The 1,153,433-nt window shown below is 40.8% G+C and overlaps 5 protein-coding genes, 6 long non-coding RNA genes and 1 other non-coding gene across 31 annotated transcripts; 8 read left to right on the top strand and 4 right to left on the bottom strand.

Annotated features, from left to right (window-relative positions):
* Positions 1-48,585: 48,585 nt before the first annotated feature.
* On the bottom strand, positions 48,586-54,884 carry LOC128139733 (uncharacterized). The gene is made up of 3 exons (XR_008234499.1): positions 54,771-54,884; positions 53,344-53,412; positions 48,586-48,687 (listed from the first exon to the last, which is right to left on the bottom strand). It is a non-coding gene; the product is annotated as an uncharacterized LOC128139733 (long non-coding RNA).
* An 11,736-nt stretch (positions 54,885-66,620) lies between these two features.
* ID4 (inhibitor of DNA binding 4) lies at positions 66,621-71,043 on the top strand. Of its 4 annotated transcripts, none has more exons than XM_052806398.1 (3): positions 66,621-67,226; positions 67,734-67,792; positions 70,761-71,043. In XM_052806398.1, the coding sequence occupies exons 1-2, from the start codon at positions 66,828-66,830 to the stop codon at positions 67,776-67,778; spliced, it is 444 nt and encodes a 147-aa protein (XP_052662358.1). In that variant the 5' UTR covers positions 66,621-66,827; the 3' UTR covers positions 67,779-67,792; positions 70,761-71,043. The 4 variants fall into 4 exon arrangements, with proteins under 4 accessions (XP_052662358.1, XP_052662516.1, XP_052662279.1 ...); XM_052806556.1 differs by having other exon boundaries at positions 66,621-67,233; XM_052806319.1 differs by lacking the exon at positions 70,761-71,043 and adding an exon at positions 68,292-69,806.
* Positions 71,044-181,997: 110,954 nt separating this feature from the next.
* On the bottom strand, positions 181,998-240,650 carry MBOAT1 (membrane bound O-acyltransferase domain containing 1). 6 transcript variants are annotated; one of them, XR_008237969.1, is made up of 13 exons: positions 240,529-240,650; positions 216,444-216,589; positions 215,784-215,861; positions 211,399-211,494; positions 202,172-202,227; positions 199,893-199,947; positions 196,911-197,094; positions 195,076-195,268; positions 191,811-191,914; positions 188,342-188,406; positions 186,885-186,952; positions 185,473-185,624; positions 181,998-183,715 (listed from the first exon to the last, which is right to left on the bottom strand). XR_008237969.1 is itself a non-coding variant. In XM_052805862.1 (13 exons), the coding sequence occupies exons 1-13, from the start codon at positions 240,616-240,618 to the stop codon at positions 183,583-183,585; spliced, it is 1,485 nt and encodes a 494-aa protein (XP_052661822.1). In that variant the 5' UTR covers positions 240,619-240,650; the 3' UTR covers positions 181,998-183,582. The 6 variants fall into 6 exon arrangements, 4 of the variants coding, with proteins under 4 accessions (XP_052661822.1, XP_052661913.1, XP_052661995.1 ...); XM_052805862.1 differs by having other exon boundaries at positions 186,820-186,952; XM_052805953.1 differs by lacking the exon at positions 240,529-240,650 and adding an exon at positions 238,071-238,140 and having other exon boundaries at positions 186,820-186,952.
* Positions 240,651-270,374: 29,724 nt separating this feature from the next.
* On the top strand, positions 270,375-313,916 carry E2F3 (E2F transcription factor 3). Of its 3 annotated transcripts, none has more exons than XM_052805638.1 (7): positions 270,375-270,729; positions 301,833-301,944; positions 304,244-304,463; positions 305,041-305,201; positions 307,883-307,995; positions 310,790-310,925; positions 311,636-313,916. In XM_052805638.1, exons 1-7 carry the CDS (start codon positions 270,412-270,414, stop codon positions 311,899-311,901), a joined length of 1,326 nt encoding a protein of 441 aa, XP_052661598.1. In that variant the 5' UTR covers positions 270,375-270,411; the 3' UTR covers positions 311,902-313,916. The 3 variants fall into 3 exon arrangements, with proteins under 3 accessions (XP_052661598.1, XP_052661509.1, XP_052661685.1); XM_052805549.1 differs by having other exon boundaries at positions 270,376-270,729; positions 310,787-310,925; XM_052805725.1 differs by lacking the exon at positions 270,375-270,729 and adding an exon at positions 280,003-280,110 and having other exon boundaries at positions 310,787-310,925.
* Positions 313,917-318,962: 5,046 nt separating this feature from the next.
* On the top strand, positions 318,963-751,034 carry CDKAL1 (CDK5 regulatory subunit associated protein 1 like 1). Of its 4 annotated transcripts, none has more exons than XM_052805186.1 (16): positions 318,963-319,021; positions 320,795-320,832; positions 322,485-322,651; positions 325,630-325,742; positions 391,720-391,804; positions 452,087-452,183; positions 463,143-463,191; positions 478,227-478,347; positions 511,958-512,061; positions 586,445-586,611; positions 602,866-603,011; positions 637,001-637,181; positions 654,901-654,963; positions 718,776-718,859; positions 722,126-722,290; positions 746,806-751,034. In XM_052805186.1, the coding sequence occupies exons 3-16, from the start codon at positions 322,485-322,487 to the stop codon at positions 747,010-747,012; spliced, it is 1,749 nt and encodes a 582-aa protein (XP_052661146.1). In that variant the 5' UTR covers positions 318,963-319,021; positions 320,795-320,832; the 3' UTR covers positions 747,013-751,034. The 4 variants fall into 4 exon arrangements, with proteins under 4 accessions (XP_052661146.1, XP_052661197.1, XP_052661117.1 ...); XM_052805237.1 differs by having other exon boundaries at positions 318,991-319,077; XM_052805157.1 differs by having other exon boundaries at positions 319,008-319,027.
* On the bottom strand, positions 736,813-755,562 carry LOC128149880 (uncharacterized). Its single transcript, XR_008237891.1, has 4 exons — positions 755,462-755,562; positions 745,512-745,566; positions 737,654-737,769; positions 736,813-737,324 (listed from the first exon to the last, which is right to left on the bottom strand). It is a non-coding gene; the product is annotated as an uncharacterized LOC128149880 (long non-coding RNA).
* A 20,408-nt stretch (positions 755,563-775,970) lies between these two features.
* On the top strand, positions 775,971-776,142 carry LOC128152241 (U2 spliceosomal RNA). Its single transcript, XR_008238563.1, has one exon. It is a non-coding gene; the product is annotated as a U2 spliceosomal RNA (small nuclear RNA).
* Positions 776,143-805,144: 29,002 nt separating this feature from the next.
* LOC128139706 (uncharacterized) lies at positions 805,145-809,426 on the top strand. The gene is made up of 3 exons (XR_008234475.1): positions 805,145-805,759; positions 805,907-806,032; positions 809,215-809,426. It is a non-coding gene; the product is annotated as an uncharacterized LOC128139706 (long non-coding RNA).
* Positions 809,427-820,499: 11,073 nt separating this feature from the next.
* Positions 820,500-829,978, top strand: LOC128149618 (uncharacterized). Its single transcript, XR_008237715.1, has 3 exons — positions 820,500-820,693; positions 820,796-820,884; positions 829,808-829,978. It is a non-coding gene; the product is annotated as an uncharacterized LOC128149618 (long non-coding RNA).
* On the bottom strand, positions 829,611-860,799 carry LOC128149462 (uncharacterized). 7 transcript variants are annotated; one of them, XR_008237697.1, is made up of 4 exons: positions 854,574-860,799; positions 840,490-841,872; positions 831,344-838,398; positions 829,611-830,610 (listed from the first exon to the last, which is right to left on the bottom strand). It is a non-coding gene; the product is annotated as an uncharacterized LOC128149462 (long non-coding RNA). The 7 variants fall into 7 exon arrangements; XR_008237659.1 differs by having other exon boundaries at positions 829,611-838,398; positions 840,490-840,588; positions 841,414-841,872; XR_008237656.1 differs by having other exon boundaries at positions 829,611-838,398; positions 840,490-840,588; positions 841,709-841,872.
* A 24,818-nt stretch (positions 860,800-885,617) lies between these two features.
* Positions 885,618-887,986, top strand: SOX4 (SRY-box transcription factor 4). Its single transcript, XM_052804613.1, has one exon. The coding sequence runs from the start codon at positions 886,538-886,540 to the stop codon at positions 887,867-887,869; it is 1,332 nt and encodes a 443-aa protein (XP_052660573.1). The 5' UTR covers positions 885,618-886,537; the 3' UTR covers positions 887,870-887,986.
* A 29,612-nt stretch (positions 887,987-917,598) lies between these two features.
* Positions 917,599-1,083,886, top strand: LOC128149363 (uncharacterized). The gene is made up of 4 exons (XR_008237623.1): positions 917,599-917,900; positions 996,862-996,941; positions 1,056,846-1,056,960; positions 1,083,813-1,083,886. It is a non-coding gene; the product is annotated as an uncharacterized LOC128149363 (long non-coding RNA).
* Positions 1,083,887-1,153,433: the final 69,547 nt, after the last annotated feature.

Raw genomic sequence — 1,153,433 nt, 5'->3', positions numbered from 1 at the left:
TTACCTCTTCATATTAGCACTCACTTCTGAAAATAAGTAACAGGATCTACTGGTACTCCATGCAGGGCAAAGTGCCCCAGTTGGACAACCATATTCTCTATCCAGTGCTAAGCCTTCCCAGTAAGAGGTGGTTCCTGCACCACCCACATTCAAAACCTGCTGATGGCAAGTTTACAGACTTCCTATTACCTTTCCTTTTGGAGAACAAAGGCAGACCCCAGCAAATAACTGTTTGGAAATGGCTGGGTCCTAAAGACTCCAGAACCTTTGAGCTTCTAGTTGCAACTTTCTCCATATTTACACGAGCTGGCCATGCCCTGACAACATGGCAAGACTGGAAACCTGGGATTCAGATACTTTATCTGTACTCTGGAATTTGATGAGAAGTAGAAAACTGATTCATTTCACCTTCACACTTGGCACAAACTGCTTTCTACACTGCACTACATCAAACTGTTAAGCAACGGCAAATTGTTGAAAGTAAAAAATAGCTTTCAGCATTTCTTGCCTGTCCACAGAAGGTGAGCAACAGCAGTCCAGCAAAAGCTGCTGTCCCACACGCTCGGCTACTCAGACAGGAGCACAAACTGAAAGGTATCACTCAATGGGACTGGGGCCTCCTGTGGCATAAACAGGCCATAAATCTGACTATATGTTTGAATAGCATCAAGAACTATCACAATTCAAACTGTATATAGACATGAACATTAAATAAAAATTAAATAATTTGAATTATGATCAACTACAACTAGCCCACCAATAAACTCCACCCACAAACACCTACTGAAGCCTAATAACCTTCCATGTTTTTGCCATCTGGAATGACTCACTTCATTGCACTTTTCCCCAAAATAAGAGGCTCAACAGCAGTGCATGACTTCAGGTTGCCTCTGGAAGAAAACTTCAGCAAGGCCTATTAAGCGGAAAGATATCACCCATAGTCAGGACTATCCAAGAGCATGAAATCACTGAAGGCTAAGGGAGTATTCTGGGAACGTGTCACTGCATGCCTGCCCTGTTCTCATACCGCTCCCTGGACATCTGCAGCCGGTCACTGCTGGAGACCAAGCAATGAGCAAGACAGCCATTCAGACACTCTTATGTCAGAACTCTGAAACAGAAAAACAACCACTTTCAAACGCTTATAGAGCTCCCAGCATGACAACATCCAAAATTTCCGTACTCACGTAAGCTGAAGAAATGCGATTAATCTGGTTTTACAAGTGGGGAACTGAGGCACAGAGCAATTAAGCAAATTCTCCAAAACGCCAAGGGAAGTTTGAGGGCACCGTTTGAGCCACAGTTCTGAGGTTAGATCAGTCGTGATTGTTCTAATGCATGAATACAGTTAACACCTTCATTTCCAGTAGCAATCATGAGACATGATTTTGTAATCTTTTTTTTGTTTGTCGAAAATCTTACTAAAACTTTGATCCTTCAAGCTGAATTTAGGCAGATTCTATACAGAGGGTAGACCAAGAAAAAGTTTCCTCTCAACTGCAAGCAAAACCAGGTGAGCTGTTTTTGAATGTGAAGAAACCAGATTAAAAATGACAATTTATTCCCTTAAGAACATTCTTGAAATAAATATATCTATATAAAACAAATGCAAAATTACACATTTTATTTACATAAAATGTACTACATGTTTTATACTTCACTTCCACAAAAATATTATACACAAGTTTATTAAGCCATTCCCTGCCACAGATTTGGTTTGAGCAAAAAAACCCCCAAATATTTTGCAACCTTGTTTAGTTACTGTAAGAATTATCTTGTAGAACAATTCAGCCTACAGCCTCTCTTTTCCCCAAATAGTAACTCGGACTTTGAACTAACCTAACAAACTGTTATGATCATTAAGTCATCACAAACACCTCAATCTTTTCATAAAGCTACTGACACCTGCCAATTAATTGCAGTATTTCAGATTAAGACAATACTGGTCACTTGCTATATACATCCAGAATGAAGAATATATGCAAGAAACATCCTCAGACATCAAAATACATGGAAATTAATGTAAAGAATTTCAAGGTTTTAAAAGTAATAATACATTTTAATTACTACAAGTTTTCCCATATTTAAAACTTTAACATTAATATTTAAAATGTTCCTTTTTATTTTAAAGCAAAAAGCTTGGGCTCTGTCACCTGAGAGCTGACACTTTAAGAGCAGGGGAAAGACAGGAAGGGTACCACTTGCTCTCAGATACATCAAAAAAATCAAAATAAAATGAGAACCAGCAACACTGAACATGGCAGAGGTTTAAAGCTGAAATGGAATAACCTTTGTATGCTCCAAAAGAAATTTGAGTAAGTTAACGGCCTTTGAAATATCAAATACTGAGCAGCACATTTTCATCATTTTTCCCCTCTCTGCTATTCAAAGTGTATAGCTAAGGAAGAGAAGAATGGAGAGGAACTCAAGCCTGACTGCTGTTCACACTTTAAGTTGTATGTTATGTACACAGAGTTTTACTGTGAACTGACTTGGAACAGAGCTTGTGTGAAATTTTCTTACTAAACTCACATTTTTCATTCAACAAAATGCGGAGTCACTTGGAAGGTATCACATGTCCAGATGCCATTCCTAGTCAGTGATCTTCCCTCCCACCCCAATCTCATGAGAGCCTAGCGATTAGAAAACTCACCTGGGGTAGATATCCAAATTCAACTCCCCAGCCTAGCTGTTTCACAGCAACGAGAAGACCTAACCACCAAGTATCTCCCCTTTCAAGCTGTTATATCTTGTTCTAGTAACAAGCAATGTACCACAAAAAGGGAAAAAAAAATTGGTAGGCTTGGTCACTTCCCTGGGCTTAGGCAAGGCACCAAACATGACAATATCTTAAGCCAGTATCCTGACCATGGACTCTTCCACATTATTATGCTCCCTCCATCCTACCCAGCTGAAAGAATTTGATACAAAAGGTCAGCATATTCAGAGCAGTAAGGTGGAGACCTAAAGCTGCAGGTAGCAGTCTTGCTGGCTTTACAAGCTGGAGTCTGAAGTCAAAGGGAATTCAACAACACTTAAACCACTTCAGTGTCCTTGAAAAATCCCCATAAGTGCTTATTCTTATGTGTCTTTCTACACTTGAGAACTGTGCCTGAGTGCTTTGTGTAGGTTCTATAAATGAGAGAGAGAGAGAGAGAAACACCTCATGGGCACTATAGAGAAGACAACAAGCAGATTCTCCAAGGCAACCTGTACAGTGCTCACTGACAATGAAGCATCACCACATGGCATTTTCTCAAAGTGGTAGGTGTCTCAGATTCTGGGAATGACATATCTGGTAGTTCTTCCCATGTCTTCTCCTTTAAACAGTATTAGAAAACTCCATACATAAGATGTTATGTTTAAAATACTGGTATGGCACATTCACTTCTCAAATTTTATGTCACAATCACAGCATTATTCTGCCTTTTAAATTAAGTATTTACTATGAAAAAATAGTTAATGGCAGGATGAGATAATATGCCCCAAAGAAAGTCTACCTCACTCAAAAGCCTCCTCAAATTTATTACTGATACACTGGCTAAAAAAAAAAAATAAAAAAAATTAAACAAACATAAGCTGAAACTTAAGTTACCAGAACTAACAACATGTGTCCCTACCTTCCTTAACAGATGCATGATCTTTAGCTGTGACTGCACATTACTATTCCACCAATGACGGGTCTGGTTTAAGTTTGTATATCCTTTACTTTTGAGGTTTGTACCCCTATTGGGTACTACTATCCTTCAATTGTGCTGACTCAAGCATTTACCTACCCGTCTTCTTGGTAGGATTCTGTTAACATTACTAAAAAAAAAAAAAAAAATCAAACAAATAATTAAAAACAAACAAACAAAACCCCCCCAAAACCACAAACAACTTTGTAAAATATTAAAGAAACAAACAACCAAACCCCCCAAAAACACTAAACCCCCAAATAGATTATCTTAACAGATCTTCCTTAAAGTATCACAGTGCAACACTTGAATTGTGCAACAGATAAAGCAACTTCTAGAAGTGAATAAAGCTGAGCAGTAGTATGTTGTATAATCTCTACACTATCTGCTCCTGAAAAAACATTAGCATAGAACCATAGCCTTGATGTTATAAGTCCCTTGCTTTCTCCTCTCCATCTGTGATCATCACACACTTTTCCTGCCAAACTCCTCCCTACAGGAACTGTGGTCCCCTCTCCCAGCTTTAAAACTAGCTTTGAACATGCTACTTCTCATACAGCTCTTTAACATATCACTTTTCAAACATTAATTCACACACAGCTTTACACTAACTCAATAGGACTACACAACATCAGAGAACTGAAGTAGTAAATAATTTTTTTTTTTTTTTTTGTGGATTTGGCATATGTTGCCCGAGCTCAGTTTGAACAGTCTGCCTAAGTGCCCTCATACCTCTTCCAAATGCTGATCATCTGCCTTGTTGATTTGGACTATAAACTCTGTTGGGCAGGCACCATTTACACACAGTGTTCACACATTGCGTAAAGCACTGGAAGCTCCCACTTTTCATCAGTTTTGAAGGTAAAGAAATAATAAGAATCAATAATGTGCTCAATTTTACAACATTTCCAGTTACTTGCAATGGAAATCTTATGGTTTGTTTATATCACTAAAGTTTCTGATGCTAATGACTCCACTCATGAATTTCTGGTAAGACTAGTTGGAAACAAAAAGTTCAGTGCAGACAAAGAGACCAAAAAAAAACAACCAACCTTATCTCTGAAAAAAAGATATGGTTATCATTTGGATAGTTATATTAATCACCACATATTGCAGTACAAACTACAAAAGACTTTTTAAAAAAATAGTATCTTGTAATAGTTCATTCCAAACAAATACATCTAAAGTTTCTAGAAAGAAGACAGCCATTCAAGAACAGAAAGTGATCATAAAATTAAAGACTGGAGTACCAGATACAAAATAGCAGGCACAATTCAGACTAAGTACGCCAACTTAACAAGCAAAGTCTGAATATTTGTGTTGGGGTTTTTTTGTGGAGTTGGGGGGGGGGGGGTTGGGGGGTGTGTGTGTGTGTTATTTTCTTGGGTAGGGGTTTTGGGGTGGTTGGGGGAGGGGTTGTGTGGGGTTTTTTTGTTTGGGTTTTTTGGTTTTTTTTCCAAGTGGACTGTTAAGTGTGAATTGCAATGTAACCTCCCAACACCACAAGATAAGCCAGGGTCAGGTGCTGCTCAGTTGTTTCCAGAAATTACTATGCAAATGCTGACTCTGGTTATGGCGAGAAGAGTGCTTCACCTGATGAATATACATGCAATGACACTGAAGATGTAGAGAGAAGAGGCATAAACAATATAATTGAAACTGATAATGATACTAAGGAAGAGCTGGAGCAGAGATTAGAAGTAGAGAACAGAGATGCAGCATGTTATCATGAAATTACAAGACAAACGTTCTTGTCTAACGGGACATTGCTTCTCAGTTGTTTGGTGATGGCAGCCTACTTCCTCAGCAATTTCTGGGGAAGAAGAGAGCCTAAACAATTCTTACTAATCATCCCACACTGTTGAATAAACAAAAAAGAAATAGTGATCAGAGGCAGCTGGCTCCATCTCAAAGATATCTAAAAGGTAAGTTGGGGTAGACAGAACAACATCCTACTGGGAAGGCTCATAACCGCTTTGAATCAAAACAAAAAAAGATGCTATACACCACTACTCTTCTTACCAAATGATATAAGAGGGGAAAATGAAGGAGACTGGTGAATCATAAGGTAAGACTCATAGAATAGAGGAGGCAGGTCAGTGTCACATCAAAAACTACACAGATCATTTTGGTGGGAGATAAGTGATACATCCTGACAGCAAACACACATGCTATCAGACGCACTGTGTGGCTTACTTCATGCTATCAGACATCAAATATGTCTAACTCCAGTAGTCACAAAGGGCAGGATAAGACTTGAAATGGGTACCCTAGACTGGAAATAGGTCACAGATGGGTATCTATGCAGTTTACCAATGGATGAATTCCCTGGAAATCACTGAATTGAAATTAGATGTTCCTGAAAGATATTCAGTAGTTAGCCTACAGTTACAGGCTCTGAACTGTAATTACCAGCAGCCGTTCAACAGCCTTTGTTGCAGAGATGGTTGGACAAAGAGTGGTCAAAATAGTCCATTCTTGCCTTAAAATCTACTATGTGGTCCCTGGAGTCCTCCTCACTTCTGGCCACATAAACAGTATCAGAGGAAAAATACATTTCACATTGTAGGAACAAGCATAAATCCACTTAAGATATTGTGAGGCCCTGTGAAAAAGCACAGAATTGGGAAGCACATGTAATGCACTTGAGGAATGAGGAAGGATTCAGCGCTATCTCACATTCAGAGGAGGTAAAGGATGGAGAAAGTGGGGGAGGGGAAGAAAACGAAAATCCCTCCTGTGATATGGCAAATCCTCAGATTACTAGACATGGGGGCAGGGAAGAGTTTAGGCAGCAAGCTGACAGAACAGCCCTTCCACCTCCTCAAAAGTCTAATTCTCCACAAGGATACTCAGCTTCAGTTTACATTTGTTATCAGGTCAGCTTTATATGCAGCCTAAACAATAAAATACATGCAGGAGAGGGAGAGGAGGGCAGACTGAACGCATTCTAATTCATCACATAAAGCAAGGACAACCTAATTCATGTACTATTCCTACCCTCATTCACACAGGTAAGAAAGAGGAAAAGGGAGGAAAAACTCGGGGGGGGGGGGGGGGGGGGAGCCTTTTTATTTTGCTAAAGGACCCCAGGGAAGGGCCCCTGATGCAGAGGCCCTGCTTTTACAAATGCTTCCCTTTCCTTACACAGTTCCTTTAATACAAGTAAAAATTCCAAATTCCTCATTTGTTTAGCCTGAAATCCCTTGCACATTTCCCACAAACTACTTCCTTTTCTCTCTTTTTAGCTGGACTCCCTCTCTTTTTAATGAAGAGAAGTTCAGAGAGTTTTTCCCATGAATAGATGGCGGGCACCTGGGAGTTATGAATTTTAAAGTGATCATTTTCTTTCAGCCCTGCCGGACAATGGGGATCTCCTTTTGACTCACTTTCACAGCTTTGAGAGGCTCTCAGATCAGCCACATTCCAATCAGACTGGAGTCAGATCAGAGCCGGGCTGGACCGCATCAAGGTCTCTCGCACAGAAAGACAAGGAGCAGATGGCCAACACTGAGCTCTCCTCCCCTTTTCAGAGTGCAATGGAAGGCAATGTGGGAAAGCGTTCCCCCAGCATTGCCTATTGATTTCTGAATAGGACCACCACATGCCACCAGCCTGTAGGTATGAACCTCTGTTAACAGATGGTGAGATCATTATGAGCAATTAATTCCTTTAATGTATCAGTGGGAACATGTTGGAAAGGGTGATGCAAGCAGAGTGAATAGCGAACTTCTCATTCCTCGGGGAGAGCTGCAGCTACATCACTGAAGGATGGGAACAGTCTTTCAAGAGAGTCTGTACGTACTGAGAACCAAAGAGTTAGCCATTTGGTCCACAGAAACAAGGCATGGTTTTTATTAACTAATCATCCCTCCCTCGTTGATACGTGATTAACAACAGATTTCTTTCTAGGTCATTTTTGGAGAGACAAACAATTCAAAACAATGGGAAAAATAGCCCAAACTATCAACACGATAGGAACACAGGGAATTCGGTCCTAAAGATGATGAAGGACTATTGCTACCAAACTTCTTGTTAGATATAATTTAATTTAGACTGACTATAAATTAATAAGAAAACAGACTATTTTGAACACAACTGTGTATATAAATGACAGAAATTCATAATAGCTCTTAGCACTGAAAATAGAAGCATACAAAATAAGCCCTTAGCAGACTTGTCAAGAAGTTACTACCAAAGGATCTTACACAGAAGTTATAGATGGTACAATTTAAAGATAGATATCATGTTGAAAAGCAGAGAAATCCATAGGAAAACACTGCATATTTACTGCTATTCATTGTGATCTGGGTAAATTAAAATGCATTGTGCTAATAACAACTGTAAGAGTAGGACATTCCCACATCATCTGCTTTACATGCATTTATATGACAGGCTTTGTTTTGGTGGGTTTGGTTTCTTTTTTTTTCTTTTAGAGGCAGAAGGAAAAACTGAAAGCACAATATAGATGGCTAGTTAGCTCTTGGTCTTAAAGATGACAGCAGAATGTGAACAGGAAATACAGGCAACTATTCACTTATTCATATTTAAATGACACTTTTTGCTTGTAATTAAGACACTCAAGTCGTGTCTGTTCATGAAATTTACATAACTGTACAATAGCTTGCCTAAGTGAACAGCAAATGGTAGTTAACCTTGAAGTGTATTATCTTAATTGAATAAATCTGGCTATAGTTCAATAAATTTAAACAGAAAGATATCTTTAAACTACTAAAATAATTTTTAAAAACACATTTGCTTTTACGTGTTAAGATGGCTCGCTGTTTTTCTTCCAGTTTTTTTATTTCTGCTGTAACATTGGTCCCTTAAAAAAATCATTGCAGAACACTGAAGACATTGATACATGTTTGCTGTTTTCTCCTTATTGTTTGCAGTTTGAGTCAGTGTCACATTCTGGAAAGCCTTGATAAGAATATCAGAATATTGAATCAAAATGTATAACTTGCCTGTTTGAGATAGTCCCTTACCTACTTTCTCTGTCCTTATTGGACTTGTGTTCTTCCCCTCCCCCACCACGTACCAGCTGAGTATCCCATCACACAGTGAGAAACCTAGGTGGGAGAATATAGATTTTTGCATAGGTTAAATAGGAAAGCCACATTCCACCACTCTCCCATTTAAATCAGATTTACATGGGGTGTAAATCCCCTCAGAATAGAGCCATTCACAAAGGGCTCAGAATGTTCCCCTCACAACACTGATTACATTAAATCAGTAGCAATCATGTTTCTTGGATTATATGGTTACAGCAAGAGAAACTGTGCAGCATATTTATATTTGTGTGAAATAAGTTAATGAGAAGCCACCTGTGCCTTCTACCAGTTTACAAGAAAAAACAGAGGAACACAGGTGTTTCAGCAATACAGCTATGTATTTTTATATGAATTTGCAAACACTAAAAATCAAACATATTGTCGCTAAATTGAGCCACATACACACTTTGAAGGACAATATTTTGGATTTTGTTTGGGCTGCCTTAGTCTTAAAGAAAATACAAAAGGCTAGTTTCTTGGCCATCAGCAAGAGCTATAATTTGGGCTTTTCTCCCTCTCACAATGTTCACCATTGTACCTTATGCAACATAGATTGTACATGCTCAGTTCTAACCCACATTGCTGGCGGGAAGCATTCACACTGTGAATTACCATTTTTCCCAGCATCTAGCGCTACTCAAAAGACAGCACAATAATACACTAGAAGTGCCTTTGTCTGTTAAAACATTGTTCTTCATTACTACATGAAAAGCAAATTGTCTTTGTATAGAGGAAGAGTGGCACACAGTAGCTCTGGGAGTAGGGAGAAGGAATTTGTATCACTAGCTGACCACCTCATAGATACACATGCCAGTTTCTTCCTCAGTAGCAGACGACACATTGATGTTTCCTATAAAATTTTGGCTGTACCTTTTTTAATTATTAGTTGTATTAGAATGATTCCAAGGGGATCATTTGCTTTTGCCCTTAAGGGTAACATCCAAGCTTTCCCATAAATGGGTTTTGGTTTTTTGCTTGGGGTTTGAAGGGGAAGGGAGCACGTTAAAAAAAAGTGCTTAATCTCTTGACTTGATGCACCACATCTAAAACGAAAGCAAAATCAGAAAACCTCATCCTTTCATTGGGATCAATTCAGAAAGCACATCATCAAACGATGAATTATGCAAAAATATATGTTGTTCTTGAATTTGCAATACAGTTGTACAACTGTACTCCAAACTGATGTGCTCTAATGAGGATTTTGCAAAATGTATTACTATGGTCTTGAAATCAGGCAAGTTACAGGACAAATATTCTTCAAAGGCTATTCTCAATTCCCCTATGTTTTCTTTTTCCTTTCAAAAAAAAAAAAAATCACTATATGCAAAAAAAGATTCTGGTCAGCAAGCCTAAAAACAAATACTTAAAGGACTAGAGAAGGATGCAGCCTAATACAACAGTTCCAGATGTTGATGGATTGCAAGAAGAACGGGCATCAGAAAGTGGCCAGGTTCACATATTCTCAGCATTTACACAGCATTGCTTTCTGCTGCGGTCAGACACAGAACACTGGATTCAACAGACCGTTGATACAACTCATGCACATTTCCTACGTTCTTATGTTCTCCATGGGAAGAAGTTTCTTCCTTTGGGGAACAATCTACAAACCACATAGGTTGGTCCTGGTCCACATACGACCTGTGAAATCTCATGTCATCTACTACCTGGGAACTTCAAATGTGTGACTGACTCTTTACTCTGGCCTCCTGGTCACAGTGCTCCAGTGCTCCCACCCACACCTGCTCTGCAGAGCATCCTTCCACAGTTCAGAGACAGTGATTAAAATGAGGGGCTGAGGCCCAGGCCACCTTGACTCATCTCCTCTCCAGCAAGGGACCCCAAATTCCACAATTTTTGTATGGGATAGAGAAGCCTGGCCAGCAATTCAACAGTTACTTATTCTAGGATGAGAACCTACTGACTTCCTTTCTCTCTCTCTCTCTCTCTCTCCAAAAATACAGGTAATAAAAATCTACTCTTTTTGCTCCTGACAAAGATTATAATTGTAGTTTGCAACCAAGACAGCTGAAATCATTAGTCCTCCCCTAGCAAACTTAAGGGGCTCTGCCTGTCTTGGCACAACCAAATGTATTTAGTCTAGATAAATTGTATTTTAGAGGCTTATGAATTCTAGTTAATTGAGAATACCCCTACCAATCCTACACACTCATTGGGCTGGTTTGCCAGCACAGGCAGAACTGTACTTCATCACACTCGAGCAGAGGCTGAGTAGGGAATCCCACTGGGCATGTGCCCACAGAACCTGCATTCCTCTACCTTCAAGGATGGATTTAGATCTGATTTTTACGGTTTGAGGTTTTTCTTCCAACTGCTGGTGGCTTACAGTTCAGTACTTACCTACATGGACAGCTTTCCAAAATTAGGACATATGTAGGAGCTCCCCATAAAGTCACAACAACACATGCTGAACTCCAGGCTGCTCTTAAGGAAGGAAGTTCTTACCCATACATTTCTTATACTAAAAGTGATTTGACCATTTATGAGTCATTTATTTTTAGGGAAGCAAAAAAGTATGTCTTGGATCTCTTCAAAATAAACATTTAATATATATTAATAATTTCCAAAGGGTTTTAATTACCTTCCTTAATAGACAGTTTCTGTTCTCTATTAATATGTAGGGTCTTTTTAATTATCATGTCTGTAACAGCACTTTTCCATTACATGGACACAGACATGACATACAATTAGAAACCTGAATTACTTTCAATTAAGGAAAGTGAATCATTTTGAATCTGAAAGCAGAGAACATTCTGGTGGTGGCAGTTGTGCAGATGGGGAGACACTTCAGCAAGCTCCAGGACATCTGAGCACTTGATTCTGGAGACAAACCACCTCCTGCCAAGAGCTAAGCTCTGGTCAGGGCACAATGCCATGCCACGGCACCAAAAACTGACACAGAACCACTTACCAATATGCCTGCTCACAATTTAACTTCTTCTAGAAGTGCTGGATGCTATCTGGCACAACAGGGAAAATGCAAACTGAGTTTTGCTGCAAGCACACCAGTCCCAATCTGCTGTTTGATTAAAGTAACTGATTTAGATTACACACAGGTCCTTCCAGGAGAATACTGCCTTACCACTTCCACCAATAATTTCAAATGGAAAATAAATAGGATAGTGAAGTCATGCTTCAAGTTCATATTACTTGCTTTAAAAAAAAAAAAAAAAAAAGCTTGCTAGATTGGATAGCTAGTCTAACCAGAACATACCAAACCATACAGTTCAACTTTGAACAGTCACACATAAATCAAGTCGTAACAGCATTCAGCACCAAAATTTTTGGCAACAGAATGATCTGTTGCTTGCATACCACACATATTAAGTACTTGCAAGTGCTCTAAGTTTTTGTTCATTTTTAACAGCATGTAAATATCTTGTCTATAGGCACTACTAGCAACAGCCAGTTCTCAGCAGTTCCATGTGATTAGAACCAGTCTGTAGAAGATAAGGAAGCAAAGAAATACTAGGTATGAGCACAAATCAAATTCCTCAAGCTCTGAACACAATATGGATGTTTGCAGCTTACTCTCTTCTCCAGAATCAGTTGAAACACACTGATCATAAACTATAGGAAAGATGAAACTAAAATCTGGGACATCCACTGTTCAGGAATATTTGCACAGGTATTCTCAGTATGACCATTTCAGAGCTCAGAGTTGGACTGTTGACGCAGAATTTTTTTGTTTAATCTTACCTGTCATAAATACAGAAGTGAAAGTGGAAGAGCAGCCCTTCATATAAGGGCTACACAGCTAAGATTCACTTAGGAAAACCTTAGTAAATTCTTTCTGTTTAGTCAATATGTAAAAAGCACTACCAATGCTAAAAGGGCTTACAAGCAAGCTCTGGAAACTTAAGCCTGGCATTACTGTTCAAGAGGCACAGGGAGTATAGAACACACATACGTGCAAGAGCAAAAACCTCCAAATAATGAAGCTCTCCAAAAACCACAAGCAAAAGCCAAACCATATCTGTGAGATTAAGGAGTGGGGCTTCTGGGGGAAAAAGGAAGATTTGGTTGGTTGTTTTTTTTAATTCTGAAAGTTTGATTGGTCAGGACACTGACAAACCTGACCCCTTAAAATTAGTTTCTATTACCAGCATGGATATCTATGGACACAGACCTGGTTGAATTCCTTACTCAAAACACAAAATGTCTCCACACAAGAATGCAGGTAATTTGTAAGCTTCCCTATGTCTCACTGTGTTCCAGTCTCCAGACACGTATGTTTTCTGGATTCAGATTCTATTTGTCCCATAACAATTCCCAAGGAAACAGGGCTTCAGGACTCTATCGCTGGACCCGTTTTACCTGTGTGATAAACTTCCAACCTTTCTATCAGAAAGGTGGATTCACAGCCTGGTTAGCAACCCATTTTGCAAAACCAGTTTAGTCACTTCCTTCTGCGCATGCATTGACCTGTAAGCATATTTTTAGGCCAAGGGTCTTGCTATCCTAGCTATCCACTCAATTGCAGCAATTTTTTTAAACCACACACGAGTCATTTAACTGGCTATTTCCAACTCCCAGAAAGCATCCCTGCAAAGCAACTGGGGTTTTTCTCACGCTACTGGAATAGATCCTTCGACACAGAAATAACAATTCCCAGGTAGACAGGGAGAAAAGGAAACCAAAAGCCAAATCACAGCATGCTGCAACCTGCCACCACGACCTCAAACAGAGCAGCAGTAACAATTCCAAAACAATTTTTTCTCTCCAAGCCTGTCCTGTCTGGATGGCAAACAGCATGCAAACTCTGTCTTACCTTTCTCACAGAAGCAGCACCATGCAAGCAGCACACCTGAACATGCTTTCTTCACTACTTGCTTTCAGGGCACCTAAAGGTGTTCATTTCATTTTTCTCATGCATCATTGTGTGTACATATTGTGGGGCTCTTATTCTCCAGTCTCTTTGATACTGCCTTTCAGTGCATTTGTGTTTGAAGGTACCAATTCCTTAAAAAAATAAATTGGAAAGCTACTCTGTTTACTAAAATTCCAAAATATACAAACACATTTCTCAGAGAGACCGATCAAGGTTCCTGTTAGACCCAATGAGAGCATTAGTGATGAAAATGTATTTGAAGTTTAAGCTGACTTCAGGGACCTCAGGAAAAAAAAAAAGCCAACACAGAAAGCATGCATCTGCACGTCTTTCTAGTCTACAGTTGCCATTGCTGATACTGAGACATGTTAGAAACAGATAGCTACAAAAATAGCTATGCTGGCAAAGTGCCCTGTGAGCTCAGTGCCCAGGTTTCATCAGGGCATTATCTGTCATCCTCCGAAAGACAATAAAAGTTGAGAGTTGTTTAGTAGCATCTTCCCTGACTTGCATGAAAAGATGCCAAGCAACTACTGATGACAAAAGGTATACTCTTACAGAAGTTAAATCATAGCAAAAGTTTAAAACAAGGCTCTAATTACCTGAGCCTGTTGCAACTTTTGTTGTTTGAGAAGTCTTGAAGAAACCATAGCCTCACTTAAACCAACAGATGTTTTAATAGCAATTTCAGAGTCCAAAATCTCACTCTGAAGATATGGCTAGATTTTTAAAGAAAGCTACAGAATATGGTTCCCAAAAGACTGCAGGGCATTTAAAGTCACAGATGTATAACTAACAAGTCCTTGGAACAGAGTCTGCCCATTGTCACACTACTTTTATGCGTCAAGCCTACTGCACTACAGGTGCAGTACAAAAGGTATAAACCATATTATTATGTGAGGATTAACCTAATAGCTTTGATATTAATAGGAGTTTGACCCTGCTGGCAAACAATGGGTTTGATGAAATGAGTCTTCATCAGAGCTCTTCAATAACGTGTTGGTCAACTGCCAACTGTTCTTCAGAAGGAAGTCAGTCCCATCCAATTCTACTTCAGTAAAGGTGTGGATGGTTAAAATAAAGGGAGATTTTGTCTGACCTATTCTGATTGTCAGCACTCATGCACCTTGTTTCCTATTATAGCGAAAGAAAACATTGCAGAGAAACATCTCTCTGCAAATACCTGTTACACATTCCCATAGTTTCAACCCAGCCTGCATTGAACCAGCCTGCCAAGGAAGCCACAAGACAGTCTTGCTTTGTCGCATGGATAAGGTTCAAAGTAAGGAAGCAAGAAAGTTAGGTGCAAGCCTGGAAAAGTGTTTCTTGACTGAGTTAGGAGGCACATGAATCTGAACTGCTGACGCAACAGTCTGGTCCTCTGTAGCATAAGATTTTTCACAGCATGAATGAGGATTCAAGGCTCTGTTCTCTTCCTGCCCCCCCCCCCCCGCCCCCCCCCCCGGTATCCTTAAATTTCTAAGCACCTATCCTCTCTGTAGGACTATTAGTAGTCCTGATTCCTAAATTCAGTGCAGACTATCAAAAAAGACATGCCATATGCTCTGTAAGGGTCAAGAAATTCTCTACCCCTGAAATAAAATTTTCCAACTGAAAGTGTCAGATAGCAAAGGATTCTTTATCTTCATTGGCCACATGAGTACCTTTTGCACATCTGAATTTGTCTAGTGTCAGCTGTTAGCTACTTGCTTGTTATGTTTCACACCATAATTCCATAATCCATTTAATCTGTCATTGCTCAGTACTGCTGATTAAAGGGGCCAGTCCCATCCTCCTCCTCCATATTATGGCCATTCATTCCCACTATCTCCATTGCATCAGTACTATCATTTGTGTGAGGAACCAAACCAAAGAACTGAGTAAGCTGAAAATCAAATAGTTTTTTGGTTTCTGCAGGTTAGGAAATTTGCCTGGCAACAAACTACCTCAATTTCATCCAGGAAGCACAAAACCCAGAGCTGGCAAAAGGGAGAGGCAGAAATAAGCAACTAGATGACAGTGGGAATGCCCTTTTCAGCAGTCACATTAAATTATGCCAGATAAAATAGATTAAGGAACTGCAGTACTAATCTGCTAAATTAATCAGTGTAACACCTCACTTAAGGAAGGATGTAGAGGATTCTCTGTTAATAGAAGACTAAATCAAGACTGGGTCTCCAAAATCATATGCTTAGCTTCTTCCAAAGATACAGACTAACTGAAGAAACACCTGGGTAAAACTATAGTTTCCATTATACTGCAGTGATAGGATTCTAATGTTCTCTTCTGGCTTTAAAACCTGTGCAGTCTATGTGAGAACAGCGTTACCCTTCTTCAAACACACTAGCACATTAGAAATTTATCAACCCCCTAACAAATGATTTACATTTCTTAAGAAAGAATTTGTGCCTTTTATCCATTGGTTTAACCCTTGTCGTGAAGACCTTGAGGAGAGTTGTTAGCCCTCTACATTTACTGGTAGCCAATCCCCTTCTTTCCACAGTGGGGAGAAAAAAAAAAAAGGGAGAAAAGATTACAAACAATTATAGCATTGTTCTTACTGTTCCCATTGCATACAATACCATAACTGAAGCCACAAGTCCATTTTTTCCCATTTTAGAGCACGATGAACTTTTCATTAAATCAAAAAGCTCCCTCAATACATGATGTATGGGGTCTGCATAAACACTGATAAGTCTTCCACACTTGTGCACCCAGTCTGATGGTGAAAGCAGGTGCGTGGGCTGCTTTATTCCAAAACCATAGATCTTCAGTCAAAAAAGGTGCTTAAATGTCTTTGGAATCTAAGGTTTTTCTATACTGAACTTCACACTTCTTCCTGTACCAAGTTTTACTAAGATTCTGAAGTGCACTGTTATGAGAAGTTGATTAAAAGGACAAGATTTACAGGCGTCTTGCCACTGAGGAGAAGAAAAAAAAAAAAAGGAAGAAAAAAAAAAAAATCAAGACCAACGAAGAGATGTTCTACAGGTTTTCACTGCCTCCTACTGGCCCTGAAGCCAATGTTTTCACAGGCATATGGTGCCAGGCTATCTGCCACTGTTTTGCTCACTCTGCCACCAAGACAGATTCTCACAGTTGAGCCCATGCGGAGTCACCCTGTGGGCTTCCAGCTCATGGGCTCAGCACTGAGGAGTATGCAACAAGTTGCAGTGTTGTTGATCTCATCTCCCAAGTGCATGGCTGGATGATCAACCAGATCTTTGATCCAGCTGCTATTGGCACATCAAGTTTGAAAGCAGGATAAAGGCTGCAGAGCTACTCCCACAGCTCAAGAACCATTACCTAGTAGTGTTTCAGAACTCCCATGACTTCTGCTCTGGTGCAGCCTCCCAGTTTGACATCCCTTGGCAGCCTAGATGCCTCTCTCAACAGGTGGCTTGAAGTGCCACTGAGGAACTGGCACAATGGTGACATTATGAGCAGCCTGTTCTTAGCTGGGCTAATTAGCCTGAGCACAACACGGTATTAATGCAGCTCTATTGCTTGCAATGCACAAACTCTCTTTTCGGAGGTTAGCTCAGACCTTTGCACAACACCGCATTATTCTGCGGTGATATACAACAAAAATTCAGGGAAAATAAGTTTTTAGCATTCTCTCTCATACACTGCTCTCCCCCCCCCCCCCCCCCCTTTCAGCAGGTAGCCCACAGGCACTGTTGCTACCCAAGAAGATTCAAGTTCCTAAATTCCAGAGAATTCACAGCCAATGTTTAGCACACATCATCGCAAGCATTGGTTCTTAATGTCTCATTTCAAAGGTCTTAAATGTTGAAATTCTGCCTTAAATCATCCCCTCTGGCAAACTTCAAACATCAGTAGACTCCACAAAAGCATCTAGTTAGGTTGTGGGCAGAGCAGAAAGTTTTATTCAAACCACAGAGGCCTACAGGAAAAGGAGAATTAAAAAAACCCCCCAAAACAACAAAACAAACCCCAGCCAACCAGCTAACCCCTTTCATTGATTGGCTTTGCCACCTGCAGATGAATCCTAAGGAACTAAGGAGTTCAGCAGAAATACCCAGTAGTTCCTTGCAAAGCATATTTCAGGATTGTAGTTCCAGTTTGAAAGTTCATGATGCCAAAGCCATTTGGAGGCTCTAAGTTATTCAGCTCATTTATTTTTAGACCCTGCAACCATTAATTTGACGCTCAAGACGCCTCTAAAAACCCCTAAAGAATCTGACCAGGAGAAGATATCTGCTGCTCTATTATACATGCTAAGAAACATGCAGGGTGGTCCCATGAGGAAATCTGCAAAAACAACATGGAGTTTCTTCCCCATTGTGCAACTTCCCGCTAGAACTGAGCCCTCCAGCCAACTATTTTCTCTTTCACACACACAAACACCTTCCAAGCTCTCCAAGAAATGTAAGTCCAATCTCTGAGTTTCTGAAAAGTCAGTAAAAGCGGAGCAGACCTGGTATTTCCCTTCTTGACTCTGTAAGGTAACATACCTAACCCTGAGGATTTCAGTGTTTCTAACAAAAGTGGAACTCCCACCTTCTACAGAGTTCTACCACCCCCGCTCCCCATGATGGCAAACCAGGACTTTGGTGAACAGTATCACAGCAAGAAGACCATTGGGTCATTTCTCTGGTCTTGGACATCCTCTTCTTTTCCAGATCCTGCTTTCTAAAGTTGCAATACCATCAAGAAGTACTCTTTTTTTGGTTTGGGTGTTTTGGTGTTTGGTTGTGAGGGTTTTTTTTAAAATGGAGAAACAAGCCCTAGAGAAATTCCAACAGTTTTGCCAAGGCAGTTGTTGCTGTAAGTACGTTTTGGAGTACGTAGACTTCATTCTATCACCATTCATGAATGAGAGGTCTATGAAACAAAATGTTACATTCTCATTTCTCAAACTACCTCATCTGAGGTTGGTGGGACAAAACAGTAAGGTATGCAAGTATTTCATATGTAAGTATATATATGCATGTATTTTAATATGTAAGTCTGTGCATTACATGATTAATTCTAGGGGTCTAAGTCCTCTCCAGTTACGAAAGCGTAAGACACTGTTTAACAGGTCTCCCTGACATCACAGTCACATATTACTTCAAAACATTGAATACAATGCATTGATTTGAATCAGAACAGTTGACTGAAGATACACAAACAGCAGACACACCAAAACATACTGAAGTCTTGCAGTGCTCACACACTATTACATATACAAAGGGAAGATTGTAGACTGGTGTTTCTGTAGAGAAAAAGGAGCTTCAAAAGCTGCAGTTTGCAAAAGCAACCTTGTGGACTGCATTTGCAGGGCTTCCCATATTTGTTGATGTTTGATCAGTGTACATTTTATTTTTAAGCTCCAGTATTCTGGATAGATAATTTATTTTCAAACCACTGAGCTGAGTTAAATTCTGCTCTAATTATGCTCCTCCCCCAAGGAATCAATGCAGTCCTTAAATTTAATCTTTTATCATGTCTGATTAATCATAAGGCATATCCTACCATTCACAAAAGATCAAGAACTCCTCAAAGTTATGTTTGAGACTGTAGCAAGTGCTTGTTCTTTCCAAAAGCATCCCAGCAAACAGGGCGGATGGGGGGCACAAGAGCTCTTGCACATCAACCAGGTCATATATCCTTTGGATGCAAGTTACTTAAACCCAGTAAACTTAATTTTAGGATCAGAATTTACATACATTGTAAATTCTATTTGTACATTACAATGTTGCTCTGCTCATCCAAGGCAGTTATCTCTGAGGTATATCCCTGCTAGTTCCAAGTGTACAGAGGCTTCTTCTACATCTTAATACCTCACATAATTTTTTTAAACATTTAGGAAAAAAATCTCTAAGTATTAGACAAAATGCAGAGACTTTACCTCAAAAGACTAATTCAATCAGGCACGCTACACAGAGGATACTATGCAATCTATTTGCAGTATCTCTGTAACTACGCAGCTGCGAGCACATGACCCCTTCCCAACACAAAGGCAAAGATTCGGAAACTAAAAATGGAAGTCTGCTCTAGAAGAAATGGTTATATATACAGGATTTTTTTCCACCTTGATTCTGGGTTTTATCCAAGAGAGAAAGATCAGTCCCTCATTTCTTATTTATCACAATCCTGCAGGAACAAGATCCCCTGTGGCATGCAGGCATACTCTCCAAGCACAAAGAAGAAATAGTCTAGAGAATTTCATTCATCTCAGTATCTTTAGCTGTCTAAAAGTCAGCCATCTAATCTAAACTAGACATCTAGGCTGCCTCAAGAGAGAGAGAAGCATCTCCAGACAGTGATTCATCTCACCCTAAAAGTAATATTTCAGTTAGGGGGAGGGGGACCTGCAGAGGTACCCAAAGAGTATGATCACTCTCCCCCTGACCAGAGAAGGGGTCTTCCTGAGGAGCATTCACAAACTTTTGAACAGCTGAACTCACAGAATTGCCACATGTCCAGGTGGCTCTACATCACAGCACAAGATGTTCACACCCAAGCAAACTTAAAACTAGGTAGTTGAGGGGCTGACAACAGCAGCCCTATTGCAACAGAACACCATGCACAGGCACTAAAGCCAGCCCCAAGAGCTCATTCTGTCAGCCCATGTAGCGTTCTACCAATAGCTGGATTGCTTCTTCTTTGTAAGACAGTTTAGGACTGTTGCCTAGGCCACCATCATCACTGCCATGTCTAACACAGAGGTTACAAAACCTTGTCCACAGAGCTCTGTACAGCAGCAGAGTTCTGTGGTTATTCAATTATTTGGCTTTCCCTCTGCAGAACAGCACGAATACAATGGACCACTGCTGACTGATCAACAAGCTTCTCATCTGCCATTTGTGGCTGGTCTTCAGAGGCATTAAGAACCTGCAACTGCCAGAGCAGCACTCTCAGGCATCCTCCAATCCTCCAGTTGCAAAGGGACCTCCTGTTTAAGGTATGCTCTTCTGGTAGGTTCCTTTTCCACACTGCATTCAGTAACCTGTACCCTGAACTGATCATTTTTCCTCCGATGAACTCATTTCATATAAAGAACAGGGATTTTATTTCCTATCACAGAGAGCAATTATGGGAACATTTTTGTCTCCTACAAAGAACTTGACATGCTTACCCATTTAGCAAAAAAGAGATTATCTCCAAATATCACCTTCCCATCCTGAAACCCTATTACTGAAACTGCTGCTAAGATCTGTAATTAGCAAATACTTGTATCTGCTGAGGGACTAGTTACACAAACTGTCACAAATACAGACAGCAAACAGGAGTGTTCTTAAGAATGTTTAAATAAATACATGAGCATTGGGTAAACTTGACCTCTCAGAAGAAAAGCAATGAAATATAAAGCTTTACGCCAGAGGTCACAGTTCAAAATTGGCACAACTCAATAGCAACTGGAAGGTGTTGCCAAACCAAAGCTTTCATTTTCGCCTACAGAAGCATGCTGATCCCACAGTGTAGAATTAATCTTTTACAATAGCATCTGATAGCTGCTTGATAGTTCAGCCTCTTAAAAACAATCTCAACACCAAGAATCTCCATCATCTAAGAGGATTTGATGCAACAAAGGCTCTGACATCCCCCAAGGAGAGGGACATTGAGTTTGAGACACTTCAGTGGTGAAAAATGGAACTTTCAGTGGCTTGTGCTGCTGCTGAAAACTTTGTCTTTCAGCTCTGTGAAGGTGACATGTTTCATGAGCACAGTGTTCAGATTTAACAAAATATGGAAAAACAAACAAAAAAAACCCCAATTTTTAAACATGTAGATAATGTTTCCAAGGGATCCTTGAAGATCAAAGGCACAAGTCAGCTGGACCAGTTGTGCAGCACACTCAGTACAGGCTTCAAAGCTCAGAAAGCCAGAAGTTGCACAACTGGAAGTTAAATTTGATTTATTCAGCAGCATTGGACTGGGAGGGGCACAGCAGCTTCTCAGTATTTCACAATGGGGACTCTTCTTTATTCATCCTGCCTAATTATATACTGACACTGGAAAATTACATTATGAGGGCAGTAACTTTACTAAATAATTGTCACTCAAAGCCATTCTGCAATGCTTTGTGATGTCTTCCAAAACAGGCTATTTGAAGACTGGAAACAGAGTTTCATGTCAGAACAATTGGTTCATATACAATTGTCTGAGACATTTTGTTTTCTTCAGCTTCATGTTATAAAAGCAGCTCCAACACCTGTTGGCCTAACATCTCATGTGTGTTTCATTTATCTTTTTGGATCAGCCACTGGCAATCTGGCCCTAACACTAAAACTGAGATTATGAAAACTGGCCAGAGTTAAGAGCATTTGTGTTTGGCTTGGTTGGAGTTAACAGAATGTTTTGTCTAAGAAACTAGATGAAAGTTGCATTTTAGGTCTCAAACACTTGGGTCTTATCTTGCAGTTTAACACTCGAACAGGACTAATGCAGACTCAGTACACTGCCAGGAACATTGGGGAATGGGCTTCAAGAGCTGGTCACATGATGCTCATGATTTACCGGTCAGATAGAAGAAGAACAGGAGGTTGGGTGGGTTCAAGCATCTGGGAAAACATGGGACTGAGGAACGGACACAAGTAGCCACTGAGGTCCCAAAGTCTATTAGGAATACAGCAATTAAATGAATTAACTAAGAAGTTTCAAGCTTTACATGTTAGAGAAAGACTCTGACCTAGCCAAATTTTCAAGGTTAGCCATTATTAGATATTCTGATCTCTAGTATGAATGGACAAATGAACACAGAGTGAGAACCTTGAAATCTCACCTGTATGTCTGAATACTCTAATTTTTCAAGATCAGCCCTTAACATTGGAAAGCATCAGGCAAGACTTTAAAGAATAGAAGAGTCAACCACAATCTACCAAATCAATGAAAGAGACCTTCCACAGAATTACATCTAACAGGCCTTGCCAGGCCTGGTTCTAGTTACACAGTCAGTCACTCTAACATTTCTGTGGTAGCAAACAGTAGATTATCTAGACATGTACTAGTATATATATCAACTACACTGCCAAAGCTACTTCGAAATGTGCTTTCACATGAAAGGAGAAGTAAAAATCCTGCACTTTCTGAGATGCTATTCCAGATTTGAAGGTGAAAAAAGAGTGTATCTGAAAAGTTCTGTGGACAAAACATAAGCATGGCCATTTAAAAGCAAACAAACAAGCAGCTGCCTTTTTCTAGTGCTCATTAGCTATTCAGTTATAGACTCCTCCAAAACAATACTGCACAGGTGAACACCGTTAGCCTTGCTGACAGACACAGCAGGAGGTATTTGTGTCTATATAAATAAAGTTTGTGTACAGGCATGCACACACACACTTTTTTAATAATCCTCAATGACTTTTAGAGTAAGATTTCCACATCCTAATTGTTGCCTCAAATGTTAAAATAAGCAAGCATATAACATTCTTACTGAAGTTGATATTCGCATTTTTCCCTCATGAAATCATCCTTTAAAGAAAACCTTTTCATCACATTCCCCACGGCACACCTGTTCCATTCTCCTTGGTCCCCATGACACACAATGATGCTCCAGCAATACTCTGGGGATGACGTGACAATATATTGGCATAGGTCCTTGAAAGAAAAAACAAAGTGGGGTAAGTGTAAATTCTGTTTACTTGAATGGGAAGATTAGCTCAGTAGTAGATCTTCTGGCTGTGCTGACTAATTGTGGTTTGCTCATCTGTGCAGATTTGCTAAGAAAGTTCCTAGTATGCACCATATATTGGAACTTCTTAACACCAAACATCAACTGAGATTATTCCAGTATGTTGTTTGATCCCACATGATCTCATGCAGACTAATTTCCAAGTGACTTCAAATGGAAGTTTGCCTCAATAGCACATTTCTGGCCAACGCTTGTGCTCAAGCACAACTGTAAAACATGGTAAAAATGAAGTTGCAAAGGCTAAAGAGGAAGACAATTCTATCAACCTTTATTTGGTAACATTTTGGTTTTTCCCAAAAGATGAAAGTGGTTCCACAAATAAGAGAGAGAGAAAGAATAATCAAACCTGCAGACTAAAATATTTTACATACCCACACCTTTTTGAAGATAACTTACTGATAGTCATTTCAGCCATTGCCTTCTCCTTGAAATATTCCCTGGTTTAATTACTGAGGACAGAAAACTTCTGAGTACCCTACATTAGGGGAATCACACCAAAATGCAGCTGCTTTATGGTCAGTTTTCCATTTCTATCATCTCTCTGAGCAGCTGTGCACAATGTTAGTGATTATGAGTTGTACCATTCATTCCCCAGCAGGAAAAATAGTGCCAGAAATTCTGCTATGTGTTTTGCTTGGCAAAAACCAGAAGTCCCTCTGGAAAAAGAAAAGGGAAGGAAAGTGGAAAGAAAAGAAGGTACCTGAGTCTGTTACATTTTTTTTTGTCCTTGTTCAAAACAAATTTCCAAATGCAAGCAGGTAAAAACAAGTCCTATGCAGTCCTAACTTTAAGAGAGAACAATAGGAGGATTTAACTATGGCCATAAATTGTGTTATGGCATAACTATAACAAGCTGACGCAACATTGCTGGTTCATTTTATTTTTTTCCCCAATCTTCAAAATACTTTAACATTGGAGTAGAAATCAAAGAACACATGTTTTTCTATCAGACTTACAGTTTTGGAAAGATCTGAGGATTCATCTTAAGTTTTTGTCAGAGAATTTCAAACAAAGAAAACATTTCTGGACCACAGTGCCTAGCAATGAAACTACCGAGAGACAGATAATGGAAAAAATATCTTCTTTTTTAAATCAAAGTAAGGCAGTGATCATGTAGCAGTTACTCATGCTACTTTTCATATTAATTGTAAAAGTCTTCCTCTAAAAACAGTCTGTAATTTCTTCTATTTTGTTAGAGTCCGAATTTTCAGAAGATTTTGTGGAAAGAAATTTTTCACAGACACTATACATCATTTGTGAGTTTACAAGTACCCTCTACTGCCTTCCTAAAGCCAATCACATCCCTTCAATTTAAAAATGCAGTAAAACCCCTATGGTGACAGGTGTAGCATACAGCGATAGAGCTGATTCTTCCTTTATTTCATATGAAAGAATTTCCAATAGAAATTAAAGCTCCCTGTGTATAGCTCTCTGATGCAATACCCTACCAATGAACGTACTTCTTCCAGCCAGCAACGATTTTAGGTTAACTTATAGTCTATTATCTTTCATAAAGGTTTTTGTTTGCTTGATTTTACACTTCCATTCAAACACATGACATCAACAGGACAACAGATTTCAAACCTGCACACCTTGGATAACCTAGCCTGCCCTCATAGGATCTTTGCAGTAAAAAATTAATCTGTTCAATGGAGTCCACCTCTGCTGCTGTGGAAGGAGAGTAAAGCCACCAGGGCCAGGCAGCAAATCCCATGGGTATGAGGGCTACCATGACTTGTACTTGGATTCAAAGGAGCATTCACACAGGTTCAAAACAGGGCAACCGAAATGATAGCGTAAAGACACAATTGACTGCTGGCCGCCCCACAGGAACAGCCTGGCCAGCCTAAAGAATCAGAGGACTCAGTGTTTAGTCTTTTTAATTAGCTGTTTTTCCTCAGTACCCTTTTAATTATTTTTACATGGCACCCACTAGGGAGGTTGCATGGAATACATTTTTCTTTAGGGAAGAGAGATCTTGGGGCCCCTGGCAGCATCCCTCTAGTTTGCTTTCTCCGAGACTGGTCTCTTTACTGGTAGAATCGGGCAGGACCATGGGAGTTAATAAGCAGTTGGCCAGATGGTGCCTGTCCAAAGGTGTTGGCTTTGTAGACAACTGGAACTTCTCTTTGGGAATAAATCAGCGATACAGGAGAGCCAGGCTGCATTTCAATCAAGCACAAGCAGACAGACTATTAGCGGAGATAATTATCTTTGCTCCCCCTCCCCAAACCAGTAGATGCAGACCTGGGGAGTGAGAAACAAAGGATCCCCTGGGCTAAAAAGAACATTCTTCCAAACACTACAAGCAGAAAGCTAAGTGTTATTTATTCAGAAGCTATCAGTACTTATACCCCCACTGCTAAGTTAATACCTGTGTAATAACAAAATGGCATGGAACATTAAAAGCTTTTGATATTGTAACTTAAAGGCAACTTAAAGGCATACACTATTGGTCTTGTGTTAATGAGGCCACTCTTGAGGCCTTGTGACCATTATCAGAAGATACTTCAAGTGCTGATGATGCAGCCTTGGACCATAGCAACAACTACATTACTAGTGTCTCAAATGACTTGGTGTTCATATTCCAATATAGAAAACATTTCAGTGCAGCTCAGGCCTGACGGAGGGATCTACTGACACAGCCAAACATACAATGTCACTAATTTAACATCAGAAAAAACATCTACATGGCTACAAAAGAACATTTCTGCCAACAGAGTATTAAGTAAATAGGATAAGACTGAAGATTTTTCCCCTCAGAGAAAAATGACAGTTAAGATAGTAACTAGGAGTCTGAGTTTGTTTTCCTCTTTGACCACAGATATCACACTACCATGAACGAGTCACTTCTATAGCCCCTGTTCTACCTCTCAAAGGCATAACACAGGTTGTCTTAGTGTGGTGTCTTTGGGCTACAGACCTTAAGGATCCTGAGGAGTAACAATAATTGGAGCTACCAAGAAACTCAACAATAGTGTGCTGATACAGAGTCAAAATAAGGACTTGCATGAACTTTCTTCACCCATTCCTTGAAACAATCTGGAACCAATTTGTTATTCCAGAAAGTTCCCTCTGCCTGTAAACACATGCCTTCTTTCAGAAAGCTTCCTTTTTAGGCAACACTAGGATCTCTTCCAGCTATCCCACTGACACCACTCCACAAAAGGTGTTTGCACTTGGAGAGATGATGGGCGAGTTCCCTCAGAGCAGCAGCCGTTGAATCCCACCATACATAAGCCTCTTCCCTCCATCCCATAGCACAACCATGTAAGCCTGCTATACTTCTATTGTTGTTAAGAAAATAGATCAATTAAATAATCCAAGGGTAGCATATTTGTTCCTCTCAAGTAGTGGGAAGCAATTAACTGCTCTTTACTATCTGAAAGGACTTCTGGAGTTGCAGGCTTCCGGGCAAGAGCAGGTTATCTGAAAACAGACTACTCTGACAGCATCGAGGCTGACAGAGGAACGCAATGGCTCTGATGCATTCCAAATTCACATTGTTCCCTGCTGCATCATGTATTTAGGTTCCCACATGCAGAGCCTAACTGTAGTGCACACATCTTTCCAGGAGAAGAAGAAAAAAAAAAAAAAGTAAAAAAGTCTCCCTCCTCAAGTAACTTGGCAAACAGCTTCATTCCACAGAGTAAGTGCAAGGACTGAACTCCAGATTATTTATAAATCCTAATTTAAAAGGAATCTTTCTTTTTGCACAGTACTAGGCTAATATGAATAGCCTTTTCAGAATCTTCACTGAGGAGTGCAAACTGAAAGCTGCTTTGTAGTCCCCACATTTATACTTCTTAAAAAGCATATCTCTCATCTAAGAAACTAGAGTGACACTATTTTCAGTTCAAGCTGTCTTCACTTGAGTTTCTCATGCAAGATTCATACTAGGTAAACAATTAAATTATCAACATTGCATTATGTCCAAAACTGCTACCAGCTAGAATAGAGTTACAGAGAATGTTCCTACACTGAATGCAGAAAACATTTTCTGCAATGTCAAGCAAATCCTCCATGCAGATGACCTATGAATAGTACCATTTGTGAAAAGCACAAAACCAGAAAACCCACTAGCACACTTTTCTATGCTTTCGTGCCCTGACACTTCTCTCATCATATTATCCCCTTTTCCCATCTGTGTAATGCCAATCACAGTATAAAAATTCAACTGTAGATTGATCCTTGGAGTCCACATAACAGAAGTTTTGCATGACTGCATTAATTTCTAAGTTACAAATCTGTGATTTGTCTTGCTCCTTCCCAACTCTGACAAGTGGACATGTCATATGTTCATTAATGCCATTCGCTCTATTTAAAGATCCCATATAGATTTATCTGCGGTCTTTCTGTTTGCAATTATATCCCTAACACACTACGGGCCATGGTCTTTAAATAAGAAAATTCAAGCACTAGAAAGAAAAAAAAAATATCATGCAGAGAAAAGTATTAGATAAAAGACCCTGCAGCAAGACTTGTGTTTCTCAGCTTCTCATCACCTGCAGTTTTCTTTTCCTAACCATGCTTGAGTAACTCCTCAACTTAAACAGCAGTATAGATGCAGACCATCAGGCTTGCGTCTTCATGTAATTAAGGTAATGCCTGCGCTTTGTTTATTCACTCTGCCATACCATACATACAAACAGCACACAACAGGATAAATCTGCCCACCTTTGACATCTTCTGCATTATAGAATCAATGAATCAGACTCATTCAGGTGGGAAGGGAGCTCAAGAAGCCTCTAGTCCAACCACCTGCTCAAAAGGTCAGCTAGAATCAGACCAGCTTACTCACAGCTTTATGCATTTGAGCCTTGAAAACCTCCAGGGATGGAGGCTCCACATCCTTTCCAAGCAACCTATTCCACTTCCTGACTGTTCTCACAGGGAAAGGGATTTTCCTCAGAGCCAGTCTGTGCTGATGGTTCCCAAAAGCTTCCTCCTACACCTGTGCAGAGATGTGCTCCAAAAGGACTCCCTCCATGCTCTTCCCACAAAGCAAAGAGAGGCTGATGAGCCTGCAGTTCCCTGTATTGCACTTTCCACCTTTTCTGAAGATTGGTATGACATTTGCCTTTCTCCAGCCTTTGGGGCTCTTCCCCAATCTCCATGACCACTCAAAGATGACAGAAAGCAGCCTTGTATGAACACGAACCAGCTCCCTCAGCACCCTTGGATGCAGCCCATTTTGTCCCATTGACTTGCATGGGTCAAGTTCTCTCAAGTAATCCCTGACTCGGTCCTTGTCCCCTAATGGGACTCCTTGTCCTTCTTGAAACCTTTCATTAAGCACAGAGACCTGTGAGGCCTCATTAGTGAAGACTGAGCCACAGGAGGCACAAGTACCTCAGGCTTACCTGTGCCCCTTGCCACTAATTCATCCACCCCACTCAGCAACAAGCCCACAATTTCCTTGTTCAGTCTTTTTCTACTGAGTGACTGCATGGTGCTTAGTTGCTGGCCAGCGTTAAACCACGACACTTTTCCAGCAGATTTCAGAGAGGTTCAGCCTGTGAGCCAGAGACTTCCTCAAGTTGTCTAAAGACTTTGTATGCTGCTTCATCATCAGATGAGGATCTGTAACAAACTCCCATCAGGATGTGCCCCGTACTGGCCTATCCCCTTATCATGACCCACAAGCTCTTGACTTGCCTGTCCTCTATCCCACAAAGAGTTTCATATATTCCAACTGCCCCTTCACTTAGAGGGAAACTCCCTCAATCCTCATCTTCCCATCTTTTCTGAAGAACCTGTATCTGTTCATTGCAGCACTCATCATGCAAGCTGTACCACCACATTGATGTTATTCCAAAAGTGTTATAGCTGCATGACCACACACAGAGTTCTAGTTCCTCTTTTCACCCTGCATAAATTGCTGAGATCACTCTTGTAACTGTCACCCTGTATCTTTTACTTCTTGGTCCTGTCCACAGCTCTCTTCACCAGGTTTTCCAGCCTGTTGGCAGAGACGCTCTTGCCCCACTTAGTTGGGTGGATCTCATCCTTTCCCAGCAGTCTTCAGCCCTCAGAGGTTTCCATGACTGCAAAAGCCAAATCCCTCTCAAAGACCCCAGCTGCACAGCCAGGTGTTGACTCACAGGATCGACTCCTCCCCAAGCCTTTTGCCTTCACAGGTGAAAACACATGGAGCCCCACACACTCCACCCTTGCCCCAGAGCCTTGTGGCCATTCTTGGTTCCCTCAGTGTCTCCCTGGCAGTATCACTGGTGTTCAGATGGATAAGCAGCAGGAGGTGACAGTCCAAAAGACAGACAAGCTTCAGCAGACTCTCCGCAACATCCCGTGTCTAAGCATCTGGTAAGCAGCAAACCCCTAAGAGTTCAGGCCAGTATGGTAGATGGGTGCCTCCATCCCACACATGAGAGAATCTCCAACAGCTATCGCCCTCCTCTTTCCCTTTGTGCAGAAATGTATTTGAAGCTCAGCTGTCTCTGACACCTCCCCTGAAGGGAGGTCACCTTCCTCCCCTATTTCCAGGGCACTGCACCTCTTCTGTAACTGCAGCATAAGCCTGCTGTGGATGCAGAATTTCAGGGCTTTGGAAGAGCATTCCAGAATAGTGCAGAAGATAAGCAACCAATTAAATGAAAGAACTCTTTCCCTTAATACATGTTTTGTTTAAAAAAAAAAAAAAAAAAAAGACTTGATATATGTGTATAAGGAGCTCAAAGGATAAAAGTATTTACTCAATTAGAAGACAAAACATTTGCAGCTTCCAAGAGCATGCACAAATCTCACCCAGTGAGTGACTCTGCAAGAACAGTAATATAATATTCCCCCATCTGACCAAGTTTTAGCAACCACTGTTCAAGCCCCAACCTTTGTACACCCATTTAGGAAAAGCATTCTCCCCATCTTGCAACAAGTCATGAACAATTCATTTGTTACACCTCAACAGCCCCATTATCTTCAAAATGTGTGCTGGGTAATACCAGTATAATCATTTTTTCTGTAATGAATTTCCATGGGTAAAACAGACTAGAACAGAGCAAACACTTTGCTGATGGAAACAGGGAATGAACCCCACAGCTCACTCCACCATGGTCACATTTAGTACTGAAGCTGGAGCCAGAACAGCAGTAGATACCTCACATTGCCACTACCACCATTAACCATGACCAAAACTACATAGAAACAAATGATTAAAAATATGCAATTTTATACCAGACCACAGATGTTGGAATTTTATACCAGATCTGGTCACGTTCTAGACCAGAACTAATTTCCAGAAGTCTAGGCATGAAACTTTTAACAGAACTATACTTTTACACCCTTTACTTTGGACAATAATAACCACTATATTACCTCCCAATGATATTAAAGTATTCCTTACGCTTTCTGACTAGCCTTAGTGATCTGTGAAGACCAGATTTCATCACAAGTTCCTCCATCAGACTGTGCAACTGTTAACAAGCTCTGCTTGATAAGCAATGCAATTTTAGTGTACTTCTTGGCTACATGTTATCCAAGGTATAGATGACATTTTTAGTGCAAAATAATTACATGCAATTGAGCCCTTATTTATACACCTATTCTTACAATCATTTAGTAGACAATGTTAACTTAGATAGCATCACTTTAATAGTTTTATATTCTACTTATACATCTAAAAATTGCATAGGTCCAAGGCATCTGAAATGGTCACAGTAAACCAGCAGAATGGTCCAAAAGGTCAAACAAAGATCTGGTCTGAAACTGGAGGCCATATAAGACAATTATTGGCATGGCTTTTTGCAGCTAAAGCATGGACTAGAAGCATTCTGCTTATCTGTTTGTATATCAATTTCAACCTGTACAGGAATATCAATTACTTTCCAAGGATAGCCTTCACCTTGTTGTTTCAAAAGTGAGGAGTGATAACAGCATATGTTGATTTCTTATCTTTCTCACAAAAACAGCCACAACTTAAAATAAACACTAACCTTGCATCTCGCAGAGAAAAGGGCATTTATTTACCAGAATATTTTGAAGGTGTGAAATTCAATTTAATAATAACAACAGGTATATTAAATAACAAAGCTTTAGAAAATATATGTAATTAGATGACACCACAGTCATTTAAGCAGATATTTCTATTGAATCTTTGCTAGACTCCGTGCTTGTCACCAAATTAGATATTGTCCCATGGTATGCATTATAAATGAGGTGATTCATTTCATGAGGTTTATAACCAGTGACTGGAATTATAATCAACAATATATATTAGTGTCTTCTAATATTTACAATATTTTGAAGCCTATTTTGATCTCATGCTAGTTTCATATGACAGTAACTCCCCTCTCTTTGTAGACTCCTCATTTATGCTGGGGTAGGTGAGAATAGAGCCTCTAATTTTATATGAAGCATTATGGGGCTCAAATATGTTTTTAAGGTACATACTGATGTCAGAATATTTGCTTACTACAAGGCATTCTCCAAAACCAGAGAAGTTTTGGGTTTTGTTTTTGTTTAACTGGCTACCATCATTAACAAGTTGCAATCCTTCCACTTAGCTAAAGCTGCAGGTCATTTACTTGCTTAACCCCCCAGAAAGAGCAAAGGAGTGAGACTATTTCTTTTCCTTTCTGAAGGTACGTGTTGCAATACATACAGCAATCCCGGCTCTCTTCTGTAAGTTTGATAAAAAATTAGATGTATTTTCTTACATCTACCATTGAATCCTACCAAGAAGTTTCTCCATTTCTCTCAGCAGGAAATGTCCCCACCTGCAACAGCTGTACTTATTTAGAATGCATCACAGCAACTTTATCCCATAGGTACCTATAGAAGTTTTCTACCATACACATCAGGTGCATTCTCTGTTTACATATCAAAGACACAGTAAAATTATATCTAAAGTTCCAGAAAAGTAACAAGAACGAACTTCTACAAAGTCTACATCCCTACAGAAACTTGGGGAAAAAATGTCTCGTGCACCACATTCAGACATTGGGCTGCATCTAGAGTAATTGAAAAGCAGGGTTTCTCGTTTACAGGAAATGCCAGACTTCAGCATGAGCAAGACAAAAATCTGGAAGTATTAGCCTCTCTACAAACCAGAAATATGACTGAGTTTTTCTTTACATTGCCCAGTGAAGACTTCCTGCACTCTGCAGAGTCTCAGTGAAATTAAGCCTTGTAATTTTCCTTCTCCTCCTTAAATATCTGCTATTATATTAAATATTATTCTCAGCTTTCATGATCGGCTACACAGGTTCCCAATATCTACAGCTTTCAATCAGCCCCATTAGGCATACTGTCCCAGAATCCCTGACCTTGGGAACACTTTGCAGGTTTGCCATCCCTCAAATCCTGCCTCTCAGACTCCTGGACCTCCAAGCTCCATTCTATAGAGACAAGGCCAAGCCTATCTGAGAACCAATTCCATTTAGTTCCTGGCATGGGAGCAGAAAGTGTGGAAATTCTAATTGAGCTATCCAATCCAATAGCTCTGCAAAGGTTTGCCATCCCTAAGGAAGTCTGCTCAGCAGGTTTGCTGCACAGCTACAAAATCTGGAATCCTAACAAGCAGAGTGCCACAAGACTGATGCTGCAAGGCTTTCAAGATCCTCAGCTCAAAAGCAGAAGAGGTGGACAATTCTGACCTTAACACCACAAGAGTTCATGTCAACCCTATCTCAGGTCCTGCTGAACTGTAATCCCACTGATCTAAAAATGTTGCAAAGAGCATATTCCAGGCTTAAGAAGGTGATATTCTTCTGACCACATCCAATTTTGTCTGTTTATATCTAAATATTCGTCCACACTCAGCAGCGTCATGTCTTAGTGTGACATTTTCTGCACATTGATCCTCTATGCCGAATAGCAGAGAGAAGGAAATAAACCTTTGCAAACAGGAAAAAGTTTTCTAACAAATAACCACTAATTGAGCTGAGCTACATACACTCTGTTCAACTCAGTTCCAGTCAAAGCTATCAAGTATAGGACTGATTATTACACACAGCTGGGAGACAAGGAACAAGAACAACATTCAAATGTTATTTGGGGATTATAAAAAATCCAGCGTATGTCACCCATTAAATTAATTGATAGTGAATCATATTCTTGCTAAGATTGCCAATGCAACATGTTATCGTGGAAGCTGGAAGCGGAGGGAAGCATTCTAACCTCTGAAGAGTCCTTTGATTTGGTGGGATAAAAAAAAAAAAAGCTTCACAAGTACAAAAAGGAAGTATAGCAGAACCATATGTACTCCAAGAAACCTGAAATGTTTATACTATTGCAATTAGTGATATCGTCTAGGCCACTGAAATATCACGTTGAAACATTTAGCTAGAGAAAGACATTGGTTGTGTTTCTCTTCTTGTTACCATAAGCATAAATCTAGAGTATTTCCACTGAAGTCAGAGTTTCTGCATAGCAGTGCCAAGAGAGCACAAGAGTACCACTATCTTACCAAAATTCTTTAACTTTTCCCAAGTTGAAAGCCATAGTTGAGAAATAAAAATTAAAAAGAGCATAATCACACAGGAGAAATCCATAATGATGTTAACATCTTATAATCAGAATATGAAGGGCAAGATTGAGTCAGCAACGAAGACACAAAGGTAGAAAAAAAACATACTTAAAATTACTACGAAGAAAGAGATCAACAAGACCAAAGCAGACATAAGCTTCTCATAAGCCACAAGCCAACTCAGAACACCCGTTTCATACTCGGGGGCCAAGGTGAAGAAAGAATAAATATTTCTGCTTTTAAAGAAGGCTTTGCAGCAAACCCATGACCAGTCTGAAACAGGATGAATATGGAAAACACTGAAACTTCACACTTAAAACAAACATAGAAGGTCAGTTGATCAGAAAAACACAGAAGCTGTTAAGCCATAAGCCAAGTAAAACACCCTCTCCTCCAAGCCAGAGATTTAGGGGGAAGGAGAGAGAAAGAAAAAAAAAAAAAAAAAAAGACTTGGTAGCTAGCTATTGTAAAAAGCATACAGCAACACAAAACATTAAGATGTCTTTGCCTTAAAAAGAAGATGTTACAGCACAGTCACTGACATTCAGCCAAAGGAAAAAAAGCATTTGACACTGTAGGGTCATAAATAAATTGCTGAGACGTCAACTAAGGTGAAGGCCTTTTTGAAGGATATGAAAAGGCTGAAGACTATAGTCTAGTCACATCAAAACAAGGAAAATGAGTTTCCTAGAATATGGACCAATAAATGATAAGTGAAGCAAAGGCTATGGAGACATGAGCTGGAATCTTTCACGTAACTTGCAAACTTGGACAGAGATGCCAAAGGATTTAAAGGAAAGAAAAAGGATTTAATTCTTTGCTGACCAATACGATTGGGCAACTTTGGTGTCTCCTTGTTTGCTCTTCCTTGAAACCTTCCATCTCCAATTTGTATTATTTACCTTAACCCACACTGACATCTGTCAGCTGGGTTCTCAGAGCAATTTAAGTTAACTGGTATATCCTCACTCAGCAGTCGTGCTCAAAAGGACACTACTGTTTTCCATGTTCCTCAGCTATTGCCCATGCACAAACACAGCTCATCCCTTACCACATTCATATGTGGCTTCTATTGTACCGTGCTTGATTCTCCAATACAGATTTCCAGGAAGCAATGCCACAATTGAGGAATCCAGACTCCCGGTGCAATACAGTGCCACACTGTGCTCCCTTCAACAGACAGCGTCTTCTCTATGCACAGAGGGCTAGACCATCAATGCATGCCCTAGAACCTGTATTTTTGAAGCTTTATTAATCATCCCTTAAAACGCAAACAAACAGAAGCATATTTAACAGCATCTGAAACACAGAGAGTAGCAAATCTCATAAGGTATGCAGAAGTCACAGAAATGCAGATATTTTGCCTTACATGGCACACAGGTTTGCGCAAAAAGAGCTACAGCATGAGTTAGTCTCAAAATGTATGTCTAAAGCAAGTTTGCTGGTTTCAGTAACTGGCAGACCCTATAAATGTGATTCTACTGTTGATACCTGGAATTGAAAATACTAGCCCGCATAAGACTTATAGCCATAAGAACAGAGTATAGGAGAGGGGACTGGCATTCTGGTAAAGGTGTCTAACATGCAACCTCAAAGATTAGTAAGGGAGTCCAAGTCATGCCGTATAGTAAAATAGCATTCAGAAGCCTCCCATAAGCAAAACTGTAGACAGTGAACTACTTTTGACTGTACAAGAAGACAGCTTCTCTTTAAACTTCTCTTACAAAACATCTTTTCTTCTGAAATTCCTTTCAAAATACTCTTGGGGTGGTTAAGAATCCCCCTCAAGTCCCAGATGCAGAGAGTTAATATAGGAGAATTTCTCTTCAGCTGTTACAATACAGCATGTAAGGGCCCAGATAACATTTTCAACATTTCCATGGAACAGGAACCACTATCAGTCTGTATCTATTTCAGTGGGATGATTCTGCAAATAAGCCTGTGAATGCCTACCTCCACTCACATGAATAGAATCATTTAGGTTGGAAAAAGACCTTTAAGATCATCGAGTTCAACCATCAACCATGCCCACTAAACCATGTCCTGAAGTGCCTTGTCCACGTGCTTTTTGAATACCTCTAGGGATGGTGACTCAACCACTTCCCTGGGCAGCCTGTTCCAATGCCTGACAACCCCTTCAGTAAAGAAATTTTTCCTAATATCCAATCTAAACCTCCCCTGCCGTGACTTGAGGCCATTTCCTCTTGTCCTATCTCCAGGCACCTGACAGAAGAGACCAGCACCCACCTCACCACAACCCCCTCTCAGGTAGTTGTAGGGAGAGATAAGGTCTCCCCTCAGCCTCCTTTTCTCCAGACTAAACAGCCCCAGCTCCCTCAGCCGCTCCTCACAAGACTTGATCTCTAGACCCTTCACTGGCTTTGTTGCCCTCTCTGGACAGGCTCCAGCACCTCCATGTCTTTCCTGCAGTGAGGGGCCCAAAACTGAACACAGGACTCGAGGTGTGGCCTCACCAGTGCCCAGTACAGGGGGACGATCACCTCCCTGCTCCTGCTGGCCACACTGTTTCTGATAGAGGCCAGGATGCCGTTGGCCTTCTTGGCCACCTGGGCACACTGCTGGCTCATATTCAGCCGGCTGTCGACCAGCACCCCCAGGTCTTTCTCTGCCGGGCAGCTTTCCAGCCACTCTTCCCCAAGCCTGTAGCGCTGCATGGGGTTGTTGTGACCCAAGTGCAGGACCCGGCACTTGGCCTTGTTGAACCTCATACAACTGGCCTCAGCCCATCGATCCAGCCTGTCCAGATCCCTCTGTAGAGCCTTCCTACCCTCGAGCAGATCAACCCTCCCTCCCAACTTGGTGCCATCTGCAAACTTGCTGAAGGTGCACTCGATCTCCTCATCCAGATCATTGATAAAGATATTAAACAGAACTGGCCCCAATACTGAGCCCTGGGGAACACCACTTGTGACCCACCGCCAACTGGATTTAACTCCATTCACCACAACCCTTTGGGCTCGTCCATCCAGCAAAGAGTACGCTTGTCTAAGCCATGAGCCGCCAGCTTCTCAAGGAGTATGCCAGGAGAGACAGTGTCAAACGCCTTGCTGAAGTCAAGGTAGACAACATCCACAGCCTTCCCCTCATCCACTAGGTGGGTCACCTGGTCATAGAAGGAGATCAGGTTGGTCAAGCAGGACCTGCCTTTCATGAACCCATGCTGGCTGGGCCTGATCCCCTGGTTGTCCTGCACATGCCATATAATAGTTACAGTGAAGTCCTGCAACACATGCAGGTATGTCTTTTTAAGCCGTGCAGGGGAAATAGTCTAACTACAGTCACCATATTTACTTGCCTTGAGTCTTCTGAATAAAAGATGAGGCTGTATTGAGATATACCTTTTATAACTACATTCAGAGAACTGCTGCTTTGATCTAAGTGTCTCCCCATACAGCTCCCACTACTGGCATATCCAAGTTCCTCACACACCAATGTCCTCGTGATGTATGGAAACAGCACTGTCCCCTTTCCACATGGCAGACTCGGATGAGCTTTTCAAGGTGGTGGATCACAGCCAGCATTCTTCATCAGATACTCACTCTCCTCTGCAAAGAAGGCTCTTTCTGTTTTCTACAGCATCAGGAAAGGGTTTAACACAAACAGCATTTCTTAAGCTGGAGTGCCCTGTGCTCTCCCTGTTTCAAACATTCAGGTCACTCATCTCTCAGGTATTTGTGTATCCCCAGAAGAGGAGAGTTTCTGATTTTATTAGCCCATGCACAGGGTCCAGAGTTCATCGGCAGGTATAGGACAAAACCATACATTTTTAAATGAAGGCCTGAACACTAATTCTGCTCTCACTAGAATCAAAGAAAAAAATCATTGATTTCACTGTGTTGCTGCCAGATTATACCCTTTCATTCTATTATCTGCCTCCTGTACCTAGAACTCTGCCAATCACATTTGATAGCATCTCTACAAAGTCGTAAGGGCTGCAGAGACTTTTCTGCTGATTTTCAGATAGGCATTTGCAATGAACACAGACAATCAGCTATCCTTGAGTTCAGCCAGCTGAGCTCTCTGATATTACTGAGGTATTGTATTGCTACCCCTAGAAGCAGGGCTAGGGCCTGGAGAAGAGACTTCGGGATTTTAACAGTTTCCAAAAATACTTTCAGAAATATTGTCATAGCTTCATATTTTACTACCGTAGTCTGAATTTGGAATAACCAGGAGTAATGGAATATCTACAAAATTACTGTATGCTAAATACCATGCTGACAATTATAGCATCTCCCTCACAAGAAGATTAACTTTCTAGAAATATCTAGATAATAACACAAAATCATGTACATTTCAAAACCAAAGTAAACCCCAAATCAGTTATAAAAGATGCATATTCCAATGCTTATCAGCTAGTATAAGGCTTTTTAAGTCTATGTTTATGGACTGCAGATTTAGAAGGTGTTTTATGTATCAAATACTGCCAAACATAAAAGAATAATTTTTAGAAACACAATAAAAGGGAGTTTAACAGCTTCAAAACTAGAAGAACCAGGGGCTCTTCCCTTAAAAATTTTCTTTGTTACAACAGAAAAGGCTGTGCTACATTATTAAAAAACAAATTCAGGTTTTTCAAACCAATATTTTATGACATTTATTACTTACCTTCTTTTTCATGTAATTAAAAGCTGGAGTATCTAAAATGCCTGTCATTCCGCTGCTGTAGTGCTAAGGACTCCCATTTATGCATAAAGGTCTGAACTCCACAGTTTTTGCACAGCTACTCATCATCTTGACTGTATAGAACTTCTGCTGCAGTACAAAAAGCAGAACCTATCCCAGGAAATAACAGAAATTAAAATAAAACTAATTTAAGGAAACAACAGAGAGGAGAACCACAAAGGTGGTTAAAACATTGGTTTGCCCTTCACCATGTTTGGTGAACTGAGTTGCAGAGGTTTTTAATGAGGATTGATGACCAGCTGGGGTTAATGGCCCTCAGCTGCACTTCAGGCCATTAACTCCTCCCTATCAGTTATTAATCCCCAGGAAATGCCCTGTACCTCTCTCTTTATTGCTTAATCATAAGTAGCAAAAGATGATCAACCAGTCAAGATCCTGGCATGGTGTGAGTGTTCCTGTTCCTGCCTCTTCACACAGCATGTCTTATGCTGTAGAACAAACTATTTAGATATTACCACACCGAGGTCACAAAAGGATGAAGAAGCTTATGCTGTAGAACAAACTATTTAGATATTACCACACTGAGGTCACAAAAGGATGAAGAAACACATGTGAACAGAGAGAAAATAAACATTTTGCCTGGTGACTGCATTTCATATTTCTTCTTTAGAATAAACATAATATTTACAGCTTGTATACTTTGTGGAATTATGCAAATCTGTTTGCAATCCCACTGCTATTAGACTACTGGGGGCTCTTTTCTTTGCAGTTCTAGAGCATATAATGGGGCTAGTGTTCTTATTACTGCTGTTTTTAAAGCAAGAAAGCACCAAGCAGATGTTATAACATATAGCCTGAGAAGTAAAAGCACCGTGGTCAACCTAAACACTGCACCCAAGAGGCACATGGAAGCACAGAATCACAAGGCTGGAACCCTGCACTTTCCTTTGAAACAGCAGAGCTCAAAGGGGAGTCAGTCCACCCCTACCCCTGATTTTCCCCACCCAGTGAAACAGCTAGTTTGGCCCAGTCTAAAGCCCATATGTCAGCACAGGATGATCAGAGAGTCAGTGCACAGAGTTAATAGAAGAGTAAGAACACAACCCTTATGTTTTAATTTTGTTGCAGAGAAAGACTGTACTGGAAATTGGTTTGGCTGAAGAAGGGAAGTGGCATTTGTATGATACAGCATCCTACAGACAAAAATTATTTCATCATATGTTCACTGCAGAATATAAATTTCTGAGAATGTGACTATTGATCAGGACATACCTAAGTAACATACTTTAATTCATACCTACTGAGTTCACCCACTCTGAAAGATGACATACAAATACACTAATAAGCGATCTGAAGATCATCTATCTTGACTGCATCTTCAGTGAGTGTAATTTTACATCAGTCTGACAGAAACAGGAAAAAGGGATTACTTTTCCATTTCATTCTTTCCCTTTCCCGTATATTTGGACTGCCCATGTCATGAGGCTTGTGGGGCACTGACATTTTTTAAATGGATCAATAAATTATGTCCTCATGTCTTTGTGAAAACTCTTACAGGTAAAAGAAATTGTAACTTCCATCCCATGAACAATCCCATTTATTTCAATGGGAACATCAGTGTCAATAAGAGCTTGAAAAATTCCAGTCTTTAGGGGATAGACAGTACCTCAATCCCCAAAGGCTACAAGACGCTGATTACTATTATTCTCTTTAAAGAGAATAATTCTCTTTAAAGACAATTTATTCTTTAAAGAGAATAAGATCACACTGAGCTTCAGACCAAAATGTAGATGCTTTCAGGTCACATTTACCAATGATCCATGGTGATATAAACTAAATCAATTACATCTTTTATTTGTATACCAATCACAAGTTAAATAAATGTTCTGCTGCCCTACTTAAATGTAATTATCTATAAACACACACAACACTTTTTGTGCTCCTTCTTCTGACAATGTCATATTTTTCTTAATTACAGGCAGGACGCATTTTGAACATTCAGTAGAATAACCCCCATTTAGAAAGTTAGATCTAAATATCAACATTTGCTCAATGAAAGTTCTCCCAAGAGAACTTGCTGTCAAAATTAGCAGAAGAATCAAGAAAAAGGTTGTAAAAAGAGGTAGTATATTTAATTTCAGAGCAGCTTGTTTATATCCTTACACCACCTCAGCTGTAACAACATTTTCATCAACTTCAGTAGGCTTTGGATCAGGCTCTGAGTTGGAATGGAAGTTGATGATAATAGTAGGAGTGCACTAACTGATGCCAATGGGGTTTGAATTGGTCCATTATTATGAAAGCTGTTTACAAAGAATGAATAAGTAATCCACACTGTGCTATATACACTACCTCTCTACTCAGAATAATCAGGCTAGTGTGGCTTACTGACTCACTGTTTTTACCATTTGCATAGCCACTTGATGTCTTGGTGAACATTTTCTAAAACAAATTTTAAAATATTTTTAAATTTGAAAATCCAAAGATTTACATGGGGTTTATTAAAAAAACCTGTCTTCCTCCTACACTAGTTTCTTTTAACCTAACAGTCAAGCTAATCCTGATGAAACATCTTTACATCAACTGCTCATGTTTTACAGAATGTTTTTTCCCCTAATTAATTGAATCATATACATCATAGTCACATTTATTAAATGTTTTTAATTATTAGGTACATTCTCACACATAAGATTTTAAAGATTTGTTTAATGTCATATCTATATATGGTAGACAATTAAATCATTATATTCATTAAAGTTACTCATTTAATTCCTTTGCTTGGCAGTAGGAGACTGAACTATGAATACATGTTTCAGTTCACTTTAATACTAAAAGCACACGTTGCAAGTAGCAATAAGTGTGCGTTTTTAAGGATCACTTGTGAAACGCGCCGGACTTACAATGTCAGATTCTGAACACTTCTGTTCCTATAAAAGATTTACAGAATGTAAGAGACTCCTACCCAGCTATTGTGCTTGCCTCTTAGAATGGGGATTAAATAAGCAGTTATGTCCACCTTAGCTTTTGCACTGCATTTTTTGTAAAATACATACTTCAACTCAACTGATCATCAGAATGGGCTTCTGCACAGACTGAGGACTAAAATTGCTTGGTTTGTGTTATTTAATAGTGGTTCACAATGGTCTCTCCTGTCCTTAAAGGATATAAATATATTATGAAAACATTGCTACTGAGTAACAACTATCATATAAACAAGTTTGTTTTCATGTCATTATAATGACCATACACACTCATGAGCGAATTGTTCATGCAGACATCTATCAAACATATAATAGATGGTGATCACAAACCACTGCATATGGTCTTTCAGAAACCTCTCTTGAGGGGGTTTTGGTCACTAGCATTCATAATTCACAAACCAGCCAACCTAGGAACTCAAGTTAGCAGCTGAAAGAGAATAAGTTCTAGAAGATAAGTCTGCTTGTAGTTCCTGGGAAAAGATGGACACCGGGGCGGTTCAGCCCACAAAGATCTTTGGACAATGGTCTGTATACTTGGGAATGGTTCCTAACGCCCAGTTTCAGGTACTGTCTTATCCCACGTTCCAACTCTGTATCGGGTCGAAATCAGGCAAGCGTGATCTCTTCTCCCATTCTGCCCTAATTACTACAAGAAGGAAACCTGACCTTCTTGGCCAGAGAGGCACCACAATATGCTTCAATTAGATCCCCAATTGGGGCAAATCAGACTTATGGCTTGGACACGTGCCACACCATATACTGTGAGGTCAGTTAGATGCAGCCTTTCTCCTTAAAAGTACAGCCCATAGATAACACGCTTCTAAATTAGATCCCTCAGGTAAATGCTTGCAACTGGTTGGGATGAATCCAGTCTTAATAGCTACGTTGTTAATATAGTTGCTTATTAATAGCAAAGATTAAGACATATTCATCACTAATTCTCTGAAATGCAAACATTAACTTTGGTATAATCTAACACTTTTCTATCATTCTACAGATGACAGCGACAAAACAGAACAAAATACAACAGTAATATAAAGCAGCACTATAAAAAAGATGTATTTTCAACTACAAAACTCGCATGCATTTTTAACACTACAAATATGGATCTATATTCAATTGTTTAGAACCCAGCTTGCATTTTGAACATAAATTTGCTTTGCCTTACTCATGGGGAGAAGGAAGAAATCTAATCAAATTCTACTGAGTGTTTTCTCTGCTATAATTTAGTGGTAAAACTGGCAGGCTGCCTAACCACGTCAAAAAGGGATACATTTGAAATGCTGTAACTATAAAATAACAAGGAAGCTTTTAGCCACATTCATGTAGTGGAGACTATGAAAATGTTTACTTGTAATGTGGTTAGCATATGAAAAGATTAATCTAACAGGAAAATACATTTTAAAGTTGTGAAATTGTCTTGCTTGATGTATAAATATTTTATGTAAATAAAAGCGGATTTGAGATTCATATAACATTTATATATTTTTAAAACTACAGGCATAGCAACTGACTCTGCAAAACATTTTTCAGTAATACTCTCACTCTGCTATCTACACTAACGCCTTTATTTGTTTATATTAGCTTTTAGCCTAATGAAGATGGCGCCGGTGGTTCTGTCTGGCTAAGCTGCTGACAGGACACCATCAGCTTCGATGGAAGGCATCGCAGGGAGAGAGCAGGCGGTTTTTCAGCTCAGTGACTCTGATTGCAGGCTACGGTGAAAGAAAATTGATGCCAATGGCAGGAATAAGGAAAGGTGACTTTTCCTCAAGACTGTGACTGAAGAAGTTTGAGAAAATTGGGGTGACATATAGGGATGTTGTTCTAAGTACTTTGAATGTCTGAGCTCATTTCCTCAAGTTGTTTTCTTTTTGCCACTTTCTTCATTAAGTGTGTCACTGGAACATAAAAGTCATCTTATATTCTTGAAGATTTGGAGACAGCTTCCAAATTACATGCCAGAGAGTGGTAAAGGGGTCTAAACATAAATGAAAAGCCAGGCATTCTTTTTCAGTTCTCATCCAGCTTAATTGGAGCTTATTTTTATTATTTTTGTTATTTGGGACAATTAACAAATTGTCCCCCATTCAAGAAACAAAACAGAATGGCCTGGCAGACTAATGTCCAACTAACAATAGCAAGTAATTTTCATAAGATGCAGACAGCTGCTACCACAACCATTACTTCTGCAATATAAGGGTGGAATTACTTTGTGGAAGAACCAACACTTTCTACCAAATTAAAAAGCATTTTCAAAAGTTGTGGCAGGCAATCAATGTCTGAGTCACGACTCAAAGCAAAGACCAACAATTTTACTGCTTTGGTGGCTCAAATTCACAAGTTTGTAGAGAACAGAAGCGTGTTCATTAAAGAATCTACAAAATGACGCTTATTTTCTTTGGAAGCCAGATAGCATTAAAACCCAACTGAAGAACAATATAGTCTACATTGGGATATTGGGGAATGTGATGAGTTACTGCATCTCAAATCATAATTATGGCATTAGAATTTTTTTTATTAACTGTTGTTAAAAAAGGAAAACTTCTGTGATCCATATAGCTGTTTGATATACTTGTGGATTTAAAAAAGACTCATTCTAACTTAGCATCATAGTATAAATTATTTCTCTGTTGTTAATCTAAATAAAACTGAAAGTGACAAATACAGTGAAGTCTATACAGTGATAAATACAGTGAAGTCTATGGATTCGTGTCACCAAGTTAATCAAATCAAAGGCATTACATTCAAATCGAAATAGATTTTCCTAGATGGCAGCATAGCCAAGTTTACATAGTGCAAATTTGTGGATCATTCTGCCATTATAAATGCTTGTGAATTTTGGGGGCAGGGGAGAGGGCTGGTGGGTTGACGCTAATACACACAAAGAACTGGATGATTCAAGCACTTTTACAAAGCTAACCTTGGACTATCACCCTGACCTCTCTCCTAAGGCACAATCAGAAGCATTCTGCGTCAGGTTCCCAATTTTTTTGAAGGCATATATGTGAGCCAGTACTGAACTCCAATGGGATGCCTCTTAAACTCAGGTCATGACCTGCCTCATAGGACTCTCAAAATCTCTCTTAAGCAGTAAGCATGCATTCCAGCTGGGATACAGAAGGTGTACCCTGAGAAAGATCCAGCAAATAGCATCAAACAGCAAACTTCAAAATCTCTTGAAGATTCCTACAATAATTTTACCAAAAGGCATACTGTACACAGAATAGATGCTTATGGGGTGGACCTTAACACTTGAAGCAGCAAGAGATTAACACCAACACTTTCACCCATTATACACAATCTGAAAGCAGGGGGTGGGGATGGGGAGGGAAACAACCACCTAAACAAATAACCCAATTCCCAAGTATAGATCCGCATCAGTCAAACCAAAGATTGTTTTGTTATTAATTAGAATAAGAGAATCAAAAATGAAGTAATTTCTTTCTTTTAAATATCAAATGCATTGAAGCAGCAGTAATTTATTTTTATGTCATTATTTCTTTTGATACTATGCAAAATACCATTTCTAAATGCTGGTTTTCTAAAAACATAACCATTAGGATAGTTGTTACATATTTAATTTCATGCTCCACTCAGCATAAAGCAGTTGAGAGACTGCCAGCCAGAGCAAATTAAGTAACTGGTTAGATAATTTCCTGCTTAATTGAAAGCAGGTAGTTTTTAAAAGTAATAATTGATTTTGTTTCTAATGAGTGTGTAGCTATTTCTTCCTTTTTCTATTCCTGTTATTAAACAAGACTGCACTAAACCTTTGTACACTGTTAATGACAGGCACAGGAGGAAAAGAACTGGAGAATACTGTTTATTTAATATTTTAGATTCCAATTGCAGTAAAAAAAGCCAGCGGAATGACATCTGAACATTGGTCCTCCACTTTAGGAATGGTCACTCCAAAAGAAAGCTGTGATGCCTAAAGACAACAGATGAAGAAATCTTTGACTGACACTGTTATATGATTTGGTAAAAAAGGACTTAATTCTCCATGACTGTTGAAAAAGCACCTGTCACAAGCAGTTAATTCACTTGAAAATTATATTTAAAAACAAAAGAATAATTGTTCTATTAAAGTGTTTTAAAAAAAATATTACATTTTCTGATCTTAAGAAAAAATTAAGATGAGTGTGTCCATCTTTTTTTCTTCGACTTCTTTGAGAATTAACAAAAGGGAAAGTGCATTCCACATGTGTAGAAAGTATTCCTGCAAGCTTTGTACTACAATCCCATGTTTTGACAAGTTAATATAAGAAACAGTCAAATCCTACTGTGACTCATTTTAGACTCTATCCTCATAACTGTTGAGCAACTGACTGTTTCCCTTCCACAGGTGCATATATATAAGCAATCATTCCCTGAAGTGAGTGATACAAAATAACCTGGAGTCTAAAATCAGCGATACATCTGTATAAAAATCAGAAGCTATAGCATCATATATCCATATACACGTAGTAGATTTATAACCACCACAAAATGTTGAGATGATTCTCCCAATGAAAAATCATTGCTGATTTCAGGCTGGTAGGTTTTCCCATATTGTTATTACTGATTAGTGCGCTTAGACACTTAAGACCTTCACCAGGTAGAGTAAGCAAGAGTTCTGCAGCTTGTCAGTAGCTTGATCCATGCATTACTGAAAGTATTATGTGCAGTTCTAAGTATTTAAATCTGGTATTTAGTATACAAATCCTGCTTCTGAATTTACAGTCTTACATGCAATGATTTAAAGAAAAATGCTGTATCCTTGCAGAACATAATAAAGTGGTATGCAAGGGTATCATAAGATTTGGAGTTATCTTCTTTAGTCTGTGCTAAGAAAGTACAGTCACTGGCATTTGCTAGTATGTCAAATGACAAGAGTTTTTTTGGTTTATCCACACTGACAAATCTCTAAAGCAGTTAATAATATTAACAGCAACACTATGATTTTTTTTCTGAAAATCATGGCTGCTAACCATAATGAATTCTCCTTTTATTTAAAGGTCATCAATACAGTACTTAGAGTTTGCCTATTCATACACAATGACACTAAATCACACCTGTATTCTTGATAACGCTCCCCCCTTTTTTACATGTGAGTACATACATACAAATAGAGCTTAAACTTATTGAGATGTATACATCTATGTATGCACCTCAATCTGTAATAGTGTGGTCTAGAATGGTTGGGGAGGGAGGTTAATGAGTTCAAAACGGGTATTTTATTCAAAGAAGAAAAAATATGAATAAGCCATGCAGTTTGTCCCAAGCAAGTACCTGAAGAACACCATGTCATCATGTACTGCTTTTGTAACATAATCATCACAGGGGCAAAACAGCTCTAAAACTTCCAGAGTTTCTCTGCTTTGGATTAGCAGTGCTTCTCGTATCTCACCGCTTCTGAAACTAAATGCTATCAGGGCTGAATTCCTATGAGTTCAAGTTTTCAGTTCTCAGAGTGAAAGAAATTAAACCCAACACACACAAAAATACTGCAAATCCTGACATTAAGTAGTATGTCTCATGCAATGATGTCACACATTTCATGTTTACTGTTATAGTCATTTTCAGTTCAGCAACAGGATAAGGGCTGATTTACAACCTCCCCTTCCAATATTTATAGCATTTCATAGTCCTCCTTTTGTCTCCTTAGAGATCAAAGAAAATTACCATTAAAACCACAAATTGTTAGGCTGTCCATCACAGACCTTAGGCCAGGGTCATTTATTGATCAAACTTGTACAAACAGAAGTTGTGGGAAAGGAAGAGAGAAAAAGAGGAAAAAATAGAAGTGTGATGTGGTTATGTGAAAACTGGAGGTAGAAGAGGGGGAAATGCTTTACTTCATAATATCCAAATGAATACTTTATGAATGGTCACTCCAGTAAAAAGCTGTGACGCCTAAGGACAGTGGAAAAACTTCTGGCAGACATTTCTCCTCCCCTCCTCCAAAGGACTTAATTCTTTATACTTATCCAAATATCCCCTCACTTAGCAGACATCCAAATTCTGCCTGAAGTTATTAAGAATTTATACCAAGTGAGTTGGTCTTGTTGGACTGGCAGGCAAAAGCTAGCCAATGCTAAAAAGGATCAAAGATGCATGATAAATATTTTCAGTGTGTGACTGCGCTTTTACTATACTATATATACACATGTACAGTGTAAGTACACATATATGTAACTCATACAAATACACTCCACTCATGTTTAGATTCTGCAGTCTGAAAGAATGCAAATAGAGTACTAAATGCATGCTTTACTTCTGATACCTTCACCAGTCCTTCCACTGTTGAAGACAATGGATGTTTTGCTGTTAGGACAGACTTCAGAGCACTACATTTAATAATGACCGCAGGTCACAACTACATGAGCTGTAGTTGACCACAACAACTACATGACCTATTTTTAAAATCACCCCTAATTGACCCTAACTTACAGGTTCTCAGTTTTCCACTAAACTTGTGCCAAGAGCTCATGGCCAATTAATCTGTAAATATCATCTTATGAGTAAATCTAATTTCTGAATTACTTTCTGTAAGCACTTAAGTGCAGCTATTTCCCCCCCCAAGCTTTAGAAAGAAAAGGGGTCATTAAAGATTACAAATTTATAGCTATAGATTAAGATCTAATAAATCATAATGATACTGAGTAGAAACTCATATTCAAAACATTCATAATTATAAGAAAAGGTTAACTGATCTAAAATACATGGATGAGCACTGTGAAATCTGTTCTGTGGAAGAGAAACAATACTGCATAACCAAACAGGTAAAAAGTTTTGGGGGAAATGAGAGACAAATAGCATAAACTGGTGTCCTTCAGAAGTATATTTATGTATGTGCAGACACACACTAATTCCAAGTTCTATCTTTGCAGTTTCAAATGTCAGTTAATTGGCTCCTAAGAAGGCTGGGCTATAAAGAGCAAGAGTTTCTAGACAAAAGCATAGTTCTAAGCTTGTCCTATCCATATGACCTCAACCAGAATTTTACCATCAACTGAAGTAAGAATTCTGTCAAGTTCTTCGGAAATACAAAGTCATAGCAGCAAAGAACGATCTCTCCTTTATCAAAAAAGGTATTTGAAGAGGGCAGCCTGGCCAACAGAAAGTCTTTAACAGATCAAGGTAAATTACAACTCCTAGGAAAGAGAATAAACCTCTGTTCTTGCTCCAGCCTTAAGAACAAACTAGCTTGGAGAACTCTGCACAAAAGCTAGGGTAAAGGTTGAGATGCCTCTTGGAACACACCATGCTTAGTCTTATCTTCTTCTGAGAGTTTATAGTTCTGATCAGGTGACCCTCTGTATCATATAGACTTATCTGTTAGTCAACCTGGAATCACAGCTGCCACATCTGAAATGAAGATAGAGAAGGATAATACTGCTGATTTTCTATAGAAACTATGGCCAAATCAAACAAACTTCTTTAAAATGTTAAATACAGTTTTTAGTCTAATAGCTAGAAAAATAAATCTTAACTTTGGACAGTTAAAAACTTCATGAAAATCCAGAGAAAGTTCCACACGAAGACTCTGATCTTACAAGTTGACTTGTGTGCAACATCATATTTAAGGATAAATCAATTTAAAATTAAGCACTATGGGTAGACCTACTTTCTCAACAGTTGTTAATCTCAAACCATCTGCCCTAACCACCCTTATGAATGTGTCCCCCACAGGAAAAGAGAAATGGGGGGGGGGGGGGGGGGCAGGGAGGAGGAGGAGGGCAAGGAGGCAGGGAGAATAATACATAAGAGAAGCCATGAACTCCAGCACAGCATTCATCATACATTAAGGTAACCAGCTACACAGTTTTCACTTTAGTATTTTAAATCTGCACTGGAAACGGTAGTTCCTAGGGAAAAAATAGTGCAACACGGATTGGCCAAACAACAGAAAAAAAGTCTGTGTATATACTGTTAGATCCCTGAGGGCTTAAAGAAAAGTAACTTTTATCCCCTGAAGGCAGAACAGAAATGTTCATAAAAACCCAAACACACACACACCTACTGAATAAAATATAGCTGTACTATGAAAAATTTGTCTATTCTCCCTCCTCTCAAATAGCAACACTGCTAATGGTCTCAGCATTTAAGCGTCCCATTGGCAGGAGTAGCTATGACTCCCTTAAGACAGGACCTATGGTGACTAGCTAGGCTCTGCTGCAGAGGCTACACTGCCTCATGGTCCCGCAGGATGCCCTTCAAGGTAACCAAGTTAGCCTCTGCCCCAGTGTTATACAGAGTTCCTCCCTATCAGCTGGCTTCACCGACCAGTCAATAGTCATCTCTTAGGTGAAACGAAATTTTGGCAATCTGTCATATGGATGAGTGCCCAGAGTCTCTGCCCAGAGGTGCTGTTGGGCAGAGTCAGGCAGGTGTCCGGCAGACAGCTTGCCTGGCTTTTGTCTGCCCCTACTTTATGTACCACACCGACGTGTTTCATGGACTTGTGCTGCAGTGCAGTGTTTGAGGGTACTGTATGCCACAACAGACCAAAGGAAGAGGAAATGGATCTTGCAGGACTGAGTTTCTAACTCAGAATGCATTGAACCGTTATCCTTCCTCCAGGACTGACTGTTTGGCCAGGTTACAGGGAGCAGTCTCCTCTCTCCTCAACCTTGGCCAGTACTTTCACATTGCCATTGACCCCTATCTCAGCCACCAGGGTGGGAACTTCCAGACAATAGTGCTCCAGTTGTTGACGGTCCTGGACAGGAATCCATCACCAGAGGGAACCTCCAGCTGGTAGTGCTCCGATTGTGAACATCCTGGATGGGATTCTGTTGCTGGGGGAACCTCCAGCTGGTTGTGCTCCAGAGGTGAAGGTCCCAGACAGATACCCAACACATCCATGGTGCGCTAACTGGAGAGGAAGAATGTCGGGAGTGGTGGAACATACAAAGACCCAGCAGAAGAAAGTGGCTTGGCTCTTCCTCTGAAGAGCCCTATTAACATCGTTAGCCATTTTCCATAATTTGCGAGCCACATGGACTATTACTAGCTTTGACTGTATATAAACTGTATCTGCAGGGTCGTTCATGACATGGGAAAAATGACGCCTATGCAAACCCTGTAGGAAGGACAGTAGGTAGGACATGAAAAGGGAACTCTGTAGCCATGATGTGTCATCTCAACCCGCTGACATTAATGTACCAGCTTTAGTTAGGTGGACAGGCCACCTTATCTAAAAGGAACACAAAATTTATATGTGTTCAATAAATAGACTGGAATTTCAAGGTTAGAATGCTTAGTTTCCTGTTGCTGTTCATTCCAGAAAAATGTACATTATTTAGTAATTGGATTTTTCCACAAATTAATTCATTTAAATTACATTATTAGTAATCAAATTTGGGGGGGTTGGATATTTTATGTGTCCACACATGCACACATCACACAAAAAACATTTTTTCACACAGTTAACACAGCCCATAAAATTAATATGAACCTTCTCATGACCAAGCCCACTTGTTGGGCAACAATAGGGATGCAATGACACGTCATAAAAATGTGCTATTTTTCACTTCTTATCCCATTTTAAAGCCTGGAATATAACTCTCAGCCCTGGGCCTCCTTTCATCTCCTTACTCACAATCAACAATAGCGAGAGATCTAAAATCCCACCCATTTCATAGATTCTCTCTAGCACTACCCTTTCGTTAAGACCACCTCACAAAACAGTGTTCATATAGACCATGTGAAGCCAAACACAAGAGTTCTATGCTTGTTGCGCTGCGTACAACTGTCCCAAATTACAAACTGCACATCTGACAAGCAAATTTCTTTTGCATCCTGAAAAATCTGAAGCAACTATATTTTGAATAAACCATGGTAAGAGACTCTGAACCGACACTATTGTGTCTTCCATGAAAAAGGCAGATCCCGCGCTACCCTACAGGTGACATGAGTCTCAGACAGAGACTGAAATAGTCCCCAAGATATACGAGGGAAGAGGCTTGAACAGGTTACTTGGTTTGTCAGTAGGCCTGCACTGGAAGCACAGCCAAGTCCTCAACTCATGCACCTTGTGGAGAGAGTTATGTTTTCTCTGTGAACACACCACCGGAGCTTCTTCCTCCATACTATAGCTCATAGCATAGGCTGCCTGAAAATACATCCTTTAGCCCTCTACCTTCTTGAATGGGCATTGAGGTCTCATGATAATCTATCCCCACAAAAAACAATAATAACTTTTGACTTACTGGCACCCAGCATTCCTTAGCCTCTAAGCAAAAACGAGGAGAAAAAAATGGTTCAGAGTAAGACAGCATGTTTGAATATATTCCAGCTATCAGAAGCAAGAGCCATGAAGCCCCAATAATGCAAACAAACTCCAAAGATGAAAAGAAATTTCTGAGTCTTAGACAGCTGTCACTGATGTTCCCAGGTAAGCATTTTGCAGTACTGACAAAGGAAGCGTATCAAAGACTGTTTACAAATCAATAAACAGTTTCTGGCACATGAAAAGCTTTCAATATAACGATTTATTTTATTTTTACACTAAGAGATTCTTTCCTTCTTGGATAAAGCACATTCTATACAGGCAACAGAATACTATGCTTCCCATATTTCTTTATCAAGCCGCTGCCACCATCACAATGTACGGCTAGTCCTGTTTTGGAAAATAGGAGTTGTTTGTTTGTATTTCAAATGGATGAGAAAAGCATAAAAAGCTTTGAATATGTCTCATAGGCATGTTGGCCCACACTGCTTTACCAAAAGATGTCCTCCAAGTTCAAAACTAACTGCCAAGGCTGCATACATGACATTTGCTATTTCAGTTCCTATGGGAGGGTCCAGAGAAGATCCTTATGGGTAAGGAATAATGCTAGACAATCTCTAGCCAAAGATTTCAGAGAATATTTTAGGCTTTACTTTTTGGAATTACTGACAATGGCCCTGGTCCAGTAAAGCTCCAAAGAACATAATTTAAACACTTTGCTAGATCAGAACTGTAGCATGCAGTGGAAGAGAACACAAATATCTATTACAAACTCTGAAAGAGGGAACACACAAGCACGGTTAGAGTTTACTACTACAGTCAGTTTTTCCTACAGTAAATTGCAGGTTCCCATGGATCTGCTCCCTTGCCCATAAGAAAAAATAACGGCAAAGTGTCAGGGTATGCACCTAGTCTTAAACACAACCCCCTTGTGCTACCAAGTCTCTCTCTAAACTTTCCTCTTAATGCTTTTAGTGATATTTTCTGCCCAATCACATTTTAGCTTATGAATCTACACATACAACACCAGACAAAGTCAATCTGCAGCTATAGCACAGGTGATGAGTTGTAAATCAAGAATGCTGAAGCAACAGAGGCACCAGGGTGAGCTCCATGCAGAGCCAATTCAGGTCTGACCGAGTTCATTAGCTCAGGCTGCATCCCAGACCACTGCAGATTCACAGCCATACAAGTACTTTCATGCAGCATGGAATATGAATACATGTTGTAGAGCTTGCCCGGTTATCGCTATGCTGTGCTCCCAGGAGACCAAGGCAGCGAAGTCCAGATGGATTTGAGCGGCTCTGCGATGGGGTTGGTGCTATTAACCCCAGACTGAACTCAGTTTGAGCCCTTGTTTGGGCACAGCACAAATCCAGCCTGGATCCAGGACTGTAGCTGAGCTCACCTCTGTGCACCATGGAGCACAGCGCGCAGGCTCCAAATGGTGCTGCACTATTCGTGCTGCATCAGTACCTCCAGTTCAGCACCAAGCACGCTGATGCAGGGTGAGGCCTCTGTGCGGACGCTGGCTGTGCTGGGTTCCTCAGCACTCCTGATAACAGGAACACAGCGTAGACACACCCAAACAGGCACAGATCTGGTTCAGCAAGACTTAAGGCTTCGGTTCTATAGGGTAAGAAAGCAGCTGGACTGCATCCAGGCTCATGCTCAGTGCTAGATGTTCCAGACTCACACTGGCTCCTGATGAACTAATCAGACATCGTTGCAACATACTCTTTTGCTCACATCAGAGTTTCCACAGGGCTCCCCTCCCCAGCATCACTTACACTAGTTTGCTGTGCCTCCTTTGTACAAGATCCGGCTCTCCGGGCTCTCCTGAGTCCAGGTGCAGCTCCCTAAGAAAGCACATTATAGAAAGGTAAGATGTGATGCTGTAAAAGACTGAGCCTGAAACGTAAAAGCATCACAATACCGATGCAAAAGAAACACCCAAATTAGCATAAGTTACGCCAAGTAAATCAGAACGGATACGCTCTGATTGCATTATACAGAGACTATCTTTATATCAAGATGCCAGCATACCAGCCTGGTTCTTTCATATCTAAAGCATTTGGTTACAATGACTTATAATTTGTTATAACAATGTTAATAAATTAAAAGCACAAAGGGGCAATTACAATCACATTAAAACATTCCATAATTTTGGAAAATTAATGTTTCACTAAGTCTTCATTTTTACGGATAAATTGAGTCAGAACCGTGCTGTTCCTACACTGTGCTAACCAGTATCAGTGTTAAGCTTTTTGGAACCATATGGAAAGCTATCAATTTTTTCTTAAGTAGGATTCTCATCACTCTGTTTAATATCACTACAAATTACACAGGCTAATATTTACAGATGGTTTCAGGCAGGAACTGTGAATCAACAAACTGCAAGGCAATAGGTAGTAACTATTCATTCTTCAAAGGACGTGTTGTGAGCTACCTGCCAGAGGGCTGTACAGAAAACCAGGAAACTCTTGCCTCTGATCCCTCATTTGACTCAGCGCCCCTTTGGGACTTTGGGAAGTCACATGGGGCCAAACTGCAGTAATATCAAACTGAAGCCTGAGAAGTTTCTGAATCACATACAAATAAATAGATTGGCTTAAAAACTCACAAGATCTTTTAATGTTATGCTGTAGGTCCATTTTATTTGTCTCCTCGTGCTTCTACTTCAAGTTACAGTCAACTCAGACTTCAGAAGTCTTCATTATGGACACTAAATATAGAAACACATCTATCTGATCAACAAAAAGGGACGTTCGCAAAGTTCAACATCAGCCCTAGGTCTTTCACAGAGACATCGAGCTTTTTAAGTTTCTCAGATGAGTTTAGAAAGCCTACAGCTTTTAAGCTTCCAAAACATTCATTATCAGACTGTTGTGTACTTGACCACACTACTGGGGCAAAAATGGTTCACGCATAGGCAGCTAAAGAGAAAACAGCTTTCAAAAGTACTCAGCACGCAGCAGTCTCGTACGCCGTTTCCACGCGACCCTTCTCCCACCATCTCAGAAGGGGCATCGCACAGCTACAGAGGTGCAGAGAAGAGCACCAGAACGATCGGAGTCGGAATGGATTCCCCATGGGAGAGATTAAAGCAACATATTTTCCCCAGCATGAAAAAAAAAAAAAAAACCCTACAGAGAATATGGTAGAGATCAGCAAAACGAGTAACCGTGTCAAAAAGGTGAATATGGAAGTTACTCACTCTCTCATAACACAAGAATTAGGAGGTGCCAGCTATAATTATCAGCTGGCAGATTTTCAGAGCAACTGAAATTAATTTTTTGCTCCTACGCCACCCAACGAAACTGCGGAACTCGCTGCCACCAGATGCCACAGGCACCAAAGAAGAGAAGAACGGGGCTACTCGCACAGAAAGGTCCGCGGGTATTTATTAAACACAACGGCTGCCACCTGCAAGCCAGAAAGTGCCCCCACACACCCACCCCGGGCCGCCTTTACCACAGAGCACGGCGCACCGGCAAAATAACGAGGGGGGGGGGGACGGCGGGGCAGCCCCCTCCGTACCTCAAAATGGCCCCCGCGGGGCGAGGCGGGGAGAGGAGCGCGGGCGCGGGCGCGCTCCCGCGGGCGGGCAGCTGGAAGTCATTGCCCGGAGATTGGCGTCCGCGTTGCCGCGGCGACCGCCCCGGCGGCGCCAGCTGGGCCGCAGCGTGAATGGGTGATGTCACGGGCCCGGCGCCGGCCAGTCTGGGCCGCCACGGGGCCCAAAGGCATCAGCTGGGAGAGGCGGGAAGGGGGGAAGGAGGGAAGGGGGGGGGGGGGGGAGCCGGCGGCAAGACCCGCGCCCACCCGCGCGAACCGCCCCCCGCCCCCCCCCCCCGGCAGCCACGCGCGCCCCGCTGTCACGCGTGGTGGGGGGGGGGGCCGCCCCCAGGGTGTACGTGCGTGTGTGTGTTTCGGTCGGGCCTTGCCAGCTCTCCCGTTGTTTGAATGGAGATGTCTCTGTTTCCACCCCTCGGTTCATTCGCAGGCGCTTTAGAAAAAGTTCTTTCCTGCGGGAATGAGGGGCTTTTCACTGCGCTCCAGCGAGGTTTGCGATCCCTGCCAGCTCTCCCCAACTTCCCGCATTCAGCCTCGAAGTTTCCCACTGCTTTCAGCAACGAGATTCCCACGCTGCAGAATACCTGATTGTAATTGAGCCGGTTTCAGCAAAATACCCTCTCCAACTTGCAAGGAACCGTTTACTTCACGAAGGAAACTCTTCATTACTTTCTCACTGCAGGTCTTCCTGAGAGGACGCTTTCCTAACTGAGTGACTTAGGCTCAGAATGGGAAAATCAGATTGTTCCTTAATGTAGGTCGTTATTTACATAGACCCGCTCTTTACATTAGTTTCAGTGGGTTCAGGACAAAGACCACTCCGCAAAAGCCAGCGTAGCTGTTTGGTGACCCAGCAGGAGATGCAGGTCACGTTTAAACATAAATTCCTCTCAGAAAAGACATTAAACTGTTGCAGAGGTGCAGGGTTTTTTGCAGTGAATGAAATGGCCCCGCGTCCGTCAGTCAGAAACTACGGCTCCTCTGGTTTTTAGCTCATCTTCATCACACAGCACCTCTAGCTGTGGGCCTCAGTGCCTGCATGCATGGGAGCTCTTCCAGGCTGAGGAGGAGGAGATGTGACATTAGGTTCCTCCATCGGTAAAATCTTAGAGCGACTTAAATTAATTACACAGTTTTGCATTTTACTTCACTTGGCATTCGCTGAGTAGCTGTTTGCGGCCAGGCAGGTGGGACGCTTGCAATGGTTTTCGTTGTAATTCTGCTTATTTTAATTCTCCTGTTAATAAGCTGGTTTGGTGCCTAAGTTCTCAGGGAATAACCAGAGGTTGAGTCCAAACCTTTAGGAATAATTACAACCGCTTGCAGTCATACAGAAGCCTTCGAACCTTGTCACGGGGAAGGCTCAGCTACCCGAAGGAGCAAGAGCCGTGGTGTAAGAGGAGGTGTGCGGGGAGCGACCGCGTCTCGACACAGGGCCGGAGCGGGCGAAGCACCCTGCGAGGACGGGGCGCGGGCTCCCCCAGGGCCAGCCACGGACCGGGGGGCTGAGGAAGAGGGAGGACGAGGAGGGGACCTGTGCATCCCACCGGCAGCTCAGCCCTAACGCTGAGGATGGATTTTTAAAGCCATTCAAGCGGTGCAGATTCGGGCAAGGTGAAAGCTAACCCCCTCCAAAAATCTGCACGCAAAGGGACCTTGCAGTCCGTGTAGCGTATTCGGACGGATGGCATCATTCACAGGTGCACGGCTAGGCGTTAGGACAAGCATGTACGAAGGGCTCACCTTGCAAACGCTGATTTATCGGAGGTCAGCCGGTACACACGCATGTTGCAGGATCAAACGCTCATCTTGCTCTAGTTTGCTGGACACTCTGGTAACTGGAAGGTGGCAAGTAAACTGAGTTTATGTAAATACAATTTTAGTGTGAGGCTCAAGTCTCTCCGATTTTAACTGCTCAATATGATGTTTAAATCTAAGTGACCTGTGACCTTCAAAATCTTACTGGGATTTTAGCACTGCATGCTTTTGGTGACTGCTTAAAGGAAATTAATTTGAGAACAGTCATTGACAGTCAGCCATCTCCATCAGGTAACTTTGCAGTAAACGAAATAAATTCCAGCTGATGGGGGAAGGGAGAGAGTGTCCTGAGAAACTCGCTCCTCCGCTCCCGTTGATCATCACCTGCGCTGGACTTCATACAGCAGTTTAATCCTATTCTCTCCCTCAAAGGTTTCAAGCCTCTGCAAGATCCTGACTGCTAGGGAACAAAGACTGGTATGTGGTTCCCTCAAAGGTCAGTCATTAACCTGCCCCAACAACAGTTTTAGGAAGATCAAGGCAATGAAGAAAAACTTAAGAAAAAGCACTTTCACTTTGGAATGAATTGTTCAAAATGCCCTTATACATTCAGTTTTATTCCCTTTCAGCTCCTCACTTTTTAGTTCCTGCACGTATTTATTTCTCATCAGGAATAATGGCAAGATTTGCTCTCCCAGAGATTTGACCTTAAGTTTATTTTAGCCACAACACTATAGACCATTTCATCAATTATGAATGTGCTCATGTGTATAGAGGAACTGGTAAGCCAGCTCAGTAATGCTACCTTGTTCTGGAGACTTACCCTTATAAATAAATTAGGGGCATATCTTTATGATATACCAGAAAGAAATAGAAGATGAAAGAAAGAGAGAAGGAGGAAAAAAAAGACAGAATGAGAAAAAAAGAAAAAGAGAAAGAAAAAGAGAAAGAAAAAGAAAAAGAAAAAAGAGAAAAGAAAAGGAAAAAAGAAAAAAGAAAAATGAGAAAAGGAAAAAAGAAAAATGAGAAAAGGAAAAGAAAAAAGAAAAAGAAAAAGAGAAAGAAAGAAGTAAGAAAGGAAAGAAAAGGAAGAAAGAAGGAAATGAAAGATGGAAAGGAAACAGAAAATCTAGAAAGCCACACTTTTCTAAAGATAAAAAGACAGAGGCTAATATCAAAAGTGGTTTCTCTGCGATGTGTATTTTCTGTGCCTGTATGTGAGACAATATACTGGACTTGCAGTAGCCAGACTATCAGTAAGACATTTATTTCCATAAGTTATTGATGACCCTTTAGCTCACAAGTGACAGGCCAAAGTAGAGCCACGAGCAACTTCTGAAAGGTCATCAATAACAACTGAAAATAAATGTTTTATCCAGTGCCTGCCCATTGTGTGTCCTGTTTATGCAATGCCAGTTTAAGTTTCATCTGGCATAGTTTTTAATGGGCTGTAACTACCTTAGTTCCTGTCTGAAGCAACCAGGTCTTCCAGCAGTGGAGGCAGGAGGACACACACACACACATACACATCCCCACTCGCTTGCTCACACGCTTCACGGAGTACCTTTTGTCAGATGCAGAGGTAAAAGCATGCTTCTCTCAGCACATCAGGATGAAACACTAGCCTAAAGAGTGAAAGGAGAGACTGCCACCTTACTAAAACATTAAACACCATGGAGAATCCTGATGCTGCAAGTGTAAGACCATTCGGAAGAAAGAAGATACAGAGGGGACAGGGAGGGAAAAAAAAAAAAGGAGAAGCTGAGATGCAAGGTTGTAAATAAATCATACCTCATGCTAAGATTACAAATACATAATATTCTATTACTGTATTGCTAATAATAATTCATACCATACTGCAAGGAAGATTGACGCATCGTGTGTGTTAAGTAGCTCCTGGAGGCAAAAGAAAGCTGTTTAAGTCTGTAAGGAGTCTCTTACTCCCAGTGGAAAAAGACTGCAATGGACACTGGATACAACCCAGTGGGGACCAAAAATTTACTTTGAATAACCATTACCACCGACCACAATGTCTTTTAATTAAACTTTTGTATTTAAAATTTCAATTTTTCTTACCCTTTTGCATTTGCATTTTCACATTTTAAAAAATCTTTTTTTGAGAATCAGTTCTCAGGAGCTCGATGTAGAGTAACTCTTTCAAGAGGCTGGTCTGAAATAAGCTAATGACTTTGCATCCAGTTGTGAAACTTCTGCTCACTTGAGCAGTCCTTATACCCACATCCTTACTCAGGCAAATAAGCTCATTAACTTCAAGACAAACTTTCTATATAAGCAAGGATTTGTGCTGCTTTTCAAGTCAATTTCTCCATTGAGGTAAATTGAGAGATTTGCTTGAGTAAAATATATCAGTGCTTTAAAGTGTTGAAAGAGCATGTTAGTGGAGTAAAAATTACCAAAATAAATGTCATTAACACTTCAAGGTAAGTATGTGGAAACATACTGGTACTGAAGACAACTTGAAATAGTTACTTAGCATAAGCTGTGAGATTACCTAAAATATTCTTATATATGCACATCATTTAGCTTTATGAAAACAAAGTCAAAACTGTAAGAAAATTTGCATGTTGAAGCATTTTTAACAACAATTTTGAATATGTCTTTAAAATACGTTTGCATAGTTTGCCCCCTGCACAAGAACCAAGAACATGAAGAATTGTGATACAATTATTCTAAAATGGAGAATAACATTCATTCCCATTTCTTATAAGGGAAAATTAGTAAGTCACAGAATATATTTAACTGTGAAGAATTGCAGTTCATGGATCACTGTCCAATATTCTCCTTACATCCATCTTTCTTTTTTCTGCATCTCCAGCCGTTTGCACTCTGCAATGTATACCTTGATTTAAATTCACAGTGCTACATAGTGGTTTTCATTAGACCATCCTTTTGTCCTAATAAATATATAAGGTCATTTTAGTATATGCTATTGCTGGAATTAAAACCCATGAGTGTGACCCTGTCTGCCTAAAGGAGACATTACCTCTCGCTTTTTTTCTTGCTCTTTAAACATGAAATCCTGCAAGAGCTGTTTTCTGTTAACAAAAGCTGAGGGCTCTTGTTTCCGTAAGTGACAACTTTCTCCAAAGCCATACAGGCTATAAGGTATGATCACAGAAAGCATCCGACCACAAATTAATACAAAACTCATCTTTTTAGCAGACTGCTTTTTCAAACACACACAAGTACATAAGCAAATTAAAACGGTACTAAGATCCTAAAAATAATCTCCTACTATTCTACTATTTCTGCTGCAGGATGGAAAAGAAGAATGAGGAAGAGCCTTTTGCTTCTGTTCCTAAGCACTTGGTAGATCCTCACATGTTATGGCAACAGGAACCCTATAGCAGGTAAATAAATTGATAATAAGGTTACACAGAATTCGGCATGCATTGGAAGTGCATGGCGTGGCCCATAAACAGCTGCGGTCAGGGGATTTGAAGATACATTGAAAAGCATCCCCTCCACACACACAACCACCAGACTTGAATTTCTAGTTCTTTCTAACTTCTGTCCCCAGCAATGACACCAATGTGACTTGAACCAAATCAACAAACAGCATTTTCTATAGTGCTTTAAATACTGGTCAGGCTGTCACTAGCATGAAGCAAAATGCAGAATTGTAAATTAATACTTGGCAAGCAGGTGATACCTGAAAGTGACACTGACCCATAAAAATACCTTGAGAACCAACTGACTGCAGTCACAGAAAACATCGATGCATTTGCATCAATGCAGAGGAAGCGAAGGCCTCCCTCTCTACCTTGGATGTCCCTCTGCTGTGGGAAAGGCTGTCTTCATAGTCAGGGAGAGAGAGGCGATTTCTTCTTTTAATATAAAAAATAAATAAAAAGATTAAAAAAATAGAAACCCCAAGGATTTTGAAGAATTCCTTAAAACACTCACGGAGAAAAAATAACAAACGTGTTACTATTGGTTTTCAAAATGTAAAATGTTGTATTAGTGCAAAGTATTGCTATTGTTCCTGCAGGGGTTTTTTGTGGCATGAACTTGGACTGCTTTTGCTGATGAAGCTCTTCAGGTCCCCTGAAAATAAATACCACTATCACTGGTGTAATGATAACATATGCAGATGAGCATGTACACATCCAGATACTTATTTAATTTAGGTCGATTTGCTCATTGTCCCTGTAGGCTGTATTATTTGTGTGATTATAGAGCTCTTAATGCAAACTCATAACAAAAATGAAAATAATATGAGGCGGTATCATACCATCAGTTTTCGGGCAGATTGGCTGAGGATTTCTGTCTACAAACAAAGGGCATGACATTGCACGTAAATCTGATCTAAATCTACACAAAATAAAATTAAAGTTAAAGTTAAGACTCCAAATTCAATCTGTTACTATGTAACTCAGTTTAATGTAGTGTTCTTTCAGGAAGCCGCTCAAAATACTCCTAAATTATTTCCCCCTTCCCCAGAATAAGCATCTTGATTGCTTATATTTGGACGACACTGCAGAAGGTTGTCAACATGAGTTATCTTTCTTGCCATAAGCTTGCTCTAGTCAACGCAGAAATCTGACATTACCCAACAAACCCAGTGTTCCTGGTCACCTGAACAAAGCGACCTTCTTAAATGACATTAGCCTTCGGCCGACATACAACCACCAGCAAAATGCCAGGGCGTCTGTCAGTGACATACCAATGTTGTCTGCTCCCGCAGCCTCTCGAAGGGAGGAGGTGGGTTTGCACAAATTTCTACACCATAGCCATGCTGGAGGCAGCACAGCAAGAAAAGCTCTTGTAGGTACTAACCCCATTACAGTCTTTTTTTGGTTCTCTCCACTAATTGAAGTAAAATATTTCTTTATGCATTTATTTCCATGTTCATGTAAAAAAGAGCTTACATAAGCATCAAGCCATGGAGAAGGGTTTTTTTTATTCTGTTCCTCATCTCTCCAAAATGTTTGTTGTCACGTGATTTTTTGTAGCATACGAAGCTGAAGGAAAGCATAAAGAGGTGGGCAGGAGTATGCTTCTGTAATTAGAAAGATGCTCTAAATTGGACAACCATGTGAACATGTGAAAAAAAAATAATTCTCTTTTGTCTGTGAAGAGCTGTTGTGAGCAGTCAACAAACACTTTTCTATTTATTTTATATTACACTTCATACACGGGGGGCAACGGGAAGGTGAAGGTCTTGAGAATCTCTTAGGTTTTCTCATTAAACAGAAAATTCTGTCATGACCACAACCAGAGAATGAGGAAAAAACCCACCACATTAAGTGAAGTGTGTGAGTTGCATTTAGGTTTTGGCTTTGAGGAAAATAGGGAGAAGAGAACTGAAGATGACTCATGCTATTTGAGGAAAAGGTTTGCATTAAGAAGAGTTCGGAAGAGCTCTGATGATGTATCATCCCTGGTGAGGAGTGGTACCAGAAGATGGATGGATTTCAGTCTGTTGGTAGTCTGCAGAGTGAGGTGACTTCTCTGTGCTCCCCAAATCCCCGATGGACCTTCCCTGACCCATTCTGAGGACCCATGGGGTGTCACTGCAAAGGAGCCCACAGTCTCACCTCCAGCCTGGTGTCTAAGGGGAGATAGGCATGTAGGAATAATAATCCAATAAAAGATTTACATATTCTTTCCTCCATCTCATTCCCCCACCCAATTTTTCATTTCATATCACTATCCCCTGTTGCCAAGAGGAGTTTATCTATGGTGTTTGATAAGGGAGCACTAAACACATTATAGTGCTATTTTAAATGACATCACAACTAACTAGATATTTTAATTGAAGGTAAATAACCAACATTATTGCCTTTTGAATGATAGCAATAGTGGAGAGTAATGGCACCACTGAGGAATCAATTGCTATTTCCCTCATAAACCATAAACCATTCAGAGATTTATAATGCTTTTTTAATGATCAGCCCTTCTAGGTGTTGAGCAGCTCCTCCGAGATCCTGAGTCCTCTGGCTGCCTGCTGAAGTCAACAGGAATGGGGGGCGGGGGGGTATCAGTGTCACGTATCTTTGTGCCCACCAGGATGAAACTTGTCACACCAGTTACCAGCCTCAAGCAAAGGAAAGCATGGGATTTTACTGCACTGCTCTGATACACTGTGCCCCAAGCCCCAACACAGGGACACTTGACTCAACCACTGTTTCATAACCTGCTTAAGAATAAAAACGCATTGTGCATTTGTGTGCATTTCATGCCCTCTTAAGGTAGGTATAGCAAGTAACCTTGTGTTAGAAACCACGTTGATTGCTTGCTTCCGTCAGCATACCTAAATGTGTTCCCTTCAAATTTTATCTGTCCTGAGACTATTTTAACTAATGCAGTACTATCCAATGCACCAGTTGGTTCAGTGGCATTGTATCATGCACAAACATCTGTGGATCCGGAGTGCTGTCAGAGGAAATGTCCCATGTTCTGCACTTGGAAGGACTGTTCTCATTCCCTGGTGCCAGGACCCAGAGACAGTGTCAATGTCTCAGGTTTATTTTTTCAGCTGGAGTCAATGGCATATTCATATACCCAGACCTGTGCTGACAAATTCAGCCTACATTACTCATTCTCGTCGAGTTCAATGGGATTATCCTCATGACAAAGAGGATACAAGGCCAGTCATCAGGTTTTCATTTTTAACTTGCTTTACTCTGGTTTTGAATCAAAAGCAACTTTCTTAAGCTCCAGAGAGCACGATGATGTGATCTGAACTCATCAATTTTCTTTTAATGGACCAAACTGGTCCATTCAAGCATTATCACGGATCTTGTGATAACATTGCAAGAGTTGGTTACAATGGAAATAAATCTCAACTCTGGATGTGGGAAGAGAGCACAGAAAGACCCAGCCAAGACAGATGAACTCCTCCAGCCAGCCAGGAAGGGACCACATGCTTGAAGATGCACAGAATTTATTTAAAAAATTCAAACTCGGTCTGGTGAAAAACAGGAGCGTTAATCCCTATATACTCATGTCATGAAAAATATTGCTATTAATAGGACAAAAGCAGGAACGGTAGCCACTGTCCCTCTCTCTTGTGTACAGCTTCAGGGATGAAGAGTTTCACTATGCCACCTCCACTGCCAACATTCCAGGGTTTCCAACCCATTTCTAGAGCAATTTACTTAGCATCTGGTGCACATCCAATCTAAATTTTGAAAAAGCAGCCGACCCAACCTGCTCCCACTTAAGTCAATAACAAAACTCCCATTGACTTCAAGGAGAGCAAAAGCAGACCGGTTGTTAACAGGGAATTGGTGCCTATTGTTCAGCCGAGCATGTCGGACTAGCATGTATCAACTTCATGAGTATCAAAGGGAGTTACTAGAGGAAATCCCCTGAATATTTATGCGATAGTTGGAGGGGAGGGCTGTTTTTCCCTCTCCCACATCTCTCTACTGTGATCTGTTAGCTACGTGAACGCACACGGTCTTCTGGCAACTTCAACAACGCTTACAGACCCTCGGATTTCCCTTCGTACCCGCTGCGGTGGAAGGGTTTTCCGATGGAGAAAGAGGTCTGCGGCACATTGTGGTTCTTCATGGGTTTCCAGAAATACTGAGTCATCTTCAAGCGCCAACGTGGTCTCAGTGGATTTGCTATAGTGCTGCTACAGTGAGTATGTCAGAAATAATCTGTCCAAACCAGCTTTGGGAGAGCTAAAGGGGAACCAGCTACACACTGGGGTTTCCCAGAGATTTCCAGCAAGATCAGACCGGCTCCCAGGAGGGATTCAGTACAAAACAGAACAACCCAGTATTACAGTATATCTAGTTTCACGCAGATTTTAATTAAATTGGACCAGCAAGATTTGAGTCTGCATGCTCACCATAATTTACAAATCATTTTTTTTTAGACAGCACATCAAGTCTGTCCGTATTACCAGGACTCTGGGAAGCAGACAAAGTGTAACCGTAACGTATGCTTTAAGGCCCATATGTATTTCCACCTCGTGAGAGTTGGAGACTGCAGGGTGTGGAGTTTCACAGAATAAAAGCAATGACCTCGGCAGAATTGGGATCATCCAGCCCATAGCTAATGGAAGTACATCTTCCCATCACACTGTCATGGTGTAGCGTACAGATCTAGACCTCAGACAAAGACTTACGCCACGCACTTAGATTTTGTGCCGAGAGGAACCCAACTGCCATGGATGGCACTGGTAATGTGGGACAAAATAAGGAAAACAAGACTGTGAGTATTTGTAAGCAGAGCCTCAAAACATATGTTTTTAAAGGGTGAGAGAGAATAAAAGTGTGCTTCATTATACGCTTCAGATGATCCAGTCTCACCGCTCATTCAAGTTCTGGGTTTGACAGCTTCCCACTGCATCCTTTATATATCACCCGTTGTGACGAAGCATTGAGGGGACATGCAATCATTAATCACCATTATGGATTTCTTCCCTTCTGTTGGGTTTGACTTACAAGCTTAGGGGCAGATCCTGCAGCCTTTACTCCTTCCTGCAGTCCTTTGCCCAAGCAAGCAGCCCTGCTTCACTCAGGGAGAGCTTGAAGCGCTGCAGCAGCTGTAGGATCGGGCGCCGAGTTTCTTACACCGGCATCCCCTTCAAATATGCAATGGCTCTTAATCCTTCGCAGGAATTAACAGAAAGTTTGAACACTGCATTATTAAATTAAAAGGTTACAATCTGCCACAAGATGACTTAAGCAGGACTCCAGAGTATGTGTCTGTTAATTTTAATGCTCTGTCTCAAAGTACAGAACTCTGGACATTTCCAGCATCATATTTAAAACATGGTACATCTACTAATACGTGATCTGGTGCATTAATGGACCAAATTAAGTTACAGGTATGAATTTTACATAAAACGGATTAATATTATATGTCATGGAGGAATTTTAAATACTCCATCTCCATGCATTTTTAATAGTTATGTGCTCTAATTTAATGTTCCCAGGCATTGCTTTGCTTGAAGTCCCTAAACCCTCCTCCTTCCCTCTCTCCCCCCCCTCCCTCCCTCCCCCTCAAGTTTTGCTTGGGATTTTCCCTGCCTTTAAACCGGCGTCCCGAAGTCCCTCAAAATATGGGTAAAGCCGGGCTGAGTCTTCGACACCGAGAGGATGAAAACGCGTTTCACGACCCGAGGAGATGCCACCCCTCCCGGGGAGGGGGGGGCGGGCAGCCGCCTTTCCTCCGGGAGGGCGGCGGGGAGCGGCGCCGGTGGCTCGGGGCTGCCGCTCGCCCGCGCCGAGCTGCGCGCCGGACCGCGGGGGCGGCGCCGGGAGCCGCTGGGCGACGGGTCCCGCCCGCATTCCCGCAGTCCTTCCTCCCCGGGACCGCCTTCCTCCTCCTCCTCCTCCTCCTCCTCCTCCTCCTTCTCCGCCGCCGCCACCGCTGCCGCCACCTCCTCCTCCTCCTCCTCCTCCTCCTCCTCCTCCCCGCGGCGGTCAGCGCCAGCCACCCGCCCCCTCCAGCAGCGCCACCGCCCCCCCTGCCCCGCCGCCATTGGCCGGCACCGCGTTCCAGGGGGGGACGCGGCGCTCTGATTGGCTGAAGCGCGGCACCGCGGCGCCCCCCCCCCCCCGCTCCCCGCGCTTCGTTCTCCTTGCCCCGCCGCGGCGCCGCCCGCCGCGCCCCGCCCGCGCCCCGCGCTATATAGCGGGCGGCGCGGCCAGCGGCGCCGGCAGAGGCGGCCGCGGTTGTAGCGGAGCAGCCGGCAAGAGAGAGGGCTTAATTTTTTTTTTTGTTTTTTTGGGGGTTTTTTTTTTTTTGGCGGTGCCACTGTTGTCGGCGCGGCCCTACGAGCACCTCTCGTTACATCCCCGGGGGTGGGAGGGGGGCTGCCGGTAACGCCAGCGAGGCTGCGGCCGTGCCCCTCTCCCGTTGCGGTGCGGGCGGGTGCGTGCGCGGCTGCCCGAGGTCGCGGGAGGCGGCAGCGGTGGTGGAGAGGGAGGTCTCCCTCCCTCCTTGCGGCACCATGAAAGCCGTGAGTCCCGTCCGGCACCCCAGCCGCAAGGCGCAGCCCGGCGTGGCGGGCGGCGGACACCCGGCCCTGCGGTGCCTGGCCGAGCACAGCGGCTGCAAGGGGGGCCCGCCGTCGGGCGAGGAGCCGGCGGCCCTCTGCCTGCAGTGCGATATGAATGACTGTTACAGCCGGCTGAGGAAGCTGGTGCCCACCATCCCGCCCAACAAGAGGGTCAGCAAAGTGGAGATCCTGCAGCATGTCATCGACTACATCCTCGACCTGCAGCTGGCTCTGGAGACGCACCCGGCGCTGCTCCGGCAGCAGCAGCAGCAGCAGCCGCCCGCCCTGCACCCGGGCAGCTGTCCCGCGGGCACCCCCAGGACCCCGCTGACGGCCCTCAACACTGACCCGGTAAGAGGTGCGTGCCACGCCAGCCCCGCAGTTCGGGCTGCGGAGCGGGGAGGAGGGCAGCGGCGTGGACACAGACACACACACACCCCCCCCCCCCCGGTGCTCGGCCGCGGGGCCGCAGCCCCCGGAGGGGACGGGGCGGACGGGCGTAGAAACACCCCGGCGGTGCTCGGTGGGGTGCCTGCATCCCCTCGGTGCAGGCAGGCACCCGCACGGTGTTTACCGTGTAATTACAGCCTCTCGAGGGAGTAGCTGTAATCGGCGTGTTTGCACACACGGGAGCCAGACGCGGTGCTCCTGCGCTTCCCAGCCCTCCACGGAGCGTAGCGAGTATGAGCGGGTTGGGGGGGGGGGGGGGGCTGTGCACATTTAACGCCCTCGGCGCAGCGTGCTTGGGGGTGTACAGTGCCCTGTACGCCGAGGGTGGTGGGTGGGATGTGGGGAGAGGGGAATCTCCGCGTCCTTTCCCCCCCACCTCTTAACTTGCCGCGTTTCGTTGCCGCGCAGGCTGGCTCTGTTAACAAGCCGGGGGACAGCATCCTCTGCCGCTGACCGCCGCTCCCCAGGTGAGTGCCGGGAGTCCGGGGGGGGGGGAACGACGGGGCGGGGGGGGGGGGGGGGGCGCAGCCCTCCGGGGCTCAGCGCCCAGGCTCGGCGGGGCCGCACCGCCTCCCGCCGGGAAGCCTGCCGAAGGCGGGGAGGGGGGGGGCGGCTGGGACCTGAGCCCGGCGAGGAGTATTTGCAGGAGGCTTTGGGGTTTTCTTTTTAATTACCGGGTGGTTATTTTCTTTTCTTTAATTACCGGGTGTTGGGTTTTTTTGTTGTTGTTTTGTTTTTTTTTTTCTCCCCCCCAACACCCCCCCGCCCCCCCCCTCCCCGAAGCGCTTCTGGCTGCGGCGTGCAGCTGCGCATCCCTCCGCCTGGCCCAGCCTGGGAGCTGCGGTTGTTGTTTGACCTGGTTTGTTTTGGGTTGTTGATCAAGCATGTCTTGTGTTTTGTTGGTGGCGCCAGTCGGTCTGGAGCGGAGCGGTTCACACACCCCCTCTATTCATTCCTCTCCCACAGGTGTGCGGCGGCGCCGCGCAGAGGCACCGCGGGGGGCGGGCGGGGGGGGGGGGGGGACGGGACGGGACTGGGGAGACGGGACCCGGCCCCACCGCACCGGAGGAAGGAGCCAGCCAACCCCCCCCCACGCCCCCCCCCCGAGCGGTTCCCACGCTTCATCCCGGCAGAGCCAGCCTTTTCACCGCTTTGCACGTCCGTAGCGGCCCCCCCCCCCGTTCCCGTTCCCGTTCCCGTTCCCCCCCCCCCGGCCCGGCCCGTCTCTTCGCTTCCGACCAGATGTGAGCGGTGCGTCCCGCGGGGGCAGGAGGTGGTCGGACTCGAGCAGCAAAAAGTTGCGACTCTGCCCCGGGATAGAGGACCGAGCCTAAACCAGCCTTTAGAAGCGTTATAACTCTTTAAGGGACCGAGCAGCTGAATCTTGAAGCTTTACTAATCTACCAGAGCATTTGTAGATATATTTCACATCTATTGTTTAAAATAGATGGATTTTATTGGGGCCCAGGGAGCTTTCTTCTCCCTGCAGGAATGTTACATATTGTATAGATAAATGAGTGACATTTCATACTGTGTATATATAGAGATGTTCTATAAGTGTGAGAAAAGTATATGCTTTAATAGACTACTGTAATTATAAAATATTTTTAATTAAATATTTTTTTGTAAATATTATAAAGGTGTGTATGTTTTTTTTAAATCTGTGGGAATATCTAGAAAACCACAGCTCAAGTACGGAGCTGCTAATATGGAAATACCTTGAATGTTTAGGGCTTTTTTTTTTTTGTCCCCAAATGTCCTTTAGACTCAGAAGTTACAGCTATAGCTAATGGTCCTGCATGATTGCATGAGATGTCTAATTGCAAATAAACTTGTTTGGAGTCCATACAAACGTGTTTTCCTCAATCTAGACTTAAAATGTTTGTAAGTGTATTATACATTTTGAGACTACACTTTTGTCATTTAGGCACAGGGGTTTTTAGTGCATTCTATAAAAGTAGCAGTAAGATGTAGTGTTTTTTACTGAGAATAGAAAAACAAATTCTATCTAGTTTTTGCATTATGGGGGCAATGCTTTAGATCTTTAATCAGCTTTTTCTTAAAATCTGCTGTTGCATCAGATGAAGAAATTTGTTCTGGAACTTCATTTAGCACCAAAAGGTTTTATTGCAAACTTAAAGAGTTCCTACAGCCTATTAATTGCTTAAGAAGTGAAAAGAGTTCTCTGCTTGCAACCAAAGGGCAAACCATTAACAAAAGCAGTTGCTGTTTCCTTCGTCCAAAGAGTATTAATACTGAACTGCAGAAAGGCACATGGGCAAAGTCATTACGATCGGTGATGTAAATTCATCTGAAAATGAACTTAAGTAGACCAAAAATCGGATAACTGCGTCAAGATTATTTTTCTAGTACAAAATGACTTACATTTCACTGCAGCTATGTTACAGTTAAAATCCTGTTTAATCTCTGTGATGTGTAACTACTACATGTGAACATTAAACTAGATTTACCTGTCTTTAACTGTGATTCTTCAGCTTTTTTCTTCAATCCTCTGAATTTGCACATTCTCTTCACTTTTTTTTGTACGTAACCATTTGATGGGTGAATTAATTTTACAGGCTTTTATCCAGTTGAGCCTTATAGACTGTGAACTCATGTCCAGGCTGAGTGAAAGATGCTCATCTTGTGTGATCAGTAGCCTGCGCATTAGCGAAACGGGGTTTTCAGAGTGGGAGAATTAAGTAGGATTTAATTGGGTGCTTTGTAAATAGCTAGCCAACTGTGTGTGTAACATGGTCTGTGTGACTAAAAAAGAGGATTTGTTTCAGATTATACAAGTGTCAAAAGTACTATAACCCAAGGGATGGCTTCTATTAAGTTAAATATTTATAAGGAAATTAACTACTGGGGTCATTAGCTATTGACTACAGTGATAATGTCAACAAGATGAACATTTTCTTAATCAAAATAATTGTGTAAAGAGCAAATAAAAAGTGGCTAACACATCTGCAAACATAAGGCCTTCTCTCACTGCACATGCATTGAAGGCAGGGGCATTTCAGAGGCTGAGCCCTGACCCGAGGGATGGGGGGAGTGGGTCCCTGCGTTGTTTTCCCCCCAGCTCGGCTGTTACAACAATAGTTGTTTAATGAGCAAAATACGTGTTCTGGTAAAATTAAGTCATGAACCTCTCATCCTGTGTCTCCAACTAATTCAATGACACTAAGAATGCTATCAGTCGGATTTTTTACTGCAGTTTGGGAATTCTTACATTGTATTTAAAAAAAAAGAAAAGCAACATTTTTCCAAAGGAATGGTTTAAATTTATGTTTGTTTTCTTTGTTTATCCTATTAATATTTGTAGTCCTTAGCTTACTTTAGCTTGTATAACTCAGCTTATTTTGTATACAGGTTTTCAGTAACACTAGTTCTCAATACCCTCATTTGTTTCTTTCCACTGTTGCCAAATTACAGTATTCTGTTACACAGAAGAGGAAGCAAGCAAAGGTGCAGTCTTAAAACACAAAACTACCTTGTAGAGTTTCTGCATATCAAAGCTGGTGAATCCTGGGGGAGCTGATAAATCACTGACCTACTCTTCGAGGGAGAGCGTACCAAGTCCTGGATTGTTTCAGGTCGGGGCAATCTCCTGTTGAGTTCAGCGGCTTGAGGATTTGGTTTTCCTTTAAAAAACTGCTGCGGTGCAACAAGTTAGGACCTTTAGAAAATGAAGTCTTATTAAAGAGCTGTGAAAATCTTTCCTGTTATATAGTATTCTTGACAAACGTGAAAGCCTGCATATAACACTCAAAAAAGCTTTTATCAGAGTATAGTAGATGCTGGTCTTGATTTATTCCTTACACTATGTGTCAAACTGTAAGCAAAGAATATCTGGCTTCCTAATGGCTGGAATCTGTACGGTCTTAAATACAGCCGTACTTATTTTTGTTTTTCAAAGATTTTAGTGTCTTTCATCGTATTTTAATCCCGTATCTTGTTTAAATCATGTTCTCCATATAGCAAAAGGCATAAATGTTTGAACAAAGGCAAATTAAAAGGACTCTTTCTTCTAATGCCTTGGATTTTCTCTTAGTCACAAAAGCATTCCTTAAAAGGAGCTTTTTGATTGCGTGATGAGAGTTGTGGTGAGGCTGCCAGATTAGGAATTAGGATACCAAATTCTGTTCCCAGCTCTGCTACTGAGGCTCTTTTGTGACCTTGAGCAAGTCACCGGCTGTCAAACAAACTTCAAGTTTTCCGCTTGTAATGTGCCGGTGCCAACATGTACTCATCTTTATAGAAGCAGGGAGATGAAACAGGCAAAATGCATTCATGGTTTTTACTTCGTCTTATGGGGATTAAGTTTTGTGTAAGAATGGAAGCACAGGAAAAGCTGGGGTGATTATCTGGAAAGCCTAAGGAGGAGCCGATTGGGAAATACCTTGCTAGCAGAAGCTGCAAGGAACCTCTTGATTGGGACACCGAAATTGTAAAGGACTAGAAAATGGTCTGGAGGCGGAACAGACGAGGGACCTAGGTCTCTCCCGTCCCTAACTCGTATGCTGTCTGCAGAGCGCAGCGGTGAATACTGCTAACGCTGCGTGTCCCTTTTGGTGAGCTGCGGTGCGGAGGTCCCAGTCCTTGCAGATGTTGAGATTCCCCTCCGAAATTTCCAAATGATAGGAAGTGTGCTTTCCACGTAAAAGCCAACTGCCAGTTCTTGCGGTGATAGCTACATTTTCCCCACTGTTTCACACCGGAATGGTATTTATTTTCACTTTCTAAACCCTGTAGTGTTGCTTTTAGGCAGTTGTCGCATTTCCAGCCACAAGCGAAGCGGTCAGAAGGAATGCCATAGCTGTCCTCCTGGTTGTTCTGAGAGTTAATGAATAAACCATGTATAGGATAAACAGGTTTATGCAAATGCAGAGCAGCACTTTACTATTATTTGTATTTTCAATGCTTTTGTAGCTGCAGAAGTCACATTTTTCTAAAACCTTAGCAGTTGGAAAGAAGAAACCACTGTACAAGCAATACAAGTAATTGTTGTAGATGCAACGCAATTCACTGGCTTCTCCAATAGTAAGGCTTGCAATACTAAATAGCGTGCTTCCAAAACAGTATTGAAAACGCTTTGCTCTCCAGTCCCAGAACATGTGATCTGAAAACACAGGCTAAATATATTCCCCCCATACAACTGCTTGCTCTCTTGCATTAGAAAATCCATCCTTTACTCTTTACTGCTGTGTAAGACAAAACTTGCACGCTGTGCCTACCAGGAGAGCCTGCTTTCCCAAATGCCCAAAGCAGGCACGCACACACCAGCCCTTCGAGCACATCTGAGCTGAGCTGGGGACCCGGCACCCCGGGGCTGCGCAGCCCTCGGCTGCCGGCCGAACGCCAGCATCGCGTGGACCAGAGCCGGTCTCTCGGCCACCGCGTCCTGGCCATGCCTCCTTGACAAAAAACCCTTTTCCCCTTCATGGCCTGGAAAAAATGTTTGCAGGGGTCAGGCTATGGCGTAGACTGCTGTGCGATCAGAGCAGCGTGGACTGGAGGGGGGATTTTCTAAGTTGGCATCCCTCCTGCTCAGCAAAACATCTGCTGAAAGAGAGCCGTGTCGCCCACAGAGCATCGGGGAAGGAGCAGTGCAAGCCCTGCTGAGCGCTGCGCTCGGGCACAAGCACAAAGCTGAAGTCACGGCAAAGACGCCGGTGAGCGATGGGCCTGGCTGCCGGGCAATCTAAGCATTGCAAGGCAATGTTTCCCCCCGTTTTGCCCCTCTTGAAAGTACGCGAGGGGAGGCGAGACCGTTTGCAACCAGCGCTCAGCTGCTCTGACGCAGTTGAGGACCTGTAAGAATAGCCGTAAAAAGCACGTCCCTGTACGCCAAGGTGAGAACAGTGCCGGTGGGCTGCGGTACCCCGGCTGTCCCCCACCACGCTCAGAGGGACACGGGCAGGGAAAGCGGAACGCTCTTCCGGCAGCTTATTTCAAAGTAGAGGACACGGCGGTGGCTGGAACGAATTAGTCCCCATTTGTCATTTCTTGGCCTGTCGGGAGAAGAGCTGGCGCCCAGGACTTTGGCACAGAGAGGCAGGAGCAGCCCCTCCGCAAGAGCCCTGGGCGTGCAGCCCTCCCCGCGCCAAGTGCGACGGCAGTGCTGAGCGGGATGCGGGGCAGGGCAGCTTGGGCTTTTCTTCCTTTGATGGGCATGGAACACACTTTGACATGATACGAGGGTTGGTTTTTATTTTCTCCCCCCCCCCCCCCCTTTTTTTTTTCTTTTCTGTTTTAACCTTCTTTTAGCCTTGGGTTTGCTTGCCTTTTTTTTTTTTCCAAAGATAATGTGTTTATCAACTGACAGGATACACTCGTTTCTGGTAAAAGAAGCACTTCGACAATTTTCGCAACATGTATAATTTACTTAAGGACCATAATGGCTTCTTCTGAGCCGTGTGTCATGTAAATAAATATTCCAACGATTTTTAACATGCATATTATGTACTCCATAGATCAATGGCTCCTTTGAAGCTGTTATAGTTTACCCTGTAAGTTCCTATTCAGACATTTTTTAATATGTATTATTTATTCAACAGGCTATCTCTTCATTCAGAGATGCCAGTGTCTATATTTGTAGCAGTCTAACATCTATATCTCGTTTAGAATATTTCAAAATTAATATTGCTCAGCCCTTTCAGCAGGTTGAAAAGATCCCCGTGAAAACGTGGAAACAGGAAAGAGTAGTCCAAATGAAAGAGATTGTTAAATGCATCCATTTCGGGTCAGGTTTTTAAGACTCCTTCCTCTTCTCCTCTCCCTTCTCCGCCAGCCCTGGAAACACGCAGGGCCCCAAATGGGTTATGTGTGTGGGCTGCAGTGCACGTGAGGAATCCTCGGGAGGGTTTGGGAGGGGAGCAGAGCCTGTCCTCAGAGGGGCAGGAGGACAGGGTGCCACGGGCCAAGCATTTTCCTTTGACTTTGGCTGCGTCTGTCCGGAGACTGGGGGATCCCTCCAGGAGCATCGCGATGGTGGGGAAGCAACGGTGCAAAATGACATTGCCTTCTCCAGATTTAATGAGGAAGGAGTTTCGTGGTCCATGTACAGGACAGGCTCACCAGGTAAGCAGGAACTAATATAGCAGCACTGGTTTGTGAGCTGCCCCGAGGCTTCAAGTGCCAACAGGGTTTGGGGGATTTTTCTGGGGTGCAGCTCTGGGGGCTCCGTGCCAGGCGGTGAGCACGGCCGGGGGCAGGTGTGAAGGTGCAGGGCACATGGAAGTGAAGGCATGCACACAGATAACTTCATGCCTCTGCAGCTATTAGCCAGGGCAAAGCCTTTTCTATTCCCAGAGGGTGGGGGAGCATGCAGAAGTTATATCCCCACCTCAGTAGAAAGCTGCAAGGGGAACCCGTCGAGCTCTCAGGCGCTCGCAGGAATAGCCCACGAGATAAGAGGGCCTGCGACCTCGGTGCAGGCTAATGAAGGAGGAGAACCTGGGCTGAGAAAGATAAAGTTCCTATTTAAATGCAGACGTCTGCAACAATAGAGGTGGAAACATAAAAAATTGCTATCAAAGTCATTTGCTTGTAGGATGAAGGCTTTTGTCTCACCTTGTTTAAACAGTCCCACTTGTGCGTTTAGTTTACTTGTGTTAATATCCTCCAGAGGCTTCATCATTTGCTATTGATGAGCATACAAAAAAAAAAAAAAAAAGGGAAAATGTTGCTGTCCATGCAATTAATTCTCCTTCCAAGTGCTTAAAATTCAGCATGTCCCTTCAGTTCCAAAGGTGCTAGATCTTCAAAACCAGCAAGCTGCTCACAGTCATCTGGGAAACCCCAAGTTGTTTTGGAGCACATAAAAACATTCAGTGCTGATAAATACCCACACTGTGTTTTGCATCTTCATAATTTGGGATTCCATTTACTCGACATATGCAATAAATAAAACAATAAATAAAATATGCTCCCAGCCTCAAGGACATTTCTCTACATAAGTTGCAACCCGGTATACAAACTTTCCAAACCAGCTGGCGCTACGCATCTACCACACTTCCTATTCTAAATGCAGAGACGCCTTCTTACAGCTGACTACAAACAAAGCTGTTTAAACCGTAATGGAAACAGCTATTGATAAGGCTTCTAATAAGAATACAAAGCAATAGAAATAGAGCACTGCTTTAGCTGGAAAACAGGCAAATTGTTCTCGTTAGCCCTTTTTGGTGAAAAATGCTTCTACCTAAAGCGTTGGAAACTCCAGTGACTCAGCTCTTGATCAAATGCCCACCGAAGTCTTTCCATCACCTTCAGCAGATGTCGAATGGCAAATTCACATGAATGAATGGGTACATTTAGGGCTCTGCAGTGCTCTGCATGGACAAAATCCTGTTATGCCTCGTCCAGGCCTCAGTTGGGAGCTAGGTTTTACCTTTTTTTACCAATTTACTCCAGACCTACACTGTTGTCACTGGCGTAAGAAGTTGGGCACAGCCTTCCACCAAGCAGAACAGCATCAGAGCTTGCAGCTTTTAACTTTCCCCTATTCTAAAACCACAACAACTCTCCACGTGAAGAGTTACATGCAACTCAATAGCAGCAGCAGCTCCGGCAGGGCTAAACTGGAAACTAAACTAAAGGAAATAAATCGTGAGGCCAAATCTGTCCCCAGCTTGGCTTTGGACTTGGTCTCCTGTTCATCTCAGTGGGTTTGGGATTAGGGCCTGGCATAAACACCTGGAGAGTTATAAAATCCTCTTTCCTGTCGCAAGATGGGTTTTGAGTTGAGTTTGGCCATGAATTTGGCCTTGAGTTTAGTGGGTACGGCAGGGTCGGATGCTCACTGCCATCGATTGCTGGGGGCACTTATATTGTGTTTGGCTTGAACGCTAAATATAAACAGAGATATCATTCTGTGTTTGCTTGGATTCATTGAAATATTAAAACAAATGCTTGTGTCTGTGTTGCAGGGCAAGGTCTTCTTTATTTTGCTGGGGCAATAGCCATATTGAAACAAACCGTATTTTGTTTTCTTTCAGACAGGTGTGATGGCACACCTGCGGAGCTCAGGCTTGAATAGCAACTCGTAACCTTTTGTGGGTAAGGTGGGGGGCAAATCCTGCTTAACAAGGATGTCAAACTGATCTTTGTTCCCTTCTCCCGACCAAGTATCTGTGGCAACAAACTGGAGACAGGTAAACAATCGGCTTCTGCTACCGCAAGCTTTCCATTTACAGTTCACCAGGAGCTCTTATTATATGAAAGGAAAGGGTGGATGTGGTGTCAACACAAGGTAATAGTAATATTATTTGAACAGGTGTGTGGGGTGTTGCTAAAGTGAGAGAACGGGCGAGCGGTAGGGAGCAGTTAGTACAGGGCTGTGCATGTAATAACCAGAGCTCACCCGCGTTTATTATCATAACAATCATGTGCAGTGATAGGTTTCACAATGAGCTGGTCTGATTTACCTGGTGCATTAAACCAGTTTTGTCGTTTCTCGCTTTCTAACTCCCTGCTGGAAAAGAGCCCGAGAAAATACGCATGCTAAAAATTTGGTGAGCAGACCCACTGTGCACACAGCTACAGATAGATAACCCACCAGGCCACAATTATCCCCCAGACTCCGCTCCTCCACAGACAACTTTGCTGCTGACTTACATCGGTGGAAGAGAGAAAGCAGATTAAGTATCTCAGGACTGCATTACAAAGGGATGGCAGGTTTGCGGCGAGCGTTAAGGCACCTTGGAACAGGGAGAGTCGAGTACCTCCGCAGTTTTGTCTGTACATCTATTCTCTGTAATGCAGTTAATTTTAATAATATATTTCCAGTCTATGATGTGTGTTATATTGATATGTATCTATGATTCGAATGTGTATTCATCTACGTGTGTATAGAGTTGGATGGATATCCTTTCAGCAAGAAAACTGTATGCCACAATAGAGAATGGAAACAGTAAAAATAATCTTTTGGATTCTCCTTTTAAAAGGCTGAATGGAATCACATTAGAAAGGATTAATGCAGTAGGTACATACCTTGCTGAAATTTGCATGTTTCCGTTGTGGGAAAGGGGGAAACAAAGGGAAAAATCATACCCTGATATGCTCTCGGAGTAGAGATATCTGCTATGATTCACTGAAGACAGCTACAGAGGTTACAAAACAGAAATTGAGATGATATAAATTATGTGAGGGTGTTCTAGACAATTAGACAACTCGTTGGTCCATTTACAACGCTGCTCGTAGCTTTATATCAAATCTGATAAAAGAGTGGCAAATTGTAAGCAAGGAAATTTTGCACTCTCTCCTGTCCTTAAGCCCTACTTCGGTTAGTGAGATCTTAATGCGTATCCTGAGTATTTTAATAAGAAACTATTGCATGCCACTGCTTTGTGCAAACAGTAGTTGTATTATTACAGGGGATGAATTAATCTTCCAGGCGTCCATTTGTGTTACTCAGATCAGGCAGGGTTTATTTGCAAAGGGCTGACCCCGCTTCCTGGCAGGTTTGCTTAGAGATGCCGTGCCAGATTCCCTCCAGCCGATGCGAAAGGGTTCGGCTGGCACATCTCGGGGACCGCGGGGACAGCCACATGGCAGGGGCTGCCACCCGAGGGAAAGCAGGGCGAGCGGCTGTTCAACAGGCTCCTTCAGGGATTCTTCAGTGGGTATTTAGGGTGGGTAGGAAGCAAGTATCCTCAAGCATGGGTCTGCATCCTTCTGGTAAGGCAGATTTAGCCCGAGATCACAGAAGAAACCTTTATTTCAAGCAGCTTGCTCCTTCTTAAGCAGAATTGCTGCAACTTCAACATTTCGCCTGTGCAGGTTTCATTAAGTAAATGCTTAATAGCAGGGTGGCTGTCATCTTAGGACAAATATTTTAGAAATCCCTTGTTAGTCATATCAGGTATGCGTCTTCAATACTGCAACATCTGTTATTTGTTAGATGCAAACAGAGAAGGAAAATGGGTATTTGCCCTGTCCTGGGCTCTTCAGTGATTCAGGCAGCCTGGCTGAACGTGGCAGAGACAGTGTTGACGGTACGGTTATTTCAGGAGGGTAACATTGCACCAAATGTTGGGTAGGGGGTAAACAAGAAAGTGTTGTATTATGCTTGGGTGCCCTCTAATTTTTTTATGATCCAGCATGTACTTTAAATATATCTTGTTCCTTAGAATTTCCTTATAAATGTATATGCTGTGCTGCTGTACAAGCAGAGCAAACATTGGATGGATGCGTCGCAAGCAGACTGTAAGTCGTGGTCAGCTGAAAGGAGCATGCTTTTGATCACAGAGGTCCAGGCTTCTGGATTAAAATAAGCATTTTGATCTTTCTTTGCGTGCTCGATTATTTCATGCTAGAAGACACATATTTGGGGGTTACATCACAAAACTCTTACTCCTCGGTTTGGATTGGCTTTGCCAGTTTTTAAGCAGATACTTAAGTAATCAAAAATAACAGCCTAGGCATAGTTTGAAGAATTTCGTTGAATCAGGACTTTAATGAGAGAGCAGTGGATTCTTTAATTACCTCAGACACAGTTTAACACTTCATTCATACATGGTATTTACCCGTGATGCATCAGTCTATTATTATTTGGCTATCGCAGTGCAAAAGTTGGTGACAAAGTCGTTGCGGTGTGCTGCAGAGACAGCATTACGGCTGCACGACAGACCACGCAAAAATTCCTTGAACATAGATGGGATGTATTCATTAATATCATCGATTAATTAAGAGCTTGAGGGGTTTTTTTTGGTAAATATAAAGCCCTAGGAACATAGCGTTTCTTCCATTAGACGTAATTTTTCAGAACACCGATGTGTGTATTTTGTGAGTAGTGATTTTCACTTGCTGACATTCTTCTACACGCCTGGGAGTCGTCCCCTTCTTTTCAAGCAGCCTAAGTAAAATGCTGCCCTCTCTTGAATTTCAGGGCGCAGTACACCTCCCGGCCGAGGGAGCATCCTGAGAGATGCTGGAGACTCCTGCGGGGCTGGTGAATGACGAGAAAGGCAGCACCGTATTTTCTACTATTAAATACAGTTAGGAGAGTTGTTCCGAAGAATGCAAATTCTCTAAAATATAGATTAGCTCCTCTTTCTTTCGAAAAATTGGAAAACGAGCAAAGTGCCTTACTTTGTTATGGAAATATCTTAGCCAGGGAAATTACATTGTCTCCAGTGCCTGAACAGAGGGGACACCAAGTCCTGAAATTCTTTGGACTACTTTAAATGAGTCTTCGCTCAATGTGCAATAATTTCTTTGACTATTTGAGTTGCGAGTTTTGCTGAATGCCCATCTGGGTCTTCTGGTCGGAGGAAAACTTTTTTTTCTGATAGGCCTCCTCTGAAGGAAAGAGGATGTGACTGGCTGCTGCTGGTCCTCTGCACCAGAAAAGAAACATTTAGGGTTACTCTAGTGTATAGTAATCCCCAAAGTTTGCCTGTTGGTATGGGACCACTCATGTGGTGGCTATAGAAACCAACATGTCTCTGCCTTGAGCAGCTTAGTCGGGCAGTGTGTCTCCAGCCGGAGGGGGGGAGGATGTTTCTCCGGCTGTTTTTCCTCTTCACTGGCAAACAGCTGCATGGATAGGGCATGCATCTTCCTTCAAAGAGGGAATATAATGGAGACCTTGTGGGAAAAGCTATGCTGGAGTAGCTACCGCCTCTCTTTCTTCAATAGGGGCATTAAAAAAAATGCGCTCTCTTTCTCCCATACACACCCCTGCTTAACACCTCTTTCTGCTGGAGGCAAGGGGTGACAAGGACACATCATGTGTCGGGGGGGCTGCCTATGAGGAGTCATACAGAAAATGAGCATCCCTAGGAGGGAGGGCACGCGGTTTTTGTTCAGTAGTAGTCCACAAGATGCCAGCGCATGTGAGAACCGGGTCTCCTGAATATCAGATACTGCATGAGAGGAATGTGAAGGGGGTCATGCATCGGGGAAGAGAAGAAGAAAAACATGCATGCGAGCTAAACCCATATAGCCTTTTTCTTCCCTGTTATTATTTAACACTTTTTTTTCTGAACATACAGCTCCCCGCCAAGCCCTCTTACAGTTCTCAGAAGCTAAAGGACAGGTAGGCAGCAAGGAGCAATATGCAGGCAAAATGATCAGGCTAACAATAGCTGTGCATCTTGTTAGTTACATGATTTGTGCGAAAGGGCATGCTGCTTCATATTTATCTCATTTTTCTGCACCTACAGATTTTTTTTGACACAGAAGTGAGGGTGATTAATCCCGAATACCAGCTGAAACAGGATAAACAGAAGGGGACTGGGCATGTATATGTCACTGGTACTGTATACTATCTCATATATATTAAATATGAGACAAAGTAATAAAAATAAACAATACAGTATTGTGTCAGTTGCAACTCAGACAGTAACAAAATATTGCCACATTTTTTCTTACAAAGCTGGCTGTGTGGTGGCTGGAAAGACCCCTAAAGCATATAAAGCTCTTATCTTCATACATTTCCCTAAAGAATAATAGATCAGTCGGTGCTCTGATGCTGTTTTAATAATGTACAATTTACAATTCATTTGGTTACCAAGCACTCACAGTATATAATTAATTTCACAGACCCTTTCTACACATTCGCATGGTTTACGACGGTACAGAGGGGAGGTGGGGAAACAGTGTCCCCGCCACTGTCATAGGAAAGTGCCTGGCTGGCGTGTCCCCTGGCCGCTGTACGGGTGACGGGGCTCAATTCCCCCTTTCTTTCTGCCCCCAGCTCCCGCCTGCCTTTCCCATTCCCCTGCAGGAACACTTCCACGGGGGATGTTGCCCCGGGGATGAGCCCAGCTCAGCCCGCAGTGCCCCGGTAGCACTGCGCCAGAGCTGCCCCATCCCTCCGGGATGCCGTGGGTGTGTGGTCCACCCCGCCAGCTCTGAGATATGCTGCAAGGGCTGGAGCAAAAGCTAAGGTGAGCCAAAAGGGATGTCTCAAGGCCAAAAGGCAGGTGACGAGCCTTCAGTGCCTCTCACCGATGCCCCTCTTCGCTCTCGCAGCCGGGGACGGAGGAGTCTGGCAAGAATACAGGTATTGCTTCGGTTAGGAGCGACTGCCCATCTGAGGCTGTCGACGCATGAGCCCAAGCCTAATATCATTTCACAGAATCAAGGCATGAAAACTGGAAGGAAAGACTCCAGAAGCCAGCATAATACACATTGTTGGGGGTTTTATTTCCACATTCCCGTTATTTTTCCCTTTATGGGGAATCTGTACAGTTGCCTGAGAGACTTAAATAATTAACTCTATTTGCAATGAATGGAGCTGGAGCTGCAGTTCTGTGATGTCTTGCACATCAAAGCAATTTTTTTCAAACCTACGTTTACCTCTTTGATAAAGACAACACCGGGAGGAATTCAGAGACTACAGAGAACCTGCAGGTCTGTGCATCCACCCAGAGCTTGCTTTGACAGCAGTGTATGAATTGCTATTCAAGTGCTGGTTTTGTTTCCATTATCAAATAAACAGGGGTTTCCTTTTCTGAATTTCCCAAATGTTCTTTTCCTTTTTGAAGTTCTCAATTCCTATACACGTACAGTGTATGTATACACATATACGGATACTCATGTATATGTGTACAAATATATACATAGATACATGCATATGACCATATAAGCCCGAGGGTTGAGGTCCCAGTTTGTGAAGGTTCAGCACACAATCCTGGATATAAGCACACAAGTACTCACACTGAAGCACAGCTTAAAGCTAGGCTTGCTAACTTTCTACAACTAGAGATGCAGTTTCTTTCTTTTTTCCTAGATGTTTAAAAGCTGTGAAAGGTACCATTTTCTTCTGGGGACTAAAGAATATTGTAAGTCAGAGCAGTAAATGTTTGATTAACCCCTACAGGGGCCTGTGTGATTTTCACAAGGCATTAAATGTAAGAGGTACATCTTCTCTTGCGCTGCCTCTGCAGCTGGCTATTCAATCTTCTGGCGTTCAGCCTATTGATTGGGTTTCCTGATCTCTTACTTGAACAAAGATGCGGTGAGGCAGAGGCCGTGAAATACTGCTTTCGCATCTTGTTTCCATATAGGATTTGGCAGCCAATTTGCCAACATATTGAAGACCTGCAGCTCTTCTATTTTACATCCATAGAAACCTGACTCTTCTGTGAATCAGGGCATATCTATAAACATAAGCGTAACCAAAAATTATGATTAAGGACATCATGTATGTATTTGTAAAAACAACAGCAACAACTGTTGTTATTATCAATTATTCTTATTTGCAACATAATCATAATTAAAAGCTTGAGTGGTTCATGTACTGCAAGGTTCGCTTCACAACAGGGCTCAAAATCTCTCCCCCCGCAGTCAGGTTTACAGGGGCTTTAAAGCAATGCCTGTGCTGCATGGGAGGGCTGATGGACTCCCGACCCCCCAGGAGAGCGCTGGCCTCTCTTCTGCTCGAGAGAAAGCACTCAGGAAAACCTGATGCAAACTCTCCCTAAGATGTGGGAAGTAGTGAACCTGAAAAACTTTCCTTTTAACCTTTGAATATCAAAGGGTCAAAATCTAGCCTTCAATCCAGGTGAATTTTGCCTATGGTCAAGGAATAAATGAAGGTCTGTGTAATTATCTAGTATCTGCTTTTCTACCTGTCTCATTTCTCTCCCATACAATATTCCTCTTAGCATCATTTCTCTTTTCAGTTAAAAAATATTTTGTTTTGATTTAATGTTGCTCAAGAAATGAATACAACCGTGTTTGTAAAATTCTCACAGGCACCAACCTGATTGCAAGGCAAAACTCTCTACTTTGAATTTCCAGGTCTGCGTCTATCAAAGGAAAAAAAAAAAAAAAAGCATAGCATTGCTAGGAAGTATTATTTGCTTTATTGCAGCATTTTTTTCAACAGTGAAATCAAACAAAGATTTCTCAGATGTGACAGTAAAGTTGACAATATTTAAACCCACAATGGCTTAACAGCATTGCAGAAAAGATAGCATTTACCAGAAATATATAGAAAGATATTTTAAGATTTGATTACCTATTATTTTTTTCTCTGACAAAAAATTAATTATCTGGTAATCAAATCCAAACAACAGCTAAACCAAATCTCTTTCTTTTATGATCGCTGGGGGATGAAAGAGTCTCTTCTTGTTTCTTAGTCCATATTGAATACGAGGTGGAAATGAGACGGCCTTTGCGGTGGAGAACTCAGGGGCCCAGGCTGGTGTCCACATCATCCCTAGTTAGTCCTGTTGGACGCCTTCCCTCGGATTCACTCCTTGTGAACCCACAGGGATTATTGACAGTAGAAGGTTAAATGTGCTTTGATGTGGAGGCCAGCTGGCACAAGATGGCCCTCATCCATTCTCCTAATCCTCCTTCCCTCCCCAAATGCCTGTTGGGAACGGTCCCTGGCCGGTGTTAACACCTGAGCTGTGTCCAGGGATGGCTGGGGAGAGTCGTACTTGACCCAAGCCAGAACCATGCTAGGGACCACTCTAACAATTTAACAATCTGGAAAATTGAGCTCGAGCACCTGGGGACGTTCCCTGGTGCTGTTTCCTTGACTATCTGCACGTGGCCACGCAGAGCAAACCGATTCGATAAAATATCTATACGATGACACTTTCAGTGCAGGGTTGCACGCTGAAATGCACAAGAGCAGACATTTTCAACAAGCCAGCCAAAACATTACGTTGAAGTTCTGCACGTCAACTAATAAGTGTCGTGATCGATTTTAAAAGAGAGCCTAAAATTTGCCAGAAAGGCAGTCAGATCCCCAAGTTGAAGGGAAGTCAAAATAACACTTAAGTGGCTTATTCATGAAAAGCTACCACTTGACTTTCCACAGTGAACTTGCCAACGTAAGGCTTCATGGAAGGAATGCAAAACAACCAGGCGAAGCTCAAAGAAAAAAGTGTATTTTTCGTCAAGGACAAAATAATCACACCATCTCGAGATGTGACAGGCCAACTTACATAGCTTTGATTTTACCAGCATAACTACCTGGCACTTTCTGTGATCAAGATGCCCACAGCTGTAATCTAATGTGATCTGGAGCTTATTCACTGATCACAGCTGTGTAATTTCAGGTAACATGCTTCCCTTGTTTAGTTTTGTTTAACATTGTTAAATATATAGTCAGACCATCTGCACAGTATTTTTTTAAATTGGAAATTACAACCATAACTTCCTTTTTATATATCAATAAACTAAATAGCAAAATTTCAAAGGGATCCTTCTCTACCAAACACTGAAGCAGAATGTTTGTCCCACGCCACACCATTGCCTAATTGCACACTAATTGGACAAACGTGATTAAATATTTCAAGATCTTTACTAATTGCCTCTATTTTAGCTTTAAAATTTGCTTGCCACCAACAAATTTAATGACACTGGTGTCTAGTCATCAGCAAAAAGCCCAAGAGTTGCTCTTTAAAATGTACCTAGTCAGAATATTTACTGATTGTGCATTGTTGTTTCCAATGTAGCTTAATTAGAAATCCAATCAGTTCTCTAAGTCTAATTATACTTGATTTGTAGATTCAGACTATGATACATAATGAAGCTAAGCAGCTAACAGTAAACGTGCTTGAAATGTAACAATAAGAGAAATATTTTTAATGCATGCCTTGTTATCATTTTAGAAACTCCAAGTAATATATGAGATCAAACACAAAGGGAAATACAGAGATTTATGACTCAATAGATTTTAAAAAAAGCCCATGTTTTATCCTGCAGCAATATAACTGGTGTATGTTTAGTGTTTAAAAATATTTCCTTTGTTTGTTTACTTATTTGTTTGGACAAAATAGCAGCATATATTTTGCGGATACTTTGATGTCTGTACTTGGTTGCACGTATCTTACAACAGTTATTTTTGCCCTATATTTTAAATGGCATTATGCATTGGAAGCTGGGTTAGAGGTAGTTACTAAGGCAGCAGTTCCCTTTAGCTGAGTCCCTACATCTTCAATGCACCCTTAATTTACTCTTCTCTGTGAGAAATATCCTTTAGGGGCCAAGGGCCAGATGTTTCTTTTTATTCCATGCTGTGCAGGGAAACACATCTGCTCTGCTATTATTTTTCACCTCAGTCCTATAGTCTGAACGTTGCAGCTGCATCCTTACACCCGTGTTGTAGGATCAAACTAATAGCGTGTCACTTTTTGTAGGCAAGGCATTGCCTACCATGTCCTTTTATTAGTTTTTTTGTGTAGTAGCAAACATTTTTATCACGCTTAAGTAATGAGCAGCACAAACATCTTCTAAAGAACAGGCAAAACTTGGAGCAAGCAGAGGAGGAAGAGGAAAGAAGTCTGTCAGCAAGTCACCCCAAGACCCACGGTTGCTTCCTTGCATTTCCAAGAGAGAAATCAACAGGCAGCCACACTTTTCCATTTAGTAAACCACAGAGTTGCCCAGGGGTTTTTCAGAAATCAGGCTTTTTCATTGCTACCTCTCTAGCTTGGTGGCTTTTAACATCATCTTCTGCAGACTTCTTGGGGTCCACTTGTTGCTCCTAAAGGGTTCACTAAAGGAGACAAAGCTTGCTGTTTGGGAACTTCAGTTTGCTGGAGAAGACACTCTTTCTCCACTAGGAAGTTTTTATGAGTCTACAGATTAGAAACAGTCAAAAACCAGCCAGGTTATCTCATATGGAAAAAACACTTTCTAACCCTGTGACGGAAAGCATTACGATCCCAGGCTCCTTGTGAGGAGAAGGAGCAAGGTAGGTAGCAACCAGCTTCAGCAGAGTTAGGGCAGGATCTTCTGGAGGCTGCAGCACAAGGAAATTCAGGCATCTGGACCCTTCCCTTTTAAGAGGGGACTCCGAGGGGCTTTATGCAGCTCAGGATTTTCTCTCCTTGCCTTTGTTATTCTAAATCTCTTCTTAAATCAAAACCTAGTCTTTTGCTGCAAAGAAAAAGCATAACCAACTGGCGAGCGTTTGTGTGCGGCCTACAGAAGACAAATGTTGAGAGCTCACCCTGCTAATTGCTGCAGCTCTAGAAGAAGCTAATGAATAAAGCAGTTCATGAATAAAAGCTGTTCCCCAACTTGTGGCAACACCGCTGAGAATACGAAGGATGGGGAAAGGGAGGAAGGGAAGCCAAGAGGGCAAAAATAAGGAAGTAAACAACGAAGTTAACGTTAACTGCTGCTCAGTAAGAAATGCAGTGCATAAAGTAAGCCGTCACTGAGGAAAAAAAAAAAAAAAATTCTTGGTGAAGCCGTATGACTTAGCTATGGGCGATGCAATCATGCTACCACATGGTATCATGGTTTTAAACATTTAGGATGCCACCCCAATGGGATAAGCCACCACCAGGCAGATCCTGACTCACTAGAAGCTTGGTCAGCTGTGGAGCCATGAGCTGGCTGGAGGGACAGCCCAGTCTCCCCCATGGTCCCCCAGCTCTGGTCCCAGTGGCCTGACCACGCTACGCTGATGGTCTGCCACTGGTTTTGGGGTTCTTTGTCAGGAAATACATCGAATGGCTTTGCTTGACAGCATGACCTGTTGCATACAGCGTGAAAGGAGCCGGTGGGTGATGTTGACTTTCATGCTGGCTTCCCCCCCAGCCTCGCCGGCACCGGGGTACGGCCTCGGTGCTTTCTGCCCAAAAGCCAATACTCACCAGCTTCCCAGAGCACTTGAGCTCTGTCGATGAAGAGCACTGAACAGCAGCTGGCTATTATTTTCAGGCTTCCAGCATGATATTTTGTACCACATACAATGAGATAAATTTTGATTTTTTTTTTTTTCCAGTAACCACTACGACAGTGTTCTTTAAAGAATAAAAACTGTGAAGTGGAGTTGTTATTAAGAACTTGGCCCTGCTTTAACAGCAATGTGTGAAATATTTTTCTATGTTGCTCTACTTATTTTATTGAGTCCAGGGGTGGGGTTCCCCCTCCCCTCTCTTTTCTTCTCTGCCCTTAAAATTGACAGCAGCAAGGACAAAATTTTTAAAAAAACAGCGAAATAAAATATTTCAGACACAACCCCCACACTAACCAGTGTTCAATATTTTATCTTTCTTTACTTTTTTTTTCCATCTGTGTGCAATCAGCCTTGAAAATTTCCTTTGCCTTCAATTCTTTTAACTTTGATGGTATTCAGATTGCAGGCTCTGCCTTGGCCCCTCATGCCACACAGTCTTCTATTTATATTATTAAAATGCAGCACTTGCTTTTTCATTTTACGCTGTTTACAGGGTATTGCTTTTATTGATTAATGTCTCAGACTCAAGTAAAATGCTAATCACACAGGGAAAAAATTGCAAAAAACTCAATACGCTGATCTGTGGTGCTTGGCATTGGAAGTAGCTCACTAACTTAGCTCTGATTTAAGCTTCAGATTGGCAGCAGCTCCACCCCACTAATGCAGTAGCTGAAAACCTGGACCTCTTTGGCCAAGGTGCACAATGTGTTCCCAGTTGTGCTCACGTCATGGGGCACGTGGGTCCTAGAGAAGAAAGACTAGAAAAATTGCATATTTAACTTAATTTGCCTGGGACTATGATTTTCAGACTCATTTATATTTATCTATTTTCTGCCAAAATGGTGGCTGCCACATACTCCTTCCTTAGGACAAGCCTGACATAAGTGTGTGTGTTCTGGCAGCCGTGACAATAAATAGCAAGCTGGCTTGGAAAAACAAATGAAACCCAGAAATACAAGCCTGAAGAAACAGCAGATCACTCTCTGCTCATGCAACACCAGCAGGTGACTGGACTCTGCCGTGTTGCTTCTGCAACGCCAACTGCCGAGTGTGTGGGAAGGAGCACGACAGGCTCAAGGTCTCTCAGCACCAAGAGCAAGACTGAATTTTGTTGCATCAAAGGGGAGGCTGCCCCAAGGAGAGCAGGCTTTTGACTACCGTTTCTGGGAGGAGCTCTTCCACATCCCCTTCTCCCCTTCCTAAGCAACAACACCAGCAGCAAGACCATCTTTGGCACCCAAGCAAATCACAGGCAAAGAAAAGGAAAATGTGAGCAAGAGCTGCCCCTTGCCCACTGTCAGCTGGGGAAACAGTGAGTACTACAGCCTCCATCTCACAAAGATGCGTTTCTGCACACACCTGTATTTTCCTCACGTGCAGCCTGCAAGAAGCTGGCAGGACCGACTGTGCGAAGTGCTGATGTGTCTGTCTCTGCAGGTTCAGGACCCGTGTGATTAAGGCCCCAATTATGATAAGCTCTCAAATGTATTTTAAATCTGTCCCTCTCCTCAGGATGTGCTTAGACCAGGTGCTTAACTGGGAATGGATGCTTAAATTATATTCACTCCAGTGGGACATAAGCAAGAGCTTCAACTCAAATGTGGGTGTACGTCCTAACTTAAACAGTGATGCTTTCCTGAAGCAGGACGTAAACTGTGACCCACATGAACAGTGTAACACATTTCATCATCAAAAAACCTTCTTGATGGTGCGGTGTGATTGTGAGCCGTTTTTCTCTGCTTGAAACCTTTATATGTAACTTTTATATCCTGTAGAAACAAAGCTAAGATGACTTTAGAAAGTGTTCAGAGCCTGGAAGAGGTTAATTGATGCTTTTATTTTTCTCCAAACCAGAAAGCTTTCTTTTTTAAAAAAGCTATTTTATACTTTTCCCATTATACTCTCTTTTTTTCCCTCTTTTCCTCTTAATAATAAGGTCTGGCCCTCTTTAACATGCAACAAGAGCCTAATGAGCCATGCAGGCTTCTGTAATTTCTTCACTGTTGAAAATGCCTGACACTAATCTATGCTATTTATACTAATAAGAGGTGCATCAGCTGATACTTGGTGGAATGAAAACATTTAAAATATACTTTATTGAATTGCAGGTAGCGATTTCTCACAGTTTACTCTGCTGTGGAAATAAAAGCCCTACAAGTATCACAGAGCTGTATGTATTGCACAGCACACACAGCTGAAAAAAAATCTGATGCCCAATGATATATTAACTTTATATTTTATGTAAATATGTCAAAGAGATACTGCAGGAAAATCATATCCTCCATTTTTTTCTGCGCACTGTGTTTACAGTTTACATTAAAAATGAAGTGCTGACCTAAAATACGAGGTCACATTTTATACTAAGTGGACATTAATTAATGCTAAACTGCAGGAGAACTCGTCAGGAGTTTATGCTTTACATATGTATGCATACCACAACAATTCAGCATGATTAATGATGTTCCAGTGAATAGCCAGGATTTACATGTGGAAAAACTAATTCCAGTTGCAGAAGTGCTGGTGTAGCTACGAGAGATGAAGGACGTAAGTGAGGCAAGGTTCGTCGGGAGAGGTGGTATCTCTTATTAGAGCAGCAGATGCAGCTGGAAAAAGCAGACAAGCTTTTTGGGCACACAATCTTTTTCTCAGGTTTGAAGCAAAGGCTGCAAAATGGCTTTCCACGTCAGGCCTGAAGAAAGGCTCTGTGTCTGAATCTTTTTCCAGTTAAATCAGTCAATCTAATAAAAAACACTCCCTTTCCTTTCAAATCTCTCTTTATACACGTATTTTAGAAAGGCAGAAAGTATTATCATCTCTTCTTCAAAGATGCTGAAAAGACAAGCTGGGATGGACTGGGCTGAAACCGAGACGTGCTGGCTGCCCGGGTGAGAGGGGGGCAGCTTCCTTCCTCTGCCTGCTCTGCTGCCTGCTACGTGAAGGCAAAAACATCCAAGAGAGGGGACCGCAATGATTCACATTTCTGAAGATGTGCCCCAGGCACATAGTTACCCTGTGGTTTTGGAAATATAAATTCATACCTCCAATTTAATAGGAAATACAAGCACACACTGCGGTATCCTATTTAAGTGTCCTCCTATCTGCCAAGTGTGGGAAATAGAGCTGGCGACTCCCCAGAGGCTGCAAACTCCCTCTTTTCGAGAAAGAAGGAATAAAGGAGGGGAATAGCAGGCCTGGGAGAAAGGATATGGCACAAAAATCCCTGCACCGCCCAGTCCCGGCATATGGCGAAGTGGTGTGTGGCCAGTGGCCCTTTGCAGCATACGGATCAGGTGGTCCAGCTGCGGGGGATGCCATAAGGTGGTCTTCAGCCAGATTGAGAAACTAGGTGGGAGATTTTCTCATCTGAGCAGGATGTGACCCTTTAACGATACTGGTGTCAAGGTGCCCCCCCCATTTGAGCAAGCCCTGCCTAGAGGTCACCTCTCCCGGGCATGCTGAAGTCTTCCAAGTTTCTTTGTTTGCCAACGTGTCTACCTCTGTCAAGCGAGGTGTGAAGAGGCATCCCAACACCGATGTCAAGGACACGTCACAAGACACATGTCCTGACTGTGACAGAAGTGAAGAAAAATCATCATTATATTGAATAAGACCTCTGGCATCTCCAGGCCAGGTTTCCTTTCCAACAGCACCTGGAGATTTACTGGAAGCTGTGTGAAGCACCGTAGCGGATAGCTGCAAGATCTACTGCTGAAATATCTTTCTGAGCACTAATGTAGCAGTGTCACTCAAAGCAGAAGTGTAGATGTCCTTCAGGATTATCCTTCCACCTCAGGCGAGAGCCCTGTGGATGTTCTCAATTTCCACCCACAGGACAAGGCCTCGGTCAGGTCTTGTACATCCTTCCTTCAGAGACGTCCTGGGGAAGGGAACTCCAAGAATTTGTTACGCAGTAGGGAAAAAAAAAGGCCTATCTCTATCCTTCGTAATCATAGGGTCTTTTTACAAAACCAAGCATACTCATGTTTGCAATTTATGGACAAGTGTTAACAACAGCACTTCTTTTCATCTTTGTTGTTCTGTGAACATGCCCTCCTCTTGTGCTCATTTTCTCTATAAGGTAACCATCATAACCATGGTAATCATCTTCCTCTGGAAAACTCCAGGTGCACTTTTTTTTAAAAAGTAAATATTTTAAGTACATATTTTCAATAATTTTAAAATATAAAATTATATTTTTATGCATCTTCCAGTCCAGAGGAAGGGTGGCGGTGTCCAGGGGAGTCCAAAAAACCACAGTTATATCGTAAGGTCTGCATTATTGTTTCTTTTTGTCCTTTGCACTTCACACCTTGAGCACAGATTTGCACTGCCCCCGTTCCTCAGCCTGTCCCCAAAAGAGCAGTCAGATCTCTTTTGTTGCTTACCGAGGCTAATTTAGAACCCAGCAACGCACACGAGTAGTACAAATACTTCTTTTAAAGTATATTGTTTTGCATTTGTTAAAATTGGATTTTGTGTGCCACTGACCTGTCTGTTTACCCCGTCCCCTCTGAAATTGCCCACTGTCTCCCTAGTCTAGATGGTAGCCACTAATTTCTCACTTGCTGCTTTCTCCATCACCGCCACTCTGGCTGTCTGTATACCCTAGGTCGTGCCTAAGAGACCAGCCATGGTCCAAGGTCCTCTTTGCTGCCAATGCAGTATGAAGGGCAACGAAGCTGGTGAAGGGCCTGGAGCACAAGTCTTATGAGGAGCGGCTGAGGGAGCTGGGGTTGTTTAGTCTGGAGAAAAGGAGGCTGAGGGGAGACCTTATTGCTCTCTACAACTACCTGAGAGGTGGTTGTGGTGAGGTGGGTGCTGGTCTCTTCTGTCAGGTGGCTGGAGATAGGACGAGATGAAATGGCCTCAAGTTGCACCAGGGGAGATTTAGATTGGATATTAGGAAAAATTTCTTTACTGAAGGCGTTGTCAGGCATTGGAACAGGCTGCCTAGGGAAGTGGTGGAGTCACCATCCCTGGAGGTGTTCAAAAAACGCGTAGATGTGGTACTTCAGGACATGGTTTAGTGGGCATGGTGGTGTTGGGTTGACTGTTGGACTTGATGATCTTAGAGGTCTTTTCCAAACTTATGATTTGATTTGATTTGATTTGAATACGCAGCAAGAAGACAACCCTTGCCCTGCATGCTTGTATTCCTCGGCCATAGCTACGTGGCCAGGGTCCCCCGTGCCCAGGCCACAGGCGAGGCGGCAGCCATGGGGAAGGGCTGGGCACCTTTGCCGGCAGCGCTGGCGCACGGGGGCCAAGCTGGAAGCAGGCTCGTGGCTGCCCGCACCTGACCTGCGGGCCCTCCACAGCAGACAAAAGGATAATAACAAATGCAGGCGAGCAGCCTAGCAGGCAGGAAATTCAGCTCACCGCTCGCCATAGTGCTCCAAATTGCTGATGTTTTCCACTCGGTACATTCCCTTAAATATTCAGTGAAGGTCATGGTAATCTGTGTTGTAATGATCCCTCTCCTATCGCTCGCTTTTCCTGACGTTGCTGTAGCAATCCTGCTACTTCACCGGCGCTGAGAAAATGGTTCTGTAGCCCCTCTTTCCTCCCTCGAATCCAGAGAAATGCCCTTTGATTTATCCTCTCAGCGTTTGTAGCGCCGGGGGCAGATTGAATTGTGGGCTGTCTGGATCTGTAACTCATCCCCTGGACAATTACTGGACATACACGTCCCAGCACCGCTCTCCTCTTAACCTTCACCAGCCTAAGTGTGTTAACTCCCCAAAGATTATCAGGCTGTCTGAAGGTGTGATTGAAATGAGCTTGGCTCCTCTTGAGAAGCCGGTGCTCTAACCTACTAAATCACTGGCTCTAATCTTGAGCACTTAAGCAAAAACAAACAAAATAATCTTCCAGGAAACACTAATAGCACAATGTCAATACTCACATCATGTGTGTCAACTGCCCTATTAATTATTATCATTACCTGCCTTCATAAATTGAATGCAACTGCACTGTGGGAAACCAGCATTAATTGGGAAAAAGCCTACAGAAGCACCTTTGCGTATTTGTGTGTTTTTCCTCTCTCCCTGCACGCACATACAACACAAAATGTACCCGTTCACCTATGCTACCTTGCATGCATGTATGTAGACACACATATATTTTGTACACACATGTATACACTCCGTGCAACCTACTAATTTAGTTGAATATGGCACACAGAGGTACGCACCTTCTTCCCGAGCAGCTTATTTTGCAAATGTTGCTCTATATTCTTAGCCTGTTGTTGAAATATGTGCAGACATAGACTCCGCGAGGATACGTCTTATGCCCTGCGTCTCGACATTTTCCGACAGATGTTGGCTAATGCGGTTGTAGAAGGTTCACTGTGGATGCAGTGAGCCCAATAAATCTTCCTCTTAAATGCAGACACTCCACCATCCCAGCATCTTATACCTATAATACATTTTAATTACTTGGCTATTCAAATTATACTAAATTAGATCTGCACGGAGCTGCATCACAGATTTCTCAATTTACATTTAATCCACGGCAAACAAAATAAAAAAAAAAAGGCAAGTGCACTTTTTATTGGAACTTGCAGGAGCTACTGAAGTCTGATACCTTTAAAATTATTAAGTGACAAAGATTACTAGCACTAAGGTTCTACTTTGCTTCCCCATTAGCCATTTAGGTGACAGCTGCTGTATTACACATAAAGATGAACCATTCCTTGAGGGATGATAGTGGTTCCGCTGTGACACTACTGGCATAAAGCATTATCAGACCATAGCTGTGCTTAGAGCCATCACAGTCTCCTAGGCACCTATCAGTACCCTCATTATCTGCATCACAGAGTGTCTAGAAAGAACACTGCCAGGCTTCACAGCTTTGCAGCTCATTTGAGAAGCGGAAATTAAACATCCCAGGAGAAAAAACAGGCACATTGTAACAGCACCAGTGCTGTACACCAATAACATGTTGACTGCTGTTGCGCCGACTTCTGTCTCATTAATTTAATAGGCTCCTGGATTGGGGATGGGAAGGTGGAGAGGCAGCCTTTACAAGCAGATTACTGAGCAGGGCTCTCTGCACTGATTGCGAATCCAGGTTGGAGTGAGAACTTACGCTGAGCACCGCCACACTTCAGATACCCATCCTGACTTCTGCAGCTGCCCTGTCATGAAATAAACCAGAGAGAGGCAGCAAAATTAGCTCATCACATATGTAATCTGTGCTTAGATTATCCCTAACCCCTGTGTAAAGTAAAGGAAAGCAGCACAGGTGCCTTTGCAGGCAGCGACTGTATCTGCGTGCCTGTGCGAGGGTTAATACGGGTGCGTTAAATGGGGACCGCTGCATTCAGACTAGCTTGTGCTAGCAGAAGCGGTCCTGCTGCTGCTGCAACGCAGCTCTGCTCTTCAGAAAAGGCTGGTTTGCTTTCTTCCCCTGAAAAAGTAACATTCACTCATGTGGTGATGTCCAGCAAAAAGCAGAGTCCTCGCCGAAGCTTCTGTAGGATGCGAGCGGAGCATACACCTTCTAAACGGCCCAGGGCTGACTTGCTCCCTCAATCAATACATTTAAACAGCTTTCACTTATGCTGAAGCCAGTGAGTGCGGATCAGGGAAGAAAAATGGACGTGGGCTTCTATTCTATTCCCTTGCCAAATTTTACATCCAAGAGCACCTGAAGGAATTTGGAGTTTTTAAAATTTTCTACTGCATTTTAGTTAGTTATTGCAGGTGATTTCATGTATTTCCATACCTTTAGGCTGATTAGGACATTACAGGAGATGTCAGTGGAAGCAGGACTGGTCTGCAAATGTATATGTTGCGAGAGACGTTCGTCAAAGTGATCTCTCTGCTAACGGTGTGCTTGGGTATTTGTGTCCGTCTATGTCCTCTCTCTCTTTATTTGTGTGGATGGGTGATAAAAAAGAAGATAGAAATAAAAAGAAGGTGAATTCATTTTTACAGTCTCTGTAAAGCCACTTCACCCATCGTATAGGAGCTGAATTCCTTGGACCCCACTGTTCTCTCCCCTTAGGCTGTGTAGGGGTTACTCAAGTGCTCCAGGGTGCGTGCTCAGATATGGGACAGAAAAAGGAACCTACAGAATGTATATATATATTTACCCTTATCTTGGCATTCAGTAATGCAGATTTTTTTCTGGATCACATAACAAAAATGCAGAAACTGCATTATCTAGAAACACGTACAAACCAGTGACAGTATGAAGAGCAGGTGGGAACTTTGTTTTGAAGGCCCTGTGGGGAATATTGCAAAAGGAATTGCACTTTGTGGGGCTATTAAAAAAAAGACATATGCACACAGGTGGTCTCAGCATCTGAAATACATCCCCACCCCTTGGAAGTGTGGTGGGTCCCTGAGTCTATACACTTTTTGGGGAGTCCCACAGCCAATAAGGAGGGAAACTTCCTTAAGTATCTCACCTAATGTCATCCAAATAAGTATATTGAGATTTTTGAAACTGTGGAAATGAACAGGAATATGCATCCCAGGAAACACTTTCCAGAATTTTTCCCCAACAACCGATTCCTAGGAAGATTTCCCGGAAGTTGATAGCAATTACAGACATTACTCTTGCACACTTAAGAACTGATCTGGCTTAAAGAAGCAATCATACACAGTGGTTTTTCTTCCAGGGTTCTTGTACGTGCACTTACTGCAATAAGCGGTGTGCTTTCAGCTGCTTCTACATTGCTCCTGCGTTCATCTTTTGGGCTGATATTCCCCAGATGTCCTTGGACAAGGGCAAGGGTCTTAAGAGTTTGGGGCTGGGGTGAGGGTTGGAACAGTGATTGGAAACATTGGAATTATCTAGCCATTAAAACAAACTTGCAGATGCTCGTCTTGTTTAAACATCTAAAACCAATTTTTAAAGCCTCAGTTTTGATCATGGCCTAAGCCCAGCAGGACATAAAATAGGTTAACATTTCTAGCGTGCAATTGGAAGGATTAGTGAGGCTGTGGAGGGTTTGAAGGTCATCCTCTGCCCAAGAGCAATGGACACCTTCCCCCTCATTATTCAACAACACATGGAAGAGATAGGTATATATAAAGCTTTTATTTGAACATGCAATGATTTGCTCATTCATGTAGGCACACATACGGTAAAACCCTGGGTACCTAGAAGATGTTGGGTTCAGTGGAATCAGAAACAGGTACTTAATGGTAAAGCCAAGGGACCTACATGAGGGGATTTGACTTGTTTGTCTCAAATTACACACTTTGACTTGGTGCTGATTGCTGTCTTAAACTGTGAGCCTAGTTTGGTTTCAAAACCACCTCTGGGCAAAGATAAGTGCATAGCTCCCATGTAGCTGCTGCAAATTCACACGCATGGGAGTAAGAAGATAATATGTTTCCATAAATATATGTTCATGAATGCACCGCTCCTTTATTTAGATGTGGAATCAAAATCCTCTTCTTTTTCCATATTGGTCTTTTTTTTTTCATGGGTGAGGGAGGACCCTTTTTTAAACTAAAAAGATCACAAGAAGCTGTGTTAACTGAGTGTGACAACAGGGGCAACAGGACAGTAGTGAGACCCACATTTTCATTGCTGTGTGGGTGACTTGCAGTTCACCATACCTTTTGCCACAAAGGTCTACATTTTAATTCTTACAAAACACTTTTTCACTTAGATGTACCCAACTGAGAGAAAGATTTGGCTGCAAGAAACCTGGGTAAACCTCAATCCAGATAAAACAGCAGGAATCCCTTTGACCTTTGAAAAAAGATCAAAGCAGCTGAGGTACATGCAGGGACACAGGAGCAGAAGGCATCACCTGGGTCATTGAATTCAGTCACTCGCAGCCACGAGCAACCTGAATCCCGTAATGCTCTGGGATCCAGGAGCATTTCTCAGATCTCCAGTCTGGGAACAAGATACTGTCTCCTGCTGGCAATGCCTGCTTCCAGCGGAAAGGAAACCTCGGGGCAGCAGGAGCACAGGTTCCCACCACTGCCGGCAGCTCCCCAGCCTGGCTCACAGCCCTGGCACCCGACGTTCTGCCCGCCTGCCCCTCCAGCACAGACCACCTCCACCACCCTGGTGCCACCCCTACGTAAGAGACCGCAAGCCATGTCCCTCAGGTAATCATCTGTGGTTGCTCCTAAGGTCTCCAGCAGCTTTACCCTGCTGAAGCATCATCTTTCAGTCCCGTTAGCAGCAGGACGAGTCAAATGCATCTGCTGCTAACCCAGCTGGCTTGCACGGGACCTGTACGGGCAGCTCCTCGGTTGCAACACACCAGAGGGCCAGACCTCAAGTCCAGACTGCAAGGATACCCTGAAACCTGCCACCTTCACAGACAATATCTCTGTGTCCAGGATACACTCTACCTCCTTGCTTATTGATTGTAAGTTGGAGAACAGAAAATTTGTTTTATTCCCATTAGGAATCTGGAAAAGCTTGTAAGTCCAGTAACCAATGTTGGACCTGTTGCACCTCAGTGTTTTAGAGTTAAGCAAGGGAACATGAGCTGGGGAAAGGTACAGGTTTGTGGAACAGCGCTCCTTTTCTAGACAAAGGGAAACAACCTTGTTCTAAACCCACAGGTGTGGATGTTGGAATAATAATGTGAAATTGCCAACAGATGGTCCTCTTTCAATCCAAAATATGGCAAGAAACGTTTGTATTAACATACACAGTGTTACCTTACATTCCTATCTCTTTGTACTCTGCTGCGTCTAGCCTCCCATCAGATAATTTTGGACAATGCACACTGAGGCAACCATGCGTGTAATACCGTCTAGGAATCTGTGCCCACATGGTGAACAAAGGTGTCTGGGGCAAGTGTGCAGGCTAAAGGCCTCATTGCATGGATCTCTGCAGCTTCCAGACCATGCCTCTGTTTGGACACTGATGTCCCCTAGCCATTCGGTGGGACTGGGATGCAAGGTATTGTGAATCATTAAGTCATGCATTGAACTCTCAGTTTGTAGCTTGTCCTTGGAAGAACTGATTCATTTAAAGCAGGGGCACAGCCACTTGTTTTCTCTGCCAGCATTTCAAACTCCAGGTCAGAAGGCTTAAGGATTTTGGAAAGTGGGGATAAAGGTTTATGTAAGTCTAACTTATTCCTGTGTGCCCTCAAGATATGCAAGATGGCTTTCACTGATGTCTGGGATCTGATTTGAGATGCACAAACATCGCTGCAGACCAATCCCCACTGATTTAGGTGGTGTTACGGAAGATTTACGCAAGTATAATTGAAGGATTCTTTTATTTTGAAACTGTTCTGGGTCAAACCCTGGAAGAAAACATATAGGGATAAATATGAACTTATCACCCCTCCATTAATTTCCACTGACAGACCCATTTCTTCTATTCTAGCTTGCCATTGCTCCCAAGGTAGTAACTTAAAAAAGCCAGCTCTGCCCATCTCAGAGGTAATTGAAGTCACATCTTCTTCACTCTTGGTGCTTTAGAGCCCCAAGAAAATGGACCATTATTTTGTCCACATTACCCAAGAAGACCGTAGCAATTGTGACAGAAATTGAAATTGAAAATAATCTAGGCAATCTGTTTATAAGGACTGCACTTTGCCTGCCTAACCAACTAGAATATAACCTGCCTAACCAGCTTGTTCTGAATGCAAGCTCCATTTTGCAAGACTTGCAGTAAAAGGAGAAAATCTGCTTTACCTATTTTTGCTTTTAAGTATGTCACCTGGAGCCCCAGATATTATTTTTCTTTTTTTTTTCCTGCCCCAATGAAATGGCTCTGTCTCTGAAGAATTTCTGCTATATGAATTAGAATCTCTGCTGGGAGAATGAATGATTTTGTCAGTTTATAGCCAGTATTCTTATTAATGCTATCTAATTGACTTATTTTAGAAACACATATTAAACATATGCTTTAAAAAAAAAACAAAACCAAACCCAAAACTATGTACAAATCTTTCAGGAATGGGAAGAAAATATAGAAAAACAACAAACTTTGCAGTCATCTCTCGGATGCTGGATTCTTCCAGACTCACAGCTGCTCGAATGCCTTCTGCCAGCTGAGTGAAGAGTTTGATGTGATAACAAAAGAGCTTCCCTAGAAAAGCCAAAAATATGTCTGTAGCACAGCAGCTGACCAGCTCAGCAGCACGGGTCACTGCAAGCACAAACCGCCTGCTTCCCTATTCATTCCTCTAGCTCCTGACTAAATGCTGAGTCAAGTTTAAGGGCACAGACCATATTCAGACCATTCATCACGAGTGCCGCAACCATTTCTGTCCCTTGATTTTGCAGGAAACCCTGGGCAACAGATACCCTGGGTCACCCATAGCTCTCTTGAAATTAAACACCACAGGGGTTGCAAAATCTGAATGCTTAGAGACACCGTAGAGGGCTTCTGAATATGGTCCTGCACCCTGTTAAGGGTCTTCGGTGGCCTGGGGCTCGGGCACCTCTCTCTTTGCAGGGACCCCATTGCTGGCTGCGTTCCCGCAAGTGACAGCCACCCAGAGCTGTTTTGTTGAGGTCCAAGCCCTAAACGCACACCCTCGGCCCCGCTTTCCCCTGCTGCGTCAGCCAGCATTTATGAGAGACAGCGGGAAGAGCATCTTGATTGACATCCCCCTCAGGGAAAGAGAGGGGAGAACCGTATTGTATCGGCGGTGAGTCATCCTGCCCAGATTATCTTCCCCTCCTAAAATGCTAAAGATACCTTGGTGATGTCAGCTGAGGCTGAATAAAATTTTAGGATGAGGATGAGGATGGTTTTAAGCCTTCAACACTGGCCGAGTGCATGAATTTTTCAAGCAATCAAGAGAAGAAATGGTGGGGAGGGGGGTCTCCCTGGGTCACTGTCCCTGCTCTGGGTCCCACATCTCCCCCATCGCGCTCCAGTGCCGGGGAGCAAAGCCTGCAGAGTCGGTGCGGGGCACGCAAAGGAGATCCACACAGAGGATAAGAGAGCCGCAGTGTGGATTGTAAAAGAAAATTATGCCCCAATAATAGAGAAACACGCAGGCCTTTCATTCGGTTCACAGGCTGCAGTGCTCTAATATTATTAACCTGATTTATTTCAAGGAAAGGGTCACTTTATGAAGCGACTGTGTCTAAACTTTGTTCAGATAAAAGGCTGTTAACAAAAGGCAGGCTTTGGGAAAACAAGCAAAACTCAGGCTGTGCACTCAGTAAGCACATTTTCTAGTTTTCAGTCAAGAAGTCATTGGCAGTGTCAGTGCTTGAAAACTGCATGGCTCAGACATTTCTAAACCCTTTTAATCCATCACAAAGGGCTCCCTTGATTGTTGCTTTGTTTTTCTGCTGCTGCCCTACAGTATGGCTGCCAGTGTGTATTCCTGATAAGCAGTGAGCTATGCAGATGCTGCTAGGTTTCCCTGCCTTCAGTACCACGCAACCTGCAAATGCCTGTGTGAGGGGGACAATCGTGTGTCACAAGCAACCAGGAGAGGTGACACTCTGTCCTCCCCTTGTAGCCCAGGAAACTTAAAAGAATACAAGATTAATTTCCATGGGCCGCGTGGTGCCACCCATAAAAGTCCCTGTTGCAATAACTGGGAAGTTCTGCTTAAAAACCAAGGACACAATGAAGCCCCAGCAGTATTAATGCCATTTTAATCCCCCCGGATTCAGAGTTTGGCATTACTAATGCAATTAATTGCGATAAGAGAGAGTGAGCACCAGCTCCATGCGTCTGAATATATACTTCAACACACAATCCATCTTGAGATGTATGGGGAAACTATGTCTCTCTTCTCGCCTAACTGAAACCCCAGTACAGCCTGTCCTGCTCGAAAAAGCACCACAGAAGTGTAAGGGACATATTCAAAACCATTCAGGAGGAAAAAGAGTGCAGCAGATAGCAGGCAGGGTCTCAGCACAGCAGCAAGGTGACCACCCGAGTAAACCAGCATGTGGACCCCCGAGAGCGGGGGACACGTCGTGTACAAGCACCTCCTGGACAAAGCTACCAGGGAAACAAAGGAGACGGCACAGTTTCCAGCAAGCAGAGCAATGGTCTCTTGTTTTCACAGTTCTGCTTCACCCTTGCAACCTCTCTTAAATGCAGCATATTAGGCAGCAGCCCCATGGGGGTTTTGGAGGTTCTGGGGCCCCGGGGTTGGCCGAGCACCGTGCAGCGCCAGGTGTAATGCTAGCAGAGAAAAATCTGAAATGAGACACCAGCGTGACGTGAGCCCCACCAGCAATTCTGTGCACTTAACCCAAAAAAGAGCATGGATAAGGGAGGGCTACTGCTTCGTCCCAGGTGCAAACCTTGATCAAGAGTCTGGGAAATTGAGCTGTTTAACTCAAAGCACCCCCTTCCCTTCCTGCACCCTGACAGCGAGCAGGTACATATGCTCAGGATGCTCAGGTTGTCCTTTACTGCTGGCTGCAAAATGTTGTGGTTTTATCTATAGGACACAAGCATCTGCTGAGGCTGACCATGAACCAGTTATTTCTTGCCCCCAGCCCCGGGAAGAGAGACATGACATTTTCACCTACAAATACATGGGGTTTTTTTCAAATTTTGGCTACACAAAGAGAGGACAAGCAGCAAGATGCTCCGTATGAACTAGGGTCCTTGCAAATGTTACCCTGAGCCCTGGGACACGGGACAGGCAGCACTGCTGTACTCATATCTGAGGGGCAGGACAGAGGACTGAGCAGGGAGTGCAGCAGGAAAACAAACACGGACACGTAGAAGAAGGAAGAAGAGCAGAAGGGGGGGTGGGAATGAGAAAATGAAATGCAATCTGCTGATCTCTGAAGATCTTGGTGAAACACGAATGGACCCTGGGTTAAGGAACATCTGTGCATGGTGAGGGCTGGGTGAGACCAGGAATAAATGCAGCAAAGGAGACGAGAGTGAACACATGCCTTGTGCTCAAAATCCAAATGGAAAGACATTTTCATGTCACTATTTTAATACTAGATGTTAAATGTCCAACGTTAGCAATGAGAAATAGCCACCTTATTAATTTTTAATAATTACTAGTGACCTCTTAAATTAAATTTCTAAATTGAAAAATATAATCAATATCAAACATTTGTGAGACACATGAAATCTTTACAAATATGTATTATGGCCGCTCATTGCAATACCTATGATATCAACTTTTACAAACATTGCTTACTTGCTTGACTCCCCACTGGCATTTTCACAGCTCAGCCCTGGCCACCTCTCCCCTGCAGCTGCTCCTTCTGCGGCACTGTTATTTCCACCCAGCCTAAAGTGCCAAACACCAAATACCACAGGGGTGCTCCGGTCTGTGCAGCTCTTCCCTGGATAACGTCTCACTAGCGATGCGGGAAAAGGGGGGGTAAAAACCCTGACGTATTTTTAACAATATCTCATACAACCTTGTGAATGACTGCAGAGCAAAACATCAGATTTAGGAATAATAGCTGGTCTTTACCTCTTCATTACTGACCGGCAGCCTCAGTCTTTAGTCCCTCTTTTGTCTTGAAACAGAAGGATGTATTAAAGAGGATACAAAAACTTTACCTGCATCACTACAAGCAGCACAGGGAGAAGCTGAAGAGTGTCAAACCCCCAAACTTTATCTTCTCTCGCCTTTGAATGCTATCTTGTTTTTCAGTTTGTCTGCTAAATGTGTTTGCCCCATTACAGCTGCAAGCAATTTGAGACAGAGGCTGCATCTTCTTCTATTATACTTTTCTTTCAGAGACCCGAGGTGAGGTGGGGCACTTGTTAATATGAAGTCACAATGATATAAAACAGCACATGAAAAATATTTCTATAAAGAATGGAAGACTTGGCAGAGTAAACACACTAAGATATAAGATTTTCAAGCAGGGTTTGTTTTTCTGTTTTTGGAGGAATATTCTGTACCACAGTGTTTTCCCTGGCCTGACTGATGAGTATTAGCTGGAATAAAATGGTATATTAATTTCCCTTGACAATAATTGGAGCAGCCTATGATCTTAGCAACCCTCTGGGTATATTCCTAAGGTCAGAATGAGAGTGTCACAGCCATGTTGCTCTTTTATGCCACTCCCTATGCATTCCCAGGAAAAGCTACTAATCCACTTAAACAATTACCTTTCAGAGGAAGAGGCAGAGGACTTTGTATGAGGATACCTAATGAAAGACTCAGCCTGTGAAATATTTGAAAAACTCACGGAGCGAAGAAGTGGAATACAACTATTATCTGACATGTAGCACCAATGAATAAAATCGTCACCAGACTGAAACTGCTTGGTATTTTTATTCATGTCTGTGCTGCAAAGTGGTTGAAGCCTAAAGCTAATGAAGGCAATAATATGCAATTCATCATGGTGTAGAGAGAGAGAAAGACAGACAAACATAACTCTCGACTCATGTCACATCAGTGCCTTTCAAACTTCCCTTTGTGGCAGCTTTTGGGAAAGGACCGTATTCTCTACGCCACTTGCCATCTCACTTTCATCCCGTGAAAGAGCCACGTCCCAAAACCCCACTCAGGCTGCGAACAGGAAATCCTCTCGGTTCCTTACTGCTCGCCTTGCACATGCATACAAAATAAGGAAAGATAATCAGTAATCATGCCTGACTTTAAGTTAATGGGGCATAATATTGGAGGCGAATAGCTAAGTTGTGGTTCCACGTAGTGGGGACAGTGCGTGCCGCGAGCTGTGCGTCCAGTGCAGACGGCTGCTGTTCCTGCTAAGGGATGACGGGACGCAGGGATGGACCCTGCCTGTGCTGGGACCACGTCACCTCAGCCCGGCTTGCCTGGCTTTCCCAGGGAAAAGCTTGCCTCTGGGAAAGAAACTCGCTCTTTGGTGGCTGCCGGGGACTTTCCATCTCTGCTAGCGGGTGAAAGCTCCTTCTCCTGTCTTCCCGCGTTCTGCGCGGCACTGGGAAACTATCAGATGCGGGAGGGACTGAGACTCAGTCTGGGGCTGGCACTGCCTCTGCATCGTGCGTCGTGTCCTGGAGGAGCAGCCTTTGCTATTCCAGCCTTGGGACACTTACTTTCCCTTAAACTAATGCCAGTGCTGGCCTGGAGGGGGGCTGCACTCCAGCCAGCCCCCAAATACTCAAAGTCATGGGGAAACAGCAGAAGGAAATAACTTGCTTAAAGAAAAACCAATGTGTGAATTTGGCTTTAAGAGCTCATTTAGTATATTTGCTGTCAAAAACCTCCCAGAGAGCGGATCTACCCCAAAACCTGAGACTTCACACCTCTTTCTGGTCTCGCTCAGGCAGCTCATTGGGGGAGCATGCTTTGGGCATGGGGTGACTTCGGAGACCAAGGTCCCACCTCCAGCTCCGCAGGGCCAGCCTCTGCCATGCTGGCCAGGCTGGGGGGCCGTGGGGGGGGCCGTGGACACCTCACGCTGTCCATGTGAAGCCTGGCAAGCTCACACAGGACCCTGCAGAGAGCAGTTTGCACCAGCCCCGTGTAGAGTGCTCTCTTCCTGCTGCCGTCACATAGCGGTTGCAATCAGCTGGGGGGGGGGGGCACTGCCCACCCCGCTGTGTGACCTCCTCCCCAAGGGAAGGATCCCACCCGGGGACAGCAGCGAGCTGGAACAGTGGGTTTGGTGCTGGTGGCAACTAAGCAGCAGACACACATGCTTATTGGCAATTTTTTCTGCGTCTTAAATAGCCGGACCTGCTGCTTGCCTGGGTATTTGGGGCACTGTCAGTGCGCTTGCAGCTGCAGATTGGCACCTCTAAAATTTTAGTCGTGATTTCAGTCAATTTGCACATTTCCAAAATGGAGCAAAACCTCATAAAGCGGAGATCTAATGCATATAATACCAATTTGCTGAATGTCAGTGTATACTGACCTTCTATTACAAACACTGGCAGATGGCCATTCCTTTAGTACTCAAGAGTTGCTTGAATAGAAAATCAAGCGATGGCTTAGCCTGTATTTCGCCTCTGCATCAGTGCCCATAGCAACACGCAGTGGTAGCCGCCTGAATACGATGCCTCTGCCACCACCAGCTCCTTTCCAGCACAGCAAAGCCATTGGTGATCCCATGGCTACCATATCCAGTTCTGTCAGAGCTACTAAATAGCAAGAGGGACCTCCTGGGAAGAAGACGGGAGCATGCGGGCTGCCAGGCGGAAAGCCTCAGCCCAGCCACAGCAAACTGCGGGCAGGAGCCGCGCGCTCCCTCCGAGAGCCGGAGCGATGGTTATGCCTGTAGAGCAACCGCTGCTTTGCGGTGCCGGCAGGGAGAAGGAGAGCCAGTCAGCCTAGTCTGAATGTCATGCAAAAATGGACCATAAATGCAATCCAATAGCCGAGGAAAAACTGTTTGAGAAGCCAGGGAATGCAAGAGCAGATCAGACACTTGCTCTGCAACCTGGCATGTGTGGGCAGCCTCTGCACAAGCACCAGCTTCCTCGGACTTTGTGTCCACAAAAACTTTGCAGCTATTTTCTAATAGCCCAGATATTGTCTATATTTGGGGTCTTTTTCCTATCCACCCCACGAGGCCTATTTCCACAGCCAAGAGCCTGGCAGTGCACAGGAACAGTGTGTGTGTCCAATACAGGTAATGCATACCGTGCATCACTCCGAATTTGTCCCTTCCCTTTTCAGCATCCCTTGGGTCTTCCATACCAGAGCACAGGCAGCCTGCACATTTTGGAAGTCATAAATGCACTGTGGCTGCTCTTGGAAATTGGAAGTGACATGGTGAGTCGTCAAATGTTGCCGCATCCTTCCCTCCTGACCTCTTTTCCTCCAGGACTATGCTTTCTCCCTCCGATGGGAAGGTACTCAGAGGTTCGAGGCCAAACTGGGTGATGCTCCTGTGTGGCAAGGACCAGATTGCCGGCCAGATTCCCACCTCCTGGCTTGTGGGTACAATCTGCTTGCAAAATAAACTGTGGGTTGAGGAGCTGCATTTCCACATACCGGACTGAACCTGTGATTGAGTTTGCGATTCTGCTGGCAGGGCCACCGCTGCCTTCCAAGTGTTTTCGGTAGGTTTGCAGAGATGCTCAGAATCTCAGGGTTATTCCCTGCCAGACTCTTGCGGTTCTTTTAATAGGCTGTGAAATTTTGGAATCGAACTATTTAAGCCTTCTGACAACACAACACATCTCCAGGTGCCTTACTCCACAATAAACATCCATTGTACGGCCTTGTCCCCTTACAATGCGGATTAATTTTAACCCTCACAACAGCCTAATGGAAAGAGCGTGCTGCACTCCAAATGCCAAACACTTGCTGAAAGCTTTCCTTTGTTAGCGCCTCCCGGTTTAGTCACCACCAGCTTCTGAAAAGATTCCACAGAGTTAATGTTTCCATTTCTTTTAATTCGCTTGCAATGATGACACAGCCATAACACAGCTGTGTTCCAGCTCAAAGGAGCCGAGTGCGGATGCTGCCCACTGTTCCTCGGCCCCTGCTCCCTCCCTGGCTCACAACTGGGGCTGATGCCGTTGGGAGGATATGGTGACATTTTCCTATCTGGGGTGGAAAAGTTCTTTAGAGGAAGCTTCTTTATTTTTTTTTTTTTTCCTTCCTTATTTCTTTCTTTTTTTTTTTTAATTTGACATTTTCTCTGTGAAAAGCTGACCTAATTTTCTGGGAATAATGTAAACGGTTACACACTCGAAGCATTGCGCTGGAGAGTTTATAGATAAAGCTGAACTATTTTATGGTTCAATTATCCCAAAGTACAGGGAATCCCTGTTACATTAACACTTCACGAAGATAGTACAGTGGGGGCTTCCTTGCTCTTTTTCGTGTAAGTTAGGATTTGCCAATAAAACCTTCACTGCAGCTTTGTTACTACAAAAGCCATTAGCACTGCTAGTTGTAAAAGACACATTAAAGATGTTTTCCTCAACGACTGTGTCTGGTGTTAGCATTTGTACCAATTCCCTGCTCCATTCTGGAGAAAGTTTTAAAGTGCCTATTCTGACGCACAGAAGATCAGGTGGAAAAGAGTCGTTCAGGGATGGGAAGAGGCAGAGAAAAGGGGATGAAGCAGTGGCACAAGGGTTGGCAGTGGCACAAACGCTGTAGCAGCGGCTGGTTGCCACTGGGCATCCTGGACTGATGCTGGGGAGATGTTAGGACACAGGTGTCCAGATCATCCTGACGTGAGCGACACGCGACTTGGACAAGCTGTGCTGGCAAGGGCCCTTCTCCCTGTTGCGTGGGCTGTAGAAGATTGCCGTCACCCTCAAACACGCCAGTACAACCTGCTAGATTAGGTTGTGGTAATCCGTATTTCAGACTGAAATAGAGTGCATTGGGTTCACCCCACCAAAGGGCCAAGGTAGTGGTTTTAGCTATGGACTTAATGCAGTGTGCACTAGGCTGAAAATGTGGGAAAAGAGGGATGAAATTGTCTGGCCTATTCATTTAAGAGTTTTCTCTTTGGTGGACTGGGCTGTAGAAATCACCGAGACCCAGCTTGGGTACACTTTTCTATTAACCCAAATAGGCGTGCAAGTCCGTGATAGATTTGGGTTTCAACATCAGATTTTCTGACATTTCTGGGGTTTTATTCCAAAAGAGCAGTTGTTTACACTTCTTACTTCACATATTCTGTAGGTCAATACCTTTGGCAAGTTGGACCATGCAAGTGGTTCGCATAGGAATAGATGTACCACCATCGTCTCCCTTGCCGGTATCTGAACCAGCTGTCTTAAGCGTGGCTCGGGTATGGCTCCCGGTTCTCCAGCCATACCTGACTGCCATGGAGATACAGCTCATATTCTTGAAGGAATTTGTTGTTCATCTGTTGCTGGTGTGCACTTTCATTTCTATGAGAATCTAATTAGGTTCAGTGATTAGGAGTGCTAATGGGCATAACAATCCCACAGAAATTTACCTTTCAGAGAAAGAAGGGCAGCAAAAATATCCAGCCAAAGAAGAAAAAGAAAGAGAGGAAAAGGAGAAAAAACTACTACAATTTTATGCAGGATAAAATAAATAAATAAATAAATAAATAGCCACTATGCAAATGCCTCTACCTACCTATCAGAGATTGTTGTAAAGACAAATTAGTTAATTGCTGCAAAGTGCTTTGAAAATGAAAAGGGATATATAAGAGGTGATTATTATTATTCACAACAATCTGGTAGGTGAAGGCATCTGTCTGTTTTGCTTTATATATCCCCAGAGCTTTGCCAAAGCAACATTAGAAGAAAGGAAAAGACCTAAAATAGGAGAAGAACAATCCCAAAAGGGAGAGAAAAGGCCTGTGACATTTGTGAATAATAAAAATAATAAGCTACAGATCAGATTAAAAAAATACCATCAGGAGTACAGAGTAAGAAAGCTACACTGAGGTGCATTTGAACAGACCTTAATGGATATGGAGATCATTAGCAGTGTGCTGATACTGCTGAACTGACACAGAAAATATTAATTTAAATAGGAATATCTTACATTAAGTCTATAGCTGCATTACGATGCAAATAAGTCAAGCTTCTGTGCCCTATGCTTTGGCCTTTCAGTACTAACCAGAATGTTTGTTTTGTGTCGAAACTTCCAAAAATGATAAAGGGTAAAGTTTTTATCCCCAGCATCTGATGCAATTCTGCAATCTAAAATGCTCAAGGATGATGTAATGAGATCTGTAATTTAGGCTATGACTAAATCACACGTTTGTCTCCACAAGTTGTAGAATAGCATCCAAGCCTCTGAATACTTACATTATGTGTTAACTCCCCTCACACCAGCAGTCCCACCAGACCCCAGGGAGCTAGTCATGTGCTTATGCTAAACACATGCAAAAGTGCTAGCAAGATCACTACACTAATTTTCAGCATCAGAAAGTAAAATAATGCCTATACTGAGGCAAGACTCCTGATGAGTCTGTGGACCACAACATTTCATAGCTGTGGATTTCATAGCTGTGGAAGAATTAACTCATTTTTCCCTTTTTTTTTTTTCCTTCTTCTCAATATAGCAGCTAAATTATCACTTGCCCTAGCTATGAATCACTTCGGAGCTCATTCCTTAAAGGTACCCAAAATTCCCTCAGGTGTTTTGACATAATTCTATTACATCTTATTTCTGTTTAATATTAAATTCTTTCCTGCATGTTTAAATAAACCTGGAAACCTTTTTAGGGAACACAGCTTAATGGGGAACTAAGAACATGTGCACCGAATGTCACTATCTTACATACATTTTATTATTAATGGTAATTCATGCAGAACCAGCCACTTCACAAGGAGAGACTAAACACTTACATAAAGCTGGGTGCTTCTCTCTGACCTTAATTTGTTTCTGTACTTGAACACTGGATTCCTTTTCAAAAAATAATTATTCCCATAAAGATTAAAAACCAATAACGCAGTCTCCTTCTGGGTGACAAACAAATGCAGGGGTTTGAGGGTGAGTGCTAGGAATACTTTCTCGGTGGCTATTCCAATAAACTAGAGGCTAAGAGGTCTCCTCCTGGGTCAGGATGTGGGTGTTCTGAGAGAAGGGAGATGGAGGATGGGGCCTGTTTGTTCCCACGCGTTTCATGGTGTTTTCTTCCTTGTCTGTAATACATGTTTTCTTACAACTTCTCCTATTAGTTTACTTGTTCACCAGACAACACCTCTGGTTTTTCTATGGTATGGCAGTCTTAATTTAAGTCTCTGGTGACAGTAATGCCGGCATTTCTTCTTGATGGCCAGTTCATTTCCCTATGTGAAATAGCTGAAGACTTTAGTCCAGCTCCCAGGGAAAACACGTTCTTCTTACAGCTGACTTTTCTAAGTAAGCCTGGGATTTAGCATGCCCAAGACTAGATGGGCCCAAAAACTGAAAAGAGCCTGATCAAAAGCTCATCAAATCCCATGGAAAAGCTCCCTCACGAGGAGGAAGGACAGGACATCTGGGGTGGTCTTCCAGGATGAGGAGTGGGGAGATGTTTGGCATCTTCTGCCCAGACGGAAGAGATTTTGGTGTGGTCTTTCTCACTTCTGATGAAATGGCACATCCATCCAGGCAGGGCCCCAGCTTGGGTTTTTGTCTTCTGCCTGCCAGAACCATAGACCCACAGGCACTTTTGGTAGCTCATGGTCTCTCAAAAGAGGTTTGTAATTTGCCCAGAGGAGCAGGGGTAGCAGTGGGAGAAGGGACAGGTTAGCTGAACTAACAGGATTTCCACCTTACCTCTTTCAAAGTTGGTGTTTGCTTAGGAGATTCACTCATTCTTCTGAGTGAACAGTGAAAATGTTAATTGGAGCGGTAGGTGGCGTTTCCCACCAGTGGTCAAGAATGATACATCATTTCAGACATACTGGGCTACACCCACAGAAATGGAAGGTTTGGCAGTAAATCCAGATTTACCTTAGCTAAAGTATTTATGTGTTTAACATTGCCATAAAAGCTGGATATTAACAATTCTTAAAGTATTTCTTCCCCCCTACCTCTCCTGTAAAGTGAAGGCAGGGTTTTTTCCCGGATAAGCAGTTAGCGGTCTGAGCCCAGAGATCGTAGGGGACTTGGTCAAGTCAGAGGCAAAGGAGGAGTACCCAAATCATAGGCCCACACGGAGACTATTTTTACACCATTTTTCCTCTACTTTTGGAAAAGATAGATATGTGCACTGTGGGGAACAACCGCAGAGGGAAGAACTTAAACTGACAAGGGTGCCAGAAAACAACAGGAAAGACAAAACAAGGATTCTTGGATTAAAACAACACTTCCATCAAAAAAAAAAAAAATTAAAAATCAGAGCAGTGCATGATGCCTTTTGCAGTCCTTTGGTATTACATAGCTGTTGGCATAAAAAGGAAAGCTGCCATATAAATCTGAAGCTGCTTGTCAAGACACTGGAATATTATTCTAATAAGGCATCTACCATGATCCTTTTCAGAATCCAAAGACATCCATCAAAGCCAGAGACTGAAAGGGATGGCTTGGAGTTTATATTTCTAGGCACTGTTTTGGAGAAAACGCCTTGCTTTTTTTATTCTCTTCCAGGGATGCAAAGCTGGAATTTGGACAACAGAGAATCTGACATTTTCAGAGTACTGGAAGAAGTGCTTGTAGATGTGCTTTGTGTTTTCGATCCCATCTTTAACTGTGGCATAGTCATAGATATCTGCTCCTAGGATATAGTAGGTATTTCTTGTCTGGCTAGCAATTAATGAGCAGTACAAGCAAATAGTGTTGAACCAACACGGTGCGCTGCTATTTATGTCTCCGAAACTTTGCCCTCCCAAATCCAAACTACGCACTTCAGGTGATAAGTGGGGGTTTTTGTGTGGAAACAAAAAAGAAAACCGGAGGTCTGAGCCAACACGGATGCACTAAGGACAGTGAGAACACTCACTGAGGACGCAGCATGAACAGCGCAATCAAAAAAAGTCTTGTGTGGCAAGCAAGTCCTTGTCTAAAATACTTTGGAAACTGGGATAAGCATGACTAAGTTCCCTGCCAATTGCAGAAATGGTTTTCAGTTGAGCTGGGTTGCCGAGTCCCATAGCCCAGGTCCTCATTCGTCACCTGGGCTCTCTGGCTGCGAAGTTTAAGCAACACACTGCTTCGTGCCTCTGTTTTTTCACCTGTGAAACTTGCACATTACCTATCCATCTGACAATGACATTACGAGACTAATTTAATCACAGCTATATAGCTCTTCTGAGATAGTTGGAGAAAAGGTGCTATAGCAGCCATCATGCTCTTCGTTATCATTAGAGGTGGCATTTGAGTGCCAGCTGAGTACTGCGGGAGTCAGATCCAGGCATCAGCTGTGGCTATCTGTCGTAATGACCCAGATGATGAGAGTAGCTGAATGGGGAACAATTTTGGTGACCTGCAAAACAGCTCCATTAAAAATGCAAACTCGTGTGCAGCCAGAATTTAATTCAGTGCCTGGAGAAACCAAAATCTTCTCACATCTTATTATGAAGAGGAAATTAATTAAAGTTTTTCCTTCAGAAGCACTTTTGCTAAAATAAACCGAGAGAACAAAAGGGACTGATAAAGTTTCTTGGAGGATTTCATTAGGAGGGCGGAAGGCAGCAGGGGTGACAGGGAGGCTTCCCACCACCGGGGAAGGATGTTTTGACTTTTTCTTCTGCTTCAGTCTCTTCACCCTTCTCCCACTCCTCTTGCCAGCGGCACAGCAGCATGCAGCCAGCCCCACGTCTCTGGCACAAAATCTTTAAGGTTACTTTGTGAAAGTGGGTGGCCCTGCCATCCACCCACCACAGCCCAGTTATCCCACCCACTGCCTCCCACCCCACGTTTTCCAGAAAACCTCCCGTGACAGAGGCATCGAGAGCAAGCAAAGTGATGCTGGAGTTTACTTCAGGAAACGAGACAGCCAGAGGACCCATGCCTGTGACAGAGCCAGCCTGGAGACACCTCCCCACTCTGCCCCAGTTTCTTCCATGGGATCTAACAGACAGAGCTGCGTGAATAAATATTTATACTAAACATAGTCAAGAATGAGAATTCATGATCTAAAATTACACAAATATTTGGGAATCTAGACACTATAACTCAAGTGGCACTTAATCTCCAAGTGCAACCAAAAATATATAACTCCTCGGTTTACTAGCAGTGTCAGCTCCCCAAGCGTGGAGCCGAATAATTTAGGATGGAGTAGAAACAGAGAGTGAGCATGGAGTTTGCTGGGGAGGAGAAGAGCTCCCCTCCAGCTTCGCTGGTGACTTTTCCTGGCCAGGCAGGCAAGGGAGGCTCCAGGTCACCTTCAGGACAACCCCCGTAAACGCAGAGAAAAACCAGAACCACACACGTAAAACCAACGACCCCGCGAGGAACGGGGTGCAGGCAGGGGCGCGTGGTGCTGGAGCCTTCCTGTGGCAGGGGAGGCTGCCCAACACCTGCCACCAGCCAGGCTCAAATCTGAGAACTACAGCTGTAGCATAAAGGCGGATTATCACCCATCCAAACCAAATTCAATTATCATATCTATGCTGCTTCTCTATTTCTGTAACTGGAAGGCTATTATTAGGCTCCCTCCCTCTCTCCCTCCCTCTCGCTCCCTGTTTTTAATACATCTCCAAGTAATGCTGCTGTAAAACATTCAAAAAAGTAAACATTAGCTTTAGGCCATTTGATTATCAGTTTCCCAGAACACTTCGTTCTGCCCTGCTTTACTCCATATTCCTTTAATACCAAAAAAAAAAAAGGAAGAAAGGAAAAAAGAGATGGGCTGAGATGGGTTTAATGAATCCACACTATAGCGATTCCCCTCTCTGTCTCCAGTGCTGGCTCTGGCTCACTCTCACGATGGCGAAAAATACCAGTTTACGCTTGGATGGAAAAGAAGCAAGGAAATAGGTTTTCCCTGGAAAAGGGGGATACTATATTCCCTCCTGTCATAATTGCCAAAATGTTTCTTAGCAGGCTTCCCATCTGCACCCCTGTTAATGACTAGTCCATTTTCCTTGCTCGAAATGGGAGGTGATCGGCTGGTGAAAGTACCTCTGAATGGGCGAGGGCAACACAGCCCGCGAGATGGGGGAACCAGTCCTCGGCAGCTGAGCGCACCGGGAGTCAACATCCCAGAAACAGCTTCGGTGCCATTGTCCTTCTCGATGCTGCTTGTTTACTCCACAAAGTACATTGTTTTTCCCTTGAGGTCTCAAGATGGGTTGGGGAGCATGTCACGCACGCTCGCCTCCTGCAGAGCTCTCTGCCCTCTGCACCGAGGGCTGACACTTTGCTGTGATGAGAAGCTTATATATTTTTTGTGGGATGGTGCTATACTTTTTTCTTCTGTTAAACAAACACTCTGAATAACTCCTGAGCAGGTATTGCCCCTCAAAGGCACGGTGAAATAAAGCCTGTGAGTGCTTTTTCCATGTATGTCTCAGCTGTAGGAACGCAGCAATGAAAGCATTAGTAAGAGCTGCGTTAATCCTTTGGGACAAGCAATGTGTCTTCTGACAGCTTTTAACGTGTCCACTCGTGAATATAACACAAAAAGGCCCAAATCTTTGCTCAGCTCTTGCAGAGCTACCATAATATGCGTAATAAATCATAATATTATACCCTGGCTTTTTGGTTGTAATGGGGTGGTTTTAGCATCGCGACTTTCATTTCAAAAGCTGCTGGTTGACTTAAACTCCTTTATCTCTATCTTTCACACAAATCAGAGAGTTTCATAGGTAATAAAGCATTTGGAGTAAAATATAAAGATTGAAGAGGTAGGGTCTCACTTTCATAATCTTGGGAATTAGCTAGGAGCAAAGAGCGGGGCGCTGGCCTCTGTGCTACAAATTCAAGCCCCCCCGTTAGCATCGCCCATCCAAGACATGCCCCAGGGCCACACCGGCTGGAGCAGGACCATAAGCCAGGCGTGCTGAGGTCTGGAGTATTAGTCTCCTTACAGAAATATCCTTTCTCTACTTCCTACATGTGCATAATTAAGAGAATTGGGTTCATTGACTGTTCGGATGAATCAGCCCACAACCCTGCTCACACAGATTGCTGCCTCTTGCAGTGGCTGGTACCAAATACTCCACAGAAAGGCAGGTGTGAGCCTTCTGCTAGCGTCCTGCCTCGCAAACACAGAAACCTGCTCGGCCCTTCGTTGCAATGGGCAAATCTAAGCTAACTGCAGTGGCTGTGCGTGGAAACTGGGAAGCGGAAGATTTAGTTATTCCCTGCTTCATTCTGCTCGGCTGCAAATATTGTACAAATATTGTAGCCAGCCTTTTTTAAAATGAATTTTAAAAGCTTTTGGATAAGGTTCTTATTTACATCAGTCTGATCGTGTAAAGGGACAGAAACAAGCCAAGTTTTTTAATTAACAACTGATGTAGCAGAGAATTCGGCATTATATGCAGAAGTACTTCTTCTCTCTTTCGTTTTGGCCATGTGCAACCACAACACCACGTAATACTAATGACAGTTGCCGTGACCCCAGTACCATGCACCAGAGCAAAACCTCCTGGGATGTTAAATGGCTTCTACGGTAGGTGCTTGCCACCTTGTTCATGTCTGTAAGCTAGGATAAGGCATGGGGTTTAGCCACATGTTATTTGTTAAATACTGTGAAAGTTTCTTGATTTCCTTTGTTTCACTACCACTGATTAAAAATTTAGCAGCGATGCTGTGCAAAAGTAAGCCTACAGGCACTTTATTTGAGAGCCACCTTCGAAACCAGAGGCACAGAGAGAGGCTGGGGAGGGTCTGCGGAGGGGGGGACCGGGACAGGGACGGGGACCTTGGCAGCAGCAGAAAACACCCGAGGGAGACACAGAAACCACCTCTTGGGGAGAAAGGAGAGAGAAAGGTAGCAGGCTTTGGAGGAGGAGTTAAATAACTGAGAAATGAGAATTGTGAGCTAACCTGCCCCAGGGGCTGGGGGCCAGGGTGGTCATCCCTGCAGGGGCTGGGACACCTGTGCTGGTCTTAACCGAGCCTGCCCCCCAGATGTTGCATCTGGGGTGAATTCATGCTGTTTTCCTTAAATCTCAGAGCTATTTGAATTTCATGCAACAGGAGAGCAACTGGAGAGGCTTAACAGCTGGCACGGTTTTTCACTTCAGCTGTTTAATGTGGTGGCTGTGACTCGGTTTTCACCGGCGAAAATTAGGGTGAGGCCAAAAGCAAACCATCCTTGTAAGCCACAGCTTCAGGTCACCCCTGAGCATCCCTGCCACGGGGAGGGCTCGGCCCTGCTCGAGCTTTTACTCCTCCGCCTGGCAAACATACCTATTCCTCATCAAGCTGAAGTATGCTGCTTACCTGCTAATGCAAAAAGGAAAAAAAAAAAAGGGAAAAAAAAAAAACAAAAGGAAAAAAAAAGGAAAAAAAAAAAGCACTGTTGTTTTGCCGTGGTGTTTATTGTTGTCCAGTTTCCTCACTGAGAGTGATGAGCAATCACAAAATCGATAATTCTCGGCGGTATTTTCTCAGCAGCATTTCCCGCAGAATGCGAATGTCTCTTTTCTTGTAGGCAGATGGACAGAGCCTGCAGGATCACATTTACTGGAGAGAAACCAGCTTTGAAAAGTTTCGACAGCCGGCATGGTATCTGGTCCATCTCTATCGAAATGAGTTCATTATCATCCATTTTTTGCCAACTGCCAATCAGTTCTTAAATCACTCTTCAAATTAGGATGTTTCACAAAAAATCAAAAAAGTCTCTGCAGATACAGTTTCAACATTTACAGGAATGTTTTAGAAGTATTGTTCCAACAGCTGACGTTATATAATTAATGTATAAAATAAACCAAAGAGACAACAGACCTTCTAAAAAGTATTTTTTTTCATTACGTGGGTGCGAAAGCAAGCAGCAAAAGATCCCAAATTCCTTCACCTACTCATTTACTAATGAATTGTATTTCAGAGAAGATGAAAATTTATTATTCGGAGAGACTGTTTCTCAATGCCCATCCATTTGTTTTGTCTTTTTTTTTTTTTCAAAGGGCTACACAGTTTTTCTGCAGACATTCTGATTTTGCACTCAGAAATTTATCATCTTCCTAGGGCTGGTCCTCTTAAACAAGTGTTTGTCAATGTATAGTGAAGAGACCCACATTCAGACTGTCATACTGTTCTACCAGATTAAGTTATTTGCATATTTTCCTGCAAAATAAACCCATTGTCACAGAGGATTAATAGGAAATAAAGGAGGCAGGAAAATGCAGATTTTAGCATGCAAGCCCATGCCTTTCACCTATTGTATAATTGGTCTGCGTTTGCTGATTAGCGAGTATGCTGTTGTTGGAACACAAAGTTTTGTCACTTTTTTCCCTTTTGATGGTCACAAATACCCAAATAAAACGTAGGAATGTCAACTCTTACAGTCCATGAAACCTATAGTGCAGCACAATCACAGCCCATCAGCTTTCTAAAGTATCCTGAAACCTCAGAAAGAAAGATGCCAGATATGCAATGCTATTCTGAAGTGGTACAACCTGACCATTTGCCTGAGAGAAAGAACGAAATAGAAAAAAAAAGCTGAAAATATTTGTAACTAAGTGCCTTGAAGACAGACTTGAAGTCTAGCAAAAGCAGCACCCCTATGGATACATGGTCTCTGTAGTATTCTACGCAGACGTTAATGAAGGTAAGATGTTAAGTGCACAGTTAAGGTGTGGTACTTGTTCTTTGTTTTTAACAAAATGAATGATGCAAAACCAGCTCTATCCCTTTATGGTGTACAGGGACCATAATTATTTCTTGATAGACATTTGCCGCTGCCCAGCATCGTGGTCCCTCACGCCCGACCCTGTCCCGTTGGCTTTGGCAGATCCGTGCCTGCGGTTCCCGCTAGATCTGGGACCGTGGGGCAGGAGCAGAGAGGGGAGTGGGCTCTCCTCTGCTAAGGGGTGGCTGCCGCCGTTTGGGTTTGTGCATCATGGGAGGCCTCTTCTAACTGTGTCTTTCTGGGGGCTTTTGGGCTGCTCCACGTCCCCTCCTAGCACACCCGTCAGTGCCCAGGTCCCAGCTCGTGTCTGCCAACGGCCGCAGACCTCCGCGTGGCACTTCTGACAGACACGTGGGAGGTCGTGTCAAAGCAACCACAATTTTCTGGTCACGCCTAAATTCATCTTCTGAGTTTGTGCGTGCGGGATCAGTAACATCGCTGATTTTGGGGGTGTATGTGTGTACATATACACAGAGGCATCAGCATTTCACTGACGGGAGCCTAATTTCTCAGGTTTGGCCAGCCTGGCTCTCCAAGCCACAACACGACACAAGCTGCAGCACATCTTTAAGTTAAATAACATGAACCGCATGCCAATGTAGGAAAAAGCTGTGAAAACACTTAAAGAGAAATTGACTGTGTAAGGAACACCGATGTCTGACTGAAGATGCTGTGAGACATGGGTGAAATGACTACCTGGGCGACTTTAGATGCTGGAAGTATTGCTAGTAGTGGAAAATTTTCATCCCAGAATAAATGAGGTTAAAATGGCCTTTTTCCCAAGTGAGGAATTTCATGCATTTTGCTTTTTGTTGGCTTCCTTCTCCCCCCACCTTAAAGTTATTATTTTCACAGGGTGCTCCCTTCTCCCATGGTCTCTGCGATATCTTTTTTCTTCTTCTCCCACACCTCTGTTTTTTGATTCTTTTGGTCTCAAGAAAAATAAAAGGAGGTAAACCATTAAGAGGGAGAGACAAGTATAAAAATCAGGAGGAAGGTGTTGCTTATTTTTTCCCAGCCAGCTCAATACAGTTTGGAAAAAAAAAAAAACCAAACACATTTTCTTTTAAAATACTTAAGAGGAAAAAACCCCATTGCTTTTCAATCAGCTCTAACATTTGCACAGATTAACAAGAACATTTGCAAATGTGTTTAAAAGGCAATGCAGGTTAGCATTGCATCTTGACGGTATTGGTGTTTCCAAAGTTGCAATGAGAGTCGCAGTCTCTTTCCCACGTACATTTTGCAACAAGACAAAATGGTTTCTCCCCGCTCTGTGTTTTTTTCTTCAGGTGTCACATCATTCTCCTTTGTTTTAATCCAGCACTACCTGCTCTCGCCTCGTGGCATGCTGCCTCCGTGCCATCTATAGTGTCATCTTTATTTCCTCGTTTGTGCTAATAAGGAACATTTAGGAGCTGCTCCGACTCAGGCGCTGCATTAATGAAGCACTAACATTTGTTAGGAGAGAGATTCAGCGATGTTGACAAGTGACTTAGCTGATCAGAGAAGTGTGGTTGGGTTGGAGGGAACCTGTGTTCTTGAAATGCGGGAGGTGAATTATCTCGGTATTCAAAAAAATAAACAGAGACAAGTTTGATGAGTTTAAATTCACAGAAGAGCTTTTTAATATTTCCTGAGGTCCTAATCAAAGAAGCATCTTAACTGGTCCCAAAGGGAAATGAAAGATGAAAGGAGCTGACACTGATGCCCACTCTACCTTGCCTGGCTGCTACTATTTTTTTTTTTCTTCCTTTTTCATTTGTTACTAAAAATATCTCGACGGGTAAGAATTAGCAGTAGGATATTAATGCAAAGTCACAAACAAAAATGCATTGCAAAATATAGCATACCTTTAAAATTTTAACATCTAGTAAATTAAAATCAGAGAAATTGACATAGATCGGATGAAAGAAGATACAGCACCTCTAGCTTATGCCAACTAAAAATAAGAATTATTAATGAAGCTAGGCTTTCTTCTGCTGTGCACATTAATTATTTATGATAATAATACTCCGCACTGCCATATTAAAGAATTTTCTTCACCCAGCTTCCCAGAAAACTCCATCTTCTGAAACCCTCAACATGTTAAAAACCACAAAAGAATGAATTCCTTTCAGTGTATTTATTATACTGGAAGATGAATATAGTCTTGGGTTATTAAACTGGAATGAAAAACACATCTTATTAGAACTTACATGGTGATTTTTATTCTCACTAGTTTCATATAAACTTAATGATGCAGACTGCATTTTTATGCTCATCTATTTTAAAATGGTGCCTGGAGCAAAAAAAGCTTCCATTAATGCCAGTTTGGTATTTCAAATACAATTTGATGTAATTTACTTCAAATATATGTGAACAGAGAAGGATAATGTTGAGAGCATTTTCTGGATTCATATCTGGGTTAGCTCATGGCAGTGATTTGTTAAAACACAAGTTTTATGCAAGAGAGGAAAAAGAAATGGAAAACTAAACTCTTTTTCAAAAAATAGGGTAGAATTAATATCTTTATACAAAGGTGGGTTTTAAAAATTATTTTGAATTGACAGAGTTTAAATAATTAGCCCTGAAAATAACATTATTATTATTTAAAAATCAACAACAAATGAAACTAATTTAATATAAGTATTGGACCACATTTGTTTAGAGCCATCTTATTTGTTGTGATCAATCTACAATAGATTGTGATTGATTTTTTTACATAAATATTCATTTACAATCCAAATTTTGCATAACTGTATCTTTTGTAGCACCAAACAAATACTTCCATCCCTTTCAGCCCTATTCCTGCAACACTTTTTATTTCATGTTATTTGCCTCTTACTGCCATTGGAGTTTGTTTTTCATATTCCAAGAGCTACACTGGCAGAAACACTTGTACTTGAATGCACACAGCAGCGGCTGCAGGACTGGGTCCTGAGGTATGATGGGGCAGGGTTCTCATGCAAGGAAAAGAGTTTTTATAGCCGAGGAATTCATAGCCAAAAAATACAACTTATGGTAAAAATGTGTGGTTAAAAATGGTAAGGGGGTGTGTAATATGTAATATTATACCATAAATTCACAGAATCATAGAATGAATCATAGAATGGTTTGGGTTGGAAGGGACCTTAAAGATCATCCAGTTCCAACACCCTGCCATGGGCAGGGACACCTTCCACTAGAGCAGGTTGCTCAAATTTACATGTGTTACCTGTGTATACACAGTGTCACACTCACAGTGTATGTTGCTGTCTCAAGGAACAGCATCCTGAAACAGAAACCATTACAGCAGGTGCAAGGCACTGGTTTCGCTTTCCTCCTGCAGTCTTGGGATACCCTGGCAGGGGTTTGCATCCCCTGCTACACTGGGACACCCGCTATTTCCATAAGCAAGGAGAAAGCATAGTCATTGCCTCCCTGGTTTTATTGCATTTCTGCCTGTGGTTCTTTCTTCTTTTTTTTTCTTTTTTTTTTTTTTTTTTTATTTTTCCGACGGTTTGCAGGGAAGGAGGGTGAACCTGAGATCAAGTAAGTGGCTTAAGGCTAAGATTATAAAAGCACTGGTGAGCTCTAGGCACATAACTCCTGTGCCGAGACTTTATGCCTAATTCCCCTAGGGTGTTTGTTAAAGCTTACTCCTCCTTATGAATTTCCCGGACATTTTTCACACTTTGTTCTCCTGAGGATAAATGCTCCCCCCGCCAGAGCTCACTGCCCCATAGCCCATCAGCAGGCAGTCACGGCTCGACCCTCTTCCCATGGCCTGCTGTGGAAGACCCCAGAAAGTTGAGGCAGTATCGGTTGCCCCAGTTGGGGCTTCTGGGACTGCTGTCGGACAGCACCAGCGATGGGCTGCCATCCCCTGCGGAACAATGCCTCCGAACGAGGGGGAAAAGGTGGGCTCCACAGCGCGGGGCAGCTGGAGAAGACAACCCGCTGCCTCCCCTCTGGTTGGGAGGCTAGAGAGAGCCTGCTCCAGGACTAGGACTCTCTTCCTAGGTGGATGAGAGCCCTTTCTGGATTATTTCCAGCAAGGAAATAATCATCGAGGACATTTGTAAAGGAATCCAAGGGAAAAATGTTTCTCATTGTTTTTCGGGCAAGGACTGGACAAAGACCTGTTTCTGGAGGAAATGTGTCACAACACCATTTGACAAAACAATGCTAGCTTTATGAATGGGTTCATAAGTTTCAGCGTACACATCCAAATCGTTATAAGCAAGATGAATGCCTAAGAAAATTAATGAGCATATTTAATGTCTAGTAATGGACTCTGTTTCCTCTGCCTGTAACAATGAAGAGAACACCGCACGTGATCTCACAAGTTAAACCATTAGAAAGATTAAAAATCATCAGCGTTTCAAAGCTCCATGTTAGAATATTTTTTCTTTTTTAAATCCAAATGTTAGAACTCCTAAACCAGCCAACGCTGTGACCTGAAACGCATATCTTTATTTGTGCAGTTCTTTACAGATGCCTTACTTATTCAATGGCAGAGGCACAGCCTGTGCTAGACAGATATTTGGTGTGCATTGGAAAGAAGAGAGCCATTAAGATACAACATACTATTAAAATAAAACCCCACCCTACCTGCTTGTTCAGTTTAAGATTACGTTTCTGTAGAAACTCTGCCCATTTTGACCCAAGGGTGCTCCTCATGAGTCAATGACAGCACATACAGGCAAGGAGCAGGGCTGGATCCTGTGCTGGGTCCTGTCCTCTGGTTGCTTGTGCACCTGACAGTGAGGGCAATTCCCAGATCAACAAATAATGACTGGAGTGTAACAGATTTTCTGCATTCAGTGATTGTAGAGCCTTGGAAGTCAAAAGGACATCACAGTTTGGGTGAAATGTTGATGGAGGCCAGCTGTATTAAAGGCGATTATGTGTTAGTACTTCATAGCTCTTGCTGAAAACTGGGTAGTCGGCTTGAGGGGTATTTTGGCCTTTTCCAGTTTCCACGTCTCTGTTTCTGATATAATAGGATGACCTCTGCAGCACAGTCTTCTCAAGTTGGTATTACACTGACACAGATATTGAAAGTGGGAGACGTCTCCTTTCATCTTCTCTGAAATGGTCAGGTTTTAGGATTGCTCTTGGAGAAAATTTTCGCTAGGGTGAACCTGAACTCATCATCACTTCTACATCTGATATTTAGAAAACACCTATTCAGGCAGGGCAGACTAAGAAGTACTTTGAGCCTTTCAGCTACCATGAGTTGCACTTGAGACGTTTGGGTCCCAGAACAAGTACAGCACTCATAACATGTAAAATACCTATTTTTTTGACAAAAAGGAAAGAAAAGAAAACCAGATAAAACACTGCAGCCATGAAAACAGTCCAGCACCATTCCACCTTAGATCAGCTATTGCTAAATTAGATCATAATTGTAATGGGTTAATGTCTCGGATGACACAAAGGAACTTCATTGCACTGTGTCACACGAGCTAAGGTTCTGGTGCGATATCTATGCCAACATCACACATACTTGCTAGATGTTTCCAGTACACTCAGCAGCTAGCACCTGCTGGGCCACAGAACAAAACAAACCCACTGATATTCAGCTGATTTCCAGAAAAATGATGGCAATACTAAAGCAAACAAAAAAGTCATGTAGCATGTACATAAATAATATTAAGCCTTATTTGCTAATATGAGGAAAAGTGTCTGTAATTAGAGCATGGGAATGCTCTACAAAACCATGTATAAACAAACCACTTTATCCTTCCACATACTTTGCTAGCTTACTCTGATCCTATACATTGTCCCATCCTTCCAATGAAGACCAGCCTGGTGGCAGAGGTTGCTCAGGCCCGTATGGATGCTTTTGTCCCCTGGCAGGTGCCAACCACAACCCAAGCTGTCATGGCAATGAGAGGCATGAGAGAGTCTACGTACCAGGGTTTTCTGAGCTTGAACCATGTGGGAGACTCATACCCATATGTGAAGATTAATGTTGCAGTCTGGAGTCATCTTACCTTTTTCAGCGTCCTCTCCCCTAGCTGTGATGTTTTCAAATGAACTGGAGAGCAGAGGGCAGTTGCCCTTGGATCTCAGCAGAATCCAATGTCAAAAGGTAGAAAAAGAGTCGAAACTTGTGGCATTTCCTTCTGCCTGTATGGTTAAATCCTGTACAAGGAAGGGAAGAGGGTGACATTCAGGTACTGGATTATGGGTAGAAGTCTCTTCCTCCTTCCTGGAAGGTAAGTGAAGTAGAGAAGTAGGTGAAGTGAGAAGTAGCAACATATCACTGCTAATTTATGGCACTTTTTTATTCTGTAAAAAAAATCTAATCTGTGATTTACTCATTTAAATGAAATTTCAGTTCACCTATAATGTCTTCACCTTCCCAATGGTAGTTATATATGGCATGTGGCATGGGTAGAATGAATCTCTTGCAGATGTAGAAATGGGTTAAAAAATGAATGTTCTGTCCACCCTACTTTACTACTGCTGTGATTTAGTAAAAGACTAGTTGCTGTCAGATCCAGTAATTTGAGACTCATCTTACAACGAAGTATATATGCTGATGAAAAGCTGCTTTAGCAGCAGAGAGACTGCTAATTGTTTGATTATACAGGTCTTCACATTAATGAAGCACTATTCCATGGATTTGGAGCATGGCGTGCAACCAAATTACCACCCCAGCACTCAAGCTGTGAAATCTGATTATTCATTAGCCAGTCAGTGAGTGGTACAAACATCTTTTCTTTTTTCAAACCGTCAAAGGAGAGTGACTGCTTTTTTCCCCCACTCTTCCCTTTAAGAATATGAGGTTTTGGACTTTTATCAATGATAGGAGCTTACTCAAGATTTTAAGGATAAGCGTGTTATATAAAGAGGGGCCCATTTTTCTCCAAACTGTGCTCCTCTTGTATAATTTATCCTCCATGTTTACTTAGTCCTGGCCTCCCCTGAGCCTGTCACGAACTGACAATTGTGGTGCACTTAATGAATTGAGAGTAGACTATATCCTTCCTAATTGACAAGAGTTACTAAAAGGCAAGAAATCAAAGCGAGGAAAGCTCACAGTGCATCTGCCTCTACCATGCAGACCCGACTGAAGATGGATGGCTGTGAAAGTAATTTCAAAACTTCTTTTATTATTATCTTTTTATGAACCTTGATTTTTTTTAAGGGAAAATTCCTCTCATGTAAACAATGAGATGGAGAAAAAAATCGTTAGGTATTATTAGCAGAGAGTCCCTTCCTTCCTTCCTTCCTTCTTTCCTTCCTTCCTTCCTTCCTTCCTTCCCTTGTTCCTTCCTTCCTTTTTTTCTTTCTTCCTTCCTTTCTCTTCCTTTCTTCCTTTCTTTCTCCCTTGAATTTCCCTGCCCACAGCAAACCTAACTTGAGGGAGATTCCAGCTACAGCCAGTCTGTTTTGTACAGTGAATGTAGCTGGAATCGGTTACAAAATGAGCCGAGTGGAAATCCTTCCTCACATGGTGGAGAAGTACTGACATCTCCAGCAAATGGGATTATCTGTAATGAGATTACATACAAAGAGATTAAGATGTGAACTGACACTCCTAGGAGATACAAAAGAGGCTCCTGAGACAACAGAGAAATGAGGTGTCAGAAGCAGAAGGTGGAATTGCTTCCTTGAGAAGGTTTTTCATGATAATGATAATGATCTTACCCGTATAATAGTGCCTTTCATCCAGGAAGATCCCCAAAGAGCTGTACAAATGCTGTACACTAGTTCTTTTCAGACCATCATGGAAATGCTTCCACCTCTGGTCGGAGTACAGCAGCTGTTTAACCACATACAACCTGACCTCGTAGCAGCACTGGGCAGGAACTATTAAGATAAAGGCTGATCACAAAGAAAATTCAGGACACCGAAATATAACTATATAAATCTCAAGTCTGGACACAGAGTCATTCCACAAAACTGTATTTTGGTGTTTGGTTTTAATTTCTTTGGTGTATTTCCACCCTTTTTCATCATTTACATTGACATGTTTAAATAAGAATATTGAATTAGTTTTTTAACTGTTCTTTAAGAATGTACCATTTCTCTTTTTCAAAAACTGTGTGGAAAAATTAAGAGGCCAAAGCAAATAGGAATGAACAAAGCTTTTGAAAGTTTTGTTGCGTTAAAGCTTTGGCACTATGTTTAGGTGCATCTGAAAGTGCAGTGCATTGACTGGCCATTGTCCAGCAGATGATTGACACATTAGACCCACGCATGTCTGTTGATGGACGCAGTTTTAAAAACATGACATCTCATATTTGATTGACAAGGTTGTGATGGAAGTCACCACAAACCAGTGCAAATCGAGGAGAGGCCTCTTACATAAAGTAACTTATGACTGAGTCTGGGGTGGTTGGTTTTTCATCTCACAGAACATTGCGTTACATACTGAGCCTCTTCTCTCTGTAAAGCTGGCTGGCAACAACTTTGTATGAAAAGCCTCAGAAGACAGGCAGTAGATGTTGTCCAGAAGAAAAAAGTGATAGAAGAAAACCCTCCTGTGCAGGCTGATAGCTCATCAGAAGAAATATCTGTACTTCAGGCATGGCTTGAAGACGTTAGAGCAGCGTAGGCAATCCTCAGATACAGCTCCTCTCCCTCACTCTCTGAGTGCTAAATTACCATCCTTGTTCTGAGTAGATTTTATTAGTTTTCTTGTCACTCTTATAAATAGAGTTTAACAGGAAAACAAAATGTATTTAGACAATATGGTCTATATGGCTTTGCAGCTAAACAAGTCTCCCTGTCAGATTCTTTCAACTCTCTGGCAATGAGGATAAAGAAACGTTTTACATGCTCCTCCGCTCCGGTGTTTGCTCTGCCAGGTGAACCACCAGCACCAATGCCCGAAGGACAACTTGCTTTCAGAGAGGGGCCTTAGCACTAACCCTGGATATTACTATTCTCCTTCCAGCCTCCAAGCCTAGAAGCCTTAAGTCAAGTTTACTACTTCATCGGTTGCCACGTACCAGAGGAACTGCTAAGGGCTCACAACAGACCCGACGCAGCATCCTCCAGCACCACGTCTCTTCTCCGCGGAGGAGGCCTGGGTCCTGGCCCTGCCTCTGGTAATGTCTGACAGCCCTGCCGTGACTCCACGGCTCTGAGCAAACACCTCTGCGCTCCAGTGTCCCTGTCTGCAGCATGGATAATAATGCTATTTATCCCGGTAGGGGTGGCTTTTATTTTTCTGGCAGTCACAGTGCACAAAAGAAAAATACAGATCTTTGTAGCACCCCTCAGGCATCACAGACTGTTAAAACCAGTACAAATTACAACTATTTTACCTGCTGCTACTGCCATTGGTAACCTACCACCAAGCTCCTGAGAGCACCGCACACATGGGAGATCTCTTCTCTTTTGCTCTGCCACATTTGTACTGTATCATCTCGCCCTGGATGAAAACCCACATGCTTATCAATGCTAACAATGCTATCCTCATAAATGAAACTATTCTCTCTTTTTTTTTTTAAACTGAACTTTTCAGGCACTAAGATTAGGCCTCTAAAGACACTTGCCAGTATGACTGTGTAATTTTCGGGTTTGGGGGCTTTTTCCTCTAACTTTACCATATTATATTGGCAAAAGCCCTAGGTTTTACTCACTTGTCCTGGAATAAAGCTGCTTTGACTGATGTAGCTTGGTTTACATGAGCAGCACATCGAGACTCCTGATACTACTTTGTTGCTGCCACAGGCTGTGGCTACTTGAAGAAGGTTTTGCTCACCTAACCATCCTGACAAGGTCCACCCTAGGACTTGGCATGGGCTAATGTCTGGCTATAAGCTTCCCCATGCTTTGGGACTTCTCCAGGAGGAATCGGATCGGGATACCTGCCTCTTGCCTTATGCAGTTTGGTGAGGACCCGAGGCAGGGTGCATACCACAGCCCAGCTCTCAGCTGGCTCGGGTGTCCTGCCCTGGCTCAGCGCTGCTCCCACCCTGCCCCAGTAAGAAGCTATTCCTGGCAAAACCAACCATGTTCCAGTGTGGACAGGAATCCGTTACCCACTGAAGAGGGTCCTGCTTATTACTCTTGCTCTGCAGCATTCAATGATTTTGATCTCTGTCTGGGCTACTGACAAGTGCTTCCAGTCCAAAGCAAGAAATCCAGCAGCTTTCATCACCCGCACAGAAGCTTTCATTTTAAAAATAATGCCTTTCAATGTCAGCTTGGCCAACAGCTGCTTCTAGAAGATTAGAGCTTTTCTCTGCCTTCTCTGGCAACCCAGATGGGTTTGTTTGCCTAGTTTACATTGCACTGCATTGTTCAGCTATCTGTAAGCGTGATCAGTGCTGGCTTCCACTATTTCAAAGCCTGTGGCATCATCATCATCTAATACCAATTATGGGGGAAAAAAAGCCTCTTCCAAGTAGCAGCTGTTGAGTTTGGGAGGGGCAGTGGGGTACCCTTTGTGCTTGCACACTTAATCAGCAAGATGAGAGGTACTGGCGCTCACATGACACAGCACTTTTAGGACAAGATACTATATCTAAACTATTCCCAGGATTTTCCTGCGTACCTATGCCAACAGTGTCTGCAGTGACATTTCTGTATCGGGATGATCACGGCTTCCCAGGAATATCCAAGATGGCAAGACTATTCCTGGCTGGCTTCATGTGTGTTTCATGTCAGCTCCACCCTGCCCTACACCACATCCTGCTGAAAGTAAATGGGCTGATGCACAATTGTCTGAGAACAGAAAAGTTACATTGGAGGTATTAGCCACCTTTGTATGCTTCAGCTTCTCCCTCCAAGCAGTCTTACAGCATGATGAACATGTGCTAAGATGTCTCCTGCCACACATTCAAGGAGGACAAACAAGCACAGACTGCCAGATCCCCCCAAAACTTCTATGTTTTTTGTGCCTGCAGCTCAGCAGCTAAGTCAATATATTAAGCACCACCATCAGTGGTCTGGTTTTTTGGAGCTGCTGAGCACCCACAAGTCCCATAGACATCACGTACAGATTCTCCCTGCTCAGCTTCTTTCCCAAAAGTTTTCACAGCTTTGTTATTATCTTCCTTCTTCCCTAGCCTGCATTAACTTGCAGGCGTTGACATATGTACTTCAGGGTAGAGCACAAAGTCCAGTCACTCTGCAGAAACAGTCCATGACAGATCAAAATGCCTATAACAATACTGATTTTCCTTGACTTCAACTTATGCCACAACAAAGCTCTTCATGAGTCATTTGGCAGAGACATTGCTCAGTCGAGAAAACATTCCTTAACTTGGGGACAATAAACAGCCCTATTACATATGCTGCCACTTCTTTCCTTTGTTTTATTTACAAGACCTTTAACACAAGAATATCAGCTTCTCTGTGATTCTTCATTTTTCTCATTATTTCCTGCTATTAGGACCAGTTCATTTCCACCTGCAAATCAACTGTTTGCATGCATATACATGCAAGGCACCATCTATTTCGCACAGGCAAACGTAAGCTGTGAGGAAAACACTTGAGCATTGGAGATACAGACCCTAAATAAGTGCAGCCCACAAAGAGAGATTAGCATTTTGGATAGGAACCAATGTTCAATCTGGGGTAACATTTGTACCGCCAGATGTCATAAAACTTGTTATTCCGCATTCCTTATGCTGGAAAGTGCTACATCTGGCTCAGGAACACATCAAAGGCTATGTCTACCCAGCATTTTGCAGGCAGACTCAAGCTTGATCTGACCGCACTCCAAGCCAGTCAGGAAACATGTGGCCACACAAGTGGGGTGCCAAACCCCAGAGAATCTGCCCAGATGAGAAAAAGTGTGTATGAGAACAGTCAGAGCTCAGAGCAAGTGTCTGCCTCCCTGTAAAAATGGCTGTAGATATACCAGGCTCAAATTTTCAGGAAACCTCCATGGGGTTTTAGACTCAACCTTCTCCATCTACCTGGCTGGTAGCAAAAGTCATGAGGTTTCTTTTCATACATCAATAACTTTCTCTAAAATCCTTTGCTACAACGACAAAAATGCTTTCATGAAAAGCCAGGAGAGCTTGACAGACAGGCACCTGCTTCAGGAGAGCTCACTGAGGAAGACCCACAGATCATAGCAGTCTGGGACATAAAACCTCAATTCAAAGCAGTGGAAAGAATTAGGGCCTCTCTTCGTCCAGGAGCTCTCAATTATTTGCATGCTGAAGCCTTTCACATGTTTTGGAAGCCAATTATTTTTTCAGAAGTTCAGGTAGTAGTCCAGGTTGCTTGCTGAAAAATTATCAACAGCTGACACATGAGAAGTTGGACTGTGATGAGCCAGAACAAATTTGCTGTGGATGATCTGATCTTCATCATAGCTAAATTACTATTAGCCTTCTTTAAAAAAAAGTGTATTCCAAAGCTCAATCCCATTAGTTTAATAAAAGATTGAAAAGTTATGATTTATACAAGCTCAGTTACCATGTAATATCAGGCAGACTGCATTTATCACCTATTTCCATGTGTTTGCAAAGCAGTTCGAGTTTTCCTTTTCCTCCCAGTTAACTGCATTCGGACAGAATTCAAAAGTTTATTATTTAAAACATGAGAGAAGCACTGAAGAAGCACAGAAGCAAAATGGTGTCACGTCCTCGGTTTTGTCATGCATTGAAGCAGCTGCCAGCCCTGGAGCAGATGGGAAACCGCAGCTTCTGATGCTATTTCATAGAGTCTGCTCATGCCGGTGATGGGCTCCAACAGCTTGAGATCCACCTGATCTCTGATGATCCTTCTCCAACACTCCCTTTGTGGAGAGATGAACCTTTTCCTCCACTTCCATGCGTTGTCCAAATGCATGCCAGGTGCTTTGTAAGTTGCTTGCGGAAAAACAGTGACCCTGATCCAAACCCACTTTCAGTGTGAATGCAAACCATGAAACACCAACCAGATGAGTGGCGGTTGAAGGACTGTAGTGAAGATATCCTGGCTTTCCACAGCAATGAAACGTAGCCTTTTCTGGTCTCTGTAAGGAAGTCGAAAGTCTGATCTCCCCACCTGTGTTTAGAAGTGGACTTTTGTCTGGTGAACTAAGCTTGGTGTGTGGGTTTGTTTATGCAGACTTGAGCATAACTTGTTTCCTCGGGTGAGAGCTGTTTGCCCGGACTTAGACAGTACAAATGCATGTGATTTACAATTAATTCAGTGGGAAGTCAGCATCTGGATCTGCAGTATTTCAAATTATTGCTTCATACTGAGAATGACGTGCCTCAGCTTTTGAAGTGTTTCATGTGAGATACCCAAAGGAAATTTTCAGACTACTGAGTTATCATTGCTGAGCTACTGCAACTATCTGTCTTAACATTTCACTGTAATGAGGTAACATTTAAGTTACCGCCAAGGAGGGTCTTGCAATACCTCCTTAAGCCAAAGGGTGGGTAAGCACCAGAGACGGTTCCAAATTTTGTCACTCCAGGGATGGATTTTGCAAGTGGTCCGTTTCTCCTCCAGCCCAACCATCCTGAGACACTGGGTAATATAACTTGCACTTCTCTCTGGCATAAACTGCCTACCAGCTGTCATAAAACTTGGGGCAACATTTTATTGATCAAACCTTTTGGAAATGTGACATTCCCAAGTAAAACCTCAGCACGACAGAGGTAGCAGAAAGGAGAGAGTCATGCTGAGGCAGAGCAGTTTCATTTTTTGCTTATGGAGTCACCATTAATGTACTACCGTTGCCTCTCACCTATATTGCAGATTTAAGGCCCCCAAAAAACAATGGCAACTAGCAAATCGTTACCATAGAGGAGGACTGTTCAGAGCTCTCTGGGTGACACTAAACAGTCCGTGCCTGTGTTACACTGGTGGGAGGCTTCTTCTAGGGCAGATGTACAGTAATTGCTACAAGTCCCAGCAAAATCCCAGCAGGAACCAACGATGAAAACAGACAAGGGAGACCCTTGAAGAAACAGAGGGTAGAGCAAGAGAATTTCGCCATGCTTTACAGTCATCTTCTGGCATTTGTCTCCGAGATAGGGGCAACAAGCATGCTAGCACCTCAAGATGGCCCGGGACCACCAATAAACTACTGAACCTGGATCTCCTGAACTAAAAGTGTCTTAAAAGTGGTGGAGAATCCCTGTTCTTTCAGGGATGAGGACTCCTCTGGAGAACCAGAAATCCTCTCATGCAGTGCAAGACCTCTTGAGGTAATGGAAGACCTCCTGAAGTCTAGGAAGAGAAAAGGGGCTTTTTTCTTCTGCTTGTGAGAAGAGAAAAGGAATGACTACTTGAAAGTCATTCTTTACTTTTCTCTGGCAAGTAAGGAGTGAGATCCTCTTGAACAGCTCTAAGCAGAAGACGGCTCTAGTCATACAATACCGTATTATAAGTCCATCTGCTTCACAGAAAGTTATGTTCAGTAGGTATTTACAGATCTAATTTCTCTCTTTAGTTCTTTTTCATCAGGATAAATGTGATGAACTTTAAGAGGTATGAAGTTGGGAGAGTGGGGACAAAAGAAATATAGACGAATTTCAAGGTAAAAAAGTACACTCCATCCTCAAATCACTTAGCTTAAGTACTCTATGAATATCTGAACAGCTGGTGATTTTGCATATGGTATCATCTGCACCGTGGTATGGAGGTAGAGGGATATGTATAATAACAACAGGCTTTGGGGCTTAACTGAGAATTGCCCAGGATTTTGTTGATGTAAATCAGCTATCTTAGTATAAGGGTAGATTTTATACCAAAGTTTTCACTTTTCATATTTGAATTTTCATTACAATGCTGGTTATTATAATTTCTTTTTAAAGAAAAAGGCAAGTCATGTCTTCAATAGAAACAAGAACAATGCCTCTTACTGGAGTTTCATGAATCCACTTCAATGTCACTTGAAAGACTCCTGAAGAGTCGAGCTGCTTGATTTCTATGAAACAGCCCAGGAGTCTCTCTCTGTCCAGCTCACGCAGCTAAGTTAAGCTCTTATTAAACTCAGTTGTTATTTTTCTAACAGATTCTTAATTACTGTTTTTTGAAGCAACAATCATCCCACGCTTCGCATTCTCTTTGTTTCTCCACCTCTTCGTGCGGTGCAAGCATGTGGGCAAAGCGTGGGAGGCTCCAAGAGCCCAAGCAATTGAAAATTGATGCAACGCTTTAAAATAAAGGAATGATCCTTATTATAAAAGGGGAAAAACAAAGTAGCACACTGAGATAAACAAAGACGCACAGACAATGCAAGGAAAATAATATTAGCAGATGTTGAGCCAGCCGTTAATGATCTGTTTTATATTTAAATCTATTGCTTGAATGCTGGAGCCAGAACACCAAGGAGCGAGAAAGAAGCCTGGCAGCAGCCATGCACTTCACTTTTATTGCTCTGACTCCAATCATTGATGTTGCCTTTTTAAGTTATCAATATAAAATTTTTGCATGCAAGTTGAGCGCGATGGAAAAGCAGAGCTGATGGCACTGGGAGAGGGAAGGGCTCTCCTTGCAGACCGCGCACAGCAAACCTCCCCGTGCTTTCAGACCGCTGCAGCTCCTCAGAGGAACAGCGCTCAGGGCTTGCAGGACCTGGACCAAACCCTTTGCACACACGTTGTGAAGGAGCCGTGCAGGATGTCAGATATGACTTGCAAGAGGCAGACAGCCCTGTGGAAATGAGAGGGGAAAGACTCCACGTTCGGCTTGTAACCAACCTCCAAAGTCACGCACTGTCTGCGCTTCACCATCCCTCGCGGGGACACCTGCACTGCACACCTTGGGGACATTCTGAGCAAAAACGCCGGGCCCCAGCACTCCCTGCGAGGAGAGGTGGCCTGGTGAGATGCCGCTCGATTGCCGGCGGTTACGGCAGCGCGGTGAGCTGCTCGTGAGGAAAACCTGCCTGGGGCTCTCAGAGCCACCGGTACGGCAGAGGGACGTGCTCCCAGGCGGGGTCTGCGGGTGCCACCAGGAGCGGTGACGGCTTCCCCGTTCTCATGCTGAGCATGGGCTCATTCACCGCACGGCCGGACCAGAACTTCTTGCCCTGTTGCTTTCCGACCACCCCACCTGCCTCGGCGGTAGCCGTTGCTTGCCGGAGCCAAACCCTCCCCGGTGCTCCCATAAGCCTGGCCTGAGCCAACAAGCCCAAGGTATTCTCAAAGACATAATCCAACCCTAAAACCAAGGCGTTGCAGAAGAGGCGTTACCTCACGTCTGCAATGCGCTATTTTGGCAAGGTGGGCAGGCTGGCAGAGAGCACATCCTTGCTTTCGAGACCTGTACAGCTTGTGCAGGGCGATAGGCACTACAGCTGCCTTTCGTACCAATTCCTCCCCTCAAAGGATACCTCAGTTTTCAGCAATAGACCACACCAGACACGTTTATTGCACAGCAACGTGATGAATAAAAGCTGGAGGGAGAAAAGCTCCCTCATGTACTGTTCAGTCAGGGTCAAACATTCAATTGCAAACCTGCAAGCAGCAACACAAGAACAAAATGTCATAATACCGTTTCAAGATCAAACTTCAGCTAATTTAGGCAACATCAGAGAGAGCTGGATATCATCTCACGCTGGAGCAAGACCTCCCTGGGACCGATCCTCTCCCCAACACCACCTGCACCCCTGTGAGGAGGAATCCAGCTGCATGGGTCTGCACGGGGCTGCAGCACCCTTTGCTCAAGTCCTTGCCCGAGGTGTGGGGACCTGGGACGTGCCAAATCCTGCAGCGTGCACCAGCCATTCGGACTAGACATGTCCGACAGAGGTGGTCAGCTTGGTTGCTCTTCCAGGGCCGGGCTTCTTGGTTTATGCCGGAGTTTCTTGCTTTAAGTTTCCTCTTGCCATGCATGAGATGGCTGCCCTGTCCTCACCCACCCTCTCTCCTGGAGCAGCTCCTAATTATTGGCCGTCTCCCCCTCTCCTTTATATTTATGTTTCATTTGCATTCCCTAATAAATACACTGTCTCTACTTTTCAGGGTGGTATGTCCTGCTTATGCTATTTTCAGGACTTTGGTAAAACTTTGTAAATCACCGCTCCTGAGGAACAGATACTACCCAAACAATCTGTTAATACCACAGTTGTCTGCTTGCTGTCAGCCTGATGTAGACAGGGAAAGCAGTATGTAAACACATTAGAAAAAAACCAACCTAAATGGAAAGGGCATTGCTCCAACATTTTGCCCTGTGCTCCCCAGTACCCAGAGGAAGGGCACTGGGCTGCTCGCAGCTTTTGACCCAGCTCCAGACCACCAGGATCAGAAACTGCTGCTGTTAATTACCTTCTGTCCCTTCAGTGGCAAGGATGTCCTCACTAGATCCATTTAGGATCAACTAGTTACTGATTCCCCATGAAATTTTTGGATCTGTCAGGCTGTTTGACTCCATTCCGTTACTATTACTGTAATAAAAGCATCATTACCATCTATTATGTATACCAATAATTCATACCAACCACTACCTAACTTAAAATAATACAGTTGCTTTTAGGTTATTTAAAATAGAATAATTTAATCCATCTTACTTGTGCCATACTGATTTCAGATCAGTGCATGTTTTCCAGTTAAGACAGGACAATTTAATCCAAGACATGCTCTAGCTGAAACAAGAATTGGTGCAACTTCCACAGCTCCTGCTCCACTGCCCGTCCAGCTGGACCGCCACGGGCCTCTGTGGCATGGCAGTCCTCTGAGCCGATCAAAATGGATCAGCATTAAGTCAAGCACTTTATAGATGCCTACCATGAAACTACAGGTACTTTTAGCCATCACACTTGAAATCTCAACACCAAAAGTTATCAAGTCTGTTTTTTAAAAAAAAAAAAAATTAGCCATTACAGAGTTTTCACTGATACTCTTTTTACCATGTATTGACGCCAGTAACAACCCTGACGTTATTGGCCCAGAATCTTCTTCAAGCTAAAGGTAATTTCAATCACCTGGATTGAGTGAGGAGTCTCCTTTAATGCTGACCTTCTCCCATTTTACTGGAGCTTCTCTGCTTTTCAAAGATAAGAACAGCTCAGCTAACCCTTTAAAAGCTCTTCAGTTCAAGTTATATAGAACTGCTAATTTTTAAAATAGTTAATCATTTTTGATGCTTTTTATCATCCAGCAACACCACGTTTGACCTTACGAGTGTGCTCCAGGAGCCCAGAAAAATCAGACCCACTGCTCTTTGGCATATCCTTTTCCATTGCCTATTAGATGCCTGTGTTTGCAATTATCTTCCAGCAAACAGAGTCATGTAAAGTCAAAGGAAACAGTTCTGTGCTTTGAATCTTGCACTCACCACACTTCAATAACATGTTGCCTTGCAAGTCACTGTTGTGCATGCTAACATTTGGTGGTGAACAATTGGGACAACATTACTGTATCCATTATATATTAATAACAGATGCGTGTGTATCCTATTTTTCATTCCCTTTCTCTCCTCCCCTCCCCTTTTCATGATAAATAACAAGGCAATAAACATGTAAAACTTAAAAATCACAAAAGTGGAAAACTGATAAAGGCTTCTGAAATGATATCAAGGAAAAAAAAAAAGAATCAGTGAACCAGAAAAACATATAAAGTTATTGCTATTGAGCTTTGCAGAGAGCACAGAAATTGAAAGAAAAATAAATAACAAGGGCAGGTCAGTTTTCCGACAAGAGCTAAATCCGAGGTGAGCTGAGCTAACTTAACCTATGTTACGATGTAAACGAAGGGAGAGATTCCTTACACAGCAATAACAGATGCCGTTCAGGTTTATGGGGTGGGGGAAAGAGCCGTATTTTTTAAGGCACTCAGACATCCAGGAGGATGACCAGCTGCAGCCAGCGCGATGGGGCAGCCAGGGCTCCCCCAGCAGCAAAGGTCCCACCCAGCCCAGCTCACGGGGACCAGGTCCTCCCGCAGCCCACGTGCCTCGCACGCTGCTCTGCGGTTAACGAAGCACAGCAATAAATGGTGGAAGAGCAACATTACCCCGAGAGTGAGAGGGGAAATTCAGCCTACGCTGTGAAAATGGGAATAACCGGAGAGTAGTGGGCTTTTGAGGAACTCCGCTGCGATAAGCGTTAGCTTCATCTGTCTCGTTAGCTATTGCCCTGCCACCTCATCCCCAAGTGTACCCGCACTTGCACACACAGACCTGCCAGCACACACAAGCCTATACTTCCCGCCAGCTGAAATCAGGAGCTCCCAGATAAAGTACTTACGCCAAGGTCTTAAGATCAGTTTAATGAACCATCATGACTAAATTTGGCAAGATTTCCCATCTTGCTTCTTTTCTGTACCTCAGACTGTTTTGATCCATTTGTGAGAAATTTAGTTTGGCAAGTGAAAGTCCTTTATCACTGCCAGTGGTTAATCTGCGCTGTAACACATTCATTCAACCAGAGAAAATCCAATATTGACATTTGTACCTTGGGGGGAAAAGAGGTTAAACGCTGGATGTACAATAAACTCCTGGACTATGCCAAGCAACCGTATAATATCTGTATCATGTATAGGCATGTTTCTTTTCCTGAGAACTCAGATTTAGCTCTATCACATCTGGACTCCACTATTATTCCTCCTAATCAGTCAAATGGATGCTGTTGGACAACATCTGGAAGTGTCTCTGATAGCCCAACTCAGCTGCTCCAGCCTTTTGGTGGTCTACTGAGAACTGGCTGTTCACATGCTGCTAAATCTCTTCCTTGTTTCCACCTGCTAAATAGCATTAAAAGGCAGCTTAAAATACATTAAATATGCTCCCAACATTAATTTCCTCTGTAAGCAATTACTGTCTTGGCCACAAGGATGTTTTGCAGTTCCTGGTAAGAAGGAGATGGTCTGTGCGGCCAGACGTTCGCACATGGGAAGGACCGACCCCACGAGTCTCACTAAAACATGTTGTCACTGTTAAGCATTTTCACTACCACTGTGCCTAAAAGTCAGTCAGAAAAATGAAACTCCGTTGTGCAAGGCAGTGTACAAATACACAGTGTTGTGAGGGCTGGGCTCCAAAGAGTTCACAGCCCGAGAAGCCCTCATTGCCCTCTTTTCATCTATTTTTAACTCATTCGTTGGACTTCTAGAGCTAGGTTTAAACTCATTCGTTGGACTTCTAGAGCTAGGTTTAAAAGTTCTGAAATCTGGTACCTTTGCATACATTGTGCAACATCTTCATCCATGAACAGTCTCATTGATTTCAGGAGACCTATTTTACAGATTTATATGCTGTTTTTTAGGCACACATATACATACATTTGGGTATGTATGTATATTCTATATTTCAGATTATACACAGGCATAACTATGTTGGTCTAGACAATATTTCCCAGAGGAAGATCAGAGCATACAGTATTAAATTCTCTCTCTCCAAAAGTAACTGTGCTTTATCTTGGGTGTAGGGCTGCTGAAAGTAAGCAGGACTTCTCAAAGGCTAAGTGTTTGTCAACATGAACAAAGGTATCAAGATAATACTGCAATAATGATCAAAACTGGCTGGTTTTAAACCACGATAAAGCCTTGCAAACCATTTCACTTAACTTAAAAACTTCTGAATGACCAAATGACTTTTTTTACACTTTTCATTAAAAAGAATATTGTGGAAAGGTTGTAAGTAACCTGTGATTCAGATTTAACCCAGTTTAGACAGAAACGTGAGAACCAGCCAGAGCTGGAAATAAACCACTGTTGCCGATTATTCTGCCTGCCAACAAAGAGAAACTAGGAGCCTTCACATGAAGCTAACTTTTAAAATCTATTAACTGCTTCTTTCCCTTATATCTAGAACTTCATCCGCTAATAACGAGGCAAACCAAAATAATGATGCTATCACATAGACTGTCTGGTCACCCTAAACTTGCATTGCTTGGCTAAAAAATTCTTTACTTTTGCTGAGGCCAGTGCTACTCACCCTGAACTTTGCATATGTAACACAGAAGGGCTTAACGTATGACAAAGAAAATAGAGCTGGGAATGGCATCCTGACAACTATGTTTTCCTGATATAGTCATTTTGGTTAGACAGGTAACAAAGGAAAGCAAGTTGAACATCAGAAACTGCTAAACTCGGATGCAGAACTAATGATTAAAAAAAACCTTTCACAGATGTAAATTTGATTTCAATAACAGGAAATATTCAGTGGGGCTTAGTCCAATCAAAGGTATAGGCATATCTTTATTAAGAAACATTACGGCCAACAAAGCTGAGAGAAATCATCACAGAAGTAACACCCAGAATCAATGGAAGGAAACTGAGCATTATTTATCTAGACAACAAGAAAGCTTTTGAGGCAGCATCATACAAAAAGCTGATTTATATGAGAGGATTACTACAATTTACTCAAAAGCATAATGTTTTCATTCTCAATTGGGAAGTAATTTACTTGATTACAAAAAAAAAAAAAAAAATCAAGGCCCTCTCCTGCAAAACTTTCACAGTAGAAAGGCATTTCAAGGGATTGCCCGGAGGACCAGCTTATTGTAGCTCAGGTGAAGACATCTGTGATAACAGAAATGGGAAGGAAGGTGATGGGATCTGCAACACATGCAAGGGGTGTTAAGAACCAAAATTTAAGAAACAGTTCATCCAAGAAACCAGGTCAAATAAGGAATATATAGGCATTAATAGAGAGGAGCAGTGGATGAGTCCGATACTGAGGACAAAACCACGAGTCCAGAACAGACCTGTAAAAGCATCATGCTGGTGAAACACAGGCGAGGCAGGCAGGGCACTAACATCCTGTCATGGCACTTAAAAACAATGAAAATCTGTGTATTCTGCTAGGCACAGGATGCGAATCAGCAGGAGTTTTGTTCAGCAAGGATCACAGACCCGAAGTCTTCTCTTCGTGGACATTAAGTAACCACACACTCGTCCCCAGGGGACTACACAGGCGGCAGAACAGGCAGCACATCCCCAAAGCTGCCCCAGGCAGCACCCTTGTGGAATATGAAATTATATCAGGCGATCAAAATCAGTGCCACTGCAGCGGAGACTCGGTCATTGGGTCCCTACGCCCTGGCTAGGCTACGGCTGGAAGCAGTGTCCTCCTAAATCACCCCAGCATGCGCCAGCAGTGGGTCAGAGCTGTCACCTCGTGACTTTATTAGAGACGGAGGATTTGGTTTCACCAGCAAGAAAGTTGTCCCAGTGCCATACAGGGCCAAATAGCAAGGAAATTAGATCTAACCCATCCTGTATTACCTGTTTCCTTTAATCTGGAGGCTTTTCCAGAGATGGAGAAGGCGAATTACCAGCATTACCAGGGTAAGTCTGTGATCCTGGGTACTCAGCAGCTATTAAAACTTCAGTCTTTGGAAGAAAAAGGTTAAGGTCTGCTATTATTGCAGAGATCCTGTTAAATCAGATGCAGCCATGGTTTCCCTCTACCTTTAAGGTTCCTCTTCACATGCAAGGAGCATTTATTACCAGCATCATCTTCATAATCTTGGGATGGAGGCTCATCTGGGCCTGGTGTCTTCCTAATCTTCATTAACTCTAATTTCATTATCACCTGTCCTGGAGTGACCCTGAGATCACTCACTACTTCTTTCTTCCCCCTCTGGGAAATGAATTTCTGTTCCTGTCCTCAGCTACTGAAATGCTTTTGTGAGCCCTGCAGCAAATAATTAATATTAGCAGTATCCCCTTCATCTCTCACCAATCTGGGTGCCCCACCCTGTCTTAAAAGCTCTGCTGGCTCCTTGACTCATCTTTCTGTTTCTGATATAGGTTTTTAAAAGCCTCTAGAATATTCGGCTTGGCTTGGTAGTCGTATTTCATCCCTTGTGTGAGCTTTTCTCACCTTTTTTTTTAAAGTCCATCTATTAACCTTCCCTTCTTGCATTTGATGTTCAGCAGCTCTCAGATGTCTTTTGCATGACATAAGAACCGATTTTTCCAGTTAATTATTCAACCTCTTCTCCTGCCTCTCCCCTCCCCCCGAACAAGAGTGTTATAAAGGTGGGCTCAGGATGACAGAGCATCACCAGATTAAAGAAACAGACTGAATTAAAGGTCTTCCCACAAAAGAGAGGTCTCGACCAAAAAGCTCAGACGTCCCCCCTAACCACAGGGAAAAGTTTTGTAAAAAGCAGACACCCCAGATCCCTCCCCTGGCAGCGGCAGAGGACGTTGTCATCTGATAAGGCGGCAGGGCAATAACGTTTTATTTCTGTCCCGCACCTAACTAATGGGGCTGTTTGGCACCGAACAGAAACAAATAGGGAGGGAAGAATGATGATGACCGAGAGAAGAGAGAAAAGGAAAGAAGCCTTTTCTTCAGCTCTGTGTCTTTGACAAACATCGGAGGTAATAAACAGGGAGTTTTATGAGCTAATTGCATTTTAATCAATTTGAGCTCTTAACTGCATTGGAGAGGCTGCTAACTTATATTAGATTCATGTATGGTTTTACACTGCGTCCCCACCATTAACAGCTTTACGATAACAAAGCCTTCGCTGCCACCGTCACCACGGACTATTGCTCCTGAGGAGCGCGCGGGTGAGAAAAACTCCCCTGAACAAAAACAAAGAGGAAGAGCAGGATCCTTTGCATAAACAAGGGGAAAAATGGAGCGATTGTGCTGCACAATGTGAGGCGAGGGTGGAAGTTCGGTGGCTGGCAGCAACCCATGGCCACCGATCTTTGGAGAAAGAAATCCTGGCACAACGAATTTGGGAGAGTCCAATAAAAATGTAGAAGTGAGGGCAAAAAACTCTCTCCTCCCGGTTGTGTACGTGTGTCCACACAACCAGCATATGTTAAGCCTTTAAATGAACATTTGGCCGTGAAACAGTAGCTATGGCAATACGCAGGCATGAATTTATGTACTGTACGTACATATCGCATAGAAAAGCTCTCTGTTTCTGAACTGGACTGGCAGCTGCTTGAAATTTTCCCCTTCGCTTTCCCTAAGGTCTCAGGTGTGGGATTCATGAGCCAGTGTCTCAGCTAGAACAGGTGTCTATCGCTGTGTAAATAGCAATTAGGCCCAAATTTCAGACTTTTTTCAAATCCCTATCTGAGGAAAAGCCCAGGAATAAATAGTTGCTGTAACGGCCAGGGGTATTGTGTAGCATTATAGCCTCCAGCTGGGCTATTACATACTATAGACGGGTGAAGAATACAAGCACCTGACAGATGTGTTCTGTTAGCTTCATTAGAAAAGAAACAAAGAAACTCCTCAATTAATAGCAGTGGAGCCAAAGGGAAGGGGGGTGCGGGAGGGAGGAATCATAGCCTGTTATTTAAACAGAGTCAGGGAGCCTTTCACTGATGGCTTAATATGATTCATTAATAAAAACAGCTTTTTGAATGCCCAGTTTAAGTCAAAAGAAATCACTAGCATGGGTTTTTTTGTTGGTGGTGGGTATTTTTTCCCTGCAAAAGAAGGGCAAAATGACAAACTGGAGTTGCTGAATACATTTTGTGCGAGGCTGGTCCTTCTCAAAGCCCCCTTTCTGCAGGGCATTCGTCCCTGGGGTGGTGGCAGAGTCCTTGGGAATTGACCGGGTCACATCAAGACTTTGGGTAAGAGAGATTTGCAGGGGTAATATAGACACATTCCATGTCTCAACCAGGAAGCCTTAATGATTTTAAAGTGTTAAAACGGAGCTTTTCAATATAATGGAAATCAGATGCATCTAGAAAGTCACACCTTTCCATCACAACACGTTATTCCTGTTCTGAGGGTCTGAATGACCGGTAAAGCCTTGTTGAGTGTAGTTCTGTGTGCCACTTCTTTAAAAGCGATGGACTTCATGTCTCTTTATTTAATGCAGTTTTAATCATAATAAATATATGTACAAACTGTATTGTACCACAGCGTCTTCTTATGCCCAGGCACATGACAGGGTAGAGGATCCTGCAGCTAGCTACAGAAACCACGTCTCTTCTGCTCCTAAAAATAAGACGAAGCCATCGCCACCTTTTTTCTAACAGACAGCAAAACTGAAATGTGATGTAATTCTTGAGCTGCAGTGCTTACTGCTGTCCCTGGCTGTGGCAGTAAAACTATCTTCCCAACACACACTCGAAAGAGAGGGAGGCGTTTCAAGCATTTGCGGGTTCATGGAGCTCCCAACATGAAGCCATCTGTGCTGCAGGGTTTTAAAGATCGAGAAATTGCTGCAGCACCTCCATGGCATGGCGTAAGATAAGTCGGAGGGAAAGGATAATTCAGCATCTGAGAGTACAGAAGGAGCCCTACAATAGAGGTAGCCATCGTTTGCACCTCCACCTGCCGAACAAACTCATTCCAAGACCTTGCAAGATTCACCAGCATCGGCCTGGGCAAGGCAATGGTGATGGTGTGGTTCTCACGCAGCAATCACCGGATCCATGTGGTCCAAGTCTGGTGATGGCAAAGTTGATACACTGAGCTGTAGGGTTGGTTTGATTAGGTGTATTACAGCAAGATTAAGGAGACCAACAATACCTATCAACTCCTCTCATATTTCCCTGCAAGTTGTTTCCCACTCTGCATTAACTGATGTTTTGTCAAAGCCTGCCTCTAAACATACCAAATGATGGGTCTTTCATCACTTCCCAAGGGACAGTCGTCCATGACCAAATAGATCTTGCTGTCAAGAAGGTTTCTTTTATATATTCAGCCTAATTTTTCCTATTCTTAATTTCATCCCATTACTCTTAGTTAAACCCACTCCTATTGTCCTAAATAATTCACCTCCCTCAGGAATTTACCCCCTCCATGTATTTGTAGGCTATTCTTTTGTCCCACTGTAGTCTTCACTTAGCGAAGCTACCTATATTTAATTCTTTTAATCTCTCTTCATAAATTAGTCCCTCCAGCCAGCGAGGGGAAGGGCATATTTGAGACGTTATTCAGTGGTGAGCTAGGACGCTCTGTTACATTCTGGGGATATCTAGAGCATGGAAAATGCCTAGGGGAAGCCTAAACATTCATATTATTACTTTTTTTTTTTTTTTTCCCCCAAGTGTTTGAACTGCCATAGACAAAGTGATATTTCTGAAGGAGAAAAATGTAACTAAAGATCTCTGTTTCGTTCTCCCTTTTCTGCCCCACTGTTGTAAATGTCTGCTTTGTCCTCAGTTAATAACCTCCATCACCAGCTGGCCAGCTCTTGCTTACAAGCTTTGCCTTCCTTTACACCCTAACCTAGGATTTTTTTATATCTGTGTGAAAAGCAGAAAATCAGTCAACGTAAAAATAGGTTAAACTATATATGATAATAAAGAAATGCACCACTGCTGCAGCAAGCTGGAGCTTTTTCCATCAGGCTTGAAGAAGTTGTTTACTTGTGATAGTTTGTATACTTGTGACAAAGTTACTGCTTTTCTAATGTACATAAATTCCTGATGAATTAGATAGCACCACTATCTTCTTTTTTTTACTCTACTGACAGAATCAGACAATAGCTGTACTCTTGCCCTTCCGACCCAAAATTAACGACTTGGAGCATTCAGACTTACGAGTTAGATGCAAACTAATAACTGGTTTATTTGAATTGCTGGTTTCCTTCCTAAGGACAGTTTGTATGACAGAGCTGATAGCAAAGTCTCCCTCTAGGAGAACACTGTATAATTCTGTGTGTCTTACATTTATTTGCTGCAAATCACTCTCTGTTCAATCAAGCTCTACATCTCAAGAAGCTGAGGTGACTTATACTAGGAGGTGAGGATCGTGTGGTCTTTGAACCCAGTACTTTTTGAAAAAAGAGAGTTGTAGTTGTTGTTATTATTTGTATTTCATGGCACTTTTCCCATGTAGCTTAAACCCTCCTTTAGCAGCAAGTGGAATTTTATACTAAAACTTACACCCTACCACAATCTTAAGGTAGCCATTAGTATTTGCTAAAGGGACCATAATAGTGTTTGACTTTTGTGTTGAAAAGGGATTTTCAATTGCTTTAAATACATCCAAAGACTTGAAATGACTGGGCCTGTACACTGGAATCATTTAAATATCTAAAGGAGAAATGCAGAATCCAGCACATGAACCAGTGCCCATAATTGGCTCTGATACTTCAACAATTTATTTATTTTTCTCTACAGCTGACTTAATACCATAAAATGAATTCAGTACTTGCCAAAATGCCTATTGCAAAAAAAAGTCAAACAATTCATATTTGGGTCATACAAACCTGAAAAACATTAGAGGCCAATAAATGATGTCTTCTGGAGGATATGAAAATAAACAGACCCGCATGTTAATGCTAACCAACTCAGTCTTTAACCCATTGGCTATTATTTTTCTCTGCATTGTGGCAGCACATAGGATCACTTCTGGTTATAAATGCTGTACAAGCATGAAACCCCAAATAATCCTCAACTCAAGAGTTTTTACGCTAAAGAAAGTAATTGGATTGGGAGGAAGCTAGGGATGTGGGTGCACATGTACAGGAAAAAAAGCATCAATGGCATGCACAAGGTGTCCTACAAGTGCCTTCTCTCTCTCAAGTATTCCTTCTCTTCCAGCGCAAAGCCTGTTTGTCCGTTCAGCGGCCAGAGCAATGACTTAACGTGGCTGGTGGTGGCTATTTCCAGAGTTAAGAGATGCCCGCAAAGACCATCCACAAATTGCAAGAACCTCAGTTCCTTGCCTCTGGAGTCTCAGGGCCAAGCTCCTGACATGGTATCCCCCCATGTCCAAAAGCTTTATTCCAAAAGAAGTGAAAAGTGCACGTTTACTTCTCTTGCTATGTTTATGGGTCAACTTGAGTGCAAAATGCGAATATACACAGGCTGGAAAGTCTATTTTAATCTCTGGGTTTGTTATATTTTCTTCTTTCATCATACTGCATTGCAAATTATTCTAGTTCTATTTCTCTGGTGTATTAAACTAGTGCATTGCCAAGTCTCAGCTCTCCATTCAGGTTCTGGCATCAAAGCCTTAGGCCAATTTTATTTCATTTGTATTTGCTGCCAGAGCAATGTCTTTATTCTAAAATGCCCTTCTCATATCAACTTCTCAGGTGGCTTGACAGACGTAGAAAGTGTGAGGAAGAAAACCCTCCCCCACGCCACAGTCTGCAGTATTGCTTTTATGTTTTCACCCTCTCTGAGGGGGGAAATGTACAACACACGTTGAGAAAATGGAGTTCAGGACGCCATTTAGCAATGAAGGGGATTTTCTTCTAATCTTAGCTAGGCACTTGACCTGTTCATACAGCCTTTCTACTTTATTTATATGTATGTCTATATATGGGTGTATATATATGTGTGTATATAAAAAGCACACACACTTTTAAAAAACACTAATGCTGCTGTTGCTCTGGGCTAATTTATTTTCAACTGTGAGTGGCACATTTAGTCAATTACAAAAAAATTTTAGTAAAGCAGAGTGAAAATCTATCACGTCCAATTACGATGACAATGCAGTGCTGTGCAGCTGAGGGTTAGACTGGGACCAGCCGTGTTTTGCTTGTGGCCATCAAGGATTGCGATGGAGCTTTTTTTATGCATGGGTAGAAAAATGATTTAAACTGGATGACAGGAAGCCCAAATCATTTTGTCATATTAAAGACTGTCAAGGACCCACCTCAGGATGGAAGTGTTTGATGTCAAATATAATGCCAGAATTCGGCAAGGTAAGGACAGCTGTAAACAGGACATCTTAAACGTCACAGGACAAGGGGAAGCATAAGAAAAGTTTATCTTCTGGCACTGCACGTTAAGCAGTAACAGTACTTGATAACAGTTTTTAGTCTTCTGTTTAATATTCCCCGTTGTGTCTGGCAAAGGACACTTTGCATTCTAACAATTTTTATTTGTCAAGCACAAATGTGTCCTATCTATAAAATCACATGCACTTAAGCATGTATAACCAAACACTAAAAATCCACTTGCATACATACACATCTGTCTTCAGCATCCATGCATCGGCAACACTAAGGACACTGAAATCCCTGGGTCATGTACTTTTGCAAAGATCTTAGCAAGCAGCACTGCAGCCTGTGGTGCAACAGGAACAGTGCAGTGTCGTACCCACCCTCGCACCCTGTTTTTGGAAGTAATGATTCTCACCCCTTTAAAACCAATAAAAATTTGGGATGCACAAAATACAGACACCTTCCCAAGCACAAACACATGTATACATGTTTTGAAGGCTACTCCCCATTAAGTGCTTTGGGTTGGGATAGTTTAATCTGTGTCCTCACTGGTTTTAGGCAGAACAATGGGTTTCTCAACTGAGGAATGTGCATGTGAAAAGCAGGGATCAGATGAGACATCCGTACCAAAGCAATGAGTTCCGCCAGGGCATTTGAAATAAAACTAATCTACAGAAATCACCACTACATTTAGGATCTCACAAAATGTTGTGCCTTAGGAATGGAGTATTTCAGAAAGCAGTTGAGCAGTGCCAGTAATTCGACATCAACAGCCAGGAAAAAGAAACCTCACTTCACTGTATTGCTAAGCGAACGCAGCTGATTGCTCCCTTGCAAGCGGTGACGGTTCAAATTCCTCAAAAATTATTACAACTACCAGTAATGTTTTCCTTTGACAGCTCTGGGACAAACTTTTTCATTCATTCACTGTTTTCTCTGAAGATTTATGTCAAAATTAGGGGCGAGTAAAACCTGCTTCTTCCCATGCTTTCTGTTGCTTTTCCCCACAGCTCTGCTTTATTCTTTACTGGAAAAGAAAAACAAGTTGAGGTGAAAGAAGCAACAACAGCAGGAAACAAAATTATCAAAGCAGGTCTCAGTAAAATAAAAATGGAAAAAATTGAAAGCAAAAGGTAATTTTTTTCCCATTTTGTCAAAGACCTATTTTTCCCACAGGCCAGGGAAGAGCAGAAACCTCTCTGCAGTCTACCTAGATATTGCTGTCTGGATGCATATTCATGTTTCAGATACTATAATGACAGATGTGAGAGAAGAGAGATTTTTACAGCAATTGGACGAGAAAAACTATGGGAGTGAATCAAATTTTCTTTCTTTGGGTGTGCAGATATGGAAATGCATTTATATTATTATCTCTTTATATATTATTCATATGATAATGTGTTTTGATTTGCTGCAAATTACAGAAGACTTAAAATACTAATTTTAAAAAACTTTCCCTGCCTGCCTCTCTCTCTCTCTCTCACACACACTTATTTTCTATACAATAACTCTCTCCAGTGATCATTACAAGAATATACTCTCAGCCTATATTCTACTCTGAGGAAGCCTGAGATGATGCACTGAACGGCCACTCCTGCAGCTACTTCTACCAGGGTCATACAGGGGCTGATAGTGACATTTTTGTGTTTCTTTTCTGGCCTTTAGGCTTTTCTGTATGCTGTATTTAACGCAATATACTCAGGGTGAAATCTAGAAACCACAAATTGTCTATGTCCATAGGAAAAAAATACCCTATGGACTTTTCTTCACACATACAATATAGGAGCCAGAAGCCATGACTTTAAATGAATTCAGTATCACCATTTTAGTCATGTCAGACCAAAAGTTTGAGAAACAGAATTATCTGCATAATGGAAGTTTATCGTTGTCATGATACAAATCAACAACCATATTAAGCCTAAAATCAGTTTACAACAAAGCAAACTCCCTATCTCCCAAGCATCCTGGTACATACAAATTAAACATACCCAGATCTGAGGTTCTGCATGAAAACAGAGGTGTATCAAAGCTAAACCAAATGAAATCTTGTTTCATTAATTCAAGCCCACCATAGAACTGTCTCTGCTAAAACATCTACGTTTTAGTCAGGACTACTTTGGACATTTCTATAAGTAGTAAACAGGCAACAGGAGCAGTCTCCTCACCTACTTCGTGAGAAGGAAGAGTTTTGGGGGAAGGAGGTATTCATCGTTTGGGCACAGAATTGCACAAAGGTAGATTTTTTTGCAGGCAGAGCAACAACCAGGGTTATTGGTCTTACAAAATGCCCAGACAACAGCTAAACACTCTTGAGAAGTACCCCCAAACATTTGCTCTGCACTAGTTCTGCATACCTGAATGCTCCTGTTACAAGGCAGATGATAGACTTGTTGTGGGACTCAGTGGAGAAGCAAGATAGTACAGAGAGTCACAAGCGATGGGGAAAGGGAATTGCCGTGAGGATAGTGCCTGGACAAGGGATGGGGGTCGGAGGGATGCTGGGCCACTTGCACAGGCTGAGGGGGAAAGGCAGAGGTGGGTGCTGAGGGAAACACCTGGGAGTTCCTCAGCTAGGAGCCAGCTTGAGACCGAGGTGGTCCAGAAATCCGTGTTTCTGAAGATGACAGGAGCGAGAACAGAAGCGAGGCCCACCAAAGGTGTAGGTGATCCCCGGGCAAAGCCTTGGCACCACTACAGCCCAGCATGGAGCTCATACTAACCAGGTTTGTGTTCTCTCAGGAAGCGTGTGCACGCTTCCACACCGGACAAACCTGGTGTGCCCGACTGCCCCAGACCCCAGGGAGTCAGCACGACCAACGCGACCCTCTGCAGCGTTATCGAACAGCCTGGCCAGCCCCACTCCCATGGGGTTCGCACCAATGTCACTAGAGTTAAGAAAGGCAAAAGGCTCAGATAATGCTGGTGTTGCTTAGCCTGATCCTCCTGCCGGGAAAAGAAGAGGCAGAACAAACCCTGGTGAGTTTATCAGAAACAAGAGATGATTTATTGAGAAAGTGTTCAACAATTACGTCTTTGAAGGAAGTTGGCACCTCGCCCCTTCAACAGTGTCGTTTACCATCCGCTCCAAAATTAGATAAGCAAATCCCTCCTGGCCTTTTCCTACCAGGAAGAGTGTCAGTCTACTCCATCCATGAACCCTGAACCCCAAGTACTTGATATAAGCTGACAATTGATAGTCAATAGTATTGGCAGACCCACTCATCAAAGCTAACTGCACAACAGGAAACATCCTGTTTCAGTTCATCATTGTGTAATTCAGTGCTATATCATTAGAGATACGAGGAAAGTTTCCACAGGAAGAGAGATTGAAAAGAACAGGACTTCTAGTTTAGAGAAGTAACGAAAACAGGGACTTACTAGCCTATGTGACACAGAAATATCTACTTTTGTGTTATCTACTGTTTCTCATAATGAAAGAACAAGAGATAGCTAAAAAAAATTGAAAAGCATTCAATTGAAAATTGATAAAAGGATTTATTTATTTGTATACAACATGCAAGTAACTTCTGGAGCTAACTGTCAACAGATATGACTGAAGGAAAAAAAAATCAGTAGGATTAGGAGTTTATCTGGATATTAAGCTTTTATATCATTACAAAACTAACTTGCCAACTGTGGGGTTTTTCTCCTGCAGTTAGTAAACATAACCAACAGCTTTCTTAAAAATTTCTGGAGTATTTTGAGGTAGTCAACCTGAAGATTTAAAGGGACTCATTGAAAATCACTGAAAAATCACAGTCATACCCCACTTGCTGTCTCATAATTCTACCTTACTGACAATCTGAATCAAATAAGTAGCTGGTAAACAAAACAGGACGGGAAAACAATTTGTTGACAAATACTGTAATGTTCAGACTTTGCTCTCAAAGTTCATTAGCACAGCAACCCTGTGGTGCAATAAAAAAATCAAATCTATGTCCTTTTTGTTTTCCCATCATGAAAAGGTATTTTATTTTTTTTAAATATACTCACCTAATAAGCATATAACACCTCAGACATCTCAAGTCACTTCTTACCGTAGATTTGCTCTATGTACAAAGGACTGCTTGGACCTTCTGAAAGCTGGGCTAAGCACAAATGATCCTGATGTCCTGTCTCATCTGGGTTACCTGAAAGTGTGGACAGGCAGTCTACTCCTTGTTGGCAAAGATTTTTAATCTGAGTTTTCTGAGTTGTAGTTCATTCTAGTGAATAAACACCAGGTATTTCCTGCACATAGGAAAAGTGATTGGAATAAGGTTCAACAGAGAAGTGTGAAGGTCCTTGTCTGCCTTGCTGACACCAGAAATCAGAAGTGAACCCCAATACATTCAGTGTTAGGATTATACAGGCTTCTGACTCCAGTGCCACCTTAGTTTAGGATGTCCCACCAGAGTCTAACTTGTCTTTGTAATAAGGTGCTTGGCTGACGGGTCCTACAGTTTCACCTTTGCAAATGTGTGCCAAATTTATCTTCCAGCCTTGAACTGACTTCTTCCTAAACTCACGAGGTGAGCTACTGCATGTCTTACTGATTTAAATTCAAAGTCAACAGGATACAGCTTCTGCGATCTGCATCTTACTTACAGCTCACGCTTCCAAAACATGACAACTTTGAGACATGGGTTAAAAATGGAGGAAGCTATTGCAAAATACATACTGCAACTCATTTTACATGCCTAAGCCTGTGAAATACCTTCACTAATCTACCTCATACTTTCCATCAAACAGTTGCACCAGATTTGTTAAAAATCAGATATGCAAATTTTAGGTAGAAAGGAGATTTTTTTCCGGAAATTGAACATAAGGGGTATCAAAATAAGACTTGATTGTAAAAAAACATTAATTCAACTGCAACTGCTTCATAATTCAGCGTATTAGATTAATGCTTTATGAGCACATTATCTACACGTTAATGTAAATGCTGTAACAAACTGAAATTCAGAGATAGAGACTGTTCACAGGTTTGGCTTGGACCCCGTCCACAGAGGCTTTATTAATCAGCCCAGAAAGTTTAGTCTAACCTTTGCCAGTCATTTCAAGGTAGAGAAGCTTCCTGAAAGACGACAGAAATGTCTTTCGTGCTTGCAGACATCTAGCAGCTCCCTCTGCTCTAGCCATAGGGCTGGGTCAGACCTTCCCACATCACCTCATCATTGCCGAAGTGCTAGACCGCCCGAGCCACGACCGAGGCATCGCCGCTGCGGGTGCAAGAGGAAGCCCAGCTGAAAAGCGGTCTGTATCCGTCACATGCAAAGAATCAAAAGCCAAAGCTCTGTATCACTGGCAGAGCACTGCGAGGCACACGCACACTTGCAAGGTAACAGCGGAGACGTTTCAGTGCCGTGCTTTGCCCTCCGTCCCAGCCACGCCAGCCAGAGCTCACCATATTGCCACCCTGCGTCCTTTTACTTTTGCGTAGTCCGGCACACACAAGAAGAACAGCTGAATCAGGAACAAGCAGAGAATTGCTTTTTAGCAATGTTACAAATGTTAACCTAAACAAACCAACGAACAAAAACCCGGCACGGCAGTAATAGTGATGAAGCCACGGCACTTTATCATAATCCCATCTAGCGAGACAGGAAATTTTTGTCAATATGTTTCATGCTCAGAAAATGTACTGCTCAGCGCTTTGACACTGTACTAGCCACACGCATTTTCTTTTATTGGGGAAAGGTTCTTTTATTTAAGAGCACGTGTTGGATCCAGATCCGTGTCCTCCCATGCAGACTTCCCGGCTCATTCAAACTGGGACATGTGGCTGTGCCCACATGAATACAGTGCACTGGGAGAAAGCACCAAGTATATGGGCAGAAGTCCTTGAGACAATTTTCAAGGACATTTACGTGACAGGATATTAGGAACCTTGTTTAAGGAATTTATTCACTGGGAACCCTTACAGGTCTGGCATAGAGATGTGTAATTACATCCTGTAACGGATTAACAGTGGAGGCAAGTGTTGGGCCCCCACAAGTGACCAGTATGAGCAGTCCCAATGACAAGGCAAAGTGATTTATAGTACGTAGTTATGAAATAACTTACCCACTTGAACAATGTCTTCTGAAGCTAGACAGTAGGTCTCTGAGTTATGCCATGGAGCATTAGGGTTTATACCACTGATAGATTAAATAATCTCTAATACCATGCAGAGTGCAGCTCTCCTTCCCCTTTAGGCATCCTCTGGGTCGCACACCTCTGTGAGAACCTTACAAGTCTCTGGTCGGCTCTAGATTTCATGCATTTTCCCCTCTCTCTCCAAGGTTATTTTTCCATGTCTCTAACAACTTCCATAGCAGACTTCAGTCCTTTCATATTGCAGATCCTTTCATCTTTCATCTCAAGCTTTTTTTTTTTGCTTTTTTTTTTTTGTATTAGATGAATGGAAAGTTTTGCAAGATAGACTAACTTTCCTTCTCTGGCTGAAGACACTATAATTACATAAGGGCGGTTGATTTTTTTTAATCCCATGGGCTCTAACACATTACTTGCATTATTTTTTTCTGGAGATCCCACTAGCACCTGTGATTTATTCAAACTATTTTCATGGATGTCCTTCAGCTTTTTTCACTACTTGTATTTGGTTTTGAGCAATCTACCTGCCTGAATTTATCAAATTACTCTGAAGTTCCTCACAGTCTTCAGGAGCTTTGAATAACCTAAATATTTTTGCACCAGCTCAAATATTTTCAGGTGATTAATGAAAATGTTAAGTATCAGCTCTCAAGAAAAGACCATTAATCAACACATTCCCATGGATGGAGCACCTACGAGAGTCAAAAGGCAACAAAACCTGTAGTCAGTCTCAAGCCAAGTTTAGCAGTGGCAAAGGCAGGCTTAATGCCCGCTTTCAAATTTCTTCCAGTATCTACAGTTTCTGTAAACCTGTCTAGTGATACTGTTCTATCAGTTACTGGTAACTAATAATTTTGCCTCTAATTAAAGTTATTTTGCTGTTCATTTTTACCGAACTTGCAAAGTTCTTTCACCCTCCAGTGGTTCAAATGAATGGAAGGGCCTTATTGTGCTGCTGTGCAGGGAGACACCAGGATGGCAGGGGTTTGGGCCAAAGGGTGCGAAAAGCTGAGAGCGTGGAATTTACTCTACAATAAAGCAGCATTAACTCTCAAGCAATCAGCATTAGCTCCCGAGAAATCACTCGATACCCTCCTGAGAGTGCTGTGGGATCACAAGGGTGAAGCCCTGAGGACGGAGCTGCCACTGCCTGCCCACGCTGGCAGCCACCGGCGCGGCTAACAGCCTGCCGCAGAAATACTTATGTGAGATAGCTATAGCCATTAAAATTGGATAAGAAAGAATAGAAGGGAAACAGTGTAAAATGTCACAACCAGACAAGAGAACAAAACAAAGGGAATTTTTTTTTCCCTTACAGCAGGAAAAAAGTACTCACAGGGGCTTCTTATCCCTTCCTCCATCATTTTTTTTTTCCTTCTCAAGTTTCTTTCATGCAGGGAAATAATTCTCTCTCTGTTGACACCTATGCAACCACAGACGTGTCAGCATGAGCTGACTGGGTGGAAAAGAAAAAAATATTTACCCCCAGCATTTCTGCGATCTGCTGCATTGCCATTACGGCCGTGATTTATTGGGGCCCATTACATATTTTAGCTTAAGCTCCTCAGTCACCCAAATGATTTCCTCTCAACAAATGAGAAATACCAGGGAGCTGCGCAAGTTTGTGGGAAAAAGAGGGCGAAGGGGAAAACAAGCAAGGTTTCTCCCCCCAGCATCTGCCTCCAAAATGGGGGAGGCAAACCCCCAGAGCTGGATGCTGGGAGATGCTGGGGAATGGCGGGGTACCCCGGGGGTACGGTGCACCTCCACCTCCCCTCCTCGCCCCGCACACCAGCAGCCCCGGCTCCCCCCCAAGGACCCTGGAGCCCCCTTCTCCTAATGGAGGGGGGACGGGGGAGGGACGCAGGGGGGGTGATGGCTGCAGAAACGCAGCATCAGCAGGGAGATGCGGCTGTCAGGCTCCAGAGCACTTCCCTGCGAGGGAGCAGATAAGAGGGAAAAGGTGAATGGGAACACTTGTCATAGCAGATGGCGGCTTTGATTTGCAGAAGAAAGCCGGGGCGGGGGGGTGGGTGTTGGAAATAGGGAAGGGGAGGCCGGCTGGTCCCCGCCGCTGCCCCGAGCCCCCCCCGGCGCTGCCTGGGGTGCCACAGCACCCACTCCCCCCGGCCCCGGGTCGGCCGGCCGAAAGTACTTGTTGACCTTCCCGCAGAGTTTGTAAGCCCAAGTGTGGGGTTTCGGCAATCCTGGCTGCGTTATCCATTTTAGTAACGTTATGCTAATTAGCTGGAAAGCCACGCATTGATTTTCTTGAAAGGATTCAAGGATCAAATATCCATGAATAGAGCTGGCAAACCCTAATCTACTAATGGATTTAACTTAAGAGAAATATAAAGCTCAAATAAAAATATGATTATTTGGGGGCTACGTAACTAGTACTTATCTTTAAAATACTTTTACAGAATTTCCATATTCCATTGAGGTGGAAAAAATGCAGTTATATTTTTAAAACACATTCGGCCAATAGCTCCAAACAATGCCTTTTGTTTTCTTTCCTTCTCTTCTCTTCTCTTCTCTTCTCTTCTCTTCTCTTCTCTTCTCTTCTCTTCTCTTCTCTTCTCTTCTCTTCTCTTCTCTCCTCTTCCCTCTTCCCTCTTCCCTCTTCCCTCTTCCCTCTTCCCTCTTCCCTCTTCCCTCTTCCCTCTTCCCTCTTCCCTCTTCCCTCTTCCCTCTTCCCTCTTCCCTCTTCCCTTCTCCTCTTCCTCTTCCCATTGCTGACCTGGTATGAATTGCTCATGACAGCCATGAGCCCACAGTGGCTGGTTCAAACCAGAGGCAGAGACACCCCACAGCACTTTTACCCACCTGGAGAGGGGCGCATTTTCTGCCGACTCACCATGGCTGTGCCCCCATTAGCTGGGATGGCATTTTGTCCTTTTGCATCAGGGAAAGGCTTGACCCTGCACCTTTTTGTGCTGCAGCGTGGCATTTCCTCACTGCAAAACCCTTTCAAATTTTGCAGATTATGTCTCAAATTTGTAGGGCTGGACTCCAGGGAAAGTACCAGAAGGCTGCACAGCCATGCCGGGGGATTGAGGAACACGTGTCCCACACTAACCAGGGCTAGCAACAGGCAATACAGAGATTCTCCTCTCTCCCAGCAGTACATCTCCACCTGATGTAAACCACCGTCGTGTCCAAGAGCGCTAGCCACAGGCAAGGCTTGCATTGTGGCATGCGCTGTGTAAGCACAGCGCAAGAAAATGGTCTAAACAACAAAGAAATGAGGCTTATCGGGAGAAAAAAGACCCCAGGCAAATGCGGACAGGAAGGAAATAGAAGGAAATAACAGGAAAATAGTAGTCAGCTGGACAGGCAGTCACTCCAGCACAGCCACAAGCAGTTGTCCAGCCTTTTATAGATACCATTATAAAGGATAGTTTCAAGGCGGGTTGGACAGCAATAATAAGGCAAGTTTGGATTTGGCTGCAGGGGATGCATCTTGAGCATAAAAGGCAGCAGGAAAGAAAACAGAGAGACACTTGTTTGAAACTTTAACAAGGCAACAGGGAAGAAAACACAGAGGCCCTTGTTTGAAAATTTAACAAATGAGCAATAGAGACCAGAAAATTGTCTGACTGGAGGTGGAAGTAGACATTTCATGAGTATGCAAGAGGTGGTGGTGACCCAGTGATATGCTAGCTGGGGAATCAGGCCTTGAAAATGAAGATATGTAACTGATGTTCAACGCAGCATGGGAAGACAAGCGAGTAGAGGGAATCCCCCAAGACAGACTAGCATGGCCAACGCAACAAGCCACAGAAAACTTGGATCGTGATGGTCAAGTGATTTGATATGTTGGGACATCTGGGTAGGTAGGTAACCTGGTAGACAGCATGCCCCCAAAATTTCAGAAGGTTACACAGATCCAAAACAGAGTTTTTAAATCAAGGCTACCAAATTGTTATGCAGACAATTACACTGACACTATTGCATCGGTCTTCTCCTAGGTGTAACTATGAACTCGCAGATCTAAACCAAGGTGCACTTTGTGCTAGGGACAAAATCAAAGCTGGACAAAATCGAAGCTGGTATCAAGTGAGCAGAAATCTGAAGTGCGAGTCTCCCCCGCCGTTGTACTAGAGAGGGCACTGTGCAAGCTGCCTCCCAGAGCGCTCTCCATGCTCTTTTCTCTCAGTGACTCAAGACCAAATGTGCACAGTTCACTAGTAAAAGACCATTATTTTAACTGTCAGCAACAGCCTCAGCCTGTGCTGTCATTCTGTCTTACACACCACTAGCAACCAAACCCATCCAATTTGAAATTAGCTGCCAGTCCTCAGAATGCTGGGTGTGTCAGAACAAAATCAAGCAGGGCATGCTACACTGGGCTGGTTATTCAGTGCTTGCTGGACAAAAAGAAGTATACCCCCCCCCCCCCCATTTCAGTTAGCACAGTGAGCAAATACAACTTTAAACCAACCCTTTCACACCTAGGTGATATAATAAGGTGGATTTCTACATTACCACTCCTGACAATCATTCTTGAAAAACTGGAATCTGTTCCCCATGTAAATTTGTCTGAGTTTCCATGTGTTCATTGCTTTGTTGATAAAACTCCTTTTAGCTAATGAATGGCTGCCATTAGATTACATTGTTGTCTAAACTCTAAGGTGAAGTGGTTTTACTTATTCACCCCCAGAAGCACGATTGCTCTCTGTCCCTCAAAAAAAGTCACACAGCTCCGGGGCAATGCATTGCTCCAGGATGCCTCAGCAGAGAGAAGTCACTTCAGAAGAGTTACAGCAGTCTAGAACCCGAGCAATGCAGGGGCAGATCAGACCCACTGGGTTCGTGATAATGCAGTTGTCATCTTGTAATTTAATCGGTCTGTTTGGCATCCCTTCCATACCTCAGGCACTCACGGTATGGTATACTTGGGTTCTCAGACTGATGTGACTCTTGGCCAACAGTAAAGCTCCAACCTCAGCTTCCCACTTCAAGCTACCATTTGCCTCTCAGGAATTCCCACAGAAAAGTCTCTGCAGTCTTCCTTGCTCCTGTAACTAGGGCTATAATTCACCACACTTCTGAATCCTGGATGTGAGAACCCTAGCAGGCCTTAAATAGGTTTTGTTCACTGCAGCAAGGAGACCACCACCTTTGAGGCTAACTTTAGAGAGAGTCTTCCATAACAGGGCTTATGCCTCAGACTACTAATATCCTGCACCCACCTAGTTTATGGTCAAGAGGTTCTGACACATGAATAAAAAATTGCATGTATTTTGGGTTATTAGAGGGTTATTTCATTGCTTTTTCCACAGATGGGTGGTGATACTCACAAAGGAACCATCCCAGTGCTGGAAAACAATGCCATCAAAATGCTCATGACGTTCAGCTCTGTGACTCCTATTTCATGGGACTTCAGGTTTTGCAGACATTTGGCTTTCTCAGGCTCAATCCAAATCCAGGTTTTGGAAGACAAGAGCTGACTGCACATGAAATCAAAACAATAATTGTGGCAGGAAATAATTGGGGGAGACGGCAAAAGTGATGCTCGCTGTCTGGATGGAGGGAAGCCTTGCCCTTTGTTGCCCGGCTGGAGAAGGCCTCCTGGATTTCCAGATGCTTTTGAATGTTCCAGCGGCAGCAGGAGCTACGAGTGTTTATTTCCCCTTCTCCTATCTGCTTGGTGAGGAGATTTCAACCTCTTGTCCTGTTGGACTGTGTCACCATTGTTTGTGCTTTTCTCATCTCCAGACTGGATCGCTGCCATGTGGTCTGCTCAGCACTACGTCTGAGGACCACTCAGAAACTTCAGCTAATTGCAGTATGCAGCTGCCTGCTTACATATCCACATTTCAGACACAAACCATAGAGCGCAGATGGTACACAGGCTGCGCCAATTTTCAGTTCATTTCCAGGTGCAATTCAGGCCTTAGTTTCTAAATCTCCTTGTGATTTGAACCTGCTCGTCCCCCAGAGACTACCTCTGCCTACGAACGCTAGGTCCACCGCTGAGATGAGCCGAGGCATTTAAACTGACAGTCCCCGGAGCAGCGCATTTGGAAGTGGCTTTTTTCACAGCAGAAGGCGGCCCACAGCTCTTGAGTTTGCTTCCTTGTGTGGTGAACCTTCAGGGCACGTTGCGAAACTTGTCTCTTTTGTTAAGCTTTAGCTTAATATATTGGGGTGGGCTAAGAAGGGAGGTTTTGATGAGGACACTTTTACTTTCATTGTTGTCATGGCAGTATAATTCAGTAGGGGATATGAGTTTTGATTTGGTTTTATTTTAACTGTAGCTAATGCAATCTAAGATTGTGCTCAGCATAAATGAAATCAAATAAATAATTACAATTGCTTCAGGCCAGTGCTGTTTACTGGAGAGCCAGAGAAGGAAAGACAAGAGTAGAGTATTGTTGCACTGGAAGGAATTAAGTAGGTACGGCCAAACAAAAGGGAGTAAACCAGGTTACCTCCCATAGCTTATGCTACGGGATGCCACCGAGGAGTTTCCTTGCATGGGATTCTTGGGGCATGATGTGTCCTTCAAGCTCATATTGAGAGTTCACTGCAATATGTGACTACTGTTGGTCTAGAGAGGAAAGGACAGAGATACTGACTGAGACACACTGTCAAAAAAGAAAAAAAAAAAAAAGAAAGAATAAACAACCAACAACAGCAAAGCATGGAGTACAATAACAAACCACAACAGCATTAGATCCCAAAGACCCCTTTGTCAAAGTATTCTTACCTTTCTTTTTCTTCTGATTTTAGTCCCCTCCACGCTCCCTTTGTGTGGCTGTCTCTGCTCATTTTCTCAGGTTCTTTTCAGCTGGGTTCGTACATTGCAGATTTGAACTGAGCCGTCAAACTGAATAATGCTTCTGGAGAAGAAATGAAAACACCTAGAAAGAAGAGAGGCAGATTGCTGAAAATAACCAAAGGTCTCAGATGTTATAGCTGATTCTGTCTAAAGGCACATGTATACATATATATACACATAGGTAAATAGATCGTGATTGCAAAAAGCATTTCTTTATGTATATCCACAGTCTGGAAACACATCTACTCCTTTTATAGACAATTATATCCCTCCTAGCTAGAGATCTGTGTATACTTCTATTTAATAAATGAGCCACAATTCGTGGTCGCCTTTGGGTATGCAATGACAATTGTAGACGTTCAGTTTCTGTCGCCATGTGTGGCAGAGAAGACTTCTTGCCTAGAGCTCAGAGGACAAAACTATGGACAAAACATGCTGCAGAACTCACCCCAAGACCCACGAAAGGATAAAAACCCAGCTCCCCAAAGCATCTAACCAGGAAAAGGCAGGAGATATCAGCCCTTTGGAACTGTGCTTTCTTTACCTGTAGAAAAGATTTGTTGAGGGAGTTTTGCTCTCCAGTGGTGTAAAGGCGACTGAAAGCTGCCTCAAACAGGCAGCAGAGGTTTTTTTTTTCCTAGGATGGGGACTGGCATAGTGCTGGAAGAAACAGTTTTATACCATCTGTTTCCCCCTCTGGTTCAGAGGAGAGGCAAAGGACAAGAATGCCGTGCACCACTCTTGGCAGCATGATTTACAGCAGACCAATTTAAACTCCTGCCAGTAAAGCATTTATACTGCTAGATCATCTTGTCTTCTATCATCACGTACATGACTATGTCTGTGATCACACGGACACAGTAAGGTAAAGGTATGTATCCATAGGTTCATGTGTTTGTGTTCCAGGCCTTTTTAATTTTTGTGGAGGTTGAGTAACACCATTTTACTATGATTATTCAGGCGTTGGTTGGGTTTTTTTTCCTTGATTCTTTTGTTAGCTCTTTTTAAATACTGAAAAATTTCTCAGTGGCATTAATTCCACAGCTCTTGCAACATGCATATAGTCTTTGGCTAGCCTTCAACTGTACAGAGACAGCTTAAAAGGACTTTAAAAATCACCTGTCTGGCTCTCAGTCTTGTTTAAAAAGCTGTCTCATTACACATTTGTAACTGAGTCCCCTCCCCAGACTAGATCTGTTCCTTCCTTCATGAGAGACTTTCCTTTCCCCACCATGACCCTATGGGAACCGCATACATTGTAAGTACCCCCCAGCTCACCTACGCCATATAAATGGGACTGCCATATGCATGTAATGCACACATCAGGATGAGCTATGAGTACAATGAACTTACTGAGCACATAATTCATTGCCACTGTCATAAAGTAGTCACCAGTAATCTCAATGTCTTCAACAAGTTCTTCCTTAAAGATAGCTTCAAAGTTGGTTTGCTCTTCAAACTCCAGAAAGAGAAGCCTGGTTTTATAACTCTGTTTTTATGGGTGCAGCTCTCAGCCCTGTGGGACCAATGTGATGCCTCTAACTTGAATTCACTCATTCGTGAGCTCACGTCCTACAAGTCCAGAACTCGATGGGAGGAAAGGAAGCAAAAAACCACTGCAAGCTGGACTCGTTACATCAAGAACAGGAAAGCAGCTCTACATTTTGCAATCAGAGCTCATCTTGCCCCTCAAGCTTCTGTGAAGACTTCCACAGCAAAACCCACCAGCAGGACAAAGGCAGGAGACATTTCTTACACCGAGGGGATCCGCATCTGCGCAACGCTGAGGACTGCAGTTGGGAAATGACGTGTCCCTACCTGACAAAGTCATTTTGGGTGCTGCCTGAGTCAACCTCATCAGCAAAGCCTAATTGGAGAGGCAAACGAACAACCCCAACAGAAGAGAAAGGCAATTGTTTGAGAGCAAACCTCGAAGTCACGTTGTATCTCACTAGCTGCCAGGAGAGCACAAGGCAGGTTAGGACAGGAGGCTTTCCTGGGGGGCAGAGGACACTGTCTGCGGTGCAAGTAGCCTCGTGCAGCTAGACTTGTCAAAGCCGCGTTCCTGCGCCGCAGACCCTGACCGCCGCACCCGAGCCAGAACAAAAATGGGCTTCCCTGGTGAAAATGTTATAGCCTTGGCAGGAGAGGACCTTGTCTGGAGGTTGATATGAGTCAATTGTAAGGGGCTTTTTTTGTGCGTGCACGTACGTGTGTGTGCGTGTGCGCGTTAACTGAGTACGCTGTCAGGGACTGATTTTCAATGATGCAAGTCTCCTCTAACTGATAACACTCTAAATAACAGGTGAGTGACTCCTGGCAAGAAGGAGATTGTCTGACCTCATTGTTTGCCTTTTTTCCCCCCTCTTTGTTCTTCACAAATAAAGGTTTTTTAATAAACTGAAAGGTCCTCCGCTCCTGCCTGATGATAAAATGAAAGGAACCAGTGAGGTATGGTACAACGTGGCAGCAAAAAAAGAGAAGCTCATCAGAAAATAACAAAGGTGCAAGTTAAAGATAAGGCAGCTGTCAGAGATTAATCCTGCTGGCCTGATTGTTTTCTTTAATACCAAGGCCTGCAATAGCAAGCGATAAGTTTGCTGAGTAATTTGGTTTTTGGTGAGGAAATAAAATTCAGGTAGGCCTCATAATTGATTTCCTTTTCTTTAGTTTTCTAAACATTAAACAAAACAAAACAAAACAAAAAACCCACCTCTGCTTTGACTACACTTTCCTTTTTTTCAAATTTGCTCCAAGGCTGTGAGCTTCCCCCCAAGCTGGGGCTGCAGGAAGATAACTCGGAGGGCAAAAAACACCCTCTCCTTCTCCGGCATCCTCCTGGGAATACTTTTGTTTCGTCCTAAACACTAACTGCACCTCTTGAACACGATTAATTCTGCCTGATGTTGGCCTCGTTTTACTGTCCAACAGTGGGCAAAACGTGAGGTGGTAGAAAAAGCAAATTTCAAAAGAAAATCGGCGCTGCCTGTCGCCCGTGGGTTTCGGTGGTCCCCAGCCATGGCGTTGGCCACCGCCTGTGGAGGGAGCAGTGCAGAAGGACGGTGCGGTCCTCATCGGGCTGGAGAAAAATCATTGCTGTCAAGCCATGGGGACCATCCGAGGGGGTGACTGGCTGGGGCGGACCCTCAGCTCACCCCAGCAGTGTGTTGGGGCTCCCGTCTGGTCCCTGCCCCTGGACGTGGAAGGGGGAAGTGTAGCGAGCAGGAGGTATTATCTACCATGTCACGCTGGTGAAAATCCACTCCCCACCCAAACCTTCCTCATTTGGGGGTCCATGCGGCCAGCTGTGGGGACCCTGGGGACTCCACAGGCGGCAGCTGTGGGAGAAAGCAGGAGAGAAAAGAAGTTGAGGGAGGAAAACTTTTCCAAATCAGGGAGTGTGTAGCAATGAGGTAGAGCTGATCTCAAGTGAGAAGATGATCCTGAGAGAGACAGTGTGAGTGTGCAAGCGTCTGCGTGGGGGGGGTGCACATGTGTGTGTGGTGTGTGCACACAAGAGGCAGCAGAGCCTTATTTATTGTGACAAAATGAACAGCCCCCAGGATGCTCATCCAGCAGCTAATTTCTCATCTTATCTATTATGTGAATGAGATGGGAAAACAGTTTCCTGTTTTTCACAGATATCACTAACATGAAAGATACAGAATGAATTCCCTTGAAAGCCATGCAGTCAGATCCAGCCACAGACTCATTTGTTTCAATGGAAGGAATTAATGCAGTCAGGGCTGCCCATTGATGGGAAACAAGTCTATAAAGCTCTCTATAGAAGCAAACGTGCTGCCACCACCTCCAAAACGGATGAAGAGCTTGGCGGACACTTTCTCCCCATCCATTGATAGCACACAGGCAGATGCAGGCTTGTGCACCACACAAGCACACACATTTAAACCTTGTCATTTCCCTTATTCGAAACAGATATTTCTAGTGTTATAATGCAGCACCAGTGCTACACAAAAAGGGCAATCTGTACCAGGGGGTTACACCCAGTGAAGAATCCTTTGCCTCTAGGCAGCTTCTGAGGGTCTTATACCAGATGTAAGAGCAAGAAGTGATGGGTGTGCTGAGCCACCAGCACCCTGAGTTTAGGGTCAGGCTTTGGGAAAAGTCCCATGTTAGGGGCAAACAGAGGGGCCAGACAAGCTATGTCAAAGCCAGGCTGTCATGAAAGAAGGCCCTACATGTCTTTTAAAGCATAGACTCACAGGAAAGCCTATTAAAAAAAAAACCAACCCTGCCTGTGTATGTCCACAGGCAGTCAGTGGCCATGACCTTGCTGCAGCTATGGCTATCCGGGTGTGTGATGGAGTGGAAAGTGCAGTATCACGTTAACACTTTTCAGGCCATTTCTGCCTATTTGACGTTGGTTTTCACCTCTTTACATTTCCCAGCAGAGGGAGCACTGGGGCTTGGATGGAAATGAAGGGGAGGAGGTGCCAGTCTTATAGCAGAAATCAGGCAAAACCTGATAAGCCTGGCAATAACCTCACCGCAGTGTCCCCTTCCCCAAAAACAGGTCCCACGGCCCTGGCACCCACCCCGGTGCTGTCAGCGACGTGGGGTGGCACGACTCTGCAGCGCAACCGGTGAGATGCCGAGCTGACCCGCCGCCCGCGGGGTGGGAACCGCAGCCTCGCGGGCATGGGAAGAGGAGAAGGACGATGGCGGGCACTGCAGGCACCGGCACCATGGCCACGGCGGTCACGCCGCCGGGGCTGGGCTGCTTTCATGGGGTGGGCTCCTCTGGGGTTGCTGATTCTGTTGCAGCTCTTGCTCACGTCCCGGGGTCTTACCACCACAAAAGCCACGTTCCCCACAACCTCCGCACCGCTCGCTTGGCGAGGCCAAAGCTCTGAGGCAGCGACCCTTAGAAGGCCTCTTAAAAAGTTTCCTTTTGCTTCCTTTTCTTCCTTCAGTGGCACAAACGGGAATAAGGGGGAAAGGGAGGACCCAGCCTCCTTGAGGACGGGACACCTTCTCAAAGGGCAGTGCCGTCCCAGCCCCGGTCAGAGGGGGAGCGAGGCTGGACATGAAGTACTGCTTTTAGCCATATCAGGGTAGGACATGCACAGCCATATCACACCATGCACAGATTCGCCTCTCTCAGCCAAAGGCAATGGGCCGTGATCTCCGCTCCCGGTGTCCCCACCTGCTTCTCTCCTTTTAAAATTTTGGCTCTTGCCCCTCCTGCTTTTTTTTTCCTGGCCCTAGAAACAGTAGGAGCTTTCTGCCCTCCCTCAGCCAAAAGCACCTCTTACCCGGCACAGGCTTAAGTGCATCTTCTGACCTGCTATAGCCGGGGGAAGAGGGAGAGGAACCTGTCTGCTGCAGTGAGGTTAGGGTTTGACCCACAGGCCAAGTGATGTACCAAGTGTGGCAGGCATCCCTGCCTGCTGCCTCTTCATTGCTAGCAGCCGATGAATCCACACGAAGCCCGGAGTCAGAGCCTGGGTGATAGTGGGTAAACAAGTTGCAAAAGGCAGAGCAAGAAGGAGAAGTGGGAAGGGGACGAAAAGAAGGCTGAAGAAGGTTAAAAGAAATGAGAAGAGACAACTCTGGTACTTTAGTACACTAAAAAGAGATGCTTCAGTTACACTGCGGCAAGGCACGAGTGTAGGAGAAATGAAAATAAATTCAGCCTACAGTCCTAATGAAGTAAATTCCAGAGTGGGCTGAGACCTTAACTGATACAAATGAGGATCATTATCTTCACTCTGCTATTCTGCTCGGCACAGGGCAAGGAGTGCGGAGATAGAAGGGGACGACCAGGGGTGTGACGGTGTGAAGTACAGCCCTGCCACCCTGCTGCTGCCCTGTGACAAGGAGACTCACGCGAAGGGCCAGCGACAGCGCTTTCTGCAAGCCACGCGGGCCATCTGCAAGCCTCGGCCATCCCGGGGTTTACCCCAGCTCTTGGTCCGGTCAGGAGAAGGGGTTTCTGGATGCCAGGCTGGCAGGAGGAGTGGTGGGTCTCCGGAGGGACGGGGTGTGAGTCGCTTTGTGTCGTTCCCACGTGCATCCTGCCAGGACACTGGCAGCATCAGCCAAACCGGGGAGGTTTGTTCGGCCTCAGTCATCTTCCTCTCCAGGGCAGTGCCCGCTCAGGCTGTTGGGGTCAGCCTTTGGCACCCCGAAGACTGGGTTGAGCACTGGGAGATAAGAAACGGCCGGTACAAAGCAAAGCGCTTCTCACCTGCCCGTGATGGCTTATTGCTTACGCCAGGGTGAGCGAGGTGGGCACGGTTTTGATGCTTCCTGCTGTTATATAAAAAAAAAAAAGAAGCGATGCATTGGTGCGAAGCAGAGCAGCACGTCTGCTCAGCAAAGCGGGTCCCTGGGAACAAACCTCCGCCCTCGTCCCGCTAGTGGGACGCAGACCCTTCAGTGCAGCCGGAGAGCGGTTTGAGCTGCCCGTCGCGCTCCTGCGTGGGCCGGCCGGGCTCACCTGGGAGGCCACCTCTCCCCACCAGCCATCCATCTCCTCCCGACAGCAGCGCCCGGCCGCTCTCCCACAGACCTATGATTTATGTGGCGTGGAACTCACCACCACCAGAAATTAAAATGACCTCCAGATTCGCCATATTCAACATTAAACCTAGAGGTTTGCTGCCCTATCTCCTAACCTTGTCTTCTTCTGATCCCTCCTTCAGCTCTTTCCATGGTCCTCTCAGTAGGAGTGATGAAAGGGACGTGGTAATACGACAGGAGTTCTCTCTTGGTCCTCTCCATCACCATATCTACATGTTAATATCTCATATCATATTTAATATCGACACCATAAATCCCTCTTGGCTTTGCTCAGGCAGGTATGACACGTAAGTAGGCAGCAACTTACTTACACAGTTTCTGAGCACTTACCCTAATGAGAAGAGCTGGAGCCCAGATAGGTCTGAGAAAATAAAGACACGATAAGGTAAATTTGCTGTGGCATTAAATCAAACTCTTAATAGGATGTTGCCTTTGACATTTCTCTAAGACCCAGGCAAAAGCCCCTCATCCAGACTCGATGGAGACATGAACCTCACATAAGCAGCTCTGCTGCAGATGCAGGGTAGTGGCGATGGAATTTAAGAGTGAATTTCTAATGAAAAACTGAAGGCTTTACCCAATTTAATCTTTTTATTAATGATCTCAATAAAAGTCCCATTAAAAAGATACTGAATTGAAATACAAATGAGTTAGGCGTTTTCATCCCTGAACATGTTGGGATTCTGAGGTCAGATTTTAGAATTTTGAAATGAAATTTGAGAATCTAATGTCAAAATGTTTTTAGGTGGTTCATTTTGGGTTTTGTACTACTTGTGTTACTTACCAATTACATCAGCATAGTTCTGATAACTGACATCAAGGAATACCATAAAATTGTAATAATTAGCTCCCAAATTAAACAAATCACCAAGTGAACTAGTTCTGAAATGCTACAAGGCAAATTTCCAAAAACGAAATTTCAGAGAAAATATTTAAACAAACATATTTCTGGTTCAAACAGGGTAGAAATAACACACCCAATGAACTGAAAATTCAGTTTCAGCCATCTGTGGTGAAGGCTTGCATCTGAGCACTACTCCCAAGCAGGCAGGCAGCGTGCTCGCTTCTCTCTGAGGACGCAGGTTAGCACACGTTGGGGTAGCAGGTCCTCTGCTTGATCTCTCCCAGTTTGGTCTGTGGGGCTGTAGGAAAGGGAAAGAGGTAAAGGAAGATGGATAAGAGCTCTAGCAATCCACTTAAAAAAAAAAAAAAAAAAGATGTTTCATCCTACTTCAGCGCGCAGAACTGCAGTGTGCACAGTGCGGCTTTTTGCATGCTAGAAACCCAATCCAGATGCTCATTTTCAGCATCATGCCACAGTAAATGACTCATCTTCAATCTCAGCCAGACCTGGGGACAAGGGTTAGGCCAGAGTTCACATGAGGTTTTGTTTATCTTCATTTTTCTTAGTAAGGCTGGACCAGAGAGAGTTGGATTTGGGTGGTTTTATTTATTTATTTATTTATTTTTAATTCACAACATTCGTGTAGCTGTAATGCGGTTTCCTCAATTGCTTCACAGCTAGGTTAGCGACATTTAGACAAGCACAGTGAAATCTAACTCAAGCTACTGCATCAGATAAACTGATCTTGTCCTGAAAAACCTTTTTCTTTGTCCTGCTCTGAGAAAAAGCTGTCCACAATGTCGTGGTAGAGGTATATGATGTATAACCAAAGGGGTTATGATAAAGGTGCCAAACCCTTCTTGACATTAAGTATGCCTTGCATCAGGACCATAAGTCTTGCAGGTGCAGTGGTACCTCCTCCTTTTCAAAAGCAGTGGTGGCTGATTTCGCTCTGAGGCCAAAAAGGCCGCAGAAACAAAGATACGGACATCCCAAAGATAGTCCTCACCTCTTTGAATACAATTTGGTTCTTTTTAAATACAACTTTCATTTGCTTTAAAATCTGGGAGAAAGATGGTTTCAACCCAAGCAGTATGCCTAACCAACACCAAAAAGAGAGGGAAAGATTGGGAAAGGCTAGTTAAAACCAGAAGGACCCAGCACTGCTATTTTATTTATTATATTCTGCGTGATTTTAGGGGGGACGTGGTAATTTACAAATGTAAGAAGACCAGAACTCTGCCCTGAGGAGCTGTTTTAGCTTAAATTAGGCAGACCAAGCATAAACAAGTCTGGGTAACAAGAACATCTAGAATTTAAATAGTAAATATTAAAAAAAAAAAAAAGATCGTGCTCGAGGCCACAAGTCATCCTTTAATTGACAGCAGTTCAAAGGAAACTTTCCCAGGGGTAAGCCATTTCATAACTGCCTGCTGTGGGTTTCTTCTCTATCCTTCCGAAGCATCTGGCTCTGGCAACTGCTGGTGATAGGGCTCAGAGCTCGGTGAGCCGGCCGCTGAGCCATCTCCTCTGACATCTGACCTCTCCTCTCAGCCATCTCCTCTCAGGTCTGACCGCGAAGGAGGTGGCTCCCCAAAAGGTGGTGTGAAATGGGAGGGAAGGCCAGAGGAAAAGTCCACCCAACTCCAAAATGCTGAAGAAGGGGTCAGGGTGGGAAAGCCTGAGCCTAGTCGTGAGCCAAGCCCTGGACAAAGACACTGGAAATCTGGATTTCATCCCAGCCTTGACCTTGGACAAGTTCCTCTGTCTCCATTTGCCTGCTTCCACTCCCAAATGTCGTCTGCCTTCATGATATTGATTGTAAAATTCTTTGGGGCAGCAACTGGCTCTTGCTACACACTTGTGCAACACTGCTCACAACAGGATCCCAATCCTCTCTCAAGTCTGCTGGTGTGGCTGTAAGCAAAAAAGAAAAAAAAAAAAAAAAGAAAGAAAAAAGAAAGAAAAAAGGTGTAAGCACTTCAAAATCCGGAAAAATGTTCAAAGACAGGCGACTGCAGGGAGTTCAAATGAATGTCAGCTAAAGATCTGATTTCCAGTGTCACTACATGCAAAAAAAATAGCTTAGAAACCACCCCAAACCTGGTTTTGAATGATGACTCAATAATGGCTGGGACACATTTTTCACCTGGGAACAATAGAAAATTTTTGCATTAAAAACATTTTAGTTGGAAAAAATGACACTTTTTAGGATTTTCCCTCCTTTTTGCAAAAGTTTGTCATCATTTTTAACAAAATTAGCACTAGAGTTACTACTGAATGGTTTTGCTCTCTGAAAAAAAATTTACTTTCAGTAAATTAAATATCTCAAGAACTATTCTGCTAACAAATCTCATTAAAGGGTGCTGTGGCCTATTTCACAAGAAATAAAAAAAAGTCCATTCTGGTCCCTGCACAATGAAAATAACTTTGAAAGTTCAAAATTTGATGAAGCTGTTTTCCCGATTCGAGGCCTGCTCTATTTTTCACGCAGTGTTGACAAGAGCTAGATGAGAAAGAAATTCGGTTTCCATCATCTATTCAATCTCTGGCCTCTCTAACGATTAGCAAGAGCGCCTGTTTCACTGGTGTTTTCTTGTTAAATAGAAACTCGTCCCACAGAAACACAACTTGAAACTATCAAATCATTTCACAACCGACAGATGGTAACAGCTATTTACACAGCCCTCAGCTAGTTTTAGCCAGCGATGTGGAGGTAAGAACTGCTGTATCATGATCAAACTCTGTATGCCTCATCCATCCTTGAAGATTTCCTCTCTGAAATAAAGGTACAAAAAAGCTGCGGTCACACACAAACCCACCGGTAAAGCCAGCTTACACCCGATGCTTCGCTCTGCCTTGCCATTAACTTCTTAATTAGGAAATACATTTAAAAAAAACATTTTCAAGGGAAATAGAATTCTCTGTCTATGGCTCCCCCTAACTGAATTACCCAACACACAGAAAAAGGTGAGCAGCACCGGGAGAAAGTTCAAAGACTCCGTATAGTTTTTGAAATCCAGATGAAGCTGTTCCCCACCAGAAAGAAGATTTCTCAGCATTGTCCTGTTGGTTTATAAAACGATTTCTTTCAAAGCAAACAAGCCAGGAAGGCTGAGGGGCATCGTGATGAACAAGACTAGGTGGGAACCCATCACCTCTGGGCACCACCTTACAGTTTCAGCCTGGCAAGCTACCGACCAAACATCGCTGCTTTGTCACGGCCGCTCAACAGCCCCTTTGGAAGCAATTCATGGCCTCGGTCTAATGTCTGAGACAGGTAACGTTAATAAACATCCACGCTGGCAGGCTCAAAACGGCAGCCAAGCCCCCCAAGGGATGGACCGTGTGAAAACCTTGCACGCAGGTCTGGGGTGCCCGCGGAGGTGAGCGGGGCGAGGGAAGCCGCCCTTGCCGCCGTGCTGGCTTTGTGCACAGAGGGCTTTCCTCTCCGCGGCTCCCCGTCCTGCCGCTGCCACGTGTGCTAAATTCGCAGGGGAGGAGTAAGACGATGTGCTAGACGGAGGTGAGCTGGCCGTGAACTCTCAGCCTCGTCCCTCACAGATGTTTGGCCTCTTCAGGAAAATTTCTAGAGTGGACTTTGGGTGCTGCTTTCAAAGGACCTGAGAAAAAAGGCTCCTGGCTAGCATTTTTGGGTCAGAAATACAGGCAGCCATGCCTGTATAATGCACGTAACATTACAAAGCACCCTTCGCAGCATGCCACCATCCAACCCCTTCAGCACCTCGCTTGCACTTGCAGAACAGCCTTCACGTACGCACACAGCCCAAAAAAGTTTGAATTCAGGTAACTTCCATATAAACTACCCTAAAAAACCCCTTCAACACACTAACATTTTCTAGCTCCTAGTACAGTGACTGTCATGAAGCTGTGGCATTCAAGGAGGGTTTGTATGCAGCACTCAGATGTATCGTTATCTGGACAATTTTTCTCGTGAGGCTTTTTTTCTGCCTCATTGAAACACCTCCACTGTACTCCTGCCCTTGCCTTAACCTTTGGGGCACTAACAAAAAGCAAGCAATGAAGGGCCCATAACGTTGTGGAAATAAAATACAAAAAAAACCACTTATGCAAAAGGAAGAAAAAAATAAACAAAACACAACCTGAGGTTTCAGAAAAAGCTGCATAACTTATCTTTGGGGGTGGAAGAGAAACAAATGCATTTGCTTCAGATTAAGGAGAACTAAATCCATCTATGTGCAAGCTGCAGTATTTTAGCCATCAGTACCCTTTCACTAATACAAAATCTAGCGGCGGCTGTATATCGTTAGCGATTGGCAACACTGAAAGTACATACGTGCTTTCTCCTATCTAACCTGCCAGCGAGCCGAAGGTCTGTTCGTTTTTACTTTTAGACACAGAAAGGAAATCTTCAGGGCTGATTTCACACACACAGAAAAAAAACGAAAGGCGAATACTTCTACCTTTAACCTGCGGTAAAAGCAGGACAGAAAAGAAAAAAAAGGGTCCCAGCGCACTGCCCTCCTTTTCCTTCGGTTCTGCAGCCGCCCAGAACTCCCTGGTTTCCAGGTCCGGGCTTTTCCACCTCCGTTCCCAAATTCTTGAGGGAGCACTGCCACCTGCCGGCCTCCGCGGGGCTCCGCGGGGCTCCGCGGGGCTGCGCGGAGGCGGCCGACACCCCCTCCCCTCCCCATCCTCCCTGCACCGCATCCCAGTGTGAAACTGGGAGGGAGGGAGGTCCGTGCTTCCACCCCTCGGGGTTGGGGGGGTTATTACGCCTCTGGCTGAAGGCTGCTTCTTTCCGACGTAAGGCTGAAAGAGGAGGATTTGGCCGAGGGGTTGCAGCCCCGGAGAAAAACGCGGTGGAAGTGGGTGCCGGGGAAGGGGCGTTGGGTGGCTCAACTTTTCGGCACCTCAGTCCCGTTGGCTCGCTGTTTGATTGCCTTCACCCCAATGTCACGCTCTGCGCTTCAACGCTTGGTGGGATCGGGGTTTATTTATTTAATTTAATTACAGCAACCTTCCTCGGAGGGACCGGTGGATGCCTGGTTATTATTTCCCACGCCTGTGCGGCTGCTCCCCTCTTCAGCCCCGAGCTGGACACCCAGCTTTGAGGCTTCTGCCATAGGGTGGGGGTGTGGGAGGCGGTGGTACCCCCGGCTGTACCCCCAGCTGCTCGGGGCGCACCATGGGTGATGTTCTCCAGCGCCTGCAGAGAGAAGGTGGGCAAAATCCTGCCACCAGCCCGGTCAGGTGCTGGAGGCCTGGACTAGGAGCAGGAAAGCAAGAGCTCTGAAAAAAAAAAAAACCCAAAACCAAAAAACCAACCAAAAAACATTTTCCTCTGAGTGTTTGTGTGTATGTGTGTGTGTGTAATTTCCATAATAATTGTGTCTGTTGTCTGCAGACATGAATTCATTACAGCAGGAGGTAAGAGAACAGCCAGCATCAATATACATTTCAAATTCCTTGCTACAGCCCTGATTTATAAGGCACAACCTGAAACACTGACTAGCTGGTTGCCTTTCAGTGAACCAAATTTAGCATTACAGCCGAGAGGACTGAAAAACAAATGAACAAGTTTTTTTTTTTTTTAAACCACTCCGTCTCCGTATTTTTTGTTTTTAAGAGTTGCTAGCTGTGTTCTGGATATCCCCCTGCTCCCCCCACTCCATCCCCCTCCTTCCGCCTATGCATGCTCCATCGGCACTTGCATTAATCCAGGCCTGAAAGTACTAAATCGATTCACAGTAACGCAGGCACCCAGGGGCAGAATATTCAAGGAACAAATGAATTAATCATCTCGAAGCTTTCCATGCCAACCCACATAAAAGCCCACTGCCCAGAGCGGTGGCGATGACAATGACGGGCGCAGCCTGGCCCCTCGGCTGACCACGCAGCACCGGGTCCCGCAGCAAGCATCCCGTCCTCCCCGGGTGCCGCCGGCGCTGCCGGGCACGTGCCCACGTGAGATGGTCCGTGTGCTCGCACGGATGCTCTTTGAAGAACTCCAGCATATAGAAATAGGTGTAATAGGAAAAGGGGGCCCTGCAGAAATAAAGAGATCTGCAGTCATTATGAATGGACCTTCACGGCAACAACAACGAGAGAAAAAAAAAAAAGCTTTCAGGGAGAAACAGAAAATAATGTTTTGCAATTACAGTCCACAGCTGCCGCAGCTCCAGCACGGATGCTATACACAGGTGCAGCTATTATAGCACTGAACAGAGTGCACTAAAGGTAGCATCCATATGGGTAATAATATGAGGGCTGAAAAGGTATTTTCATTTGCAGCCCGATGCTGGGGGGAAAAAAAAAAAACAAACAAAAGTAGGATATCTCTCAGCCACCCAGGTCTCAGCCTTGGAATACTAGGTGGGGAGGTGGGCACGGGCAGAGGAGCTCCTTTCACCTTCTGACTGAGGAAAGCCTCCTGATGCACCAGGTAATGTCAGAGTTGAGACCACGAGGCTTTAGCTGATAGGAAAACTGGTAGCTTTTTCTCTTTCTTGGCTGTGAATAGAAAGTTTTTAGAAGTTTTTTCCCTTTCTGTTATTTAAAACACCTGAACTGTGAAAGGTCCTTGGAAGAAGGGGAAAGGCAGGAGTCTCTCCACCGGTCTTTTCCACCCAACACCCATGCCCTGGCAGTGCCACTTTGCCGACTTCAGTGGCAGGGTCCCTTACTGGTGTGAACAAGGCAAAACTAGACACGGAAAGACGGCTGTGGGACCCATTCATTAACATTTTGCCCTTTCCCTTGCCGTCCCCGTGTCAGCTCCAGGCGGCAGCAAGGGGTCTGACCTCCAGAGATTCCCCCCAACCTCAGTTACGCTGCTTCTGTGACCTCCCTCTGGTGCAAAGTGGCCAAATTGTTGTTTGGCTCCACTGTGACTTACTGCAGCTCACGGCCACTCTCCACTGACGTAGACCTGTGACTCCAGAGGCACAGGACAGTTACACAGACCTAGCAACCCATTGCAAGCAAGACAAATGCTTTCCAGACTGTTTTACCACACACATCCTTTCTTCCATCAGAAAGGGGAGCTGTTAAAGATACTTAGCAGAGAGCTAAGCGAAAAGCAGAAAAGGGGTTACCCAGTGCAATCTGGCATCTTGTCCCATGGTGAGCGCTTTTTTTTTTCCAATCTGTAGGCCACTAAACATTTTTCCACCATCAGTGAAGATGCCTAAATCACAAATGCAAGGCTAACATCAGGTTTGCCTCTTCCTCGCAGAGTTCTTAGCAGTTGTCCACAGACCCACAAGCATCCACAAGTCATAGACCCCTGACTGAGCATCCAACACGGACAGCTTTCACAGGTACAACGATGTCCTTGTCCCGCCTCGCCTCTGCCAGCTCTGAGCCCCTGCTGAGATCCACGTTGCCACAGAGCCAGCTAGTTTAAAGCTAATGTAAGTAGGTCCGCACAATCTGCACCCTTTTGACTTGCAGTCCAGACACAGACCAAACCCTTTATTCAATTTTTTTTTTTTTTTTTTTTGACCTTGCACAGGAAAACCGCATCGCTTGCCACTTCAGCCGCAGTGCTCCCCTCCAGCTTTGGCTGGGCTTTTGTGGAACAACCCCAGCTCCGACAAGCCGGCTGAGCACGGGGACGTGGGGGTGAGGCTCAGGACTGCCCTGCTGGGATTGCCCGACCCAGCACAGCGTGGGGCAGGGGTCTGACATCTGAAGCGTAGCTCCATCTTCTGACCTGGGGTCCGGATGTTTTCGGACTCATAGCACCAGGAACCCGCTGAATGCCGGCAGGGGAAACGGTTCCCCCCCAGCACCAAGGCAAAAGCATCCCCCGGATTCCTGAATGGGTCCCAGTTCACCAAGGTAGGCAGAACCAAGGTCTTTTTATAGACCTCAAAATTGAGGGAGGCGTTAAAATTAATTTGAAAACTTCGTAGGAAGCTGGCATAATGAAAACAAAAGTGGATTGATGCACTGGCTGGCATACCCTCGCCCTGGGAAAGAGCTCAGGCAGCCGCTTCCAGGAAAGCTGGAGCCTGCTGGAAGAGAGCACAAAACAGAAAACACTGCTCAAAGGAAGCTCGCAGACAAAGTGGCAATGTGGAAGAAATTATAATGATTAATACAGCGCCTGAAGTGTGCAGGGGACTACAGAAGATTGAAAAAAAAAGACCCAGAGATTTGATTTTCCACTACCCTTCATCAGCAGCCATCATTTTATATCAGAGCAAAGTGGGAGTGCAATCTTCACGGCACAGAACGAGTGCACTTTATGTTGCCTTTCTCTCTGTTTTCCTGCTGCAAAGATCCCAGGGAAAGGGGCAATCAAGACTTTTTGTCCCTGACCACTGGGGCTTGGAGTCTAAGCTAGGACATAGACCATAAACAACAGACAAAGGGAGAGGGAAGCCACTGAGAAGGGCTGCCACATTTATCTCTGGCTAGGATGGAAGAGGGAATAAGAATAAACTGGGGGCAACATCCAGTGACCAGCTGCAGAAAAAGCACAGAGTTACAGAAAATAAGAACTTGTTTCTTCTCTAAATTTGATTGGACTCAAGAGTTTTGCCACAATCAATCTCTTCTAAGATCAAAAGCAAACACAATTAGGGCCTTAGATAATACAATTTTAAGCCTGTAGTTCAGATGCAGCCACCTCCCTGTATCCATCACAGCAGGTCAGCAGCACTAAAGAAATAAATATGGATTGATAAACAGACAGACAAAACAGGTATGAAATGCTACCAAGCCCAAACAGCAGCTGTTTGCGGTGGCACCAGCTTTCAGCAGACCAACAGTGCACCCTCAGGGCGTTCTGGGTTTGTCCTGTGAGGTGCCAGCACGTTTCAGGTCCTGTGGTTTCTCGAGTGTGAAGAGGGTTAAGATTTCAGTTCTTGCTTTCTGCTCCCTGGAAAGCTGTGGTTTGAATTAAGAGGCTTCTTGCTCAGATTTACTGTGAACAGGAACATGTTTATGCCGAGTCTAACTTCAGCTCCCCGGTGCAGATGAGCAGCAAACCAAACTGCTGATGAGATTTTTCAGTACTAGTAAATTAAGCAATTTTAAAAAGACCTAGATGACTTTCAGGGTTACAATAATGGGAAAAGGGGCACATTAGGCATAATTTCCCTCAGTAAATAAAAATTACATACATTCACCTGTGATTTATTTGCTGTATTAAGTCCAGAGCAGCTGAGATTTGCATGTTGTACTTCATTGTACCACACCAGCGCAGCCTGCAGTTTTACCAGGTACAACAAATAAATCGGAACTGGTCAATATAGGGGTGACAAAAACTCCAGACATGCTGAAGGAAAGGAGCGACTCAGCCTGACCTCTGCCCGATGCGCACAAATATTCCTTGCTTCTGGTTTGCAGTCTGTACAGCAGCATTACTACGCAGCTAAGTGTCTCCCATGGGTTGTACCTCTGTGACAGGGGAAGCACGTTCAGTCTCTCTCAAGTCTGGCTTTATAAGGCTTCATAAAGACATTGGGATATATAGTAGTTGTATCTTAATGTGTATTTGTGTTCTGTGACAATGTTTGGACTAAGCTTCTAACAGAGAAGAAAAAAAAAAAGGAAGGGGCAGTGTTCAAAGGAATAGGTTACTTCCACCTAAAACAAAAAGCAAACAAACAAAACCAGAACAAACTTTGTGGATAGATCTTTTAATTTATTGTTTTTAAAATAGAAGAGGAACATTTTGTATCTGGATATCCAGAATATTCTTCTAGCTCAGAAATATTTCTCCCGACTTACACACTCTTGCAGCAGCCTCTGAATTCCTTTGAGTCATTAAAGGATTTTGTCCTCAAGTCATTCCCATTAGGGGAATATTGAATTTAGCAACTTGCCTCCTGCTCAAAGTTTGCATGTGAAATTCATGGTTAAGATCCCTCCTCGCTGAGTTTCAGGTCAGTGCCCTATCCACTGTAGAGATAGAGCTATTTAACAATTAAATAGTCCTCTAGGCTACGTTCGTAGGAGGCAGTCCAGGAGTGCTCCCCAGCCTGGGGATCTATGTGCCCTGACTGTTTTTCTCTCCGGGAAGGTATGGTCTCACCCTGCCTCTCCCCATGCTCGCTCCCCTTCCCATGGGAAGGGAAATTCCCTGCAAGGGTCGGGAGGGACACCCGGTGCCCTCCCGGACCCCAGGACGGGCAGCTGAGGTCTCTGGCCACAGAGCCAGCCTGGGGCAGCTGAACACTGCTGGAGGGCTGGGAACGAGCCCCCGAATTATCTAATTTTGGTTCCTAAATACCTTGTGTAAATCTGTCCACCGCTTCAGGCTAACGTTGGCACCCAAGAAGTAGAAGCAACCTGAACGGTGGGAAGAGGTAAGGGCATTTCTCTGCCTGTTCAAAGACGACACAGTTCTGCTTGTAGAAAGCAAGTTATTTTTCCATTCTCAGGCTTTTGATATTAAGAATTAGCTATCCACTTTCCAGAAAACAGGGAATTAGTCTTTCCAGACTACGTGTTTAACAGGGAAATGAATCTTCATGAGCTCAAGACATATTCCCTGTTCTTCTCTTAGCCCCTCACCCCCTGCCTCATATCTCTTCTATGCAGTTTTTCAAATAGTTTAATAATATTCACAGGGACATTAGATTAATTGGATTTTAATTCCAAATGACTGTGAAAGCAGAGAAGTGAGTCACCAGTCCATGCTAATGAGAAGATCTATTAAGGACCCTTCTCTGATAGACACATAGAGTAGGGTTATAAATATTTCATATTCAATTAATTGAATTTTGCCCCCTGTTATATGATGCTGCCCTGGAATGTTAATCAACTGGGACCAGAGAGAGAGAAAGAGAGAGAGAAAGAGGAAGAAGGGGGGGGGGGGGGATCTAAAAGAGAGGCTTTAAACAACATCAGAGCCATTACCATCCCCAAATCCTCCCAGTTCACACAGCGCCTGCACATCAGAGCAGAGGCTTTCATACAGACCGCATCTGGTTCCATACAGTGGATAAATTAATGTTAATTAATCAGACAGTCATTTTATGAAGAACTGTGTGCAAAAGGTTATTCGAGCCCTGCTGCAAATAGATTTATAGGTATAATTGCCATGTTGAATGACCCTCTGTACATAGGCTCATTAAACTGGCCATCAGTCAAGAAGCCTAATTGAGGCAGGCCAATAGCACGCCGCTGGGACCACGCGGCCGCCTGCAAACAAAACCTCTCCGCAGAAGCCAGCTCTCTGAAAGCCGCCGATAATGCCGCTTCCCATCCTCCGGGCAGTTTCTGCCACCGTCCCTCCTGCCAGCTGAAACTCCGGGCGGGAAGGAGCGAGGAGAGAGGAGAGCTCCCGCGCCCATCGCGGCTCCCGTGCCCGTCATGGCTTTGCATCATTTGTAAAACACATCGAGGGACTGGGCGTAGCGTGGAAACCGTCTTACTGACAGCCACCGTTTCCGAAAGCCTTTCTGGCCTTCACAGCTGGGAACAGCTTGAATGTGTAGGCTTCAAAGGCGCCGAGATCAAAAGGCAAATATAAAGACGCTAAAGATTCGTATAAAGACGCTAAAGATTCTTGATGACATTTTGTATTTTAAGAGCATCTCTTGATTTCACTGGCGTGGGGGGAAGCACAGGAGGGACCAGCCTGGGATTTGAAACACCCAGGACTGGCAATCAGGCACGCGCGCACATCCAGAGAGCGAGGCAGCTAACGAGGCGGCCGTCCCCTCCGTCAGTGCCGCGCAGGTCCCGCGGTTACGCCGTGGCAGACGGTCGTTCCCACGGGTGCTGGGTCCGGCCCCACGGGTGCTGGGTCCGGCATGCACCCCTCCAAAACCAGCAGGCAAACCTTGCCACCGTCGCTGGCAGGGGACACGTGAAGCCGTAGGCTGGCGCTTTGGAAACCCGCCTTTTGCTCCTTCTTGTGGCACAAGCTGCCTGCTCACGGTCCCTCGTCACAATCTCTCTGTACCTCCGGTCCCCACCCATGCATTTATCTCCGCTGCCTGCTGCCCAAAGCAATCTGTCTTTCTGCTCACGATCTGCGCCAGGATCGTCTCTTTATTTCACGTACCTGAGGGGCCCTGCACCTGGGTTTGCACACTGAGGGCTGAAGCTGCAAGCAGTCTCTCTCTCCCTCGCTGTCACACGTGCCGTGGATCGCACGTGTGTTCACAGGCTGGGAGGAGGAGGAGGAGGAGGAGGAAGAATACGGCACCCCAAGCGAACCCGAAGCATCCTGGGCAGCCCCTCACCCGGCTGCCCTGGACGAGCCGTGGTCCAGGCCAGGTTGGGGGGGCTGTGGGTGTCAGAAATGGGCTTTTTTGTCCGAGCTGCTTCCCAAGATGCCTCCAAGGGAAGCCTGCACCAGCTGCTGGTACTCAGGGGAAAAAAAGAACCCACATCAGAGTCACAGACAAGTAAAATCAATTAATGGACTTAGAACGCGTTCATATTATCTATTCCTATGCTCACGTTACTCACCACATCTTTCGAGGTTGCCTTTAGTTGTGTATCTCCCTGATCAGACAGAAAATAGCTACATAACACCATCTTTCTCAAACACAAATAAAACAATTAAAGCAGAAAGCCTGAAGTGCACTAATACAGAAACCATCAAGGCAAGAATAAATATGAACAAAGAGAAATCCACGTGTCTCAGAGCAGTGACAGTGTCACCATCTGAAGATGTTTCTGATGAAGAGGGGTACCAGTTTCCACCTCAGGACAAGGCAAGGGTTACTTAGCATGTCTGGGCCCTGGCAGCGTTTCCCTTCACCCCATCCCACTGGTTCGGCCTCAGTACGCACCAAACTCTTTTCCCAATACCGCTGGGCAGCACCTGACAGAGGGATCGGGAAAACCGACCGCGAGCATGGCGTGTCCCTGGATCTGCTGCCGCCTGCCATTTGTGCCAGGGACTCACAGGCACGCTGCACAGCCCCTCATCCCAGCGTGCCGGGAACCAGGCTGCAGTAGAAAAGCCTCCAAGGCAAGCCTGGGGTCTCACTTTCAGAGCTGCTCTATGGATGGACAATAAATCGGGTCCTGAGGGCGGTCTCGGGGCACTTCACAGAACTGATTTTCCCCCATCCTGTGGTTCCTTTCCACAGACCATATTTGAGTCAGATGAACGAAAGCATACCCCAAGTCCTTAAGGCACATAAACACCACCTTTTCTACCAACAAGGCAGCATTTCCTCCTGTAATAATATTTTTTCCCAGCCTACCTAGGTCTTCAATTTCTCTTGCTCTCCCGCCCCACAGCAAAACGCGTTTGCCATCGCACATGCGAAAGCCGCCAGCTGTCCTGCAGTTAGCGCGGTTGCGTTGCTGCAAACACCTTCGCCCCGGCAGCGTCCCCCACTCAACACACTCGAACCTTCACTCGAGTGCTGGCCGAGGTCCGGCTGCCCACAGAGGGCACTGCTCGTAAATGTATAACCCAGCAAACGCGCGCCCGCTTTATGGCATCGCATCAGCACTCGGAAGGCTGCAGTTTCCACCCAGAGCAAATGCAAACGCTTCGTGCGTTATTGTTACTGTCACCTCTAAGAAGAAAGGGAGCAGCAGGCTGATGCCGCATAAAAGAATATGTTTTTAAAGCACGTTCGTACTCACGCTGAGATGGCAGGCAAAGCTTCCCACTTTGTTACCGCAGTGGAACGCCTCTAGCCCCCGAGAGCTGAAGTGCATCAGTTCAGTGCAATAAGGAAAGAGAATGGTACCTCAAAGGATATTTGATATTTCAATATGCAAACATGCATGTCACTTCGTCTTGGGCAAGGATGAGGAGAGACATGCTCTTCCTCTGTTCACAACATGTAGACTATAGGCAGTCCTTGTAACACACTTTTAAGACAAGTTTCCATTTAGTCCCTTTACTACTGCAGCCAGTAGAATATTTTTCTAAAGTCCCCAGCTCAGGGATAAGGAGATAAAGGCTTTAAATATCAGAGACACTGCCCTTACTAGCAGGAATTTTACCGCTAGACTTCCTTGGGTGTCGGGATTTCAACCTGTATTTCTAAGAAAGGATCCAGATCTAGTCTGCTGAGCCTACTTTTACATGTGCAAACAGAGAGGTAAGTGCAGGTTTACGCAAACACCTACCAATAGTGTAAAAATCTATAGCCTTCTCACCCGCCTACCTCATTTTAAGTGATGCAAAAATCCCAGCTATGTGCAATGTATGCACACAGAACAGAACAGCCAAAAAGGGAGGAAAAAAACATCTGCCCACCTTGTATCCCACTTCTGTGCTGCCTCTATTGCTTGGCACGCTCCAAGGGGACTTGCAGGAACGTACTCGAGGAGGGGTACAGCCTACAGGACAGGAAAAGAAAGTACTTTGTGCTTCCAGTCGACTGAGGAAATCACTGAGCTGTTGCTTCTTTAAGTACCAGACCCATAGCTAAGCTGAAATGAAGTTTTACTCTTCATTCAGTCCTGTCTCCTAAGTACATCTCAACTTCTAGTTTAGCTTTAATGCAGCTAAACATGCTGAAAAATAGCAGCTAGAATTTGCCTTCAATTCAAGGGGGTGATGGTGGTAGTGTCCTTTTGGTATTCCTATATGTAAAATACAACCTTTGTCAATCCAGTACAATCTACCTTTTTCATTTCTGTCTGATAGGCCCATATTTGTCTCTTACAAACCATCAAGATTGTTTTTGTCTTCTGAATCTCTCTAGAAGCTTCAGCTCCTCAGCTTTTTGCAGCACAAGCAACCTAGAGAGGGATTAGAATCTAACACCACGGTGGTAATCACAATCATGTATTTTAATCACTGAAGCACACCCTCAAATTACAGTATTCCAAGTAGAGACCAAGTAATGCAAGGCCAGTACTTGAGTTCCTGACATCACACTTTTATAACCTGAATCTCTACTTTGGCTCTTAGTTATATACTCCTGTGCAAAGTAGATGCATGCTACTAGCATGAGTGTCCTCTAAATAGTAGTGGCTGTTTGCAGTCTTTCTATAAAACCAAATTTTCTCCCCCTGAGAAAAAGAAAACGAGAGGAAGACTCAGTACAATGAATTGAGACAGGTAGTACCAAAGCTAACAGCCTTTTTTCAAAGGAGTATTTTACAGTGATTTAAATCCACTCTGTTAGCTCTGCAGGACTGCCACATTTGGCTAGGTAAGCTGTCTAGTCCACAGTAACGCAGTACAGCAAAGATTTTAGGTAATTTTGTGTTGTGTCCCCCGCCCCGCTCCCCCCCCAGCTTTAAGACTAATTCAACCAGCAAGTTTCCCTGCCAATGCAACATTTCAAAAAGACCATTTTGATTTTAATTCACATAACACATCATATTAAATCCACATGACCAGTTGTCATTGAAGCCCAGGGTTCCTGTTTTCAGGGAGAGGATGAGGCTGAGAAGATGTGACAGGAGAATAAGAGTTTGCTCACTAGCCCGGACTAATTCATCACATTGTAGAAGCTGAAACTACAAGAGAAGTCGATGGCATTAGAGTTAAGCAGGTTCCACTTATGTGAAACACTAGAAAAGAAACCCCACTGATAACACTCGGCCTTTGTTGAACGTACAGCTTGGGAAGGGCTGCAGACCAGGGCACGGGCTGTACGGGCAGACCTCAGGGCACAGAGCAGCAGATACAAACCCACAACCCTCTTTGAGCGCATTTATTTTCCAAAGCAGGTGCTAAAGCCAACCTGCTGGAAACACTTGCCTTCTGCAGGCTTGCCGAAGCCCGGAGTTGATGTGCGTTCCGCTGGGTCTGCCAGCACTCATCATAGCAATTAATTCCAGTTTCTAGGAGGTAAATGCAGGCTGGCTTCAGCCCACGGAATGCCACGGCCAGCAGCGCCCAAGCCCCCATCCTCCCTGGGGATATGTCCCGGTTCCCTCCCGCAAGAAACAGGGCTGGCACAGCCAGACCTCCATGGAAACACTAGATGCCCAAGATGCAACGGAGGCCGGTGCCACAAGGAGAACACACGCACAAGGACAAGTAAGGACTGGCCAAGTTAAGGACAAAGCTGCCATGAAAACGAACGGGGGTCATCTTGTCTTCGTTTCAGCAGGAGCAGGATGTAAAGCCCAGCTGCTCTGTAAAATCCAGCAGACCTGAACATTCCCCCTCACAAGTGTGAGGGATCTCATGCGCACCCATCCACCCATTTTCACATTAGACATTTGTGATTAATAATGCCAGGCGGTGACACAAAGCAATTTGTTTATTCAGATCTACCTTTTAATCCCATCTCACCTTCAAAATAAATTACCATATAAACTCTTCCATGAACTATGCTCTAAATCACAAGGTGGTCACAGGACAAAAACTTCCCACCAAAGGGGGGGGGGGGGGGGGGGGGGGGGAAATCAGACTTTTTTTGGAACTTGTTTTGGTTTCACCGATTTGTTTCTTCCCAAAACATTAGGATTCTGCAAAATTTTAATCTGACACAAAAATCAGAATGCAGTAAACAGCAGATTCTTTGCTCAATCACACATCAATTAAATGATCATAAAGCAATACCAATACTTTAACGAGGGAATTGCTTCTACAAAATGCTGATAAAAACATTCCTGGAAAACAGTAATTTTAAAAAATGTTTTAGTTGGTTTCAATGTGTTGTTGTACCAGCCTGTTTTATTGGGGTAAGTGGACTTAAAAAAAAAAAAAGAGATAAAGAAAACCTGACACAGCATTTTGCAGCAGGTTATCTCAATGCACTACAAGCTCTTAGAAATTAAGCCTCAAAACATCCCTGTAAGCCAAGGACTTTACAAGCAGGGAAACTTGCATCAACAGGCAAAGTCACATGTCAAGATCATACCAGGACTCTGCCTTGACTCTTGTGATGATCATATCACATCACAGTATTTTGTAGAGAATGACTTATTATGACTATGCTAATTCCTGTTCAGGTTTCATATTAGTGTTACCCTGCTGGAAAGTAACCCTTCCATAAGATGGGATGTTTTTGAGTAAAACAGTCTGATCCATTACAAACCTTTTTCAGATTTAACCCATAACTGTGAGCTTTAAAACACTAAACCTGCATGGCTCCTCAGTTATTTTGATACCAAAATGGAAGTGCTGCATCACACTAAAACTGCAAAGTAAGGCTGATGCAGCAATGAGCACCAGCTGCGTCATTAGAGAAGCACAACTCTACAGATCACAGGGTGTATGTCCCTTCTTTTACTCTAGGTTGGGTTCCCCCCCACACCCCCTCTTTTGTTTTGCTTTTACTCGGCTTCAGATTTTGGCTTAGCCAGTTGCCAGTGCTCCCAGACACCTATTCCCAAGGGACATTTTCTCGCCCTCATTACCAGCAGGTGTCACGTTAAAGGATGTGAAATACCCTTGCTGCCAAGCTCAGGCTGCAGTCCCTGTTCTGGGCATTGCTGGGGAAAGTCCCGCTCCCTCTTCTCCCTGCTGGGGCAGAAGTCAGCGCCAGCACCTTGAGCAACCCCACGTCCGCAGTTTTCTACTTGCGCCATCTCTCTCCGTAGCCAAGAGATGAAAAGCTTCCCCTGCCAGCTGCCCACAGCACCAGGCTATCAGGCAGCTGGTCTAACTCTATACTAGCTGCTTCCTGTCCCTCTAATCACAAGATTATTTATTGATTAATAGTTGTATATTTCTGTAAAAGAGAAAAAAATGCCTCTCTGTGTGAAAAAGTTTAAATATATAAAAACACTTCATAAAAATATTTATTAAAAAAATCAAAATGCCCCATGAGCCTGTAAACGTTGCCTGTAAAAATCTCCGATAACTGGAATAATTTGAAATACGGTCATTCAGGCTCTTTTCTGCCCTGTCCAGTAAGATTTTAAGACAACCAATAGAAATGCCACCTCTCTTGTACTTCAACCCTCATCCCACCCATTTTTCTTCTTCTTTCTTTGTTTCCAATATGACAGTTTGTTTTCCCAATATTGGCAATTTTCTTTGGAGGCATCATTTGTCTTTGCTTTTAACAGAGTTCGGCATGGCCTGATTCTGAGGCTTTCTTATGGAGTGGGCTTGAGGTCTGATTGGTAACACAAGCAACACCAGGATGCTTAGAATATGCATGTGAAAATACATAGACCTGGGAACAAAAGCAGAAAGAGAATATTATATTTTTGTTGGTAATAACACGAATTGTGCAACCTCAATAAGTCCATGCAGAATTTAGTGCTAAGGGGTGAATGCAGAAAGCATGAACCCAACCTAGAAAGCACAAAAATACACCCTTGAATTTCACACAGCCTATGCATGCGGTACCTGCTGGCATTGATGGAAATGTTGCCATGGATGTTAATGAGGCAAGGAATCAATCAGCAAACTCCAGAATCCAAAGTCTGACAGCTCAGATAAACCCATGTAATTCAACCCCAGACTTATTCAGCCCACCTCTCTTTTAATGTTAGAGTATGTATACAAGGCTACATTCTGAAGAAACATCCTTCATGCTTAGGACATAAAACTTGTACAAGTTTAAAAAAACCAAAAAAAGTGACAGAAAGGAAAAAAAAAAAATCATTCCAAGGGCTGAGATCTGAAATAAATCTAAACACTGAACTTTTAACTGGGGATGGTCAAGTAATGATGTTTACAGAAGGATTGTGTTTTTGAAGGCAACTACTCAGATATCTTCATTTGATATTTTATTAAATATCAGATATTTTTATTTCAAATAATTCAGTATACATAAGATTGAACAGAAATAAAAAAATACTTAAACCAATTACATGAGGCTGTGGCAGCTTGGGGAGGATGATGTTTGGGAGCAGTATGGTCCAGCTCTTAACCACAGAGATACACCTCCCTGTGGTGTCATTTATGCTTCTTACCATAGTTCTTAATATCCTTGTAAGGTGCTTAAGACCACTGCTAGGTGTGCAGTGTTCCAAAAATTCATGCCCTTGTCCAAAGGCCTATGATTTCCTTGCTTAACAGTCTCCAAGTTTAAATCTTAACTATGTTCAAAGTCACTAGGGCAAAAAATATTAAGGAATGGAACTAAGAAAGATTTGAAGTAATTTTTATATGGTAAGTTTTCTGCGTTGAAATCAAATGTTTTAAGAAACAGGAATAGAAAATGTCAAAATTCAACACCCTTCAAACAGACTTACTGACAGCAGCTATCTTGACTACCAGTTTTATGTCTTTTATGTTAGAGAAGGGAACTGTCTTCTTAACCAAAACCTGTTACTCTATGTTGACAGTTCACTGTAGAATGAAAAGGTAAAGCAATGTAGTCCAGTCTCCTTTTTCAAATTATTTTTTCTATTTCTCTATTTCAATTTATTTTTATTAGAGTATATTCAGTATATTCTGCAACACCAGCATTTTCTTATTTTTAAGGAACCTAGAGAAGTACTCACTTCCTATGGAAGTATTCAAAAAGAAAAGCATGCTCATTTCTAGAAGTAATGCTCTGCCAGACACCCTCCTTATCTCCTGCTGACCGATCACATCTGTTCTATGCATTCGGCAGCTGGAAACCTGGCCTTTTCTCATCGAGTCCTTCCTACTGCTAATTTACATTATTCTTGACCTCTCCAGCCTTGGCCACCATTAATGGTTGAGACTCAACTGTTTTGAAAAAGGAAACTGAGTATGTGAAAAGTCACATAAGGATGCAGAAAGACTGAGAAGTACAAGTGAAGTGCTCTGCCTTGGCATTATTATTATCTCATTAAGTTACAGGAGTGCAAAAATTACCCCTTACACATTATTAAACATCCTGTTTGAACTCCTTTCAAATCTGATGAAATACCAACTGCCTTTCAGTGTGGTCTGAGTTATTTAACAAAAGCCCATGCTGGTCTGGAGAACAATAGTCAAGAGGAGAGAACTTACTTGTAGAACTTGATCGTGGGCTCAACAGCCAGCATAACAAACGGTGCAACAGTATAGCACACGGCCAGTTGAGTGACAACCCAGGTAATAACGTCATAGGCTATCTTGAGAGGCACTGATGAGAGGAAGTAATGTCTGCAACTGTTTCTTACCTGCAGGTCAGGGAAAAGTAAACAGAAAATTAATATAAATTCATTTCTTAGGCAAAGTCACGCAGACACATTGTAATGTATGACTTTCCACTTATCATCAGCATTAGTATTACAGAAAAGTTTATACACCAGTTAGAAAGCACTGAGAGTAGGAAGACAGAATTGTATTGACTGGCATACCCAAGATCCCACAGTCAACCAGTGGCAAACAGAAGTGTCCCCTAATTTCCTCCATCATAATCACGGAAGCAGACTCTCATGCTGGATATTTGGCACGATATCTTTGGTAGTTGTTATGATTTGATCTTCCTCCCTGCTGGTTTTGATTTATTATTGGTTCTCAATGGTGAAACAAAGCTACTTTAAATGAACAGATATGTGTTTATACCTGCAAGCGTGTGCTGCTCCCTAGAGATTTTAATTTAGCTTCACATCTATGAAACCCTCATAAATGAGAGGCAAAGCACATGTTAAGACCACATGTTCAGCAACCTGCTCTAGCCTTAGCAGTTAATACTGACCACCAGTTTAATTCACCTTTCAAATTGACCTGGTTATTTATCCATAGTCAAGCTCTGAAAGACAATGGTGCTGCTTCCCAGCCCTGCACAACTGGCTGGTTCGGCCTGAAAGATCAGCAGTGATAAATTTAACAACAGTGAGAGAGGAAACCTGTTTTGTCTTCCGTGACTCTACCTGAAACGAGGCCCATAAACACAGAGACCATTTTACTGCATCAACTGCATCCACATGGAAGAGTTCAAGTTTGGGCTAATGCTCAACCCATAACAGCTCCTTGTGAAAGACTGGGCCCCGGGCCGATTAGACACCAGCATACAGGCAACACGACCTAGCTGAAGTCTGGACTCCAACGTGACCTTGAATCCCAAGCTAATTTGACTGCATGGACATAGCCGGTGGCACTACCAACTGTACACCCACAAGCAACGTTTCCTCTGCCAGCCAGGGACAGCATTGCAGTACGTGCAGAACTGGTGCTGCTTATGACTGCTGGGGGTACTCTGTGATGAGCATCAATACAGAACAAAGTTTCAGCGAACTTCAAGCCCGCAAAGGCATGAATGAGGGCTCACAGTGGGGACAAGCTGCTTGACCGTATCAGGGTGGTCCCTGCAGTTGACAGCTGGATAGTATCTAGAATGGGCCTTAGAAGAGAACAATGAAAGGTACATACTGCTCTGGCTGCGAGTGTGATAAGGATTCCAGTGAGAAACGTAAAATAATATCCAGGATAGATACCGTGCCACAGGGCCGACAGGATAAAAGTTAAAGCCGTAGGGTACCAGGGAGCTCTGTCATAGCAGACGCTGCAAAAACGAAAACGAAACAAGAAGAGGCTGAATACAACTGAACAATGGACGCTGCACTTCAAATCCTTCTCTGTTTGTAAGGTCTCATTCTGTTTTCTTAACGGTCTTATCTTGTCTCTGGTACACACCAGGGCACGAGGAGCTCTCTGTTCATTTAGATGGAGGTTTAGATGGAAAGAGGAAGCATGCTTTTATGCACTGAGTATCCAAAGAGTGCCCACACAAATATTCCCGGTCCTCATAGCGTTTAATTGAATAATGGGACAGAGGGCAGGCAAGAGTTCATTCACCTTTATACCTCTATCTGGAATCACACACTACCCTTCAAAACTCTGATGGCAGATCAAGAGCGAGTCAAAAGTCAGAGAGACGTGACCCCACCTTTTACCGGTGAACGGAGGTGGTTTTAGGCACTGTAATCTAACAAACGCTGGGAACAGGGAGTGCCGCAAAGCTATTGCCAAGCAGGGGATTCCTGCTAACTTTAGCAGCCCAAAATCTTACTCCAAAGACACAAGCAAATGATACCAGTTCAAAAACACACCAACCTGTCTATTTGGCCATCTGAAGTTTAACTGAAATGCTGTGTTCCAAAGAAATGAGTCACAATAATGCACTTATCAGGAACATCATTTGAATCATGAAAAATAGTAGACATTGACTTTTAGGATGTATATATTTAACAACAAAAATAGTTACGATAACTACAATAAATCCGTGCCTGCATTTCAGACACAACATTGACTGTATGCTGAACTGTAATCACACCAAAAAGTGTAACGAGTAACGATAGACAGTTCAATCTACAAAATTTGGACTTAATACTAGTATTTATATGTGCCTTAACAGTCATGGGTTAAAATCAGATCCTCTCAGTGCTATAAAGAAGTCTCTTCTCCATATCCTAAACAGTGACTCCCTGGCAAACATCTTGTGGTAACTCCAAACCAGACTACACTGGGGCTCTGAAGACTTTGACTTCTCTCCAGTTCTAGCTGAACTGGATCCCAGTGACACAAAGAGGCTCACCTCTGGTAATAATACGCATGGGAAACACAACATGGCGAAGTGAAATAGTACAGCAAGAATAATGGAGGCAAACGGCAGCCTAAAAGATGCCATCAAAATGCTATTACTTTTTATTATGGAAGATCTGAACAGTTTGGTTTGGGCTTTCCTGCTTATATATAAAATGCGGGCATTTTACATTTGCAGCAATAAAACTTTACAGCACCACATACCCTTGTATTCCACCAACTGTTACAGACACAGGAAACAAAGAGAGGACAAGAGACTATACATTTATGAGGTTCACCAGTCAATGTTTTTCGAGGCCATCTAGAGTTTTTGGGTTTCACAAGCACGTTACTGTTTCATTACGCTTACCGTTTTAGCCAGGCAGCTGTCTGAATGTTCCAGTTTTCAATGTACATTTTAAAACTTGTTGCAGTCTAAGAAAGAAGTTCATATGAAATGTTAGCACTGAAAGCTGTAAAATAATACTTGCATTTTAAATTAGAGAGGAGATACATGGAATACATTAATTCTAGTAGCTCACTGTTGCGAAGCCTGTGCCACAGTTCATCATTATACTAATATGTTTTGGGAAGGACATTAACTAGGCTGATTACTCACCACTAACACTTGGCACTTGCTAAAAAATCTCACTTTGTTTTGTAAAATTAAATACAATGTTTAGTTATTTTTCAAATTGTGGGATGTCGTGGTTTAACCCCAGCCAGCAACTAAGCCCCACGCAGCCGCTCACTCCCTCCTCCCCCTGCCCCCCCTGTGGGATGGGGAGGAGAATCAAAAACAAGTAAAATTCATGGGTTGAGATAAAAACAGTTTAATAATTGGAATAAAAATTAAAATATTATTATTATTAATAATAATGTTAATAATAATAATAATGAAAAGGAAGATAACAAAAAGAGAGTGAAATAAAACCCAAGAAAGACAAATGATGCACAATGCAATTGCTCACCACACGCTGACCGATGCTCAGCCAGTCCCCGAGCAGTGATCCACCCCTCCCGGCCAACTCCCCCCAGTTTATATACTGGCATGACATCACATGGTATGGAATACCCTGTTGGCCACTTTGGGTCAGCTGTCCTGGCTGTCCTCCCCCCCAGCTTCTTGTGCCCCTCCAGCCTTCTTGCTGGCTGGGCATGAGAAGCTGAAAAATCCTTGACTTAGTCTAAACACTACTCAGCAACAACTGAAAACAGTGTGTTATCAACATTATTCTCATACTGAATCCAAAACAAACATTATACCAACTACTAGGAAGAAAATTAACTCTGCCAGCCGAAACCAGGACACAGGAAATCTGAAAATCTGTCTCATTTTAAACGCTTAGCCTTCCCTTCAGTTCACAAACAGCTTCATTTTTGGAAGAGATATGTTGCCACCCGTTACGCAGTCTGGACTTCCCTAGAGTGCTATTAAAACAAAGTGTTATAAAAACTAAAAGAAACACATTATTATTTGGAGAAGGAAGGGGGAAGACTGAAAAACACAGACAAAAAGTTTCAGGACTGAACTTAGAAGCCGATTCTCAGTCCACTGCCCAGCTTGAGAAACCAGAGTGGACTCCAGGGTCCTGGGAGAACTACCTGTACCTCCTGACAGCACCAGTCCCCCCAGCTTTAGGGGGCTGCTGGACTCCGTTCAGCATCAGTTCCCCTAATCCTGGTCAACTTCACCCATCTTGGTTCCCCATCCCCGCTCCCCTTGTTCCTCGCTTGTTGACAGAAACCTCCGAGCACCTCCTCAGCAAGCAGGGACATGGTTCAGCGACACCACGTTATTTTCCCATATAAGCTGAAGGCAAGGGCACACGGGATGGATTAAAGGCAAAGGTTTCCAAGGGGAATATCCAGATATTTTTGCACTTCCACACAGAATCCTGAAGGCTAGAACTTCATCCTCTGTGTTTAAAGAGTTAAAATGTTCAGCAATTCCCAATGCAGTACTGCCACATTTTAATTGCATTACTGCACCAAAAGAAGCCAAGAAAAATATAATTTCTTTTCCAACTAATATTGTCACTCTTTTGGCTTCCTTGAAGTTCCCCTGTTATGCTACCAAGAGAGAAAGTAGTCATTGGCTGTCAAAATATACATGCTGCCAAGGCTTTCAAGTCCCCCACATGTGTTTAGCCCCCATCACGTTTTAATGCCCTCACAGCTCCTGCCACATGCTTATCTTTACTACAGATCAGGTCATTTCTTAGCCCCATTTAGCACCCAAGTTCCCAACTCTTAAGCAATTTTACATAAGCAGGTGGCTATACCTGCTTAAAACACACTGTACGATCACACTTAAACTTCAACTCCCGGAATTGTTGTTGGTGCATAAAGTGACAGTTCCAGGCTTACCCGAAGTAATGGTCTCTGTAGCCTCTCTTTTTCTCAGCGCACACATGACCAAATCAATGGAGAGCACTGTTTTACACTCCTGGAAATAATTTCTCCACCCTGATCTCTATTGCCCGTGTGAGCAGTAAAGGAAAAAAGGGTTTGAGGGGCCTTACATTTCAGTGGGTAGAGAGGAGCAAAGGCTCCCGTTTCTTTAATTTGGCTTGACTAAAGAGCATCGCCTGCATTTTACTTGCCTCCTTCAAGCAGGAACTGCCTCAGCTCATCAAGGCAGGAGTCATCTCCTGCCCCAAAACTGAATCAGACATTGGTTCAAGATCTCAGCGGTATCTGGCGTGCTACCGCCATCGAAGAGTATAAAGCATTTCTGGGCTCTGTATTCTGTACCGCTCAAGAAGAGATATATACTGAGGATTAATTAAGGTAAAAAAAAAGACAGAGAAGGATGTTGAGAAAGAGAGAATGTATAATGATACTTCCAGCTTTGGCATCTTTCAATTAAGAATTACAGGGGCTCTTTCATTTTTGAGAAGAGCTATTACAGTACATTCACTTAGTCACAGATCATTCAGTAATAAAGCAGTCAACTTGTTTTCATCTGCTTTTCCTTTTAAAATCATAACTACAGAATTACAGGGGGAAGCTCCTCCTACTTCTAAAGAAAAGAAGCCCTTAGAAAGCAGTATCAGTCCCGTAAACATTTTCACATCCCACTGGCATTCACAAAATATTCTTTGGGGCAAACAAATTACATCGGCCATCTTTTGCATTAGAGAAACAAACACAAATAGCTTACAAGGGACTAATGGATGTTGAAAGTATACTGCAGTCACAAGAAACATGTGCGACAAATGTTTTGAGAAACAGCGTGGTTTGCTGGATGGAGCTCTAAATCAGCAGCCACGTAAGCTCTACGTGGCCCTGCCAGTTCCCATTCAGGTTGCTCGGTTTGTACCTGTTATCTCTCCAACCCTTGCTTTTCTCCGTTTACCAGAGGCACTCCAGGCATGTGCAGGGACCCAGCCCTTGCAAGTGCCTGTGCAATGCCCACTCGTGGTGGCCTCTTTCACTACCACCACCCTTCTCAACTGGGTTACAAAAGTGGAAGACTGTTAGAAGTAATTAAACAGAATACACCACAGATGGTGGAGAATCATAGCTGTGAGCAATTTATTGACCTGCTGAACTCAGCCACAATCTACAGAAATTGACTGCTCATTTATTAAACAACTGATTAATCATTTATTAGCCTTCTATAAACTATTTAGAAATGCAACCTGAATACAGAGCATGACAAAGGCTGCGTGACAGATGCTTTTTATCTGCCCAACAGATAAAATACAAAACCTCTCTATGTTAAAGAGGGGCAGCCTGCTGGCATGGACTTACTTTCCTTCCAGCGAAGCTTCTCCCCGTTATCATGCCCATTTCTTTATAATTACATCAATGCAGCCACTCCTTTAACTCACCTCAATATTCCAGATATTTAAATTGGACAACAGGTCCCAGCGGAAAGTGCCCCTCTCATCAACTCCACTGAATCCATAGCCAGCTGCATTGTTGACTGCATCTGCTGCAATGTCAAAGCAAAACAGGTCAAATCAGACTGCTGGAGGAGTCATGTTTTCTTACAAGTCAGTATAGCACCAAATACACATTCAAGCCAGCTTTGTAGCAATTAGCATCCTCTCTTTCAAAGAGAAGCTTCCCCTTGGTAAAGGGGCATTGCTATAGGACAACACAAGAGTCATTTCCTCAAGAGGAAAGACTAGCTACTCCTTGGGCAGAAGAAATAAAATAAAATAAAACAACAGTGGATAGAAATCACTTTTCCCATTATTTTGCCTCTATTATCCATCTGAGATAGATATACAAGAGTTGATGTAAAATGAATTAGCATTTTCCTCAAAAGGGTACCTGGATGTCACAGCGTTTTCCAGAATTCAGAAAAAGTGTAGCATCTCAAAGATAGGTTTACCATTCCTATTAAGAGTTCCAACATGGCTGTTTTAACTGAGACTTACTTTCATACTTCTGCAAAGCCGTTCACTAATCCTGTCACTCAGTGCCTCCCTAAGTACCTCGCCATCTCTACAAATCGAATATTGAGTAACTGCCATTACGGACTTAACTACTTTAAGTGCAAATAAAAAGCTCGGGTAACGGTAGGCATTTCACGTGCTGCACTCTTGCTCTTTCCCAGGGCACTGGTCAGCTACCTCCCCTCTCAGCCTTGCCTGGGAGCCATCTCATCACTGGTTCTCAAGATCCTGCTTTTAACACACCCCTGCCAGAAATCCTCTCTCACTGTACTAAGAAAACAGGAAGGACTCGTTACCTCTGGTTCACTAGGTGCAGCCAACATCAAGGATTATTGGAAGAAAAAGGAAAGCGAAAATATAGGTAAGGCTTTTCCTTCTAGATATTTACAAAATACAAGCCTGGTTAAGCTACGCTTTAAAAAGGTCAGCATTTCTTTCCCAAAAACGAAAACTGATTTTGCTTCGTAAGTGCTATGAATACAAGCACAAGCTCATGGAGGAATCCCAAAGCACAAAACTAGGGAGAGAACCTAATTAAAAGCAACAAGAGTAACAATAAATGAATAAATAAATGAGCAACCTTCTCTAACCTGAAGTTTTCAATTTTATTTTCCACTTTACTAAACGAGCTAGATTTTACTGATAGAAAGAAAGGTCTCCGAACTCTTAATTCTCTCCCTGTTAAAAAAAAAAACAACCAACAAACCACCAAACCAAAAAAACCCCAATAACCCTCTCTGAAATTATATTTCCTTATGGCCTGCCAGTGTCTTGCTATGAGATCAGTAAGGACCCTGCCCAAGCGCAGAGACGGGAGCTGCACCTAACTGTCACCCCAGAGCAGGGGGACTCCTGGGTTTGCTCCTCCTTGCTGCTGCAAGGGTGGCAGGGACCGCTTAGTGTTTCTTTGCCAAAAGCAAGAAACCAGAAATTCAGGGACATAATAATACAGCAGACCCATCCGCCTCTTGCTTCCCAAGCTGCTGTCTGCAGAGCGAGGTGTGAAGCGCAGAAGAATCGCAATTGCCCACCCTTGAACTGCTCACAACACCCCAACACTCCGCAGTGCCCGGCAGAGTTTTCCCTGCTGACTTGAACAGCTCTGGCACATCGCTTTCACAGCTCCTTGGATGCGAGCGCTCAGTCCCAAATTGGTTTCATTGACAGCTCTGAGTTAGGTTTGCAGCCATGTTCCCATGACTATTACTAATGCAGCGAGAAGCTGAATTTTCCATCTTTCCATGGATCTGGAGGAATTCAGCAGCGCGGCTCTTGCACAATAGCGTGACTGTCCTTTTCGGAGGACAGGAAGCATTTATCGGCCGTTTCAGCCGGCACTTTCGTAATGCCCTGGGCCATGCCACCGGAGTTAACTGCGAAAGGATAAAGTGTCTGCTGTTCTGCTGCCTGGATTTGCAATGTGAATAATAGAGGCCTCACCCTCCAATATGCAATGCATGCTTTTCCAGAACCCCCTCGTCTGTAAGATATTTCTACAGCCTCTATGGCTTAGTCATGTCACAAATACAAGTTCAGTTTCTCTCTTTGATAATGGACTTTTAATGCCGGAAAAAATGGAGGCAACAATTTAACATTGGATCTCACAAAAATAAGTTTCTGAGCAAGCAATTCTTTATCCCAAAGGCTTTCCCATCCCACACATGCCAGTCTTGGCTGTCTTCCCTCGATCTGTCAGTTTTATTCCCAGCAATTTAATCACAGCCTCGCAATGAGTTTCCCTTGCTCTTTCCATCCCATCTCAATGACACTCTTCTCAGTTTCAGGTGCATACATTGCTGGCTGGGCTTTCAGGATCTTCCCTACACACAAAGTCTTGTAATACCAGCAAAAACCATTCAGTCTCTCAATTTTTGGCCTGGCCTAGAAGGACTGACTCCTCACATAAAGATGGGAAAGGTGACTTCTAAAAGGAAGAAGGTAAAATACAAAAAGATTACTTTGGCCACCAGTCTAGCTGGCTCCCAATATAAGAAATTTGCTTCTCTCTATAATGACCCCTCTTCCTTCTTTTCCTTGCAGAGATTCTTGGGTCCTTCCCATCAAGTCCTTCGTTCCCCACCTTCCCCATGGTTCTCCAATCCTTTCTCCTGAACGCTCAAAGCTAACATGCATACAGGATCACAAAGTGCCTTAGAGGCAAAGCCTAACTTCAGCCCCCCAACAAGCATTACAGCTTTCGAATACAGATGCATGTGCTAAAGATGTCCCTAAAGGAAGAGAGAGGTCTGTTTGCACTGTAACGTTCTTGTAAAGCCTGAGCCAGCGTGACCAGTTTTAACCTCCCAACCGCAAATTATGAATAAAGCATAAAAATCAAGGTTTAGAGGAGGCAAACTTTTTTTTCCTAAGAATTCCTGTAAAAATTATTTTGGTACAAAGTTTTAAGTAAGAAGAAATTGTTACATTGACTGTACTGGCAAGAAGCTGAAAAGCAGATTTGGTTCCAGAGGCAGGGCATGTCAGACAAGCTAGAATAAACTTTATGCACGTTTTTCAAAACTTTTGACATCTCCCCACTTCAGTGGAGTCCACTGCTTACAGGAACATGTGTACATCTCCCATGGGAACTAGAGATCTAGGGACTAATTTCACGCCCCAATGTTTCAGAACTCCTCCCCCATTTATAAACTTATGCGTTACCTACAAAAATAAATGATGTAGTCAGACTTACCTAACGTCCATGCAAAGTAATACTTTGGTTTTGCTGCCTGTGTTACAACATACAGGTAACCAAGTCTTGACAAGAAGGGTGTTTTATCAAGAAATTCATTATCAATAATATATGCCATAGGAAAGTTCTTGGTAAGTGTCAAGAATAAAATGAGAGATACTAGTGTGATACACAGCTTGTACATCACTGCTCCCTAAAAAGCACAAATAACAATGAAACATTCATTAGAAACATTTGCTTAAGGGGAAAAAAAAAAAGGCAGTACTCATGACATAGAAAAACAATGTGCCTCAATAACCAATAAAGTTAGCAGTGACAAAGTTGATAATTAATTTAGAAGAGGTAACAAAGAAAAGGCCACAGTCAAAGCTTTGGTCTAATTTGCTTTACTGAACTACCTATAGATAGGTACAAAGGATAATTAGAAGTCAAAATTGGTGATGAACTTCACAAGAGACTCCTACATCAGTTAGTGAAGGTCCTCAAATAAGAAAGGAAACAAACTAAAAACAAACCCTACAATGTAAAGGGGAAATCTTTCCTATATGGACTATCATCTCCTGGAACTAAAGACTAGATTCCTCCTAGAAGCCAAACCCACCAGTATTCAGAACAATTGTAGGTCTTATTGCCCAGCTACCATCCAGAGGTCTTGCTAAAAATCACGTCCAAAAAGCACACGTCTTATACAGCATGCATACCTTCCCATGATATAGGGTATCTGCTACGCCACACTGTTTTTTACTACCACTCCCTAGCTTTCTATATACTAATATTATTGACAGTCATGTCAGTAGGTAGAAGCTCAATTTCAAACACACATCATGAGTAGACTTTCCTTGATACAGTCATAATTAAAAAGGTAAATCTGGCACCTGGGTACCATGTAAAAATTGACTCATGTTCTCAAAAGACTAATAAAAGTGCAATATACTATTGAAACGACAATGCATTTTTTGATCCCAAGTACTCTTTTTATATCTTCTTCATATTCAGGAATAATGTGCAATTATCTTTAAATGGTTACAATGCGAATTTTAGTATTCTCTGCTGACTTGCATCTAACACAATACGGGCCTTATTCTGACCTCAGTCAGACTAATATAAGTCAGAAGTAACACCACTGAAGTCGGTAGAAACACAGCCATGTGCAACAGGAATCAGGTATATATAAGCATATAATTTCAGAGGAGAAATTCTGCACACACTCAAAGCTACACATTCAGTGTCGCCTTAAGGTGAAAGAGAGGAATCTAGTTCTCATGCTATGTTATCCTGCCTTAAAAGAAGTTCATTTTATAAGAAGGTCTTAGGTAATATTTAAAAAAAAAAAAAAAAAATTTAGTGTTAATTGTATGTGAAAAATGACCCCCAAGTCATCTTAAAGTGTGAGATTCCCTTGCAAAGCACCTGGGCAAGCTACAGTTTCCGATTACCTGTGATTCATGTACTTGTACCGTCTCCTGCACTACGGGTGAGATTTGACTTTTTTTTTTTCTGACATTTCCTCTTCTGCTTGGAGCTGAACTGCAACTTGTCATTGTCAGAACCTGCAGACCGTTCCCATCACTGCACAAAGGACATCCATTAACCAATGACCCATTTTGCAAGCCAAACGCATTGCATTTGGGGAATTGAAGAGGAAGACACTAGCCCCTTCACCCCTGACCCTGTGATAAAAACAGCAGCCACTTCACAGAAAAAAAACCACTGTAATGTTTACTGGGAAGATAATCCAAAAATGGTTTTTCTTCTTAGTTATTAATTATGAGAATCATCTACAAAGCTGTACTGTCCTGGCCTTTGCAATAAATCTTTGTCATTTTAAAACTTACAGTTGGAGAAGGATCAGGAAGTCTGTCATAACCCTTCTGCTTCCAGTTCACTTCTAATAGTTTCATGTGCACATGCCTCCCTTCAATGAAGGCTATATAATCCTTGTAGTTGCTGCAAGGCCCAGCTATGATGCTCATAAAATTGAGGAGATAGCTTAAATACTCCAGTAAAGAAGGTCTTGTCCTGTGAAAATCATCCACACATGACAAAAGAGAAGAAAACCAAAACAAGGTAAAATTCAGCAAAGGCTTTCACGAATGCTTTTTGTTGTAGTGTCTGCCTCAGTCCCCAGCTCTCTCCTGCCACTGTCCCCCCAGCTGAAAGCTCACTAGATCTGTTTTGGAGACGATGAAGCACAGCTTCTCTTATATCCTGGTGATGTCTGGCAGATGGCAGACAGAACAAGGGTAATGTGGAAGTGCTTAAGCTACAGGTGAATGAATGCTACTGATTTGAGAAGTTGTGATCTTATTACTAGAAACATTTTAGTTAGAAACAGTCATAAATTTACATGCCCACTCCAAACAAATTGACTTGCGCATTTTGAACAGGCCAGCACTACCAGCAGTGACAAACTGGTAATAGTTTTTGGACATCTGTCCAGTATGTCAGGGACCAGTAACGGCTGGCAGACCACAAGCTGAGTAACACCGGTCTCACCAGGCTGTGCAATGCAGTACCTTGCCTTGTTACGCAAACCACAGGGCAGGGAGCGTTTAAGACCAGGACTCTCAGGCTTGAGAGAAGCTCTCACCCACCCTTCAGTTCAGCTTTTTGAAAAATGGGAAGAGTGATGTGAGACATAGAGGAAGAGAATGAAAAGGGACTCTGTCCTACTGTGCAAATAAAGGAAGTAATTGCCTGTATTGCATCACAAACAGGAAAAGGAACTAATGGGAAAAAAACACATAAATCAAAAGACAGCTGAAGATGAAAGTCAAAGAAAGTCCATCGTGTTCGTTATTTCCATTTTGCAAGTGCATATCCCCCACAAGTTCCTTGCGGGGTTTTGCATTAGATGTAAAATGAAGAAGATCCACTGTCCCTGCCACAGATCAGTAGGATGGAAAAGAAAGATGCATAGGCCTCTCGCTGCTAGTGTAATTTGTAAATTGTTGGGCTTGCTTTTTTTAATGTGGCAGAAAACACCAAGATCTAAATTCTGCACTGGGATACACAGTGCTCTCCACAAATGTGGTAACAGGCACCGTCCAAGTAAATGAGGAGTACCCAGATGAGAACAGAAACTAGGGCACAGTGTTTCAAGACTTTCCTGTCCAAGACACAGATGGACATGCATAAACCAAAACCCACTTAAAATTCTTTCGGACCAAAACATAAATTTCTATCAGAAAAACTAAGCAACAGTTAAACATTTCCTGTTGCCTACTTTTATTCTGAAGTGGAATTAGTTTGAACAAACAGTTAGCTTAGCCAGGATTTTCTGCATCCACCCTGCTGGTTATTGTAGATGTTAGTGCCCGAATGATATGTTCTCTGGTGAAACCATTTCACAGAAACATGCGGCAAACAATTTGGGGTAAGGCTCATCTTTCTGTTCTGCAAAATAGAGTCCATGATTTGGGCTTCTGAGCTCTACAGTAAGATTAAAAATAAAGTCATTAGTTTCAACTTAGATTCTGCACATGGGTGGGTGGGGAGACATGAGCAATGCACGAAGGAATGTGCAGAGGATGAGTGAGAAACAAAAACAGACCAAGAACAGGAGGGAAGACAAAAGGCTGTATTACCAAAGGGGATTTAAAACTCTTCAGTTATGACTTGTCTGCCACCGACACTTGAGCTATTGGCATGTACTTTTCTATTATGAGCTCATCTGCTGTATAAGAAAAAAAAAAAAAAAAAGGCAAAAAAAAAAAAAGCCTGTTTGGTGAGAATTTGACTAGAATTAATCATATGGTCACAAGGGCCCACTGCACTTAAATGTTATGCTGTGAGCTTTAAAAATAGACACAAAGCTATGGGTCACAGCAAATGTTACACGAATCTCCCTACAGGATTTTTGCTTTTCAAGAAATCCCTCCCTTCTTACTTTTAGAAGCTCATAGGCAGATTTTCTGATGGTTGAATCTTCTGCCTTGGAAATGAAGGAAATAATTTCCTTGGCCTTAAACAAACACTTCATGGTGAAATGTAGTTATGGTTCTAAGACTAATTCTGTAACACTAATTCTTAAAAAAAAAAAAAAAAAAAAGAATTCACCTGCGTCCTGCGCTTGTATTGAAAGATAAAATAGAAAAAATAAAACGTACTCAAACATATGATCAACATGCTATCTCCCTCTGAAGAATGAGAAGACTAGTCACATAACATGAAGGGCTAGGAGTATTAACATTACGGAGGGAGATAGGAAAAATAAAATCTCAGCCTCCAAAAATTATGGCAAAGAAAAGCAGTACTTGAAGTGTCAGGTCAAACCAAAATGGATTTTGACTATGCAGTGGTTTGCTGACAGAGGAGGAGTATTCTACTTGGAAAAACAACATATCACAGATAGGATGAAGACAACAGCCAAAAAGTCCATATAGTACAGTCTTAGCCTGAATGTAAAAGAGCTGTGATTCAGCAAAAACTAGTTTTGTTGCATGTGGAGTATGTATCTAAGTCAATGAGATGTTGCCAAGTACTTCGGTGCTTTACTGACCAGCACAGGGTGATAAAGGCCAAAGTCCTGGATTGAAGAAATAAGGAAGACAGCAAAGAAGCTATGTTTGTGTAAGGAGGGCACTGACAGCACCATTACAAAAACAAAACTGCTCAAGCCAATAGAAAAAGCAGGTAGGACTTTTGGCTTATCCCAGACTGGAAAAAAGCAGGGAACATTTTCGTAGCCAGGCCACTAAGTTGGTCCTGACATTGCCAAGGGGAAAAAAACCCAACCAAACAAAAAACCCAAACCCAAACCCTAAACTTCTTTGGATGAAATTAAACACAAATCACTAGGGGAATTAAATTCTTACTTTACAGCAAGCCGATTTTGCTCAGCAGTGAGTTCCTCAGCTTGTCGTCCTATTCCTAGAGAGACAAAAGTCACATTAGATCTTCCCAAAAGCCAAACAGTGAAAGCTATCCCCAAAGCCTTATGTTTGCATCCCACAGATAGCTTTCTGAAGCCATAAGCTTCAAGATTTCTTTGTCACAGGTGGTTGTAATACAGCTCAATTCCTAACTTTTAGGTCAAGTATATTCATGTTCTACACCACCTCTTTACCCAGTTCCTTACCTCCTTCCCCCTTTCTCACCCTTGCTACACTGTCAGGAAGAGCAGCCGTAGTATTCCCACACACCCAACGCAACTCGCAATGCCACCGATGGGCAGAGACCCCCAGCAGCCTCTACTAACAGTCCTGGGCTGGAAAAACCTCTGTTCCCAGAAGCTGCTGGCTCATTTAAGCACAAGCCTCCCGCTGGCTCCTCGGTGAGAAATGGAGCATTTCACAGCAGGAGGAGTGGGCAGTGGAAGAGAAACGGGCTCCTGGGGAACAGAAGCTCCACTGGTGTGAACAAGCAGCCTGGCTGCCTGCTGCTGGAGCGAGCCTAAACACACACATCGGTAATAGTCTGGAATTGTACAAGGACCAGACTGGAAGGGCCACCTCCTGTGGAGTGCACAAGACCTTTGGGGCCAGAGGTAGAGCACAGACTCGCCATCCCAGGAAAACTATGGAGAAATCTTGTACGGTGGCCAGTGTGTAAACAGATGTTGCTCATAGCGAATAGCTCAAAACCTTCACTCCAAAGCTGTAGCCGCGCATCCTGTGAGGAATCCCACTGGCTTCAGCGAAACAGCTCACCATGGGATGAGTCACAGCACTGGATGCTGAGCAATGCATATATACGGCTTCACAAGATCAGGGGCTTGGCATCAATTAACACTACTGTTCTAAATGGACTGGCCATAATTACCAACACACACACACAAGACCCATTTTCTAAAAAGACTGCTGATAAGCTGCTCATTTCTCTCTCCACTATTTCAGTTTGTAAATATTGGGAGGGCACAAGTTCCAGGGAGACAATTAAGCACTTAATTACTTAAAGGGCTGGGTATTTTGTTTGTCTGTTTCCATTTATGGGCAGCTGTGTTAGATTTTTACAAATAGAAATTTGTCACTGATGCTTGAACTGCAAGCTGCCTCCATTTGATCAACTGCTCTGTACGTGGATGTTCACAATGTAATGAGCCTTTTCCACCATCATTAATCTGCAGGATTCCTGGTTTGCTTAAAACACTCCTGCCTCTGCTGTTACCTTTTCCTTTCTGTCTGTTCATTTACCTTCAAAATGGTAGGTGTGCATCTAGGCTGCACACCACTGTGGCACACAGTGATACTTGAGCTGGCTAGCTTAAATAACAGAAGCAGAGAAGCCACAGCAACATGAATGTCAACGACAAGGTTAATTAGCCAAGCTTCAATCTGCACCCATTATAGCCAGCTAAAAGCATTAGGCCCACTTGTGTAAACTTGGCTTGCGAACAATGCCAGACCCTGCAGTCTGTGGTGTGGCCATCACCTAAATCCTAGATCATAACAACTCTATAGCAGGCTACTTATTTAGTCACCTACAGCTTATAACGCAACGGGCCTTGGACCATCAGAAATTCACACTGCAACATCAGTAGACATGAGCAATAACGGTACTGATGACAATTGACATTTCTAGCCTTTGCACTGTACTAGACACAGGCATTTTACTGGGAAATAATAGTGCTCTGTCACAGCACAGCACAAGACTGAAGACAATGTTATTTTGCTTGCAACTATGCTTCTCCCTGCGCTGGGAAAATGCTATTGAATTCCGTCTCCCAAATCATGGAGTATATTACCACCAAATATATCAGTGATAGCATATTTTTGTTGCATTAACATTAATGACTGAACCTATGTATCAAAACACAACTCTTGATATTTAAGAATCAAGAACAGCTTCAGAGAGCTTAATGGAGATGCACTGTAGCAGCTAAACAGCAAATACTGGTACTAGCTAAAATCCAAATTGGGCCCCAAGGAAGTAGAGCACCCAAAGGGGAAACCAGTTGTCTTCATTACTGCAAAGACAGTTTGATCCTAGAGAACTGATCAAAACTTGAGGTTTCTCACTTTCTTCCTCAAAGCATTTTTCTTCTTCATTTGGAGCAACTCGCTGAACTACATTTACCTACTCCGTAACCCAACCGTAGAATGTGCTGGAATAAAAAGGCTGTCTTCAGGACATGGGAAAAGATTCCTTTTCTTACCATCATGTAACTGGCATGCAAGTGTTGTGATCTTCTGTGTAATTATCATCAGCGGACTGTAACAAAGACAGAAACAACAGTTACATGTCTTGTAATACAAATTATTCCCAACTTTCTTACTGAATGTCTTTATCCCTTTAAAAGGCATAACTGTGGAACTGTGGAAAACATCCAATTAAAACTGAAGGAGGAACTCAGGCATAAGACAATTGTCTGAGTTCAAAACAACCCCACAGTAACTCGCACTGGAATTTTTAATTGCTGAGTGTGCACAAAGCCTTATTTTATGTCTCCCCATCCTGCAGCAGTGCAAATTGTAATTCAGAAGAAATTGCACCGCTAGGAAATACCAGCTTCTGCAGTCCACTGGGCTTCCTTTCAGGCAAAGACCGAATTCAAGCCCCATACGATGCAACGCTCTAATACAGCAATGCTGTTGTAACATAACTCTGGCTCTTCTTACTATTACTCTCCTATTGTCTGTCTCCTCAGTGCCCTAAAAAAATGTCAACTCTGCAAATACACATGCTTATTTCCCCACATGAATAGCCCTATCAATTAGGACTGCGTGCAAATACCAAAATAGCTGTCAGCACAGCAGTTTCCCACTTGCTTCTCAGCCATGCAACTGCCTTCCGGACAGCCTGTCCAAGATGTACCATCCAACTGGGAGCGTTTGGGCATGCGGGATCTGGAGCCTCCCAAAAAACAGGAGCTAGCTGTACCTGAGCCGTGCTTACAGGCTACAACCACCCAGCAGCGTTGGGGCCAACCAAACAAGCGGCATAGGAATAGCCACTACATTCAGTAGGGGCTACTTATACCTCCAGTAGCCAGCTTTACAGAGCTTCTCAGCACTGTAGGCAAATGTGAGCTGCTGCAGCTAAGGAATAGAAAAAAGGCAAAACTCAGCTTGGTGGCATCAGGAGCTGGTCCCCAGGAGGGTAAAGGACACAGCCTGGAGCGTTCAGAGGTACGCAAGAAGAAAGATAGAGGGAAAACCATGGGGAGAACTAATCAGTCCCTCATAGGCTGGAGGACTAATTGTCGTCCATACACAGCTTCTAAGGGCTGTGGAGCCCTAAGCACAAAACCCGGCGCCGAACACCTGCAATCTGGAAGGACCCATGGCAGGCGAAGCGAGGGACGAGCACCTGCTAACGCTGCCTCTCCCCATCATCTCTGCCACTGGGGACACCAGCACAGGGTGCCCAGATCTCACATCGCCTACGAAACCTTCACGACCGCAATAGCCAGGGCGTTGTAAAGGGTGATAAGGATACGTTGTTATTTTAAAAGCATTAATTATGATGATTACATGTAAAACCAGTTCCACAGAAGAGATTTGTCTTTGCTGAGGATTAATACAATGCATCGTTTCTCGATTTGGTAATGAATTATCAACATAAACTGTACAGAGGTTTCTGCTTGAACACAAATGTCTTCAACACGGAAATTAAAACCCAAGTTTGTGTACATGTTGTTTACAGAGTTTGGCCGGTATATGGAACTTTTTAAAGAGATGTAGATGATTACTCCATTTTAAATATTGTAATATATTTTCTGGAATTCAATGAAAGAAATAAAGCTGAAGGCTATTTTTTTAGTTCGAGCACTGTATTTTCTCCACCCATTTCTCAAGGTAAGGAAAAAAAAAGGAAAAGTTATATTCAGTGATACCTCTACCTAAAATTACAGTCAAATACTCATGTTCTGCAGAGATTTTCAAGAGATTCTGAATCATTCTCGACTAAGCTGACCTACTGGTTACAATCAAATGTAAATTCAATGGCTAAGATAAACTATTTGCAATCTGATTATCCCACTATGATAAATCAAACTGATTTTCAAGATAATTCATATGCTGAGCATGGTAAACACAAGAATACTGGAAAAAGACATTCTTTCATCATAAGTGGTTTGGTTTGTTTTTTTTTTTAAATACTAAATATGGCTGATCTTTTTCAAGAGTCTACATGTAATTCTGCGTGGGTAGAATAATTTGCATTTTCTACCCAAAAACAGAGAACATGCAGTATCAGCCAATTTCTTAATCAGAAACAATTTTCCTCATTCCAGCAGCCTCTACTTGAAACGTCAGTAAAAAAGCTTGCACATAGAATCCAGAACAAGCTTAAATATACACAGATCTGGAATACAATTGTAACACAAGGGTTTGCACAGCAGCTCCCCTTGGGTCACCTAGACCCCTGATTGCAGCTAAGGGTTGGATGAATTCAGCAATGACTTTTCAACCTTCCAGGCAGCTCCAATATTGTGAAATAGTCATTCTAATTTTAATTCCAATTCCTCTTTCAAGAAAAGTTATTTATAAGCTATTTTCACCATTATCTTCAACATCCTATTTCTCAAAGTACATTTTCCCATTCAGACAAAATTTAGCTTTGCTTTCAAAGATACACAAATCCCAATCCTTTAAGCATATGAAAAAGCTGATTTTTTTTTTTTTTAATCCTTAAGAGAGACAGAGGCTGTCAGTGAACCAGCAGTTCTACTGCAACAAACACAGATTTTTCTTTTGTCAGTGCTTGACCTTTTAGCTTTATGGATGAACGCTAACACTTGTTTCAAATTGGTTCAATTTGTTGCATGTGTTTCTTACAGCAAGGACTTTATGCCAATATTGAAGTGGGTAACTTTAAACCTCAGGCTCAGAGCCAAAACCATATGCCTTTAAGTGCCTAAATTTAGACACTTGTCTTAGAAAATTGGGCCCCCCCACTGTAAGCCAGAGAGAACCAAAATGCAAACAATCCTGATGTGCTGATTAACTGAGGGAAGCAGAAGTGCAGCCTGCACTACAGTCGTACAACATATAAACTCAGAAGAGACAGTGATTCTCTTCATCTATATTAGGAATTCATCGCTTCATTGACAGCACGTTGTAACCAGGCAGAACAAGTCAGCCTCTCCTGCGCTTTAATCAGAAAAGATGGACGGTCTGCCTCCCTCAAATCCCAACTCCAGAGGAGACAAGCGAGCACAGAAGTGATGCTGCTGACGCCGTGGGCGGGAGGGAGACCCACAAAGGGCATCTGAGATACCTTCGGTTCTCTCTCCTGCCATCATCGTACTGCACATCGACGTATCTCTTCTATACCCTACTCGGGAAGGTGGAAGCCTGCCGTATAGTGGCAACGGGATGACACCCTCTAAATCTTTCACAAGATCAGTATCAGATATCATTAAATACTTCGCGCAAAGGGTAAGCAAGGTTTCAGGTGAACAGGGAGCATCTTCCACCCATCTACCATTCCCCCACTGACTTGATCTCACTGAGGAACGAAGCCTTCGCTGTAGGAAAGGGCAGAGCACAACAAAACTCAGCAGTACTGGAGCTATCCCTTCTTTTGGCATCCCTTTGGGGTGCGGAGGTCCCCCACCTTCCGCACACCCACACCTGTCTCCACTCCTCCCTGGGGACTCACCCAATCTCACCTCATCACACACACACAGAGCAAGTCTAAGACTGTTTTTGTTTCTTCAGAATGAAAAATAGTCCTTTCCCTCATATTTGCAGAGCAATGCATGAGGATGCAAGTCTTGAAACAACATTAAAAATTAGATAAGAAAAACACATTTAATTTAGGGGGAAAAATAGTATCATCATTTCCTAAAAACACATGTGAGTTTTGATTATTAAAACTTGGCAATACCAGAGTATTGAATTGTCATTTCTGTTCAGCCTTTCAGAAAAGCTCTAATTTTAAACAGCAAAAACATTGAGTAAGTTGATACATAAAATACAGCATCATATCACATAGTCAACTGTTTCCAACATGATAATGCTTTAAACCTTAGACTCTACTGGAAAAAGTCAGTAGTGTTACAAACCAGAAGGGGAGTTAACAAAACTGTAAAAATTCTAATAACCTTTCTCCCAAATTTTGAGACATGCAGAGGTTATTGGAGTGGGCCAAATTATTAGGTTGAATTTAAAAAGAAAATCTACCTACTATACTTGCATTTACAGATGAAGCATGAAGACCTACCCCTAGGGAGGAAGCATTTGAAATAAAACACATTTAAGAAGACTAAGCGAATTGAACGCGATCATATTTGAACTGCTTCCAGTCACTTTGCAGCCACATGTAGAATGGTGATTCCACATCCTCTCCTCTTCACCTGTCCTACCAAGCACTACAGTTAAAAACTAGCACAGAAACACAGAATTTGATTTAACTGTGGTGTGACTTCCCCCACTGCAATGTTTTATATATTGACCAAGAGTTTAATCTCAGGTTGTAGCTGCATTGTACCTCCTACACACAAACCATAGTGGCCAATTAAAAAAAAAAAAAAATTCAAGAAGTTGTCGCAGGAAGTCAGTATAAAATAGGAAATTTTAACAAATTAAAAAAAACCCCAAACTGTCTTTACCTTACGTTAGATGCCTTGAAAAATAACACAAGACAAAGATGCAACACTTTACAGAGAAAGCTCAATAGATGGATTTACCCTTCTAATTAAACTTTCCAAATGAAAACTTACCAGTTAATGTCATTTTTAAACACAGCTTGCCCCAACATAAATAATTTGCCCAGAAGCACAAGCCAGTGGAAGTAAAGATGTCTGCATCAGTTGTAGCCTGCTGTGGGGATCCTCCCCATATCACAGGCTGACTTCTGCACTGAGCAAGCTTTGGTGCTTACAAGAGAAAAGACATTTTCCAAGCAGAGTCTGCCTGACCTTAGGTAATCCTGTGGAGGAGTCTGGCACACGCTCACTAGAAATAGTTTCCACTGACCTGATTTCACTAAGAGAGGAGGTGGAGTCAAAAGGCTCATTGCAGACAAGACTCCAAAACAGCAAACATTTATTTCAGGTTTATCTCTTTAGCACTGCAGCCATGATGAGGAGTTCACACAGTCACACTCTGCTACGACCTTAACTGTGCTGCCGAGGCCATCGCCAAGCCAGGGCCGCCACCGGCAGCGGGCTCTCGCTTCTGCTTTCGACAGCAAAATGAAGAAGTGCTGAAGCACACAGAGGAAAAAATACTTCACTGAACACACTCATGCCTCCAAAGCAACTTCCAATTTGCTTCATGTGGTTTTTTGGTGAAAGCTCCCCAAAAGCGTTTCTTACGCTTTCACGATAGAAGCATTTCACTTAAGAGAGTATTGACTTCTGGAGAAGTGTCTGGGGATGTACTAGATGCATGGAGCTCTCTAGCAGCGACTGCCTGCTTGAATTTTGGCTCATTTCCACACTGCAGCTCTTACAGGACTCCTGTGTAAGCAATGGTAAGCGATCTCAGTGCAATTTCAAGCGGACAAACGCCCAGCGGAGCAGCCAAGCAGCGAGCGGACACGGAAAACTGCCTGCCCGACCTGCCCTTCCTCACCCTGCACCTGCGCTGCTGTGCTGCCTCTGGGGACTCGCTGCCGACCAAAGTTACCCAGAGCTGCTGGAACACACGCTGCCAACAACGTCTTGCACTTCATGATAAAATAAAAATAAAAATAACCCACTGAACTCGCAGGACCAGTTAGTGTTTCTGCATTGGGTTTTAACATGGTAATGGAATGCATCCATGCTTGTTTCCATCAGCAAATGTATTTCCTCTGTAAAGACCGGCTGTTGTACCTTTGTTCCTTTCTTTTGTGGTTGATACTAAGCCACTGAGTGAGGGGAAAACCAGCAAAAAAGCACTAGCCTCCCACCAAAAATTGAAAAAACTGCCTGAAGTGACACTTGTTACTAAAGTCTCTGCTTATATGGCTTTTTGAGAGGCTTCTTTCAATGACCATCCCTTCCTAAGCGGTTTGCCGAGAATGCTGCTGCTATTCTGCATTTGGGATAGAGCGAACAGAGAAAGATGTCCATTCCTTCTGGAGAACGATGTCCACCAAAACACTCATGTACGAGGTAGAGATCTGACATCTGTAGGATGGAAAGCTGCTCGAGTCTCCCTGATAATTCAGCTCTGGTCTCTCTAAGACCAACAGAAGACTGAAAGCACTGCCAGTGTGTGTAGTGATTTTCACAAACTGAGTTTCTTTTCTGCAAGGAATGGCACCAAGAAACTCACATATGCACAATCATTCCCTGACATTCACCGAATGAGCTGCAATATTAGGAAATTTTGCTCAGGCATTGCAAGAATTCAAGGAGGACACCAAAAACCTCTATGGTCTTAATCAAGCAAAGGATTAAAGCAGACACAACTTCATACAGATGAGGAGCGACTCTGAATTCTGTCCAGATGATCATATGCATATGGCATTTGTTCATCTAGCTTGCTTGATTGAAACCATATCTATTACTAGTTTCCAAAAATCCCAATCAAGATCCCCTGATTTATTTTAAACTAATTTCTCCCTAAAGCCATAATATTGCTATACTTGGTCTGAGCCTGTGATACAAAGGAAAAAAAAACCAACCCCAAACTGTATGTTAGTATTACCATTTTTATAAAGTTGTATAGAAACCAGGCAACTTACCAGCATAATCCTCTTAGCATAAAGAAGAAGAAATGAGAGAGAAAAAGAGAAATAAAGAGTTAGGATTTAGTTTTCCTAGGTACAATGTATAAATGCCATGGCAAACCAAGCAAAATAAAATATGCATGTTTCTCTCAAAGACTGACTTGAATTAAGGGGTGAGCACAGCATTCAGTTATTTTACAATTAGTGTTCAAAAATGAATAGTTTTCTTTGAGAAAGTAGTCAAAAGAAAACTCCTAAACTATGTCACCACATTTTTGTGAAATAATATAAATGAAAGAACTTTGATAAAATATATATAAATTTTTTAAAACACAATTAAAGTGTACCACACTGGAACTGGTTTTCATTAAAACATGGCACTTTTTTTTTAAAAAAAAAAAAAAAAAAAAAAGGAGTTTTCATCTAAGTACTATGCAATACATGAAAAACTCTTAAATCAAGAAATTGCTGCAAGCAGCTTAAGTAGTTTTGATTGTGGGAGTCAGTGACCAAACCTACCTTTTGCATGATTTAGAAGAATTAACTATTCACCAGTAAGGAACAAGTTTCCTTACTACTTAACCTTGAAGTGACGAGTCAGTTTGATTTTCCAGATTACTTAAGACATGACTCAAAAGTTACCTTGTCTGCTCCATCTCTACCTGCATTTTACAAGCTGTGTTCTCAAAATGGGGGGACTCCAAACAAACAGCACAACCATTACTAAAGAACCAAAAAAATAATATTTGCAAGCACACATCAAAAGGGTTATGCACGCAAGCTGTTAAGTGCACAAAGCAGGTCAAGAGAGCGAACGAGGTATGTCAGCTTTCAGCACCAACACTGGGAAACGCTCATTTAACATCTGGCTGGTCACTTTGGGGAGCTGACATTGGAAAGCTGATGGCACTAGAACTGTCGTGCAATAGATGTGGAACATCAAACGTGGGAGAACAAGCAAGAGGAGGGTCAGTTGCTGCTCATACATGGTAAAACAGTGGTAGGGGGTGTATTTTGTCTCTCTGGGTCATCACATCTGCTTAGGTATGTGCATAAAGCCTCAGTGGGCACATATTATTTACAGCTGAGGAAAACAGGTTTTAAGACAGATTTATGAAGCTGACCTGGGTTTCAGCACTTGGGATTGCAAGTTTTTATTAATACCACTACAACATTTTTATTTATTCTTAGTTTTTAAAATATACCATAAAGATGTAGTTCATATCCAAACTACATTTTCCAGTTGTTTACTACTTCGCAGTTTTATGTTTGACTGAAGTTTAGGAATTCGCTTATATCTTGAAACGTCAGGACAAAAAATCAAACAACAAAGTTCAAGTATTATTCTTGCAGTACCATTATCATCCTCAAGCTCATCATTAGTTAAGAGTAGCTCCTTTTTCATCAAGAGAGAAGAAAATGCTACATAGTCTATAATTTAACCAACTACCATTCCTCTTCTTCCACCCCCAGTCTCAGCTGGATCTTTATTACATGTCTTCAGAGACAGCCAGCTAACACATCTCACTGCATTTCTGAATGCACTATTCAGAAAAGCATGCTCTCTTGCATTTCTCTGTCTTATACACACACAGAGCTATAGCATTCTAATCCCATTTATAGGCTTCTTGGTACGTCATGCTCTTTCAGGACATGCTTTTTTGTGTGTATTAAAAGAACCGCAGAAAAAATTATAGAACTAAATTTCTCTAAATATAAGAGTTCCCTTTTCTACCCCCTCCTCTAATAAAAAAAACCCTCAAAAGTCTCAGAGGAACTTCCCCTCCCACCCCCTGAAATTTAATTAAATGCTTAAACCCACCACCTCACACAGAGACACATGCACACAGACAGCAAAAACCTTCGGTTTCCTACTCTATGCCTATAAGACGACAGAAGCTTGGAAGAGACATCTACAACTCACTGTGCTGGTTTACAGAAATTTTTCATAGTATGTTACTAATGACTCCGTATTCAGACATTCAGTTAAACAAGTGGAATACAGATTAGCACGTTGTTTTTAAATCATGCAAAAGCATGCCTTCCTCTCATAAACAAAATATATAGGGTTAGCTGTTCTTATTTTTGCAAAGCATCCTCTACTGCTTCAGTGAAATCAGAGACTACAGTATATATGAAAAACACTGTTCCACAGAAATGCATGGCATATAAAAAGTTGTGCTATTTACACAGCAGCCACAATCTGCTGAGAGAACCCGTAAGACCGGCACCGACAGCAAAAGCTGATCTCGTGTCTCTCTGCGCCGGTTACCCACCCACCCACCCACGTCCCAGCTCCCCCAGGCACTCAGCCCCTGCCCAAGTCCTCCCCTCCCACCCGCTGGAGTGCCTGGGGTGGGAAACACCTTCCCATTTGGGGCATCAAGGTAAATCAGAAAGGGGGAAAGGACGACCCGGAGCCGATGGCTGTGCCTAGTAAGGTGGGAGGAGAGCAGCCCACCCCACCTCTGGGCACAGACCACCAGGGACCAGAGCACCAGCCACGCCACTTGCCAGGGCTGCTCGAGGTAGAAGTCTAGCTAACCAAGCTCTACCTTCCTAACTAGATAGTGCCTAGCAAGAAGACAGCAGAAACAATGAGTCAATGCAAAAATCACATAGTGTTTATTCCTTCCTAAAAAAAAAAAGTCTTAGAAAAAGCTTAAGGGAAACAAAATTGCAGGCGCTCCCCAGATAACATAAAAATTATTCTTAAAATGAACTAAATTTAACTAATACTAATTGACACAGGACCCAGCTTGCGGACTCACTCACCCGGAAAAATCTGTAGTGAGAATACCATAATGAAATATGTATATTCGGCTTATGTGGCACAACGTGAGGTATCCCATAGCTACGACAAAGGAGTACCTAAAAACATAACATACAGAACACAGTTACCAACACATGTACCAACAAGAACTAGAATCACTCAAATTGGGTTTGGGCTTGCTTAGGAGTGGAGTTTGATTTTCGCAAATTAGGTTGTTAACAAGTCTGAAGATATGTTACAAGATCTGGCAGAAATTTTCAAAGAGGACTGATGGTTTTGTGTACCCAGCTGAAACATTACAGAGGTGTCTCCTCACGAGCGGGGTGGGGAAAAAAGAAAAGAAGAAATAGGATCACTTCAAGTTGGGCATTTCAGTTTCAGTGTTCCCACCCTCACATATTAATTTGAAATTGCTGACTCAAGTATTTGAAACCAGATGATACTGTAAATGCGTCACTGAAGTTATCCATTGCCTTTTTTTATCTGTAAATGTTCTTTATTTACATGTACAACTCTTCCTCAGATCTACCAGAAACTAAAACATTTCAAGTTTAAGATATTTCCTCTCTTCTGACTTTGTGTAAAGGCAGATACTGACACGTAGCCTAATCTTTTCAGCTCTAAATGCTGAAAGATGCCCCTTTCCAGAAGAAGCATTCCTTAAGCAGAGCTTGACAATTTCACTCAGTTTTTCAAGATGATCACAAAATTATGTTAGGCAGGACGATAGCATGACTCTTTCTATCTTAAGAGTTGAACAGTCTGAGGGCTGGAGGCATTGCAGTATCTAGGTGGGGCAGATGCAGCCTTTCCTACAACTAACTTCTCCCTGTATTTACCCGAGCAAGAAAGAGGATACTGGGGAAGTAAGAAGCAGATGGATATTTGGAAATAAACTGACAAATGAAGCAAACTAGATAGTGCAACAGAAAGCTGGGACACCAGAATGGAAGGCTTGCATCACATGGACAGGCCAGGACCAAGTCTACTGCTGTCCCCCACATCAGGAGAAAATAGTCACGTGGAAGAGAAGATGCAAAACTCTACAGAAGAACAAGACTGCGGCTTTAAAAGAAATGAGTTTTTCCTCCCTGGGGACTAACAAACTGCAGTGTGAGTGACAGTGATGGATGGCAAGGCAACCTGCAGGTCATGTGGCCCACAGCAAACAGCTGGATGAAAGGCAGACTGAGGGGACATGACAGCTTCTTCAGGAGATTCAGAGCAGAATTCATCTTATTTTATCTGGGTCAGGCATCCAGTCCAGCCTCAGCGAGGCCCTTGGGCTCCCTCTCATCAACAGAAAATGGAAAGCATCCCTCCAAAGGCAAGTCACCCAGCTCAGACATGTAACGGTGATAGATCATAGAATGGTTTGGGTTGGAAGGGACCTTAAAGATCATCTAGTTCCAACCCCCCTGCCATGGGCAGGGACACCTTCCACTAGACCGGGTTGCTCAAAGCCCCATCCAACCTGGCCTTGAACACTGCCAGGGATGGGGCATCCACAGCCTCTTTGAGCAACCTCTTCCAGTGCCTCACCACCCTCGCAGTAAAGAACTTCCTTACATCTAACCTAAATCTACCCTTTTTCAGTTTAAAGCCATTACCCCCTGTCCTATCACTACACACCCTTCTAAAAAGTCCCTCTCCGGCTTTCTTGTAGGCTCCCTTTAGGTACTGGAAGGCTGCTATAAGGTCTCCCCGGAGCCTTCTCTTCTCCAGGCTGAACAACCCCAACTCTCTCAGCCTTTCCTCACAGGAGAGGTTCTCCAGCCCCCGATCATCTTCATGGCCCTCCTCTGGACCCACTCCAACAGGTCCATGTCCTTCTGATGTTGGGGGTCCCAGAGCTGAACGCAGTACTGCAGGTGGGGTCTCACCAGAGGGGAGCAGAGGGGCAGAATCCCCTCCCTCGACCTGCTGGTCACACTTCTTTTGATGCAGCCCAGGATGCCGTTGGCTTTCTGGGCTGTGAGCGCACATTGCCGGGTCATGTTGCGCTTCTCATCAACCAACACCCCCAAGTCCTTCTCCTCAGGGCTGCTCTCAATCCACTCATCACCCAGCCTGTATTTGTGCTTGGGATTCCCCAACCCAGGTGCAGGACCTTGCACTTGGCCTTGTTGAACAGGTGGGATGAAGCACCTAAAATAGGCCTCAACACTTAAATAATTGTAAAGCACCTAGATTGAAAGGGGAGCAAGTAGGGGCAGATATACTGAATTGCTGCTGCAGCTGGGAGCATTTCTGATGCTGGATTGATTTGTCCCTTTATAGGCCTTGAAGGCTGGAAGCCTCACCAGAGAGCAAACTAGCAGAAAATAACCAGGGGAAGGAGCATGCAGGTTAAACTATGTAGTTTCTTTATTCCATTTGTTCACTTCCACTTGTGTTTTGGGGGGAAAAAAAGCCAAGTTTTGCACCCCCACTATGAAGGATCCAGTGCTCTTACAGGCCCTCTGAACGTACAGGTCCAGCCTGTACTGGCATTTTTCAAGCTTATTCTCAAGCAGCTTGAATACACTGTTATTTTGCCAAAATTAATAATATGGATGTACTTTGAGTCACACTGCTATGGGTAGTGGAATACAGTAGAAAAGTCCTAACCCAATCCTCCCAGCCTTCCTAAGGTTTTTCAGCATGTTGGACTGCTATTTCGCATTGACTCAAATCAACGCATAGCTATCTCACAGCAGTGGGTGACATTATATTAACCGGCTTAATTTGCGTTGCAGTGTACAGCTATTTTTTCCATTGTGACTAATTGGCTGAACAGTAAGAGTGAGGGGGTTTCCAGTTGAAACTGTGCCCATTTCCCTACCACCACCACCTCCACTTCTCTAGGAAGACATAAGTGTATTGGATGATTCCCTCTGTAGACTCGGTTCCTCTGATCCACAATGAATAACTCCTGCATTTCCCCCAAGTGATGGGCAGGGACAATGACCAGAAGACAAGTAATACACATTCTTAGCACCTTTTCCTTCTGGTCTCTGGATGGCATTTCTTTCATTAACATTGTCCAGTTACTTTTTTTTTTTTTTAATTATTCATTACCTCTGGACTTCTGGGCTTTGCACTCAGTGAGGGGGTGGAAAAAAGCTCCTTGATTAATATCTGTCTTGCTGGTGCAAAATGCTAGTGACTGCTATAGATTCTAAACAATCCTAGACAAATCATAAGTAATGGTTCCCATTTGGATATTAGAGAGGGGTCGCCTCAGGAAGAGATAAAGAAGAAGCAGAGATGATTATCTGAGCATTAGACCCTCAGACAGCCCTGGCCCTGAAGACAAATGAATAAAGGGTTTCTGTTGCCCAGCCCAGCCTGATGGGGATGTGAGCATTCAGCAGCAACTATGGAAACAGCTGCACAGAGACAGAAATCACCTGTAACACACCTAAATCAAACCACAGTATTAACCATATGCTGTTAGAGAAGCCAGCACAAAAGTAAAGTGGGAAGAATGGCCAGCTCATCCTTCTAGCCAGCTATAAAGTAGCAGTTTTACAAATAAGAATTCCTAATTATGATCGATAAGAAAAAAAAAAAGTCCACCTACACAATTTTAAAAACTCCCACATGCTGACCTCTAACAGAGAGTATGGTACCCACATGAGCAGGCTCAGTGACCGGGCAGAGAAGTTCTTCCTTATGAACTTTCTCTTACTCAGTGAAAGAAGCAGATGTAACTACCACATATTTTCCATTTTCATATGAAAGTGCTTTTTGTCTTTTGGCCAGGAAGGCGCTCATTTGATAAAGCACCTTTAGGAGTCTTAAGTATCTTCCTTCCTCTGAGACATTTGTATAGGGAAAAGAAAGATCCCATGGTCAAAAATTTCTCATGATGATGCTGCAAGCTTCTGCTTCAAAGCAGTGACATTTCTGGTACTTTCTACTTTAAGCTCAAAGCCTAGTACCAAATGCAAGACTTAATTTTGTAGATCACTAAGTTAAGCTGCCACAGTGACCTTATTTAACTACCTAACTCAAGAATAAGTGGAAAATACCTAAAGGCCAAACAGCAAGGGGGAAAACACATTAAAAAGGATTGTCAAAGGCAATCCTCAAGGACACCAGACCAAGGAGAATATGACTTCATTATGCTTAGGAAACCAGAGGTTTGGGCAAAAGTTTTTAAGCCTGCAAAAGCTGCCTTTCGAGGTCAGCAATTTCACAGGGAAATGCAATATATCAATGCAAAAACCACAAATTGAGATTACAGCTGCTTCTGTAACTGAATGAACAAAGCTCCTGCAAGTAACTGGGAAAGAAAGGCAGGAAAGAAGTGAAGGTGGTCCTAAAAAACCCTCATGCTTCTCCATGAAAGGGGAGAAGTTGTCAGAGGGGCAGCTCCAGTCTTGCAACCACATAAGCTCACCTGTGGATGTTGGGAATACTCGCCATATTCATAATGCCATAGTTCATCATCACCAGGACAAAAAGATGAATGGAATACCTTGAAGACAACAAAGCGAGTATTTAGATAATTTCTACGTGACCTGGAGGGGCTGGCAGTTCTGAGCGAGGGAATAATTTTCCATGCAAATGAAATAAATGAGATGTCATATCAGGGTATCAGTAAACATGGATTATCACAATGACATCCTTATAGCCTGATCATCCAACATATATTGATACTTATTGAAAAGATATCGTCAATGTGTTTGTTTCATTCAGAGAAAGAGCAGCCTAGCTCAAAGTGCACATTCAAACTACACACATCTTTTCCAAAAGAGGTATCTTCACAGCAGACTGGTGTGGCTTTAACTTCCAGAACAAACATCACAGATTAAATACTTCACTTACAAATACTTTCATGGCTCATTTTACTTTGAGGGTTTGGCATGGTTATGCTGGTTAGGTTTTTTTGGTTTTGTTTTTTTGGGGTTTTTTTGGGTTTTTGTTTGTTTTTTTGTTTTTTTTTTTAGGATAACACAGAATGTGCCTTAAGACTAAAAAGATGTAATTCAGAAAAGCTGATAAGAATTTTAAAAATATTTTTACCCAAGCCTTGTCTACATGGTGACTAAATACTCACCACCCAAAGCAGAAGACAGCAAAGTATATTCCAAAGAGGGTGGCAAATGCATGGCGAACAGCAGAGCTGGCATGACTGGGACCCAAGTAAATACGAAACCAAAACGCAGCCAAAAGTGCAAACAGTTGACAGGCTACAAAATTGATCTGTAAAAGACAAAACAAAAAGTGGTTGTGATTCTTGGGGGGGGCTAGGGGGAAGAAGTTTCTCCATTCTCAGAACAACAAAGAGTGGAGCCAGGAAAAGGGAGGAAAAAAGTGAGAGCAATGAATCTTTTGTTTTCTTAGCATTCTCACTTGTGAGCCCAAGCGGTAACTTTCCTTGGCCAACGACGGAAGGGATTAAACAAGCATGTAGCCACCCAAAAACTCAGACAAGCAGGCTCCAGCTCCCGGAGGTACAGGCGGGCTCCGGGCAGCTGGCACGCCAGCCCAACCCGCGCGCAGGGGACGTCACCCCCCTCTCCGTCCTCCCGGTGGGACGCAGAGGCGAGGAAGCAGACTGGGACTCTGAAGCATTGCCCCGGTGCCCGACTTCCTCCACAAACCCCAAAACATGGGCAAGATCAACAATCCTGATGTGACGCTGTTTCACAAGCAATAACTGGACAGCCTTCTTAGCCGAAATGCTCCACTCTGCAGCATCCTCCAAGGAGGCCTTTCAACTTACCACTTTTTGGCTGCTCGAGAGCGCAAAGAAAACAACTGTGCTCTACCATCCCACAGACAGCTAAAGGAAAATGCTTCTCAATTGTTCTTTGGCTACTGCGTGTCTCTATAGAGCACGGGAAGCAGTCTGGCTCCGTTGTAAGGAGGTAGCAATGGCAGTGGGAGCACAAGACAGGTATATGCAGAGGGCAAGCAGTCCATGACTGGTGGCTACTCCTATCAGACACAGGGACAAGCAAAAGCTTCAGTGTCCTCAGAGCAAAACCGACACCAAGCTGCCTTCTTCAAGTCACCTTCTCTTTGACAGCCTCAGCAAAAATCCCAGAAGCCAGAGGAAGAACAGAGCTCTAACAGGTCTCTAACAGACCAATACACCATTAGGATATGACATCCGTAAGACCAACCTGGACCCTAGACAGCTGGAGTTAAATTCATTTATTCAGCTGCAGTCTTTTTTTTTCTTTTTCTTTTTTTTAAAAATTCACCCTGAGCTCTCCAGCAGCAAGTCATCCTAGACTGAGCAAAACTAAATAGGCTGCAACGTCGAAGCAATCACTTGGATTAGAGGATTATCCAAAGCTATCGGTTCAGGACAGGATGATACATCTCACTCGGAAATGCTCTGACATGCTGGCTGTCCAGAGGTGGTTGGATTCATCCAGGCTTCTTGCCAAAAACATTTACAATGTGTTTAACAAGACACTACAGCCCCAAACTGCTTTTATTCTGATGGACTATATCCAACATGGTGCTGTTCAAGCAAATGCTTTTATTAAAGGTTTGTTGGCTACGTTGCTGTAGTTCCCTTATTTCAGTGACGCAGGCAGCCATGCGATAGAATAATGCAATAATTTAAATACTTAGATATGCTGAATTTTAGTTCTTTGGAGCAGAGACAATATCAATTTATTTCTTGTTCATGTAAGCACCCAGCATTTATAACGGACGGTATCATAGAACTATACCCAAAAGCAAGTAATTAGCAATGTCTTATTATGACAATACTTTACACTGTATTTAAATAAGACGATTCTTATTTTCTGTGCAAGATTTAAAAAGTAAGAGAACAGAATTGCACTGGTCTCACAAAACCCAGTTGCTGTAGTACAAATCCCAAACTCTCATCTGGTCTATTACCATACAGTTAACACTCAAGCCACCAACTCCTCCCTCCCCTCCTTCCACAGCCGGAGGTACCGCAGAAACGGCTGAAGAGGACATCCCCCACAGGGCTGCTCTGACTGTATCCTTTCTAAGCAAGTCCCCAAGACTGATGGATGCCAATTCATCAGTGACAATTCGGTGAACCTTAATCCCACCTCAGCCTGCTCCCACTTAGGATCATACTAGTACATCCAGTGCAGCCCAACTTGGTGACATGCAGAGCCCCTCTGATTCAGTATAAAGAAGGAAAGTGCAGAGACTCCAAGAAACCTGATGTGGCTGATTGTTTAAAAGTCAATACCCCCTTCTGTGCAGCATCACTCACGGAAGCTTTACACCAGTAAAAACCATCAAGGTAAGCAAGCATTTGCTTTTTACTTTCATCCAGTTCTTGTATGTTCAGTTTGAGGTGTTAAAGATGCTGGGACTTCAGAGGTTCACACACACAGCAAAATGGAAGTGCAAGATCCCAGGGTGGACACACCTGTAATAGCATTTACATAGCTAAGGCAGGTAACCACAGCAGCAGCAGAAAGCAAGCAAGCAGAGACTTCATTACGAGCTAACATATGGTATATGACAGCCCAGTAACCTTGCATACATATGGTGTTGCTTGCCTGCACTATCAATTCCTCTGAGCTTGTTACCTGTGCTACTTGGATTAAAGTTAGCACTGGTACACCAACTGTGCCACTACCACATCTTCATTTTGTTGTGCAAATTAACCAAGACAATTTCTTCTCTGCGCTGTTTTTGTAGGAGTAGGGGTAAATCCTTGTACCAGTATAAAAGCAAAACTACATGCTAGCTTTACGTTTCAATCAGCTTTCAATTTGTAAGGGTTGTTTCTGCAGACCAGCCAAGCATCACAGATTCAGTGTACTCAGCAAGCAATAATCTCAGAATACTAGTTTTCATTTACCCTTTCTGTACTGAATTAAGCTAGGAAGTACCTTAGAGAGGAATGGCTACAACATACCATTAAAGGTTACAGATACGATTCAAAAATCTAAAGATTAACCTTCCTTTTCAGGATCTGTAAATGACAGTGATGGTGTCAAAGAGGCACAAACACACATCAGGATTCCCGAGTCTCATTTGAACATTACATTGCCTACTACAATAGCATAAAGGAAGTGAGAAAGCTGCACCTAATGCATTGCTTGGGAGATTGACTCCCAGATACAAAAAAATACCATCTGAAATGCAGAAAGAGAAGACTTTTGCTCACTGGCTGAGAACATTCATACCTTTGCCCTCCCTTCTGAACTGCAACCACCATAGCTCTTCAGCAGTTTTCCAGGTTCCTTTCCCCCATGGCCATGTTTTTCTCACGGATAGTACTGCCTTTAAACACAACACGCTGCATTTGTTTTTCTTCGTCTACCATTAAGGCTTTCAGTTTGGGGGTTTTTTTCTGTGTGTATATTTACATAAACACATACACATTACAAACAACATTATCAGTTTTAAAGGATTCATCAGCAGAGGGGTTGGGAGAGGGATACCAATGAACAAGAAAGCCAGGTAAATACAACAGTTACTGATAAAAACTTTCTGCCATCCATGAGGTAGTTGGTACCTGCTGGACAAAACCATTGGAGAATAGTATTGGAGAATACTTCTTGTATCTGTCTGCCTATAAGCCTGCACTTAGAATCTGAATGCACCAAGATGACCTCTGATTTCTGTGGGGTTCAGTCCGTATATCAAACTGAGCTGTGCAAAGCTCACTGCACTGTCTAGCACATAGTCTACTGCAAGACTGACTTTTAGAGGTGCTAAGCAATTGCAGAATACTTCTGCAGATGAATCCTTTCTGAGTTTACTTGAGCCAAAACTGCAAGCATGAATAAACCAGGACAAATCTTTTCTTAACTATAACCTGCCACAACAAGAGGAGGGAGGCTCTCTGTTTCTTGGGTTTGGGGAATGTAAGAGAAATGTCAAGGCACCAGTAAAACTCCTTTCCAAGTGCTGAGAAAACTTGTTCTGCCTGGCAGGCTGAACTCCATATTTAAAACTGGGCACTAACTTTGGTACTAGGCCACATCTGGTCTGTTCTCCACAAAGTAACAGACGGATATGATAGCTTTTCATATGACTACCACCTCTACTTAGTTATTTGTATGTAACATTTTAAACATATGCAGCATTCACGTGCATACACACGAAGACTGTCAGTCCACCTGACAGTGACTTTACTGCATTCCATTTAACATGAATTTCATTCTTCACTCTACATATTTAAGGTACCTAAGTAAACAGATCCCTAAGATTTTACAAAATGTTGCACTGCATCACAAGTGAAGTAACAGTCACACTTTCCTCCCTTTCCCTTCCCAAAGAGGAAACGGTTCATATTATTCCTTTTTGGCTCTTTCCACTGTTGCTAAAAACACTTTGTAAACAGTAAATTGAGGGCTTCTGAATGTTGATGAATGGTGTACACGCAAAAATAACATGGAAATAGAAAAGAAATTATACAAGAATTAACCCTTCTCATTCTGACCCACCATTATAAGTCATTTAACCCATGTTTTTAGCTAGTCGCATCTATTTATTCTTGCCATCAACTTTTTTTCACATCTGGTTCCAACTTTGCTAGCAGAAAAGAAACACCTTTGCTTTTTACAGTCAATTTCTTCCATGTTCTAGAGAGTAAGTTGTAATAAAATTAGGAATCACAGCACATGATATGTTGCCAAAACAAGATACTATCGTCCTTTCATTTTCTGTGATTAAACATTGGAAGACAGAAAGGCAGTCTCATCACAGTATCCTGCACCAACATCTGGAAGACTTGTATCTGAGTCACAGCCAGCTGAAGACAGCCTTGCAATGCAGAAACAAGATATCTGCACTTTTGGAGAGAGTGAAAATCTGGAACAGCTCCAGCCCAACTGGGTTGAGAGTTATTGTAGTCTGGTTAAGGAATTCTTTAATATCTAATAGTCTCGACTTTAAAAGGCTAGATGGATCCAGAGCATGTAAACACCTGGTACAAAGAACAAGAAAAAACAATAAGCTGTAGTTCCTCCCTTTATCCATTCAAATTCTGTAGTAACAGTAACTCAAAGTGATGTTTAGACTGAAAATCTGAGTTTTATAGAAAGCTAGCAATCAGGTCAAACCAACCGACCAAGCACCTATGATATTGACACAAGAATCACCAAACATAATGGTTTCAAGATCCCTCTGTACTATTATGCTAAATCAAAGCCCTCAAAGTGCATAAAAGGTTAGTTCCATCTGCCTCAAGCCTTTGCACCTTCTCCCATTTTTAATAGGGTGAGACCAACTTGGCAAATATTGCACTGGTCCCGTAGGAAGGGGAAACACTAACTGCTAGGCATCTGGAGTCACCTTTTCAGTCATCTCCATCAACAGGCAGGGCATATTACATGGGAAAGTCATCTCTTCAACTTCCTAGCCATTCTCAGAGGAAAACCATAAAACTTTTTGCTCTATCTTTTATTGGGTCCCATTAACCATCTGCAGGCGGGCACTTTTAAAGGCAACAGCCAGCTGGCAAGTCACAAAATAAAAGTTCCAAATATCTGGCATTAAACATGCGCCAATAACACCGAGTGGGAACAATCATCACCTTTTGTTTTGGGGACAAACTGGCTCCATGGTGGAGGTTAAAAAAAACAAAACAACAACAAAAAAAACCCCAAACAAAGAAGTAGCAATTTGTCAAATTTCCTCTAACAGGAAAGTCATGGAGCCATAGCACATTTCCAAAAGGAGACAGGTAAATGTGTTGTTTGGTGCACTGGGAAACGACTGAAAAAAACCCACAAAAATCTTACAGACAGAAAATGGAAAGTGCTTTTCCTAGCTAGAAGTTCTTGAGATGGGAAACAGAAAACACAAGAGGAGGCAAAACCTGGCTTTATACCCTTCCACCAAATCATCACAAATAGCCTTGGTCACTGCTTACCGTAGTTCAGGGGAGGCTACTAATCGCCCACTTCAGGAAGTTTCAATTCCCCTCATCCCACAAGCCTTGCATCTGCAAATCTCCCTATTTAAAGAAGTGGTAATAGACATTTGAGGGTTACTAGATCACACTCTAGGAAGAGATAATAAGTAAGATTAAGCACGTAGGTCTGTTATTCTAGTGCTTTTAACTTTTCCTTATAGTTAAGTATCAGGAAGAAAAATCCTGCATTCTGTTTTGACCACAGAAATACTTTGTTTTTCCTTTACTACTTTTTTCCTCCCTTATACTGGCAGAAAAACTGATCTCACTTTCCAAAAATCTAGGAGGATATAACAGATTGACCACGCAGTTCTCTCCAAATGACAATTAAGTCCATTACCCAAACCGGACAGTCCTCTGTAAGCAAAATTCCTATTAATGCTGTAATTCATTCACTATGAAAATCACGATGAGAAATCACACTGCTAACTTGTCACTTGTTGGATGACAAGGTCCTGATGTGTCCCCCACAGCACACAACCTTTGGACAAAAACCAGGCACGTTGCACATTCACACGTGTTCACAGACAGAGGTACAAGTGTGTTACGGCACAGCCAGGCTGCCAGAATATTCCCAGTCAGCATCCAGGTCCATGCCCGCTTCAATGTGCAGCAGATGATGCAGACTGTCCTCAGATTATAGATACTGCAGACGATACCTCTGCTTTTATTCCAGGCCTTGTGCTTACCAGCCAAACGAGAGAATAAGGCTTTAAAACTGCATTTCGTCTGCTGAACAAAAGAAAGTGTACGAACAGAGGCCTCCCATGGTGGCTCAGTATAAAGATGAAGTTGTAGCCCATGGTCAAGATACTCTGTATTTGCTGCTATCTACTAACGAACTACTGAGCATTAGTTTAGGAGGCAGCTACAGGGTTTTTATCTGGTAAATTAGAATTTCTCCTCTATTCCATAACTTATCACAGATCATCAAACAGCTGTTTTCAGTATTTGGAAAATCATAAGGAACCACGTTAGTAGAAACTACTGACAGCAACAGCAACTCCTTCTCAAGTCAAACCACTGTCTGTGGAGTCCAACAGCGCTTGGGTAGTACTTTGGAAAGGGGATGCCATAATAAAGCATTCCACTTTGCCAGAGATCAGCCCCATCTTCCAGGATGGTGTCTTTCTTGCAAAGAATAAAGCAAGAACTACAGAAGTGCAATAACTTGTTTTCTCTGTTTAAAAGATTATTTTGCACATACAACCAAAGACACCTGGCAAACAACATGTTTAAGTTCACTTTGCTGGAGACATTTCTACTTTGCTGCTGTTATGATAGGATTTTGTAACATCCAAATTGTGATATTTAAAATGGGTGTGTTAAGAATGAGAGATGGAATTTTCTTTAATCAGATAATCTCAAAGATATCTGATACTTACTGAAATTTTTCAAAATATTTTGATCTTGCAGACTATTTTTATGAACCATAAGGACAAATATTCTCTGCAGAGATCACTTAGCTCTACGCAGGGAGGGGACAAATGACCCCAAAAAGGAGGGCAATATCACAGAAACCACGTCAAGTTTCCCCCCGTTAGAATTTTGACTCAGGCTTCCACAAAGGAAAATGATTCATGTAACATCATCTGTGCAGTTCCCCTTATTGCCCACAGTGGTACTGCTTTGCACAAAACTCAGTGCACGGAGAGCCAGCACAGGCAGGCATTCGTGAAGAAATCAGAATTGACTGTCACTTGCAAGATGCTCTATTTTCTGTCTATAGCCAGGCACTGTGAATTGCAAGCAGCACGGATCAGAGAAGAGACAAATTCATTTACATCGGGGAAATACTGATACGACTACTGAAAAGTCACACCTCCAGTATTATAATGAAACAACTCATTTCTCTGACTTTTTGAAGTAGGAGTCCTGTGGAAGATTTTGAGGAGACAGAAGCAAAGGTTTGAAAATAGAATTTCTCTCATGGGAGAGAGAGAGAAGTGTATATGCATGACTAATTGAAGATTATTGTCCTCTTCAGAAGCAGGACTAAGTTCTTACAGCCCTGGCTTTTTTGTTGCTGTTGCATGTGGAATACGGACTTGGTAAAGCAGAATATGCCAAATGACAGTATTTTGGCCTGTTGTGCTGTTTTCCTGGGTAAATTCTGCTGTTTCCCTACTTACAGGGTCAAATATCCTTCCATGATTTAGACTATAAACTTGAAACAGATGTTCTTTCTGGATTACCTCTATGAAGCCACTAGCAGAATAATCACTAGCAGGACACACAAATATAGCCATAGAACAGATTAAACCCTGAGTCATCAGAAATTTTAAAAGAAACACATTTAAGTCAAAAGTAAACTTGAGAAGTCAAATCTACATCATAATGCTAAGTCACATACCCATATATTTACCTTCAGTGGCCAATAAATTTAACGTGTGGACCTGATCCAAATACAGCTTTAGCTTACTGTCAACAGTTCTTACATTGAACTGTAATGACTCTGTATGTTGAACAGATGTTTAAGTAGTGATCATCTATGTGCAGCGATGTTCTGCCACTACCTGCAACTCAGTAATTGCTGTTCTCTTAGTGAGTAATGCCAAAACATAGCATGATGAAACTCCCTTGTACCTGAGATAGCCAGCACTAATTCCGACCTGTAACAGAAGCAGCAGTAAAATCAAACAAGCTGGAGCCTTTAGTCATTCCTGTGGGTTTTTGGTTTTTTTTTTAACCAGAATGACTTCAGGTTGTTAGGAGAGCTGCCTCATTTCTTCAGACTACTCAGCAGTGAGGTAGCACATTAATTACAGTAACTTTAACCCCAAAAGAGTACTTTAAAAAGAATAACTTGACATACCTCTGTGCAGGTACAGTATCACATGGTATAGTACGGCAGACATGTCTAAAAGCAGAACTACAGCCAGCAGGTCACAGTATAGAGGATATTTTAATGAGAAAAAGGTGAGTGAAATGCCATTAATCAAATGGGAATTTTGACAGCAAAAAAACCCCAAAACACCAGGACTACCAGGCTTGCTTTTCCAAAGGCTTCCACGGGAAGTAGGAAGTCACTGGGATCTTGTACTTCTCATAGGAAAGATGGCATCTGGTACCACCTGCCCTCCTTGCTTATGCGTAGAATTAAACTGATACAGAGGGAACAGACTGACCTTACCATCACGTTACTCCATCATTCCAGCTCTTCTCAGAAGACCCAATTTAAGTGTATGTAAAGTTACGAGACAGATGTTGAAGTGAAAAGGAACAGAAACAAGGAAAACAATGACTTGGGGAGAGTGAAATACAACAAAGCAGAGACTAGAGTGCCTGCCAAGCCTCCTCTGAAAGTCCCTAGAGCTCTCGGACCCCCCATGGCAGGGATACCACAGCACTGCTTCCCCCTTTCCTTGCCACCTGTAGGGCTCAGGCACCTAACTGGAGCTTGGATCCTTTTCAGATCCATTAGCTACGTACACCAGTTACCCACCTTTTTCTCAGAGATGAATTCTTGGATAATAGATATGGTTCCCAACTGGTCTTTTCAGACCTGAGTGCTCCCAAACCCCAAACAATTATTTTCACACAACCTCTCAAGAGCCTTGCCTAGCCCCTGCTCTCCAACACTGTCACCTCATCCACCACAGACAGTGGCTTAGCAACAAAAAAGAAGCAGGACCGAGACAGGTTTCGTCAGGCATGATACAGCTCAAGTTCACCAGCCTCAAGCACTAATTGCTCCAGAGATTTCAGTCCGGTTTCTACTTTTGCATTTTTCAGTAAATAACTTCAAAGTAGCCGTGCTAAGAGTAGCATCAACACAGATTTGCATTCCCCCCCCAGATTTAAAGGTTTAGTTTTTAAAAATTTAGAACACAGCACAGCAAATCAAGCACCTTTTCACTTTGTCTGTGTAACTGACATAAGTACATAGCTGATTTATTCAAAATGCAAAGAAGGCAGACAATAGACACGTGTATATAACCAGCCACCCTGCTGGCACATCTTTCTGTGGCTTCAATGTAAATTATATTCCTCAAATACCCACGGGAGTTGCGTGAATGTAGGAATGGCAGGATCCTTGTAGCAATGTATCTAAAGTCCCAATTCAGAAACAGGCTTAACTTTCAGGCCAGTTAAAAGCCTTGTACCCACACTTATTCACCAACTTAAAAATAAAACAGTAGGCTTAAAGTGCAATCCTTCACTAGAATAGGAACTGGCACATCTAAAATAACTTGCCCCATTATTGCTGTTGCAATGTCGGTGCAATTCTATTTTCAGTTCCTTTTCTACAGAAAAATGTGTCAGTGTCTTTAAAAACACACACCAATACAAACAGAGCAGTTTTGTTCACATTATCCCAGTGATATCCCAGTAAGTGCACACAACAGAAAGAAACAAACATCAGTAAGGGAAAAAAAGTGCCAACTTCACAAGTTATTCTAAACCAAAAGAAAGTTGGGCTTTTTTTTCCCACTGTAGAAACTGTCAGCACTGCGTTAAATTTAGGTACGTTATTCTTGCAATTAAGTGGCTTGATCAAAGACTAAACCTTTCAGACATCACAACGGTATTATATAAGAATTTATTAGGCCCTTACATATTGAAAATCTGCAATATCCTGTATTTAAATGCTCAATCATCCTCATAGTAACTTAAAATAAGGACACTGTAAAAATTAGCATATTAGGACTTGCTTTAAAAATTTATGCAAATTTGCTAGAGGAAGGGGTAGAATTTATCTGTCCTAACACTGATGTTGATACCCGAGCTAGTCCATCTAAATTTCTTTTATTGTCAAAGGGGAAAAAAGGCAATTCTAGGTTGCAATTTGTCTAATCCTAAAACACAAGTCTAAAACAGGTACTTCTACTATGAAAGTAATCTAGATGAGTAAATTTAGATGTAGAAATGTACACTGCAGACTTACAAAGATGAACAGTAGCCATACTACACGTGTTAACTTTAACGGAAGCAAAAAGAAATCTCTGGACTGTGAAACTGGACTTTCATTTAGTTGTAAGAAATGAAATTTTCAAAAATGACCCACAGTTCCTGGTGCTCCACTTTTTGGTTTACCACTTAAAGACACTGTAAAATGGTATCATATTGCAGAAGCTGGTATTCTGCAATAAACTAAGCCCACTTCAAGTGCCTGAAATAGAGCTGGGGGGGGATAAAAAAAAAAAAAAGTACCACCAATCAGGAGACACTTCTGAAAAAAAATTACTAGTATATCTACTGCCAGATACATGTGGAAGAGTTTTAGGGTGACAATGCTCCCATGTGATGGGTGTAGCCAAGCGCACCCGGTTTCCTACTTCCACAAGCAGGTGCTGCAAACCTCAGTTCTTCCTGTCCTCTTCCTCACCTAAGCAGTTTTGCATCTCCGAAACACCCAGTAACAGCACTTGCAGAAGAAGGGACAAAAACCCCTTGTGAACAACACAGAAAATGCTTTCAGTTGAGCTTAAAAACATCACTTCAGCATACATCAACATGGAGAGGTGATGATCTGTGTTCTGCCCATGCTCCAACCTAGCAAAATAAGGGGCACAGATCTCAGGGTGCCACCGTACCCTTTCCCACACTGCAGAGCCACAGAATTTGCTAAAAGAGGTGCAGAAAATATTCCCAGCTACCTTTCAACATGGAACTCCCTCCCATGCAGAAGAGGATACACACAGATTTTGGGAAGCCATCAGTAAGGGCCAAGGAAAATCTGCAGTGAATCTGCCCAGATTGAAGGGGTTCTTTTAGAGTTAATTTTCAGTCAGCTCAACCTGTACAGATGCACAATTGAGAGTATTTTCACAAGAGAACAAGAAGCAACATGGCACAAGGAATATATGGAGAACCACCTTTTTTAGTAGTAAACTTTAGTCAGAGCCATTTATTTGACTGGGAAAATCAGTTTATATTTTGGCAATTATCTTTGCAAATGTAACAGTTAGTAACTCAGTCTCTTTGTTTCCATAAACAATGAAAACTTTATATTCTGCAGTTGCTTGCAGAGTCCCCCATTTCCACCACAGCCCTTGATTCTGCTGGCAAGCAAATTTTCTAGATAGCTTTTTTCTTCATTTTTTAGCCTATTTCCAAAGAGCTGGGTATGGGGTTTTTTTTCAATTCAAGCACAATTATCTCCGTTTCATTCTTTTGCTCTAACAGTGACAGTGTAGAATTAGCAAGCCTCCGTAACTGCCAACTTCAGATACTCGCTTTCACAATCATGAGATTTCACAGTGCTCTTCTCTATTGTTCTACAGTTTAAAAGTAAAATTATTGCTCTGTGTTGTTTAATATAAGAGATGTTTATCTAACCTTCATTCATGTGGGCTGTAGACTTATTTTTAATCCCTTCAGAATTGTGGCAGGAAGAAAACCCACCAATAAAACGTGTGCAGTGACAGTATCCTGTTGTAGCTGTTTTTTCCTTCCTTATTTCTGTTCAGAATTTGCAGCACGCTTACTGCACACTCATTTATTTTGGATCTTGAACCATGCAAGAAAACAAGAATGCAGCCCCAGCTGTTTAGTTATGCCTGTGTTACAAGCACCTTACATCTACAGCAAATATCTCTGGAAGCCGAACTTTGGAGCATGTCTAATTTTAGGCACTCAACTTCAGACACTATTGAAAACAAGTAACTTGGAGATGACAAGCAGTCAGGACTCGACACAAGTCAAACATCTCAACTGTCACTAAACTAAAATATCTGGAAATCATTAGTACCTTTCAAAGAAATCATGCTCTGAATGAATTCCAGGGGTTACCCCCTCAAAAAAACAAAAACAAACAAACAAAAAAGATTTCCTAGTTTTCAAACTTAGCAACCAAATCAAAACAAAAACTAACAGGAAAACGCACAGCATGAGCAAGTGTCAGTTGGTGAATAAGCATAAAGAAATGTAAAGTAAACAATAAAAAAAAGAAGAGATACTTGGATTTTGCTATAAATTAATTTCACTTGCACTATACTATATTTGAGGAAAAAATATTTCATTTCCTTGCCTCATTAAAAACATGCTGCCTTCTTTGTATAACCCCCACTAGAGTACCATACTTCTATTTGCATACAGTACAGCAGAACTTTGGGTTATAACACTGATATTTTCCACAGATAACTGCCATATCAGGAGGAAAAGAAACCCACCCACATTTGTATTACTTAACCATAGTATTGTATTTTTCCCCAGGCGTATTCTTGCCATGCTTATGAGTCAGCAATAGCAGAAACTTAACTTGCTTTCCTTTACAAAGGACAGCAATGATTAGGCAACAGGAATAAGTCTCTTTTTTTCCCCTTTAACAGTTTGGAAAAAAAGAAAAGAATGCTCTTACATTTTAGAACGATTACAGTGATGCTCCTACCATGCAGTGACAGGCAACTTGCTGTCCAAGAAACAAAGTACAGCAACAAAATTCCAGAAACTCCAAGCGAGCTCTTCTCGAAATACCCCATGAACTTAAACACAGCCAGGGAAAAGGAATTCAACAATCCTTTAAGTTGCATAAATAATTATAACTTCCCTTTCAAACAAGCCCTTTACACATAAAGCCTAAAAAAACATGCTTTAAAAGAACTAGGACATCGCATGATCTGCACAGCTGACTTGCAAAATTTGTTTCCATCTCTCTTTCTATCGCAAGGTTTTATACCACTAACATCTGGCTACCTCAGATGGACTTGGAGAAAGCCTTTCAGGTTTGATTTTTAGCAAACTTAAGATATCTCAAAATGCACATGGAGTTTTCCCACTGTTACTATAGCACTAAAGTGCAGAGTGCGGTAGCATTTCAGCTTCCCTGACGCTGGAAGGCACCCGAGCGATGAGCAGCACGTACTTTATACGGGACGAGGGAAAGGAGGCTGGGAAAGGGATGACCAGGGACCTGGGTCCCCCCTGACTGCTCAAAGCTTCTCCAGGGCACAAGCCAGTAGTTCCACCTGCCAGCACATAAATGAGGCCACCGTCTCACAGGCAGAAATAGTCCAAGGAATTGCAAAGACCCGATCCTAGACATGGGAAACCGAGGCACACCTGCTGTTTAGGGTCTTCTAAACTGTTCTGGTACGTTGCCCTTATTAGTGATTATGCTCAAAAACTGAAGTGTCAGAGAAAAAGGAAAAAGAGGAGGCACATATGGAATCAGTTTTCTCCTAATAATTATTTAATCCCTGACTCAGCTCTATCCAGGCCAAAAAAACAGGAAGCCTGACGGAGATAGTTAGGCAACTGAGGTAATGGAGCACGTAAAATGTATGATTGATAAACAGTCAGATAACAGACTACTGATCAGGATGTCAGAACCCTATCAAAGGATGAAGGCAGACTACACCACGCACCTGCTGGTGTAGCCTCTTCAAAGAGAATATGCAGATGACAAAAACCCCAAATACAGCATTGAAGATACGCAGCATGAACTGAACAGAGAGGAAATGCTCAGCATATGGACAAAAAAACCCCGCAAGAGTTAAAAATCAGAAGAGACAAGAGGATAACCAAGAGGGAAATACATTGTAAAGCACATAAGGGGCCAGTTACTTTCTACATCAACCAACAGAAGGACAGCTGTAGCTTGGGCTCCCTGAAAGCGGGAAGTTGGAGAAGTGACTTCTCCTGGGCGTTGGTTGACCTTCCCTACAGAGATCTGCTGCTTCCTCCGGTATCACCATGTGAAGGAACTCAAGTAATAAATCCAGCATCGAGGCAATCCCTGGGAGGGGATGACGACTCCAGCAGACCCACTCACCCATAATGGGAGCCGCCGCGCTGGGGACTGCCAGCAGCGGCACGGGATCCCAAAAGCATCAGCAACACCAGAGGCAGAGCTGCCAGAAACCAGTGCCCGCTGAGGGAAAGGAGCCAGCAAAAGAATACTTACTTCCAAAAGGTTTCCCTTTTAAGCTACTAAGTATCTTACTTAGGTACACATGTTTTTCATGCAAACATCCAAGTCCACACTGGCTCTGGCCAAGTTTTTGGGCTCAGCAGCCTCCTGTTGAAATGGGTTTCATAGTCCAGTTCCGGACTGCATGAAAAAGACCTTCATTTTAATCACTGTTAAATCTGCAGCCTTCCAACGTTGTCACATTTTTCTCTTCACATGGAGAAACACTGGGAGACAGAAGGGAAGAAGTCCTAGATCCATTTCATTTATGCTGTTCACGTATACTTTCACCATGATCCCTTTGAACAGCCACATTCCTAAAGCAAACAACCCAGTTCCCTCACTTTGCTTTTGCATGTTTAAGAAAAGAAGTCTACCCTGTAATTTTTTTCTCTTTTACCTTGTTCATATTTTCATTCTGGTTTCATGGCAAAGAACAGCTACAGTCATCTTTTGATTGACAAGAGCAACTACAATGGGACAGAAACATAATTATGTCACCCATTTCCCTCTGCTGTGGGCCATTCTTTGTTCTAACCCTCATTTTATTTACTGGTTAGCATCAGCAGAACATCTTCCAAACTTTCTTTTTCCAAACTGCTGAGCCCATTTTCCTCCCTGCAATGTTACATTTGCAATTGGGAACTAGCGCCCTAGCACAGAAGTAGCAATAAAGGTAACACAAAATTAAAGTTACATTCTCTGAATAAAAACCAAACAATGTTTCCTGTCTCAAGAGTCTATCATATTTCACAATGTACCACAGCAATATGCCTACGCTTTCAACATACTTGTATAAAATAGGCAAAATCCACCCATACACTGAGTGCAGTGTTATCATTGCTGTGGCAACCACAGACCACAATTTTTTGCCTCAAGAGAATTAGCATGAACACAAACATACACACAAAGGCATAAACAGCTGTGGGTGCGAACCATGCCTACAACTCACCGTGGATGTGTAACACTGCCATCAAAAACTGGATTTAATTCAAAAAGTAAGTCCTTTAACTTCCCAGTCACTGTCTCCAAACCATTCATCTACACTTGTTTTTCACCTTCAATACAGCATAGTTGGCAAAAACATCCTGAGAAACCCTGCCACATAAGAAGTATAAATGTAAGATAACTTAAACTCCACTTGTGAGTGAACAAAGTAATTCTAAAACTCTCTCTCAAATGGGTGAATCATTGCTCTACCAGCTGGAATTTGCTGGTATAAATACTCAGTGCAAACTGTAGGAGTCAGTGATTTGAACCTGCCCTCTGTGTGTGCACATGTGAGATAAAGAAAGTCAATACTGTACTACTCTTTAACACTCCCTTGCACCGATAACAGGAAAAAAACTACTTTCACCAGTTTATAATGTCATTTAAGCTAGGTGTAAGAGTTAATAATTAAATCTTTGACTCAGTGGTCCTTTAAAAAAAAAAATTGAAATAAAACTGACACATGAACATGAAAAAACCATGGCAGCTATTTGAGAAATGTTGGGAGCGGGGGATCCTCAGATGTTTCTTTATTTGCCTTGTCATTTTGCCTTCCCCATTCCTGCCCTACCTGCATACCAGTGCCAAACTGCACTTGAACAAGAAACGACAAACGAAGAAATTGCTCAACTCCAATTAGAGCTTTTGTCACAAGACCAGGGCCTGTAGTAGAAGCAAACGCTCACCCTGTGCATAACAGCCAGCAGCTAAAGTTTCTTTCTTGGCCTGAAATTGTTATTTAGATTTTTAGTATTCTGCACACCATCCGGAAGACTGATCTAAAGGAGTATTTTCTTGCCTCCTTTTTCCCTCCCAGACATGCCTAGCCTGACGCACTCACTGAACTTGAAAACCACAGAATATAATCTGACACTGACCAATAATTTTTAAAGTTTCTATTCCATAGGATTGCCACTTTTTTGTCTGGGACTTACACACACTCAGGTCTACCTGCCCTTTGCATAAGTCATCTACATGGGTAGCTGACATGCTTTCAGATAGCATCCCACCTACTATGCTGCCGTGTGTCACATGAGGGGACAGGCAAAATTCCCATTATCCAGCCACCCAATCACCCAGGAACACCAGGTAAATGCTCAGAGTCCTCAAATCCCACCTGGACAAAGCATCCAGAAAGAGGGAAACCAAGAATGAAGAATTGTTCTAATATTTAGCATTTGTTTTGTCTAAGACCAGATAGCATGGCATCAGTCATGCTATAGACTGATTGACTAACTTTCTTAATAGTCTTCAGAGTAATTACTACCATTTCCTGTTAAAAAAAAAAAAAAAAATCCAAGCTGGTAAAGCTGTCTAGTTCATATTTTGAATTTTGATTTAAAAACTATTTTCATTCAGGTATTTTAGAAAAAACTTAGAGGAATGATTGAGAATAAACTCTTTGGGAATTTGAGTTTCCATTCATTTGATTCAAAAATATGTTTACAAGGTTTTTTCCTCACATTATTGAGGTTTTTTGTTTTGGGTTTTTTTTTTTTTTTTAGGCCTGAAATTTTCTTATCATGAGGGAAGCCCAAAACACAGTAGAAAAATTATTTCCCACCCAACTCCATTAAGGATGCAACATACTGTAAGTAGCCCCCCCAAAAAAGTTCTAAAAAAACCATTAATATCAGAAACTATTGCTTGTGCTTTTGTTTTTGCTTCGGTGCTCACCTACAATTTTGCAAACACTGTTTAAAATGCCTTAAGCCAGGGAGAAAAGGACTGGCGAAAGCAAACATTTCCAATCAAGATCATAAGAAGGGAGAACGATCAAATCTCACCTTGCTCTGGCAACCCGAAAGGTTTCCCCTTGGCCATTTTTCTCCCCGTTGGCAGAGGCAGGACAGGCTGACCCAGCTGAGCTCCGTGCAGAACGGGCTGGATTCCACCTTGTCAGAAGTGACCAAACAAGCCTGACCAGCGCTATGCTCTGAAGAAACCACCAAACGAAGGTCAGAGATTTCCACTACGCCCATCTTAGCAAGTGCTGCGGTGCAGCAGAAGTGGGTCTGAAGAGCAAAACAGCCGAGGATGAGGACCCCACATTCGCGTGGCTCATTGTCTGGAGGGTCTCACTTCAGAGGAGCTGAGCTCTGGTGCTGCGGGCTGCGTGCCCTTTAGCAGCTGAAGGACTGCAGGCTCCTGGGACGCATCCTTCAGCTTCACGTTCTCAGAAAGCAACCCTGTGTAGGTGCTCCGGGGCCACTTCACGTACAAAGCCTGCTAAGTGGGGACAGTCAAGAGATTCCTTCCCAAAGCACACTCCTGATTCAAACTACATGTTAACATAAACACTCCCACTGTTAGTAAAGGAGAGGAGAAATTTATGCATCAGGCTGTACTTTTAAGAGCAAGCCTGAGTTCCTGGAAGCTCTCCTTAAGTACCCTCACTAGACTACCTGAGCATCCAGGAGATGAGGTTTGGTACCCTCAAGGTTACCTGTAACTACTAGGTCACATACAGAGGGATTTTTCCACCCCAGAAAGAAGCACGGCCCATTGACATCAGACTTTTTACTCGGTTTTGGACAAGTACAAAAGGTTGGCTTCACCTCTGCACTGATGCCAAGCCCAGTGCTGCAGCCTCCCCTGCCCAGGCATTACCAGTACCACTTGCAGTTTGGCAAGTCTACCTCGAGCGCTGCCCATTCTCGTGAACAGTAACAGAAGCCAAGGAGCAGCCAGGGTATTAAATACCGTGCCAGGCTGGCTAACGCGCAGTAAATTCTAAGCATCGGGGCTCCCCTGAAAGCACAGAGCCAGCTCTGTGCTCGGTGCCTAGACCCCTAGGCTGGAGCCCAAGAGTCTTCATCACTACTTTATATTGTCTCAAAATAGGTGCAGAGCACCATTAAATCAGCGTTGGTGTGATTAATGTGCAGAGAAGGTTTCAGGAAACTTTATGCAGCCCTTCAATGTTTATTTTTCCAGATCTCGTTTAACACAAATGAGAAGGAAAATGCTTAAAAGGAGGAAAATTGCAAGCGGCTGTTTCCAGTTGCACTTTTGTCCCTTGCCAAATGAAAAACTTAATAGGACAGACCTTGTTTTCAAGGCATGAGGGATGTGGAAATATTTACACCCATAGTATCAAGACATCAGCCATGAGGTTCATGACTGCAGTGCCAAACTGAGGGAGAACACGTTGAAAAAGGCAGCACGTGTTTCCAATGCAGACGAAAATGTATATTACTGCAATTGTTAGTAATAGCTGACCTGAACAGAAAGAAATGCTTTGGAGACAGCCTTAATCTTTGGAAAGTACTATACCTCTGACTCAGGACTGTCTCAGGAACATACAGAATCTTGGGTCCTACACAAGTGGGTGCAACAAGTTAGAGAGTGCATTTGCAATAAAAGCACAGAAAAGCCATGTAGCCCACGAGCACTATGAACTGCCCGGCTTCAGGCACCTGTTTAACTGGGGACCCAAAATAGGGTCAGGAGGCCTATGCCTCTGGTCTTCAAACCAAGTGCTGTCTTCCATGGCACTGTAGTAAAAAGCTAATGATTTCTTTTAAGGACAATAGTTTTACGAAACCTGGGCACTGGAAAGTCAGAAAAATATCAAAATTAAAGTTGGTTTTGGCAACCTAAGTAATACCTCCCTATACCTGTGTTTTAAGATGTTGATTTCAAATTTCATTTCTGCTTACTGTTTCTCAAATAACTGAAAGTTACACAGCTTTATTTTTTGCCATTGATGGTGTCAGACAGGCATTAAATCTGACAAGTACTGCTGCGATTCAAATTGAAAACACAGAATTTTCAATTGCAAAATGACTGGCATTAGGAAATTAAAATGTAGCATAGTTCATACCAAACATGGACAGTTGTTGCTGTTGCCTTAGAGTAGCTTTTTTTCACGTAAAAATCAGACACTAACCCCACTTACGTCTTCAGTGAACTTCCACCTTCAGTTATCTCGATTCAATCTGTAACAAATTATGTTTTTTCCTTAGCATTACATCTTCTAATGCCTGTACTGACAACCATTAAAGGAACCTCAAAGTTCCCAGCCTAAGTCTGTTGAGTTCCTAGAAAGCTAATTTTTTATTTGGCTTTTCATTGCCCAAAAAGTCACGCAAAGAGGCTTGGGACTAACACATTTGCTGACTAGCCAAACCAGAAAGCGTAGAAGTAAAACTGAAGTTGGACAGCAAAAGAGCTGAAAAATGTGAAATTTAACAAAGCAACCCCTGATTTGGGATCGGAATTCATATTGATTTTTGTAAAAGGAAAAAATATACATCTGCTTTTTTCTTCTTTCTCCTTTTTAAACTAATTCATCACCATGCTTTGGGCAGAGAGCTATTCCAACTCAAGGAATGGTGGGAAGACATCTCTAATACTTCAACTATCCCAAGATTCAGAGGCATGTTCCACAGTCCCACCCCAGAGTTAGTTTTTCATTTAAACTGCTGCCAAAACATAAATATGCAGACCAGCTCCAATGAAAGGATTAAAACGAAAAGTAAGGTGCACAACCAGCAGCCAAAGCATCCAAAATTAAGTTTAAATGCACATTTTTTTCCCCTTTGGGGATTGGCCTCATCAATGAAAACACTGAAGTTACAAGCGCTCTGATATAAACATAAGAAGATTCCCATACATTTTTGGGGAAGAGTCTCCTTGAACACAGAACACAGTCAACAAACTTGGTGCTGTCTGACACAGGTCAGGGTAAGGCCTGTTAAAATGTAAGGTTTGTTGTATGGCGGTTGAAGATTTGCATTTGGGCTGCTACTTCTAAGGCAATAGGTAACCTGGGATATCAAGGGTACTGCAAAATAACCTTGAGAAGTGAAACCTTCTAATCGTATGGCTTAACCCTTTGAATCTGAATTACTTCTAGAGATGCCTAGAGCTTAGGAAGGCACAGTAAAACTACATATAGATAAACAATGCCATTAAACTGACTTTTAATATACCTTTAAACAGTATATTTATTTCTTCACTGTATTTATACACACATGCACTTTGTTTGCAGAAACTACACTATTAAAATTTTAATGTTTAACTTCCCATAGCTCACTGATTTATGGTAGAGGACAACGTCCCAAAATTGGTGATTTAGGGCATAAACGACAAAAAAAGTATATCCTTTGCCAAAAGTTACTGTATAAGCATACTGGAGGGATGATGTTCCAGAATCAGTGATTTGGGGCACATGTGATAAGGAAAAAAACACCCCAAACTCTTTCCCAAATGCTGCTGGAGGTATATCATTGACCTAGCTAGATATTTTTAGAACATAAGTCAGCTAAACTTCAAAGTCTGCTTTCCTGGGATATGAGGATGAATTGAACACAGAGTCTTTTCATCCTCTTTCAAGCTCATTAATCTTGTTACTGAATATAGCACTTCTTAAAAAATAATATTTCAATGCTAAATTCAAAGATAAATCATCCATTAAAGAGACATGCAAATACACACTGAGACATCAGGATTATTTTAGCATCTAATGCAGAAAACATCACTATGTTCTCATGCTGTACACTGGCTACTGAATAAAACATGGAAGTCTGCCAGGTACACAGCACAGCTAGGAATCGCACCCCTTGTAATTCTGTGCTGGTTTTAAACCTAAGTTGTAATTTTTTAAGATTAATAAAAGAACCAATGTGAAAAATGACATTTTCATATTCATCCACGCTTCCCATAGTGAGTGATACAACAGCTGCTTATTAGATGACAAAACATTTTCCACCTACCATTACTACAGCTTTTCTGCCCCTGCTATGAAAGGGCAACGATTACGACTTTTCATTTTTCAGACCTTCAGCTCAACTGGTTTTTTTTCTGGTCTTTCTCATAGACTGAAATCTCTCTCACAGCACAGACCACACGGAAAACCATCTCTGTAAAAGAAGGGACAACTCCTCTGCGTGCTTAACGTAGAGGCAGACGCACACAGCTTTCGGGTACCGCAGGGACTCGGAGGGGCTAAACCTCACCTGCACGACTTTGGCTCTCGCTCTCTGGGCGCTTCTTGGCATTTTTGAAGGCTCAGGGCCAGCCATGGGGAACCGCCAGCCACACGGACCGGAGGGAGATTTAGGCTGTCACCATCCAACAGGCTGAGCACAACGATGCTGACACACAGTGACAAACCCGAGATTACCTCCCCTGTTGCAGCCCAGCCACCGAGTGGAAGGCACAGAGAGCTCGTGAGCGTTGCAGTAAGGGACTCGTGTAAAACCGGTCCCTGCTACACGTGGGGTTCACACCTAGCAAAGTAGGCTTTCATATGCAGAACTCCCTTCTGTGCAGAGGAATGAGTGAACTTTTCCCCCTCAGCAAAAGCCCTCTCTCCTTCTAATGAGGAAGGTAACCAACCCAGCCGGCAAAAGAGCTCTGTGAAAGCGTTTTTATTTTGCTTCCGAGGGCATTAGCACTGCAGGTCAGAGTTGAAACTCATATGTCATTTGAGGGGACGGTGATGGCACAACGCTTCTACGTGGTGATCTGCTTATTTCCTACTTCAGGGCAGCAGAAATCCCTGATGCTTGGTATGGCCCAGCACATTGCAGTGGGGCAAGACAGGTGGGGGAGACTTTTTTAAATAATTGATAGCATAATCTCACAGGAACAATTAAACAGGATTGTGGGGGCGGGGGGGGGGAAGGGGGTGCGTGTGTGATTTTCGGGTGAGGAAAGCTGCATTTCAGCACAGCTGTGCTGCAGTTCTGCGATGAACCCCAGCAAGGGGGGTTCCTCCTGACCCATCACTGCTCCGTGCCGCTGGAGCCAGCGGGGTCATTTGCAGGGACGGCACCTATGCCTGCACACGCACTCACGCAGCCCAGCCACACTGGTAACCCCAGGGTGCGTGCCCCCCCGCTTACTGGTGTGGGCTCAAGATGCAAACCATCAGGCACACAAGTGCCCATCATCAGCACCCGTGAGACCGCAGCCCTGGGACAAGCACAGCACGTAACCAGATGCAGCGAAGCATCCTCAGGCCCAGAAGGGCACGGGGAGAATTTTCTCTGTGGACAACATCGTCTTTGGGTCACCTTGGCTGAATGGAAGGACAAGTTTTTGAAAGCTTCGAAAGAAAAACTAGAGTCTGGCAAGTCTTCATTGTTCAGTGACTCAGTCAGCCTAACACCGTACATACACCATGGTGTTGCAAAGAAGCTGGAACAGTAAACGTTTGCTATTCCTGGTTCCTTTGGTGTTCCCGTATTCATCAATCATGGCGCGGATTACCTCAAAAAAGAAGCTATCACCATTCATGTGCCTTCTCCTAAATTAATAGCTTATAGATAATTATAGGCCTTGATTGTTTGACTGCTTTAGCGTTGAGCAACAGATCTCTTTTTTGCATCAAAACCCATTTTCTGTTAAAAGGAAAAACTGGCACGGTTAGACGTAGGGGTTTAATCTATAAAATGATATATTTCTCTTACTCAACTTCAAAAACAAACAGTAGTAAAAAATGACACATAGCTCCAGCCACTCAGCAAACAGAAGAGCGCAAATAAATCTCAATCTTCTGTTGATTGTTACCAGCACGTCTCTGCTGCCCTGGTTTCTCAGAGCACAGCTCAGCGTTCTAGTAGTTTGGTGGAGACTTTTTCTGGTCAGCGCAAACTTTCAGACCAAACTTCCTCATTGCTGGAAGAACGCAGGAAAGCGGCAGGTGCACGCAGGCTCGAGAGACGATAAAAAGCGGCGGTGGTTGGGGGGGGAGCAACGTTTTCTGCCTGTTAGGGGTCAGCTTGACTAGGAGCCTATAAACAACCAGGCGACACCGCAGCCAAAAATATATATTACACTGTTAAGCATTTTATACAAACTTGCTCGCCCGTAAGCCTGCTTTCTCGTACGCGTGCGTGGGTGTTCCACGTATCTCCCATGCACCCGCTTCGCGATTCCACCAGGCACTCGTACGAGGCTGAAGGAGCCCTCTGTGCCTCCCTTCTGCAGATCCACGGCCACGGGAGCAGCGCCCGAGCGCGTAAGGATTTCTCACAAAACGCGCTGCACCCGCCCTCCCCCGCGGCGGGTCACGCGTGGGCAAGCACCCCAACTATTCCTGCCGTTCAAACTTTGCCGCAGTTAGCTCAGCGCCGCGACTCGCAGCATCCCGCAGCCGCGACTTCTTGCAAGAGAACGAAAAGCGCCAGGCGTTGCCGGGAAAGATAACGGGGCTTTCTCTCGGGAACGGCGACCGGGCCGGCTCGAACCCGAGCCCACCTCGCTCCGCCGTCCGCCTCCCCCCCCACCCAAACGCCTCCCTACCCCAAGCTCTTCCACGGGGGACCGCGTCCCCGCGCTGTCCCCTTTACCAGATACAAGGCGTGACGGCCGCGGGCTGCTCCCCTCTACCAGTCGAGCCTCCCCCTCCCAGCACCGGGAGACCCCCGACCCGGTACGGCAACGACCCGGCACGACACGCAGCCTTACCTGATCCAGCGGGATACCCAGCAACCCGCTCAACGGGTGCAGCAAGGTGGAACCGGTGGTGCGGTGCGGGGCGCCGGGCGGCTCGGCCATGCTGCATAGCCGCCGCCCCCCCCCCCCCGCCGCCGCCGCCGCCGCCGCCGCCGCCGCCGCCGACCGCCGACACGCGCCCCCGGCCCGCGCGCACCTGCGCGCGCCGCCGCCGCCGCCACCCGCTGCTCCCGCTCCGCGCCGGCCGCCGCCCCGCCCCGCCCACGCCGGCCGCCGGGCCGTAGAGGGCGCTCGGCGGGGCGGGTCCACCGCCAACGGGCGGGGGGGGGGGGGAGCGGGAAGTGGGGATGTTCGCCGTTCGCTTCACCTGCCGTCTCCCCGTCGGGAAGGGGGATGGAGGGGGGGGGATCAAGCGGCCAAGTCTGCCAGCGGGGGCGGTCCGTTATAACGGAAACTGAGGGAGCCGCCACCCCCCATACACCCACACCCCCCCCCCCCCGCCCTGCGGCGTCGCGTTTGTGACGGGAAGTGAAAAACATCCTGCGCGTCCCCTCCCGGGGGTCTTCCCCTCCCTCCGGCCCTCCGCTCACGGCAGCGCCGGTCCGGCAGAGCGGTCAAAGCCTTGGCGGCCCCGGCGGCAGCGGGGTACGGGGCTCGAACCCACCGGCGGCTCGGCGGGGGGCGAAGGGGCGTGGGGCTGGTAGGGGTGCACTGTTCCCCCCCCCGCCCCGCCCCGGCAGCTCGGTTCAACCGAGTAGGCGCCGACCGGTCGCAGGTAAGAGTAGTTCCCCTCAGCGGGCTTCTGGTCAGCAGCCTTAACTTCTCTCAGACCCGCAGGGCCGAGGTGCCGGCAACCGTCCCAGGCAGAGGGGAGGTGGAGTTTCACAACCGAAAACAGTTTTAAGGATTTTTTGTTACTTTTTTTTTTTAACGCAGATACGGGGTTTTTTCACCCGTCGCTCTTAGAAGTACTGTTGTTTTTAATGGGGAACGACCAAGCGTTCAGCCTGAGGTTCACGTTGCTGGAAACTCAGATGCGTGTAATCTGGGGAAATAGTGGGGAAAAAATGAAAAAGGAGTAGGAGTTTTAAGTGATATGTTTGTCTTGTAAGTGAAATACGGCCATTAAAAAGGTACTTCTGCCAAGATCATCTGTCTGCAGGAGGAGTGTTCTTACGCTTGCCCCGGACAACGTAGTATTGTGTTGCAAGGAGAGCTCGGGCAACGTTGCAAAGCTTTTTGTTCAGCTCGTGCTGCCGACGTGCTTAGAACCTGAAATACCCCAAAGGTTCATTGCGGGCTCGGTTTCAGGCTCTTCTATAGGCCCGTCATTTTCTCTTCTTCAAATAATTGCCAACTGTGGTAGCTGAAAATGTAGCAGTGCCTTAAAACGGTAGCGTGCCATGTTCCGTGTCCTGCTTACGCTGTGCAAGTGAGTGCTGTGCTGGAAAACCCAGGCAAAAATTGTTCGGTAGGGAAGGAGTTTTACAGCAACAATGTTCTCTTAATAGTATTGTTTTACTGGTACCACTTTGAATATATATGTAAATATATATATACGCACATACATACACACACATATACATGCACACACATAATTAATTAGGGAAAGTAAACAGTTTGGAAGGACTGGGTAGCCATGCATAAGAGTTCCTAAAGTTTTCCATTAGAAGTCCCTCTTTCCAGTTGTTTAAAATTTGCCAGCCTGAAACTATCTGGATGGAACTTTCCATGGGCCGTGTCCACCACAAGCGGGCTGCTTGCTGAGCCGTTGACCTGCTTTTGGGAATAGAAAAAAAGTGATTTATTACACACACACTACAGATGTTCTCAAAGCTTTTTCGCTGTGGAAATCTTGTACCTCTGGGATGGTGACTTCAAGTTTAGATGTGGTAGTTTTCTTGGAATCAAGGAAATGCCTTTCATTGCCTTTGTGAAACTACTCAAGAGTGACCAACTGCCAGAGTTCTGGGGAAAAAGCCATACATAATCCATGTGGAGACTCGGGGGGGTCAGTATATAACATCTCTGAAGGCCATAAGCATTCTTCAGCCCTTCACATTTCCTCCATGTGACAGGACTCCATCTATTTCTGCCGCTGCAGGACCAGAGTGGGATATCACATGGCTCCAGGCCTGAGAAGAGCGTGCCTGTCTCTGTAGTCAGTACTTGGCCATCTGGGCTTTGTGCGGTGGTGGAAACAGCTGCTCCAGAAAACAGCTGGAAGGAGAAAAGGACAGAAGGAGAAAGTCAGGAGCAAGAGCACAAGAAGGAGGAAGATGGCAGTTCTGAGGTGGGTTAGCACAAGAAGCCCAGGGAAGGGAACTGGAGCAAAGTTGGCTACAGACGTAAAGGAACAGAAGCAAAGGGAGCTGTGGTTAGGAGGACAGAACTGGCGAGGGAAGTGTATCAGCAAGAAGGGGGCGGGACAGAAGTTTGAGAAGAAAGGAAAGACAGTATTGAGATGAAAGCCCTGAGGAGAGGGGCAGGAGAAGCTGAGAGTGGCAAGAGGGGAGGAAAGAAAACTGGAATTATTATTAGAAAAATTATTACTGTTGAAAACTACTATTCCTGAATTTCAGTGCTCCTTTTCTTGTTTAGCTACTAGCTTTGAAACATATAAACAAAATACTGTCAGCTCTACAGCTTCTAGTCACGCAAGGCTGGTACAATCCCAAAAGAAGGAGAAGGTAGATTCTGCCTCCAAACCTGAGCTGTCAGCAGGAGAGCTTGGTTTGACGTCTCCTCAACGCAGTCTTTGCTGCACCTCCTTCTGGGGGAGCTTTACTGGCTTGGTTACAGGGTAGTACAGATGTATGGAGCCAGCAGTGCAGCACGTTATGCAGAGTGTGTGCCCCTGGAAAGGGAAGCCCTGCTATAAGAAACACTTGAACTGGCACTGCGTGGAGCCAAGGGACATTCGACAGGGCTAAATCCAGCTGAGAGCATGGTCCTGGACCCAAACTGGCTCAGCAAAGGTACATTCATGATACACTGGGCTTAGACTAGAAAGCTCTCCTACACCCTACTGTGCTTGAATGGACCCATCTTGAGTATCTTTGCACCACTGCTGTATATTTGATTTATAAACTAATTTGCACATGTCACTGTCTGTTGCCCCCTTCTCTGCTGGCAGGACCACCTACAAGGTTTACAAGTAGCCATAACCTGTCAGACCAAAAGGTTATTTAGGTCTCTTGCCTCTGACAGTGACAGTTGTGGATGTATACAGGAAACGTGGCAAATACAGAGCAATCCTTTTATTTTGTACTCTCCCAGCTTCTAGTCATCAGGAATTCCCAAGATGGAAACTTCATCTGGAATATCGTGTTTAATAGCCACTGATGGGCCTATGTTACATGTCTAATATTTTTTGAATTCACTTATATTTTTGACCTCCACAGTATCCCCTGAGTTCCGCTATTTAATTATGTGCTGTATGAAAAAGTACTTCCTTTGGTTTGTTTTAAAGCAGCTGCCTTGTAATTTCATTGGGTGCTGTCTTGTTCTTGTGCTGTGAGAAATAAGTGAGTAATCATTGCTTAATCACCTCCCCCATGCTATTCTTATAAAGTTATATACCCTGAGTTGTCTCTTGTCCTCATTGAGGAGTCTAGTTAATCTCTCATTATATGGAAGTTACTGGTATCTTTGTTCTTCCTTTTCACCCTTTTCTGCTTCTATTTTTGAAAGGGAGAGACTATAGATTTATGTGGTAACATAATGTTTCGCTCTATATTCCTTTACCAAGAATTCCTACCATCATCCCCAGTGACTTCAAAGTCTATTTTCTCAAAGGTAATGGGTAATTTACAGCCTAATGTGTATGTGTAATCAAGAGTTGCTTTTTCCTGTTTACATTTATCAATATTAAATGTTAACAGTCTTTAAATTGCCCCACAATACAACATTGTGAAATCTGCTGCAACTCTATAATGAAGCTTTGATTATCCCGAATTATTTCATATCCTTGCTAACTTTGTCTTCCCATCTCCTTTTCCAAAAACTTAATGTGTTCAACAGGACAGATTCCTTCATATTAATTTCCAAGTTGACATTTATTCTCATCCTTTATTTATTTCCTTTTAAACAGCTATTAATCCAGGAGGGACTATTCCCTACTCTTCTGTGGTTATTTAATTTCTGTGGGTGTGAAACCTTACCCCCAATAATCTGGAAATACAAATATACTTTCTTGACACCATCACCCTTAGTGTTCAGAGAACTCTAATGGATTTGGAATGTCTAACTTCTGTACAATGGCTATGGTTTCCCCATTATATCACAGTTACCTGGGTGTCCACTCATTTCATCATTTGCTGTACAGTTTCTACCAGTTTGCATATGGAAGCGAGTGCCGCTCTGCCATCCTCTGACCCTGCCTGATTGATAGTTCCGTATGGTGAGTGTTACTCTTCAGTGGAAGGTTTTGGTTTATGATTTAAAAAGTAGAAGACCATTCACTGGACGGTGTGGAGACATCACAAAGACAGTCATTTAATAGGAAATGCAGGAATGAAGGTTGCTGGTGCAGCAGCCAAGCACAGTGTGGCAACATTGTAAGACATCTAGATTGATCTCATCAATAGAAATGTTAGTCCGCCTGTGGTGGGTTAACCCTGACTGGATGCCAGGTGCCCACCAAAGCCATTTTATCACTCCCCTCCTCCTCAGCTGGACAGGGGAGAGAAAATATAACAAAGGGCTTGTGGGTTGAGATAAGGACAGGGAGAGATCATTCACCAATTACCGTCATGGGCAAAACAGACTTGACTTGGGGAAATTAGTTTAATTTATTACCAATCAGATCAGAGTAGGATAATGAGAAATAAAACCAAATCTTAAAAACACCTTCCCCCCACCCCACCCTTCTTCCCGGGCTCAACTTCACTCCCGATTTTCTCTACCTCTTCCCCCCCAATGGTGCAGGGGGATGGGGAATGGGGGTTGGGGTCAGTTCATCACATGTTGTCTCTGCTGCTCCTTCCTCCTCGGGGGGGGACTCCTCACATTCTTCCCCTGCTCCACTGTGGGGTCCCTCCCATGGGAGACAGTCCTCCATGAACTCCTCCAACGTGGGTCCTTCCCACGGGCTGCAGTTCTTCACCAACTGCTCCAACATGGGTCCTTTCCACGGCGTGCAGTCCTTCAGGCACAGACTGCTCCAGCGTGGGTTCCCCACGGGGTCACAAGTCCTGCCAGAAAACCTGCTCCAGCGTGGGCTCCTCTCTCCATGGGTCCACAGGTCCTGCCAGGAGCCTGCTCCAGCGCGGGGTTCCCACGGGGTCACAGCCTCCTTCGGGAACCCACCTGCTCCGGCGTGGGGTCCTTCCCAGGCTGCAGGTGGATATCTGCTCCACCGTGGACCTCCCTGGGCTGCAGGGGGACAGCCTGCCTCACCATGGTCTTCCCCACGGGCTGCAGGGGAATCTCTGCTCCGGCACCTGGAGCATCTCCTCCCCTCCTTCTTCACTGACCTGCGGGTCTGCAGGGTTGTTTCTCTTACATGTTCTCATTCCTCTCTCCAGCTGCAGTTTCTGTCCCGTAGCAACTTTTTTTCCCTTCTTAAATACATTATCCCAGAGGGACTACCACTGTTGCTGATGAGCTTGGCCTTGGCCGGCGGTGGGTCCCTCTTGGAGCCAGCTGGCATTGGCTCTGTCAGACATAGGGGAAGCTTCTAGCAGCTTCTCACAGAAGCCACCCCTGTAGCCCCCCCGCTACCAAAACCTTGCCACACAAACCCAATACACTGCCACCGAGAAGTCCCTTTTACCTTTGCACGGGTGTTTTAAACTCTGGCCTTGCCAACGCTAATTTTGGAAGAATCCAGAAAAGGTTGAAAATGGGGAGGGGGTGGGGGGGCAGGGGGGGAGAAACCAAGAATTTGATTCTGCAGTGAAGGAAGTAATGATGTGAAAGTGCCCATGAGGTGTATCACCTGTGTGAATAAAACTCTCCAGAGATGAGCTGGAAATTATTCCTGTGCTACTTTTGGTTCAGGATGAAGGGGTATGGGTTTGTTTTCGAATCCTGATTCCTTCTGACATTGGAAACTCAGGCATAGGGACCACGGTGACCTGTGGATGAACTGCAGGTCTAGAAGATACACAATTTTGCAAGAAACAAAGCTGAGCAACTGACAGAGCAAGTGGTTGGGTATTTTTTTTAAGTAACATCCATATATCCGCATGGCTGTAAAGATGTAGCACTGATGGCCTTCACCATTATCGAAAGAGAAAGTTACCTGCTGAAGGAGGCTTCAGAGATCATGGGATAATGATTTTTAATATTTTCAAATAATAGTGAATTAGAATCAGGATCTATTGATGCAAAAGTAAAGACAATAGAAGACAATGAGCAGAAGTTAACATATACCTTGTGATTCATTCTACCAACATGAGGCATTCTGTGTCTAGACTTGAGATAATTTTGCAGCCTAGTTTCTTTTCCTGCTGGTGAGAGGGTTCTCTTGACTTTAATTAAACCAGTGGTCATAAGGCAGGCACGTGTAAATATAGAAGGATTCTTTTTTCCATTTACTAGTGAATTGAAAAGAAGATGGTTTGTATCGGATCTTTTTGTGAGCTCTACTACTCTTCATTCAGGAACATTTTGAGATGTAGAAGGCTCTGTGTAATATAGCTTGAAACTAAAAACCTGGAAGGGCATTTTGTGATTTAAAGAATGAGAAATTGCAAAAACTGAAGTTAATAAGAATTACTCATAACCAATATGAAAAAGGCAAAGGTTCATGGAAATAGTTCAGGATCCAGGCAGTAACTATTGGACATGTGGAGATTTCAGTTCAACTACATTCAAGGAAATCAAGAGAAGGATTTTATGAAGAAAACAGATGTCCAGGAGTATTGAAATAATGTTTTATATTTAAAAACTATTTACATAATATGTTTGTATTCTTAAGGAAGGATTTGCAGAACAGTAATGTAAAGGCAAATTGTAGTGCATGAAAGTAACATTCCTTCAAAATTCCAGGTTTAAGTTTACTAGGAACCATCAGTGTATCCAGCATAACTCTTCTTACCTATGTCAAATGAAAACGGAACACGAAGATAATTTGATATAGCATGAGTTTTCAGCTTTTTTGCTTTGTACTTCACCAGCAACATTGTTTTTCTTTGGTACCATCCCAGTCTTCACTGTGCAAGTACCTTAGAGTTTGTTCTCTGCTACCATCTAGAGGGAAAACTGTACAACACAGAGAAAAGTAATTTTAACTTTGCCAGAAAGTTAGAGAAATAGTTCCAATTCCTTGTATCATAACTGTTTCCCACAAATCCTTTTTGCAGTAAATATAATAGGTGGGGAAAAAAAAGATGTTGAAACCACTCAAGACTTACAGTTAGCAGAAAGGTATTCTAGTATTTTTAAAGCTGTAGGTGTAATACTACAATTTTATATAAAGAAAAATGAAACTTGTATAAGCAAACAAGCCCCTTCAATTGTAGTTAAAAGTCTCATGGAAAAGATTAAATTACATTGCAGGACTTATTCAGTGCTGGTGCATAGATTTAGAGAGCCGAGATCTACAAAGTCCACTAATGCTATCAAATAACACTGTTGGCTAAATGCACTGCTCCACAACATGTATAGCCTGAATAAGATATCTGGTAACACTAGTGCTAACTGAACCCTTTGTCCTACAGTAGACTGTTAAAGAGGTCTAATTGTGTGTACTACTACTCTAGTTGTGGATAGTCATGATTTTTTCAAATAATGTCCAAAGGAGAAAAGAAATTAGGGATAAGTATGATTTGAAGCTGATGAGTGTTATTTGAGATGACCAATATAGTAATTCTGTAACTACCAGAAATTCTGGATTGTAAAGATTTTCTAATCTATTTGTTTCATAGAAGTTGCCTTTTTCTACTTTAAATCGGTACTTCATTACTCTATTTGAGTGAATACCTGTAGAAATCTAGTCAACACATGCTCAGCTAAAATCTCCTCCAGGCTCTCATTGTCTCATTTTGATTACTGAAACATTTTTTTCCTGCAGCATTGGTAAATTTACCCTTGTCCGAATAGAATGCTACTGCAAAGCGTATTTCCCAAATTCACCTCTTTGAGCATGTCACTCATATTTTTGCATAGCCTGCTTTGGTCTGTCTTGTGTCATTCTTCCTTTTCTAGGTTCCCATTGTCTATCCATCCACCCTAAGACAAGCGTTAGCCCTTATGTTAGATTTTCAAACAAGCACTCCTGGGTTTTCTTCTGAACTTGCCCTTTTACAATTAGGAGTTGACCCCAACAAACATGCAAGATTAATATACTATCCTCTTTTTAATTATTTCTTAAAACTTCTTTTTTCTTATTGTTTCAGGGGAGTAAAAACACTTTTCTACTGAAAGCTTGTCAACAGAGAGTTGTTATACTGAGATCACAGCATATTCACTGATTAGTGCTGTCTTATTGTTTCCTTGGCCTCTTACGCCAGCTGGTCTACATCCAGCTTCGAATCCTGCCTCCTACTTAGATCATTAGCCCCTTCAGCCGGGGCCGCCTGCTTTATTCTGGGCCTGTGTAACATCCAGAAAAATAGGGTCTTCCTCCATGAACACAGCTGCTTGGCGCAGTGATAATAAACATATTACTGCTGTGATTATTATTATGAGTATAATATTTATATGTATGGGGGAAAGGACTGAATTCAACACCCAGTAAGCTCCACCAGAAAGAACATGACCCAACTAACAATATGACCCTTAAGTGTATTTTCATCACTGGCAAAGGCAGGACCCCTGCTGTCTAATCTGTAAAACATTGATGATGTTTGTTTTAAAGGCAAACACTTAACAGACCCTCCTGGGTGGATCAGTTCGTGTCACTGCCTCAAGCCAGGATCACCAAAGAAAGGCTGTGGATACTACAAGGAAGAGAAACTGAGACCTTCACCTTCAAAGTCTCCTGTCAATCACATCTGTCAGCAGATATTTTATAAACTTAGTATGGGTGTTGGCACACCTTCTGGCTGTCCCATAAGCATGAGGCTACTTCTGTAGGAAAAAGAAGACCTGGTTAAGGAAGACAATTTAGCTGAAGTTGAGCCTTGCTGCTTTAGCAGCTTCTCAGAGAGACTACCATGCCTACAGTATTAAAGTGACTGTATGTGACCAGATTCCAGGTTTCTTAGCAGTGCAGGAAAATAAAAAGTAATAGTCTGCCCTACTATAAAGCTGGGTGTCCAGGTAAGTGTTTAGTTTTATGAGCAGTCCAACTAGACCAATCTCATAACACAGCATGCATTTCCCACAAGGCTGAGATGGTGCAGACATAGAAAACTGGGCCTCCAAGTGCCGTCAGAACGGTGCAACAGAAAAGTACGCAAAGACTATTTGCACTGAGGGGCTTGGTGTTATATGGATAACATGATCGCATGTATTGAAACGATGTTTGAATATTACCCTGTCTGCCTCAGTCCTACCATTTAGCTTCTCTTTCAACAGTCAGCTCCCTTACCACTAGCAACAAGCCCTTTGCCCAAGCTGGCAGAAATGTGATGAGCTTGCTGTTGCTGGATGTTTTTCACTGCTCATTTTACAGGCTCATCTAAGAAATGGATTGATTGGCAGTGATGCAGTCTGCTAGATTAAGTCAAATGTTAATGAGTTTCAGCAACTGTTGTCTTGTTCAAGCGATGACTCTGTTAAATACTTCGGGGAATTTTAAAGTAAGTCTGGTGTGAAAGAAGTGATGGAAATGGCTGATGTAGCTGAAAGTTCCACTCACACATTGCTGGCAGTGGAGATTCACTGGCTATAAGGCCAGAAGTGACCCTGGTGATCACAAAGTCTGAACTAGTGGGAGAGCACAATGTATGAAACTTCATTTTAGAAGGATTCAACTTTCCTTTTGTCTTCCTCCTTTAGCTTTCTTTCCACTAAATCAGTTTTGGACTTCATTTGGAGAATGTGTATGTATTTTTCGTGCTTAATCTCTAACTAAGCTATAAGATGCTTCCCTTACATTTGAGAGGAAGTTTTGCTTAGTTTCTCAGTTTGTTTTACATATGTTCCATATATCTGTGTCAGTGAGAAGCTGTTGAGTTTCACTACAAAAAGCTCTTACCTGACTTTATACTGCCGAGGTGGCCAAGGCATCATGGACACCTGAACTCTCAGAAACTCATTCTGTACATATAGTAATGGAGCTTGTCTCAGAAGAGAAAATTAAAAAGGTTCAGGGGTTAAAGACTGAAAAAAAAAATCCACTCTGATGAGGTAACATAAGCTTTTTGTAACAATTATTTCTTGTTCAGACTAGAGCCTAACTTTAAGAAAGGCAGGTACTCCAGCTTTTAAAATTGCTAGGGATAGGGAAGAGTTATAATCCTAGCAAAGTTATTCTAATGGATAATTGCCCTGAGAGACACAGAGAGAGAAGAGAAAAAATGAATACTTAGTGTAGAGGAAGGCCTGATTCTCCTGTCACGAACAGCTAAAATAGGAGTTATAACTTTGTAATTTTTCTAACCAAAAACTTGATTATCTTTAGATCAGAAACCAACTCTGTTATTAACTCTTATTAAAAAGGAAGCTCCAAATTAAAATTGCCAACCAAAAAAATTAAAATACACCAGTACCTTCCCAGTATCATTTTTTTCACATGGGCAGTACCTGTTGTTAACAGAAGGGTGCTGAAGCTGGTGATCTGTAGCGCTGGACAGGAAAACAGCTCGTCCTGGCAACCCTCTCTTTAGGTAGGTTGCAGTCCCCTCTGTAATGATAACTTTCGGAACCTTTTCCCTTGTTTTCCTTCAGCATCATTTCTGAGGTGCAATTAGACCTTCTCCAGAGCCTCAGTTGAAGACGTGCCTAATGGGGTCTGCTGTTTCCAGTTGGTTCCATAGGAATATTTTCTTTCCTCTATCCCACTGTTAGAATCCCTGGTCCGATACAGGCTTTCTTCATATGAGGTCGTTGCTTCTGTCACTACATGGGCAAAATAGCTTCTTCTGAAGTGGCTGACCCAATTACTGTGGTAACAGATGGGCCAGTGTGTAATGCACTTGCCAGCTGACTGCTTGCAAATATGTTTTTAAACAGATATCATCATAATTTGCAACACAGGAACTGACAAATTGCATTCTACTTGATAGAGTATGATACGGATCTGCTGTAGTGAGAGCCTTCTCTACAGTTAATGAAAGATCTCCTTTTCCATCCTATGCATAGCCAAGGTGTCAATAAGGGTGATCGCCATTATGTAGTTATTGAACCCCCGTAGTTTCCATTGAAGTCTGCTGCTTGCCTGAGTTATCCCTATAAGGAAGCATTTAGGCTTCTGATCTAACCTGAATTTATCTTCTCTAGCTAGCCTGCAGATACGTCTTATAGATTGCTGATCTATCTCACTGCTGTGTGCTACTATGGGTGACATATATTCTAGCTATATGGGTTTTTTCAAATGCTGCTACTGATTTTAGAGGCCTGGCTGAAGGAGAGCTCCTTGCTCCTTTAGGGAGAGCTCCCTGCTGTCTTGAAACCAAGCAGTGTAATGATTTTGGTTTAAATTCAAACTGTAGAGGATTGCAGTTTACATCTACCATGTAAACAGAGGGAGGCATCCAAGTGTTGTGTGTCTTGTAAGAGACAAGGAGTGGTTCCAGCTCCGCTGCGTCTACCCACGGGAAGCATCTTCTCCGCACCCAGGCTGTGGGACCAGTGAAATGAAGAGGTCATGGGATGCTATCTGAAAAAGAACACTGCCCAGGACTCCAGTCCCAAACCCCCACGCATGCAGGCAAAGCCATCTCCTCAGCCACTGCAGAGGAGCTTGTTCAGTGACTGTGCTGTCATGGCCTGACTCTCCCCACAAAGCACTCTGACTCCTGTGACGTGCAGAAGAAAACAATAGGGTGCAACAGAGAATTAATACTCCTGAAAGTATACTAACTCTGAGTGTCCCTGCTCAGCAGTCTCTGCTTCCCTTTTCCATTGGATTTGCCAACTTTTCCATGTGGCCCCACACTCGATTTTATACTGGGGGAGGGAAGGAAAAGCAGGCTATTTGTTCTCTCCACATTGGCAAACCATAGCTTTTCACAGAGATTTTTCCTCCTGCAGGGTTTTTCTGAGCATGGGAGTGGAAGGGCAGGTTGGTAACAGCATCCCAGCGTTTTACGTTAGACTTTTGGAAGGCTGAAACTAGTCTGTGCTGCACAGGATGGTAAAACATGACCTAATGTTGCAACTCCCATTCTAATTTGCCTCTACTTAATTCAGCTCAGGTTGGGTGTGCAGGTAATTAAGAGCTGACTGCTTGCTCAAACTATTCCTTTGGTTTCTCACACATGCTGGTATCATGAAATAAAAAAATTCTATCACAAAGTCCAAATGTGTTGCTTTAAGATCCCTGCAGATATAGCATCCATCTTCATTTTTGGATATGCCAAAGAGTGCAGAACACACAGATAATCCTAATATTCCCAAGGGACGTAATGGAAAGAAAACAAGAACATGAAAACCACTAAATGATTAAAAGATTTGTTCTGATGTAAAGTTATTCCAGCTCACTAAGGATTCTGAACAAGTTGTGGATCCAAAAATCACACTGTTCCCAGAAGTGGGCTCCTTTCAGTAGGTACTAACTCTCTGTTGCATAACATACTCATTGCCAGCTGCAAATTGCAATAGTTTTACTGGCAGGAATATCCCTTGTAGATAAACAAACCATCCTTTACCTCTGCAGGATGTGCCTGAGGCTGTCCCATGCATCAGTGAACAGCTTTCAAGTTTCTGGCACCATCTTTGGGGTTCCTCAGCCTGAGAGGGCTGAGCACAAGAAAAACCCAGCTACTGCTTCATAGTTATAAGGAAACACCCTAAGTATGTGACTATACTTGAAGATTGTGTTTGGCTTACATTTTATATAGTGCAAAGTTCTGTAACTTAGGAGATAGCCTAAGGTATTTACTGCTGAAAAGTAAAACTGAATGGCTTTTAGCACTTGAAGTTCATTTCTGAATTCAAGACTATGAACAGGAAATGCAAGAAACTACAGACTTGAAAATACTTAATAGTCCAAGCAAATATTTCAAGACCCTGTTTAACAGCAAAAGTGTAAAGAGGAAATTCTACTGTAAATATGTTATACATGGTCAGGAATATAACAGTAGAAACTTCTAGATGGTTAGCAGGCATGCTGAGAAGCAAATAATTGACCAGCTGGGCTAGTAACAAATAGAAATGGGTTAGCTGTTTTAAAAAAGCTGTGCTAATTGTTTATTTGGACTCTATAAACTATGTGTATGTCTTTGGTCTAAGGAAACTTGAGAACCTTGAACTTCATGGAGGGCTCTGCTCTGTGTTTGATATATCAGAATAGATGAGGATAACAGTTTTAACCTCTACTTTACTCCAGACTTACAATCAGACTTCACTCCAGATTTACAACCACTCACATTCATCAACTGCTACTCAGGTTAAATTGTTTTTTTTCCTCTCTAATACCTTGCTTTTTAGAGTTAGATGGGTACTTTATAAAAGACTTTGGTAAGAATACAGAATTGGCCAGACAAAAGCTTTTCCACAATACTGTCTGCATTTTCAAATACTATTTTCATTGCCAGATAGCTAGCTCCATTTTTACATTGTCCCCTTGTAGTTTACAGTGAAACTGGCTCAGGACATTCCCTTATTAAGGCTTTTCTAATCTTGAGAAACCAGTCCATACTCACAGAAATCTGTCCCAAAGAATATGATGCTGAAGCCTGAATGCAATCACCAAGTATCTGATTTGTAGCAGCTCCTTAAATACATGCTGATTTTTTTTTAAAAGAACAAATCCCATATTAACAACAAAATGGACAGTATTCAAAGAAATGTTTAACAAATGGAAAATGGATAAAGAGACAGCAGCCCAATGTAGAATAAAAATTAAATAAATGTTAAAAATTAGGAAATAAAGTCAATGAATTCCTGTTGACAGATACTTTTGCAGGGCCTTGTTAGTCTGACATCTGTATTATATTTGTGGTTATTATTAAATGAAGATAGTAAAATTTTTTCAAGGCTGTAAATATCACTTCCCATAACATTTGTGCACAACATAGATTTGCCTGATTAGAGTTACTTGAGCAGGCAAGGCACTTGTACAGAGCGATCTGAGTCATTCTGGGATGACCTGGACCTTTTGAAAAAAATTGTAGCCAAACATACAACTGCACAAGAAACAGAGGCTCTGCCTACAGCATGGGGGGCTGTAGGCTGGACAGCAGTGACCCTGGGAGGAATTGCAGGAGACAGTAGCTGAACAAAGTCTCCAAGTGCAATGCTGAGGATTGGCACAGCTTGGAAAATAATGCAGAGAGAAACTGTAGGAAGGAGGGAGTTGAGAACTAAGACTACTACACTAGAAGCCTGCACAACTGCATTAGCCATCCTTATTTAAAAGGATGTTGAAAATGGGTGTTGATACGGAAGAGAGCAGCAGTATTTATTACAGAGCTGTAGAAAACACCTGATGAACAGAGGCCTGAAAAACACAAACTCTTATCAAATTCAGGTTTGATTACAGTGTATAAGTATCTTCCGAAGAAGGAAGTACTGAATGACTGTAGGCTAACAGAAAAAAAAAAAAACAACAAAACAATCAGTGACTGGAAATTGGAGCCATGTGCTTCAAAACAGACAGTAAGCTCAAATGATTAGAGGAATAAATTCTCAAAGAAAGTGGGGAACATTCCACCTCTTTTGATATTAAAATCAAGTTTTAATTTCTTTCCAGGAACTGCAGTTTAGTATTCTAATAAAACATAAATCATTGGGTGAACTAGTAGGATGTATCAGTGAAATTTAGGAGTCCGCAATATCCTCCAAAAATAGGGTGGCCTCATTCAAGGGGTTTACCAGGAATGGTCCTGAGCCGGCAGCAACTCCTGAACTATGCCCAGAACTGTTTTGGGAGAATGGTAGTTAGTCTGAACCAAAACCATGCCAGCAACTGTTCTAATAATTTAAAAGTTTAAAAAATAAAATTAAATCCATGCCCAGAAGCATTCCGTGATGCTCTTTAATTTCTCAGTAACACATAAGTCTCTGGACAGTTAACCTCACCTGAGATTTTTGCTTCTACGTTTTTTTGTTCATGTCTCTCTTTCTTACAGAAAGAGGCACAAATTAGGCCATTTTTTTAAATTCAGGCCTAGAGGAATTAAGGTGCAACACCACCTGATTCAGTAGCACACAAAAAGTAAGCTCTTCCTCAGCAAAACTATGTTAGACAAAAATCAAGGGAAAGAATTTCTCACAGAACAATTTATGAGTACAGAACACTGAATTCACCCACCTTGTCCTACCTTCTTTGGGCCCACCTCCAGCCAGGAAGGAAGAGAAAAACCACCTCCCAGCCCAACACCTTCCAGCTCTTGCTTTGTAAATGTACCCTGCTCAGATGGTTAAAGTTGCACACCTCTTGCCAAAAGATCTCAAGATATGCATCCTCTGAACCTAAATGGGTCTTGTTGAAAACAAAGATGAGGAAATATCGAAACTCAGAAACAGAGGATAATTTTTGTTCCTTAGCCTGCACACCATTCTCTGCCTGTTAACAGCAGGATTACTTCTGCTATTCCTTTCATTTACATCCCAATTTAAACTGTTAATGCTTGTACATTGGTTCGATGTAACCAATGAACTCTGTATGAAGGGTAACTTCATTTTAACATTGACTATCTTCAGATGCCTGGGAGTGAGCAGGTGCAATAACAGTTGTTATTGTAATAAACAGTTGTTGTTATAATTTCAATGAGCACAAGAAGATGCTCTTTAAACAGACAGCCCTGCTTTAGACAAAGAGCCTCAATGACAGGCAGAAGCAAGGTGTATTGCTCAGCATTGACTTTATTAACATACTTTGCTGGCATTCCTGTGAAATCAGTATTCACCGAGTTACTCACTGTCCTCGTACTTGTACTAGCACAGCTGGTTTTTTTTTAACCTTAAATCACAATCTCCCTAAATAGGCACCACCAAGGAAACCTAGCTATTAAAAAAACTTGACTGCACTTAGTTATTAGGTTTGTAAGTATTTTCTCAGTAGCAATCCTTGCTTCCCTAAGTACACAATAATTTAAAACGAATGTAAACTGGTGGTGGGTGGAAAGGGATTCTGAGCAACAGTTGAGAAGACTTGGATATGTATCTTTTTGTTTGCTTGTTGTTATTTTGCATGGGGTTTTTTTGGTAGGGGAGTAGGGCTTTATAAATTGGAAGAGAACAGAGAGTTGTCAGTGAACTGAGGAAGCGTGTGTAGGTAAGGTTATGACCAGTGCATCTGGAAGAAAAAGAAATCTACAATTTGTTACTGGGGAGCTGGTAATCAGGGGACTTTCTTGCTGTCTGTCATGACACTTCCATTTCAAGGTCACATCTGACTTGATCTAGTCAGGCAATAGTTCAGCTTCAAGCAGGAGACTGACCTGCGTAACCACCGTGTGTCCTGGCAGCCTTCTCTGCTTCTACAACTCTCTGCTAAGTTAACGCCAGTGTCCTCCATCAGCAGCGTGTGAACCTGTCAAGTACATGCACGCGATGCTTGGCTCTTTGTTCTGCAGCACAGCACCCTTTCGGAGGCTTCTGGCAGTCCTTAGATCGAGAAAGCAATCTTCAGGCAGTGCATTTTATAACACTCCTCAGGCTTTTTGTGTATTTCAGAAGTGCTTCCCCATTGGGTAAATCAGGAGTGTGCAATCATTCTGTTGTCTTTGCTGCTCTTTACCTCAAAAATGAGATTTCTTGTATTTCTGAGAGATTTACCCATGGTGTTTCCTGGAATGCAGAGAGACATAACATTTGATACAACACTGATGAAGTTGTTGACTAGTTCATGAAGTTCTCACTAATCTCAGTGCAACAGTCTCCAAAGTTTCCAAGCTCCTAAGGTTTCCCATCTGTCTCACAAGCTTAGAAATGGCATACTGCAAAATCAGATGAATGTGAGATCTGAAGAAATCTGCTGTTTCCCAACTGATTTGCTGCATCTCTTTCCCAGAAAGACAAGATCTTCCCAGCTGAGTCAGACATAAAAGTGAATTGAGGACCAAAAGAAGACTGCATTTAAACCCTAGTAGAGTTAACTCAACTTGCATCATACATTTTCTGAAATTAAAATGCTAAATTGTTTACGAAAAACAGAGCGAAAGCCTCTATTTTCTATTCTAAGTTTAGAATTTAAATGAGACATGAATTATCTTTGTTCTGATTATAGTAAGAAAGATATTTTACACAAAAGTAAAAAAAAAAAGAGCTAAAATCAGAGAAGCATTTCCCTTCTGTTCACCTTGATAAATAATAATATGCTTTGCAAGTATATGCTTCTTTCAACAGCCACTCTCTTTAGTCTCAGAATATTGATGTCTGGCTAATGAGGATTTTCATGGACTTGAATCTCTTTGGTTTTGTAAAAGATGCATAGCAAGACTGATCATTCTGAGAATTGAATCCTAAAATCTTTATGCATGACCAGATTGTGCTCAAACCTGGGGACACATAGGGACCAGAAAAGCTGACAAGGAGTTTTCCATGTGGGCAAAGGACTGCATCACAACAGACACTGTTCCCTACTAGAAGTACAGAGCAATTTACATTAGTGTCTTATCTCACAGCTGTCCATTCCACAAGCTTCATCATTTTCTAAGACTTTGACAGCCACATCATAGCACCCCGCTTTTGCTTATGGAAGTTCTCCAGAAGAAGGGAGAAAGATTTGCTCGTCTTTGTGATATTATTCAGAGTCCCTCCCATCTCACCACTATCACTCACAACCTCAACAGCCAACTATTCTAATATTTATAATCCTTGTCCTTGCAATGGTACCCACGGAGTGCAATGATACTCAGTTATAAATAGATTATTTTTCTTTTAAAGAAGCAAAGACTGCTGAGATCAAAGCAAAATCAACTGCAAGGAAGTAGTGGCAGGAAATGGCATTGTTTGGTGGGAGGAGGTTCTGAGAAAGGCCAACCTAAGTAAATAATAAGAAAAGTAGGCAAATAGGACCTTGCCAAGGATAGGTGTGCATTAAAACCGAGATTAAGAGGCTGATCAACAGCTGCTCCTGTAGCTGTTTGTCCCAGCTGCATCTGCAGCTGGTTCTTCCCTCAAGTTTGGGGGCAGATGGTATTACCCCTACACCCATTTTGTGCAGAAGAGTCCTGGAGAGTGGGACGATGCCAGCTGGTCTCTACTATATCAGCTTTTACTGCCAGGTCTGAGGGAACATGGATCTGCAGCTGCACTCCAACAGACCAAGCACAGCTCAGAGCCACAGCAACAAGAGAAATCATCAGCCCCGCCAAGATCCCTTCTACAGTCAACAGAGTACAGAGACTGCTGTTAGGAACATGCAGTGTTAAGCAGTTTTTCCAGCTGTGGTTCAGCCAAGAGGAAGCCTCCGTGGGGCTTCTGTTGTGCGGATGGAGCAGAAGCTGTAAGGCCAAAGCTGCTTGCTGAAGATCTCAACGGTGGAAGGTGAGATCTCGTTGGTTGCAATTTTCTCTTTGACCACCAGACTCCACTGTCTTGCCTGGGATGTGGGCAGCTGTGACAGCCACATCTTCCCTGAACTCAGCGCTCCCAGCATCCCACCGTGAAAAGCAGGAGCGGCAAGAAAAGCCCAGAGGAATGGGAAGTAGCGTAGATCACCTGTTATGCAGAGATGGAAGAGGAACAACTGAAAATTTTTGCTGGCAAAACAGCAAAAATTCAACTGACCTCATTAACTGAACACCTGCAAAGCACAGTCAAGAAAAAGGCTGGAGTTTCATGAACTCTTTGAGCTGGTGGTGTCTCAGCTCCCTTTTTTCCAGGCATCTGGATCATCCCTGCCTCCACGTTGTCCCCTCACTTGTGTCGGCACAAAAAAATTCTGTGCAGCCTTGCAGTGAAACAGATCAGGAACCAATACAAGCTGAGACCAACCCAGCCCAAATAATAGTTGGCTCTAACTCAGATCAGTTCCCCAGCCACAAGCAAAGGGAGGGGTAGCACAGGGACAGGAACAAATGATAAGTGAAAGGCAGGACGGCTTCTTCTGGTGGCAGTGGCAGCTTCTGCCTGCTCAAGTTGTGCATGCAACTACAGCCTAAGAGCAGAGGCTCTTAGGGCCAGTGCTCAAGCCTGAATCAGCTACGGATGATGTTGGAGCAATGTTGGATTGCTCTTCCTCTACCTCATGCTCATGTGTCTCCAAAAAGTACCTAATTTGAACAGCTCTGGACAAAACAGAAGGCCAAAAGTCAGAAAACAGGAATTCCCCAAATGTCTTCATTAGCATTATGCTCTGCTAGCACGTAGCTTCTGACAGGGATGGCAGAAGATAGTCCCACAGAGATAGTTCTGACCACGTGTGAAAACCTTGGGCTCTCGCTAACTTGGTTTCCACTGTAGTCTAAATAGAATGGGTTTCTGAAGCCTTTATATGCTGTAATAATATTCAAGCATTATTTGAAAGTATTATTATTTGTTGTAAATACTTCTGATGCCACCAAAACGCATGTCTTGCAGTTGAACTCCTGTGATGATGAAGTATGAGTTTTTGGACAAGCTGCCAGGTACTGGAGAAGCAAGGCCATATTCCTGAAAAAGCTATATTGACAGAACAATTCAAACCAAATAAAAATGCTAACTGATGTTCTATCTAGGCGTACTAAAGAGGAAGATAAGGATGGATATAACTCTACTTATAAAAACCCACTGTGAGGTGAAAGGTGGATTTATTTAAGAAAATTTTAAAAACCACAGTAAAGAAATGCCTCTTCATAAGGCACAGAAAAATCTAACAATGATCTCAAAGCAAACTTTACAAAAATTCTTGATGGAACAAGATTTCATGAAAGGTTAGGGAAGTTTGAAAGTGAAAGAGAAGGAAGAAAAGGATTTCCATCTCCAAAAATGGTAATGACTATACCTATCAAACCATAGATAATAGGAATTATGAAAAAATCCAGAACGTAACTTGTAATTTTGGTAGCACAGTATACTTTGTGCAACTCTGTACATTTCTAAAAGAAAGGGCTGTTGGTTTTCTGGTTAATAAATAATAAATCTAACCATTTTGCCAAAGCCTGTAAATAGTCGGTTCCAAAAGTCAGCACATTATGAGAAAGAGCCTCAGTGCATAGACTCTTTAGGCAAGCATTCAAAAAAGTAAATACAGCATGCGATTTATCTGATCTGGATGAATGTGGAAAAGAAACCTAACAAACCTGGACTGAATTAAGACATTCCACTAGTATAACTCTCCTACAACAAGCCCACTAGTTAAAGAAGAATAAAGGAGACCTTGTATACACAGAGATTAAAATCTTCTAGTTACAGAAGAGACAGCGCCCTAATAAAGTAGCCCTGCTCCCGTCTCCTCTAATAGGAGGTAATTTTGAGCTGGATTGATGTAAGGGATATAAGCTGAGCACTGTGGTGCCTGTCTTGTAGCCCCTGACCCAGGGAAGGAAAGAGTCCCCGGCCACGCAGCCATCAATGCTCTTCCTCGCTCTCTGCCACCCACCTCACCTCGTCCCCAGCCCAGGCTCCTGCCACGTAGCCGTGTGCTCAGCAGCCGTTTCTGTGCCGCCGAGGGAGACCTACGGGTCTGAACTAAACACCCAAGCTCTTCCCATCCAGTGCATGGAGAGAAACAGGCACCCAAGATTAAGGGCTGGCCTTCCACCCTTAAAAAAACCCAAACAAATGAGCAGGAAGCTTCAGAGGGGTCCTTACTCCAGCTCTTCACAGCTAGTTACTTGCTGAGCAGAAGTTGAAATTTTCTCTCCTGGTTTGCCCACAACAAGGGATATTAGAGGCCTAGGTTCAAATTTGTCTTCTGTCTGCTTTGGAAAATGGGTTTGAACATGTATCTCTGTCCTAGGAGAGTGCGTGGGCTGCGGGCACCCTCCAATGGAGCTGTTCCACCGCCAGCCAGACCACTGCCTGAGCAACTCCTCAGCAAGTGATTTCAGTGATTGATCCAGAGACCTGGACTGCAGCCCTTGCTCCAGCAAAGAAAACTGGAGAAAACTCCAGAAGATGAAATTGCAACAGATTCCTATCAGAATGCCCTGGAACTGCTTCACCCAAAAAGTCCCTAAATAACTTGCTTTTCTTGAAGATAAAAATACACAAAAATGAACAAAACATATATTATCAATAGTACATACCTGATCTTAACAACCTTTTGAAGCCAGTTCTTCTCCTGAAGTTATGAGCATGTGAGGTTCAGGGCCTGCATGGATAGTTGTCCCACAGACTTCTGCATGCTCCAAGGGCCAGGAGAAATCCCCTCTGGATGCCAGGTCTCTTCACAAACAATTGTTTAGGCTTGGTTATTACAAGGGGATTGTTTGGTCTTTTGGAAGGCAATGGGGTCAGTTATACAAAGGCTGAAAGAACTTAAAGATTGGAGGTCTGAGTAGTAGACTTAAGAGGGTTAGATGGCTTGAGAGCAGCTATATTTTATGTTGCTTTGTGTTTTAAATAGCACTTGATCAAGATGAACAAGTTTTCAATTGATTGCTGTGTGAGGACACGGTGCGGGAGGCTACTATGGACTTTAACTCTTTGGACTAAATTGACAAAAGGGATCGAAACGTGCCGTAGAGGAACAGTCTCTTCTCCCTGCTAGTGAAACCCCTTGCACTGGGCCACGTTCTCAGAGGGTGAGAACTGCGAGGTGTGCTGTAATCCCACAAAAGGAAAGGCAGAAACTTGCAGCAGAAGGAGCGACAGTCTAGCAAGCAGCCGATCCCCTAATCCTGCAATACACATACAAAGTCACCTTGTGATAACAACTAGCCTGCATAGGGTCAAGTATATGTTTCGGTCTTTCTGTGATAGGGGCGTAGTGCCCTTCCATCTCCTCAAGCAGATAGTCAGACTTGACGTTCCTCACTAAAATCCTCCCTAAAGCTGAACTACGCTGACATACAGAATTTATAATGCATGCATGATTTTGGTTGTATTTTCGTAAGTATCATTTTCTGCAAATCAAAATTGTATGTTTACCAATGTATGTAGGTAGTGAAGTATAGAAATGGAAGATGTTACAAGCTTATAGATATATACAGGAGGTTTTTTTCACATAAATATGTGACTACATGCAAAGAATTGAGATTCTTATGGAATATGAACAGGCTGTGATGACCTTGTGTCCTGGTTTCGGCTGGGATAGAGTTGATTGTCTTCCTAGTACCTGGTACAGTGCTATGTTTTGAGTTCAGTATGCAAAGAATGGTGATAACACACTGATGTTTTCAGTTGTTGCTAAGTAATGTTTAGGCTAATGTCAAGGATTTTTCAGCTTCTCATGCCCAGCCAGCGAGAAAGCTGGAGGGGCACAAGAAGTTGGCACAGGACACAGCCAGGGCAGCTGACCCAAAGTGGCCAAAGGGATATTCCATACCATGTGACCATAGTCATGCCCAGTATATAAACTGGGGGGAGTGGGGGCGGGAGGATCACCGCTCGGGGATTAACTGGGCGTTGATCGGCAGGTGGTGAGCAATCTCACTGTGCATCATTTATATATTCCAATCCTTTTATTATTACTGTTGTCATTTTATTAGACTTATCACTATCGTTATTAGTTTCTTCTTTTTATATTCTATTAAACCGTTCTAATCTCAACCCATGAGTTTTCCTTCTTTTCCCGATTTTCTCCCCCATTCCACTGGGTGGGGGGGAGTGAGTGAGCGGCTGCGTGGTGCTTAGTTGCTGGCTGGGGTTAAACCATGACACCTTGCCAAAAGTAAAAAAAAAAAAAAAATCATTAACCCTGAAAAATAAACTCATATGAACCAAGCAATCATTTCTACACTACAAAGTTCTTTTGATAACTATGATTAATGGATGTTACACAGGTATAATGAGGAGATGCGACCAAGTGATGCTGTGTTACTGTATGCCCTCGCTCTAGTTAGGTGGTCTGCTGCTATCCCTGAAACCACCGAAACAGGAGGGATGGCTCATTGGTAAAAAAGGTTGTGCCTGTGTCTAATAATTTTTTTATGGCAAAGTGACATTTTAAGGTTGATGCCTTTTAAAAATTAAGGGACGATAGTTCTTGTAAATGTTTCCAGAAACTGTTAAGTAAATATACTCAGTAACTAGATCACATGCTGCTCATAGGAGTAATTTCACCCCTAAATTCTCAGATCACCTTTTTAGTAGAAATTACAGAATAAGGAAGTTTAGTTTGTTTGGTTTCATTTCTCTGTTTTTTAAAATTTGGTCTCTATCCTAGAAAATACCATTATAATCCCTGTAAATTTTATAAGTGTAAACATGGTTAATGAATTTGCCCAGGTTTTATTTAGGCTTTTACTTCAAAAGGGTTCATTTTTTTTCGTTGGTTAGTTGGATTTTTTTTTTAAGACTGAGTTCCAGCTAAGAGGAAAAAGGGTCTAATGACATAAACTATGTTCAAAGGTTGTGGAATCATATTAGATTATTTCCAGTAATGTCCCAAATATCTAGCCCCCTGCACAAAAGCAGAATCTGCTATTACTTTACTGCAGCTCCATCCTGTTTATTCTCAAATTGCTCTCCAGGAGGGATGCCTGTATGTTATTCTCTGGGAGGGTAGGCATGCCTCTACTTAAGGTTATCCAGCATTTCTCATTCTGAGACCCAGTTGTTCAATCATCTGTTGCCTTCTAAAAGCTAACTCATTTGGCCTGAAATTTCACAAAGATGATGGCCTCAGCCTGACATTTTTGCCCGGAACTATTAAACTACTTGAGAAAGAAGGCAAAGGAACATAAGCTGTCTTTTAAAAAAACTGGCAGGCTTTTCTTTTAAGTAAAGCCTTGAAATTTGGTCAAGGATAGCTCTAATACAATTTTTCTGCATTTTTTTTTTCTGAAAAGTGAAACATACTAAACATCACGGCCTGCAATTGCTTAGCAGAGATTCACTAGTGCTTAGTGGCTGCTTCAGAAGATGTCATCCTAAGATGGCAATCGTGTGTGGAGGGAGCAAGGCAAAAAGTAGGATCACAACCCAGACTGGAAAAGAGCAGAGTTTGGCTTTTTCAGGTATCTGCCCAAAAGAATCCCGTGGGAGATTGATTGTCCTGGAGAGAAGAGGAGACCAGAAGATCAGTTGCTTTTCAGGGATGACCCCCTTCACACTGGAGATTCGTGCATCCCAGTGAGCTGGAACTCAAGCAAAGGCAGCAAGAGGCTGGCATAGATGGACAAGGAGCTCCTGACAAAACTCAAATGTAAGAAGGAAGCACATAGGAGGTGGAAGCAGGGACAAGTGACCCGGCAGTAGTATGGAGATGCTGTCCAAGCATGCATGCATGGATGGGGTTAGGAAAGCCAAAGCCCACCTGAAGTTGAATCTGGAGAGGGATGTGAAAGGCAAGAAGAGGAGCTTCTCTAGGTACATCAACAGCAAAAGGAAGGTGAGAGAAAACATGAGCCTGCTGCTGAATGGGGAAAGAGACTTGGTGATAAAGGACATGGAAAAGGCTGAGGTACTGAATGCCTGCCTTGTCTTAGTCTTTACTGGTAAGATTTGCCTTTGGGAATCTTCGACAGACCGGTGGGAAGGTCTAGAGAAAGGAGGATTTACCCTAGGTAGAGGAGGATCAAGTTGGGGAACTTTTAAACAAACTGGAGGTACATGGGACCTGACAGAATGTACCCACGAGTGCTGAGGGAGCTGGCCAACATCGCTGTGAGGCCACTTTGATAATCTGTGAAAGGTCTTGGCATCTGGGAGAGGATCCTGACGACTAGAAGAACGCGAATGTCAATCCCGTTTTCAAGAAGGGCAAGAAGGAGGATTGGGGAACTACAGATCTGCCAGCCTCACCTCAGTCCCTAAGAAGGTGATGGAACAAATTATCCTGGAAACCATTTCCAAGCACATGAGGGACAGGAAGGTGATTGGGAGTAGTCAGCTTGGATTTATGAAGACAAAGATATGCTTGACCAACCTGATAGCCTTCTACAGAGAGATTGACTGGTTCAGTGGATGAGGGGAGAGCAGTGGATGATGTTTATCTTGACTTCAGTAAGGCTTTTGACAGTGTCTCCTGTACCATCCTCATGGGCAAACAGGTGAAGTGTGGGCTATGTTAAGTGAAGTGGATTGAAAACTGGCTGAACCGTGAGGCCCAGAGGGTTCGCATCAACAGCACAAAGTCCAGCTGGAGGCCAGTCATTGGTGGTGCCTGGTAGGGATCAATACTGGGGGCCACAGTGTTTAACGTCTTCTTTAATGACCTGGATGATGGAGTGCCACACTTTCAGTGACAGCTGAAAGCACGTATCCCACCACTCTCAGTACTCCCTCCAGATGTCCGTTTGCTCTCATGCAAGTTGTGTTCCAGATGTGTGATTGTGAGCATATAATCCCATCCCTCCCTTCTCAAATCTTCCTTGGATGCTTGTGAAGTCAAGCTCCAAAATTCAAGAAATTGAGTTCTTAAAGGTTAATAATTAGGAAAGTGGTTTTTTGTACAATCTCAGTTCTGCCCCTTGCATGTATGCATAATGGTGCAGTCTTTCATTATGTGAACATTATTCCTGCACAATTTCTTCATTCAGTATGAAGGATGGGCAGATCTCATGTAGTAAGTAGCTGTTCAGTATTTTCTGTCCTCATAATTATTCTGTATGCAGAGCTATACATTTATTTAATGTCTATTATTATTCAAACTTTTCTTAGAGACAGTTTTTTTAAATCGGGAACTTTTCTGCAGTCTTCATTTTCACATTGTGCAGAATCTTTTTTATGGGAGAAGTCACATTAGAATCCAGGTCTCTGGGGCAGCTTTTAGCTATTTTAAGATCGAGGCAAAGCTTAACCTCCATTGTTGCTTCCGCTACCTGCAACAACAGTCAGAATCCCAAAGACAGCAATCTTCATTACACAGGTCCATCCATTTTCCCTAAATGGACTGTGTGGATAAAATTGCGTATCATCATACAGATAAAGACCATACTCACAAGGGTAGTAGTGTAGTACTGTAGTACCATACTCACGAGGAAAGATAAATCACAGCTGCCCATCAGTCTTAATTATAGTATCTCCTAAGCCTTTGAGTTCTGCAGGGTATTTTCTCTGCAATAGATACCTGGATGACGGCATCCCAGTAGGCAGCAATTTGTTTTTTATAGACCAACAGAGGTTCTTGGGCCTGCAACTATCTTTCTTTGTGTAGCTTTCTGCACACTTCTTTTGTATGTTTTACTTCCCACTTTCTTTAGGTTCATTCCATTAGCTCTAGCAAGCGAATTACATGTTCAATAGGTCCTGCTGCAAACTGAAATATCTGTGTTTAAAGAAAAGAAAACGCACCCCTTCTCCAGCAGTGTTTGCTGCACAAGTCAGTTTATGGACAGCAAAGTTGCTTTTCAGAATGAACCCCATGCTTTTCTTTGAAGTTTCTCCACCAGCCACACCATAATCGCAGCACAACTCCAATTCCAGAAGTTAGGAACATGCGACCTTCCCATTCAGATGATACGGGCCGCATCTCCTGGCCATCCCATTCGGCTGGTGTGCATTTCTGGGACTAGCTTATAGGGAAATGCTACCTGGCAGAGTTTCTTCTTCTGCTGGGGTAAGGATTTATCTTCTATTCCTTTATTCTTCTATTCTTCTATTATCTTCTATTCTTTTTCTTATGTAAAAATAGATGTTGTCTTTCTGGATTTATTGCAGTTCAGCTGAAGTGTCCTTCGGAGTGTAACAGGGTTTTTCTTGTTTCTTGGAAACTTTTACCCTTTCTTATGCGTTAAGCCAGACCCTTTTCCTTCACAATGAAAAACAAAACACAAAGAAACAATACAGGATTTAACTGTTTATAGTTTAGCTTTACTTTATTTCAACCGCTTGACTTTTGCCCTTTACAGACTAATGAGCTACTAGAAACTCAGATAATGAAAGAACCAATGTATGAAAATGAATTCTGAAGTGTACCGTGCCTTAGCCTGTGCACTGCCCCTTTTGCTCCCTCTGTTTGACTGTGTTTTGTTTCTGCTCCTGGGATCCTGGCTATTTCTACTACATCTACATGGCTCTTTTTATACTTTAGTCTTTCTCTGTTCTTTCTTTTTAAAGGTCTGCTCTAAGGACTCTCTGTTTTTGCTGTTGTCACTTTGCTATGTTTGTACCTTGTTTCTTTATTGCTTTTCTTTCCTTATGATGTAACAACATGGCCCATGTTTCTTCTCTTCATCTTGCAGGATCCTTGATTATTTCCTTTTTTTCCTCCTTTTTTTCTATTTTTTATACTGTTGTTTCTATCCACAGTGTTTCCTAGATGCCTTTTTTCCTCTCCTCTCTTTCCTGAAGAGTCCTCATTACTTCTTTCACAGCTGCCCACGGTTACCGTTCTTTCCTGTCATTTCCATTCCCTTTCCTCTAGGATATGCAAAAGCAATGTAGTGTTACCATTTCCATACATGGAAAAAAAAAAAATCTTTATTTTGAACTATAAGCAAGCTTACTGCCCGCCTGCCTGCACATTTCTCTATATCTGGACTTTTCCCTCCCTCTTCCCCTGCTATCCTCACTCATCTTCTGCCCTGCTTTGGCCCTCCGATGTGCCCCAGTAACCTTCTCCTGCTACGAGGCAGCTAGTCCTGGCATAGGATGCCCTCGCATGATGGGTAGTTTGCTGAAGATGGCAGAGACCGTGGCAGAGGAAAACCATAAAAGATGCTGAGGATCCACCTCACCCGGCCAGCGAGGTGCTGCTATACCTGTCGCGGCCAAGGCACGCTGAGCACAGCTCTCAGCTGCTTCACGCCGGGCACGGGCACAAAGTTGGGACATTGCTGGTTGACTTCTTAAGAGCGGTCCACAGCAGCAGAACTGCAGATTTAGATAACAATGCTAAGGTTCTGCAGAGGAACGTGAAAATTTTCAGCCAAGCCCTGCTCCTGCCTGGTCTGGGAGGACCATAATGAAGAACTTGGAAAGGCTTTTAGACTTGGAAAGGTCCTGGATGCCCAGCCCGAACTTGCATCCCCCCTAAAAGAAGTCTTGTTCGTCTATTAAAAAATCTCCAGTACCCCTGGGTAGGCTGCTGCAGAGTTTCCTCTCTTCAACATCTATTGATCCCCAATTATCTAGACTAAATCTAATATTGCTTAAAAAGTCCACAATCCTCCCTACGAAGGAAGAGCAATCTCTTTGTGACCTCTTGTGTATCAGATCACCACTGCCCTGTCCTCTTCCCCTACTTTTCACCCCGACAAAGCAAAAGCCAACCTTCGTAGCAGGACAAATTTTTCTGACCGTGTTTTATTGCCCGTGATTTCCTCTGGATTCTCTCCAGGCTGTATCTTCCCTAACGTGCAGTGCCCAGAATTGTATGCAGTGGCTTAATCAAGGCCTCTCCAGTACCAAATAGAGCAGAATTTCCTCCTTTGATGGAGAACATGCCCAGAATGCAAGATGCCCTCGTTTTATGTGCAACAGCATCACACCGCAGGCATCGGCTCTGTTTGAGCTGGGGTCAGACCGGGGAGAACTATAGGCAGGGTTGCAGACTCGATGGAGCAGCTCGTTCGTGTACCTGCTAGTGATGGAAACGGGGAGTGTTACGGAGGGAAAGGATCTTACTCTGCCCAGTTCAGTGGTGTCAGCCTGGACATGTCTGCTGGGAGCACTGGTGGGGGGTGTGCGGGTGTGGGAGGAAACGAAACATGGGAAATTTCACTGGGCATGGCTAGCGGGGGGGAGGGCATTTAATAAGTTATAATTAGTAAGTTAAGGGGGGCATTTAGTAAGTGAAGACACTACCAGAAAGCGGGAACAGGCAGTGGACACAGTTCCACTGTTTTACTTCCTGGAGGTAATACAGATCCTAAGGGAAGGGAAGAGTTTGGCGAGGGTTCGCTTTCCGTGGCAAAAAAAAGACATTAAATGCCTCAAGCAGGCTGAGGATCTGTTGGACGCAGCTGCCGGAGGGACACGGACGGTGCTTCTCCAGCTACCGGAGCGGGGAATCCCGCGTCGGGACAGCCCGTGAACGGCTCCTTAAAAACCCCTCCCGCACCGGCTGCTGCCTTTCCGAGCAAACCCTGCCGAGAACTCGGGGTGACCGGGGGCTACAAACCGGACCCGGACCCCCCCCCTCCGCCGCCGCCGCCGCCGCCGCCGCCGCCGCGGGGGGACCCCGGCGGGCGCGCCGAGGGGCGGGGCGGCGGCGAGGGGAGGGGCGGGGCGGGGCGGGGCCTGGCGCGCTCCCGCCCGCCGGGGTGGCCCCTGCGGCGGGCACGTTGCGGCAGGGCGCCGCCGCAGCTGTCACTGTCAGGGAACGGGCGAACCGGGATCCCGGCTCTTCGGAGGGGGAATCCCCCAGCCTCGCCCCCGCAGCCAATCGGCGGGCGGCATGCAAATCGCGGCCGCGCCGGGTCGGCGGCGGGCCAGTGGGAAGGGAGAGGGGCGGTGGGGGGCGGCGCCCCGTCGGACGGCGGGGAGGGCGGCGGGGGCCAATGAGGCGGCGAGGCGGGCGGGGCGCGCCCCGGGGGCGGGGCCATGCAAATTTGGTTTGAAAAGAGGGCGGGAAATCTGAGTTTCGCGGGAGGCCCTTGGCGCGTAACCCGTCTCCTTTCCCTTCATTCATTGTCAGCAGCCGCCGCTTCCTGGAGCCATTTTCCAGCCGGCCCCACACAGCGGGAGCGGCCCCGCTCCATCCGCCGCATCTGCCCGCCCCGCCGCCTCCGTCCCCCCCCCCGGCGCCCCGCATCCTGCAGCCGGGGCCCCCCCGGCACCCGCAGCCCCCAGTATTTTGCGCGGGGCCTCGGCATCGAGGAGGAAAGGAGCTGGGAAGGCCGGGGGGGGGGGGGGGAGGGAGGGCCGGGGGGAGGAGGAGGAGGAGACGCGGCTGCGGGGACAGACCCGGAGGGAAGGATGAGAAGGGGACTCCAGCCGCCGGCCCCGGCAGCGCCGCCGCCCGCACCGTCCACGGACTCCAGAGCAGCCCCCGCCGGCTTCCCGGCCCGCTTTGCCGCCGGCACCTTCATCCAGATCCGCAGCACCGGCGCGGCGGCGGGGGCGCCCTGTGTTGTCTCCTCCTCCGCCGCCGCTTCCCAGGCTCCCGGTGCCTTTGCCCCGGCGGCGGATGGGGGCCAGCCCGCTGGCAGCTCGCTGTACTGCACCCCCCACGGACCCGCCGGCAGGACGGCGCTGCTGCAGCCCGCTCTCGGCGGAGGCGGAGGCCGCCCCCCGGTAATTTTTTTTTTTTTTTTTTTTTCTCCCCCCCCCGTCCCCGCGTGGAGGGTGAAGGGGACGGTGGGGGGGAATCAAGCGCCAGGCAGGCCCTCTCCCCGCCGCCGTCCGGGCCCGGGGGCGGGCGGGGTGGTTGGTGGGGGAGGGAGGGCAGGAAAGGCGGAGGCAGCGCTTTGTTGCAATAAACTTTCCTGCCTCCTTTTCCCCCCCCCCTCCCCCCCGCTGCCGGGTCTTATTTAAAAGGAAAAAAAAAAAAAAAAAAAAAAAGAAGGGGGGGGGTGGTAAAATAAAATATAATCCCCCGCCACGTCCCGCCGCACGGGTGCAAAGAGCCAGAAGCCGGCGGCGGGGAAGGGCCCCGCTTCCCCCCCCCCCCCCCCCCGGGGCGGGGGGCCGGGCCGGGCCGTGCCCCGCCGGTGTCTCCGCTTCACCCCCGGAGCCGCCGGTGACGTCTGGCACACGTGCGCGGAGGCCGCGGCTGTGACTGGGAGCCGGGGCGGGCGGGGAGGGGGACGCCGCTTCCTCCTCCTCCTCCTCCTCCTCCTCCTCCTCCTCCCTCTGGCCTGGGACAGCCCGACCGCCGGCTGGCCGCCCCCGGCCCCCGCCGCTCTCGGAAATGCCCCTGCAGCAGGTCAGTGACTCGTGGGGCGGCGGCGCGCACCGACACCCCCCATTTCTTCTTGAAAATTCCCGACTCCCCCCTTCAAAATTTCCACCCCCCCCAAATATCCCCCCCCCCCCCCCCCGGCTCCGTGGGGTTTTCTTTGTCCTCATGTTTTCGGGTGCGCGCTTGGCCCTCGTGGGTTCCGCCAAGTTGGAGAAAGGGGGGGGGACGCGGGGCATCCCCGCCGGGCAGGGGGTCGTGGACGCCGGGGGGGCTCACCTGCCCGCCTCCGGCGGGCAGGTGAGCCCCCCCGGCGTCCACGACCCCCTGCCCGGCGGCATGGGATCGCTAAACTCCCTTCCCCTCCCGCCTCGCTGCGCCCCTGCCCGGGCAAAAGGGGTTTTAACATCCCCCCCCCCCCCCCCCTCCAGTCGGTGATGGTCCAGGTATGGGATGCTGCTGTAATCCTGAAATACTTTTGCGAGAGCTTGGGAGAAGCGTTTGCGTCTTGGTGCGGCTGGGAGACGGTGAGGATGCCAGGAGCTGCCTTTCAGCGTGGGTTTTTTTTGCAGGTGTTGGTTGCGGAGGTAGCGATGGAAGTTTTAAGGCTTGTCAGACCCCACCTAAAGCTTTTTATTTGTTTGTTTCTTAAATAAGCGTCTTCGCTGTAAAAGATAATTGATTTTTCGGTGCTCCTGGTCATCAGCAAATCCTAAGGGTGCTCGGTGTCAAGCAGGCTGCTTCAAGCCACTTTGTAAATATTTGGCTGTCCTATGCGAAGGTTTGATTCCTAGAAGGTGGTGGTAAGCGAATACAAAGGGGAGCGTATGTTACAGGGTGGTTCTGGGAGAGTAATGGTACAGGCTTTTTTGGCTCTGTGGGAGGGATGTTGGTGTCATAGGGGGCTCCTAAAATTTCCCCTTAATGGGTGCTTCAAGACCTTCAAACATGAATTCGGTGCATTTTTTTTTTTTTTTTTTTTTTGGTATACTGTTCACCTCTCTAACGGGAGGAACTCCTGGCCATAAAAACCTAGGCAGGCTTCTTTGCACCTTAAAGGTTTGGAAACAGGAAGGCAATTTTGGACTCTGCCTGCAAAAAAGTCCCCAACGCAAGTTGTGAGTGAGTTTGTTGTATACCCTCAGCCCCCATGTTTACTTCGGGGAGAGATGTGGGAAGGGGGAAAGGAAGAGAGTGGTCAGCCCGGCGGTATCTATAGGCTCGGGCTGGCACCCTCCCAGGGCGATAAGCCATCCGTGGCACGCGTCGGGAAAGGGGCTGCGCATCCTGCTCTGCCCCGACAGCCGTGCTCACGGGATTGCCCCTCTTGGAGCCGCGCCGGTTTGCCGCAGACCCGTCTTTCGGGAAGTAAGGCTGAAGTGCCCTAGTGCTCTGCCTCGTCTTTCTGCTCCGTAACTGCTTGGTGGGGACACGATCCAGCCCTTTTGCAGTTCTTCGGCTCCCACTTAGTTTTCCCCAAAACTCGCAGGGGATTTTCTGGGGCTGGGAGGTGAGGGTATTTTCCTGGTTGGCTCCTAGCTGAGCATTTTTGAGAAACTGGTATCAGAGACTGGTGAGGGGAGCAAGAAAATGCTGGGTAGTCGAGGCAGTGAGCTCGGGCGAGTAGCACCAATATAAATTTAGCGCTTGATTAGCTGAGTTGCAAAGTAGCGCGTGGAGTCCGAGACCTCCAGCTGAAAACAAGGCCCTGCTATGCAAAAGACTGTAGGGATAAGTCTAAAATTTGGCCAGCACACCTGCACTGGTTAGGGTTATGAAAATACTCTAGCTTTGTAGATGTAACTGCATGGGCAACTCACCCATCACTTCCAAATATAAACTATGGTATGACTGGAAAAGAGTTAGTACAGAGGTATAGTTTAGTTCAGGGAGGTGTTTGACTATACCAGCAAATGAGAAAGTTTGTTTTGCCGGAGTAAGCTGCTTCTCCCCTGGGAATTCGTTAGTTACTTTATCTGTGATTGTGTTACTTTATCTAGGCGCTGGAAAAGCCTTGAAAAGTGGCCTAGGCCATAACAAGAGGCAGCTCTAGCCCCAGACTGCTGAGAGTTTGCACACTCCTCCATCTCCCAAGCAGGTGTCTCGATACTGTCCAAAAACCTGTTCCTTGCTCCCGCGGCTGAGGGCTGCTAACCGGGCTTTTGTACCCTGGTGAGCCCAGGCTCTGGGAGGCTGTGACCCAGGCTGCCCGCCCTTTCAACCTGAGGAGCTTTTTCGTGATTCCTGCGGAGTTAATAGAAAGTGTTACCGGGCAGATCTGAACCCCCGCCATGGCTTAAACACAAGCGGTAATGAAGAATTAACCCTTGCAAAGTAACTACCAGCTTGCGCTCCTGGGGAAAGCCTGAGCCTCCGGCGAGGGGGTCAGTGCTGCTGCAAGGGGCAGGCGGTCCTGCGTCCTCCCCTGCCCTTCCCGGGGTCTGGTGCTGCTTCCCTTCTTCCCTTCTGGAATCTCAGGCTTCCCAAGATGGAAAATTAACCCTGGCCAAAATAAATAAATAAACATTTTTCTGCTGGGCAGGCAGGTTGAACCAGCTAATGGAAGGTCTGGTAAGTGCCAGGGACCATCAAGGGAAGGCGGTGGCCAGGGAGGGGGCATAGGGGTAGTGTCACCGCGCCGTTTTGGTGGCAGTGAGCTTGCGAATCAACTCGGCTCCTCACAAAAACATAGGAGAAATTAATGTTTGATGAGGTACCCCAAAAGCATTCTCGCTGGTCTTGCCTTCCAGCTTGGTGTGAGAAAGTCACTACCATTTGCAAATCCCAGTACTTAAAAATGGGGCTGCTATAAAAGCAAGCTGCTCAAAATGTTTCTAATTCAAATAGTGGAGAATTTCTTACTGTCTTTGGGTTATAAAGATAAGCCTTTAAGAAGAGGGCCATTTTCTTAGCCATGAGAAAATGCTTAAATGGAGACACCACCCACATGTTAAGTCCTTTTTAAAAGGGGCTAAATCCTCTTAACAAGAATATCTTTAGAGAACTCCTGTGGCCTTTAGATGACATGAGCTGTGGAGAGGCTGGTTCGGCATACTTCAGAAGGGGCCGGGAGGATTTACATTTCCAAACTGAATACTTAGCACCTCTCTCATTTTTCTGGTGGTTTAGAAAGCACCTCTTCCTCCCTCCTTCTCAGCAAGTCACAGCTGGAAAGGGAGAAAAATGGGGTAACACACAGTCTTTCTCCTAGGCGTTAGGTAAAGGAGCAGGCCAAACAGGGCATAAATACTGAACAAGGATTTGAGGTATGGGAGAAAAACCTGTAAGTTGCAGAAAGGAAGTGGGTAGTTAACTAGGAGGTTTTCTTTATTTTGCAGAAATAAAAAGGTTTGTCTGTGAAGACACAGGTGTTTCCATATTCAGACCCGTTTTCTCATTTCTCTGCCTGATAGTTTGTGTTACTAGGAATGAAAGCTAGCATGAGGCCTGGGCCTTTGCTTATTCAAAAAGCATTTAAGGGAGTTTCTTTGGTTTAAATCCATCTCCTCCAGCAACAGACTGCTTCTGAGCCCAAGGAGGTACCGCATGGTCCTTTGGCACAGCTGTCTGAGGAGAGTTCAAAGAGGTATAAATCCTGGTTGCCCTAACTGTGCCAACAAGCATCTAGTGGAAAGCAGGCATCCTAATAAAATGGTACAGGAATAGCCTGTAGGTTGCTGTGCTTGCTGACGGTGGCTTCGCTGTCCTCACACAGAGTCCAGCTATGCTGGTGTGGCTCCGTCTGCACCCAAACTACTGAAGTATGGTAGCCTCACGATGATAAGGGCTGCTGGCAGGTTTCCATGAGCAGCTGAGACACTCAAAGGCTTTACTGTTGCTGGAAGGAGTAGGCTTGCTTCTCCCTCACCATCTCCTTTGCTCTGCCCCTGGCCAGGCAGCACTCTTCCCCCACCTCTGTGCTTGGGGAGCATCCAGCTGCCGGGGGGGGTGGTTTTCTGCTGCTTTAAAAAGGTAAAATAGCTGGGTCTGATGAGCGTTGGGGCTGGCATGCGGTAGGTATTGGGCGTACGTGGCCCAAGATGGGATGAGTGAGATGAAGGAAGGAGACGGGAGCTTTCCCGTGCAGTGGTGTTGAGGTGTTAAATTGGCTCACTGAGCCTCAGTTTTCCGAAGTTAGCCTCGCCTGTTCTCACCGTGAAGGTATCTTCCTTGTGCCACCAGACTGCTTGCCAAAGGCTGGATATGGGTCAATTTACGGCCATTTTATTCTTCTGTGGAGGCTGCTTCAACCGATTGAGCAATTAAAGGCATTTTCTTTCCCTTCGTTTTATCCCAGGTATGTTGGTGCTGCTCTGTTAATTTTTACAGTGTGCTCATTTGTGAGTATGTGCAAGCATTTAAAAAAAAAGAATCTTTAAACTTAGGAACAGCTGTATTTTGCAAGATGAAAGGTTCTCCCACTACTTCTCTGACTATGACTGTGGCAAATGTTTGAGGAAGGAACACAAGAAGAGGGCTTGCACAGGACAGCCCTTCTCCTTGCTTTGAGAGAGCACTTGCTTGGTCAGGGGTTACAATGACTTTTACGGCTACCCGTGGCCTGTGTTTTTTGTTTAATCCCTGTTTGAATCTAGTTGTAGTTCTGACCTTATGTAGCAACAAGTTCTATCTATGATTAAGTTATCTCGTATGGAAGAAAAAAAATAATTTTGTTTCTGCTTTTTTTTTTTTTAAATTTTCATTTTGGACTTACTGTCTATAGTGTTATTGGGTGATCCTAGATACTGTGGTAGGGGAAAATGATTTTCTTATATATGCTTCTCTACACAGTTTATGATACGTTATCTTCTGTTGTCCGTTGTCCCCTCCAAGCTGAAGAGTGCTAGGCCATTTAATTTCTCCTGAAATGAAAGCCGCTAACACTAAAATGAAGGCCTCCTTTTATAAAAGAACCCCATGGGTGTGAAAAAAAGCACGTCTGTTAGTTGTGAGTGTTCACTCGTGAAGCCGCTGGGGATCGGCAGCTTTGAAAGATGTTTTGAAGACGTGGTAGACCCACTTTGCAGGCCTAGCAGGAGCCAGAGACCCTTTCAGAGCCAGCTTGTTTCACAAGGTCTTAACCTGGCCCTGGGGGGGGGAAACGGGAGGTATGGATCATGGGGATGAGCGTGCCCGACTACTGCGGGAACGGCTCGTTACAGAGCGTAGGTTGCAAAAAGGAGAACGAAGTAGCGCCGTTCCTCTCTGGAGCTTCCATCCGCGCAGGCCGGTCGGTGTGGTGCGGCTGTGGGAGGGGAACGCAGCCCACCCCGTCTGCCCAGAGCCCCCAGAGCGGGGATCGGGGAGAAACGAAGATGGGAACTTTTCTCAGTAGCTTCAAGTACGACGCCTTTCAACCCTTCAGGCTTCGCTTCTGAAGGTGCGTGCGGGGCTGTCGGCCGTGGCTCTGGTCCAGGGCTGGTCCCGGTGGGGTGGGAGGGCGGCGCGGGCCTTAGTCCTGGCTTGTGGAGGAGCTGCCCGCCAAGGGCGGGTTGGAGACGGCGACGTGCGTTCAGATGGGCTTCGTGCACCCGCGGTGGTAACGGAGATCCAGCCCTGCCCAGAGCGAGGCTTCGGCAGATGGAAAGCTCTTCTTAGAGTAACTAAATCTCCAGGTTTTACAGTCTCTGCAAATAATCTCATTTACAGCTGGCAGCGCTGCGTGTGTATGTATGGTGGCAACTCTCATCCTCGCAAATGAGTAAGTTGGGCTTCAGGCTTTTGTTTTGGCTGGCAGAGTTCATCGCTTCCTGCATTGTTTTTCAAGAGCAGGGTCGGGTTTGCTGCTGCCGGGAGGAGAAACCCCCTTCAGGTTCCCCGGGGCGGTGGGAGGGGGGCTGCCCTGCTTGAGGTGCTGCTGATGAGGTATTTGGACTCGGTTTCAATTTCAGTTCTGTTTGAAGACAGACTTGGCAAAATTGCCCAATTTATCACATCTTTAAAAGGGAACTATTTCACTTCTGTTTTCCTCAAGTAAGTTGGTCCAAAACCACGCTTGGAAGTGCTATGCCTGGCATGGGTGTCTCTTGAAGTACTATGCTGTCTGCTTGGATGGTGCTGCTATTTGCTGGATCTCGTGGCGTTCGTGGAGTTCTTAATGCCTCGTGGGCTCAACGTGAGCTGTGGTAAATATTTCCATCTGCAAGCCCTGTAAAGGGAGAAGACAAAGAGTTTGACTGGGTGTTGATGAAGCTGGAGCATACTGAAAATGGCCTCTGCTATGTGGTAGGAGCGTTCTACATCATGCATTTTAGCCTTCCTTTTATACATATATGAATACATGTCAAATGTGTTGGTAATTGTTTGCAAACTGAACTTGCCTAAGGTTAATGGCGTGTCTTGTGTCTCCTGTCCTACTTAGGAATGTGAACAGTTGCTGACCTGTTACAGTGTGAAAAGTAACACGCTAACTCTGTCAGCACTGCATGTGCATGCCCTGCAGCTTTCAGGCTTTTGTACTGAAGGTCTTTTGCCTAGGACCAAGCTAGGAAGGAAAGGTGGAGCATTGAAGATCACCTTTTCACTATCAGCCAGGCATCTTTTCTGTGACTGTGCTGAGTTAGGGGGGCAAGTGTGGCTTTCATTTATTCCACAGGGATGTCAATAACCAGCCTCTAGAAGTAAAACCCATATCCCGTTTCGTCACTTCGTTTAGGTAGGAGACTTAATTTGATTACCTGCATCTACTTTCAAGACTTCATCCAACTCGTATGTGGCTGCATCTAGGCCCAGAAGTGACCACTACCTAAGATTGATGGCATTTTCAAGGACTTTAGGGATCTAGGAGTTGCTTTTTAGGAAGATACTGGGTGCTTCCTGTGATGTTCAGTTGCAGTACTGCAGACGTTGCGTTCTTGGTATCTTGAGCTTTATAGGAACAAGCCACTGTTAAAAGCAGAGGCTGCTATTATTTTGGCTTCCATTTCTATATCTTTACAATGGGATCTTACAGTCTCATCACACAGACATTGCAAGCCACTAGCTGTTTTGCAAAGATGTGTGAAAACTCATAGAAAGTATCTAAACAACTATTTTTGGTAAAAATAAATTGTTATCTAGTTTCCCAGTACAAGAGGTGTCTGCTTAGCCTTGGCTGCTTCAGCTCCAGCATTCCTGCTCCAAGTTGTGGTATGTGTGTATTGGTTAATATATGCATAGATTCTAGAAGTCATTTTCATTAATGAACTTCTTGAAAGAAAGACTTTCTTTTTACAATGGTATTCTGTTGGGGTTTTTTTGTGGGGGGTATTTTTTTTTTTTTTGGTTGTTGTATAGCTGTTGGTTCAAAGGTTGTTGCATATTGCATAACTTACTGCTAGAAAGCGGGGTGGGGAAGAAACTCATTGGCAAATTTCCTTCCTTGTTAATTAAGGTGACATTAAAAGTCTCTGGTTTAGATCTCAATGGTGGCTGTCACCATGCGGTGCAAAAGTCAAACTCTTATATATCATGTCAGGCTTATCGATCCACTCTACTAGTTCTCTCTAAATAAGACTTTCTTTTCATTTTGGTTCTACACGTTAGTTACAAAATCTTACTAAATTGGAGTGCAGTAACAGATAAATTTTTCTTCTGCAAGCCACTGAATCTGCACTGTAGGATTTCATGATTTTTACACATCTTAAAAGTACAGATGTAATTTTAGAGTGAAGCATTTCTCCATAGAGCGAGTGTGTTATGCTCGCTATAAAACTTAGCTTTCAAATTTGCCTTGCATGTTGTTCAGAAACAAACTGGCATGCAGACTTGCTTGCATCCCTTCTACCGAGACTCCCATTTAAGAGGTGTTGTCTGGCAAATTTCAGGTCTGGAAGTAAAAAAGTAACCTCTTGGCCTGGTATTTATGTTGGTACAGTCCATTTATGTTGACAGTAGTCTTGTGGCTTTTTGGGTGCTACCACAGTGTAAGTAGATAAGTATGTAAAAATACAAAATGATGTGCAGAAAGGGTTTCGTCTTGTACCGTAGGTGGAATGGTGGTTTGTGTGTATCAGGTTGTCTACCATGTACTGGAAAATACGTGCTTTAAGGAGCAGGTCTGAAGGGTTTGCTGTGTTCTCTGGCTGCTTCTGTAATGGAAACTGGGCTTTCCTTCGCCCTCTGCTTGGGCTTTTTTAACATCTGCTGGTTTTAAAGTCGTTTTTCCAACCAGAGACGCTAGAAATGCCATTATATGGAATTATAATGTCCTGAGTGATGCTAGTAACCTAATAGTGCCTTCAGTACTTGTTTTCTTGTGCTGCTAACTCTGGAATTAAATGGCAATTACCATGTATATATGCTGGTGTTATTTTGCCTTGCCAGTGTTGTGTTTTTAGACAGCGTTGGTCCCACACATTGACAGTTTTTTGTCCCCGTACAGTAAGCTAGTTCACACTTTGTCTAATGTCTTCGCATAGCGGGAATTGATGTTGGTTACAGCTCTCACAGAAGGCTTTTGTGTGGCGATATCTGAAAGCTGTCTTGTTGGAGCTTTTATCAAGGCTATTGCAATGAGGCCATTATCCCCGCTTGTGGCGAACAGAGATATTCGCAGAAATTTTTATAATAATGCTTAGTAAGTGGCATGCTGGTAAAGAGCGACAATGCTGGAGTGGTACAGAAATAATACCCGAGGTGGCAGCCGTGCGGCGGTGGGGCGTTATCTGTCCTTGCAGACCGGGGACAGGGTGGGAAGGGAACCCCGCACGGGGCAGACGGAGGGTGGTGATCAGGGCTATCGCAAGCACGAATAATCCTGGCCGCCGGCTCAGCGGAATAAAGTTTTACTTTTCATGGTAAGACTTTTATCGAGCGGCTCCAAGTAACCCAGATCCAAATTGCTGTATAATAGTTCTGCATCTCGTCCTTTTTTTGTTTCGGCTGCGCGGTATCTGTAACCTAAAAACGTCTCTTGGGAGTTATGTAAAACTGTGAGTCGGGTGAGAGGAAGCTGAAACTTCACAACTCTGCTGTAGTACTCTTTTTAAGCACAAACCTCTTGAGCCGGTAGAAAAGACAACTTACTACTTGAGGTGGGGGCAGGGAGGGCTTTAAAAATTATAATAGCATTTTCACCGGCTGCTTTGTCTCGACAGTGGGTATTTCACTGGGTTTATTCTCTTTTTCCCTCAGGAACTGGGCGTTAGAAAAAGCTCTTTTTGTAAAAGACAGTGTCCTGAAAGCATAAGCAAGTTGCTCATTTTCTTTCTTAATCGTAAGAGCTGCCTTGATGATTTTTCCCACCTCAAATTAGCAGTTTATTTATAACATGCTAATGTTCTGCATGCCCGTCGGTATTACTGTTCTGTCGTGCTGAGCTGAGAATTGTTCTCTCGAAAACTGACACTGTGAAGATGACATAAATGAACATGGGAAATTGTGTATGATAGAGAAAAATTCAGGTGGCTTTTGGTATGATTTTGGTTCACACTTCTTTCTATAAAATCACTTCAATTTCCTTTCTGATTTCCATTGCTAGTCACATTTTTGTTGCTTGTTTTTATTTGTTACAAAAGAAAAATGCAGACCATTGCCTTTTGGCATCCTCGCTACCCTTTCATTCCTGTTGGCAAACTTCTCTGCGACCGTCTTCTGCGTGCTGCCACCAGCTGCCTTCTTGGATTGCAGGCAGGGGAGTGAGGAGCTTCAGGGTGTATTTCCCCCTTCTCAGGGCCCTCGCAACAACCGCTTTGCAACCGAGAGCCTGCGAGGCCCCTGCAGGAAGGCTCTTCCAGATCTAGAGGTTAGCAGCGTCCCTCCCAGTGGTCCTCTGCTTCAGCTGCTCTACAGAGAGACCGGGGAGCGTTCAAAGTCCAGACCATGCAACACAGGGTGTCTTGTGCACGGTGAAGGAAATGGCAAAATAAAAACACATCCCATGAGTTGCTGTACTTGGAGCCATGTGCTTTGTAGGTGTTTACAAGAAAGGTGCAAGATGATTTGGAGGCCTCCAACATTGTTTGCCTGTGACCCGTTCTCTAAAGATGCTCTTCATGTTGCTGCTGGCCCTGGGGTGCTGAAGTCCTTCCCTTTTCTCATGTTGGTAACATCATGCTTTTGTTGAATATCTGGGAAGTGAATGCAACATTAGTGAACAGGTTGCGTGCTGTTGGCTAGACATTAAGCTTAGGTACAGCCTTCTGTGGACAGAAATAAGTTAATACTTATAAAGCTTTTTTGTGGGTTTTTTGGGGAGGCGGGACAGAAACCCACTTTGCTGTGAAGGGGAATGTGTAGGGGATTCCAGAGACTGACATATTTGATTAAATTTAAAAAAAAAAGAAGGAAAAGAAAAGCAAGCTCGGAGGCAGGCAAATTCCCCTTATTCAGAGAAAGCCATATGTTCAGGATACTATCCTTAGTGTGATTTATTTGCTTCAGAATTAGGAAAGAGGGTTGCTAGGAAAAGTAAGATGCATTCACTTCTTTCACCTTAAAGAATTTTATAAGGGTGATTACCATCTCCCTCCTTTCTCCCTCTTTTCCAGTCCTGGAGAATAATCAATTTAGCAATATGTCAGAGCAAGCAAAAATGGGATTGTTCTCATCTGCAATGCAGGCACTAAGACAGACTCTGTCTTTAAGGCCAAAATCAGGTATTTCTGCCTCAAAGTGAACCAGGAGTTATCAAATCATTCTGTGTTCAGTAAGAAAGGATCAGAATTTCAGCCTTTTTATTCTCCCCTTCAGATTTGTCTAGTTTTGGTTTTCTTGACTACCCTTTAGTTCTTTTGATGGCCTCAGTGCCGCTTTGAACACATTTCTCTACTTCCTCTAACGGGGGGAAGCAGCACCAGTTGTACCAGACAGGCATTTTATCTGTTGCTAGTACTTCATTTGAAGTGGAGAAACATGGCTTTCCCAGCCATTTGAAGAGCTCGGTTGCCTCAGCATGTGAAGAGCAGCCCCCAAACTCTGCTCAACTGGCAGTTGAGAAGGGAGGAATCTCCTTAAGACCTCGCAGGGAGAAAGCTCTAAGCACCTGTGAGATGCTATAGTATATCTAGCTAAAAATATCAGATACTTGAGCTTGCCTATTGACTTGTTCAATGGTGATGCCTTGTCGAAATGGAAAAAGCCAACAGATCTGGAACAGTTTTAAACTTCTTGAACTTTGCATAATAGTGCAATGACACAAGAGGGTCAGCATAAAGATCCCAGCAAACGTACTTGTCCACCAGGGCAGCCCTGGCTCTTTAACTGGTTGTGCAAGCGTGGCACGCTAGAAGATTAGGCACGCCACGCTAGAAGATTAGGCACAGCCTGCCTGCCAGCAGCTGTAATGGTCCTGGAGGGTTTGCTTTCCTCCTGAAAAACTGGTGTCAGATACTTTGTCTGGATTCAGCCCCAGACCCTTTGGTTAATGTTGTGCAAATTGTGCAAAAACGTATTGTTCCTTCTGCTGAAAAGTAATGTGGAACACCTTCTGCAAGTATTTCACTTCTCCCTGAACACCAGAGATGATGCTTTTTGTCCTCCTTCTCGCTCTGCCTTGTGTTTGAGTGCCCCTCCGTGACTGCGTGGGCAGGAGCCCCAGCAGGTGCAGTGATCTTCCCAGCTAGAGCCTTGAATTAAAAGAGTATCTGGAATTAAGAGTGTGGGAAGGTACACAGTCCGCTGTCCTCTGAGGAAAAATGTGGGGTGTAACTTAGTGAGCGTATTAGTTTGAACGGAGGTGGGTGTGCAGGTCAGGACTGATGCAGCGGCACACTTACATGGGGGAGATATTTATGCACGTGTCACTAGAAGTCCACCTGTTTGTGCATCTGCACCCCACGCACGTAAGACTGGAATTTTTTGGATAGTAATAGTGATCAGGGCCATGACTAGTTGCTTTCTTGTTCTTGTGTGTAACTGCGTAGAGTGGAGAAACTTCAGCTTTCACTTAGCTTCCTATTGCTTTCAGAGGCGGAGTTGAAACTTTGAATTTCTTAGGTCTGCTTTGACTACCGTCACATGGCTGTAGTACTCTGATCCGATTTTTCCCTTCAGAAAAAGGGTCCAAAACCCAGCATGCTTCACTCTGTCCATTTTGCAATGAGCTGATCCTTTTTTAAAGACAGACTTAGAAGCTTCTCTTGTTGTGAGGAGCTACACTTACCAGCAGATGCTTGGAGTACCTGTGAGTTTGTGGACATTGTGTCGTCTTCAGACTTGCTTTCTGAGGGGACGAGTTGCTAGTCCTGCCACCAGGTCAGCAGCTGCATCTACCATCTTGGCTACGGCTGAGATTGGACTATCGATCTCAGTGACATGAGCTTCAAATTGCAGAAGAACTGATGAAGGCTTTGGATTGCTCAGACAAAAAGGCAGGATATATACATATACAGCCTTGGGGCTTGTGGGGGCTGAGCAGGAGTCCTCAGAGGCAGTGGAACGAGGTGTGCCCTGGGGATCCTGAGGAGCTCGGCTTCTGCTTCTCCAGTTTAACTAGCTGCTTGCATCTCCCCTGGCACGGTGAAATCGCATCAGTCCCTTCACTAAGGGTTTTTATCCAGACTACCAATTTCAACAAAGTGATTTTTAAAAATTTCTTTTTTTTTTTTTTTTTTTTTTTGAGCTCAGTGTTAAGATCTTTAAGAAGGCAGGCCAGCAAGGTGATTTGGGTAAGAACCTTTTACAGTCACAATATGGAATTTTTTCACCTTAACGAGCGAAGGCAGCGGTTTGAACATACGCCAGTATGCCTTTCCAGAGCTGTGATACGGCTGAACCACAGTGGAAATCTGGAACCGTAACGACACTGCTTATAGGAAGTTTGACTCCCTGCATTTAACCACAAATGTGGTCAGTCTTAGGAGAGGCAATAATGGAGAGGAAGAAAGGTGGTGGTATTTGATTAGCTTTGTTCTCCTTGTTTTCTGCAGTGCATCTGATGGATGCAGCTCCGGCTGTGAGAAGAGAGTGATAATATTACTGACTGATGGTTCCAGTTTCTTCCTTGTTACACTTTGAAGATACTCTTTTGGGGTAGATATAACAAGACTTGCTTTCAGCTTATTAAATTCAATAGTCACATGCTATTATTAAATGGTTGTGCTGCTTGGTAAACTGTTAGGTGTTTCTGAAGACAATGACCTATAGAAGAGGATTAAATACCACGTCAAGATCCTTCAGGTTGTCGCTAGCTTCATGCAGGGACTGAAACACAAGGCAATCCAGTCCTGACAGGTATCTGCAGTAGTTGAGTGAAGGACAAAGGTCTTCCCCTTGCTCCTCACCATCGTGCCCCAGACCAACACGTTAGATCCGTTCAGTTCAGCAGCACGGGAACGGCTGTTTGTCTTGGAAACTAAAATATCCTCCTGCTTCCTATCGGCCTGTTCTCGGAAATGAAATGTAATCCTCTCATAGTCAGGGTAACCTGAATTGCCCGCTGGGGTAGGAAGGCAAGGACGAATTGGGGATCGGGTCCGTGCTGCTCGGAGCGCTTCCCGTGACAGAGGGGATTTCCTGGAACCATCCTGGGAGACGCTTTGGGGACGTGGTTTCACGGTCAGCTTATGGCGATCCGAGTCGGTGCCGCCACGAGCGGGGGTCATGCTGCCCTCCCTCCCCTGCTCAGGCAGTCCCACCGCCTCCCTGCCTTGGCGCCTGCCCTCGTACCGCCCCGCGCTCGGCCGGACTGGGGACCCGCTCCAGCTGAAAGCTAACACTGGGCGAGCGATTAGTTTTCATCCCAGCGAGCTCCCCGGCCCGGCTGGCAGCGTGGCCGGGGCAGAGGCGGCCGGCGGGGGCTGCCCCCTCGGCGTCCCCTCGGCTGCAAACGCCGGCCGCGCGTCCTCCGGCCGCGCGTGGGATGCCTCGCTGGCTGCCTGCGCGACCTTAGCATCGCCTCGAAGCGGGTGGAGTTGCGCGTAACGAAAACCTAACAGATGGCTCTGTAAAAGAAATGGGCAGCTTTTGTGCTGTTGCTTACTGCTTAGGTTACCGACCACGTGCAGCTGCCGGTGCCTTGCTGGCGGTGCCCAAGGGCTGAAGGGATCTCTCGCACATTCTCCCCATCTCCGGTTTTCGGCTTTTAAAGGTTTCGGGGGCAGTTTAGGGGTTTTGTGAGCAGGCAAAGGAGTAAATGTGGCTGAAAATGTTCTCAATTTGCAGAGGAAATCCACAGTTGCTTAAACTGAGAATCTGCGTTTTCTCAGCGCTCCGTTTGCGCCGTGCCTCGTACGCTCGGCTTCCAGTCCCTGACCGAGGCTCCCAGGCTACCTGTAATTTAATTACAGCCTGACGGCAGTCACTGAAGTAGGTGAGGATATAAATGTAATTTGTGCCTAGAAGTTATGTATGTAGTGCGCTTGTAATACTGGAGGCCTTCTCCGAAATCATCGCTATCAGGAAATACCTCCTGAGGAAAGACTGGCTGTGCTGCTTTGACAGGTACAGTCACTCTGAGCAGGGCTTTAACATGACTGATTTTTAACAGATGAAAGTAAAGGCGTTGTGGTCTTGCACGAGAGGTCACGGAATCCTTGCACGTAGCAACTGGGATGGCTTTTACTGCCAATAGCCGCAGCCGAGGGGCTTATCTTGCGTGGGTTATGAACATGGGAAGGCTCCTAGAGCTTCTGGTCGGGTGAGTGGTAATGAACGCTAGTGACATGGAAAGTTCATCAAGGAAGGTTGAGTTTCATGACTGCAATCATAGCAAAGTCTCCTTTCTGCCCCTCAAGTGGAGAGGTGAAGCCAGCCTGCGTGGCAGCGAGAGCACCCTGCTTATTCCATGCCGCTGCAGAATTCTGCCCTTGTGACCAAAATACACTGCTGAATTTTGGCTTCAGCTTAAAAGGAGGTATATCATTTTGGTTGTAAGGGAACCTCCACATACAAACTCAGCTAGTGCGGTATTAACTAACTAACTCTGGAGACAGCCTGTAATGAATAGGGCTGCAAAATGAGAGTTATCACTTTAATCTGTTGCCTAATTTTGAACATAACTGTTTCGTTATTGATTACTTGAACAAAAAACTTCAGATGTGTTTATCTCACAATCCTTCCACACGCTGCCTGCTGCCAGAAGCCTCAGCTCTGCCCACAGCAGCTGCCAAAATTTCTATCTTTTTCCCGATACTTTCTTTAGCACCATTGTGCATTGAGACATTTGCAGGATAGTAAAATGTGAAAGCTGTGTAGCATTCCTATTTATTTTGGAATTCAGTGTTTTACACAAGGAACACTGTAACTCTGCCATATTTACTTTCTTGTATTTAATTCAATAAAATGTATTTACCTGAAGCGGACATGAAATTACCAGTTTGCTGTGGAAAGTGTAGGGCCACGCTGCAGAACTTGTTCCAAGTTAGCGCAGAGTGCGTGAGGGCTTCTTGCCAGTGCAAAGCGTGGGAGGGAAGTCGGGAGTAAGAAGATTCTCGCTGCTATCATCAACAGGCGTCTGTTGAAAGGGTAGAAGTTAGGGATGTCAAGTCAAGATGATAGGTTTGTGTCTTTTTTTTTTTTTAGTTTTATACTTCCAAGGCAAACCGATGACTGGCAAAGCAGATTTCTTCCAAGGCTGCCTTTAAAGTGCTTTTGCTTTACCTTGGATAAGAACTTGTAGTCTCATATAGTGAAATGTAGTTGAGTTTTCTTGGGTAATCTTGGCTGTACAGTTTGATATAGTTTGGAATTAAGGTTGGGAAAACAATTAGTGTACAAAATGAGGATTTTCTTAAATTTTTTTTTTTTTTTTTTTTTGGGAATCTACCACACTCTAGGCTTTTTAGCAATCTAGGAAGCCTACAGGCTGGTAGGGGCTTCCCATGGCTGCCCTCAGTTGTCTTACCCTTTCCTCCTACTGCTAAGAAAATAAGGCTGTCCTTCCTATCCATATACTGTTGAGAAGGACCATCATACGCAGGCTATTTTTGATCTTATTCCTTTCCATAATTATATGTAGCTTTTATAAATCTGTCTGGATGGAAAGATCCCGTGTACTTTGGAAGGGCTCATTTGATCTAAATTTAAGGATGTCTCATGTCCAGTTGTGAAACATGCTATTTTAGTTTGCCCTACCTACAGCTTTTACTAAAACAAGAGGAAAAGGATGAAAAGAAGAGACTGAGAAATGTGTGTGAGAGGAGGGAAAGATGACTCATAAGTGGGACTGCACTTGAAAATGAAAAGGATCAAGGTGTACTGATCATAAGAAAGTAAGTTACGGTTTTTCTGAAGAAGGCACAATTAAATCATATGGTCATTTATCTTCTGAACAGATTAAGGTACATTTGTGGAAGAATCCATGAGCCTGAATTGAGTAGATAATTTTGAAGAGAGAAGAAATCCATTTAAAGAACAGAATTTTTAGTGCAGTGTTTAATAGGTGATATGTTAGTGCTAGATTCCACTGGAAGACTTCTCCAGGCTTCTGGAAAATCCCGTTTAGCTGTCCATTGCCTATGGGATAGTTCTAATAACTGCACAGTTATACAGCAAGGTAGGTAGCAGAAAGGGAAAGAGGGGGAAGGCAGCAGTGCAAGAAGCCAAATGGGCTTTCTCTGAACTTTGGGCTGCAATGAATAGAAATTAAAGCTTATGAATAGACACCTGAGTTTCTGCTTTCATCCTAGGTGTTGTCTCTTTTACATCTCTGCTAATGTTCTGCTCTTCCAGTCTTGTTCTGACATCCATAAAACTTCTCTAAAACTTGGGATGTCCAGCAGTCTTGAAATAACCCTTTCTGTAGGGTTTAAGTAGTGTGCAGTTAGAACGATGGAGTTCTGTATACAGCACTGCAAAAAGTGCTTGTGGTGGTTCCTACAATGTTTACCAGCAGTATCCAACAGCCAGCTCTTCCCACTTTCACCCTTCTTCTTTTCCTGCCTTTCATCCCCACCAACCAAAAGCTAAAAGATAACAAAGATGTCACTGTCTGACATGTGAATGAGGCTGATAGAAAGGATGTTTAATTTTGTAAAGCATTTTGATTTTAAGAAAAAAGTGACTGTCGGTATGGCATTGGATTAAAAATTGGCTAAGTGACAGGAAAAGGGTCCTTTTGATTGATTCCAGTGAGTATTTGCACTAATCCCAGTACTGTGGAGTGCTTTCATCATTGTTGCAGAAGTAAACAAAAAAACTGTTACTGATAGTAATTGCTAGCAGAATAGTAAATGATAATAGAGTGCTCTCAACTTGCTCTGGAGGCACATTCAAACACACTGTGTCTTTAATACAGCCAAAGGCAAAGTTGTATGCCAGAGAACAGGGAATGCAAGCTCTGCCTTATGAAAGAAGGCCTGTATCCTGGAAAGCAGCACTTCTGAGAAGTCTGTAGTGGACAAGCAACTGCACGCCAGCTTCCAGCGCGCTGCTGAGGAGCGATGGCACTGAAGCTTGCATCCTGGCATGTATTAGAAAAGGAACAGGAGAGGGGATGCTTCTGCCTCAGTGAACAGTTTTGGTGCAGCTGATACTTAAAATAACATACACAGTTCAGTGCTAGTACTTGTAAAGGGAAAAAGTTGAAAATCAAAGATGATGTTAAATAGGGCAGCAAAAATTGAGGTCTGAAGGAAATGCCCTACAGTGCAACTTAAGCAAAATATTGCTTAAGTGAAATTAATATTAAGGGATGACTTGACTGATATACAAGATACAGAATTGGGAGGGGTGGTTGATATAGCTGATCGTTGCGCTGCTATCCAGAGGGACCTTGACAGGCTGGAGAAATGGGTTGACAGGAACCTCATGAAGCTCAGCAAAGGGAAGGGCAAAGTCCTGCCTCTGGGGAGGAATAACTCCAGGCACGAGGATGGGCTGAGGCAAACCTGCTGGAAAGCAGCTCTGCAGAAAAAAGCCCTGGGGGTCCTGGTGGACCAGCAATGTGTCCTTACGGCAAAGGCCACCGATGACCTCCTGGGCTGCATTAGGCATTGCATTACCAGCAGGTTGAGGGAGGTGATCCTTCCCCTCTGCTCAGCCCCAGTGAGATGCATCTGATGTGCTGGGTCCAGTTCTGGGCTCCCCAGTACAGGAGAGACATGAACATACTGGAGCAGGTCCAGCGAAGGGCCACGAAGGTGGTTAAGGCCTCAAAGCATCTGATACACAAGGGGAGGCTGAGAGATCTGGGACTGTTGAGCCTGGAGGAGAGAAGGTGTCTGAACACCTGATGGGAGGGAATGAAGAAGATGGAGCCAGGGTCTTCTCAGTGGTGGCCAGTGACAGGACAAAAGGCAATAGGCACAAATTGAAACGCAAGCAATTCCATTTAAACATAAGATTTTACAGCGAGGATGATCAAATGCTGGAACAGGTCTCTTAGGTTGCGAAGTCTTCTTCATTGGAGATATTAAAAACCCAATTGGACACAGCCCTCAGCATCCTGCTCTAGTTGCCCTTGCTTTGAGCAGTGGGGAGTGAACTAGATGATCGATCTCCAGAGGTACTTTCCCACCTCAGCCAGTCTGTGAGATGATTCCGGTGTTAAAGGACTCCTTAAATTGTTGAACTTGATCACATCGAGAACTTAATACTGAAAGCTGAAACAATGCAAACTCAAAGTGGAAATTAGACTTTTTTTTTTAAGTCAGGGGAAAATAATCATGAGTTGATACCTTCAGGTTTTGAGAATAAATGTTTTGCGCTCTAATTTCTCTCCAGAGTTATGCTCTGTAATTTCAGCTCTGAACAGCCTTGAGGTCAGCAAGTCCATCTGCCTGCATTTTGGTGGGGGCAACTGTGTTTATGGTCCTTCCTGACAGGTGCTCGCTCACTTAACTTTCTCATAACAGAGATGCTAAAATTGCATGGCAATCTCTTCCTATCCTTGGCTACAAGATAACTTAATGTTACTAATGGAATAGCAACTAGGGAAAATCCAGTGGTCTGTGATACATAGCAGGTCATAGTAGAAAGTTAGATTCTTTTCTTTGATCAAAGGGCAGGTTAGAAAATGCAAATTCATTTCATTTTAAAATTTGAGACTTAAAGGTAGTATTCGTTTTCCTGGAGAAGTCATCTCAAGGTATTTAGTTTAGGGAATACATAGTAAAGAAGGCAAAGTAGCATGGAGAGATTGTCTGGTGTGGGTCAATTTTGATATAGAATCAAGTCCTTGCTTGACTCTATGACCTGAGATGCTCTGCTTCACCAGAGCCAAAAGGGATAATTTTTTGAAATATGCTTCATAATCTGAAAAAGAACAGCAACTTTAACTTCGTTTCCCCTAGAAGTTTATTCCCTGTGATGATACATCTGTTTTGGATGTTGTCTTGTAAATAGTAGGCTATCACATCAGCTTTTTAGATTGCCCTGTCCGTGGCATGACAGAATTTACCCAGATGTGAAAAAGAAAATTATTTGGTCTACCAACACTCATTCACTTTTCTTATGAACTGTTGTTTGTCTTCTTGTCTTGTTTTTATTCCCTCTCTGTCACTGGGAATAAGTAAAACTTGCCATTTGGATCAAATAATTTATCTTCATTTTGCCAGCACTCTTAGGTTGTTCTGCTCCTTGGTGTGGCTGATGGAGTGATAAAATACTGCCAAGGTAGGATGTGTATCACAGCGAAAGCTCTGTGGATTAGTTGTTCTTTGTGACATTACACAGAATTTAAAACATTAAGAACTTGACTGTCTTTGTGCTGTTTCAGCCACGTAGGCTGTCTGCTACCAAACCGACTGGTGAAATAAGAGTATATGCAATAGCTGCCTACCTTGACGTGGGGAGGGAGGAAATCATCAGTCCTTAGAGTTTAGCAACGCAGGCTAGGTGAAAATCAAGTTCAGTTTGTAGTCAAAAAATGTGAAGAAACCTGCTGATGGCAGTACTGGCTCCTGATCTAGGATGAAGGGGGCTGTCAGCCACGGCTGGGGTCTCTGGGTCCCTGCTGTCTGTGATTCTCTCCCTCGCTCTCTTCTTATATGCTTTTATCTATTTTTGTGACTTTCTCCTGATTTGGAGCCTGCTTTCTGACTGCTTCTAGGAGTAGTTGCTTTTGGATATGTAAACTGTGTTTCCTGCTTCTTGGGCACTTGTTATTTATTTTTGTTACTCTGAGGTTTGGTATGTGGAGGAGGTTATTGTGTTAACTTCTTCAAGGTTACTTAGGGATTTTTTTTTAGTGTGATACTAGTAATTGCATTTTCAAAACTGTACCTAATTAACTGTTTGCAAATAATCAATTGATATCTGGATGCCAAGTCAGCATTATAGATACTGTAGGTGAGAAATAACTTCTTAGGGTTAATCTGTTTGGACAACGTTGGGACTTCCTTAAAGTGAACTAAAACCCGCACAGTTTACATAACGTACAGAACTAGCCTGTATTACAGTAAATTCTCACCATCTGGCTCTAAGTGCAAATCATTGCATCTCATCTGGGCCTGGTTGTCTCCTGAAAGTTTTTTGTCAACTTTCACAATGTCCTTTGGAATCTGTGTAATATTTTTATCACCCGAAGTGGATTCAAAGTACATTTATTACTTTTGGGGAATCCACCTGGATGTTTTTATACTTGTATGGAACTAGGTTAAGGAAGTACTTAAAAATAAAAGGTTTTACTACTCAGATCTGATTTCTCATAACTAATTACATTAATTGAACAAGTAGTTAGATGTGAGAACCATCGTGCCTCAGGCAGTGAATTAAAAATACGGAGTCAAGATTGGTGTCAACTTTTTTTAAGAAAGGATTCTCCTCCTTTGGGGCCATGAATATCCAACACTAATGCTCACGTGCACCTGAGTGTTTAAAACTTACTGCCTTCTAGTTTGTAGCTCTCTGCTATAGTTTCTGAAGCGTTTGCACATGGATCCTCTTTGTCATTAATTTTTGGAAGAACGTACAAGCTAGTTGGTTCCCTGTGAATCACCTGTCGGTAAGTAAAGCGATGCAGTCACTTGGCACTGCGCTGGTGTAAGTCGGGATGGGTATTTTGCGTGGAGCGCAGGAAGGTTTGGGGTGCCAGGGTGGGAAATCTCAAACCACAGACCTGTGTAGACAGGAAACCTTGCACTCCAGAACCTTCATTGGTATAATTCCACAGATGCCGTCCTTTCGTATAGGTGTCCTGTATCCAAGGAAAACAAAGCTCAAGATGCTGTGGCTTAGGCTGGCAATTTAGTGAGCAAACTTTGTGATGCAAGCCCAATCTTGCATCATTATAGCGCACCTACACTGAGATAGTACTGGCATGGCTTTGCTAGTGCTCCTCCTTCTCCTCCCTTTTCCCTTCCTATGTATAAAATCTTATTAATTACGTCTTCCTAGAGAGTTTTATGACTATAATCTGCATGTTCTGTAAATAGGGAGTAACTCTCCTCCCAATTCCTATGTCGATATATATGCCCAGTATACTACTACTATAGTTTTTAACCTGTTTATCTGATGCTTCATGGCATTTACTGGAATTTCCTCCAAGGAAGTTCATCCTATCCTATTCTCCAGCTCTCTTAATGTCTTTCCTCCCCCCTCCGAGGGCTTGTTTGTTGAGTAGACAATTTGGCAGTCAACTGACAGTATTTGAAAGTTTTTCTTTTTTAAGTAGCTGTGCTAATTTCTACACATGGTGTGCAAGCCACTCGGTGGAACTAATCCAATCACAATCTTATTTTGAAGTTAATGACTTTTAAAAGAGTACTTGTAAAAATAGTCCTTAAATACAAAAGACAAAATAATCTCTAGGATATGTTTTGAGACTGACTGCTTTGCGATGGTTTTTCTTTGGGACCAACCTTAAAATGATACAGAAGATGTATTTCCCTTGGTCCAGTTCAGTTTTAGCCTCACTAGTCAGGACACTGGAACATTCCCGAAGGGCTGAAACACTGCAATCAGCTCTGCAGCCACATGAAGAAGTGGTGCCTTATCACACACCATGTGAATTTAAACTATCACTTTCTTATTTGGCTTACTTTGATCTCGATGGGTAACATTAAAAGTGGACCCATGTCAGTGTAATTGTTACATACAGACGCAATACAAAGAAATTACACCAAGAAGTCTCTTATGTGGACAGTCTGTCATCACGTCCTACCCTCCCCCCCGCCTCCTTGCCATCAGTTTGAAAGTTCAGCATCAGGCCTGTTTTATGACAATCTTGTTTTCTTCAAAGGATGTCTGTGGTGAGAAATTACTGACGTGAACAGCAACTGAAAATCCCCGGGCTTTGCTCTGGAGGCAGCAGCCTTGCTGAAGTGGTGTTTTTGGGAATGGGGGTACGCAAATGGCTGGTAGCTTTGGCATCAGTTTGTAGGACAAGGCTGGCATTAAAGGCTGCTGGTGGTCCACCGTGGCCCTGGCTGTGCTTCCCAGGGAATGGCAGGGAAACTGTCCTACTGTACCCAGCCACCCCAAAAACCTGCAGTCAGGATTGCCGTCCCCAGACACTGGTTGGTCTCTCTGTGCTTCTGCATGCAAGTCTTGGCTGTTTGTCGGGACGTTTTCTGGAATTTTTGTCTCCAGAGCTTCCACCTTAACCAGGCGGGTGCAGCTCAGCCTCCAGCAGCTGTTGGGATGAGGGAGTAGCTGTTGCACGGAGCCGTTTTCAGGACTGCTCGGAGACACGTGTGCTCCTCACCTTGGGCAGTTAAGCAGTTGAGATGAAAACTGGGTGCAGTTTCCTGAAAATAACTTTTCATATTTCAACATGAGGTGGTAACTGGAGCCTTCAAGCTTAGTACAGTTCAAAGCCATTGCTTCCAGTAAGAAGTAATTGTTTCATATTTGGTGGAAAAAATTGCAATAGAAAGATCTCAGATGATTCATTTCCTATGCAGCATAGGTGTAATTCTGTTGGTTTGAGGCCTGAAACGTGGCTTATGCTTTAGTTTATTTCTTGCACAACCGTTGTAATGTCCTTCCCCTTCTAGTGCAAAGAAAATACGAAGTACTGCACCAGTGTGGGAGAACAAGATAAGCTGCACGTTTTAGCTGTGGCTACTATACTGCGAGCAAGCCTGACGGGGTGTAGGCTGATCCCATGGCATCAGAGTAGGCTGATGAGCAGAAAATGGAATAACATCAAACAGGTTGTCCGCTTACCTCAGTGTTCAAGTTACATTAGTGGTGGTGACTGAGATACTTTGACCTTCTGGCACGTCAGCTCCCCATGAGATATCAGGATGAAAATCAACGGGAATTAGTACCTTGAGATTATAATCCTCCTCCAGTAAAAATGACCTGCCGTAGGTGTAGGAAGAAACCACCATTTTTCATTGCTAGATTTTGCTGCTTTCTTGGTTTGGTTCAGGTCGTTGTGTTTTATCTGAAAGCAGTTGAAAATGTTCTTCTGTTCAGACAGGACCGAGATGAGAGAATTGTGAACTGCCACCTTGGGGTGAGGTGCAGGGCATCCATGCACAGCGCTGCTAATGTGGGAGCGAGCTATCCATGCTCTGACTGTTGAGCATACCTGAAAGCTAATGTATTCCTTTCAGTGGGTGTTAAAAATGGCATTGTGTGATGTTCTGCGGTAATGACTGGGAGGCACTCATGACACTTGCATTGCTCCTTTCTGCATATTCAACCTGAGAAGGGAAAGCAATCGCTAGGTTCCTCTGGCTTGGGTCCTACTTTCAAATGAGCATCTGCCACTGAAACTTGGCTACCCACATTTTAACTTTTTTGAGCTAAATATAAGTCTTACCGTTTGATGTTTAAGCGCTTACACTTCGTGGCTTCCTTGATACTCCTGATACTTCTGAGGGAATCGTGAAAATGGAAAATGGATGGAAATAGGATGGTTTAATTAGGCCTTGAAAGGAACTTCACCAGAGTAACACTATGAGCCTTCAGCTCTCAGGGTCAAATGCCTAATGAGGAGGGGCTGCGGATGATCAGAATGTAGTTTGATTTGATAATTGTGAGGTGCCTCTTATTGAATTATAAACCCAATTAAGACATACAAAGGGGATTTTCTTTTAATATTCATCTACATTAAAAACAAACAATTTGACTGTAGCTGAATGAATAATTTCAATATAGGAACTAGAGAAGAATTTCCTTCAGTCAAAACTATAATAAGCTGATACCTGATAAGCTGAAAAATAAGATGATAGTTTAGGAAACACAAATTGGTATAGTGGAAAGGATTTTTTTGTCCTCTTTTTAATACACTTGCCATTTTCTGAGAAGAAAATTTGGGGCTTTTGTGTTGGAGTAGGTTGATCAGGATGATTTCTGTAAGCTGTGCTTTCATTTCCTTTAAAATGCTTCTTTAAATGTTACTTTAAATACCAGCTGCTTGTCACTCAACTAATAATCCTGACTAATTAGTGATGTTTCAGACTCCTGTTCTTCCTTGTGTTGGTATTACAGTGTATTCAGTTTTCAAGGCACTATTTTTGTGTATCTTTTCATATGCTTTTACCGGAGTCTAATGAATGGGTTATGTATAAAACTTAATTTTGAGGTCATGTTTTCATGAAAGTGCCATTCCTGGTCTTGTTCCTCTGTGTAGGGTAGTATGGCAATGCATACTTGTGACAGAGAAGGAATATTTTTGGGAAGAGTTGAGAGGACTTTTAGAGCTCCCCTTTTAAGGACATACTCAGTTTATTGTCTTTTACATGCAAGCAGTTTAATTCCCAGCTATTTCTTTATCTCCCTATTCTGTTCTTAAACCCCATTTTAATGGTTTTACACTGTCAGAATTAACTACTGAAACCAAGGATAGTATGGTACAAATTATTGGTATCTGTGTGTAGACCACTGGGGTAAATATTTCTTCATGGAAAATGGAAATCCCTCTTGCTTCCAGGAGTTTGAACTGCAAATTTATCTCCTCATTGCTCAACAGAAATAGGTATGAAACACGAGTTGTCACTAGGTGTCCGAAGGCAGGATGTCTGATAGTCCTCTTGCATCTTTTTGATGACCTCAGGTGTTTCTTCGCTTGTGAGCTGACCTGCAGAGCTCAGCCCCTTCCTTCCTTGCTGAGAGCTCCTCTGCTTTCGTCTTTGCGCCTCTCCCCATTTTTGGGTCTCTCTTGGTGTTAGCCGTAGTGTTTGCCATGCCCTCAGCTGGGTGCAGCCCTCTGGCAGGTACTCAGGGCTCTCCACATACCAGAGTTTGCTCATTTGAGCATGTTCAAAATGCACAGCCTGTATCACCTTGTTCAGTGGAGACATTTCCTTAGCGTATGAATATTTCAGTGCATTCACCCCAAGGTGTCTTTTTTTTTTTTTTTTTTTCTTCGCTTCTTTTCTTGTATTCCCTCCTCATCAAGCTCCAGCTTAATTTACCCTTTCAAGTAAGATGTTTGCTTTCTTCTCCGCAGCTCCTGACCTCTGGAACAGCTTTCTAGAGTTCACGCCTCAGAACCTTGGCTTTTAAATTGTATTTTTAAGTGACTGCTTAATTCTGAAAATGTGGAAGAAAGCCTGTGGAAAGTGCGTGGGGATGGGCAAAGCATCTGTGCTACGGCTTCCTCACTGTGGTCAAAATTTATCTGTGCTCTCTGGCTAGGCTTGCATCCCCTCCCCAGTAATATCAGCATTGTGGTGACATACAGAAGAGCTGCCATTTTATCTGCCCCTAGCAATTGTAATATCTTCTAGAGACTACGCCAGGCTTAGTCATCTGCTCTTGCTTAACTTGCCCAACTTAGTCCTTGCTCTGAGACACCGACAGAGACACAGCTGAGCACTAAGACACATTTCTCTGGCTTGCTGCTTAGTTCACCATCAGCTATCACTTAATACACACAATTTATTCCTTGCTATGCTTGGTCATTTCCAATCTTCCTATTTTTCCTGCCCAGTCAACCCTAGACTGGAGTTTCTTTCCAGCTCCTCATCCAGGTTTTTTTGGAATAAGTTATTTTATCTTCTGTCCCCATCTCAGCAGGCTTTGTCCCAGGTAACTTTTGCTCCCATTCCAAGTTCAACTTCTGTCCCTTTGCATTTAAATCAGACTGCTACTGCTCTGATATACCCTGAATGCCAGCTAGGGGAGCAGGGGACTTAGATGTGTCTTGTCCTGGACGGGACCTTCCAGGAGATGGCATGTGCATAGCCTGGGCAGGTCCAAGAGCTGAGACGCTTGCAGTTTGAAATGGAATTTGGCTCTTAAGGTTTATAATGAAAATGTACTGACTGTGCTTTTCCAAGTGTATTTAAATTTGGGATTTTGAGGGGATAGAATGTGCCCAACTCAAATCATCCTTCTGTCAAATTTTACGTGCCTGCTAAAGCCTAATGGGTGCAGGAATGTTTCAGACAAAGGGTTTTCAGAAGGCAGCACAGGTAATGTAATTTGTCTTAGGTCTGTTTCTTGCAAAGAGTGCAACTGTCTTGTGTCCAGTAATAAAGCTGAGAGAGACATCTAGCAGGAAAAATTTCAATGCGCATAGTTTGGCAAAGTTACTCTCCATGGTTTTATCATTGGAAAGAATTAGAGGCCGTTTTTACTGCTTCTTCCCTCAAACTTAGAACTATAAGCTTCGTAGAAAACGAGGCCTTGGTTTGATAATGGTGCAGTCTTCAAAAACCGATGCTGGCTGTCCCCCACCACGGCACTTCCCTCTCTGCTATCTTGACAAAACCCTGTGCTGGCTGTTACCTAACGCTTAGCACTTTGCTATCTGTTGTGCTCTTACAAGGTAACACTGATTTTTCTTTTTTTTTTTTTAATTGGTGACAGTTTCTTTCCCCAAGAACTGAAGCTGATGGCCGTGTGACACCAAAGCGAAGCCACTCGAATGCCAAGCTGATGCCCCAAGGGGCATGGGGGGTGTCCCACTGCTCCCGCTCGCAGCTCTCACTGCAGACAAGTCACCCACAAGGGATAAGCCGGCAGAAAACTCACTTCTCTTTTGGAGGAGGACTAGGTTTCTGCTGGTTGTGATCCCTTGAGCCAGCTCCCTGCGGGGTCTGACGAGGACCCATCGGTCAGGCGCTGCCCGCACCAGGGGAGCAGGGAGAGCGCAGGGGTGGAGAGGGGACGCAGGAGAAGAGGTGCTGGCAGCAGCGACCTGTTATTCCCAGGTAGCCGTGAAGTCAAAACAGCCCATTAAGGGGAATGGGCTATAAGTTCCCGTTTGCACCTTTTCCACCCCTGTTTTTCAATTCATCAAACCCACACTTGCTCTTTTTCTAGTGTTCTGTAAGCATACCTGCCTCCAACCTCTTCTTAAAAGTTAATCCCTGAGACTGAGTATTGTAAAGTGAATTGCATCAGGTCCTGCCTACTTGAAAACACTTAGCTTATCCTAGGAGTTTTAGAACTATTTTCCTACAGAGACAAGTGTTCTTATGAAGACATTCTTGTGGTTTTGCCTCTGATGTTAATTGTGGTAGCTATCTGGGTTTCTTTTTTGCAAGAAGGGATTGAAGCTGAAAGAGCATAACTACATAGGACTCGAGGTGCCACCTGTTTTTAGTGGTCTGCACTGAACAGTGGATCTATATCAGGAATTGCTCATAGTATTGGAAGGGAAAATTGAGTCAAAACAATTGGTGCCTCTTTTTTTATGTCTCCACCAAGGGGTTAGGTAGGTGTCTGGTTCAGCTCAATAGGATGCTTTCCTGTTGCTTTTATGTCTCTTGCTGGATGTATCAATTTGTGGCTTTACCTGTCTCATTGCCCCGTGTGTTTTGTGATCCTTTCACAATCCCCCAGAGGAATCTGACTTCCATTTATTGCACTCAAGTTTAATGTCGCTGAGAAGTTCTTAGTCCCTCTGCTTCTTATCTTTCCCTATCATTGGGATGCTTTGTGCTCGTGTCCTTTGCCTTGCTACTTCTTAGCAGGTCCCACATACTGTGTCAGAAGATTTTGCACGCTATGATTGATCAAACAATGCAAATAAAGAAAGATAATATAAATTTGTACAAATAGTGCAAATAATGAATATAGTGCTGTAGCAGAAATAAGTTATGCAAATCAAGAGGTTTTTTTAAAAGGGTCACGGATTCTGCTGATTGCTGAACACAGATCTTGAGATTTTTGAAAGGAAGTCTGATATCAGAAAGCACTATGAATAATTTTGGAGATGGGAGAGAGAAACTGTGAGTCACTCAGGATCTCTAGTGCAAAGAAAAAGGCACTAGAAAGTCTTTGGTCTGTAAGTCAGGGAAGAAGAAATTGAAGGAATATACCACTTCAGTCCTGCATGTTATCAGTTACGAAGTTTGTAAAACAGGAAGGGGAAGAGAGCACTTGCTGAGTGATGTGTAACATCTGGCCAGAAATTAAACATTCCCCAGGGTTTGCTAAAATTGCCTCTCAGCAACTTCACCAAGCTTTTTCAAACTCTTCTAAAATATTTTGCTTTATATCTCAGGTTTTCTGTAGGCTTTGTGCCCTACAAAATAACTTACCTTGTAGTGCTATCTCTGTCCTTGGTATTTTTCCAGAAGCCCGTCAATAGTCCTGCGCTGTCCCTAGGTACAGTATCCTGGTGACACCAACAAGACTGGGTCATTTGTAACGCCCCCCCAGCACACACGGACAGGCTTGTGCTGCTGCACACAGCCAAAGGACGCTGTTTATGTTCTCTCACTACCAAACCTGATTATTTGAAGTTCACAGGAGAAAGTTGTAAGTGTTTAACCACAAAAGCAGGGGCAAAATACCGTTGTTTGTGTCTTGCAAACAAGTTGAGACATAAAGTTTTGATGTGTAGTCCAAACCTAAGTTTCTCTTCTGATGGAGCGAACCGCTGCAAATCTCTGGATTTTAAGGCTTTAGCATTTCCCCTCCTTCTCACACCTGGTTTTGAGATTCTCTTTTATCTTTAATTGTATCCCTTTGGCCTAGTCTTCCCACGCCCTGAATTGTTCCCTTTTCACCCCTCCTTCCTTTTCTCTTATAGTTCTCAGGGTGGAAAAACACTTACTTAAAAAAAAGTGTGAGATGTATTTCTCCCTGTGGAATAGCTGTAATCTTAATTTAATCCAATTACGTTGGCTAAACATATTAGCTGGATGCTTTTGTTAACAGTTGACCTTTTTAAAATCTATGTCCTTGGATTACAGAGCTGATGTCTCAGGGAGAGGAGCAGAGGTGTTTCACAACACTAGAAGCTGCCACCAATGGGCTGCTGGGAGCCGGGTGCCTGTGTTGGTTACAAGGATGCAGTTAATTCAGTTTTTCTCTGTCACCAATGAATTAACGCCTTGCCCCTTCACACAAAGTATAGAGAAGAGTGACTTGAGCACTTTGCACACGCTGTTACACCGTGGGCTTATATGAGTTTCATGTGCTTTAACTTGCCTTTTAATAAGTTTGAGGTTTGCAAACGGAATCCAGTACAAAGATGTTAGTTAGCTATCCATAAATAAATGCATATAAATTAATTTATTTAGAGGCTTCTGTTGGTCACAGGCCCAAAGTAAATGCATAAGCTAAATCCACAATGCAGAAATATCTGTCTACAACTCCATAGCAGAATGTATTATTTTATCTTGGTTCACTGAGGAGCAGAATATGATCCAACCCTTTGGGGCAAGTCTAAAGAGCAAGCAACTATAGTACTCTGAATTACTCTACCTAATTGAATAAACAACGTTCTTCGGAAACAGTTATTTGGCTTAACTTCATTAGATGTAAAACTTTTTTCTTCTTTTTCCTGTGTCTTCCCAGGTAATGTTCTTTCTATTGTTAGGATAACAAGTATCCCCAGATTTAATTTCAGTAACCCGAGTAGCATGGCAGGGTATAGAATTGTTCCCAAAGATAGTAGATTGTGTTTCTGTCTAGGAACAAAATTCATATTGCTGGTGGTTTTCCTTTCAGTTTGTCTGTGTGTTGCATAGTTTAACAGTTTCATTCATTGTGTTTATTATTCAAGATGTACACAGCTTTCCTTTGAGCTGAATGCAACATTTAGCTCTTTCAGGGATCATCTATCTAATACTACTTATGCTCCACCTTGCTTTCATGTAGGCAGCTTTAATGCAAACGTGCTAGTTAATATGAAATAAATGTAGTGGTTGTGCTTTCAGTGAGGACAATTGTTGAGAAGCAGAGGAGAACAGTTGTTCAATGCTGCTTTTGATGCTGTGTCTTGTATTTCATTGATGGAAAGTTTATAGTAGTTGGAAGCTACTGGTCCTCTCAAAGCCGTCCTTTCAAATGGTGAAGGAAAAACATAACTTGCACTAGTACTACCTGTGCAGAAACTTATATGGATATAAGGAGTTTTTCAAAAGAAATGTAGCTTTGTAGGTGCATACGTACGTGTGCTTGAGAGATTCTCTTTGTTGTTCTAAACTGACATGTTCTCAACTCAAGTGAGGGTAGAAATCTTTCATGTGTATTTAAGAAGGTCCAGACTAGACTGAAGTGGATCATACAACTGTCACTCAGCTTTTCAAATTAAAAAAATTGCTGAATTTTCAAATAAAAACCCCATCGACCTAGCCTTTGAGAGTGACATATTTAAGTCCACCTTAGGATTCCAGTAAATATTCAGATTCCCTTGTGAATATGGGGTATGAACCTGTACTGATACCTTGCTGTGAAAAGTTCACTGCTGTCTGCCTTTCCTATAGCCCCAATATTGTGTCTGATAAAGCGAAATACACTTCTTAATAATCCATCAATTAAGAAAAAATCATTTTTTTAACAGGCGAAACGAAGGCTGGAGCTAGGAGAAAGCGGCCACCAGTATCTTGCTGAAGGACTAAAGACTCCAAAGGGGAAAGGAAGAGCTGCGACAAGAAGTCCAGATAGTCCAAAAAGTAAGGGAACTTGTAACACGCCGTATGGCACAGCGTTTTTTATTTTACTAGCTTGGGATCGGAGCGAACCAGTACAACAGGCTGCGTTACCTAGCTAAAAGAATGTGTTTATTACTATCCTCACCTGGATGTTCATGCAACACGCTCAATCCCGCAGCCAGGCAGTGGACAAGTTTGCAGCGTGCATCGGTCGGTGCAGAGCTGCTGAGCGGCTGCAGAGGCTCTTGGCTGCTAGGTCTGTCCCTCTGCCTGCAGCCTCTCCGTCCAGGACCTCCTCTTCAGCCAAGGACATGCAGTTAGGGATGCTTAGGAGAGCTAGATGCTGAGGAATGAAGGTACTATGACGGGATCAAACGCACAGTTATTAGGCAAGGCTAATCAGGCCAGACTCCTCCTTCCCCGCTAAAGTTACAGCAGCTGATTGGCAGGGCTTCTTCCCCCAGGCAGGGATTTGCAAAGAGTGGTAGCTGTGCCTCAGCAGCATTGCACGCTAAATGCTTTTTGTGGGCTCTGAGCTGTCTTCTCTCACTGCAATGTGGCTAGATTATTACTGCCGCTGCTTAGTTGCTGCAAATATTAATTTTTGCACATCTATATTGTCTCGGACAGTAGGTTTCTTGCAACAGGAGCTGTGGGGTATAGCCTTGCCATCTTGTTTGGGGGATTTCAGCAGGAGAATTAAGCTTGCATAGGGAGGCGAACAGGGAAAGGGGAGGACTGGGGCAGCAGTGGTAGTGATGGGAAAGCAAGAGATGTGAAGGGGTACTTTCTTGTCCCTCCTCACTGGTCTAAGTGCTTGTTTCTGTTGAGGCAGATAGGAAAAGTGACATTAATTAAAGATACAAACTTAAAGTGGACAAGTTAAACAACCACAGTTGTTTTAATTAAACTAAACTTCATTAAGCTAAATGAAATCCATTTTAAATTGAAGTGTGTTTTCACAGAAGTTCAGTGTCGTTCAAAGCATAGGATGCTGCTGCAGTGTTGGTAAGGCTGGACAGAGGACTTCTTGGTGCATGACCAGGAGCACATGCCATTTTAGGTGGGGGTCAAGGCCTCTTGTCCTTATGACTCCGACTCTCTCATTCTTTTCCAAACCCCAAAAGAAAAACAAACAAACAAACAGAACCCACCCTGCTCTAAATTCACAAGGTCACCTAAGTGATACGAATATTCCTCCATTTCCCAGTGCAGACAAGCCCTCAATCTACCAGACAATGAGGTACAGCTAGCTGGTTCTCTTTGCAAACAGGCAATGACTTGGTTTTCATTGAAAAGCCATCATATTCTTCAAAATATTTCAGGGTAGTCTAAAGGTTTGCTTTCAGGTAGGATTTCAATTTTGACTAACTTCTGCAATTAAATGTGGGACCTGAACCTTGAAAACATGAAAATGACCACCAGATCAGCCTAAGATCCATCCTGCATAATACTTCAAGCGAATGAAAGGTTTGAGATGTACCAGCCCAGCAGACTTCTAATAATGGCTGGCTCATTTCCCTTGACACAAAGGCCTCAAACATTTAGAATTAGAAATTATTCTGATCTAAGTATTTAAACTCTTAAAAGCGCATCTATTAAGTGTATGATGTTGCAGTTGTGCATGAAAACAGCGAGTTGTCTAGTAAGATCCAAGCTGTTTGCTGATTTCTAATTTAGAAGTGGATACTCTTGCCCAGTTTGAGCATTGTTTGGTTATGGAGAAATGATGATTATAAATTGTATCTTACGTCAGTCTCCTTCAATTCACTTGAGTTTTCTGTAAGCCGTGGAGTCTGGTGCTGATGGAATCCGTCATTGTGTTCATCCACTGAAGTACACCTAAGTCCTGCTTAATTGCATGTGAAACACTTATCTTACAAGAGGGAAAAATCAAACCCTGATGAAAGCTGGCTATCAGCCTGATGGAGGAGAGTCATAGGGGAATTTTTGGTATTGCTGCCAGGATAAATAGATACTAAAAATACTATTAAGAATTCACATAGTGAAAGCCTAAGTAGAATATTGCTATAGGTATCCATCAGACTAATGGAAATATTTGCATTTAAAAAAATGTATATATTTGCTCATGTACCTGTGACTTTTGGAAAAGTACATCTTGAAATACAAATAAATACCTAGTGGTAAGTTGTGTCTTAATGCAGAGGTTTGAGAGATTTCTTTAGTAAAAATGAAAGAAATATCTGTAATACATATCCTTTCATTTCTGGATGCTGCTTTTGGAACCAAAGAGAGAAAAACTGATTTATCTGTTTGGGTTGGTTTTTTTTTTTTTTTTTTTTTTCCTTTTCTTTCCAAGCTCCAAAATCTCCTTCAGAAAAGACTCGGTATGATACATCACTTGGCCTTCTTACAAAGAAGTTCATTCAGTTGCTGAGCCAATCTCCTGATGGGGTCTTAGATTTGAACAGAGCGGCAGAGGTCCTCAAGGTGCAAAAAAGGAGGATTTACGATATCACCAATGTGCTGGAAGGCATCCATCTCATTAAGAAAAAATCCAAAAACAACATTCAGTGGATGTGAGTATTCATTATCCTTTTCCATTCCTGCTGGCTGATTTCACTGTCACAGAGCAGCAGTGTTTTTCTTTTCCCACCTTCCATTCTAACACTTTGCTCCAAGCAATCATCCAAAATGCCTTCCATCAGGATAAAGCTTTCTTTTTCTGTTAAGACAGGTTTTCAGTGTATAAATAGCATTTGTTAGGGAAATTAGAAACCAACATTTTGTCTGAATACTGGATTAACTCATTTGCTTCTCCAAGTGGAGTAAGTTTTTAGGTACATGTCCCTACCTACTGCTTTCCTCGGTCTTTTTCAGGGTGTGGTTAGAGGAGAGGGGAGCTAGAAGCAAGATTTTGGAAGTGCTTAGAAATAATCAACTTTTCCATCTCAGTGGCAGTCCAGAATGTGTTGTCATGATAAAAAGATGCTTTTTCTGGAAAGCATAGTTTATGTTGACTCGTTATGGGCAGGTTTAGGGAGAATGGGCTAAGAACTTGATCTGCAGTGTAAAACCCTGCCTCTTCCCTTTCCCATAGCATAGGGTCAAGTTGTACAAATGCTGAAAAGGTGTCTTCCTTCTTCGTATCTGTAGGGGCTGCAGTCTGTCAGAGGATGGTGGCATGCTGGCACAGCGTCAAGGCCTCACGAAGGAGGTGACCGAACTGACTCAGGAAGAGAAGAAACTGGATGAGCTAATCCAAAGCTGCACCCTGGACCTCAAGCTGCTAACGGAGGACACAGAGAATCAGAGATATCCTTTTTCCCAAAATCTCAAAGGTGGTTAGTCTCCTTGCTGTGCCCTGTAATACTAGGAGAATTCCTCTACATAATGGGATATAAAGCATCAGAAATTTCAAGAAGTTGGCTAATGGGTTTTAATGTAGTTCTATATAAAAGTTACTTAAGCCACTTGCACCTGTAATGCTTCTGGAATGTCAAAAGAAAAAAGAAAAGGTGGTATATGAAGGAGCCTGTTAACATCTGTGTTCACATAGAGTAGAACCAACAATCTAGCTGATTAATGAATGACAACATCCAACAACCCAGTCCTTTTTTGACTATTTTGGGCCTAGAGCAAACCCTGGTTTTATGTGTGCAGAAATGATAAAGGCATGCAGACAAAGTCTTTGCTAAGGTAACAGAGTTTTGCGTGTGTGTGAACTCATTACTTTTTTTTTTTTTTTTTAATTTAAACTGCTGTGTATATACATTACAGGCACAGAGAGGAAAATAAAGTTAGGAGTCAGTTTAGTCTGAAACTTGCAACAAATTTTCAGATTCCTCTGGTTAGAGAATCTATAATAGAATATCATAGATAAAGGTTTTATGAGCTCTCAAAATGACTATTTTGGACTGAATTATTTAATGTAATAGCAATGCTCAATTGCATACGGTTCATATGACTTCAGGTATTTTGGCTGTTAATATCCCTTGTAATTAACCAATTCTCATTTTCACTAGATTTCCTACCGATTAGCAACAGAAGGAAGCATTTTATTAAATGCTGATGTGAAAACTTTTAGTACTTTTTATAATGAGTAGTTCTTAAAGAGCATCCAATAAGGTAGACTACTTTGTTCTGAAGGATAGGAAATAACTACGGGAGTGTCAGTAGGAAGTATGTGAACTATGTAAATACTGTCTTTTGACTAGCTTTCATACACATTTCGAGACGTAAGCAAAGGTCACCAAGTGGCATAGGGAGTAGGGTCAGCACTGCCTTCAGCTAAGAGCTTGATCCCTGAAGAGATTTAAGCAAGACAAAACTGAGCATTACGATTCTTTGTTTTTCTAGTGCTGATTCCTGTGGTAGTGATCCCTGCCCTGCCACTGCTGGCTGCCGTGGGGATGGGTGAGCAGGGATCAGCGTTAGCAGTGTGTTGGCCTCATGCTTTTGGATTTAGGAGAGCGTATTCCCCAAATCCTTCTGTGACTCTAAGTTTAGTGATAATACTAGTGATTGTTGAGGAAGGATTGCATGTGAAACCTGGGGATGAATCTGAGTGCATCCCAGTACTGTCTTTCGCTCACCTCACTGAAGTCTGACATGAGATGACCTGCTGAATACTTATGGAGCTGAGAAGCCTCTTCCTTTGCTTAATCACTGAAGATGAAGTTTCTGCTTTTGAAGGTTTTTTTTTTCTTTTCCCTCACAATTAGGTAGTATGCTTCCTTGTCTCCCTTATAAATAGAATCAGAAAGTAACCGATTGCTACCTTGAATGTTTTGGGGTATGCCCAGCATTAGCATGGGGAGCCTTTAGCTACAGCAATGAAGATTGTTGTTTTATTTGAAAACCGTGCAATCCTTTCCTTTGTTCATATAGTGACAGCCACTGTTGCTGTAATTTGTACTCTGCCTTTGCAAACCTTACTAAATGAGTGGTAAAAGCCTTGTTAAAGCCGCTTGGGTGAAAGCTGACCTGTTGCTTTGCCTATTGACCTGTTAGGTCCAAGTTAGGTGTGACATGTATTAGTGTTTTGAGCTTGGGCAGTCTGTCTTGCTGTACTGCGTGGTAACAGTACACATTTACCAAAATTGTTCTCATTTACACCCCCAAAAAGTATAATAATAAATTAGGCTTTTTATTTCTATGGCATAAACATTATGATAGATACCTCACAGATGACAAAACTAAAGAGCTGGAAGCGCTTGCATGTCATTGTGGCTGTTGCACACTTCTTTTTGCAACCAAAAGCACTGTGACACCTCGGTTACATGGGTCAGTAAGTGAGGCAACACTGTGCGGTAACCCACTAAAACACTCACGTTGACTTGGACAAATTTGTGTTGAACAGCAAAATATTCATATTCATTCCATGCTTATGCAGAAATTGACCTTCTGCACTGTGAAGTTGTTTAAAGTAGTTTAAACAGGTTTTTGAAATAATTTTATATAAGTTAATATATAAATATATGAGTATTGTGTAAATGTTTATACATTTATATGTTTATATATATGTTGTATAAAAGTTTACAAAAACCCCTCAAATGAAAACTGAAATTATGGTTTTGTTGATGACTTCAGAAATATATTGTATATGCACCTCCATAACATGCATCTGTAAATTCCTTTACATTTTTTCTGAGATTTCCAGTTCTCTGCATTTTGATAGCAAGTGTGTAAAAAAAATTTTGCTTTGCGCAGTCTGTGAGTAATTTCAGGTTGTGGGGCTTTAGCTTATGTAGCTTTATGTGTGTAAAGGAGGAAAGAAGCACTAAGCACGGAGAATCGCTTTTGTCACTCGGTAGTGGCCCTGGGAAGTTCTCACACAGCTTCACTACAATCACAACCAGTATAGAGAATAGAAAACTTTGGGCTAAGAGCAACACAGCCATGAGAAAATGGAAAAATAATTCAAAGACTTCTGCCTCTTCTAATAGTCTGAATATATTGTAACCCAGGTTGGAAAATTCCTTAACAGTAATTACATTAGCTTATGTGACGTATCAAGATATTCGAAAAATTAGTGGCCTTAAAGACCAAACTGTTATAGTTGTGAAAGCTCCTCCAGAAACAAGACTTGAAGTGCCTGACCCAGTGGAGGTAAGGAGAACCTGGCATTTCCTGCCAGGTTATATATCATTTTTCTATTGTTGTGAGTCTTACTATGGTAACTGATGCCGAAGTTGGATTGTATTGGCATACAGTCCTACATTCATCTGTCTTTCAAACTTCAGACTTTTTTTTTTTTTTTTTAAAGGAAGGGGAAACTTTAAAAATCAGTTTACACAGGGCAATCATTATTTGTTCCTTTTCTTTTGGTTCCAGCTTTCCTTCAAAGTAATCCACGCTATTTACAGATACTCTCTCTTTTGCTATACTTTACATAAAAGAACAGCTCTTCCTCTACAGTCAAAATTTCCTGTTTGTAACCATGTAAAATCTTTCTCTTAAGAGATTCAGGTCTTTTTTTTTTTTTTTTTTTTTTTTTTTTAGCTTTATGTAGTTTTATTTATAAAGTTCATGGATAACTCAATGCCTTAAGCATCTTGATGACTCCTATTACTGATACCCTAATTTATTGAGACATATGTTTTCATGTAGGGTTTCCTTTTCTGAAGTACTACAGTTATTGTAGAAACTAGTGTTTCCTAGAATCCATTTTTGCCCTTCCTTCTTCCATCATCATCTTTGCTTCATTGACACTGATTTTACACATCTGTGTAAAACTTTGTACGTTCTGCTAGTGCACTTTTTGTTTGCTATCGTGAAATCTGTAGGGGATGGGGATTTCCTTTCCTATTTTAAGTATTTCTATTTCTGAAGCTGTGTTCATCTGTGTGCCTCTTCTGTTGCCCCTTGCTACTCAAGCCACAGTCTCTCTGAATGCTGGCTTTTGTGTATGAGATGTCTGGCTGTCATTCTTTTGTTTCTTATCTCAGGTAGATGTCTAGGGTAATTTAGCTGCTTCCTTTTATGTCACAATTGCAGAGAAAAATGCTTCAGGTGGCTTTTCTTTGAAGATATCCTCAGGGAATAGCTTTACTTTTCTTCATTCCTCTCATGGTTTATGAACCACATGGTTCAGCTGCTCCTGGGATTTTATCTTGGTGGTAAAAGTGTGCTGCTTTACAATTCCCAGTTGTTCTGACAGACCCAAGTACATTGGGCAAACGGAATTTGCAGGAGCCACTGCTTTAGAGAATCAAGAAGTGTACCTAATTTCTTCACTCAAGGACCAATTAGAGAGAGGGCTAACCCCCAAACTCCTCTGTGTTGTGTTCGTACCTCTGCATTACTCCTTCATCCCTACCGTTGTGCCGGTTCCAGTGAGCCCAGGGCTACCTGCTGCTGGGTGGGCAGGAACAGACTTCGGGATTCCCTGTCACTTCTTTTCCTAAGATTATTTTTCACTTTATGGGCTTTAGGCCCATTACGGTTTCCATCCTTTTTTTTTTTTTTTTTTTTTGTTCTTCCCCTTTTGTCCTTAATTTCCCCTTTGAACCTAGGTGCGGGTTTTGGAACAATAAATCATTTTGCTGCAATGAGGAAGGGATATCTTTTATCAGTATCCATAAATATATACTGTTATCATTGCTTGCTTTCCTGCTTCTTTCTCCTAGGCATTATGCTTTGATTTTAATTCAGTGAAATCAGGCAGTTAGAGATGCACACAATCATTAAAATTAGCGCCTAGACCTCCCTTATCCCCTATATCCAACTTATTCATTTGATTTTCAGCTTCAGGCAGTAAAGTCCTATTTCTTTCTCTCATTTGCAGTTACAATTCAGTGTCTTTTTTTGCATATCTCAAGTCACTCAACAGTACCTTCTCCAACTTCCATCTCCTTTTTTCTAATTATCTATAGCATTGCCTTAAGTAGTCTGAACTGTTTTCTGCGCCCTGGGGAATCCCGATTCAGTTGCTGTTCTCTGTATTTGTAAATACTGTCTGTTATGTTACATAATGGTTAGAATGCAAGTAATATGAAAAACTTTTTGTCAAAGGGCACAATGAATGTGTTTGAAACAAGTCTGCAAAGAGGTATATAATGCCTGTATTCATGCTTTTTAAAACTATTAATGTAATACAGCTGGAGCACATTTATTTGTAACCAGAATAATTTATGATTTTCCATCATAACATAAAGAGAAACTTTGCAGACTTTCTGTCTATATATGTCATCTTGTTTTATTGCATCAATGTGCGAAAGTTAAGAAAATGTAACTTCTTGCGATGAACTAGGAGTTCCTGTTATTCACTACCACCATCAAAATTGCTGCCTTGAGGGGGCAGAAGAACTTACATAAACAAGTTTGGGTGAACAAAATGGCATCTGTTTTTCTTTTTTTGTTATTTGGAAAAGCTTCCCTGATAAACAGGTGAACTTACATACAGCTATTTGAGTTCAGTGTGAATAAGTGCTGAAGGTTTTTGGGGGAGTGGGAAGGATGTTTTGGCATCTGTTTAAAGCAGAAACATTTACACAAATACATCCAATAATATTGTTATGAATAATAATAATAATAAAACCTGTGACTTGCATCCCATAGCTCCATGCCATCAGAATGCTCCAGGTTATTGTGGTTGTAAGAAAATGTTAGGAGTTCAATCTTTTATACCTCTCTGGCTAAGATACAACACATAAAATGGTGGGCTTCTGAGATTTGTGCACTACAGACAGTGGGAAAGGCTTTTATGTTCTCTTCCAGTCTACAAGATACATCAGCCAAGCCTTTCACATCTTCAAATAAATGCATGGGGGATTTCAGGTTCTTTTGGTTAGTAAAAAAATGTATTCAAACACTCACACCCCAGTAAGAATTTACTCCATATCGTCAATATTCTGTTGTATTCATTGGTATAACATCTTATTGATGTTTGTTTTGTTAGCAGAGTGCATTGATACATTTATCTAGTACTCAAGGACCTATCGAAGTTTATCTGTGCCCAGAGGAAAATGATGCCCTCAGTCCAATGAAAACCTACAGTCAGGACCACAACGGAAATATTTCCAAAACCATTTCCAAAGGTAAAATTATTTCTTTGTAATACTAATGGCCCTTCTTCATGCTCTCATTCAAGATTTCATTTTGACCTTCAGATATCCAGCTCTTACTTTTTGGCTTTATTTTTCTTAGAAGTGAAAAGCTAGGGTATCAGTTTTCCACTGTGTCTTTCTGATTTATATAGCAGGAAATATGTTTTCCTCTGTATCAATTCTTTAAAATAAGTTTCCTATCTGCATATCATATGTAACTAAAGTTTATGCAATATTGAAGAAAGAAACAATTTAGTTGCTTTTGTGTTTTCAAATAGGACAGTAGCAGCAAAGATTCACCTCACCACAAGAGGTAGAAATCTCTGTGTATGGGTCTATGCAGCTACAGCGTCACTGATGGCATCTCTTGCCTATAAAGTTTTCACTTTGACTATGAATTCCACCAAAAAATGGGCATCTCTGGCTACACTTACTGTTTTTTTTTTTTTCCCCAGTAGTTGTTTAAACCTTGTAAAATAATTTTTTAGTAGAAAAGTCAGTGGTGATAGCAACATGAGCATTTTTGAGAAGCCCTTTCTACATATCAAAAACAAGCTAGAAATTATACAGAGGCTGTATTTTGTTGAAATGATGCTTTATGAAAGGCCCTTTATGCAGTGGGTTCTTTGTTTGATCTGTGTCTGGTATTTCTAATGAGATTAAATGTGTCATCTTTATTTGTTCTCTTCCCCCTCTTACAGAAGTGGCTTCTGCTAACTCAGGACAAGGTGACTGCTCAGTAAATATGGCAACAATCTCTCCGTTGGCTTCTCCAGCCAACCTTCTACAGCAGACCGAGGACCAAATTCCCTCAAACTTTGAAGGACCATTTGTGAATTTGCTGCCTCCTCTGCTTCAGGAAGATTATTTGCTGAGCCTTGGGGATGAAGAAGGCATCAGTGACCTCTTTGATGCTTATGATTTAGAGAAGCTTCCTTCATTGGTGGATGAATTTATATACAGCTGATTCTCTTAAATGCTTTCCATATCTAAATCATTTTTTTAATGGAATCAAAAAACCTGCCATCATTCAGAGTTGTCCCCTACTTACTATAAAATAGCATTATTAAATAAACTAGGCTCTCGAACAGTGCTGATATTTTAATTAAATACTCCCTAAAATACTATAAACGGGAAGCGAAGGCTTTTACAGCAAGGCCTTCTCCTTGACCCTGAGCTCCAGCGCCTTGTGAGTCAGCAAGTGCAAGCAGGTGACCGTAAATGTTTTGTCTTCACACTCCCCCAGTCTCTGCTTACCGTGACAAGTGGGCTTATGGAGAAGGGCTCAATGAACTGCTTTAGTCCTAAATTACAATTTTATAATAGTATTTCAGGTCGTGCCTTCTGCAGAGAATGCATGTCTCTTGAGTGTCACAACATGGATTGTACCTGCAGTGAACATAAATATGAAGTAATGCAAAAGCGTGAAATGGGATTCTTCAGCTACTTGTGGGAATGTTTAAATTGCTGTCATAATGCTCATTTTGAGCTGTGTATATGTCTCATTATGAGGTCAAATACTTATGTCCTTAAAAGCTTTTAATAAAAAAATACACTGTAAATGTAGTGTATATTGCAAATATTGAAAAGTATAAAGTTCTGCCACTTCTCGTAGTAATCACAGATTTTTAAAAATGCTTGTGTGTGTGTGTGAAAGTAGTTTTTGTTGGTTGTTTTTTTAAACTAGAACGAAGATGCACAGTTCAATTTTACTGCCCCCAGTGTGCATTAGAACTGGTACATAAATTTTTGTGGTACTAAGTGGGGCTTTGTGTTAAGTGCCTACTAGAGATGCACTGTGGGTTTTTCCCTCTATGGAAAACACTTATGCCAAGCTTTGTTTGTTCAATATATCATATTTATCTCAGTGGGTTAGCTTCCTCTGCTTACAGCTTTTTATAATTCTCTTCGCCAGCAAAATGGAACTAATTTTTTTCCAAAGTACATAACTGTAAGTACCACATCAACTGAATTGCATTTATTTTTTGAAGATCTTTGGTAGTATAGTATAGTACCAATATTTATTTTTTGAACGTGAGAGGAATTCTAAGAAGTCTTAAATAATTTTTTTTTTTTTGAGTGTAAAATATGTTGCCATGTTCTGGGCTAAATTAATGTAATGTTGATTAGATGATGCCCATATAATCCTTTTGTTTGCATTACTGTTGTGCTTATCTGACATACTCAGAAAATTAGTACTATTTGTACTGTAGTAGGATATTATGTATGCAGGTTTTCTGGTACCATTGAGTTGCTGCTATGAAAGCTCACACATGAGAAGGCGAGAAGTCACAGTACTAATAAGAGAACTGTATGACTGTGTGAGTTTTGGAATATAACAAATGTATAAAGGGCAACACATAAAGAACTGTTAAACAGTGTTAAGTGTGTGTTTATATGTACAAATGTGTGCATAGATCATTCAGCAGTTGTATTTAAGTTGATAAATGTTCTCAACTCACACTTTAGTTATCTAGCAGTTTTGTACAATAGAATTAATTTGTAAACACTGCCAGAATATTTTCTAGCTGGTTTGTAATTTTTTAAGAGTTTTTTTAGATGTGGATCTGTAAATAAAATTGTAGTATTTAAAGTTTTCGTCTTGTGGAAGAGGAAAGTAAAAGTTGTGTGAGCATGAAGATTTGCGAGACAAAGGGGCACTTTTGCGGGGGAAGAGAAAATGAAGACTAACGCAGACCATCTTTTTTTTGTACAAATTAAACACTTGTCCCAATGTGTGTGGGCAAAATACTAATCTAATTTAGCTTTGCATTGTATGCTAGTTTAAAAAAAAAACCTCTGTAAAATACTGTAAAAACCAAACAAAAAAACAACAAAAAAAGCTTTTATGGTGAGTTTTGTAAATAGATTTATTAAAGGATGACCTGTTCTCTAGCTGTGATCTTACCACTTCAAATGGATGTAATTTGAATAAATTTTGTATGGTAATGAATCAATAAAAAGGATTTTTTAAAGAGTTTAGATTTGTATATGGCTATGTAAATTCTTCTTACTCTTGGTGCCAATCATGCTGGTTCTTGGAACCTAGCTGTTACTATTTTCATTATTAGTGCTCACACTCATTTGACACCAGGTATGTTTCAATGCCATTTTTTTATTATGCCAACAGTAAGTTCAGCTTTTTTTTTTTTTTAAGCCAGAGTGAAACAAGAAAAAGAGACATGTAGAGACATAGGAGGAGATCCAAAGGTTGGGATAACACAGGTTTATTTTTATTTATCCCCCCCCCCCCCCCCCCCCCCCATGAATTATGAACAGACTTCTTTCAAACTTCATAGAAATTGGGTTATTCTAGGATTAAATGACATGAAAGCAAGTGTTGAGGATCTGTTTAACCTTCCTACTGATAATTCTCCAGAAGTCTCCTAATAGTAGCTTTGAAAAGAAGGAGTTCTGTTTACTTGAGTCATATCCAACAGTCTCTTGCACCATACATGCATTTACGAACTTGTGCTCCCTTTCTGGTCTTGGTGCTGCACCTTTCTGGATGCATGGCCATCAGTTACTAAAACAAAAAAACCCCTATAAGGATAAAAAAACCACAGTAGGATCGTTTGCTTAAATATTACACTTCTGAGCAAGTTCTGTGTGTCTCATCATCTTCCCTGCACACAAGGAGAAGGCTACTATTTTATCTCTTTATGCACCTGTCTGTACTCTAACTTCTGTGCAGAGCAGTACTGAAAGGAAGATTACAGAGAAGATCCTATGTTCTTCCATATTCCCAACAAATAATAAAGGAAGGCTAGAGGACGGTGTTCTCTGTTCTCCCTTTGAAGCAGAGATGACAATAAATGTCCTCTTTCTGTCCTATCTGTCATAGCTCCCTGGCCTGTTCTCAGTTTCTCTGTTCTACAGGTGCCATAAGCACTTTTTTATTCACTCCTAGACTCTGCTACTGATTGCCAGTTTTCATGTAATTTTCTCTCCTCTCCCTTCTGCTTTCTGTAACTGCTTTGTAAACTTTGGATGCGATGAGTTGCAGGAGAAATAAACCAGCCAGTTAAAATACTTCATTCTGCTCCCCTGAGCTAGCACAGTGCACCTCAACATTATTCAGTGTACAAATACTAGTTTCAGGGAGGTTTTATTGGGGCCTGTATGTGCTGCATTCCTTGGCTGCCAGCAGATTGAAAAGAATTCTGAGAAATCTTTCAAAACTGGCCTGAATGATAGGCAACTACACACTCCTTTACACCCAGAAGAATTTAAAAAGAAAAAAAAAAGCAGTGTTCCTGCCCTTGAACCTACAGTGAGAACTCGTCCACCTACAAACGACAGATACGATCACTTTTTATTCTTTTTGACTCATACCTGAAAGACTAAATTACAACACTGTCTTGATGCAGACATGGACATTTTTGTTGTAGAAAGTATGAAAGATATGTAAGGTACTTTTTGTAGCATAAGACATTGCTACATGTTTAGAAGCACCAAATTTAGCAGTATATGCCAATTTTTTCTCTATGGAACACAGTTAATGCACAATGCCATTAGTGTTCCTGGAGCCAACAATTCTTAAGATTAAGTGAACCAAGAGCCTGTATAGCAAAGTCAATGGAGTGATATTAACAAAAGCATAAACAAATATAATTCATTTCTGCATTTTGCTTTTCTTCCTGAAGCAAGATCTGCCTGGATATTACTCTACAGCTAAGCAAAGATCAGCAGAATGCTTTGCCTTTATTAAGTTTGGGAGTTTCTTTACCCACTTTTTTCTTTCTGAAACTTGGCAGGGAGAAAGTGTCACATCTAACAGAAAAAACGGGTTGCTATCAATTCTGAGTGGTGCTGAATGTTGCTGACAAATGACCAGCCAGATTCTCCTGAATTGCAGGAACACAGGAAGAAATCTGATTTCTTGTATCTAACTTTAGGACTCTCCATTTTTTTTCGGCATGCCTTACCACTTACTTTTCCACCCAGAACTGCACGTTAGTTATCAGAGAATAAGGTTGCCATGTAAAAATTGGGCCCCCACTTCCCCGTCTGTTTCCCTTCCTTAAGGATGTTACTTGAGATGCTCTAAACCAACTAAGGATGTATCTTCTACTAACCATGAGCTGTAATTGAGGTTTGTATTTTATTTTCCTACTAGTTTTTGTATTTTCCAACTACCTACTCCTGCAAAACCTGTCATGATTTGTAACCCAGCCTGAGGCTGGTGTCTTCAAGTCTACCACCCCTGAAGAGTAGGAAGTAAGGTATAAGGCAACTTGGAAAGGATGTATTCTAAGGCTGTTCTTTGGACATTCAAGGAACTGGAGCATGTATATTGCCAGTCTATAGAAGGCCAGTACTGGGACTTGTACTGCCAGCCGCTGTCTCTGAAGAAGTGGTTTTCCCAGGTAGCTATAGATAAGCTTTCTTCCTGCGGTGAGGAGGTGGTAGGGAATCACCTGCTTCCCTTGCTCCCTGCTGCACTACCAGCAGTCTGTGTGCAGCTTTATTTGTTATTATGAATATGCTACAAAGCAATTTAGATTTGTGAGCTTCAAAAGCACTTTAAAGAGTGCCTTCCATGTTGTGGCTACATCCTAAGACTGAATAGGACTGTGCTGGCACAAGGGCTGCTTGATATTATGAATTCTTGGCAGCGGGACAAAGTAAGGACTCTGCCGGATCATGCTGAAACTGATCAGCATGGCCTATTTATGTCACTAGGTATGGGACTCATGGGTTATTCCTGCCTGGGAGCTGCTCTTGGAGCTCACCGCCTCCCCTTAATGAATAGTGTTTTGTCAATCATCTTGGCCATCTGGTGATTTTTGGGTATGTCTCACAGACTATCTATCTGTGCTTTGCTCTTTCAGTCAACCATAAAACAGCACCGATGTCTGCCCAGTTTTGTTTAACCAGAGAGGTAACACTTGGCTAGTCGAGATAACTGTGGGGTAGTGCAGTGCAGTGCTCCCAGAATAGAGAAGTTTAGACTGATGTGAAATACTTAGAAAACTGAATATGGGAAACTGAAAAGAAAAAGGAAGAAAATCGCTAACCTTATCAGGAAGCAGTTAAAATACTGATTGGTAATATATATATGACTACTTACTGACATACTAAGGACTACTTACACTGTACTATGAAGGAGGATGTCTGAAATAGATTAATGTGACTGCCAATTTTAAAATGTTTTCCTCCACTCTCTTCTGGGCTAAAAATGCTGCAAAAATAATGAAATACACATCACTCAGTGTCTCACTGAGAGTACCTCTGACAAGTACTTGCATGCTTAAACAAAGACCAATCACAAAGGCAAATGTATCTTAAGCTGTAACAATGACTCTATCATGAGGCCAGGGTGATATTAATAGTGCTCAGTCCTGCCTAGAATGATTTGTTCTTAAAGACTGATTTAAAGGAAGTGCTTGTTTCTTTCTGTCCCAATTCACCTCTTCAAATCTCTCCTGTTACTTTGTTCTCATCATTATCCTTCTTTGGCCTGTGAACATCGTCAGATAAGCGTGACATAAAATAAGCACCAGTTTTTAAGAAAAAGGAGAGGGAGGGGAACGTAAAAGTTCATAGGTAAAAGTTGCCAAGTTTTATCTGCTAGCAGACCAATAGGCCTATTATGGAATACGCTCAGGGCTTTCATTCGCTTTCCCTCCAGTTCAAGGGAGACTATAATCCGCCAGCTGGAGAATAAAATAATGATTCCAGAGGCTCCTTACTCTAAAGAGAGTAACTTAATGTTCGAAATGCAATTACAGGAAATGGTGATTTTTATACACCGAAGCTGGCTACCTCAAAATCAAATTAATGTGTTAAAGATGCAATATAAATAATCTTTTTAGGTTAACTGTGTATATTAAAAACAAAGCAATAATATTATGCTCACCCTCCATAACACTTTGATCAACAAGGAAAGTACGCACTTAACAATCTGTCTGCTTAGAGCGCTAGCTTTAGCCATCCAAGTTGAAACAGCCAGACTAACGTCTTCCAACATATTAATTAGAAAAGTTGCTACGAGCCCTACATTGGAGGAAAACAATGCCAGAAACTTTAGCCATCTAATATTAAATATTTTGACCAATGCCTTCCAGACTAAACAGAAAAGTTGCTACTATCATTGGATTTTGAGGAAATTAACGATTGAAAATAAAAAAGCATTGTGGCTGTAACAGGAATAAATAGCTCATCATTCATTTGGATCAGATGCATCAGAATCCAACCGTTTAACGGGAAACGTATTGCTGGACCTAATTCTCCATTAAAATAAAGGTGAATCCCCAAGGATTCGGGAAAGTGGCGCCGAGGACGTGTGCCCTCGGTGCTCAGCAGACACCCGGGCACCGGTTATTTCCACTTCAACCACAGCCACGGCCCACCGCCGGAGGAAATTCCGTTTTCCGACTCGACCGCTTCACCTTCAGCCTCACAGTATCCGACGTTTCCAGCACAGCAGCCGCCGCCTGCCAGTTCCACGCCGTGCGTGCGGATCCCGGCTCCCAGCTCCTCACACCCCAGCGCGGCCTCCACAGAGCGGCTCGAACGCGGCGGCCGAAGCGGCGGGAAGCTCTGCCCCGGGCCGGCGGGGCACCCTCTCCCTTCTGAGGGCGGCGAGGACGGGGGCCTCGCAGCCGCTTTCAACCGCCGCCCTCCGAACAGACGACCCCGGATCACCTCCCTCACGGCTCCGGGCCCCGCCGTCCCCCCGTTTTTACCCGGCAGCGGAGGAAGCGACGCCGCTCCCCCGTTTCTCCCCTCCCGCCGCCGCTCCCCGCTGAGGGCCGGGGCGGCCCGGCCCAGCGGCCCCGTGAGGAGCCGTTAGGGCTCCCGCGGCCCTAGCGCCCGCCGCCCCCGGCTCCCGATAGGCCTCAGCTCTCCTCCTCCCCCACCTACGGCAGTCCACCGGCGAACGCAGCGGGAGCGTCGGCCCGCCTGTCAAACACCTCGCCGTTCTGCCGGCGGGACCTATCCCGCTGCTCCCGCCCCGCCGGCAGTGCCCGGCGGACTATTTTGTCCGCTGCCGGCCGCCGTCGCGGCGCTGCTGCGCGCGCGGGGGCCTGAGGCGGGGCGCTGCGCGGCGGCCGTGATGGCGGAGCCCAGCTGAGGCGGCGGTGAGTGTCGGGGCTCGCCGTTGAGCTTCCCCGCCCTCCCCGCCCCGGTTGTGACGGTAATGGCCGCGTCCGTCCCCCTGTGGGGCTTCCCCGTGGCTCCGCGTTAAAGCCGGGAGGGGGAGGTGGCCCCTTTCTGGCGGGAATCTCCAGAGGAGTTGGCGGCCGGGTTGCTGCTCGGGTGCCGTCAGCGGGGTGGGAGCCCGGTGAGGGACCGAGCCCAGCCGGGTTCCGGGGCGTCCCTGCTCCAGGCCGGGCTACCGCTTGCCCGCGGGCACGGAACGAGCTTGCCCTGGGGCGAGCCGGGCTGGGCGGTGGGTCGGTCCGGTTTTATATTAACGCTACGGTTTTCTTCTGCTCCGTGTGAGCCTGGGGATAAAAGCCCGGGGCTTTACCGGGGACACCTGTTGGTAAACAGAGGAAAGAGCGGTCCTCTTCCACCTGGGTGGAAGTTTCCTCTGTGGAAAGAAGGACTTACTCCCTTGGTATGCGCAAGAGGATCAAGGAGGGGTGACTGAAATAGGCAGGGGCAAGGGAAGTTTTGTTTCTGTCAAGACGTTAAAGACACTGTTACTGTTTTTTGTTTGCTAACATTCATTTTTTAAAGGGAAACGTAAAGTTTTGCAGGTACAACTTGACAGCATAAGAATACGTTAGCTTCTAATTTTATTATTGTCTCTTATTTTGGTCAATCTGTCAGAGTAGCTGCAGAAATCTGTTTATTTGCTTCTGAAGAAGGGATGTCATGGATGCATATGGAACTAGTACAGATATCAAGTAATCTGGTCTAAAAAAATTTTACTGTGTAATTTAAAAAAAAAGTTGTGAATGTTTTAAGCTAGAATTTACCCTTAATCTCTTTCGCTTCTTTCATTCCAAATTTTAAACTCCTGATTGAAGACAGAAATCTGGAGGAGGTCTGAAATAACTTAAATACACCAGATTTTGACCCCCCCCCCCCCCCGTGAAAGGACAAGAAGATTAGTGTCTCTGCTCAAGGAAGGACAGGGAAAATGTCGTTACTGTTCCACCTTGTCAGCCAGTCATCATGTGTTCCCAGCATTAACAAGGTGTCCTGGTTTCAGCTGCGATAGAGTTAATTTTCATCCTAGTAGCCGGTACAGTGCTGTGGTTTGGATTTAGTGTGAGAAGAAAGTTGGTAACACACCGATGTTTTAGTTCTCGCTAAGTAGCGCTTACCCTAAGTTAAGGATTTTTCAGTTTCCCATGCTCTGCCAGCAAGCAGGTGTACAAGAAGCTGGGAGGGTGCACGGGCAGGACAGCTGACCCAAACTAGCCAAAGGGATGTTCCATACCATGGAATGTCATGCTTGGTATATAACTGGGGGGAGTTGGCCGGGAGGGGCTGATTGCTGCTCAGGCATCGGTCAGCAGCTGGTGAGCAATTGCACTGTGTATCACTTGTCTTTTCTTGGGTCTAATTTCTCTCTCTTTGTTATATTCCTTTTCATTACAATTATTGTTATTATGATATTTTATTTTATTTCAATTATTAAACTGTTCTTAACCCACGAGTTTTACTTTTTTTCTGATTCTCCTCCCCGTCCCACTGGGTGGGGGGGAGGAGTGAGCAAGTGGCTGTGTGGTACTTAGTTGCCAGCTGGTGTTAAACCATGACATGAGGTCAAACTGAGCAAGAAACATATTTCTGCAAAGGGAGGATGAATGCTTGTTGAACAATAACATGAACTCGTGTTTTCTGTCTGCTAGTTCTGCTTGTTCATGCTATGTCTTTTTTTCTTTTTTTTTCCCCAGGATTATTATCCAGGAGGATTTAGACCTTCCTTAAAAAGGTAAGAAATTTATTTTGGCTGTATTCTTTCTTTTGTGGGCCACTGAAATAACCTAAAGCTTATTTGTTTTGCCAGCTGCACCATTATATTGGATATTTTTCTGGAAGAGAGAAAAAACAACAAATCAACCCCCTTTTTCCCTTCCCTGTATTGAGTTGATAACTTTACCTATTTGTACATGCTTTTGGTGTTATAAAGCAGTGTAAGGGATGTCCTTTCCCCTCCAATGTTTTTTATTGCTAGATTTTTCACAGCTTTTTATGTTTGTTCCTCCTTTGCTGCATTTTTTAATAGATTCTGGGATTTTTGATCTAGAAGAATGCCAAGTGCTTAAATATCTTCATCAGATGCATCCTCTTTGTGACATCATTATATTCCTTTTTAAATTTAAATGCAGATGTGTAATGGTTCAGGTAATATGAAGTTTTATTTTGAAGTATGTTTTGCAAGGTTGAAGGACCTCATACTGGGAAAATGCACAGCTGTTTAATTTCTTACGTTCTTGAATAATACAATTGCAACATCTGAATGTATTTTGTACGCCAGTAGCCTGTATTTTCTGTTCCTGAAATCTGTTTTTAAAGAAATTAAAGCCTTGTTTGTTTTGTTTCACTGTCAGTTAGGGAAATGTTGTATTTTCCCTGTAAACTCTGTGAAATGCCCTTGTGTGTGGTTTCCTTAGTAAACTGTTGAGACATGTCCGAAACCAAGTTTCCAGTGGTAAATCAGACTTTATTCTGAATAAGAATTGCACACAGCATAGTGTGAGGCATGCAATTAATGCAGTAGCTTTTTTTTTTATAGGTTCCTTTAGCAAATAGTTTTTTTTTTTTTTACTTTCCTGAAGATGGACCTGGATCTTGAGATCTGGGAGATACATATGCATATATATTTACTTTCTTGTGGAAAATATAATGAGATTTTAATGATCTTCTAGTATATTATACGAGCCAGATGATAATCTAGCTATTTTATATTAGCTAGGTATAGTTGCTTAACATCTTGTACCTGAGGACAGGAATTTTTATTTTGCTGTCCTGATGAATGAAATAATTCAAATGAAAGGCCTGCGGGATCAGGAATTCTAGGAATAGTTTGGTTTGTTTTCAAAAGGACTAGGAAGACATTGACATACTCTGCACCTGTTTTCAGCACACAGATAAAAGAGTCAGAACAGCCTCTGAAGGAGGCACTTGAATGCTGTATCTTTCATTCTTTGCCCGTGATGTGAGTGGAAGCATATCTGTCACATAATGTGAACTCGTTGTTTCACTATGATGCCTGACGTGATTAAGAATACTTGTATCTTGGGTATGTCGTGTCAGAGCAGCAGCAGGGTTTTTGAATTGGAAAATGACAAGGTACAGATTAATAAAAAAAAACCCAAACAAAAAACAAAATACCCCCAACTGTATGGTTTGTGGCTTTCTCCTTGCTTGTGTTTGAGATCTTAGGGGAAGAGGGCATCAGGAAGTATCTCTGGATAGTTGATTGTTTTAATGTGCTCAGTATCCCTCATATGTATGATATATTGCAGGTGTATGTAGAAATATATCTGTCTTTTCTTTATGAGAATATATGCAGTAGATACTAGGTCTTGGTTTTGTACTCAAATGCTTGCTAATACCAGTCTTCTCTAATGCTTCTTGAAGATGCCTGCTGCCTGTGATTCAGTGCTTGAAGATATTGAAGATATTGTGTCAGCAGAAGATTTGAAACCACGTGATCGGCAGTTTGTAAGAAAGAATGTTTTTCCCAAAGTGCGAAAACACCATTCACAAAAGAATATTCAGACAGATGATGATCCCCCAAGTGACAGGTAAATTCTTCCATCAACCCCATCTTGTTGCTTTTCTCATATCTTGTGCGCACTGTCAGCTTCTAAAAATAAGGTGGAAGTTCTCATGATCTCATAATATAAAATCTGAATACAAAGTAAAAATGAGTAAAATAGTGTTTAGAAAATGTAGTGATAATGAATAATAAATCCTAAGCAAATGTCTTGTCCTAGACAAATTTTCTGTAGAAATCAGTTATGACTGAGGTACTAATTAATGGAGTAATGAGACTGGAAAAATGGTTCTTATTACTCAACCTTTTATGTGTAAAACATTTCTGAAAAAATTGTCTGCTTCACCTTATTTACCTAAATAGAAGCTGAGCTCTTCAAAATGCATTCCTGGAGTAGCCTTTTGACATCTGGAATGAGAAATATAAACAAAATTCTGAGAGTCACAGAAGGGTTGAGGTTGGCAGGGACCTCTGGAGGTCATCTTGTCCAAACCCCCTGCTCAACCAGGGCCCCCTAGAGCCAGTTGGCCAGGACTGTGCCTAGATAGTTTCTGAATATCTCTGAAGAGGGAGATTCTACAACCTCTCTGGGCAAGCTGTGCCAGTGCTCGGTCACCCTCACAGTGAAAAAGTGTTTCCTGATGTTCAGAGGGAACCTCCTGTGTTACAGTGTGTGCTTGTTGCCTCTGGTCCTGTCACTGGGCACCACTGAAAAGAGCCTGGCTCTGTCCTCTTTGCACCCTCCCTTCAGGTATTTGTATACATTGATGAGATCCCCCTCTGGCGCCTTCTCTTCTCCAGGCTGAACAGCCCCAGCTCTCTCAGCCTCTCCACTTATGAGAGATGCTCCAGTCCTTTAATCATCTTCATGGCCCTTTGTTGGACTGTCTCCATTATGTCCATATCTCTCCTGTGGGTACATCCCATCAGGGTCTAGGGACTTAGCTATGTCCAGTTTGCTGAAGTATTCCCTGACCTGATCCTCTTCCACCAAGGGTATATCTTCTGTCCTTCAGTTTTTCCACCTGGTTTCTGGAACCTGGGATTTCCAAAGACTGTAGTTTTTATGTGTACATCCTGCCAGTGATATAGGGAAACTTCTTTTGAACTTACTGTTTTATTTCAGTGGAAATAGTATGCAGTAACTACAGAACGTACTTTTGCATTTTTCCTTCTTGTGACTCCCATAAGAACAGAATCAACTTTCTGCTGCAGTGGAATTGATTAAAGTATAGGTGAACTCAGTTATTGATTCTAGTTTCTACTGCAGTTCAGACATCTGGATTTTGTCCCCCCCACTCTCCCAATTAAGTTCAAGCTGGTGGATAAAATTTGCCCCCATTATAAAGACGAAAATAAAGTATGTCTGGAATGCACAGGAAATTCAGTTTTGGTTTTTCATTAGTGTTCAGAACAGATTTTATAAGCATAACAATGCACCTTTATGTGAAGCCCCATAAAGGTGCATTGACCCCATTCTGCCGGGAGTGTATGTACAGCTGAACTGGTGGTCTATAGATACTTCGCACTAGCACTCCATTCTCCTAACTATTCGGGTGTTACGAATTACCTAACAGGCTGTATTTTAGTGTTTTTGACCCAAGAAAGCACATTCAATGTATGTTGTTGAGACTTTAGGAAGTCAAAATACATTGCACCTGTGTGACATGTTACGCATGTCTACTTAATGATTATTAATCTTCCATCAACAATTTTCTCATTCTAGTTAGGGGAAGTATCTTTAAAAAAAGAAGCATGGGGGGAGAAAAAAAAAGATGTGGGCAGGGCAGAGGATTGTATTCCAGGAAGTATGTTATTGTTCTACTGGCATCTTTAGCTCATTAGCACAGTTATCCCAGGAGTTTCAATGAGAGCTTCTTGCAGAATTTTTTGTTGCTTCCTAAACCATTGTTTGTGTTAGCTCATGGGTACATCTGCCATGCTGCTTCTGTAGCCCAGAAAGGTTGGGATATGAGCTTTCAGATGTTAGCGTGGCTGGTGGCAGGCTTAAGTTAAGAATTTATAAAGGTGGCTTGTGTGGAGGGAACTACAATCAATGGGTGCCATAATGTCAAAAGGTTGCAGTTTAGCTGTAACAGTTTGTTTGCTGGTGGCCTAATTTCAGTGCAGTCAGTTGAAGGTCACTTGTTAAATGATATGATAATTTTCAGAAAGTTAGTTGTTATGTTTGTGGTTTTTTTTAACATAACTGCAGTGTACTGAATCTCTTCTTATCCTACAGCTCTTGTACTTTCTCCATTCTAAAACTCTTTTCTTGCCACTTGTGGTGGGTTGACCCTGGCCAACAACCGGGCAGCCGCCTAGCCACTTGCTTACCCCTCCTCCCAGTAGGTTTGGAGAGAGAACTGGAAGAGCAAAAGCGAGAAAACTTGTGGGTTGAGATGAAGACAGTTGAAGGGAAGGGAAGAGTAGGGGAAAAACCCCAAGTGATGCAAAAGCAATTGCTCGCCACCTCCCACAAGCAGACTGGTGCCCAAGCAGTCTCAGAACGATGGCTAGTTTGGAAAGACCAAACCCCCAGTTTTTATTGCTGAGTACGATGTCATCTGGTATGGATTGCCCTTTTGGCCAATTTGGGTCAGCTGTTCTGTCCATGTTCCCTCCCAACCTGTTGTCCATCTCCAGACTGCTTGTGGTGGGGTGTATCACAGTGGGGAAACAGAAGGTTTTGATGCTGTGCAAGCACTGTTCAACAATAGTTAAAACACAGGTGTGTTATCAACACTGTTTTAGTCACAAATACAAAACATAGCACCATATGGGTTGCTGTGGAGAAAGTTAACTCTGTCCCAGCCAGACCTAATACCCACTACACTAAAATTACATAATTATGATGTTTTTTCCCCAGCTGTTTTTGAGTTGTTACTGTTTGTGTTGCTTATTTTATATTTGGAGAGTTACAATTAATTGAGTCTGTTCAGTGGGCTTAAAGGGGGAGCTTGTTCATCTTTTAACTTGCCTTTTTCCTTCCTTTTTACTTAACAGCATTATTCCTGGTGCTCAGAAAATCTGGATTCGTACATGGGGATGTTCTCACAATAATTCGGATGGTGAATATATGGCTGGACAGCTGGCTGCATATGGATACAAAATTACAGGTAACAGTATCAGACAAGTTGCATAATTCAGGTTTTTGGGGGTGAATGGTCAGAGCTGTCAAGCTGTAATCAAATGTTTTTAGTCTTAACTCCACTTTTTAAAATCCCGCTTTGATCTCCTTCTGATTTGCAGGTGAGGAGGTAAAGTGTTTTCCTGGCATTAAGCAGAATGATTACAAGATGAGTGCTTTCAGAATGGTTAGGTTTTCCTGACAGGGTAGCCATCTAGTAGATGTCATACAGTGCCTTTTGTGGGCATTTTGCTTGCTAAACTTAATTGAAAAGTTTTCATAATAATGGAAGGGAAAGATACTAATTTTGGGGCAGAATCTAGCTGGTTGTCTGGTTGTAGTTGGTGGAACCCAAGTGAGAGAGAGAGGAAGGAAGTGCTATGTGTGTGTTTGCTGCTGGAGCAGAGGTGAACTAATCTGTGTGAATGATCCTTTGTTTCAGGAGGGATGAACAGTATGATGGAGGTGGGATGATATAGGATTGTATCTTGTACATTCAAGAGAGCTGAAAATACTATTTCTTCTTTCCTTCCAAATACTTTAAAACACTCCCTGTCATCTTGTTCTGCCTCCCCAACCCTAAAAAAAAAATATGCAAATTTATGGTTGTGCTAGCCACATTTTATCTCCTTAATGCAAAATGTGTTGAAAGAAAAGCTGTAGAAAGCTGAGAACATGGATGCCATGTTTCAATGGAGAATTATTATCTGAATACTTTTGTGTAGCTTATGACTAGTCAAAAATTTAGATTTTATTAATTCAAGTTGTGGTCTGTCTTGCATTTAAACTTGCGTCCTGCTTGTACTGAAAGACTGCAAAGTTGTCTTTCCTGACATTTTGCTAGAAGTATTTTATTCCTGATTTCACAAAATGCTTGGGTTTTTTTCTTGAACATCTGGTGATACCGTTAAACAGTTACATCTCATTTTCCTTTTTTGCAGTTGATGTTTCTGTATTTATCCAAGTAGAAACTGGATACTGAATCATTCAAGTGCTGAACTATTTTAGGGAACCCAGGTGATTCTTTAATTGGTAGTGCAACTCTGGAGTAGGCATGCTTTTTTTCACAGACAAGTGGAATGCTGGTCCAAAAAGCCTTATTTGTGACAGCTGTTTATATAAGACTAGAAATGAGTTCTCAGTTTTGCCTTGTTATGGCTTTCTTAAATTTAACTTCCCTTTACCTTAATTTCTCTAATGCAGTGTTCCAGAAGTGACTTCTGGCTTGTCAAGATTCGTGTGGCTGTCCTGTCTTTTTGGAATTTTATTGGGAGAAATGTGGGAAAGATGGAGTGGAGCAAAAGAAGGAACTACCTAAAATTTGATACCTTCTCTTTTTAGAAAATTAAGTGTTCATAACTTTAGAATAGAAATGAAGTCTACAGCTAGAATCTGAAACTGAGAACTAAAAACTGAATAAAAGTTGCAGTAGCTGGGACAGGAATACCTACAGAGTAATTTTGGTAATTGTGTATGAAATTGACTGCTAGTTTCTGGTAATTATTAAATCCATGTCTTGATTTAGTTTATTTGTGTGTATGTATATACATATATAATATCAAACAAACAAACAAAAAAACCCCAGTGCTGAGGTGGTAGGCAGAAATTATCCAGTGTGGTTTCTTCTTTGTGAAATTAGGTAACTTCTTTTTAAGCTGATATATTTAAGGGCCTCTGGAAATCTCATTTTTGTTCAACAGAACAAAAATATTGGCTATAAATTCTGGCTAAAGTAAATTTTTACAAATTCATCTATTGAATGTTCTCCTTTACAGGCTGTTAATGAAGCTGGAACTGAGTGCAAGTATTGCAAGTATGGTAGCTGTATGTGAGAATATGAGGTGGTGAAGAGGGCAACTGCCTTTCTGCTCAATATAGTGATGCTTCTGGCCAAAAGTGCATATGAAAGTGCTCTACTGCTGCTTGGATTGCTGCTAATGCCTCTTAGGGTTTCACACTGGGACTGATCTATTTAATGTCTTTAATGGACTTGGAAGACAGAGTGTAATGTACCTTCAGCAAGTTTGTAGACTATGCCAAACCGGGGGAAGTGGTTGATAGGCTGGAAACCAGTGCTGTGATTCAGAGGGACCTTAATAAACTAGAAAAAGGGCTAATGGAAACCATGTGACATTTAACAAAGGCAAATGCAAAATCCTAGGGTTGGCATAACCCCAGCTAGTGGTAAAGGTGGGGGTGGACAGGCTGACTAGAAAGCAGCTTTGCAGACAAATATTTTGGGATTGAGATAGACAAGAATTGAATATGAGTCAGCAGTGTACTCTTGTAGCAAAAAAAAAAGGCAAACTGCATCCTGGGCTGTTAGCAAGAATGTAGCTAGCAGGTCTGCGAAAGTGATTCTTCAGCTCTGGGTGGTAGTTGTGAGACAGCGTTTGGAGTGCTGTGTCGACTGATCCAGCTGGGGCCCAGTTTTGGGCTCCCCAGGAAAAGAGGGAGGTTGATGTAGTGGAGTGAGTCCAGTGGAGGACCACCAAGATGGTTTGGGAGCACATGATGCATGAGGAGAGTCTGGGAAGACTGGGTTTCTTCAGCATTGAGAAGAGAAGGCTCATGGAAGATCCTAGTTGCAGACAGCAATACCCAGTAGGAGGGTACAGAGAAAATGGAGTCACATCGCTTGTCAAAGGTTTGCAGCGAGACAAAAGACAACAGAGTCTTGCTCTTGAAAAAGTGGCAGTTAAGATTTTTAGCATCTGGTGCATAACTTACTGCTCACGCTGTCCATCTTTCCCTAGAGGAAATGCCAATATAGAACGTTTCCCAACATTTCTCGAGTGTCTTTCATCAATCCCTTTTAAAGAGAGCATGTGGGTTTTTTTTCTTACAGTAACTCATCTGGGAAGTTCAAATAGAATGTCAAGAAGGGATTTAATCTCTTTTTGTCCTATACAGTGAAGTAGTTACTCAGTAATAGTAAGTATTGCTTAACACAATCAAAATTTCAAACATTTCTTGAAATTAAACTTAATATTGTTTACACTACGCAAAAAATAACAAAAAAATGTTTTGCAAGACCTATTTTCTAAATCAATGCCTCTCTCTGTTACTAGAATTTGTTAGCTTAATGTAAAACTGTTATAAACTTCAGGAAAAGATAGAAGTATTCACTAAAGTGAAAGATTATCTGTTGTCACAGCGCCTTGGACAGCTATTACTTAAGTGTTTTGATTAGCTTGTTTCCTATGTATTCCTAAGCTTTTAAGTCAACAACACTTATTGAAGAGATGCTGGAATAAAGTTCTGGTTCTAGAAGATAAAATGTGAGCTTTACTTGCAGTTATTGCTCCAACGTAAGGGAAATGGTCAAGCACTGTTTCTAGTGTCTTCTATCTAATTGCAAGATTGAAAAAAAAAGAACAAAAAACAGAAGGAAGAAAAGCAGCATCAGGCAGACTTTTATTGCTAACTAGAAGCTGTAACAATGCAACCTGCCTTTTAAGTTGACTTACCTGAAACTGAACATTGATATAATGAATGTCTTCTAATTATAGAAATAAATTTTTATGACTTGTTGCAAAAATCCTAATACTATTCCTTATCCCTGTTTATTGCATGGATTCTACCCTGTTCTTGATTTGAACTCTTTTCAGGAGATGCAGAAATCTTTTTTTTTTCTCTTTTTTTTTTTAACTTGTCTTTCATCTGTTTAAAAAAATGTTCTTTCTGTACAAGCACCCTTTGCTTTCAGGAATGGCTATATCCAAAGATGAAAATGGAGGGCTGTGCTACAGTTCTTCAGAGCAAAGACTACCTCTGTCTGGGGAGAGAGCACAGTATGAATTGGCAATACACAGATATTGCAATAATGGCAGTGCTTAATAAATATCAGGAACTGCATCAGCTTAAAAAAAGGCAAAGGGGAACCAACAGAAGAGATGAACCTGTTTTTGTATCTGCTTTTACAATGTGAAGGTAGGCGGTATTCTGAACTGATATTACATACCATCCTATGGGAACACAAAGCTCCTTTGTTAGTCTGAGCCACACAGAAATGTGTGGACCAGCTGCTATCAGTGTAGGGCTGTACCATGGTACTTGTTCATGTTCTGAAAACAGTATAGCTGATGGTGGCTTTACTGGTTCTGAAGCTGGTTTTCCTTTCTTGGGAGCATGACTTGCTGTATAGTTTAAATATGCCTGCAGATCTACTAGAGTGCTCCCTTTGAGATATACCCTGGAGGAAGAAACTCTCATGGTACAGACAAGTAATGCCTACTGTGAAAAAGAGGATGTGGGCGAGCTGGGAGCTCTCAAATACTGGGAGCCAGATGTTTGTTTGGGAAGGGAATTCAGTATGTGTGCCACTTAACAGTACTTTCTCTCTGAAAAATAGAACTGAACACGTATAGTCAGACACAAGGAATTGCCTTCTGAAGTGGGTAGTCATATTAGCATTTGTGGTATCTATAGGTTTCTGGTTCTGTGGAATGAATGGGTTTTGGCCCAGCCTTCTTGAATGCATTTTGATGGATCAAGCAATTAGGTATGCTTGTTATTTTGTGATAAGTGCTTTTGGCTTGAGGATATTCAGGTCCAAAGCATTCTCTTCTCAGTCATTGTAAAACATGTTGGGAGGGAGAAAGACATTACTAATGACTTAAAAATACCAGAAGAATGAACAGCAACTTTTCCTTTTATGAAGAGGAAGCAAAAACTGTTATTAAATGTTCAGCAAAGCTAAGCCAGTAACAGCTTATCAGCACTACGCTTTTTTTAAAATTTAGAAATAAATGCTGGCATGGAACTCTTTCCTCCTGTAGCTTGGGATTCCAGAAGCAAAAAGGGGCGAAGTTGTTTTGTTGCTAAGTCAGTGGGCTTGGCTTTGACTTAGCACATAGAAACTAGGTTATATTATAGACCCTTAGGTTTACTTGTGCAATTTTAGAGTAGTCTTTGTTCAGGCGTCCTTTTTACTGCCTCGTGCAATTTTTCAGCAAGTTTGTTGGATGGAAAGATGCTGTATTTTTCATGGGTTCCTTCCTGTGCCCCTTGAAGAGCTCACTCTGTTACTGTGATTATGGTATTTGTTGGCAGGAGATGTGTCGGATTTCCCCATTCCTATTGAAGTTTAATGTTTATAGTCCATGTTATATGCCTTACAACTCTGAAATTCACTGTGCAGAGAATTTATGTAGTTCTCTAAAGCAAATCTCAAATAATATTTTTGGAATGCTGTTAAAGAAATTCTGTTTTTTATTGCCTCTTGTACTTGTTAATTTTCTAAACACTTCTCAGTCTTGTTTACCAGGGGATATAGCTGAGGTATCCTTAAGACTGTCCATCTGCTCAAACAGCAAATTTGAGTAGAAGAAAGAAGGAAAAGACAAGGAAGAACAAATGCTCTGATCTACTTACGACTTCATGTTGAAAAGACAGATGTAAAAGGAAACATACTTAGTCTGCTGTTGAAAAAGCAGATGAGGTGCTACAAACTAATACAGACTTTGGAGTTCAAAGGCATTGCCTAGCGTTCATAGTGTTGCATAAACCGTGCTTCCTTACACTTTGGCCATCCCCATATAAAGCAAAGCATGCTGCAGCATCCATTTTATTCATCCAAGTGGAAAATAAAGAAAAATGATGAAGACAGGTATTGACTTATGGTTTGTGAATCACAATTCAAAATCTGGTGCTTTAAGTATTGTTTTAAAAGTACTTTTGTACTGCACAATAAAATTTTAATAATTTTAGATTTTGATTTAGTTTGTTGTCCTAAAGTAGAGAGCTCTTAAACAGGTTACTGTATTCCTTACATTTGTTAACTTAAAATAAGCTCTCTGCAGCCTGTGTAGTGGTTGATGAAGTATTTTGACTAAGGTTTCTGCTGTTTTCCGGTGTATGCTTTTAGTTGCTCAGAATCAGCAGTTGGTCTTTCTGTTTTTCTCCACCCTGCTGCTGATAATGCTTCACTGTTGCTTCATAAGTATCATGTAAAACAAATGGTAGTGATTACTGTGTAATTTTGGGGTGCTGTGAGCCATCCTCATTGTGAGGTATTTTTAGTATTTTTTTTTTTAAGCTAAAAAACAAATCTTTAATAGCTGCTCATTAAGTGCTTGATATTTAGCCTTATCAATCAGAGAATTCAAGTTTAGTCTTTGCTTTTAGATTTGTACTTTTCAAATGGTTGTGATTGCAGTGCCAATTTAGAAAAAAGATACTTTACCACCTTTTTTCTTGGGGGGGGGGGAGGTTTAAATATACAAAATAACCCAAACTACTTTTCTGGTGATGAGAAGTGTTTCTGTTTTCTGTGACAGCACTGCAGTCATGAAACTGTCATTCTCTGTGAAGCAGCTGAGCAATGGAGAAAAGTGAACCGAGGTGTAAATCCTGTGGTGTTTTGTACCCTTGCTGAAGAATTCCCCCATTGTCTGTAATTTGTAGAAGCACAATCCTGTATGATTTTTGCGTTGCATGATAACCTTACACACCTGCATAACTACTCCTGCAACAGATTTAATTTTCAGATTCAAACTGATTGATAATCTGGTCGTAAGAGCTTTTGGTTGTTGATACTGAGAGAGGCAGTAAAGTAATTTATTTCTGTACCTGTTGTTGAAGCAAGGTAATTGCCTTAACAGTTCCAGCGATATGGTCTCCTGGTTTCAGAAGGTCTAAGTTGCTCCTTGTCACAGGTTTGCTTTGTGTTTTGGTTTTTGGTGCTCTGGCCTGAAAACCCTGCTCTGTCATGCACAGTTAGTATGTGAATGCTTGGTATGTAGGTGTGGTGGGTTTTAAGTGTAGTCTCATTCTTTCACTGCTGCTGAAATAATTGTTAGAGTTGGGCATATTGAGAACCATCTTCCAAGGAGATACAAGAGCTTGTCCTCTGTTTAGAATCTGAAACTTTTGTGGTGAGATGGTTAAGAGGATGAGGAGAGAGGGTGTGAAATGGGGACATGGAGGAAAAATGAAAGGTGATATTCATGGGATGGAACAGATGGGATTGCACGAATGTAGACCATCAAGATATCACGGTTCTTTGGGAGGAATACGGGTATCCCAGTGCAGCCTGAAGTGTCCTGTAAGGCAATGAGTGGGATGATGGGTCTGGATATTGTTGGGGTGCTTTCTCGCAGTATAGAGTTAATACAACATCATACTGTGACATCTGCAGCAGTGTGTGTTCCCCAGGTATCTGTAAATTAATGTATAATTGCGGTTTTGGCAGCTGTGTATTACTGTATTATACTGTTCCCGTGTTCCCTGTAAAACTTCTTAGTCCGTGTGTGGCTAGGGTTCTGTTACTTGCCACCTCTGACTTCTAGCACAGTGCAAGATATATGGCCTCTTTGCGGTGAGTTTTTCCTACCTTGGCTTCCTCAGCATCAACTTCTTGTTCCCATTAGGCAACTTTCTGTTAAGTGGAGTACCTAGCTTTGAGGATGTTGTCTCTATTACAGGACAGAACTCCTCTAATTCTCAAACTGGGAAATGTTTCCCCTGTTTATGGGGGAACTTAAAACTAGTATGTGTTTTTTCCCTCATAATGGCTTCCTGTATCACTGCCATTAGAGTTTGACCTGACAAGTGTGTACTGTTCTCTTTATCCCACTTAAAATTACCTGTTTTACAGTCCCTCTAAATTGATATGATTTCTTTGTTTTCTTTTAGTGTTTTTCTTTTGCAGTCACAGAGCTGGCAACTGGAAGTTGGGAGCAGGCCTAAGAGCCTAAATAAATCCTACATGCACAGAGACACTTGTAGACAGATTACATAGGTAAATTTAAGCATGCATACATGTTCAGGGTTAATTCTAGTGGCAAAGCAATTGGCTGCATGCTCTAGTGGTTGCGCAAGAGGCTTTAGTTTTGGCAATGCTGAACTTCATGTAATCCAGAAGAATTAATCTGAAAAGGATTGAACCATGAAAGGTAAATTTCAACTACTAGTAACGTGCATTCTTCTATGTGTAATGTGTCCCTGCAGTCGATGGTTAAGCAATCGGTAAATTAAGCATAAATAGCAGTGATGAAGTGAGGTCAACATAGACATACAGGTGAGGTGGAGCTTTGTAGAGTGCTCTACGAGATATTAGTTTCATGTACCTCATGGTTCTTTGTGCTACAAGTAATAATTTATATTTATAAAGAGATTTATAAAAAGATTTATAAAAGCTAGTGGGAGAACAAACCAGACTTTTATAACCCGATGAGATATTTGACCACGTACTTGCAGAGGTAGGAGCGAGATCATATTTTGATCAGGAGCATTTGTAGGAGCACCTGGAAAAGACTTGCTGGTTACCCTAGGTGACTGGGGAGGAATGGAGGAGGGTTAATGTTTACTGCAGGCTCTTGCTATAACTTGGCTACGGTTTCATTGGCTAGTAAAGCTGAAGCTTAGCTGTGAGTTCCTTGTTTTTGAGAAATTGCTGATGAGGATGAAGTTCTCTAAACTTGCCATGGTCAGCCTTTGCTGTGCAGCTTGGCATTAAGATGCTTTCAATCTATTTTGGGAATGCTTTTTTGACGGTTCCAGTGTGGGTGCCTGTGCACGTGTGAGCTGCTATTGCTTTATGTTACTCCATGGAGGCGAGGGAAGCTTAAGGGAGTTAGTTTCTGGCTTGTTGCCGGTAAGACTTTCGAATGTAGCACAATTGATCTTGAAGTGTGCTGTGTCTCCAAATACAGAGCATTAACCTGCATTGTTCTCCTTCTGTCGGGCCTGAGGGTATGCTAAGAGACAAGGTTGCCATGTGATTGTGGAGGCTGGCTGGAGACAGTAGAAATTCACTAAGCAGATACGAGACACAAATTGGTTTTGCTTTTCCTCATTGATGGGAGCAAGTAAAGTACTTCTTTCTCTATTTTTTTTTTTTTTTTTTTTTAATCCTGCCTGACAGAGCTGAGTGTCATTTCTATTTCATTCTTCATGGCCAACCTGGGTTATGTTCCTCTAAGCCTGGTAAGGGTCTCTGTGGCTCCCAGGTGTTAAAACAGGTCCTGTCACCGAGCAAGCAAGTAGAAACACATGTAGATATTTTTCATCTCTCCCAGAGTCCCATCCCCTCCTTGGAGTGTGTCTGCTGGTGTCTTTATGCCTTTTTCCTCTTTTTTTTTTTTTTTTTTTATGCACACACGCGCACCCACCCACCCACACCCACCCACCCCTGCCCCTGCGGGTCCTGTGACTGCCTTTTGGGGGTACCGGCTTCTTACTCAGGCTCCATGTCTGCATTTCCTTACATTGGCTTCGCTCTAAATTATTTGCTGTCATCCTGATCGCGTGGCCATTTAAGTTGGCAGCTTTGCTGTTGGATGTTAGAAGGGTCTATGCTTCGTGCTTCTGTTTTGTCTCGGAGTTACCGCTTTTTAGCGTAAGTTAGGTTTTGTGTTGGACTTGTTAGTTCCCCTTCCAAAGAGTGTGTGTTACGGGTTTGAGATTCATAAAGTGTAGTTGCTAAGTTCACGTATTTGAAGAACTATTCCGTTTGGAAACCCCTTCCTGCTTCATGTTTGTTGGTCTGGGGAGGTTGGTTTAATTTACATAAGGACTTCTCTTTGAAAAATTAATTGAGGATTTTGCTTATAATGATCTACATGACCCCCTGCTTATTTTCATTAAGGAATGATTTTAAATTTTTGTTTTATTTAATAATCTTACTTAGACTGTCTTGGAGTGTGTATTACACCAAGACACTGAAAACTGTAAGGGCTGCTGAACAAATGCTATCTGTCGAAATGCATGACTACAGCGTAAGTAAAACCGTGAGTTTAGCTAATAGTGTAAAGGCAGATGGTGTTCAGGTTAGACATCAGTAATTAATTGTTACAGCTTAATAAGGCTAGCATTTCAGCTAGATGGTAACTATTATCATTAGTGCAGTGCTATCCTGTTTCCAAAACGAGGTTTTTCGTTTGTTCAGGCAAATTCTAAATAATGTACAGGATCTGATTTAATGTGGTTTTTGAGGGAAAGCGCACTTGCTGTGAATTAGCATCCTAAGTTGAATGTAGGTGAGGCCTAGCTACATACTTAGCTTGTGAATTTTGTATGGTTAACTTAGGGTTTGTGCAAATATTTATTTTTTTTTTTTAATTTGCCATTGTTGAGCATATATCATTTTCTTGAGCTTATCTTCAGGAACTTGCGGGTTGTATAAATTTTTCTTTTTTTTTTTAAGCTAAATATTTTTTTAAATTTAGTTTTGTAAAATCTTTTATTGTGAATGGTGTTTAAAATAGTGGGAGATAAGCAAGTTGTCAGAGGGCAATCTCTCCCTTGTACATGTTGGGAGCAGTAGAGCTGCGCACTGGGAAGCGTCTTGAGTTTGCAGGGAAGGAGCTCCAGGTTAGTTGAATGACATTGTGCTGCAGTTGGAAGCAAAGCTGGAGCAGACTCCCATGCCATTTGTATCCTCCTGGTGGTGAATATGGAATAACCATTGGATCTTCGATCCTTCTGCTCTTCTCTGTGGCATTGCTATACTCAAAAGCCTATTTTGAAATTAAGCAAATTATGCATGGGCTCTTAATGTTTCACAGAAACTGAGTAATTATGTGGTCTCAGCAACATTGTAGACAGAGGTACCTTTCACCCTAAGAGAAGTGATAAGCTGCTCTGTATCTCAGAGATGCGGAGAAATGGCTTTATTGCATCATAAAACTGTGTTTTAGAATGTTTCATATTGTCATAACCTACTTCTGCAGTTCTTGGGAAATTTCAATGTCATCCTAGCCAGTTTCTGTGATTTTTATGCTCATTTCAAACACTTGTGGAAAGTGGGATGGATGCTGTGACCAAACAGCCTGGCACTCATGGGGACCTTAAGTTGACTTAGCTGGTGCAGTCTTTACAACAGTCATGCTTAGCTGGGGTACAATGTGTCTGCAGAAATGCAGATCCGTGAAGCTTGTATGCACTTCCATGAATCCTGCAGCATTTGTGTGCTGCCAGTTGGAGTTAGCACACTAAGTGTTGGGGCTGAGGAACAGGCTTCATCTGTTTAAGCATTAGACGTTAGCATTTGTCTTGTGTGTCAAATCCCTGGCTTTGGAATTTGCTTACAGAGAGAAACTAAGCAGAAAAGCAGAAACTTTGTCTTGGATGACTATAAATAGGCTTTGAGTTAATTGTGCCAAAACTGAATTGCTGTTGATTGGTACAAGACACTGGTGTATAGAGAAGTGAGTTTTTTGGCTTGCAACTTAATAGAAGACAGATCACTTGGCTGCTGATTTTATTAGGCATTTTGGACCCTCAGCTTTTGTTGGCCAGGCTTTAAGGGTAAAAGTGTGCTTGTTTGTAATTCATTCCCTAAGTGATAGTTGACTTTTGAAATTCTGTTGTTTGTTTATGGATTGGCATTTTTCTGTTTGTCTTTATCATGCTTTGAAAACTTTACTTACCATTGGTAAATGTTAATCTTCCTTTGTGAATGTAAAGATGTAGACCATCAGATGATGCTAAATTTGAGTATCCAGTATTTGTTTAACTAGAAGTTTGAGTCTTACGATTGGGAGTGATGAAAGGAGAATATCAACTGAATATGCTTTAGAAGTCTACTAACTAGAAAATAAAAAATGAAGAAGTTTGTCTGAGACACATTGATATATTCTCAACAGTTCCAAATAGTCTTTGTAACATAGTAGAATAGGAAAAACCATAACAGAATTTTTCATTAAAGGAGAAAAATGTCATTGTTAAAGTTGTTTTAAAACAAAAAAAATCCCCAAACAAAAAAATCCAAACCCCAGGAAACTTATGAGTGTGAGGAGGAGTTTTTCCACAAACTATTTTGCTGTGACACTTGTGTCTTTTTGTAAAAAAAAAAAAAAAAAAAAAAAAAAAAATACCCAACACAAAACTAATGTGTTTTCTGAATTGTCATTGGGTCTATCCACGACTTTCCAAATACAGATACAGCAGAGCAGAAAAACAGCATTTTCTTCTATAGGTGGCTGACAGTTCACTTACAGCTGTAGCTTTTCAGTGCTGTCGGTGGTTCCTCACTTTACTGAGGCAGAATTACATTTAAATGGGGGGGGCTGAGCTTTGCTTCTGCTGTTCAGTGAGTCGGGGAGAAATTCTCATAGTTTAACAGCACCTCCCTGTGATGCTGCTCACCTGCTGGCAGGCAGTCAGGCACTGGGTATGGGGAGAGGAGTTTATTTCTGGGGTGTAAACTGATGCAGAGGAGGATGGGAAGAGGAATTTTAAGTAAGATTGTTTTCCCTGACCACCTGTAAGGAGTAGGTTGTAAGTCTGTGTTCATGACTGGCAGAGCCTCCTCTTAGACTCCTGCAGTCTGTTGTAGATCATAAGGCCAAAAGGCACCTGCCTGGTTGAGCTTTCCTTCCCAGGGCTGGGCCTTTCACCGACATTTGTTTTAGCTGGTTGTCGAAAGCTTCCAATGATGGAGAATTCATAACCCCTTTTGTGAGTGATTAACTACCTTTCTGGTTCAAAATTGTTTCCGAATGCATAACCTAAATCTTTTCGCACAGTTCAAGCCTATAGCTGCCTGTGTTTTCTTCAGTGGGTATGGAGAACATCTGATTCTTTTCTTCTTCATAGCAACCTTTCACATATTTGAATGCTGTTACCACTTCTCCCCATAGGCATCTTCTGTCTAGGCTAAATAGACCTAATTCCTAAAAGCTTCTCTCATAGGTCACGTTCTCTAGATCTCTCGCCTTTCTTGTTCCTCTCCTCTGGACCTTATCCAGTTTATTTGCATCAATCTTCAAGTGCATTAGTCTGTTTATCTAGTGCGTACAATTCTGATAGGTAGTAGGGTATGGGTAGTAGGTGGATTTTTTGGTGCCTTGTTCAAAATATGGTTTATGAAACCTTGAAATTAGGTCCCAGAACAGCGGAAATCTAGAACAAAATCTGTTAGAGACTAACTCTGTGTATTGGTTTTGTGTGGCAAGGTTTTGGTAGCGGGTGGGGTTACAGCGGTGGCTTCTGTAAGAAGCTGCTGGAAGCTTCCCCTGTGTTCGAGAGAGCCCATACCAGCCGGCTCTAAGACAGACCCGCCGCCGGCCAAGGCCGAGCCAATCAGCGATAGTGGTAACGCCTCTGTGATAACATTTTTAAGAAGGAAAAAAAGTTGGGACGGCGGTATTCGGCAGCCGGAGAGAGGAGTGAGAACATGTAAGAGAAACAACCCTGCGGACACCAAGGTCAGTGAAGAAGGAGGGGGAGGAGATGCTCCAGGCGCCGGAGCAGAGATTCCCCTGCAGCCCGTGGGGAAGACCATGGTGAGGCAGGCTGTCCCCCTGCAGTCCATGGAGGTCCACGGTGGAGCAGATATCCACCTGCAGCCCGTGGAGGACCCCACGCCGGAGCAGGTGGGTTCCCGAAGGAGGCTGTGACCCCGTGGGAACCCCGCGCTGGAGCAGGTTCCTGGCAGGACCTGCGGATCTGTGGAGAGAGGAGCCCACGGAGCAGGTTTTCTGGCAGGACTTGTGACCCTGTGGGGGGCTCACGCTGGAGCAGTCTGTGCCTGAAGGACTGCACACCATGGAAAGGACCCATGCTGGAGCAGTTCGTGAAGAACTGCAGCCCGTGGGAAGGACCCACGTTGGAGAAGTTCGTGGAGGACTGTCTCCCGTGGGTGGGACCCCACGCTGGAGCAGGGGAAGAGTGTGATGAGTCCTCCCCCTGAGGGGGATGAAGCGGCAGAAAATAACGTGTGATGAACTGACCGTAAACCCCATCCCCGTCCCCCTGTGCCGCTGGGGGGTTGGTAGAGAATCCGGGAGTGAAGTTGTGCCCGGGAAGAAGGGAGGGGTGGAGGGAAGGTGTTCTGAGATTTGGTTTTATTTCTCATTACCCTACTCCGGTTGATTTGTAATAAATCAAGTTAATTTTTCCCCAAACTGAGTCTGTTTTGCCCGTGACGGTAATTGGTGAGTGATCTCTCCTATCCTTATCTCGACCCACAAGCTCTTTGTTATATTTTTCTCTCCCCTGTCCAGTTGAGAAGGAGGGGGAGTGATAGAACAGCTCTGGTGGGCACCTGGCATCCAGCCAGGGTTAACCCATCACACTCTGTCATAATTGATATATATATATATATATATTTTTAGTAAAATGGGAAATACTGAAATAAACTTATGTAGAAAAATACTTATGGGAGATGGTTTTAGAATAAAACTATTTAAGATGTGGAAGCTGAAGTCTTAGTGCTAGCTTAGTATACTATACTGAACAGAATACCTTGTTTCTCTGCATCTATTTTTAAGGTATCTGAACTGAATGCTACTAATTTATAGAGCTTCACAGTTTTTAAGGATTTGCTTTTGTGGCTCATTTAGGGACACCGCTGCTGTTCGTAATGGCTGTATTCTACCTTTTTTTAATAATATGAACTCTGAATTGCTAAGCCAAAGATTGACATCACACTTCTCTTGTTTGCCTTTAATTTTTTTCCACTGTAATGTCAAAAATACTCTGGCACCATTTGTTTTACTTTTTGGCCATTTTAGTCTAAAACAAGATTAGTTCCTTGGTTTGATTTACTGCAAAGTTGGACAAATCCTTGGAATCTATGCATATGTATTAAGACATTGCGAAAGAAAGAGGGCAGAGCATTAATAGGACTGAGTGCTCATGAGATGGGTCATCTTTCATTTAGCACTAGGGCTTACTTATGCTGAGTTAAAGTATGTGCTTGTGAAACTAGAGCTTTAAACTTGGAATACTTCAGTGTTTTGTGCAGTGATTGATTTCTGCAGGTATTTTGTGCAACTTGATCTGGTAAAGAATCCATCTTCATGCCAATCTTTTGGGCCTTAAAGTATCTTTTTTTTTTTTCTCGTTTTCCCCTCAGTATGTTAGAAAATGTGAAATTATTGGTGTGTGTAACTTCAGATGTTTCAACAGTTTTAGTCATGACAAGCAGAGAAGTCTTGGCCGTTTAAATTTAGTGAAGAAAAAACTTTAGAAAAACATTAGATCAAAATTTAATTTTGCTATCAGACTTGCGATAAGAGCTGTACAGGGCTCCATTATAATAAGAGTTCTGATAACGCTTACTTACCTTCTCCAGAAAATTTTTAGAAAGCTTTTTTGCAGAAGTAATAAGCTATCAAAGAAAGGTGTGTTGAACACCTTTTCCCCCTCTTTTATGAGGCCAGAGTTTAGGTCAATGGAAAGAGAATTGTAGCAGTTGGTGTAGATTCAATCTGTAAAGTTTCAGCTTTAGGTTCACTTATAGCAATTGTATGGGTCACTTCACTGTTTTCTTGGAATTTACTTAAATGAATAAGGACTTTACAAACTATTTAATGTGTCAAACTTAGTATTGTAGTAACTGCGGTACTGTAAATCACTGCTAGATGGCACTGTGTAACTGTGCTTTCACCAAAATTATTATTGAAACCTATTTTTGAGAACCGTTTAAATTAACATTTAGGTTAAAAATGGCATTTTATTGAATTTTATTTTCAATTTAGTCACTTAATTGATCCCACTACAAGTGATCTCTTGGCTCAGGGACTTATTTTGCATTGTTTGAAAGGACTCAAAAGTTCAGAGGCAGCTCTAGCAAGTGAGGTAAAATTTTCCTGCGTTTCCCACACAATTATTAATAATGCAGAAGCATTGCATACATTAGGCTTGTGTAAATATCTTAGAAGATTATTCAGAAAAAAATGAGATCCATTGTCAGGTCGAATATGGTCACAAAGGAAATGAAGCAATGATTAGTATAAAAGTCTTTTGAGATTAGAGGGATTTGTATGATTTTTCTTAATTGATTGTCGTCCATGTATGTTCATGCTAGTTACATGAACACTTTCTTTTCAGAATCTTAGCTAGGAAAGCTTAAAATTTGTTTTAACTTTTTTCTCTCTGTAAAACTGGATTTTTGGCTTTAGAGTGACTGTGCCATATTACTGTAAGCATAGTAGTTGTTCATTCATGGAAAAGATCATCTCCAAATAAAGCTTATGGGTGTGGTACTGAGATGCTTGCAATGTGATGCAGCCAGGGTTTTCTGTGTCCAGTCAGGATGGCATAAGGTTTTTTCATAATAATCAGTGTTAGGAAGTGGTTTTCACTGTGCAGGAAGTACAATATACAAAGCAGTCCGTTTCCCTTACTGTAATGGTCAAAAATCACTTTAGAAATTTTGGCAAGGCAGATTTTCCTGGTTCTCAGGTATGTACATCAGGAAAGTTTGCATCTCTTGAAGATGTGGATTCTTCCAACAAAAGAAGAAAGTTTGCTTCAGCTGCAGCTTGTGCTATATGTCATTTAAAAAAATCCCCAACCTCCAAAGGGTCTGTGAAGTGCAAAAATGGCATTTATGTTACCAGACTGCGTGTTTTCTGTGTGCATGTGTGAATTTTTTTTTTGCATCATTAAGTGTATTTTTTGGGGGGGAAAGGTGGAACAGATGTAGTTGCTGAATGCTCTAGTTGTCTCTTACTGTAATGATTATGTGGATTTATTTAATCATTGCAGTATATTCTTCACTTACTTTCTGAGATCTTGCTGGTTACTGTCTTTGTTCACACCTGTACTTTTGTATCGGTGATTATTTGCATTGTGTGTCTGTAACATTTCTAGTTTGACTCACCTTCCTGGCACTAACTGAAATCACTGGATGAATTTGTACTTGGAGTTCCAGGTGTGTTACCTAGCACACAATACAGAGAAAATGGAAGGTTTAGCATAACACTTGATTCTTTTAAAAAATAAATGAAAAGTATATGCAGATATTGGCACAGGGACTTTTCTTAGAGGAAGATACTGGGGAAATACTGAGCAGTTACTTTTGCTTTCTTTAACTGCAAAACTTTATTAAAACCAGTTTTTTTCACTGAGTTTTTGGGGAAACCTCATATGTATTGAAGAGGTGTTCTTGCAAAGACCGTATACTAGAAGGAAACAGAAAAGGGTCTCTAGCCATATATAATTTTCAAGACATTGAAATCATGGCGATCTGAATTAGTTTGTTACGTGAGGCTGGATGGCAAAAGTGAGATGTTTGTGAAAAATGGAAAAGCTAAGATGATCTGTTGTCTTAGGTGAAAGCTTCCTCGGTTTGGAAAAAAATACGTAACTGTAGTATATATACCCATAGCTGCTGATCCCTGATCATGATGCAGTGATTCTGAAGTAGTTAAGTTTTTCAGTCTAAAATGTGAAAGAACTAGTTTAATATAACTTTTTTTCTTATTTTGCCGGTTTTCACAGCCTTTGGTTTGAAGCAGTAAGGCAGCTGCTAGGATGAATTAGTAACACATAGTTCAAGTTGAGATCTTTCTTCCTGTGTCTCTATTGATTTGGTTCTGCAAGAAAATGTTTTAATAATGAAAATAATGTTTTTGTATGAACTGATTTATAGGTTCATTCTACTTCGGGGGGACAACCTGTTGAAGGACCGCGTGTCCCCCCCCCCGCCCCGAGACCTGTGCCCAAATTGTGATTCAAGAAAGTATTTTTAATTTAAGGGGTCTGCCTTTCTCATCCTTACTGTTAATGGACACTCAAAGAAGGAGAAATTAATACAAACTGGAAACATTTTTCTAAGCTTCAGTAAAAAAAAAAAAAAAGTTGTAAACTCATGTGAACTAGGGTTGGGTTTGGTTTTTTTGTGAGATCCAAGACACTGAGAAATGCCTGCTAATCAGCATTTCGCCCCTGTAAAGCTTTGTTTTAAGCTTTTATAGGTGTATTTTTTCCTTTTCATTAATACAGTCTAGCTTTCTGTAAAAGTAATTCCCTTCCCGTTAACACCTATTTCAGGTACCAGGTACTAAATCAAGAATACACTTTGATGTATAGAAAGTGTGGAACTAGTTAATGTCTTGGTAACATCAAGGAGTGTGTGACTTAAGAAACAAACTGTGTGGTATTTGATACCAAGTTGTACCCAATTACATTAGACACATTTCAGTATTGAAAACACGTGCCATCTATGTTGCAAACCATATTCTCAATAAACTGATTCCTAAAATGAAAGATTTAAAGCCTGATGAATGAAGTGGATTTAAGATGTGTTTTAAATGGAACTATGTATCTTTCTATATGCTAGAACATTTTTAACCTCTACTGAGTCTACTGATTTTTGGCATCACTCTCTTTTTCATTGTTTCACAAATGTTTTCATAGTTATCCCCTGAAAATAGAATAGTGTCTTTTAAAGTGTCATTCTGGAATAAGCAATGAAGAGACTTCTTTGGCAAAAAAACCCAAGGCAAACAACTGTTAAAATGGGACTTTCCGTCTTTGTTTAAAGATACGTTTTAGCTGCTACATCAAAGTGACAATGAGCAAAGGACTGCCTAGGGAATGCTGAAACATATCAAAATAGGTGTTCAAAAAGTATTCTTAGGTGCCTCTTCAGATACATAGTTTAGGTTCCTCAGTCTGATTAGCTAAGTGAAAAGGGACTTGCTTTCCTGAAGCACCCCCTGGAGGTAAGGAGTTCAGTAGTGTTGGCTTTTTTCCTTTGATTATACAGGGAGCTCTGCTCCTAACTCAGACACCTAAGAGATGCATAGTCATTGGTATGAACACCATCATTCTTTCCACCCTAGTTATTAACGCATTAAGACTATGTTTCTTGTTTGTCTTTTTTTAACCGTATCTTCCCTCAAATTGCATAAATCTCTCCAGTGTTTAGTCAACCTTATAGTTCTTCAGGGTTTTTGTGCATATAGGTAAACATGTGAAGTGCATTAATAAGTTACAATGGAAAGTCACATGGTCAGGCTAACAATATAACTTCAAGTTCAGTTGAACTTCCAAGATTTGTTTTCCTTGTTAGTTGAGATGGTATTTGTGGGGAGGGCGCAGGATTTTGTTTCAAGTTCAGTGCTTCTACAATGTACTTAGTTAACCATGAATTAGTTGATTAAAAATGGTCCTCATTCCAGTTCTTTTTTAGCAAGTATAATTTCTATGCCTTTCTGACATGTCTGTGTGATAATTTTATCTTTGGATCCATAGATCACCAATAAAGCAGAGAAACAGGTACACTGTTCTTTGACACATCCTATAAACTTTGTTGCTGCAGAGCTGTCCCTGCTTCTGATAATAGATAGTAACTACTTACTGGACTGTCTTGCCTGATGCTGTTAACGTACTATCTTTGTCTGGGAAGACATAGATTCAGTCCAGTTCTGTAATAATATTTATACACTGAGTAGAATCCTATATGCTAAAAAAAAAACAAAACAAAAGTTGGGAGAAACGCTTGGTGGGATGACACTACTCTCATACCCTGTGATGCTATGTGATGGAGCTGTGAACATGTTTGTCTGGTAAACTGGTGCTGTGTTTCACTGAATTCAATCCAGGATGTCAAAATTCACAAATGCTTTCTTTTTGTGTCTTGTGAAATTTTTCCCTAATATGATGAATTTTAAATATTCTTAATGATGTCCTTGTTAGGACATCCTAGGACATCCTAATAACCCTATTAGGAGGTATATTGACAGGCTGTTTTGGTACTGCAAATAAATAGACAAAGTTAAATGTGCTGTTTTGTAACAAAAGTTCAATGCAACATGTTAATAACCATTATATTTAGATTTTCTTACTGTTTTGCAATGGATGATTCTCAATAAGGATGAAAATGATTTAAAATAGTGCATTATAAGATTATATGTTATTAGGAGAAAGATACAAATCAAATAGATATGTTTTTAGCTTTGCAGTAGACAAACTAATATTGTAAGTATTTGAGCTGGCTTAGTTAAAATGAAGTATAACGGTGTAATGCCACACATGAGAAAACCAAGATATTGTAACCAAGGAAGCAAAATGTTCCTTTACTTCTGTTTACACTTGCAAAGACTCATTTCTCTGTGTGCTGAAAACTTCATGGGCATCTAAAGATGAACAGCTATTGTAGGAGAAGCTTAAACTCAGGTGTCATTTATTGTTGTTGTCTATAATATTTGAATTTATAATTCTAAAGTAGCACCTGTTATCAAAGTGCCATCCAATATTATTTGGCTAGCATGTGCAATTCAAAGTTGTACCACATACACAGGAGGCTCACTCAATATAATAAATTCTATGTGGGATGTATCATTGTTTATATTTGTCCTTGGTTAGAATGTGCATCAGTTTAATCTGATCTTATGGGCCAGTAAAGGGGTGAAAGAGGTCTAAGGGTGTCCGCTATAGCTGGTTTTCAAGAGAGAAGGGATTAGGCCACACTTTAAGTTTCCCTTCATAGGGCCTCAGTATGAGTGCAGAGAAACAGGTGGTTTCTGAAGCATAGAGAATGTTTTTAGAGATGTCATCATCTTGATGCTTCCTGTGGGAAAGTTTAGTCCCTCCATGGGAATAATAATAAAAAAGAAAATTCTGTTCTTGCTTTCAGTAATAGAATAGTTCTTCACTATATCACTAGTCTCTTTCATATATAAAGAAGAAAAAGGATCTATTTGTCTTCTGAGTTAAAAGACCGATATCGCTTTTTTCTTGGAATGTGTTTAATGCAATATTTCATTGCACTTGAGGAACAAAATTCAGTCACTAATGAAAGGTGTGTTTTAAATGTTCCATTTTGGGGTTCTTGAGTATTTCCTTGTCCGGATAATTTGCTGTGGTTGCCATAAAGTTAAGCTTTTGCTTGCAGCCAGCCTGGTGGTCACATCATCGCATTCAGCAGTAGGAATTGAGGTACTAGGAATGAGGCTAGTAGATGGACTGTGTGTGGTGTACAGCATTACAGGCAGCTAGTGCTGTCTGTTGTTTCGTAAGAAATACTATAACGAAGCACTTAGTGCATTGTAAAATGTCAGGTTATTTCTGGGCTTCAGTCTAGTACATATTGACTACAAATGAAAAACCCACTCCCAAAAGCGTAATATAAAAATGTTAAGTTAAAAAAACCAGACCACGCACAAGTTCATGTTTACCCTAAAAACTGTGACTAAATCAGTATCTTATCAGGTAATCTGGGCTGAGGCTACCTTGATTTTGTTTATACTGTTCTCAGATGTATCATTTGCGAAAGGCACTCAGTTTCTGAAGTGACCAGAGACAAGTATCTAATAGGGAATGAGCCTAGCTTAACTTTTTTTTTGTTACTTCAATATCTAAATGTGAGCTTATTTTGAAGAAGTAATATTTTTGGTACCTTTCTTAGCATGTAACCCTAGGTCATGAAATCTTTGGTGGGCTGTCTTGAAAAAGCTTTTGGTAGCATGAAAAAGTGGAAGCTGTTCAGAAAGGGACGTAATTCATGGTTTATGTGAGGGGCAGTTCAGTTTTCTTCAGACTCGAGTAAAGGTGGCTTAAGTACTTAGGTTGCAGTGATGTTTCTGTATGGGAGCTGTTCAGAATAGATAGCCCATTGTGAACTTTTTAATATAGATTTTAATTAGTGTGCTACTCCTACCACCTGCTGAAGTAGAGTTGGAACGTCTACTGACCTGAAACGAATGCATGTGTTCAGTATTAATACTGCATGCCTGCATCCAGACAGCAATCTTTCATTTTGACATGCACATAGTCAGAGTAAATTAATGTTTAAAATCTGAATGCTTGAAGTTCAGCCAGAGTGTGCATTCATAATTATCTTCAGACTAGTTTAAATAGAAGTGCAGAGTGCTTTTTTATTCTTTATTTACAGTATGTACAGGTAAAATTTGCGATATTAGTAGATAAGTTAATTATATTGACTTGTTTTCCTCCTACTCATGAACAATATTTATTAAAAGCCTTTGAAACAGTTCAGTTAGAAGGTTCAGATTCTGTGTGGTTCAGTGTGCGCTCTGTTTTTTCATGTATCTTGAACAATTGATTTCAACTTTTTATTTTCTAGTTGAGTATATACATGCAATTAGTCTTAGAAATTATTATTTTGTTACAGGAAGGTCTAAGTCGTAGATTTTGTGGCTAGTCAAAAAACTGCTCTTCTACCTTGGAAAAAGTATTTTCCAATGAATAGCATCATGACCTTTCAGATATTTGATTCTCATCACAATATCCGCTCCCTTGATTTAAGCTATGTATTCTCAAAGCTCCCAGAAGATAATTAGTCTAAATACTGCCATTCAGTCCAACCCTGTTCTCACTACAGCAAAATTATTTTAACTTGTATCTTTAAAATAGTGCATAGTTCTACAGACAGCTGCAGCTTTAACAGCACAAACATTTTTATACTAATTTTTGTTTGATTGTAAGTCAAGTAAAGTTCAAGCATGGAAGTACTGCTCAGTCAGGACAAAGAACTTCAAAATGTTGTAATACTGAGGTTCATACATGTGTCTGCAGTAATGCCAATTACTGGCAAGAAAGCTAAGTGATAAATACTTTTGATATACTGCTGTGTCAATTACTTTTTGCAGTAACGTGATAACGGAAAATCTTCCCAGTGATTCTTTTCTTTTTGTTTATTAAAAAAAAAACCAAACAACCCTGATGCTTAATGGAGGTCATGTTCACTGATTATAAGACTGAAAAGCCTATTGGTACATTATCTATTTTATTTCTCATGTTGAGACTATAATGAGCCTAGGCCCAAAGCTGTTACCTGTAGAGCTGTGTTCAGCTCTAGGTAGTTCAGATAAGCGAACAGTGTTTTTAAATGTGAAACTTATCGAGGACATAAATTTGTAAAAATCAATCAAACAAAAAAAGACCAACCCATCCCAAAAAACACCTCAATCTATATAGAATTATAAATTAGTATAAAAATGTTCGTGTTGGTGTAGCTGCATCTGCATGTGGATTGTGTTTGAATCTGAAAGAGGTGTCATCCTCATACTGGGTTTTGTTGGTAAGTGTCTTACTAGTAGATTCACAGGAGAAACGTAAATGCTGATAACCTGTAACAGCTGAGTTCTGAATGGGGAATTTTGCTGCTGACCGGTGAAGAATTTTTTTTTTTTTTTTCTTCTTTTGAACTCATGATTGATGACTGCTGGCTAAACAAAGAACGAGCAAATAGATTTCTTGTACTTCTTAATCTTTCCTTCATTAGGTTAACTTTCCAGCTTGAATTAAATTTTACTGTCTAATCATAGAATTTCTTGAGTGTAGAGATTTATTATTAAATGATCTGTTCCAGTCTTTTACTGTGTCCTATTTATAGTGTTTGTGGGTTCATCGGATACCTTCATCCCAGAACGATTCAGCTGTGGTGAATCTTACAGCACTTTTTCTTGTTTCATGGTTGACTATGAATCTGTTTTTAAGCTATCTGCAGGGCAAAAAGAGGTTCCTCACTTTTTCTCTTGTCTTACCTGCCTCTAGAAAGAAAGAAATACTGCTTTGTCTCTCTGATTTTAGGCAGAAGATGCGTATGTGTGATTGCAGAGCCAAGTATTTTTGTGTAATGTCCTTTTCATTGTATTATGCTTGGAAATACTTATTTTTTAATTATGTAATTTTTAGGTCTTCAGGTGAAAAGCTAGCTGTGTTTCTAATCTGCTGACCCTCTTGGTTGTCAGGAGTTTTTCTCAAATTCTTACAATCTTTTTTGCTATGTTACTTGTGCAAGTAAAATTAAAAAAAACCAGCCAGGGATCAAGCTATTGGTATGAGTACCTCCATTATGCTGTCTCATGTTCTTCTATCTGTATCAACATCTTAAGTTACTAGACAGTCTTTTTCTGTGGGATTTTTGTTCTAACAAAAAAATACCAGAATCACAGACTGAAAATGTGAATCAAGGAAAGGGAATGCTGCAGATGTGGAGTAATAAAGCTCAAGGTTTTAACTGTTTATCGTCTCAGTAATTAGGTAATTCAAGTCTCCAGCTTAATATGGCATGAATCAGCAGAAATTACTGTTTCTAAACCACCTTTTGTGCCTACTTCTCCCCTGCCCCCCCAATTCCCGGTGTAAAGCAAATATCAGATTTAAACAGAAATTTTTCTTCTGCCTGACAGCCTTAGGAAGTGAAAAGCATGTAAGGTGTGAAGTGTTGTAAGGAATGTTTTATGACTCTCACTCTTAAATTCAATACAGCTATCTTCTGTGCAGCTTTTCCTTCCTGTTCCTCTTAAGCATCAGATAGTGATCATCACAAATATGTAACTATTAGTGTCTGCGTACAGAGTAAATTTTTGTGTGCAATAATAACTCAGGGTTCTCTTCAGCGAATGTTACTGTGCCTTTTGCTATGGTCTGACAGGCATGACCTACATTTAAGAAAGCCCTCTGGGTCTGTCTGGTTCATTACTGTCTACTTGCAGATGCTTCTTCATAGATGGTTAGTTGAGATGCTTTTGCCAACCTCTAGGGTTTTTTTGCAGCATTTTGGTATAGTGGTTTTGCAAATTCATGCTCCCCAGTAGTAAGAGCCTGACTTGCTTAATAGAATTTATGTGGAGCTTGGTTTTAAGCATCTTTCTGGCTTTCTAATAGCAATATTGAGAACATTTTGATTTTTATGTCACTGAGCTTCAGGTTGCTCTGGGTTGGTAGATGAAAATAAATGTATATTTACATATGAAATGTCCAGTCTCTATTCTGAATTCTGCTTGAGAGTCTGTTTTCAGTAGACTGTTGGAAATGGTTTTGGGTATAATTTAAAGTCATTTCCTAAACCAGTGGGGGTGTATCTTTAATAATAAAGGAGTCTGCCTCATATTTTTTTCTTTAGTAGTAGTAGGCTGGTTGCTGTAACTGGCATAACTTTTAAATGTAGTAACGATCTTTAAATTAACCAATACTGCTTGTGTTTGAAATGCTAATCCAACAGACTGTATGGTTTGTGCAATTATTAATACTCTTTGTCTATGTTGCTTAGTAGTTAAGAGGTTAAGCAGTTCCCGGGGGGGGCGGGGGGGGAACAAAAGCAGTTTGCGTTTTGTCAATTTTCAACTTCAGATATCAGTAAATCATTGCAGCAGCCTTCCTTATCAGTTATTTGCACAAAAAAAGTGGAATGGGGGAGTGGAGAAAACCTGTTAGAGTTGTGTCTGAGGGGACCATCTGCTGTGGTTCCCAGTGCTGTCAGTGTGATAAGGGATAAGCTGTGTAAACAGAGGTACCACAAAAAAAGGCAGGCCCCGTTTGGGGAGGCATATGTACGATTTGGATTTGGGTTGATAACAGCCTTAGAAAGTCCGGGGACTTAGAGTAAAAGTCTGTTAAGCAGAGGAGTGATGTATTTAATCTGAAACTCCAGATGCAGCTTATTAGCATGAGTTTGCCTTTGGACTAACTTCTGTAGCTTTCTTCTGATTTGTTGGAACTTCTACAAACAGAAAATGTGCATGAATTGCAATGGTTTTATGTAATACTGACACTTTTTTGTGTTTTAGAAACCTTCATTAGCTGTTTGAATTAGTGCTTAATCAGCAAAAATAGATAAAGATTTGAAGAATGACTGGCATCGATATTAAGTGTTTGGTTTTTGGGGAAGAAATGGCCACGTGGTCACGTGGCAGAATGAGCGGGCCCATATGAACACAAATGGTCAGAGAAAATTGGTGACTATTCACCTGGCCACAGGTGTCCCTAGCAGATCTTAATTTGATGTATCTCAGACCTTTGGAAAAAATGTGAAAAGGAAACAGACTGTCTCTTGAAGTGGGGAGGAGGTTTCTGGAGCCTCTTTAGTCACACATTGGATGCTCATTACGGCAGGGTGGGGTGCAGGTGTGTTTTGCTGGCTGCCAGTCCACCTGCAGTGTAGAGCATGCTGCATGTATCAAAGAACCTTAGATCTGTCTGGACTAAGGCAGACATCTGCTACTAAAGCCCCTATAAGTAGCTAGTTCCAGTTTAAATTTCTGTATTAGCGTCACTGATGTGTCTGGTTTTATGGTGACTGAAGTACTGGAAAATGGGTAGGAGGTTTGCATTAAAAGTAAAGTTAAACTTTTCACCAGTCAGTTTCTGGCTACTTAGGGTAGTGGTTTAGGGGAAATATATGCGCAACTTGGAATTTTTTCGGTTAATGTGATGAGGTTTTTGCGACTAAGATTCCTGCAGCCATCTATAACAGCAGCTAGGGATGAACTCTTTGGGAAGATAATGTGTAGAATAATGTTCTGAGGAAAAAAAAGAGTATGACAAGCTGCCTACTACTCATCCAGGACTGTCTCCCTTTCCATCACACAAACTCTCCTCTCTAGTAGCTATATCAAGAAGGTAACGATTTCTCTGTTAGTGACGATGTGTGGAAACTGAAGAGGTGCCAGTACCTTTGCCTTGCTAACTGCTGGAATGTGATATGCCACATTTGAGGAGACTTGGCGAGGGTCGATGTTGGCCATCGGGTACGTGGTATTACATCTTTGGGGAGGAGTAGTTGCTATGAGCTATTACCCTAAGTGAGGGGGTTGGAGCCTGGAGTTTGATGTGCAGAGGTTTGGAACAGGCTGGAAGCTGGCGTCTATAATGTGGGAAGAGAAAGCAGAGGTACGGGCTCTCAAACCTTTATGGAAAAGAAGGGAATTGTCAAATAAATAAAAAAAGCTTGAGCATGGCTGACCTATAGGTCAATTTACTTTCTGGTGACTATATAAGATGTGAATATTACATTGTTTATTAGTGGGCCAGTAACGGTATAAATGTAGTATTTTCCTAACTTTGGGATCTGGCAGCAGGTTTATAATAGCCCTGTTTAAAATGTATATGCTGCTTTCTCTGATGAATGCTCACAGACATTTCTGTGCTGGGCTTGACTGATGTCGCTGCTGCACATGCAAGTAAATATTGTCAGTATATGGTAAGATGTATGTGTAACTCTTCTCCGTGGTGCCCAGTGACGGGACAAGAGGCAATGGCCACAAATTGTAATACAAGAAATTCCGTTTAAACATAAGAAAAGACTTTTTTTTTTTTTCTTACAGTGAGGTTGATCAAATGCTGTAACATGTCTGTTGAGGTGTGGAGTCTCCATCCGTGAAGGCATTCAAAACGCAACAGGCCACAAGCCTGAGCAACCTGCTCTAGTTGCCCCTGCTTTGAGGATGGGGGTTGGACTAGATGATCTCCAGAGGCCCCTTCCCACCTCAGCCACTCTGTGATTCTACAAAAAACTGTAAGCTTCAGAAGCTTTTCTAGATAAGGAGGAAGTTGTTGGGGAGGGGAAAAAAGACTTTTGTCTTGTTATGTGAAGTCAGCTGAGTCGCTGGCTGTTTTTCTTCTGGTTAGCTTTTTGCCAAAATTTTCTTTGATGTTTCTGTCTATATTGTTTTTCTGTCTGTGGGTCTGCACTCAGGTTACCAGAGTTTGACAAAGTGTCTTTACCTCTCTTACGGAGGAGGGGGGAAGGTTTTCTTGCACTTGGGGGAAGTGGGGAAAGGCAGAGGAGATTTTCACATCGCTTTCCTTTGTCCCGTGGAAAGTGTTTTCTAACTCATTTTTAGGTAGTTCTTGCAAAGGTGAGTTCTGTACTAACCTAGTGCTACTGTCTTTATCACTTTTTTTTTTTTAATGAAACTGCCCAGGTCCCAGTAATAGTAAGGGGAAATGTTCCTATAATGGCAACTATGATCAAAACTTTAGAAATGACATACCGGTTGGAAGAGTTGCTTCAGCTTTTTCACTCTCTGAGTTCAGGATCAGATATTCATTATGTGTGAAATACTGTCCAGGGATGAGGAAGAACTCAAAGTGAGCATAAAGTGCTTCTTAAAAATAAACTTTGAAGAGTCTGAATGCAACACTTTCTCAATGTTGATGTTTCCTTTATACTGTTTTCAGTTTGTGAAGGTTTTCCTCTTTTCCTGACAGACTTTTTCCTTCTTAGTATAGGGACGTTCACTTTTTATTGTCGGGGCTTAGTTATACATTTATCGATTCTCATCTTGGTGGAACATTATACTTTGCAGAAAGTCTCATATGTAAGGTTCTCCACATGGGACTTTGAAATTATTGGGACACTTGCTAGGTGATAGAAGTTGCTGGCTTCTCTTGGACGTTGGAAGAAGATGATATAAAGAGCTAGTCTTTGTGGCAGGGGATGTGTAGGAAATAGCTCACTGCTGATCTTACCCCTGTAAAAAGAGTAAGGTTACATCAGATGCAGCAAATGTGACCCAGAGAATTTAAGCGGGTACCTCTTCATCATCTGAACAAGATGAATTATGTGGATGTATTTCTACATTTTGTTTAAAATGCTGATTTAGCATATTTTCTTCCTTGTCAGGGAACATCTGGTACGCTACGAATAACACACTCTCCTTAGGATATTAAAAAAAAAACAAACCAAAAAAACCCTAAGTGCTTCAAATTATTGAGATTCTGCTTAAGTACATGTAAATACTTATTAATAAATTGGTGATTTAATTAATGATGTTTTAATAATTCTTATACAATTAGATTGAGTGATAGAAAGCATTTGCAAGCTGAATTAATTATGGAGTTATTTTACAGGTTGTTCCTGCGTCATCTACTGCATGTGTTTCTTAATGCTTTGTTTTGCTATGATTTCATCTTCACTTAGTATTTCCTTATTATTTACTTAATTCCATGTATTATGAAACAGTGGTTTCTGTTTCATATAGATACGAGAACAGTATTTGAAATCTGTCCTTCTCTCTGGTCTGCTGCATTAAAACATTAAGTGCCAGAGGAAAATGTTGTGGGTCAGATGCAGATTTATTTTTTATTTTTTTTTTTTATCTGATCGGCTATGGACTCTTAAGCTCTTGTAGTGGGTTTGAAAGTCTGTTTACCTGCAATAGCATATGTTAGATGCTTGTTTCTTCTTAAACACATCTGTCCTAATTTCGTTGTATTCTTTTCAAGTTTTGAAACAAAATATTGGAAACTAGTGTACTAGCCAAAACCTGCACTCAAGCTTCTGTCTGCTTTTTCTCACTTGAAGCAATAAAGTTAACTTTTCCAGGCATTATTTAATGTTGGAGACCTTTAAGTAGTTTCAATGTTGAGTTCAGCTTTGTGTTTGCTGTTTTCCACAGTTTCTGCAGTTGTTCTGAGATTTGCTGCTTCAACTAATAAAACTAATTAAAATTTGAAGAGCGTGGTTTTTGCTTTTACAACTGATTAATTTAGTTTCCATTGAAAGTAATTTCCAAATGAATGGTATCTATTAGCCTGCTGTATACCTGGAATATTCTGACAATGTAAGTTCTCTTAAAGATGAATCATCTGTGTGAGGAAAGACCACATGTCCTTGCCTGACTTGACTGGTAGAGAGGTGTACGAATAGGGGGGAATGTGACTGATGGAGAAACAATCTTTAGGATGGCTCCTTTTTTTAATAATCTTTCCCCTTTTAAGCCATCTTTTATTTGTGCTGACTTTAAAAATTGGTGTTTGAAAGATAACACAAAATGTTATTCATTTGCTTCTTTAAGACAGACTAAAGAAGTTTTATAGATAAAATGATTTTAAAAGAGTAGTGATTATCAAACTGAAAAGTCATCTTACCTTGAATTTCGATCTGTTTCAAAATGGGTTTAGGTTACTCAATTACTGTATGCTGACAGAAGTAGCATATTGAGAGCTTTGGCAATAGAGGAACAAAAATGACCAAATAATGAAAATGTGCAGTCACGGACTTTCTTTCACTGCTGTTCCAAATCATGGCCTTCTGATTTCTGCTGGTGGTGGACTGAAAGGAGACGATTAGCACATCGTTCCTTTCTTCGTAGTAGCACAGCTCTGGTTTTCAGTACAAAGGTAAAGAGCGGCGTGGGCTGCTGAAGCGAGCGTTGAGGAGTTTAGTGGACTGATTCGGTGTTGCCGTGGTGGTGCAGCAGCAGGGCAGGGGTGCAGGCAGCTCACAGCCACTGCACGGTGCTGGGGCTGGGCATCAGCTATGGGAAGGTTGCTTGAGCGTTAGCTGGTGCTGTGCTTCACAGCTCGTGGCCTTGTGGGCAACCCGTTCGGGTGTCAGCCCCTGAAAAGCTAGGAAGAAGTGCTTGTTTTTGAACATTGGTCCTGTATCTTCAGCCTTCTTGGAATGCAAAGACAATATTTTGGATTCATATTTTTGCTCTAGAATATAGGTCTCGGCTTCTGTGTTCTCTGAGGTAGGTAGATCAACAGGGCATATAAGGTCCCATGACCTTGATTAAAACACATGGAAGCAGTTTTGCTATTCCTCTTGAGGCTCAAAGCAGCTTTTCCCATTTGCTTGTCTTTAACTTAAAAATTATAGAAGAGCTTTGGAACACATTGCTGGGGAATCTGGAAAACCATTTTTCATTTGTTTTTTGGTGGGGTTTTTTTTGTGTGTGTCTTAATTAAATAGCAGTATAGAGAAGATGATTAATCCTTTATCCACAGCCTACCACAGTGGGCAGCTTCCTAAAACAAAATTTAGCAATGTTTGACTGTCAGTTTTATTTCACGTGTGAAAAATCGGTGAAGAAGGATTCTTCTTTTTAAATGTTCCTTGCTTCTGGAGGAATGGGACAGTGAGTTTGGTAGCTGCTGTTCACGGTTGAAAATAGAGTGCAGCTCTATGCTGGTTGTCGGCTTGTGAGTAGACTGTTTGCAGAGGGTGTCTGGGGGGGGACACAGCTACCTCTGTGTGGAGGACAGGCTGGCAGACCCTGTACGTGGGCAGTGGCATATATCTGACCTGGGGAATAGGACGAAGCAGGGGGCATGAAAGTGGCTGTGACTGGGGAATGGAAGAGCAGGATCTGGTGACTGGTTTAGGCAACTTGGAGTGCCCCAGTGCTGCCAGCCTCGCCAGCTCTTGCGCTAGCGCACAGGAACCTCATTTAAACCGTGAGCTGCACGATGCCAAAAGCCATAGCTTTAGATGCTGCTGTTTCAGAATGTACCAATTCTTAAAAAGCGTGGCATGACTAATTTGTTCACGTTTTGAATGATACAGGATTTTAACAGTAATGACAGCATTGTGGTCTGGATCCTTCATTTCATGCCATATGTCACACTTGTAATTTAATTCTGAAAAGTGCTTGCATAATGATTTAAAAGTGCTTTAAGTACTTGACAGCACATCATCAGTGGGGGAGAAGTCAGTTACTGTCTGTGTGAATTCCCTTCTAGTCCTTTTGACTAGATTATTCAGCACCTTGTTTTAAAGACAGATGACATGCAAGTGTTTTCTGAAAGTCAATTGTATAACTTGAAACTGGAAAGTAGTACATAAGTATTAGCAATAGTACCAGACAGAACATTGTGATGCGTGACACAGCGTGAGAGACTTGTGCCTCCTGCACACTCACCTTGCCACAGGGCCTTCGCAGTGTTGCAACTCCATGGTTAATATCCATCAGGCATGTCCAGCTTTACCATCTACAACACCTATGGCCTCCGCTGAGCTCCTAAGGCCAACGCACAAAAAGCTCAGGGAGTTTTTGGACGCTGACTTGGACTCTCCCAAGCTTACCAGCCATGCTAGGAGGGCAGAGTTGGTAACAACTGTAATTGAATCTTCCTTTCTTTGTCTCCCTGAATGCTAAATAAAGGGTAGGAAAAAAAAAATGGTGATCTAATGAGGAGATTTCTTTCAATCATGAAGCTGTAGATTGCATAGAGCTAAGCTTAGAAGGACCTATTTAAGCATTTATTTGAAAGATAAGGTATACACACATCTTGTACACTTTTATTTTTAGCTCTTGAAGGCATCTGCCTCAGGGTTTTTTTCTGTATAGTATGAGCTCAGATTTAAAACAAACAAAAACCCAATCAGAAAAGCCACCCAAACCCACTGTTACTGGAATCTGCACTGGTAGGTTGGGATTTGAGATCTTCCTGGGACTGGCAGTGTTTGTGGCAGCTAGGGGAAACTTCAGTTTTAGAGCTTTTACTTGTATATTTATATATAATATGTGACAAGTATCTTCTGAAATTGCACAATTTTTATCAATTATGCACCAAACTTTAGATTATGCCACAGGATTTGCTTCCTTCCAGTTAATGCCTTAGGCGGCTTAGTGGGGAGTCTGTCTTTAGCAATGCCATGCAAAGGATTAAATGTATTTTTTATAAATGTATACTAAATTAACTTCCTTATTTGAAAAATACCATTACTTAAATAACAAAGCAGCATGGGGGAACTTACTATTTTGGAGAGTTCATTTTTAGCGCGTGTTGTCTGAACTTTGTTTTTTAAATAGCTAAACAATGAATGGCTGTAAAATCAGATGATGAATGTTGTTATGAAGATTTCATTCTTGTAGTTTCCAGTTCTGAAAGCATTTGCTCTATAAGTTGTGTGAATTTTGAACACATTTTCTAAGGTTTAATCAAATAAATCGTAATAGACTACTGAAAATCTGATTTGCTGATGCACTAGAATTCAGGAAAAAAACATATTTCTAGTTTTTCAGTTGTCAAAATACCAAAGTTATTCATTACTGAAGAAATTCTGCCTATCCTCTGAATTTTGAAGCAAGTATTTATTGTCTTTTCGAGATGTGCACATCTTTGGCTTTTTCCATGGCTAGATGGATTTTCTTCATTTATGTCAAGTAAAAGGACAGAGGTTTTCATAGCTAAGTAGATAATGTTCTCAGAAACTTCAAATACTAACTGTTCACATTAAAGTTTTACTGTGAGGTGCTGTTTGTCCAGAGGTTGGCACAAAACAGTTTTATATTGCTGTATGAAATCCTTTGAGTTCTAAAATAATCCATTTTGTCTATCTTTAAAAAAAAAAAAAAAAGCCACTGTTTATTCTATTGTAAGTAGATGCTCTTTGTTTGCTATTATTTACCAATTTTTTTGTTATTAAACAGAACTGTTGTTTATTTGCAGGATTTCTCCTCTAAGGTATTCTGAGCACAAGAGAATTTTACTTGATTTGTTTTCTTCTGGATTAATAAGCCCTGAGGTAACAGGGTAAAATATGTCTTCTCTTCATAGTTAAGGCATCCAAATACAAAGTAGTAATAACAAGAGAATAGTTGGCCCCCCTGCCTGCCATCTGTGATAGCCAGCTGCTGGTTCGCAGCGCTTTGTATCAGAGGAAAGGCACATGTCTGACTTGTTTTGAGATGAAAAGCTGACGTTGGGAGCGCTGCTCTCCAGGAACGCGTGGCCTGCCTTGGTGTGCTTCTGTGGGGCAGGTATCTTCCACTTTAACATACAGAAGTTAAATACGTGGTGTTTATGTTGACCTGCAGAGAGGGGGTAGACTGCCCAAGGGGGGATGCTGTAAGGAAATAGCACTTTCCATCCCTATCCCCTTGGTTCTAGTGTTCAGAAGCAGGTAAGTGGCTGTCACTCGTGCATGTGTAAAGGCTTTTCCACATGCGTTTGTAGAACTCGCGGGTGGCACGCAGGGACCAACGCTTGAATTCTTGCTACTTTGGGCAAGGTGCTCTGATGGTGGCCTTGGGGACCCTCCGCCTGCCCTGCCTGCTGCCTTGCCAAAGCAGAGCTGCTCTGTTCTGCCAGAGCTTTCTGCTGTGTCGCTGTGTGGCCAGCAAGCGAGGGCGCTGACATAGTCGTCCACCAAAGGTGGCTTAGGTGTCATCGTATTACTTCCCACAGTGCAGAGTAAAAAGAAGAGGAGAGAGGGGGATAAAAAAAAAAAAATCACATGTGAGCCATTGGCTTTCTGTGGAGACTGGGGTCTCCCAGCTGAGGTACAGTAATGAATAGTTGGAGGCAGTAGTATCTTAATTTATTCTAGATAAATTCTCAAGAGAGTGAAGTTTTATATTTTGTGTGCGCTTTTTTTTTTTTTTTTTTTTGAAATGACTGTTATTGTTGATGTAAGGTTTCCTTAGTATATTCAGACAGAAGTTGCATAGACAACATGTTGGGGCTTGCTTCAAAGAAAGCGATGGGGTTGTTGGCGAGACACAGAGGGAGGAGAGACAGGAGGAGCATACTGAAGAGGAGCGTTCGCTTTGCACTGATCAAGAGTCTGAAAATGCTTGGTTTTGTGTGGAAAGTGCCTGTTTTGAAAGATGGTGAAAGAAAAAGAGCAAAGTCTCCTTAAAAGTTGGCTGTGGGTTTTTGTTTTTGGTTTGGGTTTTGTTGGGTGTTTTTGCCTAATAGTATCACAAGGACCAGGATTGCCAAAGCTAAAAAGCTAGTTTTTCCTTCTCTTTAAAATAATAATAATAATAATAAAAATTCAGGTTTATCAGTATGGCGATTTATGTAGACTCATTTGCATTCACAGTTTGATGTGGTTTTTTTTATTTTCTGTTAGTGCATGTGGCTCACTCTTGGTGAGAAATGACTAAATCTTTTGTGGCACTTTGTGGTCCTATGAATGCTTTCTTTTTTAAAGTGGTCCCTATTATTAAAGTGGTGGTATGAGCAGTCTTTTCTGAGTGGCTGGACAGACACAGCTAATTAAGGGAGCTGTGAAAATGAAGTGGTTTGATGTAGAGAGTGATCATTGAGAAAATGCTCAAAAATGAGGGTTTCGCCTCATACTATGGCAGAAACATTGGAAGGAATATGACTTGTTATACAATTGTGTTGCTACTGTTGTGGCAGGCAACTAAGATAAAACCACAAAAAGCTAACGTGTAAAATACAATGCTTCTGTATGTGCTGTACACTTAGCTCCTGAGATTCATTGCTGGAAGTATCTTCAGGGCCAAAGATTCAGGAATGACTTCTGTGTTCATAAATAACAAAGTATTTTCCCATTTCATAAATTAGGTGAGGCATCATACCTATGGGTCTGGAAGCAGCTTCTTTGTAACTCGCTTGCTCTTCTGTTTCTGACAACTTCTTCTAAAAAAAACCTCTGTGCCCCTCTGCCAAACTGCTAGACAACAGAGACTGGCTGTGACCAGCACGTCAGTGATAAAGAAATTGCTAAGTAAAAAGAGCTTATCCTACTACCGCTTTTTTGCATCAGCTAACTGTCCAAAGAGTATGTGGAACAAGGACTATCTGTTACTCGGGTAGTATTCTTGTAATTTCTGCAGCTTTCAGCATTGGAGAACAAAGAAATGCCTATTTTATCAAATCAGTGGGTTTTAACAGACAGCAGTAATATTAAGTAACAAAATACCATGTTTTCTTCTGTGAAAATTCGTAAGAAAGTGTATTTTCTTCATGGAGAAAAAGTACTTCTTAGCCAGTTTCAGAACAATTTCTGTAGCTTCCATAAATGTAGTGGCTGTTGAGAAGAAGTTAAAGCTTTTCATCATGTTTAATATTTGCAAGCTGTACACAAACCTCTGTTTTATACTGTACTGCTTTTTCTTTCTACGTTCAGCAAATAGGCATTGGACTAAAATGTTTGGCTTTTGTATTCGTAAAACATAGCTGTGTGTGGAATACAGTAAACTTGTATTGCCACTGCCTGATCCCGAAGCCCACTAGAGAAAGAGATTTGCAGGTCTCTTTCATTGTATTCTTTGTACCTGTACCTATACCTTTTTGAATGAAAATATTAAGTAAAATTTAAGGTAGTGAATCTGCTGAGTGTAGTCTGTGTTTGGTATAGAAGTAATGTCAAGCTGACACGGGGTCTAGTGTAGAGAAATGGGACAGTGCTATCTAGCACGAAAACCCTCATGTCATGTATAGTTTCTAAACTTATTTTTAAAAAGTTGTTAATGTCAAATAAGGCTGTTGAAGCTCTTTGGTTGGCCAAAATCTTCAGGAATGAAAGGTGGTGGCAACACCTGGGTAGGTCCTCTTTCTAGAACTGCTTAGGTGAAGGAGGAGCAAGTAGAGGTTTTTCTGTGCATACTTCTGAGTGGCTTCCTTTGGTTTCCACCCGAAATACAGATTTACATAAATGACAAGTTAACTGTTAATTATGTTGTAAACAAAAATAGTTAACAATGATTTTTAATGCATGAAAATGTGAAAATTAAGAATCTGCAAAAGTCTGTTAAAGTTGCACAACTATTTAAGTATATAAAGAAGTATATTTTGTGGTTAGCATAGAAGGATTTTGGTACAGAGGTTGTAACTTCTTTTGAGACTGAAGTTTAAAGGAGGCATTATTTTAGTACATGAGTTAGAAGTTTAAGTTGTGCTTCTCCACTACACTAAAATAGAAACAAGTAGCTTTACATAACTGTTCTTAACCTTGAATCCTTTCTGTCTTACTTTTCAAACCAAGCTGATATTCAAAGCTGCTTCAAAGCAGCAGTTATCCTAAAGATAACATTAAATGTTTGCAAGTGTTGAAGTGGTAACATGTTATGTGGCTAGTGTTGTTGAAAGACTGTAATGGTTAAGATTTTGCTACTATTTCTGTGGTGGCATAAACTTCAGCATGTTACTTCATGCTATTTTGTCAGAAGCTACTGTTCACCATTAAAATTGTTTAAAGAAAAACTGATCTAATTTTTAGCATTTTTTTGTTCTGACTGAAATGTTCCGTTATGACAAATGTTACAACTTGGTTGGAAGAGAAATGCAGGCTTTGGTCAAAGGAGGAAAATATCCATTCTTCTTCAATGAAGTGTTAATTTAAGTTTTTAATGTGTTTTGGGCCATTTTTCAGCTTCATCAAGCTGCTAGTCTGAAATTAATAGAACATTAAGATTGGAATGGGAGATAGTGAGGTTCATAGTTCCAGTTAGGAATGATGTAGAAAATTAAATTTTTCTTCAAAATAAAATAGTAACTTGAAACATTTCCACTGACATTTAGTGAGAATTTTTTAAATGTTTTGTATTGATTATAACATAAAAGGGGAGAAAAAAAATTTCTACTTAGAAACCATTAAAAGTATAGTTCATAACACTGTAAGAATCTCTTTCACTTCAGTGTGAAGTGATATTTCATGAAATCAAGTGTTTCAGTTGCTGTATTTTTTTCAAATGGAAGATAGACTTTCTGTTGAGCTTCGGTATTGATGTGTTTGAAATATGTTAGCACTGAATTTGAAAATGAAACAATTTGAAACCTAAGTTGATTTTTTTAAGTAAAGGAAAATTAAACTTACAGTACCATGAGGTAAACAATTTGCTAGTGCAGACTTGATCGAAATTAATTTGAATAACTTATCCTGGCAGCTGATCGACAAAGTGGTTCTTGTACTCAAAGGTCTGCTAGAGTTACTGTGCTTTAATGACTTACCGTTGGAAGCTGAGCTATAGTTATGTGCCTGCGCATTTGCCTGCAGCAAACATATTTAAAACACCAGCTTGAACTGTAATGGCACACTAGCTAGGGAACGCGTCCGTGCTGCCTGTTGACGTACAGCTTTATTGCCAATAATCTGCTTTTGTGTATCAGTTATTCTTTGTAAATAGCATTGAAGGTGAGATGACACCTTCACTAAATCAGTTATCATGGGAGAGGGTGTATAGTAAGTTTGAAGAGTTTCAAGTGCAGGTTTGAGATTGCCTTTTGACATTAAGTTACAACAGATGTTGGATTTATTCCAAATCCTTAATAAGAGATGGGGGTTGTAGTTTCTACTTGGCAAGTTACCAGACTAAAGAAAAAGGCTTCTATTCATGCTGTTATAATGGAAACTATTCTTTTTACCTTGGTCTTCCACAAATGCAGCTCATTTAGTGGATAAAAATATCTCCTCATATTCATAGACTTCAGTCTCCTGGTTATTCATAGCTAGACTGATTTGTTGCCCAGAGGTCTTGGGCAATACAGGCAGATTTACACAATAGTGAGAAAGCCTCCTTTGAGGCTTGACTGATACCTTCTTGTGAAGTAAAAGGAGCTGAAGTGAAGAGAAATCTGGTAGTGAGTCATTTGTCCTTCAAGCAGGAGTATAAACTTAGTCTTGCAGGATCACCTGCTGTACTTGGCTAACCGGGACAGCTACAGGATAGCAGCTCTCATGCCTGTGTTGTGATTTCTGGGCTGCTCAGTTTGTGCGGTGAGGCCAGGTTACTGGAATGTTAAGAGCAAGATATACTATTCTTTTTGGCAACTTCATTGACAACAATTGTTTTTAATTCTGTATGTCTATTTTTTGGAGGAAAGCCCTCTGAGGGCTAAACCAGGTTTGCGTGGTGCACCAGGATTTTTGTGAGATTATTGTTGCCTCCTCGATAGGTGATGTAGCAGTGGCTGATGGAGATGTAGACCTTTTATTATGATATGAATAGCAGGCAGAGATGTAGACGTTCCTCAAGCATATTTTCCTTTATACATCTCATCCCTTTTCTCAAGTCAGGAAAGTATTCCGGTATAGGTGAGGTGTAGGTGGCTCTAAGGGTGTATTGAAGATTTTGTTTGTTTTTGATGGCACTATTTAGGCTTTGCTATTGAGACATGACCAGATTTTATCTTTGTGGTGTGAAGGTCAGTAGGGTATTGATCTCTGGGCCTATTGGGTATCAAAAGTAAACAATGAAAGAAGTTAAAAACTTTGTTAGTAAATGACTTAAATTTATGTTTAGTGGAGATCGGGACTCAAAGCTGTCTAAGCTTTGTACTCCTCAGTAGCAGAAATGAAAAAAACAAAACAACCCCCAACCAACAAAACAAACCCCAAACCCAAAACATATAAGCATACCTCAAGTGTGTTCATGATGAAGTAAGAAAAACTTTACTGATGTTCCTAATTAGTTGATACTAAACAGTAGTTATGTAGACAAACAAAAGTATGCACATGTAGCATCCTGAAAACAAATGAAATTTGCTCACTTCTACTTCGGAGCAGCATGCATTAGCAGGAAGGAGATCATTAAAGATGAGATACGGTTCTGAATTACAGCCTTCTAACAATAGCAGTTAAGCAACATTAAGTGAAGAATGACACAGAAAGCAGAAGAGCCTTTGAGCCATCAGTTACAGGACAGTTAAGTATCAGATTTTATTTGAAACTTTACAGTCCAGTGCACTTTTTGCAGAGGCCAGTATTAGCCTCAGCAGTGAAACTTCACAGTGCTATAGATGATACTAGCTTTCATGATCTTTACACCAGTGACTAAAAGTAGGTCATCGTTTTAAAAACGATACACTTGCAGCCTACATTATTTATAAGTGCATCGCATTGCCTGCGTAGCGCATCTTGACAAAATGAAAGTCAGTAATGACAGATATCTCATGTCATGGAACAAGACAAATGTGAAGTGAATTTGAAATGTGTAAGAAATCCATAATAGAAAATGCATGACTTTAGTATTAATCTGTAAAAACTGGTCTAAATGATACATATAGAAATAATTTTGATTTTCAAGTTTTCCTCGCTTCACAGATTTTAAGCTTTATTCAGTCTGTTTGGTTTGTTCTATTAGATGTTGAACATACGTGAACACTTTCTGACTTTCTGACTTTTTTAATAACACTGGAAGGCAAGTGCATTATTCCTCTTAAGTAGGAGATGAAAATGGGGCATTAGCAAGCGTAAGGAAAAATTAATAAAATCAAAGTCTGTAAATCTAATTTTAATTTACCCCCACTCCACCCCGAAAGCTAATTAGAACAAGTCCACCACTTCTAAGTCCACCATTTTCTTAGTCATAGGGTGATTACTCCTCTTTTGGTGAGAATATGGTATTGTATGTTGAGTTCCATTAAACACTTCTGCTTCAGTATAGTTCCATCTTTCTTTTTCAACATTTACTGAAGAAGTGTCAGTTACAAATTTGAAATTGCTTAAAACAGAAACAGTTTTTTTGTATTTGTTAACATATGGCGACTCTGATGCTAAATGCCTAATAAAAAATTATAAATAGATTTAATTTATCTAAAAAGTCATGGCATTTGAGAAAATTATTCATTCTCTGATATTTCAGTAACTCTGCAATGTTACCTGGTGCCACAGTAAGTAAATTTTAGCAATATATTTTTTTTTCTTGCACTGTCTTGTACTGATGTACTTATTGCACTGTGCACTCAAGTTGCATAGCTTATAAGAACTTCAGGAGGTGATGTTACATGTGCTTCATTTTGAGAAAAATGTGCTCAGTGAAAACAGTCTAACAAACCTCTCAATTCCAGCATTAGTACATTCTCATGGAGGAAGCATCCTTTCTGAGTATTTCAGTTTGACCCAGCCCATGCAAACTTACGTTCATATGCAAACAGTCTGTGTGTTATATAAATATGACCTCCTTTATTGTTGTTTGATGTTTCTCAAAGCATTATTTTAGAATTTGCCTAATTACTTGACTCAGTATTTTGTATTGTCAGGAGTGCAGATGTTATGGATATGAAAAATACTCTAATGTGCACAAAACACAGAAAGGTAGTGTGACAGGCAGTGTTCCCAGGTTAAAATCTTTCATAGATATTTGCATGCATTTTGAATATTGAATATTCCCAGGTTATAATCTTTCACACGTATTTGCATGGATTTTGCATAGTGAAGCATTCATGTGCTTATTAGCCCCACACTATACTTGCAGTTAAGAAATTTGCATATGATTTGCTTTCTGTTCAGTGAAATAAGCTTTACACAGAATTCAGCGTATTAACTCTTTTTATGCATGACCTATTACTGGGTGGAAGGCACTTGAAAAAAAAATCTGGTACTACTTAGCATTTTATAACAAATGCAAGATTTAAAAGGGGAACACGAGTATGAAGTGTTTCTGTCAATAGGACCTTTCAGTAACACATGCATGTGCTGGGTGGCATGTTTCCAGATTTAATGTCATTTGTACCCTACAAAGGACTTAAATTTGAAGCTTATTCTTCATAGCAGATGCAGAAAAAGAGGTAGAAGGGATAGATTGTTTTGTTGTGGTTTTGTTGTTGGGTTTTTTTTTTTTCCCCTCGGTTCTTTTATTCATTTGTTGCAGAAGCACTGATTCATTGCCACTTTCATGACTGATAGCATGAGCTGTTGATTGGTTGTGTTCCTGACAGTAAATTGCCATTTGTGTTTAGAATATTTCCTAGTATGTTAATTTTGGTTTCCTTCTGAAGCATAATCAATATTCGTTGTTCTTTCAGATCTACAGGCTTGAATTGAGATTACTCAAATCCTTGAAAAATTAATAAAATCCTACACTTTTTCAAAGACTAGAGGAAGATAATTGTGTTCAAAGCTTGGCTCTCAGTAGCCACTAATAAATTTTACTGTGAGGTGCTCTGTAATACCACAGCATATGTATGTCAAAAAAAAAAAAAACCAAACCACAAAAACGCCACCTCCATGTGTCAAAGTACTCCAGCCATGTGCGTATGACTAGTTATCTTTTTGAACTGGAGTTGCTTTCAGTAGGTTTTAAGTTGTAGTAACTTTATTACTTTGGTAATTCTAAGTGTGCTTGCTAAACAGTAACTAGTGTACCTATTAGCGTATTCATGGATGACAATCAAGGTTTTTTTTTGTTTTTTTTTTTTAACATTTTCATCGGTCCTAATGCCCTCACCTGCATCCTCGTGGCGTTGGAAAGTGATTTCCACTGCTTTGGCTGCTTGTCCTTTACCGTGGTCAGAGTGGGTCAGTGCAAGGGTGCTGTGCAAAGATAAAATCGATTGTAATTTATGAGAGCAGAAATTACAATACCCCCCTTGATTATTTATGAAATAAAATTGGCACCCCCATAGTTTTCTGCTGCCACTAAGGATCAGATGTCTCTGCAGCACTGCCTGATAGTTTTCTTCGTCTGTAAAATGGAAGAATAAAAAACTGATCTGAGGTAGAAGTATTTAGTGGTCTGAGAAATCCAGAACATCTGATTTGCACTGCAAGATGTGTTTGAATATGGATAGCAGCAGGCCAGCACTAAGAAGAACCTGCGGATCTTCCTTCTTCATCCTTGAAAGTTGGAGATGGTCCCAGTTGCGTCACTTGTTGGTGTTACGTTTTGGCCGTTAAATACTGCCTAGCACAGGCTGCAACGCCGGTGTGAGCAGCTGCCCTTGCGTTCCCCTTGTGTACCTCAGCTGGGCCAGTGCAGATGTGCTGCATGGAGCAGTTCTGTACCAAAACAGGTTACCTTTTCGCCTGGTGCATTTTTTTTTATCCCAGGTCTGTTATCTGGCTGATTTTGTAGCCACAAACAGTTGTATTATTCCAGTGAGGACTGTATGAGAAAGAGAGGAAAGCTGTTAAAGCTTGGACTGCTACTAAAGGGAAGCTTTGTAAAGCTGTGCCTAAGTCTGTTCCCTGTGTTAATTAGTTATAATTTGCGTCTGTGTGCCAGAACTGGCCTGCCACTGTGCTACTAGGACAGGACTGAAGAACTTCTGTAATGATTGATGGTTTTTTACAATGATTTACTGCTGTTGGTGATGGCTTCGTATTTCTTTAGCTTAACACACTGCAGAACAATAAGCTGTGTTTGTAAGCCTGAGTTTTGCCTGTGGTTTGCACATTTTGTCTTGGAACTTGGAGTTCATAAGATTAAGTTCAAAGAAAGTAACTTCTATTTTTTTCCCAGGCTGATCTTGAAATATTATGAATTTATTTTACCTGTTTAGGTGATTAACAGGAAAAAGTAATAACTTTTTCATTACATTGGTTGATGTCAACACTGTATGAACACCAGAAATTCAAAGTAGATCTGATTATGCAGGTAAAAGTATATTATTTAGTCTATTGGTGTACCTTGAAGGAAAAATGTGTTTTGAGACTTATTACAAAACAGATAAATATGCATTTTCTCCAAGAAATATTCTTTAACTTTTGTATCTAGAAGTCATTGTTAATTATTTCAGAATTAGGTTTCATATCTAGTAAAAAATGCTTTGGGACTAAGCCTGAAATGTAACTACTGAGATTTAAGAATGACTTTTGTACAAATTGATGGCCACTTTTAGTGATTGGGTAGCAGTGTTTCTGGTCACATGAAGGTACTATGTATAAAAGATGTTGTTCGAAAGGGGTGTTTAAAAATGTTTCATTGTCTTGATTGTACTGAAGATAATAGCAACAGTGAATGAGAAAGCTGACCAAAAATCATTAAAGCCTTTTTTTGTTCCATTTCTACTGATTTCCTCAACTGACTCCTGTTAGTAACTGTGGCCGGGCTGCTTTGCTTTCCATTCTGTGAGCACGGGAGAAATGCCGTACCCAAAAGAGTTGGCTTCTACGTGTTTGGTGGAATTATTTGTTTAGTTTGGGACAGTTACATTTACACAGTATCTTTAAATAGAGGCAGATTGAATGGTGTCGTAGAAGGCAGAATTTGACAACAGTAGGATTAGCATAAGCACAAAACTCTGTCCTTTATAGTGAAGGTATTCTTTGGGATAGCCCTTGGTTTAAATTTCTTCTCAGATGCCCGTATGATTTGTGTTTAAAGCCTCTGGACATAACACTGGTGTTCAGGTAGTGTTTTGGGAGCTGGTTCATGCTTCCTTACATATGCTGTCATCTTGGCATTCTTGATCTCATTCTATGGTGGTGCAAAGTGTCAACAGAAGGTGATGGCTAAGGGCCCTGTTCCAGTCTTCCACATATACTTTCTTGTCTGAATACTGTCCTAGGAATTAAAAATTGTTCTCTCACCTTTTAGAAAATGTGGAAGGCTCTTTTATCCTCTTGCACTGTATAAAATTTTATATTTGCTGGAAGAGAATCTGAGCAGGGTTTTTAAGTTAATCATGTAGGTGACTTCATCTTCGCCACATAGACCAAACATGTATTGCGTATTTTAGTGTTACAGCTCATCTCTCTTGTAGAGTGAAAAAGATACAAGTAATATCTCCTGTTTCCTGCTGTGGCTGAACACGGCTTTGCGAGCATTACAACTGCCTCAGTCTACCTAAGAGTATCTGCTTTTTGGCTGACGGCTCTGGTGCAAGAGCAGGGACAACTTAAATTTTGTTTGTAGTTAGTTTTATTTTAAAATACTGGGCTGTCTGGTATCTGTCTTACAAACAACTTGGACGTTCAGACTATTGGAAGAGGGTCACAGTACCCTTGAAGGCTGTCTCAGTATAAGTTATCTGTATGAGTCAGAGCCCTATGACTAAGATTACTTTTTTCTGTGGTGTTTAGCATCTGCTCTTTGAGACTAAGTAGCTGTTCCATTTTTCATTATAGGTATTTGACTGCAACTATCTTTTAATCAGTGCTATAGCTTTTAAGGCTTGTTTTACATTGTGGAGATGTAATTGAAGGCATTATTTAAGTATTGCTCTAACCAGTCACGTTTATAACCCTCTAATGAGTAGGTAATGAACTTAATTTCAAAATACATGCCTTTGTAAGTGGATTTTAAGATACGGCTTAAGTTAGTACAACTTCATCTATGGTCAAATGAGTTTCTGCAACTTCAGTGTTTTACGTTGGCTAATGCTGTAGTTGCACATTCATGTTCTGATGGTAGCAGGCTACGTACTTGTGTCTCTCCATCCTTCTTTGCTTAGGTTTATCATCTCGTTGGTTGGGCCACCTCATGTCTTTCTACATCTGGTTTCTAACTTGGATCTGTGACGTGGTGTTCATGGAAAATTGAGTGTCTGTAACAACCGAAGCCAATCTCAGTTTGGCAAACAGTTGTCAAACGTTCCCCCAGCTGCAAGCTACCTGCCTGCACTACTGCACCGAACACTGAGCCTGCTCGGTTTACCAAGTGGGGTTATGATCACCTGGGGCAGGAATGGTTGTTGTTGCTGGGAAGGAGGACTTGCCTCTGGTGGAAAAGGATAGGGTTAGGGAATATTGCGACAAACTGGAAATACACAAGTCCATGGGCCCTGACGGGATGTACCTATAAGTGCTGAGGAAGCGCGTGGCTGTCATTGTGAGGCCGCTCTCAATCATCTTTGAAAGGCTGTGGCGATTGGGAGAGGTGCCTGGTGACTGGAGGAAAGCAAATGGCACTCCAACCTTAAAGACGGGCAAGAAGGAGGACCCAGGGAACTACAGGCTGGTTAGCCTCACCTCAATCTGCAAGAAGGTGATGGAGCAGCTAATCCTGGAAACCATTTTCAGGCACGTGAAGGACAAAAGGGTGACTGGAAGTAGTCAGCATGGCTTCACCAAGGGAAAAGTCATGCTTGAGCAACCAGATAACATTCTACAATTAAATGACTGGCTTGGTAGATGAGGGGAGAGCAGTTGATACCATCTACCTGGACTTCAGTAAGGCTTTTGACACTCCTCATAGAGAAGCTGATGAAGTATGGACTAAATGTGCAGACTCTGAAGTGGATTTAAAACTGGCAGAATGGCTGTGCAAAGGACCTAGGGGTCCCTTGCTACAATGCACCCTTGCAGCAAAGAAGGTAATGGTATCCTGGGTTGCCTTAGGTAAAGTGTTGTCAGCAGGTTGAGGGAGGTGATCCTTCCCCTCTGCTCCACATTGGTGAGGCCACATCTGGAGTGCTGGGTCCAGTTCTGGGCTCCTCAGTACAACAGAGACATGGGCATGCTGAAGGCAGTCCAGCAAAGGACCATGAAGGTGGTTAAGGGACTGGAGCATCTCTCCTATGAGGAGAGGCTGAGAGAGCAGGGGCTGTTTCACCTAGAGAAGAGAAGGTTCATGGGAGATCTTATCAATGTGTATAAATACCTGAAGGGGGGTGTAAAGAAGACAGATCCAGGCTCTTTGCAGTGGTGCCCCGTGACAGGACCAGAGACAGTGGACACAAACTGGAACACAAGAGGTTCCCTCTGAACATCAGGAAACACTTTCTTACTGTAAGGGTGACCGAGCACTGGCACAGCTTGCCCAGGGGGGCTTTGGAGTCTCCGTCCCTGGAGATATTCCAGTGCCATCTGGACACAGTCCTGGGCAGTTGGCTCTACATGGCCGTACTTGATGAAGGGGGTTGGACCAGATGACCTTCCAACTTCAACCCTCTGTTGTGCTGCTGCTTCCATGTATTGCTTCATAACATGGAATTCAGACTGGAGGATGTGTTTATGCTGTATCAGAGTAACCACCTTAAACCCGTCCAAGTATTGTGTGGTAAACGAGCTCCCGGTGAGTTCTGTGATGGTGTGGCTAGCCTTCTCTAGCGACTGACGTTGTTGGTTTAATGGTAGTTCAGAGGTCTGTACAACCCTGTATTTATAGTCTTACCTAGAGCAATGCAAGATCTGGTCAGGTTCATTGTGAGCTCTGGTCATGCTTGTTGTGAAAGCAATTTTCTTTGAATCTTTTAGCAGTGTATTATAAACACAGTGAAAATAGTTCCGCAAAACATGTTGAAAACATCCTACAGCAGATATATTGTACAGCAGAAAGTAAATATTATTTGTTTCAGCAAAACTTCCCATTTTGCCTTTTCCTTTCAAGTCTTGGCAGGGTCAGTATTTTTTATTAGGTTCCCCCATCACTGCAAACTTAGTTTTTGATTCTCTTCTGTAGTCGTGTTTTAAGTATGCTTTAAAAACCTACATGTTTTCATCAACTGATTTGAAGTGTGCATTTTGCAGTCCGTGTGCTATTTTGGAGCAATTTGCACTACAGCAGCACTTACCAGCCGGTGACAGCCTTTTGGTTTCCTATATTGGTCAGTTTTTCCCCTGACATACAGTTGTTGGTTCCTTAACCCCTTAGATGTTCTCACTGTGACGGAATGCTGTCACGTCTGGGTAAAATGGCGATGGTTTTTAATGGGGTGCATATGGAAGCATTTGTGTATTTTTCCCACAAAAATCTTAGTCAGCAGGGAGGCTCTTAACTACCAAGTGTTTTGATGTATTGCTAGTGTGCTAAGCCTATCCTGGGATCTTTGATAAGTGTCTAAACTAGGAATGCACTATCTGTGTAGGATTGCTATGGGAAAGAAAGAAAGAAAGAAGATTCATGAAGATTATTTATCTAGCAAAAGGTAACTTGAATTTTAGTATTCAGTGTAGTTTTGGTCTGAATCGAGTTTACGTTTTTGCAGTTTGCTGTCGAGTTGGTATGCGCTTATGTGACACAAGCTTGCTGTATGTGACTTGGAAATCTTTTCATTTAAACCCAAGGATATGTTTCTTATCTTATGTCCATCAGCTCTGCTGTTTGTTGGGGGCAGAAAGGCAAATATTTGTTTTGGGATTCAAGAACCTATTTCTGTTGTCAGAAGCAATATCTAGTTGAATTGTAATGTGTTATACAGCTTGTGTGTTCTTGACTTCGGTGGCATAATATTCCACGATGTATTATAACCTGATGTAATGTCACATATTTGGGGGGTGGGAGATGTTATCTAGAGCAAATGCCAACCTGTTCTTGACGTTTGTGAGCTGGTTCATTAATCAACCGAACTCCATACTCATAGCTCAGCAACTTTCTAGCATCTTAAATATTAATTTCAAATGAAAAGCACTGAGAATAGGAGTAAGGTTTTAACATCATGTTTGAGACAATTCATCATTTTCAGGTAATCGTAGCTAAACACTGGTTTTAAACTAATCATATTTTGTACATTTTTAAAAGCTGCATCTTTTTAGGATGCTTTCTGACTTGGCAAATGATCTCATTTGTGTTCAACCCCACCAGATTAAACTGCTTTTTGTGAGGAGTCTTCGTGGCTGTTCCTATTTTTATTTTGGTTCCAAGGTGGTTAATCACCTTTGAAGTGCTACCAGTAGATTTGGAAAATACACCTCATAAAAGTCTTTATAATCTGTACAACATTTATGGGTAAGGCTGCTATTGTTTTATTAGATAATCAAGTGTAGTTGAAGAAGTAGGTGTGCTTTTGGATACATAGACATAAGCTCTGAAATAGAAATAGCTGACTTCAAAGGTAAATACAGGTTGAGAACTGCTGCTCGGTCACATATCACTGAAAAAAAAGGGGAGCTGGTACTTACGGTGTGGACAGTGATAAGGACAATAAAGTGGTTATCTTTGGGGAAGGAGAGAAACTTTGGCTTGTTTCTCATAGGTGATGATTTGAAGTTCTCATACAGAATGAAAGGTGGGGTGGCCCGGAGGCTCACTTTTCTGTGGGGTGGGTGGTAGCTGGTCTGGCTTCCCAAGCTGATGAGTTGTCTGATCTGGGTGATTACAAAGTGTAGTGGGGTGGCTGGTTTGGCTTTTCTGGTGTGTGCAAGGATACCGTGTTAGGCAGGCATCGTTGGCCAATGGCTCTGTTCTAAACATCTGGAAATATTGCTGGACGCTAGGTTGCTCAGGGTGCTGATGAAATAAAGTTTTAGGGCTTTTTGGAAAAGCCTGCTAGTCCTTAGGGTTGCTAAGAGTCCTTAGTTCTTAAAAAAACTTGTCAGAAACTTGCTTGCTTCCTGAGGGAATTCCTGTAAATTCTGTGCTACTTTGAGTATGTTTTTAGTAATCTGTATCTTGCCGTTCCTCCATTAATATACCCCCCAATAAGGTACTTCATGTATTTGTGAAGCCCATGTGCTTTATATTAGTTTGTGTTTATTCAATTTCTTGAGAGGTCTAGTGGGCAAAGAATTAGTTTCCTCTCTGCTTGCAGATCTTGCTGTACCTCTTACTGTACCCTCAACGGCAGGACCATTTTATTTGCAAATACGCATCTATTTATTCCTTAGGTCAAATTCACTGCTGGTCTTGTATAATTTAAACACTACCACTTTCAATTTTTCATCGTTAGTTCTTAACCACAGCAAGAATGCATTTCTTGCAAGACTCCTCTAGTTGCCCATGTATTTGTAGTGTAGCTTTGTACTATGGTACAAAGTACTTATGGTGGTGCTTTGTGTTATGTGGCTGGGAACACTGAACTTGACAGTGCATGTTTGGATACACTTTGAGCAAAACCAGTGTACCGAAAAATGAGGCATGTATTTTCAATCTTTTTACAGGATTATTTAATGCATCAGAAAATAATATAAAACAAACTGAAGTCAATACTCTGGCTAATGACTGTCTGTGTTGTTGATTATTTGTACTTACATTAATTAAATTTTTTCCATATGTGGGCGACAAATATCAAATAATTACTGGCTAGGATTACCTCTGCTAGTAAAATTCCTTTAATATTTTCATGCATGGTAAAAAAACATTGGACATGCAATTACCAAATAAATAGGGAAACAGAAGCAACTGGAAGACTTCGGTACTATATTATTTGCAACGTATTATTAAAATGAAGTAGTAAACGTTCATGAATAGTGACTTTTTAAAGGAATAATACATACTCTGTTTTTTCAAATGCATTGGTGTTAAATGTGCACCTGCTTGAAAGAGGTGTAATAATTTTTCCTTTTTGAGGTAGTCATCCGAATGGTGTATATCAAATTTGCTTCTGCAGTGCAATAGAGGCCACTTAAATGCATATGTTGAAGCTGAAATCTTCCTGTGAAACCAAGGGTGTGATGTACAGAATATCTGCATTACGACAGATCTTAAGGGTTTCAGTTTCCTAGTGAATACTCAGCTCTTCATACTTCACAGAAGACTCCTGTGTGTCAGTGGAAGGGGAATGTTATGCTTGGCTTTTACTTGCTTTAGTAAATGGATTAAAGTGATTAAATTCTACCACTTAACTATTTACTTCACTAATCATCTGTTTCAAGTGGATTGGTCAGTAAGCATGCCTGTTCATATATTCTAGTGGCACTTTTTCTAGTCATTAATTTTGTACAGATTTTATTGTGGATAGTAATATGTTGAAAGAAGTGTACCCAAGTGGTTTTGTTGTGTGCTTCTTAAACATGGTCTTAAGCTGAGTCGTCTTCCTTCCTAATCTCAAACAGAGGCCCTGTGAAAAATCAGAAGCTGTTGGTATCATCTTTGATGTATTTTTGACACACAGTTACTGCCCATACTTAATTTAAATCTTCAGCTTGAGTGTGATGATGAAAGATCTGTACCTTTTTAGCGCATGCCTTAACTTTCTGAATAGTTTAAGCCTTGCAAGAATTTCTTGAACTTATGGCCTGCCTGAAAGAACAGAGGCCTTCAATAAACTTCCTCAAACAGCTAAATCTTTTGATTAGCCATTAAGTGTCTAGAAATCATGTTTAAAAATGCAGAAGCAGCATATCTGTAGTAATTACTGATAGGACTTCAAAAAATGCTGTGTGTCAGAAAGTGAAAGAAAAGTGAGACAGCTGTTTATTCTTTCACACCTAGTAAGACTAATATTTTTATTTTTAAGGAAGAAAGTTAAGTATATATTATACTGTAAAAAAAAAAGTGGGGAACAGAAAGAGGAAGTCACTCAAGATTTTGAACAGGATCTAATAATTTATTTGTCATAAGTGCTGAATACTGCTTTTGAAAGTAAGTGTAATGCTGGATCCCAAGTTCCTCAGCAAAAATTGAGAATGTTGTAAGATTCTTTACTGTTAGGAGCTGCAAACATTTGATTTTACGTTGTTTTTTACAGTGTTCAAAAAAACTGATTTCTTCAACCAATCTACTGGAGAATGATCTTGTTTCTACTTCATAACGTGGGCTAACTTGTGAATAATTAATGTACTTTTGGGCAGGACATTTTTCAGGAAATTATGCCTGTTATCTGGAGTGTTTGCTTTGGTCTGAGGATTTAATTGTGCTTGATGTGTGTAAGTAATCACATTTGTTGGGGAGTTTGGACTGTGTGTGCAGTTTAAAAACAAATACAGCAACTGTAGACCCTGTACTGACTGAGAATTTAAGGATGATACAGCATGTGACAAAGATATATGGCTCAGCATGAGGAATACAAATAAAATTCAGTTCATTTTATACCAAAACATAGCAATTCACTAAAATGAGCGTTTGTAGTACTGTGAAAATGGACCTGCTGTACGTCATTCCCTGTTTGTAAGAAAGGTAAAAGAAAAATCCTACTTTCTTTGGAGCCAGCTGGGGCAAAAGCTATATTTCCAATTTTTTTTTTTTTTTCCTGCAAGTAAAGTAGAAGTTAAGGCAATGTCATTCAGAAAACAGCACTATGGGGTGGTTCTGAAATAAGGGGTTACATGGGACTGGCAGCTTTGGTGTGAAATTGGGAATTGCTTTCATTGTCCAGATAAGGCTCCGCAGTCTCCGTCGGCAGCCAGGCTGCGCGGATGGTCCCAGGCTGTGCAGGGCTTCTGGGTTCGAGGGCAGCTGGTGGCTTTACCTGCTGGCTGGGGATACAGGCAGGGCAGAGTGCCAGCGGGCTGGGGAGTCCAGGAGAATTTGGGTCACCCCCTCTGGGGTAGTCTCAGAGCTACAAACGTTTGGGGCTTACCTCAGGGCTCCCAAGAATGAGTTTGGGACATGGAGCTTGGACTAGAAGGTCTCAAAGTCTGCTGATAGTCTGGGAGCTGGAAGCGCGTTTTCTTCCCAAGGGATGCCGGGAGCCCCGGCACACTTGGGTGGTGGTGGGGTGCGGGACCCTGAAAGCGGCTGGGTTGCAGGTGGGGGACCTGATAAAGGAGCCTTTATATAAAGGAGTGACAAGTACGGAAGGTCTGCAGTGAAGTGGGTGCTTTCTCAGTTTTTCAGCTAGTAAGTTTTGGCAAAATACATCTGTTCAAAGGCCCTTCCAACATTGTGTGTTAAGTGCCAGATGATTAATGGAAAATACATCGTGTGTGTGTTTGCAAGGCCCAGTGATGATGAATGGCTACGAAAAGCCTGTAACAAATAAAGTGCTGTGGTGTCTGTTTTGTGAATATACTATTAATATAAGTTCGAATACAGATTTTTTTTTTTCTTTAATCCATGCTTGGTGGAAACTAGGGAATTTCAAACAAACTTTACTTTTTTTCCTTTTGTGATAAAAGGTCTGTTATCTTTAACAAGAAACATTGACAGATTATATCCAGGATGTAAAAAATACTGCGCTTTTCAAACAGGAAGAAGTACAGTTGGAAATTGTCCTGGGGTGGTAGTGCTTTTAGTGATTTTATTTCCTGAATTTTCTCTGTCAGTCTGTATACTGCTTTTGTTCCTCCTCCATTAGAGTTGCCTCTTCCCTACTACTGTTACACCCAACAGTATACCCTCTCTCTCTCCCTCATGGCATCAGTTCTAAGTATGGAGGTCAGTGCTTATACTGTTTGTTTGGTTTGTGAAAGAAATTATCAAAAATGACTCTAAACATCTAGTGATGGAAGACCGCGGATAACACTTTAAGTGTCACCAGACACTTCTTACTGTGTATTAGCCAGTTGTGCATACACTGCACATAGCTTGCTCTGGCCTCCGTGATTCCTCAGCCGGGAGAGGAGGAACGTTCTCTTAACTGTATCTATCTGAAAGCATCACAACATTTCCCAGAGTACTTGCTGTCAGATGAAATGCTATGGTAATTGTAAAGGTTTTTCACATAACAGTATTCTTATGAATCTGCGTTAAATTAAAGGATGTTGTGAGGTTTCTCATATTTGGCTTTTGGAAGACATTTAATTTTAAATTTTGTTTACATCAAGCATGTACTTTCTTATTCTCTGTACTTACCTTTAAAAGAAAGTAATGCCACAGTGATTTTTTTCCACAGTTAGAAGAAGAGTAGCTGCTGGATGTTTGAAGTACTTGTAACTTTACAGTAATAAGTTATTTTCAATAAGAGAAGGGCCATTGGAGCAGTAGGCAGGGTGCCATATATATTGCCATACATACTAAACATTAAAAAGGAACTTAGCCGTATAGAGCTTATGTATATGGAGTGTAACTTCAATCTAAATTGCAGCCTTGGTGACTAAATACCTGCATTGGCAGAGCTTTAAAGAGGTGCTAGCAGAGGGCTGGTGTGACTGAGGAAGAGGACAAGGTGAAAATGTGAACTTAACGTTGTTGTCTCATGGCAACTTTGTTTTCCTGGTTTTATAAGTAGGGCAATAGTAAATACTTTCATCTGAGCTTAATTTTAATTGGAAGAGCTTAGAGCAGCACCTTTAGTTAAAATGCAAGGGGTTAAGCACTTTGTGGTGGTTAACTTTTGTGCTTTATACAGGTTGGATGTGTGGATGAAACTGAAATGGTAGATGAGGTGCCGTCAAAGACGGGAAGGCACCTGCTCTGCCTGCGCTTGTGGGAGAACTTGATGGCTCCATGTTGTTTGTAGCTGGGACTCTGCGATGCGTGATCCGTGCTGTGTTGATAGACTGAATTACCAGCTGTATTTCAATTTAGACAGATCCTTACTGCTAAGCTGTGCTGATGACCCTAAAGCTGAGTCAATACCTGTATTTTTCTATCTTGCTGGACACATCCTGACAAGGTATCACTCACAGATGATTTTTTTTTTTTTTTTTTCTCCTTACCTGGAGAGGTCTGTTAATGCACTTGTAGGTTGTACTGTTTTCTTAGGGTTATTGTTTCAAGGCCAGTTGAAATAAAGACTATTTACAAATCAGTACCATGTAACTTTATGAATTGAAGGTAAGTAGTCTACACTTTCCATGTAGTCATGGACCTCCCGGTGTCCTCTGTTGCCACTGTAGCACTTCCCTTTATATCTAGCAATGTTTTATTTGTTTCTATTAGGCTTTGCTCTTTTGAAATCTTGAAAAGACTGAAGGTGTGGCAACAGAAACAGCTTATGTCTTCTACTGGAAGTGATCATTACCCTTTAGCAAAGGGTGGTTATGACCATGAGCATTTTTACCTTTGTATATTAAAAGTATAGAAAACATGTTGTTCGCATTTGGGTTTTGGCTTTTTTGTTTGGTTGGTTTTTTTGTTTAAGGTTTACCACTAGGGTTCACCAAAAGCTTTCTAAAAAATTGTGTCAGTATCAAGCAGCTGAGTGGATAATGTGCCAGAGTGGGGTGGGTTGTGTGACTTGTAGGAACTTGATATGCTATTTTTAAAATTCATCTTTGAAAGCAAAGAAAAGGTAAATTAGAGAACATGTGCTAAATGAAAACAGCTGTAAAGACAGTGAAGTCATAAGATATATAAATATACAAAGGAAGATAGTGATCATGGGAGATACCAGATTAAACTGCAGCCATCAACATGGAAAAAGAGGAATTTGCATAAAGATCCCTCTCACAATAGAAAATGTAAAATAAATTGTGGAAAACTACAGGCCTTGAAGTCTTCAAAGTAAGAAAGTGAAGTATCTTCAATCTATTGAAAGGAGAAAAGTGAAAATGGCTTCTGAAATATCTTGGCTACTTCGAGCTGTGTAGTGAAATGTAGGTTTTCTGTTGTTACTCCTTAGCTTGCCTTCAGAGTAGGAAAGACAAAGGTAAACCCAGCCAGAAGAAAGACGTTCCCAGTGTGGAGCGTGGGGCAGGGGAGGAGAAGACAACCCCAAAACTTTGTCTCCTTCTGTCATTGGCCTATGGAGCTCTTCCAGCAGATCTCCTGCCTTTTCCTTGAAGGAAATGGAGAACTGCTAGACAGCACCGTGCACTCTGAAAGTGCAGCTCGCTCTGCTGTAATACATCAACATCACTTCTTGTGACAGTGCTTGAAATCTTGAGATGTTGCTTCCAAATAAGATGAGAAGATGGGTCCTTACACACACCCACCTTCTCTTGTTTGTTGAAATGATTTCATTTTTATTTTGGGGAGCTGCTGCTCTGTCAAACAATAAATGCACAGTGCCTGAAACTGGTGTTTGACTAGTTTGTGCTTGATGAAATTGGACTACTCTGGGACCATAAAGCCACAGTTCTCTATGCAAAACTGACATACTTGAACTTTTGGCACTTGTAAATGCTGTTGAAAGTTTCAAAATAGGCTTGTCTTATTGTATGCAGCCTTATTAGTACTGGAGGAATAGCTTCTGTTTGTGTTGTATGGTGGGTTGTTTTTTTTTTTTTTTTGTAATGACAGGAACCTAACAAAATTGGCTCTCACAAGAATATTAATTAAACCTGCAATCAAGATGGGGAAGAGACAGGATAGAGAAATCATGTGTGAGGCTGTAATGGATATCTCTGTATTGGTACAGAAATATTCAACCTCTTTAAGGGACTGCTTTGAGTGACTGAGTGACTGGTGTCTCGTTTTACTTCTGTCCTCACCTGTTCATTTGGTTAGGTGCTGTTAGATACTTCAGTTGCACAGGCAAGAAAAGTGTTGGAGAAATAGTCTGAATGGATAGTGAGGCTGCAGAGGGGCACGTAACTGCTGTAGTAGCTGCATGGGCTGGTGTGTCTGTTCAATATGAGTCAGGGCATGGAGAAAGGGCAGGAGGGGCAGGTGGGGCTGGGATGTGTGTTTGCACATCTGCCTGTGCTCAGTCTTGGTTTTTCTTTCCCAGTAAATCTTTGCTCTTCCCTTCTCCCATGAATAGACTTCCTTACTATTCTGGATAAATGGGCAGAGAAGTAGAACTGCTACTTTGTCCTAAAGGTTTGCAGACAAAGCGTAATCGAAACCTGTTGGTGGGACTTTGTGAAGAAGCTTGCACTGCTGACTGCTGTGCTGCATCTATCGGTTGTGTGTGTTAAGAGTGAACTTTAATTTCCACTGTGCTCAGTCTGGAGCTTTCACAAGCACTAAATTCTGCTGATAATCTGAACTGGGGATGATGGCTGGGAATTAACCACAGCAAAGGCTTATCTGGCTGCTGGGTATGGTACCTTAAGCCCATATCTCCTGCTTTTCAGAAAACTGATAAAGCAGCAAATAGATGAGGTGTGAAGGTAGTTCTGAGAAAGTCAATAAATAGCCAGAAGCTACAATTTAATAAGTGTTTGGACATATCTGGCTCAAATAGCTTATATATTTTAAATCTTTTAAAAGTGATAGATGGAACTTAAATCCATATTCCCTGTGGTGTTAGGTATCAGGAGAAATAAGTGGAAGCAAGGCATTTGAAATCAATAAATTGCTTCTAGGTACAACTTAATGCAGACAAAATTTAGAGAAAAAAGATGGTGAAACAGATACAGGAATAAAATTTAGCTTTAATTTGCAGACTACAGCAAAACCCTAATCCTGGCTCTTGTGAAAATGAATGGAGATTAGGATATTATGGAAGTGAGAAAGTTCAGTGCCGTGGGCCAACTTGTGCAGAATAGGTGTACTGAAAAAGTAAGAAATCTGTGGAGTAAAGCTCCTCTCCAGATTAATGTTATACATTTATGGTCTCATTTAAGACATTTGATTACCCAAGAACTGCAAAGATTCTTCCTCGTTTGCTTGGGAGTTTTGCTATACTTGAGAATCTTCTACTTCACTGCTTTGAGCTTCCTTTTTTTGGGCATACCTGTGGCTTGCAGGGGCTAGAAGTGTGAGAGGCTTCACCGAGTAGGTTATTCAAGTGATGCCATTGCATTTTATAAAGGCTTTTGGTTTCTGTCTGCTGTGCCTAGCCCAGCAGGTTGTTACCTGAATGCACGATAGGATTGAAGCAACCCTCAGTTTATATTTTCTTGCCCCCCCCCCCCCCCCCCCGACATAGTGAGGGAGAGCTGTTAACATTTCATTAGCTCTGCAGATAGAAGCATTTGTTTAAGTGACACTTGTCAGAGCGTTACACTTAAGGGAGATTGAAATAATCTTCCTGGGGCAGATTCCAGTCAATCTTTCTTGATTCTGAAATATTTATTACTGTTTACAGCAAATTCATATGGAATCATAGGACCTGTACAGAAAAACATAAAACTTTCATTTTTCATTCACCTGTGGCTTTGCGGTCAGCATATGAAATTAGCTGCTTATGCTTGACTACAGTGTTTTCTTGTACCTTAAAAAACATCACAGTATGTGATATTTCCAAATAAATAGCTTAGACAATATTTCTGACTTGCACTTTGTGTCTTGCAGGTCTCAACATCATAAGTTTAACTTAAATTTTACCAGTTGTTTAGAAACTCAGTAAAAGTGATGAAGAGGATTTGACTAAGTAAGCTTTCTTCCGAGACTATAGATAAAGCAGGTGGAGATTTCTAAAGTGTTGTACCAAAAATGAGAACACAGTTGTTTTTCAGTGAGCCCCGTGAAAGCTAAGGGTTCTTCTGGAGCTCACACATCAACTGTCATCCTTCTAAGGCAGTTGTTAGACTTCAGTAGATGCTCTAACACAGTTGGTAATGCGTCTGCAAGAGTTGTGTTTGAGAACTCATGGGGAGTTAGTAGAACTGTTGTAATCTGCTTTCATTTTAGTTTGGGGTTGGTTTTTTTTGTTTGGTTGTTTTTTTTAGCGTGTCCCATAAAAAATATTCAATTTGATCTGCTGTTCAGTGTTTTTTGTTGATTTGCTATGCTACCCAAATTACTGAAGGGCTGGTTTTTGGGGACACCTTAAAACTTGTTGTCAAAAAGTTATTGGACGTCAGTGATCTGGCCTGTAAATGATGTAGACTGAAATAGCTTGTGCATATGAATCTAGGCCATAGCTTTGTGTTTAGGAGCAGGCGTGAAGTCAGGGACAACTTGGCTAACATCTTGGCTTATTTGCATAGACATCCTGTGTGGCTTGATCAAATTATAGAAACTCTGAAACTACTTGTCTACATTTATAAGATGAAAAGGAATTGGTGTAGGGCTGGGCGCGTATTTAATATGTGGGTGGTGAAGGTAAATCAGTTAATATTTGCAGCGTGTTTTGAAACTTTAGTTGCACGGTATTGTGCAAGACTTCTTTTGTTGATGGTTGACTTTAGACTGTTAGTGACTAAGATAGAAGCAGTCAGTCTGTATTTGCTCATTTGAATAACTCTTGTGTTTTGCGTATGAAGCTGTACGTAGGGAGTACAGAGACAAAAAAGCACTGAATCATACTGCGTGTGCTATTTCTGGAAGATCAAGCAGGCTTCAGACTTAGAGGAGGAGGAGTTTCTGGGATTTTTCCAAATTCTGTCAACAAAACAAATTCTACCCGCGTTAATCATCAGAATGAGTCGTTGGAGTTATTTGTATGTCGTTGTAGTGTAGCCTGGCTAAAACAGGCTACTTGACCTTGTTTCTAATGTAGTGGGACTTTCCCTGCGAGACTGATAAAACGCTCATTAGTACTCTTCATAGTGAAATTATTTACACTGATCATTAAGTCTTCAGTGAAGTGAGAGGAGCAGTCGACTCTTGGAATGCACCAAGATTACACTTGTGCGCAAGATGGGGATGAAATGCCCACCTTAGCATGGTGCTCTATGGCACCTGCATCTGCTGCTGCCCAGGATAATTTGGGTGCCTTCATGTTAGTTGGTACTGTGCTGAACAGACCCTGGCTATGCTTAGGCTTTCTGCCAACACACCTTTGTGCTAGCAATGAGATTTCTCCTCTCTTGTTTTAAGGCCTTGCTTTGTTCAAGGAATAGTTGTGCAATCCACTTTGAGAAAAGTAGTGAGGTCTTTATTTTGAAGGAATGAGCTAAAATTCAGGCTGCCTTTTCCACCTTTGGCATATAACACCATGTGCAGAGAGACCATTGACTGTTTGATATCAACAAAGAGCCATGGGAAAAAGGTAGCCCACAAGCTCCTCTCAAGTTGGAAGAAGCTTTGTTTAGAACGTGGTCATGGATCTATACTCGTAAATGGGGTACCTTTCCTTTAAGATGTCTATCTGGGAGCTGTTTGAGAAGACAAGTGGAACTGTAGAATGTGTAGTAAAATCCAGCCCAAATTCAAATGTTTATGGCACACAGCACTGTACTCAGAGTTGAAGATGGATGTAACTGAACTACGTGGTTTTTGTTCTGATCCACAAAGGTAGCAAGCAGATAAGATATGGAAATGGTCAGTCCCTTTCGTGATTGGAAGAAGCACGAGATGTTTGATGGCTGCAGATGTGGTGGTAGCTAGGGGCTTAGGAAAGTTAACACTCAAATGGGGAAAAAATTGAAACAAAATTATTGAAATGCCCTATGGGTACTGCAATTTTAGAGTGTGATTACCTGCTGCTCTTCAATAAGAAACATTTCTAGATTTAGCCTTTTAAACCTGAATCTTTTTACAACTCAAGTATCCTTAGGTGCCTTAATGCATGGAAAATTTAGTGAGTTAGAGAAGATGAACAAAATAGCAAAGTAACTGTCAATTCCTGTTGTCTGTGCTGGTTAAACAGGCAGAAAAATCAGCTGGACACTGCAGAAGGAGTTGAAATGAAAGGTATAATCTAATTGGACTCTTGACATTGTTACAAAGTAAATCTTTAAAGTATACTTAATTTTCCTGTTCATGACTGTGCAGCTTAGGTGTTGCTACGGGTAGATGGGCTGAAGCCTTCCTACCCAGCTCTGTGTGTGTGGGTGCTGCAGTGCAGACCCTGGGCTGCTCCAAGCGGGAGTACAGCTGGAGTAGCCTGGAAGTCTGACATAAGTGTGTAGAAAGTGGGAGAAAAAGGCAGCTTACTCCAAGGATCACCTAGAATCCAGGCTGCAGCCTCTGCTGTGTCTAGAGCAGAGATGGAAGGTATTTAGAGAATGGATTGCTCACTTCAAAATCCCAATGTAAATAAGACTATGTGCTACTGATGGTCACATGGTAGAAGGAGAATATAAAGTTTATCATAGTCAATGTTTTGAAGCAAAATTTGTTTTCATGTGCGTTTTCTTCTGTACTGTGTCCTGTGTTCAGTACACCTGTGCCAGGATTGTGTTAATGTACATGCTCTGAAATACAGATTATTTTGTTTATGCTATTTATAAATACATTAATGTTAATTCAAGTGTTCAGCTATTGTATTTTTTTCAAGTTCTAGTTAACAGGTATCTTCTGGGTAACTTCAAAGTTGCCCTTAGTTTTAGTGATAGCAGCAGACTCCATAAGCTGTTCTGCTGGCCTTGGCTAACTCCAGCCACAAACATACTATATTTTGAAGGAGTTTGTTGTTTGGAGGGAGTGATAAGGCAAGGTTCCTGGTCATGTATACACTGAATGGGACACCAGCTGGTAGTTCAGTAGTTTGTCCCAGTAGCTGCATGCTACCACCTAAACAGCTGAAAAGAGCGGTGTGTTACAGTACACTTCTTATTTGGGAATGGGCTTTCAGTGGTGACTGGAAATGTAACAGTATTTTTTTAGAAACATCACAGACAGACCTGAAAGTATGCATGAGTAAATAAAATTGAGTTATTCGTTTATCATACTGAAATGAAGAGAGGCAAGGATTTAACAGGTAGTATTTTGAATCCGGTCAATAGTGTATTATTGGGTTTGGGGTTCCCCCCCCCCCCCCCCCCTTAGTTGAACTAGCTAGATCTTATGTGTTCAAACATGCTCAGTTCCAACTCATTTGATGTCTTCAGTGGACAGTCCCTGTGTACCTCTGTTTTGGTGCTGGACAGAGAGAAATGTCTGTTGATAGCAGACACAGCATGCTGATCTGGAAGGCTTTATAGAACCTGCCTGTAGTCCAGGAGTAGCTGCTGTTGAGATGTCTACCCACTCAAGAATGAATTTACTAAATACACTCAATTTCTTAACAGGAGAAAACAGAAAAGCTTACTTGTGCCATTAGCTCAGTAATGGAAATGTTAATGGAGAATACAAACAGCAGCTTTGCATATGTGCAGTTTAAATTAGGGCAAGAGCTATGATGGGAGAACTATTTTTTTAATGAAGACCTGTCCACATTACCTGATTTGCTAAGCAGTCTGTCTTTCCTTGTGGAGCTTTAAATAATGTATTTGCAGGGTGAACCAAGTTGTTGTATTTTCATTAATTGTAGATGAAGTAATTTGGTATGACCAGAGTATCTCAGAAATTGAATGAGAAAACAGAAGTCATGTTGCAATCAAGTTGACCCTTTTATATTTTACATCCTAATATTGCTGATAAGAGACGAGTGGGGGGGACTGTTTTGAAAGACATTTGTAGTCTGCAAAGTTAGTACTTTCAGGATCCATTTAAGTGTTTTGTGTCATTGGTAAATGCATGGTAGGTCTTCAGACGTGGGAACCAATAATGTGGCTCTGAGATTTCAAACAAATGCTATCTGGAAGTTCATGATAACTTGTGGTTTTGATTTGTAGTTGCTGTTGAGGGAGCAGACAAAGGGAAAGTGCTTGCTTGTTTGGAGTCTTTTCTTTAAGATATGATATATGAAACTTGATAGTTAACTATATCTGGTATGAAGTATTGAGAACTAGCACATGGTAACTAAGTGTTTTGTGTGCCAAAGAAATGTCTGGAAAGCAAAAAAAAAAAAAAAAAAATGGAAATTGCTTTCTCCTGTTCTTCTTAACCTTGTGTATTTTTCCTCTGCCAAGCAAAGCCTATTGTCTAGAAACACATAACCAAACTTAATGTCCCCAGAGGAAGATGTACCTTCCTTTTGCGCTGATGACTCACAACATTTCTGAACTAATATTTAGGAAAGAGATTCTTTCCCAATACTTGCAGAGGTCCCTCGATGCCCAGTGGCCCAAGAAATGATTAAATTAACCAGCACCTAATTTCAGTAACCCAGGGCATAAGAGTGGGTTCCTGTGACACAGGAATGTTGAAAGAAAATAAGAAGTTTGGTAACTTTGTTCCAGGCAAGATGCTGGATGACTTTTGTAATTGGCTGCGAGATGTCATCATGCTTAGATTTTTGTGTCTTTTGGGGTGAGATGATTCACATGGAGTCCAGTTGTGAGGACATGCCCCAGATACATAACTTGGGTGTTAACTGGGTCTGGCCCCAGGGCATAATATGCCAACCAGGGGATTGAGGGAAGGGGGCAGAGCTGTTTTGGAAGTGAGAATGCACAGGACAAAGAGTTAATGGGGAAGCCCATAAATGGGAACAGAGACTAGAATACAGCACATGAAAACAGAGAATCTGGAGGCTATCTGTTGTGCAAGAGAGTTGGAAGTAAAGGAAAATCAGAAAGGGTGAGAAGGAAGACTCGCAGAGAGCTTAGGAACAGGATAAGGAGAGCTGGAGGAAAAGGCCATGGGAGAGCCTTCTGTGATTGTAGAGACAGATCTTTTGGATTGAAGTTACACAGATTCATGTACAGGATTGAAAAGGATGTCATACGAATTGAGTCATGTTTTTTGAGCAAGCAGTGCTGAGCAAATCTTGTAGCAGTTTCAGTGCAGAGAGAAGTGATGTGCTGAAGTAAAGAAGGGCTATTCTTTCAGGGCTTCACTATCTGTGTTTCTTCTACTTCAGTGCTCTGTGTGTGTTTTGATTTTTCAAGATGTGGGTTGGGGGCGGTTGGAAGAAAACAAAGCTTTGGAAAAAGAGTTGAAAGGAAGAAGACTTAAGTTAAAACACCAGAGCAAAACCAAGTCAATTGTTTAATTTTCAACTGATAGTATTACTACAGTCTTCTTAAGAAGTTCTCCTGATTTACGATTTCTAAAATGATAACAAACCCCAAAATGCTAGTTAGAAAAGAATTGTAAATATTGTTTTCCTCTGTAGGTATACTGATGTTTCAGACTCTTGCCATTTTATCCTCTTAGTATTGCATAATGCAGCCAATTCATGTTTTCCAGAGCTTCCCAATTAAGTTAAGTGTTCAGAAGTTTCCATGACCTTTAGGTTTCTTTGTACTCTATGTTGTTTTGCAGAGAGTATGATAGACTTTGTGGTTTACTTCCAGTGTAGCCTTTCTTTTATGGAAAAGATGTCACAATGCAAAAAGGCCATGGTTTTGAGTTGTGTTTTTGAGCATTTAATACAATGCTGATTTGACATCTCTTTTTTCTAAAAATGTCTTAACATACAGGAAACTGTTTAAGTAGCTCATCAAAAAATGATCAGCAAATTATCATCATTTAGAAAGTATGTTGCATTTAGAAACAGTTGAAGAAAGAAGGTTCCCTTAGGGAAGTTTGTTGCACAATATAGAAAAGGGCACCTATATCTCATATTAACTACCGTAATTGATGTTCACTGTGCTTATGGTTCTTGCTTCAATTTTGCCTGCCTCAGTATGTATGACTTGCTGGAAAACCTTCTGTAAAGGTTAGATTGTCCTCTTCAGTCAGATCTGTGAGAGTTCCCAAACACAATCGTCTGTTCTTCACTGAAATTCTGGAGGTTTCTCCAAAACCTTATGGTCTAATGGAGGTTTCTGAGGACGATGGGCGTCAACCTGCTGAATGAATGAATCACTGTGACCTTACAAGGTGGAGGCTGGAGTTGGAAAAAGTGGCAGGTGGAGACCTTCCAAGGATGGGTGCACGGGCTGCCTTAGCAGGCACAACGCTACATTCATATGCTGCTTACCACCCAGACCTCAACACGTTCATGTCTGTCTTCCTGGAGTATAAACAGAGAAGAGTCAGGTCTGTCTGCCCCTGCCTGTGTAGGCATGTATTTAGAAGCCTGAGCTTATTTGTCAGAGCTATTTTATTCTTTCTTTGGGTGCACACTGAACACTAGCAACTACTCGTGTCAGAACACTGATTAATATACGTATATATAGGTGTATATATACATTTATGTATAGCTAGTCCCTCCAATCCCCCTGCCCTGAATGAAGAACCCTTACCCCCAGTGTTGCTTAATATTTGCTAATTATGAAGCCTCAAGATCTTGTTTATACATGCCAACTCTGATCTGGTGTTTTGGTCCATGTTTGTTTCAGCATGTCCATCAAGGCCTTGCATTTAGTGTAAGTGCATCAAAAGTTCTGAAAGCAAAATGTGACCGCTGACAAGTTGCCCTCACAATGTTGTACAAGGGCATATTTTCCTGCAACCTGATACATAAATGCCCTGTGGGTAAATAATTTTTTTAAACTGAAATTTGCTTGAGAAAATACAGTAGATCATAGTGAATCTACACCAGTGTGTGTAATTCTTTTATGTATGAACAGTGCAGTAAGGAACTAAGAAAATTCAGCTATCATTTTGAAGATTTGTGGTATGAACTCTTATTAATAAATACATATAGCATAAACATATGTGTGTATATGTATATATATACATCATCAAAACTTGTATGTAAATATATCTGTATGAGAGAGAATGAGAGTTAATAAGAAAAAAGATTAAAAAATAAATACAGAAATAGAACAATGAAATATGATAAAAAAATACTGCTGCTGTAAGAAGACAAGCCTCTGCTACGCTTCTATTTTTCTTAAATGATTTTTAGATGTATACATTAGTGAAACTTCTTTTCCCCAAACTGCTCAGAAGATTCTGTTCTGCAGAAGTCTTTATTCTGTACCCTCTGTTCTGCAGAGGGTGAAACGTCTGAAGGAATGAATTTGAAGGTATTTGGGAGATTTTTTTCGATGCTTAAAATATGTGCAAATGTTGCAGTTGTCCCTCAGACTCCCAGTCAAGGACCTAATACATTAATAGTCTGGAATCCAGATTGCTGTATGAAATGATTCCTGCTGGGTTAGTATGTATGGTCTTTCTAAACTTAAATGTGTTAGTTTTTCTAATGCCATTTTGAAGAAAGGGGTTTTATTTTAGCTTTAGGGGAGAAGTATTGTCACGGTGAGGCTATTTCTTCCTTTGTACGTGGAGACCGTGGTACAAGGAGGAACTGAAACCAAGCCCAGAACTGGTGTTCTCTGCATTAAGGCATCTCTCCTCTGAATAAAGACATCTCTTGAAAATTGTTATGCTCTACAGTGATGTATGACTGCTACTGAAACTCTTGTCTGGTGAATGTATTGCCAGCCTCCTGTCTGACTTACGGTGCTGGCCTCTTGTTTAGTTCCCCCCAGTTCTCAGGTGGGTGTGTTACGGGTGTGGAGTTGAATTTATAAACATTTTATGCTGCTGAAAAGAATAAGAAATACAAAGTTTTGGCAGTGTTATTGGAAAACTGTTTTAAAAATGTGTTTGTTTTTGTACGTGGTGAATTTGACTAGGCCAAGAGTTCACCCTTTTCTGGTTTTGAAACTACTTTTTTTTACTTTATTGTACATCATTCCTAATCAATTGTTTAACTATAATTATCTTTCTAACAGTAATAGTATGTTCATTAGTCTGAAAATGTTCTTTTCACGCAGCCTGGGTTGGAGGAGAGATTCTTTGGCTCGTTCAATTTTTGCTTTGACTTCTATATGGACTAAAATTGAACTTGGTCCTCTTTCCCAAGCTGTCAAGATGGGGACAGATCTTGGTAGATTTGCTTTATGTTTAAAATAGCTAAAGGTCTGAATGCTATTTTTGATGACTCCTTTGTAGCCTTTCCCTGTCATAGAAGAGGCTGGTGTTTGATCCAAGTTAATGGTGTAATCTCTATCAACAAAGATTAGAAACCTTCACAATGTTTTCTCTTATTTAACATAAGTATGTCCTTTGGTTGCTGTTCTACGTGTTATTTTCATTTTACCTGCTTCCTAGGTTAAGTGACTGATAGTTATTTTTAAAGGATCGTTTCTTTGGAGAAAATGGCAGTGAGACAAGGAAAGATTTTTCACTTTTAGCATTGAGTGATAAGTATGTGTATGGAGGGAAAGGATATGCATGCCTATGTGGATATATTTGTGATGAGTGCATATGTAAACATGCTTAAATCTTTGCAAGCTTTCTTCTGCTTTAGCAGGATGTCAATTCAAATAAAGCATCCTAAAAATTATGTTTTAGCTCTATTCATTGTTCATTGGCTTATGTTATTTAAAGATACCTCAGTCGATACTTCAGTAGTCGGGATGTACGGAATAATAGCAAGAATGACACAAAATTTCTTATCCAGACTGATACAAGCTATTCTGATGAATGCTAGAGCACTTGAATATTTGACATGGATTATCTTAGACCTTCTTTTTTCAAATAAAAGAATTGACAAGAAAAATAACTGTGCTAGTAATTCTGTACTATAGGTCATGTTTTACAGGATTAGAGTTTATATATGTGCTGGCGCAGATAATTCTGGGATGCAGTTCTGTTAATGCATTCAGATATCAATAGGCTGTGAACATACAGAAAGGTTTCGTTCTTGAAGAAACTTATATACTTATCTGAATGAAGGCAGATATTTGTTGCATGAATATCTTTTGTCTGATAATTGCTGAGCTATAATTATATGATAACTAAGATATAATCTAAACTAGAAATACACATGCTTCTTTCCAAATTAGTTACATTCATTTTTGTCTTTAGTAGAGATTAATGTTTTATTCTGATTTATCTCTTTTGTAGTACTAATTCACAATAGAGCCGAAGCAGGGGTTTTGTTTTGTTAGTGAAACCTGCTGTTGTTGACCACTTAATTTAAAAAACACCTTTATGTATTTTGGTGATCTTTTTCCCCTTGTGTAGGCCAGATCTTTGCAGGCTGTATGCATTCTTGGGAGTAGCAACCATTTTTCTTAACTTTGTTTCCCATGATGTGCAACCTAGTGGCATCTCAGTTGGTAAATGAGATAACTGTTCATTCTACCTTTGTAGGAAGAAGAAAAAAGTACAATGGAAATGCTCGTGTGTGGTCTTGTTTTTGTTTGTTGTTTTGTGTTTTAGGAAAAAAAAATAGCAAACAAAAAACCTGTTCCTTTAAATGTTGAATATAAAGTCATTTTGCAAATAGTCAACTTATCGATAATGGCTAAGTTTGGTCTTTTTTTATATGTTATAAAGTACAACTTGAGAGGTTGGCTAATTCTTAACACAGATTTGTATCTTTATGTCTTCTAGACAACTCCGCTGAAGCAGATTTATGGTTGCTGAACAGTTGTACAGTAAAAAATCCTGCTGAGGACCACTTCAGAAACTCAATCAAGTAAGTTGTTTCCCTGAAAAGATACTTAATTATCAATGAATATGGCATGTTTTAATTTTAAAAGCTTCATAATTTCAATCTAGAAGTAATTTTGTGTTTTAGAGCAAGAAGTGTGCTGAGTTTGAGTGTTACAATGGTGAATTCTCTAGAATGGATTTGTAAGGTGCAGTGCTTTTTTTTTTTTTTTTTTTTAAATTAGCTGTAACTTTCAAGTGATTATCAATACACTTATTTAGGAGAGCTGCTGACCAATTTAGATAGGGGCTTTTACATCACTTTTCAAGACGATGTTTTAATATTCTTCGGAAGAGTTGAATATTTGTTTTTTCGAAAGTGTGAATTGTTAGGCTGTTTCTTTTTTCTTCTACTTACATTTTACATAATCAGGCCCTTCTAATTAAAAGACTATCAGGTACATACTTAAAATTAACTATTTCACTATCCATTTTCTTAAAAGGTGAACTGATGAGCCTGTAATAGAAGTCTTGTGAAGAATGTGTTTTGTTTCTCTGTAACAATTCAATGATGTTGAAAAATACGATGTGGTAGGGACTTCTGCCTCCGACTTCCACAGAAGTGTAGTTGTGATGAGAGTAACTGGAAAACCCGTACACTTACAGCTGTTACTGCCCAGTATAAATAAATATTGTGGTATGTTTCTTGTAGATTTTACCTTTAGTAAACAAGCGTGGCTATTTATGCAGTCATTTGTTTAGTGTGGCGCACTGCAGATGGACTGTTTGTTGAAATCCATTTTGGTTAGAAAAACATAGTTCTTAGTAAGCAGTTGGCATGCTCAGGAAGGTAGAGAGGAGAGAGAGAAGCTGGATATGAACTATCTGCTTGCAGTGCTGGAGTTACTAACAACGTCCCAGGGCTGTAACCTGGAACAGAAACAGTTTGCCAGCAGATTAATTCTATTTGCACAGCAGAAGCTTCCTCCACCCCTCAGAAGGCTTCACTTCCTGACTGCTGGTGTTGCACTTGGTGACGAGACTGGCTTTTTGGCTTTTTCTACTGTTGCCAAAAAAGAAAAAAAAAAAAGCTATTCCCAGAATCCTTCCAGTGAGTGTGTGTTGGCCAACAGAACTGATGACAAGATCTTTTCCAGTTCAGTTGTGGCCATCTTTCTATTTTACTAATCCTATGCCAGAATTGATGTGGTATGGTGTGTGTCCTTTAACCAGTAGAATAGAGTTGGTTAAGAAAGAGGGTCTAACTAAAAGCAAATGACCAAAAATTTTTCTTTGAACTTAATGTTTCTGTTGCCGCTCTATTAATGAGCCTGATGTTATTTGTAGCCTGGGTTTATTTCTCTTTTCCCTTACTTTTGCCTATACTCTTTCTGTTCTGTCACATGGATACTCTGGTTGTTCTCCATTTCTTCTCTTTGCTGAGAGTCACTCCTTTCCTGTAGCATGCGTCGTCCGTTCTCTACTCTCAGTTCCTGGCAATTCCTAATTATGGAGAAGGACAACTTTTGTTGTTGTTTCTGACCATTTTTTATAATGTTGATTAAATGTAGGGGAGAACCATATGTGGGTGCTCTTCCATGGAACTTAGAACCGAAAGATTAAACATCTTCCATCTCAGAAAAGAGCAACTATTACTGTATTTGGGTGAGGAAAGCTTGTATCTGTAAAGAACACAACTTTTCCCAAATACATCTTAATTTGTTACAGCAACAAACCCGATGCATGAAGTTTGGGTGATACAAAACTAACTGCCATTATATCCTATCATAACAGCTTGTTGGTAGCTATGGAGATCTTTGTTTTTCTTGGTTGAGTAACAAATTAAACATTTTTGACATGGATTGTCAAAGCAAACATAGTTTCAGTGGAAAAATTAATACTAAGCACAACAACCCTTTCAACTTAAAAGAAAAAATCAGGCTGAAAGTGTTATATAGCATTATGAATGTCATGTGGGAGAAATACTTCAGTTTTGTTTATTCTCTGCTCTCTGCAACAGTTTCTGCTATGTGACTTTCCTTGCATATATGACTTTAAAATGCACTGATTCAAACCAGCGGTAGTGTGTTCATGCTGGTGGTTGAAGAATGACTGTCTGAGAAGCTGATCCCTCACTAATACCATGTGCCAAAGGATGTGTCAGAACCCAAGAAGTCCTGTAGGTTCAACATTTTTGATCTGATCTTCTTTTAAAAACAAACCAAAACCACTCCCAAACTCTCTGAACCTTTGCATTGGATGTGCAGATGTATATATAGCTGATACAAGCCAACTGACAGTATCATCTCTGTGCCTTTTGGTATACTTCTTAGAAGTAGTGTGCTGCTCTTCAGTATTAAGAAAGTTGCAGCTGCTGAGCCAGGGTGAGGATATGGAGGGCAAAGAGTTGTGTAAAGACCATTAGCTTATGGATGGGAATTGAGAACTTTTCCTGTGCAGATTTTATTCTCAGTTGGTTAATTGTAAAATAAGATTAAAGGCAGAGGTAGGCAATAGTAATAAAGAATTCCCAGAATAATTAAGTAGGTAGAGTTTAAAAAATAATAATTGATATCCTTCAAAAAAAATGATGGTTAATTCAAGGAAAAGTAGGAAATAAAGAGAATAAACTGAAGCACATAGCCTTCATAAACTTGCTTGATGGAAGTTAAGATGACTGTAAAGCAGATAGCAAGGCAAACAAAAAGGATCCCTTGAACAAGTAAAAAGAAGCAAAAGAAGGAAGAAACTAACATTGACAAGCAAGGCAGAGAACACCACAGAGAATCAGTCCCCATTTGGTATAGGGAGGCTCAATCGTGTTGCAGTAACTCTGTTCTTCTGTTTTAATACTTTGCTAAATATCACAGAATATGCATTATCCCCAGCTTTCCAGAATTCACAAGTGCATGTAACCCTGTGGCTGAAAACACTAGCGATGCAAGATTTGCTAGTAGCTGGTTTTGGCAGCATCCTACCTTAGGATAGGAGGAGCGGGAGGTGGTCTGTTGTTTAAAGGGCTCCAATTTGCAGCTGTTAGGAAATGAGAACATCAGCTTCTTGGAAGGGGAAAGGGAGAGCGTGGAGGGTAGAGGGGAGAGGGAGTCAAGGGCAGAGGAGCTACTGTAGGTGTATGGTATTACTTGTGCAGCTGATATGGTATATGTAGAGATGAATGAATTATGTCCCTTTGTTCCTACGATGTAACTGTGTAGTATAGATAGTACTGCATACACAGAATCACAGAATGGCTGAGGTTGTCGGGGACCTCTGGAGATTGTCGTGTTCAACCCTGCTCAAAGCAGTGACAGCTAGTGCAGGTGGCTGAGGGCTGTGTGCAGGCAGGTTTCGATTATCTTCAATAGACTCCACAAATGCTCTGGGTAGCCTGTTCCAGTGTTTGACCATCCGTACAGTAAAAAAGGGTTGTCTTAGGTTTAAACTTCGTATCTTGTATTTCAGTTTGTTGCCTTTTGTCCTGTCACAGGGCACCACTGTGACATGCCAGGCTCTGCCATTCCCTCTCTCCCATCTGCCTCCCCATCAGGTGTTTATACACATTGATGGGATTCCCCAGACCCTTCTCTTCACCAGGCTGAACAGTCCCAGCAGCGCTCAGCCTCTACTTGTATGTCAGATGCTCCACGATTACTTTTGTGGCCCTTCCCTGGACCCCCCTTCCAGTTTGTCCCTTTCTCACCTGTACTGGGGAGCCCAGAACTGGATCCAGTGCTCCAGATGTGGTTCTCACCAGGACCCCTGGGGACTTTCCTGCCAAGCTGCTTTCCAGCGGGTCAGCCCCAGCCTGTCCTGGTGCCTGGGGCTATTCTTTCTCAGGGGCAGGACTTTGCACTAACCATTTGTTAGACTTTATGAGGCTTACACATTACGTTAGTTTAAGAAAATCTCATTTTCATTAAAATTGATATTAAAATAAACTCTATAAAGAAAATAATTCATTTGGGTTAAGTCAGTGTTTATTGTGAGTGATCTACTTGTCCTCGTAAAGGTCTGACTATTCTTGGGTATGTTGCGTAGGCTTTTAGAAATACATTCCTGCAATGAATTTCTCTTCTGAAAGAAAAAGAAGCACTTTTGTTCTATCAAGGGCTTGTATTTTGGTTGGTGATGGGTACACCTATTGTGCTTTAGTAAAGTAGTTGCTGGGCATTCCTGGGAGGAAGCACCTTTTGGAAAGATCCAGGAGTGTTGAATCCCTCTGAGCAGTTTTTTTCTAGTGGTATTGAACTCTTGCTAAAGTGGTGGGTTCTCTTGTCAGGGAAAGCATGCCACAGAAAATACCTCTCTACCCTCGCCTGTTCTTAGAGTCTTAAGTATCTGTGAATGGCTGCAATCCCAGATAGGGTGTTAGTTTATTGGTCCTTGATCTTGTGCTTTTTAATTGGCCTGTGTACACTGATTTAAGCAGAAGGATTTTTTAATTTTAAGTTGCAGTTCAGAAAACCCTGATAAACCTAAACCACAACCGTTAGTATTGTTGATATACTATTTATACAGAAAGTGCCCCTGAAAACACATTGTTCAAGGTGTCATGTTGAACAGAACGACTGTGATGTTTTTAAAGCCTGTAATGACATAGTACCTCAAATAGAGTTGTGTAGAATCAAGTGCATTGAGGTGGGTTGGACTCAAGAACATGTACCTTACCTAGAGGTAGTTTTTGTCTGCTGTCACAATTGGTTCAGTCCCTGCTGGTTTTTTTGTTTGTTTGTTTGTTTGTTTGTTTTATCCTGTAGCTCAGTTAATCAGAAGCTAAAGATATTTTATGGAATGGGATATGTTTTCCCTTTCACATTATTTCTTTTAATGGTGGCAGATATTTTCTTTCTCCAGTTACTAGTTAGATAAAATATATAAAGATTCCTTTGAAGAATGCATTCCTGTGCTAAAGGCAGCAAAGTGCTTGGGATCCTTCCTTGAGGGACTTCGTCCTTGTAGGACAGCTGTGCCTTGAAAACTCCTTGCCCTGTCCTGTGATCTGAGCTGGCTTTACCCTTGAGATGGACAGAGCTAGGATATTACTCTGTTTTGAAGTCCTGTAGGATAGTATGTAATAACATTAAATTGACTTTAAAAACTTCTTAAATATTTGCTTATAACATTATGAAGTCTACTCTATTTTGCCTTAGAATTTAGGATGAAATAATACTTTTTTTAAAGGTAGCCTACAATCTATATTTAAAAGTCAATCACATCCTTTTTTGCTGATAATGTTTCAATATGATGTCTTTGCTCTGGACCTGATCATCTGTCAGTGTGACCAAATTATATGAGTTAACTGCATATGCACATAGGTGTTTTATAAACAGTATAAATAGTAAAGATTCAGTAAAGTATCATTAATACCCTTCCAGAGAGATGTCACTGTATGTTGTGGTTTAACCACAGGACACTGTATTTGTTTATTTTTGGGGGTGTTGGGTAGTTCTGTGATGGTACATTTCAGTGTCTCTCCTGAGTCTGGCTGTGTTTGGGTTTTTTTTCCGGTTGCAGAAGGTTGTCAGCTAACATTTTCTGCTATCGTTTATTTTATGCAAAAGTAGCTTTCTTAAAACTTAGCTGTTAGCAGCAGCAAGAATAAGCATTCAGTAAGGAAGTTGCTAACCTTAACTTCTGTAAATCGCAGTAAATCTGTTAAGGCTGTTTGAAGAAGAGAATTAAGCATAAAAGCACATTCCAGAGGAGCTCACTTCCTTTATTTTAAAGTTACTTTGCTCTTTGGTCTTATGCTTCAGTGATTTCTGCGTCCTCTGATACTTTTTCTTGACCATTACATCTCAGATATGTAACCCACTTTTCCTAATGACCTCCAAAAATTTAGAGACTGTTGTGTGTTTCTAGCTAGCCATCTTCACCCTTGCTTGATCCTTTCCTGAGTGCTGTTACAAGTTACTCGTGTTCAGGGACTTTGGCTTTTCCTAACGAGTTCTCTTGCTGGTTCAAGTATTATGGACAGGATTCTGGGGCATCTCTTATCAAAATAGCCAGAATGATGTCATTCGGGAAGTATGATGTGGTTATGCTGTTGAGGTGTTCATGTCTTGTCTCTTGGTATGGAATAAGTTTGACCACTATAATCATCTTTGTTACTATATATAATTAATACATAACATTAATGCATATTCTTTTATGTATATGTTGCTGCATTCACTTTAAGGCACGCTACAGTGTGTATTCAACCCTTTCTTTCTGACAGCTATGAGTTGTGACAGAATGTGAGGGCTTTTAGCACTGACGTAGCGCCATTTGGCTTCCAGTTCTGTCCTTGCTTCAGTTTTCACCAATTCATGAATAAACACTATGTGTGGGATCTCACTTTTATGCTAGAAGGAGCATAAAAAACTGCACAATTTGTTGAAGTGGTAGTTTAACAGGACTTTGATCTTAGACTATGCGAATTGTTTAAGGCTCTCAGGTCCAAGTGGACTAAGATGAAGAGTAAAAGGCATGACTACCTTTGGATGCTACAGAATTTCTGTTCACTGAATACGACTGTCTTAATTTTAAGGTACAGAAGGACGTTATTCTTTAAGAAATACAAAAGCTTGTTCAGAGATAATAACTTTCTGCTGCTTGTCATCTTTGCAAGTGAAAATAACCCTGAAAGAAGGTTTTTTGGTTCTTTGTTAACAATTGTGAATGTAATTTATACGATGCATTTTGCAAATTGAGCAAAGCCAAAAATTGCACACTGAATTAGAACAGTGTTACCGCTTTCTTTAAAGCAACATTAAGCCTTTTGCTTTTACTAATACTTTTCCAGTGTGAAAGTAGACTGTGATTTACACTTGTTTCTACTGTTCATACAGCAAAGTTTAAGCTGTGAAGTGCCTCTGGAAGACATAAGTATTTCAAAGCTCTGCATTTTATAGATCCTGTTAGCATAAGAAGATTGCTTCCACTGCGTTTCTGAGATGAGTGCCATAGCCTTGCTGTTTATTGCATTTCACAGAAATAGTATGTTGCCATGACTTTCAGTGTTTGTGTCGGAGCAGTTAAGGTAACAGGACAGCTCTGAGAACTGTAGCTGGGTGTACTGCTATTTTCTGCTCTTGTATTGAAGAAATCTGGGGAAGAGCTGGATTCTCTGAAGTAAAAAATGCCTGTGGAATAAGCTTCATTGGTTGGGAGGAAACCTGGCACTTGAGTTTTTTAAGAGAAGTTGCCAATAGTATTCCTTATTGCTCAGACCCTCTAAATTATTCCAGATAACGTTGATGAAAATCTTATTTTGCCATGATGAAAGGCTCACATGCTCACAGACTGAGGAAATGCTTGTATTCAAAACACATGCTATATTCTCTGTGCAAGAGAAACATCTTCCCCAGATAACAGGAGTTACTTAGTTTTGAATCGAGGCTATAAATCTATTAACTAGAATTTTATATCACAGCTCTTTTCTAAGAACAACTGGAGAAGCTTATGTGACTGCTGCACACTGGCTTCATCAAAGCCTTGACTGGGATAGATTTATGTGCAACGCTTCCATTTTTACAGTCATGGGAGATCTGTAAAGATCTTAGGAATCACACACCATTAACCAAAATGATTTTTAAAATTAGTTTTGTAGTGTAACATAGCTCATGCTGTTTAATAAATAAATATTATTAGAAAGCACTCTCCTCTTTGATATAAAGTGTACAAATTAACTAGTTGAAAACACTGAATACTTCTCCTGTGTTTGAATGGTTTTGTTTTTGAGGTTCAGCATTTTTCCGGCAAAAATTTCTAGAAGGATTTTGTGCTTCAGTATTTGCGATTTTGTTTTTCATATAGCTATGCTCATCCATATTACAAAACACTTCAATGAATTTTACTTTTATGTTCATTTTACTAGTTAAGGTTTCTCAGCCTGAGCAGTACCAGTTTCACTGTTATATAGTTGGTTAAGCTTTACCATGGAGCATAGTGTTGTGCTCTCTGGCTTCCAAATGCTGCAGAAGGATTTTATATGGCTAGAACAAAAATTTTCTTGAACTGGAAGTCTTCATTTAAAAACTTATCGATCTGATAAGTTTTTTCTTCTTTTTAAATTTACTGAATATTGTCATCCATGCTTTTATTGTCATAGGTTGATGGAAGACATAGCTGTTTGTGAAGGATTCTGTGTTTTAAATGATGTTTGTTAGTGGAAGGGTTTTTGCTGCATTTGAGTGCATTCCTTTTTGTGCGCCCTTCTCTGCCATAAAAGAGAATGTTAAAAGCTGCTTGATGTGATGTTATAAAATGCAGAGAAAAAGCAGACCATATAGAACTGAGTGTTTTCCATTGTACAGTGTTTAGAAGATAAAAGGGTTATGGACCACTTGCGATTACATGTGTTACATGGCTGCATTTTGCAGAGATTTGCAAAAGCCTGGGTTATAAACTCGTGTGCATTCTAGTTTAATATTTAACAAGGTAAAAAAATAGTACAAGAACAGGGCCTGTTAAAATCAACTTTTAAACACTATTCTGGAAATTTTTTTTACTTTAATATGGACGCATTTGGGACTGTTACAAGTACTGCATGATAGTCATGCTTTGAGAGGTTAGATAGTGCAGTGGCTTTAGTTCTACACTGCTTATTAAGCCTTGGATGCTTCAGGGGCCTGATTAGCTTTTAGATACTCTTTAAGCCTTGAGCCAGATCATTAGGGACTGATGTATATTTGATGGCCATTTTAAAGAGGAAAGTATTACCAGGACATGAGGGGCCGACTCTGTTTCATGACTTCATTTATGTTTGAACTTTTTGATTGGGCTGTAGTTACAGGTCCCCAGCTATGTAGGCTCCTGGAGCACTGGTGCATTACAAGCAGTGTTTACAGACATTGAAAATCAGTTAAGTTCACTACTAAACATACAAGATACACTTTTCTTTGCAAACAAATACAAATCTATTACACTTCAGCGATACGGGTAAACAAGGAAGGCTTCTGATTTGGAAAGTACAGCTCCCCTGGTAGTTTATGGAATAACATTTCCACCTCTCTCCTCATCAACCAAAATGGGGACACAGCTGTACTCAGTCTTTTTTCAGCATTTTAGAACAGGAACTTGCATTCGTGTATAACCATCTGAAACCTGTTTTAAGAAAATGAGCAACACTAGAAAGGGGATCTAATTCTCTTTAGACTCCATTGCTGATGTTATCTTTAGTTGAAAGACAAAACAGTTCTTCTTTTCCCTCCTCTCAGACTTGGTCAAATTGCATAATTTTAGGAAACCTCTCCAACCAAACAGGTTTAATAAAATTAGCAAAAGTAAGTATTGGGCTTTCTCAGTGCTTCTTATGCTGTTCTGCCATATGCTTTCTTTGGGGATGTGATGTTCCTTTTGGGCTCTTAGTGCTGGCTGCCCTCTCTTTGCCCAGACCAGGGTCAGATACAATTGTAAGTGATCAGGAAGATGGGAGCACTGTTTTGGGAGAGAAATTCTAGGTTTGTTTTGTTACTTAATCAAAGGCTTTAAAGAAGAGGCTTTTATAGAGATGGGAGAAATTTGGATAAAACTATGCTTGGTCTTGCATTATGGGCATTTGCATGAGAAGCATGTTAAAACCTATATGAAAATATCTTGCTTGTTTTAGTAGGATGAGGACAATGATTTCTTTTCATCAAAGGAGGTCTCATTCTGAATACACTAGTGCTCAATTTCTAATGCATTGGTTAAAGTTCCTCCCTTGATTAAACTCACACTTCAGATTAGCAGGTTAACCTCTAGTTTGTCCTTACTAGTCAGAGTGTTTTCTGTTTGTCTGCGGTTCAAAAAATAGGCTTCCAAATAAAGATTTTAAAAATGTAGTTTGGGTGTGGAAAAGAATAAAATCCACATCTGTGTATATGAATTTAAGGGATGAGAATGGTGGAGTGAAATTAGGAAATTAACAGTTTGTAATTCAGCATGGCTGCAGGTGGAAAATACTCCTACTGAATTTGCCGAAGCAAAGAGCAGGTGACAGTTCGTTAAGAGCTTGTGGTTCACATGGTGGTGAGATAGTGGATGACTGCTGGAAATGGAAGTGATCTGAGACATTGTAGTGTGCTTTTTTTATAACTTCAAACGGTAAGCTAGGTGTACTTTCTTTTGCTTGGAAAAATATCTGTGACTTATCCAAGCAGACTGTTGCCAGTAGTGGACTACTTTAGCTGAACTTTCTGGATTGCAATTAATTTGGGGGTGTGCTGTCAGGGTTCTTGCTGCCTCTGCCACCTGACATTCATATCCCTTCTGTTGAGAGATTTCTTTTTTCTTTCTCATGGGAGGTAACCGAATTAATTGCTCCAGCCCTAAAAAGTGCGCAAGAGGCTAAGACATTTTAGATTTGCCTCAAATATGTAATAGCATTACTGAGAGAGGACATAATATTAATTGAGGTCCATGGAAATGATGTGGGACAGGATCAGGACAGAGCTCTGATTGGTTTAGTTTGCTTTGCCTGCATGCAGAAAGTACAGTCATAAGAGGTGAAAAAGGCTTTGGCATGTTTTGGGGGTTTTTTTTTTTTTTCCTTGCTTTTCTGAGTATGTATCTAGTAGATCAGAATATTTTCAATAAGCTGCTGAAGAAGAGAACAGCAAATTGATTCTGCTTCCTTTTTAAAAAGGAGTTTTAGTTCCAGCAAGGCTAAGTTTTCATTTTTCAATGGGACAGGTGTTGGGCTAAGTTGAAAATAAAACTTTCCACACTAAGTGATTGCTGCTGTTTTAAAAGTTTCATTATGAAAGCCCAAGTAAGAAGTGGAGATTGAGAGTTCTCTGAATGAATTGAGCAGAAAAGGTTAATGCCTTGAGTGCTGGAAGCAGATGGTTGATAGCTTTGAATATTTATCTAATTAACTGCGTGTTGGCTGTTGTCCTAGCAGGCCTGACTTTTCCTAGGGAGAGGGAGCACAGGAAAGCATGCAGAAACTTTCTGTAGCAGGATTAATGCAGAAGTCAACATGATCTAAACTTGTCCTTACTGACAAGTGTGGTTTTTATTTGTTTTTGGTTCAAAAGACTATCTACTAATACTTAACTTGTGTTTCTCCTAAAACAGAGAATGCTTGCTTGTCTGTGTGAGCTTGAGTGGAAAAAGCATCCTCTCTCATGCTTCTGAACGGGTGTCGTCGCGTGGTTACGTTAGATGCTCACTCAGGAAGAGCAAAAATAATGTTGGAAATTTTTCTGTTTTGTCTGTATTCAACAAAGCTCTTGCTTTTTACAAGGAGTTTTGTTGTAATTTGTGTGTCTCTGTCTAATGCACATCTGTAAAGACTGTGATGGTATACTGAGATTTTATTTTGATATATTTAGTCAAGGCAAGTTGGGGTATTGCCAATACAATACATTTGGCATTGAATACCTCAGCTGCTATCTTGACCCTCAGTGCACCGCTTTCGTCAGGGACATGAACATGGACAACTATTTCTTTTGAATTTAACTTCTTAGCCAACATTTCCTCTTATAAACTTTTCTCAGCTTTCATGAAGAAACAGCAGAAGCACAGGCCAACAGCAAGAAATAGTTGACCACATAGTTGTTTCACTCCAAGTATGCTCCGAAGAGATAGTGTCTAACTGCTTTTAACAGGATAAGTAATCAACTTTTTTCATGTATTGGTTTTACAGCTCACAGCACAATGGAAACTGACCCTCATTAGTGCCTCCAGCTACCAACATTACACAAATACTAACCAACAAACTGTATACACATTTGCTCCAAATAGGAAAAAGCCTATTGTTTTTCTTGGGTGTACTGTAGTTTATTAGCATGATCTCAAGGGAAATTTAGTAGTGAAGATGCAGAGGCTCGTTTTTTGCAAAAGGACAATATTAAATAAAATTGTCTAAAATATAGTAAAACTCACTGTAGAAGCAATTTGTGAATACCTCTTATCATAGTGGGTGGCATGCATTTTTCTCATAAAAATTTAATATACTTCCAGTTTTTATTTTGTCTTTCTCTGTGCTTTTTTTAATGAAAGCAATACCCTTAAAGTAGCCCATTTCTGTAACAGATTTCTGGTTTGTATGCATTTACCTTATATCAGTTGTCAAATAAGACATTTTTCTCTGTGGAGCTGTTGATTGATACCTCTAACTCCAAAAAATGAAGGAGAGTCAGAAATGTTATTTAGAGTCAGAAAAGGTGCAACTGTGCATGTGTCCTAAGTACAGTGAAAACTTCTTTCACATAATTTCAGAAAATAAATACTGTGTTTAACTTGAATCCTGAATCCAGGTTGTGTAACTTCTTTATACGAGGAAAGCAGCAGAAAATGGAATTTTTACTTCAGATTGTCCTTAGCTTCAGATGCTGCCACTTTGAGATTTAATATCTGAACCTGAAATTATTCTTTCAGTGATTTCCTCTTTTCGTGTTTTATTTCTTCCTATTAGTAGGAGGTCTCTTGTTTACCTGGTATTGGACACCTTTGCTAGCTTAGTTATATGAACTTTCTTGGACTGAACCAGCAAAGACATTTGATACAGGAAGCTCTTTCAAGATAAAGACCATAAAATTTAAGGATTTGTGAAATGCAAATTGAAATTGCTGAGCTTTTACATGAGAAGTGGAACCTATTGTTGTTTCTGTACATACAAAAGTTGTATATGGCCTCTTTTGGTCCTATTGCACGTAATTGCATTTGTGGCCTGTGGATTTGACTGTATATGTATGCATGCATGTAACATACCTGTACGCAAACACCCTAGAAAACAGGTTAAAGATGTGCTTTTGCACAGGCTTTGCTTTGACCTTCGCTCTATGGTTCAGCAGAGTTGCTTCTGATTTACTCCTGAACTAATATAAATCCAATCTATGGTAAACCTGGGGCTTTAGAATGTGGTAACTTTGTAGGATTCACTACATACTGAGATGCTGAAATTTATCTTTTGAAACACGGATAAATGCAGTCTCAGTTTGGACGGTATAAAACGATGTGGGCTGAGATGCTCGTCGCTAATGCACAAATACAGGCAGCCGTTCGAGACAAGCCCGATTCACCTTGCAGGCGGTGGTGTGGATTGCTTGGTTTTGTTAAGGTGTTTGGTAGTTCATGAACATCCCTTGAAATGGAGCTTGGATGAGGGGCTGAGGAGAAAAATCAACGTCATTTCTAAATGGTTTTGCAATGGGAAAAGAATTTCTAGTATTTACTGTGGAAATACTGTGCAGTCATGAAGGTAGCAGCTCCCCAACATAACTAAGTGTCGTGGTTTAACCCCAGCCAGCAACTAAACACCACGCAGCCGCTCACTCACTCCCCCCCACTCAGTGGGATGGGGGAGAAAATCGGGAAAAGAAGCAAAACCCGTGGGTTGAGATAAGAACGGTTTAATAGAACAGAAAAGAAGAAACTAATAATGATAATGATAACACTAATAAAATGACAACAGCAATAATGAAAGGATTGGAATGTACAAATGATGCACAGTGCAATTGCTCACCACCCGCCGACCGACACCCAGCCAGTCCCCGAGCGGTGAATCCCTGCCCCCCCCCACTTCCCCGTTCCTAAACTGGATGGGACGTCACATGGTATGGAATACACCGTTGGCCAGTTTGGGTCAGGTGCCCTGGCTGTGTCCTGTGCCAACTTCTTGTGCCCCTCCAGCTTTCTCACTGGCTGAGCATGAGAAGCTGAAAAATCCTTGACATTAGTCTAAACACTACTGAGCAACAACTGAAGACATCAGTGTTATCAACATTCTTCACATACTGAACTCAAAACATAGCACTGTACCAGCCACTAGGAAGACAGTTAACTCTATCCCAGCTGAAACCAGGACACTAAGGTACAGATCTCTAATGATCCAGAGGGCTAGAAGATGAGATTGCTAGTGGTCCTGTCCTATTGTAGACATTAAGAAAGAAACCCCCAAATTTGTCAGTCTTTTCTATAATGATGTTAACATGTCTCATTTTTTTGTAATGTAGAAATTGAAATGGCAGCTCAATTCTTACTGGCTTTATTCCTTTGTTCCACTAACGGACATGCTCATGAGGAAGGTGATTATTTGCTTCATATTTGAAATATCCATTGGTTTTCAGTGTTAATGGCATAATATGAATTAAATGCAGTGTTAAAATATCTCTTGAGCAACATGTTTTTAAGTCAACAGTTCATAGTTTTGACAGCAAGCAGTGCATGTTCTTCAGTTTGTGGTTTCCACTTCTGTTTCACAAAAGATACCAATTGACCATGTTTGTTGCAAAATTTTTAAGTTAAGCTGTTGTGAAATTCTACTTGACATTTTACGATTACTGGAGGAAGGACATTTAATTAGAATAAGCCAGGTATTGCGCACTCTGTTGTTGTTCTTTATTGATGCTGTGGTTGAGATGCAGTATGCCTTGCCTGAATTTCTTGTGACTATCGCTCAGAAACCACATGCTAAGATGACATTGTCATAGTCTAAGAAAATTGTCGGGGATTGTGTTTTTATTGAGGAGATGGGCTGTAACTGACTTCCTCTAACATCCCAAATTATATTACTTACATAATGAGGTTTCCAGCTGGAGTCCATTGCTTGGTGCAGTATTTCCATGTGAAGAGAGGAAAACAGATTAAGTTGCCCCATTTTTCTTCTCTTTCCCCTGCTCCCTGCTGGAAATGTCCTGGTGCCGCAGCTGCTACCTGCTTTACCCCCTGCCAAAGACGTGATGTTGCTTTGTGGCTTCAGGAGCAAATGGCAGGTGGCAGCATAGAGGGTCCAGCTTTATTTTGTCTTCTCAAAACATGCTTCGAGTAGTGTTAGTTGTGGCTGATGCTATGAGTTCCTTTCCTGCCTTTATATTCCCTGATGGGTTCAAGCTGTTGAAGTAACGCAGCTTTGGTGCTCTTTTGTTAACCTTTGCCAACTGTCCTGAGGATTTGGGGCATCCAGATGTTTGAAATAGAATTAGGCAATTGTTACAGTAGTGTATGAGGGCTTTGTTTACTTCTCCAGTGCTGATTTGCAATGCTTTTCCCTGTATTTTTCCTTGGTTTCTAATTTTAATATGTATACAACAGGGAGAGACAAACCTTTTCAATGTGACAATTTTTTTCCTACTTTGCCTGACTTGAATGATAATGAGAAGCTTCTAGTATGTTTTAATGAGGTTACCTTTTTCTCAGCATTGAGATCTGAAGTTGCACAATAGGGTGTTTCGTTACTGATCCACAGTAAACTTGTATTTTGTTGTTGTTGTTGGTTTTCTTTGGTTGGCTTTATTTTTCCATATGGAAACTTATCTATTGCAATGATGTGGACACACTGAGCCATTGACCCAACCATCCTTATTCAACTGCAGAGGGACTCAGTTTCCATTTCACTGTGAGAATAGGTAGTGCTTGTTTGTTTTTCCTTTTAAAAACTGTGTTCATTCGCTTTGCACTGTGGGAATACATGTGCTGCCTTTAAATGTTAAAACACTCAACTTATCCATGGACTGGAGCCTGTATTCGTAAGAACTGTAGACTTATGCTTATAGAAGGAAAAATATATATTGATATGTGAATGCGTACAGAAGAGGCACATGGCTAGTCAGTATTACAAGCTGATCTGTTAGAGTTATAGCACGTTTCTCTTGGAGTTTGCTTTTAAGAGATAGCAGAGATTGCTTCTGAATTGGAACCTGAAATCCAAGTTGAGGATATTTGCAGAACCTCTCATTAGATGAGTAATTGCACTTTATCTCTAATACACTGGACCTTCTGTGGGAATTAATGGTGCTGTATTGTAGCAATAGTGCAGCACAACTTATTGAAAGACCTTATGGGGAAAGTGATTATATTTTGAAAAAACTAATACAATTTCATAGCTGCATACTCACGTGCAATAAGACATGTCCATGTGTTGTGTCCAGTAATTAGGTGCTGTGACATATGTGTTGCAGTGGTAGTATTCATGGGATGACAAGAAGAACATGTCCTTCATTCTTAGGTTGGCTTTTGATGTGCCTCCTGTATTCTGCAGAGTACCTAACAGGTTAGGATCTCTGTTTTTTTTCTTTCCTGTGCCATGCCTGCAGGTGTTAGGGTTTGCTCTGTCTACTTACCTGGGGTATCTTAAAGCTTCAGCGATTCTTTTCATCTTCCTGCCATCATCTGTTAGTGGCTCGAGTTTTTGTTTTAGTGTGGGTGTAGACTGTACCTTATTCTAGGCTGCCACTTGTTTTCCTGCTGCGTGTCCTGAGCAGCTGTGTGCGGAGGTGCTGTGATCTGGATCACCTGCTAATTCGTGTGCTGTCAGCACGAGCCTTTCTATGTCCCTCCTTCTGCTGTCCCTTCTCATGCTTCCACATCTGTGCAGCCCCATTCATTCGCTAACCGTACCAGTCGTAACATTCTTATTACCAATCTCAACAACAGTGAAAAGATATTTGACTAAGAATGCGTGTGTGTTAATATTGAGTTTTCCATTATCATATTTGAAACTTGCATGTTTAATTCTTTTAAATATGTATTTTGTGAATTAAATAGACTTTTTGTATAACATAGGCTGCTACTGATGTAGAAAAAACTCGCTAAATAGAAATCAATTAATTCACTGCAGTTACCTAGTCAAGACCCTTGTTGTTTGTGTAGTATCTCAGTTTTTGAAATCTGCTGTGATTGATGCACCAAGTTGCTGGAATTTGAGGTGAGATAAGAGAGTTTTCTTTCAGTTGAGTTGGTACTGACTGAAGGCACGTCTCTTGTAAATCACACTGCTCAGATCAGAGCTCTGTACATCACTTGTAACTTTTTGAAGAGTCAGAGGAAGGTTATGTTCTGTCTTCTCCATCATTCTGCTTACCTTTAATGACAGGCTACTGCTACTGCCATGAGATGAATTCAGAATAACAATCTGGTATTTTTTTTCATTCTTTTCAAAAATGTCAACAAGCAAAACTTGTTATTTTTGTTTGGGAGTAATGAGTAATGCCTTCAATCAAATCCCGTTGAGTTTGCCTCTGAGGCATGTGTTGTTAAACTTCATTTTCAATCTTCTCCATGTACTGCTTAGAAACCCATGGGAAAGAAGTAAATTTTAGCTTTATTTTTGTTGGAATTATGAAGCTTAGTTGCCTATTTTTACTTGAAATATTGTGTCTGCTGAAAACTGTCATAGCATCAACATTATAGGCACCTCTGGGACTTCTGTGAGGTCCCATGCTGATCTGGGGTCACTAGGTGGTACCTCTTCTCCTGACTAGGCATGGTTTCAAGCATGTATCCTATTTTTCTAAGCTCTGGTTCAAATCAACATCAGCAGGGCTATTTTCCAGGATGTCCCTGCAGGTGGTGGTTGGGGGGGAGGTATTATTAACTGGGGTTGGCAAACTTGAGTTTCAGCAGCAGTGAAGATGAGTGTGCTTGTGTTTGTATGTCACAGTAAGTGTTCAAGAACTCTGAGACAGCTATTGAAATAAAGCAGCTATCTTCAGTTAAAACAGCTCTCCGTGCCCACAGGTGTAAAGCTCTACTTCTGCTTCTGGACCCCTTACTGAGCTGTTTTACAAGGCCATGCTCTCTGTCACCCTATATAACCTGTCCTTATGATTGAAAGGAGAGCTGAAAACATAAGTTCAAAGACAGTTGTACTTAGATGATCTGCATTATTAAATATCCTAACGTAATTTCTAATACTTGCTCTCCTAGGATTCCCAAGGCTTAACAAGATGAATACCTGGGTATTAGGAAGGCTTAGGTTAAATCTGGATTGTAGGGAATTTGTATCGTAGATGGAAAACAAGAGAATACTCAAAAATAGCATAGGAACCTTGCTGTCTCTACTGTGTTTAAACAAAGTGCTTTAATTAAATTCCTGAAGCTGTTTAAATGTTTCTTTAAAATTAAAACAAACATATTTGGTTATAGTTTTTGATAGTTGACATAATTATGTTAAATTATTTTGTTTATATATATTAGCATCCATGCAGGTTGAGAAGTTAAGCAAGTACAACTGGAACATACAAGCGGGGATCTTTACCAGACATTCCTAAGGTCTCTTGTCTGTTTTCCTTATCTGAGTTAGTTATGTTCTGAGCAGTCCCCCATAGCCAGGCAATGGCTAACACAAATAGTCCCTCTTCATCTTTTTGGATTATCCAAATTCCTGTTGCTGTTGCATGTGCAGAAAATGATAGTTCTTCATGTAGTTTAAGTAGCCTCGTTTATTCATTACTCTACTCTGCACATAAGCACGGGCTGGTTGTGATGATCTGTGCGTTTTTAATGTCCATAGTTGTCTGCACAGACATACAGCATTTAGCAGTTGGGAAGTATAGCAGTTGAAATAAATGCTGCTACATCAAGTGCTGGAGCTTAGTATATTACTTTAAAAATGTTATTTATATGTACGTAATATATTAAATATATATACCCCTGTTTGTGTGTATATATCTCAAGGTTCCTGATTATGTGTTAGCTTTATACCACCTGAGGATGTTGTTAGATGTCTCTTTGAGAGCAAAACTTTACTTTATCGAAAGTGGTATCATTGGAAAGAATTAAGGAATTAAATTCTTAAGCAAAGTGGTTGTGTCTGTCCCCCGCTCCTGCTTCCTTATGGATCTGGAGCAAACTTTATTCCTGGGGAGTTACATGATTATAACTCTGACTGTAGCCAGTATGAAATGTAATGTATTATCCTGAACGTGGTCTTCCCCTACTGTAATGAGTCATTAGTGAAGAGACAATTAAAGTAACTTCCCATCGTGCCTTCCAGACTTACCTGGTGACCTTACAAAAAGAGGTATTGGGTGATAAGAGCCACAGCAGTAAGAAACATGGGTAGCTTTGTCAGTAGTTATGATTATCACTTTGTTATGGCAATTTCCAGAGGAAGTCGTGCATGAGTCATAAATTACAGGCTAGTTTAATACTCAAAATATTTTCCCATAAACATATGCATGATTTCTGTCATTAGGAGTTACTGTGTTGGGAGACATTATAAAATTTGCATCCTTGCTGAACTCTCAATTGAAAATATATTGAAAATCTGGCGGGGAGAGAATACTGATAAGGTCTATACAAAGTCCACTGGAAAGTACTGCAATGATGCCCTATTGCGGAATCGAAGTTGTTACTCTGCGTTGATCTAATCTTTGATATTATTAATGTTTGAAAACCACTAATGAAACTTCTTGGCATTGAACTGCCTCCATCCTGTTTGCTTACTTATGAAAAGGAATCCCAGATAGCTTACAGATGTTTCTTAGTAAAGACTGGAAGACAGACATTGAAAAATCCCCATTCAGTCATTTCTAGAGAGGCCTGCTAAGCTGGATGCAAGCTTACTTCCTGATGTAAAGTGATCTCATGGTGTAAATAGCTGATGTATTTAAAAACTTCATTTCCAGAGTTTGGAACTTAATTCTGATCTGAAGGTAAAATTTCCTCAAAAGGTGCAAACTTAACAAACAGTCTGCTCCTTAACTCTTAAGTTCCCATGGCTGTTAGTAACTCAGAAACACTGGCAAAACTAGTCTTAAACTGTCTTGTCAGATTAAAAAAAGAAATTATTTCTGGTTTGTGGAAGGTAAAGCAAGCACCCTGGTTTATCAATGTTTAGCTTGTGCCAAGGTGATAGATGTCGGGTGATGCCAGGGAACAGATTTATGTGGGAAATGTCGGGTCTCCGTCTGCAACGTTCTTTACTGATGCTGAGTTATTTTATGTAAAAAGCAACTATGGAACATGTATTGTAAAAGAAATACTAAGGAGATTGTGATAGCATTTTGTGGCACTAAGTATTTAGGAAAGCATTAGATTTTCTTTCAAAGCTCACGTTGTTTGCTCCCTCTTGTTAGAAATTGCACAATTTTTTGGCAAATTTTTCATGTGCGGTAGGCTTAGAGGAGGACAGACTTCGGCTTTATATGGAATATGGTAAATCTATAAATCTCTGTGCAGTTCTTTGAGGATCAGTTTCTTCATTCAAACATGATGTGTATCAGAATAAGAAGTGATTCCTACTCTTGGTGTGTTGGTAAAAGATATTTATTTAAGTGTGTGATCACAAATGCTTCTAATTCGGAGCAGGTGATTTTTCTTGTAACTGTTCCCATAAATGTGTTCAGAGGCAAGTTTTTACCGGTGAAGGATCTCTAGCTAAATATTTAACAGATTACAAAAAAAAAACCAAACAAAAAAAAACCAAGTGTGGACAAACATTTTAATAAAAATGTTGCTTTTCTATTGGTATTTCATGCCTTCTGTTATGTCATAGGAGAGCTATTTAAGCAATATAAAAGCCAGCATGTAAAAATAGAGAAAAACAGGAGAGTGAATTTGAAATAGGAATGTTAATGGCTGCTTTGTTAGATACAGAATGACTGGGGAGGGGGACAGAAAAAAAACCAAACCAAAGTAATTGTGTTTTATTCTTGAAGTGTTTTAGTGAAACACCGCCATTTTGCCTGGAGTCTGTTGAACTGATGGCTTCAGTCAAATTACATTAGCCCCTAGCACATCAAAAACATTTCTGATGCTTTAAGATGTCACTGCTTCTATGCTGGATGTTATTGCACTTACAGCAGAATTAGCAGAAGAAAAATCCGTATTAAATTTTCTTGAAGTTTTCTTCAATTCTTTCAAGCAGTTCTTTAGTCTTTCATAAAACCCAGTAAAGTAAAGGGAACAAAAGTTTGTGGAGTGAAGGGCTAAGGTCACTTTGTAGGCTTCCTAACTTGAGTTCTGCCTGTCTCAAAATAATTTCAAACCTAAAGCTTTGGTCAGTAACCATCTCTGCACAGCCTTCACTCTCTATCGGTGACAGTTCCTTTCTCTCATAGCTGCGGGTGTACAACTATAAAGAGTATTACCGAATTTGCAAAATCGAGCACTACAAAGTGAAGGTCAAAATGAAGAACAGCTATGCAGGCTCCTTGTTTTTTTTTTTTTCCCTAACCTTATAACAGTTCTTAATAAATGATTACATGCTGGTGTTTGCAGAAGGTTACTGCCATATTCAGTGCTGTGATATACAATTTCCATTGCATGTTCTGAGGTGCTGTTTACTGGTATCTAATACTTTTTAAAACTTGCAAGCTCTTGTCAGAGGGCCAGATTTTTAATTTCCTTATGGCTTTTCTGTGCTTCCCATCACTGTAATATGCAAGTGCTTTACACAAATGATATAATTTATTTTCATAGTATTCTTTGTGGTCAGAGCTTCATGGTATTCCTTTTTTTCTTAGTGTATGGAGGCTTAGCGGGTGGGAACAGGTGTGTGCCTGAGTTTGGTCATCTGATATGTGAACCCCAAAGGTTTGGTGCTTCTGAACCTTTAGCTGTAGCTGTGACCCTCCATGCCCAGTACCTGTTAGTGATAGCTGCTTCTGCAAGTCAGACAGACACCACCCAGGGGAGGGTGTTCCCAAAGAAATATAGGTACAATTTAGAAGCATGAATGAATTTTGGAGCAGAAACGTCCTTCAAAAGTGGGTTGTAGGTGGGTTTGTGGTTTTGTTTTTGGGGGTTTTTTTTGTTGTTGTTGTTGGGTGGTGGGTTTTTTTGAGGATAATCGGGTATCTTCACTAAGAGACCATGTTTTCTTTTTCTGGAGTCCACTAAATTGTTTAATATCCAGCTTTTGCCATGAGTTTTACAAAGGTCGTAGAAATTACAATTGCCCTCATTACACAAACAGGGGAAACCCATTCCATCCAGCACTGGATGAGATGGGAGTCCTGGGGGGACGTATTTTTTGAGCCTGTATAATTGTGTTAGAAGCGCGCTGCGAGCAGACTGTGAGGGGGAAGTACTGATGCGTAGGGGCAACCTCACCTCTGGCATTTTTACATTTTGAGTGTTTGACTTTGCAACCTGAATAACGTTTTTTGACCAGAGTTTTGTGTGCATCGCTTTCTAGGTTAGAAAACAAACCAACAGCAATTTGTTACATGGCACCGCACCCTGTGCCTCACTGTAACCTCTTTCCCAGGCTGCTAAGCCAGTTGCTATTTCCCCCAACGCCCTTCTCTGGTTCACCTCTCCTCTGAATTTATGTTGTGCAATTCGTCTGTTGCTTGAATGGTCTTGATTCACTGAAAGCAGAGGAGGCAGAGGCTCCCTGCTCTCTGTCTGGGTAGTTGGGATGCAGCCTGCTGCATCCTGGCGTTGTGTTTGGAGGGAGGGTTGTCTTCTCTGGACGTGCTTGGTGCAGTTTGAGTCTCTGAAGGACGTGGTTAAAATCGGTGCCTTCTGCCAAGCTAATGCACCTGCAGTTTTTCAGAGGCCCGTAAGTTGGCCAAATCCAAGCCTTTTCTCATTGTGTTGGCAGAAAGCACGTCTGTCATGAAAACCTATTCTGTTGCCCATCTTGAAATATGGCTATTAAAAAAAGTCTTCCGAACTTTTTTTTTTTTAAATCTTTGGCAAAACACTGCATATCATTGTACTGGGTCTTCAGTCTTATTCTTGGAAGAGAGCTATCGTTTCTGGAGAGTTACGATTTCATGCTGAAGTTTCCAGAACTAATTAGATACTCTGGAAATTTCAGCCTGCTGGAGGGGAGGGGTTTTGAGCTGAAAAATAAGGTATTGGCCAACTGTTAGAACAGACTTTTTGTAGCAATCTAAGAAATACAGCAGCTGAGTAGTACCTGACTTTAGTTTGGCAATCCTAAAATTCTTTTTAAATGACAACCAACAAAGCAATTACATTTCTACAAGGAAAAATGTTGAAATGCATAGGACTGCATGTTCAGTGATCTTGATAAAGGAAAACAAAGCAAAACCAGTCTTAAACGATTCGGGCTGCAAAAAAAATTACCTGAATGGTAAATTGCAGAAACGAGTCAATCTTCTGCGACTGGTTTGCTAACAGTCGGCGGAGGCTTATCTAAGGTGGTGAGCTCCAGGCTTATTTAGGTGGATTGCAGGAGGTGTGCCCGGGAGCGAGAAGCAGTTAGGTATGAAGCCTGTGTCACTCTGCCCGGTACCGGCTCTCAGCAGAGGTAAGGCCAAGAGGTGCGGAGAAGTCAAGAGTCCCTCTGGCCGCCTCTCCTTCCCCTGCCTCTGCCCCAGCCAGCTGTGAACCCAACCGCTGCACAGGTGGTGGAAGGAGGGAATGGGGGCTGTATGCTTTCCTGCAGGTGGACGTAGAGTTACCAGATACGCTTTGTTTACCAAATGTTAATGGTTTCTTAAGGAAAGAACTCTGTGCCTTCTGGAGCAGAGTTTCATAACCGAGTGGAATAGTTAAAGCTCAACCAATTGCATTTTTAAATGCTGTCTCATTATGACTAATTAATAGGCTGGGTAACTCACATTGCTCAGGAACAACTATAGCCACAGTGGCTTGAAGTGTGGCTGTAGAGCTAGATTTTGTGGTCCTTGTAGATTCTAAAATGGTTAAAGAAAGCATGGTGGATTCTGGTTTTTCCCTGAACTTTTAAAACCATCATGTTATTTTAAGGATGAAATCGAGAAACGCTCCGTATTGCATCACTGCCACTTTGCAAATGGAACTGACAGGTACAGCTCAATTTTAATCAGAAGAATTAAGTGCTACTTGATACACTTATCTCAGTAGTTGTAAGGACAACATTGAATATGTTTTGGTCTTTTTCTGCTTCACTTGCACAGTCAGCGTGGAAGGCTCACTGAGCTCGAACAATGAAAGAAAAATCTGTCTCACTTTTCACAAGTTAAAGTTTAAACAGCGAGGGTTAACTATCTACAGACTGGGAGAAACAAAGGAGGTTTCTTAGCTTTGCACCTGTCAGATGCTGGAAATAATTGCTGTTCTAAAGCGAAAAACCCAAAACACAAGCTGTACAGCAGCTGCCAAGCCCAGTGTGTCGGGTATACGCAGGTACCTGGGCCAAGCAGCTTGAGGAAGACGAAGCTGTTGGTGTGCAAAGTTGAGATGTGTTTTGTTGTGTGGAAACCATGGGATACAGGTGTGGTGTGTGCGCTGGGGGGGAAGAGCCGAAGCAGTCACGAGAGGGGGTTTGCGCTCAGGCGGGAGGCAGCGAAAGCCTTGCTGTAACTTGAGTTGAATATGGCTCAAAGCGTTTTTCCAACCGTCTCAGCTGGTCTCGTAACAGGCAGCCTCTCCTCTCACAGACCCTCCCTCGGTTATGTCTTCAGGTCAGAGGTGTAGCCTCCCTCCGCAGTAATGAGCCATGTTAGAAAAACTATATGTGTTTTCTCCACTCCCATGTAACAGGAACGAGCGAACGATACGCTAACACTTTTTTTGTGGACATGAACTGGCCCCCTTGTTTTGCTGAAATTAATTAGCCATGTGGTGCTTCATATTACTAGAAATCCATTATTGAGCACTTCAAAATTGAGCAAAAAAAGATGCGGGCATTGGAATTTGAATGCTGCTCATCATTTAGTTCAGCCCTAATTGGTAAGGTTTTTAAAGATAGAAAGTTTTTTGTGATTTCCGGAAGTTTCTCTGTCAGTTGCAGAACCCAAAATTGCAGTAACCCATTAGTATTGAAGGAAAATCTAAAACTTAAAATGATAGGGCTGGTAGTGATTTACATGTGGTGGGACTGAAAGCTGAATTACCCCAAGGAGTCCTTGGTTGAGGCATGTATTTGCAGCAGCTTAGCTTTATCCTGACAATTCATTTTAATATTAAGCTTCTTCTGTAATTTTATCTTTCCTTGGTCAATACAGGTAATTTTAGGATGTTTGTACCTTTCATCATTTAAGGAAACAAAAAAGTGAAATTGTCTGATAAATCTGTTGTACTTTTTCATACTACGTAAGGCAGTAGTAAACTGCATCAAGGTTTAGCATGGAAATAAGCTGTTAGTCCCCCTACCTCCACTAGAGCTTGCTTTTCTTCTAAGGAAAATTACAGTATTTTAGTAAGTAACAAAACATGATCTGTTTAGGTGGTCTGAGAACACCTGGACCCCTGCAGTGAGGTGGCCCAATAAATACTGGCTCTCCATGTGGAGTTTCTTATTGTATCTTGGAAAGCTTGGCTTCTAGGATGGACAAGAAAAGGAAACTGTGGCTTTCGGCTGTTGTGATGAGATGGGAGGAAAAGGGCAGCTGTGCTCTCTAAAGGGTTTTTAGCTGTAAATGACCCAACCATAGGTTATTTGGGAACAGGGCAAATGTTCAAGACTCTGAAATCACCAGTATTCTACCTAGGTGCCTGGCTGTGGCTTTGTCTGGTAGGCTTCTTAGGGCATCTTCCATGGAGTAGTTTATCTTTGAAGCTAGCATAAGTTTTAAAAATGAGGATACTGATAGAATTACGTGAGACCTTGAGAAAGAAAACTGTACTTACGTATTTAATTGCATTTTGTATAAGCAGTATACAAGTATAACATATATAACAAATATGAATGAAGTTAATCTGCTCTATGAGGAAGGAAAGTATCATCAGTTTTAAGAGAATCAAGGAATTAAACTGACAAAGGTCCCATAGGAAGTTGGTGGCAGAGCTAGGAAATGGACCTAACCCAGTAGAGTCCCACTGCAATGTTTAATCCAGCAGCATTGGTATTTTTACTCTTCTGTATGCCAGAGCTTGCAACTGAATCCAGTCATGTTTTTAAGACTCTGAATTGTATTGTTTATTCTTACATTTAAAAAACCAAACACCAAAATCCAACCAACCAAAACCCCCAAAAAACCAAAAACCAAAAAACCCAAACCAAAACAAGAAAAAACCCTCAAAACCAAAAAACAACACGGGAGAAATTTCTTTGTCTTTGCTAACCTGTATTGAAGGATCTTGTATTTGCTTAATGCTAAGAAAAAGCCACTGTCTTTTCACTGCAGGTTGCTTGGCTAGTAGTATTTGTTATCATGTTAATCTTGTGCATCTTGTTAAACGGGCAGTTAAACTGATACAAAAGCTGTATGTAGACATACAAGAAGAGCAAGGAAACTTGTGCTGTTGCTGGTCTGTGCAATCACATGCCCCTGTGGCTGCTGGCTCTTACATCCTCTGTTTCTTCTTGCTGTTTTAAGTCAGTTTGCTGTCTTTTCTTCACATGGTAATCCCTATAAGATGGGGATGTTGAATTGCATGAACATATTGAAACTTGAGGACAGTACGAGTCCTGCTCTACATTGCTGCTGTTGCTCCGTGTCTCAATGCAGTGAAGTGAGAGGTGTGAAGCCACATCACTCAATCTCCTCATCATCCTTGGCTGACTTTTATTATTGTTGTTAGAGAACTCAAACGTGAGTCAAAATTGTACCCCTTCTCCATAGATGTAGTATTTCAGTGTTAAGCAGCTTATCTAGGTCCATGACCATAATTTCAGTTAGATACAGGTGAAGCCTTTTTTTCTCCTCAGTCCTTGTTTTAGGACCACGTGGTCCATGTGCCCAATTCCTGTGTTAAAAAGCTGGTAAAAGGGCAGCCTTGCTTTTGTGTTGACACTCCCACTGCACCAACCCACAATTTTTGGTTATACAGATAGTAACTATCAGTTGAAGATTATTAATTTTGAATTTATGCTATTGAGCGTTTCGTGTCTGGCTGTTTGCTACTTGTTCTTTTACAGAGAGAATTTAACGTAATAGTCAGCTAGTCTTAATCTTTCATACTTGTAACAGTGTAGGACCTTCCAACTCTGTGTGCTGAGGCAAAGATACACTACATATTGTAAATCTTACTCTCTTTGCTAGTTTTTTAATTGACTGTGACAGCCTGGTCGCTCTAAGTGTTTCTTTGAAGGTGCATAGTCATAATGTGTGTATCAGTGGGGCTTCTTGGCTGTTGATACTACTTAACGTTTTTTTCATTGATGTGGATGATGGGATGAAGAGCATTCTTACCATGTTTACAGATGACACCAAAGGGAGGAGAGTGTTTGATGGCACAGTAGCCTGTGATGAGGTGGGACCTCAGCAAGCTGGAGGAATGGGCCAACAGAACCTCCTGAGGTTCAGTGGAGACACGTGTACCTTCAGTAGAACAGCCCCATGTAACAGTGTGGGCTGGGAACTGATTGTCTAGGGAGCAGCTTTGTGTGGGGGGGTTTGTTTGTTTGTGGTTTTTTTTTTTTAAAGAAAATAAACCTGGTGGACAGCAGGTTGAGTCAGCAGTGTGCCCTTGCAACAATAAAGGCCAGCGGCTCAGCTGCATTAGCAAGAGTATAGCCAGCAAACTGATGGAAGCGATTATTCTTGCTTACCATTTGGGAGAATGGAGCTGGAAAACTGTACCCAGTTTTGGACTCATGAAGACAAAATGAATATCAACAAGCTGGAGGGAATCTATCAAATGGCTGCTGAGATGACTGGAAGCTGGAGATGAGATCTCATTGCTGTCTTCAACTGCCTAATTTATAGCTCCAGAGAAAATGGAACCCAAATTTTCTCAGGGGAGCCCAGTGATAGGACAGGAGGCAGTGGTCTGACAGCAAGACTTTGGGGTAGTAATGGGAACAATGGGAGTAATAATTTTAGTAATTCTGACTGGCTGTAAAGAAAAAAATGTTCATGGCAAGAGGGGGTAAGTAGCAGGAACAGGTTGCCTGGAGAGGCTGGTATCCATCTTTGGGGACTCTCCATCCTTGGATATGCTGAAAGCTCGGCTGGGCAACTTTGGGTTTCATTATTAAGCAGGTGTTGGAAGTGGATGGGAAGTTAAGGGGGACTCTGGAGACCCTGTCTGACCGGAGTTTTTCTATGGTTCTATACAGCTACCTTGTTGATGAAGGGGTTTTGAAGACATCTTTTTATATGACTATATTAACCTGTCTTATGCCAAGGCACATGTAACAAAAAACTTGTTTTTTGAGGCCAGGAGACTGTGCCAATCTGGCTTTGGAGTGTGTGTATGTATATGTCATTTCAAGCAGTTTTTTGGGGACAAGCTTAGTTGACTGTGAGCAGAAGAGGGGGTTTTGTTTTCTTTCAGGTTCTCTAATGTCAAAGAGCAGAGCCAACAAGAGCTGGTTTGGAAAACAATGCTCTTACAAATAGAAATGCTCTCAGTGACAAACTACTTGTTTGCTCACACAGCTAGTCTGGAGCACTGCTGTTTGTTTTTGTTCAAAAGTCCAGATATTTGTAAATATTCTCTTTGTCCTTTTCTTAAGAAAAGAGGGTAGCAGGATAGAAGCATGTATACTTTCCAATGCTCTCATTATCGAGTAAGGCCAGAGTGCCATGTTTATAATGCTGGCTAGGACGCACAATGGTAAAATTGAAAAAAGTTAAGCAAAAAAAAAAAAAAAAAAAAGAGAGCAGGATAAGTAAACAAGATAACTGTTTACAGACATTTTCTTCCTAAAAGTACAATTTCTAAATTGAAATTACTGAATCCTTAAAGCAGGAATTTCGGAGAATAATTTGCCAGTTTGCTGTTTTGAGATTTTTGCATCTTTAATGTTTAAGTGCTTTCCATCCCAGTAGCAGGAGGATGCAGTAGTAGCTCTGAAGGAGGCAGTTTGACTAGATGATCATTGTAGGTCCCTTCCAACTGAACTATTCTAAAATATTCAATACATCTTTAACCCTTCATAAGCTTGTTTCTGCCTCTATGGCTAGAGAATTTGTTTCCTTAAATGTTAACAGGTATGAAAGCTCTTAGTCCCTGAAGCTGGTGGCTTTTATGATATCCATTCCCGACTCTTTTCTGAGTCAAGGATTGTGCCATCCTGTCGTTCAGTGTTGTCTCAAGGTAAGCTCCTGTGTGTCTGGAATATAATCAGCTATTGATATTGAATCCTTTGTTATGGACTGATATCAAAGTAGGGCTTTGCTCAAGAACAACTTAAATTTTTATGTCTGTTCCTCCTCCATTTTTTGGTACTTAAAACTAAGGCTTAAAAGGAAAGAAGTTGGTGTGTATTTGTGTATCCAGCCCTCAAGGACAGGTGGCTGATCTGATCTGACATGCACTTAATGATTTAAATGCAGTGAGTGAGTGACAAGCTTGACCTGAGGCTGTGAAAACTGAAAGCTGGCCTCCCACCTCCGTTTCCTTGTAGGCACTGTCAGACTGCAGCTGTGCCCCAGACTGCGCTTTGGAGCCAGCACCTATGTAATTAGCTACATGTATGCCCCTCTGAGAGGAGCAGGGATACAAGTCGTTTGACAAGGGTAGAGAGCATGTGAGACTGTTCCTTGCTTTCGTCCTGTCTGGACTAAATATTGTTAGAGGTACTACCATATTTCTCACTTTTTTCCTCTCTATCTTTGTGCAGGAAAATGCTTTGCTATAATATTTCTGGGCATTTGTTCAACTTACTAAAGCATATCTACAGAATACAGTTAAAAAATGACTCTTTCTTCAGGATCAAATAAAGATATTTGTGTGCACCTCAAGCTACAGTCTAGGCAAGCAGTTTTAAGCCCTGTGTCTTGTAAGCAAGTGTCCTCCTGTTTTTGTCGAACTAGTGCATGTCTAGCCTTACAGCTGCAAGTGATAAAAGGCAACCTTGGGCTGAATCTGCACAGGTGTGCAAACACAGTGTTTGCTTACTCTGTTTGCTGCAATCTGAATCCTTCACTCCTCAAAGTATTTGTTTTCCCTGGAAAACTACATTGTAGTGTAATGTATATAACACCACATTAAATATCATGTAATAGGTCTGATCACTGCGAGAAAAAGGGGTGTGGTGGTTTTTGGATTTTTTTGTGGCTAGGAAGACTAACGGTCGCTAACAAACTGCAAGACTACCCCACCTTGATATAGGAGTGACAAAACCTACATTGAATAAACACTTGTGCATATGCCATTTCCACTGGAATTTTGTCTTGCTATCGTTACCTTGACTAGCAGTCTTGGGGAAAAAGTGACCCTTGCTATGGCTTAAGAAATGCAAGAATTGCATTGATCAGCCCTGCAGCTAAAGCTTGTTAACTGCTACAGGCTGGCGCAGGTCAGTGTGTAAACACATTGTGGTTAAATGTTACTGTTAGCCTCTTGGACATTGTACCGTTCTGGTTTTTGTCAAATATGTGAACGCAGTAAAATTGGGATGAGGTAGTTACCACTGGTAGGTGTGAGCAGCTGCCTGTCCCCTCCCTCCTACGACCTCAGCATTACAAGGGTGAGCCCTAAAAGCATCTTCCTTTTCTCCGTCTTAGGTCCTCCTTGCCTGGCTCCCAGACTGAGGGTTGTGGAGGAAAGACTGGGTCTTCTGCACGGGTTCGTAGTTAGGACTGCAGAAATACGGCCTTTTTGTTTCCACATTCCCCTTGCAGCCCTTGTTTTATAAACCCCCCTATACAATTCCTCCCAGTTACCAGAAGTTATTGTATAAGTAATAATCCTAGATGTACTCATGCAACGTGGAGACATTAATTTCTTGACAAGAAAAAACACCTGGGCATTCACTTTTTTTTTTCTTGAAGAAATAAGTGTTATTTGAGTTGAAATAAGTATAGTCTTTTTTGGACTTGGCTTGTGTATCCGACAGAGGAGTGTGGTGGTGTGTTAATGTAGCAAACGCTTTATAATGTTCCATTTTATTACACTGCATTGCTGCAGTGTGGGTCTGGATACCAAAACTGGGATACAAATTTCTTATCAAACTAACAATTGAAATGTATGTAAATTTTTTATCTGGAACAGGTGAGGAATTGGAGAATATAATCTGGTTTAGTTCAGTGATTCATTATTTCAACAGTACTCATGTGTTATACATTTCTATTTATTAAATATCAAGTAGATTACACAACTGTTTTTAATTATCCTTCTGAGCTGATGCCTATTCTATTGAGATAGGTAGCTACTAAGGTAAGAGGAATGGAAATTAATAGTATTGCAAGAGGAAAGCAACAGATTGAAGACAAAACCGATACAAAATACTGGTAATAATGTTCTTTTTCTGATGCTATGTAATTTTACATATTCTTAGTGTCTCTGCATGTGAAACAAGTTTTGTCTGGTCTCAGATTACTAAATTTATTTTAGGAAACAAACCAACAAAACCCTTACTGTATTTTCAGGGGTGTAAAAAGACTTCAAGCTTCTGCTTCTGGTTTTCCATCCTTTAGCCCTTTCTCCTAGGTAGTAAACTTTTTAGTTCATGGCCTTTTCACTTCTGCAAGTGGTGATGCCCTTTATATAAAAATAAATAAATAAATAAATAAAAAATCAAGAAAACAAAACCCCAGACCAGACAGTGCCTTGTAACTGGGGATTGAGGTTATTTTTAGGCGTATCTGACTTCTGTCACATCAGTTCAGCAATGTCATATCACTAAAAATATTACAAACATACTATTAACCTTTGCAAAAGAGATCCAAAATGCGATTTCAGATTTCAAAATAATAATGCCAATGTGAGACTGGAAGATGTTTTTCCCAAATCCCTGTCTGAGAACAACCTCCCGGAGGAAGAAGTGGGGAGCGTGGAAGTATGGCTGTGCCTGGGGTGGCCTCTGTGCTGTCTCCGTCCCCCATCGAATGACCTGGCAGGGAGTATGCAATTCAGGTGCAAGTCTATTGGAATTAAATTACCAGTGAGAAATGCATCGGAGTAATGGAGTATTTAGTGCTTCTTTTTCTGGTTAGTTCTCTCTTTCTGTTTATTAACACTAGCATAATTGTAATGACTGAATGTTTTTCTTCAGCTGAAGCAAGTAGTCTTCCTTTATGGTGCACAGCAAAGTGTGTAAGCCAAATAGCTCCTTTCCTATTTAAGGTTGAAAGTAGCCGATCACAGTTGCTTTCAATGCAGACTGATAAGACAACGAGCAAGTAAAAGTAATTAAAAAATACTACATTGTAACATAGGAGGCATAGGTTGCGCTTTGTAGCTTTTCTGTAGAACCAGTGTTTCCCAAGTTTTTCGTCTGAAATGCCAGGCGTTGGATTTTCTCCCGGAGCCCGACGCCAACTCCCACCGTGAAGTCGGCGTGAGAAGCGGACGGGGAGCGGGCTCCGAGGCTCCGGCGGCCGGATCCCCCGGCCCTTTGCCGGGGAGGTGGGGCCCTGGCTCGGGTGAGCGGCCGTCGGGGCTTCCCGGGTTAGTCGCTGGTGTTAGATAAAGAACTAACTGAAAGATGGCCTGACTAGCGATAGTGCCGTGTCCGTTTGTCATAAAATGTTTGAGCCATCTGTTGCTAGAAAAACTACCCCGGTCTACCACCTGGTGTTTCACTGAGCCCGGGGATTTATTCCAGATAAGCACTGGTTTACTTAATAAATATTGAAAGGGAAGAAAGTGGAGAACAGGGAGGGAAAAAAATGCAATAGTTTTTTCTCTGTTTTATTGAGTGCTGAATAATACCGTTCAGATCATTGTCTACTTCTGTGGCTCGTGTGTCACTAAAACCCATTTTCTTTTCATTTTGAAAATTGAGGATGAAGAGTAACATTAAACAGATACAGCACTACACAGCGATTGGTATAAAGTTCTGAGCAGTGTATGATTTAATTTGGAGTTGTGGATAGCCACCTGCTGTACTTTTGTTCTTGTGGCAATCTGGCAAGTGGCTGCGCTGTTTTGGTGCTTTTATTTGTCGGGTGTATTTGGAACGATCCAGGAGAGCTGCAGACTGCCTGGGCTGGCACAGGCTGGCGGAGTGCTTGGCTATCAGCCCCCTCAATGCAAAAAAACCCCCAAACTCCTAAGACTTTTTTTCAGTAGTCACAAAATGCATCACTGTGCTACTACCACATACAGGTAAATTATGACTTCATCGTTGGCCAACTTATTTCCTTTTGCTAATCTTTAAAATAAAAAGGACTGCACTGCTCTGGGGTAATGTAATTCCCAATGTTGTGCCAGTGCCTGGAGCTGTATTGCCGGGGTCACGGGGGGCTGCAGGAGTAGTCAGCTTCAGTTTCGAGGTGTTGGGAGCGGGCTCAGCTCAGGGCAAGATGTGGTTCCTGACATGGGGTTCGTTTTGTTTTGTTTTTTAACTCAGACTATTTATGATATGTCCTTCAGAGAAAGCAAGTAACACTGTGTTCTCCAAGTCATTCGGATCAAAAAACCCAGCCTAGATCTGGCAGCTGCAGTCTGCTGGTGTAACCCTCAGCTTCCTCCCACTTTATTCTTTCACAGGCAAGTTTTGATGCACCCAGTAATGTGCAAAATGAATGTGGGAATTATTTAAAAGTTAATAGGTTTGTAATGTTTTTACCATTACATTCTGTTTTTTCATTTAATTAGGGTGGGGGGTTTTGAGATTGAATATTGGTTAGAAAGCTGAAGGATGGGTGGGAAGAAGCACCTCATTGTGTAATTTTATGAAAACTTTATCTAAAAGCACCAGATGTAGAATAGTTTTCTGTAGCGTGTTATGTTTAACTTTGTATAAGAATGGAGAAAGCATTTACTGCAAAATAAGCACTGAAGGTAAAGTATACACACCTGAAATCTTTCCATTGCAGTAAGTAACATAGTTTCAACCTAATGTTTTAGTGTTGAAATACATTGGCAGTATTTTGTAGCCTGTATTCAGATCCTGGTAATTTGAAATTAGTCTTCTTCATTTAGTTGTCTTTTAGGCTACAGAAACAATGTGATTTTTGACTATGGAGACTAATATTCTTTTCATAGGAAACGCAGTCAGAAACAATAAGGAATACAATACTTGCTCCTATTGCCCTTTGAAAACTTATTTGCACTTGCCTGTTGTGATTTTTTAAAAGTGCATTATTGACAGATTTCTGTAACTTTAAAAGCAGCAGCAAACTAGTGTTGTGTGGGTTTTTGTAGGGTTTTTGTTTGTTTGTTTTAGGAGTTCTTGCTTACAGCGACCAAAATGAGATACTTTAAAAAAAAAAAAAAAAAAAAAGAAAAAATCATGTGTTGAGCAGCTATCAAAAATGCATTCCTGTGTCAGCTTGTTAACTGACAAATGCTGGCCCCTTGTATTCTTGTTTCCAACGTTATTTGACACATCCTGCAATCTGCTGAACTTGAGTCAGTTCTGTCTGCACTGAACTGGTAGGCATTTAAGTAGCTTTCAGCTCTTGTGTGGATATGGATTGTATAAACAAATAATGTTTCAGGCTTGCATAGGATGTCAAGGCATTTCATAAATCACCCATTAGAACTTTGGAAGTATCACATTTGTTAGTTAAATCAGATTTTGCCCCTTGCCTGTGTTCCTGCTGTGTGCCCCATTTCCTAGCTTTGGGAAGCAGTGGGTGAAATAAGTGGCCGTGAGAATGGGCTTTTGACACTTCAGTGCCAGTGTTACAGCTATTTCTGCAGCAGAAATACTGTACCTTGAATTATAGCAGCTCATCAGCTACTAACAAAATCACTGTGTAGGGCTGTCTTTTGTAACACAAGACTGTAGCCAGTGGTAGCTCAGCTTGTTTCAGAAGGAGTTGACTTACGAACTGGAAGCAGTCAGCTGCAGCAAAACCCTGCCCTGCTTCTCAAGATAATTTAGCACACATGGAGCGTATTGATGGTATGGCTGGGCTGGTTCCAGTGCCTGCTGTAGCCCCTTCAAAGCTCGGTCAGCTTGCTTTTTATAACTGGTCTGATAGCATGGCCTCTGCAGTCCCCGTGTTTTGAAGAATGGCGAGTTTCACACTAGAAACTTGAGCGCACTGAAAGCAGCAAAATATTGTGGAAATAAATCCTAGCTGAAGTCCATTTCTTACAGCTTGAACTCATCGGTTTTCCTTAAATGAAAACTGAGAATATGTTCAAACAAGAAAAAACTTTTTGTGGTAGTAGTTTTGTTTTGTTTTGTAAACTGTGAGTATGGTTAGGTGCAGTAGAAGCATAGTATGGGTAAGATACTAACATTTTAAGATGTAGGCAGCCAACATTTCTGTTGGCAGAAAAATTGATAGTTTGCGTAAATAACTTTTTGAAAAAAAAAAAAACAACCCCATGTACTAAGGATTATTTAAGTTGGAGAAATCTATCAAACGCACTTGAAGTGCACTGGGGTGGATATGGAAAAACGTACTTTACTTTGACTACAAGTACTTGATAACACAAAAATTATTAACAATTTGACAACGCAGGCCCATGCCTCAGTTCTCTATTGCTGAACTGTAACTCTAGTTTAAAAATGTCTAGCTGATTATTGTGAGGAAAAAGAAATAATTGAGAAAACTCTTCCTTTTGACTGATACATCTTGGAAATGCTTGTGAAGTTAAATTCACACTTCAGTTAAATCCACAGTCTTCATTGGAGCAGTACGTGTATGAAGACTGTGTGTTTGACACATGCTCAGCATCTTTCAGGAGAATTTACCATTGAGAGTCCATGGTCAATTTATCTGAAACACACTGGGAAGAGTACAAGCAACGTGGCTGGGCTCAGCTGGATTGTTCTGGTGTGTAAACACTGCTAATAAGCTTCATGGAGTTGTTGCCACGCGTGGACTCAGGAAGGAGATCATGCCCATCTGCTTTCTGGGTGCTTCTCTGAGTTTTTCCTTAGTTGTGACTTTTCCATCTCAGACCCATTGAGCTTGAAGTCTGGCCTCGGGGATAGGAGTTTGCCAGCTGGCTGGAGCCAGACAATTAACAACTCCTCCTTTGCTCTCTTATACATTTTTGGTATTTTGTCTGGAAAAGAGAATGTCTCTGACATTGTGTTATTTCCTAAAAGGTTTCTTTGATTTAACCTTGTAAAGTTAAATCAGTCATGTGAGGCAGGTAGTACAAAGTCCAAGTTATTTAAAACCAAACTCACTCTCGCTTAAATGCAAAGAGTTTCATTTGCCCTTCACACCGTATCAGAAGTGGCATATTGAGGGAGATTGGTTACTCATCGCTTTGAATGTTTGCCAGTCGTCTTTCTGAGACCCAGGGTTTGTGCAACACTCGGGCAGTGAAAGTCTGAATGTGGTTCATTTTATGTTAGGCAGTTTTTTGGCTCATGTGGCTCCAATGTTGTAACACTTAAAGGGAACGCTTTGTCCACTGAACTGGAAAAAGTTGTAGCCAGTCTGTCTCTCCTTTCCCACCATGTGACGCTGGCTAAATTTTGACAACAGGATGATGGTCTGGATTTTGGAATGTGGTTTTGGTTTTACTGCTTGAGTGACTTTGAACAAGTCACTCTTTACTTTTTGGAGTTGTAAAATTGTGATAAAGAAGGATACCCACCTTGTGGATATGAGGTTAGAAAAATGCTGCTTGGACAAAAGAAAGGATTTATGATCCTTGGATGAAAGCTGATGTGTAAAATGCAAAGCAGCATTATTCTGAGCCTTTTTTTTTTTTAATAACAAGATTATTCTAGTATGCAATGGGATAGTCAGCTCTAGCATATCACGACGTGCTGAAACATCTGTCTGCTATGTATGCTTACCAAGCTAACTTCCATGTATGTGTAGTGACACTGAAGTAGAGCCTTCTGATAGGGGTCTTACTGAGCCAGAAGGGTATCAGGTTATTCCCAGATATCATGACTTGTCAAGGGATGTTTCAAGAGATGTGGTTTTTTTGTTTTTGTTTTTTTTTTAATTTTTAACAAGGAATGTATTAACTCTTATTGTGCAGCAGTTAACTCTTTTACAAACAGTGAAATTCATTAAACTTAACAGCATGCTGTAGGTAGTTGAGAAGATAATTATAGCCACCTGCTTGGGAGCAGAGCAAATAGCCTTCAGAAGATGGGCTCTTCAGGTGCTGACTTGATTATATTTCCACTTGCCTCTGGCATGGTTTCCAGCAGATTTATCTTTTTTTTTTTTTTTTTTTTTTAATTATTATCATGCCAGAAGACAGCCTTTGAAATATGCAATTTTATGTTAGCTTAGCAGTTTCCCCATCTGTCCCACTGTTCAAATTTGAATTTATTAACTCTTCCAAAATAAAAAGTTCATGGTTTCCATTAGTACACCTGCATTCTCTAATGCTGAATTATCAAACTGGGCAGAGAAACTCAAGATTAGTGATTTTTTTTGTATCAAGATTATCTATGTGTATTCTCTGTATGTGTAGATAAGTCTGGTGAAAGCTGCAGCTACAATGATGACTGCATCAAAACTTTCACTGTGAACAATTATACAAGCTCTACATTGTTACAATTACTGTGCCTTTTTTCCTCACTAATAATAATAACCCTTAACAGATTGCGGAATTCTAGCTAGAGCTTCAGACAAACTTATGGATAAAAAGGCCAAATCCTTTTTGCACTGGTTTTAAGATTTCAGCTTGGCTGTTACTGCAATGTGTAAATGCAAATTTATCCAGAAGATGACCCATGCATACGTAGCCAGAGATGCGAGCTGACCATTGATCTGTTGGTCACCCTTCCGTTGTGCAAGCCAGAATTGCTTATGGTCAAGAAATGCATTCTTTCCTGTTCCATCTATGCCCTCCCTCCATCTCTTGTATGTTGCTTGATGGGTCTTCTCCTATTTATTCTCCTATTTACTCACTCAGCTGACCTCTGGGAAATGAAGACAGAAGATCATGCTTTATGGAAGTAAACTAAAAGACCTCTTTTTCTGCTCTCTGCTTTCTCCTTAATGATAAACCACAAACTCTAGAAATGCAGATCTCTAGAGGACAAATTATCAAATCTGCAAGACAAAATTTAAGCACTTACAAGTTCCCGATTAGGCACAGGTTTTCATGGTGGTGATGAGTAATTATGCTCTTCACCTGAATTTTTTTTCTTATGGGTTTGTTTTCAAGCAACACAAATAAGGAACATGATCCGTTTGAAAATGGTCACTGCTGGGTATGACTCTCAGCAGCTGGCCCCACTGGAAATTTCAGTTTTGCATATGCACGAGTGGTGTGTTGACTTAATACAACGGTGATCATAACTTTTCTCATTTTTAATTGCTTACCTACAACAAATTATAATTACCAATTTTGGCCACTCCTGAGTGGGAGTGAAGAGAAGGTAGGAGGCAAATGTATGACAGAGAGGTTAGCAACTGGATAAAAATTCTGCATTTCTCTATGTTAAAAACAAACAAAAACCTGACTGCTGATGGGGTCAAAAGGAAGTAACTCTGGCCACCCTTTCTTTGAGTTTTAACAACTTACTGTTCCCCCTTCAGTTGAATTCCTTATTAGGCATCTGTTCATAGTCTCTACTTGTTTGTATTTTGCTCTGAGCCTCATCGTTTTCTTGGAGTGCCGACAGCTCTCGCTCAGGGGCTGGGCAGGGCCGGCTCCCGTGCAGAAAGGCAACCGCCAGCACAAAATGCACCAAGAGATTTTGTTGTCCTGTGATCAGACATGGGAGTAAATACATTTCTCTGTTCAACAACAGAAAGCGCTTATACTGCACTGTTCTTTCGGTTGGCAAAATATAGCACAGTTAGAGAAAGTCAAAAAGGTGGAGTGAAGGAAAGTAAGTAGTAAGGTGGGAGGATCTGGGCTTTTAGGCAGTGTGTTCTGTGGGAAAGTGTAATGAATTGCAGGGATGAAGTACATGCTGCTTTTGGTTGCCTTGCTGTACGTGCAGCACTAGAATACGATTAGGCAGTCCCTTTATAATTAGTCAATAGTTACAGGAAAATGCATTTTGAGAAATTGATAGTTTGCACAGTGTGCTTATACTTTGAGATAAACAAATATATAGTAATTTAATTGTTCTGCAAGATATTTTTTTGCAATTATTGCAGGGCTTAATATTCCTTTTCTAGCAGCACTGCTTTTATGTAGCAAACAAAATTTCTGTAAAATACTAGTGCCTTAATACATACATGAGAAGTCCTACTCTGTTAACCTTAGTTCATGAGAATTGTCTCTTATCACACACTTATTGTTCTTGTTCTTAGTTTGATATGTAACTTGGAAAAACGCTCTGTGTTGACTGAAGCTACTTGCAGTATTAAAACAGTGATAAGTAATTGCTGACAGATCCAGACCAGATAACCACTTAGTGAAAACACAAACATCCTAAATGAAAATGTTTTAAATCAAGCTGAGAGCATGTAATACACAATTCTGAAATAACATGGATATGGTCTTAAAACTCTTTTTGATGGTAATTTTAATTCTGCATACTGTAATCTTAAAAAATGTTAAGTCCGTTACATCAGTTGAACTGTGAAATTTAGAGCACTTGGTATTCTGAGTCGCATGTATGTGTTCTGAGAACTACGTCAAGTTTGGGGGCTTATTTACGTAGAGTTATCACACAGCAGTCTAACTGAATGTGTGAGATACAGCCTGGTTTTGTTGCTTTGCACTGAAGATGACTGCCCTGCTCTGCGGGAAATAGTTATGCAATTTCCTGGGTTTTTAACTTATTTTATAATACTAAATGCCATGGTGATAATAAAGCAACAGGATGATAGATCTCCTAGGCATTGGCAAATTGCTAAACATTTCCTGTAATCTATTTACCCCCCATACCTTGCCTTCTTGGCCATCCTTTACATCTCTTCTGCTCTACTTGTTCCTGTATCACCTGCTGCTTCTGCCTTATACTGGCTTACCCCAGTGCCCTCTGTTTTCCCTTTCTTGCCCTGGCACACCTGAGTGCTGGTAGTGGCTGGCAGGCCAACCTCCTGTTGACATACTCTTAGATTTATTTATTGTTTGGTTTTGTTTGTTTGCTTGTTTGTTTTAAATGATGCTCCCTTCCTCATCCACCTCCAAAAAAAAAAAAATCTCAGGGAAGTACAGTGCACAAAAACCTTGGTCTTAAATGGACAGCACTCTAACACAGAGTACTGAAGATTCCATGTTAAGTATCTTCCTCTGTGTACCTGGCATACTAACAGTAAGGGTAAGTTCAATTAGCCTTCTAGCTATGCAAAGCAATTCAGAAGTAAAACAGTAAAATGGTGAACTTCCAGCAAAAGCGCCTGAACTAGTCTTTAAAGCGTTCTTTGGAAATGTTCATGCAATCTCCACTGCTGGGAAGGGGGAACAAAGAGAAAAGACAACACAGAATGAGTGACTTGCAGTGCTAGAGTCTTTTTTAAATACAGATTTTTCATGAAAAATGGTTGAATGAGAGGCGTCCTCTGCGTTTAAGCTTTCATTTAATAAATTCAGTACACTCTTACATTTTATGCAATAGTTACATCATCTTTATTGAAGTCAGCATAACAAATAACTTGGAGTATAAATGAGAAATGCTTGAGATGGTCTTTCATCCAGCTACCAGCACATATTTCTATGTGCTGCAATGATGTGTTTTGTTTTATATCAGTAATCCTTGATTACTTTAAAGCAATAACTACTTTGGATGGAAGATCAGGCTTTTTTTGTTCCTTCCCCCTTTTCTTCCTTCAGTGTAGAAGTGGATGAAATGTTGCAAGGGTTGGAATGGAGATCAGATGTGTTAACAGAGAATGCTGTTGACTTAGGTAGATTAAAGGATCCACGGTAAAGACTTCAGGTATAATAATTCTTCTTTTATTGCCCCTTCAGCCCACTTGAGTCTCTACCAAGATATGTGCAACTGTGAGAAGTGGATAATAACTAACCAGATAGGTATGAGGAGAGTTAGTATTTAAAAGAACACTTGAAATTTTAAGTGATAGGTATTGTGTTACCTAGACATACTCTATTGCTACTGGAAAAGGAGTATTTTAATGGTCTTGATGTTCACACCCCGGCCCCAATTTTCAGATGTTGATGGTATAAAATACACTGTTACACAAGGTATTTGGTAGCTGTACTAGCTATATACCTGTAGATAGATTCTGTACACAGAATTACAAAGGCTTTAATTTGGATTGCTTGCTCACTGAGGGTTTTTTGTTAGTCCTTTCTGAAGCTACTGCTGAGTACTTAAGACCCTATTTTAAGGGGAAGGAGAACAAGTGAGAAGCAACACAATTCAAATACAGTAGGTGCCCTTAATTAGTACAAGAAGAGTTCAAGGTCTCTTAAATTTGTCTAATAAACTTAAGATAATAAATCAGATCATAGTGCGTTCAACATAAGAACGTACTAAACGTGCAAATGCATACTGACATGACGTCTTGTTTTGTTTTACCAGTTGAGGTTGATCTCAGAATTTTTTTCCCTGAGGCTAGCTAATGTATACAGTACTGTTGAGAGGCTGTCTGAGGGATAGCGGTTTTGTTTTCATATAAGATTTTACAAAGTACTCTTCTACTCCATATTGTAAGTTTATTCTTGGTTTATCTATAGTCTGATAAAAGGGTTCCCAGCTCACAGCGAGTTTCACATGTAGACGCTTCCAGGTCTGAGCTGCTGAGCGGCATTCCAGAAGCTGTCCACTCTGCCGCCAAGGTATGGGGTTGCCCCCTCCGTGTTACTATTGTAAATAGCCAAACAGCTTAACACGGACAGATCCACCTTGTTGTGAGGTAAGGAATTCTGACCTGGCTTATGTGAATTATTCAGCCAAGACCCCATCAGTCAGCCCACAGAAAGCTTCACCTTTGAGGCCCCAGTTCAAAAGCAAATTGACATAAATTAGCTTCTACAACAGTGCAATCCTAATGTATCACAAGTTTTGGGGAAGAAGAACACAAATGCTGAAAATTTGTATTGAGACTAATAAAACGATTGATTGTTGGTTGTTTAAAACATCTTTCTGATAAACTAGAAATTCTTCTTTCAGCTTCTGTTGTATGTCTTGCAGTTACTCCGGTACGTAGCATACTATACTTTTTAAAAATTAGGTAATGTGTTTGTGTGAGGAAATTACTTCCCCCCCCGCCCCCATCACATTTTCACTGTTTTACACTCGTGAAAGTATGTGTGCACATAATAAATACTGCAAAAGAAAGATTTCTAGTATCTGGTACTTCTTATAACTAAAACTTTACATATGCCATGAATTTTTTTTTTAATGTGGTAGTATCTTCATGCTTCCCTAGATTTCTCAGAGCTCAATTTAATTCTTATTTAGTAAGCAATACTCTTTAGTGAATCTCTGTTGCTTTGGTACTTAGGTGCTTTTGTTTTGATAATGATGTCTTGTAATAGCAGAGTTGAAGATCAAATGTTGACCTTCATAACCATAGTTCAAAATCATCTGATGTCTGTCATGAGTCTTTAGCCTGTTCAGCACATTCAATTTATTGTAAGTACTGCTTTGATAGAAACAAGGCCAAATTTTCCAGAGGCTCACATATACAAGATTTCTGTGTTTTATGTGGACTGGCTTTCCAGCCTTTACTTCTCCTGCTTGAGATAAGTTCACTCTATCAGAAATCTTTGTGGAAGTAATGGTGTCTGAAATCCTGCATCGATAACTCCAGGTTTCTGAGAGGGATAGCATGAACTAATAATGTTCAGATAATTGATGGTTGGTAATTGCCCTCCTCTAGGAGAGGTTGTTGATTCTTTAGAATACTGAGTCATAAATGTTGTGTTGTCCATTCGAGTATGTTAAATCATTAATCGAAACTGTGGTTAGGGATAACAGAAGTAATAAAAAGATGACCTTTTTCTATTGGGGCTTACTTACCTGTGGTAATCTTAAGTTTTGTGCATTTTTTTTTTAAAGCAGGTAATTAGAAATTTTGCTGCTCTGCTGCTTCTAGTTGCTGCAGGTGGTGCTTAAAAATTCTTGATGCCATACAGTGGTGTTTGTGTTTCTTGTGAAATGGTGTAGTGTCTTTGGATTACTTTCTAAACAGTGCTTGTCAGATGTGTGTTAGAAGTACCTGGGAATATTTAGCTGGTGCTTCTCAGGCACATAATTTTTAAGGCAAAAATCACATTTTTCTTGCAAAGCAAATGACTTGTTAAATAGCTGGAAAACAGCAACTGAACTTTCAGTCTGTAATTCTGTTAGTTTTGCTCTTTACCAAGAGTTCTTTTTTTTTAACCTTGGACAAAGAGTAGTTTCCTCAGCTTCCTAAAGAGAGAGGTTTTCTTCTGTCTTCAAGTAAAGCCATGATCTGTAGTGATTTTATGTAAATTTCTTAAATTCATCCCATATGACTGTATGATCTTATTTTGATACAGTTCTTTTACTGAATTTGCTAAGAGCCTCTCTATTTTCATGCCGTTATCATAGCAAACAGCGGTGATTTTCAGTAAAACTGGCAAGCTCCTCTCCCCTGCTTCCCTCCCACTATCAGTGCTAAGGAGTCCTTGTCTGTAGTAACTTCTACTTCACTCTTCCAGGAAGCCTGCTTATAAACAGAGATGTATCTTGCTCTCCCCCCACCATTGATTAGCTTTACTGGGAATGCAAACAAACTGGTTTTGCTATTTTTATACGCAACAGATGGGCAACTTCTGCTGGAGTGAGATTTGCTTGACAAATGGAAGTTCAGTGTAACAAGGTGCCTTCCTACGCAACTATTTGTCCCTCTGACCTGTTTGGAGTGTTCATCTGGTTTCCAGACTGAACAGTGTTTTTCGGAAAACTTTAAACATCACATTTAAGTGTCTATTTTTACCATAAGCATTGTTCTACCTGAAACGAGATGATATTTATTTTTGAACTGACTGTGTCTGTAAAGGTGAAATCATAAATGGATTTCAAACTGATAGTTTGATAAGGATTAGTGACTGTATGAAGCTGGTTCTCTTCATTGGGGGTTATCTCAGCGAATAATGTGTTTAACATTCAGAAAGAATTAAAGAAACAGGTAAAATTATCTAAGAAGAAAAATTTAGACTAAGTGGAGACTTGTGTTGGAACAGTTCCTTCACTAGTCCCCAATTCTGTAATCAAGAAGGGTGGGGAATATGGAATAAAGGTCTAATCAGGTGATGTTAAGGCAGCTTTTTTTAGATATACATAGGAAACGGAAGGGGGGAAAGTGGAAAATGACACAAAATGAGGGTTACATAACTTAGATTTTTGGCAAAGAGAAGCTAATTTTATTAAGGGAATATCTATGGTGGGGAGCCCTAAGAATACCGAGAAGGCTATGCACATTAGAACTAAAAAGAGAGATCCTACCAATTTTGAAGTGGCACTAATGATATAGTAAAGATGTATGTTTATTATATGTCCTTAGTATGTCCTATGCATGTTTATACAAAGTGCATAAAACTCCTAGATTTTTTTTAAATGCCATAGGTTGTGGTAATAATTGATGGATGTTAAGTTTAACAAATCTTGGAATGCTGAGATAATTCCATCAGACCGGGAGAATGGTAATATTGGGTTAATACTAAAAGAAACAACAACAGTGCGATGCTCCAGCCTGTTAATTTAATCAGAAGCTCTCTTTATCCTAGAGAGAACTGTATGCTAGACAAAAGATACGAGAGCATAATTTATAGTCCATAGAGGAAACTGTTGTTGATAATCAGGGAAAAAGCATCCACTGTTGCTTGGGCTTGTACAGAACTGCCAGTCTGGTATTTATGCTCTTTCTGAAATACTGGCCGATGGTCATGTGGCAGGTAAAGTGCTGCATTTATAGAAGGAAGGGTATGTATAGCTGGGGAGTCTGAGAGCAACAGGAAGGAGAATGTAGGCTTTCAAACAGCTCCCAAGCACTTTCTGTGGTACGATTAGGAACTGAAGTGTGTGTTGTGTGGGTTGGCTAAATTCTGGAAGAAGACAGCTGGGTAGATGCTGACTATAGTCCATAGCCTCAGCAGTGATTTCTCTAAATTAGCACTATATGATTTCCTTTTGTAGTAACATACAGGAAATACTATTCTGGGGCAACTTGGCATCTTGAACGGTTTCTTTTCAAGTTATGCATCCTTTCTATTATGCCCAGCTTTGCAGAAAGAAAACTCATAATAAAAATTAAAACATTTTGGGTTGTATTGGTCAATATTAAATCCAATAAATGTGTTGCAAATTCTCTAATATCAAGATGTGGGATACCAATACAGTGGGAATAGTTTGTAACATATTAGTTAAACTGTATAGCAAGTTGAAAATGCGGAGGGTATCATTGCCCATTTTGATGTCAAGGTCAAATGCACACTGTTTAGAATACAGAAGATGAAATGAAGGAGTTCGCTTTTTAAAATTTATAACTTTTGAGAGTTATGTGCAAACTCTCAAATTATTCATGTACTTTTAGAGCTTGAGCAGTTCTACGGAATATTATAACTCATTGTGAACACCACGCATGCTCTGATTTTGTGCTTTAAAATTGATAAAGCTAATGTATGAATAGTAAAATATTTATCTGCTTACTTTTTCTTCTGAGTTACTTTTTAAAGCAAAAGTTCTTAGAGGCACAGTTTGAGATAAGTTTGCTGCAGCAAATAATTATTTTCTATTTCTGTGTTTCCTAATTTGGTATCTGTGTTATTGACATTGTGATTTTCTGATACTGAAGACATTTCAAACTGGGTGGAAACACAGTTTATCCATCTCAGTGTTATTTTAGATACCACTATTTTTGTAGAGCGGGAAATAGTTTAGAAAATAAGTATAATAGTACAATATCTCTTTAAGCTAATCTTGCTTTACACATAGGGTTTTGTCTGAGCCTGCCTAATTCCCGTCAGGGGGGAAGATGCTCTTGCATATAACATCTGATAGCTTTTTCAGAAAGTGGCAAATACTGGCAGAAATCATAGAGTAAGTGGGTATTCCGTAAGTTGATATATATTGTGAACGGAGGCGGAAAGTAAGAGTAATTTTTGGTATGCTCATGGGAGTAGGGACGGAGAATGTAGCTGTAACAACATTTTAAGGAGAGTGCATTGGGAGTGAAGGCTCTTAAGTCTTCTGAAGGTCATCAGAGTAGATCTGGCCTTCACTTGACCCATGATCAGGGCACAGAACAGGGTAAGAGCTTTAATTTAAAAAAAAAAAAAAAAGCACAAGTGAGCAGTGCAGCACTGTCTAGCTCCATGGAAAGGGATTATTAAAACCCGGTAAGCAACCTAAGGTGTTCGCTCCTTAGTGTTTCATACTGTTAAATCTAAGATACCATAAAAAAAATTCCATCAAGTTGAGCTGCTGGTAGCAGTGATGCAGAACTTACCTTTTTACTTCTGTAATTCTGTCGTGTATTTTGAAATAAGTATGCATGTAACATATTTAAGTACATGCTTACTGTTCCTTACTGAAGAATTTAACCAGCCTTCTGCTGATATAGGTGGGCCTATGTCCTACAGATACAGAGTTCTGTATTGTCTCAAATAAGGTTAACACACACTTTGCTCCCCTGGGTGCTAGAGAAACCTGGAGTGTGTTGTCTGCTAGCAAGAGACGTGAAAAGTTGGTGAATGGGGCTCAGATTTTGAAAGGAGCTTCAGGGAGTGTGATGCTCAATTTCCCAATTTGAGCTTTATTTAAAAGAAAAGTTCTGACTCCCTCTGGCACCTGTTTAAAAACAAACTTCTGCTTGATGTCAGGGGAACATCTTCCTGTGTGTAGACTGTTCAGAATAAAGGCTCAATCACTGTAAGAATTACCTATTTAACATTTAAAATCTTTGCATATAGGCTATGGTAGGAAAAAATCATGATGCTTATTAATGAAGTGATATTTAAAAGAAAACATATTATACACTTAGTGCAATCAGAGTCTGAAAAATGTACTTGAGTCACTACGGAAATTTGGAAGAAAAATATAAGCAAATTTCAGAGGTGTAAGTTGTGCAGTTAGCACTTCTCCCATCCTCTCAAATTCTGCAGTGTCTGAGAACTGTAGAATAGAATTTCTTTGAAACTCCTGGTAGGAGCAGATGGATTTCTTTTACGAAGGGCATGAATCTGTCATACAAAGAAAGTTTGGAGCCCCAGGAACATGCAGCTGGAGTCTGCCACCATTTCCTGTACAGACCTGTGGGTGATCACTCATCAGAAATGGGACTGAGAAAAAGGTTAGAGAACATTACAGAAACTTTATCTGTAAAGCACCTAGCTCATTGTGCATAGGACTTGCAAAATAACCTTTAAAAATTATTCATTGCTGTCATGATAGATTATCTTTAAAAAGCCACTGATCAATAGCACACTGCAATGAGGTCTTTCTCCTGATATTCCTGATAGCTGGGATGGGAGATAAAACTGTGAAATCCTGGTGAAGTGTTATATGTGGTTTACTGTGCTCAAATAGTTACTGCTGCTGATTATATGCTGCAAACTTAGTACTGTGTAGTATTAGAGTCTGCTTCCTCTTCAAAAACAGAATATTCCTTCTATGTGTATGTACAGGTAAAAAGGTGCTATAAAGATGGTGGTATTAATCTGTGAGAATTAAAGTTTATGGGAAATTTGGAAGAAAAAAAAGGGAAATAGAGCTTTGGGAGTAAAGTAGTTGTTGTCATGTGCATATATATATGTATATTTTCAAGCCACATTGGATTGCTGTTTCTTAGAAATGTTTAGTGTTAAGACATAGGAGCTAATGTTTGTTGCTTGATTCCTTTAAATTGTTCTGACCTTTCAGATATGCATGTGACCTAAAACTTTCATGAGCCCATACATTTATTATTATCCCTATGAAATGCCTTGCAGCGTATTGAACTTGTAGAATATTATCTATTGTGAAAACTACTAGAATGATATCTTGGTTATTTTAGGAAACATTCTTAGGCAAGCTAATATGCTTAGAGAAATTATTCCTCCAGCTCTGATAGAAGTTACAATTTTTAGCTCTTTAAATAATACATTTTGAACTAGATTTAGATAACTAAACTGGTGTTAATTTTTTGGAGCTACTTCTAGGGGCTTGTCTCTTTCTCTTCCTTCTCTCGGCACTCCCCCTGCAAATGTTTTCCCAGCCATTCACATCAAAAAGCCTAAACCAGAATGGAAGCAAGCATGCTGCATAAATTGTTAGTGACGAGCAGATGTAGCTACTCCGATCAGTCCCACCTCACAGTGGGAGAGCACTAAAGCCATCTTACCCTGCTTGATGCACTTTTGAGCTTCCTGCTTTCTAATAGCATCTTCTCCCTTCCCATGCTTAAGCATCAGGGACAACAACTGAGTGGAGAATTTTTCCAGTAGTGTACAAGCAAAAGCAAAGTGCAGTCATCGTTCAAGTCACCTGGGAATTTCATTTTTGTTCTGTTTTTGATAATGTGATTAAAAATGCCTCAGCAGAAAAAGACAAAATCATATTTCTTCTCTTCAGAAGTAGGATTAGCTTCTTAAATAATCATCATACACTGTTGAATCTGTACATGTAATCACAGACTCAAAGCTTCAGTCTCTCAAGAAAATAGTAATATCTCTTCAGTTTGTATGGTAACGTGTGGTGCAAGGTCCTTCTAAAGCAACAAGTTAAAGCAGTGTAGGAGTCCGTTGCTTTCAGGAACTGTGATGAATTTGTGTGAGTGTAGAAGCATTAAGACGTTCTACCAATACAGAAGCCAGATTTTTTTTTGTCCAACAAATAGGTATGTCAAAATGTAGTCCATTGAGAATTGTTTGGGCCTTTACCACTCTTTCAGGTGTGGTATAAAACAATGAGAAATTAAAGATATTAAAGAAGAGTTAGCTACCATAGCTTCATAATCTATTGAGAGAAGGCTGTTGGCTAAGTAGCCCGTTGCAAAGAATGCAAGACACATGGTGAGGACATGAACCGCCTCTCAGGAGTTGCTCTCAGTTGTGAATAAGACAAACATGACCAGGAGATTGAGGGAGGGCATTTATTCCTCTTTACTTGGTGGGGCTTCACCTGGATTACTGTGTTTTGGGTGCAGTGGAGGCAATTGAGAGGTACAAGGAGACTGGAGCAGGTCCGTTGGAGGATTACTAAAATGGTCAGGCTGTCATGAGTCCGGCACATAGGAGGCTAGTGGATTATCTAATAGTAGTCTGTAATTACTTGAAAGGCAACTGCAAAGACTATGGAAGCAAGCTTTTCTTGATCAGGCCAGAAGACATAACAAGTGACAGCAAGTTTTCTGGCCTTGGCTGGGTAACGATGTTGTCAGTAGTCCACTTGTGAGCAGGAGGTTAGGCTAGATGACCTCTAGAAGTCCTTTCCAACCTACATTTCCCTGATTCTATAAAAAAGAGGTTAAACAGAGAGGATAAGAGACATTATACTGTGTAGTATGTTACTTCTATTGCTGTTCAGATACTATGATCATGAATAGGAATTAAATAAAACAGTCCTCATCTCTTTAGATTAGGAAGAGCTTACTGGGGTTTACTGGAAGAATTTAAAAAAAAAAAAAAAGAGTAAAAAGTTAATAAAAACGTGATACAGTGCAGTTTGGACAGAATGAAGGTTCCAGTATTGAGGAGCTAAACCTCCTTTTTTGTTTCTGCTCTGTTCTTTGTTGCTTGTTTCTGTTTCATCACGCCATGATATAGTCCTTATCTATTGCAGAATTCCTGACAAAAACTAGGCACAGTGTGGCTGCTCTCATAGTGTTTCCATAAGGGAAAAAGCACTTAGAAACAGCTAACTGTTTTAAAAAAAATTACTTCATTGAATTTTGTTCCCTTGTCTTTGTTTGATAGCTTCTGACAGTCTTCTGTGCACATATGATGAAAACTATATTTAGTGGCTCTTGAGAAGATTTTTAGGTTTTTTTCTTTCATGTAGTAGTTGTAGTTACCTGATTTTGAGTAACAAAGAAGCCTTGATGGTCAGAATATTGGCTGCCTTTCAGGTCTGTGGCTTTTCTTCCTCAGCTGCCCTGATGGTGTCCAAGAGAAAATGAGCTGGTTCTTAGCTCCTTTGTTATCCTCGACTTTTTATCAGAATGTCCCATGTCAGACGCAGCATAGAAACCTTCAGGGGTTTTGTTCTGATGACTCAGTAGAACAGTATTGTTGGTACCATGTACTGCTCCAGGTGTTTAGCCCATGTAAATTTGGTACCCTTTTTTGGATCTTCACCTTCCCTACCTGATGGAAAAAATTTCCCGGTGCATTATACTTACCAAAAAAAAAAAAAAAAAAAAAAAAAGTGTGCTCATAATAGCTTCTAGAAGAGCAACCTCTCTTGATGATCCCTTTTTAATTTTGTAGGTAGTCTGTTACTGAGAAGCATACTACACCTCTCGGGGAAAACCAAATCAGATTATTTAATTTTCATTTAACAGTAATTTCATTTTTTAGCCATTGTATCAACAAGGTTTTACATTACAACCATTGGCCATGCATGCATGTAACTTGAAGCCTGCCTGGACTTTGAACCTGAGAGGCAGTGTAGTATTTCACAAACTAATTAGAATAATAGTATGCCCTAAACTGCACTTCTTTTATGTTTAAAGAGATGAATAGAACTAAGAGTGGGAAGACTGGGAAGGTAAAGTAGAATAAATGGTCAGTTAACAAAACATAAAGGAGAGAGATGCCACAAATACTACAGTAGAATATTATAGTTCCTACAGGAATATGTGTAGAAAGAACAGAGGAATAGAATAAGAGTCAAGTGGGTTATATAAAAGTTCACTGTAATGGTTTTGATTTCCATTTTTTTTAATCTGTCAGAAGTTTAAAGTCCCCTTCCAAGTGAATTTACAAGAGATTTCCTTTCACTGGTGTTGAGACGAGTATATGTGATCAAACGATCTATATATGCAAAAAAAAAATTAAGAATAGGATTAAATTTTCAAGTTTGAAGGGAGAGAATGAAGTCTTGCTTTTTCAAAGTAATAGAATGCAAAAATGCTTGAAGGAGGAAAGTAGTGGTAGAAGGTGAAGAGAAAGGACAAAATTGCTGCTGTAGGTTTGGAGTAATTTCTGCTTCTTCTGAAAACTCTCTCACCACTGATTTCCTTAGATTGTTGCTGAAGAAAGGCTAGCATGAAACTGGAGATGTAGAATGATAGCGAAATATTTTTAGAAGCTTACTACAACCTGTCACATACGTACTAAAGGACATAAAGCTTCAAGGCTATGCAGAAACTGCTAATTTTTTTTTTTTTAAAGGTAATTCCAGCTTTTGCCACCTGCAGCACTTCCCTGGTCGTGTGGCTACCAGCAGCCTCTGCTTTTGCAAGGCTGAGTCGGCAGAACTTCAAAATATCTGGTACTCTGTGCCTCAGAAGTTCAGAGTTAAAGTTACTCGTGCTGTCCCCAGAGAGCTAAAGTAAAAGGATGGGGAAAGACATGGCACCCAGTGCTGGGGATGCCTGAAGTAGTAGTAACAGAAAAAGAAATAAGCATTTCTCGTTTTTTCAATCCCACAAATAGATAAAACAAACAAAATATTAATTATGGAAAATGTTGTTTTAGAAATTATTTTTGTGATACACTTAAACTTGCAGGTATTACCAGAAGACCAATCAACATGCTGAACTCGGTTGTAAATCTGCATTGGTCACAAATGGAGATGTGATCTAGTCCAGTGTGTCTGTTTAGGAGTGTCTTGGCTGATGTTTGTTGTTTAGTATTTGCCTTGAACAGAGTTCAAGAAACAAGATGGGGTTTTTTTGCAGATTTTACTGAAGTAAGTTAAAGGTTTTGAATGGAGAATCAGTAATAAAGGGCCTACTACAGCAGGACAACCTTATCCAAGACATTTAAAATTGCCTAATTGTGGTCTTAAGTAATTTAATTTCAGTGAGTAGTAAGAATCTAGAGAGTTGTGAATATTTTATTTGAAGAATGGAGTATGTTTACTTTTAATAGTTGTCTACATGCATTGATCAAGATAGCCTAGAAAAATTTCAGTCGGCAGTGATATTTTTTGTTTCATTGTTTCCTGGGAAGAGTATAGGGATGCTGCCCGGTTGTGTAGGGATGGGGTCAGGAAGGCTAAGGGGCGGCTGGATCTGAACTTGGCAAGGAATGGAAGGAATAATAAGAAGGGCTTCTACAGGTGTGTCAGCCAGAAAAGGAAGGTGAAAGAAAGTGTACCCCCGTGATGAACATGACTGGCAATTGGTAACAACGGACAGAGAAGGCTGAGGTACTCAAGAACTTTTTTTGCCTCAGAGGGCTGGAGCACCTCTCCTGTGAGGACAGGCTGAGAGAGTTGGGGTTGTTCAGCCTGCAGAAGAGAAGGCTCCAGGGAGACCTTACAGCAGCCTTCCAGTACCTAAAGGGGGCTTATAAGAAAGATGGGAACAGACTTCTTAGTAGGGCCTGTTGCAATAGGACAAGGGGTAATGGTTTTAAACTGAAAGAGGGTAGACTTCGACTAGATAAAAGGAAGAAATTTTTTACTCTGAGGGTGGTGAAACACTGGAAGAAGTTGCCCAGAGAGGTGGTAGATGCCCCGTCCCTGGAAACACTCAAGATCAGGTTGGACGGGGCTCTGAGCAACCTGATCAAGTTGAAGATGTCCCTGGTCATTGCAGCGGGGTTGGACTAGGTGACCTTTAAAGGTCCCTTCCAACCCAAACCATTCTATGATTGTAAGAAATCAGTGAAGGAGCCTCAGGACCATAGCAGTGCATCCTACCAATAATATGCTTGAACCCCCCCCCCCATAAAAACCAAAGTTTGTAGAGCATCTAAGGCAAATTCATTACCATTTTGCCTGAAGAAGAATGGTAGGAGCCTAAACAGTTGTGAAGTATTGCAGAAATAAATTATTTCTCAACGTTTTAGCAAATACCTTCTGCAAACCATAAATGTCACCTGCGTTAGCTAGTGAAGGTTAGATGGTGTCTAACAAGTCCTGGCAGACTGTACCGTTCACTTGGCTGGAGGTGGAGGGAAGTTTGAACTGGCAAGTGGGTGTGTTGGTGCCTGCTCCGATAGCCCCTTTGCAGATTGCCAGGTCCTAGGCTGTTTAACTATCTAAGAGGACAAACGCTGTTGCTAACAGAGCGGGATGTAGCAAAATCTATATGCCTTAGTGTGTGTGTTCATATTGCTGATACTACCCGGGGGGAAGTATCCCAAACTTTGAACTTGATGCATAGAAAACTCTTTTCCTGGGCTCCTTCGTGCAAGGCGGAGAGAAACTCTTTTGCAGAGGGAGCTGGAGCACCTTAGTTTTCTTTCCATTCAGAAATACTCTTTGGAAGAATGTTTCTCTTGACTAGAGAGGTAATTATTTTTCTCTCCCTGCATATCTTTAATTTACCTGCCTTTCCTAGAAATAACTTTCCATTAGTTCGTGTACTCTTTCCACTACAGAGCCCACTTGCCTGGGAGAATCTCTTGTTAGTTGTTTTTTTTTTTTTTTCCCCCACACTGAAGGGGGAAAAAAAAGTGATACAAATAGGAACAAATTTTGGAGGTAGCACCTAAATCCTAGAGCTTTCTAAATGAAATTTTTTAAGCTTGGTCTCTTCTTAAGGCACTAGCCGATGCACCCCAAATAAAGGAAGAAAGTTTGATTCAGGTGAGATGAGGCCCAAAAATACAACCCCCAAAGCATCTATCCTGTTCGTGCTTAAAAAACTTCAAACCTATTCTTCCACAGGTCAGCAAGCAGGTCTAGAATTGAGTTGTGGGAAAAGCTTGCCCAAGAGTGCTTATCATTTGGATGGAAGGGTTTTAATTTGAATAGCAGTAGCCCAAAAGCTATGGCATCTGATCAGGAATTTAAGAATACAGTGTCAGCAGCAGGGCAAACTTCCTGGTTTGAAATTTTGTACTGAATCTCTAGTGTTTTCTGTTCTATGGCAAGGTCTCTCAATCTTTTAAATAAACAGAAAAAACCCCCACTTGACTTCTTAGCAATAATGAGAAAAAAAAATTAAAATATATATGCTTTTTAGCAAACAAGTAAAAATCTGTTCATCACCAGCCAAGATGAATTTTTTTGAGGAGCAGATTGTCATCAGTTACATTTTCCCTTTTCAAACAGTTTTGTTGTTGTAAGGCTGATAACTTTCATTTACTGGTTTTGCATATTTGCTTTAAAGTTATGGTATATTGGTTTTTAAATTGATTTTCTTAATCATCTGGAGGGACAGCAGCTGGCCTGTAACCATTCTTGTCTAGCCTGCCCAAAGGCCATCCTGGTAGATCTCTGTTCTTGGGGAAGGAGCTTCCCCTCTGATGTTGGTCAATTCAGCCTTGCTTGGGGCTACAAAAACTATCGGCCAGGGCCAAGGTAAGATTTAGGATTTATTCCTTCATCCCATCCTCTTCCTGAATACATCCTGGTCTGATTTTTCAATTTGATAAAATCTTTGTACTGTTACTTTGAAAGTGTTTGCAGGAAGAAAAGACCATCACCACCACTAAAATACTGTATTTGTTTGAGTAATGACTGCCCAAGAATAACTGTTGCATCTTTAATTGCTGCCTATAAAGTTACATTTACAGAAAATTTGAGTAAAACTCAGGCACAGATCTGACTGGGTCTAGAGTTTAAAATGAGATTGCCTTTTGCAGACAAACCTGCAGTCACTTCACTTGCATGCCAAGTAGCTGGATGAGAACAAGTTTCCACTCAAACCAAGATATGAGAGCTACTGCAATAAGCTGTGTTGGGAAAATTCCCTGTAGTTTGGAAGCAGCTGCTAACCCATCATTTTGGAGTGTGATGGACGCAAGTGTCTGCCGTAAAAGCCTGGATGAATCTGTTGTACTTGTGAAAAGCAGAAGTTCGAGTAGTGTGTTCAAATGTGTTGTTTCTGAGAGCAGGAAAGATGCGAGAAGTGTAATGCCTGTTCATGCAGATGCTGTGAATATCCAAATGTAGATAAAATACGCTTTTTCTTCCTCAGGTATGTCCTCTCAGAAATTTAGGGAATAATTTGATACGTAACATGTGAGTCTTGGGGTTATTCTCAGAGCTGACATAACACCTCTTATGAAAAGCTCTGTTGCAGGGGGATATTTTTATGCTTTTATTTATTTATTTATTTTTGCTTGGGGCATATCTTTACAACCTCAGTTTGGAGTCTGATGGACTCCAAAAGAGATTTATGTCTTTTTGAAGTATTGTCAGAAAAGATATGCTTGCTTTTGTGAGGAGGAGAACGTGCAACTTATTTTTTCCTCTGGAGTATTTCCATGTTACCTGATGGTTTTTGCCAAAGGAGACAAGTTCAGAGGATGCAGCATGGTAACTAGAGGGCTGCTTCGCTAGACATTGGTCCTCAGAGCAATTTAGTAAACTCCAGTAATTACCATCCTCAAATGGACTTTACATCTTCACATGCCTCATAAGGAAAATACGGTAATTCTTTGGGCGCTGTGGAAGCGTACAATCAAGCTGACAGGCCTAAGTAGGCTCGAGTGGTTCTGCTCTAGTTAATAATGTTGACAAGCTTTCCTCAGGTTTTCCATACGCCTTTGACCATGGGGCTGTCCCTAACCTCGAAAGCACAACGTGCATGAGTTTCTTGCATCCTTTTTGCTTTTTATTCACCCATGCCGCTCAGCATATTGTGACCTCGGAGGTGTGACGAGACTTGTCAAGCTCACCATAGATGAAACAAGTTGTTCCCATGTCCTTCTCTTTTTCTGTTTCCTTCCCAACAGCTTTCCCTTCACCTCTGTTCTGGCTCTACTGTAGCCCTTCATCCATGAGCTAACTTAACGGAATATAATGGTAAAAAACCCCCCAAACTTGGCTCAATAGGTTTCTCCTCTATCAGTGAGTTAAATGGGGCCCTGGAAGGGTCCAGTGAGCTGCAGAGCTTGGAGCAGAGGAGGAGTGATACCAGATGGCCAGAAATGAGAAAGAGGAGGGGCTGGAGCTGGAGAAAGGTGGGAACAGCAATAGCAGACAAGGAGGGTGGGAAGCAAGCCTTTGGGTAGTAATAAGACATTAGATTGGCTCAAAGCCTGTAAAGCCACAGTTTGAGTTACCATTTGTAATTTTTCAAACAAAAAATAGCTGTGTGATTTTATGGGTTTTCAAGAATGTATTCCAGATGCTGTACAGGCACCATCTTTTCATTCCAGGGATGTTGCACTCTCTTTAAAACTTGTGGCTTCCTACTGATTAATTCAGCAGATGAGACAGTTGGCAGACCTTTCACAACATTTGAATCTTTAGCCAAATAGCATTTCTTTTTCCCCAGAGACATCACAACATCATTTCTACAGCCTGGGAAGTAGTATCCCCCCAATTTTACTTTTTATAACCTTTGGCAGCCTAATCTCATCATATACCCAGCTCATACTGTATTCAGCTAGAGCTGCCTTAGCAGAACTTTTTCATGTATACTAACATTTCTTCGGGCATTTCTAGACACAAACTTCCCGTTGATTTATGGCTTTACACCTTTCTAAAATACCCGATAAGGGGCGTTGTGGATTTTGTGTAATAGAAGGCCGTGAGAATGGCATGAATAGACTACACGGGTGCATTGCACAATTCGGTTTAACTGAACACATCTTAATTTGAACATTGCCAGGTTTGTGCTGGTACAACAATGGGGAGGGGAGTACTGTGTTTTGTAATAGCTCATTGATGTAAAAACTTCCTTGAGAGTGTGGTCAGTTGTCATCTGCCTGGTAGGATTCAGGTTGAAACACTTCCATTTTCATTTCAGGCAACAAAGATGCTTCCTGTTTTACTGTAGCATTAGAAATAGTTCCTCTTATTATTTTATGAATATTTCCCAACTACCAATGCAAAGCTTAACAAGCTCCCTGTAAAGCACTTTCCCCATAATTCATTGCTTTTGCTGAAAATTCCACTCTTGCTTCTTCTCTTACTTGTATTTGACTGTTAATTAGTCCTGCTGCTACAGGCAGCCTTCTGCTCATTGTTTAAACACTTCTTGATTATTTAATTCCACCAACAATGGGGTTTGGAGGAAAAAAAAAAAATGGGGTTTGTAGGTATAATGCTTGGTTTCACATACCTGGTACTAGAGCAACACTTAACAAATTGCATGTTTCGTGCTGACCAGTCTGTAGTTTGCCAGCTTTGCTCCCTGCAGAACAGCCTGCTTTTGATTTCAGATGCCTGTTGTGCCTTCCCGTGCAGCTGGGATACCTTGGTGAGTAGTAATGGTGGCTCTCTGAAAGCTGAGAGTCATTCACTTGAGAGTTCACAGCTTATAAAAGTCCAGTGGGCAGCTCTGCTTTCGGAAGGGCAGGTGAGCAGTGATGATCTGGCTTCTCTCGTCTCTGTCTAGCAAAGAGCACGTTAGCAATTACTTTTGATGTCACAGATTGTCTTCCACTGAACTTAGCCCATCTTCTCTGCTTTAGCTTTTTTCTTTTTTTTTTTAAGTGCTTTTCTCAGATTTGAACCTCAGGGAAAGGTCCTTAACTTTTCTCCTATGGTGTTTCCACCTGAGTAGCTGTGTGAATCACGAAAAAGTGGTACAGCTTCCTGCGCTGGCTGCCACGGTGCCCAGCAGTGTTGCTATACATGCAGTGCTGATGTAGCAAACGCTTACAGGGGGCTTTTTTGGGGGAGGGGGGGGGGGGGGGCACTTCTTTATCTTTGTCATGTTACTGACCAAATTTTCTTGAAGCTCAAAAAATAGAAAGTAGAGGAACCGTGCAACAGCACATTACATAAAATTGTGAGCACAATATTCCAGTTTGGGCAGGTTCTTAAGAACATAAATAGAAGTGCACATAAACTAGGCAGAATTTTCTCCCTGTCCTAGTTACATTCTCAAATTTGCTTTGTAAAAAGCAGAATACATTGAACATATTTCATTAAGTCTTCTAGTACAATTAGAGTTGCAATGGCTGTATCTATGCAATGGAGTATAATCTCACTACAGATCTTCTGTGAGTCCCCTACTGTATGCAGTACTTTTTTCATGCCCGTGTTGTTTCTCACTTGTTTTTCATTTCCCCCCCCATTACATAGGAAGTAGCTCAAATAATTCCTTTCTTTAAAAAAGAATTGTTCTCATTAGATTTCTCTTAAGATATATATCTTGCAAGTAGTTTTTAGAAAAGAGTGTATTTCCAGAAAATGTTTCCCGAGTCAATTAAATTGAAAGTTCAAGGTAAGGTTCGTGTAATTGAAAAATATAAAGGTCGTCTAAAAGGGAAGATGTATTTATTCATGCCACCTACTAGATTCTATGAGGTATTATTCTCATTACTATTCATGTTTTTGAAGGATAAAGGCTTTTCTAATACAGTTGCGGTGCTAACTAGATTTCTGAAGAATAATTTTTGTAGGCTTTTGTTCATATGAGGAGGGCTCATTAAACAATATTAAAAGGAGGTGCCAATATAGTACTGGAATGCATATTTTGAGAAGTGGTTTCTTGAAAACGAGGCAAAAATTTTCATAATGTCCTTATAATGGTTTTTCATTTATGGCGGATTTCATGGACTGTACGGTGTATTATGGATGTAATGAGAATTGACTATGATTGAAAATTTAGTTCTGACATTTCCACTTAATTGCATTTTTAAGCAAAAACATCTCAGTGTACAAAATTCTTTATTCTGCAGAGACGTGTACAACTTTAAAAAAGTTAAATGAAGGCAATACTTACCATGAAGAATATTCAGTTTAACTTTTTTCCCCCTAGCTCCAGTTATAGTCCCAGAAGATATGGCAAAATGTTAAATCTGTGAAATAACATTAAAATGCCATTTAATGTGTCAAGGGAAATTTTGTTTATTTTTTTTTCTCAGATAAAAAGACTTGAATAAAAGCTTTTTCTTCTGTAGTGCTCACAGGTTTTCAAGTAGATGGAGACGGCTGTTGCTAGCAGCAAATTATACCAGATGCAGAGCTGCTTAGGGATGTGTGCTTTGTTTGCTGGAGACAGGTCTTATTGTCTTGCCTCAAGGCATTAGGTTGAGTCTGTTAGACTATATAAGTAGTGATTTTTATCCTTTGAGTTAGTGGAGTGTCACATGGTGCTATGTGACATTTTTAGGCAATGCATGAAGTAGGATTTTTGTATTTGTTTTTTTGTTTTGTTTTGTTGGGGTTTTTTTACTTGGATACGTAGAAGTAGGTGACTTCTGTTGAAGTTTTGCAAAACCCTTAAATATTTACCACTGAATGAAAAGAAGGATTGCAGATTTCAGAGATGTGTTGCTAGGTTCCCTGCCTAAGAAATATACCAAATTAGCATTTCGTCATAATTCTTCATCCACAGAAATATTATCAAGGAAGAGACGGAAGGATTTGCATTTATATTATACACCTTAGCCTGCAAGTAGAGGACCAATGAGGCTCTGTGTGATGAATGTCTGAAGATTTCCTGAAAGTCCCACTAAAACAAAATTGAATATTTTAGAGAGATCTGCTGCGTTTATATTAGATATGAAGTAATAGGCGTAATACATTTTCCTGTTATTTCACACTTGTCTGTGTATAGGATATTTAATTTTTTCATTTGAAATACCTCGTTTTAGTGCAGCAGCCAACAAGGTATTCGGCAAGATGGCCTGTGATCTCCTTTAATATTACAATTTGTGTGTTGTGAGATTTCATTTGAGCTATAATTTGTAAATAAATTTGTCCCTATTATGAGTATGAAGTGAAAATTGTGAGTAGTGGAACTGCATGTGGTACCAGTCTGGTTTTTTTTCTTTGTTAAATTTGCATTTGCTGGAGATCTCCAGATACTCAGTGTAGCATCCTTGTGCCTGTTGAACATCACTTTTTCTAGTGCATTCAGCTCGGAGGCAGCTCAAGCAAGCTGAAGAGTATAAAATTGTCTAAGCAATTGTGTATTTTGGATAAGGTAATTTTTCTGAAAAATGTTATGACATGTCTTAGCCTGTTCCAACATAACAGCAAACACTTCATGAATTCATACATTGCTGGAGAAAACATGGATTTACAAGGTTCCAGTTTGACAGAAGTCTGCCAGGAGGTTGTGATAACAGCATGCAACTGTGAAAGATAGATCTTAGGGCAACCCATAATATGTCAGACCTAGCAAATCTGCTAAAATTATTCAGTGCTCCTCTTCTTTACTGTTTTGCACATTACATGCAGTAGTCGTGTTGGGTTAATGTGTTAATGGATGATCTTCAAAGTTTAATGAACATAAGCAGGTTTCGCATCTCAGTGTTTTGTATGCAGCCGATAGTTTTGTTCAGGGCTTCCTGTAGTTTCAAGATTCAGTGATGACTTGATATTTAGTGTTGAATTCAAAGCGAGTCAAAATATTACTAATGAAATGAACAGTGTTAACCATTTAATCTTGGTGTTTTGTTTTCCTGCTTGTGGTGCTAAGGTAGCATCAGAGCTAAGGAATTATGTAAGTTAATATCTAGCAAATGTTTCCCTGCCAAAGGCAAGCAGTTAAAGCTTGAAAATGCTCAATATGATTTTAAGTACATGTTTACTTAAACATTTTTAAGTAAATTTAAAAGTAAATTTGTTACTTCTTTTTTTACTTTATTTACTTTATTTAAAAGTAAATAAACATTTTTGAGTAAATACCGGAAGACTGCTGTAACTGGTCATTTCTGACTGGTGTTACATATTGGTTATGTTCTGAGCTCGTGGCTCCTATCTGCGTAGGCTGTCCCTTGCATTCTCTGTAACTTCTCTTGAATCGTGCTTAATATCTCTGTCCCATCTTTCTCGACTCTGCTGTCATTCTGGCAAATAAAGGCTAACTGAACTTGATTAGAGCTTTCAAGTTTGGACTTTTGTCGAAAATACACAGTGGTAATGGTCTCTGTAGATGCTCCCCAAACTGAGCCACGTGTGCTGTAGCCTGATAGCTTCATATGGGGTTCTTTTGGTGTGTTGGTTTGTTTTGGTTTCTGAGGTTCAAACATGTACAAGCTGCTTCTGAGTTGGGAATGTTTTCATTGTGGTTTCTTTCCTGTGTCACATGCACCATATGACTACTTTGAAGTTGAAAATAATCAATTTTGAGAATTTTAACACACTGTCTTGTCTGTCCTTCTTTAGGAAAGCCCAAGAAGGGAAGAAGAAAGTGGTTCTAGCAGGCTGTGTGCCACAAGCCCAGCCTCGTCAGGACTACCTGAAAGGCTTGAGTATTATAGGGGTATGTATCTTTATCAATTAGAAACCAAAGGTTTTCAAAAATGTTTTCAGTAGGTCAATATCAATATATAGACTTGGCTGCCTTTTTCTTGGAAAAAGCAACAGAGAAGCTTGGTGCCCCTCTGCTAGTCTTCTTGCATTATACAGCGCTTGAGCCTTCTTTCAGCCAGGGAGATTTGGTTTGATTGTGGCATGAGGGGAGAAGGAAAGGGAATACTGTTGGTGGAACTGAGCTCCAGTGCCCTTGGTAGCCTGAAAATATCCAGGCTTCATCCATGTTGATGAAGATACCCATTACCATATTCTTTAAAATACCACAGTTTATTTGCTTTAAGACAAAGAAATACACCCTTTGTTAAAATCAGTGGAAGAAGTGTAAAAGACTAGAGCGTATGAATTACATCGACACAGCTGAGGGTTGGGTAGTTGTTTTTTTACTTCACACTACTAAGCAGAATGGCAAATAGCAATGATTATTTTGTTCAAATTTGAGGCAGTCTGAAGAGTTAAATCCACTGGTGACTGGGTTGTTAAACAGTTATCAAGCTTTACCTTGAAAAGGTAACCAGAGAGCTTTTGACTTCATTCAGTTAGTAAAGTGCCTTCAGTATCCTTTGGGATGAAGTACTACTGTGTAATTGAATCACCTTTGTAAAACAAGCATGAAAATCCAGGTGTCAAGTCACAAGCTAACAAAGACTCTTCGTTGTTCAAGCCTTTAGATTAAAACTGGATGAATTTGTAAAAGGCATGTTTGAGTTGAAGCTCTGTCATTGGGTTCAGTGGGTGAGAATTAAAGTGAAGCTGTCCTGTATTATGTTAAGTCAGAGCAGACTGTGCAGCATCATTTCTGCGTTAAATGTAAAGAGGTTAATGTGTTTCCACTTCAGCACCGTGAATTCAGGTTGAAACTAAGATTTCATAAGAACAACAACAACAGAATGTTCCAAAGCTTTCACTTTTGTTAGAAGATTATACAAGATCCATTTGTTCGGAGTAATTTAGAAGTAAACTAATAGTTTGTTTCGAATTAGGAAGATTGCTTCATTAACTGATTTATTGGAATTCTTTATAAAGATGGGCTTTGTGCTATCTGAATTTTTAATTAATTACTGCTGTCGCTCAAAATGTTTTCGCTCCCAATTTTTTTCCCAGCTGCCATTCTCAGCTACGTTGGTGCCTATAAATTAACTCAGTGCCCAGAAATTATATTCAGGGGCTGTAAAATGCCACACTATTCTGTGTAGATGATATTGCATTGATAGTTACAGTTCAAAGGAAGAAACAAAGTTTCCATTCCACTCCTGCAGTCTTACTTTACACAGATATATGCAAGAGAACTGTGGTGCTGTGTCATCTCTAAGACTCCAACTAATGAAGTGCAACTTAGTCTGTGCAGCAGGATAGGAAAAACAAAAAATAAATCGTGAATGGATTTCCTCTTGGCTCAGAGGCAACATAGTTATGTGATCTGTATTTGGTTGTTACACTGAATATAAGGATATCTACACATATGAAGACAGAGGACAAAAAAAAAAAAAAAAGAGAGAGAGTCACTCTCCTTTGACGAAGACTATAACTTGATGTTTCAGTTTTGGTGAATTTAACTTAGGAAACGTGAGGGACCTGAAGTCTGATTTGTATTTTTTTTTTAATTGCTATTTTTTTCTTTCCTTTTTTTTTTTTTAAACTTACCTTTTTGGGTAACATGTAATTTCTGAAAATTAGCCTCTTCATCTTCATTTTGGTACCTAGAAAAAATGTTTAGTGAAAAATGTTTGTAGTTTTGTATCTATTACAGAAAGATTTCTGTTAGCAATTGAATTAGGCTGTTAACGTGGTGTTCCCAAGGACTTTTGAATTGGACCTGAAAATACTGAAATGTGATCTTAACGCACTGTCTTCCAACTGTCATTGCTGTGGTTAAATTTACTGTACTTTAAGTAATAGATGCTTCAGCTCGGAAAGGTCTTAAACTTTAGGCATAACTATTAACAAAAGCAAAGCTAAGAGCAGATTTTGTCCATGTTTTCTCCTTGTATATTTAAGATTTTCTTCTCATTTTACAAAGAGTGTGTGTGAGGGGGTGACTGTATTTAAAGGATAAGAGTTGTTATCTTACTATTGCAAAATATTTTTGAAAGGCAGTTTTGACAGAATTGAGAAATAGAAAATGTTCTGTTGGCAGTAGGATATTGATTCTGTACAGTTTTGGAAATCTTGCTTTACCACCAGGTTGGTCTCATTTTTCAACTTGGCTGAGAGATACAGTTGATTTATTGTTGCTTATGTAAGCTCTGCTTTTTTTTTTTTTTTTTTTTTTTTTTTTTAAGGAACAGTGTTGTCTGAGAATGTGTGGTTATTTACCAGCAATTATAACTCCCTTGGGGTGGCTTTCTGCAGGCAGAGTGTGTCAGAGGGCTCTTCTGCTCATCTTTTTATGACGGAGGAGGAAGTTGCGATGTAACTACCAGAGAAATTCTAGTAACTCAGGGCTTGTTTTGAACTGCACTTGAGAAATACAGGACTGAACTTCCACTGTTCGTTCTTTATTACTTGATTGGGGCAGAAGGGGAGGAAAGGCAACTTCATATCCCTGTTACATTTGTGATGTTACTGTGCTTTTGTGTTTCTTTAAAGTCATTGCCAGTTTTTAAAAATAATGTGGGTTGGGGCATTGCTATAGGCTGTATGTAAGGCAAACCGTAACATAACATGGCAAGGTAAAGGACCTGTTTTCTGGAAGGGGGAAGCTCTGGGTAGTAATAAACTTGCCAAGTGTGAAAAGTACATGAAACGCATAATGATGCATTACACAGGTTCACAGCCATTTATGCTCAGGTGGTTTCCAAAGCTTACTCCTTTATGTTTAGAGTAGTGCACCCACTTCAAACTCAAGTGCACATATGGTATTGCAAAGAGAAATCAACTCTCGCAGTTAGAGTTGTCCCTCACTTTTCATTGTAAGTTGCTAAAAAGAAGGGTATGTGACTTTGTCTATGCTGATTGTTTTGAGGGGATTATAAGGGAAGGGAAGGGAGGGACAAGGGGGAATGAAAGATTTAGTGGACAGGTTATGTTCCGGGACTCATGAATGGCTGTAGGTAGGTGTAGTGTTTCCTCGCTTCCCAAGTTGCATTCAAGGGCATACCGACCTCTTGTTCCCAGTGATAAGTTGAACCGTTGGAATGGGATGAGGTGTTTTGTTTCTTTGACACTTGTCTGGAGTTTTAAGGTATTTGGTGTCCAAATGATGCTACATGTTGGAACCCCTGACCAGTTGGCTGAGGGTTCATAGGTTTTAAGATGCTTTACAAGCCCCATGTATTTCTACTTTGAAATCACCAGACTTACTGGACGTACTGAAAGCATGGGGCCTAATGCACATATGTATCCCGTTAAAGGCGTACAACAGCTCTGCAGATGAGTGAATCTCTTCTCTTCCTGAATGAGAATGTCAACCCCAATTCTTCTTCCTTCCCCATTTTTCCCAATGTAATATCTAGCATCAAAGGTCTGTTGCCTTCTGCTGTACACCCATTTCCCAAGGGAAGAATTTCAGCTCATTCTTTCGTCTGCAGAAAATATATCCAGTGTCAGGAAGGTTGTAATCCTCCCCCTGCTGCTACGCTCCGACTCAGAAGGTGCAGGTCCTGTGCATGGCAGAGTTACTGCAGGCTCTTTGGCCAAGTTGAGTCTGAAGCTACTGCTTCCAGGAGAAACATATAGCTGTCAAAACCTCTCTGCAGGGGCTCCCTGCATTCCCCTGACCACCAAATAACCCTCTTCTGTGGCTGTTCTACTCTATAAGGCAAGCTTTAGGTAATTTTTTTTAATATCCAGTTTGAAACTGTGGAGTGTGATTAGTGGAAGTGCTGAACACTCCCAGTAGCAGCACATAACACTAGGACCGCTGCTACAAAGTAGATGGTTCAGTACAAAAAATGCTAAGTACATTGTGAAAAATAGACACTTCTCAAGTTGTACATCTATAACGGGTATACACTTCTAAATTTAATATGCCTTAGGTCTCCATTTATAAACCTCTTCAGTGCGCAGAGCTTTAACAGTACCATTGTGAAAGAAAATTAGTGTAACCTTACTAAGATGCTAAATGCCTGTACATCCCTACTGCTTTGGTGTCCTAAATGAGGATGGTATGTTGTATGATATTTCTGATGTTCAGTTCATACAAGTTTCACTGATGTTTGCAAAACAGAGATAATGATACTTCCCTACCTTGCAGTGTTTGTAAGGTCAGACTGAATTAAAGATGGCAAGCCTCTCTGCTGCCCTTAAACTGGAGCCTTGCATAAATGCAAATATCCAGTGTGTACCTCAGGAAAGACAAATTTGATGGAATTTTATTTTGAATGATTTGAATTAGCAGAACTTCTTGGAAAGTGTGCTGAAAGCCTGGGAAGAGGTGCACACTGGTTTTCTGTAACTTACAGCCAATAATGATTTAATGCAAAATTCAAACTCAGTTAGTACCTCTCAGCTGGTCGGCTTTGGCTTTTGAATTGCCATGCTGATATTCAGATATGACACTAGAACCTGGGAAGTCAGGAAAGAATTGCAGTTAAGCACCTGCTTTTAAACTGAAAATTGGACATGCAAATAGAAACTATACATTTCCATGGCAGTTACTGTCCTATGAATCAAAAGGTAGAGGAATTAATTTAGATATGAATTATACTTCAGCTGTGTCAGTGTTTAGCAATGAAAATCAGTTGTTTACGTGCTTCTCTGGGGTAGTTGCCTTCCCTTTAAGGTTTGTGTAGAGCCTGCTCTCAGTATACCTTCCTAAACTAGAATGTTGCCCATTACTACGGTCAGTGTTGTCAGCAAAGGTTTTAAACACAGATGTTATCCCTCTGAAGCCAAAGTGGCTAGTCAGGTTGCCTTTTGAAGTTATGTATTAAGGCCTGGATTTATGCTGCCTAAGTGCTGTAATTTGAGAGTCTGTTTTGCTCAGCTCCCTTTATGGTCAAAGAAGATAATTATCTCTAAGATAATTTAGATTTTTAGAAGATCTGAAGTGACTTTTGAAGGCATGTATTTCCCTTTTACTGGCTTTAGAGAGGGGATAGGCTGAGTAGGCTTTTAACATCCGATATCTGACAGAGCTGCCTAAACAAGGTGAGATGAAGCTGAGAGTTGGTGAACTGGAGTTAAAATCTTTAGGTTTATGAGTAGTGGGCTGTAATTCCCTAAGATTATTTTATCTGTGTACTAACCAATTTGTTTCTTATCTATGTGAATGAAGATCAAAGATGTGTAGGGTTTTTCCTAGATGAGAAAGAAAGATTGTTTTACTTCAAGTAGTTATGTATATGTATGTATGCTCACTCCCAGGGTGTTCATAAGCAGCCGAGTGCCAATGATGTTTGCTTCAGCAGTAGCCTTGTGCTGTCTAAGCGAGCTGCTGCCCCTTCCTATATCGTGGGTACCCTGTCCTCAGTTTCCCTCAACCATTGGCTAAGGTTTTTTTGTTTTGTTTTGCAGTGTTTTATTTTCAAGAAACATTTCTAGTCTTAAATATTTCTGGTTTTTGTCCCTCCTCCACTGGCTTCAAGATCTTTTTTTTGATAGTCACTTTCTGATACTTGATGCGCCTAGGCATGGCTTGTGTTACCTCCGAGAAATTTCTCTCTCTGGGAAACTCAGTCACCGTGCCAAGAGAAGGGCAGTCGGGGGACGCTCCGGGAGTAACTTCTTGAGAATTGCCACTTTCCTGTCAACATCAGAGAAGCTTTAACCTTCAGACCTGCTGTGGTGGGAAGACTTTTCCTTCCACACTGAAAGGAAGCAGGCTGTGGGGAGCAACTGCGTTCGCTCTGGGGGAAGGTCCCCGAGAAGGCTGGCTGCGAGGAGGACCTAGCTGCCATTTCTCACCAGCGGTGGTAGCTCGGTCAGTAGCTGAGAGAGCCGAGACTCATCAGAGGGTGAAACCACGGACTCCTTGGCCAAAAGAGTCACTGGTGGCAAGCGTCAGAGGTCTCATGCTTTGTCACTGGTTCATTTTTATTTGCTGCTGATTCTACCAGGTTAATCCTAGTCCCCCAGCAGAAACAGCAGTCGTCAGCCAAGTGATGTGGACACCTTGTGACCGCTTACAAGAAATGGCGTGTCAGGCACAGGAATAATTCTGTGATCTTATGATTTGGAGACAACAAAGTGTAATGTAAGCTACACTCACACGTGTTGAGGTATCACTGCACTAAGAATCAAAAGATAATTTGAGGGAAACTGCTGATTTGACTGCCAAGATGCTTCCCAACCACTACAGTGATTTTTTTCATCACTTGGTGGGCATGTTCTTCTGAGATAGAGAAAGTTCAAGTCACGGTATAAGGACATATTTTCTGAAGGAATTGAAATGCTTGCTTTGTAGGATTTCATCCTCTTCAGATGGGACCAGGGTAGCCATTATCTAACAGGCAGCGGCATGACTCCAGAAAGCACGAGCACCGTGACAGTTGGCAAAAGGCAGTGTGCCTCTGGTGTAAATAAGCTTCCTGCAGCTGACTTCATCTGAAATAATCTCTGGGATGTATTAAGAGGAAAGAAAATTAGTACCTTTTATCACATAGAGTGCCCAGGAAGCCTTATGCATTCCCACCTTTTTTACAATACATAGTTGGGCCAGATCATTCCTCAGCTGCTTCAGGGGTGCAGCTTGAACCAACCAGCTTTTCTGTGGTGCCTTAGATGCCCACGGAGCGGACTCCATTAAAAGGCAGTTTGTGTCCTCCAGAAAATATTGGACAGTCATAAATTCTTTGTTTTCACAACAATCCTCTACTTTCTTGTCATGGCTGCAGCCACAGAGAGAAGCATGCTGAGGCTTCTCTCTCAGAAAAGACCATTAAGACATCAGATATCTTCACTAAAAAGAGCTGACTATAGCACTTTTTACCTGGCTTTGGTTGTAAGGGACATTTGAAGACCATCTCTCCTGTTTTGTGTTGGTCCTATCACTTCAGAAAGGGATTGGTCCAAACATCTTTACCCACAAAATGCTTCTGTCTGTATTTCGGTGGGTGCATTATACTGAAAGTATATTTATTTCACTGTAAATCTTGTATGAGGTTTTGTCTTCCCAGATGATAGTGCAGGGTCTTTGCAGAGGTCTTGATGCTTTCCTGAAGAGAATGTCAGAAAGTTTCTCTTACTTTCATGATAGGTTCATGGATGCACTTTTCTAGGTAGCGTTCTTTGGTGTGAGGCTCACTGACTTCTACAGAGTACAAAATGTCAGGGTAAATTTGCAACCTCTCACTCAACTGCCCATTAAGAGCATTCAGAGTTTGTAGGAGCTATCTTAGAGGTTACGTTTTTTCCACAGTCCATCTCCTGCAAAACAGTTTCAGGATGTTAATACTGGTTCTGAGACAACTTGGATCATGTCTGGGAGCTTGGAAGAATTTGCGTGACCATCCTCAACATGCATGTCTGTCTGCACTCGCAGATCGCCTGGTGTGAGACTGCAGACATAGCACATCACAAGCATGTCTTTGGGCTGTTTATGCCCAGCAGTCATCTGTTGAATGATTACATCTGCGATTGTGACAGTACAAAGGGAACTGGGGGAATTTCTTTGATGACAAATGGAACGTGTGTGCATTTCTATACTCCTTTTGCTAATTAACTGGTGCTTAGTTGGAGAGCTCAGGGCTTCTGTCTCTCCGCGGAGCGCTGGGGTGTCCTGGGAGGTGCATGGTTTGAAATGTGACTGGCTCGGAACTGCATGTTGAGGAGTGACCTCCAGCTTCTGCCCCAGCATGGACTGCCTCACGTCTTCCTTGTGCGCGTACACGGGCTGGATACATAGGATTGCTGAGCTGCACTTACGCCTAGCTCTGATCCCACCAGGAAGGCTCAAAGACTTTTTCCTGGTCTTTGTTTCAGCTCAGGCTTCACACTTTGGTAAAACTTCTTTGCTTTTTGATCAGCCAGTTTCCTGCCTTGGCTTCTCCTTCATCCTGTGGGCCTTGCCTCTGCTCTTGTCCTATATCCATCTCAGCCCAGATTTCTTCATTAGCCCTGATTCATGGTGGTTGGGTGTTTTGCTTTTTTTTTTTTTTTTTTCTTGTGTAGTCCTCCTCAGCTGCCTGCTCCAGTCTGCCATTAGCTTTTGTTCTATCCAAGTCCTAATGGAGAACCACTTGTAATGGAAAAAAAAGTCCACCATATACATGCTTATACTAGAAACAAGATCTCACAAGATGTGTGGAGCCAAGTACGGCGCACTAACTACATCCAGCAGTAATGTACCTGCTGTCAGTCCTGAGGGTTTGGTTTATTGAGACTCACTGCAAAGAAATGTTGAGGAATGGTGTCTTTTCCCTTCGTACACCACTAAGAACTTTTAAGTCTCTGTGCTTCATGGGCTTCCCGATGCCTGTTGGAGACATTATTGGGTCTCTGCTCAAGAAGATTTACAGATGCCTTTGATAGCACTCCAGAACAGAATTATCTGTAAGGTTAGTGAGATGTGGGGAAAAGAATCCTGCAGGCCTTTTAATGCCCAAGAAAATTGAATTACCATGACTTTGTGATTTTTTTTTTTTTCCCTTTTTTTCCAAACAAGACTCCTCTAAACCCTTCCCTCATCTCACTCCAGATTCACCTCAGTTTTACTAAAATACTTTTATCTTCATAAATGCAGATTGGAAGCATTCCATATTTTCTTCTTGAGCACTTGGGGCGTTAGCCAAACAATTTCCAATAATTTCAAATGAAAAATACTTAATGTGGGAAATAACACATAAGGCAGAATAAACACCCATTTCTAGTCACAGAACTCATTATCTCTCAGGCCTAAAATTTTAATTACTTACATGAACCTTCTTCTTGACAGACATGTTAAGAATAATTTAATTTATCTAATAAAATGAAAATACAATATACTGGTTGTTTTGTTTCTGTATCTTTATTTAACAGGGGGTTTGTTTGGAGCTATGCAAAAATTCCTCAGATGTACAATACAGAAAGTAATCATAGGTGGTTCAGGTTATGAACCAACCAGGATTTTCTTGTTTTAAAATGATTATGAACTTAAACAGTTTAGTATCGAGATATGTAGTGATGTTATTTTGGGCAATGTATTTGGCACAGACTGTGTTCTCTGTCTATATTTATAGGTGTAAATGTGTACACTTTTGTTTTCAAGTTACATATTTTTATTTATTTTTAAAAAATTAAGTAGCATGTCTATATGTAAGTATCTTAGGCCATAATTTTTTAACTTATACCTAAAGGGGATATGTACACAAGTATGTAAATACACATGCGTTCAACACAACTGCTTATGTGTGCTTTCTTTAGATTGTTAAATATTGCCATATGTCTATAATATGAATGCTTGTAATCCAGAAAAGGATTGAAATATATATCTTTTAATAAGATTATTAAAATGCCAACATTAGTGATACTTTAAATAACTTACTTAATTTCTAGAATTCGTAACTAATATACTGTATTCAGAAACCTGAAGTGGCAGAAAATTGTGTTCTGAAAAGGCTGTATTTCAAAAGGTTTTAAAAAAAAAAAAATTAAAACCCAAATAGTTTTACGTGGACTTGATCCAACACCCAGACAACGAGAGGAACAGACTCCCACTGACTTCAGCTGGGAACTCTAGATCAGACACCAGCTACCCATGAGGTTTTTTTGGGTTTTTTTTTTAAGCTGCTATTAGACCAATTGGGAAATGAATGTGAAATAGAGGTGGTTGTGCAGACATGTGTTTACAGGAAATGACAAACTCGGTGGTTTAAGGGCCCAGAGACTTAATGGCTTTGATGCAAGGGATCCAAGTTCCAGGATCCTTGTTGCAGACCACGTTCTGCTCTTGAAACCTCTGCAGCTTGTGCTTTTCTGCTTGTTCTTGAAACGAACTGGAAAAGAAACTCCAAGGAAATGACTGCAAAAAACATACTAAGTCTAGTTCATATAATGAACAGCTTAGAGAAGCAGTGTTTAACAAGGAATATTGTGGGAAAATTATAAACTAATTTAAATGTGCAAAGTAGGCTTTCCTGTATTGTATGTAAACATCTATGCGCATATGTAGTAGACATTACATAGAATAGGCAGTTTGGATGACAGTTGTAGGAAGAATCTCAACTCCAAGAATTTGAGTGTTTAATTTCGCAGTGTTAATGCTGATTCCTTCTACCTAATATACCAAACTCTCTATAGTATATTGGCCATTAACTTTAAATAAAGAATAATGTATCTAATAAGAAATATGGAACGATTTTTCATGTTATGGGTGAATTTTGGCAAGTGTAACACTAAAACGTGAATTTGTTGTCTTTGCTGGAGATGCCGTCACGGTCATTAAATGTTATTCTGTCTTGTGAAAAGCGTGAGGGCTTTTCCTTCCATTTCCAAACACTGCCTGCAGTAAGTCTAGGACAATGTCTTGTTCACTTAAACTTGGCCACAGTATTTTTAATTTCTTCTCATATTCGAGTGTCTTTTCCCAGCAATACTTCCTTAATTTTCTCCCCTATAGTCTGCCCTCACAATATTGTCAGCTTCTTATTATGTTCTCTACCATCCACTCTTTTGGTGCCGAGGACCAGGTAGGGGCTGTTTGAGCCGCCCAGTGCCCGGGTGACCACTGCCTTTCACAGATCACGAGCAGCAGTTCAGGCCTGAACTCTTTTTTTGTGTCCATCTTTTCTAGCCATTTGGTAATAATTTTTTTTGCCAAATTTACAAGAACTTGCTATTTTTGGGGACAAAATTTTGTTTAAGTTAGGTGGTGGGTTGTAAAGTTACTTTTGGCAGATGAACCAAGATGCGCAGAAAAAAATGGCTAAAAACATAGCCCCAAACTCTTTACTCCCCCTTAATCCAGAAGAACACAGTTTTGAAAGAAGAGTTTATATAAAGTATGTCCAGTTGTTGACTACTTAGATATTGACCTTCTGACTTTTTTTAGGTTCAGCAGATAGATCGTGTAGTAGAAGTTGTGGAGGAAACTATTAAAGGTAAGCATCACACTTGGAATAATCGCAGCTAGTCTGAAAGATGTAAGCATTAGCTAGCAGAAGTGCTGCTGTTATGTTATCAACCTAATGCTTGCTTTCTCCTCTAGCTAAATGTTTGGGCAGTGCTGTACTTTGCCATGTATGCTTTGTGTAAGTGGTGATTTTGGAGAGATCTTTTCTGCAAGGACCTCTGTGGCCTGTTGGGTTCAGGGGTAAATGATCCAGGGGAGACTTCAAGAAATCATTTAGGTTGCATCAATGTAGGTGGGTGTGGAGTATTGTCTAAAGTTTCTGCGCTATCTTAATTCAGTGCTGTATCTCTGCTTTCTTATGTTTAGTCCTCTCGTGTTTTCTTCTTTTCAGATGTTTTTGGCTCACTTCCCTGAGCTTTCCTCAGCAGGACAGATAAATTATCTGCTGGTTTAATGTTCTTTTCTAACTGTGTTCCTTGTTCTCTCTGGCTGTGTTTGTGCGTGTACACTCAGTACTTTGTAGTGAAGGGGGGAAAAGACAGTATTGTTTCTGCAGCCTGACTAGTAAACATTTGCTATTAAATAAATATATTTGTCTGGGTCTTTCTGGGTTACCTAAGTTTGTCTCCATTACTTATCAGGCCATAAAAATTACTATTCCCTGAAGCTTTAAATTACAAGGTTTAGTTTAATTGGCTGTACTTTCAATATAAACAACTGTCTAGTCCACAAGACATTGCCTGTAACTTTAATCCTGGAGTATGATGTTTCTGAAGTACAGCATAAAAATGTAGAAACAGTGCAAAATTTTAAAAGGAATGGAAAAGCTTCTACGAAGAAATTGTGTGGTGTGGTGTAAGGCTTCTAGAGTTTGTGGTTTGAAGGCCTTAAGATTTCATGTTGCTTTGACTGCTTTCAAAAATGAAACCTGTACTCTTACGTACTCCCAACTAAAACTTTTCCCAGTTTGTCTTTACCCTATGGCATCTATTTTTTGGAGGTACAACCTACTGTACCACAGAGACAAAGAAGAAATATATTCAGTGTCTTCATATTTGTTATTAAATAAGCCAAACTGTTTTTCCAGAAACATCATGGTGTTTATGACAATGTGTTGGAAATGGGTATGCTTCATGATTTTTGCAACAGCACAGTATTTCAGATCCCTATCTGATTTTCCTGAATTTTATTTATTCTTGAGGGAGTAAGATGATAACCTGGGTCAGCATGGCCTCCCTTTACAAAAATGGGCTTTGTAATATTTATACTGACTCCAGACATCACTGGTTTTTCAATAACATAGTTACTCAGGTTATTCTGACAGAACATTATATGACTAGAAAGACAAACAACCTAGTAGCAGTTGTTAAAATCATGTTTTTCACTGAATTGATTTTAAGATTGCATTTTACATATTGATACAATTCTGGAAAATAATGTTCGTAGACGTGTTAACATTTAAACGTCAAAAAGTGTGAATTTTGGGAAAGATTTTGGTTCGTTTCTAGCTTACTAGAAGTGATTTGAATAAAATGGAGTAAGTGGGCTGCTGAATTCCATACGTAGTGCCAATTCCTTCAGGGATTTCTCAAAAGGTAATGGAACACAGCATTTCTGAAGTTTTATTGGAAAAAAGGAACAAAAATGGCTCCCCAGTGCGAGAGAGACATGGACATACTGGAGAGAGTCCAACGAAGGGTTGTGAAGATGGTTAAGAGACTGAGACTGGAGCATCCATCCTCATAGGAGAGCCTGAGAGAGCGGGGGCTGTTCCGCCTGGAGAAGAGAAGGCTCAGGGGGGATCACATCAATGTATATAAATACCTGAAGGGAGGGTGCAAAGAGGACAGAGCCAGGCTCTTTTCAGTGGTGCCCGGTGACAGGACCAGAGGCAACTGCACAAACTGGAACACAGGAGGTTCCCTCTGAACATCAGGAAATGCTTTTTCACTGTGATGCTTGCCCAGAGAGGTTGTGGAATCTCCCTCTTTAGAGATATTCAGAAACTATCCAGGCACAGTCCTGGCCAACTGGCTCTAGGTGGCCCTGCGTGAGCAGGGGGGTTGCACAAGATGACCTCCAGAGGTCCCTGCCAACCTCAGCCCTTCTGTGAAAAATGGAATTGCCATTGCCAAGAGAATCGACAAATTGACAGGGGTCATAGCATATGATAGCAGTTTACTTTTGCAAAAGCCCACTGTAAGAATAGGAGTTTTAACTTATATTTCTTTCATTCAATTTGTGTAAAGATAATGCATCGATTCATGTATTTTGGGAATCATTTTCCACTACTGGAGAAGAATGTGAAGCTCTTTTTCAGTGTGCTTTATGAGTCTAACCATGAACTTTCATTATCCAAGTGAAGTAAAATACTGTAGATAACAGGACTGTTGGTTAAGAATATTTTATATATTTGTAAAACAGATACATGGTAGAAACTTAAATTCATTTATGTAAAACTAAATGAATTATAACACACTGTCTTCATAAGTCTGCATCGTTAGTAACAACTTCTGAAGCCGCAAATGGGTTCAGGAGATGGAGTTGGTGTGGGACAGGGGATTAAATACAAATTCTGACATCAGAGACAGCTTATATTAGTAAGTTTTAAGTTGGTTATCTGTCATGGGTGTATGATACAATTTTCTTCACCTATTTTTTAAAATAAAAATCAAAAGGTTGCATGGGTGGTGTACTCTCATAGCGTGGCTATGTATGTAATGAAAGTTTAAAAAATATTATATATTGAAAGTTAAAAAAAGTTTCAACTGAATGTTAAAATTGAGTAAGTTTTTAAACTGCATAGCATCTGCACTCTGTAGGGCAGCTGTCTCTGTAGATTGGTTGGCCTGAGTTGTCCGCATTTTCTGTCCAGATTCCAAGGTGGTTATCGTAGTTGCCAGTTTTAAGTCTAAAAGTCTAGCTTTCCTTGGGTTCTGCTTTCTTAAGGGGTACCTTAGATTTTTCTTGGATGCTTGAATTTTGTAGTGCGCAGTTAATAAAAAGGGAAACTTTGTAAAAACAATTTGCCTCCTCCCCCTGCCTTTTTTTTTTTTTTTCCTAATAGTCATCTTTCTAGTTTCCCAAGAAAATGGCTCCCCTGTTGGATTTGCTTGAAAGGTTACTGTACTCCCAAAGAAAATTAGGTTCTTGGAATTATTTAGAACTCTTTGTATAAAATATGAAGGGGTTTCTTCTGGCTTTATTTCTCAGTCTTCAAGGCATTGTCAGGAAACCTTCTTCAGAACAGTGTCATTCTGCTGGTTCAAGAGATGGTTTCGAGAAGTACATCTTTATGGTGGTCTTCACTTCAACTGTCTAAAAACAGTGTAATTGCTGGTTCCCAACTCTCCATTGAGATAATTCTCAAATACTTTTTATATGACTTTATCTTTTTAATCCTTCTTCATCAGAAAATGGAAAAGAAGGATGTTCATGTTTATTATTGCACTAACAGCCAAAGGAGAGACAGAATTTTTGAGAAACTGTGATTTCTCATTTTTATATCACCCTGACTTTTATCACGAGTCTTGTGAAACTTTGAAATTTCCCAATTATCAGGTAAATTGTCAGGCAAACTGTCATTTCTGGAAGTGATCTTTAGTAACTGTGCAGTATTTGTACACAGGTCATGCCTGATTAATATTTATACTGTGTCCCAAAATGTATTTTAACTAGAGGCATCTTCAGGCATTTTTACTATGATATTGTAATTTATAATCTGAAAGGTCTATACTGCCTGCTAGGAGCTAGACAAGTTAATTCGATCTCAGCCTCAGAGTTAGGTTTCTCACAGTGACAGCCACAATTGTGTAGCCAGCGTGTGTCAGTCTTGCTGGTACACAGAACAATTTCATCATGCAAGGCTCTGATTTAACCTTGCTTTTAGTAACCTTGCTTCATCTGCACATTACCCAAATTATAATACTGGATTACAGCAATTCTTAGATCACTGGGGCACCCATTTCCACTCGTGTGCTTAGTTTCCCAGTAACATGTTATGATGGCATAGTATGTTAGGGAAGTATTGCTAAGGAGTTGCAGTGTCTGTGAGGTAGGAGAAAACAGGGTTACAACTGATGTATGTTCCATCATTAAGTAAAAATTCTGTACAGAATTTAAAAGCTGTTTGGGCTGATCAGTCTATATAGCATGTCCCAGTAAGATGAAGATCTGTCTGTGATGGGAACCACCGAATGTCTTTATGGTGATTGCTCAAGTCACCGTTTTATGAACCACTTTAAAAGCTGTCTTTAAAAAAAACCATACCGTGTGTATAAAAGCTTGGGTATAAGCAATAGGCAAGATAATACATTTATTGTGTAATTTAAAAGAGAAATTTTAACTGCTAATGTAGAAATTCTTCTTTTCTTGGTTTTGAATTTAGGTCTTCAGAGATTTGGGTCTTTCCCCCCTTTCTAGACATGCTAGCTCTCAAATCCCATGTTATTAAAGCTTTCTGGGGGTGGGAGGCGTGGAACCAGGGTATTTGTGTACAGTCTGCTTTTAGCTTAGGCCTTGGGGAGATGAGGGACACAGGTTGAATTGAGTTTAGTCCATATTGTGTCCGTCTAATGCTTTCACAAAACATAGTTTTACAATGGGTCATTAGACTTGATTGTAAAAAACAACCAAAGGAAATTACTTCAGGGTTGAGCCTTCTATAGTTAACCTTTCTTGATTTCAGTCACGTTGACCTGTCTGGTGAAGTTGCCCATCCAGTCCCAGTTTAAATATTAACCAATATTTACTAACCTGTTAGATTGTCCTCATGTGGTTAGTAATTATGGACTGCTGATAGTTGCAGTGTCAGTTTGTATGAAAATGAGCAGATAAATGGTGCCTATATTCTATATAGGCTAAAGTGTAGAATTTATACTAGATTGCTTACCTTAGAGCGAGTGTGTGTGTATATATATGTATGTATATGAATGCCAGCATACTAAATAGTATTTATATGGGCTGTTTGATTTCACTATAATCTGCTGATAACAGTAGATAAAATACTCTCAGTTTCTGTGATTGTGGGAAGAGTCGACTTGACTTAAGAAGCTGATGACAAGCCAAATGAAGAATAAAAATTGGAGGAGTCAGGAGTTCCTTTTTTAAGGAAAAGTAGCATTTGGCTCCCAGTCAGGAAACTGACTGTTTGTGCCAAAGTGCAGCTTGAGGAGGGTCAGAGGGAGGGTAGTGGCCTCATTGAGTCCCTGTTTCTGTTTCTACGTCCTTTAAAAGGAGATAGAAGGCGGGAGGGGGGGACGGTTTTGCATGGGTTGTTTTATTTATTTCACTGTGTGGTGGGTTGACCTTGGCTGGCTGCCAGACCCCCGCCCAGCCCCTCTCTTGCTCCCCCTCCTCCACAGGACAGGGGAGAAAATAGGATGGAATAGCTCATGGGTCACGATAAGGACAGGGAGATCACTTACCAATTACTGTCATGGGCAAAACAGACTCGACTTGGGGAAAATTAATTTAATTTATTGCCAATTAAAAATAGAGTAGGGTGGTGAGAAACAAAGAGAAAACTAAAACTACCTTCCTCCCCGCCCCCCCTGCCCCTTCTTCCCAGGCTCAGCTTCACTCTTTCATCCCAGACTCCTCTACCTCCTCGCCCCGAGTGGGGCAGGAGGACGGGGAGCAGGGGTTGTGGTCAGCCCATCACAGCTCCTCTTTGCCGCTCCTGCCTCTCCACGCTGCTCCCCTACTCCGGCCTGGGGCCACCCCCCCGGGCTGCAGTCCTCCGAGAACCTCTCCACCGTGGGTCCTCTCCACGGGCTGCAGTCCTTCAGGAACAGGCTGCTCCAGCGCGGGTCCCCCGTGGGCTACGTGCAGGTACTGCCAGAAGCCCTGCTCCCGCGTGGGCTCTCGGTGGGCTGCAGCTTCCTCGGGGTGTATCCGCTTGCTCTGGCGTGGTCCTCCACAGGCCGCAGGGGGATGACCTGCTTCACCCTGGTCTTCTCCAGGGGCTGCAGGGGAATCTCTGCTGGAGTGCCTGGAACACCTTCTCCCCTTCCTCCTTCTCTCACCTCGGTGCTCACAGGGCTGTTTCTCACACTTTTTTCCTCGCTGCCGGGCAGCGTTTTGCCCTTTCTTACCCAGGTTTTCCCCGAGGCGCCCACCGGGGCTGCAGGGCTCAGCCGTGCCCTGCGGTGGGGCTGCTGGAGCTGGCCGGAGCGGGCCGCGTTCGGCACGACGCAGCCCTCCTCACAGCGCCTGCCCTGCAGCCCCTCACCACGGACACCCCGTGAACACTACTATGTCCGTAACGGTATTTCTAGGGAGTAAAATTGCCTTTTAAACTGACATTATTGAATAGTAAAGGTACTACCGGTGAAAATGATGCAAGGGGCTATCTGTATTTGACAGGCTAAGAAAAAGTGGGGGGAGGGGTGTGTGTGTGAAATCAGGTTTTCAATAGGCGATATACAGAACTACAGCTTGTCAGTAACTTGGTGAAATGACCGTGGTTAAAAGATTCGGCATCACCCATTTGTATTAATGGCTGAGGTTAACAGTATAATGTGGTAAATGTCACGCCCTGCCCCTTTCTTGTGCCCCCGGATTGGAAATTTTGGCGCTGTTCCTGTTTAGACAAAAATAACTACAGATTTTTGTTGTCATCTAAGAAAATGGCTTTGTGTGGAAAGAGTGTCATTATCGAAACAGTAGCGGTTTTTTTCCTTCTGTTAATTTGAGAACTACTTTGACAATAAGCATTGACTTATGAAGGACCTGACTCAGAGGTATCCCACCTTACAGTTTTTAAATGAAGGGGTTGTCATTCAGCCGAACACTTCAGTGAGAGCACTGGGTTGCATTTTGATTGCCCGTTTCTGACTGCTTCGGGGAATTGTGATGTACTGAAGGCATGAGTTCAAAATAGTAATACAGTTATCTGAGCCAGTATCAATTCTGCGAGTTTAGCTTTGTAGACTGTAATTTAAAGAAAACAGTAGAGCACGATGAGGAATATATGGTAATTATGGAGAATCTTATTCTGCAAAGCCAGATTTTAATTGCTTTTGTAAAACATCAGTAATTGTGTGGCTCAACTTAATCTCGTCTGCTGGGACAAGAGATTTCCATTGCCATCAATTGGTTTCTGTTCTTACACCAAAGTTTATTGCCATTTTTGCTGTGCCTGTTCAAATACTTTTGGGCATGCAGTGACTATTAGGTGTGTGAGATGATCCAGGATTTTAAGTAGGTTTTGTAATTCTTTTTCTCAGTGCAGTTATTTCATTGATTTGGTTTAGAATTATTTCATTGGTTTGGTTTAGAAAACTGTTTAGGAATGACTATCCCTGTTATGACTGTCATTGTTACAACTTTATTTTGTAAGTAGTTCACAGAAACTGAATGCGAGATAAATAGTGCTGCAGAAGAAGAAAACAAGCAATGGGGGGGGAAACAGATTGAAAATCTTAGTAGCAAAATTGTGATTGTAAATCAGCCTGTGATGTGCATGGAAAAGATGCCTTTTCTTCCAGACCCATATTGTGCACTTTTCCACATCTTCAGTGAATGACCATCTTACAGGATCCCTATTTTTCTGTCCTATTTGCATCAGTTCGACCCATCATGGCTGGTAAATGCAAAGAGCACCTTGTTAAACCAGTGCAATTTAGTTATCCATAGGAAGAGTACAAATAGATAGTGAAGCAGTAGAGATGAAAGTAAAAGCTTGCTTTTGCATACAGCGATAGGTTCAGCTCAGCGTTTCACTCTAAGGCTAAGTTTGTTCTGTTTAACCTGCACACCCCAAAACATTAGGCAAGTTATTTGTACTGCTGCAGCTGGCTCTGACAATCCACCCTTCGGCATTTCTCTTCCTTGGAACATAACCCGTTTCATCTGATTCAAGATTTCTTTTCCTTGAAAGTTTCTATCCAAAATCTCCTGAGATTTTTGAGCAGCATCCTTGAGCCTAATCAAACGCATTTCTTTAGAGAGATGAGGACAGAGGGTCAGGGGAACTTCTCCTGTAGTGGATGCTTAGTATTGTCCTTCTGAGCTGTCAAACTGTAGCCAGCATTTAGACTTCACAGCAGATTTAACGTTTAGTCACTTTTTCAGAAAGACAATAACACCACATGATCTCAAAATAAGTAGGGTGAAGCTATTGAATCCTGAAGAAAAAAAAAGTGCCTTAATAGGGCATTTCATGTGCTTTTGTTGTGAGAGTAAAGTGCTGTGGATATGTAAAAAATGTTCTTGAATATGTATATTCTTAATTTAACTCTATGAAATTTATATATGAACACTAATTCCTTGTCAATAGTTGTCTCCTTTTCTGTTTTACTTGTTGCACCCTACTCTTTTTAGGGCTTACAGATATTGTTATGATTGAATGACACATTGGAGAAATACCAAGAGTAAAGAAGTATTTTGTGTTTAATGAAGAGAAAGTGATGTATGAATTTTAGCAATCCAGGCCACCTGCAGAGCTTTTTTTCTGAAGTTTGTGAACTGCCTCACTATACTTAATATCTTGTTTTTGAAATTACATAAAATGAATTTTAGGAAACCCCTGTCCTCGCATGTGACACTCACATTCTGGAGTCTTCTGGAACAGAATTGTTGTTGGATGCTATTTCCAAGTGCAAGGCTTAGTAGGTGTATATATTTCAAGCTAGTAACATATGTGCTGTATGCTTAGTAATACCTGCACGTTTCTCTGAAGCTTTTTTGAGTTGGTATAGGGTGGAAGGCAATGTTTTTATGAAAGAGTTCTGAATTGCGGAGACTGGGTCACGTGTACCACCTGCTATTAGCAACCTGGTGGTGCTGGAAACACAGGGAAAGATCAGTAATTCTGCCAGCATTAGTCTGAGTTATTCCTTGTCTCATACTGGACCCAGTTCCTGCCTACACCAGTTGAAGGAAGAGTTTGACTGTTACACAACATTCCCACCTTCACTGAGCTAGAGGAGGAATAATTTGTATTAGTTGCTTGGCCAGGAGCAGGGCATGTATCTTCCAGTTAGGTTTGGCTTCTCTCTGCTCCCTGTATCTACGTGAGCCAGGAAATCCCACAGGTGACACTCAGGGATGCCTTCACTGTGTAGCTAATGTGCTGCTGGCCAGCTGGGGTTGGTTTGGGTGGGAGCATTCACACAGCAAAGTCCTACGCTGATTAGTATCCTTGTTGTTTCTGCACTTGTGTGCGTCTGGCAGCATGTGATTGCTCTGGGGAGCCTGGGGATTCCTTTGCAATCAGTCATGTCTGCTGTGGGACAGCTTGTTTGTGCCGCAGGGCAGGGAGAAAAGATCTTGAAGGTCTTTTCCAACCTAAATGATTCTATGATTGTATGGGAGAGGAGCTTAGGGTCTGCCCTTGCTACGCGTGGGCTGCTTCCATCAGAGGTGGACGAGGCCTCGGGCTCTGAGCCTGCCTCTCCACTGCCAGCTCACCAAGTCTGGGTTTAAAGCATCTCCAGACTGAAGAGGGTTGGACTCCAATATGAGTAACAGTCCAGGTTAGATGTAGAGTGTGTTAGGCAATTTGTGTTCCATCCTTCTATTTCAGATGCTATTTTTTCTGTTAGTCCTGCCAGAAGATCCAAAATAACTTGTTTAGAAGGTTGTTTTTACCCAGTAGTTAGAGAGTTAGAAGAACATAACTGGAAATAAATCCAATATTAAAGTTTTGTAACAGCTCCTGATTTGCCTCTTCTGCCTTTACACATATTTTTTGTTTCATCTTCTTAGGCTCTCTTTGCTCTTTAATATGTTCTTGACTTTTTTTGTTAACTTAAATGAAAGTTTTCTAATTCTTTTCACCTTTTATATTTACATGATGCTCCTTTCAGTCTTTATCACTGCTTTTGGTTCTTCTTTACACTTCTTCCTTTTGTTTTTCTTAGGAGAAATTTACTACTTTGTTTTCCCTTCATATGGCTTTGCCTTCCTTAGCTACGCTGCTCCCATGTGCCATTTTTTCCAGTGTTAGCCTTAAGGAAAGGAAGCTCTGTATTCATTAAGAAGTGAATAATGGTGGAAGGAAATGTGTGCAAGAGTACATGAAATGGTGTTTAATCCTTTTCCCTGAAGATGCTGGAGAAGATCAGACAGGTTGGTGAGAGACAGCTGGGAAGTATAGAACAGTACCTTGGCAGCCTTGTTGAAAAAAAGTGTCTTTCAGGAAATGGTGAATAACCTCTAAGTATAATGATGTAACTGGGAAAGGGAAAGAATGGGTAACAGAAGAAGCTGAAGACAATAGGAATTGTTGCTGCCAAGGCTGGGGTTTCCTGCATCTTTGAGGATTTTCTTTAAACTCATGTTTTTGAGCTGCTTGAGATATCTGCACGGAACTTTGAAGCTAACAGCTAAGAAACACCGCTCTGTGTCTGGCTGGGAGTTGTGTTTCAGCGGCACCCTGTGTAGCTCCAGCGGGGTGTGCAGGGATGGGGAGGGACCCTCAGTGGGTGCCCTCTCCCATCATTCAAGCAGATAGTATTTCTCAGCAGCTACTGAAGGATGCCAGCCTATGGACTGAATGAAGCTGACTATTTTTTTTAAATACAGTAGGTCTATTAATATCTGATAGATAACCGCAACACTGATAGGCAGTTGTTAGTTAACTTTAAGATGACTAAGCCAGGCCACTTCCCCCTCACTTATCTTTGTATCGAACTAGCAAAATACCAGTCCAATTTGAATCTGTTTGCTCTAATATCGTTAACATGCTTCTGTGGGTCTGGGTCCCGGGCGTCTGACAATAGCCTGAGGTTCACAGCACTTTAATGTTGTTTGTAATCTTACGGCAAAGAAATTCCATTACCTGTTCCCTTCGTATATTTGTATTTCAGGATCATGCATTCTCTATCCCAGTCCTGAAGCACGTATATCTATGATTAAAGGTATAGGTACATGCCATTAATATTATGTCACTTTTTTGTATCCTTTTTAACAAGTGAAAATAAATGCCTTGAAAATATTTTCATTCTGCACACTGGTTTATCAAACTGACACATTTAAAAGCCCTTTTTTAAACTAACAATCGGATTTAATATCCTGATTAATTTATTCCAACCTCATCCTCTCTGAGCACAATGCCTTGTAACGTGAATTGCATCTACTGACTTGTATGTAAAGATGAGTTTGATTTTAAACAGTCAGTTCTGAAAACTAGAGAGCTCTGATACATTTCAATTTGTTTCTAGCTTCATTTCATTTACACTTGCTGTGAGCGATTCTGCTCCGTAAGCTTCCTCACTGGACTTGGTTAGTACTACTGTTATGTTGTCATCTGCATTAATTATCCATTAATTAGTGAAAAACTGCTCTGAAGCATGACCTAAACTGCTAATTAACCTTTTCAGTTTTTTTAATAGAAATTTATCTGCTGGTAGACTATGTGGAAGTAGAAAAGTTATCTTTATGGCAGGAGAGGTTTATAGGACTAGAATGTTTAGGCTCTCAAATATAACCCAACTAGATCTCTTTGTCATTAAGCTGTGTTTCAAAGCTTGCAACTTCCAGTGAGCCATCAAAAAAGGAGTGGGTTTTGTTTGGTATCTGAGATGGAGCACTCATCGTTATGGAAGTGGAAGTGTGATTAACTCTGTTTTCAAAAACGTTGTACCAAACTTAAAAAAAGAAAAGAAATAAAAAAGGACTGCTTTTAAGTTTAGGACCCCTGTTTTGCTTAGTTAAGTTGTTATCCAACCTGTAAAGTCAGAGAGAAGGTAGCTTAATCAGACAAAATGCTTGAGAAGTAAAACTTGATTGCAATGTTTTGCCCCATTCTAAGCTTTGAAAGGAGGTCATAAATGAGATTTAAAATTACTGCTTTTTCTGTTATGCTTGATGTTGGTGTGGGCTTAATAATGCTGGTTAGACAGTTTAAAAAAACAAATGTTGCTTAGCTTTTTCCTTATTGAAGATGACAAAATATTTATTTTTAAGTTTTCTTGAAATAAGCGTGGGGAAAAAAAGATCTACAGCATGTGAAAAAGTATGATTCAGTGTTTATCAAGTTACATTTTATTAATAGCAACAATGCTGTAAACAGATGCTTTAGTGATTACTTAAAATGAAACAAAATAGTCCTTGTATGGAGTAGGGGAAAAAGGATTTAAGGTCATGAATACTGTAACTGAGGGTTTTTTCTTTTAAAAAAAAAAAAAAAATTTAAGTGTGCCTGCAGCACAGATCACTGTAGTTGGATATGCATGTACTGCTTGCTTTCTGGAAGCATTGAACTATCTGTTAAAACTCATCTCCCAGTACTGCTTTTTTTTATCCTCTGGTGTCTAGAGTGGAAAGTGCAGGGTTGTTATCATTTTCGAGTGCCACACAGGTTTTGCAAGCCTCATATTAACTTGAATGTTAGTGTCATTCAGTAGGAATACGGGAAAAACTGTGGCCATCTTTCACGTGAAAATAAGCTGCCATATTTGATTGCCAGGCCGTAGATTTCCTGAGCTCTGGCACAGGGTCGGGGTGGGTGTTGCCATTCAGTGGATCACGTGGGAGGTTGTCACAGGGCTGGGGCTTCTTCCCTGAATTAAGAAGATTTCTGAAGGTTAGAGAGGCTAGGTCTTAGGCTCTCTGTGAGTTATATTCTATGTGCAAGTGTCCTAAGTTTGGGTTTTTTTTTTTTCCTAATGTATATGCTAACCTGCCTAGCATCTGAAAGACAAAGATCTGTAAGAAGGTAGAAGTAGTACTTTTGGTTAACAAGATTTTCTAGTCTACCATAGTGTTTATTTTCTTTTTTTTTTCCCCTGTTTTCCTAAGAAAACATGGATTACAAAGTTGTGCATCCTGCACAGGTCTGTCATTATTTCTGTTTTCCTCCCTCCTTACTAGTTTTTAGTCCTTTGACAAATTTCAAACAGATTTGTGCCAAGTTTTGTAGTCTAAAGGATACTCTTTTTCCAGAAGTTCCATGAAAATGTTTGCCTCTTTGATTAGTGCTCCCAGTATGAGAAAGGGAGAGCATGAGCTAAATTCTTGCTAGAGCAGTAATTCACATGGCTGTTCGTTTTGAGGGTGTGCATTCAGAGGAGATGAAGCTGCATTGATTCTGTGCTCTGAGATATTACTTGTTGGGGGAGCAGGTTGTTTATGTGGTTTGTTGATTTTGTTTTGTTTTTTAAACTTCAGAACGGAGGTTTGACCCCAATTCTAAATGTATGAATTTTAAATTTTGGGTAGCTTGTTGTTATGTTGTTAAGCCTGATTGTTTAAGAATACTGTGAATTGTTCCACTGTATTTTCAGCCATAAATCTAAATACAGTTTTAATATGGTAATGCTATTGAATATTTAAAAAATTGATAAATCTGTTTATTCCAAATAAACCACAGTATTAGGAAATACAAAAAGGGATGTTCTCTGCTTGTATTTTACTTTTTATGCCTACCATAATGCAATCACTTCTGTTATACACATAAATAAAATGGCGCCATGCTTGCGGCTTCTTAATGAAGCATTAGATTGGAAAATAACTGATTGTATTATGAGCCAAAGATATTGCTGTTATTGTCATGAAAAGGTAGAAGTGAATAATTTAGCAAATGTTAATAGCACAAGGACCATATTACTAAATTCACAGCAGGATGTAATGAAAATTTTGTCAAATGCAACTGCAAAAATATTGCCTTTTATTTCCTGTTGATGTCATGATGTCTCCTTTTAGTATTAACCATTATGATATCAGGCCAGTCCTGCTCACTTCTTCATTAGATCACATTTTTGATCAAGAATTTTTATGTATCTTAAAAAACCCAAGAAAGATGGTATGCCAGAAGTAGTTGTTTATTTCTGGGCTGTTATTGCCATATCACAGAAATAAATTCAGAGTATGAATGCCACATTATTCAAAAATTAGTTAATGACTCCTCAAAACAGGTAGTGGAGTTTTATCTGACGGATGAATTGGTTTTGTAAACAGCTGTTGGTAGTGTAAGTTAGGAGATTTGGTTGAACATGGTTTTTAATTGATCTGAATTGATTACCTACTTTGCTGTGCTGGATGTAGCTCAGCTAGTAATTCATAGTTTCATGCTTTCCTTTCACCCTGCTCCCTTTTTAGGTTAAGATATTTTTTTTCTTTTCTGAAATATTTGACAGATGGTAGCTGTAGTTTCATGTACTATCAAAAGAGTTTTCCAACTTCAACATTGGATACATGCTTTCTCTCTTTCCTCTACTCCAAGTAGTGGTTACTTTCCAGCTCTTTTCAGGTATCTAGAATTAGCTTTCCCTTGCTTTCTCTTATCTGCCTATTCTAGACTTTGTGGAATAAATGATGCAAGTCTTATGTTTATAACTTGGGCACATTTTACACCACCTGTTGCAATAATGTACATTTAATTGTTTTTATTCTTCATTGTTAGATCTTGCTTCTGAATATTAGTGAACACTGTCATTTGTGCACTTTAAATATAGGACTTGACGTGGGATGACTGTACTGTTGTAGGTAGTTGGTGACAGTACTTGTAGTTTACTCTCTGAATAATACTGGCTTCAGGAAAGGAATTGTGAGGCAGTTTTCTGACCTGCAGTCTCCTTGGTGTGGGAGGAATATGCGTAAATCTTGGTAGTCAGCTTAGCCATGAACATGTTATCAGGATATGCTTCACAGCACTTCCCTCAGACTTACTCAGTCAGGTAACTTTGACTGAAATGTGTCGGTTCTCCATAAAATAAGCTAAAAAATATTTAGTTGTTTATTACCTACTAATTTAGGTTTGAATGAAATTTTGGGGAAAAATATTTTAATCCTGCCATGCAACTTATTTAAATATTGCTATGTTGTTATTTGCTTGAGAATCTGAAAATGAAACTGCTTAGATCATTTTAATTGAATAAACCAGAAAATACAAGTGTGAAAAGGTAATTGGATGAAATAATTTGTTCTTTTAACATGATTTATTTTACCTGTCAGTGTCTCTTTTTAAATGCTCCAGCTGGTGGGAATACATTATTACACCTCATTCTCATTTTCAGTCTTTGAAGTATAAACACTACTTCTGAAGAAGAGCAAATCAAAACAAATATGATGGCACTTGTGCTTTGTATTGACTGCATTTTTGTGCTTCATTTGAAGGTCATTCTGTGAGACTGCTGGGTCAGAAAAAGGATAATGGAAAACGTTTGGGGGGAGCACGACTGGATTTGCCAAAGATTAGGAAGAATCCACTGATAGAAATCATTTCCATCAATACAGGGTAAGAATGTTCCAAATTTATAAAACATTCAGTACTGCTGAGGAATTCAATTTATCTCTTTCTGTAGGGCTGGTGTATTACTCCTAAGTTACATAGCAGGGGGCAGGATGACCACTTTTATATAGTAAAAGATTTTAAATGGCATTCTCTCTGGAAAATAAATCCCTGTTTATTTCGGCACAAGACTTCTGCTGCTCTAAGGCTCCATACAATCATGCAGTCCTCTTTGTAAGTTCATCTAACTCTTTCTCAAAAGAAAAAGTCCTAAGAAAATTGGAGAAGAAAAAAGCATTTAGAGTTTTTTCGTGTGCTCTTTTGATTTCTATGAAGGCAGTTCTGGAATATCATTAGTAACTCGTTAAGATCTCTAAACACCTGATTGTCAGCCCACATGTATTAATGGCTAAATTATATGTAGTTATTTGCTTCTTGCCCCTCTAATATGTTTGTAAAGAGTTATCATGCTTGTATTTCAGCCTTTTCTTTTGTTTGAATAAGCTACCCTCTGCCTATCAAGCAACTCTGAATGCTCATTTCTCCATAAGGCTATAAGCGTTTTTCTGTTCTGTATTTCTGCTTTGAAGAAATCTATTTTAATATTCCTTCCCTTGATGCTTTCCTTTTCTCAACTCCACTTGGTCATCTCCTATTTGGTCAGTTTCCTAAAAAACCCAACCCAAACCAAACAAAAAAACCCCACACAAGTCCTCTTCTGATTTTCCCATCTTCTCCAAATTATGTAGTAATTTCCCAGGTGGTAAAATGCAAAATGCGTTGTTCTAGGCATCCCAGGTAGGTGTGAACTTACTGCCTAGAGAAAAAAAATGTGGTAGCTCTTAGCTGTCTTTGGTTTGAGTTTAGTCTAGTACTTTCATAAGCATTTCATAAAAGAGTTTTGCTACTATCCTCTTTCTCTCTTACTTCCTTGTTTTTAAGTAACCTTGCCTTCATAATTTGCTGTAAAACCTAGTGTGGTATTTAGGTCAGAATACCAGTTCAAGGCTTAGTGTGGTTACTTTTTCTTCCTCTGACTTATGGTAAACATAGGGGTGATATTTTGTCATATTGCTGAATTATAATACCTTTTTAAACTGCAGTTTCATGCATTGATTTTTTTTTTTTTTTTTTTATAAAGTCTGGATATGAGCTCTTCTGGTGCAGTTACTTGAAAGGATCTAAATTTTTTTCCTTATTGTCTTTACTGTCAACATCTTGTTTGTGCCCATGTGATTGAATTCCTTTTCATGATTAAAAATAAGCAAAGCATTCTTTTATGTTTGGTTGTGTCTCGGATAGTATAAATTTTTCTTTTCCATTAATATTTATCAGAATCTAATCTTATAATATCTTTCTAGTTGTAAATGTTGTCAAGGATGTAAACTAATAGAGCCATGGTCTTGTTTACATGTCTTTTGTTTTGTAGTAGTGCGTTTAAGATGGTAAAATGTATTGCTATTTCTAACACCAGGTTATTGCTAGCCTAATTACAGAGGTTAATACAAGAAGGGTACTATAGGGTATATACACTTGATACTAGGTGGCTGATGAGAGCATCAACCCTTTAAAAAAAAAATTTTTAATATATTTTGAATATATGTGTTTTCATACTGGATTTTAAAAAAAATTATTTCCCAAGTTGATCGAACTGCAGACAATTAACATCTCCCTAAGACGTTACCTTTGGAAAACCTTTTATTTAGAACCTGATAGTTTACAAACACTACTTTGCTTAGTAGTTATTGAAGTTCTCAGGTCAATAGAATATGTATTTTATACCATAGGGTAATCTAAAAAAATACTAGAAACCACAAAAATATATTTATTTCATGGAGAATAATGTCAAATATGACTTGATAAGACCAGAGTATTCTGAAAACCTCAAACAAACAAGTCAGTTGTATAAGACACCTAAATTAACTAATGTCCCATTCTATGTTACATCACATGTTCAAGGAATCCTGTCTCTCTTGAAATACAGGTTATTGTGTTTTCCTGTCCTTCTTTTCCCCTTCCCCCTCCCCAGTCTCTCCACCTGTGCATTGCAGGTGACTTTTTTTGGTTACTACTCTGGGTTTGAAAATTAAATTGTAGCTTTAGAAAGGCAGCAGTGCTCAGCAGTTTCTGAAAATATAAAAATATAACCAGTGAAAAACAAGACACAGTACGTGTTACTGTGACTTGACTGTGTTCATTTTATCAGCTTTGCCTTAGTAGTCTGGCTATGGCAATTTTTAGTACCAACACCACATTTGATCTGAGCTGTTTTCTCTGTGTAAAGACTGCAGAAAACTTTGAAGATTAGTTTTTGGTACAGTGCAATTTATTGAGAGGTGAGTTTGGATCAGACTAGAAGGTCTTAAAATAGTAAGAAATACATTAAAAATAGTGATTTCCTCTTTGGAAATACATTTGTCTGATGCTGTTGAGCGACAGTGTCCGGGAGCAGCACGAGCAGAGCTGTTCCGTGAGGGAGGACAAGAAGGGACCCGAGGGTGCCACCAGCACAGGCAGTGCCCGCACCAACGGGACACCCGGTGCCACGGGGCCTCAGCACGGTGGGCAAAGCTGGGGCCTGGTAGTAGGACCCATCAGCAGTCCCAGAAATGGCAAATAATCAACCAGGGCCTGGGTCTGTCTGGGGGCTCCGGTCAGGATCAAAAGGAGATGGGCTGGAGACAGGACGGTGGAGAAGGCTACCCACGATGCAGGTCTGAGGTCCACCCAGGGCCTGATGGTGCCCGCAGGGCTGTGACAGGTGGTGGTGTTTTACCATTTACACGTGGGGTCTTAATGAATTCTTGGCCCTTTCTGTAATTCTGTGGGGGAAGAAAAGGCTTGTTGGAGCACGTGTATCCCAAAGCACTGCAGTGTTTGATGGCTCACACTCTAACCCCTTTTCCTCTCCAGTAGTACCAATACCTTTATGTACGTGGTCACCTGCCAGCTGGAGCTATTCTTCTGAGAATTCTGTAGGACCAGTTTATTTTTGAGAGTCTTCAAACATGCTGATTGTTAAGAAGTCTCTCGTTCTCGTACAACTGTGTTTGAGAATGGGGGTGCAACTGAAATGCAACACTGTAGAATAAGTTTTGTTTCTTAACTCAAGACGGTGTCAAATTCTCTTCAGTAATTTTGAGTTGAGGCTTCTTGTATTGATTCCTTCTTCTCTCAAACATGGAGGGGAAAAAATTTCCTGTCCTGAAGGGTTCTGCCCTTGTATAACTGTGAACTTTTTCCTTCCTTGCCCATGCACGAATGCATGCCTGCATATGCACATGTTCCTCCCTGTTTGTTTTCCCCAGACTGCTGCTGTATATCAGTCTCCTCAGCTGTTCCTTTGCATGAATCAAGTCAGTCCTATCAAGGGACAAACATATTGTGTCTCCACTACAGTATGCAGTCTGTAATAATAATAATTTAAAACAAACCAAAACAAAACCCCATTAGGTACAGAATATCTGAAGAAAAGTGCTGCTTCTGTCTGTGGTGAGCCAGCTCAGCGTTTTCACTTAGTGGCACATCTGTCCCTAAAAAGGTGTTGCAGTGCCCATAGAGGGACCTGGATCTTGTTCAATGTTTGGTGCTTTTTCGGAAGTAATGGACACTTTTTTTTCTACTGTTAATTTTGGTTGCTCTGAGGTTTGCTGTTTTCTCATTTAGAAATCCAAGGTATCTTTATCTGTTTATTTTACCATGGCAGTTAGTGGTTTCTGTCAACAGACCGTGACTCTAGAGGAAACCTTCCATCCCAGGAGCAATATGTTTCAGAGTTTCCACGTATGTTTGCAGAGGCTATGGTGAGTACCAGAATGGGGGCACAAGAGACTTATCAGACTTCTCTGACACACAAAGATACGTTAGTGAATCTTAATTTTTCCATGTGCCAAATACATAAGGAATTCTTGCCACCCCAGTATGCCATACAAGCTGTAGATTGACCTTTGTGATTTTCCCTTAAGGAGTAAGTGACCCTTTTTCCCTGTATTGTTTGCTTTCTCTGTTATCACTTAGAAAACATTTGTCAATATTTTTCAAATCAATTATTCAATTTTTTTCTAGGCAGTTGATAAAAATCAGTGATTCCAGCAGATCTTGGTTAGGTCTTTTAGTATCTAGTAAGTTCTGCAGTGATGTTAGTGGATCTGAACCTAGAAACAGTGATTTGTTCCTGTCCTCCAAAATCATTTTCTGCTTTGAATTAAGGGCATTTGGTTCAATCTCTTTCACTTTTATTTATGTCCTAAGCATGTATTGTACAGGTCATCTTACTGGAACAAGCCAGGTAATAGTAGTAGAATAGCATGTTAAATGCTGTTTGGAGAAAAGGCATAAAGTTATTCACTAATCTCCTAATATGATTATTTCATCTGTTAGTCTGAAGTAGGAAAGAGAACTGTTCTCAAATCCATTTTGCATTACAGCTTCATTTTGGTCTAGGGAAAAATCTTTTATCCTTGTGATCTAATCTTCATTAGTGCTAGTCTCGTAACCTATGTAGCCACTTAGCTCTCTTTAACGGGATCAAGACTTTGTCTTCCACCTTTGAAGTAATTCTGTATCCTGAACTCTCCACTTTGTAGCTTGGACTATTACTTACTGACGTGTCTGTGTTGTTGGCATGGCCTGAGCTCCTTTATATTCAAGCTGCTACCACTCACAGACATTTCAAATATGATTTTGTTTGTGCTTCGCCTGGATGCCTTGGGAAGCAGGAGAGGAGTGTAGAATATGAGCCCACAGTAGAATTTACTGTTGGGTGGGTTTACACATAGGTTCACTGAAGTGCTTTCTGTACTGTTTCTGAAGTTTCTGCCTCTCTTTTTCCTTCTGGAGCAGGCAAGTTGTTGTACTGCTGATGTGGCTGACTAGGGAAGAATAAACATGTGTTATACAGGGGATTCAGAACCAAAAGGAACATGGCAGTGTGCATGCATGCATTAGACCTGATTAAGATCTTGAGAGCTAAGATCTGCTGCAACTCATGTTAAATTTGCCGTATGAACATACCCAAAGGGCCAAGTCTCTGTCCAAGTTTTTCTGTTGTTCTCCCTCATCTGAAGACACTGCATGAATCCCATATAGTTTCATTCTCTTGTTACTTTTATACATTCTCCTATTAAGCTACTCAGAGGACAGGGAGATGTTTAAGATTCAGCCCAGCAAACTGAGCATCTGTATTTGAGTGTAGTTCTGAGGGAGTACAGAACCACAGTCGTACCGAGAGGACTGAGTAATTCAGTAGAAGCACTGTCCCCTTCTCGATCTGCATGTCTGTGTCTGTTTTCTTTTGGGAGAGGGGCTTTTAAAAGCATTATTAAAAGGAAAAGTAAGTTAAAATTACTTATCCAACCAAGCCTGACAGATTATTCCTGTAGTGCTAGAACATCTTACAGAAGATCAGCATGTTACTCTATCTCAGAAAGATTTTCAGATCTACTTCTGAGTCTTAAATACTAATTAAGGCATAACACTTCAAACTTAGTACTCTCAATGTTGAAGAAATGCAAACTTTTTTCTCATGGGACAGTCCTTGCTAGCAAACTTTCTGTTGAGATTGAACATACATAGTAGTGCTTAGGAATTTCTTTAGAAGTCCTCAATGCTTCTTGCTAATTCTGTAGGGGTTTTTTAAGGCCATGCTTTGAAGTTCTGTAGTGGTGGCCATTGAGAATGTTTCTAAGCTGCTGATGGATCTGAATCTAGCAGAAGGATTAAAAAAAAAAGTAGTTCTACATACAGTGCTTGATTTGTTTTATGAATCAAGTAAGCAAAAATTCATCATAAAAAAATAAGCTGTAGAGTTACTGTTGTTGGTTCTGATGTTCCCAGGCAGGAATATTTCCCTGGTTATGAACTGTGAAAGGTTAAAATTCTATTCTTTCATCATTTTTTGTTGTAAGCAGCTTTTGCAGTTTTATGATGAACTGGGGAGTAGGAAGATTGAATTTTCTCCAAGAGTTGCATTTTAATTTTATGTGAGGTCACATAATAGTCTTCCTATATATTGTATTTCAGCATTTGTTTAGGATCAAGAATATAAAATACCCTGGAGTTGTATGTCCATGAAAGTGTAGGTAATTAGTTTGTTGTTTTGTTTATTTTTTTTAAATTGTGCCAAAAAAAAGAGAACAAACTTAAATGCTTTCAACTCCATAATTTTTTTTTAATGTGGATATCTGAAATATTTGATTTAGTTAACTTTTGTCACATTCTAAAACTTAGCAGCACTAGATGGTTTTCCCCTTTACTTACTCTTGGTGGTTAATAACTAGGTACCTGTAAGGTGTTAGGTTACAAAAAAAAAGTAAAATAATGCTGTTAAGAGGTCTGTAAAGTCTTTGGTGGTATGCATGGATTCATTTTGCTATAGGTGGTCTTCATTGAATCAGCACATATTTCAGGCTGCTTTCAGTATTAAAAGCAGATCATATTCCACCTCTTTGCTGCAGTTGGTTGAGATGTCTCGTGAACAAGAAATATCAGTGGCTTTTGCCATATGGCAGTACATAAGGAGGCAGTGGCATCATCTCAGAAATGAGGGTTTACAAACAGAAAGATCAGGAAGAGAACCACATGGCTCTATTTGCCTCCTCTGATGGAGGGATAATTATTGCTTTGGAATCATTTGATACCAGTACACTGGCAGATGTGGGGTCCAGTCAGAACAGGATTTATTCCTTTGCCAACTTAAGATACTCCAGTGAAAAATATTGCGGTCCTTGGGAGCACTTGAGGATGCTGCTATAGTTTTTATCAGTGAAATATGCATCTAGTTATTAATCTGACAGTACTGCAGTGAGTCAAGTGTTAACCAAGCTGAGGTGCAGAAGCAGCGGCCCAGGGGCACGTGGCGTAGGACTGAACCACGTTGAACACAGGGTTGGGAGACTGGTCTGATAAAGTTTAGGGTCTGTCTTGTTTTAGTTTTGTTTTACCTGGTTGGCTCTTGTCCAGCTATATCACCGAGATGCTGAATGGCTTCGGTGGCTTGGCCTTGCAGTGCTGATCCTGCAATATCCTGCTCCTGCTGTACCATTTCAGAGTGTCTTTTCTCCAGAAGTCAGGTCTGCTCTTCCCCTCATGTTACAATATTACTTTCCACTTCCATATGAGACCCGTGTACCACAGAGTGACTGCAGGCCCGCGCTATTATTTGGCACTGGGGAGCTCCCTGTAAGAAAGGGAGATTTAGTCATAAACAAGGTGGATGTGGATTATAAAGCAGCAAGCACTCTGTGGTGATTAACTGCATATTTACCATGGTCTAGCCTGCCTGAAGAGTGATTTAAAATGGATATTTAGCAAGTATAGAGATCAACTAGGATGCACTACAATTTTTCTAATTACGGTAGCAAACTGCTATTTTGTAAGGCCATAAAAAGAGGCCCTAATTGTGACTCTTCAGTCCCTGAGCTCTTGCAGTGGCCTGTGTTGCCTGTCCAGATTTTTGGCTAATTGAACTGGCTGAGCTGGATTTCTGCCTTTTTGTGGCATTCAGCAAACATCATCTGTACCTGTGGTTCCGCCTTTGAAAACACTTTGTGCATTCACATAATCTCTGACTCCTTTATAACTGGGATGAGTTTTCTGGAGGCACCGCCTTGAAACCATATCAAAATATCTTTCATTGCTCAGGAAAGGATGTTGTGGCTTAAGTCTGAGAGCTTGTGAAGCCATTCCCCTCCTGTGCTGAAATTAGTGGGCTATTTCAGTAATAATCTCATCAGTTCAGCAGAACCACCACTATTTCTGTGGCTTTCTCTGTTTACTGATGTGAACTGAAATCTATTCCCTAGTGCAATGTTATCTCTAGATAAAAATACAGAGATGGAAAAAGGAAATCGTTCTGGTAAGTGAAAAATTGGATTACCTACTGTTTGACGGTGATAGACTTGGGTTTTTTGGCAACTGCTTATATACTTTTGTCTATCCAACTATGCCACAATGTTTTCAACATTTCCATCTTCTAAAATATTGCTGTCCCTATCTTGAATGAATAGTGAGTATAAATTACAAATATGTTCATATTTTGTAAAAATCTGACTGAATATGTACAAGGTAAATTCCATGTCTTCAATTTATTTGATTTAGTTTGTTCATTAATAACATACAGATTTTCTATATTTTAATGTTTAACTTTTCAAGATACTCATGTAAGTGACACTGCAGCTGAAGGATTTTGATTTTAGAATAGGAGATCAATACGTGTTTTGATTCGCATTCAATATTATGCTTGCAGAGGCAAAATAGTATTTCTTCTGATTATAATAATATAGTTATTATATAATTACATATTATATTACCACATATTGTATTTCCTTTTACTTGAATTCAAGATAAATGCTTAGAGTGAACTCCCCAGGAAATATGAAGTGATACAATTACTTTAGCCCTACCTTAGCTTATAATATTTAAATAGACAGGCTTTGTAACTATTTAGCTCAAACATCTATGACATGCCAGAGCCTATCATGTCAGTTACCCTCAGAAAACAGAGAAGGTAGAAAGTCTAGAAAGATAGTGTATGTGCTTTTGAAAGGAAGCCTCTGCATTAGGCTTTTTTGTTTATATTTTAATCAATATTTGCATGTATATCTGTTTAGATTCTAGCTATACTATATACTAAGCATGTATTTCATTCAACCTTGCATGTACCAGATATCAATCTGTTCTGCTTTTGCACACTTCACATAATAATTTACATAATGAAGATGATAGATGGCACAGTTGTGTGTATCTATATGGAAGGCATTTTAATTTTAATCATAAAATCTGAAAGGCTAGTATTCCAGAGCTTGCAGAAACCACACTGCTGTAACAGAGGGAAAAGGAAAAACAATTGTTTATAACAGTTTTAACGGTCTTTTTTTGCCTAAGGTCTCTTTCCACTGCAACTTACTGTAACTTACATCCAAGGTCATTATTTCCTAATTAGATATTTAAATAGCATATTGATGACACTCTCTGAAAGATTGCTTTTTTTTTCAGTTATCACTAATTTCTTGCAATTATAATAATTCACATTTGAAGAATGGAATATAAAATTTTTTATAACAGTCTGCTACAGAATCTCTAGGTGCTACATGGTACTAATTTCACTGAGAACATGGAAAAAATGTTATTATTTATCATAAAGAGTCAATACAGCGGTGTGGCTCACATTCTCATCTTACCAACTGTTGTGGTTGTAGTCACTTCTGTTCTCTATGTGTCTTGTTCTGTGTCCCCATTGCTAAGAACGTGCCTGCTCACCTATGCTTCCTCGTGCAGAATAAGTGAGAAGTATTGCATTTTAGTGGTTAGTTTCCTTGAGCAGCTTATGTAGAAAGGTAATTTAAGCAAGCAGAAAATAAAGTACATGGATTGGAGCCAGGAAAGAACTGTTTCCTCCCTCCTGAGCAGCTTGATTTCTGTCTTTCCCCAAACCTCAAAGCTTGCTACAGCTGATTCTGTAGGGTAGACTTGTATTTCCTTCAATGCCAAAAAAAACCAGCCAGTAGTGTCAATTCATGGGAATTGCTCATTGAAATCAACAGTTGAGGGCAGGAGGGGTTACCCCTTTGGCTATATTGGTGGATGCGGCTATGGTCCTCTTCATTCCACAGTAGTATTAGGCCTGGTCAACTTTGTTGGACTATCTGGAGTTTAGTATGATAAATTCCCTTCTGCTGCTGGGAAGGTGGAAGCTGTTGATGTCTTCCATTTCTCTTACTGTTGCACGTGGTAGTTCTGCCATCTGTATTATACAAGACTGCTTTGAGTAGTGAATATGATATAGATGTTTTGCAGATTCTTCTGGAGTGAAGTCTGCTACTGTGCTAGCCTGAAAGGAAGAGGACCTTGAATTCAGGATGATCCCTCACAAAAAGAAAGGTTATTTATACACAAAAACTTCATTACATGCCTGTATTCAGTATATAATTTGGGTAAAAACTTTTCACTAAGTATTTGCCTGAAAGAAGGTATTTTTTTCTCTTATGCTTTGACTGTTGTCTTTCAGCTTTGTACTTGTCTTTATGATTTCTGCCACTGTTACTCTCTTTACGATACTACTTTTCTCATTTTTAGTCTGCACTGCTTGAACTCACTTCTTTGAACTTCTATCCATGGGATTTTAAGTACAGAACTTGTGAAACCCTTTAGCTACAACATCTGAATTTCTCTGATGTCATGCTGTCTTAATTCAATGACAAAGTAATCCTGAACTGGCTTCTTTACTTTCCCTATAGGGATTAGAGCATGATCCCTGCCAAGAGTAATTTTGAGAGAAAAAAACTTTAAAAGTTCAAAGGGTCTTTAAACAACTTTTTCACTAGTACATCAAACACCTGCAGTTGTGACATCATTTGTGGTATGACTTGAAGACTAGTATTCATTTGTTGGACTGTATTTTTCATTGCTGTTGTTAAAAGCTGTTTGAATGGATTTAGGACAAGCATGTTTTTAATGAACAGCATACGTTTTGTCCCATTCCAAGAGATGTTCAGCCAATCCTTCATTAAGTTTACTGACATATGACGCCTAAGAATTATTCCACTAAGTAATTGTTTCTTTGGCATTATTCTGCTATTCAAAATGACATACAATGGCAATTCCATATTATCTGCTAGTACTGCCAACTGTACTGTAACACATATTTTTCATTCCCCTGTTCTTATGATGATGGATTTTGCTCCTGTTTCTTCAATGGTGCAGTTTGATGACATGTCAAAGTAAATAGGCGTCTAATCTGCATCATCCACTTGGCTCCTTACTTAGTCCTGTCTTATGCTGTTGACATGCAGTGAGGTTTTTTCATTGGAGTCAGAAGGTACATGTTGGTAAAGTTCTTTGCCACAGGCAAAAATCATTATGACACATTGTTTGTACACACCAAGCATTACTGGCCTTGAATTCTTGCTGTGCAATGTTTTGTGTTCATGCTATTTCTTGGGCTCTCAGTTTGAGAAATGAGAAATGCTGTTTAAATACACATAAATTCTAAAACTATTTTTTCTAGGTCATGAGAGCTTCTTCCTCTTTTAAGTCTGCTGAATGACTTCTGCATTGAGTTAGAAGAAAATAGTTTGTTTTGATTGTTCCCATTTTTGCACATTTGCTTCCCTTAGGTTATTTCCTCCCAGCTTCACAAATCTTAACTTTTTCTGCACACAGTGCCATCATGGGTTTAAAATTTGCATCATACCTTCTCCTTATACATCTTGATACATTTCCTTTTGCTCTTCTATTTCTCATCTTCAGAAAATTTGCTATTTCACAGTTCACTTAGAAGATTAGGAGGACTCATAAAAGTTGCCAGGAATCACTGTGCAATTCTCTAAACTCCAGTACACCACACAACTTGCAAGTCGGTGAGAAAAACAGCAGTAATCACATGCTCCAACTGCGTCATCTTATTAAAACTTTGGGCAGCTTCAGGCATGTTTGTGCTCCTTCGTCACTAGGTGGCTTCCCACACTGCACAGTTCTGTAACTCTGTTAACCCAAGAGGAAGATCACCAGTATTTAACACAATCCCCAATTTTCAAGTTAAACTAGATGGGGAAAAGGTTGGGGGGGAAATAAGCTTGATTTCATTTTATGTAACTATGATATGTAGTTCCCTGCAGTTTCAGCTTATTCCTTTCGATGCTACATTCCTGAGTATTTTGAAGATTGATGCAGAAAATGAGACAGCTTTAACATACTGGAACCTGATTACAGGTTAGCACACAATATTGTAAGGCCACTTCCTGCCTGCCTTTTTGGCAGATGCTTACATACAGAAGTGGTTTTGGATCACACAACAAGCTACGTGTTCTAGTCTTTTTGAATGAAGAGAGATCATTTTGAAGTTGTTTGCAGTTTCATATATCCGTAATTCTGACATCAATATGCTTTCTGAGGTTGGAGATAAATTCCTCCTTGTTGAGAAGAGCATTCATTTGCGTCCCTTTTCTTAACACCCACATACGTATTTCCTAAGGGAAATCTGGACAGAATCCTGAGAAACATTTTATTCATTTCTCAGATTACAGTAAATACTGAGAAATAACCTCATGTGTCATAATTGATATTGTGTTGCCTTTAGTCCCAGCTTTTCACATAAAAAACCCCCAAACTAGAAAAACAAGACGATCACTAGAGAAGTCATTGTTTTGAAAAAATACTATCTTGCTGAATGTTAGTGTGAGAAATGTCTGTGCTTTTACATATTCATAATTCTGGGGGTTTTAATGGCCTATTTTAAAATGTTATACAACTTAAGTGTTTAAGGCTAAGTGCCCATCTCTTTACTGCTCATCAGCAGAATCGGATAACTTTCAATTGCGTAATAATAATAACCTCTTTTGCTAGTCTTGGTGTGACTTCTTAAATGCGACTAAAAATGAGAACAACTTGTCAAAGGGTCTGATTGAAATGTCTCTTGTGCCCTTTTTGGTTAAGGTGGAATTTTTTTTTGGAGACCTGACAGGGAAATGTGTTAAGGGCTGTGTAAAAAGAATTAGAATTGGGAAACATCTTGTGCTTGAATTTGTTCTTAGACTTGACCTAGAGATAATTTTAATGGAAAAAATAGTTTTCCCTGAATAAGATGGGGGGGGGCCCAAAAATTTATATTTTGCGTTATCTATCAAAGTACATGAGGCATGTTTTTGTGGTATTCTCATTGACTTGTGTGAATTTATAAGATTTGAAAAGTAGGGAGGAGTAGGGCATTTTAACTGTGATCATCAGTATGTGGCAGAAGAGCAAAATCACTGAAGTAAAGGTACTTTAAAAAAAACCCAAGCAAAAAATAACTGAAAAGTTGAATATTAAGATTGTCCTTGGCAGACAAGGTGGCACAAAATCCATTGTAACATATTCCAAGATTATTAATATTACTTCAAGTGTTTTGTATGTGATAGTATCTTTCTTTATATGGCTTCTTTATGTGGGGAAGAAAAAACTTGAAACTTAACATTCTTTAATTCTGCTATTTATGCTGAAGCTCAAATAAGCTGTGAGTTTTTAACCTGTTAGCTTACAAGGTCCTTATTTTTAAGATAATTTACATGATCTCTGTTATAATTGCACTGTGTATTCCTTTATCTGTTTGTATAGCAAATTGTGGTGGGTTGACCCTGACTGGATGCCAGGTGTCCACCAAAGCCGCTCTATCACTCCCTCCTCCTCAGCTGGACAGGGGAGAGAAAATACGACAAAAGGCTCATGGGTCGAGATAAGGACAGGGAGAGATCTCTCAACCAATTACCATCACGGGCAAAACAGACTTGACTTGGGGAAAATTAACGTAATTTATTACCAATCTAATAACAGCAGGGTAATGAGAAATAAAAAACAAATCTTAAAACACCTTCCTCCCACCCCTCCCTTCTTCCCGGGCACAGCTTCACTCCTGAATTCTCTACCTCCTCACCCTCAGCGGTGCAGGGGGATGGGGAACGGCGGTTGGGGTCAGTTCATCACATGTTGTCTCTGCTGCTCCTTCCTCCTCGGGGGGGGACTCCTCACACTCTTCCCCTGCTCCAGCATGGGGTCTCTCCCACAGGAGACAGTTCTCCATGAACTTCTCCAACGTGGGTCCTTCCCACCGGCTGCAGTTCTTCACGAACTGCTCCAACATGGGTCCCTTCCATGGGCTGCAGTCCTTCAGGCACAGACTGCTCCAGCGTGGGTCCCCCACGGGGTCACAAGTCCTGCCAGAAAACCTGCTCCAGCATGGGCTCCTCTCTCCATGGGTCCACAGGTCCTGCCAGGAGCCTGCTCCAGCGCAGGCTTCCCACAGGGTCACAGCCTCCTTTGGGCACCCACTTGCTCCAGCGTGGGGTCCTCCCCAGGCTGCAGGTTGATATCTGCTCCACCGTGGACCTCCATGGACTGCGGGAGGACAACCTGCCTCACCGTGGTCTTCCCCACGGGCTGCAGGGGAATCTCTGCTCCGGCACCTGGAGCATCTCCTCCCCCTCCTTCTGCACTGACCTGGGGGTCTGCAGGGTTGTTTCTCTTACATGTTCTCACTCCTCTCTCTGGCTGCAGTTTCTGTGCCCCAGCAACTTTCTTTTCCCTTCTTAAATACATTATCCCAGAGGCACTACCACTATCGCTGATGGGCTTGGCCTTGGCCAGCGGTGGGTCCCTCTTGGAGCCAGCTGGCATTGGCTCTGTTGGACACAGGGGAAGCTTCTAGCAGCTTCTCACAAAAGCCACCCCTGTAGCCCCCCCTGCTACCAAAAGCTGGCCACACAAACCCAATACACAAATACATTTTGAAATTTGGATGTTTGGCGTGAGTTGAAATTTTTCTCATTGAAAATTGAAAAATGTTGCGTTAATGTTATTGAAAAGTCTCACAATTCACATATATTTCAGCATTATTATTCTTGACTGTCATTCTTGAAATGTGATACAATTTTTTAAAAAATTAGGTTCCTAACTGCTAAAACAAGTTACACTGAATTGAGTAATAGTTTTATTTGTGCTTCAAATAGTCTAAAAAAAAAAAAAAATAAAATGCTTAGAGCAGATTTCTGCGCTCCTCCTCCTTTTGCTTTTACTACAAGATGCATGCTAGAAGAATTAGTATTTATACCAAGAATAAAAAAGTTTAAAAGAGGCACTTGAAGGCTCCCCTACCCCCAGTTGTGGAATTTAGGCAATAAAGTCTTAAATTTTTGTGGACACACAACTTTTTCTCCATTAGGGTGGCTTAATAAAAAGCTGTTGAAATAGTTGCTTTAAATTTTCTTTTGACTAGTTGTTTTAGCTTTTCCATTGTACCAAGACCAGTCTTACCCAAGAAATGAAATGTATGTTTTTACTAAGTATTTGCTAGTACAAATAAGATGGAACTCCTGAGTTTCTGGTCCCTTCAGGATCAACATATTTCTCTGCAAGTTGCTGGTTTCGGAACTGAGGATACTCAATAGATCCCCCAAAATGCTGTGGTGTTCCTGCACTCCTATGCTGCAGAGTACCATGCAGTACTACTTCACTAAATGGGGAGAGGAGGAAAAAAAAAAAAGTCACGACAAACAAAAGGTAATTCCTTCCTCTATCAACTGGATACGAATTGTGTGATGGCATGGAGAACCATGTCTGTTTGGGGGTTTTATCTAGAAGATGGTTTCTTTTCGAGTAGAAGAATACAAATACAGAAGTGAAGATTTGAGAAGTGCCTGGAGCCAGGCCCACCCTGACTGATTCACAGTTGTATTTGGGATTAAGTGAACTAGATTCATTCACTGACTAGAGAAGATCTTTCACATGTTCCCTCTCTCTTTACAGAGATCACCCATTAGGTCCCTTTTTTGTGTTGTCATCCTTGTTTTTCTTAACTCCAGACTCAATTGAGAGGAAGAGAAAAGAAGTTGTAAAATAAGATCTTGGATCCATATTTAGACTATAACAAAAAATAGTTGTATAACTTTTTTCAGCATGCTAGTACCTGCTATGTTCTATTGAGGAGTGTGGAGTGGGATTTGTACAAATGTTCTGTATTCCTTTCTGCTCTGATGCACAGTAGTAGTGTAAGATGCACAGAAAGCTTCAGTCAAATGAGCACTGAGTACTGTGTCTAGAAAATTAAGATCAGGTATTTCTCTGTATCCCTATGAATTGTGTCGATAGTCTAGAAACCTCCTGAAAGTAAAAGCTGCCATCAGTATCTCAAGTACTGTTCCTGAGGAAAGTATTTCATAAGTCTGATGGACTCCTGACTCATCCTTACATAAAACATCTTTACAAACATGAAACATCTATATGAATCGAGCCTAAATATGACAGTTATAGTCAACAGTGTAGTATTAGCTCATGTATATTGGCATGTCAAGGAGGCAGGTCCTTAGACCTCCATTTAATCTGTTCTTTTTCCTTTGGCTTTATTTCCATCTTCAAGGACTCATCTTGTTGTCATGTATAGCAAGAATATGAATCCAGATGAAATACCCCTGGCAGCATGTGCTTATGTGATGAAAAGTGGAACTGAGTGTGTGTGATTCCTGTTAATTTCCTTTCTTGCAGACACAACTGCAAGTCAGAAAGCTGGTGCTTTTCTGTTTGCATATCATTGCCAAGGAGTCGAGAAACCAGGCTGTCCTGTTGGTGGGACTATGTTAGTGTAGCTTAAAACAGGATTAATCCTTACAAATGGATTTTAGTTGTCTGACTTTTTTGAGGGAGAGAGAAATTTTCTCTGCTATTTGGTTTTGATTTCAGGAAAAAAAAATGGTTACTCTTGGAGGAGTGGTGGTAAGAAGTGAAAATTCAATTTTTTCTTTTTTAACCTCTTTTGGTCATGATTAATTACAATGATTTATTACTCTCTTCAGAATCACTGTTGGTTGCCCCTTTTTATGGAGATTTTCAGTTCATACATCAGGAATGTTTGGGGACCTCAAGTCTTTATTCTGTGTCTTGAATACAGTGAATGCAGTGGAGGAAGATGCCTAAAAGAATGCTTTGTGCTACTAGAAATATGGTTAACAGCTTTGCCCCTGAAACCTGTATCACTGACTGACATGATCATACATGTTTAGGTAAAGCACAAAACTTACTGTGAGATTAGCCCAAAACAGGAAACACTATCGCATACATCTCATTACTTTCTGTTTAAAGTGTGCAAAACACATTTTTAAAGCTTGTTTTCACAAACAAAAGTACATGGTAAACATGAGCCAGCAATGTGCCCTTGCAGCAAAGGTGGCCAACAGCCTCCTGGGCTGCACTCAGCACAGTGTCTGCAGCAGGTGGAAGGAGGTGATCCTTCCCCTCTGCTCAGCCCCGGTGAGACACATCCTGGAGTGCTGGGTCCAGTGCTGGCTCCCCAGTACGAGAGAGGCATAGAGACACTGGAGCAGGTCCAATGAAGGGCCATGAAGGTGACTAATGGCTTGGAGCATCTGGCATATGAGGAAAGACTGAGAGCTGGGACCGTTCAGCCTAGAGAAGAGCAGGCTCAGGGGGATCTTCTCAATGTGTATAAATACCTGGTGTGGAGTAAAGAGGACAGAGCCAGGCTTTTCTCAGTGAGCCCAGGGACAGGACGAGGTGATGGGCACAAATTGAAATACAAGAAATTTTATTTAAACATAAGAAAAAACTTCTTTACAGTAGAGCTGATTGAACACTGGAGCAGGTTGCCCAGAGAGGGTGTGGAGTCTTCATCCTTGTGGTACTCAGAAGCGATCTGGACATGGTACTGAGCAACCTGTTCTAGTTGCTCCTGCTTTGAGGAGTGAGGGCTTGGACTAGATGATCTCCAGAGGTCCCTTCCCAACTCAGCCACTGTGATTCTGTGATATTTAAATGAACATAAACAGCAACAGAAAAACCCACAAGGATTTAGATACAGGCACTATGGATGTTAGTGCAGTTGCTTAATAGTAGTGGAGACCTTCACTCCAGAGGTAATTGTTGTGGTTTGACACTTTAAAAAGTAATACTCTAAACTAAGGGTTCCCCATCCCATGCAGAATGCATCCCCATTTCCTGACTTAAAAGCATTTCCTGTGCAATCCTGTAGGCCTACTCAGCCTCAGGAAAGAGGAACTCTATTTCCAAATTTCTTGCCTGCTAGGCAGAGTGAAATATTCCCACTGGAAATATACACCCCAAGCTTCTGTCTCTGTAATTTAGCATGTTGAATTTCATCAGCTTAATTTACAAGAACACTTCAGTGCTTTTTTTTTTTAATTTCTTTTTCTGTATTCCTCCTGCAAAACATACTTTTAAAAAATTTTTTCCTAAAGTAACCATGTAGAATTTTGTTTTTAGAGTTTATCTTCAAGACATTGGATGACAAGTAGGGTTTTAGCTTCTTTTTTTTTTAGGAATTTTTCTGATACATGTGTGGACTGTGAAAAGGAGCTATTTAAGAAAAGGTCAAGTACAAAATTGTCACTCATCACATGCTTATCTAGCTTATTTTTAAACTAATACACAAGTGTCTAAGTATCACATGGTCTTTCTTGTATTGCAGACTGGTGCCAGACTTGGTGTCTTTTCTGTTTTTAAGGGATAAATGTCTAGTGGTTTTTGTTTTCAGTGAGTATGTTTGTGAGTCATGTATATCATATAATGTTGCTTTGCTTCTGAAGCTTATTCATTTTGCAGAAGGTAGATGGAGTCTCCACATTTTAACGTGGTATTAGGCTGAAAACTACAGCTGGGGAATGTTTACTGAAGGGTTTGTTTAGTCATTCACATTCCTGTGTTCCAACAGTTTGTTTTAGATCATTTGTTAAAGAGCTTAAAGAAGAACTCCCTTTACTTTTGGTGTAGATTTTTTTTTTTCCCTGCAAGTTAGGTTTTTTTAATTGATTCCCCGTCCCCCCCTTCCAAAACTATACATCAGTTACTTTTCTAAGTAGCAGGTATGGGTAAAATAGTATACTGATTTAATATAAATAGTCAAATACATATTGAAACTTTTGTCTTTTGTTTTAGGAATAATTCTTTAATAAAGTAAAATGTGATGACTTTTGAGATTTTGTTTTTAATTTAGCACTTAAATGAGGAATAGTCTAAATGAAAGTTTTAAGTGATAGAGGGAAAAAGTTATTACAGGTTAAACTATGTAAGTATCAACATCTTTAGGAAAGTTCAGCTGTATAGTTCAGCAATGTTTAATGTATTAACTTACAGTTCTGTAATTCACAATAATATAGTGATGTCTGTTCACCAAGCACACTATAAACATTTAAATAACCTTTGAATTCTGGCTAAAGGGTTAGTAGTCATGTCTCCACTAGGCTAATCCATTTTGCTTGAGCAGAAGGCATAAGCTGATGTTGTGCTTATTGGCTTGTATCTGCAGTTTGTAGGGAGATAGTAGGTTTGCAAGGGAGTCTTGCTGTATCTGCAGCTGATCTCAGAAGTGTTTCTTGGACATGTTCAAATCTTAATCTAGCAATTTTTTGTGGAAACAGGGCCCTGTATGCCAAGTTTAGAAATATATGTATGTGAAAGCACCAAATATGTAAGTTATACTAAATGCCGTTTAGTTCCTATCCTTGTTTGTGTAGGTTCCCTTCTCATATAAATGTTCTACTCATGCACTAGGTATATATCCCTTGCATCCATACTGAAAGCAAAGCTAGTGCAGACACTTTATAACCACCTAGTATCTAACATTCACGTTCTTTTTGATTCAGACATCTGCTGAACTTATGGCAGAGACTAGAATAGGAATTTTAATCATTAAACTTAAACTAGGCCCCATTCCTATATTACCAGTTCGTTCTAAATGAAGGAATGCAGGTAAAACAAGCACATTTTAAGTAGATTTTTTTCCTGAGGACTTGTAGCTGAAAACTTTTGTTTGAACACACATTGTTCAAAAAAAGTTCCAAAAATGTTTGTGGTTGGAAAAATGCCCTCAACCTGCCAACTGAATTTCAAATTCTACAAAAATAAGGATATTTTTGCTGTGAAATGGCACATAGGCTGCAGTGCTCTCTGGTACGTTGTATGAGAACAGTGCTGAAACACAACCAGCAAAGCAGATCTGTGTGTTTGCTATGTATTTGTGTAAGGAGAAATGCATCTTTATGAGAGAATAAGACTTGATCTGTCTGACAACTATTAAAATACTAGGAATGAGATTTTTCAGTGTTAACTGTTTTTGTTTCTTTAGCTTTATTTCAGATGTACTGGGTGTTTGTGTTTATTACAAAGCCATTTTGCTTTTAGGATATTCAGCTGCATAGGTTGGTCCAGTTTGTGATACCTTCTGCAAAATAAGAAAGAATAAGACTTGGTATTCTTCATGATTTTAATAAAATGAATTTAATACATAACGCTTACAAGACTTATATGGGAAGATATTCTTGGCAAAGTGATAGGTACCTGATTTATGTATGTTATGTCTCATAAAGGTAATATTGCTCTACCTGAGTCCACTTAGAACTCCGGTATCTTCTGTCTTCTCTCTCTCCTTTCTTTAGGAGTATCTAGGGTTTATCTTAGGTCTATGCTGAATATTTTATGAATATTGTTGAATATTATATGTTGAATTATTTTCTTATGCAATCAATATGTGGATAAAAGTCATGGTCCCCTTTGAAATGAAATTGTGAAAGTAATACCATAAATACTCAATAAACACAGTGGCTTTTTTATGTTAGTCTGGATCAGCTGAATGGCTTTATTTTCTGAAGGGGTAATGCTTTTCTGAAAAGCGAAGCATAGAGACTGATGTCCATCGAGTCTAGTGAGACTAGAAACTTGGATTCTATAGTTTGTGTAAACTGTCTTAGACGTGAGCACATGTAACAGCTTATTGCACATCTGTTCACTGAGGGACTTTTCTTTGCTGTTTATACAGTACATTCAGGTTTTTTGCCTGATCAATTTCTTTTACATGTGATGCAGGTGTGTTTGCAGAATAGAGTTTAGGATTCTTAAGTGATTTCAAGTTAAGTGAATTCACAAGTTTAAATGGGGCCAGTTATAACTCATAACAAAACTGACAAATTTCACCTTTTTTGGTAAGACTTGTTCACAATTTGGGTTGACTTGAACATTTCAAAGGGATATGGAGAAGCACAAATATATTCCGCTCAGGGGACTAAATTATGGCCTTTGCACAGTTACTCTCTGTATGACTCTACATAAAGCTTAAAGGCATATTGATTAACATAGCACAAACGTGAAGGATGGCAGGAAACAAAGTGCAATTTTAAATGGCAGTTAACATCTCCATGGACATGGAAGAATGCCCGTACACCCGCTTTCTCAATGTCCAGTGTTATGGATACAGTGCCCCTTCCCTGTATTCTTTTATGCTGTGGAGGAACATGATGAAAGTGGAAACCTAATTTGCACAGAACTGATTATCTGTTGTCATATCTAAAATCAGAGTGTTCTAATATTATTTTTTTTTCTGTGAACTCTCGGCTGGCTGTAGCTCCAGTAGCATGCTTGGGAATGTTTTGTTCTTGACTGGCTACTAGCGATCTGCTCCAAAAAATCTGCCATACTTGTTTCTCTGTTAATGTTAGCCCTCAAAGTGCCGTGGTGTACTTATGGACAGCATGTGAATATCACGTTAGTGTCACACTCTAAATGTATTTGATAACAAATGGAAGGAAAATTGTAAATGTTGACACTGTTTGTGGTATCTTTCATTTAATCTTCTTCTCTGGTTCTCCTTGTACAGGCCAGACATGGTCCTTCTCTGCATTGATTTCTCATCTTCTAGCTTTTCTTACCCCTGTAGTTGAATCTAAGCTTCCTGTGGTTTGGAAGCATGCTATGCTTCTCATGTGTGTGTGTGTCTTACACATAAGTGTGTGTGTACTCATCCATGTACACACATGTAATCCTGGAGCAGAGCAAGCCTTTGGGCTCTAGAAAGGAATAACGTTCTTGTTGGGTTCCAGCATCTCAAAGAGATGAGATCAGCAGTAGTGCAGCCTGTTCAGTACTTGACCACTGTCATGGTAAAGTATTTTCTTCGGTCTAATTGCAGTTTCGTGTATTACAACTTGTGCCCATTGCTCCTAATTTTATGACCTTGAACCCCCAAGAACAGTCTGGCTGTGTCTTCACTGTATGCTCCCATCAGCTGTTTGTAGACAGCAGTAATATCTCCTCATCCTAACGATGAGTAAGCCAGTTCTCTCAGCCTCTTCTTGTGTGCCATGTGCCTGAGCCCCCTAATCACCTTGGTGTCTTTCCTGTCTACTTGTTTGTTACTTTATGTCACTGTCTGCCTTGCTCCACGGAGCTCAAAACTGGACACAGCACTACAGATGCAGTCTCACAAGTGCCAAACAGAGGGCAATAACAATTTCAAACTGTAGGTTTCATTCTTGAGAGCACAGTCCAGTTGCACAGGACAGTGCGTTTGACCTTCTTAAATATAAAGGGCATACTGCTGACTCGCATTCAGTTCATTGCCCACCTGGACCCCAAAGTCCTTATCCACAAAACTGCTTTCTAGCCAGTCAATTCCCTCCCCACCTACACGTTTGCCTGGGGTTACTCTATTCTGGATGTGGGGCTTTCTACTTGCCATTGTTGAAATTCGTGAGGTTCCTGTTAGCCCGTTTCTCCAGGCTGTTGATACCTCTCTGAATAGCAGTCCTGCCCTCCGGCTGCTCTCCTCACTGCCAGCTTGGGATTTGCTGCAGATGCATTACATCCCTTCACCTATGTCGTTAATAAAGTCAGGAAATAATAGTAGCCCCAGCATCTAATCCCTGAGGAACACTGATACTAACCACCCACCAGTTAGACTTTGCACTGCTGACCACAACCCAGCAGTCCAGCCAGGTTTTAACCCACCTTGTTGTCCACTTATTCAATCCGTATCGCAGCAATTTGTCTTTAAGGATTCTGTGGGAGACTGTTGCAAAGGCCTGCCTAAAATCAAGGTATATGACATCCCCAGACCTCCCCTTTCCACAGGGTCAGTCACCTCTTTGTAGAAGGCAAGGTCGGGTTATGTCTTTTTCTTCAGACAACTCAGCCTCACAAGGAAAATGTCATTTTAACTGGTGTTGATAAGAGCAAACAAACATCTTGTAGTATGATGTCATCAACCTTATTTGTGAAAGCATTTCTGCAGGGAGGTTGTTGGGTGGTGCTTACTGAACGAAATGGTAACGTACCTTGCTACCTTGGCTTGTTGGTCTGTTCAACAGCCCATGTGCAGCCGGTGCAAACCCTCATCCTCCAAAAGGTTGGGTCTTTTTAAGAACATTGTTAAAGCTGAAAAACTGTTTCAAGTCAGCCCTTGCAAAGATAATGTTGTAGCCAGATGTGGCTGTGGAAATACAAAGAAAACTTCCATTTAAGTGTTGACTAAGGCCTGTAAACAACTGAATTGCTGAGCTACTTTGTGTTTTGTCTGTCCATTCCTTTTTATTGTTAAGTCTTGCTTTTTATGACTAGAGCTGCCTCTCATGTCTTTTCCAGCCTGTAATGTCTAGAAGGCTGTTTAGATCCTGAATTCCCAAGGGGTTCTGTGGCCTGTTTTTAATTCTCTGATTTGTGCATTAAGTGCTTTAGTCATGGTCTTTCTGATTTTCTTTTAAATGATTGACCATAACTATCTGAGTTGCAATGGAGATGACAAAAAAAAAGAAAGAATTTTCATCAACTTAAGTCTAACCAGATAAAAACTAGTTGTCTTTGTGCTTAAAAAAAAAAAACAAAAACAAAAACAAAAAAAAACCCCCACCAAAACTAGGAAGTTTATGCTTTCTGTCAGAGCTGGCAGCAGTTGAACTGGAAAAGTTTCAGACTCACCACAGACTTGAGTGGTTAAAGAGGAAATCAAAGCATACAAACACCGGCCAAATAGCTTGGAAGAAAGTCAGACCATTCCAGTCACTGGGACATGAGGACACCACGGGAGAGTTACAAGCATAATGGTCACTGAATGCAAGACAACAGGAATAAGTTAAGAAAATGGCAGGGAAAAAAAAAAAGAAAATAGAAGAAAAGAGCTGAGGAATCATTAGAAGGGGAGAATTTTAGAGAAGTAAAGCAGATGGAGAAGTTGAGGATAACTAGTTTAGTAATGAAAGGCTACTGTTTCCTGTTTTCTGCACTGTTACTATGCTTTTAAATTCTGCAAAATATATTTGGATATATTAAAACCATAACATTGTAAAACAATGAAAATAATTTATAAATGTTAGTTTGCCTAATTATTCAAATTAGTTTCCCTAATTATTCAAAGGTAAGTACTTTAACTTGCATTTTCTGTAAGAGGTACATGGGCAGTAAGGAAGATATGTCCATGAAGATAATCTGACTGACTCAGCTCTATAACTGTTTAAAGGGGATTAATTTGCTTTTGAAAATCCCCTTGGAGACTCTTAAAGGCAAACATAAGGCCCCTGGTTTAAATTTCTATTTTTGAAAGAAATCGGTCATTAGAGTCTTATAAGAATAACTGTGTAAATCAGTCCATTAAATTGCTTGGAAAATCTCAGACAGATTTAGGATTGGGCAATTATGTTGAAATGTGTGGTCGTCTTTGATTTTAAGTTGACAAAGTAATACATGATGAAGAGTATGTACTTGAAGCATGTATGTCTGTACTGCTGCACATACACTTTTTTTTCAGCAAGACTAACCAATTTATCACAAGACAGAGATGATGTTTATGAGCAACAACATAGTATTAATGGTAGATAATGCTTAGATCCGAGCTTTTAACATTTCTACTGCTGCCACAACCAGTAGGACCTTTTGGGGCAGAAAGCTTTGTGTAGACACAATCATTGGGAAGGGATTCTTTCTAGATTATAAATGGTGAGTTTGTTTTTATTCTGCACTTATTTCCATTATTTTACCCAGACAATTCAGATCCACTTTCCCACAGACATTTTACAAATACTTTTTTTGAAATTGGTCTGATGGCAATCTCAGATAAATTCTAAATTAAGCCTGGTAGTTTCAGTGCTGCTGAAATGTAACTTCCCCCCCCCCCCCCCCAGGATGTTTTGACCAGTACAAAAACAATACCTTTTATCCCAAGAATCTGTGTGGTACCTGCTGTATGTTACAGAATTAACTGCAGCCTAATGTTTCCTGTGAGATTTCACTACTCTAAAAGGGTCTGTCCCAAAAGCCATTCAGGAAGTAAAAACAATAGCTCTTATCACAGGCAGTGGTCTACTTTTCAGCCATGTTTTCTGTGTGGGTGATTCAGGAGCTGCTAATGTTGTGAGGATGCATGGTAAGTGAAGTGGTTTGCTTATAGAAAGACACTTGACTCCCCTTACCCTTCCACCACTCACGGAGATCTGCTGAGATCTGCTGAGATCTGCTGAGATCTGCTGAGATCTGCTGAGATCTGCTGAGATCTGCTGAGATCCTGCATTCCTGGAACAGAACTTTAAATGTGCTCATTGTCTCCCCCCCGCTATGTAGAAATCACAGTTTTAATGTAATCCTTAGTATTTTGTCAAAAAACTTTGAAAGCTGAATTTTTAAAGCTTATGAAATTGTTTATTACTGACCCAATTAGGTTTTGCAGCACATTCTGTATAAGTTATGCTAAGTCATCTGTCCCTGGTAGGTTTTTTTAATAAAATGATACTATTTGATGCTTTAAATACTATGGCATTTGTCAAGTCACAGCTCTCTAAAACTTTATAAATTAAAGCAAGCCTCTGAGAATCCTGTCCTCAGAGGTCATTTTCCAATCATTGCTGTTCATTAGGAGGGATCTAAGAATAATAGTTGCTTATGCATGCTGAAATTGTGATGTTGCTGTATTCTGCCACTGTATATCTGGGATTAGCTGTGAGCAGATTTCTAAGGAAGTGTCTTTTGTATCTAAGGTTTTTCTGTTGTAACTCTTTATTTCTACCACCTTCATTACTGCTGTTTGACTGAGACCAGGAGTCATCATCTTCCAAATATTGTTGCTCTTTATGAAGTGTTGAAAGAATTGATTACTTGTAGTTAAAATGCCGTGGCATTTTCTGCTCTGTGCAACCACAGAACCTAATTTATCTACCTGTGCTATTTCAGCTGAGTCACTTTCTTGATATTAATGACTGTCGTGATCTGTCCCAAAGTTGTGGTCTGTGTAGCCAAGCAGCTATTTGGAAATGCTTCTAAAGTAATTTATGTCTCTGTGAATCATAGAGGTTTAGTTTGAATTGCAGAGAAAAAAATCATTGCAGTTTCCAGTAAGCATCTAGCAATGCACCATTTTGGGTCAGGGTGGGGAACACAGATCTATGCAGCTTGGAATGTTTTACCTAGCAATGGAACGTTTTACCTTGTAATATCCATTTAGAATGCCTGAATTAATGCAAACAATTGCAGAACTGTGTAGGCAGAATAATTAATCAAGAAGTTCTTTAGACAAACACTAAAAAAGTGCCACTGATGCACTTGATTTTGCTGATGTTAAATCATGGGCCTTAAAGTTAGCAAGTTGAATGTATGATGATATAACTGCATAGCTGTGACCTTTGAATCACCTGCACTTGACTGTAGGAATTCAGTTTCACAAAACGCAAATATTTAAAGTACAAAATTAAATCTTATTATAGCTTATCAAACTAACTGAGCTGCCTTCTCTCGAAATTCCTTTTGATTAGTAACTAGTGAGGCATTACCGAATAAAATGCTGGCTTCAAAGGTCTTCGGAAGAACAAAATTATAATGCACTTTGTTCCCATTTTGCTGAGCATGGAATGGGTTGCAGAATTAAAAAATAGCATCCTGTAGTTGTGTCCTACTTTGAGAAAAATGTGTGTGCAATCCCATACACTGTACAGTGTTTGTTGAAGGGTCTTCCTATTTTCTGCTAAAACTTCCTTGAGAGGCTGGCTTTTTCTTTTTAAGTCGGCATTGTACTTTCAGAGCAGTTTCTAAAATAGTTGGCTACAAAGATCATTTCAGAGAAGTCGTGCTTTTATCATATAGAAAATGTTGTAACATCGAGTGCATCTGTGTAGCATAGCCCCTGTGGCTCATGTCCAAGCTCAGTCTGAACAAGCTGGGATACTAGAAACAGTATTTCTGCAATAATGTGGTTTGCTGCTTAGACTAATTAGCCTTGATGAGAACTAGTTTGCCACTGTTTCAAAAGTATTTTAAGTCCTGAATTTTTTTAAAGTGAAAGCAACCTCCCATGCCCCAAATTTTTACAGGAAATTATCTTCCCTGTCATAGTGGGTTGAAAAGCTTTATTGTAAAATGTGCAAACTTCAAGCAAAAGAAGTTTCCTGAAAACAAGTCAAGTGTATTAGGCATGGGATTTTTTTTTTCTGTAAACTACTTTTTTTGTGATCCATTGCAGTTAAGTTTGGTGGAATTTAGAAATTTTGCAAGTACAAAGTAGCATTTATAGCGGAAAAATGCTAAGAAATATTCATTAACTCGATAGTATGATATTTAACTATAAATACAGTATAAATGCTGTTGTTAGGTTATACTAAGGAGAAAAATATTTGTAGACTTCTACTAGCTCTTGTTTAGTAAGTTTTGACTAGTATCCATCTCCTTTTCATCTGCTGGGAGTATATATTTCTGGTATTTCTTTTGCTCAGTCAAGCCTGCAAAGGGAGTTTTCTCTTTACTCACACTACAGAGCATTTTTATCAAAATTACATTTGGTAGAAACTCTAAAAGTATCTTACAAAAGCCTAAATCTTTTCTCTAAACTGTATTTTGAAACAAGCAAATCATGCTCCCCTTTCAGGAAAACCACAGTTTACTAATACAAAATATTCTTGGGCTGGAATTATTGAGGCCTTCTAAGGAAGCGTGCTGGTAGGTGCAGAGAGATGGTGTGGGTGACTGTGGTGAGCAATCTTTCTATATTTGTACTGATGTGATGTTGCAGTGTTGTTAGGGGCACTGCATTACTGTTAGAATTTTTATTTTTTTTAATAGGGCAAACTTCATAAGATCTTGAATTTGTATAACTAGTCAGATCTCATAAAGGCAGATATTAGTATTTAGACTGAACTGTGATTAATGATATTTTACTTTATTTCTGCAGGTTTTTAATTTGGGAGAAGACCACCTTAGGACTGGGTTTTGGTTGGGTTTTTTTGTTTGGGTGGTTTGGGGTTGTTTTTTGCTTTTTGTTTTTTGGTTTTGGTTTTGGTTTTTTTTTTTTTTACCAGCTCATTAGGTTGATACCAAGCAAGAATTTATTGGGTTATTCAGGAAATTAAGGGAGCAATACCACCTCCCTCCCCCAAAATTAACCACCTGCAGAGCAGCAAGGATCTTCTGTCATATGACACTGTTGCAGCTATTCAGCTCTCCCATCTTGCTCACAGATGTCTGGTCTTGGTCAATCACATTAAATGTGAGTGACTAGCACACTAATGGCACATAGCAGTCTGTAATTGAGCTGTTTTCTAATCCTTGAATGAAAGATGTTTTATACTTTTCATATCTGAGGGTGGAATCCTGTCTTCACTAAACTTGGTGGCACAAGTCCCATTAAGAGGAACCAGCATTTTGCCCCTCCTGTCTGTACTCTCATTCTCATCTGCTGCTGAAATCCACTGATTAGTCCCACTGAAGGAAAGTCTTTATGTGTCTGCTGTGTCATAAGTATTCTTACTCCTAATTAGTTCCATCTGTAAGGGTTAGCCTTTCATGTTAAGTGTGTGTTTTATGAGGAATATTACTATTTCGAAAATGAAGAGTCTGCTTAATCTAACGCACAACATAAGCACATACTAGCTAAACAATGTGAAGACCACTGTTTCCTATGTCTACAACAAAATTTCAGGCACTTGACCAAAATGTTGATGACGTTCAGTTTGGTAACGTGTTCAAAAAGTTTTTAATTAGCCACATGGTAGTAATTTATCTGTGGATAATATTTTACCTTGCTGTGAAATAGTTCTGTGTATTGGGCACATATCTGATTAAAGGTTAATAATTCAAAGCAAAAGGTTAATAATTCAAAGTACCTCCATCAGTTTAGTATGTTGGAAAACCAGGACTTCGTGGTTTTTGTTCTGGAATCAATACAAAATTTATTCAAAACATGTTGATAATTACAAACACAATGACGATTAATAATTGTTTCTGTAAACGTCTGTTATTTCTTTGTGCAAAAAAACCTTTGACCTGTATTAATATAAACTAACATTTACAAACCAACTTTAAATGCTTGAAGAAGGCTTCCAGTATAACGCAAAGCAAAATACTCTTTTGCAACTACTAGCATGTTGGCTTTTTAGTCCCATATGTTTGAGCTTTAGCTGTGATAAAGGCTGATTTTTAAGGAGAGCTTTACCTACGGGGTTGGTTTTAAATGATCCACTTGCTGGTGAATGCCACTTGGTAAGAGGCAATGCTCAGATTCTCAGAGTTCCCAACAGCTTTTTTCCACTTGATTGTCTGTGGTCTGAGTATGTGGCAGCATGGACGTATGAATAATTTGTTATGCTGGGAACTTGGAGGAGAGGCTGGCTTACTAGGGGAAAAAAATTCTACAGATACTTTATTATACTTATGGTTTGGTTTAAAATTATATTTTCAAGAACAGATTATTATCAAATCTGTGAAAAGTGGTTAGTTCATCATTTTTACAAGTATTTGAAATCTGCACCCTTTTGTTGGTCAGCTGCAGCCCAAAATATTATTTTTTTCCCAAGTTGGAATTAACAAATATGGTACAAATAGGATTTAAAAGTTTTGTCTTTTTTGTTTTGCTTTCTAAAATTGATCATTTTCTGTGTTACATCGAAGTCTGTCTCATTTTGGTTTTGTTATATAATCTCTTTAAGTACCAAAAAAACCCCCTAAACTATTTAGGCATTCCACAATATTTTTATTTTATAGTAGGAATAAGTTAATTGGTGCGGTAAAACTTGAAAAAAAAGTCTGCCTCCAAATCCCAACTTTTAGGTCCTACCCCAAAATAAATCAACAACCCCCCCTGAAGTTGTACTTAAAGACCATAGTAATAAAGCTCTTAGAAATGATCCCACATAATGCTGTGAGTATTTGGAGAAAAACTTCCCCTTCTTTCTTTGTACTTCTTGCTGCACATTTCCATTCTGTCTTTCTGACCAAGTTTATTGCAGTACCAGAGAAAAACTGCTGTTACTGTATTTTTTCAAGTAGCCCAGGACTTAGTTTAAAGACTATTTGCCCAGAAAGCAACTCTGAAGATGCAGGAGAAACTAGTTTACTAGAAACCAGGCCTTGTGGGAAAGGAACATTGATTGGAGACATGAAACTTATCCTCAAGGTTTGGAGATTAATAATTTCAGTATTTAGTACTGTTGCTTAGTACTTGGTACTCTTAGTATTTAGTACTCTTGCTGTAGAGCTTTTCAAATACTACTACCCAAATACAGAGCAAAATACATAGTGAGAAATATATATGATTTATGCATAAATTATAAGGAGAAGAGAGGAAGAGGTAACGTGCTTTTTTTTTTATAAATACTCTATACATGGACTTTTATGATAAGAAAACAGAAAATTTCTATGTAAATAGAATAAATAATCTTTTTACTGTACCTCGGTACCAGTTTAGATTTTGGCTCTATTTATATCTTTTACACAGGAATAAATTTAGAATTTGTTCTAAATGACTTACTAAAATTATAGTTTTTATCAATCCTGTGATGAAGTAACACATCTTGAAGAAGGTCTACAAAAGCATTGTTTTCATGCAAGGTTACAGTTCAAGATGACAAAAAATTGGTAATAAACTTTTCATTGAAACTCGCTTTTATGCCAAATTTGTAATAAGTCAGACTTTGCAAATTGTAGTAAATGCTAAAAGTTAGTGGTGTTGGTGTGTTGTTTTTTTCTTCCCAAGTCCTAGCTTAAATTTGAGCTTAAATAAATTTACTTCATCCCAAGAAATAAAATCTCAGTGCATCCCTTTGTTACTGATGGCTGACAAAATTTCCTTTTGTGGGTAAAAGGGCCGGTGTTAAAGTAACCTTGGGGTCATGGGGCAGGATTGTTGCAAGTTAAATCTCTTCTTGATGACCTGAGAAGGCTGACAAAATAGCTGGTAATGTTATTTTCTTTGGAGAAAACAAAGATTAGTACAAATATTGTCAATGTAAACCACACCTTTGTGTGTTGGTTATAAAAGACCAGACACGTCCACTATGAAACAGATTTTGTTTCCTTGAAATGAAAGCAAAATTGAAGAAAAATAACCTCAGAACAACCCCCCCCCCCCCCCCAACCCCAACCCAAAACCTGTGGGTCAGCCCATATATGACAAGTAATTGTTTTTCTTTACTCACTTTACTCTCTCCTCACGAACGTGGCTACCGAAATGCTGGAGGGTTTCCGCCTGCGCGGCTGGAATTGCTGTGACGAGTGCTGGCGTTCCGTGCTCCCGCTGGCTCCCTCAGCAGCTGCGCTGCAGGAACCAGCATCTGGCCTTCGTCGTCGTACGAGCCGGCCGGTAACTGTAACGCGGGCTTCGACCGCCTTTGCCTGTGAGGTGCCCTTGGAAAGGTGTAGGAGTTTGCCTGCTGCAGTATTTTGCCATCCCAGCGTTTTCTTTTAGCGCTTTGCAGGCCCGCGTATGGGGCGCTGGCAGCGGGGAGCTGCAGGGGGGTCCCTGTGAGGAGAGGCCGGGGCTGCCTGGGGCCGGTCACGGCCGGTTCCAGCCGGTTCCCTCAGGCTGGGGGCGGGATGTGTGTAGAAGACTCTAGAGCGAAGGAGTGAAGCTAAGCCTGGGAAAGAGGGGAGGAAAGGCTTTGGTTAAGTGTTGGTCTCTGTTTCCCACTACCTGAATTTGTAATTCAGTTCTTATTTTGGCTGGCGATTAGTTAGTTTTCCCTGAGTTGAGCCTGTTTTGCCCGGGACACTAGCTGGTACGTGATCTCCCCATCTCTGTCCGGACTCGTGAACTCCCTTGTTCCCCTTCTCGCTGCCCCTGTCCCGCCGAGGCGGAGGGAGTCTGGCTGTTAGCCCCCACCGACACACCACGCCAGGCTACCGAAGGTAAGTTTAGTATTGCTCTTTAGGACAGGACACGATGCATCACCGATCCATAATGCTGTTTTTGCGTAGCTCTGTGGAAGAAAGCTAGTTTAGCTTAGTGAACGATGTAGGGGGGAAGGAGTGTGACAGTGGGATGACTGGATGGGAGCCTGCTTAGAAATGAAGTGTTGTGTTGAATGGAGAGTTGTGCTTTAAAAACAAACAAAACAAAAAAAAAAAAAAAGAAAAGAAAGAGAACAAAAAGAGGGAGACGTGCTTTGCAACCCTGGAAGAATTGAAGGGGTTCGAAAGAGTCACAGATGGAAAACAGGGAGAGAAATGAGCACTCCCTGGGCTGTGAGGGAAAGCCCTTTGTGGCACACTTTAGATGGCGAGTGACCTAGGAGAAAATGTTTTAGTTTGCTAAATAGGTTACACAGGGGAAGTATAAACCAATTATCTGCTTATACTTTTCTTGATTTCAAATGCCACTCTTTTAGACATGCTTTAATCTTGCACGATGAAAGGCTTTGATTTGCAGAAGGAAGGTGAGATACATAAAAATTGTTTCACGTCTGATGATTAAGTTGTCTTTGGGTGGGAATAAATCACTTATTTGGAGCAGGTTGTAAAGGTTCAGATTTAGGTCTTTTTTTTTTCTATTTTTAATAGATGATTGTGTATTTTACTGAATGGCAGCTTATTTCATATAAGTTTTTAGTTCTTAATAGAAGAGTCTCATTGCTGCAGTTAAGCCGTATCTTTTAGTTTTCTGATCTAAAATGGACACTAAAATCTGAAGTTTGGGTGTGATAGGCAGGAAAAATAATATACATAAATAAGACGATGTACAATTTACATAATCCAGTCTAGCAGAGAGAATCACAAACTGTCTAGATGTCCTCTGGCAGAAAGTAAGATTCTGTTGGTGGAGAAGGTCTCAGGGCCAAGGTGATGTGCAGGGGCAGGAGGGCACTTGAGAAAATGTTCTGTGCAGTGTGCTGCACTTCCTGATCCACTGCTTGTGCAAACAAGGCCTAACTAATGTGTGAGGGGAATCTCTGTGAATGAAAACCTTTAGAGTTTGCAAAGCAGTAATTACCTAGTCGTGGAGCTGCTAGACATCATAATAGAAGACAAAGTATATCCGAGTAGCTACAATTTTGTAGCTGGTGACTTCATCAGAACCCACCTGGTGCTATCTTTGCCTTTTCATTATTGTTTTGAAAGTTCTGTAGTAATTCTCCTGTAGTTAGCCTTTTCTGGCACCCAAATGCTTTATGATATTGAAGCTGTGGCTTTTTTTATTGTGAAAATGGACAGAATTTAAGGTGTTCTAGTAACCATGAACAAGAGAAATGTTTATAATTGGGTTTTTTGGTTTTGTGGGGTTTTTAGAGGTTTAAACACTTTAACCTATAAAAAGCTGTAGGGCAATATCAGCTTTAAAAAGCAGGGAAGGGGGAAAAAAGTGCAACGAACTCCTCATAACATTCTGCTTATTACATTCATGTCACTACCAGGATCCAAAGGCTGGTCCAGGAAAAACATATGAGTGGTAGTTTTTGTTTGTTTTGATCTTTCCATCCTTTTACTTTGAATTAGTCTGCCTTTACTACATTGTCAAGTAAATTAAAAGCATTCACATTATTCCTTTAGTTTCTTATGAGAGTTTTTCATTAGCTCCCCAATCTTTTGTGCTAAGCCGTCCTTCTAGTTGGTGATTCTGTCTTCATTATGTTATTTGTTCTGTTTATACAAGCCAAATGAAAGAAGAAAAAAGTAACTCAAATGTGTTTTCAAGAATATGCACTATTTTTAAAATCTACTTTTAGTCTTTCAGGACTTTTTTCCTTTATTTCCTTGTTCAGGTTGGATTTTTTTATGTAATATTGGGATCGGAAGCCTGGAGATTCATCTTTAGTAATGAAAAATTATTAACCCTATCATAGCTTTCTAAAAATATGTAAATTTCCACTCCTAGATTTTTGTATGTGATTTCCACTGATCATTTTTTCAACCCTTTATATAGATGTGAAAGGTGCTTTAAGAAGGTAGGAGGACAAAATTTTTCAAACTACTTTATTGATTTTAAAACAGAATACTATTTTCTGGTCATAGATACAAAAGCTTATTTTTCCTGATGTACTTAAATATAGCTGTGCATATAAAGGCTTTCTTGGCTAGAAACTGAGTATTTTTGTTTTCTAAACAGGTGTCTCAATGCATGTACCTACTGCAAAACTAAGCATGCCAGAGGGGATCTAGCAAGTTATCTGATTGAAGAACTAGTGGACAGAGCCAAACAGTCTTTTCAAGGTAAGCAGTTTTATCCCTACAATAAAAGTCAGCCTCTGAAGTGTACCAGCTCTTATTTTCACACGTAATGATCGTGATACAATGTGGCTCTGTTACGGTATTGATGTTCTTAATAGCCATAACTGTGTCTCGTGGTGCCTTTGCAGTAGAAAGCCATGCTTTCATTATGTTGTGCACCACTGTTTGCAAAATGTAGTCCTACCATAAGGAGTATTTAATTTTGATTTTAGGCTTGCTGAAATGAAGTTCCGTGCAAGCATTTTTTCATGATGATGGGGTAACTGTAATATATGGATGTTTTACTCTATCTCTGGTTTCTTAAAGGGGAAGACGGTAACTTTTTTTCACTCAACAATAAAAGCCAATTTCATGACCCTCCCTAGGATTCTTAAAACCCTGTTTTAAGGATACATTGCTTTTTCTGGTAATGGATTTCCTGGAGGAGTTCCGGGATCTTTCCGAGAGCCATGCAAAGCTTATCAGCTTTTAAGTTCAATAGGATATTTGTAACATCACATGGATCCAACCAAGCATCAGAAGTTTTTCCTGCAGTACAGTACTCTGTGCCAGTATCTATCTAAAACTCTTTTATGTCTCGTAGTTATGATAGCTTTATTGTACCTTAATATTTGTTCTTTATATCTAAATTTTGCCTGTGTTTCAAAAATACAGATTTCCAAATAATGCCAGTATTCATTTCTGATGCAATCTCTGTGAAGGCACAGGTGGTGTTTTTTGTGTTTGTGTTTGTGCCATGTTAAAGGATTAAATGTATATTAAAAAAAAGACAGAGGTAATTCAGGTGTAGCATCTCCTGCCATCTTTGTATCAAATACTTTGAATCAAAAGCAGAGCAATAAATACGACATGTGATGTCACATCTTCTGTGCATGAACAAACAGTACATGCATTGGGTTTCACTTATGGCTCTTGAGTGTTGTATCTGTTTTAGTAAAAAATAGGTCTCCAATGATTTAACGTGTTTTTAAATCCATCCTTATTTAGGGATCCATAATGAACCGTATTTAGGTCAGTGATGAACTTCTGGCTATTTCTATCAGTACTACGCATGGAAGAGTCCTCCTAATCAAAGCCCACGTTCACAAATTCTAAGTTCTACATTATCTACATAGAAAGTTCTCACTTAAGATTGTAAATGCCTTTTTCTTTTGCTTTTGTTAAAAGCCAAGCTCCTCTCTTTTCTTCCATGAGGCTTATCTGTATTTGGCACAAAATTTCTCCTATTGCTTAGGTTTGTACAGTTAATGCTGTTGTTGCTGTGAATTGGATTGTCTGTTATGATAGACAGGAATCCTGTCATGTCTCAGATTTCTTGTTTTAGTAGGACAAGCTTCTAAAACCTGTATGCCTATTATGAAATGGTCAGTAACTGAAATACAAGATGTGTAAATACACTTATTTTAGTAGAGAAGCAGTTCAGGAAACTTTTCAGAAAGCTAGAAGTTTTCAGTCGTACAAAACAGGTGATTTTAAAATTGGTAAGTAGTCACTGTGCAAGAGAAAATCTGCCATTTGATGGTTATGGTTGTTTTTATGCAGTAATTACCAGACACAAGTAAATGCCTGGTGATAGCAACACATGTAGGTAGAAAAGGAACACTACATTCTTTTCCCTTCATCCAGGTATAACTCTGAAGTACTTTATATTACGTGTACCATAAGAATAGTATTATGCTGATAGCACTATATAGCTGTTGAATTGTTCTAAAGAAACTTGGAACAATTCAGCAAGGGAATATGACAGAAGACAAGATATGGGTAATACAGTCAGGATTGTGGTCTTACTTAGGTTAACTATTTAAATTTTATTTAGATTTATTGTATGTATAGAAAGAAAAATTCAGACTTGTCTGTCCTGTTATAGTTGTGTATACATGCCATAAAGTCCGCATTAAATTAACATAAGGATGTATTTGCTTGATATAACAAGAAAGAAAACTCAAGTTTTGTCTTTGCAGACAATAAATGTGAAATTTTGGAAAGTATTTTAAACTTCAAGTATTGTACATTTGGATTGAAAATTCAGTAATTCAATTCATCTGTTGTACTCTGGCCTTTATTATAAATATTGACTCTTTCAAAATAACCTGATTTCTAATGGAAAAATTTGCCCTTAAGCTATTGTTATGAAATTTCTTGAAGAAATGCTATGACATGTCTCACAGCAGGCATCTCCAGGGAGTTCTATTCTTATTTGGCCTTACACTAGTACCTTTGTTACAGAACATAAGGAAAGAAGCAAGTACTGAGTTGTCAGGTGACAGGCTTTGCCTCCAGCTTTCACATACTTAGAAAGAGGCATGAAATAGTCAGATACTTAGTTTGCAGTGTATGGAGAATTTATTCCTGCCAGCTTGCTGCATCTGGGCTGCAGAAACTTCATCAATCCCATGAAAGACTTAAGCAATTCGAAGTCATCATTAAAGTTCTTGTTGAGTTACTGAGCTACAATCTCTTCAGCAATCACTTCTGTTTTCTCAGAAGATGTGTTGCTGAAGCTCTAGTGAAAAATAGAGAGGTACAGATGTGTGATGAAAAGTTTTTCCACTGTGGAATTACTCTTGGGAGCACTGAGGTGTTTTACAGGAACAGCAGCAAACCAGTATGTGATGATTTTCTATATCTGCATGATGAAGTCATGTAAGAAAAGAGAAAATGATGTTGTTTGCAGTGTTTTGTACATAAATATTCTTACAGTACACAACTTCATAGGCCCCAAAGGTGTGATGTTTCAATTGTGGAACACACTGAAAATTGATTAGAAGAGCTGTATTTAAAGACGTTTTGTAACAGGTCCTTAAAACTCAGCACAAAAAAGCTCTCTAAAATGCTTTATTCAGGTGATCATACTTTGATAAGATTGCAGCTGACGTCTAGAAACAGTTATTTCTAGTAGCAGTATGTTGCCAGAACAGGCTTTAGTGTTGCGATCGGATAATCCCAATTTTCCTTCAGTCACTTCTGTACTGCACCCTCTGGGTAGGATTTCGCTATGTAGGAAGTATTTCCAAGCTGTAGTATATGCTGCATTTCTCGGCTGCAAGCCATTTCAGGTAGTCAGTGGACCAGTCTTGGACTGCTAATAATATGGTACATAATAATAAGGTATCTGTGTGACAGCTGCTGTAAGGTGGTGCCTGACAGTCATCATGCTGATGTTTGTCTCCAAGATGACTTCTAAAGATTTTTGTAACTCTTAGGCTTTTTAGTCAAAATTTAGCTCTGTGATTTTATTTAGCTGCTGTTTTTTGAGAGTTTTGCATACTTTGTCTAGGTAAGTAGGTATTTATTTCAGTGTATTTTAGGGTCCAAACCTTTATCTTGTTGGTCAGTTTTGTAAAAATGAAATTTAATGCTCTGCTGACAGTGGTAACTAGATGACAGCAGATGATAAAGCTGTAATAATTTACATGGGTGTTCAGATTATTTGTATAAGCATAAACTTGATTTAAATCAACTGATGAAAAAAAGATGGCTGAAATAATCATGACTGAACAGATATCAGCCTATATCTTTTCCAACATCTGAAATAGTTTTTCTTTTTTTCTTTTTGGATTTTATTTTAGTATCTTAAATGCAATATAATGTGCACAAAACATAAGTGTGTTGCAGGTTTCTAGTACATGCTGCATACTTTCATAATGCGTTGGACTAAGTGTTAAGGTGCACTGAAATTGAGTTCGTTTGCATACTTTGTATGGGTTTATGTCTCCTGTCTGACCTCCATAGTAGTTTTGAAGTTACGACTGACATCAACCTTAATAACTGATAGAATTTCTTCAACAAAATAATCTATCTTAAGTTGAGAGTAGACTGCTGAGGTTTTCACTTTTTTAACTTTTATGTTTTTTCTGTAAATTTCAAATTTTAGTAAGTAGTATCATTTTTTTACATGGACAGCCTTGTCAAATCACATTGTATAGTAGACGTCTATAAGACAGCTAGTAAAAGAAAGTATTGCGAAATATAGTAAAGTGGTCTTTGAGTAGAGAACAAATGTCTACTGTAAGGTTGTTTATGCAAAGAGATTTTCTACAGCTGATAGTACAGCACTTTCTTTGTGTCATCAATTTAGTAGTACGTTTTTTTCAAAACTTGCTATATCATATTCAGTGCTGTATTTTAGGGAACTGTATTTGCAGTTATGAGAGAGCTCTTTCTTTCCTTCCCAAAGCTACTTTATGTGTAACAATGTGGTTTTGCTTAGTATATGAAGTGGAAGGCTGGGGTAGCAGCCATTGGTGAACAGTGTTCCAAGGAGACACAAAAGTTAAACAAGCCTCAGCTTTGAATGTGATGTGGAGTGGCGTCCTGGGATAGCTTTGGCTAAATTGCAAGACTTTAAATTGATTATATATATATTTTTTCAGTGGAATTTTAGTGACCATAAAAAGGTATATAACTGATAATGCTACGTGGTGATTTGTAAACCCTACACATTGTGAGAGACTTTCCGGGCAAAGATAGTACTTTATCTTGCAAGCGATTTTTGCTGGTTCAGCAAACTAAGTTAAAAATATAAGTAGTTCTATGGAATTAGCTGTTATTTCATTCCAGTATAGAATGATAATTTTCTGCATGTACCAGTACAAAATTACACTTTAGCATTGCATGCCTGTTGCAGATGGCATGGAATATACTGCTATTAAAATATACACTGTATAATTACTACTATATTAGCTTATTTTATGGTAGCAACCAGGGAGCTCAAATGAAAGTCAAGTCCTGTTGGGAAACATTGTTCTCGTATCCTCAAGCTATGTGGAACAATTGCTTCTGGTTGAATAATTGCAGTGGCAAAATATCATTTATTTTTATTCCATTATTTGCATGATGGTTCACTGGCATGCATGGTGTTGAATTCTGAATAACACTTCTGTTTATGAAATCTTGGACAAAAAGTAGCACTACAAAGCAGAGGAGCTATCTAAACGAAGATTCTGAGTCTTGACTTTCATTAGTCGTCTTTAACAATTATTCCTAATCTGGTAGATTTTGAAGTGTTGAGAGTTTAAAGGAGATTAATGTTAAATATTTCTGTCTCTACAAGTATTACTGTAAACAGATGTTTATGCGTAATGATAAGGATTGATTTTATATAATGTGACTGGTTTCCAGAGCTTTTCAGATGACTGTGAGCTTTGCTAAGAAACTTTGGTTTTAATAGTTCTGATGAGGTGCTGTCAAGACATTCTGCTTTATTAATTGGTAACTGTCTCTTCCTGCACAACTACCAGTAAGCTCTCTGTATGTTTTCAGAACAGCTGCCATTCATGAAAGGACAAATATTAAGTATCAGCAATGTTTTTAGTTTCCCATTAATTGGCAGAAGGAGTACCAAATTAAGATGCTTAGGCTACGTCTTCTCAGTAGTGGATTTGGTCTTTGCACACACTGAGAGGGACTGAGTGCCCAGTCACCCAGATGGAGACCTGGGCTGTGTGTTCAGGGTCTTTCTAGGGGCGAAACTAAGAGTGTAGAGGGAGCAGTTGTTGTATATGCAGGTCTCACCTTGGTGTGAGATAAACACTTACTCGGAGCCTGGACACAGATCCAGGAGTGAATAAGCTGTCTTAGTGGTTTCAACACAGCCTTTGTTAATGATCCTAAGCACGTCCCAGGAAAGCTTTCTTAACTGATTTTAATTTTTGCTCACTGTTATTTTTGCCCTCCTAGTTCAATGTTCTGTCAAATAAGTATATGTATCTATCATACCCACACCGATGTCTGTCTTCTGTAGCCTAGCAGCATTATCAGAAGTTGAGCATTTTCTTGTGCTTCTTTGTCCTAGATTTTATTCAGCAATTTCTGCAACAGTCCTGAAAGAAAGCTAACTCTTCTTCCATACTAGCCATGTGATGAAGAGACTGTTGAGAAACCTGTTGGATAACAAATTCAGTACAAAAAAAGTGCGCTGGTGTTACCCATTGATGTCTGGGAACTGAGTTTCCATATAAACTAAAGTCCTGACAATGTGCAAACTGGTAGTTGATGTTGATTTCGTGGCTGTCAATTAATTTCTGTTGGAGTTATGCTTGAAAATGCTTGGAAACTCCCTGAAATTGAGTCTGCGCTGTATGGTTCAAACTCAGTCAAAGTCTATGACTCTGTTGTAAGGATAGATTGGGGTGTGCTTTGTGTGAGAAAGAAAGGGAAAGAAAAACTTGTCATTATATGTATATTGTTAAATACCAAGAAAAACTATATCATGTTAATGGCAGACAACTAATCAATTAGTTGAATTAGATGGACATGTCTTTTGGAAGTGTTGTTGGGTTGTTTTTAATTCAGTTGTCTTTTGGAAAGATTGGGAAATCTGCTTTATATAGAACTGAAATATGTTTGCTTGGTTGTTCTCAGAATAAAAGGTTTTGTTTCATTTTGGATTGAATTAAATATTTAGATTGACCTGAATGTTTTATTTGGTTTTCAGAGTACCCCTTGGCTTTCAAAATACAGGTCAACTCTGAAACCAAACATTTGTGAGTGGGGTGATTTTTTTTTTTTTTTTTTTTTTAAGGAATGGTTTACTGTGGAAAATGGTTACACTGAAACATGTCACTTTCATTCCACGTGAAATATTTTACCATTTTGAAATTGTGTTAAATTTTTAAAATTTTCTTTCCTTTTGAAAATTTGATGATTTCAATACGGAAATGATGCCTGTTCCCAGAAAGCTGTAAGCTAAACTTTAACAGATGTCTGTTTCTGTTCAGCAAAAACAGCTTTAGAAAAGCAAAATTTTGAGTATTATTTACCAGTCATTGCTGAAGGCAGCATAACAAAAAGTTGCGTATAAAATTAAGAAAGTTAAGCTCAAGGCACTTTTTCATGCTGTGTCCTTTACAGCAAAAAAGGAAGCAAAGATAAACGCAGGTTTTACCTGTAAATGCAGAGTATATGTTATTCTTTTTTTGCTGCTTTAGGCACACTAAAGAAAGCTTGAGGGTGAAAAAGCCAATGTTAGTACACTTTAAACACCTCCAAAAGGGGTTGCAAAAGTCAAGCACAATTTTCCTGTAAGGTGAGTGTAATGAAGGAACATGGAACTTCGGTGCTGGTTCGGTGTTTCTTGAGTTCTCCCATACTTAAGTCACAATATGCATGACCCCATAAAACCTCAGAAGGAAAAAAGCCCGTCCTTAATATCTGATATAAAATAGTATGTTGAAGGTGTAGCATGTATTGGCTTCTACTTGCTCTCTTTTAGCAGCAAGAATAACCTTGTAAGAGTATGAAATTCATGCCCATTATAGTTGGTTTTAAACTGTCTTATGGAATGCTTTTCTATCAGAATAGACAAATTTTCAAAATGCTTAATTTTTGACAGGAATATATTGAATTCAACAACAAAGTTCTATAGAAAAAGCTGAATGTGTTCCATTTGGCATTGTATAATGTAATGCTTGACTCTTCTTTTCCAAAATGCTTTTGCCTCTGTATTTTCTGATTTATAGAATCAAAATTTTCTGATGCAGATATTATAACATATATAAGACAGGAAAATTTTATGTGGAAATCTTTTCTGACAAACACTCTTTACCGTTAAAAAAACCGAACTCAAACCCCATACCATTTTTCAAATCCTTTCCATTTGAATTTTTCGGGAGTGCAAAATTTTCCATATCACAGATAATCTTGGTTCATACCCAGCTTTGCTATGCGTAATGTTTCCTTATGTTGTTTTTATTTGGGTTTGGGTTTTTATTTTGGGCGGAAGGAGGAGAATGGTGACAGTGTTTTTTCTAAGATAAACCTCTTCTGTCAGCCTTTTTACTGACTTCTAGAAAAAGCAGGCTTTATTCTAATATTGTTCCTGAAGTATAACTTGAAGTGGCATTCCAGGGAGCTTGGGCTGCTGTATTTGAGACACTTTGATAAACAGCTTCTCTTTGTTCTTCTGTGCTTTTTGGCTATAGCTAAAGAGCTAGGTTTTTGTTGCTGTTGTTAAGTTTATTAAAATTCTTTCTGTATTGTCTTTTGTGTCTTATGAATGTTTTAAGTTTTTCCTGCTGACTTTGCTAATGCACAGAATACTTAAGCCAAGATAAATATTTTGGTACCAGCCTGTCATTTCTTAGAGTTATATGGGACAGCATAATGAATTAGCTTTTCATGGCCCCATGTAATCTTTTCTAATGATCCTGAAAGAAAAAGATATAATTACATTCCATCAGTAGTGATTAGAAGCAAAGTTTTCAGGTATATAAAACCTGCTGTGTAACAGATATTTAAACACACATAACCAACACCATATAGCAAAGAGATATTTAAAAGGATAAAAAGATATCTTTTCAGTAGTAAATTACAATATTGTAGATATTTTCAAACTTCATTTGAGTAAGAAAATTAGAAGTTTAGTGAGCTTTCCTCTTGGCTTAGAAAAAAAATTCCCCATTGTGTTTTTGATATGTGTTTCCTTTATACAGTCAAGTTTACCAATGTTACAGTTGTTTCTGTTGTCTTCAGCGTTTCTTGTTGCATAAAAAGTTCCTTTGCACTTTTTTTTTAATTTTACTTGAGAAACGCAGTGGCAATTACATTAAATTATTGATGTCTAGCTTTTCCCCTTATTGCTCTCTCCAGCTTTCTGAGGAGGGGAAGTGGAGAGGGAGGTGCTGATCTCTTCTTCCTGGGATCCACTGCCAAGACACGTGGGAATGGCTCAAAGCTGCATCCATCGGGGAAGGTTCAGACTTGACAGGAGGAAGCATTTCTTTACCGAGAGGGTGCTCAAACCCTGAAACAGGCTTCCTAGAGAGGTGGGCGATGCCCTGTGCCGGTCAGTGTTGAAGAGGCATTCGGACAATGTGCTTAATAACATGCTTTAGCTTTTGGTCAGCCCTGAAGTGGTCAGGCAGTTGGATTTGATGATCATTGTTGTAGGTCCCTTCCAACTCAACTGTTCAATTCAATTCTTCTTCCTCCCTCCTTCTTTCCCTACCAGTACATGCTGAGGAAATCATTGATGGCATGTCTCCCCAGCCCTGCACTAGCAGAAGGGATTGAATGGGTAATCATGTCCTAGCATAGACATTGGCTCTGTCACTTTGTGGGAAGGAGTCATGTACCTTCTGACGGGGGTGAGAGCTGTGGGTCATCTCCAGATCATTTGACCACCTGAACAAATTTGCCAAAAGCGTGTGTGAACTTTGGTTTTTGAAAGTTTTCTATGTTTATCTAGTTAGTTGGATTTCCACAGGATGGCAAAACCCCACATCTGTGACACTAGTGAGGCTCAAAGATCAAGCCAGCCCTGTCTGAAGCAGGAAGTGCTCTGGAACTAAATGGTTGCAAACCTTTTTGAGGTGAGCAATACCTGTTCATTTTCCTGTGGATTTATTTTTTTCCTCTTCCTTGTACTCGTTTTTAGAAATGCCTGAGCTGTGTCCCTTGGAAAAACATGCTAATACAGAAGAGCCAGAGAACAAGTGTGCCACCAGAGTGAAAGTCCATGTGGCCCAATACTCTGTCTCCAAAGTGGGCAACCATAAACGTCTGAAGGAGAGTATATGAGCACTGCAGGTCTACTTCTGCCAGGGTCCTGGGGTGCTCATAGGCCTCAATGGCTGGGACCGGCCTCCCCTGGGACCCCCACCCTCACCGTCTCCTGCCAAGGGCCCAGGGGACGAGGGGGTCTCGGCTCTGCCTGGGGCCTTCAGTCCCAGCCTGAGCCATGTCGTAGGTGTGCCTGTCTCTGCCCCTCTCTGCTGGATGGGCCTGGGACCTGCACTGCAGAGAGCTGATCTCCTGGAGGGAGCCCTCAGACCTAGGTCAGAGCTTGTCATGCAGAACTATATGCATCACATATCATAACTATTATACTCTATTGCCTCCGCTCACCATGAGTCGAATACCAATGAGACTATTATTTGCCTGAAATGCCAGGGTACTTTCAGCTCCAAAAACACGTTCAGGACACATCACAAAAGTTAGAAGTGGAAGCAGGATTTTATTTTTATGTTATTTTTCTGAATTTGTTTCAGAGCCAATGCTCACAAGCATTAACACAATGTGCATGTGTAGCCAGGAGCAGGCTGATGCATTCTCCAGTTTAGCTTGAAAAACATCCCTTGCAGTCTGGCAAAGGCAAGTCACAGAGCTACAGAAAGTAGCAGCAGGAATACAGACTAAGCAGTCCCTGTTTCCTGAAGACTGAGAGCTTGATAAATGAGGATCAGAACCAACCATGCACAAAAGAAGAAGCGGTGTGTGGTACTGCAGGGTATTTTCCGAATTAGGACACGTATCAATGGCAAGCATCCTTTTTGCCTTCCAAAACTTGCTCCGCTCTGCTTCTTGGCCAGTAATGCATGAAAGCACTCTCGTGCCTGCCCTGCACTTGTATTGCGTGCAGGGAGATCTGGAAAGTGGCAGCTCCTGATGGGGCAGCAAGCCTAGAGCTCTTCCAAGCACGGGCTGTTTTGCACAAGCAAGAACCCCTGTGGAAATGGAGCCAAGGGAAGAGCAGAGCTCACTTGCACTACAAACTCGCACTAGGAAAGAGAGCCTGAGAGAGCCAGGGCACAAGTAGCACCTTGGAGGTGCAAGAGTAGCAGGCAGGAACCTTGCCAAAATGGCCCAGAGGAGCCCTGACAAGGGACCATGCTTAATGCTGCAGAGGAAAAGAAGCAACCCCCAGGGGCCACCCTGGGAGTCTAGAAAGCTTCCTCCCCACAGATGTGGGGCACGAGGGCCACCTTTGTGGAGCAAGAGCAGCAGGCACCTGGCCTAAGTGGTCCAAAGGAACCCTGGCAAGGGGCCATGCTCGATGCTGCAGAGGAAGGCAAAAAACCCCCAGGGATACTTGCTAGTCTGCCTTTGGGGGAAAAAAAGCCTTCCTCCTGCCACCTGCAGGGCATGAGAGGCCATCTTTGTGGTGCGTGAGCAGCAGGCAGTAACCTAGCCAAAATGGACCAGAGGAGCCCTGCCCTGACAGGTGGTCATGCTCAATGCTGCAGAGGAAGAGAAAAAACCCCTGGGGACCAGTGCCAATCTGCCCCAGGGGAAAATTCCTTCCTGACCCCAGAGTTGGCGAGCAGCTATTCCCTGAGCATGTGAGCAAGACCTGCCTCCTCGTCCCACAGGCTGGTCACGCCTCCCAGGAGAAACCCAAGCCCTATTCTCCCTCAACCTGGAGCCATCTCCAGGGCTCCCAAGAGTGGCCAAATGCCGTTGGCCTGATCGACCTTGGGGGCAAGAATCCTTCCCACCCCTGGCAGGACACCAGTGGCTGCTCCAAAGCACTGGGACCCCTGGCAACATCTCTGCATCCCGATTCTTATGGCTGCTGCCATTGGCTCCACAGGGGATGAGGATGGCGAGCTCTGCAGCCCTCCTCAAGGAGGCATTCCCTTGCTCTTGCCACTGCTCTCCGGCTGAAAAGGCCTGATAGCCTCGGGCACCTCCAGATGTTGGTTTTTTCATCTCCAGCAGCCTCATCCCGCCTCCAGTCTTCCTCCCTCAGCCCCCTCCAAGTAATTCCACCAGCTCTTCAAGGACTTCCTCTCGGATGTCTGCAGGCTGCCCCTGGTCCAGCTCTGGCAATGGGACATAGGAGGATGTTCCCTTTTATCCTGCCCCGGGGCATTGTGACTGCCACGTTGCTGGGTGGTGGCAGTGTGACACTGGGGTGACCGGGCCTTCCATGCGTAGCTCCTCCTGCCGCCCCTCCGCCCAGCATCCATCGGAAGGGAAGTGGAGCGGGAGGTGCTGATCTCTTCTCCCTGGGATCCACTGCCAGGACGCACGGGAATGGCTCAAAGCTGCGTCCGTCAGGGAGGGTTTGGACTTGACAGGAGGAAGCATTTCTTTACCGAGAAGGTGCTCAAACCCTGGAACAGGCTTCCTAGAGAGGTGGGCGATGCTCTGTGCTGGTCAGTGTTGAAGAGGCATTCGGACAATGTGCTTAATAACATGCTTTAGCTTTTGGTCAGCCCTGAAGTGGTCAGGCAGTTGGATTTGATGATCATTGTTGTAGGTCCCTTCCAACTCAACTGTTCTATTCTATTTTGCTGCATTCTGAACGTACGCATTAGAATACCTGAGCAGAGATCTGTGCTAGTTCCTTTTACATGTGAAAACACATCCATGTTACTGCATAGTTACAGAAATTTTTAGGCAAGTTTGGTTCAAGACAAAAAGTCATATATATGCCATTGGATGATTGAGCTGAACTGTGTTGTCTGGTCTGACCAAAGTTGTTCCTCCTCTTGTCCCCTCCGGAATTTGTCAAAACTGCATTACAGCGGTGAGTTTCCCTCCATTTCAGACATATTTTCACAACAATGCACCTTTCATTTATACCTTTTTTTAAAGTTTCTCTTTTGTATTTGCTCATTAGTCCTGAAAGATGACAGTATATTTACATTCCTGTTTGCTATACAGTGACTGAGTTTCCAGTTCCATGTATCCCTGCACCTAGCTTTAGTGAAGAGATAATTTCCTCCATTAATTTCTTTATGACCTTTGATTAGTCTTAAATTGTATCTATGTGTTTCTTATGCCACTCCTTTATTTTATTAAAAATAATTGCATTTTAAAAAATAATTGTTTCTCTGCATATTTTTACTTTGTTTTGCATGTTTTTACTTGGTCTTTGCAGTTAGAGTTGAAGTCTCCTTCTGAGATGGCCAGATGTGAGCTGACTTTGATCTAAAAACCATGTAGCCATTCTTGTGCATTTGTAGTGTGTTATATATGTAGTCAGTCCACTGCTGTCAGAATGCTTCAAACCTATTGCACGTGCTAGGTGATAGACGCATGCAGAATAAATTTGGTGTTTTTGAGATCTCTTGCCAAAGGCTGATCACTCTGCAGGGCACTTGCGGTATGTTTGATGTTGTCATCAAAATATTAAACATACTGATCATCTCTGTGCCCTGTGGCCACAAAGGATTCTGGAATTCACAACATGCCACTGTTTTTCACAGAAACGCTAAGAATCAGCAGAAGGCTCAGATTTAGTTTAAAATGTTGTTAATATTTTCATTAAGGGTGTAGATCATGGCATCTTCTAATTTTATAGTTGCCAAGAGCTTTCAGTAATATAATCTTGCTTCCATTTCCTTATAACTGTCAAACTTTAATTGATACATCTAGTTAAAATCATCTAACTATTTGCAAGAATTATGTTAGGGAAAAAATGTTATTCTAGACAAGTTTAGAAATAAGAAAAACTTGTCTTACTGAAAAGTTATGGAGTCCTTCATGCCTTACTGTGGTAGATACTTTGCCTCAGGTCACCTTTTTTTTAAAAAAAAAAAAAAATTATGCTTGGTTCAAATGGGTTTTGTGGAGACTCAGTAGATTTTGACTGTTAGATTTTGTAGGCATGCTCCATACCTTCGGCTGATTTCATGCATTATGGTTTTTTTCCTTATTGCAAGGTCTGCTGTGATACTAGGCATCAGAAATGGGGAAGGGGAACCTCCTTCTCTTTTGCTCCATGTGTTAATGCCTTCTTCTGGTGTTGATAAAGGGTTTAGTCTAGTCAATCTGTTTAATTGTCCATGTTGCAGTCTAATGTAACAAACATGCCATAACAGTTAGTTTGCCAAAAAACATGTCCAGGCCACATTTAGGACACAAATGAATCACACTAGATTTTGCAAATATGCAGTGTAATGTGCAGAACTGTAACTGGGCTCTTCCCTTGCAAGGAAAACCACTTAGGCACCGTTTACTGTTTGTATAATTGGGATTCTACTATTGAAGTACTGTGTACCTTTACAAAAAAAAAAAAAAAAAAAAAGGAGGTGGCCCTAAAGAGCTTATAATGTTGTGATGTAAACAATTGAAGAGAAATACAGTAGAATAAGATATGCTTGCATTCAGGGTAGTAAGCAATTAGTCACTGTAGTTACTACCAAGACGTTGTCCAGGGTCTTATGTGGGATGACAGAGGAAAGATTGTTATTTGGGAAAGATTGGAAGAAAGACAGTGCAGTAACAAGGAATGGTCATTCATTTGGGGAGGAGCTATCCCTCTAAAATTTGCAAAAATTTATGTTCCCCTAAAGATTTTCATCGGGAGTCAAAGTCTCTATGTGCTGGCTTGTGTTTCTGAAAGTAGTAATTTCTTCTCTATGGGGATTATTATAATAAGTTTGAATAGCTTTAAATGGATTCCTTGGATGCTTTGGAATGTTGTTCATGTCATGGTTGTCTGTTCCAAAATATAAAGCCCATTAATGCTGTAAGATGAAATAAAATGCGTATTTTCTGAAAATCCAGACAATTGTTGGTTTAGGATGCTGTCCTCTCTGTAAGTTGTTGTCAGAGGTACATAGGCATTGTTCTGAGGATAACTTGCCAGATGTATTGACACTGTTGCCAAAATTTCTCATAGCATGACCACATTACCTTTTTGTCTCCATCATACCTAGTCTAGTAATGTTGCTTTTTTATAAAGTGTTTCTGACTGTGCATGTGTTGTTGTAGCTTACAGTGTTGGAAAAAACAATATAAAATGTATGTGAATGCTTATTTTGCATGCCTGCCTAAGACTCCTACAGACAGCAAGACTCCACTAATCTCTTAGCTTTGGCAGTTTGAAGAACCAGAGAAGTCTGTTTAACAAAGGTCGTATTTTTTTTCTTTAACAGAAAAAAAAGCAATTTTTGGTCACATTTGCCCGGTATAATTCAGTCTTCTCATCCCTTTTTATTTTCCTACTCAAATATTTGCATTTATGCTGTTTAAATCCTTGAATGACAATCAATCAGTTTAATTTCGCATTTTTTTGAAAAAGGTGTGTTTTGTTTTTTTTTTTTAAATAAAAGTTTAATACAAAAGAGCCAAAACAGAGATGTGTGCAATTAAAAATACTACTTGATCTTCAGCCTTAGGCTATAGTTTCAGCTGTACTTTTAAGCAAATACTGCAACTAGAAGAAGCACTTCTTTGCTGTCTTCCCCCTTGCCTCCCCTTCCCCCTCCCTCCCCCCCATGCTTTCCTCAGGCCACCTGCTTTCTTGCTGGGAGTGAGTTCCTTGTATGAAGCAGGCTGGGGAACTGATCTAGGGTAAAACTGAATGTCGGTCGTTCTCCCCACTTCTCTCCTTCCTGCCTCCCTAACCAAAACCAGCCCCCTCCCCCCCATTTTAACTTGGATTGGTTCTCCAGTCTGGTTTACTTCAGGACACTTGTAGTGTAGGGAATAAGCAACTGAGGACAATGGAAGGTGGGATTGATTCTCTCATCAGCAGTGTTGCCTTGTGCTGCTTGAAAAGTGTGAGAGAAACTGGGCTGAAAGAATGATCAGATTTTGCTTTCTGGGAAAGGCTGCAGAGTTGTGCATGTATTCTCCTGTGAGTCTTACATTCCTGCACATACCTTTGTGATTAGAGATGGTGAAATCTGTCATTCTAGTTTCCATGAAATTTTGGTTCTTCAGAATATAATTTTGTAGTGTTTTAAAATGAAATGTCGTGCAAAAGAGAAAGCTGGAAGGAGACTATTTATTATCTCTTATCACTGAAGCTGCATCCTACCCAAGGTTATCTAGCTTGTGGGGTAGAAAATGGCCCTACAAAACTTCACCTAATACTAGACACACTGGGGTGTCGTCTTTCATGTTCTGAGGGCATAAGATACCTGTTCCATCTTAACTCTTTCCTTCAACAACTTACTGGGAGATCCACAGATTTCCATGAGCCCCGTATGCACTGTGACACTGGTGTCTTCTGGCATTTTAGTGAGGAGACAAGAGAAGGGGTGATCACTAAAGAGGGGAGAAGCAGAGTTCACCTCCAACCTTTTCAAACTCTAAAGCAGAGATTTTCAGATACCGTGGGAAGGGGAGAAGAGAGACTTACAACACACTTAGCAAGACTAGATTGGATTGCTCAAGGCAAAGGAAGGCAGGGCACAAGACTACTGTTTAGGAGTAGTTTAATCATTTGGATATTATTTTATATTGCATATATTAGACCTACAGTTATACCATGATAGTAGTTAATTGTTGATAACTGCTTGATGGCTCTGAGAAAGATTGACGTGATTCCTATTGTGAGCTTAAACTGTTTGCTAAAGATAAGAGTGCTCTTACATGGTCCCAGACAGTGAATGGGACTGGATTTTGGGAACCTCCAGATTCCAGAATGGTAACACTTCAGAGTTCCCCAAGCTGGCCTCAAAAGTTAGATGTTCTTGAGGCAGATGTCTCCTCGTGGAAGCAGCAACTGGGCAGCCTGAAGAGCTGCTTAGCATAGGAGACTCGGTGGGAAACACTCTTCATGTCAAGATGTCCCTAAATAGCACGTCTGGAATCCTCGTTCAAGTTTTTCAGCTATCAGGTTGTAGAAAGAACTGGGAGGTACATAGAGCCCGACTACAGCTCCAGACTTACAGGCTCTGACAGTGGGACTTCTCAAAGCTGATGTTCTGAAAGAGGCTTTGCTGCAGCAAACCATCTTACTGGTGGCTTTGGGCTGCATATTTTACTTGACCTCTTCTAATTATTGATCAAAAACTATCTAAAACTATTACTTTTTCACTGTGCTTGCTTAACATTACAAAAATACATAACTTTTAGAAGCCAAAGTAATTTATGGACATTTTAAAACAATTTGCTGTTTTCTTCGTCAGTTACTGAATTAGGTGTCCGTCTGCTAAGCAATATGATCTTGTAAGCCTTTGAAAATTATATCAAGTGCTTTTCAAGTACCAAGATAATTTGCTTTTATCTATACATTTTTGTTCATCCTTCTTGAAACAGACTTCCTTAGAAATACAGTTTTTTCTTTCAGTGTGTATTTTCACTACATTTTTAGGAAGACTTAAAAATCACACTGTTTCAGTGTTTTCATCCAGAAAGGAATTGGTTAAAGTTGCTGCTAAATTTTCACGGAAAAGAGCTGCTGATCTCTAATTATTAAAAAATAAAAGGAACTTTTGGTTCCTGATTGGTACCTGTAAATGCTGTGGTAGTAGAATACTGCAAACAAAAGGGAAGTTCAAATGCAAGCCACCTGTGTCTTTCTGAAAAACTTGTTGGAAACACAAAGGCATCATGTCCACATTCCCTGTGCAAAGGAAAGCTCATACACCTCATGTATACCATAGCAAGACAGTAATGGCCAGGTGCGAGTTGTTCTGGCAGAGGTAGGAGTATACACTCTAGCTGTGGTTGTCATCTTGCTGTTTAATACTGTTAGTAATTTTACCATTATAAACAGTACCTTAAAGTTACTTTTGAATCATGTTATTAAATATTGTATTTTAAGAATATAAGTTCTTAGAGGACATGTAATTACTATCCATAGCTGTATCCTTTTAGAACAAAAGGTAGCCGCTAAGGCTGCTGTTGTGTTAAAAATCTCACAGATGCAAATTGGTGGGTACTTATCGTGGTTTTGTTTGAACTCACCCTATTGCCAATATATTCCCCATGTAGTTTTTCACTTTGAGCTTATCCTTAGATTATAGACAGTAGAGTTTTTACTTCTTTTAAAGTGTTGTCAGCCAGTTTTGTGTCACTTTCACTTTTTTTTGTGAATTGTAATGCCTTGAAAATTTAATTCGCTGTTTAGACCTGCTGAGGAAAGGACTAAAAAGCTTGTACTGTGTATGTTTGGCAATGAAATAGATGAAGATTCTTCATGCTTTTTAATAGAATGTTTGGCTGGCTTAGGGCTTCCTCAGAAGAGCTATTCAATCTGATGTTTGCTTTAAAATCTTTTTTTTTAAAAAACTTGTTTTATACCAAAGTAGTGTGTGTTATATTCTTTCCATGCTTAGTGGAACAGCAGCAGAAGAAAGCTGGATAGCATTGCTTGTTTGTTAGTTTTATTTATAAATATATTTTTGTTAAGTTTGCATTATTTGAAATGGAATGTAAGACATGAGGTATAGTAATGCTACAGCCAGTAGTTGAAGTCTTTACCAGACAGATTAAGTTGGTTTTGTGTGTATTTTTCAATTCACAATTCAATTGTGTTGAATTCAGAAGCAGTTCAAATTAAAGCACAGTGTATCTTTTTAATTGATCTTGCTTTCAGGAAAGAATTTATAACTTTAATTTTGTTTGAAAATAAAAGTTTGGGTTTATGTGGCTTCTTAGCCACAGGGGTATTGGAGTTTTTTTCACTAGTTTTTTCACTCCTTGTAAGTATTTGTTCAGCTATGGGAACTTGTGTTTCTTTGTTGGTAATACTTGTTTTGCTCATGTATTTACTGCTGGTTTTGTAAAACCTGGACTAGAAATATTTTCAAAATGTTGTAAGAGTATTATCACAGCCAACTTCGCACATTATGCAGCATCAGCTACTTGGAGCTTTCCATTGCTCCTGTGACAGTATCACAAGCAATTCTTACTATAAAAGAGATATGGTAACCAGAATCCAAATTGTTAATTTAACAGATCAGATGCACTGTGTTGCACCAGCCACATACCAAGTGGTCATAGTATAGGTCATCATTATTACGTCCAAAGGTAGTTTATCAGAATACAGCAATTATTTGTTCTATCATTTGGTAAGTAGTCTCCTACTTACTTGTGCTGATCACTGCAAGGTGACGGGTGTGCCAAGTAATTCTTAAAATGAAGAGTAATGGTAGATACCTCATCCTGTACAAGGTTTCAAGGCATTAAGTGAACTAGCAAAGGCTAGGTTCAGAACAAATTAGAATGGGATTCTTAATCTCATAATGTGGTTAAAGCTGAGAAACTTCCCAGTATGGGACATAGTGAAAGTTTACATGTTTGGGATAAGACAGATACGTGGAAGAGGAATCCATTTTCTTTAAATGGGAACAAATCTTACAGGGAGTGTTGTGATTTGCTGACTACTCAGCAAATACTTTATGCTGCCTGTATTTGTACTCCCCATTAAGCATCCTTTGAGAGAGGACACTAGGCTAAACTGACTAGTGGTCTTACTCATGGCTATTCTTAAGGTGTATTTTAGCAAATATGTAATTTCCCCCATTTTGCTTTATCTAAAGTGTGCATTAGCCTTTTAGTATTGCTCTCTACCACCTTTGTAATGAGGGCTTTCCTTCCGTGTTTAGGTTGGGTTTTGTGGTGTTGATGCTCCTGTTATGTTATGCAATACCATTGTGACTCAAGTCCATGTCATCTCCATATCTAATGCTACTATAAGATTGAAACTTCTAAAATTCTTTTAATAGGAAACTAAGAGCTGATCTGATCAAGTCTGAGTTAGCTTTCTTCCAAAGTCCTTTAAAAGTGCTAAGTGATTAAATGAAAAAGGTATGGTTTACAGAAGCAAGAGACTTCAACATCAAACAACTCAACTCACAGCATATGTCACGTGTAAACAATCTGTAACTTACAAAAAGAAATTGTCTAATCTTTCATGCTTCACTGAAGTCATAGTGAGAGCAAAACTCTGGGTGGTGACGAGCCCAGCTGTGACAGTGAGAAAATGCTGAAAGAATACTAAATATGTCTTATGAAAAAATAAGTTTAAATGCTCGGTCCCAGAGATTTGATTGATCTCTCTCATGGTTAGCTGTTGTCCCTTCTTTTTTTTTTGCCTTCCCTTGAGTATTTCCTACTATGGTAAGAAAAAAGTCAATACGAGTTAAAGTATTTTGAAATCGGCTTTAGACATAATGCTACAGTGAATTGTGATTGCTCGGGAAATAACAGGTCAGGACTAGGTAGAAGAAAACATTACTTTCATGCTGCTCTGGAATTATTCATAGCATTTAATACAAAGTCAGACTGGTCAGTCAACACTTTTTTTAAACAAAATATATTATGTAGCTTTTAGCAGCCTTCCGAGAGAACCTAGTTGTATTGTATGGATGCATTAGTGGCTCTTTTCATTGGACAAGGCATGGCTGCAGTTTTTCTGGTCTTAAAACCCTCTCACGTGAACAAGTATCTGATGTTCAAAAGTTTAATCTTGTTATTAAAGTGTTACAGAAGTGATAATTTGGATATAATTTGCACCTGTACATTTTAGAGAGCTCCGTGGCCTCTCTGTTCTAAATCCAAAGCAAATAGGTCTTAAAATGCATATTGTAGGAGTTATGTACAACTTGCTAAGTTCAGATGTTAAAGAGATGGCTTTTATACACAGTTTGGTTGTTTGTGGAAATAGATTAGGAGTAATCATGTTGAATGACGCAGAAAAATTGTTTCTGCAGTATCGCCCTATGAAAATAAGAGCTGTGATTTTTACAGATACGTGGGACTCCTGATGTGCACACCAGGGTGTCTTGGTAGCTTAAATATATGCCTTTTTTAATGCTGTGTACGATGTGTTAAAATACTGAAATCTGAAATTCAAATATTTCACGTAAGCTAGGTCTAAGAGCTGTCAGTGAGGGTTCAGGATACTCCAGAACCTTTAGGAGGATACCTGGTTTACCTGTGAAGACCATTTGATTCTGCTTTACTTTAGGGTAACTGTATTTGTGACCTGTTCATGGTTTGTTTTCACGTATGGGCCCAATGCCCCAAAGAAAAAAGGAAAAATAACACTCTTGTTCCTAGTTTATTTGTAAACCAGGTCAGATACCCTTGATTAGCTCTCAGCTGGAGCATAATTTAAATCCTGCCAAATTGAACCTAAACAGCAGGCTTTTTTCAGATCGGCCGAAAGATAAGGAGAAAAAAATAAAAGCTATTTCCAGTTCACAAGCAGTACAACAGTGCTGAATAAATCTGCAACTGTTAATGAATAGCTATTTCAAATATTTACAGGAGGCAAAAGAAAAGAAGATTGGCATCCAAGGCAGCTGTGCCCAGGGAGAGCTATTAAAAATAAACATGATAAATGATGTTCAAGTGCTCGTATAGCTGTCAAATATCAGAGGTACTCAAAAGTGGAAAGGGTTTATACCCTATGGCCATGCTGCTAAGCATTCTGGACAGGGATTTTTTTTCTCAAATTTTTCATAAAACATTTAGCAGATCAAAAGGGGACAGTGGATCTAATGTAAAATATTCAAAAAAAGTTGTACTTTTTTCTACATTAAAATACACAAATGCTTATTTGCTTTGTAGGTGAAAATCGAATTGTTTTATACATTCAATTATTTCCACACTTGAAATAATTTCTTTAGTCTTGATTCCTAATAAAAAAAAGTGATGAGAGTTTATGGTCATAAAAAAATACATTACTTATTTTTATGACTCTTTCAGTCTTCTGTATTGGTGGATGATAGTGATCAAGGTGTATGATTGTTGCATTGATTTTGTATGAAACTTGAAAAATTGTATATACGTAGTAAGCTATGGACTTCATGTGCTTCTGTGCACAGATTTTTTTTCCAGGTTGTCTAGAAAGTATTTTTATATCAATTTTCAGTTCCGAGTTTAATGTATGTCAGTTGACTGCAAACATTTTAGCAGACGCTTTATTTTTGTGCTTCACTGTGAAGGTAGTTTCTCAGAAGCTGTCATGCTGGCGAATCCCTCTCTCCCCTACTCCCCCCTCCCCCCCCGCAAAAAAAACCCCAAAACAAAAAACCCAAACAACCTGATCCCTTATATACCAGAGATAGACCAAGTGCAAAGGACATGAGAAAAATGTATAATAGAAATCATGTGTTTGTTGTGCATGGATATTGCTTTCTTCCCTCTTGCAATGTTTTTTTTCCCTTTCAAAAATGAATGAGAAAAAATGATGCTAAAATACTAATCCAGCTTGTCTTAGAAATAAATTCAGGTCCTGTGTTTGAGCGGTAAGCAAATGTGGAGTACATGTAACAAGCATATTTTCACTGAAACGCTGCAGGAAACCCATGTGTTACAGTTACATCGATTGCTGTCTTGCTTGTGCATAAACTCCTGTCCTTTAGCACTGAAGTTCACTGTGAAATGGGTATGAGCTCAGCTGTCTGAATCTGTCATGGAGAATAGTCTAAATAGTGTCAGTTTTATATTTGGTGTCTTGAGCTTTTGAAGGAATTCCTAAATTAAGTGTATGCTGATGACTCAATGAAGAGGAAGAAGAAATCTGAAAGCATCTCTTCCCTTAACCTTTGCACATCTTTATTGTTATGGAAATGGCTTAGTGGTTTCCTCAAAGTAAGTTTTAGCAAAATCTGCCAGATCCACTTCTTATCAAATTATGGTAAGAAGTGCAGTGATGATGAAAAAATGGGAAGAGATGGGACCTCGCCAAGCCTGAAGACATTCCAAGCCTGAAAGGTTGCCTCTTTTTTGCAGTTTTATCTTTCCATGTAATGGCAGATGTTACTTTTCAATACACTATTGCATAACAGTATAGTTTCCTGAAATATCAAAGGAGACAGCAAATTCTATACTGGTTTCCTTAACATGGAGGCTTTGTATGTCACTGGGCATTGATTTGGGAGTTAGCACAGTGTTGGATATGGAAATGATTGTAGCTGCCATGGCCCAACGTGCTTTCGGTCATCTTTAGTTAAGCATCCCTGTTGCCTTATTTCCTAAATGGATGTCATGATAGTTACATTTTTATTGTTTCAGGATTATAATGCTGTGCTGCACAGGGTGCAACACCTGAGTCACTTTAGGACACTAATGTGTACTGTTGTATGTATTTTAAGTGAAATTTTATAGTTGTGCCATGTAAACCAGACCTCAGAAATCTGAGACATTTTTTGTAAATTTTAAACATGAAATCTGAGTCGTCTGTGTCACCCTTGAAAAGTCCATGTGGTTGGAGTAAGCACTTCTCGTCTGCCTAAGTAATACTGCCCAGCTAGGAGCAGGAGGGGCATCTGATTTGGATTTTCCTCCTTCTGGGAGTGGAACAAGCTGTTCTCTCTTAACTAGATCTTTTGAAGGCTTGCTATGCAGTTAGCTCACCAGAATCTAGACTGCTTAACCTTCTGTATGTGGTAAAAACACCATAACTTTCCAAATTATTTAAGGAAAGGAGTAGGTAATGGTGAAGGAAAGGAAGCTATTTGGAAGGCTTGATAGTTATGTGTATATCAAAATAGAATTTGCCATATATAGATAAAACATATATGATTTTTGATCTGTATGAATACTGTGCAGAGCAGGAAAATCCAGTTTCTCTAGCCGCCTTTTTTTTTTTTTTTTTTCCAAAACCCTTTTTGGTTGCACTGTAGGAATCGTACTCATTACAGAGTAGGTCTTTTCATTAGTTTTGGATAAACAATAAGATGACATACTTTCTGAACAAAATTGAACATTAGTAGTAACACTTTTAAAAAAAAAAATAATTTTTAACCTGCTGTCCTGATTTCAGCTGGGATAGAGTTAATTTTCTTTCTAGTAGCTGGTATAGTGTTGTGTTCTGGATATTTGATTTAGTGTGAGAATAACATTGATAACATACTGATGGTTTCAGTTGTTGCTAAGTAGTGTTTAGACCAAGTCAAGGATTTTTCAGCTTCTCATTGCCCAGCCAGCGAGAAGGCTGGAGGGGCATAAGAAGTTGGGAGGGGACACAGCCAAGGCAGCTGACCCAAAGTGGCCAAAGGGATATTCCATGCCATGTGATGTCATGCCCAGTATATAAACTGGGGGGCAGTAGGCCTGGGGTGGATTGCTGCTCAGGAACTAACTGGGCATCGGTCGGCGATTGGTGAGCAATTGCATTGCGCATCACTTGTTTCGTATCTTCTAATTATTTTGTTGTTGTTTTTTCTTCCTTTCTCTCCTATTAAACTGTCTTTATCTCAGCCCACGAGTTTTACTTTTTTCTGTTTCTCTCCCCCATGCACTGGGTAAGGGGGTCAGTGAGCGAGCGGCTTCGTGGTGCTTAGTTGCCAGCTGGTGTTAAACCATGAAACCTGCAGAGTCTCACTGGAATAAATAAGATACTTGTAGCATTCATTTAACAGAGATCTATCTAATGCCAAGTAGTATGTAATACTCTTCAAACAGTGCTTCTTATGCATAAAGCTTACCTTCATGTATTTGAACTAAAATTTGTGTGGACTGCATTATTCATACAAGCTAATGTTGTATTATGATGTGATTCTTCTTCAGCTGTGGTGAGTACTGTTTTTTAAGCACTGATGACATGAAGAGAATTTTGTGTAGAACCCATTTTATTATAGCAAAGCTTAATAAGTAGAGCTTCTGGTTGGAGGATATGAAAGAGAAAGGGTTAATGGAGAGTTCAAGAAAGTTCAGTTTGCATGACCAGTAGAGAAGACATTCTTGCTCAGAAACTCTGGGTTTTTAAAAGACCTTCTGGTTAACCTATGAAGGTATATTTCATGTTCTCTGGAAACACATGTACTTGCAGACTACTTTAGTTAATTACTGAAAAGAAATACATTTTCTGCTAAACCTTGTAAATGTCAGGTGCCTTGAACTACTGGAAGGGTGTAGCACACTTATATTTTCTTCCTCCTTTAGTACTTTCCATTTTTTGCAAGTAGAGTAGATTTTTCTGCCTTCTGTACACAGAGAAACTTCTTACCGTTCTTGGGTGTAGAAAGAAGAGAGATTTAAATGGCATGCCCAGACAAAATTTACTCACAATATCGTCAGAGTGATTTCTTTGGGCATGTCTGCTGCAGCATCCCACCACCATACCCCATACTGAAGGCAGCATACAACATCTGCGGTGGGCAGACTGCATCTGTCTAAGCTGACTTCAGTAAGATTACCCAGAGCACTTTTGTAAAAGTAATTATTGTTGTCCTGCTCCAGATCTTCCGCTAACTGTGAAGAGGGGAAGGATACTCTCTATTATTTTACTGTTCCCCAGGACCGTATCTTTTTCCCTCTTTGTAAATATGCTAGTACCTGTGTCTGCTTATATTTTTCCCAGGCTGCAGCAACGAGAAAGAATAATAGTGTTGCAGAAAACCCTTAGTATCCTGAGAAGAAGCAGAGAAGCTAATAAAACTAGCATTAATTTCTCTGTTGCTGCTCTTCCAAAAATCTGTGAGGAGTGGTAGCTGGATGGACCTGAAGATGCAAGGAGATGAAACTTCAACTACTCAGCTTCCACTGTTAGGTGGGAAGTTCTTTGCAAACATAGGGATAGAAATTTTCTTTGAGGTTTAATCAACTAAATATCAGTGTTTCCTTATCCACAAGAGTTTGAATAAGGAGGAGTAAGCACATGGAATTATTTTTTTAACACTTTGTTAGAGCACAATATTAAGTTCTTTTTTGAAGATGGATAATTGAAACATAATTTATATCTTGTGTATTAAGTACAGTGTTTGGTCCTTTAAATATTCCAAGTAGTAAAGTTGTCATAAAAGAAGTAACATTTTTACATTTCTAGTATTCTGTGGCAAAAAATATCTTCACAGCAAATAATAAAATAAAAGTTCTATAAGGATTTTAAAGTTGCTTTCATGTTTGGTTATTATAAACTGCAATATCCTTCACTGTAATTTGATTTTGAAAGTATCTGAGGATAGAGCAGGTATTATAATGTTAAAATTTCTGTGACATGGATAATTTTACAGGTTACAGGAATTTTATTTAGACATAATAAAGTTAGAGCTGTGAAGCTTATCTTTTCTTTCTCAGCCCCTTCCCCCAATGCAACTCTTGCTTTATAAAGATTTGTGCTTGATTCTTACATGCATTTAATGTATTTTTTGGTATTTGATTATTTTAATTTGCATATTGGGCTTGCATAGTCTCCTTAAGTTAATTGTTTCATTTCTCCAGCTGTTCCTAAATAGCCATTGTGCTGATCAAGCACTTACTTCAGTATGTCCTTGATAAAATTAATGAAAGCATCTGTAGAAGCAGCGACAGCAGCTGCAGTGCCTTATGGAAGCCAACTTCTGCTTAACATTCTGATAAAAGAAATAGTTTTGTACTTGTGCTGGAAGCTAATGCTGGCTGGCTTACTTCTAGCATAAAAAGAGTTGCACCTGCCACGGCTAGACCAAGCACTGAGGCTTGCTGATTACATGTTCTTGTTAGTGTCATTGTTATTGGTAAAATGGGAGTGATGTCATCCTTATCAAACCCTACTGGCACCCTACAGAGTGACAAATAATTTGCCTGCTGCTGTTTATCAGCATGGGCCTTGTTTTAGAAGTGACGAGAGTGCTGAATTTTCACAGTTGAATGCTGTACAACTGCAGAGGTGTATGAAAATGAAATGGATTGGTACTTGTAATCAGTGTGCATAGTGATGGTTAAGGTGTAATGAAACATAAGTGCACATTTAGGGTAATTATATTGCTACCAGGTGGGGCCCTGGGGCTTTACATGTATAGAAACTGCTTGAGGTGGCGGATATGCAGGAAGAAGTACTGCAGCACCATCTGCTTTTTTCTCATTTCCTCATTAATTCTTCTATCCCCCAAGCCTGGACTGCACAGACTTTGAACAGCACTTGGACTGTTCAGTATCTCCTCCCCTTCTAGTTGGTATAGCCCCAAACACTGGAGTTGATGTGATGCAAAACAGCAGCTCTTGTGAGTAGAATATATTAGTACACCCTTCTAGAGCTCTCTGAGACATATGTTGCATACTTCTCCTCTTTAATCTTCTCTCAAGATGGCTTGTAGTAAAATCTGTTCTTGTTATATTTTAAGGCAGTAACTAATATTTTAAAGTTTTCTGTATGTATTGGTTGTGTATTCTTATGTGTCTATTTCTTAAATGGGTAATGAAAAATACTAAGAATTCCTCCAGACAGGCATCTGTATTTTCTGTTTATTTCAGTGGAAATCTGTAAACCTTAAGCTACTTGCATTTCTTCGAAGTAAGTAATGGGAATAAATGGTTGGTAGTTAAAAACACTACAAGTATCTTTTGCTCGTTGGAATCACTGTGCAAACTAAAAAATGAGAACTGCATATTGTCATTCATTTGTGGTAATTACTATGGGAAATGGGAATGTATATTTTCAAATTTAAAAAGGGAAGAAGAGCCTGGTGCCCCCAAGGACACTACTGACACAAGCACACCAAATGTCTCAAATGTGGTAGATAGACCACACTTGCAGTTTGGTTGCACATGTCATGTAGAGTAGGTTTAATGTATCTCAGATGCCTTGTATTCATCTGCACTTGTTGATAGCTGATCTGTGTTATGTGCATTTACTTGTCTGGGAGTATGCTACAAAAAGCAGTGTTTTCAAAGAAGTTTCTGGACTGATGGCCACAGTCAGATTGTATTATTGTGAAATGTTTTGTAATTTATCTAGCTTTTCTGTTATAATGCATCTTTTATACATCTTTGACATTTTTATTAATCTCAGTTTTTCCCCGCTGAATATAGGTCATTATATAATTTGCACTGTTTGTTCACTAATAAAAAAAGAACGTTGCTGAATGTGACTTTTTTTTTTTTTTTTTTTTTTTAATAGCGTGTGCCAGGGTCAGGCTAATACTACTTGATGTAACTGCAGGGAAGTCAGTGGAGTAATACCTTGGCTAAATTTCACCCAACTTTTACTAAAGCATTCAAGTTTTAACTGGAGCCTGCCCTGTTACAGTATTAAAAAAAAATTTAAAAAATTATGTGAGATCTGTCTAGGTATAAATACAATTCTATATGTCTGAGGTGGCTCCTGGTAGCTATTTAGCATAAGTTACCAAACAAACCCAGATTTTTGGAAGTTAATGCTGATTTACAGAAGCTAATGCTGATTTACAGAGGTAAACATTAGAAACCATCACATTTTAAACTGATTACTTTAGTGAGAGAAATGATGGAAATTTTAAAAATAGATGTGTGTGCAAGTAGGGTGATAACCTGTGCTGCATATATGGAGAACATAAAAGTTTAATCACTGTAAACTTTGAATGAAAAACATATTTATGGGCAGCAAGGCCATTCAGCTTTATCAGCTTGACAAAAGCCAGTCAATTCTGAACATTATTAAGACCTTTACTAAGACCTTTTATTAAGACCTTACTTCTGGGAACCCTTGCAGAATGAAAGCATGAATGATCCATTTTTTAGAATTAATTTGGTGACAATCCTTTATCAGAGGAATGCATCAACACCTCTTGGCCTGGTGGATAAATTACCTCTGCAGCCTGTGGCCCGAGAAGCTGTACAATGCTTGGACGTGATGCTCTTAATATACTTGAAATCATTCTTTTGATCAGAATACTGGAGTATTATTGCGTTTATCCCACAACTTAGTTATCTTACTAAGGTGGAACATCTCTTAACACTCAAGGAAAGCAATAAATGTCTGATTTTATATATTTTTTTTTTGATCACGTTTCTTTCTCTGACAGCAATGAAAAGACAGATGCCCTGTTTCTATGAATTAGTCTTTTAAATGGGCATTGGAGCTGGTGGTAGTGTAATGTACAAGTGCGTACCACATATGCTTACAATATGCTTTTGGTAGAAAGTGCTTACTACTAGGCAAGAAATATGTTAAGTGTTTCTGTCCTAAATCATGGGCAGTTCAGTTTTATTCTACCAGTTTTGGACAGATGGGGGAAAAATAGCAGCACATTTGTCTTACACAAGACCTTAGTTTGCAAGATTTTAGTATGTGTTTTGTTTGTCTTTTAAACACAGTTTCTGCCTCTACCTCAATCCTCTCTGACATACTTGCCTAGATGGACATGTCTCTCTCTTGAGAAAAAGAGCTTTTTTTGGCCTTGCAGGCATAAGCCTCTGTTACTGTTTCTGTTGGCCTTCTCTTTGCTTGTGATATGAGGTGGCAACTGTCAGTAGCAATGGCATTTCCAAGTTAAACAGAAGCAGCAGCTCTCAAACTCCAGGGATCTCTCATCCCCTTCTCCATACACACACTACGTTTTTAAAGATCAAGATGAATCCTTTAATTCTATAACAGCTGATGAAAGAGTCAACAAAAACACCAAACTGAAACAAAAGCATAGCTTCAAAAGACAGTTGATTCTAGGCAAAATTCTAGTTTGAACTGTAGTGGCTTTCACTCATATCATTTGTATTCTTAGGACAAAACCAGCTGTTATATTGAAAACTTTCAACATTTAACTTGCATACAGCACAAGAAAGGAGATTTACTTTTGCCTAGAATCTGTAGGTCATCACAAGTGAAATACCCATGGTACTGGGCAACTTCTCTGTGTGAGTAATGGCTTGATTGCTATAAATACTTGGTGGTGCTAGTAAAAAAGTTATAAATTTATTTATATTTGTGCGATAATACATTTACAGTTTTCTGTCTTCAGTAGAATAATTATATGAATAGTACAGATAAAGTTCATGAAATGATCTGACAATAAGAAGAGAAACCATTGTCATCTGCTTTAGAGGAGAAAGAAGTACTACAAAGGTGATGTTAAATCTGAAATGTAGGGCGCTCTTGAGTTTGTAGCTAGACACAAAACCAATATGAACTGTTGTGATATGTTTTTCTTTACGCCTACTCTTAGGAGCATAGTCTTCAGCAAAAAGTGAGAGGTTATGATGCAGTTGCCAAGTTAGTGGGAGGCAAGATGGGTGTGAGAACAGGGGAGGGAATGGTCAATGCTAAGTGCATCATGAAGACAGAATATTCTGAATTGCTTGAGCCCTTGAACAGTACATGAACTTGTACTCACTGTTTTTATTTTGGAATTCTGTACTGAGATGTTTGATATTTTGGCAGGAAAGAAGGACAGATCTTATTTGTCTGCCTGGTTTTCTGGATCTTGGCAATACGAAAAGTGCTTAGTTCACAATAAAACAGTGATCTTATACTTGTGAATCACTGTGTTTATATTGAATTCTATTTGTTGAATATATTTCTGTAACAGGACAGGTAAAAACTCTGTGCCTGAATAGATATAAAATTTGATTCCATCTTATCCCTATGACTTTTTGAATAAGCACTTTCAAATTCTTCTGTTGGTTTTCTGTTTTCTTGATATCCTTAATTTGACACCTGTCATAATGTCAAAGCTGACTCCTGTACTTTAGATCAACAGTTCATTTTTAAAAATGATACTAATAATATATTTTAATCCACAACTCTCAAATTACAACACTTAAAGGTGTGTGTGACTCTTAGCATGCCAGAATTGCTTGTGGATTAGACTAAATTAGTTTATTAATTCTGAACATGTTCTATGTGAATGTAATGTAATTAGTTGAGATGGATTAGTTAATATACGAAGTATGGAGGATGAGAAATTTCAAACCAGAAGAGGGCAGCAATGCTATAAAAAAATAATTTTGGCTCAATTATCTGCCTTTTTCTGTTTTGCCAGTAAGTCACATGTATGTGCACTGCTAATGTCTTGGACAGACTTTAAGATAAGTAGCATGAAAAAAGTCTGTTAATACCATTGCAGTGGTTATTATTTCAGTTATATTTCTTTGAACAGCTTCTTCCTGCCAAAAGGTATTAACTTGAAGAAATACATGTAGAGGACCTGTTGACTTTTTTCTTTAACATATATTTCTACTATGAAAATTAATTTTTATGATGTTGTGGTGATTTCTGGTTTTAGTGTGTCTGTCCTTAGATGATTCAGAATAAAATATTTAATTTCCTAGTTGTCACAATCATATTCATTTTAGGGTATTGAATATCAAGCTGGGTACTTTTTAATTTACATGTTGGAAGCAATAAGCCATGCTGGCCAAATGTATTGTATTGTATTTTAACAACTTTACTGTCCTCAGAAAGTGACTGTAGAAACAGTAGTGTATTGCACAAATGTACCAGAGTACATAATGTAAAGCAGTATTAAATACTTGTGTGTAAACTGGAGTGGGGACCCTATTAAATGTGAGGTAGTCCCTAGATATGCAGGACTAAAATTTAGTTGATTCTTTCTGATGATGCATCAGTTGTAGGAAAAAAGTGGTGTCTTCTTTTTGGAGTATGTTCTAAGAGGTAGTGGAATGGGGGAGGAATAGTTTCAATGCATTTTCCATACATAGAGGAAAATAGGTCTGTTGAGGAAGGTGATGTCCCACTTATTCTTATTATAGAACAGAGCTACTCCTCAGCACTCAAAAGTGCTGATATAGTTCTGCAAGTGAGTGGGAAGAGGAGATAGACAAGCATTGCTTATTTTGGTGCTGAGAGAACATCTGAAGAATAACTGCAGCTATTTATATGGCATTAGCAATGTGTGGGTACTAATAGTTGTGGAAATGTACATGTTGTGTACAATTACATTTGTGGAAATATAAGGTTTGAATGTTCTTTTTTCCCAGTGCTGATTCAGACAGGAAAGCAATAGCCAGAAACTGTTCAAGGGTCCACACTGTTCTGTAGTCTGCGAGAACAAACCCAAATGTTCACATGCTACAAAAGAACTGGAATACACAGAGGGTGTTGCTTCACCATCTGGGGAAAAATTAGCATTTCATTTGTATTAGCTGCTTCTGCTCTGGTTTTAGAAGCTGACTCACTGTCTGAACACACTAGAGGGCTTCTCCTAATATGTTAATTTTAAACTAGTCTGTGTGCTGATTAGTATCCTTAATAGTTTCCTGAATGTGGTGCACAGTACATGCTAACATGCCATTGTTAAATAGCACCATACATCCAGGTTGCTATTGGGTATGCCCACTGGAAAAAGAAGTAGAAACTTAGCCTTCTATTGTTTGGGTACGTATAATTATCTATGCTTCTTCCTGGCTAGACATGTCTTAGTCCTGTGTCAATCTTGACTAAGACATGACTAAGGGGAAATTTAGAAACCAAGAAATCTTTGAAGATGTTAAGATGACAGCATTGTTTCAGAGTACCTGAGCTGTGTTACTTATGTCACGGCTGTTCTCATGATTACTTATGGGGAATTTCTGGTCCCGGATTTCTGGTGCAGACAAGGCTGTAGAAGGAAGAAATATGTGCTAGTATGGCACAAAAGCTCCTCCCAGTGGGCAGCCCCCCCCCAACCCAGCTACCCACTAAAAATGAAATCATTTAATATTAACCATGATATATACACAGTAAGACAAACTGGGCACTAATACAAGGAACTATTGAGTGGCTGAAGTCTCATATATTACTACATGCCAAAGGCGTGAATTCTTTTAAAAAGACATATCCATAAGTATGTCTCGCAGCTTTTAATTAAATCCTGCAAAATCCCAGCAAGACTTAAGCATTTCTGCTGTTCTCTGAATCTTGCTCTTCCACTGAAAATAGTGGTTTGGTTTTTTTTATTCTGAACACAGAGGTGCAAGTTGGAATTCTTGCCATTAAATGAATCTGGAAATGCAAGATAATGTCGGTAGGCTTGATCTGATTCTGTGTGCTTCAGTTTTAAAGATGCATTTATTTGACTTTAGGTGTGTAATTGAGCAGCCTTGGCTTGACGTGTGTAAGTCTGTATCTTGCAGAGTTTTTTAAGCTTTTTGCCAAACTGACAGAATATGGCACAAGAAAACAGGATTTCAAGCACCTTGGAAGTTGTTTTCTATAGTTTCATTCTTTAAAAAGAGGTAAGGTTTTTCCAGGAAAGAAGAGAATTGCTTCCTAACTTCCCTTAGTATACTATGCACTTCGGTTACCTACCCAAGATGTGCAGGAATTGAGAACTGAAGTCCAATCTTCCTTGACTATATAGGGAAATAATCTCCTCATTTAGATACCTGAATGAGATACTCAAAATCAATGTGAATACATCTGTTTTCCCCAAAGTAGTCAGAAAATTCCCTAGCATAGTTTATAGATGAAAGCATACTTAATACTACCTTTGTAGCATCCTACCAAAATTCTCAAATAACACCTGAGCTGATGTCATATTTTCTTACGTAGAAGCTGGGGGAATTTTGTTTCCCAGAGTCACACAAGGGTTCAGGCTGGATGGCACCTCTGGAGTTCCTCTGGTCCCACCCCCCTGCTCAGGTGGGGCCAGGTTTGTGAAAGGATTTTTTTTGTTGTTCATTGGTCTAATCCAACAGGTGTCCTAGCTTTTTACCTTCACTGCAGGCTACAAAGCACGTTAACTTCTTCACCATAAGAGGTACCTGGTAGGATATACCTCCCCACAACCCTGGCCAACTTACTGCTAGAAATACATGAATTACAGTTAATTTGATATTATTAAGTGGAAGGACTTTCTCTATATTATGATATGGTTTTAAGAAAAGAGTGTATGTTACTACTATGTAAAATGCATAAATATAAACCAAACTTACATAATCTGATTTCTAGAAACCTCCTTTTTCTAGTTGGGTTACTGAATGCAATATTCAGGTTTAATTGCAAGATACTTTTGGATTTCTTTTCAAATACTGTATATCCTGTGTTCATAGTTTCCATATGAATTATTGCTGGACATTTTGACCATCTTTTCCTGTTCTTGCTGTAGTAATGGATAAATTTCAGTTTGCAATTTAAAGCACTCTGTGGCAAATGTAATCTGTTTTTAGTTTGATTAGACTGTGCCCTATCAGCTGCTTTTGGTTACTTAGTCATTCAGAATTGTTCATGTAATTGTTCTGATCATGCTGCATCTAATATATATGTGCTGAATCTTATATGCAATACTTAAATTAGCTGGTTTGTTAATTTTGTATTATTACTGATTACACTGTTTGGACTAGGGCATGTTCTTGAACTGGGTAGGTGTCGTGTTTTTCACACCATGTTGTAAAAGCTGTCTCTCCTTGGATTCTGAGTGGTTTTGTATGGGGTTTGATTAATAGCATTCTTCTAAACAGTAAAAGTCTTTCAGTGTGCTTAAGTGAGGTTTATATACTATTTAATTTTTCCACAGTGTTCTTGTGCTTCCACAGGTTTTTCTCTTCTTTCTTTTTGTAGGTGTTTTTTTTTTTCCCCCCTCTGGAATATCAATTATGGAATGATTTACTTGTGTTTTTTGGGTTGGGGACTAATTATGGAATGGGTACATTTTATAGTTAACATACCTGACAAGTTGGTTGAATGCACTGCAGGGTGGGCTGGGTTTAGCATCTCTCTCTTTACCACTTTGCCCAACTGTTTTTCAGATGAGGTGTGCTGCCCAGCCTCCACATGTAAGCAGTTATTGCTACCTCTTATTCTGTAAACCTCATAGATAGTTCTGAGGGCAGAGGGGATTTTTAGGAGCTTCATTTTTAGGGTGTTTTTTGGTTTAAAACCAGCAGCTTTTTTCTTTTTTTTTCCTCTTTCTCCCTTTCTTTTTCAAGCTCTGATGATAGAAGTGTGAGATACTAGATCAAAAGACCTTGGGTTCTGTTCTTAATCTGGAGAAACTTGTTCTGTGATTCCCTTGTAGAAAAACAGAGGGCTTTGTTCAGTTACCTGCACGAGAAATAAGCTCATGGACTTTCAGGCAAACAAAAATGTTCAGAAATCAGTTCAGTTCATTAAGTGACGTACATGAAAACATCATCCCATGGAGCTATATAGAAGTAGCACCTGTGGCCATAATGTGTGTTTGGGGTTTTTTGTTTTCCCCACCGCCTCCATCCCTCCTTCCTAGGCCTGTGTATTGCCTTAGTCCTGCATTTTGTAGTGTTTGGGCCTGGTCATTCATCTCCCTATTTTTTCCCCTTCCTGCACATTTCTGTTTTACCTGTGAAAGGGGAAAAAAGACTGTCAGCTGTGTACATCAAGGACTCTTAATCATGGCTCTGCGGAAAATGTTTGAAAGTATCATTGGCTCTAACATAACATTACCAGTAATACTTCATGTAAAAAGAAATGTTTGGGCAGACAGTGCATTAAAGGGGCACCAAAGTGACCACAACATAATGATGATTAAATGGATGGCTTTGAACCAGGAATGGTGGCATCTCCAGCTCTCTGACTGTTGCATCTAAATTATTCTTTTTCCTTGAGTACTTGTTCCAAAAATTGTGCTCTCTGTTCACTTTGGGCACAGTAAAGCCAAAAACCTTCTGTGCTTTTTAAGATGGAGCCAAAGGAAATGCATGAGCACCGGCAGCTGGCTTTTCCCATTGGTTTGGGGTTTTCTTCTGTTGTTTTTTGTTTGGTGTGTCGTCCCCCGTCCTCCCCCAAACAGAGTGATTCTCTAAGTGTGTTTCAGAGGAGGCACTGAGGGGCCGTGGTGCACTGGTAATTCCTACGTGCCGATGGCTAGTGAAGAGTGTGGGGAGCTGCCCCAGCCGGTGTGTGGGGTGGAGGAAGCCTTCTGATCAGGGGCTTGTGCCCCATCCCAAATCTGGTGGCAGGAACCAGTGAAGCTGACTGACCTCCTTCAGCCGGCTGCCACAGGCTGCTTCCCCAACTGGTCTGCCGCACCTGGTGAGCCAAGGACAGCGTGGCAGGTGCTCTCCGTGTGGCCTCCCCGACTCCGAGGGGCAGAGCCGGGCAGCACGGGGGTGAGGGTGGCAGGCCGTGCTCCCGGGGCCTGCTGCCAAGAGTCGGCTGAGGTGCTGGGTGCTGCCCTGTGGCCTGAGCAGGGGCGGAGGCGGCAGGTGCAGGGCTGGGTGAGCCTTTTGTCCCGCACCTGCTGTACATCAGGTAAGTATAAACAGCTGCTGGATGTAAACTGGGATTATCCGGTAGGTGGGCCTGGCCCTGGCCCAAATATGTGTGCCTTTTTTTTTTTTTTTTTTTTTTTCCCTTCCTTGTGCAGCTTGGCTTTATTAGCTGTTTTGAACCACAGTTTACAGTGCAAGTAGGCAGTGGGGGGGAAGCGTGCTGGCGATGTCTGCTCAGACTGGAAATGTTCACGCTAACACGTGCGACAGGATTTAAACCTGGAGCCCTTGCATTTTGCAGGGTTGCTAGGCATTGTGCTTGCTCTAAGGTAGCTGGAAGTTGCACCACATTTAAGTTTTCAGATAAGCAGACAGCCCGTTGTTTAACTTAGAAAACATTAACTTCTTTGTGTGGCTTGCAGCAGTGTAGCAATGAGTTGAAGGGTAAAGACAATAGAATAGAAAGTAATACTGCTTTACTGTTTTTTTAAAGGACTGTGATCACTGTGTTATCAATACTGAATTACAGAAAGAGACTTTCTTGCTGTTACCTTCCTTTATGAAACAGAAGTACTCTAATGATAAACGTTTACAGTGGAAAATTTAAGATACAAATATATCACTGTACTATGTGTACTAAGCATAGGAAATACCACTGTAGGTCAGTACCATGGCATAGTAAACATTTACTTTTAAAGGGCACCCGCTTTTTGCAACTTTTTTTTTTTTTTAAGACATAGTTGTGTGCAAAGTGTTTATATATCAATAGTACTGTTTCAGGAATAGTCAAGGGAAGAGAGCAGATAAATCACAGGAGAACTCATTATGCTTCAGCTTTCTAATTTTCATTTCTTTATTATTGGGACTCCGTAGGTTTTTGTGCATCATTAATACCATAAAGGAGCTATAACTGTAATTATCTACAGTGAGAATAAATGTAAGTCAAACAGACTGTCTCTTTCTTGAGCTTCCTTGAACTTCTGAGAGCACTGTAAATGGAGACTTTTAAAGCAACCAGCAGTGAATGGCCTAGATTATTAAACCTGTGTGGTGTCTTTGTTAAGATCTCCTTCAGAATATGCATAAAATCTGAGGGAGACTATGATTCTGGGTAGAGTAAATGCTAGTGGCAGATGGAGGTAAAGAACCTAGACAGATCAGAACAGTAATCTGGAAAATCCAACAGCTATCTTGAATTTTGAAACAGAAGTTCTTGAAATTAGAGTATGGACCTATCAAAATGTTGTCACTGCTGAAATAAGGTTGGAATTTTCTGAAAATTGGATTTGGTCTCACAATATCCATTTAATAGCTTAACAGGTTGGAAAAGAGTGCTGCAGTTACTCTCAAAGTTCATAGTCTTATTTGTAGGCCTATTGGAAATAGATCTGAACAGTCAGTGTATAGTAAAAATGTTTTAGGATGTTTGAGATATTCAAATAGATGAAAGGAACAGCTGCTCTTACATTGATTTTTTACTCTCGGAAACAGTCATGATGGAGAGAGAGTCCCTAGAGGACCTGGAAAAAAAATAGAAAGGGAAGAATAAAGAAGTTAAACTTTCAATTTGGGATTATTTTGTCACTCTAAGGAGAAAAAGAAGGAGGAACTGGTTCAAGTTAAAATTGATTTTTATTAGCATAAAGGCACATGCATGCCCACATAGGATGTACTATCGGGGGGGGGGGGGGGGGGGCGGGAAATGTGGGGGTTTTATGCAAAGAAGCTACATATATGCAGGCACAGAAAATGTTTCATTTACAAAGAGTAAAATATTAAGCAGATTTTAAGGTACTTAAAAACTGCTCCTTATGAACATCATTAAGCGGTTTAAAAAAGCAAAATAAAACAAAAAACAATGATCTGATATTCATGAGGGATGAGAGGTATCAGAATAGCAGTTGGAGACTGGTGTCTCTCCTGAAGTGTTGGATTCAGTATGATAAGAGGCAGACTGCTTCTGGCCTGATCATATCCTTCTCTCTTCATGTCCTGGTTTCAGCTGGGATAGAGTTAATTGTCTTCCTAGTAGCTGGTGCAGTGCTGTGGTTTGAGTCCAGTATGAGAAGAATGTTGATAACACACTGATGGTTTCAGTTGTTGCTCAGTAGTGTTTAGTCTAAAGTCAAGGATTTTTCAGCTTCTCATGCCCAGCTAGCGAGAAAGCTGGAGGGGCATAAGAAGTTGGCACAAGACACAGCCAGGGCAGCTGACCCAAAGTGGCCAAAGGGATATTCCATACCATGTGACGTCACGCCCAGTATATAAACTGGGGGGAGTGGGGGCGGGGGAATCGCCGCTCGGGGACTAACTGGGTGTCGATCTGTGGGTGGTGAGCAATTGCACTGTGCATCATTTGTATATTCCAATCCTTTTATCAGTACTTCTGTCACTTTATTAGTCTTATCACTATTGTTATTAGTTTCTTCTTTTTATATTCTATTAAACCGTTCTTATCTCAACCCACTAGTTTTACTTCTTTTCTTCCTGATTTTCTCCCCCATCCCACTGGGGGGGGGGGGGGGGGGAGGGAGTGAGTGGCTGCGTGGTGCTTAGTTGCTGGCTGGGGTTAAACCACGACACTTCACCAGCAAAGGCCACCTGGGAATAGATCAGTCTCCTGATCTGTTCAGTTCTTAGTGCATTGGCTGGAACTGGCCCTGTGCTAGATCATTAAATCATAAATAAACAGTTTTAGATGCCCTTTAGATGCCTTTAACACTAACTGAGGATTTGGTCACAGGTTCTCAGTTGGTGCCTTATTGAGAAATCCTCAAGTTCTAGTATTCAGAAGAAAAAGAAACTCTATTAAAAGGCAGTAGCCATGCATAGTGCTCTCCTGTAAACTTTCAGCCTTGTCTATGTGTAAAAGAAAAGTGCACGGATAAGTGAAGCTAGTGAGAAAATTCAGCCATTTAAGTTGTGATTTCATTTCAGATTTTCTGCTTAAGGGATGTATGTTTCACTCAACACCTTTTGAATGATGCTGTTTTGTTGGGTTTCCACTTGCAGTGAAGGACCTTCATTTTCCTTAGACTTGTTTACAAAGAAATACACTTTGCCTCTGGGTTTGTTGGTTCCTCAAGATGAACTGAAATGAGATGTTCTGTAACAATGGATGTTTCACATATTCAGAGTATAGTAACAAGCAAACGTTGTCTGGCAATATAAGGTAGCTGAAACATCTGAAATGAAGGTAATGACATTTTATTATATCTCATTCTATATACATAAATGGCCTTAAAGGTTGAAAATTAAAATGAGTTCTAGGCAACTCCCTGTGCCACATGAATTGTCAAGGTTTATTGTGACCAGGATAGTAATTTGTTCATCATTGCTTGTGATCTGTTGTGTCCTGTTGCTTTAAAAAAAAATGTACATTGAAATGTGGAAGTGTAATATATTCAAGCACTTGCAGGTGCAATAAATACATGTGATGCCAAAACCAAGTAACTTGTATATTTGAGAGGAAGACAGTTGCTTTCAAATACAGTAGTAAGACTGATTATGGTGCCATGTGCTTACTTGAATTGTTTCTTTTCAAGCATCTGCTCCCTTACTGAAAATGTATTTTTGAACACCTGCAGAGCACAACCATTTCCCACTTCCTTCCTGTATAATGGAGTTGTATTTGCTAATGGTTCAGAATCCAGCACACCCCCAGGGAGAAGGGGAAGGCACGTTTTGTTTTTCATCACTGTGTGCTCTGCTGTGTCAAGGAGCATACTGTGATAATCTCCCTGTGCAAATGCTAAAACTCATTGTGAGGTGTTTGTTGGGGGTAGCTGCAGGGCTTAGCATCTAAAACAGTCCATTTGTAGGTGCAAATTTATTTTACCCAAACTTTAAAATGTATTAAGCTACCCAAGGATCATGCACACTGTCTAATGTAAAACACGGGGAATTGTTCAAATATATACTGAAGTTCCATTGTATCCATACATCCTAAAACCTAAAAAAAAAAGCAAGCCCCCTGGTAGAAAGAAGGGGAAATGATCTATAGTTGAATTCTGTAACTGCTGGAAAATATATGGGAAGTCAGCTCTTCCTTTTTGTCTTAGACAGCAGTCATGTGAATAGGTTTTACTGCTCATAAGGTAAGTTGTGAATAACTCCGGTGTAGGTCAGGTGGCAAAATATTTACTTGTTTGGTTTATAGTGTGACGGAATTTAAATTGCTGAGGTTCAGGGTGCTGCAAAGTTTTTTGATGGTTTGGGGTTTTTTTTGTTTTGTTTTGTTTTCTTGTCCAGGAAGCTTTTTTTGCTATCCTTGAACCCTGGGTTTAAGAATATGGTTTCACTGGAAGTTTGTGGGGTTTGGTTTTGTTTAGTTTTTCCCCCAGTATTGGCAGTATTATTATTTGCTACCGTTACAGGTGGTACGATACAGACCTGTTTATTCTAGTGGCATTGGTATGCCAATGGGAAGCTTCTTTACCATATAACTTTTCATAGTGACTGATGAATGTAGTAAAAACAGTTGTGATTTGCAGAAACATAGTACTTCTTTAGCAAAAGACATCACTGCTTACCTTGCTTTAAAAGTCTTAGCACCAAATTGAAGCGTTTAGATTTTGTACAGTGAGCTTCATGTTAAAAATATTTTGAAAACATTTAGATCTAAAATAATGTCTATCCAATAATTTTTTTCCCAAGTTTTCATGTGAGAAGGTATTTATTAATACTGTTTACTTGCAACTAATGCTTTTCAAGAAGAGAATATAGAAACCATAGAAGAAAGTAGAGTGCGTAGGACTTCTATTCGTTGTCTGTTGTCTATCATAGAGTAGACTTTGTAATGGCTAATAGTTTTTCAGTGTACTATTTTGAATCTCCAGAGACAGTCTGTCTTTACCTGCCTTTTAGTTTTAAAGGTTTTATTGTGTCATTAGAACTGATGTTATAAGTCCTTGTCAGTCCCATGTTTATGTGGTTAAAAACAAACAAATAAACAAAATTACACATCTTTAGCTGCACCAAAAAACTCCAAACCTGTTGATACAAACATACAAATGTAATTTTAATAGAAACAGCGATAAAAAGCTTCAGCTTCAGTATAAACCACTGATAACTGTTGAAGACTTCAGTCCTGCATGATTCTCTTAGGTGTGTCTTACACTAGTGTAGTTATTAGAGTAAATCATAATTTTATCATCATTACCTTGAAATATTTAATTGCAGCTAATATAAGACCTTATAAGAAAAGCACAGCGTATGTAATATATAGCTCTTGCGGTTTTCCCTTATTATAAACTTCATAAAATTTGTATTTTAGGTGTTAATATTAAATGTATTGATCTAACATTTCTATTTCCAGGAGAAGGGGTTTTTACAGCTATAACTAAGTTGTTGATACACATATAGCAATTTTCTTGGTGGTTCTTCATAAATGTATTAATTTTACATCCGTGAATAGACTAGAACTTCACTCTAGTATAGGCAGACACAGGATTCAGACTCTCCTGTTGCAGATAAATCTAAATTGAATTAACTTGTGTCTGCCTTGGACTGACTTCTCACAAATGAACATTACAGCTGATGAGGTAACTCTGATATTTGTCCAAGTCCTGGCAGAGCACATAAATTTTTGATTGTGTTTACATATATACTGCATAGTTAAATGACTTTCCTTGCTTTTTTTTTGTTCCTTGTGCATTTTGATTAGTATCATTTCTATCGAAAGTGTGTATTGATAATTTGTAAACTCTTAGAATTGCAGATACTAATAGCATTTAGTACTTTTCCAGTTAACACACAAGAACTTTCCAAAAAGCTTTATATGGTGTAACCTTCCCTACTGGTTCAAAATAGTAAAATCTTGGGGTTTGGGATATAACTACAGTTTTGATTTTGATACAATTTATCTTTTGATAAGAATATATGGAACTGGTGACAGAAGCATTATGTCTTTTATGGCAATGAACAGCTCAAACAGGGTTCTATGGCTGCTTTTTGCAGGAGTGTTTATTTTCGTATGTCCCAGATTCTGCTTAGTAGGCTACAATTTCATAAGCCCACCTCTTTCTTTCCTTGTTTTTGTGCAGTCTTCCAGGACTTTCTGCAGCTGTGCTTAATGCATGGTAGTTGTACTGCTGTCCAGCTTATTGTTTTTGCACTTTAAATTGCAATTTTCACAAGCATTTTCCATTCTAAATTTTCCTTTTCAGGCAAATTTTCTTCTCTCTTTCTGAGTAACAGAAGGCGGCTTTCTGCTATGAGTCTGCTTGAGGATTCCCTGGCTCAGGAGTAGATCTCCTGCCCCTTCTCAGTTCTAGAGGTTGTTTTTAAAGTTTCAAGAAAATAATCGAGAGCTCATGCGATTGTACTGCTGGCTGTAAAGCGCTCTGAGTAATTTTGTGGGGTTCTCTTTCAAGCATAAAAGACTTCTTGAAATCACTCCTTTTTTTGCAGTTTTCTGTTTCCACCTATGTAAAATGTCTTATCTGGATCTGATAATTATTCACCCTGCTAAAATTAAATATTCTTGAGTTTAAAAGGCTTCCTCATGCAGAACTACTGAGCTGTTAGATTTTCTGAAATAAGTATCTTTATTATTCTGCCATATTTGTATGTGAAGTATGTCAGACTTCAATCTCATTCAGTAAGAACCTTCTTTAAGACTGGATATTGACACGATGCTTTTCATATTGTTCCTATTGCTTATGTTGCACAGACTTCCTCTAATCAGAGTTTAGCTATTAAACCCAATATGCTCTTGCCATGTTTGTTCAGCAGTTTCAAAGGACTCTGTAAAAAAAACAAACAAACAAAAAACCCTAATGAGGCTACTATATTGATTGTATAGGGGATTCCTCTCTCACCACTGAACCTGAACATACGTCCTCAGCTGTGTGGACCTGTGTTCCCTCCATCTGAAAGGAAGAGTGGAAAACCAATAAAACTGGATGTGATTGCTTGTCATACCCAAGCGTATGCGCTTTGTTGAAAATGTGCATTCTGACATGTATTTCCAATCAGTTACTGGGGTTTTTTTTAAGCTTAGTTGTGCTTTCCAGAAGTGCCTGCTGACATTCCATGGTTTTGCTCAGCAGAGTGTCCTCTCTCCAGCAAGCTGTGGCCAGTTTCTTAGTAAAAGGTAACAGTCGTATTCTCGTACTACTAAGAAATTACTGGGCCATATTCTGATTTTTAGCTTAGAAAAATAACTTTTAGAAGAAATCCGTTTTCTCTTTAGAACATACAGACTTTCTTAAAACTATATAGTTTGTATGTGTGTGTGTGTTGGGTTTTCTTCTTGAGTGAAATGGACATTTAATACCAGAAGATAATTTTTCCTGGAAAGTAATTAATTACCAAAGACCAACTATTACAATAGAAGCTATTTTGAAATCTTAATTATAGTATTGATTATATTCAATTTACAGGCTTCTGGACATGACAAAATGAAGACTGTAGGGTTTTTAGACACTGAAAATGAGATGTATAATTAGTCAATTAGTGTCGTTATTAAAACAGTATTTCCTTTTCCTTACTGATCAATACTAAAAGCAGAAATTTTTGCTTTCAAATGTAGTTATGTTCATAACATTTGTGATCCAGCATTTTTTATGTTAATTTGTTACTCGGTGCCACTGGAAAGAAACAATTTTCATTGGAGATAATTTTCTGGACTGGAAAGTTGTGTGGCTTTGTGCTTTATTATTTTTATAGGGTGGAGAAGTTTTCCTGGTCTGTTTCTGAAAGAGAAGAAAAAAAAAAAAAAGATCAAAGTGAAATGCTCTGACATTTTCCTGAGAAAAGACCACCCTACGGTTTGATAGGTTTTATGTTTTTCTCTTGCTTGATGATTGATGCTTCTCTGGCACACTGACGTGCGTCTCAGGAGTATAAAAGTGAGGGGAGGATGGTGCTAATATTACATATCATTTGAAAGGACATTGTGTAGTCATTTCAACACGTTTTATTTTTGTGTCCATTGTTTACCGTATTTTTCTGAAGCTTGGAAAGCTCTCGTGTTCCACTGGGTGAATATTTTCCCTGCATGTTTCTCATTGAGTTGAAACAACTTGTCTAGTTAGTTCCTCATCTATCATTCTAAAATATTTCTTTTTTGCTATAGCAGCAGTTTCTGCTCCCTACTGCCATGTAGGCCTCTGAGGAATCATTTAACATATCTAAAGTGACTCTTCAGTGCTAGAAGCTATTTGTATGTGTTATGAAAAGCAAATGATTTTAGTCTGACAAAGTTAAGGAAAATGAGGTATTGGATAAAAGTTTCAGAACCATCTGTAATGGCTCACCAACTTACACCATTAATAATTAAAAAGTGCGTTAAGTACTAGAGAACCTCTCAAAATGTTACCCTGTGTCCTTCAAAACTTTGGCTTTATTCCTCTAAAGTTCAAAAAGCATCAGACATTGTTGCGAATACTCTGCATATAAAAAACAGTGATGGAAAAATGACCAGTACAAGGACAAAAAACATAAACAGTCAAGATACAGAAACATGAAATGTAGCAAATTTGATAGTCATACATGCGATTTTATTTGTTGTAGGAACAGATTTTCAATACTAATTGAGATTTCCATTTTGCATTACAGGATTGTATATTAGATGGGCAAACAGGTTGACATCCTTTAGACATCTGAGAGCTGCTATTGGCTCATTCAGTCTTTTGCGAGCCATTTCCTCCAACATATCTCCTTCTATCTGCATTAGTAAAAACTACACATTTTGTTGTAGATCTGTAACGTTTTTTTCTCTTTCTGTAAGTGTCCATACTCCCCGACTTATGAGTGTTCTAGCAATTCAGGTTTGTAAATCCCAGTAATGCAAATTCATTGGAGGGCAACTGTAGTAACGTTGATATTTAAGGAAATAGTTACAGTGTTTTAGGGAGCATGAATGTTTGCACTGTGTACGTCTGAAGAGGGTTTCTGTAGTTCTGCTAATTCCCTATCTCAGAAAGCTGATGGATTTTCATGAATATGGCTGAAGGATGAAATGGCCAGACAGAAGAGGCAGAGAAACAACAAAGAAAGCTTGGCGGGGGCAAGGGGGAAGGAGAGTTGTGTTAGACAGCTTTAGTTTAGTTGTGTTAGTTTAGCTGTAGTGAAAGGAGGAGATGAAAATAATTGAAACTTAAGACTCTGTTTTGCTTTAGAACAAGGCAAGAAGAATCTACTTACTACAATTGCTTCTAAATAAACAGAAAAGGAAACCACCAGAGGGAGATGCAGGGTAAAAGTAAGGTCACTTTTCCAAGTGAGTGGTAAATTGAAAACAGTAATTAAAAAGGGGGGGGGGGGGGGGAGACTGCTGAGAACTAGTTTAAAATTTGTCAGAGAGAAACCAACAAGTTATTCAGTGCCAACTTTATTAATAAAGAATTTTATTGTTTTTCTGAAGTTAGTGTGTTTCAATTGCGTTTATTGATGATTATTCCCAAGTCTCTTAGGAAATTTATTTTATTAACATCACTTTTGTTTACAGAATATATAATTTCATAGTACTAAATATTGTGAATTTATAGGTCGTCTGAGGAGGTCCACTGCTCCACAAATCAGATAAAACATTTCTGTACTGGGTATTGACCTGAAGGGAAAAGATGGACTTTGATTCATAAGTCAGCAAAATTTAATAGACACCTTACATTATTCAGGCCAGAAATGGTTTCAGAATATATGTGGTTTTCCAGTTGCTCTGAGATAGATGTAATACATTTCAGATGTCGAGAATACCAAGAAATGCCTTTGCCTTTGATATTCTTGGTATTTTACTGTCTTGTTCTTCAGTACCATTTTTAATTTTCATTAGTATTGGTGATTTTTCATAAATCAGCATTTATTTGAGATTTGTTGACTTTTTTTTTTTTTTGAGTTTTTGGCTTCTTGGAAGACAGGTGCACCATCTTCAGCATAGCACTACACATCTAGGTGCTTTCTGTCCCCAGATTCACCACTGAATCTGTTTTTTCTAAATTCTTACAAAAGGGAGAATTCACACTTTATGATCTAGAACGTAATGTTTGCAAGTTCTTGGGACTGGCAGAATTGCGTAAGGGTGCAGTCATGGTATATACTCAGTTATGATGGCTGTGTCCTTCTAACAGAAATAATGTCCAGCTGTTGTTTTCCTCTAACTTGGCATAAAATTAACTGCAACTTAGTGTTTAAGCATTACTTTTTCTGTAAATTGTTGTCTACAGGCACGACTTATTTAAAGCGGTGATTATTGAGCACTTCTTTAACTGGCCTATGCTGCCAGCTGTGAGGATGTTAAACTTTGTGCTTCCACTGTCAGTCTTAATCTCCCTCAAAGTGGAAGATTTCTACCAGCAAGAGAACCAACCTACTTTTCAGTTTAATGCAAGTCAGTCATTTGGGAGCTTTGTTTGGGTTCTCTATTAATTTTTGTAAATAATATAATTGCTTAATTCTCCAAAATTATCTGTATATATGTCCATTGCAAGGAAGGAAAAGTTAATAAGTATTTAGGCAATGTAACTTTTTTTTTAAAAACTTAATTTGATAATTTCTGGTACTTAAAACTATTAACTGTTTTACAAATATCTTGAAAAGGAAATAACATAAGTGGTATTCTTTGATATTAAAAACTTGTGTATTTTTTGAACGTCAATATGTTGGTAGTTGTAGCTAGATACTTGCTTATCAGTTTGTAGGAAGCTCATCCCAAATGACTGTAGCTAGATAGTTTTGTTGGACCAGATAGTTAGGTTTAGATAAGAGAAAAGCAAGGCTCCTCTTCCAAAAAGAAGACATTAAGCAGAAAAAAAACATTAACAAGGTAATGAAATAAGGAGTTGTATCTGTTGTAAAATTAATGAGTTTTCTGGATTTTCTTGTCAGCAATGCAAATTAAACCACTGCTATCTAATATTGTAATCTGTTCTTGAAAGCAGTAATTTCCTAGTTCATGGACTTCTTTAAATATTTTGAATTAATTGCAGTGAAGATGATAAGGAGCAGTTGCCCTTATAAGTAGGAGCATCTCTATAGATCTTAATTTTTATGATCTGCTTGATGTGTCTGAACAACTGGAGAACATTTTTGCTCTCCAAGGTCAACAGTAAATTTAGATTTAATACTCTGAGCCACTCTGACACACCAGAATCGTAACTTTTGTTATTCTGTGACTTTTGCATTCCTCCAGCTCTGTCTTCTCTGAAATTCTCTTCATGTTCAGAGTTACTCTTTTTATTCTCCTTCCAAAGATTAATATGATTCCCTGCCTCTCTCCCTTCTCCCTTTTTTGACCAAGAGCCCATCAATATGTACTTGTGAGTGAAACTGGGAAGAACAGACATTTCCAATCATTCCATACTGCTCTGTATTGTATAAGAATCTACTGCTGCTTCTGGCTGAACTGAAATTTGGAAAGAGATTTGAAGTGCTGTCTTGATTATCATCTTGGGTCCTGTCACATTCATCTGTGTCCCAGCAACTGCTATCTATTAAAGATATGTACTGTAACACATATGTGTACGTGCATACATATATGTTGTATATAGAGATGTATGTGTAAGGGAACCAGGAATCATTTGCAAAGTATGTTTAATAGGATTTTTTTGTGTGTTTGTGTCCTTGAACCAAGAGTGATTATAAACCTTATTTAGATGATCCACCTAGTTTCCAAGACTCTGTTTTACATACTGTACAGAAAATACATTTGGTGTAATAATCTCAGTAAGTGAACTTTTTTTTAGAAGCAGGTATGTATGTGTCCAGAAAGAGAGTGGGGAAGAGTAAAGTAATTTTTTGTGAAATTTTGTGAATATTTGAGAACATGAAATGTACTGAGGTTTACAAGTGTGTCTAAATTTTATAATGAATTGTAGTTTAAAGATCTTGACAGTTGGGTTGGGGAGACTTGAGCTTGGTAATGCTTAGGCATCAGTTTGATCTGTAACTTTTTTTTTAAATTCAGTTACTTGTTTATGGAGCATTAATGTTTTGAGTTTTAAAAACAAGAAAAGGAGACTCTTCTGATATTGTAGGCAAGCAGGAATCAAAATAGTAAAAAAAAAAAAATTTGACATCTGATAGAACAATTTGGTATCTTAAAATTCATATGCTTTAAAATTCAGTTTTGGTTCATTTAAAAAACAAGTATATAAGGTTACTATAAAAATTAGGACTGTAATTACAGTGTTTTACTACTGTATGTATATTTTTATTGGTATTTTCACAGAATTATAAGGTGCTGATTTGAGTCATTTTCAAAACGATTACTGTATATACGTGTCACACGAACATATATAAAAGTAACGTTAGGGTTGGTTTCTTCAGTGAATACCAGTATTTGTGTCTTCACAGAGGTAAGCATTATCTAGATTTACATTTCCGTTTAGAATTAAGAATTGTTTTCATACATGTCCTGGGGCTTTTTTTTGTCTTCTACCAAGGGCATGATGTTTTCTGCAAAAGAACCGGTTTTTAACAGAAGCAAATACTTGTTATTTACTGATAAACCAACATTCTCTTTTATGTTGGAGCGGAAAAGTACATTCTGATGTTACATACCAGAGATGTATTTCAAAAAAATTAAAAGGTGTAATTTGGGGGTGAAAAGATACAAATATTTGTAATATTTGGGCTTTTATATTTAGGTGTTTCAGATATTATAAGGGGTCAAAATAGTGAATATGGTACTGTAAACATAAACTTATATATTTTCCTGTATATGTGTGTATATATATCTGTATATTAATATCAAAAGCAGGTACACAGAGCAGGCAGCATACATTGCTAAGCTCATTGTGAATGTTTGAATTTGGGAATTTCGTAAATTACATACAACTGCTTTTCCAGAAAGCCACAGCTGTATGTAGTGCAAATTTGTGAAAAAAATGCTACGATGTGCTTTGTTGACAGATTTGCTAATGCAGTTGTCTCAAGTGTGTATTGGTTGAGGCTGTACATTGGGCAGCCTGCAAAGCATTTGCTATGGTTTTAGTCTTATATCATGTCTAGTGTTTTTCAAAATTAGGTCATTTAATTATGTACCCTTTTAAGCCCCAACTTAAAATCTTAGGCAGAGCTTTATCTTCCCAGCTTTATCATTGTAACTCTTTGAAGAGGCTGGGGAGGAAGGCTGTACTGGCTTGCAAAGAAACGATTCAGAAAAAAGAAAAGATTCTGTAATATGCCTTCTCTACAGCTGACAGATGAGTGTCTGTTGACTGCCCATGCACATAAGATTAGGAACATGCTCTGTATTAAGGCTGTTGTACAAGCTTGCTATATCTTTAATAAGAGTATCATGAAATTTGCCTTCACATTCCTTTCTGATTCATTTAGCTGAAGAACAGAAGAAAAGTGTGTGGCTCTGCCTATGGTTTCTCAACCATTGTTTACTGTGTATTATATCGTGTAATCCGTCAGCCAACTTTAATTTCACAAGCTATTCATTGTATTTAAACAGTGCATTTCTTATATTAAATATTTATGGAAGTCTTTGAGAAGAATACATTAAAATGGCAGATGGAGGTCGTTTCAAGCATTTTCTTGATTGAAGGCTGGGGACCCCTGTGAATTTGAAGTCTGCTTTCAAGGAAAGTTCACAATGTCTGATTATAACCCAGGCAGGCAAGAATTCCACCAATTCCCTGCACTGTGATTTCAAAAAGGAATGGCTGCCTACAATCTTCATGCTTCAGCACCTTTCATTTTGAAATCATTTGCAAGTGCACTGAAGAATGGTGAACAAAAGCATTTACAGTTGTATTGCTTATTAATAATTCAACAGACCTGCAACTTTTGCACATTAAGATTACTTTACTCATTGATTTTTAACTACTAAAGCTAAGTAGAAAATCTGGCTTTTGATGACAGTGCAATTGAGACACATACATTCAGACTCACACCAGTAACCTGGGATTTTTTCTAGACAGGTCTAAAAGGAGCCAGAAAGAAGGGATGTTGTTATGTCAGGCAGGTGAGGTGTCCCAGGTCCTCAAAGGAGAGAGCAGATCATGGTGGGTACTGCCTTGCCTCAGCTAGCTGATCTTACTGCTTCATATTGCTATTTCTCAAAAAGATGCCATGAGCATCTCTGCTGATATGCAAAGCCTGATTTGCAAACATATTTCATTTTTAATACTTGTGAATTTCACTGGTTTATCAAGTACAGTAGCTGATTATTTTAATTCATATGACTTGATGTCAAAATAACATTTGTATATATTTTTCCTTGTTTTTTATTGTCTTTGATCATGAGCTACTTCCATTGATGACTGCAGTCAGCAGAAGAACCTAGCTTTTTTTCTTGCTAAAAGCTTGTACCCCAACCCCTTTTCCTTTACTCTTATGGAAACATTTTCAATACCCATATACATGAGAAAATAAATCTAAGATGATGTGGTTTTTAGAAAAAAAATATAGTGTAAGAAATGCAGTCTTTTACACACAGTTGAATTTATATGACTAAAGTCATATTTGGCATTGTCTTTTTTTGATAATTTCACATTTTCAAAAAAATATTTAAAATTATAGAGAAACTTTTAGGAAAGTATGCATCAAGATAGCATCTGATGACCAATTTTTAATCTTTTTATTCTGTTCATTAATACATAAACATATGCATATGTGATACGAAATTGATGGTTTCTGAAATAATAAGGTGGAAGAGAAATTACAGAAATACTGGTATATTGAGAGTCAGACCAAGTCTACGAGGATATATTCATCACATTCAAAAAAAAAACCCAAAACCAACAACAAACCCCCAAAACCCAGCTTCATTAGATAAGGCATTGTTTTAATCGAGCTTCATTACGGTAGCATGCCATTTAGGCAAGTTTCTTTGGGAAAAATATAGTAAGTAATGTGTTACTATCTGAAGGAGCCTACCTTTTGCTTTTGTTCTTTGCTAGAATAACTCTAGTGTTTTCCCATTGCAAAGTGTGTTTATTTTTGTCATTTGGACTTTTTGACATTTTCCACTTAAACTGTATTTATGCTTTTGCTATATTCAAGTATGAAAAAATTAGTGTTGTCATTATGCATTACCTTATAAAAATGTATACGCTGTGTAATAGTTATTTACTACCTATTGGGACTATTGTACCCATCACTTCATGGGTTGATAAAAAGTCCTTGCTGCAAAGAGTCTGTTGTCAGAGCAAAAAGCATGCAACCACAACAAAAATAACTATAGCCAAAATGCCTTGGAATGCAAACAAATGAATTATTACTTCTGCAAGTGTAAATTTGGTTTAATTTTTTAAAATTTTTTTCTGTCATTCTCTGTCCATGTGAATCATCACAACAGCTGTCTACTCTGTGCAGGTTGGGTGGCTTAATCATATCTCTTGACCTTAACTAACGGTGACGCCAAAGACGACACGTTTATGATGGAGTCTGTTACTGATAACAGGGCAGTTTTGGAGTTGGTTTTACTCCCTCAGAAGTTCTTATATCTCAGGATTTGATTCAAATTTAGAAATCTCATACATTTCTCTGAAAAGTTATGTATATACTAGATTTACAGTTTTGTCTTTCAACCATTTTTTCAGTTATGTGACTAAATTTTTATTACTTTTTTTTTTAAACTTAAGAATTTGTGGGTTTTCTTTGAATTTCTTTAAATTATATACTGGGTGTTTTAAAACTTCCTGAACACACAGATAATAAAGTTAGGTCTGAAATCAAACCTAACAAAATAATTTCCATAGAAAATTTAGAAAATTGAGGGAGAAAATCCTTATGCATGAAATTTCAACTGTAATTCTAGCATTGTTTGGCCATGTTGCTATAATATATTCACTGTAAAAACTAGAAGCTGTGTAAATAAGTGAGTGGCAGTTGCCCCAGGCAGAAATTTTTACTGATGCAATGAGGTAAAAGTAATTAAGAAACATGTAGACTGATGGGTAATTAAATCCATGGGAAGCATTTTGTAACTAATTACTACGTTCTAATCACAGATTGCTTTCTATTTGTCAAGGTAAGTGTATATAATTACACAGTTCCCATTTTCTTTCATCTAAAATCATCCCAGTTGGATGAGTATTTTTAAGCAAGCCCAGACCTCTTAATTTTTGACAGTTCTTTTTTCTTGGAATAAAACAAACAAAGTGGTGGTCATCTTATCGCCTGAATCCAGGCGGCACAGCTGTCTGCATTTACCATTGATGCTCTCTGCCATGCTTGCATCATGTCATGCTCTGTGACATGTTATTCTCACTGGTTTTGCATGTTCGTACTCTCTTTAGATGCCTATTGACATTCTGATACATGTCACTAGACTGAATTCAAACACCAACACTTAAGCATCTTAATTGCATGTCTTTGTATGGCTCAGCTTTTCAAGTGCAAATATTTTAATGCTTGAAATAGAAAGATTTCCTTTTGTTAGGAAGAGTGATATAGTTTAGATAAGGCTTTGTTAGTATGTGCTTAGATAGAGCTCGCCTACTCAGTTTAGTTTTTTCCTAATGTGACACTTCAGTTTGACTTTAAGTTGGTTTATGTTTTCAGCTTGACAAGGTGTTTGAGGAAAATGTAACTCCGTATCTATACTTGATTTTGCCTTAGAATACAGGATTCCCCAGTATGTCTCACCTGAGCCCAGATTTTCCTTGAATCAAGACAAAAGCATGGAATAGCTAGGATACAAAAATTGTGGCCATCTTTGGAATTGCTATTCAGTACACTGTCTTTTATTATAAAATCCTGGATTCATGTGTAATCAGTTAACTTGACATTTTCTCCTGCCTTGTTTACACCTTGACAAATGACTGAAGCGGGTAACGTAAATAAGTATTGCTCTATTGTGCCAGGGAACTGCCATGAATATGCAGTAAGCTTGTTCTACTTTTCTCTGGTGATGGTCAGTACTGGATGCTTTGGGAGCAGTGAAAGAAGTGAGGCAACTCAAGGTGAGGCTTAGCTTAAACCTTGCATAGCCTCCCAGCTTGTAGGGCCTTCCCATGCCAGAGGTTGCAGTCTGAAAATCACGTTTAATAGCCTCTTCTTCCATGAATTTGCCAATACTCTTACAGTTCCAATCTCTGCAGCAGCCTATAGCAGTGAGTTTCATAGTTTCTCTAATGAATAACCATGTACTGTGTGAAAAAATTTCTTTTTACTTAAGAAGTGTCTGCCTGAGTCACTTGCTGGTTGAATTATGTTTCGGATTCCTGAATAGTGAAAATAAGTGCATAGTCATTTTCCTGATCATCTTTTCCACAGGTTCATGATTTTGTAGATCTTTGTTGTATTCTCCTTCACATCTGTCCTTCTCAAACTGTGTTGTGGATTATTTAGTTCATTTTCTTGTGTCAACTTTATTACAGTCTTCTTTATGATAACTTTTATGACAGAATGTCATGATGGAATTCAGAATTTTGGAATACCAAGGATGTGTGAAGAGGCATAGCGTTGGCTTCCCCTTAGTTCTGTATTCTTTCTTTATTCAGTGTTAACATTCTGCCAGCTTTCTTTGATTGGTGCTAATTAGTCAGATAATGCTTTCAAAAAATCTCTAGAGAAAAAATTATCTCCCTTATCCAGGCTATAGTAAATAATTCTGAGCCCATCCTTCTCAGTTTTTTGTTTGTTTGTTTGTTTTATTTTTGGTTTGGGTTGGGTTTTTTATATGGTGTGTTATTTTGTGTTTATCTGCATAGGGTTTCATTGGCTGTATTATTATCACCTGTTAATTCAGTATACTTTCTGCAAGTTGTTACAGTGAATTTAGTTCTGACTTCCTATAGACAATTTTATGTCATCACAAATTTTTCTCGCGTTCCTATTCCACACTTTTTTCAGATTGTTTGTCTGTTGGATACACCAGTCCTAGTGTAAATCTGGTAACTTCTCTATATTGTAAAAACTGGCAAATTGTTCCTAACGGTTGCCTCCTATCTGTAGCAAGGCAATCCACAAGAGGCATCAGACCCTCTGTCTTATGAGATGCTACTTTCTCTAAAAGTTATTGGTGAAGGACATTTGAGAACTGTTTGGAAATCCATGTGCACTGTTTTGTCTGTATGTTGACTGAATTTTGAAAAAAAAATGTAATAAATGTGTGAATTCACATAGGCGTAAGGAGGTGTAATTAACATTGACATAAATACAAGTTGTCCTAAATGTGGCAGGGCGTTTCATTAAGAATGTGGGTATGATTGTACCAGAATAAAATATAACTCACCTACATATAACATGCAATTTTGGGCTCAAAGGTATTTAATCTCTTATGTTTTAAATTCTTCATAGTATTTTTAATACTTAATTTTAAATACTTAGTTTAAATACTTAATAGATGCATTCTTTATGCAGAATGTTTTTGCAGCATATCAATTATTAAAACAAACCACACTGAAGCTCAGTAGGGCTCATGCTCTTACATCAGAAATGGAGAAGTTAAATATTATTCACATCCTTTGGCATAATACAGGACTGATTTGATTTGCGCCATCCTAGGTTTGAACTTGGAATTGTAGCTACTACAGAACTTTTCCTAGATCCTCTTTATCAACTTTGTAAGTATAAAGAAAAACACTTTGCAACACTTGCAAAAGCTGAAATTTTGGAGCCTGTAAGTGGAACACGGTAGCTACTTCTTTGCTGAACAGCTACTGACCTGGTCTAGGAAAAACTGAAGTTGATTTAAGGGGAAAGAAGCCCTAAAATGAACAGGCAAAATGTGAAGTTTTATTTTCAAAGCTAACAGAAGCCAGCAGTGAGCTCAGGCAGACAGCTTCAATTTCCTCCCACTCCTGGCCCTTTGTACTGGCTCCTATACTGCCCTCTGCCCTAAGATGATACACTCTGTGGCTGCTCTGTGAACATCTGGAGAGCTAGTTCAGATTAAAAGTAGCCTTATGAGGATGGGGAGAGGTAAGGTTTAGTCACTGTTAATCAATGAGTTTCTTTTTCCTTTTCACTGCAGAATGGAAGGGAAGAGAAATAGGTGGCTGGAGAAAAGTTATGACTATTTAAGATACCATCCTTTTTTGTTTTGTTTTTGTCATTGTTTTTTTTTTTTTTTCCCTGAATACATCTTTTGGTTCTTTCTAAGGGGTGCTTATCTGCAGCAGTTTACGTTGGTTAGTGTCAGGGCTGTGCACTGTCACATGCTCTTCCTTCCAACTAGCTTTTCTGATTCCATTGCTCATTGAGCAGCCAAACAGAAGGCCTCTTCAAAATCTTGTTTTTCAACAGAAAGCTAAAAAAAAAAAAGTTTCACTCCTCAGCCTGCTGTTTGGTTTTGTGCAATGGTAAGGTAGGGGACATAAACATGCAGCAGACAGGAGAGTGGGACCATTGTGGATCCAATATAGATCTTGTTAAGCTTCTTGTAGGACCAGACCCTTAGAAGCAAAACAAGGGCTTGAAAGAAGCAGAACAGACTTGGCAATGCAAGTAGACTTGATTGTCAGGCTTTGTCTGCAAAGGATTGTTTGTGGTTGATGAAGAGGTGTCTACCGAGACATGCCTTTAGGCTGAAGCAGTACTGAAAGTTGTGTTGTAAATTCAATCTATAAAGGAAGGAGTGAAAGAGAAACCTCTCATGAAATAACTACTTCAGATGAATGCATCTGTTGAGAGCTATCATGTATATGCTTTTCATTTCCAATATCCAAACTGATGACGTAAGAGTGCGATTTTTAGAAAGGATGTATTGGGTTGATGTTTATAGAGTACCTGGCACTGTGTAGCTCATATTCATTCCTACCATATTAGAACTAATCATGGTAAGAAGAAAAAAAACTTATCTGCTGACTTTTTAGTTATAGAAACAGAAAAAAGATGAAGTGCCCTCTTTCAAAAAACACTTTATTTTCTTGTTTCTAAAATGCATTCATTATTTGAAAGAAAAAGCGTATCTCCAATGGGTGACATAGCCATGGAGTGTTTGCAATTTAGAAGAGAGCTAATTAAGTGCTCCTCGTAGCATAAGATGAATGTTATTTATTTACTGAGATCACTTAGGCATCAACAAATAATGTTAATATTACACAGTGTTATGTGACTCTTTATAAAGAACCAATTTTAAAGAAATTAAGTATGACCAGACTACAGGCACAGCTGTGCTTGTAGCTCATGTAAGCATATACAATCTAGCTTGAAATAAGCCACTCTTTTTATCAGTAGTACTATAACTTCAGGTCACCAGAATATTTGTCAAGGTTCTCTAGCAGGTTTCTGCTGAGTTCTGTGCCATTAGTATTCTCTTTCTATAAATAAGTGGCTGGGATAGCTGATTCAAGCCAGCTTATGGGGACATGTCCAAGCAAAAGCAGTAATGCATGACATATGCCCTAGTTTGTATTATTTCTTTAAATTAACACGTTGTTTAGAACGTGATACAGGCAGCAAACTGGTGATATATAGGTGTATTGGCTTTGTGTGGCAAGGTTTTGGTAGCAGGGGGGGTTACAGGGGTGGCTTCTGTAAGAAGCTGCTGGAAGCTTCCCCTGTGTTCGAGAGAGCCCATACCAGCCGGCTCTAAGACAGACCCGCCGCTGGCCAAGGCCAAGCCAATCAGCGATAGTGGTAACGCCTCTGTGATAACATTTTTAAGAAGGAAAAAAAAAGTTGGGACGGAGGAAAACGGCAGCCGGAGAGAGGAGTGAGAACATGTAAGAGAAACAACCCTGCGGACACCAAGGTCAGTGAAGAAGGAGGGGGAGGAGATGCTCCAGGCGCCGGAGCAGAGATTCCCCTGCAGCCCGTGGGGAAGACCATGGTGAGGCAGGCTCTCCCCCTGCAGTCCATGGAGGTCCATGGTGGAGCAGATCTCCACCTGCAGCCCGTGGAGGACCCCACGCCGGAGCAGGTGGGTTCCCGAAGGAGGCTGTGACCCCGTGGGAACCCTGTGCTGGAGCAGGCTCCTGGCAGGACCTGTGGATCTGCGGAGAGAGGAGCCCACGGAGCAGGTTTTCTGGCAGGACTTGTGACCCCGTGGGGGACCCACGCTGGAGCAGTCTGTGCCTGAAGGACTGCACACCGTGGAAAGGACCCATGTTGGAGCAGTTGGTGAAGAACTGCAGCCCGTGGGAAGGACCCACGTTGGACAAGTTCATGGAGGACTGTCTCCCGTGGGTGGGACCCCACGCTGGAGCAGGGGAAGAGTGTGATGAGTCCTCCCCCTGAGGAGGATGAAGCGGCAGAAAATAACGTGTGATGAACTGACCGTAAACCCCATCCCCGTCCCCCTGTGCCGCTGGGGGGGCTTGGTAGAGAATCCGGGAGTGAAGTTGTGCCCGGGAAGAAGGGAGGGGTGGAGGGAAGGTGTTCTGAGATTTGGTTTTATTTCTCATTACCCTACTCTGGTTGATTTGTAATAAATTGAGTTAATTTTCCCCAAGCTGAGTCTGTTTTGCCCATGATGGTAATTGGTGAGTGATCTCTCCTGTCCTTATCTCGACCCACAAGCTCTTTGTTATATTTTCTCTCCCCTGTCCAGCTGAGGAGGGGGAGTGATAGAATGGCTTTGGTGGGCACCTGGCGTCCAGCCAGGGTTAACCCATCACAATAGGCCATCTAAAATCTTTCAGGTTTTTAGTCACCTCTAAATTGGGTTGTATTCACGTTACTCCTGAGTCTGAGATGAAATGCATTATTGCTGTTACATGGAGTCATCCAGTCCCTCATGTTTCATAAATATGAGTGGAAGATATTCATCCAGTAGTTACAGCTATAGTGAGGTTGTTTATATTTTCTCCCACTGACTTAAACAATGCCAATTTCTTCATCCTGACTCTTGTGAAATTATGTAGAAATAACAGTGCTTTAATATATGTTATGAAATTGGAACATACATTTTAAGTAGTGACATTGGAATGCTTTGGATTAGAAACTAGCGAGTGGCCTCTGCCCTTCTGAAGATCAGATGCTTAAGTAAATTACCATTTTCCTATGGAATAGAGAGGCAGAAATTGACACTTTGAGATGGACTCTGCAAGTTCCACAGAATGTCAGTAGAGTTCTTTTAGGTGTAGAAATAGTTTCAAACATTCTTTCAGTGTATTTGTTTTCCTGGATAGTCCAGTTCAATCCTTATAACTCATGTAAAATTACTGTTTTGTAGTAAGATTTCTCTGGAAACTTTGTGCTTCGTTTTAGTTTTACAATACCTGCCTCTTGGAATGCCAATATGCTTGTATTTGTTAGAACATATCTTTGTTAGGAGATACAACTTGTGAACAAAAACATGTATCATTTTGCTTCTCTTTGCGGTTTCAAGTGGGCTAAATAACAAGATGCTTGTGTTAGTCCTTTTTATGACAGATATTTAGGTGGTCCTCTATGTTCCTGTTCTTCCTATAAAATAATTTGAACTGCAAAAAATTCTTTACTGGCAGTCTGCACCTTGGCTAATTGGTGCTGAGGATGTCACTAGTCAGGTCTGAGTGACCTCCTGCTGCTGGTTTCCCAAGTTACAAATGAGAATTAGCTGCTGACAGCCGGCCAAATAACTTCAGCAAATACCTAGGACAATGGGCACTGAAAAGCACCAGGTCTGTGAAGTCAGTGGTTTATAGACACTGAAGCATTCCTGAGGATCTCTTAAGCTGAGCCACATGGTGCTCAGCTAGGAAGTTGATTGATGGTTTTACAAAGAAAAAATGTTTATGAAAGAATGCTTTTCTTACAGATTATCCTGCATTAATATATATCTGATGTGCCTGGCAATGTTTCAACAACTGGATGTTTGCCAAGACTTGACACTCTTGCAAGACACAATACAGTTTGTGTCTAGCAGCACAGAGCTTTTTGGTTTATGATCCTGTTTTTAACGATGCAGACACTTTCATATGAATCGTCCTTCTCTAAATCAATTACACTTCTACATTGTGATTGTTACATGTTCAGTTGTTTATCTGGGCTGAAGTGGAGTCCATTTTTGCAAGTTTTTGCTTCTTATCCAGAATTTCAGTTTTATTATATCATTCTGTTTCAGTGATTGGAATAAACACAAAAGGTACCAGAAAGGTACTCTCATGTGAAGTTGAAGAAGAATTACAGGCTCTATAGAAAATGTGCTAACCAGGTTCCCTGTTCATATATCCTGAAAATAAGCTCAGAGGTGTTTAAATACCTTTGTAAAGAAAAGATCAGTGTTCTAGGCTATCAATGGGAGCTGGGAACCTGAATCCATTTGTAGATCTGTCTATAATCATTTCAGAGTATGCATTTGATATTAAATGTCCTTATTGGACTTGCTTAAAAGTGAATTTCATCAGTTCTTTTGTGTAAATTTCATGTATTTTGTGTGCTGTTCTATAGAGGAAAAAAAAAAGGCATTAATGTGCAGTGGGGAGAATTATTAAATCCTTCCTCTCAATCTGGGAGAGCAGCAAAACCTAGTCATTCTCAAACTGCAGCACAGAAATTGCTCAGGCTATGATTCCCTTATGTTAAATTTATAATTAAGGGCTGGAACAAATAAATTATTTTACTTTGAACTTTGACTTACGTCCAGCCTCCCTAATGTCACTAGTGAATGATTGTTTTTTTTAAGCTAAAAACTCCTTCTATGATTCAAAATGATTGAAAAGTTGCATATGCTTTCTTTTATGAGAGAGGCTTTAACAAACCATCATTGAGGCTGAATTATTTCTCATTACTAGCAGAGGGTGGTTCATTTAAATTGTGTTTAAGGTCATTGACAGGGCAGGTTGAAGGGGAGGAAAGAGAGGAGATATGCATTGTAGTTAAATGTGTTGGAACAGACGTGCAAAATAAAATGGAGACTGTCAGAGAGTCTCAATATTTGTTCTGTCATGCATATAAACGTACACAGAGAGAATATGCAGAAAAACTATTGCTCCAGTGGCTTGCATTCAAGCATATGGTATGATGAATTGCTTGAAGCCGTAGTAATAAAGAATATTAACAACTTGAAGACAGAGAATCATTTAACTGTCCCATACTATTGATTATTGTCACATACTATTCTTTAGGTGTAAGTAGAGGTAAACTAAAGTAGTTGGACAAGTAACTGTAATTACAAGTTGCAAATTCTTGTGAGTCTGTACTTGTAGTTATGCAATGTTTGCAGTATTTATTTGAAGACCAACTCTCATGATGTGATAAAGTGGGCTTTCTTAAAATTTGGTGCCCTATGATGCTGATATTCTTTTCCACCAGTATGAACCCCACTTCCTTCCTCATGGAATCTGTGATGTCCCTGACATGGAGGACTTGTAGCTAATCCAGCCTGGTGGCTGCAGCCAAATAAGCTGAGTAGTGACAGAGTCCTGCCTGACTTCCCCTAAGTGGGACACCCATTTGGGCCATGCTTCTCCAGCTGGTTACTAGTATTCATGAAACTTGTGGGAACTTACTGTTGAGATTTCTAGTTTTCTGTCAAATTTGATAGAAAATGGCCAATGACTTCAAAAGTTACTGGGATAGAATGATACATGCACAGCATGATCATGCAAGCCTTGTTTTCTTAGGTATTCTGATTAAAGATATATTTCTTAAATACAAGCTTAAGGAATCTGAGTCCATATTGGAGACTTGAATAGGAGGATTCAGGATAACAGTATTGGGATCTGGGAACTCAATTCTTAGTAAATGCAAAACATAAGTTGTTTTAAGAAATAGAAGCTCAAACTTGTCCATTCTTCTGTATTCCTACAGACCAATGTGATTGATTTAAACTAATATTTCGTAAGTAAGAGTGGCATCAAAACCCTTGTTGGAATAGTAACTCTAAACCTAAATAAATGAGGGCAAATTCATTGTAATCCCAAGATGACTTGATATTTTGTTCAACTGGAGGAATGTATTTCTTTTGAAAATTTTCTTTTAAGAGGTTTCAGTTTATTTTTCTGTGCCAGTCTGTAGTTAATACTGTGTGTGGTGTTAACACAGTCAGTTTTGCTCGTTTCTCTGATTTCTGTTTGTGTTCGTGTGTTCCCACTCATTCTTAAAACGCTTCTTTCCCGTGGCTGAGCCTCAAACAGTATCTGAGCTGAGATACTGCACGTATATCTAGACGTTCTCTGTAGGTCTCAGGGAAGTGTTTTCATCTTGTGCATAATTTTTTGTTTTACGCTTACATGTTTCACTGCATTCTGTGATCCTTATTTCGAATTTACGGTATCATTTTAATTTTGTTTTGAGGCAATATTTTGAAACAGGTAATTGTTTTCTATATTTCACTAGAGGGTGGAGGTAGGAGAGAGGAAAATGCTAGAAAAGAATCTTTCTGAAGGTATGGTAAACTCAAAAAGGCACTTTATTCCCATCTCTATTAACCAACTGTTTCCCTTCCTAGAAAAAAATGAAAAGGTGTTCAACATGTTCTAAGTTGCAGCCAAATTGTTGTTATTGTTGTGTAGGGACACAAAGACGTGTTATGCTATGACTTAAGAGTCACTGTAAACCTTTATTAGATTATTTGGAAATTAGAGCACATGACGCCAGGCTAAAGCTCATGTTGTTAAAAAGGAATTATTGGCGGTCAAAACATGCTATGTAAGAAATGACATTTCTCCCATTTCTAAAACAGAGGAAGAACAGACCTTTCATTGGGTTTCTTCTTGTCTCTAGCATTGCTAAAGCTTGTTTCCATATGTAGAAGTGACAAATGGCATATGTATATGCAGCATGTTTCCTCTGCAGCAGTGCAGAGTATACGATAGTATACATTTTTATTTTTTCAGTCGTGCTTTGGGTTAGATATTTGATGACTTTGTAGTGCATTGTATGTATTTTTATTTCTTTATGCAACTTAGTGATATGCATTTTGGCATTTTTAGTAAAACTGCTCTACAAAATATCCCATTTATCATAATCAGAAAATACCAATATATGCAAAAAAAATACTCCTTTAACTATTGGATCATATTTCTTTCAGAAGAAGGAGGAACATTTCTGAATAGCATTTGTGTTTGATTTGTGATGCCTTCAGAAAGTATATTTTGGAATTCATCTTCAGGGCTCATAGGGTCCTGAAAGAAAATGATTCCTTGAGTTCCTGTAAAGATAATTTATTTGTGGAATTCTGAAGCCACGTATCAGTCGTAGATTTCTATGACTTGATTGCAATGCTACTATTAAGTGGATTAGTCATCGATATGCTGTGCTAATATTATTGTAAGTGCTGGAAAGCTGAATATTTTAGTAGTGACAACAACAGAAAAACCTCACTCAATACTTCTGACTCTTTGGCCTGCAACTTATTTACAAGGAGTTGTTTTCCTAGTATCACTGCCCATTGCGGCTTCTATAATCAAATTGAACAAAATCATATAATGTGAGTAGCACTTAGCAGTAAGAGAATTCACAAGATTTTTGTGCTTGTTCAGAAAAGACATACCTGGTTGGTAAGCTATTCAGAGAATTTATCTTTTTATTTTTGACTGGTGAAGATTTTATGTAAGACTGACTGAACTGCTGCTGCCTGGAAGAATTTTTCTCCAAACTGATTTTCCCCTGCCCCTTGAAACATCTGGTAAGCAGCGGTCATTGGCAAGAGTACCATACCAGACAAATCGCACCACTCACCCTAACTGCTGTGGTGTTTTCTGTGTTACTGTCCCAGTGATGTGTTGCTGGAGCACATGTGCACACACTGCCGTTCCAGCCTTCCCTCCATGCTCCTTTCCCTTCTAAAATCAAATACACATCCTCTCCTTAATCACCTATAAACTGGTGCTTTGACATGCCCATTGTGGGTTGGATGAGTCTCCTAAAACTGAACTCTTTGTGAAATGATGAAAAGTACTCCTGATGGAAAAGCCATCTCGAGAAACAAAAGAACAAGTAATAACAGCACTGTTCCTCAAACATTAAAACTGCTGTGCATAGAAGTAGTACTTGAAATGCAGTTACCTGGTTTGAAGGGAAATGTGGTCTAATGATAACTCATTAAAGAAGTCTTTAAGGCAAGTGTATTATTTTTTATCATGATTTTCCTAATGATGGCTTTCTAGCAGTTAATGCAGCTGAGCAGCTGTTGTAAGATTTGTGAAGTTCAATACCTTTATAAATTTTTTCCTCAAATGACATTGCTGGGTTGCGTCTTTCAGAGCTAAATATAGGATGTAGAAGTGTTGATAATAGGTATAAGGAACACATTACAGAAAATTTTAAATGAAGACAAATGGTTTTTCTCTTAAAAAAAAAAAAAAACCAGACACCACTTTAGTTTTGAGGTTACTTAGTGACTTGCTACTGAACTGTTTTAGCTTATAGTCAGGTGCAGCAACAGGTTGACATACTTGCAGATACAGGCCACATTATTCTTAATGAATGAATGGTGTTATCTACAGTACCATGAGGATGTAACGTTAGATAAGGATTATCATCCTCAGAAACAGTATTTACACGTTACCCCTCTGTATTGCTGGCTTATGGAATTGGGGTCCCCTGAGTGCATTCTGTGTATAGCTGACCGCCTTGCCCTTGCACATGCTGACTGTTTTCCCTGCTTTCTTTTATTCTATGATATAGCAGTTTGCCAGATTCTTCAGCTATTTTCTCACTTTGTGCAAAGAATAATAGTAATTAAAATCAGTCTTTTACTTAGAATTCAATACAACTTAAGATGACTGTGGTATATAGAAAAATTACTGAAAAACAAAGCAAAACAAACAGTTTTTATTAAAGTATTTTTGTAGTCTGTATTGCCATTTGAAGTTTACATTATTATATCTTGGCTCATAACTTAGTGTGAAACAAAGCATTTGACACTTTTATATTTATCACTTATGATAGTGCTTTATTCTTAACTCTGGGGGTTTTCTTGTGATCAGAACATGTAACATTCTAAAGGATGTCTCCCCTAATCCTAGGATATGTAGCAGAGCAGAGATTATTTATTCATTCTTGTTAGCTTTTCAGTCAAAGGCAGACATAAGCTATCTTCTTTCTTTGATTACATTTTAAAATTTCAACATTTTATTATAACCCCAATTATTTCCAACTAATTTTCAGGTAATCTTTAAAATGTCATCTGTAAATAGCCAAAATGTGGTTTCTTTCTACTCTTGCTGTTAACCTATTAAACAAAAAAAAGTCAGAAACATTGAATGAAACAAGACTATATGATTCAGCTCTCAAAAATGCAAGAAATTTGGGCAGGAGAATGCTTTCTGGAGGATGAATTTCTATGTCAAATATCTCTAATGTGCCCTGGTAGCTTGTGTGCAAGCTGCTGTTGTAAAATTTGTAAGTTATTCTCTTTCTGAACTCAGATTAAGAGAGTTATTTAGCTTGGCTACAAACTTTTTTAATGATTGAAACTTGGTATGCCATGTTACTTCCCAAGAATTAGTTTCCATGAAAACATGTTGTTTAAATTAATCCAAAATCATTAGCATTACAGAGATGGATACTCAGTAAAAAGCGTCCATTAATTAGCACTGCATCCTGTAATATGCCTACAGCTCATGACCATTTCCTTGAATTTGTGCAGTGTGTGACCCTTTGCATCTGATACTTCATCTACAGCAGGCTGATAGCCTATGTTTTGGTTTTAAAACAGTAAGCATATGTTATAATGAGTGGCACGTTACTCTTCGTTTCCCAATGAATTCCTAAGTCATAAACAAGATTTCTCGTATGCCTCATTCTGAATTCAGAGTTCAAAGCAGGTTTCTCATTTGTGTTTTTACAATAGGCATAGAAATAATAAATTCTAGTTCTTCAGTTTTTAAGTTATGGAAATTCTGCTCTTTCTCTTTTCAGTAACTAAAGAGTATTTCTGCAGGGTGCTAGACCGACCCTTCTGGTGGAGGGTCAAGTACTCTTTCTCTGCTTATAGTACAAGAACAACATGAGCATATCAATAGTTCACAAAGTGTATTTGTGAGGCATAGAGCTGAGAACAGTAATTCCACGCTTCAGGGACCTGCATATCTGTATGCTGTATACAGGGCTGCAAAACAACAACTCTAAACTCAGGCCTGTCTGTTTTCTGAAATAAATTTCCTTTGTGTTTAAGTCCCTTTTTACAAAATCCATTCCCTATGGTCACCCAGTCCTTTATGCTTTATACTCTTGATGCATGTACCATTGCCTATCATTGAGCTTGCTTCTTGAATAATGTTCTTCGTTCAGCAAAGAACTAATTAACATCAGGTAATTCTGTCCCTGATCATTAATACACATACGACTTCTATTCTGTTAACTTAGGCGGTAGATGTCCACCGTCTCTGAAAACCAACTTGATTCTTGTAGGATGTCTGTATATGGAATGGCAAATTTCAGTTTTATCTTTTTTCAGCTGGCAAGTGTAATGATTAAGTGGAAATTTTTTTTTTTTTTTTTTTTTTTTTTTCATTTGTGCAAGAGCTAACGTTCAAAACAGGCTATTGTATAGGTAACACGCATGCCTGGAAATAGGAGGGTCATAGGCAGGTGGCCAGCAGAAGAAGCACAGACTTTTCTCTTAAAGAACAACTTCCTCATCCCTCGGCCTGAAATAGGACCAGCTCATGAAATTCAACTACGGTTTTTTCCCCTCCAGTTTTTTCAAAATCCTTTCCTCCCCTTTCTCTTCAAACTGGCTACAAAACCCAATTTATCATCATGATGTATGGTGTCATTAATCCTCCTTGAAAGCAAGGTGCATAGTGCTGCAATGTTGGCACTGAGCAAACTTCTGCAGCCTGACTGTCTTGATGCCCTTTTGAGTCTCTCTTGTTCTAGCAGAATGAAACTGGACCCATAAAAGTTTAGCTATCATGCTGTTTGCAGCAGCAAGTGACCTATTATACTGCTCCCTTTCCTTCCCCCCTTTGCTAACGCACTATAGATACAAAATGAGCAGACAGGGCTGCTAGTTTATGCTCTAGCAGTAAGCTATTAGGAACAGAGGTCCCTATAGGGGTAGAATGACCTCTTTTATAAGCAAGGACAAGGGCTTGCTTTGTGGGAGAGAGAAACCTCTTATGCTCTCTTTGGTATTTAATGATCAGTTGGCCCTATGTGCTGCCTGCTTTTTATTGGGAACTCTCTAACTATTTTTTTTTTCATTATTGTTAATACCATACAAAGAAGAAATAATTTTAACTAAACTTTTACTACTGTCACAAGCTTTCTTATTCCTTATTTCAAAATACTCCTTGTATCGACATACTTTGCTTATCAATGTAGTCACAGAAGTGCACAAAAGGAACATATTTGATACAAATTGTAAACTGCTAAACCCTACAACAGTCACAGGTTACAACTTCCTTTGTAAATGCCTTGATGGTGAAGCATTTGCTGCAAAAGGAGCAGTTCTGGTTTTGAGACTTTCATACAATGAATTTAGATAAATAAGCAAATTCAGTGGACCCATGTTCTAAACAGTTTAATCAGTTTCATTTTTCAGATGCATGACTTTTGAAAAGGAAAACCTTGAATAAATCCGTTTGTAGCTTCCACTTTCATAACCACAGAAGATAAAATGGAAAGCCACTGTTAGTCATATGGCTATTAGATTCTTCCATCAGACTTCACATCTAAATATGAAGCGGATGGTAGAGTATCCTTACATTAAAGTTAGCTTGATGTTACTGAAGAGTAGACAGGTAGCTGAGCCAGAACATTTCAGTGTGTGGTTGTTCTGGTAAAATCTCCAAAGTAACCCTAAAAATTAATGTGAAAGGTAGTAGTAAAAGTGTTTGCATATGTTTTGTTGTTGGGGGGGAGGGGGAATTTTTGTGGTTTTTTTTTAATTTTGTGCAAAACCAGAATGTTTTGTGATTGTAACTTAAAAGCAATTAAAAAAAGTTCTTATTGAGCAGACCTAATGCTTGATATTTTTTTTACTATGGTCGAGCTCTGATTTGGCTTTGTAAGTTACATGAAATAACACAAGAAATATGAATGCACTTTGAGGGGAAAAAATGTATAAAACAAAATTTTTGAGATGTATTAACACATTTTCATTGAAATAGAATCAAGCTGTTTCTTGAGCTCTTTTGCATTGAGCTTCATAAGCTATTTCTTGAGCTCTTTTGCATCAAAGGTCATTTAAGCTCTGATTACAACTTATTATATAAATAAGTGAGATAGCATGTTTTACTTTTTGGAAAGAGAACTTAATCTAACCAAAATTCAAGGGATGTTTCGTACTTTTGAAAAAGCAATTGCCAGAAGAGTTAAGGGGGTCCAAGGCACAATTAATTTTTCTCTTTTGGAGTTTGCAGATATAGCCCAAACTTTTTTCCATTGGTTGGCAGGATCAGGAATTTGTTGTAAGTACCTACGTCACGTCTGTGGTAAACGATTCTTTAAATCAAGTTCCAGTTATGGCTTCATATAGTTTAAGAATTTCATACCATGAATATATACTAATGTATAGCATGTATATAAATACATGAGAACTTTAATCATTTGTGTGTGCAAACATTTACTTAAATTAAGCATCTTGGCAAGGAGAAAGAAAAAGTATCTTGTATTTCGTTACTAAGTGTAGTAGACAACACTGCCAAACGGAATCTTCCAAAGTGATATTGTTGAGTGTTCTACTTTTAAAATAATGTTATCCTACATAGGTGGAATAATCTGAGTCAGTGTAACTTGGTCTGTATGTCACTTCATATTAGTTCCCAAACACATTTGTTCTCAAAAACATGTAGACCATAAAAGTTACTGTGTTCATTTCCTAAGCACTCTAAGATATGTGTCATCCTGTGGGCAGTAGAAACCACAACTGCTTTAAAGAGTTGTACTGAGCTAAGCACTTGCAAAACATAGCTGTAGTTTTTGTAACTGCAGACTGACATCCAGAAGTAACAGAAATAATCTTTCAATGAGAGGCTTCCAAGTGTGCTGAGAGTGCTGGCTGATGTCATTATGAGGCTGTTCTCTCTCATCATTCAAAGGGCATGACAATCAGGGGAGATTCTTGATAACTGGAAAAAGGGAAATGTCACCCTGCCCTTCAGGAAGAGCAAGAAGGGGGATCTAGGGAACTACAGGGCAGGTGAACCTCACTTTCTATGGGGCAAACCCTCCTGGAAGCCACTTCTAAGCACATGAAGGACAAGATGTTTGGGAACAGCTAACAGATTTACCAATGGCAAATCATGTGACTAGCCTGAGTGACTTTTCTGACAGAATGTCTGGCTTTGAGAAGGAGGGGAAAGCTGTTGAGTTCTGGTGTTTTGAGGTGGGTTGGTTTGGGGTTTTTTGGGGGGGTAGGGGATTGTTGGGTTTTTTTGTTTTGTTTTTGGTTTTCCGGGTTTGGGGTGGAGGGTTTTTTTTGTTTGGGGATTTTTTGTTTTGTTTGGGGTTTTTTTTCTTTTTTGGTTGGGTTTTTTGGGGTTGTTTTTTTTACCTTGAATTTAGCTAGGTCTTCAGCATAGTATCCCATAATATTATTAGATTGGTGAGATATGGGCTGGATAAGTGGATGGTAAGGTGGCTGAAAGAATTGGCTGGACTGCTAGGCTCATAGGGTGGTGATCCATGGTATAAAGTCTAGCTGGTCGTTGCTAATGGCATTTCACAGGGATTGATACTGGGGCCAGTATTTCGTGCCTTTATTAACAACATGGACAGTGAGATAGAGTGCTTTTTGAGCAATTTGGGAGTTTATACCAAATGGGGGGGAATAGTTGACTGGCTGGAGGGTAGGGCTAATATTGCAAGGGACCTCAACTGTCTGGAGAAATGGACTGACAATAGCTTCAGGAAGTGCAACAAAGGCAAGTAAAATGTCCTGAATCCAGGACAAAATAACACCATGCTGCAGTATGGATGTGGAAAGCTGACCGGCTGGAAAGCAGCTTTGCGGACCATGGAGTTCCTCTTGGCAAGCTGATGAACGTGAGTCAGCAGAGAAACCCCTATGCAATTATCAGCTGTGTCCTAGATGCTATTAGCAAGAGTGCAGCCACAGGCCCAGGGGAGTGACTAGTGTCTTGTATTTGGCAATTATGAGACCTCACGGAGAGAGTGCTCAGTCCAATTTGGGGCACCCCAGGACCAGGCTTACTGACATACTGGAGTAGTTCAGCAGAGGGCTGCTGAAATGATTAGGAGGATGGAGCACATGAGGCATGAGAAGTGGATTTGTTGAGCTTTTGAAGAGAAATCTAGGAGGAGATCTTACTGCTGTCTACGACTGCCTAATGGGAGGGTGTAGAGAAGGCAGAGCCGGACTGTCTTGTAGTTAGACAGGTCTTACAGAGATAGGATGAGAGGTAACAGGACAAGTTGGAACACAGGAAATTGCAATTAAGTGCAAGGAAAAATATTTTACCCTAAGGGTGGTCAAATATTGGAACAGATTACTCAAAGTGGCTGTGGTATTTCTGTCCTTGGAAATATTGAAAACACAACTGCACAAGGGCCTGAGCAACCTCATCTGATTGGACCTGATTTGAGCAGGAGATTGGATTAGATGACCTCCAGAGGTCCTTCACAACCTAAGCTATTCTGTGATCCCACAAAAAGAAATTTTCACTGTGTGTACAGAATTGCCTTTGCCTTTTGGCTTTCCTGATGACCACATAAAATGGGATTTGTTCAGGCTTTTAAATTAAGTCACTGTGTGTAGCAGGCCTTTATGTAATACTAATCAATACTTCAAGGCAATTTATACTATTAAAGAGATATTTAAAAACTATTGATTATGACTCTAATAGTGACAATTCAGAGAAATATTTTTCTGGTCCTCATTTTGATGTGCACTAATGCTGAACAGACTTTCCTGGCCACTCAACCAGCCATTGCTTCCTCCTGTGTTGTGAAGGGTTGGTAAAGCCAGTCATCCTTTTGCTAGGCATTCTCTTTTAACAGGAGTTTTGGGGATCCTAGTGATTTCTCCAAGCGTTGCATTCCAGTAGGTCAGCCAATGTTCATGATGCCATTCTGATCTTGTTCTGCTATTTGTGGCAAGCATTAAGAAAACAGGAGTGTACAATTATCTTTCACTTCCATAAGACTGTCCAGAAGGGTAAAAAAATAGATCTTTTGAAAAGAGGAAATATGTTTGGTTATAATAAAGATCCTCTAGAAAGTCAGACTATGATACACTTACCTAGAGCTTTGTCCCTCAAGGTAAAAGTGAGACTGTGATGGGACCAGTTTGGATGTAGTATGTCATGAGCAGATCTGCAGGACTGCATTCTCCTGAATGATACATTGCTGAATCATAAGCTGACCCACACTTTCCAAAGTACAGAAGAAACATTGATCCATTAAATCATAGCCTGACAGGCTACTTTCACCAGTTCTGTACCTACACCTCTCTTTTTTTCTTCGGTCTACTTTTTTCATCATCTGCTCGCCAGATATGCTGCAGTTTCTAGTTGTGACAGGTGTGAGTTACTTTATGAGTCTGGGATAGGGTGTGTTTGTACAGCATTTTGTGTAGCTCCATTCTTGCTCTCCTGTACAATCCCTGTGTATATACAGATCAAATAGGGATTTCTGGGTGAACTGGAAACGAATACTTCCACAACTCCATTAGCACCAGTGAGTTGCTCCCAGTTCGCTTCACTTTTTCAGGAAGTCCCTGCAACGGGAACTTTCGGTGGTGATCCATGTGGTTGAACTGACTGTCTAAGAGGAGGCCTGGACTCTTACATGGTGAATCCATGCTTGCAAAGTACTTCAGAAGTATAGGAGGAATTTGATTCCCTCAAATCTCAGTTGCTGTTTAAACTTGCATTATATTCAGGTTGATAGTGATATGGTATGTACACAGATGTTTTCACAGTTTCTCAGTTAAGGCACTGATTCAGTAAAGTCATCTAGCACATGCACTGTATCAAGTATGTAAATAGTGCCTGTAAAACCCATGCTGAGTAAATAAGGGAAAACTCAAATAATTGAAGAGAAAATACATTTGTGTAGGGTAAGCTCATTCTGAACAATGAGCACATTTAAAATGAATGGGATTTTTCCAAGCCTTTCTCTCTGTCTTTGGCTATGATTTTTTTTTTAATTCTAAGGGTGTGATCAGGAATGGCAGGGTCAGATTGATTGTCCTCATGTCTGTAGGCAGTTTTTGACAAACATTTAAGTCAGACCTCCCCTTGGCAGATGGTCTTTCAGATTTCTGTGGTGCAGTGGGAGAGGTATTTCTATGGTCTGTACAGCACTGCAGGCTGCCCTAAGAATTCACTGTTGGAGAAGGAATAGTAAGGAGGTCAGGCAGTTATTGATAAGCATATGTGGGCTCCTGAGGTCAGAATCGGGGCCCTCCCACCGAGGCAGCCTGTAGAGGATTGTGCTGCTGGAGAAGACACTCCTGTTCACATTAGAAAATCTCCCAGGAAAGAGAAGAACAAGAAGAAGGGAAGGAGAAGAAAGAAATAAGGGGATTTTATGATTGAATTTCATTTGTATAAAGGTACAGCAGGTTAACAAATAGGAGAATTTCGGCGGGATTAGTGTCTGATATTTTAACACCTTCAGATGTTTTTGTAGATTGAAGTCAAGTCATTTTTCAGATGGAGTACATTTCCCTTCAATTTAAAAGATGTTTGCTACTGCTGAAAACAGTGTTTACAATAGTGGCATGAGGATAAAGCAAAATAAAAAACACTAGAAAATTTTTATTAAAGAAATGAATCTTCTCAAGTGCTCTCTAAAACAGAAATGCACATATCTTGTAAAAGTGACAACTGTTGGATTTCTTGTCTTCTTTATGACAAGGGTTGTTTAGACTACCCCACAAAAATGAAGTTAAAACCCTTGTCAGATAATCTGCAATGAATATTCTTTATATTGAGACATTGGAGAAGGAATAGGCTCAGAACCTCCTTAACTTACTTGGAACCTATTCTTTTTCCAACATTTATCATTCTCAGTCATCTCCAATTACAGCAGAGCAGAGATCAGAAGCCAGCTGTTGAGGTTACTCTTTTGTGCTGTGTAGTGATGGCAGAGTGAGAAATAAACTATGAGCTGTGACCAAAGGCAGACTTGTAATTACTTGAATATAATGATAATTGGCCTTAATACTGTAACAAATGCTCTGAGTTTGCACATGCAAACTCTGCAGTTTGGATCAATTTTCTTGTTTACAAAATCAGCTTGCTTTTATTAGCACCAAAATTGCCCAGTAACAGAATGGTGAATGATCAAGTGTGGTTCACTGCAAAAGAAAGGAAAAAAATACTGTACATGGTTAGACAGTGGATTTAAATAGGTTCCTACATAGGGCTGGAGTTTAGAGGGGAAGGGGGTTAAGTGAGAGTGGGAAGTGTTGGTTCACTTTATTAATACTGTTTGAGAGGTCCGTTGTTTCCTCCTCTTACCTGGTGTAAGCTTAGACTCCTAAACTCAGGACGCAAAGGACTAGAATAAACAGCCTGACAACAGTTAACACCAAACCTCTATCACACACAGTTGTGTACAAAGTCGATTTACCCTGCTTGTAAATACTTAGCACTCAGAGCAGTTTTCAGTGTTTGAAGATCCATTTTGTCAGCCTGAAACTGGGACATGAACTTTCTCCTAAAATACAGGTGTCCATTCCCCCCATGTTAAGACCACATCCTTGGTTCTCTCAGCATGAATTATGCCCATTTCTAGTTGTTTAACACCCTGATCGGAGAGCAGATGAGACAGTTATTCCTGTTGTTGCTGATTTACTGTTACAGCTGCTTCCTCTTCTTGTGATTTAATTTGAAGTTTCAGCCCTCCAGGGGGCTAATGGTCCCCACCTATGCAGTTTTAAAAGCTCACTGTTGTTTTCCACTGGAACATTATTTCCATTCCTAGCCAGTGATTTATTTTTTTTCCTCAGTGTTAATCTGGTAACTGTGAGGCAGTATTCCATTAGCCATTTTCATAAAAAAAACCAAAAAAACCAAACAAAAAAACCCCAAACCAAAACAAACCCCACCAAACCCAAAACTCATGCAACTATTTAGACTGAAAGCTTAAAAATGAGAATTACTCTGTTTTGCAGTGTTCTCCTGGCTATTGGAGACTGATATAAAAAAACCCAAGAGGACATTAGGCACGATCGAGATCCTTTGTTTCTCTTATTTTTAAAACGTATCCTGTAAATCACTTCTTTTTTTCCATATCTCAAGAAAATGTAGGGCAGGTGGCAAACCCTAGAGTGTGTTTCATGGTGTGGTACTGCCTGTGGTGAGATGAATTCCAAAAACATTAGCAACTGCAGTGGAATCCAAGGTGTGATTGTATACTGCTAGCAGATTCTGCATACCTGATCAGGCATAGGGGAGCTCAGTTTGAGTGTGACTACAAAGTTGTGACTGCAAGCTGCGTAACCAAAGAGCAGTACTTCAAGAATACTTTCCACCAGACTTCTTACAAGAACAGAATTATACATCTCTCTCATTAACTTATTCTTGAAGCAAAACTTACGAAGTGATGAGCTTCTTGGTTTACCTTGATTTTTAAGTATTCTTAGTTCTAAATAATAAATGGTCTTGAAAACTTTTCTGAACAAACAAAATTAACTGTGATGCTCAGCATAGCCTGCTGTCTGCCTTTATTGTTATAGTGTGAGTTTAAAAGTGGCAGTCTTGAGTTCACATTTTTGTAAAGCTTCTGGTTTTCTAGGTTTATTACTTTTTATGTGATTAAAGTCTGGGTATGTGTTTGTTTTCCTCATCTTAAGTATATATTTGTAATATAAACATTTACATTTTGCGATACATTCTCTGCTGGTCCAAAGAGTGCTTTGATGAATTACACGTCTTGTAGTAGTGTTTGGATGTTTTCTTTACTGGTTCATCATTGGTATTAGAATTTAACTCTTCACTGAGTTTATGGTATCTTATCTCACTGGGAATCACAGGAGTCTTCCTCCCAGCCACCCTGTTTTCAATGGCTTATTTCTTGCTTTGGGGTGGTGAGGAGGGAGAGGGGGATTGCATTGCAAAAAGGATGGAAGCTGGGCAGACTGATAAAAAGAGGCTGTGTGAAACCTCATTGCTTTCAACTATTATTAAAAGGTAGTGCAATCTTTCCCCTCTTTGAGCAGGAGGATAGTATTACCAAATATCAGTGTTCAAGGTCACTGCTTTTTACAATATTGTCGTGGTTTAACCCCAGCCAGCAACTAAACACCACGCAGCCGCTCACTCACTCCCCCCCACCCAGTGGGATGGGGGAGAAAATCGGGAAAAGAAGCAAAACCCGTGGGTTGAGATAAGAACGGTTTAATAGAACAGAAAAGAAGAAACTAATAATGATAATGATAACACTAATAAAATGACAACAGCAATAATGAAAGGATTGGAATGTACAAATGATACGCAGTGCAATTGCTCACCACCCGCCGACCGACACCCAGCCAGTCCCCCGAGCGGCGAATCCCTGCCCCCCACTTCCCCGTTTCTGTACTGGATGGGACGTCCCATGGTATGGAATACACCGTTGGCCAGTTTGGGTCAGGTGCCCTGGCTGTGTCCTGTGCCAACTTCTTGTGCCCCTCCAGCTTTCTCACTGGCTGGGCATGAGAAGCTGAAAAATCCTTGACTTTAGTCTAAACACTACTGAGCAACAACTGAAAACATCAGTGTTATCAACATTCTTCGCTCTGAACTCAAAACATAGCACTGTACCAGCTACTAGGAAGACAGTTAACTATATCCCAGCTGAAACCAGGACAAATATAAATCAAATATACTACTTCGTAAGGCCCCGATTGATGGAAAATAAAGTATTAACTGTCCAGAAACAGGTTTTCCAACACTGTCACTCAATTATGCAGTGGTCACTAACCTTTTCAGGACAACCTTAATATTGCATTGCTAATTGTATAATTTAAAGAATACAGGTTTTTGATAGTTATTCCAGAAGGATTGTTAATCACTGTGCTTTAGAGCAATTTTTGCTTATTGGAAGCTTACCAGTTAATAAGTTAACTACTAGTAACAACCATTAATGCAAACTCTTTGCTTGGGTAATGTAACTTGCAGTGTTCAATGAATTAGACTAAAAAAAATAGAGCAAGTACTAAACTTGACTGCCTTGCTGTAGAGGCAGCACAGAATTAGTCATCGGCTGTGAATGTTAATCACTCCACAGCAATGATAATTTACAGCATTGTTGTAGCACTCTTGTGCTCATAAAATGAACTTAATAACCCACTGCTACCCATGGGATAAGCCTTCCTTCTCCTTCCCTCCCCCTTGCAATTGAATACCCAGTCTGGCTGCATAATAGCCTTGTGAAATACTGCATTAGAAAGAGTGAGCAGCTGTATGATAAAATAAACAGCTCTAAAACAGATTTGTTAATTATCTCTTTCTTTTATTCACAGAGGGTGTTTGTGAGATATGGCTGACCAGTGAAGACACAGGGGCTTACGGCAGAGATATTGGCACAGACCTCCCTACGCTTCTGTGGAAGCTGGTTGAAGCTATTCCTGAGGGAGCTATGCTGAGGCTTGGCATGACAAACCCTCCCTATATTTTAGAGCATCTGGAGGTAAGGAAGAAAAGAGAATCATTTATATGCCGGCATAGACCTTCATTGAGTGAGTCAGCATGGAACCTTGTGTATAGTGCATTTCATTTTAAGCGGTGGCTTGAAAAAATTACGGACTTCAAGTAAATTTATAGAATTAGACTAATAGTGTTAAGCCATTTGCCTGACATAGCAAGTTATCGAGATAATAAGATATTCAAATCATTTTGGAATTATAATATTACTGAGGTCTCTGACCTGTGGAGCTTTATTATAGTGATGTTGCATTTGTGTGTATGTCTAGTGTTTCCAAGAAGTAAAAGAAATGTCATTAGCAGGCGATGGACTATGGGATTGAATTTGTCTTCCTGCTACACCTCAGACAAATATTTCCAGAAACACTATGCTGGTCTCACTCAACAACATATTCATTACCCTATGTCAAATGCTATTCTGAGAGTGTGTAGAGCTTCCATGATAAGAAATGGAAAGTCTAAGTGTAATCTGTGTTAAAAAAATTGTAACAAAGTAGTTCAATGAGATCAGAAGCAACAAAGTGTACAACAATTTGAATTTGAAAGAATATTGTATGTATGCAGAGCAGGAAATGAGAGTTTTGTCTCAAATATAGGTTGATTTGGTTGGATTCTGTCGCCAGATGAATTTATTGAAATTCATAGGAACTGTTTATAGAAAGAACCTAACTTTAAAGAGGAGGAAACAGCAAGGAAGGATATAGCTTAGGGTAAATTCTGTAACCATGTGCATCGGCAATGTTCAGATTAATAGGTGGTGTCCATGCTGCTTTCCCCAAGATGTTATAGAACTAATAGTTGCACTTACATTTTCTTAAGATGTCAAGGACAGCATTTTCTCACCAGAGTGCCATAACTGCACCTCTCCCCATTGAAGTGCATGGGCTAGAGGAATTTAATCTTGATAGGAATAATCAGTTTTTCATTTCAGCAGCTAAAGAATAGAAGCTGCAGAAAACTGTAAGAAATTTCACAGGCTGTTATTTTATTCTTTTGTTTAACATACACTTCACTAAGATAGAGTCTTAACAACACACCAGAAATCTTTAGGAAGTGGTTTGGTTGTGTTTTTTAGAGCTTTGCATTCTGTCTTGAACTCTCATATCTGTCACAAGTTTTTCTTCTGTTTTTTATTTGAACTTTTTTTAGCATCTTGTAAAAAGCAAATCAAGCTTTTAGCAATTTTCAGTTAGTGTCTTTCCTTTCATTTTTAAGTCTTATTATTAAAAGTGTTTTGGCATAGACCGCCAATTTGTCACTGCTGCTCATCTTATGAGTACTCTCAGAAGCTTTTTAAAAAAAAAAAAAAAATCAGTTGCTGGAAATAAGAAACTGCTGTGCCCAGCTAAGGGGCACTGTAGTAGTCTTAATTTGATATAATCTGAGCAAGCTGGAAAGTATATTGTTTTCCTTCAGTCAGTAGCCATCTTAGTGAGTGTGAGCATGTCACAAATCTGTGAATGGTTTTGATTTATGATCTCTAATCTTCCTGTTTCTGAATTTTCTAGAAAGTGCTGTAGGTAGGACTCTCTTTGGCCTGACTCATATTCAGGAAAAGTACTCTTAATCTCTTTAAAGATGCATCTTTAAGTGTGATGGCAGAATGAGAGGAATTCATGAAAGCCTATTGAAAATGCATGTCTTGAATGTTGCTGTGCAAACATGTGTTATGTGTACACCAGCCTTTTTGTACAATAGCAACATCTGCTGTTGCTTGTCCTCTTCAGTGTTTCGTACGATTTCCAGTTTGTATGATGTTTTTTAAGGATTATTTAATCACATTTCTGTGTTTCATGTATGACCAAGAATTTCTGAGCTTGTAATTCGGTGAAAGAATTTTGATGATTTGGCAAACTAAATTTCTAAAAATTTTTTTACCTTCTGCGTTTTTGTCTAGTCCCCTCTTCCAAGCTTACCAGACTTGTATCTGAAAGATCACTAGGGAATGCTGGCAGTCTCCTGTATACATTTTCACCAGACAAAATAAACTTCTTATGGGCAATGTGCTTTTAACTTTCTGGTTGAGGAAAGGGCAAAACTATGATTTGTTTAAAAAACAAAACAAATGAAATGAGAAGTCGGTTAACCTTCATGTCAGTTGATTAGGATAAAATCCAGATGTAATACTGTTATCTCCTAAGAAAAGTATGAAGCTGTGTTATTGGTTGCAAACATCTTTTATTAATTGTTTTAAAAGGTGCTGCATTTTATGAATTTATTTTGTTAGAAGTCATGTTGCTAACTAGTATGTTGTTTGCCTTTCTGCAAAAAAATTTTACATGGGAAAATGTACTAATTGTATGTCACTTTTTATATCCAATGAAAAGGAAAAAGACATTCCAATCCTGTATCTTTTTAAAAAAATAAGAAATCTTCAGCAATTGCATAGAACTGTACATATGCAACTGCTAGGCAAGGGTGTATTTCACTTCGGTAATGAACACGTGTCTGATAAGTGGCATAGAGCAACAGCAGTCATGTAAAAGCATAAATTAATTTTAAGATCTGGACAGAGCTTCCCTGGAGACTCAGCCTAAAAGCAATTATTTTGATTAATTTACAGTTTTTGCCATATTTATTGGAGCTTACCTGCAGGTAAAAGGTTTGGCCACTTTTATGTCTGTCTTGTTCTTGTAACCTCCAAAGCTAATAACAAAGTTTATATAAATAGATTTGTTTTCTCCAATAACACTCAGTTGTAAGTTAAATGTTTTAAAAATACTAGTTTCCAAACACCTAATGTACATTTTTTAAATACTGATTTGTAGTAGTGCATGAACTCCTCTATCATTAGAACTGGTTTTGTACTTAAATACAAGTTTTTAAAACATTTCACAAATATCTGTTTTCCTTCAAATAGCTACGTATTTTAATCTCTGATCATTCAAAGCGTGAGGTCACTGGCATGATTGAGTGCTTGGAATTCGCAGGTTTCTTTTACTCTTCGCTGGAGTTTCTGCACCTTTCAATTGTCAGAGTGGGAAGAGATTGGAAATAAAAAGAACAAGGATGTACAGATTAATGCCATGAATTGTAGGTGACGCAGCTGCATTAGAAGCAAAGAATTTGTTAGACCATAATGACAATGCTCATGTCCTCAATGAATGAGGAAAAAGTTGCACCTATGGATAATATGATTGAATAAAGGACTAAAAATTTAAAAATGTATCATTTCATGTACAACTGAAGCCTAATTTGCACAAACTGTTCTAGCAGTGTATGGAGTCATACACAGAGGGGAGGTATCTTGAGTGGTGGGTTTTGCTGCCCTTGCCCCACACCTCAGTCCTTTGAAATATGCCCAGCTTACATCGTTTGTGTTGCTCAGGTGGATCTTTAAGATGTAGCTATACATGAGGTACTTCAGTTACATATTAATTTGTGTCTTGATGGTTCTCAGGAAAATAGATTGTATCCACTGACTAAAATAATATGACTTTGTCATACTACATGTATTTTCTATATATAGGTGGAATAGCTTTCTTCTTCATTAAAAGATACTTAGCCCACTTTTTGGTAAGCTGCTTGATTAACTGCTTATAGATTGAAATTTATTTGCAAGTGCCAAAAAGTGATTACAGGTTCTTATTTTTTCCTCGGAAAAATCATTTCATAAACATACTCTGAGATATTGTCTGCTTAGAAAGTGTACAGTGGATGGGATTATGACCAGAGATCTGTTTAAGCTGTCGGCAATGTTTCCTTTGTACCGTACGCTCAGGTCTGTGGCTGGGCTTTGGCCCTGTGAGTCTTTTGACTCATTAATGTAATGCCCACACTCACAGGTTCTCTGGAAATAAAAATGGAGGAACAGAAGATGCCACTCATCTCGGGAGTGTTTCATCTGCCTCTGTATCTGGGAATCAGTCTCTTAGTATCCCCTAAGAAGAGCCAGCCAACAGCTGTGCTGTTTTGCTGATGCTGGAGGCCAGCACAAGGGGAGGAGGATGAGGAGGAGGAGGAAGAGGAGGAAAGCTTCCCTTGGGTCAGGAGTGGTGGGACTAGAGCAGAGGAGGGGGCAAAGGAAAGCTGTGGGTACTTCTAACTCTACTTGAGGCTCTCAAGTGCCTCCCAGTGCCTTCAGGTACTACTGTCAGGTAAATGCCATTCTGTCCTTAAAGATGTTTGTCATTTCAGGGGAGGCTGTTAATCTCATGAAAATCATCATTATACTTCTGAGGTACAGTCTGACAATTTAGTACTTTTAGGTTTTTTTTCAGGAAATATGGTTGTAGTAGTGCCTTATGTATTTACGGATGCATGTAGCATGAACAGTTTTGGGATGAAAAGCAACCATATGTTTTCAAATGATAAATTCTGCATTCAGTTGGGCCTTCTTATTTGTAAAGAAAGAAATATTTGGAACCATGCAGTGTTTTATAGTCATGCAAAATATTAAACACTTTTTGATATGCTGCATACTGAGCTAAGTCATTAGAAAAAGAGCCTTTATCACAATTATTCAGCATATAATCTAAAATACTCAATTTTTTATCTGCTGTTTTCTTCAGCTGCAGATCATGTCTGTGCTTACATTAGTAAGTAGTATGAAGCAACAAGAGCAGATCAGGAAATTGCAGAATTTGGTAGTGACGCCACTATATCTACATTATCTGCATTTTGGAGTCCTTACTTCAAAATAAATCTAATCCCCTTAACCAAACTTTCCCACTACCCATGGTCCAAAGCTGTTTCAAAGGCAGATCATTGGTTTGAATCCCTCTGTTCCCATCAAGGGCTTGGAACACATTTGCTGTGAACCTGGAGTATGGCTACTACTCTCATTTCCTTGGAAATGAATTTGGTTTGCCCAGCCCAAAGTCACCCTGCGGACTGAACAAACCTGTGGCCGGGAAGGAAGCATGGGAAATTGCACTTTACAATTTCACTGCTGCTTTCAGCTACCACATTAATGTGAACACAGCCAATGCTAGTATTACTTCTCCTACATGAGGCTTCTTGGTATGACAGAGAGGGTTATTTAGTGTGTTTTAAAAAACTGAAGGACCTGAGACCCTAACATTGTTTCTCTTGATCATGGTACTAAGACTGAGAAAGAAGTTGGAGTTCACAGTTTAGCTGCAGGAGACATCCTCCGTTTTCCTCTCAGAGAAAATCTGGGCAACCAATGGAGATAGTATTACTTTTTCCAGAGTGCGCTCTCACAGTCTTTGCAGTCTGTTTGAATGTATACGTTATGAAGCATATAGCTTGCTTGTTTGAAGTTTGGTCTCAAAATGCGATTTTGAGATGTGTGCCCTTGTCCAGTGTCTGTCCTCTCCTAATATGTTGATGCTGCGTGGTATTGAGGAGAACTTGGGATTTTATCTACATGGCAGAAAATTTTTGTAAATGGACGTGAACTATGGTCAGGGATAAATGTTTTAGCTCGGAACTTATTTTATAAGATGTTAAAGGTGAAGGAAAAGGTTGGTATTAGGATCAATTTTATAGTCCTAGCAAAGCCTGCAATGAATGCACATGTGTACAGTTACCTTGCGTACACTTACGCATATGTCTTTGCACAGAGCTACTGTTCGAATTACACAGACTGCCAGATGGCAAAGATGTTATCGTCCTATAGTATCAACATGTACCAAAAGTACAGAAGGTATACATCCTGCTTCAGATGTAACCTCCAGGCATTTATTCTAGACAATCATACAATCATATTACAGAGTTATTGGCTAGTGCTCTAGTGAGACAATGTCTTACATCCACTTACAGTGACAGATGGAGAGGAAGGGTTGGGAAAAATCCATTAAAACAGTAATAGTAGATAAATGGTGAACAGAGTTAGTCCGAAAAGTAAAAAAAATGAGGCCAAATGTATAGCAGGTTGAAATGAATTAATGTTAGCGGCATGGTGTTAGAGACTAATTTTGCCTTGAATATATTTCACTTTTCCTTAGGTTTTTACCTTCATTTTCTTGTTCAGTATCTGGGGCTCTGTCCAAATCAAAAGGGAATACAGATCATCCAGACTGTAAAAGGGCAGGGGCTCGCATCCCAGCCTTAGCTTACCTCACTTGCAGATTTAACACTAACTGTACTTCCAGTTGTCTGGGATTTTAGTACAGCACTTTCTGTGAGTGATGGGACACTTCCAAATCTGTATAAAGGAGGCAGTTCACACCTGCCATTCCTGTAAGTGCTTAATTTCACATGACTAGATGAGTAGTCATCTTTGTCACCTGTCAAAATGAGTCTGTCTCAAACCATACCATATGCCATCTGTGGGCTTTATCTCCGTTATTAATTCAGGACACTTGAGTGATACACCAGCCATTGAGATGGAGTCTGCATGGCGGCAGTGTCTTTAAATGCATAAGGAGTGCCAAGTGTACCACGAGTTGCAATAGTATTTCTTTGCTCTTTTGCTTTGATTTTTCATGTCAGCTCGGTGTTTATGTTCCTTAACCTCATTGAAGCTGATACCCTACAGATGGCTTCCTCAAACGTGCCCTGACGCAGCACATAGATACGTATTACAGTAAAATTACTAACTCACTTTTCTTTTTTCCACATTGTTCTTTTCTTCTGAGTGCACCAAACGTTTTTGAGCATTGTGCATAAGTTCAAGTTTTGAATAAGCTAGAGTGTAAGCTGATTCGAAATGTGTTTAAAAAGGGAATAATATGCACACATTCTTTAACTGCAGATAAAAGGGCAGCATGATTTCAGGAATTAAAAGGCCTTTAGGGCATATATTTGCTTTGTTTCTAGTATTATTTTTGTCATTTTCATAGACTGATGTATTTGAAAGTGCCAGTTAAAATCTGTTGATTTGACCAGAAAAAAACGAAAACTGTAGCATACATTTAAATAAATGAATAGTTAAGCCCCTGACCTCTTATTACTGTGAGTTTTGTAGTGTTTTGTAGTCAGTGGACCATGCAACTTTCCTTTGCTGTAATTACATAGTTGTCTCTATGCAAACTGTGTTTGTCTTGCTAGTAGTAAAATTGAAAGAAATCTCGGATACTAAGGGGAGAAGGAGAGGGGCATCTGGGCTTCTGAAAAAGAAAAAAAAAAAAGGAGGGTGGGAAGGGATGATTACCATTTCCTTTGGTATTACGTTAAATGCTTATTCATCCTGTGGAGGCTGTGCGTGCATCTTTGCTTACTCTGTGTATTCCAGCTTTTTATATTTTTAGTACTAAAATACTGTGTCTCTTCTGTTCTTCCTCTTAAAGTGTTCTTTGTCTTTGGGGTTTCCAAATACAGCATATTTCCTTGAAATTAATCCTTAAGATATAGTGTCATGGGAACTTTTTCAGTGGTGAACTCACCCCAGAGTGAACATATATTTGGGTATTATGGGGTTAGGAAAGGGATGAATCTCTGCTGTGCTTTGAGATGCATTTTGTCGCACTACTTTCTCTAATCTAGAGTTTTAAGGTATCAAACTCAGCAGGGCCTAATGTCCGTAAATGCTTGGTGACATGTTTGCTGCCAACTGGTGGAATAAATGGCTTAATAAATGTCAAAGTAAGAACCCATCTTCTCGAAGGTTTTATGTTATATTTGTGAATCTTGGGTGTTCTCAAAAACCTTAAAGGTGTTATTGTATTGAGAACGTTGATGAACAATAAAGGTTTGCTTCCAGATAACGTAGAAGGGAATATTTGTGGTGCTGGAAGAATGAAGCTCCTGTTCTTTGTAACACTAGTAGAAAAAATGCTTTGAGAAACACAGAGAAAGAACTGTGTTTATTTATGCAAGATTCAGTTCTCCATCAGAATATTTTATGCATGCATCTAGTGCTCTGCTGTATTTAATAATCTATGCATAAAAATCGGTGCTGCAAAGAGGGGTTAACATTAAATAGCACATTGCTTGACCAGTTAAAGCTGTGCATACTAACTGTACCTTAATTATGATTTGCTCATATGAATGTTTCTCTTGCTTGTTAGATATCACAAGAATGAAGAGTATTTAAATGCAGACAGATCCACACTCAATCTTGTGTTGAGTGTCAGGTCGTCTGTCAATCACTTATAATGCTGTCTCATCGTAGCAGACCTTTGGAGCTGTGGTTTACTTCGTTGGTGGATTATTAACAGAAAATAAAAGTCACCATTAATTGAGCGGTTTCTTCAAAGAATGGGTAGTACACATATGGGAAACTTCATTTTTGCTAAATAAAATGGGAATTTTAGCAGTTGCCATGCACTTCAAGGCATTGGGGTAGAAACTATTATCAAATATATAGCTTGCATAACAAACTGTGCCATCTTCTCTCAATACTTCTGCCTGCAATGAAAAACAAATAAGATCTCACTTTCCTAGTTATTTATATTATAATAAGTAAAGTTCCACCAACTACTCTCCATGCTCATTTGAAACCTTCTATTTAGTTTAGATGCATAAACCTTCTTGTTTTCTTTGATAGATGAGCTGTCACATTCACTGTGCTTTGCAACATCATCTACATAATCTTCAGTAGGACTGCTTGCTTCGTTAAGCTTTGGCATTTGTTTAAAAAAAGTTTGGGTTGGGTTTGGGTTTTTTTGAGGTGATTATTCTTTAAAAATGAGGAAAAGGAAATATAATGTGTTCTAGAAACTTTAATAAAACTGCACAATAATATTGTCTGTGGGTTTCTGTACTATTGTGAATTGAGGAAAGACATAAAATCTCTTCTACCTAGTCTTTGAATTCAATTAGTTTAGTTATGTTAAACGTGCAAGAGCTGCTGAAGAATGTAAATTCTATTATATCAATCTTGTCATTATGGTTTTGAATATTTTTATTCTGTTTTGCTATGAAATTCAGCTCAGTGAATTGGATATCTACGAAAGAAAGTGATAGCACTTGCCTAAAGGTTTAGGTTTTGATTAAATCCTTCCACTCTTTTCCTTCTACTGTAACCTGCTAAAGCAGATGCTATTTTAGGTATTGTACTAGCTTGTTTGAAATAGAGGGAAACAATACGCAGGCTTCCTGGCACTGCTCCATCTTGGTGCAGCTGAACTCTGGTGGGGTGTGCCATTCATTCTATGACTTTCTTCTGAGCAGAAACCATCAATTATTTTATATCATGTGGGATTCTCATTTTTGAGGTGGTGAACAAATGCATAGTATGGATGAAACTAGCATTCCATTTCACTCATCCGGGTTTCTGAAAACAAAAAGGTAGTGTGGCAGTCCTACTTGCCTATTTTAAGTGTGTGCCTCTCTATGCTTTAATTCATTTTCAAGGTTTTATTAGCATAAAGTATGATTGAGACAGAGTTATTTAAAGAAGCAGTGTGCTGTTGCAATAAATCATCTTTTTAGGGAACTTCCTAATATGTTTCTAACACATACTGCAAAAAGGAGTATTAATTTACTTCCAGAAAAAAATATTTCATTTGAGGAGAGCTTAATGATGAGAAATTAGAGAGCACCATGGAGAAAATGAAAAAGTGCGTATTTTTTTGCACATCAGAATTAATAATTTCACAAGGAATTAGCATTAGCTATTTGGTTGGTTGGCTTTAAGTCATTAAGCCATCACTGTAGCTGTTAATTAAATGTACATTTTACCTTAAAGTGAATCTGTTCATTGAAACTGGACAAACAGCGCCCTGAAGCTCCATAAAGTTTCTTTAGGATTGTAATGCTGGCTGCAGCAGCAACAGTAACAGTTTTCATCTTTGAAAGCACTGAACTATTTACTGCATGTTTCCAACCGCACAACTTCCATCAGTTCGTGTGGGAACTGAAGGTGCACCATACCGTGAGGAAGTCAGTGTGGTACTATTAATGCTGAATGCGTTGCTGCATCAGCTGTGTTTTGGTGACATACTTGCAGAGACTCAGATGTTGTACTGGGGCTCACGGCTCCATACAGACGGAGTAATAAGCAATCAGCATCTACCCAACGTAGATGCTGATGCTTTACAATTTATCCAATGTAAAGTCAGTCCTACTTTAATATTGGAAGCAGGTTGTGATAGGGATACCAGTTTTCCTGTTGTGAAGTATTTCGGCAACCCCGGTTAGGTTATCTGTATGGAGAATTAGTTTTTATCAGAAAAATGCAAAAAATGGTACTCTGCAAAGACTCTCTATTCTTGTATATTCTTTCTATTCATGTATATCCAAGTTAAGTTGGAGAGAAACATATGTACTTGTTAACTGAGTAGGAGAGGTTTTGATATTTCTGTGTTTAAAAGTAAAAATCAGGTAGCTAGTATTTGATGCTGTGTCTTTCCTTGTTTGTGCACTGACTCATGGGAAGAGATGCAACAAACCTCAGCGGAAGCTTTGAACTATGAAATACAGTATTGTATTGTGGTATTATCTGAATATCACTTTTTTTTGCAAGAACTTCTGTTAGCCTGTCCCCGTTTTTCATAAAAGAAGATATGGCAAGTTTTTGAAGGCATGTAAATGTTTTTGGTATGACTTGGTTTGGTTTTTAAGAGATTAGGCTTAATATGTAGCCATGAAGGAGAAAAAATTGCTTAGCTAGTTAGGGCTGTCTATTTTATGAGGTTGGAAGCAGTAGTGAGATCCCATACCTAGGAGAACAGCTGGGAACAGCTAGGGCCGAGCATATGGCTCTCACGTCTAGTTTTCCTATGAGCAAATCACGGCTTGCAGTCTGGTTTATATCCACTTCTAAGGGTGGCCTGAGCTAATACCAGTTTTTTGTTTGGTAATGTAGAAGGCATTTTTCCCATATGACAAAACAGATTTTTGCCCTCCATCTGGCAACCCAAAGTTTTGATTTTAAGGTTCAAATTACATTGGTGAGAATTGTGTGAGCTTCTAACTGCTCCAGTGTGATCTCCCTTTATCCTAATGATAGGATAAGGACATGGGCATAAGGCATGTCGTATTACATCGGTTAGGGGTTGCTGCTAAGCTTGCCATCGTACGGCTTCATTACATTTCCCCCACTTCATATACAGATGAGGGGGAGGCATTGCCTTCCAACCAGTGTCCTTGGGGAGATTTGCAATTATACATCCTACATGTTCTTAGGTTTTTTACAGCCCCATTACTCATGGCGGGTGGGAAGCATGGGGAAGGTTCCCTGTTCATTAGATTTAACAAAACTGTTACGGGCTTTCCAGACTCGACCATACTGTGTCATCGTTGCCATGCCTGCATCACTAGATCACATCTGTTCTTGAACTGCACTGCAGCAGAGGAATTTATAAAATGGACTGCAGCCACTTGATTTTTAGCCAGACTGTGCTGGTGGCGGCACCACTGGGCTTCTGAAACAGAACAGTCAGCGGACACCCCTCGTGACATATCCCAAACTAACATCTGCCACAAGGGGATGAAGTTTTGAGGGAGTGCCATTTTGTCATGTTTCCATATGGATGAGGGTTTCTTTGGGCTTCACTGCTGGCAGAGGGAAAAATCCTTTTGCTAAGAAGCAAGTTACTCAGATCATCGTGACTCAAACACGAGGCAGAATTCAAATACTGGATTTTTGCCTACTTTAGGATAGGGGAAAGAATCACTGTCTGAACAGCTTGCTGGTACTGACATAAAGATGCACAGATATTGATGTTTATTGTCTCTGTGATTCTCTGTGGTTGCGCATGGTGTCATTACAAACAGAAGGATTGATTTTCTGGTTAGGTAGTTAAATTTGTGTATTGTAATTGCTAGGATAAAATATACTGACTAGATAAAAATCTTTCTGGCAATGTGCCTTGTGTTCTGATGTACTCCAGCTGCTAAGAATTGGAAGAAATAATTTCCTATGTGATAAGTATCCTAAAGGATATTTCACATACATGGTTAGATTCCAAAGGTAGACAACTTTTATTTTTTGTAAAGTCAGCTTAAAACAAATTGTGCTACTCTTTGACCTTTTCGTTCCTACATGAAATGTCATTTTCGCGTAGTGCTTCCCTTCCTTCGTAGACATATTATTAGATTCCAGGGGATAGGGGGAAAGGCAATCAGCTGTTTCAGTCATGATTAAAGACAGAAATTTTCTTTCACAGTCATATGATTTCAAAAAGTTGTTCCTTTATTGTTTCCAGATGGAAATAAAATTATATGTTGCATTTTTCCTTTTAACTGAAATATGTAATTATATCTATAATGCAAAGCAGTTTGAAAAAAAAAAATTATAAAAAAGAACAGGAAACAGATGTTAAGCTTAGAATGTTGAGACACTGTAAACTACAATTATGCATTAGCCCATGATGTCCTTCAAGTTCTCTCTGGGATATTAACTAATAGTTTTATTAAGTGATGAAATCTAGTATTCTGTGCGCAATCTGTGGTGTGGGAAAATCTGTCAGCATTGACTAAGTATGACTGTTCAGTGCATAGCTGTAATTTAATCAAACCTATGTGGTAAAGTACTTCAGTGTAGTTTTAGGTGTAGGAAGGATAAAGGTAAGACTGGAACAATCTTACCTTAAAGCTCTGGGTTAGAATGTGATATATATATCATGAGATATATAACACTTACAAAGTTTGGAAGACTGATTTATCCAGATTTCTGAGGTAATAATGCAAAATTTTTGTTTAGTTCATTATTCTGTTTCCTTCTGAACTGCTCACTCCAAGTTTCTGGTTATAAAAGGTAAATTTAAGAACACCAGTGGTACTTAAGAGTGAATGACAAACAGTGGCTCATCAGGTATTTCTATCTTGTGTTTGGTTTGTGTTAATAATTTCTGTTCTACTAAATTCACCAAGTTAATAGTTATGATCCTGAAGTATTTGGTGGGAAATCAGTTTATCAGTAGGGCCTTTGATTCAGATCTACACCTGAAAATAGAGGAATATACTCAATAGGACTTCAGTGCTTAAATCACATGCAGCATATTTTGTGTAGCTTTAGATATAGAAAGTAAGCAAAGGACGGACTTCACAGTAGAAAGAGTTGTTTGCAACCTCCTCCTCTGTAGAAGGAGCTTTGAGTGTCCAGAACATACCTGAAGCCTGTGACCACAGTAGCTAGGCTGTATTAGGGTTTCCAGATACTTAATGTGTGTGTCGCATGTGCATTTCTGATACGTATGACAAGCAGTTTCCTTTCTAAAGAATGCAAGATCTTTGAAATTGAGGGACTAATGCGCATCTTTCTAAAACAAAATGATGCAGTGGAATAGTCAATAATGTTTTTGAGCTAGTCTTACTGCATACAGGGACCTGTAGTGACAGTTGAAAAGTTCAGTTAATTAATGCCAGGCATTTTGTGTCCTATTAGTACAGAACCAAGGGAAATGACTTTAAATGACAACAGTTGTGTTCTTAATCCTGAAAGATAGTGACAACTGTGATTGCAGAAGCCATATGATTTCTTTTGTTTGAATGTGGGATAACTAGAAGAGGCAGTTCTGACTAGAGTCTTGTTTAACTATGGCTGCTGAACACTGTCGGTTTAGTTCCTCTTACAGGAAGCGTAGTTGAAAGGTCCCTCTTGGCCACATTCCACTGAAGCAGATCAAATGTGAGACCAGCAGGATTCTGCGCGTTACCGTAAGATAAGCAACTAGTGGGTTTGGGATTGGTTGGGTGTTTTTTTGAGATCCTCTACATAGGAAAACACTTTCTAGATTTTAGGATTTGGTTTTCACTTTTCATACGTTGCAGCAAAATTTTCATTTTTTATGGCAAAGAGAGGAAGACAAATGAAACCAACGTTTTCATATAACTAGAGAATTTCCTCACTTGTGACGTTAAAACCCAAAACTTTGTGGTAAAACAAGGTAGTTTCTCCTTCTTTACTATGGATGGTGTCTTCAACACAGGTAAATAACAAGGTAGTTATGCTTTTTTTTATTAGTTCCTGCTGGCTTGCAATGTGTGTCTAGTTTTGTACACAATTTTAAAGTAGCTACTATCATGGAAAGAATCAATCCCTATTTTAAGGTTAAAAAGCAACCCTTAAAAAGTAAGTGTTGTTTAGTATGAATTCAAAGGGGAAGGAACAAAATCTTAAATTTTTAAACATAATATTCCCTGTGTTTGTTTGGGATAGAAATCTTGGTTTTTTTCTATCAAATGATTCTCAGCCTTACAGAAGCTGTAATAAAATAACACTTTTGTAGTTAGAAATTCTAATAAATAGTTTATTACATTCAAAAAGAATTCACAAAGTGATCACATATTGAAGAGGCTGTTATTCAGAAGATGCCAAATTTGAGAGGAGTGAGAAAGAATTAATTTTTTTTTCTCTGTTGTAGGGTGAGTTATTTTTAAGAACTTGGCAGATTCAGAAACATGTTATGAAACTTGACTTTTATTGGTTTCTTATATCATAAATCTGTTTTTGAAGATTGAATTAAGTGCTTTGAACTAAGAGATAAGCAGAATAATAGGCTTGTGGTACATAGCTTAGGTTCTAGCCTTTTTGCCATTTCTCATATTTTAGAAACATATTTTATTACTGATAAGCAAAAAAAATAACATGACTAACAGGATGCTTCATATAAACTATGTTTACAGTATTTTCTAAAGCTTAAAAGAGAAGCTTTTTGTCACTCTATTTTACTGAACTTATTCTACGCTGTTTCATTTTGAAAATGTATTCTAGCTGAACATCTAAAATTATTAAGGGCATAGGCAAATAGTTCCATTTGAAATAGACAGATAAAATTTGTATGGATGCATGGTGGCCTTGTCTATACTCTTTTATTCATGAAGCCAGCTACCTCCAGCTTCCACTGAGAGCCAGGTTCATTGCACACAGCCTTTCTGTGCATCAATCTGTACGCCCTCCATTATCAGTATAGTTATTACTGTTATGTTTAGTTTACATAGCTGAGGTAGATATTCCACTGAATAATGTAACCACTTCTCTTAGACATTTATGTAATAGGTTCTTAGACAAAAACTTTCACAACTGCTTTCAGAAGCAGTTCAGGTTTTGTATGCGTATGTTTGTCAGATGAAAGGTGTGTGTTGAGAGCGTTTTTTCTTCTTGCTCTGAAAATCAGTGCTTTTAAAAGACAGATACCTGAAAATTAAAAGGCATGAGGGTGTTTACCTTCTCTTTGATCAATCTAGGTCAACCTTGTAGAAATACAGAGAGAAAATCTAGATGCGTGACTAATATTGCTGATTAATGATCTGGAAAGAATTTGTAAATAGGTGCAACTTAACAACTAAATCTGGCAGCAGTATGTGTTTTCAGACAGAATATCTATGCTGTCAAAGAAAACAGGAGAAATGGTCTGAGTGAGCCCAACTGGAGCGCGCAGTGTGCACATGGCAGAAGAGCAGGCAGTGCAGCGCTTGGTCCCAGGCCGCGTCCTGTATGCTCACTGTGTGGGGAGAAAGGGAAGACCTTAAGTGAAAACCTGGTTGTACACGTAATATGGTTCTTTGTCCAAGTTCACTTATTTTTTTTCAGGGTGGAGATTAACAGGCCGTATTGTACCATATTGCACACAATCTAGATATTTTTTTGTCTCAAGTTTTAGAAATATTTAAACTTTCTTGCTAGACTGTATGTCCTTAATTGTGTAAATAATCAAAATTAAAGAAATGTGACCACCATATTCTATTCTCCATCTCATCTTCCATCACCCTGCCAAGCCTCAATCAGGGGTTTGGTTTGACTTTGATTTGGGGGTTTGTTTGCATTTTGCTGTTACCTTTACTTTGTTTTCTTTCTGACCTTTTGTATTTGTACAAAATGTAGAACATCCTCTGTCTCTTTTCAAGCTGTCACTCTGCTTTTAGCTGCCCCCTGATTAATTCTATCCATTTTATAGCCAAACACTTTTAATTCCTGGAGTCTTATCTCTGAAATAACACAGGTAACATACTTCAGACCAGTATTGGAGCAGGTTTGCAAATGGCCAGATATACCTTAATTAGCAAATGGCCAACTTGAAGGATACCCCAATTAGAGACAGTGTCATATTGGTATCTGAGAACTTATTTGACTCTGACAAGAAAGCAGCTAACCCTTGCCATCTTCTGAAATTGAAAACAGCCACTGTCCGAAAGCACCGATTTTCACAGTACTTTGCCTCTAAAATTTTCTCTTAATTGGATAACCAATACTATGTAGAAAACGTTATTCCTGTCTCAAAGGAAATGCAATCCCATAGCTTGCTTCTTATTTTCTTTAAAAACAGAATTGCTTCCAAATATTTTCACCTGTCCCTACTGTTTCAAACTGGGCCACTGCAACTCAGTATTGTTTGGGTTTCAGAAGTATTACTACTGATACTTACCCATATATTAATTTAAAGGAGTTTTGTGTATTGTTTTCATAATGCTTTAAAGCTTTTCTTTCTTTTTTAATAACTCTTAGGAAATGGCAAAGATTCTCAATCATCCAAGAGTATATGCTTTTCTGCACATACCAGTCCAGTCAGCCTCTGACAGTGTGCTCATGGACATGAAAAGAGAATACTGTGTGGCAGACTTCAAACAAGTAGTGGATTTCCTTAAAGAAAAGTAAGTCTACTAATATTTGAGAAAATAACAGTATTGGGTTTTTTGCAATTTCAAGAACATGTGGCTGAAAACACAATTACTTGCAACTTCATAATTAAGGTATGAAAAAGAATGAGCTTCTTTAAGTTTTCAAAGTCTTTGAGTTTTCTGTAAGCCCCTTGATGTGGTTTGCCCCTTTGCTTGAGCTTTTATAAGCATCTTAAATCTCCGCATGACATGCTTTTAATTTGTCAATATATTCCTAATCTATTTCAAATAATACATTCTTAAATTATGTTTTTATACTTAAACTACTATATATAGAGTGCTTGAAGTTCAAGTTATTGAAGTCTTCTTTAATGTGGCTTTTGAGCATTGTATACTTTGTGTACTGGAGATGATCCAGCTCCAGCAAATGTGAATGGATTGGTTTGTTGGTTGTTTTTTTTTAAGTAAGTATTTTATGTCCTATAGCTGATACACATTTACATCAATATAGTAATACTCTAATCTTGCTTATGGGGCTCATAATTTCTAGGATAATTTCAAAATTATTTCCCTTAACAATGGAGCTAACTAAGTGTGAGAAATAAGAGTGTATCGTAATGTGTTTACTTATGCTGACCTCAAGATGAAAGTTACATTCACCTGCAAAACTTTCGTAACTACAAGTAATAATTCAATGCCCAAGGAAGTCTTTTCTTAGCTTTTAAAATTTAATGGTGGCATAAATTGATGGATGTTTCTGCACTGATTGTCCTAAAAATAGGTAGCTGGAGAATAATTTCTGTCACATTTTTTGGCTACTTACTCTATCTTCTTTTTTTGTTGTTTGTGTGCTTGTTTTAATGAATTAAGGGCTGTGAAGTTGTACTTTTCAGTCTTGAATTGCATTAAAATACTTGTACATAAAAGACTCTAATTCTCATAATCATTTTCATAATCAATTTTTCATGATCATTGCAAAATCCAGCAGTCTAGCTATGTAAAACATGTCATGCAAGAGCTGCATGGGCATTATGATAAGTAAGAAAGCAAATCAAACTGTGACACAATAGAATCTATTTTGCAAACTGTATGTGTGGTTTATAGGATATTCCTATGCATCTAGGACAACTGATAGAAATGGAGCTGCTTGTCTTCATACAGGTTGATGGGGCATTAATTTTCCACCCTAAACAATGCACATGAATTCTTGGCACCTAATTTTCACGTGACTATGGGTCAGTGTTAGTTTTTAATTAACAGATATATTGTATTCCCACGTATCTTAAGTGGGAACTGTGTCAGTTTGTCTTAGTTGACTTGAAGCTGATTCATTATTCTCTTCAGTAGTTTTAGCATTGGCAGCTATTATCATAACAGCAGCTGGATTTTCGATAACCTAGTATAGCTGGCACATGTTGGGGCATATGGGAATTTATTAAATCATTCAGCTCTTGCACACAGAAAAGAGTGAATTACTTAATATCCAAATTTAAAACAGCTGGTCATTGAATATACAGTAATCTATGACATACGTCTTTTTCCACAGGCTTTTTTGTAGAGAACTTAACAAGGAAGAAATAATTGGTTTGATGTCTTAATTTTAAGTAATAATAAACTTTACTTATCCTGCTTATTAAAAAACTACCAAATGATCTAGTAGTTCCTGTTAGAAAACAGTCTCCAAATATTAAGATGGAAAATTCTTTGTACCATATGGCAGCAGGATGAGGAAGCTATGCAAGGCAGAGAAAATGTTTTGGATATTTGAACATGTGCACATCTGTAAAATTAATATTTTTTTTCTTTTGCGCTTAAGAGCATAGTGCCTTCATTTGTAGTCTCTCCTCTTATGGCAGCAGCCAGCTATTACATTCGCATATAGATATTCCCATAAAGATCTCAGCACAAAGTTTGCCAGGACTTAACATTGCTGCAGACAACTCCAGAGCCTAGAGCCAGAATAGCTAAAATTAAATATGTGTTTGAACTACTTTAATAGCCAAAAGGGATTATTTCCATCTTCCATTTATCAAAAAGGAAAAATAAAATAAAAGTAGAGCCCCCTATATCTCCTTTCTCTATTGCTAAGGCCATAAAGACATCTAGAAGCTTCCTGCGCAAAATGTACAGGGTCTTATCAGTAGATTCCTAATGGCGTCTTAGTCTTTAAAATGTGACATCTGCTTTGATAGTATCTTCACGTAAAACTCTATTAAACCAATAATCATATATGCTGACCTGCTGAAGAAGTAAACCCACACATCAAGAAATTACATGGTTATCAGTTAAGTGCTTAATAACTTGAGTTCAAACATATAAGCAAATAAAAACGAAGTACAGCAAGTAAAAAATGAAGGGAAAAAGGAAAAGAATGAGCCATGTCATCTTTTCTGGTTTTGGATACCAAGTGATTCCTGAATCTTTTCTCAATCGGGCCATCAAAACACCCTGGGACTTTTTTCTCCCAGAAGAAGGAGCAGATGCCTTTCCTTCCTCTGGAGAGCCAGGAGTGACTGCAGAGGTATCTCCTTCCAAGAGTGGGTATTTATTTATATCCTGCCAGGCACAGAATGCTGTACAGAGAAGCTAGAGTTCTCCAAAGCAATTACTTTTTGTGTTGAAACTCACTTTTTAAAAGAATAGAGCATTCTAGACCATCTGAGACTGAAGTTAGACATGTCACTTTTTTCTTCTCTTTGAGGACTCTTTTTTTCAGGCAGGAACCCTAGAAATGAACTTGAAAAATGAATATTGGTGTTCTAGTGTAGTCTTTTGATATGCAATAGTTTGTTTTTTAGAGCCACTGTCCCCAGTCAGGTGACAACATTTTTGGTTTATTATGAAAATCAATAGCAAAATGTATGGAATATAAAGCCAGAAACACAAATCCATTAGACTGAAAAACTGAACTACAGAAGTCTTGTTTTATACTTTTTTTAGAAATTCCTTCTTTGATATTTTGCATTTTTTGCACTGAAATTTCAGTAAATTCAAGTGTTCAGAAAAATACTGTTGTGCATTTGATAGGTCAGTAGCTGATCTTACAGATATGTATGTATATATATATTTACTGAGGATTTATTTGTAAACTATTCTAGAGAGCAACAGCATAAAGGAAATGAGGATGTGCTGATTAATTTAAAAGGTGATCCTGTACAATTTGTACATAGTCTGTAGGGACTAGGGACTAGTGCCCTGGTCTGTAGGCTTTAGGGACTAACACAGTAGTCTGGAGGGACTATTTGCAAGACTGATTCCTGGATGAGATACTAATTTCAACGTGTTTGCAATTAAATACAGGACCTTTAGAAATTGCTGCTTAGTAAATTTAATCCAGAGACCAATTTAGTCTTATATCAGAAAGTCTTTTAATTGTGGTGTCATTATATCAAAATGTGAGTTGTTTTTCAAGTGATCTCAACTTTCAAGAATCAGCATAAATTATATTTCTGAAAGGTGATGTTTGTAGTTGCAAAAAGAACAAGACTGCTTTAATTATCTCAAAGTTTTGAAACTTAATCCCCTGAAATTTACTTTTGCTGATGAAAGCAAACAATTGGAATATACTTTAGTTAAAGAATCCTGAGATCTGAATGTCATATTCTGTAATTGCTTGAATAATCAGCAATGCGAATATATACCCATCGAAAAAATCCTTAGACTGGTAATGTGGTTTCCAAATCTCTTGTTTGCTGTTGTTGACCATACTATATTCTCTTACCTTTCTGGTTTGTGGAGCGATTAGAACGTTCATCAAAGTTTATAATAATCTTTCCCTATTACTTGATAAGATAAGAGAATTGTAACACTGAAATCTAGACAAATAAAAAAAGTGGGGAAATTTAGAGCTAGGCTGAAACACTATACCTTTCTGTTTTGGGAAATAGCATAATGCTGAGGAAAAGCTCGGTTTGCTTCACAGTTTGTTTGTGTTTGTGTACTGAGATAGTGTAATATTAATTGTGGGTGGCTGCTGCTGTTCACTTGAGATTATCTCATAATTCATACTGGAAACATCTGAGCTTTCCAATATCATTTGAAAGCCAGCAAATTTGGGCTGCCGGGGGGAGAGCCACAGCTCTGTCAGGCAGAAAGTTCTGTTCTTTTTTGCACTATTTCTCTCTTCTCCATTAAAGTCAGATGTACTAGTAAGCCTGTCCTAGCCTCCCTTACTTACTTTTAGTGATAATCAAGTATCAATTTTTTGGCATATGTAGATACATAAATGCATGCAGTTGGAAAAAGACACTAAAGGACCAAAAGTAAATGAGTGCAGTGGAAAATAAATCTCAAACTTGGAAGGAGATTAATCTCTCAGGTGTAAACTCGAATCTTAGTTGCCCACCAGTTACAGACAACTGCTGAACATCTGAAGAAACTGGAGATCTTGTCCAAATTGAGAGAAGGTGTTATAGAGTCCTTTGGGACAGCTGGCTTCAGGGAGGCTCCCTTCTTCCCTGTTGCTATACAAGGAGTTAAGACAACAAATGGTAGCTTCGGCAGCTTCCTAGGCCACCTCTTAATTCTGTTTTTAAGGATTTTGGGGGATTCAGCAGTGGCTGTCTCGTGTTTCCTTTGATCTGCCCTGATTTTTGTCTCTTGTTGCAGTGGCAGCCAGGCTGCATCTGCTTGGATGTTTAGACAGGCTGCTTCAGGGTAAAATAGTGTGGCTGGGAGCAAAGTGGACTTAGCTACTGTCTCCTCCCAATAATGCTGTATATCCATGTTAGTGGATTTTTACAGCAATATTTTAAGTGTCTGAATGAAACTTTTCATAGCCCACTTTCTCAATATAATTTTTCCAGTATGTTTCTGTATGACTGCTCTTGCCTTTCTGAGCAGTGTCACAAGCAGTAATTTGTTTCCCAGGTTCTAGTCTTCTGTTGTGACCTTGTTCTTATTCTGGGCATCGTAAGCCATACCATAAAAGCTTATGTGGGCCATCAGCTGTTTATCATGGTCTCTGTATTTCTTGTGCAAGGAGGTATCTTGCCATCCAGATGTCTTCTGCTTGAAAATTTTCTCTATTTTCTAATAGCTAATTTTTGACTGAAATAATGAACAGGGAAGAAATATCTTCCCAAAAGCTTGTTTCTAAATACTACTATTTGGATGATCAAGAAAATTCCAAACACTGTAAATAACTTGTAACTGTAAATAAGTTTCTTCTGAAAGATGTCCATATAGTAAGCTCCTGAATATTATTAAGTCCACATTGAAAGATAAATGGCTAAATGAGTCATCATCAAATTTGCAGCTATTACAGACAACCTGCGGTTTTGAAACTATCCCAGGCCTTGTGGCAGTAGTAGTGTCTTTATCACATTATCATGCCAGTTATTGAAACTAGAATTTGAGGGCAGTAAATAGAATAATTTTAAAATAACCATTTACTATTTTTATATACATTTTTCTGCTCACTTTCAAAATGCAGGTGATTATGAAGTAGACTATAACAGCTCCCTCACCTTTTTTGCAGCATGAATCTGTTTCATTTTCTGTCTGAAAATGCGCTTTTGTTTCTTGGAGAGAGACATCGTTGAGCTCGTTTTGCAGATGTGCAAATTGTGGTCCTAACAAACCGTGACAAGTCTTTCAGATTCAGGCTTTTTTTTAATGGGTTTTAGTACATCTGTTCTGTCAGTCTAACTACTGCAAATGCAAATGTCATCTGTTTAAAATCCTTATGACGTTTTCTGCTAAGAAATTGCTGAGTGTATTTGGTACTTATCTGTAATTTTATACTTCGGTCTCTAGACTCTTCTCTCTACTCTGTCTTTTGTCTGCACTTGGAGTCTGAACTAATCACTTTACCAAATGTGTCTCTTTTTGGAGGGTGTTTTAAATGAATTGAGTGTTTGTAAAAAGTATTGAATTAGCACCAAAAACTAAAATGTGGGGGGTTTTCACCAAACAGACACAGCACAAAAGTAGATTCAAGTTTGTGTCTAGACTTTACTCTAATGATCAGTAGTGTAGTCTTTGATGGACTACAAGCTCCTTTTACTACAGCATTAGTTGTCTTTAAGTGTCGTGAAATTTAAATTTGGGCTTACATAAGGCAGTTGCTAAATTTATAAGTCTTCCTGCCTTGCATTTGATTTGCAAGGTCATGTAAAGCGATACAAGTAGGTGAGAGGTTTCAAAGGTGCCGAACGCTTGAAGTTCCATTAATTTCATTAGGATATTTTGAATATTTAGTGTTCACCTGCCTGAATTTAAAAAGTATGTTTTTCTTTGGTTCTGACTGGGGAGAGACAAATGTTAGGCATTCCAGGATTCCAGGATAGCTTTTTTTTTTTTTTTTTTTTTTTTTCACTTTAACATTACTCCAACTAAGCTGAATGTCATTTTAGGAGGGCAATCTTTCCATTTTGGCTTGTACAGCACTTCTTTGCCCTCTTCTCAGCAAATGCTACTGTACCCTTATTTTCTAGCAAGGAGATATACTGAGGGGATTTCCTGGAGGGGGAATGGAAGGAGGGAAGGAAGGTCGCTTACAAATACCTGCATCTTTTTAATCTCCTGTCTTCACTGTTCTATAGGTTGTTGAATCAGATTTCATTTAGTTCATGCAGAGACCTCTTACTGCCACGGTTCGCATAATTAGATCTGTTGCCACTTTATAAATTACTAGTCACCATTTTATAGCATAGTCTTTCATGCCAGATGCATCAAGGATATTAGAGTTTTCTGGGCTGTAGGCTCTTAGTTATTCTATTGCTTGTACGTCAGGATGGCAGCTGCCAGAAGTGTATGCTTTTTTCTACTTTTGGTGGTCCCATGCCTTGTAAAGTGTGACTATTAAACTCTTTCTGTAACAGTGCTGGGGGAGAACATCATTTGCTGGAAGGTGAACTAAAACCTGCAGCTGAAGTTGTGGTTGTTATTTGTAGAACTTTATATTATAGGCACTTAAAAAAAAAAAAAATCTGTTAATAACGACTTAGCTGTGGGTCATCTGTATTGAACAACATGAATGTTTGTCAAGTTCACTTTACAACCTTCACTTTCTTATATGTGTGTATAGATAAAGAAATTACTAAAGTCTCTGGCTGTATGACTGAAAAAACTCAGCTTCATCTATGTTAATTATACCTTGACAAAAGTCTTCTGAAAACACACAGAGTATAGCAAAAGTTTTAATGACAGTGATCTCTAGAAGTTCAGGTTTTCTTTTTTCAGAATCTTAAAGAGCAACAAAAACTATTTACCTTCAAATAGTATGCCTTTTTCCTACTGGGAATATTGGCTTGTGTCTTACTATGCAACCAGTTATTTATCTAAAGAGTATACAGATAATGGTGTAATGGGTTCTCTGAAGTTTTGAGGATATTTTCATAAAAGTAGTTACTTAAGTTTTTACTTAGTCATGTACCCACAAGAGCTGGGAGTAAAACCTGTGTAGTATTTTTAAACTGGATTCTGTGCTTAGTAACTGTAATTAATATTGAAGACAAGCTTTTTGTTTCCATAAGATTTTTTTTTTTTTAAACAAATATTTGACATTTCACTGTTATGTTCATCCTTGCTTACCTCTTCCTTCCAACTGTTTCTTCCAGCCAAGTGAATTCAGGTTTAAATGAGATTATAAAATGCATGGGCCTAGAACTGTTCCATAAGGAATGTGACTGAGTCAACTTGGAGGACTATAGCACATGTTGTAGTATGGGTATAACTAATTTGGGGTAGTACAAAAATGAGAAATATAGAACTGGGTTTAAAAAAAAAAACAACTCTTTGATATGCGTGGAAGAATAATGCCAAAAGCCCATGGGGGTATCTCTTCAACAGTTCACAGTGCTTGTTTTTCAGAAGCTGTCTTACTTAAAGAGGATCATACCTTTTTTGAGCAGGAGACTTGGAGTTTCAATACATGATTTGGTAACAGTACCCTTTGTAATAAAAGGATATTTGTTTTCTGCATATGCATATCCTACAGCTACAGTCTGTTACCCAAATTCACAGTAAGAGTACGGCTGCAATCCCCATTTTCCTGTGGCTTACTCTGTTACTGGTACATCTGTCAGACTCTTTTTCATGTGCTGATCACACTTTGCCTGAGGATGTACACATGCAAATACTGAAGTCCAAATTGAGTCATTCGATGTGATGTTAACATAAAGTAATTCTAAAGTTACAGACTGCTTTGCAGATTAGATGGCACTAAGTGTAACTTCAACCTATTTATTTTGGGGGAAGGTACTGTTTAGGAAACTATGATTTCAAAATTTCTATACGCTCCATGATTTTTTATATGAAGTCTCTTCAGCTTCAGGAGCAATTCAGTTCTGCATACTGTCCTGTTTAAGCAGGATCTGCATGGTGCTCCCGTTTTACAGAATTTTCTTCTAAATAATACACATATTTTTCTGGAGATAGAGAATCATTATGAGAGGGTTTTTTTTTTTTTTCTGGCTCTCCTGCTATTGTTCTGCTCCTATAGATATGCGTAGAAACTGGAGGGTGAAGCCTGGCCAATAAAGTGCCCGGGATGAGCACAGCTTGCTGAGTGCAGGCTTACTGGGTACACAGGGCATTTGCACTTTGGATGCTTTGTGGTCACGACACTGTGATGTTCTGCTTTGGCCAAAGTTTGGAGAAATAATTTTTTGAATGGTTGCTGGAGAGAGAAGATATGCCCCCTTATTAAATGTAAAAATTATTTAGTCTTATTATTATACTTGTCATAGAAGCTGGCTTGCTTTTTTTACTAGTATAACTAGTAAAGTTGTTTGGAGTGATACTTTCTGTATGTAGTTATGGTTAGGCGCTCCTTTTTCGGGGCAGTCTTATCTGCAGTTTTCTTCTGCAAAATCCTAATGGGAGTATTGTTAGACGGTAGAGTAGGAATTAGTAATGTGCATCCAATTCCCAGTTTCTGAAGTGTAGCAAGATGGTATCTTTTTTCTTTTTCCTTCACCCCCTGAGGGCATGTGAATGTGGTTTTTGGAAGTGATATAAAATCTGTAGTAAGGTTAAAAGGAAGGAACTGTAAGCATCATGCAGAATTAGAAATTAGTTGTCTTAAAATATTTAATATTTATGATTTTTAAATGCTTGGTTTTACTTACTGAGATACTATACCACTCTAGTATTTTAAAATAAAATAACTAAAATCACTTCTTTGTTTTTTTCTCTATAAATATTGTTGTTGTGTTTCAATGTCTGGGTCAGAACTTAGAATGGAATTGGGGGGAGCCTAATTTGTTTTTAAAACTATAATAACTTTAATTCTTGGGGTTTTGCTTAATAACAGATTGATTTGACATGTAATTATCAATTTTAATTTGCTCCTGAGTTAAGTGTATCCAAACATATGTTAAGATACTTAAGTATTTATTGTGTTAGCATATTAGTACCCATACAAATCCAAGATGTATCATGTGTACACCTTATAGTGCTCAGATGTGAAAATTCTGATGATGGTGTTAAATTTTCAGATTTGATACATTAAAAAAATTAAGTATTTGTTCATTTACTTGTGTACATTTTGCTGAATTTTTGGCGTAGCACTAGGTAATAAATGAATTTTGTAAGCCATATTATTTTGATCATATAGAACAATATGGCACAAAAGAATTTTTGATGAAGGTGGTAGTTTGCCAGCTGATAAGCACTGACTGAAGTTACATTTGTGTCAAGCTTTCAGGGAAAATATGTTGGAAAGAATGACTGAAGAAATAAAAAATGCAAAACTTCTATAGCTGATCAGTACCTTTAATGGTTATTTTCTTTAACCCTAAAATGCTTAAATGAAGAAAACTAGGAAGTGGAAATAGGCAAAAGTTGTTAAACCTCTTAAAGTGTAGCTATGCAATTAAAACTCTATTGCGTGTGAGGCAGACAATTATTCAGCTACCCAGACGTTTTCTGTATACATTCATTTGGGGACTGTGATACAGATTACTTCAGGGAAGCTCAATTTTCTATTCATGTGCATCTTATACTGGCCTGTAAATTGTACTCATGAGTTGATGATTCACCTCTTTAAAATGAGAATGAAATTTATAGTCATAAACTTCTTATTTATTACATGGCAAAGTAATCGCAAACCTGACATTTTAAAAGGTTTGTGCATAAAAGTAGTGGCTATAGCAGATGAAAGTTTATTTTCCACAACTGAATCGCTTCTCTCTTGCACTTGGAATTATTTTGTCTTTATATTTTGCTTCTCATCGTGATGTAGAACTCTCGTTTTGTTTAGTAGGAGAAATTGCCACAGTATAGCTGTTAAATTACTTCATAACAGGAAGACGATATTGCAGATATGGTCATATGTGAAGGCACAACAAGCAATGTGAATTCTTCTCAATCCGCTTACCAGAAAATGTGATTCAGATGCAAGTTCAAGCTGGAAAATAAGTTAATGTGTCCAAACACTTTACACATAGGAGAATATAATGCCAGTGTCCCCATTTCTTCTTAAATCTGGAGAAAATATTTATCGGCAAAACCCAGAGGTCATAGAAATTAATTGTCTTCCAGCTTGCTGTGTCAGATGCCTCCCTGCTTGGCTTTCGAATGAGCTGTGACCCTTAGCAGGAGAGACGACTTCTGAGATCAGAACGCAATTCCATACAGACTTGCAGTCAGCCTTGGGGTAATAACTTTTGAATATTACTAAACCCGGCAGATTTGAGTCTCCTACAAAAAACTTCATATTAAAACCAAATACTGATCTCTGAACTGTTTATCTCCACTGAAGGATTTTTGTTGTCAAATTTTGTCAAATTTCAGCGTAAGCCTTCAACTTATTTACAGAAGCGGTAAACACCACATCTGAAAAGTGGGTCGTGTGGTGGCTTGTAGCTCTACTGCTGAATCTGTGTGTGTGTCTATGTCCCACAGTAACTAGTCACAGTTATTTTGTAGCCCTAGTGCTTGGTGAGAGATCTACTGTGTAGCAAGGACGGGCTGTTGCCCAGACTGCAGAGAGGTACGACAGACAGACGAGCTATGGGTTCAGATTTGAACAATAGACTGGCATGCTTTCTCTGCAGTAGTGGGATGGCTGCTCCCACACTGTTGACTTAAGTTCTTGGGAGTACTTGACTCACGTACTCAATCCTAAAAATTGCTAAGGCAGTCAGCTGAACTCTGAACTGTGGCCAGCAAACTATTTTTCCATGTAGCATATTCTCTTGGACCTCCCCCATCTCTGTTAGACCATATACCTAGAGAAAGGGGTTATAACACTGAACAGTTGAAGAAGCAGACTTCTGTTTCATTTCACCTACGTCTGTCACTTATTGTGTACCCACATACTTTGGAATAGAGGAAAATAATACATGTGCTTTGCTTAGTTGTGTTAATTTCAGTTTGTAATTGTGTGATTGTTGACATTGATTGTAAAATCCTAACAGCTGGGAAAAAACGTAGCAGTAGAGATTCCTCTTTTTTTTAATGGTATGATACTTTAAAATGTTTGTTTCAAAACCAGAGCAAGCAAATAGAGTTTCTGTAAAATTTCCTTTTACTCTTTGCTTCCTTCCTGTTTCCTTACCTACTTGATACTTTCCTTTAAATAGTTCTTGTAGTACTAAACGTAACCACTGTGTAGTGTAATGTATTTTACAGTCAGCCGGGAATGATGGCTTGGGAGTTTTGCCACAGCATTGTATCAGCTACTGGCGTCTGCATATGAATTTGAGTCTGAAGCTTACTTTCACCATAGTTTATTATGATCTTATGTGATAATTAGAATAGGTGTGAGAATAGGTGAGAGGACATAGGCAAAGGATAGTTGGAATTTAAATACATCAAAGTGGAAAATGCAGGGTGTGTTTTTTGTTCGATTTGGGTTTGTTTGGTTTTGGGGTTTTTTTTTGTGGCTGCATTTAGTAAGTACAATAGATACGCCTTAATTTTATGTGTGTCAGTGTATAAAATGAACATTGTGGGTGTGGCAGTGCATTGTAATTTAAATGTTGTGGGAGAGAAGTTTTCTTTAACCAATATAGTTATCAGCAGAAATATGATTAAAATCATTTGTAAATGAAACCCTGTAGAGTAAGGAACTAATCTAAATTTTGGGCATGATTTTGTGACTTTTATCAGCATTATACTTGGATGCATGCAGTGTTATGGATTCACTTAATTTTAGTTAAACATCTAAACATTAGACTGTGGTCACAAATTATGAATTTAAACTGAGCAGTAATATTAACTGTGCCTCAAGTTCTTCTAAGACTAGAAGAAGGGGAACATGTTTTGGAAATCTGATCCTCAATGCAGAAGCTCTTATAACAAAACTTTAAAAGCTGGCTTGAAATGTTCAAGTATATTGAAATCACTAAAATAGACATTATCTAAAATTATTTTCTGTATCTTTCAAACAAGAGGAGACATTTTCTAGCCCTAATTTGCAGAGCAATGTTTTATAGTACAGAGCACTATTTCAGCATTGGCAACCTCATGTAATTGAAGCCAAATAACTTTGTGAGTCATTCCACTTCCTAATCAGTGTTATTCACATATGCCATAGAACAGGGAAACAAAGTTTAAAATATTTGGCTTTTTAACTTTATTTATATATCTGCTTTCTTTATACATTTTAACGTGTACCCATGCATGCGGATATCATCTTCCCTTAGTTTTTTATGTTAGGGCCTGCACAACTATATGTATGTACCTGGGAGACTGTTGAGAGTCAAGGTTTATATCTCGCACAGCAGAAGCTAATTCTAACCTTGTATTCTCTCATGGGTGTATGCCTGCAATTCCTGGACAGTTAACATTAATTAGAAATTAGCAGGGAGCAATTGTGCTTCCCCTGGAGGATCATTTTTAGCACAAATTTAAGATGAAAGAAAATGAGAAGCTGTGTTACTGCCACTCGTTTGGATTATTTCCTTACCTCCTTATGATGGTAAATAATCATCAAAAACTTGTTAAACTCCTGAACAAAACTATTATGAGATTTGTTGGCATTTTATGAATGTTAACAACTTTGAAGCGTTTTGCTGAAATTTAACTACTTTCATACCTTTTATAGGTGACTTTGTATTAACCCCTCTCAGCACATATCATCTAAACAGAATATAGTTTAAACTTTACTGTTTCATTTTCAATATTTCTTGTCTGTCCTAATAAGCAGGACAGTTCTAAATCTGAATACAAGCTGGTTTAGAAACAGGATTGTTCCTCCATTCAGTACATATCTGATTCAGCCCATCTGCTCTAAAAATGGTAACAGGTCATACCTACCAGCTACCTACTAGTGTTCTATCTACTTTTCTGTATATTAGATTTAGGTTTTTAACTTGAAGTAGGGTGACTATATATCAATAATAAGACATTAAAGAAATTGGAACTACGGGTATAAAAAAACTTCATACAAATTGAAACAGTTCCCGAACTATGGATTCACAATAAAAATCAGAAATACAGATATATGGAAAATGTTACGTATAATGAAGAGAAGTTTACATGTGTGGCTTAATTCAAAATCCAGTGGACACAGTAAACAAAAGTTATAACTAATGATGTAATTTTACCATTAGCAACTGAATTTTTATACATTTTCCTTTCCAGATCACTCTAGATTTTTGACATAGCATACCTCCTCCCCCACAGCGGTGCAGGGTGACAGTGAATGGGGGTTGGGGTCAGTTCATCACATGTTGTCTCTGCCGCTCCTTCCTCACTCTTCCCCTGTTCCAGCGTGGGGTCCCTCCCACAGGAGACAGTCCTCCATGAACTTCTCCAACATGTTCCCATGGGCTGCAGTTCTTCACGAACTGCTCCAGCGTGGGTCCCTGCCACGGGCTGCAGTCCTTCAGGCACAGAGTGCTCCAGCATGGGCTCCTTTCTCCACGGTGCCACAGGTCCTGCCAGGAACGTGCTCCAGCGCGGGCTTCCCACAGGGTCATAGCCTCCTTCGGGCATCCCCCTGCTCCGGCGTGGGGTCCTCCCCAGGCTGCAGGTGGGTATCTGCTCCACCGTGGACCTCCCTGGGCTGCAGGGGGACAGCCTGCCTCACCATGGTCTTCCCCACGGGCTGCAGGGGAATCTCTGCTCCGGCGCCTGGAGCACCTCCTCCTCCTCCTTCTTCACTGACCTGGGGCTCTGCAGGGTTGTTTCTCTTACATGTTCTCACTCCTCTCTCCAGCTGCAGTTTCTGTGTCCCAGCAACTTTTTTCCCTTCTTAAATACATTATCCCAGAGACACTACCATTGTTGTTGATGGGCTTGGCCTTGGCCAGTGGTGGGTCTGTCTTGGAGCCGGCTGGCATTGGCTCTGTCAGACATAGGGGAAGCTTCTAGCAGCTTCTCACAGAAGCCACCTCTGTAGCCCCCCCCCCCACTACCAAAACCTTGCCATGCAAATTCAGTACATCTTTCTGCAGAAAAAAAGTCCTTATTGCCATTTATCATTACCTACTTTGGACTTTGGTGAAGAGAATAGTTAGTTCTTTGCCAGAGTATTTCAGAGTGGTATACAAAAAGAATGTCTGAGTTGTCTGGTTTTTGTCTTCAAAAATTTTAAAATTTGATATAAGATCGGACATGATTGTGTTAAGATTTACATTCCTGATTGGTTTATGTTTTAAATGTTCTATGGAGTTACATGGTAATAAGTCATAACATGATTTTGTGCTGTTGGCTACCTAAGATTACATAGTCATACTTCCTACAGAATGCAAAATTATTTGAGGTATTTTGAGGGCTTTCATCATTACAAGAATAGCAGAAGCTGAAGTCTGTCTTTTAACATATGTTTTCACAAAATACAGCTTTTACTTGACAGTATTAAAGTGAAGCACAGTAATTATCACATTAAGTGAGATAATCTTTTTGTGTTTTCATTAATAAAGGAAATAAACATTTTTTTTCCCTAGGAAAATGTTCAGCTAATTCTTTAGAACAAAATATTGTACTATTGATGGAACTAAATGTGCATTCACACTATGATTATGTTTATGCAACAATAGTAGCTGGAGATTTTTTATTCTTTTTTGTAATGTAGCATCTCTAGGGGATATGCTCCAAGCCTCCTGTCCCTTGCATAGAGTCTCCACAGAAATTAATTGTTCTTTCAATTTGACTTCTGGTTAAATTAGACTATGTTGCTTTCACTTGTTAACTCTGTCACAAAAACTTGTTTTACATTCACTTTAAATCCTCTTCTAATACTTTTGATGAATTCTTTTTATTAGTTTAGCCTTTCATTTTTAACGTTCTAGCCTGAGGTTTGTCCTCTGGCATGCTGGGATTTTTCTCCTCGAAACAAGAATGTAATTTCTAACCTGGTATAGATTTGACATTTCCTATTTGCCTCAAAGTGCTTTTTTTCATTTTCTGGTGGACATTCCTTTATAAATAAATAAACTGCCTTTACTTTCTGAGAGAAAAACACATTGCATCTAAATATCCTATCTTTCTGATAATTGACCTCTAAGCCAGAAACTTGCAATGGCATCTTTAGAGTATTTACTTCCTAAATTCAGTGTATTTTTTTGCCAAGGAAATCACTCACAGTCCAAGTTCCCAATTACTCCAGTAGCACCTACATTGGCTCCACAGAAAGCCAAACTTGAGGGCTTTGGTGAGGCGCAACCCCATGGTGCAAGAGTGTGTGTTCTCCTTATGCAGCTTTCTACCAAGTTCCTGAGACTTGAAGAAGGCCCAAAGAAATGTTTTCACAATGGGAAGTGGTATCTTTGCGAGTTTGATAGATACTCATAGCCCATGGCTATACTGAGATCCCATTGTTGGAAACCACAGGCTTCCACAGGTAACACAAAATTACCTTTTTCACCAAAACAAGTTTGTTCTGGAATTACTAGCCATGATTCTGGTGCATAGGATTCTAAAATCTTGCACCTTTCTATCCACACGTCCACAGGTACAATGGATTTTAGGTCTTTCAGTATCTTTTGGGCGTTCGCTGCCATCCTTGTCTGTGAAGATAGCTTGTACTTTAGCTGGAAGGAAAAAGGGAATTTGTGCTCTAATGGTTGATTCTCCATTTGTTGTTGTTTTCCATAAAGGCAAGGTAGCCCATGTAGCATTTCTGAATTCCTTTTCCAAGGTGATTACCAACTTTCAATTATTTTAGGAAAGTCAGCGTGCCTTGCTTTTTTTTCTTAAACCTCATGCTTTCCTTTACAGATGCTTATTGTGTATCCTGCCTGGATTTTACCTTCTGTGTGCTAGGGGAGAACCCTAAAGAGCAATCCGTTAACTCCTTGTATCTGGTGATGAAGACTTGAGAGGTTAGCAGACTCCTCAGAGTCTCACAGTAGATGAAAGGAATATTACAAAGTCATGAATAGGGATCACCTGCTCCTTTAACAGCTCCTTCAGTTAGACCTTATGCAACTATGCTCTGCATCATACTTTTGTATTTTTTATATGCAAAGTGGACACTTGAAACTTCACTTATATCTTTGCTAAGTGCTACCCTATTGAGGAGGCTGCTTAGGAGAAAGCTGCATTTGCCATAGCTCTCCTTCGGTCTTGGTTCATTTAGAGACTTGATGTGCCTTTCTTCAGACTTTCCATGTTCTTGGATTATCTACAGTGACTGCAGGCAGTCCAGCTGAAGAAGAGAGAATATTTACTTACCCATAACTGTTTTTACTTTGAGATATGCTATCGACACATTTAACCCTTCAGTTTAGCTGTGTTTCTCAGAGTTAAGTCTAGTTTGTGGATTCTGTCTTTGAGGGGAACTGATCCACCTTTGAGGGGAACTGAGCCACCTCCGTGGCATGAACTGCTGGCTGAAAGAGGCAGGCCTGAAAGATGTTCCTTTGGATACTGCTGTCATAATAAACATCATAGTTGAGAGTGCTTGCATGTACCACCGTGTGATTACATGTAGATAACTCCTCTGAAGTGGTGTATAGATAGATAACTGATCTTTGTCTTCACCCTAGAACATGGTTGCTTTGTTATTTTTTGTTAACAGCAATCTAAATGCCAAAGATATTGCATTAATTTTTTTTTTCAATATTCACTTTTCCCTTAAAGGGTGAAATATTAACACTGAAGCGTATTTTTAGGCTGAGCACTGAGGTAACTTCTACAAGACAACACAAGTGTCCTAGAAATTGAGCACTATAAAATGAAATAAGTATTTTCAAATGGTGTTCTTTTCTGCTAAGGTAAAACCTTTTAAAAACCTTTAGTGAGATGCTTACCTACTCTGTCTTCTACTCAGCTGTAAACCCAACCTACTGAAATGCCTGGAATTTCAGTACTGGCACTGAAACTGGGGGAAGGGAGGTGTTGTAAATTATAAAGGCTTACAATAGATCACAGAGGATGAAACATTTTCCATTAATGGATTCAAAAGTTACATCAATAAATAATTTTTAAAGATATTCAGTTTTTCTCTACCTACTTAAAACATGTCTGTACCTCCCACCCCCCTGAAATAAGCATTTTCAGAATGCTGATACATAGATGGCAGCTTTGCATTTGTTGCTCAATATTCTCGACATAATAAATGAACTTAAATTATCTGAGATACAGCTTGTCTCATCCTCAATGATCCTAATTTGCCACTTCCTTTAAATCTCCTTTTATATGGTATCTTCTGTTTTTCTCAAAGTTGAAAAGCCAGTGTCCACGTTAGGCCCACCAAGTTATACCCAGACACTTGATCTCAGCTTGGGAATTTACAGTGTTTGCACCAATGTTGTGAATAGTCCATCTTTCTGCCTAAGTATTCTTCATGTCTCATGTTGGTATTGCAGAGCCAAAAGGATACCATTGTGCCTGGCAGGCATTTGGCAGGCTTTCCAGGTTCTTTACCTGATGGCCAAAGGCCATCGTGGAACATTATGTGATTTGATAAAATTTATTTCAGTGATATGGTCCAAATGCAAACACTCCAGTTTCTACTGAATTGATTCAATTCCATTTTTGTATTCTACTCCCTCTGTATCATAGTATGCATATTTTATAAAATCATTCATTACATTTAAATAGACTTTAACGAGGAGAGTTCATGGTAACTATTAAAATCAAACTTATCTTCAGCTTGCAAAATTGAGTATGTATAACCACCTCATTCCATTCATTTGAAACATTTTTCAGGTCTTTCAGTATTGGTTTAGTTTAATTCTGCAGCTTAAGCCTGCTCCAGTAGTAACAAGTGAGTGAGAAGTTTGTCAACACTGGTTTTGGGAAGGCTTTTTTCCCCTGCAAATTGTAATATGATTCTCTGATTAGCATGCTGGGAACGACAAAAATGGCATTTGTTTCATCTTTGTCAATCTCACTATCAAAGTACTCTTTTTGTTTCTATAATTGGCTCTTTAGTAATAAAAGTATTCCATTTTTTCCTTTATCAGAACTATTACATTTTATATTCTTGTCTGAGGACATCACTGATGTCCTTTTATAATGATGTTTTTAGAGGTTTTCAATTCTGTTCTCTCTCTTGTATAAAATTTCATGAGTATTGCTTTTTCTACTTTTACCAACTCTTTAGGGATTTCCTAAGGTTTATTGTTTTCCTCAATACAAGACTGATGCCAGTTCTTGAGCAGTTGCGTTGTTCCATGCTGATTCTCATTTCCTTTTCAATAGTAATCAACCTGCCTAATCTTCTAATTCTGGGAGCTTCAGAGATTCTGTTTGGGTTCTGTGACTTCATGTGCCAGGTCTTTCTGTCTTACCATTTCAAGATACAAGAAAATCTGTTTTCCTTAATCTTCAGATATTACTCCTGTGTTTTGAATCAAGTTGGTAAACCGATTGGTAGTGATCTTATTTCTTATCTAATTACATGTATTCATATATGAGAAAATATATTATTTTTCTCAGCTGCATCTTTATTCATCTTCCACTGCTATTAAATTTACCTGAAATCTTGTTCCCTAGATACAATTTTCATACATCACTTATTCCGGTTGTAATGGTTTAGTGATGCCAAAGAGCTTTGTTGCCATAATTGGAATGCTGTCATATGTTTGAGTTCTTCATAAAACACATTTTTAACTTTGTCTTTGATGTTTCTTCAGTGATAACAGTATATTGTTGATTTTGTGCTAATTGTCTTTTAACCTTCGGTTGTAGATTTGTTCACTGATAGGTCAAAGCAGGTAACGGCTCACAATGTCAAATTTCCTTAATAATTATTTCTCCACAGTATGAGTCTGCTAACTTTAAAAAATTCATTTTCTGCCTCTTTTACTTCTTTAAAATGTGGTAACATATTTACACTGTGTCTGCTCTATTGCGTAATGGAGGACTTCTGACCCTTACAAGCCCCAAATATTTCAGGTGTCCACCTTCCAATCTTCTGTTTAAATAGCTGGGGTGGCTTGATTTATCTTTTCCAAACTTCTAAATTTTGTTTGGAGTTCATGAATAGCTTTGGGTTTTGTGGGATAAAAGATAGTAAGCTGATAACTCTTCTCATGTTGATGTGCACTACTCCTCTTAAGTTTGTCCAAGATGTTTCGGATTGTCCCATTTAGGGAGTCTACCTTTAGGCAGCAAAGCTACTGCTCAAATGACTTTGAGAGTTGTGGCTGTGTACAGCCTGTTGAAGTCGGAGTCCTTCAAAAAAAGTCATCTGAACTTATACATGTTTAACAGTCCTTCATTTTATTTAAAGTTTTTGAACATGACAAAATATACTGTTGTTCTGATAACGACATTGTAAACCATGCTAACTGTAATTTTTAAGGCATCTGCAACTTAGTGACATACCGAAAGTGAAATAGTTCACTGAACTGAATAGAGAGAAATGGGTAAAAGCATCCCTGAGGCAACAGTGTCTATCGAATTTGTATGGTTTTAACTTTGTCATTGACAAACTAACAGTCTACATTTAAAATATCATCTTTTCTAATTTTGCTTATGATGTCCTGTACATGTATTGCTGTGTGTATGTTTGCATCTGAACATTTGTCTTCAAAACTTTTCAAGGAATGTGTGTATTAATTACTTCCATTGACCCCAAAGTACTAAACTGATTTTGCCTTTTACAAAGAAATGTTCTTAAACTACTAATGGTTCTAGACAAAGGAAACTGCAAAGTGTTGAGAAAAAAATTGAGTGAGAACCTGGTTAGTTGACGCCATCTTTCTGGAAGGTGAACTAGGAGATTTTAGAGCTGTTCTCTGGTGATTTTGCTTTTTCTGCCCAGTGTCCTCAACTGCATAGCAGAGTAAGCCCATTCCTCCATTTGGAAGTGAAGCCACAATATTTTGCTCTAAATTATGTTTTATTAACTGATACATAAATTAATATTTTTTTGTTATGGACCGATGCTGTGTATTTAAGAAAGTCTTTTATATTCTGAACTCACCTGCTGTTTGGGTTTACCTGAGAACAAAACAGATACTTCTCACAGTTGTTCTGCTACCTTCCAGTTAGCTGAGTGAACTGTGCTTGCTCATGAAGATTGATATTGTTTCTAATGTGATTTCTTTAAATTCATGTTGCTATCAGAATGTACCATGAATCAGATGAGACAGTGATCTACAGACAGTATTTGTTGTGTGCTATCACTCCAGTGATGCCCATTAACTTAACAGTCATGCCCAGCTCTTTCTGTATATCGTTCCCATTATTTTTTTACATGAATGAATAATTCTTTATACACACTTACTTTGGAAAATTTGCTTCATAATTTCTTTAAACTAATTCTTGCAGGGTAAATTCTCTGTTTCCCAGTGATCCAAGTTATATTGCATTGTGTTGATTTGGAACATAATTTACATTACCTTATCACACTTTCATTAGTAAAGCACACTGGATTTCTTTGAAGTTAAGCTCATGGGTTTTGACTTAATGAGGAAATAGGATTGCTTGTGAGTCTGAAATGTTACCTCTGAAAATTTAATTCTGAAGCTATATAAGGTTGTGTTTCGAGCACATCATGATGCTTGTGTCACACTCTGTTCTGAAGTTTTAAGACTGCATTGTCACCTTTACGGTGTAGCATGGAGTAGAAGTGAAAAACTTTAAAGTTATGTGATAGGAGCTTTGAATCTTTATGGGGTGGGGAGGGTGTATACATAGGATTTTGAGCCAAATACTACACTTACTCTTAGAACTGAGAAAATTATTATTATTTTTATTCAAATTTTCTTTTTATGCTGCTCACAGAAGCCATAGTTCCCTATACAACCTTTTTCCATATGATGACATACAAATATTGCTCCTTAAGGAAAAAAGTGCTAGAGCAGTGACAGTAAAAGTTTTTGGCCTACCAGATCTTCCTTTTATAAAGGCATAAATCTCAACCCTATCTGGAAACACTGTCCAGTCCCCTACATCCTCTATGCAGCTGTTAGTCCTGAAGGCTATCTGGGGCACAGGTATTAAGTCTGCAGTTATGAACCTCTCTGAATAAGGATGCAGATTTAGAGCTAGCGTAACATTGCTATCCAAAATGCTGTTCTGTTCTGATATTTTTCTGTTCTGTTCTTAATTTCAAAATCCATCCTCTTAAATATCAAATTAACTTTGTACACCATTAGTCTTTGCTTCCATATTCAGACATTCAAAGCCTGTTGTTTTCAGAGGTAGTAATATCCTACACTTGTAAGGGGAAAGCATCTCTGAAAATTAGACCATTTGCATTTCATGAGGGATACTGCCTGTGAAAAAGTCACATTTAGGAATGTATAGCAATGTACAGCAACAACTGTCTGGTGTAAAGCTGCAACGCTTTTTAGTTACAGTAAGAGTACGTTAATTGTGTTTTAAATGTCTCTGGCTAGCATTCAGAAAAGCTGCTTACAACTGCTAAAACCTTGCCCCGGCTGACCTGCCTGCCTCTCTGTCTCTCAAATCTGTGGTTCTGATATTTAGTTATAACAACACTTTTTGTAAGTACTGTGTCAATAAGGATGTAGCATATAAAGCTGCTGTGTTTTGGATGATCAACTGGTGTGGTTAGAAGTTGTATTTTATTAGGTAATTTGAAAATGGAGTGGAGATTATGTTAAATTTAGCGCACATCATGCATGTGGTGTTAACTGCTGTTTCCTTCACAACCTCGATCCTTCCCATGTAGATGTTTGCAACTGGAAAACTTTTAATGTGATGATTTCTCACAAAGGAATAGGACAAAAAAAAAATCCAGCCAAATTGTTTGTATAGCTTGTGATGTGAGAGAATTATGTTTCTCTTAAATCTGTCAGCTGTTTTGGGGTAACTCTTTCGAGCTGAGCGTGTTTTCCTCAAAGCCTGCTTTGCTTTAATGTTTGTCTTGCCAGGAGCCATTCTCCTCTTTTTCTCTCTGCTACAGAAGTTCTTAATATAAATGATCTTGAACCAAAACCTTGGAATAAAACATCTGGCCCAATGGCAATTTTAGTTCTTCATTTTCTTCCTCGATCCATTCATGGTTCTGCTTCAGATAGAGATCTTAAATTCTCTGTTAAAGTCTTCTAACTTGTCATACTACTACTCCTTTGACAACTTCTGTTCCCCCCTACCCCACGTTGCTGACTTTGGCCTGTCTTTGAAACATGCTTGGCCTTCTTTTTGTTGCAAGTTCTAGCTTGCTTATTTTCTAAAACTAGCCAGTATGTTTCTGCAAAAAGTTATTCACTTCCATCAGATTCATACCTTAAGGGGAAATAATTTAATAAGGAGGGAGCTATTGCTCCCCAACTATTTAATATCCAGCTGAAGTCAGCTGCACAGTCCTTGACTTTTTCAGGTGGCGTCTTTGCTCAGCTTTATTTTTCAGATGGCATATTCATTGATCAGTCTCTTTTAATGACAATTATGCTTTTCTGACTTTCTGTTCAGTAATAGCTCAGAAAGAGGCAGAGGCTGATATTGATTTGAAGAAGATCTAGATATGGTGGTAATCCCAGGCTTCTCATATGAAGCAGGTAGAGTGGGACTCAATGTAGTGTTTATATCTTTGTGGAGGAGAGAATTTTCTTCTCCATCTTTTGTTGGGCAGTTTCTGTTTTCCCATAGCAGGGGAAAGCAGTAGTATGAGTCCTCTTTTCCTGAATTTTAACACTGATCACAAGGGATTTTTACCAGTTTGTTGTCCCTGTTGCAGACTGCTCTCAAAGTAAATTTCAGAACACGGCTGACTTAAAGGTAGTGTATTTCAATGATTTCAGGATGTAACATTTCTCTAGGTGTGGAATGTTTACCAATGCTATACTTGCATTTTCTTGCAAATAAACAAGTGTCATTGGTGTTTCTCTCTTATCCCTTACCTTGTGTAAGGTCCATTACCTTTTGGTACTTGCTCACTAGAAAACAAATGAACCCAAACCTGAAAGAAAAATTAAAAAAGCAGACCATTTATCTAAATTCTAGAAACACTTTGAGAGTTTTTTATCTCATTGCACCTGTATTGTTAAATGCTGTCAACATCCCTCTCAAAAAGGATATGTTACAATGGGAAATGTTACTGTGAAGACTAACAGAAATTATCAGAGGTATGACAGATCTGTCACACAAAGGAAATTAAGGACTTTTCAGTCTGGAAAAGTGCTAATTGAGAGGGACTAGAACAGAGGTCAATAAAATCGTGGAGAGTACTGAGAAGGTGAACAGAGTTGTCACTGGTCTCTCCCAGTGTAACAACTAGGGGACATCAAATGGAATTAGCAAGTGGCAGGCTTAGAAGAGAGAGTTTTTTTGTTGGTTTTTTTTTTTTTCTTTCAAGTGGTTACGATATGGAGGGGGTTAGATTCAAGAGGAAACTGGACAAGTTAATGGAGAAGTCCATCACAGGCTACTGGTTACAAAACCACCTCTCTGACAAAATCCAGTTGTTAGAAGGGGGAAGGGATTCTGGGGGACTCTACATCTTAAACACTTCCCTGGCCGCCTGCTGCTGCTCATTGCTAGCAGTAAATGACTGGGCTTAGGTGGACCTTTGGTCTGATCTCTCTTATGTTCAAAGTTCCTGAAACATTACAGGACTATAGATTATAGGGCGGGGGGGATGGGGGGGGAAACAAGTTCAGAAAGATTTTTTTATTTTTATTTTTATTTTTAATTAGCATCTGTTAATGGAGCACTGCTTGCAATTTTTTCATTTGGTTTCATCATGCCAAAAAGGCATGTTAATCATTTTGTTTAATATGCCTGATTTCTTTGTCAGAGTGAAGAGCTAAATGACTGTCACTGACACAGACATGGATGGGTCCTCAGAGCCCAAGACATTTAGTATTGGTGATAAGCATTGTGTCAGACTGAGAAGAAGTATATAATATTCTCAGCTACTCATGGCTGTGATCCTATTATTTCTGACCATGCCTGACAGCTCTAATGTTAAACAGTGAAGGGTCATACAAAATTATTGTAATTTCAATGGCTGCTTTAGTGCAGCAAACATTAAGTCAGTTCCCAAGAACAGTTCCCTGGTGCAACCCTTAATAAATGCAAACTTTATTTTTAGTGATGACCTTTAGTAATGCGAGCCTTGATCCATTGAGATGCTGTTCACTTTTGATGCATCTCCAAATCCCTTTTTTATGCATTTTAAATCAACACACGCTTATTCTGAATTTATGCGTGTGGATAGACGGAGAGATGTAATTTAAACACATCTGTTCAAATATGCATTTCAGATCAACTTGGTGCCGGTTCTCATAATACGGCTGAGTTTTTGATGGGTATTATATCCCTAAAGTACACAGCAGATGGTATTTATTAGAGATTGAATGGAAATGAAGTTTAAGGATGTTGAGCTTTTTGTCTTAAGTCGCTCATTTTTTAATCATAAAACAATAATGATCTGAAGTTATAAATCTGTAATGAAGTTCTGTAAAATGTTTCATTTTTATGGGAAGAGTAGAACGCCTTATATTTGAATAAAGTTAGTCCAAGCCTTAACTGCTTGCTTCTTTAAGAAAATTGATAATGGGAAGTATTACAATGTTTCTTATAAAACATTTGGGCTAAATCTAGTAGGAACTCAAGCAACCTTCACTGTAATTGTTCAAAGAGAGTAAAACTGTGTGTACTCTTTCATCCTCAGGCAGTGAGCCATGCTAATTATGAAATATACTTCTTATCTAGGTCACTATTCCCTGACAACAAGGACAGACCCAGTCCCTACTCACACGGAGTCCTCCATACCTATACTTTCTTACGTTCAGTTCTGGAAATCAGGTCTCCTAGCTGCCTCCAGGTGTCATTCAGCCCAGTTTCTGAAAGAGCTCTTTTGGGGTCAGGAGGTGGGCTTGGAAAAGAACACTCATAAAAAATACCCCTTCTTACTCTCAGTTAAACTCTGAGAGCTGTTAGATTGTGCATCATGATCACAGCTACTATAATCTACAGCCCTTCTAAGGTGACTTGCATCAAAACTACTAATGACTCCAAAGTTCAAAACCAGCCTCCTAAGATGCACTTGTAAATCAGTAGGAAGTTGCTGCAGATCACAAAGCTCAGGTGTAATGTGTTCCCTGTGGGGATCGCCACCATGAGCAGCCTTCAGTGCTCTCTAAGGTATGGAATGCAAAAAGCAGAATTCATACAGTGACTCTGTATCTGTCAGGCTAGGCTTGTATGTAGTTTCTGCTACCCTTGAAATCTGAAGTGTTTCACTATGAACCACCTCCAAATTAAACCCCCTCTGAGAGTTTCTTTGTGGTCATGTCTGAGTTTTGTTTGTCTGTTTTGTTATTTTTTTCTAAAAACCCAACATATAAAAAATACGGCATTACAATTTCTTTGTCTGGTTTGTTGTGTCTTAGATACCAGTTTCAGAAAGATAGGACCCAAGCTGTGAAAACAATTTAAAAAAAAAAAAAACCAAAGTCTTAAAATTATGCATTTTACACACATGAACAAAATTTTACTTAATCATCTGCTAGTATTCAGTGTTTCAATAGTTGAGTGAAAGTAAACAAGTGACTTGACTTATAAATGAAGCCATTATAGATTTTACAAACAATAACAACATAAAGTTATCTTCACTTTGATGCAGGCAAACTGCAAGGTGAAGGAGAACTGATTTGTGAGACAATCTAGAGTTGTGTTAGGCAGTAATAGAGAACATTTTAAAATATTTGAAATAATATAATTGCTTTGCAGTGGGAACACATACATGAATAAAAGATGTTAGCAGGTGTCCTGCCAGGGTGGAATCTCATGCTATTGTATTTAATAGGAATATATACACCATAAACAGGTCTAAATTTGCTAAAAGTAATCAAAACAGAAGGCCTGAATAACTAATATGCAACACAGTTTAAAAATAATTAAGTTTAAGCATGATAGTTTATTAAATACATTTTTTTTTCTTGCACTGAATATTAGCAGCTTTCTTTTTTAGAGAGTGAGGCCACAGCTTTCACCCTTTTCTCTCAGTATGTGATTGTATCTGACACTATTGGATGTAGTATACATGTAGGTTTTTTCCAATACAATTCATTACACCTTTAACAGAAATTCAATCAAAATGCAGCAAATTCATCTTTTCAGTTGGCTTGATCTGATGGACAGTTTGATAGAAGCAAACGTAAGGTCCCTCAGACTTAAACAGAGCTTGAAGTCAAACATATTAATACTAACTATAGAAAAGTGGAAATGGATACTACTTCTACATTATTTATATTTATTTTATTGAGGTCTGACTCTGTGGCCATGTTAGCTCCAGTATCTTGCCATCTCTCTGTCCCTTTAGATTGTATTACAGTCTGTGAAATGTCTGTCCTGTCTTACCATTTATACTTTTATTGCTAAATTTTATAGTAGTATTTTAAATGTCTTTCCTGAGAAGTCATGATTGGATCTTCCCTACTTATCCTACATTTAGTTGCAAAATCTCCCACTGTTTGTCCTGATAATTTCAATGATGTCATTATGCGTCTAGAGCAACTGAACACTGGAAAAGGAAATGGCAGCATTAAATAGATTTTCATATAAAAATTAATAACATAAGTTCTGTGGTGAGCTTGATAGTACTCCTTACATCAGTTTCTTAAGTATTAATGTTCATGATATATATAGCTGCATTTGGATAAGCAGTCTTACCAAATGATAGTTAATATCTAGCCCTAAGGCTCGGCCTGTTATCATTTAAAAGGTTTCACACAAAAATGTTAATGAAATGTCTATTGTCATTGAACCGAGGTACTTTCTAGTTTCACTCCATGTGTAAATCAGTTGAGCAATTGATACGAGGGTTTAAAAGAGCTCTTTTTTCTGCCACAGAGGTTTTGAACTTGTACATCCTGGACTACTTTTAAACACATATGGAAAAGATTACTAAGAAAAACATTGTCAGTGGATATCCATTTATTAGAAGTCTGTACATCCATTGCATAATTTAGGGTAAATCATAAACTGGAAAAGATGGAAAACACCCTGCTTCAGAAATTATGTGCAGGTTTACTCCCCTAACTCCAGACACTTAACTTAGGAATATGTTGTGCTGTGCTCTATTCATAGTCCATGGAGAGAGAGAGAGAAGTGCAGGAGGGTTTCAGATCAGAAGTAGGCCGAATCCTTTTCTGAAAGTGTGGGGATCTTCCCGTGGCGTCATTCTCAAGTTAATCTCCATATAGTCAAGAGAGAGGCAGGGTGAGGTTTCATGTTGTTACTAGCCTTTGAAAGAGGCAGTGCTTCCAGCTGAGCAGTCTGTTTCTCTTGTGCTAGCTCCAGCTCGTGCAACTCCTCAGTGAGCAATTCAAGTTTAAGTCAAAAATCCCACAAGACTAGGCCTTATAGACAAAAAAGAAAGAGGGGGGAAAAGGGCTTCTAGAGGACTGTGTGTGGTCATGGGGAAGATGCAAACATCTCCTTCAGCTCCAACACAAAATGGCATGTTGAGATACCTGTTAGGTTCTGTAAATACGCTTGAAAAACCAACTCTCAGATACCTTCAAATTATTTCATCCATTAACTTCATTTCATTTGCAGGTTCCCTAAACGGACATATGCTGCAGAAAGGTTCTAAAATATAAAATAACCTATGAGGCTGAAATAACATTTTAGAGAAGACTGGTTTTATTTTCATAAGAATTCCACTTTTTTTTTTCCTAACATTTTTTCAATGTGGATTTCTAATTTATGAATCAAGAAGTTGCTAGGTCATCACATTTTTTATTTTGACCTTAATTGCTCTAGATTTCCCAGGCAGTTCTTGTACCCTTCTGTAAGAACGTATAGTGTTTTAAATTTATTCATACATCTATTTATTCTAATCCAATATTTCGTTACACTGGGAGGAGTGGAGGTGGGGGATCTTGGTTAGGAATGAGTTGGTGGCTTTAAGTCATTGCTTGATTTAAATGTTAATTGCTGAAAGGGAAGTGGGAAGAATATGTGATCATGCAAAAGAATTCCAGGTGGTCACATTAATAGGTGAATGTGCTGATGAATTTTAGCTCCTTTACATAATTTCTTCCCTGAGCATGGATTTGGTTTGTAATGGTTGTTGCTAAAGGAAATGTTTTCTGTAACTAAAGCCACATGAAATGATCCATGTAACACCTGAATCCTAGTAAGTTTCATGCTTTTGCTGCTGGTTTTCTTAGACATCTTGCTCTGTGAAAATGGGGGGGGGGGGGGGATGTTATTGTTTAATTTTTGGCAAATTGACACCTTCATCTCTTTCCTAAATCAAATAACATGGGATTTTGCGTTTCACTCCCAACTTACCTTCCATCAAGAGTTCTCTAACTTCCCTCTGTTGGTGAATCTGTCTGGTAACTGTCGCTGTAATATCTGCTATGCTTTCCTGTTACTGCTAGTCTAGTTTCTGTTTTCTCTAACATTGTTAACTAAGTCCCCTGGGCAGAAAAGAGCAGGAAACTTGTCACTGTGAGGGTATGCCTGCACTGCTTGCTGGTTAGTAATATGTAACAGAGGTACCTGAGCAAACAGGAGCTCCAGGAGCTCTAGTAGCTGTAACAGCTCCTGTGAGATGTGAGGGGGCAATTCTCAGGGCCACAGTTACCAACAGCATGTTCTTTACTTACCCACGACTTTACTTCCAGGCACCAGCCACTCCTTTGGGAGGAAGAGGTAGTTGCTTCTTTGGGGATGGTCAGAACTGCCCAAGATGATGGTGACTGTATCGCTGGTCTGCTTCAGGATGACAGAGCATAAATCTGCTTGAGCAGATGGAAGGGATTTATCTATGTAGAGGGACATAAAGGAGAGAATGTTGAGGAACCCTAAGTATTAGGGCTGTATTATCTTATACATGGCATTGATTATTCTTCAAATTCATCTTTTTCTGAAATTCCACAATTTCATTGTAAATTGTTCGAATTGAGAATCAACTTAGGACTCTGTTTATTTTTCTTGGTTTCTGAAGTTGAGTGAATGGAGATGATAGTATGTCTTCACAGAAGAAATCTTGCAAGATTTCTGATTGCCAGATAAAATGATTGCACGCAATCTTGCTAGGCGTTTGTCAGGATTATGAGGGTTTAAAATGGCTGGCAAAGTATAAGTCATTTTATGCTCAGAAGTATTGAAACAGGTTGACCACCTCCATTAGCTAGGCTATAAGGAGCATCGAGAGTTCTGTATGTTTGAAGCAACTTCTTGGTTTTTTTAAATTGTTTTATCTTTCATAATGACCACTGTGTATTCTTGGTTCACTGAACAACGTGTTGTGGAGCTTCTCTACTGACCCTAGAAAACATCTGCTGCAATTTTTAGACTTACTGTAAATGCATTTATGTAATAAATGTTACAAAATGCTTACTGGGGTTGTGGAGCAGTTTCTACTTTGTGTACTTCAGAATAGATAAACTGCATTTCATTTCAAATAACTTAATATTGGCTGATGCACAATAAATTGTTCTTGTGTGATTTTGCATTGTATTTCATAGCAGAGAATTTTTTAAACACCATCTAAATCTAAGCAATAAGGAATTTTGTGCTGCTTTCTTTCAGACTGTCAGAGCAAAGGTTACTATAATTTTCAAGTGTATATGTGTTTTATATTTTTCCGCAATTATATCTTCCCCCCCCTTTTTTCATTAAGAAAAGATGTTTCTCATGTGTAACTAATTTTACTTATTTTTCTTCATCAATGCTTTGAGAAAGGCTAAGAGCTTGATTTTTGTTAGTAACTGAATTTTATTCTGCGTGAAATCTCATGCTTTTCTCCCTTTTTAAAACTACTTTTTAAACAATATAATCAACAGTGATATAAAAATGCACTATGCAATGTCATATTTTAGGCAGTCATACTGGATTGAACTGTAATTAATTGCTGTTGCTGAATACACTGTGGTCCTTATTCTCTTTTCATACCCTAGCTTTTCTTTGTGTGTAATAATTCCATCCAGGAAGAAATCTAATTACTAAGATAATTAACACCTTATCACCAAATGAAGTTCAGACATTTGTAGAGTTTATGAATTTTTAAAATATGTAATTCCCTTTTAACTGAGTGACAACTGGTGTTACGGAGAAAAAGCATATTTTATTGTATCTGGCTTGATTGGACCTTATAATTCATGTTGCTATAGAAACAACCAAACCTTTATAAAGGATGGTATTACTACTACCATTTGTAATAAATGCTTTGACTGTTGCCAATAGTGTTATTAAAATGGTTAGAATAACTTCATTATAATGGTTTTGTCAAACATAATGAGTGTTCTATTCATGTTCCGAGAAATGGCAGCTGATGTTATGTGATATTGATTTATAAAGTAATGTACTTTTTCTTCCATAAGCTTACTATTACTGCACAAAATATTTGCAATGTGAACAAAATCATGTTGCAGATTACAGTGCTCCTCTGTTCGCTCAGTCCTTAAAGCTAACGAATTTTATTGTTACCTGATATCAAGCAGAACTTCATATCTTGCGGTTTGTCAGTCTTAAGAAAGCAATGGTAATTGAGGCTGTTTAGCCAACAGCTCTGGGGATTTTTGTTGTTCTGTGCAATAGTCAGCTTGTGTTTTCCACTTACGATTATTGGACCGAGTCCTTGAAAGTGTTCAGTTTTATTCTGGTTTTGATTTGGCATTCAAATGCCATGTTTTAACTTTGTCTCAAATGATGGAGTCTGAATTCTTGAACTCAAAAAGGAATTGAAATAATTTGGTTTCTTCTGTGGGGATTTTTCATAAGGAAAACGTGAAAGAAGATTCTAATAATATAATGTCTAATAAATTCCTGTGCAGCTAATTATATATGCAGACACCTGCAAAAAGGAGGCCAAGACATTAGCTTTAATATAAGCTCATTGCTAATAGTTAAATAAAAAACTGATTTAAGTTTAAAAAAAAAAAACAAACCCACAAAAGATATTTACTACCATATACTGTTTGTTTGAAGGCTGCTGTGGTGAATATAAGCTACGCATGCTCTAATATTGCACCTAATCAAATTACTAAGAACAATATTCTCTGCTTCCCCTTTCTTGGGTCTTTTGCCAACAGATTCTCATGTTCCAGTAGAGCTCGTTGTTGCAGGAAGTTTTTCTTTCAGCTATTCAAACTCAAGTTTCTTCACCCACTCTAACCACAGCATTATTTTTTCTGCAGTGATGTACTGTCTAATAAGAAATGATAGTTCTCTTTGCCCATTCAAATGCTTTATAAATGTCATTTGGATTACATGCGTTTGTATTTACAGTTCTGCTGTCTCTTGTCCTGGTGAGGGGAAGAGAAGCCCTCCAGACATTTCTTTAGATTGGAGACAGTCTTGGAGACCCCTTCTTAAGCTCACGTGTGAGCTTTGCTTGTGGCAGTGGTCTCTATGCCATTCACCCGTAAAAGAATCTCTCGGCTGTTCCCTTGCCTGTAGCCTAGTAAAGAACTGTAGAATTATTTAGGTTGGAAGGAACCTCTGGAAGTCATCTCATCTATTCCCCCCCCTTTGAAACAGGGCCAGCTTTAAGTCAGATACCACCAATATCTTTATAGGGTTCTCACTTTTCCTCATAAATCATACTTTCTCCAGTTCATCGTTACTGATAGTGTAGAATCAAGTCTGTGTTGTAGAAACAGTCTCATCTGTGTAAGTAGGGAGCACTGAGCACTTCTGAACACTGTACATTACTGCCTCTCTGCAGAAGGGGTTTATCGTTATTCCCACTTTACATAAGCAGGCTGAATACAAAACAGTGCTGTGGTTTCATGGTTTCTCATAGGGCAGTGGTCATCCAGCTGGCTAGTGTCAGATTTGGAAAACTGAGCTGATATCTCCTGGGTCCCATAGAGTGCTCTGTAAATACTATGCAGTAATCTCTTGGTTGTAGGAGTCATTTTTTGGGCCATGTCACAGAATCACAGAAGGGCTGAGGTTGGAAGGGATCTCTGGAGGTCATTTTGTCCAACGCCCCCCTGCTCAAGCAGGGCCACCTAGAGCCAGTTGGCCAGGACTGTGGTGTCCAGATGGCTTTTGAATATTTCCAAGAAGTGAGACTCCACAACCTCCCTGGGCAACATGTGCCATTGCTCAGTCACCCTCACTAAAAAAGTGTTTCCTGATGAGGAGCACACCACCTGAGCCGCCATGCCCTTGACTACTGCCCTGCAGAGCTCTGTAGTCACTTTTAATACTGTCCAGGTGTCTCGCAGTATCATTTGTGCCCACATGAAATAACAACAGGGCGTAGTAGTCAGAGGGCCAGACAAGCCCCACAACATCCCGGATCCTGGCCCCTGGCAGACAGCAAACCTCTCTAGATGATTGCTTGGGTTGACAAACGGGTGCCTGTGTCCCCCACAGCAGGGAGTCACCCATTACAATGACTTGCCGCTTCTTCCTGGTAGTCTTGCGTGGTTTAGTTATTAGGTGAACCAGATACTTTTGTTGTTGGCACATCTGGCTCCTTTTTGGCTTTGAGGGTGATGAACCTATTTAGCAGTTGTAAGCCCTGTGGGGCAAGATCCTTCCTCTTGGTGTCAGAAGTTAGCAGCTTCCATCCTTCCCCAGAGGTTTCACTTCCCTTGGTAGTGGGGGTTGACACTACCTGCTTCTCTACTGCAGATGGGGCCTGAGGCTCTTCAAGCTGTTGAGTTGCAGAGAAGATCCTATCTCCCTTTGATCTTCTCTGATGCTGTGCAGCTTGCTCACTTCCTCCCATCCCTCCTCCACTTGGAGGCACAGCTGCTCCAAGACAGCACAGCTCCTGCAGGACAGAGGGCCATCTCCTGGCACCAGAGAGAGCCCCCAGGAATTCCCTGCAGCCTGGGACTTGGAGGGCTGCATCCGCCATCTGAAGCTCAGTCTGGGAGCAAGCCTCGACCCTAGCAGGGATGGCTACTCCAACAACTACTCGGGAAAATGCTCAGTGACATATTACCACCGTGTCTAAGACTGTTACTGTGGCACAATTTCAACTGAGGCCCCCTTACTTCACCCCCTTCTGTGCGCCCTGCTGCGCTAACTGCTGTGTCTGTTGGCTGCCTCTGTTAGCTGCGCTCTCTTAAGCCGCTGTGTGTAATGGTTCTGCATACTTAGTCCAAGGGGAACAGTTAGGAAATGTTGACCTTGCTAAATAACAAGAGAGCTCAGTGCCTGTGCATTTGTAAACTTCAGTATTTTGTTTTCCTTTTAAAGCAAGGCATAGGCTGATTTTATGGAGTACTGAGTTAGAAATTAACTTGTGACTAAGAGGTGTCTTATTGGTTCCAAAGCCAATTTTGTTCAAAATTGCTAGGTTCTATGGCATGCCAGTCCCCTCTTTTGGATATCCTGTTCTACTTCGATAGCGGCATTATAAAACATTAAATAGTTTACAAATTCTAGTGACTAAGTCTCAGAAGTTATAAATTTTGTGGATTAAGCAATCAGAACTTAAGAAATTTACAAGCTCTGCTGATCACCTATAATTTTGAATGAAGAAGGAGTTGGTCCAGATGTTCTCACTCTTCTGTCACAATCCTAATCCAATTTTTGCTGCAATATTTTTCTTCTATTCCTTGTGCTCTTGGCTGAGTACCAAATGCATTTTTCATTAGCAAGCAATGGTATTAAAATCTCTTTTTTTTTTTTTTTTTTTTTTCCCGAAGATCACTTTAGGTCTCAATTTCTGTAGATAAAGTTGAAGAGTTATATGTCTATGTACACTAGCTTTTAAGGGAACAAGATTTTACATGTCCTTAGTTCAGTGTTCTTTTCTACTTTCTTTACAGAGTGCCTGGAATAACAATTGCTACAGACATCATCTGTGGGTTTCCAGGAGAGACAGATGAAGATTTTCAAGAAACAATGAAACTTGTAGAACAGTACAGGTTTCCGAGCTTGTTTATTAATCAATTTTACCCACGCCCAGGAACACCGGCTGCAAAAATGCATCAAGTTCCAGCTACAGTGGTAAGATCCATTTTCTTGTGCCAGTGTACATGGTGTACTCAGATGTCTTTAAATACATAAAGCATGTACATGAAAATGTAGATTTTCTGCAGAACTACGCTACAATTCAATTAAAGGGTTTGGTTTTTTTTCAGTCCAGTAAGTGAAATGATTGTTGAATTGCCTTTAGAGGTTAGCTAGATCACTGAATGCATTTTCATATATAAATTACTGTTCAGATTGTTAGGAAGAGTAAAATAGCGGTTATACTAAAGTCATGTCTTCTTTCTATCAAGTTTTGGCTGAATGAGTACAAAGAGTGATAGCTGATTACACGTATTTTTTTTCCATTTTAAGATTTTTGTGACTCCAGCAATCTCAAGCTTATTGTAAATAATTATGCAAAGTATTAATAATAGAGCAATGATAATCTCTGATTTATTTGTCAAATATCAAATCTGCAGGCAACTTCTTCTCAAGACTCTCCTTATACACTGCTTATAAACTCTGCTTCCTTCAGCCTGCATGTTAAAGGCCATTGATAAAACTGGCATTTAATCTTTCGGTTTTCAGCTGGTTTCTTTCTTTCTTTCCATTTTTGAGTGAGAAGTGTAACCCTTCCTGATACCAACATTCTCATCTCAAATTCCCATGAGGAAAATGGCCTGTTTTGATGTAGAAGGTAGATGGCTATTGACTGTATTTTGCTTGATATAAATAGCTATTTATAAGCAATAATAACAGCAATCACATCTGAAGGCATGGTTTGATTTATTTTAAAAATATTGAATTTGTAATTTTTGTAATCTAAATATCAAAACAAGAAAGTATACAAGACTGATGCCTGTACAATAATTCAACTCATTATTATCTCATTATTATGGGCATAAATAACATTCGTATTTCCTTTCAGTGTAAGAATGAAAGTCAGCCAACAATGTAAATCAGTTTAAATAAAAAAACATTTCTTTCAATTTATGTATCCTGCTACACCAACACAAAGTCAAAACTACATATCAGTACTTGTATCCCTTTGCTCATACATCTGAAATCTAAACAATTTCTGCTTACTCTCAGTATATACCACAAATTCCATAGGATATGTCAGCTGCTGAGGACATAAAATGATATTATATTTGGCTTCTTCAGTTTATTGTTTAGAGAAGTACAGCTTAAGTAATGACTGCTCATTTGTTGTAGGCTATCTCATAATGGGAAATACTGAGTTTCCAAATATAAATAGCTGCTGTTGATGTAGTCTACTCAGTGTAACCAACTCACGTTGTTGAATTATTTTTATTAGTTTTGAATGCTTTTTAAAAACTTCTTTAATTTAAAAAAATGCAGAAATGTAATTTTTGGAAGTTAGGAAGCTTAAAAATCAAAACATTGATTTATGTTTCTGGTTTGCATTCTTTCATCCACAAGTTTTTCAGTGTGCTATTTTCACAGGAGGTGCAAAGAGCTTAAGTTAATTTACCCTCTTCTGTTTAACTGGGTGCCCTGGGAAGGCAATATGTGAAGAGCTAAATTATTAAAAAAACATTAGCTTTTCTGTGGTTAGGAGTGTTACTTGGAAAATGGTAATGTCATTTTAACCCAGTTTTACATTCTTTCTTCCTATTTGTAGAACTAGTATTATTGCTTTCAGTGAATTAGAACCTTCAAAGAAGATGGGGCTTCTAATCCAGAACTGATGAAAATCTGTAATTAACAGATTTTGTTTCTCTCTTTTATTCTGCCTGCCCCCCCCGCCCCCTCCCCCCCCCCCCCGCAGTCCTTCAAAAATCCTGTGTTGTGAGATCCTTTGTTCTTTTATCTCCTTGTAGAAATGGAGAGTAACTAGTCAGACAGAGCAGGAAAGGCTTGTGCTAATCTCTTACATTTTATATTCACATTACTTCTAGACAGAAGCTGATGGTCTTTCCTGCGTTACCAAGAATGGACAGGCATTTCATTTGTCATTCCTTGCCTAGAGTAATTTATGTTTCTCTGCTAGGAGAAGGAAGTAGCATGTTACCATCTACGTTATGCACTCTTACCCCTTCATCCTTTAATAAAATATTATTTGTGCCATCTTTCTGTTAATGCATTTATTTTATTGCATTTGCATAGGGGAAGAAATAGTACATAAAGTGACATACAACTGTTATGTGCAAGCATCTCAGTGTACAGGTGGTACATTGTATTATCAGCCTGAACTTGTGAGCTAGTGCTTTTACAGAATGTTCATAACATTATCCTCTGCAGTGGATCTGTTGGTAGGATCTCTTTTTATGAAAAGAATTTCGGCTGTATTATTTAACTACAGACGCTGAACCAGTGAGCAAGTTATCTGACAGTTGTTATCGTTGTCTTTTTTTCTAAAGACTGGGTGTATTTGCTATGTTATTTCAGCTTTGCAATACTTCTGCAATGGATGGATCTGTTGCTATTTGCAAACTGCTCCACTTTAGTGAGTTCCACTTCAACTCTGGTTCAAGACAGCTTCAGTGATTCTGCCCAAGTATCACAGCTGCAATAATAACGTATTTGCCTTGTCAGTTCCATTTAAGTTAGCTCTTTCTAGGAAGATCTTATGACTTCTAGGGACAGTCTGTGGAGTATTAAGCTTAGTAACATTTAGTGCTTTAAAATTTTTAGTGGATGGTTTTGATGGAAGTCATAAATATAATTGCCTTTTTGGAGAAAACCCTCATTTGAGTTTATCTTAATAGAAAAAAAAATTGGTAGGTCAGCGTGGAATCTTCCCTTCACATAGATAATTTATCTTTGAAAGCCTTACAAGCACTGATATTTTTCTAAAAGGGCAGATGACACTAATCCAGATGGACAGTTCTGCCACCATAAATTCAGAAAAGACAGTTAAGGCTGCAGGCCTTTCTTGTTTCTCCTGAAGAAAAAGTGTCCATGGAGAATCAGACATCTGTCTAAATGGTCTCATCATTTCATAACCATCAATTAGATTATGCTTACCATAAAAGCTGTCTCCAGTTTAGAGAAAAGTTAGAGCACAGTTAAGCAAAACTAGGCATGATTTTGGTTGCGGTTTTTTTATAAGCAATTGCAGTGATGCTGGGTCATGTACATGAAAATCAAGTCAAGATGTTGTTCAGAACTTAAATGCTACCCCAAAATTCTGTTTTTCTTGGCTTTTACCCCCATTTTATCCACCTACTGCTAAATACATTGTTTCAGAGATGAGTCTGGATGCTCGTTGTCTCCAGTGGGCTGTCTGTAGGAAATTTTCACTCTGAAGTGTGTTAACTATGAAATGCTATTTTGTAGATGATGATGATGATTATTATTATTATGGATCTGGATTTCTCCATTTCCCAATTGCATTCAATCATAAAAGTTATATTGCTGATAGTTGCATAACTCAAATTACAGATTGTAGTCAGATAAATTTTTTAATAAGCAATGTAAGAGAACATGATTTAGACATGTCTGGTAGGGATTTTATATTTAGCTGCATTGCAAAGGATCAGAATGCTTTAATTCTAAGTGTAAAAATTACTCTTTGTCTCTAAAATTAAGGATCTGTAACACCTTATGTTCTTGATAATTTAATTTCTCTGTGCTTTATTTTTTTCAAGGTAGCTATTACTTGTCTGGGGACTTGCGAGGAGACTTCTCTCTCTTGTCCTTGAGATTTGGTCCATCACGATTTCTGCAAGCATTAGGGGACATCATCATCTCAAGATCAGCTTGATTTCCATTACATGGAAACAACATGAGGAAGTAGCCATTTTGAAAATAGGGGTAGTAGTAAGGTACAGTTAGGTTCATCTCTACTGAGAATAGGAGATGGCAGCTGTTTTGAGAGCAGTAATGTGACTGCAGCTTTATGATTACACTGCCCTCAACTGCAGTGTGGATTCCAATCTTTCTATATGTATTTTCAATAGTGTGAGCAATTCAGGTTCAGTTATTGGTAAAATTATTAGATTTTTTTAAAAAAAAGCATTGTGATGTCTAGATAAAAGGCTATATATTCACTTTCCTTACAATCTCTTTCCTTCTCTCTTTCTATATATCATCAAATCATTACCTTGCTCCAAGCTAGAAAATTTTGTCAGTCAATTACTGAACATTTCCTTTAATTCGTCTGAAGAGTGTCTCCTTAAATTTTTCTCTCTATATTACTTGTATCAAGCACTGTCCTTACTATACAATAGGGATAGCATAATGCCGTATGCACTTTCTCAGTGTTTTCTGCCAGACAAGTTGTATTTGACCATTTCTGTGGGAGCAAACCAACTATCTTGTATTTTATGCCTTTATTCTAGGTTGGCTACATATTTTTTATAGACTGCTTTGCTTTTGCTTCCTTCTAAGAGGTCTCCAAGAAGTTTCCTGACACCCTTTCATGACTGACTGGCTGCAGATCCCCCATATCTCTCTTCACCAATTCAAATTCTGCAAGGCACTGGAAATAGATATTCTTGGATACCAGCAGATACAGTATGATGTTTAATTCCTCCTTTGCTGTATTGGTACAGGTTTTGTAGTTCTGAATCTCCACACACAAACAGCTGAACCTTCTGTGGTAGCTCATGTGCTCTTACCTATTCAAAATCAATAATTGTCTGTGTTGCCAAACTGTCCCTGCCTGATTGAGAAGTAACCACATTCCTGCATCGGGCAATATTAGCTGTCTTCTCCTTCTTCACTTTTTAACACCAAGCAGCAGGACAGCAACTGGAATAGCATTGCTTGTGCAAGGGACACTTTTTGCTCTGTTCACAACTCTAAAGGAATGGGAGCACAGCTGAACCTTGCAGTTGTACCATCAAAGAAAAGGCTAGTAAGCTCCCTGTTGAGCAGACAGTAAGGAGAGATGACAATTGAGGGCTGCTCTTGCCCTTGAGCATGTGCTTCAGGTGTTAGTGGGTAGTGATGTGGCACAATGTGCCTAGGGAAGCCAGGGTTGGAGCTCAGGCAAGGGAAGAATTCATCTGTTGTCTGGGATGGATTTAGAAATAACTTTATAGAGTTTTATGTACTCTGTGATATGCAAGAGGACCAATTGCACTGTTAATCACTTGCAGGTGAGAGAGTGCAACTTTGGGTAGTGTTGATTAGTTAATGTGATTTAAGTGCCCAGAAAGGAAGGGACCATTTCCCTTGTTTCTAATACAGGCACAGCAGAATCAGTAATACTTCTTGCCTTAGCTTAATGGCAGCCAATCCAAAGACCATACAATGGGAATATGTAGGGATACTCTAAAATTAAGGAAGAGAGCTGAGGAGATCAGGAGGTGGAAGAAAAGGAAAGAAAAGTGAGTAGGAAAAGGAACAATGCCACTTACTCAACAGTACTGCTACTCTGGTCTACCATCACTACCTTTGAGCTCCCTTGTTAAGTGCTATGACTAAATGGCATTACATGTCCCAGGAATTAGATGCAGCTGTGATAACTGCTTCTGGTGTATGAAAGATGCTTGGCCCCTGACACACCCCCAACACATGCAATGATGCATGATGTAACATGCAGAATGTACTTTATGTGTAAGAGAAGCCAAGACTGAGTCTTGTCTGAGTTTGCTAAATCTCTGTACTACACTTTTATTTTTTCAGCAGTACACTTTTATTTACTGCTTGGTACTCTGCCAGAATAAAGACCTGAGTGAAGACTTTTACAGCAAGTTTGGGACCAGAGAGTTAAAAATGTGAAGGCTGGAGCAGGAGACAGACCATGAAGGAAAAATCAATATATAATCCTTCATATTTGTCACTGAACTATTGCAGTATTCCAAGTTAACATTTTCCAGCAAGTTTTGTACTTGCTTTCTAGTAGTTTTATTTACAACGTGTTTCCTTATGGTTTTTATGAGAACAACATGTGAGGTACTGCAGAAAGCCTTACAAACCATCAAGATAGCTATGATTTCTCTTATCTACAAGCCCAGTTATTCACCAGTGGGATTAATTTTGATTGATATAGCTGTTGGTTAGTGGCAAATCAGTATTGGCTCTTCGTGTTACTTTCTGGATGCTTACAAATAGTTTTGCTTATTTTCCTCCCTATTTTTCCAGGAACTGTATAAACTGACTGACCTATGAAAGCCTGGTTCCTCCTTTTTCCGTCTTTTAAAGATGGTCAAAACATTTGACTCCTTTTATGCCGTGTCTTTAGATCTACCACAGTGCTCACCATTCGGTGTGCAGCCAGAACTGCGGGTTTGTGCAATGAATTCAAAGAAAGGTAATAACCTGTGAATAGGTTTTTTTGTGGTTAGACAAAGCTACTAAATAGAATTTTACAAAAGTTTAAAGAGAGTTTTATTTTAGAGCTAGATTCAGCTCAAGTTCAAACCACTTCAAGTTATTTAACCAGGTGCTGAAATGAAAATCTGTTTGTGTTGTTGTGGGAGACAGTTCAGCCAGTAGGTTTTAAAATAGGTTTTACCCTTTTGGAAAGCTATAAATGATCTGTCTATGGAGCTGCTGAAAATTCACTTCATAGCTTGAATCTGGGGAATGATTGAAATTGCATAGTCACGTCTGGGCTGTGCAGAATCAGACCCCTGAGAAAGGACAATATTTTGACTCCAGCCTGGAGCCGTGGCTCTTAAATCTTGCACTGGTGTACTTCAGGCACATGGTAGAATTCTTATAATAGAAGTCTTAATGCTTTCAAGGAGCCTGACTGTCTTTGTTGAGAAAGCAAGTCAAAATTCAAAGCTATACTGGAAATACACTTAGGAAACCAAGTTGGTGTTCTACTTTCTTGAATTTTGCTTTGTTTTTACAGCAGAAACTGATTGGAATGAAAATGACCTACAGCTTCCTCATAAACTTTATACAAATTCAGTTTGAAAATTTGAGCATCTTAAAGTAAATGTCCAGCTATGGGTTCAATCTAGGCCATGTTGTTAAGAAAAAGAATTAATAGACACTGGGAAATAAAATGTGGAGAATATACATGTGGAGGAAGAGGCAGAGTTCTTTCTAAACTTCACTGTCAAGCTAGAAATAGTTACAGTATTTGCAAGGATTCTGAAACCACCAACAATATCATATAATTTTGTGGGTTGATACTTGCAGCAATGTACAGTCCACAGGTTGACCATCCAATATAAAAAACATTACTTTCAGGAAAGTGTAGTCCTGTAAGATTTGTAGTGGCCATGAGCATTCATTACCCATCCTCTTTGCCCTGTGAGTCCATCTAGAAACCCTGATGGAATTCTGGCATTTTAGTTGCAAGGAAGCTGCAATAGCATCAGGATTTTTGTATACCACATACTCCTGCGCTGAATAGAAGGGAAGGAAGGTACTCTACGGATAAGGTGGAATAGTCTTGGATTTTAAGGGAGAAAATGATTTTTACCTCCAATATAAATATATATGTGATCAGCATCTCAGGTAAATTTCTTCTTTCACTAGAAATATTTTGCTCAAAAAAATTCAAAAGTCAAAAAATGGAAATGTAATTTAGTGAAACGAGTTTAGTGGTGTTGTGGAGTTTTTTTCTTTTTTGTAGGATATATGGTTTAGCATCCATTGCAATCGCTTAGAAAAATGCAGAAGAGTATATCATTCTTCCATATTTCCTACCTAAACTTAGTTCATTGAAATTTTCAAGATTATAACATTGTTCTTTAAAAGAAGTTTATATAAAATGGCATCAGGATAAACTCAATGCATAAATTTATTTTACTTCTGTTACATTTAAATCACACTACAAACTGCATGAATACACACATACATGGAGTATATTGGAAGCCTCTCCCATTAATTAAAAGGATTGAATTGGTAAGACAGGTGTCATGAGAGCAATAAAAGCTGAAAATTGTGCATCTTTTTCATTTACCAGTGATTATGAATTACATATTCTGATCTGGGGCTTCAAGTTAGAATGTCACAGGAAGTTTAAGGACTATTTTGTAAATTCCCTCTTCCCTGTTAGGGAACTGAGGGGAGGCAGAGAGAGAAACAAAAATTTCTTCCAACACCTTTTACTCATTAAGCTGTTGTTATTAGTAGAACCAAGCCATTATTGTTAAAAGCAGATAACTATTTGCACAACACATTCATTTAGTCACTGGCATTGACTCGCATGCTCACCTGTGGTTACCTGTGGAGCAGGAGCTAGGAGGCCAGCCCCAGCTGTGTGCTCAGATGTTGGAGGGTCAACCTTTGGCTTTGAGGTGGGTGCTTGGAAGGTCCCTCGGAGGGATCTTTGTTCCTTTCGATATAAACGTAATCCTGCAGTCTTCATCTGCATATAGGACTCTTGGATGTGGTCCGACTCACTTTGTCTGTTGTTGATCATACTGGCCTTGGGTGGGTTGAACAGACTGTTAGTGTCCTGAGTTTGTTAGTTATTGCAGATTCAGCATGAGTACTAGTCTTCAGAGCTTATTAGTCCTTGGAAAATTTTCATATACTGCATTTTCAGCAGGTAATGTTACCATCTCTGGCCTGCTGTTTTCTGTTACAACTCCATCCAAATCCATAGATGCCTATAGAACCCATTCACAGAAGCTCCTACAGAAGGGACCTCTGTGGCAACTGGATGTTATGTTTATGTATTCGTTGTCCTTCTGTTCTCTTTATTGGCTCATAATGAAGTGGAAGAATCATGAAAGAAGTTTTAACTGTGTCTTTTTTTAACTTTTACTTGAATTACAGTTAGGTAACTTCTGTAATTCTGGAAATTTTTCTCTTTTTTAATTCAGAATTTTAATATACTTTATGAACCAGTCTGCTCAGAGCTGGAAACAGTGCCAGCAGTTATAGACATAAGGGAGTATTGCCCATAACTTAATCCCTGAAATTGGATGTATGCAGCAGAATAGAAAAATATATTGGTTTCAGAAAACCCCCTCTTGGCTTTGGCATTTACGGACTTCCTAAGATGAGAACGTGGTTTAGATTTAATAGTTTGTGACTTAACACAGATAGCAAATTAAGAACCTATCCAGGTCTGATATTAATTATGTTACTGAAATTGTTTAAGCTTTACTACTTTACTATCTTTGTTGCCCAGCATAAATAGGCTCTGGTTGAGTGTGTTAGTTTTGTGGCTATCTGTAACTGTTATTTTAGACTCCAGGAACAGAATTTGCCAGTGCTGTAAGTCCCGTTTAGAATTTCTTTCTTTTTTAAAAATCACTACAGACTTATCAATATCATTCTCTTTGCCTTTAAAGTTTTTTAATGTGCATTTGATTTCATTATTTTTTTTTGTATCATGGAGGTGACTAAGCTTGTCCATCATTTGCAAATCATGTGACATTTATGATGGCCCATAAATTGTGCTTGGAAGAAAAGGACATTGAAGTATCCTGAGGTGGGTTCCTGGTGACCCTTTCCTGAACTTCATCTGTCTTTGATAATCCAAGCACACTCCTTCAAAGCCATCACAGTCAATCAGGTCACTGAATGCTTTGGAGCTCGGATCTTCCGCTGTTTTCATAGCTGCGCCTGCACCTCCAGTCACTGTGCTAAAAATCTATGTGGAACTTGGAATTGCTGAAAAACTGGAAGTAGGGTGGAGGACTGAATAGTACATTAAGGTAAAACAGTGAGGGCAATTTTTGTGTGTCTAGTGAATTTGTGTGTTGTGGGTACATGAGTGGTCTCTCCCACACAGCAAACACTTGAGCACTGTTTACCGCTCACTGTTTCTCTTCTGCTCTTTTTGTTCCTTCTGGGATGTCGGAAAACCTGGTGCTTTCAAGGCTGCTGTTGTGCGATAAAGCACACAGACATCTCACCAGATTATAAAAAGTAAAAGAGTGCACTGCAGCCAGGTCAGTCCTGTGTATATATATGTCCTGGGCTTAACATACATATATATATATATATATATTTATATATAAAAACTACATTTCATTACTAAAATGTAGTTTGCGGTTCATTCTGGTTTGTATTATTGCATGACTGGGCGCAATAACTAATATATATTCAAAATCAGTCTGTCCCTTGTGACCAATCACTTTATTTCTGATTTAGTGTCAATCTATTTGAAATATGGCTGATACCCCAGGCCAAGTTTCTGTTGGATACTTTTGTTCTACAAAATCTTTTTGAGCTAAACAGTCTTCCTAATCAGTTACAGTGGCATCCTTAGAAAATACCCACCTCATATAGATTATGAAATTTCAGTATGAATTTTAAACATAAAAATCTACCAGAAATGAGACAGAGCATTTACAAACTGTGCCCAATTTAAGGACCCTCAAGATGAACAAGGGTTGAAGGCCTTTTTTGAAATTAAGGATTTCTTTGTGAAAGAATAAATTTTGCATAATTTGCCCACTGCTAAGGGAGAGATTTTATTATGAAGAATGACAGGAATAACAAACATTAATCCTAAACTAAATTAAAGAACTGAAGTGTAGCAGAAGGAATGGAATTCAGTAATATTTGTGAAATGTATGAGTTTGGAGAGTCTGTATTACATAGCTGAAATTATATGGGAGGTAAGAAGGAAGAAATTGCAATGCCCATGGTTTAATTGAAAATGGAACCTTCAAGAAATTATTTTCAAATAGGTTGACAGACGACCTTATGAAGATCCTAGGCTGTTTTTTGAAAATGTTTGTATTTTTCAATAACTAAGAATCTCTACTTAAAATGTAAAATAGACTAAACCATGACTATTTGTGTTACCGTAATCCTGAAGACAGGATCACTCTAATGTTTGTGATCATTTTCTGGATTAATATGACTAGTAAAGGTGCGTAAAGTTTTATATATTTTCCTCTTTTAGTCAAAAAACACATTGCATGGGCTCATAAAACTTTGTTCTAAATTTTTTAGAAAGAGTCACTGAGTGTACAAAAGACCGAAGAGTATACAAAATATGAATTATGAATGTATAGTTCTGACGTTAATTGGAGTTGGAAAAAATGTCTACCATCCTGGAACATTAAGGTAAACTGCTGAATATAACACATTGTACACTAAGTGACATTTTCCATGTGTGGATCAAAAATTATTAGAAAGTAATTTCTTAAACCAAGCTAAATAATGAAATACACATGTATCAATACTTAAAGTAGAACAGTGAGTCTATTTTAACATAGTAATTCCAGGTAGGTTAGGTCAAAAAGACTAGCTAATCCCCAAATGATTTTTTATGCTTCATTATAGATGCAATCAGAAAGACAGGAATAGTATCAGTAGAAGTGAGTTAGCTAGAGGAAGTAGGAAACTTGTCAAGCCTGTATTGTCACTTCTGCCCTTTCAGACCTTACAGGGCACAGAATGCAAGAGCATAATGAACACCAGTTATGATTTTATCAAGAAATCTGGCTGGGGCACAACATTTTTTTCAGGATCATTTCTAAGAGGGTGATGCACTGAATAACTCAAGGTCAAAGAGAACGGTTCACTGGTTTCTGATCACTTTTAAAAAAATTGTTTTGCAGAACAAAAAGCAATCTCTAAACTTTGATAACGTGGCAGTTTCAGTGGCTTGGCTTATATTTGTGTTGTGGTTATAGGTACATAGATTTAAGGCTTTATGGATTGAATCTCCAAGCAAGGGTTTTAAATGTACTTTGGTTGGAGTAGTTGCTACATCTCTCTCTGGTGTTTTGCCAAGTAACTCTTTGGAGATTAAAGTTAGGCCAGTCGGTGTCTGTAGATAGGGTGCTCCCAACTCCATTCTGTTTTATAAAAGTTTGGAGTTTGGAACTACCCAAGGCCTTTGTAGTTTTGAGATCACAGATGTAACGTGGGGGAAAAGAAAGACACAGCTTCATTATTGCTCAGAAAATGCAAGTTGCTGAAGTTAGAGAATGCCATAACACAAAAGGCATTAGACATGCTGTTTCAGAAAAAAAGTTCCAATCTCATGGTTTTTGCTCTTGCATCTATTATGCTGCAGCCTCTGTGCTTTTAGTAATACTGGGGAAGAAAACGGTGAAAATACTTGCAAAGCTGCTTCATTCTTCTCCCGGAGTCTGTCAAAGTTGTAGTTAAATTCTACCTTGGCTCATGAAGTTCAATGTGGTTTTAACTCTAAATTATGTAATCCATTAGATACTACACAACCAGGTAATAACGTGGTTTTCCAGACTTGTTGGAAAGAAAAACAATGTTGCTCTTGGTTGTTAGCACGCTCAAGTGTTTGAGATGCTTTATAAGCTCTAAATTACATAAGGGTCCTGTGGCAAAATAAAATAGTATTTTAATTCTGATCAGCAGTATGTAAAAGAGAAATGGGGGAGAAGATGGTTGGTGAGGGAAGAGAACTGAAATAAAGACATTCATCTCGTTGCCTTGACACATGTTACTATTCACTGTGATCAAGAAGGAAAAGAAGAGTATTTGAATGGAAACAGATATGGGTCCCTCTTACTGACGGCAGCCCCATATACTGGAGGGTTTTTAAATTATGGAAACAGAAAAACAAAAGCAGGAGAACTTTGCTGATGATATATTGAGGCTGACACCTTCAGTGGAACTGGTAGAATCTGCAGATGTGTCGTGGTATTAGGCTGAAATTATTAAGAACCTTGAAGGTGAAAATAGACTTTTTAAAACTAAAAGTTGAGTCTAAAGGAAACCAGTGATAACTTCATATTGGGGATTAATTTTGTCCCTTTTATTCCCAGATGAAAATCTGAGAATAATTCATTTAAGCTGCTTCTAAGTAATCTGCATTAAAAATACCTCATCGATACTGTAATTCTCCTTCACGATAAACATTGTAGACCTATACCGGCTTGAAAGGAAAACAAAGAAGTTTTAGGCTACATTAATATCATCTGAAAGACAGGTAATTATCACCTGAGTATGAAAAGAGGATCACCAGAGAAGTGCAATACACGTGTGCGCCTACGATGTTTAGTATTTGGTATAGTTACTTCATTTCTAAACTTACTTTTCTAAAGTATTTTTCTATTTGTAAAAATGTATTGTTAGGATACCCTTACCTTTACCCTATTTTCACACCATTATTTGAAAAAAAAAAAAAAAATTAAGTTCAGCTTTATTTTTCTGACGTAGTCAACACAAAATTTTATGCTGGTTAATTTGTGCAGAAAATATTTGAAACAGTTTTAGAGATTCATCCTGTATGGGGGTTTTTTTGTTTGTTTTTTTTTTTTTACATTCTACCTATTCGTTCTTTAACTGATTATTTCCTATCAGAAGTAGGACAATACTCCACAGTGTAGTCCACTTAAAGCAGTAGAAAATGTTTCATTATGGCTAAAAATCAATGCACAAGAAAAAAAGAGTAAAAACACCAAGGTCACTAACTCTTAGCTTTATTGGTATATAATTCTGGATGTGTTCTAAAAGGATCCTTTATTGTTACTGTACTTTAAGCATATAATATACGTCTCAGATGACCAATGTCCCTTTAAAAAAATCTCACTAGTTAAAAGAGCAAAGTATGTGTTACTTGCATGTATGCTTACAGGGGGGAAAATAATGAAATTATGGTAATGTGTTGTTTTCTCACTACTAACATTGTCTGTGTATGTTGTCGTAAGAAACATCATTAGTTGATGTTGGTTTCTGGTTCTTATTTTTACAACTGCGTGTTGAACGCTACCTGTCTTTTGAGAAGCACTTAATAACTTATGTGTATTTTAGTAACAAGCTTGAAATAATTCACTTACAAAAGTATTGCTTTACCTAGGGAAACACTGCCGTCCCAGCATACTTATGTGTACATGCATTTATGATTTTACAGTATTTAATTCAGTCCTGCAGCAGCACTTTAATCCAGTGTTTCTCAATCTTTCACATACTTTTCCAGCTAAAGATAGAAATAAAAAGTATCTCCATTGTGTCTCCCATATAATGCAGCATTTTAAAAACTTACTGAAACAGAAAAGTGACTAATTGTTTTTACGGTCATATTCATATATTTTTAGTGGCCCACATTAGCATACTATCTGAATGTATGTCTTTATCTCATCTCCCTAAACTTGTTTCTTTAAGTGTGATGAACTAAGTACTATGGGTTTAAAATTTAAATCAGTGCATGACTGAGTCATCAGAATTTTGTAACCTAACAAAATCTCTGCTTCTGTAAAGTGCGCGCACACACACACATACATACATACATCTATTGGGGAACCTTCTGTCCAGAGTCTTGCTTGTAAATTTAGGAGGATCTTGCTGGGCTCCCACAGACTCCAACATGTGAACAGTTGCACACAGCAGTGATGCAGGCAGCACCCTCCACCCAGGGAAAGCCCTTCCTTCTGTATTAATAGGGTACTGCTCTGCGGTTCCCCAGATGGCCTGCTACTACTGCTTTAAAAAAATCCCCACTTCATATGCCACTGCTTGCTTTGATGCACGAGTAGGAAATTGTGCAGTTCTCAGACTCATGTTTTACTGGTCCTGTTAGTCATACAATATTTATCTGAAGTGATACATGACTCTGTCCTGTTGGCAAACCAATACTGGAAAAGTTTGTAGAGGAATAGTGTATCTCTGGCTTGTTACATGTCAGATGCTCTTGCACCTAAATTATGTACAGCCAGACTGAGTATTGCAAGTAACCCACCACCAAGAGTAACTTGGTTTAAGGAAATGTTCTGTGGTCACTGAACATAGGCTGTATCAATATAGGGCAAGCCTGAGAGAAGGATGGAAATAAGCTACGAGTCTGATGTTGCTATCTGACTTCTAAGAGGTCTTTTCATTTTTGGAAATACCCTGTGCTAATTTGTATGGTGACTTTGGAAAGACTTGATTTTTTTCAGAAAGATAAGAAATTTAAATATATCCTGTGCAGATCTGTGAGGATGTTTGAAAGCGATACTGCTGCTGTACATGGAACAGCACGATGGGACTGTACATTTGCCTAAGTTCAGAAGGGGTTTTTGAGTGTCTTTTTACCATGTGATTTTGACAGCATTATTGGTACAGAACAAAGCAATGGGGAATCAGAACACAAAAAGGGAAGAGCGGGAAGACGGGGGAAGAAAAATATTTTTATATTGGTCAAGAGAGTACTTGAAAGGGATGTTGGACTAAGCTGAGGAAGGAGAAATAAGAGTATGAAGCTGTGTCAGGGAAAGAAGTTCTAGGGAGATGCATGTAAATAGGCAGTTTCGGGACTGAAATAGTCCACTGGAGGCAATAAAGAAGAAAGAGCTTTTGGGCTCCTTATTTTCCTCTGTCACATCTAGACATGGGGAGGCCTGCTTTACTCTGTGCTTTACACTCTTTACAGGTGAGCTGAGAATCATGCCTTTTCTTCGTGTAAAAAACTTATTATTAATACCGTGTGGCTAATGCCTGCTGTAGGAGTTGAAGGGCTTACCATTATAGCAGCATGGATTCCTTGTCCTTTTATTAGTCTCTGTGTTCTGAAATGTTTTATATTTCTGTTTTTTGGAGATCTGAGTTAAGTTGAACTTGGTGTTCTAGAAAGACACAAATTATCAGTAAGCAACCTTAACTCTGTGCTTAAGACATTTTTGTCTCTGTATATTCAGAGTTCCTACAAAGTAGTCAAATGCTGTTTCAATTTAGATCAGCTAAGTATACGGGACATCCTGGGAATTTTGGGGCAGCATTTTTTCACGTGCATCTCCAGAAGTTTCATTCCATGTTCCTCTGTGTCATGAATTTCCAGCATTTCCCCAGTCAGGAGCATTTTGGTTTTGTACAAAAAGCAAAACTTCTACCTTTTGTGGAAAGATAGGAAAGAAACCATAATTTCCTATAATAAAAAGTGGAAGACTATGTCTGTGTGTTGTGCAAGGGAAGCCATCTTCATTCTTCATCTTGTGTAGTTAAGTGTATAAATAGCATTTTGGCCAGAGTCTGAGGGTGAAGGATAGGACAGTTTCTGTCATATAGTTTTACTGAGTTATTAAAGCTATTGCAATAAAAATGCTCAAAACCACTTTGTGTGCAGTCAAAATGGATACAAGAGAAATAGTCTTTGGTAAGAAAAAGCAAGAATTAGACTTTTTCTGGATTTTGTGGCTTTTCTTTCCTAGAAAGATTAGTGGAGGTCTCCAGATTCCAAACTAAAATGCTTTTGTCCATTTCTTGCATGATTCTACATTAAATTAGTTTTTTTTAAGCAGCCTTTTAAATAATCATTTTGATATCTCTTTTCAATTTATTATCATATTTCTCCAAATCCTTTTTATAGTATTTTAAGCACTTCCACTGTGTATAACTGTACTACCAGGAAAGAAGTCATTGTATGATGGTGATGGAATTTGGGTTGTGCTACCTGATGCTTTCATTTCAGTGGGGTTTTTCCCATTGGAAATAAAAGAGGTATTAATGGGGGTTAGAGGGCGAAGGTTGCTCTACTAAGGGAGATCTTTTCTTTGGCAAAGGCATGTTCGATTGCTGAGAAAGCCTATACTAACAGAAATGCCTTTTTTAATACCAATTTTGTTAGTTTTAAATCCCCTTAGTAAACTCGGAGAAACAAGTCCTGTTAGGTATTACTTCTGGTAATTGAACAGAATTGTCTATAACAGAAGTAACCTTCGCATACTGAAAACAAAATTTATTGTTCCTTTTTGAAGAGGGACAGTGACTAAAAAATTATTTTCTTGACTCTTTAGCGGTCGTAACTAAAACATATGTAGGGACCTCACAGACATAGTAATATTAATCTGATACCTTTAATGACTCAGAAATATCCAGCTGTCATAAATTTGTACTAGTAACTAAAGTTATAGCTTTTATGACTAAGTTGCTGCATCTGAACTTTTCACTGAAAATTGTGTAAAGAAAGAAAATACGTAGTTCGTTTTGCATAATCAAAAATTACTAAATTGTCCTACAGTTTCCAGAAGTTAAAATAAATACTGCAGTCATGCAGCTGCCTATTTGGTTCCCAGCATGCTGGAAACATGAACATATCCTCCCAGTTTAGTTGGAAAACTACTTTCGCAGAATTGATGGCTAAAATAAGACAACGGTACAGACTACAAGCAAGGAGTTCTGTAGTTGTCTCCCCTTTACACATTATCCAACACACAATGCTTTGCCTCCCCAAGCTATGAGATAGGTCAGCGTCGATTTTGACATAATAAAACTTTGAATTTATTTGTGACTCATCCCTGCATTAAAGATGAAAAGTGCTTTTCTCCTCTCCCTGCCCCCCTCCATAGGATGCAGCTGAGAGATTCTATTTAACATCTGCTGAAATCACTGAAAGCTCTTCCATTGATTTCAGAAGAAGCTGGATTAAGCACGTTTTGTCTTTGAACTTTGCTCTTAACAGAAGTTTTTTTTCCCTTTGCCTTGGCATTAAATGGCATACCACCTATTAATTTTCCACAATCAAGGCAATGAGAGTATTAGCATCAAAAGAAATCGAAAAATAATAAATGATTCTTCTTAAACTGACTTCCTTTAAACCTAATCTGCTATAAAGCGAGACTGCATGTACATGCTAGAATAGTAGACAAGTCTTTGCAAGATTGGAGCCTAATCTTCAAGTTTTGTTATCTGTATTCTAAGACATTATTTATAATTTATTGTGCAGAAATTAAAACAAATCTGAATTGTTTACACATTCTACTGATGTTGCATAGATTAGTGTTTATTATTTACTACGGATATGTTCTTAACATTGTTAATATATATGTTAATTATTTCCTGTGATATTTAATATCCTTAATCTGCATACGCTGCTCTTCATACCTACAGTTCCATTTACAAAGTGGGGAGAGAATGTGTTTGTACCTGCATACAGCTTTTTAAATCAGTAGTCTCTTTCTTTTTGCTTTAACTTTTCTAATACGGTTTATTTATTAATATTACTTTTCAGAAAAAACAGAGAACAAAGGATCTGTCCCAGCTGTTTCATTCATACAATCCATATGATCATAAGGTAAGAAAAAATATACTACCTATGTTTGTTGTTAAGAGTAATTCCAAACATTCATGATAACTATATTTCATGTTTAATACAAAAATGAGAGGAAATGATAAAATTGAAAGCGCTAGGGTATTCATGTTACTTAAATTATGCTATCATATAAATGTTTCTTTGTTTCTTCAAGCCAAGCTTGAAAAGCTGCATTTCCTGATTTGTGAAACCAATGACTCACATTAACCTCATAGAAGTATAATTTATAGACTGACACTAAATCCTGCAAAATGACCATATGTGGTATCAGATTCCCCTCTTTTTTTTCCTCACTATTTAGAAACTGTGTTGCCCTTGAGTATGTTGCTTAACCTGTTGTGTCAATTAGGCCCTGAGATACATGATACTAATGAATTATCTATTGATTCTGGAAGCATCATTGGAAGAGGCTGCTTTGCTTAACAGCCTGATGGTTGTCTGGGGGAAGAAGAAACACGCATCATCATTATAACTTGATCCTTATTTGTAAAGTCTGGGAACCCTGGTTAAAAAAACCCTTGTTTGTTATATCCATACTATAGGGTAAGAAAAGAAGGTCACTTCCCTAAAGACATTGCAATGTGAAATAAAAAATTAAAGCTGTTACAAGAAGATTGGAGAATGAGGAGACACAGATCACAGCACTTCTGTGCTATAACTATGTCATGGGGGTTTTGTAGACATTATGCAAAAGAGAGCATTAAGCAGCAGACTGAAGGAGAGTTAAGTAGGTTTGTAAGTATTTTGGGGGAGTTCCTCCTATCTTGGATGCATCTGTGGGCATGTTTTTTTAAGCAAGTGCACTAAATCCTTTAACAATTTGTCAGCAGTATGAGATGACTGTCTTTGCTGCTTCTGTTTTGCAAAACGTGTGATTTTGCAAGTATCCATTTCAAAAAAGAAAGATTTGAAACATTTTTTTGTTTAGACATTTCAAAGGAAAGTTCTGAACTGTACTGCTTCTTTTCCTGGCTGTGTAGCAAATAGCTATACATTGGGAAAATTAGCTAGGTTTTATATGTGGGGGAAGAAGGTGGCCGAAGTGTGTATGTATGTGCACCTATCTCTGTGTATGAACACATGCGTGTATGTGTGTAACTACACATATGTCAATGAGAAAGAAATACATTGTGTAAATACTGATGGATTCAATTTATCAGGTAGATTGTTGCTATGAGAGTTCCATAGTTACCAGCAACTTGAAGATTTACAATTTTTAAAAAACCATTGTCAAACAGTAGGTATATTCTATAATATTAACTATTATATATCATTTCAAGTTAAATCCATCACTTCGAAGTATTTTTTTATAGATAGACTTGCATTATTTACGAGGATTGGTAAAGCAGATATTAAGGGCCTGTGAAAATTGAGAAACATGAAGAATAAAGGAAATTAGCGTGACAAGATTTTGAATGGGATCATTGCTTTTTTGAGTTGAAGCATTTTAAGGTAAATGTAATAGTAAGTCAATTAAGATCTAATAAGGAGAAGCAACTGATGAACCAGAAGCTTTTGATATTCCTCTCCGTGTCTACATTCTCCTGTGCCAAACACTTTTTATTCATAGTACAAGGAAATTCCATTATTCTTTTATTAGCACTTTTAATGGAGCCTGGCCATTTGTAACTCCTGCTGCCTTCCTGCTCATATCCTTTGTGGCATTATATCAAAGTATCCTCAAATGATTTTGGCTTCAGTTGTGAAGACTTGTGCACTCTTTACAAATTAGTCATCAGGCAAAGTGGAATTGAATATAAATGCTTAGATATATTCCCTTTTGATCTTTGTTTTAAGACCTTTAATAAATTATTAAAAGTAGCACAATTGTTTGATGAGTGATTTTTGAAGCTCCACACTTCTGCTGCTTCCAAGCACATTCTACATGTATATCTGAGAGTAAAATGGGGAAAAAAGTCCAAATGACAGTTGATTAAAAGGATGATCTTTCCTTATTTTCCTTTTGACAGAGAACATATTCCTTCTGCTAACTACTTCCTGTTTGTAGTGGCTGCAGCAAATTCACTGCAGATTTCTTGCTCTGTGTGCTTTTACTTTCCACCTCAGCTGCCAATATCACAATTGTTGCAGACCAGAGGAGGGCTTTTAATTTTTCTATTAAATGTAACAGTAATCACCATTAGTTGAAAATACAGTTATTTCAAGGGGAGGTCTGTATTAGTTTTACTCTAGTTCTGTTTTGTTTGATTTACGTGGCAGAAAGGTTGGTTGGTTGGCGGGGGGGGGGTGTTTGCTCTTTTGTAGATTATTTGCAGTAAGCGTAAAAAGGAGATTTTATGATGGCTTTGTGAAAGTGTTGGTGATGCAGGATCATGGCATGAATTACTTGAATTACTGGCTTCCAGGATTCTTAGTTGGTTGATTAAAACGTTTTTCTCTGAGAACCTTTCTAAAGTAGAAAAGAGGTAACCTTAAATAAGTTGGAGCTTGGTAGTAGTTAAAACAAATGTAAAAAGGAAGCTCATGAACTACAGTGGCTGGAACAAGACTGTCTACTGAGATTTGATAGTATTTCATCCTGTTTTGATGGGATATTACATAGAAAAGAGAAAAATCAATCAGAAAATGTTTATTCTTCCAAGTTTGTGCTTCACTCACTAAATCAGAAAGTGATGTTTTGATGGAGTAACTACACTAACCTTACTACTATTTATGCTTGGTCAGGAGACCAGTAGCTATTAGAAATAGCAGCTATTCCTGGAAATTTTACCTCAATATATGTTTGCCTGTCTAGTGTAGGTTACTGCATCCTGGAAGACATTTTAAATGTTTGTGCTCCTGCGTTCCCAGGTGAAAAGCCAGCTCTTTTATGAAGGGGGAAAGCAGGGATTTCCTTTTCCTTCCACTTCCAGGTGTGGAGTCTGGTATCTAGTGAGGCCTTAATTCAGCAGCAGAGGGGGCAGAGCTTTCAAATTCTTCTGTGCAGAAGGGTTGGAAAAGTGGGAAATATTCTATCTCTGCTGATAGCAAGGGAGGAGTAGTTAAGGTCCTGTGTTCTTTAATGCCTAAATATTTATAGTTTACTATATAGTTGCCCTTCTCGTTGTTCAGATGAAACCATACAACAGCAAATCTCAAAAATTGCCCTTTAGCTGTATATTTATCCTATCCAGGGGGATTTGATCCTGTTCTCTTTCACCTAGTATCACCGAAGTGCTTGCAGACTATGGAACCTTTCAGATACTGTGCCACTGACAAAGCTCATTATAACATCAGTCTTGAATGCCTGGCAAATATATTGAATTCTTGATGTCAGACACATACAAAAAGCTCACTTTTCTCAGATTTTTGTTGTTGTTGTTGTTGTTAAAATGAATAAATATCTTCTAAAATTCATTCTTTCCAAACCCAAATAATTTAGGAAAGGCTGAGGTATATCTTGGTTATGAAAAGCTGTTCCAGGTGGGTGTTTGCCATTTGTTCAAACTCATTTCAGTTAGCATGTGTGAAAATACATACGGCTCTATTTGTAGACGAAGCCATTCCTTGTTCTGAAATACTTGCTTTTTCCTGTGTTTATGTAGAGTAGGAGTGTGTATAGTCTGGCTTTCTTGAGAGTCAAGTTCTGACTGCTGTGTAACTTTTCTCTAGTTAGCAACAGAACAGCTCTTCCAATTATATGTACAGTTTATCTTTTTCTAGGACCACCAGAAAAGTAAGATAAAAATGACATCCTCATAAAGCAGTACCAGCAAAGGTTTCAGTGATTTAAAATTAAAAACAAGATAATTGAGGAGTGGTTTGGGTTTTTTTACCCTTAGTTGTAATCTGGCCAGTTTTTTACTAGCTTATTTAATGAAAGATTATGTTTGCACACAAGTAATTTCTGCTGACTCTTTTTTCTGTGTACGCTGTGAGGTCCCACACTGCACACAGCAAGAGTTCTATTCTGTCTGCAGTGGACGTTTAACTCCCTACAGTATCTTTCTCCCGAATGATGTTTGCCCTTTAAAACTTGTGACCCAGTTTTTTGAAAGCTATTAAGGCAGTTGTGATAGCAGGTTACCTGGTCAAAACAACAGGTTTGAGAATCTTAATATGAGCTTCAGGGTCCAATATGCAGCAAGTGTCCAAATTCAGCAGCACAGAGCTCTAGTTCCTTTTCTTCGTTTTGTCAGATGAGTTAAGTATTCAGTCTACCCCTGGAGCAATTGTTTAAAATGATAATCCTCAATTTATGCTCTGCAAAAGAATGTTTTTACATATAGTAAACACAGTATAGCGGAACTACTATTCATTTTGCTGTTCTGCGTTCTTGAGAGGATAGCCAGAAAGAGAGACCTTAGGGCATGTCCATGCATGCCTCTGGCAGCATTGTACTGTTACAGCGAGAAATCCTCCGAGAGTTGTGCTTAAAACTCAGCTCTGGATTCATTTCTGCCTTTTGCAACCTGAATCTCTTGCTCAAGAATAGGGCATGATCTGTGAAAAAATAAGGTCATGTCTTACAGCATTAGTGATTTATTTTAGCATACACTGTGTCCAACCAAGTAAGAAATAAAGTCAATGTTTGTGTGATTTGAAAAGAGTTTTTGAGAGATTTCCAATTTGAAAGTCCTCAGGATTAAAAAAATAAATTACTATTTCAAAATATGCTCTAATTGATGCAATACTACTAAAATAATTGTAAAATCTTTAAGCCTCATGCTTTAAAATGTTCTTTATTAGTATGTTCTGGAAATGTTAAAACACTCAGAAAACTGGAACCCCATAGACAATGCCTGTGTGATTGGCAAGTTGTTGGACCGTTGTATTAAGATACACAACTAAGTGACAAAAAGCTTTCTTTTTTTGTTGGCTAGCTCTTAGCCTGGTAGGCAATTTCGGGAGGCAGGGGGTGGTGTCCTGTATTCTGTTGGCTTTGATAAAGGTAAATATGTGCATAACTGATTCAAGGAAGGTTAATAACAAGATTATGTATGGCTATCCTTGAAGTTAAGGTGCTAATGGCTGCTGTCACTTACAGACTTACCATGATAATTGTTTTTAACCAATTATTTCAATAGTGCACTTTTGCTCCAATTTTTAACAGAAAATACATAATCTGATGTCAGCATCCTTAAACTGTGGTTGTGGGGCACCTCTTTCTTCTGCTGGGTTCTGTAGCTCCTCTGGAGAGCTTTAGGCATTTGTAATTCAGAAAAATTTTCATAATGAAACAGACAGAAGCCACTGTCAAACATGTAGGATCTCTTGGCACTGCCTATGGAGGCATATCTGTGTGGTCTAAGTGGTTTTCATTGGCAATAACACAAAATATTCATAGCAATGCCCAAGGTCGTGGCATTGCCTGGAAGTCATCACGGGCACCTGTGTGCAACATGAAGTATTCAAAAGCAAGAGGAAGGTCCTAGGTAAGGGGTGAGGGATTGGAGTCAGTTGGCTTCTGGTAGCAAAACCTGTCAAGTCCTGCAGTCCTTCCAGTCCCTGTGCTGTAGGTGGTGGCCTCTGGGGTCCACAGGCTACAGCAGGGCAATGGAGGGTGCGGTGGTGGCACCGAGAACCAGCAAAGCTGTCTTCACAGTGGTGAGGATTGCTTAGTTAAACAGCAGAAAGAGGGGCAGATGGGAAGTTAAGCACTTCTGTTGGGACCAATTTTCCTACCAGTGAGCTGCTTCCTTTCATTTTTCTCTCACGTTCAGGGAAGCTGTATCTTCTGTGCATCCTTCACAAATAAGCAAAACTGAACAAAAGAGATTCTGATGTCTACTGAAAGAAACAACTCTAAAACGCCTGATAACGGCTACCTTTCTAATGGCAGTCATCACCATACTACTCTGTTAATTAGATCCTGAAAACTGTTTTTGAAGATGTGTCTGCACTGTGGTATGATGTGATTGCATGAGAGGGCATGTAAATTGCAATGTTGGGCACTTGTAGAGTTGAAAGTGTTGCTATGAGAATAGTTTCTTTAAAAGAAGCTAGTGAAAGACTAAAACGTAATTGCAACATTAAACATGTATGGCAGGTGAGATTTACATCTTTCAGTAATCTATGCTTGTACCTTTTTAGTAGTTCCTGACTCTCAGACTTTGCCATCTTCTAATTCTGTGTTTGTTGCTGGCCATCTTTCATAACCACCAGCATTAGGAAGTGGTTTGTTTTACATGAGAGTCATGGCAGCTAGTGTATTTAAGTAAACCTGGTCTGGATGCTTTTTGAAGTCTGGAAATGGGAAATTTCAGAATTGCTGAAAAACACAAGCAATTCTTGTTATTTTTCCGAAGGACAGTAATGCTTCTCAGATATTAGCTGTGTTTTGTAAGATGTGCATGTGCAGTGGAAGTGCTGTGAATGTGTAGGTTTTACTTTTGAGCCAGAAAAAAAGAAAGTAGTTTTGAGGTACTGTCTCAGCCTTCAGATTTTTGGGGTAATGACTTGGGTATAGGATTCTGGAAACTAACAAAAATCCTTTTAACCTGCTTTCCATTTATTTCAGGAACAGCATTGTACTAAATCATAAGGCAACTGTGAGGTTGCAATGCCTGTGATATAAGCCATAGTCTGAATTTCCTAAAGCAGGTGCTTTGAATTGTTCTTCTGTAAGATGAAAAGGATTTCTAGGTTATTGCTGAAAAGAGACAGAGCCCCTTGCTATCTCATGCCTCAAAATAGATTTCGGGTTTAATTTAATAGCTCAGATGTCAGATATGACTGCGTTTTATGGAAATATTCTTATTGTAACCTACATCCATTCTTCTCTTTTCCCTTCCCTCGTGTTCAGAACTGCTTTTTGGAGGACGTTACATAAAGCTGTTTTGTGCTCTTGATATGATGTGAGGCTTCAAAGACGACTGCTGAAAGAGAAAAGCAATTTCTATTTGGAAGAGCAGTGCAGTGGCCTTGTGCTAATGGCACACTTGAACATTACTTGATGATAGTGAAGAAAATCTAATGGCCTGAAAAGCTCCTGCTTTTTCTTGGCTTAACTCTTAGCTGCATTGAAGTTTATGCCATCTCTAACACAGAGCGAGCTAATATGGAGACAGCTTAGAAATGGCTGTTCAAATACCAGGAATTGTTTCAGGGTTTTGTAGAGAACAGGAGAAGAAACAAGGAAAGCAATGCAACGAAAGGGCTTGCTTCTCTGTTGAATATGCTGTATAGAAAAAGATGTCTCTCCTCTGTCTTAATTCTATAGATGAAATGGTGGGATAAAAGACTTCCAATCTTATTTGAAGTGTATACTGCATCCAGAAAATTAAAAAAAAAAAACAAAAGCAAAAAAAACAATTCCTGAATTTATTGCTGTAAAACCAATGGTTTGTTTGTTGGTTTTGTTTTACACAAAACCTAAAATATATACAAACAGGTAGTGTATATATATGCTTAATACTTTGGTTAAAACTGTATTCAATGCTAGTAACTTGCTATAATTGGATATTTAAAGCATTTAACCCTGTCTGATGCTAACTGAATTGTTTGGGGTTGTTAGCTCAATATTCAACCAGAAGGGAGGCTTTTCCTATTTTAGGTTAAACAGGTATTCTTTCTATCTTTTTAAAATGATCTTTCTAAAAGACAATTAACAGTAGCCTGTCAAATCACGTTTGCATGTATACACAAAAGTAATGCTATATGATGATGCATGAGCTTAGATGTTGAGTGAGGTTTCACAGGTACCAATATATTATGGAAATATCTTCATTAATGATCTTGAGAACAGTTTTAAGAAATAAACTGATGTAATCTACATATACCCTCCCCCCATGTAAAAACATCTATACGTTTTTTCAGTTAAATAATCACAAAAATAGCGGTCATTTACTTCACAGTTTTTCTCCTTGGTACAGCGTGCAAATGCTACCTGGTATAGCAGGTTGCCTCAAGTAAGTATTTTCCACCTCCAAAAAAATATTGAGATATAAAATGAGAGACAAGTTTTATGGTGACATTAAATAACTGTCATACGAACTCAAGTAAAACAAATTGTTTGAGGCGCATTAATCCTCTTGTTATTTTCCAGAGAAAGGCATACCTTTTGCTACGTCTTGTATCACTTATGTACCTTGTCCATCGTTACTGTGGTACTGACACAAAAGTATGTAAAAGAAAGGTATTTTAGGTTTTCTAAAATTAGTTGCTGGAACACCCTGACATCACAAAAACTAAACAGGCCTGGCCCTGTTAAAATTTCCTTTAGGTTCTCTTTAACCTTGCTTTGGCAATGCGACGGGGTGTATAACTAATAGTTCTATGGTCATTTCCAGTTCAGATCAAGTTCAGGTATCTTTCCTTCTCCCATTCCCTAACATCTCATTTGACCTGTATCTCTCTGTGGCTGTGCAGTTTGTGGATTGGATTTCCCAGTTATCTTTCACCTTCTCTCATTTTTTTCCCCTCCCTCTTTCTTTATTCTATTTCCATTTCTCCCCTCAAAAAAAAAGTTTATTTCTTCTCTGTGTAGTCTGCCTTCTTTTTTCTGTTTCTTCCTACCTAGCTATTCTTTGTTTAATATCTCATTCAGGTATTAACATTGTATTCTCTTTCATTTACTTTAATTCACCTGCCCTTCCATTTTTCTTGGGTTTTTCCTCTTTATCTTTGTGGACCCTCTTAGTTCTACAGCTGTACTTTGTTACGGCATTAAAGTGGCTGTGGGGAACAGTGTTGCTGTCACAGGGGAAGGCATCAGTGCAGCAGGTGTAGCAGTGCCTGAGCGCAATGTCACCTAAGTGTTCCTATGACCAAGCTCTTGAGCTTGCTTACTTTTAATTAATTACGTATCTAGAGATGCAAGTTTGGGGAACTTTGCTAATGGATATGATAACTAGCTTTACGTTCTGTTCCCTGTCTTCTCACTGGAGAACAATAGTTGCTTTTGCTTATAAAATTGCTATAGTCTTTCTGCGTACTTGAATTAATTTGAGATGCTATTTAAAGTTCTAGATGTTAACCAAGTTGGCATCAATGCTTTTATTACCAGAAGATTTTGGGTAATCTTCTGGTACCCAAAATCTTGGGTAAGATTTTGACTTTCTTACGTGGAGTGAACATACTTCATTTACTTTTCTTCTTCCTTATTCCTGTTTAAAAGCTTGTTTTAACAATCCTTTGATATAAAGCTGTGAAGCAGGTGTGTATTTTCTGGCTTAGTGTCTGATAATGAGTATGGAAATGTTGATCTCCGTATCCTCTCTTAATATTCTTCTGCATAGCCTTACATATACGCGCACACACACACGAAAACCCATGATCAACAAAAACTTTGATTTGAGATTCTATTCCAAGTGTCAATCCAACAAACAATCTGGTGTATTTCAAGTAAGTCAGGGAAGGATGGGATCATGTTTTTCCCAACTCGTAACAAGTCAGCACTGGCTACAATTCCATCTTCTGCTGTCATTTATACTCTTGGAACTAGAAACACTCCTTTAGTTTTTACTTTGTTATAATTTCTCCTCTGTACTATATCCCTCTTAAAAGAGTGAAGAAAGGTTAGTTATCATACAGTTGAAAAGACAAGTCTGAGTAAAGTGATGGTGTAAAACTATAGATAGAATTTGGGCTTTAGATTGTTCTACACAGGAAACTTGTTCTCCTGCTGTCTGTCGGCACAGCGCAGTTAGGCCACTTTCAGTGTGAGCTCAAGTGCTCTGCTTTGAAGGGCAGCTGGAGAAGGAGTCTCAGAATCTGCTAGCAAACGATGTGGATTTTGCATAGTTAATCTGGGTGATTGTCACCTGCAGCAAAGCATCTATTTTAGCTGCCTGTGAAATTCAGGGTTCTTACAAACATGCTCTCAGTGATCTTGCACTCAGTCTGCCTGTGTCTGAGGGGAGGGCTCATGGTTGTAGGGGAGAGGGGGTGTTTGTATTCAGATGTAACTAGAAAAACATCCTGTGGTTTTTACCAATGCGTGTCCTTTTTGAGAATTGCGGGATGAGCACTGAAGGACGTCCATGCTCTGGTGATTTGGTATGCATGCTTAGAGTAAAACTAGCAATGTTCAGTTAAATTACCCAGATATGAACATATACTCTACTCGTGTAAATAAGGGTAGACTTGAAAGACTTCCAAACCTAGTTCAAGGGTGGAGGCTTAGAGTCAGTAGGCTTTGAGTTCACTCTGCGGTGTAGACATACCATGGAGGTTTACATCCCAGTTCAGGGAGGAAGAACGCATCTAAAACACATGATTCGATTTCAGCTGTACTTGAGCTTTAGTGTATCAGAAGGAAGGAGTGGTGCTGTCAGGAAGAGAGGTACAAACCTGGATTTTGTTAGAAATGCACATTAACAAAGCATATTTCATTCCTCAAATAGGACATGTTCTTCGTATTATTTTTCCTCTGTATTCTGGTATTTTATGAACATAAAATAGTTTTCATCCAAAAAACTGTATCCATCCAAAGATGGATAAAATAAATTATTCATCCTTCCATGCATTTTTTGAGGGAAAGGCTCCAGCTTGAGAGGCTTGTGTGGCAGCCATCTTCTTTGGAATTTACTTCATCGTTTCAAATTTTGGCGAGATTCCAACGTCAAAAAAAAGATCTTTCCATGAAGGTGTAACTTCTTTCTGTAATTCTAGCGACTGCCTCTATTTGATTTGCAGTATCTGAAGTATAAGAGGCTTGTGGGGCCAATGGCAAATTTAAGCTTTGGTATCTCATGATCTATCAGGATAAAAATGGGAGGGTTATATCTCCTTAAAGGAATAGGAGCATTACAATTTCTTTGTGATAAATGTGGCATTTTCTAATATCAGTGAAAGCAACTAAGAGGTTGATCTTTAAAGATGACATTTTAGTTCATATAAATGGTGCTTTAGGTCATGTTTAATTTTTCTTTCACCCGTTCCTCATACAATCATGATAGTCGTACCTAGTCTTCTAGCCTTATAGAAAAAAAGATGAATATGGAAGTAGTTGACAAAGGTCTTTAAAACACAGCACGAGATTTTTTTTCAAAAATATTTTTCTGTGAAATTTGATATATGTAGCACACATAAGAGAGGTGTTGGGATAAAACACTTCAGGTTGCAAATACAAGCAGTTATGCTAACAAATCCTTTATTTCACACTGTCATGCTTTTTCCAGGAAAAATACCTGTGTGTTCTTACTGCTGCTAATACTGCTAGAATCATTTATCAGGCATGTGTATGGCAAATTGTGCTTCTTCATGCCTTTTATTTTTACAGGCTTATTTTTTATATAAAAGGCCTGCTTGGTACAAAACCTTACAAGACATAAGCCATCACTGTTTTACATTGCAAACCCCAGCCTTTTTTTCCATAGAACATTTGGAGAAAATGTGTAATATAAAGCTAAAAATATGAACCATTTGTAAGTCCTGTGCGGGAACAGACGTTAAATACCAATTTACGTGTCAGACAGACAGTGGCAGCTGCTTTGTTAATGTATGGCACAATCCCATATTAAATCAAATGGCAAGTGCACAGTTTGACAGATACTGTCATCAGTGCAAACATTATTAGACTCATTGAAGAGCTTGCTTTTAATTTTTTATTTAAAGTACATATATTTGGCTTGCAGAGCCTTTCTCAGTCAGAGCCTACAGCAGCAAGTACTACTTCTTGAGGTTTTTAGCCCAACAAAGCCTGATGTGTTTCTGGCTCTTCCTCAGGGGCAGTGCCACGATGTTTATGGCTTCCCCTGCACATCGCACGTTAGGGTCTGTGACCAGAAATTCCATTTGAGAGCACATCGCTCTGGATAGCACTCAGTGGTCTTTTCATTTTGATTGATGGCTCTGGTTTTGCACCATCTGGCTTCTGATAGGCTGCATTAATCATATTCTGAACTAAGAAAATCTAGACGGGATTTTTTAATAAGTACATGTACGTGGAAAAGAAAAGTGCATGTATATATGTGTTTGTGTATTTAATTCTTATAGGTTCCAGTCATACAAAAGAGAGCAACAGTCCTGTCGTACAGTTTGTGTTGGGATAAATAGGTCTCCAAATAAATCTCTACTTATGAATGCCCATATTTCAATTTTATTCCTACTGTTTTAACTTTATTTTATTTTGCTTTCTGTCAGCTGTTTATAGTCACTGCCTTATGTTGACATTGTTTTCTGTTAGGAACAATGGACTTGTCTAGTGCATTTGAGTTGCATCTCAACTGTTTTAAATAAGTCTTAAAATTTCTCTTTCTGCTGCTTTGGTGATATGCTGAAGTTCCTTGCTTCTTTGTAAACATAGCATGAGATAATGGTTTCTGAAACAGAACATCATCAGGTCTTAAATTCTATACGTGTAGAACATCTTAAAATTGTCATATTTAAATTCACATCTTAAGGAAAATTTAAGAACCTTAATTAATCATACAATATACAAAAGTCAGTAATTGGCCATATTGAGGGCTTCTTATAGAGTTTGACAATAGCGTATCTAAGGTATTGTATTGTTGGATTAGCAAAATTAATAGTCTCCCAATACGTATGTAGGAATTAATCAGCCAACATGCAGTTGTTAAGTGTTCCAGATTTTATTTGGTTTTCTAATTTACAAGTAAGCAGTTATCTATATTCCTTCTCATTAGGTTGCTTTCATTCTGTGATAATTTACAATATGACTTAAGGGAAAAATTTGCCCTATGGTATACCTTGTCACATTGAAGCCATGAGCTGGGTGTTAGTTTTCAGAAGCTACTTAATCTCCACCATTTAAATTTTCAAAGACCTTGGGATGAGAAGCTGCCCTGGATTCCCTTCCACCTATACTACTATGGATATAACACTCCATGAAATGGTGGGCAGACAGCAATACTTTATACTCTTAATAAGAAATCCAGTAAGCGCATTTGCTATGTCCCCAAGTCTAGCATTTACTGGTCACACTGGGTGTGCTTTCTTAGGTGTTCCTCACCGATCAAATGGTGTGGAAGTATCACAGCCACCAATTTTTCATTGACAGCTATAAATTGCATTATTGTTGGGGGGTTGGTGGGTTTCTGTTTCTTGCTTTGTTTTTACTTTTTTTTGCCCCATTTTCTCTTACTTTTCCTCAATATTCTCATTAGTAGTGCTTGCAGGTACTTTGGAATCTTTTTTTTTTTTAATTTATTATTCGCTCTGCTTTGCTTGTGAAAATACCTTAAGAATGAGGTACAGAAGAATTCCATGTATAACTTAGAAGTAAGGTGGAGCAACGTTTGTCCATAACCCCACCAACTAAAGCAAAATTTCCTGTCCTGCTTTCATTTCTGCCAGGCTTGATGATGTCTCTGTAGAGTAGATGAGGTTTATTTCGAGACATCTGGCATGAATTCTTTATAATTTAAAGCTGTACTTAGAGTTCAAAACTAATGGCGTGTTAGAAAGTTGTTTGACATACCACAGCAAGAAACAGTTCTTGAGGAAGATTTTAGAAAATTCACTCACTATATTTAATAAAGATGTAAAGCTCCTTAAGGTCTAGCACTGTGCAGATGAGAACACCCTGTCTTACTTCTGTTCGTTTCCACAGTTCTCTGCAAAACTCTGCTTTTCTGTTGTCTAAGGAGTTCATGTTTTCTTGTACATTTATTTTAAAGACAAGGCTTGTTTATTTGTTTACAGTCTCACAGCTTTTTAAAAGTCATCTCTGTCATCTTAAAAAGTCATCTTAAGTCATCTCTGGCTGAGAGAATCATAATTCACCAATAATCTGTGTTAAATTTAAGTATAGATGCTGAAAATTAGGATAAACAAAACCTGCTTAATCATTGTTAAAAAAGCACTGTCTTTATTTGTGTGCCAAAGAGGATTTTAAAAAAATCTTGATGATGACATTTCTGATCATACTGTGCCCAGTGTTGAATTACAGTTCTCTAGTAAATCAACAACTGATCTTGAGTAATTTTGCCTTGTGCCTCCCAGATGTAGATCTCCCACCTTATTTTGCCTGAATCATTGTAATTATAGTTTACCTCAGAGACATTATGGAATTTAAAAAGTTAAAGTCTTGCCAACAGGCATAATCAGTTTCTTCTCCTAAGCTCCCTCTTGGCTATTCATAAAAGCCTGGATCCTCAAGCTCGGAAGAAGCTTACAGTATGCATACTGCTCCCCGGTGTTCTCATTATCCAGCTTCCAACCTGGAATAGCAGCATCACCGTACAGGCTTGTGGAAACTGGAGCAGCCCAATACCTTGTTGGTAGCAAAAGTCTAGAGTGAGAACAGCAGCTGTTTATAGTAGCATTCTGCAAATGATCCTCTGAACTTCGTGAGATAGCAGCAAGAATATTCACTCCTGTATTACACTTCAAAACATGGAGAAAAAGGTAAAATATATTTGCAAGTTTCTTCCTGAGAACTGAAAAATCATTGACATTGGCATTTAAACACTGTGATGTAGTGTCAAAAGGTGAGTTCAGGGCCTGCAGGATGGTTAATAGAAATCCCTAAAGTAAAACATTTATACTGTGGATTTCCTTTCATCCCTTTCCAAAGTTGTACCTGCCAGCTTAAGAAAATTGCCCACAACAACTTGTCATCAGTAGATGCAGACTACTGGTGTTTTCATCTGACAACTTTCAGTAAGCAGCTCAATATAAAGAAACTTTATATTACCATATTTTCTGAAATGCAAGGCCTGTCTATGCTTTTCAACTGAACAACTCCAGTCAATCTTATCTTAGTCCATGCAGGTTTAATGACTTAGCTTCTTGAAGTCAATCCCAGTCTATTAATTCTGTAGAAATATGCCCTGCATTGCTGTGGTGATGCTGCATGTTATCTTATTAAATGCCACTGTTTTTTGATTCTGTTTCAATATGGAGAACAGAGGCAGATGAATTTTGGGTTGTATTTTGGGGTTGAATTTTTGTTACTTTCTCTTTTTAGTTTTATTGTCACTCCCTATGTTGAAAGAAATCTGAGGAGTAAATACTTTTAAATTTGTTAAGGTTTACCAGCTTCTATATGCATATTCCATTCTTTATGAAGCTTTCCAATTAACAAATCAGCAAATGCGATTACTAAACCTTTTAATGAACTCCTTTCCTGGGCTATTTAATATATTGGTATCTGGTTTTGCTGTTACACTGATTATTAGTAACATTGTGTAAAAGGATAATGTTGATTTATTGTAGGATGTTTGGGTTTTGAAAACAGATACCATTGGTAGTTATTTTTTAAAATTCTGCTTGTTTGTAGTTAAAAATCTACAAGATTTGATATGAATAATAATCTGGGAGAGTGTACACTTGAAGATTTTTAGAATTCTTTCAGAGGATTCTTACTTCTGTGAGACTACGTACACGGTTTTGGTGCTTTCAAACTCCTTTATAAATACTGTCTTTGAGTAATTCCTTTTCTTGTGATGTGTGTAGTTTTGAGGGGAGGGGGAGCCCTTTATCCACTGTATTCTGTGGGTACGTAGCATACATTTGTTAATGGTTGGCAACTGTGTACACGATGCAAGCTCTGTGTGTCTGGTAAGAAATTGGGCCTGTACATCAAATCATTTCATGGAAGTAGGGAAAGTGAAAGTACTTACTGTAAAACCTTTGTAATGCCTCGTATCTAAATCAAAGTAATACAATTATTCATATTGGAAATAGGATAATGTTATTTCCAAGAAAGCTATTTTGTCTTTAGTGGTAGATAGTATGCCATTATATCGCATGCATATACGTCATTTCTGTTGAGAATACTCAAAATTATCTTTAGAAAGAGATATGCTGTGCTTTGGTGCATCTTTTTCCTTCACTACAGCTTACTGTGGTTCTGAGAATGTAATTCCATAAAAAGAAAAACCTAGAGCCAATGAGAAGAGAAAGTTAATTACCAATGAATATCTGTGTGCGCATATTATGGTGGCAGTTGTGATTTTTGAGGAACAGTCTTCTCTTTCAGAATCTTGCCAAAATCCCAGTTCCACTGAAATATTTAGAATAAGGTATCAGCCTGTTTTCTTCTGGTAAGTAAGATAGCTTTTGGCTTCCAAGCTGAAGCCTATAAATTATCCAGAATTAAAAATCACTAGCAGCTTATTTGTGAGAAAAAATGGATTTGCATTCCATAGGAAAAATATCAGGCATGTGGGGATGAATGAATGTATGGAGAAGACTTGACTGACATGTATTTGTATGTCTAAGTCAAATACCAGTCAGAAGTTACTGTTCTGCTGTATTTCCTCAGCAGTGAACAACAGTGACAACTGCTGTGGTACTCAGGCACCATCTGTCTTGTGAACCCTGCCATTCTGTTTGTGCCTGAATATGATAGATTTTACCTTATTTCTTCAAGAAAATAAAAATAGTACTTAATCTACAGTTCAAAAGCTGGATAAATTCCAAGTGAGGCTCTGTTAGTAGTGATATCCCTTGTCTCTGGGGGTGTAAATTTGGGCTTACACCTAAGTGTGTGTATATAAATATTACAGATTTATTGCTATGTGTGCTGTGCTATGCCACAAATACAAGTCTGTATACAACAAAAACTCTTTTTAACAAGCACTGTAATTTGTATCCACAATATAGTAATTAGTTTTAACTTACATATCTACAGTTGAAGACTTTAAAGGTATTCTACTGATTGGGGGGCTGAGGAGGGACCGAAGTAGACTTTTATTTGGTTTAGTATTTTGATCTCGTCTTTGCTTGTGGTATGTTGTGGACAGTGTCTTTAGGTATTTTTTTATTTTAATTTCAGTATGGTGAGATTTGAAATTACTCCATAATTTTTCAAATGCAACCTTCCTGTTTTCTTCCATGTAAACAAAATTCATTTAGGCTAGGTTGCCTTTTTCCAGAATGCCTGGTGAAGTTGTATTTTTCTGGCTGTCTGACTGCTGCTTTTTCCCCTTTCAAACATTTTCCTCATCTTCAGTTTTGTTAGTGTTTAACTGTACTCGTAGTCTCAGCCTCTGAATCATTATACTGCACCACTTTCACGGTTTAATACATTGGACAGCAGCAAAAGTACCTGAAAGCCAGCTGGCTCTGTGCACGGCTTTGTCTTACAAAGAGTCTAATGAATAGGCACTTAAAAATTGTAACCAAAAGTCTGCACGTCTCTGCAGAAACTTGAAGCATCTGCTTCACTTTTTAATTTTATCATTTTTATAAAGTCTACACATTCATAGTCTTTCTGTCAGAGATACAGGATCTCCAGCATTAATTAAAGATCACGTTGTGCCTTGAGAAAAGGTGACCTCAAGTAAAAGAATTATTTTTAAACACTTTATTTTAAGAAAGTGATACCCACACTGAAACTGTTTGCAGTGAACATGCATAATGAAAGCAGCGTGTAAAGCCGTGAATCCCAGTTATATGGTGCTTGGGTTGATGTACCAAATGACAGCAACCTGTATCTAAGAGCTGAACACAAGCTATCTTATGAAATTGGATACCCTATCCGTAAAGAAAAGAAAGCTTTTGTAATGGCACAAATATACCAGATACGGCATCATTACCTTCATTACCTTTGTCAGTCACTTAAAATTTTTTGCTGAAAATTTTGTGAATACTTTTTCATCTTGAAAATGTCTGTTCAGTATAACAAAGTATTTTTCTTACACAAGTGAAAGAAGTCCTTTATTGTTCCTGAAAATTTTAAAAAATATTATAAGAATTTCATACAGGAATTGCTGGGGGAGCAGATTGTTTTGAAGGATAATATGTTCTCAGATGTGATTTTCTTGCTCTTCATGCACAGTTGTGTATCTACAATAGGTGCTGTTCCCAGTGGAGCAGGGAGGGTGAGAGAGAGGTAGAGATAGTGCAGGGCTCTTTCTGGATCTCCATAAAAAGGCCCAACAACAATTGGCTGAATAAAATAGCCACTTTAATAAGATAGAATAAAAAGAGGGGTAGAGATAGTGAGTCCCTTCAGATGCTGAGAACCCCATGTTCATGCAGCATCGGACAGAGCCCAGATGGGTTTTCCCACAGCATGCTGCACGCATCCCAGCCGTGGAGAGGATCCCTCTGGGGTCCAGAAAGGAGAAAAAATTATTCCTTTAATACACCTAGATCTCCTGTTTTAAAAACCACAAAAGAGTCTTGCCACCTTTTACTGCTTTTCCTTTAAAGTATTCTACAAAGTAGAACTCATGCCTATATATGTTATATGCTGTCTCTGCTCTCAATGAAATATTTCAGGTACGGAAACCCTAGAAAAAGTGCTAGTGATGAAAGGAGCAGCGTTGCAAATGCAGTCAGTAAAAAAAAGGGGGGGGGGGAGAAGCTTAAAAACACCACAAAACCATTATAGTCACTAATAAACACATAGGACTTTTTTAATGTCTGGCCCCTCTCCTCAAAAAGTGGTGTGAATGGGGAAATGCCCTTGTAAATGGTGCAACTCATATAAACATTGTTTATGAATAGCAAGATGAATGTGCCTTCAGATACACCTCAAGAGACTTATATATAAGAAAATCAGCAAGTGAAGAAACAAAGGCTTAAAAAAAGAAGAAACAGTCCTACCAGACTCAATGTCTGCTTCACTTGGAGGAAAGACATAAATATTTTTTGCCATGTAACACTGAAAAATGTGTGATGAATGTAGCAACTGTAAAACCTTCATTGTTCCTTCAGCTAAAACAAACAGAATGTGTAATTAGTTGGCTGCTTCTGCCTAATCCTAAATCCCAAGAAGATTATGTGCCATTTGAATCATCGTCTACCTGGTTTTTACAGGCATATTTTGGTTGTTCCAAATCATCTCCATGTTTGCACGCACCAAACCTCTGCAAAGCAATAGAAAACAGTTAAAGCTGCCCTGACATGCTGCATTTAGGTAGTTAAAGGGGAGCTTCCTGCTGTGCTTGTATTTCATTGGCTTAAAGCCATACCAGTGATTTCCGGATTTTTAAAGTATTTTTGTCACAGCCTTCAACTTTGTACGCTTGGTGTTACAGGTGAATCTCAGTACTAATTTTATTTTGGTTTTTTTATTCCTACTTTATCAGGCAGTTAATCCATTGTAATTTGTATCTTCTGAAGTAAAATTCACTTCCAGTTAATTGCAGTACACAAGGTAAAATTGTTTTGGTTTTATATTTGCAAGGTAAAATTAAACATAAACTCTTTTTGTGGATGCACAGTAAATTACTGATTTTATTTCTATGTCAGAATGAGAGAAAGATTGCATTAGATCTAATATAATATGAAATCTTGTTTTAACAGGAAGCACTCTTGAATGAGAACACCTTTAAAGACATTGCTTGGTTTTTTTGTCTTTTTTATATAAAATTTCCATGAAAGTCCATTTTCCTCTTCTGCACCATCTTGTCCAAGTTTAACTGTTGTATATTTTAATGAGTATTCAGACCTCTGCTGCCTCAGAAAAGCCCAAGGTAGTTCACTGGCCTTTCATAAACCTCATGCAGAGAACATAAGAACACAGCACCGCCCTGATTGTTTTCACAAACGCAGAGTCATGGAGAAGGAAGTTTGTTACAGTCATGTACCAAATGTCAAATATGCAGGTCAAAGCAATAGTTCTGAGTTTGGTCACAGCTGTCTGAAAACCTCAGCTAAATGCCACTGTGGAGTTGCAGATCACTATAAAGGACACATGCAGTAGTCCCACAATTTCCATGCATTTCTACAAGAAAATCTTGGATGGAGAATATGGGAAAGTCCATCAAAGCCAGTGAAGTTCATATCTGTAGAACCAGTGTTAAATAAGCCTCGTCCTGGCCAGACCATGTGCCTTGTGCTGTTCTGTAAAGCTCTCTGGATAAAGATGACTTCAAAGTTCATAGAGACAGTCTGTATGCAGAGATAATGTCTTTTATTAGACAAATTGCTACTGTTAGAAAAACCAGACAAACTCTGTTGAAAGCTCCTCTATTTCTCCCAACTGTATCAGCTAATCTCATTTTATTTAAAAAAAAAAAAGGTTTACCCTATGAACTTTGCTTTTCTTATATCCTTAGACCATTGTGGCTACACCACCACTATTTTAAAATCAACAGGATAGGGTATAGCCACCCATTTTATTTACTTCGATGTTCTGAGCCATCTTGGATTTCCTGAGCTATGCTATAGCTTAAGGTGACAAAACTGAGTTTTAGAGGAACAAGGAGGATTCTCTGATTCCTACCTTGCTGCTTTCTTATGAAGTATCAAAGTACAGCATATACAATCAACTTCAGAATTTTTTTTTTTGTAGCTTTTTTCTCTCCTTTTCTTTTTGTAGTAGTGAAAGGAAGAACTACTGCACTTGTGGCTGACAAGGAGAAAGAGAGTATAGTGCGTAAGTTGTGCAAGGCTGAGGGTCAGACAACTGAGAAGAAAGTGGGATATCCAGGGGAAAACATTTAGAAGCAAGTGGAAACAGAAACACTAACCAAAGAAAGCATGTTAATTTGGTATTTTCTCAGAGGGATATTTGGATTATATTTATTTGAATAGTATTGTGATTTATAGATGTAACTGGCACTTTTTGCCTGAACAGAAGCAGCTCTCTCTCATGTCATACATAGCATCTACAATGAAGTACAATTAAGCTGGTCTCAGATTTGCATATCATGAAGTCATATGAGCTTATTCAAGCCAACAAAAAGAGGTCTCTCTTGCTAGGCTAGAGCATTATTTGAGCTAATCTGCCTGTTTGAGTACATGAGTGTTTTGCATATGGTTCTAAGAGATACATGCAGCTGGGTGGCATAGTTCTGAATTATTGGAATCATTCATGGCACTGATTTCCATGCAGTCACCTTTTCCTTCTTTAGTAAATGAATACAACCTCAACTCGGTAGAAATCCAGGCTTTCTTTGCACTGCAACACAAGTATTGTTTGTTCTTTATAGCAAAGATCAAAGGATATATAATTTTTTTAAATAGCAGCAGGAACCACAGATCATAACTCATTGAAATGACTCCCCCCCCCCCTTTTTAATCTTAGAACTATACTATTGTGGAGTATTTACTGTTTTATTGTGGAATATAGATGTCACTGACTGCAGTTATGTTGATTCAGTATGGCCTTTTGTGTATGTTTTTCAGAAGTACAAATGATTGCATTTAATTAAAACCCACACATTAGACCAGATGCTCCTTTAAATGGAAAAACTCATAATATGGGCAAGGAAGCCTCCCCATGTTTCTGTGTAGGGAATTTTCCTCCCAGGAAAATACTTGAAATGAGAACGGGTGGTATGCATACACAGGTGGTATTCTGAAAGCTAAGCGGTACCTAAAAAAGCTTGCTTTGGTTTTAGCAGCCTCCTTCCAGACTTCTGTAAAAATGTCTCCTTCCCCCATGGAGGGGGGTTTTACTGTGCCAAGGAAAAATCCTGACTGTTGTGCTGGCAGTGGCCTCATCTTGGTGTCTGTTGAAGGAATAGGTGCAGGTAGAATATAACATGATGGGAGATACACACAGGTTCTGAAGTGCGGGACTCAGTGTTACATGGGAACACAGTCAGCAATCAGCTTCCATATTTCCTTGTTCTTTTTTATCACCGTATCCTGCCCTTGCTAGTTTCATTTTTGGGCATTAGTAGAAGGAAGTGTGAACAAGGGTGCAAAATTAAGAAGTCTTCCCTGTAGCTCAACTTGTCTTTTATCAGCCGATGGAAGCTGGAGGATTGAGCTCTTGTTACCGAGCTCGTGGCACTGCTCACACATTGGTGGCTGGAGGGTCTGGAAAGATGTGCATTTTCCGGGCAGAGGCAGCACCCTGCAGTGCTGCTCTTTGCTCTAGCAGCTTCTGGTTATTCTCCATATTTGTCATTCCCATACGCCTACTGCAGCCAGCCATCTCTCTCCCCTTCACCGTGCACATAAAGCACGTTTTGTAACTCTCTGTGGGCCATCTAATTCCGATGTTACAGGTAAGGAAGGAAAAAATTAAACTCTCCTTTATTTAAATTGAGGATAAATTTCCTACTTTGAATTAATGTTCCAGATACTCTCTTCTAAACTTTTTACTCCTCCCGTACTTTATTATTTCTCATCCGACTGCTTTATCTTCTGCCTTTTGTGCTAAAAAAGACATTTCTTCTGTCCAAACTCCCCCTATTATATTTGCAGAAGTTATGCTTAAGGAAGGAATAAGAAAAATGCTTTTCCTCCCGCAGGTTATTCCCATGCTTTAGTGCCAATAATACCCTCCTACACCCCTGTTTTATGTGAAATTATCATGTTGGCATTGGGTCAAAGAAGACAGAAACTCTCAAAAGGGGGTTGGGTGGTAGGGAACGCAGTTTCTAAATAGTCTGCCCCCCCCCCCCCCCCCCTCAGTTTGGAAATGATACTAGCATGTGCATTGGAGGATATGTCCGGGGCTAGAAAACAGGTCTGTTATTTAAATCATATTGAAAAATATGGAAACAACTTGGCTGATTTACTTTTCCTTTTTCTTGGAGTAGAAACCATATGTTTTATCTTCGGTGTGTTCTCTCATACTTGCCAACTTCTGAAGCTGTAAAGGTGAATGTTTAGGATGATTACTTAGGACATTCGGTACTTTAGTTTGGTTTCAAAAGAGACTTTTAAGCAGATCACATGAGAAATGTTAAAAAAGGGTTGGAGGAGGGACCTGGGCTTGAATATGTGTAATATGTGATACATACTCCTTTGCCACTTGTTTCCACAAATAATGCACAGGATAACATAGCTCAATCTTTTGTGTCCTGCACTCTTGGCAGGAGAGCAACGAGAGTGAGAGTCCCACGATTCTGTCTGCTGGAGGCTGAGAGTCTTCCCTTAAGATTCCCATCTCTTTCATCTACCTCTCCTCAAAAACTTCCTCTTACCCTCTTAGAGTTGAGGATAAGAGAGAAGAGGAGGAAGAAGTGCGATGGACATGTTAGGGAAGTGGAAAGAAAGAACCAGAATACTAAGCAAAATTCTGCATCGGAAAATTGTTTTCAAAAAAGTACCGTTGGGCTTCAAGTTAGCAAATCATCTCTGGACTGAAACTCAGGAGTCTGCAGCCTTACTTGTGTCCCCAGCACTGGTCTGTTTAGAGACTTGAGTGAATTTCTTGCCATTCTTGCACCTTTGCTTCCGTATTAACAGTCTGTATTTGTTGCTGTCTGTATCCATCTAAAAAGGAAAGGAGGCCTTACTTTGTATCCACCCAGTTCTTGCAAGGCACGGGAAGGAAGCAAATGTGACCTCAGCTCCTCATCCCTGTTAACTTGGTCAGTTATTTCTACTAACAGCAATAAAATGAGGTAAATTCCATAGAATTGTTGGGACTTGCAAGTGCCTTTGGATGCAGGTGTTTCCAGGGCATTGTGCATTTGTTTAAAGTAATAGCAGTAACACCCTCCATAGTGGGATTTTGAATGAAAGTGGTTTTAATGGTATGGTGGTGCAATGGTATTAATCTCCTTCAAATCATATTTCTTAAAAGTTAGCTATATTGGCTTAGAGCTCAGTCTATGATTGAGTTACCCAGTGCTGTTCTGCTGTCCAAGATGAACCATCAGAGCTGAGTCAGATTTACATGTTTTGTATCTTAAGGTCTTGCCCTGACTCTAGAAAGTTATCATCCTAAGGTCTTAAATCAGTTCAGCCATGTTCTTTGTGAATAGATGTCAACATGCAGAACGCTATAGCAGTTAGATATATCAAATCCAAGGGACTGAAACAATCATAATAATAATTTTTCTAAATAAAAAGGGCTGATTGAATTGGTAAGAGAAGTGGTACTGGAGCAGTCAGAGTCAGGCTTCCAGCACTGCAGTTAGGTTCAGAAAGTGATTTTAATAAGACAGTCAAATCTCACCTCATTTTTATCATCTACTTTCAGGAATTATTTTGATAGTCAGCAGTGCTGAACTACTGTAAAACAAGTCAAGGAACTGTTGAAGCTGTTCTTTCTTAAGCTTCAGGTGAAGGCAGCATAACTCTAATGCCTAGCACAGTTGCATTTGCAGCTGCATGATATCATGATCTTTTCTGAGGTGAAGAATACTATTGTCTTTTTTATTTGCAACATCAACAGGGGCATTTGTTTAATAGGTGAAATTTGTAAGTGTGTATAACATGCCTATTTACTACTGTTGTCTTTTCATTGTTATTTTTGCTGTCTGTATAATATGGGGCTGACAGTACAGACGGCAGGAACTCTTAATTAGCCTTGAGGTCAGGCATCTAGATTAAAAATCTTGACACATTCCTTTATCATTTCACCTCAATCTTAAAAGGGCAGTTCATTTCTCATCTGTATTTAATACCTTGTTTCTTCTAGGGCACACGTAAAGATAATCTTATTTTACAGCACTATTGAATTGGGTTTGTGATCAGAATTGGTGCCAATGCTCTTAGAAGACCTATATCTTTGGGGTGCAAAGTATCATTTTATTAAGCTGTGTGCTTGAAAGTTAATTTTGTTGCTGTATTAAATTAGTGTTAACTAGCCTTTCTACTGCTATATGAAGGACAAAGCTTCATTCTGAGCAAATCTTAAAATGGTAGATGTGGCTAATAGGCAGCTGAAGGCCTGTGTTTTGTTTACAAAATAGGTGCAAAATAGTTTTTCTCAGATCACCAGTCTGGTATGTCCAAACCTGTTTGAGCTACCCTGGGTGGGCTTCTGCATCTAAGCTTCTGCTTACCCACCTCTTGGGTAAAGTAGCTTTGGACTTTTTTTAGGAAGTCAGTGCTTTTTTTTCCCCATTCCCACCGTCCTCACAGCGTAAGTGGGAGTATGATTCTGTGCTTATGACAATGTATTTTCATGATTTTTGGCAAACCTAGAACATAGCAACACAGTGTGTTTTTTAAAAAGGTCTGAGATCTCAGAAATATGATCACTTTCTTTAATTTAAAAATGGCTGCCATTTTGGCAATTTAATACTAAAGCTTAAGCAGAGTATTTCAACTGCTAATCAAGTGAATTTATTCTGGGGTGAATGAACATGGCACAGCAGATCAACTGTCATGGTTTGTCTGTCCTTTGAAAGAAGCAATATTTCTAAAATATATCAGAAAGCAGCATGTATCTGTGAACATCACTGTACAGCTTTGCATCTCTCTGTAGTTCATGATTTCCATATTCATACATGGAGAAAGTGCAGCACAGGAATTTGAAATTACTTCCTGAAGGGGACAGTCCTAAAAGGATTGCTCTGACACATGAAGACCTTTGTGGAAGAAAATAAAACATTCCAACACAGCGGGATTTAAAGGAACTACACTGAGGGGATGAGTCCTTGTTTTGTATGTAGGTATATGTTCTAATCACATCTTCCAGAGGTTTTTTCCTATCATGCTAACTCTTTGCAATGTAGTGTTAATGACTGAAATACTACATTTCTTACCCGTGCATGCTCTCTCACTTGTTAGGAGTTGGCAGCTGTTTTTGTATTTTTTTTATAAAGGGTGAAAAGAATTAATATACTGTCAGGAATTATGTGAATAAACAGTGTTCCAAAATACTCATTTTATGAGAGTTACAAGAAGCATTTAAAATGTCATATATGGAACTGGTTTGCTATGATCCAAAGTCTACAAGGACCAGGACATTGCTAGTACTATTATTTTCATAAAAGGATTATCATATTTTTAAGAAAAAATGTTCAACTAATTTATTCATCTTATATCAGGTCATCTAGACAGGTCTGTTAAATTTAATGGCTGTTTCATGATTAAGGGAGAGTAAGAAGTTCTTAATTGAGGAACAGATAAAAAGCAAGCTAATTAACTCCAAATACATTTCTTTAGCAGCATCCAAACAGCCATTTCTAAGATGAACTTGGGTTACTCATCTTTTGAGCTTTTAATCATATTTTTAGATTGCATTTTTACACCATCTGTACTACAAAAATGACTGTAATTTCTGTCACAGTTGGAAGCATCAGTTAATAAATGTTTTCTATTTTGATCTAGGGACATGTTTGAATTGAGGGAAAAATATTCTTAAACTAATTGGTTTAATTTACAGTAGATTGAGGGAGAATGCAGTGGGAATGGTTTACTCCTATCCCTACCTGGTTTTCTTCCAACTATCACCTTACTCTTTTATTTAAATACTGTCCCAAATGAAGCCTTTTCCCCAGCCCTCTGATCTTCTGTAAATTGTTGCATGTATCAGGAAACCACTGGCAGTGTGTCCATGCTCTGTCACTCTATTTACAAGATACTTAGCAGTTCGAACCATCTACTAGAGCTTAGGATCGAGCAGGATCAGAGCCACTAATGCAGTAGCATTAGGCACTGATGTGTTGACTACTGCCTTATAGAGTCTACATAAATAATGCATTGGGGTAGGGAATGAAAATAACATAGTAAGTTGTGTTATGGCTAACTGGTAGCCTGCAAAACTCACTGTTCAAAGATTGCTTTTGGTGAGGAAAAATCTTTTAGTGTGCAAATGTGTGGGCTAGAATAAAAATGCTGCAGTCTACGTGCAAAGCACGTACAATGTATAGAGAATTTTACATGTGTATGTGTAATCAGTATTATAGATATCATACACTAGTAATAATAAACAGCTAAGCATTCTTCAGGGTGCTCTATGAATTTAATTTAATTTCTGTGACACAGGGAATATGGATTCCCAACAAGCAGGTGGTATTAAGATCACTTAAGCATATTAATATTTTACTATCCTAATTTATTCATTCATAGAATGTTGTTAGCAAACTTCAGTTTTCATTTTACAGATACCACTTTATGCTTTTGCATCTTCTCATTTTATTTGCTTATATGTATTTAATATTTCTATTTTCTGCACAGTTTAGTGGGAAGCTGTGTTTCAGTGTAATCTTACTGTTATTCTGAAGTACTGAGATGTTTCCTGTGATGTCTGAAGTATCTTGCAGTGGAAAGAGTGGAGTTTCTTTGTTTAGTAAGAGGTTCACACTTCCACAAGATTTTTTTTTTTTTGAGGGTCTTTTGCTTTGTCCAAGTTACTAGCATGTTCACAGTTTACAATCAGGTTAGCTAGGGAATACTAGCAATTATGCTGATAGCTTGCCAGGCCTTTACTGATGCTGGATAAAGCAGTGAATGTAGTGATGTTAAAATAGAAAATGAGATTGAAACAGAAGTAAAAATAATTTGCCAGCATCTCCCAGTGGATTTTATAGTAGATGGTAAGTTTTGTAGAAAAAAGGGAGAAGAGAGAAAAGAAACATCGTGAGAAGTTGTTTGCGATGGTAAATTTTAATTCTGGGGGTTTTTTTACATTGCTGGACAAAGGACTCTTTCATGTAACAGTAATTATCTTAAAATATAGATAATTTTGAAAATTATCAGAGACCTATTACATTCTTAAGGTATATTTATATATATTTTACTCTTGCTGAATGACAAACCACTCTGTTCTTTAAAACAGAAGTGATAAGGTTTTATTAATGAAGGAAAACAGCCCAAGGTCATCTGCCAAAGCCTATTTTTCATGTTCATAAATAAAAGAATTTGGTGGCCATTAGGTAACTCAGCTACTGTGAAACCGTTCAATTATATTTCGTAATGATAATTTTAGTCATATGTGTTGCTCAGAACAATATTTCTGTTTTCATTTATTTTTAATCCTGCAGAACATTTAAGTGTTGTCTTAAACCCGTGCAAGACACTATACGAAGCCCACTGTAAGGATTCTTGATAACAGTCAGACCTTTAGGAAAAAGTATTTTTTTCATATTTGGATCTCCTCTGTACCACATGCATACAGACTTGACTCTTAAATACTTCTGTTCACATGACTACTAAGAGATGCCTTGCAGGTCATTGGTAGTTCATAGGCACTGCTTGGAAATGATAGATTAAACTCAAAAGAAAGTAGACGTGTTGAAGTATCTGTAACGTGAATTTTAAGGCCCTAAAAATATTTATGTTCCTTCATCCTTTCTGAACTCTAGTGAATATGAGGCATTTAAGTAGCAGCTGAGCATGTAAATATCCTTGGGAATATATTCCTGAGTCCGTGTTTTGGTGTTGCTGAACCTTTTGTTGATGCTGATGTTGGGATTTGATGAATAAAAGATGCATAAATAAAATATACCACATACTTATATACATTTTCTATAACAGCTCTTCATTTTTTAGACTGCTTCTTGATTCTTCTAAGCAGTCATATTGTTGACTGTTTTCTTTAGCTATCAAGTTGAGCTCCCTAGCTCTGTCTGAAAAAGCAGTTGGTTCCAGGATTGCAGCACATGCTGTGGCTACACTTTCAGCCTCGGTTTTCTTGTTGCTACTAAAATCACAATTATCAACTTGCTGTATACTGATATTAGCCATTAAAGTTGTTTTGTTTTAATGGCAATGGCTTGTTTCATTTCTTCAGCTATAAGCATGCTTTTATGGACCATTTCCTATTGTCCTGTAGTGAGATAGTGTCATGTCAGAGCATTGAGGTGGAATCTAGAGTATTTGCTGATGGATTTCCAGAATAGCCAGCATGGCTACTGTGCTGCAAAAGAGTCTGCTGACTTAACAGCATTCATTTTAATTGCATAAGTGTGAGAGACATTAATGGTGAGAAATCGAGTCTGCAAAAGAAGACATTCCAGAAATATAAATTTTGTTGCCATATTAAGGAGACTATATTATGTATCTTCTAATATACATGATATAACTTACGTAAGCAACAATTTTGAAAGATTTGAAGTTAAGAAGAACAGTGGTAATTTCTTCTGTAATAGATCTGCGTACGTACCCTGTGAACATCAGAACTTCATAGAGAACAGTGACCACAGGAATATTTTTGCAGATTTACAGGCTGGACAAAACAAGGGACCATCATTCCAGTTACATCTCTGAAGCTTCTCAGTGTTCTCAAATGATGCTTTGGATTCTTTTCAGTCTTTCCATTTTTCTTGCACTTGTTCTGTAAATTGCAAAAGTGAATTTCAGTTGTGTGAGGTTAGTTTGAAAACTGGTCCTCACTTTGAGGTGCTTTTACGTTTATTAACATGTTCAACTTGTAAAATAAACTAGCAAGGCAAAATCTGTAAAGTGCCAATCAGCGTAAAACTATGACTGTTAGGTTCCTGAGCTACTTACCTTCCAGCAGGTGCACCATTCCCCAAACCTACTTAAAAGTGAGTATGTTTCTCTAATGAAAAAATAAAGTGGGTTATACTGGCCAGTTAGTGCTTTCAGGGGTGGTTCATAAATCTTGCAAGTTTTCAGAGTGCTTTTCTGTGCCACCAGATTTATGTCATTCTGAGAGATAACAAGTTAATCTTTTAAAGGCCATATTTAGCAGTAAAGCTGCAAGTTTTGAATAAGTACGATGAAGTTAAATCTTTTTAGGAATACCTTAGATATTAAATAGGAATGTTAATCACAAGCTTACAGATCAGTCACAGCAGTTACATACTTGTTAACTCCTCTTTCCTGAAGATTAAAAAAAAAAAAAAAACCCAACCAAAAAAAACCCCATTTAAATCTCTGCAGTTGACAGCATAAACTTCTATTGAAGGAATGCAGTGACATTTGTTAGAAGTGTCACGTTCTCCATCCTTCATAGTCCTAAAAAAAAAAAAAGCTGTATCTCCATATCCTCATGTCTCAGTTATTGATTTGTCAGTGACACAATAAGCACGGTGTGATGTCTTGTCACCTTTTCTCCCCTCCATTTTGTATATGGCTGTTCTAAAAATTATTTTTAAGTAGTATTGAATGCCTTGTACAGTATGGGATTAAGGCGAAAAATTGTAAATTTTACTGCTGATGGCTTTTTGCTTGTTTGTTTTGGAGTGGATTTTTTTTTTTCCAAGCATGTTTCAGGCCAGTGGTTCTGTCGCTTCAAGAATGAGCATGTGACTGACAGGATACTATTTGGGAAGTGATGTGCAGTCTCAGTGTAATATGACATTTTATGAGCAGCTTGACTGTTTTCATTACTTGGATTTATACTTTTATTTCTGTGTGCTGAGGAATAAGTGAGCAAGGCAGCTGTGGGAAATAGAAAAGCTGTCAGGATGAAGTTGATAGGACAGCCTTGAAATTATGCCATTGTGTCTAATAAGACATTATGGCTGTTATCTTTAAACCCTTTAAATACAAAAATCCGATAGAGCAGCTTGGATCATTGTTTCAAGCTAAGTGATTCAGTAGGGTTTGTAATAGATTAATCTGAGATATTCAGGAAAACTTGAAAAAAATTTAAGAATCTTCTTACTAAATTGCACATTCTGGCCATTTTTGTTAATTCATAATTAGAACTATTTTATTACTAGTGACAGTGGGAGATAGGACTTCTAAGGCTTTTTTGTCTGTTTTTTAACCTCAGCAGCAATTTAATGGACGAACAAGGTTTTAATGTAAATATTTTGAGGCAGTCCACTGTGCTTCTAATTATGAACCATGCTCTTTTTCACTTGCAGGCTTAAATACTCCGTTTCTGTTGCTTCACTCTTACAAGCTTCCTTTGTCATGGCAGCACAGTAGTTCTCATTCTTGCATGGCTAAGAATTGAAGCACTCGTGTGCCTTTCAGTCATTCCTGACTCTGATTCCCCTCCTTAGTTCTGTAAGGGACCCTTCTGTGTGAAAACTTCAAAGGCTCAGATGCCAGGTTTGCAGTCTTGGTTCCTCTAGCAAACTGACGGCTAGGTAGTTGGGCACCATTCACTCGTTGAGCAGTTTTCATAATCTGTCACGTGCAACTAGGAATGATCATAAAATACACAATTTCTCACTATAAATGCACTGTGATCTGATAAGGAAATTTCCCTCCAGAGTCTAAAGCTGTCTATGAAGGCTTTGCTTGGCTGCAATTGGTAAAACTCCATTGGTTCTGTTGAGTGAAAGCAGATAGGAGCAGCCCTTGGCACCTTTGGACATCCCAACCACAGGCCTCAGTTCAAAGACATATCGCAGTGCTTTGTTACAGATGCTCTATAACTGCACCTCTGAAGCACTCAATGCAGGTTTCATAGTGGGTTTCTGACAGCTAGGGCAAAATTAGATTGTTGTCAGGTGGCTACAAATTTGAAAGACTTGTATGATTTCAGCAAGGAGGTAAATGGTGGTATAAATTAAACACATGCATAAGCAATTAAATCATAATAAGCAGTTCATGGTGATTTATCTTACTGTGAATGGGGAAAAACGCATTCACATAGTATTAAGGAGTTTGGGCATGAAAAGCTATGCTTGTAGAAGAAATAGAGTGTTTGAGATACCAGCTGGTTTGTTTGTTGGTTGGGTTTTTTTAAATTAGAAATTACTATAACATTGGTACAAATTGCAGTGCTTTATCAGCAGCAAATATCTTCTGACTAGTGAGAACTAAACTTAAAATAAATATTAACATTTCAATTGCAGAAGACTGATTAGTGACTATTAACCTGGTGGTAGGATAAATGTGATGTCCTTAGTAACACAGATAATATACAATTCTCTTTCAGTGCTTCCAAAACTGTGATGACATTTTTGGTGAAAATATGCACAAGCAGACGTTTTAGCAGAAGACAGTGGATTATACTAATAAAAATAATAATTAAAAAAAAAAGCACAGCCTTGTACTTAACAAAAAGTAATGTTTTCTGTACTTTAAATTAAAAAAAAAAAAGGCAAACCAAAACCGACAAAAAACCCAGAAATCTATTAACAAAAAAGCAACTAAAAATACGGTATTCCATGGTGGAAGTGAACCTTATTTGTAACTTATGGAGAAAGACATCTTGTGAAGAAAGTTTTTTCCCTCTTCCTTGTTCATCAAGGCAAACATTGAAGTAATTGGGTAGTGTTCTCTTCCTCCAAAATTTACAGTAGTAGTAAGGAGGCCCCAAAAACTGTTGTGGCCAGGGTCATATGAAACATTTTTCATTTCCAAAAGGTATATATGGGTTGGTGGGACAAGGGCTGCTAAAGCTTCTCTTGGAGTTGCAGTAGTGTGAAAGTTTGCTAGCAACAAGGAGAGTGGCAAACTTGCATGATAAATCAGTCTCAATTTGTAATTAGATAGTTCACATTTATACTCACTTCCATCCATTCACCAGCTAATGTATCACCCAATTTTCTCAAAGCTTTACTCCCTAGTAGATTGTTCCTCTCCTCTGCAGCACTGTTGAATACAATATTCTGGCAGAAAGATACCAGATGCAGCAAGCAGGATAAGCAGACAAAAATTGTTTGTGTTACAGTGGCTGACAGTAGATCTAGACCTAGCAGGCAACTGTGGGAGGATATTTTTGTTTGCTTTGCCATGGTTAACTCTCCCATCTTATCATACAGCTGTACCAAGTGCTTATAGTACAAAATTGGGTGAATACTCCTTCTGAGTGAAAATGAAATGAATTTAAATGAAATTTTAATTGCTCACAAGCTGTTTTTATCATGGAGTTACAGCCATTCCAGATTTATTCAGAGAGATCAAAGAGCAGTGTAAACCTCTTAGCAATATATATCTTCCATTCTCATCTAAGTCTATTGTGGGACACTTCAGGTGCCAGCATAGCTAATGTCTCACTGGATGTGAAAAAAAGCATCATGATCCTATGAAAAATGATTTATGTAAAGCTGGCAGGTTAATGAAAGGAGAGCAACAAGTAATTACAATAACACTAGCTACAAATCTAGTGAAAGAGAAATGGTTAAAGTAAGGGTCATGCCAGCATGTGTGTAGTACTGGTAGGGGTCATAATTGGCCAAGCATCTGTATCCTGTATGTGTGATGTGATGACATTTCTCTGTTCAGACTCTTGTATATCACAAACAAATTTTGAATGTGGTATCTGATCATATCAAGGGATTTCTTAGGCTTTGGAGGACAGAACCATATTATTTCAGTCAAAACTGGAAAGGGAAAAGGTAGAACATATTGAAGTACTGATACCTAATTAGCAGATAAACACCTCACCTCTGTAGTTGTCTATAGAGGAAAGACCTGATTGACAGCAGCTATTAACACCTTCATGACTCGAAGATGAGTGCTTGGAAAGCTTGTCTTTTTCCCAATGTGTCATTTGGTCCACTTTCACCTAGATTATGCCTTGTTTATGTCTTCTAGTAGAGTAACTCCCACAGCTCAGTTCTGCTCATTATTTCAGTATTTTTGTAATGGTCGTTCTCTGGAAGAGAAGAAACAAAAGAATGACTTTGGGAGAAAGAAGAAAACAAAATTTATATGGATAGGGGTGTACAAAAAGCTCCTGGAATGGCAGAGCTTTTGGCAGAGAATGGATTAAAAGATTTCAGCATGTGAAGGTAAAAGCAGATTACGTGTGATCTCTGGTAAGAAGGAGTAACAGAAATAATATCCTAAAATGGAGGCCTGGGAATGGTACCAAGAGATCTTGTAGGAAAAAATACCAAATACAAGGAACTACTTATATGTACAATGAATTTGGCCAAGACAAACATGCCTTTTCTCTTTCTCTTCCTCAGTGCATCTACAAAAGCATCATATATAAACACAAACGTACATTTCTTACTAAAACTGTGTCACTGATCCTTTGTCATGCCTTAAATTAATTGCTCAGAAATACTCAGGTTGCACAACTTTGTGGCCGCTTCTTATTAAAAGTTGTTTCTACAGGGCTGGACAATATTTTAATCTAACAAGCACATGGACACTGTAAAGGTTCCAAATGCCAGACTCTTTATGTAAGTAGTATACAAGCCTGGACAAAGTAATAAATGGCTGCCTGCATTTCACAGCTTCATTTTGTTTAGCACACTTTGGTGAAGAATCGTGTTATTCAACTCAGAGTTTCTTCTCCTGCATATTCGTTGTTCTTCCTCTCATGGAAGTATGTCCTTATCTCGTCTGATTTTAACCAGTTGCTTTCGTATTTATTTGATCCTGCAGTTAGATTAGACACTTTTGCCAAGAAAGTATGACCCACTCTTTCTCTCCCTTGCCTAAGCTTCATTTCTTTCTTGTAGTTCTCATGCATTCTTTCTAAGTCTCTTGAGCCCCTTGAGGTATAGCATCCAGCTGTAGCATGTAGGCTTTTTTCTGCTTTTAAGTATAGTCCAATACCCCAAACTTCCTCTTCTTCAGGCTAGCTTGACTGCCCAGCTTTTCCAACTTCCCGCTGTTTCACCAAGCTTCTACTTGAATGGGTAGACTTCAGGGATTAGTGAGTCTGCATTTTATGGGAGATGTGTGAAAAGAGCCCTGAGACCACATGCCTGACTCCAGTGTTCACTGATGCAGCAAGTTCATTTCCTCTGCTGGGTTCTGTACGTTGTACAAAGTCTTATTCCCTGAATCAGCAAGACCAATTTGTGGCTGCCTGGCAAGTTTTAATTCTACTCCCTTGTCCATTTGCGTTATGATGGTGTCTTTTGATTATGTGATCACATGCTATCATACGTACGGCATAGGATGCACAGTACTCATTGAACAAGGAATTGGTCCATTAGTTTATCATCCTTCTTCAGCATGTGGTCTCCTACCTATTTCTAATGAACATCAGCCAAATCTGCATTCACAAGTTTTTCACAACTATTTGTGAAGTAGTGGAGAAGTGCTGCTCTAAAACCAGGGATCTGAGGTGCAGGGAACTAATGACCAAATCTTACAGAAGTACCTTGGCTCATTGCCTCAGAGCAGGAATACTCTTTCATAGGTGTTCAAAGCCTGCTTTTTCAGATTTATTTGCATGTGTATATGGAATAGTATTTTATAAATTGAAAGATAATGTAAAAAACTTTAGTCCCGAATGAATTCTTAAAAAATAAGTGCATAAATGGTATTATTTCCTTACAGAAATAGAAGTGAGTCACAATGGCATTTGGCAGGGAATCAGTCATTCAGAAAGGAGAAAACTTTTGCCTGCTGAGTAGGCAGAAAATGAGATGGTTGTTAGTCATCCGTTAAACCTCAGTGATATCTGAATAAGGTCTTTAATACTTACTAAATAAAAATCTTAATGACACTCAGCACCGTTTTCCTCTGCTGCTGTCTTTACTTAGGGAAGGGAAAGTTCAGCAGAAATTCCTAAATCACGCTGTCATTTTGATTCAGTCCTGAAGTATTATTCATGGTGTGGACTAGGTAACTTTTGACTATTTGATTTTTGTCTCCCTAGTATAATTAAGCAATGCCAAGCGGTCTCTATCAATGTTGCATTTCCAGGGGAAGCTGTGTGAGGTGAGTGCTGTGTGTTTTAAGAAGTGAGGTGATAAAAGTGACATTTCCTTGAACTTGTTTATGTCCAGCTACTCTTTGTCTAAAGAAGCTTCTGGTATTTTTTTAAGAATATTTGCCACTTAAGAAAGCTCTAAAATGTTTCTCAAATCTTAAGTTTGAATGCACTATATAAATCTTGAAGGTTGGCATTGGACCACTGAAGTAGAATATTAGATCTCTGAGGGGGTAATGTAGCCATGTTGCTTATCTCATAATCTATCATTTATATACTGCCTGAAGTATACGTGAAGGTTATACTTTGTTTATTTTTAACTATTTAAAAAAGTATAGGAGAGACGTAAAAAATGGTTGACCATTTTGCAAAATGATACTAAACCTTTTTATTTGCGAGCAGTTACTGAGAGGGAGTTATGGGAATGTGTATGTCCCATGTAGAAAGGAGACCCTGTTCTTCTCCTCCAATAATTTGTATGCAAGGACATAACCTTAGCTAGAATATTCATCTTATGAGTAATTTCTCCATCCCTGGAAATTTTGAACTGAGGTGATGAAAGAAACTTCTCTAGAAAATTATTATTCTTGTGTTGACAACATCTCAAGATGTTCCTGACAAATGAAATGCAAAATTTATTTTCAAATACTATTCTGTTCAAAGTGCTCTGAAATATTTTCTTTCCCTTATGATACTGGCTTTGACCTTAAATCAAGTGCTGAAATTTGAACATTCTGGCAAGCTTCTTTGGCAACAAGTTTTTTGGGTGAGAACTGTGACCAGTAGTTGTGGGGCATTAGTCATTATTGATACATTTTGGAAATCGTATTGCCAATGAATTTATGATATAGTGCTTGTGCTGTCAAGTAGTTTTAATGTTTATTGTCAACATATTTAGCAGTCGGAAAGCTAGGACTCTGTCCATTCTGACACCATTCAGGATGGAATTCTTGTGTATTTTGATTTTACCAATTTCCGACTTTCTAGATATAGGCAAGTATTTATCTGGTATGATCTCTAATGAAAGCCAATGTATTAATGATGATATTCTGCAGACAGAGCTGTTTCTTGTGACTGTACTGCTAGGCAGTTGTAATGTGGAAGAGAAAATTTAAATCATTGTATTTCCCTAGTCCCGTGAAACCTCCTGCAAGAATTTGGTGTGTTCCAAGTTTGGCCATTTAGGCAACAACTAATATCATTTATATTTCCCTGAATTCATTAAAGTGAATGTGGTCTGGCTTGTTTCTTGTCCTAAAATTCTTATGCAGTATGACAGTATAGGGTTAAATGTTTGATATGCTTCTTTAAAGGATAGCTGTCTTTTTAGGGAGTGATAACATTGGTTTGCACTGCATGTTTTTCATTTTTGCTTAAAATATGTGAGGAGCCGTTGAGATTAAACTCACACTATGAAATAAGTATTATTATTAAAATTAGCATGTTAAACCAGAAGGAAACCGTCTTTAAAATTCTGTATCACAAGTTAAAATCAAACATCAGTAAATATTTTAGATATCAGCTGCTGTATACAAAGGCCAGTCCAGGTATTCAGTAAGATGATCCTTGCCTCTTGGGTATTTATTTGCAGGAGTGTAGAAAATCCTGTCAGGCTTAAAAAAATCATTTTTTCACCTCTAAAATTACCCTTGATGCTCATTATGTTTTTAAGTGTGCTGTAAATCTGGAGCTCACAATTTTTCTGTCATTGGGATCGCAGAGGGGCAGCTTACCTGCATGTTTACCCACAGCTTCCCAGCATGTGGAATATCATTAAATAACTACTTAGAAAGGATGGACTGGACCCAACAGGCATGGCTTAGCAAGTTGTTATTTATGGAAAGTAATCCAGCAGCGCGGTTGTCTTGGGAGTCTGCCTATGTGCCAATAAAAGGGGCCAATTTCCAGAGCAACCTAACTCTGCTCATATATTCATGAGCGTAGAGATGCTAAACTGCCACAATGATGTATGCAGCTGGGGTTTTACGCAGATTTAAAAACACATACAGAAGTTAAGAAGTTACTTTTGTAAATCTGATTACTGGAACACAGCAGAAGGAGAAGACGTTTTCATGTAGGTTTGCTAGTTTTTATTTGAAGTTTTTGTTTTGTTTTGCAGTGGCGGTGGAACAATGTAACATGAAATGGTTGAAAATTTATTAGAAACACAGATTGTTTCAGTCTGCAGAGCATAGGACTTGCCCATGAATCCTCTTAAAAGCAGTTGGCTGGGAAAAGGTGGGGGTTTTTTAAACAAACAAAAAAAAGAGCAGGTGGATTATTTCTTCTGTATTCACAGAGAGGTTCCTTTTTCTTGGTTTCACACAACCACACTGTATTACAATGAAGTAATTGCTGTCCCCTTATCTCGCATCCCAAGCCGAGTTCAGCATCTGGAAAAGCTTAAGAACTCAATGCATCAAATTATTCTGCTCAAACTGTTGTTTATTGCAGGCCATTTTGTCCTGTCATCTCCATGACAGAATGTCAAAGCTTTTTCTTTCTGTTGCCTTCAGCTTCCAGCATCTGCAGGGATCTGATATGCTACCTCTGCATTACACAGGGGGAAACCGTCAAACAGTCGTGATTAAGGCAGCAAGCCAGGCAACTGCAGGCATTGGTAACTTCTGGTACTGCATTGCAGTGGTGCCTTCTGTTAGAGATCAGATTTCACCCTCCGCAGTCACTCAGCCATTTTGGTGGGTTTCCTCAACCTTCTGACCTCCCATGCGATGGGCTGTTCTTGCCCATCTTTTCTCTTTTATTAAAATGTTCCAAAGTGTGATGGCATGAAACTTTATGGCTTTGCTAGGCGTGTACCAATATTGCTTCCTCTTTCTCCGCTTCCAGGTTTACGTAGCAGTTTCCCCTAGATGACATAAACTTTTTTGTATGTGTTAACAAAGCTACAGAGAACCTTGGCGGGGGCAAGGGGGAAATCCTGTCACAGGATTCTCAGTTCTAAGTGTTCAGTTTTATTGTATTGCCCTATTCTACCTTTTTTATTTTTTCTGGTGGCGTTAATTGGAATGTCTGTTCAGTCATCCAGTCTTCTGCTTCAAGCTGAGGCTCAGCGGTGGAAATCCACAGTGTTGCAGTTTCTCTATTGTTGTATCTTTAAAATGCTATGGGTGTATGCATTTAAAAAAATACTTTATTTTACATTTGTACAGAATTCATCTATATGCACATGTCCAGTTTTAGCAGTATAACCCTGTGTATGTCTTCTGCTATAAAAATGTCCTGAAATACAAAGACACAAATGCCTTCAAGCATCTTCTAAGATCAGAGGTTTGTCACTACATCATCTTCAGATGTTCTGACTCATTCAGAGTCTGACTCAGCCTCCCTCCACTGGCCATATAGGGAACTTACATCCTGAAAGTGGGAACTTCAAAGCACTGCTTGTGCCTACGGTAAGTGTTAAACTGCTCTGCATCCCTGCCCAACAACTCATAGGTGGTTTTTTGCTTGTGAAATACTGTAATATGTTGAATCTCAGAAAGGCATTTAACAGGTGATTTGTTTATCTTCTCTAGACTTCAGTAATCTGTGGCTTGAAGGATTTACCAAGTTGTAGCTAAGTAAATTTGGCATATACTAATAATTCTTTTTTCTTTCTACAGTCATTAAAATTAAATTTTGCCTTCCTATAGTGTGAAAATTAGGACATATCAAATAACATTGGACAAAAAAGTATATGTGATTATCGTGTTAACTTTTGATATGCAGAAATGTTTGATATTCTGAATAAGGATTTCATTGCTTGCATCTCTCTAAGTAGAGAATGCTGAGCTAGAAATTGTTTCCTGCCAAGGTTTATATGGTAAGATTTGCTCTTGCTGTTTTTTGTCTATTAAGGATCCTTAGCAAGGAAGCCGATTCCAAAATTTAGTCAAAACATAGCACACTAGCAACACAAAAAAATACTTTCCAGCATATAAGCCAAGCAAAAATAAACAATGTAATTCATCACTATCATGTAAAGAACACCAGAAGTTTAGGTGTCCCATAGCATATGTTCTCCTCCTTTAACTGAAGGAATTCATAGGAGGAGTAAAAATTCCACCGAAAGTCCATTTTGTCACTGATCATTGCCTGATGTGTGAACAGAGCAGCTAATGCATCATGCACTGTGTTTATGAACGATGCATGTTCCTGCAGATGTTCAATTTGCTACATCTAACTCATTAGTTGTGTTTAAATTGTCGCATGGAGAAGAAATATTCAGGGGGAGAAGTCCACTAACATGTATGTGCAGGTTTTTTGTAAAAAACCACTGCGTTGGAAGAGGGAACTGGTATTTCACACATGCTATTCAGTCTAATGAATCAATTCCATTCTTGTATCAAGGTGACTGAATCTGCATAGTGTGCGGGAGGGGGAGTAGGGCCCTGGGTAATGTTCAGCACGCAAAAACCTGATGCACCTGTTTTCCTCTTTTGCGGCTTTCTACTACATGGTGATCCTTAAAGGTTAATGTGTTTTTTCTGGCTTTTTTGTTTGTTTTCTTAGGGGGTTGTTTTGCTCACTGGAGGTTGCATGTAGTATGTGAATTACCTTGAAGAGAGATTGGTCTTCCAGGACCATATCATAAATAATTGAGATGATGAAGAATTACATTTAGAGTGCACGTCTGTATGTGCATGATTGTGTATATATATATATAAGGCAGAGCAAATTCAAATTACGCCTGATCAGTTGTACACACACATACATACATGTCAACTCAGAGAAGAAGGTAGCTGAAAACAAAAAGTTTTTCTGTTTGTGAAAATGGTTATTTATAAATATGGCATTTAAAAAAATGCAAATATGACATTACCTTCTGTGTATCTTAATTAGATCATGTAATATACCACTTAGAAGAATTTTTTGGACTTCAATAGATCTCTTAAGGACTGCATTTGTTGTCATCATTTAGCGAAAGGTGTGTTTAGAGGGAGAAGAAGTCTTAACTGTAGGGTTAAAGGAAGGAATCTTTTCATTTAAAAGCAAAAGCAAATATGAAACATCTTTTTTGCCAGTTGAACACATAAATGCAAATGTCTACCCTGCCTACAAAGCTTCCAATAAGAGAGACAGGAATTGTTTGCACAGATTAATTTATCATTTTTTTCTTCCTTGAAGTGCTTTTGATGGGGGCTTGCTTCACTCTTTATTTTATCAGACTGTTTCAGGTCCTGGCAGTCATGCTTTTTGGTTAGTTAGGTTACAGTCAAAATAGGCAGTAGGTGTTTTCTATTGAATGATGAAGGGCAACCTAGTGATTATTAAGAAAACTCTGTGGTATATTGAGCACTGCTGAAAGGTAGCATGATAAATAGCATCTGGCTGACAAGAGAAACCTCAAATTATTGTATGTGGTTTATGCCAGTATGTCAGTTTTCCACATACTGAGTGATAATTTAGAAAGGGAAAAGAGCAATTCACATATATACATAAAATCTGAATCTAATCCAGGATATCATGTTACTCTGCACAGCCACATGCTATGTATGTAAACTATTAGTAATAAGTAATTTCCATCAATATTATCTGTGAAGAATCCAGTTGCCTTGTAGACTCCAGCAAAGTATCTATTTGTTTTAATTGAAAATACCTACTCTAGCATTCTGAATATGCTCAGCATGGTTTTCTAATCAACAAATTCTGTTCATTTCAGTTGCTGTATTTCTGAAATCTGAGCCTGAGGAGGTACATTCTTCACAGACCCTAATTCTTTGGGAGAATGACAGGGGATCATCAAACTTTGATCTCCAAGGTTTCAAGCAGTTTGAAGCCAGCTGCTGCTGAATTCTATTAAAGGCAGAGGGGTTGGATCAATCCAACAAAATACATGTTGACTTGGAAGAGAGGTTATTAGCTCTGGTTAGATTTTTAAGGTTAAAGATGAGAGTCAACTGTGAACAAAAACTGACAGGGACGTGTCTTGTTTAGACACAAACTGAATTGAAATGTGTGGGTACGGATCAAGAAATATAGAAAGATTTATGTTGGACTTATTGTTATAGCTAAATGATCTTTGCATTCAGATAGTCTCCCTGAAGTTATGTGTAGGCTTGATCATTAAGAAACATAATTAAGAGAGAAATCAAGCACTTCCACGTTTGGGGTTTTTTTGGTTACCTCGTCCCTTTTTCTACTTCAAAGTGGGGGTTTTTCTAGTGCCTTCAAAGTAAATGGATTTTTTTAGTACAATTTCAGCCGCATATCAGATATTGTAAAATGGTTTTAGTCATTGTAGTTTGAGATTAAATAGACGAAAAGGACTGATATTAAAAGATAGGAAAGAACTTTGTTTATCTTCAAAAGGCTTGTTGGGACACAGGTTTTGGGTAGTGAGACTCAGAAATAGTTCAGTATTTCAGGATGGCAAACTACTGTATGATTCTGTTAGGTACATTCACCACAGAGCAAATGTCCTTGAATGCAGAGATTGCCTGTGCTTAGCACACCTATGGAGTCAAAAGCATGGGAGGCTGTATGTGGGCTTGCTTTCTTAGATATTTGTTCTCAGCCTATATCTCAGTTTTTCCATCTCTAAAATGAGAAAAATGGCAACATAGTGTTGATATTTGTTAGTGCTAAGGCCTTTTTAGATATTTGAATTGCAAGCAAGCAGAAGTTCCAAAATACTCCTTTGTTTATTTGTCATCTGGGCTAGAGGATGGTTTGTGAATGCAGAGTTGGCAAGAGTAAACACAGCCAATTGTGGCTTAAATAACTTTCCAAGAGTGTCTGCAGTCTTTTGCCAACTACAGATTACTGTTAGCTACTCCCTAAAGCATACAGGTTTATATCTTGGGGATACAGCTAGGTTGTCAGCTGGGACAGAATACTTTGTGTTGAAGGTGACTCTTGCAAATTTTTCCAGTAACATTTCAGTGAATCCGAAGTGCAATTCTAGCTGCTAGAGAACTTGAACCTTTCATTGTCTGGGTGCTGGCTAATGTCAGAGAGGAAAATAATACTAGACTGGATCTTCCCTTTACCCCCCAAATCCAGAAAGTTTACTTTTGCAGCTGCACATGAGCAAATTAGCATTAGAAATGCCAGAATATGTATTTCTTCCACTACTGCTCTTATTATAATCTAAGCAGCTGAATGAATATATGATCTAAAAGTTGGAATAGTTTGGTTGACTGACATCTTATAAAGCTCCTGTCATCCAGCGGTATATTCATAGCACATCGGAGAATATGAACCAGTACTGCCTGAAAAACTGTATGTGTAATGCAAACTCTGAAGAAGCCTCGTTTATGATTATTTCTTTGAAAGATAGGGTTAAAAGAGAAGCATTGACATTAAAGGATCGGTCATTAAAGATGAGCACGTGCCACTGACTTTCCATCTCATTGCTGCTTTATACTTGCCAAACTTCCTCCTGTATTTAAGCTGAAAAAGATATTGCTTATTATTTTTACGTAATAGCATAGGTTTTTTGACGTTTTCCACTCCACATAAATTGTGAAGCTAAGCAAGAGAGGTTAAAATGTGTCGGGATTAAGCATCCATTTCTCACCTAAACAAACTTCTGAGAAATGTGCTGAGTGTATTTGATTCTTTTTAACATGAACTCTTGAAGTCAAGTTAAGGGTGAAAAAACTTAGTGCTATGTAAAATAGTCTTGGCCAATTTTCTTTTGGACAGAATTCCGAGGTCTTTTTCTGATCACTTGTACTTAAGTGGTGCCAGACACCATACAGATTAGATAACAAACTGGTATTTTCTGCAAAATTCACTTCATTATTACACAAACTGAAACGGGGACAGAAGCAATTGCATCTAGAGTTCCTTAAGTGTGAGAAAGAAAAGTTACTTTGATTGTTTAAAAAATAAAGTGAAAACAAGACAAGCAGAATGCTAATACAAGCGGAAAGAATGGTAGACAGGCTTCAGGTACTGAGCAACATGGTTGAAGTTGATGGAACTGAAAAGAGAACGAAAAAAAGGGTTTCCTTTAAAATAGGACAATGCAATTTTGTGACTTTCAAGATGAAATTGGACATTCTTTCTCAGGCGCGTTGTTACCGCCTGGCCTTTAAAGGCATGACGTGCTGCAGCAGAAACCCACATTAGGGGGTAACCAAAGTAGTAGTAATTCCAAGAAAATTTTTAAATGCATGCTGAGTAGGACTTTTATTTTTAAAATGTTACTCCTATTCAAACTAAACAATCCTAAAATGAAGCTACAGATGGAAAAGGATTATTTTTATATGGTGTATCATGCAATAATGAAGGCTTGCGTGGCACAGAATTTTTTTCTGGTATTTTGATTGGTCTGGTTTTAACTGACCCATACACTGAGGTTGCTTGGCAGGTGGTTTTGCCCTACTTTATCTTCCAAAGGTGCTCTGCAGCCTCATTACTTCTTGTTATTCTTTTTAACTTGTCTTTGTCAGTCTTGTGATCTCTCCTCTTTACTTGTCATCTCCAGATTTCCAATGTTAATTACTCTCAGAATTCCAAAATCTTTCTTTAATTTTACATCTAGAAGGGAAAGCATTAGCCCAGGTCCAGTGACCACAAAGCAGAGCATTGCTCACATCTGATTGTCCATTTTTCTATCCACTTTGTTCTTTTCAATACAGGCAAAATAAGTCTTAGAAAATTGCAAACATTTTTATTTTAGTGTAGGTTTAAATTAGTAAACTTTCAAAAAGGGGGGTGGTGGTGGAGATAGTGTTAGTATTGGTTTTGAGAGTGAGAAAATACAATTCTTTTTTGCAGGGCCCTGAAGGAATGTTTAGGCTCAAGGGCTCAGTGCCATACTCGTGACATAAATGCTATGCGTATTTATGCTGAAATAGTGTAGGCCTGTGTTATTTTCCACTGCCATATCATGTTACAAATTCATGTCCAGTGTTCTGTTCTCCCAACAATCTTTTTCAGCATTGTTGCTTTCCAAGTTTCCCAGAGAGCATCTGTGTTTCAGATTACATTTTTCCAAATAGATTAGTTGATGTTTTCAGAATGGGGATCTTGTTTTTCTGTACATAGTTCAATTTGTTTTCTCTTACTAGTGTTTGCATATCCCCTCCATTTTAATTTCCTCCGTGAATTTCAATACTGTATTACTTACTCCCTTTTCCAGATCATGCATGAATATATTAAATAAAGATGGATGTGTAACTGATAGCTGAAGTTTTCCATCTGACGCTTCCAACAAACCTGAGATACTGCAGCTTGTCTCTTATAAACAATTCTCCTTCCCTTACCAGGACATGCCAATATTCTTGTCCCAAAAAGATACATACAAAATCTTACTCAAGGCTAATTTATGCAATATTGTATAAAGTGCTTTACCAACAAGTATTTATTTTGCTTATTACTTTTCTCTTACCCCCTAAGTTTTTATAGCTGTTAAAAAAAAAAAAAACAAACAACAATAAACAAAGAAACCCACCATACCCCTCCTTTCCACATCCCACTCCTTAGTCAAAAGTAAACAATTGGCTGTTAAGCTTTCTTTTTCTAATTGAGCATGCTCATTTTTGTAAGGCATGAGTTCTGATAACCTGAATTCCACCAAGTCCATATGGTTAGTATTATCTGTTAAGTAGCTGCTTGTGATGATCAACTTCCATCTGAAGGTCTGCATTAGTGACGAGGGATAGACAGTCCCCTGAGGACTGCTGAACTGCATTTTCAATGAGCTTTGGATCTTTTTTCAGCTATTTTAAGAGAAAAGTTTTGTTTAGAGGAAGCTGTTCGGTAGGAGCAGCTTGCTTTTCTTTTGAAAATAACTGCCAAGTTTTCTCCTCTCTTCCAAGATGTTTCAGGATCTGATAATTTTTTTAGGTGCATTATTAGGTAGAAAATCAAGTGGTATTCTTTTTCTAATATGCTAGGCATTCCGTGATTGTGTCTTGATATTTAATTGTGAATTTTTTACATGTTGTAATTTTTCAACTTTTTCTTGCAGGGCACTTACCTATATAAAGTCTCCATTATTCCTAGCAGTCCAGTCTTTTTTTTTTACTTTTTCTTAGTTGTTTTTAAATATCTAGCTGAGGAGGATTTCAGTATCACCTGAGCACTGAGATGCTAACAAAACATTTGGGTGCTTTTGATCCCTGTACTCTGGAGGCAGTATTTATTAATAAGAAGTGATGGACACAATACTTAAAATGAGTTTATTTTGCTGTCCTTTAAACAGAAGAGAACTTCCAAACAAATAACTCCTAAATCCATTCTTGTCACACATCATGACTTTTTAGTAGAAAAGTTTTTTTCATCTTTTTTTCCCAGCAATTATATATCCACTATGAGTTTGCAGTGGAGGTTGGCCAAGGCAAGCACATTTATATTACATTATCTATAGAGACCATAATCTCTCTGTATGCTCATCAGTCTTACTGCTTTTGAACACATGCTTCAAGAAGACTGCCTTTTGTTAATACTGGTCCATTCTTGTATGCAACTATGAAGGGTATCTGAAACAGAATGTATTCTGTTTGCAACGGTATGAATTTCATTTTGTGTACCCAATTTACCTAGCAAGTTTTTTAACACTGCTACTAGGATATAAATAGCAAATACCAGATTGTAGCAAAGTCAGTGAGGGATGCCTTATCGTCACTCTCTCCAGGAAAACCCAGGGATAATTCATGAGTTCTGAACTGAGCCCTCGGCCCATGACTCATTTTTGTTCTATTACTCTGAAGAGTCAAATTTACATCCCAAATGAGTACACCTACAGATTTTATTACCTTTAAAAATCTGTAGCAGGCCTGCTGACTACAGCTTAAGTCTCTTCATAGTGAATAGTTACGCATAATCTTTTTAAATTACCAAAATTATTAATTATTTGAAAGATTTCTTCTAGCAAAAAGTAGATACTACTATGCCATATGACTGTACTTGTAATAATCAGCTCCCATAGGTCAATTAAATGCTTCAGGGTTTAGTCAGCAAGCAGACACCCATCACTGCTGCATGTACTTAGATGGAATGGAAGTTATTGCTTAATTATTCCATTTAAGACTGGATGGAAAAGGGGTCATTACGGGTTTAAAGCTTTACTTTCAATTTATATGGTTTGGAATTATACTTACAAAGAGAAGAGCTTTTCTCTTTGCATAAATTAATTTAAAATCATAGACTTTTGAGTGCTCTTCAGAAAGTAAATGGGATTCTGATTAATTTTAGTTCTGCAAATGCGGGGACTGAGTAATGAACTGAATGTAGACTGAAATCATGAGAAAGTTGAAGAGATCTTTTGAAATATGTGTGAAAATGTCAGATGGATCTGCTGAACATGTGTTTCCTTCATATGATGCAACCAAATGTTTAGGTTTCCAGCCTATATAATAAATTGTGTGCAGTGCCTCCCTCAGCCTTCTGTGGCATGTGTTCAAGGTGTGAAACCCATTATTCTAAAAGCTTTAAGTTGTCAATGGAATTCTAGGAAAGCAGGGAAATATGTGGTATTACATTTTGTAAAGAAGCAATCTGTCTGCTTTCAAGGGTCACATTTTTGTGTCTGATTTATTGCCATTGCATCCATATGTACAGCTTATGTGCAGCTCCGGGACACTTGTACTAAGAAATCCTACATTCTTCAAATCAAATAATTGTATGGAATGTCCTTCTGTTTTTAAATAGATTCCTTTTGAGTAAACTCATGACCATGAGTATTTGTTACATAATCCAAATGTCAGGTGTATGCAATGTAAAATGTTGAAAGACACAACAGTCTTCCTACTCTAATCTTAGTATTTCCTGGTGAGAATTTTGTACTCACTATTCATTTTCGCTTGTGTATCGTACACCTCCTTTACAACAAATACAATCTTTAAAGAAAATAATTCGCAGGAAGGTTGCTGATCTTTTCATCAGTCTATCATAAAATTAAAATTAATTTAAATTATGGGGTTTTACTATGTATTTACTGAAATTCTCGTCAGTATATATTGAAGTTCTGAATATTGAGTCCATCTTTCTATCTGTTTTTCTTTTCAAATTGTTTACATAAACTGATCATTTATTTTGAACTGCCTCAAGCAAATGCACAAAAAATAGAAATCAGTTTCAAATGATGAGAGGAGCGAAAACAGCTAGGTGCTGCTTTGATCTTGATTCAGACTGGTTCTGTGAAAACACTGGCTGTTGTTAGTTGAGATATCTTATCCCATCTTATCCTAAATGACAAAAATGTTACTGAAACTTAAATGGCTAATGTGAACTCAGTTTTACTGTGTGGTCTGTTATTTCAGTAGCACACACAAGAACAATAACACAATACTTTAAGAATTTCATTTAACAGTGAGCTCAGAGATAATTCGTGACTTTTAGTGGGGATCTTCGAGCAGAGAGCACTCCGTTGGAGCAGTAGGAAATGCAATATGGTGTCACTGTAACCAGGAACTGTTGAGGGCCATGTGGTGTCACCCAGTTGACTACATACTTGGGGTCTCCAGATTAACTCAAGACTGGCTTTGTTTATGATTTACACTGCTGCTGTTATATATAAAACTGCACGGGGCAAATGAGCTGCAGCAACATTTCAGAATGCTTTGCCCAAGGAGGAGACACAGCTGTTTGTGAAAAGAGCAACCTGTGGAAGGGCTAGAGTCAAGGAGACTAAATCAACTAAATGGAAGTCTACAAAGATCAGAGACCTGTTATTTCCCTTTTAAAATATAATGCCATGGGATTACGAACAGAAAGTGCCTTATATTCAACAAAGCTAAAAGGATTATCTGTCTTAAGAACAAAAAAAAAAAGGGGGGGGGGGGAGAGAAGGCGGCTCCATGACACATGACTGGATTCAGTTTGCTTAAATCAGACCACCCAACCAGAGTGTTCTCCTGGAATAGTATGTTGTATACAAAGCATACATATTAACTGTTAACCTCTCACTGACTTTAGATAACATTTCTGGACACATGCATGGTATATTGTAGCCCAGTTGCCAATGTGAACACTTAAAGATATTTTCTTGAATAATATTGTTGTGGCCACCCGGTGAGCAGCCAACTCTTATCTGTAAAGCCAGTTTGAGGAGCAGTGGCAGCGCTGTTGTAGATATTAGCTGACACCTTTAAACTAAATCTTTTGCTTCACTGATCATCAGTCTCTGTGTTAAACAAGCCAAAAAACAAGCAGATAAAGGAGAGATTTGAGATTACTGTAAAAACTGCAACGATAAAAGGATTTGCCAGTTCAGAGTCATCTGCCATTTGCCAAGGATTCAACATAACCACAAACTGATGTTTGCTTTACCATCACTTCTCTTCATTTTCAACCAACGTCCTGTGCACCATTCCATGCATAGCAGAGTAATCATTTTCCTTCTAATGCCCAAGGCAGCTGGTGTGTCCTGAGTAAGATTACATTTGCAGTGGCAAGACAAGTATCTAAACACATTAAATTAATCTCCCAGTCCTCCCATAATTGAAGAACCTGGTTGTTGAAATTTTGCTGCCTTCTGGAGAATTTCAAAACCATGGAAGGGCTGGAGTCAGACTCTGATGGTCTTGCAGTCATATCATTATCCTTCATGCAAGTCACAGTGTAAGAGAAGGCTCAGGTGGCAGGGACAGAAAAAATCCGTATTACTGTATCTGCCAATCTCATTCGGACTGGCCTCCTCCTAAGAAGACAGTGCAGCATTTGATACTGAAACAGAAACTATATTTTAAAACATTTCTGTAGCTGTTTTCTTCCCACAAGTTGAATGTATTATTACCTCTATAGGTAAAAGGGTAAACTTTCTAGTACAGGCAAAAGCATTGTATAAATATAAGCCCTCCTGACAGACGTTCATAAATAATTAGACCTTTGTGCTTCTGAACTACTTTTTTTCAACTTTTATCCCATTTTTTGAGCAGTGTATTATAGTATAAAGACGAAGGCAACTGCGGTCTGCATATATCCAAATGGCCTGTGTATTTTAAGTCTATCTGTAGGAATAGCAAGAGTACCGCTGCCCCAGACTGATTTTCCTTTTCCATGCTAAAACCTCAGCAAGGTGTTTATTTAGATGTTCCTGCTGACTTGTAAATTTCTTACTCTGTGGACACCAGAGAACAAAGAAAGAAAATCTATGAAACAAGTAGCCCAAGGACAACTATGTGTTTTTTCCGCAGTGCCTTAGAGGATTAGACTGTATTCTGGCAATTATTTATTTTCTGTGCAGTTTTTTTAAAGAAGCATTAAATGTTGAAGTGCTAAAATGCAGCAAAACTGTTAAACAACTTAAAGGGAAAATGAATAGCAGTTTTCCACAGTTCCCTGACTTCATTATCTTTGGATTTTCTATCTATGCCTACCATGAGATTTCTTTAATAGCTTCTTCAAGTATCTGTGTTCTAGGAAAAATACATGTTCCCTTCATATTTCGTGCCCTGTTTTCGATATTGCTGCTAAAAATATAGTAGCACTTACGAAGTTATATAAGAACAAAACAGTTAAAATGAATCAAGAACAGGTATATTCTAATGCTAAAATAAAAAATATATCCACATAAGACTGACTAACATTTTTGCTAGTGTAGAAACCGGCAAACTAATGAACACCCAAACACAAAAAAAAAGGCTATAAAATGAAAAAGCACTCTGCTTGAATAACGGCTTGCCCCTATTTTACAGATGGGAAAACTGGGGCGCGTAGAGAACTTAATTGATTTCCCTAGTGTCACCCTATAAATCATTGATGTGACAAGACCTAAAGCTGATTCTGTCTGAGAGCTATGCAGCTAACTCTTTGCCTGACTCTCTTCAATAAACAGATTCTGAAAGCATGTTCTCTTCCATGCAATAATTTATACTTGATGCATGAGAAGCCTGAAGTATGAGCAGATAATGCTATTTGATCTGTATTTTGCAAAAAGCCCTTCCAGATACTCTGTTCTACTTGATCCGCTTCTTTCATAAACAGATTTTGTGTTGCCGCCTTCTTTCCTTGTTCAATCTCCTTTCTCTTTGTGTAAATGAAATGGCATATCCTCTCTCCCAGGTTCTGCATTTATTTCATGCTCTCTTGAGTTTGGATCACATAACTCAGCCTCTCTGAGAGGCTAACCTCTTCTTTACTGAAGCTGGGTCATGAATAATTTCCTAGAAAGTGAGGCATTACCTCTTCTTCAACCCTGGAGCAGAGGGAATATCAACTGTGAGCAATTATTACCAGTACCAACTGCCTAAAAAGGTAAACCTGTGAGTCCTAAAGGCCCCTTCTTAGCAATGGACTCTTTACATGACAGAGAAATTACTACATGACTTACCAGGACCTCTCACCTTCCTGGCCTCTGTATTAAGTCCTTGTTTTCTTTTCATCAGTCCCATTTGTTAGCGCCATTTGTAAATACTAGACTTCAGGAGTCAGTGTCGGCTCCTGTTGTGTGAGGATTGCTATCTACTAGCAGTCATGAGCCTTTACATCTCTTGCTTTGTCATCCGGCCTTGATAAAAGGAAACAGACCTGGGACAAACCTTGGCTGAGGTCTTGGTTTGGGAGCATTTTCTCTGCCTTTAGAAGGACCTTCAGGTCACGTGTGGCCCATACTCTGGCTTATCTCACTGCATTGTAGCTTAAAAGAATTTGGAAAAATGTTTGACAAATTTATTAAATGGTCAGAATCTTTATGACAAAAGTTAAAACATGTATTTTCGAAGTGCTTCAAATACAAATGTGACCAGTTATCTCATACAACCTGAAGAAATTCTGTCCTTGATTATATATAACAAATGAAAGGGCAGATATTTCCTTTATCAGAAGCACTCTGCAGAGATTAAGTTTAATATTCCTCTAAAAATATAGCAAAAGCTCTACTCTCTCTACTGGTATTCAAGCATAATGGAATATAGCAAAATCCACTATATAAAATGACAGGGGTTTTTTGCCAAGCATGTCTGTAAGCTGGTTTAATCTATGATCTTGAAAAAGAAAGGGAAAAAAAAACAATACAAGGATATCCCCAACTTCATGTTGACTTAATGATGATGATGCTGGTAATCACAGCTAAAGTGTTGGTTTGAAGGCTGGGTGGAGTTTCTATTTGTTCAGAAAAAAATTGTTATTCCATGACTTCTGTAGGCAAAGAGAAGGCACTATTCATTTAGTAATAGATTTTGAACCAAGTATATTAAGAGTTGGGAGGTATCTGTTTTATTATTTATACTTCTCTGGAATTCTAAGGCTGTGCTAGAAATGTAGGCTTTCCAAGCCATAATCTATTTTCATATTGATACTGCCTTTTCTAACACTTGTGATGTGCATTTTATCATTAATATGCATGCCTAAGTAGTAAATATTCATGTACTATGCCTACGTAGTTTAAATAACAATGCAACAAATAGGAGAGCTAGGGAAAAAGTTGACCCTGCCCTAACTGCACAAAATGGATCAAAGTTGCAAAAAGTTATCTGGTAGCATGTGGTAGTAGGCAACATCTGCTGAGTTCAAGGGGTTGTTACAGTGGCTTCTAAAGCATGGCATGGTTTCTTCTCACCACCTTGCCACAGAAATCCTGTCCCCTGCTATGACAGCCTTTTGTTGTCGGCTCTCAGCCTGGCTCACTGAAAGCAGTCTGGAATCAGCACAGCCTCCTTTCCTCTCCCATCAGATGGGGAACGTCCCTGAGCGTGCCCCTGGGGGGTAGAAACAGTGTGAAAATGCTCATGGTCGATCAGATTGCTTCTGACAATACTGAAATTTAAGATCTGATCTTTGGTATCCAAAGCAGTAAATTTACCATGTCTGTAACAACATGGAAGTGTGTTGCCGTTGCATCTGAAGCTGGCAGTGTTCCGTGATTTGCTCAACTAACTGATGGTGGTGATGAGGGTGGTGAGGTTTGCCCTTTAATTCCACAAAACTGGTGTGAAGCATTTGTGTTGCGGAGTTCTGTTATCGCCATTTTCTGGTTCCAGCCACTAATCAAGTCGCTAACATATGATGCTTATAATTGAGCTATGTCCTAAAATTTTGACATTCGGCTCTGACAATATCAACTTTGTCCAAGCATAAATAAAAAGAAATTATGTCTTTCATTTTTTTGTAACCTTTAATGAAGAATAGAGAATCTTAAAAAAAAAAAAGTAAGATGCAATTACATTGGCCTGTTTCTTTTGTTTCAAAGTTCTGTAATTACAAATAATTGAACAAAATTTCCAGTAATTCTCAATTAAATTTGTGCACAGTTTTGCATCGCTGATCCCTGTCTTTACTGTAATCCCTATCAAGTTTCTAGAGCTTGAGAAACCTGAGTGACCCTGAGGTGTTTGTACCATTTTTACCGTAATAGCTACGAAAGACAGAAAGACTACAGTGCAAATATGTGCAGAGTCAGTTGGGTGCAGGAGATACTGGCTAAAATTTTACGTTAGCTAGAATTGATCAAAATAATTTCTTTATGTGAAGATATGATGTTTTTTAACGTGGTAAATCATGCTGTTTCTATCACATCCTTTAGGAGAAAGAAACAGTCCTGAAATTGCTTTGACAGGAGCCTTCTTGTTTTCAGACAGTAAGCTTGATAACCATTTCTTTAGTATGCTATAATAAAACTCTAGACCCCATGCTGGCTTTCTTGGCAATCTTTTTTGCTTGTGCGATATGAAGCATGCATCAGCCCAGGCCTGTTCACCAGTATAGGTGATGAACCCAGCTATAGCTATTACACCAAGCAACTTTGTCTTCATAACTGCACGAAACAGTGTAAAATCTAAATATAATTCTCTTCTCCTGTCTTATGTACCTGCTTTGCATGATCACTGCACAGAAACTAGTTTATGCTCTTCTTGCTGCTTCTGGCATAAAGAGATAAAACACAAATGATGAGAGACTGATTCTGATCCAGAATTCTCTTTGGAGAATTCATAGTTAGCTGTTAAAGTGTAAGAGTGACTAAGACAACCTAGTACTGGCTCATTTTGTGCCCCATCTTAATTGTTTAAAAGGCGATTTAGGGTTAATTACTGGCATTTTGCCTTCGAAAACCAGCTGCTTCTTGTGTTGTTGCCTTTACTGGTGTAAAAGGGGAAAGGGGCATAGATTTTGAACGTGGAAAACGGTAAGCCTCATTTTTTTTCATGGGGACATCACTTTTTCTCCTCCGTGCTAGGAGCATCTCAATGTGGATGAAACTAAAGCAATGGTTTGTGCTTCCTCTTGCACGTATGAGACATGTTAATAGAGTCCCCTGAGGAGCAGAGCTATTTTCAGGGAAAATAAAAAGAACAATTGTCTCAGGCTGGGTGTGGTAGAAAAGTAAGATAAAATTATGTGTTGGGCATTTCAGTAAGATGTAGGCAGAAGGAGGAAAGAAGCTAGGAGAAATCTTGCTGTTCTTGAGTTTTCAGTCTAAACTTGCTGAAGAGTTTTTCTCAGGAGTGGGAGTATTGCTTAGTCTTACTCAGCTTTTTCATTCCAGTCAGGTATGAGGAAAATAGTACTCTGAAAGGAGGAAACACAGAAGAGGAAAAAGGGCAGGGTAGGAGAATAAAATGTTGCATACTGCTGACCTTCTGATACGATCCAAGACTGAATGAAGACAACGGCAAAAACAAATGTATGGACTTTTCTCACAAGTATTTCCACATCCTTTGAGAACATTAGAATACATGATTGACAGCAGTTATGAGAATACAACACTGATTTCTGCCTAGAGTACCCCATTCATTAATACATTTCTTTTAATGAATGATGATTTCTTCTCCATGCCTCTGATTTTATGTTGTGTTTTGACTGTGATTAATTGCAGATTACTTACAAAAAGAATGACCAGAAATAGCAATTTGAAAGAATATTTTTTCTTTGGAGAATTGTTGTATTTACATGGCACATTCTATTTGTATGTGTGGGCTTTTGTCACAGAGGCATGGGAAGATCCTTTATTCCTGAGGCCCTGTTTCACAGCTATCAACCTCCTTTGAGGATGATCAGCAAAGACTGTAAAGACAAACAGACCCACTCCTTTCTTGACTATTCAAGACTGTTGAGCAATGTGTAAAAATTCCTCTGAATCCCCATTTTCATGTACACTGAAGACATTTAAATCTAGTGACTAATTGTTCCTCTTGCCATACCCACACAGAGGGTTAAAAAGATCTGTTACACAATTGCTGAAGAATCTTCTTTTTTCTGTTACTCTTCTGTTAGCAAAGACTTTGTACCATAAGAAGTTTCAGGCCTGTCTAGCTCCTGTATTGTTTAGTGTATGTATCCAAACCATTGTATTGGTTTTATTGGTAATGTAACCAATACACTTGGTTTGGAATTTGAAACTTGCAAGGTGAGAACATAATAGTCTGATTAGTGATGTGATATGCACAGAAATGCAGCCCAAATATTGACATCAGCTGTAATTTTTTATTAAAAACTAGGTTTGTAGAAAGGTTTATAATATGGTTTTAACATCTGCGTTAGAGATTATAGCGTGTTTCTTGTTGATCCATCTCAATAATTAATTTCACTCACAATTAAATTTTACAGCTTGTTTCACTTTTTGTCTTGTTAAAATTCAGCTACAGCATAGGATGTTGCTGCTTAGTTTGAAAGATTGTAGAAACCCCTTGTGTCTTCCAATTTTTAAGTATTATTATCTGGCCTAAGTAAGGACTTTTTTAAAGAGGAGAAGGTTGGACACAGTAGTATAGGTGTTGAAGACAACTTACAAAGTAGTGAAGCTTTTAATTTGACATATTTGTTTCTGATGTCATGCAAAAGGTAGTGTGCTGAGACATATACAACAGCACACAACTGAGATTTCTGTGACAACTTTATGCATAGCCTTGAGACTTGAGTAGGTTGTAAAGAAGATGTTAGAAAAACTTAGTTCATAATCATTTTTTTCTTTTTCTTCTAGAACAGAAGTGATTTAACTTATGACTTCCTTGAACTGATCTCTGTTAACTTCCTTTAAAGGACAATAAAGAATTGGTCAGAATTTTGTTCTAGTATGCTAATGAAGAGGTGCTTCTTTTGGTTACCTTTTTATATGCAAATAATTGGCATACTGTTTAAAATAGTAAAATGCATCACAACTAGTTTGACAGTAGTGACTATTAAATTCTAAACAACATGAAGTCACACTACATTTATCACTCCTTAATGAATCATTCACTTTGGTCCCTCTGTAAGCCCTTGACGTTATTTGTCATTCAGCACTATGCCTCTAGAAGTGTCAGCAGTTCTAAGGGTCTTACCTTGCCTTAGATTGAAGAAATCCCCTGAAGTGTGTCATTTTTGATCATATATTGGCTACCTTCAAAATAAAAGAAAATAATGTCATTTCCTATCCTCATTAACATTATCAGCTTCTGATGATGTTCAGATGCTTTTGTTAGCAGCCTGTGATTCATGTATGCAAAAGGAGTTTTATTATTCTTTTGAAAAGAAAGCTGATACATATTTATACCCCTTTTTTTAACTCTTTCAGTTAGTGCCACCATTTTTTTATTCTGAGTTAATTAACTTGCGACAATGTTACGTTATGTATTTGGTGTGTTAATGTATCAATACAGCTTTTAGTGGATTTTGGGGAAGAGTTCGGTTTGGCTTTGCATATGGGGCCATTGTGGACCTTTGTTTTATCTGTTTTATCCCATCTGCTCTTCCTTTGTTCTCAGATGAGATGAACAGAGAACATTGGCTTCAGCAGTAGGATAAGCAGAAAAATTATATTGATATTTTGGAGAGAAGCCCAACCTTTTGGAGCTGTCTTTTTGGTGTATTTGATTAAAACATATCGGGCTATATATGTATTCCAGGAGCATCCAGTCTTACTGTGGGGATTCCAGTATCATGTCAGGGAAGATAGTATTGACTGTTGATTAGTGTCAATGCTATCTTCACTTTGTCATCAGCTTACATCCAGTATTTTCACCTACTCCCAACTTTTTCCTGCTTTTTCCTGTCTGCGAGGAAGCAACATTCAGTTCTGCCTGCAATTTACTGAAGTTACACTTATGTTAGGGCCTTTGATTATTACCAGCAATTCTCTCCAACAGCTGGTGATGCTGAATCTGTGCTGAACGTGGTATGACATCGGTCTGTGCTACATCAGCACCCTTCTGACAGAGCCACTGGTGAGCAGTTTTCTTTCCGTAGTGTAGACAAGACTTTAATCTGAGAAAACAGATTGGTATTGCAAGCTCCTGAAGTAATTTCTGGAGAAGTTATTTGATAGGGTATTTACCGAGATGATTTATAAATTCTCATATAACTGATACTTGTCTGGGCTTATGCAGCTGTTAAAAGAGATCACTGAAACAGGAATTGCATATTGTTGCCTTAGCAACTGCCACTTCATATTGTGCTTAAATCACTTGGAAATATGCAGTGTATCTTAAGGAATTGCTTCCAACAAAAACAGCCAATCTTAAATAACTTTAAATAATTTCACTGAAGAAGCTGAAAGGTTGGCCTTTCCTAACAAAGACCATCATATTTTTAAGCTTGGTAGTCTCACTTTGCCACAGGCTTAGCTTGTTAAAAAACAGCAAAGTAAAATTTAAAGAACCCAAATATTTGTTTACTCATGCCACCAGAATCCACGTGATTGCCAAATTTGCTGGAAGTTACAAATATTTTTAAAAGATTCCTCTAAACTCCATCTTCCATTCTAGAAGATCAACATTAATAGTTTTGTTTCCTATACTTATATTTTAAATGTCAAGTTTCTTTAAGGGCAGACTGTTTGTCTAGTTTTTTGTTTTGTTTCTGAACTGTTATGGGTATGAAAGGAAGACCTTAAACATACTTTACCTACCCAGATGTTTCTTGTTCCTATTTTGAACTGATCTTTTCATTTAGACTTTTTCTGTAGATCATCTGAAAAAAGAGGGGAGAGACTATTGCCACTATTATATTAAGGCAGTTGCTTGAGTGCTCACACTACACGATAGTCTGAAATACCAGTTGTGCACAGAGTATTTTATATTGCTATAGCAACTTCCCCAGCTTTGTGGACACTACTCTGTGAGCTGTGTAGCAATCAGAATTGGATTTTGCACGTGTGGAAACAGAGTTTCAGAAAGCACAAGGAAACAGCCAGAGTCCCTTAGCAACGTTGTGCTGGATCCAGAATAAAACGCAATTCTGCCACCTCATCCTTTTACTGCTTAAGTCCAGGTTTACAACAGAAAAATCCAAGTGAGAGAGACTGCTTTAAAAGGCAATATATATCTCCCATATCAGAAAACTTATTTGCCTTTTATAATATTATACACAGTTAATAAAATTGAGAAAGGTAATACGACAGAGTTGTCGACATGCTACTTTTATTACCCCTTTTCTAGGCAATGAAAAGGAGAGACAAGCAAAATGCAAACTTACAGAATTTAAAAGGAATCAGATATTTTGAGGACCAGTTGTCATTTTTAGGTCACCGCTCACATCTCTGAACATAATTTTCATCTGAGCTGCATGGCAGGGTTTGTATGTGTTGGAAGAAGCTACATTTTCACAGCAGGAGACCAAATCAAAATGAAGCAGTCAGATGCAGGTGCACAGTAATAGAAAGGATCTATTTACCCTGAAGCGTGAGCAATGGGCCAAGAAAGCAGAAGCAGTCTACTTCCATCTCTCGCCTCCTTCTCTCCCTACCTTTTCCCTCCCCCATAGCTATGCCAACAAATTCATAAGGGGACCAAAGAGAAGGTGTTCACTTGCTTTTAATGAGCTGCATTGCCTGCTGCCGAAAGTCTGAGGCACTTTTTTGTTATGCTGATTGTGTACTATTAGAGCTGGCTGTCTTTAATTTATACCTAATCCTTCCTTCCTGCTTGCACAGCCTCAAGCCAGCCTGGAAAATGGTTGAAAGAGTTTGTCCTGTGGGCATCTGTTGCCTGTGTCCATTCTGAATTCCTGAATGACGCTGTGGAAAGAGCGGTATGGCTGAAGCATGTGTGCTTAAAACAGGAAAAAAAGGCAGTTTGCTTAGATACTATTCTATAAATCATACACTTTATGTAATCCTTTTAAAATAAAAATCCTGCAGCTTTGTTTAAATATGGGCAGTTTAGTAATGCTGCTTTGACAAAGTCAGCTGTATTGGTTGACAGTGAAATGAGACACCTTGATAAGCATTGGCCGCTTTTCACTTGGGATTCTGGAGTTCTCTAGCTGAGAGCTAAGTACTTTCCTATGTGCAAAGACGACCACCCAATGCTGTTTCCAAGGCTGCAAAAAACCTGAGCAATGTAAGTAAGGGAAAAACACTGACTCATAGCAAGTGTGAAATGTTAAAATTTAGCCGCACTGGACTTAAGTGCAAAACAGTCTGATACGGATAGTGGGACCAGTAATATCCACTATCTTTTTACAGATTTGTTTGTAGTTCATACATAGCTCTGTGATCTATGTCAGAGACTGAGAATTTTGTTTTCCTTGCTAATTAGTGGCATTGTAGAACTGAGGTAGCATCGTCTAGGTTTGGGAGGAGGAAGCAGGAATACATGAAATCTGTGTGGTGAAATCTGCCGCTTACTCTGCACCACTGGAGTGGTCAGGTTCTCTGTTTCTTTCCTCAGGTGTAAAATGGGCCAGATGCATGTTGTAAAGATTAATCTGATTGATGCTTGTATGATGTAAAAGATGCAGGACTCTAAATATTTAATGTCACTTGTTGCTGCATTTCTATAGGGGGCTATGCACTAAACAAAACATAATAAAAAGGAGGCACCTACCCATTTGGAATTGGACAGCAGTAGTAACATAAGCCCTAGTAAAGTGGCAGCTGTCTATGCTGCACGCTAGAAAAGTATTTTTATCCTGGCAAAAAAATTGCCATGCTCAGGAGCTGAACTCTTTTATATTACTGCTTTCCAATCTCCACATTTAAAACCCTAACAATAGAAAACTCTGTAGAAAAACTCTGAGACAAGTCCATTCTTTATCTCCAGTACTACCTTCAGAAAGGGAGATATGTATACACCCTAAATGTTGGAGGAACAGTGCTGAATAGCAGAAAAAAGCAGTACAAAGGAGAGTTTGCAAAGAGATGTGTTCTGGTATCATCAAAATGGGACCATGTCATAAGTTTGTAGAAACTTGGTCTTTTTTACAGGGAGGTTGTAGCAAACTTAGACTCATCTGTCAGGAAGAGAAAACACGTACAATGGATAAATAGAAGACTTAGAGAATGCTTAATTATAATTTTTGAGAAATTTGGCTGCTAATTACAGAAGGATTAATGTGATTCATAAAAAGTAGGTCCAGCAGTTCTTCCCTGCTTATAGGGAAGGACACATCATCTCTATAATTATTAAAACTTATTTAAAATAATTAGACCACAACTGAAAAATTGGGAAAGAAGCATACCAAAACTGATGTAGAATGAACACGTTCTAAATTACTTTTCCTTAAACTTTGTTATACTTGGTAAGGGTCAAAATATGCATGTTTACCATAAGTATTCTGTACATTAGGATAATCTGCTAAAACATACACACATAAATTGTGACAGTGTGTATTTTTTATTGCCTCCTTTATGATGTATTTAAATAACAAATAAAGGAAAGTAGCTTTTTGTGTGGCTTCCAAGCCTTGTACTAAGTATGCTCCACAATGTTTGGGGTCAGAATCCAAGCCTGACTTCTTCAACACAAATGGAGAGATGCTCATCAATTCCACTATGAATTGAACTCAGACTGAAAGGATGCTTTGGCAACTGTCTCTAAATCAAGGGAGATGGCTGTATGTGCAGCGTGCCGCCTTCTGTGGGAGAAGTATAGAAATACAGTGGTTACTAATTTTTTTTTTTTAGCCAAACAGACTCTTAAAAACAAAACTAGCAAAATTCAGATAAAAGAACAATAAGGAAACGGTGAGAAAGATTGTGTGCCTCATGCTCTGGCTGTAATAAGTAATGAATCAAACTGGAACAATTGTAGTTTTCATTAACCAAAAAAAAAAAAAAAGGAGGAAACGTTATCTAATTACGGCAGGCCATTGCTGATGTTACGTAGCAATATTCTATCAAAGCATGTAAACAGGGCCCATCTTTTGCACCCATACTATTGTAGAATTTAAAAATCAGTCTTGGGTTTTATGTGATTCAGTCAGTTTTGGTTTGAAAAACAAACCTAATTTGACTAAAGCCAAGAAGGATGTTTGACATTTCTTACCATTCATTCATTTTAGAAAATCAGCCAGCTGGAAAAACTGCTTTTTGTGCTATTCATTAAAGGAAAAACTGAGTTATAGAATTATCATGTCAGAATTTCCTGTAGGATAAATGAAGGTGAAATAAAAGTTCATAAGTGATTTGATTACTAATTCTGATATTTACAAACTACCTGGCAACTGTTGCAGTGTAGGAAGTGATAGGACCAGCAGTGCTTGTTGCATTATTTTTGGTGAAAATAAATTCTCCTTGTGTAAATGATGTGACCAGTCCGCCTTGGGATGGGGGAGGTTGCCAGGCAAGTTTTTTGCTATCATTCATTATTATTTTCATGCTATCCTCCATAAAGGAAAAAAAAAAAAAAAAATCATGGTCCTATAGGAATCTTTCCAAACTGAGATGCCAGGGCTGAGTTTCCTCACTTCCAGATGCTTTGTCAGAATTGTAGTTCCCTGAGAGCTGGAACTCGTGCATACCTGTGGGAGCAGATGAAAGAATAAGAATAAAAATAAGATACTGAATTACTTCTGCTGGTACATGCCTGAAAAAAATCATCAAAGGTTATTAAAATTATGACTGTTATTAGATAGCATGTCTGGTTTCTGCATATTTAAATTCTTTCTGAGAGAGGTGAAACTTAGGCACTTACAGATCCCAGGGGAATAATTGCAGAAATGATGACATATTCCACTTCTTGAACAAATTTCAATACCAAAGCTGCGTTCTGCGTACTTACATTTCTTCTTAATTATACTTGGATGCAGGATAGATAGTCATTTTCTGTCTTACAAATGTGTGTAGCCAATTAGTGTTGTAGATCATGAATACCCAATGGCCTAACTCATTAAATGGAATTTTCCTTTTCTGTTGTTATGGCAAAAGAGTCTGCAAATAGCTGAATATCATATTTCTCTGTGAGCTCAGCCTTGGCCAAGGCTACAAATCCAGAGCAAGTGAAAAATTACTGGGTTTACCTGTACTCCTTACAGTTTGCCGTCTTAGTCTTGTGAGTGCGTGTGTATGTATGTATGTATATACGTATTGTAAATCGGTATAGGCTGTTTGGCTCCTCTGCACTTCTGGTAGTCAATTTTAATGCCGCAGTTTTGATGCTATGTGACAAATCTAGTCTTCCTGATTTCCTCCCATTCCCAAGAAATTCTGAGCCCAGAAGCTCTGTCTGGCCCACTGAGACATGGAGACCTGAGCTCTTTTTGCTCATGGAAGCAAAGATAAGAAAAACTGGCAGTGTGTCTCTGAAGAAACCACTGCTTATATCAAATGATCAAACACAGGTGTTCTTTTCTTCTTTCCCCTGATTTTTTTATTATTATTATTTGCATTTCATGCTTGCCATTCTGTCATCTGAGAGTATGAAGATAACACATGTAGCTTAAACTACCTGACAGGCAGGAATCATAGAGATGATGAAGGCAGAACGTTACGACCAGAGAGAACCAGGGAACCACAAGACAATTGTGAAATGAGTTACAGACCCAGTATTGCTTTGAGCTGGTTTTGCTAAGTTATGGTATGGTATCAGTAAATAATGAATACAATGCGAGGACATGACTTGGTGATTGGCCTTCGTGCTCTTCAGTGGTAGCATGTTTCCCCAAGGGTGAATGTTGCTTATCTAACATTTCGTCCTCTTCTTTTTCATAATATTGCATAACATCTGAGACTTTGGTACTATAGTGCTACAGCAGATACTGCGTTATGATTTTAAAAGATATGGTCTCAAATACTATAGAAACAACAAAATCTCTCCATTCAGGGGAAATGTTCCCTGTAATCTTATTACTGGCATAGTTATCTCCAGTGCCTTCTTGACATGTATTTGCAAAAATCCTCTGGAGATTTGAATTGACTAACTGTTTTCTTGAAAGAAAAAAAACACCTTACCGTTTAGGGGAATGGTAAATAGTTACACTGGATTTAGGTAACTAAAATTTGAGTTCATGTTGTATCTGTTGTTATTTGTAATTGCAGACTTCTCAGAGAAACCTGAATGGAAATTTCAAATGTGCTATAAACAACTGTTAAACACCTTTTAAAAGTATGCAAAAATATACATATTTTCTACTATTAGGATTCTGTTACTGGGTCTGTAACTCAGGGCTTATGCCCCTTCTGCTGTGTACCCCACAGTTGTGGTCCTAGGGAATTAACTCCACCTGCCTTTGGGGAGATGAGCTGGGGGCTCTCTGTCTCCCCTGCTCTCCAGGGTTTACTTTGGGAATACTCCAGGTACATGCACAGGGAAGGGAAGGCAAGAGTTATTCCATGAAGTCTTTCTGTTTGGTGAGTGGAGAATTATATACATATCGTGTATATGTGTGTATATATGCATATATACAGTATATATACACACTGTAATGTAGATGTGATATTGCTGTTCTTATTTCTTCTTGTTCTTTTTCCTGCCATTGACTGTTAGAGAAAATCCTAATCTTATCTTTTACTGCTTGTACCTTAAAGAATCAAAACATTATTATCTGATCTGCATCTTCTTGCTAATTCTCATGGACCTTATGCTGGAGGCCTTAAAACTTCTCCATAACAGCTGCCACTAGGATATGGTAGAAGTCTTTCAGGGAGGGAGGAGGATCTTGAATGGAGCCTTGCTCACAGATATTAAAAGTTTGGAGTAAAACGTGAAACCTTTTTGATTCTCAAAATAGCAATAAAAGCAGTAAATTTAACTTGCTAGACAGTTGTAGTTTGCAGAATGCATTTGTCAGATAGTTTGGAAATAATCCAGGGCACATTTAGATGAAAAAAAGTAGACATGGGCTCAGACTAAAAATGTGACCTAAGTGTCCTCCAAGGTTTGCAGAAATTAGGCGATAAACTTCATTATACAACTCAGTAATGGACAAAATCAAAAGGTGTTGTGTGGGGGATTTTGAACTTTGGGGAAAGTCAGATTTTTTTTCATACATACTTGGCACCTAAATTGCAACTGATTTGTTGGTCTTCCATTAACTAATTGTAAAACTGGTGCTTCGTTTAAACTGTGTTAGTGCATTTGAAAATTGGGAGGTATGATTGAAACACTGGGCTTTTTAGCCCAGTGTTTATTTGGCCTTTAATATCGCTGTGTCTGTGAGTTGCTAAAAACTCTTCTCCATTGAGTCTTGGTAATATGCAGTGTTGACTTCACTGTCATGGAAATCAATGTGATCTCATCGGTACAGCTGAGTGAAATCACCACGAAGGGTTAAAGAGATGCCCTAACATAAATAACAAGTGCAGCTTTTCAAAAAAAGAAGGCAAACAAATGAGCTTGATGGCATCTAGAAGTTGTGCAGTGTGCCACAGTGCCCTGTTTCCCTCAGGTGCTGCTAATTGTTTTGTTTGTCAGAGGGCTCTTGGCAGGGGGGAACGGTGTTACCTTTTTGTGATTGATTGCAGAATTTTATGCTGAAGGGGAGTTTTTCCATTAGTTGGATGAAGCCGTAACGGACTCTGTGCACATCTGACATTTTTATTTGTTACTGTGTTAATATGTAAAAATCAGTTTGTATTTCTGAACTGGATTTTCTTTTTAAACCATCACAGTACCACAGTTCTAGCCCTCCATTCTGACTTTTAACCCTGTCAGTTTTAGACAGTTTGAACTAGGGCTTTCTCTGCCGTGCTTTCTTGCTGACACAAAATTTCCTCAGAGAATTTGATTATTTCTGCTAAGAGTGTTTGTTTGTAGTTGCAGCTCTCTTCTGAGTGTAATTCAATATTTTTGTTTTCTGAGACATCTCTCTTGTCTTTATTTTCCAGGTTGGTGAGAGGCAGAGAGTTCTGGTAACAGAAGAATCCTTTGATTCCAATTACTATGTTGCTCACAATCCTTTCTATGAGCAGGTACAGTTAAATAAACAAAATAACATCTTTTTGTTTTATCTTTGCTTTCCGATAATCTCAGCAGCACAGTGTGCCACAGTGCAAAAAACAAGTAAGAAATAAGAAACATTTTCCAGGAGAGGCGTGACCATCAAGAATTGTTTATGAGATATTTAGTTTCTGTGTTGTAAATACAATTTACCTGAAATTATGTTAAGTAATACACAGTGGCTCTTTGAGTATACAGCATGAGGAGGATACATGCTATATATCCAAATAACATTATTTGGAATGTTTAAGAAGCTCTTAATTACTGCAGTAATTTTAATTTCTGTGTCTCCAAAGCATAGTTTTCTGAATTGTGGAATTTTAATAATTTCCATTCATCTTTCAGAAAATCCTTTCAGGCAATGCAATTTGCAAAAAAAATAATTTCAAGCAATAGGAGGGGTCAGAAAGTTCTTTAGATTAACACTTCAGCCTGATATGTTGTATTTCCTTCTATGTACTTTCTATAAATGAATTCTTTCCACACAGAAACATTATCTTTGAGCTAGGAAGGAAGTAACAGCATCTGTTTCACAAAATTACTGGTTTTGCTCAAAAGCAGATGACTTGCTGAAAACCAATAAAATTGGCTTTTCTGAATCATCATGATTTCATTCTGGTTTTGCCTTTGGCTTGCTCTCCATTTTCTTCCACTGAGCTGCACGCAGTTTGCTTTTGCTACCTTTAGTTATTGAGTTGTCTGAACCTGGCGAGGCTGTTGATGATGGCTGTGCTTATATAGTCACCAATAGTGCTTTCTTCTGGTTCCGGGTAATGTCACAGCATTTATTTATTTATTTTTGCTTAGGAGTAAGTAACATTACTGCTCTTGAAATATGTTTCTATTAGATATCTGGTTCACTAATTATTTTTTCCCCAGTTTAATTTTTTTTAATAAATCTCTTTCTTTTTTTTTTTGTTATATCTCTCACCTCTGTCTAAGTCTTACATATCACTGTTTCTTGCTTTTGTAGCTTATCTGTCAGATTTGAGGAACATGGTTTTCCATATGGAGATGAAAAATTGCTTGGGGCTGTTTAGTGTTCAATACTTGTTTTATGAAAGTTTCATTCATTAAAGGAAAAGCAGTATGTGCAAAAAAAAAAAAAGTGTTGATGTTTCATGGGGTGTTTGTAAAGCACCTAATACAGGTCCTGATTGGGACTGGTAAAGAATACACAAAATACAAGCAGTAACATAGGGAGTAATTTTAAATTTTATTATGGAAGAAATACTTTCTGTTATTAAAATGTATGTCTTTTCCCTAAAATCTTGTGTGGCATGTTTGACAAGGTTAATATCCTACTGTTCGCCCAGGTAAGGACAAGACTTGGTGCTGGTGACTAACTTCACTAGCAGTAAATTTAATGATAGTAAATTGAAAACCACTGTTGAGTCACTGGATATCATATTATACTTTGGAAGCTGAAGCTCGTGAGTCCTGTTGTAATATTCTGTTAACTCAAATAGTTATCAAACCTATTCTCTCTTCACTAAGCTCATCTATATTAAAAGAGTTTGCTATTAGAGCCACATCGGTAGAGCTACACTGACAGACGTTCTGGTAGAACTGCAACTTACATTTGTGGAGGCTTTGGTGGTGTAGTTTAAGGTAGTTCATTGAAAAGAGTAGTCTAAACAGACCAAAGGGTACTTTGCCAGAACAACAGTCAAGATGAGGGTTTCTGTTGGTATAACTTTGTTTCTTAGAAATAGAGTTGGGGATTTTTTCCTAACAGATACTTGTATCAGAAAAATGTAGGCGTGTACACCAAGCCTGGCTGCTTGGTTGTTTACAGTACCTCCCAGATATGTTCATTTAATCTCTTTCTTTTTCTGAAATAGTATTCACTTACCCATGTCTGTCATTGAGGATTTATATTTAGTTACTGCCATTTCGCATATGGAGGTACCAGGATTTGCAGAGGTCGCAGGCCCAGTGATACTTAGTTACCTAATTTTCCTTTGATTTAAATTTGCTGGAGATGAACTATTGGGAAGAACTGTGATCTAGTTGCATTGTAATACTGTCTCAGCATTAGGATCCTGGCTTTGTGTTTGCCACTTAGTTCCAATCAGTCTCAGCTTGCCCATCTCTGAAAGGCAAAGATATCTGCTTTTCTTGGAAGATGCTTAGGAAGCTCAGCAGAATCCTAGGATCTGGAACCTCCTACAGTCATGAACACCTTGAGCCTTCAGGAGAAAAAGGGAAACTACTGGTGATGATTTCCTCCAAGTGAGACAACCAACACTTGTGATAGGTGAAAATGAAGAAGGGCACAGAGTTTTCCTCTGAAAATCCTTTGTACATGTAGTCTAAAAATCAAGCCATTTTAAGGCGTTTCAGCATCCAGAAATCAAGATACACGTATGTGCTCATCGCCTTTGAAAAGCTTGCATTTGTGTGTGGGTGAGCTTCAAGTAAATGTGATTAAGTAAGTCCCCATGATTCAATTTTTCATTGTTTAATCAGGAAATGACTCTGCTTTTCTTTTTAACTGCTTCTCTATTTTTAGAGCCTTTTTATGCCATTTGTTCTTCCAGCAAAAAGTGTTGCTCCTGTATGTCGGGCTTTTTCTTTTGTAACATGCATGACCTAGGAACATCTGTTATGCGGTGTCTTTTTTGTGAAGTTCTTATGGGACTGTCTGATATCATGGTTGTGCAAATTCAGGAAAGGGTGGCAGTAGGTGCTGACCCAGGAAACACACTCATCCATTTTTACAAGCATTCATTGTCAATCATGCATCTCGGCTGCGAAGGATCTGCGCAATCAAAATAAGGGCTTGTGCAAACAGAAAAAAGGGCATAATTTCTGTCCTGAAGCATTTACAGACTCAAAAACATTTAAAAAAAAGTGTCATGAGATAGATGTGAAAATAGGAAGCTTTACAGCAGTCTGTTAGAATTGTGTAGTATAAGTGCCCTTGGGAACTGTTTGGGTCTGGATTCAAATGTTGCAACTCAGGCCCAACTTTCTCATCAATCAAAAAACAGGATTCATGGAATCAGTTGGAGTTGAAAAAAGCTGAGCTAACACTGCAAAGCTCTTAAAGAATGCAAGCTGGAGATGTTACTTGTCAAGTGTGTCAGGGGCTATAGTGTATGCTGGTGACTAAAATTTTAAAGTTTTAGGATTTGCTCTGATGTTTATCAAAAATCTGTTTTCTGAGTGGAAGCTGGAGACACTGATGTTCTTTGTGGTATTTAGTAACTATGTCTTTATCTTTACTTGAAAGGTTCTTGTGCCAAAGGATCCTCTGTTAATGGGTAAGATGGTAGAAGTGAATATTTATGAAGCTGGGAAACATTATATGAAGGGGCGACCAGTGTCAGATGCCAGAGTTTACACTGCATCCATCACCAGACCGTTAGCAAAAGGAGAAGTTTCTGGTTTAACAGAGGTGAGTAAAAGACATTTTCTGCTTTACTACACTGGTAAAACAGCAGCTGTTCAAGCATAATGATTCCATGCTATGGATCTGTTATCATTTTATAGTTCCCTTTTTATATATGCATGAAGCTTTAATCTTTCCTGACAGATTGAAATCTGAATTTAAAAGGTGTTTTTGCTGATGCCCATAGCTTTACTTTGCTGACTATAAAGGCAATAATACACTTGTTTCTTGTTCCAGGGTGCAAGATGAGGAAAGAACTTAGTAGAATTGAAGAGATTTAGCACCAGTGATTATATAATTCAATGTATTTCAGTTCTAGTTTGGTGGAAGGATGAATCGGTTTATTTTGCTTTACAAAGCTGTTTTAAAAAAAAGTTGATTGATTATATGACTGTTAAAACATGTCAAAATTGGATTCAGAGATTCAAAATTAATTGATGGGTAGAGATACAGAATATTTACAATATATTTTGGAAGAAGGTCAACATCTGATTTAGTCATATAAAGAAAATGAAACTCTTTTAAAAAGAGATCTGATCCTTATTTTACACCTCAGTAGATATGGCTGTTAGCCAAGTATTCTCATACATTTCATGGAGCTCTAGTTGTAAAAACTGATGGAGTGTGAAATGAAAATGTGTATCACATTTCTAAGCATCATTTGATGTCCTTTCTCCAGCACTGTTGTTAGGATCTCCAAAAATATGTAGCAATAATTTAGCACATGGAAGAAGGATAATTGGCAGTTTAGCAGCCACCTTGCTGCTTTTACAGTAAATTGTTGACAAGTATTAAAGTATATATGCATCCTTGTTAAAGTTCTAAGTAGTCATATTTAAAAGAAATAATCCATGCATACCTTAAGTGACTAGTGTTAAGCTAAGCTACTTGGTCTCTTGAATAAGCCTGGCTATGGAAACATGGAGCAACAATAATGCACCTACTGTAATGTGTTTGGCAGATCATGAAACTTAAGCACAAACACATTGCTAAACTCTCCTTTGAATACTGTCTGTGTGTATGTGTATATTGGCCCGATAAGGGTCTGTAAGAGGAAAAAACAGCCAAAACCCTCAAATTGTCTTGTTGCACTATGTAGCTATTTAAACACAGCTGATTTTTTCATCAGAACACTTTTTTTAATAATCTGCTGGAACAGAACCAAGTCTGTCATTAAACTGAGTACATGCTGCCAGAAGCTTGTAGCATGGGAATAAGCAAGCAGACTATTGACTGAAATTTTGTATTTTAAAAATGAGAGATAAAATTATTGAAATCAAGGATACTGATAATTTCCATAAGAACTCATTGAGATGTGTAGATCTGCTCCAGCCCTTTGAGTAGGTATGAACAAGTACCTGGAATGCCCAAGTAAATGGCTACAGCAAGCAAATGATGAAGCAAATTGCTTTTCATTACTTTTGTGGCTGCCAGTGCTCCTTCAAGGGAGTATGTTATTTATGTTTGGTCTACTGGAAATGTTAGGAACTTTTGCTTTCTGGAAGAAACTACAATCTCAGTACTTCAGTAAATGGGACATCTTTTGTACATGGAAGCTACAGCTGAAAGCTTTTAATCTTGCCTGGCTAATGTATAATATATAGAACATGAACTGAAATTGTTAATGGGAAGTTCCTCCTGACAAATCACATGTAAGTGACAAATCACATGTAAGTGGCAAATCAGGAACTTTCTTTAGGTTTCCAGGAAAAAAGTGAGTTTGTCACAAAAGTCACCATGGGTTTTTGGCTGGGTGAAAGATGCTCTTTATGTTGTTCTGTATGGTTGGACTGCTGGGAAACGTTTCCTGCTAGGTGTGCTCAAGACATGTAATTCTAGCTTAAGATACTTATGAGCAAGACCAAAGGGGCAACTTACATCATATGACCCTTTATATAGCTTGTTATGTGCACAATGACAGGTTGGGGAAAGAAGGAGACGACTCAAAGTGTATGTGTTCAGATACTCCCTCGAAAGTAGCCAAAGGTCTTGGATCTTCAACAAGATCCCAAGCGTGTCTGCCAGGTTTTCAAAAGGGCAGCATGCAGAACTAAAACCTTGGATAACTTTCTTGTTATGTCAAGCCATCAAACTGTGTAATGGAGAAAAGGATGAGTTACCTAGAATAGGTTGTAAAAGCAAAAAATGAAAACACCTGTGGCCCTTTCACTTTCTCCTTTCCACTGCGCACACAAATGAGCAAGAGTTAGGGCCTACTTTACATTCCCAGGCTTGAAAGGATGGGGAGCCAGCTGGCTCTTTTAAGACCAGGCACATTTCTGTTGCTCAGCACCGATGTCCTCTGGGCAGAAGCTCTTTTAGGCAGCACCCAACATCCTGCAGCTGGCATGCGATCTGAAGTGCCCAGGAAGTTTCTAGTGGACCTCTGGTCTCACCCTGTCAGTGGTATGGCTTCCTCTCCACTCCTTTATGCTTGCTGGTCCATGATAAGAGCTAGTTCAGAGAAGTACGTGAATTTAAATGCAGATTGAGGTAATCTAGATCAAAAGAATGTGATAATGGGCTGTAGTGCAGTAAAATACATGCTTCAGACCGTTCCCATTCAACAAAGCACTTGGCTCTTTCCTAATGACCGTGTATATAACTAGGGCTGCAGTGCACACCTTACAGTTCAGCATGTTGCACAGGTACTATGATTAAGAGGGACAGATTGCTGAGTCAGGGCTGTAACATGGTTGCAGACAGTGTGCAGCAGTTACACTACAAAAATAGCATCTTTTTATCCGAGGCATCACTTGCTATTATTAAGTGTTTTCGTTAGCTTGCATAGGACACAATAAAAGATGTTTCAAAATACATCACAGCTGTACTTCTCTCTAATGAGGAATGTTCACAGAAAGAGTGAAAGCTTTCAAAACTGTACGGTTTTTAAGAAAATTAATCATATGGCTAAAAAAATGAAGTTATAAAAATGGAGAGCACCCTAATGTGAGGATGTCAAAGCAAGCCACAAACCCATCCTAAGCAAGAAGAAACTTCTGTAAATGCTGTGGTGAGGAATACCTCCAAAGGATCAGAGCTTATCTGCAATTACGTGCTCTCTTTCTCATCTGCTACATGTCCCTCAATAATTTTTTCTGACGAGTTCAGAGGGAGCACCCCAAGCAGCATGGTGTGTCTGAAGGAACAGTTATAGGCCTTGTTTGGTTTTTTTTTTTTACCCTTTTGACCACATGACTGGGATGACAAATTGGTCCAAAGAAATACAAGAAGTAGGTCACCAACTGGAATCAACAGATTTGACTGGAAAAGACGGAGTGCAAAATGTCACACAAAGGACAATTTACAGACTCCATAAAATATTCCCGCATTATATATATGTGCCAAATAAGACGACGACAAATATTGATAGAATTAATTCAGGATATTTCTAGCATATCTTTTTATCATGCTTTTTCAGTGTATAAAAAACACCTAATATGTATATCCATTGATGTATTAATGATGTAGAATGCCTTAGCAGTTGTTATATTTCCTAAGGAAAAACTGTGACTATGTAAATGGGCTTAGAATAAGGTCTTGACATTCAATAACATTAGGCTCTGTGGCAGAAGTTGGGACAGGAAGGACAGAAGAGTGTTGGAGTCAGCAGCTCAGGTTAAAATACTGTCAATGCGATCAGACTTACTGACTGTAGTGGACATATTAAGTATTAAAATGCACAGGTGTTTGCCAGGATTTTTATTTTACTTCAGCATTAATTTTTTATAAAAGCCACTCAAAAGGGAATGATGTCTCCAAGTTGCACAATTTTACAGGAGAGATATTTTAGGGGGCAGATACATTTGGAAATTTCAATTAACTCAGAAATTTAAATCTACTATAGATTTATTTGGGTTTAAAATGTGCAGTTGCTGATTCAGTAAGAGAACAATGTTTAGAAGATATATAGCAGAGGATATATAGGTGAAAGTTGAAATCAATAAAGCATGAACACATGCGTAAAGGCATTTTTGGATTTCGTTCTAGTGAATCTAACAGGATACATGTGGACTGGGTTTTAAAAAATATTGATGGTAACATTAAAAATGATCATTCAGACAAAACAAGCATATCATGAGTTACTAACTGCAATTACAAATAACAGTGAATAAATATTTCAAAGCTTTGATCAAGAATTAGTTCTACTGAGTTTCCCAGGAAAAAACCAATATGTAAATGCTGCAGATATGATATCCTTTCATTGAGGTAGGCTTGGAGGACAAAGCATTAAGGATGTACTTCAGCTTTTTGAGATTCAGTAAAGCACTTTAGCATGTCTGCTATGTTCTTAAGCACTCTGGTAAACTAGTCTTTGAGATTTTGGAGGTGGATTTGCAATGCACATAGTACTGAGTACATTGTCACTAGATAATAAATATTTTTGAAAAGTCAGCAGTATGTGTCAACTGTGTGAATGTAACTTAATTTTTAAATAACATTTTAATATTTTTATTTTTATTAATTTTATTTGGCCGCATTTAGGGATCTTGACAGTTTCTCAGCATCATAAAGTAAAATACCTAGTAAATATATCTTGTTTACAGACAAATGTTTGCTCAAACCTAATCATTGAAGAAAAAAATAAGAATCTGCAAGAATATGATCTCTTGTTAGAAACGGAAATAGAGCATGTTATGCTTCTGTACTCCAAAAATAATTCTAGTTGTTTACGTATGTTCTGTGACTAGAGGAAAAAAAAATATTGCAAGATGAGAAATATATGAAGAAGACACCAAAGGATTGAGGGATAAAAATAAAAGGCTGGCTACCTGCCAGAATTGTAATACATTGCCAAAATCAAAGCCCTGTAAGTCTGAGGGCCTTTGGTGGGAAATTTTAATCAGATGGAAAATTAAGGCAAGAAAAAAATAATTTTAACAGGCTATTTAATTATGTAGTCATGATTATTTTATGTTCATAATTCCTGTTTCTATAATGCATCTATGACTGACTGACTTTTCAAACAAATACAGGCACATCTTTCAGTAATCTGTTTTCCATTGTTTTATGTGATAACATTTGCCATGTCTAACACTTCCCCTGCAAACAACTCCTGCTGACAGTCCCCATTTGCAATATCTCCTTTTGTGAGTCTGGGATCTTGGTGCACATCTCTACAGCTCCCAGGCCATGGTAATATCCATTGTTGGCCCATTAAGCTAATAGCTATTCAAGTCATTGGGACCTTCAGAGGAAATGAGGAGTGAGCCACTGATTTGCAGTTAGCCAGCAACTGCTCGGTCAGTCTGCTTGTTCCTTTTTTTCTCCATCCTGCCTTCATTTTTTGCAGTAGGTTATTGTAGCATTGTACTTCTGGATACTACTGAAGAAGCTTTATGTCCCTGGTCTCCCAGTTAGCCACAAGTATTTTCTAGTTACATTAGCAAAAGATGACTCTAAACATTACCCAGCCTTTTTTCTGATGTTAGGAAACAGGAAAGATGCATATATCAAACGCTTCTTTATAGCCTGCCAGAAGGAAGAATCAACAAAGCATAGCTTAAAGGGAACTCTCTGATCTCAGGTAGAAAGGGTGCTTCACTTGCAGGCAAAATAAAATGGAGAAAGGGGAAGAAAGTATCTTCTGCTGGAACAGAAGTGAAAGAAATCATGGCAGAATTGAGATCTCTGTATTGGAAACTTCCTTCAAGGACTTGGAAGGAAATGTGGAAGATGTACATAAAACTCAAGTAATTATTAAGCACAGTTTTTACATATGTTGGAGTTTCAAAGTGGTAGAAAACTTGGTTCCTGAACAGGAACTAGAGATTAGAGTTTTAGGAAAAAAAGAGAATGAGAAAGCAAATTTTGGATCAAAAAAATAGCATAGAGGTGAGAGGAGAGGAATCTTTCATAAAATTACAGAAACTATAGAAAGTATGAGAAATGCTAATGAAAGATCAGAATTTCTAAAGAAGGAAAATAAAGCAACATAAAGTACACCTTTTATCTCTCTTGGAAAGCTACTTTGCAAAGGGATCTTTGCATCACAATGTCCAAGAGGGGGCAATTTGAGAAATCTGTGGGGAAGTTTCTATTTAAGATAAACATACTGACAAAAAAAAGGAACATTTTCTATGTAAAATAGTTTTCAGGTAATACTTCATGAAAATATGGTGCACTATTTGGTGCTCTTGCATTCTTAGGAACATACCTCTTGTGGGCTCGGTTGCCTCTCTCTCTGAAACAACTCATTGTAGTGTGAGGCATACAAATAGTTAGTGCTTTTGCATGTATTAATCTGTTTTATTTAATGTGTTACTCCTGTTCCCTGCTGGTTGTAAATAGAGGTCATAAAAGATGGTGTTAAATCCTTCTTAATTAATCTTTTTTTCTTATGTTTTCTTCAGTTATTTCACTAAAGTCACTATGAAGTTAACATAAGAAAAGAGAAATTTCCTTTCTAAGAGTGGAGCTTAATGCCATCTATGGATGTTTTTAAAAAGGACCTTCAAAAGTCTCATTTTTCCCTGAAAAAAATGACAAAAACTTGTACTGTGCTGTTCCTTAGATGCTGATTTTCATGATCTACACGTTATCTGTGCGCCATGTTGGCTTTGTTTATCTGGGGATTTGAGTTGATTTGAATTTTTCTTCTGCTTGAAAGCCCAATGTTTCTCAGCTTAGAATCTGAAATTTGGGATGAATTCTTTCTTATGGGCAGAATAGATTTTTCTTGCTGGGTTTAGATAAGTACTGGATTGGATTGCCTGTAGTGGTTGGGGAATTTTAATCAATGCTGGTCTTTAGGAACATGCTTAGCAAGTATCTGTGAGAAACGCTTGAGATGCAGGTCATCCACCTTCAGTCATATGTATGGGCTAGGTGACCTCTTAAGTTTGTTTCCAGCCTTATCTTCTGTAATTCTATGAACATTGTAATTTAGCCAACAATCATTTGATGACTAGCAAACTGGAATAGAAGGTAGTTCATTGATCAAAACATCTCTCTGCACTGCATAGAGGGTTAAAATACATAGAGATGATTTAAGGCAGCAAACCCAAGAGCCAGCATAAGACCTTCACCAAGTAGTTTTATCCTGAGGTCTTTAATTTAATGGGCATGTTGTCTTTCTGCCCATCCCTCTGGCAGAGCTGAATTTCAACTACAGTGATCAAAGCTCAGCTGAAACAACGCATATTACATAGCCCCTTTTCAAACAAATGCTCTTTTAAGTCCATTTCAGGTGAAAAGATCTAAACTTCAGTTTATTTACTTTTCATTTCCTCAACAGACAGTGTTATTTGGCTGAATGTCACTGTCTAATCACTTTAAATTACATAATTATGTTAATCCTGTGCAGTGCATGCAATAAATAGAAATAGTAATGACTGGGATGATTCAACTGTAAGTCATTTTCTGGAGAATGAGAGAAGGTTAAACAGAAATGTTCTACCCCTCCTGCCTTCAGAAGTAAAACTCCAAGTGCTAAAATAGTTTTGCCATTTTTGTGTATTATTTCTAGTACTTGACCTACTGATGCTGCACGGCAGGATGAGTGGGTGGGTTCTGCTCTCCCTTGGCATAGGGACAAATTGGAAGTGTTGTAGCCATGGTAATTTTAACTACTTGACACTGCCTGTAATATTTAGGAGTTCCTTTTAAAATGTTTTTTATCTTCAATCAGAGCTTTAACAAATAGACTGTTTGGAAAGAATCAAAAGGCATTTGTTTTTAGTAATGCTTTATTATTTAATGTAACAGGTTTTAATTGGCTTTCAGGGGAAAAAAAAGTAGCAGCCACAACTTTTCTCAATTTTTCTGTTGTTTTGGAGGTCATCTATTTCCAACTCACTGTGCCAGCAAAAGTCATTATAGGTTTGACTTTTATACCTCTCCAGTAGAGTTTAATGCAAAGGCAGGTGAAGGATATTCAGCCCTTGCATATGTTGTATCTTTGCTTGTAGTATTTAGTCATCCCTTTTCTTTTTATTACTACTCTTTAGATCACCAAAAAGCTCACGTAGGCAGCATTGTGCTCTCCACTCCTTCCCCCTCTCTCCTTTCCCTGCAAGCAAACACACAGAGGCATGAGATATTTATGTCTTGGATGGATGATTTTTCTACCGGTTCCTCATCTATCGAAGCTGTAATCGTGGTAGTCATTCTACATGAATACTTAAATGGGACAGCCTGAAAAAGGCACATGGAGCTCATGAAAGGAAATAGAGGTTTAGAAGGGTGATAGAGCTTTCCCCATCACCAAATGAAAGGTCAGTGGGAGATTTGATTTTACGCATACAAGATATTGGAATGTTGAACTTCTGCCTCTTAGAAATATATTTGTTGCAAAAACCATTGAAGTAAGAGGGCTCATTAGCTTTGAGATTGTTTTGAAGGCAAATAAAAATTACAGCCATGAGATTAAGCTATTTTTTAACTTAAAACTGTTTTAAAAGTGTATCTCATTTCAAAGAAATTAGCAAACCATGTTAAAGGTAAATTAGGGTGTTCTGTATCCTTTAATATTATTACATGTTCAAAAATTTCTATTAGATTCTCAGTAGATTAATGGTTTTGTAATAGTGTAAAAAGCATCCTTTGTGTTCTTGTTGATTCTCTTTATGATAATGAGAATTTACTAAGATATATATAAATTTTGCAAATAACTTTTTTTTTATTCTGACAAATGTTGAACTGATCCAGCAATATTAGGATTAATTGTGATTCATAGTAGAATACCAAGATCCATTCATAATCATAGTTTCCCACTCAGACTTCGATAATATTTGCATATCATGATTTACATTTGTGTTTTTAATATACTTGTCAGTAACATTAGATTAGAGATTTTTTGTGGTGTCAAGGGTAATAAGATAAAAAGGGGAAAAGGCTTTTCAGTAGGAGAAAGAAACAAGGTTTTTAAGCTTTTATCAGTATTAAATTATATTTTGTGTATGGGGATGTCTACATATAAAAATTCAAAGGCGAATTTAGAGTGGCTGTATCTTTAACTGAAATTAAATTACAGTTGAGTAATAAGCATGAGGTTCTATTTGGTGACTACACTGAAGAAGACGTATCTTGAAATATCCAAATGCCGTACTTCAGTGAAGTGGATGTGAAATTCAGAGCCCTAAATTTAGTCCACCAAAGATATACTCCTAACTACACTAGAATATCCAAAGAACTTACTATGACCCTGTTGAATATATTAGAATGACTGTATCCTTGAAGACAGTCCACAGAAAGTTGTAGTATCTCAGCAAGCTTAGTAAACTAGCGCTTCTTCAAAGGCTGCATACAGTAACTTTGTGTTTATACAGGCTGTATTCCATATCAAGTTTAACATTCACTCAGGATCCTTTGGCATGTAATCAGATCAAAGTCTTGATCATGCCATTAGCCATTAAAGCATGTTGTTGCAGATTTACTGGACCAAACAACAACAGAAATAAACCCTTGCCCTCTTACTACAATCTCTCCCCCAATCTGAGTCCTCTCAAACTACAAGAGGAATAATCGCTTTAAAAGTTTGTGTTCTACCTCTAAGAAGCTTGTCTCATTGCCTGTTATATTGAAGGTTTTCATGAGACCTGACTCTTAAATAAATTTAACTTTAGGTTCAGTTCTTACTTGTAACAAGTTCAAAAGCAAGCTGTTCCTGTGGGCTTTATCAAAGACCATTAAGTAAAAGAAACATTTAGAAAACTAACTAATTACTAAAGCACTTCATTAAAGCTGTTCAAAGACAGCTTTACCTGTGTTTAGTGTATAGTACACCAATTTTGATAACCTTCCTCTGGCTACTTCCCATTGTGTATTTAAATGACTTGAAGGATTCCCCCACCTCTTATTTATTATTTCAGATGTTAGAACCCTTCTTAAAGATGCAGAAAGATTTTCTACTGATTTACTCCAATGCCAGGCTAAGTCACTCATACTAGCTAAAATCCAGAAAGTATGACTGGATTTGTTGTAATTGTCTGATCCAGCACTGGGAAGGAGGAATATTGCTCTGAAAGATCTAGTCAGTATAGTATGAGAGGTGGTGGTGGTGGTGTGATACGGTTAGTGTAGATAGCCCAAATGCCATATACATTACCACTAAATTAAAATTAGCACTCCATCTGTTTGCATGGTCCTTTAGGACCATTATGCCTTTCTTTTTCATCAGAACAGATCCCAAAGCTTGTTCATCTTTTTCACTGGGAGTTTGCTCTAGAGCAGATTCACAGGTGTGCATCAGAAACAGTTCATGTTTTGAGGTTCCAGAAGTGTCAGAGGGCTTCAAGCACAGTTTTCCTGTATTTGAAACTCAAGCCCACAGGATGTTAAAATTTCAGCATATTTACTTTCATTTCTTTTACTGGAGTCAGGACCACAACCCAGGTTTGGTGTAATAATGAAATTATGATCTTGGGAAAACTAGGACATATTTCTTCCATCCTAGATGCTGTAAAAACCTGAGACTTTGAAATTATGGTGAGGAAGATATATGTACTTCAGTGGTACTTTAGCTTTTAGTTGTTGAGGTCACAAGCACTGGCATGAAGTAATTTTTAATTAATACACACTGGTGTCAAATCAAAACCAAAGTTGAACTACATGGCGGTCTAAGCCATCAAGGTATGCAAGAAATAATACGGATTTTTCTCATGTATTCTTTATTGTGGAGAAGGGCTGACAAATCATTTGTAAAATAAAAACATAAATTTGAAAAATTTTCAGTGATAAACATTTCCTAAAAAGAAATGTTCATTTTTAGTTGTTTTTGGTGATGACAGTCACACAGAATAATTAAGAGCCTGAAAGCAGACCGTGTCTGACCTATGTAGCTCATAATTCCGTAAAAAAATAGTTATTTCCCAGCTCTCTGGCTCAACGTAAGTGAACAAATGCAATAATGTATGTTGATGTTGCTGTGCTATCAATGTCTTCTTTATGGCACTTTTCATTTTGCCTTTTTACCTGGCCTTACCAATAGAAACACTGTTTTGTGCGACTTGGCCTGTAAAGAAGCCCTGTCCACAGATGGTGAGCATGTTGTCATTATACTGGTGTGGAAATGGCCAGCCTCTGGCACGGGACAACCTGCAGCCACCAGAAGAGTTCACCTGCCTCACTAGGTACTATCCAATACCCTCTTTTCCAGTGGCTACCGGGTCAGCATCATACATGTCCCAGCGTATGTGATATGTGGAGAAGGAGAGCTAGTATCTGTTAATCACAGGATGAATTTATGTCTGGTTGTGTGATTGGCAAGGCATGGTAGTGTAAGGCTCATAGCAGACTCACGTGGCCTCTCAGAAAAAAAGGATTGACCACCCATGTACTAAAACATGAGATGGATGTGTGATTGATAAATAGTGAAAGGAATGAAACCTGACTGGCTGGAGAACCAGATGTCAAACGTAAAATAAAAAGTAAAAGCCCTGTGGAAATTAATATTATTTTTCTTTAGTCTCAGTATAACCATGGGGTCCTTGAAATAATATCATATGAGAAAATTATTCACTAAATGTCTTAGCTTTCAAATTGATGGATTCTTCTTCATAGATAGAGAGAGATATATACTGTGTCAGAACTTGAACAAATGCTCCATTTTGGATTGGGGTGGCTTGGAAATTTTTGTGAAAATACTTTTGATGGAACGAAGATGTGTAGGCAGTACATTTAAGCTCTTTTTGTCAAAACATCACATAGCTACAAAAACTACCTATGCATAATATCAACCAGATGGATTTCTGGTCCTCAGGAAAGGGTCTTGTTATCAGTACTAGAGAATTTTTTTTTTTTTAAATCTCGTCCTTGTTTTGACATGATTTCGTATGTGATTGTAAGTCATTTCAGTCAGTCTGACTGTGCTTTATCTTATCCGTATGGAAACTCTTTTGCAATTCTCACGTACAAAATCTCTGATAAGTGCAGATAACATAATTATCATACAAAAAGGATGGCTGTGAATATCCATTTCTGACACACATAGTTTTTTTCTAAATACAAGAACTTTAATTTGGTAAAATAATGGAAGTAGTGCTTAGAATGACAGGAATTCTTTTCCTCTTTCAGCTATTCAACATGTATCTCTGTCCAAAGAAACATTAGTTCATTATTTTTTCAGTGAGGAGTGCTTAAGATTCTGTAGCATAATCAGATTTTGTCACAGAACCACAGGGGAAAGCCAGATGTGTAGCTCTTAATAGCTGGAAAGGAATAAATTAGAGTTATACTTGGGAGAGTATCTTGTGTGATAAAAAAACCTGCTGTAGTGCTGTTAAGCTTTAGTATGGAGACATGGAGCATTTTAAAATCCAGACCCATCAATTTGTTAAAGACTAGATTAAGCCCCACAGTTATCATCCTGTGGGCTTGCGTTTCTTACCCCTATAGACACCTTGTGTATGTTTGCCATTTTCAGGTCATCTTCTGTTTTATTTCTGTTTATCTCAGATTTTCTTAATTTCTTTTCCTGAAAGCAGTGTATTTTAGTATTACCTAATTTTAGGAAAGATCTTATGGGTTTCAGAGAAGTAGAGGTGAGTGAAATTCCTTTCAAAGATTGTGACTCTGTCATAAGAAGCTCACCTTTTCCTCACTTCGAAGGAAATGGCCTACAACTACTGACACTGTGTTTGAAAGAAACTCATTACCATTTTAATTTAGGCCTAACATTGCAAATCTGAAAAGTAAAAGAAGTATCATTGCAACAGTTTACTATGTAAAATCATTCTCGTATCCTGCATTGCTATACAATGGTAGCATCCAATCAGATAGGTCCCTCGGCTGTGAAAAGGTTGGGACAGGTGGGAAGTGTAGACTCTTTGTACTTACGAGCAAGCTAGTTTGCTGAAACACTCTTCCCCGTGCTAAGCAGTACCACTTCCCTCCCTTTCGTATTTATTTTTTGTCCAGTTTTCATCTGGCCTTGCGTTTAGTTTTGAAGCGCTATGAAGCAGAGGCAGTCTTTGTACAAGAAAGCTGCATTCACAGAGTTAGGGAATGAACAAGTGAGTAGTTGTACTAACAAAGCCTGGTTTCCCATGCTTTGGGTCCTCTCGTTCCCTCCGTGTTTCTACAGCAAAAACTGCAGCTTCCTCTCCACATCTTCCCTATCTTCTCGGACTGCCCTGTGGACAAAAATGTGGTGGTTTGTTTAACTATTGCATGGGATTTGGAGTTTTAGGGATACAGATTGGTCAGCAGGGTGATGGCAAAAAACAGATTGTTGAGGCTGGGCTTTGGCCTTTCCCTAAATGGGAGCACGGATGTAGATCTTTTCTACCAGCCCTTGACAGGAAGCTTACTGGATAGCTCTTCCATTGTTGAAGCGAGTGAGTAGGCTCAAAAGTTACTAGGGTGGACAGAGTTAATGAAATGGAATCGAGGACACCACTTGCTCGGGAGTCAATTCCAGTTAATACTTGTATTCACCTAGAGACAAAAGCAACAACATAACACCGAAGCAAGCTGTATTAAAATATTATGGGTTGTGCTCTACAGACCAGTATCCTTTTCTAAATAAAGGAAAGTGTTAACACTGCAATGACACTGAAGACCTATAATATGCAAGAACGATATTTCTCACGTACATATGTGCACAGATTATTTGGACTGTAAAGTGATGTATTCTGAACTCAGGAAATTCTAGAGTTTCAGTTCCTTTTTTCCATGTAAATGCCAACTATATTATGTCTCAGACTTTAATTATGTGCTTATGCACTATTTTCACACACATACACACGCAGATGTGTTTCCTTCTGTGCACAGAGCTGAGGCTATTCATTTAATAAGCTATTGTTAGATGTTTTTCCTTTTCATTGTTTGTTGTGTAATAGCAGTGTTATTTGCTACATGCTGCTTAAACCTCACTCTCAAGGGAGTTATTAATTTCTTTCTAACCTTTCCTGTGACCCTCATAACTAAATTTTTGAGTGCTCCAGAAACAGTAATAAGTTTATGTTTACATTATCTTCCTGAAATGCAGCTTGTGTCTTCACATTTCACAGATGAAAATGAGGCAGATGTTCAAATTGTCAACTAGAAGGTTAGTCTAGTGAACAAATTTAATGGTGGTCAGTTTAAAATCCTTGGAACTAGACACTTACAAATTATTTAAAATTTCGTAGCATGTGTTCAAGCAAATTGCAGCAGTGACTGTTCAGCATTTAAGAGAAACTAACTCCAGGGTATGAAGTCTCAAAGAAAAAGAGGAAATTAGTACTTGTTACTTCATGGTTAATTCCAGGGGAACCGATTTTCTCCTCATGAGCTAATCCTAGGGATTATCAGATATAACCTGATCGAACGCCATGTAAAACCTGTGTGGGAGAAGACTGAGGTCCAGTGGATTCATTGGAGGCTCTCATCCGAGGTACAAATCGCCAGTATTTGAGCATGATAGGGCGCAAGTTCGTGCTTATGCACTTCAATCCCTTACAGAGACAGAAGTTGATTGTCTAGTCAGACCACCCTCTGAACGATACAAATGCTCTCCTGAGGGTAGATATTCGTTACAGCCTGTAGATTGGATACTTACTGTTCTTTGATGTCTTAGACAGAGCGCCAAGGTGCTATCATGATTATCTAGCATAAAATACACAGCAAGCCAAGAAAGGTTTTTCTCATGTAATCTTTATTGTGGAGAAGGGCTGACGAATCATTCGTAGAGACTGGGGATACAGAGATTGTGTTAGAGCAGTTAGGCTTGCTAATCACTGAAAGTAACCATTGTTTGATGTTTCCATGAGAGAGTCCTCCATTAATTGCAGTTGAACTTGACTGAGTGTGAAATTAAAAAGGAGGCTTAGATTTCAAGACACTCCCTCAGGTGCTCAAAAGTATGCTAACTGGCACTGTGGGAGACCTCCTAAAACAACTAAGGATGCTTAAATGAAAGAGGCCATGACAATATGAAAAGAAAACCTTTGTGATATCACTGAACCCACAAAGTTGGTCAAGATCAGTCACTCTTTATTAGCTGTTAAATGTCAGGCTTGCATGAAATGCTCCTTTTTGCCAACGTCTGATTCCAGTTGTGCTTCGTGAGCATCTACAGTCCCAGGAACTGGAGGTATTTGATACTGGACAGAGAAGTCTGTGAAAATGAATGTAAGAGAAATTGTCAGGAGACTACATATTAAGGCATTGCCTAGCTTTAAGAAAATGTATTTAAAACTTAAACTTGACAGAGATAAAAGGTTTTAGAGGCTAAGTTGGCTTCTGGTGACAACTGGAATCTGAGACAGGAATTGTAGAAACCTGATTGCTGGCTTGCGTTATGGCACTGGAGACACTTTAATCTTCTTTGTTTCTCTACCTGTAAAATGAGGGAGGCATATAGATCCCACAGCTACCTACTGGTATGGAATTTGAAACTTTGGAAACTAGTATCATTCCTAAATATTAAAAATGCTTATTTTGTACCATGTTAATTATCCGTGAGGTTGGAGTGTAAGAAGGGCCATATCCTTTGTCTCTGTGATTGTTGTATAATGCAACGTTGAAGACTCCTTGGAACATTCCATTTGTAATGCTCGGTTCTGTAGGAATAAATGAAAACACCATAAATTCAGGATTATGACATATTCTAGGATTAAGGGGAAGGCTTTAGCCAAGAATATGTACATATATCAGTTTATTCTACTTTGCTCGATGTGAAAGATCTTTAAAAGCTTTTCCTGATTTTGAGAGAGACTGTCCCCTGAGTTATTCCTTGGATATTTATCAGAGTGTTCTTTGCAAATAACAATGGTTAGAAAGGCTTTTAGTATTTTATTCTTTCTACCATCTGGGAGTGTAGAATTCCTCTTAAAGATAGTGTTTTAATATATACTCAGAGTTCACTTCCAAGTAAAAGCAGTATTCTTCATTTCGCTGTTGATATGTGAATATCATTCAGTTATATTGGTGGTTCTTGTGGCATGAATATATATTTTCAGATCTAGCTATTCATTTTACTGGGGTACTCTTTCTGATGGAAACCTTTTGTACTTTTGCCTGTAGCTACCGTTGACCTCCATATAATTGTCATTGTTATTCCAAGATTTAAAAGAAAAGCAAAAAGGTGATGGTCTCTAAAGGCTTGTGCTATAAAAAAAGTATATCGTATTTCATTTAATAATCTCATTTGTAGAGCAGTCTTTGAACGTTCACATACTGCTAGCTCTTTGTCATTCTTTCATCATCCAACAAAATAAACTGGGAAAATTGTTGTATTGTAAATATAACCTTAAAATACTTATTTAAAAAACAACAACAACAACAACAAAATCTCTATGATCCTTTAAAGAAGGAGCAAGCTGGAATCCTATGGAATGATATCTACTAAGACAGGCCATGATATGCACACTGAAAAATGGTATGTACTGTTATTACAAGTAAATGTACATCCTGTAATTCACTGTAATGTATTTTCAAAGCCATGAAGCCTGTGCTTGTGATCTCTAGGAAACAGATTTGTCTGTTAGCCAACTAATTACCAGATGAGTGCCCAGAGCAAGCACCTGCCATCTCCTTCATAAAACTGTATTATGTACAGGGAGATAAATAGTGACAGATCCCCATCCTGAATTTTTCTACATTGTGCTGCTAGGTTCATTCTTCATTTCAAGTCATTACTTGGACAACTGTGATTTTTGAATCACAAACTTTTTCTGCTTAAAAGATCTGTCAGTTCTCTTGTGGTTGCAAGTGCATGACTGGAATGCTGGCTTGCATGTCACTTGTTTCCGGCATAGTGATTGACAAACCCCACACCTTATTACAAAATAAAAAAAAGCTCAGAATCCAGACATCACACTGACTTATTTTTCAAAATGTTGCTTCTGACCTTGAATGACAGGTTATTTTGACAACGCATTATTTGTGTAGTGGCAGGATACTGAGTCACTAAGTTTAATAGCAGCACAAAATACAAATATGTAAAAAAAAGAGTCAACTCCTGGCTGGAAGCATTTATAGGTAAATATAGAGAAACAGGCTAAAACAAGTGTGTATAATGGAAAACAGCACAAGACTGTGTTTTAAACATTTTGGAGGTGTTTTTGGCTTGTGTTTTCTCGGTTGTTTGTTTTTCTTCTTTTTGTTTCTTTTGTCAGTTGATCTTTTTGGTTGTTTCCCTCCTCCTCAAAGTGTACATCAAAAAGGAAGTCATTTAATCAGCCCCAGTTACTCAGCCTTCCATCTAGCTTTTAACTGCATTATGAATTTTGAGGGCTCATTGAGGGAATAATCCTTAAAGACTATTTGGGGGAGGAAAAAGAAGTAGGTAGGCAAGGGCCTACCCTTAAGTAAGAACATGGAAGAGAGCAGCGAGATGTCTGCCAAGAAAAATACCAGTGGAGCCTTACAGTAATGGTGGGAAGTTCTGGTACAGTAACTTACAGAGAAAGAATTGATTTCTCTTATACTCTTACACGGGAATATTAAAGTTTCAATTTAATGTTAATGTAGGAGGAGGATGTTCCAGAGGTGGGTCTGTGACATGGACAGAAAGTCATGATATGGCATGTCATTCCAAATCTGTGTTCCTATTGGCATCTTTGCTTTTTTTGATTAGGAGAGGCCATATGGTCAGATGATGCAAGAGAGAAATGGGGAGAAGTAGAAGGAAAACAGGACAGACAGGAGGAGATTGTAGTAGTAATCAAGGTGAGAGGTAGTTGAGTAATGGGAAAGGTGTTTTTTCTACGCTGACCAAAGGAATCAGACAGATCATGCAAGTGTTACTAGGAAAGAAAAAAGATGTTGTGGACTTGCTCTGCAGGTCAGGGGTAGGCCCTAGTTAAAGATGATCTCCCTAAGGGATGACAAACATGGAAGAAACTGTCAGATGTGGTGCACCTGAGCTTAAGGCCAATCAATCTCTATATCCTCCCATTATTAAATGTGGTTTATGTTTGTATTTGACCATGGTCCAGCTGCTAGGAGTATTGCTGACCTGACTTGACTGGGTCATTTTTTGTGATCTTGATATAAATTAGGAATTGGTAACTGGAACGAGTTCAGCGTAGGGTCGCAGGGATGGTGAGGGGCTGAAGCACTTGGCCTGTGAGGAGAGGCTGAGGGACCAGGCTTGTTCAAGCCTGGAGAAGGGGTGGCTTCAGGAGACCTTAACAGAAGCTCCCCCAGTGTCTATGGGGAGGTTATTGAGAAGACCGAGCCAAGTGCTTCACAGTGGTGCATGTGGGAGGATGAGAGATAGTGGGCATAAGTTGAAACAAAAGGTTCAGACTGGATAGGAAGAGAAACATTTTCCCCATGAAGATGGTCAAGCAGTGGAACAAAGGCCTAGAGAGGCTGTGCAGTCTCCATCCTTGGAGGTTTTCACAGCCCAACTAATTAAACCCCTGAGCAAACTAGGCCATAACTGACCCTTTTTTGAGCAGGAGGATGGACCAGATGCAGTCCAAATTATCCTAGGGTCCTATGACAGACAGTAAGACAGTTTTAGTGACTGCAGCTATTTACAAGATGCTTTGATTAATTTATTTTCTTGCTATAACTTCAGTGGTAATGATTTGGGGTTAACAGATTAAGAATCCTAATTATTGCTAAGACTCTGACCATTTACTGAGAAATTCATAATAAATCTGTATTTGTCCTTCAGCTCAGTTCTGTCCCCTCACTTATATATTAAAGCATAGAGTCATACATCACACACATATGTGTATATGTACACAAAAAGAAGCAGCAATATGAAATTCCTTTGCAAAAGTGCCTGGCTGCTTTATTTATTTTTTCAAGGTTTCCCATTTCTTAAAATGGGTAAGTAAACTCCGTGTGTATTTGGAATCAGTGAATTCCTGGAATGGTGTGCAGCTGATAACATCTGACACAAGCATGCTTGTAGACAGCATTTTCTCTTAACAACATAGCACTGCGCATTCATTGGAATACATGGTCACAGGGATGCTTCTTATGGGAATTACCATGTTAATTCCATTAGAAAAAAATATTTTGTATGCCATTTATTTTCTACTTTAAGATCAGCATTCCACATTTGCAGAAGGCTGGTAGAATTTTGTAAGTAATAAATCAAAGGAGCTCTTTTAATACCTACAGAATTAAATGTGTCTTCCGGAACTATTCAATAAAATTTAATTTACATATTTTTTGGATGTGTAATCTATGTGACCTTCAGTAACTGTTTGTTTTTTAAATATGAAAAATACCTCCAAAGTGTAATAGCCCAGAGTTTCAAATGGCGCAGTAGGATATGTAATGCATATTTTAACATATTTTCTTTTAATTTGTCACACAGACTTGTGCATGATTATATAAAAGTCCATATTTTTAAACCCAGTAGTACAAGTGTGTAAGATGTACTTGGTCGGGCTAAAAAATTCAGAAGTCTAATTTATCTTGAGATATGCTCAGTCAAGTAGTTTTTCACAGCAGTTAGCTAACACTTCAAGCTCTAACAGTGCCCCTGAGCCATAAAAGAAATTTGCATGTAAGAAATGTTTTGAATCTATTAAAAACTCAGCTCAGAGCTAAAGAGTTGCTCTCATGTCTTTGTTGACTAACATGAAGTGAGATCTTACAAAAAGCTAGGCTGTGATCGACAGATGCCAAAGCTTAGGTTTTGATGTGATCATATATTTCTTTCATGCACAGCATTTTAAGTCTGGGACTGGAGCTTCAGAAAGACAGCAATCAATGGGTCTGCGCAAGAGTACACAAAATATATTACTCCTGGCAGTCGTCAAGACAGAATTATTCAAAAAATAATCAGAAATGCATTTGATCATAGACTAGATGGTTTAATAATTTATATTATACCTTATTAGCAAAGTCTTGTGTTTACTTTGTGGCTGCCAAAACAAGATGAAAGGCTGCCTCTATGGAAATACAAGATGCTTAGCTCAAAGTGTCTGTCTTTGCATTTCAGTTTGATAATTTCCCTTTTTTGCCTCATTTTGATTAATAGTATATAGGTTTAAATCTTAGAGTACCTTTTCCTTCGTTGCAGTCCTTTTTAGTGAGAGCAATGCTCCCTGTTAACAAGTCTACCAAAGAGTTTATGGCCTATCAAGACTTAAATTAGTATAAACACATATTTCTGGAAACTTCTTTACCTTAGGGTTGCCTCCAAGTATTTTTGGGTAAAAGAGGCTTTGGATTTAGTTCTAAATTCCACTAAACTTAATCCTTACGCTAATCTTCCCAAGTCTTGCAGCTACAAAAGTGTGATTTCTGAGCTCAGCCCAAGAAACTTGCACTCTGACTAGTGATTGTGTGTAGTAAGTATCACCAGTTATATCAGTTCAGAATATTACAAAAATGCCTTGAAGATTTTCTTGAAAAGCTAATGCACTGCAAATATTTTATCTAGAGATACAAATATGGGCCTTTCCGAATTAATATTTCTATAAAGTGAGAACACAGGGATTGGACCAGCGTAACTGCTAGTTCAACAAATGAGATCTTTGCCTCCAACCAGGTTTTTTGACGCTAAAGGTGTATGAAAGAGCTCTAATAAACTTGGTTTTCTGTGGAGAACTCCCCTCCCCACAAAACATGCAAGATCTTTTCTGAAGGTGTCTTAGATAGCTCTTCAAGGCACAGTATATGGAAAGCTTTAGGGAAAAGAACGTATATGAGAGGATCTCAGAATACAGCACTACGGTATTGCAAACTCAGAAGCTCATATGACAGCCCAAAGCAGCTCTTGTAATTTGCCTTGTCTACTCTAGAAGGCTTAATTTTAGTTTTAGTTTCTGTAAGTTCGTCCTCTCCCCTCCTTCTCTGTGCATGCAATGTACACTACAATATATACTGTATACTTTACCTGAAAGCTAGGTCCTCAAACGGAGCCTACAGAAGAACATTTTGCCCAAATAAAAATATATATATATACAGTGTTTTTCACTAGGACAGCATATCATAATTGTATGTTAGTAAGAACTGATTATATTCCAGGCAGGCATGTCACTGTTGTCCAGACTCAGTGAGGGCCGCTCAGCCCTTAGCTCAGGCTTAAGAAAGCGCAAAAACACGGCCAGCTTAGCAGAGCTCTTCCTCTTCTCAGCGAGAGTTTTGTGCCGTGTCTTGCAGAGCTGCATGACAGACTCTTAGGAAGAGGCATCTACCTGCAGGTGTCTCTGAGAGATTATCCTGGTTTTAAAAGCTGCAGTACGATTTGCAGAGGGGGACAAAAGACTGCCATTTTCTAAAGGAGCCTTTCAGTTGCGGGGAACCAGATGTACCCTTTTTTACAAATGCGTCTTCTGTGACAATAATGACGGAAATTTTCAAGGAAGATGGTGATATTACCCGTGTGTCAGTATTGCAAAACAGAATTTTGGGGCAAACTAGAGAATAGTTCTGAGAAAATATGGATCAGATGAACATATTCATTACTTTTCTTGAAAGAAAATACTTGGCAGGATCATCTGAAGAGATACACGTCATCAAATAGAAATGCAGTAGTGTTTTAAGTGATAACCTGTGAAGTACATCTGAAGAAAAGGGTCGCTTTAGTTTGCAAGTTGTGATCTTTTTGTCCATAAAAGAACAGTTACATTTGTAAAGAATTCAGGTTAGCAAAGTAATAGTAGTAGTATTTCACAAATGCACCTGTTGAAAGAAAAACTTCTGGTTTAAATTGTTTGACAATCTTATATGATCTGAGATACTGTGAAAATCTGAAAGTTTTGAGCAGTTTAGCAAATGTGACTACCAGTAGAAACAAATGCATCAGAGTTCAAAATACAAGAATGAAAACAAAAGCATAGTGAAATTGTGAGAATAGTACCTCCAACCCAGTTAAGTTTTAATATTAGTAAAATACTGTAAAAGAAAAATTTCATCTATGAAAGAAAATTAAAAATGGGTTTAGTGTATTAGTATAATCATCTAATTTATGGGAAATATTATAAAGTAGGGAAGAAAATGGGCCTCGCAACATTACAGGCTGACTTAGATGAAATACCACTAGGACAACTGGCCATGGGGACAGTGGTGTTCCCCACCACCAGAACTTTGTAAACCTTGCTAAAATCTCTTTTGCCAGTCTGTCCTACTAGCACTATGCAGCACTACCTAATGCATATGCATTGCATGTTGCAGTAGAGGTTTAGGAAAACAATATGGTAACAGAAAAACAGTATAGGCTATTCATGATCAAAATTATACCAACAAGATGAGACTATTTGGTTTTATGTTGGAAGACAGAAAAACTGTAAAACAGAAATGAAGTGCCGGTGAAATCACTACTGAAAACTACTGCACAGGAACATGAATGAATGCATGAAACACTGATGCATTTAACTGTTAGTAAAGGCGAAAAAAAAGGCCCTCAAAACTTTTTACAAATTGTAACTTGTGTTTGGGGTGTTTTGCTGGCTAGCCCCAGTCTTGCAGAGACAGTTAGAGAGGAACTGAGGCTGAGCATCAAGAGGAGCATTGAGGAAAAAGTTACAAAAAAAAGTCATTTATGAGGTACTGGCCCTTTTTATCTGTTTTTATCTGTTTTCTGAGGGGTAGCATCTGGTCTTCTACAACTAAATATTCAGGACTTTACTGACTATCAAGCTGTGTAAAAATATTTAATAAGGAGTTGGGAGTCTGACTGTAGTCAGCCAAATTTTAAGTCATGAATCAGTGAAAATTAAATTTAAGAAGAAATCAGTCTTTGGTTGTATTGATATTTTTACGGCCATATCCATTCGTTTAAATCATCTTAGCCTTACTGTTAACGTACCAACGATACATGCAAAAACAGGTCATGACCATAAATTATGTGCCTTATTTTGGTAGAGATCTGTGAGACCTGCAAAGAAAAGAAAGGCTTTATAACGTCTAGAAAGAATAAATTACACATGAGTTTTGATTCATATATAAAAAAACCCTTAATGCTGTATGGTTTCTGATTCATTTTGCAGGCAAAGGTTAATCAGCTTTGATTTGGGGGGATAAAATAGCTGTGGCCAGTTACTAAAATTTCAAATTGATTGTAATTAATAACTTAACAATGTGAAGCAGTTTTGTAGTTTTTGATGAAGCTAACATATTCTGCACAGTATAGGCTGGAGTAGTGTTGTTATTGTGCCTTACACTGTGGAGAACTATACCCCAATTTGCTTACCTGTTTCCTTTCCTCTGTTTACCTGGTTGATGGTCTTCTGGGTGCAGTATATATAAGAAGTCATCCTCATTTCATAGGTCACTTGCTCAGTAACCCTATGCCTGTGTCAATTGTGGCCTAAATCAACAATACCTCAGATGTTAGAATAGCATTTAAGCCAGGCTGTCATTTGCCCCTTTGATGCTTACTGACCTAACCAGTAGTAATCATTATTTTCCTTCTACAGTTGCTATAATGGATCTGATTCCTGAAATGGAAAACAGGAGGCAGTTACAGACAGTTTGAATTGTGCTGTCACACTTTCATGGGCAGGCACCTTTCTTGCAACTTTGATACTTCTTCGAGTTTGCCCAGAAATACATTTGGTGAAAGAGGGAGTCGGTCATCTGGTCTGTATTTTGATGTGACGCTGTTTCAGCTGCTTGGAAATACAAGATTATCCAGATAGGTACTTTCTGGGTCCCTGACTTGTTTTACATGAAACATGAAGGGAAAAAAAATAAAATGGATTAATCAAAAACCTTTTTTAACTGGAAAATTTCAAACCAATTAAAAATCCAGCTAAGCTCAGTCGAGTTCCTAAGAGATTATTGAAATAGAGGGAGGAAAAAAGAAATGATGAACAGAAATATTGAATCTTATGATGCAAGATCATTACACCCTTGCTTAATTACACCTTTACCACTTCTGCCTCTTGCAAATGTCACCAGATTACAGTTTTTATAGACGTTTTTCCTTTTGAGTATCTACAATGCTAGCATGCTGAACTGAACAAAGTTGCAAAAGAGAAGAGTTTCTTATTCTTTCCACTTGGATTTTCTGCTGAAATAGTGACTCAACATCTGTAACTTGTCCTGCAGTTAAAAGTCCTCGTATTCTGGGCTATCTTGGTGCTTGCAGTCAGGTTGAGAATGGTAATGGCAGGCGCAGCAGGGAACTCGGATTCAATATGCTGAATGAGAAGGTGAGTGTTTTAGCACAGCTGCCTCCTGAGGGTCAGGGGAAAGGAAAAGCCCTGTGGGAGGATTTTCAAGCACCACTGAGCTGGCACACCAGGAGACGATGATTGACTTTAGAAGAGCCCTGCTGTGCAAAGGATTGTTGTGTTGTGGTCCCCTTTATCACTGGTTAGACATTTCTTTTGAAGAAGCCAAAAATGAGAGAGTAGTGAGATAGCAGCAAAATAAACAAATTAAAAAATCATCATCAAAAAACTCTCTTTGATGACATAGAGGTCTGGAGATTTGTTTCTGTTGCTAACAGCTTCATTGATTTGGCAGTTAATTTCATTAGAAGGATTAACTTTGTATGACATTGGTAAGATTTCTGTATGAAAAACTGATGACGATGCAGTGCAGGTTGAATTGTCTTGAAAAGGGGTATTAATTTGAACCTCAATATAAAGAGGAGATTTTATCTGTATTTGGTATGTACAATCAGAAACACATAACACAGATTCAATCTTAATATGTGTGTTTCTTCACAGGAGTTCAGACATGCACCACAGAACGGCACGAAGTGGAAAGCCCACCCTTCTGCTGAAAGCCCAGTGAAAACACCGCTCAGCTCCTGGATGGCTTTGCAGCTCCCATGGCAACAAGAAGGAGGTGGACTGAAGATACTGTCTGTCAGCCTGGCTCTACTGGCAGTTCTTGTTATGTTTTACTACGGAGGAATGAAAACAGAACTGTGAACTGAATGAGGCTTTTATGAAAACAATAAAACTGCTGTTTAAAATCTTCAAAGGAAATACTTTTACCAAAAATTCTTTTTTCTTTTTTTTTTTTAAAAGCGCTAATATAAATTGGGCAATAATTTGTACTCACCCTATGCCTTTCCTGCCATCCATAGGAATGTTAATAAGCTCTAGGGAGATCTATCTTGCCAAAATTTGAGATCCTTGATTGGCAGAACAGTTTGTTGCATCTTTCCTCTTTGTTCTAAAATGATGCAATGTTTGCATTGCTTACTCTTTTCATAACTGCTGTAGCAGGTAAAATTGCATGCAGGAAACTCATGAGGTTTATAAGAGATCTTTCCATTGAGTGATGTTGGTAATCTTTTATAGGCAGAACATTTAAAGCTTTCTTAAAAATTTTGCTTAATGCAGTGTGATGGTTTGATATGTGTCTCTCTGCATTAGAATCAAACACTGCTGGGCCATTAAAGTTTGTCATTTGTTGCTATTTATTTTGCTGTCATGTCTGAAAGAATTTTTGTCCTTCCATCTTGCCTCTCTCTACTTCACAATGTGTTACTAGGCTTTGTTAATACAAGAATTATTTTTTACATAGAAATAGTTTTAAAGGTATTGGGTTTTTATCATTGGATGGGAAGATGGAGTTCTGGTGGTAGAGTTCTGTTAAAAGATTGATTTAATACAGTCTCTATAGATTTAGTATAATGCTCAGAGACCTACATGTGAATCTCGTATTAGCTGTGCATTGGATCATACTGTGTATAAGACAATATTGCTTTGTTAGTGGGGAGGTTACATTTTGCACACTGCAAATTTCTAATTATTTCTTCAAGCCATTTTTGTCATGACAGGATCTCCACACATCTTGAGATTGTGCTGGTCAGTCAGGGACTGGACTCTGTGCCCAGTTCTGCCAGAAGCTGTCTGCATGATATTGTTCATTCGTTCATGCCTTGTCACCTTTCTGGATCTTCAGCCAAACTTTAAAAAGTCTGTTTAAAATCTTAAGAGCAGGAACTGTTTGTTGGGGTTTTTTACTATGTTTGTGTTGTACCCAGCACAGACGGAGCTGAGCTGCCTACGTGGCTGTTGTGGTTTAAGCCTGGTAGGCAGCTAACACAGAGCCGCTTGCTCACTCCCCCCCTGGTGGGATGGGGGAGAGAATTGGAAGAGTAAAAAGGAGAAAGCTTGCGGGTTGAGATAAAGACAGTTTAATAGGCAAAGCAAAAGCCACGCACAAGCAAAGCAGAACAAGGAATTCATTCCCCACTTCCCATGGGCAGGCAGGTGTTCAGCCATCTCCAGGAAAGCAGGGCTCCATCACGCCTAATGGTCACTTGGTAAGCCATCACTCTGAATGTCCCCCCCTTCCTCCTCCTTCCCCCAACTTTACATGCTGAGCATGACGTCCTATGGTCTGGAACATCCCTTGGGTCAGTTGGGGTCAGCTGTCCCAGCTGTGTCCCCTCCCAACTCCTTGTGCCTCCCCAGCCTCCTCACTGGCAGGGCAGTGTGAGAAACAGAAAAGGCCTTGACGCTGTGCAAGCACTGCTCAGCAACAGCTGAAACACACCCGTGTTATCACCACTGGTTGGGTCACAAATCCAGAACATAGCCCCATACTAGCTACAATGAAGAAAATTAACTCTACCCTAGCCAAAGCCAGTACAGTGGCTCTACAGTGCAGATGAATAATTTCCTAGGAAGGATGCTTTGTACTTTATAAAATGAGGATTCCTAGTAGTTACAGACAATTAATCAGGAAGTTCCACCATGATGCTTTCAGTACAGCTTGTAAATTATAGCAACAAATGTAACTGTCTTCAGGAAATTAGGTGTGTAATGACTTGAGTATTATAGTGCTTATTGCAACCACTGAAGGTCATGAGCCAAGACTCAAAACTCATGAGATTTTTTAAAAAACCTGTGCTCTTGATTAGCTTCTGCTTGGGTTTTTTTTTCAGGCTTTTCTTTACAACCAGGAATATGTAACAATCAGTAAGTTACATTTCTAACAAATCTGAAATATTCAAAAAAACCCCACTTGACTCTGGGAGCGGAAATTTTCAGGAAAGTACCATATATCACAAGATTTTCAGGAAAACTATGAGTTGACAAAATCATTATATCTGAGCCAAATTTTTGCATTTGATGGGAATAAACTATGCAGATATGTTCTGTGCCTCTAGCACTCTCTCTGTCAGCCACTCTAGCTTATCTAATCATAGCAATTACAGACTCATTGCATCAGCTGTTAGAGATTTACGAAGCTTGTGATTTAGATTCTGTGCATCATTGGCTTTAATGGGACCAGCTTATTTTCTTAGAAATAATGCAATATACAGAAAGAGGGTGAAGAAGACTCTGTAAATGTCATTGCCCACAGATGCAGTGTATTCTTAAACTGAGCTTTAACCCAGTGAGTAGGAAGTGTTGTTTATCAAGTATTTTATTATCTTCCTTTAGATTTTGAGAGGGCTTTTTGACACTTTGTATTGTAGAGCAGTGGAGTGTTTGTCATTTGCTCCTGTTTATTTACAACTAAAGCTTTCAAAGCCACTGAGCTGAACAAGTCAATTCTGGTCAAACAGCTCATCTGGACCTTCAGGCAAAACCCAAACTGCATGCTGCTTGAGGCTGTTGTTGAAGGCTGCTGGGAAACCTCAGTGAGTATAGAGTGAATTGTAGAAGTGTATCTGCTTCATGGAAGGGGTTGACCTGAACACATTTGACCTATGATTTTTGCTCCCGTCTGGCTCCCTGAATGCTTCTAACTGCCATGCCAGGTGATGTTTTCAATTTTTACGTCAGCATTATGTTTGAGGCCTACTTCCACCAAGTATTGTCTCTTTGCAAGCCACGAGGGTGGATGAGAAATCTACTGCACTCCCAAGTTAATGAGGTCATTGCAGGAGAAGTTTCCCCACGGTCAATTGATCTCACTCTTACACGTGGGTGAACACACTCATCACTAGAGAATGTGTCTGCTAATAAGCAATCTACATTCAATGCCTGGTTTTTTTCAAAGCAAAAAAGAATCTAATTTCCTTTTGGTACCAAGGAAGCCTCAACTATTTTTCTGAAATGTCTGTGGTAGCTCTGAGTTCTCTTTGGCTGTTTTCAGTGAGGAATCTTGCAAACCACAAGACTTGAATAGCAAAGACATCTTAAATCTCTTCTGAACAACATTAAGTGCACACTTTTTATGTCCTCCTTGTGCGTGGGTTTGGATGCTGGAGGACTTTGTCATTTAATCTTTTCATTCTAGCTTTCTATTAATGGTATACTTGTTAGAAAAAGAATATGAAATAAAAAACGTGGTCTCTGTAAAGCTCGTTCTATAAAGCAGGAGAGAGAAAGAAGAAGAAGGTACCTTTTGAGGAGAGTTCATCCACCTCTATCACATCATTGCCTGCACATCTCTGAACATCTGACAGCTTCTGTTAATTTAGTTTCACTCCCCAGTTCAACTTCCCTTATGGAAAGCTGGAGTGGTTTTTGAATAACAGCAAGTAATATCTGAAGTGGCAGCAACTGGCAACTCTGACATTGAGCTTGGCTGTGGCCATTACCCAGAATCCTTCTGCTCTTCTTGAGAAGCAATTACAATTTCACAGGTTGGAATTAACATTCCCTGCGGTATGCAATAGAGTAACTGAAACTGTCAAAGTGATTTCAAGCTGCTAATCTCTCACTGCTCAAAAAGTGAAAATAGAGCCCCTCTTACCCAGGCACAGATCTGACAACTTAAAAACTCCAGCCTTCCACTACATTTAAATACATATGGAGAGTGGCTTGATCTGCTCACAGAGGATATCTGTAAAGATGTTATGTCTACGAACATTTGTGTGTTATTAACAAGTCTATCTTTTTTAACTTTAAGATGTGTGTAACTTCAGGAACTAAGACAAATATAAAAGAAGTCTTATGCAAGAGCTCTGAGAATTTGGAGGAATGAGTAGGCATGTGCTTGTTTGTGTGAGGCTTATTAAAATCTTTATTTATGTATTTTTGAACATGTAGTATTTTTTGCTGGAAAAATTGCTTGCAACTTTCCTGAATTCTGTTTTCACATACTTATAAACCATGTTTTATTTTGAGTGCACTGTGTTTGATTATATAGATAGAAACAAAGAGCATTTAGAAATCAAAAACAGAGGAAGAAATTGAGAGGCTGTAAGCTAGGGTGCAAAATGGAAAATATTAGTGCAAAAGCTGCAAAGCAGGTTTGAACTAGGAGACCCAGCCCGCGGAGTTTGGGACTGTTTTTAAAGCACCCTTTGATTTGTTCAGAGGCAGGGTTCATCCACTAGATAATTAAAATTAGAATGATTGCAGGAAAGCATTTGTGCAAATATCATTAAATGTCTTTTAGTTGCATATTTCATTCATGCATGCACTTAACATTGAAGTGAATGCTTTTTTCTTTCAATGAAGGTGCTTCAGTAGCTGGTGGAGGGGAGACGAATTATGAATAGTCCTATTTTTATTTTAAAGAAGCCCAATTAAAAAAAAAAATTGTAACAAATAATCATGTCCCTGCACCTGCTGGTATCTGTTAACTCCTACTTGGGAAGCTGTGGTTATGGATTTGGATCGTTTATGCTGTAGGTCTCCTTGTGCTATGTTGTGACAAGTTGGCTGTTTGAAAAGTCATGGAAGTGCCTGTGTTCCAGTCAAAAAGGTAGTCAAGCTGATGGCAGAAAAGATCTTTGGATCTCTTTGGTTCTCTGTTCCACACCTCTCTCTTACACCTTTTCACTATCTGCATAGGCTTCTCTCCGTTCCCTAACTTTCTTCTCATTCAAATCTCCTTTATCAATTTCAAGAGTTTAAAGAACAGTTAGATAACGTGTTTAAGTTTCCATGTGATCCTCTTAGGAAAGGAAGGTAAGAAAGAGGAAGGTAAAGATACGTGGTCCGTTGATGAAGGTGGTGTGATGATCAAACATCATGAGAAACTTTTATGCAACAATGAGAGCTACATCATCACCTAAAATAGATCATAAGATCTGTCTTTGTGCATCCTTGTCTTTCTCTACCTGTAATCATTAGTTGCTCCCTCTTGTATTATCATTCAGAGTAAACTGCATTTCTTATGTACTGCTGGAAAAATCCAGCGTGACTAAATTACATGTACTAGGGCAGATTGAAGTACAGCAGTAATGGAGACTAAGATGTGCAGGTATATGCAGTACTAAAAAAACCAGCAGCCAGTGCAACATCATATACCTGGTATTCACAGCTGAACTTTTTCACGGAGTCCTAGTTATTAACATGTGAATTCCAGGTATGAAAATCCCCCCCATGTGCAGAGAGCTACCATTGAATAGGAGAGGAGAGGAGGGGGAAGGGAGAGGGAAAAGAAAAGGAAAAAAAACCCAACCTTGACTAGATATGTTTAAGTACAAGAGGGTGTTGTTTAGTAGCTGCATCACCAGAGAAGTGCATTAGCAGTTCAGAAGGAAGCTAAATACTGTACAGTGACATGCAAAATCTCTTCTTTGCACCTTTTGCTTCTTTCCTAAATACTTAATCTGCATTCCAGAGGGATGAAGATTCCCCTGGCAAAAGCTAACCAGATCAAGAGGGGGAAAGTCTGCTTTTTGATTGTGGTGATTTAGCTCTTTTTTCACTGAGGGGGAGAGGCAGGGTGTGTGAATCATATCCCATGAATGGAGAAAGAATAATATTTGAGTATCTTTTCAACGATATTTTATTGGAAACTATTTAGCAATGATAGCCGTTCCTCTTGAAAAGTGTTGTTAACATGATATTTTATAGAGAACAATCTGCCTTGGATGGTTTGCTGAATGCTGGTTGTAGGTAATGGAGTGAAATTCCATGCTGGTGACTAGATTATGATGCAGATTTGTGCCTACAACTTGCGTGCTTTAAATGTCCCATCTGTCATTGAGTGTGAGAACAGGCTAGTTGTGCTCAACTGAGCATAAAATATTGTGTCTACTCCCTTCCTGGGTGGTGTTTGTGGGGACTGGTGTAGAAATGGTTAGTTGGCAATGGGTTACAGATTACAGGAGAAGCTTGGAGATGATAAACACACCAAAAAAGGGGCCATGATTGTTTGGCACATAGTGTGAGTTGGGGATCTGAGAGAAGTTAATGTGATGGAATTGTGACATCATGGGAAATTTGACTTTGCATAGTTAGGATCTCATTATAGTATAATCTGAAGAGTAAAACTGTTTTACGGTGCTTGGAAGGCTTTGCTGCACAGACACCCTTCCCAACTGCTCATAACTCTTGGGGTTACTGTGCTGTGTTAGAGCAGTCTGTCTCACCACGCTAGCTACTGCCACTAGTATCACAGTCAGAGAAAAGCAGTCTAGCTCACCTGGCCTCTGATGGCAAGTTGGGCACACACAGTTTTATGGAGCAGGGCACTCCCAACTAGTTGTCACCTTTCACCCTGTTTTGTCAAAACATTACATTTCTTATAGCAGCATAGGAAAAATGGGTAAACTGTGACCCGCAAAGAAACTTCCTCAGTCCAATGGCATTCAGTAAATAATACATGCTATTTAATGATTGCAAGCTTCGACTATTTGTTTTTTAAGTACCTCCATTCCATTCCTTCTCTGTGAGCCTACATTCTCTCTTATCCTTTCTTCCAGCTGCTTTGCCCAAGGTCTCGGCACCTCCTCTTGTTTTATGGAAGATGATGTGTCTTCAGAAGGATAAGTATTAGTCTGAGCATGGTGGCTGCTTCCCTGAAAACAAGAGTGCTGCTTCTCCTGTGGAGCTGATTTGTCAGAGGTATCAATGTTTGGAAGCCATTGCGTTGCAGTGTCTCTCCTTTAACTGTGTAGCGTCTGGTTGCCGTAGCCTTTGGGTTTTATCAGAAACTCCCATTTGCTAGTAAGAGGTATTAAAAGACCTCTTCTGTTGTGCTATATTATTTTTAACCTTGCAAACCCCAGAAATGTAGTAATTCGAACCAAGAGATAAATACATCGATGTCAGTTGAACGTATTAAATTTGATATCCGCTAGTGGCTTTATGAGCCGTAAAAGTCAACATCTAGCAATCATTAGCTACAAGATCTCTATACAAGGGATTATAAAGGCCCATGTGTGACATGGTCTGCAGAGTATTAGTATGAGACAGCAGAAGGAAACAAGTGAGCAAGTTACCGAGTCAACCACACAGGTAACCAATAACGGAGGGAAGGATGTTCCCACTCAAGGGACAGCGTAATCTCCAAGTATTACGGTAATATTAAGGAAATAAAAAAAGACAGATAGCAGCTTGGCTATGCTGCAGCAGCATTAATTTGCTTCTGTCCTGCTTGAATTGTTTAGTAGGCAGAAAGGGCAATCTGAATGACAGTCTCCAGCAGAAGGATAAAAGGGAGCCTAACAGCAGTTAACAGCTTTGGCTTTGTGAGAAACAGATTATTTGGTACAAATGTGAACCTCCTGCACTTCCATATCTCCTTCCCATTCAGCTCTAAAAAGAGAGACCTTCTTGTTTTGATTTAGTTTTCTTTGGTTTTTTTTTTTTTTCTGCAAACACATGTTCTTGTTCCTAAAACAATTTTATCTGACTCTGAAATAATACTGAACAAAATCATTCACTTTTATTTTTAAGATGAAGCTTGTTTGTGTTTTGTTAAATCACCTGTGAGCCTGAATCAACCAGCACCTTACTTGTAGGGGGACGGGATTAATTTTTATATTGATTTGAATCTGAACTGGAAGTTTTCAGTAGGCCTGTGGAGCACTACTAAGGGGACCAAGAAAATGAAGCCTAACTGGCAGTCAGTTTGCTATATTTACTGTGTCTACCTACAGATTTACCAGGATTGCATACTGAAAATTGTTGAAGCTAACTACTCTAAATCCACTGATAAATTTTCAGTTTTTAGCAATTTATAGTGACGTTAAAATCAGGCACACAGATAATTTCATAGCTTTCCCCCCGCATATATCTACTGTAAGAATTACCACTGCAGGACAGTAGTATTATACATTGCTGTCACCACCTCCTCTATGGAACCTCTGCTACGCAAGAAGAAAAACATAATAAAGATCAGATAAGAGGAAGTTCCTAGACTTTGTAAAGAAGTGGCTGTCTTGTGCCTCTGTACAAATATTCATGAAAGGTTGTAGTAAATTGCAGTTTCTGAGTTCAGAAAGTTTGTTCTAGAATAGTTATCAGCTGTGTTCCAATGTGAACTCTGCGTTTGGGTTAGTAGGTTTAAAACAAGAAGTAAAATCGCTATCAAACATAGTAAGTTTTCATGCCACTGTAGAAGGATGGAGGAACATTTCTCTTTCCTTACCTCGTAGCAGCAGCAGTTTGCCACTGTAGAGGTGGATGAGCCTTAGACACATTGTATGTCAAACAGCGGCAGGGCTTCCAGGGCCAGCCTTTTGTCACCTGCGTTTCTTTTCATAGTCTTTGAAAGGCATTTACTTACCATGTATCCTGCAGAAGCCTTGTATTCTCTGATGTCCTTTAATGAGCTCGGAAGCACTTGTATGTTCTGCAGGAATCCAGGATTATGGTTCCAGCTTTCTGAATCACAGCAGGGACAACAAGCTATTTCAGCCTTTCACATCAAAGTTGTCATAAGAGAGTTCAATAGTGTATTTCCTGTTCTTGCTGCATACACTGCTGCAAACACTGCTGCAAAAGATGAGTCATCAGCATATAAACACTTTCTTGGCCTCAGAATATCTGATTTTTGTGTTGATTAGCTGCCCATTTAATTTCTCTTTCCACACTTATTGACTCCTCTAACTAAGAATAATGAAATTGGGTTACTGCCAATTGTACTTCATATTGGTGCAAATGTAGGAAAGCTGAGGCAACTGGTAAGTACTATCTTATCTGCCAGGAAATCCATGAAACTAAAGTTCTAGTGATTCCCATTCACAGCAGTAGCTCGAGCAGAAGACCTGGAATAGTTTCAGTAATGAAGTCTAGTCCTGTGGACAGTCTTGCACTGTGGTGTCTAATGGTGTGCTTGTGAGCAAGGAAAGTAAATGAAAGTCTGCTCCATGGAGGGAACATATTTTATTCTGTTTTCTGGAAATGTTTAACAATCTGGCCCAAACTCACTTGACAGGTAGAATTGACAAGGTCTCCTTGCTTAAAAAAAATGACAGCGTACTAACTAGTCTGATTTTCCAGTTGTCAGAGTTCAGTTATCTAGATATGCTATTCATGTTTCAGGCAGTAGAAGCAAGCTGGTGTGATGGCCAAATCAAGCATAAAACTTTTCTCCTCTTTTCTTAGGCACTTCAGAGTTAGTTGGAAAGCAGAATTTTTGGCCTTATGAAGAAGGAAGGCTATAGACGGTTCTTCCCATACCTTGTAATTGTCAATACGGGACAAGCTGTAAATAATACAAAGACCTAAGCAAAGGAAGAATTTTAAATAACCATATTCTGTGATGCAGTATGATTTTAAAGTAAGCTACATTTTAAGAGTTTTATCCGTGAAAAGGCCAGTTACAGTATTTTGCTCACTTTTCTATTTTTTTTTTTTTTTTTTTTATGTTTCCCTCAGTTTTTGGCAGATTAAACATTTTCATTTCAAAATACAATAGCTGCAGCTCATCTAGTCCTCTTACAAAAACAAATTTTGAGTCACAGTAGTTTCTATAGGCTGAAGCTAATTTCCCAGAAATTAGAATCACTGTGGCAGCCTCAGGGAGTGGCTACAGTGGCCCAAACAGATTTAAACTGAGGCAGCTGCCTTTCTGTCCTACCTGCTTCTATCAACAGCTCTTGCTTGCACCATCAGTAATGCTGTGAGACTGCCTGGGTCAGGTAGCTCATCTAATTGAAGCAGTTTTTTGACGGGGTTCATTTTGAGCTGGCTCATGTTGCTGAACTGGCTCGCTGTGCTGTTGCATGAGCATCGTTGCAAGGAAAGGGCTGATTTACATTGGCTTGAGCTGCCAGAGAGCCACACTTTGGGCCAAAGACAAGGATTGCGTGAGTCTTCCAGGCTGAACTGCTTCTTGCTGGTACGGCTTTGGAAAGGTCCTTATTCTACCACTTTATTTCAATTACAGAGTTGCAGTAGCATGCTGTGGCCACACAAATATGTGACTGAAAACTGAGTACTGTTGTGCAAGCACAGTAGAGCAGAGCCATAAAGTTGTTGTTTGAAGACCTCGACACAGCTTCAGAGGTAAGGTGTGCTCAGGAACTGCAGGGCTAAGGTCACGGCCCACAGGGCAGGCAGGATGTTGCTGAACTATGGGGTTTCACAGTACTTGAGTGATCTGTTCTGATCAGCTCAGGATTAGTTGATCACAAAGGCCATATAAAGTTACTGTCGACATGTCTTTCCCTTAGGCTAGTAACTCTCTTTTTGATCTCTAGAGATACATACATAATACAGCTTTTCTTTTTTTTTTTTTTTTTTTTTTATGGAAGCACAACGTGCTGGTTGCCTCCCAGGAAGTGATATTTATGTGGGTAGAACAGACTTCATGTTTCAGGACTCCCAATCCGTCCCTTTTGTTAGCTGTAGAAATCACTTTAAAAGCCAACTGGCATGTGAGTGGGTGGTTTTGGTTGGTTGTGGTTTTGGGGATTCTTTTCTTTTGTTGCCTACTTTCCTTATGCACATGCTGCTAAATTTCTATTTGTTAAGGAAGTACAAAGGAGGAAAAAGTAAGTTCTGCGTCATTTCAGTTTGCCTTTGTGCGATCTGGTCAGAGCCAGCCAAATTCTGGGCAGTCAGCAATGTCAGCAAACATAAAGCAGATATCTAGAAAAGGACTTGGAGCTTTAAAGTCACATTAAGACTTTGTTATAAACGTCTGCTTTGAAGACTTGCACTATGACACATGCAAAAAATGTTAACTTCCATTAAAGGCTCTCATGAGATTTGTTACCAAATGTTAGCAAATACTCAGCAGGACAGTTCAAGGGGTACATTCCAAAAGTTTCTATCGTGCATTTGATGAAAACATCTATAAAAAACCAATTACTGTAAAGGAGGAAACACTGTACTTGCACCAGATTGATATTAAATGCAAATTTGATTTCTGGGAGCAATTTAGGAAAACAATGACTTTTAGTGAGAGCTTAATGGAAATGTGTGAGAATAGAAGTGGTCTTTGCTTGGCCTTCTGTCCACTGCTCCCAGAATATGTAGAAAGCAAGTGATTAGACGTTTAAATTGTGAAACACCAGGAAAAAAAGCAGTTTATCATCAGTATCCTTAATGAAGTATTATCGGCATCCTGCTACTTCTAACACTGCATGTTTTGTAAGTCTTTCCCATAGATTAGCTTTTAGTCATTTAAGGGTATATACACTGTTTGTATATGTATTCTGGTATATTTTTGTCTTTCTCCTGTTCATTCTGTAGTCACTGGCTTGAGAAAGCTTGCGTGAGTTTAGGAAGAGGAAAACAAGGTTAAAGAAGCGATATTGTGTCTTATTCTAAGGCTCAGAAATTCAGTTGTTTCAATTTCTTGAAACAAATACCCCAGTTGGGGCCAGTGAGGGAGAGAGCTGTCTCCCCTGCGCCCAAGCCTCCTTGCAAGACAAATGGCTCCATTGTTTCTGTGGTGTGTAAATATCGCTGGTCCTGGGAGGTCAGGATTGCACGCACTGAGTGGGTGCTTAAAGAGGTTGGATCAAATACGTGTAGAAGATTTTGAAGATAAGGAGTCAGTAATGATAAGACTTGTGTACTCTCTGACCATGTTTTGGTGGTACAGTAAAAACACAAAGCACTGAGTTTGTGTAAACTTACTCACTCTGCTAGTTCAAAATATGTCGAGGAGTTAACTTTCTACCAGTAGGCTTTATGCCAGATAAGGTATCATTTTTCCCTCCACAGCCAGCCTAAAAACCTAATGCTGCCATAAGCTTTCTATCATTTACTTGAGCAAATTCTACAGGAAATGCAGTTACGTACCTCTGCCTGACACAATGCACGTGTGTTGTAGGTGACCTGATGTCACACGGGTGTGGAAATAGCGAGCTGGGAGACTGCGAACGTCTGAGGCGCGGGGTGGGATGGGGTGAAGCTGGGCTGTGAAGGCTTTCCAGGGGACTTCACAACTCTTCAGGAGTTTGGGAGAATTGGGGCCTAACGTGGGGCTGAAGGTAAGCTGTAGAGTGGCATATAGATTTTTAATTTTTAGTGCTATGAGGATGTTGATATTTATTTCCCTTTTGAAAACAGGAGTTGCCTTAGATATAAGGGCTAATATAGTAGCCAGCAGGCTGATCAGATGTTATAGAAGAGCACAACAGTACTGGTGAGCTCGTGAACTTTGTTTTGACTGTCATTGGCATTGTTAATGCAGTAGGCTGTAACAGTTCTTCACGGAAGATCAGTAGTCACGGAGTTTTGGCAAAGTCCTAAATTATTCATGTTCCTAATAAAAAATGAAAAAGAAAAATTCTTCCTGATTTATGTTATACCACTGCCTGTTGCTCTGACCACGTACAGGAAATAAAAAGCCTTATGCTGTTCCTGAATTACACAGATGGCTTCCACTGTGGAGTGTCCTTCATAATTAGCTGTCATAGAATTGGAGCAGAACCCTGCTAAAATGTTTGGTGTCTTAAGATGCCATCTAATCTCATAAGGTTTTGGAAGGACAATTCCACCGCCTCTTAGTTTTAGGAGGAGGAACACTTAGTTGTCGTGCATCTTGTGCAGTGCGAATTCCCGCTTCAGTTGTGTCTGCTAGAAATGGCACTTTACCAATATCTGGGACCGTTATTGACTTTGATATTGCAGACAATAAAAAATCACTCACAAACAGACTTCATTGTTGTGGTGGTTGTTTGGCACCTACTTAAAATACAGTTGGATGAGTTTTAGTGACTTGTCAATGTCTGCACTTAGCGTGAGACTTTATAGACAGCAGTTGCTGCTGGAGATAGTTGTTAGAATGAGATGATCTTGAAGGCAGGACCGAGTGGGCTCATTTAATTCCAATGTAGCAAAGTGATTTAAGGGCCTGCTTCCCTCTTATTTTGAAGTTGGATTTATCTGACTCAAAGATTCCTATATTGACTACATTCCTGCAGTACGAAGGCAGCACCAGAACTGCATGCAAAGTTAATTTTTTTTGAAATATTAATTTATCCATATTTTTTGATACATCTGCTCATTTCATATTTCTTTTGCCCACCAGACAGTTAGGGCATGTTTTCATGATTTTTCTGTGCAAATGTCCATTGGAGTATAGGATTCTTTCTAAGGCATGTTCAAAACCTGGTACATACGTTTTTTAAATGAAAGACTAAATCCTTCTCTCCCTATTATTTTATCACTCCTTTTGTTTTAATTTATAAGGTCACTGCAGCCAGATTTTTTTCTAAGGTGGGTTTTCTGGACCTTTTTTAAGGGCTTGGAGGTAGGGGAAAAACAATTATGTAAGAGAATGATTTTCATTCCACTAATGTTGATTCACTTGGCTCATAAGAAGAGCTTATTGCTTTGTTTACTTGGAAAGAATGAATATCAACACATAAATAATCAGCTGAGAACTAGATTTCCAGAAGGAAGAATTTTCCTACTCACTTTTCTCTTAATTCAAAGCAGTATATTTTAGAATTGATGTAACTCACAGCCTTATGATGGTCACATTACTTTCCCTTAGGAGTAAACACAGACAAAAGTGTCTGCTTAGTTTCCAAACTAGAGAGCAGTTGTTGCCTCAGGTACTCAAGCTTCTATAGAAAAAAGCCTTCCATAGCTCTCGTAGCTGTACATACTGAATGTACCAATGTACCTGGGGACTTCCATGCCAATTTTTCAGAAGTACTAGGAACTCTTCTTCAGAAAGACACAGAAAAACAATTTACTGAACAAGCCTCCCAAAAGTGCTTTTTCAGACAGTCTTTCACCTAGCTAAACTACTCAGACCTGACATGCTATAGCTGGAAGAAACTAACCATATCATACAATTTCTGAACTCATTTTTCCCTTCCTTTCAGTCTTGGAAAGATGTGTAACCTGACAGGACAAGAGGGTTGACCCTTTCTTCAGGCCCTATTGCAGTGCAACACTCAAACCTCCTTCTGGAAAATCCTCTCGGGCTAATACACTGCAATCCCACTTTTCAGAGTTTGCAAAACCTAATGTATTTAGCTTGTTAACAGCATCCCACAGAATCGTAGGTCCCAGGGACAATTCATGTCCTTCACAGCTCATAGGATTTTGTAATACTCAACAGCAGTAAGAGATGTGTCTGAGAGGAAGGCCTGGGCCACTGGTCATGTACGTCATCTACACCATCATCTGGTTCAGCAATATGGCTTGATTTTTAAAGCTTACAATGGAAAGTGTATTACTTACATTATGCATAAGTCATCAGATGCTTTTATCAAGTACTTCAACTGCTCCAGATTACAAGCATGTTTGTGGGCTACATACATTTATTGGCTTATTTCTATATGATGGTTTCATAATGCTGAAAATAGATAAAGAAGCAGATTCATTTTCCTCAAGCTGCTTGATATGAGAAAATTACGCTTATAGTTCATGCTGTTATAGAAGGTTGCTGTGACCTGGAGATCTACCACTTAGCTTATCACTTTCCAAGTTTAAAAGAATTAGCTGTCAGCAACAGAAACTTTCTTTCCTGCTTGCTTTTACAGCATTTTGCAGAATGCAACGCTAATCCATGTCAACAGACACTTTTAAGTAAATACAAGTAACCAGTCATCACACTGGCTTCCACGTATTTACAGTAATAGTGCCTAAATCCCTCCTTCAGACATTGGACTTTGATACCTAATGAGGCAGGAGGTGCCAAGAATTAAGTAACTTAAAGGATAAGAAGTTGGAGACAGAAACTGCAAGGGAGACAAGCTTTAAAAGCATACCTTGAATGCACTTAGGGTATTTGGGGGTGAGGTGGAGTTGTTGGCTGTGCAGAATACCTGAGCTGAATTGCTAGCTTTTGAGTCAGCAGAGCACTACCAACTTTACAGCCGAGGACTGCGTTTTCTACCCAGACTGAGTCAAATGCAAAACCAACTTTAGTTTTGTAATAAGAATTGCATGTGATTATTAAAGAAGAGAGATCCTCTTGAGTTGTATTTTCATAATGGGAAAGTACAGGTCCTTTCTAGTGGAACTTGTTACTGGCCAGAATCTCTTGTTCAGCTGTTTTTTGGACATAGTTCAGGACAGACATCCTTGGGGATGATTGAGTTAAAGAGAATTTTTATAGGTGGACAGTTGTCTGAGTTGCCAGTAAACCTACTGTTTAATGCTAAAATGAAATCACACTGCCAGCACTGTGCTGGAACTCGCCATTTTTAGTTACTATTCAATTACAATTTAAAAACAAAAATCTGGCCTTAGGCTTCAGCTTGCTCAGTGGGACAGCAGAGGCTGAGGTATATGCAGGGACAATCAGTATGATACTTTTTTCCCCAGTGTTTTGAACTTTGTGTTCATTTGCATCTGACATTACAAAGCATGAATGTAAAATACTGCCAAGTCATGAGTGTAACAAATCTGCACCCACTTGCATGTAAGGTGGTCAGAAATCAGGCCCGGGAATATTTACTCCCTGCAGACTGTCAGTAGTCTGGCAAAATGTGAGTGCACACCCTTATCCACAATAACGTTAGGGCCTCATTCATGTTTAGCTTAATCTACTTTGGAAAAGGAAATACCTTGTGACATTCTTCAGTGGCCTCTATGGACAAATAAATAAAAGATTTAATGGAGCCTTCACAGTAGGACATTGGCAACCGAGGAGGACCCTAAGGACTGGGTTGTATAAATTAGGCAGAACTTGGGATATTTTTGGAGCTCCATAAGGGATGAGGAAGAGGTCTTTCATCCACCCAAGTTCCTGGGGCTCTGAGGAAGAAAAACTGCACCACGTTTCGCACAGGGAACAACTGTTTCTCATGTGTGTTTTGAGGCTGTATGTGTGCATCATCTAATCTGGCCTCGTTCCATCAAATACATTCCTCTGAATTGGACGCTAGATGGTAACGGCTTTTAGTATGTCAGCAGGTAATTAATTATGATAAACGTGCAAATTGTGTATTGTCTCAATAGGCTGTGTGGAGCCAACAGGGTGCACGTGAGTAAAAATATACTCATTAAAGGTCTGCAGTAGTAATGAGCACTGCAGCAGTATACCACAGTGAGCCGTTGAGAGCTGTGCTGTCAATTACCTGTGGATTAAGGACCGATGCGATTTTAACCAGATCCCTTATGACCTGAATGGAACGCCCCAAAGGGTTTTGTGGCACTGCCTCTTACAAATGCTCCATGACAGATCTGTTTTCAATTCTTATTCTTTCTCTCTTCTTTCTTTTTTCTTTTTTTTTTTAATTTTTAAAAGAAAATCAAACTTCAAAGTAACAGCCTAACTTATGATTAATATACTTTACAGTATATATCCTATGACTTTTTTTTCTTGTCCCGTCCATTAGCCTTCACTGTAGTTCTGCACCTGGATGCTAAAGGGAAAGAGAGTGCTGGGGGGAACAGATGATGCATGCCAAAAGAAAAAGTAATTGTGGTGATAAGGAGTTTTAGCAACTCGGAGAAAGAATCCTTTCCCTCACAACTTTCCAACCTCTTTTGGCTTTCATGTTAGCCTCTCATTTGTGCGTGCATACATACGTACGTGTGTGTGCGCATATTAAGCACATTGTTATATGCAAAGAGGATGGTTCTTCATGTCAACGCATCAAGAAGAACTCAGAACCACTTTGTCAACATACATAAGCTATTAGACTATCCACAACTGACGTCTTTGAGGTCATCTTCTGTAGCCAGAATAAATTTCTCTTTAGCAGTACAGATGGATAGTAGGAAAGCCAGCAGATGCGTTGTAGCTAATCAGAAAGAGGCTCAGCAGGGTAACTAAAATCTCTGCTAGAATTCATATCCCTTCACGGAGTTTAATTAAAGAGCTTTGTGTGCATCCTTTTGTTTTATCTGTTGCCAGTGTTTTGTCTCCTATTGTGGCAGTTCCTTCAAATAACCATCAATTTGCTGTGATAATCTAATGAGGAGAACGAGCAGCACTGTTTAATTATATAAAAATGATAATGAGCTTTGGTTGCCGAAGAGTTAAGGAGCTGCTGCTGGCCACTGGAATACAAAAGAGCTGGTGCCAAAGGGGCCCCTGGAAGTCTGTGGCACTTCAGACTTCATTGCTGAGCAGCAGTAACTGGCTTGAGCAAGCAGCAGGCCAGTGGAGCTTCCTTCGGGGAAAGATAGCTGAATTATTGAGCAGCCTCCTAACAGCAGGAAGCAGAACAGGCATGGACAGATTTCTGTTTCACACCCCAGCAAAAATACAAGGCAATCAAAAGAAAGATCTCTTGTCCTACATAAGCGCAATACCTTTGGCACTGTACTCCATCCCTCATCCTCACGGCAGAAGTTGGGAGTTTGGGCATAACCAGGTGTCATCTGGTGCCATTTTGCTGCAGGAGGTAGCAGGAGAGCTTGGGGGAATGGGGTTCTGGCTGCTGGGGAAACATGAGCCAAGGTGCAGATAACTCAGGTATGGCTGTGCTCTATCCAAGAGTAGTGTGGATTCAGGTTTATCAGGAGATAACTCTTCTAAGAGGTAAAAACTTTATGTTTTCAGACTTTTTTTTTTTTCCAGTCCTTTCTCTGTTTTTTTTTTTAACCAAGAGGTAAGTAAAATCTTATGCAACCTCTTTATTTTGCATCCAAACTATTTAGTCATTGAAGTTGTTTTCCCTTTTCTGTTTTCTCTAGCTGGGATCATGCTGAAGTAAGCATGGGGCGGGGAGCTTTGGAAAACAGGAACAACAGAAGAGCAGAAATTGCTGGAAGCCCTTTTTCTTAAAGCAGAGAACCAGCTCTCTGGAATTCAGCTTAATATTGATGTGACTGACTACCATGTGCATAGCATCCTGATTAATCACAGCACTAATGAACCCCCAAGGTACATGGTGCCCACAGGGACCTACAAGCCAGGTCTCCAGGCACAGAGGTGCTCGGCTGGAACATGTACAGTGGAGCTGGCGATAACGCATCCAGAACCAAGGATGCCTGTGAAGGCCACGAGACGTGGCAGGGCCTGCGTTTCCCCTCTCAGTGCATAGCCTGGCCACACCGCTGTGGGACAGGAGGTGTGGGAAGGCAAGGGCATGAGCGCAACTGAGGTAAGCCGAGGCAAAACCTGTGACGGAGTGATGTTGTTAGAAGTCTGACGTGACCAGGGCTGTGACGGTACCGCTTCTGACTGACACTGCTGTACCACTAATACCCAGAATGTGGAAAAAACTTTGAGGAGCACTCTGGTTTTACCAGGTTGTGTGTTAGTTGTATGTAAGGAAGACTGGCATGAGAAGGGGCAGTACTGAGTTGATAAGAGATACAGCTTTGCCTTTGTTGCAGCGTTCATCCTACAGTACACTGTGCTATGTATTGGTATTTCTGTATCAGGAAAGGTGTGCTGGGATAGATACAGCCTTAAACAGAGAGGTTAAGGTAAGCTTATATTAGGATCACTTTACAGGTGTAGGACTGCAATCGCATTATACAGGCAAAGCATTTTTATTGCTACTGGCAGTCTTTTAGACACTGGCCCCTTTGACCAGGTCCTCTGCATGTGATTCTGCAAATATCTCATAAGGGCAAGTGAGCAGATGTGCCGTCTTCCTCCCTTCCTTTACTTATCCTCTGCACCTCTCCTCTACAACTCTGTCCTCATACTGTCCATAACAGGGTTATTGACCTGCTTTCCCTCATGGCCTCTCCATGTGCCACTGTCTCTACTCATGTATTTCATGATATTCCCTGCCCTTATCCTTCTTTCATCCCTGTGGGCACTGACAACGCTGTTCAGCCCAAGAGCCACAGAACTCCTTTGGCACTGGCTCTTTTCTGTTCCAGTGGCCAGCCACGGCAACTCCTGCACAACCAAGGCACGTTATCATTTTTACATGAAGAGTACCATGCACCTTCCTTATTAGGAAAGATGTGAATCTGAATTGCCTCCTCCTGTTTTAGCTTCACTCTTTTTGACATCCCCTCCCATTTATAACCCAGTCTCATTAGTTCATTCTGCATGCCATCTATGTAATACATCCTTTTCACTCTACCCAGACAACTACAACTTTGCTGTTACAACTTCAGCTCTTGTTGTCTTATGGATCAATCACTGTATTCATCCTGTCATAAATCTGACAGATGTACCCTACCCAGCCTCAGTGCTCCTGCAAAGATAACTTTCCCAACGCTTAAGTTTAACCATGTTGTCTGTTCTCTGTGCTTTCCCATTGCCTTGCTCTAGAAACTTAAGCTACTTGTTTTTACTTCAAGGCTTATCATGGCCTGTCTTCTCCCTACCTATCATCATCTCCTGAGTATTGAAGAGTTAGCTTCCACCTCTAATAACACACAGTCCTGGCCTCCTCTGAGCACGCATTCCATTTTTAAACAGTTGGAAGAGCATCCTGTGAAGCTCTGCAAAACAGCTTCTTTTGGCTCTTGGCATCCATTCCTAAGACTCTTCCTTTCCACATTGCCTCTTAAAAGACTTTGTGTATGGCTAATGTGCTGGCTGAAATTGTCCTATTTTACTGCCTTCCCTGGCCATACTGCCCCAACATTTTACATTCAGGTCATGAATGCTTTGGGATTGGGACTGTCACTCTGTTCTGCCCAGGTACAGCACATAGCACAAGGGGAATGTGGTCTGTGAAAGGGCTCCTACACATGTCAGTAATAAATACTTATGCAGCAGGAGCGCACCTGTAAAAGCAAAGTTACATGGTAATAACACAGTAAAATTGTCACCCTCCCCTGGTGAAATAAGCAGTCCAGAAGAAAAGTGGAGTGGCTGGTATCTTTACACCCACGCTCAGCTCATACGCACTCAGAAGAGATCATATCTCTTTCTGCTCCTACCTGACATAGCTTGTGCTGAAACCTCAGGATGCGAGTTTTAGTATCACCTGAAGGACACCTCTAGCTAGACTGTGTATTGGGAGAGATATCTGTGAGTACACAGCACTTCCAAATATAACTAGTGCAGTTAAGGACTCGGCAGCTGGCCCCACTGCTGTGCTGATGGGAAGGGTGGTGTGAGCACTCCTTCGTCTATTACAGCACAGATTCATCAGATTATCTCCAAACTACTTTACTGGTAGCTTAAACTGGCTGGGCTGGGTGTGCAGTGTTGCAGACTGGGGGGCACGCGCGGTGCCTTTGGGGCAGAAAATCCTGGCACCGGGGTAATGGCAAACAGCCCTGGGGTGGGAGAGGAGGAGCAGCTGTAATGTTTTCAGCCCTCGCAGCTGTGTGCAGTGTAAACCTGTATCTACAGCACCACTGTACTCGCTAGTGCTTCAGAAAAAGTCATCCTTTCCATTTGCAGAGGCTCAGGAAAATATTGCCTTCTTTCTGTAGGAGCTAAAAGCCTTCGTTATCCATGGAGTTTGACTAGTGTCGCATTGAAATGAACTTCAAAGCAAATTCACATCGAAACTGCTAGAGACTTAATTTCTGCTTGGTTTTGATACAAAACATGAAAATCACCTCAGGCTAGCTGGCAATGCTTGTGACGAGCAAATCTTTTGGTGAAACAAGAGAGGGCTCCCAGTTTCTAATGAAATCCCCCCCCCCCCCCCCCAATCCAGTGGGCATTTACATGGTTTTCTTGTGAACATTTCACGCAACTTTGAAAATCAAATGCTTCCTTACAGGAAATGTTTTTTCTCTGTTGTGCATCTTTTGTGGCTGGCTGCCAAGAGATCCTGATCTGACACCCAGCTGTGCTTCTAAGACCAGCTTTTGTGACCGTGGAAAATCATTTTTTTACTTCTGCCTCCTCCGTTTTCTTCTCTGTTAAATATGTATAAACAAGTTAGAAATCAGAGCCTGTATGTTCTTTGCAGCCATACTGGGCAGAAATGTGATAGCAAAAGGTCAGGCTTCTCAGTATCTTAAAAAGCCTCTGAGAAATAAAACAGATAAACTTTTTTTTTTATCTGACAAAATTTTTTTTTTTAATTCTCAAGGTGAGAGCCATGCAATATTTCAATGTAAGTTAAAACAGTAAGTGACAAAATGCTTACCCTATGTTAAGTTTTGCTAAATGGGGGAGGAGATAAAGCTCATGCAAGGAACAGGCAAGGAAAACAGTTTCCTTTTCTGGAAAACACGTTTTACTGGTATACATCCTTTTATACTGTCTTAAGGCATTCTGAAGTAACAAGGTTGCAAAAGCAATCTTTGTTTGCCGCATTTTGTCTTAAGCAATGAGGTAATTACTAATGTGGTAATTTCACGTGGGCAGATCGTGAAAGCCCAGAAAGACACCCTGCTTTACACTTATGCAACTGTAAATGAGTGTTGCAGTTATAAATATCAAAAAACAGGGAGGAAGGGGGCGTGGGGAACAGGAGCAGGCCCAGAAAAAAAGGTGGGCTTTATACAGCCATACATACTCATTAAGTAATAATGGAATAAAGGAACACTTCACGGACTGCCATGTTAAAGTGACTGTAGAGCCTGTCCCTGGCAAGTGACATGTACACGTGATGCTTGTACGTGGGGCATCATTGTGCTCGAGGACACGAGGGTTCAGCAGTGGAGGGGTTTGGGCGGTATTCAGGTAGATGCCAGCAGGAATCCATTTGGCCCTCACTGAGGCTTCTTTCGCACTCTACAAATCAGGGATTCAGCTAGTGTGGAGACCAAATGCCCATTTTGATCTGGGAAACAGATGCAGTCTTGAATATAGGAGAAACGCAACACATCACCTTACGAAAAATTTACCTTTGTTCCTTTCTCTTTATTTTTTAAATCAACACGGTGGCCACTGCTCTGTGTTCAAAAATAACTTGCTTGGATACGATAGTATCTTTCTTAAGCTAATCACGAGAAAATAGCATTTTTAAAAAGTATTTTTCCTTTTGATTTGTCATTATTTGGGTTTGGAGTATTTAAGATTTGTGCTTCCAGTTTCTTCCTCCTCATCTCTGGTGCTAGATTTGATGTATGTTTCTTTTCTTGTTAGTGAAAGCTGAGGCTTTCTCTGACTGTGAAACTGGGTTAAGTATTTCCTGCTTTCCCAATCTATCCCGCCAGTCTGTTAGCTGGCCTGAAACAGTGGTTTGTGGTTCAATTTCAGATTTCTGAAAATAATGGTTAAAAAAAGCCGACTTCCTTTTTTTCCTTAAGATTTACTTTCCTATTTTTTTCATAATCATTCTTAGACTGTAGTCAGTAAAACTTAACAAATGGCATTGTGAAGATGACTTCCCCATGCTATAAGGGCCTTTCTGGTCATCACCCCTGCATTTCATTGAGCTCCCTTGTGAAATGGAAGTCTCACAGTGGTAATGCCGAGGTTTCTTACAGAACGCTTTTTTTCACCTCTTTACTTAAGTGGTATGGCACTGAGGAAGTGCTTATGGCCGTACTCCTGGTCATATGTTTCCCCAGGAGAAGCCCACCTGCAGTAGACTTAGTTAAGGCATATTTGATCCTCCAGAGATTCCCTGTTCTTCTGACATCCAAAAGATATGACTTCATGTTGTGAGAAAGGTGACTCAATGTTGTAGTCATCTTCTCAGGAGAGCAGAGTAGACCATGATTTGTTCCTCTGAGTCTTAGCATGGTGTTACCCAGATCCTTCCATTACCTGAGGAAGAAAGGGTAGCCTTAGTTCCTCCCCTATTTCCTTAGCTAATAATTCAGAAAGAAATAAAAAATTATTCTTAACAGGCTGATGATATTAGAGTCTTCAAAATGAATTTGCACACCCTGCCTCCTCGTGCCCAGGAGGACTAGCGAGTAAGTCCTGCTTGCAGCCACAGTGTCTGCCAGAGATGTTGAAAACTTCTGCACCAACAACCAGTTACTGTTGGTGGACTGTGGAACAAATCTGTGAGGGAAGGAAGTCCCGCCTGCACTGTGCGGTTTTTCTAAAAAAAAATAAATAAAAAAATAAAAAAAAGCAGTATCAGCCTTCAGCCTGAGAACAACCTGTTCACTGACCTCTAAGTCAATCAGTCTCACAGTTAAAGTAACCTACCAACCAACACACCACAATAAAAAAATCCCAGAACTGTAGTCTATAATTGCTCCTATCTGTTAGGAATTAATTTTTCTTTTTATCCTGTCTTTTTGACTACTGAAACTTGGTTTAAATAAATAGAAGTAGAAAAAAATGAGTATTTCAACAAGGGCTCTTTAGAAAATTCAGTAAGTCTTTTTTCAAAAATTAAAATAAATAATAAAAAGGAGATGCTCTCTGTGCACTGCTGTGCTGCACTTTCCCTTTGGGAAGGCTGCTATGGCATCCTCAATAAGCAGTTTAAAGGTGTCATTGATTAGCCTGGTGCTGAGTGGTCATTTTTAATGTACTGTATTGTCCTCACCTTTGGCTGTTGGGGCCCATCGGCTGCAAGACTGACAGGCTCTTTACTTGCTCTGTTCAGTCTAAGTGGCTGGTTTAGCATACCTGTGTTTGCAACTGATCATTTTGCTCAATAAAAAGGTTGTAGTACTTCATGGTGGTCAGGGAAGCTTGGGCTGGCATTGCCAGTGCACTTCTCTTGGGTTTAGGGTTTGGGCACTTGTGGTTTTATCCCTATTCCCAGAAATTTTTACAAAATATTTTTTAATAAGGTGAGTGAGCTTTCTGAACAGCAAATCAGGGACATCTCTGTTTACTCGAATCTCAGCACTGTTGGTGTTTGTATGGGGACAGAAGTGTCATAACCTGTGGGATGACCTTGGCAGTTTGCTTAGCTGGGATAAGAGAGAAAGAAATTGAATTCTTTGCTAGACGAGGGGTGTTAGAGAAGCTGAGTTCTGTAGTTATGTCCTTCCATAACTGCATCGTATTTCCTTGTAAGCTTGGATGACTTCAGAATCTTTTTCACCAAGTCCCAGTACCTATCACCTAAATGTATGAGGATCTTAGCTTGCATTTTCTTGAAGCACATTTCTTTGCCTTGTGGTTGCCAAGAAATACTTGGAAACACTGCTGAAGTGTCTACATAAGAGTTCTTTCCTTTCTTTTAAAGTGAATTAACAAAAAAAAAAATACAAAACCACAACGTAATTACCTTTTTCATTTAATAAAATCTTATGATTTTTAGAGAGACTGACTCATGATATTTGAATGCCAGAAGTTGGCAATACTGCTAGATGAAGTGTTAAATCACTTCAAGATCTGCCCTGATCATCAGCTTTATTTCACAAAGAACAGTGAGGAGACAATATACATATAACCAAAAAGTAAAGCTTATGCAAGAGTGTCATTATTAGATACTCAAAGTGGTGTATCCTCTCCCTGAAAGAATTTTGACCTGAGAATGAATATATTAATAGCCACTGGTATGTTACCTTCCAAGATCCAGGCAAAAAATATGTTTGAGCATCAATTTCAAGATGATACTATACTACTGGAATGTCTTCCATTACCTTGTGCTGCAACATATTACTTGAAAGAGTGATAGCATTTAAATAGTGTTGCCCAAATAACACAGCCCATGCCCACCTGCTTTGGATATTGTTTCCCACTTCTAAAAATCCAAAGGAAAGGCAGAAATGTTTTAAACTAAATATTGGCCCCCTTGCAGGTCTTATCACTTCCACTTCTCCCCCTTTCCCCCCGAGAACAAAAATCTTTTATATTTGTTGTTTATGTATGGTCTTGTGGTATTTTCTCTTGCTATTCGACTAGTTCTACCTTTATGTGGTATGCTCATGCCTCTGGGCAGAACGCAGTGGAGGAGGATGTTTAAAATTAGGTGCAAAATTATAAATCTTTGATAAAGTGCTGATAAATCTTTATGTAATGTGTATTTAAAATCACTCAAAATCAAGAAATCGTGTTGCCAAATGACAAGCCAGCAGTGCTGTTTCACGCCACCAGAGCCCTGTTGGAAGAAAATACTCTGGATTTGGATTTTCTATCAAAACCTTCCTTGTTTCTCAGTCCCACAGCCCTGTGAACAGAACATAAAATAACCATTTTAATTATAAGGTAAAATAAATATCATTAGATGCTCTTGGGACATTTTCAGCTAAGCCTGTTTTGCCCACATGAGACACGTATCAGGAGACACAGAGAAGTTGGGATGTGTAGGACATTACCTGTGCTGTACGAAGAATGGGCTTCCTGCTGTGGAAGCTGTATTGTGCCTTAGAGGCATGAACAGTGCCCTCAGCTAATAAACCGAAGGATACTTCTTCTAAATAAGCTCTAGTTAGCATAAATGGGTGAAAAGGGTGTAAATCACAAATATATTTCTATTTATATTAGTAGAAAATAAATGGTTTAGAAGCTGGGTGACTGGTTAATCAGAAATGCCATGGAAACAGCATCAGCTTTAGTAGCAACGATGAGATCATAGACAAGGGCTTTAAAAACAACATGGGATGACTCTATGAATTTCTTGCCTGCTGTGCTTAATATTTTTAATCTGAAATTATCATAAAAATATCTGTTGCTCTGGCAGATTTCGGGCACAGGTTCCCAACATGAGGGGTAAAGCAAATGTCCTACTATCAGCTGCAAGGGCAAAGCTGTGCCATATTTTTTCATAGGCATTTAAGGCCAAGAGGGACCATTACAGCCATGTAGTTTGACCTTCTACATAACCCAGACCAGAGAATTTAACTCAGTGATTGCTGCCCTTGGGCTAGATTTCAAAAGTGGAAAGAGATTTATTCCTTTCTTTTATTCTTTTGATCCCTCAGTGTGTTCAGCTGCCTGAATCTGGCTCTTTGTTAAAATGAAGAGACTGCAATTTTAATATATGTTTTGTTTTCAGAATATGCATATATATATATAAATACATAGGTGTGTGTGCAGACACACATCTTAAAATGGTTTGCATTTGTAATAGTAGTTGGCACCACCATAGAGATGACCTCAGATTTAAAAGGATACATAGACTCATAGGAAAATTGGGAGAGGGAAAGGATGGCAGAAGGTAGCATGACCTTCACATGCAACTCATCATGGGCCTCTCTGTTGAAGTGTTTATACTTGATATTAAGTCAGCACAGGGAGGGATTAGAGGCCTGCAGAGAGAAACAACTTGCCTCACCCTGAAGAAATTGCCAAAAATGTAATGTAGGACAGAGACTTCTCAGTTGGGGCTCATTTTGAAAAGGCAGAAACAGGCCAGGAGCTCAGCCCTTTGCAGGGGAGTTGAAAACTCCTTCCCTGTGCCTACTGTGGGAAAAGGCTGGGTAGAAACATGCATGCTGAGGAGCAAGCGTGGAGCTGCCTGCTTTGCTATCCATTGCATCTGTGCTGGCTTGAAGCTGCAAGGCTTTTCTCTTTTGCTTCAAAAAGTTTTTAGTGAAAGCTCCACTGAGATTATTTTACTTTACCTTATGTGGGCTAAAAATAATTTTTAAAAAAGCCTGTAATCACTTTACTTACTCTAAGGAGTATGGTAAACATGATAGGATACTGGGCAGACCTTCAACCATTTTGTGTTTACTGCCAGTGAAGACCCTTGGCCACCCTCAGAGAAACAATTTCTGTTAAGTTGTCCATTAAGTGCTCTAGTCCGATTAATGAAGCAGACTTATTTATTGTCACTGGAAGTTGACCTGGAAGCTTATTTTAAAGGAAAACTGCAATGAGAAGTTATCACACTTTGAATAGGTACATACTTAAGAAGTAAGACTATATAAAAATGAATTTTTGTCAGGATAGCTACCCTCTCTTTCACAATTCCCATAATAACCATGACCAGTCTGAATGACCTCCCAGTGAGCCTTTTTATTGATAGTTCCCAGCAGGAGTTTCAGTCTGATAAGTAGGTCAGGATTCAGTTGGTCTGATTCCCATTTGAATGCATGACAAAACAGGAGGATTTCGGCTTTACTGTCAAAAAGGTTCTTCTCTTTCATGTTCAGGTTATCTAATATCTAGAGGGCAGGTGCAGGGGTAAAAAAAAAATCACAGTGGGGAGAAGGATAGTAAGGAAAAGAAAGTATTAAAATTTAATCCTCTGAGTGATAGCATGACTAATGACTCCATAATCTCTACTCTGCCATTTCCCATGTACAACAGAGTTGTCCTGCTGCAGATAGTACTTAATGTCCCAAAATGTTTTGTAGCGACCTGTAATTTATGAAGTGATCTCCCACTTATCATCATAGCACTATCTTTTTGGAGTGGAAGAGAGGGTGTGTTGATACATTCTGCCCTCCTCCACAAAAATGCAGAAGGTCCAGGGGGCAAAACTGAACTTGCTCTGACAATTCCTGCTTCTCCCTTTTCTCCACGTGCCATGTCCTGGGAAGGGAGTTCATGCAAATTTCCCAGTGCCCCTCTGGCACTGGGAAAGGAAATTTAATCTAATTTACTAATTCACCCATAGGCTTATGATGAATAGAAAATGAAGAGGTGTGTCATCTTGTCCGGTGAAGTTGGGGGTGATGAGCTGAAACCAACAAATATATTACAAAAAAGATAGCAAGCTGGACTAAAACCAAGTTCTCATTGGTGAATTATTAGTCCACTGTTCATTATGATGTCTAGTTTCAATCCTAATGAGGTGGAACTTGATGAGATAATTACTTTGAACTATAGGATTCTGTTTGCCCACAACAAAAGCTTATAGTATGGTATCATCTCATCAAGCCCTTCCCTTTTTCTCAAAAGTTATTAGTTTTCTTTTAAATAGGAGGTTTGTCTTACGTCATTTAATGAAAATGGTACAGTGACTGGAGATATCTGGTACCTATCAGGATTTACCTAAAGGCAACCACCATCTGCAGATAGTTCCTACTCAGTCTGGTCAGAAGAATCTCAAAAAAGGAATGTCAAGGGGATATTTACTGGCAAATCTGGTACAAAGTTGGTGCCATGTGTACTGTCTGGTACCAAAAAGATGACGTGAACTAATATTATTGGAACATTTTTTGAGCCACAAGTTTCACAGAGCATGGACCTATATTGTATAATTTCTACAAGGTGGCTTGCAGTGTATGGAGGCTGCAGGTTCAGCTAACTGTGGCTCACAACATCATTGGTGTGTAGTAAAGACGCCTCAGGTCTCTCTTGCATCCCACCTTTGCTGACCATTTGTTTCAGCCTAGAATATAGGAGCATTTGTGAGTATTTGAATGAAAGACTTCCTGCGTTTTATTGCTTTGACCCATGGTGTTAGGATACATATAATATTTCACTGAGCAGTTACTCAAACTTATAGGGGTTTTTAAATCCTTTTTCCAAAAAGGATGTGCTGGTTGAGCCTCTTCACTTTGTTCAGGAACCTAGAATTGCTGGATTTACCATCATTCCATAAAGAAAGGGAATGAAGGAAACTGCCTTCAGACTAAAAAGAACAGAAGGATTTTTCTGTGGGTTCCAGTCTGAAGGATGCAGCAGTATGTTACGGATAGAGCACAGGACAAGCAGTTTGGTACCTGCTTATCTTTTTCTCCACAAATATCACAGACTTTGGATGAGGCACTAATTTTTTTCTCTGGTGAAAGCTTCTTAGTTATAAAATCAGATTGATACAATTCAAATCTCATGGGGATGTCAAAAGGCCAAATACGTTCATATTTTCATCTGAGGAGAGTCTTAAGATTGAAGGAGCTCTAGAAGAGCTGTGTTTATAACAATCAAGAGAGCTTCATTGAGGGAATGGGAGGGTGTGTTGCGATGTTGTAGAGCTAAGGAAAAGAAGCAAAATGGATGAGTGGTTAGGATGGAAACAAAATTTAGCAAGTTAAGAAAGGAATTATCAAAAAATAAAATACAATCTTATACACTTCAAAATTTGGGGAAAAAAATGAAGGGACATATTTCTTCCACTCATTCATATCTCACACTGGTAATGGTGTTAGTACAGAACAGTGCCTTCTTTTTATTTTGAAGTCCTTGCTTTTCTCCACAGAAACACGGACAGGGCATGGACTAGCTCCATAATGAGACCATAGGAACTGCCATGCTGGGTCAGGCTAACTTGCTGTCTTGTCTCCACATCCCTTCTTGGCCTTTTAGCCAAAATCAAGCCAAAATCCATTCTTGTCAATTTTATGCCAGACATATCTTCAATTTGAGGACTTGCTGTTAAATGGGTGTGGGGAGTGGGAGGTCGACTTGGAGCTTGCTCCCTGCCTTCACCTAGCAATGCAGTGCCCCGGGAACAGGACTGGGTGATGGGAGGGGTGAGCACTAGCGAATGCAGAGACAAAAGTGTATAAGCAAGGCAAGTATGCAGCAATATTTCACAACAATATTTTCCCAGGCCCCTGTGACTCATGGTCCAAGGACTTTCTGAGCTAAAGTGAGTCTTTGTGTAAACTCTTTTCCATGAATTTTCCAGATTTTTGTGAGCCAGGTAAATTCTAATGTTCTGCGGCAAGGAGGGTGCAGCAACCCTCTCCGACACACTGTGTAGAAGCATCCCTTTCTCTTAGCTGTGAAATGCCTTTCTATTGATGCTCCCTAGTTCTTTTTTTGAAAGACATAGAATAACCCTTCTTTCATTCACCTTCTTTGTGGGCCACTTATGATTTTAAAGATCTGTGTCATGTCTCTTTAAAAAGTTGTAAATTATGGTTACAATATGAATACAGTTAATTTAGTTTAATGGCAGGCTGTGTAAGAAAAAAGCTAGCAGGAAGTTAAAACAATGATACATCCTTCAACAGACATTTCAGTGTGATTAAGAGACAATACAGGAGCTATTAACTGTCAGGCTGCAATGAAGTTAAACAGCTTGTTTTGTTTTTACTGGAAAGCAGAAGGACTATAAAGAATTTAAAATGTCTTTCAGATCAGGGCAAAGGAGTTCCTAAGAAGCTATTTCCTCATGTAAAAACCTTACTGAAAGGTCTGAGGAGCTTGAACCTCCTAAACTCTTTTCATAGGGAATAGGTAGGAGAATTGTGTAGAGAGACCATTTATAGCTCTGAAACTCTTTTTCTTTGAAGTTTTGTCCTGTTCTTACAATTCAGACAGACAATACTGTCGTACTTGCTTGAAGAACAGAGGGAAGAAACAGAAGTACTGAACCCTGTCAGACCCACATGGGTAAGCCCTGTTGACATCTAGGGCACTGTAACCCATGCCAGAGCCTAAGCGGAGAAGAGCTTGGAAGTTCCCAGGAGAACTGGTGAAGATTCAGGTTTTGTCAGTTGAGGAGATGCAATGAGGACACTATGGAGGGCATAGGTGTTTGGGAAGCCCTCCAGGCATTGTTTTCGTTTTCATATATTTTTAATGGTTTCAGGTTTTTGCCTCCAGGATAGATATGGTTGAGGGAACTCGTAGAAGCATGCAGCATCTTTCAGAAACCCCAGCCTACGTTTCTTTAGAGTTTAATACCTTTGTTGGCATTGATTTTTTTTATTAAATGATATTTTGGGGTTTTCTACTTGTCTGCATGCTCTGGCACTGGTTGCACTGAAGAAACTTCTGTTTCTGTAATCCTGACTTTTTGTGTATAAATGCTATTTTCTGTTTTAGCCAGAGTGTTTAAGCAAGATGTGGCTAACTAGCTACAGGTACTTTTCAACACTATTGTCTCCTAACTAATCTTCAGACTGGTGTCAGTATCGAATTTGCAGATGTTTAACCATGCGTCCCAAAGGTTGTGTTCCTGGATTTAGAAGTGTCCTGTATCTATTAGAGCACAGGACTGTGAGCAGAAAATTCAAGCTCCACTTCCAGGGTTTCTCACTGGCTTGCTTAGTGTTCTTTTGCTGAGGATATGAGGTGTTTTTAGCCTCCAAAAGAAGTACATTAGTTTCTTACAACAGTGTGCTATTTAGAAACTCAGTAAGATTCATCAATGAAAGAAATTTCTGAATGACACCTTCAGTAGTAAAGTTGGTGCTTAAAAAATTCTCAATAGAATGACTATAACAAATGTTGTAGTTCTCATTTTATCTAGATTGTCCCCTAACCAAAGGAACTCAGCGAAATCCATGAACTATTTCTTCACATGCAGCAAAATATTACTGCTGTGGAGAAGTCATCATCATCTGTGGAGGTGATGACCAGCTTTTGCTGTGCTCTGAAGTGCTGTACCAATGCTTTTTGTTCCCCCTCCCTCTGCCACTGCTTTGAGCCCTGTGAAGCAATTACTTAGGGAGCTGTTGAATTGGGAAATTCAAGCCTGGAGTCCTCAATCTTAATTTCTTCAATGACTGCAACCAGCAGTGGCCAGAGGTACCCATAGCATCCACAGATGGCAGCGGCCACGGATACCACGTGGGGTGACTGGCCCAGGGACTCCTTCCTTAATTGCATGTTCATGAAGAGGTGTCCCTCACCCTCTTTGTTACATAACCTCACCCCCCCAAAACTGGGTCCCAGCCAATGTATTTGCCCCACACGAATAAGGGGACCTTAACCTCGTACTCCCATCTACCTCTCCCATCCTTGCAAACTGTCAGTCACATCGCTTCGCTAACATTTTTTTGTACAGAAACACTGATTAAGCCCACGTTCGGTTTGTGTCAAAATATACTTGCAGGTGCTTTACGGAAGTCTGTAGCCACGATACTGTTCTCTGTGTATTGCAGCTGTTTCCCTGTAAGATGCCCGTGTGCGAGTATTGCAAAACATTTGAATTAGAGATCAGGGGGATTGTTAGCCACTGCTTCTGGCAGTAATTGAGGAAGGCCGGCTCGGGAGCCTTGGCGGAGCACTTGTCACTAAACCTGCACTTCCTTCCTCACCCAGCTTCCCGCTCAGCTCCCGAGAGCGTTTCCGATCCGGGCAACTGGTTATTGACTCACATGTCTGCCTTTTACTCTTGGTTGAACCTCCAAGTGTTTCCAACCTGTGGTATGCTGGCTGCTCGTGGCACCCCAGTGTGTTCAGAATGCTACCTGGCCTGGAGAAGGGATCGGTGCTCCCTTCCCAGCGGTGGTCCCTGCTGCTGCAGGAGCTGTCACAGGGAAAAAATGCATGTGTCTGTGGTTTTTAGTCTCTTATGGGCAGAGCCATCTCTTGTAAAGCCTCGCTTTGGCCATTTTCCAACTGGGAGAGGTTAGAAAACAGTCTGGCAGCGGCTTCCACGAGTCTTTCATGTCCGACAGACTGGGCCAGGTGGACCGTTTCACTCAGGAGTTCATGTGTGTTGCCAGCCAACTTCTCTTCTATGCTTAATGACTTTTGCAGCACATTCTGGGCAGCTCCAGTTAATCTCATCCTTTCATCTTCCTGTGATCTCCCTCAGTTTCCTGGAGAACGAAGTGTGAAGGTGCAGTTGGCCTCTTCTGTACTCCAAACCCTCAGGCTGCCAGTGCTGGAAAGGGGAGTACGTGGTAACGCTACAGCTTATGCCTAATCCTTGAGTGGCTCCATGACTGGAGAAGTACCTGTCCTTGGAGAGGTCAGTCCTCCATTGGAGAAATCCTCACAGCATTCATATTTCAATGCAAATTTTAAATTATAAAGTCTGGCCTGTATATACTAAAACACTCATCCAGTTACATGCTGAATTTACGCAGGACTGTTTTAGAAAAGAATGTGGAAAACCATGCAAATATTCGTAGACAATAAATGGCAATTACTATATTTCTTCTGTAAATAGGGTATAGAATATACAGATGGCTGCTTTAGTGTCTACTGCTGTATTGGCATATGCGGATAGCTGCTTCATGTACATATGTGTAACAGTAACTGAATATTAACATTGAACTGTCATGTAACACTCTGTATATTTTCCCTCATCTTAAAAAATCTGGCCTGCTTTATTTAGGCAACATATTACTATTCTTTTTGGACCGTCTGTACAATATTTACTGAATTCATAAGGCAAAATATGATTTCAGTTTTCACAAATTGAAGCACACTTAACCATTTCTGTGGTCTTATCTTGTTTGCATTTAATAGAAAATTCACGATGTGAATAATAAATTTTGAGAGAGAAAAGCATTTTGCAAAAGAAGTTCATAAAGATGTCTAACACAGAGAGGATACATCAGATGGAAAAGTCCTCAATATGCTGGAATAATTACAAACTCCTTTTAATAAAATTTATTAATGGGATTTTTCAGATGTGGCTTAGGATATTCACATAGAGGATTTAATAAGCTACAGTCTATAAACACTCCATCTAGGGACTGGAATCATTATTTGGACCATCTTTAAAAGTTCTGCCATTTATTCAATAGTCTATAATGGGCTTTATGAGCTGTAGGAGTTCATTATGCAAATACCTATTTAAGATTTGTATGGACCAAAATTAAAAACATAGCTGGAGAAAATGTGTTGGTTTTTACATGCCCAGTAGGCAGGCTCCAAAATGAAGTATCTCCACTGCTTCATTTTAGTACCAAACTAACTTAAGAAAATTACATTCTCACTATGAATACCTGTATTGCCTTACTTTCCCTCTCTTATTTTATTTCCAAGCCCAACAGTTAAGGTCTACCATTGAATCAGGACAGAGAATGAGACATGCTTTCACCACTGCATGTCATTTTTAGGGCATGTTCTTCTGAGACCTTTTTTTGCCAGCATCTTCAATAGGGTTGTATCTTCAAATGTACCTATGCATATAAACTTAAAATGGCCGAATTTCATGAGCGATTTTTAAAAGAGTAACTTGTCAAGTCTGGGGTGTCAGTAAATTAGCTGCTTCTTGAAACCTTAGGAAACTGAACTCGTGGCAAGGGTTAACTCTGCAGACGCCAGCAAAGATGTTAACAAATACTTGCCTTCATTCTTCCTTTTGTCCACAATTGCAGCATTTCATTTGCCTGGAGTATGATGGGATCAAAAGAGGAGTACAAAGGAGCGCTGTCCCCTTCCACTGTTTATCGAAGCTGAGTGTACTGAGTCTCCTCTGACATTGACCATAAAAGACTTAAGGCTTTCCCTGCCTTGCATTTGCCATCAGTGGGGGAGGCATTTTCTGTCACATGTGAGGTGCAAATAAAGGCTGTAAGAGTCGCTTCAGGACACTAATATATAAAATCTTCACCCCACAGAGTTATTCTAGTGTTAAGTTGCAAATGAAGTGGAAAATCATCTGTGATAACCAGACATAATAGTGAAGCAATTGGATTGGGGGCTTTGTGCCCTATTTTTTGTGTCTTACGAGAAATCATTACTTGTACGGAATGGAGAATATTTTCTTCTCTTTTGTGGCAGTGGTATGAATTTTGTTTTATAGAGATTATGGTTATTGCATTAAGCTTGTTCATGTTCTTACCTAAAAACATTAGCAGTAAGATTACAGATGATGTGTTGTTTTGTAGTCTTTATCTGTAGATCCCACAACAATATAAGATGAAATTACCCTTGTGCTGGAAACTAATAGCATATTTTGTATCTCCTCCCCTAATATTTCCAGATTGTATTAATCATAAATGTCAATGAAGTCTCCAGATGAATTCCTGACTTTTGACAAAAGGCCTTCATCTCAGCCTCTTAAATTCCAAGGTCAAGGGGAATGTAACGTTCGGAATAATTACTAGCATTATTTTACCTTGACATTTCAGCCCTGCTTTCAGTTTAGCATTCCAACCAGGCAGTGAAGACGAATGTCATCTTTCGATTCACTGGAGGGAATTGCCCCAATTAAACCTGACTTTAAAGATATCTAAAGCCCTGTATTAATGTGCTGTCCTGGTTTTTTTAGCAAGAAATACTTCATGAAGGAGAGAAACTTTCATTAAAAGCGTTCAAGATTTACTGTGACAAGAACAAGCAATTTTTGAATTGCAGTTTTCCCCCCAGGCTGGGATAATAATCAGTGCTTCTCATTTTCAGAGGAGTCAGCGGTTGCGCTGCCCTAAAGATTCTTTTGCCTTTTGTTTCAGCTAAAAGGTCAGAGTTATAATTTTGTCTCATCATGAACTATTAGTGGTACCTTGTCGAAACCTTGTTACATGTCCAGGATCTTGCACCCGTCCTTTGTACATACTTGTATTTACTTAATTTTTTTTAACATCATATCAGGTAATAGGGACAGAATACATTGTTTGTGGGATTTATCCCAGCAAAAGAAAACATTTTCACCAAAGCACAGATGAAAAGAAGACAACCACCGCGCCACACACAACCCCACAGCTATTTGACCTTGACTGGGTGGAGAGGCTGGCAGTCTGGTTCAGTCCAACAATTTTACTTACTTCCTGCAAACCTGATGACCCTTGACATTCTGGAAGTCTGTTTTGATAATGAGGTAAATAACCATATAAACGTCATTCACTGTAAATTGGTCAGAAAGCAGGTGTGTACAGACAAATGACAGACACCAGTTAGTCTTCAGACGGTGGGCTTTTTTGGTACAGTAAGGAGAACAAGTCAAGTTCCTGTGATGAGCACCATTTATTTCAATACTTTGTTCCCATTCGATCTGTGGCAAAGCTTTGCTGTAGAGAAAAAAATGGAGCCACACTGCAAAAGGATATACAAGACTGCGTAACTTTAGCTCCCTGTTCGTATTCGTCGCTTTTCCTGCTACACTATGCCTTTCTGTAAAACCTTGAAGATAAAATTGTTTTGCATGTTTTGGGCTGTAAGTCATGGCTACTCTCCAGCTGATAGCAAATTGCTATTTGTGTCTGTTATGGTTGTGTGCCCAGTGTGTGATTTTACACAACTGCTGTGGCCCGTACTGTTTCAATGGAAGCGAAATTCATCGACTTCTAGTTAAATTTGACTTTGGGACTTCACCTAACGGGAAAGTAAATTGATGCTGACACTCCTTTTCTTCTAACCTCTAGCTCCATGTACATTCATACTTGAAATGCTTTTGTCTCCAGCACAAACATGCTCTTTTTCTTATTCTTTCTTTATTTTTAACTAGAAATCTTGCATAAATATCACATGAACATAGAGTTCACTGCATAGATGTCTAACGATCCGCAATGTTTTTTCCCCCAGAATTTTCAAGCAAATTTAATATTGCTTTCTACTTAAATGCTGTAAATTTTGACATGGCTTATAGTTAAAAGTCTAATTGTACACAAATGTCAGAACACTTTCTATGAAAAGTTGGTTAAGCAATGCATCTCTGTAATTTATCACGGAAGTCCACAGGAGTCTTGAGTCCCTTTCCAATTTCCATTTCCTTCCCTGCTTCCTCCTATTAGATATTTACTAAGGATAGCTGACTGATCTTTAGTGAGTTTATGGCCAACAGTTCCTGACCCGTTTTTAATTAGCTTTCATTGACTTAAGCAGCACGGTGATTAATTGTGCTGATAAGGGAACTGGAAGCTTCTTTCCTCCTGCCTGTCAAGCTTAACAAAAGCAGTGAATGTGAAGAACATGGCAGAGATAGAGAATTGATACTGAACCCTGTGGAAATGATCCTGTGCTGTCTCAACTAAGGATCTGGCCCATTTTGTGAAATAGAATGAAATTTGTTCACTTATACTTCATTACATAGGTGCTGCAGTAAAGCACATACGTTGCATACATATATGCATATAAGGATATAAAGGAAGCTGTTGCTGGTCTTTTCCATCGTAATTTTTTATGGGTACTATCTGATGTTGAAAGAGGGTATAAAAAGCATTCCATTGAACATCTATATTTTTCCTTTTTTTTCCCTTTCCCTACGTTTAAAATGTACTTTTTAATTTTGTAACAATGTTTTCCCAGCTATCTGAATGTCTCATTAGTGCTAATCTACAAGATGGGACCCTGGAGAGTGGGAAAGAGAGATTCAGAAGAGCTAGCCGTAACCCAGCAAAGCAAGGTTTTCTGGATGCCCTCTTGTCCAGCTGCTTTGTATAACCTTTCGGGGAGGGCTGTCTCCTGGGGTTTACTCTGTATTCCTTCAGGATTACCTGACCCCATAAAATTAAGCTTTCTCATACTAGCATTTTTCTTCTATGTCTCCAGTAAGAATGTTTCTGAGACTGCTGGTTTTGAGGGCTTAGAACACAAATCTGTCGCTTTCTAGTGTGCTCTTTTATTTTTGCACAAGCAGTGCATATTCTTTCCTGGCAATGCACTGCAGCCCACAAATTCACCTTTTCAGGAGACCATGCTCTGGTGCCATTTCTAATTTAATTAGTTCTTTGTACAGTCCCACTTCTAAGCCCTTGGAACCTAAAGCTTGGCAGATAATTATTTCCATCCCTGAAGAGGGGTCTGCATCTTGTGGGTTGAGTGTTTAATGTTTCAGCTGGAGATCAGTAAGCATGAGAACAGAAGCTGAATGGAATGCATTGTGTTCAGTGCCCATCCATTTTAAATAATTTTCCTTTTGGCCCTAAACTTCCTTTTTTTATATAAAAAATATCTTTGGAGTTTCCAGTGAAGAGGAACTAGAGATTATTTTTCCCCCTCTCAACTGGAATAAATACAGAAGGAGTGTCTGGCTGATAATGGATCTGCAGCAACACAACTCCAAGGCCCTTATTGTCTGTGTTTTTCATTCAGTGATGTATGTCTTCAGAGTAATATAGAAATGCTAACAAAGGAGTGCTGTTAAGTGTGGAGGAGCAAATAGATTCACATCTATTTTTGGAGTCAAATTTTCTTGAAGCATAAAAAATAAAAAATTACTCCATGTTGACAAGAAGTCCTAAAAAAATCAGTCTGTTGAGGTAATTTATATGTGTGTACACACAGAGACAGGTATTCTGGTCTGGCATTTTAGTTTGAGACTGTTATAAAAGTGATTGAAAACAAAAGGAGTTGTTTGGGAGCACTGCTTCAGTGAATCAAAACTATTAGGGATTTTACTGTTGTGAAAGCAGGGTTTATTTAACAGGCCTCTCCAAAGTTTTTTCTTTTTTTCCTCTGCCTCCAAGCCAGAGTGGACACTGGCATGTGAGATGATTGCAGGCTGTGAATTTTCAAAGAGGTTTAAAGTAACAAGACCACCCCAGTTGCTCTGCTAATGCTGCTGCTGCTGCTGCCCTTAGAAAGAATTCTGTAAGTGTTTGAATTGCAGAGGCAGCAAAGTAATTGAGGAGACTTGTTCAGGAAGCAACTTATGAACATTTCTTTACCCGAGAGCTCTTTGGTCAAGAACATGAAAGCAAACGTAGCTGAAAGAAACCTAGTAAAAACCTTAATGTAACAGCATTGATCTTCTGATTTGTGTTTTTCTGTTGTTTTTTTTTCCTTTTCTTCTGTTTTAATATATCCTCTCTGCTTTTTCTAACAAATTACAGTATTCCACCCATTGCCCAAGAAGTTTAAAAAAAAAAAATACAACAATTGAGCAATTAAACAGGTTTCCAGCAGCTTTGGTTACGAAGCCATTGGGCTGCATGGACAATATGCTGGCAACAAACAACTGATATAATTTAATGAGGTGTAACTGAGTAATTTGGGGCATCCAGCAGGTTTTTGCTATAAGGGGCTACATCAGAAGGCCTCTTTAATAAGTACCCTGTGATTGGCTTTTGGAGTTGTCTTCACAGAGCAGTTACGAAATGCATTGTGCTGATGCTGATCTATGGGCCCTGAGCTCCTGCTTTTCACCCATTTAATTAATTAGAGAAAAACAGAGCCAGAGGATAAGTGACTCTAAGGTCTCATACTTCCTTTTCACATTGTATTACTTACAAAGAACTTGAACAGGGAGAAGGTGACCTTGCTTGTAATTGTAATATTCCTTATTTTTTATTTAATATGAGCAAAAATCTTTTGTCCTTTACATTCACATACTCTTAGAGTTATGGGTAGCGAGTTGCTTTAGAATTGCATCCTTCTGTAAGGAAGATTGCGTCCATCTTCCATTGCAGAAATGGTCATCAAGTTTCCCGAACTCGTGTCTTATTACAGTAATAATGCTATTTCAAGAGAAGTTAGTGTTGCACACTTCATGATGCTGTTTCTGTACTCTGTCTATGGGTCTGAAAACTTCTGTAATGTGATTATTAAAAGGACAGTTATGGCCACTAAACTGAAAACTGCAAAAAAAGAACATTTTTGCCCTTTTATTTTTCAAAGACTAAATTGAAATACATCAATGCATGTAATAGCCATTTCTCTAGTGTGAACTGCCACGAGGTCTATTTTTTCACGTCAGTAGTATGTGAGTCCATAATGTCCTGGCTCTGAGCAAGCCTTCTCTGCTTTTGGAGGGCCAGATGTTTGGAAGAGTCCTTTCTAGAAAGCAAGTCTGGTCAATTGAACCTGCTCAGGTCTTCCCCAGAGAGAGACCTCTCCCAGGAAAATGCCACTGTAGAAGAAGTGATATGTTAATTGGCTTAGTTGAAGAATATTACACTTAAAAATCGATTGCTCGTACTAATATGGAAATATATTTGACAGAGGGTTTTTTTGGGGGGTGGGGGCTGTCTCTAATAGCTTTGGACAGTCTTGCCTCGCTTGGTGAGATGACGGAGAGCTGTAGAGATGCTGCAAGTGCCGTGCTGCAGCGTAAGCGACGGGCAGGTACTTTGGAGGGGTCCCCGAGACGCCCACCGCCCCGTGGAGCCCTGCGTGCGAGTGTCCTGCGAGTCAGCGCCCGCATCCACCGCCCTCCCAGGCGAGCTGCTGGGCTCGGCTGCTCTCTCCATCAGCTGAGGAGGAGCGAGGCAGCAAGGAGGGAATTTCTGCCTTAGGGAAGTGCAAAATACGAGTTTAAACGTATGGTGCCTATTACTGGCTGTTGGTATACAGCGCGTGTGTGCGAGGATGGGGAAGGGGAGTACTGGAAGCTTCCTATGTCCCATGTTTTTAACCCCTGCCAGAGGGTGCCTGTGGTTGAAAAAGGTGCTGCTTCTAGCTTGAAATCTCGAAGTGGGTAGGAGAGAAGAGAGAATAGGCCTCTTACGACTGAAATCGCTGCAGTGAGCAAAGGTGGTACTGCCAAAATATCCACAGCTGTTGAAACACACATCATGCCAGCCAGCAGGTAGCTGATGGGAGTGCTCTCCACAAAATACTAGTTTGCACTCCTGGTAGTACAGCATCAGTTTGATCAGTTTGCTACAAAAATGTGTTCCACTTCCAAAATGTGCCCAGTAGTTTGAATCAGCATGGTACCATGGTGTCATCAGTTCACTAATATTTGAGGTGTTTTGTTTCTCAAATTTGCACCATTGGCTTTTGACTTTTTTTTTTTTTTAACAGCTGTGTTTCAACCTGATTGCCTTCCAAGCCCTGACTGTTTTGTAAATGATTCTTACTACTACTTTACAGAGAAGCTCCACAGGTAGTTGTCCATCATATTCATGAAGATCGCAAGAGAAATCTGTTTCCTTAACTTAACCTTAATGACTGAACCTTAAAAGAAATATGTTAATCAACACCCAGTTCCTTGGATATTTATGCTGAAATAATATCTTGTGACTGGAACTCCTTTTAGATAAGTTTCATTTATAATCCATTAACTTAAAGTGTTGGAGGATGAAAGCAGATCTGGTACTTTTGACAGTATACTCAAAACACCACCTAGTACAAACAGAGACTGACTGAGGGTTTAGGTGGCTATGTCTCTTTACCTGCAAGCGGTCATTTTTAAAAAGCATTGTATTTCAATCAGATAGTAAAACAATAAAGATCTACATCTGCTTGCGTACATAGGCCATTATGGAAACTGCTGGAAAGTTGCTTGGAGGTTAGCCTGATGATGTCTGGCCGCTTGTTTGATTTTGAGAGAGTTTTTTTCAGGTGTAGATGCTCAAGTTATGTACAGATATAAATGCAGTTATAAGCATGGCAGTCAGGGAGTTGAAGTTATACACACAGAGTAGCTAGGGAATATGTTTTGCATGGGCAGCTGCTTGAAATGTTTTGCAAGTGCTTCTTAGGCACCTATGGAAAAAAAAAGCTAACAGAAAAACAAAAGTCTGGCATTGCTCACTCTAAGAGCTGAAAGCCTGGGGTTGGAGCCAAAGGTCTAAAATAGAAATGGGCAACATAACAGTCTTTTTCAGTGATTAATATAAAGCGTCTGTTAGAGTTCCTAACTCAGATCAGTCCTAAATATAATAGCAGGTGAGCTAGGAAGCAGTGGAGAGAAGCTTGTGAGAGAAAGAGCAGATGAGCTGCATTTTTCTTAGTAAGCTCTATCAGAACTGACTCGCTCACTAAAACTGGTTAAACCAGGATGCTCAAGCCTTCAGGAGTTAGATGCCTTTACAGGCATCTGTTTAAGGAAAACCCACACCTTTCATTTAAAAAAAATGCCATTCTACATTAATGGGCCAAGTTGTCTTATCCAGAAAACTTTGATCAAAAACTTTGGTGGTTCTTCAAAGCTGATCCTAACCACTGTGGGTGGAAAGCCAAAGTGAAAAATATGTGAAGGTTTTTCATACCTCCTGCTTTCCTTTTAGTTGGAAATGCCAGAAGAGGGGCTTTCTCATTTCCCGTGTGGTTGTTTCCCCAGTTTCTCATCATACTTAGAGTCCTTGGTGAAAAGGGGATTGTGGTTCATGATTGTGAAACCTCTTTGTTGTTTAGAGAGCAATGTTACATGAGCAAAAGGGTGATCTGTGCTAAGAAATAGGTGATAGTATTATTCCTTCTGTGTTTTTCCACCACTAGCATAAACTTGGGCTTAGCAGTGAGAAGTACTCAGGCTGTAGTCTTTAGTACAAGTGCCCTCATCTCATCTATACTTAATGGAAGTTAATGATGCTTAGCATCTCACAGGACTTGCCTTCATACCCTGGTTTAAAAGAGGGGTTAAGTAGGTTACAGGAGTGCTTTCTGCTGTCTTTTTCTTAAACATCATATTTCCCATACCCCTGCCTCAGAGACGAACAAATTTGGGAAGAGTCCTGAGTGGTAATAAAGAGAGGCAAAAGTGTACCTGGTCGAGTCTCCCTCCGTAAAGTCAAGGAAAGCACTGTTGGCCTGTGAAGCCAGTCAAGTCAAGGGGGAGTTTAAGTGCTCTCCACTCATCTGAAACTGTCTGGGGAAGTTTTATGAAACTCCACAAAGGCAGTTGTAAGATTGTAGTGGGTGGGAAGACCCGAGAAACTGGGTGGAGTGGTGAGAAAATTTTAAGAAAAGCTGGCAATTAATCTTAGCTCCTGGGACTTAGGGACTTTCCAATGCTGGCAGGTCTCAGTATGTGTGTTGTTATTCAGGCTGCACGCCAAGAATATTTAATGCTGACTGCTGAGTGTGTTGGAGAAAAGTCATTGTGCAGGCACTGTCACTCAGAGGAAATACGCCACACCATAATCATTGGTTCAACAGTCATTTTGCAGACAATGAACGCTGACATTTGGATAGCAAATGGAACAAATAGTAAAAAAAGGTGGGTGGGTGGGGAAACCTTTGTCTTTTTGATAGTTAAGACCATTAAATCTGTTAGTACACATTGTCTGTACATGGGCCCTGAGATGCTGTTGCAGTTGTGATAATGACAGTGCTGTGAGGGGGTGTTAGGGCACACGGGGAACAACTGATTGTTGAAATAACAGTGGCCCTTTGTGGTTAAAAAACACTGTCTCTGTCCTGAAAAGATGTACAACGTAAAGCAGCAAAACCAGAGAAAAATGAATAAAGGGTGGCAGAAAAGAGGAAAACTTCGTTTGGGTGTAATATAAAGATGTGAGTTGCCCTGCGGATTTCAACTGAGCCTGGACTTCAGACCTTATTTTGTGTAATGTGCTACCTGTTAGTTGTGGCAGGCTGGGATGTGCCCTTCCCACTGCAATACATCAGTGAGTGTTTATGGAATAAGCGTACTTAGAGAGCTGGGCTGGGTGGGGAGACTGACTGAGCGAATGAAGAGATGGGTGTCTCCTCCTGAACTGAGCCGAGCGAAGATGCGCGGCTAAGGGAAATGTGTGGACGTGGCCACGCTACCCCTTTAGGTCACACCAGGCCAGTTATACCCCCTGCTTATTGCCCATGTATGTCCATCCGAGGAGCTACCGAGGCACCCCGGCAGCCCCCGGGGCCACCCACGCTGTACGCCGCGTGGGGTGCCGCTGGCACCAAGCAGCGATGCCGGCGCTCCCTGGTACCTCGCCTGCACCCCGTGCATGCTGCACCCACATCCCGCCTGTCACCCTTCAGCCCTGCCAGCACGCTGAGGCAGCTCCGGGCAAAGGGGAGAAGCAGGAGACGGGCAGAAAGGCAAACACACCGCAGCGAGCAGCAGTGGTTGCTGCAGGGCCAGTCGGCCGCCTTATCTTGGGGACTTGACTTGATAACCCCGGCGCCAGTGCCGGTCTCTTGCAGATTATCGGCTAGTCACTGCCTTAGATGTGCAGGACAGGATCACTGCCACACTTTGTCACGGTCCTTGAGGGAATACACATAGTGTGCCAGGGCACTTTGAGAATGGCCTCAATTATTAATAACCATTATGACTTTTTTCTGTCAGTCTCTAAGGTCTTGCTGATCATCATGGATTATTTATACACCCTAGTGCTGATTGCACCAGCTCTGTATCATCAGCCCTCCAGTGTCTACCTTTCTGGCTGGCATCTTTTTTCCTATGCAATACCCCCTGCTACACCACAGGCGTAGCGATCTGCCTGATCAACAGATGTATTCCCTGTTCCCCCCATTGTGGATGCAGCCATAGTCTAGTAACTTCAGAAAGTTCAGCCGTGTCCTTAGTGTATTCAAGATGGGCTTGTGGTAAAGGAGGTAAAGGTTGTGCTGGGCTCAGCTTTGGTGGCTCAAGGTTGAGCCCCATGGTGGTGGTAGTGGTATTAATGGTGGTTTTCACCCCATCCTTTCTGATGTTCAAGGCACCCTTCTCCTCATCCAACTGGTGATGAGGTTCCCCCCCTGCTGCTTTTCAGTGATAGCTTGATGCACATCCATCAGCATCATGGCTTCCTTCCCAAAGACAACATGAGACATCTTGTTCTGAAGGCAGGATGACCTCCAGCTTGGAGAATTACCATTCCTGGTCTCGTGAAAGCTATCTTTTTTTATCCGTCATTGGAATCCAGCCTGTATGTATTCTTTTGACAGCTTTTCCCTCCCAAAGAGATGCTATTTCTGCCTGAGAAATACCACCAAACTAGAACCGGTTGGGAATTTCTCAGACAGATACTTAGATGTGGCCATTGCAAGTTGCCTATCTGAAACTGCAGTCCTGTGCACGCTGCATGGCTGTGTTAATGCAGACCTTGCCCCGTTTCCAGCATTCACCACACAAAGCTGACTCACAGCAGGCTCTGTGGGAGGCATTCTCAAATGTGAGTTGTCTGGAATGCCAGTTATGTGGAGCCTTCACGGAGGTCCCACGGGGCACAGGACGCTCCTGAGGTTTAATCTGTTGATGGAGCAGTGGAGGCCCCTTCATGTCTTTGTCACTGTGGGCAGATGGTGTTGGGTCTCCTGGATGCAACCACAGAACTCTGCAGAATCAGCTGAGGAAACCAGTCCTAGCAAGAAGAATGACATGGGAGAAGCTTACGTTAAAGAAAAGGAGCAAGCAACAGATTAAGAAGAGATCGGAGCAAATGGTCAATGTGCAAAGCCTCCAGACTGAGATGTAGATACTGAACTGAGCAGACGAAGTGAATAAGCAAAGAGAGCATGCTCACAGGTACTGAGAGTGGTAAGCATCTGTCTAAACAAGTCTGTTGTCCATTGGTTATTGAAAAAACAAACAAATAAAAAAAAAAAGGAAGAAGGGTCTACCCTTCCTTTTATTAACTGTCTTTTCTTCTGCCTCAATATGAAGACTAAATGTATTCCCTGTTTCAAAACGTAGAATTACACTGCAGGGAAAAACAAGCATAAAACCCCTCCTCTGCTAGCACTGCCCACCTCTGATAGTTAACTTTGCAGTGCAGGGCTGGGCTAGGTAGAAAGCTCCTGGGCCAGAGACCTTGACTGGGAGAAAAGCAGTAATTCCGCAAAGGGTCGAGGGTACACTTTATGGATAATGTTAAACCAGTCTAAAGGCTTAGTGCCTTCAAAGAGGCTATTACCTTGCTACCTTCCTTTGCTTTTGCAGTGAGCCAGTGCAGGGAGTTACACTAGCAGGAAATGACTCAATGTTTGAAGGTCTACGTCTTTTAAGAAGTTTGCTTAGCCCCAGCAGCGGGAGGTTGGAGTATTAGGCTGGGGAAGCGGGACCCCTGCTTTAGGTGGTGGTCTGTTACTGGAAGAGCTAAACCTGCCGTGCAGAACTGCCCTGTCCCTTCGGTATCCCTAAAACTCTCAAAGCAGGTTCCCATAGGAACAGTGGAGACACGTGTAGTCACCCCCAGGTACCCATTACTCTGAGAGGTGTAGGTTCGCTCCCAGAGGGTTGGAGACTCGTCTTCAAAGCCAAGGCCTGGAGGAGGTCATGTAACTTGGAGAGGAGAATGGCAGGAAAGCTGAACACCAGGAGTTGAATGTGGTAATAGAAGCATTTTTAATGTTCAAGTCCTTTTGTGGGTTTCACTGTGTTTACACATGGCTAATTTGTAGCAGGTTTTTTGCTTGTGAGATACAGATAGCTCCAAAACAACCATAAGGGCAGATAAAATAATTTCTAGAGAATGTGTGTGTATATTACATTAAAAAATAACCTAAGGGCTTCGTGGTATATAAAATGTTAACTGAACATTTGTATAAAACTGGCATGTCGTGTCATCAGTGAGACGAGATTATAGACAGTGATGAGAGAGTGATGTTACTAATGCTACTGACATGCAAGAAGAAGCAGCAGGAATTCTTCCCTTTTGTGTCATCAGAATCTAAGCACATGGTTAAAGCCAGAGGAGAGCGTGTATGACAGGGAAGAGCACAAGAGAATGGTCATTTTCTGTAATATTTCCTATGTTGAGTTTTCCCCTTTTATTTTCCTACAAAGAGGCTGGTTTGTTTAGCCTTGAGGCTGAAATTGGCTGTAATTTCCATGGACAGCAAATTTTGCATGTGTGGTACAAGCAGTAATATTTTCCCAAAAATATGCTTGCCAGCCTTGTGAATACAAGAATTCAGAGGTGCTAATTTCTGGGACGTGTAGTGATGGTGTAAGTGGAATCAGTATTCAAAATTCAGTTAGAGTAAATACCCTGCAGCCCTTATGAGAAAACCCCAGTATTTTGTGTTATACTTACAGGCAGCCTAACACTATCAGAAGAGATTCCTCAAGCGTACGCAGCAGGTAGGACTCAACCTGAGCTTCGGGTAGCTTTTAAATGAACTGTTTTTTCTGAGCAATTCTGTGTGACCTCCCCCAAGGATGTCTTCTGCTTTAAGTGCCTTGCTGTCTAGCAATAAAGGAGGTGGGAGTTGCATTGCTGAGGACAGGAGGTTAAGGAGTAACCTGATTGGGGAAGAAGCCAAACTAAACAAAGGTTTAGATCTATAGCTGAAAATAGTATAACTTACCATTTTCCTCTGCCAGTGGCTGACACACCACATTTTTTGTTCTTTAAAACCACAGTGAACCATTCCCAAAAAAGGAAGTGTGACCTCTGTTTTCTACACTTCTGTCCTCTGCCTCATCTGGGGAAAACCTTTTCTTGCTGTATTTCTCATGACACATTTGACTGGAAGGTTTCTTCACAGCGTTTCTGCTGGGGGCTGTTTGTTTTATCTTGCATTTTGCAGTAGATAACAGACCTTTATGCTGCATAGATTAGAGTTGGCAAATTTTGCCACTGATTTCTTTAGGTACAGATAAAATGCCTTAGTCTCCCCCTCATGTCTATACTTAAAGCAAAATTTTAAAATGTCTGTTAATGGGAGTGCTGAGTGATTTCTGTGTTTCCTTTGGTTCTCAGCTGGCCACGTGTGCACACTAATGAGACATACTAATATTAAAAGTGGAATTTGGAGCGGAGCAGAGGCCAGCCTAATAAATCTGCTGTTAGTTCAGGCTCTGCGGTGATGTTGCTGCACCCAGGGGGAGGAAGGGCAGAAGCTGGGCGTTGGGCCGGAGGGACAGCAAAGGAAATCAGCCGTGGGCAGGCGGAGAGGCAGGATCTCGGTTGCTGAGGGCTGGAGGCAAAAAGCAGCGTCTGAAGCACTGTTGGGGGCAGGAGGGTGTGCAAAAACAGGCTGTGGATATTTAGTTTCAGGAGGTGGCTGTACTGCAATGAGAGGATGAGTGATTTCGGAGTGAAAGGTTCTTTATACCTAAGAGTAGATAACAGAGAATCTATAAATAAATAAATAAATGGTTGCCTTAATTTGGAAGCCTCTTCCAGGAAGACAAAGCAATCAGTTTTTCTTCTTTTTCTTCTTCTAGTACAGCCGAGGTTTTATGCTGACCAAGCTCTGACTTCAAAGCTGGCCCTTCTCTGAGCAGGGAGCTGGGCCCACTGACCTTGGCAAGTCCCCCAAACCTGAGTGCTCGGTAATTCTGTGATTGTGAGCACTGAAGGTGAAATCTCTGCTCCATTCACCCCTGATGTCAGTGAAGCTGGAATCTTACCCCGAAAGAGTGCTGATTATAGTAAGTCATGGCCAACAGAGGAAAAGCAATTTAGATGTGAAAGGCTGTAGATGTTCCAGGTTTGAATTTGATGGATGTCAGCTACAGTAGCTTGTCTGCCATGTTAGAGCTGTTGACCCCTGTGAAGTAGACGGATGATGTATATACCTGCTTCCCACTGAACAGAGCTCCTTACCAAACAGCACTCATTTAGAAATTGGTTGGTCACTCACCAGCAGAACCAAGGATTTGAGTTGTCACAGTGAAATGGTGGCCTCACCACTTGCTTGTATTTCCTCCTACTGTATGCAAGTGTAAAGAATGCTTTAAAGAGCTAGATTATTGCTGTTACGGATTTCACCCGCCTCCAGGCCAGCAGGCGAGCAGGCTGGAGCTAGCTATGTCTGTTTAGTGCATAAAGAGGGAGGCTTGGTTTCCAGAACTGTAAGTCTGGTGCTGTCACGAGCATCAAATCCATACAAGTGTGAGAGAGAGAAAGGCTGCTGGAAGAGATCAGTCATTCTCCAGAAGGGCCACTGGCTTGGACTGGAAAACCCTATCAAAGGCCGAACATATAAATCTGTAGCTGTGAAAAGCTATGGAACAGCTCTAAACCTACGATGAATTAGAGATCTGGTGGATGCCAGAGTCTCTGAAAAGTTACTTGCAAATGCTAAATTTCACTATCCCTCTCTCACCAAGTGGTTGTTTTTTTATTGTGCCTTCTGTAAGATGATCATGACTTGTAGCTATCCAGAATAGTTTGTTTCACTGAAGTTATTTAATTCCAATTATTTCTCCTCAATCACATTCAGAAAAGACTTTGTAGAGCGAGGACTAGCAAAACTCTGGAAAACAGATCTGAACAGCTGTACCTCATCACTTTGCGAAAGATTAGGAAGGGATGAAACCTCAGGCTTTTGGCTGAAGTTGGCCAAAGTAAATACAAAGTGGAGTCTTTAGGGGTTGTGATGAAACTAAAAGTAGCAAACAAGTAAAGCCATCAAATACATTCAGATCACAGGTTGCACGGGATATTTGCCTTTCCTAAGCTTGATTGGGTTAAGCCAGACCATCATCTTTTTTGGGCAAATAAGGTCCTTTATTTTATCAGCAGCCCTGACATTAGTGGGATTATTTCTATAAAAAATTATTCTTTAATGTGAGTGAAAGTATTACAACCTAGTCCTGTGTTTGGATGTTATATCCCCATTTATTTTTCTTGTCCATTTAGACTTGGAGCTCCCTGGAAAATAATGACCTCTTCGTATGTACAAAGTATAGTTGGTTGTGATTCCCCCACAATCCTATGTCACTTATACTAAAGAGCTTAAATGTCAAAAGGAAACATTTTGGCCTTTATAAGAATAATCATTTTTATATAATTTCCTCTGAATTTAGACAAAATGGATACATTCCCATGAAATATTTTAATTGTGCCCAAATTAGTATTTCCCGTTTGGCCAGCTCTACTCTAAAGAGACTTGGTGAACACAAAGTCACTGGGAACAAGCAGGACTGTGGGTCTGATGTTTCTTACTGACCTTTCTATCTTAAATTAAAGGTTATTCTTTGTTATGTCTGTTGGAGTTTCTACATACTATTCACTTTAAGGAGGAGTGAATTTGAATAATATAGGAAAAGGTGGCCTGTGCATGGATCCTTGTTAAAAGGCAAGAAAGTAAGTGGCATAGGCCTGTGACAAGTTCGTGTTGAAAAGGAATGGGAGAGATTGTGAGGGGAAGGGTTATGCTGTGGAAAATACCTCTTCATCTGAGAGCACAGTGAGCTTGCCCAGGGTTTTGAGGGAATTTCTGTACTCCAAATTGCTTTCAGTGCTGAAGCTCAAGAAGTTGGAGTAGCTTCCCTTGAGTGTCTCGGCTGGACAGATGTACCTGCAGCTCCAAGGTGCCACAGCCTCCAGCTAGCTTGGGTACCGCTGTTCTCAGCTGTGGCTCGCAAGCAGTGCTGTGGACCAGCTAGAGGACCCGCGGCCACCTCAGGTAGGTCCCTTCTGTGTTTCTGTAATTAGCCTTTAAGAAGGCAGCAAGAGCAGCCTCGGTGCAACCACCTGAGGGGTTGAGCACTGCAAGGGGTGAAGCACCATTAGCTTTCTCCAGTGAGTCTTGACTTGGAACAGCCTGGGGACCTTTGCTTTCTGCAGCATCAACACACTGTGAGAATAAGTGCTGCTTTGGCAAAGGCATATGTCTCTAATGGGGCTAGTGAGACAACCTGGGTGTTACTCATTTGGGGGAATATATGCAAATTTTTAAGTTGTTGCTGTTCTTAGACTGCTAGGAGCATGAAAAGTCAAACCAGTTATTTAATCAAAAGCTTTACTGTTGACAGTGAGCAGGACAGCATTCTTTTTTTTTTTTCCCCATAAAGCTGTAGTCAGTAATAAATAGCTGGGTTTTGAATATATTTTTGTGTTGTTATATACATGCGACTTTACAGTACAGTTGTTTGTTGCTGAACAAAATTTCCTGAAGTATTTATCTACCACCACTTTTACATTGCTGCTATATTCCTCCTAGAGGAGTGATGAATGCATTTGCTGAGGACTATGAATTTCTTACAATCATAGAATCATAGAATAGTTTGTGTTGGAAGGGATCTCCAAAGATCATCTAGTCCAACCCACCTGCAGCGAGCAGGGACATCTTCAACTCGATCAGGTTGCTCAGAGCCCCGTCCAGCCTGACCTTGAGTGTTTCCAGGGATGGGGCATCTACCGCCTCTCTGGGCAACTTCTTCCAGTGTTTCACCACCCTCATCATAAAAAATTTCTTTCTTATATCTAGTCTAAATCTACCCTCTTTCAGTTTAAAGCCATTACCCCTTGTCCTATTGCAACAGGCCCTACTAAGAAGTCTGTTCCCATCTTTCCTGTACATCCCCCTTTAGGTACTGGCAGGCTGCTATAATGTCTCCCTGGAGCCTTCTCTTCTCCAGGCTGAACAACCCCAACTCTCTCAACCTGTATTCACAGGAGAGGTGCTCCAGCCCTCTGATCATCTCTGTGGCCCTCCTCTGGACCCACTCCAACAGGTCCATGTCCTTCTGATGTTGGGGGTCCCAGAGCTGAACGCAGTACTGCAGGTGGGGTCTCACCAGAGGGGAGCAGAGGGGCAGAATCCCCTCCCTCGACCTGCTGGTTATGCCTTTTTTGATGCAGCCCAGGATGCCGTTGGCTTTCTGGGCTGTGAGCGCACATTGCCGGGTCATGTTGAGCTTCTCATCAACCAACACCCCCAAGTCCTTCTCCTCAGGGCTGCTCTCAATCCACTCATCGCCCAGCCTGTATTTGTGCTTGGGATTGCCCCCACCCAGGTGCAGGACCTTGCACTTGGCCTTGTTGAACCTCATGCCTTGTCGAACCTCATGAGGTCTCGTCTTGTTGAATTGCAGTACCTACAGCTAGTTCCATCCTCCTCATACTTGCGTGTTCCCTTTGTTCACCATGTGTGCTTGAGTTATGGTCACCTCGCTGCATGCTGGCTATTATGAAGCTGCTGTTGACTGATTCTCCAAGAAATGCCAACAGATGGATCTCTCCTTATCTTATGTTTCATTTTGAAAAGTACACAGGGAAAAGGAAAACAAAGTGTGTTCTTTTTACTATTCAAATTTGATCACACTGCTTGGGAACAACAAATGTCAGCTCCAGGCTTAAAGTGCTAAATAACATTGTTTCATAAACACACAGCTATTTTGTCCAAACTAACTGCTTCATCAAAATGTTGAAAAATGTACTGTACCACTGGGACGGTTCTGCCATAGACAGTTTTATTCCTCTCTCTTCTCTTATTTGTGCTTTAGGAAAAGAAAAGCAACAATATAATCACTTTTATTTTTATTACTCAAATATTTGCTCTGGAGCCTGGAGAAGAGAAATAGTTATTATACGTTATGTAAATGATATCTTTAAAGAAATCAGCCTTACAAACAGTGCTACATTAACCCTTCAGCAACACCTAGCACCTTATTCTTCTTTAGCTGTTGACAAACAAGGCCAATTAACATCAGCAAGATAATTAAGTACAGCTCCAGGTAGTATTTGCATCCAGTCTATTGCTGTTTGAAAGCTGTCTCTTCTCCTTGCCTCCTTGCAGCTTGAAGGTGTGAATTTTAACACCTAAAAAGTATGGAGTTTGGATTTGGTTGAGAATAGAGCAGGACTGCTTTTTTTTCTTATTATTAAAACATTAGATGAATAATTATAATAGGGAAGTGACTTCAACCTTCTGCTAGATTTTTTTTCCCAAAATCGTTTGCACATTTCGGGTTGCTTTTTTTAATTCCTTATCTTCCATATGGCAAATTATTCTTTTTGAATGTCTTGTATTTAGAGTGAGAACACTTTCGGAATGGACTTAAGTGGTGGTCCAAAACCAGTGTAATTATGTTTGTTGCCAAGGAAAGAAGAATATTATTCCTGGAGACACAGCAGGCATTTTATTAAATTATTGTACCAGCTGGAAACAGATTATTGCCTTTATTTTAAACTACCATTTAGAGGTCTAATGCTTTTATTTCAATGGGAAACAAATTTTTAGGAAGATTACAGCTCATGTGTTCTTGTGATTTTTACTGGGGTATGCTAGGTTCATATAATTATCCACGATAGTGTTATTTGCCTTGGTTTTGATGAGGCTGTTATTACCTGCAAGTCAAAAGTTGATCCTACTGTTATTTCCCTTCTGTCTGATACCCCAACTAATTTTGGAGTGAGGAAGAGCATATGCAGCAGGTGGGCTGTGTTTCTAATAATTAGTTTTCTTAAGCATGTTATAAAGAGCCTTGCCAAGAAAATATCACTGTAGCATTTTGAGCCCAGCTGGCACTGTATTCGAGCCTGAAGAGGGGAGGAGAGAACAGCAGACTGAGCCATGTTCATCTGTGGACTCTCTCAGCCAGATTCACCTACAGGTGAATTTGGCTCTCCCTGTGCTCCAGAAAATGTTTTTGCCTGGGATTTTGTGGAAGAAAACAGAGGTAGTTCTTGTGCACACCTTGTATTGTGAAGCATATTCATTTTTCCCTCTGAACGAAGTCCTTAGGACACTATCAGACATAGTTTCAGTTGAACAAGGAGCTCTTGAGGTTGAGAGGAACTGCACGGCTCAGTTCTCTGTCTCAATTGCTGGGATGTTTGGGCACCCAGAATGAAAACATGCTGATGGACAACAAAGTCTGAACAAAGGCTCTCTAAGCCTTCCTTTCCCAGCTTTCCAAGCCAGAAATCGATAAGAGATGGCTAAGAGCAATAGCAGCAGGGGTGCAGTATGGGTCTGTGTTTTGGCAGTAAGTCTGATTTCACGGTCTCTAGATCAAAAATGCCTCAGCCACGTAACGCAGAGTGCTGACACGGTATGAACTCACACTAGCACTTCAAATCTGTTCCAAAATGTTGAGGGGTTAGTATTTCGACTGCTTGCCTTACTATCAGATCAAGTCGTTGTCTGTCTTCCTGCAGCAAGCATAAACTCCATGTGTTTTGGCTAATCAAATGGAAATATGATCCTGGGCCCGTTCCTGAACTGAATTAAATTTGTATTGCTGAATTAAATTTGTCAGGCAGTGCACTGGCTGTGCAGTACCAGTGTGAGTGTTCCCCTCCCTTCTCCCAGAGAAACGGGAAGGCAGCAAGGCTGGAGTGGTTTTCCTTAGCATTTTTCCAAAGGTTGCTGAACTGTTTTGGCTGGACCACTCAAATAAATTCAGTTTTATGAAACATGGAAAAGTTCAGTAAGGTTACATGTGTTTGAAAAGTGCCAGGTAATCCTATCAGCCCCGTGTTCTATATAACAAGTCAGTCCCAGAATATATATTGCTCTTCAGGTAGCCATGATTAGCAGATGGGTGGTATGGCACTTGGCTTGTTTTAAAACTTTGTGCTAAGTAAACTCTGTCATACAAGTGAGCTTCTTTTCTCCAAATTAAATATGACTATTTGGTGGGAAAAAATAATCCTCTTTTTAAGGCTTTTAGACTTTTCTTGGTCTTTGTTGAAGAAATCAAATGAAGGACATCTTCTACCTCTTTGTGAGATTACTTTGATGGAAGCTTGATGTAGAAAATGCTCATGTCCCCAGTAAAAACATCTCTTTTATGTCTGATATGCTATATGTGTAAGATACATGTAATTTCTGTAGCATAGTGCTATAGTCTCCTGACAGCCTCTGAAAAAAAGAATGAATGTTGCCCTTTCCTACCCAGTAGAGTAACACTGAAAATGTTGCCAGGATGCAGCCACCTACCTCAAACTATTGCTAGAGGCACTTTAGCAGCAAGGCCCATTTGTGCAGTAAAAGCTCTGTGATGAATTTAATACACATGAAGAACTGACTTCCCTAGGGAAAGCAGAAATAGGATCAGAGAAGATAATCAGAGAGTCTGAAGGCTTCAGGAGGGCAAACAGGTGTTGTCTGTGCTGTGTTGCCTCCCACTTTGCACCTTAGTCTGGAGGATACATTATTTTCTTCTTTGACATTCAGGACTTTTGCTTCAGGAAGATTATTTTTTTTAGTGAAGTCTTGAGTCCTGATGCATGAGCTAAAAGCCATCTGTGTGCTTTTTTTTTTTTTTTTTCTTTTTCGGTGTTACTGTTCCAACTGACTCTCTGCAGTCCATGGTTATGAAAAGACTGAACAAGAAAGTAAAAAACTGAAAATACCCTTTGGGGAAAGGAACATGCAGTCAGTCACCTCAAGGTCATATAAAGTACAATGGGCTTATGCACTGGTGCAGGTTGAACTGATTTGTTTCATTAATCAAAACTCATACTGTGTTTGCAAAGAATAATTGACATTAGCAGAGCTATGTTACTTAGGAATCCAATATTAACGTCTCTGTTTAATTATATTGAGTTTTAAAGTCAGAAAATAAGCCTTTGCTTATTCAGTAGCAACAGTGTCTCTTTTATTAACAGAGCAAACCTTTTGTCATGTTATATAGGACAATTTTTGTATTTTTAGCAATGAAATAAATACCAAGTTATTGTGACTGTGATTTGGTAGGGATTAATGTCAGATTCTGAAATGGAGCTGCACTCCGAGGAGGTCCTTGTGCACATTAGTGGGGGGAACCAGAAAGAAAATGTCAAAAATTAGCACAATATTTTCAAAAAAAGAGATATTTTGTTGGGGGTAGGGGGGTGGGGGGAGGAGGAGTTGGAAAAGAGAGGGTTCAGGATAGGGAGGGTGTGTTGGGGAGAGGAATGCATTAAGCACTGGCTGAAAATGGAAAACTGAAGGCAACAAAAAGAGTTGTATCGATATGTATTTAAAGGAAATTAGGGATGATTAAAATGCAAAAATATTTGATCATGATCTAACAATTGCATGTTGTGGCTGCTGCTTATCCTGCAAATTTGTTACTACCAATGCCCTACCCAGGCATCTGTATTTACCAGTGTTTCTGCAAATGTGCAAGTAGCAGCTCATTGGGTGAGCTTTGTGGTTTGTTTGCTCAATGCCTAGTGTAATGTGGCTTTGATCTGTGAGGCGTCCATAAATATTACTGCAACCCACATGGCTGTGATGTCCTAGCCCACTCTTCTGTCTTCTTGTATTGTCTGTCCTCTGGGGAAATCAATGGATCTACAAAGGTATTGCTCAGTTTAACGAAGATGGCAAAAGCATCTTTTCCTGAATTTCATTCTTAATTGAAGACATCTTCTACAGCAGGAATGCCTGGTTTATGTCCTATGTGATCACTCTGGCCTACTAGGGTAATTTATTCCTCCCCTTCTTTCCGTAGTCTAATTAAGTGGATTGTTTCAGTGAAAGCGAGCACCTCTCTCTAACCACCATCCTCCTCCTGGGGACTCCTTCCCTGACTGTTTGAGGGACATTCAGCCAGTCACGCTGGGGTGACGTGAGCTTGGGAAACGTCCCAGCTGAAAGGAGGCTGTTCGTGTTCCCCACGTAGGTCTCGGGAGCAACTGCAAAGGTGATGGCCAAGAGAAAGAGTACGAATTGCTCTTTTGCTTACAGCAGCTGAGTCCTTCCCCTTGTTCTTGGGCAACTTCTGGGCAAGGAGCTGGCTGCCCCACAGTTTCCACACGCATGTGCTTGCTTGGGCTTTCCGACCAAGGCTGGTGACCTGCTGGATGTTCAGAAAAGCCACAGCACGCAGGTGCAAGGGTTTTGTCATGGCATGGGAGAAGGGCTGTGGCACTGTCCTTCTCCATGTTCTCGGTGGAAGTAAGGGACCTGCCTAGAATTAAACAGCTTGGTGCTACCATCCTACAGGGACAGTTGTTTTGGCATGATAATTGGAGTCAGGAATTAGGTTGCTGAGAGAATCTTCTAGCAGAAGAATTGGTCCCAAATGTCCCTTCTGCAAAGCACTGTAAAACCGGTGTGGCACACAGCCATGCTCTGACACACCTTGCTGTCTACTTAGTTAAGGAGTCCCACAACAAAGGAAGGACTTTTTCTCCCTTTAATTTCTGTTGCTTCCATTCCTCATTTTCAGCTGCCCATCTTGCCATGGTCCCCCAATATTTCATTTTCCTGAATAAACACGCCCTTTCAAATGGGGTTTGCTTATCTGCTCTTTCACCCAGCTGGTTTTTAGTAAGTTTTGTAGCTAAAAATTCTTAACTACTACCTGGTACTTTTTGGTTCTCCTCTTCACAGATTGTATCAGCCAGGAAGAGCAATTCTCACTCTTTCTAACTGTAGCAGTTGTGTTGCCCTGACAGAACCCATTTTAACTGAAAGTGCTGATAATACCTTGCTTTTCCTGCTACTGCTCTGCATTTTTCCAGTGCTGAAGACATTTTTACTGAAAGCTTAACCAACATCTCCTCCTCGGTTTGCTGTGTCAGGTCAGGGTGCCACCAATAATTTCAACGTAGCTTTGGCATTTTTCCAGTATTAGCTGCCTGTTCACTTCAGGATTCAGCCTCAGCACCTCTGCTTTGTTGACCTCTGAAGCTATTGATTTCTGTAGCTGGAATACATTCAAGTCACTGAAGGAAAAGTCTGCTTTCCCTTATCAGCAAAAAATGTTTGGTCCTTCTGTAAGCTGCATTTTTAATTTTGGGGTTTACTGCAGGAAAAATGTTGTAAACAGTGTTTGTTTATTAATAGCATCTTTTTCATTATTTGCTATCCAGATACTTAGTAAATATCAAGATCTTTTTTTTTACATGATGATGTAAATGATGATTTTTTTTGATGATAAACTTAGGCACAAATCTGTTTATCCAGTGGCAGAGTTCAGTGAGGTTTTACAGAACCTCCTGATTTTCATCTTTCTCCACATCAGATATATGCATTCCTCACATCTGGGGGGATAATCAGGGGCATCTGGAAAAGCTTGTGCAAAAGAGCAGTTCCTTCACCCTCCCTCCCACCCTACGCTAAGTGGAAGAGGACATACTTCTCCAGGCAGTACTGACTAAGAAGAAATGTGCCTCTTTTTTGGGGAACACAGGGGTTCTTTGTTGCCAAACTTCAGTTGTTCTTGTGTTCTAACCTTTTCCTTTCTTACTTATTTTTAATGGTATCTAGCCAGTGACTGCTGTTTCTCATGCTTGGAAAATATAATTAAAGACACCTGTACATCATAGATGGTATAGAATCACTTCCATCATTCTTCACATATTATGGATTGTTGATGAATTCTCAGCAGTGATTTGGCTCAGGAGGAGCAAAGTGTGTCTGATTTCACTGGCCTTCTCATTTGCACCAAGTCTGGTTCACACTCTTCTGCTAAAAGGGACCTTAAATTAAGAACAAAATTTGTTTACTGCCACTACTGCCTCCTGTCAGGGCCTAAGGAGACCTAGCATCGATATAGTCGTTAATTGTGTTTAGACAGGGTGGATTTGTGACATTTTATACACTCAGGCCACCATATAAAGGGGGAAAGGTTATACTCTACATCTGTATCTTTCTCTGGGGCAGTTTTGTTTTTCTTGGTTGTCTGGGTTTTGTTTTTTTTAAAAAGTTTCTCAATTATGTGGTTTTGTGGGGCAGCTTCAATGGCTGTGGTCTCAGAAGTCTGACAAAAACAGGCGGTTGCTGATCTTGCAGTTGTGTTTGTCTGTGTACCTGTAGGATGAAGGGCAGTATTATTTCTTGAAGTATTCCCATCAGCTGAAACACAAAGTTTACTTTTATGAAAACTGCAAATATGAAATCTAAATGTGTATTTTAGTCTTTAAAAAAATACTTATTGCTGCCAAACAAAGCTATAAATTTTATTTTGTCCAAACCAAATGAAAGGTTCAATCTTCCCAACATAAGACATTATGCTTTTTAATTCTCTTCTGAGACTTGAAGGCTCATACAACTAGTTTAATTCCTCCCTCTGGAGCTTGTTATCCATCAGTTAAATAGATTGATACAAACTGCTGTTTCCTGATCCTGGTCTTTACTAGTTTTCTTTTTTAATTAACTAAATCTTTTTCTTTTTTTTTCTCTTTCATTTATTTTTTCATACTCTACCCATCTTTCCCCTAGAAATGATCCTTTTTTTGATCAAGAAATTGTCTCAGTTTTGTGATATAAAGACTGATTATTTTCACAATTATTAACCAAAGTGTGTGTGTGTGTGTGTGTGTGCAGGGGGGAGTGGGAGAGTCTTTTATTTCCTATCAAGTGCCTCATGTCTTATTTATGGACTTGCACACTGTTTTTTTCATATACTTTATCATCAGGTGCTTCTTGCAGGTTCAGATGGAGAGACTGTGTCTGTTGTAGTTGTGCCAGCTTCCCTGCTAAATGTTTGGCAGAGAAAAGTGTAAAACCCTATTCATGAACAGTGAAAATCAAGACCTAAAAGCAAATTCCCCTAGTGACCAGATTTTACATTTCCTCCCCATCCTACTGCTTTTATCTCATCATGAAGTCTGAGTTCCTAAGCAGAATTCATTTTACTGAAGAAGCAGAACTTCATTGTAGAGAAAATGGTAATTTTTTAAGTTTTCCCACCTTATAAGGGGCTTGGTTTATAAGAATGTTTATTCTAATTTGATATTGTCAAGCACTGAGTGGGTAACTTGGAAATCAGAAAAAAAAGTCAGGCTTTAGTCTCCACACAGCCACCTCAGGTTTATGTATCTGCCCTGGTTGGTGCAGCTCTGTCCTTCCAGGTCTTCACTTCATTGCTGTAGAGACAAAGCAGGAGCCCCTGTCTTCCAAAATCTGATTTTTTTTTTTTTATTATTTTATTTTTTTTTCAACTGAGAAGACAGAATGTTTATGGATATCCACACAGACACACCAAATTTATGTTTTTCTTCCCATGAATCTCTGCTCACTCTCTCTGGCAACTGTGAAAGCCCTTTGCTGCTCTTTCCCTCGCTCTTAGTTCACATCCGAATGTTTGACTTCCATGTGCCATCCCTTTCCTTGTTGGTGGCAATACAGGCCTACTTTTGGAGTCACTACTTACCAAAGATCAACATGAAGGTTTTTGTTTCAATGGCACAAGCCTTTCTTCTATCCACATTGAAAATCATGTTGCTTTTTCAAGAGCTCCACAAGGATCCAAGTGAAAAGGTGAGGACTGCATATAGGTGTACCTTTCAAAGTTCAATGAAACAAGGCATTAAAATCAGTCCCAACACCCTGAGTTTTAAGAAATTATTTCCTACTGAACTGATTGGGAGTCTGCAGAGAATAACTTTGCTCATATGTCCCTCCCAGATTTGCAGACAGACTAAAGAAGAGTCCTTTGAGCAGTGTGCTGCACTTCTTGGCGAGTTCAGCGGAGCGGTTGGATGCCCTTGACACCACAGACACAGGAGAATTCTCTGTGCCATACATGCTCAGGTATTTGCAGAATGGGGTTCAGCTCAGTAAATCTTTTAATGTATTTATTTTCACCATGAACTGTGCTTTGGCTATATTGTCCGCAAGGTGGTTTGTGTTTCAGCAACGAGACTAGGAATGATGAGCCATTGACATCAGGACCAAGTTTGGCACTGGTGGAGGCTGAGACTGACTCATGTGATTTACAGTCCTTTTTGAAATAAATTTGTCACCAGATGCCAAAAACCAATCACTAGCACTGCTTCAAACTTCAGATTCTGGTTCTTTGATATGTATTTTTGTACTGGAGTTACTGGTTTATTTTGCTTAGTTTGGTTTTAAAATAAACCATTTTCTGGTATGTGGAAATAGAATACAATATGTATTCAGTCTCTTTGGCCAAAATCAGCTGGAATTGCTTTCCATTGCTTCTGACTGGCACAAAAAAAAAAAAAAGAGCTAAACAAGGACATAGTTGTAAAAAAAAAAAAAAGAAAGCAAAAAGTTTGGCAGCTGGGTTGGGACCTGTGTGTCAACATGAATGCACACTTGTGAAGGTAGTGCTTTTATAAAATCCAACCTTTTTTTTTAGTATAAATAAAATCTAACCAGCTAATAAAATCTAAGCTGTGTGGCTATGCAAAACTACTCCAAATGAGTTTGCTTCCCCCTGCTTCTAAAATCAAGTGTATATGGGAGTTGCTATTTTTAGGTTTCATTTTAAAAATAAATAGGTTTGTCTTTAAAAAATGGTTTGCATCTGTTGCATTGGTGGCATTCTCTAATTTTTGTGAACTACCTATTCTACTGTATGGTATAGGCCACTTATATGAAGTAGGAATATACAATAATCTCTACAGGTTTAGATGAACCCTGGTAAGAAACAGTATTGTCAAAATCTAGCACAAATATGTTTAGACCATTTGCCTCACGCTGGCTATCACTAGGGTACAAGGCTTTTGGATTCCTGATACCCAAAAGGATTATTCACTCTTGGCTTCCCTGCATACTGTACAAGAAAAAGGGAACTATAAATCATACCTTGCAAAACTTGGTCAGGCTTTGATCCTCAGACTTGCCAAGTTTGTCTTACTATGAAGCAGCTGTTCCATACGCTAAAGTTTAAAAATTAAGTTTTTGAACATAAAGGGAGGGAGAGAGGGCAAAAAGAGGGACTGAGAGTGGAGGTTGTTCCATTACATGTAGCTCTGAAGGGGCAGTTAATTCCCTGGTGTGTGGTGGTAAGAATTGCCTAGTTTTTTTCAACAGGCTGCATATGATCAATATTTGAATTAAATCACTCTGACAAGGAGAAGCAAAGACTTCCCTCATTTGGGGGGACTGCAGTGTATGTGTCATCCACCATACACATTGTCATTGGCTTGTACAGTTTCAGGGCAGCAGGGTGCACTAGCTTGTATTTATTTGCTTTGGAGCTAAGTATGCTTTAGCAGCTCACAGGGAAACAAGCAGTGGGTCCAGATATAATAGAAGTCTTGTGCCTGCCAGCTCTGCTTTCCCCAGAGCATGGCCCCAGATCTCACGTGGCCACCTCCAAGAGGAACAAGTCAAGCCATCTTTAAATCTGTTTTTTTCTTCCTGCAGTTGTTTACTTCCAAAGATACTGCTTCCAAGACATGTTAACTGGAGGGAATTACATTAGCAAAATGGGAAATCCGTATAGTTAGCAGTGCCGTGGTTGACTGGTTTGTCTTCTTGGCTTACAGCATAGTGATATTCAAACTGTCAGCCACGTCTAAGTTGGATTTAAATGAAAGTGACTCCAAACTGGCATGTAAAATTCAATTAAATCACCATGTCAGCTCCTGTATTTGCATTCTGAGGACTGTGACTACAATAGGTGTTAATTCTATATATTATTACAGAATAATGACATTTCGGGGGTCAGTTTCCTGGTGGAAGATAAACAACAAAGATACAAATGTAATGAAGCCTCATTCTGAAATGCAAAGCAGGTGCTGTATCCAGCAGAAAATTAAGTTAATCAATAAACTAATTTGATATTTTAAATTCTGAGTAGAGGCTATGCATTGGGCAGATTTAATGCAGTTTGAAAGATAGTGTAAATTATTAATAACAAAATTGTGCTGAATATCTCTATCCATTCATTCATCCTGAAAGTGGGGGACTTACTCCTAACTATTCAACAATAGTTATAACAACTGGCTTATTTTCTTCCCTTCCAGCCTGTAGGAGGAATAACTTCATTCATTTGTGTCAGTTTTATTTGCGTATAGAAACGTGTTCAAGGGAATCTAAGCTGGAGAAATACATGTCAGTCAGTGCTGTGGCTGCAGCTTGGCGTTGGTCACAGTACTAATAGATAATAGATAATAGAAAATACAAGGCAAGCCCAAGATAATACAATAGATAATAGATAATACAAGGCAAGCCCTGTGTGGGCTCTGTCTGCTGCATGTCCTACGTTTGATGATGGGTTTGTTTTTATAGTGAAACACGGGTGTTGTGGGAGACCATGGCCACACAGTGTTGGTCCTTCATATAGACCTGGCACAAAATACCAGTGTAGAAACCCCAATTCCATTATAGTGGTGGAGAGCAGAGAGAAGGGAGCTCGCAAACTAAGTGGATGTGGTTCCTCGAGGTATATGGCTTCATATAATGAGCCAGATCCTAAGTAGAGAAGAGCATGGATAAAACTGCCTTCCTACCACTTTTGGCGTGCCCATTCCTGCTTGTTACTAGGGCACACTCAGCTCGCTCAGTTCACCAACCAGAGCATCCACAGAAGTCTATAAAACATTTTGGTAGCACAAGGTTGCCAGAATTATTAAACTATTCTTCTTACACCAACATAGGAGTCAGGAGCAGTTACTAAGCCTCTTACACCCTCTGGACTTCATGGCAAAGCAGGGTGAAAGATGCTTGCTCTGCTGCATTGCAGCAATAAAACCTGGAGTTCACAGATGAGTGAAAGGAGTTGGTGTGTTACTGGCAGGCTGAGGATCCATGTCTTACAGTGGTTAAGAAATTCCTAAACTGAAGAGAGAATGCGGTCTCATTTTCTTTCTTGTATTTTTTTCTTCGCTCTGTTCTTCTGACCAATCAGTATTATCTACCTGAGTAGTCTTTTACTTGGCAAATATTTCTGTCTATTTACTGTTCTGCAGAAAACTATTCTTTCTGGTTGATCCCCTTACTTGCTTCTCCTTTTTTTGCAGCATTGGGATTGTCATCCACCTGCTGTCCTCCACTTGAGTTCGAAGGTCTCGATCTCGCCTTTCCCCATCTTGCACATATGTATGTATTTTTTTATAAACTATTCCCAGAAGAAACTATTCTGACTGCTGTTACATTTTGGAGTCTAATATCTCAGAAATATACCCAGATGGATGGTAGAAAAAAAATCAAGTGAACAGGCCAAGGAATCTGCTAAGAGGCAAGGTGAGAGAAAGAGCAATTGAAAAGTGATCCTGATGGTTCAGTATACACGGGCTAAAGTGCTGAATCTTTGCTGTCACTTCTAAATACAATTGGCTCTTCTTCCACTGTCACTGATTTCTATATAATCCTCTATTTTTCTGACCTCAGACTATGTGAAGAGGACCTTTCAAATTCACAGACTTCAAGAAAATACAAGTCCAGTTTTACCAAGCTTCTCAGCTTCTTACATCATTATATGGGAAGCTGCGTTTGTCATAATGTTCCAGGACCCTGTAAAGCTAAAGTTGTTGTATTTCATCACAGCATCATTAAGACAGATTAATCTTGCTGGCTTTTGTCAGGTAAAAACTGTACAAAGCTCTGCTTTGGCTCTTATGGTGTTTTTAGCCAGTCAGTCACGATATTCCTTTCTTTCCATGCATAAAATAGTTTGTGCCTCTTTAGGTGCAGAGGTCATTTTGCACACTGGGTGTAGCTCCTAAAATGAGCCAGAGAGGTGGGGATATGAGCATGGGGGAACAGCTTCAGGAACTGTTAGGGAACCACTCCCAGCTAGTTAAAAAATTATTTCCATGTGAGCTAATACTATTCCTAAAGCTCTTAGTGGAAACAGAGTTCAGTATTATCTAGCTACATCTGGAAAGGCTCTTTTACTCAAGAGTAAAATTTTTATAACATGGCTATTCTAGAAGCAAAGTGGAAGCTCTGGTTAGCTTTCAGTCTAGTTCCCAGAATGCTCTTACAGCTCTCAGAGTTTTTTCCCAGCCCTCCTAGAATCTGAATTGTAAGAACAAACCAAAGATTTAGATACAGTTGTACATGCCTTGTAATTTTTAATGAGTTTTCTGAGTAACCATAGCAAAGACATTTCCCGCATGGACAGTCTGTGTTTACATGCATGTGTTATGCTAAATGTGTTTTATGGAAAGCATTAGAGTACTGAATGCACACATACTTCATATAAAACCCTTTCCCAGGTTGCTTATGATTTCACAGCAATACAGCTTGAACTAGCACTGAAGAGTTTATGAATACCTGATGAACAGGGCAAAGATACATCTGTATCTTTGTTAAAGTGTGTGTGTATGCGTATTGTTCAACACAGGCACTGATTTTTGTAGGGACCTGAGCACAATCAACTTTCACTGAAATCACTGACCACCACAAAAGATTGTTTAAAACTATGCAACTTGTCCATTGTAAAACTTGTTTTTCTTATATAAGAACGTCTGAAAAGAGGTAAATGACAGGTGAAGAAGCATGTGGGGTTTTTTGGCTTGTTGGCAATATTATTAATTTTATAAATATCAGACAAATTAGAATCTGGCTTTTTTTATTTTTCTGGAGGAACTTCAGAAGGTCTGAGTGAGGTTTACTGTGAGCATAGTTACCCTTATTCAATCTAATTAAAACATGTACCTTTTTCTCCAAGTCCCTTCGTTCAGTCCCTCTGTAGATCTCCACATACTGTGGAATTTTCCAGTGCAGACAGGGCTGTTGTTTTGAATGTAAAATAGTCTGGGAAAAACACACCCCGTTTTCAGTGGCTTTTCTCCATGATGAATAAATCCATAGAGGGGAACAGGCTTGTGCTTTTCCTTTCCTTACTTTTCTGAAGCATTAAATACAACCTTTAGTGCCAACAGGCAGCCAAAACCCCTGTACTCTGGGTAAGTGGGATGCTTACAAAACAGTTTTTAGAAGTGACCCTGTAGCAAAGATCTGCCATTTTTGTTGTCTAAATACAGCTATTTTTTATTGCTCTTATCTTACCTCTCTAGGCAGTGAATCTTCCTGAGAACAGTTTATGTGCTAAACAGCTGATTTACATATATACATACTGTTAGAGTAGACAGCCACCAAACCTGGTGCTTCCAGAAACTTTGTAGGTGGCTCTGTAGAAATAACAGAGCAAATATAGCCTGAAGCAGAAACGAGATGCATCGTTTTGAGTAGGTGTTAGGCTGAAGTACTGGATAATTGACCTATAAAATGAGGCAGAGCCACTACTTCATCTGAAGTTGTGCCCTTGTGCGCTTCTGCCTGAAGTCAATTCAAGCCTTCAAATAAAATAATTGACTCACTGGATGTAAAACACAGAGGGGAATTCATTCTGTGACAAGTGTATACTTTCCAAACAAATCCTCCATCGTTAGTAAACTGGTTTAAGTTGAATGCTTGGTTAGAAAATGTGGAAGAACTGCATTTGGAAAGTACAGGGAAGAGAGAAACATGCTGCAAGTGTTTGTTTATGTTACTTTCCTTGCTATGCGTAATTTGTAGGATTTTGTAGGAAAATTATAGCAGTATATTGTCCTTCCTCCCTTCTCCCCCAAATTGGAGCAGAAGATTGGGTTTTGCTGACCACTAACTGTGATTCTGTACTGTCCCCTGACACTCTGCCCTGGCCCGTGGAGGACTGGCTAGCAGCAGGAGGCACTCATCTCCCAGGTACTCCCAGGAGCGGAGGAGATGTGTCGTGAAGCTAGCAAATGTGGAGGCAAGATCACTCTGCTAGCATTTTCTGGCATTCTTACCAGGTTTCTGGACAGGTCAGGCTGATGGGAGTCTTAAAAAAACAAACAAAAAACCCCAAACAAACCCCACACAAGTATTATGAGAGGAAGGAGTCCATGTGCTGTGATAAGGGCTAGACTTAAGATACTGTGTCAGGAAAACCCCTGATCAGATTTTGTAAGCAGGGGCTTCAAAGGTGGGGAAAACCAGGGTAGGGTAGTACCAAAAAGGGGTGCCTAATGTTAAAACTACATTTAGTCCTGTCTAAATATTTGGAAACATCAGATTTGATATCTCTTGCTGTCTCTGTGTGTATGCATATGTTGTGATCTCAGGCCAGCACTTGCTTATACTAGACCGCCCGTTGCTCACAGGTGTCTTTCTGTGCATGAAGAGGTACTGTTTCAGTATGTGCAAATGTGACTTTTGAAGATACAGCTTTTATAGGCAAATCTTTGATAAATGTCTTTTGAAGCTGGGGCCTTTTTTCTACGATAATCTTAAGAAAAATAGAGAAGGAAAACTTAGTTTAGCTGTCAGTTACGGACTTCAAAAATACTGTTTCTACACTGGTTTTTTAAGGCCTTTAGTACCACCACATCACTGAGGCTCATTACTAGAATCTGAACACTGCAAACAGAAAATCAAACTGCACCTTCCATCCTGTTTTTCTGCTTTCTCTTAAGCACCTTTAGTTTTGGGGAATCCTGCTATGCAAAGTATAAATCATCACTGATTGTTGTCATGTGTGGGATTTCCTTTTACCATGTTCTCAACAATATCAGGAGTATGGCCTGTTTTCTTTCAGTGTGTTCAGATACTAAGTCCAATAAAATATGAAGTCTTGTTAAAGTTTTGATTTTGGAAATTGGATTGATTTTCTAGTCCAAAAAATAAGTGGTTATGCTGTCCTTTCCATGGCTGCCTTCTATAACACCTCCAAGTTTGTGCCATTTAAATGTTTTTAAAATTTGAAGAGAAATAAGAATGAGAAAAATTCTGAGTTAGATTTTCTTTCGGCACTCTGCTTGTTGTACAAACATTATGCAGCTGTTTAAGCGGCCATGAAGAAGCCATGATTTCAAAGGTGGAAGATACCCTGGGAGCTTGGAAATAGAGAAAACTAGGTGGGTTAATCTTTTCCGTTTCCCCACAGGAAAGCCTTCTGGAACTGAGGTCTAGAGAGAGGACTTCAGTGCAGACAGCAGCTTAGGCAGTAATACAGTAGAGTCTGTGTAAACTTTTTGCTCCAGTTAAAGCCTCCCAGTAGTACAAGTTGTAGCTGTACCCAGATTCGTCACTCAAATCCAGACCGTGGGCCACCATTAGCACTCCAGGGTTACACTGCCTAACATTCAGTTTAGACACAACTCCTTTAGAAAACATAGTACTGAGCTGTGATTTAGTGCTCAGTATTGTTTCTTACTCTGGGATATGCGATTAAAAGAGAAACACCTTCACTCTCCAACTAATTGGTATAAAGGATAACTCTTTATGGCCAGCAGTGGAATTTTGGAAAAGGAGAGGGAAAAAACATTTCCGTTAAGAAACTGTGTAGTGATATTCAGAGGGGGAGACACAACAGCTCCTATAAGCAGTGAAAATAAGAAAAAATAGCAACAAAAACTTAACGTCACGTACGTACCAAGACACGTTTTCTCACAGCTCTGTCAATACCACCTTTGTTGTGATCTGCAAATGCAGATAATGCAGTCATGTGAATGTGCTTTGACATTATTCCCACTCGTTATGGATCATTTACCAAGTGCCTGTGCAGTGGAGGTTCTGCAGGCTTCTGGGCTGGTTTTGGTGTAACTGGTTTGCATGGATTTTAAATGGAAGAGATGACATTAAAAAACAGCATATGAAAAATGCAGATATTTGGGGGAAATGGCAAAGTGTGAATCCATGTGACAGCAGACTCCTTAGTGGAACTGAGTTAGCCCCATCTGTGCAAGTAGGCAGTTCACTAGAAGGTATGAGCAATAGTGAGGACAGAGGTTTTTCAGGCTGGTGATGGCAGGTTCAACACATCCAGTGTTCCTGTCGATGTCAGTATTTTTCAGCCTGAGGGAAAATGCAGCCTGATGCAAACTGCATTAAGGTTGAGGCACTCAAATGGGAAGCATTTTTATAATCAGTCTATTTCATGGAATGAAAGGAGAAGACCCACTGTGACATGCTGCGATATATGTTGTTAATGGCTCATCATAACAATTCTGTTTCTTCAGTAAGATCTCTCTTTTCCCTTACCTCCTCTCCCTATGAAAAGATCTTGTCAATATGGAGAGAGCAACTCTGAGGAATCTATAATTTAATGAAAAATTGCTGTTGCCATGGCATAGAGTTCACTCTGATTTTATATTGAAAGAATTTCTCAGTCTTCATCTGCATTCCCTGACTCTCTAAACAGCTGTATCAGTTGTTAGGATTCAAACAATTAAAAATGCTCTACTATTAAGAAGAAATTAAAAGAAGTAATCAGCTTAACACAATTCCAGCTCAAAAAACCCTTCCCTGGCAGCTCACAGGAAAAGCATATTTGTATGCTGTTAACATCCCAAATTGGCTTAAGTTAAAATACACCGGAGCAAGATTAAACCAAAGCAAAGAGAGTGGAAAAAGAACTAATGTTTTCTTTTCACTGTGAACAATGTGGTTTCATCAGTTTTTTGTTGTTAATATGTCATATGAAAATACTGTGCTGAAGCCTACTATGCAGGCTGTTACAATCTCCTAAGTGAGACTCTTTAGTATAAATTTCTTGGCGTCTACTGAATTCCCCTGTTTATTTGACTGAAATGTTTGTACCAGGCTTGTTCTTGTTCCACCTTCAGTGTTTGAACAAGAGAGAATTTTTTCCCCTCTTCTTTTTTAATTCCTTGGTTTTGTGGGTGGGTGTAATGAAGTTTTATAATCCTGATGAACTGATAGTAACTGGGTTGAACTTAACACAAGAAGAGGCAGATGGTACCTACACCTCCTTTGCTATTCCTAAGACACCTATTGCCATCGTTCAGCAGCCTCCGCTGTTATCATCTTGAATGTCTGCAGGATAGATGCTGCAAACTGCACTGCAGCTCACCACATGAATTTGTGGCACATGGGTTGGTGCAATCTGTTGTACAACCACCAGGAGCATTGGCCAGCTTTTATGCCCCAGGTTAAAAAAGCTTAAAACTATAAAAGTTTGGCTCCTGCCACTTTAAATATCCTAAGCCAAACTTCAGGAAAGTACAGCTGAGGAGTAAGAGTTTGGGTTTCCATTTTATTTCCATCGCTAAAGACTTTAGCTTAGAGTACCAGACACAGGCAAGAGATCCAGGCCTCCCTGGGATGCCCAACTTCAAAACTTAAAGTCATGGAGGCTCTCTGCACTACCTTTTGTGCTTTCTTTGGTGTCCTGTCTCCCTGCTCTCCAGTATGCTAGTAATATTTTTGTCTTTTCCTCCCTCTTCCCTTCCCTTTCCAGAATATCCATTTCACTGTATACTTGACCCTCGATCATTTTCACATCTGTGATTGAAATTTACCTCTAGAAGTCCAAACACCAGCTTGGGCACAAAGCACTTCCAGGCACTCCTAAACTTTAAGGGAAACTAGTCATGCCTGTGCTTTGTGGTCTGGGGCTGTCCCAAATGACATCACTGACCTTGGTTTGATGATTTCACTCCTGCATGGGTGAGCCTCCAAACCACTGTTTTGAAAATGAAGCTCGTTTTGTTCAGAAGGAGGCTTTTCACCCTTAGCACCTGGCATACCGCATAGTGTCCGCATACCAGGGTTAACATGGAAGTCCTAATGGTTTTTCAACTTGGTGAGTTATGTGCCTCCAAATCTTATCTGACTAGAAAAAGTACAGCCAAAGCATCTTTTAAGGAAAGATGCTGCTGTTACTGCTCTCTAGTTCTCTCATCGATATATGGGGTGTTGTCCCCGTCTATCTCTTTCTGCACTGGAACTAAGAGTGAACTGTGCTCATTACAACGTCATTACAGTTTGTAAGGTGGGTGGCCTATAACTGCATCTCCAAAGCTCTATTAAACCCTTGAATTGGAGTGTAGCCGGGCTAAAAAGCTTAACCAGTTCAAAGGCCAAGTGTGCTTACTTGCAAGGCAATGATGGTCCAAGAATAGTTTCTTTTTTTCTGACTTCTCATTCATATTCCCCAGTTCGCCTCCCAGGATGACAGGCCAGCTGATATACAGACGATTGTTTTATCAGCTATTTAAGAAGTGGCTTCATGGTATGAGGTATGGTCTCTTTCCCAATGCAGGATGTCACCTCAGGAAGGTCTGTCTGCATACTTAGTATAGGATTATTTTTCTAGCCCACAGCAGTCTTGAAGGCTGTGGTTGTTTGCCTGGAGGGTTGGTTATTATTTGCTTTTTTTCCTAGCCTGCTGCATGTCGTGTGGGGCAGAGGAGGAGGAGAGGATGCAGGTGAAAGTCTTTTCATCTCTAATGTTTGATGTATAGTTAGTTTTGTTATTCTAACCTCATACAGCCATCTTAGGGTTGATGGAAAATAACTGTAGAGAAGAAGTTTAGTAAAATTCTCTGCTGTACCCAGTCCATCTCTGAACTTCAGGATTCATGTGTGTGTTCCTCTGGTGTCCAAAAATATATTACTACTTCTGCTTCATATTCCCTAGTGACTGAGTCACTAGATATTGATGATTGAATTCCTAGTGATTGATGTGGTAGAAAAAAAAGCCCCCAACAAAATCCCACCAACTGCCTGGAGATAGTGTGTTTTATTTCTATATGGAACATACCCCATGCTTTTAACTCACCTTGTAAATCCAGTTGTAACTTCTTGGGCACCCCAGTACACAATGGTAGCTGATGCTCTTGCTATTTTGCCATGCTGGCTTGGCATCATGCTGTGACCAAAACAGGTTCTTCAACAGCCATTTAAGAAAAATATTTTTACTGCTTACAGCTTCAAAGCAGAGGTAGTTAAATAAAATATTTTACTTGGGCATGTTAAGTTACTGTCAAAATGTGTGACTAACTCTCACGACGTGGCTGATGTTTAATGAAGAATCTTCTCAATTTTTTGCTCTTATAAGAAATTTGTTCACTGAACGTGCTCATGTTTAAGAGTTGAAGTATAAATAATGTCTTAGGCAGGGTCCAGACCTGCCCAGTAATGGTTATACAATCTGGATTTCTCTCAGAGTCCTTGATTTCCAGTTTGGTCCAATAGAAACATAAATTATTCCTGGATTAGCATGTATGGACAACTACAACTAATAAGTGCATGCATGCACGTGTCAGATATATATCTTTAGAGACATATATCAGAGACGAGCATGAGTTTGGATTTTTGGTGCTGGTAAGAGAAATGAGACTTCCCTAGTGAATCAGTTCCTTGGTGAAAGAAGTCTTTTTGTAGAAGGCATTTTAAGTGGGATTATTGCTGTCCTTTGTAAGGCTGATGAAATCCTCTCAGGAATTAGGTGACAATGTTTGTCAGTAGGAACACCCAAGTTGTGTCCAAGAGCTAAAGTGACTTTTGATCTCTCAGAATTATCTTCTGAGAGCCTTTCTTGATTACCTCTGCACAACCAGATTTAACTTTATGTTCTGCCGCCAAAGTCCTTCCTACCTTCTGCTATATGAGTAAATAAAATGATTTTAGGTAGGCAAGTATCACTCTTTCATAAGAACAAAAAAAAAGTAGGCTGTTGTGTCTGACCCTCCTTTTAGTCTTTTTTCCATTTCTCAGTGAAGCAAACAAAACCATGTGAATCTCAAATACTCATGGGAGGGGAGAAAGAGGGAGAGGCTGTTGCTTCTTTTTTTTGGATCGAGTAGTGCCCAGAGACACTGAATAGAAAGAGGCTCCCATTGTGCACAAGCTGCACAGACGTGAAAGCAGCAGTCTGTTGTTTTAATACTACTGTAATAAATACGTGTATATATTTGGTAAGTCTGTAGTATGCTGCTGCAAAATTGTTGTTTGTCTCCAAGTAGCCTTCCAGGAAATGGGTTAGTACATTTGCATCTCTTGTTCACATCGCTCAAGCTTAGAGCTGTTGCCTTATTAAGTAGAGGAGCATGAGGGTGAGTTTAGATTGTTTGGGAAGCTGGCTCCAATGTGTCTTCCTCCCGTTTCTCTGGTATTGGTTCTTGCTGACGGTGTTCTGCAAGGGAATTTCCCTTAGGAAGTAAGGTTTTTATTGGACTAGTGCTTCTCTGAAGTATGCATAGAGGAAAATAACACTGGTAACATCAGGCAGGAAAAAATAACCCCTTAAGAGCTCCAGCAGGCCTCCCTAAATATTATCACATGTTGTATAATACAAGGAATAATAAAAATAAGTAGTGATTATAGAGAAACACATTTTATATATGTTTTTGTTATCCACAAAGCCAGTATTATATTTGAACAAAGGCCCTCACATACAATGTCAATTTTACATTTGTAACTTTTATATGAGAGCACCAAATCTCATAATTGTGTAATGCAGAAATATGGTAATCAGCTGATTAAATAATTAAATAATGAAAAGCTGTTGATAACATGGTGAGCAATGTTCAAATACTATATGGAAAGTAGCAGAAAATCTGCAGGAAACGTATAATTACACAATTTGTTAAGCCTTTGTATTTTGCATTGACAAGACATCATCTTGTGTATATATATATTTGCAAACGAAATCAGATGTTCATCATTTGGTGCTTCATTTGCTAATTATAATGTGGGATCCAATACAGCAATAAGCATCTACAGTGAATAGAGGCTGACTGTAGCTCAAGAGTAAGCTTTTTCCATGTTTGAATCTCACTTCTAGGTGGACATGATCCCGTTTTTCTTTATTCTCTCTCCAAAATTTTTGACTCCCTGTTACAGTTCCAGCTGTCTGCCCAGCAGTCATTCTTAACTCATGTTTGAAACTTACCCCATTAGGAGTGTCAGGCTCTATTATAGCTGTTAAGCCACAGTCTATTTTAGTGAGATGTTGAGGGTCGATGTTGGAAGGGTACATCAGATCTCCTGCTTCAGATTTTGACTGATAGGGACAGGTAATAAGGAGAGAAATCTCCCTCTCACCTTCTATCTCTGCTCGTATATTAGCTCTATTCAAAACCTTTGGACTCCATGTACTTCCTTGGGCTGTCCATGCCTTTTCTCCGTACTTCCTCTGAGGGGCTGTTCCCTCGGCCATCCTTAATGATGTATTTCAGTCCCTGAATTTAGAAAGGTCGGCAACTCTCGGATTGTTGTTTATCCTGTTAGCAGGGATGCAAAGAGAAGGAAATATTCATTTTTTCATTCTCTTACCTCCTTGAAAGTCCATTTAAAACTACATTTGTAACGTGGGAGTGCTATACTTTTTTTCTTCTTTCCCCAAGCAGCCTGTCATTTCCTCACTAGCCTTTTAATGTAACAAGCCCGGAGATTTTTCTTCTTGTTTTCAGTGGGGAGGCTGCAGTACTCCTGGAAATGGAGGTACCCATGTTACTCAGAATGTGACTTTGAACAATTACCAGCACATCCAGATTTCTGGACTGCTGTGGAGGATTTGGTTCAACTTGTGCCTTCGTAAGCAAAAGTACAGTTACTTTAGCTGGACAATCCAATGCAGGGGGGAGACTAGAGTGAGCTTTCTGTTATTTTATTAACATGCTCTCAGTTTAGGTCATCAGGAAACCTTTGACCAGTATTTATTTGAAGATGTGTCTGTCCAAGACAATATTATCATTAGACTCAAAGGAAGCAGGAAAAAATAGGTTTTCTCTACTGAAACAAAGTGAAGGACACTTTTTATTTCCCCAGCCTAAAGAATCTCTGGAAGAGTAACCCAAGATAGGACTTGGCAAGTACATATTATGCCCTCTGCCAAATAATGGCTAGAGATCTAGCAAATCTAGTTATTAAATGAGCTGAGCAGGAAGAGCCTGTTTGAAACTGCTTAGAAATACTAGCACTGTGCTCAGCAGAGGACAAAAGACGAAGAGATTATGAACTGCAATCGCAGAGGCCTCATGTCAGCTGAGTAAGATCAGAGTCAACAGTGGACGGAGCGGTGCAGGAGAAGCAGGAGAGGGGAGACGAGTGTTGTTGAGGCTCATATGCTGCTCTTGGCACTTGACCTACTCTTGTTATTGTTACTCTGCTTGGCTTTTAGCTGATAAATAAAATATGGAGTAGTGTCTAGAAACACAGACAGAAGAGACTTCAACTACTGCCTAACCGCTGTGTGGTGCAGTTGCCGCGTAAGAGCTATCTTTTTGGAATTAAAATGGGAACCTGTGGCATTTTATGGACTGGGACTAGCAGTAATGCTTTACAGTAATAGGCTATGAATATGGTGGTTGAGGGGAAGTATAAAGGCTTTATTCCTAGACAAATCTAGGAATGGCATTTAGACAGTCCAGAGAGTCTGGTCTGTAGCTGAACTGAACTGGCACCAGTTGCTAGAGCAGATTGCATAAGTGACCCAAAAGGGATGGCAGAGAATAGCTTTCCAACTCCCAAGAGCAGAGGGATCCTATTCAGGGAAGCTGTCTCAGCTGTCAGGGCAGTTCTTCCATGTCAGCGGACTGAAAAATATCTCTATTTTTCCCTTTGCAACAAAAAGCAAAAGCCAGCTTTTGAAAGACTATTTTAAAAGTAGAAAAGCTTCAGGCTTCTGAGGCTTCATCTTCCAAAATTTTAATGATGGCTCATAAAAGCTAGTATTCTGCAGAGAAACAGTACAATTTCTGTCTTGCATTCTTCTAAAAGGTGAGTGCTGACTCAATATGGAGGATAATTCACTCGCTGTTTTGAAGCTGGGGAAGGTGTAGCTTTGTTCAGTTCTGTAACTGTATGATCTCTCTGTTTCAGCACTGGGGAGGAAGTGCTGCTGCTTCATACTGAAATCCTGTCTAGTGGACAGAAAGTTTTCCAGGAGCAGTGTGGCTGTGTTTCTCCGGGTAGGTGTTCAGCAGCTTCTCTAGCAGGTCTTCCCAGGAGGACGTTCACTTTGGGGCAGCGTGTTTGCAAAGGGGGTGAGCCCTGAGTGCCTGGGCTGTGCTGTGGCTTGAAGAAAATTGGGGAGAGCAGCAGCTTGTATTCTTTAGGGTTTCTGGGGCAGTAGACCAGGAGGGGTCTCCCGTATCTTTTTACAGCCTGCCTTCGCTTCCCTTTCTTGCCTGATGAAGGAAGGCCTCCACATGCTTGGGGCTTGAATCCCAGCTCAGAGGCTGGGTTTGCGAATGGCTTTCAAACGTTAGCCAAAAATATTAGTCTGTGCATGTGTCTGTGGAGGCGTGGGGGAGGGAGCGTTGCTCCCTTGTGCAGTCGCACAGAACAAGCCACAATCTGGCGTGCTTTTGGTTATTAATAGCTAGAATATGGAAGTAGGGCAAATATCCATCCTGATTTATCCTGACCTGAATAATCCATATAGTCTTCAGGCCACAGACTAGCGATTCTGTCTCTAGCTGTCACATTCCTGAATTTTAGGAAGTGATATCTGTGACCATTTTGTGTCATGATGATCAATGTCACATTAAAGGGAGATGCCTGCAGGCAGGCGTGTGAGCTGTGTGAGCGCTGCTTGATTAGGGAAGCGCTGGGGTGGGGGTCCTGCTCGCTGTCACTCCACGCTGTCAGGGACCGCAAGACAAAAGATCCCGAGGGAGAGGTCACCCTGGCCTGGGGCTGCTCTGCTGGGGAGGGGGGAGCATGAAAGATGCTCTAAGAGGCAGGCCACAGGCGGAGGAGAGGAGTCAGAGAGCCGTAAAGCAGCACTGAAGGAGACAGGAGACATTTGATTTGGGAATGGGGAGGGAGGAGAGAAAGAGGGAGAGATGTGCAAAACCCCATACCCCTATGGTTAACCACTCCTAGGCAGGATCAGGGTGTTCTGCGGGAGCGCAAACTGATCCAGGAATAATGGGGTGTTGAGATTCCAGGAATCAAAATTAAAATAAAGAAAGAATGATGAGACTCAGGAAAGGCTCCGTGGTGTTACTGGATGGTGGGCTTTTTTTCTCCTTTTTTGTTTCTAAAAATCATGAATAAATTGAATCCCATATTTTTATTTTCTTCCCAGCTTGCAACATGGTGTTTTTCACACCTGTTTTTGAAATCACAGCAACTTTTTTGACCAAATGTGCAGATTCGCCATTGTGGCCTACTTACATTCCTAGCATGTGAAGAGAGACAAACAAAAGGGCATTAACTGTGATAAATCCAGCAAAAAGATGCCTGGAACACAAATCAGAAGTCCTCATTTGGTCAGGTTTCCCGCTGACTTCCACGCAAACTGGCATGATTCTGGAGTAAAGCATGCAAGCTGGAAGAATAGGGTGCACATTTGCATCCTGTTATTGTTCTGAGTGTTATTCTGGTAACAATTTCTTTTTCTGGATAGGCATACAAAAAAGCAATAAATATTATTGCTGGTTGCGTTTTAGAAACTGCAGGCGTTAGTTGGAACATAGGCCTATTTACTGGGGGTGGAATGAGTACACAGGGAAGCAAATCCTTGCCCAGAAGTTTTTAAAGCCTAATATTAAATCAAGATACAACGTAAGAAACAAGAGTAGCATGAAATGAAGACGGCTGTGCTAACAGTCTGCAGTTATTTAAGCCAGCTAATGAACAATTTGATAGCTTCAAATCATCTAGCGTTTTGTGTGCGTTGTGATAAGTTTCTGTTCTGCTTTAATTCAGATGAGTAAATACAAGAATGTTTTCTACCGAGCTAATTTCTGGAGTTGCAGTGTTTGAGTTATACCCAGGGCAGGTTAGCCCATTTGTAAATGCTGTGTTTCAGTGTGTCAGTGCTTTTTGGGGGACTTTAAATGTCGGTATGGAACCTCGCAGATAGCCCTCTGTGCTGCAAAGTAGCCACGGTTGCCTGCCTCCTCCTTGTGCCTCCCTTCCCAAGCCACAGCAGCCGAGGCATCTCCGAACGCCAACAACCACCTCGGTCCTTCTGCGGAAGGGGCTGGGACGGCACCCTCGCGTTGCAAGAGAGCCGAAGCTGGGCAGGAGAGGCTGCTGGTAGGCGGGTGGGCTGTTTTCTGTGTATTTCTGATGGGAAGCGTGCACCAGCACTCTGGGCTCTCTGGCTTTGGGCTTGTGGCGTTTGCGAGCCTAGTTTGTTAGCGGCAAGTTACTCCTGTCAGATTTCCAAGTAAACGGCAGACAGATACTTACCCCTTTGAGCTGTTACAGTTTGCCAAGTAAACGGTCTGAACTTTGAAATTTCTCCTTTTACTTTCTGCCTTCCTGACCCTGTCTGCCTCCGCCGACAGCAGGTCCCTCTTGTCAGGGGAATGTCCTCCAGGCACAACACAGGGAAATGGAGAAGGGAAATTTCCACCTCCAGAAATCCTGTTTGGCAAGCCAAGGATGTCTGGGCCTGCGAGAGGGACTGCAGCAGGCAGCTCCGTGCAGCTACGACTCCTCGATGAGACTTTCCCTGAGACCGAACAAGATCATTTCCCTAGAGAGAGGAGGCAGGGTAGGAGCGTGCACATAGTAACTCGGCTGACGGGTGATAGCTCATTAAGCTGTCACAGCTCTATGGTAACAGTGTGTACGGCATCCGCATCGAAAGCAAACACGCAGGCTTTGATCAAGTTTGCTCTTATTCTACTAGTGGAGTTCAGCCCAGCCTGGGCTCCTCGGGAGCTGGGGACTTTGCAGCTTGCAGAATAAGCCCTGTCTCTGCCTCTACGGGGACACCTTCATCGGTTTTCTTCTTGCTGTGCCCAGTCCCTATCCAGGGCTAATGCGGAGGGTCAGCATCGCCGTCCTCTGAAGCTCTGTGCAGGCAGCAGCCTGGGCTTTATGTTGCCTTCTCTACCACGACCCCCTTGGTGAGGTTCTCGGAAGCCTTACTCTACCCCTGTGTGCACCTGAATGCGCAGGGAGGCTTCTGTGGTCTATGGAAGGAGCGGGGTTTGAACAGCTTCTGTTGAGTTATTTTTGCATGATTCATACATGCCTTGGGCTTACATGGAGTCTGTTTATGACTGGGATGAAACATTAAAAATGCTAAAGTACCTGGTACCTCTGCTTGTTTTCCTCTTTAAGATACGAAATAAATTGCATCAAGCTAATAGTCTGAATTCTGGAATAAAGAGCATGAGCCACACTCCAGAACATATCACCTTTTTGCTTTGTGAAATGAACAACTCTGGAAATGGTGTTTGAAGACAGTTTTGTATCATGTGCTCGAGATGCTACAAGCAAAATATTTATTAATTACAAAATAAAGTTGTTCAGTTTTGGTCTTTGGAAGGGGAGAGGACTTCTGGCCTTTAGGCATTTCTTTGGGGAAGAAATGATCCAGCTCTGCTGAATCAATGGGGTTTCTTCCATTGACTTTATACATTTTGGCTCATTTCCAATCTGACCTCCCTCAGCTGCTGTCTGGATGTTTGAACAGTTAGATCATCTTTGGCAGCTAGTAATATATTTTTGAATTTTTTTATACCAAAATGAATATCGATGTTCAGCAGGTTATCAAAACACAAGCTTACATTACTGCAAAGAAAGCATTGCTGTTTACTTTTCAAAGCCCAGTCTTGAATTTCTTCTCGTCTTGGGGAAGAGCACGGTAAACGATGCAAGGGAACAGAGGCACGGTTCAAATACATCCTTACAGTGAGCAGGCCTGTAAATACCGATATTTTAGGAAAGAATCTTTGTGAAGGATCTGTTTCACATAGGCTTCCCAAATGTTGCAGGGGGTTGCATCTTTTCTATGCCGTGCAGGTCAAATCCTTAATAAAAGTGCCATTTTTCTTGTAACTTGTAAAACTTACAACTTTTTCCCCCAGCAAAGGCTTTCCCTTTTTCCTGCAACCCCCTTCGTCCAGGCGTGTGAGGTCTCTGTGCCGCAGAGGTCTTCTGCTCATGGAGCAATTCCTCCTGGCTCCGGGTTAGACTTCAGTTCTGGTGCTGTCCACCTCCTACCCTTGTCTTTTTCCTTTGAAGATGACCATGGGAGGATGTCAGTCTGCAACTGAAGGTCCGTAAACAGTTGTTAGAGCTGCAGTTGCAGGCTTTAGTGGGGTTCTTCGAAGTGGGACTCAGCCAGCCTAAAGGGTGTGCTGAGCTGAACACATCCCAGTTCCCTGTCATAACATATAGTGTATACCATGCCGACAATCATGTTTTTAGCATAGGTAATCAATGGTATGTTCTTTTAAGTGAGATTCATAGATGCTGATTACATTTACTGCATAAATTACTTCATTATTAAAATCAGGTCATTTGAGCCCCAAAACCATTAACATGCAAACTATTAGCATAATTTCATAAGCTAATAAATCAAGCACAGGAAAAGAATTAAGCGGTTCCTAGTGATAAGTGTTTCTTCAGAGATTAAGAAACACAATTTTCTTATGCATATATTAACATTTTAAAAGTGAATTCATGCAAAAGCAATTTTTCTGCATATATAAAACTTATGTTTAATAATCTTTATACTCAGCCTCCAGAGCTGTTTCAAAATTAATGTTTTTTTCTCAAATCACTGTACAGGAATTTGACATTGAACCAGCTAGCCTGTTTTGATATATTCTACCTGTAAAATTCTTTATGCCTTTATTAAACAGTCCAAGTTAAGAAATAAAACAAGCCAAGATATGATTTAGAAGAAAAATAGCTTGGGTTCATCTTAAATAATGAACTGTTCATCCAAGGTAAATTTTGTATTCTTAGTCTTCAGCAGTACCAATGAAATTGTAATTATCTCCATAATTGCAATCTAGAACTGTGGTTGTCGTCTTATTAAAGTGGTGCATTAAAATTGATTTATTTCCCATTTCTTATGTAATAGAATGTAATATTGGCCAGAATAATGCAGAGATAGGCTTTTCTATTCACTTTACTGACTAGATTTAGAATAATACAGTAATACAACTGTAATTATTTGGATACACAAAAGTTGCAGGGAAACAAAGAAAATTCCAATGTAAATGAAACTGTAATAAGCAGCAGATGACAATGCCCAAGAATTTTACTATGTTAGGAGACGTCCATGATTTATTTATGTTTAGCTGGTTTTGTTTTCCAGTTCCTAACCTACTGTTTTGGTTTGTTTAGTATATTTCTTTTTCAGTGTGAGGCACCCAATGACTTGCTCCAAGGAATAAGAGAATACACTGTTTTCAGAATGGCGCTCACCATACTGGGTATTTCGGGTCTCTTGCTTCCTAGAGCAATACCACAGCCTCTTTCTTTTCTAGCCCACATGTGAAAAAACACTCAGCTAGGTTTCAGCAATTGCTTGTGCTCGCTGCTGGTTAATGACTGACTTGGCTAAGACACCACCACTCTGAGAACTGCCTCTCTGGGGAGGGTTGGCTTTTTGCTGTCCGTCTCCCTTGAAGAAGTTCACCCTGGGGCCAGCCAAGGACCACCACTGGCCCCAGCGAGGTGGTGACGACGTGCAAGAGGGGAACTGCGGGGACAGCCCTTATCACGGCAGCTGGTTGCTATGTCAGCTTTGCTGCAACTTGGAGACACAGCCTCAGCCGCAGGAGAGCCGGCGCGTTGATCCGAGCGCGGCGGCAGTGCTCACCCAAGTGCAACCGAGGTAGCGGGACAGTCAGCGGACAGCCTGTGCGGAAGAGGAGGCAAAAGGGAGCGTGTCGTGGTCGCTCTTGTGATAGTGGCGTAGCTCACGTGGCGCGTGAATTGGACCTGTGGCTCAGAAGACCAAGTATGACTTACCTAAATAAGGAAACAGCAGAGCACTGTCGATGTGCAGCTTTCCATGTCTGTTGTCCAAACCGTTCTTGTTCTGTGTTCCTTCCTCGCCTTTTTGCCCATCGGGAAGTACAGGGATGTTGTAAATCCCCCAAATTATTAGTGTTCTCCTTACCTTTCCCCCATTGCAGGATTCAATGCCTCATTCCTCAGTTATGGTCTCTTTTACGTTCTTTGTTTCAAAGCAGATATTGAATTACTGCTGCTCCTGGCAGGTCTTTAGCTTGTTTGGAGGCTGTCTGCGCTATTGTATATGCGTAAATCATTCGTATCTGTTGAGGATTCTCCTGGGCTGTGTTTCAGGTATGTCTTCAGAAGAGTTTGTCAAAACTCCATTCTGGGTGATAAGCTCATTTTTCAATGTTTGCTAATTAATTGCACAGAGGAGATGGTGTATCTAGCACAGGGCAGGTGACAACACCCGTGTGAAATGGTATTTATGAGAATTTTCTAATCAAAATGTGAGTAATCACAGTTGAATGGTTATGGAGTATTTGGCAGTGTTGCTTTCCATATCGCTGAAGCTGAATATTAAAAAGGAGATTTGAAATCTCTTCTGGACAAATTGGCATGATTTGGGAGTTTTTACAACATAACAGTCCCACTTGAAGACAAATGGAGGCTACTGCGTAAATGCAAAACCTGACTTGATTGCTTTGTTCATATATAGTAGAATCCCATTGAAGTCAAAGGCAGATTACTCACCTGAATAAAAATTCCGTGTCAGGTTCCACATTTGCATGAATGGATATGTGTAAAAACAAGATTTTGAATTTGCAGGATTCTGTAATAATTATTCTCAGGTAATACCGCTATCTTCCCTTTTAAAACACTAACGAATCTTTCTAAGGTGGAACACCCAACATGAAGTACTTTACTTAGCTAGGCAGCGTCCTAATTTTCAGCAGGGTATGAAGAGGAAGGTTCCTCCAGGCAGTGTTTAGCACACCTACCCCAGGCTTCTGCTCTCACTGCCTCTCAGAGGACTCCGTTCCTCTCCACATGCTAGAGGGGAAACCTCAGAAGACATTTAGCAGGCAAAATGAAGGCATCTCTGCCCGGGTTCAATGAATGTTCTCCCAAGAGAACAACAGAGAAACTCATTGGAACCACAGAATTTATGTTTCACTGTTGGTTTTTTTCACTGTTGTTGTTCATACTGGCATCTTTTCTCTTTCAGCTTATTTATCTGCTTTCTCTGTAAACTGTGACCGCCTGATGAAGTGGCAAATTCAGCTTGGAAGTAATTTCTAGTATAAACTAGTTTCTGGTATACCTGTTTATCAAGGCCCACTGAGCAGTGGAAAATGATATTTAAAAAGTCAGTCTTTGAATGATGGCTTATTACATTAAAAGCTTATTCATTCACTAATCTGACCACTTCTAAACTACTACTAGCACATTATATGCACTTTTCAATTCATGAAGGAAGAAAATGGAGACAAAAGTGGACTATGTTGTCTGTGCTTGGCAACGACAGTGCACATCGGTGGCAGGAGGATGAACAAAAGTTCAAATCCATCTCTAATGGATTCCCTTAATATGAAAAACTGCTTTATATGAAAGTACATATAGGGCTGCACTTTGCACACACAGTTCAGAGCCAGGAGGGCCAGGAAGAGCCCGGCTGAGGCATTCAGTTGTAATATACTCAGTTTTCCTCCTGCAGGTCTGCAGTGGCTGCTCCTGCTCCTTCCTATCATGCCTGCAAGTGTATGGGAGGGAATATTCTCTTGGTGTTTGGGGAAGAGTGCTAGGAAATCAGCATTCCTGCTCTGGGGTACTTATAACCATAATAAACCCAACAGCTTTCCTCCTTCTTTCCCAGGAATCCAAGATACTTATGGAAATCCTGAGCTACTGCAGATTTTTCTTCTAGGAAAATGACGGTGTCACCAAGATCTTTCTCATGGCAAGAATGGCTGCTGGTTTGGGTTTTTTGTTAGGTTTTTGTTTGGTGGTGTTGGGGGTTTTTTTTAAAGATCTTTGTCTACAACACAAAACGAATGCTGCTTTATTTTCCTCCAGCACAGAAAATTCTGGTGAGGAGGGAATGCTGTGTAAGAAGCAGTGCTATACTGCTCCCCTAAGATGTTCAAAAGTAGGCTTGTTCTTCAGAACTAGAATTGCAGTTTGCGTCTTTTTAAGATTATTATTCTCCCAGGTAACCACCACATACAGCATTTTGGTTAGAAGTAAGTAACTTTATATGATTGAGGTGGAAACTGGACCATCCACCAGAGGTTATTCCAGGAGAGGAGGCACTTCCAAAGTCCATTGGGACCTCCACGAAAATCCCTGTGGCCATTTCAGTGACTTGCTTTGTTACCAAATCCACTCATTTATTAAACTAGCTACCCAGCTGAACCATTGCTCCATTTCTGATTTGGCAAATATTTCTGTAAGAACAAAATAGATGTATAGAACCTGCTGCTTTAAAAAAAAATAATCCACAAATACCAAGATATGTGAAAGTGTTTGCTGAGGACCAAAGCTTTTGGGTCAGAAAAGAGTTCAAGAAAACTAGGATAGACATAGTACTCTGCCTTTGTCATAGGGTCTCTGCTGCAAATTTGAAATTGCAGTATTGAAGGTGACTGTGGAGTTTGCGTAGGTGCCTGCTGAAGATCTCTGATGTGATGTAAATGGCCTTGGATTATTAAAATCTGATCCTCATGCATTGCGTTGACTCCATTTTCATTATTGGGAGTATATGAACTGTGAACTGTTGAAGAATAAGAACCAGTTCACACAAATGGTTCTCCCTTAGTTATACATCAAGAGTCATTTATCTTCTTCATTTTCTTTTATAACCTTAAATGGGACAATAAACTTTAAATTTTTATGAATGTATTTGAACTTTTCAGTGGGGCAGGGTCTTAAATCTCAAGGTATCCGAAAAATTATAAGACTAAGAACACAGTTGGGTTTTTAAAGCTTAATTTTATTTAAATGGCATTCAGATGCTTACTTGAGACCTTAAGAATTTCCGTAAAAATTTATGCAAAACAATGTGATTCAATATTTTTAAGGTATCATGATAATCTGCTTGTGCTTTATTTGCTGTTCTGTGAACCACTCACTGTGGCTGGTGGAAAACCTTTTTCCTTTTTATTGCAGATGACCTGTGGTTCCAGGTTCTTCCTGAAGAAAAATTCTAAGTTATTAATCAGATTGGAAGATTTTATGGTAAACTGCAAAGGACAAAGAGAATTGCTCCACCAAGGCCAGAAATTGAGCCCGCATGAAGTAGCTGAATGGCTGTGATATATGTCCCATAGAAAACTGGCAGTGTTGGTTATTCTTCATTTTTATGTAATGTATGTTAGTTCACCTTTGTTTACCCATCCATCTTGAACACTGTAGAGGAGAATTATGCATAATAATTTATATTTAGGACGTTCTGGAAGTATGATTTGCTTTCAGAAATGAGACTCCAAAACTTATATGAAAATCTATCTGTGGCTTGTATTTCAAATAAACAGATCCTTTGAAATTATTCGAACACTGCGGAGTGTTTATAAACTGACTGATGCTTACAATTAGCTCATTTGTTAGCATGCCATCCTCTTGTTTCAGCTGCTCTCCGGGCATTTGGGACCCATTTTTGAAGCAAGGCACTTCCTGCTCACTTTCCCAATACCCCTGGAATATTCTGGGGGAGTCACCCAGACTAGAGAGACAGTCAGGTCTTGACACTGTGGCCCGGCTTGGCGCTGGCTGACCCTGGTCACGGAACTGTTTCGGTGTGCTAAGCCAGCAGGAATCTGACCCAGAAGAGAGAGACCTGGTGGTTTTCTGGTAGGCGACCGTGCAGAAGTGTCTTGACAGCGGGTGTCGAAGGTGGTGCAAAGATGATGAAGGTGGGACAACTCTACCAGCGGGGAGGAGGGAGCTGGCTGGTCACTGAGCAGTTAAGTCACCTGAAGGGAGACATGGAACTGCAACCTTGTAGGGGTAGCCGCTGTGTGGTTTTCCACAGCCAGCTTAGATATGTACTGCTGGTGATGTGAACTTCATGCTGTCTGTTGAGAAACCTGTTTATCAGCATGGGGTATCAGCTTTGAAAGATTTAATGCTTAAATGAAAATATGTCTGCATTATCATGACAGAGGAAGTCTTATCTTGCACTATAGCCAAATATTATGGCAACATAGAACTACATTTTAGAAAACCTGAAGGGAAGGTAGGGTGACAAGCTTATTGTAACTGATGTGTATATAGTTTTACACTTTTGATTACATAGATTTTGTTAAAGTGGACCAATATTGGCTAAGTTTGTTTACCAGTATGACATGTCCTTTCCTTCTCTTTTAAGTCTTGCACATGGAGAACTGCAGCACTGAACATGAAATCTTTAATTCCAGGCACTTCTAAATAAGGACAGCCAAGAAGGTTAAGGCAAATCAAGTTAGGGATGTGAATCCAACTTCCATAAATTACAGTGCATGAAAAAGCTTCTGTGTGGTTTAGTTCCTTCAGGTGTAGTGCAGCTTTAGACTTGCTCAAGGACTGAGCTTACTTCTTGTTATTGATTGCTCTTAAATTTAAGGAACTTTAGAAAAACCCCAAGAGTGAGATAAAAAAGGTTGAAATGTGTGTCTGTTCTAATTAAACACTTAAGGGAAGAGGAGAATGTCTTACCGAATGACTTACCTACATATAGTTTGAAAGTATACAACATTGCTGAAGTAAGGTCTCCTGCTGCAGTAGATGAAACTCCTAACAACAGTGGCACTTGCCTAAAAAGGATCTTGGGAGCTGTATTCAATGTGAAAACTGTGGACAAATCAGCCAAGATTCTTCTGAAATGCTTCCAAAGTAAGTAAACATATATTTTTAAATATTTTATTAATGTTTTACTAATATTTATTAATATATTATCCTTGAGAAGAGAAGGCTTAGGGGGGATCTCATCCATGTGTATAAATACCTGATAGGAGGGAGCAAAGAAGACAGGGCCAGGCTCTTCTCACTGGTATCCAGGGAAGGGATAAGAGGCAATGGGCACAAACTGAAACAAAGGAAATTCCATTTAAACAGAAGAAGAAACTTTTTTCCCATGAGGTTGGCCAAACACTGGAACAGGTTGCCCAGAGAGGTTGTGGAGTCTATGTCTGTGGAGATAATTTGAAACGCAACTGCACGTGGCCCTGAGCAACCTTCTGCCTTGCAGAGCCTGCTTTGAGCAGGGCGTTGGACCTGACGGTCTCCAGAGGTCCCCTCCCACCTTAGCCTTCTGTGATTCTGTGTAGACAAGATGTTGCTAGCAATCTGCTAGTGAAGAGATACGAGCAAAATTTCAATCTCTCAAATTTCCTCTGACATCATCTTATTTACAGAACTGAATACGTTAAGATGGGGTTTTAATTGTTGAATTATTTTTTCCGTAACACAGCGAAAAGGGATAATGCAAATGTAAGTGATCATTCTGAATAGCAATGGGAAATTAAAATGTTATGCCAGAAATTCCTTTGTGGAATTCAGGTTCAGTTGTCAATGATGCAGACATTGATTTTATCTTTGGTCTGCAAGAAACATTCTCTCCAGATCTTCACTGATTTTTCATTTTGGATGATTTGTGACATATTCCTTTTGACAATACTTACTTATCTTCTTTTTTCCCCCTTGCTAGTTCCAGTATACTGTAATATGTTAAAAATAGAATATAACCGTAAATTACTTCAGCATTTTCAGTAGTCTTAGCATTTTGCCCAAACTGGCTTGTCTGACATCTCTGTTCAAATGTTCTGAATTTGCTGTCTTGCTAAATAATCCAGATGTTCAAACACCAGTTGAAGAAGAGCTGTATCCTCTTAATGGAAGCATGCAAAGATCCAGAACACTGGAAAGCAGCAGAACTTCTCCTAATTTTGTCTACTGTCTATATTTGTCGCTGTCCATTCATCTATGTGCCCTCCCTCCCGCCCCAGCTGCCACCACGCAGATGGCATTCCCAGCAAAATAAACAGTTCGGATTCAGTACACTTTGTTGTCTGTCAGCAGATGACAGGGGGAGAGGAGGATGAGGATGGCTAGCTCCACATTTTTCAGGTCAAGTTTTGCCCTGCATTCTACTCAGTCACGACAGAGAGGTCCTGGGGATTACCAGGGAGGAAGGGAGCAAGAAAGAGTTTGAATCTGTGCATATAGTGACCTTTGACGCATTCTGAGGCTTGCTGGATTTAAGTTTCCATACTATGCAGTTTTTTAACTTCTAACTCTATAACAGCTTTAATTTATTAAAGGGCTGAAAAAAATTGTTTTGTTTGCCCTAGAAACCAAGTGAAAACAATGAGGAAGAAGAAGGCATCCCTGCAAAGTTGTTACTATTAAACCCAGACACAAAGTGGAACATTTGCAGTGTCTATGAACAGATGTCTAGTGACAAGCAAACAAAACAGTTATTCTTAAGTCATGATTTATTTCTGGTTTATTTTTTAAATGCCTTTTATTCAGCCCTTTCATATTAGTCATTTCTATATGCTTTTAGTGTTGTAGGCTGGCCCAAGTGCTACTGAGAAAAATATGATGGTCTGGGGTTTGATACAAGAAGAGAGGAAGGGAGAGACAGGGTAACTTTTTAGACTAAAGGATAATGTAGCCACAGGTGTCCAGCATTTGCCTTCAGGAATTCAAATTTCAGATGCCATTAACTGCGCTAAACTTTCATTCTGGGGGCTGAAATCTCCAAAACTATTGTGTGCCTCAGAGTGAAAAGTTTCAGATAAAATCATTTTACTGAACAAGGCTAAGGGAAAAGGTTGCTGGGTTTGGCATCTTAAAAATATTTTTGCAACTGTTTTGCTGAGGAGCTGTAGTACCTCCGTGTGTTGCAACTAGGACTTGATATTCGGCCCATCTGACAGCAGGAGATTTTTTGGCTGCCTTGTGAAAATTCATTCAAAATACCACTCAGAGTACAGGCTTCTGAAAAACACCCGTTCATAAACACACAGAAGAGTTCTTGATGCCCAGCTGCGGCAGGGTCACTAAGGCACCCAGTCTGAGAGCAGAGACAGATGTCCTTTTCAGTGACTCGAGCTAGAGCACTTTAAGCAGGTATTGGCCCATCTGCTTGGTACCGCTCCCATATCTCAGATGTCACGGCTCATTATCTGAACGCTCAAGCTCTATGTTTCAGTGAAAATTCAGGGAAGCGGTGCCATTCACTGACAATGCCATCGTAACAGCCCCCAGCTGCTCATTCCCAGCCTGTGACCTCCTTCAGTTGTTCTTGTAAAATTGTTTATGGGGCCTTGCGACAACCTGGATCCAAACCCTGCCCCTCCACACCCCCAAAAAAGCTCTGATTATTTTTAACCCGAACCCACTCTCACAACCAGTTCAATGCAGGGATAACCGCGGCTGGATTTGCTAGAGGACAGCTAACTGTCTGTGCCTTGTGATCAGGGAGATGGTCTTTTCCAGGCACTGGATTTTCCTCTTGCTTTTTATGTGCGGGTGTCATAAGGACACCCAACTGAGTTTGTACATGCTCTGCAGTCAGCAGAGCAACAGGAGCAGCTGAGGGCTGGCATGCCCCCCTGCAGAAGGCAGACAGCTGCAGCTGGTAATCCCCTGAACTGCCACTGTAGGGTTTGATAAAGCTGCTCTGGCAGAGCTCTTCATGCTCTATGCTTGCTTTCCGACCACCTTAAAAGGTAACTAAGTCTTAATAAGCCTTATGTATAAAGTCAAAGTCTCTGCTGATGCCACGAGCACTTCATTATGCCCAAGAAATGTAGTAACATTTCTATTTCGTACCACCAGGCACAATTCTTTACTGAGCAGGAGGGAAATTTTCTTAAACTGGTTGGGTAAAATCCCCTCAATTAGAACCAGAAAACACAGGACTATGGGACTATATAATCAATCAGCTCTCTAATGATAGATGATACAAACACATTTCTGTGTGTGTAACTAGAAATTAGTTGAACTTGAAAAAGGTGGGTCTTTTGAAAGTGGTGTAAAGGTACTTCACAGTCTTTGTGCACTATAAAGAGTTTCTATGTGGAACAAGTTTGGAGCGCTGGTGCTGGTGCTGCTTTCCATGCGTACTCCACGGATCGTGGAGGTCTGTGAGCTTTTTATAAGAGGTCTGTGAAAATTTACCTATGAAGAGTCAGGGAGCTTTGATTCACTACATAAAGCTCTGTGCTTCCACTGGGAAGAAAAAGAAAAGTAAGAGCCTTCAGACTGATAAAGACTGAAAGACACTGATTTGGTGAAGTATACGTTTGTGCTGTAAATGACTGCATGCTAATTTCCCATGCAGGCAAGCATGTGTGTTCGTCCATGATGGTTTTACTCATCTCCTGTGTTCTCAGGTTGGTTTTTCTGTGACCTGAATTCTTGGGATGCCAACAAAACAAAATTCTAGGTGAATTTAGGTAGTACACGACAAAGCTTGTAAGCAGTTGCAGAGCAATCTGTGGATTAGGTGAATATATGGGGTTTAAATAGACAAAGTGAAAAAAAATGGAATGATGATTAAAAAAAAAAAAAGCAAGCTCTGTTTCTTTCTCCTGTCTAATTAAATTTTAAGACCTCCCTTTTTAAGCAGCATATGGGACACAGATTTCCTAGTCATCTGGGGATCAGTTAGATACGTGTCTGTGTGTTACTCAAGTTCCAGCTGATTAAGCTGTTGCATATACCAGAAGTTTGTTGTGATATTTGTATGGACTACCATGGACAGCAAAGCTAGTTTGGAGCTTTTTGACAAAATGAATTTCATCCAAAAATGCCTTTATTTGTCTAAGCCAAAACTTTGTAGGAAATAGGTCAAATCAGATTTCAAGGCCCTGAAAAACTGAATTTGATAAAACAGGATTTTGACACTTCAAACATTTTGGTTTTCTGTAAAATGGCTTTCAGTTACAAAACATAAGCAAATTATAGTGCAGTTGAAATGTTTTAAAAATCACCTAAATAAAATATTTCTATTGACATTGTTGACATTATTAGTACTTTTAGTTCATAAACTTTGTCAAGGTTTTGAATTTTTTGTCATGGTTCAGGAAAGAAGCTTTCCACAAGATGGAAAAGAGTCCAAATCCAGTCCTAGTTCAGTCCATTATATTGTAGAGATCTGAAAGCAAAACTCAGTAGAAGAAAATGAAGGACAACCACATAAGCGTCCCCAGAAAAAAACAAATGAGGTATTGTTGTTCTACTTTCCCTTTGCATCTGCTCCCTAGCCTTTAATCATTCATTAGCAGCTATAGTTCTGGTACGATTCTTATCAGGTATCTATTCCAACAAGTAAAGCATAATGGTAATGAATAATCAGGATCCATTATTTTAGCAACTGTTCCTGATTCTGTTTAATGACTAAATGAATACAAAATGTTTTATCTTCCTTCTAGCAGGGCTATTTAATTTAGATGTACTATAGATAAATGCTTACAGAAGTCATTCCTTAAAACTTATAACAACAGGAAACATTTGCATGTTTACATATTGCTTTCATACAATAATGAAATACCTTTTGTATTTTGTTTCAAGGTTACACAGAAAGCAACCTAGTATGTTAACTATGGTTCATTAGGGAATTGCGTTACAATGGAAAAATTCTCTCTAGCTGTATGTCCTGAAAAAACATACTGGTTAACTTCAAGTTATAATGTCTGCTAAATGACTACAATTCTGCTTCAGCGGTTGAAAATGCAAAAAATATTTGCGTTTTATTTCAAAGCAAAACTTTTCCTATAAATTATAAAGTTTAAATTATTTTCTGCAGTTAGTTGACCTAGAAATTAGAGTAAAGGAAAATTTAGGTGGACAACTGGAAGTGAGCTATTTAGGTCTCAAGGGTTTCACTGGGAAGAAATGTAGAAGCAGCATGTATGGTCAGGGATATTTTCTTGAGTGTATGGGAAAAAGGGAACAGAAGGTTTCTGTCCCTCTTGGGAAGGAGCACTGTGAGAATTTTTGCTAGCCAAAGTTGAAAGAAACAGAAATACGGGGGTTGAGATTAACAAGATTACCGAATTTGGCCAAGGAATTCATACAGAAGTTGCAAATTCTTGGATAAACCGAGAACGACAATTAAAGGATTAATTTCTTAGAGGGCTCTAAAATTGTGATGGGCCTGAGGTTTGGTGACTTCGAAGCAAGTGATGAATCTCATGAGAGCATCCTGTCACTGGAGCAGTTTGTCAGGTGGAAGAACCTCTGAAGGTACTTGAGAGGGAAAGTCACCGGACAGCAGCTCAGTCCTATCTTTGCTGTTGGCTGAGATAATTTTATGATGACAGTCAATTTAGAAAACATCCGGGTTTAACTGTGAATAAATCTTCCAGCATTTAAGGAGGGGGTTGGCAACTGGGCTTTACAGTGTTCATTCACAGGTGCTGGTAGTGGGAGAAACTCCTCCCTTCCTAGCTTGGGTTCAGAGAGGCTTTGGGTCACTTCAGCCCCACGACAGTGGGGGCTGAACAGCATACCGCTATCCATGAAGACGAAAGCTGCAGATCCCACATCTGCGTTGGCTTACTTTATTGCTTTATTGTGTAGGTCTTAGGCAGCCCCCTCGGAGCAAGGGGCTGCAGGAAAGGGAAACTGCAGGCTCTGTACCATTGCTTCTCTCTTCTTCCCTTCGGCCTGTAGAGGTTGGTTTACGAGAATCTCAGTAAATGGTCAGTTAACAGTCTCGCATGCAATGAGCTTGTTGAAAACTGCAATTTCCTCAAGGCTGGATTTATGACATTGCTGTGTCAGCCAACATGGTACACGCTGGGCAGATCCTCAGCTGCGTGACTTGTCATAGTTCTATGGAAGTCAGTGAACCTTAGGCAATTCATATTATGTGAGGATTTCACTTATAGAACGAATATGAAATAATATTTTATATTCAATCATTTTTCACGACAGAGGACTGACATGACGAAGACCACTTTTATATGGCTTATGTAGCTATGGGATTACTTCAGTTAGTTAAAAAAAGAAGAAGGGTAATGGTAAGTTTCTCTGATTTTTGCACTTCCGTATATTAATATATTCTTCATTTTCTATGCATACTTATTCATCCTCTTGCAGAGCTCTTTTTAAAATTGTGTTGATATAGATTTGATCTGAGAATTAAGCTTCTTTCAGTTTAAGGACACATTGCAATTTTCTTGTCATTTCACCTGCTGGGAAGAAGAGAGTGGTTTTTTCTTTTACAGGGATGAAGAATTATTTTCTGTCATCTCATGTGTGGTGCCACTTTTTACTTCAAGAGTTAAAGACTATATGCAAGTGTACTTCTGCTTTATCTTTTCTTTACATGAGTTGCTGATCCTGCTCAATTAGTTACCTCCTCCTAGTATTTTCAGTCTTAATTCTGTTTGGAGTCCTTTATCTGACTCTTGTTGTTCAGGTTGACTCAAATGAATCCACAGAAGGCTTTCCACAAACTGCATGAGCTACTTAAAAGCAGGATGCAAGAAGGGCTGTCCCAGCTCAGGCTAAAAAAGATCCATCTAGCTCGGTATCCTGGGCCATCACATCCAAAAGTGATGAAAAGTGGTGAAAAGTGGAGGATGTTTACTAAAGATTATTATAAAATGACAAGCATGTAGTGATAGCTACCTGCCTTATATTCCCAGCTTCTAGTGATATGACTTCCAAAGTCAGAGGTAGAGTCTTTCTATTTAATAGGTCCTGATGGATGAGTTTGTCCAAGAGATCTTTAACTCATGTCAAGTTCTGTAAACCACAACATTCTGTGGCAAGGAAATTCAAAGTTACCAACATGCTATATGAGGAAACACTTCTGGTTTTATTTGTTTTGAATCAACTAATGATTTGATACATTCTTGTTCAGTGCCTCCATGATACAAGAACTTCCATTCCCTATTTGACCTGTCTTTGCAACTCATGATTTTAGAGAGCTTTCTTCATCTTCCCTTTTCCATGCACACTAATCCTAGATTTGGTTGTTCTTTGAAATTGTTACTGCTTAGTTTCTCTATTTCTTAGAAACCTACTGATATATAATTTTCACTGAGCTCTCCAATTTATGCTATATAAAGATGACTTCCAACAAGGGAACCTCCTTGACTTTATAGCAAACAGGGATGCAAAGAATTCATGCAGTTCACTGCCATGGCCTTATCTCACCTGCGTGCTCCTTTTATATCTTAGCAATCTACTGCTCCTGCTAACTCTTTCACAGGCGTCCTGCTTGCTACAGAAAAGAATTAACTACAAGTTTTTGATGGCCATCAGTGTCTTTTGGGGCATATGATGTGTTTATATTTTACATGCTATTTTCACCTTCAACTTCTCGAGGGATGTAATCGTTTTTTAATAAACTTCCTCTGTTTAACCCTGGCAGCTTTTTCTAAAGTATTTACCCTGAGACTTCAAGCTGCTGGGAAGTATCTTCCTCTTGGGGTTGTCACTTTTGATATGTCTTCTACAAGCTTCCACTTTCTTTTCCTTAAACTTGATCACTACCATAGTGGATTTCTTGTATGTTTGACTTTTTTTTGCTCATGTATGCATAATAAGTCTAATTTAATTACAGTTACTGTTAACGTGGCTGTTTGATACAGAAAGACTCAAATGACAGGTCAGATGGCTTTCCTGCCCTGCTTCAAACACTATGGCTGTGGATGGTTTTTTTCCCAGTTATTTTTCCTTTCATTTAAGATGATGTGATTGTCTACGTTTTTCGAGTTGTTCTGAACAAAGTTTAAAAATTGACTTTTTCTCTTAATGCGTTACCTTTGTTTATTGGTATAATTCTTACAATTTACAATATTTGTCTTTTTAAGGTAAGAGGAAGGTGTTCAAGTTCTTCCACACAACTAGCAGCTGGCGAGTGTCAGTAACTGTCCTGGTTTCGGCTGGCATAGAGTTAATTTTCTTCCTAGTAGCTGGTATGATGTGTTTTGGATTTAGTGTGAGAATAATGTTGGTAACACACTGATGTTTTAGTTGTTGCTAAGTAGCGCTTACCCTAAATTAAGGATTTTTCAGTTTCCCATGCTCTGCCAGCAAGCAGGTGTACAAGAAGCTGGGAGGGAGCACAGCCGGGACAGCTGACCCGAACTAGCCAAAGGGATATTCCATACCATAGGACGTCATGCTTGGTATATAAACTGGGGGGAGTTGGCCAGGAGGGACCGATCGCTGCTCGGGCATCAGTCAGCAGGTGGTGAGCAATTGCACTGTGCATCACTTGTCTTTTCTTGGGTCTAATTTCTCTCTTTTTGTTATATTACTTTCCGTTAGAATTATTGTTATTATATTTGTTGTATTATTATTGTTATTATTATATTTTATTTTAGCTTAGTTATTAATCTGTTCTTATCTAAACCCACGGGGTTTATTTTTTTTTCCAATTCTCCTCCCCACCCCACCGGGAGGGGGGACAAGTAAGCGAGCGGCTGTATGGTGCTTAGTTGCTGGCTGGGATTAAACCACGACAGTAACTTAACCCGCAGGGCAGGTACTAGTGCATCACCCGGCGATGCCCCAGCAGTGGGACTACATTGCACGGGGTGCTCAGCCACCCACTGCAGTATCTTGGAGCAGGAGCGTAGGAACGCCAGCCTTCCAGAGAAGCCAGGGTTTACATTTTCCCTCTGACCAAGCTCTCTGGGACAAGTACCACCCAGAATTCCTTTGTGAAACTCTAATAATGACATAGAGGCATAGGGGAACTGGGCAGGCTGTTGCATGAGGCATGCTAACTGCAAAAAGCCAAATTCAGGGAAGTAACTTGTAAGAGTGCTACCAAAATGTATTTTTCATTTTAAAATATATTTCCCTAGTGCTTTTGCCCTTGATTAAGGGATTTACCTTACCTGAAATGTACCCTGAAAGGCTCTGGCAGTTCGGCAGGCAAGCAAACTTCAGCCAAAAGATACGTACTTCTAGCTGTATCTGCGGTGATGAGAGCTAACCTGAAGGAGAGGAGAAGGCAGTGAATTATTATATGCTTCTGGAGGAAATTAAAACTTGAAAAAATACTTTTTTTTTTTTTTTTTCTAAATTCACATATTGCAGATGCCAGGTGAAATCTATTTAAAAGCAAACTTGCATCCCTGATATAATTACAATATCATTAGTGTGGTTGTTGGGCTGGGCGCTGCTAACAAAATGCACCATCTATTTTGTTACCAGTTTTTACATCAAGCTGCTACAACAGCAGTAAGTAGGCAAAACACAGGAACTATCCCCATTTTCCTTGGAATGTGCCCTATACTATCAAATACAAGTCGAGGCCTATAAAGGAGCCATTACAGTGTTCACTGAATTGCCTAAGACAGCTTTAATAGATGGAAGGGCTCAGTTCTGTTTTGGGGCAGTGCAAGGTTATACTGTCCCCCTTACGAAACATACTGGGAAGGTCACAAGCACCATCAACCTCAGAGCATTTAAGACAGTAGCGTAATTACGGTAATGCCCAAATGAATGAAACTCTTGTTTTAAAAGACTTCCTTGTCTTCCCCCATGCTCCATTTTAGTGAAAGAGGCTTTACGTCTAGACAAGCAAAGACTTGAAACCTGGCTTTATCCTGATCAATTTGCTTGTCTTGCCCCTTGAGGACTTTAAGAAATCCTTGAAACCTTGAAGGAATCTAAACAAACTGTTGCAGAATCAAGTTTTGTTTTTTTTTTTTGCTTGTAAGTCTTCAGTGCTGAGCTGTCCCAGAATACATGCAGAAATAATCCTCTGCCAAGGTGTGGGATCCAATACGCCTGTAACCACTCAGGCTTCAGGTTACCTGGAAATTGAGAAAGACATTCTTAAACGTTAAGCATGATGAGAACACCCCTTCTGTTTCAGCAGAAATTAAAGCTTGCAGTCAGAGAGAGAGCTGAAGAGAGAACGTTCCCTGTACACGTTTTGAATGGGATATTCTCAGTGCGGGAAGTGTATCTGGCTAAGCCTAGAGCTTTAGGTGGCTGCTTTTTGTCTCTTAGAAATGCCAGTGTTCCTGTCTCCTGCCAGAGGCCATCCCTCCTCATTTGCTAAGGACTGGACCTAAGTCACCATTTGCTGATCCTTGTCCAGTCTACCTCATGAGATGAGGACCAAAGGCACGTGAGTGAGAGGCCAGTCTTTTGAGGTATTTTGTGTCTTTAACTCCCAGTGACATCAGATGCAAATGCACCTATATATCTGCTTCAGTGTCTTCTTTAGGCCTTTAAAAGCAGTTCTTCAGCAGCACAGTCCAGAGCACCTGCAGTAGTTCGTAGTCAGTAAGTGACTTAAGTTGCATTTAATAGTCTAAAACAGCTTTATTGCAACATCGCAGTGATACCATCCAAACTGAGGTCTTTATAAAGTGCGGTATTGTTTGCCAGACTGATGTTAACATGCATGATTTAAATGATGACACAAGCAAAACTTCTGCTTTAAAATGGAAAAATTAAAGATACCAAAATATTGTCTTTCCTCTTGCCAATGAGAACAGCTGGCAGGATGGGTTTACCGAACAAAAACTTTGGCCAGCAGACATAGGTTATCATTTTCACAGGCTTTCCCTCTGAAATACAGGATTAACAAAACATGCTATTTTTTTATTTCAAAATTGGAGGGTTTGTGTCTTTCATCTGGTCAAATTTAGCGTAAAAGTGAAAATAATATCAAAGTTACAGGCACCATAGGGAGACTGTTAATGTGGTAACAAAGGGCATTTGGCCAGTTAAAATAATAAAAGACTATACAGCTTTCCCAGTGATGGCGGAAGCCCAATTAGTACTTTCCAAGTAGAGCCACAATATTCCTTTCCAGATTTTGCGGTTTGGCATGATTCAGAATGAGTAAACTTACTTTCCTACAAGGGGAAAATATAATTAACAGAAAAAACAAGGTCATGCTTTAAGTAAGCAATAATACACCATGGGGTGTACATTAAACAGTCAATATTCATACACCTTGGACAGGCTTAGGCAGAGGCAAAGCAATGGCTCAGCATACAAAAAGATACAGATATTATCTTAATAAACCTATGTGCAAGAGTAAAATGCAAATGGATATTTTATTTCCTTACTAGATGATTTTAAAGGAATATGTATTCAGCGTTCATGTGTATAGTACTCACTCATACTACTTTAAAGTACCCTTTCTGTTAACATTTTATACTTTTAAGGAATAAGTGGATTTGCTATTTTCTTTTTGTTTGAGCACCTGTTTTTTTGTGCTGCTACTAAAGGGAGAATGGTTTGGAAGATTCTTTTTTTTTTTAACTAAACTGATTAAATTTGTTAAAAGGACTTTCAACCTGGATACTCACACTGAAAGCCTCTAAGACTCTATTCTTATTTATAGTAATCCACTTTCCAGGACTCCGGAAGTGACACAAAGCCTGCAAAGGCTCAACAAAGCTGAAAATAAAGTCACAGGATTGGAAAAAAGAAAGACCAACTTCCAATTCGGAGGTGAACTTGCAAGTGATTTGTAAGGGTAAGTTTTTTCTTCTCTCTTGTTTTTGCTAGTGTTTTTAAAATGAACAGATTGTTCAGCTGAAGCTCAGATAGAGGGGAAAACATGTAATCCAAAAGAAAGCGTGGTGACCCAGGGTAAGTATATACTATGGTAGCAAAACGAAAACAGCCCTGCTGAGACATCTGGTTAGTGCTCTACTAGTGACACCGTTCGTGAGAAAGCAGAGCAATATGCCAGGAGGAAGATGAAAAAAGAAGAAAAAGTAAAACTTCAAAAACCGTGGAACCACTCCCATCACCTGAAGCTTAGACCACCCACCTGAAAGGGAGTAACCCACATCCAGCTCGAGCACAGAGTACGAACAGCCTTATCTCCCTTTCAACTCCACCATTTCGCAGATGTCTCATATAAAGTGCTTGTAAGGGAGGAATTGATTATTTATTTCCTGTTTCTGTAATAATTACAGTAACCTATGATATTATAAACCTTTATGAGCTGCAGCACCTCCCCACAGTTCCTGCATTACTGCTGTTTGGCTCCCAGCTGGTACAGTTTCCTTCACTTCCCAGCTCCACCTGGGACTACTTGCTCCATTAAGATCCCAAATAGCCTCCTAAATCAGCCCTGCCCGTTGTAGTTCTGTGTGTGAAGCAGCAGGAAATGTGTGGGCAGTGGATATGGGAGCATATTTGTGACCTGCTGTATCCTTTCAATAGTCACGTACGTGTACTGTGCACGATACACATACAGCCTTCTCTTAATCCACAAGTCAACAACTAATCACATACGACACTCTAGTCACCTACACAAGTTAAGATATGCCCTGAAACACCCGATTTTAAGGAGTTACTTGAAAGACAGAAAAATCCTCACCAGCTATAGAGTCGCGCTAAGTGTTAAACTCCTCGGAAGCAGGAAGAAGTTGCCAAAAGCCTTATAGTGTAAACTCTTATTATTATAAACCACTCCCACCGCAGACTGAAGGGGAAGCCGAAGCCAGCGCTGGAGCAAGGCGCCGGGGGGGCCGTCCCACTAGCTGCCGGGTGTCTGTGTTAGCCTGCGTGGCACGGCGGCATCCGTGCTGATGCGCGGCCCCGAATTCCCAGAGTGGAATTTTTACCGCTTTTGCTCTTGAATCGACGTGGCGCTCCTTACAGCGTGATATTGATACTTGTCATATCCTTCTGCTCTTCTCACACTGGTGTTACGGTACTGAGGTATCTAATTAGGTCATCTAACAGATTTATGTGACTTGAGTGTATAAAGAAAAGGAAATAGTCTAAAAATATGGAGAAGACAACCAAAAATTTGTATGCCTAAACACAACTTTTTTCTCTATGTCTCTGTACTAATAAATCTTTGTTTAGGAAAAAACAGATCTATTTCACCCTGAGTCAGAGCTCCAAGAAATCTATTGGAAAGGAACCCAACACAAGAAATGGAGAGAAAATAACTGAGAAAAAAAATTCTCTCCATTTTACATAGAAAATAATTTCTGAATGCTTCTTCATGTAGATGCCAAACAGTATTTTATATTAACTTATTGATGAGGACAGCTTCTCATAGAAAGATAAATTTTCTTAGCTTGGAAAAAAGTTGTTGATTTTAATTCTAAAATGGCACCAGAAGGTACTACACAAAAGGAAAAATAATGATTTTATATTAAGAGAATAATGCAAACATTTCCTGTATAAATAACTGCTGAAGGGTGATTCCTTGCTCTTCACTGCCCCTCCCCAAGCTATTTTAAAAAACTTAACAAATATTTTCTATCTAGAATCTGTATTAATGGCAAAATTATACTGTGTAAAAGAACATCTTGTCAAACAAGTATACCATGTTTACCTGTAAAACCCACTATACTTGCATGCAGCAATTGTATTTTATTTCTCTTCTATATATGCTCTTGCAATGCTTTCATCACCCCTGTGGTTCTGTTTCCTCCAGCAGTATATTAAGCAATGTGACTGGTATCCATTATGTGTAGTTTAATTCTTTCTTAATTAGCCTAACACCTCTACCAGATTAAAATTGGTAGGATAGTATTACCATCCACTACATGTTTCTTTCTGTAAGGTACTTTGCAAATCCCTTTCCTTTAGCAACACAGTAAGTCTATCATTGTCTAAAGAGAAGAGACTAATGACTAGCTTTGTCCTGGTTTGCCAAATACTTTTACTAACTACAACTAGCAAAAAAAGAAAGAGGCGAGTTAGGGGAAAGAACTGCTTTAAAGTTAATCTTGTAAAGTCAGAATGATCGTTTGGTTGCACCCTGCTGCAGCGGAGGCCTGCAAGTTTCTGATGTCTGAACATGTCTCAAGTATTTCTAAAAAGACAGTGAATTATGGGTCAAGAGAAATAAACTCTTCTGACAGAAATATCAGTTCATTTACTTTTTGAAGCCACTATTTGCATATGCTAGGTTTACTTAAGTCATAGATCCTGGGATTTATAAAATCAAAGCCTTCCAAGCTCAGCTTAACAAAATGAAAAATATCAAGACTTCTTCCTCCTTTGGTGAAAGTCGTTATGTTAGCACCGAAAGATGTTCAAAGCTTGCCTGCTTAGTATACCAGGCATTAGTCCACAGCTATCAGCTCCACAGGGATGCCCTAAACAGAATACAACATATTAAACATTACTAATAATGCACCAAAAAGTTAATTTGTTCACCACTTCAACATCAAAGAAGGTATTATATAGCAATAGTCAATGAGGGCACATTAAGTAAAACTACCTTTTAATAACTTAATAAAATAATCCTGAATAGATACAGATTCCCTTCCCAATAAGCAGATTCCCATCAAATTTGAAACTGACAAAAAGATATTTCAAGAATTCTCTAAAGCTGCATGCCCTAGCAGATAACTCTTTTGAATAAATTTTCTCATCCCAGTGCTTTTATGCAAAAAAAAAAAAAAAAATCTATCACATGATTTTTAAATAATCTTTCTCCCTCTAAAAACAATCCCTCAAAAACGTAGTTCATCTTTCTAATAAATGGTGAAGCTCTTGCTAGTAAGTGTGGGAATACACTAGTCTTCTGCTCTCTATGATTGTACAACTATAAAGGTGTTTTATAAATTGCTGGCTTCCACAACAAAGTAAGAACATTTCGGTCCTTTTCCGAAGGACTGAAAGTTTCCCAACTCCTAGCTAGTTGAGCTTGCAGTCCAAAATCATTAACATGCTTCTGAAAATGTCAATGTCTTCTAAAACCTAAGAGTTATATATTCTTCATTCCAAAATGTATGGCTCTTAAATGGAACCTTTACAACCAGGTAGTATCAAAGCTTTTTTACTGTGAACAACTCTAGAAGTATTGATGTGATAATCCTAATTATTTTGAAACACTCATGTAAAGAAATATTGCATTGCTACTTCAAAGATACAGACTCTGCAAAGTCTCAAGTCTTTAATTGTTACGCCAACTTTAAAAAATAAGCAAAACCAAGTAAAAAGACAGATCTACGGTGGTGTGATTTCTAGGAAATGGCTTGTGAATACTACTACCTCTACAGAGCACTCTAATACAGAGATTCTCCAAATTAATTTGCTTTAGATACCACCATCATTTTCTTTTCTATTACTGTGGTAGACGCCGTAGCTGCCAGCTGCGTGCTGAGCTTCAGATACACACCAGAAAAGACATTTGGCTGCTTGGGCAGCAAATGCAACCCAGAAGCCTTTTCCCCAAGCTCCCTGGGAGGAGGTGGTGGGCCCCGTGTTCCCTCACGCTCCTTTCATGCCATCTTGAAAGATTCCATAGGTGCCTTTGGGAGCTCCTGCTCTAATGCAGCCAACAACCTTTTTCCCCAACTAGAATGCAATATTCAAGCAGCTGTGAGTATACAAGACCAAAAAAGAATTTCCTAAGGAACTGCACACACCATAGCACACTCAAACCTTTATGTTCTACCATATTACTCTGAAGAACTTGTGAAAATTTCTTAGTCCTGGTGCTGTCAGTGCCTGGTACTGTCAGTGTGGTGAGTACCTCCCTTTGTCTCCCAACATTATTCTTCTTCTATTATCTATTATCAATTTATCCAAAAGGTGTTACCCTTGGAAAAAGCACATTAAAAACGCACGCTGCTAAATGCGCTCTTAAACATGTAGTGTTGGCAGTGGATACACACACTTGAGGATTAATAAGAAAATCTGCTATAAACTAGGAGCATATCAGCTGTAAACAACATAGGAGATGGATCTAGGTATACATCTTAGCTGACTGCAGGGTTATTAAGTTACCAGTGGGATACGACCATGAAAAAGCAAATGCCATCCAAAGATGAACCAGTTAAACTATCTCTTAGCAGAAAAAAGAAAAATATCTGTGCCACTGTTTAAGGCACCTGAGAGATCTCACAGAGATTTTTTACATCATGCTCATGGAAGATGAAACAGGTAAAGAAAAGAGCTGCAGAGATTACCAGAGAGAAGTCATTTTAAGAGCAAGGCTGCAAAATTTTTGCTTGTTTAGTCTAGCAGAAACAAAAGCTGATACAGGAAATAATTATTCTCTAAAAACACAATAGGGTGGTAAACAGTAGGCAAGGAAAAGAACTATTTACTCTAGCAGACAATGTTGGCACAAGAACAAATGGGTGTAATTTGGCCATGAATAAATTTAGGCTGGAAATTAGAAGGTTTCTGACCATAAAAGTGGTGAGGTTCTAGAGTAGTTTTTTTAATACAAATAGTGGGGACAAAAAAATAACAACTCAAGCTATTTAATGATGAGGATTGTTAAGTTCATGGAAAATGCTGCGGGCATAGTTCCCTGGGTAAGTAAAGGACTGCATTTTGATCATCCAGGAGCTTGTTTCCAGCATTATGTTTGCCTATTTTCTGGAAGCATGGGGTTAAAAAAAATTGAAATTAAATCATACTTATGCATACAGTGTTAGAAATATTGCTTAAGCAAATGCCATCCATATGTAAATGATCTCTGTAATTAAGTTTGTGCTTTGCAACAAGAAAACAATTTAACTTGATAAATAGGTATCACATTGTACTTCAGTGGTTGGAAGCTAATTCTTTTTAACAGAAAGATGCAATTTGTCACATGCTAATTTTCTCGGGTTTTATAGTGTATCTTTCTACTACTTTTATTTTGCCTTGTTGTCTTCTTTTAGTCTTTAAAGTTCTAGACAACAGTTTTATCAGCGTGTGTGGACAGCAATGGGAGACAGCTGGAAAATAATGTCTGCCTATTTATTTATACCAATCTGGCCAAATTTGGCTCCTCAGATGAGCATTTGCTGTTAGTCTAAAAGAGTATTAGGAAAAAGAAAAAAACCTGATGATTACCACAGAAAGATGGAATCTGAATATCAGAAAGAAAGAAGCAAACATAAACCAAACATATCTGAGTTAGAAGAATAACTTAAAATACAGGAAGGGTGTCCAAAGAAAATAAGGAAAATGTTATGAAACTAATTTCCACAAACACAGAAAGAATTTGCTGAGATTGCAGTCAGGAGTTTAGCCTAGAGATCCAACATTAAAGCACTTCTTAAGGTTTTCTTGTGCAGCCTCTGATGCCTGTAATAGTTTTACTATTAATAGCTAATAAACATGGTTCATCCAACACTGTAGTGGCTCTTGAAATTCAGATCTGTGGTATACCACTATGCCATCTGAAGAATTACAGTTATTTAAAAACTAATCTACATTCTTGCATCAGCAAAGCCAAGCAGCAGAAAGAAAAACAAAACATTGCAAAGGCAAAGTAGAGGTATTCCCCTATCAGTGTCAAAATATAAACAAGGGACAGAACCCTGTTGAAAACAAAGTTAAATGGTTCCATATGCATAAAGTCATGTTAAAAATTATTGTTTGCGAGTGTATGGGTACACATATGTATATAATTATAAATGTATTTTTTATCATAAATTATTTATCACTTATATTGTCTGTAAGTGCACTTACAAAGGATTTATTACGGAAGAAAATGTATTATCAACTGCAGTATGCATAGCTATTAGCTTACAGTTGGTACTTGCTCATCAAATATTATGAAAGTATGTCAAAACATAACAATATATGGGAAATCACATAGATAAGTGTATTTGACCAGATACTGGAGGAGTCTGGCTGTACCACATAGAGGAAAAGGGCACATACAACCTCCCACCTTGCTCCTCAAGGAGAAGCACCATATGTGGGCTGGCTGTAACAGACCTCACTCCATTTGCTGAAAAAATAAAATAGTCCTAATGGCCACAGAAGCAAATTAGAGAAATTTAGATAAAGGGAGCTATTTCCATATGTTGCCAGTTTTGATGCTGACCAAAATCAAGTTATGCAAAGATGTAGTAAAAATAATGCAAAATAGTTAAAAGTATGAAACTCTATTTCTGGTTCACTTGAATTCACCTTTGCATGAACCTGTTTTTGTTCTTCTTCCTTTTTAACCCCTTCTTACTTATAGTTACTAGCTACTGTATTCAGTAGCTTTTGCAACTAACAGCTAACTGAAACTCCAAGCCTGAAGGCCTCAGTAAGTTTTTAAGAATAAGAGGAGCTCACATCATTAAGAAAGCAATTTCAAATTCTTTATGTCTGAAGTTGCCACTCAGCTCCTAGCTGTGATGCTCATGAGACAGCTGCCAATTTTCACTTTTTTTTTCTTTACATTTTTACTTCTGCTTGGGCAGTACAAATGAGTTTTTTGATAGTGTTATGGTCTGGTTTAGAAGGACACATATTTCCAATGAGGAATTGTTATTTCTCCTCATCAGTAGCTCCTAGGAGGGCACCATGACTCGTTTATTGAACAAGTGACAAGGGACTGCTGAGGAATGCGTTCCCCCCCTGTGAAGTTCCGTCTGCCCATCCCAGTAGCACCCAGTCAGCAGGTGGGACTTGGTAAAGTTTTGCTATCGCTTGTAAATGAATAGCTCTTGATTTAGCTTTTGAAAGTGAAACTACAATTTCCAGGGCAGAGAAACAAAGAAAAAAGTGCCAGGTTATTGTGTGTTTCTGAAGGTCGTGCACAATGAAAATGCAGCTACAATATGGGAGGAAATTTAACACCTTGGGTACGATCAGTGCTCAGTAGAGCTCAGGTAGATGAAAGCAAAGGTGTCTCTTGGTTAAGTTTTACACCTTTGCTGATGGCAAAGAGGTCATGAGCAGACACTAGAAGATCGGCAGGGATTCAAAGAGATGATTTGGCTTATACTAGGTAGAGTACCCTGCCAAGGATTATTGTTAAGAAGCAATGAAGATCAGATTTTAGTCCCATCCCTTCTAACTTCTGCTCATGTCTCAATCCTGCACCCCATGCTCCACTCCTAGCGTTCTCTTTGCTGTAGTTAGATTTTATCTAAATTTTTAATCTCCAGGTTTTACTTGTGGCCTTTTCATGTCTCTGCTGTGATGCAAAGGGGCAGGCAAGATCCAAAGTTATTCTTCAAGTAGTTTTCCAACCCTGAAAGGATTAATGATTTAACTAGCCAACTGAGCTTCAAAGAATGAAATGAGTAGCAAGGCTCTAGTGGTCATCAATATTGAAAATATCATGAAAAAGAGGCAATAACCCATGATTTCTGATTTATCTTTGTGTCAGGCTAGTTTGAATTCCTACAAGTCCTTCTTCTGTCTCTGCCATTTGGATGTGCTGATTTTTGAAGTAAGTTTTCCCAATAGACTATGTTTTAATCCAACAGGAAAATTTAATATTTGGGAAGCTATTAAATACAGTTTCAATAGTCTCTGTAGTGTCTATATAGATTAATTGTCAGAAAAATGAATAAACCTATTTGGGAGTAGGGAAGAATATTAAATGAAAGTACTTTGCAAACAGCAATAAACCTTTAAAGATAAGGAAAAAAGTAAAGGTATCATACTATTCAGAAACTTGGTGACAGGCACTTCTAAAATAACTAGGTATTTGTCCATCATCAATGAAAATTACATTCCTAATTGTGCAAAAGCCGCCATGTTCCTTCATCTAACTTCAGTTTCAGCCCACTCATTTAAATAGTTTTCTCATGCATTTACAGCAATATTGACTAAACCAGCCCTGATGCAGTTCATAATCACCTTTTTTAAAAAACAAAACAAGAAAACAGCCCAACTTTTACTGTTACAATAATTACAAAACGCAAGCACACATAATAGGAATATCCATGAATTCTTATGGGGTAAACTGTATGTCTGTCTAAACCAACAAGTTTCTCTGCTTCTGATATTCCAGGATACATTAGTTTCTTTTCTAGATTCTCTTACTTTGAATCTGTCTCTTAAAAGTGCAGTGTTCTGTCTGTAGGTAATGAAAATAAGCAACTTAGTGTCAGCTGTTTCAATAAAAATCCAGAAACTTTTCTGTCAACATGGTAGGTTGTTACATGAGCATGAAAGACCTGTTTGCATTATACTTAAGTGACCACTGACAATACAGAATATTGGCTACCTTATTTCTAGAAGTCACTCCAGCCCAGGCCCGATAAGTTCTTAAATCTTTGTAGAAGACACAAGGAGCTTTAAAAACTGGCACTGGCAGATGGGAGTCTGTTCAAGACTTATATGCAAATTAAATTACATTCTGCTACATATAAATTTATGAATGCTCCAAGAGTGATTGGTGGTGGTCGTTGTTGTTATTATTATTATTATTAAAATCTTTACTTTTTCTAACACCTAATCAGTGCCTGAAACCACAGTTATTTTGGGGGGAAGGAGGGGGAGTCACCCTTTCTTTTAAATGCAATCATCAATTCATCACTACAAGTACATTTGCATTTTTGATAAAAATAGATAAGAGAATTGTAATGAGGTTGTTCAAAAACTGGATTACATGTATAATGTGAATATTGCAGCTTATAGTTTATAGCTTTATTTTTTTCTGTGTTTTCTAAAAATTATCTTCTCTGAATATCTCAAAATGGCACATTGCTTTCTCAAATGGTTAGTGACTGTTCTTCAGTCAGATAAAAATCAACTCCAAAGTGTAGATCTTTTGTTTTCCCTTCATACAGTGCTTTGCACAATGACATTGTTTTTTCTTGATAGGTATTGTGGCTAAATATATAGCAATGCAAATATTTTCCAGGCAATTGTTAGGAATGCACAGAAATTGTGGAAGAAAGTGGACTACTCATCTACAAATAAGATAAACTACCTGTTCAGAAGTATGTACCTACCGAGAGTCCCTGGGCCACTGCTGTAGTGGAAGATGAAAGGAACTCTCCAAATCCAAGACAGTATGAAGGTTGGGAATTTTTCAGTACCAAATTAAGACAGCATTTTAATGCTTTTTAAATATACAAAAAGTTTTATTACGGTTAGGTATCCAGTCTTTTTCACACATTTATGATACCCCTTGACAACTATATTTTATTTTTTGCCCCTCGCATCCCCAAAGTACCACTGAAACTTAAAATTCTTTGGGGTAGTCAATTTTATAACCTTTGTGCATTAGCTAGTGATCAAAATTCCCCCAAGTTATGTATATATATTTCCCAAATACAGAATTAGGATGTTCTTATTGCTCTTAAAGAAAAGATACACATAATAAAGTCATTCTTTTCCCAGTTTTATGAAGGTATGTACTTACAAATCTGTATGTGGCATAGGCGTAGGAAGTATATGCAGGTAACTGAATATGTTAAAGCTTCTCAGCACTTTTCATTTGCATCACCTTGTTCTCTGATGCTTACAATCCTGCCAGATTTTAACCACTCAGCTGGTATTTTCCACACAGGGCCTTTGCATGAGGAGATTTTTTTCCCCTCCTTGTTTCTATTGTTGTTGCTAATTATTGTTATTATTCCATTATTTGTAAGCTCTTGGCCTTACTCCTGTTTAAAAATACAGGAAATGTTCTTGTGCCTGTGTGCCTTGAAGAACTCAGTAGAGATGGAGAACAACGCAGGAGGCGTTCTCCCTGGGAGACGTACCTATTGCTCTCTCCCTGAAAATCCACCCACATTTGGGTGCTTGGTGCTGCCTATACTTTGAAGGCTAGACCAGAACAATAAAGAACAAAGCAACTGGAAACAAAAGCTCAACTGGAGGGCAGGAAGGCGTGTGAAAAGTGGGACGGCAAAAAAAAAAGTCTATTTGGAGAGGGTTAGGATTGACTAGCCAAAGACTGGGACCTAGGGTGGGAAGTGGTGGGGATGCAAAGCTGTTAGGAAAGGAGTGGGAAGCCCGGGGAACGGTGCCTTAAGTGGGCAGAGAGATCGTGACAAGAAGGTTGCTTTCCAAAATGGGAAAATGCTGAGATAGACAGAAGAACCAACAGCAAGGGGCACAAAACTTACTCTGTGCTCAAGACAAACTCTCAATGAGCAGCCATTCAGTCTTTTTGTCCTCATTTCCTGAAGAGCGTGCTGCTAATTTACCACAGACAGCACTGATGATGGGAGTGCTAATTTCCAGCAGGATTTTCCCCTAACACTTACCTATTCGTTATCTGACTCACATTTGTTAATGAAATTGTTTTCATAAAGTGCCCTATACGGTGAAAGAATTCTGTTTAGAGAGACTTATTTACAAAAATAAAGACCCAGAGATTAAGGTCACAAGTGTTGTCTAAATTAGGGCAAACAATCTGAAGCACCTGAAAGCTACGTTTTTTATTCCTTTACAGAGAATCCATCCTACACATACTCCCATGGACTCCAGATACTGTTGTAAGAGCTCACGAATTCAGCAAGTCACACACAACTGTCGGGCATTCGGAATATGAAGTGCATATCATTAAAAAGTTTGGTTTTAGTAATTGCCTAGCATCAAGTTCTGTGGCAGAGGAAAGGATGCACTCCAACTCCTAAATATAATAAAACAAACACAGAATACCACAAAAGCAGAAACTGCAAGCAATTCATAACCAGATCAAGCCCATCAGCTTGCCAAAGACGGAGACTGCCCCTCATGAAAAGGTAGGGGATAAGTTTAGTACAGACGAGCTTTGAAGAAAATAATTCCTTTTTAGAAAAGGAATTGCAATAATCCATGCTAATTCTATGCATCGTACAGGCCATGCTGTATCACTCAAAGGAAAGGCAAAAATGCCATTGCCAAAACTGCCAATTTAAATGGGATATAGCTGCTTAAGCTAATATGAAATATATGGTCAACTCATAGATATTACAGGTGCAGTGGCATGGTTAGCTACATTAACATGCAAATAAAAAGGCCTTAAAGCTGTTTTTGAAGAGTAACACTGGGCCTGTGTATATGTATGTAAGGAAACATTATTGTAGTGTATTGGGTTATGGAAACTTTTTCCTCAGTCACAATATTGATTGGCAAGTTAAATTTTCTGGGTCATTTGGAGTTTCAATACATGATGCTCATGCTAGGTATAAATATGACAAGTTTACAGAAGAGCTGCCTGTGAAAACATAGAAACTAAAGATGTTCCTACTCCTCTTTAATTACTTAATAATGACATTTTTGCACTTTTGCTGTACTATAGCGTTCAGAAGTACGTAGCATATAGAGAGTCTCCCATCCTGAAGGCCCCTCTGCATACCTCCTCTCCCCTAGCCCCGCCAACCCGGGCATTGCCGTTAGGAGCAGAGGATGCGGGATCTCCTCCGTTTCCCACCTTGGTGAAGCTTCTTACCATCACTTACTGCCTGCAGGTCAGAGGGGCGGCCAGTTGCTGTGACTGTTGTGCCACTGGAGACGGTTTTTGAATGAACATAGGAGGCAGAAGAAACAGAAACGGGTGAGTACGAGAAAAGGCTTTTTCCTACTGAACCTTTCACTGCGTATAATTTAACTGTACGTTCACTTCTGCACAATCTCTGTGAAATACTGAGTATAAGTGAACAGTACAATGGCAATTCTACAATCTATCAAATTTTTTTTTCCCATTTTAACAGCATTTCCCAATTTAGCATTTTCCACAGGTGTTAATTCATTGTGTGTGCTTGGCTATGCATGACTAGCTACGAATGAGGTATATTATTGCAAATATGCTTTTGGATACAATTCCCTGGTAAACTTTGAGACAAGACCTGTGGCAGAAAGAGTATCAGATGTAGTTAGAGAAAAAAGCGCAATTTTTCAGGCACAAATGGGGACATATTTTGAATTCCCACTCATTTTTAACTTTGTGTTCATTAGGACAAATTCTAACACAATGAGGACTTTAACCTGATCTAGAAAACCCACAACAAGAAGCTCTGTTGGCATGAGACCTGGGAAACCCATTGCCTCCACTGCAATTCCCGTTTCGGAATTGATTTCCCCCTTTTGGTCAGTCAGAAATCATTCAATTTTCAGAACTTTTGGTTACGTTACAGTTATGTAGCTAAAAGCACAGAGCAGGTATACGTTTATAGTCCATAAAGAAACTGAACTGATACTGTGAAACGTGATGCAAATACTTTAAAAGCCAAAGGTGGTTTTTGATTGTATCTATATAATATAAACTGAAATGGCAAAATTATTTACCTCTATCAAATCCTGCAGTTATCACATGGCAGCAAAAAGGGAGTAAGCTGCTTAGATATTTTAATTGTATCTATGAACCCATTTGGATTTTCTTCTGTTTAACTCTGAATTTCCTATGTCGAAATGGTTGGTTTGGAAATGCTGCTGTTATCCTTTCAAGTTACTTCAGTCTCACTTTCCTCCTAACACTTTTGACTGGGAATAATGGTGTGAAATTCACAGCAGCCAGAGTGCAGAGGAATCTAGAGATATTTTATACATACTTATCAATAATGCATTTCTCTACATTCTTAGGGGATCATATTTCCACAGGCAGTTGCAATTAATTCAAAGCAACTGTAAGGTGAAAAAAACCCAAACCCACAACAGACCCTCCTATCCTCAGGGCTCTTGTCCAAACAGATACAACCATTACAGATCAGAACTTGTGTGTTTTGTCGCAGCTGATAAGAATGCAGAATTGACAAGTGAGTGAGCACTAATATTATCAACAAAACTACAGGCAAGCAGGCCCCTTCAATTTGCAAATAAACCATTCCTGAGTTGCTGGTTTCAGTGTACGTTTAGCTCAGGTCAGGTCACGTGTCCTGGTGAACAGAAAGCATCTTCTCTTCAACGTTGTGTCAACTATACTGGACTCTTACAATCAAGACAGAAAAAAACAGCAACAACTTTCACAGGAAGGCTGTAATGGAAGGCAATTAATTAATCCATCTTTTATGAAGATGACACAGGGAGTCTTGCTATTAAATTCAGTGGTAATAGGATGGGCTCCAGTAGGTTTTTCACATGTGCCACTGCATCATGATCGCTGCCTAGCTGCAGATGAGGGCATGGGTCCACCAAACGCATAGAGGGAATTTTACTCAAGTGAATATTTGCATTTAATTGGGAACTCATGTAAAGGAAGTGTTTTGGCCCTTACTTTGCCATTGCAGATTCATTTATAGGCAAGTGTAACGCAGTGAAAAACATAAGCACAAAACCAGACTAATACATCTTGTGATGTAATGAAGATTTACTGTTGAATCAATATTGCTAAAGTTAGTGGCTTTATGTTAGAAGTTTAGTATTGCACAGTCTGCCATTTATTTCGACACATACAATTATACATCTTAAACACTTCAGCTGTAGCTGTACCTGATTAGCTGTAGCCATATCAGAAAATATATGGATGATACAGTTGACTATATTTTAATGCTTTTTATGAGGTAATATTGCTAATATTATTTCATGATCCTGTGGCTGAAAAGGTTTTAATGCTTTTTTTCCCCATTTGCATGTGCAGTCTATCCTACTGGCAGACTGCAATCCTGCCTTCTTTGAAACACACACCAGCCTAAAAGGCAGAGTTTACTTCCTGAGGCTTTCAAATTTTTTCAGAGTACTTCATCACAGAGTCTCACAGATAACCTCACCTCGTGAGGGCACTGTCATAACATCCTCTGGCAACTTCTGCAGCGACTTACACTGAGAAACAGCCTTAGGCCTGACCAGCACTGCATATTTTGAAAGGTGAGGCCAGTATAGAGCAGTGGGAGAAAGCCAATGGCACATTAAAAATTCGGTAATACAAACACAAAGTAAGTTAGAGGACTCCAGCGTGGATCCCCAAAACGATTTGGATCGGGGCCTTAAATGAAGCCATCAACAGCATGTAAACTCTATATTAGATCTGCCCTGCAGTTCTTAATGAGGACACCTAGCACCCCATGACCAGCCACTCTCTACAGACTGTCACAGCAGATAAGACTGATAAAAAAATGCTGATTGCAAATACTCCATAGAATCAAAATGGTTAACAGACCACCATTTCAAGAGAGTATAGGATACTAGTAGATTGTGGCAGTAATAACAATAATGTAAATGCTAGCAGGTGTTTGTATGGTGTTTTGCAAAACATTCACATTCCTGTTTGCATGGTCCTTGCAGTATGGTAGTTATATCAGTATATGTTATTTTTGCATACACAAAAACATGAAATGCTCATCATAAAACAGTTAAACCAAAACACCTAGTTCTTTTCCGCAAAGTTGAGTCTGAATCTCTTGATTTTATTACCCCAGTAACACAATGTAGGTTTTACACTTTCACCAGAGTTTCAGTCTTTGCTGTGCACAAGGATTTTTCTTTGTTAAGTTTTGAATACTGTGTGAAAATGAAGAATATAAATATAGCAGTGAATGGACTAATTAAATCCAGATAGTGTAGTAACTTGAGAGTATGTTGTCTAAGAAAAACAGTTTGCTAAATCACATTACTGAATAATTTAAAATTCAAGATTTTTCTATAATCATATTTTGTGCCCTTTCAAATTCCTTTGTTATCACAGCTCAAGCTGTAAAATCTTCTGGCTCTTCTACCTCTAGAGAACAGGCTCCACTCCTATACAGAAAATGCAGAGGTACAGTAAATTGTGTTTTAAGAAGACAAAATATCTAAAATCTAAAGGTTTCAAGAACATTATTATTGAGGTAGAATAGGCTCTTATTTAATGACATTAGAGTCAAATCTGAATACAAACCCAATCGTTAAATTCTTTTTAGCGTAGCATTTCTACAAGTGTATTTTGAATAAAAAGCCATATTTTAAATCTGCTTTCCTGTCCAGTTTTAACATGAACAAATACTGAAACCTTTAATTAGATGTCATGAGATCATGCTGTATTATGTAACTATGTGCTACAAACATGCATTTTCCCCCAAAGAAATACAACACAGTCATATGAATAAGAAGAAATACTGCTTACCTTCCTTCCTTAGAAAATATTCCCTGAAGGCTGAGTAAATCTGGTTATAAAACGAAAAACAAGCCTGAAGTGTACAACTCACACACATACAGGCAGCAGATACAGTCGTCTCCATGAAGAATGCCTGTTTCTAGCCTTCTGTACGTGTTTCTCACTTCTCCACATTGTGGTTATGCTACAAGGACTCGAACTATGCTTAAAATACTAGTCTGTAGCGTAGCTATAGGCACCAGCATATTGCATAAATGGTACTTACTGTTCCAGAAGTCATGCATCATCCTATAGGAAATTTACACCTCCAAACCAGGGATTTGTTACAACCCAGCAGATTGTGGCAAAACACTGCGCCTGGCTTGTCAGAAAAAGTTGTTACTTTCAGTGATCGGCACATATTCACAAAGCACAGTGTCTTTACATTTATGAATGTGCACGCGTACCTACAGACACACATCTACAGAAGGAGCCGCAGCCTGTCTCTCACGACCACATGCTAATTGCTGAATAGGGGAAAAATCTTGTTAGTATTACACGCGATCGTTTTTCTTGACCATGGCTTTTGCATACATTTTTCACGTAGTACAACCGAGACCGGTGATGCTAGAAAGCCTTTCTAACTCAGACACGAGTAATTATTCACATAAGGCACCGAAGTCGGTTTGGCTTCCCCTGCGAGAGCGCTGCTACTGCAGCAGCAGTGCAGGGTCTCTCTGCTGGTACTCGTTTGCTGCAGCCTTTGTGCATGAGTATACGTTATAAACAAATTAGTAACACAATGACATCCAATACCCAAGAACTAAAGAAAATCATGGAGAATCAATCAGATCCTACAGCAGGCATGTAGATTGGCTGTAAAAACATTTAACAGTAGATAGATTTTTCCTGTGCTGTCAAAGTTAAAGGTACCAAAAGGAAGCACACACTAAGGCATTTTTGTTCCACTGTGATATTGATCCAATGCCAGACGTAGTGAAACACAATGGGCACACAGTCAGCCTTGGTAAATTAGGTAAATTAGAGATCATTTGATGGTATTCTATTGTTGCTATTGTAATCACAGTAATTTTCACTGGTAATGGTGCTTCGTGATGAAGTGCGGTTCTCACAGGATAATTGTGAAAGGTATCGAAAGATTCAGGGTGTAGCATCTGGTTTTAAAAGCTCTTCAGATTCAAATTGGCATTTTACTTTATCTTGAAAATTTATTAGAGATTCAGATCATGCCGGTTTAAATGGAAAGGTGAAAGCAGGGTAATTTCAATCTATGAATTATTCAGATTCAGACTGGTGAAATTGCCATCCATGAACTGATTCTCTGACAGTCTCTTTTGCAGAGCCTCCATTACGCTTGTCATTTTTATTTCTTTATCTACCATCTCTTTCTCAGTTACTGAGCTCGTCCCTTAGGGCTGTGCTTCACAAACCAAGTATTTCAAATTGGCAATAACCTAAATGTGTTGCTGTCTCAAATCGCAGTCTCCACAGGCTGTCTTTTCCAAATCATTAAAAACCACATCCACGATGGTGTCTGCTAGGCTCTTCAATTAGATGAATTTTTAAAAAAAAAAAACAAACCCAACAAACCAGCAAAGAGAAGAGACCAGGGCGTCATATCGAAGAAGAGTTATGTTCCTGTAACAGTCCAGCAAAGAAAGTGGTGCTTTGTGCTTGTTCCTTTGTTGTCAGTGTAACCCATTCTAGTTGCATAGCATCACGCAGAAAGAAACAACTGTTAAAGCAGGCTGACTTCGTGCCCTGATTTCCAGCAGGAGCAGATAAGGACTGCATTATAGGCAGACTAATCCACGCAAATATACACTCAGAGACCAAGCACAGTTAATAGCTTCTTACAGGCAAGAAAAACAGAAGTAGTAGTAGTTGTAGTAATTGTAGTATTAGAAGAAGGAGAAGCGACTGGATAACCGAAAGGGTTTCATTCTCTCAGACTCCAACTGATACAGATTGCAATCCCAGAGACTCTCCACTTGATGGCTGGTTGTGTCATTGCTAGTCGACTGCTGCCCTGTATCCAGAAGGACTGGGATTGATTTAGGTCAGAGAGTCTGGTTTCTTGTTTGAGCTTTGCTCTAACTGATGTAAGAAATTGCGGCAATCTGGATTACCAATCTATATGACCCTGGGACGCTGGCACGGCTTCGGCAGTGGAGTGCCTGCAAAGGCCCCAGTCAGACAAACAGTGACAAGTACCATCTCCTTTGTCCTATTGCTGCAGGTATATCAGCGTGGCATAAAAAAACCCCTCTTAGTACACAAAGTGGGAAACCAGGTGTTCTTCCTCAGAGGCAGTTTGGGTACAGAGCTCCGAGCAGTCCCTGCTCAGCTGAAAACGCTGCCAGGCTGAAGCCAACACATCCAGGCTGCGTGTCTGTTCCTATGCTAACACCAGGAAAATTTCCCTCGTATGAAAAAGGCAAGAATAAAAAAAATCTATGCTGCTTTGTGCCTGGTTCTATGCGTCTGCTTTGCCGCACTGCGACTAGAAAACTGCAGCAGTAAGAGCTCTGGCAGTTGCGATAATGTAGAAAGCAGCAGCTCTGTGACACAGCAGTCAGCTGACTCGCAGTGTTATCATTCAATGTCCTCTATAGAATAAGGCCAGTTTCTAAGGTAGCACCAGGAGGATGACCTTGCATACAAAAATTGGGCTAGAAGGAGCGGCGAGACTTGTGTACACCTGCAAGTGATTTTGGGGTGATGTATAGCGTTATCGTCAGGAGCGTGCGGGTCTTTAACGGTCTCTTTTCCCTTCCTTCTTTCCAAAACAGAACTTGTCGGTTTTTGAGCAGTTTTCCTTATATCATTAAATAGTCAATACAGTCATCTATAGCTGACGACAACAGTTACCGTTAATAACAGTGGTTAGGTAAACTATTTTAAAAGTATTGCTTGCAAGCCACCTTTCTACAAGAAAACCTGGTGGGGTTTGATTAACTTCCCCCCTCTCCGTGACTATGGACATGATCCAGGAGAGAGAAAGTAATCGGGTGAAGACCCCTGAAAGGCAAGTCCTAATTGGCAAGAGCACGTTTCTGAGTTCTCATTGAGGCATCTAACTACCTAGACGGATTTTCATGGCTCTCTGTAGCTCCCAACTAAATTGACTGGGAACGTTTGGTCGCTCATGCCTCTGGGAAATTGGAGGGGAGAACTTTAAAGTTACAGCTGGCAAATATGGGAACTGATGAAAGTTTGGAGTCAACAGGAGTCAAGCGCCCCACCGCTACCTGGGACTTTGAAAGTTCCCTTGGAGAACAGGAGGCATGCTCTTGAAAAACTTCATCATGTGTCTACGTACTTAAATTCTACCTAAAGCTAGAGCAGCTCCATCAGAAATTGCCATAAATCAACTTGCCGATCACTTACTGAATTTATATTATATTGCATTACCCTTGGCCTAGGACAGATCAGCTTCCACTCATCTCAGTGGACAGGCTATACTTGCTCAGGCCAAAACTAAATTGGCTCTCACAGTTACTACTGTAGACTGTGCATTTCAGTAAGACACATTATAAGTTCGTTGTAAAGTATTCAGAAAGTCTTAGCGTGAAATTTAGCAACAGTCAAGTAAGGAAGCATGCATTATACACCAAGCTGCTATTCCCTGCAGTAACTCCACTCACGCTAAATTACATCAGCATTAAAGCGGACATAATACAGAATTCTGTTATAACACAACAATTTGCACCAAAACCCAAACAAACTGTAATAAAGCCATAAAAGCAGTAAAAGCGGTGCTGTATCTTTAAGGTGCAGTTCTCTGAGACAACACAAAGAACAGAGCACCCATGCAAAGACTGTATGTCCATCGCTATATTGCTTCAGGGGGAGAAATGTCTGTTCTCATGCGTAGCTGGTTAATGGACGAGTAATATAGTCACAGTCCTGTCTCTTCCTTAATCATTTTTTATTAAATGCCCCAAAGGCCACTATTTCTGCAATCGGCAAAATCAGTGCAGATGTCTAGGGGGGAGATGCCTGTGCTGTCCTCTTCCCCCTCACGACGAACCGGCCACACTCCTTGATTACAGGCTGTGCCTCCACAGCCCCATACGCTTGATATTCAAGAATGTCTTTGTATTTGCTATTCTGGGATCTCTGATAGAAGCCAGGAAGAAGCACGAAGTCTAGGCAAACTCCAGGAAGCCAAGGATGCCAGTTTTCCTGCCTTACAGGATTTGCTGGATGGCCAGCGCTGTCTTGCCTGTGCTAACGAAGTCTCTTTTTTTGCTGAGGTCCTCTCCATGGCCTCACTTTCTGGCCTCAAGATACGTCGAATGGCTGTTCCCCCAACAGGGCTCTTTCAAGCAGCAGCTCTCCCTAAGCTCTGTAGATGGCAGAAGATGCGGTTCCGCCAACCGTGGGAGGGGAGAGGGCAGGAGGAAGCACTTCCCTCCTCTTCCCCAACCACCAGCTCTGTGGGGCCAGCTACAGCTGCAACAATCACAAACAGCAAGTTTCTCCCAGGTTTTTCTCCCTGTAATCCCATTGTGTCTTTGGGGGTAGGCAGAGGCGTTTTATTCCCCCAAAGCCCTGCAAGGCTGGAGCATGTATCTTGCAACCTTTGCTGAGGAAAGGGTGAGGGAAGCCAGCTGGCCCTGACGGGGGTGCCCCGGGGGGGTCAATGATGTGTGAAACGCAGGATGGGGCATATTCACTGACAACAGTTCAGGAGCTCTCCTAAACCCCACAGTAGGGTTTGGTTCCAAGATTGACTTTTCACTTTAGTTTTCTGGTGTTGATGAAGGCTAATGCAATTTCCTGAAACGTGTGCAGAGCTCCTTTTCTAGTCATTAACACAGACATCTCTCCCCACGAACAAGATCCTAATTTGGTTTTCTTAAAGTCTGTTGCAGAAGGTTCAAAGTTGAGTGTTTTGATTAGTTCTTGGCTATGTATCCGTGTACGTACTATATTACACTGCATTATGTTACGTTATGTTAAGGGTAAAAAATCACACTCGGACAAATTTGGGAAAAGTGGCTGAAACATTGAAACTTTTACCTCGTTTACCACTTAATAACTCCAGGAACAGAACAGGTTAAAATTTTGCCTCTTTTCTCCCCTTTTCTTTTATATTGAAACGAAAATTGCATCCAAGTCCATAAACTGGATGCCAAGTTTTAGCTGAACACAATTAGAAACAGCTTAAATATTAAACTGAAAGCTGAAGGGCCAATGACATTAAAGGGACGCTCTCTCACTGGCTCTTAACTGTAGCGCTGCTGACAAGATGCTGTATTAGAGCTGAATTTTTAAGGCATCGCCAAATATATCCCACATATTATGTTAAATTACAAACTCAAAACGTTTTACAAGTCCTTTGGATGTTGTGTTCCCCCTTCCTAAACATGTGCAACACCATGTTTATTCAGCTGATGTTATTTTAAAATCTGAGAGCATCGCTGCAAATTAATAAGGCTGGTTTATGTTCTACGCTTTTTCTCTGTTTCTTACGTTGGTTATAGTTTTTAGTCAACACATACACTTAAATGCTACTTTTTTAATCGACTGATATTTATTTCAAACGGATCTTTTCAGTTTTTTCTTTTTACTTGTCAGATTTTAGTAAATCCAATTGCTTTGATTTTAATGATACTATCGTGTAACCAAGTAACAGGGAATACGTTGATATACAGGTTTTTCCTGTCCATTATTATCTGACCTAGCTTTTTATTCCTTCCCAATTTACAAAACTTGGGCCTTCAGGTATTTAAAATAATATATACGTATTGTATAAGATATTCCCAACAGCTGGTTCTCTTAAGATTTCAGTGAAGTAGCATATTGACCACCACCCCCTGCTCCCTATATCTTCAATAAGCTTCATGTAAGTCAAGTCTACTGGGAGAAAAAAAATCCCAAACTCTTGCTTTTCTTCAACAGAATATGCCAAGGAACTGACTTTTCCAAAAACCCGAAAACGCTTTCAGAATTGGTCCCTAAATACGCATAAAAAATGGCCTTATCAAGTGGCACTCAAACTTGAGATAGAGAATTAAATTTTTACAAGCTGCCCTCGGAAGACTAACAGAGGCTAATTAAAAATATAACTCTTGTCACAGAAGTGAAAGAGAATCCTGTGTATTTCCCAATCCTGCTTCTGCAAATCCTTCCTGCTGAAACAGCTGAATCAGAACAAATTGCTTGTGTGCAAGTTACTTCAGCCATATGGTGAAAGAAAAAAGAGCTGTGTGCCTCCTCAGCTATGTAGTAAATAGGAACTACCTCCATGTGGTTTTACACATTTATAGCTAATGTGGAGACCTAAATGTGAAATCAGGGAAATGAAGTGAATTTGTGAGTCTCCCTCTGGGACTTAGGGCTTATAACCTATTAAAAAGATTATATTCAACCAGCTACAGATAAATATATATATATATATATATACTGCAATGCTGATTATTCTGCTATGAACAACCTTTTTCATTCAAGTGATTAAAATACAAACAAAACTAACTGTGAAAAATAGAACAAAATGGCGGTATGCATAAACCACTAACAAGAACATGGAAATTTTTTGATCCAAAGCACGAGAGGATCACTGCACGAGGTTGGTGAATAGGATGCGACAGGAATGTCAGTAAAGGACAGGCACAAAAGAGACATCTTCTTGTCTGTGGCACATCATTGGTGTCAGTCACTAATGATCTACTTGACATGTTGAGTACATAGCTCAGAATGTATCAACATTACTTCTTTTTTCTATCGTTATTAATGGAAGTCAGTTTAAACTTTCTGTGATAGAAACCAAGGCTTGTGAAAGGGGTGGTTGCGTGTCTTGAGGAGATTACAATTACATGTTTGACCTTATTTGGATGTGGCATTTGATAAATCTGGGATAATTAATCATGGAATAATCTATGAGATTATCCATTTGGGGCCTCTTTTTTCAGCTTTTGTTTGTGCTTCAGTTGGTATTTCTGTTTGCTGAGAAAGACTGCAGTAGTGCCAGGGATGAATGAGGAAACAATCCTGGAGAGAAATAAAAAGCGAAAAATATGGCATAAAGTAGGGGAACCTCTATAAAAGGACAAAACTGAGTGAGTGTACTGAATGTATTGGCCAAATGCAGCAGTCTGCAGATAAAAAGCCATCAATCTGCTACAGCCCACCCGGAAACCTGAAATTCTCCCCAAACTTTCAGGACCCTAATCCTCTAGTAAAAACAATTCACACCTACATCCAGAACCCCAAGCTTTCATCAGTGTTTACATGGTTGTGTATTTTTGTGTGTTTGATATGTCATGATTTTATTTAAAATTGCCATGCTCCTAATAGATGCAGTTTTAACGATCACTATTGCTTGCAATTAGAAAATAAATCAATTTGTTTATTTAAACCATTAAAATACTCCCAGCTAAAAATAAAAACTGGAATTAAAAATTGCAAATAGAAAAAAACGTGCAGGGAAGTGCTAAAGTGAATGCAATCAGTTCCAGATTTAAAACAGCCTCCCCACACTCACATCCCCCCTTTCCACTACTGGGTGGTCACGGACTCATGGCTGTTACTAGTGGTTTTCTTTAGAGTCATTCCAGACTTCTATTTTCACTCACTTAAAAATGGGAAGAAACAGAGGTATTGACTTAATTTTCCACACTCTCTGCGCCGAGTTTCAAAATCTATCCCTAAGGAAGCAGGCTCCTGAAATGGTGGTGGAGTGTTCCTAATCAGTGGAACAGTGGGAGTCTGGAAAAGCCTTGCAGTCAGGAGAACTTGGGCTAAAAAAAACCAAACTATTATCCCTCAGGATGGAACTTGCTAGGCTTCTGGAGGGCAGCGTCTGACATACAGGCTGTGACAGGCAAAGACTGGGCTCCAGGGCATTAACGAGTGATGCAGCCCACTAGCAGCTGAGTGATAGAGCAAAACAGCCAAGCACCCGGTATTGGTCCTGTATACATTTCTGGGGTTTACTCGGTACTAGCACCAGTCTGGCCCCACGGGAGCAGAGGGATGTTGGATGCGCTGTTGGAGCACGTCTTCCAGGTCAGGGTAATCCAGAAGGAAGCCAGCGGGCGTGCGGCAAAGGGGCTCCGCGGTGTGAACATCAGCAGTGTAAATGGAAACAACTGAAAGATGTGCTTCAAAAGTACCCTCTTGATCCAAGCTGAAGTGATAGTAGAGCCACAGACAGAGACTCCCTTCCCATCTTACGGTCAGTAGTAAAACTGAACTATTTCGGTCAAACAGCCGCTGGGGATCTGCCATTCTGACCTCTACTCCCAAGCCAGCCCTCATCCAGTGTGGCCACAGTCAGGCCCCGTGTGATACAAAACTGCTTAATACTGTATCTAAGACCCAAAAGAATATCAGCATCTGGGGGTTCGTGTAAAATAAAATTAAAAAAAACCTGGGTAGGAGTATTTGGATAATATTACATGGGCTGGTGTAACATAACTAAATAATCAATTAACAGAGTTATTGAATTTTTTTCTGTTCCCATTCAGTTCCTAAATCAGCACTTAAAAAGCTATTGTATTTCTTCTCATTTTAACTTGCGTATTTCTTACCTTTCTCTTTCTCGTGCCACAACTCTGGCAGCCACATGGCCTGTTTCACTTTCCCGTTCTCAGGTGCAACTGCAACTTGGTGTGACCTCTCCTACCTAGAGGGGCAAGAGCTCAGCCTTGTGTCCCACCCATCCAGGTGCGTTGATTTGGCAAGTCCCAGCTTGAAGTTCTACATGCATGCAGTGCAAGGTTCAGGGTCTAAATAGCCTCCCCTGCAGAGCATCAAAAGAAGCACCTAGCTGCAAGGCAGCAAGGAGCTAATCCGCATCTCCTCTGAGGAAAAGACCAAAGGGTCAAAGAAAAAAGTCCTGAGAGCCCGTCTTGGCTGCAGGCAAATCTGTTAGAGCCTCCTGCACAATCCTCCTCTCTGGACGCAGGGCTTCCCATACCCTGGATGTCAGCTTAGCTTTCCAAACACCAAAATACATATTTTTAATGAGTTTTAGCAAGCTTTCTCTGCAAATAATCTTTCTGACATTCTTGAATAAGTAGGGCAATAAATCACAATGTAATGCAGGTTTCATGTTTGGTCTGCTGGGATCTATGAAGCTGTGACAATGCAGTCGCTTCGTTAGAATTAACCAAATCATCAGTTCATTCGCTAGCTTAGTGGAAACCATTTCACATGCAGATTTGTAACTTGTTCTACTGTTGAACTGTAAGAGTACTTGCACTTGTATACCACTTTTATACTACATACAGCATAGTCCACTCTATTGAAGCGAAGTTACTTGTAGAATAAAGTATTATTACTCAGAGTTAATAAGATGATTAAAACTGGTTTCAATACAGCCGCTGAAGGCAACCTCTATGATTTAGTTTCAAATTGCATATGCTTAAGAGAAGATGGTGTGCGTAAGCTCCTGTATAAAGGAATAAGCATTTCTTTTGTGCAGGTGCACCAGAAGGTAACATCCAGAGGACCATCTTCCATACATGTAGGTGGATTTTTGATAGGCCCACCCCACGTGCGGTTCACAGGTAAGAGTGCACACCCGCAAACACGTTCAGACTTGAGCGCCCGGAGCACTGGAGGCTGCTGTGCAAATAAGGACCCGATGGCCTTCGTCTCTATTTCATCCTTCACCCAGGAGCTTTCCGCCTTTTTTGGTGGGGGTAAACCACGTTTACATTTCATATTAAGACACAGATGCAAGCAGGCAACTCACCACTCTCCACGTAGGCCAAGCAAACTGCCCATTGCTAGGTCTAGGGGGATGTATCTGGAAATACCACCCTAGACTTACCCAGTTTCCCGTGCTTTGTTTTTCATTGGCATCTGCTGTTGGGAAGCAGGAAACCGTGCCTGATGGACTCTCACCCACTCAGAGGAACTCTAACACAATTATGTTAAATACATAGCAAGCACACATCGCTTAGCAGATGTGCGTTTAAATCCACAGCTCTTTCACGAGCCATGTGAAAGTGCTTCGCAGTCACACACAGCTTACAGACTTCTTTGCTTTGAATTTTCATTATCGTTCTATTTAATGATGTCTGTAGTTTTATATGGCTCTTGAAAATTACTTGTTTCTCCTTCTATCTGTAAATCAAATATAGCTCAATCAAAAAGAAAACAGAATTTAAATCTCTTTTGGGGGGAACTAAAAATGTGCCGTTCTGTCTTGAAACCTAAAAAGAATGATGGTGGTTATCTTTTCCCATTGACTTAACAGGGCCAGGATTTTCTGTGCAGTAGTGCCTTTTCTCTGCAGTCTGAGGATGGGAATCGTGTTTCTGTGTGTCTTTGACACAGCACAAAATGCAGTGTATCTCTGATCTTATCTGAAACTATAAAGAGCTGTTATGCTAAACAACAACATAATGAATGATTTTTTTAAAAAATCAGCAAATGAAGCTCAACCAGTTCTTCTAGTTGAGCTATTAGATGCAATTAACATTCATCTTGAATTTATCCCCTTTTCCTTTCCAGAATAGCTTAAAAACTGAACTAAATGGCTTCAAAAGTAACAGAAGCCTCAATTCACAAATTTAAAAAAAAATCATTGTAACATGTTTAAACATAGGCTTAAAATATATCTTAAAACTCTTTTCTGGAAGGAGGTTTCTCTGATCTCTGTTAACCGTTTTCCTGAAAGTTCATTCACATTTCTGCATCTTATTATTCATAAACCACACGATCTTGTTTCTGCTATCAATGGACTAATTCCCCAATGACTGAAACACGACGGTTACAAGTGCGGCACCAGTCCCACAGGGGCTGCCACATCCTCATGGCCCCGGGGGTCCCGGAGAGGCAGGAGCTGCTGATGGAAGACTTTGAACATCTGAAAATGGAATGGGCTTTTTGTTTTCCAGTTTGATCTTCTTAGCTCCATGGGCCTTGAGCAAGTTTTTGGTCGGTGAGTTTGCTGTCTGGTTATTATTTATGTGGTAATAAGTTTAAGCAATTGAATATGCTGGATTAGAGACCGAAATTCTAGGTTTGAAATATAATGTGCATCTATGAAAGTATAAACAAAATTGTGTATATTTACCATATTGTGAAATTAATCATAATCCATATAAAAATGTGATACCAGTGCTTCTGAATGGTATTATGAAATGAACCTTAATCTGCGTAAAAGTAATTCCAATACGTACGAATGAACAACTCTTTTCTTACTGTGAGATACAGTTTTTCTTAATTTTATTGTTGCAAAACTGAAAACTACTTAGGCTGAAATGTTTCATGGCACAAATCTAGCTAAGGCTGGCATTTTATTGAAAAGTTTTGGTTAAGTCTGTTTTGATACTGTGACCAAGGAAGAATATGTCTTGTCCACATTAGCAGCACCGCCACGTTTTACAAGCAGCTCTGTTGGGAAGCTGCTTTGTTGAACTGAAAATCTGATAGCCCAAAGAACTTCATCACTGTGAAAATTTGCCATAATGGGACCAAGTTATGAATTTCTGAAATACTGAAGTTCACATGTGTTTGGGGTTTAGGGTCTGGCATTCAATGTTTTGGAAAATTAGGAGCTGCCCACCAGGCTCTGCTTGTTCCACCTCCGGAGTGACTGATGGTGTTTCATCCTCTCGCAGCTTCGGGTACGTGCGTGACATGCCGAGGAAGCACAATCCAGCCTGGGGCTACAGCGTTTCCCTGTACGTGCACTTCTTGACCATTGAAGGCTGCTGCAATACCAAGAACGCTGTCATACTGTCTGGCAAGAGAAAAATCTTTTTTCTTATACATTAAAAATGTATATTTTAAGTAAATATGTGCAAAAAGAATTTTAAAGAATGCCAAGCTTAAGGTTAAAATAGAAGAAATGCTTTACTAATATAGTCTAAAGACTTCTGGGCCAACATTTTAAATTGTGTTTTAAATAGTCCTGCTCTCTCCACATAATTTCATCACATGGAACTTTGGTTTTAATAATTACTTCTCAATTTGCTCATAGCTGGTTTATAGCCATTTAATCTTTAGATAACCCCATTCTTAGCTTAGCTGTTTTAAAGCCGTTTTCCCTATTTGCTGTTTATTTTAATTAGGCAGAAGTCCAAGCCCTTCTCCACCCTTAGTCTGCCAAAATAAAGAAGCCAATCTTTTTCAGCCTCCATACATACATCAGATTTCTCCACTCCCCTGGAGAGTGACTATTCTCTAAACCTATACAAGTCTGAATTCATCTTTCCTGAAAATGGATGACAAGTATCCAAGGTTTTTCGCTAGTATCTTACCAGGGCCTTGTAGAACAGTATTAATGGTTTCCACAGCCTCTGTTGAAAAAAACTTAAATTGATCTTAGAATCATTATGATTTATGAAATGATTAAATTTATGGCTTTCGGTGGCTGCTGCAGAACCCTGATAGATGATAATCTTGCTGTGACAGACTTGTATATCCAGACTGCTCCATCTGCCTTTGTCATTTATAACCACTGCTCACTTATCCCACAGTAACAGTGATTCCTGGTAATCTGTACCAGCTTGGATTTGCACTTTGTACTTCCTTATCCCATTTCTCCTGCCCCATTCATATGGTAGTCCAGTTCTCCTTGTATGTTATCCCAATCCTCCTCTCTATTAGCAGTGCCTCTTTGTGTTATGAGCATATTTCCCTAATGTGCTTCCAAATCATTACTGAAAATACTAAATAAAAACAACGCCAAGACCAATCCTTGGATGACTTCACTACGAGCTTCCCTCCAGCCCAAACCTCCCATTTTCAGAGCTGATCTCCCTGACCCCATGCCTCACTAACCTCACAAATACTATGAAGTTCCCCATCTTCTCCAGTTTAATTAGTAATTTCCTGTGTGGCACTATATCAAATACTTAACTGACATCTAAATACTTCTTTTTGTTTTCCTAGAGAATTTTTTATCTTACCTAGTGCAGCTTTTGAGTTACTTGGCCACAATACACCTTTTGTAAAGCCAAGAGTGTATTTGTCCCATCTACCATTTACTTCCATCTGTGCATTATACTGCCTGAACCGATGAGGATCAAAGACATTTCTTTTTACCACTCTGATCTAATTTTGTTCAGAAAACTCTGTTATTATTAATAGTACCAAAGGTACCAAAGTTATGATCGGTCCCTTCAGCGTGTCATGGGTTTAGACCTGCAAGGGCCAAAACTGAAGGTCGTTTCCTGGCTCCAGTGGCTCATCTTGTCTTTCCCTGCCTATTTCCAGCAGAGGACTTTTGCTGACGGTATGAAGCGCGGAGCACAAACGGAAGAGTCCCTGCTGTGGGATACCTGTGAGGTTTGTTGTATTTTATAGACCAGCGAGAGCCAGCTTTTCTCTTAGATGCTACCTTGGGCAACAAATGGTGCGGAGTCCAGGAGGAACGGTTTCTCTCGAACAGGTTTGCCGTGAATGGGAAGTGAAGTTCTTGCATCCTTCAAGTGACAGCACTCGCTTCCCTCAGCTGAGGCTAATGCTTAAGTTCATGCCCATGTACTTCAGAGGCAGCATCTGAGACTGGTAACATTCTTTTTAAGGCTCAAAATCTAGGTGTCTCTTAATAGATTAAGGAGGGAAAGATCTTTTCTTACCCCTCCTCATAAACCTCCCCGCCAAGCCAAGAGGCAGAAGGTTGCTTCTCAAATCTAAATGCTGTACTTCAACTAAATAGTCCTTAATAGAAAATCGTACTCTGTGAGGGTAAAAAAAAGGCAGTTGTGTTTGCTTGCTCTGAAGTCTGTCAGAACACATGTTTAGTAACGTATTCTGAGCTGGATATGCTCACCTGTAGACTGTCAGGAATAATTACTACTTGGGTGCCTGAACTGTCATTATTAAAATAATGGTGTGCTTAGTCGTTAAAAAGCAAAATTAATCCAATTCCATTTCAAGTTCTAAACTGGCAAATTTGCAGAAAGCCCTCAAATTGACTCGAGAAGATTACCGAATATAAGTAATGTAAGTTCTGAACTGATGAACTCCCAGGGCCAAAACACCCCTGTGTCCCTACAGTAAAAGGGCAAAAGCCAAAAGTCTCGTGGCACAGGAAAGCCAGGTGAGTTCAAGGTCACCGCTGCTGCTACAATGGAGTATGGGCTTTGAGGACTGACTACACAATATTAGGAGTCAGACCACGCTCTGCACTACAAAAGGTAAAAACAAAATAGAACACTCCCTAGAGAATACATCAGATTAGGTTTCCTTATTATTTCCTCCATTATTTACCAAAGGAAAAAAAAACCACACCCCACCTATGAAGTATTGTCTCACATAAGAAAGTTGCCCACATTCAAGCAGTAAAAGAGTAGACAGACACGAAGGGGATGATAAGCACTTTAGTACCTGGTGGTTTGTCCTGCGCTTAGAAGCAGCGTGGGGAGGCAGAGAGCAGCACGTCTCTCCAACGTTGCACCCGTTTCAGCCATGCGCTCACCTACGTTTCTGAAGAAAATTGTATGAAGTCTGCACTTCCTAAGACTACATCTTCCTTCAGTGGATTACTTTTTACTAAGTCTTCAGACCGCTGCAGTCATAAATAATAATATAATAAGCAAATGCGTAGAATCCTGATGCGGAGAGAACTGTGATGGTGCCTGAAGCTCAGCGTTCGCTTGGCAAACAGCCAGAAGGTTCTCGCCCTCCTTGCTTTGGGAGAAAAAGAAAAAAAAAAAAGTGAAAACATGACCCGAGTGTTAAAAACGCTGAGACGCATGCCTCGGTCAGCAAGCAGATGTCACAAGAACTGGGAGACTCCAACATATTGCCCTGTCCCCCAAAGAAACGGTGAGTCTCCAGCGGGGAACAGCCTGGCTGGGAGTCGTAGTGCTCCTGCACTCTTGCAGTTGGTTTCCCTTTGGTGCGTGGCTGATGGAAACCGCCGGTGCCCCGAGCTTCTCCCTGGGGTCTGCCGCTCCACGGACTGACCTGGGCAGGGAACAGCAGCATTTGCCTAAACGTCCCCCTGCCACGGCACCGAAATGGGACACTGCTCCTGTGCTTCTGTCTGCTTTGCTTTGCTCAGCAGTAAAACCGTTTTTAGTATCAACACCGAAATCGCATCGATGGGCACTGGAGATAGAGCCGGAGAGAAGAAAAGCGCGTTCTAGCCCTCGCTGCTGGTAAGAGCAGGCTTCGCTAAAGAGAAGATTCAGGCTTTTTCCCCCAGCCTTTGAGAGTTTTCTTCAAAACCATCAGGACTACACCCATTTTTCCCCTTTTGAATGAATAAAACAGGATGAAAGGCTGCAAAAGGTGCCCCGTTCAGAGCCCCCAGGGCAGCACAGCCAGGAGTCAAGCCCCACGCTAGTGACGTGAGGCCAAATACAGCCCCGTCCCCACTCCGCGGTGCAGACAGCGAGTGAACTCACTTAGGACGAAGTACGAAACGTTACAACAGGTAGACGTGCATACATGCATTAGTGACTTCTGCTTTAGACTGGAATTAGCATGTGTAACCAAGCGTAAGCAGTCAACTATTCAAACATTCAGTCTCTGAAAGTTAAGTTCAGATTTAGCAAGTAAATCAGGTAAGGCAGAAGCTTCACTTTCCAACAACAAAAGCTCCTTAAGCTGGAAGCTTAAAAATTCCTATTGTGGCCTTATTTGCCTAACTGTAAATTCATACATTTTTACAATGTATTACGCAATCTGGATAATCCTGTCTCCCACTCCAGTGACAGAGTAACTGATGTAGATATATCTGGAAAGATTTTAGCCTTACCTGGAGAAGTCTTCCCACCTACGATAATATGATGAGCAATAAGAAGGGGCGTGAACACCAGAGCCTTCAAAGTCAGGCCAGTGGAGAAAAAAGGCCAGTTTGAGCAAAATCTTGGCATGCGTCCAGTCATTATTTATATCAAATTACAAAATGTTTTAAAGCCTTCCTCTTAGATTCTCAATCTATGACGAACTAACAGGCTTTTTAAACAACGATCTTATTCTCAGTGTTTTATACAGCAGTGCAAATATAGTGCTAGGATTATCAGACCAACAAAAATGTGTTAAAAAGTGACAACGTAATTCAGAAGCAAAAGTCAGAGGGAATTGCAATCCACCTCAAACAATGTTTGCAGAGAAAGGGGCTAATCTGAATAGGCAAATTATTCCCTGCCATTATTTGTTCAGGTCCATTAAATTCATACATTTAACAGTTGCCAATTACTATGCATATATGCTGCTCTGTGCCAATGATAAGACACCGCTGGTCATGCATTTTAAAACCATAACCAGGATCAAAATCTGAGATTCTTTTCTCTTTATTTTTCTTTTTTTGTCACTAACATGTGCAACTCCATTACTTTCAAGAATACTTGACTGACATGTGCTAATAGCTGTACTCTTTACTATTAAAACTCCTTTTGTTGGGAAGCAGATTTGAAGATACATGTAAGCAAAATATATATAAGAATGTGAGTTATAGAGGAATTATTACTGCATCACTCTATCTAACATAGAGTGGTCTTAATGTAAGTGAAAGGGAAAAAATGACATGACTGAGACTGTCACTCCATTACAAAAACTGGAAAAGACTCATTGGTAAGGACTAACTAAATACATTTCTTTTAAACAGGCTCTTTAATTTTGTACTGGAATATAGAGAGCTTTGAAGTTATGTGGTTGGTTTACTGCTCTCTCTATATGTATCTGTCATATCCACAGTGTAAGCTGTAAAGCTAAGAAGAAAATTTAATACTTTTTATGACCACTGTTTAAAATTCAGTTTATACAGATTGTGCTTGGTTATTTGATTTGGAAGGGCTCATAGTGAATCCACCACATGACTTGATGGAACTAAAAAGGTAAAACTGAGCCCTCATCAATGATAAATCATTCTTAAAAAAAAAAAACAACCAAAAAAACCCCACCCCAAATTTATACCTGATAAATAACTTGTGTTCTACTTTAGATTAGAAACGCACAGAGCAAACACATGGTTTCGAAGTTTCTAAATCCCTAGAAAAAGAAATGGATCAAATGAAAACAAAATGGAGTCTCTGAAAGACGTTTTCATTTTCTTCCTAAGTGGCACAAACTAAATAACAAAAAAGCCACCCACACAAAAATTAAATGTAAATTCAACAGCTAGGACAGTTTACAAATCACTCTGTAGCCCCGAAGCAGGATAAAAGGAAATAAATATACTTCATGGTTGGTAACCTATTAACTGACACCAACTGTTGCAGCTGCGAATAAAACAAATGCATGATAAGATTAGATATGTTGATTGCACCTGGCCATCTGTAAATTGCTGCTTACCATAAGAATCACATGCTTTCTACTAGTCACTGTGATAAATGCAGAGTAACTGCTGGTGGTGGGGTGGGTTTTTTTTCCTTTGGTAAATAACAGAGGAAATAATAAGGAAAAACTTGTATGCGGCAGATTTGTTTTTCTAGTTTGTGCAAAGTTTGCCCTGGTGTTTTCCTGCTTTAAAAGAGAGAAGGAGTAAGTTGAATAAATGAAACTGTATCTCACCAGCGTGGACAGAACAAGTCACCTGAATGTGTTCCTTTCAGATGGAGAGAGAGAAAGGAAAAGCACTCTGTAATGAAATTGCCTTCGGGACTGCAAAGGCCTTGCGAGACTTTCTATGGTTTTGAACAAAAATATAATATAAATATAAGTTAACATACCAACAGCTACAGCAGTCACCTTTTTCCCCTTGAGGGAGTCACCAACAGCTCCTGAGTAACAGCTCCCTTTATTTTCAGGCTAGAAAAACCACACAAAAAAGAGGAGGCTCATTGCACGCGTGGCGTTTGGATGCTGCTTTGCCTACTCAGGAGCGGGCGTCAAAACGCTGGGAAGCAGAGGGCAGCTGCGAAGAGCGGCGTGGGGCTGTCACACGGACCGAGGCGTGCAAAATTTCTGGCACCCCCCCCCCCCCAAAAAGCAGCCCCCCCTCCTCGAGCTGCTTTCCTGCTCGCCACATCGCTGCTGGGGTTGATGTCTCCCCAGGGAGGGCAGCTGAGCATCTTGCCGGGCAGCAAACCTGGTTTTTGGGCGAGGGAGCACGCTGAGGGGCGGGCAGCACCCGGTAAGGGCCCGCTGCTCTGCGGCAAGGCAGTGCCGTGAGCTGGTGGGCGACTGGCTGCCGTTCCCCGGTGCGGGACAGCGGGGTACCGCTTCCCAAACCAGCGGGAACCTTTCCCGCTTTGTCGTGGGAAGATGCTACTGAGCAGTGCTGCCTGAGAGGCGTCTGAAGGATCACCAGCCCTGGGTAGACTTTCCAAGTGCGCAACCGGACCGCATACTCGCAAGTCGATTTGAAGAATCGAAAACCAGAACGGTAAATAAGGAGCGCTCTGAATACGGGGGTTTGATTTTTTTACTCCAGCTAGGTACTAGCCTCTACTGTATTAACTAAACCTGAAAGACTGCTCTGCCATCTTGCTGAAAATGTACCTGTGCTATAATTTGTCCTTGTTACAAATGACAGTACGTGTCAGCTACGCAAGTCTCTCGTTTAAATAATGCTGTATCACAGGCAGCCGGTTTATGTATGCATGCAATATTACAGCCCTCGTTAAACAACAGATTCCACCGCTCCTGTCAGTGTGCGCTTAATATAGTGCTGGTGCCCTGCATTCCGAAAGAAGAACAATTGCAGGCAAAAAATTGTAAATACAATCAAATGTCTGAGTTGAAGGCTCAGCATGGCTGTGAGATAGTTGGGTGTCAGATATCCTTTCATGGCTGGATTTGCTTGGAAATCTGTGAACAATCCAAAGAGCGGTCAGACACCACTTCTGCTCCCCTAGTTTGCAATAATTCTGGCATTACATGTTGAGCTTTTCTGAGAAGCAGCTTCAAGCCCGTTTAACACCAGGATGTACAGCAGCAAGCATCTTGAAATCTCAGTTACTGAATATAGATATGAAGTATATAAGATTACAAAATACATCAGCGTATATCTATGTAAGAACAGCAGAGCTTCTTCCATTTATAGCAGTAAAGATGGTATTATATTTCTAGGAGAAGAAAATGGAAAAACAAAAATAGATTACTTGAGATAGTTTAAATGAGGGATGATTTTTATCTTCATCAGTAGGTGGGCAATTTATCTGCTCACTTGCTCCATGTGATTCTGAAGATGAAATCAATAAACTTCCCATGGGGAAATTTTTGCAAGGTTGGACTGAATGTGAGTTATGTGCTGGGTGAACGCTGTTTAAATTGCCTTTACGTGCTTAAAAGCAAATTAGCGCAGAAGTTGTATTACAGCAACGCCGAGGCTGAGAGCAGGGAAGCAGAAAGCTCAAGGCATGAAAAGCTGTGGGCTGGTGAAACTATGCAAAGGAGCCAAAAGGCTGCTGGCGCCTGCCTCGCAGAGCCTTCGCCCCCAAAAGGAGCTGGGAGCAGAGCTGCACACGGGGGAGCAGCGGGACGAGAGCAGGGCAAGGCGTACCTGCACCACAGCCCATGCCCAGCTGCTGTAGAAATACCTCGGAGAACTGGAGCCACCCTTGAATCACAGCTGATGGGACGCGTAAATCAAGGGTGAAAGCCGAAAAGCACCTGCGATTGTTTCTGGTGCCTAAGATGGCTCATTGACAGCTAGCTCAGGTATTTTTACACTACGCCACAGCCTGCAGTGTACACCTATCCTAGAAAGCAAGTGTCTCCAGTGTCTGTTTCTGTAGGAACTTGATATTCTTTTTTAGCTTTGTAGTCTAAACACTGTTTTTTCCCCAGTGGTCTGACTATTTGTTTCTCCCAGCGATTTTTTTTTTTTCCCCTTTCATATATACAGGGAGAAAAGATCATACGCAGAAGTCTTCAGCACAATGCTTGTGCATATGCTTGTGCTCGTATTAGCAACACGCAGCGGTGCCTCAGAGACGTTCCTTGACAGTCATACACCTCCGGAATGAGCATTACTTACACAGCAGGTACAAGATACACCAGATGCAGTCTTGTATCCTGGTTACTTCCACCCCGCGCAAAACATCTACGCGGGGAACCACATAACTTCCGTGCCACGCCGGCGGAGGCACTTTGTGTCACAGGGGTGAGAGCATGAGGAAAACCATAAGATCTGCATTGAGACAAAGTAAGTGCCTCAGCCCCCCCCCCCACCTCCTTGGGGCACACGTGTTTATTCCAGCCCCGAGGTTAAAACAGTCGGTCTGTGGGTATGTTGCAGCAACCACCCACCCCCTCGGTACCGTTACCTTCCACCTCGGAGTCTCCACAAAGACCAGTTACCAGGACGAGTGCATGGAGGAGTAGGTCATCTCAGGCTCCTGGTGGAAACAGGTGCGATGAAGACTGGGCAAATTTGGTCTAAATGCCAACTTTCTGTATTACCTGGGAGATACTTGGGTTGTAAGGCCATCGTAAAGCATCCTGTTTGGTATCTAATAGTGTTGCTTATTAATACTTCTGAGCAGGCTATTAACTTGGGGAAGTCATCCCGCAGCCAGGCGTTAAAATAAAGATTTTTTTCTTCGAATGAAATGAGAGTAAGAATAGACTAATTGGATGTGTATAGTCTTTCCTGAATACAGGGATGTTCTCTGATATATCAACAAGATTTAAGCCTCAAATTTCAAAGGCGGTCCTGATAAACCAAACTAAGGGCCGTTTAGCAGATAATCTTTCTACAGAAGAGCTTTGATTAGCGGGAGTGTGATATTTTTCAACTACTATATTTATAATCCACAAAATTACTGTACACTAGCATCCCCTTACACAGTATTCGATAAATCAGTAGTTTTATAAGGCACAATTCAACAGTTCAGGTTTTTTTAATTCATTTTCTGATACTTAGAGAAGATACCAGACTTTGTGTATTGGTGAAACACGTGAGCTGAGGATTAAAATTTTGGAATAGTGCATGGAAAATGCCTGATTCTTATCCTATGAAACAGCGTATAACATTCTAGCTTCCTGAGGTTCCATACAGACAGTTTGTTACTTCTGATAGCAATTAATCAAGCTTCAATATAGACTTTATAAAGCAATGCAAATTCAGACATCCTGCCTCACTTGAGCACACCTGCACATTGAGATTACTCATATATACACTTCTTGAGTGTGACAGCTAGATCAGGATTACATGGGCTAGTGTAGAACTCTACCACCTTTTTCTGACATTCTGTTCAAAAAGCTATAATTCTTAGAGAAAACAAGCTTTTGAAAATATACTTGTTTTTTTAAATAAATATTCATATTTAATATTAAACCAGTAACCTTATTCTGCACAAGCAGCATAAGCAAGGTAGGTGACAGAAATTGTAGAACAGACCCTGGCAAGTACAGAATGGTATCACTTGAGCAATCTATTCAGAAAAGGTTTCAAAAAAAAAAAAAAACACAACCTTACTAATTGTCACACCACTACCATCATTAAGAACAATTATATGGAAGGAAACCAGGAAGAAAGCCAGACTTGTATTTGTCCTGAGCACAAAAGAAAAAAAAAATGGTAAGAAAACTACCTTTTTCTCTCATTCGATTTAGATTAAAATGTATTTTGCCTCTTCCCACCAGAACCTGCTTTTTTGACCTGTGCATCAGAAACACCAAATCAGAAAAATTAAGTTAGGTAAAAGTTTTTGACAGAAATTTATCTGTTAAGTCTGAACACTACAGGGCTGAATGAAGGGTGTGAATTTTTGAGTACGAAGGCAATTTTATGATAAAAAACACTAAACGTTGTCTGAAGTTGAAATATCAGAAAATGATAGGCCACTCTTAAGACCAGTCTTAATGGTGTGACGTTGCTGGTGTTAGTCACAGCAATTTCCATGCCTCAGGAGATCCTAAAATGAAAGACATTTAAAATAATCACAGTTATTACCTCCACTGTTCTGTTCTGAACAGTAAACAGCATTATTTGATGACAGGCTTTTCTGGAGTCTCTGCAGAAAGCCTCCAGAAAGCTTACACGCCAACCCTGGATCTGCCTGGGTGGCAGTTTTCTGGTGAGTCAAAAGCCAGATACTGCTCCAGAGTTTGTCTACCTCTGCCAGAACCATCTTAGAGCACGTGGATAACCCCAACTGGCTGCGGGTTGCCAAAGGAATTTTCTTTACTTAGAGTTGGATCCTGTGGATAAATGCCCATGAATAACCCAGAGTTTACAAAAAAAAAAAAATCACAACTAAATCGTATGCAAGATCTTTTTTATTATTATTATTATTATTTAATTACCTTGAATATATCACTCAAGAAAAGGTCTCGCAAGAAACAAGTTAAACGCTAAGACTTAAATTTTAGAACAACTCTTTTTCCTATGTGCACAGGGGTTACCTTATGCCTCTTTCCCAGGAGTACTAGGTATGAGCAACATTTTGCTTAACACAAGAAGTCATTTGTACGCTGAATTAAATAGCACGCACTAAATGATCTTTAAAACAACCCAAATTTAATGCAACGCAGAGTGGTTTTGTAGCTCCATCTTATCAACGATGCTGAAGTCTGGGTGACATCATGATGTTGTGGAAGCGGGCGGAAATATTACTTCGTGCTTGGTACTATGTGGGCTTCTGCTGAACTGCCTTCTCGCAGCTGTGTGCTCGTTCGTAGCGATGGCAGGAAAAGACGAGCTGAACGTTAGGAGAGCGGTAACGACGAGCTTGTAGGAGAAGGCACGGGAAGGCGAGAGCAAGCAGGAAGGACCAGTACAGATGGCTGGGAGGGAGCGCGAGGGGCAGAACGGAGGAGCACGTTCAAAAAGCGCGGTGGTCCGGAGGAGCGGGGCACTCCTTCCCTAATCCTCTTGCGGGGAGGAATGCTCAGCCCTGCCAGCAGCGGCTGCTCCCCTCCGCTGGCTCTCCTCTTGGGCGACCCTTCGTGGGGTGGCCTTCAAGGCAGCTGCAGCTCATGAATATGCAATCTGCTGCTACATATGCAGCAGACCGGTAATTCCTCTTCAACCTTGTGGCTACGGTGCTTTTCACTTTGCAGAAAAGGCTTGCCAAAAGAGCTTCTAAAATGAAGTAAAAGCTTTTCTCGTATGAAGCTGTAAAAAAAAAAAAAAGTTTACAAAATCTCACAGGATTGGGTAGGGGTTGCAATTGTCCTTTTAAGTAAATGCAAACAATGTGTTTTCCAAGTTTCTTTTTTATTTTTTTAAAACAGAGCTTTTTGAACTTGTGTTATTCTTAGAGAACAAGTTTGAACTTAAAAAGTCACCAAAGTGGATAAAGCATAGAAGGCATTATCATATTTTCTTATTAAAAATCTCTGGAGAGGTGCTTCTGCCTTCCCAAACCAAACATTTCCATATAAGTGATTAGTATCTGAATTAATATACATATGTATACGCCAATGGCTTCTTACCTACTTATTGTAGTAAACGAGCTAGAAATGTCTCGGCGTTCTCGTAACAAGAGCACTAGGTATCTATGCGAAGGCTTGTATTCAAGTAAAATGTAAGGGAATATATTGTTTTGAAGGAAACACTACCATACAACTTCAGGCAACAGATTTTCACTCCTAAGTAAATAATATCCTCTATAAAACACTTCCCAGTAATAAAAGTTCTTTTCCACAAAGCTATCGGAGAGAGTTCAAAGTGTTCTTGAATCACGGCAAATAAAGGTACTCTGTGAATCGGAGTGATGCAATTGTACAGTGGAGTTTTCTTCTTGCGAACAGGACGAAGGAGGAGGGCCCACTTCCACGTCTCGGCTTACACCTCTGATCCTGAGGCACGCTCTTCTTTGATCGTGCGTGTTCGCTATTGTCGTGTTATTTCAAAAGCCAGGGCTTTTTTCCCTGTAATGGCAAGTATCTCATCAACTTTGTTTTCCTCAGATCAAAACAGGCAAGAGAAAGATGGTGGGGAAGGTGTTCTTTAGCAGCATCCCTCTGCTGTGGCCTTGCCGTTGGCAATTCAAGAAGGCTAAAATCGCCCCGATATGCCTATTTAAAATGGGGCGCAGAATGTCAAGGCATAATGTATGTTACGGAGGTGAAGTTTGGTCGCAGGCAGAAAAACACTCTGAAGTAATACAGGTTTGGGGGGGGGGGGTATTTTTAAGGAAAGTAAGATGTCCCGGGAATCACCTTAATTAGCCACACTAGTTCCTCACGGGTCACTAAATGACCCGCTGGCGTGCCCCGGGGCGGGGGGGGGGCCCGCTTGTTTTACCTGCAGGCGAACACGCCCCACGCGTGTTCAGTCCCGCGGGGACCCCGCAGCGGGCAGCGGGTTTTCCGCGGAGGGGGGGGGGGCGGCTCGGAGAGGCGCCCGCTGCTGCCAGGCACCGCTCCCCCCCCCCGCCCCCGGCTGCGGGCGGTGCGCGGCCGCGGAGCGCCCTCCGCCGCGGGAGGCAGGCGCTCCGCCACGGCCTCCGCGCCCGCGCATCCCCTGCAAGGGGGTCTTGGGGGGGGGGGGAGCGGGGTCCGCTGGCCAGAGCAGGGGTAAAAGGCGGCCGGTGGAGCTGCGGGGGTTCCCGGAGCTGTGGGGGGGTTTCTCGGGGTTCTCGGTTCCCCGGGGGCTGGCGGTGGGTGCCCGGGCAGCCTGCCGTCGAGGCGGGGAAGCGCTGCGTGCCGAGCCGGGCGTGCGGGAACACGCTCGGCGGGAGGGATGGGTTCGCCTCCCGCAAAGTCAAGCCGGAGCCGGCTGCGAAGCAGCGTTCCTGACAGCCTCAAGAGCTTGGGGGGGAGTGGAAAAGATCGGCCGCAAGGGCTGCAGCTGAATAAGCCCGAGCGCTGGTAATCCTCAGCTTAAGGGGGAGAAGGGAGGGGGAAAGGAAAACCAAAACAAAAAAACCCCGCTGCGGTGCTAAACCTGCGTGTTCTTAAGACATTTTAACCGGTCTGCGGTCTGATGGACACAGAAAAGCCTGAATCGATGCTCGTAGCCCCCAGTGCTGCTGCAGACTTGTCCAGGAGCTTTGTCTCAGGACGAGCTCTCTTGCCCCACGTGCGAGGCGAACTGGAGGTCCCAGTTCGCAGCCGTAAGTGTGAGAACGGTGTTATTAATGACCGTGCCCTTAAATCCCCCCGATGAGGTTGATGGCCAATGGCAAAGTGTTTCGGCGGCGTACAGGTGAGTGTGTCTTTTACGCAAACCTGCTGACTTTCGGTTCGAAACTTGCAGCGCTTTGCTGCTCAGTAAAACCATGGGGGGGGGGGGAATAAGAATAATAATTAAAAAAAAAAATCCCGGGTTCGAGAGCTCCGCGTTTTCCCACGTCTGGCAGACGAGGCTCAGCGCTGCCACCTCGCGTCCCTTTCCGCACCCCCGGCCTCACAAAGCCTGCAGGAAAGAGAATGAAGTTTCGAGGCTTTTTAAGTTGTAAAACGTGGAGAAACCTTGCCAACGCTCTTAAAACTGCGTTTGAGATGGAAGCTGAATGCTCACGCTTTACACCTAGGCTTAAAAATTTGGGGAGCTGGAAAGCACTTTCAGTCCAGCACTGGAGGATTAGGGGTGGAAGCAATTAACTTCAAGGAAACAGCCAAGAAATTGTAGTAAAATGCTTTTATAGAGTTTCACATCATGCTCTTACAATTGCTTTATTAAGCAGTTCTAAATTGCGCTTTTGTGAAGTTTTCATTCAGGAAATAATACTCTTCTGTCCATCCCGCACACATGCTTTTTGAACCAAGATTAAATCGACGTGACTGCTTTCATCAAGATAACACTTAACTCACCTGGAGTTAATTTTTATTCATGGCGGTCAAGACCTTGCGCACCGTAACACAACTGAGTGAAAATCTTCCCTAAAGCTTTTTCTTCCTATGTCTCTGCCTATCGGTTTAGCTTTTATTTGTTCCGCTTTAACCTGTGTCTAGAAACATGAGAATATTTTACTTGCTTTGTAGTTTAAACAAACTGATAGTTGTATGTAAAATATGGTAGTCGGGGGTTGAAATCCTTTTGGATCCCGTGCTAACAGGTGGAGCAGCCAGAAGCTACTGGCTGCTCCCAGTCCCGGTTTTTCACACTGCGGCACATGAATACCAAGAGTGTAAATAAACCCCGTACTTACTCCTGACACCAAAACCGCTGCCAGCCTCCATTTCTATCCGTGCTGGTGGTATATGGTGGAACAGATTTGATGTTAGCTTTGGGGTTGCGGGGAAAAAAAACAGAGAGTGTTTTACTTCTCGCAAAGTGTGAAAGGTGAGAAACTCCACTGATGTCACCGGGTGTCGTCAACCTAGCAGAAAGCAGTATTTTATCCCAAAGCTTACCGGAGGAAACAATCTATTATTTTTGCAAGCAGAGCAATAATTTAGGTTGTATCTTTGTAAACACTCTCAGTAACGGAGGTGCCCTGCCTAGAGAGGTATTGGGAATCCAGGGGTTTTTTTTCTCAGCACTTCAGTGTAATAGTTTGAGCCCAGTGTGGGATCTTAATATTCAAAGCTTGTTCTCAAACCTTGCTAAAGGATCCGACCATAAATTTTCTTGCAAAAACGTGTAACTTATTTTTAGACCTCTTTCTTAGACATTTCAGCTGCTTCCAACCATTATTTTTTTTTTCTTCCTGATTTAAAAAGTGTTTTTAACTGGTGGTGTGTGGAACAAAAATTTTCACAGCTGTTTTGTCCAACAGCCTTTTCGGTCCCTGGCCTGATTGAATGAGGTGAGGAATCTTCGGGCAGTAACACTGCCTTTTTTTTTTTTTTTTTTTTTTTTAATGGCCTTACCATCCCCTTTACCTGAGTATTATGGGTTAGGCCGGGGGGGGGGGGGGTTGATGCCGCGGAGGCCTTCAGGGCTGCTTCACCGCCACCCCGTTTTTCTTCACTATCGCTCACGGCAGGGCGGAGAGAGGGGGGAAAATGAGATGAAACAGCAAATCCCCGCATTCTCTCGGGGTGCCCCCCCGGCGCCGCTCAGCTCCAACTGCCTGGCGGACGCGGGTCGTGCGTGACGGCAAACGCTTCGCGGCCGCTTCTCGAGTGGTGACGACCCCCCCCCCCCCCTTTCCGTAACACTCCGTCCCTTTTGTGCGGGCAGGTGTCCCCGCCGCGACCCCCCCCCCCCCCGCTTTTCTTTTTTTTTTTTTAAATTATTTGTGTTATGATGATTTTTGCTGATTTCCTAATTTTTCCCCGGCAGGGAGGGAGGAGCGCGGGGGTGGGGGGGGGGGTGTCTGCGCGGGCACGTGCGCGGCGGGGCGCGGGGCGGCGCGCGGGGCCTGCCCCTCGCTGCCCCTTTTAAAAAAAAAAGTTCGCCCCGCCGCCGGGAATGAGGTCAGCGCGGGCGCTTCTCATTGCACGCGGCGATTATTACCGGCGCCGAGGCGGCCGCCAATCGCAGGGCGGTGGGCGGGGCTTGGCCCGCGGAGGCGTTGGATACAGCGCCCCATTGGCCGCCGGGCGGGCTTGCGAAAGGATAAAAGGGGCGCGGGGCGGGCGCGGGGTCCGCTCTCAGCTGCAGCCGGCGGAGCGCGGCGGGCGGGGGGCAGCGCCCGGCGCCGGGGCGGGGGGGGGGGGCGCGCGCTCCGCGGGGCTCCGCGGGCGCGGAGCGGCGGCGGCGGCGGCAGCAGCAGCAGCAGCGGCAGGACCGGCGGCCGAGGAGGAGGAGGAGGACGGGGCTGGGCGCCCGGCTCGCCGCTCTTCCTGCCGGGGACGTACACACTCGTTCATGCACGAGCGCTTTTCTTTTTTTTTTTTTTTTCCCGGGGATTTTTTTCCATTATTATTATTTTTTCCTTCTTTTTCCTTTTTTTTCCTTCTTTTTTTTTTTTCCTCCCCCTCCGAGGGGTTTTCTTTTCGCTCAGTACCTCGCAACTGCCAAATCCTACCTGCACAAACTCCTGGCCGCCGACCCCGCCACCACGAGTCCTGGAGCCGGGGTTTTCGGGGTTTGGGGGGCGCGCCGCCTGCCCCCCCCGTCCCCCGCGGCCGTGCCCAGCGCTGAGAGACTCTCCTGAAACGCCGGAGGCAGGCGGAAAGCACTTGTGAACTGGACCAGCTGCTTCGGGGAGGGGGGAGACCCGAGGTGGTGGTGAGGAAAAAAAGCAGACCGACACCCCCCCGCCCCTCCAAAAAAAAAAAAAAGAAAAAAAAAAAAAAACAACCAAACCAGCCCAAAACGCCCCGAGAGGAAAACAAAAAAAAAAAAAAAAAAAAAGCCAAACTTGGACGGGCGGCTCGCGGCGCTGCTTTTGCAGAAACTCCGTCTGACCGCCGGCGGCCCCGCTGCCGCCGCCGCCTCGAGGGGGAGAGGACCGCGCCGCCGGGGACGAGGCGCCGGTGTGGAAGTACGAGCGGTGCGGGGAGCGGGGGCGCGGCCGCGGGGGGCTGCGCGGCCCCGGTGCCGCTGTGAGAAGAAGTTGCGCGCCCTGCCCCGCGCCGGAGCGGCGCTGAGACCCGGCGAGCCCCCCCCCGCCGCCGCCGCCGCCGCCGCCGCCGCCGCGATGGTGCAGCAGACCAACACGGCGGAGAACACGGAGGCGCTGCTGGCCGCCGAGACCTCCGACTCCGGGGCCGGCATCGAGCTGGGCATCGCCTCCTCCCCGACGCCGGGCTCCACCGCCTCGACGGGGGGCAAGGCGGACGACCCGAGCTGGTGCAAGACGCCCAGCGGGCACATCAAGCGGCCCATGAACGCCTTCATGGTGTGGTCGCAGATCGAGCGGCGCAAGATCATGGAGCAGTCCCCCGACATGCACAACGCCGAGATCTCCAAGCGCCTGGGCAAGCGCTGGAAGCTGCTCAAGGACAGCGACAAGATCCCCTTCATCCGGGAGGCGGAGCGGCTGCGCCTCAAGCACATGGCGGACTACCCCGACTACAAGTACCGGCCCAGGAAGAAGGTGAAGTCGGGCAACAGCTCCGCCAAGCCCGGCGACAAGGCGGACAAGGGCGGCGGGGGCGGGGGCAGCCCCGGCGGCCCCGCGGCCCCCGCCAAGCCCGCCCCGAAGAAGGGCGGCGGCGGCGGCTCCGGCTCCAAGCCCTCCCCCGCGGCCGGCGGCGGCGGTGCGGGCGGCAAGCCCCACGGCAAGGCGGCGGCGGCGGCGGCGGGGGCGGGCGGCAAGGCCGCCCCCTTCCCCGGGGAGCCGCCGGCCGCGCTGCTGCCGCCCGAGCACCAGGCGCTGTACAAGCCCCGGGGGGCGGCGGGCGCGCCCTCGGGTCCCGGCAAGCCGCTGGCCGAGAAGAAGCTGAAGCGGGTCTACATCTTCGGGAGCGGGCAGGCGGCGGCGGCCGCCGCCGCCGCCTCCTCCTCCGCCTCCCCCGGCGGCGGGGGCGCGGTGCCCGGCAGCCCCACGCTGAGCAGCTCGGCGGAGGCCGGCGACCCCTTGAGCCTGTACGAGGAGGGGGGCGGCGGGGCGGGCCGGCCCGACGGGGACTGCGGCGGGGCCGCCTGCCCCTCGCCCTCCGGCTCCGGTTCGGGCTCCCCCTCGGATCACCGCAGTTACACCAGCCTGCGCGCCTCCTCGCCGGCCCCCTCGACGGCGCATTCCTCCTCCGCGTCCTCCCACTCCTCCTCCTCTTCCTCCTCCGGCTCCTCTTCGTCGGACGACGAGTTCGAGGACGACCTCTTGGACCTCAACCCCAGCCCCGGCTTTGAGAGCATGTCCCTGGGCAGCTTCAGCTCCTCGGTGCTCGACCGGGACCTGGATTTTAACTTCGAGCCCGGCTCGGGCTCGCACTTTGAGTTCCCGGACTACTGCACGCCGGAGGTAAGTGAGATGATCTCGGGGGACTGGCTGGAGTCCAGCATTTCCAACCTGGTCTTCACTTACTGAGGCGAGAGCCGGGCCCCGCTGGAGGAGGCACAGACGCGCGTTGTCGGCTGGACTCGCCCACCCCGCCCGGGCGCTTTTCTTTCTGGGTTTGGGTTGGGTTGGGGTTTTGGGGAGGGGGGGGTTCGTTTGTGTTTTGGGTTTGTTTGTTTTTTTTCTTTGCTGGGAAGGGGCCGGTGAGACTGCTTCTTGCGCTCGGGGAGAGCGGCGGCGGGAGCGGGATCGCCCTCTCCTTGCAGAAGGGCCAGCAGCCCCCCCTTCCTCTGGCTGGAGACGGACCCGCACCACCCCCCCACCCCCCCATCCGAGAGACGAGCCTGACGTTTGCTTTTTCAGAGACTGGCGGGAGCGAAACGCTGGCTTTTTCCTTTTCCCTTTTTCTTTCCCGAAAAGAGAGACGGGAGGGGGGAAGGGGGGGGGGGAACCGCACACACACCTCTGGGTTCTTTGTTATTGCCCACTTTATACGACTCAAGAGGAGGGGGAGCGATGCCTTGTGCTGAGCGCGCACTGGATGTCTTGAGCATTCGCCCTTTTCGTGTGAAAGAGCGATCAGAACTGCTTGGAAAAAAAAAAAAAAAAGGAGAAAAAAACCAAACAGGAGAAAAAAAAAATATCCACCCAAGCCCTTGCAAGGTTCACGTTTTGGGGGGAGGAATCCCATCCCGGTTTCTTCTGCGGTGAGAGGAGGCGACGATGATGGGAGGAGGAGGAGGAGGCGGATGGAGCTGGACTGAGATCCTAGTTAAGAGGAGAAGAGCCAGACTTACACTTGAGAGCTGTCTTGGAAATACGGTGGGGGGAAGATAATAATAAACTGAAACGGATTTGCACGTACAGATGAGGTGGCGGCAGCGCTTTTCTCAGTCACCTTATGTCATATGTAGAGAAAAAAAATAAGGCCGAAACTTCAAGAACACTGAAAAGTTCTTTTGCAACAGAGACGGAATGGGAACAGTTTCTGTCATGATGTGGTACAAGGGAAATGGAGGGCGATGGCTTTTGCAAAAAAACCCGAAAATACTAAAAAAAAAAAAAAAAAGTAGTTTTTTTCTTCTTACTCAGAATCGTGATGGTGTTGGATTATTTCACTGGTGGGGTTTAATATAGCATGTTATCCTGTCTATCTTTTTAAGATTTCTGTAAGACTGTTGAACAGTTTAAAAAAAATAGTGTTAGGATAATATAAAAGCAGATAGATGGCGCTATGTTTGATTCCTACAAAAAATATCACCAGCTTTTTTTCATTCTTAACTCTTTAAAGGATTCAAACGCAACTCAAATCTGTGCTGGACTTTAAAAAAAGAAAATTCAGGACCAAATTTTTTCTCAGAGTATGTATGTGTTTGTTCCTTATAGCTGTAAATGAAAAGACTGTTTTTTCTCACCGATGCTCCATCCTCGTATTGGGTTTTTTTGGTTTTTTTTCCTTGTAAATGTAATCGGATGCCATTTTATAAGTGGACGTATTTATACTGGCCAAACATTTTTGACTTGTATTCCTTTGTCCTTTTTTGGTAGTTCTCGTTGTTACCCGCACCATTTTTATGTCTCCTTCACTGAAGGGCTAGAGTTTTAACTTTTAATTTTTTATATTTAAATGTAGACTTTTGACACTTTTAAAAACAAAAAGAGAAGAGAGATGAAAACGTTTGATTATTTTCTCAGTGTATTTTTGTAAAAAATATATAAAGGGGGTGTAAATCGGTGTAAATCGCTGTTTGGATTTCCTGATTTTAACAGCAGGGCCGCTGGTTAGTATCTCCCACGCGTGTGCGCGCTCTCACGCTCACTCACACTCTCACCCACCCACGAATCAGCCCCTATTTTGTCCATGTTTACACTCCAATCTGCAGGCATCTTAAAGTGACAGCATCCCTCACCGCCACCGCCAGTGCCCGCTCTGCAGCCCCCCGCCTGTCCGGGGGAGGGGGCGGGAGGGGAGGGGGGGGCCGGGGGGAGCCGGAGGGGAAGGGAAAGACTGAGGCGTATACACTGTATGCTACCGTTTTGGGGAGGAACCTGTCCCGAAATGAAGTAAAGCGACTGGTGCATTTACACAGAAGGGATCCTGTACCTTTAACTTGTAAACCACATCTTTTTGCACTTTTTTTAGAAGCAAAAACGTGCCGTTTAAACCACTGGATCTATCTAAATGCCGGTTTGAGTTCGCGACACTATGTACTGCGTTTTTCATTCTTGTATTTGACTATTTAATCCTTTCTACTTGTCGCTAAATATAATTGTTTTAGTCTCTTATGGCATGATGATAGCATATGTATTCAGGTTTATAGCTGTTGTGTTTAAGATGAAGAAAGTGAAAACATCTTTGTACATTTAAGTCTGTATTATAATAAGCAAAAAAGAAGATTGTGTGTTTATGTATGTTAATATAACATGACAGGCACTAGGACGTCTGCCTAATGAGGTGGTTCCGTTAAGGGTTTAACTTTTTTTGTTCTTTTTGTTATTTTTTTGGTCATCCATCCTGTGCAATATGCTGTGTAGAATTTTTTTTTTTTTTTTTTTTTTTGTCTAACGATCACCCACAACGCAACGTTGGGAAAGGAGGAAAAAAAAAAAAAAAAAGATCATGCCAGCTAACCATGTCAAGTTCACTGCCTGTCAGATTGTTGATATACCTTCTGTAAATAACCTCTCTTTTTTTTTGTTTTGTTTTGGTTTTTTTGTTTTGTTTTGGGGTTTTTTTTTGTTTTGTTTTGGTTTTTTTTCTTCGGGAAGGAAATAAAATCAGCTGGAACTGAACCCTAACACTGGGCTGCTCTTGTCATCATTGCTTCGCCCCCGGCCCCCTCCGGGTGGGTTTTTGTCGCCCTCCCGGCAGCTGTGCCTTCAGCCTCCCCCCGCCGGGAGCGGCGGCCGAACCGCCCCCCATCCAAAATAAGTTTCTCCGGGGCACCTGTAATGAAGTCTTTCTAATGCAGAGCGTTTACATTAGCGGTCACTGGAGTCCGGGGGGGGCTCAAGGCCGGTGACCCCCCCCCCGGGTTTTCGACTTCCCGGGTCCCCGCCTGCGTTCTCCTCCTACCTACGACTATGCATCGTCCCTTCGACGGTGGTTTTTGTTGTTTTTTTTTTTTTGTAAACCGATTAAAGCAGCCCACCGACATAATGGTTTCACTTAGCTGTTAATTTACAGCTGGCTGCCAGCCAGAAACTCTTTTCCATGAAAAAGGAGCTGCAAACGAAAAGAGGCGTTGCACCGGCTGTTTCCCAAAGCCACCGGCCCAGGAGGTTAATGTTCGCCCTTGCCTCATCCCCACGAATTCCTGCCTTTTATTTGCCATGCAAAAATCCCCCAGCGGCAGCTCCGCGCCCCCCATACCCCCCCCTTCGCCCCGGGGGGTTTCCCCGTTAGCCCCTTTGCCGTCCCGCTCCTTGCTTTTCCAAGGCCTTTCGCAAAGCAGATGGATGTGCCGGCGGGCTCGGCGCCTCCCCGGGACTCGCCAGCCGGGGGTCGGGGCATCCCCCCCCCGTGAAACACCCCGGGCGGTGTGGGGGGGAGCCCTGTGCACCCAAACCCTCCCTCCTCGCGGTGCCCAGGTGCTGTGCTTATCGATAAATGTGCTCTTGGGACCGAGCACTGGTCAAACTGGGGGGGGGGGGACGGGACGGGTGACAACATCAGACTGCAGCCGCTGGCAGGCGACAGGCTCGGGCTGCTGCTGCTGCTGCTGCTCCCGGCCTCTTTGCCGTTGGCTACAGTTAACTCGAGGGGTTTTATGGTTTCCTGCGCCAGTTGTTTTTGTTCTCGGTTATAATAAAGTCCAGGGTTGCCAAACGGGTTGTTTCTCTGGGGGCTCTTTGGGTGACACGCAAGTTGTTGCCTCCAGATAGCTAAGTGGAAGTCAGGCTAAAATAGATAGATATATATTCACACAACGTTACGTATGTGCATAGGTACATAAATGGGAAATACTCATGTGTTCCTTGCTGCCCGCGATATGGAGCAAGGCAAAGTCTCTTGCTGGAGGAAGTACCCAGAACTAAGCCACACAAGGCTGTATCACCAAATGCACTTTTTTTTTTTTTTTAAATAGACCATATTTCTAATATGACTGGTTTGGCAGGAAAAGTAGTAGCCCTTTAGCAAATCTGAAAACTAACAAATTTATTGCAAAGATTTTATAATGAAGATCTATGTAAAAGAAAACTAGATTTTAGGAATCGCAACTGGTGTCTGGCCGTAGGTTTGCCTAACACCGGATCCTCTCCTGGAGGTGGGCCAGCGTGGCGGGTGCCTGTAAAGAAGTGCATTTCCACAGCACGGTGAAATCTCTGACTCAGGATTGCCGTAGCTGTCGTTTTCTCCCGCTGCCCCAGCTGGCGTGAGAGGCCCCAACCCCGCTCCTGGAAGCTGCGACCATGCTCGAGCAAACAAGGCAAAGCAAAATTGCTACTTTCCTGCTGTGCCTTCACTCCGGTAATCAGCATTTTAGAGACTTTTACAGCCATACGTGGTCATTGTCACCAGTGAATCCCACTCCACTCTATCCTATCCTCCACGGCATCCCCTTCTTGCTTGTGGCCTCCGCAACATCTTGAGGTAATGCTGAGTGAATTCGTTTGTGTACCGTGTGAAAAAATGAAGTTTCTATTTTCTATTTTAACTTTGGTGGAGATAATTTTGTCCATTCTTGCACTGTGACAATTTTGTCTTTTCTTCATCTTTTGCTAAACCTCTCATTTTTATAGCTCTTTGCCATTTCTCCATCAGCTCATCTCATAGTGCACAGAGGTACAGGAAAGACTTGAACCAGATTGAAATGAAAAATCACCATAACAGACCACATATGTCTGTCGCTAAAATTTATTTTTAATAGACTGGGCTTCTTTGTAAATCATTAATTTACCTGCAAATTAGATGAAGACTGTTCACCTCAAGAGTGTATATATAATTTTCAGTAATCAGGTCTGCCTCCCCTGTGTATCATTTCATTTCCTTCCCTTCCTTGTAAAGCAGCGGGCGATGTGAGTGCGTGCACAGACCGTATTGTATTTTCTTTCTTTCCCAACACCAAAGTAGGGCTCCCCAGGAGTCTGCAATGCTGAGCACATTTGCAAGCCTTGTACTCCCGTGTTACACTTCTAGCAGAATCGGCTTGACTGAGCAGAAAGGAGAGGATTGAGCTAGAGGCCTCCCCAGACTCCCCGTTAGCTGTCGTGACATACGCTGACACGATACACGACACAGTAGCAGCCATAAGGATCAGAGCCTTCACGATGGCCGGCCTCTCCTCTGCCACCTCTGCTTCCACAAGAAAGTGGAAAAAGTAGCAGATTAGAGCTTAACCCTCCTCCCAAGGGCTCTTTGTTCTGTGTGTTGGATCTAGTTTTTGAATGTAGGTATATTAGGGTTAATTTTTCATGTAGAATAACTCCATAAAGGTCTCTGAAAAGCTTTGAAGACATTTAACAAGGTATAATAATGTGACCTCCTGCGTCTACACGTGTTGTGATTGTCTTGATACGCCAGAGTTCAAAAATTATTATCCACCTCCCGCCATTTCAACCTCTCCTCTCCAGGTCCTCGAACGAGCTCTAAAATCAGCTATGATTTTTGTCACCAACATGAGGAAAATAAATGTGGTTGTCTCCAAGATAGGTATGCCGTGGCACAAAAGGTGACTTATTCAGGACTTAGTAATTACCCGGTCAGCGCCTGCTCCATTTTGTGCATTGTACATAAACATCTCAAGGCAAGGAGTAACATTTACTGAACCTATAGTAACCAATTTATAGACCACCAACAGAATTAAATCCCGTGGAATGTGATTTAGGTATAACTCATAGGCACAGCTATGCAACATTTCCTAATACTACATCTCTGGCTAGATTATACTATCCTGAGTCACTTCCTATGCCTTTTTTCCTACCGATACACTAACTCCTAGTAGCCTTTCTCCCCCTGTACTAGCTCCTCCGTGTTTTTTTGCAAAGCTTAATTCTCCCGCGTGGCAGAAGAGCATCCCCAAACTCCACGTGGTTCCTGTTACATCTTCCCTTTTAAGTGAGTTTATCTGAAGCAAAGGACAACGTAACGGTGGCTGCTGGTGGGGTGATGTTTGTTGGTTTGCGACAGAGGAGGTTAGCTGTCCGTAACCTGGCCTTGATGCCACTTGTTGACAGCTAACAAATGCTGACCAGCGCATCCCTGTGTGTCCCGTCCTTAGCCTAAGCAGCATGAGCTTGCTCGACCAGGAGGAGGAAAAGGGCTTGCAGAAATAGGAGCAAGACTGGCAGGTCGATTGCAAGGGGCCCATACGGGTCTTTCAAAATGATGGGGATTAGGTAGAAGTAGAAGCTCAGACCTGGCAGAGGTATGAGCTTTGAGTCCTGCTTGGCACTGTTATGCCAGCAAAATACTAGATAAGATGTGTGTTATACTGGCAAAGTTGTGCTTTGTTGTGTTGGCAGTGCTCTTGTAACGTAGACCTGGAAGCAAAGGGAAAACATTTGCCCTTCTTATCTTTACTCTTTTGCTCTCCCAGTAATTCACTCAGTTTCTTCCCGGCCTTCCCTCCCCACTCTCCAGTTTACATTCCTTTCTCTGACCTCACTTCTTCCCGAATGTCTTCCTAATCGTCTTCAGGATGAGCATTGCTTATACTATGTTAGAGATGTAAACGCCCGTTCAGTAGACCCAGAACATTATGTCTTTTCTGCTTCCCAGACCCCCTTTTTCTTCTGTTTCAGCATTCATCGCCTTCCCTTGCAAAAGGCACATTGCCTAATGTGTGGCAGTAGAATGAAAAGAAATCTAATTTAAAATGTATCCAAGATGTACCCATGCTATGTTATCATCCTGAGCTTAGTCCAAGGCTCTCAGATGAGGGTATATCTCTGCACATTGTCTGCCTCAAAAATAGCGCCAAGCTGGGTTCATACTGTGACTGAGTGTCTGAAAGCTAAATGAAAACAGCTGGTATCTAACTGAATCATTTAAAAGGCTGTTGCTCAGGTTGACTGTTTTGAACAAGTGGGATTGCTATGAAGCCAGACAAGATCTCTCTGCGTGATCTCAGCACAGCGCACCGAAACCTGTATCCTCAGGTTAAAGCCCACCCACCTCTTCCAAATGGACAAATTCTTCATGTGTCAGGGAAAACATCACAGAGTGACTTTTTGCCTTAGCAGCCTGCCTGAAGTTTGCGACTGCATGCAGCTCACGGTTTGCCCCTCTCAAGAAAGTGAAGCAAACATCCGAATCTTTCCGGGACCCCGGACCTGCTGAAGTTGTAATTGCTGTGGCAGTGGGATGGTTGCTAACGAGGGTATACGGACCGGACGCGAAGTGACCCGTGTGCTGACGACAGCGGGTTACGCAGGACGGTGAGGGACCCGGTGCGTGGCAAAGGGAATGGCAGTTTAAAGGAGAATCTGGGCATTTCTCCAGAGTTGAACACCTGGAATTTACTTCTCTAGAAACAAATTCAGATGTCTTCAGACTCGGCAGAATTTATGCTAGGGACTGGTATGGTTCGGAACTGTGGCACTCGAGGTACGGCTCCTCCTGTGATGTCGTTGATTCAGATTTACTCAGGGTACCGAGAAAGGCAAAACGATTTAATGTTATGTGAGGCAGGTCATGTTCGCATGTAAGTACTTATGTGCTCTAATTGTACATAACTTTAGGGCTTAATTTCCAGGGAGGGACATATTTTCTGTAAACATTCAGTTGTTCCAGAAAATAATTTCGTTCTGTAATAAGGAAGCAACATTATTATTTTCTAATGAAAGAACATGTATAGTTCTAGCTCTAGCTGTAGGGAAGTGAGTGGTACAGTGGATAAAACAGGAGATCGGAAATGGGCATCTTCAGATTAATTCCTGGTCTTCCTGCAAACTTTGACCAAGACTCAACATAATTTGCAAAATCTTGTCATGCTGCTTTCCTTTGGATCAGTCTCTCATGCTGTGAAAGATGAGCTATGGGTAAAAGCAGAATACTGAAATGTAGTTGTTTCACCATGTGTGAGGGATTTTTAATAAAATAAATATGTATGGTGTTTCTAGAAAGGACAGCCATGGAACAGAATAAGAACAAACACTTACGTTCTCATTCAGAAAAAGGAGGAAACCTGGGTATTTTAGAAATCTTTGGTTTTGTTCTCTTGGATCAGCTTTGGGGGTGAGGGGGGGAAAGTGTGAAAATATTCTTTGCTTGAGCTCTCTCCTCACTTTTAAGAACTCGGACATGAAGCCTTATAAACAGTCCTTTGCTTCCCTATCTCGAACTGAAAATGCACACTAGTCCTCTGGACCTGGTTGCGAATGGAGGGTTATAAATTCCAGCTCAGCTTATCTAAATGGTGTATTTCATGTAGTTCTAAAATACCGTATTATCACAGTGAAAGTTATGCACTGTGAGTTAGACTTGGCTGAAGTACTCACTGATAATTACATAGAAGAGGCTTCCTAATTCCATTAACAAATTGTTCCAGGCTTAGACAGAAATGAAATCATAGTGCCTTCTCCTCCTCTATTATATTATTATTGTTGTTATGTAGTTGTTGATGCCCTTAATCATAGATCAGCAGCTCATGTCCTTGGTGCACTGTAAGTACAGGACAAAAAAAGAAGATCCACTTCAGGTTGTTTATAGTTTGAATGTAGGACAGAAAAGCAGCCATGGACATGAGCAGAAAACAAAGTATTGTTACCATTCGGTTTGGCCCCGCTGATCTAGCCCGAGCTAGCTGCTCTTTTGCTCTTTGCAGGTATCGCAGATGAAGGCAGGCATTAACGAGGGATTTGGAAGAGAACACACATATATTTGCACCAGTGAACAGGGACCTCTTCCGAAGTATTTCTCACGATGAGAGAAAACACAAAACATAACAAGCAAACAGTTAAGAAGCTGGGATCACGAGGTGATCGTAGCCGACTCATTGCTGCTGCATGGGAATAAGAAGATACTTGATAAGTGTGTGGTGGTGCTGGAAAGGAACCCTGACATGGGCTTGTTTGTGAAAGAGGGCCAGGGCACAAGAGCACAGATCACTTTATCGTGGTCAAGCCCATGGGCCACGAAAATGGTCATTGGATCACAAAGTCTGGATGTGTGGGAAGAAGGGGGGAAAAGCTACCGCAGCGGTTGGGAGCCAAGGTGATGTGAACTTCAGGAAGAGAAGTTTAGGAAAAAAACAGTACTATTAAAGCATAGCCTGGAGAGTAAAGCAGAATTATTGCTGGTTACTGACAAGAAACTGGTGTCTTATGGCAATAATTGAGAAAGAGGTAGGAGGAAGGCTTTAACAGCCTAGTAGAGATGGAGAATTGTATCTGTGTTTAATCTGGGCAGAGTACACCATCTGGGTGGCTCGTTATCCACAGGCAGCATTAGAGACAAAGGCTGAGGTTTTAATGAGGTGAGGATGTCAGCAAATCGTTGTGTGAGCCAACAGAACCTGGTTTCTACAGATCCCTATCTCAGGAGAGATCCATTGGGTGGATTCTGATCTCTAATTGGTACATTACTCCCTGCTGCAACTTATTTGGCAGGGTCTGGAGTGCATTAACTGTGTTCCCCCGGCCAGCCCCACCTGGGACCCCCCACCAACCCCTCAGGAGCTCATTTAAGGTGATGCCTGGGCTTCCATCCTTTCTCCTGGGCATCTCCCTTTAGCAAAGTCTGTAGGAATCTAGTGTTTTGGGGATGTGAGCTTCCCTTTTTACAAATTTTGGACAGATGGATGAATAGATGAAGACACATGTATGACACATCTTCAGGGAGGCAGGTTAAAAAGGCAAGTCCAAAGAGCCCTTTGCCTACAGCCATCTCCAGCTGGTGAAACGGGCTGTGGAGGTGTTTGGGAGTTGTGCTTGTGCTACTCTGGGTGACCTGAGCACTCAACGTAGGACCTGGTGTCCTGTGGCCTTGCAGCTCAGATGTGCTTTTTGTAGTCTTCTCTGAAGGATGCTGGATGCTAAGTGGCAGGTCTAAAGCTTTTGTGGCTCTGTTTGTGACTGGCAGGTCTGTTGGCGATCTGGAACTTGGTTAATTCTACGTTGTCCTGTAAAAATGCTAATATTATGGAAGAATTGGAAATATTATCGCTTGCAAAATCAAATTCACATTTAATAATATCTCTTGGTAAATAGAGTTGTGTCATAGGTATGCTAAGGTGTAGTTAGTACTCTTCATGTCATAAATGAATTACAAACATGTAGAACAAAGTGTATTCATAAAGAAATATCCACATATGCACATTTACAAATAATTTTTTCATCAGGGTGCTCTGAGAACAATAAGGCTGACAAAATGGGCTGGTTTCACATCAGGGGGATTGATTTAGATCAAAGCCATTTAAATTGCCAATTTTAATCATGATTTAAATTGTCAAGTTGGAAACCTTGATTTAAATAATTGATTTTCATCTTGTTTTGCATTTGTGCTTCCTGAGTGTTTTTCTTAATAAAGGTTGATTCTCATTGGCTGGTGTAATTCAGTATTTCCTTTTGCTAACTATGAGGATTATGTACGTACTATGTCTGTATATATTTAAGTAATTTAACATATATTTACACAGATTCTTAATTTATACACTTCTATCATGCCAGAAAAATAATTAATTAATATTTTCTGAATTTCTAAATTATGTTTATTTTTCCTTATGCATTGCTTCAAACTGTATTTGGATGGTAATTAGACTTTCATTAAAAATACATAAAATCTGGAGGGAAAGGAGGTGTTAGCTAAAATATGCTGGGTAGCTAAAAAGTAGTTTTGTTAGAATGCATTTCTTTTAAAAAGCAAGGTCTAGATCTGCCATGGACTTCAGACTTGTAGCTATGGTAAGTTATTTTAGTGGGGCGTTGGTTGCCTGTGTTGCCCAACCAGGTAGGGCTACGTTGCTAAAACCTTCACAGACCTCTTTCAGAGTCCGAGGACTGCATGATGAAGCTGAGGTCCGGGCTGGGAGAAAGAAGAAGAAGCCGCCAAGGACAGGAGCTCCTGCAAGGTCAATGGTGGCTTCTCTGTCCAAGCTGGTGTCACTGGAGAGTATGGCAAAGAGGAGAAGCCACTGGCCATCCTGAGCCTCCAGGACAAGGACAAGGTTCAGAGCTTGCTGGAGGCAGCGTGTATCGGCGCTTTTGACCGACGTGGGTTATTGCTACCCCTGCTCCGTCATGGAGTTTAGTGCCAAAGTGCTTCTGCAGAGTGCGTCCTAACTAATTGTTAGATTACCTGGCTGGTCTGTGGTTGGTAAGCTGTACTGTTGCTGTGTCTTCCGATACTTTAGAAACAGATTTCAGTGTCCCATAATGCGTTTTAGCCTAATTGAACAGGAAAAAATGGACCGTTCTACTTTTAATCCCTGTTGTTTGCTTTGTGTGTCTGGTCACTACCGTGATGGTCTCCAGGAAGACCTAGTCGTTGGAGAAAGTTCTTGATTTTCTGTACCAGGAAGTATAATTTATTTCATTTTTGACACTGAAGAAGGCATTTATACTTATTAATCAACAAAAGTGCAGCAAAGATTTGTGGTACTTTCTTTTTCAGATTTAAATGCATTTACAGGGTCTTTAACAGTCTCTTGGGTATGGAGTAATGGGGAAGATGTAGTTCTTCCTTTGCTAACTGGGATATCCTGAACATATTGATTTAATCAACTAGACAATCAAGAAACTTTTTTTTTTTTTTAACCTTTCATCTTGATGACAAAAGACTATCTGTGAGTGTAGACTGTTTCACCATTGAGTGATCCTTTAGGTAGTGAAGCTACTGTGACTGTAGAGAGTTTTGAATGAAAATATTTGGAAGGTCTGTGTGACCCTCAGTGTTACACATATATCTCTCTGTGTGATAAAACTAAACACAGCAAAGATGCCCTAATATGTTCCAAAACATGTAAGATATATGTGGAGTAGGTAGTTTGAATTCTATAAGGACAAGCTTAAATAATAGTTGTTCGAAGCTTTCCCTAAAATGATCTTTCTAGAATCTCTTGGTCCTCTTATTCTGCTTGGCTAAGGTAGTTCTAGGTATGAAGAAGTTAACAAATTGGCAAAAAACCTTTTTTTTGTTGTTGTTTGGGTTTTGGTGGGTTTTTTGTTGTTTTTGTTTGTTTGTTTGTTTTTATTTTTTGGTAAAAGACTCTTAACTCTACCTCTTTCTGCTTAAGTCAGTCTGCCTTTTTTTTTTTTTTATTAAAAATTTCGTATGACAGTCAAACCTAGGAAAAGCAACAAAGTACTAATTAAGTCCTATCTAATCTCACTCTTATCTGGCCATCCATGCTCATAATTAGTTTCTCAGGTTTAAAGGCACTAATCATTTAACAAAACCAACTGTGTAAATTGAAATTAAGGAACTATTAATTCAGCACTTGCAGAACAAGCTACTAATTTCGCATATTTATGTTAGCATTTCTGTCACTGTGGTTCTAAGTGTCTGGTCCTTATCTCTGTAAAGGCAGGGACACCTAATGCCTGACCCTTCAATCTCAAATATCATAGAATCATAGAATGGTTTGGGTTGGAAGGGACCTTAAAGGTCATCTAGTTCTAACCCCCCTGCCATGGGCAGGGACACCTTCCACTAGACCGGGTTGCTCAAAGCCCCATCCAACCTGGCCTTGAACACTGCCAGGGATGGGGCATCCACAGCCTCTTTGAGCAACCTCTTCCAGTGCCTCACCACCCTCGCAGTAAAGAACTTCCTTACATCTAACCTAAATCTACCCTTTTTCAGTTTAAAGCCATTACCCCCTGTCCTATCACTACACACCCTTCTAAAAAGTCCCTCTCCGGCTTTCTTGTAGGCTCCCTTTAGGTACTGGAAGGCTGCTATAAGGTCTCCCCGGAGCCTTCTCTTCTCCAGGCCGAACAACCCCAACTCTCTCAGCCTTTCCTCACAGGAGAGGTTCTCCAGCCCCCGATCATCTTCATGGCCCTCCTCTGGACCCACTCCAACAGGTCCATGTCCTTCTGATGTTGGGGGTCCCAGAGCTGAACGCAGTACTGCAGGTGGGGTCTCACCAGAGGGGAGCAGAGGGGCAGAATCCCCTCCCTCGACCTGCTGGTCACACTTCTTTTGATGCAGCCCAGGATGCCGTTGGCTTTCTGGGCTGTGAGCACACATTGCCGGGTCATGTTGAGCTTCTCATCAACCAACACCCCCAAGTCCTTCTCAGGGCTGCTCTCAATCCACTCACCCCCCAGCCTGTATCTGTGTTTGGATTGCCCCGACCCATGTGCAGGATATAGTAGTGTGCAAATGTAGAAAGAAACACATAGAAAACAACCCAAGAAAACAAGTCAAAATTCCGCTTGATATTTATATGGTGGTGAAAATGATGTTAATGAGACTGTCTTGATGCGTCATAGCCATGACTAAGTCTCTCAAATTTGAGGATGGTGATTCTGTGCTTTGGATGTTTGGTGGCCTTAATACCAAATTTAAACTGGTTAGTTTTTTAAAAGATTTCTTAATGTATGGAGGGGGTGGTTGTTCTAATAAAGACATTGCATTATGTATCCATCGTGCCTTACAAAGCTGGAAAATTACCTCCCTTCCTCCAGCAAAGCCCATTATTTTTATACTTCATAGAGGAATAAACATAGTCCTCTTTTACTTCAAAACATCCCTTTCCTCTGATCCTCAAATAGCTACTCTCAGAGAATTTCTTGCCTTTTTGCTCAAGATCTTGATTTATCTTCAGTCCTGCATATCTTTGAGTGACACCTCAGAGCTCTCGCACTAACAGTGTTTCTTTTCCTCTCACTCTCTCTAGTTCAAAGTTGGCCCCAAATATTTTTCTGTAACAAATTAATGTACCCAGTGTGTATGAGTTGTAAGGATAGGATTTCATAAGAACTTCTGCATAGGTGGAATATAAATTCCTCTAATACGTGCACAAATAGAAGATAGGAAATGTTTAAAATTCTGAAAGCGCCGTGCTTGTAGGGTGAGTTCTGATTAACAGCTGATAAACTGTACTCTAAGGTTTCCTGCCATAGGTAATAATATAGGAGATGAAAGAGGATATAAGTTGCTTTAGGCCTTGTCCATTTTACTGAATGTCATGTCAGGTATTAGATTTAATTTGATCCTTTGTGCAAAGAATTTTTTTTAATAAAGTAGCCATTCAGATTAAAGGATAAATTAATATATTATTCTATAGTAATAAGTTTTAAATTGGATAATATGTTGTCTCTGATGGTATCACAGAAATTACTTACTGTGATAAAAAGTTGCTTGTCATAGATCAGTAGAATATAAGTACGTCCTAGAAACTGCATTCCCAAAATAAAGGGGTTTTAGCTATTCAGATTGCTTATCATGGAAAGTAAACGAAATCATGCTGCCCTTAATTAAGAAGGAAAAGAGACTACTTTTGGTTCTGTTATAGAAGTCTTGTTGAATAAGTGAAACAATGCAAATTTCTCAAACGCACACAAACCAAACCTTTTGGATTCGATAGCAAAGGCAGCAGGGGAAAGAAAGACAACAAAAACCTCACAAGGCAATGAAGTTTTGTATTCTAGCCCTGTCGTCTTATGCTGGGTTTGAGTTGACAGTGGTTTTCGAAATGGCATAATTTATGAATAAAAAACCCTAATCCCCTGCTCCTGGCGGAGAGAGCGGCTTTGCCTGAAGAAGGCTGTGCAGGCTCAGGAGGAGCGAGGAGTGATCCCCGTCTCAGCTCTACCTTGTCCTTCCTGACAAGCTAAAGGCCTTTTTTTTTTTTTTTTTTTTTTTTTCTCTATTTGTTATATTCTGCACTTTAGCCGAGGCACCACGAGACCCTGAAATTACTTACATAGCACCAGCAGAGATGAGAAAATGAAGACTGGCTCACGTGTTAATTAACCAGCTTTACCTTACTAACCACAATGCACCCTAAGACTGTAAAAATATGCCTTGGTGTTTCAGCTTGGTTTTTAATCTTCCATACTTTTCTAATGAGAACATCTAAAGTAATGTTTTACAAAATTTGATGCAAAGTGCACTGAACCCAAGCGGAAAAGGCACCAGCGATTTAAATCTGCTTCGGAATATGCCTATAGTGGGAGCTGAAGTAACAACTTCTACTCAGGTATTCCCCTTCTGAAATAATTCTCTTCCATTTCTGAACTTCACTGCTTTGTTCAATAGGCCTTGTTGATACATGCATGTTCTGATTTTAAAGGTAATTTTTTGTCAGTAAAAGCTGAGACAATTCTCTCCACAAATGATTGGAAAACTGAGGAATAATTTAATACAAGAAAAGCCTCCCAGAGGTCTTGCAGGATGTAATATAAGCCACCTGACAGTTCGAGCTAGGGCTGCGTGAGTCACTAGGAAAGAGGGTGATGTACATGCTAAAGCTTGGAAGTGCAGGAGTGTTCAGAAAGGGCAATCTTGATTTTTTTTTTTCTTTCTTTTTAATAGATCCTATTGCATAATTTAAGCCAGTGCTGTAGGTGGTTGTACCTCTGCCAGGCAGGAGCAGGTCACAGTCCCATGACTCCAAGAATCCTAGTCGTTACCTTTTAAAATCAAATACAATGAAGCATTATAGCAATCTGCAATCATACCTGGTTTCTGCCAGCCGGTCGGTTCTGTGCACCCACGCACCGAATTATCGTGAGCGCTGACCACGACGGTAGGCAGCGGTGCTGGGACCAGCCTGCAGGCTGGGGAGATCCTACAGCATCAGCTGCAGGCTGTGACCGGCCACCGTTGTTCCTCCTCCTCTTCCAAGGTCATCTCTTCTCCTCGTGAGCGAAGAAGTCGTGTGAGCTCGGGGTGCCCATATGCTGCGTGAGCAGAGAGCCAGGTGCTTACTGGGGAGCACTGGATTGACTGGTGTTTTGCTTCTGCGAAGGTCTGGACAGGCTTCACGATGGGCGCTGCGTGATGGGGGGGGACAGCGAGGAAAGTCGTGTGTGAGCCCTCTCTAACGCAGAAAGTCTTGAATAAGCAGTCTTTGCCAAAAAGGATGGGCACGACGGGTTTCAGATGTTTGCCAATACATCCCATTTCTCTCATCTGTTGTCCTCAGAATGCTTCTCCCAGCGGGGACCCTCCTCGAGGCCCCTAAAAGTAACAGCAGCTTTTCACAGTGGAAAAAACAGTTGGTTAAGGCAAATTAATCACAACATCACTTCATGCTACTCTTTTGTCCTCTCTTAGTAGTTCTGTTTCCGAATTTGGAGATAATTTGAGAAGTTTGAATTGTTTGGGCTACAGTTATGTCTAAATGCTTCTCTGTCTTGTAAGTTCTGATAACTCTTTATACAAAACTATTTTGATGTTTTGTGACTATCTGGTGTGCGTGTATGTAATGGTTTATATGCGGAGATCAGCACAGGCCTGGCTAAGGTTCTACTTTGTCTACAGCTTATTCGCTGTCTGTCATCTAACTGGGTGTTTAGTCTCATGCTGTTAAAAGTCTCCTGTTTCTGCTATCTAGAAAGCCATATTGTCTGTGGCCACTTCAAAGGACATTTTCCTCATCAGATATTTTTATTATTAGTTTAAACCAATAATATTTTTTACTTTTGAATATTTAAAAATGTTATGACATTAGAACGTTTGTTATACTTTCCTTCCTTTATCATGAAGGAAAGAATATCTCCTTCTGCACTGATTTTAACTTCAGATTTTTAATTTTTCTTAGAATTCTTTATTAGGATAATAACTTGATTTATACTGGGTATATAGAAGAGATTGTGTGATTTTCAGAAAGAAATGTAGGAAGCAAACAATGTAACTAGACATGTTTTGTAACTAAAATAGGTCAAAAAAAATAGTCTGGTGATCCTATGGTGGCTGGAAGCTCAGCAACAGTAGGTTAATAATTGCTCTGAAGCCTCTGATTGTGGTTAGCTATGGACATGATTTCTGAGAATTTCAGTTTTTCACAGCTATTTGTTAATTTTATGTGATTAAATATGATGACCTAAACTTTTCATGTGCAGTTGTCTGTGAGCTTTTTTTTTTTTAAATGCCTTGGTTTCCCTGCAATTAATATTCTGAATTAGCAGAAACTTTTGTTCTGGAGTGGAACTTTCAATTTCTGTTTTTCAATGAAGGTGGGAGAAATTGCATTACATTGCTGCTTTTTTTTTTTTTTTTTTTTTTTTTAAGTATCTGTGGCAACAGAAGTGCAAACCTCATGGACTGTGTTATTGATGTAATGGTAGATGATTTAAGAGCAAAGGAAATTTCCCAGAAGTCTGTCCAGTGCCTTTAAACTGACCTTTTCAGTACAGTATGCCTGCTTGAAACAAACCACCACAAGAAATATTCTAAGTGGTTTTGGTATCTGTATCCAGGTGTTTCTGATATATGTATTAGAATATAAAATCTGCATATTCAGCCATCACTAAAGCTGATAAATAGCTGAAACAGCTCTCACATGCACATCGCATACATAGGTGCCTTAGTGAATGAATAATGCAAACCAGAGGTTCCTAGAGTTTTCACTAAAGAAAAGAGGAATGAGGCTTCCTATCAATATTTAGGGCCTGACTGTTCTTCAACTGAGATCTTCTGTGAACTTTTATATCTGTGTGAAGTAAGCTTAAGAATTAAAAAAAAAAAATGCTTCGCTGGAATTTACATGGCTCAGGAGGCTGGTAATAGGATGAGTGTCTTTACTTCAGGTCACTGATTTAAATCCCAGTTAGAAATAGCCAGAAGTCATTACAATCTGATGGCGGGTTGGTGACCTATGAAATGAACTGGTGGCGGGAGCCACCAGTTGCCACCAGGACGTGGCTACGTATCGCACCAGTGAAGGAAATTTAGTAGCCTGCAATTAGAGAAACCAAAGTTTTTCCTTTTCCTTAAGGAATATCTTGTTTCTCACTGCCCAGCCTGCACTGAACAGTGCACAGTTGAGTTTTATCCATTAATAGGAGATTTTCTTAGAATTACAGTCTCGGTAGCTGATCCTTTAAATCTGCAGAGACAACCAGCTGCGGCCTTTAGGTAGTAATTTCTCCTCTGCCTGGCTTTTATCTAGTAAATATTTGCCTTTTTTTATGCATATGGTGATTTCTCCAGGCTTTTCCTGTCATCACTGAGGAAGCAGCCTCTCTTTACCCTCTCCCATGCTTTATTTCACCTTGTAAAAAAAAAAAAAAAAAAAAAAAAAAGGATCGCTGTCCCTGTGAATGTGTTATTGAAAATATTTATGTACGTATAGTTGGAGTCTAATATAAAATAGCTGTTGACTGATGGACCCCATAATTTACCCAGTGCCTGTGGAGGCAGAATCTGGAAACATAGTGTATTTGTGTGTAATAAATACAGAATTTGTAATTTGACCTTACAGGCAGAGGTTACTGACAGATTATGGGTCTCTCTAATCTGATTCCAAAGTCACATATTATGGATGACATTTTCCTTTCGTGACACCTCTGGCATTGTGTGAAGCACCAAATTTGAAGAGAATAAGCTTATTTGAGCTTTATTATTTTTTAATTTGATGCATTTTCTTAAAAATAACACCAGGCAGAGAAAAGATGGGGAAAAAAACCCGAGGCTGGGGATAAGTCTTAATGTTTCAAGCTGTTGCTTTTGGAACTTGCCATGGCCTTGACTGGGGCTCTCAAAATACAGCGTTCATGCAGTAGTCAGACACATACGCATAAAGTTGCTTCCATGGGAGATTGCAAAAGTGGGGCTGGAGAAAGCATGCTTTTCTTGATATACTAATTGCATATTATGTTTGGGTTTGCATGGGGGAGGGCATTATCAATATTGGTGTCAATGACATTTTTTCAGTCATTCCACTGACAGCTGTATCGAATCCCTACTTAGGAATCACGGGTTTAAGGAAAATGATCTACTGTTTTACCAATATTGACCAATATACACCTCAACATTCTTGAGGGAGCACAAGCAATATCTCACTGAGACTCTGTATGTATTCTATCTTCTTGCTCATTAAATACAGAGATAAATTCAACTTTTATCAGACTGACATCATTGTTACATGTATTTAATCTGTGCCACGTAACCTTATTCAAGACTGGGACCCCTTCAGATGCTGGTTTTCAGTGTGCAGTTTGTATTTTAAGAAGTGCTTATTAAAACAAGGGTATGCTTTGAAAAATGTTAGCAGGGTAGGTTAATTATTTTGTGTAAACAGTGACAAAGGGAAAATAAATTGGTAAGACTGAGTAGCTACCCTTTTATGAATATGGATCTATTATGGAGAGAAAGCATTCTGTATTAGTCAAAGGCAGGATTTTTTGAATAAGTCGCAAACAGAATAGGCTTGTAACGTTCCAGACGAGGTTTCATTTGAAAAATTTGAGAGCAGTGGCAGCGTTGAGACTGATAATCATATTGACCCAAAGGACCAAAAAGGCAATTATAGAGGTTATAGGCAAAGGAACAAAGAACAGTAATAGAGGTCACAGGCAAATGGAAAACCAGACAGTTAGTTTATCTCATGTCTTTATTTACTATGCTGGTTTTACCAGAGCTGCTATAGTATTTCTGTGCTTAGGGTGACCTTGATATTTCTTGCAAAACCAAATTATATTCCATCGTCCTTCACAATGGCAGGTATATGTCCGCATTTTTGCCATACCTATTTCCATGTGAAAAGGGTCAAACTCATAAGACCTAAAGGTACAGGAGGTCAATACTCACAGAGTCCAAAATCAAAGCACGGAGGCTGGGCCGGCTTGCTAGATCTGTGGCCAGGCGAACGTGTTATTGCTCAGAGTGAAAAAACCACCCCGTTGTGCCGGCGTGGGCTGAATTTGCAGGGCAGCCCCGTGGTGGCCCTGGCAGCCTGGTGCTCGGAGGAGGCTTTGCCTGCTTGCGTGGCCTCTGACAGGATGGTGGAAAAAAGTCCATCCTTCCTCCTCCTCCCTTTCCTCGGCTGTTCGCTTGCTCCCTCCTTCATCCGGCGCTTCCCAGCTGTCCCAGCAGCAGCCGAGCCGGCTGCGTGCGCGAGCCTCCCGTGCCCTGGTCCTTGCTGGCACCTGGGGATGCCCAGAGCCAGGAGAAGAGGAGCAGCTCTGCTCTCTCTGCGTTGGTTCTTTCGCCCGTCCCTTCACGCATGCAGGGGAAGCGTGTGCTGTGTCGTAGACTGATTTTTTTTTTTTTTTTTTTTTTTTTTTTGAGGGCTGCAGACTGTGTAACCGCACCCATGCCACATGAAGCAGAAGTGCATGTTTTCGGAGGACTGCCTATGGCTGCGGAGGTGGGGAAGTCCCAGACTAGATTTTGGGCCAGCCGCAAAACCCCTGTCTATTATCTGTCCGTCTATCTATCCGGTCATATTCTGAAGGCACAAACATATATTATTAAGGTACAAACAGGTGTTTCATATGATAACAAGGTGCACAAAGCCCTGTTAAACCAGGCCAAGATTGTAAGTAGGACTCAAATCCTTTTCCTGGTGTTGTCCTGTATATTGTCTATATGAGGAAATTTAAGACAAGGATTTTACAGTCTCCGTGTTTCATGAATATTCAGCTGACTGCTCAAACAGGTTTATGAACCAAAGAGATCATATTGACTATGATTCTAGTCCAGCGCCTTTGTCAGTACTGTGGGGTGATTTCTTAAAAGAAGTGATAAACTAGAAAAGCTGTTGTTTTCAATATAAGCCAGAGAGGAGGAGAATTAATTAACTCAGTTGAAAAGCAACTAGAAATAACTTGAATGTTGTCTGAAGGTGAGAAGAATGGATATTACCAAACAATATAGTCAGAACATTAGTCTTAAATGTTCAAGACAAACTGCCCTATTTTTCTAACAATTTTGAAGGTATACATACGTTAGGTAATCTTTATACAGTATCTCATTTTTGTAGCTATATTTAGAATTAATATGTCTCAAATAGGTCAAAATTTTGAGGAAGGAAGAAGCCCAAGTTAATGTTTCAACACTTTAAGGAAGAAGAAAGTAAGGCTGAAACCGGAACTCCCCAAACTTAGTCTTATTTTGACTATAATAATCTTCTATTCGAGTAGTACTCATAATTGTATATAGAGTAAATGGGAACAAGAATATGGAAACGTAATCTTTTTTGCCCCTGTCTATTAAGAATAATATAAAATGGGCCTGCTCGTTTGTTCAGCTTGCAATGGAGCTTTCATTCTTCATAATAAAAATTCTCATTTGAGAGGAATAGCAACTGCAATAGCAACCATCATATACAAACATAGAGCTGAACTAAACCCTTCTTTGAATTTGTTTGGGAAGTATCTATTTCTCTAGGGTTTCTTGTCCAAGATCTGTTAGAAGAACCATAGGCTCTGGAGGGAAAAGTGGAAGAAACAGTTAAAATAGAACCAGGTCTGTGTCGAGTTACTGATTTGCCAAATAAAAAGGGTGGGTTAAATAGGACCAAAAAAAAAAAAAAAAGAAGATATAAAGGGAGGTGACAAAGAGGCTCTGGTGTACATATCTTAAAAAAAAAAGTAGTTATGTTAACGGGGTCTCTGGGCTAAGACTTTCCTTGGCTTGATCAAGATGGACACTTGGTAGAAAAGAGGATCAGAGAGGATTTCACTACCCTTTTTCTGGCTTAGGGGAGAAGATAAGGAAAATGCACATAGTTGAGAATCAATTACAAATTGTGTCGTCTTTCTCTAGAGTACGGATGTTGTGAACAACCTTCAGGTGGTTCAAAAGAATGCAGTGCTGGAAAGCTCATGTTTTCCTACCCTTTTGGAATAATACTGGGTTTTGGTTTGGTTTGTTTTTTTAGTAAGCAAACATTTCCAATATATGCATTTCTAAAATAAACATCCTATGAGTTTGCTGAGTATGTGTCTCCAGACAAGAATATATCCATGTCAAAACAATTCTTTCATTTGCAAGCTTGTCTGTCTTGGTCTTTAAGTTCACAGGAGTGGATTGACCTAATGATTTGATTCACACTTCTACAAAAGACAGTAATTGGTGAAATCAGCCTCTGCATATAGAAGAATAAAACAGAAGGAGAAGCAAAAAACTGCTAGGACAGCAAAACCCAGAAGGCGCCCTGAATTCTCTGCTAAAAGACCACCTTTTGCCGATCTGCTGCTGTATTGCCCATCTTCCTATACGTGGCAACATCCAAAAGCTCGTAATCAAGTCAAAACCTTCAGGTGCTTTTGGAAGGTGAGTGGTAGTTCACTTCTCAGGGAAGCGGGGTCAAACACCACCAAATAACGTTTTGTGCAGTCTTGTCTCACAGTAAAAGCAAAGACAGTTACTGTAGCTGGTGTATGCTAACTTTCCTGTGAGTTCCCTCCTGAAGTTTGTCATCTCCTCTGGCATCTATTAAAATAGAAAGAACTGAAACCAGTCCTCCTCTTCTGGGGTGCTCTGTGGTAGTGGTTTAGTGGATCTTTGCATAGTCTGAATTTCTTCTACACAGTCAGGAACACAGATTAGAAGGGATCATGTGGGTCTTCAAATCCAACCTCTTGAAAACTAGAGGTGAATGACCACCGGCTCTTTAGTCTGGAGAAGTCCGCTGGTGATGTGCTTTTGGACCTCCCCATTTCCAGCATAACAAAACTTATATAGGAAGTCAAAAAGGCACATGTAGGGTGCGTAATGGGAGCGAGACATAATCAGCACCCCAGCTCTCCGCTGCAGGCTGGGCTGCCCTTCGCGTTGATCTGCACAGTAGGTGCTCACGGCATCTGCGTGGAATTCCGGGCTTTGGGGGTGCCGGTCTTCACATCGCCGCGACGGCACTGATGTGTGCTTCAAAATGACCATTGCCATTAGTGTGGCAACCAAATGGTAAATGAGTGTCACAGCCCCCGAAACCCGCCCAGCTGGTCAACTTCAAGCAATTGTATGTTTTCTTCGTAAATGTAATGGAACCTAAACAAGTTAATGTAAGTAATCCCTCAAAGAGATTAAAACAATCCTGTAAGTGCATTATCTCTGCAGGAAGGTTTCCTGTCCTGTGCAGCCAGTCTTGCTTTCAGGCCCCCATTTATAAAATTAGCTGTATGCTAATTTAATGTGGTGGTGAGACATAAAATAAATTAAAAGAAGTAACTAGAAGCTAAAGCCAAACAAATTTTGATTTAAAATGAAGTACAGCTTTTGTTGTTGTTGTTGTTTTTAACAGCAAGGGTGATAGTTGACTTAGTTCTGAAGGGAAGTGGTTGGCTGTGTATCACACAATATTTTGGCAGAATGGCAAAACCTTTCTGGAAGTTAGACTTCAGAAGAATACGGGCAACCACGATAAATGCAGGAGAAACTAGATTACATTCTCTGTCCAGTCTGACCTTTTATATAATGTTTTAATGACTTTTCTGAGCTTAAAAGTCCTGAAATTATGTCTAGAGTGAATTTCACCAAAGCCTTTCCTCAAGGAGACTTGGGAAGCAGAATAAAAGTCATATGGAGACAGAAAGAGATCAGATATCTGAGACTGAAAGAATTAAGAAGAATGTGGTTGTGCAGTGGGGGAATCAAGGATTTAAAAACTAAACACAGGTAGTTTAGGCTACTTGTTCCTGTTATTTGGGAGCCAGAAGAGACTAGGTCACTGCCATTTGGAAATGTTTAAACGTTGGTACTGTATGGGCAATTTCTTCGCTGTTGTGGCTTTCTTCAAACTAGACATCAGCACGTGGAGCTGCCGGTAGATCCGCACTTGGACCCTTCCTACAGCCACAGCAAAACCTGAATACAAAGGCAAAAAGAAGAATTAAAGACGAACGAACGCTGCGTTAGAATCACTGTTCTTATCCTCAGTTCTCCTTGAGTTTAATCCTGTGCCAGGCTTTCCGCTATTTTTAAGGGACGAATGTCAGGCAAAATGGAGTATTGTAATCTGGGTCATTCTGTTTGCCCTTTTTTCGTATTGGCACGACATTGGCAATAGATTCCCATAATTTCGATGACATTCCAGGATTTATTAAACTGAACATCACTGTGACATGAAGGGCCAAGTATTTCCTGTTGCTAGGGTGCAAGGCATCTGGGGCTAAGGATTTAATGTTTATTGGAGGTATGTGTTGCCCAAAGACCAAAAAGCAGGTCATGATCGGTGTGCAATATTTATCTTTCCACTTACAGAACACAGGTATCGTTATTAGTACATTTTGTATCACTAAAAATGTTACTGTGTCTCCTGACAGGCCTATGAGCATCGTTAGGAGATGCTTCATTCCCCACTTACTGTAAAATGATGTGAATTCCATCCGTTCTAGATGTGGATTTTTCTGTAATGCTTTTGACTTTTCCAAATAATTTTCTACACTATACGATTTCTATTTCATGTTAATTATCATCAATTGCTCCCTCCTTCTTGCTTCTTATGTATTCCTTTTTACTGTTTAATGCTTGCCTTTACCTGGCCAATGAACCACAAAGGGATTTTAACCTAATTTTATTGTCTTGACTGCAGATGGCCTTTAATCCATCAAATAAACTCTTCTATAAGACACAGTAACTTTTGTTGAACTCTTTCTGATATTTTTGCCCTTTTGATCAATTTTTCTAATTTTTCTCATCCTCGCTCACCTCTTCAGCTACATATTATCAGCTGTGAGTGTCTTCTGTTTGTGTATGTTGAATGTAATCAGGTCACGATTATGGGACCCTAAGCAACTGGTGGCCTCTCGACCAACAATTAGTTAATCTTTGTCACTCATAATGAAGTAATAAGGTAGAGGCATACCTTGTTTAAATACAGTTTGTACTAGAGAATTACAACATACGATTTTTTTTTTTTTAGGCACTCTTGGCCTCAAAATTCCAAGGGCAGGAGGAGAAGTGGATGTGGGTGATCCTATTTACCTGCCCCACAAACTCCAACTCAGCCAGCAGGCCATGGGGCAAGTCACCACCCTCACAAATTCTCAGCAAGCGATACCTTTAGGCAACATGTCTTGGATGTCCCCCAAACCCAAAATCCCATAAAACCAGGAGCTACTCGTACAATTTGTGCTTTTCCAGAAAATGCTGCTAAGAGTAGTACTTTGTAAGATGTTTGGTGGTTGTGCCACAAGGCACAGCCTTCCACCGGATTTGGGGCCATCTGGGAAAGAGACCTGGCGAAAAACTGCATATACATTAGCAGAATAGTGCATTTTGGTTGGAAATCAATGTGCATTACTAAAAGAGTGCATGTGGAAAGCAGAGAAAATAAGGATGGCAGTAATGCAAGGGCTACGGTGCAGTCAATGTTCCTCTTCCCCCCCTGCAACTGAAGGATTAAGAAAACAAAAGTGAGGAGGTGGAAAAAGAGAGATGGATAAAACAACCATGGAAATAGTGTAGATGGAGAGAATAAAAATCTAGGATTGTTGAAAAAGTCAGAAATGGAGGGAGAGGAGGAACAGTCTGTAGGAAATAAGTTAGGAGGAAATTGTAAAAGTGTTACAATAGCTGCTCCAGAGCACACAATGCAGAAGGGCAGAAGAAGGTGAAAGGAATGGTAAAGAAGAAAGACCATAAGGAGGCATTTCACATACCTGGGGTTACACTATGTTATGTATTAGCATTTCACTTCAGAAACCTAAAATGAAAAACAGCAGCAAAGTATATCGCAGCAGAACGTAGCAAGACAATGTTTGAGAGCATCATACATCACATGCAGTGATGGAAGAGCTGGGGGCAGTTTCTCTGGGGCAGGAGGATAAAGAAGGTTGATCCTGGGCGGGGAGTTATAAAACGTTTTGAAGACGACGACTTTGAGGCTGACAGCCTTGGGTAGGAGGGAATGGTTTGAATGAGCCTCAAAACTAGGGAAGATGGGCAGGGGGGAAAGGAGCTGGAAGAAGGACAAGTTGGGTTGCTAGCATGAAATCAGCATGAACTGAAGGGAAATAGGAAGGGACGGAGGTGAGCAGGGGCTGTAGGAGGTGTCAACAGGACACCAAAGGCTAAATAGTGTGCCCTTCCCATCCTGTTTTTCCTTCTGCTAAAAAACCCGCACATCTCAGGATCACGCTCTGTTTTCTGACTTTGAAAAACCAGCACACGCACACACACAAAGGGCGGCAGAGCCGTGTCGTGTCGTCCCCCCCCCCCCCGAGGCAGCGCCCCGACGTGGGGGTCCCTCCCCGGGCGGATCCCCCCGTTTCCCGCTGCCTTTCCCGAAACGCGGGGCCGTCCACGCTGGGATGCGGGGTGGGCACCAGAAAGTTAGGCCCCCGGGTTTTGGGGGGGCCGCTCCCCCGCGCCTTTGTTCGGCGCCGGGGAGGGGACCCTCGGCGGGGCCGAGCCGGGCTCTCACCCACCCGCGTCCCGTCCCGTGGCCCCACCGTCGCGCACGGGGCCGAGGGGGTGGGAAGGAGGAGGAGGAGGAGGATTGAGGCGGAAGGTGTCTCTCCAGCCTCCCTTCCCTCCCTCCCTCCCTCCCAAGGTGAGTCGCAGCTCAGCTCCGCGCTTCTTTTGTCTCGGGGCGAGGCCGCCGCGCACCCCCGCCCCGCCTCGCCAAACTTTCGGTGGGGACCTCGGTGCCCCGGGGGGACCGGGGGGGGGACGGACAGGGGGGCGGGGGCAGCCGCCGTTTCCACCCGGGGCCGCGCCGTGGCTGCCGGCGGCGGGGTTCCCCGTGGGGGGTGGCCGGAGGGCAGGTGAAGGGGCCGGGGGTGACCCCCCACCCCCCCCCCCGGTCCTCCTTCCCTTTTGGTTTCTTTGGGACGGATGCGGTCGGCCCTATCTCTGCGCTTTACGCAACAGGTAGGGATGCCAGGAGCTGGCCGCAGCGGTGGTGGCAGGGAGCCGTGGCCGGGAGCTTTCGGGGGGCGGGGGGCTTTTTTTTTTGTTTTGTTACGGTCTCTGGAAAAGTGCGAAGGGGAGGAGAAGCAACAGTCTTCCCAAATTCCCCTTCAGTTGTTTATTTATGTACTTCCCGTGTCCACGCAAAAAGGGTTCGTTTCGCAACTCCGGAGGTTTTTCTTTTTTTCTTTTTTTTTTTTTCCCCCTCTCCTTTTCTTTCTTTTAAACTTATTTTTCTTTATGTCCTGCGTTTGCCCGTCTCGTTCCGGGAGATCAAACTAACCGAAACCAGATACCCAGAGGCTTGTCCTCACTGACAGTCGGGGGAATCCAAACAAAGAGGTGCATCTACCGGAAATAATGATTTGAGAGATGTTTCTCTCCCTTTCCACCCCCCACCCACCCCCCCCCGCCTTGAATTAATTTTTTTTTTCCCCCAATTTTTTATTTTTTTTTTTTTTCCCTGGGAGGTTCAGTTCGAGGGAAGTTTTGCGCTGGAGCCGGGGTCGAGAAGGGATGGAGCAGACGGAAAGTTGCGGCGGTGGGAGGAGGCGCGGGGGGGGGGCTGTGCGGGACCCCGGCTGCGCCCGGGCCGCGGGGGGAGCAGGGGAGCGGGGGACCTGCCGCCGCTGCCGGTTCTTTGTCTGCTCGGGCAACTTGAACAAAAGGAGAAAACTCGGATGAACTCTCCATCTCTCCCTCTCTTCTCCCGGGTTATCTCATCTTCGGCAACTTTATCCGGAGAGATTTATACAACTTTCTCCGAGCTCTCCCGCCGCTTAAAAGCAAACAGCCCCCGCTGTATGGAGGCTCGGGAGGAAATCGGGTTTCACAGTTTTAAAGAAAAGAGAAGGTACGTTTGGACTTGGGGTTTATTGTTCTTTCTCGGCTCCCTGCCCCCCCCCGCCCCGCAAGCCGCGCTCTGGGCTGGGAGCGGGCCGGGCCAGCTTTTTCTTTGTACTTTTCGGAGCACATGCAGGTATTTTTTGGGGAGGGTAAGGCAGTCATTCCGCCCTCGCTGCGGTAATGCAGGCTTGGGGGGGGGCACTACTCGGTGTGTGTGGGGGTCTTGCTTCCTCCTTGTGCCTGCTTTGTGTTTTGTTTTAGCGGTTTAATTTATTTCTTTGGCGGGGGGGGGGGGGAAGTGGGCTCGGAGAGCTTGCTGGGTCGGGCTGTGTTTTTAAAGAGTTGGGACAGAGGAAAGCTGAAGACGGGGAAAAACTTCTTGGGACTGTAGGGAGTCCTGGGGGCCCTGGCCAAGGAGGGGGGGGCTGCGGGGCTGGGCAAGGCAGGGCCCAGCAAGGGCAAGGTGGGGGCTTCGCTGGGGGGGGGGGAACACACCACCGAGGGTGACACTTTGCTGCTGCGGGACCATCCCAGGGGAGCAAGGTGCGCAGAAGTGCCCGAGGGACAATTTTAGGAGGGGAGGGACCAGAGGGAGGACTTTGTTCTTCCAAATGCGTTGATCATAGCGGAGGGGGCGAGTGGGAAGGGTCAGTCCAGGCTGGCCCTTCCTCGGCTGGTCTTCCCCAGCGCAGCGCAATCCGCTTCGTCCCTTTGAGAAAGCCATAGTCGCCTTAGGTTTTGTTCCATTCTTTCTGGTATTCACGCTTTCTAGAGCAAGCACCGCAACTTCAGGAAACTTACTCGTGTGCTTTTTGTAACTTTTCTTAATTATCTTGCCTAATTTAGTGTCTTGTTATTTCCCCTTCCATTTTCCTACGCTATGTAACAACCACCACTTTTCCTCTTTTTTCGTCCCAGTCCACTACTTTACCTTTCCCATGTTATTTTCTTGTCCTAATCTGCCAATTGTCCCTCTCCCGCCTTAGAGCTATCCGTTTTCAGAATTTCTGAAGTCTCTACTTTTCCACTTTCTATTGTCACTCATTCCCCTTCTTCCTGGTCCCTTTCCACCTATTCTTCTACCTATATGCTTGCTTGCATTCCCCATGAAAAGCTTCTTTCACTAGGATCTTTCTTTTTGTGCATGCGTAGATACACTCAGGTTTCTCCTGATGTGAAGCAAACATAAAAACTTCTTCTCGTTCCCTCTTCTAAAATTACTCTTCTGTGGTCTGCCCTACATGCACGTTACTCAGGTATGCAGACAGAGCTTCTAGCAAAAATTCTTGTGCATCCACCAATATTCACCTTCTCCTTTCTTCTTGTCTTAATCTCTGTGCACATGTATCTTCCAGTCTCTAAAAGCTGCTTCTAGTTCCTCTCCCTTGTCCTTGGTGTGGAAGTTCATTCTTTCCCCTTTCCCCCACTCCAGCTTGGCAGCCCCGACGCTGTTCTTCACGTCATTATTCCCTCCTGTGCAGAGTACTCAAACTTTTCTCTCCATTCCTCATATTCCCCTTCCCAAACTAAGCAAAAATTTGCTGTTGGTACTTCTGAAGGAATGGCACGGCAGGACTCCCGGCGTAGACAGGCGTGGGTTTGGCTGCTTTGGCTTGCTCCTTGCTGGCCCAAGAGTCGGCACTGGTGCTCGTTGGCCAAGCCCTGGCTGCAGTAGCACGTCTGCTGGTGAAGGTGCCATGGGGGGACACTGAGCTGTGGCTAAGGCGGGAGAAAACATCACCATTAAGTGCTCTCCTCCGCCATCCTGGTATGTTTCCTTCAAAAGGGTTGATGAGTTTTATTTTTGCTACTTGGGGCTTTTTTTATTGACGTACTCTTTTCATGAGTTTTGAAATACCTGCCGGGGCAGTTGAAGAGCCTTCATATTACCTTCTTTTCCTGTCGCTTCGGTGCTTTCTGTAATGTAAGACTGTACAACATGTAGAGAAATATGAAAGCCTTTTTTGTAACGCATTGAAAGTACAAGGGTGACAGCATCCAGCTCGATTCTGCTGTTACACTCCAGCCTGGTGATGTTTTTAAAGTGAAATGCCATCACCAGGCTTTGGGTTTAGGATGTGTCTAAAACTGTGAAGAAATATGGGTTTGAAATTATTGAGAAGAATGTAACTTTATATTTGTATTTTAGTCCCTGAGTGGTGTGGCAGCGTCACTGTGCTGAACTAACACTTCTTCCTCTTATTCGAACAGGTCAAAACATGCTCGTCGGGAAAATGGGATGGTTGCCAAAATGCCGGTCTGTGATGGGTGCCATATTGCATTATTCTTTGAGTGGTGGAATACAGCTTGGGATTCTTCAAGGGTGGTTAATGTGGTACAAACTGTACCGTACAGCTGCTGAAGGTCTTAACCATTTGGATTCATGCATAACTTAATGGGCTCCTGGAAGAAGTGGAAGAGCCTCTTGACGAAACTTGAGGATATTGTGGAAGATGCTGCTGAGACCCATTTGGATTATGTCAGCATCTGATATCAAGGTCTTGCAGCTGGTGAAAGGTATGCTTCTCCCCTGTTGCAAAAATATGGTGTCTCGTACATCAAAATACTAAGCGCATCGTCTTTGTTTTAAACAAACTTGCTTTGTAACCTTTTATTGTTTTTGTCTTTGCCTTGCTGCTGACGCCTACCAGTAGTTTTGAGTGGTGTAATCTGACAGAAATGCCTTACTAATGGTTTGGCAATGTTTATATCTTAAATGTAGAAGGAAAAATTGAACATGAAAATATTTTTCTTTTCAGAGTTAACTGATATTTTCAAGGTAATGACTTCATTGGGTCTAGGAGTGCTTACCAGCTCTAGAAAATCAGACTAGTTAACTTTACAAAAAATAAGTTAAAAACAATTTAAAGAAAGCATTTTCCACAATTATGATCTTCCAAATAGCCAACTTTGTTTAAAGACATGTTACTATTTTGAGTTGAACTCAAGAAAACAACCTTCTATTTTTTAACCTCTCTTCTTCCACATAGCAACAAAAATCTTATGGATGGCTTGTATGGGGGAGAGAGCAAATAGAAGTATTTCACTTAAAAATTCAAGGGATTCTTTTGTTTCATATGTTTTTAAAGTTTTGATTTAAGGCTTCTTGTGGACCATGTTTCCATCCTGAATGTCAAAGTACTGTGAAAGTCTATTGAATGCAGACAGTGTTCAGTTTTCTTGTTACTGTATGAGATAACCGATGTACAAAAATGAAATGAAAACTAGTGGAGAGAACAAGCTGTTCAAGAGTTATTAATGAATAACAAATTATTCTTGAATCGAGATTAAGTGTTAATCCAACGGTGAGGAAATCATTGAGCCCCTTAGTGAACTATGAAAATTGCAAAGCACATTTTACAACTATTTAAAATCTGATCCTTTTATACCTGTCTTGTGCGCTTCTTATTTGTAGCTGAAAATGAATGACATGAAAACAGTTGGTTTTGCTGCATATTTCAGCTCATCTGATTGGTTCCAGCCTATACCATATGTAGGGCAGGCAAGTATTCATAATCTTAAGAAAAGTGCTGAGCTGGCTGGCCTACTTTAGAGCAAAATAGAAATCTGAAAGAATAATCACTTGTTATCCTTTCAAGTTGTAAACAGAGATATAAGAAGCAATACGGTCCTAATTTCCTGGTTCTGACTGTTTTTTAATAAAGAGCTACTCTTAGTTTTCTTGATTATTGAGGATAAGCTTTTTGTTACGTACTGAATGCAATTAATGTACATTTAATTTCCATTCTTAGTATTGTTCTGCACTTATACTTTTTTGAACTTTGCATGACTTAAGTTAGCCATATGAAAGTCTTTATTTTGAAGTCTCAGAAAAGGAAAGTCTTAGGCTGTTTGTGGAAAGAGGAAAAAAAGAATAATAAATGGATCGTGCTGGATAAAAATATTTAGAGCTGCTATCTAGTGTCATCTTGGAAAAGAAGCCCAGTCATTACGTTTCTGCGTTTAAAGGAAACCAAAACTGCAATCCTTTTCCCTTTCTGTGCAGATTTTCTTCTTGTTCGGTTTCTTCTCAGGCACTTGCCACTCTTTAGGAAAACTAAACTGGGCAGAAAAGGTACACTTCATTTATTTGCATGAAAGCCATTCATTTTCATCAACACTGAAAACTGAAGTGAATTTTTACTTAATGTAAATAGAAGCAACTCCTTACCTTGACTTAATCTGAGAGCTCGTGTCATCATTGCCGTAGGATTCAGGATATATTATGTAAATTATAGATATATTTGTGTCTGTTTATACCTGGAACATTTCAAACCTTACTAACTCGGTGACAAAACTGTTAAGCTTTAGAGGGGGAACGCGATTCATCTGTCTTCAAATTTATTTGGACTATTTCCAATAAAATGAAAAAAAGCATTCGCATGTTTGGAGATCAGATCTGCAGCGAGAGGAAAAGTAGGGCCAGCTAGGAAAAGTTTAGCGCGGCAGTTCCCAGCTGGTAGGCGTGCTGCGCGGTCGGAGGCGAGACCCTCGCGGGGTTCGCAGAGAGACAGGCAGAATGCTTTTTTTGCAGGCCCTGGCTGGGATGTCCCCGTACCTTTCTCCTGCGAGCAATCCCAGCAAAAAGGGGCCGAAACGGCAGGGGACGGAGGGAGGTTGTGGGGAAGGAGCAGCACTTGGGCACTGGGAGGGGCGATGGGGAGCACCCACCTTAACTGGGGCTGGAAGCAGCCCTGGTGCTTTCAGTGGGGGCTGGCTGTGAGGAGTTTGGGAGCTGCTGCTCGAGAGGGAGGTTTCAGGTACGTGAGCCCTGATGCTGTGGCTCTAAAGCGTGCGAAAATGGTTGTTCCTGTGGTTTGTCTCTGGTTACGGTTGGGGCTATGGCTTGCTTTGCTTGTGACTGTCCTGGAAGGTGATGGAAGTCCTCGTGGGTGTCCTGGGCAGTACGGGCTTGGGGGTGAGCTCTGAGCTCCCCCTCGCAAGCCTACCCTGGGATGTGGGGTTGTTCAGCTGGCAGAACTTACACCTAAACCAAATCCAGGCAGTCTGGGGAGCGGTTCCTCCTTTGAACTGTGCTCGCGGTTAAGAAGGTCTTCTAGCCAACGTATTTTGTCACACGAGAAAGCGTCTTGCTCCGTGTAACTGAGGTGAGAGTAACCCTGGGCTGGGCATGTCTCAGGCCGACGGAGCACAGGTGCAGAAGGGATTTAACGGGCTGCAAGAAGTGCTTTTACAGCATGTTGGGGGTAAGTGAATTGCAGTGTTGGAGTGGTACCTTGTGAGGAATGGGCAGAGGAGAAAAGGGCAGGCTTGGCAACTTGTGGATTTTTAGGTAGCAGAGGGAAGAGGTGGTATATGGAGTAACTTCCTATCAACAAACTTCTAGGAAGGTAGAGAGGAAAATGCCATAAGGACTTTATTTCTTTTATTGTTGCTTCCCTTTAGTCGAAGTGGTTTTTTTTGGCGGGGCATGAATTCCAGAATTCCCAAGTGAGGTAGATATTTGTGTAGACCTGCATGTGCCCCGCTGGTTCCTGATACCAAATGGAGCCGGGGTGCTTTCCTGAGGGCCTGCTGCCTTTCACCCCTCCGGTGGGAGACCCCGCTCCTGGCCGTGCAGGACAAAGGAGCTCCCTTCTTTGGAGGCTTTACCAGAACATCCCTCTTGGGATGCAGAAATACAGTTTGGCTCTTGAGTAGAATTTTGGGAGAAAGCTTTTGGAAATACGATTGTTAGTCCCTGAAAGGGCTCCCAAACAGTCCAAAGAGTATTGTGCAATTATGAGGAGGATGGCGTGGTAAGTAGTGACTTTGCCCTCCTCACTGGGAAGGTGAGGTAGAAGCTGTAGGACAGGGCATACTTCCAGAACAGAGCTGGCTTTGTAGCTTTGGTTCCATAGAAAATGGTATTGATACATGTCTGTGGGGTTTTTTGTTTGTTTGGTTTGGGTTTTTTTCCACTTTATTTTGCTCAATGCTGGTTGAATCTCATGTGCTTAATCATTTAGCTTCATATAGTAGAAATCATAATAGCAAATATGACGTCTTTTTTTTTATTTCTCTGCTTTCACTTATTTGTTATCTTATCAGGTAACTTGAGGTATAATACTCTCACAGAATCAGTATAAGCATTGGAGTGTGGTTTGTTTCTTTTTAGCTTGTGTGAGCAAATTTTGTGAGAGAGGTAAAAGCAAGTTGACCAAGGCTGGAAGGAAAGAGCTGCCACTTGAAATCTGGGAGTGGTGGTGGTGGGGCTTACACCCCCCCATTCTATTACAGTTATGATTGAGAAATACTTGCATGAAAACTTATAATGAAAAGGAAGCTTCCAACATGTGAGCTGCTTTCTGTAAAATGCTATCGGTTATGTCAGGACAGAGGCATATGGTGTCTGGAACAGTGTTCTTTCTCTTGATTGGATTTATTTTATGTAGCAAGCTTTCCAGCTCACTAACGGATTCAATTTTGATTTTTTTTTTTTTTTAACTTGCATTGTCATAACATGAATTTTATCACAAACTATTTGTGAAGCCTGACGTAGGGTGCTATTGTGCACGATACCTTGACCTTTCCTTGATTAAAATGCATAGATGTATTTGGGTTTGGTAGGGGGAAATAGATAAGCTGGGGGGATTAGGAATATTTTAACACAAATTGAATTGTGGTCTTTGTGCGAGGACAGGGATGGTACTTCCCCTGAAGGGTTATTAGACTACTGCAAGTGTGGATTCTGTATTCGTATCTATGAATATTGTAGATTAGTAAGAACATAGCGCGTTTAATTCTGTACAAAGAAGAAAGAAGAGAAAAACGCTGGTACCTAATCTGAATGGGCATGCTCCTGCTAAAGCATTTTGTACATGAAATGAGTTGCCTTAAGTCCTGCACGGGGAGATGAGTGTGGTGTTGCTCTGGATGTCGGCATTACTTCTCCTTCGGAGATAAGAGAGCAGTGAATTAGAACCACGAATGTTTGCATGGGATTCCTCGCAGGCATGGGAGGCGGGTGGGCGTGCAGGGGGAAGGCACGGGGTTGTCATAAAACTTAGTAAGTGGGCAATGGGAGCGGGTATTCTGGGCTGATAAGGATGGAGTCTGACATGACTGTGAGCCAGCGATGATGGGTGAGGAAAGGAAGTGGTGAGCTATCTTGAAAATGAGGGCTAGTTGCTAGTGATTGATGCGATAGGGAAAGGAGAGGTGGATTTCGTGGGAACGGATGAGCAGCTGTTTGTCATAATTTATGTGTCTGGAGGCCTGTGCCATCAGAGCATTTCTAATGGGAAAATGCAGTGAAATCTTTAAATGGCCCTAGCGTAGGTTATAAATATCTCCAGGATCGGCAGTATTGGCTTCTCTTTGGTGTATGACAATATTGTTTCTGTTTAATGCTGTACAAGGAAACAAAGTTAACTTTAGCTTTGCATGTTTTGAATTAAACTTGCTGCCAACATAACTGCAGCCTTCAGTTGAGGATACAAGTTAGCTGCTTCTGTTTGGCTTTGCAGTACTGTGCGAGGCTAAAATTCATTTAGGTAAGTGGTTCAGGAATTGCATATGTTGTTTTGAGATTATCTCGGAGGTGACACTTTGTGTGGCTGCTCGTTTAAGTTATCTTTCAGAATTTGCAAATGGGGTTTTTGGTTGGTATCAATGTTGCTGTGTGCATATGCTCTGAAAATAATAAGAGTTGTGATGGCTCCAGAATACCTAAGAAGGTACCCTAGATTACGCAGCAAACACTGAGGTGTATCTAAGCAACTCACTGCTTTTGTGCACGTTGGTGTAGTGCCACACAGGGCGTTCGTTAATTTAGACCTGTAAGCTACTTTAACTGTATAATGGTGCTACTGGACTTGATCTGTTAATTGTTGCTGCTGAGCTTGCGTACGATGTGGCTTCAGCTCTGCTGGTGCTGGAGCTCGCCCGGGCTGGTGGTAGTTCAGGGGGCTCTTCCCTGGGCTCCCTGTGGGGTGTGAACACGGGCTCAGTTGTGCTTTGTAGAGAGGCTGGTTTTTAAAGGCTTTAGGCTTCAAGTGTTGGAAATTGCGAGGGTGTTGGAAGAGACACTCTTCCCCTTACAGAAGGTGTGTAGCCGTGGTAAAAAACAGAAGATAAGGTAGATGATGAAAGGTGTGCTATCTCTGGGGCTTAAGTTTGCCATATTCAGAGTTTTATGATGCAATATAGGCTGTAGCTGTATTCATTCGGGCTCCTGGACTGGACCTGTGGAGCATGTTTAGGCATGGCTGGAAAACAGACATTGGAAGGAAGGGTGGTTCTGGTTTACAACTTCATGTTTTCGGTGCCTTGCTTTTTTGTTTATTGAAATTCATTGCACTTGCAAAAGAATGAATGAAAGAAACATAATTCTAAACCCAGGAGCTTGTTCTTCATCATGTAGGTATCTTTCAGCTTCAGGATTTGTAGATGTTATTTTTTATAGTCTTAAATCTATGCATTATGTAGCTTTATCTGTTTAAAGCTTTCCTTCTCTGTATGGTCAAAATCTGTGTCCTAGATCATGGCTTGGTTTATCAGATTTGGATTAACTGCGATTTCTTCTTTTCAGATAGCTTCTTTTCCCATGGTATCAACACCTGGTACTTGAATATTCATCACCCATCTTCAGGAGACTTTGATGCACGAGCATTTCTAGCCTAATTTAGTTGACTATTTCAATGCGTTGTGAAAAACTTTGTTTAAATTGAGAGAAAAGTTGAGTGATTATTGCTTTTAGAGCATAAATGGGAGCACAGCTTGCAAAAACAAATTAGCTGTCCCTGTAAAAATCTATATTGTCAACTTAGTTACTCTCCATACATCAGCTATGGGAGTTAGCTAGAGGGGGTTTGATGTGTATCTCCTGTGGGAATTCCAGCACTTGGGCAGTGGAGGAAGGGGGCTATTAACCTGGTATATGTTCATGACAGCAGTTCACCTAGTAATAGGACTGAGAAGGAAGTTTTAAAGGCACAATAAGAGAAAGTTGCTCCCTCTCCCCAAAGAAATGAACAATTTTCTTAATGTCTGTTGAGATTGGTTTTGGACTACAGGATGCCTCTAGATGTGAGATTAATTAGGTGCTAGTTTATTTTAAATCTTTTCTTTAAACTCATACCTTCCTTGTATGCATTTTAGTGCATAGTAGCTTAAAACTAATACCTGAAATGTTTTCATCAGCCAATTTGAGTTACCCAGTGCACTTTTTTCCTGTTTAGCCACCAACATTTGAGCTGCTGTGTCTAAATCCAGTCATCCAGGACAATTTTCAGCAGAGTGAAATAATAGTTGCTATTGACTTCAGTCATGATATGGACCACTGTTTTTTGGGGGAAAGCAAGTCAGACACCAGAGCCTCTGTGTGTGTGTGTATACACGTACATTACATGCTTATGTTTTAGACACAAATATATACATACAGACATGTACACATGCACACCATACAGTCCAAAACCAAAGGTGTGGTACCTGAGGCAGCTTCATGAAGGGGACAAGTGGTTTTTCCCCTGTTTGAAACAGTGTCTCGTGCATTCCCAAACCTTGCTTCTGTTGCCTTATGTCGGTGGTCTTCTATGCTGTGTTCCCTTTTTGTTTTGTTTTTTAGCGACTCAAAATGAAAGACACTCCCTGTTCCAATTTACCAGTTTGTTTCTTAAAATACATCCTGCATGTAAATTGTGATCGGTCAAAAAATGTATAATTTAAAAGTGTCTATTGAATTAGTAGTGACCAGGCATATACTGAAAGAATTCACTGTAATCGGTTGTAAAACACTTTACCTCAATCTCAGGCATACTGCTCACTCCTCTTCCCCCCAAAAAGACACCACTGAAAAGCAGCAGGGCATATCTGAAGTGGAGCTATGACAAGCGCTAAAAAAAAAATATGAGTTTTTTCAACTGGTAATCGATCTGGCTTAACTTTTTAATGTGTGTATGTATATTGTATATATGTATGTACACACCCATGTATGTTGGTTTGATGGAATTCATTGCTTTAATTTATGCACAGTGTAATAGTTGTAATACTTTTTTTTTTTATATCTGGTTTTAACATCATCAGTAAGAATTGTTGTGAGTACCACCAAAACTATGTGTGGAATGTTACTTGTTGTGGACTTCATGCAGGGTAGATGTATTAGTGGCTCTCTTTTGAGACAAGTGAAAGGATGTTTGCAAAGGAAGACCAGAACCATTCGCAGATTGATTTCTTTGCATTTGCAAATGCAAAGAAATCAATCAACTGCTTTGACCTTGGGTTGTGTGTTGCAGTTGAAATAGTTTTTACCCTGAATGCTGTTGCAAAAGGCAGTAAGTTAAGATATGACGGATCAGAGCAAGAGTAGGACAGAAAAGAAGCAGAATAAGAATTCTTGTGTGTTTGAGATTTGTTGCCCAGGGTTATGTATCTTGAGCCTTTTCTTAAAGTGTTGGTACAGTCCTGCGAAGCATAGTTGGGCTGTCCAATATCTGTGTAGGAGAGCATATTCTAGACATTGAAAAATGTCTACAGCATTCTTAAAAATAAGCTTTTGCAGACACCCTATAGTCTGGTAGATAGTTTCTGAACATGAAGGGGAGGGGAGCTCTCTGGTTTGTTGCTCTGCTAGATCAGAAATGGTGTATCCGAGTGATTGTTGCTAAATTAAAGCAGTGTGTATTCTAGGCTTCTCATTGCTTAGTGTGACTAGTGCTGTGCAAACGCCCCAGGAATTGCCAGGAGCCACTTTGCATGTAACGTTTTCCCTTGTTTTCTACCGTGGGCAGTGGTTTATGGCCACATATTTGTGTAAGAGGAGTAGGGTGTCTTTATTCTTATTTTTTTTTTTATTTCAAATGCTTCCAGGCTGAAGAGAGCTATGAAGTAGCTGTTCTTTCAGGTCAGTGCCTGGATTAACTTCTTGGCAAAAACTTGTTATGGATCATATACTGCCATCACCACAAAACACTGTAAGGGAAATAGGGTATCTCTAGTTCTGCTTAGGTAAGATCAGTTTCTTCTACAAAAAACAAAAAGAGAATCTCTCTGGAGAGGCAGGGGTTGAATGTGGTATAATAACCACTTGCTAGAAAGATATGTGATAGTAGTTAGCTTTTGAGGGAGATGCAGCCGCTTAGCCTGTCTCTATAAAGAGAACCAGGGTGCGCTCATTGGAAGAATATTGGTGTATCTGTTGGACAACAAATGTTGTTGTATGTATTCTTAATGAATTTTGACTTAATCTACCTCTTGTCTTGGTGCTCAAAGATGAGAAACGCAGAGTCTGAGGAAGATTGCCATGAACAGTTGATGCCTGCATTTGGGTGTAGGGCCATACTTGCTGTATAGCAGAGCTGGCAAAATGTATAGGCATTACTGGCTGTCTTATTTTTGTTTTTCCAAGTGGGAAGGGGAACAAACAATTCATTAAGCATAATAGAATATTTAATTTTTCTTACAATTTTTGTATGGTTCTTGTCCTGTCTTGGTTCTCTAATTCTTGGATTTAGAGTTGCTATGCTAGCTGCACATACCTTATTAATTATGCTGAAATTGTAATAAGTAGAAATTGTATTTGAAAAAATTCAGCACAAGAATTCTGAATAGGTTAATATTAATTTTAAAATGAAATCTCATACTTCAAGGGTCAGAGTCTTTTGTCTGAGGAGAATTATCAGCATAGAAGCTCTCTGTATCTTTAACTGAAATGGTCTCTAATTTATGCTTGATTCTTCTGCTAGGTTAATGTTAATTAGTTTAACATATCACTCCTAAAAAATGTCATAGTTGAGTCATTGTGTAGGTAACAAATCTTGCACTGGCTAGCAATGAAGAAATATTACCTCTATTAAAATCCACACTTAAACCGTGGGAGTCAGTAAGGACTCATGACATTTTGCAGTCATCCAGCTTAATGCATTTTAATGCCTTCAGTGGTGTGAGGTTTTTTCTTGGGGGGCTGTGTGGGGGATAAGCAAGTGAGGCAGAGCTTTCAGATTATGCAGTGCAGTAGATAGTGTAACCCGTGCCAAGTGAGAAACCTGGTAGAAATGCTGGCTCAGGCAGAGGTTAGGGCTGGATACTGTAACACTGATTTAACCTTAAAAAAAAAAAAAAATCTGTCTGGTGTTGGTTTACCTAAAGAAAGCATACATAAGCAGTAGTAAAAAAGTTGAAATCTGCTTAGATTCAGAACCCAAGTAATTTGGTATTAACACCACAGCTAAACATTTACAAATATGCATGCTTGTAATTAGCTTAGTAGTTTTGTCCATCTCTGCCCTGAGAGAAGCATTAGAACTGGGCCTGTACTGGGAGGCAAATTTCGGTCATAACTGTGGAGTGGTTAGTGTGACTCCTTAATCCTTTTTTTTTTTTTTTTTCCAAATAATCCCCCAGCCTCCCAGAGGAGGTGATGGTGTGGTGCTGCCAAAACAGCTGTGAGCCTGTGCTGATTCCTGGCATCCTGTTCGGCTGTTATGGGAATTCCAGGGTATGGGACTGGCAAGGCAAGTTAGTCTGATCAAACCTTTAACGAAAAGATGCTGCCCACATTTATTTATTTATTTAAACCATCAGCATCTGAATGGTAACGAGCAATTGAATTGGTGTTTGAGTGTGCTGTTGCTTTCTCTGCCTGAGGAAGCCTGAGTGAGTGGAAGGTCTCGAGTCAGTGGAGTTTCACTTGAACAGCACAGGCAGGCATGGTCAAGAGACAAGGACTTTGCATCAGAAATGTTAATCTGAAAATGTTTAAACCTCCTCCATTGCTAAAGGCCATAAGCACTTACATGGCACAGGAGCAAGGCAGTCCCTCCAGTATGTGGCAGAGAATGTCTGAACCTCTGGAGGGCACGTACCAGTGCATCTCAGAAATCACAAACTAACCAAACAGATGTATTTGCTTGCAAAGTGTGTGTTTGTTTCCCTGTGAAGCAGAAGACCATAGCTTTGTGGCCAGGTAAATGTGATGAGGTTGATCTGGAAAAAGAAGAGTTACCACGTTGTAATAAAATGCAAGCAAGCAGCCAACGTGTTCTATCATCTCACAGTCTGAACGTTGGAAGAAAGTAGGTTACCTCTTTAATCTTTGTAAGAATCCTGCTAAATTCAGTGTTTCAGATCAGAGAAACGGCTGCTTTGCAGCAGGTGGAGCTGGCAGAAGAACAGGAGTGTTCTTCTGCTTCCTTTCAAATTGTGGGAGCATTTAAGCTCCTTTGGACTATTTTTACTTCTGTCCCCCAGTAAAAAGCGGAGCTGGTGATTATTTGTTTTGGTATGAAGATTCAGTGAAGTTTTGTTCATAAAAATGTACCTTTCCTGGACACCCTGCCTTACTGCTCATAGCTCTGGTGTATTTGTTGAATGTCTCAATGTAGTCAGGTGTGATATAAGACAACTATCCCTTTGAAGTGGTTACAATCTTCAATGTGTCACACTGACCTGCTAATGAGATACATACACAATAGTGGGTAAGTATGAACATTAGGTTTTCCTTTAACTGAAGGAGACCTCTTTCTATGAACAGGGTGCTCTTAAGGTGCCGTTCTCCTGAGATGGTTTTACTTTTAGCTCCCTTAGCCATTTGCTCGTTCATTTGCAATTATAAATTCTGGTTACCACAAGAGTTGAAAAATTGTAGCAAATGAGTGACTTCTTTCTGAATTTGCTTCTCACCTCGGATTTGCATTAAGCTTTCAGACTTCCTTTAATTTTAAGCATGAAAACTGAATATATTACAGTAATTTTATTAACATCAAAAGGCTTCAAATTGTTCACGTGTAGCTCTTAAAATTTATAAAGCAGCAGTTTAAGACTTTGAAATTCTTAACAGATGCTCAGCTATGTTCTCAGTATTTGAGCTTAAAGCAGAAAGAATTTAACTCAATTATAATAATGTAAACCTTTCCCCTTTGCTTTGCATAATTAAATATTTTAATTTACATAGCACAGAAGTTTAACATTCCAAACAGGGTAGATAAGCAGAAGAAAAAGGCATACAAAGATGCATCTTTGATGCATGCAGAGTAGTAATGCACTTGCTGGTAATCTTACTGCACTTATTATTAACAACTTTAACTAGAAATCCATATGCAAATTCCTGTCAATATGGATTGTATTTAATGTGTGATTATTATTATTTTTTTTTTTAAATTGGGTCCATCTCCTGAAATAGTAAAGTACATTAGAACTGGGGCAGGAATACAGTAACCTTGATATCTTCTTTTACTCCTTGTTTTAACATATTAATTAGTGGAACAGGTCTGGGGAAAATTAAGGTTTCCCTTTATTTGTTTGGCCAACTTATGTGGATGCAGGAGATGGCTTGAGTGTGCCTGTGTGGAAATCTGTGATCCTGTATGTCTCTGATTTACAACTGGTGTTGGAAAAACTATACTAGAGGTGGTTATTACGATCACCTTGAGTAATGTTGTGTATCAGATTCACCAGCCTGCTGTCAGAGTATTATCTCTGTGGTATAATGTGAAGCACCAGGTGTTTTGAGGGCTACAGAATAGACCCAAGATCTGCAAATAAACAGCTGCACTTCTTTAAACTACTGCTGTTTGTCATGTCCATATCAGCAAAATGTATCGGACTGAAGTGAATCTTTGCTATGTTTCTGAAGAAATTTAGTGTGACTTTTGTTGGCTAGTTTAATGTCACACTTGAATCTTCTTGGAAGTGGGAGGATCAGTGATGTTCTCCTGTAATAAAATGAAACACTTCTGATTCTTATGTTTCTGAGTTCTTAAATTATGTAATACATCACAGATTACACCAAACTACATGTGATTAAATATAAGTGTGTAAAATAAGAGAAAAAAGCTTTTCTTTTTCTTTTCCTTTTTTTTTTTTTTGTAGTGCCTTTTTGTTTGCTTACCCGGTGAAGTTTGAGGGTACGTGTCTTGGTTTGGTTGAATGTCATACATTGAAGCAGTTTGGATGTATTTTTTCTTTACATTTATTACATGCTTCAAATCTCAAATTCTTAATGCCAATATGTAGAATACATAAAAAAATGCTATACATTCGAATTAAGAGAGGATGGATTTTTAGACAAAGCTTAGATTACTAATGCTATTTTCAGCATATGGATTTTGTGGCATATATCAAAATACAAAATAAAGTGGAAATCCAAGCAAAAGGGAGAGCAACTGTATGCGTTTATATGCGTATGCATGTGTTGCGGGAAGGGGGAACTTAAAGGAAGTCAGTGTGTTTATCCTTCACCTTTTATTCACATTTCCTGCAGGGATCCTTAATTGGTGAGCTTTGGGAAATTGTTTCAGTGGCACTTACCTTTCTGGGTTTTTCTGTCAATTGTCTGGGTTTCTTCCATTTGCACATAGATTTTTCTAGTGCACTATAGAAAGCTTTGTCATCTTTTTTGCCTTGTTTGACGGGAGTGAAGATAAGAGAGCAGGATGTAGGTGAAAAAGAATGAGAATTTAATTTCCAGTGTAGCAAAATTTCATGTCCTAAAGCTTCTTCTGATAGACATCCTTTTAATATAATGAGAGTGGCTGCTTGCTAAATACAATCCAAGAGTGTAGGTTACTTGCTTAAAGAACAATTGAAGTTACAAGGATCTCATTAACTTTGATGTTCATATAATCCCAGAAGCCTGTAACAATACCTCTACTCTTGTTTTCTTTTCTCTTGCCTCTAACATTGGTCATTGGGGAGCGCTTACATGTTCTAAAGAAGTCTTTGGGACCTCTGAGCACCTTAAAGATAACTTCTATTGGTAGAAATGCAACTGGAGACTGTGGTGTTCTCTTAGTTTTCATTATTGTTCTTTTTGCTTTAGCTGTTAGGTATTTTGCCAGTTCTCTGTTGCATTCTTGCTTCATTACACTTGTTCTACATATCTGAAAGGTAATGAGAAGTTTGCATTACGAAGTAGCTACTTAGCTCAGGAAATTGTAGTATTCTCTAGATTTTTGAAATGTTTTGATGCTTAGGAGAAAAATGGTGGTTTTTTGGTTTACGGTGAGTTAAGTGTAGTGAATGTATTGGAGAAGTGTCAGTATTGTAGTCAGATAAGTTATTTTTGTATATGAGGAGTAAACATGGTTCTGTGGGTTTGGTTTCCTAACTGGATGTCTTAGGTGTGTTTCCCTCCAGTTGGTTTTCTCTGTTATCATATTCTCTCTGGCTCTGTTTCTGTTCATTTACAACTGGATTTTACTATACTGAGGCCTCTGAGGTGAGATAGGGGATTGTTTCAGCATAGAGTTAGGCATTTATCTAACTCTCTATGTGTATGAGGTAGGATTTGGTTTCTTTTGGTGGTAAGAATCCAGTGCAGAGAACTGTATGTAGAAGATGGGGAAATACCTTTCTTGCTTAATGGATTTTGCTCACAACTAGTTTATGCTATGTGGTTTAACTTACTATAAAAGTAGTGTGTTGCTGCTTTACTAAGCCTTTCTTGCTCCCTTTTCCTATTCTTGACCTTGTCAAAGACTCTTAAAGTAATTGTGCGCCCGTTTCTCTTTTAAAAACTAAATGAAAAACCCCATACCTGACATTCTGAAAATAATATTGGAATATTAGGCCTGGCAGTCCCTGGAGTACAACCATTTATTTCTGTAGTATGTGCACTTTTTCTCAGGTTTGTTTTTGTCCAAAGGTTTGGGGAGTGTCTATGCACTTTCCACTTCCCGAGTCATTAATGATTTGTAGATGATTGGGTCCAAGTTTAACTATTTGCCTGTAATCTCTGGGGATTAGGATTCCTAGATGTTCTGATACCAGGGACTGCCGTTAGAAACTGCAGTGAATAAGCAAGTCCCGATTTATGTGCATTTAATTAATCCTAATGCCTGGGACTTGTTACAGTAAATTCACACATCTGGGCGAGTGCCCAGGGTTTTCAATGAATTCTTACAATTTGGGTATTGACCTTTGAGGGCTGGAGACTAGAATCAGGGTATCATCCACATAAAACGTCGTTCTTCTGTGGGACCTATTTTAGTATTTGTTAACGTCTCTCAGTCCATGGCTCTGATTATGTTGAAGAGGGGCAGGGCGAGCAGGCATTCTTGCTCTGATCTTGGTTGAGAAGTATGATTTTTCTTAATGCAGTTTGAAAAACAGACCCCTCCACAGAAGTTTAATCCAATTGAGAGATGGTCAGTGTATCTCATTTTCCTAAGGACTCTGATGGGATAATCCCAGGTAACCCCATCATAAGCTCTTTTCAGCATCTGGCGATACCACTGCTGAGTGCTGTGATACTGCAGGTGACTTGATTAGTTGCTTGAGGTTGCCTTGTCCAGGCCTGCATGTGATAAATCTAACCCAAAATATTTTAATAATTTTGAGTGCCAACTTATTCAACTTAAAAAGGGAGTGGTGGGGGGAAAGATTTGGCATGGAATCTCTCTGCCATGGTACTTCGGCTGCACACTGGAGGAGTGAAGTATTACTGCAGTAGAGGAGGACCGTGTTAGGAAATAGTTAAACTGGACACACCAGTCCATGGGACTGTGATCCTTGTGACAATTAAAGTTGCAATTTATTTGAAACATGCTCAACTGATGGCACCTATCCCTGGCTAGGTTATAGTGCACATAGCTGGTTTTTTTTCATGGCTGTAGGAAATAGGCATCCTTTCCCTGAGCACATCGCGGGGGTGGTAAGAACATTTGCTTTGCTTTCAGCACTGCCTAGGTTTTCCTGTGTTGCTTCTGTAGTTGGATCCTTTTTCCTCCGGACTAAGAGATGTTTCTGAAATGCAGGGAGGACCCTCCCTCCCTCCACACCAGTTGTGTCAATTGGAATGTTAATGTCATTTGGGGCTCTGTCTCTATGGAGTATCTGGGCAGAGTGTTACATCCCTCTTTGAGGTTTTTCTTTCCTATCTGTGTGGTGGGAATTTGATTTCTTCCTTCAGTTCTGATCATTTTTCTGTAAGAGGTTATAGACAGTCCTCTCTTGTATATCATTTCTGTGTGGGAGCTGTTTAATCATTATACCAGGATTTTTAGTTTCAGCTTGGGTACTTTGGCAGGGTCTAGATCTCAACTTGTGCGCTCTTTGGTCAGGATTTCTGGGTGTTGTGTGTGGTGTGTTGTTTAGGGGTTTTGTTTGTTTGTTTGTTAGGTTTTGATGTGTTGGGTTTTTTTGTGTGTTTGTTTGGGTTTTTTTTTTCCCATTTTGTAATATCGTTGTTGGAACTGGAATCCTTGAAGGTCTCTGGTTTGCTGTGAATGAAATCCACAAAGTCAGCGCTTGGGAGGAATGAGGTATCAATTCTCCCTACCTTTCCCTGTCCTTTGGGAGAGGAAGTCTCAGTGAACATCTGCATTGGCTGGGGATTGCATTGTCTACTCTACAGTAATCTTTACATGTTTATTTGTACCTACAACTGCTCCGATGGTGTGAATATGAAAATGATATTTTTGTCTACCTATAAAATGAAGGATATACAGCATTGGTAAGGAGGGGGAAGAGCTCAGGGGCAGGAATGGTGATACTTGGTCAAACAAAGTTTTGTCTTTTGGGGGAAAAAAGGAATAACAAATGCATTAGAACTTTTTTTAGTGGCATATCCGAGGGCAACAGTATGCACAAAGACAATGACAATGTAATTGGTAGCTCAGGAGCTTTATTGTAGGGGGTATAAGTGGTCTGATTAAAGGCTGATATGCTCAAGATCCTCACTGAGCTGTTGTGGGTGCTTCAGGAAGAGCGTGAGAACAGGGCAAGTTTGTATTTATGCTTTCACGGTTTCCAGTGATTTATTGCTTGTGAGCCTTGGACTTGTCTGAGTGAAAGTGTCTTTGTAGTTAATGATCATCTGAGGATTTTTTTTCCCATCACTTTCTGAACCAGTGGGGACTGGTAGTATTCACCGTACCCAGTGGCACTGAACTCCACAATGGACTTCACATGAAGAAATCTGCTTTCGTTTGGTTTGAACCTGCTACGAGCCGGGTTCCTCCAATGCCCCTCTGCTGTTGTAACAGAAGATGTAATTGTTTCCTGCTTGCCTTCCCCTGCCAGCTAGAATCTTGCAGAACTCTGCATCGTCTCCCTCCGTGGCCTCTTTAAAGAGGTTATAAGGCTAAAGGAGCCACACGTAGGAGCTGTCTCTTACCTTTGATTATTTCATCCTTTGTTCTGTGTTTTCTAGTTCTATTGTGTCCTGTTGAAAGAAGAAACCAGGTTTATGTAGTGATACAGCTTTTTTTGTTTTCTTCCTTATGTATTCCATAATAATAATAATTGATAGCTTTCTGTTTCCTTTTTATCTTCCTTTTGGACTGCTACAAAGAATTACACTATCTATTAAAGCAATCTATTGTTGCCCCAGAACTTTGTTCCTTACTGGTAGGACTCATGGCTGTCTATGTAAAGGAAATACTAGGTGTTCCCTGTCATCCTCCCACTCCACATATGTTTTATTGTTTTTTATTAAATTTCACATATAACTTAAATGCTGTAGTCACTGAAGATGCTGAAAACTTTTTTTTTCTTCAGAGGTTAAAGAAACACTCATCAGAATAATACTGAAAAGCTGTAGCCCTTCCAGAGATGTCCCAGCTGACAGTGCAGGCCAAAGAAAAGCTGGAAGGGCTTGTTCCTCTGGGAGTCAGAGAGCAAGTACAAGAATCAGTAGAGTAGGGATAGTCTGTCCTTGCTGTAGGCTAAAAATACAGAAACTCCTTTTTATTTCTGTATCTAGTAGAACTAAATAAAAAGGAGTATTGTTTACTGCTTACAAAGAGATATTGGCGGAACAGAGGATCTTAAGTAAATCTTCTGATTATTGAGTTGTTAATATTTTGACAAGTATTTGTACCAGCAACTTAGCACGTGGCTTTTTACATGTTTGCTGTTACTTTTTTTTTTAAAGTTATTTCTCTGTCAGCCATAGATTTAGTTTTGGCTCCTGATAGTTTCGCAAAAAAAAAATGCAAAATAACTCTCATGATACAATCAACCTAATTCTTTCATATAGATTATATATCCTGAGCATGAGAAATAAAGCAAGCAACTAGATGCTTCAAGTGCATTTTGGAAAGAGCTAGCAGTGCTGTCCTAAAGCTGTGCCAAAGTCAATGAAAATACCTTATTCCTTCTCTGTTAGCTGAGCAAGATGTATAGGTACAGCACCATAAGATGGAGGCTGCTGTCACCGTGCCTGGATACAGACTCGACAGACAAGGAAAGGTTCAGGGATTAACGGGAACTGTGATGTAGTGGCTGAGAGAAGAGGCATTCAGAACAGGGAACATCCCCTTGTGTATTACAGATATTGGAAGTATTTTTATTGTCAGCTTTCAGCGTATGATTTGCAAATTGCATACAGACCCAGGTGATATCTAGTGTTTTGTATGATTCATGACCAAATTAAAAAACAAAAAAACGCCCCCAAACCCCGTCAAGTTATACGTTCTACTTTGTTTAAAAGAAAAACTAAAAATTGCACCTTGGGTTTGGTTAAATGTGGAATTCAATCACTAGAGCTACTTCAAAGAGTTACACAGAGGACAGCCAGACAGTGTACTCCTATACTGTATTACCAATTTAACTGTCTCTGTTCTAGGCAGGATTTTGATTAAGGGCATTTGAATTGTGATTCTTAAGATGTTAAACTTTTTGAAGAAGGGGTATATCACTTAGGATCAAAGAGGTAAGAGGAAGATCAGAGCTCTTCTAAACTGGTCCCAGAGGAATTGGGTGGCTGAAGAAGCTATTCATTCTTCTTGCGTATCCCAGAACTAAAACACAAATCATGCCAAAGAGCCCATCTTGGTGGTATAGGGAAAAACTGAGCCTTTGAGCAAGGTAGGCATGAATTAGTTAAATTGGTGTTGCTAAAAATATTTTTTCCCCCTCTAGAGATGGCATAGCTCATGATAATGTGTACAAATGGTCTTGTAAATTCAGGGAACTTGAGTTTCAGGCACTCTGGATTTAAAGATGTAATGACTAGCCTTCAGTAGCCACATCTAATGGGTTGGTGTATCAGTGTCAAAATTAGAAAGTACCTATTAAAAAGGATGTGGAATCAAATTGATCTGTATTAGCCATGTCTTAGGTGTTTCCACTGCATGATGAAAATGATACTTTGGCGGTAAGTGGAAACTTGCAGACTATTTTGTTAGACACGTGTATCAATTTAGGAAAACAAATCCAAATCCGAAAACAGAAGGAGAGAAAGAGCACTTGCTTGATTCAGCTATTTTGCCCAAGAAGGCCTTGGGGAATAACTACCAAATTGGGAAGGGAAATAGAGAGAACGAGTGGACTCCTGTTGTGTAGTACCAGTGATGCTGATCTCTTGTAGGAGATGCAGGGGTCTGCTTGCTGCACAGGGCACCTCAAGACTAAACACTGGTTATCTAGTTAGAAGTACTGGAAGCTGCCTGTGAGTGATGATGGTTGAGTATTTGTGTTTGGCTTAAGAAGACTGACGTGGGGAACTATACCGACTTTGGCATGACTTCTCAGAATTAGTTGTGTTTTGCAGTGTTAATAGAGTAGTGTGCCTGGTATTTCTTTTCTTTAAGCAGGTTCTTGAACGGCAAGCCCTTTGTCCTCTGTAGGACACCCTGTAGTTTGGGTGAGTGAGGTTGGAATGCCCCCCCCAGGCATCATCCTCCGGCAGCTGCTTTGCAAATCCCATGTGTGCGGTTTATTTGGCGTGAGCTGAAAAACTGGGCTTATTTGTAAAGAAATGTGTGGAGTACCAGGAATCATTCACACAGGTATTTAGTTTCTACATTTTCTATTCACTGTTCTGTGGCCAGTAGCCTCAAATAAAAAGGGGCAGGACTGGGCAAGGGGAGCAAAATCTCTCTGCCTCATGTTACACTGGGGTTTGGGTTGCTAGAAAAATGCCTCTGTTTTAAGTTGATGGATTTTGGAAGAACAGCTCACCTATGCTTGTTGGGCTGCCTTTTTTTTTTTTTTTTTTTTTTTAAACTACTCTTCTTTTTTCCCTCTCTGATGTCGAAATGGAAGAGCAAGTCACAAGCTCAGGGCCTTTTTGCCATAGCGCTTGGCTCCGAGTGTAAACGGCATACTCCAGGCTATCTGTGTTGGGGGTCTGCCTGAGAGAACTGGCTGCATTCAAAATTCTCATTGGGGAAGTGATGGATGGCTTTGCTGCAAGCTGCCTTTTCCCCTTCAGAGTGAGCCTGGGAAGGAGAGGGCTTCTGAGGAGTTGTCGGCATTTGATAGCTGTACAGAAACCTCTGTGTGCTGGATCGCTGGAGCAACGCTGAGAGGGGAAAATGAGAATAATCTAGAGCCCTGCCTGTTCAGACAGTACCTGCTAAACTTGCTGAAATGCAGGTAGTACCAAACACATCTGATGAATAGAGTCTTGTTCGTGGTATCAGGTGGGAGTTGAATATTACATAAATATCAGATTTATTAAGAGCTCTTTTCTTGTTCAGTGAATATTAAAGAATGATTCCTCTTCTGTTGAATAAAGGATAATCTGTTGATAACAGTCTTTTTGAATTCAAAGGTATTGGGACTGCGTTTTGAAAGGTGGCGTTTCCTAAGAAACAGATCAGTTGAGAGAAGAATATTTTTTTCTGATTTCTCTTCTGTGAAGAAATGCAGAGATATTAGTTGAGCATTTCTTAAGATGATATTTCTTGAGAGAGTCATAGTTCATTTCTCTGTCCAGTTAAAAGTACCTAGTGGAGATTTATGTAGGTCTTTAAAAAAAAAAAAAATTATGTACTTTTAAAGGAGTCCAAATCAGAAGTTTGTTTTTGATAGTCGTGACATACTGGCTAACTGGTGTGTTCTGGTCCAGTGCTTTAACACATGCATCACTGAGCTATCCAAGTAAGTGATCATACTTTCAACACTAGCTCTGTTTTTTTGTATTTGTACAATGCTTTATTTCTCAACTTTGCAGTTACCCTGCTAGATTATTTAAGCATTATTTCTACTTGTCATTCCTTTCCCTTGTCTGAGAAGAACAATATACTTTGCAAGCAACCCCATTTAAATTGAAATGAAGTCTGTCCGCTGTTTCCAGCACTAATCTATATCTAGGAGCCTTTACATATTGACATGTGTCTGAGATGAGAAATTATGATATGGTGTTATTAAGTTTACATCACTCCAGCTAGATCTCTGCACTTAAAGCAGAGATCTTTCTTCTTTGCCAGGTATGAAGAATAAAATAAATCGTCTGGTATATAGTAACTCTTAGGCAAAAAAAAAAATATTTCCGGAGAATTTAGAAATGCATTGATTTACTTGAGCTAATAAGAATGTAATTGTAAATAGGGGTCATTTAAGCTATTTAGAAGATGAGTCAGACTTCTGGTTCCAAGTGTCGTCTAACAAAATTACCTAGCTCAAACTGAGAAACTTCTTCTAAATTTAGCGGTCTTTATTGTGTGTTCTTCTTGCATGATGGGAAAAATTCCTCAGTAGAAGGTGAAGAAATGCTTTAGCTCAGAGTTTGAAGGAGGAGTTAGTTCTTTTCTTAAAAACAGCTGTTCTTTTATGTGGTTTCCACATGCCAGTAATCCTGCTGTCACCTACTGCTCTGCCATAAAAGGAGGAGGCTTATTTTTTAAAAAATCACAGTGTGATGATTTCAGTATTGGTACAACTGGAAGATGTCCTAACTGCTTTTTAATCAGGTTAGGTGTTTAAATCGGCACTGGGGGAGCTGGCTGGTGGTGGAGAGGAGGCCCCGTGCGGTGCAGGTGGGGTCTGTCCTGGGGAGCGTGGGGGCCTTTCGGGCTGGCGCTACCCCTGAGGCTGCCCCGTGCCAAGGCTCTACGCCTCTGCTCCGTGGCCAGCATTTCGTATGCTCTCTAGTCTGTCCCTGAAGGCTTTAGTGCTGCTCTGCTCGCCTTTTGGGTACCACGGACCGTGCTCTACCGCGGGGTGCGGTACAAGGGCCGCGAGCGGCTGGTTTGGGGGACATTAAAGATGGGCAACTGCCTCTGCCTGTACCGGCCGGAGAAGAACGGACCCCCGTTCCACATCATCCGTTTCCTCACCGAAACATGAGCTGTGGGACCTGGAAAACAAATGCCCTTCTCATTCTTTCGATTTGGTGATTTTTATTTGTGCAGACCTTGAAATGAAAATCCTGCAGAGCAGCACGTGAAGCCTTTCCTTCTTCCCTTCCAGGCTGTTGTCCATGGGCCTTTGTGTGTTTGGTTTTTTTGGTTTTTGTTGTTTGTTTTCTTTTTTTTTGTGATGGAATAACTGAAAGCCTGGTCTTACCATGTCTACAGACAAATAAGGATACATACACAATATACAATGTCTGTAGTGAAAATGGTCCCAGTGGAGAATTTCAGCGTTAGGAATGAAGTCAAGATATTACGTGTGTGTGTGTGCTGTCACGGAGATACGGGTGGGATGGCATTACCTACTCTGGGTTCACCTTCTGTAGTATGTAAATGCAGCCACTCTGCAGTTTTGTTACTTCCATTAGTTTTGTGTTTGGCTAGTTTTTGTTTGCCAGTATAAAACCAGTGAAATGACAGTTTTGTTTCAATTGCTGTCACTTTAGGAAAATATTTCTGCATTAAAAAAAAATGGGCTAAATTGGTGTAGGAGTAGGAAGAAATGTCAAGTAGAGAAGCAGGGCGAGGGATTGTTGGTAACTCGGTTCCGAGGTTTGGGTGATTTTTGTACAAAATGGTTGGGTAGGCTTCACTTCTTACTGTTTCCTTTCAATATCCAAATGCACTAACAAAATCACAACAGTTGATTATATGAACAGGGAGAGAAAAGCAGTAAAATATATACTTACACTTTTATTTGGAGATAAAAATAAAATCTATTCCTTACAAAGGCCCCTTTCTGAAAGACTGAGTTGATGAAAATATTTTTATTTTGAGAAAACATGTAATAGTTCAATATTTTCTTGAAATAACATTGAGTTTAAAACTGACTGGAGAGTGAGGCATGAGCTTATTTAGGCTTGAGGAAATTACAGTAAGTAAAAAAAAAAACAAATTGTAAATTTACTGTTGAACTTATAGAGAAATATCAACTCGCTGAGTGGTTGAAGGCTGCTGGATTTATGCCTGAGGTGTAAGCATTTGACAAAGGCAGTCTGCTCATACAGAGGGAATATTTTCTTTCCATTTACTTCAATATAGTAGCTATTCCATTCAAAATTAAGAGCAAATTGGAAGAGAAGACAGGAGAGCCTGTTTTTCATCTTCTGGCATAAGACAGCAGTGGGAGTAGTAGGTAAAGATCTTCTAAACACTGCGGGGCATGGTCACCAACAGAGTCAGTCACATTCACTAAACGTAAATAGAATTTCTGGTGAAGTGCTGGAGTTATTGTGGGGATAATAATTAATTTCAAATGAAAATGTCTTGAAGGTCACTAATATGAGAATTATTTTTTTTTTCCTAAGGAAAATAACTAAGCATAAATATAAAGCAAGCTTTTTTTTTTTTAGGTTGATACAAATGGTGATTAAAACCTGTTGTTTTTTTAAGTCTCTTGGTTTAAATAATCTTAATGTGATTAAGGTAAGAGTCTATGAAAGGTGTTTCCTTTTTATTTATTTTTATAAGTATGGAAAAAAAGACATAAGGCTATAGGTAAGCACTATTTCTTTCATTGTCTTTAGCTGCCTTTTATCCTCTCCCCCTTGAAGTTAGAGACCCATTTCAATAGGTTCAGAGATTACAAAATGTGTATCTTAAAGTCTGTATTTGGTAATTGCTTGTGGAAGCTTGTGAACTTAGTGGCATTAATAAAAGGGTAGGAGTTGAGGATCTGTACAAATATTTGAAGGATATGAACAAAACTTCTCTTTGCTTAGAAAGAAATTTTTCTTTGGGCAACACAGTGACGAGTCTGGCGTTCAAGTTTTTATCTGAAGAACGAACGCTTTCTCTGTGTGGGTTTTTTTCCCTTCAGTTCCACTTTGCCAATAAAGAACTTTCTTTTTGTTTAGCAGCATTTTATCCATGACTTTCAATTAATGGGGTGTTTTCTTTTGAATGGCTTTTTTAATTTTCTGTTGTTCAAGAACAGAAACAGTAAATAGAAGACAACAGATTATAAGAAAACTTTTCTTTAAAAACAGAGCATTAAAAAACTGGATTCTTCCAACAAAACCCCTAGATGGTCTCTTTTTCTGTCTTCTACCTCGCTCTCTTTTCCTTTCCTTCACAACCTAAAAGGTCAAACAAAATCACACCCCCCTCCCCCAAACAAGAAGAGAAAACCTATATGCCTTAATTTCTCAATCTATTGCCTTGCTGCATGCTGGTAGACCCATCCATGCAGTAGGGATAAGTATCAAGACCCTAATTTTAGCAAAGTATTTAAATGTATGGTTACATTAATTCCTACCAAGGCCAATTCCGAGGTCTAGATCATGTTCTGAATAAAAAGCACTTTCCTGAATTGGAGTATGGGATGCAAAGTATTTGGCGTTAGTCGTAGCTGGTAGATGAATGTGTACTCTGTCCGGAGATTGTATTTCTGATACTCTACTGATTGCAAATGTGATTCTAACAGTTTGATGTATATTTAGGTATTCTGCACACCCCAAAGGAGGGAGCAAGGTAGTCATTCAAAAGAAAAAGTACTGAAAATAATTTTGTTTTGAACAGAGACAGCAGTAAGTTTGAAGGCTGGTAAACCTAATGTTGTTAGTAATTAACCATATTCTTGTGTGAGTTTAGATACTGTTAAAAAGTTTCAATGCTGTTGAAATGATAAAAATATTTGTTGCTGGCAAGTTAAACTGAAAACATCAGGTTGCTTTGTAGGTGTCAAATTGTTTCTTGGTAGATTTCTCGTATCACAAAGAAGAAGTGAGAACCAGAGTAGGTTTAATGAAGCACATGATAATCCACCACGCAATCCTGCTTCTTGCGCCTCTATTATATGGGTATGGCCTGTGATGAATATGGATTTTAAAATGCAATGTGGTGTCATACGCAGGGTCTGCGCTTTCTGTGTGGAAGGGTTTCCCCTCTGTATTAGCAAGGAAGATGACTGTATTTCATAGTTACTAGTTGTTGCTTTGGGCTCTTGGCAAAGTATCAGGATAGCTTCTGGTCGGGTGACGTTTGGATGTGTCTGTTTTGCAAGAAAATATTTTGGCACGTATTATGTGTGGTTCGGTCCAGCGGAAGAGTATGTGGGATGTGTAGTCTTCAAATGGAAATGTTGTAGGAGTATTTATTTTAATCAATTTTTAAACATGCATCATGGCATGGCTAAAAATACCTGCCTACTTCAGCAGAGTGAAGAAAAGTGCTGTAAATACAAACGTAGGTGGTGTGAATGGCTGAGAACTGGGTAACATTTGCTGTAGGCTTCTAGGGGTTGTTTTTTTGAGAATAAAAGTTGTGTGTGAACAACAGGCCGTAGAACTTATTTTTTATTGATATGTTTATGAACAGCTAGATTTGGAATGTAAAAAGATAACGAACCAACGTTGTGTTTTATTCATTATCTTGGATAAGGTCAGGAGCAGTAACTGCACCGTTCAGATCTGACTCACTCTGGCTGCCCTGAATGTGATGAAACTACAAAGGCAGTTTTAAAACACGTGGCTACAAATAACTTGTCAGTGTTTGGTGATGCAGAGTCCACATAAATCTCTACATCTGGAATGTGTGAACCCACGAGTATCTCCTGTTAATTATGCTGTTTGACATTTTCAAAGCTAAATAAGAATGATGGTTAGTTATGAATCATATCTTGCCATGCTGAAATGCCGAGCTTCATTTTATTGTGATAGAGATTAAGGCCGGCAGAGTAGTAGTTATTCTCAGCATCAGAATTTTTGCTACTGTCAAACTGCTGATGCAGCATTTGCTTAATATAAATGAACCTTTGCACCTTTATAAAGTGCTTTAAATCTAGAAAGAGTCATGCCTTATCAAAAGGTTAATCCTGATAAATTATTGTAAGTTATCTCCTGTCTGTGCAGTGCAGGTGCAGTGAAACTGATTCTCTGCCGTACAGTCCAGTGCCTATTTTGGAAGATTGGAGAGCATCGTTATAGGTGTTAGTGACACTGGGGTGGTTGGCAGGAATAGCTGGGGGTTGATCTCGCAGTACTCTTGCTGGGTCAAGTCTTTGAGTACCAGTTATACATGGGGTAACAAGCTTCATTTCTGCTGCTCAGCATTTTGGGTGGACTGCATACCAGCCTTTTTTCCAGTGATGTATGAAAAATATGTATTTAAATAACATCAAACTTAAGTGGTGTGGAAATGCTTCAGTGAATCAGGGCCTCAGGTTGTGGGGTGTATGTGGTGGGGTTTTTTTTTGTTTGTTTGTTTGGGGTTTTTTGTAGGATAGCATCCACTTTCTGTCTGGGGTGCTGCATTCTTAGTCCTACTGTTAATGCAGTGCATGTGGGGGAAAAAATACCTTCTCTGAAGCGGTGACTGCTGGGTAACCTTCCACCACCACAAAAAAATCCAGTTCCAGGCATCTGAGCACTGTCTGCTTAATCAACTCCATAGCTCAGATGTAAGGAAGTTCATAAACTCCAATACCTGTCACTTCCTTTTATTTCTGTTTTGACTGAGAAAAGTGAAGAAGCCTAACTGAAAACTACATTTTTAATCACAGTGTAAAGTTATGCAAAGGTGCAGGCTTGTACCTGTATATCTACTGCATCTGCATTAACATTTTGTAATTTCTATTCCAACATATAAAGTATTTGTGTAAGGACATGATGGGGTACGTCACATTGAGGCAAACTTCTGAAAATTGCAGATTTTATGGTAGCTCCCACGCAGCCATAGGGGCATGCAAGCCTTCTGTGCAGGATGCTGCGCTTCCTCCCTGTCGTGTAAGCAGCTGCCGGGCTCCTGGGCAATGAAATGGGTTAATAAGTGAAGCACCTTCCACCTGGGCACTGTCCTGCCTCTTATGTTGATAAGCTTTAAATAACCCTTAAACAATGATACTCACTCAAGAGCATTGCAACAGAGGATTTTTGGTGTTATTTGTTAATAACATCTTTTGCAAGTGTGAGGCCCGCTTGTTGTATCGCTCAGAAATGCAGGTATTCACTGGCTGAGGACCACCTTCCTCTCCTTTTTTTCCCTCCTCTTTTTGAGGCAAGAAAGACGCATGTAAGAGGCAAGTGTGATGTGTTTTGACAAAAGTTTTTTTTTAACATCTTTCAGTCAATAGGACCCAGAACGTGGCCAGCACAGGTCTGCAATGCTGGACTACGTAAACTGAGCCGTGGCCTCTGTTTTCCTCTAAAATAGGCCCTTTTGATGTGAATGCTGGGTTCACTGCTCCCGTTCACTACAGGAACAGTCAAGCTCCTATTTCCCACCTTCCTGGAGAGTGCCTTACCCATCCATGCATGCGGTTTGGTTTTTTTGGGGGGATTGCTTTGCTGAGGTGGTGTCAGCCTGCAGCAGGGAAAGCAAAAGGCAGCCCCTGCCATGGCACAGGTCTGGGCGCGTGGGGCCAAGGCTATTGTGAATTCCTCCTCTCCTTAGTCCAGCAACTGTTTATATATTTTTATTGAACAACTGTTTCAGCTCTTTGCTCCCTGCTGGTCCGACTGGTGACGTCTCCCTTCTCTTTTGCAGTACCTTTTTCTTCCCCCATTCCTCTTGATTGAAGTCCTCTCTTTATCCTCCTATTGTATCTTCCCAATTCCATAAATTCTTCTTCTGAATTCCTATTCCTTCCCTACAAAAAGCCCCTTATTCTCAGAGGGGGAGTGCGTTTCTGCCTGGCCTCTGGACAGCTGTTCTATTCAAAACCTCTCCCCCGGAGTAAGAGGCATCCCACAATTCGTTGCTTTTTTCTTTACCATGGTAAAAGCTAAAAGAATGTTTGACAAAGACCTACAATTTGTGAGGGGGGTGGGAAATGTGAGTGTAACTTAATAGTTTCAGAAAACTGCTGAATAATATAACCCTTTAAAAAACCTTTTTGAAAGCTTTATCCTTGTTCATAACCAGCTGATAAAGCAATAAACTTGCAGAATTTGATACAAACATCTTGTACGGACCCCAGCGGTAAGTCATGTATTTTAATTATGTAATGTTTCAAAGAATCTTTTTTTTTTTTTTTTTTTTTTTTTGGCCAATGAAAGGTGGTGTGAAATTAAAGCACATATTACATGTTGAGGGTTGATAATGGGTAGGTGATTAATGGATTGTACTGTGTTTTGAAGATTTTGGAGTCAGTAATGTTATGCAAATGCAAATTGAGGGCAATTCCTTTGTAAAAAGTCCCTTTTTTCTTTTTTTAGTTGCATTTATCCCTTAAAGCCATTACTTTTTCTTTTAAGGATTTGTGCATGTTTGATAAACAGTGTTTTGATCATGGGAAGCATTTGTGGTACGGATTTAGATCATAATCTGAACAAGTTTGTTACAGAACGGTGTGCTGAAATTGGTGTTTTAAAGGAACGCAATCAAATGAAAATGACAGTTTTGCCTCTGTTTACATAACAAAACATTTTAACCTCCTCTCGCTTGCAGTGTAGCTCTTATCACAAAGCAAGATGAAGAATAAAATACTTTGCTCTAATTTTTTTGCTAGCTTAATGGGTGCCTTTGACAGCTTTTCCTGCACGTTGCGTCCTGCTGTGTTCTCACAGTGGTCACTTGCTTTGTCTTTTGTCCGAGAGGCCTTTTCATGGCGGCTGGGAGCCTGGTGGAAAAATGCTCCTGGTTTTGAACGTATTTAATTTCCAGTGCAAACTTGCCTTATTGCTGCTTTCGGGGTCAAAAACATATGGGGGATGAGGCTGCCATTTTGAAATGTTAGTGTCGCTCAGCTCACAGTGGCTGCGTTTCCATCCCTGTGTTGTGGCACACGCGTGTACAAATGCATTTTAGTTGACGTGAAGATGTCGGAATGCTGCAGCTGCTCGGTCCCTTGCTCCCTGCCTTAAGCATCTGAAGAGCCTGCTCCCCGCTTGACCAGATACGTCTCGCCCTCGCACGTGTACCCAGCCTCTTAGGGTCTTGCACAGATGCCTGGCCCGAACCCTACGGATGGCTTTAATACGATAGATGGCATCTCCGAAGGAGCGTTGAGCTGCGTTGCTTCAACCCTTTGCTCAGCGAGGGCCAAGTCCTTGGACAAAGGATCTCCCCAGCTGGCCTGGGACTGGGCTGGCCCCAGCGGCCCCACTGTGAGCGGGGTCATATACATATGAAAGGGCCTTTAAATATGCATTTGCACTAACCGTTACTCTATTGTCACTGATTCGTGTAATGAAGAGTCCCTAGGTATTCATTAATGTGCATCGTTTCATAAATATTTCTTGTGCAGAATTCTTAGCCGCTGCTATTTCCGTGGAATAAACGATATACAGAGAATCATCCCTTTTTTAAAAAACCCAAACCGACCAGTTAACATATAGAAAAGCCTTAAGTCAGAGTGGATGGAATCATGCAAAATATTCATTGAGAAGTTATGTGTACTTAAAACTGTCCTCTGGTGTTGTGGCAGTGATTATTTTTCCACTGGTGATGAAGCAAGCATTTCAATGAAAGCCAGACTTTTCTCGTCACGAGTCCTATTTGTTTTGCTGATCTCCGGTGTATTCGCAGGTACGTGGCTCACATCACATAATTTCTTTGAGTAAGCTTCTTCAGCGATTTTGCAAATCCAGTCCAAGGTATCTTGTTTTCTGATTGCAAGGTAGTATGAGAAACCACGTTTTAACAGTTGCTACGGTTTTAAGGGCGTTAGAGCCCTGTTCTGCGATGGTTAAGCGGAGGCTGGCATTGTGTCGGTTGTAGCTGGAGGAGCCACACCAGCAGCCCCCGTCTAGAGACTGAGAAGGAGCTTTGTGAGAGATGACATTTGACTACCAGATGCATTCAAAACCAGGGCTGCCGAGCATTACCCCATCTGCTTTGAGTAGAGCAGCAGGGGTTCTTAATGCCTACGTATTCATTGTATAAAGGGAGTGGCTACATATTTAATACAGGTCCTCATTAATTTTGTGTAGTCCACTAGAGTTCTCTAGTGTAAGTATGAAGAAATAAAACTCATAATGATCTCTTCTCTTCCCTCAGCTTGCATCTGTTCCACAGGATCCTCACCGGGATTTTCCGTCGCCTTTTTTTCTTTCAGGCCCTAATAGGAAGGCTTTAGGAATCACATGAACGTTACTGTACCTGTGCAACAAGGACATGGATGTCAGGCAGGGGACTGGAGGCAGCAGGCAACTCGGTGAAATGATATTCTTGCTGTGTTTTGTGAGAGTGCGTGGCCAGCTGGTGCCAGGTGGGCTGCTGCTGGAGTAGCAGGGGGATGTGAAAAATAAGACCTTGCTTTCTGTGGCAAGTATCTATCCTCCTGGGCTTGCAATCTCTGCAGGGCAGCTGCCTCCTCTCCAGTGAATGCCAGATTTCTGTAGTTTGAAGGAGCAGACAGCAATAAGTTCCTAGTACTCTTAGAAGGCTTTAGAAAAGTGTGTGAACAGCCCCCGAAAGACTTGATAGCAGCCTCTGACACGCAAATGCAATTCTCACCACCTCATTTTCCGATCAGTGCCAAAGTCTTTCAGGTCCCAGCATGTAGGCACTGGTTGTGCTTTAGTGTGGCATTCACATGCTTACGGTGTTAGTCGCTTCTAGCGTCACTGGAATGAAAGAAACAGCCGCAGAGCCTGATGCAAGAAGAGATGTGCTTGTGAATTTTCTAACATATTACAAATAGTAGTGAGAGTCTGAAACATAGCCAGAGACTCTTTTCCATCTTTCCCTATCTTTAATTTTTTTTCCTTTTGATTCAGAACTCCAGGGTGTATATCTCAAATATTGATTTAAAGTCCTAAATAATTTGTGTGATAGCTGAAAATCTTGTAGCCATTTATCACAGAATTTTTTTCTTCATTGCTCAGTGCCTGTGGAGATTGCTGTCACTGAGGCAGCAAAATTATTTCTGCTGTGAAAGAGCTGGAGTTTGAAGCCTTTGGGTAGGACACCAGAGTCAGGTTGTGAATTCTTGTTTAATCTTCATTCCTGATCTCTAATAGCAGCTGAGGAGGAGGAGGGGCGTGCTGGCTCTCGGAGCTCACAGGACCAAGACCCATTCAGTGCTTTCCTATAAGATGTTGACCTACTCTCATCTTGTGCATCTCCTGGCTTGGATGCATGATGGTTGAAATACCAATGTTGCAAAACCCAGGTGTTGAAAAATTCTTGACTTGTTTTCACCTCTCGCTTTGGGTAATACCTGCAGAAGAAAGACTGTTTTTCAGTAGTGTGCCTACTGGCACGTGCTCATTTACGAGTGTAGATTGGCAGGGCAAAAACTGTAGATTGCCAGCTTTTAAAGTGAGGTACAAAAAAAAAAGATGTTTTTATGAGCTGTTACATTAAAAATGCCATTGATAGTCATTATTTCCTGTAAGGTGAATCAGTATAAAATCCAGGCAATTATTATTTATCCTAGGACTTAGCATTATGGTGCCCTCATTGCTAGTTTAAATTAATATGCTGAGGGTGAACTGTGGCGAGGGTGGCAAGGACACGCGTTCTCTTCTGCCATCTCAGCTACGCAGATGGCAGTCCTTGGGCAGGAGTGGGATGGGAGAGGACGGTGTCCTACCCCCTGGCAGAAAACGGCTGCAGCTTCCTTGTCAAAGTCCTCGTTTACTGCTATAAACCTCTTCCTCTCCTCATTTATAGGGAGAGACAAGCTTTCGGGCTTTGTCTGCTGAATGATCCAACTGATTTTTTTACTAAGACAACTTATGTGAGTAGCGCCGGTTGTCTGCAGATGTCACAAAATATACGATGAAAGTAAGAGAGGAAAAAATTCAGGGAAATAGCATGAGCTGAAGTCTATTTACACACAAGCAGTGTGCAAAGGTATTAAAGAAAATTGCACTGAAGCAACTTTAAAATGCTAGATAAATGGTGTAGGCTGTGATCTTTATCAGCCTTTATCAGGGGCTAACCTAAAAATTAGGCACAGTAGAAGCTTACCCTAAGGTGAGCCTTTTGATTTCTGTGCATACTGTGGAATGGGTATTTACATTTCATCACTCCCTGGTTATTCCTTTGTTTACATTTACATTCCCTTGTTTTGTGAATATAGGTCACAACCATAGACTATTTTGCACTGCTTTTAATCATGAAAAATTCATGACAAACCTTGAGAAAAATGTCTCCCTGTGTGGTGAGTGTTATTGGTAATAAGTAAAAAAGCTAACTTCTCCGCCAGAAAAGGCATTGAAGCATCTCTCTACATTGGGAGAAAAATAGAGCATTAGGTGAATTTGAGAAGATCTTTATGGTGTCTGTCTTTAAATCTATGATGCTGGTTGGCTGGAGTGCAAGTCAGTCCATTAAAGAAATGTCAAGTGTAATTTTGGAAGAGATATGTTTTAAAACAATACATGCATAAAAAATAGCATAAGGAATTTGCCTCTGGGTTGCTGTGAGGGTGACACATTAATTGTCACAGATGAAGAAGTAGACCCCCCTTGGAGCTCATGATTTCACTGTTCATGATTTATTAGTCTTGCCACTCATTAGAGGGGTACACGTGTGCTATTCTCATAGCATTTAAAAAATGGTCTGTCTTATCTAAATATTTTAGCAACAAACTTGAAACTTTCCAAGATCTACTGGTGCCTTCATATTACTTCTCCCAAAATGTGCTTTCATTTGGTTTTTAATTGAGCAGCAAGTACAGCTTGGTTTTTGGTTCTCTCTCTCTCTCTCTCTTTTTTTTTTTTTTTTTTAAGAGCTGTTGCTTTATGATAAATACTGATATTTTTTTCTCTCTTTGTCAGGATGTACTGAAATACAGACAGTTAAGCCAGTGGTTCTTGTATAGTACATAATAAATCATATCTTGTCTATTTTTTCCTTTATACTTCCTGTTCAGTTTATTCAATTCAGCTCTGTAGTGAGATCAGCTAGATGATGCTGTTGGAGCAGAAGCAAGATGGTGATGCTGTGGCAAGTACTTCCCCTCTCCCCCCCCAAGTGTTTATTGCAGCTCAGTTGGTTTCTCTGCCAGTATTCATCTTGGTCTGTATGCTTTTTTTTTTTGTGCACAAGCATGCTTTGCTTTTTAGCTGAGAAATTCCACTCTTGACCTGATGGTGATGATGACCCTCACCTGCGAGTTTAACTACAGGAAGAACAAGTGATGTTGTACAAGGAACAGAAGTGAAGGTCTTTCACGTGGCCCTTCTCTCCAAGCCTTGAAAATAACTGCCTGGAGATATTTCCCTGCCTCCTGTAGGCATTTCTGTCCAAATTCTACCATTATAGCAGAACGCATTGAATTTTAGATCTATAGGGCGCTAAGAAAACACAGCAGAAGAACATAAGCATAAGAATCTGTTACCCAGGCATGGCTTTGGTCATTGTGCTGCCTCCAGAACAAAACTTCCCGAGTTGTTCTTGTTGCAATAAGATGTTCTTGTCTGGTAATGTGCTGAACAGGGATGTCACAAGACTTTTCACTCATAAGATCAGCTGTGATTGAAATGCTTCCATAAGTCTTTACACTAATTCTTTTCCCCACACCATCAGACTTGGAGTCCCTCAAGATTGTGATAATTTTCCAGAAATTCCTGATCACTGAAAGACACGTCATGCTAACTCGGTTCCTTCTGAAGGCTCTGAAGTGCATGTGAAATATTCTTCTATATCATATATTGATTTTTATATGTGCTGAATGACAATGCAATTCATCAGATTCAGAAGCAGAGCCTAAACTCTAAGATTTTTATGAAAACAATTGTGCCACGAGTTCTAAATACCATCACCTGGTTTACCTGGTGGTCTTGTGCCACTACAAAAGTGTGAGCATCTCTGGGCTTGTATGGTTGTGCGTGTGGGAAATAACTCGTGAACGTGTTGCCTGGCTGAACTGTGACCAGCAGTGCAGAAGATGATGTTGAGGGCTCTGCCCGCACCACTCTTCTTCTGCCCTGGGCCTGGGAACAGCTGGTGAGCATCTGTAGAGGAGGGAGAAAGCCTGACTGGGGGATATGCCAAAGCCAAAATGAGGAGGGCTGAGATGAGATGATCTTGTGCTGTTGGGATAGCAAGAATGGGGAGGACGTAGGGGAGCAGCATGTCTTTCAGAGCTTTGACTGCCTGTCCTTGGGAAAGATGTTCCCAGAGAGTACTTCCTGGAGGTGCCACCTCTTTTTTTTAAGCCTGGAGGTATCTGTGTATGTTTTCTGAAAAGTTATTGCTCTTGCCTTTAAAGAGGGCTCACGGTCTGTAGTGTGGCCACAACAGGTGGAAGAGCAGGTCTATGCCAGAAGAAACTTGCCCACCCCTGTCTCCCGATGGGTACCCTGCACATCCATCAGCCCCCGGGAAGGGAGAGGGGAAGGCGCTACAGGCTGAATATTCGTTTTGGGGCTCCAGCTTTCCCCAGCAAACTCTGCCTTTTGTCTGTTTGTTAGAGATTTATTCCTTCTCTTCAGTAGCCTTAATGCTGTGGGGATGTTTGTAGGGGGGTGTGTATGTTTATTTAATGTTTTGCCTGTGTAAACTTATCGCCTCTTTGACAGAGTCTAAAAAGGAATAGTGCAACTTTTAATCAGTAATGCTTTCAAATAGTCAATATAAAAGCCACCAGGATTAAACTTTAAGAGTATTTCATATTTTTGAGGCAGTACCTGGAGATCCAAACTTGCCTTGTCTTAGAAATTGCTTGCAAAACCACATTGTCTGTGTGTTATTTCTAGGAGATACTTATTTTTATTTTACATGTTAGTTTTCTGAAACAGGAAGCCCATAACAATGGTTTTGTGCCTGGATGCGTGGAGAGTGTCGATGTAATCGTGCATTTTCCTGATGGTGCAGCTTCCCGAGAAGGTGCTGAGTCTGACATGGGCATATTGCTTGTGACTGCTCAGTGATCGATTTTAGTCCCTTCATTAATTTTCAAGGATTTTTAAGCATGAGTTTGTGCTTTCATCCTTCTTCCAGGTTTTTTTTTTTCCTGCTGGTTGATTATGGTCATTCATATCTCATTATTTCAGTCACTCCTATCCTATTATTTTAGTGTAGTGTATTTCCAGAAATTCTGACATTCTACATAAACTTAGCTTTATTTACCCCTTATCTTTGAAAGGCTGGTATATTCCAGGAGCTTTCAAAAGATACTGTAAGGCGATACTACTATTCTCCATTTCTAAAGCTGAAACTTTTTCCTTTTTGCAGTCCTTTTGCAATAGAGTGACTGGATGGTGGACTTGGTGGCTTGTGTGTTTTGCTATTTGAACTGGAGTTTCTTTTCTTCCATTTTCCAAGAATTTTTTTTTTTTTTCAGACATGATTTGAACATGATTACTACATTTCTTGCTGTAAATGAATTGGAAATGATTCAGTGTCACAAACACTGTCATTGCATAAGAATAGAAAAAATAACTCCAGAAAACACCAAAACCCATTTTAAACACAGTGAATGTAACTGATTAGCATTCACTTAATTGATGTAAGAAAACTTTCTTTCTCTCAAGCTGCTCTAAAATCCACACTATTAATCTGTTAAACCAGGCTGGATCATATTGACAATTTAGAGAAGATTTTTTTCATTAACTCTGTCAGAAAAAGCAGAAATATTTGAAGATTATGAAAACGGTGCCTCCAGTGTACAGAAAATTGAGATGTGCCTGCAAAATAGCTTAAAAACATGGAAATAAATGAATGAAACTGAATAAAACCATGGAATAAAATCTAGGCAATTGTAGAAAAGATTTAATGGCCAGAAAAGCCAAGCTGTATTCGTAAGTGTATGAAATACATTAGATAACTAACTCTGCATCTAGCTAATGCTCTTACTACAATTGCATATCAGGATGATACTAACCACTTCAGTTTACCTTGATTTCTAAGACAACGTCACAAAATACAGCACTTTGTGGTATGTAAGTGCTTATGGTTTTTAATAAGTCTTGCTTGTATCGTCCATTAGGAGTTAAATTGAGTAAAACTTAGTTTCTGTTACAAAGCATTTTCCAATCTAAATAAAACTCCTTAGTCCATGCCACATTTAGCATAGGGTGTTTTCTGAGTTTTTAAAACAAATCTAAAGTACTTGTTTACACATGGAGTTTATGTGTTGGGAGAATGCCTTAGTAGTATTGCACCTTCCTTTTGACCTTGGATTAATTACAAGGTGTAGTTTTCCCTGTAAGTGGCAAAAGGTGGTGAATCCATAACAGTGGCAGAGATTGACACGAGCTCCAGGTTTGTTTCTGTCTTTTATGCCAGGTTAATGTAGTGATAACTGAACTATTTAGGAAATCTTCTCTGGCCAAAGTGAGTAGGGCCCTGATCTTCGCTTTACATGCTTAATTTTAGTGCTACACGTGCTCAGTTTTACTTGCATGGGTATGTTCTGTTAGTGAACTTTAAATCTTTAAATTGATAAGCCCAAACTTGTTTGTTATCTATAGGTATTGTTATTTATGGGCATTGGGAGTCTGTCATGGGCAGAGATGCGGTTTTGCTAGAACTTTGCAAACTTAAAGGTAATTCTTGCCCCACAGAGTTTACAGTGTAAATATTGTTGCTGGTTTTGCAACCGCTTGGGAGCTTGCCAGGAAGGGGTTATTTCGTGTTTATGCAGAGGGGGTTCTTGGAGAGTCTAGCTTTCTGCAAATACCATACTCCAGTCGCAAACGCTTCTGTGCAAGTCAGTGGTACTGTAGCAATGGCCCTCCCTCCCCCCTTTTTTTATTCCCCGGAAAGCAACCAGTACACAGTGAATAATGCCAAAACTTAATCAAAATTAGTGCCATTTTTTAATTTTCCGCTATGTATTTTTTTGCTAGTTTGTTTCTGTCTCTATCTGTTTACTACAAAGCCCAGGAAATAGCTTGTTGTGAAACAGTGCACTCAAAAATCTGCAAAGAAGCATACAGCCTTGCCGCCTGCCTCCTGAATTGGGGGACGCCACAGTTTCCCAGTTTGCAGCAGGGGGGCTGTACTGGCCAGGCGGCCGTCCCTGCAGCCCATCATGGGGCTGACTGGTATGGCTTGTTCCTTAGCCGTTCACGGTGCTTTCTCTGACTTAGAACAGCCGTGGGGTTTGCGGTCCCTTGTCCTTTTGAGTTTCCAGTGCTGGGGTCTCTCTTTCTCTGCGGCTTCAGGAGGAGAGTGTCTCAGTTTCAGGCTCGGGGAGAGCCAGCAGAATTTTGCAGGGTGGCAGCAGCACAGGTTTTGTGTCTGTCAGGGTTGCTGCCGTGAGGCACGTGCGTGGTGGGTATTTGTGACACCGTTAAGCTTCTGTTCTTAAGCTAGAAACGGAGACCAAAATGCTCGTTTTCTTTCTAAAAGTACATGTAACTTACCTGTCCTACTTCTGGCCACCTGAGTGGGTGACACACAGTTATACAACTTTCATTTGAAAACATGACTATATTTCTATCAGTAATATAAATATTACATATCCCTTTGGAGGGATTTGTGAACTATTTTCTCAGGGGGGTGGGAGAAGTCTTCGTGTTATAGGAACTCAACAGTAGTTCCAGTTCATTGGTAGCAGCTGCGCTCTTCATGGTGTTAGAGGATAACAGATAGTGTTCTGTGGAAACAATGCTTTTTTGTTTTTATCTTTAAAAATAGAGTAAGAGGATTTAAGGGGTGGGGAAAAAAAAGCCCTATATAAACAACGTGAAATAGGCTGTGATATCGCAAGGATGGGTATTTGTTTTAGAGCACTTGCTGTTACCCATTGTGTATTCTAGTTACATGTTGAGAAAGACCTGCAGACTGAGGAGCCACATAATGGAAATGTTTTAAGCCTTAGCTGTTTGTTCAACTGTAAATTTCTCTTTCACAAAGGTAGAGAATATACTTCTTTCCATGAGACACAACTGCATCTTTAAACTGATCATCAGCCTTAGTAGGTAAATAAAGCCATGTATGTATGTAGCACATAGAGAAGAACAAATATCATACAGAGTAAGATTAGTTTGATTTTGCCATTACTTTTCTTGCTGCTACCCAGCTTGTTTGTGGCCCATTTTTAAAGACTCTGCTGCTAGAATGATTATTATAAAAATGAGAACTTTACCTTTTTATACTAGAAGTATGATAAGAAAAGATTCACGTGGCATAAAACGCCTGTTACCTTCTGCATGGTTTTTAGAGACTATGCCCTAAAATATCAAGGTAATGGGGCAGGAGGAGCGGATGTGAGAGAAATGAGGAAGCAAGATGAGGTGTGAACTTTTAAGGTGATAAGTTTCTGAACCAAGAAACCCTTCAGTCTGATGCGAAGGTGTGGAGGGGCCGGTACCTTTGTCTAATATGGGCTGTGAGTCCATATTTAATCTCTTTTTCTCTGAGGATGAGTTCACTAAGACTCATAAGAAGTATTTTAAAACTTTATTTTTCATTTTGTATCATAGGTGTTTTATGTACAGTAAGCGTGTTTTGAAAGCTCTCTCCTGCAGATGTGGAGGTGAGAGCTGAGGAACGAGCAGAGCTGACCCTGCCCGAGCATCTTACGTTCCCATGGGGGTTTTGCATCCCTTGCTGCAGGCTTGGATCTGAACCTTTTTACCTGGAGAGTGGAAATGACATGGGTGGCATTTATTTTTGCGTTGAGACTTGGCTGTACTTTATTCAGCTTGTTTCCTACCGCTGCTCTTGATTTCTGGACCAAGCACAGCACCAGTGTTAACCAGTCTGAATTCTTATATATTCTGTTCCCCGTTATAATTTCTGCCTTTCAAATCCCTTTGCTTCCTTTGCAAACTCAATTGGTGCAAAGCTGTTTTTATTGAAAAATAGTAATGATGCTCAACAGATAATATGGATTTACATTCCTGTGGTAGGCTGGACCTGTGGTACAAAGGCTTTCACAGATGACAAATATTCTTTTTTTTTGCCAAACTTGCTTTTGTTTTCCTATTCTGTTTTGCCAAACAGTTGGCAGAAACTAAGGTAGTGTAAGATAAATCTTTAATTTCCAAATATTTGACAATGTTTCCATATCTTAACTGTGGTGTACTGCAGCCTTTCATATTGACGACTCACTGTTTTGTATAAATTAATGGGGGAAACGTACATAAGTTGGCAACTCGGAAAAAGGTAAATTGTGTTTTGACAGTTGTAGAGACTTTGAAACATACTTTGGAGTGTGGTGAATTTTAATGACTGAGATGGCTAAGGCAGCTCATACCTCAGCTGATTGCTTCAGACTCCATACCTGCAGCCCTAGGAATACAACTTTGTTGGTTTTCAGTTATCTGTTATTTTAAAGTTGCCTCTGCAACTCTGAGTGCAATGTATAAACTGAGATTTTCTGCCTCGGGAAGTAGAAGTCACGGGATGTCGAAGTTGCTTGTATCACCCTAAAGTTAAATGAGTAACTTTTTGTGTGATTTTGTGGTCTTTCATGATTGTGAGTCTGCATGCATATTGTGTGTGTAATTGGAAGCATCAGAGTTACAGTCTTGTTTCTCTTCAGATACACTAGTACCGTGGCAATTTTTATATTACCAATTTTAAAATCGGTATCTTGAGGTTTTGTTGTATTCAAGGAAAGGCAGTTGACTCATGGGGGTGACACATCTAGTGAGAACCTAGTGTATGGCCATCCTGCTGTTAACACAGTCTGCTATTTTTATATTTTCCATATCTTACTGCTTAAAAAAGACATTAATTTATTACTTTTTTCTCGGTACCATAAAGGAACATTTCCATTTTTCAAGGTCTAGTTAATGAAGGAAACACATTCTTTCCCACTAAAATAATTGCTAAAAATCCCTAGTGTCCTAATACTATGTCGGGATGCTTAGCTGACTATGAGAGTAGGGGAGAACTTGTCACTCCTATTTGAAAATTTGAGTTTGAGCATCAGCAATCATCTCTGTGGAGGTACCAAAAGAAGCTGCTAAACTTTTTGTTTGCTAAACTTTTCAGTAGCCATATTGCACAGTGAGAGGTACTTAAGATTTCTTAAAAATAAATATGTAAGCCCATAATATATGTGATTTCTAATTAAAAAGAAAAAAAAAATCATATATTCTTCTAAGCCCCAAAGCAAAAAGTATTGCGTAGGCTGATGCTCCTAAATGTGGAAAATGAAGGCAGAGTGAAAATTAGACCAGCTCCCAATAGTTTGCTCATGCTTTTACCAACTCTTTTTTTAACATCTTTAAATTCTAAGTGTGAACATATTTTATTTAACAACGTGTGACAGAAGGCATAGGCTTTTCTTTCCGTTTTCGAGCAACCCACACTTTTCATATGCTAGTGGATATTAGTATGAAGTGTGGTTTCCACTGTAGGAAAATAATTCCCAGCAGTGTTTAAGGGATGGAGGGAAGAAAGGATCCAGATTTATTCATTCCATTTTAGTGGAAGTAATGAGTATTTAGTTTTCCTCCTTGCATTTGGCTAAAACGAGTGTCATTTTTTTCAGTTCATCAAAGGATCTTTGATTTATCCCATAACGATCCATAGCGGCTGCAATGCTTTGCCGTCGAAGTTACAAGGTACAGTCATTCATTGCCATGTTCACGTTCTGGTTTGGCTCAGGAGCTCAGTTCTGGAGTGCAGTCAGGGCACTGGGAGTCGGGGCTGATCGTGCCCACGTTGGTCCATGCTGTGGGGCAATCCCGAGAGCACAAATTGGATTCATTTCAGATAACGCCAAGCCAGAAGATTCACACCCAGAGTGTACTTACAGCCCTTCATCTCCCATGTCCTGGGGACATGTTGGAGCTGATCTGAAGTAAAACTCCTGAAATGTACATCGTGCAAACGTTGAGTCCTTAATACCAACTGTGCTGCTCTTACTCATTGCTTCTTGTGGGCAGCCTGACATGATAATGTAGGTCAGGAGGCCTTCTGAGTGGCCTAGAAAGGGAGTAAGAGGAGCAGTATAGATTGGGATTTCTTCTCTAGCTTGGATGAACTCTCTGGAAAAGTTTTTTGTTTGCAGACACTTTATGGAGATTTTTGTCAAGTTATATCAGTTCCTCACTTGGAATACTCCTTTGGTTTTGAGTAACGATATTTAAATTAAACAACACTTTTATTTTATTTGAAATCACTAGATTGTGAGGTTTCTGGAGCTGCTCTCAGTGAATTTTGGCAGTTGCCAGCTGGCTTCTCTTCTGTGACGTGCATGTAATGTGTTTTACTTCTGACTTTTTTTTTTTTAAAGTTCATTACTAAATTGAGTAGTTTAAAATTTAACACCATAGCTGCTACAGTAATGCAGACAAAGTATCAAATATTTGTTATTATTAATAACCACTTAAGCATAGTTAGCTTTTCTCTTGCTTTGGTATCGGGGAAGGCTGTCATGCAAAGCCTGCCTCAAATACTTTCTTATATCAGCTGTTTCAAAACCTTCCAGTTATGAGCTTTGCTTTTTGTTGGTCTTGTGACCTCAGATACTATTATAAACAAGCGTACTTCTGTTGGGCTTGTGACCCCAGTCATAACGGCTGTGACCCTACTTGGGGTTGTGACCCCTTGTTTGGGACTTGCTGCATTAGAACAATATGAAAGAGTTGTCTTATGCTAATGCATTAGGAGGCAAATGCAAATAACTGTCAAGAAAGCAGTGAAACAGATTAATCATGCAGAGGGCTGTTGTCTTCCAAAGTAAAACTGAAAAAAATAGAGATAGCTTCTACGTGTTCAGTGTCTCAGGAATAACTTCTGTTCCACTCCCCATTGATTATGTACCTCTCATTTAAAAACAAAATACCAAGAACGCACGTGTCTTTAAACATATCTGTGAAAATACATAAAAACCAACCAGCATTAATTTAATGCAAACGTTTGTATTTCTTTGGAAAGTAAAATAAAGGCTTTAAAGTGAACATCATGTGAGAAACCATTCCCCCTCACTCTTGCCCAACTCCACTAGCCTTTCAAAGATAGAGATGTTATCTCACATTGAGAACGTGTGTCAAAGTTCAGCCTGGAAAGACTTGTTTTATAGTGCTTGGACAATTGGCTTGTAATGAAGATAGTGATGACATTGCCTTTTTAATGCCACAAGTGTAATTCTTCTGTCTCTTTGAAGGAAGAAACTTGAGTATATTGTTCTAACATCTAACTTCCTTCATCATTTTCATACCACAGTAGGGATTCAGTAAGTCCAGCTCTCTTGGTCTGTGGGTGTAGTTTAGCCCTGTTCTGGATTAATGTATGCCATATGTGCCCAGTTTTTTTTAAATTAATGAAGCTTCTTGAGAAAGGTGACTGTGTCATTGTCTAGGGAAAAGCTGTTGTTCTGAAACAGAAGAATTAACGCTCGTTCAGGTTGGTGATACTGCCTGTGTTATTTCATCTCTCCAGTCTTAAAAGTGGTTTGAGGCTTCTAACTAGTGAAACCCAGAAGTTAAGAATCACAAACTGTAATACTGAAAATACAAAGGGCCTTTTTAGTTCTTCATGACTCTAAATGCCTTACTGTGATGGCAGAACTTTTAAGGAGGCAAAGAACCCATATCTACCTCATGCCTGACCATATAATATTTGCAAGCAGCCTACAATGGTGTCCTTTGCCCTTACTAATGGGAGTCCTTGTGATCTATGGACAAGCAGAATTCACACCATTCAGACATGACTTGGTTCATAGGAAATGTGGCCAAATCCCAGTCAACAGCAGTGTGTCCTCCACAGAGACACCTTCCAGGCACTCTGGATGGCAAACAAAATGCGGGATGGAGGTCTGCAGTTCTGCGAACACATCTGAGACTCCTGAGTTATGTGTTAGTGACACTGCTGGGCAGGGTTTGCTTTAGCTGTGACAGATGTGGATGAAGGACTGTGCTTCCTTTTCCAGAGGTGCAGGCAACTCTGTTCAGTCACCCTGCTCCCCAGTGTAGCCTTGGACTGACAAAAAGTATCTTAGAACTACGTGCGAGGGGTGCACCCCCATCCTTGGTCATTACACCTGACAGCTTGGGTTCAGGTTGGTTGACTGCCACCGATAGTGCCTCAACACTGTTGAGCGAAGCAATGTAACCCATGAAGTCCATCCCATGAAAGCAAAAGAGGCTTTGTAAGAGGCAGTTCAGGACAGTGCTGGGAGACTCTGGTTCCAAAGATTTCTGACTGTATGTTGCATAGATGCAGGGGTAGCATCTTTTAACTCTCTTGAGGACCGCCCCTGTCAGTAACGTCTTGCATTGTTGTAGTTTCTGTTCGATCTTTCATAATATTCAGTGATATTGGCATTCATCAGGGGTCTCCTTGGTGCTTGTTACTCTGTTAAAAATATGATTCTCAGATGAGACCTCTTCATTCTTTTATAACTTGGTGGTCTTCTCCAAGCCAGCTGTGGTAGTGTGCATGCCCTTTTGTGGCTGTAGTCTCACCACAGAGATCCACTGAGTGCCAGGCCCACTGCCTGGTGCTGGTTTGCTTTATACCTTTTCTCTAAAGACAAGATCAGGCTGAAGATGTGTCTTAAATTCGTTCTAGGGGTGACCTTAGGACCCACTCTGCCACACACAACTGCAAGGCCATCTTGCTTTCCCAAAAATAAAATTCTTCAAGGTTTTTCCTGTTGCGCACAGATTCCTGATCTGCTCTTTGATCTTTGTTATTAAGGAGTTTGAAAGCAAGGTGTAAATTGCAAGAGGAGGGAGAGAGACGGACCTGTGCTTTATTCTCTTGTGAAACAGCGTGAGGGAAGGTGGTTAGGCACACTGAAAACAGGACCCAAACTTGTGCCGCTTGGGAGCTGAATGTACTGTTTGGTAAGTGACTGGCATTTGAGTTCAGAATTGAGACATTTCCCTTCGACAGCTCCAAATATACATCAGGTTTGCAGGACTCTGGAGTAGTTAAAATGTCTCCTCGGAAAAATATTAGCGCTTAAGGGCTTGCGGTCTCGAGCACTACTAAGTAGCATCTGTGGCGCAGTGCATGAGGTGTAGGGTGCTGTTTCCTGAACGTCTTCACGGTTATTGAACACCTTGTCTTGGTGCTTGCTTGTTCTGTCAATGTCTGATTTTGAACATGTTCTAATTTAAATTTGAATTTGTTTGTTAGACTGCCTTTGCAAACCTCTAACAATTTTCAGTGTTACCTGTTAAAATTAGAGGACTATTATAGCTGTGGGGAAAAAAAAGCGCACATTATTATGACTGCCTATCTCATGATGTAATCCTGCTGATATATTAACTTTAGTAAAACTAAAGTAAGTACTTAGCTGTCAAATGCAGCTAACCACTGTTAGAGGAGAGGGATCAAGCCTGCTGAGATGCAGCATCAGCCCTCCTGGCTTTGCCTTGGCTTTATGACGAAAAGTTAGTCTCAGAAGTGTAATTCTAATTTATCTTCTTTCATCAACAGAAAACAATTAGTCAACTATTCTTTTCTGCCTTGACAAGTGTTTTATCATAGCCTCAAATATCTGTGCTTGGAGGCAAATAGCTTCTTGTATCCAAAGCCTCCATTCCAAGATAGATGTGCTAAAGAGGCAAAAGCTTCCTCGTGGAAGTCTCGTCACTACTTTGATACGTAACTGCACTGGCTTGTAGTGGGAGGTGTCTTTGGTAGAAGTTAAACAGAAACTGTAGTAAATCAGTACATCGTGCTATTAAGAAATTAATGATGTTAGTTTCTTCCATGTCTGGAAGACTGAAAACATTGCATCTTTGACACACTGAAATACAATGCCAATGTGTTGACAGGGAACAATGTAATTAGCATTTTCAATAGCTGATGAATGAACGCTTGATTTTTACAGGCTGTGGATAAGTTGACTGAACATGTTTGTTTTCTGACTTATTTTCCATGCACTCTCTAAAACTGTAAAGAATAGTATTTTCTCAATTTATTTAATTAAATGTCAGTTGAAAGCCTTAGTATTCTGAATTTGAGAAGAAACTGCATTTTTTTCTACTACCTACATGATTGGTAGGCAGTCATTTTCACTGTGCACTAAGCTTCTGAGTAGTCTTTTGGGGATTTAAAGATTGCAACGTTCTATGAAGGTATTTAAGAAACACTTTGCTTAGTCCAAGCTAGTTTGATCTTCTAACAGATATTCATGGTTGTTAGGTCTACAAAGCAATTTAAATAGGTAGCCCTCCTCTTACAAATTTTAAGACCTTTAAATGTCCTTTGGCATTCATGTAGTTCTTCTGGAAGGAAAAAAATATACAGTTTAATGGTTTTGTAGTTTCTGACAAATGATCTGTGTAGACAGTTATCAAAAAAGGTGCTGCTAATAGCCTAATGAAATTCTGGGTAACATTTACTTTCATTCACAAGGAAGATCAGAGTGTCTATCAAAAGGATTTTTATCTGAGGCTATAATGACAACTTTGATCCATTAACTGAAATTGTCTAGGTGATAGTATACACTGGTTACACAGCCTGCATGTGAATAGGGGATTGCTTTTCTTTATTAAGATGCAGCAGCAGAAACAAAATAATGGTATGTGTGGTGTTTATAAATATGCCAGTTAAATATAAAATTGCCTGTTGATGTTTCCTCTGTTGGCCTCTAAGTCTTTCCTGGCAGAGTATTAAGAGGATGAAAAAATTACTTTATGGACTTAAAGTTCATATTCTATCTTCTGAGAGCAATTAATTTCTTAGTAGTGAGAAATGAAGCATATGGCACTTAATTTTGATAAAGGCATGTTCTTGTTTTAAGTAATTTTATTGGTGCTTATTTAAAGTAGAGAGCTGATATAACTTGAGATAGAGATAGGCAGAAAACTTCCTCCTTTCTGCTGTCAGTTGTCTTGACAAAATAAAATCCCATAGTGATACTAAAATAATTAAAAATGGGCCTAGACATTTTTGCCTGTATTTCCAGAAAAGCAAGAAATGCAAGTGATAAATGTCTGTGAGCACTTTCCCCCTTCGTTTTGAGAATATTTTAGTTTGTAAGATGTGGGCTAGTCTGTGCCCAGTCAAGGCAATTGCATTTGTGTGTTATCATGCAAAAAGGTAATGTCTTCCCAGAATCCGAAAATTAAATATAATAGGTAAGAGGCTCTGAGGACAGTCCATTGTGAAGCTTCTGTTTTCTAGTCCTAGTTTTGTTTCTCTTTTTCAATGTTGCTGTGAGGAGCATGAAGTACTTGATGGCTGTCATTACCTTCCGTGGCGATAGCTGCATTTTCCCAGGAGTACCTATGTGGCCCATGAATGGAAGGAGATTTTGATGTATTTAGAGCCCAACCTCTGGAAATCCCTGAAGGCTAAGACTGGATCCTTGAGCTAGTCTGGGAGCCAGTGGAGCGTATGCTGCACCTACTGATGTGCTCTTTGTGGGGCTTCCTTCTCGGTGAGTATTCACATGTAAGCTGGAGCTTCTGCTGCTTTCACTGTCCCGCACGATATCAACCCCAGTGGCACCTCATTTCCTGGCAAGCTGGCGACAGGAGAAACTTATAATTGTTGCCAGGACATCATTAGTGTTGCCAGGAGCCCTATCGAATAAGGTTCAAAGTTTCATACTGATGCGATGAATGCAGTACATGTGGCTTAGATGGAGGGGTAAGGTTGATTTTGGGGCTTGGTTCTCCAAATGTTTCCTCTGTTCGTATCAGTGCGACTTCTCTTGTGCCAGCTTCTTCCCATGTGGACACAGATATCTTGCTGTTCTGTTGACATTTTCATGATGGGTTGGGTGTGCTCGCTAACAAGGGGAGATAAAGCTGGGTGGTGTGTGTTAGTATATTGCTACCAGATGTGACATCCAGCAGCTGCACAATAGCATCCAGAAATAGGAGGGTGGAGTAGAGTATCAAAGACTCCTCCTTCCCTCTGCCCTTCCTCTGCAAAGCAGCAACTGGTGGTGTTTGGTGGCTTGTGTGTGTATCGGTGTTGGGTTTTTTTCGTTTTTTTTTTTTCTTTTTTCTCTTTTTCATTCCATTCTGGGATGCTGAGTCTCTGGAAATGCCTTCTCTTGCCTTCCTGATCAGCACCTGGCTGGCAAGCATTACTTTAACTCCTCAACTTCAGCTTGCCTTGATTTCCCCCCCCCCCCCATTCATTCTGGGATGTGGGATGGTTGGCAGCTATTCTGTGATTCTTATTCTTTCCCAAACTAGCTTGTTGGAGGCTGTGGTGTGCGGGTGTGGTTTTATTGGTCTCCATTTGAGGTAGCTAAGGTGTTGTGGTAGGAATGGGCGAGTGCTCAGGACCACAGGAATGAAAAGGAACAAAAAGCATGGAAGGGTTGATGTACCTGTAGCTCCAAGCTGTCATGTAAATTAAAGCACCAGAGGCCCTTATTTCTAACTGATGGAGTTTTGGAAGTGTCACCCACAGTGATCTGTCCAAGTGACACTTCCTCAGGAACTCTTAAAACTTGATAAAATCTTTGTCATCCTTATAGTAGCAGAGATCCTGAATTTCTTTCCCTTTCCTTAAAATAAAAGGCCATGGATACAGCTTTGTTGGTCAAATTTAATCACAGTACTTGAATCAGCTTATGTGTGTTAATATTGTTTATGATGTAAACACAGAGCAGATAAGTAAGGCACTTTTGTTCACTTGAGGCTTATAGACTGCAGAAGTTAGTGGTTGGTCCGTTTCCTTTAATAGCAAATCAGTTTTCTGTTGATTACCTGGGTTTAAAAATCATATTGCAGCATTAGCAAAGGAATAGCTATGCTTTTTATTTAAAAGACATGCTATTAGGTAAGGAAAAAAATTTTACTCTTCTGTTATAGCTGATTTGAATACTGTTGAATAATTAGTGTCATTAGTAGAGGGACACGCAAGGCCTTCTATAATGAGATGGAAAAAACAGTGCAAACTTGGAATGTCCTTATTGCCCGGCATGTGCAATGTGTGGCGTGGTGTCAAAGCGAGAGTCTTAACTGTAACAGTTATGCCAGTGCGATGAAAAAAGAAATGATGGTCACTGTTCTTCTGCTAGCCATAGGAGTGCCATTCTGTATTTGGTGATATGTGTCACAATTGGTTTATCCACTTGGGTTTCTGTGTATTAACTTAATGTAGTGTTTTGTTTTGCATTTTATACCCAGGATTGTTTTAAGATAAATGCTAATTGTTAAAAATGACCATACAACAATCCCCTCTTCACATTATAATTTTCCTCACATTAGGTAGTACAAACTCAGAAGATTGGATAGCAAGTCTGTACTTCTAAGGAAATGCAGACAAGTTTAGGTTCAAGAAAAAAACCACACCACAACACCCCAGAATGAACAGCCTCTGTGCTACAGGAATGCACAAGAACTTAATTCTGGTCTGCAGTGACATCAGTGATCAATATGTGATGAATGCATTTCAGTATTCGTGCTACTCAGCTAAGCATTTTTTCCTGACAAGTAATTATATGTCTTTAGTTGCTGTAGCAGAGTGAATGTTGGTTTGGTGCATTCCTGCATTAAATTCAAATAGTGAGAAGTGATTTTTTTTTGTTTTTTTTTGGTATACTCTAGACTTTGGGAGCTACCGAAAGAATGTGTTTTAGATGTGCTTAACAAGGTGGCAATGTCAACACACACTCTTTAAATGAGAAATGTATTGCAGAGTTGACTTTTTTTTTAATTTTGAATTTACTAGTGGAAAGGACTTTCTAAATGATTGTTGATTCTATGCAGTAAGGGTTGCAAAGAGGATCAACAGTTATGCATCGCATTTTGCTGTGTTTCTCTTCAGTGAAGTTGTCACCACATTCTTCCTGTCCCAACGGGAGGCAGTGGCTTGGGTGGTGGTATCACACCTGGGAATGTCAACCAACTAATGCAGATTTAGAAGCTGCTAGGAGCTGCTGGTTGTTACCCCCCTCTCCCAGGGTCACTGCAGAAAGACCAGGGCTTGTGAATGCATCTGAACTGCTTCAGTGCAATGTCCAGTTTCTTTAGCTTGCACAGCAGCTGGTGGTGATGCATACATGCAGCTGCTTCCAGGGCTTGGCTTGCTGGTCTGGCAAATGGTAACAGGCAAGAAAGGAAGAGGAGGGTGGGAGAGATATTAAAGCCTTAAACCACTGCAGCTGTTTGAGTGCATGTCAAAAGTTCTCAGTTAAAAACACAGGCCACTGCGGTGTGGGGTGTGTGTGCCTATGAGTTGGTAGCTCATCTTCCTCAAGTGCTGTGGGTTTCCCACACAGAAACACCTCTTACTCTACAGTGATCGGGAGGAGTGTCCCCTGTACGGAGTGCTTCACGGGACCAAAGCTAGAGGCCCAAAGTATCTGATGTGCAATGTGGCCACTCTGCCGCTTCTTTGTCACCGAAGACCACAGCCGGACATGGGCTGAATGTTAAAGAGGGTGACCAGAGGGGCTAAAGCAGGCAGAGCAAAGCTCATTTAGAAAGTGGGATTGTAAATGCTCCTCAGCCCTCTCAAAACCACCGCGTGTGGTCACAAATTGCTAGATAGTTACGTCAGGGAGAAAGAAGAGTTTTGTGGTTAAGGCACCAGGCTGGTGTCAGATCTGGTTTCAGTGCTATAACCTTCCTGTTTGTCTCCATCTCCTGTGCTTCTGTTGTGCCCTTCTGGAGCAGAGGTGATCGTGCTTCTCCCCTTCCTCGCCTGTTTTGCCAGCTCTCTAGGGCAGCGAGCGTTCGTTGCCCTGTCTGTAGGACAACAGGGCTCTTGTGGCCAGTCAGTGTTATATTCCCACCGGACAATGTGGGGCAAAAGCATGCTGTCCAGCGAGCTGGCCGACGAGGAGAGTGTTCACATAAGAAAGGGAAGTGTCACCTCCAGTACACGTACAGAAACACATGCAGCCTGGGAAACAAGCAGGAGCTAACACCGCACGTGCGGTAATGGCTGTGACTCTGCTGGAGTAACTGCAACATGATGGGACAGCACGCAGGACTGGGGTGCTATGGTGGGCAGGTGCAGGTTCTTCAGGACAGACGGGAAGGGAAGGTGAGGATTGAGGGAGTTTTCCTCTAAGTGAAGAAACAGTTCGAATGTATGGAGCTCTTCTGTGGGACAGGTGACAGGCAGGTAGAGAGCTTGTGGGTCGTGATCTGGGATAGGCGAGTAAAGGGGATGTCATGATGGAAGTTTCTTGCAGATCACCTGATGACCATAAGGAAGTAGACAAAGCCTTTAGACAATTTGAGGAAGTGTCTGGCTCACAGCCTGTGGTTCTTATGGGTGGCTTGAAGGTCTCCGACATCTGCTGGAAGAGTGATGTGGTTGGATGCAAATTAGCCAGGACATTTCTTGAGAGTATCAGGATTAAGTTCTTGACACAGGCCTTGTAGGGGTCAAACAGGTGTGACGCATGATTGCATCTGCTATTCGCAAAGAAGGCAGAAGTGATTGGAAGAATGATAATGGCAACCTTGGCTGTAGCCACCATGAAATAGAGGAGTTCAAGAACCTTAGGGGAGTGAGAAATGCAAGTAGCAGGGTGACAGACCCTGGACTTCAGGCAACTGGTACCAGATAACACTGAAGCTCTAAAACACAAAAGAGCTCATGAAAGCTGGACAGGTCTTGAAGGACAAGCTCGTCCAAGTGCAGGAGCAGTCTTTACTCGGGAAAACAAGCAGATGTATTGGGAGACCAGACTGGCAGAAAGCACATGATGGAGCTCCAATGCAAAAAGGCCATATACAGGAGGAGGAGGAAGCAGTAAAAGAAGAATTTAGAAACGTTGTCCAAGCGTGCAGGGCTGGGGTTACAAAAGCTCAACCGGTGTTGACGCATGCAGGTGGTGTTAGGGACCACAGGAAGAGCTTCTACCACTTACATTAGCAGGAAAAGGCTGAATGAGGGAACTGTGGTCCTGCTGCTGAGTGGGGTGGGTGAATTAGTGGCAGTGGGTGCAGGTAAGGCTGAAGTACTTGTGCCCCCTGCGCCTCCATTTTCACCGATGAGGCCTCGCAGGCCTCTGTACTTAGTGAAGGGGTTCAAGGAGGACAAGAAGTCTCACCAGGGACCAAGGACAGAGTCGTGGATTACTCGAGAGCTCAGCCTACGCAAGCCCAGGGAGACTGGGGCACCTCCACTCTTTGAGGTTTTCAAGACCCAACTGGGTAAAGACCTGAGCAAACTGATCCCACGGCTGGCCCTGCTTTGGGCAGGAGGCTGAACCTGACCCCTGAAGGTCCCTTCCAGCCTGAACGGGTCTGTGGTCCTGCGTAATGTATGTAGCCGGGAGGGTTGTCTGCAACCATGTTCCTCACTTTTTAATTTTGAAGTGTGTTGTAACTCTGTACGTAGGGGATAAATTGCTTTGGCTATTTGTATAGGAGGAAGCTAATTTTATAGGGCGTCACGATACGTATTCGGCCTTCCCTTACAGAAGCTGTGTAATGGTGTGTGAAGTTAAGCATAGTTGGAGTAATCTATCCTATAGAGGGGTGTGTACCTGGTCTCTCGAGTGGCATGATCAGTTCAGTGGGAGGCTGTTCTATGCGGTCATCACTGACTCCAAAACCCATTATGGTCATGAGGTGGGCTCCACGTGGAGCATCTCCACTCGTGCTTATGACCACTTGTCAATAAAAGATTGCTTGAAGCTTCCAGCAGCAGTTAGTCTGCCCAAATCTTCTTGTCTGATGGGGTCGGTCCCAGCGTGAGGAGCGGAGCGCTGTTCCCCTGATGTCTCCTTTGAATCTCACCTGCGTGATGCTGTAGTCATCTCGCTTCTTGTCCTGAACTTCTCTGAGCTGTTCCCCCGTGTTCTTGAGAAGCTTCTGACTCTCGCCACAAAGGACTGCGTTTTGGTGATGAATGGGGTTTGTACTGATTGCTTGTAAAATGCTTTGGGAGTCTTCCCAGTGTGAGGCTCTGTATCAGGATGCGAGAAGCTGAAGTGTGAATCACTGCTCTGCCTTCTCTTGCCAAGCTTCCTGCGCTGAGGCTGCGGGGCTTAAATTCCAAATTGTTCCGTTTTTTCTCAATGGGCTTGTGAAGAACTGCTGCTATTTTTCCTGTGAGTAGCTATGAAGAAGTTGCACGTATCAGGCTATAGCTAAGGCGCTCTCCTGATTTCAGCATAGTTTTTAAAAGCTATTTTAAAATTGCAAGGCCTTTAAAGACCTTTTGTAGGATCATGTAATGCTGAGAAACTCTCCCTCCCCCCAGGGGAAGGATAGAAGAGGGAGAACGGTATCAGGTCTTCCTTGGGACTACAGCATTCCTGCCTGTATGCAGTCTGCAGCGAAAAACTTAATTGGAAGTACATTTTCCTGGTGCCCCCTTTCTCCACATGCTGAATTTTTTTTTTTTTAATGCTGTTCAGCTTTCTGTTACTTCTAACAGTGTTTCCTGATAAATTTGAAAGCATTGTATCTGTTAATATATTTTTAAATATTTCTTTCCTCATGTGTGTGATTATAGTCTTGGGAATTTTCTTCCACTGTTCTGCCAATGTCTTTAACATTTGTTTTATTCTTAAAAAATATATAACGGATGTATTTCCTGGTTTTAAACTCTGTAATAGAAAGAAAGTAACCACAGTTTTCCTGTCTCAGTGATAGCCTGAAGCAGGATGTGTGGCATACAACAGACTTTCACCAGGAGGAGGAAATTAACTGGCTACAAAGTAGGGAAAGTTCACCAGAAGTCGTTGCTCTTCATTTATTTTTAAGCTAAGCTTTGAATCTCTAGGCAAAAGGACAAATTATATAATAAATGGAGTCTGCCTGCATATTAATGTGCAGTGTTTAGATACCTGTGTTGATTGCAACTCTGGTAAGATCATGCAGCCTCTGATATTAACAGTGTTATCAATGAGCTGTCTCTTCTCCTTCCCTTTTTTTTTAAGGAATGATGTTTTAATGCTATTAAATGAAGTACTGATGCATGTTTCCATGGCCAGATTCTGCTGTGTTTCCAAGTGGTGTGTGGTGGGAGTGTACATAATTTACCCAGATATGTCCTGTCAGCTCTTTGGTCCTTATTCTTTTCGGTGCCTGGAAAAGTTAGATAAAGCAGCTTATCTTCTTTGAGACCTGTGCCGCATTCAAAGCCGCTTCAGGAAAGAAAAGGAACCTTCAACAATTTTTCTAAATTTAATATAGACTAATAGCAAAAAAACACGGTCAGAAGTGTTACTGTTAATGAGGCTTGAAATATGCGTTACTCTGAAGATTCCGCAGACCAGTGGAGGGAGAGAAAAGGTGTAACCTCTAGAATAGCCTATATTTTGGAAAAAAACAAGTTTTCTTTTTAAGTAAACTTCAGTTGCAATGTTTCTTTTCCATAGTTTGCTGGTTCTGTAATGCTGAGTGCCTATAAGCGATGCATTGAAATCTGTATGGATGAAAAAATCTACTTCAGCTGTTATTTTTATATGAGAATGTAGTAAGAAAGGAGCGAGGCTTCCTCACTGGGGGATGCCCCCCCTGCCCCGAACCACTGTGAAGTTTAGTTTAGCGTTGAATTCAGTGTAGCATTTCAGTGTAGAATGCTTATTGTAACAGTGATTTCTTTTTAAAAAATTATTTTATAGTCTGTAGCACAGAATTTATCCATGGGATGCTACAGGTAGAGATAATTAGCTTAGCTTGATGATGTTTTTTCCGTGTTGCACTGAATTCGTTTTGATAAATGACATGCTAGGAAGAGCTCTTCAAAAGTAGGAGATTCATATTTTAAAAACTGGTTTTGTCCATTTCCTGCTGCTTTTTATTTTTTGCTTCTTATTCAGATTTCATTTAGGTTATGTTTTAGGAGGCCTTCATCCTTTCTTGCAACTTGTTGTGCCTTAATTCCTCACTTGTAAAATGGTACTAGTATTTCCTCTTCCTTCCTTGATATCTTCCCTCCTTATTTTTCCTGTGCTACCTATTTTTGTATTGAAGACCCAATGTTGACCCCCTCAGATTAGAATTTGCATTGCTTATTTCCTAGGAACGCAGCAGGTGCTGTCCTGACAGGTTCTACTTAAATGATGGTTAAGTATTAATTTCAATAGTTTTCTAAAAGCAGCAGAATTCTGACAAAGATATGTGAAGGGGAAGGGTTTGCAGTGAGAATGGCTCAGGAAACTCTTCTCAGTTCTGTTCAGCAAGTCTGTCCACGGTTTTTCTTAGTTCAGCTATACATCTAGAATTGGGTGATACTTCATGGCAATAGAGGTTTTTGTATACATTACTATTTTGAAATATTTAAACTGTAAGACTCTAGCTATTCTTTCCAGCAATTCTAATAACAGTAAATTAATGGTGTAGAAATCTTAATATGTATATGGTTCACTAAAATTTTTCTGGTGTCCTGTTAGTAATATTAGGAAAAAGGTCATATTACTAGTGAGATATGGTCTCTAGAAATGTCTATAGGCAGAATAAAAGATTTCATGGAGATCTTGAATAAGATGAGTGAAAATATTTTTAACAGTAATACTTCTGTTTGAGGGTCTTGTTTGCCCTGTGTTTAGCATACACAAGTGAAAGGAGATTGGCTTTTTGAGTTTGTGTTCCTCCTCTGCCATGTATCATCAGGTACACACTTCTGCCATCTCCATGGGAAATTCTAGAGAGCAGCTGGGCATGCCCTGAGGAAGCCAGCTGATGCTCCTATTGATTTGTTTCCCAATATCTTCCTCCTTTAAAAGTGAAGTACATACGATAAACGTGAGAGAACTCATTCATGTAGCCATGTTGTCAGCTGGAAGGAACATTAGAAGAGTAAAATTTCAACAAATCTCTCACCTACAGAACTTGGCCTGTCAAAGCTTATAAATGAGACGCACTGGGAAAGCTGTTGCCAAATTCATATTTGAATGCTTTCAGTCTGGGGTGTTGTAATTAATGTCTACAATTGTCTCAACTAGAGTAGTAAGCTGTTTTGGTCTTGGTTTTGTGATTATTACTTTTTTTTTTTTTTTGGTGGGGTGGTCGTGGTGTATCATTATAGTAAAACTGTGCAATCAAAATGTACTCTTAGTACTTGACACAACACGACTCATTAATGAAAAACCTGAACTGTCAAAAAGTGTGTTTTTAAATATTTATACGCACACACATTACAAATGTTTATATATGTGTCGTGGTTTAACCCCAGTCAGCAACTAAGCACCACGCAGCTGCTCACTCACTTCCCCCCCCACCCAGTGGGATGGGGGAGAAAATTGGGAAAAGAAGTAAAACTCGTGGCTTGAGATAAGAACAGTTTAATAGAGCAGAAAAGAAGAACTAATAATGATAACACTAATAAAATGACAATAGTAATAATAAAAGGATTAGAATATACAAGTGATACACAATGCAGTTGCTCACCACCCGCCGATCGATGCCCAGTTAATCCCTGAGCGGTGATCCCCCCCGCCCCCACTCCTCCCAGTTTATATACTGGGCGTGACGTCACATGGTATGGAATACCCCGTTGGCCAGTTTGGGTCAGCTGCCCTGGCTGTGTCCCCTCCCAACTTCTTGTGCCCCTCCAGCTTTCTCGCTGGCTGGGCATGAGAAGCTGAAAAATCCTTGACTTTAGACTAAACATTACTTAACAACAACTGAAAACATCAGTGTGTTATCAACGTTCTTCTCATACCTAACTCAAAAACGTAGCACTGTACCAGCTACTAGGAAGACAATTAACTCTATCCCAGCTGAAACCAGGACTATTTATTTATTTATTTTTTAAATTTGAGAACAGGATGCCACTGTTCATTGACTTCTAACCTTTGCTGTCTTATGGGCAAGCGGGTGGAATAAATAACACACTGAGTAATATCACACTAATGCATGGCTTCATCTTTAACTCTTAACTTCCTGTGGCCCAACATAACGTGAGGATTTCACGTGAGACTTGTTTCCTACCAAACGTGGGTTGGCCATCACGGTGGTTGATTGTGAAATGGATATAAAGCTGCTAGGGTGCCAGTTTTACATTTAGCCCAGACACGCAGTGAAGAAGTACTTGTCCCAAGGGCTTTGCTCCTTCCCTCAGGTTAGTTTCAATATTTTTGCATTTAACCATCACTGCATTAAAATCCATAAGCAGTTTGATAGTGGAAACCACGTTGTCTTCCTCCCGGGGAGTGTCCTGACCTGATAAACCAGAGTGGTTTTTCCTCTGGCTGAGTTAATCCTGGGTGCTAGTCCGTAAAATGGCACAATATCAAAAAGTGCTGCTCTGATATATTTCTGTGGGTCTGATGTCCCTAAGAGAGGGGAGGACTGTGGGGTTGAAAGGCTTGTGTGGCATCTGTGAGCCACAGGCAGCCCCCAGCACACACCTAGCCCTTCTCCCTGTCCGTGGGACTGTTTGCGTGGGTTTTTTTTGTTTTGCGTATGTGGTGGTATGTTTTTCTTGTTTTGTTTTGGGGTTGTTTTTAGCGAAAATGATTCAATGTGCTGCCGTATTTTCCCTGAAGCTCCAGGTATGGCTCAACAGCACGTGTTGAACACTTTTTACAGCTTGCTCCTGACAAGGAGTTTCCATTTCCCCCCCCTTGCTGCTCCTGCAGCTTCCTTTTGACCGGCGCTCTTCACGCCCTCTTCTAGCCGACTTGCGGCCCGAAATGTGCGGAAAACAATCCGGGAGAAAATAGCTCGGTGTTTCTGCTGCTGCTTGAGTGAGTCGGTGCCTTGCGGAGCAGCCGGGTGGTGCGAGGGCAGGGAGAGCCTGCGGCGGGAGCTGGGGGGGGGCAGAGCAGGGGACCAGGGCTGGCATTTTGGGGGGAGGAAGGAAAAAAGAAGGGGCCTTTCTCCTCCCAGCAGCAGGCAGCAATGGGTCTGCGGCCATGCCTGTGGTCAGTCCACTCCTCCTCTCCTCTCCTCTCGGTGTGCGTTGAGTGGAAGTCAATGGTGGAAGCACGAGCGCCTGTGGGCTTCCAGGCACGGTGGGCGCCGGGTGGGAGGTACGTGGGACACGCGTCAGGCCTTTGAATTCTGCCCGAGCTCTGCTTGAGGTGCACGAACCCATCCTTTGGGGGTTTCCAAAGTGTTTTTCCAGTGCCCTGGCTTAAGAGGCTTGCGCAAAGCATTCAAGAAAACCTGTGGGTGGGAGAAAGAATTTGACTGTAGGCTTTCCTGAGTCTCGGAGGCGAATAACCAACAGCTAAACCCTCCTTCCTCTCGAAATGTTTTTCTTTGATAAGAGTGTGAGCTCAGCTAGGCAGAGATGCCGAACAGACACAAAGGCCGTTTGTAGAGGGACAGCCGCGAAATGAGGAAGCGTGACTGGAAAGGATGCAAATATGCAAGCGACAGGGTCGAACCCTGACACATACTGCACTCCTTTTGTTTTATGGTTATGACCTGTAGCAATGACTGGCCACTTTCAGGCCGTGCTAATTTGATTCCTCCCTTCCCCTGAGGCAGCTCGCAACTTCTGGAATAGCAAGAATAGGCAACTTTTGCCATTACTGCACGCTGCCACAATTCCCCGCTAATTTTTGCAGTGGGATGTGGTCAATGCCTGTGCTCTGTGCCATAGAGATTTGGAGTTCAGGTCAAGGGAAGAAAGCAGCATGTCCAATCCAACCAAGAGAATATTGCTTTTCCTTCATGGTGTTAAGGCAAAGCAGACAAATCTTGCAACCTTCAAGCTTCTTTGTAACTGTTACACGAAGAACTGCTTACTCAAAATTTTTATTTTATTTTTTTCTTTTTTCTCCCTCCCAGGGTTTAGCAGCCCTGTCGGGCTCTCTGGCTCTGCGTCAATATAGTGGCTTGTAGACACAAATGCTATCAGGCTTTAGAGGTGCAGGAGACACAGTAACATTAATGTAACACGGTTGTAAACACCAAAAGGGCTTTATCTGTGTCTCCTTTTAATGACTTTTGTTGAATATGGCTTGCTCTAAAACAGCGGTTCAGGTCTCCTGTGTGAGTTTTGATGCAGCTGGGCTCAGCTGAAGAAATATATTATCTTTCAACAGCATGGCTTTTGTAGAGCCTAAAATACCAGCAGAATAAATAATGGAGAAAGCAAACAAACAAACAAAAAATGGTGAAAGATGCAAGCCAGGAAAAAAGTATGTTAAAAGGATAGGTAGGAGGAGAAAAACAAAACAGTTCGACTCTTCAATAAATGCGTGGCTGCTCAGATTTGCTGTGTTTCTTCCTCTTCCTCCTCCCACCACGGTGTGCCTGTTGTCTTTCAACATTAACCTTCAGCCTGGGTGTTGTGTGTTCCTGCTCCACGAGTGCTGCTCCTGCCCTTGCTCCCCTGCTGTGCTCCCTGCTGAGCTCAGGGCTGGCAGCTGGGGGAAATTCCTTGTGATTTGGAGCTGTGAAGTGCTGTTTCAGCACATGGGAGATTAAGGTTTTTAGTAAATTTCTCTCTTACTTGGAGAGGGGAATTAGTGTGCTCCAAAATTCACTGGATTTATTGGAAATCTGTGCCCGCCGAATGTATTTATTCCCCCGTGTTGCTGGCTGTACTCTTGACAAGTGCTGAGAGGAGATTTATAGAACCAGCAAATATTTGCTAGAGCGGCTGAAATATCTGAGGATTATTTAGATGTGACTGTTTATCATCATCTCTCTCAGTTCTAGTTCAATAATTTAAATGCATAGGCTTGAGCCTTTGGAAATTTTTAATCTACTTCTCTGTTGGATTTTATACAGGTTTCATGACTAAATCCTACTACCGATGGACTAGTACAGGTCTGACACATAGACTTTGAGGGTAACGTTTTCTGGTTTTTAGTTTTGGTGAAGTAAAATTACGGGGCGAACGGAACATGACTACAGATGGATGCTGCTCATCACAGTAGAAAAACTTGGGTTGTGTTCAGCTGACTCAAAGTAATCCTGAAAAAACTCTTGAAGAAGAATTTCTGTGTTAGTTCTCCTGGCCATATTTCTGCAGGACTGCTTTTTGCAAAACTTTAATTTCTTTTTTTTTTTTTAAATATCCTTTTGTAGATAAGTTGTACATCACTAGCTTTTAGAGGAGGTACGAGAGGATGAGAAAACAAAAAGAAAACACTTAGATAATTCATTCTGGACGTCCAGATGAATAATTGTAGAAGGAAGCAACAATAAAAGCAAACCATTAACCTTCTCTTAGGTTTCCAGTGAAATATATAGAAATCGATGTCAGCTTTGCAGTTATTTGACAGATTAACAAATACATGGTTGTATTTGTACATACTCTGATGCACCAAGCCTGGAAGAGAGGTCCAGAACTGGTGCCCTGTATGGAAAAGTCTGCTCCAATGTCACCTCCATGGTTGTGCTTGTCTTTTGGCAAGATCTTCCATCTTTATCACTGTTCCTGACACTATTTTGACTGTGCAGGGAAGTAGGTGATTTCTGAGGTAGCAAAGTCCAGAACTGGTAAAAACCATCTTTGCAATTTGCCAGTGGTACTCAGCAGACAGCCAAGGCTGTTTGGGACTCTGTGCCAGCTGTCCTGTGTTTCTTAGCACAAGAACAGCTGATTTTGCAGCTGTTTGGTCTTTCTTGCAGCCTGAGTAGGGCTAGAGTTTGTCAGAATCAAGTAGCTGAACTTGATTTGGTTAAGATGAAGATGATACTGGCTGACTCACAGGAAATTAGGCAGAGAAATGGCAACTTTCTTCCTATTTCTTCTGACTGTCGTGCATCTTCTCTTTGTGCCCCACAAAGTTTTCCATCTGCAGGTGCACTGCTTGGAGCATTGTGCTGTGAAGTGCTTCAACAGCGCAGAGCCTATTACTGTGTTTTTCTAGTCCTTTCTTGGTGAAGAGGTTGAGCTAATTTTTCTTTTTACAAGCCTTGATGCAGTTGTCAGCTCCTGCCATTTGATATTGCATTAATGCACTCTGTCTGGGGTTACTTACCATGATTGCCACAGGACCTGATGCTACTGTTAAAAGTGCTGTTTATTTATAAGCGTATGTGGGGGTTTTTTTGACTGTCTACTTCTGAGTGCCATTCAAGGTAGATTTTAAAATTATTCTCCTTTTTCTCTGCCTCTCTTAGTACAAGTTGGTTATGTTTGGTTTCAGTGTCTGAGAGCCCATTTCAGCCGGAGGTAGCATTGTTTTGGTGTGCATGTCCTGTTCTAGAATTTACTTTTTCTTAGGCTTGCGGAGAGTATAAATTTATTGACCTTCATGGCCTGTTGCAAAGCCCATTTCCTGGAGGGTGCAGAGTGTGTCTGAGGCTAGGAGCACCACTCATATTCGTTCAGTTGATGCATGGATGTGTTTTTGCAGTAATTTTTATACATACACCTTGGTTATGGCAAGCATGCTCTTAGACCCCGAAGGAATGAAGTTCTGTAAATGAATGTCTTTTCAAAATGTTTTCAATTAACTGATAACCAAGTTGTTATTCCAGGAAAATCTGAGAATATCAAATCCAAGCTGAAATTAATAAAATCAGATGTGATTTGATCAGAGGTCATGGACGTGGAAAGTTGACTTACATCCACAGCAACATTGGACTTTATTTTCAGTTTTGTATTTACATAAAAGCATTCAAATGCATTAAAGAAATGAGATATATTCTTGTTTTGAATTAGGTTATTGCATTTCTCCTCTTTCCTTAGGCCTTCAAGTTCACCTACAGCTTCCATTTTAATCCTTGAAAAGTTTGAGTAGCCATACATAGTGAATATGCAAATGCATCTCTATTTTGGGGTCTGTTGACCTGACCAAACTAGTACTGGCAAAAGTACTCTTTTTTTTTTTTTTGGCAAAAAGGATATTCTGTGTTAACTTCTGCCAGCTAGCAGTTGGACTTGTATTGTGCTCTGTGTCAGGTATTATTGGATAAGGATTACAGGAATGGTTTGGTTAGTAACAAGGAACTGTTCCTAACTTTAATTCTCAAAAACTGAATCAAAACTGTTTAAAATTAAGTTTGAGTAATTCTAATTTCTTGTACTTGTGTGTTTTCTTAACATCATTAGAAACTAAAACAAACAAAAAAGAAAGCCCTCCCACCCGCAAGTTTATAATCTGACTGCTGGCCTTAGTCCCACATGCCTTTAAAAAAAAAAAAAAGCAACCCCCCCCCCAAACCAAACCATCACCCCCCCCCCAATCCCCCAAAACAAAACACCCCCCCACCCCATCACCCACTGCCCATATATATATGTGCATATTTAGAGAGCCTGGTAAAGCAAAATTTTTCTATGAATTGTATTTCTGTACATGGATAGTCGGATAGGTAGAGGATGAAATGAGCATTTTTCTAAATCTTGGTTTGTCTAAAAAACTATTAAGTTTTGGTTATGAAGGGAGTGAAGTGTAGAGATAAATATTATGGCTACTGCAACTCTAATAAAGTAGAGGATAGTAGAAGAAGCTATTGCTCCAAAGAGGCTACTAGTGCGTTTTTGTTTCCCTTGTTTCATAGTAGTCTGTGAAGAAGAGAAGTTATGACTTATGTTTATGGAAAAATCTTATCTAGAGTAACTTTCTCTGGGCCCTGTGGCCTCAGGCTTGGCAGGAAATGCGTGGGAGAAGATGCAGCAGATTGTTTTGTTCGGAGGAGTAGCCGGAGCCCACTGCGAGCATCAGAAATACCCTGGCTGTCGCCACGCTGAGCCTGTGACCTGCTGAGGCTTTCAGCTTGACTGCCTCGGCCCGCGTCGTTTGTGTGATGATAGAAATGATTAAGCAGTGGTCGTCTTTCACCTTTCCTCTCCGCTTCTAAAATAGTCTGTGTCATTTGCAGCACTTCAGCCCGCTTGACTGCTTAGCGCTGGGTGAAACGCTTCAGTCCTGTGCAGGTGGACTTCCCTCCCCTTTCTCTTTACCTAACGGGAGCAGAATACACCTAGAGTATTTGCTTTAGTTGAATTAGTAGGCTGTGTAGATATTTATCTAAATTATTCCGGGCTGGGAGCGGCTGGGGAGGGGGTCCTGTCCCGTCCCCCCACCCCGGGTTGTGCTGCTCCCGTGCCTGGCTGCCGGCACTCCCCAGGCAGTCAGCAGCCAAAGTGAAATTCCAGAAGTCGTACTTGTACGCGTGGCAAACTCATTTTTGGTTGCCTGGGCCGGGTCCCCTTCAGCTGAGCTTCTGTCCTCTCTTACGGTTTAAACGCTTCTTATCCCTGAGACATTGTCTTCTTTCCTAATTAATCTTTTCATTCCTTGTGGAGTCTGGACTTCCTCTCAATATCCTGTTTAAAGTGTTTATTCATCCGAGCAAGTCTCCAATCTTTCCTTACCATTTTTTCCCTCCTGCTTGGAATGGGAGTGCGAATAACATTTGTATTTTCCAAATGAGATATTTTAGTGTTTGAGATAAAGTGTTTGAGCACAACTTCACTAATTTCCTTGGTTTCTCAAAATTTACCATTCTGAGATCCTGAAGTCCCCATTGCATTTGCTTTTGTCTATTTGATTCTTCTCAAAATAAATTGTGACATATGCAGTAATTTTTGCCAGTCAGCTCTTCTGTGCAATCTTTGCTTCTCACTAAGGCAATGGCTACAACAGATTAATCTCATGTCTTGTTGCTTATGAAAATAATCTCATCAATAATAGGGAAGAAAAAGCTCTCGGTCATTTTCTTGAGCAACATTTATCAAACAAGGTGAAAGAAGCAACATACTGTAGTGTCAGAAAGGGAAAAAGGTGTAATTACGTTTATATGGGACAAATTCCTGTTCAGTGAAATTCTTTGCATTTCCAGCTTGTGTGTATCCACTCACCTTACTAGCCGCAGCAGGGCTGAACCCACTCAGTATTAAAAGAGACTACAGGCTAGCCTAGACCTCTGTGCGCCCGCTGTACGGCCTTTTGGTGGATTATAGGGATCTCCAAAACAGTTTCCATCAGGCTTTTGTGTTCAAAGTTGGTAGCCTGCCTGAGGACTAGGGAATACTCTTGCCAATTCCTAGGCTGAAGAGTTGGAGGGAAAAGAGGAGAGAAATGGTATCATAGAAGAGATATGTACTATGGAATAATTTTTGCGCTTTCTTAGCGAGTACCTCCCTTTTTCTCGCGTGGACAAAGGTTATCTCTGCCTTAAATGCATTATTTTTCAGGAAAGCCAATATCCTGTATTTATTTGAACCCAATAATTTTAGGGCTAAGCTTAATATACTGACACTGCTGGAAATAGGATGCATGTGGCTTGCATCTGGGGCATAGTGTCTTGTTAATAAAATTGTGACCATAAACCGTGCCAACTTTTTCCCAATGTCTGTTTTCATTATCACTGTGTATGCATTCAAACCTGAGTGCACATTTCCTCAGTGAAGATGTCTGTTCTGTGCCAAGCATGTAGACTTCTCTAAGCATAATAAAAGAGCACAGTAAAGGCAGTATGTAAAATTGGTAAGATCAATTATTACTAAGTGCACAAAGTTGGAAATGCAAAAAGGTTAAGACAGTTTAGAAATTTGGCCCACGGCATGCATCAGAAATCTCTTTGTGTGGGTTTTCTCCCCTTTCTTTCCTTGGAGATGTAAACGCCTGTGTGGAAAAACCTCCTCTTACTCCTTGCGTTTCATTTCTTTCCGCTACTGAAAGAAATCCAAGTTCTCATAGTTAACATAAAATGGATTCAGTCCAGGGAGATCGTTGCCCTGCCCTCATTATTAATCTAGAAGGCTTCATACTTGCAGCGTGTTGCTGTGCCGTGAAGAATATGGAGAGGGCAGAGGCGTCTGCCTGGGGGACGGGGAAGAGGCGGCATGCCTCCCCCAGTACCGAGCAGCCTTTTCAGCAGGGATTTCACGCTGATTTGAGCATGAGCTAGCGTCAAGCCAGGCCAGCCCAAACCGTTCTCACGGGCCGAGGCAGCCGGTGTGGGAAGGAGAGGTGCTGGGCTGTCTCCGCCGTGGGACCGTGGGCCAAGCTCGGCCCTTCTCATCGCTGATCCTGGCCTGGCTGCCGGCCGGGAATCGCGGTCAGAGGCTACGAGACCTACCCGCAACGGAGTCACGCTGTATTTAAATTAAAAATAAATATTTAGTGCGTGTTTTTCTTTAGGAGCCTCTTGCGTGAGACTTGTTAAATGTCAGTGTTTAACTGGAGTGCAAATACAGCTTTAATTAGAAAGGATGTTTTTGCTTAAAACTGTACGCCGTCGCTGACTGGGGTTCGTAACTCCGTTATTAATGACTTTTCCTAATGACCTGGTCTGAAGATTCCCAAACCACGATCCCATAGATCACTTCATGTCTGTGGGAAGCTGACACAGTGTGGCAGCTGCCGTTAGGCTTCTTGCCAGAGATCAAATCATGCAAAAAGCAGCTAAAAACACACTGAATGCTTTTTTTTTTTGCTTTTTTTTTTTGCTTTTTTTCTTCCAAGTAAGCAAGTGCTGTCTACTGCAGTCCTGCTACTTATTTGTGAGTGGGAGGGAGAATTCCTGAGGACATCAAGGCTGTGGAGAAGTGCTCCCTGGTAGCTCTTTCAGGAGGAGTCATTGCCACTCCTTTTCCTGTGCTTCTTTTCTTTTAATAAATGATGATTTATGTGCTTTGGTGTTGGATTAATACTTACTCCTAACCCCCTGGTACTGATAGCTAGGTGACTTCTGGTGTAGAAATGAACATTTCTGGTGGTCAAAATACATGGGATGTTCCATATATGGTCTCTTTTTAAATCCTGCATGGGCGTACAGAAGATGGATGGATTTTCCTTACAAAGAAGTTTACTATTTTATGATTCTCAAGTATGACAATTTGGTGGTGGTTGGTGGTTGTTTTGTTGTTTTTGTTGTTGTTGTTTTAGTTTGGGGTTTTTTTTTCAATATCACAATGTTAAGTACCCCAGAAGACAAGTTCCAGCCAACTCCTGTTTCAGGAAGGTTTTTGGAAATACCAAAGGCATACTTTTTTTTTTTTTTTTTTTGAGCTGCACATTTAATCCATATTAATTTTGTTGGTGTCTTATTAATTTTTCTTATTACTATCTTAGTCTCTGTGACTGGAGAACACTTTCTTGCAAATAAAAGGTTAATTCTTTTTCTGTGACTCAGGAAAAGAGAAGCCTTTTTCAAATTGTGAGAATATTTATTTTTATCATATTGACAAGGATGTTGGGATGAAACAAATGCTTTTTTTTTTTTTTTTAAAGACAGCAGCTGGTTCCAGCCTCCAGGTTTGAAGTATTTTTGCTCTCATCTGCTTACAAGCAGCTGGAAGCAAGCCTATATGGGTTGCTTGTTTAAGAGGTTGATGTACTTTCTATGGGGAATGCAGTACTGGATCTCACAGAAAGGAATATATTAATGTTGTCAGTGATGAGTTTTAATAAATTGAGCTTGCACCAAGGGCCTTTGAAAAAAGTGCTTTACTCTGAAAGTTCTTTTGATCTTCTGCAAATAGAAGTAGCAAATATTTGACCATGATCAGATTGCATTTTTAAATGGTAGTTCAGTTATTTTAGATTTGTTGGTTGATTTTAGTTATTTTAGATAAATTTGAAACCAAATATCCCAATAAAAGAAATTTTTCAGGTGAGGAAGATTACTTTTACATTCCTGGTAAGGGAAGGAATGCCTTTAAATAGCCAAAACCTCACATAAGGGCTTTCTTATTTGTGGTGTGTATATATATGATAATTTCCCCTACCCCATGCAAATGGTGTCTGGCACCATATAAGTCAGTAGCAGAAAAAAGATTCAGTTTGAAAGTTGACCATCAAATACCTTCATTGAGATGATGTGCATTGATCAGCTGATGTGTTGCTTTACAGAAAATATGTGATGAGTTAAGAGGGATTATTTTCATTTGAACTGTTCGCATGATGGAGGGAAGATGAGGCAGCAGCAAAGTGGGTCAGGCTGAATCCCGTGTTGTCTGTACAGAATTTAAAAAAAAATGGAGACTTAGTGAGAAATGGACAAGTTTAGCCCCTTCTTTCCTTGCTGTGTTCACATTCTGTGTTTTCTGGTGTTAATAAAACTGGTAATTCTGTTGGGTATCTTTCTTAAATTCTCAGCAGTTAGCATGTATTCAAGATGTTTGCTTTAGGGAAGTTTTTCCCCTTCCATATGCTAACTAGGGAGCTGTAAGCAGCACTGCCTTAAGGCGAGAGCAATGCCTGGTTCCAGGAGAATGGCAGTGGTAGACAGTGTAGGGGAAAAAAAGATGACAGTAGTGTTTTCCTAGTACCGTGTCTGCTCACACAGTGAGGTACTTGCTGTGTGTTACAATGGCCTGTGTTTACAAAAATATACTAATTCATTTTCCAAAAAACCTAAGCATCATGAAATACAGTTCAAGATATGTTTAAGCTTAAAATGCATACAAGCTATATTTATTTTTCTAATAATTCTTTGAATATTATTGTTGAATGTGTGAATAATTTCTGTCAAGTGATCTGTAGCACTGAGTGATTGTAGTTGAGGATACAAAACGTTGTACCAGTTTGCCTTGTACCCTGTTGCAAACCTCGTTGCACCCCACAGAGAACTGTTCCTCAGGGTGGTATTTTGAGCTTAGCATGTACGAGTGGTCCTGGGTTTATTTTGCGGATGCATGCTTTCCTGCTGTCAGTGGACTCGGAGTCTGGATCCTGATATTGTTAGCTACTTGAGTCAGGGCACTGCAGTGCACTTCCTACATGCAATTTCCTATCTTTGGCTCATTTAACATCCAGAACCTTCTTACCTGAAATACCGCTGCTGCTCTTCTCACTCTTTAAAGAAATGGCATGGGGCTGTCACTATGGATCGAATATTCATTGCCCTGATTTGCAGAACGTGTTCTTTGACTATAGCATTTCTGCACAGCTATTTCACGTCATTACTTTATCCCACTTTTGATGTGACCTGTGTTATATGTGCGTATCATACTGTTTCACTGCAGAAATGGTATGTCTGACAGCCTATTTCTCCTCCTCTGTTCAAGAACCTTGGTTTTCTGTACCTTAAGAGACTATATGGACACTTCTGCAATTCTTTTGGGCTATATGCTGCCACTATACCTTCTGACATGACACACAGATCTGCTTTCACAGCAGACCTTTACTGCTTTTAAATACGTGAAAGACACTGCTTGTATAGGTGAAGCTCTAGTAGCAAGATTTGAGCAAAACATAGCAGGCAACTGAGCTTTCTCAACAGTAATGCTCTGCTTGTGACCTTTGGAGGACAGGATTAGCGTTTATCTCTGTAGCAGGTTTTTCTAAAAACACAAACAAACAAAACCCCAGCCCTAGGATGCAGGTGCAGCAGTAAATAAATAGAGATCAAACGATTTCATATTGTGAAGAGATGCTATCAAATCGGAAGGTGTAGGAAAAGGAGAATGTTTTTAAAAGGCCTCTGTCTAGGGTGTTTCCTCTCAGGACGTGTCCTTCTTGAATTTTCTGAAAAGTTTTAGATCACTTAGAAGGAAAAATTTGCGCCATGTCTTTCCTTTATTATATTGACAGTTTGTGAGCTGGGGAAGAGTGCTATAGGTGGACCATAGAGTTCCATGTATTGATCTATTTTTCTGCTGTCATCTTTTTGAGGGTAATGGCAGAAACGTGCTTTGCAACTTTCATATGAATGTCAAGAAAAAACAAAGCTGCCAATATAAGATTGATATGTATCCATGTCCTGATCAGTGTTTCTTCCTGTTTTCTTTTATGAGAAAGCTTCAGCATGAGCATTATTTCAGTATCTCTGCATCTGCAGTTAATGATTGTAATTAATATTAAGCTGTTGTTGTTATGGTACATCATAGTGGTGTACTTCTGAGTGTTCTTCTAAAAATGTTGAAATACAGTTGTGGGATGATAAATGTTGATAAATGACTATAAGACAACTACATGTGAGAGTCTGAAATATCTAAAAGTTACGGGTTGTGTTTAATAAGAAAAATCATGAAAGTATAATTTTTGTGTTTGAAGGATTTCCTAGGGTTGCATAACTTCGTAGTAAAAATAAATTAAACCGGAGTTACATCCAGGTTTTCTTTAGAAGTAACCTATATTGCACTTTAGGATCCTTCTGAATGAAAACTTCCTTGCAAACTAGAAATTAAAATGCTTACAGAAATGTGAATGGAGGGGAGATAAATAGGGGCCATGAAGTTGTGTATCATGACCATGTAAGATAAATAGGAGCCCATCATAGTATTGGATCATCATAAGGGGGCAGCTAGTATCTTTTTAGCTGTACTGCTAAATCCATGCCCGATTTAGAGTGAAGACGTTTCAAGTTGTGGGGAGACATACTCTGTTACAGGACAGAAGCATCCTTCTGGCATTGACTGGTGACCTGTACAGTGGCACTTGCTATACTGTTCCACTTGCACCAGAAACGGTGGCCGGGGTGAGAGGAGCTTCCCAAAAACATGCTTCTGGGATTCCAGAAGCTTTAGGCAGTGGCTCCTCGGTGCTTGGTCCTGCTGCTCTGGCGTTCCAACACCCTGGCCCTGTATACAGCACGCTCTGGGTAACAGGACTTGATTGTTCTCAGAAACAGCCGCGTCGGTCACAGGTTGGTACGTCTCCAGGGAATGCCCTTTTAGGAGAGGTGTCAAAACTAGGGTAGTATTGCCCGTTTATCTGAGATGTGTTGGTTTTAGAATTCTTGTCTAAACACTGAAGAAGATTTTCAGCTTGTTTTGGTTTCACTCTAAATTGATTAATATTGCTCGTTCTTCAAAGTTGATTAATAAAGATCTTAACATATTGTTTAGATTAAAGCAGTTTTATATTTCATTGCAAAAATATTACGTAATGATTATATTTGGACCTCATCTTCTTTTTCTTTTCTCCTGCTAGTATTATTCTGTGGGGGCCTTCAAACAAGGGATCCTGTTAGATTCTCGCTGGGTGGCCAAAAAGCCGAAGATTGCAAGAGTTACAGATTCATGTTTGTTTTGGGTGGAGGCTTCAAAGGCTCACGGGCTTCCTTACACAAGGATGCAGTCAGGAAATGGGAAAGGCAGGAAAAAAAAAAATTCTGAATCTGTTTTATATAAAAAGGGGATCACAGAGCCACCATCCTTGCTTAGTTTCAATGGAAAGGCAGTGTAGTCATGGATTTCTTTGCACTGCACGTCTTTGATGTTTGTGTTAGTTGCCATCATTAAAGCTTCCTTTGTTTTCTTTACATGTACACTTTAGTAGTGTAATATACAGTGATACATTCATAAGGCAAATTGTAAATAGTGTGCTAAAGCTTAGTGACTTAATGTGTACAGTTTGAGGTGCTGGATGATGGGATGTATTCCAGTCCATATGTTTGGCAGATTCCAATTAGTAAGACCCTCCTGCTGCTATGTGGGATAAAGTGTGAGTTAGGATTTAAAGCTGTATATTTTTTTTGATAAGTTACTGAAGGAATTACCTCATCAGTTCCTTTCAGTACTAAAGATAACTCACTCATGTGGCTTGCCCAGGCTGGTCTGTGTCTGGAGGGCTTGTGATTTCGTTGTATATCACCCATGTTAGTCATTTTATTAGATGATGTTAAGATATGGCTGTAAATCAGAATTCTAACACGATATTATGGATGTCTGCAGGAACACAGGTCTCTGTATACTATGTCAGACTATGGGCACTTAAAGAATTGTGCACTGATATGTACTAAGGATGGATAAAAAAAAGGAAGAAAATATTTCTTGTCCCATTCCATCGACTCCTTTCATGAAGAAAGGAAAGAAACGTTTAGTATTAATATGCAGTAGCTTATATATGCTGTTAGTGGTGTTATCTGTTACATTTGAAATACCTGGTGGTCTTGGTCAAGAAAAAAATCTTATCTCTGTGCTTTCTAGCTGTAAATGGGTTTTTTTGTTGTTTTTTTTTTTTTTTCTCCCTTCAGATTCCCCCCCTCCAGCTTTTCTTTTAAGAGGCTTCCAGTTAATGAAATTGCACACAGGAAGTGATTCAGATTGTAGAATGGACACAGGCAGCACACGTAGGCATAAGGAGATGCTGTGGGATAGTCAAGACTTTCTTTCAAATTCACCATGGAGCAGAAATCCCACAGAGGAATGACTCAGGAGGACTTGGTGTACTTGAGTCACTTCTTTGAAATTGTTACCCTTTGTCAATATTTGCCTACAAAGGCATTATTGCTTGTGTTCTTTATGTTCATTAGTAGGTTGAACTTTACATCACTTTTGTGGTGAAGGAGCTTTTTGTTTAAGTGGGGAACTGAAGTTACAGGCCACCCAAGCAGTGTCTCAGGTTGCCATCAGGGGCATGCTGCGGAGCACCCCAGTGCCCTAACCCTGTTAGGGGTGTTTTTGAGCTCCATCTGGGTCTGTGGAAACCAGGATGTATGGAAAAGACAGGGGTTTGTCCTGTCCTGGTGTTGGGATGTAGCTAGGGGCTCCTCTGGGTGAGGACATGATGTTCACCTGAGCTCAGTAATGGGACCTAGCCTAAAGCTGACTTGCCCAAGGCTGCCTGGGCAGGCAGCTGAGATCTCACCCATGCTGCTGCTGGTTGGCCAAATCGCTACATGACAGAAGCTGACCAATCTAGGAAACTTCATTTTAAATCATAACTTGTAGTCACTCGCCCACCGATTTAATGAAACTGAAACTGAGGAGTGGCAGCAGACACTGCAGTGTTACAAATGGGTCAGAACCCCCAAGCTGGTTAAGTGAACATTAAACAGCACTACATGGGAAAAATCAAGGAAACTTAGTTTTCTTGGCAATAGTTACCTTTGTTTTCCATTTTAGGAGGATCTAGGGCTCTGTGAAATATAACTAGAGATTGTCGTTACAAGGCCTACTCAAGTCAGCTTCCCAAGACCTCTTATGCTCTGCACTGACTCTTAAGTCAGCTCCAACAACTCTGTAGATTACTAAAAATAGATAGTACAGTCTTTGATTGTTGGAAGATTAATGTTATGCATTCTATGGATGTGAATTACAGTTCCATTTGGGAAGGTTTGTTTGCCTAAATCCTACAGAAACACCTTCAAGCAAATATTAAAGGAAGGTGGGATTTTTTTTATTCGTTTTGGGTTTCTATTAGAGTGCTTGTTCCAAGAACTGACTTCAGTTGGACTATAGTGGCAGAAAATGAAACCTGATATAATTTCCACTAAGGGATAAGATGATCAAAGCAGTTTTGGAAACCAAACCCAAACCTGAGAACTTTACCAAGTTTGTCAGTCTAAAGGTGTTCCATTAATTCAATGAGCATCCTCACTGCAATACATTCAGAGATCAGAATTCTTAAAAATGGAAGCTGTGGTGGCAATTACACTAGCAAAAACCAGTTTTGTCTCTGGAGCGGCAGGTGTTCAGTCAGCCTTTCTTCCCTGCTGCACTGCCTGAAAGTCACTGCTGTAAAACCAAGAAAGCTCTGATTATTATTTATGCTTAGGCATCCTTATGTTGCTGTGATGGTACCAAGGGACACTTATCTGATGATGCTTGCTATAGTATAAACTATGGCAATATGATAATGTTGTTGTTTCTAGTTCTTCACCGAAGTAACTGATTTTTATCAGGTATTAGAATACTATCTTTTTTAAAAAAAGGCAACAATTCTCCCTTCTGAATTTGCTACCAGTATAATTTAATTAAGTTTATATATTCTTAGTGTTAATATGGCTAAAATTTGGATTTCTGATTATGAATGTATTTTCTTTGTTTTAGAAATACATCCTAAACCTTTTAGAGAAGGTGGTTAAAAGTGAGTGACTGTCTAAAGATACACAGACAAAAAATAATAAAAATTACTGTTTGGCATCTTATTTGTCATTTCTTGTGGTACCCTTTTAGGAACTTGAATATAATGTTTTCTTCCCTATCTGTTGTGTGCTTTTCCATTTATTTCTGTATCAAGACAATAGACTCCTAAAAAAAAAAAAAGTGCAGTTGTAACTCCTTCTGTGTTGTCAGGAACATGAGAATTTTCTCAAGTCTGGGCTCTTCAATAATTTTGTAGAGAATGTTGCAACATCATTGCATGGTTACAGTTATTCTCAGAAATTGTAACCCATAGAAAAAGTCAATGTTTGCATTGCAGCTATTTTTTGGAAAAAAGATTTTTGGCAGTGTAGAATATGTATATGTAATAAACTCTGGAATTTTAAGTATAGTGAGAAGGCTGTATGAGGAAAATGCCTGCATTTTTTATGAGCGTGACTCGTAAGGGATATGTTTGCTACGGTTAATATCCAGTGTTTTTTGCCTCCCTGAAATATAATGTCCCGTGTCTGTGCACAGAGTTCCTTCAGCTGGCTGATCTTTGGCCTTGACTTGCTTTTGGTTGATCTCCACTGTCTTTAGTCAGAGGCGGTTGTATGTTCCTAGTGTATACCAAGGGTAAATGCTGCCTCAGTGCACTCAGGCCAGATTCCTTTGCTGTTTTACCTCTGCAGTGCACCATGCCATGTGGAAATGGATACTCTTCAATCCCACCTAAGCCTATGGTTCTGGAACTAGCTGAAATCTGGCTGATTCGGTACATGTCCCGGCAAGCGCACACAAGCTGTACTTGCTAATTGCATCATCAGGGATGACAGTCTTGCAGTACCGTCCCCAAGCTTGAGTGCTGGAGTGTTTGTGTAGTCCCACGGGATGCCGAGCTTAGATGCTTCCCGAGCACTCAGCACCGAGGTGTGCAGGACCGCAGCACGCAGCGTGGGCATGCTTTCTGCTGTCTTGGATGGGCAGATGTGCCCCAAACTGGGGTCTCGGGAGGGGGATGAGCCCCAAACTGGGGTCTCGGGAGGAGGATGTGCCCCAAACTGGGGTCTCGGGAGGAGGAGGAATGTGAAAGTCTAAAAGGGGTTGGCTGGAACAACACAGGGGAGCTCCCTCTTGCTTTCCTTGAAATGGATGTTAGTGTTGTTTAAAGAAAAAACCCCAACACAATAACAACAAAAACCTACCACCAGCCCCCCCTCAGGTTTCAGCTCTGCCCCCCAGCACTAGGAGGTCTGCAGCTTCGTGGTGGCCTGTCAGCAAACGGGAAAGCTGGATGCTTTTGGGGAGTCCAACAGGAAAAGAAAATGTGAAAGAAGCCTGCCATCTGAAGTGACTTTATTATTTTAGTGGAAGAACGCAGTAGATGCATATGTTCCTATTCTGCCTGTATGTGAGGTGCTGGTGTTGGTACTGGTATTATTTCCGTTCTGTGTCATCCCAGACATTTTCTAATATGCAAATATCACTACTTACTGAAAACTAAAAGCAAGTTAAGTATAGAAGTAAAGCCATCTGGTAGTTCAGACAGAAAAGTTAGATAATTAGCTGTTCTTGTCAAGGGACTGTGATTAAAATAGGCCATCTTCATAACAGTGACTAGTTTGCAGGGACTGCCTGAAAGCCACCTGGGATAATGATAATGAAAAGAAGAAAATTAAACAGGAGGGGGAGGTGGTGCCATTATAGCTCATGATGACTTTTGTAAGTGAATTGTCAGCTTTTAATCTGAAGAGTGTTTGTTATTTTGGTACTTTGGAAAGAAACATAGATTGAGTTTTCTGGCTTTGTCTGGCAATGTGACATAACTAGGTCAGCCAGGTTACTGCTGGGGATCCTTAATATTTCTGTGTAAAGTTCTGGTTTCATTGCTCATATCCTTATTAGCTTGTGAGTGCTGTTGGCATAGCTCATCTTCAAAGGCCACTCTAATCTGTGTAATCTGGTGGGTTCTGCTCGGGGAATTTGTTCCTTTTGGGGAATTAGCACTATTAAGAAAAATGAGATGAGGAAAAACATCAGAACGCCGTTACTGTATTATCCTTTATCAGGTGATGATCGCAATATGCATAGCAATGTTAGTTTAATATGAATTGATATTGATACCTATCTCTTAAGGAATAAGCTGTTTAGCAAGTAGTGCTTAAAAGTAACCTGATCCTATAGTGGGAGGAAGGAGCTGCGTAGCTTTGGCAGCTCCAGCCCCCTTTCCAGCACTACTGTGGAGGGGGTCTGTGCTCCCTTTGGCCTTTCCTACTGAAATCTTGTCCTCCTCATCCAAGAAAATAGCAGCAGGGAAAACTCCACAGGCTGAACAGCGCTTGCTCTTCCCTGCATATGGATTCTTTAGTGGATGCCCTATGCCAATGTGATAGAGTAATTTTAATCAGTGAAATCTGACCTGAATCATCTTCTAAGCTGGGTCTCTTTGGGAACACAGTGTTAAGGGCAGCTATGCTAAATGGACTAGTAGGATAAAATAAATGGATAGTGAAATGGCAAAGGGAGAATGCTCCATCACTGGTATGATTTAATTAAATATATTTTCACTTCAGACGGATAAAAATCCTAGATCTAAATGAGATTAATCGAAATTTATTTGGCTTTGGGTTTTTTTTTTTTTTGACAGTTTCTACTTATTTAACAATTCTAGTAAAGAGCTGCTCATGCTGTTTCAGATAGAGGTTTGTAAGAGTTCCAGTGTGGCTGTAATATTTTCTCATATAGAATGTGCTGCAAATAAACATCTTCTGAAAATGTAAGCAAGTTGAATTCTTAAAGTAAAATGCAGCCAAGAATTAACAGTACTCTGGCTTTTCTGTGCTTATATTGTCCTTACAAAAACCCCCGCTTCTAAATTATTTTCATTAAATGAAGCTTTTATGTCCCTTTGTTCCTTGATTAGGAAAGCAGTGATTTGAAAAATTCAAGATATTGAGGTCTCCAAAGTGTCAGGGATGCTCAGCTTTTAGAAAACATAAGTAAACATTTCGGTGCAATCTGCTCAAAATAAATTGCTGTGAATGTTTATGGATATACAAATATTTCTGATCAGTTTTATGGGTCAAACTTCCATATCATTAAAAAGGTGATAAATGTACACACACAAGATCAAGTTAATATAAGTCTCTAAATGCATTCTGTGTAAAACAGCAATGATGTGATGCATCTAGTGAGTACTTATCCAAGGCTTGTTGTAAGAAGTGTTGAATCTGAACACTGCCTTAGGACTTTTTATTTTTTAATATTGAGAAAATTAAACTATTGAACTATTAAAAATTGCTTTTGAAGTATTTCCTTAAAAACCATCAAAAGTGGAAGATCCAGATTTTAGCTTCCAAGCGCAGGTTGTCGCTCACGCTTTAAGTTCTGCCTGCTCATGAGTTGTTTCAATATCCTTCTACACTTGGTGACCTGATGGCAACAGTTCTGCTTTGTATTATTTTTGTGCTTGTGGCAAACTTCTGCATTATGCCCAGACAATCTGACTTTCCAGCATTCTTCACTTTTTTACAGTTATTTACTTATATGGGAGAAAACGGACTGAGAAGTTGACAACCAAGCTGAAGCAAGAACAGGCTTTTCACTTGGTGCCGTTACAACTCGCTTTAGGTAAATCTTGCGAGTGAGCAAGGAAAGGTATGAGATAATAGAAAGGCTGGGTGGCTGGGGTTGAGCACTGTTAAATTGGAGTGCTCTCTTGATGGCAGTTCATTAGAATTGAATTTAATCTGGTTTTACAATTCAAATTTTTTTTAAGAACTAAAGCTTGTTTTGTGGTATGACAGACCTTTAGATTCCCACCCGCCCAAACTATATTTCTCTAACGTGCCAGAGTTTTTTCACATCTGCTTTTTGATGAGGTGTCTGATTATATGTTTGGGTTTTGTCCTGTTCTCTGTATGAGTTGGTGAAATTCAGATTTTCTTGTAGATAAGCCTTTGGCCTTTCAGTTTCTCCTGCCTTGCAAAGAAATTAATTCCTTCAAGCCAGTGAGTCTGCAGCTCCAGCTGTGACTGTAGATGAATGTTCTTGCGGGGTCATGTACTGTAGCTCTGAACCTAAATAAAAGGATTAACAATACTTCACTTGGAGGAAAAACGCTTAATGTCACCATAATAACTACAAGAATCCATAGGGAAAACCAATAAAGCTTTACTATTAAAATTGTTAACAAATGATTATTCCACCCTGACCCCCCTTCCTGCTGTTATCGTACTTTTGAAACAGTAACAAAGGATGGGATTGACCTAGTTCATGGTAGTACTTCAGTCCCTTGCCTACAAATGATCTTTTTCTTGAAAAATAATTCCTAGCCTAGTCCTTTTAGGAGGCAGTGATGATATCTACAAAGGAAACAATGTTTTCTGATGCGTTTCATGCAGTCTTCTACCCCCAAACTTTGCTTGGTGCAAAGGAAGAAGGGGCATCGCGTAGATAGTTATGCTGGGACCAAGCCTGACAGCCAGCAATGCCCAGACGACGCATCTCATTGCTCCAGAAGAGCATGCACATTTCCCACAACTAGCACAAACTGCTTTTAATGATTCCTGGCAGAAAGGGAGGATTTCCAGGGTGACTCTCTTCAGCTGCATACATAGACCTCATTGCCTCGTCTCTATGCCGCACCCCTGCCCGGGAGCGGAGGGGCTGCTGGCAGGGGGCTTCCTCGCCCCGTACTATCTCCGTTGGTTGGGGTACGGGCCCTTTTTGCTCGAGCAAGCGGTGTGAAGGGCCGAGCCGCTGCTCAGGGCAACGGTCTGATCCTTGAGGGCTCTCCTGTCTCTAATGGAGATGTGAGGAGAGGATGGAAGGAGTTTGATCATAGCGATCTTGGCTCTTTGCCCAGCGTTTTAGGACTGCCAGCCTCAGGCAGCACTATTAGCTGAGTAGTCAAAGCAATACTTGTATCCATTTCCTTGGGAAGGAAAACAAGTAATTAAAATTGACTAACGTGACTGCCCTGCTTGGTTTTAAGAAATCAAACAGACACAAGTCATCTAATTTTAAAGGTTAAAGCTTGATATTAGCTTTGTCTTTTGCTTCGTTTGGGCTTTGGAGGTGATCAGTGAGTCCCGGTTGGTAGGTTGGTGACCCTCTTGAACCCCGGGTTAGAAAATGCCACAGCGCCCATCTGGGTTGTCTGCCAAGAGCTCCTGGTGTGGAAGCCAAGGCGTATGAAGGTTAGTGCGTGAACAGGTCTCCCCGATAATGGTCCGAGGTGCTGCTTGAGCACACACTTAGCACCAAGAACTGGGAAGCATTTTGGGTTCTGTCATGTGCTTTTTGTTCCTAATTTTTACTTCAAAGTCTTTGCCCCTTTGAGACATATTTATGTGTCTAGTATATAATTGTAAAGAAATACACTTGTGAAAGTATTCCTCAATCTTTCTTTCATCAAAATATTACCTAATACTTGCTTTCAGAGGAAAGAAAAACCTGTGGACAGCATTGTGCTGTGTTTCAACAATGGTTTTCATTTGTGACCAGATGAGAATCATACTAAACTTTGAATGTTGACCCACTCTTAATTTCTCTCCTGTTGTCTTCTTGTTTGCGTGCTCGGGAATGTGATTTCAGTTTTTCCTCCTCATGATTATTTTGTGGAACACCTTCTGAAACTGTAGGGACCACCAGCAGTCCATAAGGATGGCTGAGGAGCCGCAGTCTGCATAGAATTCCACGTGAACTTTTGTTCTTTGCTATACCGTTGCTCCAGCACTCTGAGTCAAATGTTTCTGATGGTCTCTTGTTTAATACCTGATGTGGCTTCAATTAGTCACAAGTGGCAAGTATCTTCTAAAGGTAGGAACTAATTGCAGTCAGAAAAATTAGGCACGCTCTTTTATCAACTTCATTTCATCATTGCTTGGTTTGATTTTTCTGGCTGTATGTTCGGGTAAGCGGCATGTGCTTTAGAGGTGTTCTCTGTTTTTCCTATGTTCTTCAATGATCTTGGTGAAAGAGGTCACCTTGCAGAAATTGCAGAGACTCTATTGGAAGAGACTTTAGTTTTAAAAGCACATTTTGTGGAAACAGTTGGTGTGGTATTCCCGACTGGCCTAGTTTTGTTTTAATCTGACTGGATTTCCAGAAACTTAGTGTTGTAAAGTGAAAATTTTAGACCAGAGCCACTGTCGGTAATGGTACAACTGTCAGGTCTTCTCTATTTATGTATGTTAGGTCTTTCATTGTTGTATTGATGAGTTCACACTAACGGGATTTAAATGTGGACAGGGAACTGCAATTTAGGATCTCCCCCCCCCTTTGGAAAAGCCACTTAATAGCTTGAATGCACACCAAGTTTATAAGGTGCGTTCTGGATACAGCTAACTTAGGTTAGCAAATAAAATGTTCTATATTCTGTAGCTGAAAAATACTGCTAAGTCGGTCTCCACTTGGAAAGGTGAGCTGGGTTCTTTCTGTTTCCCATCTCATCCAGAGATTGCACTCAACTACGTTGTGTACTCTAAGCTGCACGTGGGTAACAACTCCTTGCCCTGAAACCTTCCTCTCCATTACGTCTGGCTGTCTCGCTGCAGGCTGAGCAGGTTGTGTGGATGTAAAGGTATGCACCAGCCCAGACGGGCTATAATGTGAGAGTGGAGGGACCACAACTTGACTTTTTTTTTTTTTTTTTTAAAGGCTAGTTTGATCTGAGAGCTGATGAATTGATTTTTTTATTTATTGGATTTGTAAGTAGAGCAAATATGAGAGGAGTCAGTAATGAAATAAGAGTATCACCTGATTATGCCATTTTCTGTGTAGTAGGTGGGCAGGTTCTGTAGCCTTTTAAAACAGTTACGTACAATTGGTGATGTGAAAGGATGAACATTAGAAAAATGATTGCAGATTTATTTTTCCTTGCATAAATTAACTTCTACTTTTTATGAAAGCATTTATGTGCATATACTAGTATTAGATAAGCCATTTTAAATTCTGTAGATAGAGAGATGGATATGTGCATGTGGATTTTGTAAGCTTTGTCCCGTAATAAGTGAAGTATAGTGAAATACAATTGTAGCCATATCCTGAGTGATGCTTTGCTAGCCTTATTTACTGGAGTAGGCAGCTGAGCTGTCCATGAGAAATAACTGTATTGAAGCAGCAGAAACCAGAATGTTCTTCCATGTGTTACAGATTGCTAGAAATTGGGTGGGACCTACTGAGAGATTGTATCTTGCACCTTAGATTTGATTAAGATAATTTTATAATGTGTATAAGGGAGAAAATGTGTGATATAGGTGTAATTCACAATAAAATGTGGCCTCCTTCATAAAAGCAGACCTGATGGCATACTGTTATGAAGAAGTACTTTTCCTGTGTCCTAGAAAGCATGTTTTGCCCACGAAGTTTATGGTGATATGCTTGCAGACATGAGAGTTAATTGCAGTATGTGAAATCTGAAAGGTTAATTTGCCAGTTAGCTTTCTACTCTCTGTCAATCAAGCAGATGCATGCAACATTAACAGTGCATGTTTTTTCCAACTTATTTTTTGATTTAGAAAGAGAAGATTTTTGCAGAGATACAGTATAACTAATGTAAGTTGCAGAGCCTTTTAATGTACTTGTGTTGTGGCTATAAAGTCAAAATGCAGCTCTGAAGAATGCTGTGTCCAGAATTTTAAAGTATTCTTTATACCTGGACACTGAAGAAATATAGATCTTTCCAACTGAAACTGAAAAATATTGAGAAAAGACACATTTCACATTTAGCATAAGTCATTCTTTCTGTAAAATATAGCCATAATTTGGAAATGCTATTTCTTTTCCTATGAGAACTGAAAAACTGCTCTGTATACAGTGTGAATTAATATCAACAAGTGAATATGTGGATACAGCATAGTTGCCAAATCGTTAAACCAGCTAGGGATGACTGCTTCTCTTTTGATACTTCTACTTTTACATATGTTGATTTTCCATCTATAATTAGTCTTGTTTAGTAATTGCATTTCTTGTGGTTCTAGTTCTGTCTCAGATGAATGTACCACAAGTTTGAATGCATGGACAAAAAGTCTAAATATAAAAATTAGACTAAAAAAAGAATCATCTGAACAACAACAACAAAAAATCCTTGCAAGTGCAGCATAAGACTGAACTCTGAAGTATTATTGTTCTACTTGCTGTGGATCTGGTGACTTTTGTATTGTGTAACATGCTTATATTTCTTTTTAAACATTTAGGAGTTCACCAGATCTTTTTGTTACGTGGTTGCTGAAGCATTATCCTGGGATAGTGGTAATGATTGATGAACACACTTCAGGTAAGAAATCAGAAGTATGCCATTTGGTATGGTTGTTCATTAACTTTCCTCACATTGTCTTGGTTAAGCTTCAATAGTAGCAGTCTTCAATGTTACAGCATCAAAATTCACTGAATATAAAATATAAATCTCTTCTTTACATGATTGTTTACATATGTCTCTCTGTAAATCACTGTGAACAGGTATTTGGTTTTTCTCCTAGATATGGTAACTCTGACAACAGATGACGTTGCATGTTAAATTGGGTTTTAATGATCGAAAGATTATTACAAAATATGGTCTGTCATTTCTAATTCTTCCATCAACCCACCTGCTCCTGCAAGAATTAGTTCCATCTAATTTAAGTTATACCAGACTGGAGCATCTATTCCAGAAGGCTTTACTTCTCTAAACCATACTTGGCCTGCTAAAAAATTTTTGAGGTTTGCCCCTTGGTAAACTTTTTACCAGTTAGTCTGCTAATACTTTGGTAAAAGTATCTCCATGAAGAAGAAAACAAAACATTTTTTCATGTATTTGTAGTGAATTCCAGCCATATCCCACGGGGGAGATGCTGGCTCTCCAGTGATTTCGGTTCTTCTGCCCCTTGTCATCCAACTCATTCACTCAAATTTTGCACTTGGATCTGTAGTGGTCACGGGCTAGTCTGATGCAGGTTTCACTTGTGTCTCTGTTTTATAAAGACTTCATATGATTTATTTTTCTCAATAAATCCACTTCTATCAAAGATATGAATGTGATGGAAATACAATAAAGAGAATGTGTGCCAGCGCATGTGTGTTTCTTTGCACAAAGCAGCAAACGCTCTTCCTCAGTCATCTTATGTACAAGAGTTATCTGATGTTGATAAACTGTAAGATTATTAGTAATACATAATTATCCTATGTAATTGACTAGAATGATGGGAACAAACAAACTGCTGCTATTATAGTCTTTACCCTTGCCACTGTATAAAAGCATTTCCTTAACTTACTTTTGAATTTTATTTCACTTTAGCAGTTACAACTGTAAGCCTGAGTATAAGGACAATTTCAGCATTTCTTGGGTGGTTTAAGTAACTTAACTTGTTCTTTGAGGCTGTGCCAATTCAGGATATAGTTGTCAAGTTGTTGATACCCTTGGAAGTTAACCCAAGCTTGTTAAAGCCTACACAAAGGCAAGCAAAGGTTGGTCTTGATTCAATTCTTGCCCTGTCGCAAGCTTCCTGGGAAACCACGGACAAATTCTTTAGTCCCCGTATCAGTGGGAGGTAAGTGCCTACAGGCCTATGTGCTTGCATTTCTGGTAGAGAAGATAGTGTGTCTAGAGTACTTTTCTTGCACAACTCTGATGTGCCCAGGGCTACGCTGAGCTTTCTGTGCATGTGAGGATCACCTTGTTGTGCTGGTAATGTAGAGCTGCTAGGCAGCCAGTGCTCAGAAGTAAAGGTGGTTACTGCCAAATGTACATTTCAGATAAAGTAAAAGGCTTGGGCTTATATGTAAGTGGTGTCTTACTACACACACTGGCTTTAGTATCGCTGGGCTTCCACTTGCCCTCTTCTTTTCTTCCTTTGTAAGAGTATTGTGAAGATAAATATGGTGAAGACTGCATTGTGTTCAGGTTGGAGCCAGATGTGTATCTTGTACAGGCACACTGTTAAAGAGGTGTCTTAAGGCAAGGGCACAAAATATACAAATGGATGACCCTGCAGTTTACTTTATTCTGCAGCTTGCAGGCTGTAAGAACATAAACACAGCAAACGCATCAAAATGTTAGTATCTGTCAGATCAAGGGACCAGGTTAAGCCTAGACCTTTAGGGAAGGCGTAGCAGCCTCCTGTCCCAGAGTGACTGGTAGCTGATGCCAAGAGAGGAGAGCAGAGCAAGCCCAGCATGTGGTCACTTCCCAGATCAACCTCTCATGATCTGCAGATGAAGGACCTCTGAGTCAGTGGTGGCTTGTGTGTTGAGTAGTCTTGGGTATACTTTCCTCTTCTATGAATTTGTCAGGTTATGGTTTGAACCCAGGTGACTTTTTAGGCTTTGCAGCTTCACACTGTTCAGGATTCCCCAGCTGTGAATGCCGGGGGGAGGGAGGAAGCACTCCCTGAGGTTAGTTTTGAACCTCCTCCTTGCAAACTTCATTTAACCTGGGCACTAGGATGACATGCTGGGCAAGACAGGAGTTGCACTGTGCCCTTTCTGCTCCAGTGGGGTGGTGAGAAAGGACGGTGGGTGCTAAGCTCTACAGAAGGCATCTTTTTAAGTAGCTAGACTAAAATCCCCCTGAAGTGAAATGGAACTGCAGGACTTCTGTGGCTCTTCCACTGCTGGTGCCTTCCTGATGGGTAGGTTTGAGGCAGCTGCTCAGACCTGTCTTGCTTTTCTCTTTGAGCTCATTTCCCATGTTTTTTTAATAATAGTTTGGGGGTTGTGTGGCCTTTAAGCTGTGTACCTCCTTGAGTTCCAGAAAGCAACAGAGAAGATGCTTTGTCTCCTGAGCTGTGAGGCAGTTGTCCTGGCCATTTCTTTTCCTGACAGAATTCAAGATTGTGTGGAAGAAACCATCATAAGTTTAAAATATCCTGGGGCGACACACTCAATGGCTTAAGCCTACCAGCAACACATTAAAATATAGGACTGTTAATCAGAACTGAACTATATTTTTTTCCTGTTTTTTTTTTTGTACATTTAAAACATTGCTTTTGGGTTCACGGAAACTTTAGATAGGTTAAAAAGAAAAAAGGAATTACCCAGTAGTGCCTTTGCAGCAAAATCATTGCACTGAGGACCTGACTGCACATATTCCAGCTAATGCATCAAGGCTATGGAAGTAAGTGTGAATACTGCATAGATCTACCTGACTTGCTTAGATGGAGTTACAGAAATACACGATGCAATACAGATGACGTTAACTATTGTGGTAAGATTGCCGAACTGGAAAAGGCTATGGCTTTGCTGAAGGTGAGCCTCTCTGCAAAAGTAAAATTTGATACCGTGAATGTGCTAAGTACAGAATACAGACTACTACGCTTTTAAGAGTAAAGGCTTTCAAAATTCTGTAAAAGCAAGCAGAACCAAACCCAACTTTTAGCTAAAGTCTTAGAGCCAATTGAAGGAGAATAATTATGCTTATTCTCCTTGTGGGCAGAGAATGTTTGGGAGACAGAATTTATGTAGCTGGGTAAAGTTGGGTATATTTTTGCTCTCCATTTTTGTTTTTCTTCAAAACACAGTGGAGATCTTGGACTTAATATCTGTTCCTGATTACAGAACCAACTTAATGTTGTACACTTATTTCTATCCCATCTGCCCTCATTTTTCCCTCTGTGCCTATATTTGGGGCAGAAGGTGATAAGGCAACTCTTACAAAGGATTGCCTCGATGTGCAAGGCCTTCAGCTGAATCCTTATGAGATACAAGGCAAGTTGGATGTAGCATATAATTTAAGGCTTTTTCAGTTGAAGATGACTCTGCTGCATTTGTTCTGATAGCTGATGGAAAAGCATGTAAAAGACTGCCAAGCCAGCTTTCTGCTTAGAGGAAACTGTTGGGTGCCTTGTTCCTCAAGTCCCCAGAAAATGGGCAAAAGTTTTCCCCTGAATCCCTTCTGGGAGGCTGATGGACACTGAACTTCTCTGTGGTACAGAATGACCAGCTATTTAATGGAGAACCAAGAGGAGGAACCTCAAATGAAAAAGCTTTGCAATGTTAGAACTGTGGTTGAACTGTTTGCTTGCTGTTTTAAGCCTTCCAAAAGGGGTGGTGGTGGGGAGAAGAGCAAATTCGCTGCTTTGCTTGCCTGTACAGGAAGGAGTGGCTGAGAAAAATGTGTTGGGAGTGTTTGGAAGGGGAGAAAGTGAGTTGGCCAGTTTGATTAGACTAAGGAGAATAAGGCTTATCCACAGATCATCTGGATGCATGTGAATATATGGAGGTGGATTGTTTCTTGCCAGAGACTTGTATAAAATTGAAAAAACAGAGCAGGCTTTTTTTCTGTAGCAGGATATAACTAGATTGTAAACTTTGGCAGGACTCTTAACATCTGAATGCTTCTTGAAACTCTGACAATGTTTTTGTAAAACTGATTCTGGAACTGGAATAAATGAGAGTTTTCTATATTCTCCCTCATGTTAATTAGGTGAAACAGTAAGTTTTATATTTGTCCAGAAAGAGGTCAAAGCAAACAAGAAATGGAGAATGGAGGAGCCAAACAAGGAGAAGTAATGATCCAATTTCTCAAACTGGCAACGACATACCACGAGTTTGGAAAAAGTACACTTGCAAGCTTCCTTTATTATTATAACCTCTTGAACAGAATAATCCAGTCCAAACAGCTATAAACGCTTTCCAATAGAGAAGTTTATGACCTAGTTTCTGACTGAAACACAGTATCACAGTGTGTGGAAAAACTTAAGTGAAGATGCTGGTGGCAGTGCCTCTAGAGTGTTGTATTAGAAACTCGGTGTATTTAGGCATTCCTGCCCTTTGCAAATACTTGCTAAGTGGAGTCAAGTGGAGTGAACTTGAAACATTGGGGTTTTTTTTTTTTTTGCAGGAGATGTAGACATTTAAATGCCTGGGTTGGCATGCAGAGTTTTCATAGGATGTCTGAATTTTTTTAACAGAGCACTGTTTGGAAAAATAATCGTTCTAGGATTATTTCAACAGGAATTCAGCAATTACAGGATGCCTTTCTAGATCCTGTGTTCCTTTAGAGCAGTGGAGGGGGAAAAAAATGTATTTAGTCTGTTCATAATTATAAATCTGTTCTGGAGAGAGGCAGGGAAAACTTTGATTAAGCTTCATTCAATTCATGGCCCTCCTGTGAAGAGCAGAGCAAGGAGTTGAGGGGAATGTGCTGGGAGGGGGTGGGAACAAAAATGTTGAACTTGTAATTTGAACAGCAAATTCTCTTAAGTTGGAGAAATATTGCTCTTTGCTTCTGTATACCCTTGCAGGAGGCATCAGAACAGGCCACATTTTGATTAGCCGCTCTGGTGAGAGGCTGGCTGACATGGCACTTCTGTGATGGGGAGGAAGTAACTCAGAAGTAAACTAGATGAGCTGTTACAAGTTGGGGGATTTTGGTTTTGCTCCCTTTTCTGGCTCTTCCTGTGACTCACTGATACCACTGAAAGCAAGGGAGCTGTGCTGATCTCCGTCAGCTGCCACTGTGACCAACACCATCTATCCCTTTCTTCTGCCTTTTCAAGGAGGTTGGGATTGATCTTGAAAGCACAAGACCATTCGTGTCTCAGCCAAGAAGAGTTTCTGAGTGCTGTTGAAACACATTAAATAATACTTGGTTGGCATAGCAAGAGCGACATTTAAAATTCTTGCAGTGTTTCAATTATAATTCCTTTATTATTCCAGTTGCTTATAACTTCCTGAAATGCTCATGTCTGAAGTTTGAAACTTTCCAGACTTGATCTTGGCCTGACAGTGACCTTTCTCCCCTTTTCTTCTTTGTTTCTCTTTTCTCTGTGGTGTTAAGTGAATATGGCTTGGGCATTTCATTGACAATGAGAAGAAAATAGTAGAAAAATACACTTCGGCTATCACTTTAAAACTTTGAGACTGAATAGCTCAAGTGGTGCAGCTGTTAGAGAAATGGTGGTGAAAATAATCAGAAGTGCTTATTGAATCTTACCAGAATCTGTGAGGGGGCACTCAGGGGACTATCAACTTTAGGTCTTAAAATTTAACTTTCTCTCTCTCATGCCCATGCATTACACTTCTTCATAATTATCACATGCAGTTATTTTGGCCTGATCAGTGATCAGCTGAAGGAAGCAGTAGTCCTTGGTGAAAGAGCAGATCTGTTTTTCACTGTTTGCCATGACCCTGGCGAGACAGGGCTTGTAATTCGGGAACAGAGCAGCACAGCTGGCAAGTGCTGTGCTGGGACATGCAAGGGGAGCCTTCTGGGGCTCTCCTCCTGTCCCACAGTTCAGGTTGAAAATGTTGAAGTTTTCAGAAACTTTTCTCCCAAGAAAGCTGTTAAACAAAACACAAATTTTAAATAAACTTTTCGACCAGCTCTACTCAAGTTGTAGGCTACAGTAGTTTAAATTAGAACCCAGTTGCCTTGGGGGATGGGATTTATACCTGGGGTGGAAAGGATAGAAATAAATTGTCAAGTGCTTTCCTTTAATTTAGTGCTGTTATCATGTCTGCCTATTAACTTATGTAAAGACTACTGATGATGGTGGTGATGTCGCTAAACAGCAAAATGTGAGGTTTTACTTCTTGACTCACAAAATGTTTTTCAAGAAGAAAAAAAAAAGTCGTGTGCTTGCCTGTTGGCTTGCACACAGGCATGCTTTGCCTTAAAGACTGTGGGTTTTGCCAAGGACAATCCGTGTGAGTGTTTCTATAAAACATTGTAAGAAACTTTTCATTTCTAGAATTGGCTTCTTTTGGTCTGTTCTGTTCCATGGGAAATATCAATCCATGTGCATTCATGAATCATCTTTGTTTCTCTTGTTAAATGGATGTGTCTTCCCAGTGACAAAGACAAGTGTCTGACTCTGAAAGCTGCAGGGCAGCAGCGGACAGAGGGTGAGATCAGAACTGCCAGCAGATCTGGCAGAGGCTCCCGTTGTGCTCTCCTGCCCCTTAACATGTGTTTTAAGTGAATTCCCTAACTCTGAACCTCCTGTGTAATATCACAACTCTCTGATCGTGTAGAGGACTGCAGAAACTTTCTTCGTTGCCAGTCATAAACTTACTTTGGTCACCTGCAAGATCGTCCCTTGCAGGAGCTCCTGAGTGCTGTTCAGACACTGCTTCAGCAGCACTGCCAGCTGTTGGGTAACTGTAAGGTGCCTGTAGCATAAGCCCAGCTTTTCATACTGCTGGAGAATACTTATTTCTTGTTGGCAAATAGTACTACATATATGGTTTTCTTAAGGTTTAAGGATCTTGGGATTTAAGATTAAGTCAATAAGTACAGAAGTCCCATCACAACCACTTTCACCTCTAAAAACTAATCGGAATGCATCTGCACCTCATAGTGGAACAACTATCTTAAAGTTGCATTGATCTGTCATAAAAAGCAAAGTCTAATACCAGAACTTTAAAGAAAATTGTTCGTTGTTGCCAGTTTATGTCTTCAGAACAGGAGGGACTGTCTTCTTTAAATTGGCCGCCAGATTTCAGTCTGACTTGCTGTTTTCTCAACGGAAATCTTGTCAAGTATGGCATCCTTCTGACCTGTCCCCAAGTGAGTCAAACTTCATAGCTGTGTGAAAGACATCCATTGATGAAAAATTTTGGGGCTTGATTTCCAGGGAAAACCCTGGATTCTGAATTCTTTCAGGCCTCCTGATATGTGGGAAACTGCTAAAATGGAACTGCTTGGAACAGGTACAGGTACGGCAAACTTCAGGTTCAGAGGTTAAAATACAGCCTTACCCTTGAAGCTAGCCTTGCTCATCCTAATGGGAATGAGTAATGCATGCTTTGGTATTGGCAGCAGGTAGCGAGTATGTGATGGGTTAACCCTGGCTGGATGCCAGGTGCCCACCAGAGCCGTTCTATCACTCCCCCTCCTTCTCAGCTGGACAGGGGAGAGAAAATATAAACAAAGAGCTTGTGGGTCGAGATAAGGATAGGAGAGATCACTCACCAATTACTGTCATGGGCAAAACAGACTCAGTTTGGGGAAAATTAACTCGATTTATTACAAATCAACTGGAGTAGGGTAATGAGGAATAAAACCAAATCTCAGAACACCTTCCCTCCACCCCTCCCTTCGGGCACAACTTCACTCCTGGATTCTCTACCAACCCCCCAGCGGCACAGGGGGACGGGGATGGGGTTTACGGTCAGTTCATCACACGTTATTTTCTGCCGCTTCATCCTCCTCAGGGGGAGGACTCATCACACTCTTCCCCTGCTCCAGCGTGGGGTCCCACCCACGGGAGACAGTCCTCCACGAACTTCTCCAACGTGGGTCCTTCCCACGGGCTGCAGTTCTTCACCAACTGCTCCAGCATGGGTCCTTTCCACGGTGTGCAGTCCTTCAGGCACAGACTGCTCCAGCGTGGGCCCCCCACGGGGTCACAAGTCCTGCCAGAAAACCTGCTCCGTGGGCTCCTCTCTCCACAGATCCGCAGGTCCTGCCAGGAGCCTGCTCCAGCGCGGGGTTCCCACGGGGTCACAGCCTCCTTCGGGAACCCACCTGCTCCGGCGTGGGGTCCTCCATGGGCTGCAGGTGGATATCTGCTCCACCGTGGACCTCCCTGGGCTGCAGGGGGACAGCCTGCCTCACCATGGTCTTCCCCACGGGCTGCAGGGGAATCTCTGCTCTGGCGCCTGGAGCATCTCCTGCCCCTCCTTCTGCACTGACCTTGGTGTCCGCAGGGTTGTTTCTCTTACATGTTCTCACTCCTCTCTCCGGCTGCCAAATACCGCTGTCCCAACTTTTTTTCCTTCTTAAAAATGTTATCACAGAGGCGTTACCACTATCACTGATGGGCTCGGCCTTGGCCGGCGGCGGGTCTGTCTTAGAGCCGGCTGGTATGGGCTCTCTCGAACACAGGGGCTGTGTTCTGTGTCTTACAGAAGCCACCCCTGTAACCCCCCCCGCTACCAAAACCTTGCCACACAAAACCAATACAGAGTACCACCGCAAATGTTGTGGGTACATGACAATCAATGTGCAAAAAGTTTTAGGTGAAGTAATCAAAATTTCCTTGAAAATGACAAACCTCTGTTTCTGTGGTGCTTGCCTTGTCATTTCAGTCTGTCATTGAAGCTACTGCTTTAGGTTTGCTCTCTTCCATGCTGTCTTTGGGCTTATACTTTAGGTTAAATTTTTAAATGTCAAAATTTTGAAAGATAAGCATCTATTTCTACAACAGATATTTAAATGAAGATTCAGTTATTGGAGTATCCAGAAATTTGTTGTTCTGAGACTTTTGGCCCAACCTGCCTAAACTCTACATTTGGATGGGTGTGTTTTTGCAGGGTTACAGCTAGGTGTTGCTGCTTTTGTCAGGTGTAGGATATTTAGGGTGGATTTCCAACAAGAGCATGGAACTAATTTTATCATGTTGATTTTATCTTCAATTGTTTCTGCATTGGTCTTTCCTTTGTAATCTTTAACTATTGGCATAAGTATTCTGCCATCCAGATTGGGCTCCGGTGTTAGAAACTTTAGTAACAACAGTCTTTTGTTCCTGGGGTATTTAAAAACTGACCCATCATCCTTTAACCTGTTGAATCAAGTTTAATGGTGAGTGATTGTTTTAATTCACTCTGGGTTTTGTTTTGTTTTGTGTTGTTTTTTCCCCAGTTATTTTATTAAATAGTCTATGGCGATGAGTACTGTGGAAAAATTCAGTTTAGCTCCTGAAATGCTAATCTGCTAATCACCCTTGCTTTGTCACTTCCCTAGCCCCCCACGTGCCTCCTCTTATATACATGGTCTATGAGTTAATAAATGACACACCAGACACATAACCAAGTATAGGCAGAAAAAGCTCCCTGAGAGAGCTGAAGCAACTCCCACACAGTAAATTCACGGCTTGCTGAACGCTGCTGCTGTTCTGCTGAAGGAGGGATCAGAAGAGCACACTTTTTTTTTTTTTTTTTTTTTTTTTTGGTGCCTGGATAGTTGTGCAAATGTGCCCTGGGTGCCTGATTTCCCTCCCCCACCTTCCCAGGGCCCTCAAAAATAACTATAATCCTCCTGGCTGCTGTTTCCTCCACCAGAAAAACGCATCAGCTCTTAGCTTGGAAAACGTCCTGCTTTGCAGATGTGCTCTGTCCCAGGGAGGATGGCCCTCTCCCAGGCTGAACGCTCCCCGGGTCAGCTGCGTGACCGTGTCTTGTCTTGGTCCTCTTGGAAATGATTAATTCTGGTTACATTGCCGCTCTGTGTACAGTCGGGGCGGTCTCTTGTCTTATTTCGGGGATCAGTGTAGGAGGGCTGTGTTGCAGATTGCATACCATTGTCTTTGGACATTGGGTACATATGGTGACTCATCAGTTTAGTTTATATGTCAACTGAAAATTCAACTTGAAACTTTAAACTTGTTTTAGGATGCTTACAACTCAAGGTTTTTAAATTGTTTTTTGGGGGGTCACAATTAGCACGTAGACTCTCTTGCAGGGAAAGGTTAAGATGAGGTGGAAATACTTGTATTTTGCAAGGAAGCAAAGAGGATGGTGGCTTATTGCTGCAGACAACTGGGGCTCTGCCAGAGGAGAGGGAGGGGATGTACCCTTACCCACCACTGCCCTGAGCGGGCTGACTGGAAAACCTGAGCCTCTGCCACGTGCCCCAGCGCTGATAAGTGTTGTATTTAGCTGATAGGTGGAGTGAATTAGAAAACATTCAGTGTGTCTGTAAAAAGTAACAGTCTGTGGCCATAAACTGGGAAAGGCAGCACAGGGCTGCCCAGTCAGGAAATCTTCAGGCACGGAAGCACCGGCCAGATGACAGACCTAGGAAAACCAGCAGTCTGGAAACTGAGAAGTGGGAATTCTGCCACGATCAAAGCAGGACCGAGCAGGAATATCGTCTTGCCAGCAGGTTCGCGTTGCCATTTTCTGACGGAGATGGTGCCTGCTCGGCTCCCGCCGGCGCCCAGCCTAGCCAGCCTTGCTGTACTTTCCCAGGACAGAAGTATCGGCGTGAGAGTTTTCCATGTGCAATTCAATTGCTCTGGTCGGACCACCCTTGGGTAGGCAGATTACAGTCAGTCGAAGCTATGTTGGTGGCAGCGCTACGTCTTTGCCATCTGTAGGTTCAGACATGCTGGAGATTAGGCCTGTTTCAAGCTGTCTCTTTCATGACCATACCCTTCATCTGATCCCAATCATTAAGAGATTAGGTTTCTTGAAATATCAGCATTTGTCGGCCCCCCTGGATGGAGCAAACCACTTAGCCCACAGATGCGGGAAGGCTTGAATAGGTTTTCAGTGTGAAAGAAATGCTGAGTTCCTAAGACGTATAATTTATACGGAAGAATAGTCTTTCACCTGCAGAGTGTTGGTAAATGCTGTTTTTTGTACTACGGTCAAGGGCATGCACCGATAAGCTGGTGGAAGAAGGAATGCAGCGACGGTAGGTGTTTCTCCTAGGGAACGAATACAATAAAAATAGGAATATGCATGAGATGGAAAGCGCTGACTTATCAGAGCTTCCCAAATGCACACTGGTTTAAAACTTTATTCTTATTTTCTTTGGGGACTGTGTTGCAGGTTTTGAGCCTTGTATTTTTCAAAATAGAGCCTTTATCATAAGAAAAAGTTGATTTATTAAAAATCCTCAAGTGGCAGGCAAAGTGGAGAGTTTTTGATTCACATGCTGTGCTTTCTGAGGAAGAGTCTGAAAATAAGCGAAAATGAGGTTTTTGATGCTTTGGCAATCGAGGATTTGGCCAAAGCTTTGGAAAAGTAGTACAAAACATAGCGCACGTGCTTTTGTTTGTTTGGAGGGACCGCTGCCCAGCTTGATTGCTTTGTATTGGCAAACACGGAATTTCAGTGCAGATAAACACTGTAATGTTTTGCCACCATAAAGAAAAAAGGCCGAGCTCCGGGTCCTGTATCTGAAACCAGTTCCCGGACTTGCGGGTGCGGGTCCTTCCTGCAGTGCTGGTCTCCTGTCGTGGGGCTGGGAACTCCCCTGATTTTATGCTCCTAGCTGGGATCTAGACCTAGATGTGTCTGATTCTCTGCAGCAAAGCTGCAAGCGTTAATGACAAAGCTTGGTGTAGGCAGAATGTGTGTGTGACTTGTTTATTAGGGCAATGTCTGATTATTTCAGACTTGCTTTGAATAGCTTTCACATTCTGGTCAACCCTTTGTTTTCCCTGTTTTGTCACTTCTTACTGAAAAATCCCCCCCCCCCCCCCCCCCCCCCAGCATAAAATGTTCTTGTCTTTTTTTTGTAGAGACTGTTCATGAGGAGCACCATAATATGTACTCTGAGTACAAAGATGTATTCTTCTGTTTATTCATAGAATCACAGAATGGTTTGGGTTGGAAGAGACCTTTAAAGATCACGTAGTCCAACCTCCCTGCTATGGGCAGGGATGTCCTTCACTAGATCGGCTTGCTCAAAGCCCCGTCCAACCTGAATTTGAACACTTTCAGGACAAAAACTAGGCTGGATTAGGTCCTTCGGATATTTTCTGCATTAAGGTAATAACAAAGTGATCCACATTATCACATACAATTCTGTTGAGTTTTATTGGAATGAAGAGAATATTTCCCATAGTTCAGTCAGCGGCGAGGCCAGCAGAGGCAACGGTAAATCGGCAGCTAAGCGCTAGACGGAGGCGGACAGGGAGGTTCCCGAGGCCCGGGAGCGCCGGGGAAGGGCGGAGGGACCCGGCTGGAGCCGGCGGCTCTCGTGGGAGAGGCTGACGCGGCGTGGGCATTGCCGGGGCAACTGCGGGAGATTTGAACACAGCCCCCCACCCAGCTGGAGAAGGCTACTCAAGCGGTGGGTGTCGGCCCGGAGGGAGACCCAGGTATGGTTGCCACTCGGGGGAAAGCCATCGTTAGGAAAAATATGGCAACGCAGACAGAGGTCCCATGTAAACATGCAGCGGTCCAGGTCTCTGGCTGCAGGGAGTGCCCGAGTCTGTCAGAAATGACGGAGGTCAGCGGGGACACCTCTTGTGTGAGGTGTGACCAGGTGAGTGATCTGCTCAGCCTGGTGGTGGAGCTGAAGGAGGCAGTGGAAAGGTTGAGGAGTATCAGGGAGTGGGAGAGGGAGATAGATTGGTGGGCCCACACCCTACACCCCACACACCCCCCCCACACCCTACCAGCCCTGAGGCAGGGGCAGCAGATGGAGGCTCCGCAAGAAGCGGAGGTTCCCCTGCCCTCCTGCCACCAGGCAGGAGGGGACCTGAGAGATGGAGGGGAATGGATACAGGTCCCTGCTCGGGGAGGCAGGCGAATCCGCTCCTGGTCTCCCTCACCTTCCCAGTTGCCCCTACTCAACAGGTATGGGGCTCTGGAACTTGAGGACCAGGCCAGTGAAGATCAGGGTGTAGATGAAGCCCTATCTAGGGAGGTGCCTAAGCCCAGTCAGGCAACTCCACGCATTCTCACATCCTCTGAAAAAAGAAAAAGGAGGGTAATTGTCATAGGCGACTCCCTCTTAAGGGGGACAGAGGGCCCGATATGCAGACCTGACCCATCCCACAGGGAAGTCTGCTGCCTCCCTGGGGCCTGGGTAAAAGACATTACCAGGAAACTCCCTGGTCTGGTTCGGACCTCTGATTATTACCCATTGCTGGTTGTGCAGGTTGGCAGTGATGAGATTGCAGAGAGGAATCCAAAGGCAATCAAAAGGGATTTCCGGGCGCTGGGACGATTAGTAGAAAGATCGGGAGCACAGGTAGTGTTTTCCTCAATCCCTTCAGTGGCAGGGAAATACACTGAAAGGAACAGGGAAACACACCTGGTTAATACGTGGCTCAGAGGCTGGTGCCATAGGTGGAATTTTGGGTTTTTTGATCATGGGGAGGCTTACACAGCACCAGGCTTGCTAGCAACAGATGGTGTCCAGCTATCTCAAAGGGGTAAGAGAATCCTTGCTCGTGAGATGGCAGGGCTCATAGAGAAGGCTTTAAACTAGGTTCGAAGGGGGCAAGGGATAAAACTAGGTGCACCAGAGATGAGCCTGGGGGCAGCGTGCCGATGTTAGGGGTGGATTCGATGACCCAGCTCAAATGCATCTATGCCAACGCACGCAGCATGGGCAATAAACAGGAGGAGCTGGAAGCCATTGTGCAGCAGGATAGATATGACTTAGTCGCCATCAGGGAAACATGGTGGGACGACTCCCATGACTGGAGTGCTGCAATGGATGGCTACAAGCTCTTCAGAAGGGATAGACAAGGTAGAAGAGGTGGTGGGGTGGCTCTCTATGTTAGGGAATGTTTTGACTATTCAGAGCTACACGATTCTGATGACAAGGTGGAGTGCTTATGGGTGAGGATGAGAGGGAAAGCCAGTAAGACAGATATTGTGCTGTGAGTCTGTTATAGACCGCCGGACCACATTGAAGAGATGGATGAATCGTTCTACAAGCGGCTGGCAGTAGTCTCAGAATCGTGTGCCCTTGTCCTTGTGGGGGACTTTAACTTTCCAGACATCTGCTGGAAATACAACACAGCAGTGAGTAAACAATCTAGGAGGTTCCTGGAGTGTGTGGAAGATAACTTCTTGACACAGCTGGTGGGTGAGCCAACCAGGGGAGGAGCCTTGCTAGATCTGTTGTTTACGAACAGGGAAGGACTGGTGGGAGGTGTGATGGTTGGAGGCCGTCTTGGGCTTAGTGACCATGAAATGATAGAATTTTCAATTCTTGGTGAGGCAAAGAAGGTGGTCAGCAAAACCACCACTATGGACTTCCGGAGGGCTAACTTTGGCCTCTTCAAGGCACTGGTTGAGAGAGTCCCTTGGGAGATGGTCCTGAAGGGCAAAGGGGCCCAGGAGGGATGGACATTCTTTAAGAAGGAAATCTTAATGGCTCAGGACCAGGCTATTCCCATGTGCCGCAAGTCGAACTGCCAAGGAAAATGACCGGCCTGGCTGAATGGGGAGCTTTTGCTAGGACTTAAGAGAAAAAGGAGAATTTATCATCTCTGGAGGAAAGGGCGGGCATCTTGGGAGGAGTACAGGGATCTTGTTAGATCATACAGAGAGAAAATTAGAAAGGCAAAAGCTCAGCTAGAACTAAATCTGGCCACTATCGTAAGGGACGACAAAAAATGTTTTTACAAATATGTTAACAGTAAAAAGAATCCCAAGGAGAATATCTTTCCTTTAATGGATACAGAAGGGAACGTAGCAACCAGTGATGAGGAAAAGGCCGAGGTACTTAATGCCTTCTTTGCCTCAGTCTTTAATAGTGAGTCCAGTCATCCTCAGGGTACTCCACCCCATGACCTGGAAGGTAAGGATGAAGAGCATAACATACCCCCCTTAATCCAGGAGGAATTAGTTAGGGACCTGCTACGCCATCTGGACACTCACAGATCTATGGGACCTGATGGGATCCATCCACGAGTACTGAGGGAACTGGCAGAGGTCCTTGCCAAGCCACTCTCTATCATCTGTCAGCGTTCCTGGTCAACAGGGGAGGTCCCAGAGGACTGGAGGCTTGCCAGTGTGACTCCCATTTACAAGAAGGGTCAGAGGGAGGATCCGGAGAACTACAGGCCTGTCAGCCTGACCTCGGTACCGGGGAAGATTATGGAACGGTTTGTCTTGAAAGCACTCACATGGCAACTCCAGGATAAGAGGGGGATCAGGCCCAGTCAGCATGGGTTTACAAAAGGCAGGTCCTACTTGACCAACCTGATCTCCTTCTATGACCAGGTGACCCGCCTAGTGGATGAGGGAAAGGCTGTCAATGTTATTTTCCTAGACTTCAGCAAGGCCTTTGACACTGTCTCTCATGGCATACTCCTTGAGAAGCTGGCGTCTCGTGGCCTGGATAAGTGCACTCTTCACTGGGTGAAAAACTGGCTGGATGGCCGAGCCCAGAGGGTCGTGGTGAATGGGGTGAAATCCAGTTGGCGGCGGGTCACGAGTGGTGTTCCCCAGGGCTCGGTGTTGGGCCCTGTTCTGTTTAATATATTTATTGATGATTTGGATGAGGGGATTGAGTGCACCCTCAGCAAGTTTGCAGACGACACCAAGTTGGGAGGCAGGGTCGATCTGCTTGAGGGTAGGGAGGCTCTACAAGGAGATCTGGACAGGCTGGATCGATGGGCTGAGGCCAATCGTATGAAGTTCAACAGGGCCAAGTGCCGGGTCCTGCACTTCGGTCACGGCAACCCCATGCAGCGCTACAGGCTTGGGGAAGAGTGGCTGGAAAGCTGCCCGGCAGAGAAAGACCTGGGGGTGCTGGTCGACAGCCGGCTGAACATGAGCCAGCAGTGTGCCCAGGTGGCCAAGAAGGCCAACGGCATCCTGGCCTCTATCAGCAATAGTGTGGCCAGCAGGAACAGGGAGGTGATCGTCCCCCTGTACTGGGCACTGGTGAGGCTGCACCTCGAGTACTGTGTTCAGGTTTGGGCCCCTCACTGTGGGAAAGAGTTGCTTGAGCGTGTCCAGAGAAGGGCAACCAAGCTGGTGAGGGGCCTGGAGCACAAGTCTTATGAGGAGCGGCTGAGGGAGCTGGGGCTGTTTAGTCTGGAGAAAAGGAGGCTGAGGGGAGACCTTATCGCTCTCTACAACTACCTGAAAGGGGGTTGTAGCGAGGTGGGTGTTGGTCTCTTCTGTCAGGTGTCTGGAGATAGGACAAGAGGAAATGGCCTCAAGTTGAGGCAAGGGAGATTTAGGTTAGATAATAGGAAAAATTTTTTTACTGAGAGGGTTGTCAAACATTGGAACAGGCTGCCCAGGGAAGTGGTTGAGTCACCATCCCTGGAGGTATTCAAAAAGCGAGTGGACAGGGTACTCCAGGGCATGGTTTAGGAGGCATGGTTAATGGCTGGACTCGATGATCTTGAAGGTCTTTTCCAACCGAAATAATTCTATGATTCTATGTAAATGATGGTAGAATGGACATGAACATTTTATATATGTAGGTTGTCTTATTTTAACCAGTTAACATGCAAAAGCATATTTTCCTCTTAGAAAAGAGTTTTTGGCGAAGTTCTACTTGCTCAAGTCTGCAGAGGTGTAACAAACAGTTCTGTTGATTTCTCTGCAATGAGTTCAAATTTTTGCTTGTACAACTGAGGAGACTCTGACCCATAGCTATGAAAAAAGTATACATTTTATTCTTATTTAAAATATCTCAAACTTTCGATACTCAAATTACTATTTTAAATACACTTCATTTTTTTATCTGCAAATCCTCCCACATAATTTACTTTAAGTTTTAAGACAGCTGTGATTGCCTTCTCCTGCTTGCAGCTGTTCCCTTTTTCTTGAAATTTAGACTGACTGAAGCAGTTGGTCTAGACATTATTGGTTTAATTCAAGGGGAACTTGCTCACTGATCTTTCAGTGTTAACCATAGACAATGTGTATGTACACACATACCTACAGTATGCGATACATATGTTTAGAAGTGACTTCATCGTGTGGTTTGGTCTACAAAGCCAAGGAGGAGAACAAGGCTGTTTTTGCAGGAAGATCTCACCAAATGCGATTATCTAAAACTCCAGTTCCACTAACAGTTTGCATCTGGCTGCCTGGGGAGGTAACTCAGCAGTTAAGCCAAGCAAAGCAAGGACTGGATTGCAGCAGTTTACATTTTTTTGCACTTGAAATTCCCCCTGTTTAACTTTACAAGTGGACTGGAGACTTAAAACTTGCTCTAGAAGGGGTGATCTCCAAACCTTGTTGTCTGATATGGATTCTTGAAGTTGAACAATAACTGTTACCAAGTCTCTAAAATTCAACCCATAAATAAGGAGGCTGGGAGTCTCTGGGGATGCTGGTACAGGGCTATGCTGTATGAACTGGGTTCTTGGCAGGATTGCTTTTTGTGCATTTGCACAGGAGGGATGGGGACGCAAGGAATCTAACCCCAAACAAATCAGCCTTTTTGAGAGAAAATGTTTATTGCAGTTGGCTTTAATATAGGTGCCATAGCAGAAGTGCATTGGCTTAAATGCAATGGTGTATAGCTTCTCTTACATCTGTAAGGTTGCTCTGGATGTGCTGTGTTGCTGCAGCCAAGGTCAGATGCGGGTCATGGGGGGGGTGTTTGCGTGTACAGACTATCTATAGCAGTATATAGCAGAAGCATCTGTGAGCTATAGAGCTTTGCCATTATCACTTAATGATTTGAAACACGACTCTGGCTTAAAAAAAGCGCACACTTTCTCATCGTGTTGGCTGTTCAAATGTGTAATGGATATTCTTAACTGCAACAGGAAAGCACATACAGTAATTAAAACACAGAACAGAAGAATTAGTCAAATTTGGCACAAATGCCTGAGAAAGCGTCTGCTTTCGCTGTAGATAGAAATGAAGCACTAGCCAAAATTACTTTCAAAGGTTTTAAATACATCTGTTTTAATTTAGGATGTGAAATACAGGATATTATTTTTTAATATAAATTTAATTCATGCTATTCTGCAGATTGCAATATCCTTCCAGTAGGAGTGATGTACTTGGAGTGGGATAATTGAAAACTTCCCTTTCGAGCTGTTAGTCTGTCACAGGGCATGCTGTCCAGAACCGCCTGTTCTCTGTATATGTGCAACTGGTGGTGGTGGATCATTTAACAAAAAAACCTCCAACACTCTCTTGATGTTAATGGAAGTGCATCATTATACAATAAGCTGTTCACACTGTAGATATGTAAACCAGCCATCAAAACATAGTAACTTTTCCGTAGCCTTTTTTTTTTTTTCTGAGTGCGCACAGTAGGACTGGAGAGTAGTACTTCTCAAACTAGTCTAAAGCTGACTGCTTGTAAATGAGAAAAACAACGTGCTCGAGCTAGTCAATGTTTTTTCTCTAATTAACCTTTTCCAAATAAGAAAGGGACCTTGTGTGTGCGTGCATGTGTTATTTCACGTATTCTGTACTGTTTGATGGCTGTGGGAGTCATGCGCCAGTAAAGAGTGAGTTCAAAATGCTCCCAGGGAGAGAGTGCAAGGTCCAGGCGAGGGAGGGACTGGCAGTCTTGCAAACCTGGCTGCTCATAGAAAGGATTTTAAGAGTGTCATTTGAAAAATTAGAGCTGCTGTATAAATCAGCAGGTTCAAACGCTCGAGACCTGAAGGGTTTGGGAAGATTATCTGAATGAATTTCAAACACTACTGGCCACTGTATTGGATGAGTTGTGAAATAAATAGCGAGTTGGGCGAGAGAAGCAAGAAGAAAAGGTCATCTGTTGTCCTCCACTCAAACAGGCAGAGGAAGGGCAACCAGGAACCGCTGCTCAGTGAGCCTTGGTTTTAGTCCTCCTGTAAACACATACGCCAATGAATAAAGTAATAGATTTAAAAATAGAAACTGTGTGTACCTGAATAACAGAAACAGGAGCTAAAAACTATGTATCTGGGTAACAGAATCATGGGTCTTAAATAGTTTAGTTATGTAAATGTGGAAATTGGGCCAGAAAAAATGGAAAACCTTTTTTTGGTCAAAATTATAGTATTGGTAGTAGGAGGATACTGGAGTTCATATAATGTGACTTGATTTTGGGGGAGTAACGTATAATATTTTCTTGTGAAATCTTACTTAAAATACCATTTTAATTGACTAGTCTGTGAAAGTTGGCACACTGACTGAAATTGAAAACTGGCAAAAATAAAAAGAAAAAACCCTCTCAAACCCAGAAATGGATGGCAGTAATGATATACAAGGTTAGGGAGTGTTACCAAGCGGGCATTGTAATGCTTTTCCCATCTTATTTTAATGTATCTTAATGTAAGGATGTGGGATGCGGATACATAGTGACAAACTCTGAGCTCTCTTCCACTTCATTGTACTTTCTCCCACACACAGGGGTAATCAGCTCTTCACAAACAGCTTATCCTCTTGCTGTGAGCAGGATCCGGGGCTATATGTTTTTATCAGGGTATTGATTTTTGTCAGAGGAGTGGCTGCACCATTGGTTTCAGGATCATGTCTCTGAGAAGAGTTTGATCCATTTTGTGTGTGTGTACATGTTAGGAGTATCACTTTTTAAATGCCTCCAGCAAAACTTTGGTCAATCGGTGATGCGGTACTGGAGATCTTTGTTGTAAGAACTCTTCTCCACAAATAAGAGGCTCAGGAAAGCTGAGTTTCTCATGTAATTACTTCATGTGATTGCAGAGCTGGGAGTTTAAGTACATAAGAAAACCCCAACAAATACCAGGGGACTTCTGATAAAATCCTGAGCATGTGGCAGTGCTGTCCCTTGATGTAATTTTTGTCCCATGATGTATCTGTTAGAGTAGGAACAAGGTGTTAAGGATGATTTTGTTTGGCTTACACCTTCTTAGTATTTTAGTAGCTGCAGGTAGCATCACTGTGATAGCAGGCAATCATTGCTCTGCTTGGTCTTTAAAAACATTGCTAAAAATGTAGTCGTGTTACCAGTAGGTACTGTCTGCCACAGTTGCCAAAACCTGGCACTTTTTTCTGCTGTCTTTGCTTTGTGGACCACGAGAGAAGTTTACTGTCACTTACGTTCAGGCAAAGAGGAGACTCTGCTGTGCCGAAGGGAAGAACAGAGAAGATTCAATGGATTTGGAAGTCCTGTCCCTTGTTTCTGAAGACACTTGGTCAAAATGGGGACCACTGATTTATTCTCCAGACTTGGTTTAATTATGAAACCAAGGAAATACTGAGTGCACGCTTCAATTTTTCTGTTGTATCTTGGGAACTTTGGGTTCACTTTTATTAGCTGATGGAGATTTAGAAACCTGGCAGCCTGTACTTCTTGGGAAGATGCTTCTTGGGAAAGAAAGATAGTCAGTGATGGTAGAAAAACAAGTTAGAATAACTCTTTTTGGCTGTCAGACACATCTTTGACTTAAAACTAGTTGCTAAGTCTAATAGCAATGAAAGACAGAGCAAAAGCCACCTGCCTTTCCTTATTCTAATGCCTAAATCCTTAATAGACTGCCTTAGTCCAGCCCCTGGAAACTTCAAGCCATTGTAATACTATTATATCCTCAGGCAGAACCCTCAACAAGGCACAGCTTGGAGAAGAGAAAATACCTAGACCATCATTTTAAAACCAGTTCCCTCCAAAAGCTGACAAACAAACCCCATGTTGTATTTGAAAGTAACCAGAAAAAAAAAAATATTGCCTAGAGAAAACTCAAAGGAATCACAAAGACCATTAAATAAACCCAAACAAACACTCCTCCCAGATAAACACTCTGTGCAGTCGGTGTCCCCCCAAAAGGGAAGAGACCAGCAGATTTAAATAGGGGACATAGAAAAAAATAACCTGCTGGCTAGAAGTTTTGACCTCTGCTAGTAAACTTGTAAGTACTTTGTGCTGCCTGCAAATGCCTCGAGGCTTGGCTGCCTGGTATGCAGGGAATAACCCTGCTGAAAAGGGAAGGGGGGGCCTCCAGCCTGTGCCATGCACAGGGTTGGTGGCACAGGGATCCCACTGTGTATGGCAAGCTCTTCACAGCAGACCAGAGATGGATTTTGGTTGTGGCCCTGGTGCGTTCTCCTGTGGGCACCTGGATAGTGTGTGCTTGCGCATGTGGCCTCAGAGTTAGCTGTTCCTGTGCTAGATGTTTGTTTCTCCCTCTATTTCCACCTCTTGCCCCATACATCCCCTTCTAGAACAACGCAGGAAGTATTTGAGTATACTTCGTTGGTGTCTCTGTTGTCTATGAAGAAATCTACTGCATAATTTTTGGGCAAAGTGGGCGTTACTCCAGTTCTTGACTTCTCCTGTTCCCCCATGTCCTCTGCTTCCATCAGTTTTGCAACAGAGGGAAGGGAATAGGATGTCCCGAGACTTGACTACTTTTGAACAAGCAGCAGTTAAATGCATTTAAATAGGCGAAAAGCTTATTAAAAATATCGTGCCTACTCAGACACTATTTTATTCTTACTGCAGTGGTCTGTATATGTGCAAATTGAAGATCGGGGTCCCTTTTGTTCTATACTGTGTATGAAGCAAAACCACAGACCATGGCCAAAGGAGCCTAAACTTCCAGTTGCCAAATATAGCATGTCACTGGGTGATATACTGAACTTTTTTCTATAATAGCATGCACTATGAATTTCCTGCATCCTTCTCATTTAAGAAGCCTTAGAACTTAAAAAGCCCTCACAGAATAAAACAAAATGTCACAAGCAATCCCCTTTCTTCTCATTCCTCTCTCCATTGCCTGGAAAGGGTGATCTGCCATTGCTGCGAAAGTATGATGAAAAATGTGGGATAATCTGTTGCAATACTGAAATATTTAATAGTAAATGCAAGTCAAAGGTCCTCCCTCAAAGATTTAATTGCGGTGTTGTTTTTGTCTTTACCTTGCTTTATCAATTGTTGCGTTATCACCTGCTGTACACCCCCCCAACCCAACTTCAAGGCTTTTTTAGTAAAAGCAAGTAACTTCACAATGATTATCAGATGTGTCTTATGTTTATACTTATGTTGACTGTTCTATATATTTATTTAAAAATCACAGTCTCTTATCATAGTAATAGTCTTGTGGAAGAATGTGTTAGAATAGTTCCTGAGCACCCAAGAACTGCTGAGGCAATCTTGCCTGAATTTTTCATTTCTCAATTATCAGGATTTTCTGTTAGTGAAAAAGAAGTTGCTGCTGCTACCTAAGCTGAGAAGAGCTTGTAGATGTTAATGATCTTTTAGCGTGTAGACTATAAACAGAAAGAAATCTGAAATAGAAATCTTCTGACTGCATAATACAAGAAATAACCAACATCTAGTTACAATAACTGTTGAGGCTCCTATTTTAGGCCTCTTGTGGCTGTGGTGGTGTGTTGTTATTTTGCCTTAGTGCATTATTTTAGACATGCTTGTCTGCACCTCTGCAGAGGTGAAAGGCTGCTTTACGTAAGCCAACACAACTGCTTCATTGTCTATCGCTCTTGCTCGAATTTGGTCTTTGAACTTGTCTCGTTTCTTTTGCATTTAATATCAGCAAATGCAAAGGTGACAGGGGCGATCTCCAGCGTCAGGTAGTTCTGTTGTTAGAGGAGGTCAAAAATTGAGGGTTGCAAGATGTGGGGGAGCTCTGAACTTCTGGATCTGAATGTCCCCAAAAGTGCAGGGAGACGTTGATGGTGTGGAGCAATGTTCAACGGTGGTCATCTCTAACTGCTGCTTTCCTGCATTTATCTTGTTGGATAAATAATGAGTTCAGATCATGGTTGGCATAATTCCTGTTGCCTCCGTGTTGCCTTCTGCATGCTGTTACCGCTACAGTAAGCTCTACGTTTGCTGTGTCCCTCATGTCAGCTCAGGATCGCAGCAGGGTTAAACTCAGGTGGCCGAAATGGTTAACGCCTGATGTTGTTAGCCCTTACCCTCCCCTGGGAAGACTTCCTTTTCAGCTGGACCTCCCCCCCCCCCCCCGAAACTTCTCCTTCATCACAGTAGGTCACAGCTCAGCCCAGCAAACCCCCACCAGTGTTTTTCTGTTGAGAGCAGCCTTGTCTTCAGGCTAACCCAGCCTGCTGCTGGGTGGGCAGCCTCTGGGAGTGAAGATGAGCTGTGTCGAGGGAATAACCATGGCAGTCTTCTGCACTGGTACTGCCTGCCTTCAGCTGTGACCGCCTTCAGCATCTCCTCCCAGGAATACAATGTCTTGAAACTTGTTAGTTGTCCCGAAAGAAGAAAACACAAACCACAGCTGCACTGCATGTTTTGAAAGTCATGGAAATGCCAATACTTTACAAGTAAAGTACGGTTGTTTGCATGCCATTTTTAATGCTTTTTGCAAAGATTCATAGCAAACACTGATTTAGGGATGAGCGGACAGGTTGGGCTGAAGGAAGAAGCAATCCATGGTTTTTCACAGTTTTTGAATTGACTGTGAGATTTATGGTTTTGGGATTTGTTGTCTTTGAATGGTTAGGAAGAGACAGGAATTGAAATCGTTCTCATTCTTTCTGCAATACTTCAGCATTTTCCTTTTATTTTTTATTTCTTAAGAGACAGTCTTGAGCTTGATAGTTTGCTCCAGTTTTCTAGTGTAGACAGAAGAACTTCAGACTGCTGTCCTGGTTTTGCTAACTAGTTTAGAAAGTTTTGTAAACTTTAGAATTCCTTATTTGGTTTTAGATTAGGTTATTTTTGGTCAGTTAACACAATTCAGAAATGGATTATAAACACAAAGCATCCTATTGGAACCAGCATTTAATGCTCTGTTTAATCCAGTGCTTTTTATTTGCATAGGCAAAGCTTAAACTATTTTCTTTTTAGTTTCTTATAGGAGAGAGAATGTATGTTATAATACTTCAATAGGTAGAATCACTAATCTAAAGTGATTTAAAGTGCTGTTAAGTCAAAAAGATATTGTTTAAGGAATGGAAAGAAGGGAAAAAGGATTTAGCTTTCCCTTATAGCATTCAGGAGGTCAGTTTTGGTTGTTTTCCTTGTATTTTGGGAATCTCTTTCCCTCTCTCTCTCTCTCTCTGAAACCTGTTTAATTGGTGGGATGAAGCATAATTTTTATAAAATTATTCTCTCTGCCTGTAAAGTTATACTCTGGCTTTGTTCCATTTAGGTTTTCTCATCTGTTGAGTCTGCTGAGCACAGACAAATACAGGCGAGACATGCAGCCTTTACTTGCAGTAACTCTGTCAGTGCAGGTTGCTTGCTTATTCCGTATTTATCTGTTCATTTCTCTTAAAGCTCATTAATCTGTCAGCATGACACAATCCTTCCAATGAGATTGTGCCAAATGTTACAGTAGCACACCAGCAGAAACCTGCGTGCCATTTATTTTTCCAGAGATTAAATAAGATCATTTTCCTGTCATCTAATATTTATGCCCAGTGCAGTCAAAATTCACCAATGTTTTTGTTTGTTTTTTTTTTTTTTTTTTAAGAGGAAATAGCATAGCCATTCAAGAGTATTGCCTGAAAACTTAGTTCAGGCCTTACATACTTACTGCCTGACCCTCTACCCTGCAACACTTTGCTTCGAAGCAGAAGGGTAATGGTGGAGAGAGCGCGGGATAAGCCCGGCTGGGAGGGAGAGCTCAGCACACAGGACTCCAGTGGTATTTAAGACTGAGCTTCAGAGCTGCTCAAGAATTACTGCTGCTTATGACTGTTTGGCCTGGCGGACTGTCAGAGCTATTAACTTCAGAATAACATATCCTTAAAGAGAATGCAGTGGCTGGGGAGGAGGGGAAGGAAGGGGCTTTTTTCTTTTTATCGAAGTAATGCCTCATTAACTTATGGAAAGAGAAAAGGCTTCTGCCTGGAGTATGGGGCTTCCATAGTTCCGGGTGACGTATAAAAATAGCTGGGAATGTGAGGCATCCAGGAGAACCTCAGGGTCCAGTTTTGGCTTCTTGAAGCTTTCAAAGCCTCGTAATTCTGCAGATGGAGCTTGCTTTGTGCTGGCCTTTGCAGCCGTGTCCCCAGATCGGTCTGAATTCCTTCAGATCGCTTACACATTTTTCCCAATTCCAATGTATGTGTTGTTCTTTTGTTCGTATGCTGTTTATTAAAAACACCCCCCCCCCCCCCCTTAAAATATTATGCATACCTGTAAGCATCTGGAGCTTCAGTTTCATATGCTGTGTTTTTTGTGAGCATATGTTCAGAAAATGACTCATGCAGAGTATTTTGATTATTTGTGAATCTCTCCATCTTGCTTTGAAAGCACCCTAGCATTATTTAAATGGCCATTTTGGATGGTGGTGGCATTTATTAACACAGAGTCTGAAACACAAGCAATGTTTTCTTGCAGTTAAGACAGGCAGATTAAAACAGTCCTTTATTAATTTCAGGATTTACCCCAAAACAAACAGCTGTTTGAGTTCAGCTGAAAGTGCAAAATGTTTTGGTCACCTCTTTCCTGGCATTGACAGAATTTTTGGACTTTTGCCAGAGAAACAAAGAACAATTGAATGTATGAAGAAGGATACAGTAAAAAAAACAACCCAGCAAAACAAACACCCGTAGCAGGCTTTTATGAGTCTGATTCTTTGCTCTTTATGCTGCCTGTCCTCTCCTTTTTGTCTAAGTGATGAGTTTGTCTTAGGTTTGTATTAAAAATACTTTTTCTTCCTTCTCTTTTCCAGTTCTTTGGTTTTGCCTCTTTGCTCTGCTTTCTCCTGTGCTCTTGTGCACTTTTCCTGTTCTTTCATTAACATGGATTTTCTTTTCCACCTCCTCCTCAGAGCTACAATTCCTTTCTCTCTTAAAATCCATTTTTCTTTTCCCTGTTTCTCCTCTCCTGCTGTTTCTTACGTTCTTCAAGCTGTATATTCATTTTTCTTTCTCTTCTTCCCTGTACATGTGCCTTGGTTAGGTATTCCTCTTCCCTATACTTTTCCAAAATGGTCAACCTGCTGAAAAAACACAACCCCAAAATAACACGCAAACAATAAAAATCCCAAACCTGGGGCATCCTACTGATCAGGTACTTCAGGTTCTTGACAAAGTGGGAATGGCTGTACACATGTAAAGCCTTTGACTTCCAACCTGAGTGAATACAATTACAGAAATCCTTTTTGTCAGGCTTCTAAATGCACAAAGTCTTAAGCTCCTAGGAATAGGTTAACAGGGGAGAATCAATATATTAGAGGAGTGTCACCTGTGCTGCTAGCTATAGCTGTTACTGTGTCAGCATTTCCATTATAAATTTTTGCTTTCAAGGGTTTATAACTCTGCCATTAAAATTCACTGCCGACTGAAACTTGGCATACAAGGACTAAGCCTGGAGCAAACTTTTCCCCCCGCTTTAAAATAACTTTTTAAGCCAAAGGAATGCAATGAAAACCATTAGTCTAACGATTAGAAAGGCAACATTATTGCAATCAAAAAACTACTTAATTTACTTATTTTATATGTTAGTCTTCAGTGTGGACTTATACTTTAGGTATTTTGGAACAGGAGATTGAATGGACTAGTAAAAAAAAAAATTAAGAAAACAAAACACCTCCTTGATAATGCTTTCACGATACCTCTTGGAGTGGATTTCAGTAGGCCATTTGTTGCGCAGCTCTACCGCTGCAAAACAAATGCCTTAAAAAATTGTATACGTTAAGCCAACTGAATGTAGACCATCTTATGCCTTAAGAAAAATAAAAGAACGTTGTATAGAAATCAGGAGACTGAATAGTCCAGGCTCTTGGGTGCAGGATGCTGAACGCTTCAAACCGACTCCAGTCAGACCAAGCAGGACGGGGTGTCCCTGGGCGAGCCGCAGGCACGGGGGGCTCTGTCTGCTGTCCCCAAAAAGGCGTTTTCAGCTGGTGACCTGCACCAGATGGACTGCCTTGCTTGTCTGTCATCGCTGGGGAGATGCCTCATTTCTGGGCAGATGAAGTTGAGACAAGCAGGATCCTGTTCTTAATGAGGTAATTTAGGTCACCCAGCAACCACCTGATGTGGGGCAAATTTCTCCTCATTGCCCGTGGGCAAGTATCTATCCACGGAGCCTGCTGCCAGAGCACTTGGTATTAATTGGCAGCTTTCTTGTCCTCCTTGCAGGTAAGACTTAATGGGAAGATAACCCTTTCTTCCTTCTCAAAGTAGATGGCAGGATTCAGGCTGCTGCAGTGTTTGGGAGTGAACCGTGTAGCTGTTCTTGAGTAAGCCTGTATCTGTGTACCTCATCTTGCATATCTCACCAACTCTGATGCCATATGTGAAGTCAAAAATGTGAACAGAAAAGAAGTTGGGAAGGAAAGAGATTAAAAAAAAAAAGTATTTAGTGACTGAAGCAGGTCTTTTGATCTGTCACAGTAATTTGCCTTTAAAGATGTAGGAAATAATGCTCAATCTTGGAAGTCAGAGTGTCAAATATTTGACACCCGACATATATAACTGTTGATTACAATAACAAAACATGGATTTGAATGGGAACAGGGAGATAAACTGACCAGCAGAATCGCCAGTGTTTCCTCTTACAGGACTGAATAGTAACTAACATGTAATAGCAAATTTGTATTTTGAGTCTGTTGAAGATGACTTTGGCTTATGAGAATGAACTGTGTTAGAGGTGTATCTGTCAATGGTTTGTCACTTGACTTTTTTTTTTTTTTTGTGGAAAGGGGCTTATAGGATGAAAAGCTAGTGCTTATTCTATCAGAAGCCAGCTGTGTGAATGCCAGTCACAGCAAAGGAGCAGGGCCAGTCACCGAGTCACTTATTCCACCGCCGCCAGGCTGAAGGCAGGGCGAGCGAGCTGGCTGGTGAGTCAGCCGGGGAGCGACGGGGAACTTCGGTGCCTCTGCCCTTGTCGGTCCAAACCCCAGAGGGAACGGTGGGAGAAAGGCTTCCTTCCTCCTCCGGAGCGTCTGCCCAAGCAACGCTGCTGCTTTTTGGGTGCCTTATCTGGCTGCCGTGCGGTCAGGCTGGTGAGAATCCACGCGAGGAGTGTGTGTCGCTGTTTTCTGGCAGAGCGATGCCAGAGCACGCGTGTGCTACTGAACTTTTGGCGTGGCGGAGAGGTTCTGGCTGCTGGCTTGTCTCCAGGGGGGCTTGCCAGCGCTTGTGCAGTAGCTGTCCTTCAGGGAGCAGTTATGAATAAACAGCTGGATAAATTGCTTGCCTTTTTTTTTTTTTTTTTTTTTCCTGTCTCTGAATGCTGATACTGTAACGCATGCCCTCAAATTGCCCTAGCTAATATTAGAAAATGATTGGGTAAAATGATGAGAAGATTTATTAATGCTTTTAAACGACCTCAGACATATTTTTATAAGAATGGGAATAGCCTTCCTATCTTTTGTATTGCTTTCTGGTTTAGAGTGGGTGTTTATGATATAACCCAGAACTACTCTCGTGCAGTCTTGCCCTTCTTTCTCCTCCAACGCAGCAAGCATTTGAAGCTATGATCATTCCCCTCTTGCTGTGTTGGTGCCTTTGGGTGTGTGTGCATGTGAGAGGGGGAGAAAGCAGGCTTGCCGGCAGATTCTTATTTTATCACGTGTTTTAAATCAGAGGTGTTTTCAATAAAAGTTTAGAGAAGCTGGTTCAAATCACTATAAATAAAAGAACCGAGATTCTGCTCTGGTAGTATAACTTAAAATAATAATGACTGTGATTCTTTATTCTTTCCAGTGTCAGAGGAACTGCCCAGCCTTATGGCCAGGCTTCCTGTCTCTTCTGAAGGCTTGTTCAGGAAATGGCAAAATGCACAAAAAGGGTCTTTGTCATTGAAAAAGTTTGTTATTGTGCAGTTGAAGTACAGCTGTTACATATTTCCTTACTTAAATTCGGACCCTTCCTGAGGCTTTAGTCCTCTAATTATTCTACCCAGGTCACTGGTCTATAGTGTCTATATTTAGCATATTACAAAAGTTTTCTGGTCATCCAAAGACTGAAGAGCCTTTCTTTAAACTCTGTTCCACCAATATTAACTACCAATTTTCTGTTGGAGAACATAATATGAAATGTGGAAACTGGAGGGTTTTACAGAGAAGTTTGAATGCATAAGCTACATCACTATTTCTATTTTTTGCAGGTTCTGAGAACTGTAGAGTGTGCTCGCGCTCTCAAAAACAACAAAAAAAGGACCAAAATGCTCCCCCACGCCCAAGTCAGGCAAACCATGCTCTCTTTATTTGGGGTTGTCTTGTCAAATGGCTGTAGTGACTATATTAACCAGAAGTCCCATGTTTCAGGTAGTGAAGTTTATTTCACCCTTAGATAATGATAGTCCAGATGTTCTAGCCTTAATTTACTGGATGTATTTGTGATTTGTGAATGCTTCAACAGTTCTGGAAGAGACGTAAGTTAGAGGGATGAGTGCATTACTGTGGCTTTGTGGTGGAAGCTGTTCTGATCGGTAAGGCAGGGAATGATAAGTATGTTTATTTCTCTTCTTCTAAGGTCTTACCTTTCTGTTCCCCTCTAAGAGTTTTAACTACAACATTCTTGCTATTCACCTTTCGGGTAGTGGTGTTTGCAGATCACTTAACCATAAGAAAATTCTGGACTGGGATATAATGATAGATTCTGTGAGGGATATTGTGTGATTTTATGTACCAACATTTATAAGGTAGTGTAAAAAATGAAGAATTATAAAACGTTGAGGTAAAAGGCATTGGCCTTGGGTTTTCAACTGTTTTTAGCCATAAGTGCATACTGAACACAGTTTGAGCACCGAAAATATTTTTTTTTTCTCTTGTTTGTGAACAAACAAAAGCTGGATAATTATTGGCCAATAGTGGTCAATGACAAGCAAAACAGGTTTTGCATTTTCATGGCTTGGTTTTAGATGCTGAGAACAAGAATAGACAGAATAGCACTATGAGTGTGGTGAAAATAGTATCTCTAGGTGATGTTCTCTAATTGATCTCATAAATCATCTTGATTGTTTAGGTTTAGCTCCTCCTTGTATGAGTGGACCTTGTTGCTAATGCATATTCCTGGAGATGAGCTGATGACTTCTGAGAAAGTAGCTGTATCCTTTAGAAGTAGAGCCCATGATGGAAAGCAGGCTTATGCTATATTTCAGTGTGCCTCCTCATGGGGTTTAGACTGTAACTGTAGGCCTACCACCTGACATTCATTTTTTTTTTTTTCCCTCCTCTAGTTTCTTTTGCAAAAGTATTCTTATTTATTCTGTAATATGGTGCTGAGTGGTCATCTGAGTTGCAGACAGTTAGGTACAGTTTCTGTACCTTTATCCATGAATAGTTCCTACAAAGGATCTGTAGAGAAATCCTGGCAAGAGGCTGGAATTTCCCTTCCTGCAGCATTAAAGCTATCTTGATGGGCTATAATGCAGGCTCCTGGACTAGGAGAGAATGTCTTGGAGGAAAGAAGGCAAATACATCTCTGGCACTAATATATATATATATATATTTTAATTATAACATGATGCTGTTCAGTTGTATTTGGTTATAATGTGGTGCTGCTTACATGTAATGAATATATGTATTATCATAGCTGGGGAATAGACATAGCTGAACAAAAAGTAGTTAAACGGCAGAGTCAGCTCACCAGCCTTTAGCTCTGAGCTATATAGTACAAGCAAAATGAGCTGGGTTTGATTAAGTGGCACCGGGATACAGTACTGGCCAATAAAAACTGTGTTTTTGCATTATACGTTCTGCCTTTTAAGTCAGCTCATTAGCTTTATATTTATATCGCACCCTGTGCTCCTTTGAGCCATGTTAATTATAAGGTGGTGCATAACACAATCAGAATGCTTATACATGGATTTTGCATGAGCAGAGAAATGGTATGTTTCAAAGTACCTGGAGGAGATATATTTGAAGTCAGCTTTGGCCGTTTCTTTTTTTCTTTTGAAAATTTGCTAAGTGGGAATGGGACATCAGTCTGAGAGGTGCCAGTTCACCTCAAAGCTGGTGTGCGGAACTTGGCCTCGTGTTTGCTTCCAGCCAAGGCTGCTGCATCAGAAACCCTGCTCTTGCGGTGAAGGTTTGAAAGTTGAAAAAGGAGCCTGTTACGAGGCTTGTGTATACCTAGAGTGTGTGTGCGTGTCTATGCACGTGCCTTCATACACGTGTGCGCCTTAGGGCGGTCAGTTCATGGGTCAAACGGTGTTTATGGGAAAGGATGGTGGCAGCCTGGTTTTGGTTTTTCTTGGCGCCATGAGAAGCTTCACAAATTTTTCGTTTGGAAACAACATTACTGCTGATCGGTGAAGAAAAACCTCTGCATCGCCCCTGCTACGCTGTTGGCTTTACCAGAGCAGCAAGCCGCCAACGCCCCGACCTTCAGCGATACCCAGCTCGGGCACGCGTAGGCTCCGATGGTTACAGATGTGCAGGTTGCTTGCCCTTTGCTCTGCCCCCAGGGCCAGCTGTGAAAGCCTGGGTGCTGGCGTGGGAAGCTGTAGCCTTTTGCCGTCTGCCCGAACTGTTCACGCTGCACCGGCCTGGGATCGTGTGTTGTGTCAGTGAGCAATAGGCTTCACTTCTTGCCTTAAAAAAAGCTCTTCCCCCCGCAAAAGAAGATGTCAGAGGAGACAGTGATGTTGGAGGAAGAGGAACAGTACTTCACTTGTTCAGACTCTTTAAAATGCCTTAGATGGAAATAACAATTGCATTCGTTTTTTCAGTGACAAAAAAAACCTTGACCCAGTGTTTGACCCTACAGGTTTTTTTCTCTTGTTTTTGCATCTTCCAGCCAAGGAAGAGCAGAGCTGAAGCTCTGGGCTGCCTACAGGTTTTCAGGAAGCAGTGACACGTAGCTCCAGCCATTCTCCCCCCCTTTCCACATATTGTTTCTGGATTTGTCAGAGAACATGCTGAGATGAGAGGCTGCTATATTTTTTTTTTTTTTTTTTTTTTTTTTGGTCAGGTCTGATGCTGAATGGAAGCAGCTGCTTTATTTAGAATATGATGGGGAAGAAAAACACAGCTTAGGTTTAACACCCTCCTGGTGTTTAGCCATAAATATGAAATAGTGCAAGAACACCAGATACATATAGAGCACTGTGATTGGCTGCTGCTGATGTCATACTGATGTCACTCTACCCAGATGAATGAACAGATCAGCTTTCCTTATTTGTTTGTACAAATTCTGTTTCACAGCAGCACTTTTTTAGGGTTTTATTGCACTTCTCAGGTGATGGAGGACATCTAGGCCTTTTCATGAGTCTGGCAATATTTTGTCTTGCCATACATAAGTGCACCTGTGCCTGCTCTCTTGGCTTTTTTTTTTTTCTTTTAACACTGGTATGTGAGCAGATGACTTTTCTCTGAATTAAATGCTAATGAAATAGGTGGGACATTCAAGCTAGTTTTCAAGCCTCACATGCTATGATTGCAAGTTTAGGGAACGAGAGTGTGTGTTTGGGGAGGATGGATAGCTGTGGATGAGTGGAATGGGACAGGGGGGGAATAAAAGGTAGCTTTGTGGAAACGATCAGGTTTCCATCTACCTGTTCCTTTTAAATCTAGGTCAACGTGTGAGTACTACAGTGTTTTTGTACCCAGTGCTTGGTGTATTGTAAGATTATCAATGCATTTCAAGGTTATTTTGTTAATATACCAATAATCCATGACATGCATGTCAAATCAGTCAATGTTTCTAATGCTCTTAAGTGGAAATAGAAATTCTAAGAAGTGATAGTCTGCTCTCAATAAAGGATGGGAAGGGCACAAAAAAAGAAAACCTCTTGAAGTTTGGGATTAGTTGGACTTTCTCACATTCTAAGGCTCTCACTCTAATCTAGCAATAACATTGTTTTTTTCTGAAAGTTGGGAAACACTATTTCCAAACAAAGCCTTTAAGTAGAATGAATTTGCTTGTATAAATAGAAATGTATTGGAAAATGGTTATTGCAATATTTTTCTTCCATTTCTTTTTAATAAAAACTCCCTTTCTGTAATCCATCTCCCTCAGTTGACCAGAAGCGACTCTCAAACCAATGGGGTACCCCCTTGCATAGTTGTAGGAGCTGTATTTCCAAGGGACTAAAAAAATCATTGCTATCTCAATGGACATTACTTCTCAGGAGTATTTTGAATGCTCTATTGTTGTGGATTCTTTTTAGGATTAGCAAAATTTTAAGCAAGCAGCTTGACTGATGCCTTAGAAACTTTCTTAGTGCTAGATCTCCTTTGCCCATATACTTCTGAGTTTCAAGTAGCCAGTGACCATAAATTTGCCCATTCAAAAGGAGGTGAAAAAGTCATTACGAAATGCAATGGGCTCTTAGGGGGCATTTCTGAGTTCCAGGCTAGATCCACGTCTCCGACAGGCTGTAATTCTGGGTGAGCTGCAACTAACGCTGATCCAAACATACGTAAGAATTTCACGCACAGATTTTTGCAGGTGGTGCCTTGGACAAGTCTAGCAACCTAAATCAATATTATTGCCTATTCTGTCCAGGTGGGAAGGCACTGCTCTGCTGTTCCTTCTGCTGCTTTTTCTTCCTCCTCCTCCTCCTCCTGCTGTTTGATCTGGTGAAAGCTGTTTCAGACTGAGCTAGCAAGGCTATCACTCACTATCAGGATACTTAATCCCACGCAGGTGCAGTTTGAGCAACTACAGAGGGCTTCAAGGTCATGCCGGCTGCAAAACTGGGCAGAGCTGGGCTTTTGCAGATGGCCCAGGTGGGAGGTGTGACAGTCAATAACGTTTCACATCTGGAGCTTCCATGCTCCTCTGTGCCATTTCCTCCTCCTCCTCTCTCCCCTGCCCCTTCATAGCCTTTCATAAGGCTTTCCTACAGCACTGCAGCAGTTCTGGGGAGCTGCAGAGGTGAATATTGCTCTGCAAGCAAGCCGTTAGGTAAGGGTTGTTTATACTTTTTATGTAAAAAATGTAGGCAACTGAAAGGAAACCGTAGACATCTTTTCATTGATGTTGGTGGTCTAACCTTCAAGCCAGTTCTTTTATTTGTTTCCTCTCTCTACCCTGTGATTTTAAGCCTACTTTAAAAAAAAAAAAAGGCAGGGTATTGCCACTGGCTGCATCTCTGCTCCAAACCCTGCCCTTCCCCTTCTGAAGGGTTGAGTTTGCCAGACTCCTCCACCTCACTCCAATCCTGGCAATCCCTTCTTGCCCCATCCTTGTGTTAAAAGCTATTTATGTTTTTTCTCTGAGAGGTCCTTTCTATTATGGTGCTGTCACGGTTCTGTGAACGGTTTAAACAGCCATGTTTCCTTTACCCCCTTCCCCTGAAAAACACACCGGAGACAGCCTTCACAGGGATATCTTAGGAGAAAAGACCTGAGAGAGCGAGCTTAGGAAGTGTTGGCAAGGGAAGCAAATGAACTGTGATTAAAGCAAATCTGGGCACTGAATAAAGGATCCTTAAAACCCTTTAAGTTTTAACTTAATAGAAGTCTCCAAGAAAGTTGGATGGGGTTTTGGGGGAGGATTTCTAACCTCAGAGTCATTGCTGCTAAGAACTGCTGCTTCCCTTGTGGCTTCAGGCTGGATCATGGATTTCCACAATTATACTGTGAACAGGAGCACGAGCCTATATTTAGGATACAACACTTTGTGGTAAAAAGCTACATATGGCATATGAGCACCCACTTATGGGCTAAAAATACACATTGCAGCCCAGTTTGTCTTTGAATGAAGTCATGCTTAGGACTGCAGTGCTTAAGCATAGTTTGATTTCCCACCTCCCTTTCCACCCCCTTCCTATTATTATTACTATTACATTTTAAAAGACTTTATTAAGTGAAAAATTGCCTACTTAGATTTTCAGCATGTGGGTCCCTCCACACTAGGCCATATGCAACTTGTACATCAATCTAGGAAGCTTTTATGTGAATTTCTTTATGGCAGGGTTTTTTGTTAATTTTCAGGCCAAAGCTACTCCTTTTTTCTCCCCAATCTCCAAACTTCTTGTATGGTAAAAAAGAAGGGGGGAAAGCACTGTAGTACAGTGCTGTCCTTAAACAATTGTATGTGTTACTGGGGGTGGAGGAGGGTAATGTTTGCTGCACTTGCCAGTTTTCATTTAGTTTTGAAATGGTCCTCAGCTAGTGACAAAATTAAAAGAAATCCTAATATCTTTCATTTAAAGAGGAAGGAATATTGCCGGTGGTTTCGGATATCATGTAAAATTTAATGAAAACTCTTAAATTTGCCCCTCGGAAGGGGCTTTCGAGCCTCCGCTACCCCTCTGCATGGTGGCATTGGCAGGGTTTCCTCACTGGGGATGTCCTGGTTTTGGCTGGGATAGAGTTAATTTTCATTCTAGTAGCTGGTATAGTGTTTTTTGGGTTCAGTATGAGAAGAATGTTGATAACACACTGATATTTTCAGTTGTTGCTAAGTAGTTTTCATACTATGTCAAGAACTTTTCAGCTTCTCCTGCCCAGCCAGCAAGAAGGTTGGAGGGGCACAAGAAGTTGGGAGGGGACACAGCCGTGACAGCTGACCCAAACTGGCCAAAGGGGTACTCCATACTATGTGACATCATGCCCAGTATATAAACTGGGGGGAGTTGGCCTGGGGGTGTGGGTCACTGCTTGGGAACTAACTGGGCATTGGTCAGTGAGTGGTGAGCACTTGCATTGTGCATCACTTGTTTTGTATATTCCAATCCTTTTATTATTATTGTCAATTCATTATTGTTACTATTATCATTATTAGTTTCTTCCCTTCTGTTCTGTTAAACTGTTCTTATCTCAACCCACGAGGTTTACCTTCTTCTTTCTGTTTCTCTCCCCTGTCCCACTGGGTGGGGGGGAGTGAGTGAGCGGCTGCGTGGTGCTTAGTTGCTGGCTGGGGTTAAACCATGACAGGAGGTCAGGAGATGGTCAGATCTTCCACGGGGTAGGTAAGGCATAGGAAAGACTAAGACATAAATTAAACTTTCTGGTTATTGTAAAGTACTGTACATTGGTGTCTTGAAGTTGCAGTGTGAACATGTATTGCACACATTGAATCTTAATTTTTAATATATTATTGGATACTGTTACCTTATTCTGCCAGCTCCTGTCCTTCAGAGATTTTTTTCCTTCAAGAACGTGGAAAGCAATCTCTTATATGCAGAACACTTAGGATATTAAATGAGCTATCTTACTACTTTCTTGCTTCAAAGCATCCTTGTTTAGATTCAGAGGGGGAATAATGGAATCTTAATTCCTTCAATTTGAAAATGGTAGGATTAAAAAAGAACATACGCTGTTTGTTGGTGTTCTTCGTTCTTTCAGAGCTGCCGCCAGCAGCATCTCTCCAGCTTGATCACTCTTCAAGAGAAAGCTGCAAATGAAATATCTGCAGGCTTTCCAAAATGAAGCTAGATTAAAGGAAGAAGGTGTTTTTCTTCTCTCTCTCTCTTTACCCGTAAAGCAGAATGTTCTGCCTGTTCTTTGAAACACTTATTCCAGTGATAAGGACATAATTATATAGCTCCTCAGTGCTTATGTAAATGCATTCAGCAACAAATTTTGGAAACTGGACTTCTCCTCTGTCAGTCTTTGTTGCCTCATGCATTTTGGTTAAACTAGAGATGTTTTTAACTTTGCTCTTCAAAAAGAGCAGGGGCGGAAATCTTCTGTTTTTCCACTAACAATATCACGTAATGATGACGCTGATAGATTTCCAAAAATTTTTACTGGAGAGGCAGGGGAAAAGATCTACCAAAAGACTGTGGCAATATCGGGGCAGAGGGCACACTCAATTGTATGTATGGATTTTTTGAGGTTAGAACAGAAGTTTCCAGGCATGCTTGGGGTGTGGATTTTGGGTGGTAAAGTAGGTGCATTTGTTCTGCTTTTTGCAAGGATGGGTGAGCAGACCTCTTTCCTAAGCAGGCCTGGGGTTGGTCGCATGCAGCCCCCAGACGTGTATGTTGAGACAGCAGCTCCTGGCTGTCTCCTGGAGAACAAAAGTGAAGTGAGGTTCTTGCTCTGCCTGTACGTTTGGAGTAGCTTAGGTACCGTATTTTGGGAATTTGTTGGTTAGAAGAAAACAGAGGAAGGGAAATATTTAAACTTTGAATTTGAATTCAATTTTTCAAGAGTTATCTGGTGCTTTTCCCCAGCATTTAGATACGTTGCAACTTTACAAAAGCTTTCTGTGTATCTCTTCCTGCTTTTGAGACCAGCTTTAAGTATCCATTCTGAGGCTCCAGGGATCTCTTGGCATGGCTGTTTCCAGCTCGTCGTTTACTGCAGTGCCAAGTTATCCTCAGGTACCCCGTCTTGTTTGCTTGAATTGCACTTTGTTCATTTCATTTCTGGATTCATATTCAGAGTGAGATGAAAATTCCCTACCCCAGTCAAATTTTGGCAGCTGATCATCTTATTTAAAGTGCTTCCATATTTCTGGAAGAGATGCCACTTTGTGGACAGTAAATTGTGGATACGTAATGCCAGAATACCTGTTTTGGAGAAGTGTACATCACCATGTAGAAAAATAAACCTACTCCAGTTATGAACTTCAGGTTGAGACATAAGAAGGTTTTGCTAAGAAAAAACATCCCAACTTCTAATGCTGTTATAGTCACTGTGAGTCAGCTTGCAGAATTATATGCTCTGTTATATGAACACATTTAAACTGTCCGTAGTACCAAGGGGTCTAAAACGTCCTTTAAAGTTGAATTTAGATTTGAGTTTTTGTAACTTCTTGGAGGTTGTCAAAAACAATGGAAAAATCAATGTTCAGCTCATTGGTGAACTGAGTTGACAAAGGAGTTTGAAATCCAATGCCATCTGTTTTACTAGATCCTGCCGTAAAACAACATCAACAGACTGTGTCAATCTCGAAGCGCTGCTTGATATATTTTTAGTTGCCACAGAACAATCCATTCTTGAATCCTTCTATCTGTATTTCCTGGGAAATACATTCTCATCCAAGACAAAGGAAAATGTTACACATGGAATAAAACTATGCTGGGATGTGATAGATCTTTGAATCTGAAAGCATAATATTTTGGGGGATGTGATAGTATATCAAAGAGAAAATTAATTATGTAGTGATTTTTCCTAACACCTGGAGCTCATGCTGTTGCTACTTCTGCTGCTGGCTAGCTGTTGTTTTTCATAAATCACTCTGTAGGAAAAAAATTAAATCCAGTGAAATGATGGAAAAAAGAAGTCATGGCTAGGAAGGAGGAAAGCAACATCTAAATGTTTAACTACCACCCAACAAGTTCAGAATCTTCAGGAATTTCCATTTTCCTTGGCTTGTTTCCTTGGCTTACAGCTTGGGAAAGAAACCTGCCTAGATATCTGGGGTTGAAAAATAATAATCTCAGCCTATGTTCTGGATACCTTAAAAAAAAAACACAGACGCCCCCCCCCCCCCCCCCAACCCAAAACCAAACCCAACCCAAATTAAAAAAACCTCCAAAAACCTAATAAATGAATTAAACCAGAAATGTCTCCAATCATGTGCTTTATGATTTAATCTCTGACTTTAATGAAGGCCTTTTGTCCATTCCAGGGACTTTCATTGATGCATGCAAATGAGGCCATTCAGCGAGGTCTGTGATCAGGGTATTTTCCTTCCATTATATTTTGATCCTGCCAACTCTCATATTGGCATTTGGTTTGCACATACAGGTTCTGGGGAGCTACTGTTTGTAGCACCTTTTTGGAACAATGGTGGGGGATCAAAAAGGACAAGAGGGATCTTAATTCCTAAACAGATGCCTCTTTCAGCCAGATTCATGAGATGTGAAGTAAGCGGCAGTGTTATTTTGTATAGATTTTATTTTTTCCAACTCGGAGACCACAATGTTTATGTGAGCAGGAGTGCTGTCAGCTTTTACACCCATAATAACCACTATTTACAAATGATTTTTGCATGCTGTGCTGTTTGACTTCTTAAAGTGCCAAAGAATCAAGGTCTAAGAAAGTAACAAAATAAAGCTTCTAATACCATGTTTGTTTCTCTGCTTGGGTTTTTCAGCAGACATTGATTTATTTACTAGGATAGTAGTGGTGCCTCTAATGCGTTTTTGCTTCAATGCTGATTGGGAGATTACTTGTTCTTGTTTTCAAATATCTTTCAAGGAAAGTAAATGCAAACATCAAGGACCACGATAGCTTTTCTAAGAGGTTCCTCTGTTGTCATCTTTTCTGTGATGTTTTCTGCAATTAGATGTATTATTTGACTTTGATCATTACCAAAGAATGTAAAGGATGATCCTTGATTTTACCATGTGCATTGTTGGTCCCTGGGAGAGTACCACTGTAAATGCATTCATTTATTTCAGTGATTTAAGCATAGTCTTTGCCTGTATATAGAAAGAAAATGCTCACAAATGTGTCTTGTAGGGGAGCATGGGAGTTTTTTTAAATTTGTTATGCTTGAGAGTGAGGAGGGAATGTTATGATTGTCACTCCCTGCTGCTAGAATAAACACCTGGACTTATCAAAGCATTTGTTCTAATCAGCAGGAGATGTTTATCTATGAAAAAGTTGTCTTGTCTTATGTATTGTCAATGAATTATATATCTCTACCATGTGTGTAGGAAACACTCTTCTTTTCCACTGCCTGAGATGAATGCCCTGCGCTTCACCCCCAGGTTCCTGTGTAGGGATTATTCTGTGGTCATGTGGGAGACAAGTCAGAAAAAAGATATTAGTTTGGCGTTCCTTGTGGACTGACTCCTTTCCTTTCTGTCTTCAGGTTGCATTAAATTTGTAACCTTATGCTAAACGGTGAAATTCTTCATGCTGGTATAAAACAGCATCCCTCCATCATTCCAATGTATTTCCTACCGCTGGATGCCGATCCACGAAGTTAGTTTTGTAGAAATGTTGAGATGAGGGAATTGGATTCTTTAGAGCAAGGCCAATGTAAGATGATATGAAACACAGTTAAGCTATATTAATGTAATTGCTGTCTTCATAAAACATGTATTAGGTGTGATTAGAAAAAAACTAAATGAGTAAAATCTAATATATTACATTTCTATTTGCAGTCATTGCAGTTATATATTAGTTTCACTAATCGTAAACTGAGAGCTTTAATTTTTGACGGGAAACGCCTTCATCTTAAACCCTACAGCTTTCTGCTTTTCTTGCACTTCTAATAGGAGATCCCCAGTGGTTACTTAGAATTGTCTTGAAATTTATGTCAGCCTTCCTTACCTGCCTGCCCTCCTTACTCTTCACACGTTGTGTTCCCTGGTGCGATGTTGCTCATATGATCCTCCTGAGTTGTCTTTTCTCCAGGCTGAACAGTCCCAGCTCTCTTGGTGTCTCCTCATATGACGGAGGTGCCTGGGATTATTCCTGCCCAGGGGCAAGACTTGGCATTTCCCTTTGAACTGCATGAGACTCCTGTCACCCCATTCTCCAGCCTGCTGAGATCCCTCTGAAATCTTTTCTAGGATTGCTTGCTCCATCACCTTCCCAGGGATAGAAGTGTGGGGGCTGACTGACCTGTAGTTGCCCAGATCCTTCTTGCCCTTCTTGAAGTGGCATTTATTTCCTTCTGGTCCTTGAGAACCTCTCCCAGTTGTCGTGACCTTTCATAGATTATTGAGACAGCCTCAAAACGGCATTGATCACCTCCCTCACCACTTTTGGGAACATCTCATGGGCCCCAAGGGCTTGACTATGCAGAGCTTGTTTAAATCCCGAGTCTCTGCTCACGTGAAACTTAGCCTACTGGTGAGATGTGTGGTGCTGTCTTCTAAAACAGTTCCTGGGTGCAAGCTTCTCTTTGGTGTGCATGCTCGTATGCTTGCCTGGGGATTTCTTTTTCCTTTGTTATATATCTTTCAGCTTTCCTTCACTTATACAATAGAGGACCATTATTTCCTTGGGAATTTCTTTAGCCCATTTAATAAAGGTGTGGGTTAACTTAGATACCTGTTGGACTTTTCCAAAGAGACTATGGCACCTCCTAAAAGGGTCTGTGGAAACCGTGTTAGAACATGCCCCAACTCTCTTTTGGTCTGAACATTTTGGATTTCCTTTCTGTGCAAGCCAGGTCAGGCAGGTCTAAGGTTTGGGGAACTGATGTGTGCTTGGGGCTTGACCAGCCAGAGAGTTGGACTGCAGGTGTGGTGGGTGTGCAGACCCTGAAAATCAAATTGCTCTTGGTTCCCTAGTTTGGAGATAAACTGGAATTACATGTTGTCCATCTACGCTCTTATTCCCTTTTTTGGGTGGGGAATTAGGTGTAAAGGGTCTAGGGGATGGTGCAAAAAATGCTTTAATACCTACAGGCAGTGGACCTTGATTATTGTGGAATGAAAACCACGTGCTGTTGTGTAGTGAAGTGCAATATGTTACTGTTTCTCCTGGAGCCTGAATTACCTCTTTCAGATTATACCAGCTTGATAAGCAGAGGCAGTGCCTCACGGGAGATGGAAGTTTTTCCTGGGGAGTCTCTCTCTGAGGGGAGAAAGGACTTGAAAAGCCAAACTGCCATTTTTGTGAGGTTTGCTGTGAATGCTCTCGGCTTTTGAATGCTCTTTCTTACCAAGAAGATCCCACAGCGCTTCCTGCATACCAGAACGGTTTTGTTGGAAGCCCAATAGTCTGTTGTAAAATGGTTCAGAAGGGCAGCTGTTTTAAAAGCCTGTACCAGGCTCAACCTGCAGAAAGACGATGAAGAGTACTTCAGCCATGTGCCACAGATTATGTTGTGAGAAGGTATACTCCACTGAATTGGTTATTAAAGTGCACGGCATCAAGTGCTATCTACTCCTTACATAAGAGATTTTGTACATAGTTATTAGGCTTCATTACCTGGGTTTTAAGTAGATGTGTAGGGCGTTTGGATCAGTTGTCACTGTCTAAGAACAACTCTTAAAATGAAGGCAAGCAATTTGTGCTTAATGTGGTAGAAAAAGGGGGACCCAGTAGGAGGACTGGCAGGATGAAATAGGGGGAATGTGCTTGAGGCAGTAATCCAGAAAGATGATTTTTGCATTTGCATTTTGAATGGATTTCAGGGGGCAAGATTGCTTCTGTCACGGCCAGAAGGAAGGAGATTATCTTGCATCTCGGCAACAATAATGAGGGCCTAGATGAGCGTTTTGGTTTTATGAATAGAAAGGGAAGGCAGTGCACTAAAGATGTTAAAGCAGGCAGGATTTTGAGCCGGTCCTGGGTGCGTGGAGGTGGGCAGAGGACAAAGCCAAAGGTGACACCCTGGCATCACAAGAAAGAAGTGATTGAAAGAGGAGAAGGTGAAGGGCAGCTGCACGTTCCCCTTCGTATCAGGGTGCATTTTGGTTGACCTGCAGGAAGTTCCCTTGAGGAATTCAGCATTCAGATGTCTCTAACTTGACATTGTTTGTAGTATTGTGTTATATTGTTGTCTTAATTCTGCAGTATGTTTACAAACTGAGATTTGCAACTTGCTGCAGCCGTGCCCCATGGGAGTGTAGCTCACTCTTTCTTTGTAGAATAGGATGCTGATCAGAGTACACCTTTGGTGAAGCATTGTGTTTCATCCCCCTGGTAAGGGAAATGGTGTGTATGAAAATCTAACATACTAGAGTGGAGCCTATGCTGTGGAGAGAAAAAAAAAAAAAAAGGGCTGCTACTTAATAAAAGCATGAGCTTCTAAATGCAAACATTTTGGGTTCTGGTTAAAATAGTGTGTGTTTGGGGTTTTTTTTGATGTCTGAAAGAAAAACTGAAAATTTTCATAGAAGCAAATGTATTTGTGAAAAGCATTGCTTACAAAGCAGCTCAGTTTTCTGTTAAAGAGAGTCAAAAGTCTTTCTGCCCATCCTCTTTTAATCTCTATTCCCTGTTTGTTTTCACCATTTGTAGACTGGCAAGGAAGCTACTGGTGTCTTATGGATTTTCCACGCTACTATTTCTATTTCCGCTATGAGAAATTAGCCTTTAAAGCAGTGTAACAAAAGATCTTTTTGCAGTGTTTTTGGTGGGCTGCAAAGAAGTTGGAACCAATAGAGAAAACAAAGATCAGAACAGCCATTTTTCTCATAAAGTTCATGACAAGTAGGAAATGGAATAGAAATTGTGTGTTATAGAAGGCTTTTCACTGTTGCAGTTATGATAAGCCCTGGACAAACACGTGGTAAAGATGATGCCTCTGAAGGAACATTTCCACTAAAGCTGGTTCTCATTTTGGGAAGGATGCTTACATTGATATAGCTTTATATCTTAAGATATATGTTCATTATTAAAATTTTTTCCTGAAAATTCTTTTGGTTTATTAAAAGGAAATATTTTCAAGTAATATACTTAATCATTTTACCTGCTGTCTTACCTTTTCCCCGTCAGGCAGCTTGGATTAAGAAATTCAACTGGTTTTGCTTTATGGCTTTTTTTCCCGCCCTCACAGAACAGTGGTCTTTTGTTTGGGCTCTTAGCACTTCAGGTGAAAGCTTTTAAATTCCTGCAAACCTGTCCTTCCACTTATTGAAGCGGTTTGTGAAAATATTACTTTTCACAGTAAGATTTTTATAATTACAGTGTATTTGCTTTCTGTGTTTTCTCCCTGCTTTCTCAAAGTACTCGTTTCTTCTGTAGGGGAATACTTTCAGTGATAGATGTGCTGGGTTTTTTGTGTGGTAACAGGTCTTTGATCACCTTGACTATATAAGGAGCAGCTACAGCAGCACGTAGCCCAGGGCTGAAATCTGTATGTATCAGGCCTGCTGTATTTTTTCCTGTTTTGAGCTTAGTTTGGGCCTGTATTTTTTCCTGTTTTGAGCTTAGTTTGGGCCTGTGAACTAGCAGAAAATCTGGGTGCCATCTGGACTTGCTCTCTCTGCTCAGGCAAGGTCTGGGAGGCTGGGAATTCTGCATCACTCCTAGAGGGAGTGTTGGCTTGCCTTTTTTTTTTTTTTTTTTTTAATTGCACTGTGGGACAACTCCAAGTTTTTCCCAGGATTGTGAAAGCTCACAGTCTGCCTTTCCCAAATCTTTTGAGGTTGCCTTTTTTTCCTGAGGAAGGCCATGAAAATCACTGCATAATGAGCTTGGCTAAAACATTAATGTCAGATGTGACTTGAATAAACCCTGGAGGTAACCTCACATGAAGCCTACTTATTTACTTAAACTAAACGAAGAATTAGTAAAATGATAAGTTGATTTCACTGAGGTTTTCTGATCAGTTGAAAATGTTTCTTTATTTCTGGAATGATAATGAATAATTGCAGAGAATCGTTCTGATCACAAATACAAGGACAGCGCATATAGAAAAGAGACAGTGTCCAAATAGAAAAGAGACAGTGTCCGAGTATGTAATTACTGGGGGGGGGGGAATTAAACAAACCCAATATTCACCTTTTCCTGAATGTTTGCTTTGGATTCAGGGTTGCAGTAGATCCTGTTGTATATGTATGTCGATGGATTCAGTGTCACAAGCAGGAATATGCTAAATACTTATCCTTGCTTTACCCAATACAGCTGAGGACTTCACTTCCTTGAGAAAATGATGATAGAATTGTGTCCCTGTTCTATTGAAAGAAATCAACATTTGTCATTTACATATGGAGATACTGTTATTCCAGACACTTTCAACCGTATCCATTTTCTGCAGAAGAGTGAGTAGCAGAGGTGAAACGCGTTGATTGAGAAAGCAGGACAGGGAAGATGCCTCTCCTTCCTCCTCCTCTCACCCCCTCCCCAAAGTACCACGAATTAATGAATGTGTATTGGTTATCTGCTTGCAGAAACAGGGTTGATATGAAGCACTTACAGTAAAACCTAAGTTAAATTAAGTGTGGGTAGCAGTGGGTAAACTGTAGACTTCATTGTACTACCATATTACCATAAATGCCTTGTGTTCCATGGATTTAGAGTGGATTTTTAACTGATGACCCCCTCATGATAATCTGAATGACAAAAAAGCAAATTACATTTCTATTGCTAAGAACAAAGCGGGAGAATTCCTGGCTCACCCTTACTGAATATGGTTTGGTTTGCTTTCCCCTGAAGCTGGGGCATGGAGATGATCACAGCATGGAGCAGCTGCCCTCTGGTAATGCCACTGCTGTTTCTTCTTACTCAAATTGGGAGCGGGGGTTGCAGGCCTAAATTTCCTATTTGAAGAAAATTCAGCAAAAATAGTTTTGGAAATAACCCTATAGAAATATTTCATGCAGTCAACGTACTTACACTAGCCTTTTCATACTACGTTTGACTCTTAGAACGTTCAAAATGTGGTAATTATTTCTGGTGCTAAATTTCAGTGACATTAGAGGTCTGGAAGAGAACTGTTCAAGTGTCCACTTCCAGTGTGCTAATGGAACGCACTCATTCTGGTATGATAATCTTATCATATTGATGTGTCAAACTGATGGGTGAAGGTTTTCCTGTAATCTGAAGGGTTGTGTTTGGTTTTTTTAATACATATTTTTAAGAGATTGCTCTGTCTTTTCAAATGTCTGACACTGTCTTTTAGTGGGACAGCACCGTTGGCTTCCTTTGCAGCAGAAAACCTTTGTACGTTGCCACCATTAACGTATTCCACTGAGCAAGGCAGCAGGCGTTAAGATGTGATCTGCTAATATGCTCAGGCAGAAGGCTCTTCCATACATAGAATACTAATTGTCAAAATGAAAGCCAGTGGTTTTTGCTTCCTATTTCTTAACACAATCTTTTGTGACCCTGACCGTGGAATTATATCCAAAGGAGAGATGTCTCAATTTGTCATTGAGGTAGCTTTGGCAATGGGCGTTGATGCAGCAGTCACGAGGGAAAAGTGAGCATGCTGTAGCATCAAAGTTCATTTGATAAGTTTTAAGTGATGACTTTTAGTGATCCACCAGCTTTTTACTAAGACTTGTAATGTTTTGCAATGTTGTAGTTTACATCAGCTTTCTTCCCTACTAAGACCTGAGGTGGAAGAGTTGTCTATTTGCCAATATCTTGTTTTCTTCGGACACTCTTGCCTAAAATTGTGGTGTTTTTTTGGTTTGTTTTTTTTTTTTCCCCTGGTGTGTCCCATCCCCCCCCCCCCCCCCCCCCCCGCCTTGCTGCAGGCCATGGAGGGGTATTAATGTTTTCAAGTATTCAAAGCTATTAATATGGGGTTGATGAGGCATTAATAAAGGTAAATATTGCTATCATCTGATGATAAGCTAGCAACATGGTAAAAAGGAATAGATCAGCCAAGCTTCCTCTGGCTGCTATTTTTAGGACTTGAATTTTCATCTGCTTTAAAAACTTCTGTTGTTGCTCTGATTTTTATTGTTTGACTTGCAAGTTTATGCTGTTACCTGTTTAGCTCGCATGCCCATGAGTTATTTTCTCTTCCTTTACATTCTTCAGGTGCTTAAAGATGGAGTGAGTCAGTGTTTTGCAGGTGAAGGTTTAGACAAGTTATGGATAAAATAATAATAAAGTCTCTGTTGAGATTTTTATCTCAGTACAGCAGAGGCAGATGGTTGAAAGACAAAGATGAATCTGGGTGGTCTTGATGTCAGAGACTGCCATGAGGATGGATGTTCACAGCTGGGGGACAGGGAGAGAAAAAAGATCCTGAAATTCTGAAATAAGTGTATTAGCCTTAGTTTTGCTGTGCAAGAAACCTATCTTATTTGAAAAGTAATCCAACTAGCTATTTTAGCATTGCTTAAAAGCAGCAGCAGGTAACAGTAACGTAGTCAGGAGTACCTCGCTTACTGTGGGAGTAGAAAAACTGTGATGCAAGCGTAAAGACCTGCTGGAAGTTAAGCCACATCACCCCTCCTGTACGTTTATTTGTTTTTAACAAATCGGGTCTTTAACAAATGAGATTTGGAGTATTTCAGTGATATGGAGAAGTTTATGGAAAAGTGCATTACTAGACCTGTAACTGAAGTGATTTCATAGTTTATTTTTAGGCACTTTGGATTGAAGCTTGGTAATTGAGGGCGGGGGTGGGAAGGGAAGGTTTGCTTGGAGTTGGGTTAAGCCAAGGTTATCTGTATTTGCCTCAAGCCTGGAAGAGTTGGCAGGAGAATTGACTAAACTTTGTGAACTTGCATAGGCCTGGCCCTTACACTCACACACACACGCACACATACACACGTCCTTGAACGCTTTCTCAGCTTTCCACTCCAGCCAACTTCTCTAACAAGCATACCGCAATCCTTATTAAATACTTTTTGGCCTAAAAATCCTGCTCCCTCCTCCTCTTTAACTTTCCCATCCACCCTCTGTACGCTCCCAATGCTGGGAAGGGTGAGTGCCATTTTCTCTTATCTCCTTGGCTATGAGGGTAGTTTCACAACCTCTCCGTGTTTCAGTTTTTCACCTACCACAGACTTAATGTATTAAAGTGGGCCAAATCTGGCACACCTTATCCCAGACAAAGGTTTTATTGAAGTCTTTGGGAACTGTGCCTGGGACTTGGTGAGATTGCAGGCAGTGGTATTTAAAAGAGGTTTCCACAGTCACTTGATTTGATTGAAGTAACTTTTTTTTTTTTTTTCCAGTGGAGGTAGCTTAATCAAGACAGTGCTTTCAAGTCTGAAATAGTCTCTTATGAAGTTACCTGGGAAGAGGTTTGAAATAGTTCACTTAATATTTTCATGTCGCGGCGCATCAGATCCCAGCCATTTCCACTCTTTGCCTTCTGTTTGAAGGCAAACCCAAACAGAGATGCCATTTATTTTACCTTCCCCCTTCAAGGTTAGGCTGGACAGTCTCGGAAGGGGTAGTGACAAGACAAACCGGTACCCTTCTGAAAGGAGAAGTTATGACAGCTTGTTATCGGGTACAACTGATTGTCTGCAAGCGATGTGATGTGATGAAAGAAACGGCCTGGCTGATACTCCGCTTTTGCAGCACTAATAAAAGACATAAGGGTGGGAGGGGGGGATTCAATCCCCCCTTGCATGCACACACATACACGTGCAATGTCTCGCTCTGTGATTGATAAAACAGTAGCAGGGTAAAAATTACTTTTTTTGGGGGGGTGTGAGTTTATACAGTTGCTGATCCACTGGAGGCAAAATAGTATCAGGATGAATTGCCAATGAAGAGGGAATTGGTCTGTGGAGTTAGCACCGATAGTCCCGCATGGATTTGGGCACGAAATATCTCCTGGCCATAGAGCATCAAGTCTGCTAGAAAACCCATAGCTGGGAGTCAACGTATTACCTGTAGAGCTTTTCTATATTTATGGTAAAAAAAGTGATAGATGTATTTCTCTTAAGACTTCAAAGGAAGAAAATGAAAGGGAAAAAGTTCAACTCTGTCAAAACCCACCAACATACCAACATGTCAGCTCCTGAATAGGGTGTGCAGTGTGTCCTGCGCAGGGACGTGATGCTGTAACCAAGCAAAATTTAGAGAATTGAGGTATAGCAGATAGACTGGTTTCCCATTAAGCAGTTAAAAGAGAATATTAAAATAAAGCCTTCTCCAAGAGAGAAAGAAATTGGGAAAAAGTGCGTCCGCTGACAAGACGCTCATTTCTGTCTGAGGCATCGTTCATTATAAGGTTATAGGAAAGGCCATGCTAGTGACATGTTCTTTTACCCTCTGCTTTTTCACTGATGCTGATGTGCCAAGTGTCTTTGTGAGAGCCTTGAGCTCAGGTCAGAGCTGCAGATCTGGCCCTCTTGATCTGTTCTGGCTTTGGGATTGCAGCAGGAGATTTATTTATCTAGGGTGGGAGCTCCTTTTTTTCTCAGACTTGAAGGCAATCTAAAAATCTGGTGTACTACTTGTAGCTGGAGAGAAGCTGGAGAGCAAATTACTTCTTGTTGGACTGTGGTGAGGCCACGAACTCGTCTAGCATTTAGTGAAAGGATTTTGTGGTGGGAGGAGGTGGAGGCAGAAGCTGAGGATTCAGCCCAGTGAAGAGGCCACAACATTGCAGCTGTGGCAGGTTGGTGTAATGGCTTCTGTAATTTACTGGTGCCGTATGCGTGTGTCTTTTCCACTGAGCTTAAAAAAGGTTTGCCTCTAACTACTAGGTCTCCCAGAAGAAACCACTTTAGTACTTCTTGTTGTTTTTTCCTGTGGAAACCTCGGTGAGCCTCACTGTCTTGTTTGCTGACTCCACCAGTCCTCTTGGCATCGCTGCCTTGTCTCCGACTCCTCGGTCACTAGTTCCCGGTAGCGCCTGGCCTCACGACTCGTGCAATGAATGTATGACTAGAATAGCGTTCTTGGCCACTTACATGTGTCTTTAACTGAAGTTCATGAAGGTCCATTGAATGAAGTTACCAGAACTATACTATAAAAATGTACTCTTTTATTTTGTTTTACATAGAGACACGTTTTAATTCTTGAGGCATGTCTGGACATAAGTGTTGGGGGTTTTTTGTTTTGGTTTTTTTTTTATTTTTTTAACTAATGGGTCTTTCCATAGTGTGTACATGTAAGAAGCAGCTGGGGCAAATGCCTAATAGCACAATAAGGAAAAATAAACCTCTTGTGTTAGGATGAGCTATATTTTTTTGAAACAATCATATCTATGTCTTTTGGAGTTTAATCTGTGCCAAGATTTCTGTTTGTGGTTTCCTCGTGTACTTGCATTGTGCCATTTCATCTCCACAGAAGTTTTTTTTGCTGTGTTCAACTTTGTTTCAGTTCTGTTACATTTTTCCTTTTTTCCTACGTGAAAGCAAAGCTTCTGGTTTGATGTCTTTTGTATTTTTTCAGTGATGGAAATGGAGCTGAATGTGTTGGACTAGGGGTTGAGTTTCTGTTGCTCAGCTCTTTTTTATGACATTCGTTTTTACAGTGTAATTTCTACAACAATTAACATTCCTCCAGGCTGAGAATAGCTCTAATGGAAGCCTGTCTGTGAGCTGAGAGAGCAGCAGAAGTGCTCTGGGAGTAGAAAGCTTAAACAGTGAGGTTAAGCAGGTCAAATGAGAAGAAACAGTCAGTTGAAAGAAGTGAATAGTACAGGGGATTAGAAGAAGGGATGAAGCTTAATGGCCAGGTTTTGCAGTGAGGTTGTTACTTACGTGTAGGTAAATTCTCTTTGTTTTGGCATCAATATTCAGAAGTTTGGATTTGTCTCCGAAGCTCAAAATGTTATTTTGTAGAAATACAAAAAGTCTGATTTCTTGCCTATTATCTTTGCCATGTACCTCTGACTTGGTGAGACTCTACCATTCTCCCTAGAGGTAGTTCTTTTCAAACTTCTGTTCATTGCAGAAGAAAATACCTTCAGTTGGGAAAGACGGGTAATGGTTTGCAATCTGCCTGTTGCTTTCTCACAGGTGCACACAAACTTGGTTTCAATAGTAAGACACCACAAATGTTATCAGCTTGTTTTTCCTTTGCCATGTACGAGCAGAGTCCAAGATCAGATAGAGAAAACATCACATTGACCTGTGGTTGTATCTGAAATATTTTTGACTCTTGACTTCATGGGTTAGTTGTCTTTATCTACTGAGGCAGATTTCTTGTCTGTAATGGTGAAACCAATTTTTCCATCATGCATTAGTACAAATGAATGCTATGGAAGATCCCTACTACTTTGACTGAGAATTGTTCTGCTGTCTGTGGCTTGAAAAAATGGCAATAAGCAGTGGATTCCAGGAAAAAGCAAAGTTGAAATGTGTATTACACCGATTTCTTTTATTTTTTGTAGGTGACTTCCCCATATGTAAATGTAACAGAGCAGACAGAGAGTATAAATGTGTGCTGTGTCAGACAAGAGTGAGAACTAGAGGGTGCAGGCTGGATGGGATTCTTTGGTTTCCCTCTGAGAGAAGCTCTGTTGAGTCCAGTGAAAGTTTGACACAGGATGTTAGGGGTTGTTGCTACAGATCACCTTCAGTGGGATGTAATGTTATTTCTTTTCTCTAGGGAACAGAAGCAGGAATCGGTTTCTTTTCTAAAATTTATTGAACTTTTGCTGATTTGTGATTCTATGCTAATGGTTTTCCATTTTGTGCAGAAACATCTTTCCTTGTCTTGTTATGGTTAATGATAATAAGTAATGAGGAAATGGCTTCATAGGTGATAAAGGACATTACGAAAGTCCTGCTGTGAGTTAACTGTAAGCTAAATTGTGTTCAAATCATCAGCTTTGTGCACAACTCTCCTGCTGTGTTTCATCCTTCCTTCCTCCATTCTCTGCTTTCTGATAGGCTTTGCAGCCTGGTCTTTGCCAAGAAAGCATAAAGCATTGGAAGGAAAATGGGAGTTAATTGTATTTAATGGCGGGTCAGGAAGGGGGGAAGGGAGATAAGGTTTTAATATCAAGAGCCAGCGTTGATTCCGAATACACTCATGCTTTTAAGCTCGTTTCATTAAAATGATTTCAAAAGCAACTCCTTCAGAAATATTGGTCATCTTGGCAAAGTACCATGATGCTTTTTTTTTTTTTTTTTTTTTTGAAGTGTGAACTCTGGAGGAGCTAACACTGGGCCCGTTAAAAAACCCTTTCTTTCCCCTTCCTTGTATCTCTCTTCTCCCCTCGCCCTCTAAACAACCGACCGATAAGGAAAAACCTCAGAACTAGCTATTCTTGCCTTGGTGGTTGGAGTAGCTTTTCCTGCTGTAGTATATGTCAAGCTCTGCCTGCACTGACTTCTGAGGAGGACATCTCTTGCAGATCTTCATCTCTCCTGGTGCTCGGGAGCGGTGGCAGGCCCCCGTGCACCGCAGCGGGGTGCTCATCTGCTCCCTTGGCCTTTCGGCGAGGCCGGCGTGCTGCGGTCTGGCCCCCGTGCAGTGTCGGGACCATGGCGTGGGGTGCCTACACGGACTCGGAAGCACTCCCAAACCACAGATACGTATATCTAGTGGCGTGGCGGGGTTTGCAAGGAAAGGTTTATGGAGAATTTAGGACCAGTCTCCCCAGCACCTTCTTGCTTCAGAGCTTGCTGAGCCATCTCAGAGTAAATTGGCGCTTTTATGTAGCGTAAGGTAGAACTACCAACTCGGGTCCCAAAAGCGGGACCGTGCCACAGCTCAGAGGCAGCGCTGGGTTGACGTGGCTGTTAGCAGTCCTGGAGCCAAGTCACTGCCCGCTCAAATAGCAAGTCACATTGGATACTAACCTCTAACCTGCCCCGTGCAGAGCTGTAAACGTGCCGCTTCTCCACCTCTCCCTTCCCCTCTGGTTTCGGTGTACCACAAACGGATGCCTGCTGTCCTGCCGCTGCCCGTGCCGCCTTTGCTGAAACAAGCTGCTTGGTGAACAATTCACGTCTGCAGCATCTTGCGTCTTGCAAACTGGGGGTGTCTGTCTCTAAAACCCCTCGGTTGTGTTCTCCCCGGACTGGTTTGGGCAGCTGCCTGCTGCAGACCCAAGAGCTGATGCAGACTTTCCAAGCCAGGGAGGTTAGGTCCCTCCTCGGCTTGCCAGGGAAGCTGGTGGGAACCAGAGCATTAGGGTCTGTGTTTCCTCACTAGCTATTTGGATCCGTTATGTTTTCGTGAAACATTTTTGTTCAGCTGACGAGGATTCTATTTTTTTTTTTTTTTGATGAATGAGATTCTTGTCAGAAAATACCAGTCAGAGTTGGCAAAGGAGTTAAATAGAAATATATTGTTATAATAATACCAGAGAAAATTTCCAAGCATGATCTGAATGCAAGTCTTGATTTCTTTTGCTATGGGTCAGAGGAGTGTAAACTGCCCCGTTCATCTGTGTAGTGCTAGATTCTGAGACAGAAATGCTTGGTATTTAATATTTTAACTACTTCTGTGCTGAGAAGTAATGCAGATCCAAATAGTGTCCATTTTTGTTTAATAACGTAGTGGCTGGTCCAGTCTCAGAATTTACAAGGCTCTTGGCAGTGAAGAGCTGCGAGCTTTTATCTCTGGCAACTGCTCTAGCTGTGCAACTTATAGCAGAAGGTGAGATTCAGGATGGCATAGGTTAAGTAGAATTTGATATATCAAGTAATACAAGAGGCATTGTAGAGAATTTGTTTCAATTGTCATGATTTTCAATGAGAAGAAAATGAAATTTACTTAGTTTTTAAGTCTACAGTGGGCAAGGCTGGAGTCTTAGTATCCTGAGATTTTACTGAATATTTTATGTCAAATACTATAAATAAATGATCTACTAAATCAACATTGGATACGAAAGTTTGAGTAATGCAGGGCAATTTCCTTAAAAGTGTCAAAATGTGGAACATATTCCTACTTGCATGTTGTCAAATTCTACCCCATGTAATAGATTGGCTATGGTAAAAGCTTATGCCTAAAACTCATGCTCTTCTGAAGCTAATGGTGTCTTTCTGAGTTCAGGACATCTTAATGATTTTTATACTTTATAATTTAAAACAATGATAGTTGAAGAATAGCCAGATTTATTCTTCTTCCCCAAATGAATGCGATTAAGCTCATCATTTTAGCTTATTTCTGAGTAGTGGCTAATTCTTTCTTTGAGGGCTATGTGTAAAAAATGTAGCTTGCAGTTCTGTCTTGCATTAAATATATGGACTCGTGTGTTGCCAGAGTTAATTGCACCTATAAGGAAAGTACATAGCTAAAAGGAAGTGGTGGAAGCATAGGAAGCTATCTCCTTATTGAAATCTGACCACTTGAAAGCACTGATAATGTCTGAAAACATGGAAGCTGATGCGCTGTAGCTTTGCTCCTATGGTCGTTATATTTCTTGGTGCACTTAATTAATATTTTTTTTTTTTAAAGAATGAAAACTGCAAAAGTATAATAGATTATTTTAATAATTTTTTCTTTGGTTTTCTTTCAGTGTTAAAAATTAATGTAAAAGACTAAATTATGCATATTATAAACAAGGCTCCTTCTCTGAGCACCTTGGAGCAAGATGTTCTGCTAGCCTGTGCTCAGAGTCATGGTTCAGCTACAACCTGATAGAATAAAGGAGAATTAAAGTAATGTCAGTTTTGAGGCCATTTTTACACTTGGTGATCAGTGGAAGGATTTAAGAGTGTGGACATGCTTGGATGGGTTGTGCTATCATCAGCAAAGATAAAATAACATTTCCTTTATCATGTGCCTTGTTCATTGATAATCATTATTCAGATTATACCTAGAATATCTTATTAAGTATTTAAAAACAGAACAAAAACCACCACAGAACTTTAGCTGACAAGTTGTGGAGGCTGTGCAACTCTTCCCCAGACACAGAGTTGCTAGTTTTTAATTTGAAAGGAACAAACTTCCAAGTTCTACTCCCAGATTTCTATTCTGTTGGATTTAGTGACCTGCACTTGGTGAACTTTAATGAGAAGATATATTTAAAATATTTTTCAGTCTTTTGTAATTTAGATGAAATTTCAGTTGGCAGGCTTGCTTCGCAGTTAACGACTACCTTTAGAGTTAATTTTGAGGGAGTGTGTGTGTTTTCATGTGTATTGTGGTTGTATTAAAAAGAAAGGAGTTTTTCATATCAAGAAGAAAACGAGCAAAAAGAAAATAGATCACCTTTTTCCATTTTGAGTTGATTCTGATGCAAAGCTAATTAATGCAGTTTTTGTGTCTTAAGAGGTCAGATTGGCAGTTCAGGGCTGTGACCAGCAATTAAGTGGCAGATACCCCAAGTTATGGATTTACTTATATCTGCATAACAGGTCAACTTAAAAATAGTGAACTGCTGAGGTTTCTTCAACCTACTGGGCACACATACCTTTCTTTCAGCCTTAAGCTTCCCGTGGAGAAGCCCAGGAGAAGCAAAACTCTCTGTGCAGCAGTGGAGTTGAATAAGTGGGAGTGCAGCAGTGCTGGCCAGGAGGTCTGGGGGTCCCTGAGTGGGGTGGGGGGGGAGCCCCTGGGTGGGATCGTCTCAGGGCTGGGTTTCACATAGAGGTGTTTGCAAGCAGGGTACCTGCCTCAGCTCCTTTAGCAGCTGTGGCCCGTGTGCTTTGGGCTAGGTTAGGGTACAGCATGCGTGTAGGAATGTGCTTCTGAAAGTTATGAAGTGTCATTGGAATACATTTTTTTTTTTTTTTTTTTTTTCCCCTTTGAAAATGGGTGTGGGGCGCAGGAGGGGGTAATGTTTTGGGATGCTGTGCTAAAAACCTGAGGCTAGTCAGGTGTAATGAAGTTTAGGATGTCTGCCTGAAGGTATTTGCAACCTACAGTGACAGCTGTGAGGGGCAAATTACAGCTTTCATCTCGCCTGCACGCAGGAGATGAGTTCGGTGGGAGATGAAGTCCTGCAGCCCTGACTCTCTTGCTGAGGCAGAGGTGAGCCCCCACTCTATATGTGCCCCTACGCTTTACCTTTCTCTCCCCCCAAACCCTACCTCTAACCTGAACTTTGCACTGAGCCCTAGACCAGATGCCCCAACCGTGGCCCAGATGATTTTCTTGCAGCCCTGCTTTCTCAGCATCTTGCCGGGGGCAGCCCCTATCCAGCCCCACTCCTCGTGGGCCCTTAGGCTTTCTCGTTCATCCTGAACCCTAATTTGATGTTGAGCTCTGAACTAAGGGCATAAATAACGGGCATCTTCTCTTTGCTCCTATGGGAGGTGGCACAACGAGGTAATCTTGATGCTACTTTTTCTCTGTCATAGGGGATGAAGGGATTCCTGCTGCTGCTGTTCCTCCTCCTCTTCCTCCCTGGTGGGGGGTGATAGGGGTCACAGCATGAAATAGGGCAGTGGGGGTGACTGTCACGGTGTATACGGGCTCTGGATTGATGTGACCCAGATTGGTATGGTTTGCCTCTTCCCCTATTGTGTTTCTGGATTGCGAGGTGAGAGGGGAGATTCAGACCATCTTCTCTTCTGAGGTGCCCATGGCTCACATCACATATGGCCTCTATGAGGAAAGCAAGCCCTGAAACCTCCCTCCCTGCCCCCCCAAAACAAGCTGTGGCCGCATTGGATAGGATTGAAATAGGTATAAGCAAATATGAATTACTCTTCTAAGGTCCTGAGGCTCAATTTGCCACTTCTTTGATAATATCCTTGGAAGCAATACAGCCAAACTCTAGGTCATATCAGCATTGTGTTGACAAAGTGATATGATTTAACTTGTTAAAATAACAGTCCAAAGATTGTTAGTTGTAGTGATGGTTGTGAAAGTAATCTTTCAGGAAACCTTCCGGTTGTGGGGACAGGCATAACACTTTCTGGAGGAGGGAAAAACATCAAGACTGATTTCTAGAAGTATATTTGCATTTCCAGGAAAACCTCACAAACGGTTGATCTTCAACTTACCTTATTTACCTTGTTGTGTGCTTATGCCCATGGGTGCTTCTGCAAGAGTGCTGTGTTATAAAAACAATTGGTATTTACTGACTTTCTGTATCTGAAGCTGCTTCTTTTGGGCATTTGAACCGATTTTGTGCGTCCTGGCGCGTGCAGATCTCTAACCTGGCCCTGACCCACCCTTGCGTGCGAGCACCCTGCAGCTCTGCGCGCCTAGGGTGCAAAGGCAGCACCATGTCCAATGTGGTCTCGTGGGAGGGGGGTCAGGATGGAGGTTCCCCCCGTGCAGGCGCTCCCATCTCGCTCGTGTGAAGCCAACCTGCGTGCTGCCTGTTGACTGCTTACTGCCTTCGGCTGTGTGCCCAGGGTGGGCAGGATCCTTACTTTCTTTGGTTTGCTTGCATTAAAAGCAGGGGAAAAGGGGAATTTCACCATCCTGCCTGGCTAGTGGTGTGTTTGGTAGCCAAGCCTGTTTTGGCGGGGCTGGATCCCACCTCTTCACAGGTGCACACCCGTGTGTGTGTACACACCGTCTTGGATGAACGTTTTGTAAGAAGAGCCCATGGAGGAAGATGTATGCATTTAAGTGATCTGATTTATTCTGTTGTGTTTTATTTGATCGGTTTCTTTCCTCATGTTCTCCCAAATACTAGGAAGGTCCTGCATTTTTCTTTGCTATGCATGTTTGACAAATGTGTTTCAGATGACTTTGGCAGGCTTTTGAAAAGAAGGATTGAGCTTCTGTGACTATTCTAATTTTTTTTTTCCCCTTATAGATAAAAGTATTAAAAGATACTTACTGTTGGTTGCCTGGATAGTAGAGCTTATGCAGAGAAGGGGATTTACTCTTCAGTATCTCAGCCATGTATCTTGGTTTAATTATTCAGTTAGCTCCTTCATGAAATATAAGCATGTGGTTGCATAAAAAAAATAATAGTGACGTATTCTATCTGACTATCTTGAATCTTAAATAAAGATGGTATTGTTTTGAATGTGTTAAAAATAACAGAATTTTCTTTTCCTAGTTGCAGAGATTATGATAAACCTTAAATCAGGTCATTCAGAATTAGACACCTGAAACCAGGCAGACTTTCGGCGCAAATTTCTTAGATAAATGGAAGGTATATTGCAATTATGTAATGTATTTTTATGAACTCCTATGTTCACCCTGGCTTGTAAAAGTATATAAGGAAATGTAACATGGTTGATTTGTGTGTGCAGGTTTGCTTGCACAAAAATGGGGCAAATACTGTGGCCTATAGTTTGCTGTTAGAATTTAGAGCCAATTCAATAAATCCAGGTACCCTTTGGTTTCAGTGGGTCCAAGCTTGAGAATGAACCTCAAGGTCTGCCCATTAAACAACTCGTCTCTATTTTGGTGCCCATCCATTTTTATTTTTAACTCTTGAGCAGCAAAGCATACATGTCAAGCGATTCTTCCAGAGCTATCTCAGACTTCTGGCTTTCCTTGTTCACACCAGCTGCTGGCAGATTTTAAGGAGTGTGTGTCTACGTGTTTGAAGACGTTATCATAGATGTTGGTGACAGCTGGGCTTTGAAATGTTCTTTGGAGCCAGCACAAAGTGTACGGGGAAAGCGTCATTACAAACATTTACAGACCATACTTGCTTTGTGTGTTAGTCTTCTAATAATGAGCCCTTCTCTTTGAGCTGGGGAAGCTAGAGGACTTCCTCGTGGTCCACAAAAAAGTGATTCAGTCACTGAAGTCAAGGATCTGAGCAACATTTTTAGGATGCTAGGTTTGATTAATCAATCAAATGTAGGTTTCACCTTTTCTGTGGCTGCCAGAGGTTTCCAAACCCATGTGATTTCCACCCCCCAGAGGCTTCCATGGGTATCTTTCCTTTTGTGCAGTTTTAGTTGCTTAAGTTAGACAACATGAGGCTGTACATTTTGAAGGTAGGAATTTCCAATTATGAAGTTCGTTAATCTTTTCTCCATTACTAGTTTAATGTGTAGTACATTCCTCAGCAAGGTAATTGAATGCAGCATTTTATGTTTAGTCACATGCAATCAGATAAGTTTGTAATAGGAAGAGATTTGTGTTCGTAGATGCTGTATCTGCTCCAGGTGTAAACTGAACCACCAGAAGTCTGTGAAGGCAAAGCTCTCCAAGCCCTGCGCAGTTATTCTGGACACGTTTCCAGCACGTGCGGAGAACATTACACTGTAGATACATCATGATTATACAAAAACTGATTGCAAGTTCCTGAACCGGCTATTTGCATAAACCGCAAACTGCTGGATTGTCAAGCCAGTGACATCAGCTGTAACCCTTACAGCATTGTGTGTGCATGTGTAGCATGGGATTTTACAGCATTTTGACCGCTGTCATATATCAGAATCTGCTTTTGAGAGTGTTTCTTAGTATGTGCTACAGAACCTCTCCACAGGAGCTGTGGCTGTGAAGCCTTAATCCAAAACTGGGTGTTAATCATGTGTCCGTCCACCCCCTTTCCCTTTTATTGTTTTACATGAAGGCTTGTAATTTCCTTTATTTTAACTCTTAATCTTTTAATTTGGACAAGAATCGTACTAGCTGGGTGGCTAAGACGTGAACTTTTCCTGACTTTGATCAACCCCAATGTGTTTTATTCATACTATTAAAAAAAGCCAAGGTGCACTTAACATTCTTAGATATTACACAAGTTTATTGCTGACAAAATGTCCTTTCTTTTATCCTCCTCAGGATTTTCAGAATGTTTTGCAGAAGTGAACTTTTATTTGACTTTCTGAGCGTTGGAAGACTCTCTAAAGCTGTTCACAGGGTTGAATCTCTGGATGCCACAAATCTGCCAGGCCTCAGTGTCTTTAGTTCATGCTGCCTGGTTCAGTGTTACAGATTTGTACTTAAAAACTTTGTGATTTCAGACTGGAATGCCTGCTTATGTTGATTTTCCTTCAAGGTTATAGAAGCGAATGCTACACACATGCACGTGCATATACACGTGCACACACAAATGCACACAGTAAAATTGAGAAAACTATTATTTATAATAATGCTATATAAAAATTAAGTATAAACGTAGGAATAAGAAATAAATGGCATGAGAACATTTTCATGAGAATATACTTGCACGAGTGATGTGCAAATATGGAGTTTTCTGTACTTCATCTTAGCTCTTGTGTTGGATCTTTTATTGCTGTTTACTTAGTAAGGCTTAAGTCTTGGTCTTACTGCAACTGCCATTGCGCCGTAGCCTGTGTTTCCGAGATGGGCAGGAATTATTGTGTGTGCCTTGGGTAGTGGCAGAAGGCACGATATGAGGGGCACGCTGGAAGGCTGCCCACAGGGTTCTGCAGGTTTACAGGGATGTCACACACTGCCGCTGCCCAGCACCTTTGTCCTGCGTTTGGAGCTGATTTGGTAAAATAAATAAACAAAATAGCCACTGAAAGCTCGGGACTGCAAAGGCTGCAGAGAACAAGCAAATACGCTTGTGAGGGTGGGTTTGTCTTCTGTTGACACACTTTGGCTTCCTTTTTGTAGCATGAAAGTTCAATAAATTTTATTTCTCGAGGCTGTGTTTTAAGAGCTCATTCCAGGTTGTGTTTCTGCTCAAGAAAGTTTTTAGTAAGGAAGCATTCTGACAGAAATTTTGGACTTCTTCCAGTAACTGAAAAGCTTGTGGTGCCTAACTGGGTTTTATTGTAACTGAACAGGAAAAATCCTCAAATATGGGACTATGTAGTTGTATAAAAGCATTGTGTTTTCTGTCGCCTTACAGTCATTTGACCTTGAATTAGAGCAGTGTCTTTGACTTGAGTGTCTGCAAGACATAATATAGTATGAACTAATTGTTTTAAAGCACCTATTATTATAGCTTTATTTTTTATCAGTGCATTACATAAAGTTACTAAGTGTTCCCATCCTGTTTTTCTTTTCTTTTTCAGGCTTGAGTCACAGAGCAGCGTGAGGATTTACACTTTGAAGTAGGAGTGTGAATGGGATTGAAGGATTTACATGGAGGATTCTGAACTCCTCTCCTTCCTGCTCCAGGAAAGACAGGTAAGTGAATTATGGGATAATTTGTAATTAACTCAATCCTTATTTCAGAAGGTCTTTAGTCAAAACAGGAAGATACAATTCAGATGGCTGTATGTAAGAATGGAAGACATTTTGGATACTACAGATACACCTCTTAATTACAAACATCAGCCTTCAAAGTTTTCTGTTCCTGTTCAGTAATAAGAGGGTTTCCATAAAAAGTGGTGTGAGTTTTCTATAAATCCCACCCCCCTTCCACCCTTCCAACTCTCTCTGATGCAGAACTTTTTATATTTGGAAGCTTTTCGCCCAATGTCAAAGAAATCTGAACTGACAAAATGAATTTAGCCTTTCTTGAAACAGTTCTGAGTAAGGCTGCCACTGGTGAAGAGCTCACGGTGGAGCTTTATTAGACCCCTGCAGGTAATCGTTAATGAAACAGGTCGGCATCAGACCAGTATGCCCATACTGCGTCTGGGCTGCTTGCGAAGCCTGTTAGAGCGGAGGTGACGTGTGAGTGAGTTCCAGCGGCTGCAAACCCAGCTTGGGTATCTCCCTGCCTCCTTCCCTCGCTGCTTCCCTGCCCTCAGAGGGGAGGAGAGAAACCAGGGGCCAGACCCAGTAGGGAGGTAGATGGGAGTTCGCTTCAGGTGTTCTGTCTTTGGCTCTGACTCTAGATACGTGGGGCCATCATTAGAAAAGGGCACAGGATCTTTTTGTGGAAATTAAATCTTGACATTCTTATTTCTTCCAACTTGGGGAGTACTTAGCATGTACCACCTTCGGGTACTGACCAGTGAATAAGATTTATGCTTGTTGGTACGATCTGTTCAAAGTAAGCAGAACCAATTCCTGTTGGAAAAGCACAAGGTGTTGGAGCCCTGGCTTTTGGCAGGGGCTTCTCACTTCTGCATCTCTACAGGTCCTGTGTAGTTACCAATGCTGAGCAGTGCACAACAGGATGAGCTTTTGACTGCAGGTATTGCTGACCGGACAGCTCTTGCACCAAGCTGTGACACAAAGAGAAATAGTTAAGAACTAGTAAAAATGAGCTCTAACACTGGCAGAGTAGCAGCAGTATCTTTGTATTAATTTAAACCTCCTTGTAGCTTAGATTCTTTTTGTCTCTTCAAGCCATGTGCAGGGCTGAAAATGGAGGCTGCACCATCCAGGGTAGCTTGGGATGACCTCCTGAGTCTTCCCCTTATGCACATGGGGGCAGGCAATGCCAAAAAAAAAAAAAGTGGATCTGGGCAGGACTCTGTCAGCTTCAGAGGGCCGGAACTGAGACGATGCCATGCTGCCTACAACCCCGCAGCCCAAGGGAAATGCCTGCGGTGGTGTAGGAAGAAAAGACGATGCCGTTATTGCGTTGAAGGTGTCGAGGAGGAAGCTCGAGGCTTTGCCTGAAGCTGAAATCTGCGGCGGGTGCAAGCGTATATGCTGGAGAGGACGGGGAGGTACGCGGTGAGGTGGAGCAAGCTGCAGCGAGGTACGAGAGTGTCCCTGCGCTTGGAGGTGGAGAAGGGTGGGCAGCAGAGCAAAGCGGGCGTCAGTGGTGCGTCAAAGCATCTGGAGCTCAGTGGGTGAAGGAGGGGAAACAAATGGGAGTAGTAACTTGTGTGGCTTCTCCAGAACAAAGAGCGGGATGAAAGGATGCAGTGGAGAGTGAAGTGGGTGGGAATATTTCTGTTGAACCGTGTACACCAAACATTTTTTTTCCTCCAGAGATGTTTCTTGGTGGGCTGTACTTGAGAGCGAGTATGAAAGAGTCTCCCCTGCAGTTGGTGAGAGAGAAAAGGTGAAGACAAAGTCAGGGAACCAGAAATAAGAACGTTCTGAATAAGAGAAAAGAACAAAGGGGTGAGAAATGTGCAGGCAATAATGAGAAAACAAGTGTTTTGAGGGGGAGTTTTGGAAGGTAATGGGAGAGCAGGGATCTGCATCAGGAAAGACACAGTGGTAAGATTCAATTTCCAGGTTTCTCATATTTGTTCACCAGTATAATGTGAATGGCAGCTCTTATTGGAGGGAGGAAAAATCAAGTTTCCTCAGCAAGGAAATGAAAAAGCTCCCTAGATTTACTTGCATGCACAAAGAATGCTTTAATGTGAGTGTGGGAAAGCAATAGAAACATTTTGATAGTACTTTCTGTATTTTCTATTCTTCGAAGAGGGGGCTGCCTGTGGTCACACAACTGAGTAACCATGAGTCTACAAACCCACACCTGAATGTCTTGTGGTGCTTTCTAAAAATGTGCTCTGTTTTTTTCCTATCTTTCATATACTGGCTTGCTTAGAAAAAATAGTTTTAAAACTATATTTTGAAGTTTGTCATAAGGAAGTCGAGTTGTAGGCTGGCCTGCGTATTCACTGCTGAGGGTAAGGTTAAATGGTTGCGAATGTTTTAAAGATTCGGGCTTTGCACGAGTAGCATTTGTCCTGTAGTGGGTAGGTGGGCTGTCACTTGGTGAGATGTGGCTCCTGCCTGAAACCAGAGCAGGTCTGAAGCTGCCCTAATAGCTCATAAACTGGCATAGTCTCTCAAAACAGCGATCAGCTTGGCAAGGTATGGACCACTCTGCTTGTGGCTGTATTCAGTTTTACCTTGTGCCTGCTTTTCCTTTGGCTGCAGCTGTGCTTGCAAAGTGTTTGGCGTATATTGGTTTTATCACGAGGAGACTGGAGGTGCCAAACATATGCCAGAAAAGTACTTGTTAGCCTGATCTGTCCTCCTGCAGTCCCTACGTGGTATCATATGGAGCTGGAAGTCTCCTACTTTAGCAATTGCTTAAATATGTTGATAACATTTGCTTCCAGCGGGGCATTAAGTTTTCCTGGACGTCTTGTCATCGTCATCTTTCAACCTTGGTCTGGGTCAGTCTGAGGGCTTTGTGAACTCGTCCTGGTTTCCCAGGCACCTGGCAGTGGTAAAAGGGAGATGCTGATGACTAAGCTGTAGTTTGGGCAGTAGTATGGAATCCCCAGTGCCATGGCACAGCGGAGGGCAGGGCTCATCCAGCTGTAGAGATCCTGACCTTTCAGGGAGCATCGCACTTAACCTCTTTGTGCCACCCGGTCGCCGTCCCCGCTGTATGGCAGGGCTGGTGCTCGCGAGGCCGACACCAAAGCAACGTGGCCGTGTGTCTGCAGCTTTCCGCTGCTGGAAGCAAGTATTGGAAACCTCGTTTTATGCCTAGGGGCGTTTCCATTCCTGGATGTGCTAGCTGAGAAGCTTGTATTCCATATGGATTGCCTGGCCTTGTTGCTCTGTGCCTGGTTCTAACCCTGTACATTCATTAATTTTCTTTTTTTTTTTTTATTTCCAAATCTCTCAAAATATAGGTAGAGCAAGCATTCCATTGTATCTGTAAAGATGCTGACCTAGCATCAAATGGAAGAGTATGATGAAGTGATAAATGTTTCAAGCCCCTGGCCTTTTATCTCTGGTCCTTTTTTTTTTTTTTTTTTTTTTTTTTTTTTTTTTTTTTTAAATGCTTCTCAAACTTAAGTGATTGAAAAGCTTTCCAGATCTGATAACTGCAAAGATTTCAAGTGAAACTTTTGGCTCCTATCCCAGCATGAGATCATACAAAGTGATATTAGCTGAATTTGTACCAGCGTTTGAAAAGAAAATGAAAACACATTACTGTTAGTCTCTCTCAGCTATTTTTCAGCTCTGCTGGGCAAATGCTTTCTCATTGGTTAACTTCTGTGTACCATTTTAAAGGTTTCCAAATACATATGTGTATATATATACATTTTCTCCACTAATAATGTATTTAATTTATACCCTTTTGATCTTTTAACCTTGCTAGCAGGACTCCTTAGATTTTTTTTTTTTTTTTTTTTTTAATAAGAGGTTTTAAAATATAGTGTTGCTGAGAAAATTCACTATAAGAGAAAGGATCTATTGAAGCCCTGTTTCTATTCCAGAATTACCTTAAAACAAAATAGAGCTGGGGTATCTCTTCTTTAACCTGTCTTTTTGTCTGGTTGCTGTGATGAGCGTCAGTGAAAGCAATGGTCTTGTACGTGTGTGCATACCTAATACGGTTAAAAGTGTCAGCTGCATGTTTTATGGGTTTCCTGTATAGAAGTAAAATAAGATAAATAATGCCTTAAGTTAGGCCTTTAGATTACTGTGCAGGGCTGAACTTCAAGGTTGCAAAACCAAGCAATTGAAGGCTAGAAAAATTCTACAATTAAAGCTACTTGTTCATCCTCTTGGTAAATACTCATTTTGATTGCCTTTAATTAGAGGATTGCGTACTATTTTTTTTTTTTTTTTCCACAAGGCCTGCATATTGTTCAGCGCACAGCATGGCTAATGCTTAATGAGTGGGTAGGTTGTTGATGTTTTGTTTCTCACCATTTCTTGTATGGCCTTATTTACTGTATGGTTGGCAGATGGTGCACGGAATACAGAACTACTCATTTCCTCTTGGAGTTTTTCATGGCGTTAACATCATAAAGAGTTACTTCACTGCATGTGTTTCAGGAATCATAATCAGGAGTGCAAAATAAGATATACATGCATATTTAACCAAACTCTGAGCCTTGACTGTTAATTTTCTGGGGGGAGATGGTTACAGTACGGTCGCCTTGATGGAAGTCTTTAGTGGAGGAACCAGCAGGTTGTACCGACTCTGTCGCCCACTCTTCTTTCTGTAGCAGCAGACAACAGTGGGTCAAAGCTCATGCTGGGGCACGAGGTATCTCCAAAACTGAAGGAATTTGGTGGAAATGTTTTAAAAAGCTATAGCTTCCCTCCACTCCACCAGTGTTTGCATCTTCCTGTCATTGATTGTATGTAGGAACATAGACATGCCATATTGGAAATCCTCTTCTGTAATTGAAGGTAACCATGCAGTAGATATTTTGTCCAGCAAGCTTAGAGTACTCGCTCAGCAACGCTCTCTCCAGCATTCAGTGAATATTTTTAAGACCTGATGGAAATGAGCAAAGCTTCAAAACCTACAATAGGCTACAGGAAGAGAACACCCTTCATCTGGTTTCTGTCTTTGAGACTGTAAGCTCTTCAGGCTGGAGGCTGTGCCTTCCCACATGTCGATAAAGCATTTCAAGCACTACATTAGTATAAACACCAGTGGATGAGGTCATCATATATCAAACAACATAATTAAATCAGTGCTTTATTCACTGTCTGTCTCTCATTATGGCTGCCTCCTAGGTCACACTGCAGCCTTGAAGATCATGTAAGAACTCGAATGTTATAACAGCCCTCACAGAAACATTTGCTTTGAAGTTGGTGCTATTCATTTAGAAACCAATCTGCAGGAAAATGTACTTTTGTAAAATGTGGTCCTATTTTGAAAAAGGCATGTAAAAGGGGAAACACTTATTATTGATTTTCGTCACAAATTGCCATGCATGAATGCCAGCCCCCAGCCACTGATCACATGATTGTGATGGGATTTCTCGATTGATTAGAGGTTTGAAAGCAATCAAGTGGATGATGTATTAGAAAGGACCCTGTTTCTCAGAAGGGAACACGAGCTTGAAGTGGTGCCTGCTGAGTAACCAGACTTCGGGCATTGGCATGAAACTCCGGCAGTTTTAGAATTTAGGTGGTGCTTAATTTTGCCTGCTACTTTAAAGTGCCCTCTCTTTAAAACAATATAGGAAAATATTTTAAGTAAGATCCTCCTTCCTCCTTTCACAGTTCTGGTACCCACACTTTAAAACTTGTGTTATATCAGCACCTACATGTGTTTTATAGCAATAGATCCTCATGTGTGTTTTACAAGGAAGTAGGCTACCAATTTTGTCTGAGCAATAAGGTACTTTGAAGTCTGAAGTCATAATCGTAGATATGCACGTAAGCCTCGTGCCTCACCAAGTATGATGCCTTGGGCATGTGTTATTGCTTACCTATGCCATAATTACTGTACACATGTAGCTACAGGAATATGCCCATATGGTTTTCCTACTGTAAACTTTCAGGTGACTTGCTAATCTAGGCCAGTACTCAGAAACAAGGGCTGGTCTGAGATCTTAATAATTACAAAGCTGGCATACAAACTTTAGCATTAAGGCTCTCCCAGATCCACTTGAAATCAGGTTACATTCATATTCTGTCTTGTTTTTTGAATAGCAGCTCGACAGCATGCAAAGTTGTGATGTTGCTTGACCTGCTCTCTCCCAGTCTTGCTGGCAAAGGAAAAAGAGGGAAAGATATTTAGGGTTTATAGTCTCTTGACTTTGTTATAAATGGAGGAGATCTTTTTTCTCTCTCTTTTTTTTTTTTTTTTTTTTTTTCCTGGGGGTTTCCTGAATTAATTCACATTAACTGGTGATTTTACTGGAGTAGTACATGTTCCTCTTCCCTAATATTTATCTATTTGTCTCTAGTGCTTTTCCTCAGCACCAGTAACGATGGCACAGAACGATGAGTCGATGCCATATGTTATGGGCTGCCACTTGCTAAATTTGAGCCTGAAAGCAGGAAAGTGAAGAGAGAGCAAAGGTGGCTCTTTAGTGTTCTGCAGGGCAGGCGGGCTCCAGCAATCAAACATAAAAGCAAAGTTGTGCAGTTTACCCAAACAGCAACATTGAGGGTTGAGGGCATCTGTCTGCTGGGGCTGCCTCTGGGACTACTCTGCTCTCCACGAACCTGTTGCTGCAAAGATGGGAGGTGGAGGATGATGATGAGGAAGGACTTGCTGGGTCCTGCTGGAGGTTGGAGTCAGTAGTTCCTGCTAGGTAGCTCCCCTGCTGGGAAGAGCAGCCCTCCTGGGGGGGGTAGGAAAGCTGTGGGAGGGCAGGGAAGGCTACTTTCCCCCAGGCGAGAGCTGGAAATCACCTGGCTCTTGCTCAGCTAGTGAAACAACAGCAAGGAGAAAAGTCTGTTACCCTGCCTGAAGATGGGTGCCTTCATGTGGTTCTGGGGTGCTAGAGAGGAGTCAATTCTCCCATGCTTAGTCTGCTCTTGAGAGCCCTGCTCTTCCTAGCTTTTTCTTGTTTTCCTCTTCAATTACAGCATCTGAGCAGGGGTTAAAAAAAGATCATTGGCAGACAGCAGAAGTATAGGATGCTCAATACTAAAATTTCCAGTGTCTTCAAAAAATGACTTTAATTTTATTATGTTGTCTTAGTAGCTTGATTGTTGACTGGTTAGGCACTTGGTAAACCTCCTAATAAAAAGAATAGACACTTTTGTTGGTTTTACACCCTTTTTTTATGTCCCTGTTCACGTTCCGTTATTTTGCTGTGATTCTTTTTTAAAACAGCCAGAGTAAAACAAAAGTGGTAAACCCTAATTTAGAGGTGTTAGCAAGAGCTGGCTCACTCTGATAAGGGTCAGCCAGGCTTCACTGGTTCTTTATTATAATCCTCTACCCACTGTGGTTTATCCTCTCCGAATATTACTCTTCTGTTACACTTGCTATCATCTCTGTGCAGATGATAGCGTAATACTTGCAAATGGCCTAAATACGATGAACAGCAAACCAGAAAAACTCTAAAAAACCATACCCCTATGAGAAGACAAGGGCAATACTGGCAAACTTGTTTTTCTTAGGACAAGTGTGAACAAGTGTTGGATGTAAAAAAAAAAAACAAAACCCAAACCTTTCTCTCTCTCTCTCTCTCTCTCTCTCTCTCTCTTTTTTTTCCCCTTCCCCTTGCTACAGGGGCACAATTCTCATTTTGGTTAGCAGTCATCTAGGCAAGCTTAGGTGTGTTGAGTGGCAGGGCCTATTTGCTTGTGCACAGCATACTGTGCCTATAATACAAAGCGATATAAAGCTTTCAACCTGGAGCCAGCTTGGAGCACAGGCAGAGCAAGCTCAGGTCTGTCTGTACCTGCCTGCAGAGAGAGATCCTTAGAAGAAAGCAGAGACACCCATCTTCTCCTTATTACTGCACTACACCAGAGGCAAATGCTCTAATTAAAATTTGCAGTTAGCAGCGGTTTGTTATAACTGCTGTAAATTTCAGTCATGTTAAGACTTCCTGGTGGTGGGAGGAGAGGCACGGAGAAGCTGGTTAGCGCAAACAAGGGCTCTTGCGTAGTTGGCTAGAGCAGCCTGGCCCCTGTCTTCCATACATTTTGTTAAGGCATTACCTATGGCACTTTGTACCAGGAAAATTGCTAAATAGCTTAAGAGAAAATGTGATTAAGGCTGTATAGCGGAGGAGCTAAGATCTGTCTTGTATTGTAAGAGGTTCTAGTCACATCCTGCTGTCTGTTAGGCTGGGAGGGGGAAAGGTGCTTGACAAGGCTCAAAACAGCCTTGCTGTTGCCTCTGCCCTGGTGTGTTGCTTCCATTGGTCTGACGCAGTGGGAAAACTGGGAACTTGGATAACAGGGATGGTAAGATTAAGAAATACGCATTTTAATAAAGGCTTTAGAGAATGGTTTTGTGTATCTTACAACTAGAGAAATAGAAACTTGGAAAACTAATAGTTTTCTGAACGGGTCCCAGTTTTTACCTTCTCAGTCACTGTGTTCATGTACTTTGGCTATCCTGATGGCTACTCAAGTGCTGTGCCAGGTTACTCTCTTCTGCTTGCTTTTATCAGCTGGATGGCTGAAAATGTCTTCCTTCCAAATATTTATTTGCTATCCTACACTGTGCTGTTTCCACCACCGCATCTAGACCAAGGAAGAATGAATATTCAATTAATTTCCTTTCTGGGATGGGAGGACTTGATTGTATGGGAGCTACCAAAAGAGGTGCAGTCTGGTATGTAGCTACTGTTTCCCTTCTACAAGGGTGCTTTTCTCTTGGGCAGGCTGGGCAGAAAGCTGCAGGTCTGGACGTGTTCTCTGTTGAACATTATTTAGCAGTCCGCGTTTGGGACGGAGGAGCAGAACAGCACTGAGTTGATGGGGTTGTATTCACGTGGAGCCCCTGCTTCCTCTCGCACTGGACTTGACCTGACCTAAGCAGCTGACATAACATCACTGTGGGTGCCAGCGTTTTCTTCTTTCAGTATTAAATTTGAGGAGAAAAAAAAAATGTTTTCTTTTTAAAAGGAAAGAGAAAACCCCAAAGGATCTTGGCTGGCTGTTTGTGCCCTATAGGTATGTCTGGTTGTTTTTGATGAGCAAGGTGCTGTCCTCCTGTTTACCTCTCTTAAAGGAAGTGTCTGTTGACATAGTCTGCGTTTCAATCATCTTTATTACACAGTGCTCTGGGAAGCCTTCTGGGCAAGTCGAGCCAGTCCTAAAAGCAGCTTCTTGGTCACAAAGAGAGACAAGCCCAACCAGACGCCCACAGTTCGTATTTCTTTATTTGCAGAGATCTGTGCCCCGATAACCTCAGACCCTGCGGCAGCTGAGATCGCCTTAATTTGGAGTGGTGTGAGAGGGGCAGCGGGCAGGTCTCCCAGTGGCTTCCATACCCACCCTTGCACCACAGCCAGTATGGACCGCCAGTGCTGTCAGGGAGCTGGCTTTGCTGTCCAACCTGGCAGAAACTGGGGTTTTCCTGCAGCAGGAGTGCTGGGTGGGGGCTACCAGGCTCGGAGGCAGCTTGCAGGCATCCTTCTCCCTTCCCCTCCCTCCATCCCATGCGTTTTCTGTGCATGCTTTCGCCACGGGGTGCTGCTTAGCCTTTGTTGCCCTTAGCGTGGCTCAAATGTCCGCAAGACTTCGTGTGCCGTTACCCACGAGAGGCTCGTTCGCTGAACGGCGTCCAAAGCATTGCACAGTGAGGGTTTGTATCTGGACGGTTGGTCCCTGCATTCATTAGAGAACTGCTGTCATTAATGATCAGCCGGGTCATCAAAGCTGTCTGTTAACGTTTGCACGAGGAGAGAGTTTTACTTCAGGTTGAAGTTTGCACGTCAGGGCTGAACCGTTGTCGGTAAGCGAACTGTGGATGATTTGCATGACATTATGGTAGTGTCTTGTATTATTCCGTGTAAGCTCTTGTAAGTCTTTCAAATAGGCAAAGTTAGCCTCGGTTTGCAATGGTGTGATATTTTCCTCTAGTGCTCAATGATGAGTTCTAGATAGACACTCATGAAAATGATGCTATGTGAAGAGCATCCATCTTCTCGGTAAAAGGGAGAGCCCTGACCAGCTGTGATGTGCCCTCGAGGCCTCTTTCTCCATATCTGTGCAGCTGCCTGGCACCTCTGAGGGGCTAAACCCATCCATCTTTCAAAAAAGGATTGACTTTATGCTGTGTTAATAAAGAGTGAGCTATAAACCTTCCCCTCTCAAGATGTCTGCAGTCCCAACGTGAAGCTTTATTTTATCTTTGGTAGTTCATACCTGAAGACAGTTGCAAGCTCCTATCAAAAATTGTTACCCAGGAAAGCTACAGGTGGTTAAGAAACAGGGTATGAGTGACCTGGTTGTCAAGTGTAAGGCACTTCTTGTAGGGCACGGGGAGCTGCCTAACAGTGAAATATTCAAATATCAGTTAAAATAATTTGCAGAGTCATGCGCTAATTATGAAAGCAGCTTGTGCCTTCGTTGTAGCCAAAGATTTCAAGGGCCAAATTCACTGCAAATATAAACAGTTGTGCCAATTATATGTTAGAGCCCAATTGTTCCCCTGCAGGCTATAAATAACTCCTATTTTAAGTCACTGGGGGTTATTTGTCTCCTGTGGGAGAGACTGTAGTCTATGGTGTAGCTGACCAGAAAATGGTTGTTAGTGATAAAGTGGTGCAATTTGCATTGATTTATTATTCATTGGCTGTACAGATCAAGTGCAGCTTACCCAGCGAGAGGGATTGACACCAAATTCTTTTGTCGCTTAAACAAATGTTCCTGCTGAGTATAACTGAGAGATGCTATTGTAACAGACTGTTACAAGTTTATCACACACCTTCTAGCTTGTAACTCTCTCAAATCTGAATCAGACTTCAGTAAGAGTTGACTCCAAACTTAATTTTGCTCTGTCTGTGTAAACTGGGGTTGATAAATATTAGAAGTAGATGTATATAAAGAAAAATAAAAGGCAATTCCTTGAGTTTTTCTAAATTCCCTGCATCTGGTAACACGCGCATCCTGCTTTAGAAGCTCTAGTGCTTGTGTCTAGCGTCCTGCATCCAAAACAATAGGTTTTTACTGGCTACAGAAAGGATGAATTTGTGTTTAGTGTGGGCAAAATTAAGTTAAAGATAGCCCAAGATCATTCTTCTAAGGTTTTCTTCTAAAACTGTTGACTTCAGAGCTTCCAGGTATTATGAGATGTATTATGATTGGCGTGAGCGTGATATTATCAGTGCCTACTTTGGTGTTCCTCGGAAAACTGCAGCTCTTGGAAGAAAACAACTGATAAAGACTGCTTGTTGGGTTTCTCTTCTCTTGCTCCTCACCTTTTAAGTCAGCCTTCTGTTTCTGGTGGTTGTGGAAGACAACCCGGAAATATGAACCAAATGCTTCTTCAAACTCAAAAATGAGAAAGCAAAATAAAAAAGGAAGAACATATCCTTTAAGTGTTATTTTTAAGTTAGTCTTGCGGGGAGGGAGGGTGTTTTATGTTCAGATTCGTTATTTTTAAGCGTGTGTGGCCACCGCTGCACGTGTCGAACCATCCCACCCCTTCCCGGGCTATCAGCAGCACTGATTTCACGCCCGGCACGCGTGCAATCGGTGCCTTACCGCCGACGGCGCTGGTCACTGCGAGCACCGGTACCCAACTTGGCCGTTTGCCCGTGCAGCCACACTGGCTGCTCTTCAGCTGGCTGGCTTGCTTCTGCCGTGGTCCTTGAGATGCTGTCGCGCCAGCCGGCTCTGGGCGAGCCCGTTCGTGGAGGTGCAGACCCGTGGGTGCTGGGTGGGCTCGCAGCCCTGGGGTGCGAGGGGTTCTGCTGGCAGCCGTCTGCCGGGACCCTCGCAGCCCCTTGTGACCCTGCTGGCGTGCGTCGTGTTTCACAGACCATTCTGCAATTCCACTGTGAGTTTGGCCGCAAAAAAGAAAATGGGTGGTAACATGGGAGGGAAAGCAATGCTGGAGGAAATCCTTAGAGACTTTCCGATGATTTGTTTTGCTTTGTACGTTGACTTAGCATCAGTCTCCCTCGATGAGTCCCCAGCTACAATCTGCCTTTGAATAAATACTTTGTGTCCTGCCATGGGCCGTTGCTGTTCACAGCCTGGAATGAATTTGTGGAAAGGAGTGCTGTAACTATAAATTGCTCTTCTTGGGCCAAGTTTTCTGGCAAAATCTGAACAAAAATAATAATCTTGGAACTTAACGCTTCTCCTAAAAGGAGCATGTCCTACCCATTTAAAGCTGAACCGTTTTGCAGCATATTCCTTCACCTTAACCTGCTAAAGGTTAACAAAATTGTTTAGACAGCTCTAGTGGCTGCACATCAATCTGCTATAACCAGCTGATTAATGTGACTGATTTCTGCAGCGAATTTCTCTAATCACTCCTTATTTACAAACTGGGGTTGTTTTATTTAAAGCAGCTATGCTGTGAGTGTTCATCCATCTTAAAAGTTCATTCCTCGACCGAAGTAAGTTTAGGAAACACAAGTCTAATGAACCTTTGTGACAAATGGTGCCCACAGAAGAAGAGGTCACATGCAAAGTCTCTGGTAGTGTTAATGCCTCGTGTCATCTCCTACAGAGGAAGTGGAAAAAGAAAATTTTTTCTTGAAGAAAAGAGAAAGGAAATCATAGTGAGTGTAGGCAAATAAGAGAGAAACCAGTGCTCCGAAGCCTGCAAGGAAGTGTGCAGGAAGCCAGGAAGCTGTGGATTTCCATTATCCAGGCTATTGGCTGACAGCTGGTGATTTGCAATAATCTACGGCTATTTTTTTGGAACTTATTTAGACCTCATAGACTTACTCTACTGGGAAATGCAGAGGTTCCCTCTTTAGAAATAAGATAAAATTGTCTAGTCTTTCTTCCAGTGGAGTTAGGCACTGAGCCGATGTCTCTGCTGTGATACGTTGTGCTTCGTTACAGAGTGCAAGTGCGGAATCCTTCTGTGTGTTTATTCTGTTGGTAAATACCATTCTAACTGGTATTATGCAAACTGTTTCCAATGGTAAATATAAGAAATATTTAGCAGCTTTGTCCCTGTAGGGAGCTCAGTTGGACAGGTGTCCACAGGTATTGGGATGCAGGAGTATAAGAGAAGTCTGTGCACTTTATAGACAAGTCATTATAACTATGTTGAATTGTAGCATGGCAGAAGCGAGTCTCCAAGGAAGTTTCAAATGGTCAGATCTGTTATGTAGGATGCCAGCAAAAGTTGTGGCATGCTAGGCAAGGTTGATTTGGGGGGAATCATGTAAGTGGATATATGAATATTTCATTCAATATTTAAGGACCACTGAGTATCTGTTAGTCATCTTCAGCAGTTACCATGCTTCTTATTTTTAAAGCAGGTATATTTTCCCTACAGTTTTATGATTTCTTTGTTTCCTTCTAACACTCTGTATGTCTGGGAGGATATACTATACATGGCTTTCAGAGCAGGAGTAATTCTGCAGGTTTCCCTTTACTCTCTGTACCTTCTGTTCTGATGACTCAGATATGTTTGCACTTGAGTCCCGTCTGAGGAAAATATGTGATATTTCCTAGTGGTGGTCTCACTGCTTTTTTCTACACTTATGTTACAGATTGGAATTTTGGCGAATATCACCTTCAGTTTGACTTTTCTTTTAGCTTCTCTCACAAAAAGTTATCTGATGTTTTCAGACTCTCGTGCACTTCTGAAGAAAAGGCATTTCTCATCCATAGGTACTGCTAAAGGTTTTGCCCAGTCTCTCATCACCTAATGATTCTCTCTCTCTGCCATGTTACTTTTTCTGCTTTTGGCATGTGGTCTCTTATCCTGTTAATATCCCTTTAGACTGCTCCTACAAAAGGTCTTCCAATCATATCACCTTTAACTCTATCCTTTTCTCTCTAGATTTCCCTTTGTTTTCCACTACCTTAAACAAAAATCAACTTTATTTTAAAAGCATCTAACAGTCTACCTCTCTTCTATCTGTAATTTGTGGTTTTTGGAGACTGACTCTTGATCTTCATCAGCCCATGGCTCCTACCTCCCTCGCTTATTTGCTACATTTTAAAGTGGCACTTCAGTGCTTTTGCTCTTTCTTAGGACAAACCCATCGGGATACGCACATCTCTTCCCAGTTCTACCTTTGCCATGATTTCTGCAGAAAATTTGGACTCTGGTGATCAGAATTCATCCAGTCCCTAGAGAAGGCCCATAGATGAGGCGAGCAGATGGGAGAAAAGCTTGGGCTGTGTTTCTACTCAAGAAAAGAGAATATTTCTGAAGGGATGGTCCCCATCACTGTGTGGGTTAGTAGTCTTTGATACTGAGTCTGTTACGGGAGTTGAATACGTCAAGAAATTATGGGAAAAGGTCTGAAGATGCTCATACAATATTCATGCCTGGCTTTAGTGTGCAGGAAGTGGAAAAAGGAGAAGATACAATAACGGATCATGGAAAGACAGCAAGAAAAAAGAAAGTGATAGAAATGATAGGGATGTTAATTGGATCAACAGGACAGTTAAAAGTTTTGTGCCTAACCTGACAAGGCAATCAGTTGCAGTCAGTTAGAAGCAAAGAAAAGGGCTGTACTTAAATATACCAGGTTTGTACTTAAATACCAGGTTAATAGGATAGAGGAATCTAAAATACCTGTGAAGGCAAATGTTGTAGAGGACAATAGATGCATAGCAGAATAATAATCTTGCTGGAAAAGTAGTACTTAGTTGCTGTGTTCAGGAAGAACAGAAAGAGAAGGTAGTAGGCTGTCCATGAGTGTTAACAATGTGAAAGATCCTTAAAAAAAATCCCCAAAATGCAACAGGAAAGGACATATTGAATAAAAGAGTATCTGTTCTGATTTTAGCAGCTAATGGTGAGGTCATAGAAGAGCTAGACATGGGAAGTAACTTCAGATTAAGTGATCAGGAATTGATTTAATTAAAATGAAGGGAGGATTAAAAGTATGTCCTTAATTAAAAACTGTCTTTGAAAGATAGCAAATGTGAGTTTCTCAAACTGCTAGCAAGGCAAGTCAGCTGCACTGGGGAGCTCAGGGACCTGAACAGTGCAGAAGTTGGGAGTTTTTGCAAGTACTCCAGCAGTCTGGATTTTGTGCCCCAAGGAAGGAGAAAAAGTTATCAGGAAAGGGTAAAAGTTAAGAGTTACCAGAATTCAGGCTGAATGGGAGCAAGCAAGTAATGTATAGACATGTAGAAAAAGGACATTGAGCCATATAAATAACTTCCAAACAGCAGGAGGCCTACTATGTAATGGTGCTTCTTGTGCAGTGATTAAGCATAATTTAGATGTGGCCTCAGTGTAAAAAAACCAACCAACCAAACAAAAAAACCCAACAAAACCCAACCCCACCACACATCCCCCCAAAGAAACCCTAGTGGTGACCATCAGGAGAGAAAAATCCGAATGTGATGGAAGCAAAGCTTGAATATCGCAGTGCTCCTGAATTGCATAGAAATAGCTAACCTTTATAACTGCTCGCTCGGAAATTGAGGGTATGACTGCAAGCGTTTTTAGCAAATCCTTCAACACCCACTGTCCGCCTCTGGGCTCTATGCTTTGTGCTTAATTGTGTCAGCTATCTGGAACAGAAGTGGTTTTGTGTTGTCACACCGCTTGGCGTTGTGGTTCTTGAGGATCTGTTATGTCAATTCAGGAAGGTTTAATGTATATAAACCTTAGGAAAAAGTTAGAGGAGGGTGTGAAAAGAACTTTAAATGTGATGCCTTGTTAGGAAACTACTTGAAAGGTTTATTTGGGGGTTTTCTGACTGAACAGAGAAGGGCAGATGAGTTCAGCAGTTGTTTTTTTTTTATGCCCTGGCAGAAGGCAGTGGCATTTTTGGGACACTCAAGGGGACAATGTTGTCAGACTGGTTAGGATGAAGTACAGTGTGAGAGATTTAAGCTGCTGAGACTGGAAGAAAGGGCCTGAAAGGGAACGGCTGGACTTGATACTCAGAAGGAGAGAAGGAAATGTCACAGGTGAGTTTGAATTTGCTGTCAAGCATTGAAATCCCAGCGTTGGCATCAATTGTAGGGAGAGGAGGAAGTTTTGTAAGGAAGGCACTTAGTGTTAGGGCAAGTTAATTTACGTTGGTGACAAAACGTAAAACTTGAAAATTTGTGAGGTAAAATGAGGCACGTGTACAAGTGCAAAGGAGATGGCTTAGAAGGGGAAAAGATGTGTCTGACAACATGGTTTCGTGAGCTGCTCGATCTGATCTAAGGCTCCTGGCCTATCCCCCTCTCCTGTCCCTTACCACGCATTCCTGCCATCCCCTTCGTGTCAGATCACCTTGGACTGCTTCGGCAATCTTGAAATGGCATCTGAACCATCAGTGCAGAGGTGAATGCTAAAGTCGTGAGCTAAAGAGATCACCTGAATGTGTTGAAGTGAGAATAAGAGCGTGCCAGCGGCAGAGCTTTCAGAAGTGCCTATCGATACGGTGGGCTGCCCAGAACAGAGAATAACCATTTACAGGAAAAATAGTGACTGACTTGAAACCTCAGGGAGGATGAGATGCCAGAGCAAGGATGATGATCAGCAGTGTCAAAAGAACCAGAAGGGCCAAGCAGGAGGGGCATAAAGGAAGGTCCTTGAGATTTGCCTGGGAAGAGATCATGAATGATCCTGGTGAGAGCACTTTCATTCAAAGGGAAACAGCGGAAGCTGGGCTGGACGTGATCCAGTGTGGAGTTGGAAGGGAGGAAGCGAGTGCATTGGCTTCAGCCTACGCTTGCAACGAGTTTCTAGATAAGGGAAAGGAGGAAAGGAGTAACTGCTGAAATAGGTAGGGCTGTTGTCTTGTGGATAGCGGAAAGGGGGGACAGAGTGAGAAGATAGAGAGGTAAGTAGGGACCAAGCTTGGCTGAAACAGAAATATGCAGCTGAAGACCAGTGGAAGAGTTTAAAGAATTTCAAATGAAGAAAGGTAAATAGTCTATAGGCTCTGTATGGTGATATATTAGCAAACTGGTTCTTTTTTTGGTAGGCGTTAGCAAAGACCGATAGAGAATTCAGTTGGAAAAAGCAGCTTCATGCTTAATGAAAAAGAAATCGGCCAAATGAACTTTTTTCAGTTAGTTGTAACTGATTTGAAGCAGCAGCGTGCTGCTGCTTTCCTTTTCCTCTTTCCACCCCCCCCAGCCACGGCAGACAGCGGGGCACGGTGCCAACGTGTGCCGGTGTTACGGTGGCTGCTACGGAGTTCGCTTGGCTCTGGAAGGAGAGCAATGCATCCAGACTTCAGGGGCCGCACAACCTAATTGGCTGTGGTCCAGCTGCTGATTGACCCAATAAACTCTAATGAATCTGGATTCCTGCAGTCTGATTTGCTTCCTCTCCCCGTTATGTGCCTTTCTCAGTCCATGAAGAGCTGAAACCTGAGTGCTGGCTTTGACAAAGGGAGCGAGAGAGGGGGGAAGGAGGGGAAGAAAAGGCAGATAACAGCCGAATGTAATCAGTGTTTTATTACCATCCTCAGGAAGTGGGAATGGCTTTAAAAAGAAAAAAATAGTAGTAGGTCGGAGCAAGGAAAGTTAGTTATGGTGAGGTTATTTGACAGGAAATTACAAAATACAAACAGACAGAAGAAACACATTTTAAAACAGGGTAGGAAATCTCAAGTTACTTCACTGTGTATATTCAAAACCCCCAAAGCAAAGGCTGAAAATAGCAGTTTAAACAAAAGCTATCTTATCTGATAAAGGCATTTCAAGCACAAAAGGAAATTTATAAATTGGGTTGACAATCTTAAAATAAACTGATTGTCTTGATAACACCATAGATTTAATTGTGGGAAAAAATTGGGTTCATGTGTATGACCTGCAGACACAGTAAATTCCCATGTAAATTCATTCCTTTTCTTTCTTTGTACATTTCTTGTCTCCTAAGCAGTGTTTATCGGTGTTTTCCAGAAATTGTAAAGGTAGATTTATGCATGTAGGACGAGGCTGATAAATATGTGCATATTTTAAAGACTTCCTTGCAGACCAGATACGATTCATTTCCTATGCTACTGTATGGAAGCGTACTAATGGTACTGTATTAATGGTACTTCACCGAGTACCGTTCATATTCAGAAAGATTTTGGCAGAAATACATTGTTTTGGGATGAGGGTAGTATTTCCAGTACTAGGCATCAGCATCATTACTTGGTGTGTCTTTTCACTTTCTGTGTGGAAAGGAAACCATTCTGTTACTGCATCAGCTTTATCCTGAGTCTGAAAAGCATTTGCTAGAGTGAGGAGAGCAGAACTCGCTTGCTAGCGTGGGCCTCTTGTAGCCCTGCTGTAGGTATCAAAGCTGCAAAGAACAGCAAGGAGGACCTTTCCAGTACCTGAACTGTCACTGAGTCTTTTGTTATGAACAAAGTTATCTTTAAAGAAAGGTGCTGATTTTTTTTTTTTTTTTTTTGGAAGCAAATGCTGCTCAATTGCCAGTATTCTCCTTACCATTTTTCTTTGAAGTTTACTGCTGAGATTTTGAATAAACATTGCATCCATATAGTACGTGTCCTTCTAGTGAGATAGGATATGTGTCTTACAGGGTTGATACAATTTGATTTGCTGGGAGGGAGGGAGCAAGGAGAAGGGGAGGAAATAACTCAGTTGTGCAAATGACAGATTACCTCTGTTCAGATCAAAGACTTAGAACACTGTGGGACAAATACCTTGCTTTTGACTGAAGCAGTAACAAGAAGCATTAAGAGGTTTATAGGTACACCTGCCTGGCTGCTGTGACTTGGAACTTTGCGTTCCTCCCCTCTTCTTGCTCATCAGGCTGCATAACGGTGTATTACAGTGCGGCAGGCACATCTGCGACTTGGTGCCTCGTCATACCTGCTCAGTCCTGGGAGACATGTAAGTTTGGGGTTTTTCCCCCAATTAATTTGTCCACTGTGCCTGTGACTCCCTACTGCTAACACTGTTGAGCTTTCATAATCTATGAATGCAGCAAAATAAATTCTGGTAGGAGGGTGCTCGCTTACTGAGTGTTATACTGGAAGTTAGTGGTAGGTAATGCTGCTTCTTGGCTGAGGTGCAACATGGCATCTTTATGGCTAAGTTAGGTAAGTGGCTGTTTTCATCTGCACTCAAATGTTTCCCTTTTATAGGTGATCCAGGTATGCCTGGAAATCTCTTGGAGACCAGAGTGCTCAGAATTATCTGACCTCATGAGGCTCAGAGTATCACTGAAGTATAGCACAAAGTTGAGTTCACGTCAGCTTGTGTTGAGGAAGACAAGACTGCAAGGCTCAGTAGTGTCCTGTTGCTGGAAAAGCTTGCTAGGAGTCCTGTAAAACTGTCAAGATCTGATGGGTCCATAAGGGTTTTTTGCTCTATTTAACAAAGAAAGATCAGTTGTCAACAGACCATGAGGATCGGGTTGCAATATAAATATTCTGAACTTGTGATCACTGGGCTTTGTGCTCAAAAGAAATAGAAGTGACACCTGTGCAGGAAAGAAGCTGATCTTTTTTCTATTGATTTATGTCTTATTTAAATGACCTCCTACTTTAACAGGCTTTCATAACTCAACTAGGGGACTTCATGAGGGAAAGTTGTGGGAAGAAAGTAGCTTCCTGATTAAAAGGGGAGAGTGTTGATGTCCATATGAATCACTAATCTAAAACAGTGAGTATTTAAAAAAAAAAAAAAAAAAAAAAAAAAAAAAAAAGAAATGGAGCTAAAATGTCTTTCCAAAAAACATGTATTGAGTCTATGGAAAAACTGTGAATAGAATCAATCATTCTTGACTGACTCAATTTTTGTTGTTGGGTGGTTGTTTTTTTTTCTGAAAACCTCTACAGTTCCTCCCTGATACAATTCTGAAATGTAGATGTGGTACTGTTGTGAAAGGAGATCAATAAAATGTAGTCTCCTATAGTCAGCTTTCCAGAATGCTGTTGCAAGTATTGGGAACTTGTGTTTCCCACTGTATTTTCAGCAATGATCAATACAAACTGACATAGCTGATAGAAGATTTTCTTAGGGTTAAAGAGCATGCTTCAAAATTAGCATCTCTGAAGAACCTCAAGATCACTTAAAAAAAAAAAAAAGTTGGCTGTTACTATGAAGTATCTTTTATAATTGACTTTTTCTTTTTGAAATTGAGATGTGTATGAATGAGATTTAAGGAGATGCCTTCATCATAGGTGATCATGGTGTACATAGTTTTGATTCTGTCTTATTACTGTTTTATAGCTATTATTTTACGTATGCTGAAAATGGAAAATGAAGTTCTGGAGATGCAAAGTTACGGCCTTTATAACAATCCTTAAGACAGGCTAATCCTGCGACTAGGTAGTAAGCATGTCCTTTGCTGAATATACATTAATGTTAGCTTTAACTTAGCTAAAATAAAAAGAAGTAGCCAAAGTTAGGACGCACAACTCTTTTGAAAGTTTGCTTTAACACAGTTTTACTGGTTTTGCCTTCAAAATGAGGATAAAATAGATGGACTCATTTTTTTTTGGAAAAAAGAAAACACTATTTTACATTAAACTGAAAAGTGGGGAGGCTACTTTGGGAAAATTCTGTTTGCTGATTTTGAAAGGTGTATACATGAAGCTCATAGTGACTACTGAGAGTAAATAAAGGCTAGGTCAAGAAATACAGAGTTAGTCTTGTCTCCTGGCTTTGGTTATACGAGTTACTTAGGCAAGCCTGTGCCATCAAGTGTGTTTTCCTGGTGAGAGAGCTGAGAGTCTGTATGTAGGTGACTGACTTGAGATAAGAGCAAACTGATGAGAACTCTGGTAAGGATCCAGCTCCTCTGACAGTGTTGTTCATGCCCAATCCACTGGTAAGTATTCCAACCAAGAAAGGTGCTACTGCGAGGCTGAAAGACCTACCAGTTGGATTTGGGGATTTTTTAGGTCTGTTCAGCATTCTAAAATACAGCTCATTTATTTAACTTGTGTCCCTGCATCTTAGAAACTCCACTGTGGGTAAAGTTTGAACTAATTAACCAGTAACAGATGTAAACCATGTTCGTATCCAAACCATATGTTATGCTTGTAGCTTATCTGTACTTGTTTCCTTTGAAAAAAATGAAGGCTGAACGAATATTTTGCATGTATATGGTTTTAGTTTTGCAACATTTTATGGTTTCCAAATATAGACAGTAGTGCAGTTTGTTTCAAGGTGTTTTGAATACAGTACCTGGCACATTTCCAGCTTCGTTCTAATCAGCAACTGGCTGGCTCTTTTAAAAACTTAATTTAAATTTTGAAGTGAGTATTTTGCAGAAGCACTTAATACAGCTTCAGTCTAGGACTGAAGTCTCTAGAGACTGGGTGATATTTGAAATCATTGCTCCTGGAGAAGAAGAATTCTGTGAAATCTTACTCTCTGTTACAAAAAGCAAAGTTTCTTTTGAGCACTTACAGTTTTGGGGGAGGTTGGGGAAAAGGTTGACAATAAGATCGAATTTTATTTTGAAGCTTCAGGAGACAGGAGATTAAAAAAAAAGAATAAATGTATTTTTTAAAAATGCAAGATTTTCAGACCAATCTCATTCCTGTTTTGTTCGTGTGGCTTGAATGTTCATGGATTAGCAGCGTTACCACACGTTCACAGTAACGAAAAGGTTCTTTTTTTCCAAGGGCTTACTCAGTAGGGCCACAGTCTTCCAACTTGTGATGGTACAGGGAGGTGTTTTTCTCTATTGTAGGACAATGGCAATTCATTTTATGTATTGTGCAAGGCAGACATACTTCTAAAAGTCTCCTTTTTATTCCCTTCCCCCCTTCAAGTGAAAGCTCTGCAGTTTGGCCTGAGGGAAATAGGCTACAAAAGAAGGTATCAAATTTTGCAGTCGTTCCTATAGCGTGTTGATGTTGCTCCTTGAACCCAGCCTGAGGGAGCCGTTAGAGTGATCTAGCAGCTGAAGGGGGGAAGGGGAAGAGTAAAGTTTCCGTAGTGCTCTCAGTCTCTAATAGACGTGGGACCTGAGCTCCGTGTTAAAACGCAGTTTCAGGATTATTGTATTCAACCCTAGTAACACTTAAGATTTTTGTTTACATAATATTACATAACAGTTTTCCAAGTAGTTTATTAAAAATCATGAGATATTACTTATAATATTTTAACTGCCTATAACATTTTTTTCAATTAATAGCCTGGTATAGAAACTTTCTTATGGATCAGTTTACATGAAAAAGTAGAAAATAAATATTCTAATGTTTTTTTCAAATATAGATTTTTTTTAATTGAAGTAGCTGCAAAGAAAAATATCCTTTTTCTTATTCCTATATTCTCCAGTTATCCCACGAAACAGAAGCTGATTTGTGTTATACGATAGTATAACATAAACCATATCCTAAACAACATAAGCATATAAAAATCATATTGAAGGGGGAAAAAAAAATATGTTTTAAACGGGATGAATGTTATCATCAGGGTAAGACTATGTTAGAAAATTATTTTTTTAATGCTGAATACCAGTGCATAGTAGAACAATGAACTATCCTCAGTATTTACAAAATTATGAATTATCCCAGTGTACCGGATATTTGACTTCTTTTAAGCAATCTTCTTTTGCATACAAATGTTGTGATGCAGGTGGTCATAAAGTAACAGCGAATGCAGATTTTGGCACAAATGCAAACAATTTTTACATGACTTATAGCTATCAAATGCTTGTGCTGCAGATTTTCTGTCTGAATGTACTGAACCGGTTGGTGTTTCATAGACAGCTACAATGGAACTTTTATTTGCTAACGTGCTTTTTGTCCGTGCCCTTGTCTGTTCCAGTTAAAACTACCTACTGTTGACCCTTGTGTTACCAGCTTACACTCAGAGTCTAGAACTGCTTTACCTTTCTCTTATCTCTCAGGCTTAAGCACAGGCTTTGTCTTTGGGATCTTGGTCTTATCATAAAACCCTCAACTCATTTTTGCTACTTTAGCTTCCACATTGTTCTTCTGGGTGGGATATGCTCAGACCTGGGTTTCTTCCTGAGTTTGTTCACAGGTAATGTATCTCAATTTTACTCTGCTTCTGAAACAGTCAAATGTAGAAAGCAAATAGCGTTTGAAATATCCCCACCTAGGCTCCTAACAAGCCTAAAGCTTGTAGAGGGGTCAGACTTGTGTGTTATATTAAAATCAGGCTGAGCTGAATTTCTGAGATAAGTTTATTTCCCCAAGCAAATATTCTTTTTTTTTTTGATCTACTTAAGCCAAAGCATGTCTTAGTTTAGTGTAATGTGTAATGAGAAGAAAGTGGGTAGAACATTATATATGAAGACGCAGGTACGGTGAGTGATATAAGCTATTACGACTTGGATGTGAGCTGAAGTCCTGAGCAGAAAGGACCACGTGGGTGTTTCTCTTCCAGACGGTCTCTTCTCCAGCAGGTTTGGCGTCAGTGTAATCTGATGGCTGGCCTGTAAGCTCAACAGTGGTTTGCATTTTAAACCCAACCTCTTTAAAACCAGTGACTGATACAAATTGAAGCATCGGAGTCAAGCAAATGATAAGGAAACTGGCTCATGTGCCTCCCAGCTCAATTCCTTACAACCTCTTCTCCCAGGCATTCTGCCTACCCACAGGGGAAAACACCTTCTGCCAGACCTCGATTCAAGCTTATCTCATACATACATCCACTGGTACTGTCAGCTATATGACAAACGCTCCAGGCCATTTCAAGAGTCTTTCTCAGAGAGCCACAAAACCAAAGTAGCCTGTTTCTAGTGTGGTAGCACCTTGGGAATGAGAAAGGATGCTTCGCTGTTCTACTGCTGTTAGTGATGAACCCCGCTTTCCTGAATGATGAGTACGGTGAGTCCTGCAAAGACCAGAGGAGCACCTGGGTTTGCAACCAATGCAAGGGGATTACTGAATTCAGAGGGTGCTTTCCCAGACTGCCTGGAAAGCCGTGAAGAAAAACTGGCATCAAGGAATGAAAGACACTGCAAGTCTAAGTATAGGACGGACCCGCTTGTCCTTGCTGTGTAATTTGAGTTGGGTTGCAGCAACTGAATCAGATTTTTGAAGGCATGGAGGAAGGCATCTTCCAATAACATTTTCACAGTCTGTAAGAGACCTTTTGCAGAACTGGGAACAGATTCTGGGTCACTTCTGAAAAACAGATCAGTGTTGGACTATAACGAGCAGCCTGTTTGGTTACAGCTGCCGAACACAACATGTGTGCTGCCCTGCACATGGTAAGGCTATATCCAGCTGTATTTCTCATGGAAATACCATGGATATTAGAATGGAAGCAGAAACCCCTTTATTTTTGTAGTACAGTAATTCTGAAAAGATTTTTTCCACTACAGCAGCTCTGCCTCCATGCCTGCCCGTTAGGAAAGTTTAACACAGTTTGGAACTGTTTTCACTTGTAGTCAAGAGAGGTAAACCCTGTGTAAGGATAGCCATTTATTGGAAGGCTAAGTAAGATGCCAGATAGTCTGCATGTATGATTTTGTCAGGTTTAGACACTGGGAAAGGATCAAACTGTGGAAGAAGTTGTCATAATAGAAACTGTATAAATACATATAACTAGTACGTAGAGATTTAAAATTATTTTTAAATGAGGTCAGATGTATTTGAGTGAATTACATCTGACAGGCAAAGATTTTAAACTTGGTCCTCATTGCTTTAAATGCACACAGTCCCAAGCCTTTCTTCATCTCTGATGGCATGCTCTCTTGGCACACTCTTGGCTCTGTGGTGAGGAGGGTCCCTGGAGTATGCTTCCCTTCAGCCATCTACTGTTGCTTTCTGTTCTGCCCCTTCTGAGCTTCTGGGACCTCTCCCACTTGGATTGAGGTGTGAAACGAGCATGCGGTGTTATTTCTTCTTCCTTTCGCCACACCAACTCACCTAGCCAAGGAAGATGAGAGACATAAACCAAGAAATCTTAGTGGTGTACTAGTGGTGGAGACAGCAAATCATAGAATCGTTTTAGGTTGGAAAAGACCCTTAAGATCAAGTCCAACCGTTAACCTAGCACTGTCAAGTCCACCACTAAACCATGTCCCTAAGCGCCACGTCTACATGTCTTTTAAATACCCCCAGGGATGGTGACTCAACCACTTCCCTGGGCAGCCTGTTCCAGTGCTTGACAACCCTTTCAGCGAAGAAATTTTTCCTATATATCCAATCTAAACCTTCCCTGGTGCAACTTGAAGCTGTTTCCTCTTGTCCTATTACTTGTTACTTGGGAGAAGAGACTGATGCCCACCCACATTGCTACAACCTCCTTTCAGGTAGTTGTAGAGAGCAATAAGGTCTCCCCTGAGCTTCCTCTTCTCCAGGCTAAACAACCCTGGTTCCCTCAGCCACTGCTCATAAGACTTGTGCTCCAGGCCCTTCACCAGCTTCGTTGTCCTTCTCTGGACGCGCTCCAGCGCCTCAATGTCTTGTAGTGAGGGGCCCAAAACTGAACACAGGATTTGAGGTGCGGCCTCACCAGTGCCCAGTACAGGGGGACGATCACCTCCCTGCTCCTGCTGGCCACACTATTGCTGATACAGGCCAGGATGCCGTTGGCCGCCTTGGCCACCTGGGCACACTGCTGGCTCATATTCAGCCGGCTGTCGACCAGCACCCCCAGGTCTTTCTCTGCCGGGCAGCTTTCCAGCCACTCTTCCCCAAGCCTGTAGCGCTGCATGGGGTTGTTGTGACCCAAGTGCAGGACCCGGCACTTGGCCTTGTTGAACTTCATACGATTGGCCTCAGCCCATCGATCCAGCCTGTCCAGATCCCTCTGTAGAGCCTTCCTACCCTTGAGCAGATCGACACTCCTGCCAAACTTGGTGTCATCCACAAACCTGCTGAGGGTGCACTCGATCCCCTCATCCAGATCATTGATAAAGGTATTAAACAGAACTGGCCCAAATACTGAGCCCTGGGGAACACCGCTTGTGACCCGCCGCCAACTGGATTTAAGTCCATTCACCGCCACTCTTTGGGCTTGGCCATCCAGCCAGTTTTTTATCAGTGAAGACTATGCCTGTCCAAACCACGAGCAGCCAGTTTCTCCAGGAGAATGCTGTGGGAAACAGAGTCAAAGGCTTTACTAAAGTCCCAGTAGATAACATCCACAGCCTCTCCCTCACCCACTAAGTGGGTCATCTTGTCATAGAAGGAGATCATGTTAGTCAAGCAGGACCTGCCTTTCATAAACCCATGCTGACTGGGCCTGATCACCTGGTTGTCCCGTACGTGCCGCGTGATGGCACTCGTGACGATCTGCTCCACAACCTTCCGCGGCACTGAGGTCAGACTGACAGGCCTGTAGTTCCCCAGATCCTCCTTCCAGCCCTTCTTGTAGATGAGCGTTACATTTGCTATCTTCCAGTCAGCTGGGACCTCCCCAGTTAGCCAGGACTGCTGATAAATGATGAAAAGGGACTTGGTGAACACTTCCACCAGCTCCCTTAGTACCCTTGGGTGGATCCCATCTGGCCCCATAGACCTGTGTGTGTCTGAGTGGTGTAGCAGGTCACTAACCATTTCCCCTTGGATTATGGGGGCTTCATTCTGCTCCCTGTCCCTGTCTTCCAGCTGAGGGGGCTGGGTACCCAGAGAACAACTGGTCTTACTATTAAAGACTGAGGCAAAGAAGGCATTAAGTACCTCAGCCTTTTCCTCATCCTTTGTCACTGTTTCTCCCCACATCCATTAAAGGATGGATGTTTTCTGAAATGTGGGTTCTCTGAAAGCAGCATGGCACAAATCCTTATTGTGCTTCAGTGCCTCTGCTGTTGTATCTGAGTTTTTGCTGTTAACCTTCTTTTACACCAATGCATACAACTGTTTTTCTGAAAATTCCTTTTCTTTCACTGTCACCATTTTTGTCTCATCACATCTTAATGTGTAATATAGTTTAAAAGCAAAATGTTTTCAGGTGATCAGGGGATCATGATTGTACTCCTCATTTTCTAGGGCCCTGCCCTGAGACCCATGGGTATGATCCATGTGTGCTACTGAGGCTGACTCGAACGGTGTGACAAATGTAAGTATTTTGAAGAAACTTGGCCCTGCAAGCCTCCGTGTATGCACTTGGAATTAACAGATGCTTTAGTATCCCTGTGTCACGCCCCCCCTTCTCTAATGTGCACACAATGATGATATTCACTTCAATGCACAAAGATGATGTGAAAATGAATCACTTAATGTTTGTAATGCATTCAGATGTTGTTGTGATGAGCACTGTAGGAAAACCCACAAGCAAATGAATAATTCATTGTTCAAATCAGGCTCTGAATAGTACACAGTAAACAAGACATGGGACTTCACACTGAATAGTAAGAGTAAGGCCAAATAATTAATGATCACTTGTTCAATTATCACTGTCCATTCAGAGTATTGAAAGGGAATGGGATCCTGTGGAAGGAGTGTGGTCATGTCCTGAGGGATTGTATGTTAGTGTATGATTGGAAAGGATAATAAAGATGAAATAGTTTCTTTTTTTCTTTCATTTATTTTCTTTCATTTTTCTTCTTTCATTTTTCTTTCATTTTTTTTCTTTCTCCCAGTGACCTTCAGTATTAGTTACGATGTGTGTTTTGGAACAAAGATGAAGTGTGTTAGGCTTTCTAAATTGCTTGATTTTTAACTCTGTAGGTCTCTTCTTACAGTGATGTGATAGTATTTGGGAGTCCTAATCTCTTCTTTAATTCTGTTTTCATAGTTTCCTGCCACCCAGTGAATGCATTTGGTTGTTGGTGCTTAAGCATCAAATGAAGGGTGTAACATCCTCTCTGATCGCTGTGGAACAGTCTCTGGATATAGTTTTTTAGTTTGGATTTTATCTCTTGCTATGAAATGATCTTAAGAGAAGCTAATGGAAGAGGAAAGTTAAATGATCCCCTGCGTACTGGCTGCAAGATAAGAGTTTGGTTTTGATGGAATCACACGTACTGGAATAGCTTGTTACTGCGTTCAATCTTGTGACCTTCCTCTGGACGATAGCTCTGAATGTTTACATTTTGAGGGTGAAAAAGAAAACCGAGGGAGATATTTGAGGCTACACTACACAAAAATATGTCAATAATTCAGGCTGACTGATAGCTCCTCTAGTAACCAAAGTCACCTGCAATTTTTTATAGTCCTAGAGCATAAGCCATCCGTAACATATAATCAGTTCCACTCTGCAGATGGAACTGATGGTTTTTTCCCAGGCATCCCCTCCCTACTCCCCTTAGCCGAATCTTTAAAAATCAATTCACATAATTTGATCAATTTAAAATACTGAATACACTGAGGTAATTATACCAAACTTCTTGCATTTCACTGCTTCCAGTGACAATAAAGCTATTGACGGTGCAGCATTAAAGATAAACCAGCATTTCCATGAAAACAGTTGGTTTACATTTGCCATTTTTTAAACCTTTTAACTGTTTTTGAAGCAGCTTTTGCAGAATTGTGATTTATAGTTTAAAACTGAGGGCTTAATCTTTTTCTCTTGAAGTGAACAGTCTTCAGTCCATTTATCAGTCCCTGAAGATGAATTTTGTATTTAAAAACCACCAAGGTGCTGAGCTGTTGGTTTAATTTAGCAAAAGTGTGTGTCAGCTCAGTTTTCTGTTTATTTCCAGTAAGAATCTTGTTCCAGATTTTGAATGTACATGTTTAACAAGAGGTGGTTAGTCCTTACAGTGGTGATGAGTCCAAAATGTGATTTGGGTGGTCGCTGACATCCACTGGGTGCTTCCATAAAGCTGTTCATCATGACCAGTATCAAGACACCTAGGGAGAACTCCGTAATTGGGAGAAAGTCTCTTAGGGTCTAGTTTTTCTGAAATACTGATGTCTAACCATGCCATAATGTCTTTGGACCATGCATAACAGTCACTTTTGGAGGCAGACTGAGTTTTATAGCTTTTTCTTGAGACTACTACCCCTTATGAGTTTATTGGCATTCTCAATGAAGTTTGTAAATATATGCTATTTATTTCTGTTTTAAGATATCCTTTCTATTTAGATAAGTATTAATGTGAGCTGCGTGCATATTTAAAACAATCTGGAATGACCATGTAGTCAGGTGTAGTTGTGCTTTAAGAATGTTGCGCATTTGTGTGAAATTCATGAATCGGGAATCACTGTTGTAGAAGACCTCGCAAAAGACACAAAAGCAGATTGTTTTTCTTTCGTGGCGCCTGTCCCCATGCTCTTCCCCTCTTTGGCTTCACAGTTTAAGTGCAAGACCATTAAGCACAAACATGTCCAAGAGACAGCCACAGCCCATGGTGATATGATACCACTACTAAGTATGATAAATAGTAGTTATGGCACACCCATGTTTAAAAACAAAACCAACTCATGTTTGAAAAGCAATTCTGTATTTGACACTTCCGGAACAACTTAACAAAACACTGGTACTTCAGAATATGAGGGCAAATTTTGATGAAAAGTCCTACGGAACAGCTGAGTGATTGGATACAATATAAAAGGATAAACCTGCATTTTAGGATTGTGGAGCAATATGAACCTTAGGGACATTAGCAAGCTGAGAAATGTAATGAAAGGAGGAGACTTTCCCTCCTAGATTCCAAAGCTGGCAAAGAACAGTAAACACACCTTTAATTTTTTTACTTTAGAGTATATAATCCTTTCTATTCTATATCAAATAGAAAACTTGCAAATGATGAACTCATCTTTCGCAAAGATGGGCCAAATTATTACACCTGAAGGTTGATACATCCAGGGAGTTCTAAGTGTACTTTCACTGGCCTTCTACAAGAGATGAGTTTTGAATATTAACTGATACTTGCTTCTGTCTCTGTCAGCATTTTCTTAGGGCCCTGCATAATTTTTAATCTGAGTTCATAGTGAATCCAACACTTCATCAATCTCACAGCCAAAGGTGGATTTCAAAAGTTGGAGCCAAGAGTTTGGAGGTATTGGAAAGGACTTACGATCAGATCTGAAACTCAGAGACAGATAGTAGTGAATTTAGGTGCCTGAAGTAGTGTGTGCACCTTTATCTTCTGATGCTAGTCAGGACCTGAGTTAGAAACTACCGACTTCATTCTTTGTGTTTTTTACCCAGGGATGTCAAAGCATATTATAACTGATGAATTAATCTTGGCCGCAATGTGAAAGATGTATGTGAGCTACTATGTGCTTATTTTAGGCCTGCATGAACGGAAACATAGATCAATTGGCTTGCAGTGCATGCAGAAGTAGTGTCAGGAACAGAAACCAAAGGTTTCCTTTCTCCTCTTGCTCGGCTGACCCAAGAGTGTGAGAAAGCTCATTCACGCGCGCAGAATTCTGCTTGCTGTCAAATTACTTCTGTGCTCCGTCTTTAGCCTGCTTCCCAAAGAAAACAAGACTTTTGCTTTTTTTTTTTTCTTTTTTTTTTTTTTCCTCCCTGCCTCCCCTGCCTCATCTCTTCACCCAATAACCTTTCATTGTCTTGGCCAATTACAGGAGGATTGGGCAGGGCTGGAAGTGGAAGCACTAAAAAAGTTATGAAATAAGGGACTGGCTAGAGAAGGAAGATAAATGACTCCTTTCTGAGAGATGTGTGAGCCTACCAGGTCTCTACTTTGTTTGGCCTGAGATCTTGGCTGAACCGCTCGAACCATGGCTCAGGACTTGCCAGAGCAGGGGCTGCCTCTGTGTCCAGCCAGGAGTTAGCTGATGGGGAGGTATGTGGGGAACAGTTTCGAAATGGTGTCACTGGGGTAAAGGGTGGTTGGGAATTATAATTGGCTATAAATTAGAACGAAACTTAGGTTTTATTGCTGGCACTGTTTGCAGAAGAACTTGGAGCTATTCTTTCTGTCTGTAATAATACACTTAGCCTACTTGGGAATGTATTGTTATAATTTTCATCAGCTTGGCAATTAAAAAAACCCATTTTGTTTCCAACAAGAGTTGATAAAAGCAGAAACTTTTTTAAAATATTGAAGTCTAAGCCCCTTCAAAGGAGTGTTTCTTTAAATAAATACATAACAGCATCACAAACTCTGAGAGGGTTGGGGTTTTTTGTTTTTTTTTTTTTTAATCTTCTAAGTAAGTGTCCTTTGCAGTTATGTCTTTCATCTCATGGGAACTGCCTGCTCCTTGTTTTAATCCCAAAACATCATCAAAGTCAGTGGGAAAGCAGAAAAAAAAAAATATCTACAAACTCCAAAATAAAAGCTCAGTGTATTGTAATTGAGCTGGGCAAAATCCTATCCTGGTACTTTTACATTTTGTATAAAGAAAGATGGAGTGTTAGAAGAAAAGAATTTTCAGGGTTGGAGATTTTAACTGCATTTGTATATGGATCTAGAATTTTTGTTCTTTTCACCAAGAATTGCACATGAAGCGAGGGAAGTGCGGGCTGATGTCTAATTTTGCCCTCCATGGGAATACAACATTGTAGCTCTTTGGTATAGAAGGAGATCAGAAGTGCATATCAGAAATGTCTCCCTGGTCCGTTTGGAAAAGAAAAATCAAGACTCCTTGCACCCCCCAGGAAAATCTGCTAACTTGATGTTCTTTAGTCTGAGTGAGCTCTCAAGGTCATCAAAGTAATTTTTTTTTCAAAGCCTGTGGCCTTAGTATTCTTATAGGTAATAGCATCAGGCCCATCATCTCCTACTCCTCAATTTTCTTTTGGCTTCCTGCAATTTACATCCCATTGTCCACTAATATTTTCCGAGTTCTTTTAAAATAAATCAAATAACACTTCCTATGTTGGCTCTGGACTTAATAAAAATCAGACGTGCAGCATTTGGGACTCTTAAAATAACACGTTTTAATACAAAGATGTGAGATATCTTTTGAAATCTGTGGTGGATGTTTGTTTCCTGCTGGGCTTAATTTAGGAATCTAGTGCTAGCATTAAACCAAGGAGAAAAATGTTTGTTCTTTCATCTGTGTGCCACATCCCATGCAAAATCACAAACAGCTCCTTTAAATTTCTGATCTTTGTCCCCTGCTGGATGTGCATAATACACATGCCTGTCTGACACGAGACAGCCAGAGCCTTTAAAAAAAAAAAAAAATTGCTAAGCCCTGCTTATGCTTCTTGTCTTAGGCCTCATAATTATCTGCAGTTTGAGAGAATGACAAGTGTCTGAATCTGTTTTGATTTAATAAAGATGCAGCTTTTCCTTTTTCTGAAGAAACCTTTCTTAGCAAGTCAAAACTCCTGTTTTTATTGGTAAACAAAACACAGGGAAAAATGTTTGGGGAATAATTACCTTCCCCATAGCAGGGGACTGTTTCGGTTATTTTCATACTGCCTTTGAATACAGAAGTAAATATCACCTTAAATATGTCACCTTACAATTAGAAAATTTACTAAGGTCAAACCCAAATGTGAATCTCAGTCTTTTAACACTCAGCCATGTAGCTCTCATAAGCTGCACGGTATAACATGCAGAAGGACTTCTGGTTTTGTGCAAGCTTGTATGAAACTATGTGGCTTCAGACGTTCTACTGCTTGGATCACTTCAAACAGCTCGGATCAGAGTTTAAAGAAAGTTTCCACTTTTTTTTGATAAAAGTCTATCTGAAAAATCATCTTGGGTCCATTGTGCTATAAGAGAGATTACACATGAAAAGCATATTTTAAAAGAATGTTATTAAATTGTAAAATGTAACACTGAAAAGTTTGATGCTAGAATCAATATTAGTCCTGTAATCTCAGTTGGTACGTTGTATGTAGGCATTATGATACAGATTTTAGTTATATGCTTGCATCTTTTTTTTTCTCTGTAGTTTCTCTGCCTCATTTACATAAACATCCCTTCTCACCTCTCCCTCCCCTCAAACAGAAAGCACCCTTTAAACTGACAAGTTATTTGATGTTTTGTTTTCTCTTTATGCAGCATATGAACAACTTGCTCTAACCGTATGCTGTTCCAGCCCTGATATGAGGGCAAAATAATTAAATTTTTCCTGCAATTCTCTGTGGTACTTCACCAATTGAGGAGCAGAGAGATCCTGTATAACCTAACAGTGGCTTTTTAGTTGCAATTGCAAGGAAAGCCCTGTCAGCATAAACTTAGAGAATCTATGTCTTGAAATTTAAGTTATTTTTACAAGGTGTGTGCACAGATTTTTATTTTCTACCAGGTAGAGAGATCTGGGAAAATTCCGAGTTTAAAAAAAAAAAAAAAAAAGAAAAAGCAGGCATGTTCACAGCTGACAGACTTTTCATTGACATGTTGCCAGTTCCTGATCCAAAGCAAGTATGTCCCAAAGCTTCCCAAAGGAAAGGCCACCAGGATTTTACAATGTGTATTCCTCAATTCATTTGTTTGTGAAAACTAAAGTTTATGTTTATAGGAAAGGAAAATTTCAGCCCAAACAGTTTAATTTTGTTGGAGACTGGGTCTTTGCAACTAAAAATATCTGGCCCACTTGGTAATTGGGGACGCTGTTTAGATGAAAGTATTGGTTTTGTACAAGGCTGAGAAAGTGTGTTAAAACTTTGATTTTCTTCAAAATGGCATGTTGTTAGCATGTTCAAAATATTCTGCATGTAGTAGACAATAATCAGCTGTGCTGTCCTTTTAAGAGCATGCTGGCCACAAACATCAGGCAGGATGGGGTAGAAGGAATGAGGCTGTGCTGTGTAAACCTGTTTTGGGTTGTGCCGGGTCCTGAGCTCTTCATCCTGGTGGAAGGATTTACAGATATGCCTTGGGTCTGACCAGCCTTCTGTATTTCAGATTCCTGTGTGTGCCTTATATAATCACACTTTTCTTTGTTTCTGTTTCTGAACACCATAAAAAAACCCCTAGAAATTATTCTGAAGCAGTGTGAGAGTTCATTTTTAAAATGAGATTGTTTACTCAGTGGTCTTCAAAGCTAGCCTTATCAATAGGGATTTCAGGGTTTTTCAGAGCACTTTTCAAAGACCCTAAACTTTGGCTAACACTTAAGATCAAAGGAAGAAATCAAGCAGTATTTCTTTGGAGAAGATATTTCACTTTCTTGAGCTTTATCTGTCTTCCAAAGCCTTGGTATCAACCTAAAGCAAAGTGACGAAGCTTGAAAGGAGCGGATACGGCTCAGCCTCTGTTAGAAGGGACTGCTCCCAAGCATCTCCCCACCTGTAGTCTTAATAAAAAGTTGTTTTAACCATAGTACACTTCAGAAAATCCACTCACTTGGCCTCCTTTCTTTTTCCCCCATACTGGGCACATGTCATTACATGACTGAGAGGTGAGAGTATTTCCCATCTGCAAGAGGGAGGGTTGTCTTCTTGCAATCTCTTTGGTAAATTAAAAGAAAATGATAGAGCAGAGAGTTCAGTTGTGAGCACGTGAGAAGATACAGGAGAAGAAACTCAGTGATGTGATATTGTATCCATCAAACCATTTTGCTGATCTTATTTTAGTATACTGTGTTCATCGCTTATGTGAAGTTGTGATTTCTCACAATGATACTAAATCCCATGTAGGCAATATTCTACTCATTCGGCAGTTGAAGTGGAAAGGTAACCGTCATGAAAGGGCTATGCAAGAACGAGCTGTCTGTCTTAACATAGCAGTAAGCTGTTACAAGGTTAAATTGTCCTGATGATGAGTTGTCATTAGTATATTAGCTCCAATAGGGTCTGTATTTGATCAGCTACATCATCACTGGTACAATAATGCCTGAAAATGGTGCCAAGGTGGCACACAGCACAGCTCAAAACAAGCAAAAAACCTGTTTATTTACAAAAAATACAAACTAATTTATGACAAAACAAACAACTAAACCCCCCATAATTTCTGTTAGTGTCTTTTTGATGTATTTGTTTGATAAAAGCACTCCTTTTGATTGTTTTTATAGGAAGAGAAACCAGAAAGAAAACTTCTAGGTGGGGGGTAAAACTTTCAGAAATGACAAATTGATTAAAGACTTCTAGGGCCAATGTTTTATAAAAAGTTTGGTCACTGAAGGCTGCTTCACTGTCTTCCAGTGAGACAAATGCTTCTGAACTTGGTTCTGAAGGAGGGTCTTAAAAGCTGAAATGTTTTGGGAATTTTGAAAATGCTACCTTCAATCTTTATATGCAATAATGGGGCCAAATTTTAGGCAATGGGAACAAAGGAATGGAATCCTAGCTGTGTGCACTCCTACTTTTAGTTTAGTTGGAGGCCAGGAAACATGAATCCAAAGTGTGGGGAAAGCGTAAGGCTTGTATTAAATACCCAAAGCCAATATGGACATCTTCACGTAAAACAGTCTTATCTTTGCTTTTTTCTTTTATCTTGAGAATTATCACAGTATGTAATATGAATTATGTATGGAATTATCATGTAATTTAGCTTCAGCGTCACGTGTAGTTGAAAACGTGGGTGTCTGCATGGCTCTAGTGGTTATTTTTGCTGTAGTATTTTCTACGCTTAGAATGGGAAATATGCAGGCAAATTTAGCTCCTGTAAGTGAAAAATATTTAGTTTTTAATGAGTGCTGTCTAGAATTCTGTTCATACCTGACATTTCTGGTTTTATTGTACATTTTCTTAACCTAAAAAACCCGCCACCATGAATTCTTAGCTTCAGTTTCTCAAATGGTTGTGTTTTTGTCCTAGTAAGTTAATTTTTTTTCTTGTGCACTAGAAGTTGTTATGACATATCTCCTTTGTTCCAGGACTTCACTGCTCATTGCTTTGATGTGTCTTACAAAAGTCCAAAGAGAGATGAGAACATGCTTGACTCTGATATAATGATGTGTACAGCTAACTATAACCAAAACGAAACTGGCAACGGTTATGCTTCTGTATTTTACCGTGGTGTTTACGTAACACTTTGGGGTACCGTGCTAACATTTCAGATATTTCAGTTTCTCCTCATCACCGATATCCTTAAAATTGTTTCTGTTGAGAGTGGGCCAGCAAACAGGAGATGCGGCAAAGCTTTTTATGTAATCTATATAGCAGCGATCTTCTGGATTAGGTCTCTACAGAAAAGGTATTTGGCTTTCAGCCCTGTACTTGCTTTAAATGTGCAAGTACAGCTCATGTTCATCTTTTGTCTATAATGAAATAGTTAATTCAAGTTTTACAGTTCATGTGCACAAACTGTCCGTGTAGGTGTCTCTGATATTTCATGGCTGGCTAGGCATACGTTTGTGTTTGGTTGCTACCCAGATTGATAGAAATAAGGGAAGAGGCCCGTAGTTAAGTATTGGCACTTGTGCAGCAGCGCAAAATAAATAATCCTGAATCGTACTATGCCAGAGGTTACTGACTAAGCCCCACAGGACCAATGCATGCTTTGAGATAATATATTTTATATTTTACCTATGAATGTGTGTAAATGTCTATAACTTATAAATTGCTTTTCATCTGGACAAAGTCCCACATATTCAAAGAAAATCACCTGTAACTTACATAAATTGGTAACTTATTTCTTTCCCACCTACCCCAGGTGAAAAGATAGTGCATCTGAAATGGTTGTTGAGGAAGGATATGCAACTTCTACTCTGGTGTGCTAAAGGAGAAAAGGGTGGGAATCGGAAATGACTCTGCTTATCTAGGATAATTGAGTGCAATCCTCTTAACTACCCCTTAACTTGATTCAGCCGCTCCCATTCTTTTCTACATTAATGTGCTCTCATATTGGCCTTCAAGCAGCAGAAAAAAGATACGTTCAACAAAACATTAAGTTATTAATTAATAACTGTATCTTTTTGCTTTTGGCATGTTTTTGTCCACTAAATTTTTTTTCCTGATTTTTTTTTTAAATATCTATTGTTCAATATAATTTGCATGAAAATTTTTGAGAAATCCAAATTCATGGCTAAATTTGTAATATTCCATGCTAAAAATTCCAGATGCTTTGGGTAGAATGTGCTACTAGATGTAGCAGTGCCTATGCTGGGTTTGGTGTGTGCTTTCTAGGATGTGACATGGGAGAACAAATACAAGGCATCTTGAGGTGTGCAGAATTACTGTTGTGACCAAAGAAATTAAATCTGTAGATTTTTGGGCAACTTTTAGTCCTGTGCATTGTTTGTCTGGTGCTTTCAAGCGTTTGCTTTGAAAATACAGAGGTTGCATATTTTGACTGAATATTTTATAGATTTCAGCTTAAATATGGTTTAATGGATGTTTGGTTTTCATTGCCATAAGTCTACCTTGTCTTGATTTCCAAAGTGTCATTCATTCTTTGTGTTCTTTTTGCCTTTTCAGTGGAAAAATAGATTAAAAAAAAGAAAAAAAAGAGAAAAGGTTGATTGCCACAAGAACACAAATAAAAAAAAAGCTGAGGCATTTTTTTGACCTACCCATGTAAATAGTATTTGAAAAAGTACCATATAAATATAAAGTGAGTGAAGCTGGCTGCAACATATTTTTCAATGGATATGAGAAAGTCTTTAGGTTCAGTGTCATTAAACAGTTTCCTTAAATGGGGATGTGGTTTGGAATGGTTGTTTATAAATATGCAGATGTACTTAAGCCCAATAACTGTCAAACATTTGCATGTTAATGAAGTGTTTCTGCACTAAGCAGTGGATAGCCAGCCGGAACTGTGGAGATAGGATTTATCCTGAGGATCTCAAGGAAACTGCCATGCAATGTAAACAGAAGGTACAGCTCCTATTGACTGGCAGGGATGTCGTTCACTGTCGACACTTATTTTCTTGTATTCTATCAGATGCACAGTAAAACTAAGTTCCTGCTGTCTCCAACCTTTCTGTTTTTTCACCAAAATAAATCAATTTTGAGGACAGAAATGAATACCCTTCTTTCTCAGATAGACAGCAGAACTCATAAGGGAATAATTACAAGTCTAATTCAGCTCTTTTAATGACATCAGCTGAACGATTCTTGGATTCAAAGTCCCGGATGAGTTCCTAAGCTTTTTAACTCTAAGCTTCTAGGCTGAAATAGTATGACTTTTAAATTTTGTTTCATTGGAAGATCAAAGAAATTACTGCAGTATTAATTAACTGTGTGTATTTCTGTTTGCATTGCCTGCTGAAGGAAATCTGTGTATTTAATAGCATCCATTTGCTGGGTGAGATAAGGAAAGGAAAGAAGGCTGGTATGTTGGGCCTATAGGAGGAATTGTCTGCAGGGCTGACAAAAGCTTCTAGAAGTTGGTCATCCATGTATGTATTCTCTAGCAGATTTTTCTGTCAGATCTAATCTGATAATCCTGACGTGAGCTTCCCTAATGGGCTGGATTCCAGATGGATTACTTGGTGTCACTATTTGTTTTATCTCATGCTGATTTGGAGCACGTGAGATTTTTTTATTTTGTACAAAAATTACAAATCTATAGTTGGGAATGTGGAGGGAATGGCATGTTTCTACATTGTTTTCTTTTTGGTAATGTAATAGCATCCATCCAGACAATGAAGGAGAGCTGGTGCCCCATTTGTATGATTAAAAGCTGCACGCCTGCGGTCAGGGCAGGCCAGCCATTCCTTCTACCTGTTCTTCACTATCAAATAGAAAACGTGTAAAGGGTAAATATAGCAGGCATCCAGGACCAGTTTAGTTCTTGCCTTAATCCTTTATCTGTACTGAGGCTGCAAGTTTTGAATAGTTTGCTCTTTCAGTTATTTGTCCAAAATAAACATTGATTTCGTCCTTGAAAAGTCCTGGTTAATAAGGACTGCAAGTGACAGATGTGTTTTAAAACTATATCTGGGAAAGGCAGGGAGAGGAAATGGATATTGAATGTAAGAAGTAAGTGGATATCATGTGCTCTGAGTGGAATGTACCTATCTTTCACTTAAGACAAGTGCACGTGAGGAAAAACTGCAGGAGTCTGCAGCACATAAGATGCACAGGTCTGGCACAGCTTCTCCAGGCTGAAGTTACAGCAGATGGGTTCATTGCAACAAAAGGCATGGTTGCAGAACATGTGGATATATTTCATTTAGCAAGCACGGGTTCTCGTAGCAATACAGATGCATCGGTGTGGGTTTTGGTGGTGCTGGTAAGCCAGGCGTGCAGGGTTTCCAGGATCCTTGGGCTGTAAGGAAGGCTGCTGTGCCAGATCTCTGCCACGTGCGTAGTTGGAGCCAGGCTAGCGTTAACAACAGGCCATTATTTGCTTGGTTATTTAATTGCTAATCCAGGCAGAGGTGTGAATGTTGCAGAGTATTTCTACACCTTAAGGTACCATCTGCACCTGCGTGTTTGTAACACAGGTGCTTTTGGAGGGGTGCCCTGATGGAAGGGAACCGAGTGGATGCCGAATTCTCGCTATGAGAAGGGATAACCAGTGCAATGACAAATTCTGGGCTTGTAGGCTGCTGCTGCCTTGGAAATTTAAGGCAAAGGAGAATGGCATGATAAATCAGGGTGCCGCTAGTCCAGCTTTCTGCTGAAGGTAGGGACAACTATGGGATCAGGCCAGTTTGCTCAGGACTTTATCCAGTTGGGTCTTGAACACCTGCAAGGATAGAGATGGCACCAGATCTCTGGGCCCATGTTACACTGCTTCCCTGCCCTCATGGGAGAAGAGTTTCCTCCATACAGCTGGTCTGAAAACCTCTCCTTTCAACTTGTGCTCCTTGTCTCTTGTCCTCCTACTGCGCACCACTATGAAGAGCTTGGCTCATAACCACCTTGCAGGCACTGGGCGGCTGCTGTTACAGCCCTGAAGCTGTCTCCTCTCCAGGCTAAACAACTTCTCTTCACAGGGCAAGTGCTCCAGGCCCTGACCATCTTGGTGGCCCTCTGCTGCCGTCCTCCTGGTAATGTCTGTCTTGCTTTGGGGGACCCAAAACTGGGCACGGTATGTGAGTTAATAAGTAGAAGGGGGGTAATTGCTACGTTTGAGCTTCTGGCTGTGCTCCTGCTCGTACAGCCCAGGAAGCCGTTGCCGTCCCTGCTGCCAGAGCACACTGCTGGCTCATGCTGAGCCCGCTGACCGCTAAGATCCCCAGGACATTTTCCACACGGCTGCTCCCCAGCCGGTTTGTCCCCGGCCCGTATCGCTGCAAGGGCTCCCTCAGAGCCCAGTCGTCCACCTGGTAGTTTACTGATCAGGGTGTCTACCTGTTGAAACCATAATGTCCCAACTGAGATGCAAGCGTATTGTGGGAGACGGTGTCGAAAGCCTTGCTAAAATTGAGGTAAATGATGTCCGCTGCTCTGCCTTTGTCCTCAGATCCAGTCATTTCACCATAAAGAGCAGTCTGGTTGGTCAGACATGATTTACCCTTGGTTGGTCCATGCTGACTGTTCCCAACCAGCTTCTCCACATGCTCAGAGATGTGCTTCAAGAGGACCCCCTTCGTGTGCTTCCCACAAAGCGAAGTGAGGCTGACCAGCTGACAACTCCCTGTATTGCCCCTTTGGCCTTTTCTGGAGGTGGGTGCAATGCTTGCCTTTCTCCAGGTGTAAGACGCCTCTGCTGGTCTTTATGACTTTCCAAAGAGAAGAGAGAAGCGGGTGCACTATGACAGCAACCACTTCTCTCGGCATCCATGGGTGCAGCCCATCTCCGATATCCTCACAGCAGCCGAGTTGCTGCTGCGCCAAAGTGATGACGGCTTCTGCTACCCTGAGGTAGAGCAGAACTGAACTGCTTGTTTGCCTGCCGTCAGAAAACGTCCTTGGTTTCCTCTTAGTTTCCTTTTCCTTGCTGTGCTGTAGGGGAAGGGAACCTCTGTGCCGATCATGTACTAAGATGGTACTTCTCAGTCTGGTTTGCTCAGAAATAGGACAGAGGAGTTGTGCGAAGCAGCTGCCTCACGCTGGGGAGAGAGCGCCCTGATATTTTGCCGAGGAGGAGAAATGTTAGAGGAAAGCGTACCCCTTTCTACTAGTTCTTTTTTTAATGTAAAGGTATTGTTTGTTATTTAAAAAAAAGTGGTAGATCTCTGCCTGCTCGTTGAAGGCAGCGTGCCGGTACGCTGGCTCTGGGTCAGGAGCCGGGCTCCAGGGAGAGCAGGCTGTGCTTGCCTGCTGGCGGCCTCTGTGATCCTGTTTCTGCGGGAACAAGTGTTGGATCAGCAAATCCGATGTATGTGAGAATAATAACACGGAAATATTGATTTACTAGATACCCGAGCTACTTCTGTGGTTGCAAGCTGTCTGCCTTCAGCTGCATACCTTACTTCGCACCCAAGACATAGCTCTCCTCCTCTGCCGCCTTTTGCTTATTGTTTGCAGGGGATTAAGGAGTGCTTTAACGCCTGGCATGTGAGAGCGCGCACCCGTGGAGTGCCACCGTGGGAGATGCTGGTCAACCAGAGCTTGGTCCAACCTGTTCCTTCCTCTACTGCCAGTGCCATGACTGTGCGGTGCGTTTATTAACTCTGCAACCTCACGACAAGGACTGCCGTAGCGTCTGGCATCTCCCAGAGGGGTGAGGAGGAGAAAGCAGAAGGCTGCTACAGAACTGGGGAGGGAGTTACTTTGTAATTTTCCTCCCCCTAGCCCTTTCTTTCACCCTCTCTTAAAAAAAAAAAAAAAAAAAAAAAATCCTACCCCTTCATAATTAGTGCTGCGCAAAAGGCTGAATTCAGCCTGTCTCACTTTGGGCAAAAAGGGGGGAAAAACCTACTATGACAACAAAATTGCGTTCTGTGTAATTTTAGATGTCAGACTGAAAATCTGCTGATCAGGGATCATTTTCTAGCATAAGCCCAGGCCTACAATTAGAGTGGCAATTGTGCTTAAAAATCCTGACTACTGTCCCACAAATGTGGATTTAACTCTTATTACTATCTAGATAACCCCAGATTCGTTGGTTTTGATATTACTATATAAGATGCTAAGCAACAACCAGATTCTTTTGCACTGACCCCTTACTAGACTGACTTTTTTTTAAACCTAGGCAGCTTTTTGTTTGATATATATCCCTAGATACTTTTGCATTTTGTGGTTTAATTATATTATGAAGAGAAAGGAATTTAACTTTCCAGGGGGAAGGGTTAAAACAGAGTTTGCATCTGAGAAAGGGAACTTAATGTTATGCCTATCAAGCAGCAATAGGATGAAAATCCCAGAGTGCCTGACAATGATGTATTCTGTTGCCCTCGCTGTCCCATAAGGAAGCCTTTCCAGGGCTCAGTGAACTCTCGAGAGCTATGTTTGTGTGTGTAGTCATTCCTTCTGCCCTTCCTTCCCTTTCCTTTTTTTATTTGTAACTTATTAATTACTCTCTGGATCCTAAGGCTGTTAAATACAGCTCATCAAACTATAAGTATACGCCCGAGAAGCTTTTGGCTTCCACAATTTGGCGAGCTTCATATTGCCCCCGTTGTCCAAACCTGCAGTCAGCTATTGATGTGGTGTGGGAAAGCCTCAATGATGTGTGTCCTCTCCTCGTGAGCACACCACAGCAACAACAAGTGTCACGGACACCTTTGGGCTGTTTCCACAAGCTAGAAGAGTTGCTTCTGCAGTCTGGCATCCCTCTATAGCTTGGTACCTTCTTGCGTTGCCCTCCAGCTTCTGCAGCACTATTTTCCTGCAGTGTGCTACTGAAATAACTCTTGCTGGCAGACTTTGTTGCCTGTGGTTTGTTGTTTTTTTTTTTTTTTAAGGTTCCTGGGTGCTACCGAAACAGCTGTCAGACACTTGCTGTACTGAAAATCTCCTTGCAAATATCAAGAGATCTTGTCTCTTGGAGGAGTTCTTCAGTTTAAAAAAGTAAATGTGGTCTCCAGTATAAACTTTTCTAGAAAATTAGGTTCTGACTTATTTCTACATTTGACAACTCAAGTCCCCTTCAGAGCAGTGGTAATGGCCAGAATGTAATTTCTGTAGTCGGAGCATATTGCCATTGTAAGCAGAGAAGAATGCCTTAGTTTTAATTTGTGTAGTTTGAAAAAAATCTTGCCTTGACTCTTACTTCTTGTTGTCAGTTATAATCATGTCCCCATACCAAACAGTGATGGCTTCAGTTGTCTGCTTTACTTAAAAACCTGCTGTGTGTCAAAACTAAAGGAATCCTTTTTCCGCTCAGCACGCTGATACTTCCTGGCAATTGTGAGCAGGACATAAACTCATTAAAAGTCCCGAATTAGTTCTTAACCAATGTTTATACAATAGCTCAATACAAATTATGTTTACACAATAGCATAATGCAAAACTGTGCTATTTTCATTTTAACAAATTTGTATATGCTGTGGAAACCAGAGGACTTGTGGGAGGAGGAGGATGCCTTGGAGAAGAATCCACTGTTAACTGGCCACGGTTATTGAGATGGTACAGAAACCTCGGGGTCAGATTGGCTTTGTTTGTTGCTCCAGGAGGTATGGGCTGCTGAATGTTTTTTAAGGAACACTTTTCTCAGTTGCACACTTGCCTAGGGGTGGCCTCCTCCACCGTAAGCACCTAATTCTTGTTAGCCATCCCTTCAGGCTCAGCGTGCTGGTGTTAGGCGAAGCGAGCAAACACATCCGCAGACCACGAGCACAGCGTGCCGCACCTCATCGGCACCGGCCAGCAAACAAGCTTAAGTCAGCCCTAATTGGTAAAAAGCTTACCAAGCTCGGACTAGCTCCTCGGGAGGCAAGTTGCCTCTTTCTTACAAACTGAAATGATGTGGTACACCAAGGGCTGCTGTCCTGGATCAACTAAATGTGCTGGTACCCTGACACCCTTTGCAGACTTAAGACATATTTAGTACTTAGGGCATGTCTGCAAATCATACTGCTTTGCTTATCCTGAGCCTCCTGGAAACGGTATGTCTGTGACTCATGGGGCATTGAGCCCGGGCTAATCAGCTATGTTGACAGGCAGGGTATATTTTATTGGGCTTAATGCCACCTTAATGTAGTCGTGCAGTTTCCAGAATACTTTGTGTGGATATGCCCATAATCAGAGGAGCTTAAAGTGACTCTGAATTTGTTTCTGTCCGGTTCAGACTGCGTGACCTTTAAAGAGGCCATGAAGCAATATCTCTTCCTTTTTCCTCTGTGCCCCAAAGGCCAATCCAGGACAAGGAGGTTTTGGAGGGACACAAGAAAAGTAGAGCCAAAGTAAGCACCAGGAAAGAAAGAGGAAAGGAAGAAACAGAAATAGCAACGGAAATCTGTCAGGTACAGAGAAGGCCCTTTTTGACATACTCTATTTCTTATAGCACTTAGCATACGTTTAGGTACAACAGTAAAAAGAGCCTTTCTGACCCCGAGAGTTGTTATGCTTGCATTTGCAGTATGCTTCTGCTGGGAAGATTATATTCAGCATTTGAGCTATGGCAAACTGTAATTGTTTTGTAGGAACCGTATATTTTAACAAAGGTGGTTTTTAAACTCTGAAACAGCTTACTGCTTGTTCTCACCTAGGTTCAAGTATTTAATAAAAAAAAAAAAAAAAAAAAAGAAAAAAAAAAAAAGGCAGTGTGAGTGTGCTGCAGGTGTGCTACAGGGTTGCCTGGATGACTAACCCTCCCTATTTGGCTGGTTGCTTTCCGAGAGCATATTGAACACATGCTCTGGTGCTGTTCGAAGGCCCTGTGAGAGACAGGAGCTGATTGAAAGCTCTCAATTATGCTGAAGTGGGTGGCCAAAGTGCTGGAATTGAACAGCTGCTATAAACCTGCTGAACTTTGTTGTTTATAAATTATTTTGCATGCCATCTGGAACAAGAATGGTGTCACAGTTTACCAAAGCTGTAGCTGAGGTTCATGTTGAGCAGTGAGTGTGAAATATTATTAAGTGATTATCAGATTTTAAAGGCTTCTCTGAGTGGCTTAAAGACAGATTCTTAAGTTAGAGAGGTTTTAATTGAAACACGTTGCCAGCTTTTCCTTCCTTGCAATGTGTTTATCTAAGTTACATTTAGGTCTCATATTAAGTCCTTAACGATACCCAAGAATCATGCTGTGATTGACCGTAGAACAAAACATCCATTCAATATGAGGTTCATTTGCTTCATGGTGTCTTGGTTTAATCCCAGCCAGCAACCAAGCCCCACACAGCCGCTCGCTCACTCCTCCCTGGTGGGATGGGGGAGAGAATCGGAAGAGTAAAAATGAGAAAACTCGTGGGTTGAGATAAAGACAGTTTAATAGGTAAAGCAAAAGCCGTGCTCGCAAGCAAAGCAAAACAAGGAATCATTCCCCGCTTCCCCTGGGGAATCTGACCAACAGATTATTTATGTTTCAGATGGAATAAAACTACTTAATACATGAGCCCATTTCTCAAATCTTGCTGAGGCAACCCAGCAAATCCTGTTGGGACAAGGGTGTGAGGACCATGCAACATGGCCAGGCTGGAACCTTCTGGCTGCCTCCTGCTTACTTGGCTTGCTTCATCTTTTACAGACCTTTCCCTTGGTAGCAGAATGATGTCCATAGGTGTCACTGCAGCTGAACAAGTATGGGCTGGATGAGGAGACCTGGCCATTTTTGGGAAACTTGGAGAAGTGTCTCTCCCACATAAAGCCCTAATTTTGCTGTCCCCAGTGATGGCCTCACCTGGATCCACGAGACGGGGAATCTTTGAACTTTCAAACTCTGCTATGAGTATGAGGGGGATTTTTGCCTCTCTTAACAAATTCTTCCTTAAAAGGCATAGGACGCCTGTGGTGTGATGGTGATTCATACCTTTACTCTGTGAGCAAGCAGGGATGTAACTGAAATGGCTCAACATGTGGGTGCTCAACATATGCTGGCTGGGCATTTAATAGGAAATGTCACAGGAGAGGGACTAACCCACAAACCTTTGCTATTTCTGTGTTTTGTGCATGGACCTGCTGGTGTGCTGACATTTACCTTTTTAGTTAGGTGCGTTGCAGCTTAAGCTTTTTCTGGAAAGTTGGTAGTGAAGGAAGGCGGGGGAATTGAAAGGCTCGTAGGTATTTGTCAGGTATAAAGCATGGATTGACAAATGGAGCAGATATTAATAACAAAAATAATCCAATAAACTTGCATAGTTGTTGCAGGAGCACCTTTTCTGTTGAATGAAGTGGAAAGCTTATGTGCCTTGTTAATGTGAAGCAGGTGGCTCTCTCTGGAAAGCAGCAATAAAGAAGGCTTTCTGGTCAATTGTTTTATAATGCTGAACAGGCCGTTCTTCGATACAACCCTATACCTTGTTTCTTGGCGTTATGTACAAGGAATTAAATATAACTTGCCTTGTGCTGGCCATTTAAAATGCAGTCTCAAAATATGATGCAGTTGCTTGGATTAATGGTGTTTGAGTGTGTGACAACTTCAATATGTTCTTGTTACAGCTTCAACATATTAACAGCCTATCAAAGGGTTGCCTAAGTATTATAGCTACTTTTCAGACGTGAGTTTGTACTTTCCTCTGAAAATTCAAATTTGTGTGCAGGGCTTTCTGTTCTGCATGAGATGCTAAGGAGAAGATGACAACCTTAAACCCAGAACCATTAAAACCAGTGAAACCTGGGTTCCCGAGAACAGATGCTCATTGACACGTGAGTTCTGACTGCTACTTTTTCCCCTCACTTGGGGACCTACAAAACAGGGGGTGTGTGTCTGTTTGCTTTCTAGCCTCCTTGGCTACCTCTTGTTTCCCCCATATGGGTGTAGTTCTCAAGTGTCTAATGCTGTGGAGCTCATTCTGCAGCCTTCTGCTCCATCAGGGCACTAAATAGGTCTCCCTTGCATGTACCCAGCTGCATATTTTCACAAAATCTGTAGGAACTTACTAGCTTTGAGACTCTCAGTCCTCTGTCAAATGTCTCTGAATTTAGTCAACAGGTTCAAAAATTGCTGGGAATGTGGGGGGACAGACTACCTGTGTACATGTGTGCACAACAGGTAATGAAGCCATAAGCTTTGCAAGTGTAGGAGCACATGTATCAAGTACTGCATGTGCTTTTTTTCTCTATACACCTGATGAAATTCCAGCAGGTCTGAAAATTAAATCCCACTTTAAGAAATAATTGATTTGCCTTTGGGTTTTTTCTAGACATGTTATTTGTTATTTAATTTGCTTCTCTCTAATCCATCCTCATAAGCGGTATAAGAGAAATGCTGACACGCTCTTACCTCTGCTATCACCAGTGGGTGCTAGTCTAAAAGTACCTAATGATTTTAATGAATTTTGTGGCTGAAAGCTGGACACTGAAGCTGATTTGAAAGCATTCACCAGTGAAAAAAGGATAGGCCTTTATTGATAGCTAGTCAAAAGTGAAGACTTAGCTGTAATTATTTACAAATCAATTAATGGACCTTTCCTCTAACACCCTATCGGTCAAAGACTGGTAAGAGCAGAGGAGAGCATTGATAAGAATACACCATGAAACAAAATCAATTGTCTTTTGTCATTCTGACAGAAGTGAGCTCTACACGTGGATTAACCCAGAATGCAATACGAAAATGTCCACGGGCTGGAAGATAACCCAATTTTGTAAAATCAAGGTTGTCATAAGAATCTTTCATAATTGATGGCGAGATTAGAACTTATCTAGCATCCCGGTGGTAAGAATCAAAACAGCTTCTGGTGCAGCATTGCAACTCTTTAAAGCTAGATTAGTTTTCTCAGACCTGGAATCTGTCCTTAATGTCAGCTAATTTAAAGAAACTACATATGTAGCATGTACTTTGAGGTCATACTTTTATGATTGAGGTCATATGTTTATGATTGTAGCTGGCAGTTGCACTGTTAGCCATTATGTGGTTCTTGGAAAGTATTCGTGCAAGTGTGTTTCTGATGCCGTAGGAAAGCTGTCAGTATTTTTTCTCTTATCTTTTTGAAAGAAGTCTTTTTAATTAATATGTTCCTGTGCACAAAATCTTTGGCTCAGATTTGTTTGTCTGAATGTGAAGTTGTGATGATATTCAGATCGTAATCCCGGCTATAGTATGACTCTGCAAAAGGACAATAGAAAAAAATCTTAACATTTCCTCAAAATGGCCTCTGAAAAAAGTCTGAAATGTTTCTGTAATTATCAGTAGAGCCCTAAGATACTATTGGGGTAACTTACTTATCAGTGACAAAATTTAAGACTACCATTTAGCAATGCAAGAATTTAGCAAATATTAGTTCTTCGCGTGATTGCGCGATGTGAAATTCTAAAGAAATTTTCAGAATCGTACCTAGGTTTTTTCTCTTTGCGCTCAAATCAGTAACAGCAGTGCTCTGATTTCTGCTTCCAGCTGGACAGTACATATTTCACAGCCTTACGATAAGCATAACTTCGTTCTACTCGAGCATTCCTCGTCAGTGCACGCCGGCTTCAGCTTCCCAAACTGGGCCTTCCCCAAGCTGCTTTGGGGAAATCCTAGTGAAAGAGACCACCACGCACACTCTTCCCCCTTCTCTCCGTCCCCCCCGACGTGTTTTGTTGATCCTGTAGCGTACTTTTCTGCGTTTCTGCAGGTTATTTTGTAAATCAGCCAAGGAGCATAGCTGTTGCTCTGCTTGTCTACTCAATTCATTTTTCAGCCTAAGATAACTCTAAAGATTGTATCTCCTCTGAGATTTAGTGCAATAGCTCTTCCTCACCAAACAGTACAAATAGGCACTGGTGAGTACAAGAGCATGAATACCTCAGAATTATTCAAATAAGCAGCAGGCCAAACCTAAAACCAAAACCCAAACAAAAAATATTAATCAAAATGAGGATTATCGGTAATGTTTTGTGACTGAGACCAAAGGTCAGTACTATAACCTTTCAGTAATGCATTGTGCAGTCATGCAAAAGACCTGATTTCTGTTCCCAGGCTTGGTCTGAACAAACTCGCGTGGTTTGCTTAACCTCCACGGCGAGAAAGCTTTGCATTGCTCATTGATTTCAAGGGTGACTGTACGGATGGAAGTATGTGCCCTTCGGTCAGACGTTTGGGTCCTGAAATGGGATGATTCTTGAGAGAGCAATTTCCTAGGGACTTTCAAATGGCTAGAAGTATGCAATGAATGATAGAAAGAAAGATACGGAGTTCCAGCTTTTAAAACATTTTAACATTGTAAACCCGCAGGAAGGTAAAAGTGTATGCAGTGAGTCTGACAACTCCATGCTGAACATAAGGGATTCCCAGAGAAGCCTGCTGTGCTCCAAGGTGCTCTGTCTGTACCTATAGAGATGCTTAAGTTTTTGAGCTATTAAAAAGAAAAGAATTTTCAGTGCAAAAATAACTATATTAAAAGAACAAAACTTAGGGGAGCTGCGGTTGCCCTGGTAACCATAACTCTAATATTAATTAGTATGTCAGGTGGTTTTAGCTGCTGACCTGTTAATGTTTCCTTCTACTTATTTGCTGTAATAATTTTTCAATTTTATGTTCTTTGTTTCTACTTTATTTCATATTTATTTATCTTTGGTAGTTTTGTCCCCACCCTCGCCGAGTTGTTCAAAGACAACCTTTTTCTCTTCTTTTCCCCACACGCTCCTCTCCCCTCAAGTGGGGCGGAGTGAAAGGCGCAGGTGAGGAATTGCAGAACTGAAGTCAACATCCTAGCATCTTCCCTGAAATAAATTCTTTCTAAGAAAATCATTGTCTTGTCTGCAAGAAACAGAACTCTTCATTTAAACTTATTATACTTCTCATATATCAAAATGACACAATGATGTGACAATGATGTAGACAAGTAGTAACATGAGAAAAATAAAATAACTGTTGTTTTCAGCGCGTTTGACACAAACTATTTTTTTTAAATATCAAAAGAACTTTACGTATGTTTTCTGACGTATGTCATAACCTTGGCATTGGTTCAGGAGCACATTGACATTAGTTGGGATTGTGATATGCTTTCTTTTCTTTCTCCTTCTGATTTGGCTCATGGTCATGGACTGACATGCCCTTTTTAAAGCTTTTTACAATATGTTTTCTAGGCAAGAACGAATTTTCTTCCAGGCAAATTTGACTTTGGGAGAAAACAAGGTGAGTAGAGGCAAAGGAGGTGAAAGTACAAAGTTAGCTTCAAATCACTGCCTGCCACCATCTTGAACTGGGTTTTTTTTTGCTTATCGTTGGGAGAGGAACATTTGGAAATAGCAGCAGTAATCAGCAATTACTATCTTGTATAGTAGAATTTTCCTTGGAGGTATACATGTTCTAGTTGATTTACTTCTTGCAGCTTAAAACCATGTTATTCTTCAAATATTTCATCTTCTTTTGCCTGTTGCTCCATAGTAAATGTTGTGGAAAAAACTTTGAGTCTCTGCAAAACAGTTTTTTGAAGTATGTTTTTAAGTCTTACTACTTAAATAGTGTTCCTCTGTTTTCTGGTGACTTCTAAAACACAAAACACTGTGAAGGGTACTCTTACCGGCTACATTAAGTATTAGATGTAGCTGTTATTTCTGAAGTCCAAATTTAAAATCCTAAGTCAGTGAAGAAAGGCTGGTGTCTCAAGTTTTAACTGAGGTTAAAATAGCCCCAAAATAAATGGTATAAATACTTAAGAATGAATCCCACTAAAAGCAATTTCAAAGTACTAAAAGGCAGTCCCCTGAATGTATACGTATGGAATAGCGTGCTATTTAGGTAAGTGCAACAGCCTTCCTTCTTCTGAAGGAAATCCTATTTACTGATGATTTTATTTAATTTTTTTCTGATTTATATCTGTTTTGTGATTAAGATCTTCTATTTACACTGCCCTTATACAGAATTGTAGAGCATAGAACAGCCCAGGTTGGAAGGGACCTTCAAAGGTCATCTGTTCCAACCCAGATGAGATTATCTAGCACCCTGTTCACTTGTGCCTTGAAAACCTCCAGCAATGGGGACTTTACCATGTTGCTGGGGAGGTTGTTCAAGTGAATGATTGTTCTTACTGTAAAAAAGCTTATTTCCTACACCTAGGAGCAATACACTGTTTGATAGCTAATGTTGACTTGTGTTTTGGGAAGAGGGGAATTACATGAGCTTTGTGTGTATAAGAGAGAGATGGAGGAATTTCAGTGGAAGTAGATAGATGCATTTGAGCAAAGTTTTGTTAAGGGGTCTTTATTCTTTTTTGGGTGGAAAAAACCCCAACCTGAAGATCAATTCCAAATCTAGCTTTGTTGCTTCAGAAATAGCTGGACTGAGAAAATTTTGCTTTGGCTTCACTCTTTGTGAAATTAATCCTTAAGCTTTCCACACAAAGCATTACATAGTTAGTCGGACATCAAAAGTATGTGTATATGGGGCACATTTAGATCTGCTTCATGTCGGTATCCTTCTGATGCATCAAGCTAAGCAGACTAATAATATCACAGCACATCATGACAACGTGAAACCCAGTTGACCAGATGGTTCTCTGTGGCTCCAAGAAGTACATTTGGCATCTGCAAGAGCACAGTCTTTTTTTATCATTATTTTCCCAGGCATTTCCCCAAAATTACTAATAGAGTATAAAACTTCCAAACAAACTCTAAAAAGCTTCTCTGCCAACAACCATCTTACTCCATATTTGAATACCTAGTTAAAATATTTTGGTATCCAAATTTGCAGATGAAGTCAATGTTTTTACATTTCCGTGTATTTCAGATGCAGAGGATACTGGGAATCCAGACACGGTTATTGATCAATTCAGTTTGCTGTTTGTGCAGCACACCACCCTTTGACAGACTTCTAGTTTTGTGGCTTTAGATCTGTGCTTGCTCAAACCCCTTGATTTGTCAAAAACATTAAGCATTTTTATAAATAACGGTATTTCACATGGAATGCCCTGGAGACCTCGCGTCTTGCTTTAACAGCCCAAGGAAGAGCTATTGCTGGCAGCGGATCAGGAAATGGAAATTTAAACTTGCATCTTAAATTGCATACAAGTGCAAACTGGTATTAGGTGATGTAACACCTTACCTTTTCTAGTAAATGAAGTAAGGAGAAAAATGGTAACTATTTGTATTGGTTTTGTGTGGCAAGGTTTTGGTAGCGGGTGGGGTTACAGGGGTGGCTTCTGTAAGAAGCTGCTGGAAGCTTCCCCTGTGTTCGACAGAGCCCATACCAGCCGGCTCTAAGACAGACCCGCCGCCGGCCAAGGCCAAGCCAATCAGCGATAGTGGTAACGCCTCTGTGATAACATTTTTAAGAAGGAAAAAAAGTTGGGACGGCGGGATTCGGCAGCCGGAGAGAGGAGTGAGAACATGTAAGAGAAACAACCCTGCGGACACCAAGGTCAGTGAAGAAGGAGGGGGAGGAGATGCTCCAGGCGCCGGAGCAGAGATTCCCCTGCAGCCCGTGGTGAAGACCATGGTGAGGCAGGCTGTCCCCCTGCAGTCCATGGAGGTCCACAGTGGAGCAGATCTCCACCTGCAGCCCGTGGAGGACCCCACGCCGGAGCAGGTGGGTTCCCGAAGGAGGCTGTGACCCCGTGGGAACCCCGCGCTGGAGCAGGCTCCTGGCAGGACCTGCGGATCTGTGGAGAGAGGAGCCCACAGAGCAGGTTTTCTGGCAGGACTTGTGACCCCGTGGGGGGCTCACGCTGGAGCAGTCTGTGCCTGAAGGACTGCACACTGTGGAAAGGACCCATGCTGGAGCAGTTCGTGAAGAACTGTCTCCCGTGGGTGGGACCCCACGCTGGAGCAGGGGAAGAGTGTGATGAGTCCTCCCCCTGAGGAGGATGAAGCGGCAGAAAATAACGTGTGATGAACTGACCGTAAACCCCATCCCCGTCCCCCTGTGCCGCTGGGGGGGGGTGGTAGAGAATCCGGGAGTGAAGTTGTGCCCGGGAAGAAGGGAGGGGTGGAGGGAAGGTGTTCTGAGATTTGGTTTTATTTCTCATTACCCTACTCCGGTTGATTTGTAATAAATCAAGTTAATTTTTCCCCAAACTGAGTCTGTTTTGCCCGTGACGGTAATTGGTGAGTGATCTCTCCTATCCTTATCTCGACCCACAAGCTCTTTGTTATATTTTCTCTCCCCTGTCCAGTTGAGAAGGAGGGGGAGTGATAGAACAGCTCTGGTGGGCACCTGGCATCCAGCCAGGGTTAACCCATCACACTATTATACAGCTAAAAAAAAGTGACAGACATGATTAAGAATAGCTTTTTTTTTTATGAAATCTCTTTGAAATTGTATTATGTTTAACATCTCAATGTTCACTTAAAAGCATATCAAGCGTAAGGATGGCTTCTAACAAAGGAAACCAACTTTTTTTTTCTTCCAACAAAATTCCCTAGTTGTGTGTGTACTCTATACAATGTTGCTATTAGTGATAGAAACATTGTATTGTTTTATCTGAAATCCCTATGGACAATGTTAACTCTAAATCTTAACTCCATCTTGACTGCTCAGCCTGCTCAGTAAGAGACACACTAATACAGGTGTGGGAGACGGGAACAGAGCACAAGTTTCTGAAAAAAGAACAAAAATACTATGGGAAGAAAAAAAGAAAAGTAGAAAGTGAAGACAAAGTAGAAAGTAAACAGGGATTATGGAAAAGGTGCATGAAGAAATAAAGGAAAGGGCAAAAATTAAATTTAAAATTTCTGATAAAGTATGCTGTAGGCTGCACTACCTTTGTCATTTGGGGTAAGAAGAATGTTTCTGTTGCTTATATATGGACTAATAGGCAATCTTACAATCTCGCATATTTCAAAAAGTTGACTCAAATAGAGAAATGTAGACTAGATATTAATCTTTGGGTTCAGGAAAGTGTTACAAGCTTAAAACAGAGCTTAAGTATTACAGATCCTCAAACTTACGGAGATGTATATAAATGTCACCTCACAGCGTTTGTATAGCAACCCCAGTTGTCAATATTACAGGTTTATTTATTGTTGGCTTAAACTTTAGGGAGCAACCTCATTGAGCAAGGGCGGTGTGCTTTTGCTGTCGCTCATTGTCACCTTGCAGGAGGGTAAGGATGCCGGCAGACCTCTGTGTGGTTAGTGCAACGGTGGTATTTGTTATGTAGGATTATTCTATGTTGTTGCGCTGTCAAAATATAAGGTGGCAAATGTGACAAAGTTTCCCTACAGCTGTGCAACGTGTTTTCAACCCACAGGACAAATATGAACAGGTGAAAGGACATGAATGTTAAAATAACACAAGGTAAGGAGCCGGCCCAGCTCTGCTACCCATAACTGTGGCTGTGGGTGCACCAAACAAATTACTGTGGGGTGAGTTCATTGTAAATTCATAGCGTTGGTTACTCCTCAGTACGTGCTTTTGACCTATGGTTAAGGTGAAGTAGCGTGAGGTAGTTCCCGTGCGCCAGAAGTGCGTATCGGGGCAATTCCCGAGAGTACCTGCTGGGCTGTGAATTCACACGCTCCTCTACCTTGTGCATGTGCTCTTATCGTGACAGACAGTGTAATGAACCTGGCATCCTATCCTAATATGTTGCACGAATTGAATGAGCAGATATTGCTTCAAATTATTTTTAACCCGGTAAAGACATAGTTCTGTCATGACTGCACAGTTTGTTTTTTTTTTAAATCAGGAATCACCACTAAAATACAAATGCAAAATAGACAATAAGGTTGGTTGGTGTATACTCAGCTGTCAAAAACTGGTTAAGCTGGCTTTGGTCTAGCTCTTATTTTGTACCCAGAAGTAACTTTGTAGACATAAATTAAAGCATGCAAATACCTGCTTGATCTGAGGCTGCAGTAGACAATTAGGTATCTTCTCCAGAAAAAACTTTATCTGTAACTATTTCCTTGAGCAGAGGAATAAAAGAAGGAGAGGGGCTTAGAAAGTAAGCAGTTAATGTTTTATGTTATACTATGACATTGTGCCAGTGCAAGTAGTTTTACGATCAATCCCTTCATTCCGAAAATTGATTCACGTTAGTAGCTAGCTGGACCTGCACAAGAGGTGTGATCAGCTCATCTCTCGTTTCATCCCTGGACAAGTAGATAATGTTGCCTCATGACTTTCAGGGTTCTGTGTCCTTTCTGACAGTTTACCTAGGGATTCCTAGGGAAGAGTAGAGATATCACCAGTAGTGTGATCTAGTTACCTAAAGCGAATGAAAAGGTCTTAAATACAATCATTGTAAGTTTTTGACAAATGTCATTATTTAAATATAAACGCACGAAGGAATAAATTTTCAAAGCATTGCCTGGAGGATTGGGTGTATTTCTTTCTTTGTAGCGAGAGGAGTAGTACATTTTAGACTTTGTCCTGTATTTGAAAGAGCTCAGTAGATGAGATCTGAGGGCCTGTGAGTTTAGAAAACTTTGCTTTAGGTGGTCCAGATTGAACCTTAAAAGCGGTGTATAGGCCTCAAAGCCTGGCCTGCATATTCACTTTCCTTGTCATTTCAAGGTGAGGAGAACGTTGTTTGCTTGTAGGCTTTTCATTAATGTTGAAGGGAAATCACGAGAACAATCAGCTCTCATGATGGTTTGAATTTCTTTTTGTAACAATTCATGTAAATAGGTGTGCATATGCAAGGTAGACATGGCTTTAGGGCTGCTGTTAAATTGCCAGTGTATATGCCAGTTGCATTAAAATTGGACAGCGCTGGCTTATGTGCAGCACTTTTAGTTGTAGAAGTAACATTTAGAAGTGCCACTTACTCTTTGTGGAAGTAAGGGCTAGATGCCAAGTAGATGGACTACGAGTTTGGATTTGGGGTGGGGGAGTTGTGGAAGCCATAGAAAACCGATCCTCTTTTTTTCCTTATGAACTGTTTTCACCTCGGGATTGCTCTTAAATTATTATGCAAACAACTAAGCAATGTCTTTTAGCCAGCTGCGTTAGCCATTCTCTTTGAAGCGGGTGTGCCGTGCAAGTGTGTCAGCACTTTCAGACATCAGCGAGCTCTCTTGGTGTGTCTTCGATTAGGAGTGATGCTTGCTACTGCCTCTTTTCATCCCGTTTAAAGCAGAACTACTATAATGCAGGTCCTTTTTGTTTGCTAAGACAGAAATACAAAACAAGCTGAGCCCTGTTTACCTGAATATGGGGGACAGCAATAAAGCAGGGTATTTCTCCACCCAACACAGCAAGTGCAAAAGCTACTTGCAAATCCTTAAAGGGATCAAGGGCTTCCCAGGTGAATGCTGTTGGGTATTTAGGAATCTCTGGTGAGTGGCCATGACTGATGAGATAAAAGTTTCAACTTTATTTGATCACTGTTAGCTACGAATGACTGACCACAGACATCCCATATAATGTGGTTACCCAGCTATGAGTCCGGCTGAGCTGGCTACATATCTACTCTGCTTGCCGGTGCCCAGTGCAATGAACTGTGTTGATTCTGCTGCGTTTTTGGCTGGCAGCGGAAGAAGTGACAAGTTCAGCTAGAAACATGGTTTCTAACGGCAAGAATGCTTTGTTCGTGGTGACAACTGGGGCTGCTGGGGCATCACATCTAAGGAACCGGTAGCATGGGAGCAACAGCTTTCTGTCAAACACTGAGGCAGGCGCTGCTGCTGCTGGGACAGTTGAGCTGCTGTAAATCACAGTGCCACAGTTACAGAGGTCAGTGGTAGCTGGGGCACGGGGAAATCTCGGTCATGTATCCTTTCCACCACAAGGTGCTGGTGGCACGATGTAAGGAAGCCCTACCTGTATGTGGATGTCCACAGTGCACATACAGCATGGAGAAACTGCTATTGGAACGAGGTGGTGAAAAACACCTACTGCCTGCACAAAATGAACGTTTTCAAGCAGCAGTCAGGGTCATTTGTCCCTGTTTACCATGACGATCTTTACAGCGGAAGCGTAAATTTCACAGCATTTTAAGAAAAGAAGGGAAGCCCCCCCCCCCGCCTCCTGCTTGTATTTATGCATTTAAATTATTTTAAAGGTAACGCGTGTGTGTGGAATGACATAGGCCAGTAATAAGCACCTAAGATGGGGATAGGAAACAGACCTGACGCAGCAGGCTGGGGGGGAAGTGGAGAGTTAGCGTCGTTCCCGAGGAGGGGAAAGGGTGCTTGTTCATGATGGTTGGGAGCAAGTGCTGCTAGGAGAGGACAGGAAGGTGACAGGGGGCATGAAATGGGATGAGGAGGCAGGGACTCCCCCCCCAGGGGTCTTAGGAGGGAAAGAAAGGTCGGCATGGAGGCAGGAGCGAGAGCTGCAGCGGTCGGGAGGAGGAAGGGATCCTGTGCAAGCTGGAGGGAGGAAAGAAGCAAAACAGGGGATGCAAAGAAGTGGTGGGATAGGGTCCCCTGCCCAAAGGAGGGGGCATGAAGGTATGCAGACACTTCCTGGGCAAACATGGGAGCCCTAGTGAAGTGTTGCATCGTGCTCTAAAGCAGGCAGAATCTCAACAAAATGTAAAACCTTGTAAATAAATACCCTGGGCTGAACGTGTGTTATTTAGTGTCAGTACTGACCTGAGAGGCTGTTGCAGCTCACTGTTTTCAGTGATCACCGTGGTGTAACCCACTTTTGAAAACGGTGGCCGAGCTATTCACGCCAAGCCTTTGCCTTCTCCTAATGTTTTCGGGGCCATTTTTTTTGCTTCCAGCAGCAATCAGTGCACCGCCGTGTAGCTTCGAGCTACACAGAAGCGCAGTTCGATTTGTTTGCTGCGGCTAGAAGTCCGGCGACACCCGCGGTGCGAGTGCTGCGTGGGACGGGTGTACTCGCTCGCTCCCAGCAAAGGCTGCGAGGAGGTTGGTTCTGCGTGGAAGAAGTGGGGTGGATGTTTCTGCTGGGGAGTGAGATGGGTGAAGCTGGTGTGTACAGTCAGTACGTTTGGCTTTTGTGCCAGTGAAACGTATAATGCTACAGAGGAGTCCTTTGGCTGTTGTTTCAAGGTGTGGATAGTAGGATTTTAAGAAAACATGAATTAAAAAAGGTCCTTTAACACTGCTTTCAAATGCATAAGGTCTTTGCGCTTACCTGCTGAAAAATCTGTGTTAGAGACTCAGGGTAAAAGAGGTGTTGAAATCCTCGGGAGTAAACAATTAAAAGACTGTCTAGGCGCATGTAGTCTTGTGTGTAAATCAGAGATTGTTTACTGTGAGGCTACATCCTCAAAGCAGCTGTTCACAATAGCTTGTTGTACCAGTTCTACAAGATTTTCTGAAAGAAAATCAAGATAGGAAGCTTGCTGTTTGCTTGCCAACATTTGTTTCACACAAGAGTCCTGCATCTTTGCACCCTGTGCTAGGAGTTCTTTTGCTTTGAGAAGGAGCTCTCTTTCTCACTCTCAATCAGGAATAAATCCAGCTCAAGTCCAAAATAAAGGGGGGGGGGTGACACAAATCTTTCTTTCCATTTTTGTTTTCCTTTTAGAAGCTGGGAGCTGGAAGGAAGAAATGCTAGAAATTGAGAGATGTTAAAGAGTGGGCTTTAAAGCACATACTTAGCTATAATCGTTCTTATACACCCATGCGTCTCATTTCTTTTATTACCAGCCCTCCATGAAATGTGGAGATTAGCACTAGTCATGCGGAAGTGTTTAAAAATTCAAGCAGTGACAATAGGAAGTGTCAGACAGTAATGGAATAAGTATGGCAAAATTACAAAGACAGCAGCTATTCATTAATAAATTAGAACCTTGTAGGTTTTTTTTTTTTAAAACTGAAGGCGTCTTACTTGGGAAGGATATTCTTCTGGATGCAACTTTATAATTTCCCTTTCACCCTGTTTGGGGAAAAAAAAAAAATCCCTTTTTAATCATAGACCAAATCATGTGTTAATACTCCCCAGTGCACATTCAGAAGTAAATTTAGTATGAGGAATTAGAGCCAGAGCCGCCTCCAAGGGACAGGTGGGGGAAGCTGCGAGGTGTAACCCTGGACACGGAGCTACGAAGACGGGGCGAGAAAGGGGGTGTAGAGAAAACCCCGGCGCACGGCACCTTTCTCATGCTCTCTGCTTACTGAAAACACTGGTGGTGTATATGAGATAGCCAAAACATGATGTAAGAAAGGTCTATGTTACGCTCGGGTAATTTTGGTGGTGTTACCGGGAGGTTTGGGGTGGTGCTTCCCTGAGCCCAGCTCAGCTCTGCACCTCGGCGTAGGGTGCTCCGCATGGGATTCCCTGGCACGGGGCTGTGACTCAGTGTTTGGCAGAGGACAACCCCACCACCCCCTCCTTTTCAGGCCACCGCGCTCTGCGCTCATGTTTTCCATTTAAAAGCATTCAGGGTGGCTGAAGCGAAGGGCCACCCAGTGCTTCGAGCGAGCAGCTGCAGTAGTGGGGCTCGTATTGGCCGGAGCGGAGCATGTTCTCGCTTAGCCGCATTAAATATGGGTGGCCACGGGTCCCTCGGGAAAGCACTTTTTCTCACTATCTGGAGGTGGCAACGATTGTCTGCCTTGCCAGCTTTGCTGCTCAAAATAGTTTTCTTCTGCTTCCTGCGTCTGCGGAGTTGTGTGTGTTCAATGGTCTCGAAAAACATCACATGGGAGAGAACCTTTTGAATCTGCTGCTCTGGTATAGAGGGACCAGCTTAATGAGAAACTCTTCTCTTGAAAATTTTTTATTAAATAAAATCCCTTGTTCCTTTCTCCATCCCCTGCCCCTTTTGCTCCCTCCTCTTTCCTAGCTGAGGACCATAGGTGACTTTTGCATGTAATATGTTTTTCTGATCAGCCCTCCGAAGGCTAAGTCCCTGATCTTCTGTACAAAAATGCCATTTCTTATTAATTTTTTATGAACTGAGCTTATTAACCTGCCTTTCATTTTGTGTAAACTGTAATTAAAATGTATGAAGAATTTGACTTCAGTGTGCCTTTCTGGATCTGATGTTGGGTCTGCCTTAGCAGCATGCATCAAGAGCACACTGAAACATTGATTTTAATTTTTTTAAAGGAAGACTCAGGTCATTTCACAGAGGGCAATCAGAGCCTTTGAATGAGCAACCCAGGAATGCCTTTTCCTTTGAGGAAGATTTGTGCAGTCACGGCAGGTACCAGTGTAGTCCTCTGTCTGGAAATGCAAAGAATGAGCTCAGATCACAGTGAGCTCTAGCAAAGTCAATGCATTCCTGGTCTCCAAATAGGTGTTTTATTAGGTCATGTTTTAAATTTACTTCCCCTTTTTTTTGGGCATATTGGTGAAGAAGGTAGAGAGGAGTGACATCATTTGTGACCCTACTTGAAACATTACTAGAGAAAAGTGAAAATCGTTGTTGTCATTCTGTGTAACCCATGAAGACAAATGTGGTGGGAGCCCAGGCAGCCTCGACAATTTGAACATTTCTTCCTGTTGTTCTTAGGTCAATATAGTTATGGTAATAGTTGAGCATGATTGTAGATAAAGCTATGATAAAAGCCTTTTTCTGCCTTTATACGTGTCCAAAGGCACAACTGTCATCAGAGAGTCACTACTTGGTTTACTGGCAATTTTACCCCCCCAGACTTGTACCAGGATGGCCAACTTGTAAATGATAATTTGTCCTCAGTATTTGCAGGGGGCTTTACTTGTGTGGTATGTTTGGGGTTTTTTTTTGTTTGGTTTTGGGTATGTTTTGGGTTTTTTTGGTGGGTGGGCTTATTTATTTTTAAATTTCAAGCTATGTTTCTGGTACAATATGATCACCTATGACTCTTAGCTTTTTTTTTGGTACCAACATTCTAGCCATTTTTTGGGGAGGAAAATACCAAAGGTACCATCTGCGTGTATTATATGGCTGAACCGTCCTCCACTGCAAATAAGGAGCTGAGAGAATTATTTTAAACACCACAGTTTTTAAGCAAGCTTGATTGTTGATAGACGTGACTGTGGTACAGACAGATCGGAAGATGAAGATTTCCACTATTTTAATTCAGTCATTCAGAGGTAGGGTTTTTTTTTTCTTTTTTTTTTTTTGGTGACGTATCTGATTATCTCTGCTTCTGCCTTTTTACACTGTATTGCCCACAGTCTGCTTTTTGCAGCCCAGAGTTCATATACTGAATGGTAAGGCTCAGTGTAGTTGCCCTCGTAATCTCCCCATTGCCCTGCTTTAATCTCCCCATTCCCAAGGTTTTAAAAGCACGGCTGATGTTTTGTTGATTAGGGGGTGGAGGAGGATATAGGGATGTATATACGTATGATAGTCTCCAGCGTGGCCTGTCCATACATGCAAAGTGCTAATTCACTCATTTTTTGGGAGTCAGAGGAGGGCTGGGTGGGGGCTGATTTCTTATTGACATCCTTTGGTCTTTGCTCCGCTCTGTGGCTGAGGGTATCGTGAGGCAATGCAAAGTTTAATGGGAGAAGAGACCCGCTTTTTTCCACAGCAGACTGAACGCGGCTTTTCACAATGCCCGTGTTTTCCCAAATGGGACCAAACAGAGTCTGGTGAGGGGCTCTGGACCAGCCTGTCGTTTCAGTTGAGTTGTATCTTTACACTCAAATTGCTCGTGGTATGTGCCTTAATTAATTAAATAGTATCATCTGTCCAAAGAAACCTCCTCCTCTTTCCTCAGATAGTGGCTTGCTCTGATGATTTCTCATTTAAAAACCCCAGTAAGACTGTTTCTTTTGATGCTATTCTCTTTCTTTCCCTTGTGCAGGGGTAAGCCAGCTTCATTATAAAGGCAGTGTAGCTGGGCAGTTTCTTAGCTGTGGATAAATAGCGGGACCTTTGAGCTGAGCCATTCCAGATGACCTAGGATGAATCAGGCTGCATTCCTAGCGAGGGCACCCCTTTTTCTAAACAGATGAAAAGCCGCCTTTTAAGCACACCCGCATATAACTTGTTTGGGGGCAGATGTTTTTCAGTGTTGCTTTTTGCTTTCCTGAGAATATAGCATAAGGTTAGCAAAATATTTAAACTGTAACATAGTCACAGGCTGAGCTTATTTAAGGTTTATTTAAGGGAGGAGAGCGCTATTTATGGAAAGCATGTGGTTTACTCCCCCCCGCCCCCCCAAAGTGGGAATATTTCTTTGGGGTTTGGCATGCGTTTCCATACAGTATGTGAAAGGAAGAGAGAAAGGTTTTTGGAAACTTTCCATACATTCATGTCCACTTCCTCAGCCCAGGTGTGAAAGTTTAATGATTATTGTATTTTGTGCATTCATATTTTACCTGCTGGGCTTTAAGCAGTATTTTTAATCTTTTCTTTTACAATCAAACGATGCAATTTTCTCTCTTTTATGGTTGTGGTATGTTGATAATCTGAATTAAGTGCAAATTATGGGTGCCGATTAGGAGCAAAATGAGAAAAAGACATTAAAGCTCTTGCAAATGCTTCATTATACTAAACTGCCAATTTTAAAGTTCATTTCATTGCGTTTAAAGTGAAATGTTTAAAGGAAGTGTGGATAGCTGGAAAGGTTGCCACACTGCTTAAAAGAAGATTATATGATGATATGAGATACTTGGTTGTCATTGTGTCAATCATGGCTCGTCAGGCAACATTAGTCTTTGACTGGCATTTGTGGAAGACAGTTATATGAGAGTGCTAAAAAGCCCTGGAAAGTATGTTTGTTAGTTGCGGGGTTGAGTAAGATATTCAGCTCTGGCAAAGGGTCTTTCCAGTCCAATATTGGCAAGACGGGTAAAAGTTTTTATGACTCAAGAAAACGTTGTATCAATTCTTTGCCTGATCCTGGGGGAGTCTGCAATGGCCAATCCAAAAATAGAACTTAAAGAATGGCAGCTTGCTGTGCAGCGTAGAGGATCGCAAGCTTTTGCTGCCTGCCCTAAATTTAGAAACCCGTGCTTGTCTCCAAGGGATGTCTCAAGCCCCGTGGAAAGCAGCCGTGCCTTCTCACCCGTTTGAGGAGCGCGGTTGGCTCTCGGCAGGAGTGAGGCAGGAATGTGGCGGAGCTGAGGGATGTCCTGTGCAACGTGGGTTTTCTGCCCTTCCAGGAGCTTAGGAAACGATTAGCTATCAGATGGTACACCCATGCTGGAGGTTTGAAACCCTTAGATTTTTTGTTCAAACCATTAAGCGCTTTCATCTAATGACAATCGCTTTCTTTTAAAAAGGAAAACATTAAAACAAATAATAACTATTTTTTTTCCTAATGACTTTTTTGATCTAAGAGCTTTCAGAGTGCTTAGTCTTGCAAGTTCAGATTTTTTTTTTTTTTTTAAATTGCTTTACAAAATCACAGGATGTTTCTGTGGTGAACATACATCTGTGCTGGCTTTCACTGAGCTTTGGAAATAGGTCAGGAATTAAAGCTCCGGCTTTGTGGTTCTGAGGAAAGCCCTTAAGAAACTCTCTCAGACATAAGAGGGTAAAGAGGGGTCACTGGAAATACTGTTTGACCATATATAGATGGCGAGGTCTCTCTTGTCTGCATGTATGTACAGCTATATACACCCACATATATGTACAAGCTGTTGAAACTGGTGCTCTTCAATGCTTGCTTAGAAAGGACAGATTGCTGTAGGAAAAAAAAGAGGTAGTCATGGGAAAACATTAAGACAAATGTTCTCCCTTTACGTGGTGGTGGTAACTCCTTATGCGCCTTAAGCTTAGCTATATGTCCTAAGCTTAGCTCTATTGTTTCGTGTACCTCTGCAAAAAAAAACCCCTATGCGAGGCATGCATTTGCTGTGTGGTTGCATTGCCATGGAAACCGGCACCAAACCTCATTCACATATCGTGCCGGGCTATGGACAGATAAGAGGTCGCGCGCCGGAATCTGCCCTGTGCTGCCCTCGGGTCTTTTGCAAGCTTTCCTAAGAGGGACGTAGCAAGAAAAGGGATGGTGGCTTGCAGGAGAAGGGAAGAGGAAACAAATCGCACCGGGAGAGAAAATGGCCAATAAAGTGTGAAAAAACCAACCGTTTTGCCCCGCTCCCAAATAGTACTGTTTTGCTGTAGTTTGATAATTTTGCTTTTTTGATCTCAGAATAACGGTGGAAATGAATAATTGCTGCAGTATTAGTGGGAGGTGCTTGGGTCATTTCGTATTCCCTCACCATGGGTCGCAGTAGGGCGGTATGGAGGAGCTCTGGGTGAGGGAGGCGTGCACCGAAGGAGCAGGGCGTGAAGCACAGGGGTGGAGAGCCTTGGCATGGGGATTAAACCTGGACGGGATTTCTGTCATTTTCCCTGCAACAGTTATTAAAAAAAAAAAAAAAGTTCAAAGCCTTAGGGGAAAAAAAAAAAATCAACCTAAAGAGAAATGAAATAAAACAAAATCCAACCTTTGGGGTAAATGGAATTCCCCTATACTTGTCTTTCCTTTCCTGCTAGGAATCTTATAGCAGGATTACTGGATGTGAGGCTTTTTCTTTGCAGCAGAACAGGAGGGCAAAAGGAAAATAGGATGGGAGGAGAGAGCTTTTTTTTTCTTCTCCAAAACACATTTTTCCTTTCCTTTGGCATAAGCAACTTCTTCCATCTCTCCCTAAGTCCCTTATTTATTAGACCTGCGGTTGGCCTTTAGACAACCTCATAACAGTGTGGCCTTTCGCTATCCTAAAACATTAATTTCCAGGCATGCTGTGTAGGCAGTCTGCCTTCACGGTGTGCACAATTGTTCATTTCTTCTGTGCCCAGGTTAGGGAGAGCGGCTACTGCTTTCCGACCCCCTCTTCCTCCCCTCTGCCCCCTCCCAGAGCCCTCTGTGTGTGCTGAGGATGCAGCGTAGCCGGGAGAAGCCCCCCAGCCCCCGAATACTACCTTCAGATGAAGGAGGCAAATCCCATTCACAGCCGCTGTAAAAGAGGACCTGTTTCTTTGTCATGGACGTTGCTGAGTTTAACTAGCAAAAGGTTAGCATGGCTAAAGGACTAGAAATCTGAGCATGGTACAAACTGTGGATAATGCACCAAATCAGTGCAGCTTTAAACGTACTCCTCCATCTCTGTACCTCCCACTATCTCTTTCCTGAAGTTGCTGAATCAAACCAAACTAGCTGGTAGGTAAGATGGACTTATTAGCAAAATCTTTGCTACACATTTGTTTCTCTTCTTTCTGCTTTCCAAGCAACCTGTGGGGCCTGTGGGCAGTATGCCATAGTGTCAAAATATTTTAAGCATTAAGCCATTTCTTTGGGAGCTGGTATTTATCTGAAACTATATGCACTTAATCTCAAAGTGCTGTAAATTTAAGATACCTTTTATTACATATAAATACTTTCAGATCTGGAACCTGCCTTGCATAAACGTGCAATAACACACTTAGCCTTGGCCCCTGAGAGGGGCTGCCTGTAGTCTGGCGGTTGTTTAACAACTTGCCGAGGGGAAATGGAGCGCCCGTGCAAGGTGAAGCCCCGAGCTGGCTGGGGAGCTGCCCTGCGGCTGCCGCTGCCTCCCCGCTGCGTGTTTGCCCGCAGAGACCCCGCTCCGTGCCTCTTCCCGCGGGGGACGTGTCGAAGGACACGGGCCACGGAGGCAGAAATGGGAGAAGCGAAGCTTGTTCTGTTCCTCGGCAAAGCAAACTGGCGTTTTCAGGAGGCTTTGCGCTTGGTCGGGTTGAAGTCGGGCACGAGGTGCTCGTGGTCGTGCTCACCACTGGGATGCCGGGCAGCTTCGTTTCAGATCCTGTACTTCTGTGAGAAACCAGGCGAAGGTAACGCCTTTATCTCAGCATCCTCTGACGCTGCTCATACGGGTGCAGCTCAGACATGTCTCGAGCCGTGGCCACTTTGCACCTTGCTGTACCCCTTGGTGTCTCCTCTGCTTGCCCTCGGTTGTGTCAGCAATGGTAATAGTAGGGTGATGACAGAACTGCAAGATTCCCGATTGTGCGTGTGTGCCAGAGCCGGCCACAATTATCCGCCCCCCCTACATGATCCCAGGCAGCAGGGTGAGATCATCGCCATGAAATCACTGAGCTGCAATACCGTGTGGGTCCAGCTCCAGCATATTCAAGCCGCGCATGGCTTATTGTCACGTACGTGTGTAACTGCTAACTGGGTCTTCATGTGGTGGTGCCCTGAAAATGAGTTGCTCTTATTTTCTCTTTGATTAGTGTCCTCTCTAATTGAAGAGAGGTCTTCCCTTGAGGGAGGTTTTTCTTCGTGTATTTTGTTAGTGTGTATTTTTTTTCTGAATTATAAACTTACTTTCCTGTATAGGTCCTAGAAAAAAGAAATGGACGGACAAAGATTAAATAGTCCCTCTGAATATGAGGCTGACAACATTCAAGTTTAAAAGAAAAAAATTCAAAAAAAAAAATCTGAAAGTCAACCTTGTTTCTGGTCTTTTCTTGCAGCTTTTAAAATGTCACTGCCAAGAGAAATGACCGCAGTGGTGAATGAAGCTATGGAAAAAACAGAGCTGAATCTCTTTTTTCATGTTGTTGTTGTTATAATATCTAGTCCCTTCTTTTGAAAATGTAAGTCAGGGAAATGTGTGCACTGAAGTTCAGAAATAAACACCTGAATTCCTTTTAGCATTAAAGTACTTGGAATATATAAAGATTATCTCGATAGACATGCTTTGTTCACGAAATGATTCGGTGAAATTTGGCATGCTTCTTAAAGAGGCCTTTTGCCAGTCTCTCCCCATATTCTTAGCTCATGCCTTTGCATAATGATGTGATCCATGGTGGGCAGGAATAATTCAGCCTAACGATGAATAATGGTAGCATTTGTGGTCAACTGGTCATGACATTCTCACTTGAGCATTTCTCTTCGGGAACTGCGACTTTGAGTCATGAGACTTGCAGTAATGTCAAGAGCAAGAGCAGCACAGGAACAGACTGGGTGAGGGAGAAAGGGGACGCTTGTTTTACAGGGTCCACTGCAGGAAAAAAAAAGGAAACAAAAAAAGTCTTGCTTGAAATATTGGTATCTTTACAATCATCTCTTTGTGACACTCCTTCCACCCCCAAGTACTTCTGTGTTTAAATCAATGTACGTCTGCAGCCCTGTGCACAAAACCCACTAGAGTCTCAGCGAGGGAAAAACAACCTGTAAGACAGGAGGTGAGGTGAGTGGAGAAGGACAGGGAAAGCATCAAGGCAGGAGGCATTTATCTGTAGCCTGAAACAAGCAAACACAAAAAAGAGCAGATGCTTTTAAATGTGCTGGAATTAGACATGCTACCCCAGATTTGGATCCCCCTGGGCAGAGGAAGAAAGGGAGCATGTTAAACCTGGGAATCATGTTTAAATGGGGACGTGACGTAAACACTGGCATGCCAGAATGAGCTACTTCCATCATGCCTCATCTGTGTCTGTTGTTTCTAAGTCTTAGGTATTAGGTATCTTTGAAGGTTACATTTATAGAGATAAATTATTCATTGCTAAGTAGAAGGGGATGTGTGAAAAATGCAGGCTTCTCCACTGCAACTTAAAAAGGCAAAGAAGCTCCTGTGGGTACATACTTGTGGTAGCTGCATATAGGAATAGTTTGGACACTATAGTTTTGATTAAAGGCAGGTTTGAAGTACTGTGGTCATGCTGATTAGATGTGTAGGATGTAACTGCTTTGCGTTGAAGCAAAAAGTGTGTTTACAGGAAGACGAATAAATGGGAAAGGAGTATCTGTGGTTCAAGGGAGAAGAATTATTAATGTTCCGATGACTTTCGCAAACTGAAAGTCTGGGCAGTTGGTTGTGGGCTAAGAAAACCACAAGTACTCAGGCTTGGTTTAAATTCAGTGTCTCAAAATTTGTTTGAATGTGTGAGTAGGAATCCAAATATTGTGGTGATAGAAGAGCTGACACTCTTTCCATCCTTCAGATGTCGTTTACAGGACACTGGAGATGGTTGAATAACCAGAAAGCTACACAGTTCCTCTGTAGTGTAAAATACTACTGAAAATCATCAAGAAGAACAAGAAACTTGATTGACGGTGTTGAATACAGTGACACTAAGAGAACATGCACCACCTTGTCACATGTTACTTAAGAGATTCTGCCGGTGTGCCCAAAGTAACTCCATCCTCAAAAAGGACAAAAGAAAATCATGTCAAATACGATAGTCTTCTGATGTCTCCCATTAGTTGTGAATTTCTACAAGTATTTTTCAAACACAAAATAAATTGTTCTAAACAGTAATGGCCTTGTTCAAGATTTCACAATTAAGGTAACACAAAGCATGTCAAAATTGTACAGTTTGTGCTGAGGTCTGACTAATCTACAGCTGAAAGGGTTGAAGCCAACCTTGTACATCAGAGGTATGTTAAAAATTATTAGTAATAGCAACTCCAGAATTTGACCCATGGTTTTCAGAACAGTTTGGAAAAGTATTTTCACACAGTATGTGCCCAAACTTTTTTTTTAAACTATCCTTTGCATTTTATCTAAGTCGTGTAAGAATTTGTAACCAGAGACTATAGACCAATTACCCATCCAAAGTAAGCAGGAATGTTAGCTGGAGCAGAAGAAACAATAACCAGCTTAAACTGCTAAAACATTTTCTTTCATTTGTATGACAATGCTATATAAAAGTTCCAGCTGAAAGTGGGGGCCCATGTTGTTTGATATTGTACAAAAGCAGAGTGCAGTGTATGGAGAGAGAGCACGGTGAGTGCATGCAATAAAAATCTGCCCAGGGAAAGTTGTATGAAGAGTTTTGGGAAGAAGGAATAGGAATAGTGATGTTAAATTGATTTTGCTACAGTTTAAGCAAACCTCCATATGATTTTATTTTAATTCCTCTGATTTTGCCTTTTATTTGAGGAGAGGGGTGTGAGAAGATTGATTTTTAAGCTGGAGTAACCTAGACGAGCTGCATTATTTCAAGATTCTTCTACTTTAAGGCACTGTAATACAGTAGTCTATGACAAGAGAAGAATTTTGCTCAATCACAGCCTAGAAATAGCAAATGTTCCCTTGACATACACCACGGAAGTCTTTATTGACACCATGAAGCAGTCTCTTCTTAAGCAGACAGTTGAGCTTCTTAGAATAATATCTGTAATGTTGTACAGTAATATTTACATGCGCAAAATCAGTAATTAATTGAACACTTAAGACGAATTCAGAGCTGTTGTAGTGGGTTTAACTTCTTTGAAGTCAAATGATTTGCACATGCCTGCGTCATGGCCAAGTGTGATCTCTTCAGCTTTTCAAGGTTAGGTTGTTGAAGATACCAAGGCGACTGTTTTGGAAACGTATTTCCTAATCGTAGCATTCCTTTTCCACTAAGGGTGTGGCTTGGATCAATTATTTACTTACCCATCCTCAAACAGATCTACACTTTTCAAAAACTTTCTTTGTCCAGTTTGTACCCAAGCCACACGTCCTTGGTATCAGCTTCTGCAGACAGTCTGAGGCAAGTGATGGCTGCGATTCCATACAGCTCCAAAAGATGAAACAACATGAAGGAAACAATCACGATGTCTGAATTTTTTATCTCCTTTTATTATGTGAATGCTCACTTCATTAGAATATCCTCACCAGCAACCCCTTTGCAGTTATCAAGTGTCTCAGCTTTGTTTCAGTGCTTAACCGGCTGTAAAAGACATTTTATTGCCTTGTATATTCTTCCACCATAAAACTTATCATTTAAGTAAATCACTTCAGTATTAGTTTATAGGTGACTCTAAAATGGAGAGTTTTTTTCTAAAATTGATTGCGACTAGTGGCCAGGTAGGCACCATACACTGGGAGCAAACAGCAACCAGTACTGCAGTATTTTGGGGAGGGAGGGTTACTCCGGAGTAATGCAGCGGTCCATGTGCCCTGCTGCAGAAGACCAGCTGGCTGCTGTGTGCTACCAGAGCTGCTTGCCAGCAGGCATGGCTCATTAGGAGCCTAGTTGCAGGATATAACATCTTTGCAGTCAATTACCGATGCTGCTCTTTAAAAAGGTCCAGATCCTTCCTGATTCAGCAAAGCACTTCAATACACGTTCAAAGTTAAATGCTTGATTAAAGTTTTGTGTAATAAAGATGTGAGGTCTTGTGCTTGAGGTTAAACAGGTAAGCGCGTTCCCAAATCAGGGCCTGACATGTTACGGTTCTTAGAGGTTTCTAGGAATCTTGAATGTCCTGAAATACTGACTTTGCTGATTTCCAAGCTGAGTATAACGTACAACTGAAAACCAAAACCAAACCACATTACTGTGAAGCGTGCAGGAAAGCCTTCTAAAATCCGTTTTCTGGTCATCACTGATGCTTATCTAGTCAAAGAAATTCTAGCAGACTGTTTACATTTTTGTAACCTTAAAATAAATAAATAAGTAAAAAGAAATTACACAAGCCTAATTTTCTGGAAATAGAGTAAAAGAAAAAAAAAAAGAAATATTTGGTAAAATTAATTTACTCTTTGTAAAAAGAAGCAATAAGAGCAATTGAGTTGTTATATGCCTCCTGACTGTAATATTTCTCACTGTACAAGGTGGTATTTGGTAGCCTGCTTCCCGTGGCCATGTAAAGAAGCGAGTATTGGGAGAACCAAAATCCAAGTTTTTGCCCTAGTATTTTGTGTAACAATGTGCACCACTTTCCCACACTTATTTTCTGGTGTATAACTTCTACTTACTTATTGTAATACCCTACTGATAAATCATTACAGTATTTATTAGGAAAATGTCTTTGCTCCAGTTCAGTGGGTTAACAGCAGAATCAAAGCGATTGTCTCGGGGATTGCAAGTTACTTATAAACGTAACAATCGTGTTGCTTGTGGACTTGGTTTAAACACCTTACTATGAGATCTAAACTTGGCATTTTCTGTAATAGTATATTCATTTGTCACAGCTCACTGCATCTTCTGCAATGTCTGATCTTCTTACATTCCCACTGATATGGTGCAAAGCTCCAGCTGGCTCCAGTGAGCATAGTAGACTCAAGTCCCAAATAATTTTTTTAATGCAATTTCTTGTAAGTGATTAGTTGGAGACGCATGCTATGAATGTGGACTCTGTTTCATTCTTCCTCTTACTTACTTTGTTCCGTTAGAGAACAAATTGAAGTAAGTTTTCTGGTGTGTGTGATGCCTCGCTTGTATGTTTTCAACTTTTGTTTTCAGTCTGAATTGGGCTGGAGTGGTATTTTGTTTTTAATTTATTATTTGGACCTGAAACTTAAAACCAGATAGCCAAACCAAACATGTTTCCTGTACAGAGACTGCCTAGAAGTAGCTGGAATGTGGTCACAGCCTGCAAGGTGGGCACAGCACCTCTTGTCAAGGCGCTGGGACGTCGCCTGTCCCCGTGGGGCCGGCGCTGGCTGCCCTGGGGACCGACCTCTGTCAGCCCACATGGTAAGGCAGGGGTCAGATCCCAGGGGTCTGTCTCCAGTTTCCACTCCCAGATTCACCGGATTTGTTCAGGGGTAAGGCTCTGAGGCTTCGCAGGTTGCCATGTTTCGGATATGTTGGGGAAATGTTGGGTTTAGTTGGTGTGATGCTTGAACGCTCCAGAGGTGCAGGTTCTGGAAGCGATAAAATCCAGGGAGCTGGGGCAAACTCTGCTACAAGACCAGCCCCCCAAATCCACATCCATCGCAGCCCACCAGAAATCCGCATGAAAGTTCAGCGAGAGCCCTGCATTTCTTTGCCTTGCGCCAAATTTCCATGTATTTCAGATGAAGCGTTTTGGGTTCAATGATGCAAGCCTCTTTAGATGAAAGCATTTGCTGCAAAATGTCCAGTCCCTCCCAGACACAGGGGTGAGCCGGTACTGGCAGGCTGCATCAGAAAATGGACAAACTTTGGAAAAGTTTGGACAGCATGTGAACTTTGCCACTGATCAAATATAAATAATCCTGCCGAGGCCCTAACAGCTGAGTTGAAGCAGAGCTTTTGAAAAGATTGAACTTGGATCACAGTTTTATGGCTATCTCTAAAATATTTTATTGCTGTTTTATGACACCAGAGTGTAAATTGTGGGGCTGTAAAGACTCGCGGTGTGAAGGTTTTATCCTTTGCTTATGTACAAAACATAAATAGCAGTCTTTTGTTTTTAGGGAAATATGTTTATATATATGTTTTTAAAAATACAGCTCAGGAAGCCCTGTGTATTAGTAAGAAGACGACCTTACTCAATTTATTTTTAAGTGTGGGTACTTTATTTTTATTAGTTGGTAGTGTATAATTATTTTCAATCCATTGATGTAGGTCAAACAATTAAAAAAAAAAAAGGAGGAGGGAGCAAGTGTGTGTTGTGTGTATGTAAATACTACTAGAGTGCAAGTAGTGTGCGTAACACTACAAGGATCGGAGAGGAAATGTCTTTTATTAGATGAACTAATGGAGAAAAATATCTTTTGGAAGCACAAGCCCTTTCTCAGGTCTGAAACAGACCTTATATAGTTTGCATGTAAATATAATGAATCGGCTTATACTATGTGTGTACACGTACGTACGTGCCTATGCAAATGCAGTTATGTAGGTGCAACAACAGTTACAATATTGACTTATTTGTATTAAAATTGCATGGCCATGTTCTCTGTTTTTAGAATAGGAATTGTAACAAATGAAAAAGTTTAGTCTCCTATTACATTTTTAAAGCTAACATGAAACTATGTAATTCAAGAAATGTGTTATAGTTCGGAGTCAAGAGGATTAAAGATTGATTCCCTTTGGTTGTGACTTCATCAGGATTCATCAGTAGCTTACCCTGGCCTTTATCTCTTGGGCTTTGTGTCCACTACTCCTTCAGATTTTGCTCCATCCCATGTTGAGATGACTCACCGACATTTCCTTCCACTATCTCATGCTGAGTGACCACAGGCAGAAAAATTGTTTTCATCTGCTCCTTTTAGTTAATGTTCTTGTTCTAGTAGACTCACTCAGATAAATTTCTTCACAAGTTGTGAAACAGTTATTTGATATCTGTGAACTCCATGTTGTTATCCTGCCCCCAGCCTTGGCACCAGCGTCCTTTCCAGTCTCTGGGAAAAATGCTGGTTTATGCTAATTGGGATGAAACTGAGGTGTTAAGTGTGGTGGTTCTGTTCTCCAAGACTGGAAGGACTGGGATGGGACGTGAGTGGCTGTAGTGGTGTGAAATACATGTTTTTAGTGGTCCTAAATTATTATCATTCAAATTTGTTACCGGTAATGTCTTTATTCTGCTAGGAGATGCAGATGCATCACTCTTTATCAGCTGTCAAGGCAAATATTGCTGTATGGTCCTTGCTCTCAGCAACATCCTCCGTGTCCTGGTGATGGGGTGCCTTGAAAGGAATGTGCAGAACAAGCTTCTTACTACCTCTGCGCTTCAGGTTCTCTGTGCTGTAAGTACAGTGTATAATGTTGTGGCTACCGCTTGGCATTTCCAAGTTGGTTAACTGGGAGTGTTTTGTCTTAACATCTGGAAAATTTATTGTGATTTTGATGTTTTTCTGCTTTTTAGGTGGATAAAAATTTGTATCTGACTCAAATATATATGAAAGGTGCTTTTATATTGATTTGTTAGTCCCTATAATCAGCAGAAGTTTCCGTGATTGTTAAAGAAATTGGTATTTTTCCTGTAGTGCATTACAAGCATGCTGTAAACAGCACAAAGGCTGTAATTGACAGGCAGCATCTGATAAAATTCATTCTTTTGCTGCTGTGCCTAACAAGAAAGGGAGGAGATGCTTTTGGTTATTTTGAAGATATATTCCCTAGGACCTATAATATGTCTAGTGGTATCTCTGAATATATATAATAGAGAGGGATGTTGAAACAGTGTTATGTATAGAGTTGTATGTTTTCCAGCTGTAAGAAAGATGTGTCTGCAACCTAACTGCACTCATTTTAGCCGAAATAAACACTTTTGGGAAGAATTTAGCTGAATGGTTATTTTTGGTCTGGCAAAGGGGAAACTGACTGAGTGACTGTCATTACTCTGATGCTGATTACTGGAATTGACCAGCTTAAGGGCAATTTGCTAACTTTGTTTAAAAACAAAACTGGTCTTTCTGGGTCCAACTGTGATTTAGAAAGGGAGGAGCTCTAAACCACTTCTTTTTTTTTTTTTGCTTTTCTTTCTTTTTTAAAATAAATATAAATTATTAAAAAAAAAAAAAGTTTCCTAGCCGAAAACATTATCCAAACCCCACATGCTGTGGGATTTAGGGAATTAACAGGATGATTCAGACATACAATCCTTGCATTCATTCCCACTCCTTAGAATTTTCCTTAAGGAATAAAACTGCCTTCCTGCACTGGGTCAGAAACAAAACCAAACCAAACCCTCTCCTTTTTTTTTTTTTCTTTTTTTTTTTTTTTTTTTGACTGGAAAGTAAGACAACTAATAAACCTAACATTAAGCTCTGGCGCACGCTGTAGTCCAGTATAACCTCAGGATGTGAGCGGTGTGACTGTAGCAGGCGTTTGCAGCACTCCTCCCTCCCTGTGAGCTCTTGACTGATAACGTTGTCCGGTCGCTCCTTCATTTTCCTCCCCCTGCTCCGTGTGGAGGTTTGTGCCAGCAGGGGCTAAAGGGTGGTTCAAAGTGTTCCCTTTTTCTTTTTTTTCTTAGGGAATGGGACAGAAGGCACTGAGAGCACTGCCGTGTGCATTGGGTTTTGCATCTCTGTGAGAAGACGGACCGAGGGCACTGCCTGAGCTCTGCCCCTGAGTAACAGAAAGTTGTGATCTTGCAGCCCTGCCACTCTCTTGATGTAACTCTGCTTTCCTTTTCCTATATGGGTGGGGGTAAGAGGGCACATAAGCTGCAGTGACTCTCTCTCTGCAACAGGAATTAAGAGTACTCACAACGTGCAAAATTCCCAAGGTGGGCACAAAGAATCGGTTTATGACGGATTGGTTTCACACTCTTTCCCCTCTTGTTGCTTCTTATCGAAACCAAACAAACTCAAACAAAATATATCCTTTCATTTAGGCAGGAAATAAAGCAAGTTAGTGAGACTTGGTGCTTGTCCATACTGCAGTTTAAATGCCCACATGCACAGGTATTTTTCTTGCTTTCTCCCTCTTAGGAGTGCTTTCCTTGGTGCTCCTCCTGCCAATTTGGTTTAAAGATTCCGCTGACATCATCTTTAACATTTTTAAATTTATAGTCTGATTATTGCCCGCCCCCCCGGTCTTTCTTTGTCAATTCCCAGGAACTTCTTCATCCATTCCCTTGGTCCCCCTTTTGTTCCTGGAATCGGAAAAGTCTCTTGGCTTGCTCTTGTATTATCTGGTCCCCACTTGAATCAAGTAGTACCAAGCTATCTGGGAATTTTTTGATTTTCTTTTTTATGTATATACATTTATTTCCCCCCTGACTTTTTTCTTCCATTATTTTTATTGCTGGGCTTCCCTGCCAAATTCAGGCCATCTCGGTCCATCTGTCTGACCTGTCTCTCCTCCATCTTAGTTCATAGGGTCTTTATGGGCTTCTTTTAAAATTCACCTGAGTTCATTTGATTGTTTCAAGTTTGTCTGCTGTTCCAATCCTATTTCACAGCTGCTTTTCTTACTGTGTCTTCACTTTGGGGGTAATCCCAAAACAGAGCAAGTTTACTAAATACCTTGCGGGATTTTCCCTTTCACTGGCACAGTTCTTGGCAACTAGATCCACAGCTGCATTACTTACTGCATTTTAAAGACAGATCCGACCTGGTAGGAGGATCAGAGGGGCTGCCTGCAGTATGTTGCCTTTCACCGCATTCCTAATTCCGATTTTGCTACACCAGATGCTGCCAACACCCTTGTCTCTTAGGCGCTTCTGTAGTCCTATGTCTCTCCTCCCTTTCCTCTAGCTGATGTTTCGCCGCTGTTTAAATCCACATCCAGTTGTGGTTTTGTTACACACAGAGATGGAAACTCTGCCCAATGATTCCTTTTTGTTCTCCACCTTCCTTTTGTTTTGTCTTAAATATATTCAAGGAGGAAACAGGAGGAGGGATGGAAAAGGAAGGGTTCGGTCTAGACTTCCAAAGCAATTTCCTTTTCCCTGCAGAGCGCTGCTCATTTCCTTCCAGAGCGGTGTGACTGGGAAGTTGCACATTTCTTCTCAGCACCGACTTTCCTGAATTTGTTGAGTCAAAGCACAGCTACTAGGAGTGGTCCAGAGGACTGTAAACACGAGTGTGTGAGTGTTCTTCCCTCTCTCACTGCCAAGCAGAAGAATAAACAGAGATTAATGTGGAAAGGAGAGGGCGGTCTAGATAAGCAGGGTGGAAATGTTGAAAGAAAATAGACAAATATCCATAGACACACCTGCACTTGGGTGTTTCTGCATCATGGGGCCTCACAGGGCTTATTTTTGCCATAAATGTCTCAAGGACAGAAGACTGAGCAATGTGGAGGTTGATGATTTGCCTGAGGGTTAATTACAAGTTTTTGCCTTTGCAAAAAAAAAGTTTATGGTTGTAACTTTAACTCTTCATGCACTTAGCCAAAGACAGGAGAGGGTTTTTTTTTCCTTTAAAATGCATTTATGTTTGCTGTTTTTGACTAGTATCCCATTTAGTACTGTTGCATCTACTCTTACCAGGTTTCTGTGTTTGCTTTAAATCAAATTAATAAATTGCTTTCAGTCAAATTAAAACCAGCCCAAAAGAGTAGCGTAGTCATGACTGTGAGTACCTTTCCTCCTGTGAGTTCAAGATAGTCTCTGCTTAAATTTTTCAGGTGAATTAAATTCAGTTTGGAAAGGAAATGCTTCCCCCCCGCCACCCCCCCAAAAGAAAAAAAGTGATGAGATCATAATCTGTCAGCTCCATGGAGTTTCTAATTTAGTTGGTGCCTTTATGTGTGTGTTTACTTAAGAGATGAGATTTCTTCTGTGTTGAGAGTGTGTGGAGACATGAACAGGAAGATGAGCTGGAATCTGACTGTGTGCTTGATTTAAGATAAATATTTCATCCATTCAGTTTGGCTTTTGCTTAGCAAGACAAAGTTACGTGGTGTTTATTGTCCTGCCACCAGTAACTGCAGATTCGTGTCTGAATAACTGATACTTATTTGTGAGTCTGAAAAAGCTCGTAACTGATTTCTTGTGTTGCTTGTCCAAAAATGCGCAACAAAACTTTAGAGGAGTACTTCCAAACTACTAGGTATTGCACTTACGCAGCTACTTGAGTTGGTTGATCTTTTTTTTTAGTAGAGGAATAGATGATGAAACTGCCTTTACATTTCATCTTAAAAACAGAAGTTCAGCAAACTCTATAGGCAGAGGAGCTTTAAAGGATCTCCTGCTTCCCAGACACTTTGCCTTGAATTCCCAGCTACAGAAAACCCTTCTGCTATTAGCCACAAGGTAAAACATCACAGTGTTTGCTCCTCTCCAGCTTGGTGACATTTTTTATTTGTGTGAAGGAAAACACCTGGCTTAGGAAGAGGTTGTATATGGGTAGGCCTGCTGGTGGGGAGTGGTTACTACTTCCACTCGATCATCCTACACTGGATAGTGCCAAGCTATCGGGGCCTCAAAATTTGGGAGTTGCTATCTGTCATGGGAGACCTTGTGAGGACAGGAAAAAGACATTACGATATGTAATGTGATGTAAAGACCCTTTTACGGAGCTCATGCTGCAAATTACAGACTTTTTTTGTGAGAGTAAGGGACGCTGCTTCTTGCTCGCTTCAGCCAGATTGCAGGTGGCCAGACGGGTACGGGGAGGTACAGCTTTCCCATTTGCAGAGGTACATCTGGAGTGAATAGATGTGTAGCTGGTAGCTGAAGGTGCTTGAGTTAGTCACAACCTTATTATCATCCATCCAGCCGTGTTGGACTGGTTGGCTTGAGTTTTTGACAGCTGTGGCTGGCAGAGAAATCTCCACTCTGTTAAAGGGAGTTCTGGCAGTGCCAGGTATTCGAGATGAAACGGATGTGGCGGGGGGAAAGATGGCTATGACATTTCTACTGATATCATCTGCCACTGAGTGATCACTGTGGGCTTTTTTTCTTCCTGAAATGTGTAACTCTATGTAGTTTGGATTTTTTTTTTGGCCTGTTTGCTGCGTGTAGTAGGTACTAAGGCTGCATTTAGTAGATCAGGTGAGAGAGAGAGGTAAAGGTGCTGCTTCTAAGAGGGAGAATGAATGCACAACAAATACAAATGATTTAGAAAATGCTACTTTTGTAGCTGTGATCGGGGCATTACTAGGGGCTTTTAATACTCAAAGCAATGTCAATGCACTCTGACCAAGCGGAGAAACTGCAGTAGCAGGTAACATTTTTAGCCTGCCAGGGAAAGACAGGCCAGTGTCTCATGTTTTCAAGTAATTTTTCATCTAATTTTTCCAAAGATGCTCTCTAATGCTTCTTGGGGGGGGAAGGGGAGACTGACCTTTCTGGCGCAAATTGAGGTTGTGAGCGGTTTTGTACATGTAGTTGCTCAGTCTTGCAGGAAGCAGGGCAGTTCCAGAGAACAAACCAGTCGTGTTCCTGGAAAGCCAGGATTTGAAGCTGTGCTATGCTGAATGAGGCAGATCAAAACATACGGAGGCATAGGTGGAAATTAAAAGAAGGAAAAAACCCAAGGTATCTAGTTTTGTTGCCTACCGTCTGGTAGGACTGCAGAGCCTGAGCTGTGTCCCAGGGTCAGTCGATAGCATGTTGTATGGCCTTAAGAAAGTAACTGCATCTCAAAGTTCCTGAGGTCTTGTATTTGTGAAATGGGGACAATAAGCAAGGTGCCTTGAGTTCCAGGGATAAAAAGGTGATATATAAAAATTGAGTTTTATCGCTGTTAATAATAACATGATTATTGATTTATTCTCACTGTAATTTTTACATCAGACATGATTACTATTTTTCTGTGAAGAGTGTAAGATGCATAAAGGTACAAAAATATTATAATTTCTCTGAAGGTATTGCTTGGAGGCAACCTGTAAAGATTTAGAGTTCTTTGATTTGTCCTGGTATGTAACATAGCCCGTAGCAGTAAAGTCTTTTCAGATCAATGTATTTCAGCAGAATTGTTTAGTACTTTGCCAGTAAATGATCAACAAATAAAACTCACTTGAAAAGGAAACCAGCATTTACTTTCTATTTTTGAAGTTGTCTCGTATTTTGCAAAACAAGACGGAGGAGGCTAGATCTCATATAGCATCCACATCTAAAGAACAGTGTGTCTTACGCTTAACTGATATTGGTAGAAGAAAATAGATAAGAAGAGTTACATTTCTTATTCTTACCATTGCATCTCGACTACTGTTGTTGTAGCTGACTCTTATGCAGAAGGCGCATAAGAATGTGCGGCCATCTCTTTGCATCAGGAGTGGCAGTGTTCAGGTCTTATCTCTAGACTAGTAATTCCTTTCCCATCTCCTTTTCGGTTTCATTGGCTCAAATAAAATAAAGTGCATTTACACTGAAAAACTTAAGCATGCTTTTAGCAGTCTCTGAATTTGGAAGACACTGGTAGCTGGCTTGTTTAGTGAACAACCCTTGATTGCAATTTCTAATCTCAGAACTGGTTGCTGAGCTCACCTGCCTTCTTTCAGTGCTGTTGCTGAGCTCAAAGGGGCCAGACTCAGGCAGATAACTGTGACACTGAGTCGAACTGGAAATGTGTATGTAAACGTTATTTTTGGCTAGCATTTTTTTTTTTTCCCCTTCTTTGGTACAAATGTGATGAAGAATCCCCGTCACTAAATTGGTTGGAAGCAGGTGGAATAACATGTTACACCATGGACAGAAAGTGTTTTCAATGTGAAAGATGTCTTGGAGTTTCCTAAACACTTGCAGGAGGAATACTTTCTTCCTGAAACTTCAGGAGGTGGATGAAGACTTACTGGGCTGTGTATCCCTTGACTCTTGTTACCTATCAAATGCTTAGGTAAAGTTGCTACAGAAATAAGTGTGACCAGAGAACCATAACGCTTCTCAGAAAGTAGCTTTTTGACATGTGACACCATCCATTTTGTGCCACCCTGGTAGCCCTGCTAAAGCAGCTCAGAGCGAATCCCTCCATCACAAATGCATAAAATGGGTCAAGGATGGATTATAAAGGTATGTCTCCCTCCCACATCACTAAATTCTTTTCCTCTTTCCTACCCACTGCCCTTTATATCAGAAACATTACTGGATATACATCTGGGAAATTAGCAGAATGTTTGTTTTACTTCTTTTCAAAGTGTTTTCATGGTTTTAGGTGAGTGTTTGACTTATGTTCATTGGCCCTTGCACAAGAGGCTGTGAAAGCTATTTCCTTTTTCCTTAATTAGAGCATGTGGAATATCAGGTTTCTGAGCAGTGAATTTCCTCTCAGGAGATAGGTGAGCATATGTGGTAAAAGTGGTTGTTTTTGTAGACTTGAGAAGTTGGTCCTTCTGTACTTTCCAGATACTTTCTCTAAGCCAAACTTGTACTTTTCATACAGACAGAAGTGCAGTCTTTTTTCTCAACCTCCCCCCCCCCCCCCCTTTTTTTTTTCTTTTTGGAGTTAAATAGACAAGTGGAGAGTTAGAAATATCTGAGGGAATTTCTAGGAGGGTGGTAATGGGAGTGTGGTAGCAAACATAGTGAAGGCAATAAGCCAACCTAGTCTGTGTGTGCAACTTGATTTGAGTTAGCAGAGCTCTACTAGAGGTAAAGCCAGCCCTCTGCTTTTATGCTGGTATTTTCGTGCATGACTTATTTGCAGTGCTGGGGAGAAAGGGAAGAAAAAAGAAAAAGGGAGAGACGTTTCCCTCTCTTTGCTCGTGTCCTGGTTTTTAAGGTCGTGCGTTTTTATATCTGCCGGTTTGTCTGTGTGGGTGGGCAGGTATGAGTCTTGGTCTGTCTTCTCCTTGTGCAATGTCAGGGGGAAGTTCAGGTCGGTGCGCTGCCGGGGCCAGCCCACATCCTTCACCCACGCAGCGCCGTGAAGCAGTTGCACACATCAATCAGGGAAAACCCTCGGCTCTTCGTGCCGTTGGAGCAGGTGCGTGAGCTCACGGTGACATCAGATGACTGTCACGTCGCCGCGGGGCAGCCACCGGCGCCTGGTGCGTGTTTTGCGTACAACAGGTCTGCCTCCCAAAATAAACGATAGTCACTGATGCAAAACGTACAGCTCCAACACTCAGACCACCGATACCCATCCTTTCCTCTCACGGATGCTCTGGGGTGGAGCGGGGGGAAAGAAGAGCGAGGAGAATGATTTTGCAAAAAAATTGCAGGTCTCTTTACAAAACCCCCTGCCTAGTGCCATGCTCTTAAAATTGTCAATCAGTTACAAGCATTGCAGTGGGAAGAAGGGAAGACCAAGGCTGCATCCAGCCAAAAGGGAAGCTGGCTAGATCAGTCGTGACCCAAGGATCGGAGAGTTCTTGAAGCACAGACAGATGCTGTGCTGTGCGGAAAAGTTCTTGCAAAGCTACTGCTTTCATGTCCAGTTAGTGTTGGATTTTTTTTTTTTTAAGCACCAATACTGCACCTTGGTTTTTTTCCTTGACAGATGAACCCAAAGTAAACACACACTCACCCTACCTGACTTTACTTTAGTGTCTCGCAATTTGTAGTATACCAACACCTAGCTGTAAATAAATTAACTGTATGAAGTGAAAATACTCTGTGCTTCCCCAAGTGGAGCTGTGGGCTTTTTCCAAGTCCTGTCTACTTGGACCACTTCTGTTACGGAGTGTGAGGCAAAGTCGGTCCCTCTGTGCCTGGGTAAGTGTGGAAGGGCATCACTGGCTTAATTTGCCCCTGGGAATTCAGCAAAGTGGCTCTGGGTTGTATGAGTACATACGAGAGAGGAATTTGGTGTCAGCTTCTGGCACTTCAAATTAGGATACCTGTGTACATAGCCTTTATTTTGCTAAATGAATGTAGTATATTGAAACAAGTTATCCTTGGGACATATGCCAGTGGGCAGAGGAGGAGATCTAAGGAGCGCTGAGATGGTGGGTGCCTCCAGTCTGGGGCATGCTCTTAGACAGTTAGCAGAGAGATGTCTCCACCATGTGGGGGTGGGGTTTCAAAAGTTTAATATCTCCAGAAATGGAGTTTAGGGTATCTTTCAATCTGCGTGTAGCGCACTACCCTCTCAGTGCCTTGGGGACAGGACACATCTGTACTATCCTTCCAGTTGCAGTCCAAACCTTGCTTATGAACAAGGGTATGAAGAAACTCAGAGAATTTAAATTCTAAATGAAATGGCTTACCCAGTTATTTTTTCTTTACATGGAGGCAAGAGAAAACAAGATTTTAAGAAATAGTGGTATTAATCATTATAGAAATCTTTTCTAAGAAAAAACAAAAGGCACTTTTTCATCTGTTAAAATATTGAAGCCTTCCTGATTCAGCGTATCCACAGACATCTAAAAATTAGAAAGTAAGAGCCTAGGTGGGAACAAATTCCCCTTATATTGCCATGCCAACAGTGTTCATGCTGCTCCATTTCACTTACAGATAATAATAGACACAGGTGCCTAGATGCAGGAAAGGAGGCGGCTTCAGTTCTACTGTGCACAGTTCTTAGATACAGTAGAGCAATTCTGACTCCTACAAGATATTTCCAGCTTTGAAACACTGTTTTGTTTGGTGATGAAAGGTAATGACTTAGGAAGTGTATAATTGAATATTGCTGTGAGTATTGGTTTACATAGATAATGAGACCATCTTCAGCTACAATAACTTTTTGTTGGTGCGACTTCTGTGAAAGGGATCTGAGTCTTTCTGCTTTAGGATGTGAACTCACCACCACCGAACCATTGAGAAGAATCTTCCTGTAGGGAGAAGTCTCCTCTTCCCCCACCCCACCCCTTTGTTTTTCTTTTCTGCCACAGTGCTACTACCTCTTTTTGTTTTTCTGCCAATAGCCTCTCTTAAAAACAACTGCTGGACCAGCTGCTTCAGTGTTACCTCTTTTTGCCTTTCCTACAGAAGCTGGTCCCTGCTTGTTTCACACTCAGGAGCCACACGGGTAGCGGTGGCCCTGCGTTAAGGTATAGGAACTGTTTTCCATGCACTTGGATAACATGGCATGGATGCTGACCCAGGGGCTGAAGCACAAGAGAATAACCATGCGATGGTCACGGAAGGGTCACAGCGTGCTTGGCTTTACCAGCTCTGTTTTGCTACTTTATCCTATAAATGAGCTTGCTCTCCTAATCGGGTTCTCACATAGTGAGGGTGGAACAGGCTGGTACGGATGGCGGGAGAACTGAAGGGGGGGTGGGGAGAGAGGGAGAAAAGGGAAAAAAAGAAGAAAAATATTTGTCAGGCTTGATAGTGTTAATGAAAACATAAAGAAAGAAAGGAGGAGAGCAATGTTTGGAGAGCAAAGAGTGACCTCACAAATGTGACCTCTGTTTTTCCCAAGGGCTTCTGACTTTGAAACCAAAGCTGGCTTTAATGTTCACCAGGTGCCATTGGGGTGTTTTGATTCCCTTTAAGGAAGGGAATTAGCCTTATAGTTTCAGCATCTGCACTTCAGTGAACTTCAGTGACAGGGTGTATTCTTGTTCAGATCATAACCCTTGAGGTTCAAAGGCCATAAGTGGCTCAATAATTAATTCTGTTACTTCCAAAGGAGGCAATGAACACGGACCTGTACTTCACACAGGTTTTGCCACAGGAGCCTTTCCAGTCCTGTCCTTGCTCGAACAGGGTCCGCCTGAGCATCTCCGAACAGCCGGCCGGAAAGCTAGGCAGACGCAGCACAGAAGCAATGCTGGCAGTAAGATTATTCCTCACGCTAAAATAATACTTTAAAGTTCATATTCTGTCAGCTGAGATTATAGTTCAATTTCTTGGAAGAAGTGAGACGTTATTTTGCTCAAGATATATGGCTCTTTGTCCCCTGTTGTTATATAAGCAAATTGTAGTTACTTATCATCCTCTTTCTGGCTGCTTCCTCTCCGTGTGTAATCGTGCCTCTGATATTACCTAGATATCTCAGCCCTGCTTGTGACCCGAGTGTCGCATAGAGATTTTAGCTCTTCAGGTGATTGTCTTGTCCTGCAGAAGATGGATTTATAGGAATATTGCACATTGTCAACCAGAGGAAACGACAGACTGCTCGGTGGGGTCTTTGCTTCCCCCCCCACCCCTTTGCTCTGAGAGGCCCAAGATCCAACCGTTCCCGGAGGGCTCCCCCTCCCCTTGTGAGGCTCAGGAAATTTAAGCAGCTCATCTAATCCCCTGGCACAGAGGCCGTGTTGCAGCAGGGAGGACGGTAGGGTAGGCAACGTGTCCTCGACAGAAGGTTTTTTTGGGGGGGGGAGGACCTAGGGCTATCCAAGGGCCAGCTCAAGGTCATTGAATTGCTGGTCACTGGAGTAGTGGGGTGGGCAAGATGGCCTTGAGGGGCCATGTCCAACGATGTCTCTGCAATATCTGTGGTTCTCTCAGCCTCAGTACTGTAGCAAATGGATGCTTTAGGAACAGAATATAATAGTATCTCTAATACCTCTAGTTGTACTGCAGGACCTCATGGCTCTAGAAGTGAAACAGGATGACCTCTCCTTCTGCTCGTCAGTACGGTCAACTCCTGCACCCAATATCTGTTCTACCATCACCTCCTGCACCCAATTATCTGTTCTACAGTCCATTAATTTAAAAGTGTAGGACCAGAGCAATTTCAACAAGAGATTTGGGATGCTGTTGTGCACCTAAGATCCAAGACTGCTAGCGTAGGCTGAACTGAACATGATGATGATGTTATTACTAATAATTGCGTTTCATATTGTGGCACAAAATGCTGCTTGTCTTTGTGTAGATGTGTTCAGTTTATACTGTAGTAGTGCTTCTTATTTAAAGTGGAAAATGACTGCATGAAGTATTTCCATCCAGAGGGAGTATTTTATTAATTAGTAAATAATGACATGATGAAATTGAAGCATACTGCCTTTTCTTTTTCAGTCTTACTTTGAGGAGTACATGCTATAAGAAGTTGTCCCTATGTCCCTAAAAACTTAGGCAGACATGTTGCAGTATAATTTAATTTTAATAACAACGACAGTTTAGAAAGGCAATGGTGTCCAAAGATAAACAAGGAGTATAGCAATAATAATGTACTTTTATGAGTTTAAAATAGAATATTAGAAGCATATTCCTATAAACTGGAGTCAATATATCTTGTTAGCATTAAACTGCGTTTGGAAATTGTCTTGAAAATTTCCAACCCAGGCACAAAATCTAGTACCTGTTCTTTTTACTTCACGTTAGGATAAAAAACTTGCAGCTGGTGAGTGGGATTTAGCAATGCTACAGGCATTGCTGTGGGTTTGGGGGCTGATTATAATCACTAGGGAGACTGTAGTGTATTGAAAACCAGAAAATCTCAACAAGCCTTTTAAATGAATTGTTGAAGTCTTTTAAGAGGATTTTGGAATAAAGGTATCTGAATGGATTCACACATGTGGGGAAACCTGAGTGCATATGGGCATTCCTGGCCATTCTTGGGTCTAATTTCATGTAATATTACCATGAACTAAGCCTGTGTTACTGTAAAGTGCGTGTTGACTTGGATAGTGCCTTCCGAATCAGTTCAGAGCCCTTATTAGTATAAGGACACTTCTGCTGGAGAATGTGGACCTTCTTTAATTGCACTGAGTGATTTTTTAAGGATGCTTCAACGTTGGGGGCTGGGTAATAGAGCTTGGAGGAGAATGTTTCAAAGTTGATTTGAATGGATAATAACAACCGTCTTGGAAATAATATTGACATGATTTTTTGTATTTAAGTTGTTTTTCATGTAGTTGAAAATAGTATTTTAGTATTTCTGAAGTCTTCTCTAGTTTGTGTTCAGCAGCAAATTCTGGAAAGTTCATGAGCAGCTGCAAAAATAATAGAAGAGTAGTAATTCAAGAGGAAGCTGCCTCAATATTCACAGCTGAAAGGTTCTCCTGCTGCATTCCCAAATATAACCTTCAGCTTTGCTTCCCCATAGTGTAGTACTGATTATATTGTGTAATGAACAACATCTGATATAATCTTTACTACTTTTCTTTCTTTTTGCACAAAGAAAAGAATTTTGTTATTACGGTAGAAGGAAGAAAATATTCTGAAGTGTTTTCACTAAGGCACAGCTAGAAAAAAATAGAAGGTAGAAAACAATTTTCATTATCTGTATTAAAAAAGTGTCAAATAATTCAAATATACACACAGGGAAAATTTTTTCTGAAACTTCAGCTGTGCTTCTAGTTTTCAGTCATACCAGTTATTGGCGATGAATCTGTTTGTATGAGCAAACAGAGGAATGCTTACACTGAGATGTCCTGAAGTTGGTGTTCTAGATGTGTTTTGCCTGGTTGTGGTTACATTTATTTTACTACTCTTGCAAATCACAGTAGTTGCAAATCGGCCTGCAAGTTTATGAAGACATAAGTAAGCCAACGAGTTCATGAGTTTGAAATATTGCACCCATAGTTTTCTACGTGATTTTTTTTCATGTCATAAAGTGGATATGAATTGCCAGTGAGTGCTACAGTAGGTCAAGTTTGCATCATCAATTATTTTGTGTCTTTGAGTTATTTTGAATATCATCTATATTTAATATGTAGATATAAATATATTTGAAGAGGTCTGTGGTGGTTTTCTGTGCACATATCTGTTATGAAAACTTTGTTTACAAACAACAGCTCTTTCTCTTGTGTAGCTATCCACAAATAAAAAGCAAAATGGGAGAGAGTGCTAATCATTATTATTTATGAAATTCAGCATGTTTACTGCATGTGCCTATTTGTTCATGTTAGCAATTCACTGCTAGTGACAACCTGCTCCCTGAGTGGTAATTCCACCTACAGCATTAAATGTGAAAAAGAAGATACTGGGCTAGATGTAATTAAACTTCAAATCTGGAACAGTTGTTCATTTTAGTGACTGCTTCCTTTGAACATTGCTTTAAGATTAGTGGGATGTTAAGACCCACAGAAGTGAAAATGCATTTGATGACCCCAGGGACAAGAGAAGATGGGCATGGTACTGCAGTGGTTACAGCAGAGATGGGTGATGTGGGAGATGACAAAGCTCTTGGGGAGATATCCATGCCACAATTGCTGTGTGCCAGGTGCAGCAGCTTAAAAAAATAAATCTGAAACTCCTTTGGATCATTTCTTAAATAAAAAGATTGTGGTGATGAAGGTCAGAGTGATTTGTTTTGTTTTGTTTTTTTTTAACTCGGCTATTGACCTGTGAGTTCCTAAAGGAGGGGTGTTGGAGGGAGGAGCTCAGATAGTGAAATGCCAGCATACCTTTGTCTAGAGCGTCCTGATGGGTGTAGATGTAATAATGTTGTAGCACGCCATATGAAGAAGAGGTAGAGTAGATGGGTACATCTGCTGACAATCTTTCTTTTTAATTTGGAGCCACCTGAAGGCAGTAAGTAGCTGAATAATAACCTGATCCCCATATGGCTTCCGTTCTTTCAGAGTAATAGTGTGCAGGGAGGGGAAAAAGAAAAAAAAAAAAAAAAAAGAGTCTACTTTTAGCTCTGGCTTCTGTTTGCCTCTTTGTGAGCCTGAGAACGTTTCCTGTCTGCTTGGTGATGGGAAATGTAACCAGAACGGACGTCGGTGAGTGACATTTCTCATGGCTGGCTTTCTGTGTTGTGTTTTCTGTACCACCTTAGAGATGTTGCAACATGTATGAAGGGGGAAGGAAGCCAGATCTTTAGCATGCTTTGCAGCTAACTTGCTGTAATATTTTACCTTGTTGGCTTCTCAGCATATATTGTATAGTATCTAAAATATATTTCCCAATTACCATTCCTTACAGTCCAGTATTGCAAAGAGCAGGTGAATATTGCCCTTTAAAATACGTGTAGTTTTGAAAGTGGCATATTTTGAAATAAGGAGTTTTGCTTTGGTCTAGAATTTATACATAGACTCCCTACCTATAGTTTTCTTATTTTTGCTTCTGTATCTCCCCATACTTTCCTTCCTGTCTGTGTTCTCTTATTTCCTCTCTAAATTACAGATATGAGGGAACAACCATTTTCATTGAAAAGGGCTTCACTTTTGGGGATAATCTCTAGCCGTTTTAAGAAAGGTCAGCAGTTCACAAGGGTGTTGCCGAACATGGGATTATATGAAATGCGGCTTTAGGAAAAACAAAACAAAATGAGCAGTCCTCAGCACCCTGCAATCTTGAGATGGATAGTTCTAGGAAGAAATGCCCGTCCTGCCTGTTTTTCTAAGCAGGTTTTGTGCCAGATTATAGCCCTCGCCCTGTCTCTGTCAAAATAAGTCTTGTGATACAAATTCACCTGCCATGTGAAGTGCAAGGTGAGAAAAGGAGGATGAGTGAGTGCAGAAAGGAACAACAGAGAATTTATACTTTGGCTGTGTTTAGTATTGATGCTGCACTAAATCATTGTAAACACAGGTTAGTATTGCAGATGGGGAAGCAATATCAATATTGGCATCTTTAATAGTATCTGTTGCCCTGTTGAATTGTTTAATTGCTTTAATGAGAGAATATGAAGGTATGCAACTCTTGAGGAAGAATTTGGGAAGGAGACGGTCAAGTCACCTCCTTTTTTGGCCTGTGCAAACAGATACCCATATATTTATTGGAGATGAGAATTCAAAGTTATGGATTTGAAGGCACACAGGCACGGAGCAGTTAGAGTTGGATTTCTGTGAGAAATTGTACCCATTTTTTTCTACTTGGAAAAATGTGAAATCCTGAAACATACTTCACTGTCCATCTCTCACTCCTTTTGCTTACCTCTAGAAAATAAAGTCTAGGCTTCTCTTTGTTGACTTTCTGTAATTTCTGTCTCCGGTTTGCTGTGTCTTCTGGTTCAGCAACACACAGGAGACGTAGTCGTGCAGTAGAACTCTGGCTTCTCCTCATCTGGGTGTTGTCAGGAGAAAAGTGCACCGTGGGTGAACAGGTTCCAGAAATCCCAATCCCAACATGAAATCAGCTGGGAACTCCATCCTCTGGAAGCTGTTTTAGGACCTTAAAAATTAATCTTCCTTTCTCCCAGTGGGATTTTAGGCCCTGCAGAAGTCCATTACCTGTCCCTACATATAGGCATGAACAACAACTCAGAAGTTTCTACAATGTTGTGAGTGCTAAGGTGTTTAAGTTGCATGTATGCATATATGCTTATCTATCAATAATAATTTTTAAATAAGAAGGACGTAGACTTGTTATTGTGCATTTGACATCTTTGTATTCCTCTACATGTTGTTTCCAGGGTCAGTTTTGCTGTTAACACTTCATCTTTTGAGAATGTTGGGTAAGGAATACATTGGATATCTACGTATTTTTTCAGTTGGGTGTTCCTCACAGGGCTGGATGATGGAGCTAAGACATAGTTTGTTTCACCTGGTAGGGAAAGTTGTGAAATTATAGTCAGAAATAACGATACTATGATGTTATTCTATGTTTGAGAGAGATCTGGTACCTGTATTAAACCAGAGGTCCGCTTTGACAGTGGACAGAAAGGTTGTGTCCGTACTGAAAAGTTAAATGTGCCTGGGAGTATCCTTTGGCACTGAGGATATGGACAGCCCATGACCATATCATACAACTCTTACTCTCCAAAAGAAGGTGGCCACATCCAAACTGTCTCATGGGATTTATCCCTGGGCTGTGTTTCTCCCCTGTGCTGCCAGGAGAGTGCTGGCAAGCCTGTGCCAAACCTGTGCCAAGGACTTGTCTAGTAAGTGAACCGCAGAGACAATTAAAGTCTACTGTCTGGGATTGCTTGTTGGTACTGTTTAATTTACTGATGTAGAAGTCGCCAAAGAGGAATGTTTGGCTGCTTATCTCTGGTTATCCTGTTTATTGAGATGCACTCCAACCAATGCATCTCATGCATTTGGGAACTCATTTTGTCTTATCAGTGCTGAAGACTTTGTTACGGTTTTGCTTTAAAATGACACTCATGCTACTTCTGCACATCTCTTGGGGAGGAAAAAAAAAAAAGGAAGGAAGAAGCCCTAAGCAAGTGTAACACTGGCCACAATACATGAGGCTCTGTGATGATGGGACTGAAAGAGCTTGCCCTTTCCCTGAGGTATTTTTTGCCCTTCCTTTAAGATTTCAGGGGATGATAGTGATTTCTTTTCACCGTAATATATAGTGCCTTTCTGCTGTGTGCTTCAAGTGCGTGCCTGGTGTGTGTATATATGCATAGACACATACACATGCATTGCCCATTTATAGTGGAGATCTGTAGTATCTGTGTATGATTTTTGGTGGTTGGTATTAAGTGATAGTGACAGGTCACGTGAACGCTGAGGCTCGGACCCAGCAGGAGGTGGTGCATACGCATCTTCAGCATTAACACAATCGACATCCGCCCAACAGAAGGGTGGCCGGGCCTTTCCTTAGGAAACATATGCCAAAACTATTACCAGAGACTACGTCATGGCCTGCGGCAAACTGGACAGGATGTTAATGAGGAGGGAATTGTGGGAGGAATCCGAGTGCATCCCATATTATCAAAACAGAATGCTGAATAAACAGATTATTTCCATTACCGTGCCCTGTCAGCAGTCTTGGTATTTTGATCTTTATCAGGTTTATGCTGATAAAGGTTTATTTTTCATTACTTAGTTGATACAGGTTTGGGGGCATTTTAAGTGCAATAAATAAATAAATAAATAAATGCAAACATCTGGGAGGCTATAAAAGACAGTGTGGACCCAGGACAGCTCATTATTTCTCCTTGACAAAGAAATCTCTGGTGCATCCTGTGATGTCTGTGACAGTGTGTAATGAGGCACTCCACTATGTCAAGCCCAGAGTCGTAATTCTGTCTTATCTGCTGCAATAATGAGACTTTTTGAACTACTGAACTCAGCAGAAGTTATAGGTGTAAAGAAAATGGTTTATGTTTTGCAGCTATTTACAACAGGTGGAGACCAGTGAATTTGAATCGGTCATATTTTCATTCATGGACCATATATCAGAACCCGAATTTAGAATCTAAAAGTTGTGTTGATGATTCCAACGGTGTCTGGCACTAATTAAATTAGGCAATTTTCTTCTGTAGTCCTGCATTGGAGGTTTGATATTTTATTGCTTACTTTGTTTCTAGTTGTTTTTTCCTTTATCTTTTTCTTCCTGTCCCTCTCCCCCTCCCCGAAGGTTTGCCTGAGTAGCAAGAGTGAGATAGCTAAAATAAATACCTTTGGGGATAACAGCTGTCCATTTAAAGTAATTTTTGGGGTGTGTTTTAGAAAGCAAAATACCAAAGCAATATCAAACCCTTTATTTTCTTCCAAAATGCCAACTGTTAAGAGGTTGCATTTTTATGGATTCATGAGAAGTTCAACATTAACAGTAGTTCGATGTCCCTTGAAATGTTAGGCTGGTTCTTCTGTTTATTCATAAAATTAATTAAATATGGCCAACATCATAGCAAGTTTGTCTTATCATTAATTTTCAGCTGCCTTGTCTTCACCAGACAATGAGTGTATTTTTTCCTACATCTCAGCTAACGTGCAGTAACTAACATGAGGTAAGCTGTAGTTGTAATATGAGTTATCAGGATGACGTGGCTCTTGGCAAAGTATTCACAAACTCCCTTGTCTGTGTTATGGTTTTACCAAATGTCAGCTAATATGTGCTAAGAATAGGTCTTGCTGCCTGCTGCCGTGACAGGAACGACCTCAGCCCTGACCTGGAGCTTCTCTGTCTCGGGGTGCAGAGATGGCTCGTGTGCCAGAACCGTTCCAGCCTTGGCCCCTCAGCCCCCTGAGGTGCAAATCCGTGCCCCGGTCTGCTAGAAATGAGATGTTTGGTGTTGCAAAACCCATCGAACCGCCCTCGACTGGCAGTCCCTGTAGCTCATTATTAACCTGAGCTTGATTTGAGGAACCAGCTATTGGTAAAGGGCCATCTAAACCACTTGCTTGTTCTTAAACTTCTCTTTGCAGGGAAAATGCCTCTAAAAATCAGGTACTCAAGAATAGGAGAAGTTAGATCTTATCTTATTTGTTTATGTACCGTATCATCATTCCAGGTGACCTAGTTTAGGATTGTGATGAGATCTGAAGAGCAGAGTATTGAAAATGTTGGTTTTGAGAGCCCGTGCACCAGAACAATATGGGTTAAAATCACCTTAATGAGATGTTAGATCATCTGTGGAATGCGTCTCTCAGTAAATACAGTGGATTTATTTTCCTTAAGAGGAACACAATGAGCCTCTCACAGGAATACACTTTCAAAAGGCTGAAAGAAAATAAGTAGCGGTTTTGGTTCTTCTAAAGCTTGAGCAGAAGCAATTTTCTGCAGTACCCCACAGTTGCAGCCATCGAGATTAAACAGTTGTTATTGCCAGCCTGCTCTAGTTTCACGCACAGTGATGGGACGTTGAACAAAAAACTACCGTTGTACTCCAGAAATAAAATAACTGTGCTTAGTCTGTTTGGCAAAATAAGCATGGAGATGTTGTTTTGTTATTGTAAACCAAGATCCAGAACCTGAGAGTCCCAAATAGTACTGTAGCTTCCGGCTAAAAATCAAGGCCTGTCAGGTGGTATCACATCCACTCCCTTTTCAGCTTTATTTGACCCAAGAGGAAATTTGTTGAAATGCTTGCTAACCTTTACTGAACAAGAGGAGTCACTTAATAAACATGATTTTTCCCTGGGGAATTTTACTGCCTGGCCTAGGCTTAGGCAAGGCTTCCCCCTTGACATTTTTCTACCCATGTTCTGAGTCTTCCACAGAACACAGCAGTAGCTCTTGAGGAGACATGTTGCATTGGTGTTCCCCTGGAGGAAGCATAATATTTGTCGACCAAAGCCTTAGCAAAAAAAAAAATTACGTGTAAGCCAATAAGAAAGGCAGGTTTTTACTGTTCTGAATTTGCGAGGGGAATCTCGTAAACCTTATGAGTTTTCATTAGCTCACTTTATAGGAAAAAGGTAAAGTTATGGACAATGGCTAGGAAACAGAATGTATTTTGCTTTTCCTTAATGCATCCTGCTAGTAAACTTGTACTGACTGCAGCTTATGTTATAAAATGAATGAATAAAAGATGAATGAGTAAAGGCTATTTACAGAAGGGAAGTTGCCTTACTATATGTTTTCCCATCCTGATTCTTGTTGATGACATCCTCTAGTTAATTGGTTAACTTCGGTGAGTAAAATTTATAATAACCTGTTACTGTTATTCAAAATGCTAAAAAAAAAATTAAAAAAAAAAAAAATCCAGGTTTTCTCACTTTTCTGTCCTTGCTCAGAGCAAAATCCACATTGCTCAGACTGAATACATGCAAGACTGTTGATTTTTCTCCTCTTGGTCTACATCCATCAATGAGAATAAATACCATATTGAAATAATAAATATGCCTTCCCCCCCAGAAAATGGCATTGCATTCCTTTTCACTTCCAGACATGAAGAATTATTTGTGCTTGTTTGCTGTGTCAGCACTGAAGAACATGTTAGCATTTCTTTGCAACTCATGGGCCACCAAAACCGCTCTTTTCTTGGTAGAAGTCCTGCACTTTTTAATTGTCCTACTACTGTCTGAGTCACTGTAAACGAACATCTCACTCCAAGGGTATATACTAGAAATGCAACGGATAGCTTATTTAATAGACTTGCAGGCTATAAATAAATAACACAGCTGTATCAATAAGAGGTGAAAATTCAGCCACAATTTTAAAGATGTATCGGTCTGGCTGCTGGTAACATTTTTCTTGTTTTTAAAGCCAGTGTTTTCAAACACTTACATATAAGTATGTATGTGTATGCATATGTAACAGAAAAGAATTCTTTTTGATTGGTTGGATAACTAATTCTCTACAGAAAACAATGGTAATGAACATAAAGCCATTATTTGTCAAATCATTTTAGCTTAGTTTTGTATTATATATACCTGGATATAACTCTGCTCTGCATTCTTATGTGTACAGCACATTATTTTGCTCATTACTGCTTAACTGTCATTCAAGTAGTACCCATCCATGTACCATTATTGGACAGGAAATTTATAGAGCACAGGTCATTGTTATCCAAATAAGCTCATCATTGTGATTTTAATACAGGAAAATGAAATATGGTTAATATGTGATGTTTTAGTGTTTTTAAATTATTCCTTTGGCTTTCGAAGTGCATAGTTCACTTCTGGGCTAAAGGAAGAATGATGTTACTTCATTCTTAATACTTCATACTTGATTTTTTAAAAGAGTTATCAAACTGTGGAAAGAGTTCTGTAGGTTTTCTTGTCCTACTGTACTTTAGCTTCAAATATAGGATTGAAGGCGTTCCCCCCCCCCCGCCCCCCCATTATTCTTTCTGGGTAGGATTACTTTAGAGATAATGGGAGCATTGTAGCTTAAGTCAACACAGCATGGGGTGATGCCTTACCGCTTTAACTCTGATGTAAATAAAATTGGGGATTCTAGCTGATCATTTGGATAAATAGTACTTAATTTAACTTTCTCCTCCATAGCTTTTTCTAGCTGATGACTTGAAGGTGGACACAGAAAAAACCTTCAGTTATCGAGTTCTGACTAATGCATTTTAGAATTCTGGTTTGCATCACCCAGTGTACATCATCTTATCTTGATTAAGATTTATTTCCCACCATGCTACATTTTGATCAGCTTAAGATGCATTGAAGTATACATGTACGACCATAAAAGACTTAGCATATGTGTTAGCTAAGACATGTTAACAGCTCAGTTTTAAATCTTAGTCTAGACAAAGCCTATGGCACTATTCCACATCGACTTGTGTACAAATAAGAGAAGACCTTTAACTCTGTCCTTGGATGCTCAGCTTGCCATTGGCACAACAACCTGTCTTTTTTATGATTCATGGTCTAATGAATAATTTTGTTCCCCATGTGTCAACCAGAAGAAGAACTGAGTCTGTTCTTTTAGAGCTGTGTTGGTAAGTGGAAAGTCATAAAACTGAGACTTAGGCAGGTGAATTACCGCTGTAAATGTACTGACTGAGGCTTAAATCAAAAAATGAATTTGCTTGCTTGCAAAAGATACAGTTACAAAATTTTCCTGGAAAATTGTTGTGTGCCTATTGTGTCTTGGTAGCCGTACTATTCACAGCGCGCAGTCTGTTTTCATTAATTATACATACCTAGCATGCGCATTATATTTTTTGTGGAACAGCATAATACTATACATACTACACACAGATTTTGTGTTCTTACCAAAATTGAGATGGTAATAATGCATTCTTCAGTATTTTGTGGCAGTTTTACATCAGTGCAAAATACTGCTACTTCAACCTGGAATTTATTTCTTACAGAGGATGTTTCTGTCCCCCTCCCTGTTCCTTTGAATGATACTTAAAGGCCTCTCTAATTATGTGGGGATACAAAACAGACATTAGAAGAGAAAATGAAGCAGGAGATGACACTGGTTCTTACCAAGGGCTGATTATGCTTCTGAGAGCTGGATCTTGGCAGTAAAACACCTTAAGCCCCAAGGGGAGTTTCATAACTGTTGTTGATTTATAATATTTGATATACTGAAAAGAAGGAATCCTGCCTAGTAGAGTGTATGTCATGCTGATAGCCCTTTACAAATCAAAATGTAATGTATGTTAAGATCTGAGAATTGGGATATTTTGATCAATACCAGTGCAAATAGATTGTTGTTGAATAGCAGTAACAACCAATGAAACAAGAACAAGAGCAGCTGAAGAAAAAATATGTCTCTTTTTCCCCCCAAAGAACACTATTTGAATACACTTGCTGCTCATAGAGCATTATTGACATGACTTTTATTAACAGTGAAAATCACATCCTGCTCTGGTCCTAGAGGACCATGTTTTTAATAGCCATGTCCCCTTCCAGATTCCTGAAGTAGGAAGGGATTCATAAGTGATATGCGACACTAGAAAAGTTCTATTTTCTAGGGCTGAAACAGATAACCTGTTAAACTGAGTGAGTAAGAGATTTTGGTCAGTTAAATTGCTTTTGGCTTTTCCATCATGCAGAGTTAATCAGTTAATCTTAGGAGAGAAAAGAAATGAGATACAAATGTAACAAGCAGCGAGTAAGTAAAAGACTTACTTAGTCCGCTGTGACTGGAGGGTATTATAGAAATTGTGAAGTGGAAGGACTTAGGGGTTTTCCATTGAACAGTGTACTTAAAATCTTATAGCAGCAAAACCAAGGATATATGAGTCAATGATAAACCATATGGTTACCTGTACGTCTGAGAAACTGTCCTGCCCCTGGAGGAGATCCAGTAATTTGAGCTGAGCCCAAGTACCTAATAACAATATATTTTTAAGTGGCTGGTCAGTGCTCTGAGAAAATGCAGGATACAGATGTGTATACGTGTCGCAGCAAGAGAAAATAAGGCAGTAAACCTATATAATATTCTTAAGCCTTCAGATAAGTTTTGCATCAAATGTTCCATTCCCTCATGTTCTGTTGTCTATAACCAGGCTTGGCTTATTTCTTTACTTTTATTATTATATTGACAGGATTAAGGAATAAATTTCTACTTGTTTTTTACACACATTTTGAAATAAGTGTAATTAAAACAAACATTTAAGTAAAAATACTGAGGAAACGTTTTGTATGCACTTAAGAAAAGACACAAAATAGAGTTTATTCCCGCACTCCTCTGTCATGCAACTGAACACGTCTTGAGATTATTTAATCTTCCATTATTGAGAGTCACCCTAAAACCTTTGAGCAATGCAACCCATGGAAGTCTGAGAATGCTGGAATTAAGGCTGGACCAATGTGTCTTACTGCAAAAAGAAAGAAAAAGACAAATCAGCGTTCTGATAAAGATAGGTGGAGGTGGGCGAAGGTGGCTGGAGGAACCCTTGCCTTCCTCTGTTTTCTTTCTCTCCAGCCTGTGATGTGTGCTACAGCTATAGAGCTGGAGCTGTTTGTGAGCAGGACTCCGTGTCCGACCAAATAGCATAAACATGTAAATAAAGTAGCAGTCCTCACTTAATTTGGAGTAGAGGTAGGGAAGATAATGCAGCTTCCTACTAAATTTTATTGCCAAAGTATGTTTTATTGGTTGGAAGGAACATCCTTTACTAGCTGATGTTGTGCTGACTGGAGCTGTGAGTGCAAGGTTTATGCTGGGTATCATGGCTCTTTGATTTGTATCTATTTCACATTTGCTAATAAAGGAAAGTGGGCTTGAAAATCCTGGATCATTAGGCCTTCTAAAACTAGCATGAAAGAAAAGATTTCACCCTCTGTTGGCAGCATTATTCTGTACTTGTGGCAGCCCATGTTGGTATTATAATCAGGAAAGGTAAGCTTGGTTTTTGTGGAAGTCAAGCACTGCCTGGAGTAAGGATG

This window comes from Harpia harpyja, chromosome 1 (genome assembly GCF_026419915.1).
Source record: "Harpia harpyja isolate bHarHar1 chromosome 1, bHarHar1 primary haplotype, whole genome shotgun sequence".
NCBI lineage: Eukaryota > Metazoa > Chordata > Aves > Accipitriformes > Accipitridae > Harpia > Harpia harpyja.
Note: the sequence above shows the minus strand (reverse complement) of the source record. Positions and strands in the feature narration are given on the sequence as shown.

Excerpts from the sequence above, each read along its gene's own strand:
- ID4 (XM_052806398.1), top strand. The coding sequence starts at position 66,828 with ATGAAAGCCGTGAGTCCCGTCCGGCACCCCAGCCGCAAGGCGCAGCCC. Across the intron at positions 67,227-67,733 it reads CGGCCCTCAACACTGACCCG|GCTGGCTCTGTTAACAAGCC; the intron begins GTAAGAGGTGCG and ends GTTGCCGCGCAG.
- MBOAT1 (XM_052805862.1), bottom strand. The coding sequence starts at position 240,618 with ATGGCCGAGCCGCCCGGCGCCCCGCACCGCACCACCGGTTCCACCTTG. Across the intron at positions 216,590-240,528 it reads TGGGTATCCCGCTGGATCAG|ATCAATTTTGTAGCCTGTCA; the intron begins GTAAGGCTGCGT and ends TGTCTTTTACAG. Across the intron at positions 185,625-186,819 it reads TCACACTCGCAGCCAGAGCA|GTAAGAAACAGTTGCAGACA; the intron begins GTATGTACCTTT and ends CCTGACCTGCAG.
- E2F3 (XM_052805549.1), top strand. The coding sequence starts at position 270,412 with ATGAGAAGGGGACTCCAGCCGCCGGCCCCGGCAGCGCCGCCGCCCGCA. Across the intron at positions 307,996-310,786 it reads AAGTGCCTGACCCAGTGGAG|CAGAGTGCATTGATACATTT; the intron begins GTAAGGAGAACC and ends TTGTTTTGTTAG. Across the intron at positions 310,926-311,635 it reads TTCCAAAACCATTTCCAAAG|AAGTGGCTTCTGCTAACTCA; the intron begins GTAAAATTATTT and ends CCCCTCTTACAG.
- CDKAL1 (XM_052805186.1), top strand. The coding sequence starts at position 322,485 with ATGCCTGCTGCCTGTGATTCAGTGCTTGAAGATATTGAAGATATTGTG. Across the intron at positions 603,012-637,000 it reads GTGGATTTCCTTAAAGAAAA|AGTGCCTGGAATAACAATTG; the intron begins GTAAGTCTACTA and ends CTTTCTTTACAG. Across the intron at positions 722,291-746,805 it reads AAGTTTCTGGTTTAACAGAG|GAGTTCAGACATGCACCACA; the intron begins GTGAGTAAAAGA and ends GTTTCTTCACAG.
- SOX4 (XM_052804613.1), top strand. The coding sequence starts at position 886,538 with ATGGTGCAGCAGACCAACACGGCGGAGAACACGGAGGCGCTGCTGGCC.